The following is a 970,056-nucleotide window of genomic DNA, read 5'->3' as shown; positions in this document are numbered from 1 at the left end:
TGGGGATGAGAAACAATGGCTTAGTGTTTTCTGGAACTTACCTGGGGTGGTGGAGAACTGCCAACCCAACCTAGCCAGGTATTAGCACAACAGCCAAAAGTCAGGCTCAGACATAGCCCTGCTCCTCCTCCAGACTTCTGCATTCTTTACTCCAAGGGGCTGTATCATCTCCCTCCCTTCTGCTGGATACACCCCACTTAGCCCTTTCCAGTCTCAGTAGGGGCAGGGGCACATGGGAGCCTGCCTCTCCGAGGTTCCTTCAGGATTCCTGGGTACCAACCTTAGGTCCTTTGAATAGGAGACTCACTCACCCTAGGAACCTGAAATGTTAAGGCTGGGAGGGACCTTAGAAATGATGCGATCCCACCTCATCCACAGAGGGGGTCAGGTGTGTGCACTATGGGGATAGCTGAGGCCACCTCATCCTGAAGGATCAACTATACTCAAAGATTTGGAGGAAGCATTCTTATATTAAAACCAATGCATTCACATTATTGTAGAAAATCACAACTATATGTAGATTTTACAAACAACTAAAGGATGCCAAAGGAATGCAATGCTCTCTCCACTTCCCTTGAGGGGAGAAGCACTGGTCCCATCTAACCCTCCTGTTTCACAGAAAGGAAACCTCCGATCCAGATGAATGCAGTGAGTGTGAACCACAATATCTACTGTTAGCAATAAAAATAACCCATTTATGAAATGATTAAAAAGGGACCAGGTACTGTACTAAGGGTTTTACCTAAGTTAACTTCCTCTTCAAAGCAACTCTGTAAGATAAACATTATCTTCATTTTAAAGATGAAGAGAAGACTCAGAAATTGAGCAATACATCCAAGGTCACAGAGCCAAAAGATTTGAACCCAGGTCTCTGACTACACCATTCAGACCCTTGGAAAAAAGTCACATTGTTAGAGATGCCACGGGGAAGAGCTGGGAGTGGGCCAGAGTCCAAGGTCCTGGCCTCTTATCCTGGCCCTGCCACTAGATTACACACAGAGGGGCCTTAGCTCACCATCTCCACCTTAGAAAGAAAACTGAGGCCCAGAGAGAAGGGCCCACTTAAGGCCAGAGCCACTGAGTTTCAGGGACAGAATCTGCTAACAGTGGGTCCTGGGGAAGTGTCCTAACCTCTCTGGGGTCAGAAAACCTCTAACAGCCCTTGTTGGTGTATCCGTTTGTAATCTGATGTGCACATCAGTCAGCCTCTGTGGTCTGCAGACAGCAGCTCAGACAGCTACCTTCACCTTCCTGCCAGGGTAGCTGGACGGGGTGTGTTAAGAAAACTCATTTGACGATTGTCAGTCACTGCTGATTCTGAAGTGATTAGCCAGTCTGCTAGCAATTAGCTTAGCCTTGCACACCAGGAAGCAGAACATATACAATAGTAGCCAAAAGTCACAGCCACAAGCATGCACACCCCTCTGGCAAGGAAATTCCAGTGGTTCACATCTATAAGAATCTTCTTCCAGATCCCAACTTCTTAGGTCACTGATGTCCAAAAATCCTGCTCCATGGCTGGACAAAAGCGTGCTGAGAAGATGCAACTCCCTCTTGACAACTTAGAATATTTATATTATCCTTGGTTCCCATATTGACCATCTAGCCAATCAAGCCAGGTTTATCAAGATTGTGCTCCCAGCAAAGCAGAAAAAACTTCAGCCGGAGGGTCAGCATGCACAGCCCACACACCCATCACTGTGTGGTTATTGAGCACCTACAATGCCCACTGCAACCACAAATAAGGTGAGACAGAGAATAACAGACACCACATCTTCTCAATACAATGAAACAAACGCTGCAGTGAGAGTGCAGACACGCGCCTTACTTTGGACCTCACTCAACCAGTGGTCTCCATTTGCTCCCATGAGCTCCCTCCCTCACACCCTGAGTGCCCTCCCACCCCTGCCCCTGCTTTTCCTTCCCAGTTGTAGTACCCACGCTCTGGGTGAAGAGGTTACTCTGCAGCCCCTGATTGCCACAGGTGGATGGGGTGTCCTTTGGTCTGGAGATGGTGTTTGTGGAGTTTGGGCCTCTCTGAGTCCCAATTTCAGGCTTGGGCGGAAAGTGCATCAGTCAGAACACAGCAAAAGGTGACTGACCCTCGGGAGAGAGTACCTGTGCTCAGAGATGTCAGTTCAACTGGCTCCCAGCGGGGAGGAGACAGCCTCTGTCCCTTCCAACCCTCTCTCAGAAACGGGGGGCTACTACACAGAGGGGAAAGCCTTTCCCACAGTCCCCATCAGCCACCAAAGAGGGAAGTGCAGGCTGGTGCAGGCCAGCAGGAAGATCAATGGGTCACCCCAGTATTAGCTGGGCTCATAACTGGCCAGGGGAGCACAGAACTAGAGAACAAGGGACTTAGAATATTCGGGGAGAGGCCAGACTACAAAGAGAGTAGAGATAAAATAATAAACATAGAAATAAAACAGCTACTTTAAGTCACAGGCCCTTAAAGCCTTCATGTTTTTCCACTGCTGAACCCCGTAATTCCGTATCCTACTCAGGACATTCAGTCAACACAAAAGCAGCAGTCCATCTCTTGCATTCAGCTGAGAGAGGCATGTGGTCCCAACATTTATTGGGTGTTAAATGGTCTCTCTACCCCACGGTAACAGGATGGTACAGAGCTCTGAAGAGAAGTATATTGTTTACCATCACTGCAAAGCTCTGAAATGACCATTCTAGCCATCAGAACATTTTCTTCTAAGCAATTTAGGTAATTTTCTTCTATCCAGTGGGCACAGCAGCCAACCAGCGAGGCCTCTCCAGGTGTGGTTGATCAGACCAAAAAGAAGTACGGAATGTGCTCATCTATACCCAATACATCTATTAAGTTAACAGTGCACTTCTAATTACTAACCTCCATTTCTCACAGTCACATAACATTTAACAAAATGCTTTCATATGGAGCTTTTACCATTAATATTTAAGGTCATGAATCTGTTTCTTCTCTCTCTGCTTTTTAAAAATATAATTTTATTGATTTCAGAGAAGAAGGGAGAAGGAGAGAGGGATAGAAACATCAATGATGAGCATCATTGATTGGCTGCCTCCTACACACCCCACACTGGGGATTGAGCCTGAAACCTGGGCATGTACCCTGACGAGGAATTGAACTGTGACCTCCTGGTTCATAGGTCGATGCTCTATCACTGAGCAATGCCAGCCAGGCTCTCTTTGTTCTTTTAATCATGACCTGATACAGGACTTTTCTTAGAGAATGCAGTCCCCGGGGACTTCCCGAAGTCCAGGGTCTGATGGGGGGAGATTCAGGACATTAGACTGAAGAACTCTTTTCATCAACTGCTCTGCCCAAACCTATTCGTCAGGGCCAGGTTCTGTCTCCCTGATGGCATTGTCCCTCTTGATTTCTGGGCCCAAGTAAGACCTGGACCTCACTATTGACCATGCCTGCTCGATAAAACGAGGGTAAGGCCAGAATGACCTTGCTTGCTTACTTTCAGTTTAAGCCTTCACAATGGTACTCTCTCTCCCATGAAAAGGTCAACTTTCCCCACCGGGCCACTATGGAAGCAGCAATTAAGCATGAGTCAAACTCGCTCAGGTGTCCTCCTCCAGTTACAAGGTTCCTGGCGAGTACAGCCAGACCTCCAAAGCAGAGCTCTCCTTTTGAAGTGAGGCAATGATTTCCCCCTTATGTCTTAACCAGAGGGTTCAAATAGTTTCCAAGGGCCAGGAGGTAATTACTTGCTTAAGTCCAGGAAAAGCCAAAGAGAACTTGCTCCCACGCTTGGCACCAGCATACTTTAACTAAACAACGGGGGGGGGGGGGGGACATTTAAAAAGGTTTAGCTATCTCTTCACTTCTGCAAACCATGAACCATTTATCTGTTTGGTCAGTGCAGCGAGCTGTGTCTGACTGGCTTCTCCATTGGGTGGGACCCCCTCTGAACTGAGGCTGAGAGGAGACACTGTTTACGGAAAGTCCAGCCCCATGATGTCTAGGCAGGCATCTTGGGGTGCTCAGGGTCAGACCAATCCCCCTGCAGCACAGGGGAGAGGGCCTCCTCAATAATCCCACCCATTTTTCTTGTAAGCGCAGAGAGTCAACATGGTGCTCTGCTCAGGTTTCCAATGAGCCAGCCTCAACAGAGCCAACCAAACAGAGGACAGACATCCAGAAGTAAACACAGCCCACCCAGGCCAAGCTCCTATCTGCTTAAATCATCTTCTGGCACTTGAACTTATTTCTGCACTAGCTATACGTGGGCTTTTCTATTACAAGTCAAGAACTCTAGGGAGCAATGCTTCTAGGTACACAAATAAAGAGGAAGGCTCAGCTGGCAAATTATCTGCTCTTCCTGCTTCGGCTCATCAAAAATAGTCCTGACATGTACTAGATCTATGGGACAGGCGAGGAAGGATGCAAGGGAAAGAGCAGCTCCTAGATTAGAGTGAAATATGAACTCTAGCCCTACGCTGGGTGGGGTAGCTTGGATTTATGTATTTTGCTTATCCTACAGCTAATCGGGAAGCAGAGCTATATTCACGTGTTACACCTGGGTCACTTCTTCTTCAGGCTGGGCCTACCTCAGCATCAGGGAACCTTCATTCACCAGGGCTTAGGTGGTAGAGGCAACTGGCAGAGCAATTGTCTTCAACCTAGAATGTCCTCCTCCTTCCTTTTCAATAACTAGAGTGACCACATGATGAATCATCCAAACCAGGACTCTTCTGAAAGTAAAGAGTCATAATATTTATGCTGGGACTGTCAGGGAAAGCAGAATGTATGTATGGCCACCCTAACCACTTCCACAGCCTCCCTACGTCTAGACGTGAGATGTGACTTCAAAGAGGTCTTCCTGGGCACGTTCACCCTATTCTGGCCAAGCTCATGCTCCCCATGTCCTCTGTCCAGGAAACTGTTATTTCACACACTGGGTTATATTTGGACATGTTCTCATATGTGTTCTTACTCCTTTTCTAAACAGTCTTGGTTACATGAACTTTAAATTCACCCCAGTTCCCTTGTTCCATTTTCTTTTATCACTGTTCATAAATAATATTTGCTGAAAATCTGTTTGTGAATAGGATTACTGTGACTTTTTTTCTAATGTAAATACTATTACATATATATATATACATATATTCATATATATATTTCTAATCTTTTTCTAAATATGTACTTTTTAAAACAAAATTAGATATATACATTATCATTGCCTTTATTTTCATACTTTTTTTCAAGCTAAACAACAAACTTTCTCCTGGTTATGGCATACTCTTCATAATCTCCTTTTTCTTAAAATATATTTTTATTGATTTCAGAGAGGAAGGGAGAGGGAGGGAGAGATAGACACATGGATGATGAAAGAGAACATAATCTCATTTTTAATGATTCTATAATACTCCATCAAATGGATGCACCATAATCTACTCAGTTGTGCCGTTATTTACCATTTAAATTGCTTCCAATTCCATTAAAACAACATCACAAGTTACAATTTCATGAATATAACTTTCCTTCATTTTCGATTATTTCCCCAAGATATATTTCAAGAATTTCAATTACTGAATCAAAGTGCATGAAATCTGGGTCCTCTTGATTTCTGTCAACCTACTACCTAAGGCCAACTCGTGGCTCCCCAAATATTTTACTCTTTCCTCAGCCCCAGTTTGAGCTCGAACTCCTTGATCTGCTGCCTGGTCTCGGGCAAGGGTCAGGTTTGGGGTTCCTGCACAGTTTGAAGGGATGTGCACTTAAATATCAACAAGCTTAGGCAAGGTTTGGGAAGTGAGGCAAGCATGGAGCGAGACACGAAAGCATCAACCCCAAGGAGTCATGAAGTTCAAAACAAGTGCTGTTATCAAGCAAAACATGAGGCCTCTGCCCTCTCCCGTGTAATCCTGCCAGTGGGGCAGCTCTGGAATGCGTTGGGTAGTCGTTACCACCCAGCAGAGTCCAGCTCTAATTAACCTCAAGATCCCTCTTCTCTAAGACCTTCCCAGCAGGATCTAAGATATGGGTTCATGAGAGCCCATCCAGGACAACTTTAGTATCTTATCCCACCAATCCATGATAAGATAGAAAAATTAGGAAGACGTGTGTAGTTTCCCATACAGCTCAATACACACACTTTAATCTCAGTTTATGTCCTTCATATGCTTTTGGAATTAATGTATTCTTTCATGTAATTGTAAAAATGTCACGATTTTATTTAATCAGTAATGTGTTCATTTGCCCCCCCCCCCCTTTTTTTTTGAGAGCTCACTACCTGCCAAGTGCTATGCTAGTCCCTGGGAGACACAGCAGTGAACACAATAGACAAAGGTACCTGTAGTGTGAACCCTGACAGTGAGCTTCTTTGTTTGTAATTTAAGTGCCTGATGTGAAGCTTCTGATTGCCAAGGCGCTCACTTCAAAGACATCCACCTGGAATAAACACGTTGCCAGCCTCAGGACTAGATGGAGACCCTGGCCATCTTCACCCAGGACGTTCCCTTGTCTTTAGAGAGCTTGGTTGGCTTAAATAACGGACCACCTGACAGCTTACTTTCCCTCTCCGCACTTTAATTCCTGCTCTTATGTTTTAAATTCACCAAGAAAGAGTGAACCCGTGAAACCCCAGGCACCCCACCCGGGATCCCAGTAAAAGCAGAATTCCAGGTCCATATTTGAAATTGTTCTCCCTCTCTCCCTCCCACTCCTTCTCTTCCTCCTCCTCCCCTCTCTACCCAGGACCTCTTGCTGTGTGGCCCGGAGCATTTAATGTACCCTCCAGGACCTGTGAGTAATAAACCTTGTATTTTCTATGTTCCCTGATGGTGGTTGCTTGGATGGATGGTTGTTGATGGATGGTGCAATCTTAATAAGAACCACAAGAGCCAGTCCAGCCACAACATTGGCTCTAGTTTGGGAAATGTCTGTGAGGGCTCCCCACAGGGAGTGCTGGGGGGCCCAGGTGAGTGTCCTGCTCAGTCAGCTCTTGCTACATATTTCCTGAAGACAGGGTTTCATAAAGATACCATCACTTCCCAGAGAATTCACGGGGGCCCTTCTTGTGTGCACAGCAGGGGCCAGTGGCCAGTGGCCAGTGTGGAAGGGCTTGAAGTTAGCCAGCTTCAGTGCCATGCTGCCTGGCTTCCAATCCTGGCTCTGCTGCAGGACCCTCGGCAAATTCTTTCATCTCTCTTAGCCTGATCCTCACTTGTCAAGTGGGGAGGGTGCTAACATGATCTCACTCATTTGTGGATTATAATGAACAACATAAACCGATGAACAAAAATAGATCTAGAGACAGAGAAGCAGCGATCAGATGCTCAAACCTCAGAGGGAAGGCAGGGGAGGGTGGGGCTAAGGGGGAGAGATCAACCAAAGGACTTGTATGCGTGCATATAAGCATAACCAATGGACACAGACACTGGGTGGTGAGGGCATGAGTGGAGGACATTCGGGGGATAAAGACACATTTGTAATACCTTAATCAATAAAGGGAAAAAAAGATGAAAAATAAAAAAGAGGCTATGAAGATTGAAGGCCTCAGCACAGTGCCTGACACATCAGAAACCCCCAATAAATTAACCCGGTTGTAGCAATAACAGCATCAATTGGGTGCTAAATAAACCAGCTAAGCAGCGATTGTGTCAACATTAAAACAGGTGAAAGGTCACAGACCAGAGAACCCAGCTGAAATTAAAGATTCATTTGACTGGCCAGAAAGGCTAAGGATATAAAGAGGAAATTAATCTGTATGGGAAGGAAGAAAAACTAGCCAGACTTTCTCTTTCTTCTCCACTAATGTCAATGATAGAAACTAATAGGATTTCATTGATGTCAATAATGGAAGTATGGCAAAATGCTCCTGCCAAACCCAGGATACTCCAGAGCTGGGCAAATGCCAGAACTCAACCATAAAAGGCCAAGATGAGTTGAGGGGAACAGAACTGGGGATAAACACACATAGTTCAGGGACTTTCCTGAAGTATTCACATTCCAGAGACAGGTAATTCTGGGTGCCACAAAGAGCTCTGGAATTGAAGAAGTCTGAGGGAGGATGGGGCAGGGTAGGAAACAGAGCACTGGCCACAACCAGGAGAAGGACAAAGGCCAAATTTGTAGAGACTGTTCTCAGCTCTGTGATTGAAATGGAATGATGTCCAGATTTAATATCAGTGGTGCAGATAAATAATGTCAGCAGACTGGATAATTAAAGATTTTTGGCTCAATTCTTCACTCTCTCACTTTCTGGAGGGAGGTTGAGAGAAAAAGGAGATGGGTCCAATAAACCAAGAATTCTCATGGTTTTAAGTATATTTTTAGTACTCCCTACATCTGGGATAGCAGAGACATTATTTCAGGATCAGATCCTAATCACACCCTTTACTTGGGGCTACATCACTCCCTAAAACTCTTTGAAGAAAATATAATTAGTTTAAAGATATGCACAGGCTAATTAAGACCATATTTAGGGAGTCTTTAGCTTCCAAAAGAAGATGTTTCTGGGTAAGTGGAACAGTTGCCACTAAACCAGTTACCACGACTCATTCCTCACCATCTCCCCAAATGCTTTTTCCCTCCTTCCCAGGGTTCCTCCCTGCACCTGCATCTGGACCAGACCTGCTTTGCTCAGGACTGGAGCTGCCCAAGACTAGGGTTCACAGTCAGGTCCTCATAGAGCAGTGCTGGACCCAGCCACCTGTTTCCTCTCGCTTTTTGAAGTGTGGGCTATTGACAAAGAAAAAGTGAACCACAGAACTACAGATACACTTAAGAGACCTTGGAAATCTAATTCAATGTTCCCCTCAGTAGAAGAACTCTGTTCTATCCCAAACTGGGCAACAGAGAGCCTCCTGGTATTTGTGCAGACAATTGCCAGAGCCAAGCAAGCCATGAGGCTGGTGATGCCATCAAGGTTAGAGGCAGGACTTAGCCAGGATCCTGGTGGACCCCTTCATGAGACAGACAGACCTGTGGGTGCCAGGAGCTGCAGGCCTAGGGATGCAGTTGAGAGGAATTCTTCCAGCCCACTTAGGGCACCGTCAGGATGCCTCAGAGTTAGGACGTCCCCGTCACTCATGCAGGAACACTCTCCCGGCATGTCTGACAGTAGAGCATTCTCAGAAAGGGGACAGGAAGAAATGGCATGGAGGGAGTTGGGTCACTGTGTTCAGCAGGGCTTGCTCTCTTAGGAGAAGTCTACAGCACCTCATTAGGGCTATCCTCCTCCATCACCCAGCTTCTGTAGAGAGTAGAAACAGACGGGCTTTTTGTGGGGCCCTCAAGAGAGCCCAGCCAGGGCATCCCAAAAGGTGATCACCCAGATAATCCTGCAGAAGAAAGCTCCCACCCTCACAAGCAGTTCATTCCCTCATGAGCTGAGCCATGATATGCCTCCAACTCCCTGGCCCCAATGTTGTTCCTGGGGTCACAGAGAGTAAACTCTATTTTCCTACAAGACATGCCTGCAAATATTTGAAGACAGTCATCATTTATCCTTTACCCTTCTACAGACAAAACACACTTGACCCCTTCAACTATTCCTACTTGGCATTGTTTCCAAACACTTCCACATCCTCTGACACACACTAATTTCACCATGACTCCCTGGGTATGACCCTGAGGACTGAAGAAAGAACACAGGAGCAAAGTGGTGAATGCGTAGGTTTGGATCCCAGACCCATCACTCACTGTGCCTCAGTTTCCTCCTAAGCACCTGATCATCTCAGCTATGAGAATTACATCAGTCGATTCATGGAGAACTCTTAGTACTGGCATCTGATAAACATCTAATTAAGTTTAACTATTTCTTTTTTAGAACAATGCTTAGTATATCAGAAGTATATAATACCTCATGCAAATCCTGCATCTGGATATTCCAATTAAATTACTCACTAGCTTCCTTACTGATAAAACAACAATACAACCTCTGAGCTTTGATGAGGTAAGGAATGAGAAGCCTCCTGGCCAGGGGTTGGTGCATAACAAGGAGACAGTAAACATCAGCTTCCTTTACCTTTGTACTGAATGATGCTGTGGCTGGGAGCCATCCTCCCTGGGTCTCTGACTGTTCTGCAGGTCTTGTAAGTGGAGGCACTGACCGCCTTTGTTCCAAACTATCTTTTCAAGAATATCTGTATCATAAGCCTTGGAAGAGAGAGAGAGTGCCTACCTTTGGAGCACAGCACAGGCACATTTACTGTTCATTAGAAAAAACCTGCTCCCGAAGCTCAGGATTTCTCGCCACTGTGAGTGCCCGTGCCACCTGGCTTTCTGTGTCACCCTCGGGAGACTGGAGCCCGTAGAACCAATGCAAGAAAATGCTGATGCCCTGGTCCCTGTTATTATTGTGAATCAACGCCCTTTGTCCCCAACACTTGGGTCTGGTCTTCCACTAGCAGTCATGAAACTGGCAGGATAACTTGTTAGCTTTCAAGTAGGTGAAATCTTAGACCTTCCATTGTTATTAACAGCAACCTAGAAAAGAGATGGTGGCAAAATGAACTCCTCCACGCGCCCCCCCCCCCCCCCCGCCTCCGCAGTCCTTATCTTAAACTATCATCAACCCCATCACAGTCTGTCCATGGTAAACTGATTTTTTAAAAATTCTGAGTGAAGGATTTCTCCTTATTTATTTCCTTATTATTCATGTTGATTTTTTTAATCTTCTTGATTTTATTCGAAAGTTCCACTCATTTGAGGTCCTTCTAATGCTTTTTCTGGTGCTTGACATCTTTCAAACTTGAAGTTCTCCTTTCAAGCTCCCTTGCCTGAGCCACACAGACTCTAGTCTCTCTTCCCATTCCACCCACTCCTCCTGTCATACCAAGTAGACCATTGGTCTAAATCGAGATTCTCGTCCATGGCATCAGACACTGGATTTGTATAGGGGTGGATAAAAGTAGGTTTACAGTTGTAAGTACATGAAACAGAGTTCATTCTTGTATTATTTTTTATTAACTCTTGTGTTATTTGTATTACAACTGTAAACCTACTTTTTCCCACAAAACTCACAAGCTTCTACCTTTATTGGATTTGTGGCAAAAGAATTTTAAGTTCTACCATCATCCTGGGATGCTCTTCATTCTCTCCTCACCCTTCACTGAGAGCATTGAGTGGGCTTTTCTTACTAATCACTCCCACTGCCCCCGCCCCCCCCCCCAAAAAAAGGTGGGGATGTGTGACCTGATAGACACAACACAGGTGAAGGTCAGCAGGACTCCAGCTGCTGTAGTTAAGAAAAAGAGGTAAGAACACCCATGTCCTTCTGGGAAATCTGGCCTAGAACCTCCAAAGCTATAACCCTGAGCAAGCTAAGATCTGAATGGGACAGAGAAGTGTAAATACTGCCATGTATGTGCTCCAGACTCACCTTGGGCATTAAGAAAGAAAGGAACACAGTTAGGGATAATGTTACAAAATACAATTTCAACTCACCCAATACAATTTCAACTCATTCCAGCCACCTTAGTAGAAGGCTGGTAGGTATGCAAGCTGTCAGTCGTTCTAAATCTTCCATGTGGTCTTTACCATCCCCACTACCACTGTCATACATTTTCAGTTCAAGGTTTCATGTGCATGATAAACTCTAGCTTTTTGTTGATGCCCATTGACTATTCAGCTAAGCTACTCCCTTGCATTTTATAATTACCCTCCCTCTCCATTACAAAACTGAGAAAATCTAGGTCTCAACATCTGGTATTACGTTATAAGTCATGATTCTTTTCAAAAATAAATGAAAATAAATAAGCCAATAAATCTCTTTAACTACATACAATGCTTTTCTCTTATTCATCTTTTTAATTAGGGAGGGGGGTTATTTTTAGATTTATTTAAAATAAATCCCACTGTCTAAAGATTTCTTAAAATATTTTTAAGTATGTCCCAAGACCTCAACATCTGGTCATAAGTTACTTGCAGAACTGTGGCAGTTTTCTTTCTTTTGAAAAATAATTAATCTGTGATGGCGTTAATGGGTATAAAATGAACAAAAACAGCTTTTATCTCAACATAGTTTTAGCAGTAAGCTTGGGCTTTATCAGGCCCCATGATCAGGGATCGCCTGGAAAAGTTCAGTAATTAGGTTCCCAGGGATAACTCCAGGGGCTGGGCCTTCAGCTTGCAGGCTTATTACCAGTTTAAACTCTGCAGGGCCAGGGGTCCACCGGCTTCCCAGGACCAGAACCTCCTTTGTGCTGTAGAGGACTCTCGAGTTCTGGTCCTGCCTCCTCAGGATGGCCTTCAATCTCCTCAAAGTTCTCACAGTGCCCCAACCAGAGACTGTTCCTATGCTTTCCTATAATCCCATGGGTCCTCTGGTTTCACCATGTGTGTGTAAGAGACAGAACAGGATCCAAACCCTATAGTAGACTCCCAATTGCCAGAAAACTCATCTCTCTCCCTATGCAGATTAACTCCCAGTGTGCCCAGCCCTTAATGGTCTTCTAGGCTGTTCCATCACAGATAATGTCCCTAGTCAGAGACACCCACACCTTCAGGCCCAGATCCCATCCCCATCTAGACACAGATCAATGGAACCCAGTCAAGGAAGCGGCCACAACTCTCCTGAAACACTGCCCAGAGACTTCCTCCCCAGTCACGGGTCCCATTGGGATTCTATTGTGAGGATCTGACCAGGGGGTTCTGAATCAGGTGCCTCCAAGGAAAGCCAAGAGAGGCTCCTCCATCCCTCTTCAGCCACAGCAGGGGTCATATATACTTTGTAGAGATGGAAGGTACGGAATCCAAATGCTCAATCAATGACCATTCAGAGAGCTCATACTGACCTTTCAGTGCCCTTCTTTTTCAGGTTGGCGCTGTATTAGTGACTATATTTAAGGAGCTAATAATTCCCTAAATCCAGAATCTGACACTTCTGTGTTTACTTCCTGCTCCTCCCATCTGTCTTCTCTGCCACCCAATCTTTTCTACTCAGAATTGGCACATCATTAGCCTCCTTGTTTAGAGTGGGACTGGTCCTACCCCTTCCTCAGCAACACTGTCCCCACAGCCTCCACAATAGACAACTCCAAAAGTAGCTCCTACAAGGAACTGTCCCCTTGTGCCTCAACCTGCACATAGCACAGCTTTGCCAGTAGGCAATTAGGTCACAGCTTTGAGTGGCTCCAAGTGCAAGCGGAAGAACCTGACATAGCCCTAACCGGTTTGGCTCAGTGGATAGAGCATCAGCCTGCAGACTCAAGGGTTCCAGGTTCGATTCTGGTCAAGGGCATGTACCTTGGTTGTGGGCACATACCCAGTAGGGAGTGTGCAGGAGGGGCAGCTGATCGATGTTTCTCATCGATGTTTCTAGCTCTCTATCCCTCTCCCTTCCTCTCTATAAAAAAAAAAAAATCAATAAAATATATTAAAAAGAATATATACATTAAAAAAAAAAAAGAACCTGACATAATCCCTGGCTTCAGTGAGCTCCCAGGCAAATGGGAGAGGACAAGCCCCATGAGTACATAAGAAACCAGGAAATCATCAAGGGGACACCACTTGATAATGGACTTAAAGGCTCACCTCCTTCTTATGGAAAGACTTTCTTCTCTTGGTTTCTAGGATGTTGTGCTCTTCTCATTTTTCTTCCTACCTCTTTCTGGTCTCTAAATGATGGGCGTGCTCACTCCCAAGGGGATCAAATCCAGTCCCATGGGTTTATATACCACCTAGAACAGCGGTTCTCAACCTGTGGGTCGCGACCCCTTTGGGAGTCGAACGACCCTTTTATAGGGGTCGCCTAAGACCATCGAAAAACATATTATATATTGTTTTTATGATTAATCACTATGCTTTAATTATGTTCAATTTGTAACAATGAAATTGGGGGTCACCACAACATGAGCAACTGTATTAAAGGGTCGCGGCATTAGGAAGGTTGAGAACCACTGACCTAGAAGTTGAAGACTCCCAAGCACATTTCCCCTTCCAACCTCTCTGCTAACCATCCAACTGTCTACTCCACATCTCCACTGGTTAATCGAACAAGATCGTTTAATATTCCCCAGCCAAATGTGTTTCTCCCGCAGCACTTCCCACCCAGGCAAAGGCCCCATCATCCATCCAAATGCTCAGTCTACGAGCCACCCCTTGCTCCCTCCCTCACTTTCTCACTCCATTCCAATCCATCAGCAACTCCCATTGGCTATACCTTCAATCTGATCACTCCTTTCCACCTTCCTGTCACCAGCCATACAAGCCACCAGCATCATGCTCTTCTAGCACTGCAAACTGTCTGCTATATCCACACTTGTTTCCCTACAATGTGTTCTCCACAGCAGTCAGATCATAACACTCCCTGACTCAACACCCTCCAATGACCGCCCATCCTATATAATAAAAGGGTAATATGCAAATTGACCCTAACAGCAGAATGACTGGGAATGACTGGTCACTATGACACACACTGACCACCAGGAGGCAGATGCTCAATGCAGGAGCTGCCTTCTAGTGGTCAATGCACTCCCATAGGGGGAGCTCTGCTCAGCCACAAGCCAGGCTGACGGCTGCCAGCACAGCGGTGGTGGTGGGGGCCTCCCCTGCCTCCTCAGCAGCGCTAAGGATGTCCGACTGCAGCTTAGGCCTGCTCCCTGCTGGCAAGTGGACATCCCCTGAGGGCTGCCGGGCTGCTGGAGGGATGTCTGACTGCCAGCTTAGGCCCGATCCCCCTGGGAGTGGGCCTAAGCCAGCAGGTGGACATCCCCTGAGGGGTCTCAGACTGAGAGAGGGCACAGGCTGGCTGAGGGACCCCCCCCCAAGTGCACAAATTTTTGTGCACTGGGCCTCTAGTTATACATGGAATAAAATCAAAACGCCTTACCGTGTGGCCTATAAGGCCACCTCACCCAGCCCTAACTATTGCTCTAAACTCACCTGTTATCATGTTGTGCCTCACCATCCACTTCAGTGCTTGCTGTTCCTCCAACCACACCAAGTGCACTCCTGCCTTAGAACGTTTGTGGTAGCCAGTATTTTTCTGCCTTGAATAGAGTTCTTCCTCAAGATTCACTTCCTCACATCATTCTGTTCTCTGCTCACATCTCACCTCCACAGAGACCCCCCTCGACTATGTGAAGATCCTATATAAAATAACCCTCTACCCCAATCTTTCCATCCCCTAAAAATGCTCTATTTTTCTTCACTATACAATAAATTCAATGCCAGACATTACTGTCTTCCTTTCTCACGAGAATGGAAATTACACAAGAGCAAGGAGTATACGATGAACATTAATTAGATCAATGTTAACCACGTTGACATAGATTATGTTCTTTTCTTGGAAAGGAGACTGAATTTCTCATAGGAACAATAATATAAAGGGTGGATATAATACTGATGAAAGCCCTGATGCTCGCTTTTGAAGAAATACAGTAATGACCTTTTATCCAAGGGGGATATGTTTCAACACCCCCAGTAGATGTTTGGAACCACGGATAGTACTAAACCCTATTTATATGGGTTTTTTTCCTATACATACATACCTTTTCACTTAAAGGAAGCACTTGATGGCTTCTCATTGACATATCCAAATCACCAGCATCACTACTCTTGCTCTTTAGGTCATTATTAAGTAAAACTAGAGGCCCAGTGCATGAAAATTCGTGCACTGGGGAGGGGGGGTCCTTCAGCCCAGCCTACACCCTCTCACAGTGCAGGACCCCTCAGGGGATGTTCGACTGACGTCTTAGGCCCGTTCCCCGCAGGGAGCAGGCCTAAGCCACAGTTGGACATCTTTAGCACTGCTGAGGAGGCAGGAAAGGCTCCCACCACTGCCGCTGTGCTCACAGCTGTCATCTCGGCTTGTGGCTGAGCAGAGCTCCCCCTGTGGGAGTGCACTGACCACCAGGGGGCAGCTCCTGCATTGAGCGTCTGCCCCCTGGTGGTCAGTGTTTATCATAGTGACCGGTCATTCCTGGTTGTTTCACCATTAGGGTCAATTTGCATATTACCCTTTTATTATATAGGATAAGGGTTACTTGAACACAAGCACTGAGATGCCACAGCAGCCAATTTGATTACCTATATAGTACTAAGTGACTAAGTACTGAACAAAGAGATGATTCATATTGCAGGCTGGATGGTGCTGGATGCTGTGAGATTTCATCAAAATGGCACACAATTTAAAACCTGTAAATTGTTTATTTCTGGAATTCCCCATTTAATATTTTCAGACCACAGTTGACCACAGGTAACTGCAACCACAAAAAGCAAAACTGTGGATAAGGGGGGACTACTGTATCATTAAACCCCACACTTAATTACAAGTTATATATGAAGCAATATAAAGTTCTCTAAAACACACATTTTTTAGAAGAATCACAATGAAGCCTATGGGAACATAATTTGATGTGATAGAGTATCACACTTTATTGTTCAAAGTTACTTTATCAAAAGCAGAATGGCCCAGCTCAGTGGTTGAATAATGACCCATGAACCAGGAGGTCATGGTTCAATTCTTGATCAGGGCACATGCTTGGGTTTTGGGCTCCATCCCCAGTAGGGGCATGCAATAAGCAGCCAATCAATGATTCACTCTCATCATTGATGTTTCCATCTCTCCTTCTCCTTTCCTCTGAAATCAATAAAAACATATATATATAATTTTAGAGGCCCAGTGCACGAAATTCATGCCCGGCCTGCACCTTCCCCAATCCAGAACCCCTCGGGGGATGTCCAATTGCTGGGCCTAAACAGACACTCGGACATCCCTCTCACAATCCGGGACCGCTGGCTCCTAACTGCTCACCTGCCTGCCTGCCTGATTGCCCTAACCCCTCTGCCTGCCTGCCTGATGCCCCTAATTGCTCCCCTGCCAACCTGATGGCCCCTAACTGCTCCCCCCTGCCAGCCTGATCACCCCTAACTGCTCTCCCCTGCTGGCCTGATCGCCCCTAACCGCCTCTGCCTCAGCGCTGCCACCATGGCTTTGTCTGGAAGGACGTCCAGAAGACATCCAGTCTATCCGGTCTAATTAGCATATTACCCCTTTATTAGTGTGTGTGTGTGTATATATGTGTACACACACACACACACACACATACATATGAAGCAGAATGAACATCTTCATTAAGGTCATGGAATTCAGATGAGAGATTTTCCACAGGCATCTCTGAAAAAATGTGTGGAGGAGATTAAAAATTACTTGCCCTGTTGAGAAGTCTATGTGTCTTGCTAAAAGTTCCTGCTTCATCTATGAGTGGCCCATAAGCTCAGACTTTAAGGGACTCCAGGGAAGGGCACCTATTCCAGGCCACCTCCACACTGACAGGTGTGCTGCTACGGCTTTGCTCAAGAGGCCTGTTTCCTCTTTGAGCAGGGAAAGGAGCACTGGACCTTAGCCAAGGCACACCTACCTTTACAATAAAGGGGTTTGTACCAATGTTTCCATCCTCTGATCTGCCTCTGCTGCTTCACAGTGTGCCTTCAAGGGAACCATGCTCACATATAGTGTCCACTTTGATCCCGCCTCCCTTGAATCCTAAAATAATGCCTCCCACCTCAGCCACCGGTTTTGTGTTTTCTTTCAAGGGTAATAGGACACTGCTTTTTCCCTTTATCAGCCACTTTAGCGTCCAACCTTATAGTCACTTTTTTAAAATTCCTTTAAAGTTACAGGATTTATTTTCTTAACAAAACAGCACAACCTACATTCTTAGTCTTATTTTTCAAAGTAGTTTTAAGAAGTTATTCTCTCACTTCAGAGATGGGACTCTAGTTCAAAGCAGCTTTACAACTCTGTAGGAAATAAGCAGCTTTATAAAACTGCAGGCATGCTTCCTTTCACTAGTTCCTCTTTTCCCTCCTCTTCCTCACTTTCTTTGTTTATTTAGAACTGGGTGTGACCCTGTCAGCCTCCTTTGCCATAAGAATGAACACAGTGCCCCCAGGCTGATGCTGGCTGATGACCCTGAAGTGCTGTATCTGTGAGACCCTAAGCAGACAATGAGGAAGCAGAGGTAAACCACCTTCGCCATGAGCCAGAGCTGCAGAAAGCAATGGACCCCTGCCCCAAAAGATCACTCACATTTTTGAAATATTACTGAGAATACTTACCATTAATAGCAGCCCCCAAAAGACACCATCTTTGTTAAACAAACTCACTCAACACTGAACAAAGTGAAGATGACCACATCTGGGAAGCAGGGCTCATGGGAAATCTTGGCCAGGCCCTGCAACAGCTCAGTCCCACAATTAACACCTGTGCTCCAAGCCCGATAATGCCTGCTTGCTAAAAAAACCACAAAGCCAAAAGGAAATCAAAACCAAATAGAGTTCATCAGGGCAGCCTCCTAGAACATCAGAAGGAGGGCATTTTTTCCCAATTTGGAAGATGGAGTACCAAGCAGAGTTTGGCAGTGTGAACAATTTCTGGCGGAGGCCAGGGCACTCAGCAGGCACTCAATCAACCTGATTCCCTGGCTGGCTCTGACGACCGTTCCCACACCAATTCTAGAATTCTGACCAGCTAAGCCAAGGTCAACAAGTAATGCTAAAGTGGGCTGACTTCACCCCCAACTGCCTGGGCCACCTGACCAGGTGTCCCCTCACCTTGGGGCACGGGTCTCTCTTGGCAGCCCAGGGAGACACAGCGGTCTCCTCCCGCAGCCTCCTGAGGTTGGACTGAGGAGGAATGGTCAACAGCAGAGTTTAAACTTTGCTCACTCACCGTCTCCTCAGCTGTTTGTTGTGGCAACTGGGCGGGGAGGACAAGGAAAGAGGCTGCCTCCCAGTAGGTTTAGGAAGCCCTCGGCCTAATGGTGCCAAAATTGTTCTGAACTACAGCAGAGGCAGCCAATTTGGGAGCCACCTGGCCGGTTCCTGGTGGGAAGGAGAAAAGGAAAGCCAAGTCAGGGACAGACATGCAAAAGGGAGTAGGAGCAGCTGGGAGGAGCACATCTCTCAGAGAGGCTGTGTGGAAAAGTCCCAGAGACAACAGTTGCTACTATTGTGGAGTGTAGGGGGATCTGGGTTTAGAGCAGGGGTGGGCAAACTTTTTGACTCGAGGGCCACAATGGGTTCTTAAACTGGACCGGAGGGCCGGAACAAAAGCATGGATGGAGTGTTTGTGCGAACTAATATAAATTCAAAGTAAACATCATTACATAAAAGGGTACGTTTTTTTTTGTTTTTTTGTTGTTTTTTTTTTAGTTTTATTCATTTCAAATGGGCCGGATCCGGCCCGCGGGCCGTAGTTGCCCATGGCTGGTTTAGAGTTTAGAACAACAGTTACAAGGAGAACCAGAACAAGGTGCGTTCTTCCTCCACAGGAGATGGATGTGGAGAACTGAGGAGGGTGGAGCTGGGGTGAGGTCGCAGCGCCTGGGGAGAGGCTCTGGCAGGGGTGAGGGAGGAAGGTCATGAGCAGGTGAGGTGGCCCATTGGAGCCTCCGGAGGGAGCTGGCTCCCGGGCAATCCGGGGATCTGCTCAGTGACAGGGCCAGGGCAGGAGGATCTGAAAGCACGGGAAGAAAATACCCACACCTGGAAGAGGTCTGTCCTCAGAAGTGAGTGACCAGCTCTACTGCCCCAGGGTCCAGCCCACATCCCCTGCTCCCCCAGAGCCCCCACCCAGGTAGCCCACAGGGCTCTGCCCTCAGCCTGGCCTAGGCTCCTGCAGTTCACCCCTTCTCCCTTCAGAAACTCCTGTTTCCCTCCACAGCAGATTTTACATACTCCTTCAGAGGGAAACAAATGCTTACAGTAAGTAGTAAATCATTCTCTCAAAAGTACAAATGACTGGTCTCTGAGCCCTTTATGTTCAGCTCTTCCAGAGAGCTATTCATTTGTAAAGGTTAGTTGGTAAACCTGGAGGAAATCAAGCTCTCATGGTGGAATTTCAGCAGAGACATTCACAACGAAGGTCCTTATACATTCCTTAAATCGCACAGGAGATCTTGCGGGGGAGACCCTAGGTCTAGGGTGGTGGTCCCCCCCACACTGTGAGGCATGCTTTGGGAGGAAATGGAAGTGACCGGCCAGTCAGAGTAAGGGTGGAATCCCCACCCTGTTATAGTCCCAGAGCTAGATGTTCTTTTCCACCTGGACAGGGATCTTCAGCAGAAAGCTGATACCAAGAGTGCCAGCCCATCTGCACCCAGTTGCTTCTGGGAATCTGTGTGGTCACAGGGCCAGGTGGGAGCTGAAGCAGGATGGAGTTTCTATAAGTAATGGTTTCTGCATTTCTCGTGGGCTAAACCAGTCAGTCCCAGTAGAATTTCTCTTGGCCCAGCAAGCTCAGCCCATCTGCTGACTGGAACTCTCCACCCCCGGTGAGGGCTCAGGCATGTCAGTGGCTTCTAGTTTCTTGATCTCTCGACTCTACCTCCAGCTTGAGCACACCTGGCACCTCATCCTCACAAGCCACCCTTCCACTCGCCGCCAGCAAGAAGAGCATCCCTGCCTGCTGCTCCTCCTGTGCCGCAGGCCCAGCACCTGTCCTGTGCCCACGCAAGAGGCCCTGGCTGCACCACCACATCTGTTTGTTTGCCTGGCTGATTAGGCCACTCCTTCCTATAATCTTTTCACAACTCAACCTGTACCAAAGATGCTTCTATAAAGACTTGGCAATACTCACAAGAAAATGCAAAAATGTAAGCTACTGATTATTTAAAAACCAAAACTGTATAAAAGCTGGTATATATGCAAAATGGTTTTCTAAGCTAATTTTGCAACCTTATCAAGCTTTACATTTATCCCCAAGGATACCTAGCCACTTCGTCAGGAAACAGGGCCCTCCACCGGTGCTAATCTCCACAGAGAAAGGACTGGACATCACGATGGGCAACTCCACCCATAGAGTTTTCACAAAGGATTATTCGCCATTCGGTCACTAGTTAATATCAACATATAATGAAAGCAAGAAAATATTAAAATAAGACTCGGAATTTTTGTAGGGAGCTAAAGCATGTGGTTGCAGGGTGTGTGCGTCTAGTAGCTTAATACAAGACACAGTGGTCCTCAGAGGAAAGCTGTGCTGTCCCCCATTCTGTGGGGAAGGTGGGGGAGGGAAAGGTGGGAGAAGGAGCAGGACTGGGGGTGCAGTGGGATTATTGGTTGCTCTAATGACTGAGGACAGGGAAAAAGGACAGGATGCTGAATATCCTACATTAAATAGAATGCTCATTATAAAGAACTAGAGGCCCAGTGCACGAATTTGGGAGGAGGGGACGGCAGGAGGTTGGCTGGTGAGCCCACTCACATCGGGGCCCGATCAGGCAGGGCTGGGCCAGCTGGGGGGAAGGGCCATGAGCAATTGGTTGGTGGGCTCTGGCCCCAATTGGGATGCGGGGGGGGGGGGGGGAGAGGGGAATGGGGGCCAGTGGCCTGGGGGAGGGGCCATGGTGGTTGGCCAGCTGGCCCTGCCCCTGATCTGAGTGGAGGGGGCCAAAGGGGGCGGAGCTGGCTGGGGGGAGGTACTGTGGGCCAATGGGGTGGTGGGGGCCCATTGGGGGTGGGGCCAGTCGGGGGAGGGGCTGCAGGAGGTTGGCCGGCTGGCCCCGCCCCCTATTGGAATAGGGGGGACGACCAGGGGCGGGGCCAGCCTGGGGGAGGGGCTACGGGCCAATCGGAGTGGTGGGGTTCCATTGGGGGTGGGGTTGGTTGGGGAGAGAGGCTGCAGGTGGTTGGCCAGCCAGCCCCACCCCCAATTGGGGTTGGGGGGGGTAATCAGGGGCGGGGCCGGCCAGGGGGAGGGGCTGCAGGCCCATTGGGGTGGTGGGGGCCCATCAGTGGTGAGGCTGGCCAGGGGGAGGGCTGCAGGAGGTTGGCCAGCTGGCCCCACCCCCTATTGGGGTGGGGCGGGGGGCGATCAGAGGCAGGCCGGCGGTGGGTGCCAGTTCCCTGGCCGCAGTGGGCATCATAGTGACCTGCCGTTCCGGTTGTTACGGTGTTCTGGTCACTGGCATTTTATATATATAGATTGTTAGTCTAAAATGCTAACAGTGCCCCTGTTGAGAAACAATGGAAGAGGAATTAGTAATTAGCATGGCTCTTCTAATGCCTGCTCTTTAATACCAATTAAGTCTTCACAGGGAGTTGACAGAAGTGACCACAAGAATGTCTGCTCTGGGAAGTACAGATGACGGGAAATGCCAAGCTTCTGATGTGCCAGTCCTGCTGGTAGTGGCATGCATATCACCTATAAGGGGTTGGAGCCTGACCGGGTATTGTTGGCTAGACAGAGAGCTGGACACTGGTGAGCTATAGGTGAGCCGGTGGAAAGGAAGTGACCGTTCTTGTTTTTTATTTCTTCACAAACCTAAATGAGGACACACAGCTAGGACACCAGAACTGCACATCCACACATCACAGGAGGAACTATTTTTGTCCAGAGCAGTGGTTCTCAAAGTGTGGTCCAACCAGCATCACCTGGAAACATGTTAGAACTACCCCAAACCTGTGGAACAGACACTCTGAGAGTGGGGTCCTGTGAGCTGTTGTAACAGCCCTCCAGGTAATTGTGATGCTGGCTCAAGTTTGAGAACCACTGGTCTCAAATGAGGCTAAATATGGCAATCAGTCATGAGGTGTTTTACACATGCTGCCTCAACCTCTGTTTCTATTAGACTCTGAGAAGGGGGATGTGGCCAGCACATGATCAGAGGTGAAGGGCCTAAAGAGGAAAGACCTCCATGAGGAGAAACTGGGGCAAAGAGTAAATTATCAGAGCCCCATCTAAGTCTCCAGTTTGATTAACAATCCTAGAAGGATTTTGTTCTTAATTTAACTTGCATTTCTCTTGAATAGCCAATATACTTTCATGGTTCCAAATTCAAATGATACACAGGGATGTGCAGTGAAAGCCTTTCACCCGGCCTGCTCCCAGATACCCAGCTCCAACTTCCCTTCCTCAGAGGCAGCTAGTGATATCACCAGTGTCTTCTAGAAACATGTTATAAACATTCCTGTATGTTTTCATCCCCACTTTATCTTAAATACAAATGATAGCATATTATATACAATGTCCCATACTTTGCTTTTTCTACTTAATGTACTTCTTGGATTTTTCTTTTTTCTTTTTTAAATTAGATTCTAGGCATCATCAAAGATTAATATCTTTTTTTAAAATATATCTTATTGATTTTTTACAGAGAGGAAGGGAGAGAGACAGAGAGCCAGAAACATCGATGAGAGAGAAACATCGATCAGCTGCCTCCTGCACAACCCCCACTGGGGATGTGCCTGCAACCAGGGTACATGCCCTTGACTGGAATCGAACCTGGGACCCTTCAGTCTGCAGGCTGACGCTCTACACTGAGCCAATCCGGTCAGGGCGCTTCTTGGATTTTTCCACAGCAGAAATAATAAAACCCCCTCGAGAACTTCTGAGTGTCTGAACATTCAATATGCCAGGGACACGTGCACCTTCCCTGCAGAGGGGAGCATCTCCTAGGCCACCATGTAATTCTTGTGGATTTCTAAGTGAATCCCCTGCAGGAAAATAGTCCTGAAGTTCTCATTTTAGAGAACTCTCCATAGGCCCTGAATGAGGGTTGCTTTATAACAAAATGACTCTCAAGTCAAGTCCAAGAGTAATACTATCAGAAAACACCAGCACCTACTGAGTCAGGCGGTCCAGTAGAGGGGAGCATGAACACTGGAGAGAATTCAAAGCAATAAGGGGATGTTTTTTATCTATAAGGCTAATAATCATAAAACACATTTGATCTATAGGAATGAACAAAATGCATGTAAGGATAAAGATAGGAACTAGTTAAGACCACTTAGTAGAGGTCAGTTTTCAACACTTAGAACCACATATATAATACAGAGAGGCAGTCAAAATGGGGAGACAAAGAAATATACCCCAAATGAAAGAACAGAAGAAACTCCCAGAGAAAAAGCTAAATAAAATGAAGGCAAGTTATAATAATCTACAAGACAGAGTTCAAAACCATGGTTATAAAAATACACAAGAAACACAGGGTAAGAATAGATAAACTCAGAGATAAGTTAAACAAAGAGATAGTAAGCATATAAAAGAACATAGGAAACATAAAAAATGTAAGAAATGAAGAATACAATATCTGAAATGAAGAATGCACTAGAAAGAATAAACAGCAGATGGGATGAAGCAGAGAACTGAAGCAGTGATTTGGAATACAAGCAGAAGAAAAACCCAATCAGAAAAGAAAAAAGAATTTTTAAAATGAGGATAGTTTAAGGTACCTCTGGGACAACATTAAGTGGAACAACATTTGCATCATAGGGGTACCAGAGGGAAAAGAGCAAGAGACCAAGAAAATGAAAATCTATTTGAAGAAATAATGACATAAAACTTCCTAACCTGGTGAAGGAAAAAGACACAAGTCTAGAAAGCACAGAGAAATCCAAACAAGATGAACCTAAAGAAGCCTACACTGAGACAGATCATAATTAAAATGGCAAAGATTAAAGACAAAGAGAGAATCTTAAAAGCAGCAAGAGAAAGAGTTACCTGCAAGGGAGCTTCCTAAGACTGTCGGCTGATTTCTATTTTTTTAAAGAAATATATTTTTATTATTGATTTCAGAGAGGAAGGGAGAGGGAGAGAGGAACAGAAACATCAATGATGAGAGAGAATCATTGATCGGCTGCCTCCTGCATGCCCCACCACTGGGGATTGAATCCACAACCCAAGCATGTACCCCGACCAGGAATAGAACTATCACTTCCTGGTTCATAGATAGAGGCTCAATCACTGAGCCACACCAGCTGGGCTGATTTCTAAACAGAAACATTTCAGGCCCGAAGAGATTGGCACAAAATATTCAAAGTGATGAAAAGCAAAGAGTACTTTATTAGCAAGGGTATCATTTAAAATTGAAGGAGAAATAAAGAGCTTCTCAGACAAGGAAAATCTAAAGGAGTTCATTACCACCAAACCAGTACAACAAGAAATATTTTTTAAAAACTTATTGAAAGAAGAGGAGGAAGAAGAGGGAAGAACATAATTATAAAGAATAAAATGGCAATAAAGATGTACATATCAATAATCACTTTAAATGTAAATGGTTTAAATGTTCCAATCAAAACATAGTGTAGCTGAATAAATAAGAAGACAAGACCCATATTTATGCTGTCTACAAGGGGCCCACTTCAGATCAAAAGACACACACACAGACTGAAAGTAAAGAGATAGAATAAGATATTTCATGCAAATGAATTTTTTTTAAAATCTGGGGTAGCAATACTTATTATATTAGACAAAACAGACTTTAAAACAAAGGCTACAATATGAGACAAAGAACATTATATAATGATAAAGAAATAAATATAATCCTTGTAAACATTTATGCACCGAACATAGGAACAACTAAATATATAAAAGACATATTGATGGACATAAAGGGAGAGAGCAACAGTAATACAGTCTTAGAAAGAAATTTTAACACCCCAATGAGTTCAATGGATAGATCTTCCAGTCAGAAAATAAACAAGAAAAGAGTGGCCTTAAGTGACACACTAACCCAGATGGATATAATTAATATTTTCAGAGCATTTCACCCCAAAGCAGTAAAATATACATTCCTTTCAGGTACACATGGAACATTTTCCAGGATAGATCACATGTTAGGACACAAAACAAGTCTCAAAATTTTAAGAAGATTGAAAACCATATCAAGCATTTTTGCCAACCATCTTATATAATAAAAGGGTAATATGCAAATTGACCCTAAGGGCGGAACAACCAGGAACAACCGGTCACTATGATGCACATTGACCACCAGAGGGCAGATGCTCAATGCAGGAGCTGCCCCCTGGTGGTCAATACACTCCCACAGGGGGAGCTCTGCTCAGCCACAAGCCGGGCTGATGGCTGAGAGCACAACAGTGGTGGTGGGAGCCTTTCCCGCCTCCTCAACAGCACTAAGGATTGTCCAACTGCAGCTTAGGCCTGCTCACCATACTAAGCAATGAATGGGTTAACAATGAAATCAAGGAAGAAATCAAAAGATACCTTGAGACAAATGAAAATGAAAACACAACACCACTAAGTCGTTGGGCAAAAGCAGTCCTGACAGGGAAATTCATAGCAATACAGGTCTACCTCAAGAAACAAAAGGAATCTCAAATAATCAACTACAACTTTAGATCTAAAGGAACTATAAAAATAGCAAAAAAAACTCAAAGTGAGTAAAAGGTAGAAAATAATAAAAATCAAAGTGGAAATAAATAATATAGAATCTAAGTAAAAACAACATGAAAGATCAATGAAACCACAAGCTGGTTCTTTGAAAAGATAAACACAATTGATAAACTATTTAACCAGATTCTTCAAGAAAAAAAAGAGAGGGGACCTAAAAAAAATAAAATGAAAGAGGAGAAGTAACAACTGACACCACAGAAATATAAAGAATTATAAGAAAATATTATCAACAACAACTACATGCCAACAAATTTAGACAATCTGGATGAAATGGATAAATTCCTAGAAACATATAATCTTCCAAAACTGAATCAGGAAGTATCAGAAAATCTGAATAGACCAATTACAACTAATGAAATTGAAGCACTCATCAAAAAACTCCCAACAAACAAAAGTCCTGAACTAGATGGTTTCACATGTGAATTTTACTAAACATTCAAAGAAGAATTAATACCTATGCTTCTCAAACTGTTCTAAAAAATTCAAGAGGAAGGAAGACTCCCAAGCTCATTTTACAAGGCCAGTATTATCCTAATTCCAAAACCAGATAAAGACATGACAAAGAAAGGAAAACATAGACCAATATACCTGATGAGCATAGATACTAAAATCCTCAACAAAATATTAGCAAACTGTATCCAGCAATACATTAAAAAGATAATACACCATGATCAAGTGAGATTTATTCTGGGAATGCAAGGTTGGTACAACATCTGCAAATCAATAAATGTTAAACATCACATAAACAAAATGAAAATAAAAGTCGAATTATCATATCAATAGATGCAAAAAAAGCATTTGATAAAATCCAGCACCTATTAATCATAAGAATTCTCAGCGAAGTGTGAATAGAGGGAATATACCTCAACATAATAAAGTCCATAAATGATAAGCTCACAGCCAACATCATACCCAATGGACAAAAAATTGAAAAGCATTTCCCATAGAATCAGGAATAAGACAGGTATGTCTTCTTTCACCACTCTTATTCAACATACAGTGGGGCCTTGACTTACTAGTGTCCTGACTAACGAGTTTTTCGAGATACGAGCCATCTCTCGGCCGATTTTTTGCTTTGAGTTGCGAGCTAAAATTCGGGTTATGAGCCAGCTTCAGATACCCCACCACTAGTTGGCGCAGTGAACGTCACAGTGAACGCCACAACATCAGCCCAGCATCACGTGTCTCACTCGTTCACTTTTTGATTTGACATACGAGTAATTTGAGTTACGAGCTCCATCATGGAATGAATTAAACTCGTAAGTCAAGGCCCCACTGTAGTACTAGAAGTCCTCGCCACAGCAATTAGACAAGAAGAGGAATTAAAAGGCATCTAGCCCTGGCTACATGGTTCAGTTTGCCCTGTACACCAAAAAGTTGACGGTTCAATTCCCAGTTAGGGCACATACTTAGGTTGTGGAGCATACTGGAGTCAATCAATTAATGTTTCTCTCTCACCCTGATGTGTCTCTCTCTCTCTTTCTCTCTCTCTCAAAAAATAGAAAAAACATATCCTCAGGTGACAATTAAAAAAAAAGCATCCAAATTTGAAAGGAAGAAGTGAACTGGAATTATTTGTAGATGACATGATACTGTATATACAGAACTCTAAGAATTCCACTTAAAAAGAATGAGAGCTGATAAATGAATTCAGTAAAGTAGCAGGATACAGAATAAATATCCTGAAAGCAGTTGCATTTTTATACACCAACTAAAAACCCAATGCACAAAATTCGTGCAAGTGGAGTGAGGGGGGTCCCTCAGCCTGGCCTGCACCCTCTCATAGTCTGGGAGCCCTCAGGGGATGTCCGACCAACGGCTTAGGCCTGCTCCCCTTAATGCTGCCGCAGAGGCAGGAGAGGCTCCCGCCACCGCCATTGTGCTCACCAGTCATGAGCCCAGCTTCTGGATGAGCAGTGCTTCCCCTATGGGAGAGCACTGACCACCAGGGGGCAGCTTCTGAGTTGAGCATCTGCACCCTGGTGGCCAGTGCACGTCAAAGCGACTGGTCGTTCAGCCATTCAATTGATTTGCATATTAACCTTTTTTTAAAAAAATATATTTTATTGATTTTTTACAGAGAGGAAGGGAGAGAGATAGAGTTAGAAACATTGATGAGAGAGAAACATCGACCAGCTGCCTCCTGCACATCTCCTACTGGGGATGTGCCGGCAACCAAGGTACATGCCCTTGACCAGAATCGAACCTGGGACCTTTCAGTCTGCAGGCCGACGCTCTATCCACTGAGCCAAACCGGTTTTGGCTGCATATTAACCTTTTATTATATAGTGCTAGTGGCCCAGTGCACGAAATTCATGCACATGAAAGGGAATTAATAAGAGGAAATATTTTAATATTGCTATTTGCCCTTTCTCTATAATAGAAGTGTCAGAAATGAAAGAAAATTAGTAAAATGTATATGAAAATAATATATAAATTTATTAATAAATAAACAATAACAGCCTCACGTCCCCCGGCCTCGCCGCACATGCAGCCCCGCCCACCTGCACCTGCTGCACACTCAGCCTCCTGCTGATCGATTGTTACAGCATGAGGGTGTCATGACTATTTGCATATTAGCTCTTTATTATATAGGATAATATCAGAGAGGGAAATTAAGAAAATTGCATAAAACAAATACCTGGGAATAAATTTAGCCACAATAGTAAAAGACCTGTACTCAGAAAATTATAAGACACTGAAGAAATTGAAAAAGATATAAATAAATAGAAGTATATACCATGCTCATGGATTAGAAGAATTAACATTATTAAAATGTCCATACTACCCAAAGTAATCTACAGATTTAATGCATTTCTACCAAGATACCAATTGCATATTTCACAGATTTGAACAAACATTCCAAAAATTGATATGGAACCACAAAAGACCCTGAATAGCCACAATAATCATGAAAAAGAAGAACAAAGTTAGATGAATCACACTACCTGATATCACATTTTACTATAAGGCCATAGTAATTAAAACAGCAGGATACTGGCACAAAAAGAGACATACTGATCAATGAAACAGAAGAGAGAGCCCAGAAATAAATCCACAACTTTAGGGTCAATTAATATTTGACAAATGAAGCAACATACAACGGGGTAAAAATAGTCTCTTCAATAAATGATGTTGGGAAAATTGGACAGATACATGCAAAAAAGAAAAGGCAAAAGAAATTAGACCATGTTCTTATACTATACACAAGAAGAAACTCAAAATGGATTAAAAACTTAAATATTAGAGGAGTCCAAACCATAAAAATCCTAGAAGAAAACATAGGCAGTAAAATCTCAGACATTTCTCATAGTAATATTTTTTTCTGATATATCACCTTGGGCAAGGGAAACAAAAGAAAATAATTAACAAACGGACATTAAATTTTTAAAATTTTTTACATAGCAAAGGAAACCATCAATAAAATGAAAACACAACCCACTGACTGAGAGATAATATTTGCCAATGATACATCTGATAAGGGGTACTGCGGTGGGAGTAGAACATGGCTCCTCAGGAAGGGAGCTGGGTCCAGGATGCATAACAGAATATAGAAACCTGTCACCATTCCTCTACTGGAGGTTCAATAGCTCAAGTCTCAGTGGTCTAAGGGTCAAAGCAGGCTCATGTCTAGAAACCAAACTGTCAAAGCAGAGCTACACAAGGCCAGATGGATGTCAAAGGAACAGGAAGACATGGAGATGAGAAGAAACAATCAGCCAGACATATAAAGCCACAGATTAGAAAAAACAGTCATGGCCTTCTCTTTAATGACTGAATAATATTCCTGTTTGTGTGTGACATTTGCTTTATCCATTCATCCATCAACCAAAATTAGATTGTTTCCAAATCTTGGCTATTATGGATAACACTGCTATAAACACAAGAATACAGATATCTCTTCCAGATACTGATTCCATTTCCTTTAGATATGTACCCAGAGGTGGAATTGCTGGATCACATGGTGAGTCTAGTTTTAATTTTTTGAGTAGCCTCTATATGGTTTTCCATAACGGCTTCACCAATTACACTCCTGCCAACAGTGTACACACGGCTGCCTTTCCTCCATACTGGCAGCAATATCTGTTATCTCATCTTTACATGAAAACCATTCTAACAGGTGTGAGGTGATATCTCAATGATTTGCATTTCCCTGATTACCAGTGATATTGAGCACCTTTTCATGTACCCACTGGCCATTTAAATGTCGTCTTTGGAAAAATCCTCTGCTCATTTTTCTTTTTTAAGAGACAGGAAGTGAGGGGGGGGGGAGGAGAGAGAGAGAGAGAGAGAGAGAGAGAGAGAGAGAGAGAGAGAGAGAGAGAGAGAGAGAAAGAAATTGATCGCCTTCCACGGGCACCCCAACTGGGGATCCCATCCACAATCCAGGTATGTGCCCTGACCAGGAACTGAACTGGCAGTCCTTCAGGGCACAGGACAACACTCAACCAACTGAGCCACTCTAGCAGAGCCCTTTGCTCATTTTTCAATCAGATTGTTTTGCTTTGTTGTTTTATTTTGTTTTGTTTTGTTACTATTAAGTTGTATGAGTTCCTTATATATCTTGGATATTAATCCCTTATTAGATATTTGGTTTAGAAACATTTTCTTCCATTCTGTACGTTGCCTTTTCATTTTGTTGCTGGCTTCCCTTGCTCAACAATATTTTTAATTTAATGTAGTTCCATGTGTTTATATTTGCTTTTGTTGCCTGAGTTTTTGGCGTCATATTCAAAGTCACTGCCAACACCTATATCAAGAAGCTTTTTGTCCTGTGTTTTCTTGTCGTAGTTTCACAGTTTCGGGTCTTATGTTTTAAGTCTTTAATCCATTCTTATTTGATTTTTGTGTATGGTATAAGGGTCCAATTTCATTCTTTTGTATATGAATATCCAGTTTTCCCAATACCATTTATTGGAAAGACTCTTTTTTTCCCTCATTGTGTATTCTTATTCCCCTGGCTAAAGATTACTTGACTGTATATGTGTGAGTGTATTTCTGGGTTCTCTATTCTGGTCCATATATCTGTCTGTCTTTATGCCAGTGCCATACTGTTTTGATTACTATAGCTCTGTAATACAGTTTGAAATCAGGAACTGTAATGCCTTCATCATGATTGCTTTGGCTATTCTGGGTCTTTGGTTCCATACAACTTTTATAGTTGTTTTTCTATTTCTGTGAAAAATGCCATTGGAATTGCACTGAATCTGTAAATCATTTTGAGTAGTATGAACATTTAAACATCCATTTTTTCCAATCCATACCTTTCTATCTATTTGTATCTTCTCCAGTTTCTTTTATCAATGTCTTACAGATTTCAATGTACAGATCTTTCATTCCTTGATTACATTTATTCCTAAGTATTTTATTGTTTTATGCTATTATAAATGGAATTGTTTCCTTAATTTCTCTTTTAGATAGTTCATTGTTAGTGCCTCCAACTCCTGACACAGGTGTTAATGAAGACTAGTTCCGTCCACAGGGAGTCACCCCTTTCCAAAAGCCGCATCAATCCAGAGAGAAAAACCCAAACAAAAGCCCCACATGGAGAGACAGGAAGGAAGGGAAACTATTCAAACTCCCTGCCCCCTCTCCTTCAGAGCACACAAAAGCTGAGTCCTCTACTGGAGAATATGGCTCTAAAGGAATCCCTCTGGCCTGGTGTTTTCTGGTTTTTAAGCCTCTGTTTGAGCACAGTCACTATGGTGACAAGTCTGGGATGCTCTGCTCTAAGTGAGGGGGCTTATCCCTTCAAATATGCTTCTTGAGTTTCCAACAAAGGAATTCATTGAACCTCAACTAATCTCATATTCTCCTGGAAGACCTCTCTCAAAAGGCACTTTCTCCCTTTGCCCATAAATCTCCCTGGTTTACACTCTGCTCAGCCAACACATTTATACAGTGATTTACAGTTTACTTCTACCCATATCACCTCAAGCCCTGAGGAGTCCTTTTCAGTGACTTGAGCTTCTTCCACCCCAACTAAACAGAAGCAAAGTGAGGACCTTGGTTTTATGGAGGCATCCTCAGGCAGGGTAGCTGGCTCTGGCCCTACAGCAGGGTTGGGACAGAGGAACGAGGGCGGGAGGAGTGGGGAGCCAACTTCCGTGACTTTTTCTTCTCCAGAGGGAAGAATCCGCAATGGCTCACAACTCTGGCAGGCCTGACACCCGCCTCCCACCCCCACCACTGAAACCCTTCTCAGCCTGTTCCAAGCTGTTCTGTCTTGGCTCTTGTTCTATATCATCCCCAGCCCGTGCCATTCTGAGAGCAGCAGTCAGCTTCGGGGAATTTCTCCTCCCTGCCTTCAGAAGGGTCTTCCCTAATCGTGAGTTCTTAAGAGTCAGCCCTAGCTTCCTGTAACATAGATATAAAGGGAAAACTCTCCATTGTTTTTCTGTACTCTATGACAACACTCTACTCTGGACACCATATGTGTGTATGCTTTCCTCACACTGAGTAATTCTCAGACACCAGCTAGATGTCTGCAATTCAACTCAGTTCTGACACTATCCACTTGGAGACGGTGTCAGATCCAACAAGACTGCCCAACTTCAGATGCCAATCAGAAGTTCAAGTTGTCACTTGTGCTCCTGACCTCCCTGGGTTTAATTATTTGCTAGGACATCTCACAGAACTCAGGAAAGTCGTTTATTTGCTAGATTAACAGTTTATTACAAAGGATACCAAAAAACACAAATAAACATCAAATGAAGCGATACATAGGATGAGGTCCAGAAATATCTCATCCACAGACGCCTAGGGTGCACCACCCTCCGGGCACATGGGTGTATTTTTGTTTACCAGCCCAGAAGCTCTCGAAATTCTGTCCTTTGGGTGTTTATGGAGGCTTCATTACATAGGCGTTACTGATGACATCACTGGCCACTGGTGATTAAGTCCTCTAGCTCCTGTCCCCTCCCAAGAGGTAAAGAGGTGATACTGGAAGTTCCAACCCTTTAATCACCTGGTTGGTTCCCCTGGCAACCAGCCCTCATCCTGTGGTTATCTAGGGGCTTTCCAAAATTCACCTATTTCTTATAAACTTAGGTGTGGTTGAAAGAGGCTTGTTATAAATGACAAAAAAAAAAAAACCAGTCATTTTTATGCTCTAGAGCTCAAAATGAAAAAGATGCCCTATAGCTTTTATTGCTTAGAAATTACAAAGGATTTAAAGGCTACTGCCAGGAACCACGGACAAATTTATTATATCACAATAGGCCTACCTCTTATTAGTTTTACGGCCTTGTGGAAGTCATTTAACCTTTCTAAGCCTGTTACCTCAACTGTAAGATGGGAGCAATTACATCTATCCAGAAGGTTGTGGTAAGGATTGAAGGACAAGATGCATTCTACAACTCTGGTTCCCTCCCCACCCCAGCCCACTCAGCTCCCGGTGGAAGGCAGTCTAATCCTAAAAGATTGATAACAAAGAGACAAAAAGATGCACCAACCTCACCTTGACCTCTACAGCCCCAGTGTCCCTGTCACCTAAACCACTTCTGGGTAATATATAACTTTCTGGTTTTCAAAACAAACAAATAAGGGAGGCTATTCAAACTCACTTGTCTTTTTTATGAGAGACAATGAGGTGAGAACAAAGATCATCCTAACTCATTTTTTTGGTTGATTTTTCTTTGTTAAATGGCATTTAAATATATAAAATAAATATCAAAAATATAAATCTTAAAAAATATATATATATATATATATATATATATATATATATATATATATATATATGTATAAATCTTTTACTATGGTTGCAAATATCAAAAATTACTATATGTGACACGGCACCAGAGGTAAGTTAGGGTTTTTCAAAATGCTGACACGCCGAGCTCAAAAGGTTCACCATCACTGTCCTAGGACTTAAAACTTCTGGGTTCCAGTCCTCACTGCTCACTGAGTCCCACAGCCTCTCTGTCCTCCAGGTGTTTCTTTTGAAATAGTTTCCCTGTCTTACCTCCCTGTGGAAAGCAGTTGGATAGGGTGCTCTGTTAGAATCCTATCCCATTCTAAGATCTCTGAGTGCCAAACAACCCATGAAATTTGAATAAATCAGATTTTGCAGATTCTGCTCTTGTCCTCTAGCAGTTCTCTGAAGCAGGGCAGATAGCTGTGTAGGACACGACCAGAGAAGAAGCATTAAACCCAAGAAGGACTGACCACAGGATCTGTCAGAAGTAAATCCACAACCCCGAATAGCCACAGAAATCCTGAGAAAGAAGAACAAAGTAGGAGGGATCACAGTACCAAGTATCAGACTATATTACAAAGCCACTGTTCTCAGAATTGCCTGGTACTGTCACCAAAAGACATATAGACCAATGGGACAGAACAGAGAACCCAGAAATTGACCCAAGCCATTATGCTCAATTAATATTTGACAAAGGAGGCAAGAGCATACAATGGAGTCAAGAAAGTCTCTTCAGTAAATGGTGTTGGAAAAATTGGACAGATACATGCAAAAAATGAAACTAGACCACCAACTTACACCATACACAAAAAATAAACTCAAAATGGATAAAGGACTTAAATGGAAGATGGAAAACCATAAAAATCTTAGAAGAATCCATAGGCAGCAAAATCTCAAACATACGTCGTAGCAATATCTTTATCGATACAGCTCCTAGGGCAATGGAAACTAAAGAGAAAATAAACAAATGGGACTACATCAAAATAAAAAACTTCTGCACAGAAAAAGAAACCATCAACAAAACAACAAACAAGAAAGCTCACTGCATGGGAAAACATATTTGCCAATGTTATATCCAACAAGGGTTTAATTTCCAAAATGTATAGGGAACTCATACAACTTAACAAAAGAAAGATAAACAATCGAATTAAAAAATGGGCAAAGGACCTAAATAGACACTTTTTGAAAGAGGACATACAGAAGGCCAAGAGACATATGAAAACACTAGTGGCCCCAGTGCAGGGATTCATGCACACTGAAAGGAAATTAATTAGAAGAAATATTTTAATATCGCTATTTGCCCTTTCTCTATTTAAAGAAGTGTCAGAGATGAAATAAAATTAGTAAAATGTATATAAAAATAATATATAAATTGATTAATAGATAAACAATAACAACAAAGACATGATATGAAAACAACAAAAACATGATATAAAAACAACACTGATAAAAACAATGACTGATAAATTGATTAAACTTATTCTAATATCTCCCTGTATACCACATTAAGAGTAAAAACACTTTCAGAGTGCTTGACTAATTTTCCTTGTGATGAAGTATTTACAACTTTAACTTTAACATTACACGCTCTTCGAACACGAGAGAAAACAACATATAACTGACCATGTCTGAAAACAGGTTCAGGTAGGAATATTCCTACTCTGTCTAGAGTTTGTCCTTGTGTTTTATTCATAGTCATTGCAAATGCTGGCATCACAGTAAACTGTGTTCAAATTAATTTAAATGGGAGGCCAGTGTCAGACAGGGAAAGTGCCGGGGTCCAGCCCCAGCAGGTCCAGGGGTCCCCAAAGGTGTAGACGGAGTCGGCGAAGAAGGAAGGACACGGAGACAGCGTTCAGTTGATCAGCAGCCTAGCCAGGATCTCTAGCCCGGATCTCCAGCCAAGTTCTGGTCTGGATCTCCAGAGAGGTTCTGCTTTGGATCTCCAGCGAGGTTCTGTAGCCATGTTCCCTCGCTAGGTTCTCCAGCCAGGTTCTGTCCAGGCTCTCCAGTCAGGTTCAGTGTCCAGGTTCCAGTCAGGTTCTCCTGCCAATCTCTGCAGTCAGGTTCAGTCCAGGATCCCTTGCCATGTTCTCCCGCTAGGCTCTGTCTCTAGGCTCCGATGCCAGTCCCTGTCCAGGATCCTTCGGCATGCTCTCGCCAGCGAAGTTCTTCTGTCTCTAGAGAACGTTCTGTGTAGGTTCTGTGCCTAGGCTCTGTCTCTCTTGGTCCTGTCTTCCAAGCCCTGTGTCCTTAGTTCTGTGTTCTGAGTTCTGAGTGTTTCTGTCTTGTTACAACTGTATTTATACCAGTTGATTCAATCCTATCAATCTCTATTACAAAGGTTAGGGCGTTTCTTATCTCCATTCCAGGGAGAAAAGATTATGTAGTTTAAGCATGATTGTTCGTAGTTAAAGGGATTAATTACCCGCCTGGCACTTAGTTGAGGGGTTTTATTCCCTCCCTAACTTCAGGGGAAAATCCCTACCTGGGGATTCAACCTTTCTCGGAGAGGTGACTTTGGTTAAAACACAGCGCCAAGAAGGTGAGCAAACATATTAAGAAAAGTATGCCATATATGCCAGGTCCCTTGAAACAGCAAGGATGGACCGGCTCCCGGCAGGAAAGTGGTGCCAATAGTTGGTCTTCAGACATATTCTGTCGACAACAACGCCGCTTTCTTTCAGCTTCATAATGTCAACAAAAACAACCAAATTCACGATTGACAATGACAGATCAAAACACATGCGTGCGATTGGTGCCAGCAAGAGCTTTATATGTATCGCACATGCACGAGTCAACATTTATCTTAGGATTGCCAGGCGCATCAAATGTATCGGCTGGTCGGTTGGCCAGACGGTCAGATAGACAGTCGGTCACTTAGCCTTTTATATATATAGATGCTCAAAGTCACTAATCATCTGAGAGATGCAAATCAAAACGACAATGAGATGCTATCTTACACCTGTCAGAATGGCTATCAACAAATCAACAAATGACAACTGCTGGCGAGGATGCGGAGAAAAAGGAACCCTTGTGCACTGCTGGTGGGAATGCAGACTGGTGCAGCCACTGTGGAAAACAATATGGAATTTCCTCAAAAAATTAAAAATGGAACTGCCATTTGACCCAGTAATCCCACTTCTAGGAATATATCCCAAGAAATCAGAAATACCATTCAGAAAGGATATATGCACCCCTATGTTCATAGGACCACAATTTATAATAGCTAAGATTTGGAAACAGCTTAAGTGCCCATCAGCAGATGAGTGGATTAAAAAAGTGTGGTGCATCTACACAATGGAATACTACGATGCTGTAAGAAAAGAAGGAATTCTTATCATTTGCAACAGCATGGATGGACCTGGAGAGCATTATGCTAAGCAAAATAAGCCAGAGAAAGAAAAATATCACATGATCTCACTCATTGTGGAATATAATGAACGACATAAACTGATGAACAAAAATAGATCCAGAGACATAGAAGCATTGAACAGACTGTCCAACCTCAGAGGGAAGGTGGGGGGCGGGTAAGAGATCAATCAAAGGACTTGTATGCTTGCATATAAGCATAACCCATGGACACAGACAGTGGGGGGGGGGTGTGAGGTCATGTGCTGGGGGGTGGGAATGGCTGGGGAGAGGTCAATGGGGGGAAAAGGAGACGTGTAATACTTTAAACAGTAAAGAATTTTTTAAATAAGTAAATCCACACAGGGACAGAGGTCAGCATAGACAGTGGGGAGGGTGGGGATCAGGTGAAATAGCCATTTAAAAAAATAAAATCCAACCCCCACATTTTTAATCCTCATCTGAATATATGCTTATTGATTTCAGAGAGAGAGGAAGAGAGGGAGGAAGAAAGGGAGAGAAAAAAAAAACATCGATCAGTAACCTCCCATATATGCCCAACTGAGGATCGAACACAAAACCTAGGTTTGTGCCCTGACCAGGAACAGAACCTGCAACCTTTTTGCTGTACAGGACGATGCTCCAACCAACTGAGCCACATGGCCAGGGCTAACCCCTCACCTTTTAAAGTAAATGTGTGTGTGTTTAAAACAACCTCAGATTTTTACAAAAGTTGCTAAGATAATACAGAGAGTTCTTTATCCAATTTCCCCTAATGTTAACATCTTACATTACAATGGTACATTTGTTAAAACTAAGAAACCAACATCAGCAGATTACTATTTACTAAATTCCAGACTTTATTTGGATTTCACCAGTTTTTCCACTAATGTCCTTTTTCTGTTCCAGGATCCAATCCAGGACACCTCATTACATTTAGGATAAAACATCTTTTAATTGTGAAAGGTTTCTAAAATAGAGACAAACAGATCTTCATTAAAAAAGAATATCAGAGGACTGGAGAAAAGACCCCACCCAAGCTTGCTCAGGATCCTTCTGACTGATCCTAGCTCCTTATCTCTGTCCCTAAGGCCAGGGCGAGCTCTCAAGCCAGTGTAGTCCCTGGAGGTAATGGACTTTCCAGGAGCTGATTCACCTGTGTACACAGGGAGCCTCAAGATGGTAGAAAATAGGTCTTTGCAGACTGCATCTGCAGGGAGCAATTAGGGGCCCCTTATTTCACTACTCTCCCTCCTTCCCCTCCTCTCCCGTGACCCCCTCTGCTGTCTCAGGCCCCCGTGGTTCCAGTTCCAATCTGGAGGGACAACATCTGATTCTCAAGGTTCCCAGTGCTTCTAGAGGGGCCCCAGGGTCCTTTCGATTCTTCAACATGAAGACCATGAAGTAAACACATCTCTTTCTCTTAGATGGGCCGAACTAACAATGTTTTCATCGCTTCACCCTCATGGTTATCCCATTCTTTCTAATTACCTACCAAACCCCACATGGTGTAGAGCAGTTCATGGGGGAAGACCTCTCTGTCTTCCACATTTTTCTGGATCTGTCTATAGCAGCGGTTCTCAACCTGTGGGTCGTGACCCCTTAGGGGGTCGAACGACCCTTTCACAGGGGTCACCTAACACCATCGCAAAACACATATATAATTACATATTGTTTTTGTGATTAATCACTATGCTTTAATTACGTTCAATCTGTAACAATGAAAATACATCCTGCATATCAGATATTTACATTACGATTCATAACAGTAGCAAAATTACAGTTATGAAGTAGCAACGGAAATAATTTTATGGTTGGGGGTCACCATAACATGAGGAACTGTATTAAAGGGTCGCAGAAGAAAAAAAAGAAAAGAATATCAGATACGATTGAGGCCCTTAGTGAACCCTCTCTTCCCATTTTTAGGCCCTTTCCTTCCTCCCTAGAGGTAACCACCATAACAATCTCATTGTTTATCATTCCCTAGCATGTTTTCATGAATTCCTAAAAGGACAATATAGCCTGGCCAGCATTGCTAAGTGGTTGAGTGTCAACCTATGAACCAGGAGGTCACAGTTCGATTCCTGGTTGTGGTACATGCCCAGGTTATGGACTCAATACCCAGTAGGAGACGTGCAGGAAGCAGCCAATCAATGATTCTCTCTCATCATTGATTTCTCTCTCTCTGTCTCTCTCTTTCACCCCCTTCATCTCTGAAATAAATATATATATATATATATATATATATATATATATATATATTCATAAAAAAGGATAATATAAGCATAAACACTATATACAGAGTAATGCAAAAGTAGGTTTACAGTTGTTCATATGGAAAATAATAAATATTAATACAAGAATAAACTGTTTTACATACTCACAACTGTAAACCTGCTTTTGCCCCATTCTGTAGTTTTGTTTTCCAGGCTTTAAAATTTATATAAATACTATTCTTTTTCTACACTTCCATAGCTTGCTTCTCTCATTCAACATTGTTTTTGAGATGGATCTGTTAAAAAATATAGTTCTTTTTTAATGCTATACATAATATGTACAATATTCCCATGAGTATACCACTATTATCCATTCTTCTACTTATGGACATTTAAACCATTTCCTGCTTTTTGCTGCAATAAACCAATTAATGGTGTGTCTACTGAGGGACACACCAAAGATTCTCCATCTAGGACTGGAATTTCTGAGTTAGGTGTAACCAAATTGCTTCCTAACGCTGTTGTGCTGATTTACACTTCTCTCAGCAGTAAATGATTCTGTTGCTCCACATCCTCATCCTATTTATTTATTTATTTATTTATTTATAAGCCTATTTATTTTACAAGTTAACTAGAGGCCCGGTGCACAAAAATTTGTGCACTCGGGGGGGAGGGGGGTCCCTCAGCCCGGCCTGTGCCCTCTCGCAGTCTGGGACCCCTCGGGAGATAACGACCTGCTGGCTTGGGCCTGCTCCCGGGTGGCAGAGGGCAGGCCCAATCCCTAGGTGCAGCCCCTGGTCGGGCTCAGAGCAGGGCTGATTGGGGAGTTGGGGCGCTGCCCCCTGTCATGCACAGAGCAGGGCGGATCGGGAGGTTGTGATGCCACCCTCAGTCACGCTCAGGGTAGGGCCGATTGGGGGGTTGGGGCACCGTCCCCTGTCACACTCAAGGCAGGGTCGATGGGGAGGTTGCGGCGCCACCCCCTGTCACGCACAGAGCAGGGCCAATCAGGGGGTTGCGGCACTGCCCCCTGTCACGCACAGAGCAGGGCCAATCACGGGGTTGGGGCACCGTCCCCTGTCACACTCAGGGCAGGGCCGATGGGGAGGTTATGGCTCTACCCTGTCATACACAGAGCAGGGCCCATGGGGGGAGGGGGGCGGCGTTGGGGCGCCGCACCCTGTCACACACAGAGCAGGGCTGATCAGGGGGTTGGGGCGCCGCACCCTGTCACACACAGAGCTGCAGGGCGATCAGGGGGTTGGGGAGATCCCCCCTATCAGGCACAGAGCAGGGCTGATCAGGGCTTTGGGGCGCCTTCCCCTGTCATGAACAGAGCAGGGTGGATAAGGAGGCTGTGGCCCTGCCCCCTGTCACACACAGAGCCACAGGGCGATCAGGGGGTTTGGGCGCTGCACCCTGTCACGCTGATCCCAGTGCTGGGAGGCATATTACCCTTTTACTATATAGGGTAGAGGCCTGGTGCACGGGTGGGTGCTGGCTGGTTTGCCCTGAAGGGTGTCCTGGATCAGGGTGGGGGTCCCCACTGGGGTGCCTGGCCAGTCTGGGTGAGGGGCTGAGGGCTGTTTTCAGGCTGGGGGTGACTGAAGCTCCCAACCGCTCCTTTTTTTTATTTTTATTTTTTTTATTCTGGGCCAGCTTTAGCTTTGAGGCTTGGCTCCAGCTCTTAGGCCTCCGCTGCTGAAAGTAGGTTTCTGGCCTTTGCTTACAATGTTGCGATCCTGCTGGCTGAAGCCCGGCGGACTAAAGCAGGTTTCTGGGGTTTTGTTTAGCTTCTATATTTGTTACATAGTTGCTTAGAGTTGCAGCTCAGAGGCCTGCAGTGGCAGGTGGGGAACGTTGGAGTCCTCCGTCACTGAAGCAAGCAAGCCTCATGTTAGTTTCAAGCTGCCTGGCTGCCGGCCGCCATCTTGGCTGGCAGTTAATTTGCATATTGCCCTGATTAGCCAATGGGAAGGGTAGCGGTCATACACCAATTACCATGTTTCTCTTTTATTAGATAGGATTGGGGAGAATTGGCATCTTTATAATGAGTCTTTCAATTCATGAACACAGCCTTTTTCTCCATTTATTTGGGTTTTGTTTTTCTTTCAATATTTGTAATTTTGTAAATTTCTCCAAAAATATTCCTATACATGTGTTAGTGATGAGTACTTCTAGTATCTGGAGGCTTTTATTACTATTTACAATGGGATCCTTTATCTATTAATTTTTCTAATTGGTTATTATCGGTGAACAGGATTTTGATATACTGACTTAGTGTCGAGGGAACTTTACAAGCTCTTACTTTATATTCTCCACTTAAAAACTCCAAGACAATCCTATTGCAAGCAAATAAGGACAGTTTCATCTTTCCAATATTCACCTTTTTTTTTTTTTTTTTGTCTTTTTGCGTTGTCTAGAACAGCCTGTTCAATGCTGAGTGTAAATGGTAAGCAAGGACATCCTTATCGCTTTCTTAACTCTACTGAAAGGGAGCCTAGAATCTTAGGATCAAGAATAGTGTTTACTGCAATATTTTGACAGATGCTCTTTATCAACTTAAAAAAATTCCCTTTTATTATTAGTTTCCTGAGAGGTTGTTTCAATCATGAGTATACTAAATTTTGACAAATAGCTTTTCTGTATCTTATGGACTATATGTATTACTAATCTGTTAATACAGTTTTATATTTCCTGATGTTGGATCATCCTTAATTCCTTGTATAAACTCTACTTAGTCAGAATGTAAATATTTCAAATAGATTTGCAAACATTTCATAAGCATCTATGTTTATAAATGAGGCTGATCTATAATTTTATTTTCTTGTATTTTTCTCATCTGGTTGGGGTATTCAGGTTATATTATCATTGTAAAAGTAGATACCATTTCCTTTTTTATTCTCTTCAACAGTTTGTACAATATTATCTAATTCTTAGAAGTTGAACAAAGTACAAGTGTAAATCATCTAAGCCTTATACTTTTTTGGGAGAGAAAGGCTTTTGGCTATCTGTTTCATTTCTTAAATGATTGTTGTTTTAATGAAGTTTTCTGTTTATTTTGAAGTAGTTATGGCAAATTATATTTGCCTAAGAAAACTCCATGTCTTTTCCTAATCCAAATTTTGGCATAAACTTTTTCAGACTCTAGTCTTATGATTTTTATTATCTATTTAATATGTTTAGTTGTATATCCCTTTCTTTAAAAAATACTATTTATTGCTTTTTGAGAGAAAGATCTTACTAGGAATTTATTTTCTAATTTTCTAATATATTTATATATATTAATCCTTACCAAAGGATATTTTTCCATTGATTTTTTAAATTACCTTATTGTTTAAAGTATTACACATGTCTCCTTTTCCCCCCATTGACCTCTCCCCAGCCATTCCCACCCCCAGCACATGGGTTATGCTTATATGCAAGTGTACAAGTCCTTTGATTGATCTCTTACTCACCCCCCACACCCCGTCTTCTCTCTGAGGTTGGACAGTCTGTTCGATGCTTCTGTCTCTGTATCTATTTTTGTTCATCAGTTTTTATTGTTCATTATATCCCAAAATGACTTAGATCATGTGATATTTATCTTTCTCCAACTGGCTTATTTTGCTTAGCATGATGTTCTCCTGGTCCACCCATACCATTGTCTTCTTTTTTACAGCAGCATAGTATTCCATTGTGTAGATGTATTTTATTTACTTATTTTTAATTTTATTGTTTAACGTATTACAAATAGTAGTACATATGTCTCTTGCCCCCCGCCCCCCACTGACCTTCCCCCAGCCTCCCCTACCTACTGGCACTTGCCCTCGTCCCCTCAACCCCAGTGTCTTGCATCTGTTAGTTGTGCTTATATGCATGCATATAGTCCTTCAGTTGATCTCTTACCCCCTCAGCCCTCCCCTACCTCCCCACTGTAGTTTCACAGTCTGTTCAATGCTTCTTTGCCTCTTATTTTTATTCAACAGTTTGTAATGTTCTTTATTATCCATAAATGAGTGACATCATGTAGTATTTATCTTTCACTGACTGGCTTATTTCACTTAGCGTAATGCTCTCCAGATCCATCTATGCTGTTGAAAATGGTAAGAATACCTTCTTTTTTATAGCAGCATAGCATTCCATTGTGTAGATGTACCACAGTTTTCTACTCCATTCATCTGCTGATGGGCATTTAGGTTGTTTCCAAATCTTAGCTATTGTAAATTGTGCAGCTATGAACATACAGGTGTATATATCCTTTCTGATAGGTGCTTCTGATTTCTTGGGATATATTCCTAGAAGTGGGATTACTGGGTCAAATGGCAGTTCCATTTTTAATTTTTTGAGGAAACACCATACTGTTTTCCACAGTGGCTGCACCAGTCTGCATTCCCAACAGCAGTGAAGAAGGGTTCCTTTTTCTCCGCATCCTCTCTAGCACTTGTCATTTGTTGATTTGTTGATGATAGCCATTCTGACAGGTGTGAGATGGTACATCATTATTGTTTTGATTTGCATCTCTGGGATGATTAGTGACTTAGAGCATGTTTTCATATGTCTCTTGGCTTTCTGAATGTCCTTTTTCAAAAAGTGTCTACTTAGGTCCTTTGCCCATTTTTCAATTGGATTGTTTATCTTCGCTTTGTTAAGTTGTATGAGTTCCCTGTAAATTTTGGAGATTAAACCCTTATTGGAGATAACATTGGCAAATATGTTCTCCCATGCAGTGGGCTTTCTTGTTGTTTTGATGCTTTCTTTTGCGGTACAGAAGCTTTTTATTTTGATGTAGACCCATTTTTTTATTTTCTCTTTAGTTTCCGTTGCCCTGGGAGCTATATTGGCAAAGATATTGCTATGACAAATGTCTGCTATTTTGTTGCCTATGGCTTCTTCTAAGATTTTTATGGTTTCCCCTCTTACGTTTAAGTCCTTTATCCATTTTGAGTTTATTTTTTGTGTATGGTGTAAGTTGGTGGTCTAGTTTCATTTTTTTGCAAGTATCTATCCAGTTTTCCCAACACCATTTATTGAAGAGACTGTCTTGTCTCCACTGTATGCTCTTGCCTCCTTTGTCAAATATTAATTGAGCATACTGGCTTGTGTTGATCTCTGAGTTCTCTGTTCTGTTCCACTGGTCTATATGTCTGTTCTTGTGCCAGTACCGGGCAGTTTTGAGAACAGTGGCTTTGTAGTATAGCTTGATATTTGGTATTGTGATCCCTCCAAGATTGTTCTTCTTTTTCAAGATTGCTCCAGCTATTCTGGGTCTTTTTTTATTCCACACTAGAGGCCCAGTGCACAAAAATTTGTGCACTTGTGTGTGTGGGGGGGGTCCCTCTCGCAGTCTGGGACCCCTCAGAGGATGACCTCCTGCTGGGTTAGGAGTGGTGAAAGTGGGCATCCCTGTCTTGTTTCTGTTCTTAGGGGAAATGGTTTTAGTTTGTGCCCACTGAGTATGATGTTAGCTGTAGGTTTGTCATATAAGGCTTTTATTATGTTGAGGTACGATCCCTTTATTCCCACTTTGTTGAGAGTTTTTATCAAGAAAAGGTGTTGGATTTTGTCAAAAGCTTTTTCTGCATCAATTGATATGATTATGTGATTTTTGTCTTTCAATTTGTTTATGTGATGTATAATGTTTATTGATTTGTGGATATTGTACCAGCCTTGCATCCCAGGAATAAATCCCACTTGGTCATGGTATATGATCTTTCTAATGTAATGCTGGATCCAATTTGCTAGAAATTTGTTGAGGATTTTAGTATCTATGTTCATCAGGGATATTGGCCTGTAATTCTCTTTCATTGTGGTCTTTATCTGATTTTGGGAGTAGGGTAATGCTGGCTTCATAGAAAGAGTTTGAAAGTGTGCTTTCCTTTTGAATTTTCTGGAATAATCTGAGGGGGGTAGGTTTTAGTTCTTCTTTGAATGTTTGGTAAAACTTCCCTGTGAAGCTGTCTGGAACAGGGCTTTTGTTTGCTGGAAGTTTTTTGATTACTGCTTCAATTTCATCGGTAGTTATCAGCCTATTCATGTTTTTTTATTGTTCCTGATTGAGTTTTGGGAGATTGCATTTTTCTGGGAATATGTCCATTTCTTCTAGGTCAGTGGTCGGCAAACTGCGGCTCGGCAAACCACGGCTTGCAAGCCACATGCGGCTCTTTGGCCCCTTGAGTGTCGCTCTTTTACAAAATACCGACTTCTGCGCATGGGCCACGAAGTTTCAATCGCACTGTACGTGCACGCCCACACGTGGTATTTTGTGGAAGAGCCACACTCAAGGGGCCAAAGAGCCGCATGTGGCTCGCGAGCCGCGGCTTGCCGACCACGGTTCTAGGTTATCCATTTTCCATTGATTTTTAGAGATAGTGGAAGAGAGGGAAAGACAGAGAAATATCAATGTGATAGAGACACATCAATTGGTTGCCTCCTGCATAAGCTCTGACCAAGCCCAGGCTGGGGAGGAGCCTGCAACCAAGGTACATGCTCTTGACTGGAACTGAACCCAGGACCCTTCAGTCCACAGGCCAATGCTCTATCCACGGAGCCAAACCAGCTAGGACTTCTAAGTTTTTAATCTTCCAAATTGTTTTCTATTTCATTTCATTTGTCTTCCTATTTTTGTTTCCTTCCTTCTACTTCTCTAAAGGCTTATTTTGTTCTTTTTCTAGTTTCTTGACATGGTAGGGCTTCTGGGAAAATTCTTCACGTAAAGGTTGCAGACTCAGGTGGTACCTGCCTCTTTCACAATCTGTCCTTTTCTCCATCACGCTTGGAATATGGAGATAAAGCAGTCACCCTGCAACCATGAAGCTGCAAACACATGTTTGAAGGCTAACTGTAGATGAATAGAAAATTAGAAGAGCCTGGGATCTTGATGGCAAAATGGAGTCTCCACCTCGGGCTTGGACTATCTCCCTCAAAATTTCTGGTTATGTGGCAATGTTAAACCTCTAGCTCATTTAAGCCATGGTCTTTTACTTATTTATTTTAAGCCATGGTCTTTTAGATTCTCTTTTATACATAGCCAAATACAATTTAATATAACACCATATTCAGCATACTTTTTCATATTTTAAATTTTTAATTAATGCATAAGTTTTCCTCAAAGAATAGTTTTATTGACTCTACTAAGAGATCAACTGTGCTGGCCCAGGCCAGAAAGAACACCTGGCCAACCCAAAGAATCCTATACTAATAAAAGAGACAAATGGTAATTAGCGTACCACCGATACCTTTTTCATTGGCTAATCAGTGAGATATGCAAATTAACTGTCAGCCAAGATGGCGGCTGGCAGCCAGGCAGCTGAGAATAGGAGGCTTGGTTGCCCCAGCGATGGAGAAAGTCAAGGATCCCCGCAGCTGCAGGGCTCTGAGCTCCTGAAGCAACAACTCCAAAAGATACAATGTTTTAATTATAGAAGCTAAAAGATGGTGGTTAATTTGCATACTCAGGCTCCAAGCAGAGCGAAGCTAAACAGCCCTGAAGCAGCAGGGCAGAGAGGCCTCAGGGCCTGGGATCAGCAGAGTCGAGAGGCCTCCCGGCCCCGGTGATCAGCGGATCCGAGAGGCCTCCCAGCCCCGGTGATCAGCGGAGCCGAGAGGCCTCCCAGCCCCTGTGATCAGCGGAGTCCAGAGGCCTCCCAGCCCAGGTGATCAGCGGAGCCGAGAGGCCTCCCAGCCCCGGTGATCAGCGGAGCCGAGAGGCCTCCCGGCCCCAGTGATCAGCGGAGTCGAGAGGCCTCCCAGCCCCTGTGATCAGCGGAGCCGAGAGGCCTCCCAGCCCCTGTGATCAGCGGAGTCCAGAGGCCTCCCGGCCCGGTGATCAGCCGAGAGGCCTCCCAGCCCCTGTGATCATCAGAGTCGAGAGGCCTCCCGGCCCGCGATCAGTGGAGCCGAGAGGCCTCCCGGCCCAGTGATCAGCCGAGAGGCCTCCCATCCCGTTCCCGGCCCCGTGATCAGCGGAGTCGGAGGCCCCGCGATCAGCGGAGCCGAGAGGCCTCCGGGCCCCGCGTTCAGGGGAGCCAAGAGGCCTCTCGGCCTGGTGATCAGCGGAGCCGAGAGGCCTCCGGGCCAAGGATCAGGGGAGCCGAGAGGCGTCCTGGCCCTGGGATCAGCGGAGCAGCGAGGCTTCCCAGCACCGGGATCAGTGTGACAGGGTGCGGAGCCCCAACTCTCTGATCGGCCCTGCTCTGTGCATGACAGGAGTGGCGCTGCAACCTCCCTATGGACCCTGCCTTGAGTGTGACAGGGGACGGTGCCCCAACCCCCCAATCGGCCCTACCCTGAGCATGACTGAGGGTGGCATCGCAACCTCCCAATCCGCCCTGCTCTGTGCATGACAGGAGGTGGTGCCCCAACTCCCCAATGGGCCCTGCTCTGAGCCCGACCAGGGGTTACACCTAGGATTAGGCCTGCCCTCTGCCACCCGGGAGCAGGCCTAAGCCAGCAGGTCCTTATCTCCTGATGGGTCCCAGACTGTGAGAGGGCACAGGCCAGGCTGAGGGACCTCCTCTCCCAACCCCGAGTGCACAAATTTTTGTGCATCGGGCCTCTAGTTGCAATATAAATAAAAATGGTTATGATTTAAGTCTCTAAATTTTGGGTGCTTTTTATGCAGTAAAAGCTAACTAATACAGATATTGGTTTGTTGTAGACAGACATGAGCAGAGCAAGGATGATGAGCCAGATACAGAAGGTCATCGGGGCAGAAAGTCCTGGGTGCCTAGCAAAGAACAATGGTAGGGTGGGACCTAGCCCTCAGGGTGACTTTTCCTCCCCTAGCATGTCCCTGGTCATGCATTTGGACCCCTTGACCTTTCCTCCCTAGAGATAACATCTAGGCCTCAGTTGTATTATAGTTCTAGGCCTAGAAAAGCAGCAAAACCAAACAAGCAACACCATAGCTGACCTCAGGACCAGCTGCACTGAATAATTGTTACAGCATAGTAAGAAGCTATAAAAAGTCCAGGACAAGTGGAATAGGGAAACTAAGACAGATAGTTAAATAGTAGTTTGCAGCCATCTAGTAAATCCTATCTTCCCTAAACCAAGGACACTTAAGAGTGAATGGTTTGCACTTCTCCCCAACTAGAGGGTAAATAACTTAATACTCAGGGAGACAGATAACAGAAATCCATTTAAGTGCCATTTCCCAACCACACCCAAGGACAGTCAAATTAAGAGAATAAATCTCACTTTGGTACATCAGCATAAAGCTGATAAATACTCTATCAATCCGCCCCTAAGACCTCCCCTAAAGGCTCAGCCTTTAAAACCCCTGAAAACAAAGGCCCCAGGGAGCTCTCCCTCCAGAGAGTATGCCACACCATTCCCTTCCCCCTCTCCTTCCCCCACAGGCACATATCCCCTAACCTCTAAGGGACTCCATAAGACTTGCAACCAGGGGAGCAATGGGCAGTGGCAGCTTGTCCCAGGATAATCCTCTGAACCTGTCTCCAAGGCCCCCTTTTCTCTGACTTCCCAGTGAGCCAAAGCAGCCCAGCCTGGGCTCTCCTGTTGCTTCTTCTATGCCCTTCCTTGTTTCAATGTCCTAAGTCTATTTTTGTTGCAGTCAATAACTTCTTGCTTGCTTTTCTACATTTCGTCTCTTGATTGAAATCTTTCCCTCAGAAGACAAGAACCGAGGTCCCATCATCTTGCCACTGGTAACATAATGACCCCCTGCACTGGCGGGGACTAATCAATCAGTAGAGACCCTGACCCTGAAAGGACTTACCTAGAAAGCTGATGAATAGTCTATTCAGATCTTTTCCTGGGATCTCCCCTAAAATCTCCACCCTTAAAACCCTTAGGACAGAGGATCCAGCACACTTGCTCTTCGCTTTCCCTTCCCCTTCCCTGGCCCATGCCCCCAGGCATCACCTTTTCCTTCCTCACTTCTAAGCTCCAAGGGCCCTTCCCTTACCTCTATACCGTAACTTGTTTCCTAAGCCCATTTCTTCTACAAACTACTTCGTCTATTTCTGTGATTTTTCCAAATAAATGTTCTCTTATAGTTTGAGTCTTGGCTCTGAATTCTTTCCTAGCCAGAACTCAAGTACTGAAGTTGCTGAACCCAGGTCTGGTCTGACCCCACCAGTCTAAAACTTGGTGCCATTCTTGCTGCCCCCAACAGTTTCAAAAGTGGGATTCAGTCATAACAAAAACCTAAAATATGTGGTGTTGGCTTTGGATTAGGACAGTGGCTAGAAAAAGCATTAAGGAAACAGCTTGGAAAGACTGGAAAAATGGAATGAAAACTGCCATTGGCAGGCTTGGAAAAAGATGACTCGTGTTATGTAGGGATACAATGATGGGTAAAACTGAAGCCTGAAGAAACTTGAGAGACAAAATGAAAAAGAACCTAACGAACTTTCAGTTACAGCTAAGTAGCTCTCCAGACAAAATATGGAGGGTGTTACTTGGGCGCTCTTAACTGCACATAATAAAGTATGGCAAGACAATGATTAGCTAAAGAAGGAAATGTTCAGTTTGCAACCAGAATTTAGATGAAATGCAGAAGGCCCAAGACCTGCTGTGTTGGACAATAAAACTGTCTCTCATTTCCAGTCTCCCCCTATTTGATAATCTTTGAGTAAAAGTATCTCAAGTTAAAAGGAGGCTTTCGGGCAAAGGGCAAATCAAGGGTATGACCATTTGTTAAGACCTCTGAAGGATTTTAAGTAAGTGCCTAGTATATCTTCTTAGTTACTCAAAAAGAATCTTAAGAGCATCACAGAAGCCTAATTCCAATTGGCTGTGAATAAATCTGGAGAAAAAAAAAATCATTATGGGTGAAATTATGAAATGTTTTAAAGAAAACTATACCAGCAAAAGCACCAACAACTTGGACTACTAGCAGTGGTTCTCAACCTTCCTAATGCCGCGACCCTTGAATACAGTTCCCCATGTTGTGGTGACCCCAAACCATAAAATTATTTTCACTGCTACTTCATAACTGTAATTTTGCTACTGTTATGAATCGTAATATAAATATCTGATATGCAGGATGTATTTTCATTGTTCTCGACCCACAGGTTGAGAACCGCTAGACTAGAGGAATGAACATTGACTGAACTGCAGAAAGGCCTCAGAGCTATCAACTATCAATAGGCAGGGGGCCAGATGCGAAAGCTACTAGATTATTAATGTGGGCCATTTCTTATGGAAATAAAGGAAAGACTTCTTGGGGGCCAGGGTGGGGACCAAGAGACTAGAGCAGGGGTGGGCAAACTTTTTGACTTGAGGGCCACAATGGGTTCTTAAACTGGACCAGAGGGCCGGAACAAAAGCATGGATGGAGTGTTTGTGTGAACTAATATAAATTCAAAGTAAACATCATTACATAAAAGGGTACGGTCTTTTTTTTTTTTTTTTTTTTAGTTTTATTCATTTCAAACGGCCCTGCCATAGTTTGCCCACGGCTGGACTAGAGAATGGAGTAAAGAGCCTTGAAGAACAATGGTCTGAGGACCCTCCTAGGAAGCAGCACTGAATAATGAAGGGCTATTCTTGGCTCTGGAGTAGGGGGACATGGCTACATTTACCCAGGGGGAATTTTAGACCTGTAATTGCTATGAATCTCTTGCTCTCCTCTTCTTTGAAGTGAAGTGTCTATTCATATAAACTGTCCCTGTCTTACCATTGTATGTTGTGTGTGTAGGGAACAGGTGTCTTTTTTTTTTTTTTTAATCCTCACCTGAGGATATTTTTCCATTGATTTCTATAAAGAGTGGAAGGGAGCGGGAAAGGCAGCGAGAAAGAGAAGCAACCATGTGAGAGAGGCACATCAATTGGTTGCCTCCCGCACGTGCCCCAACCTGGGCCAGAAATTGAGCCTGCAACCTAGGTACATGCCTTGACTGGAGTCAAACCTCGGACCCTGCAGTCTGAAGGCTGGTACTCTAGCCACTGAGCCAAACTGGCTAGGCAACAGGTGTCATTTTCAATTCACAGCCTCTTGATTAAGAGGAGCCTCACCCAAGGGGCTACATCTGAGGCGCCTCACTCACGTCCTGACCACTGAATCACCGGGCTTCCGCCCTCATGCTATCTGTAGGATGAGACAGAGAGCCTGGGATGAGGGTTAGCAAATTTAGCATGTGGGAGAAATGTGAATAATTTGTGGCCAAGGGACAGACTGTGGTAGATTCTAAAAAGTCACACATTCTTTTCCTCCTACCAAGGGGGGGAGTCTAGTTCTCCACTCCTTGAATCTGGTCTTGGCCATGTGACTTGCTTTGGTTAACAGGACATTAGTAAATGTAAACAAGCAGAAGCTTGAAAAATATTTGCACAGTGAGGCTTGCTCTCTCGCTGCATTTAGAAACCTGGACTACCATGTGAACAGCCCCAGCAGATAATTTGGAAGATGAAAGACAATTTGGAGGAGAACTACAGCATCCCAGCAGGCAGGCAATCAACTTCCAGATATGAGTGGAACTATCCTAGATTGTCTAGCTAGCCACCATTCAATCACAGATGCATGACAGAGTCCAGTCAAAATGAGCTGAGCTGGCCCAGATTTTAAAAACTGTCCAGCCCTAGCTGGTTTGGCTCAGTGAATAGAGCATCTGCCTGTGGATTGAAGGGTCCCAGGTTTGATTCCAATCAAGGGCACATGCCTGGGTTTTGGGCTCAATCCCCAGTAGGGGGCGTGCAGGAGGCCCCTCTCATCATTGATGTTTCTATCTCTCCCTCTCCCTTCCTCTCTGAAATCAATAAAATAATATATTTTTAAAAACCGCCCAGCCGACCCAAAGATTTGAGAGCTAAATAAAATAATGTTTGCTTTAAGCTATTAAGTTTTGCAGTGGTTTGTTATGCAACAAAACTCAACTGATAAAATTATAATTTTTTTCCTTGCAAAATCAATAATTTTTATCTTCCTGACCCTGAATATGCTTTTAACATTTTTCTCCCTGAATAGTCTGCCCCAATCTTACCATCACTGCCTTTTCATTTTAATCATGTTTTTTAAACCACACACACTTAATATTTTTGCACAGTTAATAATAAAGTGAATATAAATATATATTTTACCAATTGCTGTGTTCACCATTGTTTCTTTTTTTTTAAATTAAATCTTTATTGTTCAGATTATTACATTTGTTCCTCTTTTTTTCCCCCCCCATAACTCCCCTCCTCCCAGTTCTCGCCCCACCCTCCGCCCTCACTCCCCCTCCACTGTCCTCATCCATAGGTGCACAATTTTTGTCCAGTCTCTTCCCACATCTCCCACACCCCTTTCTCCCCCAAGAATAGTCAGTCCATTCCCTTTCTATGTCCCTGATTCTATTATAATCAACAGTTCATTCTGTTCATCAGATTATTTATTCACTTGATTCTTAGATTCACTTGTTGATAGATGCATATTTGTTGTTCATAATTTGTATCTTTACCTTTTTCTTCCTCTTCCTCTTCTTAAAGGATACCTTTCAGCATTTCATATAATCCTGGTTTGGTGGTGATGAACTCCTTTAGCTTTTCCTTATCTGTGAAGCTCTTTATCTGACCTTCAATTCTGAATGATAGCTTGGCTGGATAAAGTAATCTTGGTTGTAGGTTCTTGGTATTCATCACTTTGAATATTTCTTGCCACTCCCTTCTGGCCTGCAAAGTTTCTGTTGAGAAATCAGCTGACAGTCGTATGGGTATTCCCTTGTAGGTAACTGAGTTTCTTTCTCTTGCTGTTTTTAAGATTCTCTCTTTATCTTTTGCTCTTGGCATTTTAATGATGATGTGTCTTGGTGTGGTCCTCTTTGGATTCCTTTTGTTTGGGGTTCTCCGCGCTTCTTGGACCTGTAAGTCCATTTCTTTCACCAGGTGGGGGAAGTTTTCTGTCATTATTTCTTCAAATAGGTTTTCAATATCTTGCTCTCTCTCCTCTTCTGGCACCCCTATAATTCTGATGTTGGTACGCTTGAAGCTGTCCCAGAGGCTCCTTACACTATCCTCGCATTTTTGGATTCTTTTTTCATTTTGCTTTTCCGGTTGGATGTTTTTTGCTTCCTCGCATTTCAAATCATTGACTTGATTCTTGCGCTCCTCTGGTCTGCTGTCGGGCGTCTGTATAATATTCGTTATTTCAGTCCGTGTGTGCTTAATTTCTAGTTGGTTCCCCAATATAAGATCGAGGGTCTTATTAGTTTTCGTGTAGATCTCATTAAGTTTATCGGCAGCTTCTAAACAGTTCTTGAGAGACCTTAAAAGTGTGGTTCTGAACTCTATATCTTCCATTGACAATTTTGTCCTGTTTCTTTGTCTCCACATTTTGTTATGCTTCCTTGGTGCACCCCCTAGTGGTCTTTGTTCGCAGTCTTATAGTTAAATCTTGATTGTTGTAGCTAATTCCAGGGAGGGTTTGACCTCCAGGCCAAGTGGCTATGAGAATCAGCTGTGTCAGCGGTGAGAGAACTTCTGTCCTCTAGGGAGGTGCTAATCTAGCCTTTGCCTGAGGCTATCTGGCAAATGCCTCTGTGCAGGGCTTGGGCGGGGCGGGTCGCACAGGATCAACAAGGTGGGCCAGAGAGAGCAGTTATGGCGGCTCTCAGTCCTGTCCCCAGGGGCTCTGCCTCTCTGAGTCCCAGCACCCGCTGCAAAGCTCGGAGAGAAAGCTGCACTCGCTCTGACCGAAGCCAGACAGTCCCGCTTCTCCCGTTTGAGTCTGGGTCCCTAAAGACTCGCCCGGGTCTGGAGCTCAGAGTCTGCGACTCCCTCCCGATTGAAAACGCCAACCGCGCCCTCCGCCGCCAGCCCGCTCCGCGCACTCCGCACCTCAGAATTTGACTTCAGCACTGCGCCTCCTCTGAGTGTCCGTGTGCGTTTCTCTTTCCTCCTAGTTGTAGGACTTCCACTCAGCCAGTGTTCCTGTGGTTCTGGGTGATGTCCCTTCCGTTTTTTGGTTTCACTTTTGAAGTAGTTGTTCAAAGCAGCAAACTCCGGCGTTAACCTATGCCGCCATCTTGGTTCTCCTGAAATGCCCAGAGCCACCATTGTTTCTTATACTGTGGATCTTTTCTCAGTTTAACATTTTATTTCTAAAGTGTATCTTTTAATAGTTCTTTTGGTGAGAGTCTGTGAGTTTATATTCTTGGCCTTTGTTTTGCCCCCATTCTCATAGGATAGTTTCCTAGGTATAGTATTCTAGGTTTAAGACTTGGAAGTTTTTACTCCTGTCTTCTTAACCCTCCTGCGGCTGCTGAACCACCTGCCTGTCATTTATTTATACATAACGTATTTTTAACTCTTATTTTTAGTTGGTTGTTATGGACAGAATGTTCGTGTTCCCCAAAAATTTGTATGTTGGAGCCTCAACCCCCAATGTGACTGTATTTGGAGTTTGGGACTTTACGGAGGTTATTAAGGCTCAATGAAGTTATAAGAGCAGGGCCTTGATCAGAAAGGATCAGTGTTCTTCTAAGAAGAGACAGGAGAGATCTTACACTCTCTCTCTCTCCACCATCTGAGGACACAGTGAGAAGGTAGCCATGTACAAGCCAGGAAGAGAGCTCTCCCCAGAAACCGAATCATTTTTTATCTTGAAGAGTTCCAGCCTCCAAAACTGTGAGAAATAAATGTATCTTGTTTAAGCGACCCAGTCTATAGTATTTTGTTATGACAGCCCAACCAGACTAATACACTGATCTTTTATCCTCCATTGGTATTCTGCAGTTTTATACAATACGTGGATTAACTTTTATTTAACCTTCCTAGTATTAGAATGCACTTTTGATCTAAAAACTCAGATAGCGCCCTCGCCGGTTTGGCTCAGTGCATAGAGCGTTGGCCTGCGAACTGAAAGGTCCCAGATTCAATTCCGGTCAAGGGCACATGCCCGGGTTGTGGGCTTGATCCCCAGTGGGGGACTTGCAAGAGGCAGCCAATCCATGATTCTCTCTCATCATGGATGTTTCTATCTCTCTCCCTCTTCCTTCCTCTCTGAAATTAATAAAAATATATTAAAAAATAAAAAATAAAAACTCAGATAGTTACTCAACTCTGGAAAATTATTTGCCATTTATTTAACTATGGCTTCTTTTTCATTACCTCTGTCCTCTCTGTAACTTTCATTAAAGAATGTGGAAGGCTGTCAATTCACCTCTCATATTTCTAAACTGTTCTTTCGTATTTTTTTTACATCTTTTTATTTCTGTGCTATAGACAGGATAAATTCCTCCGCACTACTTTCCAATTTGTTAACTCATGCTTGCTTCAGTGGTTCTAGGCATCTAGCCTACCTACGGTATCTTTTTTCCAATAGCTACATTTTTCATTCCACAGTTTAATTTTCTCTCTACATATGTAATTTAATTTATTTTTTAAATAATTCTTTATTTTTAAAATGAAAGTTATGCCTTCTTTAGACTACCCTATAAAATAAACTTCACTGGGGATAACTTCTTATTCTTACAGTTGATGCCTACCTGTACTTTATAATTTATTTGAAAATTTAGAATTGCAAACTCCTTTTGAGTTCGTTATCATTTTTCTTATTTTGTTCTTCTCTCCTCACTCCATTTCTCCTTGGCCCTCCAGCCTCCAATGCAGAAGCAGGTTGGGTGTTACAGCCGCACAGAACATGGCAGCCACAGTCGCAGAACCACCGGGCAGCTGGGCTTTGTCCCTGGTAGTGTGGCTATGTGCCTGTCCTTGCTTTCCTCAGCCCACAACTTCCATCGCAATTAGCAGGGTGACAGTCCTTTCCTCAGGCACCCGGGCTTCTCTCATGACTTGGTGAGCTCTCCTTCAGCCCCAGCTTCAAGCCTGGCTCTGCTTTCTCAGCCTCTGCAGAGCACTTTTTGTCCCTTTATTTCATAGGAGTGAAACTCTGCAGTCACTGCCTCCTTCCATTCAGAGAACAACAAGCTTCGGTCCCCAATCACCTTTTTGCAATTCTCTTCTTTGATCATTCACAGATATGTTTACTTCATGTCTGAGGCTGCTTATGTCCATTTTTTTGTTTCCTCTTTCTTTTTATCCAGGAGAAATGAGTTTGGAGCAGAGGTAGGTTTGAAAATGCAAACAAAAGGTAAATTAACAATCTGGTCCTCCCTCCCAAAGTTGCAGGCACCTCCAAAGTGAAACTTAAAAAAAGGAAGGGAGCCCTAGCTGGTTTGGCTCAGTGGATAGAGCATCGGCCTGTGGACTGGAGGGCTCTGGGTTCGATTCCAGTCAAGGGCACATGCCCGGATTGCAGGCTCGATCCCCAGCGGGGGCATGCAAGGGGCAGCCAATCAATGATTCTCTCTCATCATTGATGTTTCTATTTCTCTCCCTATCCTTTCCTCTCTGAAATGAATCAAAATATATATATATTTTAAGAAGGGAATCATTTGTGAATGCCAACATTCCTCTCCGGAACCAGAGAGGCACTGTCACCTCACTAGAGGCTCTCCGTCCAAACGGCAAGCAGGTGCTGAAGGCAAGCAGACCACTTCTCTCTGCCACCACCCATCCTGGAGGCCTGGGAACTTGTCCTTTTGTATCGAAGCTATTTACTGGTCAACTAGAACAGCGGACTGGGGCAAGAGCTTAAGAGACCAACATAATCTTCCCCACTCATTCAAGGCCTTCCAAAAGAATGGGACGGGAAAAGGAAACAGTTACTATTTTGATGTGGCATATCTCAAAAATACAAGCCCATTCGTTTCAAAACAGAACTGGCTATACTGGGGCATCGGCACCGGAGTCTCCAGTGTTCGTGATGGCCTTACACAGTTCCTGGACAAATGAAGGGACATAATCTAGTCTGGAACCAATTAATGGAAAACCACAACACTGACGTAGCTTTCCTTTCCCTTGACTGGGAAAAGGACTCTTCTTTGCCTTTGAGCACATAGGAAAAAATTTAGCTTTCAACAGGAACAATCCAAGCTTTCCCCAGTAATACGGCACTACAACTCTGTCATTTGAGAAAAGAGTAAGAAACAAAATGAAGTCACTAACAAAAATCAGAATAGGCTTAAGTGCAAGAAAAGTAATTTTATTTTACTTTAACTAGCCTAGGAACTTTAGCTTTTGAGTTTTTCAGTTGTGTCAATGCCTGAAGATACACACACCCCACAGATAACCCTTGGAAGAACTTAGAAAAGAATGTTCACGTGTCCAAACCACTGACCGTCTGGAAGATCATCACCGTGGACCAATCCAGAAGCTAAGAATGCAGGACTGATTCTTCTCAAGAATGTGCTTTTTACCATAAAAACTTACAACTTTTCTTTTTCATTGGAACACTCTGGGTATTGCCGGGTAGTGTTTCCAGAATTGCAATTTGCTCACTTAAGATCCTCAAATAAAACTTTGTCACCTAATTCTAGCGAAGCCTCCTGGTGGGTGGACATATCTGTGTATCCATGGAGATCTTCCCAGAATTGGTCTCAGCACCAGGTGGGACAAGAAGAGGCACAACCACCTCGGCACTAACCACCAGGAGGTTACTTTATACATGTGCGTATTTTTGTTTTTGCTTTTGCCAAGCCTGTCCTAACAGAGCTAGTTTTCCATTTAGCTACACCACCCATTTAAATATTTGTGGAGCACCTATCAATAATGACAATAACAGCTCCTTTTTAATGGGGACCGCCGATACGCATGACGATACATTTTACATACCCATTTAATCTTCCTAACAGCTGGTCATCCAGAATAGGCAATGTCATCCTCATTTTTCAATAAAGGAAACAGGTTTAGAAGTTCGGTGCTGGAGCTTGAATTTAGATATGACTCCAAAACCCACCTTGTTTTTGCTTTGCAATCTGAGGACACCTACTATAAAGAAATTACGTGTGATGGGCTATGCCCCTAAATTTTCAAACTGAGACAAATCCAGCACAAAACAGCCTATGCTAGAGCTGTCGCCTGGCCTGTATGTATTAATTTTTCCCTTCCACCACAGTTCTGCCATTTGTGCTTCTGGGGCCTATGGCCTAACAACTCTCAACTACAGGCAGAATGCAGAGGCACCAAGAACGTTTGGGTCCCTACTGGTATTAGATTCTGGGCCCGTCTCAGTGCCTTGAAGTTTGGTAGTGTTCTTGCTGCTGCTGCTGCTGCTGCTGAAGCCCTGGGGCTGTGTCTGCTCGTCAAGCTTATTTTTATCACTTGTGAGGGTGCCCAGATCCTGTGGTATTGGCCATGGCCCTGAAGATGGTATAATAGGCAGAAAAATGCACAGTGGAACTTGAAAGGACTGAGAGGTCCCCAGAGAGGGAGAGGCCTCAAAGCACTAAGGAAAGAGAAGTTGGAGCTGGTTCCCCAGAAATGTGGACAGGCTCTAACCTTTCATCTACCCCTTTGACCTCTTTGGTTAATTCCCCGGACAGCCTGAGATAACCATAGGCATCAGGTCACCAAAATGCTTCTCCCTGGCCCATGATGAAACCAAATGTGCTAAGTGCTTGGTGTACGCTGTTTCCTTTAATCATCATCTCATCCTAGGAGGTGGAGGAACTAGTATCTCCATTTTGTAGAGGAGAAAACCAAGTGAAAGAGCAATTTTATAAATTAACAAAATCACACAATTTATAGATGGTAGAGTTAGGATTTGAAACTAAGCAGTTGGACAGAGAGGCTGTATACTCTAAACCACTATAGAAATAGCCTCACGGTACAAACCAGAAAAGATGAATATAAAATCTGTATGTGTACATAATTAGTTATAAGGATTTGGGGGGATGGGGTTATGACAACCCATATTTTGACTGGTGAAAGGGCTATGCTGTTGGACCTCTCCACACACTGTCTTCTAAAGGATGCCTGCTCAGTTGAGGGGACAGAGGGTCCTTGGCACACAGTACATGTTCCTCAGTAAGTGCTAGCTAGAGTAGAAGCCTTTAATATAACCTCCACTGACCAGAATCACCCTTTAAACCAACACTTTCCGTTCCCTCTATACAAGAGACTGACTGATGCCACATCATGCTGCATGTCCAGGGCTCGTAGGCTGCTCTCAAGCTCTCCAGTCCACCTGCACACTTCTGCTCCTGCCACGTCAGCTGTCAGCCGGCCTGTCCCCAAAACCATTAGTGCCAATGGTATTTACTAAATTATATGACAAACATCACAAATAATTCAGCCTGACTCAATCATGCCACCTCACCCATTTCCAAAAATCTAATCCATGTTCAAACAATGAAGCTGTATTATAAGGCAAGATATTAGAAAGACTGTCCAAATATCGCTATCATATAAAGAGCGATAACTCAAGAAGAAAAAGACAGTTTCATAGAAAATTGAGCCAAACACTAGAACAGACAATTCACAAATAGCCAAAAAAAACATGAAAATATGCCCCAATTTTTAAATTTTTTTAAATTGATTTCAGAGAGGAAGGGAGAGGGAGAGAGAGATAGAAACATCAATGATGGAGAGACTCATTGATCGGCTACTTCCCCACTGGGGATTGAGCCCTCAACCTGGGCGTGTGCCATGACTGGAAATGGAACCGTAACCTCCTAATTCATAGGTCAATGCTCAACCACTGAGTCACACTGGCCAGAACATGCCCAATACTAATAGAGGTAAATACACATTAAATTAGCAAGTTCACATTTATGTATTACCCATTATATTGACAAAAACTTAAACGACCTGATATGATCTGGTTTTGGTAAGGTGTAGGTATCAAATTGTTACAAATAATTTCCTGTAGTTAATAGAAACAAAAAGTTCATATCAACACTAATAAAAGAGAAAAATGGTAATTGGCGTACGAGCTACCCTTTTCATTGGCTAATCAGGGCTATATGCAAATTAACTGCCAACTAAGATTGGCAGTTAACTGCCAACCAAGATTGGCAGTTAACTGCCAACAAGATGGCGGTTAATTTGCATATGTAGGCACAATGCAGGGAGGCAAAAGGGAAAGCAGGAAGAAGCCCCCTGCCACTGACAGTGATCGGAAACCCAGGGGGGAGCTAAGAGCTGGGGGGCAGGGCAAAGGCGGCCCTGGGGCCGCCTTTGCCCTGCCCCCCAGCCATGATTGGAGAATGAGGTGCCTTTTCCACCCTGGCCAGTGATAGCAGGAAGTAGGGGTGGAGCCAGCGATGGGAGCTGGGCACGGTCAAAGCTGGCAGTCCCAGGAGGTAGGGGTCCCTTGCCTGGGCCTAAATTGAAGCCCACGATCGCGGGGCCGCTGCAGCTGCGGGTCCCCGCTGCCCGGGCCGGACGCCTAGGCCAGAGGCGTCAGGCCTGGGCAAGGGGCCGATCCTGCGATTGGAGGGTGATGGGGGTCAACGCCTGAGGGCTCCCAGTATGTGAGAGGGGGCAGGCTGGGCTGAGGGACACTCCACCCCCCCCCCCACACACACACCCAGTGCACGAATTTCGTGCACCGGGCCCCTAGTACATAAATACCCTTTTAAGTGATGGGATTATCTGTTTTTTCAGATGCAGCTAAATCTAAAGGAAAACTCTCCCTCAGAAGGAAGAAGGAACTGTACCAAGCATTAAAGACTATTGTAAAACAAATCCCCAAAACATTTTGAGCAATGGCAGCAGCATCACTGGAATAAGAGATACATACTCTCCAAAGAGGACTATTTTGAAGGGCAACAGTGAGACAGACGATGACATCTGGTATGTTGATCAAAATACCCTTCTTCCAGCTCTGCAGGCCCCTCCTGGACAGCGTGGCAGAGCTCAGTCCCTGGCAGGCCCAGCGCAGGGCTCCTGACCAGAGGCTTGGTGGCAGCCACGCTGCTGAGCAGTAGCACCGCTGTCTTCTCAACCCTGGTTCCTCCCCACCCTCCCATGTACAAGGCTTGGGTTGCACTGGGGTGGACAATTTGCCTCTCACATTCTTTGATCAGAGCATTCATGCTTGAAAGAGACTTGCTGGTATTTGAGCCCTTAGGACACCCAGCGCCTGCAATAAAATAGAGACCCAGCTTCTCTTGGAGACCCACTGAGCCAAGGACATCATGTTCTATCTATACATGAAATGCAGATTTCCCAATAAAAGGCAAAATGCTTGACTTGGGGAGGTTGAATAGGATGGAAAAGAATTCCAGCTGGTTAAATTTATGGCACTGAAAAAAAGCCCTGTCTGAGAATAATTCTGTGTCTGAGCCCAAAATGCTGTCATCTTGCCATGGATTGTTAAAGTATTCACTCCCGGCGTGCTCCGATCCTCAAAGCAGTGCCCGAGACAGTCTAAATTGGTCAATAAACACTGTGGTTCAGTCTTGCTGCCTCCACTTCTGAAATTAAGAATATTTTAGCTGAAATAGTGCCAGAGCAAAATGCACAGGAGGCCACATTTAGTTAAGAACTGGTTGAACTCTATGTGATTACATGTTAAGTTCATGAAAGAAATGTCAATAATCCTCCTTCTGCTCTATGTTTGAAGGAGGAGAGCCATAACATACTAGCCAGCTGGGCCCTGCAGGCCTAACTAGGTAGGCGCTGGAGCAACACTGCTGGTTTACACCTGGCACCATCGCTTCCAGCTACATGACCATAGGTAAGTCTCCTAGAGTCTCTGTCCCTCTGTTTCCTCGTCTGAAATACAAGGATACTAACAAAGCTCGCCATATAGGGTCATTGTAAGGGGCAAATGAGTTAATCCTATTAAAGTGCTGCCACCCTCCCAGTAAGCACTCAAATTATCACCCCGGGAAGAGAGGAGGTGGTGGGGCTGGCGGGAATGCGAAAGGGCTTGAATGTCTATTATTGGTTTGACAACACACGTAGAAGGCATGTATATTCATATGCTCTGCCCAAGCTATCTCCAGATCATTTCATGTGTTTGGCCATCCACATTTGGCACTTATCACGTACCTCATTGTGCCTGTGTCATCTCCCTTTGTCTAATTAGATTGTGAGCTCTTGGAGAGCAGGCAGTATCCTAAGCTAGCACAGAGTCTGGTCCCCAATAAACACTCAAGGAATACTTACTTGATTAACTCTGCTTGTTGTTCATATGTGGAGTGGACAGGACTCAAAATATTAACCATACAGACTCCATTTAAATGGTCTTTTCTACAAGTGCAGCTAGATATTGCAGGGCAAAGTCATCAAAACCAGAGACAGATATGGGCAAAAACACACTAGAAGGTGCCATCCCTTCCACAGGCAGGGGTGTTCTCCTCACTGTCTGGGAGCTCTCTGTCACTCCCACCCAGAGCTCCAGGCCTGTGGGGACCCCATGCAGAATCTGGGCCAGCAGTCTGTGTCCTTCCCAAGCAAGTCTTCAAGGTCAAGTTGGCTCAGCACCAGCCATCTGGACTGCCTCCCGTGCCACCTTGGGTATTCAGAGACCAGCTCCAGTTCATGATCCTAGCTTCTTACCCCGACTTTGTGGCCATGTGTTCTAAAACTGCCCAGTTGTGCAATTTAAGTGGGAGAATTCTGTGTCTCCGGAGGCCATCTGTTCATTCAGTAAGCTTCCCTGAGGGCTACTCTATTCCAGCTACTAACCACATTCTGAAAACACTGACTATTATTAAAATGACTAACCTGCCATTTTCTGAGTCTTCAGTATGTGTCACATACCACACTAACTTAAATTCATTGTCTAATTAAATTCAGTGAGGTTGGTGTGGTCTTCATTTTACAGATGATGAAAATGAGGCACAGAAATGAAGGAACTTGCTTGAGCTCACATAGTTAGTGAGCTGCAAGGCTGGAATTAAGGCCTAAAATCAAGTTTACTTGGCACAGAGTACTCTAATCAGAATGGTTGCTAATTCTTCCTGCCCCAAGTAATCTATTTCTCTTCTCTAGCTTTATGACTCTTGTTCATGTCACCCTTACCACCTCAATTCCAAAGAGTAGACTAACTATATCTTGCCTATTCCAGAGGCTCTTCTTGACCAGGGTTGATGTGACATGGGATCAATCCCCAGGCACTAAACAAAAAAGGTAGAGTTCAGGTTGGGCTTATGTCCCTTTTTCAGCACCCCTGCTTCCCTCCTCCCCTTGCTTAGCTCCCCACTCCTTACCCCGAATCAGGTAAGGTTCCCCAACTCAACTCCAAACTAAACACCCCCCTTCCTGACTTCTCCACCAGTGCTTTACACTGAGCTGCCTGGCACTCAGGTCAAAAGCCTCAGAGTTATCAGTGTGACAGGAAACTGAACTCAATGGTTAAAAATGCAGGCTCTGAGTTCAAATCCTGTGTCCATCAACAGGTGAATGGAGAAACAGCCTGTGGTACAAACCATTCAATGGAATACTATTCAGAAGTAAAAAGGAACGAACTACTGATACACACAACAGCACGAATGAATCTGAAGCACATTATACTAAGTCAAACCAAAGAGTACACACTATCGGATCCCATCTGTATGAAGTTCTAGGAAAGGCACAACAAATCTGTGATTTAAAAATCAGAACACTGGCTGCTGCTGGAGAGTAGGGACAGAGACTGATTGGAAAGAAATATAATGGAATTTTCTGGGTGCTGGTAATAGCCAAATCTTGAAAGGGGCTTGGGTTGCATAGGTGCATGCGTTTGTCATAAGCCATACAATGATACACATAAGATTTGTGCACTTCAATGTGTGTAAAATTTACCTCAAAAGAAAAACAATGTAAACAATCACTGAACTCTAATTAATGGCATGCATGCTTAAGTATTTAGGGGGAAACTTACTAATGCTGGCAACTTATTTTGAAATGCCTCACAAAAACAAGATGGTCTGATGGATGTTAGAGGAATGGATAGATATTTGACAAAGCAAATACAGCAAAATGTTAATTTTAGAATCTAGATGGAGGATATGTAGGTATTCACTACATTTGTTTCAACTTTGCTGCATAGTTGCAATTTTTCATAATGAAATTATAGAAAATAGTACGTACAATATAAAATTGTTGTATCTCTTACACCCTTTTCTGTCACCACTCACATTCTCCAGCACCTACTAATTTCACAATCACCCACGTCCCTCCCCTTGCTGGCTCTTCTGCAACCTCCAGGCAGGTCCAGGCCCTGGTCTCATACCTGAGCTGCAGAATCACTGTCCCCCCTATTGTCCTCCCTCACTCCAATCCATCCTGAATGTCACTGACAGGTCAATCTTCCTAGTTCAAAGCTTCTACCATGTGCACTGTGAATCTCAGCAATATGAGCTAAGTCTCCATAAACTAATAACCTCAAAGCTTTCAGCCTACAACAAGGTCTCTGCATTTTATCCTTATTCCACCACTGCCCTATGGAAATACAGAAATTCTTTGCTACAAACAAACCAGATTATGTTTATCCCCTAACATGCCACACAGCTTCCATCTCTACATTCCTGCCTCCTCCATAGGAATCTACTCCTGAGTAGCCAGAGCCTAAGCCACAGGTCTTAGCAGTTCAGCACATGACCAGGGTTTTTCACTGAGTGAGGTGTAGTTCAGAAAACTTCGGCCTTAACAGACATGCTTCAAGGCCTCCTGTAGATACTCAGCCTAGAATGCACCTATCCCCTTTGTTCATTCATTCATTCATTCATTCATTCATTCACTCTCTAGCTCACTTGCTAAGTACTTATCCCACCTAATAAAAGAATAATATGCAAACTGACCATCACTCCAACACACAAGATGGCCACCCCCATGTGGACACAAGATGGCCAGCAGGGGAGGGCAGCTGTGGGCGATCAGGCCTGCAAGGGTGGGCAGTTAGGGGGGACTCAGGCCTGCAGAGGAGGGCAGTTGGGGGGGACCAGGCCTGCAGGGGAGGGCAGTTGGGGGGGACCAGGCCTGCAGGGGAGGGCAGTTGGAGGGGACCAGGCCTGCAGGGGAGGGCAGTTGGGGGGGACCAGGCCTGTAGGGGAGGGCAGTTGGGGGGGACCAGGCCTGCAGGGGAGGGCAGTTGGGGGGGACCAGGCCTGCAGGGGAGGGCAGTTGGGGGGGACCAGGCCTGCAGGGGAGGGCTGTTAGGGGTGACGAGGCCTGCAGGGGAGGGCAGTTAGGTGCGACCAGGCCTACAGGGAAGGCAATTAGGGGTGACCAGGCTGGAGGGGGAGGGAAGTTGGGGGCAATCGGGCTGGCAGGGGAGGGCAGTTGTGAGTGATCAGGCCTGTGGGGGAGGGCAGTTAGAGGTGACCGAGGCAGCAGGGGAGGGAAGTTGGGGGGGACTAGGCTGGCAGGGGAGGACAGTTGGGAGGGACCAGGCCTGCAGGGAATGGCCAGTTAGGGGCGACCAGGCTGGCAGGGGCGGACAGTTGGGGGCAATTGGGCCGGCAGGGGAGGGCAGTTAGGGGCAACCAGGCCTGCAGAGGAGGGCAGTTGGAGACGACGAGGCCTGCAAGGGGAGAGCAGTTGGGGCAATTGGGCCAGCAGGGGAGGGCAGTTAGGGGCAATCAGTCTGGCAGGGGAGGGCAGTTGGGGGCAATCAGGCTGGCAGGGGAGGGCAGTTGTGGGTGATCAAGCTGGCAAGGGAGGGAAGTTAGGGACGACCAAGCCTGCAGGGGAGGGCAGTTGGGGGCAACCAGGCCCACAGGGAAGAACAGTTAGGGGTGACCAGGGCAGCAGGGGATAGCAGTTAGGGGTGACCAGGCCGGCAGGGGAGGACAGTTAGGGGCAATCGGGCCAGAAGGGGAGCAGTTAAGCGTCAATCAGGCTGACAGGGGAGTGATTAGAGGGTGATCAGGCTGGCAGGCAGAAGCAGTTAGGGGCAATCAGGCAGGCAGGAAGGCGAGCGGTTGGGAGCCTGCAGTCCTGGATTGTGAAAGGTATATCCAACTGCCTGTTTAGGCCCGGTCCCAGTGGGATCGGGCCTAAACGGGCAGTCAGACATCCCTCAAGGGGTCCCAGATTGGAGAGGGTGCAGGCTGAGCTGAGGGACACACACACACACACACACCCATGCACAAATTTTGTACACCAGGCCTCTAGTTATTAGATAATCTGCTAGAAGCTGCAAAAGAGGTAAAATGACAGGACTCTGCCCGAAGAAACTCAGTCACTGAGAGAGTTAGGCAGAATTACAGTTATAAGCATTGTAAGTCCTGACCTGAAGATGGCAGTACTAGAAATTTCACTCAAGTTTCACTCCAGATGGAGGTTGGTGAGGGCATAGTAGGATTCCTGCAGCAGTTTTAAAGCATGGCCCTGAAGTCTTTGACGCTCAAAGGAGAGGGGAATCCATGCTCCTTCCCCCTTGAATCTGGGCTGGCTTTCTGAGTGCCTGTCACAATGAAAGTGACACTGTGACTTCTGGGGTTAGGTACTAAAAGACCAGACAGTTCCACCTGGCTCAAATGGAATGCTCATTCTCCAAAATCTCCTTCAGGGGACACTCCCTCTTGGAACCCAGCCATCATGCTATGAAGAAACCCAAGCCACAGGGAGAGGCCACATGTGGACACGCTAGCAGTGTGTGTCCCAGCTGAGCCCAGCCTTCAAGTCATATCAGCTTAGTAAGGGAAGAATTTCCAGATGTTTCTTGCTTCTAGCCATTTGAGTCACCTGAGCCATTCAGGTGTTCCCAAACCATCCCCCTACCATGTCCTGCTCAAATTCCTGACCCATAAAACACCTTAGCATAAGAAATAATATGTTATTATTAATATTATTATGCTGAACATAATGATGTTGTTTTATGCTGCTAAATTTGGGGGGTATTTGTTACCAGCAATGAGTAACTGAAACAATCCTTTCAAAAGCAGGTGCTACTTAGGGCAGGGCCCTGGGCAGGCTAGGCTGGGAGCCAGGCTCCAATAGAGTGGCACCCCTTAAAGATTAACTGGTACACCCCTTTAAAAATGTTACCCCATATGTCAAGTTTACTATACCTTCACTTATTCAACATTCACCAGATACGTGCTGAGTCCCTCTGTAAGTATTGGAGGAAAATCTCGGCCTGCCAGGAACTTACCCTCTAGTGGAGAACACAGACAAAAAGTGAGGCAGGGAAGTGAAATATAAAGCATGGAAAACAGGGTGAAGAATATGGAGAACACTAAAGCTGTGATATGAAATACCAGTGGTGGGGTTGAAATTTTATCTCGGGTGCCCAGGAAGAGCCTCTCAACGATGGTGACTTGAATAGTCCTGCTGGAAAGGCCTGGGATAGGAAGTGCCAAGCCCCATCTGGTCGTTCCCAACTAAGCTCCCTTCCCATGCCAGCTGCTCACACACTTTCACTCAGACAGACTCATGACACTCCTTAGGGTCAAAGAGCATTGGCTTCTCTAAAACGTCAACTCTCAAATAAGAATTATGTGATGTCAAAGCAGGAAGAGCCCAGTCTCGCCCTCTCATCGGAAATTGAAACCCTGTGTTCTAGCTCGCCCAGGGCCTAACATCAAATGTGTAGCTGCCCAGTCCTGTGCTCTTTTCCCACTCTCCACTGACTCCTAGGAAACTACTTCCCTTCGGTAAGAAAGCTCTTTCTCTCTTGGCTGCACCACTACAGCCAGGGGCATGCTCCACACTAGGCAGTCCAAGACCAGTCCCCAGGGTAGGCAAGGTGGAGTCCAAGAACAGAAGCAGCACTCACCTCAGACAACAATGCCAGCCTTCCCACAAGTGGCACTACTACTGCCCTAAGGTCTCCATCAACACCCCCACTGCAATGCAGCCTCTGAGAGAGAAAACAGACATTTTCCATTTTCTCTTCTTAGCCCTCTGTTGTGGGTGGAATTATGTACTCCAAAAAGTGATGTTGAAGTCCTAACATCCCTAACCTGTGAATATGACCTTATTTGGAAATAGGGTCTTTGTGAATTAAGATGAGTCATACTGGAGTAGGATGGGTCCTAATCAAGTGACCGGTGTCCTCATAAGAAGAGTGGAATGTGGACTCATACACAGAGGGAATACCATGTGAACAGACAGACACAGAAGACAGAAGGCCATATAAAGATAAAGCAGAGACTGGAGTGATGCATAGACAAGCCGAGAAACACCAACGATGGCCAGCAAACCATCAGAAACCAAAAGAGACAAGAAAGGAGACTTCCCTAGGGCCTTCAGAGGGAGTATGGCTCTGTCAACACCTAGACTTCTAATCTCCAGAACTATGAAAGAATAAGTTTATTTTGTTTTAAGCCACCCAGTTTGTGGTACTCTTGTTATAGATGCCCTAAGAAACTAGAACACCCTCATAGGTAAAGTTTGGAGCCACTCATGGTCCCTGTACAGTCTTTCTCCCTGCAATCCCAAAGCTCAGAAGCATCTCCTGCCTCCCTCAGCATTACTCTCCTTCATACTTACCTTCAGCACATGCAAAGACCTCCCACAGAGCCCTGCAGAAAGCAAGTGAGAACCCAGGAATTTCTGGTGTTGTCAGAACAGTTTTCTGACCAGCCTGGTCTATGTCTTGCTGTAGGCACAACCGATTTTATAAGGTTTGGCTCCAAGCAGTCTGGAATCTGTTGGTCATTTTACCTTAATTAAGAATGACTGATGGGCCCTCTGATGGACTGAAAGGTCACAGGGAAGTACCACCCACAGGAGGTGGATCACGTTCATGGATCTAGTAGCAGCCTGTTAAAAGGGAATCATCGCACTAAAAGGCTCTTTGGCAATATGAAACAAAAGCAAAAAAAAAAAAAAAAAGGATATCTTTTTTTTAATATATTTTTATTGATTTCAGAGAGGAAGGGAGAGGAAGAGATAGAAACATCAATGATGAGAATCACTGATCGCCTCCAGCACGCCCCCCTACTGGGGATGGAGCCTGCAACCCAGGCATGTGCCCTTGACCAAATCTGGGAACTTTCAGTCCGCAGGTCTACACTCTATCCACTGAGCCAAACCAGCTAGGGCCGGATCATATCTTTCAACCTGGTAATGTTGTTCTTGGAATAAAATTCAAGGAAGTGACATAACAGAAAGAATAAACTATTTAGACAAAGATAATATAGCAGTGTTACTCATAATAGTGGAATAAAAACTGGAGACATTAATTGTGGAACAGCTAAAGGAGAGCATCACTATAATACCTAACATTTCCTGGGCCCTTACTATAGTGCAGGCACTCCACTCTGCCAAGTGCTCTGCTTGGATTATCCTGTTTAACCCTCACAAAAACCAGGGCAGAGCTGTATTATCCTGGTTTTAGAGATAAAGAAACCTGTTCAAGTTCATACAGGAAGAGGCGAGTGACCTCTATTTTATGCCCTCTACTTAGAGTAGTGACTTCATGGTGGCCATGGGCAAGTTTAATGTTCAATTGGGCAGGTTCTTTTTAACTTCCCTAAGCCTTAGGCCATCAACTATAAAATGAGAACAAGAATAACATCGGAAGACTGGCAAAGATTAAATGCAAACGTGTGAAAACATTAAGTAAATTATAAAGCACTAACTAATGAAAACTACACCCCTCATTGAGAACTCTGAATCTTATAAGGCAGGAGTCTGACTATAGTCTATTTTGCATGCCAAGTTAACAGCTAGAATGTTATCTTTTATGTAGTAGAAGATTAAGATTATTTTATAACCAGGAGTGTTACAAGAAGATCTGTGTTTTTATGTTGTTTCAAGGTACAATAATATAAAATCATCTCAGGGTTACAAAATTAGAATTGTACCTAATCCCTGTTCCTCAGTAAGTTTAAGGAGCTCTCTAGTAAAACCTGGTCTGATTTCTTCAGAGGGTGGGCAGGGTGGGCCTTGAAGCAGCACTTTCCTTAACTCACTGACTTTCTCTAAATATCAGCTGTGGCCAGGGGTCTCGAACCCTAGCAAGAGGAAAGCAGAGACCCTAGAGCAGCCGTGGGCAAACTACGGCCCGCGGGCCGGATCTGGCCCGTTTGAAATGAATAAAACTAAAAAAAAAAAAAAAAAAAAAAAGACCGTACCCTTTTATGTAATGATGTTTACTTTGAATTTATATTAGTTCACACAAACACTCCATCCATGCTTTTGTTCCGGCCCTCCGGTCCAGTTTAAGAACCCATTGTGGCGCTTGAGTCAAAAAGTTTGCCCACCCCTGCCCTAGAGCGAGCACACAGAGGTGCGGGCATTTTGACGGCATTCGGAAGGGACTCTCCTCACCCCTCCTGGGGTGGTTATAAGGATTGTGTCAACATGTTCTGCCAGCAGTGAGGGCCTATACATGTACAAAGGAGGATTATTACTGTCGCTAGGTCTTAGGGACCTGGCACCATCAAATCCCAGGCAATTATGCAATTGATTTTACTAACCAGGACCTGGCACAGCCCATCACCCCGTTCCAATCCCAGTGAACCAGACTGAATAAGGAAAGACAAAAGGCCCTAACAATCCAAGGCATCACCCAGACCTGGCGGTCAGCCCCTCCTTGCTTCAAAGCAAAATCAGAGGCTCAGCCCCTGAGTCAGCCTGCCCACCCTTCAGTCCAAAAGTATCTGAGGAAGGAGAAGGTGACTGATACTTGCTCTCCACAGCGTAGTCTTCTAATAGCTTTTTCCACCAGGTTTGCCATTTGTTCTGCATTTCTCTACACAGACTTGCCTACCACTCCCTGCTTTATATCCTTTAAAGTCCCCCCTTCTCTCCCCACATCAGCAGAGAGAGTGTGGAATTAATGTAACCCTCACATGCTGGGACATTGTACACATCTGCATTTTAGAAATGAGTTCAAAGTAGTTAAATAATTTTCCATGGTCACCCATCTAATCAGCTGTTGAGCCAGGATTCAAATCCAGACCTGTCAGCTGCAAAGCCCAGACCCTTCCCATCAACTTCACACACAGCTCTCCCAATCGATGAGGAAAAGCAGCTGAGGCGGACTCTGCAATCTGCCTGTACAAAATCTGTCTGGTGCATCACATCGCTATGGCACTATGTGGTCAACATAGAGATGGCCACAGACATGAAGGTCAAGGGTGCACACATTCAGGAGACAGCAGGCCGGCCCCGGATACTCCACTCTCCACACACAGGCACACCCCTCTGTGTAAAAGGAGACCACGTCCCTTTCAGAACACCAGCACTGGGCTGGCATCTGGATGCCTGAGTTCCTGGGCCTGGCAGCCATTGTGCCAACCACAACCCTCAGGAAAAGGAGAAAGTAATTAAAAAGCAGCGTCCCACAGACCAAACTTAAGTCATGTTTCCAAAATAGTCTCCAAAATGAAAGATCAGCCTGTCCCTGCAATGACAGCACTCGGGCCCAACTCCTCCACACAACTCCCACTTCCTCTGGGCCCGTAAGGGGGCCATAAAGGGAATGTAGCAGACGCACTGTGGACACACACAGTGATTCCCATCCATACAAATGTTTCCTAGCCATCAGCTATATGCTTGCTGGGAGATAAGAGGTGGTAATATTGGGGTCCTGCTCATGAAAAACTCACAGCTTAGTGACAATACAAGCTAAGAAGCAAAGACAGGAACAGATGCTCTAAAACTGAGTGGAGTTTGTAAAGGGATTGCAAGGCTGGCTCAATATCTGAAAACCAATCAATGTAGCCCCTAGCTGGTTTGGCTAAGTGGATAGAGTGTCGGCCTGCGGACTAAAAGGTCCTGGGTTTGATTCTGGTCTAGGGCACATACCCAGGCTGCAGGGTCGATCCCCAGTAGGGGGCGTGCAGGAAGCAGCTGATAATAATTCTCTCTCATCATTGATGTTTCTAGCTCTCTCCCTCTGAAAGAATAAAAATATATTTTAAAAAAATCAATAAAAATATATTTTTTAAAAAGAAAACCAATCGCCCTGACCGGTTTGGCTCAGTGAATAGAGCGTCAGCCTGTGGACTGAAAGGTCCCAGGTTCGATTCTGGTCAAGGGCATGTACCTTGGTTGAGGGCACATCCCCAGTAGAGGGTGTGCAGGAGGCAGCTGATCGATGTTTCTCTCTCTTCGATGTTTCTGACTCTCTATCCTTCTCCCTTCCTCTCTGTAAAAAAATCAATAAAATATATTTAAAAAACAAAAACAAAAAGAAAACCAATTAATGTAATTCGGTATCTTAACAGACTAAAGCAGGGGTGGGCAAACTATGGTCAAATCCAGACCATTATCTATTTTGTAAATAAAATTTTATTGAAATACAGCCATCCCATTCATTTACATATTATCTATGGCTGCTTTCATGCTACAATGGCAGAGTTGAATACTGTTAACAGAGATTGCATAGCCTGCAAAGCTGAAAATATGTACTACTCCTCTTTTCAGAAAAAAAATGTGTCCACCCTTGCTCTAAACTATTAGGAAACAGTCCTTTCACCCATAAAACTGCAGCAATTCCAACTCCCTTACTTTCTGTTCTACGGAGTGGGGGGCAGATGAACAGCTGAAAGACCAGGCTACTCCATGAGAAAAGAAGTCCAAGGTATGACTTCTGCTCATCCCTCCTACTGTTCCCATTCCCAGGTAGAAGTCTCAGGAAGCTCTGGAAGAATCTGGCAGAAGTTTTTCTAGAGTTTTCAGAATAAATGTTTGGCGGTAGAAACACTGCTTCTAAATCTTTATGTTCCCTTTCCTAACCCAACTGTCCCAGAAAAGGAGGTCTCAAATCAATGAGCTAAGCTTCCACTTCAGCAAACTAAGCAAAGGAAGAGCACCTAAACAAAGCAAGCGGGAGAAAAATAACGAAGAAAAATGAAGCAAATGAAATTGGAAACAGAAAAATAACAGAGAAAAATCAATGAAACCAAAATCTGGTCCTTTGAAAATATCAATAAAATTGACACACCTCTAGTCAGACTGACAGAGAGGAAAAAAGTTGTAAATTATAAATATCAGGAATAAAAGAGGAAATACCACGACAATCCCTAAAGATATTTAGAGGTTAATTAATAAATACTGTAAACAATATTTGTCCATTAATTCTACATGTTAGGTGAAACAAATTACCCAAAAAAACACAAACTATCAAAATTCAAGAAGAGCCTGGCTGGCATGGCTCAATGGTTGAGTGTCAACCTATGAACTAGGAGGTCCCGGGTTCGATTCCTGGTTGGGGCACATGCCTGGGTTGCAGGCTCGATCCCCAGTGTGGGGAGTGCAGGAGGCAGCCAATCAATGATTCTCTCTCATCATTGATGTTTCTATCTCTCTCTCACTCTCCCTTCCTCTCTGAAATCAATAAAAATCTATTAAAAAATAATAATAAAATTTTAAAAATCAAGAAGAAACAGATGCCCTAGCTGGTTTGGATCAGTGGATAGAGTGTCGGTCTGTGGACTGAAGGGTCCCAGGTTTGATTCTGGTCAAGAGCATATACCTTGGCTGCGGGCACATCCCCAGTAGGGGGTGTGCAGGAGGCAGCTGATCGATGCTTCTCTCTCATCGATGTTTCTAACTCTCTATCTATCCCTCTCACTTCCTCTGTAAAAAAAATCAATAAAATATATTTTAAAAAATAAAATAAAATAAACATGATACATCACATAAACAAAATGAATGACAAAAATCACACGATCATATGGGTAGATGCAGAAAAGGCATTAAACAAAATCCAGCACCCATCTATGATAAAAACTCTCAGCAAAGTGGAAATAAAGGAATCATAATAATAAAGACCATATATGACCAGCCTACAGCCAACATCATACTCAATGGGCAAAAACTAAAAGCATTCTCCTTAAGATCAAAAACAAACAGGGATGCCCACTTTCACAACTTTATTCAAGATACTACTGGAAGTCTTAGTCACAGAAATCAGAAAAGAAGAAATAAAAAGCATCCAAATTGGAAAGAAGATGACATAATATTGTACAGAAAAAAACCCTAAAGACTCGACCAAAAAAAAAAAATGCTAGATTTGATTAACAAATATTGCAAAGTAGCAGGATACAAAATTAAATCTAGAAATTGATAGCATTTTTATATACCAATAATGAACTCTCAGAAAGAGAAAGTAAATATACTATATGTATATCCTATTTACCATTGCAACAACAAAAATAATATACCTGGGAATAAACTTAACCAAGGAGGTAAAAGACCTGAACTCAGAAAATAGGAAGATACAAACAGGTGGAACATATGCTGTGTTCATGAATTGGAAGAATTAACATCATTGAAATGTCTATACTACCCAAAGCAATCTACAGATTCAATGCAATCTCTATTAAAACACCAACGGCATATTTCACAGGTCTAGAACAAATATTCCAAAAATTTATGTGGAACCAAAAAAGACCCGGAATAGCCTCAGCAATCTTGAGAAAGAAGAATAAAGTTGGAGGGATCACAATACCATATATCAAACTATGCTACAAAGCCACTGTAATCAAAACAGCCTTGTTCTGACACAAGAAGAGGCATATAGACCAATGGAATAGAACAGAGACCCCAGAAATTGACCCATGCCAATATGCTCAATTAATATTTTATAAAGGAGGTAACAGCATACAATGAAGTAAAGACAGTCTCTTTAATAAATGTTGTTGAAAAAATTGGACAGGTACATGCAAAAAAAATGAAACTAGACCACCAACTTATACCATACACAAGAATAAACTCAAAATGGATAAAAGACTTAAATGTAAGTCACAAAACCATCAAATTCCTAGGCAGTAAACTCTCAGACATCTCATGTAGCAGTATTTTCACCAATACATCTCCTAGGGCAAGAGAAACAAAGGAAAAAATAAAAAAAAACAGGACTACATCAAACTAAAAAGCTTCTGCACAACAAAAGAAACATCAACAAAATGAAAAGGGAATCCACTGTATAAGAGAACATATTTGCCAGTGATATATCTGATAAGGGGTTAATTTCTAAAATATATAAAGAACTCACACAACTCAACACCAGAAGGACAAATAATCCAATTAAAAAATGTGCAAAGGACCTAAATACCAGTAGACACTTCTCCAAAGAGGACATACAGATGGCCAGTAGAAATGAAAAAATGCTCAATGTCACTAATCATCAGAGAGATGCAAATTAAAACTACAATGCGGTATCACCTCACACCCGCCAGAATGACTACCATCAATAAACCAACAAACAACAAGTGCTGGCAAGAATGTGGATAAAAGGGAACCCTAGTGCACTGCTGATGGGAACACAGATTGGTGCAGCCACTGTGGAAAACAGTATGGAGTTTCCTCAAAAAATTAAATATGAAACTGCCATTTGACACAGCAATCCCACTATTGGGAATATAGCGTAAGAATTTTTGAAACACCAATCTGAAATAATATATGCATCCCTATGTTCACAGCAGCGTTATTTACAATGTTTAAAATCTGAAAACAGCCCAAGTGCCCATCAGTAAATGAGTGAATAAAGAAGCTGTGGTGCATTTACATAATGAAATGAGACTATAAAAAAGAAGGATCTCTTACCTTTTGGAACAACACAGATGGACCTGGAGATATTTATGCTAAGCGAACAAGCCAGTCAAGACAAATATCACATGATCTCACTTATATGTGGAATCTTATGAACAAAATACCCTGACAAACAAAATAGGTCCAGAAGCATGGATGCATGGAACAGAATGACAGATCTCAGTGGGGAGGGAGGGGGAGGGGTCAGGAAGAGATTAACCAAAGAACATATATGTATGTATGCAGATGGCAGAGTGAGAATTTGGCGGAAACAGCATGAAAGCATGCACCCCACATGGATGAGTACAACCCTTCAAGCTGGTGGGGGCAGTGTTATGGTTTGGGGCATGTTTTCCTGGCATGATTTGGGCCCTTTAATTCGTGTGGAACAACATCTGAATAGCACAACATACCTAAGTATTGTTGCTGATCAAGTTCATCCCATCACGTTGATGGCGTATCCCAATGGATATGGCTTCTTCCAACAAGGCAATGCACCATGCCACAGTGCTCGTATTGTGCAGGAGTGGTTTCAAGAACAGGAGGGCGACTTTACCTTGCTTAGGTGGCCCCCACAATCACCAGATCTCAATCCAATTGAGCATTTGTGGACGAAATTAAAAGAGCCATCAGGCAGCTGGTTCCACAACCATCAAATCTCACAGAACTGGACAGTGCTATTCATCAGGTATGGTATTAGCTTCCTCGAATCACCTTTCAACATCTTGTGGAATCAATGCCAAGAAGAATTGCCTCAGTATTGAAGGCAAAAGGCGGCCCAAGGAAATACTGATGGGGTGGTCATAATAATCTGGCCACTCAGTGTGTGTGTGTGTATATGTACATATATATATATATATATATATATATTCCCCCCCAGAAAGTAAAGGAGAGTGAGGGGGAGGCAGAAACATCAATGATGAGAGAGAATCATTAATCGGCTGCCTTCTGCATGCCCCACACTGCGGATAGAGACCGCAACCTCTGCATGTACCCTGACCAGGAATCAAACCATGACCTCTAATCAAACCATGATCTCCTGGTTCATAGGTCGACAGTCAACCACTGAGCCACACTGACCAGGCAAAAAACTTTATTTCATCTTGAAATCATGTATAACTCTGATAGGCAAACACAGTTCAGAAGGATCTTAATATTTTGATTCTGATAATAATGAAGAAAGTGGTATACACTTTTGTGAATAAAATAGAAAGTTATAAAACTGTATGTATTAAAGGAAGAGTCTTTTTCTTGAGAAACAATAAAGTGATATGAATCTTACAGCCTATGGTAACTTGAAATCAAGAAAATATGGAATGTCATCTCCTACTTTTTTTCTCTTCAGCTAGCCTGACTTGGTTTCTGTTCATTTTGAATAATCCTTCCTAATATACAAATCAAAGAAACAATTACATAAGGGAAAAGCAACCAAGAATGATTCTCAAATCTGGCTGACATTGGAGACACCTGGGAGCTTTGCAAAAACAGAAATTCCCTGAACCCACCCACGTGCTAGGCTGGGGACTAGAGACCCATGGGTTATTTTGTAAACAAGGCTCCCAAAAGGATTTGAGTATCTGCCAGCTCTGGAATCACTGCTATGAGGAAACAGAGGCACTGGGCCTGTCCTTCCCTTGAAGTTTTTTTTTCAATGTAGTTGTACATATAAAAATTTTAGCCCTAGCCAGTTTGGCTCAGTGGATAGAGTGTTGACCTGCAGACTGAAGGGTCAGGACTGAAGGGTCCCAGGTTCAATTTTGGTAAAGGACATGTACCTCAGTTGCAGGCTCCAGCCCTGTTGGGGGGCATGTGGAAGGCAACCAATCGATGTGTCTCTCTCACATCAGTGTTTCTCTCTATCTCTCCTTCTCCCTTCCACTCTCTCTAAAAATCAATGGGAAAAATATCTTTGGTGAGGATTTTTTTAAAAAATTAGTACGAAAAGAACTAAACAAAAAATAAACATTCCATGACTTGTCACCTTCAATAGAATTTTACAGGGACTAATTGGTACAGACATTCAATAAGGAAGAGAACATGAAGCTGGAGAGGTTGGAGGCAAGCCCGTTTGGGGAGTAGAGCCTGACAGTTATTAGAAACTTAATTCATCCCTTGAACAAATATTTAAGAATAGAAGGACTTATATTATCCAAGAGGTAAGTGGAGAATATTCTAGGAAAGGATGAACTCTTAGTCGAAGGCAGAGAGACAGGAAAGCGTAAGTTGGGTTCAGGGACAATAAGTTAACACATCTCGCTGGTTTGGAGGTCAAATTATGGAGGCCACTGAACTTCAGGTTAAGGTTGTCTTATAAGGCTGTCTTATCCGAAGATGAAGTGGCACCGTTAAGCTGTGTTTTAAGATGAACAAAGCAATCAAGTGTAAAGTGTGTTTGATGGCTTGGATGCAGTTAATAGTCCCAGCCTGAGCCAGGGAAGGTCTGGTCAGGAGCAACAGCAATATGAAAGTGAAATCAAGGCTTCTCTGACTGGAATCATCAGACCATCCACAGGAGGAGCGGCTGAGCCCGTGGTCACCTGCCACCCGCTGGTGCTCTAGGTGGCTCCCAATCACTACAGAAACCTGAAAACTCCCTAAAATACTGGTTAAAACACAAAGAGGTAAAATCAGCAGCCACTGCATTAATTGTACCATGCCCACCATGAGGCTCCACTGTGAAGACAGAAGACAGTAGTAATAAGAGGCATGTTACAGGGTAAGAGCTGGGTTCCTCCAGGTATATATACTCTGAAACAATGTGTTGCCTCATTAATATACTCATTTCCACAAGCTTGGCAACCAAGTGACTATGAGATCACTAATGCAAAAATACTGAATGAGAACTGAACTTGGAGAATGGGGCAGGGAAGGAATAGGTCCACTTTAGGCATGATCTATGAGTAGGCTTAGTACTTAGCAGGAAAAGTGCATACATAAAGTTCAGGAGAAAGATTAGAATGGTTATACTTAAGCATAAAGAGGACAATTGGAGAAGTGAGACAGATGAGTGGAAGTGCCTTCTTACAGAGCAGCAGAGGGGAAATCCTTTAGAATCTTCTGTTGAGCACTTCCATTCACCCCATTAGCCAGTCTTTCAACCCAGATGTTCAAGCACCTGTGGTGTGGAAGGCACTGAGCTAAGTCTAAGGACACAAAGATGAACCGATGAACCATGGTCTTTGCCCTCAGGAGCTCGAAGCCTAGTGGGACACCAAGCCTTTCAACTACATCACAAGAAAGGTAAGTGAGCGCTTGTTCATCTGCTCACCGCCTGCTCAGGTAAGCAAAGAAGGGGTTCCTCTCTGCATTTACCAATGCATACACAGGGACCTGGACAGCACTGGAGTTGACCCCAAACCATGGCCTCTTCCTGGTTTTTCACACAGCCTCGAAGAACACTCCATCTAGCCTAGCCCCAGAAAAAAGAGAAGAGCACTCCTGTCAGAGTCTGCAGAGAATGCTAGGGCCTCGAAATGTTCATAAGAGTGAACATTCCTGTCAAGGGTGGTGCAGACCCAGAGTCAAGGAAAACCCAGACGAGTGTCAGCCAAAGGTATTGAGTCTGAATATTAGTGGGATGGGAGCTAGGACTTTAGGATAGGTGAACAAATACAAGGACCTGGAGGCGGACAGATGGCAGTAATCAGAGTCTGGCCAGATAAAGGAACATTCACCCCTGCTCCCCCAGAGACCCTTAAACTAAAGAGGACAAACTTCAAGGACTCTGGAGAACCAGGTGGAGCAGTGATGGAAACAATCTGCATCCACTGCTCTGGCCCAGATCAGGCCTTACCACGCCCATCAGTATCCTCCATCAGGGTGGGGTGATAAGATTCTGGCTGTTTCCAGTTCTCTCCACTCCCCTCCCACCCCCACCCATCATTTGGGCCTCTCAGACCAGGGTTTCCACCTCAGTATAATGTAGGTGTCAGATGGACTGGTCTCCTGCAGCCCTGAAGCCTGCCATTCCAGAACTGGAAAATGAGCTACAATAAGTGAAGCATAAGGAACGAACACAAAGCCCTGAGAACCCAAAAGTCTTCCACGGGACTGGGCTTTCACTCGGGCAGATTTGCTTCCCATTATTTTTGATCTGGTATAAAATTAAAACAAAATTGTTCCAGAAATACCCTGGGCAGCAGAGGGAAAACAAGCCTGGAATGAAAACCGCCCCCAAAATAAATCTCAGGACAAGCAGGTCTTGCATGGTTGAGAGCTCACCACAGGGTCAAAGGTGTTGCACCAGGTTCCAAGGGAGGAGGGGCTGGGAGTTCTGAACACTGGAGCCAAATGTTCCAGCCTTCCTCTCTCCTGGACAGTGCCTGCCCTCCCTTCAGGATTCTGCTGACCACCCTCCCTCTCTCCTCATCTTTGAGGCCTTTCCTGACCACTCCAGCCCCTGAATTTCTTGCCACCCATATGTTCCCTACTGTGTACCACAGACCTTGTCCCTGTCTTCTAATTACCTCATATGTGTTAGCTGTGTCCCCATGCAGACCCTAAGTCTCTTGAGCATACTGCCTTTGTTTCATAACCCTCCACAGGGCTAAATGGAGAGTAGGTTCATAATTAATGTTTGTTGGCTGATGTAGAGGTCCTTCCATCGGCATAGAGAATACTACTCGGGCAATAGCTATTCTTTCCTTTGTGCCTCTTGATATTCACATATTCATTTCATTTTTATAACCACCCTCATTTTCAGATGAGGAAACTGAAGTCATTCACGGAGGTTAAATACAGTCCCATGAACATCCAGCCAGTCAGTGAATGAATGGCTCTGAACCCAAGTTTAACACCAACGGTCACATTCTCCCCTTGTGCTGCTTCCTCCTGCCGAACATCTGAAGGAGAGCTGCTCTCACTAGAAGTCTGTCTCTGAAAACAAAAGAAAAAGATAAGCAGCATTCTCAACTATGAAAGCTCAAAACTGTAGGTGTTTGGTTCCCAAAAGATTATGAGAAATCACTCGGGTTCTACATTAACAAATTAGCGTCAGATCTGGGGGCCAGGTGGTGGGTGAAGAGAAGAGAATCAACAAGTAGATCTGAAAGAAAAGAAAATCCTCTCCTCGTCCCGTTTCTTTTGTCTCCAAAGGGCACTACGCTCAGGACCCCAGAGAAAAGAGAAAGGGGGACAGAAGTACCAACAGTGGTGGGTTGGGGACAATGGGAAATTCGAGAAGCCAGAACTACACCAAAATTCCCACAGCTCCCTACTGGGGTGCCCATTGTGAGCATTCACCTTCAGACACCAGGGGACAGTGAGCAGGAGGGCGATGAAAAGAAGGTGGTGTGAGCATCTGGAAATCTAGCTTTATCCCCACCCCACCAACTGTACACAGGGAGCAGTTCGTACTGGCGTCCTCCTGCCCAGCCCCCCTGGGCTGGCTGTCACTGTCCATTTAACAAGGGCGGCAGCCCTGGCACACTAGATGCATAAAACAAGGCATGAGGGATGCATCTGTTGACCTAGAGCAGGGGTCCTCAAACTTTTTAAACAGGGGGCCAGTTCACTGTCCCTCAGACCATTGGAGGGCCAGACTATAGTTTAAAAAAAAAACTATGAACAAATTCCTATGCACACTGCGCATATCTTATTTTGAAGTGAAAAAACAAAACAGGAACAAATACAATATTTGTATTTGCATGTGGCCCGCGGGTCATAGTTTGAGGACCCCTGACCTAGAGTGTCAAACACCAAGATCCACTCATCTTGAGATTGTAAGGAAAACTTCATTTCTGTGCTCAACATGGCGGCTTAAAATAAACAACCCAAAACTCAATAAAAAGACAGAATTCAATTCACCATAGCTAAGATCTGGAAACAGCCTAAGTGCCCATCTGTAGATGAATGGATTAGAAAACTGTGGTACATCTACACGATGGAATACTATGCTGCTGTAAAAAAGAAGGAACTCTTACCATTTGCAACAGCATGGATGGAACTGGAGAGCATTATGCTAAGTGAAATAAGCCAGTCGATGAAGGAAAAATACCACATGATCTCACTCATTTCTGGATAATAAAGACCATTATAAACTTATGAACAGAAATAGATACAGAGGCAGAGCTGCCTTGAACAGACTGTCAAACTACAGCAGGAAGGCCGGGGAGGGTGGGAGGGCAGGAGGGGGGTGGGTAAGAGATCAACCAAAGGACTTGTATGCATGCATATAAGCATAACCAATGGACATAAGACACTGGGGGGTAGGGGAGGCCAGGGGATTGTCAAGGGCGGGGGGAAAAAAGGAGACATATGTAATACTCTTTGTAATACTTTAAGCAATAAAAAAAAATAAAATAAAATAAATAATAAAATTTAAAAAAAGAAAGAAAACACAGTGGATTCTAAAAAAAAAAAAAAAAAGACAGAATTCATCTGCAGAATGGCACAGGTGGGAGGTGAGTGGCTCACACAGCAGACCCCAGCCCAGCACACTCACCTTTCTGTGCTTGTGGGGTGGCAGGGTAGAGGAGTAAAGGGGTGGGAAGAAGTCACATGGTAGGGAGCCTATTCTAGTGACATATGCGATGTCCTCACTCTGGACTGCTGGCTGGAGGGGTCCATAATTCTGAGCCCACCTGCCACTCAGGTGTCCCCTTGAACATTTTCCATGCAAATGGTCCTACCTCAGGGCCTCTGGATGGACCTTCTGTTGGTCATAGGAAAATGACTCAAGTCGAGTTGGGTGAGGACAATGTCTTCTGTTGGGAATGGTTATTTTCTAAGGGTTGTTTTCTAAATGTCACTCCATTTACAGAAAGGATAGGATAAGAAACTTTTTTACATGAACAATTTCCAACCAGTGTGTGTTGGTTTGAATTGGGGGAAGGACAGTTAGGCTTTCAAGAGGCTTTGGTGTATATTTCCAGAATACCAAGAAACGTCTCAGAAAGACAGTAAATAAGACTCCATAGGTTTATGGGGTCCCTACCCCCAGACCAGGCTGCATTCTCAAATTTCCACCCCCTAACCCTCTTAATAGGCAAAGAGCCAATAAATCAACTAGTTCTGTTTCACAGACTCTAGACTCATATTTTAGGGGGAAAGCAAGTACACGCACGGTGACTCCAGAACATTCACAATCTATTCCTCCGAGGCTGGAGAAGACCTCCCCAGCCAGGACCAAGACCCCTCCCTCACCTCTGGCACTGCATGGGCCCCTCTCCCTTCAGCACTACCTGGGGCCAGCATCCTTTTCTGATAAGCCTTCCCAGCAGACTCCCCTGGAGCTGCCATCCGAGGACCCCAGTCCTATAGTGACTGCATCTAAAATCCCTCCACCTGACCTGACAATTAGACCGAGAACTCCCAAGAGCCTAGTCTTCTCTGTACATGTTCCCCAAGATCTGGCCCCTGGGGAAACAGGCTCCTGATACAAGGTCAGTAAACCTCACACAAAGAAAAATGACTCAAAGGCCGCAGCTAGCCAGTTACTGTGAGTATAAGAAACCAAACACATTCATCCTTCACTACTGTGGGTGGTTCTCTAAGCTCATGCCTAATGCTGTGTGAAGACGAGCATCCTTCTGTATCCTTCGGGAATGAGGGGACAGACATGCACATCCTGGTGAAAGGCTCTTATGCAAGCCCCCAGAGTCCCCACTACCCAATCCAGCACCCAGGGTCCAGCCACTCCCACCAAGGCCAACTGCCCAGGCTCCTACCCTACCTGCTCTGGCTCAAGGCTCTTGGTCCACAAAGGGCCAATCTCACTCTGGGCACCAGGAGAGAACATTCCACTGATGGCCTAGGACACTGTGGGGCCAGCAGCAGCACCCTCTACAGTCCCCGCAGTGTGCAATGCAGGGGAAAAAGGCTAGGACAGGATCACAGAGAACAGACGGAAAGGAGGTCAAGAATTAAAGAGAAAATTTGTGAGGGGGGTGGGAGAGAGAAAGAAAAACTCCTTTTCTAGGAACACAATAAGTTTGTGTTCCAGGAACACCTACACTTCCCCCAGAGACTTGCATTGTGGAGAGCTGATGCTTTGAAGTGTGAGGGACTCACACTTGGGCTGGCCTCTTAAGGCCCCCAATTGGAAATAATTTACTGACAGTCGTGCATTTTAACCAAAAGGACTGCCCTAAGGCAGGAAAGAACCCACAGTCCCACGTGGAAGAGGGATGCAGCTCTAGGGCACCATCCCTGCCGCTGGGGAGGTGCACAGACTCTGCTCTTTGAACTTGGGGAGAGCTTCGGCATCTCAAGGGTGTGTCCCCCCTCCAACCAAACAAAACATCCTGGAAAACCTCTCCCGCCAGCCCATCTTCGCATCCAATACCACTCCTCCATGCGGTCCTTTCGCTCTTGAAGGATGACAGTAGCACAAGTTCCAGGGAGCTCTGCCTCAACCACGGACAGCTAACACCTGGGGCTGGCTTTCCCCCAAACTTTCCAAAGGCAATGATCCGCAAACAAGGGTCCTCCAACCATGGAACCCCCGCTGGAGCAAAGCAGGAGAGCAGGCTGAAGTGAGCAGCAGGCAGTGAGCAAAGACGGCAGCGCCCGACGCCCCAGTTCTGCCTGGGACCCCGCGGCCGCCTTCACTGCCCTACTTTCCGGGTCTCACACTTGGGCTGTGTCACCGCGGCCCCGCGGCTGCCGTCACGGAGCCCTCCTGCCAGGGGTTGGGGAGCTGGGAAAAGAGCCCACCTCTCTTCCTTGGGGGCTAGAGGCGATTTGAACCCCTCAAATCAAAGGCACGTCCTTCGGATAACGCTAGAGAGACAACGGCATCGCGTCCCGAGCACTGCACCTCCCCAAAGAAACCCGGCTGCCGGGAGTCCGGGGCGGCCCCTTTACGCGCCAACTCCTCGCCGCACGCAGGAACCTGTCTCCAACAAGGAGTCGGGGCGCGCTCCGAGGGACGGTCCCCACCCCGACCCGACCCCGACCCCGACCCCCACCCTCGGAGAGTCGCTCCCAGGGCCGCGCTGGGACAAAAGCGTGGGACGGGCTCACTCACCCGCGCGGCGAAGGCGTCCGGGAGCCGAGTCCAGCGCTCGCTCCGCCGCCGCTGCAGACTCGGCGGTGCCGGGAGCCGGTGAGGCGCGTCCCGGGCGGGACCGAGCGGGGCGGGGGCGAGCGGCCAGGCCAGAGAGGGGGCAAGAGGGAGAGTCCGGAGCGAACGCGCGTGAAGGCGGGCGACCGAGAGCGCGACGCCCCGCGTCCGGACTCACACTGCGGGCGCCGCTCGCACGCGCTGATTTGCATGTCATTTGCATGGCGCTCAGGGAGTGGACCTGCGGCCCCTCCCGCCACGCCCACCCGCGCTCCTCGCCGGAGCCCTTGGCGCGGCTGGGGATCCCGAGCGGGCACCGCGCCTGATCCACTCAGCCTTTCCCCGCCCCGCCCCGCCCCCTCCACCCCGCGCGAGTGGCCGTGAGGGTGCTTTCTCTCCCTCTCTTTCTGGTTTTTGTATTTTCCCCGGATGGCCACTCGATCCAGGACTAAAGAGGACCACACACTGGAAAAACTCTGTAGACTTTTAAATTAAGTTCCTTTTTCCATCAAAAACAATAACAAATAATCGAGTAGGTCCCCGAAATGAATACAATATTGTTTTTTGGACAAAATATGATGAAAAATGTAACTCGTTCTCTTGGTTGGCGCGTTGTCCTGATGCGCCGAGGTTGCAGGTTCCATCCCGGTCAGGACACATACAAGAGTCAACCAGTAAATGCATAGATGAGTGGAAAACAAATTCTCTCTCTCTCTCTCTCTCTCTCTCTCTCTCTCTCTCTCTCCCTCCCTCCCCTCCTTCTCTTCCTCCCTCCCCACCTTTCCCTTCTACCCCCTCTCTAAAATCAATAAAATGGAAAAAAAAATTTTAAGAGACAAGTTAACGTGCAATTTGCTCAGTCAATGAGGAAATACGAAATTGTATAAGCAGGATAATATAGTCCCTTAAAATGCGGGTTCTGGAGTTGAATACACTACTCCTTACTTTCTAGCTGCGAAACTTGGGGCTAGGGTACTTACGATCTCTGTTACTCCGTTTTCTTATCTTTAAAATGGGGAAATCTAAGAGCCTTACAGGAATGTGAGGCTTCAGGGAGATATGGTGGTGCATAGCATACAGTTACTACTAATGCTTAAATGTATCATACAAGTATGATACAAGTCTACTTAGCAGAAAGCAATCATATGTAGGTGAGGCAAGAGGCAGGGAGCGAGAAGGGCGGAAGAAGCTACAGAAAGCAAAGAGAGCATGTCCTAAGATTGGAGGCAGCCGCTGGAAGGTTCAGACTAGGGTCTTCCACCGGACTCTGCTGTCAAGCTAACACCCAAATCTGAGAAAGCATTTCTGTAGCGTTCTCCCCAGAAGATGCAACCTTGGATGCATTTTGAAACGTTACCTTGGGAATGGTCTGAAGAAATATAAAATGTTCAACTCGGCCACAGAAAGGAAAGAAGGAAGGAATTAAATTGTAAAGGAATTGAAGTCTGTTCTGTGGTTTTAAAAAAAGTCCCAGACTGGGAGATCTGAGTCTTAGATCTGGTTCTGGACTAATCTAGTGGGGCTTTCATGAGTCACTCTTGGAACCTCAGTTTTCTAATCTGTAATATGAGGAAACTCCATGAGTTGGGGTTGTTTTTCTTCTTCTTTTTTTTTTTTTTCTATTTTTGAGGCATTTCCAGCTCTGAAACTATAGCCCCAGGGTTCCTCTGCCATCCTCCCTGTATTGTGTTATGAACCTTTCATTGTTTTGGAGGGTGTACCTACAAAGCTCTTTTAAATTCCTCCTCCTCCTCCTCCTGCTCCTCCTGGCTTGCCTAATATTTAGTTTGTACCTTCTATAAAATATTTCATAGGTTACCTGATCTCTTCACTTAGACTTTTTTTCTTAAAAAAAAAAAAAAAAAAAAAAAAAAGACTGTTCCAGATAAAAGAGTACTTGTCATGCTTTTTATTGTAAAATAAAACACAGGTACAGAAAAACACACAAAATAAATATATAGACTGGTGAATTATTATGAGGCAAACATCCTTGCAGGCACCACCCAAGTCAACAACTAGAGCTCTGCCAGCCAGTCCAGTAGTCTTTCCATGTGCCTCCATCCCAATCACAGCCCCCTCTCACCCTCTCAAAAGTAACCAGGTGCCTGTCTTCCCCCCACCTTTATTTTATTGTTGACACTATTACAGATGTCCCCATATACTTTTTTTTAGTTTTTTTATTTCAAGAAAAATGATTTTAAATATAATAATGTTACATGCAATAAACATTAATATCTCAAGAAAAAGATTTTACATATGATATTACATGCATTAAACACCAATTATTCAAGAAAGATTTTACATATGATAATGTTACATTCAATATACATTAATATTTCAATAATAAAAGGATTTTAAGTATAATAATATTACCAAAACTGTACTAACATAGTATGATCTCACAAAAGTGGTAGGAAATATTAAAAATCTGCAAATAACAGGATTATTTTTATTATATTCTAGAATATTTTTCCCCTCTGGCTTTATTTTTGTTCATCAGTTTATGTTGTTCATTATATTCCACAAATGAGTGAGATCATGTGATATTTATCTTTCTCTGACTTGCTTATTTCGCTTAGCATGATGCTTTTAAAGTCTATTTTGTCGGATATGAGTATTGCTACTTCAGCTTTCTTTTTCTTTTCCATTTGCGTGGAAAATTTTTTCTCATCCCTTCATTTTCATCCTCTATATGTCTTTTGTTTTGAAGTGGGTCTCTTGTAGACAGCATATAGTTGGGTCATGTTTTTGTATTCATTCAGCTACCCTACACCTTTTGATTGGAGCATTTAATCCATTTACATTTAGGGTTATTATTGAGAGGTACTTATTTATAGCCATTTTAATTCTGTATGGCTAGGTTTCTCTCTCTGTTTCTTCTCAGCAATCCCTTACAGCAATCCCTTTAGCATTTCTTATAATGCTGGCTTGGTGATGATGAGCTCCTTTAGCCTTGTTTTTTTTTGTTTTTGTTTTTGTATGGGAAGCTCTTTATTTGACCATCTATTTTGAATGATAGCCTCGCTGGATATAGTAATCTTGGTCTCAGATCCTTGTTTTCCATTACTTTGAGTACTTCATGCCATTCCCTTCTGGCCTATAGAGTTTCTGATGAGAAATCAGGTGTCAGCCTTATGGGAACTCCTTTGTAGATAATAGTTTTCTTTTCTCTTGCTGCCTTTAAGATTCTCTCTTTGTCTTTAAGTTTTGACATTTTAATTATGATGTGTCTGGGCATGGGTCTGTTTGGGTTCTTCTTGTTTGGGGTTCTCTGTGCCTCCTGAACTTGTGTGACTTTTTCTTTTACCAGGTTAGGGAAGCTTTCTACCATTATTTCTTCAAACACCTTCTCTATTCCTTTCTCCCTTTCTGCCTCTTCTGGCACACCTGCTACTCTAATATTGTTACATTTCACATTGTTCCACAGCTCCCTTAAGCTGTTCTCCTGCTTTTGAACTGTTTTTTCTTTTTGGTTCTCTAATTGAGTGATATTTTCTTTTTCTTTTTTTTTTTTATAAATCAATCAACTGAATAAAGTTAATTTAAAAAAAAACAAAGCCAGTGATTTAAATAATTGAAGGCAACTGGTCCAAGTGACAGTGGAAAGTAAAACCCATTTTCCTAATTCAGACCCACTTATCGTCTCCATCATCAGCATCCATCCACCCTGAACTGTCCATCAAGGAAAGGCAGTTTTAATTGAGTGATATTTTCAACTCTGTCTTCTAATTCACTGATTCGATCCTCAGCTTCCCCTAATCTGCTGTGTATTCCTTCCAATGTGTTATTTGTGTTATGTCATTCTTTATTTCAGACTATTCTTTTTTCATAGTTACTATATCTTTTTTCATACTGTTGAGCATTTTTAACATCATTACTCTGAACTCTGTTTCAGATAAATTTCTTATCTCTGCTTCATTTATCTCTTCTTCTGGAGAATGCACTAGTTCTTTCATTTGGGGGTTGTTTCTTTGTTTCCTCATTTTGGCTTTCTGTTTGGGTTTGTGACTATGTTTTAGGTAGATCCTCTACACCTCTCAATCTCTAGTGCAGGACAGTGTTAAAGGCTGTGTCTGACTAATTAGATCAGGCAAAGATTCAAAGTCTCCAGAGACTGCCTCTGTCTACACAGAGGTCCTCAAACTTTTTAAACAGGGGGCCAGTTTACTGTCCCTCAGACATTCCACACATGCGCACTGCGGGCCCGGGACGAGTTGGCTGCTAAGCAGGACAGGCAGCGGCGGCAAAAACACCCAGCGGGCTGGATAAATGTTTTCAGAGGGACGCATGTGGCCCATGGGCCGTAGTTTGAGGACCCTTGGTCTACAGACTAATAGGATTTCGACTTGAATTGCCCCCAGGAAATCATCCTCAGGTGTGGCGAGAGTTTTTTCAACAGGGTCGGGCAGTTGCTTCTGCCTGGAAGCTAATTGTTACTTTTAATCTCTTAAGTGGCCATACGGCAAGGTGTTTTCCAATAGTGTGTCTTCCCCCAGGCAAGGTAGATGTCTATGTGGGAAAGATGTCCTCTGCTGTGTGAGGGGATGACTCAGCCCAGGAAACTTGGGGTGCCTGCCTTCTGAGCTCTATCCCCCAAGTCCCCAGTCCTGGCTTCTGCTCTCACAGCTCCAGTCCACTTCATCCTCCCTCTGCCAGAGCACAAGGTAGGTGGTTACACAGGGAATTTTTGTGCATTGGCCCTTTAAGAGGGTGCCCAAACTTTCAGCTGCCACTGCTTTGCACAGCTAGATGTTATATGGGTACCCTCCTCAATCTGGTGCTCTCAACTAGGGAACCCAGCTTCAGGATTAGATCCCAGAGTTCTCAGTGGCACCCCCCTGCCCCCCACAGCTGAGATATCTCTCTGGAAGTTCAGTTGCCCTCTGTGGGTGCCAGGTCAGCCCTTTCGCGCCTCCCCCGCTCCTACCAGTCTCTATGCCATCTCCACCTTTGGTCCTTGGGTATCAGGGTTCTCGCCTGTGAGTTTTCCATTGATTATTCAGGAAGCCTTTCTGTATTCCAGTTGTAATTCCAGCTTGTTCCTGGGAGCATGTCTGTGCAGCATCCTCCTACTCTGCCACCATTTTTAGTCTTCCCCATAGACTTTTATATAATCACGTTTGCTAGTTTCTTTGCAGTTTATCTCTCTTGTGCATCTTGCCCATTTTTAAAAACTTGATATGCCTTTTAAGTCTTCTATTGCAATGATCTGTTCAAGAACTTGGACCTTTTGATCTGTGGAGTTTCCCACACTCTGGACCTCGCACTTTCTTAGGGCAGTTCAGCCCCTGCGTTTCCTGCACATTGGAAGCTAATCCAGAGGCTTCATCAGGCTGAGATTTGATCCTTTTTGTAAGATTAGAGGTGGTGGTGTGCTCTGTCATCAAGAGGCATATGATGTCTGCTATTGCTCTTCTCTGAGGGTAGCAGCTGTTGATGCTCATGAGGTTCCTACATCCATAAACTCATTGAGCATTGCAAAATATATTTTAATTCTATCATTTTGTTTTTATTAGCTAAGTAAGTTTATAAGGAGCTCTTTCTCTCATCCAGTATTTAGTTACCATGAATAAGTCTATATAGGGAAGTCTGAGTAAACACTTGCTTCTTTCTTTTAATTTACTCAGTTTTCAAGATAATAAGTTGGTTCTCTGTCATACTCAGAAGTTACTTATTCAGTTTCTCAGTGTCATTATAAATTAACTAGAGGCCCAGTGATGGATTCATGCACATTCAAAGGAAATTAATTAGAAGGTGGCCGGCGGGGAGGACTGGGTGAGATGGGCCGGGCATGCCCTGAAGCCAACCTCCATGGCCCCTCCCTGGCAGCACTTGGGGTGGTGTCAGGGCTCAAAGGGCATCTGTGGAGTGAGCAGGGTCCCCCCGGTAGGTGGGGTCCCTCAGCCTGGCCTGTGGGGATTGGGCTGACACTAGCAGTCCAACATCCCCCAAGGGGTCCCAGAGTACAAGAGAGCACTCTACAAACTTGCTGTTGCTCAGCAGCTCCTGCATTGAACAACTGCCCCCTGGTGGTCAGTGCACACCATACCTACTGGTCACTTAGCCTTTTATATATATACTAGAAGCCCGGTGCACAAAAATTTGTGCACTCGGGGGGGAGGGGGGTCCCTCAGCCCAGCCTGTGCCCTCTCGCAGTCTGGGACCCCTCGGGAGATAACGACCTGCTGGCTTAGGCCCACTCCTGGGTGGCAGAGGGCAGGCCCAATCTCTAGGTGCAGCCCCTGGTCGGGCTCAGAGCAGGGCTGATTGGGGAGTTGGGGTGCCACCCCCTGTCATGCACAGAGCAGGGCGGATCGGGAGGTTGCGATGCCACCCTCAGTCACGCTCAGGGTAGGGCTGACTGGGGGGTTGGGGCACCGCCGCCTGTCACACTCAAGGCAGGGTCGATGGGCAGGTGGCGGCACCACCCCCTGTCACGCACAGAGCAGGGCCAATCAGGGGGTTGGGGCACTGCCCCCTGTCACTCACAGAGCAGGGCCCATCAGGGGGGTTGGGGCTCCATACCCTGTCACGCACAGATCAGGGTCGATCAGGGGGTTGGGGAGCTCCCCCTTGTCATGCACAGAGCAGGGCCCATCAGGGGGTTGGGGAGCTCCACCCTGTCACTCACAGAGTAGGGCCGATAGGGGAGTTGGGGCACCGCCCCCTGTCACACACAGAGCAGGGCGGATCAGGGGGTTGGGGCCCACACCCTGTCCCACTCAGGGCAGGTCCGATGGGGAGGTTATGACTCTACCCCGTCACACACAGAGCAGGGCCCTTGGGGCGCGGTTGGGGTGTCGCCCTCTATCACCCACAGAGCAGGGCTGATCAGGGGGTTGGGGCGCCGCTACTGTCACACTCAGGGCAGGGCCAATGGGGAGGTTATGGCTCTACCCCGTCACACACAGAGCAGGGCCTGTGACGGGGGGTGGGGGGTTCGGGCGCCACACCCTGTCACACACAGAGCCGCAGGGCAATCAGGGGGTTGGGGAGCTCCCCCCTATCAGGCACAGAGCAGTGCTGATCAGGGGGTTGGGGCGCCTTCCCCTGTCACGAACAGAGCAGGGTGGATAGGGAGGTTGTGGCCCCGCCCCCTGTCACACACAGAGCTGCAGGGCGATCAGGGGGTTTGGGCGCTGCCCCCTGTCACGCTGATCCCGGTGCTGGGAGGCATATTACCCTTTTACTATATAGGATAGAGGCCTGGTGCACAGGTGGGGGCCGGCTGGTTTGCCCTGAAGGGTGTCCTGGATCAGGGTGGGGGTCCCCACTGGGGTGCCTGGCCAGTCTGGGTGAGGGGCTGAGGGCTGTTTTCAGGCTGGCGGGTGACTGAAGCTCCCAACCGCTCCTTTTTTTTTTATTCTGGGCCACCTTTAGCTCTGAGGCTCCAGCTCTTAGGCCTCCACTGCTGAAAGCAGGTTTCTGGCCTTTGTTTACCTTCTGTATTTGAAACAATATTGCGATCCTGCTGGCTGAAGCCCGGAGACTAAAGCAGGTTTCTGGGGTTTTGTTTAGCTTCTATATTTGTAACATAGTTGCTTAGAGTTGCAGCTCAGAAGCCGGCAGCTGCAGGCGGGGAACGTTGGAGTCTTCCATCACTGAAGCAAGCAAGCCTCATGTTCGCTTTAAGCTGCCTGGCTGCCGGCTGCCATCTTGGCTGGTAGTTAATTTGCATATTGCCCTGATTAGCCAATGGGAAGGGTAGCGGTCATATGCTAATTACCATGTTTCTCTTTTATTAGATAGGATACTAGTAGCCCGGTGCACGAAATTCATGCACTGGGGTAGGGGAGAGGGGCCCCTCAGTCTGGCCTTCACCCTCTCCAATCTGAGTCCCCTCAGGGAATGTCCAACTACCTGTTTGTGCCCACACTTTTAACAGATAACAGCTCCATTGTTGTTTCTTTCTTATGCTTAAAACCATTGGAATTAGTGGGTATTCAAAGTGTGTATACATTTTGGGGGGACACCCTGTATATCTCTAGTCAGCGGTGAAAGAAACCAACAGCAGATTTGGAACCCCCAGACAGGGAACCTCGCTCGCTCCCCACATGTCTCCCCACTTCACTTTCCACCTTCGTGGGCAGCAGGAGAATCAACGTTTTCTCTCATTAATTCGGAAAAGCACGTCCTGTCACCCGCTGCCTGGCAGGAGTGCGCTAGGCCCTAAGCAAGCGAGGCTCAGTCAGGGCAGCCTTCGCTCATGGGTGCAGGCACCCAAAGTGCACATTCCTCCTCTACAGTAGCCCCGACTATCCCACTGTTTCACTGAGAGGACGGAATTCCTCTCCGCCTCTGGGTTCTTGATCTTGAACGCTGACTGAAGGCACCTCAGTGAGGGCCGCCCGCGCCCACCAGGTCTGTCTGTCTGCAGCTGCTCCTGCCTCAGCACCTGCATTAACCCCCTAGAGGTGATCTCGAAGCTGCACTGGCCTCCGTGGGAACAGGGCATCACCACTCCGCCCTCTCACTGTCATCTCACAGGCGCCCACCCTCAGCACCCAGAACACCCAGACACTCTCCAAAGGACATGAGCGCATCAGAGGGGATGTATGCACATCCTGTGGGGGTCTTAGGCATGCTGGGTTGATGGAAGTGGGGTGGAGAGGCGGGGGGAACTTGTGCATGCCTTGGTTTGCAACTGTTGCAGGTGCGGGAGGGTGAGAGTGTGCTAGGGGATGTTCGCACTCCAGGGGGGGATGTGCACACCAGAGGCCTCTGGCTTTGCAGATCCGCAAACCCCCGTGGTGTGGCCAGGAGAACGTCAGTCTGGCCCGCCACAGTGGCTGTCCCTGCGATCCTGCACCTTCTGGGCCAGGAGGCGGATCTTGCGCAGCCACTCCTGGGCGCTGATGGCCTGCAGGTGCTAGTTCAGCTGAGCCTGCAGGCTCCGCTTGGCGCGCTCACAGCTGTCACCACCGCCATGTGGGGAATACAGGCTGCCTTCCGCCGGCCTGGCCTGTCTCCCCTGTCCAGAGGCTCTCTGCGCTGCTCACCTGCCCAGAGTGACTGGGGCTGGGTGGAAGCCAGGCTGCCGCCCCGCCGGGAAGGGTCACGGATCCGGGTCCCAGGACCGCGGACAGCCTCAGGCACTGCCCCCCGCCCCGCAGGGTCACAGATCCGTGTCTTGGTCCCGTGGCCAGCCTCACGCGCTGCCCCCCACCCTCCAGGTCACTGATCCAGGTCCCAGACTGTGGACAGCCTCAAGTCTGCCCCCCTCCCGCCAGGTCACGGATCTGGGTCCCAGACCACGGACAGCCTCAAGCGCTGCCCCCCGCCCGCCAGGTCACAGATCCGGGTACCGGACCACGGACAGCCTTGCCTGCTGCCGCCTGCCTTCAGTATGCAAATTAGCCACCATCTTGTTGCTTCAGGGTGGGGGTCCCCACTGGGGTGCCTGGCCAGCCTGGATGAGGGGATGATGGCTGTTTGCAGCTGGTCACACCCGCTTCAGGGTGGGGGTCCCCACTGAGGTGCCTGGCCAGTCTGGGTGAGGGGCTGAGGGCCGTTTTCAGGCTGGTGGGTGACTGAAGCTCCCAACCTCTCCTTTTTTTCTTTTTCTTTTTTATTCTGGGATTTATTTACCTTCTATGGCTGTCACTGGAACTGAGAGCCGGCTTTAGCTCTGAGGCCCGGCTCCAGCTCTGAGACCTCGGCTGCTGAAAGCAGGGATCTGGGTTTGTTTGGCTTCTATAATTGAAACACTGCTGCGATCCTGCTGGCTGAAGCCTGGCTGGCGGAAAGCAGGTTTCTGGGTTTTGTTTAACTTCTATAATTGCAACATAGTTGCTTAGAGTGCAAGCTCAGAGGCCGGCAGTGGCAGGCGGGGAACCTTGGCTTCCTCCATCACTGGAGCAAGCAAGCCTTCTGTTCGCTTCAGCTGCCTGGCTGCCGCCGCCATCTTGATTGGCAGTTAATTTGCATATCACCCTGATTAGCCAATGGGAAGCGTGTTGGAGCTATGGTTAATTAGCATGTTTGTCTATTATTAGATAGGACTAGAGGCCTGGTGCACAAAAATTTGTGCACTCGGGGGGGAGGGGAAGTCCCTCAGCCCGACCTGTGCCCTCTCATAGTCTGGGACCCCTCAGGGGATTACCACCTGCTGGCTTAGGCCCACTCCCCGGGGGATTGGGCCTAAGATGGCAACCAGACATCCCTCTGGCAGCCCGGCAGCCCTCGGGGGATATCCACTTGCCAGCAGGGAGCAGGCCTAAACAGCAGTCAGACATCCTTAGCGCTGCTGAGGAGGCAGGAGAGGCTCCCACCACCACTGCTGTACTGGCAGCCATCAGCCTGGCTTCTGGCTGAGCAGAGCTCCTCCATGTGAGAGCGCTCTGACCACCAGAGGGCAGCTCCTGCATTGAGTGTCTGCCCCCTGGTGGTCAGTGTGTGTCATAGTGACCAATCATTCCCAGTCATTCTGCTGTTAGGGTCAGTTTTCATATTACCCTTTTACTATATAGGATAGAGGCCTGGTGCACGGGCGGGGGCTGGCTGGTTTGCCCTGAAGGGTGTCCCGGATTGCCGGGAGCCGGTCCATCCTTGCTGTTTCAAAGGACCTGGCATATATGGCATACTGTTCTTAATATGTTTGCTCCCCTTAGCGCTGTGTGTTTTAACCAAGGTCACCTCTCCGAGAAAGGTTGTTTCCCCAGGTAGGGATTTTTCCCTGAAGTTAGGGAGGGAATAAAACCCCTCAACTAAGTGCCAGGCGGGTAATTAATCACTTTAACTATGAACAATCATGCTTAAGCTACATAATCTTTACTCCCTGGAATGGAGATAAGAAATGCCCTAACCTTTGGAATAGAGATTGATAGGATTGGAATCAACTGGTATAAATACAGATGTAACAAGACAGAATTTAGAACACAGAACTTAGGAGACAGGACTTAGAAGACAGGACCAAGAGAGACCGAACCTAGGCACAGAACCTACACAGAACGTTCTCTAGAGACAGAAGGACTTCGCTGGAGAGAACATGGCAAAAGATCCTGGACTGAACCTGACTACAGAAATTGGCAAGAGAACCTGACTAGAACCTGGTGACTGAACCTGGCTGGAGAACCTGTACAGAACCTGGCTGGAGATCCTAAGCAGAACCTCTCTGGAGATCGAGACCAGAACTTGGCTGGAGATCCTGGCTAGGCTGCTGATCAACTGAACGCTGTCTCCGTGTCATTCCTTCTTTGCCGACTCCGTCTACGCCTTTGGGAACCCCTGGACCTGCTGGGGTTGGACCCCGGCACCGGATCTGGGTGGGCGTCCCGCTTGGGTGCCTGGCCAGCCTGGATGAGGGGATGATGGCTGTTTGAAGCTGGTCACACCCCCTTCAGGGTGGGGGTCCACACTGGGGTGCCTGGCCAGTCTGGGTGAGCGGCTGAGGGCCGTTTTCAGGCTGGCGGGTGACTGAAGCTCCCAACCTCTCCTTTTTTTCTTTTTCTTTTTTATTCTGGGATTTATTTACCTTCTATGGCTGTCACTGGAACTGAGAGCCGGCTTTAGCTCTGAGGCCCGGCTCCAGCTCTGAGACCTTGGCTGCTGAAAGCAGGTATCTGGGTTTGTTTGGCTTCTATAATTGAAACACTGTTGCAGCTCCAGCTCTGAGGCCAGCTGGCTGAAAGCAGGTTTCTGGGGTTTGTTTAGCTTCTATAATTGCAACATTGTTTCTTAGAGTGCAGCTCAGAGGCTGGCAGCGGCAGGCGGGAACCTTGGCTTCCTTCATCACTGGAGCAAGCAAGCCTTCTGTTCGCTTCAGCTGCCTGGCTGCCGCCGCCATCTTGATTGGCAGTTAATTTGCATATCGCCCTGATTAGCCAATGGGAAGCATGTCAGAGGTATGGTTAATTACCATGTTTGTCTATTATTAGATAGGATAGATGGATTTAAATATATTTGATGGAAAATAAGTAAATAAATATATTTGATGGGTTTAATCTACTGCAATTCTAATCTTCATTAAAGCTCAAACTGTCCCATCTTTGGCCAATACATAGCTTTCTTTGCTGCTTAATGTGGCAAAATTATGCAACCTCAACTTGTACATAAGGTGCTTCAGACCTGGAATCATCCATTTCTCCAAGAAGTTCTAGTTTTTTTTATTGAGATTTCAAGATGACAATATGGGCACTAGGGGCTTTCATTGCTACTAGGTTGGTAGCTATTTCTAGTCCTTTTCAATAAATAGACTGAGAAAACTTGAGTTCATAATAATATTTCTCATTCAATTCAGAATTACAGGGTTTTTAATTAACCTCCTCTATATTACTCAGAATCTTTGAAGAAATTCCACATGGAAAATTCTGATTCCCAAGGATATAAGGGATGATGAAATTAGAATATTCCAATTTGCTAATTTGCTTTTTTTCCACATTAAACATACAATTATCTCAAAATAACTATATAAACTACCAACAACAACTATGAATCTTGAAAACAGTTTTGCATACATTTTATTTTTTTTTAGTTGTACTCTACAAGTTATCAGCTTCTATTACATAACAACATTACATAACATTATCTTTCTAATTTAACCCTTAATTAATCTTAGGTCTATAGGCTAATATGCATTTAATGCTCACTTAGTTCTTTATGTCTCTCTAATCTAGTCATTTTGGTTATCTAAGTTCAACTCCATCCTTGCTGATTTTCGTCTGCTAATATGTCCATTTCTGATAAAAGGGTGAGGAAGTCTCCTACTTTAGTAGTGGATTCATCTATTTCCTCTTGCAGTTCTATCATTTTTTGCCTCATGTATTTTGTTGCTTCGTTGTTAAGTATATACCTGTTAAGGATTGTTTTCTCTTCTTGGAGAATTTACCCCTTTATCATCATGACATGCCTTCATTATACCTGATAACTTTCTTTGCTTTGAAGTCTGCTCTGTCTAAACTTAATGCATACTCTTTTTTTGATTAGTGTAACATAGTATATCTTTGTCCAACCATTTACTTTGAATATGTGTCTTTATATTTAAAGTGGGTTTCTTGTGGACAACATATATTTGGGTCTTCCTTTTTTAATCTACTCTGACAACCTCTGTCTTTTAATTTGTGCATTTATACCATTGATGTTCAAAATGGTTGTTGAAATAGTTGGATTAATAGCTACCATATTTGTTACCATTTTCTATTTGGTGCCCTGGTTCTTTTCTCTGATAGTCACTGTGAGAGCCAAGTAATGCTACTGGAGGTAAACTCAAAAAAGTGTGGGCTCCTCCCTTTCCATGTTTGGGTTAACTGTCAGACTTGTCCACACTGAGCTTTCATCAGTTTGTCAGTTACAATTCAGGTTTTTTTCCATGTGTGTACTGGTTCTTGTGGAGGTTTCTGCTTGTGGTTTTCTACTCTGGTAAATTGTAATTCTCTGTATCCACCTGTCTGTCTTTCCAATATGTAAGTCAGCAGTTTGCCCTAGGACAGGGGTGGGAAACCCCTGGCACGCGTGCCAAATATGGCATGCCAGTAACTTTTGCTGGCACGCAAAACCCTCTCTTATAATCTTCCATTTACAATTTTTTTCTTAATATCGACTTCTTTATTTTTCAGATAAATTCAGTGTAGGTGCATCTTAGATGAATAAATAATTTTACATAAGTTATCTTAAAGACCATAGACATGGATTAATGAGAGAGGAGAAGAGCAATTCCTATGCCTCTGCCTTAACTCTCCCTGCCTTCCTAGATCTGACCAGTGTTTTGGTTTCATCCACATACGCTTGTGAATCTTTGTTCTCAGTGATGAATTTTGTTAAGTCTCATAATAGGAGTAGCCTGACAGATGAAAGCAGTAGCTCGTGCATATCTCTGAAGGTCATGAAATATAAACCTGATGTAAAATCTCTGTCATCAGTGATGCAGCAGCAAAAGTCCCACTGATAATATCAAACAGAGTCATAAAGTTTTCTGTCGGACTATCAGTGTACATGTATACATTAAAAAATAAATGTATTTTTCATCATCATATACTGTTTTTGTCGCTCGAATGAATTCTATTATTTCTTCAAGGTTCTTCACATACGTACACCTTAAGAGATATCAAGTAGGCGTAACATGTTCTCAAAAAATTAGGGTTGGCACGCAGAATTTTGAGTCAGAGATTTTGCTGGTTTTGGCACGCACTCACAAAAAGGTTGCCCACCCCTACCCTAGAAGATCACTTTTCTTACAGATCTAAGAAGGGTTGTGGATTTTAGTTTGTTCAGCTTTTTACTTGTTAGGATGGAGATTTACATGCCAGACCAAAACCTGGAAATCTCTCATCAACATCTTAAATTTTCTGGCTTTTTAGATAATAGCCATCTTAGCAAGAGTGAAGTATATCCCATTGTGATTTTGATTTGCATTTCCCTGATGATTAAAAATGCTGAGTATCTTTTCGTGTGCTTATTGACCTTTGTATATCTTCTTTGCAGAAATGTTTTTGAATTCTTTTGCCCACTTTTTAAAAAAAGTTATTTATTAATTGGAGAGAGAGAGAGAGAGAGAGAGAGAGAGAGAGACTTATTATTCCACTTACTTATGCATTCATTGGTTGCTTCTTGTATATGATCAGGGATTGAACCCACAACCTTGCCATATAGGGATGACACTCTAACCAATGGAGTTGTGGGGCCAGGGCCTGCCACTTTTTAATTGGATTATTGGGGTGTTTTTTTTTTTTTTTGTCATGGAGTTGTAGGGATTCTTTATATATTCTGATTATTAATCCTTTCTCAGATATAAGATTAGCAAATATTTTCTTCCATTCCATACATTGCTTTTCACTCTGTTGATTATCTTTATCTGCACAAAATTTTAAAAATTTGATGGGATTCAATTTATCTATTTTTTCTTTTATTGCCAGTGCTATTAGTGCCATACTTAAACTATTGCCAAATCCAAGGTCATGAAGATTTTCTAAGGGTTTTATAGTTTTAGCTCTTACTTTTTGGTCTTTAGTCCATTTTGAGTTAATTTTTGCATATGTAAGGTAAGAGTCTAACTTTATTCTTTTGCATCTGGATATCCATTTTTCCAACACCATTTGTTAAAGACTGTCTTTTCCCCATTGAATGGTCTTAGCACCCTTGTCAAAAATCAGTTGACCATATGTGCAAAGGTTAATTTCTGGACTGTCTATTCTATTTGTTTGGTCTTAATGTCTGCCTTTATGCCAATATCATGCTGTTTTGATTACTGAAGCTTTGTATTAAGTTTTAAAATCATGAAGTCTGAGATCTCCAACTTTGTTCCTTTTTTCTTCTTCTTGAGATTATTTTGGCTATTTGGGGGTGGTTCCCTTAAAATGTCATAAAATTTTAGAATTCTTTTTCTATTTTTGCAAAAACTGAGACTGTGATTTTGATAGTAATTGCAGTGAACCTATAGATTGATTTTGGTAGTATTATTATCTTAACAATAATTTCTTCTAGTCTACAAACATGGCATGTCTTCCTATTTATTTAGATCTTCTTTAATCTCTTTTAGCAATGTTCTATAGTTTTTAGTGTACAAATCTCCTTGGTAATTTTATATTTAAGTACTTTATTCATTTTGATGCTACCGAAAAGGGAATTGTTTTCTTAATTTCCTTTTCAGATTATTCATTGCTAGTATATAGAAATACCCCTGATTTATTTGTTTATTGATTTTGTATCCTTCTCTATTATGTTAATTTTATTTCACTTCCAAAATATCTCCTTAGTGTGCAGTCCTGTCCTGGAACGGAGCTCTGACTGGTCAGTTTCAAGAGTCAATGAAGGCTAGACCATCCCAGTCTTTCTAAACTCTGGCTAGTGACTAAAGATCAGAAGAGTTTGCACAAAGTTCTAGGAAATACATAGATTAACCTGAAAAAATACCATAGTCCTAACACGCAAAACCAGCACAAGATGTCTGGTTTGTCGCGATAAATAAATCCACTTCAGAGAGAAACTGGCTGTTTCTTCCCTTAGACATTCTGAAATAATGCAATTTAGTCCCATTGTCCCAAAGCAAGACACTAGTTGTAGAAATGATTCCTTTGCTTGGTGAAGATGGGTGTCTGTTTATTTTTTTTCTTTATTCATTAAGGTATTACATATTGATTAAGGTATTGATTAAGGTATTACATATTCCCCCATTGCCCCCACCCACCCCACTTCCATTCAATTTATCTATTTTATTGACACTAGTTGTTGAAATGATTCCTTTGCTTGGTGAGGATGGGTGCCTGTTTTATTTATTTTTTTCTTTATTGATTAAGGTATTACATATTGATCAAGGTGTTACATATCCCCCCAGTGCCCCCCCCACCCCACTCCCATTCATGCCCTACCCCCCTGGTGTCTGCGTCCATTGGTTATGCTTATATTGCCTTCCTAGGAAGTGTAATCTGCAAGCCCTGGCCTCCATCTGTCTGTACACATTCTCTGCATTTCCTATCTCTGGGTCCCTTCTCTGGCCTGTTCCCATGCACCCCACTCCCATTATTGCTGAGTTCTTGTTAGGAAACCCAACGGAGAAGAGAGGGAGGGCAGAATGTCACAATTTATTAATCTCACAAATTTTAAATAATAAATACCTCACTTTAGTTTATTAAATCCACCTAGATCAGCATTGGTAGATTAAGGCTAAAGACTTGCTGGTTTGCAAGTTTGGCTGCATGTTGGACTCATGAGTGGAGCTTTTAAAAAATTCTTATACCTGGGTGCCACCCCCAGAAATGGACTCAGCTGGTCTGGGGTGGGGCCTGGGGGATGACCTTAAAAAAAAATTCCCCAGAATTCACAACTACTTTACTAGTAGCTTAGGTAAAATTCAAAGCAGAAAGAGCAGTTTGGAAATTAAATGTGCTTCCATTTTCTCTTCAGTTCTAAAGGCTTTGTTTAAATATCAATGTTTTGATCAAATGCATTAAAATATGAAAATAGATATACTGAACTCTAGAATGTTTTTGTGGTTTATTCCTGTAAATATTTACTATAAATTGATTTTCTGTACTTTAAATCCTATTATCTCATGCATTACCTATAATAATAAAAGCATAATAGGCAAACTGACTGAATGGCTAAACAGCAGAAGGACCATCCAGGCGACATTCCAGATGAATCCAGGGCTGGGAGGGCCTACTCTTGCACGAATTTCTTGCATCGGGCCTCTAGTAATTATATAATTGAAAAAGTTAATCTTTGGGGGAAAATATTTGACTACAGAGCCATTAATGAAAATATAATTCCAGAAATATTTTTAAATTAAATTTTTAACCATAAAAATCACACATTATAATTGCTAAAAAGAAAAGAAAAAAACAGAAGGTAGGAAGTAAAAAGTAAATGTCATCTCCCCAACAGCCACCCCCTATAATCTCCCAAGTAACCTCTGTCTAGAATTTCTTGGGCATCTTTCAGAAAAGGACTAGATCACTTATTATAATAATAATTCTAAAATGTAGTCTAAACTGTTATTTTAAATTTCCTATGGTTATTATTATATTAGGAACAAGTTTAAAATCTAAACCACTGATTTCAAGCTGCAGAAACCCAGAATCCAAGAAGGTGACTGGGGTAGATGGGATGGGGTCCGGGCCAGGATCCCAGCTCCCCACTCACTCCTTATCCAGAGCAGCTCTGCTTTTTTTCATGTCATGCAACACTTTGCAAAAAAGTCTTGCAGACCATTTAAATCCACTCTTTTATATAGTCTGAAAGAATAGCAACAACAGTTTAAATGAACAGACATATAAACTCAAGTGATCACATTATTTTACATTCTATTTATCATTCTTCCTCATATTCTACTGCTAATAATCTATAGATTCTCTATTTGCTCCCCCACCCTCCAAACATGTTGTAGAAGTTTACCTTAGGAACCACAGAAGGAGGTGCTATAAAAACCCAGCACAGCAAAGACCACATTTAAAGACAAAAAGAGCACATAAAAATCATAGGCAAAAAGTCCATCTCCACTAATAAAAGAGAAACATGCAAATTAACCATCACTCTGCCACTCTGCCACACCCACAAGCCACGCCCACCAGCCAGTCGGAAGTGAGTATGCAAATTAACCCAACTAAGATGGCGGTGGACATGGAGCTGGAGCAAGCAGGAGGCTTGGGTTGCCGCTGGCGATGGAGGAAGCAAGCTTCCCGCTTGCCCTGGCTAGCCCTGGGCTCTGCTCAAGGCTACAGTTTCAATTATAGAAGATAAATAAATCCCAGATACTTGCTTCCAGCCCACCCTGGCCTCTGCTCAAAGAGGTGCTGAAAAGAAAAAAAGGAGAGGCTTGGAGCTTGGGTCGCCGGGGGGCGTGCCAGCCTGAAAACGGCCCTCAGCCCCTCACTCAGGCTGGCCAGGCACCCCAGCAGGACCCCCACCCTGATCCAGGACACCCTTCAGGGCAAACCAGCCAGCCACCACCCATGCACCAGGCCTCTATCCTATATAATAAAAGGGTAATATGCAAATTGACCCTAACAGCAGAACCACCGGGAATGACTGGTCACTATGACACACTCTGACCACCAGGGGGCAGACGCTCAATGCAGGAGCTGCTCCCTGGTGGTCAATGCGCTCCCACAGGGGGAGCTCTGCTCAGCCAGAAGCCAGGCTGATGGCTGCCAGTACAGCGGTGGTGGTGGGAGCCTCTCCTGCCTCCTCAGCAGCGCTAAGGATGTCCGACTGCTGCTTAGGCCTGCTCCCCGCTTGCAAGTGGACATCCTGGGCTGCCAGAGGGATGTCTGACTGCCAGCTTAGGCCCGATTCCCCAGGGAGCAGGCCTAAGCCAGCAGGTGGACATCCCCCAAGGGGTCCCAGACTGTGAGAGGGCACAGGCCGGGCTGAGGGACCCCCTGAGTGCACAAATGTTTGTGCACCGGGACTCCAGTTTATCTTATAAAGCAAATTTAGGGGTATTTTATATGTAAGACCCTTGATTTATAAATTCTATAATCTCAATTTTCTGCACAATGAGAATCTACAACCAGATGATATCATCAATTTTTAAAAAATCCATTGTTTTGTGAAAGGGGAAATGGAGATTAGAGGGTAAGGAATACATTTCTACCTAAAATTTTTTGTGTGTGGAAATAGTACAGTATAATGGTAAGATCCTTTAAGTCAGCCACTTGGTTTGCATCGAAGTTGTGCCATTAATGTGTTGTGTGACCTTGGACAAGTAATTTAAATTCTTCTGGGCCTTAATTTCCTAATTGTTAGAAACAAGATAAAATGAAATAAGCCCTGTTCATTTCATAGGGTTGTTTTGAAGGTTGAATGAGAAGATGCACTGCAAAGCATCTGAACAGAGTTCTTGACACATAATAATTATCCCATAAATGGTAAATATTATTCCATGGAATATCAATTAGTTATTCAATCATGCCATGTTAAATTCAATATGCTGGCCTCCAGTGGGCTAAAATTCTTTTCATTATTTGTGAAAACACAAAGTTAATGAAAGTACAGATTAAGTTGTATTACTTATCATAATACCAAAATGGAAAAAACAAACAGAAGAAATCCTTCTCCGGAAAATTTTTGCCTGCATTATTTCAGCATGTTTATTTTTTTATTTATTTTTATTTTTATTGATTTTTTACAGAGAGGAAGGGAGAGAGATAGAGAGTTAGAAACATCGATGAGAGAGAAACGTCGAACAGCTGCCTCCTGCACATCTCCCACTGGGGATGTGCCCACAACCAAGGTACATGCCCTTGACCGGAATCGAACCCGGGACCCTTCAGTCCACAGGCCGACGCTCTATCCACTGAGCCAAACCGGTTTTGGCATTCAGCATGTTTTATAACCGTCTCCTACGCACCCCTGTACCTATTGAAAAAACTGTCCAGTTAAGTCAAGAGCTCTCGCATGAACAGAAGCTTGAAATCAGGAGGTTGGCTAAAATAGCAATGTTTCAGATTTCTCCTCTTTGTAGGTCTTCCCCTAGGGTCTCATCTTGTCCCTCCCCGTACTGCGCAGCAAGACTGTAACTAGATGGTCTTAGGAAGATGCGCACTCACCTTTCCTTCCCGGTGATGGGAAGGAGCCTTTGGTTATGGGTCCCAGTGATTGGACATCCTGCCCGGAAAGTTCTTTCTTATGCCACTAATAAAAATCCATTCAAATTATGATAAGGACAAAAATTCTAAATACTTATAAATTTTTTTTTAAAATATATTTTATTGATTTATTTACAGAGAGAAAGGGAGATAGAGAGCTAGAAACATCGATGAGAGAGAAACATCGATCAGCTGCCCCCTGCACACCCCCCACCGGGGATGTGCCCGCAACCCAGGCACATGCCCTTGACCAGAATCGAACCCGGGACCCTCCAGTCCGCAGGCCGACACTCTATCCACTGAGCCAAACCGGTTTTGGCTAAATACTTATAAATTTAACAACGTAGACTCAGGATCAATACAGAAAAGAAGAACACTGGGGGGGGGGGGGGAACTATTAAAAGACACCAAACAAGATTTGAATACGTTGAAATTCACATTGTGTTCCCAGAAAGACAATATAAAAATGTTAATTCTAAAAATTTTAATATACAAATTTAATATAGTTCCAATTAGAATTCAAACAGAGTTTTTGTTGGAATTAGGTAGAATGATTATGGAAAGAATGACAATGAATAGCTAAAACAATATAAAAATGTAATAAAAGAGAGTGTGTATGTAGGTAGGGGGACTTACTGAAATATCAGTCCTACTATACAGTTTATGCAGTCAAGTTAATATGGCATTTGTGGAACAAAATATATTTCTTGAACAAAATAAATAATTGACAATTATATCATAGTGGTTATTAGGAATGTTTGTATGCTAAAGTATTAGTTCAATGGGAAAAAGATGATTTTTTTAAAAAATAGGGCAAGTGGTAAATAAAACTGGACTGCCATATTATACTAAATTCAAACCTAAATTGCAAATAGGTTAAAGATTTAAATGTAAAAGAAAAATAATTTTAAAATTTGAAGAAAAATATCTAGGAAAAAGTATATGTACAATCTATGGTTTGGGGAGATTTCCCTTACTAAAAACCAAGAAACTGTGCATAAAATAAAAGACAGGTATATATGACCATATACAAATAACTCTTTTGGTTTTGGTAAAAGGTACTCAAAGTTAATATCAATAAATATGTCTGGAAAAATGTGCTACTATATTCTCAAAAAAGGATTGCTTTCTATGCAAAGAGCCCTTACAAATCGATGAGACAAAACCAACAACTGAATAGAAAATTGTGCAAAGGATACAAATGAAAAATTCATTAGTGAGTAAACCCCAGAGGCCCAACAAAAATGAATATGCTCTAATTCACTGGAAAATAGGGAAATAAAAATGAAAGTAACATAAAATTACTTGACACTGGCAAACATAAAAACAGCCATAGCAAAGTCCCCACTGATCAAACGTAGCTGCCATGGATTGAAATACATCAAATAAATTTATTTCATGAATTTACAGTGATATTAAAAAACAAGTCATTACTGAAGGATGCTGTGGAACCAATTCGTTATTTTGAAGACTGGTAAATAACTGGAAAGAACCAAGGATTTTTCTTGTCTATGTATATGTATAGGAACTGCATTATTGGGTAACTGAAAATTAGAGATGAGAAGTTTTTCTTTATAGTTGTATTCTATGTCACAATAAAAAGAATAGAATTGGACTATGACCATTTTGCAACCCTAATGGATCATGACACTGAGCATGGTTTGCTAACATCATAAAGGGAGACACAACCAGACATTATGTGACTTCTGATAGAAGAGCAGACATCAATCTATGAATTATTCTTTGTTTTTAGCCAAAAAGGTCAAACCAAATTTGACCAAGCTTATGTTGCATACTATCAGTTCTCTTGGAATAACTAGGATGAGGAAAATATTCTACTACAATATAGGGATGCAACCTGCAGTTCCTCCAACAAATACATTGTAAGGAACTAAAAGATAAAGGGGGAAATATATAAATTAAAGCAGTCATAAACGACTACTAGAGTGCAATTTGTGGACCTTGTTTGAATCCTTACACACACAAAATAAAAACACTGAATATTTAATAAATAACTTATTAATTTTTTAGATATGATAATATTGTGCTTATTTTCTCTTTTAGAAATACATTTATATTTATGGAAGAAATGATATGGTGTCTGGTATTTGCTTTAAAATCATATGAAACAGGGGGAAATAGATGGGACAGGTTTGGCCATGGATTGAAGTGCTTGAGGCTGGCTGATGGGGAACATGAGAATTCATTATACTATTGACACACAACACTTTTGTGTTTGAAATTCTCCATAATAAAAAGTAAATGCGCGCGCACACACACACACACACACACACACACACACACACACTCACACCCCCAAACCATAGTTTCTATTCCTGATTACTGGTATCAATTCTCACACATTGCTAACAGAAATGTGAAGTATTGTATGTAACCTTTTAAGAAGGCAACTTGGTAAGATCTGTTTTTAAAAATACATATCCTTTGACCCCAAAATTCTACTCCTGTGCCACTGTTCCTTGGAGATAGAAGTAGAAACACATGAGGCCACATGAGAAGTGTGCTTATTGTGTGAGGCTGTTCACAGGAGACCCCAAACTGTAAACAAAGTGAATGCTCACAGCAGATTTGGTGGATTGGCCCACTCTTCCTCTAGTGAACACTTTTCTTGTGTGTCTTTCCATTTTGCAGAGGCTGGAAAGCTAAAGATACATTTCCCAGACTCTCTGAATGGAAAGCTAAAGATTTATTTCCCAGACTCCCTGAAGCTAGGGGTCTAGATGGTGATTTAAGTTCACCAATCAGAGGTATAGTGCAGACCTGACAGACACAATATAGGTCTGGAGTAAAAAGTTCTGGTGGTAGCATCCAGATCCCCACGATGCAGCTAAGGTGATGTGATTCTGGAACCAGCAGCGGGGACAGCAACTTTCTGTGTTGGATGTAGCAACTCCCTTGCTGGGCAGGTTCTGTCGTACTCTAGTGGGAGTCATCCTGGAGGCCCAGCCTAAAGTCTGCTACTTGGTCTCTCTAATAATTTTGTAAGTTCAAAATCCCCTACGTTAAATCCCTTTCTACTTAAAATACTAGTTCTCATTATATACAACTGAACCAAATTGTCAAATAAATTGGAGCATTACATCTCCATATCAGGGGACATTAAACAGCCATTGAAATGAATGCATTAGATCTACACTAAATGATTTTCTAGATGTTATCTAGAGGGATTTTCATAGGAACTTCTAAGCATGAGAAAATCAAGACAGAAAAGTACAATATGATCCCCTTTTGTAAAACAATGATCAACTCCCTGACATTTATATACATACAAAGATCTACATAGGATTTTATGAGCCTGGAGAAAATATTGAAGGTCACACACTGGGTTATGAATGTAGGTTACAAGCATGTGGCTAGGGAATAAGAAAGGGAAGGAGGTGGAAAGGAAAAGCATTGATTTAAAAATATGTAAATTTATTTGTGTATGAATATTGTAAGTATAAAGTGCTTAAAAGGATAATCAACAGGTTACTCTCAGGATGGTGGCTTTCAGGTGGGTTTTACTTTCTTCTTTATATATTTATATAATGGTCAGATTTTTAGAATGAGCATTTATTTTTATATAATCAGAAAAAAGATATTTTATTGCAAAAAAAGGCCCCCCCAAAAAGTGATTTGCAATAGTAGTAACAGCTACAAAGTACCTGGGAATAAACCTCACAAAAGTTTAGCAAGATCTTTATGGGGCAATGTGCATTAGTGTATTAAAGGTCTCAATATAATAAGATGGCAATTTTCCAAATTAATAATTCAAAGCAGTTCCAATAAAATCTCAAGAGGATTTTTCTCAGAACTTTACAAACTAATCCCTCAATTCACAGAGAGAAGTAAAGGACCCCAGGATAGCCAAGACAATTTAGAAGATGAATAAAAGGATCATCCTATTAGTTATCAAGACATTATAAATTTGCAATAATTAGAAGTGTGGTATTGCATAGAGGTAAAAAATAGATAAGGGAAATAGACTAGAGAGAGTAGACACAGACCCACTGATATTGCAGAACTTGGCAAGTGACAGAGGTGACATTAGGCATTAGTGGGGAAGACAGGATGGCAAACAAACATGGGCTGCTGTCTTCCTTTCAGAACCGACCCTACAAGTGACAAACAGGGCAATAGATAACAAAATCCTATATAATAAAAGGCTAATATGCAAATCGACCAAACGGCAGAACTACAGGTCATTATGATGCACACTGACCACCAGGGGGCAGATGCTCAATGCAGGAGATGCCCCCTGGTGGTTAGTGTGCTCCCACAGGGGGAGCCGGGCTCATGGCTGGCAAGTGCAGCTGTGGTGGTGGGAGCCTCTCCAGTCTCCATGGCAGCGCTAAGGATGTCTGACTAATGGCTCCCAGAGTGTGAGAGGGCACAGGCCGGGGCTGAGGGGACTGCCCCCCCCCCCAAGTGCATGATTCTGTGCACTGGGCCTCTAGTATAATATAAAATTGAGAAATTTTTAGGAAGACAGGAAGTGGTTGCATTCCAGTCTGAATATGGGATATGGCGGCCTAGATAGATGGCCAAGCAGATGAAGAATTGTGAAAGAACAATCTCATTGTATCTTCTTCCCTTTCACATTGTTCTGAGCGAGTCACTGCTCACCTCATCGCCTGTGTGGGGCAGAAGAGTAATGCCAGCACAGTGCCACTGGATGTGTGAATAAGGTTATGGCAGAGTTGGAATCTGGCTGGTGGACAACAACTAATAACAGGTGAAGATCAAGGTCTTGACCTCTGTGCAGTCCTGCCTGCATCCTATTCCAATCCTAAGGGAGAAAACTCTTGAAAAAGAGCAGAGCTAGGGGGAAAGATAAAGGAAAAGTCAGCTCATATGGGTGGATAAACAGGGAGTGATAAAGTCTAGACTGAAATAACAGAAGTCATCAGTCTAAGGAAAATTTTCTATTACTATGACCACCACCCCACATCATGTACATTTTATAAAGTCATCATGAGGGGTTGAAGTTATAGTCTGGATTTCCGTTACCTTTCCCAGGTATACATTATACATTACCTATCTAGGTAACTAATATTCCCAAAGAAATATGAATGTACAGGGAGAAAGAATAATACAAACAAGGTGTTCATGCTTAACAATCCATGTTAAAGAAAACAAAATCAATGGACCAGATAGAGAATTTAAAATACACATCATAAATATGTTTTACAAGACAAGAGAGAACATTGGATATATGAAGCTGGAATAGGCAATTATAAATAAGAACAAACTATGTGAATAATATAACAGTTGAAACTAGGAATCAGTAAATAAATTTATCAGCAAAATAGATATAGCTGAAGCACAAATCAGAGATGAAAAATCAGATCAGAAAATTTTCTTCAGAAACGTTAAGCATAGACACACAGACATGGTAAAAATAAGAGGAAAGTTACGAAACACAAAGGTTTGAAGTAGAAGCTTAATAGGAATTACACAGAGAGAAAAATAAATTATAAGAAATATTTGAAGAAATATTCACTAAAAAATTTCCAGAATTAGAAAAAAAAATAAGATCATTGATTTAAAGAGCAAATATGGCAATAACAGGAGACATTTAAAAAACCAATACTGCCCTAACTGGTTTGGCTCAGTGGATAGAGCGTCAGCCTGAGGGCTGAAGGGTCCAAGGTTCGATTCTGGTCAAACCATGTATCTTGGTTTCAGGCACATCCCCAGTAGGCGGTGTGCAGGAGGCAGCTGATCCGTGTTTCTCTCTTGTCAGTTTTTCTAACTCTATCCCTCTCCCTTCCTCTCTGTAAAAAAATCAATAATATCTATCTATATCTATATCTATATCTATATCTATATCTATATCTATATCTATCTATATACATTTTTTAAAAGTGTATATTATTTATTACACTAAAACAAAATCATGCCTTTTGGCTTAATCCTACTGAGCTAAGAACATTAACAATTTGCATACAACGAAGCAGATGAATTACTTTACATATGTATTTTAAGCATACTAGGTATTTATGACTCAGAAGTAACCTTGGACGTATTTTAAACAGCAAAAATATACAAAACAGTTACAATTGGAAATGATACTGGCCCAAGTGCCCCGTGTTTTCATCCCAGAGACACACTACAGAAATCCCAAATTAAGACAACTTCGCAAAATGTTTTGAATATTAAGAATGTTTTTCGGGAGCGAACACAATTCTGAGGCAGGAGTCTAGTGAGGGAGCACAGCTGTTTCTCCATGCCCCTCACGAGTTTCAGTGTAGGCTCCCACCGTGAAACAGGTACCGGAGTCACTTCTGTTTCAGATGGGTCATCGTTGGATGGTGTGACTTTTGCATCTTCACTGCAATGAATGATAGTTTGTGAAATGCATGTCTATTTTAAAACATAATGGTATCCCAGCAGATGAAGCAGCAGGCACTGTTGGTAGTCTGAGAGTAACATCTACTCCCCACCCGTCTGGGCCCTGTGAGCAGGGAGCATGGAGGGTGACAAGCAGCCCGGAGTTGCTGTCAGTGGCACCATGGAGTTGATTGTAGTCACATTTCTACCATATTAATTACAATCATAGCTGTACCCCTTTTCTTGGCAATGTATATATATATATTAAAACCCAAAAAAACAATACTTCCTGGACAGCATGGCTCAGTGGTTGATTGTTGACCTAAGAACCAGGAGGTCATGGTTCAATTCCTGGTCAGGGCATATGCCCAGGTTGAGGGCTCGATCCCCAGTGTGGGGCGTGCAGGAGGCAGCCGATCAATGATTCTCTTTTATCATTGATGTTTCTATCTCTGTCTCTCCCTCTCCCTTCCTCTCTGAAATAAAAATATTTTTTTTAAAAATACTATCTTGGCCAGGTACCTCAGTTGGTTGTAGCGTTGTCCCAATATGCTAAGATTGTGCATATCATCCCTGGTCAGGGCACATAGAAGAATCAACCAATGAATGCCTAAATAAGTGGAATAACAAATTGATGTCTCTCTCTCAAAAAATAAATCAATAAATAAAAATTAAAAAAACACAATACTGTCATACTTATTAGAGGGAAATTTAAGATTATCAAAGCCAGATAAAATTCTAAAGGTTTTCAGAGAAAAAAATTTTCTCACCTTCAAAACTTCAAGGATCTGCTCCATGACAGGCTTCTGAATAGCCACACTGGGACTGAGAAGAGAAAGGTCTAATATGCAAAGTGGTGAAGGAAAGTAAGTGTGAACCTAGGATTTTATGCCAAAACTTCATGTTTTAAATTTATTGATTTTCCCTTGCCTTTCAACTTTTCCTTCATTTCTGAAATGGCTTAATTTTTTCTATTTCTTCCCTAAGCTCTCTGCCAACTTCTGGTTCATCTCCTTCTGTTGTCTCATCATCTTGTACCTAAGCTCTTGCTCCTCTGCTCATGTGCTTGATTTGAATAAGCACCTTTTTAATTCAGTTTTAAAAAATTCATGGCCAAATATTTAGTCACAACTTTTATTTACTTTATGGCAACATTTTTCTGATGTTTTCAAATTACGGTTTTATTTTTCTACTAGAGGCCCGGTGCACAAAAATTTGTGCACTCGGGGGGGAGGGGGGGGTCCCTCAGCCCGGCCTGTGCCCTCTCGCAGTCTGGGACCCCTCGGGAGATAACGACCTGCTGGCTTAGGCCTGCTCCAGGGTGGCAGAGGGCAGGCCCAATCCCTAGGTGCAGCCCCTGGTCGGGCTCAGAGCAGGGCCGATTGGGGAGTTGGGGTGCCTTCCCCTGTCATGCACAGAGCAGGGCAGATTGGGAGGTTGCGATGCCACCCTCAGTCACGCTCAGGGTAGGGCCGATTGGGGGGTTGGGGCACCGCCCCCTGTCACACTCAAGGCAGGTCGATGGGGAGGTTGCGGCACCACCCCCTGTCATGCACAGAGCAGGGTCAATCAGGGGGTTGGGGAGCTCCCCATTGTCATGCACAGAGCAGGGCCGATCAGGGGGTTGAGGAGCTCCCCCGTGTCACTCACAGAGCAGGGCTGATAGGGGAGTTGGGGCGCCACCACTGTCACACTCAGGGCAGGGCGGATCAGGGGGTTGGGGCGCCTCCCTCTATCACCCACAGAGCAGGGCCGATCAGGGGGTTGGGGCGCCGCCCTCTATCACCCACAGAGCAGGGCCAATCAGGGGGTTGGGGCGCCGCCACTGTCACACTCAGGGCAGGGCCTATGGGGAGGTTATGGCTCTACCCCATCACACACAGAGCAGGGCCCGTGGGGGGCGGGGGGGTTGGGGTGCCGCACCCTGTCACACACAGAGCCACAGAACGATCAGGAGGTTGGGGAGCTCCCCCCTATCAGGCACAGAGCAGGGCCGATCAGGGGGTTGGGGCACCTTCCCCTGTCAGGAACAGAGCAGGGTGGATAGGGAGGTTGTGGCCCTGCCCCGTCACACACAGAGCCACAGGGCGATCAGGGGGTTTGGGCGCTGCCCCCTGTCATGCTGAGCCCAGTGCCGGGAGACCTCGCGGCTCTGCTGATCCCGGTGCTGGGAGGCATATTACCCTTTTACTATATAGAATAGAGGCCTGGTGCATGGGTGGGGGCTGGCTGGTTTGCCCTGAAGGGTGTCCCGGATCAGGGTGGGGGTCCCCACTGGGGTGCCTGGCCAGCCTGGATGAGGGGATGATGGCTGTTTGCAGCTGCTCATACACCCTTCAGGGTGGGGGTCCCCACTGGGGTGCCAGGCCAGTCTGGGTGAGGGTCTGAGGGCTGTTTTCAGGCTGGGACTGAAGCTCCCAACTGCTCCTTTTTTTCTTTTTCTTTTTTCTTTTTCTTTTTTTTTTTTATTCTGAGCCAGCTTTAGCTCTGAGGCTCCAGCTCTTAGGCCTCCGCTCCTGAAAGCAGGTATCTGGTTTGTTTAGGTTCTACAATCGAAACTCTGTATCAACTCTAGGTCTGAGATCCCGGCTAGCTGAAAGCTGGTTTCTGGGGTTTTGTTTAGCTTCTATTTTTGTAACTATGTTTCAAACTGCCAGCTCAGAGGCCTGCAGTGGCAGGCCGCGAACGTTGGAGTCCTCTGTCACTGAAGCAAGCAAGCCTCATGTTAGTTTCAAGCTGCCTGGCTGCCGGCTGTCATCTTGGCTGGCAGTTAATTTGCATATCGCCCTGATTAGCCAATGGGAAGGGTAGCGGTCGTACGCCAATTACCATGTTTCTCTTTTATTAGATAGGATTTCTTTTTTCTCCCCCCTCCCTCCGAAGTTCCTCTGATGGTACTTCAAAGTCTTTTATTGATTTTTTAGAGGGGAAAGATGAGAGAGAAACATCAATGTGAGAGAGAAATATCGATCAGTTGCCTTGACCAGGGATTGAACCCAAAACCTGGGTATGTGCTCTGACAGGGAACCAAACCCACCACGTTCTGGGGTAGGGGACGATGCTCCAACCCACTGAACCTCACTGGCTAGGGTTCTATCGTACTTCTTGATGACGCACCTTTTTGAAGGGGATAAGGAAGTTTTTTTCTGGATCGGCAATTGACAGAATTCTTATAAGAAGGGCTGGAATTTTCCTTAAAATTTAGTTTTGTGCATTAATTTGCTTAGTGTTTACGTCCCCCTAATGTAGAGCCTATGGATCTTCTTCCCAGTGCCATAAGCGAAGGATGTAAAACTTTTCCCTCTGATGAGACTGTTCATCAGAGAATAGGACCCCACCAGCTCTATTGCTCTCTGGAGCCACAGCATTCCCTCTCGGCTTCCTCTCATAGGCACCCTGCTTGGTAAGTACTGCTTTTGGCAGTCCTCCTCGCTAATTTGTGGCTTGGTTTTAGAGCTCTCTCCTATTTTCCACCATAAATGGAGTTTATACTCTTCTTGTTGGTTTTAATGTCTACAAAGGAAGGGGGAAGGGGCAAATCTACATGATGATCTTCACACTGAAATACATGGAAACTATCATTTTAATGTGAGGGTAAAATAAAAAAAATTCCAGTCTTAGGAGAGTTACCACACAAAGATACTCTTTGAACATGACATCAAATAAATATGGAGGGCACCTAAGATAAGAATATTTAAGGGAGAGAGAGAAAGAACAGCAATCCATAGCTAAAAGTTCATATGACACCCAATATAGTATGAGTGTATATATCAAAGCTATGTGCCTAGTTCCTTTGGAGTTGGGAGATTTCTCCTTGAAAAAGAAAGCATTTTGAACTGGAGAGGGTCTCTGAGATCTTTAAATGCTCAGCGTGCAGCACACAGTAGAGAGCTGATAAATTATAAACAAACTAGAGGCTTAATTCATACATGGGCTGGGGCCTCCCTTCCCTGGCTGCCGGCTGCCGGCTGGGGCTTTCCTTTGTTCTGCACCGCCTCCTGGTGGTCAGTGCACATCACAGCGAGCAATCAAACTTCCAGTTGGTTGAACTCCCAAGGGGACAGTTTGCATATTGGGCTTTTATATATATAGGCTAGAGGCCCAGTGCACAAAAATTTGTGCACTGACCGGGGGGGTGGGTATCCCTCAGCCCCACTTGTGCCCTCGCACAATCTGGGACCCCTCGGGAGATAACGACCTGCTGGCTTAGGCCCACTCCCAGGTGGCAGAGGGCAGGCCCAATCCCTGGGTGCCTTCCCCGCAGGCCCTGGTCGGGCTCAGAGCAGGGCCGATTGGGGAGTTGGGGCGCCGCCCCGTCACACTCAAGGCAGGGCCGATGGGGAGGATGCGGTGCCACCCCCTGTCACGCACAGAGCAGGGCAGATCAGGGGGTTGGGGCACTGCCCTCTATCATGCACAGAGCAGGGCCCATCAGGGGGCTTGGGGAGCTCCCCCCTGTCACCCACAGAGCAGGGCTGATCAGGGGGTTGGGGAGATCCCCCGTCATGCACAGAGCAGGGCCAATCAGGAAGTTGCGATGCCACCCTAAGTCACGCTCAGGGTAGGGCCGATTGGGGGGTTGGGGCACCACCCCCTGTCACACTCAAGGCAGGGCCGATGGGGAGGTTGCGGCTCCACCCTGTCACACACAGAGCAGGGCCAATAAGGGGGTTGGGGAGCTCCCCCCTATCAGGCACAGAGCAGGGCCGATCAGGGAGTTGGGGTGTCTTCCCCTGTCACGAACAGAGCAGGGCGGATAGGGAGGTTGTGACGCCGCCCCCTGTCACACACAGAGCCGCAGGGCGATCAGGGGGTTTGGGCGCTGTCCCCTGTCACACTGCTCCAGGGGCCAGGAGGCCTCGCGGCTCCGCTGATCCGTGCTGGCAGGCCTCGCGGCTCCGCTTGACACCAGGGCAAGTGAGACCTTGCTGCTCAGCTGATCCTGGTGCTGGGAGGCCTCATGGCTCCGCTTGACACAGGGGCAGTGAGGCCTTTCTGCTCCGCTGATCCCGGTGCCAGGAGGCCTCACGGCTCCGCTGATCCCAGGGCTGGGAGGCATATTACCCTTTTACTATATAGGATAGAGGCCTGGTGCACGTATGGGGGCCGGCTGGTTTGCCCTGAAGGGTGTCCTGGATCAGGGTGGAGGTCCTGCTTGGGTGCCTGGCCAGCCTGGATGAGGGGATGATGGCTGTTTGCAGCTGGTCACAGCCCTTTCAGGGTGGGGGTCCCCACTGGGGTGCCTGGCCAGTCTGGGTGAGGGGCTGAGGGCCGTTTTCAGGCTGGTGGGTGACTGAAACTCCCAACCTCTCTTTTATTTCTTTTTTCTTCTGGGATTTTATTTACCTTCTATGGCTGTCACTGGAGCTGAGAGCCATCTTTAGCTCTGAGGCTCGGCTCCAGCTCTAAGACCTCGGCTGCTGAAAGCAGGTTTCTGGCTTTGTTTACCTTCTGTATTTGAAACTTTGTTGTAACTCCAGCTCTGAGATCCTGGCTGACTGAAAGAAGGTTTCTGGGGTTTTGTTTAGCTTCTATATTTGTAACAATGTTTCTTAGAGAGCAGCTGAGAGGCTGGCAGCAGCAGGCGGGGAACCTGGCTTCCTCCGTCACTGGAGCAAGCAAGCCTCCCTGTTCGCGTCAGCTGCCTGGCTGCCGGCCGCCATCTTGGTTGGCAGTTAATTTGCATATCTTGCTGATTAGCCAATGGGAAGGGTAGCGAAGTTACGGCTAATTACCATGTTTCTCTTTTATGAGATAGGATGAAGATCACATAGAACATGAAGACAGAGTCACTAGGTTATGACTCCCCATCCAGGGTTCTTGTGCTTCTAATGCATTATTATTAAAATGAACTTTCCCACAGACTCAAATATCATTGCCTGTTTAAGTGCCTCATATTCATTAATGATCAATAACTTTTTCTCAAACTTTGGCCAAAGATACAAAACTACAATTAAAATTCTGATTCTTTCCGGATAAGTTAGGGGTTCAGAGAAGTTGCTTGATGTGTTAATCATCCATTATTCCAGCAATCTGACCAGATTATTAGACAGGTTGGGCTAGGAGAGGGAAGAGGTGATGACAATGGTCTGAGTCTCTGGTGAAGAAAAATGATCATTAGCTTTGTGGTGAGGGAAGAGTGGAGTAGTGGGATACAGGTCATGGTTTCAAATAGGGAAGACCTATTTACTCAAATACTTATTTGTTGACTTCTATTTTTTGTCTCATCTTCCACCAACCTAGCTCCATATCCTAAGACAGAAAAATTTGATAGTACTGAATGACGTAAAAAAAAAAAAAAAGATTAATTTTTCTCTCCATCCACTGAGGCTCTGGATTTCAAATTTTATTTTTCCTTTATTCATTTCTTCTTGCCAAACCACAAACTACTACCCTCCAAGAGGTCCGTTCTGCTTGTTTTGGAGCTGCTGACTTTTATAATATTTGATTCTAGTCTCCTACCCCATTCTGGGCCTAGAGCTCACAGCCAAGTACAGAATAACCTGGAAAGGATGATGGGGTGAAAATACGTAACTTGGCTGTGTGTTCCCTCCTGAGCAGTGGGAAACATTCCTTGTTACAGATTCCAACAAATGTGTAAGTCTCTAGCTCCAAAGGGGACCACTTTTTTCCTGCTTGATAGTGTGTGATGCCTCTGCGTGTCTCCTGGACGCTTCCATGGAGAAATGACCCCCTTACCCTCCAGGCTGAGCAGAAGATGGAGCTGGGCTCCCGGAAATGTCAGAACTTACTGCAAATGTCAGTGTTAATGGGAGAAAAACTCAAGTAACTTCTCTATCTACTTAAAAAATAAGTATAAATAGTGGCTTAAATGGAATTGGCCAAGAGACAGGTGGAAAAATTGTTTTACTAGCATGATGTCACATGCTAAACAGATTTTAAGAACATTGTGTACCTTTCACAAAGCAAAAGTAAAACCTTAAGTGTCTAGTATGGTACATGCATGGGTATACATGTAGACCACCTATATATAATTAGTGATAATTAAATCTATTTAGTGTTTATAGTTCTCAAAGCATTTTCACTTATTTAATCCTCACAGATCCCAGAGGAAATTCCTTATGAGACCATGCTAGTAGAGAGAATGGCATACAACTAGATTCTGGTAACAGATTTAGATCCCAGGGGTTCAAATAGTTATGAGATTTAGCTAATAGTGGGAAGACAATATGGGGAAAAAAGCAGACTAAAACTCAAAATATCTGATTCAAGGTGTTATCTGTGTGGCCTTGAGCAAGTGTCTAATATTTTTTGGTTTGTTTCCATTTCTAAAAATAAGATTGAGCTAGGTGATCATACAGTACCTTTCAGCTATAAAAGTCTGTCTGTAAAATATAAAGCAAAAGTTACCCACAATATTTTTATGCCAGTATTTCAAGCTTCTAAGTAGCGAATGCTAATAGAAATGATGTTCAAAAACTAGACCTGAGATAGATCGAATTCTTAACAGAGACACCAGGAATGTCACAGCTTTTTTGGAATCATATGTAACAAATAAAATCTATAATATCTTCTCAGGAGTTGGCAGGACCATCATCTCATTCATATAGAGTTCTAAATACCTTAAGTAGAACTCTCACAGTTGACTAACTGAAAGAGATGTCCTGTCAAAATGCTAAAATATACAATTAAATATTGTTGAATCCTGGAGTGACTATAGAGTTTTAGTCAAATCCTCACGTTTTATAATTGAAAAACGAAGTCAGTACAGAAAACAGCAGCAGAACCTGTGTAAAAACCCAGGCCACCTGATTTCCAGTCTAGTTCTTTTCACTATTCTTTTTTTTTTTTTTTTATTGCTTAAAGTATTACAAAGGGTATTACATATGTATCCATTTTATCCCCCCGCCCTAGACAGTCCCCTAGCCTCCCCTATCACCCAGTGTCTTATGTCCATTGGTTATGCTTATATGCATGCATACAAGTCCTTTAGTTGATCTCTTACCCCCCTACCTCCTGCCCCCCAACCCTCCCCGGCCTTCCTGCTGCAGCTCGACAATCTGTTTGAGGCAGCTCTGCCTCTGTATCTATTATTGTTCAAAAGTTTATAATGGTCTCTATTGTCCACGAATGAGTGAGATCATGTGGTATTTTTCCTTTATTGACTGGCTTATTTCACTTAGCATAATGCTCTCCAGTTCCATCCATGACGTTGCAAATGGTAAGAGTTCCTTCCTTTTTATAGCAGCATAGTATTCCATCGTGTAGATGTACCACAGTTTTCTAATCCATTCATCTACTGATGGGCACTTAGGCTGTTTCCAGATCTTAGCTATGGTGAATTGTGCTGCTATGAACATAGGGGTGCATATATCCTTTCTGATTGGTGTTTCTGGTTTCTTGGGATATATTCCTAGAAGTGGGATCACAGGGTCAAATGGGAGTTCCATTTTCAGTTTTTTAAGGAAACTCCATACTGTCTTCCATAGTGGCTGGACCAGTCTGCATTCCCACCAGCAGTGCACAAGTGTTCCTTTTTCTCCACATCCTCTCCAGCACTTGTCGTTTGTTGATTTGTTGATGATAGCCAGTCTGACAGGTGTGAGATGGTACCTCATTGCTGTTTTGATTTGCATCTCTCGGATGATTAGTGACTTTGAGCATGTTTTCATATGTCTCTTGGCTTTCTGAATGTCCTCTTTTGAAAGGTGTCTATTTAGGTCCTTTGCCCATTTTTTGATTGGATTGTTTATCTTTCTTTTGTTAAGTTGTATGAGTTCCCTATAAATTTTGGAGATTAGGCCCTTATCAGATATGTCATTGGCAAATATGTTTTCCCACACAGTGGGTTTTCTCGTTGTTTTGTTGATGGTTTCTTTTGCTGCGCAGAAGCTTTTTATTTTGATGTAGTCCCATTTGTTCATTTTTTCTTTAGTTTCAAGTGCCCTAGGAGCTGTATCAGTGAAGAAATTGCTTCGGCATATGTCTGAGATTTTCTTGCCTTTGGATTCTTCTAGAATTTTTATGGTATCCTGTCGTACATTTAAGTCCTTTATCCATTTTGAGTTTATTTTTGTGTATGGTGTAAGTTGGTGGTCTAGTTTCATTTTCTTGCATATATCTGTCCAATTTTCCCAACACCATTTATTGAAGAGACTATCTTGGCTCCATTGTATGTTCTTGCCTCCTTTGTCAAATATTAATTGAGCATATTGGTTCGGGCCGATTTCTGGGCTCTCTATTCTATTCCATTGATCTATATGCCTATTCTTGTGCCAGTACCAGGCAGTTTTGAGAACAGTGGCTTTGTAATACAACTTGATATCTGGTATTGAGATCCCACCTACTTTGTTCTTTTTCAGGATTGCTGCAGCTATTCGGGGTCTTTTTTTATTCCAGATGAATTTTTGGAAAGTTCGTTCTAGATCTCTGAAGTATGCTGTTGGTACTTTAATGGGAAGTGCGTTGAATTTATAGATTGTTTTGGGTAGTATGGACATTTTGATGATGTTGATTCTACCAATCCATGAACACGGTATGTTCTTCCATCTGTTTATGTCTTCCTCTATGTCTTTTTTCAACGTCCTGTAGTTTTCTGAGTAGAGGTCTTTTACCTCTTTAGTTAAGTTTATTCCTAGGTAGCTTAGTTTTTTCGGTGCAATGGTAAACGGGATTGTTTTTATAATCTCTCTTTCTGAAAGTTCACTATTGGTGTATAGAAATGCCTCAGATTTCTTGGGGTTAATTTTGTATCCTGCTACATTGCCAAATTCATGTATTAAGTCTAGTAGCTTTTTGATGGAATCTCTAGGGTTTTGTATGTATAATATCATGTCGTCTGCAAATAAGGACAGTTTTACTTCCTCTTTTCCAATTTGGATGCCTTTTATTTCTTCTTCTTGCCGAATTGCAATGGCTAAGACTTCCAGTACTATGTTGAACAGGAGTGGTGAGAGGGGGCATCCCTGTCTTGTTCCTGTTCTTAGGGGAAATGGTGTTAGTTTTTGTCCGTTGAGTATGATGTTCGCTGTGGGCCTGTCATATATGGCTTTTATTATGTTGAGGTATGATCCTTCTACTCCCACCTTGCTGAGAGTTTTTATCAAAAATGGGTGTTGAATTTTGTCAAATGCTTTTTCTGCATCAATTGATATGACCATGTGGTTTTTTTCTTTCAATTTGTTTATGTGATGTATCACGTTTATTGATTTGCGGATATTGTACCATCCTTGCATCCCTGGGATAAATCCTACTTGGTCATGGTGTATGATCTTTCTGATGTACTGCTGGATCCGATTTGCTAAGATTTTGTTGAGGATTTTGGCATCTATGTTCATGAGGGATATTGGCCTGTAATTCTCTTTCATTGTGTTGTCTTTACCTGGTTTTGGTATTAGGGTGATGCTGGCTTCATAGAATGAGCTTGGAAGTGTTCCTTCCTCTTGAATTTTTTGTAGTAGTCTGAGGAGGATAGGTTTTAGTTCTTCCTTGAATGTTTGGTAAAACTCCCCTGTGAAGCCGTCTGGTCCTGGGCTTTTGTTTGATGGAAGCTTTTTGATGACTGCTTCAATTTCTTCCATAGTTATTGGCCTGTTGAGATTTTTAGATTCTTCCTGATTGAGTTTTGGAATGCTGTATTTTTCTAGGAATTTGTCCATTTCCTCCAGGTTGTCTAGTTTGTTGGAGTAAAGCTGTTCATAGTATTTTTTAACAATCATTTGTATTTCTGTGGGGTCTGTTGTTATTTCGCCTCTATCGTTTCTGATTTTATTTATTTGGGTCCTCTCTCTCTGCTTCTTGGTGAGTCTGGCTAGAGGTTTATCAATCTTGTTTATCCTTTCAAAGAACCAGCTCTTGGTTTCATTGATTTTCTGTATTGTTTTTTTGGTCTCTATGTCATTTATTTCTGCTCTAATCTTTATTATCTCCTTCCTTCTGCTCACTCTGGGGTTTTCTTGTTGCTCTCTTTCTAATTCTTTGAGTTGTAGAGTTAGATGATTTACTACCATTTTTTCTTGTTTTTTGAGATAGGCCTGTAGAGCTATAAACTTCCCTCTCAGGACTGCTTTCAATGTGTCCCATAGGTTTTGGATTGTTGTGTTTTCATTGTCATTAGTTTCCAGGATGTTTTTAATTTCTTCTTTGATCTCATTGGTAACCCAATCAATATTTAATAGCATGCTATTCAGCTTCCAGGTGTTTGAGTATTTTGGGTTGTTTTTATTGTAGTTTATTTCTAATATTATGCCATCGTGGTCTGCGAAGACGCTTTTTATGATTTCAATCTTCTTGAATTTGGGGATACTTTGCTTGTGACCCAATACGTGGTCTATTTTTGAATATGTCCCATGAGCACCTGAGAAGAACGTATATTCTCTGGCTTTGGGGTGAAGTGTTCTGAAGATGTCTATTAAGTCCATCTGATCTAGTGAGTCATTTAGGATTGCTGTATCTTTGCTGATTGTTTGTCTATAGGACTTATCCAGTGCTGTCAATGGTGTATTAAAGTCCCCTACTATGATTGTATTGTTGTCGATCTCTCCTTTGATATTTTCCAGTTTTTTTATGAATTTGGGTGCTCCTACATTGGGTGCATATATGTTTACCAGGGTTATATCTTCTTGTTGTATTGATCCCTTTAGTATTATGAAGTGGCCTTCCTTATCTCTTGTTAAGGCCTTCACTTTGAGGTCTATTTTGTCCGATATAAGTATTGCTACCCCAGCTTTCTTTTCCTTTCCATTTGCCTGAAAGATATTTTTCCATCCTTTCACTTTCAGTCTGTGTGAGTCCCTTCTAATGAGGTGGGTTTCTTGTAGACAGCAGATGTATGGGTCATGTTTTTTTATCCATTCAGCCACTCGATGTCTTTTGGTTGGAGCATTTAGTCCATTTACGTTTAAAGTTATTATTGAAAGGTACTTGTTTGTAGCCATTTCTTTTTGTGTGTGTGTGTGGCTGTTTTCTTTCTGAGCTTTTTATTTCTTCTTTTTATACCAGTCCCTTTAGCATTCCTTGCATTGCTGGCTTGGTGGTGACAAACTCCCTTAGTCTTTTTTTGTCTGTGAAGCTTCTTATTTCCCCTTCAAGTTTGAATGATAGCCTTGCTGGATAGAGTATTCTTGGATTCAGTCCTTTGCTTTGCATCACTTTGTAAATTTCAGTCCATTCTTTTCTGGCCTGATGTGTTTCTGTTGAGAAGTCATTTGACAATCTAATGGGAGATCCCTTGTATGTAACTTTCCGTCTCTCTCTTGCAGCCTGTAAGATTCTCTCTTTGTCCTGAACATTTGCCATGGTGATTATGATGTGTCTTGGTGTGGGTCTTTTCGGGTTCACCTTGTTTGGGACTCTCTGGGCTTGTGTGACTTTTTTCTTCCCCACCTCAGGAAAGTTTTCTTATATTATTTCTTCGAGTAGGTTTTCTAATCCTTGTTCATCTTTCTGTTGTTCTGGTACTCCTATTATTCGTATGTTGTTTTGTTTCATGTTGTCCCAAAGCTCCCTTAGGCTCTCCTCCTGTCTTTTAATTTTTTTCTCCAATTGCAGTACATTTTGGGTGTGTTTTGCTTCCTTGTCTTCTAATTCACTTATTCGGTCCTCCGCTTCTCCTAGTCTACTGTTGATACTTTCAATGGAGTTTTTCATTGCAGCTATATCACTCTTCATTTCTTCTTGGGTCTTACTTAGGTTGTTGATTTTTTCATCTGTTTCTTCTAGCTTCTTCCATATGTTATCGATTTTTTCATCTGTTTCTTCTAGCTTCTTCCATATGTTATCGATTTTTTCATCTGTTTCTTCTTGCTTCTTGCAGAGGTTGTCGATTTTTTCCTCCATCTGGTTTATGCACTCTAGGATCCTTATTCTGAATTCTTTATCTGTCATGTTGCATGCCTCTGTATTACTTAGCTGCTTTTCTGGAGAGTCCTCCTTCTCTTTCCTTTGGGGGTTTCTTTGTCTACCCATGTTTGATCTCACTGACATATCTAGACGTTGAGTTGTTCAGTGGTTGCTCCCTTGGTGGCAGTGACTCCTTGGTCTGTGGTTGCTCTTCGGGCGGTTGTGGTAGCAGCTGCTCTTCAGTTGGCAGCAGCTCCTCTGGTGGGTGCTGTTCACAGCTGTGGTGGCTCTTCCGGCTGGTGGGGCGAGGTTTCACGTACAGCTGCTGTTCCTCAGCAGAGGATGAGGTGCTCAGGAGGTTGCTGTTGCTTGGATCTGCTGCGTTGATTTAAAGGCACAAAATACAACACAACAAGGCACCACGTACCAGGCACTATACACAAATATATTCACGATATTAATAACCCCAATTAAAGGTGACCACCTGAATTAAGAGAATTAGGGGATAAGGAAGAAGGAATAGAAAAAGATAAAAGAGAAAAAGGAAAAGAAAAGTAGGGACCAAAAAAAGGGAGTGCAAAAATGAAATTGGGAAAAAGGAAGGGGGAAAATAAAAGCGAAAAAAGAAAAGAAAAGAAAAAAAAAAGAGCGAAAAGAGAGAATGAAGTGGAAGAGGGAAGAGACTTTTTATATGAGGAGAATACTCCTATAGAACAGCCATTAATCCCAACAAATTCCAGCAACAGCTCCCTGGATATGAATGCAAACTAGAAACAACCAATAATATAACGATGAAAATAGAATGGTGAACACTAATCCCAAAATAAAATAAAGAAAAAATAAAATGGCACTTTAAAAAATGGTAAAATGGTAGCAGTAATAATACTGGTTAAAAATAAGAAGGTAGTAATTAAAAGGGTAAAATCAGGTGATGGAAAAAGAAGAAAAGAAAGAAAAAAAAAAGAACAGAAAAAAAAAGAATGAAAAAAAAATTGGTTTCTTAGTTAAAAAGTGAAAAAAGAAAAAAAAATTGCAGTAGTGAAGGTCCTTCGTTTCTTCTATTCTTCAGTGTGGCTCGCCTTAGACCTTCCAGGTATTCAGGAGAGTGTTGAGTTTCCCTGCGATATACTGTTCCTCTGTGTTGTAAACCACAGTCCTTATTTTAAAGCATGCCGCATTTATTTCCCAGACTGCCTTATTTTGTGTTTAGCAAAGAGTCAGTTTGTGGGTCAGCCTCTGGGTGGCAGTGTTCTGGGGTTGGCCTCTGAGGCTATAGGGCCTCTCTGTCCAGTGGAAGTTCACTGCCCAGAGCTGACTGCGTAATAGTTAGTTACCGGCGCTATGTTGTTGCTGGGATTGAAAATCCCCCTATAGGCCAGACCCTGTTAACTCCCAGGGACTGATCAGGTTATCTTAATCCTTGATCTCGTACAGGGTGGAATCTGGGTGTGGCTGTGCTCCTTGCCTGGGGGCTGGGGGGAGGAGACTCCCTCTCAGGAGCGGGTGGCTGCCCCAGTCCCAGGTTCTGGGGTGTCTCAGCACTCAATTCACTACCACCTCTCCCGGCTCCCCCTCTTTCCCCAGTCTCTCCCCAGATTCCACTCCCCAGCACACTCTCCCTCTCTTCAGCACAGGTGAGTGTCTGTATCCGAAATGTCCCATGAACAGGATTCAGTGAAAACAAACAAACAAATGCCGGCCGCGGAAACGGGGAAGGCTTGGTTTCTGTAAGCTTCTTCTCTTACCGGGACTGCATGGTCAGGTCAGCTCTTCAGGCTGCCCCCTTTAGGCTCAGTCCTCCGTGATCACAGAACCCAGCTCTCAATTTCCCTGGCGGCGCCAGGAATCCCGCGGTTCTCCTTTCCCCCCATCAGGGGCTGTGCCTGTCCCAAGGGACGCGGCTGTCTGCCATGCGGTCTCCCTCCGACTCTCTGGGCTCAGAGGTCTGGCAAACTTTCCTGCCCAAATCCCTGGTTTTTTTTTTTATCTTTCCAGGGGAGTTCTGCTCTTCCCGGCTGCAAACCCTCTCACCAGCTGAGCAATTTCGCCAATTCGGTGTTAGTGTTACTAGCTTCAGCTGCTCGTTCCATTTGCTCCGGGACACGACCTGGGACACATCTGCCTATATCGCCGCCATCTTGGTTCTCCCTTTTCACTATTCTTTATGGTGTTTAAGACTTGGCTTCAAGAACAACCCTTCCAGTTTGTAGTAAACGTGAGCTCTTCCTTTAGGGGTTTTGAGGCCACTTGCTTGGTCAGAACCCAAGTCTTTGAGGAACTGTTCATTTTTAGTTGGACAGGACTTGCCCCTCCCGCCCCCCTCCCACCCCCAAGCTGCCCTAATGTGATGCCACTCAACACTGAGAATGACAATGTGAATATTACTATCTAGACACTAACTAGGAGTCTGCATACGGTTTGCAGTAATATGTGATGGCCGAAGATAGCCAATTCAATATTTGTCCATTTTAAAATAACTTAAAATTATAGGAAATGATAATCTAACTGCATTGTGCTTGATCATATTACATCTGGAGTTCATTGCTGGATTTAAATTTTAAGATATTGACAACTGGAGGACATCAAACAAGGGCAAGTAGGATGCTGAGGGCTCTTTAAATGTTGTCACAAGTCAGACTGTTCAGTGACCCCCAGTTCTCAAAGTGCTTTGCCTACATTTATCCCTCCTACAAATCAGTGAGGTAGGCTAGTGGGATAGATTATCCTTGCACTGGTGACAGTTAAAAAATGGTTTTGCCCTATCTCCCATCCTAAATATTTAACAATCTGTCACTTCTTAGAACAAGCAATAGTGTACAAGTGTTTGCTAAGCAAAAGTGAATTTTTTTTCAGAAGTAAATAATAGGAATAAAGAATGAAAGTTACAGGAAGGCTAATGCAATGAGTTTAGATGTGTGTAATAAAGCTGTAAAGAAGCTGTTGGGATGTGAGGGCAATCTGGCTGCAACATCTGTCACCCCATTGATCATCAGGGTTGATTTGGCTGGTCTGGCTGGCTAGGCAGGTGTTCCCCTCCTCCCTCAATGATCCATGTGTCCACGTGTGTCCCTCCTGAAGCTGCACACTTGGTCAAAGAGGACGAACTTCCCCCAGAGGAGAGGACCGGTCTACAGTCAAGGGTGTATGTGTAGCTGCACTCCTCGGCTAGAACTTCCAAACAAGCTCTTAAGAAGATGCTGCATGAATTTACCAGCACCGAGAAAATCAAGTGAAGCCTAGATGACCGTGTCAGGGATTTAATTTAGCCCAACAATAGTTATTAGCTGCCTACTACGAGAGACACTAAGTGTCTCAGGGGTGTCAAAGATGACTAAATCCTGGTCCCTGCCCTTAAGAAGGGTATAAGTGAGATACATGTCTTCTAAAGTCCTTTCAAAAATTCAACTTAAAAGCTCAGCCCTTCAGAACCACAGATCTTACCATCTATATATATATAAAACCCTAATATGCAAACAGACCGAACGGCAGAAAACCGAACAACCAGTTGCTATGACGTGTGCTGACCACCAGGGGCGTGTGTGGAATATGGCAGGCGTCGGCCACAGTGTGATGGTGGAGCAGGTGAGCGGGGGCGTCAGACCAAGGTGGGGTGCCGGTCCGTCATTGGGGCAAGCCTCTGGTGGTTACTGCAAATTCTTTGCTCCTGCATGACACGATCCCCGCCCAGCGCTTGCACCTGCTGCCAGCACCAGCCCCACTTGCACCTACTGCCGGCGCTGGAGCCACTGCTTGTACCCACTGCCGGCGCCTGGCGCTGGCCCCGATTGCTTGGTGCCATCAGTAAGTGTGAGCAGCAGTTGCCTGCCCCGAGTGCCCCTCAGGGCTTCTCCACCACCCCCTGCTCCTGAGGGGTGATTGGGGCAGCAGCCACCACTCACACCCACTGCTGGTGCCGGCCCCAATTGCTCCATGCCATCAGTAGGTGCGAGCGGGGCCGATGTTGTCAGCATGTGGGAGTGGTGGTGGTGGGAGTGGGGCTGCCAGCGGGCAGGGGACTGGGGGGCTGAAGCAGGAGGGGCCGGGGTGGGGAATGGAGGATGGGTCTCTGTGCCCACCGCAGCCTCTTGGCCCACAGTTCCTTTCAATGTGCATGAATTCATGCACTGGGCCCCTAGTTTCTAATAAATCTCTGGGAGGTCCTACTTAAAATAAAATGCTTTAAATAAAATAGTGCCCTGTTCTCTACAAGTGTTATACTAAAACACTGAGGTGTAATATAGTTATAGAGCTCATCTATTTAAGCAATTTTGAGCAAAAGGAAAATGATTGTTAACTGGTAAATCATATCCAATTTATCTAGTAGTATGCTTAAATTCTAAGCCCCTAAACATAATTTTTGAGGAAGAGCCTCTTACCCTGATAATCAAAACTTGTCAATTCTGTCATTTTTGTTCCTTTACCCTGTTTTTCTTCACAGTACTTATATGTTCCTTTTCTTGTGTCCACTGTAATGTCGCTCCTGAGGGCAGAGAATGTCTGTCTTGTTCTTTGTTGTATTCTGAGTCCAGACTAGGAGCTGGTACATATCAGAGCCTTCATTTCATTCACTGACACTAGATACATACTTCGTAAGATGTGATTTGGCTGCATGCCCTTTTTACCTAATAGCCTTGCAATTCTGCTCTACTTTCCATGTAGTTTAAGCAGGCCTTTATCATTTTTTAAAGCACCTGACATAAATACCACCATTCATGAAAAGTAAAAATTGCTGGAAAAGTTGCTAACTCCAAAAGTGGTAGGAATAAGGGAAGAATGTTATTAAGTAATTTCTTTGGTTTCTTTAGCCCTGCCCCTAGGACCTCTACACTTGGTCAAACAGAATCAGATTCGTTCATCTTCAGTGGTATTCACAAATACTGTATCCATTGTGAAATTTCCACTGATCCAAAGACAGCAGCATGGTGACAAGATGCTGGAGGATGTTCCTTTCCATTCTACACTCAGTATCGATCAGGAGATACTGAATTCACCCTGGCAGAGGTTAGGGGATACTCCACTAAAGCTGCTCTGAGATTTGGGATCAGAATGACCCTCCTATGATGAGATAGTTATACTGACTCCTGATGTGAAGATCTAAAGAGGACTACTGAGAATGGGCAATCTTTCTCTCCTTTTTATCCCACTCTCCATTTACTGGTATAGTACTGTTATCAAGACTAAACTTGGAATTTTTTAACTGAGGACTTAATCAAGAACTTGATTTTTCCCTTTAGACGTTGCTCAGGGTGACTCAAGTGATCAAACTGAAAACATCAGAGTCATCTTTGATTTCCCTTTCACTTTCTGGTAAATTATCAAGCCTACTGAAAAAAAAAATTTCAATTTCTCTCTCCTTTTCACTTTTATTGCCACTAATCCTTCTTATTTACCATCACTCTATGCAACTTTAGGAAGACCCAATTTCATTTGGTGATCCTCCATTTAAAAAAAAGTATCACCACCAAAGATACCCTAACCCCAATGACTTCATGTTTAATGGTTATTCTTCAGCCTGAAGCTTAAGACATTCTACAGTTTGACTCCAACTCTTCTAAATGTTACCATTATATAACCTTGACTCTTCCATTTTAGTCAGGTTGATGTACCCACCATCCTCTAAATATACTATTCAACCAACCCCTATGTTTTGTGATACTGACTTTCTACAGGGGTTGACATTGTGAAGATACTCACAAAATTATTAAAATCCTATACATTCTTTACGATCCAAATGAAATTTCTTCCCTTCTAGGTTTCCCCCCTACCATTTTGTAGCTTCCTTCTTTAAACTTCTATGAAACCCACTATCTCTTCCATTTTGTTAGGATCATATTCCACCTTGAAATTTAACTGAACTCTTCATGTTTCTATGCTGTGTATATCAAATAAATAGTCCCTCTTCTTATATCAAACAGTCCCTCGAGGATTTTCCAGTCTCATTTGTTCTTTAATCAAATTATTAACCCCCTAATTAAATGAACTCATAAGCATTTAAAAATTTTCTCACATATAAGGATGTTCATCCTATATTAAGGGCTAAACAGAATGATCTTTTTGTATTATTATGTAATAATCTCAAGCCATTACTTCTGCATATGAATAACAGCTGAATATTTTGGAGTAGACAAATGACACAATTTTCTTCTTTGCTTTATTATTTTGTATTCTGACCTGTACTTCTGAACTCAAAGAACTTATGAGACCTATTACCTCCAAATATACTAACATATTTATTTATGAATACTGGAAGTAAGAAAAATTAAAAGAATTAACAGATAATTCTGTGAAAATAGCCTAGAATTCATCTAATATTTTTAGACTTAAGAAATTTCTATCTATAAAATCTGAATGTATTTCTATCTATAAAATCAGACTATATCTGGGTACTTTAGAAGTTGTAGCACCAACACTTAAAGACCAGCAGGAAGAGTTTCTGGGACAGTTTCTGTAATGCTAAAGCCTATTCAAGCACTAAGCACATGAGACCAGGCAGGTGACCTATATGGAGTATTAGTGATAGCACAATATCCATCTTCCTAAGTGAAAAAATGTGCTGCTTACATGGAGGGAAGAAATACTGAGTAGTTAGGGGTGTTAGTATAGAGAAGCAGAGTTCATATCAGCTCAAGTACTGAAGATAATTGGTCCAGAAAGGCAGAGTTATAACCAGTGCAAGATTCACAAACTCCATCATGTTCAAATATAATAAGGACAAGAAACAAATACTTATTTATTAAAAAAACATAGTTTGCCAAAACTGAAACTTATCTGTTAGCATTGATCAGTCTGACATTATTTTTTACAGATCTTAAACATGCAATCAGGATAAAAAGAAAAGTGCCAAAGTTTTAAGAAATGATATGCTCACTTAGGATGTAACCAATATTTTATTGGACCACCTAATGTTTTTTAAGAAGTGGAATACTTTGTCTTAAATGTTTATATAGCTCACCAAAAACACCAGCCTGTAGCAAAGAGCATCACATACAAAAAACACAATGCCATAAAAAAAAAGGACTCCTGAAAGAGAAACTCTAGTGTGAATACAGTAAATTGTACCCAGAGATTCCCTTCCAATTATCCTTTAGAGAATCCTTCCAACCCAAGCCCAGCAGGTTAATAAAAGAACTCTAATTGCTAAGTGCTAAAATAAAATATTATTTATACTATTTCTCTAGTTATCTACAACTCCCTTTCTTCTCTTAGCAATTGCCAATTTAAGATGACTTTTTATAAGCTCTACAGTATCAATATATTCCAATAATAAACTTATTATTCAATTTATTTTCCCCACATAATTAGTATAAAACATCATTTCTCTATAAAGAAATTTAAAATATACAGTCAATGTAACCAAGTTACATTGATACTCAATCTGTTTTCTTCCGAGTTCATTTCTCTAGAAGACCAAACCTTAAGGACTCCTGGAGTCGAGCAATGTTGGCATCCAGGGCTGCAAGGCCATTTCGGAAGTCTTGTTCATCACGAGAAGTGAATGTTGAGAAAGAAGAGAAGCTCCAGTCAGACGTCAAGTCAGAATTTAAAAAGCTACCGTCGGAGACCTCACTGCCTTTCACTTGAACATGGCACGCAGCCCGATCCTGTGGCTCCTCAATGGCAGCAGGGATCTTGCCGATGGCTTCCTTTATTTTCTTGAGGAGCTGCTTGTCCTCCATCTCAGCTGTTCCGGAAAGTTTCTCAGGTGCATCTTCTGCTTCCTTTTTGGCAGAACAAACTCCAGGTGCACATGATTTATTTTCTTTTTCTGAGACAGGCCCACCTTTGCTGAGCAGCTGTTGTGGAGCTACACTGATCTGAGGCTGGGGGGATACTCTCGTAGACAGTGGTGATTTCCTTTTAGAAGGACTCCTAGCAAAGGGAATATAAATGGTATCATCCAGATTACACTCACCTTCTGTTAGAGTTGGAATTTCGCTCTCCTCATCAGAATCCGGTTTTGAAAGGGTAGAAATAATTCCAGGGGCTGATACTTCCTCCATTTTCCTGGTGTTACTGTGTTGAGGGCTTTTGGAAGGCAGAACATTTTCATAGGGCCTATCTGGCACTATGTTTTCCTCATTGTTAATTGCAGAAAGTGGCTCTGAATGTGTAAAAGTGCGATGTGTTTGTAACTTATTTAAGTAGCTCATTATGGAAGTTTGAGCAGGGATTGGGTCATGTTGAGGTTGTTTTTCATAAATGTTCAGAAGTGACTTGGTAAGATTATTCCCAGGCTTGGAGCGAGCAGTGTCCATACTGAGATCTGAGAGAAGCTTTGCCATACTGCTCTGTAAAGTTCTGTTAAGAAGAATTTAGTAGACTAATTATTGTTTTACCCATTTCTTACATTATATATCATGTTTAAAAGGAAGAATTTGAGGCAAGTGGCCTGGTTCTTAATAGGGAGAAAAGCAAAAATAAATAAATAAATAAAAGCACAAATTCATAGAATATGCTCCTTTCCAAAGAGTTAATTAAAATAACAAATGATAAAAGATCCTGGTGTGCATCAAATCTAATATTATTATGTCTAAAATTAAGATGACATTTTTTTCTATTAAGGTATGGAGATGCTTTATTCTTGAGAAACATTGCAAAATGGTAACTATACTACTTCTTTGGTAGTTGATTCTATTAGTAATTAAGTTATTTCTCTCCATTTCAAATATATATATTTAAAGGACACTGGAGCAATACTGGTAAAAAAGGATGATTAGAAAATTATCCAGCATAAATTGGTATAAACAACAGCTAAGTACCAGGAAAAGTGTGACTTAAGGAAAACCACACAGGGTTTGCAGTCAGACAGAAATGGAATCATATACTAGTGCTACCACTAGCTGTGATCTTGGGCAAGGCACTCAACCTTTCTGAAGCTCAAGTTCCTCAATTGCAAAATAAAGATGCCTACTACAGAATTACAATGAACATTAAATAAGATAAAATAATATAAGGATAAAGTGTTTAGCACAGTTTCGGGCTAAATATGTGTCCATTTATGGCAAGTTTTATTAGTGGTCTTATTAAAGCCATTTTGTACTAAGCCTCAGTCTATTTGAATTCACTCACATTTGTCATTTTGTACTAAGCCTCAGTCTATTTGAATTCACTCACATTTGTCCATATTGACAAGAAACACACCAATTTTAAAAAGATACAAAGGATATAAATAGGTAATTTTAAAAGCTTGCAATCAGCCAATAAGCATGTTTTAAGAGTACAACTTTTAATCAAAGAAATTAAAATTTTCTAAATGTGCATCTTTTGGATTACCAAATTAACATAGTAAAATAAAAACACCATTGTTAGAGAAGCCTGGAGCAGCAGGTACTACAAGTGTATACTGGTTTAATTCTTCTGGAGAACATACTGGCAATACATCAGAAGATTTGTATATCCCACACTTTTGACCCACCAATTTGCACTTTTAGGAATTTGTCCTACTGATATAACTATATACAAGAGGCTGCACCCAAAGATGTGTTTATAAAGATATTATTTATAATTTAAAAAAACCAGATAGATTAAACATCTTTACGTTCAAATACAGTGGACTGTTTTGGTTAATTAGGGTATAACTGCATCACAACATTTACAGTAATATTGCAAAGAATGAATATTGATGGGGAAATATTCATTATATGAGGTTAAATTAAAAAGAGCAGGCCATAAGTAATATGCATATAGTACTATTTTTGTAAACAGTCACACACATCTAAATAAAATACTAAAAGGAAATCTCTATATTAAACAGCAGTGATTATATCTCTGGATACAGAATGAATGATTTTTTTTTCCTACAAAAAAAATATTTCTCCAACTTGGCTTACACTGTCAGGCTCTATTTTGAGTTCTGATTGCTTTTCAAATGGCAATGGCTCCTGCCATTTTTTCTCACATAACTTCCAAGAAACTAATGAGCTATTATTAAAAGAAAAAAAAATACTATAGGAACATATCTTTAAAGGAATGCTAAAATGAATAATGACGCCTCTAATTAATTCAAACAGAACTACATACTGAAATTTCTATTTATTTTTGGAAAAGGAATACATCATTATGATGAGGTTTCTTTCCAGACTTAAATAAAAATGTTATCTTTGCTGTGGACAAAATAGTGATCAAAAAAGGAAGGAAGAGACAATGACATTAGTAACAGCTCAGTCTATGGAAATTAATGTCAACCATTAAGCTTCTGATGTATAAACAAAATGTGACTCATCACTGTCTCTGAAATTAAAAGAAAAATCTCCACAATTAAAGAAATTGAAATTTTTTATTTTTAATTTTTATTTTTTTAAAATATATTTTATTGAGTTTTTACAGAGAGGAAGGGAGGGGGACAGAGAGTTAGAAACATCGATGAGCGAGAAACATCGACCAGCTGCCTCCTGCACGCCCCACACTGGGGATATGCCTGCAGCCAACGTACATGCCCTTGACCGGAATCGAACCTGGGACCCTTCAGTCCGCAAGCCGACGCTATATCCACTGAGCCAAACTGGTTTTGGCTGAAATTTTTTTAAAAATATATTTCTTTATTGATTTAAGAGAGAGGGAGGAAGAGATAGAAACATCAATGATGAGAGAGAATCATTGATTGGCTGCTTTCCGCACGCCCCCTACTGGGGATCAAGCCTGCAACCTGGGCATGTGCCCTTGGCCAGAATCGAACCCGGTACCTTTCAGTCCGCAGGCCGACGCTCTATCCACTGAGCCAAACCGGCCAGGGCAAAGAAATTGAAATTTTAATGCACCTAAAATAGGTACAAAGAAAAAATATTTGTGTTTGTATTACATGGGATACAACTAAACCAGTGATATTTAATGGTTAGAAAAATGGCACAGTCCTAGCCAGTTTGGCTCAGTGGATAGAACATCAGCCTACAGATTGAAAGGTCCCAGGTTTGATTCTCAAGGGCACATACCTTGGTTGCACACTAGATCCCCAGCCCTGGTTGGGGCACCTGTGGGAGGCAACCAATTAATGTGTTTCTCTCACATCCATGTTTCTCTCTCTCTGTCTCTCCCCCCCCCCCCTTCCATTCTCTCTAAGAATCAATGAAAAAATATCCTTGGGTGAGGATTAATAAAAAAACAAAAACCACTGGCACATTTCATAAGACATGCAAGGTTCTTTCTTAGCTAGTTATAAAAATACTAGTGACCCAGTGCACGGATTCATGCACATTGAAAGGAAATTAATTAGAAGGTGGCCGGCGGGGTGGGACAGAGCAAGATGGGCCGGACATGCCTTGGAGCCAACCTCTCGCGGTCCCTCCCCAGCAGGCTGCACCTGGGGTGGCACCGTGGCTCAAAAGGCATTTTCGGAGTAAGCTGGGTCCCTCTGGCAGGTGGGGTCCCTTGGCCTGGCCTGCAGGGATTGGCCGAAACTGGCTCTCTGATATCCCTGAGGGGTCCCAGAGTGTGAGAGGGCACTTTGCAAAGTTGCTGTCATACAGGGTGTGGAATGCAAACACAAGTGTGCAGTAAACCAGATTTGGGGCCAACAGTGCCCCAGCAACAACATAACCCACAGGCGAAGGTGGAATCATGCGGCCCTGTGAGGAATTGGGCTCCCTCCTCTCTGGTTGTGTCTGCCCCCTGGTAGTCAGTGTGCATCATAGCAACCAGTAGGATGGAGGGAGGGACACTTAGCATATTAGCCTTTTATATATATAGGTACTTCTTTAAATAACTATCAGTACATGTAAGAGTGCTCTTAGAGGATGGCGGCATAGGTAAACACCAGAGTTTGCTGCCTCGAACAACCACTTCAAAAATACAACTAAAAGACGAAACGGACATCATCCAGAACCACAGGAAGGCTGGCTGAGTGGAAATTCTACAACTAGAAGGAAAGAGAAAAGCATACTGAGACTCAGAGGAGGTGCAGTACGGAAGTAAAATACTAAGGTGCGGAGGTGCATGTGGAGCGGGCTGGCGGCTGAGGGCGCAGTTGTCGTTTTCAATCGGGAGGGAGTCTCAGGCTCTGAGCTCCAGTTCCGGGCGAGTCTCTAGGGACCCAGACTCATACGGGAGAAGTGGGACTGTCTGGCATCGGTCGGAACTCGAGGGCAGCTTTCTCTCTGAGGGACTTGCAGCGATTACCGGGACACTGAGAAGCAGAGCCTCTGAGGGCAGGACTGAGAGCAGCCATAACGGCTAGCCCCGCCCTGTTGATCCCATGGGACCCACCCTGCCCAAGCCCTGCAGGGAGGCTTTTGCTGGATAGCCTCAGGCAAAGGCTAGATTAGCACCTCCCTAGAGATCCAGGAGCCAGGAAACCCAGAGGTCAGAGTGGGACCATCCAGTTTGCAGCTCTGTGGAACCATAAAGGACACACTCAGGGGGCAGACTCAGTGAGCACCAAAGCCCCATTGAAGCAAGTCTTGGCCCAGAGGGGTGTCTCCAGCACAGAAGTTCTCCCACTGCAGACACAGCTGATTCTCACAGCCAATTGGCCTGGAGGTCAATTCCTCCCAGTGATAACTACAACAATCAAGGCTTAATTACAACAAGGCTGTGCACAAAGACCACAAGGGGGTGCACCAAGAGTGTCCCCCTCAGGTAATTGGGAAGGCTGAACCACTGGGCCCTAGAGGACACTGAGCACCGAAAACCACTTTATCAACACCGGGAAGCATAAAAAATGTGGAGACAAAGAAAAAGGACACAAATGACAGAAATGGAGGAAAGCAAACTAATGGATATAGAGTTCAAAACCACATTTTTAAGGTTTTTCAAGAATTTTCTAGAAACTGCTGATAAACTTAATGAGATCTACAAGAAATCTAATGAGACCCTCGATGTTGTGATAAAGGACCAACTAGAAATTAAGCATACACTGACTGCAATAAAGAATATTATACAGACTCCCAACAGCAGACTAGAGGATTGCAAAAATCAAATCAAAGATTTGAAATACGAAGAAGTAAAAAACACCCAACCAGAAAAGCAAAATGAAAAAAGAATCCAAAAATACGAAGATAGTGTATGGAGCCTCTGGGACAGCTTCAAACGTACCAACATCCGAATTATAGGGGTGCCAGAAGATGAGAGAGACCAAGATATTGAAAACCTATTTGAAGAAATAATGACAGAAAACGTCCCCTACCTGGTGAAAGAAATAGACTTACAAGTCCAGGAAGCGCAGAGAACCCCAAACAAAAGGAATCCAAAGAGGACCACACCAAGACACATCATCATTAAAATGCCAAGAGCAAAAGACAAAGAGAGAATCTTAAAAGCAGCAAGAGAAAGAAACTCAGTTACCTACAAGGGAGTACCCATATGACTGTCAGCTGATTTCTCAACAGAAACTTTGCAGGCCAGAAGGGAGTGGCAAGAAATATTCAAAGTGATGAATACCAAGAACCTACAACCAAGATTACTTTATCCAGCAAAGCTATCATTCAGAACTGAAGGTCAGATAAAGAGCTTCACAGATAAGAAAAAGCTAAAGGAGTTCATCACCACCAAACCAGTATTCTATGAAATGCTGAAAGGTATCCTTTAAGAAGAGGAAGAAGAAGAAAAAGGTAAAGATAAAAATTATGAACAACAAATACACATCTATCAACAAGTGAATCTGAAAATCAAGTGAATAATCTGATGAACAGAATGAACTGGTGATTATAATAGAATCAGGGGCATAGAAAGGGAGTGGACTGGCTATTCTTGGGGGGAAAAGGGGTGAGGGGTATGCGGGAAGAGACTGGACAAAAATCGTGCATCTATGGATGAGGACAGTGGATGGGGAGTGAGGGAGGAGGGTGGGGTGGGAACTGGATGGAGGGGAGTTATGGGGGGGGGAAGAGGAACAAATGTAATAATCTGAACAATAAAGATTTAATTAATAAAAAAGAATATAATCTAACAAAAAAAAAGAGTGCTCTTAGAAGTTATTAGAAGATTTACTAGTTACTGAAAATATATTAATATTCCCCAACATTTTATTGGTTTTGTATCTGTTGTAGAAAAATCTAAAACTTGATAAAAATGGCCCAGCCATCCTGGCTTAGTGGTTGAGTGTTGACCTATGAAGCAGGTGGTCATGGGTTCAATACCGGATCAGGGCACATACCCAGTTGAGAGCTTGGTCCCCAGTGGGGAGCATGCAGGAGGCAGCCGAACAATGATTCTCTGTCATCATTGATGTTTCTATCTCCTATCCCTCTCCCTTCTCTCTGAAATCAGTAAAAATATATTTTAAAAAAATGATAAAAATGTATTTCAAAACCTTTAATGTATTAAAGGTTGGAGAAAGAAGAGAGAGATGGTTTAGGGGGATTTTGGGTAGAACTTATATGTGTATCTTCTAGTTCCATTATCCCTCCCTAATAGGCTAAGAAAGGCATTCAGAAATTTTGTGAAATATCTTTTCTGAGAGATTCTTAAAAACACACATAAAAAGACATCTATCTGACTGAAGTATATTATTGCAGAGACAAGGAACAAGGTAGATGAATGAGAAGATTTACAATGAATATTAAAAAAGATAAAATGATAAAATATAAGCATAATGTGTAGAAAAATCTGTACTGCTAGATGTTGTTAGTTTGCTTTTTATTGTTGAAGTACAAAGTAGTCACAGGAGCCTAGTATAGTACTGGAGATGTTCCTAACTAATTGAATTGCATAGGGTGTCACCGAACATATTATAAACTAGAGGCCCGGCACACAAAATTCTTGTGCAGGTACGGTCCCTAGGCCTGGTCTGCAATCAGGGCCATCTTCCCCAACTGCCCGCAACCAGCCCTGGACCCCACCACCACCCATCCCCAGTTCCCTGATCACCATGGGGTGATTGGTGCCTGACGGCCGGGGGAAGGGACCGAGAGGTGAGCCGTTCCCGCCCACTCGCCAGCCCCGCACCCACTGTGAATGGCCATCAGGTGATCAGAGCCTGCCAGCTGGGGAAAGGGACCAAGAGATGGTCAGTGTGCCTCACAGTGACTGGTTCAGCGGCCGTTCTGGTCATTCTGCAGTTAGGGTCAATTTACATATTACTCTTTTATTATATAGGATAACCAACATGGGTGAATTTAGACACAAGTAAGCTCAAAGACAGACTTTTAAATTTTGTTTTGCTTTTTAATTTAAAGGACAAAATACATTGCCATCAATGGGTAATACATACTTGCATTTTGAAGGTGTTACTCAATCTTCAGAAAATGTACAAGTAGTACTAACATTTATAAGACATATGGTAAGCCAGCCCACAAAGATTCTATAATCATTTAAAGTTAATCTAATATATAAGCAGGATCCATGCCCGCATAAAAATAAAAGGTCCTTGAAAACAATGGGGAAAAATGGCAGGAAAATTTTTGAGTCTTAAGGAAAGGAGAACAAAACAACTGTGTATTTAATAGTTTAGACAGCCTTTCCTAAGAGCAGATAATACACAGTATAAGAATTAATAAGCTTTCTCAGTTCCTATGCTTCTGTGTTAGGGTAAATGTTAAGAGAAGACTCCATTTGCAAGCGAATCCTTTTTCATTCCTAATGAACACCAGAAAAGGCAGACGGTGTTATTTTAAAAAAATACACAGGTACAAAGGTAGAAAAATCTCTCAATAATGAGTAATTTTCTGTTAGAGAGAAGCTGTTCTTTTCAAAGTAGTAAGCAAGGCTGAAGAGGAAATCCAAAATCTTGGCTAAGGTCCAAACTGAGGCACCAACTAACTGTGAAAGTCAGGTAAGTCCCTTCATTCCTTTGGGCTTCCATTTATGCTAATTTCTGGAATAATTATACTATCACTTACTCCATGCATGTTAAATAGTTTTTAGTCCTGTTTATCCTTTAAAAAGGTTATCTCCTTATAAAGCACTGGAATAAACATTTTGCTTGATGATATGGATGTTTAGCAACTAAAGTGATTAAAGGTTTTTGTGAGCTTTTCACACATATATATTTGGAACATAATAACAATTAATGTTTGTTGAATAAATGAATAAGCAAATGAATCCATCCATCCATCCATCTCCCAGATTAAAAAAGGCTATGGTTTACTTAGACTACATTAGGCAAGGAATTGTTATAAGGAATAAACTATTTTATCTAATGCCATGACATATGCAAGAGTGAAAGAAAACATGGCAGTTTAATTTGCCCTGGCTAGGTGATTCAGTTGGTTGGAGTTTCGTCCCCTGCACCAAAAGGTTACAGGATTGATTCCGGATCAGGGCACATGCCCAAGTTGCAGGTTCAATCCCTGGTTGGGGCATATAAAGGCATATCAATAAAGGCATATCCTTGAGTGAGGATTATTAAAAATAAAAAGAGCCCTAGCTGGTTTGGCTCAGTGGATAGAGCATCAGCCTGCAGACGGAAGGGTCCCGAGTTCAATTCTGGTCAAGGGCACGTGACCGAGTTGCAGGCTCAATTCCCAGTAGGGGGCATGAAGGAGGCAGCTGATCAATGATTCTCTCTCATCATTGATGTTTCTATCTCTCCCTCTCCCTTCTTCTCTGAAATCAATAAAATACACACACACACACACACACACACACACACACACACACACACACACACACTGAGTGGCCAGATTATTATGACCAAATTATTTTTAGGCATTTATAGGCAAATTAGCTATAATTTCACGCTGAAGTTGCTAGAGGGCCAGACCATTATAAATAGGGAAGCAGGTTGTTTACCACGACAGTATAAGTGATTTTTTCCTGAAAATATGGGAAAACAACACGATTTAACAGCCTTTGAACATGGCATATATTTGAACGTGAGTGGCCAGATTATGACCACCTGACGTTCGTAGGCAAATTAGCCGTACACCGCATCATATGGGATATGGAAGCCGAAGGCCTGTTCGAACACCTTTGCTGTCTGAAGTTACCAAGATAAAACGTCTCCAATTCGCACAGGAACACAAGGATTGGACAGTTGAGCAATGGAAAAAAGTCATGTGGTCCGATGAATCACGTTTCCAGTTGCATCATGAAGATGGCGGAAACAGCATGAAAGCATGCACCCCACATGCATGAGTACAACCCTTCAAGCTGGTGGGGGCAGTGTTATGGTTTGGGGCATGTTTTCCTGGCATGATTTGGGCCCTTTAATCCGTGTGGAACAACGTCTGAGTAGCACAACATACCTGAGTATCATTGCTGATCAAGTTCATCCTATCATGTTGATGGCGTATCCCAATGGAGATGGCTTCTTCCAACAAGACAATGAGCCATGCCACGGTGCTCGTATTGTGCAGGAGTGGTTTCAAGAACATGAGGGAGACTTTACCTTGCTTAGGTGGCCCCCACAATTACCAGATCTCAATCCAATTGAGCATTTGTGGGATGAAGTTAAAAGAGCAATCAGGCAGCTGGTTCCACAACCATCAAATCTCACAGAACTGGACAGTGCTATTCATCAGGCATGGTGTCAGATTCCTCACATCACCTTTCAACATCTCGTGGAGTCAATGCTAAGAAGAATCGCCTCAGTATTGAAGGCAAAAAAGGTGGCCCAACGAAGTACTGATGGGGTGGTCATAATAATCTGGCCACTCACATTCAAATATATCCCACGTTCAAAGACTGTCAAATTGCATTGTTTACCTATATGTTCAGAAAAAAATCACTTCTACTGTTGTGGTAAACAACCTGCTCTCCTATTTATAATGGTCTGGCCGTCTAGCAACTTCAGCGCAAAATTATAGCTAATTTTCCTACAAACGTCAGGTGGTCATAATAATCGGGCCACTCTGTATATATAAAAAGAAAACATGGCTAGGTATCAAGAAATGTGAGTTCTAGTCCCAGCTCTGTCATTAAATTTCTATTGATACTTAACTTGCACGGTTCCAGTTCCCCCATCTATGAAAATGCAGATATTAAAATCTTTCTTCCAGAGTTGAGGACAAATAAAACAATATGGGAGAGAGAGAACTTAAAAAGAAATCAAAGTACTTTATAAATAAAAGATAATAGCTTCTGATTTCATGCGCATAAAGGAGCTGGATTTTGTGGTATAAAGAAAAAATTGTGAGGCCCTGGCTGGGTAGCTCAGTTGCTTGGAGCATCATCCCAATATGTCAAGGTTGTGGGTTCGATCCCCAGTGAGGACACATACAAGAATCAACCAACAAATGCATAAATAAGTGAAACAACAAATCCATGTTTTTCTCTCTCTCTATTTCTCCCCCTTTCCTCTCTCTCTAAAATCAATCAGTAAATAAAAATTTTAAAGAAATTGTGAGAAGAAAAGAAAACTCTCAGGGAACCAGATCTTCTGCTTGGGGCTGAGGATCAAGCACCTTAGAGTGGCAGAGATGCTCCCAGTGACACCTAAGCAACCACTCATCGACCTTGACCATGCCTGCTTGCTGTTCTGTCTTCTAAAAGTATACAACTTAGTGGTTTTTAGTATTTTATAGAGTTGTACAATCATCACCTCTTTTGAATTTCAGAACATTTTTATCACCTTAAAAAGGAATTCTATACCCACCAGCAGTCACTCTCTATTTTCCCCCTCTTTCCTCAGGCCTGGGAAACCATTAGCCTACTATTTCCATTAGTTTGTCTATTCTACATCTTTCATGTAAATGGAATCATAGGATATGATGCCTTTTGTGACTGGCTTCTTTTTACCATAAAAACTTCATTACAACAGAGTTTTCACCCAAAAAGTATCCTCCGAAGAGATGTTATTTCTTTAGAAACCTTATAAAGACTTTCATAAGAAGAGAAAAATCTCTCGATTATTTTGAAAAAGAGTGGTATAGGCCAGTGTCGGCAAACTCATTAGTCAACAGAGCCAAATATTAACAGTACGACGATTGAAATTTCTTTTGAGAGCCAAATTTTTTAAACTTAAACTATATTGGTAGGTACATTGTTAGTAACTTAATTAGGGTACTCCTAAGCTGGCCTTTGCTAAAAACGTCCTCAATCTGATTGAGGTACATTCGCTGAGGTCGACCCCTTCCAACTCTCCGATCCACACTCGTCTTGTATACTTGTTTCAGATAGACGAGTGTGGATGGGAGAGTTGGAAGGGGTCGACCTCAGCGAATGTACCTCAAAACAATGTACCTCCCCCGCGCTGCGTATCCCGCGGCCCACCTGTGCCGTGTCTCCCGTTGCCCGACCGACCGACACCCCCCACTTCTTCTAACACCACTTCTTCAAAATAGACTCGCCCAGGCCGAAAACTGAATTCTGCACATGGGCCAAGTAGTTTCAATCGCACTGTACGTGTGTGCCTGCACATGGTATTTTGTGGAAGAGCCACACTCCAGGGGCCAAAGAGCTAGCTGCATGTGGCTTGCGAGCCACGGTTTGCTGACCACTGGTATAGGCCAACATTTTAGAAACACTGACGAAATCCTAATCCTATATAATAAAAGCCTAATATGCTAAGTGTCTGGTCATCCAGTTGGCCATTCAACCAATCAAAGCATAATATGTTAATGATATGCTAAGGTCTCTCAACTGCTCGCTATGATGTGCACTGACCACCAGGGGGAAGACAGTCAACCGAATGACCAGTCACTATGATGTACACTGACCACCAGGGGGCAGACGCTCCAACTCGTAGGTTAGCTTGCTGCTGGGGTCTGGCCGATCAGGACTGAGTGAGATAGGCCAGACACGCACTGGAGCTCTTGCAGGGTGTGGCCAGCCTGCAAACCACTGGTGGCCCCTTTCCTAGGCTGGCCCCATCCCAGTGGTGACCGCCCCCCTGATCAGGGGTCCCCACCTGTGCACCAGGCCTCTATCCTATATAATAAAAGGGTAATATGCAAATTGACCCTAATAGCAGAATGACCAGAACAACTGCTGGAGCAGTCACTGTGAGGTGCACTGACCACCTCTTGGTCCTTTTCCCCGGCCAGCAGGCTCCGATCGCCTGATGGCCACCCACTGCGGGGGCAGGGCTGGCAAGCGGGCAGGAACAGCCAACCTCTCGGTCCCTTCCCCCAGCCGTCAGGCACCAATCACCTGATGGTGAATGGGGAACCAGGGGTGGGTGGCAGCCGGGAGCGGGGCTGACTGCAGGCTGCTGGGGAAAATGGCCCTGATTGCAGGCCCGGCCTAGGGACTGTACCCGTGCACGAATTTCGTGCACCAGGCCTCTAGTATATTATATAAAAATTGAGGTGATTTTATTGAGTAAAGACTTGTTCAGGTACATAGGAATATTAAGGGTAGGTGCCAACTTTCATTTTACTGATGAATGGGGCTCAAAGAGGCTAATGACTTACTCATCATCATATGGCAGGAAGGCTACTGTGCTAACTGCTTCTCCTGAGTTATTTCTTTGTCCTCCCATCAACCCTATTCATGTCCCCACTTTACAGCTGAGGTATAGAGAGATAAATAACTTGCTCAAAGTCATATAGCTAAAACATGGTATAGCTAAGATTACACTCAGGTCTCTCTAGCGAGTCAGAGCACTCTTAACCATTTTGCTAAATAAGTCTTTAGTTCCTCATCAGAGCCCTTTTCCTGGAATCAAGTGATTTAAAAAAACATTTGCCAGGTTTGAAATTCTAAAGTAATTTATTTGAAACAGAAAACAAAAACCATTAGAAGTTAGCAAAAACATTAACAAAAGAATGGAAAGAGAACAGGTCTAAAATTATTTTAAAGTTTATAGATATATCTATTAAAAGGAGTAAGTTATTCAAATTTCAATATTACCTGGTTAAGTCTCTCAGTCGAGTCACCTCGGCATCACGCTGACGTAATGTTATTCCCAATATCTGATTTTCCTTTTCAGCAGCTTCTAACTTAAACCGGCAGTTTTTCACATCGACTAAGGCTTCCTCCAATTCTAAAACAACAAATAAGTTTCAGTTTCCTTATTCCTTTTTTAAAATGTGACCATAACTACAGCTCAAATACATACCAATTTTTATTCTGGTTGTCTCAATGTCAAATTGCTGTTTATTTTCAAGTATAGTTTCATCTTTTTCTTTAAATATGCCAGCAAATCTTTTGTTTTCATCTTTCTGATTTTCAATCACTTTTAAAAGCTCTTCATTTTTACTCTGTAGTAATTCTTGGCTCTTTAGTGATTCCTGTAATTGATTTTGAAGTAACTTATTCAATGATTGAAGGGAAAACACTGTAAGACAAAACAGATCAAATAATTGTTTCCCCAATTTAAAAAGCACAAACTTGGCCTGGTGGGTGTGGCTTGATTCAGTCATTGAGCATTGACCTCTGAACCAAGTAGTCACAGTTTGATTCCCGATCAGGGCACATGCCAAAGTTGCAGGCTCTATCCATAGAGGGGGGCGTGCAGGAGGGAGCTGATCAATGATTCTCTCTCATCATTGACATTTCTTTTTTTTTTTTTAATTTATTTTATTGATATTTTTACAGAGAGGAAGGAAGAGGGATAGAGAGTTAGAAACATCGACGAGAGAGAAACATGGATCAGCTGTCTCCTGCACACCCCCTACTGGGGATGTGCCCGCAACCAAGGTACATGCCCTTGACCGGAATCGAACCTGGGACCCTTCAGTCCACAGGCCAATGCTCTATCCACTGAGCCAACCGGTCAGTGCATCATTGACATTTCTCTCTCTCTCTCTCCCTCTCCCTTCCTCTCTGAAATCAATAAAATATATATACTTTAAATATAAAAAGTATAAACCTGGAAAAGAGTTGCATTTAAAAAAAGAAAAGGATTAGAATATACTGATTTTACTTAAAAATTACATGCTTGGGCAGTTCTGTGTTAATACTAAATTTTCTTGTTGTTTTTTTTTAATTGTTTGGTAGAAGTCATGCCTTTCCTTTCAAATAGATATTTTGGGCATTAAAACATTTTTTTTTTTAACACTCACTCAAGCACATGTTTAGAGAAAGGAAGGGAGAGAGAGAGAGAAACATCAATTGAGAGAGAAACATCCACCAGCTGCCTTCCATATGCTCCCCAACTGGGGATCAAACCTGCAACCCAGGTATGTGCCCTGACCAGGAATTGAACCAGCAACCTTTCAGTGCATGGGACAATGCTCAACCAACTGAGCCACTCCGGGTGGGCCTTTTTATTTTTATTTTATTTTATTATTTTTTTAAAAATATATTTTATTGATTTTTTACAGAGAGGAAGGGAGATAGAGAGTTATAAACATCAATGAGAGAGAAACCCCGATCAGCTGCCTCCTGCACATCTCCCACTGGGGATGTGCCCGCAACCCAGCTACATGCCCTTAACCAGAATCGAACCCGGGACCTTTCAGTCCGCAGGCCGACACTCTATCCACTGAGCCAAACCGATTTCAGCTAGGGTGGGCCTTTTTAAAAGCTTTCTTAATGAAAGAATCACACACAAATTTTTAAAAAATTCACACACCACATATTACCAATGATAATCATAATTCTCAATGAAGAGTCTTCCTCCCGCCCTACCCTTACTCCCCTGAAGAGGCAATCACTATTAACTTTGGTATCTTTCTAGAAAATGCTTTTGCATAAAATATAGGGTGTTCCCAAAACATGTATATGCACTTTAACAGCTTATAAATCAATTGATGTTTCTTCTCAGCCAGAATAAGCTTTGAACAAAGGAAATTCATCCTAAAATGCTACTGGAAGTTTGAAACGCATTGATGTACAAACATCGCCTTTTTGGGGGACCTCTGTATCCCAAAAAAATGTATACACAATTTAACAGCTGATAACTCACTTAATTTCCACTCCTTTTCAGGTTTAACTGATTTGAAATAATGGGTGAAGCCAAACTAAGTTTTGAACACAGAAAATTTATCCACTAGACTTTTTAATGGGGATACATAAAAGATAAAGTTTATGGTACAAAACCAGCAACAGCTGATGAATTGAGGGTGCCAATACTGAAAGAAATAATCTTGATGTTTGCAATTCCATTGCTTCACATTATTAGTAGTGCATGGACCAGAATGGTCATCAGTTAGAAAACAGGCATTGATAAAAAAAAGTTATTCATTTCCGTACATTCTTTTAAATTTTGAAAATAAACTGTATGTTAATAAACACTGACTTTATAATCAAAGTGTGTATATATTATTTTTGGGACACCCTATATTTAAACATAATGAATCACATTACAATACAGCAATAGTTTCTAACTTGGCTCCCCACCCTCCATAAGATTTTATATATTATCATAGAGCTATCACATTCCTTTTAAAATATTTTTTATTGATTTCAGAGAGAAAGGGAGAGGAAGAAAGATAGAAACATCAATGATAAGGGAGAATCATTGACCAGCTGCCTCCTGCACAGCCCCTACTGGGGATTGAGCCCACAGCCCGGGCATGTGCCCTGACTGGGAATCCAACCATGACTTCCTAGTTGATACGTCCACACTCAACCACTGAGCCAAACTGGCCAGGCTATCACATTCCCTTTAATGGCTATAAAAATATATGACACTACTCACTTAAAAAAAATGCAGCATTAAGTGAAGGCTTACTTTGTTTGAGGCACTGTAGTAGAATCGGGGCATACAGCGGTGAACAATAGACAAGGTCCATGCTCTCATGGACCTGGTAACAAGCAGGTAATTATAAATAGCATGAAATGCTCTCAAGGAAACAGTAAGTAAATGCATAGAGAATAAAAAGAGATAAGTTACTTAGAATGGAAACCACTTACTATATATACTCACTTTCCTCCTCCCATCCTTCCTAAACCCATCATTTATTCAGAGTAGGATTCAAATGATCTTTACCAAAATTACACTGGTGAGGTTGAACACTTTTATAAGGCGTGTGCTCTGTTAGGTGCTAGTATTTTTTTTATTCCAAATATTAAGAAAATCAAGCCTTTGTCATATAATATAACAAAAAAAGTTCCTCATTTTGTTGATGCATTTTGAATGTATAATTTTGCTGTGCAGAAAATGAAAAAATTTTTTTCTGAGACATATTTTATCAATCTTTTCCTTTATAGCATCTGAGTTTTTGTCATGCTTAGAAAAAATTCCCCAAATAGGAAAAAGAAGTTCTCATCTTTTCCTCTAGTACTATTAGGTTTTTCTCTTCTTTTACTTCCAGCTTAGTGATCCATAAGAACAATATGGCAGTATCTGTCAAAATTGCAACTGTATATCAATTCTACTGCTATAATCTGTAAAAATGCTCACACGTGTGCACAAAGATATATGTACAAGATTTTTATTGTAGCACTGTTTGCATTGGGAAAATGGAGGAAGTACCTAGATGTCTATCAGCAGACAACTTTCAATACATTTTGATATAACCACATAAGCGAAAATCCAAGTAGTTCATAAACAGAAATACATTTATGTATTTTCCTAGCAAAAAAATGCTACTACATGTTAAGTAAATAATGCAAGCTATAGAAGAGTATGTATTGTACAAATCTCATTTCTACAAGTAGTTCTGGTATTGCCTATCACATCTTAGATGCTCAGTAACTATTTGTGAAATAAATTAATTATATATGAACAGAGGATATGTGAAATTGGAAATATAGCCTTTTAAAAAAATATATTTTATTGATTTTTTACAGAGAGGAAGGGAGAGGGATAGTTAGAAACATCCATGAGAGAGAAACATCGATCAGCTGCCTCCTGCACACCCCCACTGGGGATGTGCCCATAACCAAGGTACATGCCCTTGACCAGAATCAAACCTGGGACTCTTCAGTCCACAGGCTGACGCTCTAGCCACTGAGCCAAACTGGTCAGGGTGGAAATATAGCCTTTTTAAAAGAAAAGGAATATATTACTGGGAAGCGATATCATGGACCTTTCATATTTCTGTATCTGTACTATTTTAAATGTTAATAAAGAGTACTATTCCTATTTTTTAAATTTTTGAATAAGAAGAAATTCTGCCCAGGCTGGGTGGCTCAGTTAGTTAGAACATCGTCCCATACACCAAAAGGTTGCAGGTTCAGTTTCTAGTCAGGGTACATACCTAAGTTTCAAGTTCCATTTGGGGCACTACGGGAAGCAACCAATCAATGTTTCTCTCTCACATCACTGTTTCTCTCCCTCAAATCAGTAAAAACAAATGACACACTAGATCAGAAGGATATAATTGATATTATATTGATATTATATAAAGCAGCAGAATACACACTCTTCTTAAATGTATATAGGTCATTCTCAAAGACAGACCATATGTTAGGACACAAAATAAGTCTTAAAAAATTAAACAAGATTGAAATCATATAAAGAATCTTCTCAGATCACAATAGCATGAAACTGGAAATCAACTATGATAAAAAAAACTCAAAAACATTCAAACACATAGAGACTAAATAGCTTGCTATTAAACGAATGGATAAACAGTGATTGGAATACCAATGAAATCAAAGTAGAAATCAAAAATTTTCCGGAAACAAATGAATAAACACACAATTCAAAATCAATGGAACACAGAGAAAGTAGTCCTGAGAGGGAAGTTCACAGTATTACAGGTCTACCTTAACAAGAAGCCCTAACTGGTTTGGCTCAGTGGATAGAGTGTTGACTTGCAGACTGAAGGGTCCCAGGTTTGATTCCAGTCAAGGGCATTTACCGTGGTTGCAGGCACATCCCCAGTGGGAGGTGTGCAGGAGGCAGCTGATTAACAACAACAACAAAAAATCAATAAAAACATATCCTTGCCTGGCCAGTGTGGCTCAGTGATTGAACATTAACCTATGAATCAGGAGGTCAATGATTCTCTCTCATCACTGATGTTTCTATCTCTCTCCCTCTCCCTTCTTCTCTCTGAAATCAATAAAAACATCTATACTAATAAAAGGCTAATATGCTAATTAGACCGGTCAATCAGACATCTTCCAGTCGTCCTGCCTTCCTTCTGGACAAAGACACGGTGGCAAAGGCTGAGGCCGAGGCAGTTAGGGGCCATCAGTCTGGCAGGGGAGGGCAGTTAGGGGCAAGCAGGCAGGCAGAGGGTTTAGGGGCGATCAGGCAGGTAGGCAGGTGAGCAGTTAGGAGCCAGCAGTCCCAGATTGCAGTCAGACATCCTCCGACGGGTCCTGGATTGGAGACGGTGCAGGCTGGGCTAAGGGACCCCCTCCCCATGCACAGATTTTGTGCACTGGGCCTCTAGTATTTAACACACACACACACACACACACACACATACACACACACACACACACACACACACATATATACTTGGGTGAGGATTAAAAAATACTAAGTCCACTTACGACAGAGTAATTAAGAAAGCTCAATTTTTATCAATATTTCCAGAGCCACAAGGAATTTACCATGAGTTCTTAAAATTCTTTTTGTTGTTGTTTTTAATCTTCACCAGAGGATATTTTTTCCATTGCTTTTTCAGAAAGAGTGGAAGGGAGGGAGGGACATAGAGAGAGAAACAAAGATGTAAGAAAGACCCATTCACTGGTTGCCTATCAGCATGCACCCCGCCCCAGTCCAGGCACGAACCTGCAACCCAGGTACATGCCCTTGACTGGGAACCTGCAACTCTTTGGTATATAGGCCAACTCTCTAACCACTAAACAACACTGGCAAGGGCAGTTCTTAAAGTTCTTTTACCTACATTCAAGGTTGCATTCCTGAGAACCACATGCCTTTTTAGTTTTTCCTTGTTCTCTAAGTTGCTGGTTCAAAATTCTCAATTGCCTAAAGGAAATAATGAAGAAATATGAATATGTTTACAAGAATCCAAAGCTCATTTAACAGTGTACATTTGACAGCCTATTAAAAATGATAACACAAACAGTGGTATCCAAGAGGAGAGCAGAAGTCCATTATTATCCCCAAAACAAGAAAACATACACACAAATAAAGAAAACCACACTATTACCATTATTTGTAGGCCTGAGATTAAAAGGTTAACTTCTGATTTTTACCTGTTCACTTATTAAATGCTTTCATCTTTTCAATGATTTCCTTGTGTTCCCTCTTTTTTTCCCTATCTCTTCTTCTTCTATCTTCTCTGTATTTTCACTACTATAGCAATGATCTAGTTTTTAACATATCTGTCATAACAATGTACTAGAATACCTCCAGGACTGACTGCTATCAGATATCTATCTGCTTAGTTTGTCACACACTGAAAAAATTGGGAAAGTTATCTATGCTTTTAATAATTTCTTTGTTGGATGGAGAAGTTAATGGCCTGTTTAAATTAAAAGAATGCTAATAAGCAGCAACTTTGCCCTACAAATGAACTTCACACTATGAATAGCTGCTTCACAAATATGAAGATACAGAGGGAACTACAAGTGTTTTACTTATAAGAAGTTAACATTAAAGGTTATCTCTAGTATATTTCCAGAATTACTTACCTGAAAATATTCTGCATTATTTATTTTTGTTACTGAATCACATCATTTACTTGTGTTAATTCCAGATAGATTAAAGAGCGAAACATAAAATATACAACAAACAAAACCAACTATATAAGTTTTAGGAAGAAAGCTATAAAATCTTAAAGTGGGGAAGGCATTCCTAAGTAAGACTCAAAATCTAGCAACCATAAATGGAAAGAATAAAAGATTTAACTATGTCAAAATTGGAATCTTAAAAAAATATTTTTATTGATTTCAGAGAGGAAAGGAGATGGAGAGAGAGATAGAAACATCAATGATGAGAGATAATTATTGCTTGGCTGCCTCCTGCACACCCGCTACTGGGGATCAAGCCTGCAACCCAGGCATGGAAAGATCTCCAAGATACATTATGAAGTGAAAAATACCTTCCACATATATCACAAACAAGAGGTCCATACATTTAACAAGCTCCTGCCAATCAGTAAGAAAGGCAGTAAAAAGTGATCAAGGATAAGAATGGGTAATTCACATAAGTCTATTTCTACAGAAATGGTCAATAAGCATGTGAAAAATGCTCAGCCTCACTAATATAAAGAAATGCAGGTTTAAAACAGGAGATATTGCCCTGGCTGGTGTGGCTCAGTTGGTTTGAGTGTCGTCCAACGCACCTAAAGGTGGCCAGTTCAATTCCTGGTCAGGGCACAAATCCAGATTGCGGGTGCGATCCCAGGTCGGGTGCATGCAGGAGGCAACTGATCAATGTTTCTTTCTCTCTCCCTTCTTCTCTCTAACATAAATAAAAACATATTAAAAAACAACCACCACGAGATATTTTATGGTCACAAGATTGGCCCAAACAAAAAGAAATAACATTATTTGTTGGTGAGGAAAATGTGGTATAGGAAAATGAATTATCTCAATTGGTGGGAGTCTATTGGTATAATAGTCATTTTGGATGGCAACAAAATGTAAACTGTTTCATAACTTTTAGCAAAACAATTCTAAGTAAACTATCTAGTCTCAGAAATAGCTGTACATGTGCAAAACTTCTACAATCTTGTAAATACATATAAGGTTGTTCACAACAGCAATATTTAATACTGAGAGGTTGGAAACTAAAAATGGTACATAAATTATTGTATATTCATACTAATACTCTCAGACACATATTTTTTTTAAAAAGACATTCATATGTACTGATGTGGATAGATATATTATGAAGTGAAAAATAGCAAGCTATAGAACAACATCATAATATAACTCAATTTTTAAAAAACAGAATACTGCTTTTCTGAAGTTTCCCCTTGACAACAGAGAGCAGATCTAGAAAAGGCAGCAGACTGGTCATCCATAACTCCAAATGGAACACTTCTTTTGGTATTTTCCAACGAACAGTAGGTGCCAAGGTCCTCTCACACACCAAGTAGGTGACAGAAGCTTTGCTTGACAATCTTTTTGAATGTCCCTGGTCAGATTCTTTTGCCAACATAGCCAATCTCAACTTATCACTCATTATAAACCTCACATTCCTACCTTCCTTTCAACAGGATACTTTCTTAATTTCACTAAAAATAACAAGGTTTGGGGACAAACTCTGTTATCCCTCTGTCCCAGGGTGTACAAGTTTACCCATATATATACTAATCCTAACTTTGTTTCTAGTCTTAGAGAAAGGGGGCCTCATCAACTCCCTGAATCCCATCTCCTCCTATGCCCTAAGGACTCTGCTCTTACTCCATTCCTTTTATCTTTTCCATCTGCTGCTTCTCCCTCTTTATTGGCTCATGTGCCTGAGCTGAGGAGCATAATAAATGGCTCTCATAATTAAAAAAACATTCCCTCCAACCTAACTGTACCATTAGCTATTCTCCTTCCCTCTGATTCTCAGCTTTCAAGGTCAGGCTTTTAAAATATGATTGTTGTATTTTTAAAAATTATATATGATTTTTAAAAGTACATAACAAAGAGACTCTTTTAGAAAAGTGTAATTATGCATGCTTTTAAAAAATATTATCTATACTAATAGCCTAGGTGGTCATCACACCCTCACGCATCACACACGAACATCACAAGATGGCTGGCACAAGATGGCCACGTGCACAGTGGTGGCGGGGCCCAGTGGAGGAGGTGGGTCACCGTAGGGGAGGGCAGTTGGGGACGATCAGGCTGGCAGGGGAGCAGTCAGGCGTCAATCAGGCTGGCAGGGGAGCAGTTAGGGGGTGATCAGGCTGGCAAGCAGAAGTTAGGGGCAATCAGGCAGGCAAGTGGTTAGAAGCCTGCGGTCCCGGATTGCGAGAGGGATGTCCGACTAAACTGGCAGTCAGACATCCCCCAAGGGGTCCCAGATTGGAGAAGGTAAAGGCCAGGCTGAGGGACACCCCCCTCCCATGCATGAATTTCATGCACCAGGCCTCTAGTATATTATATTTAAGTACACTTTAACAAAGCAAAAGAACTGTAGACATTTAGGCAAATGTTTCTTTTTTAGTTCATTCTTTTTTTAATCCTCACCTGAGAATATGCTTATTGACTTTAGAGAGAGGGAAGGGAGAGAGAAACATCGATGTGAGAGAGAACATCAATTGGTTGCCTTCTGTATGTGTCCCAATTAGGAATCAAACCTGCAATCTAGGTATGTGCCCTGGCCTGGAATCGAACCTGCAACCTTTCAGTGCACAGGAGGACACTCCAATCAACTGAGCCACACTGGCCAGAGCAGTTCATTCATTCTTTTTAAATATAGCTTTAATGAGATAAATAAGACTACACATATTTAAGGTATATAATTTGATTAGTTTTGACATATGATATGGTGAAGCCATCACCACAATTAAGGTATTTATCACCTAAAATGTCCTCATGCCCTATCTCATAACACCCCCTACCCAGATAATCACTGATTTATAGATCAGTTTGCATTTTCTAGAATCTTATATTATACATATACACAATATACGATTGTATGGAATCATACAATATGTACTTTTAGCCTTGCTATTTCCACTCAGCACAATTATATCGAGATTCATCCATGCTGTTGCATGTACCAATAGTTCCTTTCTTTTTATTGCTGAGTGGTATTCTATTGTATGATATCTACATTTGTATTGTTTTCTATGAACATTCAAAACAAATCCATATGCTTTCACTTCTGAGTAAAAACCTAGGAGGAAATGACTGGATCATATGGTATCTTTAATTTCTAAGAAAAGCTGGAAAACTTTTCCAAAGTCATTATACCATTTTTCATTCCCACCAGTAAATTCTGAAAGTTTCAGTTCCTCCACATCCCCACTAACACTTGGTATGGTCTTTTTTTTTTTTTTTTGCACACACATGGTCTGGGAGCACACATACCCTGAGCAGGCAGTCCACTCAGCTTTTTACTCCAGACACATGTGACCTGTTCCTCACTTTTGATTGGAGCTTAGGCTCAGTCTTTCACGATTGGCTAACTTAAAGGAAGGGGTTGACCATTGCTGTTTCAAAATGGCAGCTCCCAGGGGAACTAAAAGTCACGAGGGCCAAAATAATGGCTGCCAGTTATTTTAAATTTTAGCTATTCTACTGGGTATGCAGTGGTGTCTCATGGTGCACATCTTTTATCCAATTTATTCCTAATTGTTCATATTTTTTATGCTACTATAAATTGTAATGATTTAAACTCGCTTTTCAAATTGTTCACTGCTAATTCATACAAATATAACTGGCTTTTGTATACTGATCTCATACCCTACAACTTGGCTAAGTTCATTTTTTTTTTTTATTCTAGTAGCTTTTTTGTAGATTTTGTAGGATTTTCTACAAACACTATCATGTCATCTGTAAATAAGACAGTTTTACTTCCTTTTTTGCAATGTGGCTAGCTCAGGGGTGGGCAAACTTTTTGACTCGAGGGCCACAATGGGTTCTTAAACTGGACCAGAGGGCCGGAACAAAAGCATGGATGGAGTGTTTGTGTGAACTAATACATGTTAACACTGCTGCTGATGAAGGAGCGGAGGGGAGAGCAAGAGAACCCTCCGCTCTTTCGGCTCCGCGGGCCGGATAGAACAGCCGAACAGGCCGGATCTGGTCCGCAGGCCGTAGTTTGCCCATGGCTGGGCTAGCTCCTATTTCTTTTCTTGCCTTATTGCACTGGCTAGATTCTCTAGCACAATGCTGAATAGAATATCAATCACTATTTGCTGGATATTATTTAGACATTTTTCTAGTATAGAAAGAAAAAATAGCTATACAGAATTTTTAAATAATAGGCTATTATTACAAACACTATTTAAATATGATATATACTGAATCTAGGATTATGTGATTTTAATGGAAGGAAAAGTAATGAGTAAAACCAGAACTCACTAATGAACTTTAGGCAAATATTTCTCTACTTAAAAAGAAAAAACTCACATTCCTAAATAACTCAAAATAAAAGAAGTAAAATTTACATTGTCAAGATTACTAACACATTATATTCTGTAACCATAATTCCCACAGTTGTCTTAGATGCAGTGTTCATTTCTAATCCACTCCTTTATGTGAATTTGTATCTTGATCAAATGGACTTTGCCACTGAACAATTTTTTTCTAGTCCAACAGTGTTGCATTTCCTAAATATTTGCATACTTGAGAATATGACTATTGCCTTTACACTAAAAGGGCAGCTGACCACATATAAAATTCTTGGGGTATACTTTCTCTCCCTTGGTAAATGATGTTCTATGATCTTCAGGCAATGAACACTGCTGTGAAAACTGAGTGTCTATAAAAGTTAATTTTTTGTTCCTAAGGTGAAGTAACTTTATCAACATGTCTTGGTGTTGATCATTTTGATAGTTTTTCTGAGATCCTGTATGTCCTATTGATCAGCTGACACATCTTTAGATTAGTAAATTTCCCTTTATTTATGTATATTTTAACATTGTCTAATACATTTGTTCTGTTCTCTTTTTCAGGAACACTAATTATGCTAATTTTGTATTATTTTGCTTATATTCCAAATGTATCCTCTTATTTATAATAGTTTTTGGATTATTTCTTTTTATTTTGTTTTGTATTGTTTCTTCAAGCCTATCTACCATGTGTTCAGTCATTTAACAAGTATTTACTAGAGTGGGTGTTAGGCACAATTCTCAGCAATGGAAAAACAGCAACAAAAGAGAAAAATTCAGTCTTCTTAAATTCATCGAAACAGAAAGAAGTTACTGGGGGAGAATGGGAATTACTGCTTATTAGGTACAGAGTTTATACTGGTGATGAAATAGTGTTATGGAAAGACAGCATTATGAGTATATTTAATACAACTGAAATTACAAATGGTTAAAATGGTTAAAAAGATAAATATTATATCATATATTTTACCACAATAAAAATAAATTAATAAATTATTTTTAAAAAGAGTTTGGGAAGAGAAGCAAGTTAAGACTGTGAGGTGACACTATTAATTTAGTAGGAACTGAAGCAGAAAGATTATCTGGGGGAGAAGAAAAACAAAACCCAAACAACAACAAACTCAGCCTTTATATTGCTTAGGTTCTTAAGGAATACTAGAGGCCTGATGCACGAAAATTCATGACAGAGTAGGCCTTCCTTCCCCTGGCTGCCGGCACCAGCTTCCCTTTGGCACCCAGGACCTGGGCTTCCCTTTTCTGGCCGCTGGCAGACACCCAGGACCCAGGCTGGCTTCCCTCTGCCCCCAGCTTGATCAGAAAGGATGTCTGGAATGATGTCTGGTCTAATTAGCATATTACCCTTTTATTATTATAGACAATAACATCCCTGATTTCATGTTTGCTTAATTTGCTGTTGTTTCTAATGGGGCATTCATTTTTGTAATATGTTTTTGCTTCTCTCTTTTATTTTCTTGATCTCATCAAATTCACTTTTCTTCTCCTTTTACTGTCTGGTCTTCTTTAAGAATTCCTTCTCTCTCAATCTCTCTTTTTCTGCCTCTAAAAAAGGTTCTATTAATTTCCTGGAGATTGTGGAATACTGTTTCAAGTTTTCTTTGGGCAATTCATCTTGTGATGTTTATTCTTGATCCACCTTTGTCCCTTTTTATGCAGTGATCTCTCCTATAAATTTTTTCTTCCCATAGCTTTTGTAACATCATTTTCTCCTAGTTTTTCTGCTACTTTGCAGGTTTCTTTCGCAGGTTCCTCTTGCTGTGTTAAAAAGCTGTTATTCTCCAGCAATTCACTCTTGGCTGTGTTCACGCTTTAAACCTTCCTGGTGAACTTATTACTTCTACACTGATAATAAATCACTTGCTTTTAATCACCATGACTCTGGTGTCAAAAGCAATGCGAAATATATAGTAAAAGCTCAATAAACACGAGTTCAGTGAAAAACTTCCAAGTCTACATTTCTAGCCTGAATCATATTCCTATGTTCTACTTGTACCATACATATGTCCAGATGGTCTAAATGACACATTCAGCATGTCTAAATCTTAACTCACTGGCTCTTTCCCATTACATCTTTGAACTCAAAAATAAAGTGAAATAAAAAACAAATAATCTAGTATTTCTTTAGTAGCTTCCACCTGGAAGAATTATGTTACCATCTGTCAAATGATAAAATCAAAAGCTTGAATGCTACTGCATTTCACTTCTTGTTCTGCATGGGCACATAATGGTCTTGTATTTGAATCTAAAATCAGGAAGTGGTCATGAATTCTAACTTACACTATAAATATGAAGGCACTCTCTAGCTGCTGGTTCCTAAATGAAGTAGTACCCCTCCAACCCATATACAGGAAATTTAGAAACGTGCCAAGGCTTTTGGAGGTCACATGAATGGAGCACTGCAGACACTTTGTGGGTAAGGACCAGGAGGGCTAAATGTTGAGCTGTGTCAGGAATCCACATAAAAACTGTCCAGCTACCAATGACTCAGTTGCCCAGTTGCCATAGAAACAATGCATCTAGCTATTTTTATAAAAGCCACAAGATGGCAATAAACTCCAAGAAAACCCTGAAAGATCACTTTCTGGCTAAAAAGAAACATGTAATTGCTAAATGCACAAACAAAAAGGAAACTTTGTTAGAAAGTGCTGAAAAAACATTTTTGAATGAGCCAATGCATTCCAACTTTCATTGTAAATGGAGATTATGGATGATTCTTTCTAAATTAAGATTTCCAAAGAGGAATTCCAAAATTCCTACATTTGTGCTGGAAACCTCAATCTGCTAAAAAAGAGCATATATCTGACAAATTCTTCATTTCTTCAATAACTTCATTTTTTAGAAAGTCAAGTAAACAATGGCAATATACTATATAATCTTTGTCCTCTAAGGACACAGAGCCAAAAACTCTGGTGCCAAGTCTGAAGAATTAGTTCAAAATATCAAAATAATACATTTAAAAAGAATTAAAAGCAAATGACCAATAATGTGGTATCATTTTCTTAAGGGGTTTATAAATAAGCTCCTAAAACAGCTCTAAAATCTCCTAATGAATAGAAATAGCTAATAACTATTGATATTTCCCATGATCACTAAGTTAAAATAGTATCTGAGAATAAGTTCTGCTCATTTACTTAACCATTTGATAGTGATATCTTTAAAAACATGCTTGTTTATTTTAAATTAGAGGCCTGGTGCACGAAATTTGTGCACTCAAAGGGGGGTTCCCCAGCCTGGCCTGTGCCCTCTCACAGTGCAGGAGCCTTGCAATCAACCTCCCCAAAGAGGTAGGCCCTGCCCACCCATCCAGGGCTCCTCGATGGATTGCCCCAAAGAAGTAGGCTGGAGTTGGGGGTCCTGCCTCCACGCTGCATGGAGCCACCGGGATCTGCCTCCGTGGCTCCCCAGAGAGCTACCAGGACCCACCTCCGCGCTGCACACACAGCGTCAAGTCCCCTCCACTGCGCACGCAGCTTCCTGGTGATGAATTGTTATGGTGTGAGGGCATCACAGCATGAGGGCATGATGACCACATAGGCTTTTATTAGTATAGATGGCTTATAGCATATTCTTTTGTTTCACAAAATACACCTAAATATTGAAGTATAAATAAGTTAATCTCTATTTCCTAGCAGAGGCAATGTAGAGGTATAGAAATTAAGATGATTATGCTCTAAAAAATCAAACTGCCCAGGTTTGAGTCTTGTTTCTATTACTTCTTAGGTATGTGACCTTGGGCAAGTTACATAACCTCTGTGCCTTGGTTTCATCTGTAAATGAGAATAACATAGTACCTACCTTATAGAGCTGCTGTAAGAATTTAAAGAGATGTTAAGCCCTGGCTTGGTTGTGTGGCTTGGTTGGAGCGTTGTCCCAGTCAGGGCACATACCCAACTTGCGGCTGGATCCCTGGTGGGGGCATGTACTGGAGGCAACCATCGATGTTTCTCTCTCACATCAATGTTTCTCTTTGTCTCTTTCTCTCCCTCTCTCCCTCTCTCTCTTTCTAAAATCAATAAAAATATATATCCTCGGGTGAGGATTTAAAAATAAATGTTAGATGTAGTACTGGCTTTTAATATTATTATTATTTACACTTGGTTTTGATTTTGAAAAACTAATGCTATTATTATAGAGATCATTTAGAACACAATATTATAAGAATTTAAACCCCACAACCCTATCACATATATCATAGTATCTAGAGCAAGAGTCCTCAAACTACAGCCCGCGGGCCACATGCAAATACAAATATTGTATTTGTTCCCGTTTTGTTATTTTACTTCAAAATAAGATATGTGCAGTGTGCATAGGAATTTGTTCATAGTTTTTTTAAAAACTATAGTCCGGCCCTCCAACGGTCTGAGGGACAGTGAACTGGCCCCCTGTTTAAAAAGTTTGAGGACCCCTGATCTAGAGACTAATGATTATTAGAGAAATAATCTTAAACAAGTAAATCTCACTGAATGTCGTGTCTTTGCAGGCTCCAGATCCAGGGACTTAAGCTACTTTACAACTAAGAATCCTACTCTATTGCTTTCCAGTTCCTGTGCAGGTCTTTCCAGGTCCTACCTATTGATGCAGCATCTATAGCACATGCAACTGCAACACCCTCTGAAGGCACACTCACACCACAGTGCTGCAAAAGATGTGCTCCAGTTCTCTGCAAACTATACTGATAAACAGACACTGAGGTGGTGACCTTGGTGGTCATCACCGAAACACACAAATTTAAGATATTATTGATAATATGTTAAGTGATTTCTAGATTAGATCCCTGGTTTACATCTTTTCTAAATAAATTAAAACTATAATTTCAATATATAAGATGGAAATGAGTTTCCATCTTAAAAAGCAATTGGAATGAGTTTTTTTTTCTATGTCTGAGTGTGATGGGGCTACTGGCGCTCACCCATATCAGGCTCTCCTTTCCTGAATAAGATATATGGGGAAAATTTATGCCCCAGATGTTTAGATAAGGCAGAGCCATATGCCTCTTTTCAGCCTACAAAATATAATAAGTGAGATTGTCACTTCTGAGCGGAGCCGTGTAAGAGTCAGTGTGCCATATCCATATTCTTTTTTTCCTGGAAAACACTGAGACAATGTAATGAAGGGAAACTAAATCCTGAGCCATAAGATGAAAGAGAGCCTCTGATGACCCATGCTGGTCTTGCTGTGACGGATAAATAACCTTCTGCTGTTATGCCACTGAGATTTTGGACTTTGCTACTGCTGCATAGCTTAGACTAGCCTAAAAAATACCCTGAAATATTTCATTTTGCTCTCTATACACCATCAACCAAGTGATAACAGAGGTGCAAGAGTTGGGGGTAAATATGTACCAACAGGCAGAAGTAATGGAAATGTTAAAGAATGCTAAGCAATGTTTAAAAAGTAGGGGGGGGAAAGCAGAAACACAGTAAGACAATCAATCTTCTGTTCTAACGGGGCCCCATGTATTTCATTTGGCACCTTTGTTCTGGCTATGGAACATCTCTGCAATAGAGACAAAAATATTCAGAGCAATTCTCACCTGCGTAACTGAGCATTTTCACTTCTTAGTGGTTGCATGGCCAGTGCTATTTCAACTTGAGTATTTTTGTTTCCACTTGTTGTTGGAAGTAGAGATATACATGCCTCCAATTCTGTAATCAGTCTCTGAATTTCTGAATCCTCTACAAAAGGCAGAAGAAATAAGTAAAAACATATTATAAGTTGATTTTGAATAAGATTATTCATGTGTATTACTAAACAAAATTTTCAGATTATTTCTAAATTGAATACACAGACCCCATTTTCCTCTTTCCTGCTGCTTGCCTATTCATAAAAATTCTAAAGAAATTAAATTCAGACACTAAAGATTAATCTTAAATCACAGCATTGTTATATTAGTGATATTCCTCAGTTGAAGTATCTAATAGGAAGATAGTTTACACTTGTCTCTTAGTTCACACTGCCAAAGGACTACTAGAATCCAATAATTGCTAAAAGGTTTCCTATAATTAATACAGTATTCGTGTTTACAACACAGTCTTTTATTCTATTGCAAATAATTCACTTTAGGCAATTCAATTTGGCAAAATATTGAGAGAAGGTAAACTAATATGAGGTTTTATTATTTAATTTTATAAAGGAGATTTAACACAACTAGCCACACACTTCATTTGATAGCAGTATCCCTTCTTTTTATTAATTGGGAAAACTGGATGGTTTTGGAGGTGGCAGACACAGGTAGAAAGTGGAATTTAGATTTTTTGTCTTTTATTTTTCTCCCTTCATTTCTGTTCAAATATTTTATTGACTGAAAACATTTAATAATTATACTTTTAACTAGCTGATACCTAAAAGAGATAGGAAATATATTGTTACAAAAATAACTCACAGATATTTAAACACCCTGATGCAAAGTTTATACACATAGTAAACAACTAAGCAGTCCTCTACCAATCATTTGTACGGTGGTTTCGCTCATAAATATTGGAGGCAGTGACCTGAGCTCTTCCACTTTCTAGCAAAATAACTTTAGTCAAATTAATTAACTCCTGCAGCCTAAATTCTCATGGTTAAAGGGAGATAATAGTACCTTATAGGGTTGCTGAGAGGATTAAATGAGATAATGCACATAAAACACTTAGCACAGTGTCAGGCATATGCTGAATGTTTAATAAGTAATAGTGAATACTTTTACATTATTGTTATTATGATAACGCACGTAAAACACTTAGCACAGTGTCAGGCATATGGTAAATGTTTAATAAGTGAGAGTGAATGCTGTAACTATTATTATTGTTATTATGTTTTGGTTAAGTGATAAGTTGCAGGTCTGAAAATTAATGTATCAAACCTCTGGAATAATAGTGCTATATTCCTATAGATATTTTTTAAAGCTTTGAAATATTTTCTGTCTGCAAATATTAGGTATTCAATCAGTGCTTCTATAATCAATTACTATGCTTTCTAAGATGACAGCTCTGTAACTCACTCTAAGCAAAAGCCATTATTTAGAATACACACACGATGCAAACCAATGAATACAACCTGGCTCAAATATCTCATAACTCCACCTAAGACATTTTCCTTGATCTAATAAAAAAATCTCAAAAGTTAAATGAAAAGGGCATAAAAAGGTTTGGGTTACTTCTCACAGTGAGATTTGTTAAGCATTAGAATAGTTGGTTATTAGTAAAGAAACTAGATGCCCGGTGCACGAAATTCGTGCACAGGTAGAGGGTCCCTATGCCTGGCCAGCGATCAGGGCCAATCGGGGCCTTCCGGGTGCTGGTTGGGACCTCCCTTCCCTGGCTGCCAGCTACCGCCTGGGGCCTTCCTTCGTTCCGCGCCACTCCCTGGTGGTCAGCACACATCATAGTGAGTGATCAAACTCCCCGTCTAACTCCTGAGGGGACAATTTATGTGTTAGGCTTTTATATATATAGATACTCATCTACCTTGTTCTGCTACTAGGGCCTTCAGCTCTCCCAACAAATATTTTATAGTTTTAACTTTTTCAGCACTCTCATTCCCATTTTTTGCTTTCTGGACACCCTTTATTCTTGAATCTCGCAGATGCATATTTGAATCCTTTCCCTCAGTTGTGACCTCTCCTATTTGCTCTTTGGCACAATTTTCTTCATTAGTGGCCAAGGAAGTTGGCAGTAATAGAGTGGGGCTTCGGTTTGTCTGATGGTCTGGTTGAGAATGCAACAAATTCATATATGTTTGGAAACACTTTAATAGGTCTGGTTCCTTAGGAACTTCTTGTTGTGGCAGAATTTCATTAGCAAGATCCAGCTGCTCAAAAGCTGGAATAGTTGGTTTGTCAGTTTGAGGCAGGCTACACTGAACTCCAAGACTAGAACTGAAGGAATTCCTTAGAATATCAGTACAGTTCACAGGAATTGTGTTATGTTGTGATGCAAACTGGTTGTCACCATCAGTCTGAACTTCCTAAAGAAAGAAAAAAACATGTTTCAAAAACATGAGCACTGACATTATAGTTTTGTAAAAGTAAATTCGCTTACTCTGCAATATGAGAACATAATAAAGCCATGACTAAAATAGACTGTTTATAAATATCGCACATGGTTTAATGATAAAGGCATAAAAAATCAGTCTACTTGGAGACTAAAGAGAAAATTCTGCTTTGGGAAATTTAATTTTAAGAAAATAATCTCAGACATATGCAAAGATTTTTGCACAAACTTACAGAAATGTTATGGTAGTAAAAAAACTGTTGATTAATGTCTACCATAGGGGAGTAATTACATAGACTATAGTATTTCCACTAAACAGAGTTTAATCAGCTTATTAAAAATTTACAGAATGTATATAAATAAACATGTTCACAATAAAATGTTAAGTGAAAAAAGCAGAACAAAAAAGTGTACACATTTAATTATAACAATATTTTTTTAAAAAAAGCAAACTTAACAAATAAAAACCAAAAAACAAAATCTACACAGAGAATTAAATGATTATCACTGTGTTAACAGCAATTGTGTTTGGGTGGTGGGTATGAGTGATTTCTTCTTTCTATTGATCTTTTCTCCCACTTTCCCCTCACCATTGTTCTTAAGAAATAAGTAAAACAACTTGGGTAATAAAAAATAACTTGGGAAAAAAATCAATGGTATTTATACATCCTAGGACAGTGGTTCTCAACCTTCCTAATGCCGCGACCCTTTAATACAGTTCCTCATGTTGTGGTGACCCCCAACCATAAAATTATTTTCGTTACTACCAAAATTAATTTTGCTACTGTTATGAATCGTAATGTAAATATCTGATATGCAGGATGTATTTTCATTATTACAAATTGAACATAATTAAAGCATAGTGATTAATCATAAAAACAATATGTAATTAAATATGTGTTTTCCAATGGTCTTAGGCGACCCCTGTGAAAGGGTCGTTCGACCCCCAAAGGGGTTGTGACCCACAGGTTGAGAACCACTTTCCTAGGGCATTGAGATACATACAATCAATAACTTCAAAATTCTCTCTAAAGATAACAATTTCTAAAAGCAAATTACTTAGGTAGTATATAAACTGTACCTACAGAATGAACCATTGGAGGGCAGGGTGGTGGCTGAGGTAACTGGACTGGAGTGGAAGTAGATAAGCCATAACTAGAATGTGGAGTCGCCTGACATTCTATAAGGTAAGAAGAGAGAAAAATCATTCACATCTCATACTGCGTATACAATAATCAAACAACTTAATTATAGTTTTTATTTATGCTTTTAAAAAACATCATTCATACTAACCAGAACCAGACACAATGTGGCAAGGTACAGCAGGAATTCCATTAGGGTTCTTCTTTGAAGCCAAGTTATTCATCAGTGACATTTGAGTCTGCACATGCTCACAGAGGGCTTGGTATATTATGGGTGAATACATTCTGTAATGATTTTGGAATGACCAATTTTGTGGCATAGCTGATGAGTCTCTTTCATTTCCAGCAGAAGTTTCATTGGGTATCTGTTTCTTATAATCTGAAGATACTAACGTGGAAGAAGGAAAAAAGGAGTCTGGAAATAATATTTTTCAGAAACTTTTATCATAAGACATTAGGGGGGAAAAAACTTTCAGAAGTAGCTCAACTTGTTATATGCTTTACAGAAGGGTTTTACCACTATCATATCTACAGAAAATCACCTCATATTCTTTTTTTACTGATTCTTGTAATCAATTAAATTATACAGTAAAAAATGATCTATACTATCTCTTTAAAATCTCTATTAAATGGTATTTGTAAAATCTCCCATTCAATTACAAGACCCCCCCTTTAGGATGTATTTTCTCTCTAAAATCCAATAAAAGTCTTTTACCTTGGGGCGGCGGGGAGAAAGAATGAAATTTTAAAAGCAGAAAACTTTGTAACAATTCTGATGCTTTGACTGTAAAAATATCAGAGTTTTGAGAACAAGAACAAAAGTGGACTTAATCTACATATTGGACAATGAAACAAAATCTAACCTGACATTTAAAAGTCTCCAAAGCTTGACCAACTACTTTTTCAAACATCTTCCCATCACCACCAATTTAAATCTTTCACTCATCAGGCCCATTTAGACTACCAACAAGCCTTCCCATCTTCCTATAACATTACTCATGATGACCTATTTCTTCCAGTACAATTTTACCCACCCACCAAGACCCATCTGAAGGCTTCCCTTTTCCATGAAGCCTTTCCCTATCATTCCAGGCCAGTGGCTGCTCTTCAAAATCCGAGAGCACATATTGTTTATACAAATCATATATCATTTGCAGATTACACTACATTGCTTATCTTTCACTCTCTTGTCTATCTGACTAAACTAAGCTTCTTAAGGCAGAACTGTATTTTATACTTCATTATTTTCTCCCAAAGTCCCCTATTAGTCTATGTACAAAGTAGTACAAAGCAGTAACCTGGTATTAGTTTGTTGTAGAAAAAACAAAGCTTTCCACATAGCAGTACTCTACAGATCAGTATGAAAATTTATATCCCCGTTTACTAAGTTCTCTGTCCCAAATGTCTTTAAAGACTATTAACAGAGAAGGAGAACCAAGATGGCAGCATAGGTAAACACCGGTACTTGCTACTTCCCACAACCACATCAAAATTACAACTAAAATACAAAACAACCATCATTCAGAACCACCTGAAACCTGGCTGACCGGAAGTCCTACAACTAGAGAAAAAGAAAGCACACTGTGACTAATAGGAGGGGCAGAGGCGCAGAACAGGCTGGTCCAATACCCACATTGGTGTTTTTTTAATTGGGAGGGATATCTGGGCTGCAGAGGCCTTCCTTGAGAAGCAAGGGATCCCAGCCCCACACGAGCCCCCCAGCCCAGAGTTCAAGAGCTAGGAAGAGAAGCCCCTGTAATTTCGGGCTGTAAAAACCAGCAGGGATCGTGGCTGGGTGACACGGAGTCTGCAGGAGACCCAGGCAGTTCTCTTAAAGGGCAAGTACACAAACTTAAACTGTCCTGTTCCCTCTGAGTTCCAGCGCTGGGGCATTAGCTTGAGGGGGATCTAGGGACATACAGGAAGGAACTGGATTGTCTGGCACCAGGGCAAGAACTAGAGGGCGGCTTTCTCCCAGACAAAAGTGCTGGCAGATGTCATTGTTCCTATACTGAGACTGCTGCCATAGCAGAGCTAACTGGCAGCCATATCTGTTTCCATCAGCCTAGCTCACACTTTTCGCTCCACCCTGGTGATTCCCTAAGATCCTGTCCCATCCAATTTGCAGCCCCACTCAAGCTGTTTGCAGCAATTTTTCCAAATGAATGGCCTGTCCTGGCTCAGGCTTCAGACTTTCCTAAAATCTCTCAGACAAGCAGCAGCTGGCATCAGCAAGACCCAATACTAGCAGCAGCCTGCCTTGCTTCACAGCTTGGCTTCACTTGGGCACTTCCAAGCCCAACACAAGTAACAGCGAACTGCAAATTGCTCTGTAGCTCCTGCCAGGTAGCCCCAGGTAGTGGCTGACTTTACACCTCCTGGGAGGACCCAGAGCCAATGCATCCAGTGGACAGCTTCAGACCATACCAGACTATAGCTCTACACATCCACAAGTGACACTTTCAAGGGGCAGACTCAGTGAACACCTAAGTCCCACTGAAGCAAGTCCTGCTCCATAGGGGTGTCTCTTGCACAGCAGCTCTTCTACTGTAGTCACAAGCTGGTCCTGACAGCCAATTGGCCTGGAGGTCAACTCCTCCCAGTGACACCAACAACAATCAAGGCTCAACTACTACAAGACTGTGCACACAGCCAATACTGGGGTGCAACTAGAATGCCCAGCTCAAGTGACTGGGGAGGCTGAGCCACTGGGCCCTGCAGGACACCTACTACACAAGGCCACTCTACCAATTCCAGAAGTCATAACAGCTCTACCTAATACATAGAAACAAACACAGGGAAGCAGACAAAATGCAGAGAAAAAGAAACAAATGAAAGAACAGAAGAAAACTCCAGGAAAAAAAACAACAAAAAACACTAAATGAAATGGAAGCAAACAAACTACTAGATACAGAGTTTCAAACTATGGTTATAAAGATGCTCAAGAATCTTAATGAGAGCTCAAGAGACTCAGTGAGACTTTCAAAGATCTTAATGAGAATTTCAAAGACATGAAAAAGAATTTCAGACAGTCAGAAATTAAGCATACACTTACTGAAATAAAGAATAATTTGCAGGGATTCAACAATAGAGTTGAAAATTCTGAGAATCAAGTCAACAATTTGGAATATGAGGAAGCAAAAAACACCCAATCAGAAGAGCAAAAAAGATATGTATTCATATGAAGATAGTGTAAGGCGCCTCTGGGACAACTTCAAAAGTACCAACATTATGGGGGGTGTCAGAAACAGAAGAGAGAGAGCAAGATATTGAAAACATATTTGAAGAAATAATGACAGAAAACTTCCCCTCCCTGGTGAAAGAAATAGACTGACAAGTCCAAGAAGCCCAGAGAGTCCCAAACAAGAAGAACCCAAAGAGGCCCACACCAAGACACATCATAATTAATATGCCAAGAGCAAAAGACAAAGAGAGAATCTTAAAAGCAGCAAGAGAAAAGCAGTTAGTTACCTACAAGGGAGCACCCATATGACTGTCAGCTGATTTCTCAACAGAAACTATGCAGGCCAGAAGCGAGTGGCAAGAAGTATTCAAAGTGATGAATAGCAAAGACCTACAACCAAGATTACTCTATCCAGCAAAGCTATCATTTAGAATTGAAGGTCAGATAAAGAGCTTCACCGACAAGAAAAAGCTAAAGGAATTCATCACCACCAAACCAGTATTATATGAAATGTTGAGGAGTATTCTTTAAGACAGTGGTTCTCAACCTTCCTAATGCCGCGACCCTTTAATACAGTTCCTCATGTTGTGGTGACCCCTAATTTCATTGTTACAAATTGAACATAAAGCATAGTGATTAATCACAAAAACAGTATGTAATTATATATGTGTTTTCCAATGGTCTTAGGCGACCCCTGTGAAAGGGTCGTTCGACCCCCAAAGGGGTCACGACCCACAGGTTGAGAACCGCTGCTTTAAGAGGAAGAAGGAAAAAAAAGGTAAAAAATATGAACAATCAAATGGCAATAAATACGTATCTATCAACAACTGAATCTAAAAATCAAAATAAATGAACAAGGAATCTAATGAACAAAATAAACTGATAAATAAAATAGAATCAGAGGCATGGAAACATGGAACTAACTGACAAATCTCAGAAGGAAGGGAAAGGAGGGTGGGGGTGGGAAGAGATTAACCAAAGATCTTATATGCATATATGCGTGACACAGACAATAGGGTGGTGAAGGCCTGGGGCAGGACAGGAAGCAGATGAAGGGCAATGGGGGGGGGGGAAGGGGGGACATATGTAATACTCTCAACAAAAAAGATTTTTTAAAAAAGGGGGGAAAATCAGATTACGATCTCACCCTGAGATGAGATCATTTGGGATTTAGGGTGGGTTCTAAATCCAATGACAGGTGTTCATGTGAGAGGAAGGAAAGGAGAAGGGGATCTGAGATGCAAAGAACCATGGAAGTGGCCACGGGAGCAGACACTGGAGCAATGCTGGCATAACCAAGGAGACCTGGAGCCACCAGAAGCAGGAAGGGATGAGCATGGCTCCTCTAGTGCCTCAGGGAAGCAGGCCCCTTGTGCTGTTTGAATCTAGCCTACGAGATAACAAGCTCTCCTCTGGAGAACCACTGGCTTGGGTCACTGGGAGTGACCTTCCCTTCTTCTGCCCCCACCCCCCAAGCCCTAATCCACATGGAGAAAGGGGGCGGCTACCGGTCCACCAGGGTGGCAGTCAGCTGACCCAGGGAACTCTATCCTAGACTTACTGGTCCACCAGGACCAGTTTGGTTTGGAGAGTGAGCAGGACTTGTGGTCACTGTGTGGGGACTCCTGTAGGCAGATGGAGCCCCTAAGTGACACAAAATGACAAAGCAGAACATCAGGAGCTAGCGAGTGGCAGGGGGAGAGAGTCATAGCAGGGCCTCTGTGACGTGGTTCTTACAAGGTCTGGTACTGTTCCACCATGCTGACATCTCCCTGTGAGAGGAGAGGGGGTGACCTTCACCCGGGTCCTGGTCAGGCCACCTGTGCTGCTTTTCTTCAGACCCTACCACCGCCCTCCAGCCAACAGACTGGGGGAAGGGAGGCCCTGGCCAGCAGCCGGCAGCCGCTAGGGACCCTATCCGTGCATGAATTTCATGCCCTGGGCCTCTAGTCATTTAATATTAAAGATCAAATAAAGAGTTTCACAGACAAGAGAAAGCTAAATGAATTCATCACCATGTTGAAGGGTATACTTTAAGAAGAGGAAGAAGAAGAAAAGATGAAAAATATGAAGAATAAAATGGCAATGAAGACATATTTATGAACAATTGAATCTAAAAACCAAAATAAACAAACAGGGAATCTAATGAACAAAATAAACTGATGAATAAAATAGAACCTGAGGCATGGAAACATGGAACAGACTGACAAATTTCAGAGGGAAGGGGCGGGAAGAGATTAACCAAAGAATCTATATGGATATATGCATTACCTATGGACATAGATAATAGGGTGATGAAGACCTGGGGTGGGGTGGGAACCAGGTGTAAGAGGGCAATGGGGGAATAAAAGAGGAACATCTGTAATACTCTCAACAATAAAGATTAAAAAAAAAAGACCATTAACAGAAATGATTGTGGTCTTGGGTGATCACAGGTTATTAGGGTATGAGATACATTTAGAAAAATATATGGCTTTTTGCAGTACCTACCAAAGCTAAATATACAAATATTCTGACACAGCAATTGTGCCCCAGGTATATAATGATAATGTGCACAAATAGCTTTATTTGCAGTAGCCAAAAACTAAAAACACCCAATAGCCATGAATAATAGAAATGGATAAATTGTGGTATATTTATATCATGGAATACTACATAGAAATGTAAAAGAACAGATTACTGATATACACAACTAGTTATATGAATTTGACAGACATAGCATTTTATGAAAGACGTCAGACACAAGACTGCACAGTGTACAATTGCATTTATATGAAGTTTAAAAATAGGTAAAACCATCTAATGGAGATAGAAGTCAGAGAAGTGGTTACCTGGGGATGAGGGGAAAGGTGATGGTGAGGATAATGATGCAAGAGCCTGATAGAGTGCTGAAAATGTTCTATATCTTTTCACCTGGGAGGTGACTATATGGGAGTACACACATAAAAAACTTTATCGAGATTTATGCTTTATGAAAGTTATCCCTTAATTGTTTAAAGAATAAAACAGTTAAATTTCTGGTATGGAATTACACAAATATAGTATATTGAAAATAACATTTCTAAAAGCATAAAACTTATGTGCAAAAGCAAAAAATTAAGGCAGATTAAATACTATAACCAATGAAGAGAGAAAAAACTGTTAAAGGAAAAAACTACAAAGTTAAAATTTGACTATGAAAATGGTTGGAGATATTAGAGAGTTCCATTTTGACTTGGGATATGCCTCCTTTTGAGATGATCTATTCCTGTGAATATACACTAACATGAATTAGCTGAGTAACTTATGGCAAATTACTTAACCTGATCTATTCCTCATCAGAAAAATGATAACAAAAGTATCATCTACTTTATAAGGTTATGTTAAGAAGTAAATGAGATAATACTTGTAAAGTATCCATGTCTAGTACATTTTAAGAACTCAATAAATATTACCTATATTGCCAAATGGGTGCAAAATCTTAATACAAACAAGTAAATATTTCACAAATTTCCCATCTGATATCAATAATAAACCTTTAAGTATGTCTGCCTACTCTAAGCAATAATAGTTATTCTTTATTATCTGAATAAATGATCCACACCAAAATTGGTTAACATTTCTGTGAGAAATATTTCTTATTGAAAATATAATTTTATTATACATCAAACATAAAAGTATCCTCTGATATATTTTAACTTTGAAATCTAAAATGATGGAGGGTGAGATCAGAGTCAGCCCATCCAGTACACAGCTCTTTCTTTCGTCTTAATTCGTGGGTCTCTCTTTGCTCTTGGATTTCTTTTGGCCTCATCTAAGATAAGAATTGTCTGGTTTGAGGAATTCTCAGATTTCACACTCACAGGTCCAGGCTCTCATTCACCTTCTTTTCAAGGGGTTGTTTTCACAATTTGTGATAAAGATGAGCTACAATATTACGTGTCTGCCAGCAGATGTCATCATCCAACATAAATTAATGAGCTTCAAACATTTCTTAAAAATCGAAGTCTTATAATTAAAATGACTTACTTTGCTCCTGTATTAACTCAGTCCATATGAAACTCTGCTGATAATGAAGATTTATATTAGAAAAAAAAATCTTAAAGCAAATTATCCAAAACAAGTTAAAAACAAAAAATGGATATATGAAAGACTGCATTTATACTACTACACAATTTTAAAATGAACAAAAAACCACCACCTGTTACTTCACAAGCATATTTTCTCGCTCTTGTTCATCACACCAAAGCACCTACATGAAAACTTTACCTAATAGATTAGGATGGCAATATGTCTAATTGGTGTCCGCTGATAACTAGGATCATGACGGATACATTTATTTACTCAATCCTCAAAACTTTTTCAGTCTTTGAATTCCAACTTCTGTACAGCACTGCTCCTTGGGTATACACACTGCCTGATAGGTGAGATAATTCCTGCCAGCCAAATACAAAACAAACATCTACTGCAGATAAGAACTGCTGGGTGCCTATTATAATTTGAAATATGTAAAGAACACCTAGCCTAGATGGAGGCAATCAATGCTGAAAGTGTTCTGTCTGTAGGGATTTATTTCCCCAAGGTGAGAGCAGCAATATATGTAGGTTACTGAAAGCAGAGTCATGTGCTTACAGTATTCAACAGTTATCAAATGTAAAAAAACTGCTTATTAAAAAACTAGTGGCCCAGTGCACGAATTTGTGCACATTAAAAGGAAATTAATTAGAAGAAATATTTTAATATCACTATTCACCCTTTCTCTATAATAGAATGTCAACCAAATTCACGATCGACAATGACAGATCAAAACACACATGTGCGATTGGCACCAGTGAAAGACTGGCACCAGCGAGAGCTTTATATGTATCATGCATGCACGAGTCAACTTAGCCTTTTATAAATATAGAATAAACTTGCTTAATTAGACCTAATTTCTGATTTAGCTAAACTTTTTCCAGCCCATTGAAGCACCCCAACTTATCTTTCAGGTAATTGTCAGCAACACAGCAGGAAATATCAACACAAAGCAGATTATTATTGTAGCTCACACAGGGAGAACAAAGGGTAAAATATTTAACTGCAGCAATGTTTGACTATATTCTGCGCAGTGAGAAAAACTGAAGTCATTTTCAAGGTCCACCATTTCTTACTTCTTGTCAGTCGGGTCAAATTTCTAAGCTTTCTAAATCTCCTTTCTCCAGCTAATGCAAAGAAAACAGGATTCCACCGAGTCTTGTATCTACCTACTCCAGGACTTCTGTGAGATCAAATGAGATGAGGCACGGGAAAACACTTCACAGACATTTGGTTACAGTGTAAAGTGTTTCCACCTGGTTATCAATCAAGTTGTGTTCCTGGGCTAAAGAAACTGCAAGGAGGCTAGTCACTAGGGAGAGGAAGCCAGGCATTGCTACATGATGTCATTACCCAGATGGCTGGACACTTAGCATATTAGCCTTTTATATATTTAGATGTTTTTTTTTTTCTTTAACTGTCAGGAGTACTCTAAAAGTAAGCTCGATGCACTTCTGGAACTGCCTCTCTGCCTCTTTACTCCTAGGATACATTAAGTTAGGCAAGCTCGACTCCATAGACACTAAATGAGCTGACAGGTCCCAGGCAGAAAACACATACGGTGCCATACCTCCAATAGTAAGGTAATGCATGTTAAAATTAAAATTATAGATATATACTAGTTAACATACTCTAACAAATTCCTTAAAATTCTATTTATAATTTACCTCACTTGTGGAGAGATGGAAAAGAGCAAGTACTGAGAGCATGGTTTTTGTGTGCTATTGAGCACTGTGATAACAGAGTATTACAGCTGCAACCACACACAAAAAATATATCCTTTCTAGATAGTGTTGCAGTTTGGTAAACTAGAAAAGATGGAGTATTGACCTAAAGGAAAGGATGTTTCTGCTCCTAATGAGTCAACCTTAGGAGTAAATAAGTCAATGAGAACTAATTTCTAATATTGCCCTATTATCCTATGGAAAGTAGGTACTACCTTCTGATGACAAAGGGACAGGGGAGAGGACAATAAAAATATTGTAATCTGACCATAGGCCAGAACTGCTGATTTGACTCTAATCCAAATATGAATTTAATGCTTGGGACCCAGATTGCGAGATATCTCTTATCTGCTCATCCAAATCCATCCTCTGCTAGTCTCCACACTGCTCTCCCTAAGCTGCTGATCCATACATGGATTACACTGTTAAGAGACAGTCCTTCATGAGTCTCTTCTGCTCCTACATGTCTTGTTGGGTATACCAAGAAAGTAGGCCTTGACCTTAAGCTCTTTACCTGGGCCATTTCTAAGGTTGAAACTTAGAGCAACCTTGAGTGATAAGGTAATGTTTTCCCCTGAGACAAGTACAGGCTTGCTTACTTCTTACTACCCAAAGCAATGAAATCAGTGTTCCTCAGTTGAAACTTAAACCCTCAGCATGTGCAACATCCATCTGGGTCCATCACATTTGCTCCCTGGGAATGGATGGCAAAGTGGAACCAAACAAATAAGCTGATATACACACTGCTTGCTGTGGTATGAATAATAAACTCCTTTGTCTCTGACCCAGGGGTCTTGTGTCTCCTGCCAGTATCTGTGACGTAGTAAGACTAACTTATTGGCTTGTAAGAATAAAAATCAAGTTGGCTTTGATCCAACAGAATTCTTATCAAAGAAAGAAAGCAGAATGTTTATCCCAACTGTGTGAGAACATCTTGGGCTGGCTTTGTTCCTTAAAGAAGCTCATTGCTCTTCTCTTATCAAGATGGCCTACCCCCGTGGTCAGCAAACTGCGGCTCGCGAGCCACATGCGGCTTTTTGGCCCCTTGAGTGTGGCTCTTCCTAAGCCTTAGGAGTACCCTAATTAGGTTAATAACAATGTACCTACCTATATAGTTTAAGTTTAAAAAATTTGGCTCTCAAAAGAATTTTCAATCGTTGTACTGTTTATATTTGGCTCTGTTGACTAATGAGTTTGCCGACCACTGGCCTACCCTATGCAACAGTATCTCTTTCTGAGTCCCAGTAACCTCTCCGACACTTCATCCTTTAAGGCCCACAGATGATAACAGTTCTGTGGCTGCTGGCACTAGGCTGGTACAATCCTTTGTGGATTCCCTATATCCCACTTACACCTTTGTAATGATTTTTTTTTTTTAATAAACCCTCTTGTTATCTTAAGTGTTGCCATCTGTTTCCTATTCGAACTCTGAGTAACAAGTAGTTAAGCTGGGATCCAAGCTGCTACCATAGCACCACTACTGTCATCCATGTACATTCCAAATGAGAGTTCCTTGAAGAAGGGTGCCCTGGACAAGAAATAACCTGCCTTGAGAAAAAAGTAGGACACTGGAGGAATAGGCAGTTGGTACTACCAACCCTTTCTTTGTCCACTGGGCCATAATACATAGGCCTCTGCTTTAAGAGTTTAGAACAGGGTTAGCACACTGTCCAGCCCAGGTGGACTCTATGTCACAACTACTCAACTCTGCCTTTACAGCACAGAAACAGTCATAGAAAATACATACATGAATTAGCATGGCTGTGCTCTGACAAAAATTTACAAAATAAATAAACTAAGTAAACATTATTTATAAAATAAAACTGGCTGTAGTATTGGTCAGCATTGGTTTAGAGCAGGGATGGGGAATGTCTGGTCCAGGGGTCTAATCATTTGGTCTGGCCCTGCTAAGGCATTAGAGGTGAGTTAATTAAATGTTTGACCAAATAGAGCAGGCTAATTTTTAAGTGAATAATTTTGTATGGCCCAAGTGTGATGTTACAAATATCCAAATGGACCTTGGCAGAAAAAAGGTTCCCCATCACACCTGGCCGGTGTTGCTCAGTGGCTGAGCACCCACCCATGAACCAGGAGGTCACGTGCTCAGGTTGTGGGTTTGGTGCCCAGTAGGGGCTGTGCAGGAGGCAGCCAATCAATGATTCTTTCTTGTCATTGATGTTTCTATCTCTCTCTCTCCCTTTCTCTCACTGAAATCAATAAAAAATATATATATATTTTTAAAAAGGTTCCCCACCCCTGGTTTAGACCAATAAAAATATAATGTAAACCATATGTGCAATTTAAAGTTTTCCAGTAGTTATATTAAAAAAGCAAAAGTAGATAACATTAATTTTCATGTTTTATTCAAATCAGTATATCCAAAATATTACCATTTCAACATGCAATTAATTTTAAAAGTTATTTTATTTTTTTGTATTAAATCTTTTAAACCTGGTGTGTATTTTATACAAAACACACCTCAATCTGGATGCTAAATTTTCATCAGAAATACTTGCTCTGTATTTTGTTTTAATAACATTTTCAGTTGAAAAAGTAGGTTCATGTACTCATGTTATTCCAAACATACTTAAATGTTTCTAATAACTGGATCAAATAACAGTTCCCAGGTTTAAATTAAAATTAAAAAAACATTTTTAATTAAAATTAAAAAAATTTATGATTCAGCTCCTTTGTTGTACTAGCCATACTTCAAACACTCAATGGTTAGTGACTACCACCCTGACCAGTGCAGGTCAAGATAATGGGAGGCTAAATATGACTGGCCTCCAACATGAGTCAGTACAATGATGGCGAACCTATGACACGCGTGTATAGGTGACATGCGAACTCATTTTTTTGGTTGATTTTTCTTTGTTTAAATGGCATTTAAATATATAAAATAAATATCAAAAATATAAGTCTTTGTTTTACTATAATTGGAAATATCAAAAAATTTCTATATGTGACACGGCACCAGAGTTAAGTTAGGGTTTTTCAAAATGCTGACACACCGAGCTCAAAAGGTTAGCCATCACTGGGTTAGTAGGTTGTTTCCTCTGCCTTAGTTCTCTGACTCAGGGGCCATATGGAACATCAACCTCTAGTCCTATGCATGCTCTCACCTCATTTGCTCAGCCTCTTTGCTTAGATCCTAATCTGTTAATATCTAGGACTATTGCTGTAGATGATTTTCTAAAGTTCACCCCTTGCCTGAGCTGAATCTCAGCATGCATTGCTGTGCTAACACTGAGCTGGCCCACCTGAGCAGTGGAACTAGCTAGTCCCATTCTTGTCCATCTGAATTCCCATTATGGACATCATCTTTATTTTGGGGCTATCTTGTTCTATATGTCTCCAAGAGACAACATAAGCAAACTTGCTTATTCGAAGCTGTTTGCTGAATTATTACACTTAATTAAGTCACCAAGTTAACTGTGAGGGTATAAAATATCCTGGCCTACATTCATCGTCAATCGGTAACAGGCTCTCTCTCCTTACATATCTACCCAGCTTGGAATTTTACCTTCTTATGTACCATGTATTCTAACAGTGCAGCTCAACAAGTTGAGCTACTGAATCTACTAGGATATATAAATACTAACAATTTAAAAATAGTAAGTATATACTTAATGTAACTCAACCAATATTATCTATGAAAACAAGTGGCAAGGAGAACAAAGATAACTCTACATACCTCCCAAATACCATTCTGAGTTTTAATCTTTTCTCCTACAAAACTCAGTCACTTATCTACTTTACTTCCTGGGAACATGATGATAAACAAAGTAACTACTTAGCAATTAGAAGCTGAATAGAGAAAGGGAAGCATAAGCACACACACACCAACATATTATTAAAATGGAAGACCAATTGCATAATCCTGATAATTTATTAAACCCTCAGAATTAAGTATTATATTTAAATAAAAAAGTAAAAAAAGGAGAAACCAAGATGGCAGCATAGGTAAACACCTGAAATTGCTGCCTCGCACAACCACTTCAAAAATACAACTAAAAGACAAAACAGACATCATCTAGAACCACAGGAAAGCTGGCTGAGTGGAAATTCTACAACTAGAAGGAAAGGGAAAAGCACACCGAGACTCAGAGGAGGTGCGGAAGTAAAGTGCAGAGCTCTGGAGGCTCGAGCGCGTGTGGAAAGGGGCTGGCAACGGAGGACGCTGGTGTCTTTTGCAATCTGGAGGGAGGCATAAGTTCCTGACGGCCCTGACCCCAGTTCCGGAAGAGTCTTTGGGGACCCAGACTCATACGGGGAGAAACTGGACTGTCTGGCAGTGGGCGGAACTCGAGGGCGGCTTTCTCTCAGAGGTGCTTGCAGCGATTACTGCGGACACTGAGACACGGGACCTCTTAGGGCAGGACTGAGGATCAGCCATAGCTGTTTGCTCTGCCCTGTTGATTCCCTGAGACCCCGCCCCACCCAAGCTGTGTGCCGAGGCTTTTGCATATGAATGGGCTGGCCCTTTGAGATCTAAAATTACCTAACAAACTGCAGCTGGGTCAGAAAGACCCAGAACATCCTAAGGAAGGCCCAAGGCCCCACAGCAGCTTGCACTGCTTCACAGCTGGGCCTCATCTGGGCACCTCCAAAACGCAAACAAGGAAGAGGAATCTGCAGATCTCTCCATAGCTCCTGCTGGGTAGCCTCAGGCAGAGGCTAAATTAGCACCTCCTTAGAGATCCAAAAGCCTGTGTACCCAGTGGTCAGAGTGGGACCATCCAGATTACAACTCCTCAGATCCATAAGGGACACACTCAGGGGCCAGACTCAGTGAGCACCAAAGCCCCACTGAAGCAAGTCTTGACCCATAAGGGTGTCTCCAGCACAGAGGTTCTCCCACTGTAGACACAGCTGATTCTAACAGCCAATTGGCCTGGAGGTCAATTCCTCCCAGTGATAACTACAACGATCAAGGCTTAACTACAACAAGACTGTGCACACAGCCCACAAAGGGGTGCACCAAGAGTGTCCACCCCAGGTAATTGGGGAGGCTGAGCCACTGGGCCCTATAGGACACCTAGCACACAAAGCCACTCTACCAACACAGGGAAGCATAAAAAATGCGGAGACGAAGAAACAGGTCACAAATGACAGAAATGGAGGAAAGCAAACTACTGGATATAGAGTTCAAAACCACAGTTATAAGATTTTCCAAGATCTTTCTAGAAACCACCAATAAACTTAGTGAGACTCTTGAGGATATGAAAAAGGACCAACTAGAAATTAAGCATACACTGACTGAAATAAAGAATAATATACAGAGATCCAACAACAGACAAGAGGATCCCAAGAATCAAGTCAAAGATTTGAAATACGAAGAAGTAAAAAACACCCAACCGGAAAAGCAAAAAGAAAAAAGAATCCAAAAATATCAAGATAGTGTAAGGAGCCTCTGGGACAGCTTCAAGTGTCCCAACATCCGAATTATAGGGGTGCCAGAAGAAGAGAGAGAGCAAGATATTGAAAACCTATTTGAAGAAGTAATGACAGAAAACTTCCCCTACCTGAAAAAGAAATAGACTTACAAGTCCAGGAAGCGCAGAGAACCCCAAACAAAAGGAATCCAAAGAGGACCACACCAAGACACATCATCATTAAAATGCCAAGGGCAAAAGACAAAGAGAAAATCTTAAAAGCAGCAAGAGAAAAAAAGTCAGTTACCTACAAGGGAGTACCCATACGATTGTCAGCTGATTTCTCAACAGAAACTATGCAGGCCAGAAGGGAGTGGCAAGAAATATTCAAAGTGATGAATACCAAGAACCTACATCTAAGAATACTTTATCCAGCAAAGCTATCATTCAGAATTGAAGGTCAGATAAAGAGCTTCATTGATAAGAAAAAGCTAAAGGAGTTCATCACCACCAAACCAGTATTATATGAAATGCTGAAAGGTATTCTTTAGGAAGAGGAAGAAGAAAAAGGTAAAGATAAAAATTATGAACAACAAATACATATCTATCAACAAGTGAATCTAAAAATCAAGTGAATAAAAAATCTGATGAACAGAGTAAACTGGTGAATATAGTAGAATCAGGGGCATAGAAAGGGAGTGGACTGACAATTCTCGGGGGGGGGGGGGGGGGGATGCCGGGAGCCGGTCCATCCTTGCTGTTTCAAGGGACCTGGCATATATGGCATACGGTTCTTAATATGTTTGCTCACCTTCTTGGCACTATGTGTTTTAACCAAGGTCTCCTCTCTGAGAAAGGTTGTTTCCCCAGGTAGGGATTTTCCCCTGAAGTTAGGGAGGGAATAAAACCCCTCAACTAAGTGCCAGGCGGGTAATTAATCACTTTAACTACAAACAATCATGCTTAAGCTACATAATCTTTACTCCCTGGAATGGAGATAAGAAACGCCCTAACCTTTGTAATAGAGATTGATAGGATTGAATCAACTGGTATAAATACAGATGTAACCAGACAGAGAGAGACAGAACTCAGGAGACAGAACTCAGAACACAGAACCTACACTCAGAACCTAGGCACAGAACCTACACAGAACCTACAGACAGAAGAACTTCGCTGGAGAGAACATGGCAAAAGATCCTGGACTGAACCTGACTACAGAAATATGGCAAGAGAACCTGACTAGAACCTGGTGACCGAACCTGGCTGGAGATCTCAGACAGAACCTGGCTGGAGAACCTAGCGAGACAACATGGCCACAGAACCTGGCTGGAGCTCCGAAGCAGAACCTCTCTGGAGATCCAGACCAGAACTTGGCTGGAGATCCGGGCTAGAGATCCTGGCTAGGCTGCTGATCAACTGAACGCTGTCTCCATGTCATTCCTTCTTCGCCGACTCCGTCCACACCTTTGGGGACCCCTGGACCTGCTGGGGCTGGACCCCGGCAGGGGGAGAGGTTTGGGGAGTGTGGGAAGAGACTGGAGAAAAATCGTACACCTATGGATGAGGACGGGGGCGGGAGGTAAGGGCAGAGGTGGGGTGGGAACTGGGTGGAGGGGAGCTATGAGGGGAAAAAACAGGAACAACTGTAATAATCTGAACAATAAAGATTTATTTTTTAAGAAAAAGTAAAAACCAGATAGAGACAACAGAATGAAAGAGAATTATAGGCCAATATCCCTCATGAACATAGATGCCAAAATACTCAACAAAATTCTAGCAAATCGGATCCAGCAATACATCAGAAAGATCATACACCATAACCAAGTAGGATTCATCCCAGGGATGCAAGGATGGTACAATATCTGCAAATCAATAAATGTGATTCATCACATAAACAAATTGAGAGATAAAAACCACATAGGCATATCAATTGATGCAGAAAAAGCTTTCGACAAAATTCAACACCTTTCTTGATAAAAACTCTCAGCAAGGTAGGAATAGAAGGATCATACCTCAACATAATAAAAGCCATATATAACAAACCCACAGCCAACATCATAATCAATGGGCAAAAACTAAAACCATTTCCCCTGAGAACAGGAACAAGACAGGGATGCCCCCTTTCACCACTCCTGTTCGACACAGTACTGGAAGTACTAGCCATTGCAATCAGACAAGAAGAAGAAATAAAAGGCATCCAAATTGGAAAAGAAGTAGTAAAACTGTCCTTATTTGCAGATGACATGATACTGTACATAGAAAACCCTAAAGACTCCATCAAAAAATTACTAAAGTTAATAAATGAATTTGGCAATGTAGCAGGATACAAAATTAATGCCAAGAAATCTAAGGCATATCTTTACACCAATAGTGAACTTACAGAAAGGGAGACTAAAAAAGCAATCCCATTTACCATCGCACCAAAAAAATTAAGCTACCTAGGAATAAACTTAAGTACGGAGGTAAAAGATTTATATGCGAAAAACTACAGGACACTGAAAAAAGAGATAGAGGAAGACATAAACAGATGGTGTTTTTGCTGCCGCTGCCTGTTGCTTAGCAGCTGACTCGTCCGGGGCCTGCAGTGCGCATGTGTGGAATGTGCGCCGCACTCTCCGACTCCGGCCCTCCAACGGTCTGAGGGACAGTGAACTGGCCCCCCGCCCCGTTTAAAAAATTTGAGGGCCCCTGACATAGACTGATAAACAGGGACAGATCCAAAGACAGAGAAACAGCAATCAGACTATTAATCCCCAGAGGGAAAGTAGGGGAGGGTGGGGGTAAGGGGAAGAGAACAACCAAAGGACTTGTATGCATGCATATAAACCAAACCAATGGACATGGACAATATGGGGATGAGAGCATGAGTGGGTGGGGGAGGATAGGGGTTAATGGGGGGGAATGAGGACACATCTGTAATTCCTTAACTAAAAAAAAATTTAAAGATTAAAAAAAAAAAAAAAGACTTACAAATTTCTTTCCGGACTAATGAAGGAACAGTATGATTTTCATGTCCTTTCTTTTTAGATCCATGTCTTTTGCCTTCTAAAAGTCTGGGATTACATCTATTTTCTGAATATACTATTTCTGAACCTATTAATTAAAACAAAAATTCATAAGCATTAAGGGAACTACTTCATTGAGAAAAGGTTATCAAAATAGAAGCATTTAATAAATAAAACCTGAATCTTCATTTCTCAAAATGTTCCGCAGCAAAGAAGCACAGCCATCAAGCCCCTGTACGGATTCAGTCTGTAAGGAGGAAGTCATTTGGAAACATTTATATATAATTTTAATGCAGGAGAAGAAAACATTGCGTAGTTTAAAAATTTCTTTTAGGAACAATTTAGTATTGGTAGAAAATGTTTTAAAGTAAAAGCATTCATATTTCCTTAGGGCAATTAATACTTTCCCTTTGAATTTTTATCCCCACTTGTTAGCTTTTACTTGAAGACTAATTAAAAGTGTGCAATGTATCAATTCAGTTTACTCTTACCTGACTTTCTGAGTCAGAACAGATGGGATAGCCAGAATCTGCATTACAACGTGATAGCTTTCTCAAATGGATCCTAGAAAACAAGTTTAATATTTTCACAAATAATACACAAATTTTTTCCCCATAATATATTATAAGTAGTCATTTTCTTTCAAGCAAAGGTTGGATAAGAGAACTTGTCCAACCATGTAAAAAGATGGATTTATATAGCACTTTATGAAGATTGTAAAGCCTGTTAAACACTAAAATGATCAACATGGGTAGATATGGATGGTTCCTACCTAGAGTTTTGTAAAGGTAGAGACCCCACTAGTTATCTAGGGTAGGTTAAATTTAGTCCAGCCCAAAGACCTGAAAAATCTCAAGACTTCCTGAAGTTGTAAGCTTCTTTAAGTACTTACTGCTTCTTTCCATTTGTTAATTTAGCAGGTCCGGTGTGCTTTCCTGAAGATAACACCTATGAAATAATGTATTATATTATAGTAGTTACACAAATATTTTTCTATTATACCCTCAGTATACTGTCTTGACAAAACCTGAAATATCACTCTTTTCCTCTCTATTGTGGTAAAACATAACATAAAATTTACCATTTTTGCCATTTCTAAATGTATAGTTCTGTGGCATTAAGTACATTAATACTGTTGTGCAACCATTGCCATCATCCATCTCTAGAACTTTTTCACCTTCCCAAACTGAAACTCTGTACCCATTACACATTAACTTCCCAGCCCTTCCTCCCCTCAAGCCCTGGCCAATACTCTGTCTCTATGAATTTGACTACTCTAGAGAGCTCATACAGTTTTTGTGTCCTTTTGTGACTGGCTTATTTCACTTAATACATCTTCAAGGTTCATCCATGTTGCAGTATGTATCAAAATTTCCTACCTTTTTAAGGCAGAATAATATTCCATTTTTGAATATACCATGATACTAGTTTTTCATAAATGTGATATATTCTAAAAACTTATAATTACAACTGAACTCACAATTTGTTCTATATAAAATGTCAAGCCAGCAACATATGCATTTGTTCCTTAAGTCTATGTGAGTTGAAGTGAAGAAATATGATTGTAACCAGAGTAAGTTGGACTATAGTCAATCCCTGAACATGTTCTACATTTCCCAAATTCTTCAAAACATATACAGGCAGGCCTCGGGTTACGTCGGACTCGACTTATGTCATTTTGTGGTTATGTCGCCTTCTCTCATTTACAGTATTTATAAAAAAGAAGTTCTGTCATTTCGACATATGTACATATGTGCTTTATGTTTTTTATTATCTATTTACCACAAGGTCAGGAATTATTATCTTTTAAATATTTTTTACTGTTTCACTTCATTACTGCTGTGTATATGCTCCATGTGAGTGATGTAGATGCTTATGTAGGTGGATTCCAACTTACAGCGAAAATTGAGTTACGTCAAGCCGTAGGAACGGATCTCTGACATAACCCGAGGACTGCCTGTAATTTAAGTATAGGGCAGAGTCCATAACTCTATTTATCCACATCCTATATAATAAAAGCCTAATATGCAAATTGTAGCCTCAACCAGGAGTTTGACCACTTCGACCAGGGGGCGGGGCCAGTCCGCCAACCGCCCACTGCCCCTCCCCCTGGCCAGCCCGGCCTCGGTCAACCCCTTATACCCCCTTAGGGCAGGCCAGCCAGACCCCACCCATGCACAAATTTGGCACCAGGCCTCTAGTTCTTTATAATGCCTGACAAGGCCAGCACACAAAAACTACCATTCCTCTTTATCCACATCTCATTCTCTCAATCTTTCTTTTTAAAGTCATATAGCAATACTGTTTTTATTAATTTTTTTTAATTAAAATGTAAGTGGGCTACCTTTTGTGTGTAAGAAAAAATATGCACTTGTTTTTACATGCATCCAATATCTTGCGAGTTACACATGAAACAGTTCATTGTAGTTGCCTCTGGAGAGGGAAACTAAGGATCTGGGGGACAGAGGAGGAAGGGAGACTTTGCATGGATCTCCTTTCATAGCTTGACAACTTTATACCAAATAAATATATTATCTTCATTAAAATGTAATTTTAAAAAGACATGGTTAAATCCCTACTTACTCCCTCATATCACCACTCAGGTGTAGTCACTGTTGGCAGTTACATTTTTTATTTTTCTTGACATGTTTACATATTTCATCCCAAGATAGCTCTGAGCAGTAACTAAGCTTTCTGGATTTATATAATGTTCTTTTATTTATTTGAATATGTACGCCTTCCTTCTAAGAATGCTATTGAAAACACACTGAAAAAGTTGGATTGATAGAGTTATATTTCTCCTTGAGATAAGCTGAATACAATGGAGTCACAAAGCCAGCGGTGAGAACCAATGGTCTCTGCAGATCCTTGGGGTTTTTCTCTTAAGTCTATCTATGTTGGTGTCTGAGCCAGAACCATAATAAAAATCCAAAGCATGAATATGCTAAGTCCAAAACAACTACCATAATTATTATCTTTCAAAATCAAAAGTACTGAGATAAATGTATGACATAATTGTAAGATCATACACAGTGTTTCTCCAAAAAATATACATGAGGTTATATTACAATCAAGCAAAGAAAATTACCTAGAATTAAGACACTTTACAACAGTAATTATCATATTGACACATTTCCATCAATTTTTTTTTGTAATTTCTAACTGAAATAGTACAAAAAGCTGTATAATTCAACCAGATTCCCCAATTGTTAACATTTCATTACATCTGTCATGTTCTCTCAGAATATATATATATATATATATATATATATATATATATACATATACATATATATATATATATATATATATATATATATATATATATATATCTGAAGTAACTTCAGAGTAAGTTTCAGACATCATACCCCTTTATAGTTAAATATTCAATCCTAAAGATTTCCAAAGAACAACGTCACTCTCATATAACTAAAATATAATTATCAAAATCAGGAAAGTAACAATGATACCATATTATAATCTAATCTACAGACTATACACATTTAATCACCCCAATACTGCCCTTTATAAAAATCTGGTCCATGTCCAATTCAGGATCATATGTTGCATTAAGTTGTCATATGTCTTTAGCCTCCTTTAGTCTGAAATAGCGTCTTAAATTGTCATTGTCTTTTACAGCCCTGACATATTTAAAGAATACAAACCAGCTATTTTGGTAGTATCCCTCTGGACATTTAGACATTTCTGATGTCTAATGCTCAAATTGTTTCCTTATTATTAGACTCAGGTTGTGCATTTTTGGCAGTAATACCACAAAAAGGATGCCATGTCCTTCTCTATACAACCCGAGTAGGCACATGATGTCAGTCTGTCCCATTACTGCTGATATAAACTTGGAGTACTGAAGATGGTGCTTGCTAAGTTTTTCATTGTAAGGTTACTTTTAAAAAATATATGTTTTTATTTATTTCAGAGAGGATGGGAAAGGAATAGAAACATCAATGATGAGAGAATCATTGATGGGCTGCATCTTGCATGCCCCGCACTGGGGACTGAGCTACTAACACCAAGTCCGCAACACTGGCATGTGCCCTGACTGGGAATCAACTGTAACCTCCTGGTTCTCTAGTTCCACACTCAACCACTGAGCCACAACGGCTGGACTGTAAGGTTACTTTTTTACCTTTGTAAATATTAAGCATCTTGTGAGGAGATACTTTAGATCATGCAGACATCCTATTCATCAAACTTTTGCTCAGTAGTTTTAGTATCCATTGATGATTCTTACCTTAAATCAACTGCTTGCCAGTGATTTTTCTAACTTACACCATTCCTTTTACATTAATTGGCATTTGACTTTACTGAAGCACTCTTCCTTCTTCATTTATTTGTTATTATAGACTAGTTGATTCCTATTTTATTCAGTGGGTTATGCCCACTATTATTATTTTGATGCTCAAATTGTCCCAGATTCTCTTAGTATGAGTCTCTTCAAACTGGCTCTGGAATAATTTTTTAATTTTTAATTGTGGTAAGAACATAGCATGAGATCTAACCTCTTAACAAATGTTTAAATGTACAACACAGTATTGTTGATTATAGACATGACTATAGACATGACTAGAGGCCCTATGCACACGAAATTCGTGCACGGGTAGGGTCACTAGGCCTGGCCAGAGATCAGGGCCAATCAGGGCCTTCCTTCTGGCTGCCAGCTGGGGCATCCCATCCCCAGCTGCCAGCCAGGCCTTCTTTATTTCCACCCCCTGGTGGTCAACGGACGTCATAGAGAGCATTGAAATTCCAGTCTCCCAGCCAAACTCCCAAGGGGACAATTTGCATATTAGGCTTATATATATATATATAGATGTTGTATAGCGCATCTCTAGAACTTATTCATCTTGCATAACTGAAACCTTATACTTACTAAAAAGATACTCCCACTTCCTCCTTACTCCAGCCCCTAGCAACTACCATTCTCCTCTACTTCTATGAGTTTGACTATCTTAGATAACTTATATAAGTGGAATGTGATATTTGTCCTTCTGTGATTGGCTTCTTTCACTTTGCGTAATATCAAGATTCATCTATGTTGCATATGGCAGAATTTCCAGTTTTTTAAAAGCTGAATAATATTTCTTTATCCATTCATCCATCAATGGACATTTAGGTTGTTACCACACCTTAGCTATTATGAATAATGCTGCAGTGAACATGGGAATGCAAATACCACTTCAAGATTGTTTCTTTTGGACACCCAAAGTGGGATTAATTTTTCTGAGAAACCTTCAGTTTTTCACAGCAGCAGTACCTTTTACATGTCCACCAACAACATACAAGGGTTCCAATTTCTCCACATCCTCACCAATCCTTATTTCCTGTTTGGGTTTCATATATATATAATAGAGATCCTAACTATGATTTTGATTTGCATTTCCCTGATGATTAGTGATGACCATCTTTTCATATCTGTTGGCCATTTGTATGTCTATAATTAATATTCACAAGTTCTTTGCCCTTTTTAAAATTAGGTTGTGTTTTTCTTTATATTTTTGAGTTTCAGGAGTGTGTTTATATTGTGGATATTAACCCTTTATCAGATATAGGTCTTACAAATGTATTTCCCCATTCTTTAAGTTGTGCTTTCACTCTGTTAATTATTCCCTTTGCTCTGCTTATCTTATGATTTCCCTATCTCAGCTCTTGTATTGACCATTTCTCCAACGGAACTGACCATTTCTCCAAGAAGCTGTGGTTCCTTTTAATGGACAATGGTATTTAGAAACCAAGATTTAGGCACTAGATGTGCTCTTTGCTACTGCAGCTTCCAATCTTTTTTCATAAGATTATTTACTTAGTCATCATGACTTGATAGTTGTAATTTTGAATCTTGTGTTTTTATTTTTAAATCTTTTCCATATTAACATAGTCTTCAAAATTTTTTAATGGATACACAGTATTTCCTTGAGTGCAAGTAATATTAAATGTCCTTGGTTTGCTTTTGGTTTTTCACAATTTAAAAATGAACCTGAAATAAATCTTTCCATACACTGAAAATAGCCTTTTCATATTCCGGATTAAAAGCTTAATTAGCCCTTGTCAGGTGGCTGAGTTGGTTGGAGCATCGTCCCCTACATCAAAAGGTTGCAGGTTAGATTCCTGGTCAGGGCACATACCTAGGTTGAGGGTTTGATCCCTGGTCAGAGTGCCTGTGGAAGCCAACCAATCGATGTTTCTCTCTCTCTCCCTTCCTCTCTAAAACTGGTAAAAAAACATATTCTCGGGTGAAGGTTTTTTTAAAAGCTTATATGATGAAAGGCTATTTGTTGTTCAATGGCCCTTGATACAAATTGTAGAAGCACTCCCCAAACTGAATGCCCCAAATCACAACGCACAAGAGAATATGTTTTACCTCACACTTTCTTCCACTTTTTACTTTGCTATTTGAGAAAAATATAAGTCCTACTTCCTACCAACCAGTGCAAGATAAACTTACATTTGTGGAATGATTCAGAGATTTTCATTTCCAATTAATCCACACCCTGTGAGCTGATATTATTTGTAAGAGGTGGAAACCTAAATTTCAGAAAGGTGGCTTATTCAGCCTTACACCTTCTCAGTATAGTGTAATGTTTAAAAGAATGGACTCAGCCCAGCTCTATGGGTCTGAATCCTGTCTCCACTGCTAACCACGGGTGTAACTGCAGGGAAATTATTTATTCCATCCCTCATTTTCCTCATCTATAAAATGGTGATGATAACAGTACCTACTTCCTAAGGCTATGGTGAAGATTACATGAAAAATTATATGTAATACATAAAAGCACTTGCAATAGTACCTACCCCATCGCTATCTAAATTTAGCTGCTATTGCTATCATTAAGATGGTAGTAAACTAAGTTTTAAAGGGGACTACATTTTGTTACATTTATGCCAAGTCTGAGATAGATGTTTCACCAGATTCTTTGACTCAATCTTCCCAATTCTTTGAGGCAACATTTAATACCTATTTATACCTATTTTATAGAGGAGGCTCAGAAAAGTAAAAAGTGCTTTGCTTACTATCACTACAGTAGTGGCAGAATAGGAATTTAAATCTGTGACTATGATTACAAAACCATGGTACTGCCTCTTGCTGACTGGGTATATTCTGAGTTAATATAAGAGGAAGATCTATGAAGGTGAGGCTGGTCTGGAAGTACTCATGAGAAAGTCTTAAAAAAAAAAAACCCGGTAAGATTCACATTCATGGGGAAAACAGCATTATAGGTGAGCTAATAAATGATGGAAGACCAAAACAAAAAGGCTGGATATATTGAAGGAGAAGTAGCTGCTCCATGTCAGGTGCTGTCCTGGGCCTTGAAGATGTAGACACGAATTGTGCAGTAAGGAGGCCGGGTAGATTAGCGACTTCTCTAGCCTGAAAGGGGGTTTGCTTAAGGTTAGAACAGGGCACAAAAGGGGAGCCACGGGGCACCCAAACAATGGGGATGGGCAAGTGTTGGACAAGGCTTCCAGAAGTAGCCACTGAGCTGAGGGGCAGGAGGTGGGAAGCGGAGATGCAGAGACAGAAGGGCATCTGGGCTGCACACAGCGCGCCGGCGTGGAAGCGGGAGGCCCCGGGCGCCCGGGACTCTGCAGAACAGGTGGGCAGCGCTGGACAATGCAGGGACAGGGCTGGTAAGAAATGCAGTCTCGGGCCGAAGAACTGAGATTTTTATCTTGAAAAGTAAGTGTTCCCGGCTCAGATTGTAAGCAGAGCCGCTAAGTTACAACGAGGATGTGCATCTGAGAGGAGTAAAGGCTAGAGGCAGTGACACCAACTACACGACTTTTTCAACGACTGGTAACATACCAGCAATTGTGACGAAAGATCAACTACGAGCGCAGTTGGTGGAAGAGCCGAGAACCTCGATTTGCTGCAACAAAGTCCTGAGCTTAAGTCCCCCGACCCAGCGGCCGAGGCTGAACCCGAACCCGGGCCTCGCCAAAGCCAGCGCTCCGGAGGGCGACGCCTAGAACAGAGTGTGCACCTATGCTCAGAGCGGCTGTTACGATGCTGGGATCAGGCGTCTCCCCCACTCCTCCTTCCCAGCATTTGTAATGCGGCGCGCTGACATTTTTTGGGTCACAGTTTTGCACTTCTCCCAGCTCGAGAACCCCCCTCAGTCCCTCTCCCGCCGCACCGTGGACGCCTCAAGGTCCACAGCCCTCACCTGGCCCGGCCGGGATCCGGACCTAACCATCTCCTGCAGCCTCAGAGAAGACGAGACCGAAGGAAGCAACACCGTGCGATAAAAAGAATTAACCGCCGCGGACTCCCGACCGCCCTTGGCCCGCCCACCGGGCTTCCGCTTCCGGGAAGGAGCCCGCGGAATACCCCGCCTCATGGTCTCCGGCGCGCCGCCGAGGCCTCGGAGCGTCTGGCCGCCGGCCCACTGGGCTTGCGCAATAGACCTCTCCCGGTTCCGGGCTCTACACTCTTGTGAACGGGGCGGGGCCAGGAAGGGGCGGGACCGGGAGGGAAGGGGCGGGGCCTGGCGAGGAGGGTCGGGGCCGGTGAGGAGGGGTAGGGCGAGGAGTCCAGGCTTTGGGCTGAGCACCACTGGTTCCGCAACGACCTGCAAGACCTGAGTTCATGGTCCTGCGGTGAGGGCTTCTGGTGGAGGATAGCCACCCTGCATCAGCTGGGGGAAGTGACCACAGGACTCAGCAGGGCATCTTTTAGATGCCATTGTAAATATAATTGCTTTCTTAATTTCCTTTTCAGATTGTTGTTGTGTGTTAAATTTGTATCCTGCTACTTTGTTGAATTCCTGTATCAGTTCAACAGTTTTTTTTGTTGTTGAAATCTCTAGTTTTCTAGAAACATAAATGATAAGAGAATCATTCATCAGCTGCCTCCTGCACACCCCTTACTGGGGATGGAGCCCACAACCTAGGCATGTGTCCCAACCATAATTTAACTGTGACCTCCTGGTTCCTAAGTTGATGTTTGTTGGAGTAAGTTCTTCCTTGATCCTGCTTACAGCGCCAGTTATGGGAGTACTTACTCCTTCATCCTGCTCAACTCTGCCAACTATGGGGTGCACAGGTCCTCCTCTGCTAGGAACTGTACCTTCATGGACGCCGGGTATTAGACGGAGAAGGTATGAGCAGTCATAGGTGTATAAGAGAGTCTTTATTGTAGCTTAAGTAGCCATAGCTACGAAGGAGCCATTAGACAAAGCAGTTCTTCAAAGTAGCTTCACACAGTAGCCGCTCAAAGCAGCCCTTGTTAATACAGTAGCAAACACAGGAGCTATACCAAGCAGGTGCGCCCTATATAAAAGCAGCTTCTCACCAGCTGGTCAGTAACACATCTTTATACCAACTTAGACAAAAGAAGCTCCTTGCAAATTGTGACATCAATATTTGTGCTACAGAAAGTCACGCTTGCGCAGTGCATACAGTACAATCACTGTGTCCTTGCTTTTGCACCTGTATATGACAAATTGGCCTTGAGCATCTGGCATACTTTGGGCAGGGACCCCACACTCCAATTGGCCATGAACATCTGGCATACTTTGATTAGGATTTCCACAACACTCAACCACTGAACCACAAAGGCCAGGCTACTTGATAACTTTTTAATTATCTTTAAAATCTTGGCTAAGGGTGTCTTCTTTTTTCTACCATATTGAGACATAGGAAGTCACCATAGTGTCCAGAGGAAATATGTTGGTAGCTGGGAGTGGAGGGTGGGGTGGGGTGAGGGAAGATAAAGAGGGCAGATGTGCTTCTGTATAGGAGGTAAAATGAACAAGACTTGGTGAAGATTTGGGAGGTATTTACATTGGCCTTGGTTTCCAGGTTTTGTATCTGTATGGGTGATGGGAGGGAAGTTTATGAACTCATTTCCCCCAATGTTTTATTATGAAAAATATAAACTAGGAACTCATTTTTGGGCATATTGATTAAGGATGCCTTGAAGTCATCCTAGAGATAGCAAGAAGGGAGTTTTGAGATTGGTGGGGAGGTATGGGATACACATTCCTGAGTCATCTGTGGGAACAGAAGCCAAAGGCTTCTGAGTTTGCTTCCAGCTTGCCTCCTTAAGAAAGCCTTTCCTCCCACTTTTCTATCCCACTCCTGTAAACTAGGTCATGTGCCCCTGTACTGGGATATTATTGTACCACTTATCACTTCTGTGATTAGTTGTTAATGTCTGTCTTCCCAAATAGAATTTAGTCACTATGAAAGCAAGGACCTTATCTTAGCCTAGTATCCCAATATATAGCATAATACCTTGTATATAGTAGAACCTTTTATTGAATAAATAAATGAACCAACCAGTGTTTGGACTGCTTTGGTACATTGAGGCTGACAGACACTTAAATGCTCTGAGACTCAGATTTATCCAGGACATTTATGTCCTTCTCGCATCATGGTTAATGATTCTGCTTGGTCAAGGCAGTGTTTTATAATTTAGTGCATTAGACCAATAGTTGAACTAAAAACACAGTTAAGATTTATAGCCAGGATACAAGATTCAAAAGTCAGAAGCTGTATACTGGAATATAAATTAAGTGTTGGAAGCATGAGCTCAGATCTGCCTGGAAAGATCTGAGACTGCCCTGTTGCTTTTCCTCGAGTCATTTGGTGTCTTCTGGAATGATTTCTAATCCCATGGTTCTTAAATCTTTGGAGATCTTATGCAATTTTGAGAATTTGCTAAAAAGCTTTTTTTCCCTCAGAAAAATGTTAGTGTGCAATATATTATATATATATTAGAGGCCTGGTGCACAACATTCATACACTGAGGGGAGTCCCTCAGCCCGACCTGCACCCTCTCACAGTCTGGGACCCCAAGGGGTCCTTAGCACTGTTGCAGAGGCGGGAGAGGCTCCCACCACCGCCACTGCACTCACCAGCTGTGAGCCCGGCTTCTGGCTGAGTGGTTCTCCCCCGTGGGAGCGCACTAACCACCAGGGGGTAGCTCCTGCATTGAGCATCTGCCCCCTGGTGGTCAGTGCGCATCAAAGCAACCGGTCAGTCCACCATTTGGTCTATGCGCATATTAGGGTTTTATTATATAGGATATATAATTTATCAGAAGCATTTCAGAACCTCTCCAAGGATTTCAGGTTAAGAATTCTATTTTTATCTAATTCAGAACCAGCTTTCCACACTTGAGTGTCCAGCTCCTTCTGTTGCAGGGCCCTGATGATCTTGGAAGTTGTTGGTTAACTAGGAATAGTGAGGTGCCTGACTGAACAGCATCAAGGAAAGAAAAGCAAGGAACACAGAGAAAATGGAATTGGGCCACAATCTTAGCATTTCCCACTGAAACTTGAAAAGAATCTGCAGTGTTCACTTTAGTCAACATAGCTTAATTTAGGAAAGAAAGAGCCCACTTCTTTTTCTTTATAAAATCCTGATTTTATTGCTTCCTGAATGTTTTTCTCCTTAAAGGAGAAATATAAACCATATGTTACAGGGGCCTCAGTTTGACAGCTTAATTTAGGTCATGCTGGGATTCAGATTTTTCTGGTCATGCCAGGAAGGCTAGTGGGACGGGTCTGACAAGGGCCTGTTGGCAGCGAGGACTAAGAGAGCCCCTTTGGAATGATCTCATTCCAAGGAAGAAAGGCTTGGTTTGAGGCAATGTGCCAGGTTTGAGGGTCAAGTGTGCTTTTAATACAGTACAGTGTCAGTCAGTTATTGCCCTGACCCAAGTTGAGAAATGGTAATGATTAGTACGCTAAAAGTTTGTTTCATTAAAATCTCTGTAAGGCATTGCAGCAGATGTTAGTGGTGCCCCAATCCATATGCTTATTGGGAACACCTATGATTTCCTACCAGAGCACTATTTTTCTGGAGCAAAGGAAGCAAGCTCAGGCCAGGAGCTGGGCAAGCTGGAAATGCCAGAAAGTAATATCCCTGGAGGCAGCCCTCAGTCCATGACAAATGGAAATGTGGTGAGGAAGCAGCCCTTAGCACATGGTGGGGGGCTCCCTCATCCCTCGGGTTGGGATAATTCTGAGGTGTGTTCTCCACTGTCTCCACGAGTCCTCCAGAAGGCTTGGGTTCCAGGGATGGCTGGCTTGATAGCACACCCTCTATTAGCTTTCTTCCCATCACTTACTTTTCTTACTCCCTTTCCACTGTTCCTGGGATTGCCTCCCAAATGCTAAACTGCTTTCACTTAAATATTTGTTTCAGAGGCTGTTTCTGGGGTGTGGAAACTCCATATTAAGATAGGCATTGAGCATACAAGGCAGCACGAGTTTAAAGTAAAGCAAAACTGAATTCAAATTCCTTCTCATCAGTGATGATGAACAACTTAACTTCTTTAAGATGGTTTCATCTATAAAATGGGGATAATGAATGACCTTATCAGGTCAGGTTATAAAAAAATATTTGAGAATACATGTGAAGTATTGTGCACTATGGCTTGTACATAGTAAGTACTTTAATAAACATTGACTATTATCAATAATCTATATATATAAAAAGCCTGCGACTGAAACGCCATAAAGACCAGAATGACTGGTCACTATGATGCCCACCATAGCCAGCGAACCGGCCAAATTGGAGGTGGGGCCAGCCGGCCAACCTCCCGTAGCCCTTCCCCCCAGCCAGCCCTGCCCTGATGGGCCCACCCCACCCCGATTGGCCTGAAGCCCCTCCCCCTGGCTGGCCCCGGCCCTGATCACCCCCCTACCCCAAAGGGGGTGGGGCCAGCCAACCTTCTGCAGCTCCTCCCCCTGCCCGGCCCCACCCCAGATTGGCCCCCTCACCCCATCAGGGGCAGGGCCAGTGGCCAACCACCCATGGCCCCTCTCCCAGGCTGCTGGCGCCCTGATCAGACCCCCCTACCCTATTTGGGGATGGGGCCCGCCGGCCAATCACCCACGGCCCCTCCCCCCAGCTGGCCTGGCCCTGATCGGCCGGATCAGGGGAGGGCCAGCCAGCCAACCTCCCACCTTCTCCTCCTCCCAACAGGCCCCACCCAGATCTGCCTCCATTGGGGCTGGCCAGCCAGACTTCACCCATGCACCAATTTGTGCACTGGGTCTGTGGTATATTTATAATATTGTTAATACAGCATAGTGCAGGTTGAGGGCAAGACTGTTTTCCAACCTTGGGATGACTGCTGAAGGAGGTTTGGAAGATGTGCTGTAAAGGCTGGGTGTCTAATGAGCATATGGGGCTTAGCAATATCAATGACTTAGAGCAGTGGTTCCCAACCTTTCTTTGGCCATGCCCCACCTAAGCATCTCTACAATCCTGATGTCCCCCCTGTGACATGTAATTCTTATTATTCAAAAAGTGGACTCCTATTCATGTGGAGGAAGCCTAAAGGGCCATTAACTTGGTCTAAACAAGCTTCCAAAGAACATGGCATCCATGAAAGAGAAAAAGTTGAAGTTCTGAGGAAGAAATCATTAATTGTTAAAAAATAATAATAATATGAAGTGATATAAAACATAGCAAATAAAGTTTCAAAACATATAATAGAGAACTGGTGTCAGAAATCTGTTGACATTGACTAAGACTGATCTCTGGGCCATTTGCATTACAGTGATTTAAGTTCATGTCTTGTCTTGGTGTTAAACGGTGAGCTCCTTGAGGGCAGAATCCAGGTATGATTTATTTTTATGTGTTCAGAAGCCAGCATAGCTCCTGCCTAGGGTTTCCAAGTGTAGGGGTGGGGTGGGGAATAAAAATATTGTTTATCAAAATTAACCAGTGTCCTGTATTTTACCTGGCAAGCCTATCCCTGGCATATAGCTCATCTCAGTAAATATTGGTGAGTGAGTGAATGAATGAATCATACCAACAAATGGAGAATTAAACTGAAAAACATGGATTGACCATGTAAAATATACTCATCTAAATTATGCCTAACAATCTTACAACAGCAAAACTGTCTCTGGTTAACATTCTATTTTGAAAGTCTGACAGTGTTGGTTTTGATTTGAGATGCATTTTCTATCCATGCTTCCTCAACCCCTGTTACTTAGTATCCATGTGGGAAGAATACTAATCTTCTGTTAATGTGTTTTGTCCCAATAATTTTATGTCTTAATTCCACACACTTCAGATTTCATGTTGGCCCAATTGTTTATTAGTGTGTACCAGTAGTACAAGAAAATGGTCATTGGATGGTGTGTGGAGTTCAGCTATTCTGAAGCACAATCATCTCCAAAATTGTTCTTTTACTCCAGCCGAACCCTTGGGTTTTGAGTAAAGTCAACCACCTTGATTAAACCATCAGGACCAATTCTGTTTGGAAAAAAATATATATCTGAGGTTAGTCCATTTAACAATTCCTCTTAAGAAAGATTACATAAACTCTCCCAATGAATTCTGCTGTGGCTCCCACCCTCATCACCCTTTCTCTCTCTCAACCCTTGACTGTTTGCCCCTCCTCCACTCCTACCCACTGGAGACACCTGAACGGGAGCTGGCATCATCTGGAGGACTTATAAGACACAGATACCTGGGCCCCACCTCCGAATTACGGATTGGGGTGGTTCAGGATGTAGTCTGGGAAACTGCATTTCTAACAGGTTCTTAGGTGCTGCTGTGCTGCTGGTCTTGGCAACACTCCATCTCTGTCCTATGCCATTCTTCCCTTTCCTGTGCCCCTTCTCTTTTAGGTCCTTATCTCTTGTTCTTCACAATCTATCTCTGTTCCCAGATCGGTATAGTGCAGTAACCTCAGTATGCCTTGGCCTACTAGGTTTGTTTTCCTCGTACTCTTTCCCCTCCTGTTGGTAAAAGCTTACTTACACTTCCTGTTCAATGTAGTTCAGCATTCGGCTGACGTGTGATGCAGAGATCTCGCCGTCCACTTCAGCAATATATGTGTAGAGAAACTGGAAGGTGCTGAAAGGGATCCGGGCAGGTCCAGAATCATGGTCACATGATAAAACTTCACATGCTATCTGGAGAGTTTTGGAAATGGTCTATAAAGCCATAAGATTAAACAAGGAGAGAGTCAGTATTCCAGAATAGATTCCTCAGATCAGTTTAGATACAAGAAAGAAAACAAAAATTTTGCTCTTATAAAAAGAAGTGGGGATGATATAATATTCTGGCAAGTTTGAATTTTTTACACTCAAATGCTATTTAATTCAATCAAAAGATCTTGGTCTACTGGGTATCTTTATTTTTTTAGAGAGAGATAGAAACATCAATGATGAGAGAGAATCATTGATTGGCTGTCTCCTGCACGCCCCCCAATGGGGATCAAGCCACCCGGGCATGTGCCCTGACTAAGAATCAACCATGACCTCCTGGCTCATAGGTCGACACTCAGCCACTGAGCCATCAGGCATGGGTATCTTTTTTTATTTTCCTTTTCTTTCTTTGTTGGAGGGATACTCTCAAGGAATTAAAGTTTATAAACTGCTGAATATTTAAAAAATATTTATTATCTTAATTCTTTAAAATATTATTTTAATCAGAACTTTATTCAAGAATTTTATTTGCAATCTACAAAATTAAAATGAATTATTATTATTATTATTATTATTATTCTCCAAGCTTCTCTCCAAGGGGATGAGGTCATTATCAGAGAGATAATTTAAGCAAATGCCACAGGAAGAGAGGAGAACGGGGTGGAAGAGGAATGCCCCAGGGAGATAAGAGTCCCAGATGAGGAAAAGTGACACTGAACATCACAATAAAACTAGCTCTTCTACTAAAACACGTGGATCCATATAATCAGAACCACCCAGCACTTTATATGACATAACACTAACCTGGTAATTGCTGGGAAAAATTAGTAGATGATGAATGCCAGACATTTTAATGGAAGGGTTGAAACTTAAACATTAAAGGATCATGTTCAGAACTGAGGTTTTACTTTTTAAATTTATTTTATTTTAATATATAACTTTTATTGATTTCAGAGAGGGAGGGAGGGAGAGAGATAGAAACATCAATGATGAGAGAGAATCATTGATCGGCAGCCTCCTACATGCCCCCTACTGGGGATCAAGCCCACAACCCCGGGCATGTGCCCTTCACCAGAATCGAACCCGGGACCCTTAAGTCCGCAGGCTAATGCTCTATCCACTGAACCACACCAGCTATGGCTTACTTTGTCTTTAGGTACACCTACCCTTTGAATAAATTTCACAAGCAAGAGAGTTGTGCAATGATGGGATAAAGGAAAGAAATGATCCAAAGAAAGAATTGCTTAGCTCTGAGTTAGCAAAGACAGGTCAGCATGTTTATCTTGGTGGTTTACTAAAACAGATGATGTGTAGAGTCTTCTTACATACTCTCCTACGGATCAGGGAAAAGTTAATCCCAAGTAGTGAAACTGGGTGAAAGAAGCAGCAGCTGCTATAACTCTCCAAATGGTTGGCCAGCATTGTTCTTCATTGTTCTGCAGCTTCTGTTTGCTGTTCTGCTGCCTTCCTCTCCCTGAGTTATTATGAATGTCTAGATGGTGTTTCTTTAACTGTGGTATGTGTTACCCAGGGATGTAAGTTTGTCTGTCGGGAGGTATATGAAGATGCTGAATAAACTTGGCCCATCTTCCTAGAGTGACAGTTTTACCTGATGCCAGGTAATGTAAACATTATTTGCATTAATTAATTATAATTGATCTATTATTAATTTTTTTTTACATTTTACAAACATGGCTATTTTATGAAATAAAATTTTCAACATATATGAGTTTTAAAATGATATATTGCATGATGTAAAAGAAATCTTATGTTTCCAGCAAGCCACTTTCATTTCTTCCCTGCCCTTGGGAGTCCTCTTCTAGAAATTGCTGTGAAGCACTGAGTGAGGACAGGCATCAACGCAAAGGCGATTGGGAGGCCAGGCATGCAAGGAAGCTGGGTGAGAGGCTGTCAGTGAGAATGGAGAGCATGCATGTAGGTGAGGTCAGCATGATAATGGTTTTGGGTAGATTTGCAGGCATGTATGTACTGAACTTCATAATTTCCATCCATAGCTCATTCTCTCTGCTTCTTAAGAAAAAAAAAGAAAAGAAAAAAAACAAAAAACCAAACAAGCAAACAAACAAAAACCACCCTACTCCCGTGCTGCCTTTGTCCTGGTGTTCTCTTCCTATAGTCTCATCCAAATTGAGGTGTTGTTATGAGGTGAATTGTGTCTACCCAAAGTTCATATGTTAAAGCCCCAACTCATATTTGGAGACAGGGTCTTTAAAGAGATAATTAAGTTAAAATTAAGTTATTAGAGTGGCCCTAATTCTATAGATCTTATGTCCATATAAGAGGAGGAGGGAAGAGAGGAGGGAGAGAGAGAGAGAGAGAGAGAGAGAGAGAGAGAGAGAGAGAGAAAATACATGCATGCACACAGGAACAACCACATGCAGAAAGAGGGAGACATTGGCTATTTACAAGCCAAATGAGACTGTTGATCTCAGATTTCCAGCCTCCAGAACTGAGAGAACATAAATTTCTGTGGTCTAAGCCACCAGCCTGTGGTTCTTTGCTATGGCAGCTCCAGCAAACTACTATAGATGTTTTCTACCCCAAAATCTTCTACTGGTCATTCAAAGAACCTTCAAATTCTACTGCCCTCATAAGATTTAAAAAATTTTAATATATGGATGAATAGAGAAAGAGCTCTCTGGACTGGAGCTTTTTGGTAAACTTAAATAAATCTAAAGTCAACAGCAATATGCATTCTGCTGCACAGATCTTTTTGGTCAGATGGGGATCCACTTCATAGAGATAGCCTTTCAGCCTCTTATGAGCCTCATTTTCAAATTTAGAGGTGAAAGTCTCAGAAAGTGAATTATTTGCTAACAAAATATGTCATTCCTTCCAGGAGCACAATTGCACAACCTCTTCTTTTATAAAATTGGTCTCAGTGGAATAGGAGGTGTAGGCTAGGAGAAGGGGGTGCTGAAAGGGAAGAGGAATACAGGTCTTCATGTAGCATTTTCAATCATGTGTGTAGACTCAGAGAGCTCACGACTGAAGTTCCTGCTACCTAAAATCACTGCCACTAGACTTTTCTGTAAGGAGGAAACTGGATTTTCTAAGTGTCACAGAGATCATGGCTGGCTGGCAAGTTGGCAAAGAAAGGAGGGATTTCTGGGCTTGCCTCTAAGGGTAAATGGATTAACTAGAATGCAAGCCCTCCTCTAGCTGGCGACACCCTGACCACTCCCACACTTATGTTCCTAGCAATAGTCTAACACAGCGGTTCTCAACCTGTGGGTCGAGACCCCTTTGGGGGTCGAATGACCCTTTCACAGGGGTCGCCTAAGACCATCGGAAAACATATATATAATTACATATTGTTTTTGTGATTAATCACTATGCTTTAATTATGTTCAATTTGTAACAATGAAATTGGGGGTCACCACAACCTGAGGAACTGTATTAAAGGGTCTCAGCATTAGGAAGGTTGAGAACCACTGGTCTAACATGAAACAAATGGGTATAACAGTATTGGTTCCTGGATTCACACAGTGCCCTGTACTTATGGACTAGACCTTCAGGCTGACCTCTGGATGTCCTTTGACATAGAAATGATGAGGGGGCAAAGTCATCTACCCTAGGACCTCCCAGAATTGGAGAGTCTCCAGAGTGAGGCCTGCGTGTGTCTCAGAGGAAGCAGGGAAGAGGGAATGGAGATGTAAGGATCTCATGGAACATCTAATCTAACGTCAGCACTTGGCAGGGAGGTAGAAAGATACAATTCACTTTATGGTTTCCCCTCCCCAGTTTGGGAGGCAGCCATATCAAAGTCAACCTAGTAGCTGCCCAGCGAGCTGAGCCGAGGGAGGGTCGGAATTTGGCTTTCCAGGGTCACTCTTGGTTACTGTGAGGTATGTGGCCAAGGAGAGGACACAGACATCTCACGAGGTGGTGAGGGGCTGTGAAACAGACCAGCAAAGTCAGAGAGCAGGTGAGGGCAATCCGGAAGAGACTCCAGGAGGCCCTGAGCACCGGCGAGAATGTAGATGAGCCAGCGGGGACTGCTGTGCAGTGAGAGAGGTGGACCAAAGACTTACATTGCAGACAGCTAGCGACCACAAAGATGAGTATTCCAGGCAGATCAGAGGTGCCAGAGAGGACCAAGGGTTGTGGGAAGCCTTTCAGCTGGGTGTTCTAAAGTCCTAGAGTTGCCCCTTTCCTAATATACTCAACTGCTATCTTTTTTTTTTTTTTTTTACAGTCAATTGATTATTTAATACTTTTTCCCCAATTACTGTTGACATCCCATATTATATTAATTCAGGTGTACAGCATAGTGGCTAGACATTTATCTAACTTATGGAGTGATCCCCCTGATAGGCCTAGTGCCCCCTGACACCATACATAGTTATTACAATGTTATTGACTATGTCCCCTCTGCTGTGTTTGTTTACATCCCCGGGACTATTTAGTAACTGCCAATTCACTGTCATCTCAAAGGGAGGAGCAGTGAGGAGAAGCCCGAGGGACTGGGCAATTCACCTGAAAGCTGTTGCAGTTATTGCATCAGATGAAAATTCCAGAATTGGATTGATTCTACTTATTTTCTTACTTCACCCTTTGTGGGTGGTGTAGATCAGGCAAGTTGGAATTACCTAAAATAATCCCCCCCACCCCCGAACATCTCTGAATGTGCTATGAATAAATTCGTGGCCCTGTGAGACTTTGATAGAACTGTCAATTTTTGCATTTTCCCGCTGTGATTTCCCCCAATCCTCAGGGCTGTTTCCACAGCAGTGTGATGGTGCTGAGTGGCAACTCCCCTGCCCAGCTCACCTGCCCCTGCTGCATTTCCTCGGCTCCCTGGAAGAGAGTATTTACTCATTATATAATGTTGCCATAAAGAAAAACCAAGACAAAACACAGATGGCCCCTCCTCTCCTCCTCTCAAAGAAATGGTTAGGAGGAAAGTTGCAAGGGAAATCCTTAGGAAAAGGTGGGCTACAATATTTCTGGTACTTTTTCCCAGAAACAAAAACGTCACATATGCATTTCAAGCATATTGGAGAAGAAAGGGTAAAATCGTGCTTTGATACTGAATGATTCAAAGTACCTTTCATACCATTTGGTTTTGGTGGAGACAACACTTCTCTCATTAACTTTAAAAAAAATATATATTTTACTGATTTTTTTTACAGAGAGGAAGGGGGAGGGATAGAGAATTAGAAACATCAATGAGAGAGAAACATCCATCAGCTGCCTCCTGCACACCTCCTGCTGGTGATGTGCCCGCAACCAAGGTACATGCCCTTGACCGGAATCAAACCTGGGACCCTTGAGTCCACAGGCTGACACTCTATCCACTGAGCCAAACCGGTTTGGGCTCTCTCATTAACTTTTAAACTTGCATGTATTTCAGAGATTTTAAAAAACCATGTTTCTGATTAATCTTCATTTAAGTTATAACAGTGTTTAACAAGAGTGAGTCACGTATAAGATGATACCTAAAGCTTTTAAATACATACATATATATATATATATATATATATTTAACTAAATATATATATATATATATATATATATATATATATATATATATGAACTGGTTGCAGTATCTTCTTCTTTATAACAGGAAAATGGCTTTTCCAATTGTAAACCAAGTGAAATTTGGAGAAGGCATACATTTGTATGAGCATATTGCACCCATGATGATATCATGACTATAAGTATAGACACAGCCTCATTTTTCCTTTCCTGCTCTCTTATTTCTGATTTTTTATCCACTGATGCTTATCAAATAGTTTTAGATAAAGTTGCACCTCTTTTTAAAAGTCTCTCGTGTATATCTTCTAGGTGACTGGAACCCAAGTGTAAGCAAACCTGATTCTACAGCTGGGTCTTGGTTATCTCTAGGAATATGAATGGAGGGAGTAAAGTGGTGATGGAAATAAATCCAAGTGCAAGGATTGGAATTCATAAATAATCCAAAAGCCACATTTTAGTCAACCTCTCCCAAGAGACTGGTGACAATTTTCCTCCCTTTTTCCTCCTAACCCCTGCTTCTGGCTGATGAGCCAGCAAGTGACTAGTTCGGACAGGCGAGGGGGTGGACAAGAGGAGGCATGCTCATCACCAGACTGTGTGCACAGATGTACTGCCTATTCAGACCCAAAAGAGAGGCTTTCCCTTAAGGACAAAAAAAAAAAGCATTAAAGCTAACTTACAACACCAAGAGAGCTGCAAGCAAGGGCTAAAAACTTCAGCCACTCAATCTCCTCCGTGAAGCGGCCCACATTCATCACACTATTAAACAGCTCTGTTGGGAGACTCAGCACCTTCCACATTTGGGCCAGCTCTTCGACATGGACAATCAGTCTGCCCCCAACCTGCAAGGTAGGAGACAGACGCAAGATAGAGCATGAGGGACAGGATGAGAGCATGCCCTGAGAAATACCTAGCCAGCAAAGGCTCTGTGTCTTCCCAGGACCCGGTAAAAGATGGGGGTGTCAGGGCATAAAAGGGACTCTGATTGGCAGTTATCCTTGCAAGGGTAGAGAAATATTCAGCCAGTGATGAACATGCTAAGGTAAATTCAATCATTTTAACTTCAGATGTCAGACTTATGAGAAAAATGTACGTTTATATTATATTTTAATTTTTCCTGATGCTCTTATCATCTGCTATTTCATCCCTAGGTTGTCCCTCGAAGGCAGATGGGGCAGCTGAAATGAAACCAAGGGACAGAAGACTGAGACTCAAATTCGTGGTGACACTGGAACGAGGTGGAAAGTCTCTTGCTGCTAGACTTCATTCAGTTCTTTGCACCAGGCTTCATGTGCACCCCTCCCCTCTCCTAGGAATAACATCGGGCCGTGTCTAGATGCTTCGTGTTGCTTGGCCCCAGTTCCCCCAGATCTCTGCCATGCCCACTGCTCAAGGCACTGGGTGGTTAAGAGGAAAAAGGGAAAATGGCCAGTGTTGGCCAACAATGCGATAAGGGTACAGACGCTCCAGTGAAGTGTCACTACGCCTTCGCAGGCGCATGCTAAGCTAAGTCAGTCCCGAGTCACCCCCAACGGCTCTGTCCTGGATCCTACCGCAGGGTCTAAGGTGCTAACCCATACGGCCTCATCCATTCACCAGACAGCTCCCAGGGTAATGCGGCAGAGAGGACAGCCAGGGCTATCCTAAAAGTTAGTCTGTGGCCACACCTGGGACACCTGGGAACTACAATATGCCCCTCCCCAACCTGCGATGGTCCTCATCTTATGATCTTGATCAGTAAGGGAGACGCTGTCAATGGGGTGTGGACCTGCACTTTCTGGAGAGAAGGGATTAGCACTGCACGGAGCCCCGGGACATCCCGCCAGCTTCAGGGAAACCTGGGATGACCCCACTGACAACTCAGCTTACTGCCCATTTCAACATCATTCCTATTTCCCTCGGGGAAGAGTTACTTTCAGTGCAGGGTTTAGTGAACTTCAGGATGCTGCTGAGGGGCCAGCTGACCCGGCAGGGGGACAGTGGGCTTCTATCCGAGCCCGCCCAGCCTTGACATTGTCCCCACGCCTCCGCTGGATGCTGCAGCGTGGCCCTTACCCTCGCATGCAGGATCTTCAACAGCTCAGGTGTAAGCTCTGCCCAGTTAGACGAAGGGACTGGCTCAGACCGCTCTCTCACTGAAGGAATCTCTCCGCGGCACATAGCCCCAAAATAACTACAAGAAAAATGTTTTTTTCATTGACAGCACATATGCAGGAAATTCTTGCTTGTGATGAATTAGATCTGTATTTTGTCTTGGAAACACTTTGTGGAGTTTTATGCTCTAAAATGCTGCAGATTTGTAAGCCACATAAAACCATGTGCTAAGAGCTTTCCAATGTCTGAACAGAGAGTGTGCTCGTAGGTCATGCTCTCCTTTTTCACTGCAGTGAACTACAAACTGACTCTTCATGGATAGCTAAAAAGTTTATAGCACACAGTACAGTACGGGAGCAAGCAGGCTATAACAGTGGAGTGTTTTCTTACATAAATGTCAGGGACAATACCAAGGAATGTCCTTTTTCTTGCTATAAAACAGCAGCACAAGAATAAAATGGGATTCTAAACCGTTGTAGAGTATAAAACAATGTCTGCCTGTGATGCCTAAGAGAAATTAGTTTTCTGACACGTAGAGATCATACATAACACGTAGACTGGAGAACTAAGCAGGCCTCATTTCTAGCAAAGCAACCGCATCTCTGTCTCTTTTTATGAGCGCCACTGGCTTATTTTCCTCCCATTCGTAAAAGCGTCGTGGTGGCCCAACCCAAGAGCATGGGTGCACTGGCTCAGCGCCTCTGGAAGGCTCCTCTTAGATTCCATTGTGTGCCTTCTCCAGGTGTCCACCTGCTCCCACCACCTGCTCAATTCACCCACTCAACCTCACCTCCCTCCCCCAACCCACCAGCTCCAGGCGGCAGCTACTAGCTAGCTACTAGGAGGCCCTGGCACAGTGAAAATAGCCGGAAAATGGCCTGGGCGGTCTGGTTAGCTCCCCGCTCCTGCCTCAAGTCCCAGTTCCCCCGTTTCAAGGAGGCACTTGGTCTAAAAAGCAACTTCAAAGCCGAGAGGCTTTCTGTGTTAAGCTGCTTCAGGCCGGGCCGGCAGCCATGGCTGTGTACGCTCCTTCCCTTGAGCAGCCTCTGGGGCACCTGCCTGACAGAGGGCACCTGCGTTTGAGGCGCGTTTTCAGCCAGGCCAGGTGCTCTCCGGCCCTTATCACTGTTTCACCTAATTTCTCCAGAATGTGATGTGTCCTGTGTGGATACGTCAGTTCAAAGGAGCACGAAAGAGAATGACATTGTCTCCAATGACAAAATGCAAAAGGTCACTGGTTGGGGCGAGAGTTTTAACAGCAACGGAGGAAGCTGTCTCGTGAAAGGAGTGGACCGGCTTGGACTAGTCCCACGCTATCCACCGCGTGGGCTGACGGCAGCCCTACCCTAGGTGCACTGCTGCCACCTAGTGGTGAGGCCGGGGAGCGAGGCCCTGGCTTACACCTGCTTAGCTGGCCAAGCTCCCACATGCTCCATTCACCCCCCACCCCCCACCCCACAACAGGGGTTGGGGTGCAGAGTCAGGGTAGAGTGTACGTGTGCTGATGTGATGTGATAATCTAACATGTTCATTGCCCCAGAACACTTTGCCTATTGCCCTAACTCCCTATTGTTCAGTCTGGTTCGCTTAAGGGCATCTTATCTTCAGGCCCAGTTTGATGGATTTATATGTGGAGTTTAAAGCACCAAAGCAATGCAAGAGCTGAACATCACATAGATTACACTAACCCAGTGGTTGGCAAACTCATTAGTCAACAGAGCCAAATATCAACAGTACAACGATTGAAATTTCTTTTGAGAGCCAAATTTTTTAAACTTAAACTATATAGGTAGGTACATTGTTATTAACTTAATTAGGGTGCTCCTAAACTGGCCTTTGCTAAAAACGTCCTCAGTCTGGCTGAGGTACGTTTGCTGAGGTCGACCCCCTCCAACTAGCCCATCCACGCTCGTCTTGTATACTTATTTCGTCTATCTCCTTTCGTTCATCCTCTCTATATGTCCAAACCATCTCAACATACCTTTCTCAATCCTGGACACTACATCTTCTTTCACTCCACAACGTTCCCTAAAATTAACTTAATAAACTTAAAGTTTTAAGTCAACTTCGCACTGTATGTGCACGCCTGCACGTGGTATTTTGTGGAAGAGCCACACTCAAGGGGTCAAAGAACCGCAGGTGGCTCGTGAGCCGCGGTTTGCCGACCACTGTGCTAACCAGTACCAACTCCCAGGCTGCAGCCATGACAGCCGCCTCACAGTTTTCCAAGACCCTCCCGCCTCCACCCCCCCACCCCCCCAGCTCCACCTCCAATGGGAATGGGTGGCGGAAGGTGAGAAAGGAGCACTTACTCCGCAGCCCACTGGATGAGATCTGGTGGCTGGGTCCGGATTGCAGCTTTGGTAAATTGCTTCAGCAATTCCGGCAGCTCCGGGGGAATGCATATTTGCTTATCGGTCTGAGGCATTGATTGGTTGACCTATTGGCAGACAAAAATAAATAAATAAAATGGTCATCTCTGAATCACAAAATGACAGGAATCCTGGACAGGAGGGCACCCAGCCTGTTGGACATGTTCAATACTGGGGAGTTCACCACCCACAAGACATACTAGTACATTCTATAGTTACACAACTCCGAGACGAGAACGTGGTTGACTAACCCTAATATTTGTTGTAAATAATTCTGCCCTTTAACATAAAAACACACAGAATACTTACTCATTTAAAAAGTAGAGATCAACAAGGAGTAAACAAAATAATGTCACCCCAAAATATTGGATATCTCTTTCCAGAATTTATTCAATGTAAATAGTACATATTTATATAAATAAAAATGGGGTCATGCAAAACAACTTATTTACTCCACAGCATTTCATGAATACCTTTCATATCATGCAAGTCTTATTGGCCAAGTAAGAGTGTAGCAAAATTTACTGTGTAGATCCTCTATTATTTGACATTAAGTTATTTCCAAATAAAAATAATCATTAAGCAGGCATTTGATGAACATCTGTCTTTACATCTGTATGTACTTATCTATCCTAATTGTAAAAAAAGAAAAGAAAAACATGTACATTTCACTCAAAAAGTTCCAAGACAAATTGAAACAAAATATGAAAAATCCATACATGGTATAAAGCTCTATGCACAAACAACAGTTTAAAAGATTTTGTTTGCTTTTTAGTAGAGAAAGAGTCTAGGTATTCTGAAAAGCCCCTCCTCAAAAAACCCCTAGATGTTAGACACATCCCAGCAAACTGTACCTTTCAAATTACCTTGTTATGTTGCAGGAAAGCAGGAGAAATTAAGTGCCAAGTAAAGTGAATAAAGCAGAAATCAGAATGACAAATGACAAAACTAGGGGCAAGTGTTGCCGGGAGCCGGTCCATCCTTGCTGTTTCAAGGGACCTGGCATATATGGCATACGGTTCTTAATATGTTTGCTCACCTTCTTGGCGCTGTGTTTTAACCAAAGTCACCTCTCCGAGAAAGGTTGAATCCCCAGGTAGGGATTTTCCCCTGAAGTTAGGGAGGGAATAAAACCCCTCAACTAAGTGCCAGGCGGGTAATTAATCCCTTTAACTACGAACAATCATGCTTAAACTACATAATCTTTTCTCCCTGGAATGGAGATAAGAAACGCCCTAACCTTTGTAATAGAGATTGATAGGATTGAATCAACTGGTATAAATACAGTTGTAACAAGACAGAAAAAGACAGAACTGAGAACACAGGGCTTGGAAGACAGGACCAAGAGAGACAGAGCCTAGGCACAGAACGTTCTCTAGAGACAGAAGAACTTCGCTGGCGAGAGCATGCCGGAGGATCCTGGACAGGGACTGGCCTCGGAGTTTTGAGGCAAAGCCTGGCGAGAGAGCATGGCAGGGGATCCTGGACTGAACCTGACTGCAGAGATTGGCAGGAGAGCCTGACTAGAGCCTGGTGACTGGACCTGCCTGGAGAACCTGGACAGAACCTGACTGGAGAACCTGAGCAGACCCTCTCTGGAGATCGAGACCAGAACTTGGCTGGAGATCCTGGCTAGGCTGCTGATCAACTGAACGCTGTCTCCGTGTTATTCCTTCTTCGCCGACTCCGTCCACACCTTTGGGGACCCCTGGACCCGCTGGGCTTGGACCCCAGCAAAGTGTAGATGCCAGAAACTTGAAACTTTCAGACAAATGGCCAAGTAAGTTGGAAATAGACCAGATCTTGGGCCTACGTAATGTAAACAGCTGAACTGAAGGACTCTCTTATCACTGATCCCTTCCCCACCCTGAGACCCTCCAAGGTTCACACACCCTTAGCGTGAAAGGGTGGGATTGAAAGTGTCTGCTTACTGTCAGGGGAAGTGACATAGAAATATGTTTCCATTGTTGCTTCTTGCTGGGGGCGAGATAGTCTCCCATGAGTTTGTAGCCACAAACTAGGTCTAAGTTTTGAATTTATCCCATCTACCAGCCTGGTTGGAAAATCCCAAGACAAAAAATTAAAATGGTCTCAGGTTGGTGGTACTCCATTCTATTTTACTTTATGTTCTTTTATTTGGAGGAAGCAGAGTATAAAGATATTTTAGACTTTGTAAAAAGTCAAGTATGCAAGTATGCAGAGTAAAATTTCAAGGATAATTACTTAAAATGTAATATCACCACCAAACTAGTAAAGAAGAGATAGGAATTAAAAACAACAACAGCAAAACAACTTGATCAATAGAAAAGAAGAAAGGAGAGAGAAAAGCATAGACAAAAATGGATAAATAACATGACAGAAAAGAATCCATATACTAGTATATCAGTAATTACGATAAAAAGAAACAGTGATAAATGTCCCAGTTAAAATACAGAAATTATCAGAATGGATTTTTTTTTAAATCCTCACCTGAAGATATTTTCCCATTGATTTTCAGAGAGTGGAAGAGAGAGGGAAAGCTAGAGAGAAACATCGATGTGAGGGAAACACATTGGTTGCTTACTGCATGCACAGGGGACCAGGGGAGGAGCCTGCAACCAAGGTACATGCCCTTGACCAGAATCTAACCTGGGACCCTTCTGTCCACAGGCTGATGCTCTCTATCCACTGAGCCAAAGGGCTAGGTCTATCAGAGTGGATTTTTAGTAACTTCAACTATAGGCACATATGAAATGACATAAGGATACAGGAAGACTGAAGATAAAAGGACTGAAGACAAAAGGATATATGATTAAATAGGCAAATAATAACCAAAAGAAAGTTGATGTTGGCATGTTAATACCAGACAAAAGAAACTTTAAGGCAAAAGGCATTCTTAGGAATAAAGAGGGCCACTACATAGTGGTGAAAGCTTCATTGATTGGAAAGATAGCAGAGATCTCTATGAGCATGCTGCAGACATCACCGTGGCTGACTCTCACGATGCTGGCTGGAAAGGCGATATATTGCTTAGGTTACATACATATGGCATAATATTACAATAAAGAACAACAAGTAATAAACCCAGATTCAGAATGGCTGTTATCCTGTGTCAGGGAAGGAGCGGGATGTCATCAGGAAGATGAACTAGCAATGTTCTATATTTTAAGCTCAATGGTGGCTGCCTAGATGTTCGTTTCATTATTTTTATGCCTCTTTTTACATGATGCATTGGATTTTGTGTTGTGAAATATTTCATAATTTAAAAGGTTACTAATACAAGTTGATTGTCTCTGATAACTTTTCAATCCATTTTATCTGCCAAAGGGCACACCCTTATTTTGTTCATATTGTCTGCATATACTGTGGAACCTCGGTTCTTAAACTTAATTCATTCCTGAAGGCTGTTCAAGAAATAATTTGTTTGAAAACCTTATTTTCTCCAACTAAGAAAGTATATATGCTTTCATCATCATTATCATCATCATCATCACTTCTAATAAAACATAATTGATTTTGTTCATTTTAAAAGTTGTGCCTTGGTTTATATTTGTGTTTATTCTTAACTTTTGATGTAAAATATCCAAAATCTGATTCTTAATGGATTTCATAATTATATTACTTATAGAAATAATGTTTCCTTCTAAAAACAAAAAAATAATGGAAAATACTTTAATTGGTTTAATAAAGGGGACTTAGGCCTTTAATATCTTATGGAAAACATTTTTCAAAATGTTTTAACTATACTTGAGTATAAATAATATTTATATTTTGTGGAAAAGCTAGCATTTCAATTATTAAATTGAATTATAATATTTCCAAAGTTCCCCCTTATCAAATGCTTACTTTTTCAAAAATTTAATGATTTAAAATAGCTTAAGGAAATGAACCTTATTTCCTTGAATATTGGTTTGTTGTAGTCAAAAAGGCCTATGTTTCCTTAAGTACTTTAATATGGTATTTATTTTCCCACCATAAAGTATAATTTAAATCTGAATATTAATAATTTTTAACTATTGAATTATTGTTGAATACTTTTTAGAGATTCACAAGACATATACAGAAATTAAAAAAATAAAGTTAAGTCATTTATTAGGCAATATAGTGAAGATTATTTCAAATTTGGATTTGCTTGCCTTGATAATTTTTTTGTCTGCCTAAATATTTTATTTTCGTTGAAAAGGTATCACATGAAAAATAATGGTGCCAGGTAAATTATGCCAGAGCCTTAATAAAAAATATCTATGTTCTACAGAGTCTCTTAAGATAGTAATTCTTAAAATTTTTGGCATCAGCACCCCTTTACATTCCTAAGTTATTGAGGACCCTAAAAAACTTTTGTTAATGTGAATTATATCTATCAATATTTATCATTTTAGAAATTTAAAAATATTTAAAATAAAAGGAAATTCTTTACTTGTTAATATAATTTTATGAAAAATGCAATAGTGTCCAGAAACAAAATTCCTTAATGAGAACTGAGACATTGTTTTCACAAATCTTTAATGTCTGGCTTAGTAGAAGGCAGATAGATTCTCATATCTGCTTTGCATTCAATCTGATATGTTATCACACATCATGTAGCTTTTGGGAAACTCCATTGTACATTCTCAAGAAAAAAGAGAGTGAGAAAGACATATAATATCTTAGCATTATTACAAAAATAGTTTTAACTTAATAGATTCCTACCCTCCCAAAGTCTCAAGGATCCACAGAAGTCCCTGAAACTACACTTTGGAAACCACTGTTTTATGAAACTGTTACAACAGTATATAAAACTACAACAATAGTTTACATCAGATTGGGTTTGGCTTCAAGAAGCTAATTAAAAAGTCACATAATTAAGAACTAAAGCCAATTAGAAAACTATGGTACATTTACACAATGGCATACTACGCTGCTATAAAAAAGAAGGAATTCTTACCATTTGCAGCAACATGGATAGAACTGGAGAACATTATACTAAGTGAAATAAGCCAGGCAGTGAAAGAAAAATACCACATGATATCACTCATTTATGGATAATAAAGAACATTATAACCTGATGAACAAAAAGATAGATACAGAGGCAGAGAAGCATCAAACAGACTGTCAAATTATAGCGCGGAGGCGGGGGAGTGATGGGGGGTGGGGAGAGAGCAACTGAAGGACTTATATGCATGCATATAAGCATAACCAATGGACACAAGACACTAGAGGGGTGGGGTAAGGGCATGTGCCGGGAGGTAGGGGACGCTGGGAGAAGGTCAATGGGGATAAAAAGGAGACATATGTACTACTATTTGTAATACTTTAAACAATAATTAAAAAAAGAACTAAAGCCAAAATGACTCTTACAATTATAGAATCAGCATTTACCAATCTGCCTGGGAAATTAGCACGTTTGGGACCAAGTGAAGTAAAGGAAATATAAGTGCCACTCTAGAATGACACTATTAGAAGATGCATTGATGACACTCTCTACATGACTAATCAATCACAGCATTTCCTGGCAGAGAAGTGAACCCACAGATGTCAGTAATAGTGTGCAGGTTAACAGCACTAGTTAGAATCCTTAGAAAGGAATGCTTAGAAGAGTATGTTTTGCCAAAAATAGTTTTGCTAATAATACCATTTTGCCAAAAATTACCAAAATAAACTACTCAGAATGAAGTACTTGGAGTACTTTATGTACTTTAAAATTTTCTGGATTAATACAATGGTTTCTGTGCTGATGGGAAAGCTGTGATGGCAGGAAGGTGGGAATGTTTTTATTTGATATCTGTTCTCCATGTTCTGAACACCTAGGAGGCAACTAAGACATTGTTTAGCTCACATAGAGTTCTCGTCTCTATGTTCGCCTGTGGATGTAAATTCCACATTAGAGGATGTTACTAGTACAATCCAGGCTGCTATTGGTTCTGTCGATATGTTTTCAGCTTTATGTGAAGAAACAGTCTGATGTTTCCTACCAAGGTACTAGCAAAAAGAAGGTTTTCTGGAGGTTAGGAGCTAAGAGAGGAATTGGGGGGGGGGGGAGTCAATGATCCTTATTGCAGAGTTGGTGAGGAGAATTTATTGTTTTCAGAAAATTGGCTCACTTGACATTTTTGAGCACAGGACTGAATTTAATCAAAATTGCAAGGAATGTGTGAAAATATAATAAAGTATACCAACAATGCTCATGAATTCAAAGGAATGTGAGGTTAGAATTACTTCAATGGGGAGTTTAACTGACATTCTAACTTCAATTCTAAAGTCTAATAGCGAAACATCTGTTAAGTGTCACATTATTTGGAAATACATGATACGAAAAAATTTAAGTACACTAGAATCCATTCACATTATCACAAGAATTTCAGTGAAAGAAGAAATCACATTTTCCAAATTCTGGTTAATAGTAAGAAAGGAGCCCTAACCGGTTTGGCTCAGTGGATAGAGCATCAGCCTGTGGACTCAAGGGTCCTCGGTTCGATTCTGGTCAAGGGCATGTACCTTGGTTGCAGGCTCATCCCCAACCTGAGGAGTCTGCAGGAAGCAGCTGATCGATGTGTCTCTCTCATCGATGTTTCTAACTCTCTATCCCTCTCCCTTCCTCTCTGTAAAAAATCAATAAAATTTTTTTAAAAAAAATAGTAAGAAAGGAGTTTCTGCCAATTGGAGAAAAATTAATACCCCTCTATCATTTGCAAAGATCCATCTGTGAGGCCACCTTTCTCACTGATGATGACTAAAAGAATAGAAGACTACAGCATTAAAATGTTTGGTTTTCAGCTTTATGTGAAGAAACTGCACATAGTCATCTCAACATAAAACAGTATAAAGCAAACTCATGATAAGAAAGCAAGTTTGCCCTAACCGGTTTGGCTCAGTGGATAGAGTGTCAGCCTGTGGACTGGGGGGTCCCGGGTTCGGTTCCGGTCAGGGGCATGTGCCTCGGTTGGAGGCATATCCCCGGTCGGGGGTGTGCAGGGGGCAGCTGATCGATGTTTCTCTCTCATCGATGTTTCTGGCTCTCTATCCCTCTCCCTTCCTCTTTGTAAAAAACCAATAAAATATATTAAAAAAAGAAAGAAAGAAGGAAAGCAGCTTGATTTCTCCTTTAAAAAATTTCAGGGGGAGATTTATTTAAACTTAATGTGTAATATCTGCACTCTTACTCTATATTTTCCTTTTTATTATAATCCTATATAGTAAAAGGCTAATATACAAATAGACAGAACAGCAGAACAACTGGAACAACCAAACAACCAGTGGGTATGATGTGTGCTGACCACCAAGGGGCGTGCGTGGAACATGGCGGGCATCGGCCACAGTGGGGTGGTGGAGCAGGTGAGTGGGGGTGCCAGACCAAGGCGGGGTGTCAGTCACTGCCATGGAGCAAGCCTCTGGTGGTCACTGAAAATTCTTTGCTCCCGCGCACCGTGGTCCTGCCCGGTGCTTGTATCTGCTGCCGGCGTCAGCCATGCTGGCACCCGCTGCTGGCACCAGAGCCAGCCACCACTTGCACCCACTGCAAGTGCCCGGTGCCAGCCCCGATCGCTCAGTGCCGGTGCCATCAGTGGGTGTGAGCGGCAGCTGCAAGCCCCAATCACCCCTCAGGGCTTCTCCACCTCCCCCTGCTCCTGAGGGATGATCGGGGCCAAAGCTGCCACTTGCACCTGCTGCTGGCAATGGCCCCTCTTGCACCCACAGCCGGCGTCGGAGCCACTGTTTGCACCCACTGCCAGTGCCCAGCACTGGTCCCAGTTGCTCAGTGCCATTAGTGGGTGCAAGCAGCAGCTGCCAACCTTGATCCTGAGGGGCGATCGGGACAGCAGCAACCACTCACACCCACTGCTAGCGCCAGCCCCAATCGCTTGATGGTGGTGGGAGCGGGGCTGCCAGCAGACAGGGGAACAGAGGCCACGGTGGGAGGGGCCGGGTGGGGGTGCAGAGGATGGGCCGAGACCCAACCCTGTGCCTACCACAGTCTCACAGCCCACAGTTCCTTTCAAGGTGCACGATTCAGCTCCTAGTCCTATATAATAAAAGGCTAATATGCAAATCGACCAAACGGCCAAATGACCAGTTGGTATGATGTGCACTGACCACCAGGGGGCAGGTGCTCAATGCAGGAGCTGCCCCTTAATGGTCAGTGCACTTCCACAGCCAGAAACCAGGCTCATGGCTCGCGAGCGCAGCGGAGGTGGCAGAAGCCTCTCCCGCCTCCGCAGCAGCACTAAGGATGTCCTACTGCCATGGGGAGTGGGCCTAAGCCATCAGTTGGACATCCCCCAAGGGTTCCCTGACTCCAAGAGAATGCAGGCCAGGCTGAGGGACCCCCCTCCCCGAGTGCACAAGTTTCATGCACCAGGCCTCTAGTTATATAATAAATATATATATTGACTTTTTTCATAAGCACCATATGCACCACTAATACCCTATAGTTTACTCTGGTGTGCTTTACAAATATCGTCTCTGTGCACCATGACATGAAAAAGTTGGGGGATGTTTTGCTGTTACAGTGCAGTGCCAAGTATTTCTGTTGAAAAACAGTTTTGTTTCAACCTTTTAAGATTATGTGTTATAGAAGAGATTCTTGTGGTTATTGAAATCAATTTCCAGTAAAATCTGAGATTTATATAATTTGAAAGGAATATTCATTAGAAAGTGAACTATAAAAAAACTGTTGTTAAGTGAACAATTAACTTCTAATTTAAATTACTCAACTAAGATATTGATTAGAAGCCAGGAAGAAAGTTTGAGACAAATTAGCAAAGCAGGTGAACTTCTTTCTGATTACAGAGAAATTTTGATTGCAGAGTTCATAGAATGTCACACAGGCCAAAGACACCTGGTACTTTCTAAAGGAAATGGAAGCCAAGAGAAAGAAGTAAGAACATCTAGCTGAGAGAGAAATAACATGAAGCTAACCACTAACTCTCTTACTGAGGCAGCATGATAAAGCAATGTATTAGTTTATAAATAGGAGCTGGGATTTCTTCAGGAGAATTGATGTTGCTTGCTGGGATTGGTGGGGGGGGGGGCGTCTTTAAAATTTCTGATACCTATAAAACACCAAAGCATAAACAAATTTTAAGATGGTCATATGATTCTAAGATTGAGATAAACTGAGAGAGTTTGAAAGAATCAGAAAAGCAGGCTATATTGAGTGAGGCTTCACTTAAATGGCAATCATATTTGGATGCAGGTTATTCTTTAGACCTTATTCTATTTTTTAATTTATAAAACAGTAACATAATAGTAATATTTACAATATCATCCAGTGTAACAAACTCCACCCTTACATCACCTCTACTCTCCAGCTCCTCCACTCCTGCTTTGTAGTGATCTCTGCCATTCCCCAACAACACAATTCTATTTCTTTAAATTTTACTTTTTAATCCTTGCCCGAGGATATATTTTTATTGATTTTAGAGAGAGAAGAAGGGAGAGAGAAACATCGATGTGAAGGGACTTAATTTGGCTTACAATATAGTTCAATATCTTCAATTTACAAATGAGAGAACTGATGTACAAATAATTGAGGTGTTTGGTGCAAGCTACCAGCTATGTTAGAGCTGAATCAAGAACTCAGGTCTACCTCATTGCTCTTTCCACACTATGACATACTGCCCCTCTCTGAATAAAGCAATGACACATCTTCATTTCTTCTCTTATCAAAATGAGGCTCTGACTTTCCAGCTCTCCATAATTTGTCTTATTCATATTCTCTTGCCTCTCCAAGTTTATTTCACAGAAGTCTGGATGTTTTTCTATCCTGAGCCAATCCATGATCCAGCAAACCCAACATTTGGATGCCAACAACAAAATTGCTAAAAGCAGTCCTACCTGACCTTGTTTCTTTTTTTCATATCTTTTTTTTTTTTTGAGTATAGCTTTCAGCTCTGTTATTAGCAAATTTCCCCAAATTGCTTTTATATCATGCTAGTCCCATCTCTTGGAAGTTATGAGTTCCACATTTATTATTTAACAAGTGAACCTCTTTTGATTTATCTTAACTTTGGCATGCTTGTATTTCAATGATTTCCTCATGTTCGCATCATGGTCCACAAGTCCCAGGCTACCATTTATAGTCTGCCATGTTAACTGTGTTCCCTACAGCTGTGTAGCCTGTCCTTTGGCTTGGAAATCTGATACACAAATCTGGGGTCACCATAACCTTGTCTTTCCTAAGTATATGAAAGTCTTCATTTTTCAGAGTGAAGTGTCAGAATACTCCCACATCATTTTCTCCCATTTACTTCTGATTTCATTATAGCATGTCTAACGATCCAGGGACTCGAAGTATAAAAGGGCTCTGAGGGGGAAATGCACCATAGTTTTCAATATAAGATCAGGGCTATGTTTTTGTCCTATTTCTATTACCATTCCTGGTGATGCTCAACATTGACTTGTCTTTTTCCAATAGACCCTGTAGGGAGGATTAGGCTCTAGTTGAGAAGCACTCTTGACTATAAGGCAGGACTTGGACTCATTATAGATCCTGGGCAAATATTAATCTAACAAAACTCATGTGTGAAGAATAGTGCTGAATACTGGCATATAGAAATACACGAGTCACACATCCTGCCCTCAGAGAGCTCATAGGCTACTGGAAGAGCCTGATAGGAAAATCAATGACTAAAACAGGGAATGATAAATGTCAACAAGACTGCACTAGATGTTGGTGACTAGAAACTTCTAGATGAGGAATTTAACCCCTCTGAAGGTAGGAGAAGGAAGTTGAAAAATACTTCCCAAAGGGTTATGATATTTGAACAGAGACTTGGGGAAGCCTGGTTTGTCCATTGCTCTATTCCCAGCCCTCAGAACAGTGCCAGGTACAGAGCAGCTACTTAATAAGCATCTGCTTACTGATGAGAGCAAGGAGGGAGTTCTTTGTGGCTATGACCACTTACACAAAGGTGTGGAGGTGTAAGAGAACATGGTGAATTCAGGGAACTATGAGTAAATATGGTGGGCTAGAGTGGACAAAGGGAGAGTGGTTGGGCCTAAGGCTGAATATAAGTTCTTAGGAGGTTGTCTCTCTCTCTCTCTTTTTTTTTTGAGTAATCCATCTCAAGGATTGTGGTTGCTTGTTGCATCTCTGTATGCTTTAGATCTCTTTATGTCTTACCAATCTCCCATTACTCCAGTGGTTATCAGCCTTCCTAATGCCGCGACCCTTTAATACAGTTCCTCATGTCGTGGTGACCCCCAACCATAAAATTATTTTCGTTGCTACTTCATAACTGTAATTTTGCTACTGTTATGAATCGTCATGTAAATATCTGATATGCAGGATGTATTTCCATTGTTACAAATTGAACATAATTAAAGCATAGTGATTAATCACAAAAACAATATGTAATTACATATGTGTTTTCCGATGGTCTTAGGCGACCCCTGTGAAAGGGTCGTTCGACCCCCAAAGGGGTCGTGACCCACAGGTTGTCGACCCACAAGTTGAGAACGGCTGCATTACTCCAATCCTATTATAGTTAAAAACTCTTCATATTGCACTTCATTTGTTAGACTTGTTATATGATTTCTTTCTTTTCACTGGACTCTGAAATATGCGTTGATTGACAGCTATGTAGATGGGCTAAAGGGAGTGGACTGAAGCTTCAGGCAGGGAATCTGGTTAGGATAATATGGCAGCACTTTTGGCAACAACTCTTGAGCATCATTGCCTTGAGAATCAGATACAATGGGAAGGGATAGGAGAGACAGGAGCTACGGGATTTGGTAACCACTGAGGGAGGAGGATGAGGAGAGAGAATCATTTAGGATGACTCCCCACTTTTCAATTTTGGGTGACTGGGTAGATGGTGGCATCACAGTAGAAATGGAGCACACTGAAGGAGGGGCAGGTCAGATTCTTTCATGCTGCCATATACTCTCAGTTCCATGTGCTTTTGAGCCACAGAGACTTAGAATCATAGGCTCCTTAGGTTGGAGAGGCCCCAAAGCCCAACCTTTATGCCTTTGGGTAATATGGATTGTTTGTTCACATCAGATCAAAGAAGTGGAGAAAGGCCCATTTCACCTTACCATTCCATGATTGTGATGTTTTTGTAATGTTCTTTTCCATTCTTAAAGCTGTCAGTATGGTAGGCCCTCCTCAATGATCCATTCTAGTCCACTTACCCCCAGCTCTTTAAAATTAAACAGATTTCCCTTTTTAAAAACTCATATCCTTCCCAATGTGGAATTGTGGCCAACACATACATTCTCAGTGCTGAAGAAAACAGGTCTTATCCTATATGGAATATAGATGGTTCTGGAATCTCTCATTTTGTTTTATTGGTGTGGACTAAACAGGGCTTCAGTTATATAAATGAGGTCTCCAGTTACATGAACGACAGGCTCCAGACACCACAACCCCAGAGGTGGTTTCTATGAACAGCTCTTGGAACCCAAGACCAGGCAAAACTTGTTTGAGTTTGGAATGGGAGATGGTGGGTTTTGGACACATGGTTACCTTTGCTTGGAATGTACTCCCCACCTTTTCACCTCCCTGAGCTGTTAGTTTCAATATATCTTCTCAGAACATCACTTAACTACCCAACTCGCATTGCCAGCACTTGGCGCTAATTTTACAATATTTGCATGATTATTTAACACCTGTCTCTCCCAATGGACTGTGATAAGGGCAGGAACGATCAGTTTCCGTTCACTACAGAATTCCCACTACCTAGCCTGGTGACTGGAATACAGTGCTCAATAAATATTAGGAAAATGAATCAGCGATAGCTGTTTATAAAGTGCTAGTCAAGCTCATTGGTCCTCATGGCTACCCCTCCCTAGGTATTCTTATATCCATGTTACAGAAGAAAAATAAGAGGTTTGGTTAGTCAGTAGGATCAGGGGCTCTGATCCCAGATTATGTTGTGTTTCCAAATCACTATCCTCTGTGTAAGAAATCATAAAAATCATAAAATAGTAGTTCTTGGTACAGAAACATAGATATACGATGGCCAGAGGGCAATAATCAACCATGGTCATATTCTCTTAAAGATCATAGTCCCTTCCTCTTGCTCTGTAGACAGAATTCAGGCGGGCCCATGGGCAGGGCTCTTCCCTCAGACCCACGCAGCCGTTGGGGAGGTCGCCGCGGCCCGCTCCCCCCACTTCCCTTTCGGGGTTGCTACCTGAGGTTCGCTCCCAAACAAGCTGTCAGGCACCAGGCTGGGAGTGTGGGGAGAGATTCAGGGCCTGGCACCCTTGGAGAGGGAAAGCAGCAGAACTTGGGTGGGGAAGGACCGTTCCGGGCCTCGGCTTGGAGAGAAAGGAGAGGTGGAGCAAGACCGGGCTTTGTTAGCGAGCAGCCTTCGCCTGGCAACCCTGACGCCGGTTATGCTGCCTTGGCAACCGCGGCGGAGAGGCGGGGCGCTACGTCACAGACACCCGCCCCGCCCACCCGCCTGGCTCCGCCCCCCTGGGCCCAACCTCCTGCAATGCAAAGTCGGGGTTCCCAAAGTCCTGCCAGGATGGGGTTGGGAGACTGAAAACAGCTTCGGGGTGTGTGTGTGTGTGTGTGTGTGTGTGTGTGTGTGTGTGTGTGGTGCTTGTTGTGGGAGGACCAGCTGTCCTGGCGGTTTAAGGACGGGGCCAGGGCGTTAAGAAACCTGGGGGATGTGTGTTAACCTGCAGCGGGCTTTTGTACATTAGAGAGTGGAAGTGGAGGAACTTAAAATGAAATTTTGGCTTGTGGAAGGTCGACAGATGAGAAGCCTCGGAGAATAACAGTAGCAAGCATTCTTGCAGTGTGTTTTGTGTGGAAGCCAAAATGATTCCTAAGTGCGTGACACATATTAACTCAATCCTTACGACCACCCCATAAGACAAGTACTATGTATTGACAGATGAGGAAACAGCCCAGCGGTCAAGTAACTTGCCCAAGATTACAGTTAGCAAATGATAGAGTTAGGATTTGAACCCACGTTTGGTGGTTCTAGATTCCTCACTCTTATTCTCTATACCTGGTAATGCTAAGAAAGGGGACAGAGTTACTGTGGGTAGCAATAGAGCTCGAGATGCCTGAAGCAACAGAGAAAGAAGGAAAATATTCACCGTGTAGAATGGCATCAGAGTCTCACAGTAACTCTGGAGGTAGGTATTTACCTTCGTTGCAGAAATAAGAAACAGGCTCAAAACTTTGAGTAACTTGCCCATGGAGGAACAGCTGGCAGTAGAGCCAAATAGGACTCCAGGTCTAATAATTTTTAAGATTTTTCTTTCTCAAGTTCTTAAGGAGGCAAGAAAAGCCCAATCTTTCTCTGGTACACCCTTTGTCACTTTACGCCCATTTTTAAAGATGCCCATTGCATCATCCAATCTTCCAACCCATTTATACAGTACTGTGCACTACTCTAAATCAATGAGCTCATCCAGGCTCATCAAAGGTTTCTCTAGTTGTGAGATGAGAGCGGTTGTCTCTCCTTAAAGCAATTTCAAGCATCAGTGAACAACGGTAGGGGGGAGCTGGGTTTTGGGTTTAGGCATGCAGAGGGCTTTTCAGAGCCTGCGGTTGTCCATTTGTAAAGGGCCCAGTCTGTTGTCAAGTCAAACCCTGGAGCATTCTGGGTGGTCTGGGGATGACCACTATCCCACAGGGAATCTGGGGATGAAAGAAATCTAACCCCTGGCCACCAATTGCCTTCCAGAGCCTGCTGTGGAGGTGCCACCAAGTGGTGTAGGCACCTATCCAGCAGGGTGTGCCTTAGGACTGGAGAGGGAGGCTAGCAGTTTGAGGGCTGCAGGTGTATCTTCCAGGAGAAAAAGGCCAGTGGGGTCTGTTCTGTGTGTGCATGAAGGAAGAAGGTATGCTGGTCTCTTTCTGCTTTCATGCAGAGTAAGCGATGCAGGAAGGAATGAATGATAATCTTCATGTAGAAGAAGGGGTGTTTCTGGTAAACTAATAGCCAGCTGGAGATGGAAGATGAAAAATACAATTTTAGTGTGGCAGGTTAAATGTAAGAAAGGAATTTCATGATTCTGTCTGACCCAAGTGGTCTGATGTCTGTCTGCAGGAGGCCAGGTTGAGGGACAGAGGTGAAGTTATCCTTGATCTATCAGTCAATAAATACAACAGAATATAATGAGGATAACTTTACAAGAAAATGATAATCACAAAATTCTAAGAGGCAGGGGAGTGGAAGAAGGAGGAGCATACAGATAGATGTGGTTGGTGGTGTTCTAGTTCTTGGTGTGGATGCTGGTTTTGTGGGTATCCATTACGTGTCAGAGCTTATAGATACTCTTTTATATGAGGCTAAGAAACCCTCCTCTATGGCTAATCCTCCATGCTTCCTGAATGTTATAGTCTGCCCCTCCTTAAGAAAATGTTCTCTGCACACATTAGCTGGCTGAAAACATTATTGCCCATTTCCCATACATTCATGTTTTCTTCTGTCCTCCCCCTCCCATTTCTATGCCAAGAAAGCTCCCCTTTCTCTTAAAACCCATAGGAAGGTGTCTAGCCTGTGTGCTAGGCTAATCTCCATGTGTCCCCCTATGCCCACTCTTCTCTCTTCTGATCTGTGTCCCCAAACTGCATCTTCTGTTCCCTTGCTCTCCAGTTTCTGGTTGGGTTTGGCCTGTGGGAGGCATCAGCCAGTGAACAAAAGGTGAGTATTTATTCCCCAACTCTTGTCCTGAGCATCCTGCTCTGCCTTTATAGCCTCAGCTCCTGTCTAGTATCCTCTCTTCCATGCCACCAGCTCTCAGTGGGGCTCTAGTAACATCATTCCTTGCCCTGCCTCTTCAGGCCCTAGAGTGGTAGTGTGGTTGTTACAGAATTTACCAGGCGATTGGAAAATACACACACAGGAGTACTCGAAGATAGAGGAAACCCCATTTATTTCCAGGTGTACTAGTGCCGTGACTCAGGAGAGCCTGTTTCCAAATCCTGAGCAAACCAATATGGAAGAAGCTTTCTCTTTATACCTGTTGGTTTCCTTGTCCCCCATATATGGACCAGACTTCCAGACCTTTCATGGGCTTGGGGGACGTCAGACCACACCTAAAGGCCTGGCCTGATGCCAGCGCTGATAACCCCCTCCAGGGGTTGTGTATAGTTCATGGTTTATGGCCTCTGTAAAATGTGAGTATTTAGGTAAATAGATCTTGCAAGACCAGATAATTAAGGAAGGGGCAGTGACTTGATTATAGGCTAACAAGAATGTGCATTAGGGATACTGACTAACTAGGTACAGAGTCAGGCTGCTGGTCTCCACCCCCCCGCCCGCCCCTGCAAAATGTCTTATTTTCCTCATCATGGTAACTGATTCCCAGTGTTGCTAGTCCCCAAATTCACCACTGACAATTAGTTGGCTTAGCTCAGTCAGTATTTTCTTAGTTAAACTCTTTTAGTTAAATCCTTTGAGTGTGCCATCTGCTTCCTGTGGATCCTCAGTGACACATCAGTCACTTGAGGATTCGCCTTTCTCTTGGCTCTCATACAGAGCTTATCGTCTGTACCCCTCCTGTGCCATTTGTCATGTGTATGCCCCGGTACCACTGTGATCCATTTGCATTTAATATTTCCCGTGTTTCCCAAACACATTGCAGACTTCGGTGGGTTGGGACTATTTAATACATCCTTTATACCCTCTTGGCATAGTGGCATGCTCAATAAATGTTTGCCAGTGACAATTATTACAAAAAATCACCTGATTTTATAAACAAAGTTTTCTGAATTTAAATGGCTTGTTTTATTTTGTACCACAGGTATTTGGGGGTGACTTGCACTCAATAACATTTCCACGATGTTATAAAACTGACGGAGGCTTGGGCTTTGGGACTTGAGGTTGGCTGCGCAGCTGCATTGTTTTGCTTGCTTCCTGGTTCTTGATGGCATTCTGTCTATTTGTGGCTGCTGGACAAAGGACTGGCAGTAAAATTGGGGGTTTCTGTTTTGGCTTCCTCCCTTGAAGCCAACATTCTCTTCCTTCAAACTCTTTGCTACATCATTAGTGTAATTCTGGTCTGCAGGGACCAAAGGTTCTATTGCTGCCTAAGTCTAAAACTTGGTGCTGCGTTGTGTCCAAATATATGCTTTGTAAATGCCTTTTGGTCCCGCAATTCATCTGGAGTTTTTATTTAAATATTTAATGATGCAAAAACTGGTGTAAGTGCCTCCTTAGGGAATCTTGGGAAAGTACAGGGATGTAATCAAGTGGTTTGCAATTGTGCTTATATATTTTTGACTCTGATTTGAAAAGAAAGACCCGAGTTATTCAAGAGGATGTTCACATATTTTTTTAAAAAAATATATTTTTTATTGATCTCAGAGAGAGGAAGGAAGAGGGAGAGAGAGATAGAAACATCAATGATGAGAAAGAATCATTGATCATCTGCCTTCTGCATGCTGACCAGGAATCTAACTGTGACCTCCTGGTTCATAGGTCAATGCTCAACCATTGAGCCACACTGGCTGGGTGAGGATGTTTACATCTTACAGAAACCTTATCCTAAGGAATGAGGGGGTAATCATTCTTTTTCCCCCCCAAATTTATTTTTATTGACTTCAGAGAGGAAGGGAAAGAGAGATAGAAACATCAATGATGAAAATCATTGATTGGCTGCCTTTTGCACGCCTACTGGGGATTGAGCCCAGAACCCCAGGTACATGCCCTTGACCGGAATTGAACCTGGGACCCTTTAGTCCACAGGCTGACGCTCTACCCACTGAGCCAAACCAGGTAGGATGAGGGGTAATCATTCTTAAAAAGAAAGAGGGAGGTGATGCCCTGGCTGGGTAGCTCAGTTAGAGCATCATCCCCAAAACAAAGGTTTTAGATTCCATCCCCGGTGAGGTCAGGACACATACAAGAAGCACCCAGCGAATACACAAATAAGTGGAACAACAAATCTCTCTCTCTCTCTCTCTCTCTCTCTCTCTCTCTCTCTCTCTCTCTTCCCCTCTCTTTAAAAATCAATAAATAAAATGTTAAAAGGGGGAGGAAATGCCAAGTCACTTCCTAGACTTACTGCTTCTTATCCTTCCTGTGTTGTAATGGTTGTTTGTGTGAGCAATTTAAAAAGCTATTTCTTTGCTCTCAGCTAAATATGTCTCCAGCTGCCTAGTTCTGCTGTAGGGTCTCAGTGTGACCTCATGGTTCTGGGTATTTTCATTGCAAAAATCCAGACCAAAGTTCCATTTCTTTTGTATTAGAAGGATAAAGAAGACGAATGGAGAGGGATGGAGGACATGCTGGTCCACAATCACCTTGATGGTTTCATGGAAGGGCTTGGAGATAATGAAGCTGATATAGGCTGAGTAGAGCCACAGTGTGATTTTCATGGACCTTAGGCACTTTTGCTTTTGTGGACCCCTTCTTTCATTGCAAATATGAAAACTTATATTTTATAACTGTGTTGACATATAGCAAATACATTAATATTGCATATTAAAACATTTTTGTGGACCCCTAAAAGTATTTTGATCCCTAGGCACTGTCTCTCCTCTGCCTAATGTATAAGTCAGCCTGTAAATGAACAATGGGAAAAGAAAGTCACTTGACTCCTTTTCTCAGGGTTTAAAGGTATCTGGGTTCCGATTTGTTCTTAATGATGCCTATGCTGGGGGTGGGGGTGGGTTATGATCATAAATAAGGTGAATGAATGGGGTGGGAGGACTGTGGAGAGTTGACCAGCTGAAGCTCAACCACCTCCCAGATATGGGCTGCTTATCTATCTATCTATCTATCTATCTATCTATCTATCTATCTATCTATCTATCTATCTACCTATCTATCTATCTATTTTTCAGATATATCTTTATTGATTTCAGAGAGGAAGGGAGAGGGAGAGAGAGATAGAAACATCAATAATGAGAATCATTGATTGGCTGTCTCCTGCATGCCCCCTACTGGGAATCGAGCCCACAACCCAAGAAGGTGCCTTTGACCAGAGTCGAACCTGGGACTCTTCAGTCTGCAGACCCATGTTCTATCCACTGAGCCAAACGGACTAGGGCTGGGCTGCTTATCTCTTTACCTTCTCTGTGTGATACAGATGGCGTTACAGTCTCTACTCCAGGAGGGTCCAGGGTGACCATCCCATTTCACAGATGGAGTGCCTAAGGCATTGTGAGAGGAGCCTGGGTGGCTTGCTCTGCTGCAGCGAATTCAGATTCTAATGCCTTCTTGCTTTCTTGGCAGCAGAAAGAAGAAACACTTAAAATGTTCTGACTATGAAAGTCAGAAACATTATATAAAAATTTTAAAATAAAGGAAATTGAGAGAAGATTTAAAAAAACCAAGAACCTTTTAAAACCTTAGAGCCAACCAACCACTGTCCACTGCCCCACGAAGGTATGTAAACAGGTGACTCACACCACAGGTGGGAAAGGACTATTCAAGCTCCCTGGAGCCGAACCAGGACTACTGGCTGTTGCTGCTATTTCTGCCTGATGTCACCCTCAACTATAAAATGGTTGGATTTTACTACACCCCCTTCTCAAGGCTTATAAACTACAATGTTAACCGAAGAGGGCAGATAGCAACATTTGCATACAGTATGACCTTAATTGTATAGAAACATGCATATACATTTGAGGAAAGTAATAGCTAATTATGTCAACAATGGTATTAGTCCAAAGAAGCTCCCGTGTGGGTGAGGGACAGCTATTTGGGGGATGGTAGCTTTTCAGCACCATATAAACCCAGCCCCGCAGGCAATTTCCTATGCATAGGCAATTTCCTATTCAATTTCCAGGCTGTTTCCTATGAATAATGTTGCTGCTGTTTATGCTCCGGGAAGAGGGCAAGGGGGATGGTGATCCTTCCATGCCAAAACCCCAAACCTTTGGAGGTAGCTGTCCTTCCTCCCCTCCTTTTCCCCGTGAGCATGAAGAAGGGGTTTCTGCAGGCTCCTTTTTTGTATTTGAGGCTGGCAGTGGGTTTTTGGAGCCATTCCCTTGGGAACATGATTCTATTCTCTACCTAAAAGCAAGGACACAATTAAAACTACGAATCAGAGAACAATCAAGGGAAGTAACAACTCCACAGTACTGTGAAGAGGATGCCATTGAACAGGCAGTTTCTGCAGCAGCCTCTTCTTACTGTGGCCACAAGTGCAGAAGAGCAGCTCTGGTGCCCCTGCAGACCCTCAGAAGCAGAGTCTTCCCAGCAGGCAGGCGTCTGGCTCATCCCAGAGAGATAGGGATCTGCAGACGAAATATTTTGTCTTCCTCAGTGGCCTGACCCAGTGTCTTACAATGTTTTCCTTAGTTCTAACCTCAATCCTGCCTACTAAGGTTTCCTCCCATATCTGCTTCCCTTGGTGAGGACAGAGAACATTGGCTCCTGTGTCCCCATCTGATAACCTTCTGAAGCTCGATGCTGGTTTTGCTGGGTGTCTATGTCAAGCCCTGTATATTAGAATAATACCAGGTTAACAGACTGAGTCTACCAGTAAACAGTACACTCAATAATTTAATTTAACAAATATTTGAGCACCTACTAAATGCCAGGTAGGAAAGAAATAGGCACAGGCTGAACTAGAGGTCGTCATGTGCTACTCAAATACTGCATTCAAAGGCTCCAAATATGCTTTCAGTTTTTTTGTGAGCTTTAGGCAGATAGATGGACTTGGGTTGAATGTACTTACTATTTATGTTCTGCGGGGCGAGCTACTCGCTTATCTGAGTCTCAGTTTTGTTAGCCACAAAATGGGGATAATAAAACACATTTCAGAGGTTTCGGAATAAATGAAATCATTTAAGCAAAGCATAATTCCTAATAGTGGAAGTCACTTTATAAATGTTGCTCCTTCATTCAGGTTTGATAATGATTTGGTGATGGGGACATCAGAGATATTGGGTAATTGGGTATAATGTGAGATTGATTTTTAAAATTATATATATATATATATAATTGTTCACTATTTGAGTCAGTTATAATTTCACATGGGCTTCCTACAGACTCACTTATGACCTATTATTAATATACCAACATTTTTCCATGACCATTTTGGCTCAGTGGATAGAGCGTCGGCCTGCAGACTGAAGGGTCCCGGGTTCGATTCTGGTCAGGGGCATGTATCTTGGTTGCGGGCACATCTCCAGTGGGGAGTATGCAGGAGGCAGCTGATCGATGTTTCTCTCTCATCAATGTTTCTGACTCTCTATCTCTCTCCCTTCCTCTCTGTAAAAAAATCAATAAAATATATTTTAAAAAAAACACCAACATTTATTTACCCAACAAATATTTCTTAAGTATCTTTTATGGTATAGTCAATGTATGCTAAAGGAATAAAAACCCCTGTTAATATAAACTTGGCCCACACATGACCAGGAAGGGAAATCTGCTATGAAGAAAATCCTGTGTGGAAGGACTTTCCAGGACAGAAGGAGACGGGCTCAGAGAAGCACAGCTGCCAGCAGAGACACTTCTCAAATGCTGGCAGAGGAACGCTTAACAAGTGTCTGACTACAGAAGAATCCTGGGAGCCTGGATTTGCCTCTCATTCTTGAATTGCCTTTATTCTGGGAAGCAAGCAGAGTGCTGTGTCAATCTGCGAAGAAGGAGGCAGAATTATAAATAGGATATGTGCTAGAAATAGGAAATAAGATGAAAGATGGCATTTAGGGCTTTCTCGGCTCTTCCTTCCTTAAGCAGAGGGAGAAAGCCATCCACTTTTGGTGGGGACAAGAAATTCAGGAGTCATCATCCCAAGAGAAGTGGTAGGGAGAGAGGAAGTGGAAAGTATGAAAATGGTGGAAATCGGAGAAATGGAAAGAACTGAGTGAGACATGGACAGAGGGGTACGAAGGTAGGCTGGCTCCCCATGGCAGATGAAATGAAACCAAAGAGAAAAAGCCAGTGCTGAAACCCAGAATGAAGATTTACCTAGCTGGAGAGAAACTTAAAATAACAAGATAGGAGTCACACATGACCAGAAGAGGAATTGGGGAGGAAAATAATTAAAAAGCTTAAGCCATAAAAATGGAACTAGGTGGAAGGCTGAGATGACTGTGAGATAGAAGGCCAGGCCTGATCAGTAGCATTCCCAAGCAGCTCCATTTACCCCAAAGCTGACATCGACCTTCAGCACTCAAGGTGAGTATCTTCAAAGACATTAGTGAATCCATAACGAGGTGTCCTTCTATCAGGGGTGAGAAAGGGTTCTAACTATGGCTAAGGGAGGCCATAGCAGGGAAAGAGTCTTGTAGTTGAAGATGGGTTTTAGTCCCAGTGTTGCCATTAAGTAGGCAGGCAACTTTCAACAAGTCACCAGCCTAACCTCTGTGAGCTGGGTTTGACCATGGACTACCACGAATTGCCTAGTTGATCTTGATCTATTTCCTTCCCTTATCTAGGCTTCTTTTTCTTTATCCAAACAGTGATGGATATCAGGCTCTGTGTCTTAAAAGCTGCTGCCTGCTGTACAATTCTACATTTTTTTCCTTGAAGTATAATGGACATACAACATTATATCATTTCCAGGTGTACCACATAATGATTCAATATTTGCATATTCTACTTTTTAATACTTGGGTGAATGCTTTGGATGGGAGAGAATAGTGACACCCCTCCCTCCCACTTAATTTGTTCTACAATAGGAAACAGCTCTCATGGAGAACATCCAGCCACGTGCTAGATCAGGGGTGGGGGACGTCCATCCCAAGGGCCGAATGAGGCCCTAGAATCAACTGCAGGAGGGACTTGAAATTCAATAAATCTAGGAGCTTTTTTCACAGCCACATACATTTATATTAAGTACTAGTACATTATAGTAAGTGAATGATGTTATCAATATCCATATGGCCCTTGGCAGAAAAAAGGTTCCCCACCTCTGTGCTAGATGAATGGGTCGCCTTAAATCCTGGGCTAGCCAGAGTACATCTCCTTTTGTTCTGCAGAGATTCATGCCTTCTACCACTTCTCTGCATTGCAGTTTGGATCTATGCTGCTTGTGTCAGGGAGCTCCAGGAGTTAGGCCACGCAAGAGAGTTTTTAGCAATTACCCACCCAAGATAAAGTGGGAAGGAGGCCTATAGATGACATAAAATGAAGGTTCTTCAAGGAGGTCTTGAGAGAAACAGTATACCAGCAATCTTCAGAGGAGATGAGATGTACCTGATCTCGCAAGTAGAAGGCATGGGACTGTAGGGATGGTTCTGTTTCGTTTACCTGAAGTAATAGGTCTTTCTGAGGCTAAAATAAGAATTTGGAGTCCAGCTAATGTGGCCCAGCTGTTGAGCGTCGACCTGTGAAGGTTTCTGTTTCGATTCCCCGTCAGGGCACGTGCCCTGGTTGTGGGTTCCATCCCCAATCGGGGGCGTGCAAGAGGCAACCAGTTGGTGATTCTCTGTTATCATAGATGTTTCTCTCTCTCTCTCCCTTCATCTCTGAAATCAATAAAAAATATATTTATTAAAAGAAAACAAATTTGGGGAAGTCATAGGGACAGCAAAGTACATCAGTCAGTGTTCAGAACTGTACTATGACCTAATACTGTCCAAACATTAATTAGGAACAGCCATGTGATATATATAGGAACTTGCATTCTTCTTCCTTAAAAATTACATGACCAATTCAGCTTGAGGCAACAATGTGTCCTCCCATGAGCATTACTAAGGTTGTCTTGGCCAGAGGTCCTTATAAAGATTATCTAAGTTACTGTAGAGATTCTGTTGCTTCTGCTCTTCCCTCTTGGTCATCTCTCCTCCCCCCCTCCCCCGGAAAAAATTAGTATGCAAAACCCCACCCCATTAGAGAAATAAATTGAATGCTATCAGCCTTTATTACCTTGTTCATTAGGGGAATTCTGAAATAGCTCAAACCTTATAAATTTTCAACAAAGGTATAAAACCAGGAAGTGGGTCACTGGGTCACTCAGTGTCTGGGTGGGTATAAGCCTTGGATGCTGGGAATTCTGGTCTAGGAGACAGGAGACTCATTATTATATCTCGGGTTGTAAAAAGTATTCTCCATATCTCTGGGGATGAATGTGGGTCTTGGTCAGAAACTGTCCTCATGGACAACCAAGGCCATTACCAGGAGGCAGAGCATTCCCTCTGCTATGAATGTTTTGTTAGCGACAAAATGTGTTGTTTTGGCAAACTGTTTGACTACCATAACTTCTATGAAGGAGGCAGACATTTTGTACTGATAAGTTGATGGCAAAGTCAGACTGAGTATTGCTCAGGATTAGAGCTTTATTTGAGTTAGGACCTGGCTCCTCTACCTGCTGCCCTAGACAGGCAGTATCAGCATCTTCTGGGAGCCTGTTGGGACTACAGAGTCTCAGGCCCACACTAGCCCAACTGGGTCAAAGCTGCACTGACAAGGTTCCAGGGTGGTTTGCATGCCCATTAATGTTTAAGAAGCACTGGGTTGGTGCTCCTCTTAAAAAGAATCTAAGTCTCTTCCAGAAGGTTACCAGAGGCCAGACATTGTAAATGACTACAGGTTAATCAGACTATTTTTCATTTATCCCTTAACTAAAATGAGCCAGAATGGGCATTCTGTTTGAAAGGGAGGCGGTGCAGGAATCATCAAACCCCCAATCCCTGACCCCTACTTAACCTCAGCTCTTACTACAAGGATCTGGCATATAGTAGGACTCAACATGTTTTGTTGTTGTTATTTGGCTGAATAACAACTGGTTCACAATAGTAAAGAATATGTGGTTTTCACTATTTGCCATGCCCTAAACTCCATGTCCTAATTCCTGGAACCTGTGGATATGTTACCTTACATGGCAAAGGAGAATTGGTCAGCTGAGTTGGACACAGGGAGAGTATCCTGGTTTATCCAGGTGGACTCAGTAGAATCACAAGGGTTCTGGAAAGCGAAAGAGGGTGGCCAAAGAGGTCAGAACCAGAGAAACCAATGTGAGAAGAACTAGAGCTGCCCTTGCTGGCTTTGAAGATGGAGGAATTGGGCCATTAGTCAAGGCATGTGGGTAACCTATAAAAGCTGGAAAAGGCAGGAATGGATTCTCCCCTAGAGCCTCCAGAGAGGAATGTGGCCCTGCTGACGCTTTGACACCCCCCCCCCCCCCAAGATCTGGGTTGGACTTTTTACTTAGAGAACTTTATGACAGTAAATTTATGTTATTTTAAGCCACTAAGTTTGTGGTACATTGTTATGGAAGCAATAGGAAACTAATACATGGTACTAGCAAACAGTTCATTCATTTTGAACATGAAAAACAGATGAATAAAAAACTACCTCTCATATTTAAAATATCCCTTGGAATTCAGGTGCCCATGCTTCAGTTAGTCCCATTCTCAGTTTATGGAATATCATCACCTATGCATGGAAGAACCCTCTCTCTTTTTCAGAAAACAATTTTCATGTTATTTATTTTCCCTCTTCCCTTTCTTCCCCTGTTTCTGCCACCACTCCCAACCCCGTTGCCCTCCTCCCATAGGAATTCACTCTAATATATTTATTATAGTCCTTTCAATCCACCTGATGGATGCTTACTTAGCTATATGGGCACTTGTACAAAAGCATACAAGGCTTTTTTATGGAATACATTGCATTATAAATCTCATTGTTTTTACTTTTCTCTCTCAACTCTGTTTTTTAGATCAATTCAGGTTGCTTATATAAAAATCTAGTTCCTTAACTTGTTGTAGGCATGCCCCATGTTTTACTTGTACACTCCTTAGAGATGGACACTTAGGGTACCCTCAGTAGTGTGGCACTAAACTTCCTTATGTCCATTTCCTTGTGTTCCCACAAAGAATTTCCCAGGTGTACACTCAGGGATCAACTTGCTGGATTTTAAGTACTTGATTGTCCTTCAGAATGGCTTCACCAGCAGTGGATGAGGGTTGTATTTCCTCACTTCCTTGCCAACATTTGGTAATAATATCTGACCCCAAAAGCACATATAGCTGTTGGCAACAACTAGCTGTGAAAGGAAGTATAGATGACTTAGTGGAAATCATGCTGTGAATGCAGAACGGGCAGAGAGAAATTAGAAAATAATTCTTCAAGAAAGTGAGTCTTATAAGAAGTGACAGATGGGCTGGGAAGGTGAAAGCTTTCTAGGCAGGATGTGTGCAGGGCTCGCAAGGTCTCAGACTAATCACCACTGAATGGAGCTTATGGACGGGGAGATTTCTGACCATAGCTCTCTGGCACTCAGTCCAATCTGCTTCCAGTCTCCCACTCACCTTCCCACCCAAGGAAATAAGTCTTTTCTGAATTTCCCTGGGGATCTGAGGGGGCTCTTGGCTCCCAACCGTCTCTCTTCTTTAAGTCTCCTTGCCACTTTGTAAATTTATACAATTTATAAAATTGATGAGTTTTACCAGATGCATATTCCTAGGAACTCACCACTGTAATCAACACATAGAACATTTCTTTCATCCCCCAAAGTTTTGGACATGTTTGCTGTCCATTTTGCCCTCTGCCCCATGGAACCACTGATCAGTTTTCTGTAACTATAAGGAAGTTTGTTTTTTCCCCAGAATTCTACATAAATAGAATTTTATAGTATACTAGAGCCCCAGTGCACCTTGAAAGGAACTGTGGGCCGCAAGGCTGTGGTGAGCATAGGGGCGGGTCTCGGCCCATCCTGCCATGGCCTCCCCCCACAACCCCCCCCCCCCCCGTCCCCTGTCTGCTGGCAGCCCCACACCCGCCGCCACCGTTCCCACGCACTGATGGCGCTGGTCCCGCTTGCACCCACTGATGGCGTGGAGCGATTGGGGCCAGCGTCAGCAGCGGGTGCGAGTGGGGGCTGCTGCCCCGATCATCCCTCAGGAGCAGGGGGAGGTGGAGAAGCCCTGAGGGGTGATCGGGGACAGCAGCCACTGCTCGCACCCACTGATGGCACCAAGTGATCGGGGCTGGTTTCTGGAACTGGCAGAGGTGTGAGTGCGGGGAGGGACTGCGGAACGCAGGAGCAAAGAATTTTCAGTAACCACCAGAGGCTCGCCCCAATGACAGTGACCAGTGCCCCACCTTGGTCTGGTGCCCCCGCTCACCTGCTCCACCATCCTGCTGCGGCCAACACCTGTCATGTTCTGCACGTGCCCCCTGATGGTCAGCACACATCATAGCGACCAGTTGTTTGGTTGTTCAGTTGTTCCACCATTTGGTCTATTTGCATATTAGCCTTTTATTATATAGGATAGTAGAGGCCCAGTGCATGAAATTCGTGCACAGGTAGGGTCCCTAGCGGCTGGCGGCTGCCAGCCAGGGCCTTCCTTCCTGTAGTTGGCTGGCTGGCCCTGCCCCCTGGTTGAACTCCTGGTAGAGGGGACAATTTGCATATTAGTCTTTTATTATATAGGATTCTTTTGTGTCTGGCTTTTTTCACTCAGTTTAGTTATTTTGAGATTCATTCACCTTATAGAAATATCAATAATTTATTCATTTTCATTGCTGAATATTATTTACATTGTATGACTATATCACATTTTATTTATCTACTTGTTGCGAGACATTTGAGTTGTTTTCTGCTTGGGGCTATTCTGATTAAAGCTGAATATGAATATTCATGAATAAACTTTTGTATTTGCTTTAATTTTCTCCAGTAAATAGTTCAATGACTGGATCAAATTACAGGTGTATATTTAACATTTTTAAAAACTGCCCCACTCTTTTCCCGAGTGGCGGTACCACTTTACATTCCCAATAGCATTGCAGGAGAGTTTCAGTTGGTTCACATCCTTGACAACAGATATATGGTCAGTCTTTTGAGTTTTTTTTTTTTTACTATTCTAATGGGTGTGCAATAGCATTTCATTATGATTTTAATTAGCATAATGACTAATGCTCAACATGGTGAGCATTTTTCATGTGCTAATTGGCCATTCATATATCTTCTTTGGTGAAATGTTTCTTCAATTTTTTTCCCCACTTAAAATTTATATTGTTTGTATTTTTATTATTCAGCTGTAAGAGTTCTTCATATATTCTGAATATAAGTCCTTTGACAGATATGTGTATTGCAAATATGTTTTCCCATTCTGTGGCATAACTTCTCATTTTTTAAATGGTGTCTTTTGTTTTTTTATACTATATTTTTATTGATTTCAGAGAGGAAGGGAGAGGGAGAGAGAGAAGCATCAATGATGACAGAGAATCATTAATTGGCTGTTTCCTACACGCCCCCTATTGGGGATCAAACCCACAACCCGCATGTGCCCTTGACTGGAATTGAACCCAGGACTCTTCAGTTTGCAGGCCGACACTCTATCCACTGAGCCAAACCAGCTAGGGCTCAATGGTGTCTTTTCAAAGAGCAATCTTTAAAATTTTTATTAGATCCAATTTAATAAGTTTTTTTTTATCATTCTTCTTATTTTTTTTTTGTATACTAAGAAATTTTGTATATTTGCCTAACTCAAGGTTGCAGGTTTTCTCCAGTGTTTTCTCCTAAAAATTGTATGGTGTAAAATTTTACACCACTTGTACATAATCAGCTTTCTCCTTTGATCTCTGAGATCCGGGGGTGTTTCTTGGAAGGGTCAGAAGTATCTCTCTTTTTAAGAAAATTTATTTTTCAATTACAGTTCACATAAATTTTATGTTAGTTTCAGGTGATTAGACATTCATATACTTTAATTACCCTGGTAAGTCTAGCACCCATAGTGAAATACAGTCAATTTCATTATAATAACAGAAGTGTCTCTTTTTATCCATCATGGGAATAAACCTTAGGACCTAGCTGGAGTCCTTTGATTACATGATCAGCCATTTGGCCTTACAGCCGTACAGACATACAGAAGAAAATTTGGAAATTTTACTGAGTGTTTCTCCCTTAGGTACTGTAATGTAGACTATGACTGGTTGTCCCATCTGGAGCTTAAATGAGATGCATATCCCTCTGGAGAAAAGTCAGCATGGGTGCTAGGAGCTGATTTGGCTAAAGGAAGTAGGAAGGTGTTTTTGCTCGGGCACCTAGGGAGAAAGGAGGGATCTTGAGGGAGCCAGGTGCCTACTGGGTATTTATGGTGAGCCAAGTTCTGTGATGCAAACAGAAACGGAAGGATATGATTTCACAACTGATGCTGTAGGCAGAGGAGCCCAAACAGAGGTGTCACTTTGGCATCCGGGAGAATGTGCCCTACAGAGGTCTTCTTCCCCACTTCACATCAACTCAGCATGGCTTTAGCCAGGGACCGCTCTGGGGACTACAGGGCCTCTTGGGCACTGTGGGAATCTGTAGCTTTGGAAGCTCCAAGAGCCACCAGCCTTGGCACAGATGTCAGTATGGTCACAGAACAAAAGAAGTGGGGACAGCCCTGGCCAGTGTGGCTCAGTTGGTTGCAGCATCATTCTGTGCACAGAAAGGTCATGGGTTTGATCCCCAGTCAGGGCACAGGCCCAGGTGAGGGTTCAATGGCCCATCGAGTGCGTACTGGAGGCAACTGCTCAATGTTTCTCTACCACATCAATTTCTCTCTTTCCCTCTCCCTCCTCTCTCTCTACAATCAATGAAACCATATCCTTGGGTGAGGATTTAAAAAAAAAAGTGGGAGCAGAGATGAAAAACAGGAGAGAAGTACTTGAGTACATGAGAGATGCACCTTGGAAACTCTAAAAAATGCAGAAATGGCCCTGGTTGGGTCGCTCAGTGGTTAGAGCAACAGCCCAGGGACTGAAGGGTTGTGGGTTCGATTCCTGGTCAAGGGCATGTATCTTGGTTGCAGGTTCAATCCTTGCCCCAGTTGGGGTGCATGCCAGAGGCAACCAATTGATGTGTCTCTTTCTCATATCGATGTTTTTCTCTCTCTCTTTCTCTCTTTCCCTCCCTTTCACTCTCTAAAAATCAATGGGAAAATATTTTTTAGTGAGAATTAAAAATAAAAATGCAGGAGTGGAGGGTTAATGCCAGTAATGAGACCGGAAAGGAGACCTGGGTAAGCTTTAGGTACAGTTACTGATTACTTACAGTCATTAGGAAGGCTGATGGGGGAAAGGGCAGACATGGCATGTTCTCTGACCATTGCAGCCATGAAAAAGTCAAGGGTGATATCTGAACTGCCTTCCTTAAGAATGTCATGCATTTAGGATGTGACTCATTGGTTATAGCCTTAGTGTTGCTCTGTTGGTATTGGTTTCACTGAGGAATAACTGGTATCAAAGTCTGATGATATTTTAAAAGGTATTCTTCTCTCAAACTATTATCTCATAAATTATTTAGAAGGGGAAAATGTACTTTAATCCAGATATCTGGAAGTTACCACTTTAACCAGATGATCAAACTTAGCGTCATTTCTAGTAGGACAACCTGATTTTATAAACCTGCTGGGATACATTATGTAGTACACAGCCTTGCCTATGAGGTATTATTGCCAAAAGTGAATTTAATCAAGCTTCCAAACCAGCACTCTCCAACAGAAATATAATGTGAGCCACATGAAATTTTAAAATTTCTAGTAGCTACCAAAAGCACAGGCAACAGGAGAAAAATAATAGCTAAATTGGACTACATCTAAATTAAAAACTTCTGTGCATCAAAAGACAAAATGAACAATGAAAAATACGAGATTAAAAAATGGACAAAGGGCTTGAATAGACATATCACTAAAGAAGTTATTCAAATGGTCAATAAGCCCATGAAAAGATGCCCAATAATATTAACCACTAGGGAAATGCAAATCAAAACCACAATGAGATCACACCCATTAGAATGGCTATTAGCAACAAGATGGAAAATAACAAGTGTTGTTGAGGATTAGAACCATTGCTGATGGGGATGTAAAATGGTACAGCCTCTGCGGAAAACAGTATGGTGATTCCACAAAAAATTAAACATAGAATTACCACATGATCCAACAGTCCCACTTCTGGGTATATACCCCAAAGAATTGAAAACAGGAGCTTAAACAGATATTTGTATAACTGTTCAAAGTAATACATTTATACCAAGGTGTACATATTCATAGTGTGGATCTCAAGAAAAAAGATACACACTAAAAAGGGCTCCCAGGGGCTAACTGGGATCAAATTAAAAACACAACACAGCCTAACAGTCATTTGTACACAGGGGCCTTTCATGCAAACTGCACCTCAGGGAGAAGCCTGCACTGACCTACCTGCCTGGCCTGTGTTTCTGCCAGCTGAGCCAGCCCTGATAAAGGAGTTCCTGAAATCCTGTTTCAACCAGTACAACTGAGGTTTTCCCCATCCAATTGGAGTTGCACAGCTATATCCCTGTCAACTTCTTCACCAGCCAGCCAATCATAGCAGCCCCTTTCCTACTAATCAGGATGGTATCTTTTGGACAAATCAAACTGCAAGAATTTGGAGTTCTCATTTGGATGAGGATGGACCAATCAGGGACCAGGGATGGGACCATCTGTCTGTATAAGTCAGCTGCCCTCTGACTCTGGGAGTGCACTTTCCTTTTCCACCCAATACTGCATTTTCCTGGCTGGAGCTAAAACACCAAAGATGTCTGCTGGAGCAGACCAGTGCAGGCCAGTGCAGGCCAGTGCAGGCTAGAGCAGAGCAGACCAGACCAGACCAGTGAGGAGCACAGCACAACTGTCTAGCCAGAGAGGCCTGCCTCTAGGGCAGGCCCACAGTCATGCTGACCATGTTGGCTGCACTGTATCACAATTGAGCTGTTTTGCACTGAATAAAGTTTCCTCCTTCACTGCACCCCAAATTATGGATTCCTGTTGGCATTGAATTGGTGCCAACAACTATTGGTTGACCTTAGCAACTTGAATCACAGTAGCCAACAGTTAAATGGATGAATGGATAAACAAAATGTGGCATATACATATAACAGAATATTATTCAACCCTAAAAGGAAGGAAATTCTGACTTATGCTACAAAATGGATGAACCTTGAAGACATTATGCTAAGTGAAATAAGCCAGACATCAAAGGAAAAATATTGTATGATTCCACTTATATATGGTCCCTAGCATAGCCAAATTCATAGAGACAAAAAGCAGAATGATAGTTGCCAGGAACTGGGGGGAGGAGGGAATGTGAGGTTAGTGTTTAATGGGTATAGTGTTTCAGTGGGGGAAGATGAAAAAGTTCTGGAGGTGGATGGTGTGATGGTTACACAATAATATGCATGTACTTAATGCCACTGAACTGTACACTTAAAATGGTTAAGATGGTAGATTTTACATCCTGTATAATAGAAGGGTAATATGCAAATAGACCGAACGGCAGAACGACCAGTCGCTATGATGTGCACCGGCCACCAGGAGGCAGATGCTCAATGCAGGAGCTGCCTTGTGGTGGTCAGTGCACTCCCACAGGGGGAGCGCCGCTCAGCCACAAGCCAGGGTGACAGTTGGCAAGCAGTGGAGGTGGCGGGAGCCTCTCCCACCTCTGCAGCAGCACTAAGGATGTCTGACTGTGAGGGCTCCTGGACAGCTAAAGGGCACAGGGTTGGCTGAGGTGGGACCCCCCCCTCCGAGTGCATGAATGTCGTGCACTGGGCCTCTAGTTATGTATATTTCACCACAATAAAAAAAAATTATAAATGGTATTTTTGCCACAATTGAGGATATTTGATATTATGGAATTATTAATTTTTGTAGGTGAAATAATGGTATTAGAATGTTATGTGCTTATAGAAGACAGCAATCTTATTCTTAGGAGATGTATTCTGAAGTATTGGGGATAAAGTGTCATTATATCTATGACTTATTTTCAAATGGTTCAAAACAATTTAAAAAAACACCAAAATATACATGCACACACACTATACATAGAGATAAAGCAAATATGGCAAAATGCTAACAATTGGTAAATTAGGAGGCACATATACAGGTATTAATAGTTTTATTCTTATAATTTTCCTGTTTGTTTGAAATATTCACAGTAAACGTGGGAGCAGGAGAGAAAAAGTAACCAGGAGACCCCAAGAAATGCCCAAATCCTATCCTCAAGCAAGGGACATAATCTTCTCTCTCTTCCTCATAAAGTTCCTAAGGGAGATATATGAGCTTGCATGTGGAAGCTAAGTGCCTTTTTCTTGGTCAGATGGCCCAGAGCACATGGCCTAGGCCAGAGGCTTACCTACGCCTCCCCTTCCTCTAAGAATCAACCCAAGCTTGGGGACCTTCTTCATGAAACAAGACCACAAAGAGATGAGTGTAGAGAAGCAAGCCCCAGAGAAGAAGACTGTACGCTAGATGCCCTCTTCAGTAATACAAATGGAAGAGGAAGAAAGGAAAGTGGCAGAGAGGGATGCCATCCTTTGCTAAGCAATTGCCCTCACGTGTGCTAGGATCTCTCCATCATATTGACATGATTTCTCCTTGAGGTACAGAGGTCAGGCGTCTGGGAAGGAGTGAAGATGGCTTGAGTTCTTTCTCTTCCCAGGGGCAAAGGTGGGTGGATGGAGGCTCCTAGATAGTCCATAGCTAAAGTCCAGACTTCTACCCTTGTAAAATATCTCTAGCATTATAAATAGTATTTGTCTATAGAGGAGTTGTGAAAAGGAGAAGTTCAAACCTGGAGAGGTCAGAATTGGGCAAAGCAGTATTGTTGCTGCCTTCCCTAAAGCTGTGTCCCACAACATGCCAACCAGAAGAGAAGATACTTTTGAGTTAAATGCTTAGGAGCTTGGAGAGAAAATGATAAGCACCAATAATGACTTTTATTAGGGGCCAAAGAATCATATGATGGAAGAATCATCACTCCTTGTCCTTTCTAAAATGCTCTTTCCTTCTCTTAGGGTTCTTTTCTGTAACTTGACAAACAGACGTTCAGACCATAGGTATAATTCAGGTCCTGTAATTTGGAATACTGAGGAGATAAAGTAACTGGGTTCCCTTTGGCATAAATTATTAACATTTTACTCCTAATTTAGCCACATCTGTAAATGTTTTATTAATAAGGATAGACTCATGGAAAGAGGAAGGGTAGCAGGTGAAATTTTTGGGGGAAAAGGAACAGAAAGTAGTAATATCTTGAAGTAAAACAGGGAACCTCTGACTTCCAACTGAGCTGGATGCTGAATGATGGTCTCAAGTTGAACCACTGTAAGTGGCTCAACAGCTATAACTTTGCTTTCACCTCCCCTCAAACTCTGGTCTTTTGCCAACGTCCTGAAACATTCATACCATCCTTGGCTCAAAGTGAAAACTACTTCCTTCAATGCCTCACTGTATCTTTTCTTACATGTTTAGAAAAAAAAGGCAATGCCTTCAGCTGAAATAGTTGCTTGTTTCAGAGGCACACTGACTTACTTCATCTGATCAGGAATTAGTCCAACCTATGTGGCTATTACCACTCCTCACAATGACCTAGTATCATGGTGAGGGAGTCAGGCAGTTGTAAATAGTTTAAAAGCAGACTTTTAACTAGAAATCTCTGGATTTCATGCACCACCAATGGGGGAATGTGACTTACGCTCACCTTCAGCTGTCTGCAATGAGAAATATTACTGATATGGAGCTATAAAAAAGCCTGACAGCTACCACAAGCAGGGGAAAAGAAGGAGGTGGGGTCACCTGTGTCCTCAGATAGTTATCTTCTTGGCATGGGGCTATGGACTCGAGGTCATGTTCAGCACAGTCTTGTACCTCAAAAATACCTGGAACAGTTGCTCAGGGGTACACAACTTCCTTCTAACTTAGTTTTTCCATCTGGAACTGTGGAGCCAGTATGAGAGACACTGATGCAGACCCATGTCCTTCAGGCTTTACTATGTCAGTGTGTTCCAGACATTTTCCAACTGCCAGTAGCTGTGTCTTAATGCTGGAGGACTTTACCTGGAACTCTGGAAGATCACTAGGCCAAAGATAATGGAAGTTCAGAAGTTCTGGAAAATCAGTGGCTCTGCACCACTGGCTCAGCATCCTTGAACCAATGAATGATGGGAGATGATGTATAAATATCTTAGCAACCTCATCCCTTGGGTAGAATAATTCTGAGTTGTGTGTTTTACACTGAATTAAGCTATGGCTGTCCACTGTGTAGTTGGCTTAATAATTCACTTTTACTGGCTGTCTTCCCCTCCCTGACTCACTTCCTCATTCTCTTACTGGTAATTCGTTGGATTAACTCCCAAATAAATTATTTGCTCTCAAACTCTTGTTTCAAGGTCAGCTTCTGGAGAACTCCAAGACTAAGACGATTCTCTAGTATAAGTTAGATTCGCTAAACATGCATTGCTCGAGAGCTGCTAAATGAGACACCCTCCTCCTCTTATTCTTCTCATCAAAGGTAGGAGGTCCTGTACCCAGAGATTTGTGGGGTGTGTATTCGCCTCTATGAAGAGCCTGGTGTTGTAAAAACATGTTCGCAGGCTTTGGGGAGTCTTCTCATTGATATGCATTGTTAAATGAAAGAGCATTGGTCACAATGGAGAGTGGATCAGATACTGTATTGATGGTGGGTAAGAGAAGCTATCTTTATTGAGAGTAGCATTTCCTGAACTATGTTTCCTGGCATCCTGGAAGATTCTTAATAGATGGAAACCCCAAAATCAAATTCCTGTAGTCAACTGTTTGGGAATTGCTGGATTGAGCAGAGCTATTTAATGTAAGACTTCCCAGGACCTTCAATAAGACAAAGTACATTGTGATTCTCACATATGTGGTATTTTCCAAATCTCTCTGACTATAGACCTTTTGAGGAAACATCTACTAATAAATACCCTATTGAAAGCAGTTTGGGAAGTGATGGTAGAGAGACATCTATTTTCTTTTTTGACAATTAAAAGTCTTTATTGCAAAGTTGCATATATTTTCAAAATAAAATACAATACTTAAGGAGAGAATAAAATACAAATATTCACTTGGAAGATTAACATATATATGTAATTACATATAATGCTCACAAAACACCAAGAAGTGTAGTTTGATGAAGATTCAATTTGAGTAAAAGATCCATCTCTTAAGTACTGCATTTCTTTCATTGCTGTCGAGAGAGAATCCAAATATTCTGTGACTATAGAGAAGCCCCCTTTCTTGGAATGTTTCGGGAAGTCTCTTGTTCTTTATACTTGGAGCGATAGTGAGTGCAGAAGCTGACTGCTGTCTTCGGCTTGTGAGGAGGAGGAACCCCAGGAACCCCGGCCCAGGGAGAGGCCCCTCCTGCATCCACTGGCCTCAGGGATTGTACTGTGGAGGTGGGGGTAGGCGGCACAGCTGGCAGCTGGAGAGGAAGGAACATTGCTTCTTTAAGACCCAGGTCCACTCCTGAGGAGGGAACCACCGGGGCTTAGCTCCTGGCCTTCTGGAAGCTTTGGAAAAGCAGCTTGTGAAGTGGAGACTTTTACTACCTCTTCCAGGGACTGAGTGTCTTGAGCGTCGCCACCATCTCCTCCTCTTGCCCTGAGCGTTTTGGATCTCTCTTTGTTCAGTTTGTGAACCAGGGAAGTAACTTCTGCTTTCAGCATCCAGTAGGTCCTCGTCACCTTTCTGTAGGTGTTGCTAAGGCTGGGCATATTGAATGACTCTCTCTCACGCCTGGCACCATCTAAGGATGACCCGATCCCCGTGCACTCCTCTCTAGCTGCGCTGTACTTGTCAATGAGGTGACATTTCGCCTCCATCTGTGTGGCCAGTGATTTTGTGAGCTGCACTTCACATCTTACATAATGTCGACTCTGCATAGACCAAACAAGTCTGACTGTAAATACGAGACCCACCAAGAAGCCGATGACAGGTGGACACTGGAGGATGTGGACAGGGAGGCGTGGACTAAGGCCGTCGGGAAGCAGTTCCACCGCCACCTCTCCCAGCTCCCCAGGGATGGGCCCAAAGCCCAGCTCCACAGAGGACTGCAGCCCCTCCATGGACCATCTGCACAGGAACTGCCTGTCACCAGGGAGCCTCCGGCCATAGCAGACAGGTGACACCCAACATTCCACCCAGAACCTGGCCAGTAAATGCTACCCTCATTGGTCTTCAGTGATATCATTGGGGAGGGGGAGATTTGTAAGTAACATGTCCTCATCTCCATGACTACCGAATGATCATTCTCCTTCATCTCTATATGTATGTTTTTGTATCAGCATACATTAAAATATAGTGAAAATAGCACTCTTAGGTGTATGACATGATACATTTTTTAGACTTTATGCTTTCCTATGGTATCCAGCCACCCTATCTGTATAGGCATACCTCACAGATGTTTTGTGTTTGGTTCCACACCAGTGCAACAAAGCCAGTATCACAGTCAAGCCAGTTGTAATCATTTGCTGGTGGATAGTCTTGCCTTTATTTATTTAAAATATATTTTATTGATTTTTTACAGAGGAAGGGAGAGGGATAGAGAGCTAGAAACATCGATGAGAGAGAAACATCGATCAGCCGCCCCCTGCACACCTCCCACTGGGGATGTGCCCACAACCAAGGTATATGTCCCTGACCGGAATCGAACCTGGGACCCTTCAGTCCGCAGGCCGATGCTCCATCCACTGAGGCAAACCGGTTAGGGCAATAGTCTTGCCTTTAATTGGTAAAGAAGACATCTTCAGAGCACAATAAAGCGAACTTAATAAAACGACTGACATCTGTACATAGATCGTGTCTATCTAAAAAATGTTTTTTGTTTGTTTTTCAATTACAGTTGACATTCATTGTTCTAGTAGTTTCAGGTATACAGCACACTGGTTAGACATTTATATAATTTGCTAAGTGACTCCCCCCACATATAAGTCTAGTACACACCTACTGCCATACACAGTTATTACAACATTATTGTCTATAGTCCCTATTCTGTACTTTACACCCTGTGACTATTTTGTAATTATGAATTTTTACTTCTTTTTTTAAAAAACTAAAAATTTTAAATTATCTTTATTTTTCAATTACAGTTTATATTCAATAGTATTCTGTATTAGTTTCAGGTGTACGGCGCAGTGGTTAGACAATCATGCACTTTACAGAGTGGTCCTCTGATATTTCAAGTACCCACCTGGCCCCACACATAGTTATTCTGATATTATTGACTATATTCCGTGTGCTGTAATTTACATCTCTGTGACTATTCTGTAACTATCAATTTGTACTTCTTGATCCCTTCACCTTTATTACCCAGTCCCCCAACCCGTCTCCCCTCTGTCAACCATCAGTCTGTTCTCTGTATTTATGAGTATGTTTCTACTTTGTTTATTTTTTTCGTTGGTTTCCACATGTAAGTGAAATCATATGGTATTTGTCTTTCTCTGTCTGACTTATTTCACTTAGTATAATACTCTTTAGGTCCATCCATGCTGTTGCAAAAAGTAAGATTTCATTATGGTTGAGTAGTATTCCATTGTGTATATGTACCACAACTTTTTTATTCACTTCTCTATTGATGGGCACTTGGGTTGCTCCCATATCTTGACCATTGTAAAGAATGCTGCAATTAATATGGGGGTGTATATCATATTTTCTTTTGAATTAGTGGTTTGGGTTCCTTTGGCTATATTCTCAGAAGTGGAATTTCTGGGTCATAAGGCAATTTCATTTTTAATTTTTTGAGGAATTTCCACAGTGACTGCACCAGTCTGTATTCCCACTAACCATGCACTAGGGTTCCCTTTTCTCCACATCCTCACCACACTTTTTTTGTTGATTTATTGATGATAACCATTCTGAAAGATGTGAGGTTGTGATTTGCATTTGAGAAACATATATTTTCATTTTCCCAAATATATGTATCTTTCAATCATGAGTGTTTTGAAATCAGTTTTGTCATTCATCCCAGTGGTTGAAATGTCTTCTTCCTTCTCTCTTCTCTGTGAAGCTAGACTTTACTTATATATTGAAGGTACCATAATAATCATAAACCCAGCAATTGCCTTGTCTTTGCAGTCTCTAGACTGTATTTCAACACATTAGTCCTCATAATAACCCCGAAGTTAGATCATACAGATCCTTGTTTAGTTGGTGAGGAGTCTAAAGTTCAGAGATTTTCCCAGGATCACTTGGTAGTACGTTAGTGCAGGAAAATTGGGATCTGAAGCAAGCAACACCATCAAGGGACTCTTCTTTTCTCTATGTAAACTGAACTTGGAGTAAAGATTCAGTTAATTTAGCCAATTTTTTTTAAGACTTTGGGGTTTGAAAAGATTGGAGCAGGTCAAGAAAGAGGAAGATGAAAACACATAAATTATCAGAGTGTGATACACGAAATTTGTCCAGGTGATCTGTGGGCTGGCTCCACTGCCTCACAGAAGATATCCTGGATAACGTTGGGGCTTCCAAAGCAAACTCTGGGTTTGAATTTTTGCTCCATAACTTACCAGTTGTGTGATTTGGGGTAAGTTAAACAGTCTGAATCTTAGTTTCCTCATCTGTAAAGCAGAGAGAATATTATTTCTCATGGGGCTATTGTGAGGATGAAATTAGATCATATACCTAAACCTCTTTACACAGGAGATGCCTGGGCTATAGTAGGAATAAAAAAGAAAAGGTAGTTATTGTTAGTAGAATAGTATACATAACTTTTACTCCTTGGCACGAACTAATCATTTAACAAAAACCAGACATCACTTTGTTGGTGCCTTACTACAAACAGTGCTGTTTTCTAATGACTTCTGGCAGTAGTTTTAAAAATTCTTGTTTGTTTTTATTTTCTGTAAAAATAGAACTAAATGAGATAGATCTTTGCCATTTTATTTTGCTCTCCAGCTAAATAGCGCATTAGCACTCCCTCACACTCCACCCTGCCCCATTGAAAAGAAAAAAAGAAAAAAAAAGAACAAATTGAGAACGTATGGAAGCACAACTCAGAAACTTGAGCGTTTTCCATTTCGGCTTTTCTTGGAATAATTTGATGAAAGTCTGTGCTGTGGTTTTAAATGGCATTGGGATGCCCATCTTCTGTCCCTACCCATAAGCTCCTGAACATGATTGATGTTTCTCAATTTTAAGCTAGTGCAGATTTATGAGAATTTAAACACCATAGTTGAAGTTATGGAAGGTTTAAAGGGATTAAGCAGGTTCCGCAGCACCTAGAAATATATAGGTGTTTGTTTTTTTTTTAAATCAGCATTTCCATGTTAAAATATTTTCAAGGATTCTTATAGTGTGGGTCTGAACCTATTTATTTTGGGCAGAGGAGAGAATTTTTAGGATTTCTCTTAGATGGAAAAAACTCAATCCCTCTATTGCTTCTGCTTTGTTTTCTGGGCTATGCCTCTGCTCTTTACTTATCTTTCATGCTTAGCTTGCTCTGCTTCTCTGAGGTTTCCCTTCTCGCTATTCCTGTCCTCTCTCAAGTGGTTGATCTCTTAGTGTTTCTCTATGTTCATGTATCTACAAACTCAGCCTCTGACCCATGGACCTAACAGCAGCTGGAGGGAGCCTGACATTTCCTTGCCCTTGGCTTCTTGGTGAGGGGAGCCAAGGGATCCTGCTGGCAGGGGAAGGCTGTGGTAGATGATAGCTGCTCGGGTGGGAATGCCTCATGCCACAGGGGTGACAGATCCCCATGTTTACACCAGAGGGTGCAATGACTCCGCGCTGAGAGGGGCTGGTTGGAGTCAGGAGTTTCCAAGAAAAGAGCCCATTCAAGACAAAGCACACAAAATTCCTAGGCAGTTAGGTTTAGGAGAAGCTGTACTGGGCGACATTGCAAAATAGGTTCAAGGCACAAAGTGGGCACACACTCATTGCCATATTCTACCAATGTTTGGAAAAATCAACATTCTTCTCATTGCCAAGAATTATTCTCATCAGCGTCTGTATGTCGCCTCTCAGGTTTCTTACAAGTCCTAGGTCTGCCCACCCTGTCAAATCAGTGTGGGTGTGGGGAACATGAACTCATTTTAATATCAGCCTGAACCAGACATCACTGGGAAAGGAATCGGAGAAGCTAATCCAAAGTCAAATAAAAATAATTTTGGTGAGTACATACCCACTGATTCCACTTATATGAAACCCTAGAAAAGACAAATCTAATCTAGAGTGACAGAAAGCAGACTGGGAGCCACCATAGGGGAAGATTGACTGAGATGGGGCATAAAATAACTTTGTGGGATACTGGAAATAAATGGGCTTTGTCTTGATTTTGGTGATGATTGCATAGTTACATAAAATTGTAAAAACTCAATAGAATGTACAATTACAATGGTGTAATTATACATTGATTTTTAAAAAATATGTCTGCTGGGCATCTATACTCCTTATCCCCTCTATTAGCGTGGACATTGGACAGCTGAGTATAAACCTTAGAATGCACCTCAATCTGTGAGTGGTGTTCAACTAGCCTATACTATGTATCCATACAGGGCATGGGGATCATCCAAGCGGTGGATAAAATACCTAATTAGTTATAACTGACTTTGGAATGCCTCCTGTGCCTTTTCATTCCCTGGGTACCACCTGACTGACAGACAGTCAAGAAATATAGAAGGGAAGCCAGATTAAACACTTATCAGGGAGAGACAACAAAAAGATGAATGACCACACAGATGATAAAGAACAGCTGACTTTGTGTGAACTGTGCATTATATAAAAGTGTAAAGTGATTGGTGATGTGGGGCAGATGCTCATTAGAAATGAAACCAACCACACCGAATAGTCCTGGCATCTGGGGAACAGGGGCTTTTCACAAACTCCATCTTTTCCAAGTCTCTAATTAAATTTTTTGATCTTGCTTATGTCAGGTACAGTGCCCTATTCATTCTGACATCCAAATATTCATTTTAAAGTTGGCCAGGCTACCCAGAGGATGATGTAAATAGATCAAGGCTGGAGCTTAGATTTAGGAAATTGGACATTTTCCCCCTGTTGTGTGACCTTCTGAAAAATCACTTAGTTTGTTTATTTATTTGTTCACTTACTCATTTATTCAATGAAATTACCAAGTACTTGCTACAAATCAGGCAGTTTTCAAGACACTGGGGGGTCTTTCCTCTGGGCTTTGCTTTCCTCATTGTAAATGCTGATTCTTGGATCCCTGCACCACCCTGTGCTGATAGATAGCATGGGTAGTGGAGTGGTCAGGCTCTGAGATCCTCAATGATAAAGCTATCTAGGTGGTATTACAAAGATATGACTCCCTAACCTCTCTGCTCTTTATCTTTCCAAAAAGTAATTTTAGGCCACATAAAGCATCTTTGCAGCTGCTCTGTCTGTGGAGTAGCCTTCTTTCTGTTCTACTGCTTCACTAATCAGCTCTCTTTCACTTTTAACTCTAAAAACAAAAAGTATCTTTGCCATAAAAATTTTCATGAAAATGAAATTAGGCATTTTAGTTTTGTTTGTAGAAAAATGCCCGTAAAAAACTTCTAAGGCAGTTTGAAAATTAATTCCCAGTTGCTTCAAAGCACAAACTCACATATAGTTATAAATTAACATTTGGACTAGCGCAGGGCAGCAGACCAAGGCTTTTGTCCAGCATTTCTCCTTAATTTGCAGTGTTCCCAGTCCCACCCACCCCGTCTTTAAGCAAAATCTAGACGTCAATAGACACAAAGTTACTTCTCTTTTTGAAGTCCTGCTCACACTTATCTCTAAGCATACAAGATCTTCTTCCTTTCGGATTATCAAAGCAACTCCCAGAAAAGTCTGATAGAGTTGGATTCAAATTCTACTCTGACCATTTATAACATGTGATCCAGGAAAAGTGATGTGGATCAGTTTCTTCATCTAGAAGTGGGGATAAAAATATCTACTCTGAGTTTTTGTGTAGTTTAAATAAGATAATTAATATAAAAAATACATGTCATGGGCCCTAGCCGGTTTTGCTCAGTGGATAGAGCGTCGGCCAGTGGACGAAAGGGTCCCGGGTTTGATTCTGGTCAAGGGCATGTACCTTAGTTGCAGGTTCCCCAGCCCTGCTCAGGGTGTGTGCAGAAGGGAACCAATTGATGTGTCTTTCTCACACCCATGTTTCTTTCTGTCTCTCCCTCTCCCTTCCACTCTCTCTAAAAATCAATGGAAAAAATATCCTTGGGTGAGGATTAACAACAACAAAATGCATAACATGGTGTCTAGCCAATCATAGAAAACCAATTAATTGGTGGTTGTTATCAAAGCCTAGCAGAAATTAAGCCTGGGGTTGAAGAGAAAATGTCCACCACAGAGTAAAAAGTATTCTTTTGATTCTTGGAATGGAGGAACCTGGAACTTCAGCCTTTGCTGAGTGAGTGGCTACTGTTGGGGGATAGCATCTTCAGATTATGAAGTTCAGGAATAGTATATGTCTATTTGGGAGAAGGGTTGGCATTCTAAAGGGGGAAATAAGCTATCTACATGCCCTTGGCCCAAGAATGAGAGAGTTTTCTTTATAACCCAACATTCAGCTATAGGAAGAATTCATCTGGAATAATGATTGAGAAAAAGTCATCCCCGGCTGGCTCTGATGGCTACTCAGCAGATGCCACAGTCAGATTACCTCTATATCACCCTAGGGAAATGTTGACATCTCCTGGCCCTTTTCAAAGTTGACACTGTTCCACCAAACAGGTCTTAATCAGTATCACAAAGAGGCCTGAGAACCTGAAGATAGAATGTGCCTGCTGTTCCAAGAATAACTGACAACTGGCTCCGGCTGTGATTAAAGTTGGTTGGACTTCACAACCAGTAGAACAATGACTACACTCATGAATTGAACTTCTGATTACTCTCCTATTCCAATGTCCTTCATCTTTCCTCCACAGGGACAGCCAGCTGTGCTGAGAGATTTGTGGTGTTAGCACCTGGACGTGTTGGGTGGACTTGATTACTGTGCAATAAAATCTAATATGAATGACTTGAAAATATGAGCTCCACATAAAGTCCACTATTTATTGTAAGCTCCACATGGGCAGGGACCATATCTGTCTTTTATCTGATTTATATCCAGTATCAAGCACAGAGCTTCTTGGGTAACCAAACTTTTTGTCTGTGTCTCTGGGAACTCCCCAATCATCAGCAAACTGGAATGGTTGGTCACCCTAGGCCTGGAACATATTAAGTGCTCCGTAAATTTTTGTCAAACAAAAGAAATAAATAAGCAGTAGAAGTGTAACTGGAATTATAATGCAATAAGTTGGATTAACTGCTATGGATAGGGGTATACCTCCAGCAGATACTGATTTGAGGTTGAGCTTGGTGAAACCAGCACTTGAGTTTGATAGTATGTAGGACCAGTCTTGGGCTTTAAATACCATCTCATTTCGTCCCTTCTTCTGACCTTAATTTAAACTTCTTGGCCATTAGTCAGAACAGGCTCTACAGTTTCAAAACTGTCAAAGCATGGTCAAAACATTTTTTTTCTTTTTTCAATATTTTAAATTTTATTTCAGAGAGAGAAAGGGAGAGGGAGAGAGATAAAAACATCAATGATGAGAGAGATTTGTTGGTCGGCTGCCTTCCACACACCTTCCACTGGGGATCGAGCCTACACTGAACCATGCCACACCAGCTGGGCCATGATTAGGGTTTCTAAAGTCTCTTTTTCCACTTGGTAAATTTCCTACCCTTTCTACATAGAAGCTTTGGGGTATATGCACTTAGGAAGGGAAGAACATTTCTCCACTCAAAGTAATTCAATAATCTTTTATTGAGTGACTGCTCTGGGCAGTACTGCAGGGGGGCATTCAAAGTGAGTGAAATAGCATCCTTGCCCTTAGTAGTGATCAATCTAGTGGGGGTACATGTAATTAAACATATATAATTATTTATGACATGAAGTGGGCTTGCTACATACATGCTAGTTTAATGATTTTAATTGTGCCCTATGAGGGAGAGGGAGATTAATTTTGAGATGTTATGGAATGCCTTATTGAAAGAGGTGGGATTTAAGGTGGGCTTTGAAGAGAGCATAGGACTTCAAAAACTGGCTATGGGAGAGAGTGACTTACCAGGTTGAAGAAAGAGTATGGGCATGACAATTAGTCGGATTAGGCTACTCATTACAAACACCTGACTATAGGGCTTAACTAAATGTAGTCATATTATTCTTACATAACAAGCAGTCTGAGCCTGATGCAGCAGCTTCAAGGCGTCATCAATGTCCCTGGCTTCTTTTCTCTTTCTGTACCTCCGTTCTTAGCTTATAGCTTTGTTGCCTCATGCTCTCAAGATGGCTGCCCCACTCAAGTCTTCTGTTTGTGAAACAGGTGGGGAAAAAGAAGAAAGGGAGGAAGGAAAGAAAGGAGAACAGAGAAAAAAGAAAGGTATGTGAAAGGGAAAGACAGGGTATATGTGAGGACAAACACTTTCCCCAACTCCCTAGCACACTTTCTCTGAGTCATATCTCATGACAACAAACAAGTTAGATGGCCATCCTAGCTGCAAGGGAGTCAGGGAATGTGAGCATTTTATCTCTAGACACATTGCCCTCCTGAATAAGATTGCAGTTATTTTAGTAGGGAGGCATGGGAGACTGTATTTTGGGTAGGTACCCAGCAGTGTCTGTGCCTGTGAACAGAAGCTTAGGGATGGGAGCATGGTAGGAATTGCTGGATAAATCAGAATGAAGAGCAAAATCTTATGCCTGGAATGGAGTGTGTGTGTGTGTGTGTGTGTGTGTGTGTGTGTGTGTGTGTGTATGTGTGTAGGCAGGGCATGATAGAATGAGATGGCTTTATGGAGTATGGAGAGGAATAAGATGATGAAGATAAGATTGGAAAAAGGTGAGCCAAATGCCAGAGTCATGTGGCTTTCACTTGGCTCTTTAATTTCTCTGCAAAAGCTCAAGAATAGCCTAGATGACTTTTTCATGTTTCATGGGTTGGCATTCATCCTTTACTCCCAGCATTTTCCCTCCTCAGTCTCATGTTATTCAGCACTTTGGATAGAGATATGAAAAACAACACTTTTGAACCTCATGTCAAGATCAGAAGAAGATGATGGAAATACTTAAATCACTTTATTTTCCTTAAGTCACCTGTTGCCCATATTTCAAATTTTTATTGATATATATATATATATTCCATTAATTTCCTTGGGCATTATGCATATCAACCTTTTATTATGAAACAATTGTAATTTTAGTATTGCTAAATACTAACCAGAAAAATGCAAATACAAAAAAATCTATAATAATAAAAGGGTAATATGCTAATTAGACCAGACATCTTCCAGACATCATTCTGTACATCCTTCCTGACAAAGCTGGGGCCAGAGGGAAGCCAGCCTGGGTCCCGGGTGCCTGCGGGTGGCCGAAGGAGGGAAGTCCGGGTCCTGGGTGCTGGAGAAAAGCCAGTGCCAGCAGCCAGAGGAAGGAAGGCCTACTCTTGCATGAATTTTTGTGCATCAGGCCTCTAATAATACTTATAAAAATGCACACGCATATATTTCTGTATTTTATATACATACACAAATATATATATATATATATACACACATATATGTTTTTTCATAACGAATAGCTGAAGAAGTACAAAAAGCTTACTAGTATTAGAGAAAGTTATGATGTTATTGTAATGCGGTGACCCGCGGAGATGACCACCAGGGACTCAGATCAAGATTTAGGAGTCTTTATTAAGCTGGCCAGTGACTACAGTTACAGCACCATGACGAAGCAAAGGTTGAACTGCAGTGCCGACTACAGGAGTTACAGCGTTTTTATTTGCAAAAACCACAAAGTTAGTTACAAAGCCTTGTTTACACAATTTGTTCCCGACACAGTACAGCATCAATACAGTGACCACTTTCCTATCTATGTGTTCTAGGAACAGAGAGCACAGTGTGCACCACCTGGCCAAAGCGTCAGATATGCAGCCCAGCACATTATAATTCTAAGTCAACAAACCTCTTTTTGTAAAGGGTCAGATAGTAAATATTTTTAACTTTGCAGGTCATATGGTCTCTGTCACAACTAGTCACCTCTGCCATTGTAACAAAAAGCAGCCATAGACACTAAGTAAATGAAGGGGCATGGTTGTGTTCCAATAAAACTTTATTTACAAGCCCCCTGATCTAAGTGAACAACAGGAAGAGGTTCTCTCTCTCTCTCTCTCTCTCTCTCTCTCTCTCTCTCCCTCTTCTTCCACTTTTGTCTTTATCCTTATCTCATTTTAACCTCTCTGTTTCTAACCTTTCCCCCCACATTTTTATTGCCCCCTTGTCATTTGCTGCAAGACACATCCCTGAGGGATGCTTGGCACATCCTCCTAGAGCAGTGATGGCGAACCTATGACATGCGTGTCAGAGGTGACACGCGAACTCATTTTTTTGGTTAATTTTTCTTTGTTAAATGACATTTAAATATATAAAATAAATATCAAAAATATAAGTCTTTGCTTTACTATGGTTGCAAATACCAAAAAATTTCTATATGTGACAAGGCACCAGAGTTAAGTTAGGGTTTTTCAAAATGCTGACACGCCGAGCTCAAAAGGTTCGCCATCACTGTCCTAGACTCTTGAGATGGCATTTGAGAAAAAACTTAACTCTTTCTTGAGTCTATTTGGTGACACAGAGAGGCTCTGAGGCTGACTGGATTGTGTGTCTGGTTACTTCTTAAGCACATGTAACTCTTCTTGGGTAGCTTAAGATATATTTTAGTTTCCTAGCTGAGGAATTCCTTCTGGTTTTCTCAGATCTGAATCTCTGAGATGGCCAAAGGGATAGTTCTCTCACAATATTAGTGGAAATGAGTTATAATTGGAAGTTCTTTAGTATTTTTGAGTGCCCCATATCTTCATGAGAGGCAAGGCTAAGGGGGAAACACGAATGTAGAATCTATGAGGACAACTTCCTTAGGATCTGGAGGAAATCCATATTACTTTACCTGCTGCAGATTGCCTTATCCAAGCATTTTTTTTTTTTTTTTTTTTTTTTTTGGCTACCACATGCTATTTCCAAAGGCAGGATGAGAGGGAATGGCTTCAACTGCAGCAGGAAAGATTAAGGGCAGAGGTCAGGAAGAACTTTGGTTCTGTGACAACTATATATCAAGCAAGGCCAAGACCAGGGGATGTTTTGGCATTCCCTTGGAATTGTTAAAAGAACAGGACAGATTACTTCCTATGCTCACTCTAAACAGAAAATAGTGTGACAAAGGAAACAGCTTTGTGTTAGAAATTTCCTGTGCAGTACGAACTGAGGACTGGGAATTGAGATTTGAGGCCGGAATATCTACCAGCAACTTCCTTTATGCAGACCAACGCTCAGGATGCCAACTGACCAGGGCAACAGGGAAGGCCATCCGCCCTTCCAGTTTCTGAGGGATGCTCATAGTGTCCCAGCTTCAGAATTTTCTGTCCCTTGCTTTTCCTCTCAGCTTGCCTTTCAACTCTGCATAGCTAGCTCCATTTTAAAAAACAAAATGAAATAAACATTTGGAAACTTGACCATCCTATCTAGCCACTGTCTTTTCTTCACCGCCAAAACTTGGTGAACAGATGATGCAGTGCCACTGCTACCATTCTTTCACCACAGGCTCCTGTCTTATTTCCAGTCAGGTTCCACCCTCCACTTCACTCCCTCACCACATGCTCTCTCCTACAATTGGGGTCCACCTTCCTCTTTCTCTCTCAGGTCCCTTGTAACCTATCTGTCTCCATGTCCTAGTCCGTGTTGCCCCTCACTTCTCTGTAGCATCCTATGGACTCCAAACTGCTTTTGGATACCCTCTTGTCCCTTGTCTCCATGGCCAATATGTTCCTGTCACTGGTCTGTCTCCCTGGCCTATCTTTTTTTTTTCTTCCAGGCATTGACTTAATGTCCCTACCTCACCTGTAGAAGCCAGTTGGCAAGTTGTTCTAGAAGTTCAAGATTACAGCGCTGAAGGCTCCACTAGGATGGCATTAGAGGGAAAGGGGCAATGGATGTCATTTCAAAGGAAAACTTTGGTTACCTGGAAATGTGGATGCAGGAAGTAGAGGAGGCTGATGAGCCAAGCAACTCTCCCAGGGTTCTAGTGTATGAAACCGGATTAATGAAGTCAGGAAATTCAGCAAGAGGTGCTGGTTCTAAGGCAATTTGATTTGAGTAGAAAGCAGGGCATACAAGTGGATAATATATCTGAAGAGCAAAGTTAATGGAAATGAATAGAAAACCTTTTATCTCATTTGCCCTTGCTGCTTCAGCAGCTCCTAGCTCCTTAATCAATATTTCCAGCTTCCAAGCCCTCCCAGGCTTTGCGATGACCGTTCTGATTGCTGATTGGACATTACCACCTGAGTGCCCATCATCACTTCAGACTCCTCAGGTGAGGGTAAATGTGTTACAGGGAAGTAGCATGGAAACTGGCTTAAGAGTCATGGGTTCTAGGGCCTCTGGTCATTTCTAGACAACCACTGATCTGCTTTCTGTCAGTATTGCTTTGCATTTCCTAGAATTTTATATAAATGGAGTGATTTAGTATTTATTCTTTTTTTGGTCTGACATTTCATTCAGCATGATTATTTTAAGATGCACTCATGTATTGTTGATATATCAATAATTTACTCTTTTTTACTACTGAATAGTATTCCATCATACCTATATATCACAATCTGTTTATCCTATCACTTGTTGATGTGTTTTGGATTGCTTCCAGGTTTTGCCTATCTATATATATAAAAGTCTAAGCAACTGAATGACCGAATGACTGAACGATTGGTTGCTATGACATGCACTGAACACCAGGAGGAAGATGCTCAACACAGGAGCTGTCCCCTGGTGGTCAATGTGTTCCCACAGCCAACCTCCCATGGCCCCTCCCCCTGCCGACCAACCTCCTGTGGCCCCGATTGGTTCTGATCACCTGCCAGGCCGAGGGACCCCACCCATGCATGAATTCGTGCACCAGTCCTCTAGTCTATATATATAAAAGCCTAAGTGACCGTTATGACCAGTTGACTGGTTAACCAGTTGCTATGACACACACTGACCACCAGAGGGCAGACGCTCAATGCAGGAGCTGCCCCCTGGTGGTCAGTGTGCTCCCACAGCCTATCTCCCATGGCTGACCAACCTCCAGCAGTCTCTCCCCCCAGCTGGGCCCCATCACTGGCCAGGCCAAAGAACCCTAGCCATGCACGAAGCCCCCTGATTGCTTCCAGGTTTTGGCTATCCATCTCTTTCCTTCTCTCTCTCTCTCTCTCTCTCTCTCTCTCTCTCTCTCTCTTTCTCTCCCCCCCCCCTCTCTGTCTGTCTTGCATTCCCTCTCCTTATCACCATCTTTCTTCCACTTTTGTCTTTATCCTTATCTCATTTTAACCTCTCTGTTTCTCACCTTTCCCCTCACATTTTTATTCCCCCTTTGTCACTTGCTGCAAGACACATCCCTGAGGAATGCTTGGCACATCCTCCTAGGCTCTTGAGATGGCATTTGAGAGAAAACTTAACTCTTTTAAAATTTGTGCACTGTGCCTCTAGTTATAAATAAAGCTGCTATGACAATGTGTGTGCAAGTCATTGCAAGGTTATATGCTTTTATTTTTCAAGAATGGCTGGTACATGACCTGACTGGGAATTGAACCTGCAACCTTCCGGTGCACAAGATGATGCTCTAACCCACTGAGCCCCACTAGCCAGGCTGAACAAGTCTTTTTCATTATAGACATAGATTATGGTATCTCACTGTGGTTTTAGTTTGTATTTCCCTAATGACTATTGATGTTAAGCATCATCTCAAGTGTTTGCCACCTATATATATGCTAAGGTGAGTGTCTATTTAAATCTTTTGCCCAATTTGTAAAAGTTGAACTATTTTCTTATTCTATAAGTTTGAGAGTTCTTTATATATTCTGGGTACAGTCCCTCATCAGATATGTGTCTCTCCAATATTTTTTACCAATGGCTTATCTTTTTATTATCTTAACAATGTCTTTTCAATAGCAGAATTTTAATTTTGAAGCCAAGTTTATCCTTTTTTTTTTTTTTAAAAAAAGATTTATGCTTTAGGTGCCATATCTAAGAAATCTTTGCCTCCCTAAGGTCACAAAGATTTTTTTAAATGTCTTCTATAAATTTTATAGTTTTAGGTTTTACATTTAGGTCTATTGTCTTTTTGGGTTAATGTTTGTATATGGTGTGAGATATTGATCTAAACTCATTTTCTGTTTGCATATGGATATTATGATAGGCAGAATTATACTCTTTCCCAGAGATGGTTATGTCCTGATCCCCAGAACCTATGGCTATGTTAGGTTACATGGCAAATGAAAATTGAGGTTTCAGATGGAATTAAGGTTGCTAATCAGATGATTTTAAAAATAGAAAGATTATCCTAGGTTTATCTGAGTGGGCCCATTGTAATCACAAGGGTTCTTAGAGGTGGGAGAGGGGAACTGAAGAGAGATCCAGAGAGATGGCAGTATGAAATGGATTTGAACAATATTGCTGGGTTTGAAGATGGAGGAAGGGGAACAGAAGCCAAAAAAAAAAAAAAAAAAAAAAGTGCAGGTGGTTTCTAGAAGATGGAAAAAGCAAAGAAACAGATTATTCTTTAGACTCAGTCTCTGAAAAGAATATGTATCCCTGCTAGCACTTTGATTTTAGCTCAGTGAGACCCATTTTGACTTCCAGAATGGCAAGATAATAAAAATTTTGTTATTTTTTAAATCATTAACACTTATTTGTGGTAATTTGTTATAACTGCCATAGAAAACTAACACAGATTTTTTAGTTATTCAAGGACCACATAGAGACTATCCTTTTTACACTGAAACCCCTTTGATCTTGGTTGAAAAATCAATTGGCCATAAATGTGTGAGTCTGTTTTGGGACTCCATTTTATTCCATTGATCCATTTGTCCATCTTTAAACCAACATCACATTATCTTGATTACTGTAACTTTATAATAAGTCTTAAAATTGAGATGCATAAGCCCTCCAACTTTCTTCATTTTTAGTTATTGGCTTTTCTAGTTTCTTTGCATTGAATCAGCTTGCCAATATCTACAGAAAACCTTCTGGGACCTTCATTGGAATTTTATTGAATCCACAAGTCAATTTGGGGAAAATTGATGTCTTAAAATTGATGTCTTCTGATCAATGACCCAGTGTATCTCTCTATTTACTTGTCTTCTTTAATTTCTTTCACCAATGTATTATAGTTTACAATGTAAAGGCCTTCCATATATTTAAGCAGATTTAACCTCCATATTTAATATTTTTAAGCTTATGTAAATAGTGATTTTTAAAATTTCCATTTCCAAATCTTCATTGCTAGTATATAAAAATAAAATTTATTTTCATATTTGTTTTATATCTTGAAATCTTGCTAAACATGATCTTAGTTCTAGTGGCATTTTGGTAGAATTATCTAAATGGACAACTATGCTATCTATGAATAAAGCAGTTTTACCTCTTCTTTTCTAATTTGGATACCTGTAATTTATTTTTCTTCCCTTATTGTACTGGTTAAAACATCCGGTATAATGTTAAATAGGAGTGAGAGTGAACATCCCTGCTTTGTTCTTATTTTAGGGGAGAAGAATTGTTTTTCACCATTAAGTATGATATTAGCTATAGGTTTTTTGGTTAGATGTCCTTTATTAAGTTGAGGAAGTTCCTTCTATTTCTAGCTCTCTGAGAATTTTGATCAAAAGTGGATGCTGTATTTTGTTAAATGCTTATCTTGTCTACTAAGATGACCATATGGTTTTCTTTTTAGTATGGTATGTATATAAATTTTCTAGGACTGCTGTAACAAAGTACCACAAACTGGTAGCTTAGAATATATTTATTCTGTCACTGTTCTGGAAGCTGGAGGTCCAAATCAAAGTGTCTGCAGGTCCATTCTCCCTCTAAGTCTATGGTTTGAATCCTTTCTTGCTTCTTCCTAGCTTCTGGTGGTTTCTGTTAATCCTTGGTGTCCTTTTGCGTGCAGTAGCATCGCTCCAATTTCTGCCTCTGTTGTCACATCGTGTTTTCTCTCTGTGTCTCTGTCTAAACATGGAGCTTTTCTCTTATAAGGACACAAGTCATATTGGATTAGGGCCCACGCTAATGTCCTCACCCAAAATTAATTACATCTCTAAAGACCTTATTTCCAAATAAGATCACATTCACAGGTACTGCATTTTAGGACTTTAACACATCTTTTTGGGGGACAAAATTCAACTCATAACATACGGTAAATTACACTGATAGATTTTCAAATGTCAAACCAATCCTGCATCCTTGGGATAAGCAACTTGGCCATGATGTATTATCCTTTTTATATATTATTGGGTTTGATTTGCTAAAATTTTATTAAGAATTTTGCATATATGTTTATGAAAGATAGTGGTCTGTAGTTTCTTTTCTCTTAGTTGGCCTTTGTTTAGTTCTGGTATCAGAGTAATGCTGGCCTTATAGAAATAATTGGGAAATAATTCCCTCTTCTTTATTTTTCTTGAATAGTGAGTGTGGATTGCTATTATTTATTATTATTGCCTAAATGTTTCACAGAATTTACCAGTGAAGCCATATGGGTTATGAGAGTCTTTTTAATGGGACGCTTTTAAGCTAAAGTTTTATTTCTTTAATAAATGTATGGCTATTTAAATGATCTATTTCTTCTTGAATAAGCTTTAGTAGTTTGTCTTTCAAGGAACTTGTCCATTTTATGGAAATTGTCAAATTTTTTGATATAAAATTGTTCACAATATCCCCTTATTATTTTTTACATCTCTATAATGTATAGTGATGCCAGCTCTCTCATTCCTGCTAATTGTAATTTGATTCTTCTTTCTTGTTGCCTTATTCCAATCTAGCTAGAGATTTATAAATTTTATGGATCTCAAAGAACCCAGTTTTGAATTCATTGATTTTTTTCTTTTGTTTTTTTTTTGTTATTTCATTGCTTTGGCTCTGCTCTTTACACATTTTTTGTTTTTCTGCTTTGAGTTTAATTTACTCTTAAGGTAGAATAGAAAATCATTGATTTGAGACCTTTCTTTTGAAAATATTTTAGGAATCAAAATTTCCTTCTAACTGCTACTTTAGCTATATCTCACAAATATTCATATGATGTGTTTTTATTTTTATTCACTTTAAATTCTAATAAACCCTTTGAGTTCTTTGTTGACCATGAATTATATAGAAGTATGTTACTTAGTTTGCAAATATTTGGAGGGATTTTCCAGATATTTGTTATTGATTTATAATTTAATTGTGTTGTGCTCAAGAACATACTTTATATGATTTTTTAAAAAAAACAACAGGTATAATTTGCATAATACTGTGCATGGTGAATCCTTTTAAATTTACTGAGACTTATTTTATGTCTTAGCATATGGTTTATCTTGAAAAATGTTACCTATGCACTTGAAAAAAATGTGTACCTGCCACTGTTGAGTGGAGTGTTCTATAAATATCAGTTAGGTTAAGTTGGTTGATATCATTGTTAATATCTTTCTGATCACCTCTCTCCTTATTCTACCAATTATTAAGTGAGATAGATATTAAATTCTCTACCTATAGTTATAAATTTGTCTATTTCTCCTTGTAGTCTATCAGTTTTGATTCATATTTTTTGAAACTTTTATTAAATGCAAAAACTTTTAGGATTTTGAGAACTTGATTGGAGGTTCTAGCAGGGGAGCGCAGCTACGGTATACCCTTGACCGAAGACCGGTCTCTCTCCTGGGGGGGTGGTGGTGGTGGGGGGGAAGGTTGTCTTCTGCGCAGCTTTGGGAGGGACGCACATGGATCGGTGAGGGAGGAGGGGGACACCCGCCTAGCCAGCCAGATCAGCCGAATCAACCCTGGGGATCAATGGGGTGACAGATGTCGCAGCCAGATCACCCTCACACCCTAGGATTTTGTATGTCCAGTTAATAAATTGAAATGTCCTTCATTGTTCCTGGTAATATTAGCTCTGAAATATATGTCTGATGTTAATATAGCTAAGAACATTTACATTTTTAATAGAAATCACGTTTCCTCTCAAAAATCAGTCATTATGTAAGGTTATCCCCCATTCTGGCCCACATTTATTGAGATTTTAATATGAACCTCCCTCTAAACATGTAATGTTCCTTCTCAGTTTGGGATGAGATAGTACTCTTGCCATGACTCTGGTTCTCTATCTGCACAACAGTGGCCGTTAACAGCAGCTCTGTCATCCTGTGTGTGGGGGTGAGGGGTGTGGGAGCGGGAGTACAGGCCAGGGTTTTGTCTTGGGGTTAACTTAGGGAGGCAAAATTTAGAAAAGACAAACGAGAAGTACTTTCATTGTCAGAGGAGGTGGTAAGTAGGGGGCACTTGACTGCTTTAAGGCAGTTCAAGATATCAGGGTCAGATGAATTAGATCTCATGGCAGTTACCTTGTGATCTCAGAGTCACTATTAAACTTTTTTAAGAAATGGGGTCTGATAGATATACGCAAGATTGGAGACAGGTAACTGTACAACAAACAAACAAAAATTGTGTCATTCAGTAAAGGAAGTGATGAGTCCACGGAGCCAGAAAAGGTTCACTAAAAACTTAATTAATTCATTCTATTTGCTGTTAGAGTTAGCCAGTTGGTAGATTTGGAAAGGTCCCAGGTGCTGTGACCCAGAGAGAGGCAGAACTAAGTAGGCTGCCAGAGACAAACAGACCCAGAAGATTCTGGCTGGTGGGTAGCAGGCCATCAACTTTAGACTAGAACCTGGTTTTCCTATTGCGTGTGTTTAACACATTAGGTCAGGCCACAGCCTCTCCATTTGCCTGGATGAGGCAGCAGCAACAGCCCCCAACACACCACATTAAGTACGCAGGTTAAAGAGCCTCTATTTTATAGTCTCTGCAGTCACTAGAACTATACACAGAATAGTGGCTAATTATTGTTTAATTATTGCTTAAAAACCAATTGGCACAATACAATCACTGCATTAATTACCCCATACAGCATCTGCTTTCTTTCTTTGCTGTCATCCCCATTCCTCTCCAGCCTTTCTCCCCACTTTAATTGAAATTCAGCTTGCTGTAACACCTCCCTGCTCCTGGCCAACTGGATCTCTCCATTCAAACGAGGAAGAAGAACAAAACAGAGCCCCAGGGATTAGGGAGTTTTGACAGCTGTCCAAGAGAAGCGCTGAGATGCGGGCCAAGTACTGAGGCAGGACAGAGACGAATGGGAGGCAGAAGAGTGACGCGGGGAGGGAGAGAAAGGCAGGGGGACGTCGCAAGAGGAACGAACTGGACAAAGAGTCACGGAGGCAGGCAGAGATGTGTCAGGGGGCGCTGAAAAGGGGAAAAAGGAAGAAGAAGCTAGAAAAGAACTATGGGGAGGTCGTGAGGAAGACGCCAGGGGTTCAGGAGGCGAGCAAGGCGGGAGAGAGCTTGTCAGGAAGGAGGGAGGACAAGTCCAGCGCCTAGGGACCCGTCAGTGCAGCTCGGGGAGCGGTCTGCAGAGGAGGCCGCCTAGCAGCGTGGGGCTCCCCCTCGCACACCTGGGAGCGGGGCGCGGAGCCCGGGGCGAGCCCGGGTGCGCCCGGCGGCCCCGCCCCTCCTGCCGCCCCCCGCGCGGGGCTTTCCTGCGGGGCTCAGGAAGCCGGCCTCGCACCGCGGGAACAATAGCTCCGGGCGGCTCTCGGCCCCCCGAGAGGCCGGCGCCGGGCCGCGGGCCGAGGAGGCGAGCGCGCCGCCGGGGGTCCGCGGCCAGCCCCGGCCCGGGCCGGAGCCGGAGCGGAGCTCGGTGCTGCCGCTCATTGTTGGCCGGGACGGAGGAGCGGGAGCCGGGGGAGGAGCTGGGAGGCGGCGGCGGCGGCGGGAGCCAGAGGGGGAGCCAGAGAGCGGGCGAGCGAGCGAGGGAGGGAGGAGGTAGGGAGACAGGGAGGGCGGGAGGGAGGAGGAAAAATAAAGAGGAGAGCCGAGCAGGGCTGAACAATAGAGACAGGCGGACGGGCGAGGAGCAGAGCCAGCTGCCGCTGCCGAGCAGGAGCGGGCGCCCAGGCAGCCCGGACCCCGGCGCGGGCCCGGCCCCGGCCCCGGCAGACAGCAGGCGGCCAGCGCCCCCGGGGAGGGGTCCCATGGGGGAGGCGGCGGCCGGCGCCCCCAGCCCGCCGCGCGCCTCCGCTTGAGGGGGGCTCGGCGCTCCGTGCCCCAGTCCCGCCGCCCAGCCTCCAGCCCTCGGAGTCTGGGGTCCGCCGGGTCTGCGGCCGCCGCCGCCGCTGCGCCCCGCGCCCTCCGCCCACCCGGCTCCGGGCAGCCCTCGGCCCCAGACTCCGCCGGCGCCCGGCTGCTCGCGGACGCCCTCCTCCAGTCATGAACCCCCCGGAGGGGGCGGCGGAGGAAGGAGGAGCAGCCGACTCGGACGTGGACGCCTTTTTCCGGACAGGTAGGCTGGGCAGGGCGCGGGCGGCCGCGGGCAGGGCCGCTGCCTCGGACGCGGCGTCTCGGACAAGTTTGGGGAAGCGGGGCTGTTGCTGCGGGTGTGCATGTTGGGGGGCAGTCCCCCTCGCCGTCCGGGCTGGAGTTGCCGAGATCCCCGTTGTTATGGCAATGCTGGTAGCGTGTCGGGGGCGAGTGGGGGCTGGGAGCGCGGCGCCCCTCGGTGTCCACCCCACTCGCGGGAGTCTGCGGTGGGGAAGCGGGAGGCGGGTCCCTCGGCCGCCTTCCCGGGAGCGCGGCGATGGGGCGATGTGGGCTCACTTTGCAGCGCGCCGCTCGGGCTACCGGCGTCCCCGGCCCCTCCCTCGGTGCCCCTTCTCCCAGCGCCTGTCAGCCCGGCTCCGGCTGCCCTGGGCTGGCACCCCTCCTCGGCCCGGGGCCCTGATGTGTAAAGAGGGCCGTGGGGACCCGGAGTCGCCAAGGCTGCAGACTGACAGCCAGGAGCGGGGCGGACCCAGGACGGTCAAGCCGGGTGTGTGCGGGGAGCCAGCGTCTTAGACTTGCGAGGCAGATCGTGTTGGGAGGGCGGTGGGCGCCTGGGACCTCCTCCTGGCCCTCCTCTTTTCCAGTTCTGGAAACAGATAAGCTTTTCATAAGAACCACTCATTCCTGGAAGTGTGCGTTAGCGTCCCCCTCGTACACACCCACTGGGTCTTGGCTTGCCTGTGGGTTGTAAAGCCCCCAGATCTGTCTTCCCAGCGTTTGCAGCCTCGCCATCTCCCATCCCCCAGGTCGATAGCTTCTCCTGTTCCTTGGCTGCAGAGTCCCTTTCCAGAACAGACACCTTCCATCCTCCTTTCCCCACCACCTGTGGCCCTGTTTTTCTGGTGGCTAGGGATTCCCCATCTCCCTTTTACCTGTGGCTTCCACCACCTCGGGAGATAGAGCTCCCCATCTCCCATGTCTGGAACCATTTTGTCTGGAATCTTTGTCCCACGGAGTCCAGTAAGTTATGGGACTGGCGCTTCTGCCCTCTCCTTCAGTAAGTTGGATTAGAGGACATGGACTGGTGGGGTCAGCGATCAGGATAGCTCTGAAGCTTTCTGCACATCCATCTGTTTCCTAACCTCCCTGCCTTGCCCTGGAGGTCATCTCTAGGAGTGCATTGTCAGGGGAGACTTGTGGCTTTAGAAGTCAAGACTTGATTGGCCCATATGTTCATTTTCTAGTGGGTCTGGAAAGGAAAATGCTGGAGTACAGGAGCAGATGCCAGGACTGGAGAAAGCAGAGGGAGCCCTGTTACCCTATCCTGCTTCCTAGGGCTCAGCCTTGCCTCTCTCCCTCCTTCCTCCCCCCCAGAGGTGGATTGTACACACATATTCATATTCATTCATATACTCTTTTCCTCCCTCTCCCCCTCATCCCCTCTCCCCTTCTCCCTCTCCCCCTCTCCCCCCTCCTCCCCCACTGGGAGGAGGAATCCAAAGCATGGATTCTAAAGTGCATGTGGGGAGCCAGCATCTCAGACCTGACCTGAGTTTGTAGCCTGCCATCTAGGGTCAAATTTCTGTGAGCTAAATGATACTAGAAAACATTCACCAGGGGGTCTTCCTGACCCCTCTTGCCTCCCATCTGGGGCAAAAATCTGCCTTTTCTTAGCTTGAGGAAAACTCTTGAAGTGGGAGCCTTTTTTTTTTTTAGACCCCACTTCTATTTTTTGGTGTTCACCCCTCCTTTCCCTTTCCTACCACCTAAACACTGCTTCCTGTCTATTCTCTGTCCCAGGCCCTTGGAGCAGAGCTCAGTTTCTGGAGGCTTGCTAATTTCTGACAAATGACTTCACACAGTGTTAAATGTGTTAATGGCCTCTAATGGTCCAATGTGTTACTTTTCCCAGGGCCTTTCAAAACACAACACGGGGCTTACATTGTCTATCCCAGGCTCAAATCACAGAGTGAATAGCAGACTCCTGGGGACTCCTGTTAGGGATATTCTTTCCTCCTTGGACAGCCCTGTTGAAGGGAGGCTAGGTCTGATGTACACTTACAATCAGAGAAATGTGAAAACCTCAATGCATATGGCTGGAAATGACTGATTATCTCTAACAAGTGCCAAATGGGAGTGTAGGCTGGCCCTCTGTGCTCTGCTTCTTGATCTTACCCTTTCCAATCTTTAGCCTGGGCTTTTGCTGGGGATTCTTAAGCCCGGAAAAGGCCATATTTCTTAACCTTCTTCCTTCTGATTCCCCTGTCTATGGAACATAGCACGACACCTGGTAATCAGGACATTATGAATTTATTCAACTGAACAACTGAGAAAACGTTCAAACAAATTCTCAAAGGCCCCAGTGCCAGGATCATCTCCTTCTTTTTGGTGGAAAATTTTGCATGCACAAAGACCAGGCTGGCAATTGCTTTGTCAAAACTATGGCATACTGTGCCTCTAATCAGGTGTGTTTCAAATTTTTCTATCATTTTGGTTCCTTACTTGTCATCTTCCAATTATTTTGGTATTTCAGTTCTGTTGACTAACTGATTAAGCTAGAATTCTTAAATCTTACTTCCTTGCATGCATGTGGACACACACAGACACTACCCCGGCACACTATTCTTATAGATTGGTGGACTCCATATCATCTACCTGGGAATTCTCTGTTCCAAGCCTGGGAAAGTGTGTCTCATTAATTTTATTGATCATGGTTATGAGGCAGAGAAGGGGAAATATGGAAACTCAGAACTGGGAATAGGAACCAAATGGAATAGAAAGCAAATGAGGATTTTCAACTTTTAGAAGCCTTTTGCTGTCTAGGATGCTGTGGAATACTAAAAATATTCAAAGTGCTTTCTGCCCTTGAAGAACTTTAAAAAGAAGATTGACAGTTACTTCTCAGAGAGTAATTAATTGCTAAACATCATGGTGCTATAAGATAAAAAGTTGACGGAACTACAGAGGAGTGGAACTGAGGGTCGCCCTTGGGGAGGGCTGTGGATGGGGAGTGGGAAGAGCTGTGCGGGCAAAGGCATGGGGAGGTTGGGGCACTGACATTGAGGATTACTGGCTGACCGAACAGAAGGTGTAGTTTGGGGAGGAATAGGAAACAGGATTGGTAAGTAGGGCAAGGCCAGATAGGAAGAGCCTTAGAAGCCCAAGAGAAGTGTTTGGATTTGATTCAGGATCAGTAGGGAGTCACTTAGGTTCTTGAGCGAGGGCATATCCCGAAGAAAGTGATATTTGGAAAGTTTAACCTGGAGGTAATATTACTGATGTAGTGGAGAAGAGAGATAATCCAGGGAGATGCAAAAGTGATCCAGACACAGGGGATGGCGGGCAGGGGGAAGGCTTGGTGTGGGCTGGTTGCAAAAAGGATGGGGAATCAGGGGCAATGCTGAGAGACATTTTCAAAGGTGGAAATGTGGTGATTTGTTGACAAACTAGTTATAGGGGGAAAAGAAAATTAGGCCCATGAAGAAAAAGAAGTAGCTGGGTTGGAGGTCTGACAGTGTCCCCACTGACATAGTCTGGTTGAAGACAGGACCTGGTTTTGCGGGTAGTGATGTTAGCTTCAAATGTGGATAATTGGAGGTGATTGAGGCACATCCCGGTGGAGTTGTTTTTGGGAAATGTGACCTCAAGACAGGAGCATAGGCAGAGGTTAGAGTTGGCAATGTAGATGTAGAAACTTTCTGCTTCAAGAAATTGGGGGAGAACCTCTTATTCAGGAAGTGGCAACAAAGGAGACTATCCTGGGAACCCCAGAAAGTCAGCGTGGGTTTTGATGTGATGACAGGCTACAGACATATTGAGTAGGAGGAACGCAGGCGCACTGGATAAGTGTCACTGGATGTGATAAAAAGAAGGCCACTGGGAGCTCTTGAGAGTATGGTATTAAAAGAGGAATTTAGAACAGGGACTTGGGATGGTGGGTAGAAAGCAGTTACTCGCAGAGTTTATCAGTGAAAGGAAAAAGAGGTTGTATGCTCATCATAAGGGATGTTAGTATCAAGAAGAGCAGTTTTGTGTGTGTGTGTGTGTGTGTGTGTGTGTGTGTGGTCAGAGTCAGAACAGGTTCGGAGGTGGAAGGGAGCAAGCTTGTGGACAGGAAAAACTGAAGATGTGAGATTGATTATTGAGTTAGATATCTGAAGAGGTGAAATAAGACTAGGTTTTCTAACAAGTGTAAGAACTTAGCTTTGGTGACAGAGGAGAAACCTATTTCTTTAAGATTCAAGGGAAAAACAAGAAGATAAATGAAAACAGAATGATGTGGAAATATCTTCTACCTCAGTCCTTCTCTTGAGCTTTGTCCTGTGAATCCAGACATTTTTAGCTGGAGTGTTTGCTGTCACTTGGACTTTGGCCAGCTTCAAAATCAACTGTGTATGTCTTGACAACTTCTCAGACTAGCTCCCAGAAACTTGTGGGGAGTACCAAGAGGACTTTGTTGTTCTGGAGAGGAAAAGTTGTTAATATTTCTAATGCATTTATATCAGCTATTTCTATATTAGTTTATTTTAGAATGTATCAATGACATCCAGGCGCATCTCCATAAGATTTGGGAGGCTTTGCTTCTTCCTTGGTACTTACAGTCTGTGAGGAATCTCTCCTCTGATAAGCCCTATTGAATTGTCTTTCATAGTTAGCCCTGTTGTCCATCTGCAGGGCCTCTTCCCTAGGCCAGGACCTGTCATGCCAGTCATGGATTCATTTAGTGGCCTTCATTCTTGTCCCTTGGAATCTGCCCCCCACCCCCTTCAAATTGGCACTTGCAGGCAGATTGTACTTCACAAAGTAGATTACACTACTTGTTTGCATCACATTACTGCTTGGTCTCTGGACCTACAATGACTCGCCAGTGCCTTCAGGGTCAAGTTCTTGCTCACAGCCCAGCTCCAGCCTGACTGCTTTTCTCACTATCTAAGGGCATTTTGATTCATGTTCTCCTTGAATCATCTACCCTGGCACCCCCATCTCTAAATCCTGCCCTAGCCAGTTTGGCTCAGAGGAGCATTGGCCTGTGGACCGAAGGCTCCTGGATTTGATCCCGATCAAGGGCACATACATCCCTGGCCCTGGTTGGGGTACATGTGGGAGGCAATCAATCGCATTGATGTTTCTCTCTGCATTTCCCTCTCCCTTCCACTCTCTCTAAAAACCAATGGAAAAATATCCTCAGGTGAGGATTAACAACAGCAACAAATCCAACTCTTTCTTCAAAACTTGAGCCCCACCTTCTTCTGTGAGCTTTTGCCGCTTAGAAGACCAATTCCTGAAACACAGACTTGTCTATACTCATTTTCTCATTTCATCAGTGGTGTTATGTTGCTTTTTTTTTTTGCCCTTTCATACATGTAGGGTTGATTTCTACCATTGAAATTCTTTGTTCTTTGGAGGTAAGGAAAAAGATCCTTTAAAAAGCTTGTGATTGATATATCTCCTCCCCCAATGTAGATAAAGCAAACATGGCAATGTATAAACAGTTGTTGAATCTAGGTGATGGTATGTATATTGGTATTCACTGTACCATTCTTTAAACTTTTCTCTCAGATGATAGCCCCATCCTATTTAGACGGAGGAACTGGACATCATCATGTTCAAATCATACAAGAAGGGAGATTTGGGAATAACAACCTATGCTTGTGTGCAGTTCTTTGACTAAATATGACCACCCTAGCTGTGCATTGCCAGGCACCTAAAGGGGAGGAAGTCTCTTACGTCCTGAGTGCTCTTCTGCAGCAATAGAAACCATCTCTTTTTGACATTGTGCTGGGTGATCCAGAATGTAAACATGATGCGTAATTCAGTGTTAATTGCTCCTTCTTGATTCTCTTCCACTTCTACTCATCATGAATTGGGCTTTTAGTCACACAATTTCCCAGAAACTTGTGGGGGGAATAGCGAGAGGACTTTGTTGTTCTGGAGAGGGAAAGTTGTTAATATTTCTAATGTTGCATTTACATCAGTTATTTCTATATTACTGTATTTTAGAATGTATCAGTGACACCCAGGCAGATCTCCATAGATTTGGGGGGCTTTGCTTCTTCCTTATGCTACCAAACATCAACAACTCTATTATTGGCACATTCAATCTAGTTGTATTCAGTCAACTTTTGTGGGATGAAATAGGTGTTGGAATAAACTGAAGCTACAGAAAGAAATTAAATTAGAAAAAAGAAAAGTCTACTGACTGTAAATATCAAAACAAAACACTAGAACAGGTGAAGTAGAGGTCCTTTTTAGATGTTGGAGAATGAACATTTTTACTTTTCAAAGTTCTTCCTGGTTCTGGAACTTGGCAGTTTGTTTACTTTTGGAAATAGTCAGTAGGGTATAGTGGTTCTCAACTGGGGACAATTTATCCCCCAGGGAACCACTGTAAATGTCTGGATACATTTTTTTTAGATGTCACAATTCAGGGAGGGGGGTTGCTAATGACGTCTAGTGGGTAGAGGTCTAGGGTATTGCTAATCATCTTATAATGCTCAGGACAATAAAGAATTATTTAGCCCCAAAATGTTAATAGTGCTGAGGCTGAGAAACCCTGTATACCAGAGATCATGGCCTTTGTTGTGTAAGATAGACTCAGCACTAACTAGGGATAGAATCCTGGGTAAATTATTTAATCCCTCACATCCTCAGTCTTCTGAAAAACTGGACTAATAATTGTTTTACAGGAAGAGAGCAATCCTCAGTTGTGTTTTGGTAACAATTTGATAATAATTGAGAGGATTAAGAGGGAAAACAATGTGTAAAAAGCATCTAGCGGTTTCTGACACACATGCAATCCTAGTCTTTGTTGTTCCTGCTGTTTTAGTTATTGAGTGAATGTTATAGCACCAAGGCTGGGGTATCTCTGGAAGGGGGGCTGTGCAGGGCTTTTGACATGGGGTGGAAGAGGATGCCAGAGAGGCAACCTCTTGGAGTACAAGGAGCTTGTTCGTGGAATCAGAAGTCTAGGGTTTGGGCCTCAGCTCTTTCAATCGTTTAATGATTTGTTTGACAAATATTTGTTGAGTGCCTACTACAGCTATGTACTATGCTATGAGAGTGTATAAAATCATTGAAAGAAAAAATATAGAGCAGGAAGGGAAATGGATATAAATGTATCCCCTCAGAGAGCACTTGGATTTAAGGAATAGGAAAAGGAGAAAAAAGAAGCCCATGAAGTAAGCTTAGAGGGTTAGTCAAGAGAACAGGAGATGAACACTCCCCTTTGCTCTCTACTTATCTGAATGACTTGGGCAAGTGACTTTAACATCTTTGTAAGATGAGGACAGTACCCCCACAGCTCCAAATAGGACTACTGAGAGAATCAAATAAGATAGTGTGTGTGAACGGTCTTTATAAGTTGTACAGTTCTATCCAAATATATGTAGATAGTTCCTTCCAAATTGAGTATTCTATTACTCTAAGTGCCTCTTCTGACAAGTATTATCTTACTTAATCTGACTTCCATGGGACCTTTCCAGCCCAGGAAGAGAGCAATCCTTCTCAGTTTTGTTTTCGGGGCACTCCTCTCCTCTCCTTTGCAAAAGTATAAAAATGCCAGCCCCCAGGCTCTGGCACATGGCCCCATGCCATCTGGAGGTGCCTAGCAAGAACGGAGTTATTTCTTCTGCCAAGCCTCAGGTGGGTACAGTGAATCAGCCCTTCCTGCTCCTTCTCTCTCTGCATGCAGTTCAGACTTCTCCTGCCACTCTTTTGTGTGTGAATGGCAGCAAAATAACTAGGAAATGATTGACAGCCACAGAGCTGTTGGATCAATAGAGCTGCTTGAAATCGTGTCTGACGAGGAGTGCGGGAACAGGAAGAATGAGCTGTAGGACAGAGGAGTTAATTCAGAGGAGTAAAGAAGAAACTGTTGGAGAATTAGCTTTGTCTCCTCCCCTTCTTTCCCATGGCATTATTAGCAGGGAGCTGGACATTAGCTAGAAAACATGGACATGAGGGATACGCAAGTAGGAGTGAAAAGTTGTAGGTGAGCCGTGTTCTTGAGGAAGTGGTTACTTCTTAAGCTGAGACCAGAAGGAGGGGTAAGATTTGGATGGGAGAGACAGAAAGTGTTGTGTTTCCAGGTTCGATCATGTTAGAAGGAGGTGCGAACTTCCATGGCATATTTGGGGCAGTAAGAGGTCCAGTTTATGTGACTCAGAATACAGATGGGGGATTAAAGGGAGATAAAATTCATAAGGGAGTGAGGGTCAGGTTGACCGGTTGCTTCATTTATCAAACGTTTACTGGGCTCCTAGATTATAAAGGGCTTTGAGTCATAGGCCAAGGAGTTTGGTCTTTTCTGCAGTTTGCTTTTGGGAGACACTAGAAGTTTCTGAATGGGTGACGACATGGTCAGGAAGATAAATCTGGCAGTCGTCTTGATTAGAATGGGGCAGGTGCTGCTGGCCAGGGCCAGATTGGGAGACCACTGTGATAGGTAAGGAGGGTCTGAACTTGAGATGCCACAGTGGAAATGGAGAGGAGGGGATGGAGATGAGGGACCTTGTGGAGGTAGAGTTTATAGGACTTGGCAACTTGGATGTAGACATGTCAAGGAAAAGGCAGGAATCAAAGATTACTCCAAAGCTTAGAGCCTGGATGACTGGGGTGGCGGGGGTTGGGGGGATGTAGATACCCTAAATGAAAACAAGGAGTTAGGAAGAGGGCAAGAGCTGTGGGGAGGCAGGAGGAGAGGGAAGATTTGGGAATTTACTTTGGGACATGTTGCATTTCAGGTGTCAGTGAAATAGCAAAGGGAGGTGTTGATTCTGTAGGTGGATAACGGAGAGATTTGGGAGCTTTGGAGGGAGGCCAGAGCCGGGAAAGTAGATTTGAGAGATATCCGTAAGAAGTTGTGGCTAGATTATCTGAATAGATGAGATAATACATGAAAAGCATATATAGACTTAAGGGCTGAGGGCCAAGGACAGAGCTGTAGATTCAAGTAAAAGTCTGGAGGAATACCAGGAGAGAACAGTGCTTGCAGAAAAACAGGTCTTCCACAGGGCCTAAAGCTGCAGAGAGGTGGAGGGACCTGGGGACTGAGCAAACCTCCTCGCTTTGTACGCTGGGAGATTTGTAACCTTTGAAATTATGTATGGGAGTTGGAATCCAAATTGCAAGGGGAATGGGGAATGAGTGGATGGGGAGGAAGTGGTGGGAGTGCATATAGATGACTCTGGAAAGGTTTGGCTGTGAAGAGAAGGTTAAAAATAGTAAGGTAGTTGGAGATCCATAGCAGAATTGAGGGAAGGCTATTTTTTTTAGGTGGGGAAGATATGTGAATACCTAGGGGTGGGGAGGAAGGAGAAGGCAGGCATGAGGAAAAGAATCAATGAATATTCAGGAAAGAGAGGAGGAATTGATGAAGGAAAGTCCTCACTGAGCCTGGAGGAGTGAATTTCAATGTCAGCTGCAGGGTGAGCTTTGGTCTAGGGAAGGAGACCTTAGTAAAGTAGCTGGCTGGCAAGGACCTCAGCTGAGGGCACAGTGTGTCTGATCAACAGTCCCAGCAGAGAGAGCATCAGCTGGTTTGGAGATTCAGAGGCTAGTGGTGCCATGCTTAAGGAGGGTGGTGTAAGCTGAGGGCAGATGTAAAATGGGTGAGCTGGGGTGGCTTGCGACCCTAGGAGGCAAGTGGACAGAAAAGATGGAAAGAAATCTAGGAGATCCCAAAGTAGCAATCCTTTTAGAAATGCTGGTGGTTTTTTTTGTAGGCCAAGGTAGGATCTGCTCTAGGCTATATCGTCCCATCTGCAGAATCACCCCTAACAGAGTGTGAGTCCCAAAGGCAAGTTAGTGGGGTGGATGGTGAGTGGGGAAGGAGGGGGGGGGGAGACTCAGGCACGAAGGTATTGGGGGCTGCTTCTTGGGGAAAGGTCCATGCCTGGCTATCAGGTACTGTATCTCCCTGGGATGGGACCTGCTCTTGAATTCCCAGAGTTTTCTCAATGCCTCCAGAAGTCCTAGAAGAAAGAGAAAGCATAGAGATTATGGAAGAGCCTCTTACCCATGCTTCTTCATGAAGAGGAACACCTCACACAAGGGGGAAGATACCAGTGAGCACTCCAATTCTGTTGGCCCCAAAGCACTCCCTCTGACTGGACTCTCAACTCTCCTTTTAGGGGCAAACCCAAGAACTTTCATTAAGTTAAAAGCCCTATTTCATTAAAGGCTTCTCAGAGACCTGATGCAGCTCTCTAGAGGGGTGGGCAGTAGGAATCCGAGGGCTGCTATTGTTAAAAGGTGGGCTGTGGGGGACTGGGCTTATATTTCTTAGAATAGAAGGAGGTAGGAGTTTCCTTAGATGTAGTTCAGTCCCAGAATCATAGTGTTAAAACAGAGTAGGAACTTACTAGCTGTGTGACCTTGTGCAAGTTACAACCTCTCTGACCTTCAATGTTCTCATCTGTAAAATGCGTAAAAAAAATCCTTACCTCTCAGGATCTCTGGATGTTTGTAGATATACTGTATATTGTTATAGTCATATTCATATTGTAAATAGTAATAGAAATGGGATTTTATTACTAGTAATGATTATTTTGTAATATATGTAATATATTTGTAACATAGATGAGTCTGTTTTCCAAATCATGAAAATCATGTTTCAATAGCATGTTTCCCCCTTCTCTCCCCAACTTACCTATCCTCTCCCCCTCCTTCCCTTCAGTTCTTCCTTCCACGTGTAAGAGCATAGAGATAGGTATGGGTCTGATTTAAGCTTGTAGTTGTAGATATTCCAGGCCATGGCAGGCAGGGACTGGGAATATGGCTAACCCCCGTCTTTTACGCTCTAACCCTGAAGCCCAGGAACAATGAGCATCTATGGACGGGGGTGGGGTGGGTGGGGGGGGTGGGTGGGGAAGCAGTATTGAGTTGGCAGCTGGACTGTAGGCCGCCTAGAAGGAGACCCCGGAGACTGGCAGATGGTTAATTGGATATGACAAAAGGGGGCTAGGAGGCGGGGTCTGGGGCTCCTGGGGGATTCCTGTCTGCGACTTTTTACTGTTCTGGAAAGGAGGCTGTGGGGAGAGGGAGGAGTAGCTTCAGGAGCAGTTAAGAAAAAGATTGGCAGGACTCCATGTTGGTGTGTGGCCATGGAAGGACAGAACACCATTGGGAGTGATGTCACAGCTTTAATTTGGAGGGTAGGTGCGAAATATTAAGTCTCTTCTCTGTACCCCAGTGCATTGGCACATAACAGGCTCCGATACTTGGATGTAAAGAGAATGCCTAATCAAATATTGGAACAGTATAACTTTCTAGTCATTCTTTATGATCCCAACCCTCTGAGTTTTGATAGCTAAATATCATTATTACTTTTGATGAGAACTGGACAAAGAACTGATCAAGTTCAGCAGAGTGCTAGTTTTCAGTGAGTGGATCTCTTTATTTATTCCTGCACTCATTCATTCAAGTGTCAAACACAAGCTGTGCACCTACTAAGTGCCAGGCACTGGGGGTACAGAAACAAGTTAAAAATAATATTTTCCACAAAACAGTGTAGTGGGATTGACTGACACATACAGCAAATGATTGCAATGTAGTACATTAAGTGCCATAAGAGGATCAAGGATCAACAACCTCATCCGGATGAGTGTGGGGAGAATTCACTCAAAAGGAGTTGCTTAAGCTGAAGTAGATGAGGAGGTGGTGAAATTGAAGACAGACCACGGTTCAAGAAGCTTGGTAATAAAAATAAGGAGAAAAATAAAGTAGTGATTGAAAGGAAATTTTGAGAGTACTGGCAATGTCCTGTTTGTTGACCATAAGTGTGTTCTGTTTGTGAAGTGTCAGTGAGCTATAGACTTATATGTGCAATTTTGTGTACACAAATTATACTTGAATAATAATTTTAAAGAAGTCATCAGGTCTAGTGAAATTTTTTTTTTTTGTTTTTTTACCGGAGAGAGAAACATCTTTGAATGTGTGAAAAAGTCATTGGAGGAGACAGTGGTGTAGAGACTGAAGGTGTTAGGAGGTGGTATGTGTGTGGGCAGAGTAACAGGGTGGGCTCTAGCTTCCTCAAAGTCAGAAAAGGATGGGATTCCCAGACAAAGAGGTTATCTCTGGAATGGAGGGACAGTTCTTTCTCTGTGGCTATAGGAAAAGATCAGGTAGTGTGCAGGTCAGATGCTAGAACTTTTATTAAGCTGATTTTAGTCTTCTCTATGAATGGGAGCCAAGGTCATATGATGGACTGAGGGATGCTAAGAATCTGAAAAGAGAGGAGACAGACTGGATCCATTCTCTGGAGAATTAGTGAGGAATGCATAAAAGAATGATCTGTCTGGTTGAGGCCAGCTTGAGCCAGGTATGCAGGCTTCTGAATCTTGCTCAGCCTTGGAGGCTCTGGAGCGGAGGTGGAAACAGTAGGCTCTTGAGTTCTAGGGTATTAACTTGGCCAAGATTTCCAGGGTGGAGATGAGATGTGCACTAGAGTTGTTTGGATGCCAGCCTCTTCCTAAAGCCTTACTGAACATTGATGGCTCGAAGGCCTTTTGGAGGCCCAACTTTGGAAAATGGTCATGTCTGGTTTCCCCAAGTAGGCTGTGTGCACTTTTGGTTTGAACATGTCTGTATTCTTCTTGATAGCTAGGTCAGTGCCTTGAAGAAAATACTTGCTTGATTAGTATTTGTTGGCTTGATTTTTTTAAAGAGCCATTTATTCGTGTGTAGGCCATTTGAGAGCTTTATAATGAAACATTGTGCTAAGGAAATGTTTTTTTGTTTTCGTGGACAGGCAATTCTACCTTAAACAAAATGGCCTTTGAAATCAATACTGACTGTGAAATATAGTGCACAACTCTTGTTGATTCTGGTAAATTAGAGGGGACCCCTTTTATCATTTGCTTACCAATATTCATATGTTTCATAGGCACTGGAGAAGTAAAGATGTACTCTTCTTTCAGAAAAACCCATACAGGAAGGTTCAAATATACAAGTGGACCAACTAATCAATATTTTTTTTTTATTGCTTAAAGTATTACAAAGGGTATTACATATGTGTCCATTTTTTCCCCCCAACTAATCAATATTGAGTGAGTGTCTGCCATGTGCCTAGTATTATGCCAAATACTGAGGGGGCTGCTAAAGATGGGTAACAAATGCTTCTTGCTTCTGAAGAGTTTATGGTCTTGTTGCATTGGGAAGGGGGAACTTATATAAATTGGTTAATTGGAGATCAGCCTGAAAGGGAGTTTTACTCATTCATTGACTTATTTAATATGTATTTGTCATTTATAAGCTAAAAGATAATTTAATTTAAGTAAGTGGTACACAGGTTTCACTTAGATTCAATTTTCAGTATACTTTCATAGAACATTCATTTTTAATCCTAATTTTTTTTAATTATGAAATTAATGCTGGCTCACTGTAGAACATTTGGAAAATATGACCAAATGTAAAGGATAGAAAAGCTACTGTGATTCCATCCCCCAGAGAGAAACCTTGTTTGTTTGAGATATTTCCTTCTGGTCTTATTTTCTATGTGTACAATCTCCCTTGATCCATGGTTTTTATTTTGACCATTGAGTTGAGTTGAAAGACAAATTGGGGGAGGAGTAAATTGAAGCCACTTTTCCCAATTAATTTAAATGTATGATACACCAGTATACACATTTCTACTGAGCAAAGTTAAACATTCATAAGCCAAGTAATCTTTATATGGGAATAATGTAGGAAGGCAGAGGAGGGGTAAAGGCATTGGCACTTATTATTAAACAAAATATTTACACAAAACACAAGTGCAGGATCTATGGTCCAAAGTGAATGCTCTTTCTCCCCGCTTCCTGATGTAAAGAAAAAGCCAACAGATATATGTACCTGTTACATGTACATGTTTATCCAAATGTGTGGCTTTCTTTAACAAAAAGAAATGATGCTATACCCGTTTTTCTGCAACTTGCTTTTATCAATTTATAATCATGGGCATTTTTCCATGTCAGTACATATAGCTCTACCTCATTTGATTTGAGTTGTGTTACATTCTGTTGTGTGGATGTGCTATATTTTATTTAACCATTCTCCTAATGATGGATATTTATAACCCAGCTTTTCTGTGCACTAGTGTTTGTTCTGGGACATTATTTGGTCCAAAGAGTAGCAAGAAGGGTCACCTATTATTTGATCCTTTTCAAAGGTGATGTGGGACACTGTAGGTTCAGGATGTTTCCTCTGCTTTTATCCTTAGGAGAGAGGGAGAACAGCCAGTTCCTGTTCTTTGGAGGATAACTTTTTGTGTAATGTTTAAGGATGCTTTTGTTAGTGATGTTTAAATAAATAACAGAGGCCATTCTAGGCTCCTTTTGCTTTGTGTCTTTAAGTGACCTAAGGAGCCAGATTTGTAGTCACAATCAGCCAAAAAAAGCCACATGTGTTCTGTGGGCTTGAGTGAAAGTTAATTCCAATACCACAGGTATGGAAGTGCTTTAGGTTGAGTGTGCAAAAGCCATAAGTCTGCATTTGGCTGGAAGAATCCAAGGATGTGATTCAGGAGACCTTGGTTTCCAGTTCTACCCACCACTAATTAGCTCTGTGACTTGGCCGAGCCAGTTAACATGTCTGCTTTTACAGATGGGACCTCTCTTTCCTCACCTGAAGAATGAGGTAGACATACTTGCCCTGCCATACCTCATAGGAATAGTATGAGATAAAGTGTGGTAATGGAAGGAAAATGCTTTGGACAAACAATTGCTGACTAAATGAAAAGAGTTTTTGTCGCTGCCTTTCTCTGGGGTCTCCCTCGGTTTTGAATTGTGGTTGAAAGCTGAGCTTAGGGGACTCAGATGGGAGTGACAGCCTGCACTGTGTTTTAAGGCTGTCCATTTTTTCATGTCTGGTAGGAAATTGGCAGCACTAGGGATGGAGTGAAGCATTTCATGATAAGTTCCATTTGCTTTTGGGAAAGAGTTGTGTGTACGAGAGCTAAAGAGTGGCTCTTCTAACTGCCCAGAAAGGCTGAGGATTCCTCTCTGATGGGTGACAGTGGAGCTCAGTTGCCCACTTCTTACTATGCAGACATGCAAAGAAAATGTTGCTTTTAAAATTTACTAATGTGAAACTCATCTTTCTCACAAACCCTCACTCCAACTCGGCTAGTTTATAGTATATCAGGTTTTTGGTGTTTTTGTTTATTTGTTTGTTTTTTCTGGATCAGTCTTTTTGGATGACTGAATCTTTCGGTAAATTTCTCAGTCACTCAGATTTTCACGTGTCTCCAACTTCTCTTTAGAATGGGATCTGCATAGAGGTCACACATGAACTTGTGGTGGTAGTGGTAGGGTGAGGGGCTTAGAGCTGTGGTATGATGGCTGGATTCCCCTCTACTTCATGGGGGCTGGCCTGATTCTTGTACTGCTGTTTGCAGAGGTATATCTAGACCTGTCTTGATTTTGGAGAGTAGTGTGCTGATACCCAGTACTAAATATTCATGTCCTGAATATTTGCCTATGAGGTCAGAGTCCCTGCTGCACACTGCAGCCTTTTAGTCCTGACCCCTAGGCCTTTGACTGGCCACCGACTCTCTGAGCATCTCTGAGTACTATCATCAGCTCACTTAGTACCAATTGTGAGAAGGAAGAAACTATGCATTTGGCTTACCCAGCTAGATACCCATTTTGGCCAGTGCTGTGTTTTCATTCCCTAACCTTTGCACCATGTGGATCGTAGGACATGATTGGATGATAGGCATGTTCTTAGAGGCCCACAGCCTCCTCAAGAGTGGCCTCAGGGTTCTCAGGTGCCGTCACACCGATTGGGATTTTATATCTTAAAGGTGCCCTCCCCATTCTTCAAACCCTGGTTGGGCCTTGAGGTGGGTATCTAGGAGGAGCCTGAAAACAGGTATCTGATCTCCTAGACCCGTGGTTGGTAAACCGCAGCTCGCGAGCCACATGCGGCTCTTTGGCCCCATGAATGTGGCTCTTCCACAAAATACCACGTGCAGGCGCGCACGTACAGTGCGATTGAAACTTCGTGGCCCATGGGCAGAAGTCGGTATTTTGTGGAAGAGCCACGCACAAGGGGCCAAAGAGCCGCATGTGGCTTGCCAGCCGCAGTTTGCTGAGCCGCAGTTTGCCGACCACTGTCACGTTCCCCTGATGCTTGCAGTGGTTCTCAACCTTCCTAATGCCGCGACCCTTTAATACAGTTCCTCATGTTGTGGTGACCCCCAACCATAAAATTATTTTCGTTGCTACTTCATAACTGTAATTTTGCTACTGTTATGAATCATAATGTAAATATCTGATATGCAGGATGTATTTTCAGGGGTCGTGACCCACAGGTTGAGAACCGCTGCGACAGGGCTTTCCCTTCTTCACTTATGGCAAGAATCTCTCTTTTGTCGCATACTGAATATTCTCAGTGGTCAAGTTCCCCCAGTCTGGATCTTGATATGTTAATGGGAGCTTGAGAATTCAAGCTGCATACTAAAAAAATCCTATCTTGAATGTTGACAGCTGAGCATTGACACTTTCTCTTTACCTGCCACCATAACTATCCTAAACGTCTCTGAGGCAAATAGATGAGAGAGATTAAATATATGTAAGGACATGCAAAAGAGAAAAGTACATTATGTTTTAAAAAGTATTACCTTAGTTAAAACAGCAATTTTGGGGAACAAAGGTTTAGAAATGGGGCTTCTAAGATTGCCTTCATTGGAATTCCATCTATATACATGTATGTTTATGTGCATGTAAACATGCAAGTGGGGCATTGTTGATCTTCCAGAGAGCACTTCTTATATCCCATGCACTGTGGCACAGAGGGGAGTATGGCACAGTCGCTGTCTTCAAGGAGCTCCTAGTCTTAGGAGAGCCATGGGGTGGTAATGAAGGTCATACAGAGCTGAACTGCTGAATCCTGCTTGTCGTTTAGGTCTGGCAAATACAACTGAGGTTTGAATTAGGGGTCTTTAATGGACCTGGTTTTCCCCTTATCCTGCTAAGACCTGCTTTCCTAGTCTCTCCTTAGCCTCCTAAAATGAGCAGTTCCAACAAGTTTTTCTTTTTCCAAATAAAGCTAATTCCTTTAACATCAGTCTAGGTTTTCAGGAATATTTCTGTATATTTGAAAGAAAGGTCATGATAAATAAGATAAATTTAAATCAATAAAAAGTAAATAGAGAAATGAAGTCCAGCTTAGGGCAGTGGCTCTGCTTCTTCTGTGGTGGAGTTCTGTTTGCTGTTGTTTTAAAAAAAAAAAAAAATATATATATATATATATATATATATATATATATATATATTTAAAATATATATTTTATTGATCTTTTACAGAGAGGAAGGGAGAGGGATAGAGAGTTAGAAACATCAATCATCGATCAGCTGCCTCCTGCATACTCCCCACGGGAGATGTGCCCGCAAGCAAGGTACATGCCCTTGACCGGAATCGAACCTGGGACCCTTGAGTCCGCAAGCCGATGCTCTATCCGCTGAGCCAAACCGGTTAGGACTAAAATATATTTTTATTGATTTCAGAGAAGAAGGGAGAGGGAGAGAGATATAGAAACATCAATGATGAGAGAGAATCATAGATTGGCTGCCTCCTGCACATCCCACACTAGGGATTGAGTCTGAAACCTGGGCATGTGCCCCAACCAGGAATCGACCATGACCTCCTGATTCAGAGGTGCATGTTCAGCCAGTGAGCCACACCAGCCGGGCTGCTGTTGTTTTTAACCAGAATTTTTTCACCTCTTTTTACACAGGAAAAAATTCTGTGTTTTACATACTATCTCACACCAGGGCTCTGGGGCTCAAATAGGCTCAGTAGCTGTGAGCAGTGTTTCTAACTAGACCAGGTAAAAGGGGAACACTGTTCCCTATGAAGGCGGTGGAAACTGGGAGAAAGGCAAACCAGATAGGCCAGGAAAGTACAGAGCAAAAATAAAGAAGCAGGTAAATGATGGTGCCAGATGGTTGGGTTCAAGTGGAAAGAGCAGTGGGCTAGGCGCAGGGAGAACAGCATTGAGAAACTTCGTCAATTCCCTCTCTGAGGCCAACGAGAGACTTGAGCTAGGTGGTCTTGACTGCATTTTCTACCTATAACATTCTGAGGTAACTGGACAAGAGTAAAGCCAGCAGGGATAGAAACCAGGTGGTCAGTGGGCTGCACAGACTTTCCATCATTTTGAGGCCTCTATCTTTGCAGTGTGAGACTGCTTGGTCAGACCCCCTGATGCCAGAGCTCGTAGAGTGACCCCACATCCTTGCTTGGTGAAGACAGGCTCTGATTCCCTTTAGGAGAATCATCTTGATGGTCAGCGGTGACTTCAAACTGTTTTGGCCTTTAGAATATTTTGGAAGAAGAGCCAAGTTTCTGCAATTTCTGGGCCTGTGTTGAAAGGGATACACTTCCTTGCCTGTTCCTTTGGATCGCAAGTCAGTAATTAGGGATGTGCCTGAACACCCTAGATAATGCCTTCATTGGGGCTCTATCGGAGCTGCTCTGCCAGCTCTCCCAAAGCACAGGGAGGACTAACTTATTGATCTTCCTGCCAGTTCATGTCCTTGAATGTTTCTTATTTTGAGTCAGATAGAGAAGATGGTGAAAGCAATCCAAAAATCTTCAATTTCCTAGGGCATGTGCAAACCCAGCCTGCACATCATCTCCAAAGGAGACATGGGTAATTAAGCAGCTATCTTGGCTGTCTTCTACATTTCCTTCTACCCAGAACTCCATTTCCTTTCCTGCACATTTTTTAGACCTTCAGACAACTCACATTTTGATAGAGGGAAACATTATATTTTTTTAAAGTACATTAAAGCATTCCAGGTATATGAAATAACTCCACTAGTGGAATGCAGAGACCTAAATGAGGGAGTAGTGAAGCCCAATTTGGCAAATGTGTTGGTAGTCATAGAGTAGGAGATACTTGAATGGCTTTTGGAAGATGAGTTCATTATCCAGAGTTATAGGCAGGGAGGGGCATTGCTGGCAGAGAGAGGAGGGCAGGCAAAGGCAGAGAGTTGTGGGAGATCATAGCGAATTAGAGATTGTAGGGTAAGAGGGACAGGAGATGACTGTGAGATCTCAGATTTTCATATTTCAGGATTTGGATTTTATTCTGTAAGTAGTGGGGAGTTATAAAGAATTGAAGTGATGGAATGAAAATTATACTCGTAATTTAGAAAGGACAATGTAGTGTTGGAAGGGGCAAAATTTGAGATAAGAATTCTACTTGGAAAACTACTGAAAGACAGTTGATAACAACAAATGTGATGGCAGTGGAGTCTACAGGATTTCACATCTAGTCATTAGTGGGGATTGAAGGAGAGGTGATGTCTCAGATAATCTCCAGGTTTTTTACTAGGGTTGTGGGTAAAGGGTGCTTTTACCAAGACTGGCACCATAAGAATCACACTGGAATCAGGAACATTTCACAAGCTACTTTAGCGTTCTACTGTAAAGGGTTTAGCACTGCTCTATTCTCCAACCTCTTTAAACATGTTGAGTATAAAATATAAACAGAGTGACTAAAGGATGGACAATTATATACCCAAACATCTTTTCCCATGAGGATGGCAAGTGTGCATGCCTGTGTGTGCATATATGTGCTAGTGTGCATGTGTGTAATATTGCTTATGCTTTAGATGCAAGCATGTGTGCTTCGTCCATCATACTGGGTTCTTGACACAGTATCATTTTTCAGCATTAAAATTCCCATCACCTCCCAGAAGCGCTCCCTTTAGGATCCATTTCTGCTTGGCACAAACATTCCAGTGGGATTGATTGCTTATGTCAAATTAATTTCCTCCCTTCCCAGGGAGAATGTCTGCCATGTAGGAAACAGGGAAATCCCTGGGCCTCTAGCCAAATGCAAGCTCAGATAGACGAGTCATGTCAGGCTTGTGTCAAGAATTGGCCTAGATAACCCACAGAGCGTGCACCTGGATACTTTGGCTACTCTTCCCAGCATGCCTTGTGACTGTTCCTAGGTTACAGGAAAACTTGAGGCTGGATAGAGATGGCTGCATATAAGACTTGGGTCTTTTCAGCATTGGCTGTTTTACCACTTCCATTTCTATGTCCCATTTTCCTGTTGCTGCTTATTTACAAGGTTGCAGAAGCCTCTGGACGCAAATGGAGAACATGCTGACTATCCTTCTCCACCTGCCTGCTATGAAAGCTTCAGAAATCACTGGGTTGTTTTCCTTTTAGCTCCAGTGCTGATGCTTTCCTGCAGGCTTTGGTGGACTCTCAGAATGGACCTTTAGGCCTTTCCCTAGCAAGTAACCCCTAGCTTCTTGATGCTCAGACAGTTAGGCTTAACACATTGTACCTGACTCCAGACCAGGAACATTTAGACTGTGTTTCTTACAGTTGGAATCATTGGTCAGCTGACCTGTGTACAGCAGGGTGGTCCCCATGGTTGGCAAACTGTGGCTCGCGAGCCACATGTGGCTCTTTGGCCCCTTGAGTGTGGCTCTTCCACAAAATACCACATGCAGGCACACACGTACAGTGCGATTGAAACTTCGTGGCCTATGCGCAGAAGTTGGTATTTTGTGGAAGAGCCGGTATTTTGTGGAAGAGCCACGCTCAAGGGGCCAAAGAGCCGCATGTGGCTCGTGAGCCGCGGTTTGCCGAGCCGCAGTTTGCCGACCACTGGTCTAGGCTGTATTGTCCACTGATGAACTAATTTGTATCTTGGCAGTAAAAGCTTTGTGAAATGTGTGATGGAGTCTTCCTGAGAATGGTTATGTATTCTTTCCCTATAACCGGGAGTTCTGGAAAGTCCTGATTAGCATTCACTAACTTTAAGTTCAACGTTGTGGGTTATGATTATCAGTAGTTCCAACCAAAGTTTCTCTAGGAGCTTATTGTCTGTAGTCTAGTTGAATTTAGCTCTTTAATTAGTGGGGTTATGGCAAATACCTTAGCTCATTCAGCCTTCAGGACCATTGGAACTTTAAGAAGAAGGTTGGTGAATTCCTCATCCCTAAGAGTAAAATGCAAAACTTTCACGTTATCTGGTGTAACAATTACTTGTGGGGCGGGAGAATTTGGATTCCATTGGCCAAAAACTTTTATATAAGTCGATAACAGAAATGATATTTAGCATTTCCCAACAGAGTCCGTAAGGCATCACTTCTAGGAGAGGGCACACTTGGTTATATAATTTAATTCTTTGCAGTTCTCACAGAATATCTGGTTTTTGAACCAGGATAAGTGGACTGCTGGAGGGGTGCAGGGTTCACAGAAGTCTGCTAACTGTTGTTAGCCAGAATGTTTCCTCTTCCCTGTTCCTGATGTCACCCATGTCTCTTGAATCCAAAAGGAGGTCATCTAATTTCTTCTCTCTACCCTGGCCCAGTTTCTAAGCTCTGACAGCCATTCACTCTGTTCTACCTAGTTTGTTTTGAAGTAGTTATTTGATTTGTTAGGCATGGGGTAATTGTCTGAAACTTTTTTTCAGCCTCCCCCCCCCCACCCCATTATTCCATGTAGCATTATGCTAGGTGTTAAATAAGCATATTAGCTTTTAGTGTTCCCTATGAGAAAGACCAAGGCAGCTAGCTCCCTAGATGAGGTCCTCTCTGACAGACCTGTGTCTGAACTGTGTCATAATGTGCTACCTTAGGCTTCCCAGAGGTCCCAGCCCCATAGAACCCTACGTTTGCCAGAACCTGATGACAGAGGTGACAAGAAATCCAACCCTGAATCTCTTTAAAGTAGAGCAGAAGGGCAATCCCTTTAGGACTCTGTCAAGCACTCCAGGGGGAGGAGGTGGTGCCATTTTCCCCACGCTAAGACGTTTCTTCAATTCTTATACATTTAAATGGCTCTGCATCGAGGTACATGTTTTATTCATTCCTTCCAGGACCCTCAATATGGGCACTCCTGAGGCTTTGTTGGCTGGGACTTTTCCATTTCTGGGCTGTTGGATTCAGTTTGATCTCCCCATATAGTAGCTTTAATAGCCAGAGCCTTGCTAATTCCTCAACAGCCTTGGTGGAGGTTAAAAACAAAGGAGGCAATTTATCTCTCCAGGTGTCAGGACTTTTAACCCTGTGTTTGTCATCCTCTCCTTCTGGGTTGACGTTTGCCGCCCCTTGCCTTGCCTGTTATGTGTGTGCTGTAGTTGGGGCTGGATTTTCCAGGCACTGCTCAGCCCTTAGAAGGAAACTTGTATATGATTGTCTTTGTGTGTGTGTGTGTGTGTGTGTGTGTGTGTGTGTGTGTGTGTGTGTGAGGACTCCCCAGTAATATGATCAATGGAAGTCTGCCCTGCTTTAGATGTCAGTAGAGACCTTCTCAAGTCTGTTGGCTGTCTGTGGCTCAGCCATGGCTGCAGTGTGGTACAAAGGGGCACATCCCCAGTTTGGAGTTGGGAGCCCTGTGTCCTGCACTTATCTCATGCTGGCCTCTGTGATCTTGGGCAGGCCACCACACCTCTCTGGGCCCGAGTTCCTTCACTGTAAAGTGAAGGTGCTGAAATGAATGTTTGCTGAAGTTCCTTCAATCTCTAAGTCATTTTGAAAGTCTACGGGGTCTCCTTGAGAATGTACTTAGGAGAAGGTCCTCCTCTGCATATCTCAACTCACTGGGAGAAAATGACTTAGGGTGGGGGTTGTCCCTTTTCTCACACATGACACAAAATTGCCACGGATTGATATCTGTCGCCAGCCATTAGAAATCCAGCAATGACAAACCCCCAGTCCTGCCGGTCTCTGGTGAGCTGCACAGGATAAATTCTGAGCCAGTTACTCTATCCTTAGTTCTTACTTTTATAGGGCCTGCCAAATATTTATGAGCTTCCCAAGAAAGTGCAGTCAACAATTTTGGGGTAGCCATAATCTATATATAACAACTACTCTTAAACACGAGTTGTTTTCTCTCCTGGTCTGTAAAGAAGATTTTTGAAAGGAGAAAAGTTTTGTTTGAATTTTCTCAGAGCCTCCAACTTCTTTAAATTGGATATTTGGCAAATCTTTTCCCCCAGAGATATTCGTCTTGGCTAGCCCTGCCAGATCTTTTCTTTCCCGATTAGAGGGAGTTTTAACTTTCATTGATTTATCCTTTACCACATTTGGCTTGGTGAAGAGCTGGCGGGGAGGGTGACCCTCAGAGTGCTTCTTCTTGTGGAGACTAAGCCTCCAGGACTATATCCTGTTCTGTTTCTTAGACCCTCCCCCACCGTACTCCCTCTTCTGCCACTCTGTCTTCAGATATGAATATTCTTTTGGAAGCTGGGCAGAGGATGAGAAACTGGGATTAAGGAAACACAAGCAAGGTTGAAAGGCCAGGGAGTTCTTAAAGTTTATAGAATGACAAAGAGTGAAAACAAGAAAGGGAAGCCAGGTCAGAGTGTACCCCAAAGCCAGAATTTGGACAGCAAGGGGCCCGGGACAAGTAAGGTAGATAAAGGCCAAGAAGGTAAAGGGAAAAGGTCAGTGATGGAAAGCAATAAAACAGTGGTTCTCAACCTTGGCTGCACATTAGAATCACCCGGGAATCTTTTTAAAATCCTGATTTCTGGGCCTCATCCTCCGGAAATTCTGTTTCTTTGTTACTAATGTTGTGTCCCCACCCCATAACAAAGAAACAGAATTTCTGGAGGATGAGGCCCAGAAATCAGGATTTTAAAAAGATTCCCAGGTGATTCTAATGTGCAGCCAAGGTTGAGAACCACTGCAATAAAAGGTCCATTCAACACCCAGGGTATCTGCAGAAACTAAACAAGGGGCAGCAGGAGAGAGGGACCAGATGTAAGTCCTATAGCAGTCCTTCTTGATTGGCCCTATCCCCTGCATGTGCAGGCTCCAACTCCTAAGCAGGAGGAGCCTGATCTTGATGTCCTCAGTTGCTGCCCCTATACCTCTCTATGGATGAAGTCATCTCATGCGGCTCGGTCATTTCTGCTGCTAATGAGCCCTCTATCTTCTCCCATTAAATAAGCCTGCCAAGTGTCCAGGCTTGCTCCCTAAGCCTGGGGGGTTATAATTTGAAGGTTCAAACTATCTGACTATATTAAGAAAGTGAGACGCTGGGCCTCTAAATTTCCCCTAGAGCAGCGGTTCTCAACCTGTGGGTCGCGACCCCTTTGGCGGTCGAACGACCCTTTCACAGGGGTCGCCTAAGACCATCCTGCATATCAGATATTTACGTTACGATTCATAACAGTAGCAACATTACAGTTATGAAGTAGCAACGAAAATAATTTTATGGTTGGGTCACAACATGAGGAACTGTATTTAAAGGGCCAGTAGGTTGAGAACCACTGCCCTAGAGGCTCTTCATGTATGTAATTGGCACTTTCAGACAGAGTGACTTTCTTTCCCTCTCTCTTTCCACATCTTTGTGTTCCCAAGTTCATGGGTGGGGCTAGCTAATTTTAGTAGGTGGGCCAGATGCTCTTTCTGACCACAAGTAAAACAGGTTGTAACCTAACAACCTTATTGTTTTTTTTTGACCCAAACTCTCTTCTCAGTTATTTCTTCTTCCATCTCAAGCTTGAAAGTTTTGAAGTTACACATCTCCTTATGGTGCCAAAGAGCAACAGGCTTATCTGTGGTCTGCCTTAGCACTGCAGGTGTCATAGCCTTGACCTGCAATTGGATTTTTCTGTGATTTCTTACTGGAATTAGACCAGCCCAGTTAAATCAATGAGTTTCCCTCTTGTCTCTGTCTTTTCATCCTTCTCCCATTGAGTTAACATTTTCTTCAGCTGTCTGCAAATTGGAACATTCATCCTCCAGGCTGAAGATGAAAGGGTCTACATTTATTATGTGTGTTTTCTTTTTAACATCCATGGTAATGTTTGATATTTGGCAGTGGCTTCTTTAAATGTAATGTGAGAAACGTCACTGTGTCAGTTGTTGGTTTATACTTGATTGAATGAAGCTCCAGTTCCACTGGATATATGCTCCTCACAATCCTTGTTCTTTTCTCCCTTGTATGAAATACAAGGACTGTGTAGTGCAGAGGTTCCAAACTTTCTTGGCTCACAGTACCTTAATGTCTCACTAATTTTTCCATGGTGCCCTTAGGCCAAACAAAACATGTAATAGATCTGCTCATTAAGTTGATATTTCCAAAAAACGTAATAAGTAATTAGTCCTAATAATGTAGTAGCCATTTGAAAAAAATAATACAATAAATTGAAAGAGAAGTTATTTGTTTCATTCTTAAATAACCATGGTGACTTACTACTGAGATGTATGTGACTGGAATCAGTTTGGATATTGCTCCCTCTTCTACATTGATTTTTGTGTGCTATGCTTTCTTTTTATCATAGCAACTGCCCCAAATCCTGTTTTGCAAAGATATGATGTCATTGAAAGGGATGAAGTGTGATTTCATGCTGAAGCTGAGAACTATCTAGTGCTAGTAGGCCATGTGGTGTCTGACAGAGGTCAAGCATTATAATTTACTTCCCTCAAAAATTTAAACATCCTGTGGATCCCCTACAAATTTGCTGTGGTGCCTGAGAGTACCTGAGGTACAGAGTTTGGGAACCAGGGGGATAGTGGCATAACTGTTGGGAAATCTTTTCTGGGGGTGATTTTAGTGCTTTTTATCTCCTTAGCTTAGTTGCCATTCTCTAGGCTGCCAGGCATCTCCTGAGAATTCCCTAGCTTCCAGTGGCTTTGATTCTCAAGGGACCCTTCTTTCCAATCTCCATTGAGGCCGACTGATACTTATTAGAACTTGTATTAGGGTTCCTTTCATGAGAAAGGGCTAGTTCTAACTCTCTCAACATGAGATGAGGGAGAAGTGAAAGTGGCACCAAGTAGGGGATTTGAGGTAGGGCAGGAGGGTGGGGTAAGGACCAGTTCCATAATTTACAGGGCCCAGCGTTAAATGAACATGCAAGCCTTTTGTTCAAAAACAGGGAAAAGATGTTAAAATATAAAGCTTTTTCTTTCTCTCATGGTCTCTTGACTTGTCATGGTGTTTCTAATTTGCTATTTAATGATGTGCTCCCTTAGCAAAGGATACCTGGGGGAGGGGGGGACCAGTGCACACCCTCACCGGTGCCTGGCCCCCCTCTTGTGATTTGGTGCGCATGACTTGTGGACTGCCGGGGTCCCCTTTTGCCAGTTGCAGGACTGACCCCTGGCAGGGGCAGATAAGTTGAGCCAGGTGTCTACCCTTCTCATGGGCTCACGGCCTCAACCCAGAGTAGATGGGCAACCCCTAAGGATATTGCAAGCACAGGGACATGCTGGCTATGTGGACTGCAGGCGGGCAGGAGGCTTGCTCTTGCTAAGTTGCCCATTGAGCATGCTGTGGTGTCACCAGCCTAGGGGAGGGGTGGCCGCCATCATCCCCTGTTTTGAGCTGTTGTGATGTGTGTGTGCCTGACCTTGGCCACCCCACCTCCAGCCATATTAGTGTTCAAATATGGGGACAGGAATAGGGAACTGGGCAAGGCCTGATTCCCATGTGGTGGGAGAATAAGAGGCTGGAGGTGGACTGTGCATAAACCTAAGCCCCAAGCCTCTGGCACATGCTCTATTTTCCCATCAGATTTCACTTCAAAGATTAAATTAAGAATTTTCAGAGAGTGACTACCGAGCATTAAATTCCAAGCACAGGGCCTTCTCAGGTTCGGGCTCTGTGTGACTATGAAACCATGAAGCGGGGCCTACTGATATTGGGGTGGCTAACAAGTACCCAGACATGGCTGACTGACCACACTTGCCCTGTCACTGATCATGTTGCCTGCACTCAAGATGCCCCAAGATGAATGGAAGAGACTGAGCTAGTAACCTTTGTGTATGCCTCTTTTCTCCAGAGGAGGCCTATAAGCCTCGGGGAGGCAGGCACAGTAGACAATTCTACCCTGTGACTGATCAAGCTGAATTCCTTAGTGGTTGAGGAATTCACTAAACTGTGGTTCATTGACTGTGTTCACATCTCTGGAAATAGTTATAGCCAATTTGTATTGAATGCCCATGTTTCATGCTAAATGCTTTACCTGTAGTAACTCATTTCATTTTCATAATCACCCCATTTTACTGAAGAGGAAACTGAGGTTAAATGACTTGCTCCAAATTCCACGGTATGTAAGTGAGTGAGCCAAGTTTTGAAGTCAAGGAAGTATGTTTCCAGAGTCCACCTCTGAGCCGAGGCAGGGTGCAATTCTCTTTCTGGGTGTAATCCAGCTTTTGTTCATAATAATGGTGCTTAAGTACGTCTTTACTTCCTAATTCCAAACAAAACCTTTTGTTTGATTCTACATGTATTTCCTGTCAAGGACATTTATTTTTAATTTGACAGTTTCTTCAAAATGAAATGGTGTCCTAATTTTCTAAATATGTTTTCAAGAAAAGCACATGGCAATATCTTTTTTAATCCCCCATTTTCATCATCCCATCATACTTTTCAGCATGGGTGTTTGAGTAACAGAGCTGAAGTTGGAGGTGTGGCAGTCCTCCTTTGTTCTGGGCTCCACCCCTGCTGGCTGTCAACAGGTGATTAGTGGCCCAAATCTGAGTCAGCAATGCAGTAAGTCCACTCACTTCACACCGTGCAGCCAAGGAAACTGGGGTACACTGCTCTCTGCAGCACAAGTGCTCATTGTTAAGAAATAGAGCGTTTATTTTGAACAACAGGAGAGCAGCTATTCTACTTTCTGAAGCCTTGCTGCTCAGAGGGAGGGTCATGAACCTGCAGCATCAGCATCACCTGCAGCTTTTTAGAGACGCAGGGACTCAGGCCCCCCAGACTTGCTGAATCACATTCTGCAGAGTAAAAAAGAGTTTTAGTTAATTTATTTGCATGTTAAGATTTGGGAAGTAACCATTTTAAGTTATTGTGTGTGTATTCTGTTTACTTCTATGGAAAAAAGATATCCTTTGTCACTTAGGTTACTTGTGTGGTCTTGGGTACATCTCCTCTGAGCTTCAGTGTTTCTTTGTCAGACGAATAAGTGAGACCACATAATCTCTGTGGTCTATCCTGGTTCTATGGTTTTAGTAGAAATCCCTGTGCAACAGAGCTTTGTAACAGTTTATTGCTTCTATTTAAAGCCATCTTTGGGCATTTACACATTTTTAGCTCTGTCTGCTTTATCCTGTACTCAACTGCTAAAACCCAATCTTTCCTAGAATGTGACTTATCACTATTTGTATCAGAGTCACTGGGGACATTATTAAAATGCAGATTCCTTGGTCCTAGCTTAGACTTTCTGAATTAGAGTCTCTGGGAGTGGGTCCTAGAAATCCACGTCTTTCACATCTGGTGCCAGTGTAGGTGTTAACACTTTCCTGCTACTTTCCAAGTACAGAGGTATCTACTGGTTCTCTTCTCTAATTACTTTCTTCCTTTTTTAAATATTACACACACTTCCTTGGTGCCTTAGGAAAATGGAGGCACAATGGAAGAAAGGAGGATGGGGAGAAAGAGAGCTAATTTGGAGACGGATGACATTGAAAGTGTAGTGACAGCAGGCGATTAAAATGCAATTGCCTGGAAAACACTTGAAGTGGTGGGGCTTAAGTACATAGGGCAGGAGAGGGTTGAGCTTTGGATTGGGGAGTGCCTGATGTAGGTTTGGCAACCAGTGATTTTTAGGCATCGAGAAATGTAAAGGAAAAAGAATGCCGCACATTTAAGTGCAAGAAGGTGTTTTTGCACAAGGCAGCGGATTCTCCCAAGAGTGGGGGTGTATAAAGAAGGTGGGGAGAGAGCTCACAGGTGACTTCAGGGTTCCACGTTGAGGAAAGCTCCGAGTTAGAGAGTGGGAGGGAAAGAGGAGTTCATGAGACGTCCAAGCAGAGTTGGCGAGGCAGAGGAGAACCAGGACAGCCCATGGTGAGGGCACCAGGAGAGCAGAGCGTGGAAGTGGTTACCAGTCAAGCACTAGAGGCCAGTCGGTCTGTCCCCAGAAAGACTCATGCATTTGGAATGAGGGCTCAATGTCTTTGGTAGCCAGTTTTTATGTGATTTAAGAGGGCAGTGAGAAGAGAAGCAGAGGAGCGGAGACAATGGGGTCGGTGACTGGGTGATGGCATTGCTGGCTTTTTTGTAGAGGGGAGCCAATAAGACATTTTGATGGTGGACTTGTCCAGGGTGCAGAGGCGGTGGTCTGGCCGGGTGGGCATATTTGCCCTTGGTGCAGGCATAGTGCTTATGTGGTAGTGCTGAAGTTGCCAGTTCGGGAAGGAAGGGATGTGGGTGCGATGGGGCAAGATGGTTGGTAAAGACACAAATATTCTTGGCCAGTTGGCAAACATTGGGAGCGACAAGCTGGAGGCAAACAGATGTCAGTATTTAGAACAAGATGTTTGGACATTTTGGAAGCAAGAAAGCCCTTCTCTCCGCTCACTTCCAGGATGGATTGGTAATTTTCTTCCTTGCTTGAACTCTGTCAGCTACTTAACATAATTCAAACACACTGTAGCTATACTTGGCAGATGGTCAACTTCTCCAGGGAACTCAGATCATGGACACCATCAGGTCAGCTCAACAAGCCTTTCTCGAGGGTGTGCCATCTGTGAAGTTCTGACTTTGAGGTAGTGAGGATCGAAAAAGGCTGGGGCGATTCTTCAGGAGTCATGGTATAAAAAGATTGATGTACAAAAGTAATAAGAGGCAGACTTACATTCTCCATATACATAGACACAGGTTTTCTGAAATGTGGTGTTTTCCAGTTACTTTGATTATCAGGTGAGCTACTTGAGAAGCACTTGGGGATCTTTTATCTTTTAAGTAAAGAAAAAACAAAGAAACACACTCTAGTGCTGTTAGCAAGACACAGAAGGTGGTTTTGGGAGAAGTACTAGAATTCAGTACCTGTTGACCAATTCTTGTTAACTGACTGATATATGACAGACTCTGTGTTAAGTGTTGAGGGTACAGAGATAAATAAGACATGGTTTTGGCCTCAGGAGCTTAGTGTGCAGTGGGGGAGACAAGCAAAGAAACGGGTTATTATAGCTCATGCAGACACATCCTGCAGTCAGGTCATCACTGGATGCTAAGAAAACATAGACGAAGGCACCGAAGTTAGGAGGGGATTTTAAGTCTTAAAGAACAAGTAGGAGTTTAAACTGCTGAGAGATGGAAAGACACTTTTTTTTAAAATCAGTGAATGAAATGATGAGATTCCTCTGGCAGCCCTTTAGAGGCAGGACATATGGTTTTGGTATTTAGAGGTATGTTAGGGACTTGGATGATGCCTTCTTCCTCCATCTCTCTCTTCATCATCTTTCTCCTTCATTAAAGAAGTTTGAAGCAGGAGAAAAAGCAACAGTAACGATGATCCCTCTTCTTGTCAACCCCCCACCACACATACTGTCCACCCAGGGGATGGGAGAAAATGTAAAGCTTTGTGATAGGGTGCCCAAAGATGACATCTGACCGGTGTATGAGCTGATTCGCTGGGCACTCAGGGAAAGAACGTGGTGTGTATATGTAACACTGCTTTTGGTTTGGGGTCCAGAATCCCAAAGGTGACTCTGTGACTGGGAATGACCCAGCCTTGCTTTTCCTTCCCATCTGACATCACTTGAGCTATATCACATTGTTTTCAGAACAAGTGTCCCCAAAGCAAAGACATTGAGAAAATTTGACAATTTCCTCCCTCTGGTGGACCCTGTGTACTCCAGAGAGACCTCCTTTCCTCTGTTCAGGAGTCCGCCACCTCCCTTTCCCCTCTTAGCGCCTCACAGAGGACACAGCAGAAGTATGCTTTGTGCGTGCTGTCTACTGTGTCTCTTACATGGTGACGGCTGCAGTGGGCAGTAGCTAAATTGGGGAGGTGGTTCTTTTCTATCAGGAAAGCACTGGTTTGCACTAGATTTACACAAGAACTGAATGGAAGGGGAACTGGAAAAGAGGGAAGGTTTTTCATTTTTAAGAAGAAAAAACAGAGCAAAGAACAGATAGCATGGTGGCGATGGGGTGGGTACAGCACGTGAACTAAAAGTGGAACAATTCAGGAAAGATGAGGAGCACATGCAATCACATGAAGAGTTTTGTGGCGACAGTTGGGGAAATTTGAATATGACTGGTTATTACACAATAAATATTAAGGAATTATTATTAATTTTATTAGGTGTGATGATGGTTTTGTGGATAAGAAAATGCCCTCATATTTAAGAGATGCATATTATATTTACTAGAGGCCCAGCATGTGAAATTGCGTGAGTCCCAGACCCGGCGTGCCACGGGACCCAGTGTAAAGTCCTGCTGGTGCCACGGGACCCATCAGTGCACCTCCTGGTGACTGGTCTTTGGTTGTTACGGCGTTATGACCACTGGGTTTTTATTGTACAGATGGGTGAAATATCATGATTTCTGTAATTCACTTCAAAGTAGTTCTCTTAAAATTATAAGGTGAATATGGCAGTAACTTAATAATTACTAAATTTAGGTTGTGAGTATATGAGGACTAATTATACTATTCTTTCTAATTTATGGTTAAAACATTTCATAATAAAATATTTAAAAAATGCAGGCTTTGGGGGCAGGCGTCCTGGGCCTGAATCCTAGCATGCAGCTTGACCTCTTTATGCCACATTCTCCTCTTTGAAATGTGATGGGCTGATAAAGGTACCTACTGCATGCCCTAACCGGTTTGGCTCAGTGGATAGAGCATTAGCCTGTGGACTCAAGGGTCCCAGGTTCGATTCCAGTCAAGGGCATGTACATTGGTTGCGGGCACATCCCCAGTAGGGAGTGTGCTGGAGGCAGCTATTCGATGTTTCTCTCTCATGGATGTTTCTAACTCTCTATTCTCTCCCTTCCTCTCTGTAAAAAAGTCAATAAAATATATATATTTTTATAAAGGTACCTACTGCATAGGGTGGTGTGGAGATTGAGTTGTATAACACATCAAATGGTTAGATTGGTGTCTGATAAATACTCAATAAGTTTTAAATTATTATTATTAAAAAGAAACCAGCTCAAGAAGTTGAAGTGTTAAGCTTCGAGTGGGGCTGAGAGAGAACATAATTTCTCCAGAGACCAAAGGAATTCCTGCCATTTGTTATAACATGGATTTTGAGGGCATTATGCTAAGTGAAATAAGCCAGACAAAGATAAATACTGCATGGTATCACTTACATGTGGAATCTAAAAGAAAAGTCAAACTCGTAGAAGCATGGAGTAGAAAAGTGGTTGCCAGGGGATGAAGGGTTGGGGAAATAGGTAGAGGGTGGTAAAAAGGCACAAACTTTTAGTGATAAGACGAGTAAGGCCTGAGGATCTGATGTATAACTTGGTGACTATAGTTGATAACACTCTCTTGTATGGTTGAAATATGCTAAAAGAGTAGAACCTAAATGTTCTCACCTACCCCCTTCCCAAAATGATAGATATGTAATATGATGGATGCATTAACTACATGGGGAAATCCTTTTACAATGTTTATGAATAGCAAATCACCCTGATGTACATTTTAAATACCTTATAATTTTATGTCAATCAATTATATCTCAATAAAGCGGAAATATATATATATATATATATATAAATCTCTCCAGAGGACAGACAAAAGCATCCAACTTGGGTCAGTCTGTGGTGAGTCTGGGGAGCAGAGGTGAGTCTGAGCTTAATGGGGATCCAGGGTTCCTGATAACAACCTTTTCCTTGGAAGGGTGGGCTGAGTGTTGTCAGGGAGAGACTTGCGAGTAGGAAGACATTGCTGTGAGGTCATCTCTAAGGAGAGATGTTGAGTCACCAGGTTGGGTGGAAGAGCATATTCAGCAATGGCATGAGTGTTATGCTGCTCATCCACACACAGAACTGAATTTTTTAGTCATTGTGATTTTTTTCAAGTGGAATGGGGGTGGGGAGGTTTGCAGGTAGGCATGAAGAGGGCTAGTGAGGAAAGAGACAGTTCAGCTTCTGTCTGGAAATTCAGCTGCACCAGAGAAAGTCTGGAGTGTGAGTTGCACAGTCATTCAAAGATGGGCCTCAGGAGAACATGGGTTCATTAGATATACCAGTCAGGGCCCCAGCAGGAAACAGATGAATCAGCCTTGTGGGGTTATCTAAGGAAGGTTTAATGAAGGGGCTTTTCCATAGGTGTGGGCTAGTAATGGGAGGTTTGTTTCCCTAGACCTAATGGAATGAGGAAGCAGTAGTTGGTAGAACTTGGAGACAGAGAGTCTGTGTTGAGGTCTACCTCAAAAGGAGGTGTGACTTTAGGCGAGGGAACACAGCCAGCCCATCAGGACCCCACAGGGAGGTTGTGGAGAGGTAGGGCATATCCCAGCCTCACTGCTCTAGCTTCTCCTGACTCTTGCTAGAGCTTTCCAATGGCTGAACTCAGCAGGGTGCCAGAGGGCAAGGGAGCCTTGATGCAGTCTAAATGGGTCAGCTTCCAGGGCCCAGAGAGGCTGCAGAAGGATGGAGGGTGTGCCTAGAACAGGGCGAAGGGTGGATCTGAACGGAAAAGAGGAGATATCTAGTCCATTAGAATATGAGGCTTTTAGGAAAAAATATTTTTCCCCCAGCCTCACTCTTAGTTACTGCCCCATCGCTAATGCTGGCATACCTTGTAGATATTAAAGGTTCCATTCCAGGTCACCACAATAAAGCAAGTATTGCATTAAAGTGAGTCATAATCTTTTTGCTGGTGGAGGGTCTTGCCTTCAATTTGTAAAAGACATCATCTGCGAAGCACAATGAAGTGAAGCACAATAAAGAGGCATGGCTATATAGGATCCAGGTCATCTTTGTACTCTACCAGTAGCTTTAGGCAAACACCACTTTCTAAGGATGCAGAGTTAGCTGTGGTGAAAATGGGAGATCAAAAAGGGGTATTAGAGATAATTTAGCCTAACAGCCTCATTCCTACAGATAAGAAAACTGAGAGGCAAAGTGATTTGTCCACAGCTTCTCAGTGGCAGAGCCAGGAAGAGGACACTCATATCCTGGTTCTCAGTGAAATGATATTTTCCTTGAAGCTCTGATTCTACTCTAGATTCAGACATGAAATTGGTACCTTTTTCCCTCTTTCTACATTTTCTGACCTTTTACACTTCACGGTCACTACCCACACCCCTGTTGTGATCTGTGATACCTTGATGCAATGATGGCCTCTAAGTGTGCTTTACACATAGTGAGCACCCTTGTCCAGAGGTCGTGGAACTAAAAGCTCACAGCCAAAGATATGGGGTAGGTTTATGCACTTAGGGTACAAGTGGGTGGAAAGACCACATCCCTGTCTTCTGTGTTATACTGGGTCATAGGTCCTGTCTGTCCCTCTGTCATTTCAGCCTTCCCCACTAATGAAGTGGTTATGGAAACCAGAATTGAGAGGTGAATGAGAGGGCACGGCAGGCAGAAGGTGCCTGTGGCCAATGTGTGCTTGTTTTGGAGAGATGCTGTGGTAGGTAAGCCTGGCTGGAGCAGTCCTGATAAATAGCTGTGGATCTTGTGTGGGCAGAGCACTCATGAAGCCTGAATGAGGGTCACCAACGAGCAGTCGATGTTCAGCATGAATGTTAGGTGTCTACTTCGTTCTTTTCCTCCCTGCCTACCTTCTCTTCAACACTTTATAACTTGTCTCATGAGCTACTTGCTTACTTATTGCCTATGCTCACTTTGTTGATCTGTCTTCACTTTGTTTCTGTCACTTGTTTTCTAGAGAAGAATTGAACGTTCTTAAATTAGAGAGCAAACACACGTTACACCTCCATGTATTTACACTGAATGTTTACATTTTGTACCTTAACTTTTTAGACTTCGGAGATTAAAAAAAAAAAAATTGAGGCATTTCTTTAATCTCCAAAGATAAAAAGAGCTAGAGCTCTCTTTAGTGACTTTTTCCTCACTGAAATTACCTCTCATTTGCCCATCCTCATGGATTTCAGAAGTGGATCATTACATATCTCCAACTATGAGATGTGAAGACACAGTCAAGAGGCTCCTTACATGCATGGTCTGCTGCCTACCCACAAGCCTCCTGATGTCCTGCAGGTGTCTTCTCCTGACCTGTGCTGTTGTTAGCTCAGTGGTTGGAAGTGGCCTGGAGGAAGCCAGACCACAGGTCTGATGGGATAGTACCCAGCTAATGTTGCACAGAGGAAAACATGGCTTCCCCTCCCCAGGTGGTGCTTCCTTCAACCCTGGGCAGCTATTCTGATTGTCCTTCATCAAGAAGATAGCATGATGGAGTTTGGATAATTCAACTCAATCAGAACTCAGTCCTAGGATTGACTAGAAGTCATGGAAGGGGCATGACCTTCTTTCATTAAGGAAACCACCATCTTCATCTGTGGAACTCAAGGGCCCTCGCATGGGTCCTTGTTTAGCCTCCACCTGGTGTAACCCACCTTTCCACAGGTAGCAGGCTCTGACATTGTATCTGGTTGCAATACTGAAGTGTTCAATTTACTTTGTGAAAATTGGGACTAAACCCAAAAAGGTTGGTTTTCCCAGTGACACCAATAATAACCCAAACTACATTTCCATTTTGAGTCACTGGAAGACTCCTTTTCTGAGTGTGTTGTAGAGATCTAATCTTTAGAGTTCATCTAGTACTATCCCTCTTGCCACCGATTACACTCATATTTGTGTTTAGTCCAGAAACACAAATAGGAGGCAACTAGCATAAAACTCACTTCCCTCTATCACACACTAGTAGTTCATTTTTCATTTGAACACCAAGACCCTCCTTCCTCTGCCCTGCTATGTTTGGAGATAGAGAAGATGGTGGATTTTAGGCAATTATTGATTTAGATCCTTTCCCCTAACAGTTGAATAAGTTTTATTGACAGAAGCATTTGGGACATGTAATACAAAAGGGGAAAAATCTTGGAGCTTGGAGGAGTTGGGGAGGGGTGAAGAGAAGCCTTCCTGACGGACGTTTTGGGGAAGGAACAAAGTGGCATTTTCCACTTTGTGTTGGGGACCAATGTGATTTGTGATGTGGAAAGGGCCTCCAGGCTCTGTGTTAGACTAGACACTAAGGCTGTAATGTCTGACTTGCTGCTTTTGTCTTTCATGACATGGAAGCGTGAATAATAACAAGCTCAGTAATCATCAATTATCATACCTCGTATTTATTAAGCACCTTCCATATATTTGGGATAAGGCTGGTCATTGCCATACATATCTCATTTAATCTTTTTAATCTTTGTGTTTTCCATTTTTAAGGTAAAGAAATATGGTAGAGTCTCAGACAGGGAAGGAAGCACCCCCAAATCACACAGATATTAAATGGCAGAGCTAGGATTTGAACCAAGAAATAGTCTATATGTCTACTTCCTCAGTTCATTATTTCTATTGCACTACCCCAGGGGAAAATGTATTCATGAGACCTAATAGGAGGAAGAGGAAGAAATACCGAGGAAACAAAATGTAAATGTCTCAGAGACTGGGGACCTCCCAGAGCTGAGTCTACGAGTGTGTTTCTCTATCTAGTGTGAAGCCCAGGGCAGGAGAGAAGCACAAAGAATCTGCTGCCCCCACTTTGACCTGTAGCAGAGAAAAGGGTATGCTTGAGGAGAAGTAGGCAGTTTGGACCAGCAGGTGTGTAGGAAGAGCATAGGAAATCAAGTGAGAGGTGAACTGGTAGTAAAGTGAGGGATTCCTTCATTGTGCAATGGGGAGCCGTTGAGTGTTTTTGAGTGAGGAAATGGCATGATAGAGCAGCTTGGCTTTAACAACATTTAAAAAGTATCATTTTAGTAGTATTTAGAGTGGATGATAGAGGAATAGGGTAAATGCTATGAAAGGGATAGATACTGCATGTAGTTGAAGCTCAGAGGGGAGGGAGGTGAGCTTTACCTGGGGAAGTTAGGGAATAGTTTGTAGGAAGGTGACATTTGGCATAGGCCTGGAAGGATGAATTTGGGGAGTCTGTGATGCGGGGGGCAAGATATCTCTGGAGGAGAGACATGCCAGCCTGCCATGCAAATGGGCTAGACCAGTGATCCTCAAACTACGGCTTGGCAAACCTCGGCTTGCGAGCCACATGTGGCTCTTTGGCCCCTTGAGTGTGGCTCTTCCACAAAATACTGGTTCTTCCACAAAATACCGACTTCTGTGCACGGGCCATGAAGTTTCAATCGCATTGTACGTGCGTGCCCGCACATGGTATTTTGTGGAAGAGCCACACTCAAGAGCCAAAGAGCCACATGTGGCTCGTGAGCCTCAGTTTGCCGACCACGGGGCTAGACTATCAGGCATGTATTCAGATACCACCTTGCTTGAAAAAGGAATTACAGCAGCTTATAGGAAATATGCACTACAACCAGATAAAATGAGGTGATGAAATAGGGCAGAAGAAAAATAAAGGTAGGTTTGACAGTCTGTTCGATGCTGCTCTACAGTGGGACGGCCGGGGAAGGTTTGGGGGGGCAGGGTAAGAGATCAACCGAAGGACTTGTATGCTTGCATATAAGCATAACCAATGGGCACAAGACACTGGGGGGTAGGGAAGGTCGGGGGAAGGTCAGGGGGGAAAAAAGGAGACATATGTAATACTCTTTGTAATACTTTAAGCAATAAAACAAAATAAAAAAAGAAAAAGAAGAAAAAGAAAGGTAGGAAGCCTGAAAGGAAGCTAGTAGCATTGACGTTAGCACAGTTAGCTAGATTTAATCCCTATTTTTTTTTTTTTTTTTTTAGGGATGTGCTCTCCAAAGCTTATGAACAGAAGCTGCTGTAAAAGATAGACTGTGAGCACCAAAATAGCTAGATGAGCCTTTGTGGAGACCAGGAATGAAGGCGGCTTCAGTGACGGGCTGGTCAAAGCCTGGTGGAGCCCCGATGAGATCTCCCTGGGGTCATGGGGCATGTAGGAAGAGAGAAATCTGAGTAGCTGACTCCATCACTAGGCCGTGTGTGTGTGTGTGTGTGTGTGTGTGTGTGTGTGTGTGTGTGTGTGTCTGTGTGAGAGAGAGAGAGAGAGAGAGAGAGAGAGAGAGAGAGAGAGAACATGAGTGTGTGCCAGCTTACTACTATGGCAAGTCTAAGAAACATGGAATCCTCAAGGTCTCTGCTCTGAGTGCCAAGCTCCATGATCTATGGTGAGAGGGCCAGAAAGCAGCCAGGTATGTAGTTACTCAGGCTTGTCTCTACAACTGCTCCTGCTGGAAACTTTGCTGACTGTCCTTTCCATCCTAGCCATGGTTCATTCATAGCCCATCTGTTTTGTGAGGCTCCAGCATTGTCCCACTTCAGATAGGGAAGAAGTCTTCTGTGATATCACCCTGTTCCTATCTCTCATCTCCTTGAACACATTCCAGGACTTTTCGCCACAAACCTTTCATTATTCCCGTTTCACATTCCAGGTCCTTCCCTCTAGCTAGCTGTTAAGTTTCTGGAGGACAGCTGGGAGCTCTTGTAAGTCTTAGTGACTATCCAATGGTGTTTATACAGTAGAATCTAAATAAATATGAGCTTGACATTCTCTTTCTCGCCGGTAAGTTGCCTCGCCTTGTGTGTCAGTATCAGTGGGTTTTTGCAGTGTGGGATAGTGAATAAAGCCCTAGACCCAGTCTTGGTTTTAGGATCGATCTACCATTAACTTGGATCTGTCTCTTCTCCTTTCTAAGTCTCAGGTTTCCCACCTGTAAAGTGAGAGGGTTACACTGAATGATTGCTAGGGTCCCTTCTATATATGTAATTGTGTGATTCACATTGCCTTAATTAGTGTTATTTTTCTGCCTTGCTGTGCTCTCTCTCTGTACTACCTTTTCCCCGATGTGTGCTGATATCTGTCACTGAAGGGTTTAGAGCTCTGGACTCAGGAAAGTAGCATTCCCATGTGAGGAATGACCAGGGAGGGGAGAGAGGCAGTGCATGTCTGGTTAGATGGCATGGGGGCATGGTGTTCCTGCCTATTTATATTGCATCCTTGGTGGTTTGAGCCCAATCAGGTATTACCTGGTGGTGACTTCTCTAATGGTAGTGTCCCTTGCAGGTGTCAACTTAGCCAAAAATCTCCCATAATTAAAGCAACCATTGATTAAGCACTTTCCAGATGTCATCTCTAGTCATCCCAACAACTCCAAAAGGTAGTAGTTACTCTCATTTATAGCTGGTGAACAGGCTCAGAAAGATGTTTTGCCAGAAACTGTCAAAACCAGAATCTCACCTAAGGCTGTCTGGCTCCAAGCTTGGGCTCTTTTCATCCACATTGCTTCATAACAAACCCAGAAGAGAGCAGAAGACATCCATACCACATAGGAAGGCCAGAATCCCCCCACTGGCAAGGTGTCTCCTCTGTTAGAGTTTCCCTCAGGCAAACCGGTCCTTGAGCCAGGGAGAGTCCTGCAAGACCTCTTGAAGATTTTTCCAGCTTAACGAGTCTGTGATTTGAAACTCCCAGGCTCCAAGTGTCTTTCTTCTAAGAACTAAAACCGAATGTTCTCCCACTGGCTGTTAAGACACCAGGGAAGAGAAAAAGGATATTGGCCAGGATAAATGTGGCAGAAGAGGAGCTGTTTCTTTTCAAGTACCGGGTATCAATTTTCTAAATACAACTCAGGGACATTTTACACTTCCTTCTGCAAGTCCTTGTAAAGATAGCAGAGACAGTATCTCAAAGCTCCCTTCTTCCTGGTCTTGTTCTGTTCTGATCTGCTCCCCTTCTCTCTTCTCCCTTCTCCCTTCTCCCTTCTCCCTTCTCCCTTCTCCCTTCTCCCTTCTCCCTTCTCCCTTCTCCCTTCTCCCTTCTGCCTTCTCCCTTCTCCCTTCTGCCTTCTCCCTTCTCCCTTCTGCCTTCTCCCTTCTCCCTTCTCCCTTCTCCCTTCTGCCTTCTCCTTTCTCCCTTCTCCCTTCTCCCTTCTTCCTTCTCCCTCCCTCCCTCCCTCCCTCCCTCCCTCCCTCCCTCCCTCCCTCCCTCCCTCCCTCCCTCCCTCCTTCCCCTCCCTCCCTCCCTCTTTCTTCTTCCTCCTGCTCCCTCTCCCTCCAACCAATATTTGAAAAGTGGTCTCTTCCTATTAATGAAAGCAAATGTTTGCAGCTTCACTTTAGTGAATTGTTCTACTTGCTGAAGAACCATGAAATAGATGAAGATGTTGGCCTCGGTGAGCTTTGCCCATAAGGTTTCGTGGTGGTAACAATGATGTCTCCCAGGAACCTGAAAATAATGTATATGAAGCTGCCTCTGAGGGTTAAATGAGGTCCATCCATATATCCTATGTGGATGGGATCTACCATCTGCAGCTGTGGATGGGAAGATGTTCTGCAAATTTGCAGAGGAAGAGAAAGGACTCCCATCAGTGTGACCTGGGAATAATCTCAGGGATGCTGGGCTGAATGAAATGTGACTGTAATTTAGTAACCTGAAACCTAATTCATTGAATTGAGTGCCGTCTGGAGAAAGACTGTGTGGAAGGTGCTGGTTAGCTGGAGCACTTCTGAAAGGCAAGCTAAAGAGGCAGAAGTGGGCAGTGCCCATTCAGGCTTGGCCACAGACAAGAGAACTTGGGGTTCTCTTCAGGTCTAGCCCTAATCTTGGGGTAGATACATCAGCTTGTTATTGCCTGCTGCCATTTAGCCAGGAATTGTTCTGTGGACTCCCCTAGCCTTGCTTCCATGCTCACTATGCACCTTTTGGATGATGGCTCGATTTTCCCAGTCCATCCACCTATGCTGACCATGCTGACCTGAGCACTCCTGGTCCTGTGACAGTTGTGTTTTGTTTTTGGCACCCAGTAAGCGGAGCTTCTGGCTTATACATCAGCTTTGTGAGCTTGGTTAATGAGTCCCCACCCAGAGTGCATCTGCTCTCAAAGTGCTGACAAAGTCTAGTTTCAGAGTACACTTCCTTTACCTCATCAGATCCATCAAGGACCGTGTCATATGGGAACCCTCTTGGAAACAGTTAATGGCTCACTACTGTTGAAACGAGGCTTGCTGTGCTGTTTCCATGCAAACTTTAACCCAAGAACAGGCAGCAGTGCTATTGGCATGTGGAAAAGACTTCACAATTTATAAAGCAACATATAGTTAGTTCTAAGCAAATACTGCACAAGAAGATAATAAAGGGACAACTGAGTGCTGAGGGATTATAGAACAAAGAGAGCTATCATTAATCACCTTTTAAGAAAGCAGCCCTATAAAAGCTGCATTTAGATTGAGGAGAAAATCGAGAAAGGAATAGATCTGTTTAGGAAGACATTGTTAGGACTAGCTAACATTTATCGAGTCCTTATTATGTGCCAGCTACAGTCCCAAGCTGTTTTTAAGCATGCCCTCGAATTGGTCTCCAGAACTTTGAAGTAGGTAAGCATTCCTATACCCACTTGAAAATGAGGATATTGAGCTCTAAGTTCAACTCGTAATTAGGAGAGCCAGGATTTGCACCTAGGCATATAACTGCTATGTTAGAACAAGCTTTAGCAAGTGACACAACATTGAACTTTCCTGTTTCTGCCTCTCCAATAAGGCCTTGACTTCAAAGCCAAAACAATAGAGTAGGTTTCAAGATTCCATGATGCTGAGGGTGACTGGGGGAGAAGTTATTTTGCCTCTAGTTTTGAAGGAATGAATGAATGTGGATAAGAAGAGATGAATGCTGAGAAAGTCTTACTCTGTGGCAGTCACTCATGTTACTAGCAGTAGGATAAGCAGAATAGGCAGACGGAATGGGTCACAGGGGACAGTCGGGCCTATTAAGGGATGCTGAGCTCATTCAGGTTTTCATTTCCATGGTCAGCTATATGCTTAAGATAGAGATGCAATAACAAAGATTAATCCAGAGGAAGAGCTAAATCCAATCCTATTCTCTTGTTTGTTTTAGAATTCTTGGCTCATAGATTGGCTTTTCTGTGGATGCCTATTTTGGGGTATAGGCCCAAAGTTCTATGTACTGAATGGGCACTGCAGATGAGGGAAGAAGGGTGTCCCATGGTTGGCTCTGACTAGTCAGGGTTTAACCAAATGTAGCAGACAATTCCCCTGTTAGTCTAGCCCAGCGGTTCTCAATCTGTGGGTTGCGACCCCTTTGGGGGTCAAATGACCCTTTCACAGGGGTCGCCTAAGACCATCGGAAAACACATATATAATTACATATTGTTTTTGTGATTAATCACTATGCTTTAATTATGTTCAATTTGTAACAATGAAATTGGGGGTCACTACAACATGAGGAACTGTATTAAAGCGTCGCGGCATTAGGAAGGTTGAGAACCACTGGTCTAGCCAGAAGCATTTTCTGTGAATTAAATCTGGACTTGTTCCTGTGCCAGGCATATACAGGTTCTGGAGCCCCCAATCATAAGAGCCAGGGAATGCAGCCCAGAACTCCTCTTATCTGGAGAGAGGAGGCTACGGAGCTGTCCTGGGCAGCTAGATCCCATCACACTGAAACTCAGCCTCCTCTTTTCATCAGCTCTCAGAACCTGAAAGGACCTTCCTATCGTTTCTCTGGATCAGCAGCTCTTTTTCTCACCTGGAAGAGTGTAGGCCTGTACAGTATCTCTCTGCTAATTCCCTCTGACAGATTATTTATAAGAATGTTATATAAGACCAGTTCTAGTGTTCATGCCTTAAGAAACCCATTTTTTAATTTCTTAATTTGGGGAAGTGTCAGTTTATTCTTTCATTTTGTTGCCAGTGTCCAAGTCAGTTTCCTGAAAAAGTGTTTTCCCTATAGTATCATTGTTCAGTTATGAAAAAGTTTTCACTATAATGCCTTGCTTATAGTTTATTGGAAATGTATGTAAATTACATTCACAGATTCTCTTTAATTCACTTTCATGTTTAGTCTTTCAAAAGCTCTTACATACACACTTTGTTTTTGTAAGAATCATCCTGCCTTTTCCTCCGATAGGTCACGCTTGCTTACACGCTCAGCAGTCCTCTTCTTCATATATATTCTGCCGCCTTTCCTGGTATGAAATTGAGAATTCTCCCTGGGTCCTTTCTTATGAATGGAAGCTACATGAGTACTTGGCAGCTCTAGGGCATGAGTGACTTTGTAATAGGAGGTTACACATTTTGGCTAGCAGTGCCATGATTTCACCCTTGAAGTCCTTTAGGACTCCCAGGTGGATGCCATATGGTCCTGGTGATTTATTTATACCTCATCTGTCAGTCAGTTCTGAGCATTTACAACCCTGACCTCACTCCTGTCCATTGAGGAGGGCAAGTTGGGAAGGACTTTTATTCTTCAGGATACCTCTTGGACTAAGGCATTACCAGCTGGCCCCCCACTCTCCATCTCCTTGTCTCCCTTTGGTGGAACAAAATCACCTCTGTGATTGACCTTGGTATTGGCATCTCTCAATTGTATTTTTGGCTAAAGTTCCTGGGTTGCTGTTCTATGTTTAGGTGCCATTTCTTCCTCCATGGCCTCTCTGAAATTTCTACCTGGTCATTTGGGGATGCTATCCTCATGGAAGGTCTGCTATTGGGGGCCTCACCCCATCTATCCTGAAATTCTAATACTCTATTTTAAATTAGCCTCCAGGTTTCTGTGGACTTCTAACTTTATAAACTCTCCTTTTTAGTCTCCCTTTACCAATGTGTGTGCATGTCTGTCTGAATTTTGGCATTTGGGGTTTAGGCTACAGCTTGAGAAAGGACTTGGGGGCCGGAGCAGGACAAGCTGGGTGAGGAAAGTATTACTGTGCATTCTACCAAGCGGCCCCTTGGTGATGCAGATGGGGAGCTGAGCATACTGTCCCGATTAGGGCAAGCTTAGCTACTGACACTTGTTTTCTGAGTTGGGATCTGTGCCCAGGATGTCCCAATGCTGCCAGCCTTGTGAACTTACCTTCCTCTCTGCAGTGTGGCCTATGTGCAGGCTTCCCTTCCACACCCCAGTTCTCAAAGGGCCAGAGAAGTGATTGACATGTGTACTGTGCAGGCATGCTTCCTGTGATGAGGCCAGAATCTCTGCAGGACAGAACAAAGAGAGAATGGGCTGAGGCTACAGCAGGAGAAACTGATTTTGGACAGGCGGGAGAATTTCCCAGGAGCCCACGTGGGAGACTGAAGGAGAAGGTGCAACCTCTTTGGAGATATTTAGACTATCCATTTGTCCGAGCGAGAGACTCACACCAAGCTGTGGCGAAGGCGGTGGGGGAGAGGACTTCCTGAAGCTTCTAGGTTGAAGCTGCTGCCGATCCGGATGTCTTCTCTGCTCCAGCGGCAAGTGCCTGACCAGGGCTGTTAAGCTAATTGTTAAATTAGAGTGGCTGGGGAAGCAAATTGCTTCATGATGGGGTTTCTCTGACTGTGTCCAAGGCTGATGTCATCTGCCTTGTTGCTCCTTGGTGGGGTGGGGGTGGGGGGATGATGCGCAGGCCTGACACACGTGTTAATGAGCCTTGATCAACTACAGCAAGCCCTTGCTCCTCTGAGGAGCCCGCATCTGCCATTGTGGGGAGTTCACAGCCAGCTTCTCCGCGCTTCTGTTTACTGTCCCCAATTCCTGTGAACCCAGGTGCCTAGAGAAGCCAGACCATTAGCATGAAAGGTAGAAATGGGTCAGGTGTAGATGACGAGTGGGGACTCTCGGGGAACAGTAAGGGGTGGTGGGGACTGCGGCAGACTGGAGACTGTGGCACCCCATCTAAGGAGGATAGCGGCTTCCCCGCTCCAGCTGATCGATGCCATGTGGGAATGAGAGTTCCTTGTTGCCAGATCTTCTTATTTCAGAGAGGATTCAAATACACATTTTCTTGGTGAAATAGCCTGATTTTTAAGTGTTGACATGAATTCAATTAAAGGACATTGCGTTAGTCAAGCAAAACCCATTTGCATGGTGAGTTTGGCCTGTCGGTCTCCAGTTTACAACTTCTGATTCTGGCCCATATTGCTTGTCTTTCAGATGAGGAAACTGAGGTTCAGAGAAGTTAAGCCTCTGGTCCAAGGTAACAGTAATGAGTTACTGCCTGGGGCCTGTGACTCCTGTTTGGCACTCCTCTGCTTCTTGGTGCTGATTTGAGACCAGGAATTTTCTGTGCTCGGGCAGGCCTGCCAGAGGCGAGGAGACCTGGGTGGACATGATTGTGTGATGCCTCGTGCCACATTATTGCTCCTGTGTTTTTTGGTGTGTGTGTGTGTGAGTGGCTAAGGCTCAAATGTCCCAAGTGGGTGGGACAGCTAGGGGAAGTCAAGAGGCTTTTGCAGGTAACAGCAATGCATAGGGAGATGTAAGAGAGGAGTTTTTTGGAGGATTCAGGCTGCCTCTGATTTGGAGCTCCTGAGGACTTTAAGCTGCCATACTCCCAAGACCCATGTCTGCACTCGTTCCCACTCTTTCCCACTGACTTCCCTTTTCCACAACACTGCACACATGTGCACACATGCAGAGGCACTGGATGAGCATGCATGTGCCACTGCATCCTTTCCATAACCTAGGTGTTCACCTTGGAATCATCCTTGACTGTCCCCATTCTTCCTCTGGAATTCCTCCGCATTGGAACCGGCTTTCCAGTCTGGCTGCAGCTCTCCGGCTGGGAGTTGCGTGATGCGACATTGGATCATTGCAGCAGGCTTCAAGCCTGACTGCTCCCAATCCATTCTCCTCATTACGACCTGATAAATCTTCCCAGGCACAAGCTTTGACCTTGGCTTGCTCCTGCCCGGAGTGGCTCCCCGTTGCCCACTGGATCAAGTAGCAGCCCCTTAACTTGGCATTTCAAGCTCTAGCACATTATGGCCTTGCTGCTACAGTCACCAGGCTCGCTTGGTGTGGATCCCAGCTTGGCCACTTACGGGCTGTGCCAATTTGAGCAATTTTCTTGACCTCTCTGAAGGCTCAGGCTTTCCTTCTCTGCAACAGAAGGTTATTACACAGAATTGTTTCAAGAAATAAATGAAGTCATGAATATAAAGCATTTAGCCTGTCATATGCTGACTATTACAGGTATTATTCAAGGACCTTCAGCCTGTGACTGCAGTATTACCTGTCCCACAGCCTTAGCTCTAGCCACTTGGAACGGCTTGGTGATCCCTGTGCCTTGGCCTCTGTCCTCCCATCTCCAATAGCCATCCTTTCTGGTGTTGTTCTTTCTACTTTGTACTCTAGGTGTTTGTGTCCTTGGCTTGGCTTCCTTCCTCCATGTGTGCTCTTTGATGGGAGGGCCTGGGTTTGACTCATCCTGTACCATTTTGGCATAAGAGACACTCAGGAAATGTTTGTGGAATGGATGAATATTATCCTCAATGGAACAGCTGCCTGGACTTGGGCTCCACATTAATTAGTCAATTGATAAGGTGTAGGTTTATCATAGTTTCATGAATATTTATTGAATCCTACTGTCTTGAGGGGATTTAGTGGTGAAAGAAACAGATACAGTGCAGGCCTTCATGGATCCTGCAGAGAAATGGGGAAATGGGCTGGTACGGAGGCTACTGAAGTACATGTGGTAAGGATGGTGGTAAGGCAGGTGCAGGGCTGTGGCTGGGCAGATGCAGGGCTATGGCAAGGCAGGTGTAGAGCTGTGGTAGGGCAGGTGCTGGGCTGTGACAAGGCAGGTGCATGGCTGTGGCAGGCCTGTGACTGTGCAGGTACCGGTGATACTGGTGCATATTGCAGGGGCAGCTAATGTCGTGTTAGGCTCCTGAGGGCTTCCTGGAAGAAGTGTTTCACTTGAGACCAGAAAGATGAGTAGGACCTTGACTCAGGTCCATGGTTTATTGTGATGAAACTGCTCTAAGTCTTCCATTTTAAAGAAAACCTTGTTTCATTTTTCTTCACTCACAAGCTCTGACAGAATTACTTTCCGAGAACCAGGTTTTCTGAAGTAATCTGTAACCAAGGCAATGCCAACAGTTTTAGGTTGCTAGGGACTGGGACAAAGGTTGTTGATTGTATTCAAATTTTAAGCAATATTTCCCCCACTCTCCCCTCCTATCCCCTCCCCCCCTACAGCTGTAGCTTGAAGAGCAGTTTCTCTTTTCTTTAAGAGCTGGGTGGGAGATTATTCTCTTATAATTACTAAAGGATAATGATATACTTTCACTCTGTCAGGGTGTGGAGACTCAACTACTCCGCCAGTTCTGCTTTTGTTTGTTGTTTGCTTGTTTTGTGGCTTCAGCTGTGTGGATAAAGGGACAGGAAAGCTAAGAGCAGGAAATGGCTGGGGTGTTTCTCTGACAGCCCTGTTGGTTCTTCTCCTTGGGTTGGGAAGAAAGATGTGGTCTGCAGCTGCGGAGGAAGCAGGGGGGCATTTTTGCATTAAGAGGAGACGCAGGGATCTGGAACTGTGTGTAAGTCAGGAAACTTGACACCAGAGAGAGGAGGCCACAGAAGATAAGGGTCTCTTTGTAGACCCTGCACAAAAGGAACGCACAAAGGAAAGCAAGTGATTAAGAATCACTGTGATGGAGTAATCAGAAAAATTATGAATTATATTAATGTTGCTTTGAGAGGGGTTGATTTTAGGCCCAGTGCACGCATCTGTTCTTTTAGTTATCTATTTTTAATTTAAAAAATATTGGGAAACCACAAATTTCTTTTTTTACCACATGTAACATTGAGGACCCAGAGTCCAAGGCATCTACTGCCACCTGGTGGCAGAGTATGTCACCTGTGGGATTTGGAGTTGGTGGGGGTTTGATTAAAAATTGATTTTACAGCCAATATATGAAATCATAGACTATCCAAGTTGTTAAAGATCTTAAAGTTTACACAACTTGCTTCTAATGAAATCCATCACTTTTTCTATAGAATTTCTTACTTGAATACCTCCAGTGACAGGGAACTCATGATCTTGCCTGATAGACTATTCCGTTGTCATTTATTCTTTATTAGCTAGAATATTTTTATTTTTATTTATCTTTAAGTAAAAATCATTTGTAGTTACTAAGCCTAGTATTTACCCCTAGAAAAACTCCAAATAAGTTTACTGTACCATCTGCATAATAAGCCTGTCTGTCTCCCCACACTCTTCTTGTTTTGAGATTAAATAGTTACGGCTCCATCAGTCACTATCTTCAGGCCATGCTCTTCAGATTCCCCACAGGAATTTCTTTCCTCTAGTTGAATTTTACTTTGCCAAGGTCCCTGCCTAATTGTGCTGCCAGGATTGGATCCAAAACAGTGTTGCTGACATGACCGACCAGTTTAGTGTTATAATACTGGTAGTTGCAGGCCACCTGGACACCAAACTTAATGCACTCTGCATAGCATGAAGTAGCTTTCTGTAGTATTTCCACAATGTTGACCACTCTTAAGTTTGTGGTAACAGCAAGCCCAAGATGTGTGCCTTTCCCTATATTTTTGAACTTTTTGTAAAAGCTAAAAGAAAGACTTTAAAGAGAAAGCAGAATTACACAAGCTTAGCCCAACACATTCTGAATTTCATATGTAACAGGTAAAGGCTTTTTGATTTTATACCAATGTAGTTTCTCCCTGGAGTAAATCCTGGTGTCAGATATTAGGGACCCTTCCAGACTATTCTATTGGTTTACATGTTTAGATCTATATCTGTAGAAATTTGTAAATTTATGTGTGTATAAGCTAGGTTAACATATCGTGTTTTTTATATCATTTTGCAACTTCTTATTCATAATTCATACAGTGACACGTCTTGAAAATCTTCTGAATAGTATTTCTCATTGTGGATATTCCATACCTGTCCTAGCAATTCCTCCAGAGCTGTTTATGTTTTTCGCTTTTATTTTTTAGCATTATAAACAGTGCTACATGGAACATTTGTGAACAAGCATGCACATGCACAAGCATTTCTCTAAAATAGGTACGAAGGAGTGCAATTGCTACACAAGTGACTGCAGATTTTTAATTTTAAAATGTGGACTTCAGAGTTTAAATAGTTAATTTTGACCTAGTGCTGAAATCCGATGAGATAAATCCACACATTGATCATCTATTAGAGTATTAAACCCACTATGCCAGTTTTGTATCATCTTCCCATACTATAAGCATGTCTTTTATATTGTCCTTAGGAAATAAATTATTTTACTTATTTATTATTATTATTTTTAATTGATTTGAGAGAGAGAAATTTTGATTTGTTGTTCCACTTATTCATTGATTGCTTCTTGTATGTGCCCTGACCTGGGATCAAACCCATGACCTTGGCATATTGGACAACACTGACCAACTGAGCTACCTGGCCAGGGCAGGACATAATTTTAAAAAGTCAAACTCAACAGTTACGGGGAGAGCTCTGTGGCCACCACCGGAGAATGCATTCCACCTGAAGCTCACTGGGTTCTCCTGATAAACATGCTTTGGGCCCTGCACTCAAATACACTCTTATCCTGTTCACTTGCACCACCTTCTCTGCAGGACTGTTGTGGAGGACAGTTGTCAGAGGTTTAGCAGAAATCCAGACGTGCACTCTGTGACATTCTCTGGACCACCCACTCCAGCCTGTCAGGGAGGAAAATGAGGAGGGCACACGCTGCCTCAGGGCAGGTGTCATTTAAAACGGGTCCTGTAATAGCACTTCAGTGAGCGATGTTTATGTGCCTCCATGTAAGAGTGCATTTGATCTCAAAGGTATCAGGGAAAAATAAACTGTTCCCAAGTTACCCTTCTAACCTATATGTTCCCAAGCCAGTTGGTCTCTAGGGCGTCTGTGTCTGAGGTGGCAGAATCATAGCTGCCTCAATGACAAGATCAGTGCTAAGCGCTATACTTCCAGTTATTTAGGCTAATTTACCCACCCCTGGTACAATAGAATGGAGGTATGTTCCCATAGACACACCCACAGGCCTCCTTGCGTGTGCATACACCTCCACACATGGCTTTCCGCACAGCTTCTGTCTCCCGCGCATGGTAAAAGGACATTTTCCAAGTTACAGGCCTCCCTGGCTTACTCTGCTTTCTCCACAAGAGGGATAGAAATGGTGGGGCAGATAATTTCCAGCTCACTTTTATCTGGCTTTGAAATTTGTTACATGATATACCACAGATGATCCTCAAACCAGCAGTGATGATGGGACCAGAGTCCCAGGGTGAGTGATGGAGGAGGGAGGTGTGTGACTTCGAAGATCCTCTGGCACAGCGGTGCAGCCACATTGCCGCAGCAGCAGAGGTTGGCAGCGCTCCGGTCCTTCCACTCCCCGGTATGGGGTTGGGAGCATCCTTGCCCTCCTGGAGGTGGCCAGGCTCAGACTTTTCATTGAGGAAAAGATCCTATGTTACCTGGTTTTTAGGGCAACCAGGATGGAAACCATGACCTCAAGTATCTATGATGTAATCGCCAAGGGAAAAGTTGCTTCAGCTTTTTCTTACTATAAGTAGAAATTCTGTTTCCTTTTTTCCCTTCAGTGAGCCTGAGCTATCAACAGCTTCTGGCAAAGTTGCAGCCAAGTAGGTCTCTAAAATCCCACAGCCGTCTGTATGGGGCGGTGGTGGTGGTGGTGGTGGTGCAGCCTGTGCCTCAGAGGAGGAAAGCGGAAGGATGGCTGATAGTCCTTTAACTCCTAATGTTTCTTTTTCCCCTTCTTTTCCCTAAGCTAATAAAACAAACATAAACATAGTGGCAAATGCAGAAGGAAAGAAATGATACAATGATACAAACCGAGTGAATTGTTCCCATTTGCATCCTGCAATGTTTCTTTACTCTGGGCGCTGTGCGGTGGAGTGGAGTGGAGTGGGATATGAAAATGCACCAACTATGATTTCTGTCCACAGGAGCTCACGGTTTGGTGAAGTCAGGTTGCAGACCGGATGGGTGCAATGAACTGACCAGTGTTTCTCTTACTAGTAGGTGTTAGATAGACCATCCTTAGAAAGAAGAGTCAACTTTTTCTTTTTCGTAGCGTATGCAAAGCTACATTTAGTTTTCACATGCAGGGATGATAAACAGAATCTTAGATGAAAGGCATTTGTTGTTTGATTTAAAATAAACAGACCCGCCTTAGCCAGTGTGGCTAAGTTGGTTGAGCGTCGTTGTCCCAGGCACCGCAAGTTCACCAGTTTGATTCCTGGTTGGGACACATGCCCAGGTGCCGGGAGCCGGTCCATGCTTGCTGTTTCAAGGGACCTGGCATATATGGCATACTGTTCTTAATATGTTTGCTCACCTTCTTGGCACTATGTGTTTTAACCAAGGTCTCTGAGAAAGGTTGTTTTCCCCAGGTAGGGATTTTCCCCTGAAGTTAGGGAGGGAATAAAACCCCTCAACTAAGTGCCAGGTGGGTAATTAATCCCTTTAACTACGAACAATCATGCTTAAACTACATAATCTTTTCTCCCTGGAATGGAGATAAGAAACGCCCTAACAGAGATTGATAGGATTGAATCAACTGGTATAAATACAGTTGTAACAAGACAGAAACACTCAGAACTTAGAACAGAATCAAGAAGACAGAACTCAGAACTCATGACACAGAACTCAGAACACAGAACTAAGGACACAGGGCTTGGAAGACAGGACCAAGAGAGACAGAGCCTAGGCACAGAACCTACACAGAACGTTCTCTAGAGACAGAAGAACTTCGCTGGAGAGAGCATGCCGGAGGATCCTGGAGAGGGACTGGCCTCGGAGCCTAGAGACAGAGCCTAGCGGGAGAACATGGCAAGGGATCCTGGACTGAACCTGACTACAGAGATTGGCAGGAGAACCTGACTGGAACCTGGACATTGAACCTGACTGGAACCTGGACACTGAGCCTGGCTGGAAAACCTGGACCAAACCTGGCTGGAGAAGTCCCTGTGTCATTCCTTCTTCGCTGACTCCGTCCACACCTTTGGGGACCCCTGGACCTGCTGGGGTTGGACCCCGGCATATGGCGCCCGAACAGGGACCCCTAGGTAAGCCCCACTCTCGGGATGGATAGGACTCCACCATAGGAAAAGGGTGGATAGTCTTCGCCGACTCCGTCCACACCTTTGGGAACCCCTGGAAAAGGATTCCCCTAGGTAAGCCCCCCCCCCCCCCATTGAAAACCCCCACACTCGGGACGGATAGGACTCCACCAGGGTGCTACAGACCCCCCTATAGAGGATAAATAGGGTAAGAAGGTGGATAGTACAGAACTTAGATTGAGAAGATGTGCCATACTGAGTCTAAAGAAAAAAGACTCTGTATTGATCTTTAGATTAAGAAGATGTGCCATACTGAGTCTAAAGAAAAAAAGACTCCATATTGATCTTTTAACACATATGCTTGCTAGCAGAGGAGTTAAGGTTACTCCCAGTCAGATGGAACATTTTATACAAGAAATATGTCCATGCTTTTCTGAGGAAGGAAAGGTGCCAGAAAGGTAAATGTAGAGGCATGGGAGAAGGTAGGCCCAAGGAGCCTTATCCTTAACCCCACTGCAGCCTTTCCACCCCGGGAAAGTGCAGGATTGGCAAGCTCTCCCTGGAGTGATAGATCAGGACTCAGGTAATAGGAGAAAGCGCCAATCCTACTCTTAAAATGGATACAAGAGAGCGTTTGAGGTTTTTCTTTTTAATGCCTGCTTTTAAAAAATAAAAAAGGGGGAATTTGCCGGGAGCCGGTCCATGCTTGCTGTTTCAAGGGACCTGGCATATATGGCATACTGTTCTTAATATGTTTGCTCACCTTCTTGGCACTATGTGTTTTAACCAAGGTCTCTGAGAAAGGTTGTTTTCCCCAGGTAGGGATTTTCCCCTGAAGTTAGGGAGGGAATAAAACCCCTCAACTAAGTGCCAGGTGGGTAATTAATCCCTTTAACTACGAACAATCATGCTTAAACTACATAATCTTTTCTCCCTGGAATGGAGATAAGAAACGCCCTAACAGAGATTGATAGGATTGAATCAACTGGTATAAATACAGTTGTAACAAGACAGAAACACTCAGAACTTAGAACAGAATCAAGAAGACAGAACTCAGAACTCATGACACAGAACTCAGAACACAGAACTAAGGACACAGGGCTTGGAAGACAGGACCAAGAGAGACAGAGCCTAGGCACAGAACCTACACAGAACGTTCTCTAGAGACAGAAGAACTTCGCTGGAGAGAGCATGCCGGAGGATCCTGGAGAGGGACTGGCCTCGGAGCCTAGAGACAGAGCCTAGCGGGAGAACATGGCAAGGGATCCTGGACTGAACCTGACTACAGAGATTGGCAGGAGAACCTGACTGGAACCTGGACATTGAACCTGACTGGAACTTGGACACTGAGCCTGGCTGGAAAACCTGGACCAAACCTGGCTGGAGAAGTCCCTGTGTCATTCCTTCTTCGCTGACTCCGTCCACACCTTTGGGGACCCCTGGACCTGCTGGGGTTGGACCCCGGCACCCAGGTTGCAGATTCAGTCCCCTGGGGTTGGGGTGCATGGGGGGATTGTGATCAATATGTCTCTCTCCCTCTCCCTTCTTCTTTCTCTAAAATCAATAAAAATAAATAAGTTAATTAATTAAACAGACCCACTCCAGGCAAACCTGTATTCCTCTATGACCTCTTCCTCTGGTACTACCCGGTGACCTCTTGCCTTGGGCAGGACTATACCCACCCCATCTTCTTTATATTTATTTATTGTTTTTACTAAATTTTTTTAGTTCTCACCTGAGAATATGTTTTTTATTGATTTTAGAGAGAGAGGAAGGGAGAGGAAGAAGGCGAGGGGGGGGGGAGAGAGAGAGAGTGAGAGAGAGAGAGAGAGAGAGAGAGAGAGAAACATTGATATGAGAGAGAAACATAAATCAGTTGCTTCCTGCACGTGCCCTGACCAGGGATTGAACCTACAACTTGGGTATGTGCCCTGACTGGGAATCACACCTGCAACCCTTTGGAGCACAGGATGATCCTCAACCAACTGGCCAGGGCCACTCCATCTTCTTTTTCGAGTTGCTGCTAGAAGGCAGACATTTTGCTGTTCAGACTGTGTTGTGGAGAGCAGCCCGAGTGTCCTGCTCCTTCATGCATTTCCAGGCATAGTCCAGGGTATGACATAGAATAGTCACCTGGGAAATGCTTACTGAGTGAATGAAAGCAGCCCTTCAGCTAGTCCTCATTTATTCATTCAACACATATTTAAAAGGGCCTTCTCTGTGCCAGGCACCGGAGGATATGTATACAGCAAGGAACAGGACCTGGTTGAGGAGGTAGACATATAGACAGTTGGAACAGAATATGATCCCAAGGAAGTACAGGCTGTGACGGGTGCATCAGGGAAGGCTTCCTTGAGACGTGAGAATCAACCAGAAGAAGGCAGGGTGGGAAACCATGTTCCAAAGCACAGGCAGAGCATGTGCGGTAGCCAAAGGGAAGAGCTGGCTTAGGGTGGACAGTGATGGCTGGACCCATAATATTAATGATAATCATAAACACATAGATAGCACTCAGTGTGTGCCAGGCACTGTCCACACCCTTCACATTTATTAACTTGTTTAAGTACCATTATTATCATCCTAATATTACAGATAAGAAAGGTTAAATAACGTGACCGGTTTCACCCTAGTAATCAGTAGAATTGGCATAGAAGTCTTGATGGTGATAAAGCACGTAAGCCTATGTGTGGAGGGCCCTGATTCCAGAGGGTTGCTAGGCCCTGGTGCTAGCAACCCGCTAGTAGACTGCCTAGTAAAGACCGAAGGGCTTCTGGTCCATCCTGATTGTTGAGTCTGCCTTCCTCAGGCAGCTAATGAGACTTTTTCTTGTCTCAGGGGATGGTTTTGTTGTGTCCTGTTCCTCTGTGAATAGACTGCAGAGGAGAGAGTCCCTGGCCTCCTAAGGAGAATGAACTTGGAGCAACAAAGAACAGTGAAACCATGAATGACCAGATTGTATTCTCTACCGTGGACTTTCATCCCTGGATGGGGGGAAGAGGAACACTGGGCAGTCTGTCCTGTTGCTACGCGGATGTGTGGTTGTCAGGCTACAGGTTGTGAAGGGTGCGGGAGGCAGAAGATCTTGGTTGATTGCTCCCTAGAGCAGCGGTTGCCAACCAGTGGTCCCCAGAACTCTTTCCCCTTCCTCAGACCACACATTGAGTACTATCTATGTGTTTATGATTATCATTATTATTATGGATCCTCACTGGTGGTGGTCCGTGAGGTCTGAAAGGTTAGTGACCGCTGCCCTAGAGAATGAGCCTGAAAGGGGGTAAAGGTTTAGAAAGGAGTCATCCACCCCATGTCAATGTCCTCAAAGGCTTCTGCAGCCCCTCCCAGGGACCGGTCATGGCCTCTGGGCCTTGTCCCCTGTCTTCCCAGTTCCCTCCTTCCCCCAAGGCTTCACCATGATCACTTCCTCCAAGCCCCCGCAGGCAGACCCTGCCTGGAGGGGTGTCGTCAGCAGCCTCCTCACTGCCTGCTGTCACCCGCTCAGAAAAAGCACAGGCACCACACAGGAACTGCACATGGGTGTTTGGAAAAATTAATGCTTTCAAGATGAGCTCGGCACAGCCTTCCCAAGTCTGTCTCTCTCCCACCAGCTGAAAGGAAAGAAGCATTCTTAGACAATTACTCCCCAAGGGAGCCCAAGGACTGGCTTTGTTTGTTGAGTGTTTTTAGTTACAACACGTGAAGTGCTGAGATTTTTTTAGCTTCAAGGTGTCCACCCCCCCCCCCCCCTTTTCTGTTTTTGGTTGCGGGGATAGGGAAGATGAGTGAATTCCCAGTTTACAGGGCACTTGGACATTTCAAAATTGTGAAAGGCATGTTCTTACATGTGTGTGATTGCTGAATCCTTGGGATAAGGAACTCAGTAAGACCTGACAGATGGAAGCCAGGCTCAGGGCTTACCTCAGGCCTGCACTGCAGCTGCTGGAGGCCCCCTCTCCACCTGTTGGGGGCTCCTTCCCCTTCCTCCAACTCTCCACCTCTTCATCTTGTCTTCTAACAGACGTGGCTCGTAAGGACACAGTCACAGTGAGCTGTCACCGTTCTTCACCCTCAGCCACCTCTCACCACCTTCAGCTTCCTCTAACCAAAGTACAACATAGTCGGGAGAGAGGGTGGATTTGAAAGTTTCAGTGTCAGTGAGTCAGAGCCCCCCCGTACAAGGGCAGAGATGGCAGACTTCACAGTCTGTGTTTTGGCGCTTCCTGCTGTGTCTTGGCAGGCACTTTAATTGCTGGTGCCACTGTCTTCCCATCTGTCCTGCCTGTGGCCTCAAAGTCTGCCTCCACCCCCTTCATTTCAAAGGTATGTATTACTGCAAGGGAAAAGATAGTAACTATTTAACACAAAACTCAGGACCATCACTTCCCCTGGGTTAGAACTGGAATTTGCGATGAAATATAGTTGCTGTCTCTAACCAAAGTCCCCCAGGTGTCTAACGGCCCATAAGGGAATGAATGGGGTTTTACTGAAGAAGAATTGGGTTTTACTGAATCCCCTTTAAATTCAGGGAGCACCCCTCTGATGGTGGTTGTTGATACAGCAAAGTGGGGGGATGAGCTGCATCTGCTGGCCAGTGAACAGGTGCCTAAGACCTGGTAGTTGGTTATTACGACCCATGGAGACCATCTCACATTCCAGATCCTCTGAGTGGGAGGAGGGGGAATTTGCTGTCCTAGCCCTGAGGGAGCACCCATTTTTCAGAGAAGCTCTGAGCTGCTACTTCAGTCAGTTTGAATACATAAGTGCTTTGAAGATTACCAAAGCAATGACTGCTTCTGGTAAAAAGAAGAATAACATAAAATTTTATAAAACACAACTCTCTGATAACCTTTCCCTGACCTCCAGGGGCACCCACTGTTAACAGTTTGGTATAGATCAGGGGTGGGTAAACTTTTTGACTCGAGGGCCACAATGGGTTCTTAAACTGGACCGGAGGGCCGGAACAAAAGCATGGATGGAGTGTTTGTGTGAACTAATATAAATTCAAAGTAAACATCATTACATAAAAGGGTACGGTCTTTTTTTTTTTTTAGTTTTATTCATTTCAAACGGGCCGAATCCGGCCCGCGGGCCGTAGTTTGCCCACGGCTGGTATAGATCCTGCCAGAATTCCTTTTCTATGCACATTGAAATACGTACGCATAATGTGTATGGCTCTATTTGTATTTTCACAAAAAAGTGGGATAATACAAATCATTTTACAAATTATTTTCTCCTCCTAACAATGTATCATGGACATCCTTTCATGTCACTATATATAAAACTGCTGGTCTTTTTAAGTGGTTTTAAAGTATAACATACATTATATTATAACTCTCATAATTTATCTTACTAGTCTCTTTGCTGGACACTTAGATTGTCTCCAGTTTTTGCTATTACAGAATACTGAAATATGTGCACAAGTGCAGTAGGTGAGAGTCTTAGAAGTAGAATTGCTGTGTTGAAGCCATGCTTTTAGAAATGATACATGCTACCAAACTGATTTCTAAACATGTTGTATTAGTTTGCTCTCCTACCAGATTCTATGTTTTTTTCCCCCAATCTGACAGGTAAAATGTGGTGTGCTATTATTGCCTTAATTTGCATTTCCCTGTTAATTAGTAGAGGTTTGCATCTTTTTATTTTTAGCAGCCATTTGTGTTTCCTCTCCTGTGCATCGCCTATTCATATTCTTGACTTTTTTTATACAGGGTTGCTTAACTTTATCTTAAAATTTTTAGAAGCTTTTTGTAAATTAGAGATACTAAAACCTTTGTTTGATGTGTTGTTGCTACCTGGCAAGTATTTGTCTGCTAGATTATCTTTAATATTGTTCCTGGTTTTACAACTTTATCTATTTTTTTTTCCTGTGAAGATTTTAAACCCCACAATTACATGCATTCACATTTTCTCAGAAATTAATACAATATAAAAAGTGCTTTATAAGACAGTTATAAATTCTGTCTATCCAGACCCCTGCTCCACAGGTAACATCGGAGATAGTTTATTGTGAATCTTTCCAGTGTTTGTTTTTGCAAATATAAGCAAATCTGAATTTATACTTATTTTACCCCTTTCTTATCAAAAGCAGCTCAATGTCTTGCATTTTCAGCCCAACAATATATCTTGAATATTTTTTATCATATCAATTAATAGAAAGCTGCCTTATTCTTTTTTAACAGCTGCATAGTACTCCATCATTTGGGTATACCATACATAGTTCAGTGGGCTTCAGTCTTTTTTGCTTATATATGCCCTAAAACAATATTGAAAACTATATACCCTCTCACACATTTTTGTTGAAATTTAACATTTCTTTTACTATAAGTTTAAATGGTTCCAAGTAATATGTTTTCTAGCATGTATTGTGTACTGGCTTTAAATAATATTTTCAGAATCTTTGAACTGTACATTTAAGTGATTTCAGAGAGAAAGGGAGAGGGAGAGAGAGATAGAAACATCAATGATGAGAGAGAATCATTGATCGGCTGCCTCCTGCATGCCCCCTACTGGAGATCGAGCCTGCAACCTGGGGATGTGCCCTTGACGCTATATCCACTGAGTCAAACCAGCTAGGGCTGGAGCTGTGCATTTAATGAATTGGAAAAGATAGCTCTTGTCAAAGCCAGCAGCCAGATCACACACATTTACTTCCTGTTAGAGAAAGTCTGACTTTCAAGTTACACCATACACAAGAATAAATTCAAAATGGATAAAATACTTAAATATAAGTTGTGAAACCATAAAAAACCTAGAAGAAAACATAGGCAGTAAAATCTCAGACATCTCATCTAGCAGGCCGATACATCTCCTAGGGCAAGAGAAACAAAGGAAAAAATAAACAAATGGGACTACATCAAACTAAAAAGCTTCTGCACATCCAAAGGAACCATCACCAAAATGAAAAGGGAGCCCAGTGTATGGGAGAACATATTAACCAATGATATATCTGATAAGGAGTTAATTTCCAAAAGATATAAAGAACTCATATAACCCAACAAAAGGAAGACAAACAATCCAATATAAAAGTTGGCAAAGGACCTGAATAGACACTTTTCCAAGGAGGCCATACAGATGGACAATAGACATGAAAAAATGCTCAATGTCACTAATCATCAGAGAGATGCAAATTAAAACTACAATGATGTATCACCTTATACCCATCAGAATGGCTGCCATCAATAAATCAACAAACAAGGGCTGGTGACGATGTGGAGAAAAGGGAACCCTAGTTCACTGCTGGTAGGAATACAGACTGGTGGAAAACAGTATGGATTTTTCTAAAAAAGTAAAAAATGGAACTTCCCTTTGACCCAGTAATCCCACTTCTAGGAGTATATCCTAAGAATCCCAAAATACCAATCAGAAAGAATATTTGCACCCCTATGTTCATAGCAGCATTATTTACAATAGCCAAGATCTGGAAACAGTCCAAGTGCCTATCAGTAGATGAGTGGATAAAAAAAGCTGTGGGACATTTACACAATGGAATACTCTGCAGCCATAAAAAAAGCCGAAACCGGTTTGGCTCAGTGGATAGAGCGTCGGCCTGTGGACTGAAAGGTCCCAGGTTCGGTTCCGGTCAAGGGCATGTACCTGGGTTGCAGGCACATCCCAGTAGGAGGTGTGCAGGAGGCAGCTGATCGATGTTTCTCTCTCATCGATGTTTCTGACCCTATCTCTCTCCCTTCCTCTCTGTAAAAAATCAATAAAATATATTTAAAAAAAAAAAAAAAGAAGGAACTCTTACCCTTTGTGACAGCATGGATGGGCCTGGAGATTATTATGCTAAGTGAAATAAGCTAGTCAGACAAAGACAAATATCACATGATTTCACTTATATGTGGAATCTAATGAACAAAATAAACTGACAAACAAAATTGGTCCAGAGGGATGGATGCATGGAAAAGATGGACAGATCTCAGAGGGGTGGGGATTGGTGGGGGGAAGGACAGAAAGAGATTAACCAAAGAATATATATGCATAGCTAAGGCTTGGGGAGCCGCAGGGGCTGGGTAGAGGGGGGCAAAAGAAGGGAAAATGGGTGACATTTATAATACTGTCAACAATAAAAAAGTAAAAGGGAAAAATAAAAATGAAAAGGTAATATAGTCCCAAGGTCAAAATTCAAAAGCTATAAAAAGATATACTGTGAAATATATTACGTTCACTGCTGTTGTCCAGCATCTGTTCTCCTTAGATGATTTGTATATCCTTCCAGAGGGGAAAAAGATGCATATACAAGCCAATATGTCAAACTCTGTGTCTTGCTTAAGAAAACCTTCCCACCCTAAGACTAAGGAAGTTTTTCTTTTTGAAGTTTTATAGTTGACTAGAGGCCCAGTGCACAAAAATTTGTGCACTCCGGGGGGGGGGGGGAGGGGGTCCCTCAGCCCGGCCTGTGCCCTCTCGCAGTCTGGGACCCCTCGGGAGATAACGACCTGCTGGCTTAGGCCTGCTCCCGGGTGGCAGAGGGCAGGCCCAATCCCTAGGTGCAGCCCCTGGTCGGGCTCAGGGCAGGGCCGATTGGGGAGTTGGGGCACCACCCCCTGTCATGCTCATGCACAGAGCAGGGCGGATCGGGAGGTTGCGATGCCACCCTCAGTCACGCTCAGGGTAGGGCTGATTGGGGGGTTGGGGCACCGCCCCCTGTCACACTCAAGGCAGGGTCGATGGGCAGGTTGCGGCGCCACCCCCTGTCACGCACAAAGCAGGGCCCATCGGGGGGTTGGGGCGCTGACCCCTGTCACTCACAGAGCAGGGCCCATCAGAGGGGTTGGGGCTCCGTACCCTGTCACGCACAGAGCAGGGTCGATCAGGGGGTTGGGGAGCTCCCCCCTGTCACACACAGAGCAGGGCAGATCAGGGGGTTGGGGCGCCGCCACTGTCACACTCAGGGCAGGGCCGATGGGGAGGTTATGGCTCTACCCCGTCACACACAGAGCAGGGCCCGTAGGGGGGGGGGGGGTTGGGGCACCGCACCCTGTCACACACAGAGCCGCAGGGCAATCAGGGGGTTGGGGAGCTCCCCCTTATCAGGCACGGAGCAGGGCTGATCAGGGGGTTGGGGCGCCTTCCCCTGTCATGAACAGAGCAGGGTGGATAGGGAGGTTGTGGCCCCACCCCCTATCACACACAGAGCCGCAGGCTGATCAGGGGGTTTGGACGCTGCCCCCTGTCACGCTGATCCCGGTGCCGGGAGGCCTCACGGCTCCGCGGATCCCGGTGCTGGGAGGCATATAACCCTTTTACTATATAGGATAGTGGCCTGGTGCACGGGTGGGGGCTGGCTGGTTTGCCCTGAAGGGTGTCCTGGATCAGGGTGGGGGTCCCCACTGGGGTGCCTGGCCAGCCTGGATGAGGGGATGATGGCTGTTTTCAGGCTGGCGGGTTACTGATGCTCCCAACTGCTCCTTTTTTTCTTTTTTTTTTTTTAATTCTGGGCCAGCTTTAGCTCTGAGGCTCCAGCTCTTAGGCCTCCGCTGCTGAAAGCAGGGTTCTCGCCTTTGTTTACCTTCTGTATTTGAAACAGTGTTGTGATCCTGCTGGCTGAAGCTGGGTGACTAAAGCAGGTTTCTGGGGTTTTGTTTAGCTTCTATATTTGTAACATAGTTGCTTAGAGTTGCAGCTCAGAGGCTGGCAGCGGCAGGCGGGGAACGTTGGAGTCCTCCGTCACTGAAGCAAGCAAGCCTGGTGTTTGCTTTAAGCTGCCTGGCTGCTGGCCGCCATCTTGGCTGGCAGTTAATTTGCATATCACCCTGATTAGCCAATGGGAAGGGTAGCGGTCATATGCTAATTACCATGTTTCTCTTTTATTAGATAGGATTGTTTTACATGGATATCTTTAAGCTTTCCTGTGTATATGCTGTGAGGCCAGAATTGATGGACTTTTAGGGCAGCCAAATTACTGGAGTTTCTCCTCTCCTCAGTGCTAAGGGTCATCTACATGGTTCATGTGCACAGAGTTGAAGGATTTCTCCTAACTGAGTCTCTCTTAGAACTTTCCAGCCTGTGTAAGGACAGGGGGAGGGAGCCCGATGAGTTGGGCAGTAGGGCAAGTAAGATCTAGGACTCTGCCCCGGGCTGAAGTCAGAGAGAAGCTGGGGGAGTTGCAGTCACGAAATGTTCCTAAGGGCCACTTGGCTTAGAGCTGCCCTCAGTGGCAGAACTGATGCTGTGTTTTATTGGTTTGGCTGTCTACTTAGGTCCAATGAATTGAGAATTTCAACCTGATATTAGCTTGCTTTCTACTGTGGGAGAATGCACTAATTTTATTAAGCACCTGTTATGTATTAGGTACAATGCTTAGTATTTTATATATATTACTAGAGGCCCATTGCATGAAAATTCATGCACTGGATGGGGGGTCCCTCAGCCTGGCCTGCCCCCTCTCACGGTCCAGGAGCCCTCAGGGGTGGGAGGTGACCCGGTGATCAGGGGAAGGTGACACCCCATCACACCTCTGCTGCTGCCACTGCTGGCAGCACAAACCTCGGCCGGCCCTGGTTACCTGAGCCTCGGGTGGCCCTGGGCGGCTGGGGGGCTGAGGGGACTAGGGGACTCTGGAGGCAGGTGCCCCAGTGGGGCTGAGTGGACTGGGCGCTACCATCTTGTGGCTGTGGGTGCCACCATCTTTGAGGGTGGGGCAGTTAACTAGCATATTCCCTCCTTATTGGCTGTGGACGCCACCATCTTTGCAACGGTGTGAGGGTCAATTAGCATATTCCCTCTTTATTAGATAGGATTTTGTTTTTTCCTTATGACCGTTGTTCAGGTTTAATAATGTCAGCTTTATCTTTACTGAAAGATGAATAAACTGAGATTTAGGGACGTAAAGTGGTTTGTCTAAAGTTATTCAGTTAGCTAGGGTAAGATTTGGGATTTGAACCCAGTTGGCCTTGTTCCAAAGCTCACACCCTTTCCCAACAGCTAGAAGTCTTCAACTTAACAGTATAAAGAGATTATAAAGAGATTATTTATAGAATTTATGAGAGTCAGTTGTTTTTAAGAACCATAAGCAGAATTTATTTGCTGCCAAGTAAAGAGATCATGGTGGCTGATTCTTCACTTTTTGAAAGTAAGAGCCAAAGAAGAGAGGATTCACATTGGCTATGTACAGCCTGTTGTGTATGTGTGGGTGAGGGGGGTCAGGGCACTCAGGTGAGTCATAATGTGTTCGCCTATGTAACACACACAAATTAGACATTTCCCAAAGATGGAAGAAACCCCAACAGAACATAGAAAAAATGTTTAGTTCTAAATATATGCTAACCAAAATATAGTATTTCTTTGGTGGTACAGTGGGCTCTTTTAAGAAATTTTTTATTTAATATGTGTGTGTGTGTGTGTGTGTGTGTGTGTGTGTGTGTTTAAGAGAGAGAAAGAGAGAGAAACATCAATTTGTTGTTCCACCTATTCATGCATTCAATGGTTGATTATTATTTTTTAAATATATTTTTATTGATTTCAGAGAGGAAGGGAGAGGGAGAGAGAGATAGAAACATCAATGATGAGAGAGAATCATTGACCAGTTGCCTCCAGCATGCCCCGCACTGGGGATTGAGCCCATGATGCAGGCATGTGCCCTGACCGGGAATCAAACCATGGCCTCCTGGTTCATAGGTCAATGCTTAACTACTGAGTCACACAGGCTGGGCCAGTTGGTGGATTCTTGTATGTGCCCTGACCAGCGATTGAATCTGCAACCTTGGTGTATCTGGACGATGCTCCAACCAACTGAGCTACCCAGCCAGGGCCAGTGGGTTCTTTTCGATCTTGTTAAACTTCCCAATCATTATTACCAACCCTGGTCATCATTATGGAACCTGGTTTTACAGGGCAGATGTGCTGAGGGGGATTATTTGGAAATGTTTTTGGAGGAAATGGAAAGGGCATGGAAAGAAGAAAGGGGCAGGGAGAGAATTCTCTACAGCAGGGATCTCATGTGCTTGGTGAGGTAGGAGGTTTCATGGTTGCTACCGACACCTTAAGTTTTCCTGATTTTCTGTGGACGAACTGTGGGAATTGAGAGATGGGAGAAACACTTAAGAGAAACCACACCTCAGGGGTGAAGCCCCAAGGCTTGAGGGGTCCTTGTGTCTTCGAGTCACATCATCTCCCCTGATGGCTGGAGGTACCACTCGCAGTGGAGGTAGGACGGTGGTGCCACCTTCCCGGTTGTGAGGAAAACCCAGGAGGCAATAATGAATTCTCTGGACTACCTAGGCCTCTTGGGTCAGGTTGAGAGGTATCCTCTCCAACTACTTATTAGCTTTTTTCCTTCAAGAACTACTTTATAATTTAGGTCCTTCAGAGGAGGCAGCCTGCCAGTGGTCATGTACTGAGTAGGAAATGGGTGGTCACGGGAGTGAGTCAGTAAAGGTGGAGGGGCTCCTGCGAGTTGCCTTCATTAGGATGGCCTGACAGGCAAATGCTTCTGAAGGCTTAGGGAAGGGAGCCACGGACCCTCCTTTTAGACCCCAATATCCTCCCCACCACTGCTTGTTTCCGAGGCCTGGACTCCACTCTCCTTCCTTTGACCTAAGGCAATGCCTTTTGCCAAAAGGTAAACGTTCCCCGAGGGCCTAAATGTTAGGCTCTCATCATGAAAACCTTGGAGGGGATGAGATTATTCTAATAATCTCATGGGCCCAGGATGGGTAAGCTTTGAAAGGCAGAGAAAGGCCCTAGCTGGTGGCTCAGTGTTTAGAGCCTCAGCCCATGGACTGAAGGGTCTCGGGTTCGATTCCAGTCAAGGGCACGTACCTTGATTGCAGGCTGGATCCCAGCCCCTGGTCCTGTGGGAGGCAACCAATTGTGATGAGACACATTGATGTTTCTCTCTCTGTCTTTCCCTCTCCCTTCCACTCTCTCTAAAAATCAATGGAATAAAAAGTATTCCCAGGTGAGGATTAACAGAAAAAACACACACACACAAAAAAGCAGAGAAAGAGGGGAAGAGTCTGACTCTTGGGGCCTGGGAAGAGGTGTTGGGGTCGTGTGCTGTTTGGAGATTCAGAGCAACATGGGAGTCTATCAAGTTGACTGGTGTGTGTGCGTGTGTGTGTGTGTGTGTGTGTGTGTGTGTGTGTGTGTGTGTGGTGGGGGATATAAATGCTCCAGGGAGGGGCCAGAGAGGGATGATGTTCCCACATTTAACAACTTGGTTTAGAGCCCAGGGCAGGGCATAGTTGTGTGAAGTCTTCATGGGCTGGGGCTCCCTCGGCCAATGGAGAGTTAAAGATCTCAGCAGAGGTCGGAGGTGAGCACGGATGAAGGTGATACAAAAGCAGGGCAAGGCAGGCTAATTAGCTTTCGCCTTTCCCTCCTGCTGCCTGACCTGATATTTGAGGTGACATTTAAAGCCATTGTACAGATGTGCAGTGAGGCCACAGTGGGATGAACACTTTCTGAAGCCTGTGGAGAGATGAGGCTGACTTCTCAGCCTCCGGGCTGGCAGCTTCTTCAGCCCTCCATGAGAGACCCTCTACTGGGTCTGGAGGGGAGGCGGGACCTCCCTTTACTATCTAGGAGGCTCTAGTCCAGTGGTTCTCAACCTTCCTAATGCTGCGACCCTTTAATACAGTTCCTCATGTTGTGGTGACCCCAATTTCACTGTTACAAATTGAACATAATTAAAGCATAGTGATTAATCACAAAAACAATATGCAATTATATATGTGTTTTCCAATGGTCTTAGGTGACCCCTGTGAAAGGGTCATTTGACCCCCAAAGGGGTCACGACCCGCAGGTTGAGAACCACTGCTCTAGTTTGATTCAGGACTCAGAATCCCCCTCTCTCCTGGACTCTTAGGGTATGTGGGTGAAATGGGGTACACTCTAGAATTCAACCAGAATAGTTAAATGATTGAAGTCAGTGCTGTGTTTAACAGAAGAGAGCAGGGACAGAAGCAGGAAGATAGAGATCACCGTTTCAGAATCATCTGGGGAGTTTGTTAAAAATGCAGGCCTGGGAGTGAGGCCTAGTGATCTGTATGGGTAACCAACCCTTTAAGGTGATTCTGCTGTCCATTAAACTTTGAGAACCTCTGAGATAGAGAATGAATGAGATTAGCTTGGAAAAGGCCTCTTGGGAGAGTGGACTTGAATTTCAGTGTGATAGGTGATACCTGCCTTAGGTGCTGTCCTCAGGTTTGGACCTAGGGAGCCTGTTTACCTGGGGACACTAGGCTTTCAATGGAGAGGCTGGCAGGTGCCCATCCATCCCACGGATAGTGTGGCTGTGAATGTGTTGCCACAGTCCTCACTTGGCCACTTGGGCGCTAATCGCTAAGGGGACAGAAGTTGGTGTGGGAGGTGGCTGAGGATGGCGTCTGCTGGAGTGTTTGCTTCATGTTGCAACTGAAGCACAGCTTGCAGGGCAAAATGGCAGCCTGTGGATCCCACTCCTTGGGTGGGGCTGGGGGAGACATCATCTCGGCAGGCAGTCTTCATCTGGCATGCCGTCGCTAGCAACCGTGCTGCCTTCTGTGTGGCCTTAACTGGTTCGATAGCTCCATGTGTCGGAGGAGTGGCCAGTACTGCTGCAGGAGCAGTGGTCATTGTTGTCCGGGGAGATGAGTGGGAACGATCTGGGATGTGATTGGTTCTCTCTTTCCTCCATGCTGCCTGCCTTCTGCTCCATACATGAGTGCTGGCTTTATCTGATCAGGAACACAGTGTTTTCACGTTGCGGCGGGTAGAGAGAGGGAGAAAGAGCAGTGCCAAGATAAGAGGAAGGAACAGCCAAGGAAAGGAAGCACATCTATATTGTGACATGGAGTAACCGGTGATCATCCGGATGGGCATGATGGACGGAGTGGACGGGCTGCCGCTGGCCTGGAGACGCTGCTTGTCCCTGGAGAACACGTCCCTGTAGCCAGCTGGGTGGGCAGGAGGAACCATGCCAGTGGCCTTGCTCTGAAGGAAGGAACCACTGCAGAAGCATTGTTTAAGACAAACAACAACAACCAATAAAGCTTTTTTCCTGGCCAATATCCCACCCTGTCTAATTGTACTGCAACTCTGACAGTCTCTTGGAACATTTATTCAACTTCTAGAGTGGCTGTATTTAAAGTAAGGCTTATGAGGCTCTGTGGGAGATGGGGAGAGCAGGGGCGGGCTGGGGAGCTCCAAGGAGCCCAGCTGGATGGGTTGAAGCCAATCTTTAGTAAAATTCCTGCACCTGACCCAACAGGTATGCTTAAGTTCTTAGGTTCGTAGTTTGTGAGGGAAATGCTTGCACCAAAACTGCTCTTCAACATCTTTATTCTCTTCCTGTCTTTGACAATGAGGCTGTGTGGGATATTTTGCCCTTGATTACCAGAAGGAAGGGAACAGCTTCTCTCTCCCGGGCCCAAGAACGGGCTGTGGAATAGTAGTCTGAGCACGGTCAGAGTACTGCAGCTCACAGTGTCCACAGCCACTGGGGCTTTCTGTCTCACAGTCAGACACCCTTCCCACAGGCTGTCCTGTCTTTGTCTCCTGCATGGTGGGATCCACGTCCCTCCCATGTCAGGTTTCCCCCGAGTTGTGTTAGAAAAGGCATTCTTATTTGGAGATGCTCTCCCTCGGGGTAGCCACAGTCAGGGTCAGAGAAGAACATGACAGGCTGTTAGTAAGTGGCCACATGCAGGCTCTGTACGCAGCCTGTGCCCATGGCATGTCTGCACTGCCCGGGAGACCCTGCTCTGTGGTGCGGGCTTCCATCGCTCTGTGAAAGAGGGCTCAGGCCCTCAGAGGACAACTCAGGGCCCAGGAACTCTCTCTTGGAGGAGACAGATGGCACATACTTCTTTCTCAGCCCAGCCACCTACCAGGCATTTGGCCATCAGCAAGTTATTTAACCTCCTGGAACATGGGTTTTCTCCCCGGTCACTGGGGAAAGTGATTCCCATCCAACAGGCCTTTCAGGGCTGCTAAGAGGCCCCAAATTGAGGGCTGTGAAAGTACTTTGTGAGCTAAACAGTCCTAGTCACACCTGCATGATTTGGTTATTCATGAAGGAAGGGGGAGGCTATGGGTCCTGCACTTCTGTCTGGAGAGAGAGGAGTTTGTATTAACTAAACTGTAGAGGCTTGTGCATTTAAGGTTCCCCTACATAATAAAAGGCTAATATGCAAATCGACAGAACAGCAGAATGACTGGTTGCTATGATGCGCACTGACCACCAGCGGGCAGACGCTCAAGGCAGGAGCTGCCCCCTGGTGGTCAGTGAGCTCCCACAGGGGGAGTGCTGCTCAGCCAGAAGTCAGACTCATGGCTGGTGAGCACAGTGGCGGTGGTGGGAGCGTCTCCCGCCTCCGGGGCAGCACTAAGGATGTCCAACTACTGGTTTAGGCCCACTCCCCCCGAGGGCTCCCAGACTGAGAGAGGGCACAGGCCGGGCTGAGGGAACCGCCCCCCCCCCCACCCCCCGCTGAGGGCACGAATTTCATGCACTGGGCCTCTAGTAACAAAATAATACTCACAAAGCCTGAGAGGTAGCTTTTGAGCAGTGGTGTCTGCTCAGTCCCAATGCTGCCTTTTAAGAAGGAGCAGTGATACAGTCAGTGGTGGTGCGGGGGCAGGGCAGGCCAGTGGAGGCTGGCTCCCCTCACTCTCTCCTCTCCCTTCCAGCTCCTATCCCTAACCTGCCTCCTCCCAGTCTGGATTCTGTCAGAGTCTGCCATCTGTCTCATATTAGAGGCCTAGACCCCAGGAAGAGCTGAGGCTGGGAGAGGTCTGCTGCTGTCAGCTGCCTGGAGGAGATCAGGAGGCCTGGGAAACCACCGTTTCCATTAGGACAGTGAGGCAATATTGCTGGCATGGTCTAGGCCAGTGGTCGGCAAACTCATTAGTCAACAGAGCCAAATATCAACAGTACAACGATTGAAATTTCTTTTAAGGGCCAAATTTTTTAAACTTAAACTATGTATGTAGGTACATTGTTATTAACTTAATTAGGGTACTCCTAAGGCTTAGGAAGAGCCACTCTCAAGGGACCAAAGAGCCACATGTGGCTCGCGAGCCACAGTTTGCCGACCATGGGTCTAGGCTGAAACAAAAGCTGTGATAAATGTGTACATGGCTGCTGGGTAATTGTTAGGCTTGGGGTACAAGGTTGTCCCAGGCCTGGGGTCCCCTGGGTTTCACTTCTGTGAGCAGTTCTCCCAGCCACCAGGGCACAGCCCTGGGTGGGTAGTCCACTGTGAAATGGGTCCCCAGCAGGGCATGATGCCCTGTCATCCTCCTCTAGGCCATAGGCAGTGCCCAGGGGCTGAGGTCCCCACGGCCCGTCCTTTTCCCTGACAAAAACAAAATCATGTTTTTATGGGCACCCAGACTCATTTGCCTGGCTGTTTGTTCTGTTAGTCAACACTTGAGCACTTGCAAAGTCCAAGGCACTGTGTGAGGCACTTTGGGGGATACAGTGGTGAGTACCCAGTGGACCCTGTCTTCAAGTTAGGGCGCAGAGTCCCATATAAACGAGAAAGTAAAATGCAGCAAAAAGGCGGGGAGACCCGGGAAGGCTTCCTGGATTCTGTGGCATTTGAATTAGACATTAGAAAATTCAGAGGATTTGACCATGGTGAAGTGAGGGCGGGGGAGGATATGCCATTGGGAGGAAGAGCAGGAGCAAAGGCATGGAGGTAGGAAACCATGGGATGTATGATGTGTGAGAACTAGAATCTGGCAAGAGGGAAGAGGGGTTGGAGGGGAAGGGGGAACAGACACGTGAGTGCTCCTATCTATCGAGAGCGCTTCCAGAAAAGCTAAATTCTTCCTTTCCTTGGAGCCTCACAAGAGCTCTGTGAGGCCAGTGCTGTTCTCCCCAGTCCCTAGAAGAGGAAGCTGGAGCTTAGGGGGTTGAAGTAACTTGATCGAAGCCGGCAACTATTAAGTGGTAGCAGGATATGAGCCGTGCCTGTGCGACTCCAGGGCCTATGCTGTCTCCACTATAACAGGATCGATCCATGAAGGGACATGGGGAGAAGGGTCTGTGGCCGTTTTCTGGTCACATGGCTCTCGCAGTCTTGGGCAGGGACTGCCTGTGGTTTCCGCAGAGCAAGGCAGAGAGGCTCTGGGTCTTCTGGGCTGGCTTCAGAGTCCAGGATGGCTGAGCTCCTGGCTCCTTCCCCCTCCCTCATTCTGTTAGGGGAGTCACTGGCCTCTGGCATGGGAGGCAGGGGAAGGCAGGGCAGCAGGAGATCCTGGAATTAAATTCAAGACTTGACCTTGACTGGATTCCTTCTTAAGGTGGATTCCTTCCTAAGACCACCTCTAGCCTAACTAACCTCTTTGTGAAAGCCCTCCCTGCCTCAGCTCCCCACCGCTGACCTCCTCTTGGGCCCATGCAGGCTCATCTGCACAGGCGGCGGTATTCTGCTCTTGTTCCTTTGTTGCTGTGAAACGGGCTCCTGGCACAGTCAGCCTCTGTGTGGGTGGACTGGTGGTTGTCTTCGCAGGCAGGCATTTGCTTAGAACAGGCTGCGTGCGAGCCCCACGTCAAGAAATTCCGGCCTCCTCAATCAGCGTTAGTGGAAGGAGGCTCTGCTGAGGGGACTGGTTGTGAAGGATGAGTTCAGGGTGGGATGACGGACCGCTTCTGGGACCAGTGGTATCTCTGGTATCTCCGCTTGCTCCGGCTGCTGGATCGAGGTATTCCTGAGTGTGTGTGTGTGTGTGTGTGTGCTTAAGAGAGACAGAGGAAGGAAGATATACACACATAGACACAGACAGAGATAGAAACAGAAAGACACAGCAGCAAGGTGCGCAGAGAGCAAGAAGGGAGAGAAGAGGGAATGACAGAGGCCAGTCGCCAGCCCATGAAAGTAAGAAAAGGCAGTTTTTCCGGGGACGTTTGTGACCCAGCTGGGAGTCAGGAGCACGGGGCCATGTGGGGCACATCTGTGTATCAGGATCTCATTTCTTGCTCAGTACCGTAGGGAAAGACAAGGTAAGCCCTGCCTCACAGGGCTGCCGACAGAACCCTGAGAAGCAGTGCAGCAAGGAGAAGGGTCCCTGCAGCAAGCTGCTGGGGGCAAACCGACACAGGCTCACATCTCCGTTCTGCGGCTCCCCACCTCTGTGACCCCCGCCTGACTGAGGTGGCCTTTCTGAGCTGGTTTCCCCATCTGTAAATGGGCATGGTAAGACCTCTCTGCTGGGGTTGTTGTGGACTTATTATTTAGCGCTTACCTGTAAAACACACGGCATAATGACTGGTGCACAGTAGGTGCTCTGTAAGTGTTCTTTCCTCCTCCCACGCCTCTCAGCATCTGGAGCTACAGCACCTGTCCTGAGGACAGCTCCCTTTGTGGGTTGTCTGTGGGGAGAGCCGGTGCAGCACTTGCAGTTAGTGGAAAGGGAAGGGAAAGTTCCGTTTTATTCCTCAGATTAACTTGACCTTAAGACAGTCCACCATAAAATATTAATGCCATTTAAATTTCCTGGTCATGTGACACAAATCCAGACATTGCATTGTAAGGAAAAGCCATTGGTTTAACAAAACGTTTAGTGTTACTTTTAAAAAGCTTTGGCTCCTTTAAGAGGTTTTGATGAGAATGAGATCAAACTGCTGACGGAAAAGATGGTGCTGGGGAAGCCCTGCTGTCTACCCCAGGGTGCGTTCATCTCCATCGGGAACGGGCTCAGGTGTGCCAGGAGGTCAGTACCAGCTGGAAGCAGAGAGCTGCACAGAGCAGGGCTCTTATCGAGGAGAAATCAAAGATGGAGGAAACCCAACCAGCACATGTGAAAAGCAGTCTCTCCCTAGCATTGAGAAACAGGCCAGCGGGAGCCCCGACTTGAGATGAGATGAGAATGTTAGGAAGAGAGCCAGAACTTCGAACTGGTGGAAATCATAGCCCCGGGGAAGGGGAAAGGAGACCACAGGTGTGAATCCCCCTTATCTGTGTGACCTCAGGCCAGTTCTTAACCTCTCTGTGCTCCTTTCTTCCATTATAGAAGGGGATGGTGGTGATAAAGGTAGCACCAACTCAGAAAGTTGCTGTAGGGGTTCAGTGAGATGCTATCCTAGGGCCTGGCATGAAGAAAGTGCCTCTTAAATGTCAGTTTTCATTACCAAGACAATTAATTTTTATTCTCCCACAAACATTTTAGGACAGATAGGAACAGGTGGTATGTGATCACCAGGAGCTGAGAAAAGCCCAATTAAGAATTGTTAGAACAGCGGTTCTCAACCTGTGGGTCGTGACCCCTTTGGGGGTCCAACGACCTTTTCACAGGGGTCTCCTAAGACCATCGGAAAACACATATGCAATTACATATTTTTTTGTGATTAATCACTATGCTTTAATTATGTTCAATTTGTAACAATGAAATTGGGGGTCACCACAACATGAGGAACTGTATTAAAGGGTCGCAGCATTAGGAAGGTTGGGAACCACTGTGTTAGAAGCTTAGAGATAATTTATACTTACATGAATTAAAACAAGATTCCAACTGACATATGATGCTAACTATAAGAAGAAACTAGGTGTTAATGCATAAGCTATACTACCAATAATTAAGTTTTATGTTTTAGAAAATGCCTGAGTCCATGACTTACAAACCAAGGTTTAAGTTTCGGCTCCATTACTTTCTAAGTACGCTTGAATAAATGATTTACCCTCAAACTGACCCTCAGTTTGTTAAACTGAAAAATGGGAATATTAATGACAACATCTATATTGTAGAATTTTGGGGAAATTGTGTTAGTGTTTGTAAAAGTGTCAGGCATTCTTAGAAATGTCAAGTTAATGAATTTATGGGTTGAAGGATTAAGCTGTCTCCTTGATTAAGCAGAAGTTGATTGCCAGAATTGTGTTCTTTCATGCATGTTTTGTCATCATGTGCGGCTGTAACTGGAAAGCTGATGGTCTTCCATAAACAGTGTCTCTAAGGTTTTCTTTAATGTGAGGCTTTAGACTAGCAGTTTCTGACTGTGTAGGGCAAGTTATTTCCGGGGGGTTGGGTGTTGATTATATTGCCCAGTCTGATTAATGGGTATCACAGTATTACACTTGTGCATGTGTGCACACCCACATCCATGTTCAAGCAGCATTTTTGGATACAGCACCTTCCCTCTAGTAACTAATGTTAGCTAACATTGTATAGACAGTGGCATGCTTTAACATGGTATGCTAGACTGAGCTAGCTCATGGGAGATGCTCATAAATATTTGTTGAATGAATGGATAAGTGATGACCCGGTCCTTCTGGGCAGTGAACAAAATCCTCTTAGATCTCTCTTTAGAGTAACAGAATTTAGCTCCCTTCATCTGTTTTAGGGTTTTATGTTATTTCACTCAGACATTGTCATGCCTCATGTCATCTTGAAAGTAACAGCCTCAAGAAAGTGAGGAGGGAATAAGAAATGAGTAGAAGTGGGAAATGATGAGTTTAGCCCAGGAAGCTGAAATAATCGACAAGCTGTGCACCAGCCTGAGTCATTCCCTTGGCTACGACTGGGGGATAAATGGATCTGTGGTTTGACACACCTAGGAAAATGCATTAGAACACATCATAGAGCAGAAATAAACTTTATGAAGGGATGACAGTGTATGCTTGGTGATTGCAAACCAATCTTTTGTCTCCCCCCAAAGCAAAGGGATTGTTTTCCAGGACTGTAGTTAACGATATGTAAGGATTTATATGGTAATGAACTGCCAGCTTGCTCAGAAACATGACTTATTTCATTAATAGCAGATGCTGTTTTTACAGTGTTTGTTGCTGGGCGTTTGCCACTCTGCTGGGTGTTTGTTACAGTGACTACGGAGATGGTTCCTATGGTGGGATTGTCCATCAGAAGAAAGATGCGACATATGAGTGGTGTATGAGAGAAGAGAAATAACATTGCTTTTTGTTGTTGAGTTTTGGTGTCTCCATGGGAACCTGACAAGTGAGGTGGAGGTTTATATTTCTTTGTTCACCTGTTTTTATGGTAGTGAAAGGGGAAGAGTGAAAATACTGTTGTTCTTTATTCATAAAGTGTCCGGCAGTGTTTCCCAGGCGTGGGAACCTCCGCCCCTCGTAGTGCATGAGGTATGTTCAGGCAGTTTGCAGGGGTTGCTGGGGGTTCTCCTGGTGGTCACTGCCTGGCACTGTCTGAAGGACAATCTGACCTGCCTGCTGAGCTGTCCACTCCCTGCCCCCATCCCATCCCATCCCATCCCATCCCATCCCATCCCATCCCATCCCATCCCGTGCAGGCCCACCCTTCCCTCAGATCTCCCCTCATTCCCACCTCTTTGCCTCTCTTTTCCTTTCCACCAGCCCTACCTGGGCCTCACTTTGCCCTGCCTTCATCTCTGGTCCCCAGATGGCCGCCTCCTCCAGCCTCACTGCTCCTTCAGTCCTTTCTCTCCTTCTGCCCCTAGGGCTCCTTTAAAGGCACAGCTTCATGCTGCCTGTAACGCCCTTCCCTGGCATTCCTCTCTTATTCTCTAAACCAGGGGTCCTCAAACTTCTTAAACAGGGGGGGCCAGTTCATTGTCCCTCAGACTGTTGGAGGGCTGGACTATAGTTTTAAAAAAAACTGTGAACAAATTCCTATGCACACTGCACATATCTTATTTTGTAGTAAAAAAACAAAACGGGAACAAATACAATATTTGTATTTGCATGTGGCCCGCGGGCCATAGTTTGAGGACCCCTGCTCTAAACCATTGCCAGGCCTCCATCGCTTCTCACCCTATGTGTGTGCCAACTTTCCCATGTGGATCCTGGGTTTCCCGCCCTGAGCCAGTCTGCCCCTTCCTGACTTCCCTGACTTCTGACTCTGAGTGAGTGCTTTTTCTTCCTAGGAGCCAGTCTTCTCTTCTTTTGCTCCTGCCTATCAGCCTCACTCCACTAGTTTATTTTAAAAAGAAATTTAAGTAAAAAATGGAGTTGAATCAAAACATTATAAAGGAAATAACTGCAGGAGGTCTGTGAATAAGGTGAAATGGGGACAGAAGTACAAAAATGACTGTGGAAAACTTAAGTGATATGTTGAATTTACAACATAGACTTAAGGCCGCTAATTTCTCCTTGGTTCTTCGTCTACATTCCTGTAGCTACCACAAAGAGCTTTGGATTCTGGGTTAGAAACCACTGGTTCTCATCTCTAGGATGTACAGTATTAGATACATCTGGGAGCTCTTAGCACAATGTCCAGTTCCTCCCTCCTCACATCTCCCAGCCAATTACATTAGAGTTGCTGGAAAGGAGGCTGGAGACTGGCATGTTAAAGAGCTCTGAGGCTGATCCTACTGACAGCGCGGGCTGAGAAGTGCTCCGTGCCATCCTTTTCCCTGGATGTCAGAGAGTAGAGGCAAAAATGACTCTTCAGCAAAGTAAGAAAATAAATGAGAGATCAGTCACTGTATGAGAATAATAAACACAGGCATGAACATAGGACTGCACTAAGAAACAAAATGTAAAAGATCACAATCCTTTGTCTATGATTTATGGAACTTTCTTCAGAAACTTCAACCATTTTCTATCACTACCTAACTTTATATTTCCAGAGAAAAATTTACCTGTGTCCCAGGATGTTGCCTGGCCCCAGCTTGCTTTGGGTTTGTCACTCTCTGTTCAGGCTGCCTAGGGGTCTGGAGACTGAGACGATATCAAACAACAACAAAACAGCTTTCCTTACCTGCTTAGTATAACTTCAGTAGGTGGGCACTGTCCGTGTTCAGGCTCCAACTAGAGAAAGAAAAATCCCTTTTCCCTTCTGGATAGATGGGCGGTGAGGACAGGAACTCACCTCAAGCCTTCATGGTGTTGGGCTCTTCTTCAGCCAGGAATCCACTTGTGTTTCTCGCTGAAGTTGGCCTCTCCCTGTGTGGCCATTCTCTGTGCCTCAACCTTCAAATCTTCCAAAGGTTTAATCCAAGGATTGGCTGCCCAGGGGCAGTGCAGGGTCAGGAGGCAACTGGCCCTCACGGCCGTAGCTCTCAGAGCACCATGATCTTTGGTCTCTTCCTTCCCACGCCTACAGCCTTTTTCCTGGTCCCTGGTTTCCTATCACTGACAGATGCCCTGCCTTTGGCTTGCTTGCTGCTCAGCTCTGGTGCTGACTGGGTCAGACTTGGTATCTCTGCTTAGTCCATTTCCTAGCCTGCCATGGACTACCAGGCTGGATACCCATCTTAGTTTTGCTTGTCCTGCTCTTGTTAGCTGTTGCATATATGCGCCTGCATGATGCGTGGCTTCTTTGAGCCAGCTGTCCTGACTTGTTCCTCCGCTCCTGTGGTCAGTGGGGAAAAGGAAAGAAGAGCGTGCAGCATGTGTATGAAAAGTGCATCGGATGGCTCTCCTGTCTTGGGAATCTCCTAACTAGAAGAAGTCAGGTTGTAATCACCTTCCCATTTGAGCTGAATATTCATATAATAAATAAAGAAGTTACTTTAATTTAGCTTTTTAAGTCACAAATAGGTATCTCTTATAGTTATTTAATTGACTTTTGGCACAAGTATTTTCCTAAAGGAACCAGGCCTCTTGTCCAATAAACAGATTGAACACAGCTTGAAACACTATCCCAGAATAATCCCATGTTGTTCCACATTAATGCCTCCCCAGCAACCTTCATATTTTCTGTGCTTCCACTTAAAATGCTTGAAGTTTCCCCTCTTACAGTTAATCCACATCCTTCCCCTTCCAAACTTCAAAACCCCATGTCCTCTGGAAAAAGTTCACTAGATAATTATACCTGGTTCTCTTCAAACACCTGTGGGCACTTTGGTGCAAGGCTGGTGTTCCATGATTCTCAGTGTGCTACTGTGGGTAGTAATAGGACACATCTCATGGGGGTTGTTGTGGGCATTGAAAGAGTTAATATGTGTGGTCAGTACCTGGAACTGAAACGTGCTCAGTAAATGTGTGCTGTCCTTCCAGGCAGCTGCTGCTTTTAGGAGCTTATTTGCTTTTAGGGGGCCCTTTCCCTCCATTGAAAGTAGAGCTTCCATGAGGGCATGTTCTTGTACCACCATCCCTTTGTAGTCTCACCTAGACATGGAGTTTGTATTCTAATAGGAAAACCAATACCTAACTTTGGTTAATAGAGTGTCTGAACTCTCCAGGGAATGAAGAAAAGGTACTGATTATCATTGACTGCTGGGGTCCAACCCCAGCAGGTCCAGGGGTCCCCAAAGGTGTGGACGGAGTCGGCGAAGAAGGAATGACACGGAGACAGCGTTCAGTTGATCAGCAGCCTAGCCAGGATCTCCAGCGAAGTTCTGGTTAGGATCTCCAGCCAGGTTCTGTGTCCATGTTCTCTTGCTAGGTTCTCCAGCCAGGTTCTGTAGCCATGTTCTAGTCAAGTTCTAGTTAGGATCTCCAGCGAAGTTCTGGTTAGGATCTCCAGCCAGGTTCTGTGTCCATGTTCTCTTGCTAGTTTCTCCAACCAGGTTCTCCAGGTTCTCCAGCCAGGTTCTGTAGCCATGTTCCCTCACTAGGTTCTCCAGCCAGGTTCTGTAGCCATGTTCCCTCACTAGGTTCTCCAGCCAGGTTCTGTCCAGGTTCTCCAGCCAGGTTCAGTCACCAGGTTCTAGTCAGGTTCTCCTGCCATGTTCTATCCAGGTTCTGTAGCCAGGTTCTGTCTCTAGGTTCTGTATCTAGGTTCTGTGCCTCTTGGTTCTGTCTTCTAAGTCCTGTCTCTTGCTGTCTTGTTACACGTGTATTTATACCAGTTGATTCAATCCTATCAATCTCTATTACAAAGGTTAGGGCGTTTCTTATCTCCATTCCAGGGAGTAAAGATTATGTAGCTTAAGCATGATTGTTCGTAGTTAAAGTGATTAATTACCCGCCTGGCACTTAGTTTTGGGGTTTTATTCCCTCCCTAACTTCAGGGGAAAATCCCTACCTGGGGAAACAACCTTTCTCAGAGACCTTGGTTAAAACACATAGTGCCAAGAAGGCGAGCAAACATATTAAGAACAGTATGCCATATATGCCAGGTCCTTTGAAACAGCAAGGATGGACTGGCTCCCGGCAATTGACTTGTTAAGGAGGGGAAAAAAGATAACTGTAATGATTTGATAATTCCAATGTCTTATCCCTTTTGGTCCACATTGTGTCTCTTTGAGATTGGTTACTTTAGCTCCCATTTCACAGATAGAAAACAGGTTTGTAGAGGTTAAATACTGTACCAGAGTCACAGAGCTGCTAGGAGAAGAGTCAGTCCAGGACCCCTGACTCCATCTGGGACGAGTTCTCTCTGATACCTGCTGTCATCCAGGGGAGGTGACAGTGGGGGGGGGGACCCCCATCCTTCATCGTTCTCTCTCTCCAGCATGCATGTTAAACTGGGGTGTCTGCCCATTTCCCTGTCAGCAGAGAGTAGAGCATATCAGTGGGATGTTTTGTCTGTGGTGTGAGATCACTAGACAAGATATATCTAGGCCAAGTCCTGGGGGAAGGACACCGATAGCTGCTCTGTGAGGTCCTGGTGTGGTGTTTCCATCCAGGGGGCTGGAGGTTACTGTGATGTGAGAACAGTAAAGCAGTACTTCTCAGGGTGTGGCTTGGCCTCCCAGGGCCTGGCCTTCTGTTGTAGCATATTCAGCAATTGCTTAGAGCCACGGGGCAGTGGGGCAGCGGGGTAGTTGGGCAGCTATGTCCCTGGGTGGTCAAGAAGCCAACCAGATTCCAGTGTAAATGATGGGTTTGCTCTTCACCTTATGGATAGAGGTGGCTTGTTATCAAAGAAATTGTCAAGGCAATAAATAGTGTCATTATTAGTGGCAGTAGTAATAGTATCCACTAAGTGCCCAGACATAACAGGGGGTGTTTAAGGAGTAGGATTCCTGCCTTCAGTGAGCTCATAATTCAAACTCCTAAAAGATCAACAACTAGCAGTAAGTTCTCTGAGTCTCTGTTGGCCCCCCTATCAAACGATGGATTACTTATAAGGATTCCTTCTAGTTCCATGGTTCTATGTGGACAATACCTGCAAAATAATATACCTACAACACCTACGGTATATCTATGTGACCCCACAAGATATTATTTCATGTTAAATTGCTAAATGAATGCTATGAATTCATAAGAGGGATAGATATTTGGGTCTGAATGAAGGTGGGAATGCCCACTTATTCAACAAATATCTTCTAAGGATCTACTATATGCTATGCCTTATTCAAGACTCTGGGAATACAGTTCTGAAGAAGACAGTCTTCATGAAGCTTTAAAGTCTAGTGGGGGAAACAGACAAGGACAAATAACACAGTAAATAATGCAATGGCAGGTAGAATAAAGAGGGAAGAACTGAATTAAGCTTTAGTAGTCCTTAATGATGAGGAGGGAAGTTGGGGAGTATAGACTGTCTAGAGTGCCTGTGTGGTCAGAGTTAAGTTTGCGAGGACAAGTTGAGGCCACCTTATGAAGAGTCTTGCTTACATGTCAGGTTAAAGGCAAATGATGGCAGGATAGTAGCATTCTCTTATAAAAATGTATTGAGCAGTTTCCACATATCAGGCTGTAGAGAAGGTGCTGGGACTACAAAGAAGCATAATGTGTTGTAATGGCAGAACCAAAGGCCCAATTCCTTCATGCAATTGAAGTGTGTCTGTTTCTACAGAGCAGTTAGGGTAGGAGATAATAGCTCAGGAAGACACTACAGGGGAAAATGTGACTAGTATAGACTGATCTTAGAAAGTGTGGACACTAGGGGACAGAATCAAAGGAATGGGAAGCGTATTCCTAAGGGTAGGAGGAGAGTGGGCTACAATAAATTCATGAAAGTAGAGAAGGGACAGTTAGGGATCCCCATCTGAGGGACATGGGGCAAGGTTGATGGGTTTGGTGACAGAAGGCATTGATGACTACTCACAGCATTGTTTCAGCATCCTCGTAGAGGAAAAACCAGATTGCGGTGGTAGGAGGTGGTGAGGGTGAGGCAGCATCAAGCACATATTGTTTGTTTGAGAAATATGTCAGAAAATGCATGGTAAAATAGAATGGTGGTTGGTAGGACATTAGGGGCAAGATGGTTTTATTAAAGAAGGGAGACCTGGCCTGGCTGGTGTGGCTCATGGGTTGAGCGTGAGCCCTTGAACCAGAAGGTCATGGTTTGATTACCAGTTGCAGGCTTGATCCCCAGTATGGAGCATGCAGGAGGCAGCCGAACGATGTTTCTCTCTCATTGATGTTTTTATCGTTCCCTCTCCCTTTCTTTCTCTCAAATCAATTTTAAAAAATAAATTTTTTTAAAGAAACAAGGGAAACTGAATGTGTTTGAGGCTGGGGGAGGAGGCTAATGACAGCGAGAACTTTGAAAGTGATGAACAGAAATGGATTTATTAATTCATTCAATAAATACACATTGAGCACCAATAGTGTCTTCCAGTTCTATTTGGTGGCGTTACAGCATGAATAAGGCATGAAATCTTCATGAAGTTTCCATTCTAGTGAGTGAGGCCGACAGTGCACATGTCATATAATAAGAGCTTGCGATAAGTGCTGTAAAGTGTCACAATGACCTGGAGGATGTAGGGATGGGTTGAATAAAGAGTGCAGATAGAAGTGGTAGACTGGAGGAGGGAGAGTGCTTCCTCTGTTGGAAGGAAGGAAGAAAGGGGTGCTTAGAGAGCTATTTTTAAGTAGAAAAAAGGCAAAAAAATTGAGGAAATGTAATTCAGATAGCTTTCATATTCTTAAGCAAAGGAGTAGGCAGTGTCCTGGGCTAAGACCTGAGAGGTGGGATAGATCATGACTTTGGATAGGTCCTTACTTGCTTCATTCAAGCCTCCAACAGCTTTGTGATGTAGGAGGTGTTATTCTCATTAAATAGGTGAGATAATTGAGGGGACTCAAGGAGGACCCCCATTGACCCATAACTAGGGGCAAGGGGGAGGTCTGTCACCTGGATATTCTGCCATTCAGCTGCTCAGAGGGGACTGTTAATGAGTGAGGAACCAGGAGCCTGTTAGTGTAATCAAGAGATCAGTTCCTCCTCCTTACTCATACAAAACCCTATGCTGGGCCCTGAGGGAAACCCTTTGAGAAGAGATGACATCTGAGCCTGGACTGTGTTAAAAACTGATAAATCAAGCCATCCGCGTGTATTTTCTCTCAAGCATACTGTCCTTGTGAGTATTTGGATTTTAAAGGATTTAAATAGAGCAGGGAAAGGGCATTCAGGGTGAGAGAAGATGCAGTGCAAACACCGTAGTGATTCAGAGTGTAGGTGTAATCAGAGAAGGCTGGGCTTTATCAGATAAAAATGAATTTACTGGTTGGAGAGATGGCGTTGGGTCAAACAAGATCAGTGGTAAGGAGAGGTTTTTATTTAACATTTTATTTGCCTCCATAACTTTACCCCCAGCAAAAGAAGAAAAACACACAGCTGGAAGAGATCTCTCATTTAATAGGTGAGGAAACTGAGCTCAAAGAGATGATTTCACTTTCTAAAGTCATGCAGCTAGTTGTTGGCCGAGCCTACATATGAAGCCAGGGCACAAAAACTCCTAGTTGAGGCTTCTATCCATTACATTCCCCTGTGGTTTCACCTCAGGCCTGCCCCTTTTACGTGCTCAGCAGCCCTGATGCATCATTGCATGTGGAAGGATAGGCAGACTGGAGAATTTATGGGTTTGAAGGGTGTCTAGTTTAGATTTGGCGTTTGAAGGCTCCAGGCAAAATTTCTAAGAAGCCCAAAAGCAGGATTGTATTTCTTTCTCTGTCCTCCCTTGTTATTATCATGAAAAAGAAACGGAGGAGAGTTGGAAGTGGCACCTCCTGGCTCTCCCAGTCTATTGCAGATCGCCCCCTAAAGAACCCAGCCCAGGGCAAAGGCAGAGGAGTGACTGCCTTCTAAACCCAGCCAAGGAGGAAGAATTGGCATGGGGCTTTTAATCTATGTTCAGACCAAATGAAATCTGTTAGATGGGATAATGAGCTCCATATTTTATAGACTATTTTAAGCCTGTCTCAAAATAAAGTACAGGGCTAGGGGTGGAGGAAGGACGTAAGTCTTGGAGACAAAATGCCATGGCTTACTCATCAGTGTTTTCATTTTAATGATCCCAACCCCAGCACAAGTCCCTCAGTGACACTGTAATGAAAACCACATTTTTTTTCCTTGCTGGAAGTTTCAGGATGAACACAATCAAGTGGTTCAAGGCATAATTAAAGTTACAAACTCCCATCCCCAGTAAAGCCTAGACCTTTCACCCCAGGGGGGCTCATCTAGAAACAATGTGGTTGCAAAGCAGTTGAAATTATGGAGACATTTCTTCCCCCAATCTCTGTAGCTTCTTTTCTGGGCCTTCCCTCCCCTTCTCCTTAACCACTGCCACATTCCTGGGAGGAAATAAAACATAAATAAAGAACCCTGGTATTGACTCCTTCCGTGCCACAGGGAGCGAATCTCAGTCAGATTGCTCTGCCTGCAGAGGGCTGGACAGAGCTGGCAGAGGCTGGACATGTGTAGCATGAAGGGCAGGGAAGGGAGTCTGACAGTAGATGTGGGATACTGGAAGGGGGAGGTGCATGTGTCATCAGGTTGGTATGGGGGGAGGCAGGGAATATTCCGCACATTAAAGACTGGAAAATCTACCTCATAGGAATGTCTTGAGGACCTAAGAGATCAAGGTGGCCCCTTTTCTTGTGTTTGGACATTATGGGCTTGAAATCTCTCTCAGTTTGTCTCCTTTGCCTTGACAAGCTTTCTGAATATGCAAAGATCAAAGTTAAGAAACTTGGCATGGCCAACTGGATTATGTGAGCTTATTTTTTCCCCCTGTTAACCACATCTTGAACACCTGGAAGATATAAGATAGTGGGAACCCTTAGTGCATGTATAGAAACTTACTCTCTGGCCAGTTTCAGTCCAATCTTATCCATGTAGGGAAGGTTCTAGTCAGCACAAGGAAAAACAGAAGGACTAGGATACTTGCCCTTGACTGGCTTGGTACCATACTCTGCCCCTGATGGTAGTGATTCTGGGATAGAACAGGATGAGACACAGTGAGGCTCTCCGCTTGGCTTCTTAGAGATCATATCACTGCTTCATTTCTCTTCTCACTACCCCCATCACCAGAGAGAGTCATGGTCATAATTTCACCTTCAGGAAGATGTATTGATGAATACATTTTCAATTAATCTATCAAGTGTTAAATACCTCTCTGAGTCTCAGCTTCCTCATTTGAAGAATTAGGGTAATATCTATCTGTAGTAGTTATAGGAGCCATTAAATATTTCCAGTTTTCCACCTTCCAGTTACATGGTAAGATTGTACTTCTCTACACATTTGACCATGTGACTTGCTTTGCCTAATGGAATGTGAACAGAGTTAGGTGTTTCATTTTTAAATGGAAGCTTTAAAAGATGGTATACTATGTACTTCATTGTCCCACTGTTTCATGGATTGTGGAACTTGTGTTGGCATAAAGCCTCCATCAGCCTGAGACCCTGAGTGACTATGAGCTTAACCCTCTGCTGAGCCATGTTGAATATGTGGGATGAACAAGAAATAATCATTTCTGTTAAGCTACTGACATTTTGAGGTTTGTTTGTTTGTAGTCATAGTCTATCAAGCCTATATTGATTGATATATTACTTTATAAAGTTTTGTGAAGCATTATACAAAATTGAAGTCTTTATGCAGTGCCTGCCAAGTAGTAGACATTCAGTAAATGGTAGATACTTTATTTTTGCTATGAATATCATTTGGGATGCTTTTGGTTGCAGGTAACTGAACCCAAACTCAAAGTGGCTTAAACAATTAATACGTCTCCTATCTTCCTGCTTCTTCTGCTTCTCTTAACAAAAAGTTCAGAAGTTGGGTCATTAAGTTGGAGGCTCAATATTATCACCAAGTTCTCTCTTATGTAGTCTGGTTGGGCACATTAGATTTCTTACATCTATAGATTGTTGCATTTCATTGTTTTTGGAAAATTCTTAGCCATTATCTCTTCTTTTTCTTCTTTTCTTTGAAATACCAATTGATTGAAATAAAAGTTTCTTGAATTTGAATCAATTTTCAAATTGATTGAAATTAAAATTGATCACTGTATGTCTATTTTTCTTATCATTACTTGTACATTTTCATAATTTTATCTCTCCATGATGCATCCCTAGGTTGTTTCTTCTGATTTATCTTCCAGTTTATTATTTCTCTATTCAGCACTATTTAATCTGCAATTAAATGGTTCATTGACTTCTTAATTTTAAGTATTTTTCAGTACTGGAATCTCTAATTCTTTTTCAAATCACTTTTAAAAGAAGTTTAATTAAAAAATGTAAGCTTGTCTTTTATTTCTTTATTGTGTTATAATCTCTGATAATTCCATTATCTGAAGTCTTTGTGGGTGTGTTTCTGTAGTCTGCTCTTTCTGATGGTGTTTGCTCATGGTGTTTCCCCCCTTGTGCTATCTTTGATTGCATACTGGTCATTATTTTTGAAAAAGACTTTATGAGAATAATGATTTTTTTTTTTTTTTTGGTCAGAGCCCTAGGGATACTACCATCTGATTCCACTTTAACCAAAGTTGAATGCTTGAGGTTCTTTGGACCCAGATTACAGGTAGCTGTGTTTCAAGTTTCCATGAGAGCTTGTTTGTTTCTAGGTTACCTTTACCTTGAGGCTGAAGCACTCCCTGTATGAGGAAGCCCAGCTTAGAATGGGGTATTATGTATCAAAGTCTTTCCCTAGGGCCTGCCCTGAACTTTGATTCCTGCCTCCCTTACACAGTTCAGTTTTGTCACTGTTTCTTGCAGACTGGCAAATGCTCTCCGGCCAGAGCTGCTTTATGTTTTGGGCCAACCTCTTTGGACTCTCACCTTCCCCTAAGATTTGGCCTAATAACTCTTTGTTATCTTTTTAGTTATTACGCTTTTAATAAGATTTTAAAAATTGACTTTAGTGAGAGTGTTGGTCCTAATTGCCAGATTGCCGTTAAAAGAAATAGAGATCATAGGACCCCAATTCTCTGCATATTTCATTCCTTATAGTTGAAAGATGGATACCACAATTCCAATGCATCACCTGGAGAACCGACAATGGAAAGAGTCTGTTTTTCATGCATGTATTCATGTAAGTCTTTTTAAGAGCAAGAAAACCTTTCCTGGTGTCTCTTGGGAGACCTTCCCTCATATCTCAAAGGACACATTTTCACCATCAATTTTTAAACAAGTCACCAGAAATGGGATTCAATTCTTCTGATTGGTGTAACACAATTAGCCCTTACCCTGTGGGGCTGGAAGGTTCCCCACCTCCACTGTGGCACACAAATGCTTGATTTCTGGACAAAAATCTCAGCTCTGGAAGCAAGGAAGAAGGGGGAAAATGGCTCCTGGGCAGGCAACCAACTGTATCTATCATACTCTGTGCTCAGCTAGAGCGAGGGATTAAGAAGGCATGTTTCTTGCCCTACTTGGGACAAATGTGCTCTGAATGATGTACACAAATGTAGAGCCAAACCTTAATAGAAAGGATTCAGAAGTATCAGGGCCATGCTCCTTAAAAACACACTTTATAACTTAAAACTGTAAAAACTTGAGATGGCCTGTGATCAAAATGTAATGAATTTATTAAAACTATTCAAAAATAAAATTGTATAGTAGAAAAAAGTGGCCTTAATGGAAATTTATTCACAAATATAATTATACTACAAATTACTTCTATAAATGAATACTGAAAACAACAACAAACAACCCTCAAAAACTAATGCATCTGATGGAGTCGTATGGCTTCACTGGGTTAGCTGGGCCCTTCCAGGTGTCCCTGGCAGAGGTGGACTGGAGCTCGCAGAAGAAGGATTTTATTAAGGTTTAAGAATCCTCACAGACCTCACAGACCATCACTTCCCTTGCTTGAATGTACCTACCTTTATTATTTGGGAGCAGGGTTGGAGGGCACAGAGGTGAGGTATGAGGGTATCCAAGACCGCCTTTCTTTCTTTTTTTTTTAATATATATTTTATTGATTTTTTACAGAGAGGAAGGGAGAGGGATAGAGAGTTAGAAACATCGATGAGAGAGAAACATCCATCAGCTGCCTCCTGCACACCCTCAACTGGAGATGTGCCTGCAACTAAGGCACATGCCCTTGACCAGAATTGAACCTGGGACCCTCCAGTCCGCAGGCCAACGCTCTATCCACTGAACCAAACTGGCCAGGGCAAGACTGCCTTTCTTAAAGGCTAGCTTGCTCCTTGCCTTAGAGAAACGGGATGGATTCCACATCTTGTCCTAGGGGCAAGAGGCCTCAGGGGGAGGGACATTTATCCCTCAAGGGGAGGTCCTTCTATAGTTTCTGTCTGAGGAAAGGAGAGCCAGTTCCTGAATCAGTGTCTTCCAGACTGCCGTTACAAGAAATAGAGATCACAGGACCCCAATTCCGTTGGGTCTGGAAGGTTCTCCACCTCCACTGAAGCACACAAATGCTTGATTTCTGGACAAAATCTAGGTTATATAAGCAAGGAAGAAGGGGAAAATGGCTCTCCTGGATCTCCTCTCCTCAGATTGGATGCCCTCTCCTCAGGCAGAAACTATTGACCAACACTCTCACTAAAGTCAATTTTTAAAATCTTGTTAAAAGCATAATAACTAAAAATATAACAAAGAGTTATTAGGCCAAATCCCAGGAGAAGGTGAGAATCCAGGGAGGGTTCAGGATCCACTTCCTTCCCTTTCTTTTCCATGTACCCTTTCTATGGCTTGACTTTATCTTAGAAGTTTCCCTTGTCAGTCCATCACTTGCCACAGGTTGCTAGGAAGTCCCTTGAAGGAGATAGCTGAAGGCATGCCAAGCAGGTTGAAAGTGTGCATGGGGTGGTATTTTGGGCCATGGGCAGATGAATACAGCTGGGTTTGGTTTTTTTTTGGGGGGAGGGGAGGGTGGGGAGAAGGTGGTTTCAAGTGGGGTGAAAGTGAGTTGTAAGTATCCCTACATTTAGGTTCTATCCCTTTTTATGACCACCAATATATTTTTCCTTTAACTACACCATTTAGAGCTATTGATTTGCATGACCAGGCTACTTTAAAATCTAAAGAAAAACCTAAAACGGAATAAAGTTTGGAAGTATCAAGTCCAGTGGCCAGGCTTACTTTGCTGATTGGATTGCTTTATAGGCCATAGGCTAAAAAATGTTTTAGTGTGACAAGACTTTGAAATCAAAATGGCCTAATTTAGCTTGCAACTCCACCATTCACTACTGACATGTCAAATGTTGACATGTCACAACCTCTCTAGACCCCAGTTTCCTCATTTAAGATGCTGACAATATCACTATTTACCTAATAAGGTTATTGTATGGATTAAGTAATGGACCATGTTAAAAGCTTAATAAATGTCAGCTATTAATTCTTAATCCATATTGCCTGAAAATCTAACTTTTGAATGAGAAGAGAGTAGTCACGAGGTGATCAGGGGCGTGGGAGCTTAGGCAGGTTTCGAAGGAGGAAAGAGAGAATGTGTCGTGTATTGGGGCTCTGAGAGAGGGCAATCCAGAACTGGGTGTGTCGGAGGGAATCAGAGACCCACCTACACTTGCCTTGAAGTTTGGACCAAGACCCTGGGAGAAAACTTCAGCCCCAGGCTGCCCTGTGCACCTCTTTGTTTCCTGTTGGAGTAGAGTCATCCATCAGTTGCTCCTGATTCTGAGGCCCTGCCTCCTCACCTTGAGACTACCTGCCAGGGGGCTGAGCTGGACTGACTCTGAGGGGGCAGTTCCCTGGCTGTCTCCTGCTGGTTCAGCCCACTAGCTCAAGGTGCTCCCTGTCTCCCCCGAGTTCCTCTCCATTAAGTAGATTAAGGGCTTGGATGTCCAGGTCCGGAATAATGGATACACTAATTGGCAAGCATCAGAAGGCTCCAGCATTGATACATTTCAGGCTCTGGGCAGTATCTGCTGAAATCCATTCTAATCGACCCCTTTGGGAGAGAAGGATCCAAGGGCATTGGTGAATGTCTGGCTGAGGAAAAGGGATGGGCTGAGGCAGTGGGTCCTCCCTGGGCAGAATCATTAAAAGAAGGAAGGGAAAGAAAAAAACAAACAAACAAAAAAAGAAAAATGGAGGGGGTGGGGAAGAAGGAGGGAAGCAGAGAAAGGGCTTTTCTTTTTAAATAGGAAAGATGGTTGTAGCCAGTTCCTCTTTTGTCACCTCAAGTAGAAGGATGAGTGATGAGGCCTGTAGCAGCAGATTGGAAGAGAGGTTATGTCAGAGGCAAAAGGAGTGCAGTAGCTTCAGTGTACACTGTGGCCACTGTCGGCATTTGGATGTGTCCTGGCCATTTTATCAGAGAGGCCAGCAGCTCATTGGTCCCTGTCTGTGTGATGGGTTTAAATGGGAGGAAGGGGAAAATGGGTTTTGGAGAAATCACATGCTCTTTCTCAGATGTGTGTCTGCAGTCAGCCCCATGGGCTTGTGTCTGAGCCCCGGGCAGAGGAGCGCTTTGCAGAAGTTAGAGGAGCTATTCTCATGAGGAGTCTGTGTGACATATGGGGACAGATGATGCAGATCTTCTGCACAGAGAGCGGGGAAGAGGGACTAGTCTTCCATCAGGGCTTGATCTGGGGGTAGTGAGAACTCCATGGAACTCAGGCTGTTTGGCACTTGGGAGTGTTGGGGATTTGAGAGCCCTGGAGCCAAGCACTCTGGGTCAGAGACTGGTGTCCTCAGAGAGGGCACCTCCAGCTGCATTGGGCAGCCACAGCAGGGGAGGAAGGGCGTGGCACGTGTGGTTGATGGATTGTTTGGTGAGCTCAGGGGAGCCCAAGAGATATGTGACTAGGGCTCCTGTACATAATGGGATGAGAATTTTTAGAGCCTAAGATACCAAATGAGAAAGAAAATTAGGCCAAAGCTAGTGAAATTAGAATGGCCTCTGTTAATGGGGGCTTCCTGTCTGGTGAGGACTACAAAATTTAAGTTATAGAAGAAACACCTTGGCATTGAGGTACTTCTTAAATTGAGAAATATTTACTGCATACCTACCCTGAAAAGGTACTCCCATGAGGGCAAGCAAGACAAGCAAAGTCTTCATCTTCATGGAAATGGCAGTGAAGGGAAAGGATTTCTGAGTTGGAAAGTGCCATGGGAGCACAGAAGAGAAAGTGAAGGATTCCAGCTATGCATTTGACTTTGAAAGGCCTTGAGGGATGGGTGGAAGCTAGACTTGTGGAGGTGGAGGAGGGCAACAGAGGAAAGGAGCAGAGTGGGAAAGTTTGAAGAGTTTGGGAAGTAGTCTTCATGTGGAGGTCGTGTGTGTATGCTCATTGCATGTGTGTGTGCATGGGATTTGGGATAATGAGAGAGAGAGAGAGAGAGAGAGAGAGAGAGAGAGAGAGAGAGAGAGAGAGAGAAGAGAGAGAGAGAGAGAGAGAGAGAGAGAGAGAGGTGGAAAGGCTGGCTGAGTTGGCTTAATGTTCTACACTAGAGATTTAGGATTTTATTTAGTAGTTTATGGGCATCAATTGGGAGATTTTGAGCAAGGAAAGAAACTTGATCAATCCTTTCCTGTCTCTAGCTGAGGTCACTTCGTAGCATTGGCGTTAGGCACGGCTTCGGGCCCTGATTGTTTCAATATGTTCTCTTCCTGGCTTTCTCATGGGAGCAGTCTTAGTTTTATTTTTACCCACATCTCTGTTTTGGGTGTGCGTCAGATTAGCAGCTCTGTGCCTCCAGTTGGAAGAGAGCTTCTGTTCAAAGTGCTCTGTGGGTGGAGTCCTTCCGCCACTGTCCCAGCCCTGCTGCCCTGCTGGGTGTTGACCTTGGCTGTAGAGGGTGTGGCCTTTGATTTACTGCTGTTTGCTTTCCCTACTTTCTCAGTTCCTTCCTGATGCTTTTGAATGACCCAGGGTTCCTGCAAGCAGGTTGAACAAGGGCAGCTTGTGGTTTGAGTGCTAGGTGAGGGGCAGCAACTAATAAATGAATGATCCGTTACCTTGGGGATGTAGGTCCTTGCTACAGCCAGGTTTACTTCCATTTTGTCATAAATATAAGCAGCTTCATAAATTTAAATTGGTTTCCAGAAACAGACCCTGCTTCCAGGAACATTTCTTGTTGTGGAAGACAGGCTTGTCAACGAAGTGGGGGTTGGGGGGGGGGATGCATTTTTAAAGGTCAGATGTATCTACCAGAACACAGTCTACAAAGAAAACAAATTTGGTTAAAACTTCTTGCCTGTATTCCAAAGAAGGGTATGGTGCAGATTTATCTTCCAGTGGCAGTGGTGTTTTCAACTGTCCTTATGGTGCCGTTGGCTTATTTGGCCTGGATGCTTATATTCATGAGTAGCTTTTTATTAGTCATGCAAGGACCAGCAAAAACTGTACAGACAAAAAACCAAAAATCTAGTCCTTCTTTTGGAAAAAGAAGCCAGAGACTATAGCCTGTTGATAATGGTTGTGCTGTAATTTCGTGATTTTGCACATTAAGTACTTCCTGTGTGCCAGGAACTGTCTGGGACCTAGACTCTAGGTGCTTATCTCAAAAGTCACAGCAGTATTGTCCCTGTTTGACAGATGAGGACACTGAGGCTCAGAGAAGTTATGTGACTTGCCCAAGTCATTCAGGTTGTATAATGGTGAGTTAGGATTCTAACCTAGGTTTTTCTTGTTCTAAACTTCATGATCTTTCCACTCCTCCATCTGGAAACTGTGGTGAGAATATGTATAGCCTAGTCACCTGGAGACAGAGTCAGATGTTGGGCCATTCGTTGACAACTTGGGGTATCCCTGACCACAACGTTTATTTGGCTATGACTTTAGGCCTCTTCTTTATTTGAAGCAGTTAGCTCTGCCCCATTTGGTGTCGAAGTTAACATCTGCTCATTGCCAGGTGGACCCCTGGAGACCTCACTTGCTCTATCTTCTGGCCTCCGGCCCCCTGCCGAATTGGGGGTGCCAGATGGACGATCAAGTGACAGATGGAAGATTAGATTTCAGACATTGAAGGCTTCATTCTGATCTGCAATAACAGAGAGAGAGGAGGGAGCAGTGGTCACTGTGGACAACTAGATTCTGTGGACCACTGCTCTGAGCTGGGAGTCTCTACTGGGAATGTCTTTTATGAAAAAGAAAAGCAGTGGTGATTTTTCCTTGAGGATGTGGGGGAAAAGATCAGCAAATGATTTGATATCTAAATAACTAAAACATTTATCAAGACTCATCTCTGGGTGTGGCAGAATTGGTATGATTTGAAAGGTGCTAGAAAAGTGCTCCCTGCCCAGAACCAATCTGACCCTGGCCTGCCTTGGTGCCCCAGATGGAGTCACTTATTGTTTGGGGGCCAATATCACTCAGCTAATTCTTTCATGAGTGTGAAGGTAGAACACTCTGGTGATCATTTAAGATTCCTTGGCTCTTAGAAGAAGTAGCGGAACATTAAGGCTGTGTGTGTGTGTGTGTGTGTGTGTGTGTGTGTGTGTGTGTGTGTAGTGGGTTGGCAGTGTCTAGAATGAATGGAATGACTCAGACATGGTGAGAGATATTCTGGGATGGCTTCCTGGAGGAGAGAAGTACTGAACATGGTGTGAAGGCAAGGAGGCTTGTTTTTTTGAAGAGCTGCAGACTGAGGCATTCACCAAGTTACTGAAGATCAGTTTTTAGTTTCTCAGATAATAGAATTAGCTCTAGTGGTACAAGGTACAAAGCCATTATTCACTTATAATTACTTTACGAAAGCTCCTTTTGCTTCTGCCTAGTAAATCTTTCTTACTAGTAGAGTGCCACTGATTTAGAAATTTTTTAAATGACATGTAATTAGTGCAAAAGGTAAAATTCCTTTGGGTCTCCAGCCACCTTGGGAATCTAGTATTCTCCCCCACCAGGCCCTTCCGGCCTTCCCCTCTCAGCATCCTCCAGGAAGCCTCTCTGAGGGGGGGCAGGCATGGGGGGAGGCCGAGGAGAGGGCCTTCCCCTAGGGTCGTGGTTGGCAAACTGCGGCCCAGGAGCCACATGCGGATCTTTGGCCCCTTGAGTATGGCTCTTCCTCAGCCTTAGGAGTACCCTAATTAAGTTAATAACAATGTACCTACCTATATAGTTTAAGTTTAAAAAATTTGGCTCTCAAAAGAAATTTCAATCGTTGTACTGTTGATATTTGGCTCTGTTGACTAATGAGTTTGCTGACCACTGCCCTAGGGGACTGCTGCACTTTCCAGGCCAAAGGAGCATAATATGGGGATGCAGAGGACGCTTCCCTATGCTATGAGCCAGATTTCAGGGAGGCCAAGTGGTGAGCGCTCAGCCAGGGTTGGGACAGAGGGACCACACATGGCAGCCGGATCTGGGTACCACTTGGTGGGGACTCTTCTTGGGGCCCAAGGGGTGGGAGTGGCTTAGACTGCTCCCTGGAAAGGAAACCAGGATGCTTTTCTTAGGACCTAGGGACACTTTAGCAACTGAGTGAGGATCACACTATCTCTGCGTGAGAGTTACTCGAGGAGACTATGAAGATGTGTGTAAATGTGCACAGTTTAAAAGTCAGCGCACAGCCGAAACCGGTTTGGCTCAGTGGATAGAGCATCGGCCTGGGGACTCAAGGGTCCCAGGTTCGATTCCGGTCAAGGGCATGTACCTGGGTTGTCGGCATATCCCCAACAGGAGGTGTGCAGGAGGCAGCTGATCGATGTATCTCTCTCATCGATGTTTCTAACTCTCTATCCCTCTCTCTTCCTCTCTGTAAAAAATCAATAAAATATAATAATAATAATAATAATAATAATAAAAAAGTCAGCACACAGACACATACAGAAAACCTCTGCCCTGACAGAGGTCCTGTATGTGACTAAGTTTTGTGCATTTACATGTGGGAGTAACAGAAACATTCACTTAGGTAACATGGGAAAAAGTTAGGCAGTGAGGCCTGAATAGTCATGAGTTCCAATAAAAGTAAACACATTTCATTTTTTGTATTTTTATAATAGCTATGTCTTATTTGAGCATTTATTATATACCAGGTTTGTCCTAACCACTGGAAATATATCTTTTCATTTAATTGTCACAACAACACTGGGAGGTAGCTATAAACCTTTAGAGTTTATGAAGCACCTCCATCATCTCATTTGATTCTTCCAACTATATATATTTCCTCATTATATGAATGGGAAACAGTCAGAAGTAGTGATGTTGGAACTTGAACTCAGCTCTTTATGGCAATTCCAGTCTCCTTTTCACCATATGCCTGTGTCCAGCAAACCCCCCCCCCCCCTTCTATTCTATGGAGAGTTTCTTGGGATTCTGTGTCTGGGAGAGGCCTCTGAGCAGGGTAAGATTGTGTATAGATTTGCGAGGTGCAAGGTGAGAGGAACTAGGATTTGGAGACTGACTGGCAGGGCCCTGGGGGATATGTCAGAGACAGTGTAAGCCTGGCACAGGCTCCCCATGAAGAGGGAGCTGGAAAGGAAAAACTCCTACGTTTGGGGAGAATGTGGCTATTCCCAGTGTCTTCACGTCTGAGAGGGGACTGATGATACGAAGGCTCTGATGAATGGGCAGACATTTTCAGACCCAAGAAGATATTCAGATAAGTGTTTAATTGGAACAAATTATGCTGGGAATCATTAAGACAAACATATATCTCACAAATAAGGTTTCTCTTATTTCTCTGAACCGCAATGAAATATTTATTGCGGAAAATGAAGTCTGCTCACTTCTTTGCACGACTAAATGCCATTGCTGGCTTCTAAGAGCAGCTTCTTGGAACCCATGTGGATCACAGGGTGTGGAGGAGGCAGTAACACTTCTGCTCAGATCTGGTAAGACGGAGGCAGAGTTTAGCATTGTGTCCGGAATAGAAAAGGAAATTTAATTTTTGGTCATTTAGTGTTGATTTTGAAGGTCCTGGGGTACTTTCTAATTTGGGAAATGGAATGGGCTTCAGGGTAAGTGCCTTTCATTTTCAGATAGTAAATCCTGATATATCACTTGAGGATGTCTAGACTGTAACTCTCTGATTTGGTTAAGGCCCTTATAGGTGACACACAGACGTCCTGATGCCATTGCCAGTCTCCTGGCTGGTGTCCTCTGCCCATGCAAATGATGTGCCCATCAGTGGTACAGGTGGGAGGGCTCACAGGTGCCTCTGGGGATTGGGAGAGCTCCGTTGGTTCACCTGATCTCACCTAGGGTAGTAAAGGATATTGGTCCATCTCCCTCAGAGAGGTTAGCTCCAGACACTGGTTCCTTAGCTGGAGCATCCCCTAAGCGTAATCAGAGCAGAGCAGGCTATTCCAGGAATGGATTTCAAGAGATAATAAGTATAGGTACTTGGGGTAACAAGGACACTCAGGGTCTCTGGGCTCCCTGGACTGGTTTTGGCTGCAGCTATACCCCTGACAGGGCAGGTGGCCCTGACTCGTGGGTTCATGATCTTTCAGCAGGCAGATCCTGTGTGGATCATATGATGAATTTTTCCACGGATGGTTTTGCTGTCCAAAGTTAGGCTCGGTGCTCTAATTTCATTTTGGTTTTCTTCTTGCAATGCACAGGTGGCTCATGCCAATCTTCATGGATGAACGATAACTTTATTCCTGCGGCACAAACATAGTTCTCTGGCCCAGGAGAAAGCTTAGCCTGTATGTGGGGGGTTGTAGGTTACTTAAGACTGACTATATTGTTTTCCTTGGCTTTAGGCTTCCCGTTATCTAAATCTAGGGTGTGATTTACACGATTGGCATGGAATAGGAACCCTCACTGCTAGCAGAATTACTGAGTTCAACTAAGTACGTACAGACGATTCCCAACTAACGATTGTTCATCTTACAAAACTTTATGATGCTGAGAAAGTAATATGAATTTAGTAGAAACTGTACTTAAAATTTTGAATATTGATCTTTTTTCTGGGCTAGACATATGTGGTACGATACTCTCTCATGAGACAGAGTAGTGAGAGCAAGCTGCAGCTTCCAGTCAACCACGTGATCATACTCCGCAGTGCATTGTGAGGCCAGCATTTTTTGTTGTTGTTGTTAATCCTCACCTGAAGACATTTTTCCATTGATTTTTAGAGAGAGTGGAAGGGAGGGTGAGAGACAGAGAGAAACATTGATATGTGAGAGACACATCAATTTGTTCCCTTCCACAGGTGCCTGGACCGGGCCAGGGATTGAGCCTGCAATCTAGGTACACGCCCTTAACCGGAATTGAACCTGTGACCCTTCAGTCTGGAGGCCAAGGCTCTATCTACTGAGCCAGACTGGTTAGGGCTAGTCAGCATTTTTAAAATATTATCTTTTGTATTTTTGTATCCCATCATGTGTACAAAATGCCCATGTGTGTCTCCTGCTTCTAGTGAGAAGAAGAAGGCATTACTCTTAGATGAAACTCAAGATAATTGCCCAACTGTAAGGTAGGCTAAGTTATGATATTCATTCAGTAAGTTAGGTGTATTTAATGCATTTTTTAAAATTTTTAAAAAATATTTGTATTGATTTGAGAGAGGAAGGGAGAGGGAGAGAGAGAGAGCTAGAAACATCAATGATGAAAGAGAATCATTGATTGGCTGCCTCCTGCACGCCCCCTACTGGGGATCGAGCCGCAATCTGGGCATGTGCCCTTGACCGGAATTGAACCCAGGACCCTTCAGTCCACAGGCCTACGCTCTATCCACTGAGCCAAACCAGCTAGGGCTTGAATGCATTTTTAACTTTTGATATTTTCAGCTTGTGGGTTTATCAAGATGTAACCCCATCATAAGTCAAGAAATATCTGTCTAAGAATGAGCCAGCTATCCAACACTGGTTTGGGTGCTCTACAAGATGCAGAAGTGTTAATAGAAAAATTCTTGTCTTTGAAGAAACTTACAAGCTAGACAGAAAAATTAAATATATGTGCTTAATTAAATACTAGAGGCCTGATGCACAGAATTCGTGCAAGAGTAGGCCTTCCTTCCTCCAGCTGCCGGCACTGGCTTCCCTCTGGCACCCAGGACCTGGGCTTCCCTCGCAGCCCCAGCTTTGTCCGGAAGGTGATCCAGAAGGATGTCTGGTTTAATTAGCATATTATGCTTTTATTATTATAGATATACATTTATATATTTCATGTAATTAGCTAACTATTCATTCAGCATATATTTACTGAGTACCTTCTCTTAGCAGACCACAAAAGAAATAAGAAATGCTTTTACCCTCAAGCTGCTTAAAAAGATATGTTCATAATTATTTTGTAAAGTGGAGAGTAATATGAGTTCCAGGAAAAATGCTCTCTATGAAAGATTGTACTTGATGCAGGGATATATACACGTCTTCTGTTATTAGATCAGAGGATGGAGGCACCAGGCAGAGATTTTGACTGTTTATATTGTTCTACCCACAGAACCTAGCACAGTGCCGGGTACAGGTAGATACTTAATAAATAAATGTTGAGTAAATGAATGAATGAATTTTGTGAGGCTCAAGTGATGAGAGAAAGCCTCATGGAAGAAGTCCAGCTTGAGTGAGATATTTAAAACATGATTGAGTTTGGGTAACATTGAGGAGGGCATTTCAGGGTTTTCGGGGGAAATCACTGCCACCTCCATAGCACTCTGATATTGATTTCCCTTTCATGCTTATAAAATATTGCACAAGTCACTCACGAGCACTCAGCCATTTCTTAACCTCCTTTATCGGACTACTACGGAAGGGTTGACTCTGGTTCCTGTGGTACCTGATTGTATGATAAAGTGCAAGAAATAGTGATTTATTTCTACTTGAAGCATTTTTATAGTTTGGGGATGCCTGTGGAGCCCTGTTGAAAGAGGCCGTGGATTGGAATTCTCCATAAGGCCATTAATTATTGAATTTGCTTTGTTGTAAAACAAAGGAGCTGCTCCTAGGTGTCAGCTGTTGAAGATGCAGAGTGAGTTAGAATCACGGTAAGTGCTCCTAATCACAGGCAGACCTGTGAGCAGACACTCAGCGAAGAAGACAGGATACTGTCAGCACACTCCTGCAGGGAAGATGGGCAATTAGTGGCTTCAGATGTCACAAAGCATCCTTCTCCCTTTGCTCTCCTGGGTGCTTTCTGTTGGGCAATCAGAGGTTTTAGTTATGATTCTAAAAACAAGTCCCAGGGAGAGAATTCTGGGCTCTTAGCTTGCCAATAGGATGAGGTAAGTGGTGCCAGGAAGTTTGGCTTCAGTGGTTGGGATGGACGGTCTGTAGGTCATGGCACTAAAGAGAAGGAGAAAAAAATCTGTGGGTATCGTGGGAATAGTTTGCCTTCTGGGCAGTGGCTGGATGTGTGGCCTGCGGTGCTGGAAGAGGTGCCACTTCTGCTGCTGCTGCTTTGTCCTTCAGCAGGCTCTGGGGCTGGACCTGCTCTCCTGTCTCCTGTTGGCAAGGCCAGGGTCTTTGTTTAGTACTGTAGGGACAAGAGGGCCATCCCATCACAGTTAACCAAATCTGCACTGAGCCTACGGAGGGGGCACAACCTTAGTTCAGATGCTGGAGTATAAGAAAGAGGCATGGTCTCTGCACCACCAACATTAGAAACGGGTTGCTTTACAACTTCCAAAAATTTTTCACGTGGTCTATTTCACTTGAAATATACAACAGCCTTCTAAGATAAGTAGGGCAAGGATTATGATCACCCTTTTCCAACCAAGGAAACTAAAGCTCAAACAGGGGAAAAGATTTGCCCAAATTGCCCAGCTAACAAGGAGAAGCCAAGCTTTGAATCCAACACCTCAGATTGTGTGCCTCTTGCTTTGTTCTGTTATTTCATGTCATCAAATCCCAATCATGAGGACAGACAAATGTATACATGATATGACTGACACGGGGGGTAGGGGAGGCTAGGGGACTGTCAAGGGCGGGAGGGGGGGGGGAAGGACACATATGTAATACCCTTTGTAATACTTTAAGCAATAAAAAAAGAAACTAATATTGTAAAGAGGGAGACACAAGGTTCGAGATAGTATAGTGAGTAAGAAAGGGTTCTAGGAGCAGGTGACCTTGAGCTGTCATTCCGAGGAGAGGAAGCCATGATTTTGGTGGGCAGAGGGTTGCATGTGGTGTTCCTGGAAATGCTGGCAGACACCATTATTCAGGCCCACTACTTGTTACTCCTGGGCATGCAGAGGAGGCTGAGGGGAGGCAAGGATACTGAGGGCCCAAATATTGAAATCAGAGGAAACACCAACATCTCTTTTTAATTTACAGCATAAACCGTCTTTCCTAGAAATGTTTTCCACACACATGGCCCACAAACAGCAAAATGCCTAGGAAAGAATTTCTTCCACTCCTGTCCTTGATTCACCTGTGAGCAGGGCAATACTTAGGAGAGAAGAGGAGATGTCAAGAATCTGGATTTCCCACAGTTAGGCCATCAGCCTCTCTGGTTGATTAGGACTGGGCCGTGCTGACCAGATGTTTCCACTGTGAGCAATGGTGGCTCCAGAGTTAGAGCACTCATCTTGGTTTGGGTCCTGACTCTGGAGGCAGGTGTTGAGGGAGAGGAGCTGACTCTACCAGGTTGTACCAAAAAAACTCAACAGCTCACCTACTACTATTCCCCACTCTGGGGTGCCCTTTAGCATCTCTTCTGCCTTCATGTTTTACCTTGGTGTTCACCAAAGAAATGTTGAATATAAGATCATGGTTTGGGGAATTGCTGGCTAAGAATTAGAAGAGATTTACTTGCTTTTGCCAGGCTTTAAATTAATGGTTCTCTTCTTTCCCCCTCTCTTTTTAAAAAATTAAGTTATGAGTACACATTTCCAAACTTGGAAGGACATCAGGAGGATTTCCCCGCAGTCCCTTTATATTTTACTCAAAATCATGTTTAAAAATAATCCAATGTTACCGAAACTTATTGTTTGTGAAGTCTGTCTCCTTCAACCATCGAACTATTTCAAAATCTGAGCAAATATTTGAGACCCTTCCTGCTCCCCAGCATCGCTCCATCAGTGGACAATGGAGGTTTGTCTCTGGTCGCTGGATATCACCTGGCCACTCCTCTCCTTTGAGGTGGTCTACCTCGCTGTTTTAATCTCAGATGGTGAATGGGGATGCCATGCAATCACAAATTTTCCTTTCTAATTTGAGGACACACTGCCAGATCCTTCTAAGAGAGATAACAGAGTTGCATGCTTGCAGGAATTTCTCATGGTGTACGAGTAATACAGAATGTAAAGGCTATTTCCTTGCTATAATTTAGGTAAATTTTCATGTGGAAATGAAATGGCCTAAGCCCTGCTGTACCATGCCCTCCAAGTGACAGTTTCATCAAATCCATATGTTCGCAGATGAAGGAAGTGTTGTCACATGGCAAATGGCCAAGAAAGCCCCGACCCACTTCCGCAGGATTGTCCAAGAGTGCCTGGCACGTTCCACCCCTCAATTACTCCCATCGATTGTGAACAGATGGGCACATACTCTTTAAGGCATAGTAAAGTGCCTTGTATTTGGCCATTATTCAAGGAGAATGAAAGAAGGTACTGTTTGTCCGTCTGGCTCAGCTACATTATGGGATTCATAAATTAATGACCCCGAGTTTGGTAATGACAAGACTCCAAGATTGCCAGGATGGGCACTTTTATGGCGGCAACTCAGAGACCACCATTCACAAGTTTCAAATTGGTTACAGATTTGTGGGCTAGACTTACCTTGGTTTTTTTTTTTTTTTTTCCATTTCCAACCCTATGACCTCTCCATATGATATCAACTCACTAAATGTCTGATAAAACTTTTTCCCATTTCAATTTGATCCAGGTTAGGATTATCAGCCAATTTAGGAAGATCTCCATTTACTCTAAGTAGATGGCTCTGAGAATGTCACATATAAACCCTAGAGCAGTGGTTCTCAATCTTCTGGCCCTTTAAATCCAGTTCCTCATGTTGTGACCCAACCATAAAATTATTTCCGTTGCTACTTCATAACTGTAATGCTGCTACTGTTATGAATTGTAATGTAAATATCTGTTATGCAGGATGGTCTTAGGCGACCCCTGTGAAAGGGTTGTTTGACCACCAAAGGGGTTGTGACCCACAGGTTAAGAACCGCTGCCCTAGAGTGTCTCTGACACAATTATACAGGTGATTTTTCTAACCTCCTCTCACAGTGAGTTTCTGGGTGCCTACACCCATACTCATTGTAATAACTAGATTAACTTGCCATTCCATGTCACCTTTTTTCCAGTGTGACTTCAAATTCTCCCCCTTCAGGAAGTTGGCTTTGGTTGACTCTAACCACTTACACACACACACACACACACACACACACACACACACACACACACACACTCTAGAGGCCCAGTGCACAACATTTGAGCACTTGGTGGGGGGTGTCCCTCAGCCCAGCCTGCACCCTCTCCAATCTGGGACCCCTCATGGGATGTCCAAATGCCATTTTAGGCCTGTTCCCTGTGGGATCGGGCCTAAACGGGCAGTCGGACATCCCTCTCACAATCCAGGACTGTTGGCTCCCAACCACTCCCCTGCCTGCCTACCTGATTGCCTCTAACCGCTTCTGCCTGCCAGCCTGATTGCCCCCTAACCACTCCCCTGCCAGTCTGATTGACACCTAACTGCTCCCTTGTTGGCCTGATCACCCCCAACTGCCCTACCCTGCCGGCCCGGTCACCCCTAACTGCCCTCCCCTGCTGGTCTGGTCTCCCCTAACTGCCCTTTTCTGCTGGCCTGGTTTCCCCCAACTGCCCTCCCCTGCAGGGCTGGTCACCCCCAACTGCCCTCCCCTGCAGGCCTGGTCACCCCCAACTGCCCTCCCCTGCAGGCCTGGTCCCCCCAACTTCCCTCCCAACCCTGCTGGCCTGGTCACCCCTAACTGCCCTCCTCTGCTGGCCTGATCACACACAACTGCCCACCCCCTGCCGGCCATCTTGTGGTGGCCATCTTTTGACCACACGGGGGTGGCCATCTTGTGTGAGGGTGTGATGGTCAATTTGCATATCACCTCTTTATTATATAGGATATATTGATTTCAGAGAGGAAGGAAGAGGGAGAGACAGAAACATCAATGGTGAGACAGAATCATTGATCAGCTGCTTCCTGCATGCCCCACACTGGGGATTGAGCCCACAGTCCACGCATGTGCCTGACCTGGAAACGAATCATGACCTCCTGATTGATGCTCAACCACTGAGCCACACTGGCAGGGCTACTCCATCCATTTTTGACCACAGAACTCTAGATTAGTAGAATCCTAGTTATGGATGAAATCTTGGAGTCCATTGAGTCTAACTTCCACTTGAGGCAGAAATTGCCTCTGGTGCTCTCTGATTGGTGGTGATCTATATCTTTAGTGATAAGGCTTATGACTCCACAAGACAACTTATTTAATTGTTGGACAGAGTCAACTGTTAGTAAATTGTTTTATGTATTTGAAGCCTGACTTTATCTAGTTTAGACACGTTGGTCTTAGTTCAGCCCTCTAGAGTAATGTAGAGCTGTGTAATTTTATTTTTACTTGAAATCCTTCAGATAATTGAGGACAGCAATTATTATTACCACTAGAGGCCTGGTGCATGAATTGTGCACCAGTGGGGTCCCTTGTAAAAGCCTGTGGGATCGGGCCAAAACTGACTCTCCGACATTCCCTGAGGGGTCCCGGATTGCGAGAGGGTGCAAGCCAGGCTGAGGGACCCCACCGGTGCATAACTAGGGCCGGGGAGGCACTGCAAGAGGGCTCCAGGGCGTGTTTGGTCCGTCTCACTCAGTCCCAATTGGCCGGACCCCAGCAGCAAGCTAACCTACTGGTTGGAGCGTCTGCCCCCTGGTGGTCAGTGCACATCATAGCAAGCAGTTGAGCAGTCTTAGCATATCATTAGTATATTACACTTTAATTGGTGGAACGGACGATGGGACACTTAGCATATTAGGCTTTTATTATATAGGATATTGTCTGTTTGGCAATACTTACACTTTCTGGGTGATCCTTGTGTCTCCTTAATTTTTTCTTTCTCGCATGCTCCATTTGCTTGACTCTTATTCTACTTTTTTGTAGGCTAATCCTCTCTGTGATTTTGTGTCCCTTAAGAATTTATGCATTTGATGTGTACAATATGTTTTAAATCACTCAATTATTTTTTCATATTCTCCCTCAATTAATATTTATTAAGTATTTTTTGTGTGCATGCAGGTCTATGGTAAGTGCTAGAAAGACAGCAGTGAATAAAACCAATTAACTCCCTGCCCTCAGAAGCACTTACCGATGTGTCACCCTCTGACTTTCCCCAAGTCATTCATTATGCTTATAGTCCAACATATCAATGGAGTAAGATCCGCCAATGAACAGAGAAAACCAGAGGGTTGGAATGCTGAGACACAGATGCTTTCAACTGCTGTTCTGTTTGTTTAACCGATGGCTGCTCCTTGCCCCTCTCTCCATTTCTTCCCTCTGTGTACTAAAAGGCATTTGTCCTTAAAAAAGATGTGTTTCCTACAGAGGTTATTTAGATAACAACCACTAATGAGGAGATGAAATAAACTTTTGGGTTGATAATGGAAGTCTCAGCCCAAACCCGCCTTACTGATTCAAAAGTGGTAGTTTTGCTTCTGCCCCATCCAGGGGGGAGGTGTTTCCTTTGAGCTGACAATATGGGGAAGCAGAAAAACCAAAAGAAAATTTAAACCAAGCGTCAAGAAATAGATGGTCCCTCATGGTGAAATGAAACTACAGATTCCTGAAAAATAATTTGATTTAGGCCCTCCAAAGATATCGAAGTGAACTTGATGGAAAGGAGCTTTGTGCTTCAAGAATTGTGTCTCCATATGGACGGCTCTGTAAGGTGCTGCGGCATTCTCACATGTCCCTGCTCAGGTGCTGCCTCTGCCCTCTTCAACCAGTTCTGAAGGGTTCCATGATCTAATTACCTCATGGATCTGACCCTCCTTGGTTACACCTCTGCACAGGGACAGAAGCAGATTTCCAGGCCAGAAAAGGCATGACGTTGTTTTCAGTCATTTGCATTTAACATCTAGGGAACCAAGCCAGAAACTCTGAATTGAGAAATTGAGGCTGTAGAATGCTGGTGAGCAATTTGTGCATAGCCATATCTACTTGCTTATGTGAGGGCATTTCTAAGAAAGTCTATAAAATTCTCAGTCACTGTACTTAGGCAGTTTTTGTTTGAGTGAGGAAGTTGGGCTACTCTCAGGAGCAGTAGCTGAATCATATCCCAGCATCATAGTGGTGTGGAAAGCTTATCCTGTCCATTCACACACTCGAAGGGTCCCATGTTTCTTCCCACTCCTGTCTTTTACTCTACTAGAGGGCAGAGCACTCACCACTGCTCTTTCTGAGTTCTTACCTGCTTTTAGGACCAGCTCAAGATACATCCACTCTTTGCCTGCACATGCCAGTCTGCAGTGACTCCTCTTTAGACTCAACCCTGCATTTGGTGATCATCATAGGTATGTTCTTGAAGGTTGGTAGGTTCTGTAAGGCCAGGAAACATGTCTTATCTTGCTTGGGCACTGTCCTTGGTGGTGAGATTTGGGATGGGTGGCACACTCTGCTTCAGTAACTTGGAAAATGGCACCAAGAGATTAAGTTATACTGGGGAAAAGGAAGATGGTGGTGGGTGGTCAGGGGAAGAAGGGATAAGGTGGAACTTGACCTTGTCCTAAGGGAAGACTATAGATAGCAATATCACCTTCTACCATCCATTCACTCTTATCAGCATGGCACCATGGGCAGGGGTCTTCACCCCTTTTCCATTTTCATTCCTTGAGACTTGCTTTTCCCTCCAAGGCCATGACCATTATTGATTTTTTAAAACATCATTTAATCCACAAAAGAGGTTGGGTGGGTTCAGTGAGCAAAGGAAGGCAGATGGCATGATTTCATGTGATTTACCTTAGTGCTTTGTTGATTTTCTTTGTGACTTCCAGAATGTCTAGCTCAGTAACATAAAATATGTGCTTTATAAATGTGTGTTGATTGTTTGATAACTTAGTAACATTTGCCAACCCACGTTAAAACAAATGAAATGAGTAATAACTCTCTTATGTATTTATGGGGCAACCTTTACCATTCAGAACATAGAAATAGCCTTAAAGCAGCAAAGAAGCCCATGCACAATGAATGAGACCAGAACTTCTTGATCTACGATTGTGCGTAATGTTCCTGACTGAGCTAACTTTTCCTAGAACCATGGTTAGGGGGATATGTTATGGCTGCTGATACTTGAGTAATGTCTACCCTTGAAGGAGCAGACAGTGAAATTCCTCGATATTTAATATAAAAGCAGCCATCTCTCTGCATGTTTTAGTATGGTCTTCAAGGGTGAAGTAGTTAACTCTGTTTAAGAAGTAAAACTGTTAGAAGTTTTTGTTTGTTTGTTTTTAAAGCTACTTAAAGGCTAAGTAAAATAAGTTATCTGGAAACCTACCTGGGGCACCTTGTTTCCCAGTGATACCTTAAAAAGGAGTCTTTACCAGTAATGCCAAATGTTCATGAGGATGTGGAGCTCCTGGAACTCTCTTTGCTGGTGTCAGTGTATATGGTACAATCACTTTGAAAAATTTTTGATGGCATCTCTTATGAGTACTCCCATGGCCCTGCAATTCTACACCTGGATATATCCTACCGATAGTAGGGTTTATTTTCATCAAAACATGTACAAGAATGTTCATATCAGCTCCAAACTGGGAACAACCAAAATGTTTCTATCATCAGTAGAATGGATAAATATAGTTGTATATTGATGCACCAGAATGTTATACAGCTATGACAAAAAGCACACCCTTAGCACACTAGCAGCCTAGAGGAATCTTATAAGCAGTATGCTGAGCATAAGAAGTTCAGATATAAAAGAATACATATTCTCTCATTTATATGAAGTTCAAGAACAAGCAAGACCTACTGTGTGGGGTAGAGGTCAGATAATGGTTATTCTTGATTGAAGGGTGAATGAGGGAACCTTTTGGATAGCTGTAAATGTTCTAAGTTTCGTCTAAATGAGGGTTAGTTACATCAGTATATACACATACAAAATTTACTCAGCTTTTCCCTTAAGAGTTGTGTACTTTATTGTGTGCAAGTTATTCTTTTTAAAATAGCAAAAAAATTAAAATAAAGAAATAGGAGGTATTAATGAAGTATGAAGCTGAGTAGTTTGTTCCAGACTCTGGTAACTTCTATTTGCCTGCAGATTAACTGACAGTGTTCTTATGGCTCTTGCTGCTGAAGCTTTGTGTGAATTTGAGCGTCTTTCTCCTACTCCCAGCTTGCTCGGGGAAGAGCATGGGTTGGGAGTCAGGAGTCCTCTGCCATAGTCTTTAGCCCCCCTTGCCAGCGGTTTACTTATGGGTAAGTTCATGAGGGAGGTCTATGAAATAGGCATCTCAATCCCTCCTCCACCTCTAATCCATGGGGTTTGCTGAACATCACGTTAGGTACAACATGTCAAAGAGTTTTGGAAAAAATCTAAAGGGCCACCCACATACCAAGAATATTATTATACTTGAACTAGATGAAATTGATAGCAGCTACTGATTTAAAACATAAAGGTGCTGCTAGCAAAAACTATACTGTAATTTCAAACAATTGGGCAGTGATTTATGAATCATTTTGCTACTTGGCTTGGGGCAGTCAGTAGCACATGAGGGTGACTTATGTGTAGGAAATACAGTGATTACAGAAGCAGCCACTGCAGGAGGCCTGCAGGGTCCAGGCCATACACTGGTCAGCATCAGGGGTTCAGGATAATGTTTTTTTCAAGGTGAAGCCCATGGGCTAATATGGCTGAGTGAACAGTGCTCCGCTTAGACAATCCAGGCCTACTTCTGCTCTTCTGCCAAATGGCTGTGTGCTATGAACAATCACTTTACTTCCCTGGGCCTTAGTGTGTTCTTGCCTGTAAAATGGAGCCTCGATGATGTCTTAGGTCCCTCTCAGCTCTAATTTCCTATGCATCTTCCCCATACAGCCAATTCTCAGTTATTTCTGTATGTGTAATATGTGGTCAATTTTAAATCCTGAATTGGCTTCCTCTTTTTTTGTGGCTGTTTTCTATCCTTTCTGGTCTTTGTGTACAGGAAATGCAAATTCATTTTTGAACAAGTAGATCTTTTGCAACTCTGCTGTGAAAAATCATGTGGTCTCCTAACAAACAATGTATAAAGTCTGGATTATTGATTGTCCATCATTTTGATTATACAGTGTCTCTTTCCCCCATCAGTGCAGATGACTGAGCATCCCCCAATGACACAACCACTTCCCTGTCCTCCAGCCTCCCTCTGCATATTGGAGCCCCAGCTCAGCATGCCTTGCTGAGCAAAGCTGAGCATGGGCAATGTTCTGTTTTAGGCCATGTTTTCCTAGGGGTTGTGAGGCCAGCTCGAGCAGTGTTTCCAGAGTCCAGGGTCTGGCACCGGAGCCAGTGAGAATGCTGGTGCGAGGAGCAGGAATCCAGTGAAGAGAGAGCCACCAGCACTGAGGAGGTGAGCACCAGGCGCAGCATGACACACTGTGGGCTTCTTGCCCGGCCTGAGCATTTTAAGGCTGAATGAAAATGCAGAGCCAAGGAGAAAGTATCTCATTCTCTTCTGGCCAGCCTGGGCAGAGGTCTTATTTTGCACGTGGCAGGACTTTGGGAAGGAGGAGAGGAGGGCTGATGGGGCCAGAAGAGGGTGACTCTGTGTCTGGAAAGGAATCAGGCCCTAGTACTACTGTTCAGGGAATTGGGGAAAAGCTGCGTGGCACTTTTCTCTGCTGTTCCTCTAATGCAGGGGTCCTCAAACTACGGCCCGCGGGCCACATGCAAATACAAATATTGTATTTATTCCCGTTTTGTTTTTTTACTTCAAAAGAAGGTATGTGCAGTGTGCATAGGAATTTGTTCATAGTTTTTTTTAAAACTATAGTCCGGCCCTCCAACGGTCTGAGGGACAGCGAACTGGCCCCCTGTTTAAAAAGTTTGAGGACCCCTGCTCTAATGACTGTTTCTACAGGGAGTTTTTGTCCCTGTCTCATGTTCCACATTCTTTTGTGGGGGTTCTGTGGGTTGTGGGCAGGACACTAGGGCAGGTGTTGGCCTCTGAGGACACTCTTTCTCCCTTGGCGGCCCCCACCTCTTTAGAGAGTAGTCCTGGTTCCTACTTCGGGAGTGTCTAAACCCTTTTCTCTGAAGTCAATTTCCTTCTCTCTGGTCCCCCTCCCCCTCCCTTATTTGATGTGGGAGTTTGGTTTCTGAAGCCTCTTATAGATGACTAGTGGCCCGGTGCATGGATTCATGCACATTGAAAGGGAATCTGGTATGGGTGAACCAGATTTGGGGCCGACAGGCCCCAGCAGCAAGCTAACCCATGGCCGATTCCATGAGGAATTGTGCTCCCTCCTCCCTCCTCTCTGGGTCCGGGGTGCGGGTGAAGCAGATTCGGGGCTGATAGGGCCCCAGCAGCAACCTAACCTACTGATCATTGCTCATCATAACTACCTGTCGAGTCGCTTAGGCTTTTATATATATAGATGGCTTGACTGACCCCTGACCAACTGAGGTGGTGCTCCTTTCAAAGCAGGACCCCAGAGGGGAGCCAATGCCAGGAATGCCACCACGTGCAAACCGGGTGGGATCTGTGTTCTGGGAGCAATTTTCCAATGTGGTGGTGCAGGTGGTTTTGTTTTCCCTTGACTATCCTTAATGGTGACAAAACTTTGTTCTTTGAATGATAATTTGATTTTTGGAAACAGCCCAACTTCATTTGGGGAAATCTAGAGAAGAGGGAACCAAATCTGGGCAAGCTGAGTGATGATGTTTTTAGTATTATAAAAATAGGGCAAGGTTTGCCTATGAAGTAATAACATAATTTGCTTGTTTTTATTTTAAAATGACAGTGATGGCTGTTCCCAAGAGGAGAAAAAAAAATGTTTTCAGCATCTGCTGGGCTAAGCATAGGGCCCAAGTATAAGGACAGCTCCCATTTCTCTGTTCAATGGGGGAGGTCATGGGGGTTGCTTGTGCGTCTGCGGCATTGTTGGGAGCCTAGGGCACTCTCTGTGACTGCAGACTCTCTCTGTGCCTTGTAGGGAGGGAAGGTTATGCTGATTTGGAGCTATTGCCAAGAGCCCTATAGACCTGTATTAAGATGTTGCTGGGGAGGGAGATTGAATAATGAAAGCTTCTGTACTAGGGAGGACTGCTTGATGCTGAGAGAGGTCACTCACCCTGAGCCAGTGGAACTGCTTGGACCCACAGGAAAAAGTTTGAGAGGGGGCAGGAACAGAACAGGGTGTTCCTAGTGTAATTCAAGTGGTCCTTATCAAGTTGTTTTTAAAGAGATGTTTTTTGAAAGAATTGGGGGTGTTAGAGCTGAGGTCTCAGCGGTGAGTGGCCCTCTGGGACAGCTTGGTTCCCAAGGACCCGGGCTATCTTTCAGGACAGTGACTGCAGACACTGGGAATATCGAGATAGCGGCTGAAGAGAACCCTTGCCCCAAGCTGTGAACAGCCAGGAGGTTTTTCCTGGGAGGGATGGGGTCCTTGGTGTTGAAGGATGCAGGGGCATTCTAAACATTAGTCCAGCTGCTGGGCTCAGAGTCAGAAGGGGCCTAGTTTGGGGGAGGGAGGAAGCTGATGCAGAGTGAGCAGGCATTTGCATGCAGCATGTCATCTCATGGAAGCTGGACATTACAGTCCCCATTTTACAGATGAGGAAGTGGAGGCACAGATAGGGAAGCCACTCCCCTGATCTCCTCACTGTCTTCTGCCTTTTCAGATGCCAGCACACTCGTTCAGTCTTTGCACTCAGCACATTGCATTACGATTATTTGCTCACTCCTAGAGATTTTAATAGAATTGGTCTGGGATGGGGCCAGGTTTTGGTGTTATTTTAAAAGCTCCCCAGGTGATTTTAATGTGCAGCCAACACTGAGAACTGCTGGTCTAGATGGTAGGTTTTTCGTTTTTATGTTTCCTCAGGGCCCAGATCAGTGGTCCTCAATTTGAGTGTGCATCAGAATCACTTGGAGAGTTTGTCAAAATACACGTTGCTGGCTCCACTCTCAGAGTTTCTGATTCAGCAGGTTTAGGGTTGGCTTAAGAATTTGTATTTCTAACAAGTTCCCTAGTGCTGAGGCTGCTGGCATGAGGGCCACACTTGGAGAGCCCCTGATCCCTTAAAACAAGAGAAGGCCCTCAGTAAATGCTGATTGAATTGGGCACATCCAATTTCCCAAGGGTATGAACCCTAGCCTGCCTAGGATAAAGCCCACCCTTTCCCCGTGACACGAGGCCGACTCTCTGGGAGTCTGGGGAGACAAGCGGGGTGGGCCTGATATCTACTTAACTTCAGGGAGGAGGGTAGAGTTCCTTGGTCTTTGCGGTCTCCTCACAGGAGAGAGAATACTAGTTTACTGTCAAGAAGCCTAATGGCTGTTGGAGCACAGGATTCTGGGTGGGGGTTCAGGCAGCTAAGAGGTCCTGGAGTTGTTTGTAACCCAGCACACAGACTCCTGGTGCAGGGTGTGACCTGGGAAAGGTGGTCACAGATGTGCACACCCCAGAGTGTTTGTTATAAATATGGTGACAGTTCTAAAGTGACACCTCGTCTGTGCTCCACAGGAAAGTCAAAAGACTCTAATAATGGGATCATGGCTTAGTGATGTCAGCGCAGGGGAGGAGAGTCCTGAGCTATTCCCGGAAGAGTAGGGGAAAGGGTTGGTGAGGTGGGGCAGCTGTGAGAGTTTGGGTAGCCGGAAAGGTTGTTTCAGGCCAGAGCAGGAATGGGGTGGGAGAGAGGTGTGATAATGAATATAGCAGAGGATGCAAGGAGGTTCCATTCTCCTGGGGGGATGTGCACCTGGAGACTCGAGTCACCTGGTTTTGCTGAACAATGAATAATTTTTAAAAAATCAACTTAAAACAAATCTTCACATAAGTGCCTACTGTGTGCACAACACCATTCTGGATGTGTGGGGCATAAAAAAAATTTAATGATAAAATGATGTGTCAAATAGTTGGTGCAGGTGGCAGGCCTTTAGTTTTGGGGGAAGAGTCCTGTTGACTGTGTGGTTGAGGAAGGCTTCGGGGAGGGTGAGTTCGCTGGTCCTGGCAGAAGGAGAGTGAGATGTACAGTGGAAATGGAGTGAGCGAAAGTGTGGCTCCTGATGTGTGAATAGCTCAGTCTGGGTACGATGGATGTTTGTGGGAAGCAACAGTAAGGATGTGGGTGGAAGGGGAAGTGAATGTAAGAAACCTTGCTCTAGACTGTTGTCCTGTTTCTCCCTCATAGCATGAGAGCTGAGATTGTTGGGGACCACCCCAAGGCCCCCCACCTCATGACACTTGGTACTGATTACTTCTTAAAGAGTGTCTTTAAGGAGTCATTACAGGTAAAATTTCATTGTATTCTAACCTTTTCCAGAAATATTGGATGTTGGAGAAGAAAGCTCTTCCCTTTTAGAGATGGGAAGACTGAGGTCGAGGGGAGGGAAAGGGCTAACCATGATGCTCTGGGTGTGGGTTGGATGCAGGGGATGGCTGAGGTGGCTATCTGAATGGAGTGGTGTCTGCTGCGGGTGGGGGTGAAAGACAGTCTTTCCTGACTATCAGTGGGACATGGGCTTCATCCTAGGGTTTTCTGTACAGTTGGTGTCTTTGTGGGTCTGGGTAGGAATTATGGAGAACAAGGAAGGTCAAAACAGCCCTAGTCAGAGCATAAGGCCCCAGACATCTCCCAGTGGCCCCAGCAGGCTGGTATCTCTAGGTCCACAGGGCCTGTCCTGGGTGTGGTGTCCTGGTGCTGTGGTTTCAGGAGTCCCCTCCCACAATTCATGGCACTTCCTCCCCTTACTACCTTCTTTCTGCCCCTCCTCTGCCCCCTCCATCCCCACCTCGGCCCACTGGGATCAGGACATTTAATCAAAACTGCAAAATCCTCTCTCCCTGCCAGATTGCCTATTAGACCCATGACTTAGATGGTCTTTAGAGGGACCCACTCTTTCTCACTCCCCCAGTCAGAGCATTTATGGCTCCTCCAACTTTGAATCAGCCCAATGTAACTGAAGGAGGGGAAGGAGGGGAAGGGATGGGTGTCTGTGCTCTACTCCTCCGGTGGCATCACCCACAATTATTTATACCAAAGAGGAGTGTTCTGTTGCCTTGACAACTTGCTTGCATGGGTTCTGGCACTCAGAATATCTGACAGATCTCCATGTTTCATGCTCAATGGGCAGAGAGGGAGTATCAGGTCACAGAGTAAAAATCAATGATCAGGGCCAGGACCAAATATTAAAAGGGTGACTAGAATAATATATAAAAAATTGCTGAGATCACAAAGGATTCACCCCAGTTCTTTCCCTCTTCTTCTACTTTTCCTTGTGTATGCCTGTCTCCCCCTTCTGTGAAGTTCCTGGGGCCTCTTGGTTATCTTAGTACAGCGGTTCTCAACCTGTGGGTCGCGACCCCTTTGGCGGGTCGCCTAAGACCATCCTGCATATCAGTTACATTACGATTCATAACAGTGGCAACATTACAGTTATGAAGTAGCAATGAAAATAATTTTATGGTTGGGTCACAACATGAGGAACTGTATTTAAAGGGCCAGAGGTTGAGAACCACTGTCTTAGTATATCACTCAGTCACCAGCATGAATGGGGTGTCCCTATGGGCAGTGTTCTGCTGGGTGCTAAAGGGAAGTGGTGGGTACAAGGGGAAGAGTAAAGGACCAATGAGTGACTCTTCATGGCTTTGATCTTCAGAGACTCCTGCTTGTTGGGGACAGCGAGGGTGTCACCACCTCCATGGCTCTTCTGCTGGGAGGAAAGGAAGGGCATTGGTGTGAGGGAGCCCAAAGGTTGGGAGTGTGGTGTTCTCTGATGTTGTCCATCTCTTTGTTTGTGATGGTACATAAAATACATATGTGAGGTGACGGAAAGACTGCATTGCAAAGAAAATTGGTGCAGATTGGCAAAGGCGGGTCAGGGAGGATGCTGGAGAGCCTGCCGTGGGCGGGGCTGGTGAAGCTGGCCCAGAGGAGAAAACGCCCTGTGTGGCAGAGAAGTGCTCTCCTCTCAGGGTTCCCAGCCATGGAAATGTTTCCTATGTGCTGTGGTCCTCTGTGAGAACATCTCCTTGGATACAGGGGACAGAGCGATGAGGAGGCAAAGGGCCCTGAGGTTGGTGGCACTCTCTCTAAATTGTTCTCTGGAGAACACATGCTGAACCAGTGCTTGTGTGTCAAAGTCAGGGTGTATATGTCGAGTAAACGCTTCCTCAGAAACACAGCGGAGTGCTGTGCCTTCTGTAGCTTCCTATGATGTGACCCTCTTTAGCTACACTCAGCCAGCATTTTAATGCATTAGCTTCCTTATTTTGTCTGCAGTTTTTTATGCACTAGCTATGTGCTAGCCCTGTGTAATTGAGGCTCTTCAGAATCACTCCTTTCTGCTTGCTGAGAAGGTGGGACAGTGGTCCCTCTGTCTTGTTAGGGTGAGTGCAGAGAGGAGAAAGACAGAGTTTTGGGGTACAGAGGGAAGGAATGTGGGAGTGGTCTTACCAGGGCTCCTGGGGTCCCGTCACACAGGCTTCAAGGGAGGTGTAGGTATTGGCCTTCAGTCGGCCGAGGAGTGAGGTAGAACCTGGGGTTTGGATGTTAGGAGATCTCGGGTTATCTTTGAAGGAACAGTTTCAGGAGAGCGGTGGGAGCACAGGGAAAACATTGCTGGGCAACAAGGGGAAATTCCTGCATCATCTGGAAGGGCTTCCTGGCTCTGACCTCAGACTTTCCTGATGCACCTTGATCCAGGGCGATAGAGAAGGTTTTTCTGTGGTATTTTGTGATGCCCTTTGAAGAAGTACTGCCCGTGACTCTCACATTGTACCCCCAAGACCGCACATTATCGCATGGTAATTCCAGCCACAGGCTTACCTCTTTTATGATCCCTCCTCCTCCCCTCCATTCAGTGATCGGGCTGATTCCCGGTGAAGCTGTGAAATGCATTCTTCTAGGTCCTTTGGCCCTCTGGTTTCTAAATGACTTTAACAGCCTCCCCAAATAGGACCAGTGATCTTAACTCAAAAATGCTCCCCTCCTCCTCTCCAACATATTAAAACTCCTGCTCCCCAAGACGACTCATAAATTAATGCACATTTTGCTACATATGATTGGTAACAAACAGTTCAATGAGTTATTCCTCATGGGATATTTGCTATTTAAAAGAAGCTTTTAAGCTAAAGAAATAAGTCTCTAATGGTAGAATTTTTAATGCCACTGAAAGTCAGGTGGAGGTGATATTTTGGGGTCCTGGGGTACATTTATGGAAGAGCAGTTATAGCCCCTCCCTACAATATTATCTGTCAGACCTTATCGTGGGGATAGAATCGGTTCAAGGTGCCCCCATCCAGCTTCGGGGGAAACACGATCAACGTTTGCCAGGCAGAAGGAGACACTCACTTATTATTTGTGCTGTCCCAGAGAGTATGACTAGGCTTTCGGAGTAGATATTAATGAAAAAACTGCATCAGTGGGAACCGAACATAATGGAAAGGCCTGCTCTGGCGCGGGGGTGGAAGGAACTAACATTTCCTGATGCGGTCTGTCTGCCCGCACTAAGCCAGACACTTGTCTTATTTACTCTTCAGGGAGGTTGAGAACTTGCCCATGCTCACTCAGGTGGGAAAATGGGATTCTTACCCAGGTCTCTCAGACTCCAAAATTGTATAGCTTGTCTTTATACCAAGATGCTGGGCAAGGTCCCCTGTGAGTCCCTGTGTCTGGCAAAGGCTGATGATCCCTCACTGGAGCACAGTAGGATTCCTGTTTAAGAGGGAAGTGAACTCCATTCTTCCAGGCTTGACCCTGTTTGAGAGCCTCACTGGCTCTATTTATGGGAAAAATTAAGAGTTGGCTCAGGGATTTCGTTTCCATTCTCCTTGTAACTTCTCTCATCAGGACATACAGTTCCTAAGTCACAGAGCAGCTGTCCTGCCTTCCCTGGGGGCGTAAGGAGTAGGGGAGGGCGGCTCATCTCATCCTGGGTGATGGGTGAACCCACCTCTCCCCCCAACCTCAGGTTTCCTTTTCCTGAGTTTGTGGTTCCTGATATTTGCATTTGGATATCCTGGAGGAACCTTATGGAATGTCTAAAAGGGAAATGATCAGCCTGTCACCACCCTCCCCCTAAGTTTATTTTTTGCTGGGCTTCTCTCATTCTGAATATGGCACTGTCATTCTCTGGGTGTGAAGTTTGGGTTAACTTTGATTCGCCCCCTTCTGCTGCTCCCCAGTCACTAGGACTTTTCTCTTCATCTTGACATACCCAGGAAACTAGTCCTTCCTTGCCATCCTCAGGGCCACTCCCTCATTCTGACCCTCCCATCTCAGGCCTTTCAGTCCCTTCCCTGGCCCTCTGAGCACTGCTGGCTCCCTTTACTTAAAGGCCCTTTAGCCATGTCTTTGCCCTGCTCAAGCACAGTCAGTGGTTTCTTAGTCTTTGGATTAAGGACCAGCCCCTTCAGTTTATCAGCCCAGGTTCTCCAGTCCCTCCCAATCCAACTGCTCTATGCTGTTTCCCACCAGCTCTCTCTTCCAACACAGAGGGCACAACACCCACCTTTTCTCCCATGAATGAGGTTTTTCCTATCCCAGATGTCCTTACCTCTCCTCCCCTTTCCCCATGTGTGTGTCCCTACTCCTTTAAGGCCCACCTCCACTCCCCTTCCTCCACAGAACCTCCTGTGGCCACCACAATTGGAAGCAACAGTTCCCCCTCTTAAACTGTACTAGGATTTATTTTTGTATGCCTTCTTGGGCACTTTTTACAGCATTTCATTAATTGTTAATCTTCACATTTTATCTCCCTGTTTGGGAATTAATTCAGGGCAGGGACTGTATTATACACGGCTTTCTTTCTCACAGCACTTAGCACAGTGCAGAGTGTTGATTAGGGGACTGCCTGGTGCTCCTTTTTTTCTCCTCGCCACACCCTCCGTTCTCTCACAGCCCCATCCACGCCCCCAGGAGTCTCCCCTTGAGAATCATGGCGATTTTTCAGGCTGTTGGTGTCTGCCCAGGCTGCTTCCCCAGGCCTGTTCAGAACTCCGTGCCTATCCAAGTCTTACCATCTTAGAGAAGTAGCGGGACCCAGTGGACAATACACAGGTGTGGAGCCCGCGGTAGATCTGGGTTTGAGTCTTAGGTCTGCTCCTTACTAGCAAGTTACTCAACCTCCCTGAGCATTGGCTTTTTCAATTCTGAAATTCTTTACCATTAGGTAAAAGGCCCTCAGTAAACATTAGCTCAGCCTCCCTCCCCAACTCCATCCTCATTCCTCCCTCTTCCATGCAGCCCCTCCTGAGTATTCCTTGTGACACTCACTCAACTCTGCTCCCACTGACATCCGGTAGCATTTCTAATGTCAAAGACTCAGGCATGTCAGACCTGGAAGGATTGCTTAGTTTAAGTCTCTCATTTTAAAGATCAGGAGACTGAGGCCCAGAGCCCTCCAGTGACTTGCTGCAGTCTTGCCCAGAGCCCATGGCAGGTGGGGATGGGGGCCAGCCAGGTCTAGCACTCAGACCTGAGTCCCGGCAGGTAATCTGTCAGCACACAACACATGCCCTCCCTCAGCCCCAGGCTGTCTCTGCCCCCACAACATCCTGCACTGTGCAGATTGAGTGTGGAGGATGTGCTTAATAAATACGGTTGACGGACTGCTTCTATGATTGTATCTCACTGCCCGGGTAGACTGTATGTTCCCCCAGGTGGGAACATGCCAGCCTTTATGCTGTTATTTGTCTTTTATTTGGCATTCGGTACACACCTGAATTGTAATAACTGAAGGTTAATGTCAGGCCCTAGAACAAGGGTTTTTGCATCCAGGCAGTATGTTCTCTCTGTGGTTCTTGGGCTGGCTGTCCCACATTCTGACTGCCTCTGGTGAGCATGATTCTGTGTAGTGTCCGTCTGTGAGCAGTTCCCGGGAGAGGCCTATGTGTGTAGTCTATGCATGTAGCCATGGTGCTCTGTGTGCACCACTTTGCTTCCCCATCCTCCCATCTCCTCCCTCCACCCTCTCCCTGCTTAGTGCTGCTGCTCTGCTGGCTCTGGCTAAGAATAAATCATCATGGTTGCATAGCAACGAGTTTGGTTTCCTTTACTCCTCCTTCTCATCCTCTTCCCACAAAAGTCCCTCAGCACTAAATTGAAGGTAGTGTGTCAGAAGATACCATTACCCCACCAATGCCTCTGAACCCCAGCATTGTTCCCCATCCAGCTGCTAGCTTTAGGGGGCAGAAACTGACTGCTTTGTTTACTTTTCTATCCCCTGTACCTAGTACAGTTCTTGGCACATAGTAGGTGCTCAATAAATATCTCCTGGATGATGAATGAACGAGTCATTTTCTCAGATTCCCTATAGTTGAGAGGTGCCTCTGGGACTGGGAAATATTATGGACTCTGAGATGGTTTATAACTCACCTCTCTTGCTGGACCCCTCCCTCTTCCCTTTCTCCAACCACTTAAGATGCTGGTAGAGCAAGGGAGGGCACATTTTTCTTCATATTTCACTGGCATCTGGATGACAAACATGTTTTCCTCTCTTTTCTGAAAGCTGGTGGTTCAGTCAACCCTCATGGTTGACTGAGCGCAGTGGGAGGTACTAATCTAATGGGGCTTCATGATTCCTGCCTTGGGAAGCTCATAGTATAAAGGACAGGGCTAGATTACTCTTTTTTGTGTGACAGGAGCGTGAGGCTTGCTTTTAGAAGAAATGATCCTCTGTGAGCTTTGAAGTCACAAAGTACTAGGTTTGAATCCTAGCTCTGCTAATTCTAAGCTGTGTGACCCTGGGGGTGGGGGGGGGGGTGGGGGGCTTAACTAAGCTCTTGGATTGTAAGGTTTGTGAGAGAAAATTCACAAATAGACTCCAGCAGAGTGCCAGGAATCAGGAGTGCTCAAATAGTGCCCATTTCCTTTTCTTCTTTTAGTGGGGGAGACAGAAACATACCAGAAAATGCTCCTTGATGCTAGTGATGCGATGCTATTGACATGCAGGTGGGCAGGGAAAGGGAGACCCAGGGAGTATCTGCTTTTTGGGGACAGAGGGAGTGTTGCTCTTCCTGGACCCAGTGTATTTATTTTCCTGGCTTAAGTAATAAGTATTGGATTTCACAACTTACTTCCCAGATACCCTGTGTTCATCTCCTTCCAAGCATCCTCCTTGAGTCAGTGCAAACCTGAAGGAGGAGTGGGAGGTTCAGTGTCCAGAGGGAGAATGAAGTGCAGCAGCTCCTCCCGGGCTATGGAAATAAGTTTTGAAGAGGAGGCTGGGGAGGGGCCTCTGTTCAGCTAAAATTAGCAGCGGAAGCAGCAGCTAAGGGAGCAGCCAGAGGTCAGAAGCTGGGGCAGCTCCAGGCACACATTCTCAGAAGGGAACTTGGAGCTCAGCTAAGCTGTTCCCTGCCCTTTGGGATGCAGTGGACGCTGCCTAGTCCTGTGTGCCACCTGCTCCTACCCACAGTGGGCAGCCAGCATCTCATTCACACTTCCAGGCTTGCACACCACTTTGCTCCTCCCCCTTCTCCTTCTGCTTCTATCCCCCCTCCTCCTGCTCCTCCTCCCCCTCCCCCTCCTCCTCCTCCTCCTTTTCCTCCCCCTCTCTCATCCTACCCCCCTCTTCTCCCTCCTCTTCCTCCTGCCCTCACACACTGCCATCCTACCTGCCACCTTGCCCTTCTTCAGCCACACAAGAGCAACATACATTAAATGTTTTACAAACCAGTCCCTTTGTACTAAGTGTTCTTGGGCCTCTGTCCTCTGGAAGTCTGGAGTCTGAGATAGCATCCTGGACCCATGGACTGCCAGCAAAACAATCAAAGAACAACCATTAAATAACAAACACAAAGTAGATGAGATCACATGTTCCCATCCTGTATGAATTGAGGCCTGTGGTATTCGTGAAACCTTCTGGGTGTGCATATGAGAAGGCCCAGGAGTTTCCTGCTTAATCATGGAGAGGATGAGGGAGCTAAGCTAGTGCTTTCCTAGGCTAGTGCTCCAGCGGAGAAACAAGCCTCCTCCTTCCAGCAGGAGGCTGGACGAGGGATGCTTTCTGGCTGGAGCTTCAGGCTGGATCTTGGGAGAAGATGCTAGAGAGCATTTGAGGAGATGGGAGGCAAGACCATCTCTACAACTGCCACAGACTCATTCTCATGTATTGATTAATTGATCAGTGAATGGAACCATTGATTGAGCCATTTATCCACTCAACAAAAATTTCAGGAACATCTGCTAATACCAGTGTGCATGGGAGGATATTCCAAATCAGTGGTTTTTCATCCTAGCTACACATTGAAATTACCAGTGGAACCTAAGAAATACTGATGCTCAGGTTACATCCTAGAAAAATTATATTAAAAAATATCTAGGTCTAGTAGCCAGGATAGAAAACCACTGGTCGAATGACCCCATGGCTCCTACCTATAACACCACCACTCATTGCCCCTTTTAGGTTATGGCTGCTCTTGCCTTCTGAGTGACATGACTGAAGATGTGACTTGAGGTCACGGAAATATAGCCGACACTCTACATATAGCCAGTTCATATAAATGTTTATTGAGCAGCTATTATGGGGCCTAGCATTAGAGAGAGAAAGAGGTGTGGATAACCTTATCCCCTGAAAGTAACTTAATATATGTACTTCATTTCCTTGAATGTTTATCTGCTGATGCAAAGCCAACTTTTCTAATGAATGGGATTTTTCTGTGATTTGTCCAATCTTGTCCCTCAGTGGAAGAGAAACAGTGACTCTATCTGGTGCATTTCAGTTAAATGGAGATGAGACGAACTGTGAAAAAGACACAGAAGTTGGTGGAAGACAGGCAAATAGGATGTGATGTTAAGGGGACAAAATGTGTTCATCAGGCAGGTTTTCACAAATGCACTAACAAATTGTCTAAACTGTGAAAAGGTAAAAGTAAATAATTTGCCTATTTACTATTTGGGTTACCAGCTAGAATTTGAGCCCCTATGAGACAACTGTCCGATGCTGGGTACAGTAGTGGGCAGGACCCTGACACTCAGAGAATAGGAAATCTGGCTGGGGAATCAAGGTTCATATAAAGAAATAGAGATTTTAAGTACTCAGTCGTGTGATATGACTATATAGTTATTAGGAGTTTGGAGAGAGAAGGTAGGGAGGGGCACTACCTAAAGAATGGTCCATGGCACAGTTAGGCAAATGTTTGTTATCAGTCAGTAATGACAAGTACGGAAATGGAAAGGAAGCATTTAGAAACTTTTATAGCAATTTGCCAGAGTAATTTTGTTGTTTGAATCTAAAAATTAAAAAATAGGCCTTATATTTTGTTTTCAAAATTGCATTCTCTGGAAATTAATTTTTATTACATTTTACAAAAGTACTAGTCTATGGCAGATTGAAATAAAAAACATGAAATACAAAAACAAATGAGTCCTTTGCCACAGATGGTGTGAGAAGCCCTGGACTGGAGTAGCTGGAAATCTGAGATGTCATGGAATGCTGGAGAAGTGCCAGCAGGTGGGGAAAGGGCAGACGTTCTAGCTGATATTGTAAGAGTAAGAGTGTATCCTAAAGACCTAGATCTTACTCATGGAAGCTCTAAGACCACACATATTTATGGATTTTTTCTTTTGGTGAATGTTGGAACTTTATGCATGCTTTTTATATGACTGGTATTAATTATGTCATTGACCTCTCACAACGCTATGTGATAACAATGCTTGTTACCATCTCTGTTTTGTGGAGGCCTGAAGAGGGCAAATAATGCCTAGGCGACCACAGCTGCTGAGTGGCAGGCCTATATGTTAAAGCCAGGTGTGCTGGACTCTAGAGCCTGATGGTTCTCAACCCCTCACCTCCACCCCAGTGGTCACTCCAGGTGACAAGAAGCATGGCCACAGAGGCGAGGGTAACATTACCCCCTGGAAATAACTTAATATACATACTCCATTTCCTTCACATTCCAGACATTCCAGAATAGGAGTGAGGAGAAGGTCCTACAGATTTAGCTTTCAGAAACGTGGCCTAACTCCTAGGGAGGGGTAGGATATGGACCTTTATCTGGCTGTTCTGCCCTCTCTTCTCCTGTATGCTTATTTCCAGAGGTATTTCAGTAGATGAGCCTCTACACGATCCTGTCAGTATCTTTTGCCAGTGCTATCTCATCCAACCATTTATTTTTAAACTTTCAATTTTGAAATAAGGAAGTTGCTAAGAAACCTGCAGGGAGGTTCTGTGCACCCTTCATCCAGCATGCCCACTGTTAATATTTTGTACAACTACAGTACAGTATCAAAACCAGGAAATCAACATTGGTATAACCCACAGACTAACCCATCTAATTTTTTCCTATTAAATTTTAAGAAGACTTTTTTTTAAAAAACAGGTATTAATTAAGTAAGTAAGTAACTATTCTCACCTGAGGATATTTTTTCACTTGATTCTAAGAGAGGTTAGAAGTGGAGAGAGAAGGAGATAGAGAAGCATCCATGTGAGAGAGACAGACTGGTTGCCTCCCACACTTGCCTCTACCAGGGCTGGGATCAGACCTGCAACCCAGGTACGTGCCCTTGCCCAGGAATTGAACCCATGACCCTCCAGTGTGTGGGCCAATGCTCTAACCACTGAGGAACACCAGCCAGGGCTAGAGTTAGAGCAGTTTTAGATTTATAGAAACATTGAGAGGAAGGTACAGAGGTTTCCCATTTATACATGCTCAGCCTCTCTCATTATCAGTATCCCCCACCAGAGTGGTACATCCGTGACAATTGATGAACCTACATCGACACATTATAATCCCTCAAGTTCATAGTTTACATTAGGGTTCACTCTTGGCGTTGTACATTTTATGTGTTTTGACAAAAGTATAATGGTAAGTATTCACCGTTACAGCATCATGCATAGTAGTTTCATTGCCCTAAAAATCCTCTGTGCTTCGCCTGTTCATCCTTCCCTCCTCGCTAACTCTTGGCAACCACTGATCTGTTTACTGTTTCATAGTTTTACTTTTTCCGGAATGTCAGATAATTGGAATCATGTAGTATGTAGCCTTTACAGATTGGCTTCTTTCACTTAGTAATATCCATTTAAGGTTTTTTTCATGGCTTGACAGTTCATTTCTTTTTAGCACTGAATAATATTCCATTGTCTGAATGTGCCGCAGTTTATTTATCCACTCATCTACTGAAAGATATCTTGGTTGCTTCTAAGATTTGGCAGTTATGAATAAACTTACTATAAATATCTGTGTGCAGGTTCTTGTGTGGCCATAAGTTTTCAACTCCTTTGGGTAAATACCAAGAAGCATAATGTAACATCCATTTTGTTCTTCCATATTCTGGGTATCGTGCTTTAAGAGATGCATCAAGTCGTAGTATATCTGGAGGAGGTAGAGGATGGGTGGTCTGGAAGCCAAACCATACCCAGGGACTAGTGAGAACTTCTTGTGTGTAGATGTTTTGTATTGTTTAGCTCTCCTGTCTTAGTGCTTAGAGCAGTGTGAGGCACCTCCACAAATGTGGGTTTTTTAAATTGAATGTTTGATTTAGAGCAAAAAACCTATGTATAAGCATACTGGCTGCCTTCCATGTTGCTGGGCCTCCATGTGGAGGCAGGGTGCGATTTATGCTCCCTGTTGCTCTTGAGGGCAGAGCTAGGATTAGGTAATGGGGAAAATACATATGGAGAAACACCCAGCTGGATTTATAGGAGAACTTGACTGAGAATGGGAACAATGCTGCAGGGAAGTAGTCAGCTCCCCTCTTCTGGAAGTATTTAGTCAGTAGCAGGCCATCAGGGATGCAGTGGAAATTATTCCTGCATTTTATTGATATTGGGCCAAATGGCTTAATGAAAGTCTTTCCAATTTATTTCTTAGATACTAAGAACATGCAGGCAAGGACAGAAATAAGGCAATTGGGAAGGGGGCCCAGTGTTTAAGGGTAGAGTGTACTAGTATTCATGGAGTTTGAGATGACAGCAATACATGTTCATGGAAGAATGTCTGTAGATTTTGTAAAGATTGTATTTGTTTTTTAAAAGGAAAAGTCATAGGAAACCATATATAAAACGCTTTATCACAGCTTCTCTCTGTAACCTGTGGAATTTACCCCAGGCAACATCTGGAGTTAACCTGGTAATCAGACACTCATCCTGTCAGGCAGCATTTGGCAACATCAGTCCTAGAGATAATTGTGGGAGCTGGATTCTGACTACAGCTGACCTGTTTTTGTCATGTTAATCACTTATTGAGCTTAAGAGGAAGATTATTGCAATTTCTATTCCAGGAAATGAAGTAGACACTGAATTAATCAGATAACTTCCAGGTGAAAAAGAAAAAAAAGTCAAGGTTCTTAAATTAGGCCATCTGAGAAGATTATTATATATTCATATATGATTATCCTGTAAGGTTTTAATTTAGATGATTTATGTTTTAATTTCACTTTAGCTGCCAAGGAAAGCACAAACTGTACATGTCATTTGTTTTTAAAAACTCACAAAAAGAAAACTTTTTAAAAATTTTTTTTTTCCGGTAGGGAGTAGGGAAAAGAACTAACATTTATTGCCTACTATATGCCGGGAACTTTTACATATATTATTTTATTAATTTTCACAATGATTCTGATGGGTCGGTATTATCATCTCTATTTTATGGCCAAGGAAACTGAAACTCAGAGCAGATAACTAACTTGTTCTGGGACAGACATCTAGTAAAAATAGAGTTGGGATTCAAAGACAGATATGTTGGACTCCAAAGCCAGTGTTCTTTTAAAATTTTTTTTTCTTTATTGATTAAGATATTACATATGTGTCTTATCCCCCATTGTCCGTCCCGCCCCCAACTCCCCACTCGTGCCCTCACTCCCCTGGTGTCTGTGTTCATTGCTTAGGCTTATATGTATGCATACAAGTCCTTTGGTTGATCTCTCCCCTTGACCCCCACCCTCCCATACCTTCCCTCTGAGGTTTGACGGTCTGATCGATGTTTCTCTGTCTTTGGCTCTGTCCCTGTTCATCAGTCTATGTTGTTCTCTATATTCCACAAATGAGTGAGATCATGTGATATTTATCTTCCTCTGACTGGCTTATTTCACTTAGCATAATGCTCTCCAGTTGCATCCATGCTGTTGCAAATGGTAAGAATTCCTTCTTTTTTACCGCAGCGTAGTATTCCATTGTGTAGATGTACCACAGTTTTTTAATCCACTCATCTGCTGATGGGTACTTAGGGTCAGTGTTCTTTATACTGTGTAGTATTGGTGATATGCCAACTCTAGCAGAATCCAAACATACTGTATTCATCAGTATATTTCAGAACTGTATCTTATTTTCAAACCCATAGGTGTCAGTTCCCTGTCTGCAGGAAAGCCTGCCCAGATAGCATGTTTCCACCAGTGCTGACCTTTCTGTAGTAGTCAGACTGAGCCATTTGACCATTGTGTACTCCACAGCTGGCTCACTGCCCCCACTCTCCTCTGAGTGCTAGCATGCATGATCCTGAAGGTGTGAACACTGTCCTCGGGCTAAGGGTACAGTTTCCAGCTTGCCTGCTGTCCACTGTCTGATAATCCTAGCCTAAGTTTTTTCAGGTCCAGGGTTTTGTTCTCATTCGCATAAGCAGGCTTGGAGAGAAGCTGGGAGACCTCGCAGTGCAGGAGACAGCACTGTGCCTGAGGGTGCTTCGTCCTTGCTGTGCAGTTTACCAGTCCTGTGGCTTTACTGAGTCCCTTAGCTGGCTGAGCCTCAGGTTTTCTCACTAGCTAAAAGGAGATAGTAATAACCTCCTCTTCTTCTTCTCCTTCTCCTTCTCCTCCTTCTCCTTCTCCTTCTCCTTCTCCTTCTCCTTCTCCTTCTCCTTCTCCTTCTTCTTTTAAATATATTTTATTGATTTTCCACAGAGAGGAAGGGAGAGAGATAGAGAGTTAGAAACATCGATGAGAGAGAAACATCGATCAGCTGCCTCCTGCACATCTCCCACTGGGGATATGCCCGCAATCAAGGTACATGCCCTTGACCGGAATCGAACCTGGGACCTTTCAGTCCGCAGGCCGACGCTCTATCCACTAAGCCAAACCGGTCTCGGCCTTCTTCTTTTTTTTAGGGTGGGTGTGAGACTCAGATGATATTAGAATCTAGGAAACATTGCAAACCATAGGCATTGTACACATGTAAGTCTGGTGCCTGAAAGAGAATGATCCCATGCCCTGGAAAAGCTTTCCTCTGGAAGGGCCAGAAGCCAGCACACACATCAGGGTAGGAAAACATGAGCTCCTTCTGGCAGCCAGGCTGTTTCACTAGAGCAGGGTTGTCTCTGTGGCCCCTCTTTTCTTGACTAGCATAGCTGTGTTTCTTGGCTTGGATTGTTGAGGTAATTGCTCCCAGTCTTCCCTTCCAATGAGTATGAGGCTATTAGACCTGAGCGATAGCCACTGGCTGAGAGCCTTCCAGTGATTCTGATTGGGCAGACCATGTTCTGCTCAGCATATTTGCTTGCTGGTTATGTAAATATTAGGGTTGTTAATCTTCATTAGAGGGTGTTAGCCAAGAAAAATTGTAGTTTTTAAAAGCCCATATATTAACATGGGAAAGAAAATAAAAGTAAACCAAATAAAATTTAACAATTTTAATGTCCTAAAAGGTTCCAATGAACACTAAAAAGCCTCTAGTGTGTATTTGTTCAATAAATAAGACGGTGGCTTCCCATTCTTTTTGAAAGTGGGGCATATATCTAAATGAAAACAGCAAGTTCCCTAATCTGAACAAGTAGAAACTATAAATGTTGCTGTCATTTAATAGGTTTGGATTTGCAAGCCAGTTTTCATGGATTTATTTTTCCTCACATAGACTTTATGCCTTAAATTTATTTTATGTTTCTATTTTCTTATTACAAAATTTCTACTGAAAATTCACATACATACAGAAAAGTATACAAATCTTAAGTATACAGCTCAATGAATTTTTACCTAGTGAACCAGCATACAGATCAAGAAACAACATTACCAACATCCCAGACCACTTGTCCCCCAGTGTCCCCTTCCATTAAGTAGTCTCTCCGCTTAAGGCAGTCTATGGGGTGACTTCTAGTACCATAATGTTAGATTGTCTGTTTTGAAACTTTATATAAATGGAATCTTAAAGTCATAGAGTTTGTATCTGTACTCTTGTTCAACATTGTATGTGATAGATTATTCCATGTTGTGTTAGCAATTATATGTCACTTCCGTTGTTATGTAATATTCTATTGTATATACTGTGGACCCTTGAATAACAATGACGTTAGGGGTGCTGACCTTTCCTGCAGTTGAAAATTTGCATGTAACTTCTGATTCCCCAAAAGCTTAACTTCTAATAGCCCACTATTGATTGGCAGCCTTACTGATAACATAAACAATTAACACATATTTTGTATATTCTATTTATTATACACTATATTCTTACAATAAAGTAAGGTAGAGAAAAGAAAATGTTCTTAAGAAAATATTTTCCATGTGTTTACTTAAAAAAACTCACATATAAGTGGACTTGTGCAGTTCAAACCCATGTTGTTCGAGAGTCAACTGTTTCTATCACAATTTGTTGATCCATTTTACTGTATAAGGAATGTGAGTTGTTTGCAGTTTGGAGCTATTGTGATAAAGCTACAATGAACTCTTTTGTATTAGTCCGTTGATGGGTGTATGTATCCAGTCTTTTGGTGTATATACCTAAGAGAGTAATTTACTAAGCTATGGAGCATGAGCATGTTTAACTTTAATAAATGCTGCCATATGGTTTTCCAAAGTGGTTGTAACAATTTACGTTTCCACCAGCAGGTAGGAGATTTCCAGTTGCTCCACGTCTTTGGCAATACTTGGTATTATTTGTCTTTTCCATGTTAGCTTCTGTGGTAGGTATGTGATAGTGCCACATTTTGTAGGGTTTTTTGTTTGTTTGTTTGTTTGTTTTTGTTTTTACATTTTCCTAATTATGGAGTCAAGAAAGTGTTTGTATGTTTATTGACCATCTGGATATCCTGTTTTGTAAAGTGAATCTTTAGTTGTTTTGCTATTGAATCATCTGCCTTTACCTTTTTGAATTGTAGGAGTTCTTTATATATTCTGGATATAGGTCCTCTGTTGAATAGATGTATTGTGAATATCCTTCAGTCTATGGCTTCACTCTTCATGCTCTTTCTGATGCATTTTGATGTTATTAATTTTAATGTAGTCCAAACTATCAAGTTTTTTCTTTTACAATTAGTACTTTTTGTGTCCAGTAGAAAAAATTGTCTACTCTAATTTGTTTTACGGAAAGCTTTCTTGTTTTACTTTTCACATGTAGGTAAGGAATCCAGTTGGAAGTGCTTTTGGTGTATGGCAAAGGAAATATTCTTCTTCATCCTTTCTGTTTTGTCATCTAATTGATGTAGAATCATTTGTTGAAAAGACCATCCTGTCTGCACAGCACAGTGCTTTCACCTTTGTCATAAATCAAGTGACCATATATGTGTGGGTCTGTTTCTAAACATTGAAATTTGGAGGTGCCACCAAGTAATTAGTGCTACTTTGAGTTTGATTGTATTGAATAAGTGGCTAGCTAGACTCTTGGCATAGGTATGGATGAATAAGGGAAGCTAGGGCAAGATCAGTGGTCCAGAAAAATTTCCGGGTAGAAAACCCATTGGCTCAAAGATAGTATTTAGATATGCTTCTCCAAATAAAATAGCATTAGTAGAATCATAGTATGTATTGGTTAACTGTCCTCTCAGGTAGAAGATAACATAAACAATTACCTATAACAATAAAAGCATAATATGCTAATTAGACTGGACGTCCTTCTAGATAACCTTCTGGATGAAGCTGGTGCTGGAGGGAAGCCAGTGCTGGCAGCTGGCGGAAGGAAGGCCTACTCTTGCATCGGGCCTCTAGTATACCATAAGAAACGAGATTTAAAGGAGTGCAATACCTAGCTTCAAATTAAATACAATTTCTCACAAGAGTCAACTGAAAATGGTTGTTACTTTATCTGATACCAGTTCTCCTCATAATAAGGGATAGCTTTCTCTGAAAACAGGATCAACTAGTGCCTATGCTTTGGGTCCATTACATCTGCCTGATCTGCGTGCTCAGGAATTAAACACCCGGAGCCTTTAATTGCTTGCTTATTTTAATTACTCTGTGAAGGCCCCTTTGTTTGTGTCTATCTATTTCCAGCAGCCTGAAACCTTTCAGGCTTTCTAGATCCTGAGGCAGCTAAGGTGCTGCTAAGGGGTGGTTCCTCACCTTTTCTAAGGGCCCCACCCAACTTCAACTATGGAGGCCATAGGGTCTCTGGTAGATCCCCTGCCCATTCTGAGCAGCTCCTTTCCATCAGTGATACCCAGGTGGTCAATGAAATGGAATCCCCCCTTCTAGGGGACAGGGACCTGGTTCCAGCATCTTTAAGTTTGGAGAGTCACCCCGCACCCCTGTACCCCTCTCTTAGGGCTGACCTAGATGTCTGAGCTGCTATGAATGGAAGACATTGTTCAACACACAACGAAGCAATAGCTTCTTTATGTTTCCATTTGGTCAACAAATACAATTGAACACCTGCTGTATATCAGCATTCAAAATCTATTCCTAGCCCTTAAGGGGCTTAGTTCACTTCTGATTGTGTACAATGATTGTCTCAACTTAAACTTGAGGCCTGACAAAAATCTTATTGATGCTTGATCAGGGGACCTCAGCTCTGGCCCCTCCCTGTTCCCTGTCATGGTTAGACCTAGCTGAGCATTTGGTGATAAATCTCACCTGCCCGTCCCTTTATTGTACCCTCCTTCGTACCTCCATTGTGACTTGAGCTAATCTATGTGATGGAAGGTTTTGCATAGTAACATCCAATCTGGGCAGCTGCTGAAATTCTGATTGCCCTTCCCAAGTTCTTAAGTATCGGGAGATGCTGTTCTGCTGCCCCAGGGTCTGTCATTGAACTGGGGACAGAGTGGTTTCCTTTTCAAGAGATAATTAATCTTTTTCACTCAATGCCATCCACATATTGGGATCCTAGGGTTCCCCTGTGCCTAATGGCAAATGGTGTATAACAGTTATGTAGAGGTAGGATTATGGTATAATGTCCCCATAATTGTCATGTCTTATTTCAATCAGCAAAGAGTCCTGGTCACCACAAGTCTGTGTTTCCCCAGATGTCGTATAGCTTTGATCTCTTCCACCCTTTTTTTCTGTGTGTACACAGGATGGCTAGAGATTTTTTATTTTTTAGCTTTTTTAAAACATCTGTTCTTTTGAAATTGGCATTTAAAAAAGACTCCTCTGTTTTGTTTGTTTAAAAATTTTAAAATTAATCTTTGCACATTATAAAACCATTGTATATATAATAGAATAACAGACTTTCAGAACTCAGAGATATTAGATATCATTAGTCCAGTCTTCTCATGGCTAAATAATATTGTGAGGTTTCTCTCCCTGGAGATATTTTTAAATGTCTTTTACAATCACAGGAAGTCAGAGCTGAAAGAGAATTGAGAACTGTGTGAGACTATCAATCTCATTTTACAGATGAGAGTTCCAAGACCCTGAAGAGGCAAGTGACTGGATCACACAGATAGTGGCGTGATAAGATCCCAGGTGTCCAGATTCCCCAAGCCGGGGGGTCTTTGCTTGTCTAAACAAGGCTTCTTCTCACTGCCAATTTTGCTTCATAATTGTTACCCAAAGACAGCCAGGAACTTCTCTTAGAATCTGTGAATGTGCTTGTCATGCAACATTAATCCATGCCAGCATTTAAGGTAACATTGAAATAGCCCAAATGTACCTTGGGCAAGTGCCATGAATCCCAATGGGGGTGGGCTCGGAGAAGTAGTTATGTTAATAAAACCTTTCCACATCAAAAGTGTGAGTCAGATTCAATATACGAATCCCACCAAGAAGTTAAACACAGAGGGAGTTTAATTTTAGTTCAAACAGATCGGCCGTTCACATCTCCCTTCAGAAATAAAGGAGGTGGAAGTTGTTATGTCTTTCAAATTAGATTGACTGCTAAAAATGGGAAAATAGGCCCTGGCCGGGTAGCTCAGTTGAGGAGAGAGAGCATCACCCTGATATGGCAAGGTTGCAGGTTTGATCCCAGATCAGGGCACATACAAGAGTCAACCAATGGATGCATAAATACTAGTAAGTGGGACAACAGAAATTGATGTTTCCCCCCCCCCCTCTCAAATCAATAAAAAGAATAAAAATGGGAAAACACCTGAAGGAGGGTCATTTTCCTTGTGGACTGCTGTCCTGTGTACCATCTATTTCTAGCGAAGCTTGAACTTTCAGTCCAAAAGAGGAGGAAGTGAAGAGTGTGTCTTTTCTCCCCTTTGTCTTGGCTGCATTCAGTAAATTCCATGCAGGCCCCTTAACCCTGAGGGTGCCCCTGCCTCAGGCTCTTTCCTGAGCCCTGTTGCTCTGGGCTGGTCCACAGCTAGGCAAGGGCGGCTATGGTTGTGAAGCTAGTCGGAGCTTCTGTGATGGTGTACAAATCTTTTCTTAAGGAGAAGAGAAAGCAAAGGAGCCAGCGGTGCTCCTGCTCCTTGGAGCTCCCCTTCTGCTCATGTTTGTCTAGGAAGGCCTAATGCAAGAAAAGAGGCTCAAAGATGTGCCTTGTGGATTTCAGAAATTATTTTTCCCACCACACTCTCAACCTGCTCCTGTCCCCAGTGTATTTTCCCACCCCTCCCTCTGCTCCTTAAGTTCCCAAGCAAAGGAGTTTGTGGGTGAATGAGGAAGATGGAGAAAGTGCTGTTTCACCCTGAGTTTGTGTCTGATGACTGGAAGGACCCAGGACCCTGAAAGAGCTTTATGGGAGAGAGCACCTGCCCTTCCCAAGAAGCTCCAGTAATGGGGAGATGCTAATCGCCTGTCTGGTGGCCTCCAGTGCAAAGCAGTGCCTGAGCTGGTGTCTCTTTGCTGCCTCCTGGATGCCAGCGCCACTCCTAGGGGACCATGGCAGTGGGATGAAGCTGGATCTGAGCTAAGATGGTGGTTCTGCCCTCTTTGGACAGGCCCTTGCCCATAAGAAGCATTCATGTGTTGATTTGCAAAGCACTCCCGAGCGCCTCTTTGGGGATTTTTGTCTGAAGGGGATCTCCATTCCTGGAATTCACTGAAAGCTCTCGCTGACATGCCCTCTGCAACTCATCACGCTAATGGGAAGGGAGGGCTGGAGGCCCCACTGTGTCGGGATGGCTGTATTGATTGCAGTGTCTGGAGGAAGGTTATGGCAATGGATGGGGATTCAGTGATAGTGGAGGAATAAAGCTCTGGCCATGGAGTCTGTCTTTTTAACTGGGCTGCTAGCCAGGGCTTCCTTGCCAGTTCCCTACTCCCCCCCAGTCCATCACACACACCCAACTAGATCTGGCTTCCCTGAACACCACTTAGTCAAACTTCACAATTGCTTAGAAACCCTTAATGGATCCTTTTGGCCTGGACTCAAGGCCCTGCAGGATCAGGTTCACATCCACAAACAGTTGCTTTTACAACCGTCACTGATCATACCCTCTGCAGCAGAGCCCACAGTCTGGTCAGATGAAGTCTGCTCACAGTCCCCTGAGGATTCCAGGCTTATCTGAACCTCCATGCCTCTTCCCAGGTTGTTCCTATGTTCTGCTCTGCCACCTGCTCAAATCCAGTCCCTCTTTCAGTAACTGGCTCTGCCTTCTCTTCTTACCTTGCTATGCAGTAGTCCATTTATCTAATGTCTGCCAAGCCCCTGGAGATGGGAATTCCTGTAGCCTCCAGTGCAAGGCAGAATGTGAGATGCACACACTGCTTCTTGGGTGAATGTGCAGTGATGGGCACTTGAAATAATGAGCCGTCTCTGGACAACTTAGTATTATGTCTTTCTTGGCCTGGTGTTCATACACCCACTTTATAGTGTAGTCTGGAGATGTTTAAAGGGATGGGGGAGGATGAAGGCAGATGCTTCAGACAGATTTCCAACAAGGCAGTGGTCAAGAGCAGGATTGAAATGGAACAGATGCTAGAGGCAAAAACAAAACAAATAAACAAGCAAGGAAAACAAGACATTGGATATAACACAACTTGAAGATGGAAGGTGAGTGTATGGGTTAAGTATCCTCTGAAAGTTCATGTCTATCTGAAACCTCAGACTGTGACCTTATTTGGAAATAGTGTCTTTGTAGGTATAATTAGTTGAGGTGAGGTGAAGTCATAGTGAATTGGAATGGGCTCTAAATCCAATGAGTGGTGTCCTTATGAGAAGAGCAGAGGACCCTTAGAGATGTCGTGAGGAGCCTAGGAATGCCAAGGATTTCCAGGAGGCACCAGAAGCTGGGATGAGGCGAGGAAGCGCTCTCCCCTATAGCCGTAGGTCTGACGCCTTGATTTGGGACTTCTAGCCTGAACTGTGAGAGAACAAATTTCTATTGTTTTAAGCCATCCACTTGTTGTGGATGAATGAATACAGTGTATTTAGGATATATATATATATATATATATATATATATATATATATATATCAGAAATTTAGGGGATCTAATGCGTGGATGACTGTGTCTCTCTGTGTTTTTAGTACTGCAACCTTACTATGGTTCTAATTGTGATAAGAAGTTTGCACTTGTCATTTGTGATGCAGTTTTGCAAAGAACTACCAAGGGCAAATTGACTCTTGGGAGCTCCTGGTCGTCTGGATGGAGGTGGCTGGCCCATGAAGTATGTGGGGCATGATGGGAAATTGTGGGTAGCGTCATCCTACAAGGCTCAGGAAAGATAAATCACACCAGGCAGGATCTCCAGGTTGTTACCATTTTTATGCAGAAGAAATATGGCTAAAGTGGTCATCAGAAATAGAGGATGGTTTGCTTGGGAAGAGGGCAGGGAGAGGGGGATGGGGAACGTGTTATGGCGAACTTGGGGCATTGGTTTGCTTTGATACAAGTGAAGAAGGAGAGGGGAGATGGTGCTGAACTACCCCCCTCCCCCCGGCTTTTGCAGTGACTGCTGTGTAAGAACTGCCTTCTTTTTCTGGGCCACTGGGAGTTCTGGCTGTTTTTCTCCGAAGCAGTGAGAATACCACAAAGCAGAGGGTGGACAAGAGGCAGCTCTGCCCTTGGAGGACGTTCTTCCTCCTTCTCAGTGCTGAGATGGAGAAGTGCAAAGGGGTGCACCTGCAGGCCTCCCCCAGTCACACCCATGGTCACTGTTCTGTTTGAGCAAGTCTGTCTCATTTCTGAGCTTTGATCTTCTCCCTTTTTTTTTTTTTTTTGGTAATCCTCACATGATATTTTTTCATTGCTTTACAGAGAGAGTTGGAAGAGAGGGAGGAGAGAGAAGGAGAGATAGTGATTGATTGATATGAGACACATTGACTAGTTGCCTCCTGCATGTGTCCCAACTGGGGTCAGAGAGTGAACCCCAACCCAGGTACATGTCCTTGACTGGGGATCGAACCCTCAACCCTTCGGTGCGTGGGCTGATGCTCTAACTACTGACCCACACCGGCCAGGATAGGTCTCTCTTTTACAAAAGGCATCTGAGGTTTATGTGAACACTGAGGAAGAACATTTTGTGAATCTTAGAATGCTATATATTATTACATTTTAGAGTCTTTCCCAGGAGACAGGTGGAGTCTTCATTCTTTGGGGTGGCTCACAGACTGTGGGAAAAGTAATGCAGGTTTCGGTTTGGGAAGATGAAAAAGTTCATCTTCCCAAGGATGCACAACTATGTGAATGTACTTAATGGCTCCGAAGTGTTCACTTAGAACGAGTTAAAATGCTAAATTTTATGTCGTGTGTATTTTACCACCAAAAGAATCATAAGCACCTCCCCACAACAAACAAAGTAGCAGATACTGGACAAAGCTGGACTTCAAGTAAATTTGACCCTTGGATGTTACAGAGTGATTATTGCACTTGTGGCAAATGCTCATATTTACAATCATTGTGAGGAATTAGACCCATTTACTAGGACTCAACAAACACCATATATTATTGTTAGTACTTTTGGATGGCTCTAGAAATTCCTTTGGGAGGGAAATAGATCGTAATAATTGGAATTCCAATAAACTGTAAATTGTACTTAATAACATATGATCTGAGACCACCTTGCCAGCTCGTCCTCTGCCCCCAGGGTGATGCTCCCTCCTCAGCACTGCTTTTTCTTCTTTCTTCCTTCCCTTTGGCTCCCAATTTACGCTTTATCCCAGGTAAGGGTAAAGACAGATTTGCATCTATAGCACAGAAACACGTGCTGAGTCTCAGGTAGCCTCATGCACCTTACCAAAAGCATCGATGATATCCTCTGGCCCAGACTTGGCTCCCAGAAGTGAGACTGTTTGCACACCTCCCAGAGCATTTCATTGTCTAGGCCTGTGGGCATCCACATCAAACCCTGACAGCTTCCCCTGTCTTACAACTTCACCCATTCTTCCCTTTCTCCAGCTATGAACTGCTTCTGAAGGTCAGAACCACAGGCATCAGTGCTGCCATATAACCTTTTCATTTCTGAGGAGTCCCCAGAGGCTGGAGGCCCAGAAAATGATGGAAAGGGGTTGAAAGATGGACATCTTTTGGATCGAGAAATTGTTTGATTTAAGCATAACATAAGGTGTTTAATGTTTCTTGTTCAAATATTGGAAGCTGTATTGTGTCTCCTCTAAATCCTATCTGAAAATAATGTAGAACCCTACTTCCTGACGGCCCATGGTGCTGGGTGGCTTGGAGTTGTGCACAGAGCCAGGCCCTTCTCTCAGATGTTCTGGCTCCCTGCGTTTGAGCCTTCAGGGCAGGCGGCCAGTCACTGAGAGGGAGCGGGATGGGAAAATCAATGTGTTCCTGTGGGCTTCTTCTTGTTGAATTTTGCTCCACAGGTTGGAGGATAAGTTCCAGTCCTCCTAACTAGGCCTTAAAGTCTGGGTGGACTGGATGCTCACTGGAACCTGTGGAGTTTGTAAAACAAGGAGCTCACTGCCTCGCGTGGTCAGGAGAGGCAGGAGTAAGAGCAGTCGTGAAGGCCTGGGAGTTGGAAGGAAGTTGGGACTCAGCTCCTTGTGGCCCTTCCCTTTGAGATTCACCAAAGGAAAAAGAGATGTCTCCTTGCTGAGAGGTAAGAGTTTACGTTTATCTAAAATCTGAATGCTATAGCTTCATTTAGCTCCAGTGGCATAGTTCCATAATGGATGTAAATTATGTTTGAATTATTGTGAATCCGTGCTCTGAGGCAAAGTCGAACTCCCAGTCTTACTCCTGAGGTGGGGCCTTCAGAGCTGGGACACCACTTAATGAAAAAGTGGAGGGGCTGTTATCAGAGTTACATGCCATGGAGGAGAAACTCTAGAAAATAGACAGGTACTAACCATACTTTCGTCCTTTTTCTCCTTAGCAAAATGGAACCTCCTTTCTGCACATAAAGTCCTTCCCCACTGCAGGTTATTCCAAAGGAGAAGAAGCATGACTTCCAAATGCCATCGGAGGAAACTGGCCTGTCTAATGGAGACGAGGACAGCTGAGCGCTTAGCGTGCATGGACGCCTGTGCTGCATCAAACAATTCTTCATGATGAGAGAAGGTGCATCATGGAGAGAGCACCAGCACCTCTTTCTAGCACTCCAGTTCCCTAATTCCTGCTGCTCCTGTGTCGGAAACCATAGCACCCTCATTGGACAACACCAGCAACAAATGCAAACTGGCCACAGTCCTCTTAGATGTATTCAAAACACATCATAGAGAAGACGACACTTGAAGATGAGAAGGGTTAAAAAAAGAGCACTATATTCCTGGCATGCTGGGATGAGTGCCTGAAAGTGGATGTTGGTCAGGTTCCATGTGCATATCAGCTGGGTCCAGGAGGCACGTGGAAAACCTCTTTATGGTGAGGATGTGCCTGGGCAATGGAAGCATCCAGAAAGAGGATCTTTTGTAGGACTTGCTGATGGGTGGTTGATCACTCACACAGAGGGAAGGAACCATGGACTCCATGATAATGACTCTTCAGCCACCTTTTGTATTTCTAGAGCATTAAAAATAGAACCACCATGTATGGCATATAGAATGTCTTACAGAAAAAAGGTGTGGTAAAGTATTTGTTTTGACAAGTTACCTTGCAAGTGATGTGAAAGCAACTTGGAGAAAAATATCCTCATCTAATGCATCCTGTAGCCTAAATTTGTTGATGTCATAAAAATATTTTAATAGATTTTTATAAGTTGGATACACTCCAGGAGATAGATAAGCAAAATAGAATCTAAAACACATAATAGATTCTAGAATTAGAGCAGCATAGGAAGTAAAAAGAAGTTATATAAAGATAGGAGAAATGTATAAATACTATAAAAGGACACTGAACTATGTTAGGGCCTTCACTAAGGGATTGAAAAAATTGGATAAGTCTATAAAAGACACTGAGAGGCTTGAAAAAAACTAGATAAAGGTAGAGTAGTGATGTCCTTGTGGGAGTTTAAAACAAAATAAAGAAGTTATTCAAGAGAGTAATTATTGAGGATCTCAAACAAGTGTAAAGTGTAGTTTCACAGCTTAGGAAGGTAACTCAGTTCTGGGAGCCCTTATCTCTATTCCAGACATTGGTCGAGCTCTGGATCTATTTGAGAAGATCCTAAGACAATTTCAGAGGATTTTGGCTGTAGAAGACATACCAGTGACTGTCTTGATGAGCTCGGCCCCTTTAAGTCAGAAGTGATCACCTGCGGGCTGGGTTGACCTTGACCATGGGCCTCATATTTTTTACCTACAGGCTGGCTCTCAGCCAACTTCCAAGCTCTGGGCTCCTCCTTCAAAGCTTTTCCGTACATGGTCTTGTTCCTGGGCCACCTGACTGATTTTTTAATGCCTGAGGACTTGTTTCCATCTCTGCGTGCCCAAGTCTTGGCCAAGCTCCTATTTCTGAAGACTTAGTTGCAACATCTGCCCCTGCTGGGGATGGTCGTAGCTTTCCTAGCTGACACACAGTCTGGCTCGAGCCCAGTCTCTTCTGTGGTTTTTCTGAGCAGCAGGAAGCACAGTCTTCTGGATTCACTGCAGAACTTAAGTGTACAGCTGCTGCATCCAGATTGGACAGTGACTCTGGCTGAGACCTCCCTTACTCCTGTGTCAGATAAACTCCACTGGCATTTAAAATCTCAGTGCCCTCTGCCCCATTTGTCCAGAGGAAAGTACAATGGAACACTTCACCCAGAAATGCAGAAGAAACACATGGTTGGCTAGTGCTGCTGACTGAATCTTGGCTCTCAAGCTCCAAGGTGGTAGTACAGATGCAGAGGGCACTGCTGCTACAGCTGCCTGGCACACCTGTAGACTATGCAGCATATTTCAGCCTTCGGTGTTGGAATGGTATTTCCAAATATAGACTCAAAGGATCCTCAGGTGCTCGCTTCTAGCATAGAGCCAGGGGTCCTGTCTTGCACACGGGCCTGCAGCATGGGGAGAGGACCGGTCTTCTGTGCCTCTTGCTTCAAACTCTTCTACCTTCAGGAGGCCAGAGAGGGATGTGGGTCTACATCTTGAAATATGTGCCTTGAACAAGAATTACTAACCCGTAGAAAACTTGTCTGACTTTGAACAAAGTCTCAGTTTACAGACGCCTATGGAAATATCAGAATAAAGCATCAGAAGAAACAGTCACATTGGAGGCCATTAACTAAGGGGAAAACCTGAAAAATAAAGTTCTATTTGCCAAAAACTGTCTTTGATTAGTTTGGACTCTTATTTTTGATCCTTTTCCTCTTTTACATTTCTCTTCTAACGTTCATTGCTCTTTTGGAATCTACTTAATATTGTGAAAAGTGCCAAGTCCAGAAATTAGGATTCTTATTTGAGTAATAAACAAGCAGCCGCACAGTGCGGCAGGAAGAGCTTGTGGGTTCCAGTCTGTCTTTGCTGCTAATTCCGGTAACCTTGGCCTTGCCATGGCATCTCTCTGGGCCTCTCTTTAAAAATACTTGCAAGCCCTAACCAGTTTGGCTTAGTGGATAGAGCATCGGCCTGCAGACTGAAGGGTCCCAGGTTCGATTCCGGTCAAGGGCATGTACCTTGGTTGTGGGCACATCCCCAGTCGGGGGCGTGCAGGAGGCAGCTGATCGATGTTTCTAACTCTCTATACCCTCTCCCTCCCTCTCTGTAAAAAATCAATAAAATATATTTTTAAAAAATACTTGCAAAATAAGGGGGGGGTGTCTCTGGAGTACCTTCTGGCTCTAAAATTCATCAATTCTGTATTGCTGATAGTTTCTTCTCTTTGAAGTTTCCAGATTTCTTATAAACTGTCATAAGAGCCAGAGGTCAGGAGGAATAGAGACTTGTGACTATTTGCAACAATGTTCAGAGCTTTTAAGTGCAAATGTAGGTAATTCATTTGTTATCATTGCCTGAATATATTATACTTTAAAAATACTGTGTTCTAAAATATCTTTAGAAAAACAGATTTGTTTTGGAAAATAAACAAATTGTTACTTCTTGTCTCAGATCCTTTGGTGCCCCTTAGTCATCATCTACAGTGGAGTTTCTTAACCCTGGTCATGCATTTTAAATATACTGCTGCCTGCCCTGCCACCTCAGAAGTTCTAACCTAATTCGTCTGGCATAGGTCTGGGTTCCAGTATTTTTAAGAGCCAAGTTAAGAACCAGCAGTCTGCAAAATAAATTCAGTTCCTGAGGCTGGTATATAAGGAAGGCTCTCCCTTGCATGATTGGAACCTTATGTTCTCCATGCTGACCACCTGTGGTCCCTTCCATCGTGCCATCATGTTTCATGCGTGTCCTTTCACATATCCACACCTTTGCATTTGCGGTTATGGCTGAATGCCATCGCCCCAAGAGGCCTAGTCTTTGCCCCCTTCCTACGGTGCAGGTTTCTTTATTAGCATAGTTCTCATCATACTTTGTAATCTTTCTTTGTGGTCATCTTCCTGTGTTGTAAATATCCTATCCATAATCGTACGTGTTTACATTCGTAAACCTGATCATACATATCTCTCATGCTTAAAACTCCTTTGCTTTCTCGTTGTACCAGGAATATCCCGCACACTTTCCACCTTAGCCCTAAAGTTGTACATAATTTGAACCTGCCTTTTTCTGAGACCTCTTCTCCTACCACGTCTTACTTTTTCACTTCACTCCAGCCTAACTAGTCTTCTGTTCTTAAAACATGCCAGGCTTGTTCCCATCTCAGGGCCTTTGCATATGTTGTTCCCTCCACCTGCAGTATCTTCTCTCATCCTCTCATTGCTTCCTTCCCAACATTCAGACCTTAGCCTAAACGTCATTTCTTTAAAGTGGCCTATCCAAAGTGGCACATCCCCCACCCCACCTGTCATCCTCTATCCTACTGCTTGTATATTCTTTTAGGCTTGCACTCTCTGAAATGATATTTTTATTTTGCACACACAATTATTGAAAGCTTCCTGTTACTGGCATGTAAGTTCTATAAAGATAGGCACTTTTCCTGCCTCAGAGGGACTCAGTACATATCGAATTGGTGAATGTCGTCTCCCCTGTGAGATAATGCTCTGCCTAGCATTGTGACTGGAAAGAAGGTGTTCACAATAAATGTCTGATGAATTAATAGTTATGTGTCACAGATGTTTCTCCTTAACAAACAATGTGACCAAAGATCTCTAAATAACACCAACAAGAATTAGGCTGATATACATTATACATTTGCATTCTCCTTAAATAAATAGAGATGTATTGGACAGAGCAGATATGTGCATTTCTGTCACCACAGAAAATTCTATTGGACAGTGCTAGTGTAGAGGGCACCCCTGCTAAGGATGAGAGATATCTTATTAGATTGCTGCTAAGGCCCCATCCATCTCATAGGCTAAGTGATTCTGTGGCTTTGTGCTGGGAAGATCACATTTCTGCTCTTCTTCTGCTGAAAGCGTTTTGGTTTCCGAAGGTGCTGAGGCTGGTGGAGAGGGACAAAACAACTCCAAGGAGTTCCTCTCAGTCTAGGTACGTTGTCATTCACTTCAGGTTTTGGAGCGAGGCTAAGAGATGGTGAGATGCTACTGGAAAGCCCTTAGAAAAGTTGAAGAGTTACAGGAGTGTAAGGCATGACGATAGTTGTGAATATGTTAGATACAAAGGCCACTTGGCCCTGGCTCCTTCTTGACTCTAAGCCAGTGGTTCTCAACCTGTGGGTCGTGCCCCTTTGGGGGTCGAATGACCCTTTCACAGGGGTCTCCTAAGACCATCCTGCATGTCAGATATTTACATTACGATTCATAACAGTAGCAACATTACAATTATGAAGTAGCAACGAAAATAATTTTATGGTTGGGTCACAACATGAGGAACTATAAAGGGCCAGAAGGTTGAGAACCACTGCTAAGCCGACCCAAGTGAAGTTGGGTTTGAAGCAGTGGAATTTAGTTGCCATTGGGAACTAATTTCTCTACCTTGTCCAAGCTCTGGAACCTGGATTAGAACGTGGGAGAGTTCAGGGAAGGGCATGGAGAGCTGGCTTCTGTGAGGGACAATTTTGTTTGCCTTGGCTTTAAGGGAGCCCCCAAAGTAGTGGCGAGAATCATAAGATTCACCTGGATCAGGGACTTAGCCGGGCTTGAAAACCAGGGGAAGCCTCCTAGGGAGAGGTTTAGTGGTGTAATCTTTTTTCCCAGGTGAAGAGTGAGATCATAGAAAAAGTGACTCTTTGTCTAACCTCTCTGAATGTCTCCTGGTCTGGCTTCCCTTCTACTTCCTCTCATGTCTTCATCATGGTCTTAACTCCTGTTGTGACATATGGTATGTTAACTGTTGTCGAAAAGGCACCATTTATGATGAATGCGGTAACTGGTTTGGTTTGGGTTAGGTCTCAGTGGGACTCTGATGGAAGAGAGCCCTGGCAATGATTTGGAAGGCAACCTGGTCTGTTACCACTGTCAACACTACATCCAAACATGACACTGTGCTGGGAGTTGTAGGAAACTAGTTAAGGCACAGACGCTGTCCTTGGGAAGACAAATACCCAAACACAGACAGGTATATTTAGAATATATAATAAGAGCACAACTCTAAATGTTGACTCTTGAATAGAAAGTCAGGGTCTTTGAGCTAAATGGACCTCAATTCAAATCCTCTTTATTGACTGTATTATCTTGGGTTCTGTTAGCCTCAGTTTATTCATATATAAAATGGAAATAATAACACATAGGAAAGAATGATGAACATGTGTGTAAAGGACCAAACAGAAAGCTTGGAACCCTGAGTCACTTAAGTTATTTTCACTGCCATTATGAGGGGTCAGTGCTGTGACTTGGATGGGAGAGATGGAACAACTATAGGGAGTTCATGCTTGGACGTTGGGAACCACCCACTCTGCATGTGAGATCTCGGGCTGTTTGAATGGTATGGTGCGGATAGGGATGCATTTGGCTTACTGGGTCAGGGGGGCACCCTACCTACAGGATAAGGGCTCACAGGTGTGAAAGAGCCTAGTTTTCTTCAATCCTGAGCCAGTGGGTGACATTTTAGCAGCTGTAGCTTCTCCCCAACTGTGGGCTCTAGTTAGACAGGGGTTGATACTTATGGACTATTTACAACTACCCATGCAGTGGAATCCCAGAGATTGGTCGGGGGGAGCGGGGGGGGCGGCGGACAGTGTGTGTACTTTTAGGGGGAGGGGAGGAGGATCTCCATGGCTTCCTGGCATCGCACCTTCAGTAAAATGCTGTTCCAATCAATGGGATTGATTGGTTTCTGATGGCTATTTAGTTCTGTTAGCTTGGTTTCCCACTTGACTATAGAATATGAGTGTATATGTGTGTGAGAGATACAGGGAAGGAGTTACGATTAGCAGTGGACTGACTTTTCTGTCAGGAGGGGAACAGTTATGGGAAGAGGAGGGGGTCGGTTCTTTCTGGGACTCTCAGTTGGCCTGGATGTGGGGGAGATGCCTTACCGGAGTGGAACTTCGGAGAAATTAGGATAAAAGAATTTTTCTCATTTGAGAAAGTGGAGAAGGGGTGAGAATAGTCCTAATATGGGGCCAGTGTTCTGAGAAGTGAATGTTCATCAATGGTGTGAAGTGTGAGGCTTAGAGGAGGGTTGGCTTGTTTAAAACTCAGTCAAGCCTGTCTCAGAGTTCCTTTCTCAGCAGACACCTTGGCACGGCCTTGGTTAGCTGCCTGATTGCCGTGTAGCTGTACTTGGGATGTGCAGCAAAAGACAAAAACAAGCACATGATACAGAGATTTAACTCATCACTCTGGTCCCTGACCAAACACATCAGTCTTCAGGATATTCCTTTATAAAGGAATCTTTCCCTCCTCCCTAGCATCTCACAAACTGTTCTCTGAAGGGATCTCTCTTCTCCAAATGTGATGGAGGGTGTTGAACTATTGGGAAGGAACTTTGCATTTAGTTGACATTTACTGTACACCAGGAATAATACTGAGTAATTGATGCCGTTTTACTTTCCATAACATCCCCGTGATCTATGCGTGTAAAAATCCCAGTTTTACAGATGAAGAAACACACCGAACAATGAAGTTCCTGCTCAGGGTGAATAAGTGGCAGTGCTGGGGTTGGAATTCCAGATCCGACGTTAGCACCAGATCATGGAGAGCCTTGGAATGTCAGGTTAAGGAGTTTGGAATTTTTTTAGAAGGCAACGGGGAGTTGTTGACTGACCAACAGCTTGATATATGAGAGATGAGTACACACAGAGAAGTTGTACGTCAATAAAACAGTCTTTAAACCTCTCCCATTTTTATAAGCCCTTGTGAAACCCATTGCCTTGGTTCTTTTTTATTCAGCCAGAACTGTATGTGCTCTCTGGCTCCAGTCTTGGGGTTTCTTGGAGCCCGGAGAGTCTCTTAGGCCACAAGTCACATGGTCTGCCTTATCTGAAATATACTTTACAATCTTCCCCAGTTCCCTCATCCTTTATGCTACCCCTGCTCTTATAAGTGATGGATTTGTAAACCTCCGTGTTTATTTAGGGAATTGGACCCCAGACTACTTTTTCTCTACGTTGGCTATTTATTCACACTTCTGCCCACCAGGTGAACCTCACATTCCACTTTGTGATGCTACTGTTGGGGGGCTTGGCTTATTGACATCTATAATACCATGAGTTCATTGAAGGAAGAGTCCCCAGTTTTCTCATTTGTGAATATCTTATGCCTGCGAGTGCTGTTCTGGGCTTGTAGGATACACTGCATACATACATATAGAGTGAAAGTGATTATCAGGAAGAAACTTCTGAGAGAAGGTCTACACAGGGGTTGCTTAGAACCAAAGAGGATTCCTCACTGGATAGATGGGTAGGTTATTGCTGGGAGGAGTAGGTAAGGGAAGTGTTCCCAGAGGCACAGGAAAGTATATCAGTTATCTATTGCTGTAACAAAATACCCAAACCTTAGTGCCTTAAAACAACTGTGTATGTGCTCAAAATTCTATGGGCCTGTCATCCGGGACGGGATCAGCTGGGTGGTACCTCTGCTGGTTGCCCCTGGGTGCTGGTCTCCCCTGGGTACTGGTCTCCCCTGGAGTTACTCACATAGCTGTAGTCCGTTGATGCTTGACTGCTGTCTAAGGTGGCTTCACTTGTGTGTTTGGCAGTTGGTGCTGGCTGTCAACTGGCTGGCTCTCCTCTTTATCTTGTGGCAACTCATCCACCAAAAGACCAGACTGAACAGCTTTACCTGAAGGTAGAAGTGTTCCAAGAGGGTGAGAGTAGAAGCTGCAAGACTTTTTGAAGTTGAGGCCTAGAAGTCACATAGTGTTTCTTCCTCTGTGTTCTTTTGGTTAAAGCACATCTCAGATGAGCCCAGATTCAGGGGTTAGTAAGATAGACTCCACCTCTTGATGGCATGAGAGGCAAAGTCACGTTGCGAAGGAGCATGCCCACGTGGATGGAAGGACTCTCTGGGGCCAGCTTCGTAAATAATCTATCACAAACTGACTTCTGTTTTTCTGACCCTCCCTTAAGATTGAACTACATGTTCCCTGAGGAATTCCTGCCTGTGGAGATCAAATTAGAATTGGGATTCTCAGGAAGATGGCCAATAACTGCAAGCAGTTGCCATCAGGGTCCCTGAATAAAAATCATTTTTCTGGGGGTTCTGGGAAAGGTTTTGGTGGATGTTCTAAGCATCTTCCCCCAGAACCTTGTGCTACTTCCACACATTTTTGGGCACTAGGAAGGAAGGCAGCTTGCGGGGAGGAAAAGCATAGGTTTGGGAGTTGCAAGGGCCTGGGTGCAGCCAGTTCAGCTTTAACCCAGACTGGCTATATGTCCTGAAATGGTTACCTGACTTCTCTGAATCTTATTTTCCTCATTTATATTGATATGGGTGTATCTGTTTTGTGTGATTGATGTGAGGTAATGGCTGATGATGTTCCAGGAATAATTAGAATCCATTCCAAAGGCAGAGTGAGCTCAAGTTTCTCATTCAGACCTCCTGAGTCAAGCCATACCCCTTCACCTTGGCACATTGGCCCAAAGGTCACGAGTTTCCACAGGTCTTCCTGTCTTATTCTGCCATGATTGCTGTGAGCAGGGAAGGTCAGGATGGGCCCACCTTCTTTATCATAGCCCCTGCAGAGGAGGAAGTTTAAGAAAAATAGCCAGAAAGTCTGCTCGAGACAATAAATTCTGCTTGAGTACTGAGTGGGGCCACCAGAAATGATGCACAGAATCCAGTCACTGCTGAGGAAAGAATTGAGAAAGACCTGGACCCTAGGCCTTCTAGATCTGAGGCCTTGGGCAAACCTTTTAAACTAGCTTTCCTTACCTGTAGAACAGGGATCAGAATTTTGTTTTGCAAGTTCGTTGAGAATAGGAGAAACAATTTGCCAAGCGCCTAGCAGAGTGCCTAGAACGTAGTAGGTTCACAGTAAGTGATAGCCCTGTGATTATTCTCAGCCCTCTCAACCCTGCACATCACTGCTCCCTGTGTGCCTGTGCTGCTGCCATCCACAGGAAGTGATGGAGTTAGACCATTTCACACTCGGAATGACCTACCTCCTGGGATATGATAGCTGCATTTCAGAAAAATTGTGTGTCACGTGAATTTTTGTAAATTGAATCCCATTTCCCGATTGACTGACCTGGGCATTGATCTCAGTGAAAGAGTGTATTGGAAAGCAGGTGTGATGGGAATGAGCAGAGCTGCCACAGTCAGCTGCCCTCTGCCGTCATGCTAGCCAGGAAGTTGGGCTGTGGGAGATTAAGTAAAAAACTTGTCCAAGGTCACACAACTACGTACAGATAGGAGGTGACATAGCTGGGGAACAAGGGGAAAAAAGGAAAAATGCACAGCAAATAGACTAGAAGGAAATGCATTAAAAATATCATAGTTATTAGATGGGGAATGGGGTTGAGACATGGTGATTTTATTTCCTATGTCTACTCTATTTTTCAGAATTTTTAGGCTGAACATGTGTTGCTTTTATAATAGCTAAAATAAATTTTATTTTTTACAAAAAGTAAATTTAGAAGGAGAAGGGTTGGGAGAGCAGAGCCTAAGGAGTGGCCTATGTTTAGATTATGGAGGTGGGTGTCCCAAGCTAGAAGGGGATGCAGTGGACACGAGGCAGACAGAGTTGGGAGTAGACACGAACTCTCTCTTGGGCTTTGAGGATGGATCTACCCCGTGGAAGTGGTGCATAGATTGATTTGAAGTTTTGGGGGGATGAAGGGGATACGCAGACCATCGCACTGAAGCTTCCTCTGCTTCTTCTGTCTTTGCCTTGGCCTCCTGGCCTAGTGATAATTGGGGGTAGGGGCAGTTAGATGGAAGGGGTCAAGGTTCCCTGTGGTTTTGAATGGCTAAGTCTCAGGGCCACCTGGAGAGACCAGGCCAAGGCCTCAGAAGCCCCCAGCCAGGTAGAGATGAAGTTTCTCTAGGAGTTTTGGAAGAAAATATGTAAAGCTTGTTATTGGTACTGTGAAGTGCAACATGCCCACCATTCATCACTGCCAAGGAGCTCCTGGTGTTCCAGCAGACTTCCTGTAGCACCGAGGCAGCTTTTGGCCCTGGCTGGTGTGGCTCAGTTGGCCGCTAGTTTGATTACGGGTCAGTGCACATTCCTAGGTTGCCGGTTAGATTCCCGGCCCCTATCTGGGCGCTGCAGGAGGAACGGATTGATGTTTCTCTCTCACATCAGTTTTTTTCTCTCTCTCTCTTTCTCTCTTTCTTCCCATCTCTCTAAAAATCAATGAAAATGTCCTCGGGTGAATTAAAAATTAAAAAAATGAAGTACAGCATTTGTCCGTTGTAGGCACAAGGCTCACTTGCTTATTGTTGCTCCCTGCCAGTCTCCCCTCAGGTTTGGGCTGTCTCTCCTGGGCGCCTCCACCAGATACTCCCACATCGGCTCCTTTGTTGGAGCCAGTTGGACTCCCCTCCACCCCCAGGGTGTCAGGCTATTTGGCAAAGTGCCCAGAAGTCCAGAATCGCAGCAAACTCCCTGGAGAAGGGCCCCCATGTATGTGGCCTGGTGCTGGGTCTCTGCCACTTCCCTCCCCCTGCAGAGCAGGCCTGACCTGGCCAGGCCCTGGTCCAGGGAGTGCATCCAGAGGCGAGGTTTCCCACAGAGGGAGGGAAGGGGCAGCCTGCGGGTGGGCTGGAGGGCGCCAGCCTGTGCTCTGGGGCAGAGTCCTGGCTGCGAATGCAGGATGTCATTGCTGAGGTCTGTGCCAGAGCTGGGGCTTTCGGCTTTTGCTCCCTGAAGAAGGAGCGGAATGAACCACACCAGCACCCCCATCTCATCTGAAAATGCTGATCTCTATATTACCCTCTGGGAAGTAGAGGCTTGTACTTTTCTTGGGCATTCTCCACCGTAACCTTCTCAGCTGGCTCCTCTGCCTCAGACAAAAGGGAGACAGATAGACCTTACCTTTGATGTGTTCCTCAGTGACAGTCACTGACTAGAAGATGAATGCACCTGTTTGTCTGAGGAATGTATCAGCATCGAGCTGTCAGCTTGTCTGCACAGCCCTCTCCACAAGCCTTGAAAGAGAGATGCCAGAGTGCTAGTCCCACTGCAGGGGTAGGAATGCGGAGGCTGATAGTGGGACTTTGTACCAGGGTCCGGGGTAGGGGGTGGGACGGGGAAGGATAGGAAGGATAGGAAGGCCAGAGGGGGGCTGGCACGGGAGGACTTGTGTGTGTGGCCTCAGCTGCAGGTAGAGGGTTTTTGGCCAGAGACGTACCCACCAGGCCTGGAGCTTGGAGCCTAGAGATTCTTGGCTTCCCTTGTGAATCAGAGCTCTTCTTCCTTTCTTGATTTCAACTCATATAATCCTTGGCAGGGAAGATGTTTGGAGGATGGCTTGGGTCCTGTGAGCTAGTCACCATTTTCAGAATTGAAAAAAACAAACAGTGGCAGGACTTCATTCACAGAGGCCTTCCTTTTCTGCCTGGTCAGTCTGCATGGGGACCTTGTGTTGTCCTCACAAGAGAAGGGGGCAGCTGGCAGCACCAATGCCTCATGGACCTGGACCAGTTTGACTTCTGTTTTCATGAACGCTGATGTGGAGGGTGAGACAATGTGCAGGGTCCTGCAGCTGGCAGGCAAGGCCCAGCCCGTGTGTAGCCAGAGGACGATTCAGTGCTGTGCCTCCCTGTGCCCTGTGCTGTGAATGGTGAGGCATGTGGAATAACAGTGTACCAAATTCCCTGCCCTCCAGATGCTTACAGAATATTAGGAACATAAGACATGCACACATGCACACACACACATGCACATACCTTAGGTCTGTGCCAGAGCTGGGGGCACTGAGCCACATTCTCTGCCCTCAAGATGTTTACACACACTCATGCACGCAAGCACATGCACACACATGCACACACATGCACACACAGGCACAGAAGCACTAAGCACCCAGCACAGTGTGTGCACTGCTGAGTGTCCGGGCCTGCTCTCCACCATAGGTGTGGCCACCCTGCTCACATTTTTGGCTTGGCTCTCTCTTCTAGCTCTCTGCTCTGCAACCCTATATGAAATGAACATCCTGTTCAACTTGTCAAATGTTAAACTCAGCCTCTCCTCCCAAGATACTTTGCCTCTCTTTCTCAAGACGTGAAGCCTTGAGTTTCTTTGTGATTTCTCCTTCCCCTGGCTGCCTTACCTTAGTCTTCGAATCCGGTTGCTGTTGACAGTCTCTCCTTTCCATTCCTCCAACTTTTTACCTCAGGCCTGGGTGCTTCAGAAGCTCCTGACCAGCCTTTCTGGTCCTGCCCTGCTCCTTTCCAGCTCACCCAGCTCAGCCTTCCTAAAACAGCACAATCTTCAGGGGCTGTCAGCCTCCCAGAGCAGTGGCAGGATTGCATCAGGATCACCTGGGAGAAGATTGAGCGGGGGTGAGTGATTGGGGTTCCAGGGAAAATCCATCCTGAGGGAGCCCCCAGTAGCATTCAGTGATCATAATCCATGTAGAATACCCACCCACATTGTGATCCATTTATGGTGATTTTAAAAATCTGGGCCTGGCTTCTCTCTGCTACTGAACTGTGGCCATGGTGCCTGTCCTTGCTTTCTGACTGTGTGTGCTCAGGATTCCAACTCTTTGGGACATTAGCTGGAACCAGATACGCCTAAGACAGTGGTCAGCAAACTGCGGCTCAGCAAGCTGCTGCTCGTGAGCCACATGCGGCTCTTTGGCCCCTTCAGTGTGGCTCTTCCACAAAATACCAGCTCTTCCACAAAATACCGACTTCTGCGCATGGGCCACGAAGTTTCAATTGCACTGTACGTGTGCACCCGCATGTGGTATTTTGTGGAAGAGCCACACTGAATGGGGCCAAAGAGCCGCATGTGGCTCGCGAGCCGTGGTTTGCCGACCACCGCTGTAAGAGGATAACCAGCTGCTGGTGCCAAAAGTCAGGGGGTACACTGTCAAACCAAAGGTGGCGGACCTGAACAGTGAAGGGGGGCAGAAATGAGAAGCCCACCGTCAGCCATCAGCTACCACCTGGTGTGTAGGTTGCTTCTCCAGTCTGGCCTTCTCTGTGAGGGCTGCCCTGTCTCCTCACCTGCCCAGGGAGGCTTTGGTGGCTTTTGGAAGGAGTGCCCTGGCTTTCTCTTTCTAGTGCTCCTGGCAGTTCCAGACCCAGCGTCTCCAGACCTTCAGCTCCTACCTCGAAGCCTGTAGAGACTTTGTCAGTTCACTGTTGTGCTTCGGCATTTCCTTCCCCCATCTTTCATCAAGAAAAGGGGAACACTCCACCTCCTCCTTTTTCTTTTTTAAAAACGAATTAATTAATTTTTAAATATGTTTTTATTGATTTCAGAGAGGAAGGGAGAGGGAGAGAGAGAGAGAAACATCAATGATGAGAGGGAATCATTGATTGGCTGCCTCCTGCATGCCCCCTACTGGGACTGAGCCCACAACACGGGCATGTACCCTCAACCGGAATCGAACCTGGGACCCCTCAGTCCACAGGCCGATGCTCTATCCACTGAGCCAAACCAGCCAGGGCTCCTCCTTTTTCTTAACCTAGAAAAAGAAGGGAGTTGGTGCAAGGGGAAGAAACAAGAAGGTCCTTTCTAGGTCTTTATAAAGAACCAGCTTGGAATCTTGGCCCCACCACTACAAGCTGTGTAACCTTGAGCAGCAGGACATTTCAACACTAAGAATAGTCTCCTCATCTGAAAAGTGGCCAGAAAAGATGACCTACCTCACAGGACTGCTCTGAGGGTTTCATACAGTCACAGGAGAAAGCGGTGGCTCGAAGCTCCTCACATATTAGTTACTCAATAAATACCATCCTTCCACTGGTTCCCTCTTCCACAGAGTTCACTTCACTCTCTATTCTTCTTCCTTTCAGTTCTGCTTGGCCCCTTGCCCATTTGCACATTCCCTTAACTCTCACCTGCTTTCTTATAATGAACAACACCCTCCTTTTTCATACCAACGACCCCAACTTACAAGTGGGTTATTTCTAAAAAAGTCATTAACAAATCAGGTGTCAGACTGTGCTTTTGTAAAAACCCAACATTTATGCATAATGGTTGAATGTTCTCAGATTAGACTCAAAATAACTACCCACATAGCACACATTTATAATGAAAAAAGGTCAAGAACAGCATTAATAGTAAGTATAACAAAAACCTCAGCAAAGAGAAGTCCTATTTTATTTTTTCTGGAAAGCTGCTTATGGTAAAAAAGAGGTTAAGCTAAATTAGACAGTGAGGAGGTGGGTGGTTGAAGCTTCCGTAGAGGTTCTGACGTTGATTTTGGGGTGCTTTCAAGGGCTTTGCTGTATTTGGCTCTTTATTAGCTCTAATGTACTTCAAAACTCATGGCTCTGCCTTTTACCTGGTGCAGGTGTAAATCCCTGGCACTGATCTCGCACTTATCAGCCATCACTAGGATTATTTTTGGCTCAAAAATGGAACAGAGCAGGAAGGAGAAAGTAGAGGGGAGGGAGAAAGAAATATTTTCCTGAGTTGGTTCAGAAAGAATTGGAAATAAAGAAGTGAGACAGACCTAGGAGATATGTATGTGCTGTAAAAATATGTTTATAGTGGAAAGTGAGTCCTCTAATGGATGTAGAGGCATAATATTATTTTCTGTGATGGGGAAGAAAGGAAGAAGTAGAAAAAGGGAAACCGAGTCAGATGGGAGAGTAAGTGCCTTCAAGCATTTTAGGAACAGAGTCCAGTGGCCTTGTGGCAGATGAGGGATCTCATTACCAATCTAAGTTTCAATCATTTCCACATTGCAATTTGTATCCTGGGGTTGCCTTTATAGTGACTGCAGTCTTTTGCAGTAGAAAAAATCTATTTGATGGAAATTATATACAAGATAAAATTATCCTAGGAGAATTCAACATAGATGTGGATACTGGAACACATTAATTGGTCAGAAATCAAAATATTTGGGTGGCAAATATGTGGGGCCTAGAGAGAGGACTTTAGGACAGTGTATTAGTTATCTCTTACTGTGTAACAAATTATTCCACAACTTAATGGCTTAAAATAACACACATTGATGATCTTACAGTCTCTGTGGGTCAGGAGTCCAGACACCATGTACTGGGTCTTCTTCCTCATGGTCTTCATGAGGCTGCAATCACAGTGTCATCTGGGGCGGGGTCTCACGTGAAGACCTGGCTGGAGAAAGATGCACTTTCAAGCTCACTTACATGGTTATTGGCAGCTCAAGGGTTGTTGAACTGGGGATCTTAGTTTCAAGTTGGCTGTTGGCTGATCTCAGTTGCTTGCCATGTGGGTCTCTTCCGAGAGAGAGAGAGAGAGAGAGAGAGAGAGAGAGAGAGAGAGAGAGAGAGAAAGAGAAAGAGACCCCTTCAGCAAGATGCAGATCACAGTCTTATATAATCCAATCACAGAAATGATATCACCTTTGCCATATTCTACTGGTTAAGAAGTAGGTCACTAAGCTAGTATACACTCAAGGAGAGGGGATTTCATGAAGGCATGAAAACTAGGAGTTGGGAGTCATTGGGCACAATCTTAGCATCTGCTTGCCACAGGCAAGGAGCATTAACCAAGACAGGGGCCCAGGAGATTGAGGGATCTGGTGGCCTAATCCCATCTGGTTCCATCTAGTGGCTCTTTAGCTACCTCACTACCACCTTCTAGTTCTGACAGGTATGCTTTGTGCCTGGGTTCCTTGTGCTGTTCTACCATTCTGACAAAAACAGCATCTTCACAGCTGCTCTTTCTCATTCAAGATTCTTATCCTGAATATAAAACACATAAAAAGAAAAATAAAGTGATGGGGACGAAGGGCAGAAGAGTTCAAAATATTAAATATTTCTATGTACTGGGACGTTATGGGCTAAATTGTGTCCCTCCATATTCATATGTTGAAGCCTTAATCCTCAGAACTGATTGTTAAAATGAGGCCAAAACTGGTGTTCTTGTGAGAAGAGATTAGGACATATGGAGAGACACCAAGGGTGCATGTGCACAGAGGGGCAACCATGCTTAGAAGCAGCAAGGGGGTGGTCATCTGCAAGCAAGGGAGAGGCCTCAGAGGGCACTGACCAGCCAGCAGCTTGTCTCATGCTTGTGGCAAAAGATTGTCCTGGGAGCCCCTGTTTACTTTTGAATTTCTCTCTCTTCTCTATCAGAAAAGAGACCCACTTGGGCTTAATTTCTTCCCTGCGACTTCCATATTTCTCTCAAAGCTCTAGTGAAAACTCCTAATTGTAGGGCTTCTGCATTGTGTCCTATTGACTGTGGTCCTCCCAGCTGAGGCTCTGTCGTTAGAAGGTCTGTTTGGTGCTGGCTCTTGGGTGACTGGTAGTTGCTCCAGTATTTGTTTCTTCCTGTTTCTCTGGTCAGGGTCTCAACACGTGATGCCCCTGGCCCAGGCAGACCTGGTGCACAGACAGTGCCAGCTGCCCTGTTCTTTGCTCTGGGAACCCATCTCATGAACTCACTAGGCAGGCAGGGGAGGGGGAGAAGAGGTTCCAAGGAAGACCCAAGGCAACCCAAGGGTTATATGTCAGTCCAGCCCTCAGATGGTGGTAGTGCCCTCCCCTGCTGTCAGCTGCCCTTCTGTCTTTCATTTTCAAGGACACTGGGTATCCATTTTGACCTGGTTTATGAGCATGTTCAACTGAGAGTTGGGGACAAGTCTGTGGGGTCTGCTCTTGGGCAACGGGAACTGCCCTCTGAGCCAGGTTAGAAGGGCAAAGGCAGTTGCACATCGTTAGAGTCACACTTCAGTGCCTTCTAGTGGAGTTACCTGACTTGAGGGTCCAGCTTATTTATTGTGGTTGCTTCATCCTCGTCCTAGGGACCCCTACTTACTCTTGAATTTCTCTGCCTTCTGTGTCAGAAAAGAGGCCCACTGTGGGAAGATATTCACAAGACCCCAAGGGACCGTTCCTACAGAGAAGATACAGAACGCCTTTGAGCAATAGCAGTACTGCTAAAATAATGCTGCCACCCACAGAGTTGCCCTTGAGGAGTACACAGGTCATGGGTATTTGGTGCCTCTGGTCTCTTGAAGATGTTCACCACAGTGGTTCGGTTCTTAGATTTTGGAGGCAGACTTCTTGGGTTCAAATCCTGGTTCTCTTACTTCCCTTCTCTACTCCTATGCATTCCCATTTATAAAACAGGGGTAATCACAGGGGCAAACTCCATAGGATTGTAGTGAGGATTAAACGAATTGATATATTAAAGGTGATTAGAAGCATGCCTAGCAAATGTATGATAGGTATTATTTAGAAAGTCCTCTTTTCCCCCATTTTTAAAAACTGTGGTAAAATACACATAACAAAATTTACCATCTTAACCATTTTTAAGTGTTCAGTTTTGTGGAATTAAATACATTCATAATGCTGTGCAACCATCACCACTATTCACCTCTGTAACTCTTTCGTCTTGTAAAATGGAAACTCTATACCCATTAAACAATAGCTCTCCATTATCTTTTCCTCCCAATCCCTGGCAACTACCATTATACTTTCTTTCGTTGATTTTGGCTACTCTCAGTACCTCATATAAGTAGAGTCATATAGTATTTTCTTGTGTGATCAGATTATTTCACTTAGCTTAATGTCCTCAAGGTTCATCCATGTTGTAGCATGTGTCAGAATTTCCTTCCTTTTTAGGACCAAAAAGTAATACAGCATGTATATATTACATCTTTCCATGGACATTTGGTTGTTTCTACACTTTACCTATTGTGAATCATGTATCTGTGAACATGGGTGTACCATTACCACTCTGAGACCCTGCTATTAATTCTTTGGCATATATACTCAGATGTGGAATGGCTGGGTCATATGATAATACCATTTTTAATTTTTTGAGGGACCACCATACTATTTTCCATAGTGACTGCACTACTTTGCATTCCCACCAACAGTGCCCAAGGGCTTTAAGTCTCTATATCCTTGCCAACATTTGTTATATGTTTTCTTTCTTCTTGTTTGATAGTAGCCATTCTAATGAATATGAAGTGGTATCTCATTGTAATTTATTTATTTATTTAATTAAATCTTTGCTATTGAAAGTATTACTTATGTTCCTTTTTTCTCCCATTGATCCCTTATAGGCCTCCCCTGCCCATCACCCCAAGCCCCCGCCACCATATTGTCTGTGTCCATGGGTTATGTATATATGCATACAAATTCTTTGGTTGATCTCTTCCGACCCACCCACCCACCCATCCTCATGGTAGTTTAGATGAGCATTTTTTTAAATGATGTTGAGCATCTTTTTGTGTGCTTTTTTGTCATTCCTGCATCTTCCAAAAGTCTTCTTAATGTGTGATTGCCTTTTGTGGTGGCCTTTAAGAGAAAACTTGTCTTAGACATCACTGAATTCACACAGTACCCAACCAGAGCCTGTTGCAAGTGGGTGCCTGGTTATTTACTGAATGAAATGCTGAGATCTCTAACTTCCCATAGCTTACATCTTCACTAGGCAACGGCTGAGGCTAATAAACTTGTTCCTTTTTCCTAAGAATAAAAACCTATCCCCTTATAAAATCTCTCCTCTAGCTCAACACAGCCACATTTCAACCATTAAAGTGACTCATTCCTTTGACATATTTCCCATGCAATGCCTTATCGTTGCTCCAAGCCTGAGCATACCAGATCCCTTCTCAGTGGGGGTTTTGACAGAGGTGACTATGGGGAGGATGTGGGCATGTTCTTCTGGGAGAGGGCATGGCAGAAGAGGAGAATGGTGCTGGAGGAAATAGCTCTCAATTTATTATATACACAGATGGAACTTGATGGCTTGTCAACGCTGCTTAGAGCTCACCTTGGTGGGGGTGGGGAGGGTCTTTCTGAAATGTACAGCAATTAGGACATGGAACACATCCTGATTGACGGGTTCCATTAACATTGTGCCACCTTTAATGATAAACTCTTGTATATACTCAAGTATCAGAAGTGAATGTCATATACTTAGAGACCCTCTGATTCAGTGGTACCCTCAGAAGCAGAGTGAAAGGGAGGTGGGTCTTCCATATCAAACCTTCTGAATTTGGTATCCAGAGGCTTCTACAACCCCCTGTGCACTCACCCAGGCACAGGGCATGTGTGGGGAGGAGAGGCAGAGATCTGCAGCAGCTGTTCAGACCCCATTTTATTAGCAGATGTTCCTAAGCCTCTGATATGAAAGAGTATCTTCACCCTGGCTTCTGTTCCCCTGAAGAGTTGGGTGCTGAGAGATTGGGACAGAGAGAGAAGCGTGAAGAATTGACCGTGAATGGCAGAGTAATAAGCCTTGAGAAACCCAGTTGTTTCTAAAGATATCTTTAGCAAGGCACACAGGGATTGATGGATAGATAACTATAAATGGATTAATTGGAGTGCCAAGGTGGAGTAAAAGAAAGGGAATGGGCCAATTAAGTCTGCATTGTGGGGGTAGATTTCTATTGTAAGTGATTATTACAAGGTGGGGGGAGTATTAAGACTTATATTTGAAGCAGGAAAGAACTAAATAAGTTTGTTGAAAGGCAATTAGGATGTTGGAGCAGAGCAATATGGGGAAAAACTCCAAATACATGCATTTTTAACTGGTTCTTGCTTTCACTAGGGTGGATATACTAGAGGTTTTGAACCCTGACTGCAAATGAATCTCTTAAGAAAGCATTAAAAAAATCATGTTCAGGCCCCACTCCAGAGAAATTAAGGAGAGTCTCTAGTCTGGAGCCCTGGAGTCATGTTTTCACATGTAGCCAGGGTTGGATCCACAGTGTTTAATATAAGTTGGATTCCACAGTAGTGTAGATAAGGGGTTGGAGGGTGTGGACATTTGTGACAGTAAATAAACAGCCACGAGAGGTCAGGGATTGTGGAAGAGAAAAGCTCTGTAAGGAAAAAGACATTTCTGAAAAGATATTCCTTCAGACCAAAAGCTGCTTTAGTTAGTATCACTACTAACTAAGTGATTCCCTCAGCATGGCTGGTTCCGACAGAAATTGGTGTCTGACACTTGAATTAGTCACTTAATTACATTTACCTTCAGCTTCTCTCGTCTTGTGCCGGCACAGACAGTGGGTTTTGTAATCAAGGGTCTGCCAGAAGGAAGTACTTTGGGCAAGAAGAATGAGAGAGGCTGGAGTAAGTATTTTGGAGGGGAGGAGTGTGTACTCCATTACCTAGTGTCAAGAACTGTGAAGGGCCTGGGATCTTACCTCCTTGCAAGCTAATAAGTTAGCCTGCCATAGTTTCATGGATGCTGGCAAAAGATAAGAGATGCTGGGGTCAGAGGCAAAGGATTTAATTACTCATGGCAAAGTAGGTAGCATGAGCTTTAGCATATTTTTGTTGGAACCTCTATCCCCGCGTCCCATAGGGGCCATGCAGTGGGGTCCTGGTTGATCCTGCTGTGCAGTAGGTTTGCATCATGTTGGGGAATCCCAACTGTAGGAAACTCCAGGCTTTGAAGAGGCTGCAAGCAAAGCTACCCAATCTTTGTCTCAGAGGGAGATGTTATCTTTATTATACTGGTCAGCAAACAAATCTCTTCCCCCCTCAGAGGGAGCCGATCTATCTACCAATGTTGTTTGCTATATGGACAGCCTTGAAAAGGTAGTCTGGCACAAAAACTCTCAGGGCCTCTGCTCACAAGATGTGAAGAAATGCAAGAGACCATAGAGAATCGTATACCACCTGACACGTAAGGTCTCCCAGTGAGTAGGTGTTGTGATGAGATTATCCCAGTCTTCTCACTATATACCACATGTCCCAGGGACGGCGGAGCTTTCTGGTTCACCTCGGAGTGGTGAGGAGAGTGTTCTGAGACACTAGGCCAAGTGCCCATAGTGTTCAAGTCTGAAAGTGTTCAAGTGTTGATAGGTCAGCTCATATCCTTGTAGCACGCAAGGGATTCCAGGAGTTTGGAAAGAGGCACAGGAAGCAGGAGGTAGAAATGCTTCTCTGTGTGATCACCCAGTTCTTGCCTCTGAAAACATCTTACATGCAAGATTGTATGAAAAGCAACATACAAGAAAAAAATACATACATATACTTTTTAAAATAGTGCTTTAGCCCTAGCTGATTTGGCTCAGTGGATAGAGCATCGGCATGCGGACTCAAGAGTCCATGGTTCCATTCCAGTCAAGGGCACATGCTTGATCTCCAGTGGGGAGCGTGCAGGAGGCAGCCGATCAATGATTCTCTCTCATCATTGATGTTTCTGTCTCTCTCTCCCTCGTCCTTCTTCTCTAAAATTAATAAGAATATATTAAAAAGAAAATAAAACAGTGCTTCATAGCACACAAGTACTTTCCCAAACTATCTCATTTTACTTCATAATGATTTTCCCCATTTTCTGTGCATGGGCACTGAGAAAATGTAGGAAATTATACTAATTAGAACCAGGTCAGATCCCACTTATTCCAGGAAGCAACTCTTAAACAGAGTTGGAAGGTGGTGAAGTGATGGGATGAAGAGAAGTGATAGGAAGAGCAGAGGGCATTTGGCCAGGCAAAGGGTTTGTGTACAATTCCAGAGGCTGAAACAAACAGGGAGCTTGGAGTGGTTGGTTCTGCCTATCTTCCTTTTGAACCCTTCCAGGGCCTCTGACTTTCCCCCTTAGTGGTTAGATATCTGAGCATTTTCATTTCTCAGGATTCTATCTATTCCCTTTTTCACCATCACCAACACTGATACTCATCTGTGGGCAAGTCCTACTTGAGGAGCATTGTCCTACTTGAGGAGGCTGGGGAAAAACAGATCACCTCTGAAAACTGCCAACCCCAAGACATAATGGCATGAAACACTAAACAACAACCATTTTATTATGCTTCTGATTTTGTGTGTCAAGAATTCAGGCAGGACAGTGGGGGTGATTTATCTCTACTCCATAATGCTTGGGGCTCCAGGAGTGGTTAGAATAGCTAGAAATGGCTGGTACAAGTGAATTAGGGCTATATGTTTGGGGCTTCAGTTTTGCCGAGAGCTAGATTCACTGGGGCTGGAATGTCTAAGAGGGCTTCAATGATGTCTGATGTCTGGGAGCCATTTTTGTCTCTTCATAAGGTCTCTCTATATGGCTAGCTTGGGCTTCCTCACAGCGTGGTGGTCTCAGGGTAGTCATATTTCCTAGGTCATGGTTGGCTTTATCAACATGAGTGTTTTAAGGGCCCTGAGCAGATGTTACAAGGCCTCCCAGAATGTCCCTTCCACTGCATTCTATTGGTCAAGCAAGGAACTAAGGCCAGCCCAGATTCAAAGGAAGGGGGATTAGACTCTGTCTCGTAATGGGAAGACTAGCAAACGTTGTCACCATCTTTATTATTTTTAAAAAAATTAAAAATATTTGCATTGATTTTTAGGAGAGAGGAAGGGAGAGGAGAGGGAGAGAGAGAATATCACTGTGAGAGTGATACATCCATTGGCTGCCTCCTGCATGCCCCCTATTGGGGATTGAGCCCACAAACTGGGCATGTGCCCTGACCGGGAATTGAGCTGGCACCTTTTGGTGCACGGGACAATGCTCAACCAACCGAGCACCACTGGCCAGGGCATGTCACTATCTTTAATCTACCACACCAGGTCTTCACAGATAAAATCGGTATGTCCAGGTGAGGAGCCTGGAAATCTGTATTGAACAGGTGACTCCAGGGAACTCAAGTTATCAGGACAGGTTGAGAAATGCTGGTATTGAGAGTTGGTTTAACTAGAAAGGTGTTTACCTAATATAATTGCATGTATATAAAACTTATGCCCTCCAGAAAATTATTATCATGTGTACTTTTATTCTTTATTATCCTGACCTAGAATCTGCTAGATGTTTGATCCAGCTTTTAACCCCTTCATTCTAGTCCTGGAACAGTTTGCCTTCAGATCCCCCTTCCCCCAACTTCTTCTGCTCTGTCCTGTTTTACATGGCGTCATCCCCTGCAGACCCTATTTCCCAGGCATCATGAGAGTTGGCTCATGGCTGAGTTTGGTTAGTGGAAAGCAATGCCAGGAGGTTGAAAGGTGGAACAAAAGAGGAAATAGGAGTGTCTCCCTCCCTCTCTGATTATTGCATATTCTGGGCGAGGAAATGAGGCTCTGCTCTCCGTGTTTTAGTTCCTGGCTCCTGATAATCTCTGGGTTTCCATTCCATCCTGTTTGACTTCTTAGCACTTCTATAACTTGGGTAACCAATATCCTGCATTGAGGTCCCTGTTTTTAATTCCTAGAGTGATTTTTGTTTGTCTGGTTGGACCCTGAATGATATATTCTTTTAATATTTTAGCCTAGTGTAAGTAATTGTGTACACCTTTCCACTCCCAAGCTCACTCCCACAACATCCTCTATACATAGAATCCAATTTAATGTTCATTCTGCAATTTCTTGAAAGTGAAATTTCTGGCATTTCCAAATGAAAGATAGAACACTAAATGGAAAAATAGCAATCTTTCATAGTCTCACCTGCCAGAAATAACCCCTCTTTAACCTTTGATATATTGCTTTACAGTCTTTATTTTCCTTTAAAAATATATTTTCTCCAATATTTTTATGCATTTTATATAGTTGAATTCACACAGTATATCTATTTTTGCATGCTATCTCTTTTAGCTTGACACTTTATCAGAAGCATTTTCCCATTTCATTAGAGCTCTTTATAAGCACTACTTTTAACTTGTGCAAGGAACCACAAAAGTAGAATTAGGGAGAATTCTGACTTTTGAAATTCTGTATTCCAAAAGGAAGGTGCCAACTAGGGTTTGCATCTGTATCGCTCAAACTAATTGTTCAACAGGTATTCACTGAGTGCTTACAGTGCCCAGGACGCAGTGGGAGATGTGAGAGAAGAAATGATCCAAGTGGGGACTGGTTAGGAAGCCAAGAGGACACATATGAAGCAATTAGAGAGCAATAGGAGATTAAGAAAATTCATTGCTAGGGGTAGTACTTCAGATTGAGAGTGTCCTAAAAGAGCAGAGGAAAGAGAGATCAATATGAGCTGGACTGCTCCCTGTAGTCTCCTTCTGTGATGCCATCAGAATAGAGAATCAACATGGGCAGGATTCAGGCAGGTCTGGAGGAGATGGGAGGAACTCCAGGGAAAGTGGGGTACAGACTAGGGACTCTGGAGTCAGGCAGACCTGGGTCTAGTCCTGGATCCGTCTCATCTCTACCAGCCATATGATGATAAGCAGGCTAGGAGCTTCCCTAGGCCCCCGTTTCTTGGTGGTAATGATAGTGCTACCTACTTCTTGGAATGAAATGCAGTATTCGAAAGAGTAACAACCTTATTCTTCCCACCAGGATTCAAACTTTCCTCCAGGTGAGCACAGGCATGAATAATCTTCATGCAAGCACTTGCTGTGAGTTGTTATCTGTAGTTAAAACTGCATCTCCGTTGTTACTGAAAGTGTAAATGGCCTACCTTACAAGATCAGAGGAGTTAGAGTCTGAGTTGGGTTTGCAGCTGTACCTGGTATCTCTCGGTGCAGCTGAACCCATGGGGCATTGAGCCCTCCTCCAGTGTCTCTTATATGCCAGGTACTGCCAGAGCCCATGGGTCAGTGTGACTCCTCAGATTTCATCCTGGCCCTGCTCCCTTCTGGGTGAGCCCTCATTGCAGCTCCGTGGGAGGAGAGTTGTGTGTTGGGAGAGTATGTTTGCTAAGGACATGTGCTTGAGGACCCTCAGCTAGCAGACCTGATTATCAGGAAGAAAAGTTAGTGCTTATAGGGTGGGAGATTGGGGGATTGGCAAGCATAGGAACATGTGTGCATGGTTGTTGCAAAAACTGCAGACTAGCCCTAGCCACTTTGGCTCAGTGGATAGAGGGTTTCCCCGGGGACTGAAGATCCTGGGTTTGATTTCGGTCAAGGGCACTACCTTGGTTGCAGGCTCGATTCCTGGCGCTGGTTGGGGCTCGCGTGGGAGGCAACCAATCCATGTCTCTCTCTCATCGACATTTCTTTCTCTGTCTCTCCCTCTCCCTTCCACTCTCTCTAAAAATCACCTTGAGGAAAAATAACCTCAGGTGAAGATGAACAAATCAACAAACAAAACTGCAGACTAATGCAGATGTCTGTGAATCCCAAATACCTTTAGAATCTGCTTGAAAAGTGGCTTATTTATTACTAGATGAGGCTTGGCGAGAATAATTAGTGAGCTACTTAAGACTTAGGGAGAAACCATATACTCACACTCAGAAGGTGTGAACGAACTTGTACTGTAGCCCCACATTAATTAACTTCTCTTTTGGAGCTTAGCAAAGCCCGTGAGAAACTTCACAGGGCCCCATTCCTCCTCCACAGAGTCACTCACCTTACTCAAGACCTCCTGTGTGACTTACTCCTTGGGATGCTGCCTGCTGAAACCCATAGCTGCTCAGTTCCCATGTTGTGAGGGTCAGACTGGTGGCACATGTAAAAGTGCCTTGTCAGTGGCGGGGAGGGGGTCCAGACTTTTTAAGGGCTATGATAGAGCATGCTGACATTTCAGTACCTCTTCTTTGCTCCCCTGTGGGGGCAGGGTAGGAGGATGGAAGAAATTTCTTCATTCTCCCCATCAGAGGCCTTCTAGAGCCACCTGTCTTGAACTACCGGGGAAGGTCTTACTAGTATTCCTGGGCACAGAGCCCCTATCTTTGCATCCACTCTCATCTACCTCTTGACTCCATTGTTTGGATAACAACGAGGAACTGAGTTTAGCATTGAGCATGGGGTGCTTTGTCCACGCTTTTACACAAAAGGACAGCTGCTGAAGCCTGCGGAGCCTGCCAACCTGCCCTAAAGCTTATTTCAGACACTTGCATCAAATTCACTGCACTGGAGTGCACTCCATGGTGGTTTTGGTTCTTGTCAAAAGTGCTCTTTCACCTTGGGAGGAAGCAGAGTACCATAGAACCAAGGGGAGGGAACTGGGGACCTTTCTTTCATCAGCAGCTGTGTCCTCAGAGCCTGGGACTCTGTCCCCATCTCTCCACTCTGAATAACAGGAATTAGGGAGAAAGGGTGAGAGTGTTTTTCATGAATCTACTGATCTTAACCAAAACCCTAGTTGCCCCTCAGTGACGACTGCACGAAGTATGTGGTCCTCCTCCCAACTTGTTTGCCCCGAGTGAATGTCCTGATTTGCTTAATTCCTGGTTCCTATGGGACTGACCCGCCACAGGTGGGGTCATCCTTTAAAGACCAGTTGGCTTTGTCTTTCTCAGATTAGCTTATTTCATTTGGCATAATATTTTCCAGGTCCATCCATGCTGACAAATATCACTTGATCTCACTTATTTGTATTGACCAACAAAATAAGACCCAAAGCGTGGAGGCGTGGAACAGACTGACATACCTCGATGTGGGGTTGGGAGAATGAGAAGAGGTAAACCAAAGAACTTATGTACTTATATGCATAGCCCATGGACACGGGCAATAGGGTAGTGAAGACCTGGGAGGGTGGGTAGGGGCTGGAAGGAGGAGGGTAAAGGGGGTAATGGGAGATATCTGTAATACTATCCTAATATATAAAAACCCAGGGTCCATAATGACCGACTGAAGGCTTGACTGAACACCAGAAGTCAGTCCTGCAGTCAGTGCTGGGTTGCCGTGGCGACCCAGCACTGACTGCTGCTGGTGCGGACGCAGTGACCCAGCACTGACTGCCAAGGGGGCTGTGGATCAGGCCCGGAGAGAGGCCCAGAGAGGGAAGCAGGGTCTGATCCGCAGCCTCCGTGGCAGCTGTTGATCAGATGTTGCCTCTCTCTTTCTCTTTGGGCTTCACCAGCACCTGTGCCTCTGTTTCTCTCCGGGCTTCCGCGGGGACTGCTGATCAGCCCCGCCTCTCTGATCAGGCCCAGAGATAGGCCCAGAGACGCTGACTGGTGTAGAAACTGACCAATCATAACCAAATTGGCCAGCAGGGGAGGGCATTTGGGGGCAACCAGGCTGGCAGGGGAGGGCAGTTAGGGGCGATCAGACAGGCAAGCAGAGAGGTTAGGGGCAATCAGGCAAGCAGGCAGGTGAGCGATTAGGACAGCTGTGGGCAAACTACGGCCCATGGGCCGGATCCAGCCCATTTGAAATGAATAAAACTAAAAAAAAAAAAAAAAGACCGTACCCTTTTATGTAATGATGTTTACTTTGAATTTATATTAGTTCATACAAACACTCTATCCATGCTTTTGTTCCAGCCCTCCAGTCTTGTTTAAGAACCCATTGTGACCCTCAAGTCAAAAAGTTTGCCCACCCCTGGATTAGGAGCCAGCGGTCCCAGATTGCGAGAGGGATGTCCCACAGGGATAAGCCTAAACCAGCAGGTGGACATACCTGAGGGGGTCCCCAATTGGAGAGGGTGCAGGCTGGGCTGAGGGAACACCCCCCCCCCCGTGCACAAATTTTGTGCATCGGGCCACTAGTCAACAATAAGAAATTAAAAAAAAAAAAAGACCAGTTGGCAAGTGAAGGTCTCTGAAGAAAGGTGAGGTGCTATTCCCACGAGAAGTGTTGATAATACTGATATTCATGGAGATTGCTGCTGCCTGTTTCTAAGGTTGGAGAGGCCCACATCCCAGCCCACAGACCAAAGACTAGAGAGAAGAGCAGTGTGGGGGCTGGGATGCAGGGACAGCCAGATATTTTCTGTAAGCTCGCATCAAAGAAATTCCTCAGAAGCACATTCCCTTAGAGCTTTTTATTTTTTACTTTATTGAAGTTTGCCTTTTTTTTTCTTCTTCATTTCTGAGGGCGAAGTACTTTCCTGTTCTCCTTGACTACTTATTTCTGAATCTTCATCTGATTTTCTTAATCATTTAAGTATATACACATATAATAAAAAACATATAAACATAAATATATAAACATATGTATAACAAAAATAAAGTATACATACTATAATCTGCTTTTTGAAACCTAAAACACATTGTTTGGTATCATTGACTAAAAGCAACGTTCAATATCATTATATTTCTATAAATTATGTTTAATAACTCAGTAGTATTCTGCCTTATTACTGGTAATGCATCTTGATAATGACAACAATACTACTAGCTAACATTTATTGAATGATTTTTTGCTATACAGATATTCAGGAATACAGGGTGTCCCCAAAAATGTATGTACACTTTAAATAATTATAAAGGCAGTGTTTATTAAAATACATTTCATTTTCAAAATGTAATAAAAATCAGCTGTTAAAGTGTGTATACATTTTGGGGGGATACCCTGTATATTAAGCATTGTGCTAAATTAAAATACCAAGAGACTATAATTATGACCATTTACTGGTGAGGAAATGGAAGCTTAAGGAACTTAAGCAATTTTCAAAAGTTCACACAGTTCTTGAGAGCCGGGGTTTAATTTAGACTGTCTGGTTTCAGGCCCTGCACATCTAACAATTCTACCATGGTACCACGATTTATTTAACTGTTCTCTTATTGTTGGACATTTAGAATTTTTTTTAATTAAGAAGAAAATAAACCATTGTTTAATCTTTGCATACTTCTATCTCCTGACTAGATTTGGCGTATATCACTCTATCTTGGAAGAAACAGTATTCTGCAGAGTCATAACATGTTAAACTTTTTATTAGCATTCTATGTAATCACTTTTTTATTTGGTTTCCGGAACATCCATGATGCTGGATAATGGTACCCACGTCTGCAGGTGCTTTAGTCAAGACCAGCCCTCTTGCTTCCCAAGCCTTTGCCTCTGGCCTCTGAAATCAAGCTCTGAGTCCTGGCTGCAAACAGACACCCAGAGTGCAATCTTCTCCTGCTCCCTCATTGGCTCCCAACCTGTTTCCCTTGATCTTGTCTCCTGGACTCCAAACTCTGCCAAACATGCCTTGACTTCGTCCACATCCCTGACCCTCCCAGCCTGTGGCACTCCTCCAGCTGTGGGTGACATCTTTCCTGGATGTTCTCTCCCTGTCTCACCCTCCTGCCCAGCCTCTGCATCTCTCATGCGCTAGCAACAGCATGTGAAGATAGTCCATTCTATATGCCATTTCCCACCCACAGCTGGCTCCAGTCCTCCAGCAGGTACCTGACAGGGCGGGGCTTACCCGCTGCCCTGATCCTGGGCGCCTGCCGTACTGTGAACAGGAAGGCATTTACCAGGAATCTTACCTTTCCCCCCTTGCTATGCAGTTTATCTAGGAATGCTCCTTCCGTCTGCTAGCTAATTTTCCTTGTTACATCTTCAGAGATGCTCCCCTGCATGCTCTCTCTCCCCAGCCCACCTCTAACTCCTCTCCCTGTTTCCTACTGGAGTGCTCCCTGAACCTCTCCTCCAGTTCACACTCACTGACCAGGTGACACAGTTCCAGGAACTGTCCAGGGAAACAATACTACACTTACATACAGCCAGAGAAACATGCATAACCACAAGGCATTCTCTTTTAGCTAGATTTCTGATTGTGGAATTAAAGGCTTTGTTCAACATGGATTAATTAGGTGGGTAGATTTTGGATGGCGAAGGGAGCTTTCTTTTGTTTACTCCTGAAGGTAACCTTTCCCTGGCAAGTCTCTAGAGTGTGGTGCTAACAAGAGCAGGCATCGACCCTGGACAAACCTGGGTTTGATCCGCACTCTTTAACTCTTTGTGTGACCACAGTCAATTCCGTAACTTTTTAAAGCCCGATTTTCTCATCTGAAAGGGCACAATATGAACTTCACAAGTTTATGATAAAGAGTAGATTTCCAGACAATGTCAAGTACTTTGACTCCCCACAGCTGGCCACACAGTATGGGCTCCGTGTATTTTTCATTAAAGGCTTTTGAGGTGGGAGGAATCAGAGGGACATTTTGTGTTCTCACTGTTCCAAACACTTTCCTATGGAGAGGAGCAGCTGAGAGGTGCCTGGCTGACTCCTGGGGGCTTCTCCAGGAGAGGGCAACAGCCCTAAAACAGAAGCGGTACACGACCTCCCCTGGGCTAGGAGTTCTTATTCTGGGTCCATGAGTGGGGTTTTTTGGAGGTCTATGAAGCTCCTATAATTATAGGAAATTTTGTGATTATTTATGTGCAACTGATGGACAAAAGTCTGTGGCTTTCAGCAGGTTCTCTAGAATGTCATTGACTCCAGAGAGGCTGGGAACTGCTGCTGTAGAGGCTCTGTTGGCTCCTGCATCCTCTTCTCCCCTCAACAGTGGCTGTGGTCTACCAGGGAAGGGCCTGGGAATGGATTGTAAAGCCTTAGGCAACCTCAGGAAGTCCATGGAAGCAATGAATCAGTGCTAGGAGAGAGTCAGGGGCAAGGTGCCAGAGGTGCTAGAAGGCAAGGCAAGGCAAGGCAGTGGGGACAGACTTAAGGAAAGGCCTGAAAAACCAGGGACAGATATGTGTGTGGGGAGCTTTGAAGCCAAACGAGGGCTGCCGTGTGACTGTGGCACTGTCTCCCTGAGTGGGGGCCCAGGTGGACTGTTGGCTCTGCAATGCATGCCTGGCTGCTCCGAGGCTCAGTTTCTTCCTATTGCCCTTCTCTGCTTTCCTTGCACCAAGAGTTCTGTCTGCTAGAAGTTCAGAGTCCCCGTTCCTCTTCTCACACACTCCACCCGCCCCAGAAATGCAGCAAGATCACCCCCGTGCCATAGACCTCAGCCTCCCTGGGCTCTTGCATGCAAAGAGGTCTCTGGGTTTGTGCTGAATGGTCCCAATTCAACCCTCCCTGGGATCTGTGGAGTCCTAATTGGGCACCCACAGGAGTGGCCAGCTGTTTTCTTTTTTCTCTCTGGAGAAGGTAAAAAGAAATGTACAGGCACTATAATAAGAAGGATTGATGCTTTGCATTCATTTATTTGGATATTTTTTATTAACAACTTATCATGTGCAGGCACCACGCTCGATGCTGGGAAGCAATGTTGAGTTAGGTTTAGTTCTTTTCCTGAAGGGGCAAAGAGTCGCATGTGGAAGTCAGAGTCGCAGTGGCCAGGCAATCACCATGCAGTGACGAAAGTGCTCTTCTGGAGGAGTACGTGGCTGTCTGAGCCATGCAGCGTCTGCACGGCAACACGCAGCAGGGGGGTAGTTGGAGACGTGCCAAAGAACTTCAAGGTCAGTCCCACTGTTTGAGGCGGGCTGCCGGAAGGAGATGGAGGGGCTGACCTCTGGAAGGCATCTTCTCTTCTTGGATTTGAATTTTTAAAACCTTTTTTGGGGGTAAATTTTGGGACAGCATCCTACCAAGATGCTCAGGCTGTTGGTAACAGGTTCCTTATCTTTCTCAACGTTTTATGTATTTGCCAGACTCCCCATGATCTATCTTCTGCATTAATCTAAATTTTAAAATGGGGAAGGATCATCATAAACAGGAAGGGTAGGGGTTGCGGCAGTAACAGCCACAGCCAGGCATGCAGCGTGATGCGAATGGCCAGTGGTGTGATGAAAAAAGCACTGGCTTGAGATTAGAAATCTGGGTTCAGAAGCTGATTCTACCACTGATAAGCCATGGGCGTTTGGCAAGTAACTTAACCTCTCTGTGCCTCTCCTTTATCTGTGAAGTGGGATGGGTCGTCCCTGCCTCAGAGCATTGTAGTGAGTAATGCATGAGAGAATAGATATAAAAATGACTCGGCATGTTAAATGGGAGGGGACAGTTTGGGAGCCCGAGAGGCTCTTCGGAGTGTGGGATATATTTTTGCACTGCCCTTCACGTAAGAAAGAGAAGGAAAAGAAGAGGCATCCCACACCATCCCTCCTGGGGGTCGTGAGTGTCCTTTTGATTTGTAAATCTGGGCATGTGGTTCAGCTACTGCAAGTTGGTGTACTGAACAATCATCCCAAAGACCTTCTCTCTTCTTCCTTTATGATAAAGGGTGGAGTGTGAAACATTTAAATATCCAGCTTCCCTGGTCCCGAGGGAAGACCATGCGAGACGGTTCTGACTGCTGAGATGTAGGCACAAGTTAATGGGAAGATATTTTCTTCAGTGGAGAGAAAGCCATCCCAAAAGAAAGCTGTTTGCTCTTCACCCTTCTTCCTTCCTGGAATGGGGGCATGATGCCAGGATGTGTTGCATTCACCTTGTGACCCAGAGGCAAAAGCCACATGCAGAGACGGTGGATCAAAATGACGGCCACCACCCAACTCTGAACTGCCAGCTCTGGACTCCTTGTCGCTTGAAACAAACAAGCACCTTCCTTGTTTAAGCCGTTCTCGTTGGGCTTTTTGCTGCTCTCAGCCAAACACAGTCGTGACTGTGCAAGACTGGAAGGTCTGGGAAGTGTCAGCTGAACTTGGGCTCAGAGGGTGGTGGAGACACTGTGCGGTGCAGGCCATCCTTGGTAGCGTGAGGAACAATGGCTTTCCTTGACTCCGGCTGGCTGAGCTCCTGGTCACTCAGGCATGTTGGCATTTCCCAGGGAAGTCTGGAGCCTTATGTCTATTTTCTTTTTTTGCTAGTTCTCAGAACTTTTCTCTTCCTGGAGAAGAATCCTTGGGGGGAAACAGGGATTTAAAAATGCCATCCTCATCAAAAAGCCTGGACAAAGTCCTGGTGTATGGAGGCTCTACTGGGGTCTATACAGGTTGATGAGTGTGAATTGTGTTTTTCCAAAGCTCTTGGTGGGAGGAAGATGTGTAAGAGCTGCCCTTGGGAGCTCCAGACCTGATGGAGGACACCGAACATAAGCAAGCAATAGACTTGGGAATGTTTACTTTTTGAGAATGTTTAACTTTTAAGGACACGTAAACTAATTTGTTATGAATTAAACCCATGAATGCAGCTCAGGGACTAGCTCCAATTATGTGGCGCCTGTCTCGGGAAGAAACCACTTTTACTGAGGCTACATCCTCTTCTCTAGCTGGTCTAGGGCCTCGGAGCTGTGACCCGGAGCTGCTGGAAACGAGGATCATCCAATCAGGCTGGACCCACATGAACATTTGTTGTCACATCGTATCACTCTCACCCCTCCCATCTCCTACCCCCGTCACTTGCAAGAGAAAACACAGGGGCTTCAGAGCTAGCTCAAGTTGGAAGTACGACACCCCATGTGTTTGATGTACTTCAATTACATGGACGTGATTTCGGAAATTTAAGTTAGGAAAAAAGTCAGCATGAAGGTCCAGAATTTTTTCTCTCTGTGTGGAGAAGTGGCAGCCACTCCACCCTAACTCTTTACCTTTCTTGCAGGCTGCGTTTTCGCAGGCCCACCTACCCTTCCGCCCTTCACAAGCCTGCCTCCTCCACCTGTGGAGTTGGTTTGTCCCACCTGTGATCATCTCCTGCAACAGATACAACTGGGGTCCTTCCCCTATAATTTTACATCATCAACTTTTCCTCTCTGGTAGAAAACGAAGTGCCAGTCCCTTAATTCCTGAGAATCTTCCAGAGTCCCTGGATCCCTCGGTGCTACTGCAGTCATCTGCGGCTGTCCTGCGGCTCGGCTCCTCTTGCTGGCCGTGTCTGTTTCCAGTGTGTGGTGCCAGCTGGCAGACTGGGCTGAGAGCATTCTCCACCCTCGGCTTTGCTTGTTTCCTGTACTCCCTGACCTGTTCTGGTGGTGGCTCGAGTTCCATTAATGTTTTATCAGCCGCCCCAAGAACCTCGGCTGCATTACTCTGGGGAAGTTCCCATTCTTCCTCCTCCTCTTCCTCAGTGCAGAGCTCTGGCTGGAGAGATCATTTTGTTTCCCAGAAACCTGGTGTCATCTGTCCTCGAGCCTCCAATTAGCAGAAGCTCAGTGCAGCAGTTTGTGGTGCCAACAATCTCCCTGACTGGGGAGGGAAGGCTCCTGGGGACAGAGACTGGCTGGCTCATTATCCCTGAGCTGTGTCAGCCTTCATGTTAACTCATTCGCCTGGGCTCTTCATTTGAGCTTCTGGCTGAAACAGGCTCTGTTTGATTGCGCCCATTGAGCAGGGCTAGACATTAAGACATTAAGGGGAGGAGGCAGGGGGCTTGTTCACGGTCATGCAATGAGTTGAGGGAAGAGCCAAGTGAAAGCCTCTCTCTGGTGTTTGACCGATGGTGCAGTGACTAACCTCCTCTGTCATCCTCAGGGGACATTGGGCTGGGAGCCTGCTGTCCAGCTGCTGAGGGAGAAGGAAGGTCGGGGGTGCCCAGGTGGCAGCTTCTGCATTGCTTTGGCTTAGTGGTTCTCAACCTGTGGGTCGCGACCCCTTTGGGAGTAGAACGACCCTTTCACAGGGGTCGCCTAAGACCATTGGAAAACACATATAATTACATATTGTTTGTGTGATTAATCACTATGCTTTAATTATGTTCAATTTGTAACAATGAAATTGGGGGTCACCACAACATGAGGAACTGTATTAAAGGGTCGCGACATTAGGAAGGTTGAGAACCACTGGCTTAGGATAATGTTCCCAAAGCCTGCGAGAAAGAGGAATAATAGGGCCATAACTAATGACTGCTGTGCCAGGAATGGTGGCAGGTGCTTTCCGTTCTCCAACAGTGGGCGTTGTTAGGCACCAGCTTCTCCGTGTTACAGACGAGTATTCTGAAGCTCAGAGATATTAAGTCACTTGTCCTCCAAACATTAAGTGGCAAAAGCCTTCCCCGCTTACACTCAGAGTCCTGCTAGATCCGATTCCTCTTCAGAAAAACAGAGTCCCCTTCAGACCCCCTGTTGTGGTTTTCCCTTCCCTGGCCAGACATGGGTCTGTGGGTCAGCCTTACTTAGGCTTCTGCTTAGGATCCTTTCATAGTCATAATTATTGTTTTGCTGTTAGGCTTTTATGAACCTCTCAGTTCTGGCAAACACACAGTCTCTTAGACTCACTGAATCTAAATCTAAATATAGACACCAGAGTCTGTATTTTTAAAAATTTTCTCAACCAAATCTGATGATCAGCCAGGCTTGGGAACAATTGCTCTACGCCACCAATAAAAACACCAATTTCTTTTATTTTTCACATGGGGATTATTTTCCACACATGGAATGTTAACTTAAAATTAAGAAAGTGAATGCAGGCTGACTGCCCCTAACCGCTCCATACGCTTCTACACTTCTTTCCCCAAATATCGAATCACTGCACACTCATCTAATTAAGATGCACTTTGATTCCAGAAGGTAAATCATGTGCAATTGATCAAAGAAAATATTCTAGTCGTTTGTCTTGGGCCTTGGAATGCAGCATGTGATTTCATCTTCTGCTTTGGATTATCTGTGCCACTGCCTTAATGTGCTAACCGCACATTCTTTTTCCTCTTAAAAAATAATTCCTGTTTCAGAATTTACCTCAAGAGGATTGTCATGCTGCCTTTATCCCTTAGTTTAAAACACAATCTCTAAGATTTTATTTTTCATAGCAGTTCTCCACATTGCCCCGGAATTTATCTGCCTCCCCACCTTAAATTAGTGTTTTTCCTAACTGTTTCTTACCCACAGCTTGTTAGGAGAACGCTTTGTGGAAGTCAGAAGCGTGGCTAAGGGAGAGACAGTTCTCCCCCCTTCCTTTGTGTCTTTGTAACATTGGCCTTTACTTTGGTAAGTTTTTGTTTGAAGTCTTCATCCAGACACTCGTTCCTCCTGCTTCTTTTCCCCCCTGAAATTGCAGCATAACCCCGTGTTGCCTTGCGCTATGGGTCCACATAGAAAGGTGTAGCTAGTAAATGATGTGCTGGTAAATGCTTCCAAGGAGGCTTAAAAGACCTGATTGTAGCCTTTGTAGCATTTGCCGATTTCCATTGTGTAAATACGCCTAACAGTGGCAGATTTCAAGCTACCAACCTGTTCAACAACCAGTGCAATAATGCTGAAAATTACAATGGTCTCTTGGGAGCCAGAACAGACAGGTTCTCCCTCTGCTGGTTGTAGTTATAGGAGGATTCCAATCAGCTGTAGTGTTCTACACGAATGAGAGTCGTTTGAACAGTCCTATTTGCCAGTTGTCTGGGTTTCAGCCAATCGTTTGACTTCCATGAGCCTCCGTTTCCGCATCTATGAAATGGAGGTAGTCTCGGACTCAAGAAAGAATAAAGAGGGTTTAATGAGGTAATTACTACAACAGGCCTGGCATTTGTTAGGCGTGAAGCGAATGGTTATTCCCCTCTCGACTTGATGGAGACACAGAGCTGAGAACGGTGGAAGATTTTGAACTTTAGGTGCCATCTAAATGGAGAGAAATGCCTGCTGATGGTTGGCAATGCAGCAGGAGTTAGGCAAGAGACAAGGCCAGGGATTTAGATCTGGGAGTCAGAACAATAATAGTACCTTGTGTTCATGTTCCTCTCTAAAAGGTGTTTGTCAGAGGCGTGGAAGTGGGTGAACTCTTTTAAATTTTTATTCATTTATTTTTTATTGAATTTATTGGGGTGATATTGGTTTATAAAATCATATAGGTTTCAGGTATACAATTCTATATACAACACATGTGTCTTGTATTGTGTGTTCACCACCCCAAGTCATGTCTCTTTCCATCACCATTTATCCCCCCACCCTCTCTCTTGCCTCTCCCACCCGCCTTGCCCTTGCCCTCTGGTGATGACAATACTGTTGTCTGTCATGGGTGAACTCTTTTAGAGAGAAGAATAGAGAGCCTGGCTGGTATCTAAGTCCTTTCCTCTCCCCTGTGTTTGTTGTTTTCCTCTTTGAAGTTTTCTCGCAAGTTTTGCAGCCAGGTTACTCATATATTCCTTATTACTTTTAAAGGAGACCATGTCTACTCATTTACAGAACACATTAGCACTAGATATAAGATTTTGGGATGGAGATGGAAAGTAATTTCTTCAGTCTCTACAGTTTGTCACACATTTCACCAAAATTTGTGTCATCAGTGTCAGTGTTCTATGCTATTGGTCATCCAGGTTGACTGCTGTAATCACCTGCAAATATCAGGGGTAACACAATAGAAGCTTATTTCTTGCTCATGTCATAGGTGACAACCAAGGACCCACATTCCTTCCATTCAATGACTCTGTTGTCCCTTAGGACCGTGGTCGGCAAACCACGGCTTGAGAGCCACATGCGGCTCTTTGGCCCCTTGAATGTGGCTCTTTCACAAAACATCTCGTGCAGGCGCACACATACAGTGCAATTGAAACTTCGTGGCCCATGCGCAGAAGTTGGTATTTTGTGTAAGAGCCACACTCAAGGGGCCAAAGAGCCACATGCGGCTTGCGAGCTGCGATTTGCCAAGCCACAGTTTGCTGACCACTGCCTTAGGATCTTGGAGTCCTTTACTGGAATCTCTGCACCCAATCTTTGAGGAGGGGAGAGAGTGTTAAGGACACACAGTGGGACAATTTCACGGGCCAGTCCTGGAAGTAGCATATCATACTTCTGTCTACATGCCATTGGCTGGAGCTCAGTCACATGGCTCTTCCTGCTGCAGGGAAGGCTGGGAAATGTGAGTTGTTCCTTCAGAAGAAAAGGGGATGGCTTGGTGAGCATCTGGCCAGACTCTGGCTCCTTCTTACATGACTTGGCAGAAACAGTCGCCACCATGGACATAGGTCACTCCAGGTGGCCACAGACTTCTTGTGCTTAGCCCCTAGGGTTTTCTGGGTAGTGTGGCCCATGGAGAAGTCCAATCCTATTCCCACAGTCTGACAGATTTCATCAAAGCTGGATTCAACAGTTGTTGAATTTGCTGTGTTTCATGAGTTCTCTGAACTTTCCAGGACTGGAGTGTTTTGCTGTCTGTAGCAGCTGGTTTCAAGTTAACACTTGAGGATGGTAATAATATTTGCTGTTGTGTTTATAATTACCACATCATTAGCAGTTAAGGGGGTGGGGAGTTTCATGGGACTTTTTATTTTAACTTAGCTACTTGTTTTCTAAAATGCTTCAGACAGTCTTTTTGGGGATGTTTTAGTCACTTGCCTACATGAAGAAAGCTGACTTCCCATCTCAGAACAAGATTGGCATTGCCACTTTCGAAGGGGTTGGCAGAATGTCTGGCTGGGAGCCCAGGGACTGCTTAGCTGGCCTGGAAGACACGAACGGTCAGCTGTGAAATACATGGGATCCAATGGAGCATCACAAAAGTTTCCTTAAGGCCAGCAGCATTACCAGCCAGGGTGGGGGAGTCGGGGAGGGAGATTTGGGCAGTCCCCGGGTTGGGGTGGGGGTGGTGTCTCCAGAGTCTGCAAGTGGTGGGAGACACTGAGTCAGGTGAGCCAGTGGTCCTACTCTAGGGACATCAATCCATTCCTGGCAGCTCCCTCCCCCACCAACCCTCCAGGCAGTGACTTAGGGGCACATGGACTAAGGGGCACAGGAACTAAGACATACTTCCTTCTAGTCCCTACCAGGAGAGGGGCGTGGCAAGGAATGAGAATGACCCTGAACAGTCAGGCAGGGTTTCAGATGACAATGGTAGCTGCGGGGTATAAGCTACAGCACTCAGCAGGAAACTGAGGCAAAAGCTCAGCAGTCTGGCTGTCCTGTGACTGCATAGAAACTCAGGGGCTGGGTGCTCATCCCAGGCATGTCTGATATTGTGTCTGGGCTGCACCAAACACAGCTAGATCCCCACCTAAAGGGATTGATGCTCTGATGTGCTTTGACCCAGGTGACTCGGGACTTGATGAGACAGATCTATATAATAGGAGGGTTTGTGCACAGGCTTTCATATGGGGTATTCCTAGCTCTGTGGCATTGGGTAAATTATTTGCTTTCTCTAATAGTTTTTCACCCATACAATGTGGAAAATAATATGTACCTCATAGAGGTAGTTGTGAGATTTAAACAACATAAAATATATAGGGTACTTAGGGAGGCTGTGCCTAGGTAGGAATCTTTAATTAGGGAGACATCTACTGCAAAGTCCATAAAAGCATCAAGAACAACAGCCAGGCAGGTTTGCAAAGGTAGGAGCTGAAATTTGGACTCTTGTGATACTTGATTTACAAAGCCCATAGTTTGTTTGTTTTTTTGTTTTTAATCCTCCCCTAAGGATATGTGTGTTTTTTATTGATTTAGAGAGAGAGAGAGAGAGAGAGAGAGAGAGAGAGAGAGAGAGAGAGAGAGAGAGACATCAATGTGAAGGGAAACGTTGGTTAGTAGCCTACCATATACACCCAGAATGGGGATTGAACCTGCAACCTTTAGGTATACAGGACGACACTCCAACCAACTGAGCCAGCCGCAAGGGTTACAAAGCTTTTGTTTTGTGAGGTGAGCTGTCACCAGGGTGTCTGTGGTGCCTCAGTTATGCTCGCTGATTTCCCCAGCTGGGCTTTCCACAGTGTTGTTAAACATGCTCCCCTCCCCCTCCTCCCGCCAGTTCGGTGTGTTTAATGGAAAGTAGGACTATTCAGTCAGCTCACATCTTGGTTGCTCAGCTTCTTTGGCACTTACTTCCTAGGTTGAGGGCCTGCATGCCCTTTCTCCTAGAAGCCTGCAGCATGATTATCACACATTGTCTTCTAACACATATGTAACTGGAAGCACAAAAAGATCCCTAAAAGGGTAAGAAGGGGCTGGCTTTTCCTGGCACTCAACCTCTAATGGTTGGAAGGTTGAACATAAATTGCTTTGACCTTGAGCTTCATGTAGCAGTGAAGTCTTGAGGGCTGCCTAGCCTTGGAAAGGGGTTGGCCTTCACTTTTAAAGACAAGCAGGATGACTTATGAAAGGAAAGGACTTCTTCAAGAAGCTTTTTCTTTTAAAGGCCCCATACAAAAATTTAAAGGAAGGGCAGGTAACTGATTAAAACCAGCAGGAAGCCAGTTTGTGAACAGGAGTGATAGAGGAGGGTTTTGGTTTGTTGCTTGGAGAAGCTGGTCTATTGTTGGGAGATGGAGAAGCTAAGGATACAAGCCTTTAATTCTGCTTCCACTGTCTTAAGCCAAGAGAATGCATTTCAAGTTGTAAAATACAAAATACATTATTCATATAATAATGGATGGCCAAGAAGCTGAGACGATAGTAAAAAAACCAAGCTACTTCAGTCGTCATAGCCATAGCTGCCATTGATTGCCCACCTACTGTGGGCCATTTCACCAGCTGTTTATATGGATTATCTCTGTTTGAGGTTGGTGTTATTGGCCTCATTTTATATATGAGTCCACAAGGCCCAGAGGAATTAAGCATAGTGGGTTTCTAGAGGGAGTAGAGTTGGAACTTGTCTGTCCACCTTCCCACACTGCTTTGAGAATGGCTGTCTCAGGCCCGAAAGAACTGTATCCTGGGCTGCTGAAGGAACTTGCCTATGTGGTCACAGGGAAATCATTGAGTACAGATGGGAAAATGCCTAGAACTTGAAGAGACTGGAATGGACAGATTCAGGAAGCTCTAGACCTGCGAGTTTGATCTTATTACCTGGCAAAGTTCTAGAATTCTAACTTTCGCACTAATTGGCTGTGTAACCTTGGACAAATGACATAACCCCCTTAGGCTTTAGTTTCTTTGTCTGTAAAATACAGGCTTGTATTACCCTTATCTCTAAGGCCCCTTCTAGTTCAAAGTATTTCATCCTAATAAATTCCTTTAAGGTATTCTGACAGTTTTAGTGTTTCAGCTCTATCTCCATCAGAGAACTCATTTTTGCTTTTTATCAAATACTTCAGCCTTTCTTCAAAGGGTAAAGGGTTAAGAAGATGGAATTTGGAGTGAAAGAGGGGTAGGTTCAAATATCACCTCTTTTATCTACTAGTTAAATGACAGCAAGCAAGTTCTGTAAACCTTCTGTACTTCAAATTTTCCTCCCCTGTAAAATGCCGATCCTTTTCTCATTTCTATTTGTTTCATAAGGTTGTTTTAGAATTAAGTGAAATAATATAATACTACTATAAAACTAGCCTCAGTGCCTATAATATTACAAGTGCCAAGGAAATGCTGGTTGCCATATTTCACTGATTCTAAGAGGTCCCTTTTCTCCCACATTTTACCATCTCTGAAATCAGGGTGCATTCTATAGCTTCTGGTGTACTATAATTGCAACTGTTTTTTTCTCTTTCTTACTGTACATAAGCTCATTCTTCATTTCACCATTAATTAAATATGGTATTTCCCCAGCATGATTCTCACCCCAGAGGTTCAGTCATCATTTTGTCTGGCTCGTTCATTTTACTGGTGTTAAAAATGAAGGCAAGAAAGGGGAAGAGACTTTGAAAAAGTCACCAGGGGAACTCAGGTCTTCAGATTTCTAGTCTAGTGTTGTTTTCCATGTTAGGAACGTTGTTAACCTGGAACAATACCACAGCTATGACTCAGCTGCTCCTTACATGCCTGGGCCCCTGTCAGACGGTGAACACTTCCAAATCTACCTATGGAATTTGATGGAAGGATTTAAGTCCCAGCGTCTCAAAGCTGGAATGATTACATTGCTGGCTACTCATCCCACTTGCACAAACACAGAATCATGACATTTTAGAGTTAAAGGAAGCATTTTTTTCCATGGTTACTGTAATGTTCTCACTTTTGCAGGAGTCTGAATTTACAAGGCATGCTCTCTGGAGACAGCTTACTTCTTCCTAGCTATGTGTTGTCAATTTTAGGAGCTGACAGCATGTGGATGATTGTGTCTTAAATTGTCAATGGTTTCTACAATTTGACTGCTTCCATGTTTGTACAGCTGAGCCTGGTGACAAATGAATCATACAGTCTCAGCACTATCTATTCATTAATTAACTCACTCACTCCATCACCTAGCCCTTACTGGACATCTACCAGTCACAAGGTAGGCACATAATCTCAGTTAATTCTCACAGTAGCCTTATGAAGTTAGTGTTACGTTTTGCAGATGGGAAAGCTGACGAAGAGTGATGCTTGGTGACTTTTTTTTGAGGTAGGCATTGATGGATCCTCCACGTGAAAAACGGGTTAGGACATTCCAAAAGCAAGAGAGAACTTTATTGTTATAAGAAAAATGTCTTAAAATTGGAAAAGCAACATGAATTATCTTACACTGCAACATGTGAACAAATACCAAAATATACCCTTAGCCTATAGACGAGAAATCAAATATTCGCTGAGTAGCTTATTAGCTTCAAACAGTAATTGCATCGGTCACTCTTAATTGAGCTGATAGATCTCATAGCAGTTCTCATCCTTGTCTCATTCATAGGTTGAACGTCAGGTGTTGAAAATATCCAGAGGGCATGGTCTTTTTCTGGCCTCTGTAACCAGCTAATTTCTCTCCTCTTTGGTCTCATTTTAATGAATGATACTTTATGTAAAAAAGGATGTTTTTATTAGAGGCTTTCCCATCCAGGAATTTCTAAAACTCATTTTTTATTGGCAGGAATTTCCTTAATCAGGCTACACCTAAAATTTCCAAAAGAGCAAAGCAAGTCAAACCTGTTTGCTAAGGGGCTTTTTTCATGACAGAATGTTCGCCCAGTCTTTTGAGTGACTTCTCACCTTGCCATGTGTTAGACTGTGGGCTTCAAAGCCACTGGGCAGGTTGGCTGCTTGTTATGTACGGCAACTTGATTTCTAGTATGACCATTCAGCTTTTCATTGCCTTGATAGAGAATGATGGGCACTACAAAGTGAGCACACATGCAAGTTTTCAAATCGCCTCCTGAAAATGTTGAGTCTCCTAGCTTTGTAAAGACAGTTGCCCATGAGGGGGCCCGAGGATTTCCCTTCTCCTTTAGACTTCTTGGCCTTCTGGCACAGCTGCCTCCCAAAGTGGCAGAGGCTCGAAGGCATCTACATCAGGTTTGACAACTAGTAACTCAGTGGTTCTCAACCTTCCTAATGCCGCGACCCTTTAATACAGTTCTTCATGTTGTGGTGACCCCCAATCATAAAATTATTTTCATTGCTACTTCATAACTGTAATTTTGCTACTGTTATGAATCATACTGTAAATATCTGTTATGCTATATGTGTTTTCCAGTGGTCGTGACCCACAGGTTTGGTTCCCATTGGAAAATTTGATACCATTTCAAAAAATTATAGTCACACTTTTGACGAAACAAGACGAGGAGACAGAAATCACTTATTTCTTCCCTAGGCTCATGTGCTTAGACCAAGGACGGCCATCTCTATGGCTCCCCTGCATGGCAGATCTGTGTGTCATGAACTCTGGGTCCTTGCTGGCTGAGCCTCTTACTGGTTGTGTCATGAGCTGTTCCTTTACTCGTTCAGTATTGGTTATGGTGTTTGGAGAACATTCCCTGTACATCCCACAGGAGCACTTGACATAGACCCTGCCCTCAGGGAACTTAACCATCTGTGGCATATCTACCCACCTCAGTGATTAGAGTCAGTAGAATTTCTCTGCAATGATGGAGATGTTCTCTATCTGTGTCTCCAATATGATAGCCATTAGCTAGTTCAAGTGTGACTAATGTGACTGAGGGACTGAATTTTAAATTTTATTTTATTAATCAAAATTTAAATAGCTCATGTATCTAATGGATACTGTGTTGATAGCAAAGCTCTGAATTGTCATCTACCCATCCTTGCATTTTAATAGGAATGCAAGTGGTTGGAACAGAGAATGCTTGACTAAGATTGGATTTCTAGACCCATGATGATGAGACCTTGAGTCTTCCCCCCTCCCCCAGCCCCCTACCTCTTGTTCCATCCTGTAAATGAAGGACTGGCAGTTCTGTAAGGACTTTAGAGCTATGGCATCCCATCTGGTTCTGCTTGGTTCTGGCCCCTGATGGGCCTCCTAGGAAGGGGAACATTTTGTCCAGGAACCTGAGAAGAAGGAAGGTTGTTGTCTGCTCAGCTCACTGGCATGGGCTGTTGGTAAAGCCACTGGGTACATTTAGCAATTCTTCCTGGGTGAGGGTAGCGGGAGGAGGTGAGGGGAAGTAATGCTTTACCTGGGAAGCTGGTGAAAATGTGGAGGCTAGAGGCCATAGCCCATTTCTGGGGCAGCCATCCATCGCGTTATCAGGGCTGCAAGCATATATATTCAGTCCTCAGAAGAGAAAGAAGGTAGAAGAAGAGTCTATTCTGGGGCTGGGATTTCATGAAGAACTGAGAGTGTCTTTCTAGGTTTTGTTTGTCTGAGTGTCCTAGTGGGTGTGCTGAGACATAGGAATTCAGGGAAGTACCTTTGGTTATTTTGACACAGTCCTCACCCCACATTGGGAGTCATGTACCCTGTGTGCCCTGAATGGGAACATAGCTACACAGTCACCCAACATCTAGCCCCACACTTGCCCCGTAGACCAATGCCTGCCAAGAGTTCAGGGTTACAACCAGCACACTGATGACCTCAGACCTGAGACACCAGGGCAGGGCAGGTAGGCATGGTATGACCCAAGCTTCCTCTGATCATGGTACAGGGGACTGTCTCCCCCCTGAAGTTGGTAGTGATGGTGGTGGTAGGAGGGTGTTAACTTGAGCCTAAAAGCACAGATATGCTTCAAGATCAGAAAGGCATAAAATCTGTAATTGCTTCCACAAAAAAGCTGCAATAGAGACATGATAGCTAATACCTTCTGTTTGTATAGGGCTTTGCAGCTTGGAAAATGCTTCACCTTGAATTACTCCTTACTGGGATAGTACTGACATATCCACTTGAGGAAATCAAGGGCAGGGAGGGTAAGGAGCCTCCTCAAAGTTGCTAAGTTGATTTGAGTTGAATGCAGGTCATCTGATTCCAAACCTGGTGTCCTTCCTGCCGCCTCATGGGGCCCAGAAGCTGCATGAGTGGCACAGTCAGGAAGTGCTGAGAAAAGACATGTTGCCAAGAGCTTGGAGTCCTCATCATGCTGTGCATGAGGACTTCAACAGACATCCAGCAAGAGCATAAAATGTCAGGCCAGTGACTGCAATTAATGCTCACCACTGTGCTGCTGTAGACAAGCTGCTGGCTGTTCTCTCCCAAGCCTGTGGGCCTTTACCTTCTGCCTGTGAGCTCACAGGACAGGGACAGAAGCCTCAGTCCTAGCTTTTAGGAGTGGCAGTGACATGAGTGGGGAGGATTCTAATGAGGAGGCTGTCTGCCCTCCCTTCTGTGGTACTTCTGCTGACTGTGGTGCTATAGCTGGTCACCTCTGGACAATAGAAATCTCATGATTTTCCTGCCTGGTCTAGGAAGGCTTCCTGGAGGAAGGGGCACTGACAGCCCAGGTCAGATGTTTTCTCAGGCCCTGCTTCTTATTCTGGGGATTAACCTCAAAGAGCAAATTACAGAACATGCAAATAAATTGCAGGAGAGGAAGATGGAGAACATGGAGATGAAGAGATCAAAGAGGCAGAGAATTGTAAAATTCAGACAAGAGAGAACAGAGTGGTTTAATATAGATTTGAGTTTGGGGTGTTTTTCATTTGGCCTTCATGTAATTATACAGCGTTAAAATTTTAATACATATTCATTGTAGGAAGTTTGAAACTCTATGCATATATAGAAGAAAATGAAATATTTCCATAATCCCACAACCCAGAAATACATTATAGCCATATTTGAGATCATAACAAATGGCTTTTCTGAAGGTAAGAAACCAGCTGAGTCTCGGCAATTTCAAATGATTCAACCTAACATATGTATAGCATATGTATCATTAGTATCCTAATTTTTACTTGACATATTTTGAGCATTCTTCCATGAAATTATAAATTACTCAAAAATAAAAGTTTGAATGGCTGATTGGTGTTCCATTTATAACTACCTCAAGTTTATCTAACTCGTCCCCTTCTGTTGGACATTTAGGCTATTTGCAGTTTGGGACCACAATAAAAGCTCCTGCTCAAAACCCCTTGTCCTCAAATATTTGTCCTCCTTTCCCCCTCAGTTCCTTAGAATAGACATCCAGAAGAGGAACCACTAGTTACTGGTTATGCAAAGTTTTATTATTCACGATTCATATTCCCAAATGCTTTCTGGAAACGTTGCAGCAATTTTACTTCCACTTACAGGGAATAAGGGCAGGCAGGGCTAACCCTGAACTCTTGCCAGCATGGAGGATTGTTGCCTTTGCAACATCTCTGCAAATTTAATAGAAACATCTCATTGTTTAGTTTGCATGTCTTAGATTACTAATTAGCTAGATTGCTTTCTCTTAATGTTTATTAGCCATTTCTCCTTTTTTTGAAATGTGTATTTACATTCTTTGCCTGTTTTTCATAGGGAATTGTATTAGTCCTTTCTCGGTCAGGTTTGTTGTAAATATGTTCCCCAGCTTGTCATTTATATTCTAAATTTTGTTTACACTTTGATGTGTAGTTTACAATTTTCCACGGACAAAACCATCAGTATTTTTCTTCTCAATTTCTTTCAATGTGTTCATGCCTAGCGAGCTCTTTCTCATTTGTGGATCAGCTAAATACTCATCCATATTTTCTCTCAAAGTGTTTTTTTTAATGTCATTTTTAAGATTGGGTTTCTAGTCTGGCTCAAATTTATTTTGGTGTATGGTATGAAGTTGTGAGGATTAACTTGATTTTTCTTTTCAAATAGTCATTTTTTCCAGTGCCATTTATTGAATAAATGTGTTTTCCCCATTGTTTTAGATTCTTCCCTTAATAGGTTCTTAAATATGGCAGGTCTGTATTAGGTCTGTAAATCAGGCTCCATTCATTTGTATGTTAATTCTTGTGTTTGTTCTACCTCTTAATAATTGTAGTTAAAATTTTTTTTAATATCTGGTAGGGCAGGCCCAATCCATTATTCATCCTTTTTTCCAAGAAAATATTTAGTCACTTTCATTCATTAATTCCTCCAAATGGAAGTCTAGTTTACGATCCCTTTGGCACATGATAGGTCCTCAAAGATGAATTCAACAGATATCTGCCATAATATTTAGTTGTTTTAATCCAGTGACATTGATTTTATTTGAATTTTTGTTTTACTTTAATCTTCTTTAATGTCTCAACTTCCTGAGATAAACCCTATTTGCATACAAGGCAAATCTTTAAATGACATTTAATGAAAAATTCATTTTCTTTTTACAGTTTTTTGGGACTTCAGTACCTTTAGCTGTAAGTCGATTTTATGTGTGATGAATGGTAGCCATTTTTCATTTGCCATGGAATCACATCACAGAGTGAACAGCTGTGTAACACAGTTGTCCTAAACTTTAAATAAGCTTGCTTTTAAAATGCTGTTTGCAGATGGTATCATATTATATTAACATAATTATTAAATTTTTAAAGTGCATGAATGTTATGCAATGATCCTGTTTATGAAAGATTAATATACAAAGGAGGGAATTTGCTCTCCTCCAATTATTTCAAGAATAAATAAGAAAAATTAGATTGTGAAAAACATTAAAGAAACATTAACAACATCAGCCAAAATCTCATTTTCCAGAGGCAACCACTGTGTACATGTAGGTATGTGGTTTTCATACACACACTCCAATATATATATATATATAGAATTAGGTTTTGCATGTTGTTTTGTAATATGTTTTTCCTACTTCACAATATACCATAAAATTTTCCATGGCATTAATTATTCTTGTACAGTGTCATATTCAATGGCTGGGTAGAGTGGCTCTACCATGGATTATTTTGCCATTCCCCTGTGGTTGAACAGTTAGGTTTGGTGTGATTTTGCAGTATAGTAGAGCCATAGTAAACATCTTTACTCTTACCTTAACATTATTCTAGTCTGTAGCATATCAACTGTGTTGTGAGTACACATACACACTCATCCCTGGATGGCAAGGGCCTCGCGTCTTTAAGGAGCTGGAAAAGAGCCAAGAGGACCTCCTCCTGTAAGTGTTCTGCTCATATTACTGCTCAAATTCTAAGTATTGGAGAATTAATGAGAAAACAGTTTTAGAGAGCATGGAACAGAGAATTTCAGCAGCCTGGGGCCCCTTATTGTTTGGTGCAGACTCACCCTAGTCTGCATAATTTGCCACTCACCTGTGCTTCCACACCTAGCTCTGCAACCTCTCTAGCCTTTCTTCCTCTGTGAACTCCCTCTTCACAATGACCTAACAGCTCAAGGCCAACAGGCACAGACTATGCTTAGGCCTCTGATTCTTTCTCCCTACAGGCAACTGGGGCTCCGCTTGGGACTCTGAAGGCGTTGTCGACAGGTAGATGTTGGGGCTACCTCATCTCAGCTTGTGGCACTATTATCAGACGCATTTTCAGTAGGGGTACTTCTCAGAAACTCCACCTGGACCTGGAACCCACCTTTGTCTAGAACCCAGCCACATACTAGTAAGAGCAGGGTCGCGGGAGAGGAGCCAGGGAAGAAGGAATAAGGCCTGCTAGCTCCAGGCACCACCAGCACATAGAGATCAGTGTGGGAAGGGTGCCCATGATCATAGCCCTCTGGACACAGAAGGAGGGTGCTAGTGCTCAGTCAGTTCTCTCAGTAGCTGGTCTGCATCTCGGGAACTTGGCTAGGCTTACAGGAGCGGTTGGAGTGCTTGCCAAACAGCCCAGATTGGGTAGGGGAGAGAAACAATAAAATTCAGAGGAACCACACCGGTGAGTGTGAGCAGCGTGGCTTACTGGTATGTAGTGGGAAAGTGAGGAGGCAGTTTTTAGCTGTTGTTTTCTGAATTTACTCCATTCACTTAATCATTTATTCACTCACTTGTTCATTGACATAATCACTTACCATTGAGCATCTATTTGCCATGCCCTATGCTAAGACTGCCAAGGTGAAGAGGGAAGAGGAAGGAGAGTTATGTTAACTCAGCATCAGCTATGTGTCTGATGCCTTCAAATAGATTTTCTCCTTTGATCATCACCTGTGAAGTAGGTGTTATCTTCTATGAGGCAACAAAGACTCAGAGAGGTTAAGTAAGTTGTCCAAGGGCACACAGCTACTAAGTGCTTACTCAGGGCTGTCTCTCAGGATGTGCCTGCCCAGGGAGAGCTTGCCATCTCATGCAGAAAATGGCTTTTTGAGCAAATAGTGGCCAGGCATGCCCGGCTGTGGCTGCCTGACTAGGAATACTTGAGAACCCCCTTCTTATTCTGCCACGAACCAGCTCCCAAGGATCTTTTGAAATAAATTTGCAGACCCATTTGGCTGGCTCTGACCCTGATCATAGCTCTCATGGATCCAGAAGAGTCAGGTTGTCATTCCTCTGCTGGCAGGGGCTAGAGGCCAGTCTTCAGTTTGGAAGACTTCCAGGAAAGGTACTGCCATGGATGGCCTCAATAAAACTTATTTCACATTTAACCTCAGTTCTCCTGGTCCTCAGGAACACCACAATGAGAGAGAACAGAACCACCTCTGGTTAAGCTTATCCTTAGAGCATAGGATCCTGTACACAACCTTCATCTTCCACCATCTGCCTCAGATTCCCATTATCCAAGCTAAGGAAACTAAATCATTTCTCTTCTCTAGTTACTTTCTGTACCAGCCCCATCAAAGTATTGGGTCCCAGCTAAACCATGAATGTTAGAAACTGGGCTGTGAGTGAGACAGATGCTGGGTGATAGGATCTAGTGGTTAGAACTTGAGACAAATGAGAGGGTCTCATTTTGACTTTGTTTTAGACCAGGGGCTCTCAATCATTTTGGGAGCCATCAATCCCTTTGAAAATGTGATGAAAACTAGAATCACACAGATTCTCTTATCAGAAAAAGAACGCATATGGACATACATGCAATAATTTGCATGCAGTTTTATGAGGTCCATGGCCTTCCCCAATGACACACATTTTTGAGGCAGAGTTAGGAAGCCTGCTCGGCTCACTGGTGGTCCTGGGATGTGTGGCTTAGTATGTTCTCTGGTGAGCAGTGTTGAGGGCAACCCTCCCAGCTCCTTGTTTTCCATAATTCGGGAGAAGGATTCTAGTTTCATAAAATATTCGAATTATATGTGGCATTTTTATTCCTTCTTTCTGACTTGACGAATCAGACTCTCTCCTGATCTTGGTTATTTCCTAGTTTATGCTGGCTCTTGGTTATGCTAGGCCCACAGGGGAACTTCGTTACTCCTCTGTGGCAAATATTAACTCATCTCTGCGTTACTCTGGAGAGGGTCTGAGTCAGGGGAGGAAAATACCTTGTCTTAGCTACTCTTCTGTGTTCCCCTAAACCAACTGGAGAGACCCCAATATTTACCAACATCTTGTCCAGTTCAGGACCTTGCTTAGGAAACCATAATCATTTGCCTCTTCTGTAGTTATTGCTCTTTCACTGTTTAGATACTTTTTTAGAGCTCAAGTTTTATTATCCCTTTGAGATTTTCTTGTATGTATGTACCTCTATCATTATGTTACTTACATGATGTTAAAATTACATGTTGATGTATCTCATTCTCCCCCTAAACAAAATGTCACTTTAGGTAAAAAATTTCTGCATTTTTTTAATCATTGTAGCCACAGGGACTGGAACTTTGTCTGACACATTGGTGCTCAATAAATATTTATTGAACTGAATAGGGAAATGTTTAGATAACCAAGGTAATAATTTAAGGAGAGATTTAAAAATTGCTTAAAACTCTAAACCAACTCATCCACCTCAGATACAGTCAAGCAGTTTATGCAGAAACCTAAGCATGGTATTGGAGTTCATGCTGTCTCATTTTCATGGCAGGTGTGTGTGTGTGTGTGTGTGTGTGTGTGTGTGTGTGTGTGTGTGTGTGTGATGTTCACAGACCTTTCTTTCTTGGTTATTGCAGTTTCTTGAAAACAATACCAGAACAAGTACTTTTATTCTCTACAGTAATCTCTCCATGTCTGTGTCTTTTCAATACTTCTTCACATTTGTTTATCTCCCTGATATATCTTAATGTCTGTTTTAGCTTGGTCATTCTCATTTGGTTCACATATCCTGGGACAAGCTGGACAGCAGCCACTCCAAGTAGTGACTACACAGCTACTCAGGACCAAGGACAGCGGCACACATGACTCTGAAGGGGAGGTGCTTTGGTTTCCTAAAGTTTATTCAGTAATATGACCTTTAGATGTGGCCCTTCTCATCCAGTTCTGCAATCTTTGTTAGTACTTTGGCCCGCACAGTTCCCTGTTTATGGTGGGCCTGAGCCCTGTATGTCGCTGTGGCATTGCTTCCACTGATGGGCATGATAGTGAGACTAGGGCAGGAATGACACAGCTGTGGAATCAGAAAGCATGGAGTAGAGCAGGGAGAGCTCTGGGCTGGGGTGAGAGAGACTGCTCCAGGAGCTGCCCCTGAGGGTCTCCTGCTCTGAGCTCTGCAGTCTGCCTCCGTTGCTGCTGTATACCGCCTACACTTGCATTTCAGGCCATGGGAAATGGGGAGGGGGGAGGCATTGGGAGGTGCTGGGCCATTGTATGTTTGGATGCCTGCCAGAGTGCCTTTCATAATGAGAGGGACAAAGCTGGCTTTTCACATCCACAATTTCATCTTGAACTAAAGTCATTATACCCCGATTAAATTAACATTAATTAAAATTAAAATGCTTTTGATGGGCACCTGGGGAAGAGGGCAGGGAACTGAGAGTGAGGGTCCCAAGGAGTGAGACTCTTATGTCTCCACAGCACATACCTTCTGCCTCTGACTGCCTCTTCATTCTCTCTAAATATGTTACAAAAGCAAATATACAGCTAATGTTCAAAGCTGATTCATATTCGTCACCAACTAATTCATCACTGGCTAATGTTCTGTGTTACTTTGAGCACCCATCTAAGAATAATGCTCAGCATAACAAAAAGACAATAAATCTTTCACCATCACCACCATTCATGGGCACTTTAAATAACCGGGTCAGTTAGCACAGAATCAGTTTAAAAAAGAAGTGATGGGCAGATATAATCACTTCTGAAGTGGCTATTTTCTTGTGTCTAGGGTACACCGAATGATGTCAGCTTTTCAGAGGAGGGAGGGAGGATGAGTGAGCCTGTGTGTATTGCAGCTGAGGTCTCAACTCGAGCTAATATTAAATGTTGTGAAGAATAAACAGAAATGGTTTGCTCATTAGCTGGGCTTAGAGAGGTGTTACCCACATGTTTAAAGTGCTAATTATTAGTGATCTTTAATGGAGCTAATTTAACAATGGTAAGTGTAACGTATTTCTGCTGTTCAAAAGTAGCCCATTAACAATATATCTAATATTGACTTCAGAAAGTTAATATTGAAATTGGCCTCAACTAGAGTTCACAGGGGAGTGTGAGAGAAAGATGGGGGGGGGGTAGAAGTGGGCACAGGGATGGGCAGGGGAAGAAGAGGCACAGCAGTTATTAAGCTCCTTTTTGTGGAAGGCACCATGGCACTGATGAGGAAGAGTCAGTCCTTGGGTCACTCATTACGCACCAGCTGCCTGCAGGCACTGGAGACGTGGAGGTAAGCATCCAGTCCCTGCCCTTGGGAGCGTTGAGTCTAGAGAGGGGTCCAGGTGCAGCAGAGCAGGTGGCACAGCAGTGATGTAACTGCCATGTGACATACAACTGGGGGTGGGGAAGGGCTTGGGGAAGGCTCCCTGGGGAAGGTGCACAGCTCACTATAGCGCAAGGCAGAAAACAGTCACTGTGAACAGTGATGTTCAGATGCATGTCAGAACCGAGAGAAGACAGACATTGCTTCTCTCTAGAGTAAAGACTGTCCAATCTGGCTGTCATCTCAAGTCCCTGGCTACTGCCTCACATTGCATGAGACCTCGTCACTTTGCTTAGAAAGGCTTAGTAGTTAGCATTTGCCAAAGAGGAGCCCTTGTTTGTTTGTTTTTCCTCTCCCCCTGTGCATTGAAATCAGGTAGCTGAGGTTCATAAATGTCCTTCTCTTAGAAATCCCCTGGTCCAGTGTCTGGGCAGAGAACTCTGCTCCTCAGGGTGTGTCTGTCCTCCACGCTGCAGCTCACTCCAGGAAGGAGGATGCTGCCAGGGCTGGGTTGACATTTGTGGTGTCTGTGGTGAGAGACAGATGTGGGAGTTGGCCTCACAGTGGGCGGATGGATCCCCAGGTGGGGGAGAGGCAGGTGGTTCTCCTTACTGGGCTGTATGCTGTGTTGCTGACACAAAGCTGCCCAGTCTCTTTTTTTCTGCTGGATTTATTCCTTTCTCTTAGCTTACATGTCCTATCTTAGTAGTAGTTGTTTTAACGAGAGCTCCAAGGGACATGTTTATAGTCACTGGAGGAGTTTTTCAACAGGCAGTTTCCTCAATAGCTCATTAGTGTCTGTAAACAGGAGACATTAACCTTCATCTGTGTGTGTGTGTGTGTGTGTGTGTGTGTGTGTGTGTTTTCTTTCTCTCCTGCTCTTACTGTTTTCCTTTCATTCTTGTCACCTCTCTTTCCTTTTTTGTGTTAATATAAAAAAAGCGGGGAAGGAGAGAGGGGAATGAAGATCATCACCTCTACCCACCTATAGCTTCCCTCCCATCTCCAGCTGCACTGACAGTGTCTCTTCCCAAGGGCTTTGCCCATCTAGTCCTTCTGAGAAGGGACCTTCAGTGTCTTTCCTCTATTATTTAGTTCTGCATTGCATCTTTGTGGGGATCTTACATGAACTTCCTGCCTGCTACTGGCCTGGAAGCCTCCCAAGAGGCACCTCACAGCAAACCTTCCTCCTGACTTAGGGAGAAGATAAAAAGAGACAAAGATCCAGTGCCCTTGCCCTGCATTCCAGCATCCAGCTCAGCAGGAGCCTCGTGTCCCGTTCTCTGTCTCCTTGAAGACAGAGCAGGATGTGATGTGCAGGTTGGGGTCAGAGCCTGCTGGGTCCACCTCTGCCTGGAGTCACAGCCTTGCTCTGGGACCACATTCCACCAGCTTTGGCCCTTGCTCCTGGCTCTCTGAGTTCCAAAGGCACTTGCAACCACATATTTGCTGTTACCTTCTTCAGAGCCCACCCTATTAAGAGGTCAGGATCAGAGTGAGATCACCCCCATGCCCTCCTTTCCGTCACTCCCTAAGTCTGCTTTTCTGTTCAGCCAGTAAACTCTCTCCATCTCTGGCATCTGGCTCACTGGCCCCTTCCTCTCTGCCTTGGCATGCGTTGCTCCCCACCAGAGCACCATTCCATGGCCCTTCCTTTATTCACAATTCAGTTCAAAGACCACTTCCTTGGGGAAGCAGCCCTGATGATTCACCTCTAACTATCATCCTTACTCCCGTCTTCCTAGGGTCTGTGCATGCTCAGGTTCAGTTCAGTGTTCCCTGAACCCTTTGCATGTGACCGGCACTGCACTAGGTGCTTGGGTAGAACAAGGGGCCAGATGTGGTCCTACCCTCAAGGTGTCAGGATTTGTTAGTGGGGAGTGGAATGGAAACACTGAAATGCCTTTCAGGAGTGATGGAATACAAGGAACAGCCAGGGACATCTCAACTTGACCAGAGGTCAGGGAACCTGCACAGAGGAAATGATGGGTTAGACAGAGTTTTAAGGGGCAGAACCAACAGAACCAAAAAACTGAATCGATAGTTGGGATGTAGGAGTGGAGGAATCTAGGATGCCGCCCAGGTTTCTGTTTTGGTAACTCAGAGGATGATGGCACCAGCAATTAGGATATAGAAGATACAGGGCAGCCAGGTTAACAGCAGGATGGGAGAGTGTTTGTTAGAATCTTAGTTTCTTAAGTTGTGTCATATATGGAGTATGGTAGCGTCCTGGTGTTGGGGAAATGGGTGCTAGGTATTTTATTAGGTTGGAGACTGTCAGAGGCCAGAAATTGGGTCTCCCCACTGAGGAGAGAATTACCTGACATGAGCAGTGCGTTCTCATGTGGAACTCCCAGTGGTGGGGACACCTCTCCTTCCTCTCTTTCCCTTTCAGTATTGCCCCCATCCAGGGCTTTGTACCTGTGGGTGCGAGTGCAGGTGTGACAAAGAGGCATAAACCAAGTAGCTCCTGTGTCCTCCAGGGCCAGCTCAGAGATGGCATCTTGGTCTATACAAGTGATCAGTGACAGTACTACGGTACTGAGAGCAGTGAGGAAAACGGGTCTGAGGGTTGGGATAACGGGAGAGATTTGTTGTGAAATGAAAATATTCAATGCATGAAAGAGTGGATGAAGCTACCCAAATTCTGAGCAGTTTGGACAGATATTATTCAAAAACATTTCTACTGCTCCCCCACCCCCAAACAAACAAACACAAGCAAGACATGGTCCCGTCTCCGTGCCCTGGAAGGGGAGGTTGTCTATCATCTGAATAGCATTTTTATTCTGGAGCTGAATCTGAGCGATGGGCTACAGGGTAATGGCTGATTCTCTGGGATTCCCATGGAGGAGATGGGAGGGGTGATAAACAGCACAAGATCAGACTTTAGAGGTTCTGTTTAGATGAGGCAAAAGGATGCCTTTATCTATCTCTGCCTCTGAGGCCACTCTGGAATAGAAAAATGTACTTCAGTGTATAGCACTTCCCCAAAGGTAAAGTGCATGCGAATCACCTGGGTTTCCTTTTTCTTTTTTAAATATATTTTTATTGATTTCAGAGAGAAAGGAAGAGGGAGAGAGAGATAGAAACATCTATGATGAGAGAGAATCATTGATCGGTTGCCTCCTGCAAGCCCCCCAGTGGGGATCGAGCCTGCAACCCGGGCATGTGCCCTTGACCGGAATCGAACCTGGGACCTTTCAGTTTGCAGGCCAACTCTCTATCCACTGAGCCAAACCAGTGGATTTGGCTGGGTTTCTTATTAAAATGCAGGTTCCTGAGTTGGCAGGTCTTGAGTGAGGCCTGAGATTCTGCATTTCTCTTAAAAAATATATTCTTATTGATTTCAGAGAGGAAGGGAGAGGGAGAGAGAGATAGAAATATCAATGATGATGAGGGAATCGTTCATTGGCTGCCTTCTGCACACCACCTACTGGGGATGAAGCCCGAAACCTGGCATGTGCCCTGACCGGGAATCGAATCGTGACCTCTCGGTTCATAGGTTGATGCTCAACCACTGACCCACCTGAGCCGGGCAGAGATTCTGCATATCTAGCAAGGTTCTTGCTGGCCAGTGATGCTTATTACTTTGAGTGGCAAGGCTGTAGGACTCACCTTTAGGAAGTCTTTTGAGCCCCCTTGTAATCTCTGCGGGTGATGCCCTATCTCTGATAATAGCTCCTTATCCTTTCTACATACCTGTCTGTCTCTGCCTGCAAGCCAGAGCCTGGAGAGCAGGGTCTATCCCTTATTTGTCTTAGTATCACCAAAACCTAACAGGAGGCCTAGTGCTTAATAAGGAATTGGTGAAAGAATGAATAGAAATAGAATAGAAAACTGCCCGAATTGAGCCCAAACCAAGGTTTGGCCTGTCGGGCTCTTGGACTTCTCTCCACTGTAAGCCAGGTTTCTTCCTTGCGGCAGACCAGTCAGTATTTCAGCGCTACTTTGGTGGGGGCTCCGTGCTGGACACCACAAGGACAGAGTGGGAAAAAGGAGGCAGAGACCTGAGCATTGGGGAATTCACCATCTCAGTGATGGAATGGGCTTCAGGCCCACTTGAAGCAATGTTAGAACACTTACACAGTAACTTCTAAGTAAGTGCAAAGTAAGGGAGTGTGACTGAAAACCAGAGGAAGTAAAGAGCAAGCCATGGGCGTCCTGGCAGCTTGCACTTCCACATGCGCAACCGTCAGTTGTTTGTTTCTTCACTTGTTGAAATTGGGATTGCTTTCTGGAGGAAGTTAGCATGGAGCACAAGGCACCCAGCTGTCCTGGGGACCCACTGCCATCCCAGAGCCACAAAACCATGGACAGGGACTGTGACACCAGTCCTGCTGTTGTGCATGGGGCCACTGAGAGGCTGGGAGCCAGAGTGAGCATGACTGGCATTGTGTGTCATGGAGAATGGTGACAGGACAATGTAAAGAGGAACAAGCAGCAGCGATGTAAGCGTAACACATTTGGAGCGAGGCATAGGCAGAAGTGGGGCTTGGAGAAGACCCATGCTGGAGATCCTGGGGCGATGGCAGTAGCAATCTTTACTTCCCCAATAGATGCAGAGCATTTCAACTTGGCTAATTAACGGGAACAGCAGGCTGGTAATTCTGCCAGCAGCAGGACATGAATGGTGTGGGATTGGCGCTGAACACTGGCGGAGCATGCCTTTGTCCTTAAGAGAAAACACAATCCTCATATTGGGTCATGTCCATGAGGGTGCCCTTACAGTAACACCAAGGGGTTAGGGGCTTATATTTCTTTTCAGGCTTTCTTTAGGGGTAGCAAGGGGCCTGCTGTTTCAACAGGCTTTTATTTAAAGGGGACGCTGGTGTATGGTTGGTCTAGAATTTATAATCTGTGCTAGCAAACATACCTTATATCAGAGGTCGCAATCGCGGTTCAGGTCTGCCTCATAGAATGTCTTCCATCACCAGTCTCCCATTTTGGTAACTTGTACCTTGAGCATCACAATCCCTAACCTGATTCCTGGGGAAGAATGGGCTGGGAGGCTAGGGAAGAGTTGTTTTATCTTCAGAAAGTACACTGAATCTCATTAGGGAATTTGTTCCCAGTACTTCCTTTCAAAGCATATTGATCTGATCATCTGAAGATGTTAAAGGCTAATGAATATGAAGAAGAGATTTGGAAAGTCTCAGTGCTGAGTGGTACTCTGGAGATCATCTGCTCAGATCACCAGCGCTTGGTGTGACGGATGAGGCCATTGACCTTGTGCAAGTCACCTTAGGAAGGGTTAACAATTCATTCACTTATTTATTATTTCATCAAATATTTATTGACCATTTACTAGAAGTCCGCCCAGACGTGTACCTGGTAGTGAAAACATGTCGCTATTTGATTGGTCCTGTTTGAGTCAGCATTCAATGAACTTCCCCTTTATTACAGATTCTGACAGCTGGTTTTACAGTGGCCCTGGGGGAATTGATATGTAGGATCTTCAGCCAGTGCAAATAGGTTTTCTATGTGAGGTCACCAACTTCTGAGCTGCCGGGCTAATTAATTTAGCTCTACTTGGCCTTACCTAATACATATATTGTTGAAAAGGTATTTGTAATTCAATTCTGGCAAATGAAAAACTAATTTAAACCACTCAGGCAGCTTTTATTTAAACAGACCCCGGAGCAACTCCTTTTGTAATGTGAAAAATCTTGTTATTGTTGCTGGAAATGATCATCCCCTAATTAAGGATTTTGTAAATTTGGACATTTTAGGGTTTCTTATGGTGGTACAGCCTGGCAGATGGCACAGCAATGGTCTGAGCTGGATGGGGAGCACTCTGGCCCAGAAAGAGGAAGCCCTAGGAACCTTAGACCAGCCCATCCCAAGATACTGACATGTAGTGGAGCCCATGATTGCAAGCTGCTCCCTTCTCTAGGGTCCTGGAGCCTGGAGGGGAGAAGGAAGTGGTGGGCATGATGAGTGGGGTGTGAAGATGAGATTTGGAGCTCCCTCTCCTTTTCCATGGGTGGAAACGAGGAAGGAGTAGGATGGGGAACCTTTTGCTTCTGTTCCAGCAAATTCTGAACTCTTCCTTAAGGCCTGGGGCTGTGTTGGAATTAGAGTTCTCTTGTATATTTTAACACAGTAGTGGGGGAGAGGAAGAGCAGTGGAAAAATAAGACAGGAGTTTAGGGGAGAAGAGGGTTATGTGGATTCTTGTTATACTGTAAAATCTCATTAATTGGGGCCTTACTAATTTTGAACTTGTAAATAATCTGGAAGAAGACAAGGCTGAAGTTTAGATTTTTATATTAAATTTCTTTCTTTATCAGTGATTTTCAACCCTTTCATTGCATGGCACACATAAACTAATTACTAAAATTCTGGGGCACACCAAAAAAATGTATTTTTTTGCTGATTCAACGAAAAGTTGGTATAATTTTGATTCATTCACCCCAGACGCCTATTGTTGTGTTACCTGCTGTCATTTTTTTTATTTGACAATTTAAGGGAAAAGAGGTCAGTGCCCCTGACTAAATAGTCAGGTATTGCATGTTTTAAAAATTCTTGTGACATATCAGTTGAAAATCACTGTTGTATAGAAATGAATAGTGTGTCTGTCGATATAGAGGAGAATGTTTTAAAACGGATGTATAGAAAAACCTTTCCTATATGAAAATACGCTATTTTGATGCAGAAGCATCCTTTTACACAAACAATTCATGTATTAATTAAAGATGATCCTTGTCTAGTTGGAGAAGCCTGATAAAATGCTTCCTCACCAAGGAAGCTGGAACTTGTCCTCATTGCATGAGGGTAAAAACAAACCAACCTGCATATCTATTTGTTATTTCTATAATAATTTATCCCAATTGGTTCCTACTAGTGAGGTTTAATAGCTTTTCTGTGTTGAACGATAAAATCAGAGCATAAAGATCTATAGAAACTAAGGGTAGAAAGTACAAAACAAGGCTTAGAATTTTATGCTGTTATTTTTTTCTATTGCCTATGGTTTCTTAAAGTGAGCCTTGCAGTGGGTTACTCCAGCATTGGGTAACTCCATAGGCCAACTTGTAAAGAAAGCAACTGATAAATGAAAAGGCTCACTGTCTTCATTTAGTGAAAAATGAACAAGAAGAAATAGGTGAAATTATCAGAGACACATAGGAACTTTGCTTTGGATTAGGGTATGCCGTCTGACCAGGCAACTGGCATTCGGGAGATATATCACATCTGTTCTTTGGTTGAGTGTGCAGCGGGCTCATTTCCCTTCCCTGGACCAGTGATCTTAATCCCCATTGTTGTCAAAATCCCTGACATTTTTGGATCTCTTGAACTTGTCAATGTTTAGGGGTTCAGACAGCCCTGAGTGGGACTGTCCTGCCCAGCACATTTCTTCCTCTGTAGATGGTTATATTTCCACTGCAGGAGAGTAAGCAGGAGCAGAAAGGCACGAGGGGGTGTCCGTGGGCTCTGGTTCTGCCTCACTGAGCTCACACAGAGCTGCCTCTCTCCCGGGATCCCTCTGTGCCATGTCCCCTGTGGTGACACACAGCTGAGACCTGGATGTGGGCTGGCTTTCCCGGAAACTCCTTCTGGGGTACTCAGGCTTAATGACAGCGGCACCGCGGGTTGACCTGGGGCTTTGGGTGTGTGTGGAAGCTGGTTCCTGCCTTCCCCTGCATCTCATCCCTGGCTGGGTTGTCCTTTGCCTCCTGAGGCTACTGTTTCCCTAGGCACATGGTTATCTTCCATTCAGTGTGAGCCCCGTGCCTCTCCCTACAACCCCCTAACAGGAACTCAACTAGACCCCAGAAGGGACTTTTCAACAGAGAAGCAGGATGTAAGCGGAGAACGAATTGCTGAAGAAGGGAATACAGTTTCTTCCCAGGAAATTGGTGTCTTCCACCCCCTGCTTGTTGAGGGCTGACGATGGCCACTTTGAAGGGGAGGGAGAGAGGCATGGAGAAGGGTATCACATTCAACTTCGCTTTCCATGTGGGCATTTTTTTGTGGTTTCCTTTCTCTGTTCAAAGAATGAAGACTCCCAGTTGCTGTGCCACATAGAGGAAAGGCAAAGAGAATTATTTAAGGCATTGTGGTTCGTCTTGGTATTAATGACTCTGTTCAGTAGATATTTGCTGAGTGTTTGCTGTGTACCAGACACTGGGCTGGTACTAGAAGTGGACCCTCTCCTGTTCCATTGGGCCGGGCTATAGCACCTGAACAAGACACGACTTTCTGGCCCATGGTGTGGCTGGGAGGCTGAGGGTGGGGCCCAGGGACTCCGCCACCTGGCCTCTTTCACCCTGATTCCTTCTGTCTTGTTGTCCCACAGGTTCTTTTCGGAATGATGGTTTGAAAGCTTCTGATGTCCTTCCCATCCTAAAGGAAAAAGTGGCCTTCGTTTCCGGTGAGTGTCTGTGGAACTTTTCTCTGCGATGGACTCAGAGAAGCTGTGTGTGTGTGTGTGTGTGTGTGTGTGTGTGTGTGTGCGCGCGCGCGCACGCGTGCACACACACGTGTGGCACTCGCTTCTTTGTGGGTTAGTGGGAGAGAAGTGCAGATGGAATGGATGCTGGGAGCAGCTGCTTCCTCTCTACAGAGGAAGGCAGAAAGAGAAGGGGGAGCTCTGGTCCCAGCTGGGTGTTCTGGAGGATGCTTACAACCGCAGGTGGGTGCCCCCCACCTCACACCCCACCCCACACACATACACCTCACCCTGTCCATGCTCCCAGGCTCATTGGGCCCACAGGAGCCACTGAAGCCCCTCAGAGAGAGGCTCCAGCTGGAGGGGTCTGTCCACGTCATAATTCCCAGAGGTTTTATTTGGTTCATCTCTGAATGGGTCGTGGACAGGATATAAAAATTTTCTGTCTCCTTTTTTTTTAAAAAAAGTTTTTAATTTATTTTTAGAGAGAGTGGAAGGAGAGAGAGAGAGAGAGAGAGAGAGAGAGAGAGAGAGAGAGAGAGAGAGAGACATCGAGAGAGACACATCTATCAGCTACCTCCTGTGCTACCTACTGGGGATTGAGCCTGCAACCCTGGGCATGTGCCCTGACTGGGAATTGAACCTGGGACCTGTTGGTCCATGGGATGATGCTCAATCCACTGAGCTCTATTTTTATTTGTCTTCTTCTAATCTCTCCTTCCTGGCAAAGGGAACTCAAGTGAGTGTTTGCATATATTTATTTATTTTTCTGAATAGTGACTTCCAAATATTTAATTCTGGCATCTCTCTCCAACCCATCTTGTGCACCTGGGCCTTTTAAAGTCTAATTCGGGGGTCAGCAAACTATAGCCTGTAGGCCTACCACCTGTTTTTTTTTTTTGTAAATAAACTTTTATTGGAATGCAGCCATGTGAATGTGTTTAGGCAGTGCATTCATTTCCTTTTGCTACTATAACAAATTGCCAGAAACTGGATGGCTTACAATAACAGAAATTTATTTATTTTTTCACAGTTATGGAGGCCAGAAGTCCAAAAGCCGTTTACTGGGCTGAAATCAGGGTATCGGCAGGGCTATGCTACCTCCAGAGCTCGAGGGGAGAGTTTTGTTTCTTGCCTCCTCAGCTCTGGTGGCTGTCAGCATTCTTTGGCTTGTGGCTGCATCATTCCCATTTCTGTCTCCATGTTCACAGTGCCTTCTGCAATTCTGTCTATGTCAGACCTCCCTCTGCCTCCCAGTGAGGAAACCTGTGATTGCATTTAGGGCCCACTCTGATAACCCAGGATAATCTTCCCATCGCAGGTTTCTTAACTTAATCACATCTGCAAAGATTCTTTTTCCAAATAAGGTAACATTCACAGTCCCCAGGGATTAGGGCCTGTTATGTCTGGGGACAAGTCTAGTGAGAAATAGTTCCAGCAGAGATAGATGGCCATAAGCCTAACATATTTACTATCTGGCCCTTTAAGAAAAAGTATGGCGATTCTTGATGTAATTGAAGCCAAACTCTAAGGTGCACCAGCACCACTCTGTGCCAGTTCTAGGGCTTCATGCATGCCTCCTGGATCAGCATCTCTGGCACGGTTGGGGGATGGCAAAGTGAAGAGCCCAGGATCACATTTAAAGAAACCTGCTCAAGTGCTTAAGCCTTGTGGACTGACTTGGCTTCTGGATGGATGATCCTGGTCATCTACAAGGAGTGGCAACAGAATCACAGGGAAAGAGCCAGCGCTGTCCCACCTTGCAGGGATTCCCTGCACAGGCAGTGCTGGCCTGGCTGACGGGTCGCTGCCAGAAGGGAGGGAAGGATGGGAGGGGGAGGGTAACCAAGCAGCAGGTGTCTCCCACCTGACCAGAGGGAAGAAGCAAGTCCAGTGATTCAGAGTGTCCGGGTGGGAGGTGAGGACAGAGTATGAGATGCGAGTATGGAAGCCTTTGCAAGCTACTATGTGCATTCCGTATTACTATGATTAGTATTACTATTACTACTAGGATTTCATTATTGTTGTTGCTGTTAGAGGAGCATTACCAGGAAGCTGCCTGTCCCATCAGTGTTAGGTGCTTGTCTGTCTGTTGGGTAGTGAGCCCCTGTCCCTGAAGCTGTTGAGTGAAACACAGGCTGATCCCTTGGCAGAATCACTGTCAGCGATTTTAGTCAGAGTGGAGACGGGGGTAAGACAACCTCTAAAGCCTTTGCAAACTTGCATCTGAGTGCTTGCTGAGCACGAGGGAAGACCTTGAGTAGAAGTCCTAGAGGCCACTGGGCAGTACTTGCCTCTAATTTCTGCTGCTGCCCATCATCTGGCCTCCCAGGACATGGCCCACAACCCTCTGGGGAGCCCGATTGGATCTTTTCCTCTTCTTTATGGCCTGAGCCTATTCAACCTGATGTCCTCCTCGCCCCCTGGGTATCCTCCTAGTCCTCCCATTCTCTCATGCCTGGTGCTTCCTCTACCTGGAGTGCCTTCCCCATACCTTCTTCTAGTCCAGGGGTGGGCAAACTTTTTGACTTGAGGGCCACAATGGGTTCTTAAACTGGACCGGAGGGCTGGAACAAAAGCATGGATGGAGTGTTTGTGTGAACTAATATAAATTCAAAGTAAACATCATTACATAAAAGGGTACGGTCTTTTTTTTTTTTAGTTTTATTCATTTCAAATGGGCCGGATCCGGCCCGCTGGCCGTAGTTTGCCCACAGCTGTTCTAGTCTGATCCTCTCTTCTTCTTTCCAAGTCATTTCCCACTTTGCCTCCTCCAGGAGGCCTTCCTGGCTTTAATGCATAGTCTTTGAGCCCCATTTTGTTCCACATCAGTTCGGGGTATATGAATGTGGACCTGGTACACTTTGACATGCAACTCTTGCTTGATTATTCATGGTTTATTTTTCTCCTGTAATTCACCTGGACCTCTGGGGCAGGGCCCAGCCAGCCCTAGAGAAGAGCTGCCCAAGTATTGGGAGTTGTCCTAAAAGAGCACCCATAAGCAAGGTGCCAGGAAGGCAGCTAGTCAGGCGTGAGGCAGGTAGATGCTTCCCAGAGCAGGACCAAGGCTCTGTACAGCTCACACCCATGTGCCCATGTCGGTCAAGCACCTGAGGTAAGTCTTAGTCATGCCCCTGGGCTTAGGGACCATTGTCCTTCCGTGCCTGGGAAGGATGCTAGGAGCCCCAGGGAGATGACTGCCTGCATCTAAAAAAAAAAAAACAAATAAAAAAGCTCCTTGTATCCTGAGTTTTTAGAAGACAAAACACAAAATAAGACAAATTAAAAAAACCCAGAATTAGATAACGCAGGGCAACAGTTGTATTTCTTTCTGAGTAGAAAGGACTGCAGGCAGGCGGTGAGCAGAGAAACAAAACTGTTGATTGTGCCCGCCCTCCCATGCTGTGCCCCCGGCAGGGCCAGGGTACAGGAACGCAGTGCTGCCATGGGAACACACATTTAGAATAATCCAGTGCAGCCCAGCAGCTTCTGCATGTGGGCGTGTGCACGTGTGTGACGGGATCGGGGACTGCCTCATGGAGCCTTTTTGTCCCAGCCAGGCCCCATCCTGTTCCGTCATTCACAGCCTCCCCCTTGGCCCTCTCTCTGGCTTCCTTTGTGTGTTATGCCTCCCACTCACCGTACCTACTATCCCTTTTATCCAGCCTTCTTGTGCAGGGTCCATTGCACCCCTGTTATCTTCCTGTGCGCTCACACTCTCCTCTTGGCCACCTCCCGATGTCCCTCTCTGCCGTGGTTCCCAGGGAACCTGTGCTGCTGTGGCAGTCTTTTGTGCTCTAGGGCTGTCTCTCTCAAAATGTGTTCCATGGAACAACAGTGATTCTCAAAAGAGAAAACGGGATTCTACACTAGGATAAGTTTGGGAAATACTGCATAATGCAGCCCCCCTCTTAGAAACCTGCCATGCTTATTAAAGCACACATCCATGGAGCACATGAGAACATTTCCCACACTGCAGAACAACCTCCTCCCCTTACAGTTATTACGATGTCCATGAGCATCTTGCGGAATTAAAGTTATTGGACCAAACTTTAGTATGATTCTTTAGATGTACTTTTCTTGCCTTCCCCTAAAACTACCCTGATCTGCTTGCCCTGAGTGGAGCCTGATCCCACCGCCCCCCACCCCCCCACCCCTCCCCCCACCCCCCGCCTCTGAGAAAAACATAAGCACCATTCCCCTCTGCTTGGGCCAGGGAAGCCTTAACTTTCCCTGCTCCCGCCCCGCCTCCTCCGCAGCTCTGACTGGCCCTGCCTCAGTGGAAGGGGGTCAGTGCCGTCTCTAGAACATCAGAGAAACCCTTCCCTCTTTATTCTCTACATTCCTATCCTGCAGCTTCTATCGCCAAAGCCTGGCACAAGTAGACAGACAGCAGGTACTTGATAAGCCAGGGAACAGTGCTTTGGAAGTTCCTGCCACCATCTCCATCACCTTTTTGAAACGTGGCCACTTTTGCCTGCCACCCTCTAGGGCCCACTGCCCTAATGCACACTGACTTCAGGAGGGGTTCTCATTTTTCATCCCTGCCTTCCCTGTCTGTAACTTTAGCACCCATGCCAGTTATCGATCGAATTCTATAGCTTTGTGGTTGCTTAGCTTCCTTGGCAGCAAAGCCCTCCACCTCCCTACCATGGCCATGTACATCCAAGACCTTGACCCTTCGCATATCTGCCTGTGGCCTTCACCTCTTCCCTGGGAGCTCATAATCCAGCAGGATGTTTTCTACCCTCAGTGATCCCTGCTCCACTCACTCTAGTCATTGGCTCCACTCTGCCTTGGCTCATGTTAGAGCCTGGCATGGGCACCATGGCCAGACCTTTCAGCAGAGCCCTCACTACACCTCCATACCCTGCCACCTTCCCTTAAGCCTATATCACACTCAGTCTTCATTCTCTGGAACACTTGCCAACCGTGGCCCATTCCACCTCTCTCCCCACACCTCAAGCCTCCCTGACCCTTGGCAGGTGATCTTATCTCCTATTTCACTTAAAGAACTGTGTTCTTCATGCAGGCTAAACCCCTCCCTCCCTATACTTTCCTGTTTCCTCCTCCCTCTTTGCATTCTATTCACCTGCTGCAGGAGCCCCAGCCCCCCTGGTACCTGCTCTGAGTGAGACCTTGCTCCATCCCTTATCCCACTCTTGCCAGCATAGTGATTCTCTTCCTCTGGGCTTATTCCTCCTCTTCTTCCTATAATCTTGGAAGGTCCTCTTCTTTCTGAAAAATATCTGGCTTGATCCTGCTGCCCCCTCCTGACTCCTTATCTATGCTTCCTGAAGGGAGGGGATTGCACTGCCTCAGGCTTTCTCCCCTCACTCCCCTCCCCTGCCATCTGGACCCTTTCCCAGCCATGATTTTGTGAAACTTCTGTCTCTAAGGACAGAACTGGCTCTGGCTCGGGAGGACACTGCCAACAGCCCTCCAAACTGCTTAGTTAGCCTTTGCCAACCAGGCTAGCCTTGGCTCCCTTGTTCCCATGGCTCTTCTCTTAAGCTGTCCATGGCAGTCAGGAAGGAAGGCAACAGTTGCCGTTAAAAGCACCACCTGAGTGAAAGCCCTTTGAGTGAGGTTGAAGCTGGAGGGGAAGGTGGAGCGTGTGGGGACCTCCTGGCTCTCAGAAAACCTCCCATTAAGTCCTTCTGCTTCCTTTTCTTTACCTGGAAGGCAGCTGGGAGCTGGGGACTCTTCCAAGGCAGATGAGCTGAGGGTGGTTATTTGTACAAAGAACCAGGGTGTGCGATATGGAAGGTCTGGAGCTGGGGGCCTGGATTCAGCTCTGGTATCTCTACACAGGTCTGCCCTGGTGTGGGGCAGGGGGAGGGGGCAGTGCTGAGGTAGTTTTTCGTCAGAGCAAGTTTCTCAATGGCCCTGATCTTATGTGATCCTTTTCTCCTTGCAGCCTCCTTATCTCCTCTGTTCTGGAATGGGTTGGGGTTCGTTTGTCGAGCCTCCCCTCTGCCTGTGTGACTTCAGGACCCCACAGTCACAGGGAAACATTCATGTACTCACACTTGGGCTCTACCTTTGCCTGCCAGAGATCCTTTTTCCAAGGGTCAAGCTTTCAGCTTTTTTCCCTGGGGACAGGAGGAGGGGCATGGGCATGCCCACCTTCCCTCCTTCTTACATTAGATTCCCTGTGGGCCCAGCTCTGGAGGGTGTGAGAGGCTGCCTGACAAGCATGTGGGTGGGGGTCTGTGATCAGGGCGCAGAGGTTTTCTTTGTGTGATAGTCGGTACCTGTGAAGTCATGGTTGCTGCACCCTAGCTTTGTCCTCATCTAGCTCTCCTGAGAAACTTGGCCCTGCTTCCTAATCATACCACCCCTTAATGAATTTAAAATTTTTAAATAAACTTTAAAATCATAGAGTAAATAGTGAGTAGGAAGCTTGGAAAAGAAAGGAAAGAAAAGGCAATCATGTCAAATCCCAGCCTTCTAATAACAGCAATGCTCATCATTTCAGTGTACTCCTTCCAGCTTTCTAAAAAACGTGATATTTAGAAAGCATTTGTAATCGTAGTGTGTACAGTGCATATGTAGCGATTAAGACCTTGAGGATCCTTGTTTCTATAAAGGAGGGACAGGTGGCACCCCAGGCAGGCAGGCGGGGCGGATCCTGGACTGTGTAGAAAACAATGTCTTTTCTATGAATCTACATCCTCCCAGCAGTGCTGCCCGCTGGATGCTTCAGGGGCTCTCACCACGGCAGTCAGTTAATCCCGACACTCCCACCTCACAGAGCCCTGTGAGGCGAAGTACATTGGAGCTTAAATTTCCAAAGACTGTCAAGGGCTTGCTTTCTCAATAAGAATAGTTACACCGCCTTCACTATTATTTCGCATTTGTAGAGAGCTTTATTTCTCAAAGTGCTTTCCCAATGCCCTCATCCGTCCTTACGGCAGCCCTGTAACCTGGTCATTTTTATTTTCATCTGCATTTTGCCGGTGAGGCATCAGAGGAGTCAAAAGACTCGCCCAAGGTCACCCATGTTACCGCGGCCAAATCCCACGCCCCTGTCCGAGGCGACCAGGTTTCTGTGGGCACCGTGCTCCCGCCTGTGTGATCCAGCACGCAGCCGGAACTCTTCCCTCTGCAGCACGCTCCCTGGCTGGTTTTCTCATACTCACCCCTCTCCCTCCCTGCAGGGGGCCGGGATAAACGTGGCGGACCCATCCTGACCTTCCCTGCCCGCAGCAATCATGACAGAATAAGACAGGAAGACCTTCGGAAACTCGTGACCTATTTGGCCAGCGTGCCAAGGTAAGGTGAAAGGGCATGTCCTGCAGGGGACGGTGGAGGGCATCTGGGCTGATGCAAGGGAATTGGAATGAGCCTCCATCCCTGGCAGAGGCCAGGGGTGTTTCTGCCCTCGTAGTGGATTCTAATTATTCTTGGAACATCATCAGCCATTGTCCGTCTCCTTCCCGTCAGTCCCATTGTTACTTCTGGGATTCCTGTGAGTGGAGTGGGAGCTGGAAGAGAGATCTGCGGGCAGAGGCGAAGGTCCCAGGCTCAGAGGACCAGGACTGTGCCTGGAACCGGGGAGGGAGCGTGGCCTGGGGAGGTTGAGCCGGGGGCCCTGCTGTTTACTTTGGGGAAATGGGAACTCTGACGGATTACACTCTGGCTTGTGTATTGGATTGTTTTTAAAACCTGTGGCTTGTGAATATGTTTTTGGCTTTTGGAGTTTGGGTCAAATAACTCCACTTGTATCACTTAAGAGGCAGCCTTCCGCTCAATCTAGGGGTCATACGTTTTCAAGGGAGGTAATAGCGCCACCAAGGGGGATTGGTGCTGGGGGCAGCAAAAAGCTTGCTCCTTTATGCATTAAGCACAGCTCTACATACAGCATGTAAACAGATATATCCTATATTTGAATTATTAATATTTCATTGGGTGGATGATTAAGGAAAAAAGCATAGAAAGTTTTATTGGGGGGGTAAGGACAATGATAATAAAATAAACAGATTGAGAAACCCTGGTTTCTGAGTGTTTCTAGGTGGTGCTGGCCGTAGAGGTTGGTGGAGGGACACATGCCAAGAGCATGGTATCAACACTAATAAAAGAGAAAAATGGTAATTGGCGGCGTATGACGATACCCTTTTCATTGGCTAATCAGGGCTATATGCAAATTAACTGCCAACTAAGATTGGCAGTTAACTGTCAACAAGATGGCGGTGAATTTGCATATGTAGGCACAATGCAGGGAGGCGAAAGGGAAAGCAGGAAGAAGCCCCCTGCCACTGACAGTGATCAGAAACCCAGAGGGGAGCTAAGAGCTGGGGGGCAGGGCAAAGGCGGCCCTGGGGCCGCCTTTGCCCTGCCCCCCAGCCATGATCGGAGAATCAGGTGCCTTTTCCGCCCTGGCCAGTGATAGCAGGAAGTAGGGGTGGAGCCAGCGATGGGAGCTGGGCACGGTCGAAGCTGGCAGTCCCAGGAGCTAGGGGCCCCTTGCCTGGGCCTAAAGCGAAGCCCACGATCGTGGGACCGCTGCCACTGCAGGTCCCCACTGCCCGGGCCGGACGCCTAGGCCAGAGGCGTCAGGCCTGGGCAAGGGGCCAATCCTGTGATTGGAGGGTGATGAGGGTCAACGCCTGAGGGCTCCCAGTATGTGACAGGGGGCAGGCTGAGCTGAGGGACACTCCCCCCCCCACACACACACCCAGTGCACGAATTTCGTGCACCGGGCCCCTAGTATGTATATATGTGTAGTGGTCCATGTCTTTTAAGGAGGGAGAGGAGAAGTCTCTGCCTAATGAGAGAGCCATAGAATGTGAGAGCCAGAAGAGCCCCGGGAGTAATCCAGGCGAATGTGTGCTGTGGTCTGCTTAGGAAGCAGGGTCGAGATGGGAGAAAGTTGCGTATGGGTGTCAGTGGCAGAGCTGGGCCCAGGACTAGGTCCTCCTGACTGGTGCCCCAGGGCTCTCTGCACCCTCACAGAGATGAGAACTCTGTTCTCTGTCTCCTAGTGGGGCTGGAGCCTGGCCAGTGTTTGTGTGGCAAATAAGAATTAGTGCCCAGGGCTTTCAGAGTCTTCATCTTGTGTCTGCATTTTATAGGAGAATTAGTCAGTTACAGAGAGGAGCTATATATTCAGCACTGCCTTTGCTGGACAGCCCTGGCTACTTCTTGAACATGCTGATTAAGTTCTTGAAGCAGGTGTCAGGCGAGGCAAGCACTACATTTGAAAGAGCCGTAGGGGAGGCAGATGTAAAGGGACTGGTAGATGGTGATGGGCAGGTGGTAAAGGGGATTTTAAGAGCAGTCATCAAATGCTTGGAAGGATGTTGAATAGAATGGGGAGCCCCGAAGAGCTCCAAGAAGAAGGCAGTGAACAAATAGACATCGAATAGTGTCTACTTTTTTCCTTTATGATAGTCACTGGAGACTAGAAAAATGACGAAAGGCCTTATGCTCCAACAAAAAGAATTTGGATAATATTCAAAGAAAAACTTCTAAACTTTGTATGTAAGACTTTGAGCTGAAGAACAGAATATGAGACTTCTTTTGTACAGGTCTTTATTCAGAAGTATTCTTGTCTGCCTTGGGTAAGGAGATAGGCTAAATAACCCGTGATTGATCTAGGTAATTTAGCCATCTAGGGGCTAAGCAGTCTTAAAAGCACCTTTCCCTGGTACACGAACAGGCATAAAACCAGGTATTTTCTAAATCAATTTACAGGAAAAGTTTTCATGGGGACCCATAATGGACTCTCAGTTCTTTTAGAGCCAGAAGAAATTGGGATCCCTGGGGACATGAAGGTTTCATCATTTTCCTTTTTGGTATGTTTATCACATCTCTGCAGCTAATGCATGCTCATCTTTTCTGTAGAATAGAAAGTGAGGGACTTGGAAGAACACTTTTATTCATTCTGACTTGTTAAGTAGAGATGGGATATAATAGATTGGAAGCAATTAAAAAGGCAAAGACTTCCGCTGGGTGAAGGGGAATGAAACTCAAGAGGGGCTGAGAGGAAGGTCATGAAAAAGGAGAAACAGCATATTACCACAGAAGGAATATGCTAGATGCAGGCTCTTTGCTTCCCTGAGCGTGGTCACAAGCACGGCACCCTGGGCTCCTGAGAACAGAGAAAGTTCTCCTAGGTTCTGGCAGGTGGGAGGCAGGAGTCCTGTTGCCACTTTCGGTGGGAAGAACTGTTCTGGGATGCTTGCTGCCTCTCTCCCGGGGGCTTGTGCTCACCTGGAGTGTGAGTACCTGGCAGGCTGCAGAGTTTACCAACTGGTCATGCCCACCCTGCCACTTCCTCACTCTGTTGGCTCCAAGTTCACATATGAGGACCGTTGGAAACAAAACCTAGAACAGAACTGTTTCAGAGACAGTGAGGCTAGGGAGGGAAACTGAAGAATGGAGCATGTCAGATAGTGTTTGCCACCCTCCTCCTCAGCCGTGGCTTTGGGAAAGAAGGGAAACTGTGAAAATGAAAAGCTAGATTAGGTGGATGATGCTGATGGAAGAAATGCTCTATTCTGGGCCACGGACCAGGAGACTGAAAGAACAGGCTCCTGTGATAGTGGAGGGTGCCCTACAGACTGGTATGACTGTCTAGGCAACGTTTGACATGCATTTATTCATTCTTTATTTAGAGTCTTTATATGCCAGGCAGCTTGAGGATTCATGGTGAGAAGGAAGAGATATTTGAGAAAGTTAGGGAAAACCTGGGAATTTCCCTACCCAGTACAGACCAGTCACCATAAAGGGCAGTGTAATATATGAGTTGGTAGCATCGGAGATGAACAGGCCAGCAGAAAACAAGCAAATAAGGACTAGGAAGTAGTGAAAGAGGATCCTGGAATCTAAGGAACCATTTATCTTTACTACTACTACTACTACTACTACTACTACTACTACTACTGGAGGCCTGGTGCACAAATTCATGCACTGGTGGGGTCCAGCCGGCCTGCCCAATGGCAGTCATCAGGGGTGGGCCAGCTGGGGTGAGAGTCCATGGGCAGTTTGCCGGCAGCCCCACCCCGATCGGGGCCCCAGTGCCCGCTGGTGGGTGGGGTCCAGTGGGGCAAGGGACCACAGGCATTCTGGTTGTTTTGCCATTCAGTCTATTTGTATATTGTCCTTTTATTACATAGGATTATTATTTTATCCATAACCATTTATCCCCTCGATGCCCTCTTCCACCACCACCCATCCCACCCCCCTGCAATCACAACACTGTTGTCCATGTCCATGAGTTATCTATTTTTTTGTTTTGTTTTGCTCAATCCCTCTATCTACCAATACCCCTATCCCCACAAGAGCTATCTGCCTGCTCTCTATTTGTGAGTCTGTCTCTATTTTGTTTGGTAGTTCAGTTTGGAACCATTTATCTTGATGGTCAATTCTGGGCACCATTCTAGAATAGATGATTAAACAGATGGTGGTGATAATTTAGAAATGAATGGGAAGAAACAGTCGCACTGTGCTCTGTGAAAGCCAGGCCATACCGGGACCGCTGCATCCAACTCTGCAGCACTGGGCTCTGCCAGCCCTATTTTATGAACTGTGACCAGTTAGAGAGTATTGTCAAGGGAACAGCACATTGAGAGATTGCAAACTGCGTCTCTGTAGTTGAAGGATTGAAGGACGTTTTCTGGAAGGAGTGAAAAATGGAAGAAAAGTGATTCCCGGCTTCAGGTAGCAGGAGAGCTGCCCCCAGGATCAGGGAGTAGGCGCAGTGTCTGCAGCCTGAATGGGTAGACAGACGTTAGAGATCAGGACTGAAGGGAAGGAAGAACCTGACCATGTGGGAGCTGTCCAGCAGCCTTGCCGCTGCCTCTGGAGAAAGTGAGCTTCCTGCCACCAGAGACTGGACGACCTTCTGTGAGGGATGCTGCAGAAGGAGTTCCTCCGTGGGGCTGGAGGCTGGGTTCCCAGGAAGCTTTCCTTCCTGGAACTGTGTGTTTCTATAATACTGAGAAACAACAACAAAAAAACATAAAATCTAGGACCTCAAAACAGAATATTACTACCCCGCCAGCATACACTCCCTTTCTCAGGCTCCCTAAATAAGTAAAGCCTAGAATTTCACTTCAGATCTTGTCTGCATCTTAAATCCTAAGAGAATTGCTTTCTAGTCTCTTTGGACTCCGGGTGGGAATTTTGGGACATGATCTGGGACCATCCCAGATCATCCTGGCTGTGACAGTTTGGAACAATCCTAGTTACTCTTTTGGGATCCATCATAGCCAGAGATGAGTTCTTTCCAACTTCCCTTTCTTATTCCTGATAAGTTTGAGCATATACCTTCTGGGTCTTCTCCAAACTTTCTATCATTTTGTGCTGAGGAATTATAGAATATCAGGGTAGGAAGCCTTAACAGTCTTTTTTTTAAATTTTTTTTCTTAAAAATACATTTTTATTAATTTCAGAGAGTAAGGGAGAGGGAGAGAGAGATAGAAACATCAATGATGAGAAAGGCGCATCAATTGGCTGCCTTTTGCATGCTTTCTACTGGGGATCGAGCCCACAATCCAGGCATGTGCCCTGCCTGGGAATCCAATAGTGACCTCCTGGTTCATAGGTCGCTCAACCACTGAGACACACTGGCCAGGCACCTTAAAAATCTTCTAATTAAATTTCCTAACAACTCTTTTTACTCAATTCAACAAATATTTATTGAGTGCCTATGATAAGCCAGGGCCTGGATAAGAATCGTGAGTTTTCCTGTTATCTTCTCTGACTGTCATCAATCCTATGCTTATCTAGCTTTTTTGTTTTTCTGGCCTGCTATCTGCTTGCAGTTACTTGTACATGAAAGGAGTGGAGAGGAAATACTCAGATACAAGCAGCTGATGAGTGTCCCTAGAAACAGAGATAGGATAGAAAATCTAGCCCGAGAGTGAATAATTGCCCAGGCAGACCTCACAGTGTGGGTAGGCTACCCACAATGATTTTTGGAGTTGGCTATATGCTTGAGATAGGATTTTCTAAGTATCAAGTAAAGAAATCCTGGGTCATTTTATTGAATTGAATTCCTCCTTTTCATCATCATTGTTATCCTGCTTTGTCATGATCATCTCCCTGCTGCTCCTAAGGGCACCACCAGTTGTTAGTAACTTGATGTATCTGCCACTTCAGTCTGTTCTTAGCAGTGCGGCTGAGATGCTAAAGTGTTCCGAAAGGAATGCAGGTGTCAGATTGGTGAGGAAAGATGACAAGAAATTAAGATGGGACGTTCTGCAATGCCAGTCAAACTAAGGTGCCAATATGCACAGCTTATTATTTGATAACGTTTGCTCTTGTTCTACTGATTTCAGTTAGAGATAGATTGGGCTTATAGTCAGCACTATCTTTGTGCAGCATCACCAGAAAAATAGAAATAAGCAGAGAGCCAGAAAGACAGTTCAAAGATGAGGAGGTAAAAACCGCAAGGGTTTCCTCCCACTATATTCAGCATGAAAGAGCCCAAGCTATCCGCACTGTCATCACTGAATGTGTGTTGTTCTAAGGGCTTATTGAGATTTGTTGTTGGCGTCCTGACCTTAAAGGAGGATGTGGGGAGTAATGATGGAAAGTCCAGAAACAGGACCAATGAGAGCATTGGCCTAAAACATACCTTATTTATTTATTATTTTTCAATCCTCACCCAAGGATATTTTTTCATTGATTTTCAGAGAGAGTGGAAAGGAAGGGGTAGGGGGAGAGAGACAGGGAGGGAATGGGAGGGAGAGAAGGAGGGGAAGAGAGAGAAACATCAATGTGAAAGACACACATTGATTGGTTACCTCCCACATGTGGGCAACAGATTGAACCTGCAACCCAGGTATGTGCCCTTGACCAGAATCCAACCCGCAACTCTTTGGTGTAGGCCAAAGCTCTAACCACTGAACTTCTGGGCTAGGGCTAAAAAATTGTACTTCTTAATATCCATTTTTATTTATTTTGTTGCTTATGTATAGAGGGCTTATCATTTCTATTACAGTTCCCACATTCTATACAAATTTCTGAGTAATATCAGTTACCTCCCTATTGTTGGCTGTGCAGAAAACAAGCCCTAAAGAGCAAATAGTGTTCTACTCTGCTGCTAAGGAACACACAATCATAATAACTACTGTTACTAGTGGTCATCTTCATCGGTGCCATACACACCCTCCCAGCTAAAGGAAAAGAGGCATCGTAGAATGGCATGACATGGGGGTTCAGGTCACAGCTCCACTCCTTCTCTGTCAGGGAATACATCGCTATTCAGCTTGGGTAATCTCAGAGAGTTTAATGAAGGGACAGTCTACAGCAAACATGTCAAACTTGCGGCCAGTGGGCCTCATGCCTGCTGGCTGTGAGTTTAACATGCTTCGTCTGCAGCAATGCATCAGGGAACAGGGAATTCAACAAGGTTTAGATTTCCAAGTTATCCCACATCTTGAAACAGCAGAGAGGGGAGGCAGGACTACTTCTGGGTCTGAAGGAACAATAATGTGAGGAGCGGTGCCTAGAATCTGGAGAGAGAGCTGACAGCAGCTGTGGCCTTTGGTGGAGAGGTACCAGCCACTCGGGCGATTCCATGATGAGGACAAGGGAAGCTGATACTCTTACTTCACTGTCCTCCTATTCTCTGACCTCCCGTTATTGTTTGTCATTGACCGAATGCAACTGAATCCAAGTGACAGGGTTCCTGTGAGTCAGCCTCCCAGGGCATCACAGAGGGGAGAAGATGGAGAATGGATTTGGAGGGGCAAATGGAAGGTCTCTGGCACAGGGTGAGACCTTAGGCATATTACTCAGCACTTCTTAGTCCAGCATTCTGACTTTAATTTGGAAAAAGAATGTGCATCTCACAAGTGTGTTGTTAAGAAATTATCTAGCAATCTCTCTGTAGCACCCAGGCACTCAGTACTTCTCAGACTGCTTCTGAAGGAGCTTAATAATAATAATAATAATAATAATAATAATAATCTACACTAATAAAAGAGAAACATGGTAATTGGCGTACGACTGCTACCCTTTTCATTGGCTGATCAGCGAGATATGCAAATTAACTGTTAGCCAAGATGGCAGCCGGCAGCCAGGCAGCTTGAAACTAACATGAGGCTTGCTTGCCTCAGTGACGGAGGATCGTTGGAGGAAACCAACGTTCCCCGCCTGCGGCTGCAGGCCTCTGAGCGGGCAGTTTAAGAAACATTGTAACAAATACCGCCGGACTTCAGCCAGCAGATTCGCAACATTGTAAGCAAAGGCCACAGAAACCTACTTTCAGCCGCGGAGGCCTAAGAGCTGGAGCCAAGCCTCAAGGTAAAGCTGGCCCAGAATAAAAAAAGAAAAGAAAAAAAGGAACGGTTGGGAACTTCAGTCACTCCCAGCCTGAAAACAGCCCTCAGCCCCTCACCCAGACTGGCCAGGCACCCCAGTGGGGACCCCCACCCTGATCCAGGACACCCTTCAGGGCAAACCAGCCGGCTCCACCCATGCACCAGGCCTCTATCCTATATAGTAAAAGGGTAATATGCCTCCCGGCACCAGGATCAACGTGACGGGGGGCAGCGCCCAAACCCCCTGATCGCCCTGCGGCTCTGTGTGTGACAGGGGGCGGGGCCCCAACCCCCTGAGCAGCCCTGCTCTGTGCCTAATAGGGGGGAGCTCCCCAACCCTCCCCCCCCCACGGGCCCTGTTCTGTGTGTGATGGGGTAGAGCCATAACCTCCCCATTGGCCCTGCCCTGAGTGTGAGAGTGGCGGCACCCCAACCCCCTGATTGGCCCTGCTCTGTGGGTGATAGAGGGTGGTGCCCCAACCCCCTGATGGGCCCTGCTCTGTGTGTGATGGGGGCAGCACCCCAACCCCCTGATGGGCCCTGCTCTGTGCGTGACAGGGGGTGGTGCCGCAACCTCCCCATCGATCCTGCCTTGAGTGTGACAGGGGATGGTACCCCAACCCCCCAATTGGCCCTACCCTGAGCATGACTGAGGGTGGCATCACAACCTCCCAATCTGCCCTGCTCTGTGCATGACGAGGCAGCGCCCCAACTCCCCAATCGGCACTGTTCTGAGCCTGACCAGGGGCTGCACCTAGAGATTGGGCCTGCCCTCTGCCACCCGGGAGCAGGCCTAAGCCAGCAGGTCGTTATCTCCTGAGGGGTCCCAGACTTCGAGAGGGCACAGGCCGGGCTAAGGGACCCCCCTTCCCCCGAGTGCACAAATTTTTGTGCACCGGGCCTCTAGTAATAATAATAATAATAATAATAATAATAATAATAATAAGTATATACACACACATATATAGTAATGTTTGCTGTATATGAAGAAACAGATGTATATGTAAGTTATGAAATATAACACTAAAATGAACACCTGAGACCCCACCCTCCAACTTCGTGAGCAGAATATCCCCACTGCTCTTGAAGCTACCTGGGACTTCTCCCCACCTTGATCCTCTTTCCATCCCCCAAAATATCCACTATTCTGAGTTTTGTGCCTACCCTTATTTTATTTTTTGGTATAGTTTATCACATGTTTTCATAAAAATATATTGTTTAGTTTTGCTTGTTTTTGAGCTTTATAAAAATGGTGTCATGTCATGTAGTTTTCAGTGAGCCACTTTTTAAAATTATTGCAACAACATGGATGAATCTTTACACATAATTTTGAATGGGAAAAAACGCACTTAATGCTTCCTACTCCTGGAACTGATCTAGCAAGTCATGATTATTATCTTTAATTGACCTCATTGAGCTTTGATAAGTATTTTACATGCATTAACTTAATTCTCACAGCCCTTTGAGGTGGGTATTATTATTCCCATTTTACATATGAGGAAACTAGGCTCGGGGAGGTTGGGTAACTTATCTATGCACACACAGCCACCAGTAATTTGGAGCCAGGTGGTCTAGTACCAGAACCGGAGCTTTTATGTGATGAGGAGGTCAGAGTGAAGGAGGCAATAGTAATGGAGTGCAGGGGATAGATTTGGGGAGAGTAGGAAGGTAGATTCTGATGGATGGGCTAAGGATTGGATTGGAACAGGACAACGAAAGAGGGTGGTAAGGAGATGAGGGGTCAGACACATGTAATGATGGTGGGCAGTGGCTACCTGTGCATCAAACCTTCTTTCTCTAAGGTTCTCTCAGCACTCTAAGTGGGAAGGTTGATGCAGGTGGGAAATGCAGGTGGCGATTGTCTCACACCTGGGTTTCCTCTGGCCAAGGCAGTGATGATGAGTGTGCATGTGCAGGACAATGGAGGAGGTGTGGGAAACCCCAGACTTCCTCCCCCAGGTGTTTGTGTTCAGCTTTATACAAGTAAACACTGCTCATTTATGTTCATCTGCAGCTGATAGTCAAGTATGCTTTACTGACCAGATTACATCAAGAGATGTTGTGAAAAAGCAAAAGCACTTAAGACCATGGAAACTATTTAAAGAGATGAGTAATGGACCGTCAGTAGCAGGGGCCCTGAATTCAAAGCCTGGATTAGAGGTACTAGTGGGGTCTCCACTGTATACCAGGGATGGCCATCTTGTTCAGTTTCCTTCAGTCTGGATGTTTCTTTCACTCAGTCGCCTGCCTGGTTCTATCTCCTGCACAGCTCTGACGTCAGAAGCATAATTGTGGCATTAGTTAGCCTCCAGCTGACCCACATTTGGAAGTTGGTCCGCTGCCCTGACCATGCCACTGCTGGACCAGACAGGGCTGTGCCAGCACAGTCTGGATGGGGCTGAGGGTTGAGGGGCTCATGGAAATCCTATGAAACCAACTGTGTGGGGGGTTGAAGGAGAGCCAGCTGCGATGTTTCAAATGCAGAGATAAGCATTTGTGATTCCCTGGAGAACAATAACCTAGACAATGAGAGGCAGAAACCATGTGGTCATGAAGTAACAATGAGAAGCAGCCTGGTAATTCCAGGAACCAGTAAATGACTTAGGTGATAAATCAAGGGCCCAGCATTGGACATACGGATTCCTGATGGAGAGGGGTTATTGTTTTCCTTCACACATGTCTTCAGTGTGACCCTTAGGAGGGAGTGGAACTGTGGACTAGTAGAGGAGGAGTTTGAGGAAAACTAAGGACCCTTGGAAATTATGTAGGGGATTGCACCCTAGAAAGAATGAACCCCAGAATCCCCTGTGGGAGGAAAGCTGTGCTTGCTGACAAATTTGCTCACTTGTAAAAGACATGAATCTATTCTCAAACACAGTGGTAGTGAGGATTACATGACAAACATATCCAGCTCAGGACTTGGCACACAGAAGGGGCCAGTGGCAAATGGCAGTTTCTTTCCCTTGCCTTGTCTGTCACTTGTCTCATTGTCCTTAGCACTGCTTTGTCAAACTCAGGTTTAGGGTGATGGTTCAGGTTAGGATTAGCATCTGTAGGAATAATAGTAATAGCAGCAAGCTCAGTAACACCTAGTAGGCTTGTAATAAATACTGAATGAATGAATGAATATATATATACCTAGTGATGTGATAAAATCTTGATTTCTTTTAGTAACTAGAAAAGTATTTCTTTATTATAGAAAACTAGAGGCCCAGTGCATGACATTTGTGCACAGGAGGGGGGGGTGTCCCTCAGCCCAGCCTGCGCCCTCTCGCAATCAGGGACACCTCGGGTAGGGTCCCTAGGCCTGGCTGGCTATCAGCTGGAAGCTGGCCCCGCCCCACCACCACCACTGCTTGCCATCTGTGGGGCACTGTCCCCCCTCCCCTGCCACAGGTCGCCTCCCTCTACTGGGTGACAGGTGTGGGGTGCGATTGCTTGGCTGGCCTGGGCCTCCCTCTGCTGGGTGATCATGGAGTGCCCCCTGCCCTCCACCTCCCCCCACATCAATCATCCCGGTGGCCTAGGCCTCCCTCTGTGGGGCGATCGTGGGGTGATGGTGGGATCCCCCTGACCAATCGCATCGCACCCACCTTGGCTGGCCTGGCGCCAGCACGTGTCATAGTGTGGTCGTCTGGAAGGTCGTCAGGACAGTCATTCTGCTGTTCGGTCATTTGGTCTATTTGCATTTTATGCTTTTATTATTATAGATAAGTGCAGAAGAATATTAAGAATTTTAAAAATGCTTGTAACTAGCATCTAGAGATATAGTTAAATATGTTGACATATTTCCTTCATCTCTTTAGAGCTTTTTACTTTTCCCCCTCTCTGATTATTTTATTGAAAACTTTTCTAAAAAGATAAGAAATTATTCTTACCAGCAATTAATTCTTGTTCAGATAAATTAATCATGACCACCCATGACAAGCCCAGTACATTGCTTTACGAGGAACTAACCCTGTTTATTCAAAGACAGCCTAACACCTGGGATTCTGATTTGTTTTTCATTGTAAAATTTAAAAGTGTATGTTTATCCCTTTCTGATACAATACATAGTATATTTACATTGTGGAAAGTTTGTTAAATTATACACCCATAAAGTTTAATCACATGCATACACATATAATTGCTTTCATTATTAAACATTTATTATATATTCTTTATTTGTGTTTTTTTAATTGTTGACTCTATTACAGATGTCTCCCTTTTCCCCCCAACCTTTGCCTCCCTCCACCTGCCCCCACCCCCTCTAGGGCTTCGCCACATTATTGTCTGTGTCCATGGGCTGCATATATGCATATGTATCCTTTGGTCGGTCTCTGCTCATCCTTCCCACTCTCATCCCTCTGAGATCTGTCTGTCTGTTCCATGCATCCATGCCTCTGGTCCTGTTTTGTTCGTCAGTTTATTTTGTTCTTTAGATTCCACATATAAGTGAGATCATGTGATATTTGTCTTTCTCTTTCTGACTTGGTTATTTCCCTTAGCATAATACTATCCATTATTTAAAAAAAATTCTTAAAAACAGTTCTATGAGGCAGGTATTGACTTGCTTTGGGACCATCAGTATTCTCTCTGACCCTTGCTTTTCTATTCTGAAAATGGGGCTCATAGCAAGTAGAAAGTGGTGAAGCCAGGATTTGATCCGACGGTCTCTAACACCAAATCTCATTTGTGGAGTCATGCTATGTTGGTGATGTAGAGGCACCTTTGTTGATGCTCTAGTGCAATGGTTCTCAACCTTCCTAATGCCGCGACCCTTTAATACAGTTCCTCATTTGTGGTGACCCCCAACCATAAAATTATTTTTGTTGCTACTTCATAACTGTAATTTTGCTACTGTTATGAATCGTAATGTAAATATCTGATATGCAGGATGTATTGTCATTGTCACAAATTGAACATAATTAAAGCATAGTGATTAATCACAAAACAATATGTAATTATATATTCAATATGTATTTTTTCCGATGGTCTTAGGTGACCCCTGTGAAAGGGTCATTCGACCCCCAAAGGGGTCGCGACCCATAGGTTGAGAACCACTGCTCTAGTGCCTTTGTTATCCTTGATTTTAAAAAATACTTAATTAAAATAAAATTTTATTTTGTATTATGCCTTTTTCCTGGCATAAGAAGCATCTCTTTTGCAAGCCAGTGAAAGATTTTTACATCTCTTTAATTGCTACCTGATTGTTACTCAACCATTCTCCTATTAATGAACTTTTAGGGTCTTTCCAACTTCTTATATTATAAGTAACATCATAAAGGGCATCTTTAAGCATGAATATTTGTGTGGACTGATTTTTGAAAATCATGTTGTGGTTTTGAGTTCTTTTTTCCTTTTTGATAGGTTAGGGAGGTGAACATATTTTTCAGGTCAAGGTGTCTTTGAATTAAACCATATCTTTATCCTGAACCAATTTCCCAAAGCTGGACTCTTAAAGACATTTGACTCACCCTCTTTTCTATGCCTATGTGTGTTTTCATTTAATTTTTAACACCCAAATGATATTTTTAAAACATCTGAAATGTGGGCAATCTCATATCATCTATATGTGCAGAAACAAATGAGCAGGTCGTCCTAGAGAGCAGAAAGTCTAAACATATTTAACGATTGGCTTTGGATGTGCTCTACAAATTAGAATAGCAATTTCACCTTGTAAATTGGTTTTAGCTAATCATGAAACGATTTTGCCTTCTCCATGTACTTGCTGGCTCCTAATGGGCAAAGGATTGGAAAGCAAAAAACAAGCTCATATGGGGGTTTGTCTCCCATCACATAGTTCGTTAGAGCTCCTGTAGGCTTGTCTTTATCCTCCACCCGATCAGAAGTTTGGGGAAGCTGTGAATATGCATCTTGGACACTGTAGTATCCCCAGGGCCTTACAATAATATGTGGCATTTGATGGGCATTCAGGAAATTGTGTTAAACGGAAGCAAACAAGTGTGAAAACTCACCATTGATAATCAGGCAAATAAATACTTGGAAAATGACCCATCTCATTTGGAATTATCATAGACTAGAAGACCTTTGAACCCATTTTCCAGGTATCCTAAGGGAGCACTTTTCAGAACCATGAGACTTCTGGGCAGTGGCTCTCCCTGATGTGGCTCATGAGGTCAGGATGACAGCCTTTGACTGACAGGCTGAAATGAGTTCAGTCACACTTTTAGGTCACGCTCTTCTGTACATGAATTCTTAGGTGCACTCTGGGAGGGTGCAGCTCAGTCTGATGCGGGGGAAGTCTTCACCTTGGAAAAACGAAAGCTGTTTATTTCTCAGGGGCCGTAAGGTGACTATGCAATGCATGCAGAACAGGTCATCGAGCCCTTCACCTGCTAGGAGGGGACACTCAGCGACCTCTTGCTACCCGGTAGCATCACTCTGCTATAATTGACGTTGTTGGCCTCTCTTCACTTTTCCCACTTTGCTCTTCATCCCCTGCACTCCTGGCAGGGACAGGTTCCAGAATCCAGGCTTGACATAGAGAATATGGTGGGAAAATATTAGATGGAATAGCTGCCCTTGCGAATCTGTGTCTGGATAAATGGTTCCTTTTGTCCCCAGCTCACAAGGTGGATCCCAGGACAGAACAGGAAGGGGCTTGAGAAAATAAAATCAGCTCAGTGTTGCTGTGGACAGCACCCCCAATGCCAGGAAGTGGCAAGCTCGCTTATGAGAAACACGTCTTAGAGAAATGGGCACCGTTTTCTCTAGAGTCCATCAGGGTAAACTATAGTCCAGCGTCGATTCAGCGAAGAGCTTAGAATGAAGTGCTGGCACTAAAGCCTTGCTCTCAATACCCTGCAGTTCCAAAGTTCCAGAACCTTCTCTGTGTCAGGCAGTGCTGCCAGGTGGAGGCTTTTGAAAGGCTGGGTCGGATTCACAGATGGGTGTTAGTCCTTATTGCTCTCAGATCATCTCTCCTTAGATCTCTTCAGATTTTGACATCACTGGCTCCTGGGTGTGTGCCTGCCCCCAGGCCTCCTGGCTCTTGCTCTGGGGCTATTGGGCTCTGATTATCATTAATAATTAATCTATACAGCACCTTTTACAAGCCTGCAAGTGCCCTCTGCAGCCAGTGCCAGTGTGGACACACACATCACCTCACTTCTGTCTCAGGTGATTAGTAGCCACCTCATGGGGATGGGAGATGGTGGCGGGCACCAGTCACATCTGTGGCTCTTTATAGCTTTTTATAAACAAACTTGAATTCTGTTGTTTATTTAATTTTGCTTCTTGTTTTATTCCACTTTGCACTATACAATAATAATATTTTCTTAACATGAAAAACTTTTTATGTGTAATAGTGTGTTTTGAAATGCACCATATTTTAATTATAACCCCATCATTTGATGTCTAAGTTATTTCCAAAACTTCATTGCTATAAATAACTCTCAGTTAACATCTTTGTGTATAAACTTTTTTCTACCTTTTAGAAGGCTTCTTTGGGATAGGTTTGTGGCAATCATGGACATTATTTTAAGACTGGTGATGACACATTGCCAAATTGTTTTCCAAATTTCCAAATGTGTTTTTCCAATGTGCCTTTACTAATTTCTCCAAGTTTAAGTTTATTGCTCATCGTTGCCCAGGCCCCACTGTGCAAACAGTACTATCATGATCATCGAGAAACCCTGACGAAGGGCCGTGTGTACTGCACCTAAACCTGAGCCTGGATTTGACAGAGTAATTGGTCCTCAGGCCTGCCCTGTGGGGTCCGCGAGGTTAGCGTTCTTTTTACTTTCCCTAACTAATTGGCCTCTTAATGGGCACCATCCATTAAAGTTCAGATCTAAAATGAAATCTAGATAGACTTAATGGTGGTTGTTGTGTTTTACCTGGTTTTTTAGTTTTGCCTCTGGGTGTTGATTGTCAGCTTCTGGCTTGGCCCCAAGTTACTGTAACTTCCTCTGAGCTCATCTGGACTGAGGTCCTTATCTGCCTTCCACCAAGAAAGTGAGGCCTCCTTGGAGTTTGTATTCTGGGCAGCAATGTTGAAGGAGCCGCTGAAGCTTAGGTGTAGCGATTTTAATTTGTTTTTTGTTTTGTTTAAGATCTAGAAGTCTGTGGCTCACCAATAGCAGGCTCATTAGGAAGCTCATGTTTCTGGTTCCACATAGATTAGGTAAACTTCAGCATGTCCGGTGAAATAAGTCCTAGCACATTCAGGTTTTTCTGGAACTCATGCTAGGGCATCAGGATGATTTAAATTTGGTCCAGACTCGTTTTGCTAGGATGTTGGAAATAAAGATGCTGGAGAGACAGCCAAGGATGAGGGAAGAATGGTGTGTTTTCCACTTGGTGGGTTCCAGACTTGGGGCTGTTCCTCCCTTCCCCTTATTTGATCATTTTCAGCATGTTTTGTATTTCTCTCTTCACCTGTCATTGGTTAAGTCTTATCAAGTGTCCTTCACTGGTGTTTGGGGTTGTGTATGTTTTTAGCATATATTGGATATTGACATTTTATATTACAACACGAATTTTGTAGACACACTGCCTTTATTATATACACTTATGGCAACTTAGATATGCTGCCACCAAGTGGTGGGATACCTTAGCTTAGCTGCTCAAGAAGATATAGATGGATTTTTGTGAAGAGACTTCAAATGAAAATATTCTGCTCTTTCCTCACTCATTAGACCTTGGAATTTCCAGGTTTTATTTTTTAAAATGTTACTGAAACTTAAGTAACCCTAAGCAACAATTGTTTTTCCTAAACCACAAAGTGGGTTTCCTATCATTTATCATCGAGAACTGTAGTAAATATCTAATAAAATAACATTTGTGAAAATAGCCTGGGTATTAACTGCCAGTTGAAACTGAGCATTTTATAGTGATGCTATTTTGGGGAAAAACAAATGCCTAAATAATGTGGTATGTCTAAGTCCGTTCTTTTTAAAACATTCTTTTTAAAAGTTAAGTTTTTTTTTAAATTAAAAAAAATATCCTTCCTGTTGGTTTGTTTGCCCTCAGTCTTGCGTAGATTGGAAGTCATAGGGCCCCAAGCACACTTATCTCTCGAAACTTCTACTTCTCCCTTGCTGTTTTCATCAGCCACAAACACCTAAGATAAAAGTCTCTGTCTTGTCAAACCTTCCCTTCCAGACCCTATTTTCTTTCTCTGAACATGGAAGATGAGGACAAAAAACATCACTTCCTCAGGCTTTTTGTTGCTGAGTGTGTAACCTTGGTGAATACACTCACTCGTTGCAGATAATCTCTGTACCAGTTTGCCACTGTAGCTTTTACTAAAAGGACACCCTCCCCGCCCCCGCACGCCTACTCCCCTAACATGTTCCACTCGATCTCATCTCTTCTTGGATAAAAAAGACTTCTTAAGAATTTCTTTCTTAAAAGTCCAGCATCACCTAAGTAGCACAAAATAATTTGAATAAAATTTGGGTAACACTTCTGAATCTAGAAAATGTTCACACAGCGGTGATGGGCCCAGTGTCTTCTGAGTTCTGATTCTCCACAAGGCTCTCCTGGATGCACAGTGAATTTCGTGAGGGCCTGGATGGTGGGTCTCCTTTGCTGGGGGAGTTTGCAGAGCAACACTTTGCAAGCTGGCCGAACTCACTTAGATTGGGAGCTCCCCAAGGAGGGAGGGCAGTGTCTCACCCCCGACCCCCTTGGGGCCAAAGCCAGGCTTTTTCCAGACACAAAGTCACTGAGGCCAGACCCAGGTCTCCTTCCAGATGTCCTCTTTCCTCTGTGAGGGGCTGTGCCCACAGGGAGTGCCCAGGCCGGGGCGGGTGGACTGGCTCTGAGGCGGCAGAGAGAAGGCAGAGCCCTGCCTGAGGATGGAGCACGGAGGAGCGGAGGAGCGTGCCTGGGCACCTGGAGTGGACTGCCTCACGGAGGAGGAGCATCTGTGTCTAAATTGAGCAAGTGCGACAGCCAGCCCCACGTCTCCCAGAGCCCAGACGACGGGAGCACATTGTCAGAGCTGTGGTGACTCAGCTGGGACAAATGTTTTCCGGATAATTTACTGACGTAATCCCTGGGTGTCCTGATGGCCCTGCTCCGGTTTCCTCTCTCTCAGAGCCTCCCTCTCCCCCCGCCACTCATTCCAGGTCAAGAGAGCTACCCAAACCCCTAAAACTGATGCGTTTTTCTCCCTCTCGTCTCAGACTGTTCTGTGTTGTCCGAGCTGGAGTTTCATGTTCCCGTCACTAGTAATTCAGGTGCCAGGCTTTGCACAGCAACTCCTCTTGGCCTGGTGCCTGGGGCAAGGTCTGGACCCTGTGCGGTGACACGCCCACTCTGGTCCCCTGCCCACGAAGAGAATGACCTCTCATCTCTAGACCACAGGCTGTTTGCCTGTACGGGACATGGCTTCAGAACTCATTTGCTGAAGAGAAACTCCCTGTTTTGGACGTGGAGGAAGGCAAGAATGACTCCTTCCCCTCCCTCAGCCCTGACCATGATGGAGCGGCCCATTAGGACGCCTGCAAACAGGCCCGGGTTTAATTCTGGGCATACACAGGGCACTTGTTTAGTTTTTACAGACACACCAACTTAGAATGGCCAAGCAGTCCTCCAGCTTTCTCACGCTGCTCCTGGACTTGCAGGCTAATGAGGAGGAACCCTCAGGGCCCTGCCTGTTTAGTGTCTCAGGTGTCCTCGTCTGGCTCTCCATGACCTCCCTTGCTGCTCTCAGGTTTGCACTAGTGCCTGAGCCATCACACAGTTTTCTCCTCCCTGTCAATCACAGGGCCCTCATCAGCACCGGGACCACCCTGCCTGGTGTCAGCGGGAAGGGAGGCTGCAGTGGCGGTGGCGAAGCCCGGGGGTGGGGGTGGGGTGGGGGGTGTGCCCAGAGGGTGGCTGTGTGGGTGGGTTTGTGGGGCATGTGCCTGTACGTGATGTGCGGGCAAATAGCACTGGGCTTTCAAGAACGCAACTGTTCCTTAAGGGAAGGAGGAGGAGGCAAGAGAGGAAGGTGTTTGTAGGTGACTTTTGACCAAAGACTATTTCCTGGAGGAAGTGTGTGGTTTTATAAATGAGGATTCTGCCTGCCCTGACAGGAAACAGGAGCCCAACTGGAGGGTAGGGGATCCTGTGAAAGTGTGAGGAGAGGTGGGGATGAGGCAAGAGGGGAAAAAGAGTGATGATGGTGGAATGGTGGTTAGAGTGAGCAAAGGAGAGTAACCACTCTACCTCCTGGCCAGCTGCAGCACAGGCCCAGCACCGGCCACACCACCACAGCCTCTCTCGGCTCAGCCGCCTTCTCTCTCCTCTGTCATCCGTTTTGGAAAAGCTGCTGCATCTTACAGTCATGGTGACGGAGGCGCTGCGGTTAGATAGGTCACAGTCTTTGGAAGGTGGGCTTGATCTTTGGTTTGCTACTCACAGACGTCTGAGCAGTGGTTATAATGACTTTTTAAATCAAAAGGTGACTGATTTTCACGCAGCCTAACTGGGGAGAGAAGGAGCTATGGCGACGGCCAGAGGAGCATGTCCCTGAGGTTTGTCTGGGGCGCAAAGGCAGGGCTGTGTGGGGAGGTCATAGTTTGCTTCTAGTTCATTCTTTCTTTCATTCTGCTGCTTTGGTTTCCATTTCACTTCTGCTTCATGTTATGAATGTCCCTGAAGGAAGGGAGGAACCGCTCTCTGAGGGAGAGTGGGACATAGGGCAGGAAGCTGCTGTCGGAAATGGATATGTCAATCTCCATCCCTTCTCCCCAGAACACGCCCCCCCCCACCCGCCACCTTCCCTCTCTGGCCAGCGTGCCCCAGACTTCTAGGAGCGATGGTTCTGGCCCTTCTGCAGGAGTCTCCATGCTCTTTCTTCTCTCATCTCCTAGCAGCTCCTTCCAAACCCCTTCCCCAGGCCAGTCTGCTGTAGAAAGCAGGTCTGTCCCTTTGGTGAATGGCGGTTGTGTTTCAGAGCTTTCGAGATGTAAGGTAACCTGGCTGATTAGCAGACACCCAGGGTTTATGCAGCTAACCCCACGGGCCCCTCAGAGGCAGCCAGCCTGTGGAAGGCAGCATGGTTTCTCCTTGGTTGTCACCCAGCCATTTCTGGAACTCTCTTTGGCATTCAGCCTGTGGCATTCAGCTTTTCTGTCTCAGGATGGCAAACCTGTGTTCCTTCTGAGCAGACTTGATTTTCAGAAAGTGTTTTATTTAAAGGTGACGTGGAAGAAGAGTCCGTTTGCAGGTGGAGGTCCTCTGTGCTTTCAGCCTCCTATCTATTTATGGCCACACCTGGGGATGCGGGAAGTGATCTTGGCGTCTGTGCTATTTAATACTTCACCATGCCCTGCCGGCGGTGAAAAAAGAGAACCAGCCACATTTCTGCCGGGGGCACATTTGCAATGGGAGCCTTTTGTTAGTTTTTGTGTGTGTTTTTAAACAGCTTCCTTTGGCTGGAATGGGGTAGCAGGCTTTAAGAAGGTGAAAAACGGACAGTCTTTCTCATTTGGCCTCCAGTGGTGGTGGTGGGGGGGGGGGGGGGCTTCCCAGGGACTCTGACTGGGGCAAGAGTTGGGTTTGCTTCTGGCAAAGTCAAGGATAGGACCTGGCAAAGGGGAGTTTCCAGACCTGGAAATGGGCCAGGAAATCTCCAGAATCGTTTCTGTAGCAGAACTTACCCATGTCTGTACATGCGAGTCATCAGAGCCCAGAACTGCTGAGCTAGCCCCAGACCAGTGAGTCAGAACCTCTTCACTGCAAAGAGGTTTGGATTAGAATAAAGCATCACCTTTGACTTTGCCCCCAGTCCTGGCTTCACAGGGAACAGGTGCAGAGGCAAAGGATGTGTTGACAACTGAGTACAATAACACAAATTCTTTGTAATCATCTTGACCAGGGAAAGTGGACAGAGAGTGTCTTCTTGTAAAAACAAATCAACAAAAAACAACAAACAAAACCCCTCTGGGTGGATGAACATGGATCCTGAGGGGCCTTGATGGCGGCTGAATCACAGTGAGAGAGAGCCAGATGGTGGACAGTGCTGAGGGAGAAGCAGGCCTGCCACCTCTCTGAGCTCCTCTCCACCTTTCGGACTTGGAGCCACCCAGGCGCCCTCCACACGGTGAAGGATGAGTTTGAGAACTGTCTGCCTGCCAGCACTCATGCAGGACACAGCATTCCTTGGAGTGCTCATCTCTCTATAAGGCACTGCTCCCTCCCTTCTTTTTACTGCTTCTGATTATACAATTAGAAACCTTAAAGCAGGTGCTAATGTGTCTTTAACACTTTTCATTAACACCTGCTGATTTCTGGTTGTTTAAGAAAGTGGGTATGGTGTGGTTTGGGGCAATCAGTAGAGCTGCTGTTAGAATAGCAATAAGGGCCAGAAAACAGGTTGACACAGATCAGAGTGATGGGCAAGGGTGGAACCAAAATCTAGCTGTTGCAGCCAGACCCCCACCACCTGAGAACTCTGCACAAGCCGGTCAGGGGAATCGTTTCCTCCTTAGAACTCCAGGCCCTTTCTGTCTCCTTGAATTCTGAACAGAGGGTTTGGCTCCTGAAATGACTTCGGGAAGACATGGCTACAGCACAGCTCTGGGGAAAAGTGTGAAGTTAGTGACTTGTTGGGCTACTCTTCCTCCTTTACTGGTTTCTGCTCTCTGAGCTGTCTCCAGAGGTAAAGGCTATGCATGCTCTGTAGGTAAGACCTCAGGCATCCCTCCACATTCCCGGCACTGACCACCCTGCTTGCCCCTACAGGGCCGGCGTTGTGTGTGGCAGGGCCCGTGCTGCCCTCAGTCAGCAGGAAGTCCTTCACTCAACTGCCCTTTGCTCCATCACCCGCTGCTCTTTCTAACCCTCTACCCCAGTGATCACTTTGTCACCCACCTTCCCTGGACAGCTTAGTGATTAGGTCTGATTTGAAGGTCCCTTCTGCTCCATCACAACTCAAGCACTGTGCATTCCTGGGCTCCCACCCTAAGATTCTGACACCCACATGGCTGACACCCCCCACTCCACAACTGTCACCAACTGAACAGCCCAGCAGCCCATACTAAGCAGAAAGTCTTGCTGCCCCCTGGCCTGGTCTGCTGGGGTGGTGCTCATTACAGCTCTCTATTCCACCACCCCACCTGTCATCATGATGGAGAAATGTTATATTTTTTCCAACAGCTGTTTCAAGTGAGGATCTTCCAGATGTTCATAGGCGGCATCACAGTGGAAACCAGGAGCAGGGTGGTCCTCATTCCTGGGAAAGGGGTTTCAGCACTCAACACAGGGTGCCCCGGGTCCCCAAACCAGACTACTTGATGTCTAGGAGGATTTTTCTTCCTCTTAGTTCCAGAGTCCTTGTGGCTTAATAGAGGACCTGAAGCAGGGAGATTGACACTTGGGTGTCTGGTCCAAATGGCCCAAACATCCACCCAATGGTGTGACCCTGAGCAAGTCCCTTCTTTCCACTGGAACTTGCTGCCCTCAGCACACAAATGAAGATTAGCAAGAATAAGCATGAAAGTTTCTTCAAGTTCAAGCACCCTGTGTCTCTTTGAGGCAAGGTAGCCCAACAGATCCTGGAATCACACAGATCAGATTCAAATACTGATTTTACCTCTTCCTGGTGGCTTTACGAACCTTACTCAACCTCTTTGAACCTCAGTTTCCTTAACTATAAGGCAGGATAATGACAGCAGTGACTTGGGAGTTTGACATGAGGAATCAATAAGATAATGCATATAAAATGCTTAGCAAAGATAGACTCTCATGTGTGCAATAAAATTAGCTCTTACCATTAATATATGTGTATGTCCCATTTTTATCAAAAACAGCTGCTCCGTTTCGTAGTTTGACTCTCATTTTCTATTTCTCTCGCTTGAGGTTCCGAGCTCCTCAAGATTTAGCGCTCCAGCCCTGGGCTGGCTGCTGGCCTCCTGCTTCCTTACTGCACTTCACCACCTCTGCTTCCTTACTGCAGTGGAGCAGCAGCCAGCATACAGGCTCTTTTCTACCTAGGGCCTTTTGCACAGGCTTCCCCCTCTGCCTGCATTATTCTTTTTTTTGTCCCCATTCACTAGTTCCTTCTCATAGTTTTGGTCTCTGCTTAAATTGTTAGCTCCTCATAGTGGCCTGTCCTGATGACCTGATAAGTTCTTAAGACTTAGCACAATTTGCACTTATTCTGTTTAGCTACTGTCTATGTCCATCTCTCCCCCTAGAATTTAACCTTCATGTTTGTGTCTTGTTTCTATTTATATCCCTAGTTCCTAGCAGAGGGCCAGCCACAAAGTGAGTGCTCAGTAAATATTTGTTGAATGAATAAGTTAATTAATGGATCATATGATCTATTTAGATGGCACAATATTATTTATGCAGCACCTTCCTAATCAGGCTCTTATTGAGTCATATAAATCTCTGTAAGGGGTACAGAGATTGAGCAGCCAGAGCCTGGCTGTAGTTACCCCACAGGACAACTGCCACAAGGTGATGGCAGTGCATGGGGAGAGCCCTTATCCCATCGGGGATGGAAGGGGATGGAGAGGAAAAGTATCAATAAGCGTAGACTTCTTGGAGGAAGAGGCATGTGAATTGAACTCAAAATGTGAGAAGTTATCAAAAAAAAAGAGGGAAGATGGGGTTGAGGTGGGCAAGCATAAAGACATAGAGGGATGAGAAGGCAAAGTGTAATGCAAAATTGAAATTACTAAAGGCGTTAAGAGAGGTGTGGGTAGTATAGGCTGTGTGTTTAATTTTGGGGAAGCACTCTGACAGAGGACATCAGGAAAGACCCCGGGGAGAAGGAAGCAGTTATATCCAACCCTTTGGACAGATGACAATGGGAAGTATCCGGAGTGGTTCACTGCTGTGGCTGGAATGGAATCCAGAGGCACAGTCTGGCTTCCCGTGGCCAGGGACCCGGGGAGGAGGTGAGGAAGCAGGTATTGGAAGGAAGTGGCACTGGGCTCCCTGAGGCCAGACCTCCAACCCAGAGTGAAGTCCTGGCCTGGGGTTGTCGCTGGCAGCTGCTCATCCTGCTGTCCAGGTCCCAGAGCGCCCTAAACTAATTGAGAATCCTAATGTGTGACACAGGGCTGGGGTAATAACATCAGCTAAAACAGGAGGGACATTCAAAGGCCAGCAAGCAGACCAGTCATGTGAGTGTGGGAATGAGCCAGGAGAGCTTTAAAGAATGGAGCGCTTCAGCCTTCTCTGAAGACACTTGAAAGCATTACAAACGAGAACTGTGCCTAATAAAACCACTTTGGGTTCAGTAGTGGGCTGCTGAATTGTGATCTCTGCTAGGCATGGGGGCTACCAGGAGTACAGAGGGTCAGAGTGACCCCTATTCATTGGTTCCTTATTACCCACTACTGAGGCCCCTCACCTGGACCAGTCAGACCTGGGGCAGCCCTCCCAGATGTCCCCCTCAGTGGGTCAGGAGCGGACTCTGGGGCATCGGATGTGGGCAGGACCTCTGAGCACCCAGAGGGACATCCAGGTCTTCCCCAGAAGTTTTCGACGAGGCTGTCAGGTTAGGTGTATGATAAGAAGCAGAAACTCCATGGTGATTTCATAGCAAGTTAGAAGTAGAGAGGGAAGCCCAGAACGCAGCTCTCCAGGGGGCATCTGGCTGAGCTCAGACAGTTACAGTGGGAGACCAGCTGCCAGCCTATAAGGAAAGCCTCCTGAGGCCGAGAGAGAGGAGCTCCTTTGCAGAGAACCAGAGAAACCCTCCCGAGTCTGTGCTTACGATGGATGACTCTGTTCGAGAGACCGCTGCTCACCTTTTTGCTCACCTTGGAGATGTTGTTCTGATTGAATTTTGTTGTTCTGTCTGATATATTTGTGTGTGACCTGCTATTTGTTAATACCTATGCTAATCTGATTTAGACAGAGTGAGTCCTTATCATTCAACTCTCACCAACCACACTTACGAGCATCTAGGTGTTGTCCTGGGATCACGTGGGGGACTCCTGGGCCTCGTCCCAGGCTGATTTTTATCAGAGTATCTGAAAGGGAATCCTCAGATCTTCATTTTAAATGTGTCCTACATGGTAGTGAAAGTCACTAAAGAGGAAAAAACATCGGCATAAAGCCGTGACAATGCTTTTTTTGAGATAACACAGGCTCGCTGAGTGCAAACAGCCCCAGCGACATGTAATGAACAAAGGAACAAATGGTGTAGAACTGAGTACAAGAAATATCTGATCAATCATCCGGTCATCCAGCATGTTTACGTTCTGGGCTGAGACCCCCTGAAGGCCTGTGAAAAACAGTTCCCAGCTCAGTTTGAAGGGAGTGGAATTTATCACAGAGGGCGAGAAGCTGGCCAAGGGGGCCCAGGTCTTGAGCCCCAGATGGGAAGTAGTGGGGCAGGGTGATGGGGCAGGGGCTGCATTCTCCCTGTGAAGTTGGGGCTGGGAGATGGGAGGGTCACTCACTCTCCTTCCACCTTCTCAGTGGATTTAAAGGCCTGGTGTCCCAAGCTTCACCTTTCTATGTCCCCATCCTCAAAGTACACAGTGCAAAGATTCAGCCCCTGAAAACTTGATTTGGACTAATATCTTTTATTTTATTTATTTTTTATTATTTTATTTTAAAATATATTTTATTGATTTTTTACAGAGGGGAGGGGAGAGGGATAGAGAGTTAGAAACATTGATGAGGGAGAAACATCGATCAGCTGCCTCCTGCACACTCCCTACTGGGTATGTGCCAACAACCAAGGTATATGCACTTGACCAGAATTGAACCTGGGACCCTTGAGACTGCAGGCCGACGCTCTATCCACTGAGTCAAACCAGTTAGGGCAGGACTAATATCTTTTAAAAGGTAAATAATCTAAAGGGAAGAGGAGGGCTACCTGTTAGTTATATTTCAGTGTAACTTGGTTGCTCAAACTGCTCCGCATGTGAGCACACTGAGCGAGAGGAAGAGATTTCTGGGGGCGTGGAGGCTTGGGAAAGAGGCAAGCTGGGGAGCCCCTGTGGGGCTTGGGGTCACCAAAGAGTAGTGTGCAAACCTTGGTCACTTCTGGAGTCAAGGAGACAGGGCCAAGAGGTGGGCGTGCACCCAAAACTGCCTCTGGTGACATTTCCTCCAGTCATCCCAGGGATCAGCTAAAAAGACTGATCCCAACTCCCACCTAGGTCCTGCCCCGCACCCCACCGAAACTCCCTGACCCCTGACCCTGGCCGCTCAGGTGCTGGATGAAGTGGTTCTGATCTCAGTTAATGACCCACCTCTCTGCAGCAGCTGACACCTGTTCCTCCTGAAATCCTCCCCTCCCTGGTTTCCTTAACTGCACTCCTCTCCAGGTTTTCTCCAGCCTCCCTGCATGTTTTCCTCAGGCTCATCTATGTTCTTCTCTCATCTCTTAAACATTGATATTCCGTCGATGTTCTATCCTTGACTCAGAAGATGGTTCGTCTGATCTCACTCGTTTTCACTGGGTGATCTCACTCTATTCTGTGCACATCCACTACCACCATTTGTGGGTTTATTCATTCAGCAAATGTTATTGAGCACTTACTAGGTGCCAAGCACAGTATGACTCCCTGATCAAGATTTGCAACCCACCTTTCTTTTTAAATCTCCAGACGGTACATCAAATTACCTTCAGAATTTCATTTATATATGAAATATGATTTATATTTTCATTATCTTATCTAATAAAAGAGAAACATGGTAATTGGCGTACGACCGCTACCCTTCCCATTGGCTAATCAGCGAGATATGCAAATTAACTGCCAGCCAGGCAGCTTAAAGCGAACATGAATGAGGCTTGCTTGCTTCAGTGACAGCGGACTCCAACGTTCCCCGCCTGCCTTGCCGGCCTCTGAGCGGGCAGTTTGAAACATAGTTACAAATATAGAAGCTAAACAAAACCCCAGAAACCTGCTTTCAGTGAGCCGGAATCTCAGAGCTGGAGTTGATACAGAGTTTCGATTATAGAACACAAACAAGTCTGGGCCCGAGGGTTTCCACTTTCCCAGCAGCAGAGGCCTCAGAGCTGGAGCCAGAGCTAAAGCAGGCCCAGAATAAAAAAGGAAAGAAAAGAAAAAAAGGAGCGGTTGGGAGCTTCAGTCACCCAACAGCCTGAAAACAGCCCTCAGCCCCTCACCCAGACTGGCCAGGCCCAGTGGGGACCCCCACCCTGAAGGATGTGTGACCAGTTGCAAACAGCCATCATCCCCTCACCCAGGCTGGCCAAGCACCCCAGTGGGGACCCCCACCTTGATCCAGGACACCCTTCAGGGCAAACCAGCCGGCCCCCACCCGTGCACCAGGTCTCTATGCTATATAGTAAAAGGGTAATATGCCTCCCAGCACCAGGATCAGCGGAGCTGCGAGGCCTCCCGGCACTGGGATCAGCATGACAGGGGGCAGCGCCCAAACCCCCTGATCGGCCCTGCTCTGTGTGTGACAGGGTGCGGTGCCCCAACCCCCCTCCCCCACGGGCCCTGCTCTGTGTGTGATGGGATAGAGCCATAACCTCCCCATCGGCCCTGCCCTGAGTGTGAGAGTGGCAGCGCCCCAACCCCCTGATTGGCCCTGCTCTGTGGGTGATAGAGGGCAGTGCCCCAACCCCCTGATCCGCCCTGCTCTGTGTGTGACAGGGGGCGGTGCCCCAACTCCCCTTTCGGCCCTACTCTGTGAGTGACAGGGGGGAGCTCCCCAACCCCCTGATCGGCCCTGCTCTGTGCGTGACAGGGGGCAGCACCCCCACCCCCTGATTGGCCCTGCTCTGTGCGTGACAGGGGGTGGCGCCACAACCTCCCTATCGACCCTGCCTTGAGTGTGACAGGGGGCGGTGCCCCAACCCCCCAATTGGCCCTACCCTGAGCGTGACTGAGGGTGGTATCGCAACCTCCCAATCCGCCCTGCTCTGTGCATGACAGGGGGCGGCACCCCAACTCCCCAATCGGCCCTGCTCTGAGCCTGACCAGGGGCTGCACCTAGGGATTGGGCCTGCCCTCTGCCACCCGGGAGCAGGCCTAAGCCAGCAGGTTGTTATCTCCTGAGGGGTCCCAGACTGCGAGGGGCACAGGCTGGGCTGAGGGACCTCCCCTCCCCCCCCAGTGCACAAATTTTTGTGCACCGGGCCTCTAGTCTTATATGATAAAAGCCTATTATGCAAATTGACTGAACGGCAGAACAATCAGCTGAATGACCGGTGGAACAACCAGTTGCTATGATGTGCACAGACCACCAGGGGGCAGGCGCTCAACATAGGAGCTGTCCACAGGCCCCAGGCCAGCCAAGGCAGGTGCCAGGTGGGGCCAATGAGCAGGCGGCACCAGGCCAGCCAAAGCAGGTGCCAGCAGGGGCCCTGCAATCACTCCGCTGGTCACCCCACTGATTGGCCCTGATTGCCAGCCAGGTCTAGGAATCCTACCCATGCACAAATTTTGTGCACCGGGCCTCTAGTTATTAATATTTAATAATACAATAATAAAAATAACGATCTTAGGCTGTGTTTCTTGAGACACGGCTTTAGGAGCAAATGATTTAGTAAGGGCATTCTCTTCAGGAAAAACTTGTGAGGGAATAGGGGGTTGGAGAAACAGAGTAGGAAAGAGGAAGGACCGAGCAAGGATGGGGTCCCAGTCTAGTCAGAGGCCTACTGGGGAAGGACCAAGCAAGGATGTGGTCTCAGTCTAGTCAGAGATCTACTGGGAGAATGCGGAAGCTCTGGAGCCTCATCACACTTCAGAGTCACTCTGCGTTAAGGTAAAGAGTCTGAGCTTTGGCACCCTTTATAAGAGAGTCACTGCCCTCCCTGGGGTGTGGGTATAACCTCCCACTTGTCTCTTGGAGACATGGAGCCCATCAGCAAGTCCTCAGAGATGGTGCAGGTGTAAGCTGATGGCTGCAATGCTGTCAGAGCTGGGGCTGGGCACAGTGGGCAATAGAGGAGCCCTCAGTGGGACACCAACAGTGTCTCCTACAGCAGCTAAGACTACATCGTCCAGACCACGTGCCTGGCACCATCGTCAGTGCTTTATGTATATTAAACTTAGCCCTAAAAATACCCCTGTGATGTAGTTGCTATGATTCATGTTTTACAGGCAGGAACTGAGGCACAGAGGTTGAAAGCGACTTGCCTAAGGTTTCCCAATAAGGAAACGATGGAGCTGGGATTTAGACTGAGGAGGGGTGGTTCCAGATTCCATATCCATTAATGCTGCCTCTGCTTCTGCAGCGTATTGTGTCTCAGCGCATACCAGGCACTGTGTTAGCCACTGGGCATCCAGCACTGAATGCACACAAGACCCTGCCCTCATGGAGTTTATTTTCTAGTGAGGGAAGACGGACAATACATGAATAAGTAAAATATATGATCCAGATGGTAGTAAATGCTAAGAAAAAATAAGTCCGGGGAGGGAGGGAGGGGTGGGGAGGGGAGGGTGGGGAGGGGAGGCTGGGTGACAGTTGCAGCTTTAGGTGGGGCAGCCCAAGGACATTTGCACTAGGAGGACTTACCAATATTCAGAGGATGTGGCTCCTCTGATTCTGCCATTGCCACTCCCTCTGGCTGAGCCCAGCATACTCCCTGTCTACACAGCTGGAGGCAATCTTTCCAAACTCCCTGGTGGTGGTCCCCCAATTGTCCTCAGGATAAATCCAGCACTCCCACCATCCTTATTCGAGACCTGCTTCCATTCCTGCCTCTTCTCTGGAGTACAAATGGAAACACACATACCCTCTGTCTCAGTAATGGAAATTAATATAGGCTAACAAACTGTTAAATTAAACACGTTCTATCCTTCTACCTTGACTGATATACCTTCATAGTGACAGAGAGGCCAGCCTTGTTGGACTCCCGAGTTCCCTGCAGAACTTGGCAGCAGAGGGAGACCAGTCCCAGGCCATGCTCTGCCTCTCCGTGCCTACTGTCCAGCTCTGTCTTCCACTGTGCAGGGGTAGCGGGAAGGGGGGTCTCGCATGCATGTGGAATCTCCAGCTCAAACATCCATGTTCTAGCCACACCTTTGCAAATAGCAACCTTTTGCCACCCCTCAGGCCTAGGTGTGCTCATGCTGATGGTGCTACTTGCCTTAGAGCAGTGGTCGGCAAACTCATTAGTCAACAGAGCCACATATCAACAGCACTTCTTCAAAACAGACTCGCCCAGGCCGAAAACCGACTTCTGCGCATGGGCCACAAAGTTTCAATCGCACTGTACGTGCGCCCGCACATAGTATTTTGTGGAAGAGCCACACTCAAGGGACCAAAAAGCCGCATGTGGCTCGGGAGCCACAGTTTGCTGACCACGGCCTTAGAGGATTAGACCTGGGGTCCAGCTACACAAGGGCCCAGGGTGTAGGCTAAGGGCCCCTCGGGCAGAGAATTTTAGGGTTTCAGGTAATAGGAGCTTCATTTACAAGGGGGTGAAGGTACAGTACAGACTTCATCTGGGCAAGTCTCCTTGGCCTCAGGGTGGGGTGGGAGAGGGGAGGGTATGCAAGGGGAGGCCAAGCCTGGAATAGGGCTGTCAGAAGCACTCAGAGCATCAATCTCTTCCCTACCCTTATGCCTAAACTAGAGTGAATTACTTGAACTTTCTCAGTATGCCATGCTCCTCGGCGTCTGTGATTCTGTAATATTGCAGACTGCAGAATACAGGTCATTCATTTGGACTCCTTGCCACAATTTCCCTCATCTCCTATGAGCTCCCTCATTAATCCTTGCATTGCTGACCCTTAACCCCCACCACCTATGACCAACACACCACTCACAGTGGCGATGGTGGTGGGGTGTAATAGAATATAGTGACCCGAGTGTGGGCGTTACAGTCAACAGCCCTGGTTCTGATTATTTGCTTAGCCACTTGCTAGTCCTGTGACCTTCAGCAAGTTCTGTGCCTCAATTTCATTGTCTCTTACATGGGGGTTACATGCCAAGTTTATAAGGTATTGTGAGGATAGTGCAATATTGTCTGTCAAGTGCCCAACCACAGTCCCTGGCATAGAATAAGCATCTAGTGAGAAGTTCTTTTCCCTCCCCCAGCTCTGCCTCTTACTTGAAACCAAACACAAAGCACCTTGAGAGACCAGGCTGTCTCACAGAGATGCCGATTACATTAGCTCCCAGGGGCCTCTCTCCCCATCTCCTGCCTTAGTGAGAACTTCTGAAGAATGTTAGTACCTGTTTCTACTGTAGTTGTCAGAAACCTGCTACCCCACTTAGATGCTGGGATAGTCAGACTCCAGCTCTTGGTAGCAACACCAACTGTTGCTAGAGATGGTGGTTTCTCATGTCAGCACAATTATGGCAACAGGGATGGAGCAGGTGCACAAAGAAGTTGGTCATATCAAAGGAAAGGTAAGACCTACAGGTACCTTGCAGCACCTGACGTAAGTGGGCATGCAACAGATGTGAGTCAAGTTGAACAAAACTAAGCTCAAAGAGAAAAGTCATTAAATCCCAGTAGAAAAGTGGATAAAAGAACTGCATAGGTAGGTCACAGAAGAAATACTTCCAGGCCAATGAGCTCTAGATAGTAAACAGAGAGGTGCAAATTTAAATGGGCAAAGATTTCAGTGCTGATGAGGGTATAGTAAGGGGGCAGAGGGCATGTCATGCGCTGCTGGGACGCTCGTGCATAACATGTAAACTAATATGTCTTTCTGCAAAGTAGTAATGAGAATGGTTACATAAGGCATGGTCAAGGTACAGATGGATGGACTATGTCTCATTTGGTGTGCCAGCTTCAAAGACGTTTTAAACAAGGGAAAAAACTCTATGTTACTGTGAAAAGTAGAACACTTTCTGGTATGAAAATTACATGCACAAAGAAGATTGGAGGGAAATAGGACAGAGTGTTAAAAATTCCTGTCATTAGCATCTCTTACATAAATCTTGGAAGTTTTCTGTATTTAGCAGGTGTTTCTTTAATAATGGGAAAGAAATTCCATAATTTAGGAAAATGGCACATTGCTTTCATACAATAGATCAGAGAAAATTATGTATGGATGACTCTGGCCACTTGTTGACACCGATTTGGGAGAAACAGAACTTCCATGCTGAGTCTAGTCCTTTGTATCAGCAAGAAGAAATGGAAAGTCTCCTGCCTGGGCAGTTCCCCATCTAACTGGGAGGCCCATGGAAGTTGCCTTATGCTGGAGACATTCACACGGTCATGGCGGCTGTGGTGTCTTCACCAGGCTGCCATTCTCATCACTGTTGAGATTTGAGAATGAAGCCGGAAAAGGTATTCTGTTTCCATTTGTGGCTTAATTCTTCCCATTGCGGCCTTACCTCCAGTAGTGGTAAGCGGTTGGTTGGTGGAGGCACACATCTGTGGGTCATGTAACATGCACAGTGGTTTATGCCAGTACAATCCAGGGAATAGGAAAATTAAGTGAAAGACCCTAAGGAAATTCTACACCAGGGTTTATATAAGAATGTGAAACACCCAAAGTATATTTTTAGTTCTAAAATAAATGGATAGGTTAAATAAGCCAAGAAGAAGAGAAGAGCCTCTAACTACCAAAACATAAACTTTCTGACAAACTGCTATGTTGTAACTATTTTAACTTTTTCCTCCCATTCTGATTCTTAGGAGTTATGAAGTCCAAGTGCTTAAATAAACTTTGCTCTTTAATAAGTTACATAGCAACATCTTGATTGATTCACTTAGGCTGCTTAGTTTTGGTTTTCAAGATGGTCACTGTCACTTCTTCTGGCCTTGATTTTAGGAGTAGCTTCCCCTCTCTTAACTTCCTAAAGTAAGAATAAGATTGGTGTGCCTTATTCATACCCCGACTCTTATAATGGAAGTACACGAGACAACAGACTGTATCCATCTTTTTCATCAGTCCCACATTTGGCCGTCTGTGAGTAATCAGCATGACTCAACAATCTGATTTTTTTTTAATGTATATATTATTGATTTCAGAGAGGAAGGGAGAGAGAGAGAGAGGAGAGAGGGAGAGAGAGAAACATCAGTGATGAGAGAGAATCACTGATCAGCTGCCTCCAGCATGGAACACACCAGGGATTGAGCCCGCCCCCCGGGCATGTGCCCCAACCAGGAATCGAACCGCGACCTTCTGGTTCATAGGTCAGTGCTCAACCATTGAGCCACACTGGCCTGGCAACAACCTGATTTTTATAAGTTAACAAACATTCGAACTACAAGTAATACGTCTTAAATATAGTGGTGACAAATATGCCTTATTCATACTTTGTGTACCATCTCTTATCAACGAATAGAATCAGCCTGGAATCTTTTATTGAAAAAGATTCTTTGGCTCTGTTTGGGTTCAGTGGTAAAGTGTACCAGTGACTGCCATTGCTCTGGGCGTGGGGAAGGGCAGCCCTCATGCCAAGGATTTTCCATCTCAGATATTAGGGCCTCAGGGTCCCTGTTGGTACAGGGCTTGTCTTCAAATAGGGAAAACATGATTCCTCCCAGGAGCGAAAGAGACAAAAACTAAATGTAAAATCAAACAGAAATTGGAATACCCAAACAGTAAACACCCCATCAAGCGCCAATGACTATAGGGAAGGCTGAGTCATTTGCTGAGTGCTAGGAGAAGGCAGACACCCTGCAGCAGATGGGGTTAAGCCAGGAAGGTCTTCTGAGGCAGTGCATTTTTAGTGGGATTGGAAGGCAGCCCGCAGACCTGGCGTGAAGTTGGAAGGGTGGCCCCGATTAAAAGGAATGCAGATTTCTGGATGCTTTTGGACTGTGTACTTCAAAGTCTCGGCTGCCCAGAGTGACCATGCCGGACCTCTGACCCCCCACAGTGAGGACGTGTGCAAACGTGGCTTCACCGTCATCATCGACATGCGGGGCTCCAAGTGGGACCTCATCAAGCCCCTCCTCAAGACGCTGCAGGAAGCCTTTCCAGCCGAGATCCATGTGGCCCTCATCATTAAACCCGACAACTTCTGGCAGAAACAGAAGACCAACTTTGGCAGCTCCAAATTCATCTTTGAGGTGAGCCAGACCGCTCTCTGAGCACCCCTTTCCCTTCCGCCACCCACACATTTCGCACTGTGCTTCTCCATCCACCCTACGGTACCCATGTCTATGGCTGGTATTTCTGGAGTCCTTGGCTACTGTGGCTTTACCGGTTAGTATCTAGAGAGGAATAAGAGGACCAAGAGATTGTCCTAATTGCACAGTGTCAGTAGGCAATTCTGTGTACTATTGGTGAGTATGTAAATTAGGACAGTTGTTTCTGGGGGCAACTTTGTAATTTGGCCCAAATGCCTTAAAAAGAGTTTATGGCTATTGATCTAGTAATTCTTCTTAGAAAATATTTTTAATATAAAAGCTAAACAAAACCTCTTGAAAATCTAATTATAATTATAAACAGATAATGGTCTACAAGAATGTTCATTCATCATAGTGTTTTTTGCCATAATATACACATACATATATACAGATATATATACACACATATACACATATACATGTGCATACATATAGTTTGTATCCTGAATATCCATTAATTTTGGTAACATTAATTCACAAATACATGAAGCTATTAAAATCATATTTGGTTATATGTCAATTATATCTCAATGCAAATCATATTTAGAAAAATAGTGTCTTTGAAAAATACTTATGATATATTGTTTTAAAAAAGGCAGGTTTTTAACCAGTCTGGGCATTATAATCTGAAGTCTGTCTTTTAAGTGCATAATGAAGAAGACTGAGAGACACGTGAAAATATTAGTAGACTATTAGCAGTGGCTGATTAAAGGTGATTTTCATTTTCTTCATATTTTCTATTTTCTCATATACTCAAGGAGAACGTGTTATTATTTTCTCTTTAGCTAGGTTTTCCCAGACAGCATATGAGGATTTTTAATGATGACACAGCAGATTAAGTCAATGATTTAGGAACCTTTGTTCCAGCCAAATCCAAGCTGTTCCCCTTTCCCGGAACCCTAGCCCTCACCTGCAGGGGGATGAACCTTGTGTACGTGTGCATGTTGGAAAGGCGGAGCTGCACCTAAACTTACGCAACTTTCCACTCCAGACCCTACCCCCTAGGCCAGGAGTGCCTGTGTGCGGCGTGGTGGCCCCAGTAGTTTGTGATGGAGCACAGCAACCTGACCATCTGAATGAAGTGATTCTCACTCTGTTTAAATAACACAAAGAATTTGACTTGGTATAAAGACAGCTCTCCTACTCTCCCGGCACCCCCACCCAACATTAGGAGCCCTGTGCTTTAAAAATAAATAAATATATATTTGCAGCCCTGCTTCAGTGCCATGCCACTTCATTCTGAAGGGTTTTCAATATACTAGTATAGATTTATTGATTTTAGAGAGGAAGGGAGAAGGAGAGAGATAGAAACATCAATGATGAGAGAGAATCATTAATCGGCTGCCTCCTGCATGCCCCCTGCTGGGGATCGAGCCCACAAGACAGGCATGTGCCCTGACCAAGAATCCAACCGTGACCTCCAGGTTTGTAGGTCAACGCTCAACCACTGAGCCACACCAGCTGGGCAGGAGCCCTGTGTTTTGTAGTTTTGGTTTTTGTATACAGAGGTGGTGATAACAAGCCTATATATTTATAACCTGAAAAAGTACTCTTTCCAACAAGTCCTGAAACTGTGTTTCAGTGTGGCTGCTCAGCCCTTCCCCTCTTCCTTCGCCACAAGTTGAGCAAGCTTGTCTTTGCCTCCTAAATAAGAAGTAAGGAGAGAGAGCTGGGGCCTCCCACTCAGAAGAGTATTTATAAGGGAATGCCTTACGAACAGCCAATGAAATCCTTCATGCAGGCTGAGGGTACAGGCTTGTTCAGTAGCAGATACTTAATGACTAATTGGTGCATATAATCATGGGAGACTTCCTGGACGTGGTAAACTGGGAGCCAGATTTGAAGGGGAAAGTGCTCGAGAACAGGGCTGCTCAAAGTTTAATGCACAGAGTCCCTGGGGATCGCGTTCAATGTGGATTGTGATTCAGCAGATCTGACTTCTGAGATGCTGCTTTCCAACAAGCTCCCAGGGGGTCTTAATGCTGCCGCCAAGGGCCACACTTTGAGTCGCCAGGATCTAGATTAGCAGAGGTTTGTATCAGTGGCTGTACATTAGAGTCACTTGGTGAGCTTTTAAAATTACCCATGCACACACTCCAGTCCAGGCCAACGAAATCAGAGACTGGTATCTGCTACCAGGAGAGCCTCGGTGTCGGCAGCGGCCCACCCAGCCTGAGGCAGGAAGCTTGAGTCAGACCGTTGCAGCCCAAAGTTGACCCACATTGCTTCATGCAACCGTGATGATGTCCTGGGTCATGGCCTGGCTGGGTTTTCAAGCTCTGGAGAACCAGACCCTCAGGCACTCCTGCTTCTAGCATCTGAAGTCCTGCTGTGGTGACTCGGGGGTGGAGAGGAGGAAGATGAAGGCAGCTGAGACTTAAAGGCAGCCTTTCCTGGAATAGCAAGTGGTGGGCAGGTGGAGAGGCTTTTGGAGGCAGTCAGCTGGTCTGTTGAAACTGCTTACCCTGGCTGATTTGTAGCTGATGACCAGCAGGCCACGTGCTCACCCACCAGCCCTTTCCTGCACAGGCTGTGGTCATTATTATGTGGACTTACCTTGGCCTTTCCCCTTGACTTCCTCCCCTCCTGCCTACAGCTGCCCTGGTTTCCCCTCACTCCCCCCCCACTTCACTGAGTCACCCTCTCTGTGTCTGTCCCCCAGACGAGCATGGTGTCTGTGGAGGGCCTCACGAAGCTGGTGGACCCCTCCCAGCTGACCGAGGAGTTCGATGGCTCCCTGGACTACAACCACGAGGAGTGGATCGAACTGCGGCTGTCCCTGGAGGAGTTCTTCAACAGCGCCGTGCACCTGCTCTCGCGCCTGGAGGACCTGCAGGAGATGCTGGCTCGGAAGGAGTTCCCCGTGGACGTGGAGGGCTCTCGGCGGCTCATCGATGAGCACACTCAGCTCAAGAAGAAGGTGCTGAAGGCCCCCGTGGAGGAGCTGGACCGGGAGGGGCAGCGGCTGCTGCAGTGCATCCGCTGCAGCGACGGCTTCTCGGGGCGCAACTGCATCCCCGGCAGCGCTGACTTCCAGAGCCTGGTGCCCAAGATCACCAGCCTCCTGGACAAGCTGCACTCGACCCGGCAGCACCTGCACCAGATGTGGCACGTACGCAAGCTCAAGCTGGACCAGTGCTTCCAGCTGAGGCTCTTCGAGCAGGATGCAGAGAAGGTAGGAGGGGAGCCGGCCCACCTGGGGCCGGGGTTTGGGGGCGGGTGGCCACTGCTCTTTAGAGAAACTGATCGAGGTTGCCAGTTCAGCTTTCTGATTAATGACTTTTGTGGAAAGTTTTTTTTAAGTGTTTATTGGTACACATTTATTTTAATCATCTCTGGCCATTGCTCACTGACTCCTTAAAGCTCTCTTTATATAGTGTTTATTATGCGCCAGGCACTGTTGTAAGCACTGAGTATAAATGAACGCATTTTAACCCTCGGAAGGCCTATAGGTAGGTGTATCATCATTATCCCATTTTACAGGTGAAGAAACTGAGAGGCTAAATAACTTGGCCAAATAAGGCAGTGCAGTGCGGCTGCCGAGCCCATGCTTTTCCCCACGGCTGGACACTGCCCCTCTCAGGACCTGTACTGAATGGTCCGAGCTGGCTGAGCAACAAAAATAATAATACTGTTACCGGCCACAGTAACATGACTGAGGGATTAGTGCTGGGCAGTGTACTCGACTGTTGACAAAGCATTCCACGTGCAGAGCCTTACCTAACTGCACAGCTTTCCCATCCTTGGAGGTGCGTGGTGCTGCTGACCTGCAGGGAAATGGAGTGCTCCTTGATCTTGGGGCTACAATGGCAGACTTGACATATGAATCCAGCCTTTTTCAGCTTGAAGTCAGGGCTCTTTGTGCCATGCGCTTCATTCAAAAGGTTTTTCCTCAGCAGCTCAGCCAGCACTTAAGCAGGCCCCAATGTTCTAGCAGTGAATTTTCATAGCTTTCTCCTTATCAGGGGAGATATGAGAAAGGGAAAAAAAAATATATCATGTAGTGCTTCGTTGCTGAGGACACAAAGGTATCTTCTCCAGGTTTTTTCAACGTAAAGAAGAGAGTTGCTATTATATGTGCTTTGGGGGGAGTGAAATGGGCTCTCCTCCTATCAGTTTTCTGGAAATAACTTATATTTAAATGCATAATGCTACTCTGCATCTCTCAGTAACCTATGGATTTTACAGACAGTGTCTAATATAATGGTTTTGTGTCTTTTCAGAGCTCATATTGGAAATATATAAATATTTTTAAGTGATGAAATCAGGATATGAAACTATATAATATGCATAGATGCATAACCCATGGACACAGACAATAGCATGGGGAAGGCCGGGGATGAGGTGGAGGGGGGCAAAAAGGAGGGAAAAGGAGCAAAAAACACAACTCTATATAATGATGATCCTAATTTATGTGAGAGCGCCAGCATAGGTATGACTGGAGGAAAATTCAGCACAATGTTAATAGTTTTGATTCTCAGATGACAAGCTTATGGTTAATTTTAATTCCTCGGTATAAATTTTATGTATTTTCCAATTTTTTATAATTTATAATCAGAAGGAAATCAGAACATGTCATTTTTAAAGACTGCATTGCCCCTTTCTACAACAGAACTTCTGAACATCATTTAAGTCAAGGGACATTAAAGGGGTTTCTTGTATAACCTTAGGAGTTGCAAGGTTTTCCCTGACTTCCTAAGGGCTCTTTGCCCAGGGGCCTGGCAGCCTGGGTCTGACCCTGGCCTGCTCTGGGAAGGGCCACTTGGACTATGGGATCCTGTCACTGTCCACCAAGCTATGAGACACCAGGTCAGGAGCCAGCGGCTCTGGGAAACCAGTCGCAGGTACTCTGGCTCCCGTGCCTGGGGTAAGAAAAATCTGGAATAGCTCCTTTCTATTTGGGTTTTCTTCTGCTCTGGGGCAGGGGACCTGCTTTGCAGCCTGGCCTAGCTGGCCATTGCAGTGACAGGGACAGAGGGGGAGGCAGGGGACTAGGTCTGCCTAGATGTATTTTAGAGTTTGAGGCACTTCACAGCACCCCGGAAGCTCAAGGGTAAGGGAAGATGGCATGAGGCACAGATGGTGCCTGTCTCAAAAATAAGATGAACCATATACTTTTAGCACCAGAAGACCTGAGTAGGTAAGGCTGACCTTCTAGAGTCAGACAAGTGCCAGTCCACTAGGCGGTAATTGCTGCCACACATACATTCTCTCAATTCATTCTCTCTCGCAAGAATCACATGGCATATTAGTATTCCTCTTTTATAGCGGAGGAAATGGAAGCTCAGAGAGATGGAGTGGCCTGCCCAGGATCACACTGCCAATTAGAGCCAGTATTTTGTCTGTCTCTAAAGCTCACCGAAGCTCTTATCCAAATGCCATACTGTCCTCTGCTCCTAGGACCTACTTCATGCCACCACTGAGCACTGCTTGTTAGTCCCCGAGCCCCCACCCTGATGACTACAGGGAAAATCTCAAATCCCACCTCCCAATGCTCAGTCAACAGCAGGGCTCAACCATTCTGTGGACCCCTTCTCAGAGTAATATTTGTAAATGTACAAAATAATATTTTAGGCTTAGAAAATAATTATTGAAATACAGTTAATAAGTTTAAAAATAGTAGTAACCTGTACTTCTTTAACATGTTAAATAATAAAATCTACTTGAAGTCTCACAATTACCATTGATTTTGAAGTAGCAATGAGCAAGAATGATATTTTAGGGTAACTAACCCTGATGTGATATGAAGATGTGTATTCAGAGGTACAGGTATTATGAACAGTAATGTAGCTTGTTGACTACATTCATAATTGAAGAGAATGCTATATTTCAGTTGGAGGTTAGTGAAAATAAAGGCATATATTTTCCCCCATCCAAGTACATGATCCCCGAATCCAGTACTTTCAGTTTAGGTTCCATGTACCATGGTGTTCTCATGCCTTATAAAGAAGTGTGTGTGTGTGTGTGTGTGTGGTGTATGGAGCGGGGGGTTGGGGGGAGGGCACAGAATATAATAAACAAAACAGAGGGAGTGAACGGATGATGGGAAGAAAGCAGCCCAGGAATATTTTGTCATTGAGTCAGTGGTGCAAATGCTGCTCAGGCTTGACCCAGCTGCCACAGAAAATGTGCTGGGAGTAGGGAACGGGAGAAAAACAGTCCTTTTAAGTTGCTTCAAGATTAATTTAAAATATCTGTGCAGAACTAAGTGTCTCAGCCCTCTACTTATTTGGTGTTTTTGAAAGGGGGTGAGGAGGGTGGCGGTTTGGGTGAGGGCTGTGTGTATGCAGATCCACATCTAAACAAGGGCGTGAGGAAATAGTTACTGCGTGAGCCACGCTGAGCTTCCTTTCTGGTGGGAGGCTTGTCGGAGACCTCTGATTCCAGATCCGGGAAGCTCTTGGCAATCGGAGGAGTCTGGTGCTCACCCAGCTTCTATTTTTGTTAAGGGTGGGCGCAGATTCTCCCCTCTGGCCTGTGGGGTGGCAGCTTGGTCCCAGGCCTTGAATAATAGGTGGTGCTCCTCATTTGCCAGCTGGCCTTGGACAGGGAAGGCACCTCTCACCATCCCCATGACCTCTGTGATGACTCCTAGCATTCTTCATCTTGGGGGTGGGGGGACGTGGAGAGGGAGCTATTATTTCTACCCATGAAGCATTTAGGGAGGAGGGACTCTGTTCTGTAGATAATTCATAAAGCAGGGCACCCGTTCATTTAATAAATGTCTGTTGAGCAGCTGTCATGAGCCCAAAACAAGGCACTTAGATAAGGAGGAATTGGCCAGAATTTTTGCCCTGGAGCAGCCAGCTGTCCTACTTATTATGATGTATGACTGCTGTGTGCACCTCACTGTCCTAGGCACAGCCTCTGCGACTGGGAGTTTCGAGAGAACAGGTACATTGCAGCTCAGAAATGACAGGAAAATCTTAGTGAGCAATTTGTGGGAGAGCTGGATGATTCAGAGGTCATTCCAGTAGCACCCAGTGCATCTCGCTGGAGTATGAGCATCGCTGCCTCGGCCCTTGCCCGCTGGTCTGTAACTAATGGGCCTGTCCCCCACTGTGTTCACCGAACACAGGCTGGGTCACTCCTCATTAGCCAGGCGCAGATTATGGCTCTTTTTGCCACCCTGTTCCACAGCCGGCTGCCCCCTCAGCTGCCGTGGAACCTGTGCGAAGGTGTCTGCCCTGTAATCACACCCCATTCCCAGAGAGAAGGGAGGTCTCTTTCCCATCAGGGGGCAATTTGTGGTATTAAGGGTCATTAAGTAGACTCATAGATGTCCCCTCGGAAAAGGGAAGGGTAGGCACTACTCATTGGAGGATCCCCCCCAGGGCCCTCCCCTTTCCTGGGTACCTAGGACAGCTTGAACGGTATGACTGGAAGAGACCCTGAAAGGGAAAAGTCTACCTCCCATTCACTGTAGGAAACCCAGCCTTACCATCCTGATGGCGGCCGTGTGACCTCACTGTGCCAGTCTATGTGCTGATGCCAATGAGAAGTATCAGAAAATGCTGAAGCTCTGCACTGCCTGCCTCTGATGTAGGGAAGGCCTACAGTCATCCAGCCTTTACAGGGAAGGAGAAGTGCTTAGGAGGGCTCCCGTGCATATCTAGCTTAACCGACAGAGAAACCTTTGTCTACTCTGCTTCTGAATAAGGGGCTATCCTGATGTCTACCCAGGGGCCCACACCCTAGTTTTGCCCAACACCATTCCAGAAGGGAGTATATTCCCACTTTCTGTGGGAGAATCACCCAAAGCTTGGGCAGAGCTCCCCCGTGGGGTTTCCAGTATTGGAACTGCACTTCTTACCGGTTGATGCAGCACACTGTGCTTGTTTCACGTGGAAACCTGTGCTTGGGGCACCCCCACAAGATCTTTATCACCACGCTGGGAGGGGATTTAGGTGCCCACCTCCTCCAGGACCAAGGCATCTGCCCAGATGAGGACCTCTCATTTGCTTAGGCGAGACTGGCCTCACCACACCGCCTATGGGAAAGCTCCCTTTGAAGAACTTAATTTTAAATGTCTTCCTGCATGTTCATTCTTGCATGATGAAATTCTGTTCAGCCATGTTCGTGCTGGAATGAAGCTGTATGAGTGGGGTCCATATTTGTCCTGGGATGTCACTTACTGGTTGGGAGATCTTCGCTGCATCTTTGATCTCTGACCCCCAGTTATATTTTTTTAAAAAAAAGATGAAGAATTTGGGCTAGCTCAGTGACTTCTGACTTTCCTTCTGCCTTCACATGCACTGTTCTCATGTATGATACTCTCTCCTTGGGGCAACATCTTTCAGCAGGAGAAGTGGTGCAGGGCATGTGTGTGATCACGGCAGTGGTGGCAGTGGCCCTGGCGTGGAGAATAGGCTTGTAAGGGGGACATAATAGCATCTCCAGCGTAGCTTGATAGAGACCCTCAAAATACCGACTTCTGAGCACGGGCCACGAAGTTTCAACCACACTGTATGTGCGCGCCCACACGTGGTATTTTGTGGAAGAGCCACACTCAAGGGGCCAAAGAGCCACACGTGGCTCGCGAGCGGCAGTTTGCCGACCACTGTACTAAGCTATATAAAAAGATATGACCAAACCATGCAGGCTAGGAGAAATCACAGCTCACCTCCTCTGCGCTTTTCAGGGTATAAAGTGAGAGTGGGCAGTAGGGGAATACATTTTCTGGAAACTTTTGAGACACTTGTCATCTTCTGCTTTGCATTAGTAGCTAATAGTGTCTTATTCTTCTACAAACGTGGGGCCAGAAACACTTCCTACAGTTCATCCAAGAAATACACCTATGCATTTTTATACTATTGGAGGTCCGTGCAGACGAAATAATGTTACTCTCATTATTCATGGGGCCCACTGGGTGAAGGGCATCACGGTAGGCAGCAGGGCACAGTGCTAAGGGTTACATGCTTATTGTTCTGCTATTTGTATGTCCTGTTCACCACATTAGCAATTCAGGACATCCCCAGGATGCCCTGTCACTGGGCAAAGTGTCCACCACTGTTTCCGATGCTCTCCCTCCAAAGCATAATCAGTTCTGATCACTCCCTAGGGCCCTAAGTAGGACCCAAAGTCTCATCCTGCCTGTGGTGACATGAACCAATGGGGCCAGTATGGAGAAACTGTGCTACCTCTTCTTCCTGCTGTCCCTGGCCCACAGCCTCCTCTCTTCACCACAGCTCCAACCCCACGTGGGCCTCTCAAGCCAGCAGTGAGCATGGCTCCACAGTCGTTTGTCAAACTGAAGTGCCATTGTAGTAATTCTAATGCATAGTCTTTTTGGAATGTTGGTTTTTAAAGTGTTCTCACACCCCTGACCTTAAGAGAGTTTCTGTCTGGTCCAGCCCTTCCTTTTGCATAGAAAACTTTGACCCAGAAGCGGAGACCCACCCAAAGTCATCCATCATGGTGGGTCATCGTTTGGTGCTCCCTCCTACTTTGTGTGGCAGGCATGAGTGTGAGGATCATGTTACAGAGGGGAAAGCAGGGACATGGTGAGTTGGGGAGGTGTGCCTGGGATAGAGACAGGTAGGCAGCATGGGAAGATATGCACTCTGCTCTGAGACTGCCCCTCCCCCAACACCTCCAACACCCACCACCTCCACCACCACCAATTGCCTGAGTCCTTCATGTTGGGAGGGAGGCTTCAAAGAGCTGCGATCTTTGGGAGCTGTTTCCTACACTCTCCCTCCAAAGCAGAAGGGCAAGGTGTTTAGGGTCAGTTTGTAATTTCCTGCTTTTTTTTGGAGAAAGGCTCTAGTGCCCATTACCTGTTTTTTGTTTGTTTGTTTGAGAAACGCTTTAGGGTCCTCTCAATCCTGCCCTCCCTTCTCCTACGAGCACCAACCGCCCTCCCCCCCCCCCCCCCCATTGACTGGGCTCTCGGGGAGGAAGTGTGTCTGTATTCCACCCCAATACAGGACACAGTGTCCTGTATTATTTCCAGCCTCCTGATCCTGGGAATCTCTGCTTACTTTTTCTCATTTCCTCCCCTTGAACATTAGAAACATTAGAGTCCAAAAATAATCTAAGTCACAATGTTCTGCAGGCTGCATGTGTGAGTGTTTTCTCCCAAAGTTGTTTTTCTTCTCGATACATCCTTTCTCTCTCTCTCCCCCTCTCCTGCATTTCCAGCGTATGCTGTGGTCACTAGGTCTGCACCAGGAGTGTGGGTGTGGGAGCAACTGGAGGAAGGAACGCTTGGCATGGGAGGCCTGGCTCCCTCCCAGGTCTCTCACGAGGGCTGGAAGGGTCCACGACCTGAATAGTTATATGCGAATAGCCTGCGTATGTGGCCTCTCCTCATGAATGGACCCCACAGGACCACATAGCGGACCACATGGTTGGCCCTTGGAACTGAGAACATGAACACTGTGCTAACAGTACTTTCCAGAATCCAGGTTGTCACACGGGTTCTGTCCACAGCAGTGTAGGTGAGCCAGGAAAAGTAGTGATAGTGAAAGGAGTTGTTTGAGGCCCAGGAAGTAACTGAGAAACATTCGTTTGTCAACATTGAGTGCCTACGGTGTGTCAGGTCCTCTCTCTACCGCCAGCACCAGAGGGCGGGGGACACTGTGGGGAAAATCAGGTTCTGCATCGATGTGATTCTAATACCCCGTAAGAAAAAGATGGCTTAGAAATAGTAACCACTCCAGGGGTTAGACCCTGGTTAGATACCAAGGTCTCTGTTCCTTACTCAGCAGGAGTTAGGTTTGGGGGCTCTAGTGTATATGGGGGAAAGAGTGGGAGTTAGTCCAAGAAAAAAGAGAAGCTGCCAGCTCTGCCCCAGTAGAGGAAGTGGAGGAAATGTCTTAAGTACCTTTTTGAAGAATGAAAGACACACAACAAATTGAGTCTGTGGGGTGGGGCTTTTCAAGATCCCTTTCCAGGCATTCTACTTTGAAGAACCCATTTACCTCCCTTCCCTTCACCTTCTGTGCTACCCCACTGCGCCCCTCTCCTTCCTCTCCCATTGTGACCTCTCTTCTCCTTGACCTTGCACCTCCCGCAGTCTGTACTTTCCCGCCCTTTCATGCATCCATTCTCTCTGAACTTGTTGTTTAGCTTCCCTTTTGCAGTCCTGCTTCCTTGGGTGGAGCTAAGGAAGAGCTCCGTGAGTGGCTCAGGCCTCTCACAGAGGACAGAGAGAGCACAGGCCAGAAGAGCCAGCCAGGGCTTCTAGAAAGATCACAGGCTTTGTAGTCACAGAGACCCGGGTTTGAATCCCAGTATAGCCACTCCCTACCTGATAGGCTATCTGTGGCCAGTTCACCTTCTCCGAGCAGTTTCTTTGTCTGTAAAATGTAGAATTTTAATACATGCAGGATTGTTGTATGGATTTAAAAATGTATATAGCCTGGCTGGATTAGCTCAATGGTTGAGCATCAACCCATGAACCAGGAGGTCAAGGTTTAATTCCTGGTCAGGGCACATGCCAAGGTTGTGGGCTCGATCCCCAGTAGGAGGCAGCCAGTCAATGATTCTCTCTCATCATTGATGTTTCTAGCCCTGTTTTCTTCTCCCTTCCTCTCTCTGAAATCAATAAAAAACATATTTTTAAAAAATGTATATAAAGCATTGGTATGCCTAGAACTTAGTAGGTGTCCAATAGACAGTAGGCTTATGCAGACAGACTTGAGCTGAGTCACATAGATGGGATCAGGAGTGGAAGAGAGGCCTGGGGAGGCTTTCTTGCATGGCCTGGAGAGGGAGGGTGAAGAGTACTCCCTCATTCACAACAAGGATGCCGAGCAGACAGTGGGCAGCATGTGGTAGCAGGGCATGGAGGGGACCTGGTGCCTGGAGAAACCAGGAAGGGACCTTGAGGAGGACCCGTCGATCAGTATTAGAGACAAGATCTGCTGCTAGTAGAAGGAAAGGGAAATGGAAGCATGTGACCAGGTTGGCAAGGTCTTAGAGCGCTGTTGCTGAAGATAAGCCAGTTAAATAAGTGCCGGATATTTTGCCGGGGCCAGGCAATTGGAAGACGAGCTGGAGTTAGGCCTTCCCACATTGGAGCATAGGGCACTGGTGAGCAAATAGCTGCTGCTCAGGGAAAGTTCTCTGTGGTGCCAGTCACTGCTGTAGGAACATAGATGGTGAAACATTCGGCCAAAGTTAAGGTCCGGGAAAACAGAAGAGCATGTGCAAAAGCATGGCAGCCTCCAAGTCCGGGGTGGGCTCTGGGAGCTCTCACTGTCCAGTGTGACTAGAGGTCAGGCTCCATGGGGAGGAGTACAAGAGGGAAAGTGTCACCAGGAGTCACAGCAAAGAGGGGCAGAAATCTGACCACTCCCAGGGGGCGACCCTGAAAGCCGGATTCTAATGAATGGTTCAGGCTGGTCCAGGAGCATCTGAGAATGCTAGAATCTTTGAATCAGTCAGAGGGTCTACCCTTAACCCAGGGCAGAGCTCCTCCAGCCACCCTCACTGACATGCGTTCTAGACTCTGGTGAGAATTTCTGGCGTTGAGGAAGCCACAGCTTTGTGAGGCAGCCTGTTACACAGCACCATTTGTTAGAAGGTCCTCCTCCCACCAGGCCCGGATCTGCCTTCCTGGAGCTTTCACCATGGGGTCCCAGCTCTGCCCTCTGGGGTCCCCCAAAACTAGCCCCTTCCTCCTCCCACAGGGTAGCCCTCCAATGACTCGGAGGCAGTCCTCATTGCCCTTCCTGGTGGTTTCTGCTCCAGGTGAACTCCCGTCTCTACTCTTTAATCGGCCTTCCCGTGATGGGTTTTTCAACTATTAGAATGAATGGGGAAGGATCTACATTTCTCGATCCCACTTTCACAAGTGAGAAAATTGTGTGTGTAGGTGCACTTGTTTCTTGTAGCACAAGTTAGTCAGTCTGAAACTCCAAGTTATTTCCACCCAGAGAATTATGTTCTGTCATTCAACTAGAGAGGCACTGGCATACGTGTGAACTCAAGATGATGTCACGGGTACACGTAGATAAACTTCAGTATGAACGTGTTGAGTGGACAGGTGTCAGGTGTCCTGAGGTAGGTGTGCCCAGGTCAGCAGTCATTACTCCTCCTCAGGGAACAGTCTCCTTCTAGCCCATCCCTGGCCCATGACTCTCCCTGAGCAAAGCTGTGGTTTCAGGTTCTCATCCTGGGGAGAGTCAGAAAACCCATGTAGAACATGCCAAGGAACACTCATTCCCTCGGAGGAAGCTGCCTCTACTTGAATCTCAGGAGGGTTCTTCCCCCACACTCCCATTCTACCTCCACCAGGAAACCTCTCTTTCTCGCCCTTTGGCTCCCCTCCAGCCCCTCCTTAGGGACCCTTTTCTAGGGTAAGAAAGGCCCTGCTGTGCTAAGAAAAGACATGTTCTTCCTTGGTATAGAAAATACAGGGATATTCCATTTTCTTCATATGAGCAGGTTGACCAACTGGTCCTACCTCAGAGTGGCACTTTTCCTACCCTAGGAGATTATCTTGGGGAGCTGACCCTTGTCATGAGGTGCCAAGAGGAGGTGCCATCAGAAGGACGTAGGCTGGAGAGTGAGAGTGGACTTGGGCATTCGGCCTCATCATCAGGATGGCCTCTCCTGTGTTTTGCACTGTCCCACCTGCTCCCCCGCTTGTTTATACCATGTCCCTCCCACTCTGCCTACGGAAGCCCTACCCTTGCTGAATGTCCAGTTCAAATGCTACTCTCTCAGCTCTTCCCTGTTGGAAGTTGTTTTTCTCTCCTCCGGGCATTTTCCTATAGCCCTTATCCAGACTGCTCAAAATGACCCTGTTCCAACCCATCGTGTAGTATAGCTTTATGCCAAGTGATGATACATTTATGCTCAAAGGCCTCATTCCACCAATTATATTGCAGATTCCTGGGGTCAGGACCAGTGTCTTAGACAACTCTGTGTTCCCCAGAGGCACACAGTCAGTGCCAAATAAAATAATGGGCCGTGGCATAGTCTGTACTCACTAAGCTGCCTGATGGAACAAACATTTGTGAGCACTCTGGGCTGGCACAAGAGCACCACCTACTGCTGAGTGGTGGTTTCAAGGGACGCCACTCTAATGCTCTCACTTTTTTAGCAAGTTTCATCTTGCAATTTGGAGGCAGGGAATATACTAACCCAAGTGTGACCAGATGAGGGGGGAGTGGGAAGGAGAGGAGGAAACCCTGGAGACACTAACGGAAAGAAAATGGGCCAGCCTGGCCGGCATGGCTCAGTGGTTGAGCATCAACCTATGAACCAGGAGGTCATGGTTCCATTCCAGGTCAGGCCACATGCCAGGGTTGCAGGCTCGATCCCCAGTAGGGGACGTGCAGGAGGCAGCCCGCCAGTGGTTTTCTCTCATCATTGATATCTATAGAAAATGGACCAGGTGACGGACAGACTGGATGTCAGGGAGGAAGGAGAGCCCAGCTTTAATGGTGACAGTAAAATGGGAGTAGAAGGGACTCCCAAAATATTTTGGAAAAAGGATGGATCACTAAATCAAACTCAAACTTTAATATCTTTTAAGACACAGAAAAGTGAGAGAAGGTTACTAAAAACGTTACCATGTGTTACCTGGTTATTGCATATCCTACTCTTAGGGACAAGGGCCCTGTGTAAACACAGGAATTCACCTTAGTCCTCTGAGTAAGATTGTTAATGGAGGGTTTTGAGGAGCGATTGAGCTCTTTATTCCAAAAGTCCTTCTTAAGCGCCTGCAGGGAATGCTCTGCCAGCTGGGGTCTGGAAGCTGGATGCATGACCAAGCACCGCCTCCAGGATGTACCTGAGCCTGGCTCCCACGTGGCCCCTCACCTGCTGGGAGCCATTGCTGAAGCTATTGCTGGAAGAGGAGAGACGATGGAAGGAAGAGTGTGAACTCTCTTCCTCACCTCAAGATCAAGCCCACCTCGCACAGACCCCCTTCCAGCCCAGTTCGGGCCCCCTTCCCTCAGAAAGGGACTCCCGGAGGAGGGCCACCTCCTACTTAGCCCGTGTGAAAATGCTTTCCAGATGTGCAAGTGATGGGCACAGCCTATTTTAGGATGTGTGGGAGGACTGGATGTGAACATCCAGCAGACACTCCATTTTTGCAGCAATAATAATAGTTACCATTTACTGAGTGTATCCTGTTTGCCAGGAACAAGCATTAGCTCATCTAAATTAACTTGCCAAGGGCCAGATCTCAGTTTATGCCTAAATTTAGCTATGGGCTACAGCTGGGCACTATTTTCTTAGCTTGAATTAAGTAGGGTTTGACCTCTTCAATTCTAGATTTTGGGAAGTGAGTGAAGCACATTCCCTCACTCTGTTCCTGAAAATATTTTATCAGCATCTGTGGTTCAGAGGGAAGGAATTCGGCCCCATGGAGTCAACATCCCGGGGCTGCCTGGGTTGACTCCTGGCTTGCTTGGTCCTGTTTCTCGTCTGCTTGACTTGCTGGCTCCTGCATGACCATTTCTTCCCTACAGATGGATACTGTGTGTATTGCCAATGCTGCAGGGGATTCAGTCCATCCAGCAAACAGGCTGGAAATGCAAAAAAACAACAACAAAAAAAAACAGTAAAAAAACAAAAAGCAACCCCAAACCCCAAAGACCCACCCTTATTTAAAGTCTGAAAATATTTACATTAAAAATGGATTTGGTGAGACTTTTCATTACATCACTTAGCATGAGGAGGGCAAGAGCAAGGAAGGAGGCCTTTTAGGCCTAACATAAGCTGTCCTTCTCCAGGCAGAGCTGAGCTGCCGCTCATTTTCAAGGCCAGTGTGTGATTTTAGCATGAAGTCTTGCAGCCTGGGTTTCTCTAATCAGAAAGCAGCTCTTTTTGGTGACTGCCAGCTTATCCTGGCATGGAAAGGCATTAACATCATTCAGCATCTATTATGTGTCATACACTGTGCTGGGCACCTTTCATGTTATCTCCTCCCTTATATTTATCTTCTTTGACCCAGACATTGAAGGGTTTGTGAGAAAAAAGAGTGGAGGGAGAGAGGAGGAGCAGAGGAGCAGCAGGAGGTGGAGAGCCCCTAGTTGGTGAGAAGTCTGTAATGTGGTAATTTATTTTGTTTGTGAGATCAGGGCTGGCTTGGACTCCCCTTCACAATGAAATCAATGTCTGTCTATCTGGGGACCTCAGTGTAGACATCCAGTTCAGAGTTAAAAGTGAATTGACCAGGACACAGCCCTTCAGCGCCTCCCACTGTGGCTGAATGGTAAAGGTGCAGTTCCTCTGCCTTTAGACCTTTGCCCCTTTGTGACCTGGCCCCTCCCTCTCTCTTTCATCCCTTCCCATTGTTCACATCATGCCCTAGAGCAGTGATGGTGAACCTATGGCACGCGTGTCAGTGGTGACACGCAAACTCATTTTTTTGGTTGATTTTTCTTTGTTAAATGGCATTTAAATATATAAAATTAATATCAAAAATATAAGTCTTTGTTTTACTATGGTTGCAAATATCAAAAAATTTCTATATGTGACATGGCACCAGAATTAAGTTAGGGTTTTTCAAAATGCTGACACTCAAAGGGTTCGCCATCACTGCCCTAGAGCTCTTTGTACCTCCTCGCTATTCCATGTTGTTAGGAGCCTCCAGGCCTTTGCTCAGCTATTTTCCCTCATTAGGATGCCCTTCTCATCGACCCCTTCTTCACCCAGATCATGTTATCTCTCAAGTGTTGTCCAGTTGTTGCACCTCTGGAAGCCATCCATGCTTTTCCTTCCCGCTACCTCTAGCAAATTGTACCAAGTGCTCCTCTGCTATCAGCTCATAGTATACACTTTTCATAATAGTTTTCACACTTGAAATTGACAGAATATTGAATACATTTGTCTCCTTCACTAGACTTCGATCTTTTATCATCAGTTTCTAATTCAATGTCTGGAATACAGTGGGTACTCAATAAGTGGATAAGATATTATGCTAAGCCATGAACACAACACTATATTTATGATGACGATGCTTTTGGCTACAAGAAACAGAAAACTAGACTTTGTTGCTGTGTTCCATCTTTTAATCTATTTTGTCTCTTTCCTGCCTATTTTTTTTTAAAGATGTTAATCCTGGTTATTTTGAAAGTCTTATCTGCTAATTCATAGCCTAATAATCTCTGGGTCTGTTTCTATTGACTATTTTATTATATGATCAGCAGTCACTTTTTTCTGTTTCTTCATATATCTAGTAATTTATATTGTACACTGAATATTATCAGTGATTTTTTACAGGCTCTTGATTAGGTTATCTTTCTTAAAATACTGTTAAATATTGTTCTGGGATGCAGTTAAATTATGGGCAGATCTTGATCATGTTGAGCCTTGGTTTAGTGTTTGCTATGGCAGATCTACTTCCATCTTTTCATTTATCACAGGGAATAGTCCTTATTCTTAGGATGTGGTTTTTACGCCTGCAGCCTGGTCTTTCTGGGGTCCCAACTCGATGCCCAGAGTGTTCACCAAAGTCTCTTCACACTAAGAACTCCTAACATTTCTCCAGCACTATAATTTCTGTTTAGCTCTCAATATCCTCCACCTCCCACAGCTAGATATTCTGGAATGTTGCCTTGCATATGCACAGCTTAGGATTTTGCCAAGGACCTGAAGGAAATTTTAATGAAGATTTTTTAAAGCTCCTTTTCTTAGCTCCCTCCTATTCTATCACTGAAATTCCAATCACTTAACCAGCTCTGAGCTCTAATCTCTGGGTTTTTTTAGACTTATCAAGACTGCTGCTTTCTTCTCAGCTCTTATTCTCTTGCTCCACAGTTTGGAAAATACCCTCAAGGAGAAAGCCAGGGTGAAGTGAATATAGGGCTTAATGTGTGCTTACCTTCCTTCAAGGGCCATGGGTCTATGTTGGTTGTTTACCAATGTTTTCAACTAGTTTACAGGTGGGTTACATCTGATACCAGCTACCTGATGTTGGACAGATCTTAAATCTCCACGTGCACTGTTTAAATAAAAATGCAGGTGCATCAGAATTACCTGAAGTGCACCCACTGAATCGGAATCTCAAGGGTAGGGAGGAAAGATGTGAGCATAAATATGGAGATGGCAGTGACTATGATATGATGTGTTTGCATGGCAATGAATAGAACACGGCTGGAAGGATGCTTGGTGTAGGACAGTGGTGTGAAATAATAGGGAAGGGCAGATTTGAACCAGGCGGGGAGGAAGAGGGTACCTTGAATACCAGAATAAGAACACCGAGTTTTGCATTGTAGATGACAGCAGCAATAATAATGTGTGGTTTATATTTATTTATTTAATTTTTTTAAAATATATTTTATTGATTTTTTACAGAGAGGAAGGGAGAGAGATAGAGAGTTAGAAACATCAATGAGAGAGAAACATCGATCAGCTGCCTCCTGCACATCTCCTACTGGGGATGTGCCCGCAACCCAGGTACATGCCCTTGACCTGAATCGAACCTGGGACCTTTCAGTCCACAGACCGACGCTCTATCCACTGAGCCAAACCGGTTTCGGCATATTTATTTAATTTTTGACCAACGGAATGACATGGTGAAAGTAGTATACTAGAGCAGAGGACTTGAGGAGGGGGGGCAGATGGCTTGGTATAAGGGAGAAGTAGATTTAGGGAGATCAGAACAATGCCTGACATATAGTAAGTATTCAGCAATGCAGTAATCTAGGCAGGAGGTTTAGGGCTGAGTGGCAGCAGGTGTATAATGCCGTTTGAGTTTTCATTATGTGAACTTGGCCAAGTTATTTAATCTCTTTGAATCTGTTTCTTTAACTACCAAAAGATGGTGGTGATTGTATCTACCAGGTGTACCGGTTAATAATAGTGGATTTTGTAATCAAAGGAAACATGATAATTTCAAGAGAAACATCAAAAGTGCTTTATTCAAAGTAATGTCCATTGCTAGCTACACATTTCCCCCATCTTTCAGGTAATTTGTGGATACCATCCCAATAGAACTTTTCTTGTTTTGAGGCAAACCATTCAGAGACCCAATTTTCCACTTCTTTGTATGTTTTGAAGTGCTGCTCCGAAAGTATGTGTGCCATCGATGGGAACAAGTGGTAATCTGAAGGAGCAAGGTCTGGTGAATACGGCTGGTGGGTTAATACTTCCCAGGCAAGATCTTTTAACGTGTCTTTAACTGGTTTTGAAGTGTGTGATGGTGTGTCATCATGAAGCAAAATTACATTGCCATGTCTTCTGGAACATTCTGGTCGTTTTACGATCAAAGCATGGTTCAAATTGATTATTTGTTGTCTGTAGTGATCAGTATTAGTGGTTTCACCTGGTTTTAGAAGCTTATAATACACCACACCTTCCTGATCCCACCAAACGCAGAGCATTGCCTTCTTTCCAAAGCGATTTGGCCTTGCAGTCAATGTTGATGGTTGACCTGGATCAACCCATGATTTTGTGCATTTGGGATTCTCAAAATAAATCCACTTTTCATCACCAGTCACAATTTGATGCAAAAAAGACTTTCTTTCGTGCCACTGAAGCAACATTTTACTGATGACTTTTCGGTTTTCCATTTGTCTTTGGTTCTGTTGATGTGGCCCATTTTCCTTCTTTTAAAATCTTTCCCATTGCTTGGAAATTGTTTGCCGAGCAATGTTTAATCTTTCTGCAAGTTGTTTTTGAGTTTGACACTCATCTTCATCCAGTAATGCTTGTAATTGCTGGTCTTCAAACTTTTTCAGTTGGGCTGGACATTCTTTGTCTTTCACATTGAAATCATCACAGCGTTCACAATATCTTGAGATGGAGCATGTTCACCATAAGCTTCCCAAAGTATTCAGCATCACTTTTCTTCAAAATAAAGTAATGAATTATAACTTCCCGCAAATGCTCTTTTTTTTGGCATGAAATTCAACATTTTTAAGTGTAAAAATATCTATGATGTTAACACCTTCAGCCAATTTGACATATGAAGTTTTGAAGCTTGTTGTCAATACAACAAAATAGCATACATATCAAATCGCATATATATCAACATAAGTGTAACTCCATCTATTGAAAAAAATCCACATTATTAGCCAGTACACCTAGTACTACCTAATAGGGCTGTTTGAGGACTGAGATAATGTGTGTGAAACTCACTGTGCAGAGCCTGGCATGTATTTATTCTTGTAAGTTATCTGGAAGTTAAGGTTAAGGTTAGAGGGAACTCTGGAACAGAGGAAATTGTATGGGATTGAGGATCAGATGGGCACTAGATTCTAAATTTATCTCGATCACTTACAAGCTGTGTGATCTTTGGCAATTTACTTCCCTTTTTGTACGGAGTTTTCAGCATGTTTAAAATAGAATTAGCAATACCTTCTTTGCAGCATTATAAGGACTACACGAGATAATCTGCGGAGGTTCTTGGCACGGGGCCAGAGCACATGAAATAGGAAATACTGTTTATGTTATTGAAGTTGTGAGCCCAGTGGGTTTTCAAATGGATAGAACTTGATGAATAAAGGGCAGAGGACTGATGGTCAAGTCTTGAGACTGTCAGCATAAGGGTGTGGGTACAGGGAAAGAAGCTGGGAAGAGAAATGGAAGTAAGTTTGGTTAAATCAGTAGGAGTGAAGGATTGGTGTTTCTGTTGTTTTTGTCATGCTGAGACTAGACATGGTTTGTTGAGGAAGAGAATGAAGTGTGTAAAAGCGCTGGTTCTCCTGAGAGAATTTAGTGTTGGTAGATTGTGAAAGCAGGAGGGAAGAGCTCATCATGTCTGCAGACAGATGGCCTGCCCCTGCAAATGACCTTGTGAGAGGGCCAAAGAGAGGGTAGAATTTCAGGAAGGGCTGCATCAGGTCAAAGCGAAGGAGAAGTGGCTGAATGAAGAACTCAGAAAGGAGAAGATGATCAGCTTTCATTGTGGTTGCAGACTTAAGAAAGTAGTAAACGTAGGACATGTTACAGGTTAAGGAGAAAGTGGATGGAGAGGAAACAAAGCAGCAGGGGCAGAGCACACTTCTGAAAGTTTGCTGATGACGGGAAGGATAGATGGAATGAAGCTCTGAGCACATTGGGTGGAGAAACAGAGTTAAGAGCATTAACATTGGAACAAGGCCTCCTCGGTTTGAATCTCAGCTCTGCCACTTATTAGCTGTGTGGCATTGGGCAAGTTAATTAACCTCTCTGTGCCTTAGTTTCCCAATCTGTAAAATGGGAAACTATATGTAAAGTGCCAGAACAATGCTTGGCACATAGTGAGCATTCAACAAACATTAGTTGCTGTCAACATTATTGTTGTTACCATTATCATGACTGCTGTTATTGAGAGAAACCGAAAATGAGAAAGGAGACTGGAGAAAGGGAAGACGGGGAAAGGTACAATACTGTTGTATATATGGTTTGGAGTCTTCTTAGATTCCACTAAGTGTTCTGACTTACCAGACTACCATGGGCCACCTTTGGCACGGACCTACTCAGGATGACATGAGATGGAACCATGGCTTATAGCAGGACAGGACAGACCTTGTGCAGTCCAGCTCAGGTTCAAGCAGACAAGATCCATGGAGGCAGAAGCTGCCATGGTTTAAAAACTCCATGTCCCACAGGAGCCAATACCTTTTGTAACAACTGCATTGGCACAGTTTCCGGGTCCCTGCAATGGACATGCCAGCTACAAGAGTCAACCCACTCAGGGAAGCCCAAGATATTGGGTCTCTATAGGTATTTATAGTTCGCTGTTAGTCCTTCCAATCAGATACAGATTACCAATTGGGGGTGGGGAGTTGTTTAATAATGTGTTGGCACATACTATCTTCATCTGTTCCCAGGAAAACAGAACTAAGATGTTCACTGAAAGTCAGATTATCATGCAGACGGGGAAAGGGTCTTGTTAATCCCTTCCTGACAGTGAGATGTTTACCTGTTTTGTAGAAAGACTGGGCCAGTTCTAGATGTGAGCAAAATGCTAGGAGGTTAGATCTCAAATTAGGGAATTTGGGTATGGATGGTGTAAGAAACATGGTTGGGGATCCACATCATATCTACAGATCAGAGACACAGCCTGGCCTGTGAAACTGTTTGGTGACCTGGCTGATTCTGGGCTACAGTGATGAGGTCTCCCAGGTAACTGGGCTCAGCCATCCTCCTAAAGCAGCCAGTTTATGGTGAAAGATAAGAATGGCTTCTCTTTTATACAATATATTAAAGTATGCCAGCTGGCATGCCAAACTCCTAAAGGGAAACAGAGCCCAGAGAATCTTACCTCAGTAGATATTTATTGGCAACTACAGTCTGTTGGGCACAAATCCCAACCACCTTTCCTATCTATAGATCCCAGTGGAAAGATGGTCTCTCCGTTCCCTTGGCCTGCAAGCCTTGCAAAATACAGAAGAGGCAAGTGTCAAATTCCCTTCAGACAAGAATTCTAGAAACTAGGTTCACATTTGGGGGTCCTTTATTTTTCCACTCTCTTACCTCACTTTGGAAAACCAGGAAAGCCAATCTCAGGAGAGGGGATAATTGAAAACCAGGGTTGAAGGGGCTTAAGGGTGCCGAGCAGAACACACACACACACACACACACACACACACACACACACACACACACGTCAGTCAGAGTTCATGTGGAAGCAGAATTGTAAAGTGGGGAAATTTGCTTTTGATTCCCACCCACTTTTCTTTTTAGGGCCTCTCTCCTTCTGTCTGGGACTCCTCCGCCACCCATTTCAGAATCTCACCCCTGGGTTGTTGCTCACAAAGGGCCTTGCTTTCCCACTGAGCTATTTCTTACTGAGCTATTTCTGTATTAGGATAAACTAATTCCAGGAGGAGTTGCAGGTGTAATGCTTTTAAATAGGAATCTTTCCTGAGTGAAAAACTGTTGAGAGCTGAAGGGATTGAGTGTATAACAGTGAAAGGGTTGGGTTGTGTCAGAGAGGATGGGGAAGGGGAGAGTTTGGAAGCAAGGCAGAAGGGAGTGAGATCCCTGGGCAGGCCACACAGGGAGGGCAGAAGGGCACCATGCCCTCAGGCAAAGCTCTGAGAGAGTGTACGGGTCTCTGAGTTCTGTGTGGGCAAGGGCACCCACACGGCCCCTGAGTGTGTATCAAGGTGGAGGCAGTGGGAGGACGCAGGGTGCCCTGGCCTGTGCAGCACCCTGTGGTGGTTCTGGGGCTGCCTCTCCGAGAGGGTTGGGCTGTGGATGTGTCCCTTTGAGCTGCAGGTGTGATTCCCATTAGCACATGGTGATTTCTCAGTGCGGTGAACCTACCGCAGCTCCAAATTCACACCGTTCATCTGTTTTGTGCTGTAAATGAAAACATTGGAGAAATGTGTGCGATAGAATATACTCGCTGTGGATTTTAAAATCTACCAGGTATGTAGCACTGAACAAAGCATGAAGCCATTGTCTTGTTTGAATCTCACCACTACTCTGCTAAGGTCGAAATAGTGTAAATTGCCATCCCCATTTTACAGATGAGGGAACTGAGGTTCAGACTAGTAACCTCACGTGTCAGAGTTTATACAGCAGCATCTGCACTAGAACCCAGGTCTCCTGTTTGAAGCCTCTGTTTGCTGCCCTCTAAAACACAGAATTTTATGGTAGAGTTGACTGTGCATTAAGGTTCCAGGCAAAGCAAGGTTTGCCTGCAAGGAGGTTCCTAGTACCTGCCCTTCAGGGTACAAGCTTGTATGGATGGGTCACTGCAGTGCATATGCAGGGGACAGGGGACACCGGTGATATGGGAATGTCCATATATCGGCAAAGAAAATCCATTGGTTGTCTTCTGTCCTCTTAGCTCATCAAACCTGAATATGAGCAACTTAAAAACCAATATAATCTATAATTACAGACAGTAAAAAAATACTAACAGTAGGTGGTAAGGTGGTTTGAAAGTTGAAAGTCTAAATCAGACGCTATTGCTAAATTTGGCAAATGAGGACAACAAGCCCAAGATTCTGATTTAATATCTTTGTTCTATGAAATAGTTTATGCTTCACTAAAAACAGAACAGAACAATAATGACCTTTTAGCTATCCCCATCGTTCAAAGAAAAGGGGGAAAAGGTTCCTTGTTATTTTCCTAATTTACATTTAAATAGATTATTTTTATCCTTTGTTATATAGTAAGAATCAGATTTTTATATTTTCAATGAATTTTAGCCAGCATAAAAAAATTATTTAGCTTAGCTAAAAGCAAAACATTAAAAATAAAAAAATTTTAAAAACCCAAGTAGCTTATATGTAATATCTGTCTTCTTAATTAGACAAAACTATGTTGGCTTCCAAACTAAGAGATAAAATTTCATTATTTAGACATGAACTTTCCTCTTAGAGGAATTTTGTTGTTATATTACATTTTATTGAACCTACCATTTGTAGCTTCTCAAAAAGAACAAAAAAGAAAAAGAAAGATCAAAGTGTTTGAAACCACAGTAGAGATATTTTCTTTAAATCTTTGGGTCAGTCTAGTTCAAGTGTCTTCCAGAGGGCCCAATTCAAATAGAATAAATCATAAAATGTTCTAGCTGGAAGGGGGCTTAGAAAGGGTCAGTTTGTCTAGAGAGAGCAACCTAAGAGCCTGTGGCCAGCTCACTCATTCATTCATTCACAAGTGTTTATTGAGAGAAGTGGGACTGTTTGAACTAGCTGTTCCCAGGCACTGCTGGGGCAGGGGTAAGGGGAGAGGAGGAGGCTGGGTGTTGGAGTTATTGACTCCATGTGAGGGACAGCACCTTACTTCAGTGAAGCCCCACAGTGTCCAGAGGGCTGCCCGGTGAAGGGTAACTGCCCCGTGGAGCCCAGCAGAGTGGAGGGGGTAGGCAGTAGTATCCTGACAGCCTGGTTCAGCAGGCACTCAATGAATGTGCATTGGGTGGAATGAATGAATTCTAGGTCCTGGGCTTCACTCCCCTGCCCTTCTTTCCCATATATAAAGTGGGCCTGATGGGTGCAGTGAGATGAAGTATGCAAATGGACATTCTGAACTCTTAACACACCAAACAAGTGTCAAGGCTTTGATGAAGAAGCTGCCTTCCTCTGGCTATCGGCAAATGTCAGTTTTCCCATTGACATGCTTTTATTCACAACTTTAAAAATGTAAGGTGTAGTGATGAATATGGGTTCTGATCCAGGAGACTCAATAAAACTGTTTTTATTGTGAATGGAAAAAATACGTTCTATAGTTTCTAAGTTGAGCTGATTATCAACCAGGATGCTTACCTCCATTCTGAGAACCACTTACTCCTTGCAAATGAGAAGTCCAGAAATGAAGAGACTTGCCCATAGTCTTATGGGTAATTAGCGAGAGAGCCAGGCTTGGAACCAGCATCTTCATCCTACTTGACTGCACACGTGCACATGAGTGCGCGTGCACACACACACACACACATGCATGCATATCCTCTCTCTGCAGTCAGTTCCACTGAATGTAATAGGAATAAAAATGAGCCTTGCAGACAGCCAAGCTTGCAAGGGTGAGGATTGTATACCATTACACAACAGATTCAGGCCCAGAGCAGACTTGAGATAGTCCCTTAGCAAACAGCCATGGTAGAGAGAACCTAATTCCTGATATCACATGGTACCATCTAGTCCCCAGAGCAGGTCTTTTTCTCTCTGCCTTAGACGTGTGTCACCTCTTTGGAACGCTGCCTTCAACACAGCTGAACTTTCCCAGAATGCCCAGCCCCTGGAGAGCAGCTTGTGTGCTCAAACGCAGAATGCAGAATGGGGTGGAATGGCATGGGCTCAGACCCATTCTGTGAGAAGCCCATTCAAAGAGGTGCACAGTCCCTCTGGTACTCTCCGCTCTGGCATGTCTTTCAATTCACATTTCTTACTGCTTTCTACTCTAACTGGCCTGTGTCCAGCTGTCATTGGTTTGCAGTACAGCAGAGACCTGGCTCTGAGCCAGCTAATCATCTGGAGCTAGCACATTACTCCTCTGCTTATTTGCATATATAAATAGCATTTAAGAGAAAATTCAGGGAAGGTCACTGTTCGGCCACTGGGATAGCCAAGAATGTATGTGGAGTGAGGTTTTTTTCATCACAAATTCCAAGGACTTCAGGCACAGCAGATTTTCATTTACTCTATTGATTCTTTTGTCAGTAAGGAAAAGTGATGAGAAATTATTTTAAAATTAGAGGCCCGGTACACGACATTCGTGCACTGGGTGGGGATGGGAGAGGGAGGGGTTCCCTCAGCCTAGCTTGTGCCCTCTTGCAGTCCAGGACCCTCAGGGGATGTCTGACTGCTGGCTTAGACCCGCTCCCCACGGGCCAGCAGTCGGACCTCCCCCGAGGGGTCCTTAGCGCTGCTGCAGAGGCAGGCCGCTGCGTTCTCCAGCTGTCAGCCCAGCTTGTGGCTGAGCTGCACTGGCCACCTGTGGGAGTGCACTGGCCACCAGAGGGCAGCTCCTGCATTGAGCATCTGCCCCCTGGTGATTGGTGCATGTCATAGTGATCAGTCGTTCAGCCGTTAGGTCGATTTGCATATTACCCTTTTATTATATAGGACAGCCAGAAGTGATCCGAGGAATTTGAAAGGGAGAATCATCCCAAATCATGCACCTTTGCCTTCAGAGCTGATGTTTTTATACCTAAGTGTGAGTTGTCACAGCCTCAATGTCTCTCTCCTGACCTCCAGACATGCAAATCTAATTGCTCATGGGGCATCTCCAGGTGAAACTCTCAAAAGCCTCTCAAACCCAGCACATCTAACAATGAACCCACTGCCTCTCCACCCCACCTCACCCCCAGCCTCTTACCTTCCACTTTAGGTAGCACCTGTGGTGGCAACTTTTTTTTAAGGACCCAGGGCACCAGGCCAGACACTTGGCTGTTCTCCTAAGCTATTCCTTGCCCTCCCTCCCCGAACAATAGGGAGTCCTCAAGTCGGCCCACTTCTCTGACTCCACTGCTACTAACCTAATCCAGGTCTCCAGGTTCTCACCCTCTCTCACCAGGATTGCTGGAACAGCCTCCCAACCATACTCTGCCCCATCTCCCCTCTCCATTCCACATCCCACACTCACATTACACCTTACTGTTCAACTTAAAACCCTCCACTGACAATCTTGCTGCCCACAGAATATGGTCCACGTTTTTTTGAAGCCTGTGTCCAGGGCTTTTCATGGTCAGCCATCCCATCTACCTTCCCAGCCACATCACCTCCTCATATTAGGTTCCAGAAGCACAGATGTGGTGTTTCAGATCCCGGGGCACACTGGGCTGCCCCCAGTTCTGTCCCTTTGATCTCTCCTTTGCCTGGAGCTTCCGTCCTACTCATCTTCACTTGGCTAATTCCTACCTGAGTGAAGGCTCACTCAGGGTTCACCTGCTCTGGGAAGCCTTCTCTGTTCATCATCAAGGGTGGGTGCTACCTTTGATAGACTGTATTGACCTTTATCTTAATAGATTTATTTTCCGAGTTGTGATTTTAATCAAGTCATATGCCAAGTTGTACTAACAATGTTTCTGAGTCCATGTCTGCTTTAATCCACTAAAATTTAAGAACCACATTGTAGTCATTTTGCCTTTTGTTGACATGGACAGTACCTAGCACACAGCTAGTGTCCCTTAAGTGTTGGTTGAATGTAACTGAAAAAGTAAATTCACTTTCTATTTAAAAGGAGGATGTGGAGAAAAGGGAACCCTCTTGCACTGCTATAAGAGGTAATGCAAACTGGAGCAGCCACTGTGGAAAACAGTATGGAGTTTCCTCAAACAATTAAAAGTGAAACTGTCATTTGACCCAGCGATCCGACTTCTGGGAATATATCCTAAGACCCCTGAAACACCAATCAGAAAGAATATATGCACCCCCCCCCATATTTGTAGCAGCACAATTTACAGTAGCTAAGATCTGGATCTGGAAATAGCCCAAGTGCTCATCAGTAGGTAAATGGATAAAAAAGCTGTGGTACATTTACACAATGGAATACTATGCAGCTGTAAAAAAAAGAAACTCTTACCATTTGCAACAGCATGGGTGGACCTGGAGAGCATTATGCTAAGTGAAATAAGCCAGTCAGAGAAAGATAAGTATCACATGATCTCCCTCATATATGGAATCTAAGAACAAAATAAATAGATGGACAAAATAGGTCAGGAAGTATGGACGCATGGAACAAACTGACAGATCACAGAGGGGAGGATGTTGGAGGGGATGGGAAGAGATTAACCAAAGAACATAAATGCATATATGCATAACCCCTGGATGCAGACAGTAGTGTGGGGAAGGTCTGGGATAGGGTAGGGGTTGGGTGGAAGGGGGCAAAAGGAAAACGGGGGACATCTGTAATATCGTCAACAATAAAAATAAATATCATAGACACAAACAATAAGGTGGTGAAGGCCTTGGGGGTAGAGGGTGTAGGAGAGGGCAATGGGGGGGAAAAGGGGACATATGTAATGCTTTCAACAGTAAAGATTTACTTAAAAAATAAGAATAAATAAAATACAAATAAATAAAATAAAAAAATGAAAGGAAATAATGAGGCTGTGGTTGTGCTTCCAGGAAAGCTGGCAGGGCCTTTGCAGCTTCTCCAGCCTGCACCTGTGCTCAGCTTCTGCAGCTGAGCTGCAGCCTTGCCCATCACAAACCACAGAGCGCCCGTTCCAAGTAGAGCAGAGCTCTTCTGCAAAGGTGTCACGCCTCTCCTAGCTGTGTCATTTGACTGATCCTGGCAGAGAATTTCAGAAAATCCAACTTAAATAGGCTTGAATCTTAGAGGGGATTTCTTAGAGGTACTAAGGAAGTCCAGGGACAAGGTAGGGCTCTGCCTCTGTTTCCTGCCATTATTTTGGCTACACGTTTTATCTGCCCATTGGCTTCACACTCAAGAGTAGTAATTTTAGGCTCAGGGTCGCAGTGACAGTATCAGAGGAAGTGAGGTTATAGCTAAAGAACTAGGGTGCTGTTTTCCCAGAAACTTCCCCATAGGCTTTATTGTACTGAATTGGATAACATTCCTACTTCTGAGACAATCCCATTGACCAGGAAATAGTACACTGATTGGCTTAGATCTGGTGTCTGAGGAGGGATCCCCTTTAGAATGATCAGGCCCTTCTCTGGAGCTGGGTTCTGTTCAGCGACCTTTAAAGCATGTGACTGCCTGAGAGAAGCCTAAATGAAAAACAGGGTACAGAGCTAGGGGAAGGAAATAGCTCAATGCCCGCTGTTCCAAATGGAACTCACTGTGCCCTTAAAATCTTCTTCTGGTTCCTGATGGGTGATAGTAGAAACCCTGTACTTGTGAGTCCATGGAGCTACATGAAAGTTCAGTTCAGAGTCAATTCAACACAGTGTGTGCTTGGTCATTGCCTACATGACATGTTAGTATGCCCTGTTGCTTTCCATAGGTTTTCTCCCCTCTAGTGGGGCAGTAGGGAATAGGTCCAGTCTCCCAGCTCCCAGCTTGCCCCCTCATCACCTGTCCCTAAAGCCGTGGTTCTCAACCTTCCTAATGCCGCGACCCTTTAATACAGTTCCTTATGTTGTGGTGACCCCCAACCATAAAATTATTTTCGTTACTACTTCATAACTGTAATTTTGCTACTGTTATGAATCATAATGTAAATATCTGATAGGCAGGATGTATTTTCATTGTTATAAATTGAACATAATTAAAGCATAGTGATTAATCACAAAAACAATATGTAATTATATATGTGTTTTCCGATGGTCTTAGGCGACCCCTGTGAAAGGGTCGTTCGACCCCCAAAGGGGTCGCGACCCACAGGCTGAGAACCGCTGCCCTAAAGCATGCATGGGGCCTTTTTGCGGCTTTCTACAAGTTTCTTCAAAGGGGAAGTAACTAGGGATAGTAAATAGCTTTCGCCCCCATCTTCCTGATTCACTTACTCTTTGTCTGTTAGGCTCTGTAGAGAAATGCAGAGGCCAATGGTGGGCCCTTCTGCTGAAAGTGAAACCAGGAAACCTAGGTAACCAGGCTGTGGACCACCCTGTTCTGCAAGGGATGACTCGTCCTCACTGAGAACCAGCAGGAGGGTTTTATTCCTTCCGGTAGTTCTGAAAGCTTTGCACTCTTGGCCCCATGACCCTTCTGATTAATCTGTATGATCTTGTCTCCTCTAGATGTTCGACTGGATAAGCCACAACAAGGAGTTATTCCTCCAGAGCCATACGGAGATCGGAGTCAGCTACCAGCACGCTCTGGACCTCCAGACGCAGCACAATCACTTCGCCATGAACTCCATGGTGAGCAGGAGAGTAGTGAGGGAGGGGGCTGGGGGGAGGATGAGAAGGGGTAGGAACAGGCTTCTATCTGACCAAAGGACTTATATGCATGCATATTAGCATAACCAATGGACACAGACACTGGGGCAGTGTGGGCTTGCCTGGGCTGGGAAGGGATCGGGGACGGGGTCAATTGGGGGAAAAGTAGACATATGTAAAACTTAAGACAATAAAAAAAAGGACGAGGAACTCTGAATGTATGGATCCTGTAGCATCCTGTTTGCCAGAATGGGGACATGTGGCCAGCCAGCTATTCTGTAGCAGATTATGGCCCCATTTCTGCCTCCAACCTTGCTCTACAAGGTGAAAGAAATGTGCTAGGGTTGTAGAAGGCATCGGCTTAGTGCAGGACTAGAAGGGAGAGTCACCATTCTGTTGGTGCAACCTACTAGCATGTGTGAGTCTCTGAGCTGGGATGGTGAAGGACCTCGGCTGTGGCACATTGAAATGGTTGAGTGAATTGGGGCTGTTTAGACCGGAGAAGAGGAGCTTAAAGGGTCATGCAATTACTGCCTTAGATATCCGAAGGACCTCCTTGGAAAGAGAGGGTAGAATTGCTTTGTGTTGGTCTTGGAGGCACAAGGGTCTGGGACATGGCAGTTGGGAGGAGGCAGGACAGGACTCGGGGTGGGGGGTGGGAATGCATTGGGAGTTAGTGAGCTCCCCATCATGGGGGGTGTTCAAGCATATCCTGAATTTGGAGACGGATATTTCCTAGCTGTGTGGCCATAGGGAATTTATCTCTCTGTGCTTCAATTTCTTCGTCTGTAAAATGGAAATAATAGCTACCTTATAGAATTGTAAGGATTCAGTGAGTTTATTGTGAGGTGGTTGGAGCTGTGATTGGTACATAGTAAGTTATCAGCAATTATAGGTATGACGATGATGATGATGATGAAGATGATGGTGATGATATAGGAGTCTAGTTCAGATAACACCTGTGATGCCTCATAAAACAAGTACTTTAGGATATTATTTTCCCCATGTGGTCACTCTAAGAAACTTCATTTCAAAATCTTGTCTGCCCCTTGAGCCCATGTATTGTATTTGAAATACCTGCAACCTAACTGTGCCTCTCTCTCCCCCTTGCCAGCTCTTCCTACTTGTACTACTGATCCGTAAGAATAGGTCCCGCATTCATATATCTGAACACCAAGGGCACCTTATCATTTCAGCTGGGGATGCTGACAGGGGAGCAAGCGTTAGAGAAACATAAACATAGAGGATCACGGAGGCCAGGAAGGCGGAGAATTTCATTTTCTACCAGGTTGCGTTAAACATGCTCCACACTGGACGTAATGTCCTGAAAAGAAATAGTTCTGGCCTCCGGTTGTTCAGTGTCTAGCTGGGGAGATAACTCAGCCAGTCATGCCGCAGCTTGGCATGTGCCGTGATGATATGCTGAGTTAACGTGAAAAACCTTAAACTCTCAGTGGTTTAAGACAACAGGGGTTGATTTCTTGCTCCTACCACATGCTCATCACTGGCTAACTAGAGCTCTGCCCATCACAGTCACTCAGCGACCCAGGCGGATGGAGCAGCCACCGTCTTAGACACTGCCAGTCGGTCTCACCAGACAAAATAGCCAAGCCCACACTGGCTCTGCAACCATTCACCTCAAAGTGGCATGCCACTTCAACCCACATTTCCATAGCCAACTCCAGTCTCACAGCCACATCTCACTTTGTGGGTGGAAATGTATAGTCATGTCATGTGTTGGGGAGGAGAGAGTCAGACATTTGGGAAAATCCCTAATGCCCAGCACAGGGAGCCACTGCAGGATGTAAGGTAGAGATGAACATCATGAGATTTGCTTAGAAAGATAACTCAGACTGCAGAATAGGAGGCTGTGAATCTAGGCAGGGAAAAACATCAACATTGATTTTTTTTAATCAGGTTTGGCCACAGCAGTCTTGTGTCTTCAGCGTAAATGTAAAGACGCATTGCCTTCGAACTAGACTCCTATAATTATATCTCATCCCTGGCTCACTTGAGTCACAGAGGAGCAAAGCAATTGATCACAGGTGATTAAGGACGTGAACTCAAATCTAGTCAAGCCTGATTATCTGTGTGCCTGGTGGATTTCCCCTGGTGAATTTTACGGATTCTGTGCCAGAATCTTTGTGTCACCCATCTGCCTGGCCCTAAAGCAGACACACTCATTTTAATAAGAAGCAAAGACAGACATAATTAGGGAGGTAAGTCTGCCACGGAGCCCCTCACAACAGTGAACTACAAAGCTAAATAGAAGAGCCTTTGGTTTTGAATGATCTGTACCACGGCTCATCTCTGTTAATGTGGATAGCTGAGAGCTAGTGGCACATCAAAAACCTTTCCTAGGACGAATTCACTTTTGAAGTCTCCATATTCAGGACAAAAATGAGGGAGAAAATTTACTGAAGGGAAACATCTTCTGGAGTTGGGAGAGAAGGAAGAAGAGGTTTAATATACATCAGCCAATTAGCCTATTCCAGCCCGTCTCAAAGTCTCCCACCCCCTGAAGAGTGCAGCACTCGGAGGCCGTTGCCTGATTGGGCTGGGTCTCCTCGCTGGCTGCAGGGCAAGGGAAGGGAAGTCCCAGGGTTGTTTGGTCAAATTGCCTGGGCACCTGTGCTTTATAAACACAGCCCGTGCTGTTGTTACAGGTTTGTTATTAAAAAGAACTCCCACAAAGAGGGATGTCAGCTTCCCAAACAGGTGAAAGGAGGGAATTACAGACTCCTTTTCTCTGGCCTGAGTGATGGATGTTGCTGCCAAGAAGCAGATGAATACAAACAGCTACTGCTGGAGCCCAGTGGCTACAGGAATGACCAGTTAGTCACACCGGGACGTGAGAATGTGGATTGGTCTGTAAATTCTCAGAGCCACTTCTGTTTCTGTTCTTAGAAGTTATGCACACACTATACACACAGCCATACATCCTTCCCCGTAAAGGTACGTGCAGGTAGCATACTTTGTTTTAGGCCACATGTGAGTTCTTTGGTATTGAATCCTGTTTTATAACTGAAGAAGGCCAGTGATTTCTTACCTTTTGGGGAGGTCACAGACCCCTTCAAAATCTAATGAAGGTGGTGGGTCTTCTCCCCAGAGAAATGAACAATATTTTTTAGATAATTTCAGGGACTTCAAGGGAATCCTAAAGCCTGTCAATCAGCCTCCCCAATTTAAAATCCCAAGAACCTAATGACTTTATTCGCATGTCCCACAAATAATTAAGGATCAGACATTGTGCTGGATGTGGGGCATATAGTAGTGAACAAACAGAGATTGTCTGTTCCATGGAGGTTCCAGTGGGGAGACAGATGTGAAATATATAATCTAATATAAAAATATAATTAAAACCATAAGTTTTATGTTGGAAGAGTAAGGGCCGCTATAGTAGAGTATAACAAAAGAGGCTCAATTTAAGTGAGGGGAGGTGTCTTTTTCAATCAATAATAAGTACCAATTTGCTCATTGTTCATTCATTGATAGTAATTGATGATCTGTGAATTAACTATATAATCTACCAAAGACCTTATAATTTAAAGAAGCCCTGGGTATATTGTTTTGTAAATTAAATGATCAATTTATAATTTATGTTTTCTAAGATTTGTTTTCATATGTCTAGTATTATATATTGGTTAAAGACGCAACTCTAGGTAAGGTGACCATTACTGAGAAATAACTGCATATCATTAAATCATGGAGGAAAAATCAGAAATTTCCTAAATTTTATTCTGAATTGGTACCGATAAAGGCTCTCAGTTATCAATATGGCAAGAGTGTGGGAGGGACACCCTACTGACTAAGGTATGTGAGGAACTCTAAAAGAAAAAGGTTAAAATTGGTTAATTTTTGGCTTTTTGTCTAACATTTTTTTTGCAGTTCCCACAGGGGAATTCTAGTCTTTTGATCTTTAAAAAATAAATGATAATAATAATCCACCTACTAAACCCGGTAGGAAATAGGAAAATGTTCCCTGGCTTCTTATAGTGCCTCAGAAAGCCAGGTTTCTTGCGCTCCCTGGAGCCTCCCTCTTGTTTAATTATGCCTTCTGTTGTGGAAGCCCTTACCACAGCTTCTTCTTCTCCCGAGTGTGGCCTTCTCTAATGGGACTGTGGGCAGATGGAATAGGGTCGGGTTGTAATACGCAACAGAACAATCATTTAGCCATCCAGTTCTAGTTCTTTATAAAAGAGTCACAGGACTACATGCAAACATAACACAGCCTTATTTACAATTTTAATTAGCCAGTTCTTTGGGAAAAATAAATTGCTAATGGTTTCTGTCTAGAATTTTAAAATATGAAATAATATTCAGTTTCTGCTAGTACGATGAGGAGGAGTCACATTAGTGATGACCATGTGCAGCTAGGCAGTAGGAATCCTGTCTGCTGCGGCATGTTTGATAGCTGCTTTCATCCTATTAATTTTCTCACCAGGGGCACATATTGCCACTTGATGGTGTGCAAATCAGCTCAATTGCAGCAGGGCCTGTGGTGCGCTCTCTGTTTTGAAGGATGGTTACAAATGGTAGCAGCACCAAAGAAAAGTCAGATCTGGTGCAAGAGAAATAGGATTCTGAGGCAAGTTTCCTGACCCCAATCTGAGAAGCCTTGCTCTGGAGTCCTCTGTCATCTTCGATTCGTGGCAGCCCTAAACCATGATTCTGAAGCACTTCCCCTCCCCCAAATAAGCAGCACTTCCTATAATGAGACTATTTCTAAATTTTGGTGTGTAAACACACACACACACACACACACACACACACACATGCACGCGCGCTATTGTGATGTTTAAGTAGCCAGCATTTGACCCTGCCGTAGTTGCAAAGCTCCATTGTAAACATAGAATCCATCAGAAAAAAAAGAGGAGGGCGTCAATCTTATCTGGCGTGTGTTAGTCTTTTTAGTATAATTTTTTTCAAAGAATCATGTAGCGAGTTTTCTAAAACTGCAGATTTCCTTTCAGCTTCTACCCCAGTCCTAGAAAATTGTAATTTCTGGGGGATAGGGCCCTAGGAACCTATATTTTTAACAAGCTCCCCAGGTGAATTATATGCACATTAAGGTTAGAGAATTGTTGTTCTGTGGATATCTATACAGATAAAATAGATACTCACTAAAATAAAGTATCACAACTTCTGAAAGACAGTCCACTTCCAGCAACATAACATGAGGAACTCCACAAATCTGCTTGCCAGTGGGACTAGTGAAAATTATTTTTAAAAATTTAAAGTCTCTGGAAATGGTCCTACATGCGTACAGCAAATGAAGGAACACTTATTCAAGAAAATCTACTGAGCCTCAATAAGAACAATGAGTCTGTGGTATTTGAACCAAGACCCATACCCTCCCTTTCCCATCCCAGCTCAGTAACAGAGAAACTCTAGACCAGTGGTCAGCAAACTGCGGCTCACGAGCTACATGCGGCTCTTTGGCCACTTGAGTGTGGCCACGAAGTTTCAATTGCACTGTATGTGTGTGCCCACACGTGGTATTTTGTGGAAGAGCCACACTCAAGGGACCACAGTTTGCCGACCACTGCTCTAGGCTATTGCAACCAAGGTCACGGGGCTCTCTTTCTCCCTAAGCTCCCAGTTGAAGGATTGTCTTTCCAGATTGTCTTTCCTGCTCCAAGCTCCCTGTTGCTACAGCTAAGTTCTGGGTGAGTGTGGCCAAGAGCTGGGAACTACTTCTGCCTAGTCCCCATTCATGGAACAGAGGCTCTAACATGGGTACAACACTGCTGAGAATTCTAAGGTCCCAATTGCCCTCGCCCCAGCTGGTAATGGAGCCATGCTGGGAGAGGCAAGGCAAGAAGACCTGAGGGTACTCTCCCCCTCCTCTGAGAGTTCAGCTCCTAAAGCGGGGATATCACTCAGGGAAGCATGCTATTTCCCTAATGCCAGCCCCAGAGCCATGGCTCAGAGATTTTTGCCTGGAGGTAGAAATAAACTGTAGTACAGAGAGTGCCAAATCTTTTCCCAAAGATACTACTTCGTTTGCACCACAGAGTGGATTAGTTCAAAACAACAGCAAAATGCCCATAGGGAGGCCCTGGTGAAAGGCAATTGGGAGAAGATTGGTAGAGTCGTTGGAGATATAGGATAAATGGTGGGCATGCTAGTTTGCCATGGAGAACTGGGGAAAGAGACCACGTGGGACCAGACAGTTCTCAAGTACTGACCTAGAAACTGTCTCTTCAGCCCTAGCTGGTTTGGCTCAGTGGATAGAGCATCAGCCTATGGACTGAAGGGTCCTGGGTTCGATTCCAGTCAAGAACACATGCCTGAGCTGTGGGTTCGATCCCCGGTGAGGGGCATGCAGAAGGCAGCAGATTAATGATTCTTAGTCATCATTGATCTCTCTCTCTCTCCTCTCTGAAATCAATAAAAATATATATATATTAGAAGCTATTGCTTAAAAGGAGCCCACGTTTGATTGGGTAAGACTGTGGAGGAATTTATGTCCCAGGACACTCTTGAAAACAACAATCAGCTTTAGCTGGAAATTAGTGGAATTTAACAGCTGGGGGTAGTTGGTGGCGGAGGGGGGGGGAGAAAGTTAAAAGTTAAAGAGAGCACTGCCCAGGCCACTTCACCCCAGGGTGACTGGCACACCGAAGGCTGCACCTCCTAAGGAGCAGCATGATAGGTTTCCACTGGGGGCGCTGAGGTGGGAATAAAACTTCCCCAAAACAATCCAGCCAGTTACTAAACAAATAAGCAAGGAAATAACAAGCCCTGAGGGGAAGGGGGAGGGAAAGGGCCAGTAACCAGAAATGCCACAATATAATATCTAAAATGTCTAGTTTCCATCAAAAACTATAAGACTTGCAAAGAAACAGAAAAGTATAACAGGTGGGTGGGGGAAACAGATAAAAGGCAGACAAGACCAAACTGCCTGTGAGAGCCACTAGATGCCAGATTTAACAAGGATGTCAAAGTAGCTATTCTAAATGTTTTTGTTTTGTTTTGTTTTGTTTAAAAAAACCACACTAAAGGAATTCATGATTTAAAAAATAAAGGAAGGTATGATAACAATGTCTTGTCAAACATAGAATATGAGTAAAAAAGATAGAAATTATAAAAAAAGAACCAAAAGGAAAAATGCAATCATAGAAATAAAAATTCACTGGAGAAGCTCAACAGTAGATTTGAACTGGCAGAAGAAAGAATTAGCAACCTTTAAAATAGATCAATAGAAATCACTCAATCTAAAGAGCAGAGAGGAAACGGATGAGGAAAAATGAAGAGTCTTGGAAAAATATGGGACACCATTAAATGTATTATCATATGTATGCTAGGAGTACCAGAAGGAGAGGAGAGAGGGAGAAAGGAGCAGAAAAAATATTAAAAGAAATAATGGCTGAAATCTTCTAAATCTATACTAATAAAAGCCTAGGTGGTCCTCGTGCCCTCGTGTGCGACATTGACACAAGATGGGCACCACCAGTTGGCTGCCACAAGATGGCCGCATGCATAGCAGAGATGGGGCCTGGTGGCCGCTCCACGCAGTGAGGCCTGGGGGTCCCACGGCTCCGCGTGGCATGGAGGAGGCCGGTCCCGGCGTGTCTCTGCCATGCCGCGCGGAGGAGGCGGGTCCTGGTGGAAGAAGCAGGTCGCGGCAGGGGAGGATAATTGTGGGTGGTCAGGCTGGCAGGGGAGGGCAGTTGTGGGAGATCGGGCTGGCAGGGGAGTGCAGTTGTGGGAGCAGGGGAGCAGTTAGGCATCAATCAGGCTGGCAGGGGAGCAGTTAGAGGGCGATTAGGCTGGCAGGCAGAAGCGGTTAGGGGGCAATCAGGCAGGTAGGCAGGAAAGTGGTTAGGAGCCAGTGGTCCTGGATTGTGAGAGGGATGTCTGACTGCCAGTTTAGGACATCCCCCGAGGGGTCCCAGATTGGAGAGAGTGCAGGCCAGGCTGAGGGACACCCCCCACCTTGTGCACGAATTTTGTGCACTGGGCCTCTAATATATTAGAAAACATTAGTGACTGCAGCTGGGAAACTTAAGGAACTCAAACGAGGATAAATCTAAAGAGATCCATAAATAGACACATCATAGTAAAAGCACTGAATGCCAGACAGAAGTAAATCTTGAAAGCAGCAAGAGGAAAGTGATTTGTTACAGGGAATCCCAATAATATTAATAGTTGTTATCAGAAACAGTGGAGCCCAGAAGGAAGTGGGATATTCAAAGTGCTTAAAGGAAAAAAACTGTCAACCAAGAGTTTGATAATACAGCAAGTTTCTTTCAAATATGAAGTGAAATATGCCTTAGCCAGTTTTTCTCAGTGTTTAGAGTACCAGCCTGTGGACTGAGGGGTTCTGGGTTTGATTCCGGTCAAGAGCACGTACCTTAGTTGCAGCCTTGATCCCTGGCCCTAGTAGGAGTGTGTGTGGAAAGCAACCAATCAATGTGTCTCACATTGATGTTTTTCTTCTCTCTCTATTTCTTCCCCTCTCTTCAGCTCTCTCTAAAAATCAATGGAAAAATATCCTCAGGTGAGGATAACAAAAAAATAAGCAAAAAATTTTAAGTGAAAAAAAGATATTGCCAGATAAACAAATACTGTGAAAATTTGTTGTTAGCAGACACACCTTATAAGAAATAATAAAGGCCACCTTGGAATACAGTCTGATATTTCCTCAAACAGTTAAACATTGACTTCCCTGGGACCCAGTGATTCAACTCCTAGGTATATGCCTAAGATAAATGAAAACAAAAAACAAACAAACAAAACTGCACAAAATGTTCACACATTGTACACAAATGTTTATAGCAACATTATTCATAATAAGTAAAAGGCGGAAGCAACCCAAATGCTCATCAGCCAATGAATGGATGCACAAAAGGTGGCATATCCTTATAACGAAATATTATTTAGCTGTAAAAACACATGAAATACTGACACATACTATAACACAGATGAACCTTGAAAACATTTTACTAAGTGAAAGAAGCTAGTCGCCAAAGACCACATATTTATATGACTTCATTTATATAAAAGTTCAGAATAGGCAAACCTATAGAGACAAAAAGTAGATTAGTTGCTTAGGGTTGGGATGGATGAGAGAGAGGGGGACAATAACAAAAGGGTATAGGGTTTCTTTTTGAGATGATGAAAACATTCTAAATTAGCTGTGGTGTTGGGTGCACATATCTGTATACTAAATACTATACTAAAAACCCTTGAGTTGTACACTTTAAATGGATGGATTATGTAGTATGTGAATTATATCTCAATAAAACTGTTAAGAAAAAGAAGAAAATGATAACTGGGGAGGAATGTTTTTAAGTGGGTTCCCACTAGATTTAAGATACCGCATTCTTAATGGTTGAAGAGCATGTCCATGGTAGTGTTAGCAAGGTTGAGGTAGGAGGGTCAGGTGTACCACTTGGCATTGACTCATTGGTGTGGTCAACAGACTTCTGTTGTCTGTGCCCTTTGCTAGACGCTGAGAACAGCAAGATTCATAAGTCACAAAGATGTCTTCAACAACCTTGCCATTCAGCCATCCTCACATTCAGGTACCTGATGCAAAGAGAATTTTGCCCACTAGGATGTAAGCTCCCAAGGGCAGAGCTTTGTGTGTTTCACTCACACTTGCATCTCCAGGACCTATAACAGTGCCTGGCACCTAGTAGGTTTCTAATAAATGCTTGTTAAGGACAGTATGCATGCCACACTGTCCGTCACCAACCCAGAGCAGAGTTTGGTCAACAAGGGCCCAGAACCAATAAGGCAGGGCCTTCACTTCTGAGGGAGCTCTATAGGCTGTGATTCCAGCAGAAACTGAACAAGATGGTGAATGAGAACAGTGGTTTCCATCAGGGTGGGTCTTACAAGGTCCCCAGGTGATGCACACTAACATCCAGGAACTATGGGACTAGATGATCTTTCAAGTTCCAGCTGAGCCCAAGCATCTTTGTTCCTGAGTTTATGAAAGTAAAGCCTCTGACATGTGTCCCTCCCTGACAAGAATGAATGTGATCCAGTGTTCGCTGTTAACACTGGGATTCCTAAGGCGGGCCTCGTAGGGAAATCTGCACTTGTAAAATACTGCCTGTACCGCCAGCTAGACCTATTCTTGCTAATCAAGTGGAATGGGATGCAGTGTTTGTATCACCACAAACAGCCTGTGGGTGGAACTTCTGTTTTCTTCTAACTCAGTGGGAAGATTAGATTTTATTTTCTGATCTGTTCAAGATCCACTTATGATCCTTGTTTTTGGCACCATTGTCAGCATTAAACTTTCCTAAGGAGAGAGGAATGTGCTGTGAGCTCAGCCTGGTGAAGCTGGTGCACATGTCTAAGGCAGCAGTCCCCCCACTCCCCACCCCCTGGCTGCCCACTAGAGTCACCTAGGGAGTTTTAAAAAAAATACCACATGTGGGCCCCACTGCCCGAGACTGGCTTAACTGTGCTGGGGAAATCTGTGCAAGGTGGAGAATCGCTGGTCCAGGGTGAAGAAGATAAGCCAAGGGACAGTTGCCCTGAAGTCAAGCTTCAAAGCTACTGGGTAATTAGCCTGTGGACGTGGAGGTGAGGGCTTCCCTTCAAGGTCAGGAGTATCCAGGGAGAAGGAGTATCTGTCTGTCTTTACTCTCTGTTCCTTGTTCCCCATCCCAACCTCTCTAGCTGCCCCATTAACCTTTACCCACTGGTCTCTATTCAGCCGTGTTTTGGGGATTGGCTCCTATTCAAACAAGAAACATAGGGAAGCTCCTTGGTTTATCAGAGGCTCTTTCAGCTTCGGTCTGGTATGTAATGCTGGCTTCTCTCGCCTGCCGCCACGTCACCTGGCCTAGGCCCCTTCTGAAAGGCTTCTCTGCTTTGACCAGCAGGGCTTGGCTGGCCACTCAGATTTCTAACTCGTGGCTGGCACTGGCCTGGTACAGTCTCCTCTCTTGACCATACACCACCCCCTTCCCCCCAGATTCCACTCCTCTTCTCCCTCACTCCTAGTTCTCTGCCCCTGGCCCTGGGACCTTTTTTCCGGCTTCACACCACTGCTTTCTGGGGCCTTCTGACAGCATGCTCCTTGTCCTCAGGTTATTGATTTATGCCCTTTGGATGTGTACCCCCTGAGCTCCGTAGCTCGCACTTTTACATACTCACATGCAGCCAGTGTCTGTTCTCTACTGTCTGCAGCCACCAAGGAGTTAATTGTCTGAAATTCAGCCAAAGCTGACTCATACCTTTGAGGTCTGCTGGAGCTGAATGAAAGGCATGAAATGGTCTATGAAACCTAGCCCATCAGATGAGATAACGTACGTGAAAGGGCTCACACTGTAAAGCACAACACAAACACAAAGTATTTGTATTGATAAGCAGCAGCATTGCATATGCCATTCTGGGCTATGGAAGGTAGCCAGCCAGGAGCACCAGATAAGGGACTGAGACTGAGCAAGGACATATAGGCAAGATCTTCACAAATCAGGACATTTGAGAGCAGAGAGGTCAGGACCCGGTAGGTAGGTGGGAAGGGAGAAGCACTTTAAAGCAGAGGTCAGAATTCATGACATAGCCTGAGGCCCAGAAATAGGAAGAACCAGAGGATTTCCATCAGCAAGTCCTTTTGGTTCTATCCTCAAAATAAACCCAGAATCTGGCCACTTGTTATCACCTCCACCTCCACCACCCTGGTCCACGCTGCCATCGGCTCCTGCCTGGACTATGGTAGCAGCTTCTACCTGGTCTCCCTGCTTCCACCTGTGTTCCCTTACAGTCCATTCTCAACACAACAGCCTGAGTGATCCTGCCACAAGTAAAGTACATCACACATGTCACTTCTGCACTCAAAATGCTTTAATGTCTTCCTATTCTCAGGATAAAAGCTGAAGTTCCTTGCCATAGTTTATGAGGCTCTGTGTGGTCGGACATAAGTTACCTCTTGAATCTCAACCTCTACTACCTACTCATCCCCTCCAATCAGCCTGGGCTTCTTGCTGTTTGAACCCTCCGTGGTTATTCCTGCCCCTTGGTCTTTGCCCTTGCTATTCCCTCCACCTGGAACCTCTTCCTACCTGTTCACTCTCCCCCTTCATTCAGGGCTAAGCTCAGGCAAGTCATCCCTGGTTTTATGGGTGAGTCTGCCCTGACTTCTCTATCTTAAGTAGTGCTTCCCAACTCCATCACAAGCTATCTTTAACTCAGCTGTATTTTATAGCAGCGGTCGCCAACTGGTGGTCCATGGACCACCGGTGGTCCATGAGGCCAGAAAGGTTGGCGACCGCTGTTTTATAGCACTGAAGTAAGAAATACATAATAAATATTAATCTATTCTCTGACTTCTCTACTAAAATTGTAAACTCCATGAATGTAGAAATTTCATTTGTCTTGTTTCCTACTTGCACAGTGTCTTACATTGTTGAATGAATAGTTGAATGAACAAATAGGATAGAGATTTAAGACTCTAGCCATAAGGCAATATATTTATTAAAAGGGCAAAGTGTTACCTTAATCCTTAGCTTTCCAGTGGCTCTCTGGAGACAAGGACCTGTTTGTTCCCCAGGATGACTGGCCTTGGGTTTGCAGATGAGATGGAAATTATTGCTCCAGGAGGGAGAAGATAAGAGAAGCCCACCTGTCAGGTTCCTGCCCACTCAGGAGCTGGGCTGTGCCCAAGGGCATTCCAAGGGCACACCAAAGGCCTAATGGGGAGGCTTTGGAGATGTAGAAATTTGTATTGAATTCTCTCTCCACAGGCCCTGTTTCTGTCCAATATGAGTTTTTAAATCTTTGGGAAGAAATTTCTCATCATCTCTCTTCTCCCTTGAGGGACATCCTTGGCCAGCCCAATTGTTTCACATTTATGGCAAGGTAAAACAGCACTGTGGGAAACAGCAGGGGCACTAGGAGCTAACCGTGGCTCTCCATTTCCTTCCTAGTTGTGCAACCATAGGCAAGTCATTTCGGTTTTTCAGAGTCTCCCCACTGTAAATGGGGAATAATGATTGTGCCTTTTCCAGGGATGCTGTAAGGATGAGATGTGATCGTGCATTTTAGGCACAACATTTGGCATGGTGTTATGCTTGGTGAATGTTGAAGAAAGTACTGGTGAATGCATTTTCTTGACGTCTTATAGCCTCGGATTTCAACCGTAAAGGCAGCCTGAAAGTACTACATCACAACCCAGAAGAGCTGCATTGCTCCCAACCACTCTCTCCTCTGGTGCCCCCGAACCTGATTCCAGCTGCCCCCACAGGCTCCCTGTCGCATCAGTTCTGCAGTGATAGCTCATGCAAAGATACTCACGCCCTCCAGGGAGTTTCACTCAGAACTGAGAAGGAAGAGAAAGAGAGGCTGGCTTCTTTTTAACTTAAATCTGCTCCTGGGTTTCCTGGCCCTGGGACATATGGCCAGGCGTTTGTTTTCATGGCTGCTTAATGGTTTGTAAAGCAATTGCTGGAGGAAACATTGCTGCAGCAAGCCAGGTGAAAGGGACAGTGGGGCTCAGGCCAATGTTATCTTTGCTGAACACTGGGCTGCTCCGGCTCCTTCCCTCTCTCCCCCGACAGTGACAGATGGCTTCCACATGGTTTGACCTACTGTTTGGCCAGATTTGACCAGAGAGTCATCCATCAACTGCCCTATTTGGCCCCCTAGAGGGTACCCTGTGGTTTGAAGGAGGCAGGAGTTGGAGTGTTCATTTAGAGCTCATCACATCTCAGCTATTGCAGAAGAGTTTCAAGCATGGACAGCTCTTATCCCAGATGTTACTCTCCCAGTGTCCATATGTTTTGAGGGGGATCAGCAGGTTTACATGGTAAAGTTAAACTAATTAATCATAAGCTGGTGCTTTAACAGCTTCAGTACCCAATGTGGGTTTGGTACTAGCAAAGATGTAAGCAATGCATATGGCATTATCAATCTGGAGAAAGGAAGTGAGGTTCGGCTTTTTCCATTGCTTTGGTACTGTTAACGTAAAAAAAACCATTGAAACCTGTAAAGAATTTTTGTGAGTTTATTTGAGCCAAACTGTCGACATATGCCGGGAAGCAGAACCTCAATGAATTGAGATAGTGCTCCGGAGAATGGCAGGGTTACACCCGTATTTATATATGAAATTCATTGGTGACAGATTTAAGGAGGTGGGATTAAGCGAAGCGGGGGGGGGGGGGGGGGGGGAACCTATGTGATAGGATAAAAAGTAAAATGATGGACACATTCGTAGGTGGGTGCAGGATCAATTAACATGATAATGAAGGAATTTGTAGTATCTGTCCTGGCGCCCAGAACATTTGGTTGTGCCCCAGGGGCTCCAGAATAAGGAAAGTTACAAGTTACCCAGACATTCAAGGGAATGTTATCTTAGAGGCAAAAAGGCAAATGGGCTCAGTAAGGATCAAAGTTGATCTTGTCAGTGAAGATACTGGCTTAGGACATAACTGCCTACCATAACTGCTTTCAGTTAAAGTTTAATTTCAGACCATCCTTTGTGGTTATTTTAGGTCTCTGAGTCTGCTAGACTGCCATGCAGGCCTTCCCTGAGCTTGTCAGGTCAGCGTGTGGCCCCTTTCGTCCACAGCACAGTCTCTTTATTTTCTTACTGATGTCAAATGTTACTCACGAAGCCACTGAAAGCTGTATGGGAAAATTTCCAAATACTTCTCCTTATGACTTTCTTTGAATGTGACAAAACCAGACCTTAAATGAATATAAATTGCAGGGCATGAGAAAAGGTAGCTATAAGCAGGGGGGTCGTGTGGATTAGGAATCAGGAGGCCTGGGTCTAGTCCCATTTTGCCTCTCTCTTTGTGACTTTGAACACATCACTTGATTGATTTCACACATTTTTAATTACCTACTAGGTGGACTCAAGAAGTTTCTGGGCTTTTTTCCCCTAACTGTAAAAAGAGATTGTTACATGAACTTGGCTTCTAAAATACTGTAAATAGTGTGTTTATATTCCTTTCCTTATTAGAGCAGTATTTGCTCATTAAAACTTGCCTATTTCACTTGTCTATAAATTATACTTTATTTTTAAAAAATAAAAGCTCTACCAAAGTATAAAGAGATGGGGAAATTTGAGTAGAATAATTACAGCTTTCATGGAATGCAACCTGACCAAGTCTATTAAAATGAAAGGCCCATCAAAATAATTTTTAAAACTAAAAACACTAAATATATTAAAATACAAAACCATGTTCACAACCCCTAGCATTATTTGCAGAGAAAACAAAAAACAAAAATTAGAAATAACCTTTGTGTCTCAATAAAAAGGAGTTTGAGAAAAACAAAAGGTTAAATATGAATTCCCCATTAGCTCCATCACCCATAGATATTTAATGTTCTGGTGGTTCAGCAGGGATGAAAAGGGCTGGAGGATAAAGTACTGTATACTTTTGCTGTATAATTTTTAAGAAATTATTTTTGCGCATATATATATAAATTATTTTTTAAAATCTTCTCTATGTACAAGAGAATTGAGATGAGAAGAAGACCCCTCAAAAGTTCCCACTACCGTGTATATATCTGATTCAAAATAAACAGTCAATGACTGATAATATGTGTGTGCTTCCTTACTATACACAATGTTTTTCTCAGCTGAGGCTATACTACTTTTATATATTTTGTTCCTCACATTTTGATGTGACATTTGGTTTCCATTTGACCTGAATGATTTTTGCTGAGTACCTTGGCCCTTGGACAGGTATTTGCTGGCCTCCCTCCCTTGACTTTTGGGTGTGGGGAGGCAATGTCTCCAGAGCTTGGTCAGAGGATGGAATCCCTTTCAGGAAAGTGACCCCTATGTGGTTGTTGTGCCTCCCCTTCTCTGATGGTCTGATGGATGACAACCTCCATTTTCATCATAATAACTTAAAAGCTGCAGCCCCATTAACTGGAATGGAATTGAGAACCCCTGCCCAGGACTCATTCTTCCCAAAGATGAGACAGCTCTTTGCTGACTCCCCTCAGCCTCTCAGGAGATGAAGGTGAGAAACGTTGCCCCTGGACAACAAAACAAAGGGCCCCATGCCAGCCTGGGAAGAAGGTTCTGCTACCTTTGCCAAATGGTCAGGAGTAGGAGAAGGATCTGTCCCCTTGTATGAGGACAAGACATTCCCACTTCTGGGTGCCTTGGGCATGGCTAACACAGACCAAGGGAGGGGAGATGCCTTAAGAAGGCTATCCCAAGAGACAAAGAGTTCTGTTTTTCCAGCTTAAGGTATGGAAGAAGACTGTGTTGAAAGGGCATGGCTCACAGAGCAAGCAAGTCACTGGCTGACTCTGAACTCTCTGATCCCTCTGGGCGAAGGAAAGACCTGTGGACAAGTCAGGGCCCCAGACCCTTGAATTCTAGTGGAAGGGCATCTGACAGCAGGGGGTGTACTGGGCAGGGATGTGGCCTGACAAACCGCCAGGGCAGCTTCGCCTGCGGCAGGGACTTTTCCCAGGAATAGGAGGGCACACCGCGGCATGCTCTCTGTGACATACAATGGGACTTTGGACTCTTGTTGGAATATGTGCCTCTAATTGGAATAGTTGATGTGTTTTTTTGTTGTTGTTGTTGTACTTTTAACGAATACTTCAAGTTGGTTTGCATTTAATTTGGAGAATTAACACCAATCTGCTGTAACTGGATGAGGGAAAAAATATGACATTCTTTGAGTTATTGGTTATACGCCAGGCAATGGACTGGATGTTTTATGTCTCATGTAACCCATGGGAGGGAGTGTCTGATTCATAGTGGGAATCTGTGACCACAGGAGTGTAAAATTCACCCCTGCTTGTAGGAGTGAAGTGAATGGCATTCAAATAATACACATATTCAGAAATTATCTGTTCTCATACACAGCCCCTGACATGGAGCCTAGGGCTACCAGAATGATAACTTGCACCACATGATTATTTCTAGAAGACCAATATCTCTTTCAGAGTATATCACTTAAGAAACTTCATCTAAAGGGAAAAGTTATCTGGGTTTTTAAGTAGAAAGTTATCCTTATCTACAAGTAACTCTGCATGTTTTGTGGCCAGTCAGGGCAGCCAGGAGTCAGGTTCAAAGTGAAAGCCTTTGGCAGGGCTGAAAACTCTCATCAAAATCCTGCCAAGAAGTTCTTTCAGGAGAATGACTCTGCTCCATTGATTTCAGTTCATCACAACAGGAGACAAATCCTCAGGAGAAGGGGGGGCGTCCATCCCGTGATCTCCAATTAATGAACTCAGGAATGAAATGAGAAAACAGAGAATTTTGTAGGCAACAAAGCTGGGGGAAGGGTGTAAACATAGAGGGTTTTTGAGTTAGCAAGATTTTGCTGGAATTTAGTTGTGTTTTTGTTTTTTCCCCATTTGTAAGCAAATGTTGGGAGGAGAGCCTTTGGGGAGAGGTCGGATGGGGTGGATGAAGCAGCAGACAGTGCTGTGGGAACTTGCGCTCTGCAGGGTAGACAGTGTTTACATCTGGACTGTTCAATACTTTGAGTAACGCTTTTGCATATATGTGGGGGAGGGGTTGAAGTTAACAAAGCCGTTTTAAAGTGAGGGATTAAGAAGACACTCACTAAGCCAGAGTTATTAGTTATATTATTAACTTCTGGCCAAGGCATCAGGTTAGTCTAGGCAGCTCTGCTCAGGGGAAGGGGCTGAAGAGGAGCGGGGAGGGGAGTAGCTGGTGTGTGGTCACTCGGCTCCAGCTGTGGCCTGCACATGGCAGGGCACAGAGCAGAGCCAGAGTGAGCGACTGAGGCAGAGGGACCGCGAGGCTGGGCTGTGCGTACCTCTGTGTGTCCTCTTCCCTCGCCAGCCCTTTAGCACACAGGGCAGTCTTGAAAGCACAAGACAGATCACGTTACTCTTTTGTTTAAAACTTTCCCATTGCACATGGACACTTGAAAGTCTTGAGTTTCCTTTGTTTCTTTGGTTTATTCCCCACTTCCTCCAAAGAAGAGGGTTTCAAGAGGGGAATAGATTTAGTCATCATTCCCCAGGCACTGGCGATAAAAAAGAAGAAAACTGTGACTTCCTAAATTCTCTCTATGTGCAATCTGGTGTCCTCCATAAACAGAGAATGTGTCGAGAGGCCTGGGATGCGTGGAACTGACAGTGCTTTCTCAGAAATGGAATGGCTGGGATCATTTAGCTCAACTCCCTCACTTTACAGATAAGGAAGCTGAGGCACAGAGGAGGCAAGTGACATCTTAAGTGAGTGCCAGGGGTGAATCAGCACTCATGTCTCCTGACTCCTGGCCCAGTGAGTTAGATGCCCTCAACGGATGGACAGCTCTGCAGATGAAGGGAATTGAGGCTGGCAGGCAAGGGTGGCAAGGCCAGGCAGATTTGGGGAGGGGTTGGGGGGAGGAGACAGCTGGTAGAAAATGGCAAGGCTGTGAAGAGTCAAAATATCCATTCCTGCCCTAACTGGTTTGGCTCAGTGGATAGAGTGTCAGCCTGGGGACTGAAGGGTCCCAGGTTTGTTTCTGGTCAAGGGCATGTACCTTGGTTGCGGGCACATCCCCAGTAGGGGGTGTGCAGGAGGCAGCTGATCCATGTTTCTCTCTAATTGATGTTTCTGATTCTCTATCCCTCTCCCTTCCTCTCTGTAAAAAATCAATCCGATCTAATAAAGAGGGAATATGCTAATTGACTGCAAAGATGGCGGCGCCCAGTCCCCTCAGCCCCCCAGCCGCCCAGGGCTGCCCGAGGCTCAGGTAACCAGGGCCGGCTGAGGCTTGCGCTGCCGGAAGTGGCAGCAGCAGAGGCGTGATGGGGCATCGCCTTCCCCTGATTGCCGGGTCGCCTCCCGCCCCTGAGGGCTCCTGGACTGTGAGAGGGGGCAGGCCGGGCTGAGGGATCCCCCCCTCCAGTACATGAATTTTCATGCATCAGGCCTCTAGTAAGGTATTTTTTTTTAAAAAAATATCCATTCTTGCTGGCTGTATCCCCAGGACAGACTATGTTCCCAAATACTCCTTAACAGAGACACAGAAGAACCACATGGATGAGTTGCCCAAAGCTCATGACGTGTCATTTGTGCCTAAAGACTGAGCATCCCCATTTACCTAGCCTCTTAATCCAGCTCTTTAACCTTGTTCTTTTTTTTTTTTTTTTAGTCATTTGAGACCTTCTGCCTTTTTTTGTTTGGTTTGTGGCTACAGTTTAGAATCTACCTGCCCGTTTGTCTCAGGTTCTAGGCTGAAGGAAAATAAAGAAGATAATGATGGTGAACTTGGGCAATGTGACGTGCCTGCAATGCTCTGCTATTCTGAAAAGGAGCATAGAGGGGAAATTAACAAGTTCACGAGTCAACATTATGTTTGTTCCTCTATTATGAGGAATACTGCCCCTATTTTGTGAAGCATAATCATTTGTTAGTTTCAGTAAGACATTTATCTGCCCACTGATAAGGAAACAATAAAGGCATTTACTGTGCTAGTTTCTCGAATGTGAAATGTAAGCTGTGGTCTTTGTTTGTTTGTTTTTAGCTTTCATTTATGATCACAGGCTTTAGGGCTGAAGGAGGCCTTGGAGGACGGCCAGCCCAGCCGCACCACCACCCCCTTCTCAGGAAGCCCCTTCCCAGCCTCCCGGGTCCCTGCCCTCTGCATCCCACAGCAAGTTTCCTCAAAACACTTACTCATTTTCCTTTAAATTACAGTTACTTGAGGACTTTTCTTAAGCCTCAGCTGTGACCCCCTGAGGGCAGGAATCCTGTCTCATTCCTCTTTGATCTCCCAGAGCCCCCAACACAGAGACTGGACCAGTCTCCTTAAATATTTGAATGACTGACAAGGTGTTAACAGCCTCAAGAAGGCAGCACAGTTAGACATTTCTAATAGCTGGAAAGTTCTTCCTGAAAGTGAGCAGGAATCTGCCTCCCTGGGTTCCCTGTGGGGGAGAATGGAAATAGGCGGTGATGACAGAGGGCCAGCCACCCACGAAGTACAGGAGGGACCCTGGACACAGACTGGTGCCCTGCTCTTACTGCTTTCCTTGCTTCCTGTCTGGCCAGAGAACACAAGGTCTTTTTCCAAGGACAGGAAAACGCAGCAATTCTAGATAGACCTGGATACATGTGTGTGCGGGGGCCAGTTCCAGGATTCGAATCCACGTGGCAATGCCCCACCCATATCCCCTCAGCCCACCCTAGAGGTCATCTGCAGACAGTTCCCCCACACACTGACAGCTTCCTGGGTTTCTCTGCCCAGGGTCACGCTCTGACCTGTGGAGTGTGCTTGGCCTGTGTGGAGGTCAGGCTGGAAATGCCAGGGAGTTACTCCAGGAGAGACCTGCAACAATGAGCAATGAGCAAACACCCCAGATTTCTCACCTCCCGGTGGGACAGCTCAGAAGAGCGCTCAGGAGGGATGCCTCCCAGTTGCTCGTAGCAGTGACCCACTCATGAACACACCCTTTCTTCATGTTTCTCCCTGTCCTCTTTGACTTCCCCACTCCCTCACTGTGCTTCCTGGGATTCCACCCAAGTAAACTACCTGCCCCGACCCTTGTCTCAGGGTTCTCTTTAAGACAGAGACACAGTCAGGAAACTTGGGGGAATCCAAATGTTATTCCCTTAGAAGACAGGACTTTTGAAATCAGTACATGCCTTTTTTCTTTTCCTTTCTATTTCTAAGTGCAGAGTTGGTTTTTCTGTCAGTTCTATAAATAGAGTTTAATTTTAAGTGGAATCTATGTCCTAACTCAGAAAACAGGGCTGATAATGACTTCTAAATCTCTGAAGGATCGTTATTTCAAACAACAAGTCTGATATTCTAGTTCATGAAGGAAATGTACTATGTCAGAAAGATCTCGGGCCAGCCTAAAGAAATGCATGGGGGTCATTAGGCATCAGGATGGATTTGTGTCCAAGTGTGACACCTAACCTTTTAAACTTCATGGAGTTTTTTAAATGAAGCAGGGACCTTATCTACCTGGCTCTGGTTTTGGGATGGAATGTTTAGGAGAAAGCTGAGATGAATGGGTACCATGAGGGACGAGGGAAAGAAAAGTAAAGAACCTCATTAAACGTACCCAGTATTAATGAGCTACCCCTGAGCTACTGGAACCAAGAGAAAATGCTGTTGTTGAAGAATATTTATCATTTGAAAAGATTTGTAACAAAGATCAAGACTGTACAAGCCACCTGCCACCCTTCTTCAGGCAGACACTGTGAATCAGAAGGGCTCTCTGTGGGCGCCACACTATTGCTTGATTGTTTTGACACCTCAGACCATTAATAGGAGGTAGCAGTTAAAAATAACCATGCTCACTGGTCTTATGTTTGTGGGGTTTTTCTTTGGTCTCATTCCTTCCTGGAGCGTTTTCTGCTAGCCTAGTAGGAAACAACGCACATGGTGGTCATGAATTTTAACTGGCAATGAATGATGGGAATGAGTGTGAACAATACCTTAAGATGAAAGGAGTCAGCAGGGCCAGGAGAGCCCCACAGATGCCTTTTGGGGTCAGGTGGGGAAATGTCCCTAAGTAGAGATCGGAAAGGGTTCCATCGATCTTATTTTTAGCATGGAAAAATGTCTTGGCTTTGAATGTTCTCTTTATTTAAACCCCGCCTGATGGCCAGTGCCTAGCTCTTGTGGAGGAGGGAGCAGTGTGGGGGCAGCTAAGTCTTTGCTTGTGATAGGAAGATGTGGAGTTACGGTGTAACATCTGTCCTTTGCCCTCGTTGATGTGCATTGCTGCCCTGTTGTAGGTGGCAGTAATGGCCCGGGTACAGCTCTCTCCTGAGAAAGAGAGGTGCTTTTGCCTCCTTAGTCTGAGCCATTACTTGCAGAGAGTAACTCTTAGAAGTACCATGCTGGCCCCCTCGGCATGGCCTCCTAAGATGATAGTGAGCTTTACTGAGGCAGTCTACGCAAAGTGACTGCATTTCTGTGCAATAGTAGTTGGCACGAAAACTATTCCCATCCCCAGAATAAAAAGCCCCGGTTACTGTACCTGCTATCTGTAGAAATTTTATCATAGACAAAGACTTACCTTAGGCCCAAAATGGATATGCTGTTGTGGCCTATCCCATCCTCTCTCATACTTTTTATTTAGTTTAGCTTCCTTCCCCAAGTCCTCACCCCAGTAGTGCTCAGTGGATGCCTTTCCAGCCTGCCCCACGGAGCGCTCACTCTCCTTTCTTTCCAGAATGCCTATGTCAACATCAACCGCATCATGTCCGTGGCTTCCCGCCTCTCTGAGGCCGGTCATTATGCCTCGCAGCAAATCAAGCAGATTTCCACGCAGCTGGACCAGGAGTGGAAGAGCTTCGCGGCTGCCCTGGATGAGCGCAGCACCATCCTCGCCATGTCCGCGGTGTTCCACCAGAAGGCCGAGCAGGTGAGGCCAGGGGAGCTGCCGGGGTTGCTGTGGGTGGGAAGGGAGAAGGACCAGGGGAGGGGCAGGTGGGAGGAGATGCACCTGGTAGAGAGCCCCTCTCCTCTTTGAAACCCTGAAGGCCCTGCTGAATTGTTGCAACAGTAACCCAATCTGCCACTTTGGTGGCCCCGTGTACATAAAGGAACAGTGGTGGCTGTGCTTGTCATCCAGATGAGAAGGGCCCAGGGCCTGTCTACATTCACGGGGTGGTGTGTTGGTGTGTGTCCTGGTGTGGGCTGACTTTTAGTTTGCGTTCCCTGAGCATAGACGAAAGGGGTGAAAGTATCATAGGATCCTGAGAGCAGGGGACACTGATTTTACATAAAGCATTTGCTATGGATAATAATAATGTAGCATTAACACTAGAAGTAACAATGATTTGTTCTCATTTACTTACTGGTATTGGCCGGTGACATTACTGACTCCTTTTACAGAGCGGAGCCTTGAAGCTCAGAGAGAATAAGAGACCTGCCTGAGACCCAGTGGTGGGCTGGAGCTGGCTCTAACCAGATCATGGAGGTCTAGTTAAAATTCTAGAAATGTTGTGAACTGGTTATTAAATATAGCCATTACTTAAAACTAAATTTATATCAAATATGTCATATTAAAAACAAAGCCAACACATACTCAAAACTCATTACATCCTAATTATTTTGTTACATTTCATTATCTAAGTTCTTGACATTGTTTATTATCTATCTGGAAGTGTATATCTATGGTGGAAATACTATACAGTGTGTGCTACCAGTCATCGCTGCCTAACTCTGTGTTTGGTGAGGTCACTTGAAATAGATCCAGGGAGGGGATTTACAGCCTGGGAATCATCAAATGCTACAAACTATGGCTTGATCTGTTGTTTTATTGATTGTCTAAACTCTAGAGTCTTACAAAACGAGGGAGAAAATATTTAGAAGTGCAGACTAAACTTAAAATGTGTCTTGTATGTAGCTCTTACATTGTGAATAGCACACAGAATTGAGGAAATAGTCTTCTGATATTCAGAAACGATTATTCCATTCAGCCAAGAAGCCCCTCTCATCTCGGATGAACAAGTTATGCTCTGACATAAGTCTTGAGGTATTTTCACTTTTGTCTTACACCAAAATTGAAACTATTAACCAGCTTTCATGTCAAAACTATACAACTGTGTCACATACAAAAGCACCCTGTGAGGACCAGTTGGCTACATGGAATTTACAATAAAGAGCATTGTGTATGTTATTATTCTGTGTAAATTATGTTTTGCATATCTTTCATGTTAGTAAAGTTTATAATACACGTGTGTGTGTGTACATACATATATATGCTGGTGGCTAAACATTTACTAACATACCACTGTGAAATTCACACAATTTATGGATAACTGGGATTTCAACCCATGTGTGTCTAACAAAGTCTGTGGTCTTAACCTCTACATTTCTTTCTTTGTATAACATTTGGTAGCTTCCCAGATAATGGAGAGTTGGACACAAGATCATAATCTTTTCCTCTGTTACCCACCTAATGTGGAAGGCAATATGGGATCGTTGAGAGCCCAGGCTTGGTGAACAGACACATGGAGGTTCCCATCGCAGCCCCATGATTCATTTACATTAGGCAGTTCATCCCACTCATCTAAGCTTATTTCCTCATTTCTAATGTGGGATAATTCAAACCTCCCAGTGCGATGGAGCATGGAAGGTGCCTCATGTGCTTTTTAAATGGCAGATTCTACTGTAGGTCTTTCTTCAACATACTCTCCTAGTGTTCTGTATTTCCTTCACTGTGCCTGTTTCCACCTGAGACCTTCCAAAGTCTAAAATACTTGTGTCACGAGTCGAGGGCAGCCCCGTATATTGAGAGCGATCTAGCCACGTGTTTTCTTGTTTGTTTGTTTTTTAAGATGATAGTGGTAATGGCCAACTGTGACTGGTTCATTCTAAGGACCATGAGAATATTATTCATATCTAGTCACCTGTTCCATTTCAACCCTATCCAGATTGGCAAGGGAGACTCATGCTTCCTTCTCTGTCTGTCTATCTTTCTTGAGCTCTCTTTTGTGGGATCTGCTATAGGACTCTTGTTAGAGCGTTACAGAGAAATCGCAAGGACTTTAAAGAGAGGCCCCTCTAACAATTGACACAGGAATGTCAAGGTGTTTTCAGGCTTCTTTGTAAAATTATTATTGGTGGAGCAGAGAAGCTTCTGAGATGTTATCAAGTACATGCAGTCTGATGCAGGATAGCACCCATGACTCTTCTAGAATTGTTAAGAGATGTCCTAATGTAATTTAAAACACACACACACACACACACACACACACACACACACAATGAAAAATCAGCCACACAACCATCAGCCCAGGACTGAAAGCTGACTGTGACACCAAGACTGGAACTCAAGCACTTATAGAAAATGCAGTGGCTGGAGGAGTCAACTGCTCACTGTGGTTTCCTTAATTTGGATCAGGAGCAATTTTATTTGTATCTGTTTTTAATGCAGTTTCCCCAGATATTATCACTTCTTCAGGGAAACTCATAAACTATGATTCTCTTTAGCTAGAGGAGGGGAAGCGGGGCGAGGGGGGGAGGGGCACACCAAACGGATTCAGGCTGTTTTTCAATGCGTTTGTTTAGGCAGTTCTTATTGTCCTCCCATGGGCTGTTCTAGGCAATGAGGGAAAAAGGTATTTAGGCAGTTAATTTGAATGGTGCTGTGCACCCAGGTGAGAGGAATCACAGACAGAAACATTCCAGGCTGTTGGGTGAAGAATTATTTGCATATTTAAGGTATATTTTTCCACCCAATAACTCTGAGTGATTTCAGTTGGCTCACCCTTTGTGCACAGAGACCCATAGTCCTCCACAGTTGTTAATTTTCATTTTTAAATAATTTGATATCTGTCAAGATCTATATATATCACATTCCAGGAGCCACTGCCACTGTAGGCACAGTACAGTCTGTCCCCCTAGGCCACCCCTCCCCCCCCCCCCCATCCCAGGGCTACTGGCCCAGCAGTAGGGATCTTCTTGAGGGTTAATCTCCATTCCTTGTGGGAAACGTCTCTGTAAATTCCCTGAGGGGCCTGTATGATGTGTTCTTCACTCCTCTTCACAACTCAGTGTCCACACTACAAAGTACCTGTGTGGAAACATCCCATTACATTCAGTGTAGCCCCTCCCATGTGCCTGTGAGTGTGCACAGGACAAGCAGCTCTAATGTATACATGCAATGTAGTGAGCTGTTTGCACACCTATATTGCATAGTCAGTGTGTGGATATGACCTGTTGAACATTCAGATGGCTCCCACCCCCAGCAGTTTCATAATAGTTATGTTTGTTTGTGGAAACCACACTTCCTTACTGGGTCTGACTTCTTACATGGAGTTAATGTTTATACAATTAAAGGAAAACCTCCACCCTCTGCAGTGGTCTCTGAAGGCTTCCAGAGGTAGTGATGCCTCTTCCCAAGGCATCTGACCATCTCTACTATATGATCTGCCCATTGCCCAACCCAGTGCCCACACTGACCCAGTTGGCATCTCCTTCCAGTTCTTGTCGGGAGTGGACGCCTGGTGCAAGATGTGCAGTGAAGGTGGCCTGCCATCCGAGATGCAGGACCTGGAGCTGGCGATTCACCACCACCAGTCTTTGTATGAGCAGGTGACGCAGGCCTACACAGAGGTGAGAACACCCAAGGGTCCTGACTGTGTGTGTATGGGGAGTGGGGGTGGCGACAGCACTGGCCTGTACACTGCGGAATACCCTAGGTTGGACTAAGAAGAAGAGAGGCCATTTTCCTCTCTTTGGAGATTCTTTATGATCTTTGGTCTATGAATGATGGTATCTCCAGCCAGGAAGCAGAGAAAATGGGGCCATCAGCAGGGATCATCTGGGTGTATGTGTGTGTGTGCGTGCACCCACATACAGCACTGAGGCTGAGGAACCCAGGAGCACAGATGGTGTGGCCACAGTCTTAGAGCCCTTCCTTTACTCTGCATATTCTGGAAAGATGGGGATATCACCACTTTCAGGAGAAAATAAATGGTTGTATAGGAGGAGAGCAAAAGAAGGATCAATATAGAAGAAAGAAATTGACAAAGAAAGAAAGAAGACAGGAGAGAGAAATGATGATGATGATGAAGATAGAACTGGTAGCCAATCCCAGGTGCTGGGCCCCAGTCTAAGTGCCCTGCGTGTGTTAACTCATTTAATCCTCACCACAACCCTAGGTATGCACCATCACTCTCTCTACAAGTTCCTGAGGCAAGAAAACTGAGGCCAAAGATGTTAGATAACTTTTCTCTTGTCACACATCCAGAAGTTTGGAAGCAGGTAGAAGAAGGTGAAGAAGAAAGAGGGGGAGAGGTTTATGATGTCAACATATACTCAGTTTCATTTCTGAACAGTTCTTCTGCCTGACCTGTCAGTGAGTTAGTCAAAGTACGTATCAAGTACTGTGTGCCAGGCACTGCTCCAGGTGCTGGGGAGGCGGGCAGTCTCTGCCCTCATGGAGTGAAAATTCAAGGGAGAGAGAGACTGATTCAGGAGTTTCATAGACACTGGGTGCTGCCCTGCAACTCCTCTCCCCCAGACTCCCAGGTGCTCCATCCTCCCCAGGCTGTGGGCTGGGCACCATGGCAGTGCTGGCTGGCCCATTCCTTGATTGTCATCCGTCTGGGTAGGATTAGCCACCAATTCTGTCTGCTACTCCACTCCCTTGACATGACCCTCTTCCCTTCCTGCAGGTCAGCCAGGATGGCAAGGCCCTGCTGGATGTGCTGCAGCGTCCCCTGAGCCCCGGGAACTCTGAGTCCCTCACGGCCACAGCGAACTACTCCAAGGCAGTGCACCAGGTGCTGGACGTGGTGCATGAGGTGCTGCACCACCAGCGGCGCCTCGAGAGCATCTGGCAGCACCGCAAGGTGCGGCTGCACCAGCGGCTGCAGCTCTGCGTCTTCCAGCAGGACGTCCAGCAGGTAACAGGTCCCTGTACCCGGAACCCCTCCCCCCAAGGCGGGCAGAGGGCTGAGTCCCTGACCTGGTGGTCAGGCCTGGGATCATCTGATTTATGAAGAGAAGAGAGCAATTTAGCCCCAGCTGCACCCCCTGTGACCGCCCCCCCCCCAAAAAAAAACCATCTGGACTGTTAATTGCATGCTTCTCAACTAAGCAGCCCTATAGACTGGGCCTTCTCACCCTGAGGTTTTGGGAAGGGAGGCAGCTTGAGGAATAGCAAAACCAGATTTAAAGCATGAGCTGTTGATGACTGTATGTCCCATAATGAGAGGTTGTTTCTAGCTTAAACTGTCTTTTTGCATTATTATAACAGTTGTGGCTTTTTCCTTTACCACAAATAATAAAGATATGGTCATGTTTCTGACTTTAAAAGGACAGCCTTGCTACAAATGTCCTTTTGGATGAAATCACCCATTCTTTTCCCCTCATACCTTCTCTCTCTGTCTCCCTGGGGACTCCTGGGCTTTGCTCTGAGGACTGATACATTGGGTGGGGGATCTGGTTGGGAGCTGAGGACTGGATGGAGGCCCAGCATCATCTGTCTCCCTGCTGGTTCACTGTGAGAGGCAGGGGTGGGGGCACTCATATTACTAGATCTTTATGGAACCACCACATAATTTCAAGATTATACATATAAAATGATGTTTCACTCTCCTTCCATACCCTATAGTATTGACCACATGTAATGAAAAATGTATCAAAACATGCAGGGGGGCAAAAGTAGGTTTACAGTTGTGAGTACGCAAAACAGAATTTATTCTTGTGTCATTATTTATTGATTATTGAATTATTTTCACCATGAACAGCTGTAAATCTACTTTTGCCCCCTCCTGTACATGGAAAATGGAAAGCCAACTGGACATGTCTTTGGAAGCTGATTCCTTTCACAGCTGTTGTTGGGGGCCTGGCAGTGGGTGTCCTGAGATAGAGGCCAGGTGGAGGGAGAGCAGGGCTCCTGCACTAGCTGGGACCCACTCTGGGGGCGGGGTCACTGTGCAGTGAGTCCCAGAAGTAACCAGGCCTTCAGGAGTGTCCTCCATTTGGGGGCTGCCCTAACCTCCTGGTAGCACCCCCCTTCCTCATCGGGGGCAGTGATTGAGTCATTAGAGACAATGCCTGAGCCTCAAGAGAGACGACACCACTGATGTGCTGGCCCAGCTCTGAAACTGTGGGGCCTGCTGGGAATGGAGAAGCAAGGGGCTCAGTGGCCTGCTCCTGCCATTGGGAGCTATCCAGAGAAAGGCACCATTCCTGAGCACAGGAGGGCACAGGGTCCGTGACTGACATGGGGAAGTGCCAGGCCCCGGGCGTTACTAGTTCAGCAGACTCTGAGTGACTCATGGAGATCACCAGGTCCATGGATTGTGCAGCTTTCTTGGTGTGCTCTTTGCCCTCCTTCTGTTTTCATGGCTGTTATTCTAGAACTAGAGGCCCTGTGCACAAATTCATGCACCAGTGGAGTCCCTTGGCCTGGCCTGCGGGATCTGGCTGAAACCGGCTCTCTGACATCCCCTGAGGGGTCCTGGATTGTGAGAGGGCGCAGCCCAGGCCAAGGGACCCACCGGTGCACAATCAGGACCAGGGAGGGACTTGGGAGGTTGGTCAGCTGGGGAGGGACTGCGGGAGTGCTCCAAGGTGTGTCCAGCCCATCTTAGTCGCAATCAGCTGGACCCCAGCAGCAAGCTAACCTACTGTTTGGAGCATCTGCCCCCTGGTGGTCAGTGCACGTCACAGTGAGCGGTTGAGCAGCCTTAGCATATCATTAGCATATTTGGCTTTGATTGGTTGAACCACCGACCAGTCAACCAGACACTTAGCATATTAGGCTTTTATTATATAGGACTAGAGGCCCTGTGCACAAAATTTGTGCACTTGGGTGGGCCAGGGGGTCCCTCAGCCTGGCCTGTGCCCTCTCACAGTCTGGGACCCCTTGGGAGATAATGACCTGCTTGCTTAGGCCTGCTCCCGGGTGGCAGAGGGCAGGCCCAATCCCTAGGTACAGCCCCTGGTCGGGCTCAGAGCAGGGCTGATTGGGGAGTTGGGGCACTGCCCCCTGTCATGCACAGAGCAGGGCAGATTGGGAGGTTGTGATGCCACCCCTAGTCACGCTCAGGGTAGGGCCGATTGGGGGGTTGGGGCACCGCCCCCTGTCACACTCAAGGCAGGGTCGATAGGGAGGTTGCGACGCCACCTGCTGTCATGTACAGAGCAGGGCCAATCAGGGGGTTGGGGCACTACCCCCTGTCACGCACAGAGCAGGGCCCTTCAGGGGGGTTGGGGCTCTGTACCCTGTCACACACAGAGCAGGGCCAATCAGGGGGTTGGGGAGCTCCCCCCTGTCATGCACAGAGCAGGACCCATCAGGGGGTTGGGGAGCTCCCCCCGTCATGCACAGAGCAGGGCCGATCAGGGGGTTGAGGAGCTCCCCCCTGTCACTCACAGAGTAGGGCCGATAGGGGAGTTGGGGCACTGCCCCCTGTCACCCATAGAGCAGGGCCGATCAGGGGGTTGGGGCGCCGCCACTGTCACACTCAGGGCAGGGCTGATGGGGAGGTTATGGCTCTACCCCGTCACACACAAAGCAAGGCCCGTGGGGGGGTGGGGGGTTGGGGCACTGCACCCTGTCACACACAGAGCAGGGCCAATCAGGGTGTTGGGGCGCCGCACCCTGTCACACACAGAGCCGCAGGGCGATCAGGGGGTTGGGAAGCTCCCCCCTATCAGGCACAGAGCAGGGCTGATCAGGGGGTTGGGGCGCCTTCCCCTGTCAAGATCAGAGCAGGGCGGATAGGGAGGTTGTGGCCCCGCCCCCTGTCACTCACAGAGCCGCAGGGCGATCGGGGGGTTTGGTCGCGGCCCCCTGTCACGCTGCTCCAGGGGCCAGGAGGCCTCGCAGCTCCGCTGATCCCGGTGCTGGGAGGCCTCGCTGCTCCGCTGATCCCGGTGCTGGGTGGCGTATTACCCTTTTACTATATAGGATAGAGGCCTGGTGCACCGGTGGGGGCCGGCTGGTTTGCCCTGAAGGGTGTCCGGGATCAGAGTGGGGGTCCCCACTCGGGTGCCTGGCCAGCCTGGATGAGGGGATGATGGCTATTTGCAGCTGGTCACACCCCCTTTAGGGTGGGGGTCCCCACTGGAGTTCCTGGCCAGTCTGGGTGAGGGGCTGAGGGCCGTTTTCAGGCTGGCGGGTGACTGAAGCTCCCAACCACTCCTTTATTTATTTATTTTTTTATTCTGGGCAAGCTTTAGCTCTGAGGCTTGGCTCCAGCTCTGTGGCCTCGGCTGCTGAAAGCAGATATCTGATTTGTTTGGGTTCTATAATAGTAACACTGTTGCGGTCCTGCTCACTCCAGCTCTGAGATCCCGGCTGGCTGAAAGCAGGGATCTGCATTTGTTCTATAATTGAAACAATGTTGCGGTCCTGCTGGCTGAAGCCCAGCTGGCTGAAAGCAGGTTTTTGGGGTTTTGTTTAGCTTCTATATTTTTAACAATGTTTCTTAAACTGCAAGCTCAGAGGCCAGCAAGGCAGGCGGGGAACGTTGGCTTCCTCCGTCACTGAAGCAAGCAAGCCTCCTGTTCGCTTCAAGCTGCCTGGCTGCCGGCCGCCATCTTGGTTGGCAGTTAATTTGCATATCGCCCTGATTAGCCAATGGGAAGGGTAGCAGAGGTACGGCTAATTACCATGTTTCTCTATTATTAGAGAGGATGGGCATTGGAAAGGGGCAGAGGGGTTGTGAGGAGGGCGGGCAAAGACCTCCCCACCAGGAAGGCAGCATCCAGACCTGGATTATCTGGGAGCTGTTAGACTTTCCTGTGGCCACCGTGGCATCTGCACTAAAGCCGGGAAGAAGTGTATTAAACTACACCTATGGCTGTTCTATAGCATGCTCTTAAAAAATGAGAGCATTTCTGGAAGTGAAACTCCATTAATTCATCTCTACTGTACAAATCACATTGTTGGCACCGAGGAAGAGCAAGTGAAAGATTTCAAGGTGACGTGATGGAGCTCTGGATTTCCCATGGGAACGGTATTCCCCAGGCTGGTTCATTCCATTGTCTTTTCAGGTTAGGAGCATATCACCTCTGGGAGCATCACTTCACTCACCCATGGTCCCCTTCACTCTGTCTCATCATGTATCTGACACTGGGACAGATGCACAAGAAAAATGTGCAAGACAAGGGCTATCAAACCTGGCAATGATCTCAAATGCTTACCTGACACCCCAACAACCATTAGTGCCTGGCAGGGTGTCTGAGCCGGTGTTGCAGAAGGTGCTGGACATAATGCACTAATGGTTAGAGTGAAGGACTCCTGGCTCCCAGAACTTAGGATAACAATATAGTTATTGTTTTTTATATTTTTTATATTTTTATTGTTTTTTATATTTTTATATATTATATAAAACTTTATATATTTTATATCTTTATTATATAAATCCTATATACTTACCAATTTTGCATGTTTCATCTCTTCTATGCCAGTATTTTCGTGAGACTAGAAACCCTGGCTTCTTCCTCTCTGTGCCCCAAACAGCTCTTGGCTGTGTCTGGCATGAAGCTGGGGTTCTCTTTACTTTTTCTCCCATGAGCTGAAATGATCGTTTGGGGACCCCAGTTTCTGCTTCTGTGAAATGGACCCTCCCTTTGAACACATTTAGTAGTTGTGGGTAGATGGCTGGAGTCTGCCTGCAGGTGTTGTGATGTAGAGGTATTGAGGGTTCCAGGTACTTACAGCCCAGGCGGAGGACATGGAGACACCCTCAGTGCCCATCAGTTACTCAGCAGTTGGCCCAGCCCTTTGCTAGGTTCTGGCAAGATGCCCGGCATAAGACACGCACATTTGAAAATGTAAAGGACAGGCTACGAAAGCATGCCAGTCAGCGTGCAGGGCAATAGAGTACTGATGGAACCGTTATAGGCAGTGGTGTGAGAGTTGGTGTCTTGAAGGAGGAGAGAATTGTTTGAACCATGTAGTCTGGATCTAAGACTCCTGAGCCCATTTGGAATCCAGAGGAATTTGCTCAGCAGCCTACATGGGAACCTGTGAGCAAGACTCAGTGGCTGGGGCAAAACAGAACCGCAGATTATTGGTTACTCAGCAAGTATGGGCCGTGGAGTCAGGCAGCCTGGTTTCAGTCCTGTTCTGACTGATCTTGGCTGTGTGACCTTGGCAGGTGTTTCACCTGTGGTACTTCAGTTGCTTCACCTCTAAGGTAGGAACAATTATAGCGCCTATCTCATCAGACTGAATGATATACGAGTACAGGGCTTAGCACTGCGCCTGCCTAACCTAGTAAATCCTCCACATCTTCTTTGAATGGTACTCGGGCGCCCCCTGGTGCTTGTGCTGTTGGGGACCCTTGATTCTCCTGTTTCTACAATAGCAACTGCTTCGTGGGTCTGCTGAGTTGTTTCATTCAGTGATAAGTCTCAGAGCTGTCAAGGGCCTGGAAGAGCATCCAGTCTAACCTGCTCTATGGTGGAGGAAATTGAGGCCCAGAGATGTAAAGTAACTTGGCCATAACTGCACAGCCAGTTAATGGTAGTGCTGGGACTAGAAGCTAGGTCTCCTGGCTCCCAGTCCTGGAGCCCTACAGAAAAGCCACATTGCTCCACTGCTGTCTCTTGCTTTCCCCTAACCCCTGTAGTTTCCCATGATGTAAAGGACTTCTTCCAAGACCAGATAGATCTGACTCTGTGGTGAGAAGAACAAGGAGTAGCTAGATTCTTGATCTTTCCGGTAGATGCAAATTCTATCCCATTATTTTGTAGCCAGAGCAACCATTTTGAACACTCTCTGCGGCCCATCTTGTTCAGCTTCTCTTTTTCTTCTCTCTCCGTTTTGTGCAATAAGAAATTATAAAGTGTTTTGGGACACCTGCTCTGTGCAAGACCCCATGCTAGGAGTTGAGGTTTCTGGCCCGAGAGAAGACATGTACACCTAAGGTCCTGTGAATGGCACACAGCTATCTAGGTTCAGCGCCAAAGAAGCAAAACAACAATAGTCTGGTGGAGTCAAAGCAGGGAAAGGTCCCTGTGGTTGGGCTGGATTTGCACTGGTGCTTGGAGCTCTAAGCAGAGGAGATGGGGGAAGGCCAGGAGGCAGAGAGTTAAGTGAGAGCCAGGGGCCTGGGAAGAGGAAGTCGAACTGGGTGCCTGCTCCTGGCAGTAAAGCTGAGAGGTAAGGCTGGGAGGCTTAGGAGTGGTCTCAGTGGTGTGTGTGGGACAGTGACATGTTTGAAGCTCCAATACCATCCTTTAAAAATAATGCCTGCCCGGCCAGTGTGGCTCAGTTGGTTGAGCATTGTCCTGTGCACTGAAGGGTTGCCGGTTTGATTCCTGGTCAGGGCACATGCCTGGGTTGCAGTTTGATCCCTGGTTGGGAGTATATGGAAGGCAACGGGGTGATGTTTCTCTCTTCCGTAGATGTTTCTCTCCCTTTCTCTCTCTAAGCATGTTCTTGGGTAAAGATTTAAAATATCATCATCATCACCACCATCATCACCACCATCATCATCATCATCATCATCATCATCTTTTGCTTTTAAGCAGTCCAATCCGGTGAGCTTGTGAGGGGCAGTAATGGCAGAATTTATCTGGCTCAGTGACTTTCCATTCTGAATGAATATATTAACATTAAAATCCATTGCATTACAAATGAATCTTACCTGTTTCTACCAGTTTTTCTGGAGCCTCATATAGAAAATTACAGCTTTTACTGTGTCAGCTCTTGGCTTGCCTAAGAATGTATAAAAAGGATTTGAGAGTAAATTTTTTTTAACTCCAGATATCCAATCTTTTACCAGCTACTGACTATAGCCCCTTCATCATACTAGACCAGTGTGGGCATGGTGTAATCCAATTGACAGCTTTGCATAATAAAAGATGAGTGCTTTGGGTTGCACACAGAATGAAATGACCAGAATGATGATAGATCTAGAAATTAACTCTTCCTGTGAGAAGGAAGTATTAGAGCATCTAAAAAAGGAAAATGCTCAGAGTATAGTCCCAGATGGATGGGGGGTGGGGGAACACACTCAAGGGGGAGCCATTTGAACTTTGAACTGGTGACTTACCGGGTTGGGGAGGGGACTCGGATGTCAGAGAGATGGTTGGATTCCAGCCCTGAGATTTTGTTACTAGTATTAAGTGTTTATACAAGTTTTATTGTTCAAAGCTCAGGATTCATCATCTTTATGAGTAAATATGATTGAGCATCTAATCCCTTCACGTGCCTTTTCTTATTTAATCTTCCAGAACTGTAAGCCAGGTGATAGCTTGGTCCTCATTTTACTGAGGCTGAAAAAGGACAAGTAAACTTGCCTTTACTTTAGCAGAGCAAGAACTCAAACGTCCGCCTAACCATGAGGCCTGTGCTCTTAGCCTCTCTCTGTGCCCTGGGCACTCTGCTAGAGAGGCACAGCCCCTGCCCTTTAGGTTTATAATTTAGTGCTGGGATGTCATTGCTCAGAGGACCCTAGTGGGTTACTTGGTCTCAAGGGTTATATAGCCTCTGACATCTGAGAGTCACACTCAAACTGCCTGTCTAGTAAGACCTGCACAGTCATACTCATACCAAACACTCTTTTCCATCTGTCCAGTCATTATAAAATGCCTTCTACAGTTATTTATCTTACACAAGTTTCCCTAAAACAGACACTACCCATTCTCATTTGTTTTTCACAATCATAATTATGTTAACTCCTCATTACTGACACTTTTCTTTGTAGTATATAGTTTGAATAATATCCATTTTTCCATGGTAGTATTCATTAGCATTAAAATTCTCAATTAAGTTTTTGATGTGATAACCAACATTCAAGTAGCTAATATGTAATTCCTTGGGCAGGGTGAATGCCCAGGAAGAGCAGGGGTAAGGCTCAGCTGAATTGGGGAGGGCTCACTTGTCAACGGTGCTTGCTGATTGGAGTGCAGATAAGGAAACTTTCCCATCTGCCTCTTTGGTGTCCCTGATTTTAGAGGGAGCACCCTGCCCCTCTCCCCTTCGGAGGAGGCTGGTACTGGAGGCTCTATTCCCATCCTCTCCATTATCCCTCAGCTAGAATTGGCAATGAAATTGGTTGATTTCATTCTCTCCTTCACAGGAGTGAGCTTCAGAGGCTTGCCTCTGACATTCTCAGCCCCTCCTGCCTGGGAATCTCATGGACTCCTAGTACCCCTCCCACTTTACACCCCACCCCACTCTCCTCGGCCCTGCTTCCTGCCTTCCTCTCTTCACTTCCCATCATGGCCTGCATCCTTTGACTTCCTGAATGCAAACTTTATTCTGACTAAAGGGTGCTCCTTCCATGATGAGCACCTTCCGAGAAGCACCTGCTGCCTCCATCAGGCAGGGTAGGGAGGCAGATATAGCCTGGGAGGCAATGAGAGGAAGTCCCTTCCCAGGAGTTACTGAGCCTGAGGGCTTTCTTGATCCATGGTAATTTTAAACACCTTTAATGTCCTCAATTCCTAGCATGTTAACAAATGACAAGACAGTCACCACCCAGGGTCACTTCTGTAAAAAATAAATAAATATGTATATATGGCTAATATGCAAAGTGTCCCCTCTGGAGTTTGATTGGGAGTTCAATCACTCACTATGACATGTGCTGACCACCAGGGGATGGTATGGAATGAAGGAAGGCACTGGCTGGCAGCTGGCAGTCAGAGAAGGGAGGCCCCGGCCAGCAGCCAGAAGGCCCCAATCAGCCCTGATTGCTGGTCAGGCCTAGGAACCCTACCCATGCATGAATTTCATGCACCAGGCCTCTAGTGTGTATAGATATAGATATAGATATAGATATAGATATAGATATAGATATAGACTTTTTATTGATTTCAGAGAGGAAGGGAGAAGGAGAGATAGAAACATCAATGATGAGAGAGAACCATTGATCAGCCTCCTGCATGCCTCTTACTGGGGATTAAGTCCACAACTCAGGCATTTGCCTGTGACCTCCTGGTTCATAGGTCGATGCTCAACCACTTAGCCACACTGACTGTGTGTGGGGGGGGAGGGGCGGTCACTTCTTTTTGATAACCTCTATGCTCAGCATGGTCAACATGCAATTTCTGGAACCTTGAATACCAGGCTAAAGGATAAAAGTCTCAAACTTTATGACTAGTGGGAAACTATTGAAAGATTTTGAGCAGAGGAAATAGGTGAAGGTGTGAGGTATTTTGGTGCCAGAGGGGGAATAGGTTGGAGTGGGAAGATCCTGGGAGCCATGATCCTGGTGTGGCCACAGAGCCTGAACTCAGTTGGTGAGGCAAGATTAGGTTTGGGAGCATTTATGAAAAAAATCACTGGAAATGGTTGTCCATTTTGTTATAGAAAACAAGGGAGGTGTTAAGTGTGAATATGAAACTATCTTTTTCAAAGTGTGATTGGATCCCTGGCATTAAAATATCTGGCCAGAGTGGGGACCTGTTAAAAACACACATTATCTGGCCCTATTTCATACTTTTTGATTCAGAATCTGTGGGGAAGATGGTGCCTCTGTTTTAAAAAAAAAAAAAAAACACACAAAACACACACACACACACACACACACACACACACACACACACACAAAACCACCCAGGGATTCTTAAGCATTCTAAAGTTTGAGAGCCTCAGACTTAAGAAGTCCCAGCCTTCATGATGAAAAGTAGGGGGACACCATAAACAGGCTCCAAGGCACCAGTGAGGGGGTTCTCGCAGGGAGGTGCCAAGACCAAGACAAGTTCTAGTTACCCCAGCTCCACTGTGTTGGGAAGAGTCAGGAGCGGGATGGCTGGGAGTAGAGGGGCCCAAGGGTGGGATGCAGCTAAAACTTTGGGTCTTCTGGTCTCTTAGCCAGCTTGCACTCAGCGTGACATCTGTCAGGCAAAGGGACCACAGTTCACAGTGAGAGTCTATACACCTGCTAACGAGTTTCAGCTGAGCCCTCTCAGAAAAATGATGGCTTCTCCCTCCATAGCAGGACATTTATTTTGATCATACTTGTTCCAAAGAGGGGACAGAAAATGAATTACTGGTAATTGGGCATTTCGAGTGGCGCCTGCCGGCTCTCCGGTGGCGCTGGCAGTGTGAACTGTTCCCCTCCAGCACTAATGCTCAGTGTGCTGTGGGAAGAGACAGGAATAATGACTTGATGGACTGCCCTAAGTACTCTTATACATCGTGTGAACCTGAACCTTTAACAGAACAAAGTGAGTGTAAGACACCTGATGGTGTGTAAACTCTCCTCCATTGGCCTCCGGAAAAATGGCTTTCTAAACAACGGGAGGCTGGGGGCTGGGAGGGAGGAGTCCTTCCATTTATGTAAAACAAGGAAACACCTTGTTGTTTTACCATCGATCAAATAATGGCACAAATTTAGTAATCTATTTCAAATCAGATGATTGATCAGAGAGCCAGATGAGGGAATCAGAGAGTTGGAATTCTGATTCCACAATTGTTTGCAAAACATTTCCATGTTCTTTTATGGTTTCTGCCCCTTATCACACAGGAAGTTCTCAGATCAGATTGGTTGATTTCATTCACTCCTTTACCCTGCAAACTCTCTCTGAGAACATAGCGGTGACCCAAACAGAGCCCTGCCCACGTGGGCCTCTCACAGGTGGTAGAGAGAAAACACCACCACAGACAAACATGTAATAAGCCGTATAGTGACAGCTAGTGTAGCAGAGAACTGGCTGGATAGCCACGGGGTGTGTTTAGGAGGATGTTCCAGGTGCATGAAATGGAACCCACAATGTTCTTGAGACTCAAATGAGCTGCCTGTGTTCATGAAAATGGGAGATTTTGAGTGTTTCTCTCTCTCTCTCTCTCTCTCTCTCTCTCTCTCTCTCTCTTTCTCTCTCTCTCCCTCCCTCCCTCTTCCTTTCTCTCTAAAAAAATCAATTTTAAAAATCTTAACAAAATAAATAAAACTAAGATTCTATCAAATAATAATAATAATAATAATAATAATAATAATAATAAAGTCCTGGGATAGGAGGCATCTAGATCCCTTGATGTTTTCCATTCACTCAGCTGCATTCATGGCCACTGTTCAGAAAATAATCAATACTGTAGTTCTCTTCATAAGGACTTTTTCTCTTCTCCTTAGCAGCTAGAAAGGACTGTCTCTTCCCCTGAAAAGTATTGTCTTGATTGTATGCTGGTTGAAATAAACACAATTAAATGAGAAAGAAAGGGGGTGATTAGGGAATTATGCATAATGGCTGTTACATTGGCTCCCAAATCCGGTTTAGGATGTGAGTGCCTCTCTTGGAGAAGGATGTTCTGGGAAAGGAGTAATTTCTGTTTGAAAAGTTGGGGCACAAGAACGGAGGCAGAGCTTTACAAGTTGCTTACAAGACTGCCTGTCTGCTGGAGTGGCGAGGAGTCCTATGCTTACCGGGGCTATTGTTCCCAATGACAGGGTGAAGGTCAGACCTTTTGCTGAATGGGTGGCACAACTTCTCCCAAGACAGTCGGGCAGTAGCCTCAACCATGTTTGCACTTGACAGTTCATAGCTATAAACATTCATTGAGTATCTCCTGCATGAGTGGTGCTGGCAGGGCTGCTGGGGGAAGGGGCAGATGAAAGAATGTGAGAACTAAATACACCGGTAGGAACTACCTACCTGCCAAGAGGGGCAGTGGAGAGGGTGGAGATGGAGAGAGAGAACTGGGAATGCAGACTGTGAGAGATGCTAAGATAGAGTTAACAGTAGGAGTGTGGAGCTGTAGATATTCACCCCAAAGTTGTGTGTTGGGGGATGAGTTTGAGTTGAGTTCAACATGTCTTAAGCAAAGCACACTGTGCTGAGTACCATGCTGTTTGGAAATCAGAGGAGGTCGAAAGCTAGTGGGAGAGACAGGCCCATGGGCAATAATTGTGGTTTGGACAGAATCAGAGATGAGTGACCCCACCACAGCCTGGCGGATTATTAAAGAGAAAACGCTAAAACTAGAGATTTTTGAGATGGCGCTTAAAGGATGAGTAGAAAGGAGCCTAGAAAGTGGGTATAGGGAGAAACAAGATGTGGACATTTTAAGTAAAGCTAAACACAGCGACAGCAAAACTCAGGAGGTAAGGAGTAGCTTTGGGGGAATTTAGGGGTGAGGCAGAAACTTATTGGAGGTGGGGTTGAAGGTGGGGTGGGGCTGGCCACAGAGGACTGCATGTCAGGTTAAGGGGCCCCTCAAAAACTATATCTCAGTGAAATGCCCTTTCAAGTGTGCACAGGTTAATTTCACTTAAGCCTAAATTTGTGTCCTTCAAATGGGTTTGTTCCTAATTTTTTTGTATATTATTAGGATCCAGCTATATCAACAATTTATAATTTATTTTTAAACCATAGTGTATAAAATTATTTCCTTGAAACTAAGGGTGCACCTTGCCAGAAGCAGATTGACAACTATCATTAGGTGCTACTTCCACTCAAGTTCAGAGGCACAACTGTCATTTATCAAAACCACAGCATGAATATGAAAGTTGAAAGAAAAATTAAGAAAAACCTATCATTTTGTACTGTCCCTTGTAACTTGCTTCTGCACCAGTGACCCTGGGGTCAACCTTCCACCTGCCTCTCCATCACCCCCATAACCAATCACCAAATCCTGGCTGTTCCTTCCCCTAAATATTACTCAAGCCTATCTCTCCACGGACACTGCCATTGGCCCTGTCTATGCCACCATCGTCTCGTCAGGATTTCTGCAGTAACCTCCTGTTTTCCCACCTCTCTCTTCTTGTCGTCTTCCAACTGACTCTCCACAAAGCAGACAGAACCATAACTTCTAAATGCAGATCCCACAATGTCTCCTCCTCCTTGCAGCCCTTCAGTGGCTCTTAGCATGACTATTGGAAGCTGACTCCACACACCAGGCTCAGCTCCATCTGGCTTCTGCCTTCTCTGGGCTCATTTCCTCCTTCCTTCCTACTCAAGCCATGCTGATCTCTCTAATTCCGAGCTTAAGTCCTATTCGCTTTCACATCTCAGCTCAACCTTATTTCAGAGAGGCCTTCCCTGACCCCCCAATTAGGGGCCCCTGACTGTTGGCACTTTTCACCATTGTAATTAATGATGAATTGTGTGACTTTGGGTCTAGTGCTTGTTGCTTATATAGCTGAGTTTCTGGAGTGAGGGCCACACCTGCCTTGTTTAACACTGTACTCAGGCTGTCCTTGTACCCAGGGCACAATGTAGGGCACAATGAGAGTAATAAATATGTTTGAATGTATGAATCTCCATATCCACGTGTGTTTCTCTGCTTCCTGTAGAGCCCTTACACACAAAAAAAAGATAAAAAATTTTGTATTGGGAACACTTAAATACCAATTCAAAGCCATCACTCAGTATAATTAACCACCATTCTGCACTATTCTGATTATAATTGGTAATTGAATATTTAAAAATATATTGTAGATGAGAGAGTTAAACAGAGTTAGCTAATAAGAGGTATCTTGATAGGTACCTACACTTTGGTAGGTCCAGGGTTTGGCTAGAAATGCAATTTATTCTTCAACCAGTGGTGTTCAGAGTCTGGGTGTTCAGAAGCTGAGAGGTGTGCAGATTTCCAGTGCTGCACATTAATTTACTTTTCAGAGGTGTCTTTCTCTGCTGCCCATTCCGTGTGGGAGGCTGGATTGTACTCCCAGGGTTGGGGTCATGGAATCAGGGTTAAGAGAGCATGTGGTCCAAATGTGTGCATCAAACCATGCTAGCTCTAAATTAACCGTCTGTTACAGAACAGTCAGAAATTGGCATTTTACACAATATCTCATATATTAATTGTGCTTACCTATCCTCGGGTACTCTTTTGGTGTCTGTATTACTGAAATAATTTTGTTCACTTCCTAAATCACTTGCCTTTTTGTCTATTGAATTGGTTTCCCTGCAGTTCCCGAATCTCATTGAGGTTGCACAGGTTCCCCCACAGCTTCAGTTCTAATGGCCGGAGTTGGATGAAACAGAGGCAATGTAACATCACAGAGCAATCAAAGTTGTGTTTAAACTAAGTGAAAGCCTCTCAAATGGGAAGTAAATAGATTTTTAAGTGGTTAAGGTAGAGCTAATTAAGTAAACTGTCACTAACTGAAAATAAGTCGACATTTTAAAGGAAGCAAGATAACTTAAACAGGAAACAAATTGCTTTTTAATAAAGTTTAAAAGTTGTGAAATCACTCCCAGGGAGTAAAAAAGCTCACCATTTCCAAACTAGTGGATGAAAATCATTCTTCTTTACCCAATGTGCTTTAGAATAACCAATTTTATTAAAGCTAGAGATAAAAAATGAAATGCAATAAAATAAAATTCATGAAAACAGTGCGAGACAAGCAAGTCGCACTTAACTGCGCAAAGCTAAATTAAGAAAGAAATTGTAATCTGAAAATCTGTCATAAATTCCAAAGCCTTCATGAACGGCTGCAAGACAGCTCTTTTGTATGTAAAAATTATCCCCAAGCTTCAATTCGTTCTCAAAAGGGGATTAATAAAAGTTTAGATATGCCTAAACATTATAAAACTGTGCGATGGGAAACTTTGAGACTTGAACTATTTATCCTTGACCTTGCATGCTGGTGCTCATTCTCCCCTTTATAATAGAGAATTGTGGGATCAAATTGTTGCAAGTCAAGTAAAAATACACTCTCCTGATTTTTCTGCTGTTGAAATTTCACCATACATAATTCTGAGGGAACACAGGCTCTTCTTTCTTCTAAGAAAGGAACATTTAGAGCTCCTTTCAATGCTGCCTTTCAGTGTTTGCAAAAGGTAAAAATACAGTTCATTTACTACTGCGATTTCTTTTTACAGATGTGCCTCCAAAATCTCTACATCCAATGTTTAAAAGCATTTTTTTAAAAAAAACCCTTTTTCTTCATTTTAATGGACAATTACCTGACCTTCTGGCTTTGTTAAGTGGTTGTTTGTCAAACCACTTCACAAACATGTTAATATATTCACATGTCTATTGCTCTGAACTAACACCATCTTTTTTTCTTTTAATTTTTATCGTTGAAAGTATTACATATGTCCCCCTTTTCCCCCATTGACTTCTACCCTGACCAATGCCCCTACTCCCCCAGGTCTTCACCACCCTATTGTCTGTGTCCATGAGTTATACATATACACATGAGTTCATTGGTTGATCTCTCCCCCCACTCCCCTGCCTTCTCTCTGAGGTTTGACAGTCTGTTTCATGTTTCTATATGTTCATCAGTTTATGTTATTCAATACCATCTTGTTGTGGCCTTGGTGACACTGTCATTGAAGACTTTGAAGGCTTTGTACTTTGCACAATTGCAGGCATTCGTTTATCTCAGGTGCCAGAGAGGGTGAAGCCGAAGGCTGGATTCCGCAGAGCTGGAACTTCCATGCCTGCTGGCTATGGGATGATTTTATCTATCTGCTTGCCATAGGGCAATCTGTAGAAAAAACAGAGGAATGGATTAAAGCACCCTTTTAAACAGGCCTAGTTCATCTGTCATTTTCCCAAAAGTCCTTTTAAAATCTGAGAAGGCTAATTCATCATCATTAATCAAATACTCAGTTAAAGTTTAGTATAGTACGAGTAGAGTGAGATCAGCTGAGTTTGGGCCGGATTTGAAACAGGTGCTAGTATGTCTGCATGATTCTGATGTCATTGTAGCTGCCTGATTTACTGAGCGCCATTCCCTCAGCAACAGAAATGAACTGCTTCCTTTCTCCCACATTTTTGTTAGGCCACCTGAGCAAATGCAAAAGGGATGTTAAAGGCTTTGGTCCTCCTTACATTTCAAGATTTTTAAGGGGTTTCCACTCCCCTTGTGAAGTGCCCCTCGAGACAACATATTTTCTCACTTTCTCAGCATCCCCTCACTCATGTCTCTACTGCTGCAGCCACCTCTGTTCCAGCTTCTCCAAACACTGAGGAAAATATCTTGAGGCCAAATCACTAGGTCTTTAAGCCTGGAAGAGTATCCAGTCGCCACTGCTTCCCAAGAGAATCATAGATACTAAAGGCCTTAAGGGTGCAAAGACCTTATTTATTTGGTTGGTCGGTTGGTGATGCGTGGGGGAGAGAGGTGGAAAGGAGCCAGAGAGGGCAGTTGTCCTGGTGATTAGCTATCTTGAGCATCCCTCCAGTTGGAAACCAACTACTCTAGACTTTACTTCCAAGATTAGGAGAGTCCCGGGAGCACAGTGAGGCAGCATGCCTGTAGCTGGTTGCCACTGCTGTGACTATTTTTACGGTAGAGAGAAAGCCGAGGAACTGCCCAACTTGATACTTTATGTGGTTGGAATTAAGGTGATTGAGGGCGTTAAACTGTGCCTGATGGTCTATGTAGCTTACTTTTAAAAAGGAATTAATTAAGGTGAGAAAACTAAAAAGTAATGAGGTGATATTGTGGAGATAAAAAAGGAAGAGCTGAATTTAGTTAAGGGTGGGGCTGTTGTATTGCCCATGGCTGTAAAGAAACCCCCTGTATCTACCGTGATTGAACATTTCCACCTGGACTGCTTGCTGCCTTCTGATTGGGATGGGGACTCCAGGACTTCAGCAGTCACATATGTTGTCACATGTCTTTCCTTCTGCCCAAAAGTCATTGTTTCTGTCTTTCTTCTCTGATCAGGTGTTGGACTGGATTGAAAACCATGGTGAGGCCTTTCTCAGCAAACACACAGGGGTTGGGAAATCCCTGCATCGAGCCCGAGCCCTGCAGAAGCGACATGATGACTTTGAAGAGGTGGCTCAGGTAAGATGCTGAGTATAGTTGTAGGTGTGTGTGTGCATGTGTGTGTGGAGCTGGGTGAGAGAGACCAGGGCCGTGACTTTGGTGTCTGGGGAGGCACGTTGGTTGATAGCCCATGGCTTCTGGGCTGCCATTCTGCCTAACGCAAGGAGACCTTTGTCTGCTCTTGGGTCCCTACATGAGTGGTAAATAGGCCCTCAGTTTACAGTCATCAAAGAAAATCATTCTGCTGGCATGATCTGTAAATGCCTCGTCTACAAGGTGGTGATGGCAGGAGGGAATGGCGTTAGGACCATCAACAGCCCAAAGCCACCCCTATGGTTGTCACTGCAGTCAAGTGGAGCTAGAAATCAGTGGCTGCTCTGTTTCTAAAGCTGTGCACCTTCCAGGACCTGGAGGTAGAGATGGCACCTGGTGACCATACCATGTGCCCACAGAAAGTGCCTTTGTATCACTGGCACAGTATTTAGCCTGTAATTTGCACAATATTCAGCCTTTTAGCTGAGCTGCATACCTATTCCAAAAAGGGCACTGTTTTCTAATTTGCACAGAGTGGCTGTATGAGAGACCTTAACCATTTGTCTCAATGGTGGAGTGATATAAGAGGGTTTTTGTTCTGAGGCTCCACCCCCAAGATTTTATTTTAACTCCCTTATATTTCTTTTTTGGGAAAATTCCAAATGGATCCTCACAATCTCCATCTTCCAGATGAAATGGCGTGGTCAAGTGTGATCAGTTGCAGGGGGAATAAGACTTTTCAGAATCAGGGCGGGAAGGGGCAGCTGGGAAGGGATCATGTCAGCAGCGACCTGAACCTGGTGCATGAAGGTAGATTAGACCCAACCTGCGGAATAAAGCTTCACAGTTGTGCACTGCTGGTGGGAATGTAAAATGGTGCAGCCACTGTGAAAACTAAACTAAATTAAACATAGCATTACCATATGATTCAACTATCCCACTTCTGGGTATATACCCCAAAGAATTAAAAGGTGGGAAGTGAAAAGCATTTGTATACCCATTTTCATAGTAGTGTTATTCACAGTAGCCAAAAGTGTGCTAGTGTCCATTGATGGATGTATATACCAAATGTGGTATATACATACAATGGCATATTATTCAGCCTTAAAGAAGGATCCTACAACATGGATGAACTTGAGTACAATATGCTATGTGGAATAAGTCAGTCACAAAAGGACAAATATTGTATGAGTCCAGTTATGTGAAGTCGTCAAATTTATTGAATAGTCAAATTCATTGAGACAGCAGGTAGGATGGTGGTTGCCTTCTGGATGCCTCTCTACTCTGTTAGGGGACAAAGAATGGGAGAGAGCTGGGCAGAAAAGGAATGGGGAGTTATTATTTAATAGGCACAGACTTTCAGTTTTGCAAAATAAAGAGTTCTGGGGCTGGATGGTGGTGATGGTGGCACAACAATGTGAATCTACTTAATACCTCTAAACTTGACAAGCCTTGCATTATGTATATTTTATCACCTCCACCACCACCACCACAACAACAAAAAGAAGCCTTGTAGCTACACAAGGACCTTCTGCAGAACTAGCTGGACTATGCCAGCATAGTGTAGACACAGGGCCAGTGTGCTTTTGTGGGCAAGATGTAGCACAGATCCAAAATATCTGGGTGCCAAGGCATTCTGGGTGCCTCTCCAGCCTGTTAGGGGCAAAAGATGGGAGAGGGCCATTTGGACCCCCTGTCTGCTGAGAATGGGGGGTGGAACCTGGGCTAATCTGTTGGAATGGAGCCATCCCAGATCTTTGAGGCTCTTGGCTTTTGGCTGTCTTGTGCCTCAGCCTCTCTTCACTTAGGGAGGACGTCCTCAGAGCCACCCCAGCTCTGACCCAGCCCATCCCTTCCTGCTGCAGCCTCACAGGCAATGACAGCCTTGGTTTCAGGCTCATGAAGGAGCTGTCATTTATGTGTTTTTACAACCAGGCAGGCCTGGCAGCCACTCCAACTTTAATCCCATTCCTCCCATTTGCTCCTTTGCATTCTCACTGGTGCCTGATATGCCTTTCACATGGGACAATGTCTTCACGTAGTACCAGACACACATTAATTTACTAGAGGAAGAATGGACACATTTTTTTGAGTTTTTGTTTCCATTATGTATTTTACATCCCACCAGTCCTGACTGACAGATGGTGTTGGCCTTGTTTATGGAAGAGACACGAAGGCTCAGAAAGTTCTCAGTGTGCTCAGGTCATCTGGTTTGGTGGGGGTCCTGCTGGGATTCAAACCCAGGTCTGTTTGACTCCACAGTCGTGTTCTTACCTAACTCCATGCTGTCCCTCCTTTTTGAGGTATAGGAACTGGGTATAAACTCATTTCTGAGTACCCATTTGCTCATGAAAAATGCAGAGCAAAAAGCAAGAATGGGAGAGGGGGCTGCTGTGGCCATCCTGTTTGACATGTATTACAACTACTGATCTCTTGGTATAATCCACTTCTCCCTGCCTCTGGATTCTGATAGACGGTGAGAAAGAAGGAAGAGTTCTACCTTCCCCAAGGCTCTGCTTTTAGGAGGAATGTTTGCTCTGGGAAGAGGGATAGCAGCTGTGGAATACCCAAGCCAGGGGCCATGAGGTCGCCGCATTGTGCTGTATGTATGTAGGGCTCTAGAGATGAGTGGGTCCTGTAGTCTAGAACAGCGGTCTCCAACCGGTAGTCCGTGAAGTCCGAAAGGTTAGCAACCGCTGGTCTAGAAATGAATCCTGTTTTGTTCCCACTAGGCGGGAGGGAGTGGGCAGTGGGGCTGCCTAGCATCCTGGAATTGGTAGTCCACGTGGAAAAACCAATTATGACCACGGCAAGGGCAGATGACCATTGGAAGCCGCCTGCCTCAGCCCTGCCTTGTCCTGTGCATGTGATCATCATGCTCAGGTGGTGAGGAAGGGGGAGATCCAGGCAGGAAAGGGTGCTCCCTTTCTCTCTCACTTCTGTTCTCAGTCAGGTGAGCACCTCTGGAGGAGAGGAGTGGATCTAACCAGGAGTTGGATAATTCTTGAGTTAGTCAGAGATCAGTGACACTAAGTGACAGTGGAGAAGCTTTCCCTTGTTGTTTGGGGTGCTGGTAGGAGATACGGGCAGGAAGGGTGTCGCGTGGTGTGAAGTAGGAGGCTGGGGCATCGTGGTCCTGTGGAGGATCATGATTTAGTGAAGGAACCGCTTTCCGCTTCTGATTCTATGATTATTTGACCTGAGGCTGACATGAGAAGGGAACACTGAGCTCCCATTCTGTTTTCAGTTTTCAAACATGGACTTGAATCAAAGCAGGAAGAGCTGTTAGCATGTGTTTCAGCTCCTGGAAATTGCCCTCTGCAGGGAGGACCAGCCCTCCGTCAGAGATGGCTATGCAGGGAGAGGGGGAGGTGTAGCAGAGAGCCACGGAACACATCCGTCTCCACTCTGAGACAGATGGGGGGCACCTGTGATTCTCACCATTGGTTACCCTTTGGGGTAAAGACATTTAAGGAAGTTATTAAAATAAATATAAATGATAGCTGTGAAGAATGAATGTAGCAATCCATTATCTCTCATTAAACTTGAACTTTAATTTTTTTGCTTATTAGCTCTTGAACACATTTGAAACAGACTCTTCACCTGTCATTTGAAGGAAATGAATAAAGTACTTATGAGTCCTCAGTTCATCCTGCAGAGGGCACTCTCTGAATAGCCTACAAGAAGCTGAGGGGCAGGAGGAGAGGACCAGTCATGATAACCTGACTGAGGAAGCTCCTGACTGGCAGGTGGTGAGGGTCCAGCCAGGGGGTGCACCCAGGGTCTGTCTCTACAGGTCTTTCTTAGTCCAAGCTACTGAGTTTTCTGTGCTCGAATAGAAGATCCTGGCACCGGTGGGAAACCCTCCTGGTTCTGGTAGATCCTTGACTCAAGTTGTCCATAAACTCATTAAATGATGTGGGTCATAGAGTAAACGAGATTTTAAAAAGGTAACTTACTATATTTTTACATACATTTTTGGCATGTTAGGTATCATCAGGAGTATGAACAAGTATAAGATGAAGTTGCTGCCTACAGTAGCATAGCTGTCAGGGGAAAGATGTGCTCATATCTGCCCAGGAGGTAGAATGGGATACCACACTGTTACTTTCTCCTGAGATATTTGCTGTTACTTAGTGGAAAAGTACTTGAGTGCCTATGGTTGAGAGAGCCGCTGTGCATTCTCTATTAGTGGTCTGATTTATCACCTCATTATCTGCAATGCCAGACTTTCTGTAAGCCAGCTTAGTCAAAAATTATCAAGCATTTACATTCAAATATATATTATCCAATGTCTCAAATCCTATTTAAGCAGCTAAGCATATTAAGTAGCATTAGTGTAACATTTTTGAAAAAGCAGGCCATTTAAAGAAAAGATGTTTAAGAAATATAAAAACATAGTCACGAGTAAGTACTTTATTCAATAACCTCTGGTTAGTTATTTCTCTATCTGATCCTAGCTTTTTTCTCAAACTTGACTAGAACAATTTTTTTTGAAAAAAATTTTAAAAAATTGTTCATTCTCACTCTTGGGGTCAAAATAGGCAAAAATGGAAGGGAAACATTTGGCAATCCAGTACATGCACCTGCCTCGGGGGTGGTGTGGTGACCTTTGGAATAAGTTACATCTTCCTTTTCATGCCCGAGACCAATTATAGTAGCTGCAAACACAAGCAGAAGGAAAAGACCCTAAATAGATGCTTTTTCACACTCCAGCTTCTTAGAGAGGATAAAAGGCTCTTAAGCAGGATGAAAAAATATAGTGAGGAAGAAAGCCAGGAATATGCAGAGAAATTAATGTCAGAAAGTGGGCAAGTGGAAGAATGTGAAACAGCAAAAAAAAATGAAGGGCAGTCTTTGCCTTTGGATCTTGTGCAGCCCTGGTCCCCCAGGTGGCTTTAGGACATCCCCTCTGCGGACACAGGCAGACATTGCTGCCTGCGCTGCTGCGAGGAAGATGTTTCCTGCCATGGTAACTCCGAACCAAGTGTATGCTTTTGATGTGGAAAATTGAGAGGGGGTCAGAGCCACTATCCAAGATATTATAGAGAGCTTGCCGAGTCCCTTGGACCACGGCCATGAATTGTCCCCCCACTTTGGCTGCTTCTCAGAAGGTTCTCAAACCCAGTGTGTGAAACGGATGGCACACTCAGGAGGACTTGGGACTGTATTCCTTATGACTTTGAAGTTCTGGGTAGCCAACAGAAAGATTTGGAAGCACAGGTGGTGTTTTTATGTCTTGTTTCATGTGATGGCAATGACTATTGAAAGAAGGGAGGCTTTGAGAACAAGTGGCTGCCGATGCTGATGGCATTTTAAAAGGTTTTTCTGGACTGTATCCTACAGAACTAGGATAATGGACTTCTGACACGGGGCAGGGTGCATCCTGCAAAGATCGGGGAGGAAGTGCTTTGGCAGAAAACCTTGTTGACCTATCTAGAAGGATTTAGGGAATTTTGAAGTGGAATGAGGAAATTATCCCAGTAAAGCTACAACCAGCTGTTCGAGGCACCAGGTGACTTAAAAAGAAGCACTTTGTGGAGTAAATTCCCTTAGCTCAGTGGTTCTCAACCTTGGCTGCACATTAGAATCACCTGGGAATCTTTTTAAAATCCTGATTTGTGGGCCTCAACCTCCGGAAATTCTCTTTCTTTGTTATGGGGTGGGGCCACAACATTAGTAACAAAGGAACAATTTCCAGAGGATAAGGCCCAGAAATCAGGATTTTAAAAAGATTCCCAGGTGATTCTAATGCGCAGCCAAGGTTGAGAACCACTGCCTTAGATCATCACCCTGGGTTTAAATGAAATACGAAGAATATAGATTGCAAACAACATTTATAGCCTCTCTTATATCAACAAAAGGCATGTGTAATAAGCAAGGTGTTTTGACACAAGAAGATCAGTATAATAAATATTCCCGAGAGTTCAGGGTATAGAGTTCATAAGTAGAACATGGCAATAGAAGAGTATGTTTTGTCTAAAGGACTCTAATAGGTGGGTGAGGGTATATCAGAAAGGCTCACATCCCTGTGAGAGCTACAGACCTGAGGGTAATGAATGATTTGGGGAAATAACAGAGATGAAAGGAGAGCAAAAAAGAAGCCCTGGTGGTTCTTGGAGAGGACCGTTGTCTGCTCCGTCAGATGAAGGATATGGAAAATGAGTATGTGATTTCAGTTCTGGCTCAAGGAAAAACATGGTGGTGATGAGAGTCTTCAACTTTCCTGGCATCCCCTGTAAATTCTGTGACACTGTAAATAAGTCGCTGAGAGCCAAAGGTTCTACATGGTAGAGAGCGAATCATTGTAGCAAAGCCTGAAAGAGTGTAGGTTGTCTAGACTCTCAAGAACCTTGACACTTAGATGAAAGCGTTTAGATATCACTCTCAGAGCAAAAGGGAATATTAAAGGCTTTTGAGTAGTGAGATAAACAAAAATATAACCTGTAAACCAGAAGGATAAGAATTTATCTATACACTAGCTATTTAGATCACATGTGGAATATTATGCCTAATTCTAGAAAATATATTTTCAAAAGGATCTTGACAAACTATCCTGTGATTATTGGAAAGTTGCCAGGATAGTGAAGCTGAAGTAACTGGATATGTTCAGTTCTGAATAAATATATATATATATTTTTTTATTAAAGGCAGGGGAGTGGGTTTGAGAGTTGAAGGCTACCTGTAAAAGAGATACGTTTGGAAGGTATCGTGAACCAATTTTAGCTTATTTTAGGTATCACTTCTAACCCACAATTGCTTTTTGAAATGTCTAGCCATGTAATGTGATTCTTATCACAGGAGGTTTTTCCAGTAGAGGCAACCCTTCTTTCCTTAGAATATAAACATCTGCAAGTCTTTTCCATCTTAAAAACAAAGAAAGAAAAAGAAACCAAGACTAACTTTTTGGGGCCCCACTTTCCTGATTCTCCTTCCCTTCATAGCCCAAGTTCTCAAGAGAAGAGTCTATATTTGTACCTCTACTTCCTCACCTCCTAGATGCCCTTGACCCCTGCCCCTTGCCTTCTGTTTCCTCTGGCTAACCAAGGTTAATCTTAGCCAAGTCTCCACCTGATCAATTGTGTTGCTAAATCCAATGCACACTTTTCAGATATTAATTGGTCTTTCTGAAGCAGTTGACCCTGTTGACCAGTTCTTTTTTTTATTAAGTTATCTTCTACCAAGACTTCCATGATACCATGCTCTTGATTTCCTATGTCTTTCTGTGTGGTCCTTCTTAGACTCTTCTCCCTTCCTCCCAGAATTTGTTCCTCAGATCTCTTCTCACTTTACACTCCCTGCATGATTTTATATTCTTTCCCAGGCTCAAGTGATACCCCTGCTCCGATGGCTCCCATATCTGTGTGTCATCTCTGATTTTACCCCTGAGCTCCCTGTTCATAAATTCCTTGGCTTTCTGGATACCTCCACTTAGATTTCTCAGAGGGTTCTCAAACCCAGTGTGTCCAAAATTTATTTTATTTTCCCTTCCCAGTGTGTTCTTCCTCTTGTATTCCCTATGGCAGTGAAGGACACCAACTACTCAGTTGCTCAAGACAGAAACTTGGGAGTCATTCTTGATTCCCCTCTTGTTCTCCCCCTCATGAGTCCACCCCAAAGTCCTACAGATTCTACCTTCTAATATCCCTTTCCCTCTATCTCCATGATCACAGCCTTAGATCAGAGTCTGATTTTCCTCTTGCTTGGATGATCACAATAGCTTCCTGTTTTCCTTGACGCCAATCATGGTCTCCTTAAAGCCATCCCACAGATGGCTTCCCACCTAGATAAAGTTCAAACTCTTGGTATTACATACCTTTAATGATCTGGTAACTGCCTTCTCCAGTTTTACTTTTTACTTCTCCTGTGCTCCCTCTACCCCCCTACAGGCCTGCTGTCCCAGTGTTGACCTGAGCATGCCATGCTCTCAGGTGTCAGTGCTATCTCCTCTTTAATCCTTCCCACCTGTTTAACTCTGTCCACTCCTAACCAACTTCTATTCATCTTTATTTTTTAATATATTTTTATTGATTTCAGAGAGGAAGGGAGAGGGAGAGAAAGATAGAAACATCAATGATGAGAGAGAATCATTGATTGGCTGCCTCCTGTATGCCCCCCACTAGGGATTGAGCCCACAACCCAGGCATGTGCCCTTGACTGGAATCGAATCTGGGACCCTTTCATCCATAGGCCGATAATCTATCCACTGAACCAAACCGGCTAGGGCTCTATTCTTCTTTAAACATTCATCTCAAATATCACCTCTTCCAGGAAGCCTTCAGTGGCTTCCATGGTTTGGATTGATTGCCAGTTTTCTAGCTTACATCCCTATCATGGTAGTACTTATCACATGGTGTCACCAATTGTATGCTAGCCTCACTACCCAGCTGGACTGGTACCTTTCTTAGAGCAGGAATTTATTTTTGTTAGTCTTTTTATCCCAACGTCTAGCATGATGAGCCCAACATGTAATTAGCATTTGAAAAATAAAGGAATGAATGATATAGAGGGGATTCCTTTGTTAGGTGTATTTCAGGCCACATGATCTCTACAGTCCCTTCCAGCTCTGAGAACGATAAATGGAGAAGAGATGGGTATTCCTAAGAACACTGGCCCCAGAATCATGAAACCTGGGACCTAACTGAGAGCCATCCTGATAGAACTGGAGACTGCACTGCAGGAGAGTTAGCCTAGACAGCCCCTCCCAGCATCTGGCCCTTGGGAAGAGGCATCTTAGAGTCAAAATTTGAATGAGTTCTTTGACTCTTCGGTATTTTTTAATTAAAAACACACACTAAGTAATTATTTCATATTAAGCCACAGGAAACCAATTTTGACAAAAGGACGTGGTATTCTTTACTCTGTCCATTTCCCCAGCCCCATTAAGGTTCCATGTTTTTTCTAGCTGGGATAGTTACCATCACACTGAGCCTGACTTTCAGGGGAGGCTTAATCCTCTCCCTCTGGTGGCTGAAGTGTGGTGAAGTTCTTGTTCCCTTTCAGAAATCCTCCTTGGTTAGGGTGAATAAGATTGGCTTTTTAAAAAGGAATCTTGGAGAAACCAAGATGGCGGCATAGGTTAACGCCGGAGATTGCTGCCCTCGAACAACCACTTCAGAGATATAACTAAAGGACAGAACGGACATCATCCAAAACCACAGGAAGGCTGGCTGAGTGGAAATTCTACAACTAGGAGGAAAGAGAATATCATACCCAGACTCAGAGGAGGCGCAGTGCTGAAGTGAAATACTCAGGTGCGGAGTGCGCGCGCGCGCGGAGCGGGCTGGCGGCGGAGGGCGAGGTTGTTGTTTTCAATCGGGAGGGAGTTTCAGACTCTGAGCTCCAGATCCAGGCGAGTCTCTGGGGACCAAGACTCAAACGGGAGAAGCGGGACTGTCTGGCTTCGGTCCGAACTCGAAGGCAGCTTTCTCTCCGAGGTTTGCAGCCATTGCTGGGACTCTGAGAGGCAGAGCCCCTGGGGAAGGAACTGAGAGCAGCCATAACTGCTTGCTCCGCCCTCCCTGTAGATCCCCGGGGACCCGCCCCGCCCAAGCCCTGTGCAGAACCATTTGCCTGATAGCCTCAGGCAAATGCTAGATTAGCACCGCCCTAGAGATCCAGCACAGAAGCTCTCCCACTGCAGACACAGCTGACTCTCATAGCCAGTTAGCCTGGAGGTCAAATCACCCCCGGTATTGCCGACATCAATCAAGGCTTAAAGGCAACAAGACTGCGCACAAAGACCACTAGGGGGTGTACCAAGAAAGCTTAAAAAATGCGGAGACAAAGAAACAGGACAAAACTGTCAATGGAGGATATTGAGTTCAGAACCACACTTTGAAGGTCTCTTAAGAACTGTCTAGAAGCTGCCGATAAACTTAGTAAGGCCCTCGAAAAGACTGGTGAGACCGCCGATAAATGTAGTGAGATCCTCAAGAAATCTAATGAGACCCTCGATGTTGTGATAAAGAACCAACTAGAAATTAAGCATACACTGACTGAAATAAAGAATATTATACAGACACCCAACAGCAGACCAGAGGAGCGCAAGAATCAAGTCAAAGATTCGAAATGCGAAGAAGCAAAAAACACCCAACTGGAAAAGCAAAATGAAAAAAGAATCCGAAAATACGAAGATAGTGTAAGGAGCCTCTGGGACAGCTTCAAGCGCACCAACATCAGAATTATAGGGGTGCCAGAAGATGAGAGAGACCAAGATATTGAAAACCTATTTAAAGAAATAATGACAGAAAACTTCCCCCACCTGGTGAAAGAAATAGACCTACAGGTCCAGGAAGCGCAGAGAACCCCAAACAAAAGGAATCCAAAGAAGACCACACCAAGACACATCATAATTAAAATGCCAAGAGCAAAAGACAAAGAAAGAATCTTAAAAGCAGCAAGAGAAAGAAATCCAATTACCTACAAGGGAATACCCATACGACTGTCAGCTGATTTCTCAACAGAAACTTTGCAGGCCAGAAGGGAATGGCAAGAAATATTCAAAGTGATGAATACCAAGAACCTACAACCAAGATTACTTTATCCAGCAAAGCTATCGTTCAGAACGGAAGGTCAGATAAAGAGCTTCACAGATAAGGAAAAGCTAAAGGAGTTCATCACCACCAAACCAGTATTATATAAAATGCTGAAAGGTATCCTTTAAGAAGAGGAAGAAGAAAAAAAGGTAAAGATACAAATTATGAACAACAAATATGCATCTATCAACAAGTGAATCTAAGAATCAAGTGAATAAATAATCTGGTGATCATAATAGAATCAGGGATATAGAAAGGGAATGGACTGACTATTCTTGGGGGGGGAAGGGGTGTGGGAGATGCGGAAAGAGACTGGACAAAAATCGTGCACCTATGGATGAGGACAGTGGGTGGGGAGTGAGGGCGGAGGGTGGGGCGGGAGCTGGGAGGAGGGGAGTTATGGGGGGGAAAAAAAGAGGAACAAATGTAATAATCTGAACAATAAAGATTTAATTAAAAAAATAAAAAGGAATCTTAAAGGCAACAACAAAACCAAAAAAAAAGTAAATTAGACAAAAGGAGCATGTTGATTCTATGTTCAGTTATTGATTTTGAGTTCAAGACAACTCATTTAGTTATGCTTTTTATTCAGTAGGCCACGTTCACTGATAGGCTCTTTTCCTTCTCCCTGCAGAGGCGACCCTAATAACAGCAATAATGATAGCGGTAGCAATAACACTTACTGAGTACTTTCTATTCTTATGTTAACTCAATTCTCATAACATCCCATGAGTTACATATTTCTAATTTGCACTTACAGATAAGGAATCTGAGGCAAAAAGGTTGGATAACTAACTTGATTTGGCAGAGCTAGTAAGTGCGGAGCTGGGATTCTAACCACCTTGCCATAGACTCTCTTGACACATGAGAACTTTGGATGTGACACACAGTTGGTGACACTTGGCTCTGCTGGATCTTGGCCTATTTAACAATTAACTTGGCCAATATCTTGCCTGAATCTTCTTTTCATTTTATAGCACAAAATGGTGCACTACACTAGGCCAGCCCAGGACATTATTTTTGTCTCTTTCCTTTTACCTTTTGCTGAGGTCAGATTATCATGAACTAAACCTCATAATTTCCAAATGCATACCCCTTGATAGCTCCACAGCCTATTTGAGACATTCCCCTCAGTTCTGATTTCCCATCTATGGGCATATGGTCTAGTGAAGAAAAGCGTAGCATCTACAGTCAGTCGGTCTTTCTTTTTGTTGGCCTGGGGCTTGTGACAGTCACTTAGTTTCCCTGAGCTTCAGCGTCCACTCTAAAATGGAGATAGTGACACCTACCCTGAAGGGTGATATGAGGATTAGAAATAACATATGGAACATGCCTCATAGGGATTTTGGTTTATCAGAGGTGCCTGATGAATGGGCTCTATGGCAGCAGAGGTGACTGTGGTAATGGTGATGGAGAAATTCTAAGCCTCACGCACTGCTAGGTTATCAAGTATGCTGCTATCTCTCAAGACACAACTTGGTGTGGTCTGTTTATATGTTGGAAAGAGTGGGCCTGTCTGATATGGGTCGTATGCCAAGGGGACAGATCAGCTACAGGTACTGACAAGCTTGGCCCTCAGGTTGAGCATTATGGAAGAGATGGTCAGAACCAAACAAAGGCAACAGAGTAATGCTTTGTCCTACCCGGGAGAGAGTGGTTGGGGGTACCTAGCCCTGGGCATCCAAGAACCAGTGTGTTCACAGGGCCAAAGGGAGGGTAGGTTGCATTGAGAAGGCTCTTAACAGATAGCAGGGCTCCAGCCACTGGGCTGCAAATCAGAGGCAGGGTTTCTGGGGCACCAGGAAGGAAATGCTGGCTCTTAGGGATGGGACAGGAGTCTGATTATCAAACCTGAGCACCAGGGCAGGGTTGGATTGGCTGCCCATGGGACCTGTTATGGGGGACCAGTCTGTTAGTAAGATGTGTGAGGCCATCTGATTTCTGTAATTGAACTGGAGCTGAGCCTGCCGTGGGGCCCCAGGGAAGGGAGAAGGAGGGAGAGAGCCTGGGCACCAAGAGAGAGCACTCTCCCACCTAAAGGACTCGGACTCAGCAGGCCTCCTTGAGGGTACAGCTGCCTGACCACTAGCTTCACAGAGTGACTACATACTTACCTGGCACAGTGAGAATGCCTGCAGATGGGAAGAATAAAGATACTTTCAGAGGGAGAGCATTGGCATGGTTGAGAAAGGAAACAGGGGAGCTGTAGCAGAGGAAAGCTTTCTCGTCAGCCCAGTATTGATTCTGAAAGCAAACCATCAATTACCATGTCTTCCAATAATTAGTTTCAACACAGGTCAACCTGCCCAGATTGAAAGAAGCCAAATCGACTTCCTATCTCTTCCCTCCTTTTCTCATTTCTGTGACACATTAGGAGCAGGACAGCGCGGGGGTATGCTGTGCCGTGGGAGCCAGCACTGTCTCAGCTGAAGCAAGAAGGGGCATGTGATGGATTTGCATGCATGGGAATGTATGCAAATTCCACAATGAAAATATTTATCCAGGATAGAAATGTTTTGAAAAATATCTGCAAGGTTTTAAACCTGTGCTATAAAGGAAAACAAGAACAAGTAATAATAACTGCCATTTATTTTATACATACCTTTACAAGAAATATCTTTTAATTATTGAAATAATTCTATAGTGTAGGTTTTACTATTATCCTCACTCTTCAGATGAAAAGTCAGTCCTAGAGAGGAGCATTCAAGTGCAGGAAGCAAGATTTGAACTCAGGCAGTTTGACCCCAGAGCCCACGCTTCTAGCTCACATACATTTTGGAGTAACAGGGAAACACTGAACTTATTCAACTCTCATTTCTATTTTTTTCCAAATGAAGTTTTATCTTTCTTTTTTAAAATTTTAATTATAAAACTATGCATTTCAATATAGAAGTGCAGATGAGCAAAAACCCCAAAAATAATTCACCCACTCAGCTGTAGGTATAACAGTTGCCAATGCTTTCCAGATATTTCTCAATACGTATATGTTTATTATTCACCAGCTTTTTTCACTTAATGATATATCCATGGTAATAGAGATATGTCTGCAATGTTACTTATTTTTGCTTGTGAAGTCTTTAATATTTAAAATTCTTACTCTTTTTCAGATTCTAGTAACTTATAGGCTACTAAAAAGAAGTACTGTCATAAGTCAGTAAGAAGTAGCAAAATAAGCATTGCAAACAGGGCTGGGTTTAAGCTGAGTCTTCAGGATCTTTTCCCAAGAAAAAGCTTCAGAAAATGGGAGTGCACAGTGTCCTCCCAAGCCTTTCCAGTTCCCCACTGTAGGTGCCTAATAAGAGCCCTCTGGGCCCCTAAAACTGGCCCTGGTGGGACATGATGATGGTGAGCACTTCAAAACAGTAATTTCTGTAGCCTCTTTCCTCCTCCTCTTCCTACTTTCTTCTTTCTCTTCTTGTCCTCCTCTTTTTCCTTCATGTCTGTCCCATCTTCTCCTGGAAGGTCCTTTCCCGAAATAGGGGCTCTAGTCAGGCTCCAGGCTGCAGCACTTAGCTCTGGTCCAAGTGTGGTCTCAGGTAGGCAGCGTGTTCCAGGACCCCTACGAGCTCCTGAGGCAAGTGCTCCTTGCTGTGCCATTCAGGGTGATGGCACAACCAGGAGTATCCAGGCTGCAGGGCAAGGCTTCTGAGGACTTGTGGGTAGATGAGGCAGCTGGGTCAGGTAACAGCGCCCAAGAGCCTGAGTGGAAGGGCTTCAGGCTGTAGGTTATGCAAATGGAAAAACAAACACACATCGCCAACAAGAACAACCCACCAAGCAGATTATGTGTCCTTTTTTCCTCTGCCAATGAGCAACTGGAGGCATTTTCATGGACCAATTTTGTTTGGAATAAATTTTTAACAGGAGGAAAGCTCACTGCCAAATTCTGACAGGAACAAACCACCGCATCTGATTCATTCCACCTGGAAAGTAAGCCAGATCCCGGTCAGAGGGAGCTGAGCTCTTGCAGCCTCCTGCAGTACCAGGCGGCACCCAGGATTCACGAGGATGGACGTCTTTATTCATCTTCAGAGACACAAGACAAAGGCCCAGTCAGCCTGGGTTTCCGTAGAGACTAGTGCAACTGTCCTACTACATTACAGGAGCCAACAGCACCAAGTACTGGCAGCCTCAGTTGTAATTACATCTCTCCATGGTGTTTCAGGCTGTGGGCTATTTTGTACAATATATCTGAGCCTCAGTGATGCCAACTATGGATTGACTATCTCTGGTGGACTTTAGTCCATCACATGCCTAGAATTTGAAAATAACAGGGAGAGATGGGGACATTTAGTAAAGTTAAAAGGGGAACTCAAGTCCATGTGATGGACACGTTTTCTTCTTCACGAGGCTTGGACTCTGCCTAAATCATGGACTCTTTCATGTCTTGGGATTCAAAAGATCAGGCTCATTTGCTTACAAAACTACAGCTAAAGGCGACAGGGCTATCTAGATGCAAACCTTGGGTCTGACCCACCTGCCGTAGCTGTCACTCTGGTAAAAGTTTTACAGGTTTGTAAAGTTAGAAAGGTTTGAGGTTTGAGATTTACACCAAGAAATCAGATTTCATCCTGGCTTCAGGTGGCCAGATGATCTGGCACCAGATGACTTTGGCACAGGGTAATCTCCTAGATTGTCTCTTTCCTTACCCTATGCCTCATGTGAAGGCCACTTCTACAATTAGTGCCATAATCTCCTCACCAACAAAACCGTAGTTACAGGTTCTCCCTCCCCTCTTCCTTGTGGGAGGTAAGAAAATCCCCGAGAAGATGCAGGGACTGGAACACCTGGGTGGGAAGCCCTGAGCAACTCCAGCCGAATGCACAGGTCACCTGACCTCAACCAGCCTCATTTCTGCATCTGTAAAATGGGGGGAATGTTTACTCCATCGTAGTTGAAGTAGGCATCCAAAAGACAATGCACTTAAAAGCACTTTAAGTCTAGAGCATGGAGCAAATGTAAATTGTCATCATTATTATTCGGGGGATATAGTGACAGTGGATGAGATCATGTCTGGAACACGGTCAGAAAAGAGGAACTAAAGATTCAGAAAAGATTGATGATATTGCCCCACACAGGGTATTTCCCAAGAGAGAGAATGTGCTGACGAGCCTCTCAGTTTAACCGAACTCGTCATGCCCCGGACTTCTTAGGCGGTTTGAGGGCCAGATTCCCATACATAGCAGGATTAGCTGGGGAAACTTGCCACATTCTAAAGCTAAAGCTAGTGATTGAATAAACCTTGTACTGGTGTTTATATAACTGTGGGTCAGTGAGGCTTTGGGGTCAAAAGTAGGTTGATGCTCTGTATGTGGACCCCTCTGACCACTTACCTTACATGCCCTTCCAACCAGAGAGAATAGGGAAGCCCAGCCCACGTGACCTGCTCAGCAGCAGGCAATTGGGCTAGTTATGCCCTTCCAGCGAGTCCTGGGCTCTCTGCGAAGTTACTCATGCCCTGCCAGACCCATTTCTTAGCCAGCGTGCTTCCAGTCATTGTGTCACCACTCACTAACCCCATTGCTTAGTTTTCCCTTTGTAGTGTTGAGGGTGGGTTTGTACTGAGTTCCTCAGGGTTCTTGCTGAGGCTCTCATGACTGGGCGCTATGAGTACAGTCTGTGGTCATGGAAGATAGCTCTTGGCCTCTAAAAGTTAGCCGCATTCAAGAGCTCCAGATAACGAGGTGAATGATGGGGTGTGAGCCTGAACCTCATGGCTCTTCCCTGTCTCCTGGTCCAATTTCCAGCTATTGGAATTCTGCCCTTTCCCTCGAGGGCCCTATGTGGGAAGACTTTGGTCTCACGCAGCATCTCTGCCCTGAGGAAATGCTCCAATGGGCGAGTCTCTTCACTCAGTCTCCTAAGAAAAGGAAACGGGGGGAATGTGCGTTTCCTCTGTGAAAGTGGGGTCCCTAGGACTCGAGGGCTCTGGGTCTCGGCCAATGGTCTGCGGTGTGCAGTCCTTGGTGGATATCTGGTGTCTCTTCTGCCGTGGAGTAAGTCTCTGAATCCCACCCTGTCTGAGAGAGTGTGCAGGTGGCCTCGTTCTGAGTGCACATCTCCTTCCTCTGTCCCTCCTGTCTCTGTCACGCACCTCCTTCCCCACCACATAGCCACTGTGTGGGGCTCAGCCCACAGTGAGGGCCAGAGCTGGGCTCTCTGATGCCCAAACTGGGCTTTTCTTCCTGAAGAGCCAGTAGCCACGGCTAGTACCTGACCCCAACAAGCTTTCCATCACCAACCCCAGCTTGAAGGAGAAACCCCCAGAACTGTACTTCTCTCAGTTCCTTGCCAAGGCAACCTCACATCTTCCTGACTTCCCATTCCAGATCTTTGCCGAGGCCATTCTTTTGCTTAGCAGATTCCTCCCCTCTCCCTTTCCATTTTAGAGTCTTTAAAGTTGGCTCAAAAATGTGCCTCCTGAAAACTTCGTCAGGCTTATTCATCTTCCTTGCACTCTCCATGGCCTGGTGTGCCCTTGGCCTATGTCACCACTTTGTACCACTGTCGCGCCTCCCTTCTAGTCCTTGGAAAGTGAACTGTTTGACGTAATTTAATTTCATCCAGAACCAAGACTTAACCCTAAGCACTTCATGCTGAAACTTCTCAAATTTCATTTTTATTGATGGTAAACTTTCTAAAATACAATTTAAATTTCCCATGCCTTGTATACAGAGTGATCTGGACATAAATCACCCATTTTTTTCATTTGCTCTTTCTTTCTTTCTTTCTTTCTTTCTTTCTTTCTTTCTTTCTTTCTTTCTTTCTTTCTTCCTTCCTTCCTTCCTTCCTTCCTTCCTTCCTTCCTTCCTTCTTTCCTTTCCTTTCCTTTCCTTCCCTTCCCTTTCCTTCCCTTCCCTTCCCTTCCCCTTCCTTCTTTCTTTCTTTTTCCCTTTCTTTCTTTCTTTCTTTCTTTCTTTCTTTCTTTCTTTCTTTCTTTCTTTCTTTCTTCCTTCCTTCCTTCCTTCCTTCCTTCCTTCCTTCCTTCCTTCCTTCCTTCCTTCCTTCTTTCTTTCTTTTCTTTCCTTTGCCTCAGGGTACATGGCAATGTTCACTAATTCCAGTCATGAGTAGAGACACCTCCAGGCCACTGCAGAGGCAAAGGTTTTCCTTTTCCCTTCAACACTGCAGTGTCCTCCCAGGGCTGGCCTGCGTTCAGAGGGACCTGAGCAGGGATACCGCCCCCAAGCAGTGTGTGTCACTCCCTGCAGGCCCTGGAGCAGCCCTGTGGCTAAGAGCCATATTTCTATGATGATGATGATGATGATGATAAGAGCCATATTTCTATGATGATGATGATGATGATGATTATAAGAGCCATATTTCTATGATGATGATGAGGAGGAGGATGGTGGTGGTGGATTTTTAAAAAATATTTTTTTATTGATTTTACAGAGGAAGGAAGAGGGAGAGAGAGATAGAAACATTAATGATGAGAGAGAATCATTGATAGGCTGCCTCCTATATGCCCCCCACTAGGAATCAAGCCTGCAGCCCAGGCATGTGCCCCCACCAGAATTGAGCCGTGATCTCCTGGTTCACAAGTCAATGCTCAACCACTGAGTCACAGTGGACAGGTGATAATGATGGATTTAATGGTATATTGAAGATGATATGTAAGTGACGTAGGCTTTCTAAAGCCACTGAAATCTCAATCCTAGAGTGGACCAGTGAGAGTGAATGAGGGAGGCCAATTCTTCTAGAACTAGATATTGCCTATTACCCCTTTCATGTGTATATCACTCCACCTTTATTTTGCTGATTTCTAGGTAAAGGGCGCGTACCATATCAATCCACTGCAGCCTGCCAGTGTCATACACAGAGGTACCCAAGGACTGGCCCCTGCCTGCCTCTCTGCTGTCAGCTCCCTGCTGTGGGCATTAGGCTCTGATGTTTATGTGATGCTGATGGGGAAGCCTTTAAAGCAAACCATACAGCCCCTTCCAGACAGGGGCTCCTGGGTGTTCACCATAAAACATGCTTGTCCAGGTTTTCAGATTTGACATGTCTTTTACCTCTGACTGCTGCACAAAACAGCTCAGGGTCGTGGTAGTTGATGCTGTCATTGTGCCCAGGGAGAACAATTTTTAAGATTCCTTAGGTGATTATTTTTAACTGGAATTATTTTGTATATATATATATATATATATATATATATATATATATATATGTATATGTATATATATATATATATACATATATATATATATACACATATATATATGTCATGCCAAAATCACATTTCTTCTAAGCTATGCTGAGCAGTGTCATAAAGTTCAAACTGAGAAAGGTGAAACCTCTGATTGGGGCAACAGAGAATCATTACATATTTTGTGACTGTGTATCTCACTGTGGTTGGTCAAGCATTAGTGTCTTCAAGAGCCCAGAAGCAGGAAGTGCACCCATCTTTAAGCTAAATACATTTGTAATACAACTTACTTGTATTTCTAAGTGCACTCCACTGACAAAAATATAGTGGATTATTTTCCTTTAAAAGTTCTTTCTTTGGTGTTTCTCAAATTTTGAAAGATTCCTGTTAGTTGTATTAATGAGTGAAACATTGCAAAGTCATGTGAATAAAAATGCTAATTATCCCTGCACTCCCACTTCCCAATCTCTCTCTCAAGATAATCCGTTATCTTGTGTGTCTTTCTTCTTACACATATAAAAATAGGCAAATGTATGTAAATATAAAAATTTCTGTTTATTTTTTACCTGAATGGAATTTTTATACTTTAAATGCTTTTCCATTTTTTTCTGATTATAAAATTAACACATGTTCACCATAGAACATCTAGAAAACATTTAGAAAGATCATCCCTACTATCACTCAGAGATAATTATATATAAACCATTAATATTTATTGGCAAATTTCCATTCAGCACAGCAAAATTCAAAGCATGTTTTGCTTGGGGTCAAATAAATGTGAATTCCAGATTGGCATCTGCCACTCACCAGCTATGTGAGCTCACTCAAGTTCTTTTGCCTTTCCAAGCCTCAGTTTTCTTATCTGTAACATGATAGAATAGCATATCTACCACATGTTGTAATATCTGTAAATGGATCCAAAACGAATAGCCATCATTATCAGTTTGTTTTTTATCCACTGATCAATTGATAAGTAGAATCAGAACCATAGTTTGGTTTATCCAGAGGCAGGGACTGGGCATCACTTTTTCCCCCCAAGCTCCTTTACCCTCTCGCCCTGTCCTATGAGAACCACAGATTAGGTGATCCCTAACGCCTATGCCCCTGGAAGGACCATCAGAAGCGCACGGTACATTGAGGAAATCAAATGGCCTCCTTCACTGGAGCTTGCTCTGTGGTCTTGTGGTCGAAAGCAGTGGAAGGCAGTCTTGCCCCTCCAGGGTCCATTTGGCAATGCCTGGGGACATTTTAGGTTATTACATCTGGGGAAGGGATTGACATCCTGTGGGTAGAGGCCCAGGATGCTGCTGAACATCCTACATACAGTGCACAGAACAGCGCCTGTATAAGTTTCCCAAGGCGACTGTGACAGAGAACCACAACCTGGGTGGCTGGAAACAGCAGAGAGGTATCATCTCACAGTGCTGGGCGCTGAAAGTCTGAGGTCTAGGTGTCAGCAGCGAGTTCCTTCAGGGGCCTGAGAGGAAGAGTCTCTTCCAGGCCTCTCTCCTGACTTTGTTTGCTGGCAGTCTCTGGCGTTCCTTTTTATTGCTTTAATCTCGGCCTTTACATTACTCTCTGTGTATCCTCACATAGCTGACTTTTTCTAAGGCCGCCAGTCATGTTGAATTAAAGCCCACCCAATCCCAGTATGACCTCATCTTAACTTATTACACTTGCAACTTCACTTTCCAAAAGCGGACAGATTCCCAGATGTTGGGGGTTAAAGCTTCAACATACTTTTTTGGAAGGACAGAACTCAACTCACAACAGCAGCAGCCACCCCAAAAGAATGACCCAGCCCAAAATGTTAAACCCAGTTCCATAAATATGTGACTCAAACCCAGGGAGGCTAGCTAAGGTAAGAACAGGGCAGGTAGGAGGGGGTCCTCGGTCTTTGAAGATGGAAAGTGAGCAGGGACATCATCAGCAAGGAGGGTCAGTGACCTTGGCTCTTAGGCCAGCGGCAGTGGGCTCCCTGCAGAGCTGTAAGGTATGGGCAGCCCTGGACCTACAGGGCTGTCTGTGGCTCAAAGAAGGTAAAAGGGCTCGAGGAGCACTCTGCTGACGGGCAGAACCAGAGGTGTGGGCTTTGTTCACCTCATCATCTGATCCCTGTTTCCCAGGGTCAGGCCCACCTTTTCCTGTCTGCCCCCTTCAGGGATGAAACAGAGAAAAAATAAATCCACAAGCCCCAAGGTTTTCAGCAGTGTTTTCAAGCCAGCTGTCTTGTCTCTCTAAAGCCCTGCCTCTCCCTCTCTCGCCCACTGCCTCCCACGGACTGCCAAACATAGAATGTGGAAAACAGGAAAAACAGCAACACTGCAACGTTACATCTTTTGGGAGAGAACATTGCTTTGGGTACATATCCCCCCATAGCTCTTGAATTGCCAGACCCTGCACCAGGTGGCCCTGCTTGTCTTTGTTCCAGGGGGATGCTGTCTCACCAACTGCTTGTTTCTTTGGCTTTAAGAATTCCACAGGAGAATGAACTTCTGCAGGGCCAGGGCGACTGGGCCATCTATGTGTCCCTGTCTGAAAACTTAGGTCTTGAAACTATCTTTTGTCCACATTCCTCTGTTGTGATTACATGCTCCCCCTCAGTACTTTGGGAATTTGAGTAGAATGAGGGGAAGGAGCGGGGAGGAAGGGTGGCCAGGGTGGAGACTGTGTTATCAAATTCCCGGAGTGGTAGGTTGCTTCCCCGCAGCGGTATGGATGCTGGCGGCTGCATCTGGGGCCTGCTCAATGGGAAGAAAGTTAAAAGCTTCCCTCCTGAGGGATAGTTAAAGGCGTCAGAGCTTTGTGTCTGCATGGCACTCTCCTGGTTTTTATCTCGGAAATAAATGAACAGACTTTGGGGCAGCCTCTGGCTCCTGATCTGCTTCCTGTCTGCATCATCTTCTAATTTGTGTTCTGGTCTAAGCACCAGTCCTGGCTCTCCCAGGCCTGACTCACAGCCCTGGCTCTGCCTTCAGCTGCTCTCCATGTCCTGGAGCAATAGGTGGTGAGGGTCAGGGAGAAAGTCCTTCCTTGCTTTAAGTCTCAGTCCCCTAGTGTGTGTGTGTGTGGGGTGGGGGGGGGGTGGTTTACAGTTTCTGGAACCTGACTGATCCTTCCTTACAAGCTGGACCTGGCATCTTCTGTCAAATCATGTCTTGTAATCTATGTTGGCAACTTTTAGGGTTGACTCTGCTTTTGGTCCAGAAACAAGGTGTTTCTGTGTTTTCATTCTTATTGTGATAAATAGATAATACCAGTATACTGACAGGTAATGCTCATTATGTATTTATGTTGCTCTCTTGCCTGAGTGACTAGATCTTCAGCTTCCAGCCTGTATCTGAGAGGAAATACATTGACGTTCCTTTAAAGCAGAATGTGAGTGAAGAGGGTAAGTGTGGATTAGAAGGAAAGGAAAGGAATCTGTAGAAGAGAGAGCATCCTAGGGAGGAACAACTGCTCTTAGAATTCCTAGGTCTGGGTACATCTTAAACACACAAAAATTAGACTGTAGAAAAAGAAAACTTATTTAAAAATTGTGGAGTTCTGAAATTATACCATTATTATTACTAGGGAAAGGTGCTGAAGCATTTTAGACAGAGAAAGGAAAATGCTCTCTAGCAAGTAGAGATGTGTATGATGACTGGGTGATAATGGCAAGTGCAAAAGTGATAAAGCCAGCGTTCAGGTTCCCAGAGAGAATCTCAGCACTCAAACTACTTGTGTTGGGAGGTATCAGCTCTGCAGTAATTATTTTTGGTAGCAGTTTCAATTAGTAGACCGCAGATTCATACAGTCTCCAATTCAAGGAGCATCTGAACAGGACCACTCAGTAGACACTCCTTGTTTGGACATGCAGATTACCCTAACAAAGCCAACTATTGTTTGTTCCCTTATTTTGAAACCTAAGATGTCCATCCAGCAGATGGAACACTGTGGGTTAACCCATCACTGGTACCAAGTAGTTTCCTCCTTTCCTTCCTACTGCTTCCACCAAAGCCCACTTGACCAATGCCCAAGTCCAACCCCTTCCTCCCTCGCGAGACCAGCAGGTAGAGGAGATATGTGTGCCTGGTGTTCCAGGATGAAAAGTGAAAGGCATTTTCCTGTATCACCTATTTATAAATTTGGTTGACTATACTGATGTGTTCTATCAGTACTATATTTTAAAGATATTATGTGCTCAACTGAATTTCTTTTCTTTCTCCTGGGAATCGAACTCCCATTTACATGGAAAATGCATTCCCAGCACTAAGTAAGAAACTGACCAAGGAACCCTTGCATCACTACTTACTCTTAAACTTGGCGCTACCTCCATTAGGAGATAAGGGAAAGCTCCACTTCCAAGCCTCACTGCTAACGAGATGCTGGGCTGCAGTGTTTTGGTTGCGTGCCTATTGAAAGGAGAGCACTTTGCCTACGAGGTGCATGATGAGAAGTGAAGATAGAAAAGATGAGTAAGATAGAACTCTTGTTTGTGTTATGCTCACCCGAGGATATGTTTATTGATTTAAAGAGAGAGGAAATGAGAGAAACATCGATGTGAGGGAGAAGCATCGATCAGTTGCCTCCCATTTGTGCCCCAACTGGAGATCAAACTCACAACCTAGGTATGTGCCCTGACCAGGGATTGAACCTGCAGCCTTTTGGTGCACAGGGCAATGCTCCAACCAACTGGCCACTCCAGATTCTTTCCTTCAAGGAGAATACAATCCTCTCTCTCAAAAGTCAACACATACTCATTGGAAATGTGTTGCTAAACAAAAATATGGCAGTAGCAAATGAACATTTACAATGTCATAATCTAAAAATTAAAGGGGTGTCCTAGCTGGCTTGGTTCAGTGGATAGAGCATCGGCCTGCAGACAGAAGGGTCCTGGGTTCAAGTCTGGTCAAGGGCACATACCTGGGTTGCGGGCTCAATCCCCAGTAGGGGACATGCAAGAGGCAGCCGATCAATGATTCTCATCATTGATGTTTCTCTCTCTCCCTCTCTCTTCCTCTCTGAAATCAATAAAAATATATTTTTAAAAAATAAATAAAAATTAAAGGTGTTAAGAGTGACTCTAATGTAAAGTAACAGACATGCAGAGGAGATGGAGACTTGACACAGAGTCTTAGAGAGGCACCTGGTTCAATGAAAAGTGCCTGGAGTTTACAGAGATGTGGTCTGCCATTTTCAAAATATATAACATTCTTCCACATGTTTCTTTATCTCCCTGAGCCTTGGTTTTCTCATTTGTAAAATGAAACTAATAAAACATTTTATGATTGATCCCCAAACTAGCGGTACTTTATTTAAAGAGCCTAACACAGAGCCTAGCATACTGTGGGCATCTGGTAAACTGATATTGCCTTCTTGGACCCTTGGATTATTTAGAAGTGTGTTACTTAGTTTCCAACTCTTTGGGGATTTTCCAGAGATATTTATTTCTCTTATTGATTTATGTGTTAATTACATTATGATCAAAGAAAATATTTTGTATGACTCATATCCTTTTACATTTGTTAAGATTTGTTTTATGTCTCAAAATATGGTTTATTTTGGTAAATGTTCTGTGAACACTTGAAAAAAAAAGTGCGTTCTGCTGTTGTGGGAGTAGTGTTCTCTAAATGTTTGTTATGTTACATTGATTGAGAGTTTTCAAATCTCTTAAATCCTTATTAATGTCTTGTGTACTTGTTCTGTTCATTATTGAGAGGAGGCATTAAATCTCTGGCTGTAATTGTGTATTTCTCTTTGCAAATTTATCAGTTTTTGTTTCATGTGTTTTGAAGCTTTGTTCATAGGTGCATAATTGTATAGGATTATTATATTTTCTTGATGAATTGACCCCTTTATTATTATGAAATGATCTTCTTTTCTTCTGGTAATATTATTTGTTCTGTAATCTACCATGTCTAATATTAATATAGCTATCCCTGCTTTATTTTGATTTATATCTTGTCTATCATTTTCCTTTTAATCAATTTGTGTCTTTACATTTGAAGTGCATTCCTTGTGAATAGCATATAGTTGGGACTTGCCTTTTTTTTCCAATCTGACAATCTCTACCTTTTGTTTGTGGTATTTAGACAATTTAAATTTAATGTGGTTATTGCTCTGTTTAGGTTTAAATTTATCTTCTTGTATTTTTTTTCCTTTGTGTTTCATCTCTATTCTTTGTTACTTTTTCCTTTTTTGTGTTAATTGAATATTTTTATGATTTTATTTTATCTCCTTTATTGGCTTATTACCTATAATTATTTATTTCGTTATTTTAATGGTTGCTGTAGGGTTTATGTCTTTAATTTATCACAGTGATATTATGCTACTTTACATATAGCATAAGAATTTTACAACAGTATACTTTTATTTCTCCCTTCCTGGCCTTTGTGCTATTGTTGTTCTATGTTTTATTGATACATGTGCTATAAACCCACACTATTATTATTTTTGTTTAAACATTCAACTATCTTTTTTTAATCCTCACCTGAGGATATGTTCATTGATCCCAGAGAGAGGGGAGTGGAGGCAACATCAATGTGAAATCAATTGCCTCCTGTGCATACCCCAATCACACTTCAACCTATGTATGTGCCCTGACTGGGAATCGAACCTGTGACCTTTTGGTGTGTGGGAGGATGCTCCAACCATGTGAGCCACCAGCCAGGGCAACATTCAACTATCTTTTAAAGAGATTTAAATAGTAAGAAAAAAATCGTATAGATTTACCCTATAATTAGAATTTCCAGTGCTTTTCATTCCTGTGTGTGGGTCCACATTTCCACTTGTTAAAATTTTTCTTCTTCCTGATGGACTTCTTGTAACATTTCTTGTCATTCAAGCTTGCTAGTGAAGAGTTCTTTTAGCTTTTATATGCCTTGAGATGTCTTTATTTCACCTTTGTTTTTTTTTTAAAGAATGGTGTGCTTGGCATAGAATTCTAGGTTGACAGTTTTTGTTGTTATTTTTACTTTAAAGATATTGCTCCACTTTTTTCTTCTTGCATTGTTTCTTATGAGAAGTCTGCTGTCATTTTTATCTTTGTTCCTTGGTATATGGCATTCCATTTTTCCTTTGGTCACTTTTAAGATTTCATTTTTTTTCTTTCCCACTTGATTGAATTAGATTTCTATGTGCCTTGGTATTTCTTGTGTTGAGGGTTGTCTGAGGTTCTTGGATCTGTGGATTTATAGTTTCATTAAGTTTGGAAGCTTTTGGTCATTTTTTTTTTCAAATCTCTTTTCTAATTCCCCTCCTCCTCCTTTAGGGATTTTAATTAATATACATTTCAGCCTACTTAAATATGCCACTTAAATACACTGATGCTTCATTTTATAAAATTCTTTTTCTCTCTCAGCATTTTAGTTTGAATAGTTTCTATTGCTATGTTCTCAAGTTCAGTAATCTTTTCTTCAGGAATGTCTAAGCTGCTGTTAATACCATCCCGTGTATTTTTCATCTCTTGAAGTGCAAGCTCCTTTTTAATGTCTTTTATTTCTCTACTTGAATTTTTGAACATGTGAAATGGTTTTAATAACCATTCTTTATTCCCTGTCTGTTAATGTTAACATCTGTGTCAGTTCTGGGTCAGTTTTGATTGATTTTTCTCCTCATTATAGGTTATACATTTTTGCTTCTTTGTATGCCTGTTAATTTTTTTTTTTACTAAATAATACACATTGTGAATTTTACGTTGTCAGTGGTGTGTGTGTATGTGTGTGTGTATTAAGCTTTATTCTGTCACACAGTTAAATTACTTGAAAAAAGTTTGATCTCTTCAAGTATTTCTTTTTAAATGGGTTAGGCAAGACCAGAGCAGTGTTCAATCCTGGGTTAATTATTTACCCCCCAAAAGGTAAGACTTTTCTGAGTGCTATACCCAAAATCCAGTGAATCATGAGGTTTTCCAGGCTGACTGGTGGGAGCAGGCACTGTTCCCAGCCCTGTGTGAGTTCAGGGTGCTGTTATTCCTAATACTGTCGGTAGTGTTACCCCAGCTTCAGGCAGTTTTCTCACACACAGATGGATCCTCTGCAGATCTGCCCCTATTGGGTAAGGAAGGGAGGGGAAAGTGACTTATTTGTCACCTGTAAAGTACTATTCACATGTAAGGTTTCAGGCATGACCTTGATTTTTCTGCCATTCACTAATGTGAAGATCCAGAGACAAGCCTGTACCCTCCCCAATACTCGTGCTTCCATGCCCTTTCCCATTAATGCCTGTGCACTTTTGCTCCTTTCCTCTCACTGCCCATTGGTTCCAGCCATGCCAGCCTGGAAAAATAATCATTAGGTAATCATTAGGAAGGGAGTTCTTTCCTGGCCCTGTGGTAGTCATGTTCTCTGGTCCACACTGCCTCTTTTGAATAATAACAGGGACTTCTCAGCCTCATTCTTCCTCACCCCCAATGGTTCTAACTCCATATTACCAAGAAGTCAGCTCGTGATACCGGAAGTGTTTTCATTCACTGACTCTTCCACCCTTGCCTTTAAAAAGCCCCGCTGCCCCTGGCTTCAGCCCAGGAGTCTGACACCACACCTGCGTGGTTGGGATGCCTGTATTTTTAGAGACAAGTTATTCAGTATGTTCTGTTCTTTCTTGAGGAGAAAGCAAAAAAACTAAAGGTCCAAGGCTGCACCAGGGGGAATGAAAGGTACACTTAAGGGTTGAATTATTTAGGGCATTTTACCTGGCTGCCATAGGAATGGGGGTTGGGAGGGGAGAGCAGGAACTGCAGCCCAAATCTCTGGCTCCCACAGGCCCTGCTTGAAAGTCTCAAGGGCTGAGGGATTGATATCCCAGCACTCATAACCCATTTGTGGCATATCAGTTGGGGAATATTAATAAGGGGTCAAGTCCAAAGCAAAGGCTAAGAGGCTGGGAAACCAAAGAATGCCTAGGAACTACACACATAATTGAGGTTGAACTTTGGCCTTGGGGCAGAAACTGTTGTTGATTTTGTCAGAAGGTGAGCAGAACCCTGTTGTGATATTTGTCCCAATTTGTGGCAAAAGCAAACATCAATGTAGTGCTTTAATAATACTGTAGTTGATATTCTTCAGCCATATTCCTTTTCAAGACTGTGCCAGGAGGTAGGATAAACCAAATGGGATTGAACATCGAACATCATTTCTAGCATAGGTCTTGTGCCAGGTATTTGATGAAGGTCAAGGATTGAATATTAGGATTGTTGGGGATTGGTGTCATCTGTAAGTTATTAATTCACTAACTACTCATGGAGCACTTACTTGGTGCCAGGCACTAAGAGAAAGAGGTGAAAGACATTTTCTGCACATTTTCTATAAGCAGATGAGAAAGGCAAACATGAGACAAGTACCATGGTAGGGTCAGCACTGCTCACTCTGGGCGCCCAGAAGATGTTACCTAAGCCAGCGTTAGGAGGAAAGTGGGTAAGTAGATATGAGGGTGGACTTCCTGGAGGAAGTGATGCCTGGGCTGGGTCTTCAAAGGTTAGTAAGAGAGTTGGTCGAGTAGAAAATTAGGGGAGGGACATCCCAGGCAGAAGCACAGAGGCAAGATTCAGTGCAATGAGTGTCTGGGAGTGTAAACAATTTATCTCTCAGGCTGTTTGTAAGGCAGTGGTGTGAGCTGAAGCTGCAGGAAAATAACAGGTGTCAGATGAAGCAGGGCCTTGCATGCCACGCTGAGGTATTTGACCCAAAGGCAGTGAGAAGCTACTGAACAGTTCTAAAGAGAAGAGATGCATGACAGGGTCTTCATTTTAGAAGCTCTTCTTGGTAGTGATGGGGAGGAGGACTGGGCAGTGGATAGAGGAGGAGCCCAGCTTTTCATGCTGATCCCATTGTCCTCCCATGTGCCTTATTGTACCTTTCCCTCTATAAAATTTATTATGTATCCCTTCCCTTCCTTAACCAATGGATATATTACCACTCTCCAGTTTTAGTCAGGTTGACTCAATGTATCTCAACGTGCCATGCGTATTCCCATCTCTGAGCCTTTTTGTTCAGCAAATATGTAGGAAGTGCCTACTGTGTACCAGCCACAGTGCCTGACAGAGAGCCAAAGGCGAAGGAGACATGGAACTTACCTTTCAGGAGCACACAGACCAATAGGAAGAGATGCCCATGGGAGCACAGTGTGACTGTGAGCATCATAGGCAAGCGTTAAGGTAGTGCTTTGATAATACTCGAGGATCATCTGTTTTCCATGAGTTCTCCAGGTGGAGCCAAAGGGTTTTTCAAAGGGCTGCGGTATGGGATAAGCTGAGTACTGTGGGCAAAACGAGAGAGAGAGAGAGAGAGAGAGAGAGAGAGAGAGAGAGAGAGAGAGAGAGAGAGAAAGAAAAGAGAGTCCTATGTCTGAAAAGCCCTCCCCCTCCTCTGCTAAACCCAGCCCATCCTCAGGCTCTGCCTTCACTCTGTAGAGAGCCAGAGTGGTGTTTCTATATACTATACACAGTCATACTCTTCTACTCAAAACACTCAGTGGCTTCCCACAGCTTTGGAGTAAAACACCTTAGTATGGTATTCCAGGCCTTTCTTTACCTGATAAGGTAGTGTAATGGTTTGGACCTTGGGCCCTGAAGCTAGACAACAAGATTTTAATCTTTGTTCTACCACTTTCAAGACATATGACCTTTGCCAGAATTCTTGGTGCCTTGGTTTCTTCATCTGTAAAATGGGGCTGGTGGTAGCTGTGTCAACTTCATAAGGTTATTGCAAACATAGATGAATTAATATGTATTAAAGCTTTAGACTGTTCCTTGAGATGTGAAAACACCTTAATTAATCCTTATTAGTTATTATTATTGTCAATTTTTATTCATTTTCTTCTTAGCACCCATGGCATGTCTTGAAGCCCTAATTATCTATTATTGTGTTGCATGCCCTGTTTTTTGTGCTGTCACATTATATTCAAGAATAATTTTGTTCTCCTTTGAGGCAGCATACATTGCACATGTGCCTGTACTCCTAAGACACTCACAGTGTTGGGAGGAGGGGATGTTAGGGTGACCAGCCATCCCAGTATTCCCAGGCTTGAAGGCTTTCCAGGATGCTAAAATCAGGAAAGTCCTGGGCAAACCAGGGCAAAGTTGTCCACCTTATAAGCAGGAGGCACTTCAGTTCTGCCTTTTATTTTTGTCTTTTGGTCCCAAACTTGAAAGAAAGCTTGCTTTGGCTTTGCTGCAAATTTTTACTTATTGGCTAGAAAATACAAAGTTGCACCCTCTGGGTTTCTTTGGGGTTTCCTGAGATTCCCCTGAGGAGCTCCTGAAAAACCTCTCTTCCAACTGCTCTGGGTAATTTCCTAGAATTGTGGAAAACTCCATAAGAGCCTTCCTTAACCTGGCCACAGCCTCCGAGGTCCCCTCCTGCCTACCATTTCCTATCTCTCTTGGTGTTTCTATCATGACTCTGAGTACTCCCTACATTTGCTTTCAGAATCAACATACCCTTGCTTAACTTAGTGACAGAGCCTCCTTCACACAAGGATCATCTGTTTTCCCACAAGTTCCCCAGGTGGATCCAGGTATTTCTTCCTTTGCAGTCCCAGCTCCATGCCCACCTCTTGGGACCATGTTTGCTTTTCAGACAGCATGTCTTAAGGATCCACTGAGGCCTCTCTTGGTATCCCTGAAAGCCATGGCAGTGTTTGCTGAAGGCCTGCCCACCTTCTCCAATACAACCGAGGCTGGGTCGGCAGCCTCTGAAGGTTTCCACCCCAGCATACTAGCTTATTAGGGCTGCCCCAATGAAGTCCCACCAACTGGGTAGCTTCCATAACAGAAATGTATTGTCTTGCAGTTCTGGAAGCTAGAAATCTAAGATCAAGATGGTAAGAAGGTGGGTTCTTTCTGGGGGCAAAGAGGGAGAATCTGTTCCAGGCCTCTCTTGACTTCTGGTGGTTTCCTGGCAGTCTCCGCCATTCCCTGGCTTGAAGATACATCCCCAGATCTCTGCCTTCATCTGGCCATGGCGTTCTGCCTCTCTGTGTGTGTCTGGTCTTTTCATGGCATTCTTTTTGGAAGGACACCAGTCATATTCAATTAGGAGCCCATCCTACTTCACTGTGGCCTGATCTTAACTAATTACATCTGCAGTGACTCTTTCCAAATAAGGTCACATGCTGAGGTATGGAGGGTTGGAACTTGAACATGTGAGTTTAGAGGGGACACAGTTCAACCCTTAACACCCAGGTCTTTGGGTGAGTCCAAAAACTCTGTAGAGGCTGGAGGCCTCTTCTCCATGGGCAACGTAAAGCCCGTGCAGTTGCTGTCATAAATCCACTCCAGTTCTCCATTCATTTTGTGTTTATCCCTGACTGTTTCTGCGGCCAGGTTCACATCGTCACTAGTGACCACTTGTTCACCACGCTCTAGGACAGCGGTTCTCAACCTGTGGGTCGCAACCCCTTTGGCGGTCGAACTTTCACAGGGGTCGCCTAAGACCATCCTGAGTATCAGATATTTACATTATGATTCATAACAGTAGCAACATTACAGTTATGAAGTAGCAATGAAAATAACTTTATGGTTGGGTCACAACATGAGGAACTGTATTTAAAGGGCCAGAAGGCTGAGAGCCACTGCTCTAGGACGTTTTGTGACTGTAGGGATATTTAGAAATACAATGGACGCCTGATTCATTAGCTCTAAATTGGTGACTATCCCATCTTTTTAAAAGGGCAACCTGCTAAGGAAAAGTTGTAGCCATGGCATATATGCAGTAACTATTACATCCTGATAAATAATAACTATAAATTGCTGACTTTTAGAGTGTTCTGGGGAATACCATGGTATGCACAGACAGGGGTTGGAGGAGTGTGTGTGTGTGAATGGGGGTGTGCATGCAGTAGCTTATAATAAACAAACATCACCAGACGCTGCCCCAACCTTCCTGCAAGCATTAAGCCCTGGGCACGGAGGGAATAGCCTGCATAGCCTCACTCGGGCTGTGGCTGCCTCATTCTGTCAGCTCCCTGAGTCCCTGACCCCTTCCCCTCCTAAGAGATAGCTCTGTTTCAAAAGATAAACACTAGGAGTCACAAGGACCGCGAGGGAAAAGTCGAGCAAGTCTCCCAGTTATTTTTTTCCCTGGTGTTCGCACTAGAAACCCAGACGATCTTGGTGCATGAGGTATTTCCGACTCAGACAGTTACAGCCTGGGATGGGAGGGCAATGATGGATCTTCACAAGGGTCGGGGGTGGGCCAAGGAGCGGATGGGGAATGGGGACTCTAGCATGTCTCCTCGCTTCTTTCCAGGGCAGCCCTCCTCTGAGAAATCCCAGGGACCGAGGAGGCTCCTAGCTAGTGCCCGCTTATGTGCCAGGCTGCCAGGCAGGCTGCTAGCTTGGTGGGAGGCGGCAGGCAGGCTCCCTGCTCAGCTCCTCCGTGCCAGATCAGGGAGCTGTCGGCTCAGCGCCCACGCCTTGCGCTCCAGCTCTGGGCAGCCCCGGGTGGGCTGGGGGAAGGCGAGAAGCTCCCTTCGTGACTGCAAGTTGACTTTCTCTCGCTGTTGCTGCCGGCAGAATACATACACCAATGCAGACAAGCTCCTAGAAGCGGCGGAACAGCTGGCACAGACCGGGGAATGTGACCCCGAGGAGATCTACAAGGCGGCGCGGCACCTGGAGGTGCGCATCCAGGACTTCGTGCGCAGGGTGGAGCAGCGGAAGCTTCTGCTGGACATGTCTGTCTCCTTCCACACGCACACCAAGGAGGTAAGAGCCGGAGGAGCAGGGGCGTCGCCTGGGTCGACTTGTTCTGGCAAGGGTCACGTCCGTTTCCCGGCATGATGACCCTCCAGCTGTGCCCAGGGTCCCGGTGGTCTGGAGTTCCCAGCCTCCTGATGTTGACGATATGAACACCTTGCTACTGATAACCTGTATGTAGCTCACAAACAGTATGGGGCAAAATTTCCTCCTCATCTCCAGCGAGGAGGGGGCCACAGAGACCGGTGGTTTCCAGAGTCTGCTGAAGCTGGAGATATTGGGGAATCCCTGGTATAGAAATAGTCACTATAGGGAGAAGTATAAGAGGATGGAGCCTCCCTTTCCACCCCACAGCCCGCTGCTCCTGGTTGCTGTGCCTGTCAGAAATTAGAGTCCCGCAGAACTTGGATCATCTTTGCTGCCTGCAAGAAACAGTTTGCAAATGTGCTCAATGTTATTTTATTTTTTAAAAACAGAAGGTTAAATCTTTATAATGAGCTCTGCCACAGGGGGATACTAAAGGAGTTGGTCCTCACCTTGCCTGAGGGTGGAGTAACAGCCAGTGAGGGAAGGGGACTGGGGGACCCCCCACACAGGAGGAAGTTAGCTGGGCTTACGTCTGGCCCAGTCATGCAGGACATGGAGACAGGAGGGTGGGTGATGCTATGTTGTTGGCAGGGCAGAGGGGCCTGTAGAGAGGAGGGTTGCAAACCTGCGATTGCTTTACGTTTCTGACTAGCACAGGGCACTCTGAAATTGAGTAAGTGGCCAGCGAGGAGGCACATTTAGCATCTTCTATAATAACACCCTTGGCAGAGAAATTCATTAGGTACATGCATGCTTGCGTTCCCCCAGGAATTCATTTTAATGGAGTATTAATTAAAGTTTGATTGCTGCTCAGGAGAAAAAAATTAACCCCACTTAATTAAGTTGATTTTTGAAATTTAAAATGCATTAGGAAGCCTGGTTATTACTACTTCACAGGCTTCCTGACACTCGGTGGGAATGAATGCAAATCGTTGCAGCGCCTATCGGAAAAAAACATGAAAAGATGATGTTTTCTAAATGGAGATTCCCCAGGCAGATGCAGGGCTGGCGAGCTCCCTGACGCCGACCCGCTCTCTGACTAGTGTCTGTGAAGCAGGGGATTAGCTTTAATCCAGGTTTTCCTGCCTGGTTGTCTGCTTGCTGGTGGCTCACCCCATGCTTAATAATGGTCTCAGAAACCAAAGGCATGTGTATTCTCTTTTAATTATGAGCCTGCAGATGATAGAATGGAGCATGAATGAACCAAAGTCATGCTCCCTACGAGGGCTGTGCGGGTGCTGTCTGTACAGGGAGGGGGTGGACTAGGTCAGTCTCCATGGAAAGGCCACTTCTGAAAGGGTGACCATGGCTTCCAGGAGCCCTTTCTAGCTTCATGTCCCACCTTCTATACATGGAACCTCAGATTCTAGGCCAGATTCTGCTGCTCCAGAGCCGTATGGGCTTGTGCAAATCACTACATCCCTGGCCCTGGGTAGCCTCATCTATAAAATTATGCAGTTGGGCTCAGAGGCCCTAAAACTCCTTATGATTCCAGTGTGAATTCAAGATTCCTTTCCTTTTCTTCCCTTCTTTTTTGTTACTTAGTATTGACAAGTACTAGTATGTTAGCTAGTACTTTTTTAAAAATCATATTTTATTGACTTTTTCAGAGAGGAAGGGAGAGGGATAGAGAGTTAGAAACATCAATGAGGGAGGAACATCGATCAGCTGCCTCCTGCACCCCCTACTGGGGATGTGCCCGCAACCAAGGTACATGCCCTTGACTGGAATCGAACCCAGGACCTTTCAGTCCTCAGGCCGATGCTCTATCCACTGAGCCAAACCAGTCAGGGCTAGCAAGTACTTTTTTTAATTGGGTACCCACTACTTGCCAGACACATATATCATTACACGCAATCCTCATGGTAATCTTATGATACAGATTTTTTTTCTTTATTTTGTTTTTTTCCATTAACATGTATCCCCCCATACCTTCTTACACCTCTACCCACCCACGCCCTCCCCCACCATCAGCACACTATTGTCCATGTCCATGAATTCTTACTCTTTTTTTTCTTTTTTGCTCAATCCTTCCATACCTCCCTCAATCTCCCCTCACACCCAAGTTATCTGCCTGCTCTCTGTCTATGAGCCTGTCTCTATTTTTCTTGTTTGTTCAGTCTGTTCATTAAATTCCACATGAGTGAAATCATATGGTCCTTGTCTTTCTCTGACTGGTTTATTTCACTTAGCATAATGTTCTCCAGGTCCATCCATGCAGTCACAAAGGGTAAGCTTTTCTTCCTTGTAACAGCCAAGTAATATTCCATTGTGCAAATCTTTCACAGCTTTTTTATCCACTCATCTACTGATGGGCACATGGGCTGCTTCCGTATCTTGATTTTGTAAATAACACTGCAATGAACATAGGGGTGTGTTTACTCTTTCGAATTAGTGTTTCAAGATTCTTTGGATAAATTCCCAGAAGTGGAATTGCTGGGTCATAAGGCAGTTCCATTTTGAAGTTTTTGAGGAGCCTCCATATTGTTTTCCACAGTGGCTGCACCAGTCTGCATTCCCACCAGCAATGCATGAGAGTTCCCTTTTCTCCGCATCCTCGACAACACTTGTTGTTTGTTGATTTATTGATGATAGCCATTCTGACAGGTGTGAGGTGATATCTCATTGTGGTTTTCATTGCATTTCTCTGATGATTAGTGATGTTGAGCATCTTTTCAGATGTCTGTTGACCATCTGTATGTCCTCTTTGGAGAAGTGTCAATTTAGGTCCTTTGTCCATTTTTTAATTGGATTTTTTGTTTTTTTGGTGTTGAGTTCTATAAGTTCTTTATACTTATAAACTTCTTATTAGATGTGTCAGTGAATATGTTCTTCTGTACAGTGGTTTTCCTTTTCATTTTGTTGATGGTTTCCTTTGCTGTGTGATATAGATTTTATTTTCAAGTGAGGGAACTCAGGCTAAGGAAGGAGCTTATGTAAGGTCACAGAGCTTGTCAGTAGTGCAGAGACTGTGCCTACCTTCCTACGTACTGCGCCCTTGTTCTGAACTGCTACCCACACCCTGCTGTCCTCCTTTTTCCGCTTGTGTCTCCTCCTCTCCTCTGCTCTGCTTCCTTCTTCCTACTCCTTTTTTTTCCTCTTTACATTTTCAAACCCCAAAGAAGGGGCTTGATGGGGAGGGTAGACCTTAGCTTAGAAATATAAAGTGTGGCCAGGGTTGCAGGTGTGGGAGATAGGAATAATCATTAACCATTGTTTTCCCACAATGTCTCTGAGACCTTGCTAAGCTAGGTCCTGTTTGAACCTGAGATGTGTTTTCACACTGAGACTTGGCTTATAACAGGGGTGGGGAACATCCGGGCTGTGAAATCATTTGGACTGGCCCTGCCAAAGCATTAGGGCTGAGTTAATTAAATGTTTGACCAAATAGAGCAGGCTAATTTTTAAGTTGATAATTATGTATGGCCTGCAAATGATGTTATAAATATCCAAATGGCCCTTGGTGGAAAATGGTTCTCCACCCCTGGCTTATAAAATCCATTCATATGAAATTGTACTGAAGGGAGCAGTGTAATACTGGGGACAGGTGAAGAAAGAGAATGGGAACGAAAGTGTATTTAACACCTGCTGTGTGCTACATTATCTATCAAATCAATAGCCATGTGAATTATCATTTTTATTCCAATTTTACAGATCAGAGAAATTCATAATCTGTCCAGGGTTTTGTAGCTAGAATGTGGTAAATGTAGGAATTGACCCCAAATCTTTCCAACTCCAAGACCCCTGCTTTTTCTCCTTTGCCACACAGACCTTCAATAAAAGCCAGAGAAGAGAGACTGGGAGGCATTTTCTCTTGCAGGAGAACATAGGAGGCGGCAGGAAATAACAGTCTCTTTTCTCGGGATCCCAAAATACAAGAGAAATTAGGAGCAGTCCTGCCTGGATGCAGAAGAAGGGGAGTGATTTTGAGGATCCAATAATCAAGAGATCTGTAACTCAGGTCAACAAATTCTGACTTTTTTTCAGGATGGAAAAAAAAGCGGCATTTTCAGTAGCTGTCATAGAGTCCTAGAAGAGTATTTTTAGGGTTCAGCAGGGCTTCCTATCCATGTGCTCCCTCCCAGCCCCCTTCCTGCCCCAAACCAGTCTGTCTGAGGCCCCCTTTAGGTAGAGGAGAGAGTAAGCCTTGTGTGTATGTACGTACACACCTGTGCATTCTGTGCGCAGATGCATGTATATGCACCTGTACATGTGCACTCATTGACACGTATAGGTTTTACACACAGACACACAAAGTACAGCATGATCTTGGATGTCAGGAGATCTGATTTTCATATCCAGATCTTCACTTGGCATGCTATGAGCTTTTGGGAAAATTACTTAATCTCTATTACTTTGTGATATTTATTATGATGATCATTACAGAATTGAATACTACAATACTAACAGCTATATTTTTTACCTGGTAGAAAACTTCCTCCCAAATTTATCCTTAGAGCATCTCTGAAGTAGGCTTAATAAGGAACTTAAGGACTCAATTCGGGCTTCATTTTTCCTTGAAACTCTTCCCTGGTGCTTCCAACCTCCCACCAGACTGGACCGGAACACCGTGTACATACCTCCATCGAAGGTGCTGGGATCGCACTGAGATGATTGGCTCTTTGTTAAATCCAAAGTGCTCATATATACAGTATGTTTGGGGGTTTGGATGTGTGGCTATAGAGTCTGCTCTACATTCTGCCACTATGTCTGATCCATAGAGATGCTGAATAAATATGAACAGGTTTACTTGACAATGGAAAGCTAATCATTTCGTGTTTTAAGGAAAATTTTAAAAATGGGGGGAAAAGAGAGGAAAGCTCATTCAATCATATGTTTGATCTATTCAAGTTCTTTGACTTGAACTCTATAGACAAGGTATGTAAAGGGGCGTGGGATGGGAAATCTAATTATCTATGGGAACTTTTTCCCGGGACCTGTGTAGCAAGCAGAAATGCATTATTAGGTAGGCAGAATTGAGCATCCTTGGATGGTCTGGTGAAGAAGGAACTCCTGTGGTTTGATCTTTCCATATTGTATGTAATACCTCTCAAGACCTGCCACCTCTCAAGCCCTAGTAAGTGTGAGTCCTATTTGATCCTGGGCCTAATAACTTGTAACTCCTTCCTCTTGACTCTATAGACAACCTTCTGGCTTTTTACTCAAGGCAAGATTAGTAGCCAAATCTACAAATCTGTTAGGGAATTTGGAGTTGCTATGGTTGTTTTCCCCTCTCACAGTAAATAGAGTGAATGGATGATCTTACATTCAGTTTTACTAAGTGGCCATGGCTGGCATTGGGGTTGCTGGTAAATATTGTCATAGATCCTTCCTGCTGGGTCATGGTTAACTCCTTCCTTCTTTCCTCCTTCCTCTTCTTTCTTCCTTCATACCTAACAACAGTTATTTGCTGAGTTTTTCTTGAGTGCCAAGGTATAATAGAATGTCACTGTAGGGTGTAATTTTGAAGGAATTAAAGCCCCCTTTATAGGAGATTTCTGAGCAGGAACTGCATATCCATCTTCATAAATGATGTAAAACCTAGACGTCCTAGGACTCCCCAGGCTGAAATTAATAACTTTTACTCTTGCCCACTTCCTACATCCAAAGATTTACTCTAGTTAGGATCAGAGAGAAGACCGAAGAAAGATATGAGAAAGATACCCTCCAGGCTCATTTCTTCTGCAGGCTGAAGAGTCTGCTTGATCCTGTTGGCCCTGCTCTGTGAATTCTTGCAACCTTAGGAGTCTGGGGGGGGGGGGTGGTTAAGATCTTCTAACTATTTCATGGCAGTGTTATTCATAATCTTGAGGAATTAGAAACCATCTTAATTTTCCATGCTGGGCAATTTATCAATCAAACCATAGTGCATCTATATAGTGAAATACTATACAGTCATCGTAAGTCATCTTGTCAAAGATCATTGTTGGCATGAGGAAGGGCTTGTGTTATAAGACATTAAAACACTGTATCTCCAACATGACCACACACATAGAATAAAGACTAGAAAGAAATGCGCAAAGAAGTTGGTGTTGAGTTATGGATGGTTTAATTTTTCTTTGCATTTTTTTGTTTTTGTATGTTTTCTTCAGTGAAAATCGGAGACAATCTCAATAAGTGTTATATTACAAAATTAAAACTTTCCATCCATACTTAGAAGAGCTGTGTGATTTAAAAAAAAAAAAAAAGGTGACAAACATGTGCTTGGGACCTTCTTGTGCAACCAGAGCCTCAGCTATTAGTATGTATTATGCTGAACTTTCAGAGGTCTCCTTTTTGCCTGGGGACAAGGGCAGCTGGCTGTTGGCTGGTCTGGAGAGCCAGAGAGAATGTAGGAGAAGCATTTACCCACGTCCTCATTTTTTTTTTTTTTTGTCCGGGGAAAAGACACTTATAGTGTCATCTGCTCTTCAGATATTGTCTAGTCAGAATTCTCTTTCCTTGCTGTGGATCCATGGAAATACTATAATTGCTGGGCTTTCAAAATATCCATTGTTAGGTATTTTTGTAGTAATAATATGAAAGCCAAATAACAAAGGAATGTGGCCAAAATAATCAACGTCAGCTCTTTATTAGACTGCTCAATTAAATGCCCATTTCCATTTGTTTTTAACCTAGAGAAATCACTCTTCCATGCTGTGCCCTGCTCAAATAGGTGCGCATGTGTGCGTGCACACACACACACAAATACCACAGACACTCATACATATACATGTTCTACCCACCCACTCTAGAACCAAAACGAAATCCGTCTTCCGCAGGGAATGATGGCCTCAAGGACAACACAGCTTCATTCCCTATTTCTGCTGCCAAACTGCCATGGTGTTTATTTAAAAAATAAAAGCTGGTAGTCAATGCCAAAGAAAAACAGTCTCTTCAAAATTAGGGCAGGGGTGGTTCATGCTGTGGAATTGGTGCTCCTTCAACATCTCCAGGGGTCAGTCTTGTGGAGCAGCGATGGCGGCCAGAGCTGAGCAGCAGCCAGTCTGCAGGAAAAGTAACATTACCTCTTTTCTTAACCCGTCAGCCATAAGCCTGTGGTTTCTACAAACCTCCCTCCCACGTCCCCTGCTTCCTGCCTTTTCAGTGGCCCTTCAGTCAGGCTGCCTCACATGCAAGCATGGGCTGGCCCCTCCTGAACTCACTGGTTTCACTCTTAAAGCTAAGCTTCTGCAGGGCATTGAAAGGCTCCCTAAACTCTACACCCCCACTACGGCTCTGGAAATTCTCAAATTAGGGCCATTCTTTTGGATGCAGATATTTTTGGCCACAACCATATGTGTTCTCTGAGAAAAACACCACATGAAGCCATCTCAGTGTATATGTCAGCAGGGACCAGGCAATCATTGCCAAGCAGAGAGCAGTGTCCTGCATGAATGGGGCACGGCACAGGTGCATTTGATCAAGAAGAGGGGGTCTGGAAATGGCTGAAACAGGAAATTCTTTCTGGGGAGCAGGTGGGTTGATGGAGAAGGTGCAGGGCTAGCAGAGGGTAAACAGGAACCAAATTGGGGAAGGAACAACCATGTGCTTGCTGCTATCAAGCTCCCTCCCTCACTCCATAATTTTACCTCGTTCTGGCAATTATTAGCTTGTGATGGTTTAAAGTGGGGATCCTTCTGACAGGATCTCACTGGTTGCCTGCTAATTAGTAAATTATTAATAGAAGTGGTTCTCTGATTTGGATTCTTTTCAAAGCAATCGATGCATGTTCTCCAGGGATAATTCATATGGACACATAAAGGGAAAGAGACCTACAGGACAGTCAGATCGTAGAAAATTACAGCCTAAGTAATGGACAGTTGACCCTTACTCATAGTTTAGTGACAATGATGTTTATTTCTGTCCACTTTATGCACCTGAGTCTGCAATTTAAGTTTGCTGCCACCAGGGGGTGACTGTGTGCATATGGTCCCCTGGAATTTCAAGTAGCTTTCTACTCAAACTTTCCAGGTTGTACTAGTGTCTTAACTTGTCAGGGAAGTCTTGTACTCACTTAAGTCTGGTCATAGTGTCTTAACACAGTTACCCTCAAACGGGTGTTACACTGTCTGGACTTTGGATGTCTTGATGTCAAAGCTGTGAGTGCAGTTTTTCAGTTTAAGGAGGCACCTCTATTACTGCCTCTGTCTCTATATCAGCTTTGGAGGGAAACCATAGCATGTGAGACCTTAGAGACAAGCTAGAAAAACCACACACATACACACACTCACTTCATTTTAAATATGAAGTAATTGAAGTAAAGTAGTTTTCCCCTGGTCAGAAAACTAGCCAGACAAGGGCAGAATCAAGAATTATCCTCAGGCCCTAACCGGTTTGGCTCAATGGATAGAGTGTCGGCCTGCAGACTGAGGGGTCCCAGGTTCGATTCCAGTTCAAAGGCATGTACCTTGGTTGCGGGTACATCCGCAGTGGGGGGTGTGCAGGAGGCAGCTGATCGATGTTTTCTCTCATCGATATTTCTAACTCTCTATCCCTCTACCTTCCTCTCTGTAAAAAATCAATAAAATATATATTTTTAAAAAGAATTATCCTCAGTAAATATCAATTCTATTTGAGAACTCCTTTCCCTCTGGGCTTTTTGTTTATTTGTTTTGTTTTGTTTGCAGAAGGGAAAATAGAGAAAGACGTCAGGGAGCTTTTGTCTCTAGTGCCTTGGTCTCCTTCCCTGTCTCTGCATCAAATCGTCTTCCCTCACTAGCCATTTTGACATTTTATTCTCTCGAAGGTAGACCTTCCTTTCCTCACCAGTCTGCTAACCACCGGGCTGTGCAGCAACTGGTCTTGTACTTGCTTCTTTATCTCTTAGCTGGTTTTCCTCAGCAGAAGGTTTTAACTACGGGAGACAAGAGTTTCTTTATAATGTAGTGGAATATAGGAACAGAAATCTGAAAAGTCAGTTCCAATTCATTCATCAAAGAATATTTAGAAAGAGGACACTTTTTTCTGATTATATGGATTTGAGGTCAGTAGGTGTTCTCAGATGTCCCTAGTCTTTTTGTTTGTAACTCTGACATCTCGTTGTTGTTGTTTTAGCAGTTTTTGTCTTTGACTCTTTCTACAATTTAGCTGCATGATCACCAGGAGGAGTGTCATGAGTCATGGTGGATTTCCTGAGAACAGAATGACACTTTCTTCCTAGACCTACACCAGAGATGGTCAAGTTTTTATTGAGGAGGGGAAAGGACCTCCAAGCAATGAAGCCATTAATATAGCTTAAGGATGGTACTGACAACAAAATTACCTTAAATAAAATAAAATCCTCAAGATACTTCCTTGCCTCGTTCCTGTCTCTCTCCCTCCTATATCAGTGAGTACCAGACTTCCCTGGCCAGTCTTCAGTCTCAGTCCCTGCACTGCACTGAGACATCGAGTTAGTTTTCTCCTCTTAAATTACCTGCCCCACAGCCGCAATTTTTATCCCTCTTCACATTTCTATCCCTCTTTCCTTTCCTTTCCTTTCCTTTCCTTTCCTTTCCTTTCCTTTCCTTTCCTTTCCTTTCCTTTCCTTTCCTTTCCTTTCCTTTCCTTTCCTTTCCTTTCCTTTCCTTTCCTTTCCTTTTTTCCTTCCTTCCTTCCTTCCTTCCTTCCTTCCTTCCTTCCTTCCTTCCTTCCTTCCTTCCTTCCTTCCTTCTCCCCACCCCTCCTTAGAAATATCTGAACTTTCCAGTCTCTAGGCCAGGGGTGGGGAACCTTTTTTCTGTCAAGGGCCATTTGGATATTTATAACATCATTCACGAGCCATACAAAATTACAACTTAAAAAATAGCCTGCTATACTTGGTCAAACATTAATTAGCTCACCCCTAATGCTTTGGCAGGCCCAGACCAAATGATTTCATGGGCCTTATACAACCCTCAGGCCGGACGTTCCCTACCCCTGCTCTAGGCTTTCCTGCGACATCCCAGGACAAAGCAGTAAAAACAGAAAACAGAGGCCCAGCTCAGCCTAGCATATTGAAGAACCAAATCCATTGTTGATCTTTTATCAAATCCAAAATGAAGGAGTACTTCAAACTTTCCCTCTGCTTGCTTTTCTCTTGAAGGTAGACCTTCCTTCATACCAGAAAGTGTGAAGCAGCATTAAGCTATAATGACCAATATCGGGAAATCCTGATTTCATACAAACTTGAAATAAATACATTCATACTTATAGGAATATGTATTCCAGCTTATATGTTCTGAAAAACTTGTTTTGTGTTTTTATAACAAAAAGGTTATTTGTAAAGAAAATAAATTGAACTAATTACAACCAAATTGCCAGCTGCTAAATGATGGGGACTCTGAATAATAATCATTTGGTTATAGCTGTTATCACAATGCTACAGGCTTATTAATAAGGCTATATGTTTATTGAAAGCATTAATAATAAGAGAGAGAAATATCGATGTGAGAGAGAAACATCAATCAGTTGCCTCCCATATGCACCCTGACTGGGGATTGAACCCGCAACCTAGGTATGTACCCTGACCAGAAATGGAACCTGCAACTTTTTTTGGTGTAGGGCCGTGGTTGGCAAACTGTGGCTCACGGGCCACATACGGCTCTTTGGCCCCTTGAGTGTGGCTCTTCCTAAGCCTTAGGAGTACCCTAATTAAGTTAATAACAATGTATCTACCTATATAGTTTAAATTTAAAAAATTTGGCTCTCAAAAGAAATTTCAATTGTTGTACTCTTGATATTTGGCTCTGTTGACTAATGAGTTTGCCGACAACTGGTGTAGGGGATAATGCTCCAACCAACAGAGCCACCTAGCCAGGGCCATATCCATGTTTTTAACTTACAGAAGGTTAGAACCCAAAAGTAACTAACAACTTCATTTTATGCTTTCCCCAACCTATTTTACACATGAAGCCATGGCGAGCAAGGGGATAGCAATTCACTCAAAGGCAACAGAAATCATGGGAAGAACAGGAGCCAAAATCTACATCAGTTGACTCCGTCTATCAGTTTCTCTCTCTACTGTTTTTTTCCCCTGGTAGAGCCCTGAGCTTATCTTTCTTGCTAGCCAGCTGAAGTTTCCCTGTTTCTAAGCAGACATCCGACTCATCTTTCCTCCTGTCATTTATGAAAATGCTCAGCAAGGGTAGTTAGAAGTGGAGCACTGTGGCAGGCCACTGACGACCTAGTTTCAGTATGAGGAAGAGCTATCAATAAAAGTTTTCAGTAATTCAGTTCAACTCTTCATCATTCCTAGTGCTTATTCTGTTCAAAACACTGTACTAAGCTTTTTTTTCCTTAATCCTTACCCGAAAATACTTTTTCCATTGATTTTTTTTTTTTTTTTTTTTTTTTTTTTTTTTTTTTAGAGAATAGAAGAGAAGGAGGGAGGGAGAGTGGGAGGGGTGGGGGGAGAGAGAAAAAAACATCCATGTGAGAGAGACACATCAATTGGTTGCCTCCCACATGCACCCCAACTGGGCCTGGGGATCAAACCTATAACCCAGGCACATGTCCTTGACCGGGAATCGAACACGAGACCCTTTAGTGTGCAGGCCTATGCTCTGACCACTGAGTGTAGGCTCAGCAGCCAGGGATATGCTTAGCTATTTAAAACTTATCTGACTAGTAATATTCTGACTGCATTTCATCATCTTGAATATCATGGGGGAAATATACTTATTTAAGATAAGATACCTCTTTTAGCATTCAAATTTCTAACCAACCTAGCAATCCCATAAAGAACAAAATGATTTAATGCAGCATATATTTCCTTAATTAGACTTCATTTGGTTCTTATTGAGTATCACATTCTTCTTTGCATGTTAGCAAAATGGTGATAACTTTCTAGGAATTGACATCTAGCTGCCTGGAGGAAGTGTGTGGAGCCCTCCCTTTCCTCCTCTCTGAAAGATAAAATAGTATTTGTTCATCACAGTCTCCTGTTCTTCCCAGTTTCTTCAAACATGAGTGATCTCCCTGCTCTAAGACCACCAGTTTCCCTGAACCACCAGGAAGCTAAGCCAGGGGTGCCTCCCATCCTTAGGGAATGCAACACTAATGGGGTAAACTTAGCAAAGATGGGTAATGAATCTCAGTGTAGAAGCACAAAGCGACCCCTAAGCATGCTGATGAGGACAATCTGACATTGCACTGCCTGAGTGAAGGTAGGTTGCGTGGCCCCAGCCTGACTTTCTTGCCCTTGCCCCAGCCCTGGCCTCTCCTGTCTGCCCTGAGTGGAGTCTCTGCCCTCTCCCCACAGTTGTGGACATGGATGGAAGACCTACAGAAGGAGATGCTGGAGGATGTCTGTGCAGACTCAGTGGATGCGGTCCAGGAACTGATCAAGCAGTTCCAGCAGCAGCAGACCGCCACCCTGGACGCCACGCTCAACGTCATCAAGGAAGGCGAAGACCTTATCCAGCAGCTCAGGTCAGCGCCTCCCTCCCTGGGGGAGCCCAGCGAGGCCAGGTCAGCACGGGCGGTGCTTTCCAGTGGGAAATGCCTCAGACTAGACACGAGATAAGTCATGTCCCAGTCTTGGCTCAGCCACAACCAGCTTTGTGGTCGTGTGTGATCTTCACTGTCTCCATCTGTCCGATATAAAAATGCCTGCACTGTATGCAACTTGAGTTTAAAATGAAACAGTAAACAGAAAAGCGCTCATCTCCTAAAGCATTATTTATCATTCATGATGTTACTCAGCAATCAATAAGTCACATAATTACAACAGAAATTAGCAAAACTGAACAGAAAAACAAATAGCCTCTTCATTAAGAATTATGGCATATTTAGTCACATGGAGAAAGGGCCATCAGGAATATAGTGTTCTTTGGATCCTGATCTCAGGTTGAACTCTGAACTCCAGTGCCCGAGTCAGCAAAATGTGACCCAAAATGGTTGGCGTTGGCCCACGTGGAGTGTGTGGTGCTGTCCTGCTCTGTTCTTCGTTACCCACTTAGGACCTTTCCACCATTCCTTAATGCCCAGATAACAAAAACCTTCCTGTGTCAACATAAACTAGCATAACTAATAAGAAAAATCTTGTCCCAAACCTCATATTTATTTAGAATCATTCGCACCATTGCCTCCTTTCTGTTGGTGTTAGCATCTAGTTTCCTGCTCCTGTCAAGGGCCCTGACTCAGATAAAGTGTCATGAAGCCTGGAACAGGCCCTCAGCAGCCAGCGCTGTGCCCAGGTGCTGTCTGAATGGGGCTTGATGGTGCTAATGAGGCCTGCCCGCAGGGACTTGTTCCTATCCCAACATCACTGAGTGCCGAGACCTCTGCCAGCTCCAGACAGAAATAATCTCATCAACAAGTCCCAGCCAAGCCAGGACCTGAGGGGATGACTTCAAGTGAGAGGGCTTTCCCCCATATCAGTTGTCTAATTAAATAAACAATGAGAACTTGCCTTTCAACGTCCCTGGCACGTTTTTCTGTTGGAAATTAATTATTTCTACTCTAAATATGCACACGAGATGTTCTGAATCTTGCTGTTGCATACTAACAAGACAGTCTCTGTCCCTTGATCCCTAGATTCATCTTCATGAATACATAACACATGACAGTTTTGTCTGCTTACCTAGGAAACTCCACTGTTCTTTTTTTTCTGAAGAAAATTACAAATAGCGGGCAGGCACTTCACCTCTCTGGGTCTCAGCTGCGTCGTCCTTGTGATTAAGGGGCTCACTCCAGATCTGTCAGCTCTGAGATTTTGTGATGGTTTTGTGTTTTCTCTCCCAATACTTTTCACAAGCTTGGCTGATTTCAATCTCTGTGGGGCTGGGTTTGTGGAGATGCCACTTGCTCTTAACAGCTGTCAACTTGCACCCTAGCTAAGGGTGGAAGGCTACACAGAGATGGTGGAGACAATGACATGGCCGATGCCAGTTCCACAAGTTTAACCAAGGATTTCAGGGAGAATCATAGGCATGTGACCGAGACCCACTGGTGACCATGTATTCCCCCCCCCCCCCCCCGCCCCCAGCCTGACTCTAGCCTGGGCTCTTCTCCCTGACAGCAAGACCAGGCAAACAGAAAAAGGAGTAAAGGATGCCTCATGGGCCTTAGCTGGCTGCCTCACACACACTGGGCACACATTTTTTGTAGGTCTGGCACTCATCACTGAAGTCCCTAACGTGGCTTCCCATCCTCTCTGTGATTCCCAGTGAGTGTGACACTGGTGTTGGTGCTGTGCAGAATGGTCAGAAATTATGCTCTTCCTTCTAGAAGGTGTGTGATGTAGAGAGACTGAGAGGGATTGTCAGAAAGAACAGCCACATCCTCCCAATAGCAAAGCTCTCAACAAGTGCATAATGCATAGTGTGAGTACATCGCTATGTGATTTGTGACTGGGGGTGTCCACGCAATGGTGGGTTTCATGCCCAAATAGGCTAGGGCTAGGAGGTAGACTTGGGAGCCATCTGAATGATAGTAGGGGAAGCTCTTGACAAACTGGTCTTAAGCTCCCTTCAGAAGCAGGTAGTCTGAGCTCAGATACCACTGCTTCTGAGACATACACAGACATAAAGGCCTGGTTTTCAGAAAGCTTACTGATGAGAGGATTCAGAATGAATGCTTTCCCCCTTGTCCTCTGACTTCTTAAACTGTATAAGAAAGCAAGATGTTGCAAGATATTGAATGTGCCCATTTATTTCAAGTGTTAGGGCTCCAGCTTACCCAAGGCCCTATGGGATGTTACCTTCTTAACCTCCAGTTCTCCTTATGTTATAGTGATCTCTTTGGAGGTCTCTACCACCTCACTTCTTTGAGCAAGACAGTGTGTTTATCTTGTGGTTCCCCTCTACAACCTGTAACCCCCTTACCCTAATACTTCTGTATAGACTCAGAAAGTGTGCTCCTCCCATCTTCCTGGCTGGATTCCACGCCCAAATCAGAATCCATCCTCTTTGAAACCTTGTTGCTGTCCCAGCCTCTTGAGCCCTTCCCTCTACACTCCCCAGTTGAGCCGGTGCCCCAACCAGCACCTGATATTTCACTTGTGTCCTTCCAGGAGTAATAGTAGTCCATACAGCACGTACCTGGTCACAGAGCACATTCACATACACTGTCTTATTTAACAGCAAACTGTGAAGTGAGCAGGGCAGGGATTATTAAGTCTACTTTACAGGAGGCAACTGGGGTTCGGGGAGGTCATTTCCCAAAGCTACTAGCCCATGTGTGTCAGAGTGGGGACTTACTCCAGGCTTGCAGCCTGCAGGTCCCGTGCTGTCTAACTACAGCTTGGAATACTGTGTGAGGACACCAGCCTGTAACCTGGCATGGCATTATGAAGTGGGTGAATAATACTGGCAGCCATGGTCTTCCTTTAACAACAACACTGGGAAGTAAAATTAGGAAGAGTTTTTTTTTTTTTATTCTATGTCTTTAATGTGTCAACTCTTACGCATTGTGTTTAATGTGTCTACTCTCATGCATGTGTATGTGTGTGTGTATAAAACTATACATATTAGAGTACACATATGCATGGAATCATTCCATTTCCCCAGTATTTTATGCTCTCCAAGACAAGCTGCTGTGCTGTGAACCCCAAAGAGGATGCATGTATCTTTGGTTCACCTACTAAGCAGATGGTGCCTGGCTCACAGCAGGAGTTTGATAAATGGCTGTCACTTGAGTAACTCAGCTGATTCCCATCCACCTTGTTCAGAAGAGGAAGGCCCCCTGCTCCTCTATCACTTCTAACATGAAGGCCCCTCCCTCCTCTCCCCCTCTGCCACAGGGACTCCGCTGTGTCCAACAACAAGACCCCCCACAGCAGCTCCATCAGCCACATCGAGTCCGTCCTGCAGCAGCTGGACGACGCACAGGTGCAGATGGAAGAGCTCTTCCATGAGCGGAAGATCAAGCTGGACATCTTCCTGCAGCTGCGCATCTTTGAGCAGTACACCATTGAGGTAGGGCCGGCGGCGGGGGAGCGGGGGAGGGAGCCGTGGAGAGTGCTGGGAGGCCTGCAAATGGCCTGCTGCCTGGCCAAGGGTGCTGCCCCAGGGTTGAGGAAGGACACGTAGCTTAAGGAGAATGGAAGGCTTTTGCATCAAGGATACATTTATAGAAATCAGCAAGTTCTCATTCTTCCTTGTTCTAGTCCTCCGTCCCTCTCACCTCCGCTGCCCAGTAGAGTTCCTCTGTTTTACTGCCTGGGGATAGCTTCATTGAGGAGGTTTTGGTTGCTGTGCTTTGGACGCTTGGTACTTTGGTTCCTGAAAGACCATGGAGTTGGCTGTGTGGGGCTTGAGGTAGAGTCCTGGAATTCTTATCATCATGAGTAGGTAGGTGTTACAATTAGATCTTCTCAGTTGATGACTGTAGGTCAGAGATTAGCTGACATCACACAGCATCCAGGAAACCAGGAGCCACAGGAAGGAAGATCTGTGTGTCCTCAGTTTGCTTTCTGCTTATTAAGAAGGTAAGTCTGTGCTCAGGCCATTTGGTGGTCATTGCACAGCCTCCTCAGTTCATTCTCAAAAGGTCAGAATTGGGTGTTCTCGTGTAGTCATGTCCCCTTTGTGATACTTGTTAATAATGTCAGCCCGAACAATATCCACCGTTTGTTTGTTTGTTTGTTTGTTTGTTTGTTTGTTTGCTTGCTGTGAGTCAGTAACTAAAGCCAGGGCAGTAGGGTTTCTGGGGTGTGGAGAGTATCAGACACTCGGGTGCTTTGTCCTTCTCAGCGAGGCGGAGGGTTAGATTAAAAGCATTATCTTCTTTTTGTTCCCGGCTGGTGAGGCAAAAGGAAAATTCAATTCTCCATCCACCTTTATAAAACTTTGTTTTGCATTTCTACCATCTTTTCCCAGTTGGGGCTTCTGGGTGTCTGGGACTGATCTTTCCAACAATAACTGTGGAAATTTCCTTGGAATGGGTTTGGAAGGAAAACGTCTTTTTTTAATGTTGAAAGCTCCAATATCCCATCCCTCAGAGGACCAGAAAACCGTTCTGGCAACAGCTGCCCTTTTTTTCAATCCTGACCCCAAAAATGTTTATATTTAGAATAGAAACTGTGAAAGACAAGCAGTCCTTCCTGTTGCTTCCTCTCTTACCATCTTTCTCTTCTCATAAACCTAATACTCCTGCCTCCCCAGAAGCCACTGTCGTTTCTTGCTCTAAAGGTTCCTTCTGGGCCATGTGGGACAAAGGGAAAGATATAAGTCTTTAAATGTGGATTTAAACTATCCTTTCAACTTACTCTATAAATTTAGTTGAACTTATTTATACTTTGTATTTTTAGTTTAGTTTGAATCTACACTCAAAAGGATTTCAGGTGTCAAGTAGTATTAAACATATATTGAAAGAACAGTTTAAATGCCAGTGGGAAATTAGAGATATCAGCATACAGCAAAGAGTGATTAGGGTGGACTTCATAGAGGCAGGGTGACAAAGGCAATAAAGATGGGATAGAGGGGTGTGAGTTCTGAGTCTTTGGTAATTGGGAGTGAAACTCACAGAAATAAACAGAGGTTGCATTCGCTTGCAGTGATGTAGGCCCCAGGTGCTCCCATGGTCCCTCCTCAGTTTCGTTTCACCTGTAGAGAATGAACACATCTGAACACATCCAGGGAGGACCACGTTAGCAGGTGTGGTGATTTTGCTGTTGTGTTCTTTATTTACTCTCCTGTCGTTCCAGGTCCACATCAAAAAAATGCTTAAGGGGAAGGAAACAATCTGAGAGTTGGGTGTTTACATGTTATTTCATTAGATGGCTATGGTTTTGAGGTCAGGGTTGCTGATTTATTTCCAGAATGCATTGTTTTCTTCGGTTTGCCAGGGACTTCACACCTGACATCAGCTGGAGGCATCACAAGGATGTGTTTGCCTGCAGTTGATTCTGGGAAAATCCATTTTCACTCCTGAAAAAGAACCCAAAATCTGTGCCAAAAAAAAAAAAAAAAAATTCTTTAAAAAAACAGCTAGCTGTAAATCAAATGGATCTTATTTAAATGTTGCAATAGGGGAGCTTGACATTTAAATTATGGATTTGCATTCTTCAGCCTCCATCTGTACTAAAACCCACCTCCCACCCTGAATCCCGGACAACTTGGACAGCTGGTTGTGGATGCTGTAGAGGAAAAATGGAGCCATAGTATGAGGGCCGAATAAAACGAGAGAGATAAAAATGGTGATGAGGCTCTGCACCCTCTGGATTAGGCAGTGAAGGGGTCTTGTTCCCCGTTTGGCATGTGGCCCAAACCTTGGGGGAAATGCTGCATTTCATCCTAGATAAAAACGGAAATCCTGCCAAACCTATAGAAAAGCTCTGCTTCGAATCAGATTGTCAGAAGTGATTTTTAAGGGTGATGAGATTATTTCAAATTCCAGCTAGAGTTTCACTGTGGGGATGAAGAGCAAATGTCCAGAGAAGTTTCAGAATGTGAAACCGAGGGTGGTTTCTGTAATGGGACGTGTCGGCACTGACATAAGGCAGGCAGGGCTGTCACTGCAAGGCCAAAGCTGTGCTTCCCCCATAAAGGAGGGAATCTATGGACATACTCTGAATTCCTGGGGATTACCCAAGAAAACCAGAGCAGGTCTGCTCCCCTGACATCTGGAGATCTAAGCCAGGCTCCTTAACCATGTCACTGATGGCCAAAATGGGCTAATTAATTTAAGAATGAAGGAAGTATCGGAATTGCTGCACCGGTCTCCTCCTGCCACTAAGAAAGGTGTAGATGGCTCCCACAGTGTAACCTGGGACAAGGCCATAGCATACCACCAATAAGCGTGAAACTCTTCCCAAATGGTTTCAGCAAATGTTCAAAAACCAGGACTGCAGCTGCATTCCTGCCATACCTTTTTTGGCACCTATAGATGGTCTATAAAGCCTTCTCCTGTGGGGTCAGCCTCCCTCTATGAAAAACATTTTATATGAAATGGTTATGACAAAAGAGATGCTTCACCGAATACAAGTAATGCTTATTTTGTGGTGGTAGGAATATGGATAGTATTTTCTTGTTTTTGATGCTTCCGTGCATTGCCAAGGGTTCTACAATTAATCAGGATGATCAGAGAGAAATAAAAAATATTTTTAGAAGCAAGAACAGTCCAGTGGTCTCCAAACTCTTTGGTTTACACGGCCTCTCAATAAAGTAATTTTGAACTTGTGCCCCCCCCCTATATATGCATATATAATAGTGTATAAATTACACACGTCTTACATCACCAACTACTAATCTCAAAACTCAATGTGCCCTTAGGGCAAAGTTCTGCTTCTTCATTATATGTTGCGGTTCCATACTTCAAATCCTCTTCTGGATCATTTCCAGTTATGTGTTTGGCCTGGTTTCTTGACAGATCTGATTAGATTGTCAGTGTTTCTTTACCCCATCATGTGGCCGACAAAGAATTCAAAGTTCTCTTGTGCTTTCATGATTAGTGTTATCTGCAAGCTGTTGTCTTTGAGGAACTTGTTGAGCCATGTGTCTTTTTGCGAAGGTTGGTTTAGTTAAAACTAGATAGTAGATAAATCCATTTAACTGGACACATGAAAAGAACAATAATTTGAAACGTGATGAAAGCAACTGAACAAATGAGCCACAGTCAGCCCCTCTTCAGTGGGGGGCTCCCCCCCCCTCCCGTCCCTGAGGAGCCCTCCCCTGTCCCATCATCTGCCAGGTGGTTGGACAGACTCCCTCTACCAGTGAAAGTTCAGGGAATGGCCAATCATTTTTATTGGTTTGATCTAATAATATACATGCCTATAACATAACATATATGTGCATATGTATAGGCAGAGAACTTTTCTCGCTGTTATCAATGGATAATCTTGAGCATCCCCTGGGTGGGCTCACCTACGTTGGAGAGGACTAGAAATGACACCAAGAAAGATACTCTACACAAGGGACTTTATGAAAATGGGTCACAGTTATGGTCTTTCTTTTAAATCTAATCTGTACAATTAACCTGAGTGAGGAATCGAATAGCCAACTCTAAATCCATAGGATCCACGTTAGGACAAGTTGGGACCAGGCAGAGGCTGGAGAAAATGGCCTTCAAGAAAGAAAATTCTGGCCCTATCCGGTTCGGCTCAATGGATAGAGTGTCTGCCTGCTGACTGAAGGGTCCCAGGTTCGATTCCAATCAAGGGTACATGCCCGGGTTGCGGACTTGATCCCCAGTAGGGGGTGTGCAGGAGGCAGCCAATCAATGATTCTCTCTCATCATTAATGTTTCAATCTCTCTCTCCCTCTCCCTTCCTCTCTCTGAAGTGAATAAAAATATATTTTAAAAAAGAAAAGGAAAGAAAAGAAAAGAAATAAAGAAGAGAAAAGAGGAGAAAAGAAAAGAAAAAATTCTGCCTGGAGGAGAGCAACCTGATTGTAATTTACTGGTGGTCTCAACTCTTCAATTGGTTGTATGCAGAGGCCCTTAGCATTATATTTTTGAAAAAGATCATTCAGTCACCCTTTTATCTGATAGAAATTCAACTCAATAAACATTTAGTGAGTTCTTACTCTGTACCCAAAACGATGTTGGGCATTGAGGATACAGCCCCTGGCATCAAGGGACCAGTTGGGGAGAAACACAGGAACCCAACCATTGTACTGTATGATGATTCTATGAAAGGGAGAGGCTCATGGTTTGATGGAACACGGAGGCAGGAATGCCTAGTCTGTCAGGCTGCCCACTGAAGGTTTCCTGAAGAGAGCTTACCTAGAGGACAGGTACAAAGTTAGTGGCCAGGATTTGGCATCCCTGGAGGATGCACCCCAACCTCTACCAGAATGTTTCCAGAGCTCAGAGCAGGGGATGGGGGGTGAGGAGAGACAAGAGGGAGCTCAGGATTTCTTCACCATTCTACACTTTGGTCCTGGATCTGCTCCCTCTTTTATTTGGCAGCCTGAACATGTTTAAAAATGGTCGTCATAGGCCTCTTTTCCTTTATCTGAAAAATGCTGGGATTGTGTAAGTTATTTCTGCAGTCCCCTCCGACTTTAAAAATTTGATGACTGTTTCATCATCAGCCCTCCTCTGTGGTACATATTTCCAATTCATTTACCTCTTTCTGATGTGACACGGTTTCCAGACACCTGACTCCCCTGTTCACCTGCTGCTGAAGGGACTCTAGTTAGCTGCGCCTGGCTTACTAGACACACCTGTATGTGGCATGTTCAGGACAATGGCACCTCCCAGTGCAGCCCAGGAGACAGTAGCCTTTTCAGTGACTTCATCACCAGTCTTGTCTAGGCCTGTGCTCTCTTTAAAGCCACTGGTTGTTTTTTTCAAGGTAATTGCTTCGAATATGCTGACTTTCTTATTAACGTAAATGAAAGCTTTTTATATATTTTCCTTCTCAAATGTTACTTTTTTTTTTTTTTTTTTGCTGGCCCAGTTCTTCAGCCTATCAAAATAAATTTAATTTATTGTTGCTATAGCACTGGCCGTTCGAAATATTGACCAGGTTAGATGGGGCTTCACTTTCTCCTGTACTAGGTGTTTAGCTTACAGGGGAGAAAATAATTCTGACACTTAGGCATTGATAAGCACCAGAACGCGTGAACAAAAGATGTTGTAGGAGCTCTTCAACAAAGGGAGGTCTTTAGAAAACAGAATAGATTCCTACAAGTCTCACACTGATTAAGAAGCAAAGATAAGGACAAAATAACCACTCAAGATCAGTCATGATTATATCAGAGATTTCAGCTTTAATCATGATGATAATGAAGAAAAGAACATGAAATTGGTCATAAAACTTGTTCGGTTATCCAAACGATACAATTGGAATAGAAATTAGGTAGCTGAACATTGGAACTCATCAACTACAGCATGTTGCAATATGTTCTTACATTATGTTTCCAAAAACGAAAAACAACTGAGTGTATTTCTTTCCTGCCAAGTCCTTTTGCTTTTCCAGAAAATTCTTGTTATATCCCCAAAGGTCTTCATATAGCTACATAAAAAATATTTTAACTCTTTAGATGGATCACATATTTCTAAATTAGGGAAATAGTATGATATACCTTTAAAATAATCTACATTAGAATTCACTGATTTCATCATTGTGTAAATCAATTAACAGAAAAGAACTTTACATTATATTCTTAGACAAGAATAGATGACTATGGCAATTCAGTTTATTTTAATTTTATAGTGGTAACCTATATCAATATACAAACCCATTATAGATAAAGTAGTTCTTCCCATGAAACTGACTGTCTCTCTCACTGCAATATGTATTTCCCTACCATCCACAACGTGTAGGTCAGTGCAGAATATTTAGCTTTCACTTTTCTCATCCTAGTAAAAATAATGACATCATAAAACAGAAATATGCTCAGTTTGCCATTGACAGTCCATGAATTTCAGAGCAATCTCACCACAATTAAATGCCTTGGGCCCTTTCTCCCACTCTTAGTTGGAATGGGTTTGGACCTTAATGTACGTAACATATGGGATAGATATACACATATACATATATTACATATATATAAACACACACACACCATTTGCTGAGAGACATGATGGCACAGTCATCAGTATGTAGTGTTTTGAGTTAGCCTGCCTGGGCTTAAACCTGTTTCACCAACTTTACTAATTGTGTGACCTTAGACAAGTTACTTGGTTTCCTCATCTTAGAAATGGGGATGAGAATAATAATTCTTGGCCCATCAGGTTATTAAGGATTTAATGAGTTAATACATAGAACATTTTTAGCAAAGCTCCTGGCACTTAATCAACAATTAATGCATTGTAATTGGCATTGTTATTATTATGCACAGTATATTTTCATATCTGTATTTGCTTCCATATTTTAAGCAGTCAAATAGGCCATCATATTACTCCCCATTGTTTCTCTCTGACTTGGTCCCCAGGTCACATTGGGGAACCCCTGAGTGCTCACGCAGCTGCTGTGAGAAGCAAAGGCATCGCTCCTGCCTACCTGGGGCAGGCTACACTTCTGCCTGCTGATTCTCCCCTCCCACCACTCACACCCTAATATCATAGTGCAGATGTGTCTCCTGCTCATGAAAAATGCCTCTAAGGGGTCATAAACTTCTAGATAGGTTAGCATTACCTCTGTGCTAAGTGATTTGGCAGAGTCAGCTTGAGAAAAAAACACACACACACAAAACATAACCAAACTCTTAAACAAAAATATCCTATTGGGGGAGGGCTGTAGGCTGTGTGTTTTCTTGCAAGGGCAAATTATTCCTGGCATTTATAAATGGTCACAAACACAATGTATTGATCTATCCAAGGAACACATGATTAATTTAAAAGGTTTATGTGAAATAAAGAAAATGGAATTATAATGAAGGTTGTTTTTCTTTTAAGAAGAAAACAGGAGAATGATTAAATGGGCACTTCTCTGAAATGAAAATAATGAAAAGAAAGCTACCCTCAGAGTCCGTTCTTGGACCAGCCTTATTGATATAACACCATGGTCAAGAGCACTGGACTTTGTATGTAGTTGGATGCTCAGCTCTGTGACCATGGGGAAAATGAACTGACTTCTCTGTGTCTTAGTTTCCTGCCAGAGTTGCTATGAGGATTTAATAAAAGAAAGTTAGTCAAATTCTTAACACACTGTCTACACTGGAATACGGGCACCAGGTAAAACGTATTTTTCCATTGTGATCATTATCATGAGCTGAAGAAAGGACTACACAGTGAGATTTCCAACTTTGCAGGTGATAACAAAGCGCTGAGTTGATGGGAATAGACCACAGGAAGTGGGAAGAGAAGGGGCAGGTGAGTTTTGGTCCAGGCAGGTGTAGAATAAAACATTGGGAGGGGAGAAACTGACGTGTTCTCTTCATAGAAATACTGAGAAAGACCCAGAAAATGGGAGGAACCAATGGAGAGGGCTTCCTGAGACCAGAGCCCAAGGCAGCTGCTAAGCCAAGTCCCCGGGGTTCATCTTTGGCAGCAGAGTGCTGGATTCAGTGAATCTCGTCTGGCAGGAAAGCCTTGGGCTTCGTTTTGGTGTGAGCCTTCCCATTTCCCACTGCCTCTTACCCTTTATAAATTTCTGTTTAGTTCCTTCTCTGATTTCCCTTATGGCTGTGGCTCTAGAGTAGACAGTTGTTAGAATAGAAATGTTGCCAATGTGTCTCTCAAAGAGGTCATTGTACCCTAACACTCCAATTAATTCAGGAGAGCCAGGGAGAGAGAGGCCACTGGAGCCAAGAGTGAGTGGGCCAGGAGCTGAGAAGGAGTTAATTGAGTGGAAGGAGAAAGCAAAATAGGTCGGTTAAAAGCTGAATTCCCTGTGGGCACCTTGTGTTCTTTCATTTATTTGGTTCAGGCCCTAGTTTCTGCCCTGGACAAATTCTTCCAGGCTTCTTTTCCAGATGGAGTTAAGGCACTGAATTCATTCCCAGTGCCAGTTTTTCTTTTCTGAGTCTTATCTCTGTATTGGCAAACTAGCCCCTGCCCCATGTGATGAGATAAGCCAGGGATAAACATCTGGCCTGGGGGTCATTTCATGCCAGAGAGGTTACTTTGAAGGCAGTGAGAACTTGAACAGACTGAGAGGAGGGGCATTTCAAGGCCACTGGACCAGGGAGGGAGACTGGAGAGGGCAGAGCTATCTCTCAGGGTCAGTGAGGAAAGCAGCTCACTCATCAGTTCATGTAACAGTGCAGGAGATGAAGCTAGAAAGCTAGGTTTGTTCATTAGCAGTAGGTAAGCGTTAGGTTTGAAAACAAATTTTTTTCTTAAAAAGAATAAATGATTGCCTGTTATGCCAGCTTTATACCCCAAAAAGAAAGTAGAGAGGAGGAACCCAATGAAAGAACATTCCTTGAGCAAATAGAAAATACAGGGTATCCCCCCAAAATGTAACACACTTTGAATAATTATTCATTCCAATGGGTTAAATCTGAAAAGAAAGAAACATCAATTGAGCTCTTGGCTCAAATGTGTGTATACATTTTTGGAGACGCCCTGTGGAAAAGAGACTAATTTAAATTCCAGCAAACATTAGAAATACACAAATCAATCAGGAAAAAGCATTACACAGTTCAGATCATTACCAGGCTCTGGGCATCAGTGTGTGGGTGGAATGGGAAGAGAGAGTCAGACACAGAGTAAAAAGCATTTAAGTACAGGAAGGGCTGCTTAGGAGTCAGGCGTTCTGCTGAGTAGTTCCTCGGAATTCATATTCTTCAGGCCTCGTGACAGATTTGAGCCCTCTGTTTATTGGTTTTAGGTGGTGAGGGTGGAAGAAGATAGGGAAGGGGAGAAAAAGAATACAGAAACAGTGGATATTGAATGTGGACATATTTCACATTTGGTTTAGATGCAGATTCTCGATACCAGGCCTCTGAGCCTCTCTGTCCCAGCAAGCACCTCTGTTTTGCTCTGCTCCTCCCTGGGACCTTGACCTTTCCCTCCACAGATCCTGGCCCCGGGATCCCTCTGGGATCTCCCTACAGCAAACAGACCTGTCATAGACTCAGTTTTATGGAAACAAAGCAGAAGCCAAAATAGAAAGGAAGGCAGGTTCTTCCTTTCATGCTTGTTGTTAGTTTTATTCTAATTTCTCTTAGTTTGTAGGCAAAGAAATGGACTAAAAATTTTGTTTGGGCTATTTTCAATATATTATCTTAAAAAAGGCTTATATCCAGCCTTGTGTCTCCTGCTCATGAAAATCTGCTCATGTATCCATCTTCATGCATTCTCTAACTAGAGAAAGGAATTAAACTGAGAAGACAGATAAATGACATAACTTATGAGATGATTTATAAATGAATAGGCTTACATAGACTACTAGGCTTATAAATGTTTTTCTTCTTGTACTTAAAAAGATAAAATCTAACTTATTCTATATAATAAAAGCCTAATATGCAAATCGACCAGAATGACTGGATATAAGCCTTTTTTAAGATAATATATTGAAAATAGCCCAAACAAAATTTTTAAGAAAAGCCCCTATTAAAATCTCACAAGTCTATAATCAAAACATAATTATCCTAGTTTTTGAAAATGGGCAAAAGACTTTAAAAAACACATTTAAAAAGTAGATACAAATGACCAATAGCATATGAAAATGTGCTCACCATCATTAGTCATCTTAAAACCATGAGATATCACTTCATATACTCCTACATTTAAATAGATTCATAATATCAAGTGATGGTGAGGATGTAGAGCAATTGGAACTTTCATACATGCCTATTGGGAATGTTCAACAAAGACCTACCCTATGACTCTACAATTGCACTCCTAGGTAACTCTCAAGAGAAAGGAATATCTATGTCCACAGAGGGATTTGTGTAAGAACTTTCACATCAGCCTGATTCATTATAGCTAAACCCAGGAAGCAACCTAAAAATCCATCAGCCAGAGACTTGATAAACAAATTGTGGCACATCTATATAATGGACAGCAGTAGCGAGGAATGAACTACTGATACACACAACCTGGATGAATCTAAAATACAACGTGTTTAACACAGGAAGCCAGACATAAAAGAGTATATATTGTGATTTCATTTGAAATCCAAGAATAGGCTAAGCTACGTCTGTGATATAAATCAGAAAGCGGTACCAGAGTGGGAGAGGGTGGGGCAGGAACTGACAGGAAGGAGGCACAAGTGGACTCCCTAGGGTGATGGAAAGGTTCATATTTTGCTTTTGGTGATGGCCAAATGGATGTATAACATTGTCAAAACTCTTAGAACTAATGCTTAAAATACAGGGTGGGGCAAAAGTAGGCTTACACTTGTGAGTACACAAAACAGATTTATTCTTGCATTATTATTAATTATTGTATTATTTTCCATGTGAACAACTGTAGACCTACTTTTGCCCCACCCTATATGTGTATTTTATTGTATACTAGAGGCCTGGTGCATGAAAATTCATGGATTCAGGGATCCCTCAGCTCGACCTTGTGCCCTCTTGCAGACCAGGAGCCCTCGGGGGATGTCCAACTGATGGCTTAGGCCTACTCCCCCAGGGAATGGGCCTTAGCATAGTCTGGCCTCCCTTGTGGGCTGATCAGGGGACAGTGCTGGGTGTAGCCAACCCCACCCCTCATTGCCTTTCTGCCACTGCCCCTTGCCCCCCTTGTTACAATTGCTGTCCCCTCCCTCTGCCCACTGGCACTTGCCTTGACTGGCCTGCTGCCGCCCACTCGCCAGCCCCGTCCCCCGCCAACCGGTCATTCTGGTTGATTTGCATATTAGGCTTTTATTATATAGAATAAGTTAGATTTTATCTTTTTAAGTACAAGAAGAAAAACATTTATAAGCCTAGTAGTCTATGTAAGCCTATTCATTTATAAATCATCTCATAAGTTATGTCATTTATCTGTCTTCTCAGTTTAATTCCTTTCTCTAGTTAGAGAATGCAGTACTTTTCAAAGATGGATACAACAAAAACCTGTTTTGCCTGGCAATCTGATCCTCAAGCTTCCCACAATAAGTAGAGACTAGGTTTGCCTGCTGAGCTTAATGGATCCCTTCATTGACCTGAAAAGATGTGGGGGCATGAGGTGGTATTTTTACCTTTCCCCCACCTCTACGTCAAACGCAGTGGTACACTTCCAATGAAGAAAGGTCTCACTGTTAGACAAAGAATGGAAACCAGTGTCCCAGAGAGCAGCCCCTAGTTCCTCATTGCTTGCCTTTCCCCACCCAGTCGCATGGCCCCAACACAGAGAGAAGAGTGCCACCTCCCACTGCCTCCAGCGGGGCTTCTCCTTCCCTTTGTCCCTGATGTTGCTGGAGCAGCAGCTCTTGGTGATGGGAGGTTCTGCTGAGTGCCAGCTGCCGCGAGGCCAACATCATGAAAACCACTAAGCTGGGCTCTGGGGTGTGTGCTTGGGCTGCCTGAGCCAGACTGTGGCTGTTGCATCCTGGATGAAGCTTTCACTTTCTCTTCTGGGAACGGGGTGACAGTCCCTGTGCCATTGCCTTCCTGGGGCTGCTGTGCGGGCAGCACAAGAAAACAGACCTGAAAACCATGTTAGAAAAGTTTCTATCTGCTTCACATGCCAGTTCGGTACACCTGAGTTCCTGCCCTGGGAATGGTGGCAGCATTTGCAAAGGAAGTGTAGGATTTGGACTCTGTGCAATCACCTGTTTAAGAGTAGATGAGGGGAAGCCACATGAGCAGAGGTGTAAAGCAATAACAGATGAGCAAACTCATAAGACAAAGTTTCCATTCGTTACATGCTTCCGTCTTTATTAGAATTGTTAGTGCCTTTCAATAGAGTATAATCTGCTTGGATTCTGTAGCTGCACTACACATTTCCCCTTGTACAGTCGCCATCTCCGGGTGTCAGCCTTTGTAATAGAGGGAGAGAACCCGCACAAAAGACCATGGGAACCAGAGGAAGACCCTGGCTTGGATGGACACCAGCTCTCAGTGATTGTGTAACCTCAGGTCACTTACTGGGCTTCTCCAGCCCTCTGTTTCTGTTTCTTGAAAAGAGCTACACTTAATCCTTAAGTTCTGAGGACTCTCCAATGATGAGGTGTTTTAGAGTAGTTGTGTGGTGTGGTGGAAAAAGTCCTTGCAGTCAGTAGAAGACCTGAGCTCCAGCCTTGGGTCTGCCCCTTGTGAGCAGGGTGAACTCTGCATGGCATTCCACCTGTCTGCGTGAGCAGCTTCCTCCCTCCAGGGCATTGCTTTCGAACTGGATGGAGTACTAAACACTTTATAAACCATAATTCATCATATAAACGTCTCCTGCCATTCCACTGCTATTGCTGTAGACATCGCAACACACTTTCAAAGGCATGCATGCATGCGTGTGTGGCCATGATGCTTAAATGAAGTCGAAGACTCAAAGAGATGCAAAGCCAAGACTGATCTGAGAGTCAGGTTAGTTAATAAGGCTTGGGATCCATGAGCTTAGCAGCCTTTGGACCAGTGAACCTGGACTGATGGTTGTTCCCTCACAGGTGACAGCAGAGCTAGACGCCTGGAACGAGGACTTGCTCCGGCAGATGAACGACTTCAACACGGAGGACCTGACGCTGGCAGAGCAGCGGCTGCAGCGCCACACGGAGCGGAAGCTGGCCATGAACAACATGACCTTTGAGGTCATCCAGCAGGGCCAGGATCTGCACCAGTACATCATGGAGGTCCAGGCCTCAGGTAGGCAACCTGTCCCAGCCTTGTTCTCCTGGCAGGGAGGTGATGAAAACAAGAACACCAGCTTGACTCCAAAGTGCACTTCCACGCTGTTATTCATTTCAGTCCTACAGGTATAAGGAACAGATGTTTGCCCCCATTTTAAAGAAGAAGAAAACTGAGCATGAGAGCTAAAATAACCTGTGCGGGGCTGGCCAGTCAGGCGGTAGTAAAGATGGAACTAGGACCAGGCTCTCCTGGTGCTGTGGAGAGAATGGGGGAAAACCAGTGGTAGAAATTAGCGCAGATTCCCCAAAAAAATGGTGGCCTGGAAAAACAAACCAGGTGGGCTCCAAAAGCAGTCAGCCATCCCTGTGAATCTATTCAAATGTGTAGACATCTGCTATTCCACCCCCTATAACCCCACACATACTCTCCACCCCCAGGGCTGGCTCCCTGTCTCCAGCCCAGGCCTCTCAGAGTCCTGTGTTTTATCGCTGGTCTGTGCATGAGTGTAAGAAGTGCTGATAAAAATTTATGGCAAGGTTGTATAATTTTATAACTCCTCAAAAAAAAACCATGGTCGAGTTACCCGGATTTGACTTCTTTTCCTGCTCAGGATTTATTCACTACCCTAGAAATGCATGCAACCTTACTGTTATACCTCCAGACTGGCCTTTGTTGTTAGGACTGGAGGGAACCATCACAGTCACTAGTCCCAGGAGCCTAGAAAAAGAAACCAGTCATGTGAGCACATACCATTGGAGTGCTAGAACCCAGGCCTGTACACCCAAACCCACCCATTGCCCTCTTCCCCCTCACCCCTTCACCCTTGTTGGCTCAGGTTTCTTACCCTCTTAGAGGGGGCAGACACAGGCTCAGGCCACCGACTTTTTAAAGCACTGTTGGTCTATAGCCCTGTTGATCATGAAGAATATTTACAAGCATGGGATTGTTAGGCAGATCTTAACAATCAAACTTGACTTTAGGGTACTGTGTTTCTTTTGATGACTTGAAGGAGTACATACCAGCATTCAAAGGAACTTCACTTCTAACCAGAGGAGAGACACCTAGTAAATTCTACTCGCTTGGGTCAGCATGACATTTCCTTAAATTTTCGTTTGTGTTGTGAACAGGTCTGTTTAGAGGTGTGCAGACTGTGCCTCCTCATACAGCCCCAGGAAGGGTCATTCACATTGTAGTCTATTGCTGACTGTTTTATGACAATGCCCAGGCCCCACACCTGAGCTACTCTGATTTAACAACCTCTGAATGGGCCTTGGGCATCAATCAGCAAAAGCTTCTCAGATGATTCCACTGTGCAGCCAGGGCTGAGACCACTGCTTTTCATGCAGTGGTTAAATCACAACAGATGATATCTACGAAATGAAGCCCCAGAAGACTCCCAAATGTGGCTCCCTGAGCAGCAGCACCTGAGGACTTGTTTGCAATGCAAGTTTAGCCATGGCTGGTGGGCTCGGTTGGGCATCATCCCATGCACTGAAAGGTTGCTGGTTCGATTCCCGGTCAGGGCACATGCTCAGATTTCGGGTTCCACCCTCACTAGGGGGCATGTAGAAGGCAGCCAATTGATGTTGCACTCTCACTTCGATGTTTCTCTCTCTTCCTCTACCTTCCTCTCTCTCTAAACATCAATAAATATATATATTTTTTAAATGCAAGTTTAAAGGCCCATCCCTTGGACCTATCACATCAGAATCCCTTGGGGTTGTGTCCACCAACCTGTGTTTCAAAGCTTTCCAGATAATCCTGATGTACCACTGCCAATCTAGGTCCTTGCTACTCAAAGCATGGGTTATTGACCAGCACTGTTGGCATTGTTGAGCGCTGATTAGAAATGCTGAACTCCAGGCCTGATCTCACACTTAGGAAATTGGATCTGCATGTTAACAAAATCTCCAGGTAAATCGTGTGCACGTGACAGTTTGTACCTTTTTAAAGGCCTTATCAGGAATGGGGGAAACTGTGATCCTTCCTCTGGACTCAGGGTTTCACCCTATGGCTTGCCTTCATGATGTTCACAATAGCTGGCTGTCCAGCTGAGCCTAGGAAGCGTGAGAGAATGCAGACACAGTGCCTAGGAGAGAGGCCTGGGGAGAGATGCCCTACAGGGACGTTCACTCTTCATCCCTCAGTATTGATTGTCTGGCAGGAGGGAGCTTGTCTGCCTGGAAACCTGTGGCACTTAGGACTAGGGTTCTGGCATGACCTGGGGGAAGCCCACTTCTGTGCCAACAGCCAGGTATCCACGGTAACAGGAAAATCTGCTGGGAGCTAGCAGTCCCTGAAGACTGCTTAAGATGAGCGGGCGGGGGGTAGTTGTACTTGGCGGCCACCTTAACCATGAGTGCTGCGTGGGTGAAAACACCCCAGGCAGATGGGCTGCCCACCCCCACAGTATCCTGTTCTAGAAATGAGCTTTGTCAAAAGAGGCTGCATTGGCCTGTTCAGGCCTCTCTGCTGGGACTCGCTGTTCCCCGCTCCTGCCTCATCTAGCTGCACAGTCTGGCATAGCCCAGGAGGCTTCTCGGGGAATGAATCCAGGGGCTTCAGGAACACTCACTCTGCTGCAGAAAGCCTGGTCCTGTGGAGGAGGCAGCTATCTCCTCTCTGACTGGGGGGCAGGAGGGCAGAGTCATGTCAGAGCTGGGAGTGGGGAGGGGGAGGTTGGGGTGGACCCAGCTGGACCCAGGTGGCTGAAGGCTGCAGGACTTGAGAGACGCTGGACTTGAGGCTATAAGGGGCTTGGGCATTATGATGTACATCTAATGAACTATGTTATGTTAGAAAAAGGATAACAAGCAAAATTAATAATTTGGTTGATAATTAGCCCTTCATGCTAAATTAAGGGCTTATGCTTTGATTTTGTAGGAGTAAATGGAAGTAGAGAGTTTCCATACACTTATTTTCAGGTGTGAAGTTTATAACATTGAGCCAGGTTCTACTAAATCGCTCTAGGTGCCAACAACTCTAACCAAAACAAAAGCCTTTGCTTAAATCGACATCAGCCTTAGGAATAGAAGGCAAAGTCAGAACACTCTCCTCACTTGCTCACTGTGCTTTCCTCACATTAGCGGTGTCTAATTGAGCCTCAAGTTGGGAGGTGTTTGCTGGTAAGAGTCAAGGTGGAGGAATATGCTGGCTGAATTCAGGATCCAGTTCCTCCAGCAAAAGTTGGAAGTGCCTTTTTTTTTCTCTGTAGACCTTACTTTCTTCTTCTGTCTAGTGTGGCAGGTGGACCTTGATTCCTAAAATTCTCACTTTCCATGCTCCAGCCTCATCATCAGCATTGGTTATACCACAGGTCTTCTGTCTAAAGCAGTGGTTCTCAACCTTCTGGCCCTTTAAATACAGTTCCTCATGTTGTGACACAACCATAAAATTATTTTCGTTGCTACTTCATAACTGTAATGTTGCTACTGTTATGAATCATAATGTAAATTTCTGATATGCAGGATGGTCTTAGGCGACCCCTGTGAAAGGGTCGTTCGACCACCAAAGGGGTCGTGACCCACAGGTTGAGAACCGCTGGTCTAAAGTAACCTGGCCATGCGACTGTTATACTTGACCTTACGAATAACACAAGAGCCATATGCCCTGTGGATATGTTCCTTTTGTGGTTGAATCACAGCTTCAAGTTCTCTCCTTATGCAAGGCTTTGAAGTGAAAACATCTCTGGAGTCTGTGGCAGTGATGCCTTAAATTTATTCCCACCACAGTATTTGAAAATAAATACATTTTAAAATAAATTAAGTTGGGGGAGTGGCGGGGGAATCACTCTTCTCTTTGAGCATAGAGGTTAAGGTGCAGCGAGGAGAGGGTGCAGCGAGGAGAGGCTTGGCATCCAACCCCCACCCCCTACTCCCTGGGTGTCCTTGAGCATGTGACTCACTCTCTAAGCCTCACCGTTTCTCTGGAAAATAACGATCATGAAAATAACAACCTGAGAGAGTCACTCTGAGGATGCAGTGGGATAATTCCTGAGCATGGTAAGGGGTCCATAGAGCTTGGTGATGATCATACATTACTCTGGTATTCCAGCACACAGTGTGTTTGGTTGGGGTTACTTGTGTTTCTGTAGCTTCTGCAGTAGCTACAGTGAGGGCAGGACTCTTCCTTCTCTGTACATTCCCAGCTCTGGCAGGGGGTTGTGTCCTGCCCATAGCAAGTTCTCAGTAATCATATTGGCTGAATCATCAAGATGGAACATCACTGTGGGGTAAAACAGATGTAGGTAAATATAATAGGCCACAAATAATTTTACTTATGTTGTAAAAAGAAGGAAAGGCCTGTGTTTTTCCAAAATGGAAGCCACTCTGGGGTTGATGGGAATGTGGACCTGGGAGAGCACGTCTGAGAGGAGGGCAGAAGAGAACCTGTTGTAAAACAAGCCTTCTCGAGACTTGGCTGCGTATTTAGAATCCCATGGGGAACTTCTTTAAAATACCAAGGTCTGGGCCCCACCCCTCAGGGATTCTTACTTAATTAGTCTGGAATAGGTCCAGAGTTTTAAAAACTTCCCAGGTGATTTCAATGTAGAGCCAAGGTCGATAATACTGATCTAAAAACCTGATTAAAGGACTGTAATTTCTGAACTGAGTGTAATACTGAGGCAGTGATGTGGAAAGAGAAGTGGAGGGGGCGGGGGAGAAAAAAGAAAAAAAGGTGTTCTCTATCCAAGGCAGATATATATATTTAAAGAACACAGTCGAAATGCATATTACAAGAATGGGCAATATAACCAGGAATCCCCAACTCTTTCCCTAGACCATAGATGCCTCTCCTTGAGGAAATTAAAGTCCCCCCCCTGCCACCCCCTCGCCAGACAGCGAAGGAAAGCAAAGTGAGAGTTTATTACTAACTGTGGCCTTGAGCCCCAAATAAGCACAATGCTAAATAGTCTAGTAACTGCATATAACAGAAGGACCATTGGACATCTGATCCAGTGGTTCCCAATCTTGTTTGCATGTTGGACTCATTGGGGGAGCTTTAAGATTTACCGATTCTGATGTTCTGGGTCTAGGGCAGTGATGGCAAACCTATGACACGCGTGTCAGAGGTGACACGCGAACTCATTTTTTTGGTTGATTTTTCTTTGTTAAATGGCATTTAAATATATAAAATAGATATCAAAAATATAAGCCTTTGTTTTACTATGGTTGCAAATATCAAAAAATTTCTATATGTGACACGGCACCAGAGTTAAGTTAGGGTTTTTCAAAATGCTGACACACTGAGCTCAAAAGGTTCGCCATCACTGGTCTAGGTTGTGGGCATGGCATGGTGATTTTTTAAATTTCTCCAGATGAATCTAATGTGAGCCTAGGTTGAGAGCACTGGTATCATAGTGTCCAAACTACCATAGTTTCTAATTATATACTTTGAGCAAGTACATAAATACCAATGGTAAGATTTTATGTTTACATTTTATACAAGCCATTCCACAGTCCCATCAGTAATCAATAGTAAATGTGTTATAACTTCCCTAAGGGAAAGGGAAAATGGATAATTTTTAGACTATTAAAGGCCAGGCACTGTATATACTGGCACTTTATCTCTGAGTCCTCACAACATGCCCAGAAGTCTTGGGATTCCCATTTTACCCAGGCTCAGAGAGGATATGGAGTTCAGATACCATGGATAGGTTACAGCCCATGGATTCAAAGTTACATCTGTCCTTCCCCAAAGCTCTCAGGTACTTTCTACCACTGCATATGGCCTGAGTTCCTCCCTAAAGAGGCCCATGTGTTCATTGAACAGGTATTTATTGGGTGTATGAGTCAAGCACTGGGCTAGGTCCTGAAGATGCGAAGAGGCATAAGATAGACTTGGACCTAGTATCAGAGATCCTGCATTTTTGCGAAAGCATGGACAAATTAATAAGGGACAAGCCTCAATGCAAGTGTTCTGATGGAGGGATGAGAACAGGGCTTTGTGGGAGCACATCAGAAACTTTAATACAACATTCTATAAGGAGACTGACAAACTATTTTATTACAAACCAGAGGCCTGATGCACGAAATTCGTACATGGGTCGGGTCCCTAGGCCTGACTGGCAATCATGGCTGATCTGTGGGGTGACCAGCAGGGCGATGGGGGGCCCCTGCTGGCACCCACCTTGGCTGGCCTGGGGCCTACAGGCTGGGGGCAGCTCCTGCATTGAGCATCTGCCCCCTGGTGGTCAGTGTGTGTCATAGCAACTGGTCATTCCACCAGTTGTTCTGCTGTTTGGTCGATTTGCATATTAGGCTTTTATTATATAGGATACAAATAACAGACATTCTTGTTGCATTTCTGAGAGCCCCTGAGGAGGCTAATTAAGCCTCTGATTGGGAGTAATGTCAACACAAGAAAACTATTTGCTGTTGATGGATGGATATGTGCCAACTTATTGGTTTTAACTGGGACCCATTTCAATGTGTTGGAGGCAGTGGGAGAGAGCGGTGAGTTTCTATTCTTTTGGGTGCAGCTGGAGTAAGTTTTCCTGTTTTCCCATTCTCCGTCCACAACATGATGCGCTACTGAGGAGCACAGAGGTGTCCTAGGCATCATCCTCACCCATTCCAGTTCCTGTGTTCATCTCTCAGGAAACAATCCAAGCGAGGTAGATGAGAAAGAAGGGCAGGCTGTGAGCCTCTTCTGGATGATGTCCTAAGCAGGTGGATGACCCCTTTGATGCGTTACTAGGCGTAGAGGCCTATTTACCGGCAGTGTGGCAGGACTGAGCCATGAGCTTGCTATAGAAAGACACTATGCCCAAGCCCAGCATCCTAAACGTCAGAGACGCATGCAGAATGAAAACCGAGCTGGAAAAAACCCACATGGTGGCTGGAAGCAGGAAAGAGCATCTACTTCTGCAGATGGATTTTAATTAGATTTTCAGAAGGTAAACATGAGGTCAAGGGTCATCCCACTTAGCTGAGCTGCAGATGTAGAAATGTTGTATTTCTTTGTATTTTTTATTTCAGTCAAGGAGATGCTCTACCTCATCCTCTCGGTAATTGAAAATAGTAAGTGGAGGGAGTTGACTGCCAAAAGGACAGGCTGTTCTTTTCTGTCTCCTGTGAATATTTCAGGAGCGAGGACTGGGAATTATGAAACTGACAGAAAAAAATAAACATGAGAAGATACTGAAATTATTACCATGTAACACCAGAAAATTTCTTTCCCACTCTCCCATATTGTCATTATATAAAACACTATTTTTTGCCTCTATAGAAATGAATTTCCTTTCGCGAGTATAGCCGTCCCCTCTACTCCCCCGACTGTATGCTGCAGGTGTATCTGTGATGGCAGAGGTGAATGTCTGATGGTGTGAGAGTAATGAGGGCATCTTCCAAATCAGATTTCCTTTTCAGGCGGCCATCCACTGAGACTGGTGGGCTCCCCAGCTGACCAGCTAACGAGAATGTGCCTTGGGCAGAAGTGCCTGAGACAGTCTTTTTGGCTTTGTTTTGTATTTCCCAGTACGATCCAGAGGCTGGCTTATGAATATTCTGGGTGTTGCAAATCCCCCCTCAGAGACTGCTGGGTGCGGTCTTGTCTGGGGATGGACTTCCAGAGAACCAGCTCTCTATAACACCAGTTGATATAAAGAGCTGACCATCTGTTGAATAGTCCCAGGCAAAGGACCAGTTAACCCAAAAGAGATGCCATGTGGGAGCATCCCAGACAAAGCCCATTATGGCCGTCTGTCCAATTTCACAGACGGATGCATAGTAGTTGGGAGGGTGCTGATAATGGCCATTTCTGAATTCCAGCTTTCATATGAATATTGAATGAAATGTAATCTTTATGGTACTACCTGGCTTTTAATTGTTTATTTTTTAAAATCAGGAATTGAGTTAATCTGTGAGAAAGACATTGATCTGGCAGCTCAGGTGCAAGAGCTACTGGAGTTCCTCCACGAGAAGCAGCATGAGCTGGAGCTCAATGCGGAGCAGACGCATAAGCGGCTTGAGCAGTGCCTCCAACTGCGGCACCTCCAGGCTGAGGTCAAGCAGGTGAGCCTGGCTCCTCCACCTTCCACTCAGGCTTCCCACCCGGGCTTCCCAACGGGGCTGGGCCTGCTCCTGGTATGGGGTGAGGCAGACAGAGCCACAGGTGTAACCAGACCTCAGAAATAGATACGTGAAGGAATGGTTGTATTAGCTTCTGAAAGCTGGGCTGCCATCTATTGGATCTGACAAACAGGTCTAAGGGTCCAGTGGCCCTAACAAGAAATGCATAATTCCTCTTTCATAGCAATCTAAGGAGAGCATTCCTGAGTTGCCCTCAGTCACTGAAGGTTTTTCTCTTCCTTTGCATCCCCAATCCTGGCATACAGTTCATGGGAAATACAAATCCTTTATCAATAAGTATATGGAGCCTTTAGAGCTAGGTTGATTAATTTGGGGCCCCTGTGTGCCTAGTGTAGTCCCTGTCACATAGCTGATAGTCAATACATGGTAGCAGTTGCCATCATTCTTTTCAGTGTGGTTCCGATAACATTTTCTTACAACAATAAAGTCAATTTTAAAAAGGAAAAAGGGTTCTTATATGATAATAGCCATTTTTCTAAGGACATACCCAGGTCTCTAGGAATCTCTAGGGACATACAATGACCAATGGCACATTTAAAAAATACTACATATTTTACCCTTATGTACACTGACTGCTAGAGCTTTTAGATTTAAATCTATTAATGCACCCCAGGGAACAGAAACATCAGATTTGATCTAATGATTGCTTGGTCCCTTGGAGTCAGGGTATTCCTTGCTAATGCCTATGTCTTAGTTATAACATTGTTATTTATTAAAGTGGACAAAAGTATCTTCTGTGCTCCCCTTCTCCCCCAGTCATTGCTCAGCCAGAGCCCACAGACGCTGTGCTAAAGATTCCCCACTGAGCCCCAGGCAAGACCAGATCACAGCGCTGCCATCCAAGTCGTTTCCCGCGTAGTTGCACTGGGAACCCGTGTGGCTCTTTGGAGAGAAATGTTATTCACGGGGACATGGTGGGAATCCCGGCAGGCCCGGAGCAGTGAGGAGAATACAAATCAGTCATTCTTGGCAGTACTTTCTTTCAAATGAGAAGTATTTTTTCATTCGTGATCTCATTATAGGTGAACAAGCCATGTGGGGAAGTGGTGTATGTTTACTTCACAAATGAGAAAACTGAGGTACCATAGGATTAGTGCTCCCAGGGCCTCTTGACCAACTCAAGCTAAAACTTGCACCCAGGCCTCCTAAATCCAGGGCCCTACAATTTGCCTCTGCAAGACCCCACGCCCACCCTGGGGTTTCCGGGGAAAGAGAAAGAAGCCCTGCAGCCGCATGCAGTCTGGGTTTTCTTGGCCACAGCAGCATTACACTAAATCGCCACAGGCGTGATTTACAGCTGGCAGCGAGGTGGCACCTGCCCACTCACTCAGCGGGCTCCAGAGACCATGGGGTCCTCTGCTCTGCATGCTGTTATTCCTGTCAGTGGACGGTGGCAGGGACGATCATCCGAACAAAACAGAGCAGATGAAAATTATCCCTATTTGACTTTGAAATGAATCTACTTTTGCTTTTGTTCCTGGTTTTTTACTTATTTATTGTTTTGTTCCAGCATTAATAGTGTAGAGCCAACACCCTAATTATGTTTTTTTGTGACTGATATGAAAATGGAAATGAATGTTCATCCTCCAAGTATACATCCTGTGTAGAATGGGGAGCTGGGACGATGATAACACAGTTTGTCAAATGGGAAAGTGAAACATCTATCTATGAATAATTCAGGCTTGACGAATGTCTGTATACATTTGCATTCAGCATTGTATGAGTTGGAGAACCAAAGCAGAACCCTCCTATGGGGCTGAGGAAACCCCGTCTCCCGCCATGCTCAGAATGACACACAGTGAGGCTGGAGTTCCAGATGGGGCTGGACTGCTCGCATCAGAATTTAGGGAAACTGTGGAGGCCTTTGCAGAGGACGGCGGCCTTGGGGGTGCCCGGGACCGCTGTCCGGTCCAGCCACCGTGCCTCATTAGACAGACGTGTTTTCCTAGTCGATGAAGGCTCTTTCTCTAGAGAGTTGTCTGGTCCTGTTCAGGGCAGGCATTTGCGTTTGATGGAAGTTGGTGGAGCAGGAAATATTGATTCGGAAGCTGTCGACACTTGGAAAGAGAGAGTTAATTTAGATGTCAGTATTGATCAATGGGGCTACATTTAGACACCAGCTTGAGAGTTTTCTTTTGAATATACTCTCAAAAAAAAGAAAAGAATAAAAGGAAAAGGACATTTAATGGAAATGCCATCAATGGGGACAGAAAGGGAGAGGACAACAATGTGTTGTTATACTGCTCTGTCGTTGAGCTTTCAGAGAAGAAAGGTTGAGATGTGGCCATCATAACCTTAAGTGTTGTTATGTCACAGTTACATGAAACTGAAGCTTTGAAGGGGACGATGCCATAGACATTAGACTGAAAATTATTTTCAAGTGTTCAGGACAAAGGAAATTGGTTAATGCAACTGATTTTTTTCCTGAGGGATTACCTAGGACTTTGTATGTAAGGTAAATGGCCCAGATACCTCCAGAAAAATGTTGAGTCTTAAAGGGAAACCACTTTCCTGATTACAGCCCATGGTCCAGGGCCCCAGACCACCCAGATGCCCCCTTTCTTCTAGAAAAGTCGTTCAGATTATTCTCCAGACCCCACAAAATGCTCTGATTGCTTTCCAGGAAAATTGCTACTCTGGTAAGGATGACCTCACATTTATTAGATAATTCAGGAAGATTTGAATAGCCTATTTTATGGGCATAAAACTAAATGAATTTCCATGTGTATTCCTGAAGAGCAGTGCATTTAGCAGAAAATAGGCCAAAATGGATTTATAAGATTTGGGGGCTCTAAGCAATGGAGAAAGAAACCACATGTATTTGTCTACTAAAGATATTGACTTAGATTCACCCTATGGACCAAATACTGGCCAAAACTTGCATAGTGTCAAGATGGACATTCAAAACAAAGGAGAAAAATATTACCCTGTTCTCATATTCCTGTCGAGAATACTGTGTTCAATTGGGTTCACTATACATCGAACTTAGAAAAGAGAATAAATCCAAAAAAGAGGCATCCACTTTCCATTTCTCTCAAAGTGGCGATAATGAAGAAGACACATGGCCATGGCCTATAAAACCATGATGGATGAACCCATACAGTCTCAAACATCATGAATCTTTAGAACTAAGAAACACTGAAAACATGAGAGGCTCCCAGTTACCATCTGAGGGGCTGATGATTTTCCTGTGGCTGGAGTTTCAGAAGTGGCTGTGCCTTGTGATGATATCTGCAGCCGCAGACCTCGGAGTCAATGGCTTTGAGTGCAACCTCACAGACTTACTGTCAGCATGACCTAGAGAACACAGCCATGTACCGGCAGCTTCCTCAGCCCACGTGGTGGCAGGGTCCACCTGCCCATCGTGGATGGCTTTCTCGTTTGTGGACACCCACATCCAGTTAACTAAACAAGTCTCCTAACCCAGTGAGCTGAGCTTTCTTGGCCTGAGGAAGCAATAGATCCCCATTTCTGCCCCCTCTCTCAGCTCTGACTGAGTCCCCAAGCATCCATACTCTTTCAGTCCCTCATTTCCAGAAGCTAAGTTCTCTGGTACACTGTGGTTGTAGGGGCAGTCCCAGAATGTTGAAAGAAGTATGGAATGTGAGGGCTCAAAGTGGCCTTCAAAGATCATCTAGCCTATAGGTAAACTGTTGCCTCAATGATTGATCAACATAAAATGTTCACTTGATGGATTATATGTTATGGTTTGCAAAGTACTTTTACATTAATTATTTTATTTCATCTTTGCCCTGTGACTTAGGCAAGCAAGGGGTTACCATTTTACAGAAAAGAAAACTGAGCCTCAGAGAGATGAAATGTTTCCAAACTCACACAGCTCAAGATTGGTAGAACCAACACTTTCTCATTTTTATTATAGTATTTCTTCTACTACCATGTACTCATTTGGATGCTCACTGAAGAATAAATAACCAGCCTTGTGAACCAGGAACACTAAGGACTATATAATAGAGAATTACAGCAACAAGAAGTGTCATTAATCAGAGTACAAAGAATGATGATAACAAAACAGCTAAGATACCTACCTAACATCAGGAGGGCCAGAATATGCCAATAAATACTACAAATACTGGGACAAAATTAATATTCCCAGACTTTCTCTCTTCTCATTGTGAGAGGTACAAATGAAGAATCATAGCATTACCTAGCTTTGCTCCAGAACTAAATATGATCACCACCACTATTATCCTGCTATGTTGCATCAACCCTGATTACAGAGGGTGACGGTACTGCTATCCTAACCTTACAAATGAGAAAACTGAGACTCAGAGGGTTAGTAACAAAGCCAGGTGTGCTGACTTCAGATTTTGTGCTCTTGCTCTACTATCTCAGTACTGCTTCTAGGACTAACTCAATCATAGGGATCAGTCTTACCCTGACTGAACCTGAGGATGGATATAAACTGCCATGCATTTTTTATCTTCCTAAAGAAGTCTCCCACTTTAAAGTCTTGCAATACCTTTATAAACAGTGTTTGGGAAATAAGAGTGAGCAAAGATGTCAAAGACGGTGATTTAATGAAAGAGGTAAAGGCTGGAGCCCACAATATTTCTAAGTGGAAAAGCTGGTAAATGGGGATCCCACAACCACAGCTACAGCTGATGTTTCAGTTGGCTGATACTGGAGAGGAATATCTCCTCAGGAGGCCCAGAGGAAATCAAATTGCCCCTCAAGCATTGATTTGTGATGTATGTGGAGAAAATGTTTCTCTGACACCCTCAGATGAATCTTGAACCAAGCAAAACGCAATGAATCATGGCAGAAATGAACATTGAGAGCTCCATTTTGCAAAAAGATGAAGCATTTGGAGCACACAATCCGTGAATGCCTCCACCCAAACTTATAGGCAGCTTTGGGAAGTCATTCGTTCCCCGAGCCTGCCAGCCATAGTACACCAGTGGCATCGGAGATTTCACACATACACTCTGAGCAGTTATTCCCTGCAACTATTTGCTGTACAATAGTTGTACCTCATCCACAATCTGCCAGACCGGCCATGAATTAACATCTCAATCCAGAGAGCCCTGCTTCAGCGGGATGTCTGTCCCCGTGTTATCCATGCACGATATGGCACCAGTCATTGTCTGCCCAAGGAGGAAATTGGCAAAATGTCTATGCGGGTTATGGCCTAGGACAGTGATGGTGAACCTATGACACACGTGTCAGAGGTGACACGTGAACTCATTTTTTTTGGTTGATTTTTCTTTGTTAAGTGGCATTTAAATATATAAAATAAATATCAAAAATATAAGTCTTTGTTTTACTATGGTTGCAAATATCAAAAAATTTCTATATGTGACACGGCACCAGAGTTAAGTGAGGGTTTTTCAAAATGCTGACACGCCAAGCTCAAAAGGTTTGCCATCATTGGCCTAGGAGAGCAGGCTGAGTATTTTTCTAATTGTTTAACATGAAGAAGTTGAGAGGAGAAAGTAATATTCTGAAACAGATTGTGGTGACTTCTGTTTGTGTGGAAGTGACAGATATGTGGTATTTACTGAGTTTGACATTTCAAAATAATTTTTTCAACAATAAAACTCCCAGATTTCCTAATAAAGAAAATATTTGGCAATTTGCTGGTGACCAGACACAAGGTAGATTTTTCAAGGCCTGATTCTTCCAGGTTGATTATTCGTGCTAACACTATTAGCTGGATAATTGCACATTCCCATTTCACCTAGGTCCTAGGACTGTCTAGACCAGTGGTTCTCAACCTTGGCTTCACATTAGAATCACCTGGGAATCTTTTTAAAATCTTGATTTCTGGGCCTCATCCTCCGGAAATTCTGTTTCTTTTTTTACTAATGTTGTGGCCCCACCCCATAACAAAGAAACAGAATTTCCAGAGGATGAGGCCCAGAAATCAGGATTTTAAAAAGATTCCCAGGTGATTCTAATGTGCAGCCAAGGTTGAGAACTACTGCTCTAGACGGTGTCAGCTGTTTCTCCTTCTACGCTAATATTCCCTCGCTGAGGACTAATTAAGGTCACCTAGAAGTTTTACTCAGCTGAGTCCTAGCCTCTAAATCAATTATAACTTACTCTCCCTTTTTCTAATGTTTGGATTATTTTACACTACTTTGCTTGTTTTCTTTATCCTCCTTCCTCCTCCCTCCTTTGGGTTGCTTACCTGCCAAAGCTCAAGCCTGTCTACCTTGGCTATTTTGCAGGACATGGGAGTTTGGACCCAGTCCTTAGGTGTGACCTGGGTGTTCACCATAGATAATCCCTCACTCTTTCAAAAACTTTACTGCATATCCGTCATATGTTGGATACTGTGCTGGGTACTATACGAGATGAAAATGTGACTAATAGAATGCTCTGCTCTTCTGGAAGTTGACCTTCTAAGGGGAGAATTGAAACATAGGTCGGAATAATTGACCAAAGGCAGCCTGAGGTGAGTGCCACAAAGGTGGTACGTGCCAAATGGTACGGCTGTGCTAGGTGACCAAGAGGTCCTTTCTAATGGGAGTGACTAGGTTGGTAGATTTCAAGACGTTATTACCATTTAAAATGGGCCTTTAAGAAAAGAAAAGGGTACCAACAGAGGGAGTTTATTTATACCATTCTGTGTTCCAGGAGGAACTTCAGAAATGGACATACAATGCAGTCAGATAAAGTAATGTTTAAATTAAGTGGGTGAGAAAATTGGGACAGAGGCATGATAAAGGTAGGAAAGAATATATGAAGCTGGGAATGAGGTTGGTCCTTGAGATAAGATTAGGAAGATGACCAACTTAATTATCCAGACCCATCCTGTGGGTGGCAGATAGTGAGCTCTCTGACTGAAGTGACCATCAGAGGCCACAGCTCTGGGGAAGTTGCGAAGGCCGTTCACCTGTGCTCCTGTCCGACTCCCTAGGTCCTGGGATGGATCCGCAATGGGGAGTCGATGCTGAACGCCAGCCTGGTCAACGCCAGCTCCTTGTCTGAAGCGGAGCAGCTGCAGCGGGAGCACGAGCAGTTCCAACTGGCCATCGAGGTAACACCCACATCTGGCTGCACCACCCTCCCCTCCCTTCTGTTCTGTGGTTCAAGTGGGACGATTTCTCATGTGTGGGTGTCCCTTTATGTAACGAAGCCCTCCCTCTTCCTAGTAAATGGTCCAGGGAGCCTCCCTACTCTCCAGGAATTGATGGAGAAGCCAATGCAGGGTTTACACCCCCCTGCCCCCCACCCACCCAGGAGGCCTGGTTTTAGAACTCAAGTATTCACACTACAAACATGGATTTGCTTTCTTTCTAATTGGTACCTTTAACCTTCAAGCCCCCTGGTGCGTTGAGTTTTTTGTGCCTTGTGGACTATGCACCATGTGAGAAATGTAAAGGTCACACAGAATTGAGGATGAACAAGTAAGAGTCATTAGTAAATTAGGATTCCGTGTTAAACGCTTAGTTTACATGTAAGGTTGATTCCGTTGTCAGATTCGGCCTTTTTACAAGAACAGCGATCACAGGAGCAGACAGCGCTGGATGGTTTGCTCCACTGAGAGTAGTTGTTCAGTGATGCTGCTTTAAAATAAAACTCCACTTATGATCATCTAATATAAGTCTGATCTTGCTTTAAATAATACCTTTAATGATCTTTTCTGCTAGAACATTATCCTTCCCAAAGAGACTTGAGCTGATTGCTTTAGCATGGTGTCAGGGAAAATGGTAGGAAATGAGACATGGGAATGATATTAAAATAAAATAAGCTCAATACCAATGGGAAAAGAGATAAAGAAGGAAAACGTCAAAGACATTCATTACTTATGGTTCAGCATAAATTTTGACCCACTTCTGAGTGTGTTACAAATGCAAAGTGTTATCTTCTATAAAAAATTATTGTTATTAAGAATTTTCTACTATAGTGATACAATTTTAACTGTTCATGCCAATAAGTATATGGTTAATACAGTAATCCAGTTGATTGCCACTCATTTTTAAACTAGTGGTTGATTGATTTCAACCATTTAATTTTCTAAAAACCATTTTATACGTGTAAAAATAGCATGAACGTGAATGGCATGTTTCTATAAGATTTCTGATATATTCTCAGGAACAGCTGCTAGAAGTAGGATACTGTTTGGGATTTAAGATTGTAAAATATACTGTATATTACCCACACCGTATGGGCACAAATAATTTTCTAGGGAAGAACTAACCAGAAGAGAGAAGTTTTATTATCGCTAGCTGTCTCTGTGTCATTTTACTGGCATGCCCATACGTGAGAGGCTGGGAACTATTTACCGTAAAGAAAAAGTCAGGACTGGGGCTACAGTCAAGAATCAGGCACCCAGTGGGCAAGGCCCGGGGAGAGGAGCAGTGTGGAGAACGAAGGAATGCCATCAGGCTGGGAGGGATGCTGGGCAGGAGCAAACGGCTCTTGGCCATACCTCCTCCTTGTTTATATTGCATGTGAAGGTTTACGTGCCTGGAAGGTAATTCAATTTTAAGTCCCTTAATCAGACGTTGGGAAAGTAAAACCAAATGTCATGACACACTTGAGCATCTCAGTGAGCTAGTGGAAAATAGTTGGTAAATGCATTTGCAACTCTATCTAAATGACTAACTCTGACATGACTTGCATATGCATCATGTGTTAATTTGTGGTAGATGCCATTGCATCCTTACAGAATGAAGGCTCACTGAGCATTGATGTCTCTTAATTGCTTGGGTGCAACTTGATCATTTGTTCTTGGAATTGATGTTGAGCTAGAGGCCCTTGTAGAGTTTGCCTATGGTTTCAGGAGGACATGGCAGAGCAGATAGGATTTCTGGAAGATCTTGGGAATGCAGGATAGGCAGAGTCTGTAGCATGGCTAGAATAATGATGAGAACAGAACCAGAATTTCAATGTACACTCCTCCTTCAGGTAGCCTTGTGCTTCTCTCTAAACATGTCCATTTACTAGTACAGCGGGTTCTGCATGGGGGGAATATGCCATGGATGATTTAAGCACTTTGAAAGCAGATCTAACTAGTCTGGTTTGGCTTAACCCATTCTGTTGATATTACTAGAAGCCTTTATAATGATTGCTGATAGGGAGCATAATTTGACTTCTTGGGCCCTCAGAAGGAACCCCGGATTCCAGAAAGGAAAATAAAATAGCTGTAGGTAGGGTGACCATGTAATTTATTGCTAAAATAGAGACATTTTTAAGAGGGAAGGAGGGAAATATTTATAACTAAGCCAGAAAACAGGCATATACAGAACTATCCTGGGCAAACCAGAATTTGCTCACCCTCGCCTGGGTGGCCTCATCAGTTTGAAGGTTTTGGTCCCACAAAAGGAGGTCAGAATTTTTACCTGAAGTGGCCTTGGTTTTAGGAACACTCCCCAGAGCCATTCAGAACGGAGAGTAGTAGACAGTGCATACAGAAGCATAGTTTTATCAGCAAACCTGGATTATTGTGTGGTAGTGTCCAAGATGTGTGGCTGATGTGCCTTTAAGGACTGGGAACACCATAGAGAGAAACTTGATTTTAAATTCCATTTTTATTTGAAATCCTCTTACACATGTCAAGCTTAAGCATTATGGTAGACTGAGTTAAGTCATAGTGATCCAGTAGTTGTAACTGGTTAATAAATTCAGTTGATATGGCTCCATTTTCTTCTGTGTTCTGCTACTAAATATTAACATCTTTGATAATCCATGTCTTAAAGATATAGCAACCAATAGGATTAGATAAGAAGAAATAAAAGCAAAATAATTACTCAGACCTAGCAATGCAAAGGGTTGTCATATGTCATGTACATAAGAGTTTATCATTTTGGAAATTACAGGAGGAAAGGGTTCCCAGGACTATTAGATGATAATGAACTTTAGGAGAAACATGAGGATTTATTACATAGCATAAATTACAGGAAAATTAAAGTTATTCCTCCTCTGTCAGAGAAAAAGACATAATAACAGGTTCATGATGACAATTATATTCTGGTTTCATATACTGAGGGGAGGCCAGATAATTATCATAATTGCTAAATGGTCACTTGGTGGGCCCTTCCTCTAAATGAGACACTGTAGCTATAGATTCCATTCCGATTGCTCAAGACCTGATGTGATATAGTGGAAAGGACATAGGTTTGGGAATAGATCAGACCTGAACTTATTTCTGGTTTTATTACTTCCTTGGTTGTACATTTTTGGGCAAGTCATTTAACCAGCCTGAGCCTTAGTTTCTTACTCTGTGAAAAGGGAATGGTAATATTTACCTGGGTGGTGTCATGAGAACTAGGAAAGCACATGCATAAGCACAGTGCCTAGCAGAGTACACGCCTGGTTAAATGACAGCTATTCAAGTGAGTTTTTAAGTAGTCCTTGCCTGAGAGTTCCACAGAATAAGTAAGGAGAATCAGCCCAGGGTTGGACAAGTGATATAGTTCAGAAGAGGGTAGTTTTGGTGAGGCTCAAGCTGTCTGGAAAGGCCACTTTGAAGGAGGTCCGAGGAGTGTCAAAGGGCGACTGGAACATAGATGGGGAGGAAAACTGAAGGCAACAAAAACAAAAAAAAAAAAGAGTATGGTGTGTTTTCAAAGCGTGTTTGTAAGTAAATAGGAGGTGATAATGGCATGGAAGTTGTTAGGACCACATTTTGAAGCTTTAAATGACATGGTCGCCCTAGATCCTGGCCAGCAAACCGCAGCTCGCGAGCCACATGCGGCTCTTTGGCCCCTAGAATGTGGCTCTTCCACAAAATACCATGTGTGGGCGCACACATACAGTAAGATTGAAACTTCATGGCCCATGCGCAGAAGTCAGTATTTTGTGGAAGAGCCACATTCAAGGGGCCAAAGAGCCACATGTGGCTCGCGAGCCTCGCTTTACCGAGCCGCAGTTTGCTGACCACTGCCCTAGCTGGTTTGGCTCAGTGGATAAAGTGTCAGCCTGTGGACTGAAGGGTCCCGGGTTCAATTCCAGTCAAGGGCACATGGGTTGCAGGCTCGATCCCCAGTAGGGGGTGTACAGGAGGCAGCCAATCAATGATTCTCTCTCATCATTGATGTTTCTATCTCTCTCTCCCTCTCCCTTCCTCTCTGAATTCAATTAAAAATAAATGACATGGACTAAAGTTTGGGCTTAATTTCCTAGCAATGAGGGAACTACTGAAGACTTTTGAATTGAAAGAAGGAGAGAGGTTTATACTATAAAATTTGAGTTTTAGAGCTGAAAAGGACATCAGAAATCACTTAATCCAAGCACTTCCTACTACAAAACACGAATCTGTCAGCGATGTAAGGGATGGGTTAAATGGAGTAGACATGGAAGGCAAGACGACTAGGTGGGTGACCAGCACAGCAGTCAAGTTAGGAGGTGGTGAGAGCTGGACTGGGATTCGGGGTGAGGAACAGCAGACAAGGTGGTGATGAGATTGTGATGTTGGGTGGCAGAGAGGAGGGCACCGTCCGCAGAATTGGAAAGTGTCCTGGGAGGACTGTTTTAGAGGAAGAAGGAGTTTAGTTTATTTATTTTTTTTTAAATACATTTTATTGACTTTTTACAGAGAGGAAGGGAGAGAGATAGAGAGTTAGAAACATCGATGAGAGAGAAACATCGATCAGCTGCCTCCCGCACATCCCCCACTGGGGATGCGCCCGCAACCACGGTACATGCCCTTGACCGGAATTGAACCTGGGACCCTTCAGTCCACAGGCCAATGCTCTATCCACCAAGCCAAACCGGTTTAGTTTAGATGTGGAACTCGAGGAGATGTCTGGGAGGAAGGTGGAGGCTCTGACAGGACAGTAAAAACATTCCCATTTATTGGTGAGGGGTCCTCCTCTCTCTAGGAAGATCTTTCACTCCTTCACTGAGAATGCATCTTTGTAGGCGACTAACTAACATGAGCCGACAGATAGAGCCACTGAATCGGTGCTGCTGACCTGGGTGAGAGCTGTGGCAGGCAGCTTCCCCTCAGATCCAAAGACAAGATAAGGGGTCAGGTGTTGAGGTGAGAGATGTAGGCTGGGGAGTCATTTACAAAGAGGAGAAATGGAAATCAAGGAAAGAGATAAGAGCTCTGCAGAAGTAAAAAAAAAAAAAAAGAGGATGGGCCTTGGGGCACCTCCACATTTAGGAGACAGGAAAAGAAAATGCTGCCAATAAGTAAAACAGAGAAAGAAACCAGGGATTTATGGCGGGTCGTTTCAGCCCATTAGTTTACTTTTTCCAGCTGCATTCAGCAATTAGGAACACAAGTGCTGATGTGGTCATCAGGCTCGAAGGCTGGCTCGGTGGCCAAGCAAGGGAATAAGGGCGTCTAGGCTGCTAGAGGAGGTGGTGCTGACAGAGCTAACACTAGGTACAGATTTCAGAGACAGGGAAGGGAAGCCAGGAGGTGGTTGATAGACTAGAAAAATGAATAGCGCTGTGTGGGTTGCTGTGTGGGATGAGGTGAAGGGGGAGTGGAGGTGAAAAGGAGGGAGGTTGTCCTCACACACAGGGAGTGCAGAAAGGATGTGCTCTTAGGGGCTGTCCTCGCACTGCTGCCCAAGAAGAAGGGCAGAACTAATTCCAGAGTCAGTTACCGGGCTTCTAGCTGATCATTTTCACTGCCAGCTGAGCCACACTTTCCTAAAATTGCAAAAGCCGAATTCCTACTGCGCCATTGGGTTGAAATCATCCCAGCAATTGAGGCCACCCAGTCCTCCAGCCTGGTCTCCCCACCTCCTACAGTTACATGTAAACTCAGAGAATGCAAACCACATTGAGCCTGAATAAGAACGTTTATGTTCTTCTACTATATATATTATCCTAAAGGCAAACGCACATAATGCAGTAATGTGAGGATTATGTGTGGAGCTGAATTGTCTACTGTACTGCTCAGTTCCCTTGGTGAGGTTGCTAGGGGATGGTGTGAGATGCTACTCTTCTGTTTTATTAATCTGCCAAATTTATTCCTTCTACTGCAATCCTTTTCAGCTGATGTTACTGTTTAAGACATTTGCATGTTGGCTCAGATTTCTGTTACATGGGGAATTTTTTGAGCTGTGTTTATTTGATCTGTAAAATGGGATGCATTATGATGAACAATTATGTGATTAGATTTGAAAAGGAACTTTAACGTATGAGCCCATCAGAGAGCAGATTTATACACAACTGTTGTTTCTCTGCTTCAGACACTGAAATGTCTTTAAGACCCAGAGTGATGCAAGTAGAAGAGAAAGGAGCGGGGACAGGAGTTAGGGACCTGAGCAGTTAGTTAATGAAAATGTATGATTTTCTTTTTTAAAAAATATGCTTTGAACAATGATGTAATTGTCATCGAGACAAAATGTTTGAATCAGTCATTTAAAGCTCTTTAACTTCTCTGCATCTTTCCACTCACGCCTCACTCCACCCCTCCCATACCACGCCTGGGTCGTTCCCACGGACCTTTCTCTCCTCCCCTTGTGCCCAGTCCCTCTTTCATGCCACTTCCTTGCAGAAGACGCACCAGAGCGCCCTGCAGGTGCAGCAGAAAGCTGAGGCGCTGCTGCAGGCCGGCCACTACGATGCAGACGCCATCCGGGAATGTGCGGAGAAGGTGGCCCTCCACTGGCAGCAGCTCATGCTGAAGATGGAAGACCGACTGAAACTGGTCAATGCCTCTGTGGCCTTTTACAAAACCTCTGAGCAGGTGAGGGAAAGGGCTGGGGGATGTGTGAGGCTGAGAGTGACAGAGGATTGTTTTCTGCCTCACACTGCCAATCTGCAGTACCTACCACAGCAAGAAGCCAGTCCTCTCAGTACTAACCTTTGAGAAGAGGAAAATGATTTGTGGCTTCCTTATAATGCTTTTCATTAGAGAAGTGGACCATGTGATTTGCTTCTATAAATTTCTCAGACTCCTTGGATCTAGCTGTTGAAATAGAAATGCTAGATTGGAGTGGAATATTAGTCAGCTATTGCCACAATAATGCTGTGTAACAAATCACCCCAAAATTCAGTGATATAAAACAATAAGCATTCATTTCTTTTGCATAAGTATCTGGAGCTCAGCTGGTCTTGGCTGAGCTTGGTGGAGCTGGCTCCAAGCTGCAGACTGGGACTAGATCTGTTCCCATGTCTCTTATCCTCCTTGACCAGCAGCTACTTGGGACACATTTAGGGCAAAAGGCAGAAGTGCAAGAGCCCAAAATCTTCTGTAAAAGTGCCCTTCGAGTCTCTGCTTATGTCACATGCTCTAGCATCCTTTTGGCCAACATAAGTCATGTGGCCAAGCCAGCATCAGTAACGCAGAGAAGTATGTACCTCCCATGGAAGTTGGGAAAGGACAATTTGCTGAACGTAATCTCATCTACCACAATCAGGCACTATGCACTGCTTGAAAACATAAAGTTCTGTTGCTCACAGGGCTCCCAGCCTAATGGGGGAAACAAGGCTCCCTGTCATTGAGAACTATGAGCCTACTGGCAGGATGGTGTCGCTGTGGGAGAAAAGGCAGGGTCATAAAGATGCAGACCCATTACCATTGCATCTGTTCAGCAATATGCACAAGAGCTAAGAGGATTTTTAAATGATTTGGGTGCTGTTAGGGAATTCTTTCTATGAAATAGAGGTTTCAAACAGAAGTAATTTTATTCCATGTAAAATACTTTCCCTCATTCCAAGTGCTCCCTAGGAGAAATAGATCAGAGAAATGTTCTCTTCTGGGTGACCATGGGGAAGTGTCGAGGAGCAAAGGCAGCCTGTCTGTGAGAGGGCCCTGCAGCCAGTGTGTCGGTCTCAGTCCTGCCTTCTGTTGCTTCAGAGAGATGATGCCTTCGGAAGTGGGAGCAGCAAAGACAATAAAGAGCTTCCCCAGTTGATCTATAAATTCAACATAGTCCCAATCAGATCCCAGCAAGCATTTTGGTAAAAATTGGTGTGCTGATTCTAAGATTTACATGGAAATGCAAAGAACCTAGAGTAGCCATAACAACTTTGAAAAGGAAGAGCAAAGTTGAAGGAGTTACACCAGCTGATTGTGAGACTTGCCCTAAAGCTGCATTGATCAAGCAGAATGGTGCTGGGTGTAAGGATAGACTCCATGGAACAGAATAGAGGTTCCAGGAGTAGACCCACAACTATATAATCAGTTAATTTTGGACAAAAAATTAATTTAATAAGTAAAGTCTTTTTTAAATTCTTTATTGTTTAAAGTATTACATGAGTCTCCTTTTCCTCCCCATTGACCTCTCCCCTGCCACCCCCACCCAAGCACAAGCCCTTACCGCCCCCCCGCCCCGCCCCACTGTCTGTGTCGATTGGTTTTGCTCATATGCATGCATACAAGTCCTTTGGTCTTAAACAGATGATTCTGGACAACTGAATATTCATATAAAATGAGGCTAATCCTTCTCTACTATCATACACAAATTTTTTTTTTAAAGTGTTTCTTTTTTTTTTTTTTTTTTTATTTTATTGATTTTCCACAGAGAGGAAGGGAGAGAGATAGAGAGTCAGAAACATCGATGAGAGAGAAACATCGATCAGCTGCCTCCTGCACATCCCCCACTGGGGACGTGCCCACAACCCGGGTACATGCCCTTGACCGGAATCGAACCTGGGACCCCTCAGTCCGCAGGCCAACGCTCTATCCACTGAGCCAAACCGGTTTCGGCCATACACAAATTTTAATTTGAGACGTATCAAGGTACTAAAGAGGTCAGAGCACTAGATTAAAAATCAGGAAATTTGACCCTGAACTAATATTGCTAAAGGTCACTTTATCTCTCAAGAAATCTGTTTCTCTGCCTATTAAACTAAAGGCTTTATGCTTTATAATCTTTTCAGCTTTCAAACTGATTGGTTTTAAGTCCAATACTATCACAGGACAGGTGTTAAGTACTCTTTTTTCTTAGAGTTTTTGAACCTATAATGTTTTCTTTCAAGGTGTGAGCATCCTGAATGTGTTCCTGCCTTGCCAAGGCAGAGATGGGTGGTGCTGGGGGAGCCAGCTCGAGTTCAGCGACACGTCTCTCAGGCCTGGGAAGCCTGTTGGCCATGAGGGTGTCCTGCCTGGGACATCTTTTTTTTTTTTTTTAAATATATTTTATTGATTTTTTACAGAGAGGAAGGGAGAGAGATAGAGAGTCAGAAACATCGATGAGAGAGAAACACCGATCAGCTGCCTCCTGCACACCCCCTACTGGGGATGTGCCCGCAACACAGGTACATGCCCTTGACCGGAATCGAACCTGGGACCTTTCAGTCCGCAGGCCGACACTCTATCCACTGAGCCAAACCGGTTTCGGCCCTGGGACATCTTTCAGCTCAGTTCATAACTCAGTACATGTCCCATCCAGCGCCATACTCTTCATCAGAAAGGATGACTTTCTCAGTCCGAGGAGGCCGATAATAGCTGTTCGCGCCTGCTGCCAAAGCCAAGCAAGCGATCCAAGCCTGTGGAAGGGAAGCACAGGAGCATGAGCTCTATTTCCCACATCCTTCCCTAGGCCCTGACACTCGGCTGCCTGGTCTCCTAACTTTCCCTCCAAGCTCCATTCGAAGCTTTGGTTCTTTTGTTCATTTATAAGCTACTTAATAGCATGGCCTCTCGGCACTTTCCGAACTGAGAAAGCTCCTTAACTTTCTTTGAGATTAACCCAAATTTGTATCCCTCTGAAGGAAATATACATTTTGTAATAGAAGGCCTGGAGATGTCATTGCCATATGGTAGTATCTTGAGACATTTTTGCTGGGATATTTTTCCATGGGGAGGGGAAAGATAGCATTCATTTATGGCCCATACGACACAATATACAGGCAACTTCCTTCTTTACCTCTGCTTGAAACTACTTCCTGCAAGGCAATTTCAGATGGTTGGGCACCCTGAGTATCTCCACCAAACCTCATTTTCCTGTACTACCTAAGTCACAGAGTTATCGTAAAGTTATAGTAATATAATATATATTTTTTTTAATCCTCAAAAAGTACTAATCTGTCTTAGCCATTGATTATCAGAAGATGATTCCAAAATCCACATCTCAGTCTTGGACTGTCTCCCAAGGTCCAGACGCTGGGTCTCCCAGCCTCCTGGACTTCCCTCAGATCCCCAGGGACACTGCATGCCCTCAGTCTACAAACTGAACTTAAAATTTAAAAAAGTGTGCATCTGTGCAGCATTCTCTCTGTTAAAGGTCCTCGCAAAACACTTCCCAACTGATTAATTTACTGAGTCTTTTTCCCCGCCATGATTCATTAGGTCTGTAGTGTCCTGGAGAGCTTAGAGCAGGAATACCGGAGAGATGAGGACTGGTGTGGTGGACGAGATAAACTGGGGCCAGCAGCAGAGATCGACCACGTCATTCCACTCATCAGTAAACATCTGGAACAAAAGGAGGCCTTTCTTAAGGTCAGAGCACTTTGTCATCCAAGGTCTGGGACTTTAGGCTGTTTTTCTGTCTACCTTCTCTCTCTCCCTTTCTCCCCCTGTCCCTCCTCCTCCTCTTCCTTCTTCTCTCTCTCTTTCTGTCCCACCCCCACTCTCACAAACACTGCTTCACAAAGGCTTTCCATACCCCTATTTTTTCTAGCTTCATATCTGAAAGGGAGTAGTTGTAGAGAAGATATTGGCTGGTTAACTTGAAAGGTCACACTTCAAATATTTCTTTTTTCTCTCAGTACTTTTTGTATAATTAGGCAGTTGGGATATACCATTACTGCTGGTGCCAGGTTCAAATATCCTGAAATCCCATTGATGTTAATTGAGAAAAATATATACTTTCCCTCAGTTATGTTTGGTTTATTAAAATATTCTTAATTGAAATATATAAACCTAGATATAAAACAATACTAAAATACAAATAATAATATAAACAATAGTACAATGTAAATCCTTTGTAAATCTTTTGTAAATAATACAATATTTAGGGCAAGAATTAAAAGAAATATAGACATCTTATTTATTTATCAATTTAAAAGTTATCAATTATTGATCACTGTAACACTGCGTAGTCTGCTGCATGAGGAGAGAAATACCTCGTTTTGTCCCTTTGTTCCTAATAGAGCTCTAGCTTCCCAGGGAGAGGCCCCGGCTGCTCTGAGCAGGCTCTCAGTGTGTGGGAGTCCTCCCAGCCCTCTTCCCTCCGGCCTTGATCTTCTCTCCTCTCCGACGGGTCTTCTGCGCTAAAACTTATCTCAAGGCTCCATTTACTCTCAGATGTCTTGCTTTCATGTTCTGCTTCCTCTCAGGTTTCTGAAAGTACAAAAGAGAATTTTTATACCCTGACATATTGCCACTGATTTTCTACAATTCTGTAATTAACTGTCTTTTTTTTATTATTAGGAGTTTTCTCTACTGGACCACCTCTTTGAGTTTTATTTTTATTCTTTTTTTTAAAGATGGCCTCCCCTGTCCCTCCTCTCATCTAGTTGGTGTCTGCACCTGCATTCAATCAGAACCCCTAGTGACCAGCTCTTACTAATGAGATTCAGTAGAAATTCTTCTATACTGGGCTTAAGATGATTTTAAAAGTCTTCCCTGTTATAAAACACAATTTAAAACAAAACAACTTAAGTAGAGCATATGAAAAATTTTAAATAGAGATATAAAGATAGTTCTTCATAAAATTAAGTGCTTCTTTTTAAGAAGGAAAAACAAAACAAAAAAAAACCCTGTTCTGGTTAGATGTTTTCGACGTGCCTACACCTGTAGTTGAGAAAGTGCCTGCTGCTGTGGGAGGTGTGTACCCAGTGGACGGGACATGGAGCTCTCCATCTGTGTGCATTAGTTAGCTATTTGGGATTTCTTGGCTTTGGATCACCCTCCAGCTGTTAAATTCGTGGGCCTCTGGACGGACCCACCAGCAGTCTTTGACCAGAGCTCTCAGAAGCCATTGTTGCTAATGCAGCATTTAGAATATTTTATATTATATAATTTGTAGAATAAGATGCTAACTGTACAAAGGTTTTTAAATTGTACAGTTTTGTATAAAGATCATTTAATTCTGAAAACTGTGGATTAAAATTAGTGGACTACCATGTATTACTTCTACAACCAGGAAAAAAAACACTGCTTTTTAAAAAATTCATAACATCTGTGGTCTTGAGAGAAACTAGAAACACTGTCAGTGGACCTAGAGTCTAGCCTTGACTTGCTTCATGATTCCTGCACTTTTAGGGCCTCTGTCTCCTCTAGGGGTACAACAGCCTGGGACACACCTGTCCTCTCTGCCACCCCTGTTAGTGTGGGTCTTACATGGCCAGTATAACAGCTCTTATTCCTTTAGGTAGAGAAGTTTATTAGTGTTACTGAGGTGAGGGTTGATTTGATAGACAAATAAAATTTTAAATGTGGGTAATACCCATTTAGACTTGAGATGCATGGTCAATAGGTTTGTTTCCCAAATTTGCTTTCTCAAGTCTAAATTCAACTAATGTTAGTGACTTTCACCAGTGCTCATGTACGAGGCCTTCTGGGGGCAGAGGAAAACAAGCTTGAGAGGGAAAGTAATACTGACTCAACTTACACTCGGCCGGGGATGGCTGATTTCTGACTTTTATCTGGGGTGGAGAGGGGAGGGGCGTGGGAAGCAGTTCTTTACTTCATGAGAGGGTGGGGCCTCTCTCACTGGGACTGGGGTGTCCATGAGCCGGAGTGGCTGCAGGGCTCTGCTCGCCCCTAGCTTCACAAGCCCTTCTCCGGGGTCTTGGGTCCCACGCACCTGCTGGACCAGGACTTATGTGCGGGCGCTTCCCACTTGTCTCCCTCAGGCCTGCACCCTGGCACGGCGGAATGCGGAGGTGTTTCTCAAGTACATCCACAGGAACAACGTCAGCATGCCCAGTGCCGCCAGCCACACTCGGGGACCCGAGCAACAAGTGAAAGGTCAGTGTGACACCTGCCGGCCACCAGCCACCTCAGCAGCACGGACCAGAGGCTGTGCCCTTGGTCTTCATGCAACCTCAGATTTCCTGGGTTTTCTCCTTGGATAAGAAAAAGTTAGATGCGGGATGGCATGGACTGTGATGATTCATGGGGAATGTGTTAGACAGGCATCAAGATTTAGAATGGAAAAACCAAGATACACTTTCACCAAAGCTTTTTCATTTATTTATCTTAGAGGTTAGAGCAGCTCTATCTAATAGAATTTTCTGAAATAACAAAAATGGCCTGTACCTGTGCTGCCCAATCTAGAAGCCACATGCTGCATATGGCTGTGGGGCACTTACAATGTGCCTAGTGCAACTGAGGAACTGAATTTTTACTTCTGTGGAATATTAATCAACTGAAATGGAAGTAGCCGCCTATGGCTAGCATATCGAGCAGTGCAAGGCTAGGGCATCTTGCAGCCTGGGAGTGAGACAAGTTCTAATCCCGGCTTCATTGCTGAAGTTTTTAAAACTCCAGTTTCCTTCTTTAAAATGTGGTCCCAGAACAGGAGCATCAACATCACTTGGGAGCTGTAGGAGCTGACACGGAATCTCAGGCCCCGCCTGGATCGAACGAGGCAACCTGAATTCTAGCAAGAGCTCCCCATTCCACCCCAGCCAGGTGATTGGTGTGCACATGGAATTTAGAGAAGCTCTGGTCTAGATAATCCTTAACATCTCTCTGAATTTATAACATTTATAATTGTATGAAAAAGTCAGTAACCTTTAAAAACTAGCTATTCGCTGACCACATTAAGCTTAAATTATCATTGATGGAATTGCCTATTCTGGACCAGATAGAAATTTGCCTTTAAGTAGGTATAGAATTTAACAAATGTGGTCTTGACATAGCAGAGAAATACAACCCTGGAGACTGCGGCTAGGGAATGAACCAAATTTGACCTGGGGTGAGGGAGCGGGCAGCTTGGAGACTGCGGAGTTGCCAGGGGAGAGAGGCTGATCTGCTCTAGGAAGAGCCCTTCTCAGAGAGCTCAGAGGCGAGGAGATCAGAGGCCAATGGGGAGAATTAATTTTAGGAATCAAAGTCCTCTACGGAGAAGAGGCGAGCGGGTTCCTTTTCCAGGTGTGCTACTGTTTGTGGTGGAGCAGCCCTGCGGGTGGCTGGCGTGATGTCACCCTCTGCTTCCGGCATAGCGCAGAGTGGATGTTCAGACTTCCAAGTGCAGGTGGCAGCTGGGGGAGACCTGCTGAGCACAGACACTCCCCCTGTGCCTTGGTGCTGAGAGTGGCAGGCACCCAGAGAGAACTGGGTCGATGCAACTTTGTGGGGGTGAGGGCCGCTTGTTGCCCACAGGAAAGCCTTTAAGAAAGGGCTAAAATGAGTCCTGAAACCCTCCGGGGGTTTTGCCTGATCTGGGTTGTTTCTGTCAGCTGCCACAGAGTGGGCTGCTATGAGCAAAGCTCTGAGTAGGAGACAGAAGGACTGAAGAAAACACAGGTTCTCACTCACTGGCCAATTGAAGCTTCCGGCCGAGCAGGGACTACACTCACCCCTGTATCCATTTCCCTTCCACGGGCTGCCTGCACCCAAAGCAGTGCCACTTAAGGTTTTGTGCAGGAGCAGTTATTGCTGCATAACAATTCGGTGGTACACAGTTGTGGGCATTGACTGCTCAGGTGACTGCATGTTGGCTGGGGTCAGCTATCTTGGCTGGGCTCGGTGGGGCAGTCCTGCTTGAGCTGCAAGTGTGGCTGGTGCGGCTCCTTCCCTGCAGGTCAGGTTCTGGCTGCTCCACGTGTGTTAATTCTGGGGCCTCGGGGGAGGGGCAGCAGTTACCCAGGAGCACTTCTTATGGTGTCGATGGCAGAGAGGAGAGGCAGGGTCAGTGCACAGCACATTTCCAGCCCCTGCTGAGTGGTATCTTAACAACCCATTTGCCAAAGCAAGCCACATGGCTGACCCTGAGGTCGGGGTGAGAAAATACACATTGTCTCTTCGGGGAGAAACTAAAAAGTTACATGATAGGTATAGATAAGGGGAGAGGGGCCTGTGAAGGCTCTCAGCCTAAGGGAGGAGGGACAGATTCTGTCCTTAGAAGACCAGACTTCCAGGGAGCATTCAAAGTTCACAAAACCAGCAGAGGCCTTGGAGTCTGAGCACTGCGACTTGGGCCGTGCCCTTTGCAGAGCACAGTGAACTGTGCTGGGCAGCCCCAGGAGCCTGGAGACCAGGTGGCTAAGCACTCAGGGTCTGAAGTAAATAGCTCCACCCTTTCCATCTGCATGACCCTGGGTGTCACCTACACTCTCTGAACCTCAGGTTCTTCATCATAGAATGGAGATGCAGCCATCCTGAGGGAACTCCTACATCATGAGGTACCGTGAAAATACAGTGAGGGCTTAATAAATATTAATTTTTCTAAGTAGTCCTATTGTATATTTTATTGGCATCTAATATAGTTAGCAGCAAGCAGGAGGCAAACAAAATGCAAAATAAATTTGATTGCTTCAAGCATTGGACATACTATTAAACACTTAGAAAATCTATTCAGGTAGCCAAATGCCCCTGAAACAACAGAGCAGGCTGGGAAATGACTTGGGCAAACACCTTCCTGTCCCTCTGTGGGGCTGTACGCCTTGTTCACATCCCCATGCTGAACATCGTTAGAGGTAACATGAGACCTGCCCTCAGCGTTTCTCATGATGGAATCCAAAACGACGTGGAAGTTTGGTCCTAGAGGTATGATTCCATGTGGACATGGTTCCCACATGGTTATTTAGAAGTTTTAGAGTTGAGGCTCTGCTGTTCACATGCTATGTGCACGGCTCATGTGCAGGGCAGGGGTGTGGCCCATGCCTCAGGTTAGCCATGCAGTGCCATCAGCCCTGAGCCACGGCTCCCTCTCCCCCAGCCTAGAAAAGCTGGGATTCTGTCAAGTCCATTCACTCGTGTAGGGTCCATGAATTAGCTGTTACTTAGGGACTGACACTTCCTATGGTCTCTTACCATCAAGGACTAGCCTTGGTGTCAAAGAATCAGGGTCACTTTCAGGTCACCCTCAGGACATACTCTTCCCTCATTAGTTGAGGAACCTCATCAACAGGCTCTCACCCCACCCTCCCTCCCTCTGGGAAATCCTCTCTGGACCATACTTTTGTTCCCTTGCTTCTGATGCCTGGATTGGTCCTGTGGGGAGGCTTGAAGGTCACAGTATCTGGCACTTGGGACGTAGGGGGGAAGCAGCCAGTCAGAGTTGTCAGGGCCTCCCCGTGACCGGCGTGGTCTCCTCTCTGCAGCCATCCTGAGCGAGCTCCTGCAGAGGGAGAACCGCGTCCTACACTTCTGGACCTTGAAGAAGCGGCGGTTAGACCAGTGCCAGCAATACGTGGTGTTTGAGCGCAGTGCCAAGCAGGTATGTGCAGAGCGTTCCCCGGCTTTACCTCAGCTCCAGGCACTACACAGAGGCCAAGACGACCAGCTCCTGGGACATCCAGGAAAGGGCAGTGGGAGGCGGGGATGAGGAGAGGAAAGGGAAAGGCTGAGTGGGGAGGAGGTTCTGGAGGAAGATCACCCCTAATTCACGATGATACTGGGTCAGTCTAATGGACAAGGGACTCTCTTTGTCAGGGGGATGTTCCAAGTCTTCCAGGGGAGGGCTCATTCATAAATCAGCTTTCAAGCTGTGTACTGCTTGAATCATGTCGGAATTTCCTGGGTCCATCACGCTGTCCCAGACCACAGCCTTCACAGTAGCATGGCATGTTTTCCTACTGACCCCTGGCTTTTGGGGGACTGGATGGGTCGTTTCCTCCCACAGGCGCTGGACTGGATCCAAGAAACAGGTGAATTTTACCTCTCAACTCATACCTCCACCGGAGAGACCCCAGAGGAGACTCAGGAACTGCTGAAGGAATATGGGGAATTCAGGGGGCCTGCCAAGGTAGGAAGCACCCTGGGCCTTCCCCAGATCTACCCAGCACTTCCCAGTCTGACCAATTTCACGTGGCGGAAGGGAGAGCAGGCTCTTGCACAGAATGCTTCGCCACAGTGGCAAGGGAGGAAGCATCGGTAGGATTATGTCCTTTGAAACCCGAATACCCAAAGAATGGCGGCTGCTGGATAGAGCGTTTGTATGCAGAAGTCAGCTGCTGTGCCCGGGGCTTCCAAGTACCCCCTCTTCATGCCCCAGGTCTGGGCTCTGCTGTGTTCTTTCAGGCCACATAAGGCAAAGGGATGTATTCCTGTGAAATGCACATTGCATGTGTGAGCATCGCACCTAGCCACATGTTCTTGACACTTGAATGGCTTGGAAACTCCACCTTCTGGGAAGGGCCAATGGCTATGGGTGAATTTATTGCCTGTTTACACCCATGTTGTTCAAGGGTCAACTGTACTTCTGTCTGGCCTCAGACCTGAAAATGAGCCAGACGGGAGTCTCTGGGGACCCAATCCTGCACTAGTGCACATACCACACCCCTCACACTCCCATTTACAACGAGGCAGGGAATGTACAATAGGAGGAAATCTCATTTTCATCTGTTTTCACAGCCGGGATTTGATCTGAGGACCCTTGGGTTTGAATGAAAACTGATTTGAGTCTCCTCCTTGTAGCCTCCTCTCCCTCACTCTGGGCTCCCTGCCCTGCAAACCTTTCTGGGCATCACTCCCGCACACGGCAGATGCTCTTCCCAGGGTGAGAGCTGATTTTGTGGGAGTCAAGGTGGATATATGGAGGCCCATCCTACCCAGAGATCCCTCTGACACGCGGCGAATGTTCCTCTAGTTTGCTGTGGCATAATTAGGCCCTTAGTCTCATTCCTGAGCTGACGTTTCAGAAGTGGCCACCCACTTTCTGAGTCCTCCCCTTTTCAGCCAATGGGAAAAGCTGTCAGTTCAGGTAAGAGACTTATTTCAGTACCAGCTAGAACAAGCAGCACGAGGGAGGTGGCAGGCGCACAGTACCCTTTTCAAATCCAAATGAACATGGCTTTGGAATTACCCACTTTGCATCTGTCTGCCCCTCTCCAAACAGTGTCAGTAATGAACTGTTAGCAAGCCAGACAGTATTAGCTCCCCTGGTTCCTACTCATGTAGGATGGGTCGCAGCAGTACATGGGATGGATCGCAGAACGTCTGAGGATCAGAATCTGTGCGTAACCGAAGTGCAAATGCAGAGAAGCATTTAGTCAATTTAATCCATCTTCCTTCACCTCTTTCTCCTCTCTTCTGCTCACATTGTTACTCGGGTTTCATGCTTTGGGCATTCATCAGTTGATAGATATTTGGGTTGTTTACACTTTTGGGCTACTATGAATAATACTGCTGGGAACATTTGTGTACAAGATTTGGTGTGAACATGTGTTTTCAGATCTCATAGGCATATACCTGGGAGTGGAATGACTAGGTCATAGGGTGACTCTCTGCTTAACTTTCTATTTGGGGGGGGGGGGGTATTTATTTATTTATTTTTATGCTTAACTTTTTAAACTGGCAATTTTATCTCTGAAAGTAAAAGAAGCTATGAGATAAACTGGACTTCATTCTTATTAACAAAAGAGAATGAAGAGATAAGGAAAATTACAGGAGTCTTAGCAGAACTAAATTACATGTTGGAATTCAGATTGTTAGGAAGGGGAACACTGGGCATGTCAGACAGGCACTTAGAATAAGAAAAATGGAATCAAAACTATTCAGAGAAAAGATGGGTATAATTCTGTTTCTGAGACTACAAAGAGAAATAAATATTGCTCACGAGTGAATATTTTTGAAAGGTTTAGTTGTTTGTATTTAATGACACGCTCTCCTCTAAGAAATGAATATGAAGAATATAGCTCAAGAGAACTATTTTTTTTTAAATGTATTTTATTGATTTTTTTACAGAGAGGAAGGGAGAGAGACAGAGAGCTAGAAACATCGATGAGAGAGAAACATCGATCAGCTGCCTCCTGCACATCTCCCACCGGGGATATGCCCGCAACCCAGGCACATGCCCCCGACCGGAATCGAACCCGGGACCCCTCAGTCAGCAGGCCGACGCTCCATCCACTGAGCCAAACCGGTTTCGGCCTCAAGAGAACTATTTACCCACACAGGGAGCTCAATAGTTTCTTATCAACAAAAAAATGTATCAATCAATCAATAAAAATAATATTGACAATGAAAGGCAAATTGGTAGATTATACTGAAATTATAAGAAAAATACCAAAAAGACTAAATCTTAAAGATTTATGAAATGTGCTAAAGACACAAAAAGGGCTTTTGAAATACTGTATTCAGTATAAGGCTCACTGATTGGGGGATGATGGCCAAAGGAAGCAAGAAAGGAAAAGAAAGAAGAAAAAGAAAGAAAGAAAGAGAAGAAGAAAAGAACTGCTTTCCTTTATTTACCTGTTTTTTTAGTAGATAACATATTATTCAAAATGGAAATGGCAGAACATACATTAGGGGACATATCAAGCCCAATATAAGTGAGATGTCAGTTCCAAATTTCTGGGCCCAAATGAATTATATTCCCCCAAAGGTTCCTTTTTGTCCACAAGATCATGTAGGTACTTCTGAACCTAATATTCGAGAACCTCTGCAGCCTGATCCTCACTGTACCAGTCCATATGAGTTACTCTCTGTTGGTGGCAAGATCTGAGTTTCAAACTGGGTCACATTATGAGATAGAAACTATGTTGCTGGACCTCCAAGAGCCCAGAAAATGCTGACTGACTCCTCCTTATGAGAAAAACAAGAAACATGGCCTGGTCTCACCTGTGGAGATGAAAGCTGAAATGTCACCCGAGACTGAGTCAGTTCCAGCAGCCACACTATCTGGTCATCTCATCTCAGGGCATCGGGATATATCGCCACCATTCAGCTTCCCTTCCTTTCTCCTCTCTGCTGTCTGCATTTTCATTCTACTCTGCAGCTACCTACCCAGTCCTCTGCCTCTGCACTTCACGCTCCCAGAGAAACCACCTCCATTGACCCAGAATATTGCCACTGTCCCCGTGTAGACAGAGATTTTAGGACAGGACAGATCAGAAGTAACTCGCTGCATATTGATGGGCTGCCCTTGCAGGGCAAGTTATAACCTTTGACCTCATGCTGTGGCCAGGCATATGGCAGGTTGCACTAGAGTCACCCATGTATAAGAAATTATCTCAGACTGCTCTCAGTTATCCGCTTCATGGGCCAAATTTATCATCTAATTCTTCTCAATATACACCCTCAATCTTACTGCTTTGGCTTTACACACCTCTAAACACAAGACTTAGTCATTTGCTCATTCATTTATTCAACATTTATGCTGTGCCTACTATTTTCTAGACATTGGAGATGAGTGAATAAGATACAGCACTTATCTTTTAGAAGTTCGTGGACTAATGAAAGAGACATATACATGATTCAGTGTGACACATGCTGAAGTAGAAGCATATATGTGCTGCTGGGGGAACCTTGGGAAGGGCATCACCTGCTCAGACTCTGTGTGTGTGCACGCGCGCACACGCACACACACACACACACACACACACACAAGGGCTATTGGGTTAAAAGCAGGGAGAAATAGGAGCCACTCATCACAGCAGGGGGAGTGGGCATGTGAGGTTGGACTTGTTGCAAGTGAGGGGCCATGGAGAGGGTAGAGACAGTCACAGGTGTAGGTGAGGTCACGTGGGGGGAGGGTTTGTCAATACTGCTCATTTTATTGTCCATTATTTGCTCTCCCAGATTCCACACATCCCTGGAATACCTTTGGTCACAAGTCTTTCTTTTTGTTGACTCTGAATCACAGTTTTTATGTTTCAAGATAAAGTTTCCCCTAGTAGGGCTGCTGCCACCCGCTTTCTATAAAACCCCATCTCATGCTGACATCTCCTTACCAAGAGCAGAGAATAAATATGAATTTCCCGAACTTTACACAAAGGCGGATTTCTTGATTTATAGTTGTAAAAAATAATCTCTGTTTTAAGTAAATTGTTTTCAGGGGGTTGCGGGGGATCCTAAATGCAATAAGGTGGAAGTCCTTAGGATGCCAGGTATCTTTTCTTACCCCATTCCCAGTGCTGCTATTCTTAGCCTGTCCATGGCTAAGGAGCTGCTTCTCCTCTCCTCATACCCACTTTCTTTCCTTCATACCAAAGCTCTCCTGGCTCCGTGTCTCCCAGTCCTGGGTGCAGCCCACTGTCCCTGAGGCAAGAGAGGCTCAGATGTGCTGAGCGAGTTGCTGGCAAGCCAAGTCCTCCCTGCCAGCCTCTTAGGCACTTCTTGGGACGGTCGGTGACCTGGGAGGGTCTGTGATGAGCCTGGAAAGGCAGTGGGGGGGGCGACTTAGGCTCCTCTATCTTGTCTGCTCTTCCCCCAGCGATTTTCTGCCTATCTCCCTCAGTTATCTAGATTGCAGCATGACCCGAACCTTGGGCCTACGCCCTCCCGTCCAGAAGATCATTGTACTTCTCAGAGTATTATTTAAACATTGTTTCCTTTCCTTTAAAATCTGCTAGGCTTCCCTGATCGATTTTAGAGTTTCAAAACTCAAGTACATGATAAAAGATGAGCAAGTGTTTACTTGTTGAACATCCCTTTCATTTCTATGTCTTACCCGGCAAGAAGGCCCCCATCTGAGACCTTTTCTGCCCATGCCAGCCCACTGTTGCTGTTTTTCCTGGTTTAAAATTCCTGCAGTGTAACTATACATACTTCTTGTTTTGACATTCAATTACATGATGCCCTGAGTCATGTAACTACTCTCTGGGAAAATCTTGTCCCCTCGAGAGATATAGACTGTTTCGGGGAAATGAGCTTCTTTTTTCTTCTTTTGTTTAACCCCCTGGACTCCCCCCCACAGCCCTCTGCACAGTCGTGTAGACAGAATTGGTGCTGAGCAAACACTTGCTAGAAATGAAGTTAACACAATACACATCAGAGCTCCACCTTCCTCAGCCCTGTAATGGATTCCAGCTTCATTAATGCTTTTCTCTCTTCCTCTGTGGAAACTGGAGACAGAGCCTGGTGGTGAGAGGGACGGTGTTTACCCTTTAATCTGCTGCTTGGATTTCTTTAGATCCTGGCATGTGCTCCCTCCCCTGGCGCTTAGAAAGCCCACTTCAGGCCAGTACAGTGGAGGGGAGGACTAGCGACTGCGGGGCAGCGGCACACAGGCTGTGTCACTCACAGGCGGTAGGAACTTGGACAAGCCCTGAGCCTCTCAGCCTCAGTGTTTTCATTTCCATCTGTTGCTTCAAAGAGCCTTGCACTTCCTCCCTCCACCTACCTCCCAGATGTGGCATTAGCATCCCCTGTAAACTGAGAAAGCCCTATATTAATCGAAGAGATTCTTACATCAATAATTACAATGATTATCACTAAGGTTTACTGAGTTCCTGCTGTGAGCACTGCTTCGGGCACTGTTCTAAGTGTTCTGCATCGCCAACTCATGTCATGCTCACAGCAGCCTCACAGTGTTATGATTCCCATTTTGCAGATGAAGGAGCTGAGGCACAGAGGGTTTAAGTCATTTGTTCAAGACCTCCCAGCTAGTCAGTGCCAGAGCTGAGGTGTAAACCCAGGCAGTCTGTCCGTGAGGTGTCTGTGGCTGCTGTGAGGAGGAAGGAAGCGGGTGGGGTGAGGGCCATGGGAGTCCGTCATCTGGTAACTTAAACCCTCCTCTGGGGCAGCAAACGAAGGAGAAGGTGAAGCTTCTGATCCAGCTGGCCGACAGCTTTGTGGAGAAGGGCCACATCCATGCCACAGAGATCAGGAAGTGGGTGACCACGGTGGACAAGCACTACCGAGACTTCTCCTTGCGGATGGGGAAGTACCAGTACTCCCTGGAGAAAGCCCTGGGCGTCAACACAGAGGTAGGTGTGGGCTGCCCGGCTGGGACGCCTCCTTTCCCATCTCCCTCAGCGCCGCTGCTGCCATTGCCGTGGAAGGAAGCAGGTCTCCAGAGCCGCCTCTCTGAGCGCGGACCCCTTCAGCACTTGCCTGGTGTGGTTTCCCCTTGGGGGATGGATCTCACTGAGCCATCCAGCCATTGGTCTCTAGCCTCTCATGATTAGTAGTATATATATTGCAAAATTGGCTGGCTGGGGTTGGGGCCTGTGGCTACAGAACAGAGTCTTTCTGTGTGTAGAGCTTACTGTTGACTTTGAGGACTATCATCTTCTACCCAATTACGTTAATCAGCAAATGATTAGAGTCCCCAGTATGTACAATAGTGCTCTTTCAAGAATAAGGGGTGTAGTTTGTGCCAAGGCCATTTGACATTTCAACTGAAAGGAGATCCTATCTGCTATGAAGCAAGGGAAGACTGACTTTTAATCTCTTCTTCATCATAGGGGTCAGTGACCTGGGAGTTAAGAACTACACACAGGCTGGCAGTTCAGTCCTAGGATTTCTAATTCTTAAATCTTTATTTATTTATTTTTTGTTTATACTCACCTGAGGATATTTTTCCTTTGTTTTGTTTGTTTGTTTGTTTGTTTGTTTTTTAGGGAGAGTGAAAGAGAGAGGGAAAGACAGAGAGAAACATTGATGTGAGAAAAACACATCGATTGGTTGCCTCCTGTACAAGCTCTGACCAGGTCCCAGGCCGGGGAGGAGCCTGCAACCAAGTATGTGCCCTTGACCAGAATTGAACCTGGGACCCTTTGGTCCACAGGCCAATGCTCTATCCACTGAGCCTAACCAGCTAGGGCTAATTCTTAAATCTTTAAATGGGCTCATGCTCTGCAGCAGAGCAGACTAGAGAGTAAAGTGGTCAGATCACTAAAATTGGGAGAATTAATGTCTAACCTGTGAGATTTTTTTCCTAGCAGTTTCCGTTCTGTATAAATACCAAACATTGGTTGAAATAAGCAGGGAGAGGCAATTAGAAAAATCAGTAATTGTTTTCTGTTTCCAAGGGAAGTTGCTTGTTTAAATAAAAATATTTGCTTTTATTATTTTCCCTTGACAAATGAAAGTTTTCTTATGTCTTTATGTGTTTCTGCTTCACATACATTTTAATGTATAGTAATCAATCTTGGACTCATTTTGTGTGTGTGTTTAGATTTAATCAGGACCAAAGTCCCTAGAGAAATATGACACTATCAAATGTATTCATTGTTTTTTTTCTTGCTGTGGACATTAGCGCTGAACATTTGACCTGAACATTTGAAATCTTTCTTATTTGAAAAAAAAAATGACCGCATGAAGAAGAGTGCTTGTGGGCGACAGTGTGTGGGATTCCTGCTCTCCTCATCCTTCTCCATTATCTCTCTCTCTGTTTTTCACCTCTACCGCCCTCCCCAGCCCTGTTTAGTTGCTTTCCCAAAACATCTCCGAGGTGACCTCTGTGCTCTCTCTGTGCAGGATAACAAGGACCTGGAGCTGGACATCATCCCAGCGAGCCTTTCGGATCGTGAGGTCAAGCTGCGGGACGCCAACCACGAAGTCAATGAAGAGAAGCGGAAGTCTGCCCGGAAGAAAGAGTATGTTTGGGGGGAGCTTCCACCCAACAGCAGGCTCCTCGTGACTGTGCTTGGCTTTCACCGTCACCTGTCCCTTTGGACAGCTCCATGTATCCTCATGACTACCTGCAGAGGTTGGAATGGACACACATGATGCTTCCACCCGTATGTCACGCTAACCAAGAACTACAGGGCATTGGCTAGTGGAGACAGTGGATCATGTCCACCTCACAAAGCATTGCCTGATGACTCTGCTCTTTATTTTGGTCTTGCACAGCTACATATATCCAGAGGTCTTTCAAGGGCTTTGTGAAGACTATTTTGACAGATTCCTTTTGGGTAATGCTGGGGAAAAATAGTGTTTCCCAAGATTAAGAAGGCCTAGGTAGTTGATTTATAAAAATGAAGTAGGACCACAGGTCCCTTGGAACTGAAGACACTAAAGCGAAGTCAGAGCTTGAGTTTCATCTGGGGAATGTTTTAGTTTGTCTGGGCTGCTGTACCAAAGTATGACAAATTGGGTGCTTTAAACAATATAAATGTATTGTCTCACAGTTCTGGAGGCTAGAAGTCTGAAATCAGGGTGTTGACAGGGTTGATTCCTTCTAAGGGCTAAGAGGGAAGGCTCTGTTCCAGGCATATTTCCTGGCCTTGTAGACCACCTGCAGAGGTTGGAATGGACATACATGATGTTCACATGGTGTTCTCCCTGAATATATGCATGTGTCCAGATTTCCCCATTTTTTAAGGACGCCAGTCACTTTGGAATAGGGGCCCACCCTATTCCATTATTAACCTCATCTTAACTAATTACATCTGCAATGACTATTTCTAAATAAGGTCACATTTTGAGGTACTGAGAGTTGGTATTTTAACATATGAAATTTGAGGGGGACACACTTCAATCTACAACAGGAAGGAGAATGAGACCACACGTGGCCAAATATTACTGCTGGACTCCCTCTGGGGCACCAAATAGCCAGAGGGTGGCAAAGGAAGCATTGAAAGTAAAACAAAATGGGGTAGAGGGTAGAAGAGCAAAATTATGAAAAGACTTAAAACTGCAGGAAGCAGGTGGAGAAAAAGGAAGGAGGAACAAGGCCAGAAACCCAATGCAGTAAAATCAAAGACAACTTTCCCAAGCATGTCAGATTATATTCCTTCTGACTCATTTCTCTCCTTGTTTACTAAGCACCTACAATGTACTAGAAACTTTGCTTACACAACCCTGTTTAATCCTAGCAGCAATCCTGTGTGATCGCCTGTTTTATAAGTAAGGAGTCTGAGGCTTAAAGAAGCAAGTGCTCCCTCTAGTAAATGACAGTCATAATTCAATTCCTGTTTGACTTCAAACCTCATGCACTGTCCACTTTACCAATAGAGTAAGAATAGTAAGAGTGACTAATTAACTCCAGCAAAGGGGAATGTATGAAATCAGGACTTTAATATTAATAGAAAGGCCACTACTAGTACAATGTATTGCTTTAAGGAAAATCCTACCATAACAAAGGTCCAGGAAAAGATGCTGCTCATTTTAATATTTCTTGTGAAATTTTGAACAGGGGACACTTTGGGGATAATCGTTCTCAAAATTTTCTTGGGATGAAACCCTTGGAATTACTCCCAGGAAAAACTAACATTGAAAATCTAAAATAAGCATGAATACATACTCGGTGCTAAATTATATATTATTATGTAGCACCTGCCAGCTGGGAAGCACCGTTTCTAATAAAAAATTGTGAAAGAAGGAAGTTAGGTGGGTACCCTGCAGTGAAGCCCAGTGCAGCCTACACCTACCAGCTGCCCACCCACACTGTCATCAGGGCCCGAGGCGGAAGGGCGCCCTCTCCCTGTAGACCCGCAGCACCAGCTGCTCTTTGTGGGAGGCTGAAGAGCAGTCCCCTAACATCGTCCACACGTGCTGTGCTTGTGATCGATCACACACTGCGCTTCGTGCACATCAGCCTGTGATGCAAATGAGCCCCATTGTAAGTAGTGTGAAGTACACGGGATAATCCAGGCCAGAGGTCAGCAAACTGTGGCCCACAGGCCAAATGTGACCCACCACCTGCTTTGAAAAAATTAAATGTATTGGATGGTATTGGTTTATAACCACCTATTTTATATAGTTTGTAAGCCTAAGACTCTTTTTTATCTATGTATATAAAAGGCTAAGCGACCAGCCGACTGTCTGACTGGTCGGTAGCTGTGACGCACACTGACCACCAGGGGGCAGGTGCTCAACGCAGGAGCTGCTGAGTGACAGCAACTTTGCAGAGTGCCCTCTCGCACTCCAGGAGCCCTCAGGGGATGTCAGACTACCGTTTTCAGCCCGATCTCTGCAGGCCAGGCTGAGGGACCCCACCTGCAGGAGGGACCCAACTCACACTGCAAAGCCCTTCAAGCCCTGGTGCCGCCCCAGTGCGGCCGGTCAGGGAGGGACCATAGGAGGTTGGCTCCAGGGTGTGTCCGGCCCATCTCGTCCAGTCCCACCCGCTGGCCACCTTCTAATTAATTTTCTTTGAGTGTGCATGAATCTGTGCACCGAGCTTCTAGTTTTTAAATGATTAAAAAATATGAAAAGAAGAATATTGTGGTGTAAAAATTAAATGAAATTCCTTTGTGTCCATAAAGTTTTATTGGGACACAGCCACACTTACTATTGTTGTTTTTTATATACTGTCTCTGGCTCCTTTTACACTACAGCAGCAAAGTGAGTGGTTGTAGCAGAACCTGAATGGCCCACAAATATACCTGGCTCTTTACAGATGAAAGTTTCCTTACCCTCCCCTCTGCCCCAGTCTCAGTGGTGGTGTCCTAGCATTTGTTGATTTTTAGCTTATAAACCTGGTTTAACTTACAGTACTGTGAATTGCTCTGGTGTAAGTCAACAACTCCGCTACACAGATATCATCATCTGGGGGCTCTAAGGAAAATTTAGGAAGCTGAACCTGAAGCTATGTAATTGGTTAGAATGCATATGAAGTGTGCCACATGCTTGTGCACACATGCAAACACACGTGCAATTGAACACACATACATGTCAGCACAGAATCACTAAATGGAAGAACTGGGATGGGAAAGAGAGAGAGGATGCGGATGTGGCTGAGCACAAACCTTCCAAAGAGATACAGAGTAAATGAGCAGAGTGAGAGGGACTCGGATAATGCTCAGAGGCAAGGAGTTCTGAAGAAAGGGAGAGGTATATTATGGTTAAGTAGAAAAATAGGACGCTCAGTCATGTCATGAATGCTGGGGTGGGGAAGTGACACTTGCAGGAAGGGAGGTATTATCTCTCTAACCAACTAAACGCCCATGTGTTCCCTTCTAGATTCATCATGGCTGAGCTGCTCCAGACAGAGAAGGCTTACGTAAGGGACTTACACGAGTGCTTAGAGGTGAGTACTGCAGTCGTCAGCCCACAGCTGTATAAGGAAACTGCCAGCCTCGACAGCAGCAGGTCCTTGAGGGGAGAGAGCTCTTTGTCTTCTCCCGGAACTTCACAAAAGAAACGCCAGCCCAGGAAATCCTTCTACCCGAGGCATGGTAATTGCACGGCAGGTTCAACTGCTTTGGAAAACAAACTTTTCTCAGACTTGAGCTAGACCCAGCAGAAAAGCTTATAAGACCCTTGAGTTCAAGATAAAAACCATGACACAGTCAATGAACTCGAGTCTGAAATTCTGCATCCTCCCCTCAGCAAACACTCGGACATGCACAGGTTTAATAAACAAGAATAGTGTGGAGTCTGTGCTCTTGACAAAGGTCATGGTGTGTTTCCCTAGCAACAGCTCAGGATAATGGACCTCCGGTTTTCTTCCTTTCCATCCTGCTTATTTACTGTTTCCACTGTTTCCACTCTGCATGCGTTGCCACCTGAGTCTCACATCACAGCATGAAGGCCTGTTTATTTTGTCTGTATTTCATGTGGCAGTTCTTGCCGGTGATGAACTGTTGCTGTCTTACAGACCTACCTGTGGGAAATGACCAGTGGCGTGGAGGAGATCCCCCCTGGGATCCTGAATAAAGAGCACATCATCTTTGGCAACATCCAGGAGATCTACGATTTTCATAACAAGTAGGTTGGTGGAGGGTTTCCGCGGAGCACACTTAAGGCCATAGATGCCCAACGATAGGGCTTCCCAACAAGAGGATCAAGACTGCTTGGGAAATCTCGCCTAGTAAATTGTTACCTGTTAAAGTTTCTAAGTCAGCTACACACTGTCAGACTTCTCTCTCTCTCACCCATATTTCTCCACAATTGTCCAAAATTCCTAGTGGAGAAAAGTACTCAGCAGCGTTCTCCTTAGAGGCCTAACTGGCAGCATCTTTGTACTCAGTCAGAATGATAACCAGGCTTTTGAGGAAATAAAAGTAGCCTTTCCTCATTGAAACTGTGGGGGATCCTGACATTAGAATTCATCTGAGGCTAACTAACCGTTCCACCTTGTGGGCCTTAGATTTCAAATTCCACTGAAGTTCACGTTCAACTAAATATTTTCTCCCAACTATCCCATCATCTCATCCAAAACAACGGAGAAAAGATAGGTAGGTAGGTAGATAGATAATGAAAATACCTAATGGAACACAGTTCTTGACATCCTATGGGGAGAACATCATTTGTTCCTCTCTGTTTTGTTGAAATAAGTAGAACCATAGGGCCCTAAAATGTCATGACTCATTTTGTCCAGCTCCAGACTGGATTTAAGTATCTTTTCCACAACATATTAAACCACATATTCCATCATTAACAGAAGATCAGCAAGAACGTTGGTAACTAGTTATGTAACCTAAGTAATGGAAATAACTCAGTTTCCAAAATGCCAATAGGGAATCTCAAGACACAAGGAGTTTGATGGTATAAAGTCCTGGAGCTCGCTCAGGACCCTGTTTCAGAGAAGGGGTGAGAGATGGAGGTGCAGTGTTGTAAGTCCTGAGGTCAGGCCACGGGGCTTGTACTGGGATAAGCAGCCATGCTGGAGACAGAACCACAGCTCCCGGAGTTCCTGAGGAGGCCCGTGCACAGGGGCACAGCCCCGAGGCAGGACTCTAGGCAGCACAGCCCAGCGGGGCTTCCTGCAGGGATGGAAATGCCGTGTCTGGGCTGTTCAGTGCAGTAACCCTGACACACGTGTGGCTATGGACACTGGAGCGTGATGAGTACTCCTGAGAACTGATTTTTTAACTTTATTTCATTTGATAAATTTAGATGGCAGGTGGCCACCGTATTGATCAGCCCAGCTCTAGGAAAGGAGACCTCAGTATGGCCCTTTGCTAAGAATGAGTCGGGGGCAAGCGTTGGCTGCAAAAGGACCCTGATTTCTAAAAGGTCTAATACAGGGTGGAGATCACTCCTCTCTTGTCCACTCCTGATGATTAATCCCCTGTTATGTTATCAAATGGCATCCGTGTCAAGAGAACATACAAGATGTAGCTCCCTTGACGTGTTAACCATGTCAGATTATATAGTAAGCTCTACAGGGAAAAACCATCGGACTTTCTGGAGAACTTAAATAAAGGTTCCCAGTCTTTTTTTTATCACAAATGTTAACATTCTCCTTGCGGTTTGTTTGGACATCTTCAGACATAGAAATAGTCTCTCTGCGTTCCTATTAAATAAGACCCCAGTAAAGCCATATTTGACCATTGATTCCAAATTCCGACCTCTGAGCCCAGCTCAGCATTACCCTGTCTCCTCCAGGACACCTGAGAAGATGTGGGACTGGTAAGCAGTAAGACATGTGACTTTACTTTTCTGATTGATGATCTCTGGGATTTAGTTAACAAGTCTCCCTTCCTCATAGTCTTACCAACTTGACTAAGAATAAAGGATAGAAATTTGGAGATCACAGCATGCACTTCCTGTGAGCCCTGCTTTTGCCAAATTAGTGAATAAAGGGAAAGGATACTTATTTCAAATTGATCAGGTATAACAAAATATCTAGCACAGCCATGCCCTTGTCTGATTCCATGATGTCACTCTACTAAACCATGGGAACCAGTTTGGTGGTTGTTTAAACAGCTGAAAGCCTCCCTACCAGTGACAAAGTAAACTCTAAGACACCCTTAAAAAACAGTCATGTTAAGCTATTCAGAATGCTGCGTACCATAGAGGAATAAATTCAGTTGTCAAGAACACAGCTACCAAACAAATGTTACCTATTTCTGATATTACAAAGAAACAAGGAGGAATTAAAAGCCAGCCTCTGAGCAACCGAAAGAGCTGTCACAAGATAAAGCCCTACCTTTTCAGAGTCACCTTTGTATCCTCTCTAAAAGCCGCTTTACTCTTAGATTGTTTTGAAGCTCAAGCAATTTAGAAGCACCAAACAAGAATCAAGAACTTGAGCAGGTATTTCAATACCAGCAGCATAAAGTGAAACCTGACAGGAAAGAAGACACGTTGCAATAAAATAGTCAAAAGAACCCACAGAATTAGAGGGGTCACTGCCTCTTCAGCATTGATGCAAACGATTCTATATCCCATCACAGAGCCTAGCGCAGCCACGGTCTCACTGGATAGCATATAATTGATATTAGTCATAACCCTGAATCATTAGTATATCCTGCATGAAACAACAAGGAAACTCATTAAAAAATGTTTTCAATTATCCACAATTTAAAGGAACGTCTAAAAAAATCAAGCTGTGTATTAATTTCCTACAGGATCTGGAGGGCTGAGGCTTTATTCATCATGTATGATTTCTACTTACGCCATACACATTTTGAATGATGGAGAAAGCATAGCACGTCTACAATCTCGAAAAAATAAGAGATAAAATGGCAATTAACCCAACTTTGAAAATGCAGGAGCTGTGAACTCCATAGAGATCATGTCTTCCACTGCACAACCCAGGCCCTGGCACACAGGAAACTTGGATAGTTGTTGCATGGGTGGCTGGATGATGGAAAAACAATAGAACTTTAGTTTGCAGACTTATGGCTAATGTCATTCAAGTCACAATTCAGTCTTTTGTTTGTGAGAGTCTCACAGGAGAGAAAACCCTTAGTTATGATTTCCCCCCCATCACTACCAGAAACTTCTAGACCAGCAAGGTGATTGAATATCTGAAGGAGCTTCCTGGGAGCTTCTTAATGGGAGGGCCATGCAATGGTCCAGGCCCCTGTTTGCTCTTCAGGAATCATTTTCTGAAATGGTCACTTTTTAACCTGAGAATTTCCAAGGGTTCTTTTTTGCATCTTTCCAAAGTTACAATTAAGTGCTATCTAACAGAGAACATACTCCTCTCATTTCTAGTGCATAGCTCAGGTTGTCCACCTATGCTTCAGAAAGGGAGAGAGGGAGGAAGGGAGATTGGGGGTTGCGGGGGGGAGAAGGATTGCGACTGACACTGCCTGGATAAGCCAATTAGCTGAGTCACTAGGAAATTAGTACCTAGACCAGGGGTGATAGGGTATTGATCCTTTTAAATGGTGTCACTTTGAAAAATTACCACCAAGATTAGGGATTTGTGTGTGTGTGTGTGTGTGTGTGTGTGTAGTTCTCAAGGACCTTCATCTATATAGGTACTGAATGGAGAAATTCCCAAGTACCAAAATTTCTATACAGAAGAATAATTCAATATGTAGAATTTAATACGTACAAGTAGTGGTTTTAACACAAATTGGAGGTTCAAATGGAATGATACCTTGTTTTTACCCTCCAGTCCTTCGCCCTCCATCTCTTTTCTACAGAACTGAATATAAAGGTCATGAAACTTACCTTTATATAAGCAAGGACTAGACCGAGTTCTATTGTGGACTGCCAAGCATTCCAGGAGCACTCAGATACCATAGTATATTCCATAAATAGATCCCCAAACAGGTGTGGGTGTGTTAATGCAGTCTCCCCACTTTGACTAACCTACAACTTGTGATTTAGGAAAATCATTTATTTGGTTTGCCTTGATTATTAGAATTTCATCTTTGGCAAGGACCACGGTTTGTTAAAAATATTCATCCCCTTCAGTTAAGTGTGAACTTTCCTTTTTCCTTTTCAGTTATTTGGAGACAGGGCCATACATGTGAGTGTGAGCAGGAACATCTTTATAAAATCTCTGCCGTCAGGCTCAGAGGGTCTCCTTCACTGTCAGGCACAGCCATCTCCAAGTGCAGATACAGGCACTGAGACCCAGAAGAGCCAGGGACTTGCCTAGGGTGTGACATCCCCGCCCTTAAAGGTCAGGCAGAGATCCCAGTTGTCTGTTCTCCCCCTCCCCACTCCACAGACTACCCCTGGGACTGCCAAATCTGGTTGGTTGGTTTCATACCTAACCCGCTTTCATGTGGATCCCCACATTTGAGAAATACTCCAGCTCATTTCTTCCATAGGCATGTCATCCAGGTCCCACACCCTCCCATCAATTGTCTGAAATAAGTCAGTTTTCAGCAAGACTTGGAAAAGCAAGTTGAGGAACCAACTGCCAGGGCTGGATAGGCCTCTGCACACTCCCTCCCTCCAGGCCTGGCACTCCCAGCCTGGCAGTCACAGGCTCATGGCCAAGGGAGCCAGGGCCAGAGCCACGTGGGACTGAAGTGGGAGCACTGGCCAGGCCAGGGTCAGCCTGCTAAGGTAGCAGGTGGCCAGGGTCAGCCAGGAGCAGAGGGTGGCGTGCAGCAAGGGGTGAAGATGAGGTGGAGGAAGTGATGGGAAAGGCCAGGGCCACGTTTTTGTCATCTTCCCGGAGTTCCTTCTTGGGCCAGCACTGTGCTGGTTTGGAGTGGAGCTGGTACAGTGATGAGTGAAACCCAGTCTCTGCCCTCTGAGCTCCAGGAGGCAGCGAGGCACCTGTGATAGGGTGGAGGTGAGCACAAATGCAGCTAAAAGGAGCAAAGAAATAGCTTCCATTGGACTAATAGGAAAGGCTTCACAGAGGGGAGGGCATTTAAGGTGGAATTTAAATACGAGGGTATTGTAGCTAGAGTTGGCCCCCTCAGGGGGGGAAGATAGAGCGAAGCCCTCCAAGGGAGGAGAGTGGGGCCTGTAGCAGGGAGGCTGGGAGGGGCAATGGGAGGAGTCCTTGGGGAGAGGTTGGCTGTCACACCCCGGTTAGACCGTCTTGTCACATCTGTGTCTGTGAGATTGAGATTGAGGCGGGGGAAAGGAGAGGTGGTGAGGGGAGGTAGTGAGAAGTAATGAGGATTAGAAATGGTGGTCTGACGGGGGGGGGGGAGTCACAAAGGAAGTGGGGAGAGCCAGTGAGTGGGATAAAATACCTAAATAAGGAAAAGTGAGAGGGAGAGAGAAGTGGGAAGATAAGGGGAAAAGGAGAGATGAGGAGGGAGAAGAGTGAGAGGAGAGGGAGGCAGTAATGGGTGGAGGAGATAGGTAGGTAGATAGATAGATAGATAGATAGATAGATAGATAGATAGATAGATAGATAGATAGATAGATGGAAGGGAGGTATGGAGGGAGGGAGGGAGGGAGGGAGGGAGGGAGGGAGGGAGGGAGGGAGGGGAGGCAGTATTTAGGGGAAGAGGAGAGAAATGGCTAAAGACCTAGCCCTCCCTGGGGCTAACATCCTGTTGCAGGCGCAAGAATCAGCAAGGGGCTTTTCAGACATTTTCAGCATGAACCAAAGAAAATGATTATACATTATGTGCTGATATATATGATAGGGAATTATGTTTTCAACATAACATCCTCACTATGTGTGATGCATGCTGATGTTTTAGGTTGGGTTCCCGTTTTTCCCTCCTCCTCCTCTTCCTCCTTTGTGCTGATTTACACCAATATCTTGATTTGACAACCCCTTGAAACACAGTGGGTCCATCTGCAGTCACAGGCGAGGCACTGGCTCCACCAGGTGCTGAGACAAAGGACGTGCAGCCCAGGCAGGTCTGCAGGCTTGCATGCGGCTGCTGCTGCTCCCTGCCTCTCCCACCCCTTCCCAGCACACACTCCCCTGGCTAAAATATGCACACGCTATGTTTCTGTACTTCTCCTCCCCTCTGGATGCCTTTGGTATTAGTTTTATCCCGTTTACAGAAAATCATAAATAACAGAACATAAAAGCCTGGGGAAAAGCCTTTCAAGATCATCTAGTTCTTCTCTACGCCCTTGTTTTATAGAGACTGGAGCTTATGAAGTTTGTTTGTGACCTTCCCAAACCAATCAGCAGCACAGCCAAAGAATTCAGTCTGTCTGACTCCCTGTTACATCACAAGGTCATTTTCTGAAAATCCAGATGCCAAGGAGAGAGGAAAGGGAACACCTGCTGTGATGTTTCGTGGCCCTAAACCCACACTTGAGGGTTAACTGCAGGCCATGCAGAGCCCGTCAGAAAAGCTATGTAAAAATTGGGCTGTGGTTTCATTGTTTGATTTTTTTCGTATCTGTCAGCATTGGTATTGGTTATGGATATTGGGGAATACCCAGGGCAAGACAAAGTCTAGACATAGATTTGGACGTGTCAGAGTCATGCTGATATTAGTCCTACATGCCAACTGCTTAGCATCCATGCCTGGTGGCTAAATAGCACATTAATGGGTACATATTAAATGTGAGCTTCATTTTTATATCTTATTTTAACATTAAACTTGTTACATGTTTATGCAAATAGCTCTGGATTCATGTGATCACACAAGTTAAAACAAAATTAGGAAATGTTAGCAAAACCTGTTCAACAGGGAGCAGCGCAGCCTGGTAAGCTGGTACTCCAGGTTGGAGGCTGAGGGTGGAGATGTGGTCTGCAGGGGTCCAGCTCTGCACACCTTTCCCTTCATCCCTAACCCAGGCTGAGCCTCCTATGTGCAGTGAAGGGCAGAGCCGGGTGATGCTTCTGGCTCAGCCTGGGTGACCAGACTGTGCTGAGGCTCTTCCGTGAATAGCCCGACACCTCCATTCATTTAGTAGCTGTCCCAGCCCCTGCTACCTAGAGCTTCGTATAGCTGGGCTCTGAATCTTCTTGGTCACTGAGGGGTTTTTCAGAAATGATCTCTACCCTTGTGTGGAAGCAGTAACCCAGCTCTGCTTTGACAAGGAGGCAATGTCCTGTACTTCCTGCGAATAAGCCAGCCTGATACCTTTCTCCCCACCGACCTCCAACTCTATGCATTCTCCTCATTGTTCTCTTCCCCCTGCTCCTCACCTCCCTCCGTGCCACAGCCCAGCCTTCATTCCCCTTCTCATCACCTCCAGCATTCCAACGAGTACACATGCTTAAGAGCACACACATACACACACGCGCGCGCACACACTTGCACACACATGCATACACACATGCATACATGCATGCATACGCATGTGCACACACACATACACATGTGCACATACATGCTTACACAAAGTCATCAAATACATTCATGCAGACTACATCCTTTAAGTGCAGGCTGCACCCTCAATGTCTAGGTCTGGCTGCTGGACCACGTGGGCCTCTCAGAGAGGGACACACTTTTCCAGTAGCACTGGGACTATAGGCCACATTTATCTTTGAAGAAAACAAAATCTACTCAGGGTACCTTTCAAATGGTGCTGTTTCCATAGTGCTTAATGATGAGCCTCAGCAAGCTTTCTACCAGTAAGTGTTAGCGCTTTCATCTCACGGATTCTGTACAAAGCCAGAGGGAAGCATCTTTCTCATGAAGCAACTGCATCATATATTGCATTGCAATAATTTAATAGAGAAATGACATTGCTTAGATCTTGACATTTCTTGCAAAAGTTTTATTCATTTCTGAAAGAACCGCACATTCACACATACACTTAAACTACTTGCTTTGCTCATTCTCTCACGATTTGTTATGTATAATATTTGAAATGGTGAGGACCAAGATGTTGCTATAAAACAGATGAGGTGGAATATTCCATCATTTATGAAGAGAGTTCTGACCTTCTGGGCTTTCATTTAAACTTATCATGTCTATTTGAAGTAGGTGGAATGATATTGATCAGACTTACATAATCTTCATAAGCTTCAAATTAAAAAGCAAAATGGAGTTTAATATCGCCACTTGCCTTCAACAAGTACCTTGAGATTGTAGTGACTATCTTACTCAAAGTTGTGAATTCATATGTGCAGCACAAGATAGTTTCTTTAATTCTTAACCTTTTCTTTCAAAATGTGGCATCATTTGGGACCCGCTGAGTGGAAGCACACTGGAACCTCTCACGCAGTCACCTTCACGTGCTGGTCTGTGGACCGGATGAGTAGGATTGCCCAGCGAGCTTCCTAAGCAATGCAGGCACTCAGCTCCTATCCCCAGGTGCACAGCCAGGCGTGGGGACCACTGATGAGGGTTTTCCAAGAGTGTTCCTTCAGGCAGAGTCAGATACTCCCTTCGAAAGTGTTCACTCACAGAGTCGTCTGGGAAGCACTGCACATTAATCCCTTCAGAAACTGACAATGTACCTGATCGGATTGTAGGATTTTCTGCAGTAAAGAAACCAGCCTACCCCAGCATTTCCAAAATTTAAATGTGTGACCTTGGAATTTAATTTTTGCATTCATTTCCCACACTGAAATATGTGACTTTGGAATCCAATTCTTGCACTAACACCCAATCAAGATTTCCAAAGGATATGGTTTATGGGAAGGTAATCTGCTATAGATTTTTTTTAACAAGGGCTTAGTCGGGGGAGCTCCCTATATATGTCTCTGTGAGTTGGGGAGAGTATGAGATATGTATGTTTCCCAAAGAGAGTGTGGTTCTATTAAGACTAGAAAGTACTTATCCTGAGAACTAATGTTTATTTAGGGCCTACTGTGTGCCCGGCACTGTGTCGGGTTCTTTAACTATGTGGATTTGTTAAATTCTCACAACAACCCCTGTGAAGGTGTTATTTTCAAGATGAGAAAATGAATCTTAGGAAGACCCCTCACAACTTTGACTAAGCGTGAACTCTGGCTTCTTACCTGGTGCTTGGTTGTGAGAGGAAAGGGAGACATGGGGTCAGTAGAAGGGTGGACTGGTGGTGGTTGCTGTTCAAACCTTCATTTTCCAGAAAGATATTAATTATAGAAACAAACAATATTCTATGCATTTAATTCATTTTAGAGTGCTTTTATTTTTAAGGATTTTCAAACTGCACCCTTCCTTATGATAGCTGCTATCACAAAAATTACTAGGACTTTTAATAAAATTGCTAGCACTGTTTTCAGCATCAATTATCAATTCTGTGGTTATAATTACCACTGTTTAATATTAACTATAAATGGCCAGGTCACTAGTTTATTTTGGGTATCCTTGCAACTCCTAAGACAAAAAATATATACAGATGACATATTACAGAATTGTATACTTGAAACTTATATAATCTTATTAACCAATGTCACCCCAATAAATTTTTAAAAAATAGAAAACAAATCAACAAAAAACGAAAGCCAAAAAGAAACCCATTCAATCCAGAGACCACACCCCAAATTAGTCACTGCCGTGCTTCTGAGGGGGGGCCAGGAGGACGGGTGGTCTGTTTTTTATCATGTACATCCATGACTTACAAAAATGAAATTAAAAATTATAAAAAATAAAAATAGAGCAAAAATATAACTTTATACCCTGTGTGGCATGCCACGATCCAGGTGGTTGTACCATTTATTTGATCGCCTTTGGAGGAGAAGGGCCCATACGCCATGAGAAGCAGAGTTTAGGGGCCTGGAGTGAGGTCCTGAGAGAGCCCAGGCGGAGGTTTCCCGAGAGCGTTATCCGAGTGCAGGGCCTCCAGAGTCTCCCCTTTCTCCTCTTTCTCTCTTCTTCCGAGTTCTCTCTGCCTCCTGTGCTCTCCTGTCATTTTCTGTCACCCATCCTGGTCCTGGAATAGCTCCTCAGATGTTCTTCCCCCCCTTGCCAAGGCACTCAGCCCGCATCCCAGGCCCTATTCAGTGAATCGTGGCTCAGGGCTGGCTTTCCACCCATTGTCTTCCCTGAGAGGTATACTGAAGGCCAACGTGAGAAATGACCTTGTAAAAACCTCTCACGCCTTCTGGCAAAACTGCTTGTGAAGATATTGTACATCAAATCTTTCTGTGTTCCTCATGGGAAAGAGCCACATCATAAGAGTTTTCCAGAATTCAGTTCCAGAAACAAAAAATACATATTAAAAATAGATTATTAACATTATAATAATATATTAACGTATTGTTGTTATGGAAATTTTCCAGAATTAACATGATGTATACAGGAATGAGCCAGATTGCTTCTCTTTGCAACAAAAAAGGTTGTTTCCATTTTGGTCTTGAGAAAGATTTAATCCTTAATTACAGCATGATGTACTATTTTTTCCTGTCTCTATTTTGGAAGTTATATTAAATACATGTGTGTCACCTGCAATTTTTCTGAAAGTAGTAATAAATGTGATTTTCGGAACTTTTCCGGAGTTACTGACTTTTGAGCTCTGCATATTTGCAGTTTGAAAGCTCAAGTTGCATTTTAATTTCCACTATTTCATGATTTAGATCAGATACTCTAAAATTCACATGTTAGGGGAAAGATGATTATCACCAAATGGGTACTGCTCAGAGTCCCCAAAATTTTCAAGTGACTTCTTCTTATAACTAAATACCAATTTATTGTAGAAAATTTAAATTGCAGATAGGTAAAAAAAAAAATCTATGATCCCACCAATCATTATTAGTACTTTAGCTTTCCAAATATGATTTACCAAGTATTTTTAAGTTACACATAGCTATTTTTTTTAACGAAAACCAACATTGTTCTGTGTCATGTCATTGAAGAGAGAACACACACAGAACCCATAACTAATAGTAATTATAAAATACGATAAGAATGCTTGGCCAGTAGGAGCCAGGTAGAATAAATCAAATCTATAAAATTATTTTTTCCAATGCTAGAGATAAGTTGTAAAATAATTCTGAACTGCTTTATATAATTTTATTTAATTTTTGGATTAATTTTAAAAATCAACATTAAATATAAAGTATAGACTGAGAAGTTCTATCCATCACTATCTCACCCTAACCCTTCACCTGATTTCCTGTGGTAGAAATTTTTTATTTAAATCACTTTATTGAAGTATGATTAATATGTAAAAAGCTGTACACATTTAACATATACAACTTGAAGAATTTGGGGATAAGTATACACCCATGAAACCATCACTGCCATCAAGGCAATAAATATATCCATGACCTCCTAAAACTTTCTCCTGTTATTATTACTGGTATTATTATTATTATTATTATTATTATTATTAGGCAAGAACATTTAACATAATATCTGTGTCTTAGCAAATTTTAAGTATATAATATAGTATTACTAGTTATAGGTATTACTATGCTATATAGTAGATCCCCAGAATTTACCTTGTATAACTGAAATTGTACCCTTTGATCATTAGTTTCTTGGGTTGGAAATAAGAATATATATTTCATACATAGACGAAACGCAGGGTATTATCTGCATTCTTCCATACCTTTCTCTTTTCACTTAATAGCCTGCCCTGGAGATCTTCCATATGAAAACATAGGAAGCTTTGTTACTTTTTATAGCTATGTAATACTCAGTTCTGTGGACGTACCATGGTTTACTGTGCCATCTACAGATTATCTTTTGCTATTATTAACAGTATCACAGTGAATACACATGTATGTACACCACCTTAGGCACATGTGAATCCAACTTTAGGAAATTTTTCAGGATTGAAATTGCAGAGACAAAAATGTTGATATAAATTGTCAAATTGTCCTTTGTAAAGATTACACCATCATTCATTTCCATCAGCATGTATCACTACATCCTCATAATTATTAATTTGAAAAACGTTGTGTGATTTTTTTTAAAAAAACCTAATTCTATTCCAGTGATTCCTGCTTATTAGAGCTTATATTCTCTGAACTCAAAGAAAGTAATATCTTACTTTGAAGTTGTTATAGTCAACTCTTTATTATTTATTAGCACAGAAAGGAGCCATGGCACAGATGTCCACAATAGCAGATTATTCAGTAGTAATTCAATTCAACTTTGAAGTGGATTATTACTTTTTCTCTGTTAACTTTTTTTCCAAAATGATGTCTGCATTAGGAAACATTAACTCTTATTTTTTAATGCAAACTGGCTGTCATGGAAGAAGGCCAATAATTAGAAAGAAGTTGTGTAGGATTTAAAAGTTTTCCACTTTACCTCTGGGATTACAGATGATATTAATTTGTTCTTTTTTATATTTATATCTATGTTTTAAATATTACAGAGTATTCAGGTGGCTTGTATAAAAATAGGCTTGTAGTTGCTGTTAAAATAAAAGGCCCAAAACAAATACAATATTTCATTACTTTCAGCCTGAGAAGTATAAACCCCTAAGGTAAACTTTATTATTTTAAGTAGCATTAATTAATCAGTTAATGTACATTTTAATGAAATGAGTTCCAACATATTTAAAACTATGTTTGACCACGTTATCACTTAGTGGAGAAGCCATGTGTAAATAACTGAGGGTTTACGAGGTTGAGTTGGCCTCAGCACAGTCCTCTGGGGTGGAGCGGGGGTCAGCAGTACAGAGATGTCTGACTTAGCCTTTCTCTCCCCTCACAGCATCTTCCTCAAAGAGCTGGAGAAGTACGAGCAGCTGCCTGAGGATGTGGGACACTGCTTTGTTACCTGGGTAACTGACCTGAAATCCTGTTCTCCCATCCCCCATGCTTCCCAGGAGTGAAGATGACGCCAGATGGCATCACTGTTCGGTGCCTGACCTGAGAATGTATCACTGACATTCTAACAGAGGACCAGGGACTGTAGAAAAGGGCCATGAGTAGATCTGAGAGAAGCAGTCCCTCCCTGAGGAGCAGAGCCCTCCTTGGGAAAAGTCCTTAGACATCGTGTCCAGGTGCTGTGCTAAATTTTCTAGCACTTTCTAAAATTAAGGTATCAGAAGATGGGAACAAGACCACCATCCTTGATAGAGGACTACTCTGGCTCCATCGACTATTTTTGTTTTGTTTGTTTGTTTTTTAACTGGATGAGGACTAGGGAATCAGACTTTTAGGAAGACATCAAGCCACCAAGCCATTGGGTACACTTTCTTCCTTGCTAGAGAAGAACACACTCTTTGGGTATCCATCCCAGTTCTGACCTGCAGGATGAGTGTCAAGGCATTCTCTTTCAAGGTGCTATTGTCATGGGCCAAGTCAATGGGCTGAATGTACCAGTTCTAATTACGTGAGTGGAAACAGTAGTCTCCATTAGCATCTCCACATCACATTAGTTTCAACTAAGGTTTGTGATATGAATGCAAAGATCTCCCGAGAAGGTCACGAAGGACTCTATGTGCCACCAAACATGGAAATTCTTCCCACAGGTCAGGAGTTCTAATATTTAATAATTGTTGTCTCATTATAACTTCTGCTCAAAATGGGTAAATTACTTTTCAAAATAGCTTCATTCTTCAAGAGTTATGGAATAGGCAGGGCTATGGTTATCTTTTATGTTTTATAGATGGATACATTTCAAATGAGCTGGGAAATCGACTAGTCCCCTGACATAATATCACAGTCAGTTCCACAGTTCAAGTCTTGAGTTATTTTCTTTTCATGAAGCCTTCATGTTTATTTCCTGGCATTCTCTCATTTCTTAAGGAAGTCTCAGACTGCTGTCTTACTTTGTTCTATTACATTTTCTACCTCTAACTACATGAGCCCAAGCATACTTCACGTTAATGCTTATAAGCAATTTACGATTCCTTGCACAGCCAATGTAGAGAAGACAAGATTGACCAGTAAATGAAGGGATTTTTAAATCTTGTTTCACACAATTTTTGGATTTGACTTACAATCAACCATAAATATGATTCCGCATCATCTCTTAGGGATGATGAATGCCTTCCAGGTAGTATATTAACCCAAAAACCAGTTTCAGAAATCCTTTGCTGATTGCATAAAACAGGCACATCTTGCCAAGAATTATCCCAAGGTGACTTTAAGTCCTATAATCTTACCTATGAGTGTAGTGCAGGAGTAAATGGTAGAAGAGTTATTTATAATGTATTGAAAGGCTATGACCAGGAAGCCTGAAGTCAGCGTTCCCAGGCTCTACCACTTTTGAACAGTTTTCACTTCTGTAAAATGGGGATGATGATAATGCAACTCATTGCATAGGGTTCTCATGCATGAGGATCAAATGAAACCTGCTACAGGTATAATGCATATCTAGGCTGCTTTCTCAAAGAGGACACCCCAAATATTCTGTAGGCACCAAGATGGCAGCATTTCACAAACAGGAAAGTACTTGGTGGCCAAAATACACATACCTTTCCCAGTGGAAAGGGTGGGTAGCATTAATCCAGAGGGTCCTGAGAGAAATAAGAAATGAATTTTCACCAAGCCATAAGGTTCTTGACTTGAAGTAACAACCTGGTTAGGACTCATTGTTCAGACCTTGGCCAAGAGGGTCCCCCTGCCTCCCCTCCCCCCATCATTGCTTCGGAAAGTTGGGGATGGCTGCGTAGTCACTTGACACCCCCTGCAAACCACCCCCCATGGAGACCCTTGAAGTACAAGCAGATCTAACTCTGAGATCATACTTCATTCTCATGCCTTGATTTTTGCTTTCCAAGCAAATGCTGTCATTGTTCAAGATGGGAAGCACAATTGTAGGTAATCCCCAAAAGGGGATAATCTCTAAGTAAATGCTGTCCAACTGCAGAATACGTTATGATATGTGAATTGGTTTTTGCTTATTCTTTCCAGCACTGACTAGTATTAAAATGAGCTTACTTTCAGTGAGCTTTCTCCTGCTGTTAGGAGAAAAGCATCTGAAAGTTTGGGGAGCATGGACCAGATAAGCCCAGAACATTGGCCACAGATAATCCTGTGGCACACCGTATCTGTTTACACAGCCCCTGCTGGACCCTTTAGACACAGTCAACAGAAGGGAGAATGGATACTTACCTGTTCTTGTCTTTGTTCTTTTTAGGCAGACAAATTTCAGATGTATGTCACCTACTGTAAAAACAAACCTGATTCCAACCAGCTGATCCTGGAGCATGCAGGCACCTTCTTTGATGTAAGCTGTGATTTTCCATTCTTGAGCCATTCAGGCAGGTGGAAATGCTTCATTACCTTGGGATAATAGGTTACTCACTTTGTTCCTCGCTTTTCTTTACTGGCCATCCCAAACCTCTATCTCCTGGATAAAGCATGGGGATCAGTGTTTGTCTTTTGTTTAACCCCATTCTAGCCCAAGTGCTATGATTTTGGACAAGGCATGTTTGCCTCCATGCCTCAACCCCAAACCGAAGTAGCCATAAATCTCATGTGTAGAGGCGCCTGCTGTGATGCAGGGGTTGACTAAGAGGTTTCACTTCTCCTTCACATACAGCTCCCTCACATGAAGGGGTCTCAATGTATGGTCCCCAGACCTGCCACATCATCATCACCTGAGAGCTTGTTAGACATGCATAGTTTGGACTCCCCCTCCACATCTATCTATTGAGTCAGAATCTCTAGGGCTAGAGCCCAACCATCTGAGTTTTAGCTCACCCTTCAGGTGACTTTGATGCCCACTCAAGTTTGAGAATCCCTACTCTAATGCAACTGTTTCAGTCTTGGCTACACATAGAGTCACCTGGGGAGCTTTGAACAATAGTGATTCTGGGTCTCACCTCTGAGGTTCTGTGAGGATTGGCCTGGGTCTGAGCTGGGCATTGAGAGTTTTTTAAGTGGCTGGGGGAGAGTAATGTGCAGCTAAGGTCGAGCACATGTGTGGAATAGAAGCCCGGAGAAGGGTCAGAGCTGACAGGTCTCCTCAGATCCTTTGGTTTTTTAATGAGGAGCCAGTCCTGTTGGTGAATGATGGCACAAGTCTGTGTAGTCTTGGGCCCCAGAAAGTGACCTAAAATGAACAGAGCCAAGTGGGTCACTACAGGATGCAAGGGAAGAGCAAGAGGGAGAGAAGAAATGAAGGGGAAAAGGAAGTTCAGTGAGAGGGGGACTGTAGCAGTGATGGCCATTCTGATAGTCATATCAGAAGTGACAAAAACTTGAAATTCAGAATGTTTTATCACCTAACTAGAGACCTGGTACACAAAAATTCATGCACTCAGGAGGAATCCCTTAGTCCGGCCTATACCCTCTCACAACCCAGGACCCCTCGGGGGATGTCCACCTGCCAGCTTAGGCCCACTCCCCAGGGTATTAGGCCTAAGCTGGGAGTCAGACACCCCTCTGGTAGCCCAGGAGCCCTCGGGGGATGTCTTACTGCAGAGGCGGGAGAGGCTTCCATCACCGTCACTGCGCTTGCAGCTGTCAGCCCGACTTGTGGCTGAGCAGAGCTCCCACAGTGGAAGCGCACTGACCAACAGGGGGCAGCTCCTGTGTTGAACATCTGCCCCCTGGTGGTCATTGTGCATCATAGCGACCAGTTCCCGGTCATTCTGCTGTTACAGTCAATTTGCATATTACCCTTTTATTGCATAGGATCAGTCTGCCTTTCTGCCTGCCTGCTTTCCTTCCTTCCATAAATATCTAAATGTCTACTGTATGCCAGATAGTGTGGTGGGCCCCCTGGGGGATACAGACATGTAACTACAGTTCCCATACTCAAGTTTACAGAATAAACCTTCTCTGAGCATCTTTCTAGCCTGACACTGCCGTAACAGAAATGATTCCACAAGGATTTATTGCTCGGTGGAGGAATGACACTTGAGTGGGAGAAAGCCAGACAAGAAAAAAAGCTTATGTGCTGTTTTAATGGAGCATTAACATGGAACGGGTTCTAAAGGTCCCAACTGGAATTCCTGAGGTTAGATGTGATAAAACAGAAAATCCAAGCAAAGTGCTTCCCTAACTTGTTGTCAGAGTCTATGGAATGCTTTATACCATTATCTTTGCTTAATAATGTGTTTTCCTTAAGATGTTTCTGGTGGACTGTTCATCAACAGTATCCAGAAGGGCCTTTTTGAAATTGTAAATGCACTGTGTCCTGTCTTCCACTTTGTGTTTTTCTGAACACACTCGCCCTGAGCTCTGAGCAGGCCGTAGACTGTTCTACTTTCTTACCTTTGCTCATGCTGCTTCCTCTGCCTAAAATGGACTGTGATCCCTCTTTGCACATAGGCATGCTCTGTGTGCACAACCACACAAAGTCACTCTTCAGAATTCTTCCTTTACTTTAAAGGTCACATGTTGCTTTCTGCAGGAATCCTTCCCTTCCTCTATGCGTACATGATATTTTGTGTCTCTCGTATTGCATTTGTAATGATTTGCCTTTTGGCAGGTTAACCATGTGCCTTTCCATTACTCACACCTCCCCAAACTGTGAGCCCCTTGAGGTTGATTAATGGTTTGCCTGCTTCACTTTGTACACATCACAGAGTCTGGTGCTAAACTGTATTTTCCTTTAGTCCTACATTCCTCATATTCCTGTTTCTAGCCAGTTTCTGGACTTTGTCTAATAAGTCATTCCCCAAATCTTGCACCCTATCCTCCATTTCCCAGTTAGTTCCTAATTAGCCTCTACCTTAGCTGGGAAGGCCAGTGGAAGCCAGAACTCCAGTCTGTGGGAGTTCCCAGAGCTTGTCCCGGAGGTGGGGAGGGAGAGCAGTAAACTCTCCTGATTGTTCCCAACACTTTCTGGAAAGCATCATTTTTGCAACTTTTTTCCCAATCCATCAGAAGGGTTTCTCTAAGTTCCACAGGTAGGAACCATCTGCTTTAGGCCCTCATTCTATAGAAGAGATAAACCCTTAATAAAGGCGGTCTCTTAGCACCCATTATTGTAAAGAGAGCACAGAAAATTGAAGGCCTGGAAAGGCTCCCACATTCACATGGTCCAGAATTTTCTACTCCAGATGTGAGGCAGCCCCTTCCTCGCTGCTCCACAGGCAGCCTTCCCAGAGCTGGGTGTCTTGTCAGAGACGGAGGACTGTCAGGTGCATTATTGCCCGTGCTGCCTGCCAAGGCCCCAGATTAACTCACAACGTTCATTTGCCCAAGGAGAGTCAGGCTGCCAGCTGTTTTGCCCATCATCCTTGAACAAGTCCTGCTATGACTACACACCTGTAGGGAAGAGGCAAATGAGTGAGCACTTTGCTACTTTCTGGGGTAAATGGTAGGAAATGGAATAATTTATTTTAATCATTCCCTCTTCTTCACCCTCCTCCATGGACACATAGCAGGCCGTAACTTTCAGTGTTTCTTTTATTCCTCCTAACACTGTGTTTTCACTAATCTTAGCCATGGCAAGCCCCCATGTTACACACCTGGAGATATAGGTATAAATAGGCATAACTATATATCATGGCTTTAGTATACTCACAGATGTGTGCAACCATCCCCACAGTCAGTGTTAGAATTTTTATATCATCCCAAAAAGCAATCGCCGCCCCACCCCCCAGGCCTAAGCAACCAGTGACCTGTTTTTTATCTCTTTAAACTTGCCTATTTGGATATTTCATAAAAGTGGATCAGATAATATGTGTTCTGTTGTGACTATTTTCACATACCATGATGTTTTCAAGGCTCATCCACATTGTAGCATGTCTTAGTACTTCGTTCCTTTTTACGGCCGAGGAGTATTTCATTGTACAGATAACACCACATTCCGTTTCTCCATTCATCAGTTGGTTGACATTTGGATTGTACTCTCCTTTTCCATATTATTAAGAATACTGCTGTAAACATTGCATGCAAGTTTTTGTGTGGACATATGTTCTCATTTATCTTGGGTATACAGGGTGGGGCAAAAGTAGGTTGTTCATAGTAATAGTTGCCCATATGGAAAATAATACAATAATAAATAATAACACAAGGATACACTCTGTGTTTTGAGTACTGACAACTGTAAGCCTACTTTTGCCCACCCTGGATACCGAGGCGTGGAATTGCTGGATCATGTGGTAACTTTATGTTTGCACTAAGGCTTGTGCAGTAACCTCAGTCTCCCTGTCTCTCTTTCCCAACCGCCACCCCCTGTGTTGCTTGTAGGCTTCCGTTACTCTTTCTGAAGCATTGCTTCCACCATAGTTTCCTTCCATGTAATGTCCACAGTGCTTTGCATTGAGAAGCTCACCATCAAATCCTAATGCTTTACTCTAGCTCAACCTCATCAATGCCCTAAAAGCATCTTGCTTATCTAGCTGTATTTTTCACTTTTTCTAGAATCTAGGTGTGCACCCTCTATACCGCTCAGGCATGGTCCTCATTGTCATCTAAATACATAATGCTTATTCCCTGTGCATGTGGCTTTATATATTTCCTGTTTGTTGAGTACCATCCCTCCAACTTCCCACTTCACCACCCCTCCCTATCCTCTAAGCCCCAATGAAGGCATTATCTGTAAAATCACTCCTGAGGGCAGGGCCTCCTCTCTGGTCTTCCTGGCAGTAGCCAGTGAGAAGTCTTTCTGTCATCTTCGGTTGCTCTCTCTTTCATATGTGTGTGTCTTATCAGCTAGCTAGCATAGAGGTTCTTTAGGGAAGGGACTAAAATTCACCCTTCTCTAATTTTCATAGCACCTAGACCTTGGGGAATAGATCATTTTGGAGGTAGGAGAGAGAGAGAACTAACATGAGAACTAGAGGCATGAACAGCTGGGAGCCATGGTCACATCCTGGGCATGAAGGGTGTGGGCAGTGTGGCCAGGGAAATCATCCTCCCCAGGGGTCAGGGATCACAGAGGGAAAAACACTGGAAATGACCATGGTTTCCAGCTCAGCAGACCTGAAGAATGAGGGGAGTCTCTACCATTGATCACAGTGGACAAGGAAAAGTGGTGATTCTAGGGTGGGATGTGTGAAATCTGAAGAGAGGAGAAATGGGAAGTGAGATCTGTCCTGTGCAGTTCTAAGCGGGAGACCGCAGGCCGACAAAGACTCGGGAGCCGTCAGAACAGAAACCAGAGCTCACTCTCTGCCTTCCCTTCATTCTCACCTTCCTTTCATCCCCCTCTCAGGTCCTCCATTCTGAGTTTATTTCCTTCACTTCCACATCTTCCCCTCTCCTTTACGCTTCCACCTGTTATTTACCTGATCACTTCCTCTACCTTTGTCTGTATTTCTTAAGTTCCGTTTGTTTCACAAATCTGCCTTCTTTCCCAAAAGTTTCTCCCCTTTTGCCATCTCTCCTCTTCGTTTCTATTTCTACATGCACCTTAGTCTCTCATCCCCTTTCCCCATCACAGAAGTTTCTCATAATTGCCTACCTTTTCTCCTTTCACCTCTGTTGTTACCCCACCTGCCTCCTGCCCAGAACACACATGCACATGCCCGTTCGTGTCTGATGGTGCTCGTTTCCATCCTGTAGGAGATACAGCAGCGGCACGGTCTGGCCAACTCCATCTCTTCCTACCTGATCAAGCCCGTCCAGAGGATCACCAAGTACCAACTGCTCCTGAAGGTACCTCCCCTGCCCTCGGTGTCTCCCCCTACCCGCTGCCAGGCCCAGGGGGTCCTGCTTTGTCAAGGATGGGAGAGCTTCCACCTGAAGGCCTTTCCTCTGCCCATCCTTGACCAGAACTTGAGCGATGAGCCCGTGCTTGCATCGCTGGCTCCAGTCTGCATGTCCCATCCCTTCAAATTCCAGACGCTCATTCACTGGGGGAAAGAGGGGAACTGGGAGCAGGAACAGGGGTGACTGTTTTCCCACCTACCCACCACTGCATCACTTTGAGTGATTGCCACCCCAGCCACTGGCTGGTAGGTTACGCCTCCCCTGTCCCTGCCTCCTGGGGCAGATTCCCCCTCGTGGCCCCTGCTTCTGAAAAGAACAGGGGCCGGGGTCTTAGGGGCAGTGCCAGTCTGGGTGGGCATGGAGACCCAGGGAAGTACTTGCCATTGCCGTAATCTCTGGTTTGTCAGACTAAAGGTTTTTGAGGGAAAGTAGTTGATCAAAGAGTGCCTATTCAAACCACAATGACACTCGGTGTCTGTAGGATCCCATATATTAGAGGTTCTCGTGGAGCCAACCAAGAGATTAGGGTTTCCTCCAAAATCTTTTCTTTAAAAGTCAAATAAAATGATGTAAACTACTAAGTAGTTTGGGCTGCTGCTTCTCAGAGAAGGATGTGCTGACAATCTGAAAATATGACATTTCCCCACAGAAAGCCCGGGAAATTGATATCATAGGCAGTTATATAACGACTGTCTATCCGAATTCTTAAGATGTGTAAGTGCAGCTTTCCCTAAGTTTGAATATTTTGCCAGTTGTTCCTCAAATGCAAAGGATAGTGAGAGGGCATGTTATAAGTGGTATAGTTCCAGAGAAAATGTAATGAAAATCAGCTCATGTTTAGCAATTCAGCTCCTGCTTGCAGAATCTCACATATTCTGGCTGCACAAACCCTGAAAACCAGCCTAGTTTCCAATCTGGGTTTCTATTCATGTTAGAGAGTGTGCCCACCAGTCAGGTCCGTGGTCTCCCTGGCTCAGCACGTGTCGTTCCAGGATGAGCAGAGTGGGGGCAGCAGTGAGCCTGGGCCTTGGACCTCTCTTGCCGCTAGGGGCCAGGGCAGGGCCATGCACCATCCTTCCCCTGCAGCCTCCTCCTTCAAACCTCCTTCCTGTCTCCAAGAAGAGACTATGGCAGGGGTGGGCAAACTTTTTGACTCGAGGGCCACAACGGGTTCTTAAACTGGACCGGAGGGCCGGAACAAAAGCATGGATGGAGTGTTTGTGTGAACTAATATTAATTCAAAGTAAACATCATTACATAAAAGGGTACGGTCTTTTTTTTTTAGTTTTATTCATTTCAAACGGGCTGGATCCGGCCCGTGGTCCGTAGTTTGCCCACGGCTGGACTATGGGCTGCTGCTCCCAGGCACCCTAGTCATCCGACTCTGCAGAGATGACTTAGAGAATTACACTCGGCATCCTGCCCATGGCCTTTGCCGAGGGCTAGTGTCAGAAATAGCAATGGGCAGGACATCTCGGCTGTTTGGGCGGAACTGCTGTTGAAGCTGTCCTCCTCTTTACGTTTTGGAGTTTCTAATATAAAGACCCAGAATTTCTCATAAGATCTCAGGGTGGGGCTCGCAGGGGGCGGGGCAGTTCTCTCTTGAAAGACTGGAGTGCTTTCTACCTTTAGGTCCTCTGGTCCTCTGACTGCCAGAGAGTTAGCGTTGAGTTCTGCGGTTACTCACGGTAGTTTCTCCTTAGCCCAGATTTCTGTGTGTAATTCTCCTCCCTTTTTCCTCTCCCACAGAATGGTTTTTCTTATGCCAAAAGGTTTTTTAAATTTATTTTTGTGTTGTTGTTTTAAATTTAAGTCTCCCCAAGCCTTTTCAGGAATTGGGGGGTTAACTCCCCCATCGACACTGACAGTGTCTTAAATCAGTTAAGATGCAGTTCTAAGAGAAAGACAGCTTTTCACCTCTCCCTTTTAAACCCATAAGGCTGAGGTTCCGGGGATTAATTCTGTGACAGGGAGGAAGTGGGGAGTGGATGGCTGTCCTGTGTCTCGCTTTAGACAGATGGAGGGTGGGCTCTGGGCTTTCATTCTGTCTTGAATGTTTTAGGAAGACATGACTGTGTACGTAACTGAGATGGGAAAAAATAAAGTCATGGGAATTTGGTTGTGGAGAAGTGGTAGAGTTATTGGAAAAAACATTTAAGATAATTTCGGCCTCTTTTAAATGTGCTGGTAGCATAATGCCTGCCAAGTAAAAGAAAAATAGTTTGCTGAGCTTTTCCTATAAATAAATAACATGGGATTTATTTTCTCATTAAAGTCAGTTTTATTCCAAATAAATTGATATTTAATTATCAGTATCCTCTGGGGTTCCTCACTTTAGGTGTTACGTGAAAGTAAAAACTATATATCAGTTTGAATGTTCAATATTCTCTGTGCAAATCTGCTGCAACTGTCCTTTGGGGTGTAAATGAAATGTGGAGCCTTCTCCTTATCATAAACTATCGTCAGGATCTGAGTAGAACTTATTGGCTCTGCTGGGTGATTAGTAGGTTTGCCAAATTGCTTTGGGAGTTAAACTAATTGGTGTTTTCTGTTGTGAACTGAAGTATATTTCTTATTTCTCTCTTATGTTTCTGCCTAGAAGTTACTTTTGATGATGTGTGAAAACAAGGGTGGGCGGGTTAGAATAAGGAAAGTGGTGGGGAGAGTCAGGGAAGTTCAGGTTTGGGGAGGAAAACTAACTTTGTGAACAATGACACCATTATACTGAGTGGTACCAAGGACAGAGCTGAGAAGTGGTCCCTTCTACCTCCCAAACATGTGCTCTGGGCAGTTCACCTTTTCTGTGGGCACGCAAAGCTCCCTTCTTCATGTGGAATGTGTCCAAGATAACACAAAGGATTGGATTTTCATACCAGATGCTCACTAATTGGATATCTTACCAAGTGCACTTTGACCAGCAATAGATGGCATATATGACAGTGGTCCCATGAGATTATAATGGAGCTGAAAAAATTCCCAACACCTAGCAATGTGTAGCCATCATAATGTGGTAGCACAACGCATTGTGCATGTGCTGTGGTGATGCTGGTGTGAACAAGCCTACTGCACTGCCAGTCATATAAAAGTACAGCACATACAGTTATGTACAGTACATAACACCTGGTAATGATAATAAATGACTCTTACTGGTTCATGCATTTACTATTCTTTTATTATTTTAGAGTGTACTCTTTCTACTTCTAAAAAAAAGTTTCCTGCAAAACAGTATCTGTGTTATCCTGGCAGCAGCCTCATATACATCATGTTTACTCTTCTCTTGATTGCAGCATTTTCTCTTGTGCTTGGTTTAGTCTCATATCGTTTTATATAGTGACATGCTTTACAGGCTTGTAGCCTAGGAGTAATAGGCTAGCCCATCCAGGTTTCTGTTAGTGCACACTCTATGATATTCACACAATGACAAAATCCCCTCATAATGCATTTCTCAGGATGGGTCCCCATAGTTAAGTGGCTCGTGACTATAGTTTCAAGGATACAAATAATCTTAGGGCAGAGGTAAAAGAGAGAGAAGTCTGGGACTGCCAGTAGTTCCAAGTCCCGTCTGGCAGTATCAGGATGTGCTGGGACCTGGATCAACATACAAGGTTTCCAAATGATGTATTATATCACCTACCCTGAAGAGAGCCATTTTGGTCATGAAGTGTACCCACCTTTTACTTAAATAGTTATATAGCTTACATGATACTTTCCAGGGAGCCATGCCCATAGAGCCCCAGATTCCAGGTATATTTACCATAAGATGTCCTGGATCAGTAGGCCACATCTATTCTACTAAAGGCATTCCAGAGCAAGTGTCATTCATTTATTTGCTAGAAATTCTGTAGTTCACATGTCTACAAGGCTTGATCTGCTCAACTTCTTTCTTTCCTGAAAGTGCATCCCCACCCATCCACCCATCCCCTGCCTCCCCCTACCCTCAACTCCCCAAGGAGACAGTATGGAATGCAGATCTGTTGCTTAACTGTTTCCTTCCCAGGGTCAAAGTGAGCAAGATACAATGAGCCTGATAAGAAAAATCAAAGCTAGCATTTTTCTGATTTGGCCAAAATCATTGCAAATGGTCTTTATGATTCCTAGGATAGTTGGAAATTAGCTTTTCTCCATCAACCAAATACTCTGTATCTTTTATAGGGATGGCAATGACCTAGTTTCCAGTGAGGAGGTAAAAGAGAGGGCGGCTCCGGGAAGTCTCAGTGTGGTGGAGGACATGGAGGAGACAGGGTTGGCGTGGTGGATGCACCACTGGACTTGGATTTAAGAAATCTGGATCCAATCCCCTGCATTACTTTACCTCCAATGAATTCTGTAACCTGGGGAGAATCTCTATGCCCCTTAATCAGGTTCCTCATCTGACAATGAAAGGACTAGTACAGAATCCCATCTGTTGGCCCCAGGTTAGGAACTCCTGAGCCGTAGGATCTAAAAATCTTTTATAACTCTGAAATGCCATAAACCTATGATGTCTGTAGCCCCAGATTGCTCCCAGCACGATTGGAGTCAGCATTCAGGCAGTAGAGGTGTGTACACGCAAGTGCAGGTGACAAATGAATGCTGAGCGTTCTTTGCATACCCTTGTCTTCTCTTCATGATTCCACAGGACTGCTCCTCTGTTCCTGTGCTTTGCAAGGGGCATTCTCTTCTCCAGGAGGGCAGTCAAGTGTCAGAGAACACCCTACCATTTGGGTTGAATTGAGTTAGTTTGGATGAGATTGAGCTGAGGGAGCTCAGTTGGGGGGAAAAACTGTGGTTGAATTCTTTGGAGCTAATCCCATCCTACCTCACCGCACTTTCCTTATAGCTAGAGGGAGCCATTGTAGAGACTGACTGGGTGTGTAATTGCCTGAATGGGTTTGGTGCTGAGAGGGTGGGGAAGCTGGGGGAGATGGTTCTAATTGCATTTGGACTTTTCCCCCAGGAACTTTTAACTTGCTGTGAAGAAGGGAAGGGGGAGCTCAAGGATGGCCTGGAGGTGATGCTCAGTGTCCCAAAGAAAGCCAATGACGCCATGCATGTCAGCATGCTGGAAGGTAGCTGTCCTCTCGGCCTCCCGGGGGAGCCCCTCCTTTCTTAAGACCAGAGAGCTTGTATCATGGGAGGGAAGAGGCATGAAGTCAGGCCAGGGGCAAGGCCGGAAGAGAGGAGGAATGGCAAGTTGTTGCCTAGGTCCTCAGGCGGTGTGCAAGGGGCTCCACGGGATCCAGCTCAGCTAACACCTGCCTCCAGGTAGGACCAGCCTGGCCATTTCAGGTATGTGGACGGCTTGCTGCCTGTGAGATAGTCTAGGACAGGCCATCACCTTTACTGCAGGCGGGCTACAGCCCTGACCCATAGCAGTCCTGTTCATCTACATTCCCCTCAAGCACAGTTTCCTCATCTGACAATCCCATCTGCTGTCCCCGGGTTGCATTGCATTTGTCAGAAGAATAAGTAGAAATCCTGCAGGCATGAACATACACACACACTCACACTCACACACACACACACACACACAATGTCTTCAGCCCAATGCCCTTCTTCTTTTTTTTTTTTTTTTTTTGTAGTAAAAGATATATAACCTAAGGTTTACCATTATAACCAATTTTAAGTGTACAGTTCAGTGACATTAAGTACATTCACATTGGTGTGCAGCTACACTTACGCCGTTCCTAGCTGGTGGAAAAAGTCCAGCCAGGTAAACCTGGTAGGACTTCACCAACGTACATTCAGTTCCCTGGAACCATGTCTTGTCTTGGGATCCAGAAACCTGGCAGAGTGAGGCTCCAATAAAGTGCTCTTAACACTGCAAAACAGATGGGCAGAGCAGCCAGATTGGGGTGGAAGTTATTAAATGAGTCGACTCATTCCAGTCAGGGCTGGCAAACAGGTGTGGAGGGAGAAAGCATACTTCGTTGTATATACGTAAACCTGTGGGCTCCTTCTCCCCCATCACCCCCCCCCACACCCCCCGCCATCTAAAACACTTGGTCTGGTCTCAATACTTCTAGGTCACCTTTAGCAAGGAAGCCCCATTTCTACATGCAAAGGAGCCCTGGTTACCTTCTCTAGACTAAGCACTAACCATCTGAATATATTCCTATTGTCACAGTTTCTCCACCCCTTTCTTTGTGTTTGCACCTCCCCCCATCCTGGGGTGTCCCCTTCTCCTCTAGCCTTTCCCCGACCTGTACTCTGGACCTAGCTACTCCAAGTATGGTCCGTGGACCAGCACCCGCAGCATCTGTGAGCTTATCCGAAGTGCAAATTCATGAGCTCCACCCAACACTTACTGAATCCCACCCTCTTAGGGGGTGAGCGATGGGCAGCAATCTGTGTTCTCACAAGCTGTCTGGGTGATCTGTATACACAGTAAAGTTTCAAAACCTCTGTTAAAGATTTAAAGTGGTATAAATACAAATTTCTGAAGGATTATGCACCACCCTGTATAAGAGCAATCAAAGGCAATAGTCCTAGGAATGGACTACGAGAACTAGAGCCACACCAAGTCAAGTGGAGTCAAGGGCACCCGATTGGGCAGTGCGTGTGCTCAGCCCCACTCTGAGCTCGAGGCGGGGCAGTGGGAGCTGTGGGTTCGCCCTTGCAAGAGGTCCCAGGTGACAGTGGAGCTGTGGGAGGTTGCACAGGAGCTTTGCAGGAGATTCCCCGAGTCCTGGTTACGTGTGGGAGAGCTGGTGCAGAGGGGGGTCTGATTACAGTTCTGAAGAGCTGTCTACTCACGTGCTCAGGTGTCTCGGGAACCAGCGAGAGAGAAAGTGCAGTGGAGCTGAGGGCTCACAGCCAGGGAAGCCTTTCTCTGTGAGGGTGGAGCATGGCACCCTGAACGTGGCGCTAGAGAAACTCCGCAGGGTGAAATGGGTGTTTTTCAGGGTTCGACGAGAACCTGGATGTGCAGGGGGAGCTGATCCTCCAGGACGCCTTCCAAGTGTGGGACCCCAAGTCTCTGATCCGGAAGGGGCGGGAGCGGCACTTGTTCCTCTTTGAGATCTCCTTGGTTTTTAGCAAGGAGATCAAAGACTCTTCAGGACACACGAAATATGTTTACAAGAACAAGCTACTGGTAGGTGGGGAACGACAAGGCTCCCTGTTGTCATAGAGCCCTGGGGCAGGAAGGGATCTCGGACCTTTGCTCATCTCTCCCCCCTTCCCCCCCACCCCCCCGCCCTGGCACCATACCAGAGTCGTCCTGGACAAATGAAAGTGCCTCCTATTTGAAAAGCTCTCCCTCCGACTCCCACCTCTGCATTTTACAGTCCACGGTTCTTCTTCCTGTTGCTTTCATCGCCTCCCTCTTCACCTTCCCTCTCTGCTACCTGCTAATCAGGCGCAAGCCTGTAGGTCCTTTCTTTCCAGGTAGATGAACAAAACGCCCAGTCTGTTTGAGTTTGATTGACAAAAGCCCCTTCCTCGGCCCTCTCCTCTTTGTTGCTGCCTTTCCCACCCCAGCCCTGAGTTTCCCCACTGCCCTCCCCTCCCCGCCTCTCACAGGCATTTCCTGTCTACAGACCTCAGAGCTGGGTGTGACGGAGCACGTAGAGGGGGACCCCTGCAAATTCGCCTTGTGGTCTGGGCGCACCCCGTCCTCCGACAATAAAACCGTGCTGAAAGTGAGTACCGCCCTTTGCTGGGCTCAAGACCAGGGTTGGGGTGGGAGGGATGTGGGCCTCTTTAACCTACAGTGAGGCCAGCTGACCACAGGTCTGCCTGGAGAAGGGCAGCATCACATGGGGGTTGAGAAGCAAATTCTGTCCTGAAAGTAGACTCAACACCTCAAAGATTAGCGGTCTCCTAGTCGGTGCACCGGAAGGCAGGGTGTGGGCTCCTGGGCTTGCTCAACCGGGCCCACTAAAGATGTTCTGTCCTGTGTCCCCTTCAAGTGTCCAGGGCAACAGGTGACCCTTTGACAAAAGTCACCTTGATTTGCTCCACATTCATTTAACATTTTTTCCTGAGAACCTTGTCCATGTAAGGCAGTGGTTCTCAACCTGTGGGTCGCGACCCCTTTGGCGGTCGAATGACCCTTTCACAGGGGTCGCCTAAGACCATCCTGCATATCAGATATTTACATTATGATTCATAACAGTAGCAACATTACAGTTATGAAGTAGCAACAAAAATAATTTTATGGTTGGGTCACAACATGAGGAACTGTATTTAAAGGGCCAGAAGGTTGAGAACCACTGATGTAAGGTATTCTGCTCAGGGCTGTGCAGGGCAGTATGTGTAAGGCATGGGCCCTTCCTGGGAACATGCACTCTAGAAGCTCTAGTGAGTTGTAGAGCATGGGAACAATGCTGATCGAGAGGAATGATAAGAAAGGGCCTTCCCCCCAGACGATGGCCGTGAGTCATGTCAGCTCGGCAGGGCACGCGCATGGGGCACTGAGTGAGGGCTTGTGGAAATGTTGGTCTCACTGGGAAGAGGTGCTGCCCGTGGGCCCCCACCAGCCATGTGCTCACCTGGCAGTGCCCGTCACTGAATTGCCAGCACAGCTGATGCCTGTCGTGAGACAGAATGACATGAACAAGTTCCACAGAGACAAGTGGGATTGGTGGGAGGGGGTGACACCTCCAATGAGCACGTTTCCAGGCTAAGAACCCAGGACCAACTTGCAGCCCCCACTGCCTGCGTGGCCATCCTGGGTGCTGAACGTCCTGAGCATTATCTGTTCCTGTTAGTTGTTAACCACTGCGTTCAGGTGCCCGCTTGCTGCCTCTCCCAGTGCTCCCAGACCTCCTGAGTCACTGAAGTGTTTGTTCATCCTTGGCCCAGGGGACCTCCAGGTACTGCCCCCGCCCCAGGGCAGATAGCAGTATTGGTCAACGCCTTGCAGGTCATAAATACTTAGAAATCACCCTGCACCCGTCTCCATTGCGTCTTGAGGTCATAGCCCTGCTCTCGTTGGAGCAGCCCTGCTCTCGTTGGGGCAGCATGGCCCTGGGACTGAAGAGTCCTGAGAATAAAAGGAGATATAAGCCCCTCAAACATTCGGTGTCAAACATAATGGATGTGGCCTGCAAGAGGAGGTCCTGCAGGAGGAGGGCTGCAAGAGGTGGGCTGAGCACTGCTTGGGCAGGATGGAGGGAGATGGGTGCTGACTCTCTCTCCCTGTGGCACTCCAGGCCTCCAACATAGAAACCAAGCAGGAGTGGATCAAGAACATACGGGAGGTGATTCAAGAAAGGATCATTCACCTGAAAGGAGCTTTAAAGGAGCCCATCCAGCTCCCCAAAACACCAGCCAAACTGAGGAACAATAGTAAGAGGTAACCAGCGGCTCCCCGCCTCCTAGTGCTCCCAGTCCTGCTTCCGGGGTGGGGGAGGGGTGGAGCTTTGCCTCCACAGGGGATGTGCTCTGGAGGGGGCTTCCTGCATGAACCCTGGGAGTTCTCCCTGAGATGAATTAGCTCTCCTAAGCATCTTGCCAGCGACTGGCAGTTCCCTTCAGCAGGCTGTGGTGAGCACTCTTATTTGGCAGATACTCTGCAAGGTGCTACAGGAAAATAAAAGCAAGTGTGAGATGAGCCATTCCATCCAGAACCATCTAACAGGCACGTCTCACACATGACAGAGAGACAAAGGAACTGTGGGAAGTGGGGACGGTACCTGAGCACTGCAGTGGGGTGTTGGGAAGGCTTTGGGTGGGAGGTGGAGCTGGGCCATGAGTGGGGAGCTCCGGGCTTGTTAGACAGTGAAAGGGCTTTGTGTGCTGTAATGCAGGGGGTGGTATGATGGGGTTATCATTGCAGCTCTTACTGCCACACCCCCGGAGTCCTCACCTCTATTCATCTGAGAAGAGCAATGTGATCGGGCAGAAGATGACAGATGTTTTTGTACCTTCATCTGTCTGAATCCCAGTTTCCCTTAGCCAGGGATGGGGAGCCTTTTATTCTGCCAAAACCCATTTGGATATTTAGAACATCATTCACAGGCCATACAAAATTATCAACTTAAAAATTAGCCTGCTATTTTTGGTCAAACATTTAATTAACTTACCCCTAATACCTTGGCAAGGCCAGACCAAATGATTACAGGAGCCTTATATGGCCCGCAGGCCAGACGTTCCCCACCCCCCTGCCTTAAACCAATGGGCGACTTCTTAAGTATTTCTTTCTCAAGTCCCCATGTGACATCACCTACAAGGACTCTTTTGGAGGGAGCGTCAAAAGAAAGTATACAAAAGCAGCAGCCCTGTAGGTTGCTTGGTGTAAAAGAAAGACAAAGATTTTTTTAAAATTGAAAATTCTCTAAGTGTAGCCTGGAAATTACTTTGGAAGAAAATAAAGAGAGGTTTCCTTCAAGCATTTGAGGGACTATAATTAAAAATCAATATATTAGGCCTAATATAGAAAGGTAAATAATTTGTGTTTTTGCCTCTCTGTATATGGCTAGTATAAAGTTACTCAAAGACTAATAGCAGAAATTTAATTAGTGTCATTTACTGTCCATAACCTAGGACAAGTAAAGTTAAAAAATAATAATAAAAATAAGCTTTACTTCAGAGTAATTTAAAATGGGCTAATTGAAAGAAGTGAATATTCAAGAACTTAATTGTACCGGGCAGGAAACTGTTCCTAAAACATTAACTCATTTTTTATTGATACTTCAACTCATAGTAAAATTGCTTAACATGCAATGAAATCCAATACAGTCATATTTCTGAACAGAAAAATTAAAAGTTATCAAGACTGCAATGTAAACATTTCCAAAATCCTCCTAATATTTAAATTAAAAAAAAAAAGTATACAAGAACATCATGGGGTGGGGGAGACAAAACAAAAGCCAGAGATCTGCTGGTGAGGGTCACTGGCTCTCCTCCCCTCCCCTATTCATGAATGGAATAAATCCCAAAGATTTATTTGATGCTTTGGCGCCAATCAGGACACCCAGGCTGGAGCGCCCCTGCCAGGCCTAGGGAATAGCAGCATTCGTCCGGAGGGAGGTGGTAGCTGGAAGGAGGGTGTGACGAAGCTGGAGAGAGATACCTCCGTGGAAAGCCCCTCGACCTGCATGGCCAGGACACGGCCACCTCGCTGTGCTGGAGGACAGATCAGGACTGTGGTGGGGGGAGGGTTATTTTGATTTCAGTTACCTTTGTCCAGAGTCCAGGTGAGGGATAGACTTATACACTAGAGACAGGCCCTGCTGTAGGAAAGCCCTACTTTTAATAAGAAGATAGAATGGAAATGGCCATGAAGAGCTGAATGTCCAGGATCATGGTGGGCAGGGCCATTCAGGGGGACTCCGTGAGAGAACCCCTCTTTCCTGCAGTAGGAGAGTGGGCATCTCTGGAACATGGGGTGGCATATCCTGGAAATGTCATCCCCTGTTCCCTGTCCGTGTTCTGTGATGAGACCGGAAGAAACCTCAGCACACCCTGCAGAGAAGAGCCAGGCAATCTGTGATTTCATCAGCTTGTTTTCTGGGTGTGGGGACAGCGTTTATGGAGGAGCAGGTTGGCCTGGGAAATACTACCCACACTCCTGGATGGGCTCCCTCCCTCCCCCAGAGCTGGCTTCGTCTGGAGGGGCCAGCAGGCCTGCGATGGGCCGGAAAGTGGGAAGCAGAAAACACAGCCAGCTCTTAACTCTCCACAAGTGGTGGGCGCAGTGGCCGAAAATCTACAACAGATGATCTGAAGGTCCTTTATTTTTTGTTTTGAAATGCATCCCATCATTTCTTTTTACAGCAGATTTTCCTTCCTATAAATGTGTGGCTGGCTTATGTTATTAAAAATAAGTTGGCATTTTCCAAGTCCACAAGGAGTGGTAAAAGAGCAGTTGACTTAGAAATAACTTTTTATGACTAACGGACGCCATGTATATACCTGTGCATCACATGTATGCCCACATGCACACACATGTCCACATAGACTCACCATTGTCATGTTGAGGCAGCTTCGGTATATGGGGGTTTTGCCCACATGGTACCTTTCTCAGACAGCGAGTTCCCCTTGTCCCTAATGCCATAACTTCTCCGTAAGTAGCAGTGGGGCTCTGACATTCCTAAAAACCTCCATGGGAAGAGCTGTCATTGCCTGTGCTAACCTAGCCAACCCCTGGCCCACATCTTCTCCAGTTTTTTTCTGACACAAACCATTTAGCCTTCACCAGTTCCCAAGCACCTAATTCCCTTGGCCTGGCTCTGGGTTCAGTGCAGGATTGGGTCACAGTTCTGAAGCTGGAGAGTTGAGGGAGCATGCGGGATCGTGGTATGGTCCAGGGGACAGGAAGGGGTCTGGGTGCCAGGAGTACACTTGGGAGCCTGTCTTATCTGACGCTAAGGAACACAGCTGTCTCAAAAGCTGCTGTGGAATCTGTGGCTGTGCTCCTATCTCTGAGAAGATGCCTTGGCCTCCTGTGTTTATAAGAAGTCGGCATAAATAAGCAGGAGATCAACGAGACCCACCAAAACGAAGGCGTAAACTCCTCCATACCCAGGAGTTGAGGGTCCAACATCAGGAACTTCCCAAAGATCATCTCCATGGAGAAAATATCCCACTCCAGTTTCTGGAGCAGACGAAACACAAGTCAAAACAGTATCTTATTGGTTCTGTTTTCTCTGCAGGCCAGCTAGAAACCATCCCCAGCCATTACAGGATGCAGAAAAGCCATGTGAATACCCTGAGTTCTGGGATTGTGGGTGATGGCCCAGTCAGCTGGATAGAAGCCTTGGTCCTAAGTAGGATGCGCCTCTTCCAGTGCCTACTACAGACCCATTCCCACTAGAAGCGAATAAACAGTTGTTCCCTCTGCATCATGGCCCAGAGGAGTTTTAGAGAAGAAGTCATGTTCAGTTATCAACAGAGCGATTATGTGTTTACTAAGTACAAGCGGTTACATCACTGGAAATCCCACAGGGCTGCTCCCTGCAGGGGGATAACTGTAGACAAATCCCTGCCAGAAAGTGCCTGGGCCCTGCTCTGCCAGCCCAGCTGGAAATCCTGTGGCTCTACACCCACAGCGGTTCCCCCTACCCCCACCCCTGTTTTTTTTCTCTTCTTCCTGCAGGGATGGCGTGGAGGATGGTGACAGCCAGGGGGATGGGAGCAGCCAGCCAGATACCATCTCCATTGCCTCCAGGACCTCTCAGAACACAGTGGACAGTGACAAGGTAGGACAGCGCCCCCTCCTTCCTCCCCCTAAGACTTCTTGTTGGCTGAGCCACCCTGGAGAGTTACCCCTAAAGGAACTTCTCCCCCTGAGGAGCCTGACCTCAGGAGCTGGTGGTCTCTTGGTAGGGCTGCAGGAGATGTGTCATGTGGAGATCTTGTCTGAGGGGACAGAGATCGGGTGGTCAGCCAGGCCTCTCGTGTTGCGAGAGTGCAGCAGAGGTGGCGAGGGTGAGGAGCGAGGGTCTCTGCATCTCTCTCCTGTGAGGTGTCCCCTGGCTGCTGGGGCTGCTCGGCCTCCTGGGAAGCTGGGCTCAGGGAGCTGAGGCTGGCACGGTTTCCAGAGACCTTAGAGGCTGTGACTGGCTCATATTGACAATGATTTGAATGGGCTTGCCTCAGAGTTAGACCAAGACCAGTGATTTGGGAGATGGCCACCGAGATGCTGGTTGGTGGGAGCCTCCTGTCTGATAGGGCTCCCCCCGGGGGAATGATGCCTTCCTCTGCCCAGATATTGGGGCTCAGTTCCTGAGAGGCGGAGGACCAGGAAGTGGGTGTGAAGCAGCATGCAGGGACGTAGTAGTCTTGTGGGAAAGCCTGGTCCCTTGCTCTCTTACATTTAGGAGCAAATAAACAGGTTAGGAGCTCTCACGGGGAGCGGAAGGAAGGAGACTGTAGCCAAGACTCAGTGCATTTGCTCAGCTGGGGAAGAAGAAGTCAACGGGCTGAGTTTGCAGCAGGGACACGGCAAGGTTTCCTCTGACCCTACTCTCACTCGCTTACCTCGGGGTCAGGAGCGTGTGAGATGACCTTGTGTTGCACGTTAGTGATTTTGTTAGCAAGGCATGGATCTGCAAGACCCTTCAGCCCTAGAGACCTAGTATTTTGGCGTAGTCGGTCCAGCTCAGGCAACAGGCTGTGTCCCTGCTTCATTTTAGTTTTCCAAGTTATGGGTATATTTTTTTAAAGATGACCTGTATTCATTTTTCCTAATTTTTTTCCCTACTGGGGGAAAAGGACTTTGCCCCCAAACCTCCTAAGATCACAGTGCTAAATCACACTCTAGACTAGTGTTCAAGGACCTTCAAGGTGATTCTGACTGGCATTCTGCCTTCAAGTTACTAAGCCATTTTGACTATCAGAGTGAATGGAAAGTTCTTTTTTTCCACTTTGTAAAAACATACAAAGAAAACTATTTCTGTACTTTCCTTTTTCCTCTGATCTGTTGTTTAGAAATACAACCTAGAATATCCTATGAAGGTACGTGCTGCTGTTTAAGCAGTCAGTGGGTGGTGTGTGCAGTGCAGCGTTTCCCATGTTCAGATGTAGCCTGTTAGTTCCCCGGTGCAGGGAGTTCATCCCTTCCTGCTGCCGCTGCTGCTGCCATCCCCCAGCCCTGACCCACACAGACCCTCCCACAGAGCGGTGAGCCCTAGGAAGAGTGGGCTCAGCCATCCTTGTCCCAGGTGAGATAGGTGAGGCTGAAGGAGAATCCCTCTGACAGCAGGCATTTTGTTGTTCATGAGGAATCCTGGTGCCCTCAACGTATTCTATATGTCAGGAAACTGAGGCCCAGAAAGACTAAGTGCCTTGCTCGGGAAAATCCTAGTAGTTAGTGGAAAAGCAGAAACTAGAACCCAGATCTTCCCGATTCACCCACATTTCCCCCTCCCTCTACACGTCCAAGTGTGGAACCCCACGCTGTGATTAACTCGGCTGGTGGGTCTTCCTGCACATTCCGCCAAACCCCTGGCCGCGTGTCGGGAAGAAGCACCCGCCGTGTGCTGAGTTCTGTGCTGGATGCTGTAGAGACGTGGACTGTTTGTTGAGTGTATAATTTTATGTGTCCTGTGTGTCTGTGCCCGGCTGTGAAGCCCTGGCGAGGGCATCGGTTACGTCTGTCTGCTTCACTGCTGTACCCCTGGCACACAGCACACCCAGGTGACCAGGGAACACAGAGTGAGTTCACAGAGGGGGCAGTCCCTGATCCCAGGGAGCTCCAGCATTAAGAGGCAGCTTACACCCTGGCTGGTTTGGCTCAGTGGATAGAGCATCAGCCCGCGAATTGTAGGGTCCCGGGTTTGAGTCCGGTCCAGGGCACATACCTCAGTTGTAGGCTTGATGGGGCGTGTGCAGGAGGCAACCAATCGATGTGTCTCTCTCACATCAATGTTTCTCTCTCTGTGTGTCTCCCCCTCACCCTTCTACTCGCTCTAAAAATCAGTGGGAAAATATTCTTGGGTAACGATTAACAACAACAAAAGGCAGCTTAAACAGGTGGTCTGAAAGCAGCCAAACATGTAAACATTGTGTTTTTAAATATAAAAGAAGCCTAGATGTTTCCTTATCTACAAGCAGAAAGCTTTAGTCGGCTGGAGAGCCTGGCCTGTAAAGAACATTAACCCCAGAGCTACCTCTTCAAGCCTTGGGAAACGTGGGCAGTAGGTCAGATGATGAGAGCCTGTGTTTCATACAAAACCTGGAAAACCACTTAGAAAGTCACCACTTCAGAATAAAATAGAGGGCCTGTCTGCACCATGCACTGTCACCCAGAATGTTCTTACCTTTCTAACACAGAAGAGTGATGACCGGACAGCATGTGTCCCTGACCTGCACCCCACTTCATCAGAGAAACCACTAGTGGTATCTTTCCATTTCCCCTGATCTGTATTACCAGAAGCCCAGGAAACTGGTCTCCATTGGTTTCCCAGTGGTCAGGTAAACAGACCCTGCAGAAGAGAAAGAGAACAGAGTGGGTTGATTCAGGCGAACTGAGCCATATTCGACAAGGGCAAAGAGCACAGCTGTGGGGAGGGGTGGGGCCGGCCCCTCGCAGGGGTCAGCTCATTTTAGCACTGGGTTTCCAGGAAAGGCCTCGTTTTCGTCTTCCAATCCAGAGGAATTAGAGTCGGGGCACTACTGGGCTGGACCGATGAGGAAAGCTGACCATTAAAGGGCCCTGGACCTAGCTGAGTGGCGCCTTTCTAATCACCCTGCGTGTGCTGTGGGGAGGAAGAAGCTGGTTCAGATCCCAGCTCTGGCCCTTAATGCAGCATGAGTTACTGTGCCTACTTCCCAACCTGTACAACAGATGCCCGTCTCAGGGAGGCACTGGGAAGATTAAGGGAAATACGTTTACTTGGCATCGATTAAACATTCAGTGAAGGTTAATTTCCCACGCTTATGGCAGGGGAAACAGAAGTCTAGATACTCTCAATAAGAGTGCCCTATTACTTAGCAGACTGGGAGGGTCTTTGGAAGTTCTAAGTCCTGCCCTCTGGGTTCCTCCTCAATTAACCCATTGTCAGCAGGTTCTTTCCATGTTAGACCTAAAGAGCCGTAGCCTCAGTTTGCCTGTCGGTGCACAGAATAGCCTTTCTTTGCTCGCCTTTAGAATCTAAGGCTTAGACATCTGTGCTTAGCATCAGCTCATGGGTTATTTTATTAGTTAATGGCTTACCACCCATTGCTGTCAGGTATTCATTTTAACCCTCAAAGTGCACCGCCTTTGGCCAGTAAGGCTTTCTGTATGTGAAGACAGTTGCCTTTTCATTGTCTCTGTTTGGGTTGGAGGTTCTCAGTTTCTCCAGCTACTCCTTGTATTAATGTTCTTTCAGACCCTTCCATAGCCTCGTTGCCTTCCTCTGACTCCAGTGTGGAATGAGCTGTATGAAATGGGGCATCTGGAATGGTCTGGGAAACTGCGGATGTGATCGACTAATGAGAACTCAGCTCCTCAGTCCAGGGCTACTCTGCCTGCGCTCCCCGAGGGGGTGCACCAAGTCTGGGAAGGGTGTGTGCTGTTGCTCCTAACATCTCCACACCTGTGTTCGTGGACTGCCTTGGTTGGACAGGTGACTTAGGAATCTGAGTGTCAGACTACTTTATGTCTATTGGGTTTCTCTTATTTGATTACCTCCCAGTATTCCAGCATGTTTTGAATAGAAATTATTTGTCCAGTTTACCAGCTACCTCTCCCAGCATTATTTGATACACATACCGTCTGTGGCTTTATCCTAATTCTTGCTCAAAAGACGAGATTGAGGACAGAAGACCAATCCCCAGGCCCTCCTCATTTCTCATCCAGGTTTCTGCACTGGGAACCCACCTTGTCTGACTCTTCCTTCTGGGAAAGGAAACGCCCCACGTTTCTCTGTAGCAGGAGAGCTGGAGTTGCTTCCTTAACTTATAAGTCCTCCCTCCTTGATGAGGAATCAGGCTAATATTCTTAATTTTGCATGAAACGCCGACAAAGCCAATATGGATGCCTCAGTAATACTATTGCTAACTTCCCCCAAAGTTGTTTTTATTCGGTCCTCACATGGGCCTGTGTAACCGTGTTCTGCCTGACACCTGTCCTACGCAAAAGCGTCATTTCCCTGAAGGCACCCAGTGTGCTTATGTTGTTCCACAGTGTCTGAGCCCCTTCCTGTTCTGCCCAGGAACATGATGAGCATGCTACTCTGCTCATTTCACTGCAAACAGTCTTCTGCCTATAGGTGTACTATTAAGTGGTGGGGCTTTGCAACCACGTGTCTAGAATTCTAGGCAAGCAAAGCTGAGTAATGAGGTGGTAGTGAAGAAGTATCGTGTTGTTTAACATGCTGGATGTCTGCTGAATGATCTCCCGCTGATGGTGCTGAAGCAGTTGTTTGCACCATGATGGTCCCCAATAAATGCTTATGGAATTACACATTACAAACACATCCTAGTAAGGACACTCTCCATCCAAAAATCACTATGAATTTCTAGATGTGTCCAGGCTGGCTGAAGACCGGGAAATGGGTGCGATGCTCTGCAGGAATTGTGAGAGAAAGAGCACTGCTGGGACAGGATTCTGATGTGAATGAGGAGTTTCAACCACACGCTAATGTGATCCGAGATGCAGGATGGGCTGATAATGGCAGTGAGCTGAGGGGGGTGGGAGTGCCTGGAGAACCTGGAGATTTCAAGATCTAACTCAGTGATCTTTTTAAAACTCTGAACTGTCAAATTAATGCTGTGGGTCATGACCAAAATTTTGTTTTACTAATCAGGAGGGAAAGCTCTGTTTAGAGATGGTGAGGGTTCAACTGAGGGGAAAGTCAGTGATGTCTACAGTGTTACTCACCGCAGGCACATGATGCGTTTAACTGGGGGCGAGGCAGCCCAGCTGCTGGGCCACCTGGGCATGGACTTCCGTAGAGCCTCACCTGGTTCCCCAGGACCTGTAATCCTGCCACCTGCACTCTGGGAGCACACAGCACGTGCAGGGCCGTCGCCAGGCAGGGTCTACCCCCTGCACTGGCGCTTCGCTGAGGGCCCTGCCCTGCGCTGGCCTGTTCCAGTTCTTTATTCATGTGTTGAGGTCCTGCTTGTTCCCTAGCAGGTACAGCTCTCAATGCTGGGAGGACAGCAATGAACAAAACAAGACCAAGCCACCCTCTAGGTTCCTTTCATGTCAGGAGGGAAGGTAAACTACCCAGAAAGGAAAGGATGGCAGCCCTGGTCTTCCGCGAATAGCATCAGAGATAAAAGGATACTCCGTCTTTTTTCTAAGAAAAAGTGGGTTGATGCTGCAATCAGAAGAACTTGAGATTGATGAAAGAAATTATTTTCCCTTTAGGAATTAGTGCTGATAGGAGAACAGATGGCTCAGGGAGAAATGCATCTCTTTATTTAAATGGGCTTATAAATTGCGGGGCGGGAAACGACCCCTGAGGACAGGGCTGGGGATAGGATAGGGGCACTTGGTGCTTGGGAGAGTGCGGAAGGAGAGGAAGGAGAGCATCCTGGGTCCGACTGCTTAGAAGCAGAGTCTGAGACCCAGATTCCTGTGCATGTAATTTAAGGGGGGAGGTGCTCTCAGGCCAAGGAGCAGGGAACGGGGTCCAGTGGAGGAGGGAAGGCAAACGCGCATGTGGTTTCAGCAGGAGTCTGGCTCAGGCTGACCCTCCCGGCGCTCTGGCATGATTGCACCCACAGTTTGCTCCACCCTGAGGCAGTGGGGGCAGGCTTTGTGTCAGCTTGAGCTGTGCGTAGCCACCATGCACCAGAGCTGGGACGTGGGTGCCCTGTGGGGAAGGGCATCCGGGTAGGATGCAAGGTGTCCGCTATAGGAAGGAAAGGAAAACGTGGTAGGAAGGGGATGGGTTTTGAGGTCAGGCCTGGATTCAGTCCCTGATTGTTTACCATGAGCGGGTCATGTCATCACTGGTGCCTCGGCCTCCTCACTGTACTGTGAGGGCAGTGACTCCCACTTCCCAGGATCTGAAGGAGTAGCCAGGATCCCCTGTGAGCAAGGGTCAGAAGCAGAGGAGACCTGAGGCTGGTCACTGTCCCGGTGACTGCAGGGCCTTCCCATGCAAGAAAACGGACTGTGTGTTCACTGTTGTTTTCAGGGCCCACAGATCACTGGACTTGGCCACTGACGAGAAAACCACACATCTTTTAATAGCTCAGCAGTGTCAGGGCTAATGAAAATCCTCTCAGGTCACACTATGGAATTTTCACCCGACAAATTCTTACCACCCATCAAGATGGGCCACTGTTGCTGTGACACTGTGTTACATTTAGCTGGAGTGACCCACCCACTGGCGATCCAGCCCAGTCAATGCACTGTATTGAGAACTGAAGGAGGTATGAGAGTCTGTCAGAGGCACTCCGCTCTTTGTCTCAGTGGGGACATATATGTCTATAGGGAGACATATATGCTGCCTCCCATCTCGTAACAAAACACTTTCTAACTCTCAAATAAATACCTGAAAAGAGCATATAATTGTACTTCCTATTACCCAGGCTTGGACTTTATAAGCTCCTGTAATCTGGAGTCTCAGTCGCACCCGGGTGTGCGGTGGGCCAGAATTCTGTATGAATCTTGGATGGAGGCATTCTGATTTTTCTCACTGATTTCTGATTCTAGTAGTCACTCCAAAGTAGGGGGGGGGGGAATGCCATCTTCACTTTAAAGTTTTAAGTCCAAATTATGATTCTTTTTTTTTTTCTTCAGTTTTCTGAACAATCCAAGGTCAGGACCAGGTTTGAAAATAGCTTTTTGTTCCTAGTGTGGTTCCTTTGATCCTTTGATCCGTGGTGGCAGTGGCTGGAGGAGGGGAGATGGCGGCTGTGGGCAAGAGAAAACACGGGAGGCCTGGCCGTTGGGACGCCAGAGGCTCCCTCCCTGCGGCTGCTCCATCACCTCCCAGAAGCACAGCCTCCTGCTCTCCCAAGCGACACAGCACAGTAAAATGTCTGGCTTTCCAGAACAGAATGACAAAGTGCGAGGAGTTGAGGTGACAGGTTTTCCTGTCAATGAAAGTTTGCCCACATGACTGGCTTCTAAAAGCTGCACACCACCAAAGGGTGTGAAAGACAGGGCACACTCTCCCAGGACCGCATTCCTATACTTCATATTTTGATTTATACTGGAGGCTTGAATCCCTCCCTTAAGAGACCCACCTTTAAAGTTGCCAGTCATCTGTAAAAGCAATTACGTTTCATAAAATAAAGTAGCCAGTGAGCAGTTCGCTGCACAGGCAGAGGGAGGACACCTCGGCGAGCTCCCGGGATGCTCAGAGCTCTGTGTGCGTTCGCGCAGAATCCCTGTTCCTGGTGCAGCTTTGCACCAGCGTCTGTGACAGGAACAGGGAAACCACAGAATGTGATTCCCAGTAGTGAGATCTGTGTGTGAGAGCTGCCGGTTGCCAGAGGCCCGAGTCCGCTCGTGCGAGTTTGGGACGTGGAAACATAGAAGCTTTGGGAAGGAAAGGGCCTGAAAGATAGATCATCCAGCCCTCTACCTTCGTCCTGCTTTAAAGAAACCAAGGGCCTGGCTCAGAGTCGCAAAGCCAGTTTATGGGCCTAAGACTCACACAGTGTCCTGCCTGTTAATTGGATTAAAAACAATACTTTTGAGGTGACCCTGAAGGCTCAGCTTGAAAGTTAGACCCTTGTAGCAAAAAGTGAACATTGCTTGACCCCTATTCCAACTGCCTCCGCACCACCCTGTCCGGGCCCGGCGAATCACAGTGACCCAACGTCAATGACAAAGTGGCTCTAAAGCCCAGTGCAGTGTCTCCAGGTGGCAAAGGTGAAAGATCATTTCTCAAGTATGAATGTCTGTCACAGACTCTTTCATACCAAGTCCTGTGAGTCATGCAATGGCCTTGGTGGGGGTGTGATTCTGCCCCAGACAGTCTTCAAGGCAAATTCCCGGTTGGGCTCAGAGCGCTTGGCAGGGAGCAGGGGCGCGTGGCAGGGCTGCTCCTGCCTCTGAGCTGCCTGGAGTCCCAGCACCGGCTCAGCCCAGCCACCGCCCAGCGCAGACTTTCATTCTGTCTTTTAAAATCTTGGTGGAAGGAGAAAACCAGTCTCAGGGAGAACCAAGATGTCAAAGTGGATTAGCCGGCGACAGCCCAAGACAAACAAGGCCCAAGTGAGTAGGACAGGTTGGTCCAGATGCGTTGAGCTGGGAGAAAGGGCTTGAGAAGGGGAGGTGGCAGGGCCGGAGCAGGGAGGGCAGAGCGAGGCTTCGAGGCTGCAGCAGAGAAGCGGCAGCTCCCAGGGCAAGGGTTTGCTGGAGGGTTCTGCACAGACCTCTTGGCACATTACTTACCAGTTTCTCCTTCAGTGTCCGTTAAAGAGGAGCAGCTCTTTCAGTGCAGGGCAGATGCCTGAATCCTCTATTAGCGCCGATGGTGGGGGGAACGGGCTGTGGGAGATCGTGTGCTTAAACGGCCGTGCTCCCTGATGGCTAGAAGTGATACCAGGATGGTAAACATGAGTGGGTTTGGAAATGAACTCTTAGAAACTTCTAAGAGTTGCTAGAAATGAATGTCTGGAACCAATGCAGTGAAACTAGAAGTGGGGGAGGGGAAGGTGACCTTGAGGTGCTGGTTCTCCTTTAGTCGGAACCGCCTTTACCGTCTGTGCCGTGCCGTCAACATGGCGTGCGTTGTCTGTGGCCGCCACATGGGATTCTTGGGGGAAGCCTGTTGGATAGACAAGTGTGTAATGTTGCCCTGCTCCTCGACCTTGAGCTTGGATTGGAAATGCTTGCCCGGCTTTCACCTGCCTGGCAGCTTGGTGTCACCTCCTCACTGCTGATGCCACTGCCCACTGCTGGCCGACACCAGGAGCGCAGGAGACAGATGGCGGGGATGAGTGGATCTATGAGTTTCTGTCGTCAGGGTGAGATGACGGGATCCTAGTGCCAGAAAGCAGGGGCCCGTCAAGAGAAGCAAGTGGGATGTCCTCTGTGGTGGCTTTCCATTGGGAGCGACACTGAGGACATGACTTTGGTGCAGGGCCTCTCCCAGAGCCACTAAATAGCGATGCCCTGGAGCCACTAAATAGCAATGCCCTAAAGGGTGCCCTGCTAGCTCTTCCTGTGGCGAGAGCACTGATAGAAGGTGAAGACGGTGCAGGCCAGGTCCACTGCAGGTGCCCGCTGCCTCGTTCAGCCACCGCCATCCCTGATCAGCCTCCGCACCCTTCACCGGGTTCCCGTGGTCGGCCTGGTTGTTCGGAGCAGTCACGTCCTTGTATCCAAGCTGCAGTCAGTTTTCACCTCTTCGTTTTTAGGGTTTAAAGTTAACTCTTCTGAGTTCAGGATGTGCATGTACTATCACTTTTTAATGCTCTAGTTCAGCGGTTCTCAACCTGTGGGTCGCGACCCCTTTGGCTGTCAAACGACCCTTTCACAGGGGTCGCCTAAGACCATCCTGCATATCAGATATTTACATTACGATTCATAACAGTAGCAACATTACAGTTATGAAGTAGCAACGAAAATAACTTTATGGTTGGGTCACAACATGAGGAACTGTATTTAAAGGGCCAGAAGGTTGAGAACCACTGCTCTAGTTGATTCTGTTGGAAATTGCTAATTGCTGAGAGATAGGACGTTGACTAGAAGTTCAGGAGCGCTCTTCCTCTCATGCGTGGCCCTGATGCTGGCGCTGGAATGCTTGGTGAAGGCTCCTGCATGCATTGCTCTCTCCCCTGCACCAGCTGCAAGGGCTGATGCTCCTCTCTGCACTTCATGGTGTACTAAAGAGAAAAGGAACAGGCTCTGTGTTTTACTGTGTCTGTTTGGTATCCTTTCAGCTGCAGAGTGAGGTCGAAAATGTTTTACTTATGCCCAGCCAGTATGGCTCAGTGGTTGAGCATCAACCCATGAACTGGGAGATCACGGTTAGATTCCCAGTCAGGGCACAACACATGCCTGGGTTTGTGGGCTTGATGCCCAGTAGGGGGCATGCAGGAGGCAGCCAATCAGTGATTCTCTCTCATCATTGATGTTTCTGTCTCTCTCTCCCTCTCTCTTCCTCTCTCTGAGATCAATTTTTTTTAAAGTTTGACTTCCTGTTTGCTGTTTCTCACTGATACATGGACAACAGATGACTTAGTGGGCACTAGAGGGTATTAAAATTTTATTTTATTTTATTTTCCTTGGGGTCTTGATGTGTGCTTTTTATCTCGTTAATTCATCAACCATTTTTTGAGTTCCTACCATGTGACAGGCACTGTTCTAGACACAGAGGAGATGGCAGTGAACACAGCAGACAAAGTAACTCGGTGGCCTGGCGAGACCTTCCTCTATTGTGCTGATGTCAACCCACACATGCTCAGTTTTAACGCATTTGAAATGCAATATAACTTGCTTCACTTTATTTTCACCTTTACCTCTTCACATGCCTCTGTGATGGACACCATTGCAGCTTTTATTTAAGAAGAACTCAGCAGTTCTTTTTAAAAGATCATTTGGGAGCTCTCACAGGTAACCCCCATATTCTTAATTCCCTGACTCAGAACCGTTTCAAAGCAGGATGCTAGATTCTGCCCCTGTCTTCACTTTGCTGTAGTTCCAGTTAGCAGATTCCTGATTCAGGAAGGTGACTTTCATGCTAGGTAGACAAAGGAAAAGAACAGGAAGGAATCACATAATGCCCAAATGTTATTAAGTTTCTTCTCTCTCATAAGACAGGAATGTCAGAACAATTTAAAAATTGTCCTTAAAAAAAGGAAAATTGTTCTAATTTTTTTTTAAAGGATGTGAGAGGGCGAGGAGTGGGGAATAGTTTGGCTAAGGGAAGGTGCTTCAAATTGTGGAATCTGAAATCTGTAATGCAGATTCTATCTTACCTCCCCAAACCACATCATCTTAAAACCTCCCAAAACAAGAATGGTCACAGTTTTTATGCCTTTATACACATGGCTATTGAGAACCTTTATTACATTCATGAAAAATTTCTCAAAAAATCCCAAAAGAAAAAGATGTTTAAGGTATGTTCTCTAACATTTAAATTTAAGGTTGTATTTCTCACAGGGCATATAAAGTCCAAACCACTAAGTTGGTTGTGTTATCCAGAGGGCAAACAAGTAGGTACTACCATTAACACATGACCAAGCAGAAAATCTGTTCATGGAGAAGAATAAAATTAGTCAGAGGCGGAATAGAAAATTATTTCAAATATATCGCTACACTGTGTTCATTCTGTTATCCAACAGAATTTTACTGAGTGTCCACTGATGACCAGGTGCCATGGAGATTCAGGACATATAAGAACAATCTCTGTCCTCATGCCATAGTCCTCCGACTTGTTACCCAAAGTGTCTCATATGTGGTACCAAGTAGAGTGATTACCTGCATGTTGTAGGTGTTTGTGAAAGAGACAGTTATACTCAGTACTGCCTTTATGCCAATGGCTGTGCTGGGCATTCAAGAAATTACAAAGATGAATATGTCAGATGAGATACATGCTTACCACACAAACGGATGTATACCCACATGGACCACAAATTTAGCCTGGGGACCAGCGAAGACTATTACACCAGAGTGAAATTTGAACTTGGTCTTAAAGTTCATCTTCCTTTCTATTTCTCGTCCTTTGTATCAGTTTTGATCCCAAAATAAGTGTTATAATCACAGACAGTATGTAAAAGACCAGTACTGCTGACACATCTGTATCAAAAGCAGTATTTCATTTTAATGTAGAATTAGACTTTTCCTTAGCTCTGATGGGAACTATTCCAGAATTCCCTTAGAATTTTTACCAAAATCTTCTTTTACTTCCTCCTCATCATCTAATATTTAAACAAGTAGTAGCATACAATAAGTACTGTTTTACACTTTTCCCATGTAACAAATCTGGGAAATTTCATAATGGGATATATAGAGCTTCTCTCTCTCTCTCTCTCTCTCTCTCTCTCTCTCTCTCTCTCTCTCTCCTTCATTCTTTTTGATGGCTACATAATATTCCATTGCTTATGGTACCATAATTTATTTTACTAGTCTTCTATTGATAGGTGTATGGGATGATTCCAGTCTTCTACCATTACAAACAAGGCTATAATCCTTGTACAGGTATAGTGTCTCACACTTGCGAATTGTGAGTATATTAATAGGATAACTTCCTAGAAGTAGAATTAGTGCATCAAGGGGATATGCATGTTAAATTTTAATAGACATTGTCAAATCACCCTCTACATGTCGGAGCAATTTATACTCCTTCCAGTTGTATGAGTGCCTGTGTCCTACAGTCTTGCAATCTAGTGTATCATTAACATTTTTTATCTTTGCCAATCTGATATCAGATTCTTTAAAAATAATCTTTATTTGTTATTGCTCTTCTATGTTTTGTTTAATTGGTAATATTATATTATTTTTATTGAAATGTACAGTATTTAATCTATACTATTTCCTACTGAGAGTTATGGGCTCATCTGGTTAACTAACTGTTATTTATACTCTTATTTTTATGCATAAAATGCACTCCTGATGATAAATATCTTTAATATGATGGTTTACATTAAAGCTTAAAATTTTTAATGTAACATATATATGTTGAAAATGCATAAAAACTACTGAACAGGTGTGTGGATAATTGTAAAGTGGACATGCATGTAATAACCATGCAGGTGATGAAAGCCAGACATTGCCATCTTTCCAGAAGCTTCTTTGTGCCCCTCCCTGTCACAACCCAGTCCTTCTCCCCAGAGGCAACTATTCTCCTGACATTCATTATAATAATATCCTTACTTTTCTTTATAATTTGACCTCCTATGTATGTGTTCCTAAACAACATAGTTTCACTGTCGCTGTTTTTAAATTTCACATGACTAGAATCATACTGTATGTTTTTGTGTGTGTGTCTTATTTCTGTCTCTCAACACTTATTTTTATGGACTTCATCCATGCTGATGTATAGAGCTGTTCATTCGTTTTCATTTCTGTATAGTATTCCATTGTATAAACGTGCCACAATGGACTTGTCCATTCTGTACATGGGATGTTTGGGGCTAGTGAACAGTGCTGCTATTAATATTCATATATACACATGTACTTGAGTGTACTGCTAGGAGTGAAACTGCTAGGTGAAAAACAATATCTAGGTGGTAGGGTATGTTTATATATATCTTCAACTTTATGGATGATGTAAGCTTTTTTTTAATGCTGGTACCAAATTTACACTCCTGCCAATACATGGGAAGCTTTCCGTGGTTTTATATTCCTGCTTCTACTTGAAATCACCCAACATCAGCATTCTTGCAGGTCCGGTGGTATGTAGTAATACCGGGTTATGGTTTGCATTTGCATTTCCTGAATTACTAATGAGGTTGGACACCTTTTCATGTCCTTATTGGGCTTCAGGATTTTCTCCTTTATGATGTCCCTGTTCAAGCCTGTGCCCCTGTTTCTATCAAGTTGTCTTTGGGGCTTTTTTTTCTTGGCGATTTTAGGGGGTTTTCATATATGCTAGACATTAGTCCTTGGTTGGTTTATATGTGTGAATAACTGCTCTCATTCTGTGGCTAGTCTTTTTACTCCCTTTATATTGTCTCAATAAACGTATAATTTAACATTTTAAGGGCAATACGTTTGTAAACTAGAGACTCCTATGATGTAACATATGAGACAGTCCTTATATTTAGTGTTTTAAAACACAATTCACCACTTATGTCCCCACAGAATAGTACACCACCGTGGAGACTGTGTATACAGTGCAGACTTCTGTCAGTCCTAAGTCTGCCTCTGTTCTAATGAAAGAGTACAAACTAGTTGCCTCTTTGAAATGTATCTGTCTGTTGTATTTTATACATTAGGTGACAGGTAATACAGCCAAAGCAATGAAATGTGTTGGGAAAAAAGATGATGAGTACATTGGATTTGGAACTGGGCTCTCTGACAAACAGATCCCAGGCCTAGGAAGACAGGGATTGACTCCACAGCCTGACACTGCCCTCCCTCCGCATTGATGGAGCGCCTGTCTAGCCCACTCCCCTCCAGCCACTGTCCTATTACACGTGACCAGTGGAAGAAGCTTCCTAACTGGCCCAGAGAGTCCCTTTACCTCCCTCTCATCTCTTCTCCCCTCTGCAGCCGATGTGACCTTTGTAAAATGCAAGCTCTCCCATCACTCTGTGGTGTCAAGCCCTTCAGTAGCACCCCTTTGCTCTTAGGATGAATAGCCAAATCCTCAACAAGACGTATAAAGGCCACCTGATCTTGGCCTTGGCCCACTCCTCCAGCCTCACTGAGCCCACTCTTCCTTTTGTTTCCTGCCTGGCAACCTCTCTGGCCTTGCTCAGGTCCCTTCCCAGCCCAGGACCTTGGCAAAGAGACTGTTTCCTCAACCCGGAAATTCTTTCTCCTCCCCCCGCCCCACCCCACTCCACCCCCCATGTAACAGTCCACCCTTTTGCCCTCTCTTCTCCTGATCTCAGCCTGTCCTGTCACTCTCCTCCCTAAGTCATATCTCACACAGCACTACCTAGGACCATCCGTGTAAGCATTCGCATGGTTATGTGACTGCCTTCTGCACCAGACTCTAGGTTCATTTTATATCCCCCACTGCATCACTGAATCTAAGTACTGATCCAGAGGAGGCACTTGGGGAATACTGGTTAAATGAATAAATGAGGAACAAATAAACACAGCGCATTATGGGTAAGAGAGAGATCTACAAGTTGAGACTGAGTATAATTAAGAAAATCAAACTCCTGGTTTGGTAAGTTCAGAGGAGTTTCAGCATTGGACTTTACTAAGTGGGTAGAACTTGACCAGGCAGCATTTGTGTTGGGACAGGAAGGGAGAAAGGAGAATATAGGACAGTTTGGACGCTGCAGGGTAGATACGCCTGGATGAAGTTCAGGGTTTGTGAGGTGAGCTGTGGGAAATAAAACTGGGATGATTAGTTATGTCAGATCATGGCAGACCCTGGACATTGCTTAAAGGAATTTAGACTTTACCGATTAGCATCCAAGAAACACTGGAGTGTGTTTTTTAAAGCATGTTGGTTATGGAATTACTTTTATCTTCATCTGGATGAATCACTGTTCTTTTATCCTCTCATTCTTTCTCTAGGCTCAGGATGAGTCTAAGGTTAACCTAACCACAATACTCTGAGTCTCATCCTTTCTACCTGCCTCCAGTATATCAGTTCAGTGCCTCCTCTTTCTCCTGTTGTCAAACAACTCCTTTTCCTCTGCCGTCTGACACATCTGTTACTTCCTGCTCCCAGCGTGATCTGCAATTGAGCTTCTACCCCTGACTCTTCTTCCTCCAGATCCACACCGACCTTCAACAATATGTTGCTTTAATTCCATGACAAAATGCCCAGAGTATATCCCGGAAGGGGCTTCACTCCTGGTGGCAGTTCCATATTTACTCATTCGCTCCCACGTGTGTGGAGCACCTGTTTGCCAGGCGCTGCTCCAGGACGGAGAAGCAGCAGTGAGACAGAGCAGGCCAGTTCCTACCCTTGCAAACGCTGAGTTCTACTGAGCAACCAGGAAACCAACAAGCAGATAGAAGGCCAGCTGGTGACGCCAGGAGCACGTTACTGCTGGTGCAGTTGTTGTCATTGGTTGCCTGTCTGTTTCCAATTTGACGTTCAGCTTTTCCTCAGTCTCAGCATCAGAAAATTATTTCCTTTTTCTCTCAAACCAGTAACATGGTTTGACTTCCCTTTGGGGGGCAGAACAACATGATGTTCCCAGATGCACAGGCTTTATCTGTGGATTCCTTTCCAGCTTATTCCCGGGTAGCTAGTCTGTTGGAGTCCTGAGAATGATGCTCTCAGAATTCCTGCCCTCCCTCCTCCCCGCCCCCAGGCATCAGGTATTGCTTACCCTTTGTTTAAATCCTTTCAGTAGCCCCCTTTTTGCCCCCTCTGCTTTCTGGGAGTTTCCCCTGCTTTTTATCTTTTCTACTAACACCAGATTCATCTTCCTATAACATTTCTTTCAACATCTCACTTGCTTGTTAAAAGCCTTCAATAGCACATTTCCTTAGGATAAAGCACAGGCCCATTTCCAAACACAGTTATACAGTTTTCCCTCCTACACATGATCCTTTAGAGACCCTTATCTGTTATACACATTATAATGCACCTACCTTAGATTGGATCATAAGAAACTGCCAATTTTATGCATCAAAAATGGTCAAATATTGGCTATTTATGTTTGTACTTATCCACGTCATTGGCTGCCTGTATGTCTTTCTCCCATGTTACACTGTGAGCCCCCTGATGATCATGTCTTGGTCTGACGATGCTTATGTCTTCACTGTCTGCATCAGCATCTGGCACATAGCAGCTGTGGGGATCCAGTGCCCCCACCCATGTCACACTTTGCTCCCGCTGCTTCCATCTGCTGAAATGCCCACTCACTTTGCCAAATCATATCAGGCCCAGCTTCCATGATGCCTGATTCACATCTCCTTCATTGAAATGTTCACTATTTACCCACATCATCCTCCTACCACCACCTCTGAGCTACCAATATTGCCCCCCAAATCAAATACATTTGACCCATGAACAACAAGAGTGTTGGGGTGCTGACCCCTTGCACACACAAAAAAATCCATGTATAACTTTAACTCCCCCAAAACTTAACTAATAGCCTACTGTTGACTAGAAGCCTTACCAATAACATAACCTGTAGATTTACACATATTTTGTGTGTTATATACTGTATTCTTACACTAAAGTATGTCAGAGAAAAAAAATGTTATTAAGAAGCTCATAAGGGCCCTAACCGGTTTGGCTCAATGGATACAGCATTGGCCTGTGGACTCAAGGGTCCCAGGTTCGATTCCGGTCAAGGGCATGTACCTGGGTTGCGGGCACATACCCAGTAGGGAGTGTGCAGGAGGCAGCTGATCAATGTTTCTCACTCGTCGATGTTTCTAACTCTCTATCCCTCTCCCTTCTTCTCTGTAAGAAATCAATAAAATATATTTTTTAAAAAAGAAGCTCATAAGGAAGAGAAAATACATTTACAGCACTGGCGTATTTATTTTTTAAAATTTGTGTATAAGTAGACCTGCATAGTGTTGTTCAAGAGTCAACTGTATTGTTTTTTAATGCCCAGGGCCTACGTAATATATTTTACTTAGTATTTGCCACGTTGCTTAGCATAAGATTACACTCCTAACCATGAGCGTGAAGATCTGTGTTTCTAGCCCTTATCTTTCCCCCTGGAATCACCACCACATTTCCAGCTGCCAATGGCATCGCTACACTTGGGTGGCTCCCTGCACTCTGCTCAGCAGAACTGAGACTGAACTCTCGTCTGCCACCTTCCAGAGCTGCTCCTTTTCTGAACCCTCACCCCCAGCTCTGCCTCTGAGCCATCTTGGTTTTCCTTCCTTCTCAATCCTTTTCCTGAAGTGGATCCAGTGGATCTCGCCATGACTGCAGTTCCTCGGCCTGGCTTTAGGTTTGCATACACTAATAAAGTCTGTTCCTGGTGCTTCAAGAGGAGAACTGTGCCTCCCAAACCCCGTAACAGGCTGTAAGCCTAGGGCCTCGGACACACAGGCCCCGCCCCAGGTCTGCCCCTCTCTGGGTCCTTCGCTGTCTGCAAACCTGTCCTCTAACTTGAGTTTTCTGGTCTTTACGTGCGATTATCTTCACAAAAATATAATGACACTTCAAATTATAATCGCCTTTGTCTACCAACCATACTGCATCACCCTGTCCCCAAATTATTTCTCTGTCCTGAGAGCTGCGTTTCTTACGTTGTTGGACATGTCTTTGCTATTGGAATGGCTTCTGGGGCCCCTCACTCAGCACTTTGTGAGACAGCACTTCCTGCCAGTTTGCTGGTGTCCATGGCTTAGCCTTTGTCTCAGCAACTGAATCCCAAGACCCATGAAGACAAGGCTCGTGTGTGATACCTTGTGTTGTCTACAGTACACTGAAGTAGGGTTAGGCATTCACAGACAGTGCTCAGAAAATTCCTGTTTGAACAATACGTGTTGTGTGTATAACTTCTGTCTGTGTACATTTATGGATTTGCATGTGTCTCTAGATGTATTTCCCGTACATGCTCTAAGAAGTGGTCATCCACATGGCCTGGGAGGCAGGGATGGTTTGGATATTTTCCCCGACCATCAGGCCCATGACATAAGTAACCTGTGAGTCATGTGCTCCGGAAGCTCACGGCTGTGACTCGCACAGTTGGAGGGCCTCCCTGAGTCGCAGCCTGCAGGTGCTTTTCTTTCCCACCTGCTTGGGAAAGGTCTTCCTTTTCCCTCTAATATTAAAGACTAATTTTTCTGTCAAACATAAATGAGAAATGTGTGTGTGTGTGTAGGTGCGCGTGCACGCTTATATGTATACACAGGGAGGGGTAAAAGTAGGTTTACAGTTATTCTTATGGAAAACAATAATAAATAATAATACCAGAATAAACTCTGTGTTTTGTGTACTTACAACTGAAAACCTACTTTTGCCCCACCCTGTACACATGTATATGTATATACATATGTGAATGCATATATGTATATATGAAGGAAATAAACCAAAATATAAATAGTGGTTATTTCTGAATGGTGGCTTTTTCCAAATTCTCTCAGGTAAGAAAGTTACTTTTATTTTTAAAAAAGCCAATAGATGTTATTCTTAAAGAATAAGAAGGGACACAATTAGTATATTATTGCTGAGGTCCATCCTATGTGTGGTCCAAGGACAGGGGATAAGCAGGTGCCTAGGAGGGAGCAGGTAATCAGCTTCTCGGTATCTCAAGATGAGACAGAGTGACAAGAGGGTGACTGGGACTGACGTGCAGGCTGCGCCAAGGCTGTGAGCTGCAGAACTGGCAACTTTGATTGTGAAGGTCAGGAGCCTTGGTCAGTGAAAGGAGCAAGAAGGCAAGTTTGGCACAGAGTAAGGAGATGAGGAGAGCTTGAAATATTCTTTCAAGTTCATGATGAGATTTCATGAAGACAGGTGCATTGGGAGAGAGAGAAAGCAGACCTGCTTCAAGTTTGGTTGTAATGCCTTGTGGTTCCAGAGAGGGGGGGGGGTCCAGAGTGACTCAGTGTGGGGGCACGAGAACCCGGGAGAGGAGGCACAGAGAGCCTTCATGAAGGAAAGGGGTGGGTGCTTCATGGGCAGCAAGGTTTCCAATAGGAGCTGCATCATCACCTTAGGTCAAGACCCATCCCTCCCCCCCTCCCCCATCCTTCTCCCCACCCCCACCCCCACCCCAGTGTAAGGGCAGAGGGAATGTTTCTGGTAAGAATCCTTGATAATAAGGCAGTGTTTAACCTTTCTGAACTTGAAACAAAACAATTATACAGTGGGGCCTTGACTTACGAGTTTAATTCGTTCCGTGACGGAGCTCATAACTCACATTACTCGTATGTCAAATCTTAAAGTGAACAAGTGAGACACGTGATGCTGGGCTGATGTTGTGGCATTCACTGTGATGTTCGCTGCGCCAACTAGCGGTGGGGTATCTGAAGCTGGCTCGTAACCCGAATTTTAGCTCTCAACTCAAAGCAAAAAATCGGCCGAGAGACGGCTCGTATCTCGAAAAACTCGTTAGTCAGGACACTTGTAAGTCAAGACCCCACTGTACATGAAACAAGTATTTTCAAGGATGTTTCTTCCACACTGTCTAGTTTCATAGTTCCCTCGGAGGGAGGGCTCCCTGCGCAGAGGGAGAAATGGAAAGAGGAAAAACAGGGATATTGATTCTTCCTCTTTCTCGGGGTGCTGTGCTGGAACAGGGAGCACCCAGCCTGTCCCTCGGGAGGGAGCATCGCGGAGGTAACTGCACCCCCGAGGCCTCCCTGCTCCTCACTGAGCTGCCCAGCCAGGAACCTCCTCAAAATTCAGGATGAGGAGCCCTGGGCTCGGTGCGAGCAGCAAACATGCATCTAGAAGCCAAAAGGAGGCCCCTCAGGCAGAGTAGACAGCATGAAAGAGCAAACAAAATCACAAAATTAACCCTTGAAAAAGAGCTAAAATGAAAGGACAGCGCACGGTTTTCATGTCTTCTCCATATGCACAATTCAATATTTTTCCTGTTCTGTGGCTCAGTTTTTGATGCTGATGGCTGCATCCAGGACAATTTCCAGTCTGGGCTCTAGTTTGAAATTCGCGGTGGAGGAACACCACCAGCACGTAAGTCCCCACCAAGGGCCCTGCCCACCACCCATCTACCCTACCGGGAGACACAGACCTTTCCCTCAGAGTCCCTGTGCCCCCTGGCAGGCCAAGGAAAGCGCAAAGGCTGCCTGCAGGGAAATGGCCCCGGCATCACCCACTGACAATAACAGCTGCCCCCTGCCTTTCCTACCAAACTCCTCATCTGAGCCTTGCATTTCATGCACAGTCTCTCACTGATCCTCACAACAGCTCATCGAGGTAAGTGTCATTATCCTTGTCTTGCAGAAACGTTACTCAGAGAGGTGAAATAACTTGCCCAGGGTCACACAACCAGGAAGTGGCAGCTCTGAGATTAGAACCAATGTCTTTCCTGGACATCCACTATGCACACTGCCTTCCGCTGGCCAAGTCCACTAAAGACAACAATGACATGATTCAGGCAGAAACCCACAAAGTGACATTTTGGCCCACCTGGTGTCCGTCCTGTCATTTCCCCCTTCCTGATCCACTGAATGAAACATGCCTGAATTAAAATACCGAGAACATCCTATGTTCCATGTGTTGTTGCATGTAGCAGTTGCTCACTGCCTTCTGTGCCTAGCACAAGCCAGGAGTGTAGAGGAGGCGGCTTACTATGTCTCAGCCACTGGAATAGTCATTCAGGCATATCCCTGCCTCACTGTTCCCTAATCCATCAGATAGAAATATCCAGAACATGTAGTCAACTGAAGATGCACTTAAAACATATTGCAAAATAGTTGCCTTAAACTCTTTGTGGAACAAGAAGCAGTATAAATTTATAATATAATAAATATGTTCCCCATTGGTGGCTATTTTTATTTCACTGATGTCCAATGATGTCTCTTGTGCACCCAGGGTTGGCAGACATCTCTCTGTAGCTCAGAAAACTCCTATTATGAGTGTCTAGTATTAGAATGAGACCTACAGTATATTAAATAAATATGTAAAGCAGTTATATGAAGGGGTCTGAGCCTGAATAGCGGGAGATGCGAAATCTCAACACAGGCCCCTCCCCTCCAAAAAAAAAGAATGCTGGGACAGCTGGTTAATCAAAGCCACTGTTCTATCAAAGTGGGTCTCACTGATTCTTGCTCTTCGTGGAAAATGCCAAAGCCAAGGGTAGTGTGTACTGGTAGATGTGTAAATGCAGTAGAAACACTGCAAAGCTTCGGTTTCCCAGTGATGGGACAGTTGGGACATAGAAAAGGCCTCTGTGCTTAGGATTCCAAATCAGGGAAATTACAATTACTGGGAAATTCTTCAAAAAGCTAATTCCAAGCCCCACCTTGGCCTACTGAATCAGAATGCCAAAGATAGAGGGTGATTGGATATGGATGATATGTGAATTTCAAGCTGAGTTATTTTCTAAATAATAGAAATCATTAGTGCTTAAGAATAATTAATGACTTTTTTTTTTTTACACTTCCACTTAAACTTTTCTCACTAGCCCTTTCCTCAGGCCAGATTTTGTGCATGAGATTGTAAATGACTGTCATTTACCTATGCATTGGTGCGAGTTGCTCTTTCAGGGTACCAGCTGGGCTGTGTAAAATAATGGCTCCCCATGTAAAAGTGTCTATATTTTCCCAGGGTTTTAGAGAACAAGTGTTCAGTTTGCCTACATGCACTTATTTCTTACGTGTCTCATGTATCAAACCATCATCAGACAGATTTGCAGGTGCATGGAGACAATCACAACTTGAGGTTTAAGAGGGATACAATTTTTTATGCAAAATCTAATGAATATTTATAGTAAAGTGACCCAAACCACTTGTAGCCAAGTCCTCGAGGATAAGATGGATCCTCAAAATATGCGAAGGGTACTTCCCCAACGTTTGGAATCCACAAGCATACAGCATACATACACACCTAGCAGATGGCGTCTGCTTTACAAGAGGCAGCATGGCACTGTGGGTAAGGATAGCTTTGGATCAAGCCTGTCTCAATACCCACCTCGCCCCCTCCACTTCCAGTTGTATGATCCTGGGCAGGACCTCTCATGCTTCAGTCTGCAAAATGGGGGTAATGGTATTACCCACCCTGTCAGCTGTGCTGCAAATTATGTGAAATGATGCACGCCAAACACATGGCACTTTGCCTGACACATGCTAAGCCCTCAACAAGCATTAGCTGATAATAGTAAGAATAATAAAAATGATGACATAAATTAGATCTTAATAAAAATATTTTTAAGAACTGTTCTCCCTTTCAGAATTTCAACAACTGTATAAAGTATGTCAAACTCAGTATTTCTAAAACTATTGAATTCTGCCACTAACATAAATTCTACAGATCTTGTAGCACATATATACACTAAACTGGAAATGACGGTGAATTGTGATTTAGGGGACTAGCTAATCGGGACAGCTGATGCCACCCCCCACCTAATCCCAGGGAATGTGATAGGATGTGAAATTTGACAGACCCCTCTTCCCTGGTAACTGTGAGCTTGGCGGCCACCACTACCTTCACTAGGAGTTACAAATGCATGTACACTCCCGGCTTTCCTCAGAATCTCATCTCCATTCTAAATCCTCAGTACCCCCTGTCTTCCCCACAACTCAGGGTGACCACCATTTGAACCCGATGCTGAAGTGTTTTCTCTCCCTTAATGAGCAGTTTTTGCTGGAGTTCTTACTAAGGCTTTGAAACTGCTGCTTTCATTTCTATAAGGCAAGTATGAGGAACCTTTGACATCACAAGCTGAGCCACGGTCAACTGTGAGATCAAACTCTTTAATGTATCTTGACCTTTTCTCTTGGCCAGCAGCCATTGCTGTTTCGAATATGTCACTCCCCCAATCCCACTAGAAGTTGACTTTCTTGGAGGGACCACTGTTCTTAGAGAAACAAAGATCCGTTACTTCAGATGGCCCAGTAGATGTGGTGTAACTGGCCTGGAACGTGGAAGCTGGGTTTGCATCATGGCCCAGGTGCGCTCACTCTCTCACTCAGGCACCTATTCCCTCAGCTGGCCCAACCAACCCCATGCCCTGGAAAAGTTGCAGATTGCCACATGTCACAGACCCATTACTGCTAAAGATCTACTGCATAAATGGGTACACTGTTCTAAGTTTCTTTCCTCCAGTTGAATGTCATGGCAAGACTTGGTAGGGCATAGGGACCCTAAAAGGGTTGAAACACGAAAACAAAGCAAAAAGGCATAATAAGCACCAATGATCATTGCCACTAGGACTTCATATTTAATGCATCCCTATGTGTATTATTCCTGGCTCTACTGCTTATGGGCCTAGGACAGTGGTCGGCAAACTCATTAGTCAACAGAGGCAAATATCAACAGTACAGCGATTGAAATTTCTTTTGAGAGCCAAATTTTTTATACTTAAACTATATAGGTAGGTACATTGTTATTAACTTAATTAGGGTACTTCTTAGGAAGAGCCACACTCAAGTGGCCAGAGCCGCATGTGGCTCGCAAGCCGCAGTTTGCCGACCACGGGTCTAAGACACTGGGAAGCCACGGCAGGATTGTCCTACAGGGGACTAATGAGAGGAACAGTGTGTGGTTTTGAACCCTAATCAAGCTGGCAAAAGTGGCCACTCAGCGATCCTCATCTGTGTCCTGGGCCTGCCTGGTCTCATCTGAATGGCCAGCCCAAGGAACGCCCTCCCAAGCACTGCTTGCTCCATCACCTCTTCTAAAACCATTGTGTATTTGCCACTCTGTGCACTGGGTCGCTAGAAGTACAGTAGGTTGCACTGATGATGTAACTCTGTTTTCTATAAAGGGCTACGTGATCTCATGCAAATTTTTGGAAAGTCATATGCAAATCACAGAGCCCCGGCCCTTTTCTTAACAGGATGGCAACCTGGCTCCTCGGTGGCACCTGGGACCTGGAGATCCTTTCTCCACTTACGTTTAGCGCGCAGCCTGGGACTTGTCCCTGCAGCTCTCCGGGGTGCCGTGCCGCCGTTGAGACCTCCCACCTGGACTCCCATCACCCACCTCTCTTGAGACTACTCTGGCAGGGCTGGTGTGGGCTGCAGCCTCTGCCCAGAGGGCAACATGTTCCAAGCAAAATCTACCCCCTGGGCTGTGGGCTCACCCCTCAGGGCTCCCTGCTTCTCTACTGGGTGCAATTCGAAATTGCCAATCTTCTCTCCAAAGTCTAAAATGGTCGGACAGTAGGGAACTGTGAGAGGCCTCATGACCCAAGATACTTCCCCCAGCTCCCAGTCTGAACCCCAGGGACCCCAGGCCCTCACTGCCCTAGAGGTCTACGGTGTCAATGGACAAGGTCAATAGAGGGAGGTACTTGTCTCTGGAGTTTTTCTCCAGCTTGACCGTGTCTATTGTCAGTAGCCCCCAATCTGGAAAATGCCATCTCTCTAATCTAGCCTGCTTCCCCGACCTCATGAGAAAGAGGGAGGAGGAAGAGGGATGGTTTATGATAGAGAAGAAGCGGGTTCACTCTAGCTGTCCCCAAACATTGGCAAACATCCCCCAGCAAATGTTCTATCTGCTTCAGCCTACCCCGGTTGTGTCAAGATTTTCTAGTTTCTTCCTAACCTCACTCACTCCCAGGGTCTCTGGTTCAGAGACCTCCCTCCCGACCTCCCGCTGCATCCAGATCACCCTTTCAGGGGGTGGGTGGGAAGTAGGAGAAGAAATAAATTAAACGCTCTGGTGACATGTTGATCGTTGTGGAGACTGGAGGATGGGTATGTGGGCGTTCATTATACCATTCTCTCCACTTTTGTATATGTTCGCAATTTTTCATAATAAAAAGTTAAAGAATAAAAAAAAAGTCCTTCAGCTTCTGAGACTTAAGAGAGAGCCCCAACCCCTAACAGTTTCCTGGAAACCCCACGTTAAGGCAAGAGGCAAAGATAATTCCATTACATATATATGTATATATATATTCATTTTCTAATTTTTTAAAGGCCCATTGCTTTATTTTCAATAGACTAAACCTCATTTCTAAGAGGGCCCAACATTGGGCTCACTCTCCCCAGCTGGGCTATGGGGGAGGGCTGGGTAAAGGGTCCTGAAAATCCTGAAAGTTTACACTTCCATGTGTCTCACAGTCGCACTGTGAGGACGGGGTCTGTTCAGTGTTCTGAACTCGGGGAAGCGCGCGCTCAGTGCAGGTCGTGCTCTGGATTGGCACCTGGCTCAGGAAAGGACTGTCTTTGTACTTGAATTTAAATCCAATGGAGAACCTTAACACGGGCATTTGCATGACTGAGAATTGCTGCTGTCTTTTTTCCGTATGTCACTTTCTTGAATGTGTTCTAATAAAATGATTCTAAAGCAGGCTGTTGATATACAGTGATTTATAAATACTTTCTGTCGAGTGCTGAGGCCCTTAATTTTTTTTTTTTTTTTTTTTTTTTTTTTTTTTTTTTTTTTACCAAGAATCCACCCTGTCCCACTTCCTGGAAAGATCTGTCTAGCTGGGGACAGATGCCCTGAGCATGCGTCTGGCAGGATGGCGGCACCACTGCAGTTACCATCACTAATAAGAATTACGTCAACCACAGCAACGTTGCCTTCTAGTTGCCTAGCAGCAGAATTTATTCCCCAAAGTGAAGAGGGCCATATGCAGTAGATGAGTGTGGTGGGGAGGAGGTGGAGGAGGCAGGGCAGGAACAGGCCTGTGAATCAGTGGACCAGGGAGCAGGGGAGTGGAGAGGGGCGGGTGGAAGGAGAGACAAAGGCAGCGGATGATGGAGAGGCAGAGTTCAGACTCGGCCTGTTCAGTGATAAATCTCAGCACATTCAATGGTAATCAGTTGTTAAACTTCATTTATAAAATTGCACCATGGCAAGTGACAAACCTCAAAAATCTCATTAAGCAAACTGGAAGCTAAAGGAGAAGATAGGTATTCCTAAAGATATCTTGAGAAACACTTTTTCCCCCCAATCTTCATTCCCCTTCAGCCAGACAGGTTAGGCCACCGCCATGGCCTAGTGACAAACTTGGGCTAGTTCTTTGGGAAAGGAGGCATTGTTAGCCTTACAAGGGGTAGCGAAGGCAGAACCAGACAAGGAGGCTTCCATTTACACGCACCTTCCTCATCCCAGAGGCCGGGAATGCCCTTGATGCACGTCATCTCTAGTGTTCACAGCCATCCTGAGAGGCAGGCAGTATTGCTTTCATTTCCAGATGAAGCGCCTGAAGCTAAGGGAAGTAAATAACTTGTGCAAAGTCATAAAGCTAGAAAATTGCAGCTCTGTGATTCAAGTTGGGTCTCTATCCCTAAGACCCTGCTTTCTCAAACCACAGGACTGATGGCCCACTGCCCAGCCTGGCTCTCCCTTGTACACTGCATGGCCCTCACTTTAATGAACTGTGCATCTTCTGTCTGCCTTGGGGGCAGAGGGAGAGGTAGAGCCAGCTCAGCTCTCCTTGTGGTTGGAGATCCCTTCCAGACCAGGGTCTTTGCAACCACATCCATGTGTCTGTGACTTAATAGTGTAGAGCACAGGCTGTTGAGACTGAGATCACCAGTTTGTTCCCATAAGAATTTGCTCACTCATCAAATATTTGATCGCCTACAGTGCTAAGCATCATGAATCATGGGGGCAAATACTTACAGACTCAGCCCCAGGGTTCACAGATCTTACCAGTAGGACAGACATTAATCAGGTGACACATGAATGTAATTACAGCTGGAAGGGACCTTGGAGATCATTGAGATCAACAGATGACACTGAGACCCGGAAATGCTAAGCAATTTGCTCAATGCCATATAGCCAGTTAGAGACAGAATAAGGACTGGAATACAGAACTCCTGATTCTTATTCACAGACAACTCTTTCCCTACCACATCACAGTCTAATCTGTTGCGCACCTATGGACTGCCCCCTAACCCTGGCCAGCCATGTAAACATGTTAATCAATCAGTACATTATCCCCAAACCAACTACGGGAAACCAGACGGCCTATTTGGTAATGCCAAACAGTACAGTGAACCATAGCCCCGAGGATGGCATCTACCAAGCCTTGTCTGCAGGAACAGAGAGGCAAGGCTCCCCTGCTGTAGCCATGCTGCCTGTGAAGGGTGTTCGCAGGTGTTCGCATATTTATTGAGCATCCCTAGGTGGCAGGCATAGTTCTCAGAGCTGAGTAGGGCACACAGCAGTGAGCAAAATGGGCTGCCCTTGTGGAGTGTACACGCTAGCTGGGGGAGACAGACAAGTACATAACACAGCATCTTAGAAGGTGATAAATGCTACAAAGAAAAATAACAAAGGGATGTAGGGTGTGCCCAGGGGAAGGGAAGCATTTTTAGGTAGGGTGGTTGAGGAAAATATCTCCCTGAGAAAATGATGTACTGGGGCATCATTTTATATTCATCCTCTCTCTCTCTCTCTCTCTCTCTCTCTCTCTCTCTCTCTCTCTCTCTCTCACACACACACACACACACACACACACACACACACACACACAGCTGTGCAGTGTGACTTGAAAAGTCCCATAAGCCTTCCTCTACCTCCTTCAGAAAAATAAAGATTTCTCAGTAGCAGATCCCAGAGCCCAATCCCCAGCTTTCCTTTCCTCCTTTGCGCTAACAGTGGTTCTCACACTTGAGCATACATCAGAATCACCTGGAGGAATTGCTAAAGCACAGACTGCTGGGCCACACTACCAGAGTATGTGATTCAGTAGGTCTGGGGTGGATACATGAATTTGCATTTCTAACAAATTCCCAGGTAATGTTGATGCTGCTCATCCAGGGACTACACTTTGAGAGCCACTAGGTGAAGCCATATAGCTGTTAGATCCCTGTAAAAAACAAACTATTATCTGAGTCTGGCCAGTGTGGCTCAGTGGTTGAGCATCAACCTATGAACCAGGAGGTCACAGTTCAATTTCCAGTCAGGGCACATGCCCGGGTTGCGGGCTCAATCCCCAGTGGGGGGCGTGCAGGAGGAGCTGATCGATGATACTCTCTCATCATTGATGTTTCTATCTCTCTCTCCCTCTCCCTTTCTTTCTGAAATCAATAAAAATATTTTTAATTAAACTATCACCTGGAAAGGACACATCCATTCATTAGGATCTCTGGATTTAAAGTAGCTCTCCGAAGAGCAGGATCCTTGAGAAATGCGACTCTTTCCTAACTGGGGTAAATTTCGGAAGCCACAGCCCAAAACCTCCAGGCATGGAGGAGTCAGAGCCAAGGACAGATCCTGAAGAGGTGGTGACAATAGTATTTCATTCCTAGTCTATCAGTGCTCTGCATCTTCATAGCATTTAATACTTTTACAAGCCCTTTGCCCACTGCTCTCTTTGGAGACAGTTAACCTGTTAGGTGGCAGAACAGGTGTCATTATTACATATCATAGATGAGAAAATTGAGACACAAAGACATTACATGGCCTCCCTTGGGCATGAAGAATGAGAACCCCTTGTGGCCTTACACCTTGCCCCGTGTTCTTTCTCCTTTAACACTCTTCATGACATAGCTGGAGCTTTCTCTTAGGCTTCTACCTGGGCCGTTAAAATCTAGGACATAGAGTCACTCTTTGCCTGTCGCTCTGTTCAAAATCCCACTGCTTCAAGCAGATGATTCATATGGGTGATTAATTGCAGCAAACACTAGGCCCTGCATGAGTTTTCTCTGCCACAAATGTATTTTTCCTCTTCTACCGCCAGGTATTGTTCAGAGAAAATGCTAACTCATTTTGGCATTAGCCTAAGCTAGAACTAATCATGAAAGCAAACCTGCTGGGGGAAAAGCACACACAATACTTTCCAAAGACAAATAGAAATGGCATTTTGATTATATGTACCGTTGCTTCCATTCCATTAGTAGAGATAATTGAAGGTTTTCTGTATCACAAAGCACACAGCAAAATGAGAGTGGATTTTGTTAAATGTGATGGCTGGTGAATCCCATTTGCAGGTATTTAAATATACCAGAGAAACATCATGGACATGAAAGATAACTTCCAGCACTTGCCCTTCTGGTTATTTTCTCCACAGTGAGTGAGGTCTCCCACTGAAGCTCGTAGACAGTGACCCAAGGTTACAAGGAGCTGTCTCTCTTCAGCTTCCATACTGTTTTTGACCATCCAGAAGCTTAAAGTTTTCAAAATTTAAAACTGTCCTCATGGGCCCAGCCAGTTCTAGGCTCAGTGGAAAGAGCATCGGCCTGTGGACTGAAGGGTCCCAGGTTTGATTCTGGTCAAGGTCATGTACCTCGGTCTCAAGCTCATTTCCCAGCCCTGGTTGGGGCATGTGCAAAGGCAATCAATCGATGAGTCTCTCTCACATCAATGTTTCTCTCTCTGTCTCTCTCCCTTCCACTCACTGAATATAAATAGAAAAATATCCTCAGGTGAGGATTTAAAAAAAACACAAACTGTCCTCATTGGTCTCTCAACCCATTGATATTCTGACATCTTCCTTTGGCACTACCATTGGGATCCCTCATTGACTCAGTAAACATTTATTAAGCACTTAATGTATACCAAACCCTGTAAGAGCCACTGAACAGGCTACAAAAATAAGCTAGATACAATCCTATAATACCATATAATAGATTCACTCTGTAAATTATGTGGAATAATCAACATGCAAGTGTATTCTAGATGTAAATTATAAACCCTTGTGAGCGTCCCCCCCCCATTTCTATTGTCTGTACTCACTTTGTACTCAGATAAAACTAATTGATGAGTTATGTTAGCTTCAACACAGAGGAAAGACACTAGCCCTGGGAGGAGAAGAGGGGTGAGGCAGAAGCTCTGCTCTGTGGTTGGAGCACACATGGAGATCTGCGTCAGCTGAGGCATGGCAACAATGGGGCAGCGGGACCTAAACTCTGCTGTAGATGTTGATGTTGCACATGTGGATGATAGCAAAATGTGTGAGGGTCATAGAGCTTGGGGGATTAGAAATCCCATATCAATGAAAAATCCAGTGTGAATGTGTTTTTGCTGAGTTTTATATTCCAAAGTGTGCTGTAAAAATGACCATCCCTTAAAAACAAGTAGCTCACACCCACTGCAACACAGGGACTGAACATGTAAGAAAATAGGCTGGATTGGGGGGGGATGGAGTGGGCTGTGGAGGACTCAGTTAGTTGGGTCAGTATGAGAGACTCTATGAGAAGAAGAGATGCAGACGATAGAAAACCCAACAATGTGAGTATGTGTGTGTGTGTGTATGCAGACCTGTACACAAATACACATGCACAGAAAGGTGCTGAAGGCCAGTAAAAAAGACTTTATGAGGATGTGACCCCTTTAAATAAATTCCAAACTCATAATTAAAAAAAAGACAAGTTTAGAAAACCAAAAGCATAGCCATAAAATAAGGGTAAGATTATAGTTCCGGTGACCAAACGGCTGAAGGAATACCACTGACCCACCCGCCTCCCATGAGTGTGCATCAGCTTTCACTCCCCTCCCACCGCAGGCAGCGGCTCAGGCTGGCCCATTCTGCTTTAGGCTGGGCTTTGTGAATGGTGGGATTTCAAGACAGGGACTCGGGGCAGATATGCAGCCGGATCTCAGATCTGTCCTTTGGACCCTATTTCTGGCACCTCTGCAACGTGGAGAGAATTTTCGCAGCACAGGTGCTGTATCCAGGCTTCCCAGTGACCATCAAGGGTGCTAGTGGGATGGTAACATGGCCAGGTCTACAATGGGTGAGTGTGGTCATGGGGAGTGGTAGCCACAGGGAGAATTCAGAGGGTTCAGAAACAGCAGTGATGGGGAGAGGGTCTCTGTGTATCTGCCTTTGAGTTTCTGGGGTGGTAGAATAAGGATGTTATTCTATTTGTAAGGATGTCCAGGAGTTCTGTTGCCTGTTGATGGTGACCTTTTAATGGGCCTTATCCCCAAGCACAGTGTGGAGTTTTTAGATGTGGCTGTGCTGGATTCTGCTGGGTGGGGGTTATGGCACACATCAGGTGAAAGGAAGTATCATGGTGGGGTGGGCCTGACACCTCCTTGATGGAGAAGCAGGGTTTAGATATCACTGGTGTGGCAGCTGTGCTCTGAGAGTGACCCCTGTGCATGGCACTCCAGTGTTGCTCAGGTATCTCCTAGATTTACAAGGACGTGTGTGGGCATCTAGGCCCTGAAAGGAGCAAATTGGTGATAAAATTGATACACAGTTAAGTTCTTTAAGGCCGGTTGGAAGTTAGCAACGTAAATAGGAGGCTTTGTACTTCCCAGATTCTTCTTGCATTTTCATTTGGTATTGGAAATACTGATATAATACCATATATATATATATATTTCTGGGACTATTCAATCAACAAACTTGTTATAGGCCTCAAGGGCAAGCCATCAAAAATTATCTAAGCACGCTCTGTGTACTCTGAAGGCCACACAGGCATGCTTAGAAATAGAATCGGCCATTAAAGGGGAATTCCCTGGCAGGGTCTGCTTGGTTGGTTGGTATTGCAGAATGTAAGTGGTGATAGTCCAGCTTAATGGCACAGCATAAGGTCGCTTCCAGGACCAGGCAGGTGTGTAGCATAGGAGCGGCCATCAATCAGCGTTTCTAACTTCTGAGGACTTTTTCAGAAATTAAAGTGGTAAAGTAATTCGCCCAATAATTCTGATGGTGTTACAAAGATGATTGCTTAGATCACATGCCATTTTCCCATCATGCCCTAGACCTCAGATTTGGCTGTAATTGTCAGAAATCTGGATATCTGGTTTCTTCTGGATTAAATGTCTTGTAAAAGAATGCACATGCCAGCAGAGGTAGGGGTAGGGTGCAGCGGGTTGAGAGAGGATAGTATCAATAGTTCCATTGGACACATTGGACACCAGGGATATCAAAGGTTATGTCCAAAGTAATGGGGTGATTTGGGTTCTAGAGGGTTCCCTCTACTATCAGAGACTATAGGGAAGGCTAACACATCCTCAGAGATCAATAAGAGGGTCATTCGTTCAAAAAACAAGAGAATGGATATTGTTAATAATAGTTACTGTTTAATATCCATCGTGTCATTTATTCATCAACAAATATTTATTGAATATACACTGTGTGCCAAGCACTATGCTAGACAACAACAACAACAAAAAGACAAGAATTTTGACCCCCGTGGAGCTTACCTCCTAATGGGAATGTGGACAAGTAAAATATATAAAATGCCAAATGATGATCCAGGCTATAAAGAAGAATATAGCTGCAGGGATGGGGTGAGGGGAGGACCTGAGTTCCAGTGACAGACATAAGCAGGAAAATAGGGCATAATGAAATTCTTCCAGATGATCTCAAGGCTGATGGTGGTAATGAGGCTGTGAGCGTTGGAGGAGCCCACTCCTCTGCTAGGAGCACAAACAAGGTTTTAGAAATCTGTCTTCATTGCTCCCCAAACTCCCATGAAGACCTGGGGAGGAGAGGTCTTGTCTAGGAGCCGACAGGAGTTCTCGGGTTAGATGGCCGCTCCCCCAAGCTTCATGTCTCCATTGGAGCCAAGAAGGTGCCCAGGAATGTGCCCGGAAGTAAAGGGGGACCGCAGACTATTCCCCCAGCCTCTGCCAGGAGTTGAAGGAAGCCCTTCTGGTACAGGATTAGCCAGGTTAGAGGAATCTGGATTTCATTCAGAGTCATGAGGACCTTACCTGCGGTGTGATCATACATCCCTCCTCGTTCACATGGTTAGATTCTTTATAATAAATCTAGGTATGGTCCAAGAATAAAATGAATCTAAGAACCAAGAGTTTAGGGCAGACATTATTCATAAATCTCTGAAAGCTCAAATGGGCATTGCAGATTCTGAGGAGTGTGATGAGGTATTTGTTTTATCTTTAATTGGTTTAAAATATGAATTCCCTTTGGTCCCCTCGCCTCAATTCCCAGTAGGCTGCAGGGCCCCTCAAGTCCAGCTTGATAAAGGTTCAGAAGCAACAGGAGGAATAGTCGGCAACCATGCCTGGTTGGGGCAAAACCAGTCACCATTACAAGGGCAGAGAGAGTTTCACTTCTTGATCACAGAGAGCAGAGGGCCCCTGGAGACCCAGTAAAGAGGTGCAAGAATTCACATCAGAGTCTTGGGCCCTCGTAATAGATATGTTCAACCCAGACTGCAGGAAGTATGCTGAGTTACAGTTGTAGTGTAAATGTAGCTTCCCCATTTCCTCTTCCCAAACCCCGCTCAGCACCCATTGAACTTAGGCAGCATACTTGGGGTTAAGGAAAAACTGGCTCTCTCCTCCTAGCTGCATCAGTGTATCCTCAAAAGGCAAGTTTTTGAGACTGAAGCCAAGTGAGAGAGGAGCTCAGAATGCCAGCACACACACACACACACACGCACACACACACACACACACACACACCCTTTCATTCATTGTGTAGTTCGTTGTTTCACCTAATGCTAAGCCTTCTCTCTGGAGAAAGACATTGCAACATCAAGGCTAATATTCTGTCATCACTATACAGGAAAATTAGTCTCAAATGGTGTTGTAGCTCCTCCAGAAGAGAGCTGGTGGGGCAAGTTCATTCCAGCTCAGGTCTTGGTCCAGGAGCCAAGTGTTCTAATGACAAACAAAATCGCATTCTCCATGTGGCTGTGAGGAATCAAGTATGGCATTTGGTTATTTTTTTATTTTCTTGGATCAACACATTGGTGCTCAGAAGGGGTGCTCTGGCCATATTTGGTATAGGTCAATCGTCTTGTGGCCTGTCCTAATAAAAATTTGGCTTTGAACATGACTCAGACCTCACTTGTAGAATGCAAAACTTTTGAACTTGCATGTAGATGTAAGCTGGATGAAGAACTAGTAGAGCTCTATGGGAGCATGTCAAAGCATACAAATAATTAGATTTGTCATTGCTACAGAGTAAGTTCCATGAGGGCGGGGTTTCTTGTCTGCTTTTTTCCCTGCTATGTCCCCAGTGCCTATAGTAATGCCAGAAACATACTACGTACTGGAAGTACAGTTGCACAGTATGTAGAGTAAGTGCACTCTCCTCCGTGAGCAGAAATACAGAGAGAAGTATTCTTCCAGTTTTAGTGCGACCGGACTGGGAGGCGAGTGCCTTCATTGCACCATTAGGGGGTGGGAAGGAGCCTGCCACACAGTGTCATATTTAGCAAAAACAAGGAGCATGTGGCTTGATTTTCAAATAATGCAAGATAGAAGACTGGCTTGATGCATGATCTGATAGGCAGAGCTAAAATCTGGAGTCAAGAGCTAGGATTGATACATGGAGAAAGCAACTGAAAACCAAGCAAGGCTCCAAGGCTAATATTCAAAGAAGCAAGTGGACAGTAGAAGCCCAGGTACACAGCCAGGTGTGGGAAACGACTGTGTGTGGTTTGGCCACTAACAATTCAAAGAAGTCTAATAAATGACGGCTCATCTCTCAACACAGTTTTCCTTGTATTCCCTATGGATGAGTGGTTTTTTTAAGTACTACTTGCCTTCTGTAGATCATTTTTAATTAAGAATGACCAAATGGGAAGATTGAAAAAGGAAAAGCACCAACCCAACAGAGCACAAGTCCTCAAAATGAAACAATTGTATGAGAAGTCAAATTTGAAAAATGTCTCTCATTTGGTTTGCTTCAGTGAGTTGGTTGCCAATGAGAATGATTAAAGTTTGAAAGACAGTGTTATTGAAAATGCATTTCTCCTCTCTGCCCTGACCCATCCCCATACTCATGATTTTCATTAAGCATTCCTGAAGCTCCAGGAAATGAAAATGTGAGAATTGATGCATCTCTTGTAAGTGAGCCCAAGAGCTGGTCAGCAATGGGTTGTGATGCCAATTTCCTGAGGGCAAGTGAAGCTGGCTCTCAGCTTAATCTTATTGAGCTTTCAGGCTGTTTGTAAAGTACACAAAAGGAATATGAAATATTGTCCTTAACTAAAAGAATTGTATATTCCACTTGGGAGAGTGAAAATATAAATACTCAAAAGAAAATTCACACTATGTGTGGAAGGAATAGCTATTGCATTAGCCTGAGAGGTCCAAAAGCTATAATGATCTCTCCTCCCTCTGTATCTCTATCCAGTACCAAGGACGAGTCATAGCATGTAATGGCAGTAATCTTCAGGGTTCTGTTTTTTTCTTTTTTAAAAAATAACTAATAATAACAATCATGGTAATGGTAGTGACACAACAATAATAAAATCCAATAGGTCTGCCCAAATTGCATTCAATTTATATATGTCTGTATTTGTCTTATGGCCCCATTACACCTCTGTCTCTTTCTTGTCTTTATTTTTCCTACCACTCTCTCAGTGTTCCTGGCCTCCTACTAATATACATCCCTAAGACAATTTCATCCAGAGAAGATAATGAAAGCAGATATATCTGTCAGAATAAGCTAGGTAATGCTATGGTAACAAACAACTCTAAAAATATTGGTGGCTTAAAACAGCAAGGATTTATTTCTTGCTAACATAACACTACATGTTTATTATAGGTTGGCAGCAGGCTACGTTCATCATATGGAATTAGGGACTCTGGCTAATGGACCAGATTCTAAAGTTGCCAATTTCCATCTCAGACAGACAGTGAATTTTGAAGGATCTTAACCCACAATTAAATGATTCAGTCTGGAAATGGCTCAATATCCATGGCCAAAACTAGTTGCATGGCCCTCCTCACCCAACAGGGGCCAGAAAAACAATTCAGTTATATGTCTAGAAGTCAAAGAGCTAGAAATATTTAGTGAAGATAAGAATCACTATATTAGAAGTTAATATTAACTTGCATTTGCAATTAATTTACATTTCATTGCTAACTCAGATTTTCACATTTTGGATCTTCTCAAGTGGTGTGTGTGTGTGTGTGTGTGTGTGTGTGTGTGTGTGTGTGTGTGTGTGAATTTCAAACAAATACATTGAAGTAATGTCATTCATGTTTAAATCAGTGTTTGCTTTATGTTACTCCCAATACCTAATTTCCACTAGGCCCTGGCCATAATATTGGCCTATCTGTACTCGTTCAGTGCTAATGTCAACATCTAAAGATCAGAAGCCTTCTTGTTCTTGAAACTTTTTCCAGACTTAGGGAACCAATTTTTGAGGGTACAATATCCTGATGACTCTATAGTGACATATCTTAGGGCTTAATTTATTACATTATTTACATGCTAACTGGTAGAGTTCTCTATTGACATCTGGCATCTGACTTTACATAGTGGAGCTGCGCAGTAGGGATGTGAACTTAATCCTCTATGGTAGAGTCACTGACTAATGTGAGAATGTGATTCATGTGCCACTTTGCTCCTGTTGCAAGGAGTGCTATATTATTGCATGGCCTTGTTCTAGAAATCACATGGTTATTCCATTATTAAGGATCTTTGGGTATCACTGGGGAGCCAGAGCAAGCTCTACTGGAAACCACATTCAAATTGTCTTCAGCACAAGGCATTGGACACAAGCAGACCAGGCAAGAAAACACAGAATTGCAATGGGTCGGAAAGAACCCTTTGTTGTCATCAAGAAATTTGGTTTGGGTCTTAATTCTATTGACCAGGTGTATTAGCTTCGAAAAATATTTTAGTGAAATCATCTATCTTATCCAAACCTCAGTTTACTCATTTATAAAATTGGAAAGTAATAGGAACTTACCTCTAAATTGTATTCATGCTTAAACATTCTGTTTTTCTATTACTGACTTAATTGAAACCCAGAAGTCTATGACTTTTAGTCAGAAAAAGTCAATAAGCACACATCCAAAGTAATGTAGAATTTGGAAATGATATTTATAAAAAGGGGGGACAATTTCATATGTAATAATTATCTGCACTGATAAAAGAGACATAGTACTATATGGTCATAATTTTTTTAAAATATTCAGATTTGAAATACAGGCAGAGGTTGTCATAAATTAACATATATTCTTATACATGTATTTACCCATTCCTTAAAAAATATATTGAAACTTTACCATGTAATCAGTTGGGTTACATGAGCAGAGAAAGCAAGGGAATTGAGGACATTGGCAGGAGCCTTACTGGAATCCCAGCTTCATAAAAAGGAAAATGATGAAGGGAGAATGCAAAGGGTTTGGAGAAAGTAAATGGCTCCATGAACAAGAGGTTCCAATGTGGTTAAAGACAGTTCATAGTAAGAGTAATTAAATAAGCAAGTCAGAAGGAAAATAAGGAAAGAAGACCTGAGACTTCTGCTTCTGACCAAGATAGAAACACAAGGACCAGATATACTCTCTGCCTGAAACAACAACAACAACAACAAAAACCAAACCAAAACAAAAAACACAGAAAAAATATAAGAAACTACCATTTTCAAGACACTGGACATCAGACAACAAAGGACAATGTGATCCCTGAGATGAACAAAGATAAGAATTATAGCAGCATATTTCTCATCAAAAACCAGGCAAGCAAGAAGTCACTGGAGCCTCTAAGTGAAGTACTTAAAGTAAAAAAGAAAATGCTCAACCTAAAATTCTATACCCAGTGCAAATATCTCTCAATAACAAAGACAAAAATATATAACAAAACTTCTATATATATAAAAAACTAAAATGCAAAGTGTCCCCTTGGGAGTTTGACTGAGAGACCAGGAGTTGGATCACTTGCTATGACGTGTGCTGACTACCAGCAGGCGGCACGGAATGAAGGAAGGCCCCAACCGGCAGCCAGAAGGTCCCCATCGATCCTGATCACTGGCCAGGCCTAGGGACCCTGCCCATGCACGAATTTCATGCACTGAGCCTCTAGTAGGTAAATAAGAAAGATTTACAGATAAAGAGGAGCATTAAAGAGAATTTAAAATTATGTTTGAAATCCTCAGAGGTAAAGGATAAATATTATATGTGAAACAGAAACAAGTGACTATAAAACAAGACTACACAGAGATGAAGAGAGAATTCCAATTTGGAAAATAGAAGTGGGGAAATTTCTTAGAGCACAACCAGAGAGATCAGAGATGGATGAAAATAATTTTAATAAGAATTTTCAAATACTAGTAAAGTGGGGAGGATGGCAAAAATACATTTTGCCAACAGAATATGACTAAGAATTTTCCAGAAATGAAGAAATATAGAAACATTGCAGTGAAACTAGAGAAAATCAAGAATATAAAACTCTTAAAGTCAAGAGAGAGGAAGGCTTCTCATCTCCTACAGAGACTAAAAAGAGAACAGAGTAAGGGCATCACTGTTCTAACAAAAAATGTTGTGACCTAGAATTCTATGCCCAGCAAAATTATAATTTAAGAGTGAGGGTGAGATAAGGAAATTTTCAGGTATATAAGAACTTAGATATGTCACACATCTTAAGTTTTCACTCTTTTGCAAAAAGAAAATGAACCCAGAATGGAGGAATCTATACTAATAATAGACAAGTATGTAAATTGACCATCCTTCCATGATGCCCACAGCCACTCAGGAGTGAGTATGCAAATTAACCTGACAAAAATGGCGGGCCTGTGGGCAGCGCTCACACGCGCAGGTGCCAAGCAGCTGGGGGTGGGACGGGAGAGCAGACAGAGAGCGGGCAGCTTGGGGGGCTTAGCTCCCTTGGTCTCCCCAGCTTCCTTATCACTGCCATGGAGACTGACAGCAGGGAGGAGGAAGTCCCACCCCCACAGAATCAGCCAGAATCAGCCATTGGTCAGACAGCTCTCTGTGGCCAGCAGAGTGTCCTGTCCTGTCATCCCAGCCTGGGGCAGCTGAAGTTCCCAGTCCTTTTGGTTTCTGCAGCCCCTGGGCCAGAAGCAGAAACCAAGAGTGTGGGGAGCACCAGGAATTCTGGGAATCGTAGTTCTAGTGGCAGCCCCTGGACTGGAAGCAGAAGCCCAGAGCGCAGGGAGCACCAGGAATGCTGGGAATTGTAGTTCTGATGGCAGATGCGTTGTGGGATCTCCTAAACACTAGAGCAAAGTGAGCCTGGAGCAAGTTACTGTTGTGGGTGGGGAATGGAAGGAAAGCAAAGGTGAGAGACATAAGTAAAGTCAGTGTTGAGGAAATATTAAAAGGAAATATTAATATCCTGCAACATCTAGGAAATCTCTACCAATGGAGCAAAGGAAAAAAAAAAAAAAGACCTCTATTACTCTGTGAGCACTAAACCAAACTGGGTTGGGGTCTCAGACAATATGTTCATATGATTGCAAAGACAGAAACTCCTGGATTGGAGAGGGCTCCCCTGAAGACTCCCAGATTGAATAGGGTGCAGGTCAGGCTAAGGGACCCACCCCCCTCCCCCTGCACGAATTTCTTGTACCAGGCCCCTAGTTAGATATAAAAAGATATTGTAAGTTAAAGGCATACTAAAAGTGCTGTGGTCACTATAATTAAACATTGAGTACATCTATATATATAAAAGCCTAAGCAACCAGCCAACTGGCCGGTAGCTATGATACGCACTGACCACCAGGGGGCACATGCTCAACACAGGAGTGGAAACCACAGGCATGGCAACATGGAACAGACTGATTAATCTCAGAGGGAAGTGGGGAGGGGGGAGAGCAAGAAGAGATTAACTAAAGATCTTACATGCATACTAGAGGCCCGGTGGGGTCCCTTGGACTGGCCTGTAGGGATTGGGCCAAGACCATCTCTCCGACATCCCCAGAGGGTTCCCAGATTGTCAGAGGGCGCAGGCACTGGGACAAATCCGTGCACTGGGCCTCTAGTATAATAATAATAAAAAGTATAATAACTGTTTGAAACAAATGGAATGTTCTGAGGGAGAGTTAGACAAGCTCAGATCCTTGTCTGACTTAAGAACAAGATAGAATTAGGAATTAATTTAGACTTTATTAGACCTATATAAATTTGTAAGGACATGTAAGGATAGCCGCCAAAAGAATAGAAATAGAATATATAATTTTGATACTGATAGACAAAAGTGAGGAGAATAAAACAAACTTGATTAATCCAAGAGAGAAAAGAAAAAAAGGAAAAGAGAATTCTCATAGCAAATATAAAATACTAACAAAAAGGTCAGAAAGAAGCACAAGTATGTTGTTAATCACAATAAATGCAAATGGATTTAATGCATTTATTAAAATGCAAATACTTTCCAATTGGATTTTTAATTAAAATTGAGGTATACACTGTGTAAGAGAGATCAAGTCTAAAATAATAATACAGAAAATAGAGTGATGGAAGAAGATACGCTAAACAAATATTGACCAATAGAAAGTTGGTATAGAATTTTTAATGTCAGATAAAATGCAATCATCTTAAGCTCTCTTGTTCTTTAAATTTTTATTGTGTGTGGTATGTTTATTACTCCAGCAAAGCTAGTGCAGAAATTGCCACCTAGAATTGGGGTCCTGCCATAACAATTTTTTTAAAAAAGAAAGAAAAGAACAGCAAAAAAGAAAATATGTGGTATTGGCTCTGGAAGTGGGCTGAGGGTGAAGGAACGTGTTACTGGAGGCTGGAAAACTGTCATTGTGCAGTGGTGAAACGTTTGGAAAACTGTCATTTACAATAATTCGGAAGGCAGCTAATGCATTTGTAGATTACAATGAAAGAATCTGGGATTTTTTTTAAGGAAATAATTTAATGTTTAAACAAAAGCAATAACAATGATGTGTGTTGCTTGTAACGTTTGTAATTATAAACTGGATGTCCATAACAACATGAAGGCCAGGAAGGGGAAAATAGAAGTGTACTGTTATAAGGTTCATGTACTGTCATGAAGTAGTATAATATCCCTTGAAGGTAGACTGTGCTGGTTAAAAGTAAATAATGAACTAAGTATACCATAAATCCTAACACAACCCCTGAAATAACAAAGCAAAACTTACAGCCACTAAGCTATCTTAGTCTGCTTGGGTCAACCATAGCAAAATTCCACAGTCAGGGGGCTTGAACAACACATTTCTTTTCTCACTGTTCTGGAGGCTGGAAGTCCGTGACCAAGATGCTGGCACATTCTGTTTCTGGTGAGGGCTCCTCCAGGAGGCACACGGAGCTACCAGAGCTCGCTGGTCAAGACAGAGATAAAAGAACACCTGTAAAAGCCCAGATGATACTGGCTTCAATAAGAGGTTTATTTTTCTCTCGCATGAACAGACACCTGAAGATAAGCAGTCTCAGCCTGGTGGAGGAAGCCACTCACTCATCAGGAAGCCAGGCTTTTCTGGCTTATCCTCCACTACACATAGGGTTTGGTTGAACTCAGAGTCCAAGATGCCAGGTGTTCCAGGGACAACAGGAAGAGCAGATGGGGCAACAGGAAGAAGGGACATCCCTGCACACTTAGGAGACTGGCTTTAATCAGCACTTGGGTTTACACCTCATTGGCCAGAGCTTGGTCCTATGGCTGCCAGTGCACCTGGGGAATAAAGTCTTTTACTGGGTGGCCACATACCTGCCCCTCAAAAACATCTCCATTACTAAGAAATCAGGAAAGAATGGATGTGGGAGGCACCTCGTCCATTACTCTTATTACCAGAAAGGTAGGTGGTGACAATCCATTCCGCATCTCTCTAATCTCCTCCTCTACGTTTTATGTTATTTTGCACAGAGGAGTGTGAATGTATAACAGAAGCATCCATGAGACAGACAACTAACTCTTTCCATGTATCATAGAGGAGCACTGCATCTTCACCTCTTCATATTTAAACAAATTAAATTTTTTTAATTATGAGGAATTTCCTCATAATTAATGATAGCCCAGTGAAAGGACCAAAATTATAAGCCAATAAAAGACAGTTAAAACATATGCTTTACATATTTTCACAAGTACTAGGGTTTAATTAAAACACTAAGAAAGATGTGGATTTTAAAAATTAAACATGAGAGAGTCCATTTAAAGGATGCAGGGATATAGATATTTCCAAAATGTGAGGAAACCATGTATAGCACTTTCCACCTACTTCCGCAAATTCAAACCAACCGTGATTGGAAATCTCTGCTTCTAAGAAAATTTTTAAAAACCACATGGAGTCTACTGTGAAGACACTTTTAATCCAGTGAAAGACACATCGATGTAAACAAATATCCAAAGCAAACATGTCCCGGAGTAGAGGGACAGCCAGCATTCTGCTGGAAGCCAGACTAACTGCCGCTGGGAGTGATGACATGGATGGAGGGCATGTGCAGGGGTTCATGGAGGAGGCTGCACTGGAGCGGGGCTTGCAGGGAGAGCGTAAGTAAAGCCAGGGAATCGGGGCAATGATGGGCGTATTTGGGAACTGGCAAGCATGGGTGTGACCTGGAACACGGGGTCAGTCTTGGAAGCAGATGTGTTGGACAGGTTGAGGAATGGGATCTGAGAGGCAGGCCTCACATTATGCGCTCAGGAACTCGGACCTTGCCCTCTTGGCAGTAGAGGGACAGCGGAAGAAATTGAGCGTGTTCATGTTTTATGGCCTTTATTTTCTCAGAAAGTCATGAGCAAGGTTATTTACTGTTGAGAAGTTTGTCAGCTCTAAGGAATGTAAATGGTTGGCCCTGGCCAGGTAACTCAGTTGGTTAGAGCATCGTCCCCATAGCCAAGATTGCGGGTTTAATCCCCAGTCAGGGCACATATAAGAAGCAAACAGTGAATGCATAAATAAGTGGAACAACAAATCAATGTTTCTCTCTCTCTCTCTCTCTCTCTCTCCCTCCCTCCCTCCCTCCCCCCCAAAAATCAATCAATAAATTTTTTAAATGTAAGGAATATAGAGGGTTTAAAAGAAGATAATATAATGAAGAATCAAAAAGGAATAAACAAGGGGCTGGGAGTAATCTCAAAATCCCCACTGAAGTGTTGCAAGTGAATTTATATTCAGATTTTCTGACAGCAAGAGCAAAAAGGCAAACATGTTAGGGTAAGTAGCATTTGGGTTCTTGACAAGTACAAGTAGACCACATTGTGTTTTTCTTAAACTGCACCACTTGACATTTCAAGATGTGCCCTTTTTTAGCACCAGTGGGATGATTTTGAGTGACCTTGATAATGTAGAAACCAAGGACATTAGCCTTGAATAGCTGAAGGGTGTGTGTGTGTGTGTGTGTGTGTGTGTGTGTGTGTGTGTGTGTAGCCATAACTTATGCTTAGTTAAGTAAGTCGTTAAGGAGATGTGATCGTGGGGTAGTAGCTTGTGGTCAGAGGAATATGTGTGCACATGTGGATAAGCTGGCTGACATTTGGGATGCGTCTTAAAGCAGTGCTGGATATTCTGGGCACACCGATGTGAAAAGAGGAGAATTTTCCATGAAGAAACTTTTAGCCAGGGAAGTTTCATTGGGAACTCAGAGATATTACCTATGGAGCTGGAAGGAGACCGACTTTCCTCCTTTCTTTCAGAATGGTATATATGGAGATTTAAGTAGAATGCCTTGCAGAATGACACCCTGTAGCAGAGCTAAGGGTGGCTGGAGCTGCTCAGTAAACACGCTTGCACTCTGAGTCCTTGGCACTCGCCACCATGTGATCAGTGAAAGGCAAGCTGTAAATAGAAACACAGAATTAGAGCTTAAGGAAGCTTTTATGTATTTTTTTCATCTGCCCAATGTTCTCATCTATGGATGAGTAAGTAGGCCCATGAGAGCCAGGGCTTGCTCAACGGTACCATCCAATTAAGGGCAAAACCGATGACTGCCCAGATTCTTGACTCGTGGCCCAGTGCCCCCCCCCAATCTGTGCTGTGAGGACAGTTGGTGTCCTGAGGGCCAGGGGAGTCCACCCTGAGAGCCACCCCGAGCTCTGTGCTGGGCCTCATGGCCGGTGTGTCACTCAGAGAAAGAGGCAGCGTGGGGGAGGGGAGGCTGCCGGTGAAAAGGAGCTGAGGAAAGCAGTCAGATGGGGATTTCAGGAAATGTCCTAAGTGGCTTCAGAGGGCTTTAGGGGGAAATCTACTTACCACCGTGTTTAGGGATGTGACAGGCAGAGCTGAGCGCCCTCCTGCATTCGGGCTTTCTGTGCCTGTGGGGGACGGATAGATTTTCTTTCTAAAGTGCATTGAGGGAAACAACCCACAGTCCAGCTCCAAATCCTCCCCCAGCTGAGAGGGGAGCGACCAGAGCTTTAAAGGATTGACGGCTGTCCCATTGGAAATGATGGGCATGGCAATAGTTAGGTGACTAACTCTCCCATCAGCCCCACCACCTGGCTCATTGAGACCCCGGACCAGGTGCACCTTGCACACCCCCAGCTGGCAGCATGCTCAGGGCTTAGCGCAAAGCAGAATTAGAGGGACATGCAAGCACTTTGCCCAGGGGTTTAGTGAGGTGCTGCATAAGGAAGGGGTGTTTTTATAGGAAAATCTAAAATAAAGAAGCCAGGCAAGGCTTAGGGTTTCTAGATTCTTTGACAAGGAAGGGGGGAGGGGGGCAAGAGGTCAGAGGTGTCTGATTTTAAAGAATCTGCCTGTGGCCAGACCATGCGTCCTGGTTTTCTGTTCACTGGGGTTTTGTCGGCATGCTACGGTAACACGGTTACCGTACATGCGTGGTGAGTGGCTGTCTGTTCGCGAGAATGTTGAACCACACTTCTACAACTTAGGGCTAGAATGGGCCTGAGTGATCGAGTCCCTAGATGGAGGACCCGGGCTTCCTTAGAAAGTTGAAATATCTTGTCCAGACTCATGGCTACTAAGTAACAGAGCTGGGAGGCATATCTAGGACCCTTCATCTTTGGTCTAGAACTCTTTGCATTGTATCTGTCCTGGTGCCCTGAAGGTCCACTTTTTGGCAGGTCAAGGACTGCTCAGAGGCACCTGTTAACAAAATGCAGCCTTTTATGAGGCATCGGTCTGTCCACCACCAGTGACACCCAGAGGTTCATGAGCCTGTTCCTTAGTTACAGGCCAGTCACCCCCCACAGAGCTCGGGGCCCATGTGTGTCACCGTGGGCCTTTGTGTTTCTCTGGACTGATCAGCACCTCTTTTGAACAGTGAGAAGCAGTTGTTTAAAAACCGAGCTGGCTGGCTCCTGCTCACAGCCTATCTGTGTCTCCGTGCCATGAAATAGAGTCTTTTGGGCCACAGGTGTTTTCATTGTTTAATTGTCAGAATCCACAGGCGTTGTTGTGTGTATTTTGTTTTAGAAAACCCTTATGATTCTTGGAGTTTTATGATCACACACCTTTGTGTTTTAAATGTCACACCAGCTAGGCCAGCTGTTGTTCAGTTCATTTCTTTGCAAGGTAAGAGTTCTCTCACAATAGCTCAAGGATAGAGTATTACTGGGAATCAGTGAGGTAGATGGAATCTCAGGGATCAAATGCTAGCAGCCATGGTAGAGCAGGACCTTGTGGAGCCCGGATCTGTAGGTTGATCTTAGAACCAGGGTGACCGTCCAGTTTAAGATCCTCTCCCAAGTTCCACTCCATCCACACCTTTCCTTCACCATCTCACCTCTGCTTACTCTGAGTTTCTGTTCCCTTACCCTCTAGGCTTGCCTGTGGCCCATTATGGCCACCCTGACCTTTCTTCCCTTCATAGAAACCTTTCCTGCCCTCAGGTAACTAGGTCATTCTCTTGCCACTTTCCCGTTCTTGAAAGATGGAATCTGCTTGGCCCCACTCAGTTTTTGCCCCAGGCCAGGTCATTTCTTACTGCAACCTTTAGGGTAGCTTTCCCTGGGCAGACGCCCACTCTGGTCCATGCCTGGGGGTGCAGGACAACATGGTGCTGTGCAGTGGAAGGTGTGGATGTGTCAGGCCTGCCTGCCACCAGCTATAGGCAGGGCAACTCTCACAGGAGCCGTGGCCATGCCAGGCCATGCCGGGCCATGTCCTTCACCCACTTAATAAAACACACAGTCAGATCATCAGGGAGGCAGACAAGAGTAATGGAAAAACAGAATTTAGCCACAAAGAATTCATGGTTCGGTTCCCAACTCTCAGACTTAATAATTGTGTGACTTGGAGCAAATTACCAAAACTCTCCAAGCTTCAACCTCCTAGCTGTATGTGAGGATGGAGATGTGAGAATGAAATGAAATAGTATGCAGGAAACCTCCTGTCAGCTATGTGGGACCACTCCCATTCAAAGCATATGGCCTCCTCGAGGCTCATCCTACACATAAAATCTTCCGTTTATGGGGCTTCTGTGGACCCCTTTCTAAGTTGACCATCATTTCCCAGAATTGACTTATTCCTAGAGTGTTTGTGCAGGGAACACACGGGTGCGAGCTGACACTCCATTGAGTCTTCTGACTCAAATCTCCTTATTTATAGGTGAGGAACTAAGGCTTAGAGGTTAATTAATTTCCTCTATGTCAGTGTTAGAGCTAGAACAGAAGTCACTTAACTATCGATTGCTGTGTAACAAATTACCCCACAGCTTAAGGACTTAAAACAACAAATCTTTGCTATCTGACAGTTTCTGTGGGTCAGGAATCCTAGCATGGCTTAGCTGGGTGGTTCTAGCCAGGGTGTCCCGTGTGGCCGCAGTCAGGATCTCAGCCAGAGACGCAGTCTCAGGAGGTCTGACCGGGTGGGCAGACCTGCCTCCAGGATGCTCCCTCACGTGGCTCCTTCCTACCACGTGGACCTCTCCCTTAAATGCCCTCCTGACGAGGCACTGACATCCCCCAAGGCCTGTGATCCCCTAGAGCGCACAGAGGAAGCTGTAACTCTTTTTACCTCCAGCTTCAGAAGTCACACATCAGCCACCCCTCCCACCATAGCCTGTTCATTAGAATCAGCCACCACGTCCGGCCCACACTCAGGGGAGAACACAGCTCCATTGACAGTTGAAGGGTAGAGTATCTGAGGACTTGTGGGCATACATTTAAAACACCACAGAAGGTTTCCTGTAATAAAGTATTTTCTTTGCAAATGAGCTTCCATAAGGCATCAATTTTTACACCCAGTTCCTTGATGAAAGGTTAGCCTCATTAGAAGTGATTGATGGAAAGGAAGTGAATTTATGAGGATATCTTCTCAGAGCATCTTAGGAAAACCTGTGTTGCAAGCGGGAGAGTAAAAGGCCTGGGAAAGGAAAGGCATGGAAGAGGGGGACAGGGAAAGAATGCCAAGGGGAACCCAGAAACAAGGGTGCATCAGTGTCCGGCTTCCATGGGCTGAGTTCCCTTTTGCTTCAGCAAACAGTGTGGACAGATGCCTGTACAGCATGTCTGGGGCTGGAGTGTGGAGACACAAAGCCTCCAGGGATCCCAATTCTAGTTGCAGAGCTTGCCCCATGTACAGAATTAGCCCCTATAGACATACAGGGAAACTTACGTTAGAGGTGCCTATAACGTACATTGGGAACATGTAAGAAAGAAGCAATTCTGAGAGAGCGGGTTTGGGAAATCCTCACAGAAGCTATGCAAACCAATAGATCCCCCTCCCCGACACACCCATCACCGCCACCCACACTCCAGACTTCCTACACCCTTTCCTTGCTTGGTTTTCCTCTTTAGCACTTACCACTACCTAACATTCTGACGTTCTGCTTACTGTGCCTGTTTATCTTGCTTACTGCCTGCCTCCCCTACGAAAATGCAAGAGGGTAAAATGTTCCTTTTGTTCAGCACTGGCACACTCAACAAGTATCTGTTGAATGAACAGGTTAGGTAATTAATCAGTGCATAAGGAAATTGAGCTCAACCATCAAGGAGCAGGAGAACTTGGCATGTGGGGGCTGGAGGGAAGGGCTCCGGGCAGACGGGACAGCTGACCAAAGGCTCTGGGATATGCAGGGCCTGCCCATCCATGGCTGGGACTGTGGACTGTAGGTCGCTGCAGCCAAAGGTGACACTGGCCCAGCAGGTAGTAGAGGATGTTTGGGAAGAGGTTAGGATTTTATTATGCACAAAGGGGACCTGTTTTGAGGCCACAGGTGAAGTCTGTGTTTTTTTTCCCTGTGGCCTGGATATACTTAAGAAGATGCAAGGCTGCGATTTCTATGTTACCTAACATTTGATTTGCTGCTCATTGACCCGTGATTCTGACTCTTTCACTGTAGCAAGCAGTATTTCGTTCATCATTCTCTCTTTCAGGCATAGGCAGGGTAAAACGCTCCATCTACGGGGATCTTTTATGTTCTCCCTCCTCTCCCAGTGAGCCTGAGGTTGACATTAGGCCCTGGAAAACCTGGTGGCATTTGTGGCGCAGGACACGGTAGCTTTATGCCTAGGGGATGAATTGTGAGTTTCTTGCTATAATTTTCAGTCTCCCTAAGGCAGTGATTCTCAACCTTGGCTGCACATTAGAAGATCACCTGGGAATCTTTTTAAAATCCTGCTTTCTGGGCCTCATTCCAGGGGATTTTAAAATCAGGATTTTTAAAAGATTCCCAGGTGATTCTAATGCGCAGCCAAGGTTGAGAACCACTGCAGGTGTAGGGTGCCTTTCTTTTCTCAAACCTCCCGTGCTGAGATTTGAGCACCCCCCTCTGAACTGTTCACAGCAGCTGTGTTGGATGAAGTCTTGAAACTCACACAGAGACACAGGGCTGTTTCTGGAAGCCCATCAGGTGAGGGCCCTCTGGTTCCCGCCTTTGCCAGAGAGAAGCAGCCCCAGGCTGAGATCCTGCTGCCCAGAGGAGAGGAGACACTCGGGTGGGTGATGAGAGCCTGGGTTAGCAAGGGAGCTGCCCAACAGTCAAGATAAAGGTTTTTAATAACCTGGCAGGACAAAGTAACAGATTAGATAGAAGGATGGAGAAAGGAGTCCCAAATGATTACTGTTTGTCTGACATGTTTTGGAATGTGGATGGGCAGTGTGAACCACAGAGGAGGGAGCAGGAAAGGAGGAAGAGGAAGAGGAGGAGGAGGAAGAGGGCCTATGGTCTATGTGATGGAAAGGTACCCTGGCCAGAGAGCCAGGAAGCTGGGCCCTGACACCAATGAACTTGGTGATCACAGCACTTCATCGGCCCTTGTCTCTGCTTTCTCATTTCTAAAATTAGGAATTTCATCCAGGAAACATTTGTTGAGCACCTACTGTGTGCCAAGCACTGCGATTGTCTCTCTCAAGTTTTCCATGTGGACTGGCAGCGTGCCCCAGCAACCTTGTTTCCTTTAGTAAATCCTAGCCTTTGCTTCCCTCTAGTGGCCACTGAGCGCCACTAGAATTGTGCTTTTGGCCCTGGATTGCAGATCTGAACTGAAAGTTAGAAGTTAGGATGGAGCTGAACCAGAAACTGTGCACGTGGTCCAGAAAACAGACAGTAAGAGGCGTGCCGCCTTGATAGTTGGTAACCAGGCGGGAAGGTGGCGGGAAGAAAGATACAGAACCAGATATAAGACAGGAGATGGCTGTCATCCCATGGCAAAACCAGCTCCCGGCAGCAATAGAAGCAGAAAGTCTCACTAGAACTTACCCAATCAGGTGAACCTGGACGAGTAAAGAGTGTGGGTCACATTGAAGAGGCAAGGGTAGGATCAGGAAGGCGGGAACATCTGTAATTCGGTGAGGGCAGACTCTACAGCGGTTCAAGGAGACACTCTGAGACTCTGGGAAGCCTTCTTGGGCACAGGACCTGGATCCTTCCTCTGAAAAGTGGCACCTCTGCCAGCTCCCGCCATAGGGTGGTGCCAGCACAGTTGGAGATAGCCTGGGGTGTGGGGGAGCTGAGCTGGCACAGCATGGAGGCACAGGCTGCGGGCTCCCACCGGCTGGTGGGTGAGCCGAAATGAAGTTGTTATTGACTGTCAAGGCCAAAGGAGGTGCCAACGCTAATGATATAAACAGCCGCGAGGAGACATAGCCATGGCGGTATCCAGTGGAACGGGCGGGAGAGGCAGTAATGGGAAGAGCAGATCACTTTCTGAGGGACCCCATCCCTCGTGCCTGGGCCAGAACCCCACGCCTCCCCTGTTGCCACGCTCGAGATGCTTGTATGATGCGTGTTCCCCAACAGACAGTCAGCTTGGTAAGGGCCGGGTCATTGACTGGCTGCTTGCTGCTCTGCGCCCTGTGCCCAGCACTGTGGCTGGCAGGTGAATGAGCCAACAAGTGCATGGGTGAGATCACCGGCTCCATCAGACCTGGATCCTGCCCTTGCAATTTGCCGTTTGTGATCTGAGCAAGTATTTCACTTCTCAGAGCTTCACTTCCCTCATCTAGAAACTCAGATGATAATGCTGACTTTACGGGGTCCACGAGAATCAGACAATGTCTATGAAAGAGATTTATAAATGCTAAAGGGGCATGCAAATGTGAATTATTTTATTATGCTGCCTGAGCATGAGGAAGTCACAAGATGTACACTGGTATCTCTTTGGGCCTGGGAGACGGCGGCTATGGATGTTGGCTTTCTTAGTCACAGCGTTAGGAACCTGAATGTGCCATGCGTCCCCCAGCTGCCAGCAGCTGCTTGTGCTGAGACAGGCCCTCTGGGGCACTGAGCAGCACACCCTGAACCCACCTCTGCCCTCTTCCCAGTGCCAGTCCCGCAGACCTGCTGCCTGCCCTCGGGTGCCAGCAGCAGCCAGGTGCCGCGTTCCCTGCTCCACACTGGGCAACGGGCCTCTCTCCAGGGCTTATGTTGCCTCAGCCTCCACCCTGTCACTGCGTGTGGACGTGTTATCCACCCGAATTTGGCCAGTTGTCCCAAGGACCCCGCTCTCTGGCCTGGTTGTTCCCCTCGGAGGCCTGGTGTTCACATCCCCGGCTCTGCACAGGGAAATGCTAACCTGGGTTATACCCTAAACGTTTCAACCCTGGACATGGGGGTATAGGACTGCTTTGCTTTGCTTTTCTCAAATCTGCCCGTCATTAGAGATGCTTTGGAAGTGGATTTCTGTTCCCTAGACACGCGGTATCAGTACAGAAAACGTGTCGGGTCTGTGCCAAATACCATTGACTCTGTGTGTCAGTCTGTGTAAACTCATGCAATAACTCTATACGGTAGGAATTTATATTATCCCTGTTGTACAGATAAGGAACCTGAGCCAAAGAGAGGCCATTTAACTTGCTTGAAGTTACACAGATAGGAGCGGCGGAGACAGAATCAAACCTAGCGTCTGACTCCAGACCCAGTGCCCCACAAAATGGGGAAGGGTGACTCACATCTGAATAACTGAGGTTTGAGAACATTTTGCACTTTTGCAAAATCCTCTCTTGTCTTTGGCTGGATTTCCCCTGAAGCTCGACTTTTCAGTGTTGGGTAGACAATTGGCAGGAATGCCTAGGGTTTCTCTCTGCCTGAGAGCTGCTCCTGGTAACCTCTAGTTTCTCCCAGCCACCCCCCCTCCCTCTGCTGTGGGCGACCTCGGGCTTTTCCGAGGCCCTACCACAGCTAGCGCTGCAGGAAAGCTCCTCGCAGCCCCAGAACAGTGAGGACAGCCTTGCGGACAGACTGGGGCAAGCACAGAGGAGCCGGAGCCTCCCCTTGGCAGGACCGCTATCTCCAGACTAAGGCTCAGTGTTGCCAAAGCCCAAGTTCATTGCCACGTTCAATCCTCCTGACCCCATTTCTATGGACAGTTTGTACCTCGTCTAGATGGTCGCTCAAGCCTGGGTAGGAGTCAGAGATACGAAGCAGACAGAATCCTGTATCAGTCTGCATTTCCCTCCCCCCTCACTGGAGAGCCCTACCCAGCATTTGATAAATTCCTGTTGAATGAACAAATGAATAAACACTAAGTAAGTTAAGCCCAATCTGAAACGCTATATCTTCACCAGAGGTGTGAAGGATGCCCGGGAGCACATCTAGTTCCTTCTCTGGGTGAATCAAGTCTGTCTGTGAAGGAGTTCTGCCCTCGTTCCGACCTTGTCCCCTCTTTTTCTCTCACTTGCTTGAACACATTGAAACACAAATGTCATGTTTTCGGATGACACAACGCTGGAAGGAATCACTCCTCTGATAGACGAGAATCAAGAACACTACGTCTTAGCTAGGAGGTTAATAGAAGATTAGTAGAAAAATCTCCAAGTTAAAAGCCTCACAACCCCACGTAGAGAAATGGGGGGAGCTGGGTTGAGCAGACCCTATGGATCAGATTGGGCATTTTCAGCAGGCTGCCTGCTCAGTAGAAGCCGACAGCATGACTTAACTCTCAGACCTCAGGGATAGACATATAGTGTCCAGACATGGGAAATGGATGCCTGACTTAGTCTGCGCAGGACACACCACATCTAAAGGACTGGGCTCAATTCTCTGGGCGCCCTCTTAGGAGGGACAGTGACATAATGAAGTCCATCAGAAGAATATGATCAAAGTATTGGAAACCCCCCCCATTTGAGAGCGATGTGAAGGAACATTTTGGAAAAGAGAAGACTTCAGGAATTCTTGTCTAGTCTTCACATATGTGGAGCTCTATGGAAGAAAGTTACTTGGCGTTACCCTAGAGGGCAGATGAAGAACCCTGGATGGAAATAATGAAAATGTTAGAATCACCACTGCCCCAGGAGGGGACAGCTTCATAAAGCAGAGAGCTAGATATCTTTAAAGGGCCCTGCCCTGAGCAGGAATTTAGGGTGGAAGGTCCTACGCCTCTGATCTGTAACTTAGCTGCCTCTCCCAGCTTCGTGTCCTCTGCTGCTCTGCCAAGCGTGGATTTGAAAGTCCCCTTCCCACCGTCACACCAAGCCCTATATCATCAACACGCTAGGTACAAGCGTGGACCTCGTGACATCCCCGCAGATTGATACAACGTTAATGTAGCCAGAGTGAGTGAAAGGAGTCCTGAGCCTAGAATGTGAAAACCCGAGTCTCGTCTTGTCTCTGCTACCAACTATGTCGGGACCCTCAGCTTTACCAGTTATGAGTTAAAAGAGTTGGATGATCTGTGACAACTCTTTTACTTACTAGTGCACTCATTCATTCAACAGATGTTTATTATCTACCATCCTCCAGACACTGCCTTCCTTAGATAAGTCCGTCCCCCTTTCGGGGTTTCGTTTTCCTCATCTGTAAAACAGGGGGATTGGATTAGATCAGCGGTTCTCAACCTGTGGGTCGCGACTCCTTTGGTGGTCGAACGCCTAAGACCATCCCGCATATCAGATATTTACATTACGATTCATAACAGTAGCAACATGACAGTTATGAAGTAGCAACGAAAATAATGTTATGGTTGGGTCACAACATGAGGAACTGTATTTAAAGGGCCAGAAGGTTGAGAACCACTGGATTAGATGAATCCCAAAGTCCCCTTCACGTCTAATAGGCCATGTGCCCACCTGACAATGCCATCATCTCAGCCCACATGTCATTGTTTTGGCTAAAGGTTGCCACATAAGGCTTGGATGAATGCTTTGCTAAAATTAAAAACCATTTTGTGGTTCAGGCTTTTTTTAAATCTGTCTACCTAATACTTCATATTTTAAAGTGAATAAAAAGATTCTTTTAATTTGTATATGTCAAAGACATATCACATTAAGAGAAGCAACAAAAAAGTAAGCAATAAAAGAGGAAAATTAAGTGGACAACCAATGCTAATCATAGTTATAATAATAATAATAGCTAGTACTTATTGATGCTTATCAAGACCACCTTTTGAGACTTTAAAACTCTGAAAATGCCTTTAGTAAACCCTCATATTGACTGATGGTTTATCTGGGCGCAGAATTCTAGGTTGGAAATAATTCTCACTCAGAATTCTGAAGGAATTGCTCCATTTTTTTTTTTTTTATGTTTTAATGCTGTTGCTGAAATCTGCTATTATTGTGGTCCTTGATTTGTTGGGGTTTACCTGACTTTCCCCCTCCCTCTAAAAGTTTTTAGAACACGCTATTTCTGCCACTATGTCCTGATGCTATGCTATGTTTTAGCGTGGGTCTTGTTTTTTAAAATAATTGCAACAAGTACCTGGAACATTGTGTCAATTTGATGCATGCCCTTCCGCCCTGGGAATTTTCCCTTACAGCTCATTCCTTTCTATTCTGTCTACCTAAAACTTGTTAGACTGATTCTCTCATTTTCTTGTAATTTTCTCTCATATTTTCGTCTCTCCGTGTTCTTTTTCTCCTTTCCGAAAAGTTTCTTTGACTTTATCTTCCCACCCATGTCTAAAATGTTTTGTTTCAACCCTGTTTTTCGTTTCTAAGAGCTCTTTTTCGTCCTGTAATTTCCCCCATTTCTGTAACAGCTTGTTCTGTTGTCAAGGACACGATGCCTCTCTTATCCCTCTGGGGATATGACAGTGCCCTTGAAGTCTTATTGTCCTGCCTGCAGTTTCTTCCCTCTGAGCCCCTGGTCCTGTTTGTTTGCTCAGTTTGGTCTCTAGTGAGGGGCTTTTCTGAAAAGCCTGGTGATCCTCGGCTGAATCAGTTTTCTATTTATCAGTGAGGCACCAGAAGGGCTGACTGGCTATTGTGTGTCAGGGAGGGAGCTTACTGACTGGAAGGTTTCCTGTGCAGTGGTCTGACCAGGCACTGGGGACGGGATCTCCGAATGTCCGTATTTGACTATCTGGACATCTCTTTGGTTTCTGTAATGAAAGATCTTCAGATCTGCCTAAAAGTTTGTATTTGCCTGCAACGTTCTGGGAGCCAAGAGGGACAAGGATGGAGGCCATCTCCCTATTCTGTATGTAGATCTTCATTGAATTTCAATTTTCCAGGAACATATGCACTGGGTAGAAGAGAGATCTAGCGGTCTGCTGCCTTTCCAGACTTTCAGTCCATCTTGCCTCCTTAACCACTCGTACCCCTACCCTCAGTGCAGCCTGGACTCACTCCCCCAGGGCTAAGTGCCAGGAACTCCAATCTCACCTCCATTCTACCAAGTCAGACACCACTCTTTTTTTTTTTTTATCCTCCCTTGACCCTAGAGAGAGAGGGAGAGAGAGAAAAACATTGATGTGAGAGAGAAGCATTGATCAGTTGCCTCCCAAATGCCTCCTGACAGAGAATCAAACCTGCAACCCTTTGGTACATGGGATAGCACTCCAACCAACTAAGCCATACCGGCCAGGGCAGATAGCACTCCTGAAGCTACTTTATTATTCAAATAAAATGTTGACTTCTCTTCTCTACTGTTACCCCTTAGGCTCTTTGTTTTTGTGTCTCCCCAAACCCGGTGTCATTTTTGTCAGGTTTAGGAATTAGTGTATATATATCCGAATGAACAAGATAATATTTTTTTGAAAGATGCTCAGAACATACCAGGTAAACAGTGGGGTCTGGAAGACACTGACCGGAATGGGTGACAGTCAGTGAGAGAAAATTCTCAGGCACTGTAGCCAGACATCTCAGTTACAATCTGGGCACTAATTCCTGGAATTGATTCCCGGTGCATTCAATAGGTATTGGATGCTCGCCTGCCATGTGCCAGGCATCACTCTAGCCCAGGGGTGGGCAAACTTTTTGACTCGAGGGCCACAATGGGTTCTTAAACTGGACCAGAGGGCCGGAACAAAAGAATGGATGGAGTGTTTGTGTGAATTAATATAAATTCAAAGTAAACAGGATGTGAGGGCGATCTGGCTGCGACATCTGTCACCCCATTGATCGCCAGGGTTGATTCGGCTGATCTGGCTGGCTAGGCGGGTGTCCCCCTCCTCCCTCACCGATCCATGTGCGTCCCTCCCGAAGCTGCGCGCTCGGTCGAAGAGGACGACCTTCCCCCCCGAGGAGAGGACTGGTCTTCGGTCAAGGGTATACGAGTAGCTGCGCTCCCCTGCTAGAACCTCCAAACAAGCTCTCAAAGTAAACATCATTATATAAAAGGGTACAGTCTTTTTTTCCAATAGTTTTATTCATTTCAAACGGGCCGGATCCGGCCCGCGGGCCGTAGTTTGCCCACGGCTGCTCTAGCCTCAGGAGATGTGGCCATGAGCAAGAGAGACTGTTTCTGGATCTCACATTCCTTCCAGGATCTTACATTCTGATGTGCAATATGACAGGACATACTAGTAAGTTAACAATCAAACAAGATAACACCTTGATGATAAGTGCTCAAGAAAGTGAAATAGGATTGTGTGTTAGAAAGTAAATATAGAAACTGCCTTGCTCACAGATCCTAAAACAGGAAGGGGTTCTGAAGTCCATTTTCCTCACCATAAACATGAGGAGATTCGGGTATGGAGAGGGCAGGGGGTCTTCCCAATGTCACACGGAGTAAACCTGCCCCAGCTCCAAGCCCTCCCCATTCCTGCTCCTGCATTCTTCCCACTGTTAATTACTATGCACTTCATGAGCCCTCCGCTGACAGCAGACCACACTCCACGCCAGTACTGTTGATGATGTTCTTCACACTGTTATATGTGCAACTTATATCACTTCTCTGTGGCTCTGCCCTTCACGTCAGCACAGGGCAACAGTGAAACCAATTAATTAGCTCCTTCAGTTGCAGTGGTTAGCAGCCCAACTCCAGAAAACAAGGACAAAGCCAATCATCAGCTTTACTAGTAAAGAGACCTGGCAGCTCCATAGGCTCCCGAAGTGCAAACTGAGCGCTCTGCAGTGGCGTCCCCCAGGCCCAGACACAGCTCACACCTCTGTTTCAAAAACTCAACTCAAGGTGAAAACTGCACTAAACTTGTGTGAAGGCCTCTGGTTTCTGGGAAGCTTATCTGAGTCTCACCCTAGTACGGGACAGAGGTTTATGGGGACAGATTTTGAAGCCACCACACCAAGAATGTCAAACTCACAGCCCAAGGGCTGCATGCGGCCCACAACGAATATTTTTGGGGCCCAGCCAATATCACAGTATGAGCAGTTATTTACAATTATGGAAGGAAATAAGTCTCCTGTCAGATCCAGGATTACTGGCATTCACCTTGGGTCAGTTTTGAAAGTAATCACTGTGAACAAGATTTCCCCCGAATAAGGAAAGATAGTAGCGGAGAAGAGATGCCAAGTGTCAGTAAGAAACCATTAATTTTATCGTTGCTCTTGTTCTTTTTTTTTTATACTATACTTTTTGAAATAAACCTATGTTTCTATGAAAATTGAAGCTTTTGGGTTTTTTTGCAGCCCACATAAACTTAAAACTTGTTTATTTGGCCCATGTTAGCCTTTGAGTTTGACATGCTTGCACTGCACGGAGGCATTCTCAGCAACTTGGGACTTTTCCTGTAGCTCACACACTGGTCCTGGAGCAAAACTGGACACTAGCCATCATCCGCTGCCCCCTTTTGTTCCTTCAAAGTACTAGTATATGTCTCCCGGGAATGTGTTCAGGTCTTTCCCCCATTACATTGTGGACTGGTCTTATGGGTTATTGTTGAGGTTATAATTAATTTCATTCTAAAATAACTCTTAGATGAGAAATACTGAGCAATACTGGAAATTAGCAAGGGGGAGGGATTACCCAGAATTCCTCACCCAACAAAGCCAGTCTTAACATTTTGATGAATTTCCTTCCCATTAGTTTCTTGTTAGTTGTTAAGTTGATGATGTTTTTCACACTGTTACATGTGCAACTTTACACCCTGTCATTTTTTTCATTTTTTTTTTACCTGACTTTATGTATCTTGTAAACTCTTATAAAGCTTTATCAATATCTGACGGCTGCATAATTACAAATTCACTTAGTGGATATATCATCACTTAACCATTCCCTTCCTATTAGATTTTTATATTTTAGTTGTAAGGTGTGTTTTTTAATAGTATGGTTAAGTTTTTCTCATTAAAAAGTGCCATTATGAGCATCTTATACTTAAAGCCATGTAAGTACAGTTGCATGTCCCCCATCTTTCTGCACTTGGGAGGGAATCACATGCATAGTCTGCTTTGAGACGTGCCACGCTGAGGGACGCTACCTAAGGATGAAATTGACCTCTGACAGTGGGAGTCCAGGCTCTGGCAGCAGGTGCAGGGGGAGAGTTAGAACAAGAGTTGGCAGGCCTCCTCAGTGCCCTTTAAACCACACCGGCTTCACATTCCTCTAGGCCAGCACTGGCTTCCATGTTGACCTTCTAGGTAGACGTTAACTCCGGTGATTCTGTGCCTGAACTGGCTGCGCACTGGGGAGGAATCGGACACACAGAGTTAGAGGACTGGTGTCAGGAGAGGAGGAGGAGCTCTGACTTATCTGATGGGTGATGCGGTGTCAGAAACCGGCCTCCACAGTTCTCAGGAGGCTCGGCTGGCAGGCACTGTGGGCACTCGTCCGACTCCTGGAAGGGGGTTCCTTCAGATGGAAGAGACAGGAGTGAATCCTCATTTTCCATCCAGGGACCTGGGGTCACAGGTCCCCTTGTCTTAATAGGGAAAGCATGTGCTGACGTGGGAGACCTTTGATGGCGTCCACATCACTTTTCCTAGACAGCCTTTGGGCCGGTTCTTTTAGTTGGCTTGTGTAAGGGCAAGATTCCACTAAGATTACTAAAAAGGAAGGAAATTTGGTTCATTTACATAATAATGTGCATGCCTATATACAGGTTCCCAGACAATCTGCCACCAAAATTGATTATTTTGCCCAACCAGTGAGGCTCAGTGTATTGAGCATCGTCTCATAGACCAGGAGGTCACTGTTTTGATTCCCAGTCAGGGCACATGCCTGGGTTGCAGGCTCGATTCCCAGTAGAAATGTTTCTATCTCTCACTTTCCCTTTCTCTCTCTAAAAAACCAATAAAAACATATTATAAAATTAAAATTTATATTTTTCCATTTCTTCTGTACCCCTATCGCAAACTTAAATAATAATTACTAATACCTCTAGAATTTATTTTTAAACATTTAGAGTACTAACTCTGCTTAAGGTACTGTCCTAAGTGCCTTAAAAGTATTCTATCATTTAATCTTCATAGCAACCTATGAAGCAGATACTGTCATTGTTAGGGTCGCCAAAGGAGGAATGCATGAGGCCAAAAGGGGTGACGAATTATGAATTTATTAGGTCATCTGGGTACCAGATGGGCTGAGTCCCAAAATGGCACCAGCACCCAAAGACGGAGAGTCAGGGGTTTTTAAAGGACTCTAGGTGGGCTATCTCTGGGCAGAGAATTCTCTGTGTAGGTTTAGATTCTGGGAAAGTTTGGAGGGGAGAGCTAATGGTCTTCACAAGTGGAATGTCCATTGTGAAGTGACCTAAGGGCAGTTCCCAGGGAAGGGGGTAACGATGCAATTATTTGATCAGACCTAACATTTTGTTATTATCCTCATTCTACAGATGAGGACACTGAGGCCAAGAAGTTAAGTAACTTGCCCCTGGTCACTCAGCTGGGGAGGGGCTCCAGAGTCTGTGCCCTCAGCCATGAGGCTGTGCTGCCTGGGAGGATGGGGTGGAGGCAGACGTGTGGGCCCTGAATGGACAGCAGTAGCCTGCTGGGCAGGGTCCTGTCCCCACCTCTCGGAATGTTGCTGGGTTCTTTTTCCATGTGTGGAAGTGCTTAGGGATAATCTAGCGGCACTGTATATACAGGGAAGCTCAGTTAATTCCCAACCAGGAACCAAGCAAAATGGACCTAACTGAAAGCAGTAGTTTATGGCGAATGTAAGATCCTAGGGTAGGCATGATCTCCTTTTCACTACTTGCATGTGGCCCTATGTGCTGGAAAGAAGGAGCCGCGGCTACACAGAGGGGCAGGAGGCACATGAGGACATGAGGAGCAGCTTCTGCCCTCAGGAGGCATCACAGAGAGTGGAGGACAGAGTGGGGAGGACAGAGTCCACCAGAGGTTGGGCAGCAGGGGCACAGCTCCCCCTGGAGAGGCCAGGACCCAAAAGGAGAAAGACTGGGAAAGTGGGGGAAAGAATCAGAGGAAGACTCAGCAGCAGGCCCCGAGTCAGTCCCAGTAGCACTTAGCATCAGAAAGACTTGGGCGGGCCTGCACTAGGGCCTAGGGAGCAGGCCAAGGAAATGTCTGGAAGGCGCCCAGGAAGGGGCCAGGGCAGAGGCCCACAGGCAAGGCCAGGCTCTCCGCGGGGGTGGCAGGTGCTGTGGAGGCAGTGAGGTAAGAGCCGGTTACCGGTCCCGGGTCCAGGTGAGAGGAGACCCAGACACACCGGCCTTCATGCTGAGAGTCTGTGCTGCCCACTTCGGCCTCCCAGCGTCTCCCTAGTAGAAATAAGTTTGGTTTTAGAATCTGAAGCAGGATTGGATTGACAGTTTGGAAGCTAAGTATCCATAGCAGGTAGTTTTTTGTTAATTGATTAAGGTATTACAAATGTGTGGTTATCCCCCCATTGCCCCCCCACCCCCCAATCCTGCCCTCACCCTCACTCTCTGGTGTCTGCGTCCATTGGTTATGCTTATATGCATGCATACAAGTCTCTTGGTTGATCTCTCCCCCTTACCTCCAACCCTCCCCTACCTTCCCTCTGAGGTTTGAGCATCTGATCGATGTTTTGCTGTCTTTGGATCTGTTTTTGTTCATCAGTTTATGTTGTTCATTATATTCCATAAATGAGTGAGATCATGTGATATTTATCTTTCTCTGACTGACTTATTTCACTTAGCATAATGCTCTCCAGCTCCATCCATGCTGTTGCAAATGGTAGGAGTTCCTTCCTTTTTACAGCAGCATAGTATTCCATTGTGTAGATGTGCCAAAGTTTTTTAATCCACTCATCTGCTGATGGGCCCTTAGGCTGATTCCAAATCTTAGCTATGGTGAATTGTGCTGCTATGAACATAGGGGTGCATATATCCTTTCTGACTGGTGTTTCTGGTTTCTTGGGATATATTCCTAGAAGTGGGATTGCTGGGTCAAATGGGAGTTCCATTTTCAGTTTTTTGAGGAAACTCCATACTGTCTTCCATAGTGGCTGCACCAGTCTGCATTCCCACCAGCAGTACACAAGGGTTCCTTTTTCTCCGCACCCTCTCCAACACTTGTCATTTGTTGATGTGTTCATGATAGCCATTCTGACAGGAGTGAGATGGTACCTCACTGTCGTTTTGATTTGCATCTCTCGGATGATTAGTGACTTTGAGCATGTTTTCATAGCAGGTAGTTTTAAAATATACAGTGGAAATATGATGTGTCCTCGGAGTTTGGAACAGGGTGTGACAGCCCCCTGACCTCTGGGGTGCTGAGGGATGGGGCTGAGGACACCCGTCAAATGGAAACACTGTTCACTGAAAGAATAGCCGACTAGCTGATAGAAGAGACCCAAGCATAGATATGAGAGAGGAACATTGCATGCGCCCCAGCCAGGGATCGAACCGCAACCTTTTGGTGTACTGGGCGATGCTCCAACCAACTACTGTTCCCAGGAGGCTTTGTGCTAAGCCCTGTGAGACGCATTGCGAACTAATGGGTTCTCTTGGGGAAAGTGAAAGTCTCAGCCTTTAGCCAGGAGAGGTTGTTCCTATCTCTGGGTCTCTCTGCCCAGTGTTACTGGTTCTGCCCAATGGGAAAGGCCAGGCCTGGAGGGAGGGCAGGATGGAGCACGAAGGGTGGTCCCTAAGCAGGATGTGGCCCCTCTTCCCCGCCATCCTTCCCCTTGGTCCCCGATGGCTGAGCACCTGTGAAATGATCCTGTTCCCCTTCCAGGTAAACAGAGTTCAGCTCCTGACTTTGAGTTGAAGCCTCATTCTCTCTTGTGTTGTTGTGTGGCAGCATCTGTTTTAAGCAAATGGCTCCAGAGAGGGGTGGGGATGGGGAAGGTATCGGGGATTAGAGGGAAGGCAGTTTCTCTCTCATTATTCCCTAGAATCAAGTGAGAGCGAGTGACTGAGAACTAGATGCTCAGGAAGAGCCTGAGGGGCGGTTGGGGGCAGAAATGGGGCATGCGGTGGAGCCCTTGGAAGAAGCAAAGGGGCGTATTGGAGAAGGGCTGTAAGGACACAATCAGCTGGAAGCTGGCAGAGAAATACTGAAAAGAACTCTAACCAAACGAGGCGTTAGAATAAAGTCCCGGTTCCAGGCAGGCCCCAGCTGTGGCTGCAGCTGGACTGGCCGAGTGACTCAATGGCACCGCTAATTCCTTTTCTTTTTTCCCCCCCTTGTTTTCTTTCCTGCTCCCACCTCCCTTTTTCATCCTCTGCCTTCTTTCCCAAATCCCGTCTTTTCCCTCCATCCTCTCCTGTGCTCTCACGCATCCTTTCTCCCCTTCCCTCTCCCCCACGTCCTCACATTTGCTCCTGTCCCCCACCCCCTCCAAGCTCTCCGGCGGATGTGAGCTGACCGCGGTCCTCCAGGACTTCAACGCCGGCCACAGCAGCGAGCTGACCATCCAGGTGGGGCAGACAGTGGAGCTGCTGGAGCGGCCGAGTGAGCGGCCAGGCTGGTGTCTGGTGCGCACCACGGAACGGAGCCCCCCGCAGGAAGGCCTGGTCCCCAGCAGCGCCCTGTGCATCTCCCACTCGCGAAGCAGCGTGGAGATGGACTGCTTCTTCCCCCTGGTGAAAGGTAGGGACCACAGAGGGGGAGGGGTGTGGAAGCAGATGGTGGAGCTAACCCTTCTCATGACCCCGTGGGATTTCCCGGGACCTGCTTGTGAAGAGAGTGGGTTGGGAGCTTGAAGGGAGAGAGTACTGAGTAGCCGTGTGACCTTAGGAGTTATTTAAGCTTTCTGAGTCGGTTTCATCTTAGAAATTAAGGTTGAATTCGATGACTCCTAAGATCTCTTTCAGAGGTGCCATTGTATTTGGAAAAGTCCTCTTCTACCTGTGGCCAAAGCCTGGACTCCTCTGTCCACTGCCCTGCTCCCCCCACCCCGCCACAGCTCCCATGGCTCCCTGACACCCCCACCCACCCCCGTGTTCCTGCTGAGACAGAGACACCCAGCAAGCCCAGGCTCAAGGCCCTGCTCACTTAGGTGCCTTTGACGGATAAGTTATTGGAGCCTCGGCTTCCGTTTGGTATAGTTCTGTGTTCCCTCCACGTGCTTGTTATTCATTTTCTCACGCAGGGAGACTCACCAACTAGAATAGCGATCCTCCAAAGTGGGGGTGTCTCAGCACCCCCTGGGGACCTGTTGGAAATGCAGATTCTCAGGCCCCTCTCCAGAGCTGAGTCAGAAACGCTGAGTGGGGCCCAGTGGTCTGTTTTAAAAGCCCTCCCAGGGACTCTGCTGCATCAAAAGCTAAGGCAGATAGGGGAAACTGAGGCCCAGAGAGCGGCGTGGTTCTGAGCTTCTCATAACTCATCAGATCCTCTATGTTAGTAGTTACAAAAAGCTCAGCCTTGTATGCAGACCCATGCTAGGTACTCATGGGCTAGGAAGAGGGAAGGGACCTGCTTCTGTAGGGAGTCAGGGACAAGGGTCACCATGGAGACCTGCTGCAGGCTTCCTAGTAGATACTACAGGCTAATAAGGTTTAAATGTTCTGGTTTCTGGAATTCCATCTGGTCCATCTCCAAAGACTGACTTCCTCCTGCGTCCACCAGATGGCGATAGCAGGTGGCTTGTTGACAGGCCTCTCATCCAGCCTGCCTCCCTGGGTTTTTCCACCAGGAGAAAAATGCAAACTAAAACCTGATTCTTCCCTCCCCCAGTTCAGCCCTCGCCCAGTTCATTTCTCCCCTTTTCTCTGGGGACTAAAGAGGGGCTGTGTCCGGAAGTCCTGTGGAATCTGGAATTGCCCAGGCAGCTCCTCAGTCCTTTGAAGTAGCCACAGAGAAGCTCTTGGTCCCAGGGAAGAGACGATCAGGGACACGGGAATATGGCTCTGTGTGAAGTTTAAACAAGAGGGAAACGGGGACACGCTGTGAAGATGAGATGAGGTAACACACGGAACCCCTGGAACAGTGCCCAGCACTCAATACATTAAGTTGTCAAAAGTTGGAGTTATTACATCATTTGTCATGGATTCCTCAGCAAAATAACTACAAAATCCCACAAGCCCTGTCTAGGGACAAAGCCAAGGACAGCAGTCTTCTGGGAAAGGCTAGTTTGTCGGACATCCAGCGCAGGTGTGTCCGTCGGGAAGGACGTAGCTTCGAGAGAAGACCTGACACGTCTAATTTTAAAGTATTTTTTTATTTTTCTGTTACAGTTGACATACACTATTCCATTAGTTTCATGTGTACAGTATACTGATTAGACATTTACATAGCTTACAACGTGATCACCCTGATCAGTCTAGTACCCATCTGACACTGTACATAGTTATTACAATATTATTGACTACATGGCCTATGCTGTACTTTAATAACTGGCCATTTGCACATCTTAATCCCTGCATCTTTTTCAGCAAACGCTCAAATCCCCCTTTCAGCTTGCAAACATCAGTTTGTTCTCTGTTATCTATGAGTTTGTTTCCGTTTTGTTTGTTTATTTTGTTTTTTGGATTCCACACATAAGTGAAATCATATGGTACTTTCTTCCACTGTCTGACTTATTTCACTTAGCATGATACCCTAGGTCCATCCATGTTGTTGCAGGTGGCAAGATTTCACTCTTTTTTTTTTTATAGCTGAGTAATATCTCATTATATATACAGTATGTACCACATATTCTTTACCCATTCATCTATTGATGAGCACTTAGGTTGCTTCCATATCTTGACTATTGCAAATAATACTGCAATGAACATAGGGATGCATTTGTCTTTTTGAATTAGTGTTTTGAGTTTCTTCGGATAAATATCCAGAAGTGGAATTGCTGGGTCTTTCTTTGTCTCTTGTTAGAGCCTTTGTTTTAAAGTTTATTTTAAAGTCTAATATAGATATTACTATCCCAGATTTTCTTTTAATTTGCCTGAAATATTTTTTCCATCCCTTTACTTTCAGTCTGTGTGTGTCTTTCCATCTGAAGTGAGTTTCTTGTAGGCAGCATATGTATGTTTTCTTTTCCATTCAGCCACCCTATGGTTTTTTTAAAAAATATATTTTATTGATATTTTACAGAGAGGAAGGGAGAGGGATAGAGAGTTAGAAACATCGATGAGAGAGAAATATCGACCAGCTGCCTCCTGCACACCCCCTGCTGGGGATGTGCCCGCAACCAAGGTACATGCCCTTGACCGGAATCGATCCTGGGACCTTTCAGTACGCAGGCCGACGCTATCCACTGAGCCAAACCGGTTAGGGCTACCCTATGTTTTTTGATTGGAGCATTTAATTCATTTACATTTAAAGTGATTATTGCTAGATATGTAGTTTTTGCCCCTTTATTATTCATATTTTTATTTCTCCTCCTTTTCCTTTTCTCCTCCCCTTTCTCCTTCTGCTCCTTTTCTTCCTCTTCCTTCTCATTCTCCTTCTTTTTCTTTGTTCCTGTATCATTTCTTGTAATACTGGTTTGGTGGTGATGAACTCCTTTCTTTTTTTCTTGTCTGGGAATATCTTTATCTGTCCTCTGATTTGAAATGATAGCCTTGCTGGGTAATCTTGGTTGTAGGTCCTTGCTTTTCATCACTGAATATTTTATGCCAATCCCTTCTGGCCTGTTGAGAAATCTGCTGGCAGTCTTATGGGAGCTGCCTTGTAGGTAACTAACTGCTTTTCTCTTGCTGCTTTTAAGATTATCTATTTGTCTTTAACCTTTGGCATTTTAATCATGATGTGTCTTGGTGTGGGCCTCTTAGGGTTCATCTTGCTCAGGGCTCTACACATCCTGGACTTGTATATCTATTTCTCTCACCAGATTAGGAAACTTTTTCGTCATTATTTCTTTAGATAGGTTTGTAATCCCTTGCTCTCTCTCTCTTCTCCTTTTGGTACCTCTGTAATGTGAATGTTGGTAGGCCTGATGTTGTGCCAGAGGTTCTTTAAACTATTTGGGGTTGTTTTTTTTTTTAATTTGTTTGTTTGTTTGTTTTTACTCTTCTAATTGATATTTCTGCTGCCTTGTCTCCCAAATCATTGATTCAATCTTCTGCTTCATCTAATCTACTGTTGATTCCCTATAATGTATTTTTCATTTTAATTATTGTATTCTTCATTTCTGACTGCTTCTTTTTTATTTTCTATCTCCACTTTTATGTTTTCTATCTCTTTGTTAAGTTCTCACTGAGGTCATCTACTCTTCCCCTACATTCATTGAGCATCCTTATAACCAGTGTTTTGAACTCTGCACTGATACATTACTTATCTCCATTGTGTTTAGTTCCTTTTCTGGAATTTTGTTCTATTCTTTCATTCGAAACGTTTTTCTTTGTCTCCTCATTTTGGCAGCTTCCCTGTGTTTGTTTCTATGTATTAGGTAGAAATGCTATATTCCCCGGGCTTGGTAGAGTGGCCTTGTGTAGTAGGTGTGCTGTGGGGCTCAGTGGCACAATCTCTCTGGTCACCTGAGCCATGTGCTCCAGGTGTGTCCCCTGTTTGGGTTGTGTGTGCCCTCCTGTTATAGTTGAGCCTTGATGGTTTTTGGCACATCAGTGGGAGGGATTAACCCTCAGGCTGATGGACTGTCAGGAGTGATGATGACTACAAAGGAGGAACTATTCTGCAGGGGCTGTTCGCACAGAGCAGGATTCACTTTGCCTGGGCTCTGGTCTCTGAGCCCACCCTTTGGGTGTGACCTAACACTTTTTGACCTAGGTCCAGCCTCCCTTGCGTATGTTCATCTCTTCCATACCCCGAGCCCAGCTGGGGCCCCTCTGTATACAGTTTCGAAGGAGCACACCTAGGGGGAGAAGCAGAGAGCTGCCAGCGTGGGTCTGTGATCCAGAGGTGGGAAGTGGGGACATTCTGGGTAAGAACTCTGGAGAGAAAGGAGTTAGTGGAGTGTTAACTGAAAATGGGAGCTGAAGAGGAAGAATGGAAAATAGAGGCTTGAGGGAAAGCAAGGAAGGAAGCTGTCACAGAACTTTCCAGCTGGCTGCCAGCCATCCTGGCTTCTTATGGGCACCCCCCACCTCCACCCCTGGCAGTTCTGTCACCCGTTTCCTTGGATCTTTTTGTTTGCAAGTTGGTTCTTCTCTCTACAAGCTTAGACAAATTAAGGCTGGGGTTTCAGATGGCAACCTGTGTGCTCTCACTGCCCTCTCACCTGTGTGGGCTCGGAATGCGCAGGCACCTGCCCCCCAGCAGTCAGGACTTAAGTCCTAGTGTCCATGGGACATCTCCAAGGGTCTTAACAGGGCCGAAATATGTGTCCATGCACCTGCCACTGCCTGGAAACCCCTCCCTCTCTATCCAGGGCCTGCCCTGAGTGTTGCCTCTTAGAAGAAATTCAGTAAACTCTTCCTTCTTCCATTTCAGCAGCTGCCTCTGGCCAGTTGGCCTTCTCTGAGCTACACTTTGTCTCCAGCAGGCACTCCACCTTGTAAGTCATACATAACTGGATTGAGAATCCTTCTGGAGGTTGTGGGATAGGACAGGGTTACCTCATCCGCGTCACTGCACATCAGACTCTATTTCTTTTGCAGTTCTTAGAGGGGAACCAGTCCTCTTCGACTCTGTGGAGAGCATTGCAGAGTCAGTGCTCCTACAGGCCGTGAGGAGCCGGGCAGTGTCTGCGTGATGTGCTAAGTGCCACGTGTGTGCTCAGGCCGAGCTGTCAGCACCAGCAATGGTGACAGAGCCACAGAATGTTAGCACCAAGGAGGGACCTGGGAGAACTGCTAGGTGTGGGTTCTCAACCCTGTCTGCACAGAATCACCTGGAAGCTGTACCTAATGACAGCACCCTGGCCCCACCTGGAACAACTGGAACCAGAGTCTCCAGGGTGGGGCCTGAGGGTCAGTGTTATTTCAAATGGTCCTTAGTGAATTTAAGCTATGGTCAGGGTTGAGAACCACTGTACCGGCCCAGTTTCCTGTCTTTGGGGCACTTTGGGGCATAGGTGACTTCCCGAAGCCGCAGGGAGAGTTGGTGGCAGAGCTGGAGCAGAACCAGGGCTCCCACCTCCTCTCAGGCCCAGTGCTTCACACCCACACGCTGCCTGCTGAGCTAGGTGCTGGGCCCTGTCCCTTCTGTGTCTTTTTGGGATTCAGGGGTTGGTTGTTTCCTCCTGACATATCCATGGCAGGGCTGAAGATGAGGCTGTGTGACAAAGTGGGGGGCCTGCCTTTCCTACTAGTCACTGCCACCCTGACATTGAAAGCCTTCTCACTGGGGTGGAACCAGGTCCCCTCGTCTTCCGAACGCTCGCTCTCATTCTCAGCACTAAGTGGGGGAGGGCAGTGCCTGGGGGTGGGGGGAGTACTTGGTGGTGGTTGTTTCTAACTCTGGGTGCATCTTAGAGCCACCTGGAGGAGACTTTTAAAAATACTGACGCTTCACACACCACTCAGACCAATTAATTCAGAGCCATCAAGCTTGGGCATCAGAATATTTTAAGCTCCTTGGTAATTCTGATGCTCCATGAGGATTGAGTCCCTGCTCTATGGGGTTGGCACCCCCAGAGTGTCAGGCTCAGGAGATACTTAAAGATGCACAGGGAGGATTAGTGTGCAGGTTATGTCAATAGCTCATACAGCTCAATGACACTAGCAAAATTTGTTTAAAAAACAGACAAGGATTTGAATAGGCATTTCTCCCAAGAAGATGTACAAATGGCCAACAGCCACATGAAAAGGTGCTCCACATTGCTGTTCATTAGGGAAATGCAAATCAAAACCACAGTGAGATACCACTTCACACCCAGTAGCATGGCTATTATTAAACACACACACACGCAGAGAAAATAACAGGTGAGGCTATGGAAAAATTGGAATCCTTGTGCACTGCTGCTGGGAAAGTAAAACAGTGAATTGTTGTGGGAAATAGAATAGGTTTCCTCAAAAAAAGTAAAAATAGCGGCATAGTATTCCATTACCATTTGCAACAGCATGGATAGGCCTGGAGAGCATTATGCTAAGCAAAATAAGCCAGTCGGAGAAACATAAATATCACATGATCTCACTCATATCTGGGATATAATGATCAACATAATTTGATGAACAAGAATAGATCCAGAGACAAATGGTGGAGGCGGGGAGGGGGTTAGAGAGCAACCAAAGGACTTGTATGCATGCATATTAGCATAACCAATGGACACAGACACTGGGGCAGTAGGGGCTTGCCTGGGGTGGGAATGGCTGTGGGGGGAGGTCAATTGGGGAAAAAGGAGACATATGTAAAACTTTAGACAATAAAATCCTATATAATAAAGAGGTAATATGAAAATTAACCTTCACACCCTCACAAGATGGCTGCCTACGACCAGGCTGGCAGGAGGATTAGTGAGGGACGACCAAACGACTGAACAAGCAGGCTGCGTGGGGCAACCAGGCCGGCGGGGAGGCCATGAGGGGCAACCAGGCCAGCAGTGGGGGGCAGTTGGGGGAGACCAGGCCAGCAGGGTGGGCAGTTGGGAGTGACCAGACCAGCAGGGGGGGCAGTAAGAGGTGACCAGGCTGGCGGGGGCGGGGGGCAGTTGGGGGCAATTAGGCTCACAGGGGAGGCAGTGAGGAGTGACCAGGCTGGCAGAGGAGGGCAGTTGGGGCAACCAGGCTGGCAGGGGGGACAGTAAGAGATGATCAGGCCGGCTTGGGAGGGGAGGCAGTTAGGAGCGACCAGGCCGGCAGGGAGGGGGCAGTTGGGGGCGACCAGGCTGGCAGGGGAGACAGTTAGGGGCAACCAGGCAGGCAGGCAGGTGAATGATTAGGAGCCAGCGGTCCAGGATTGTGAGAGGGATGTCAGACTGCTGTTTAGGCCCGATCCCAGGGCCTAAACAGCAGTCTGACATCCCCCAAGAGGTCCCGGATTGGAGAAGGTGCAGGCGGGGCTGAGGGGGACCAGGGGCTGGGCGGAAGGAGGAATGGGAGTGAGTGTTTAATGGATACAGAGTTTCAGTTTTGCAACATAAAAGGATTTCTGGAGATGGGTAGTGGTGATGGTTGCACAACAATGTGACTGAACCTAATGCCTCTGAACTGTACATTTACAAACGGTAAAAATGCTGGGTGTGTCTGCCCCAGGCTCCAAAGGACAGTCTACAGCAGTGATGGCGAACCTTTTGAGCTCGGCATGTCAGCATTTTGAAAAACCCTAACTTAACTCTGGTGCCGTGTCACATATAGAAATTTCTTTATATTTGCAACCATAGTAAAACAAAGACTTATATTTTTGATATTTATTTTACATATTTAAATGCCATTTAACAAAGGAAAATCAACCAAAAAAATGAGTTGGCGTGTCACCTCTGACACCATTGTCATAGGTTCGCCATCACTGGTCTAGGTTCTTCTTCACCCAACTCTGCAGGACACCTATGTTCCTTTGCTTCCCTGTGCAGCTGTCCCTGGCCCCAGCTGAGTGCCTGGAGAAGCTATAAGGAAATGCCTCTTTGCTTACAAACCTAAACCAGGCCAGGCAAACTCCAGAAGCAGATTTCCTGGAGGAGAGGGGCCATGGCTGTGGCGGCCCTGGCTTGTTCCTGGGGAGTCCTCTTCCATGGGGTCTCCTGGTGATTTCTGCCACTGTCACCTAGCTGGCCTCGGGAACAGCTAACCAGGCAGTGAAGGTGTAGAACAGTGGAGAAAACTTGGGCTCTCGAGCGTATACCACCAACAGCTGAAGATGCTGAGCAACTCTGGGATGCTACTGACTTATGTTAAGTTTGTAGTCAACTCATAAAAACACTGACATTTATTGAGCTTACTAAGTGCCAGGTTTGAGGTTATTGCTTTAATACTAACAACAATAATATTGTCCTCGTTTCCTAGACAAGGAAACTGAGTCTTAGAAAGGTAAGGTAACTTGCCCAAAGTCACATAACTTAAAACTGGTGAACCCGGATTTGAACCCTGTGCTCTACAACAGAAGGCATGTGAGATAGATAGGTCCTTCCCATCTGATTGGGCTCCCTGTGTTTAGCCAGGCTAACTGGGCAAGGACTCAGCGCGCCCTCCCACTCGCCCTCCCACCTCTGGCCTCCTGTGCTCCCTTCCCGAGGGGCAGTAGCAACAACCAGACAGGTTTTGTCCTGTGGGAGCTTTGCTCACTAGAAAGATCCCAGTGTCTCCACTGGAGCAGGACAACTTGAGCAGCACTTGGACAGCAGGCTGAACTGGGTCCAGCTCTGATAGGGGCCAGCCAGCCCCAGGAGCTGCGCCAGCCTGTCCACCAGATTTTCTGCAGGATGGGAATTCCCTGGATTCTCTGCTGCCAGGAGCCAAAACGCGCCTTCCCTGTCCCCTCTTCTATCAAATCCAGACGCTTACAGGCTCCTCCTGCCTACAGACGCCGGAGAGTCCACCAAGAAGTCTCTCTCTCTCTCTCTCTCTCTCTCTCTCTCTCTCTCTCTCTCTCTCTCACACACACACACACACACACACACACACACACACACACACTCTTCAGTATAATCTGCACTAAGAGCAACTATCCTCAGGTTCTGTGTTTACTCCATAATGCCTAGCACAGGGCTTTAGTGCAGGAAGCTGAACACTAGTTGCAGGATGGATTTTGCCCAAACATTTCCTTTCGGAGTTGAAGTGACTCGTTACAAACTACAGCTGCCTGCCTGATCCACGTTCCACTCCATTTGTGCAGCCCCACATCTGCAACAGACCAGCTGGGAAGCAGCCACTTTGAAATTCAGAACCCACTTCCTCATAGAACAAAATTGCACCTGGGAGTGTGAAGAGTGAGGATGGAAATAGGTCTCCACACTAGCCCACACAATTTCATTGAAGAATAACATAGCTGTTATTAACCAATGTCACCCCATTACGTTTAATAACATAAAAAGAGGGGGGAAAGAATAACATAGCTGAATATAGTATGTTGGCATGAAACTAGTGGTAAGGTTGTTGTTAAGATTCACAGTACTGCTGGATAAGGATAACTGCATTTGAATAAGATTCTGCATTTGAATAAGAAATGTAATTAACTTGAGTGCTGAGCCTTCTTGAAACAGGTGGAGATTTTAAAACGTTAGAATTCAACCTTCTCTTTATAATTGAACCACAGGGGTCCTTGGTTAGATTTCATTTCACGTGGGAATGTTGGCTTTTATGGGCTCTTGGAATCTTAGAATTGAAAGTATCTTTGGTCTTCTGGTTCACTCTGGCCCCTAAAATAGGGACCGCCTCCTCAAATGTTACTGACAGGTGCTCAGCGGAATGGAATGTTACCCGAGCACTCCCAGGGACTGGAACTGTTACTTCCCGAGGACGCCTGTTGCATGTTAGTGCCATTCTGATGGTTAGAAAATGCCTCTTATTTAGTGCTGAAATCCATATATTTCCTACCATGGCTCCCCCCTAACCCACCAGTCCCAGTTCTCATTGTGTAAAAACCCAATCTTAATTCTCATTCTCCATCTCTTTCTATCTTTAGGACAAAGGGATTTCATTTGCATAAAAATGTTAGACACGGTCTTTCCTAAGATACTACATAGTAAGAGTCTAGCAATTTCTCCATAAATTCTTTTATTACATCATTAGAGCAGAACAACACATTTTGGATTAAATTTAGTAATCCTAACTATGTAAAGTCATTATCTGTGTGCCATTTTATAGTCCTAGTAACCTCCCTGGACTTAGGAACTCCAGCCCTGTGGCTTCCCCTGCACTTCAGGGGCCCTGGTCTCCCTCACAAACCTCTGATCCTGTCCCCTTCTCTCAGGGCCCGGGACCTAGACCACTGCTTTCCATTCTGAGCCTCTCTACGGGCTTGTCTTTTTTCCTGGTCATTCTCTACTATCCCTCATATTATGACTTGTTCTAAAATAGCATTTTTATTACCTTTCCTCCATCTCTCCCTGAATTACCTCTGGGATCCCTCCCACCTCTAAAAATGTCTGCTTTTTTCTCTCCACATCAGGTAAGTACCCTTGGTAACCTCAAGTGATTAACCTAAGTATCCTATGTTTAATTCATTCAATCCCAGCATAAATATCTTCATTTGAGATCCAATTTATTAGGTTGAATCACATGAAATTGCCATTTTTATCTTAAAAAAATGGTTGAATATCAGCAATCTCTAAGTAATTTAACCTTGTGTGTTACAATCAGCCTATATTTTACTTAGAGGGGCACTTGCAAATCTTTGAGAAAACAGGGTGGGTTTGGCTCTAGGGAGTCAGATGGGCCGGGAAGAGGACACAGTATGGAAGGCATGGCGGGTACATAATCTTCGTTTCCGCGCCTCTGCAATGAGAAGCGGATAAAAAGGCCTGTCTCACAGACTAGCTGGGGGGCTCACAGGTGGCGATGTGAGGTAAAACTGTCTTGAACTGTGGAGTTGGTCTGGTTGTTTCATGCACAGGCTAATATGTAGAATAAAACAAAAGTGGCCTGGCTGCTCAAGGCTTGACGATGGTAAGAAGTTGGCCATAGGTGAGATGATGAGAGGCATGGAGCAACTGAGAGTCTTGGGTGGAAGACCTGAGTCTGAGTCCTGGCTCAGCACTGACCAGCTGTTGACCTTGAGCACCACACTAAAAATCCATAAAATAGGTCATCGTGCTTACTTCCCTGGACTTCGACTCCCCAGCTGGGTGCACCAGAGGCAGTCTGTGAATGTGCATTTCCCTGCCTGCCCTTTGTCCCAGTTCTGACACCTTTTTAGGGCTAAGTGTAGGGCGTTTCCAGCCTGAATCCTCTCCAGGGCTGTTCAAAGGATCAGGTTCTGTTTCTAGTTTCATCCACATGGTTTGCAAAGGCCCTGACATTGTGTCTAGTCTGCACCCTCCCCCTTCCCTCAGTTTCTTTTCCTGGCCTATCCTGGGCCCTGTCTCCAGCCTCCCAACAGCAGGTCCATTGCGCTCTACGTAGAATAGAATAAAATGGTTTATTCTTCTCTTCTTTCTTTTGCCTTCCATGCAGAGGGTCGAGATCATACCTGATACATTTCACCTCTGGCATCTCCCAATGACCTATTCTCTTTCAGTAGTACCTCAGGCAGGTCATTGAAGGTAACCTTTGGACCACACCAGAGTGACAGGCTGACCTATGTGATGGGGGACTATGTGAGCCGTTGAGTGTTGGGGTGGCTAGGAACATGTCATTCTTCAATTCAAACAAGACAAAGACAGAGCGGAGTTTTGTAGAGAAACCTTCCCTATTTCATTTTTAACTGAATTTCTTCCATGTACCTGTCTATGTCAGGATGAGTCAGAAATGGCTCAGTGGTTACTGAACAGCAGTCTGGGAGCCCTCCCAGGATGCAGTTGCAGAAAGAAGGAGGTGTAGGTGCCCTCCAGTCCACACTCCGTTCCCTCCCCACCTCCCCCTTTTTTTTAAGACTAAGGGATCAGCAAGAATGGTTAGAAGGGTGCGCCAGGCCTGCTTTGCCCTGGGTGAGATGTCTTGCCTGCAAATAGGAAGTTGTCAGGCCAGGCCGCCTCCTCCGCTAAATGCACCCTGTGGTGGCCCCTCCCAGCAGTGCCCAGGCAGGAGGGCACACACTGTCAGGGAAAGAACTGACCTCCTGGGCCTCCTGCCTTTCTCCCTTGTAGCACCTGCTGCGACTTCGCTCCTCCCAAGGCCCATATTCCCCTGCCTCCTGGTGCGCTGTAAACCTGTGCGACCTACGTGCAGATGAGGCCTCTTATCGTCCAGAGGGGAGGGAGGGAGGGGCTTCACTGTCCTGGTTCCTTGGAGCCTCGTGAGCCAGCTGATGGATCAGAGCTAAGTTGAGGGTCTCAGATTTGAGTCCAGACTGGAAGGGCTGCCACTGGTTTTGTTTTCTGAGAAGAGGCCGATGATGGAGAGGAAACCACCCCAGCAAACAAAATGTTCCCCAAGAGAAGTCGATGGGATTGTCTCTGTTAATGCGCGCTAAGCTAAAACCCCTTCCCCCTCAAAAGAACAAAGGGACCAGAAGGGACATGCACCACGTGTGGCTTGGGAAGCAGAGAAGGAAGGTGGTGGTCTGACTGCTGGGGCTGTGCCTGCCCTGTGTGCTCAGTGGGTCACAGGTGCGTGGGTCTTAAAGGCCACGGGGTGAGCGGCTGTCAGGAGAGCCATCATGGTGCTCCTCCCCTCACTGCCTTCCCTGGGTCACGTGAGCCTTGAGAACAGGCCCCCTCCTCCAGGACGGGTGCAGGACTGAAACTGCTGCTTGTACCCACGCCACACCCTGCCACCCATATGGGGTCTTTCGGCTTACACGCTTGCCTTGTTTAATACCAGCTCCCTGAACCCCGCTGCTCACTGAACAGCCCACCCTGTTCTTTGTCCCTCCCCTTGGGCTATGGCTGGGCTGCCTAGTTTTCCCGCCCTCGGCCCCCAGCCCCAGCCAGGGATGTGGATTCTGACATCATGCCCGCTTGCCTCACTTTCCACAAGGCCCTGTGGGCCGCAGGAGGTACGGTGTCCATCCTTTGTACTCAGTGTACTTGCTGGCTCCGGTGCAGGAAGGGCTTGCCTGGGATGAAGGTCCTGCTCAGCGCAAACCACCCCCAGGGCTCCTGTCTCACTTTGAGTAAGAACCACGTCCTTTCTGTGTCTGCAAGGGGGCTCCCACGGGACCCGCCCCAGAGCCTGTTCTCTGATTCCTCTCGAATGTCTTAAGTCTCCTTTTGCTGCTGTAACAAGTTACCACAGCCTGGTGGCTTCAAACAGCATGTTGATTCGTCTGCAAGTTCTGTGGGTTAGAAATCCAAGGAGGTGTCAGCAGGGCAGTGTTCCTACTGGAGAAGCTGTTTTCTCACCTTGCCCACCTCCTATAGGCTGTCTGCATTCCCTGGCGGGTGGTCCCTTCCTCCATCTTCAAAGCCAGACATGTGGCCTCGTGGCCTCGCTCTCATCCTTGTCCCAGAGTCACGTCTCCCTCTGACCAATGGGAAGGGTGCTTTGCTTGCAAGGAATCTCATGACTGCATTGTGCTCACCTGGATAGCACAGGATAACCTCCCCATCTCGAGGCCGTAATGCAGTCACATAGAAAAGCCCCTTTTGCCAAGGAAGGTAACACAGTTACAGGTTCTGGGATTAGGACGCGGACATCTTAGGGGGCATATTCTCCCTTCTACATCCTACCCCTCTCCTGACCAGCCCACCTGGCTGAGCTGTTCCCAGTAGACCCATGTACACTCCCACCAGCATCTGCACCTGGGTTTCCTCTGCCTGGGCACTCCACATCCTCAGACACCTGGTGGCTGCTGCCACCCTTCCTTCTCGTCTCTGCTCGAATCGCACCTGATTAGAGAGGCCTTCCCTCACCCCTACCCTCTCCCATCACACTGTATAGGCCTTTCCCTGTTTTACTCTTCCTCTTTGCATTATTCATTACCTGACATATTTGTTCATGCTTATTGTCTATTCCTCCCACTGCCCCACCCTCCAAATTCCCCCTATAAGTGCACGAATTTTGTCTGTTTTGTTCATTGCTCTATCCCTAGCATCTAGAACAGTGGCTGACATATAAGAAGTTCTCAGTAAATCCAGGAAGGAAGGGAGGTAGGGGAAGGGAAGGGAAGGGAAGGGAAGGGACCCCTAAGAAGTCCATGTGTGAAGGACTAGGCTCAGTGCATTCTCCATCACCTAAGAACTAAAGAAGCTTTAGCAGGAGCCTGATGATGGGAAGAGGAAATAATGATCTGATGCTAGGAGTTCTGACTGAGAGAGTCTTTGAAATCCTATTTTCTGAGAAGTCTTCTCTGGGGACACAGGCTCAGCACTTCTCATTTATATGGAATTGTTGAAAAGTCAGAAATATAAGAATGGGCAGTACCTCCAACATCCCTCCTATTATTGAAATCTTCAATAAACTGACCTGAGTTGCATCAAGGCAAAATACACTTTGATTTCACATATCAGAAACCTCTCCATGGCGCCCTGTGAATCTATATGCTGCTGCGGCTGCTCCTCTGCCCACAGGAGGGAAGGTGGCAGTGACAGTCAGAATTGAAACACCATCCTGTATGGTGGACACTTGGCAATGGCAAGCCTTCCCAAACTGAGGCTCAAAGTGGTAGGCTGGCACTTCCTTCTGCCCTACTTTGGGAACACTTTGACCTACTTAGAGGTAAACGTCTTTGGAAGTGGATAAAACCTGGAGTGTTTGTTTTTAGCAACTCCAGCTGCAGTCATCTTTCACTTTGATAAATCTCCTGCCTCCTCCTGAGCACAGGGCTGCTCAGCGCAGATCTCCAGGAACACGCCTGCAGCCCTACCTCCTTGTCCGCACAGAACACAGATGTGAGCTGTTCTGAGGAGACACCAGGGTCTCCTGTGAAGTCCCACAGTCTCCGTCAGGACTGTCTGAACTCCTAACCCGGGGCCTGGTCAGACCAGAAGGTGATCAGTGAAAAGAGGGTGATTGATAGAATGAGCTGGAGCTTAACTCTCTTGAGGATAAGTGAGGCAGCCAGAAAGAGGTGGACAGGTGGCCCAGGGCACGCCCAGAAGAACCCATTTACACATAGAGGATGAGCAAGTGATGGCTTAGGCTTTGGAGTTGGGGAGCTGTCACCAGGTGGATGGCAGCTATTCAATATTGCACGTCCTTTCTCTGATCATCAGTGTTTCTGGTCATTGATGATTATCTCAGTTCCTCCTTTTCACATAAAGACAAACCCTCTACCTATGTCCAGTCCTGGTCTGTCTCCAGTTTCCTTTTACCGCCACAAAAAAAATTTGAACCAACTGCCTCTCCTAGAACTTACCCTGTTTTTTGTCTTTGTTCAGGGAACGTGTCTTATTCCCTTTATATTTCTCATATACATTTCCTATATTAATTTCCATATACCCCCTTAGCTTAGTGACTAGCAGAGAGTAGATGTTCAGAAACCAACCATTTGTTGAATACATGGTCAGTACTTGGCAAGAATCTCAGAGGTTAAGCACAGCGATAAATAGAGGCCAGCACAGGGTAATCTGGGGGAAATTGTGAAGCACCTGGCATCAGCAGTCAGGCAGTTCAGAGATCAGAATCCACACAGGGAAGATGAGGATTAAGGAACGTGCAGGTGGCAAATGAAAAGCATAATAGGCAGTGGGAGATGCATCCAGGGACCGGTTGTGAGAATTTGAGAAAGTGAAAGCATTTGAGTCCAGGTGCTGCCCAAACTCCCTATCAGCCACGCAGGACCTAAGCCCCAAGGCCAGTGGTTCTTAACCCGACTTCATATTGAAATCACCTGCAGAGCTTTATACAACTGTAGATATGAACCTGATCTGAATCTGGGAGTGGGTGCTGGAAGTGAGATTCTCTGGGAGGGGATGAGGCAGGTCAGTGATGGGTCAGGGTGGCTGGATGAGGAAAACAGGGACTGTCCTCCCTGCTCGCCAGGATGTAGTCCGCAGCCCTCTCCGAGCCTGTCCGAGCATGCTCTGCAGAAGGTGTGCACTGTACGCGTCACAGTAAGAAGGTCCTCACGGGAGGGTCTAGCACAGTTCTATGCCTTTTGTCTCTGGGCTGAGTTCTCACTAAGAAATATGGGGAAGTGTGATTTGAAAAACTCTGTTCCTATAAATCTGAAGGGAATAATCCTTCTGGTTTTGAGGTCATGGTCCAGCATTAGTGAAGCCTGTGACTAGTTAGTAGGAGAAAAGAGCGGGGGTGGGGCGCGGGTGGGGGGGAGCTGTCCTATTAGTCCCCAGTATCAGGCTCAGCATGTGGTAGACCTGACCCAGTATGTCTGCAGGCTGGGACCATCAGAACTCTTTGGGGTTCACTATTGTGGGGAGTGGAAATGAGACATGAAATGGACACATAGGTAGACAGAACACCTAATTCATGTAAAATGAGGCATCACTAAAGACAAGTTCTGCTGAAGATGAGAATAAGATTCAGCCATCTGTTTAGAAGTTAAGAACACTCTAAAGATATTGCTATAGCTCCAGGGTTCTTAGCCTGAATTTGGGAAGTGGGTGACTATGTGTTTGAAAACCCTGAAATTATAGACATTCAACTGTCTTTTGCCAAAAAAAAAGGGGGGGGGGGTTTATAGGGGGGGCTTAAATAAAGTCCAGGGATTAAAAATGCTTTGGGGGAAAAGTATACCTAGTTATTCAGATGATATTGCCAAACCTCTTCTCCCCTCCCTTCCTCTCTCTCCTCTTCCCTCTCTCTCATCTTTTTCCTCTATGTTAGCCTTATTCTCAGGCAGCTTCTTTCTATGTGGTTATGGCAACATGGCCTCCAGCTGCTTTAGTCTAACATTGTACCAACTTAGAAACCTTGTAGGAAGCTGCTTTCCTAGTAGTTCTTGCTAAGGTCACATGGTGTTTGCTCATTGGCTGAAATTGGATCATGTTCTAAATCTGAAACAATCCCTGTGACTGACTGGCCAAGTGCAGGTCAGGGGCCATCCTTGGAGAGTAGGGGGTGGGGGATGGGTGGATGTTAGCCATACCCAAAAACATGACGGAGGGAGAGGGAGAGACAGAGAATGGAGGGGGGTTGGTTCCTTAAAGAAAAAGCAAGGTGCTATCATAAAAAGAAGTAAGCACAGATCACAAACCGTCATCAGTGGTTCCTAATCTTGGTTCCACCTTGGAATCATCTGGACAGCTTAAAAATAACTACTAATGCCTAGTGTTTTTAAAAGCTTCCTTGGTGATTTTACTGAGCACCATGTTTAAAGACCATTGACCTACTATCCCCTCCAAATTGTCCCAAGGACATCACCTTAAAACATCTAGATGCAGGCAGGTTACAGGATTTATTTTCATAAATACCCTAACTCAAAACTTGGCCAAATATCTGATGTCGATTCCCCTTTCCTTCATGTTCATGGAGAGTCTGTCCTAGTGGCCAGCTCTGCAAGGGCTGGGAGTATTTTTGCTTACCAGTGTATACCCACTGCCTAGAACAGAGCCGGGCACATAGTATCCAAAGAGATGGGTTGGGTGGGTAGACCAAATATCTATCCATTTATGTATCTTAGCCCCCATGCAGTGGATCACAAGCAAATAAACTTCACTTTTATTTATTTTCATTTATTTACTTATTTTTTACTCCTCACCCGAGGATATTTTTTCCATTGACTTTTAGACAGAGTGGAAGGGAAAGGAAGAGACAGAGAGAAACACCTATGTGAGAGAGACACACTGATTGGTTGCCTTCCACATGCCCCCAACCAGGGCCAGGAGCCTGCAACCGAGGTACGCCCCCTTGACTGGAATGGAACCCAGGACTCTTCAGTCCGCAGGCTGACGCTCTATCCACTGAGCCAAACTGGCTAAGGCTAAAATTCACTTTTAGAAGGACTGAAGGTGCTGGCCATTTTCTGTTCTGGGCTTACAAAGAACAGCAAAATGGGTGTTGTCTTTGGTGATATGGAAGAGAGAACTAGACAATAGTACTGGTTGCTGTGGGTCAGAACTGAAACCCAGGATAACTATGATCCTACAGTAACTCAAGCTGGCAAGATGAGAAGGGCCAATAGGATGATCAGGGAATCGGGAATCAGGATGCAGGTTGCATAAGCAATTTGAACTTTCATCTCTCTGTTTGGTATGTGGAGCACCTCCTGCTCAGCAATGAGGTTCTTATGTAATTCTTGCCGGGCGGGCCATTAGGGGGATGGCAGGGGTAGAACTACCAGTGAGATTTTGACTTTAGATTTTGTTTTTCCTATGAGGTGGAACTTTTTAGAGATAAACCATCAAAATCTCATCATAGTTCATTCATTCCGTTTCCTCAGATGTAAAAGAGGTCCCTACCTTATAAGGTTTTTCGTATACCTGTGGTCGGCAAACTGCGGCTCGCAAGCCACATGCGGCTCTTACACCCCTTGAGTGTGGCTCTTCCTAAGCCTTAGGAGTACCCTAATTAAGTTAATAACAATGTACCTACCTATATAGTTTAAGTTTAAAAAATTTGGCTCTCAAAAGAAATTTCAATCGTTGTACTGTTGATATTTGGCTCTGTTGACTAATGAGTTTGCCAACCACTGGATAGACAAATAAATGTTCAATACATGGTAGCGATTGTTACTCATTAAATTGTCTACTATCATTTACTGAGCATCTACATGTTCCAACTGTGAGGCAGATGCTGCAACATATAGATAAACTAGAGGCCTGGTGCATGAAATCATGCACAGGTGGGGTGCCCTAGGGTGACCTGTGGGGATCAGGCCGAAACCTGTCCAGTGCCGCCTGCAGCCCCTGCCTGCTGCTCCCACTCATCCTGGCCCTGCTGTGCCTGCCTCAGGGTTGTGCCCAGTCAGTCCCAGGAGTCCCTGCATCTGGCGCCTGTCCCAAGGGGGGTTGGGGGAGGGGCTGGGATGTGATTGGCCCTCCAGGCAGGTGGTGGGATGCCCTTCCCAGCCCAGAATCTGGATCTGTCCCACTGACATTCGCACTGGTTGTCAGGAGCTACCTGGCTGCCACTTTTATATTGTTTCTTCCTTGTGGAGTGTCTAGGGAGGAGAAGCAGCAGTGGTGGCCGAGGCCAACTTCCAGGAGGCTGGTGGTGCTGTTGGGATCGTGCCAGCAGCGCCGGTTTGTCGGTGCCTGGCCCATTCTCTGGATATTGGACCTGCAGGACTACTGAAGGAATGAGTGGCTGCCACCAGGCTGGTGGGCCTCCTAGACAGGTCGGTCAGCTGAGTGGCACTCTTGCTGTGGGAGTGCACTAACCACCAGGGGGCAGCTCCTGTGTTGAGCATCTGCCCTCTGGTGGTCAGTGGGCATCATAGCGACCGGTTAACTGGTCATTCGGTCGACCAGTCACTTAGGCTTTTATATATATAGATAAGCACAAGTCTAAACAGTTAAAACTGAGAAAGAAAGCCCATACCGTGGTAATCCCTACAAGTCTTGCCCCTTGGCTGCCTGTCTTTCAGGTGGCAATTGGTTTCCTCAGTGATCAAGCTTCTGTTTTTTCTTCCTCTCACTTTCCTGTTTGTTTGTGTTGGTTTTTTTATTGATTTTTTTTTTTTTAGAAAGAAACATGTACGTGCCCCATATGTGCCCCAACTGGGGATCAAACCCACACCTGGGTATTTGCCCTGACCCGGAATCAAACCTGCTGCCTTTTGGTGTACAGGATGACACTCCAACCAACTGAGCCACACTGGCTAGAGCAAACTTCCCTGTTTTCTGATGAATGAGCCCTCTGTACTCTATGAGTGTTGTATGTTCCTAGCAATCCCTTTTCCCTAAATCTGGACACAAAGGAATGGGAGAGATGCCCAAGAGTGATAACACAGTGATTCCTGGGTAGGTTCAGTTGATGTGGTCCATGGGAGGAGGGGGAATATGGGCTTGGCCTTGAAATATGAAAAAGATTTAAAGAAGAAATCAATGGAACAGAATAAAGGAATGGCAGCTCCACTGGGTGTGGTTGGGGGCAGGCGGGGGAGGGAAGTCTTCCACCATAAGGTGCTCAGGGTTTCTCTGCAGGCTTCACTGACTGGAACTATTCAACATCTCTCTAACAGTATTTCCTTGGGTGTGTCTTTTAAAATTCCATTAGCAATATTTTTTAAATGATTAAATATTTTTAAATGATTAAATTGAAGGTTAAAAGAGAGAAGTGACTTGCCTAAGGTCAAACAGCTAGTCGGTGGCAAAACAGGTTTGAACTTTGGTTTTATGATTCCAGATCCAGAGTGTGTTCGCACATCATTACAGCTCGGAGCCAATAAAAAAGTGAGGCACTGTTAGCAGTATTAGCATGAAATATTAAAAGGAGGGGGAAAGCTGGGCTCGTATGGCTCAGTGGTTGAGCATGACCCATGAATGTGGAGGTTGGAGTTGGATTCTCTGCCAGGGCGCATGCCCGGATTGGGGGCTGGAAACCCGGTGGGGAGTGTGCAGGGGGACAGCCAATCCATGATTCTCTCTCATCATTGATTTCTCTGTCTCTCTGTCCCTCTCCCTTCATCTCTCTTAAATCAATAAAAACATTAAAAAAAAAAAAAAGGAGGGAAAGAAAAGGGATAGGAAGGTGTTTTCAATGCAGAGGAGGTTGTCCAAGTTTGAAGGCTGAGGGTGAACCTGTTGGAGAAAAAAAAGCATTCTTGAGTCTTGATCCTAAATCTGCCTCTGTCCCACGTCTTTGGCGTCACCTGCTTGTGTGTTTTACGCTAAAGCTGACCGTGGTGGCCTTTGAGGAGAGGAAGCTGCACAGGAGACGCACCAGTTTTGTGCCAGGGGCTGTGTGTCCAACAGATCCTGCTCCCTACCCGTGCCCTGTGCCTGCAGCCACAGGCGGCATTGCCCTTGCGTATTGCGTAAGGCTCTGGGCCACCCCGCTGGCTCGGACTTCAGCAAACAGCTGGACTTTGGAACTCCGCCCCCTTAGGCCCGCCCTCCCCGCCGGGCCCCTCCCCCGCCGGCCCCTCCCCTACTCCCCAAGGTGGCTCAGGCTCCCAGAAAGTCCGCGGACGGCCGCTTCGCTTGGAGAGGGAGGGCGTGAAGGAGGGAGCTGGCTCCCGGGCCGGCCGCGCTCTGAAGTTTCCTGCCCGCTGCGCTCCCACCGCTGCCGGCCGCTGGCGCCCGGGCCATGCTGGAGCGCAGGGCGGCAGCATGAAGGGCTCGGACCGGGCTTACACCCGCGGTCCCTCTTTGAGGTGGCTCTTTGCTAAGTGCTGCTGCTGCTTCCCGTGCGGAGGTGAGTGGCTGTCGGCACTGGCACCTTCTCTTAGCCGAAAACTGGGAGGGCTGAGTGCGAGGGAGCGGTGTGGGAAACGGGGTGGTAGTGGGGAGGTGGCCAGGGGAGAGAGTGTGCTCTGAACCGCGTTTATTTCAGTTTCCCTGGCAGAACGCGCGCGGCTGGCGCTCGCAGTCTGTCGGTGAGGTTCTGAGTTGGTTGCGGAGCTGCAGTTTGCAAACTGTTACTCATCAGCGACTTTGGATGTCCGCCGCCAGCCCGCGGGGGGTGGGGTGCGGGTGCGGGGGATGGGGAGAGGGCCCTGGGAGCCGCGCGAGTGTCGGGGTGGCGGCGGAGTCGCACTTCCCCGCTCTCATTTTCATATGGATCTCAGCTGCGGATTAACTGGTGACTCTTAGCTATTGGAATGTGTTTGACACTTGTCTCCACACTAGCAACTATTTTTGCCAAGTGACAGTTTTCTTTGGGGACTGGAGCAGCCATTCTCTGCCTGGGCTTTCGCAGGCCTAAGTAGGTTTGCATCTCATGAATTAACCAAGAACTCTCTAGGTGCCCAAGTATGACTGTATTTAATTACTCTGCTAATTTTAATGTTGTAGAGGAGACTTGCTGGAAGCAACGAATTCCCCCCAATCAGCCCGCAAGACCAGACGGCGGGATGTAGGACAGAGGGAAAGTGATCAATTTTGTAGCCTCTCTTGAAAAAGAAGTCCGATTTTCCTAGACCCTTGGCAGATGTTCCTCAAGCCCTCCTGTCACCTCAGCTTGGAGGGTGAGGGGAGAGACTCTGCTTCTGTGTGGTTGGAAGTGAGAGTATGGCCTCTCACTTGACATTTGCCCCTTTTAGGTGTCATCTATTGGACCTGTCACCTCCACCCCCATTTACTGGGCACCAGCGTCTGTCCTCATTCTGTCTAACAAAGTCCAAACGGAACGTACTCTCTGAGATAAATGAATACACTTTCCAAATAACCCTTCACCGTCTTCTGTGCATATGCCCCATCCTGAGCAGACAGACATAAGCTACAAAAACGAATTAAATAAAAAATGTTCAGAATCCCAGCGTTAGATTCTCTCAGTCTGCGTTGCATTAAGACTGCCAGGAACGGTGTGGCAGCCAGCTCTCAAAGCCAGAATGCAGATGCAGAAGCAATCACAAAGGGCCAGGACCCTCGAAAGAATCAAAGCCTGGTTCAGAGACTTGTGAAACCAAGGCTGGGAACTAAAGGAAGAGGGTGATAAAGGTGCAAGGACGCAGGAAGTAGCCGGAGGGAGTCTGAGTGGGTGGGTTTGCTCTGCTTTCATGGCGAAGGGTTCCCAAGCAGGGTTTCTTGGGAGTCCGTTTCCTGTCCAAAGGCAGAATTCCGAGACTTGGGCGCTTTTCCAGATGTGTGGCAGCCCAGCTTCCCTACTGAGTAATTCTCTGGGGGTCCCTCCAGCCTCTGCTTTGTTTGTGAGTTGCCCTGGCTATCCCTCTGTCTGTGGCCAGAGGAGCAGCGGGGAGCCTGATTAGAGAGACTCTTGGCTGCCTCCTGCCGGCAAGACTAGGAAATCTGTGGCAGAGCTGGAAGAGACCATTGACCCTCAGCCAAAGGCCCGAGCCCTGAAAGCAGCTTTGAAAGGAAAGGAGGGTAACAGAGGTGGGTGCCTTGTCACCTCCCTCTCTACTCCTTTCTCTTCCTTAGACCTCACACTTGTGAAGAGAGAGAACTGGGGCTCACATCTGAGGAAGATGGTGGGAGAGGTGACTAGCCACCCCTCAGAAGCCACCCACTGGCCTGGGCTGGGCAGGGCAATGGTATCTGAGGGGTTGGGACTCCCCTGGGGCTCCCTCAGTCTGCCCTCACCTAAAAAGCAGTTCTGTCTCCACCCAGCCTACAGACATCTATTCAGAAGCAGATTGAAACGATAAGGCCTTGTGCTGAGCTTGAGTGCATTGCCCAGAGCCCCAGGACTGTACTGAGAAAAGTTGACCCAGTTGCATCCCAGAAAAGGGCTCAGGGAAGAGGCTGAGAGGCTGAAGAGAGTGGAGGGCATCTCAGCCAGGAGGTCTGCCTCCCTCTTTAGTCAAACCCGTTTCTCTGGTTGTTCAAACTTCATACAGTTGAAAGGCAGCTTTCGCTTTTAAATAAAAGCAGCTGGTTATTTGGTCTCTCTCTCCGGAGAGAAACGGGATCTTTCCTGCTCCTCCAGGAGCCACACTATGAAGCTGATGGGCCAGAACCCACCACAGTGGTTCCCACCTCAAGGGGCCTTCACTAACTGGCTCCCAGTCCCGCAGGATTGAAGGACACCTTCGTCCAAACTCAGAGGGAAAGGAACGGAGGGGCAATGGAATGTTCTGGCTATTTTTGACTCACAGCTAAGTAAGGAACCCTGGACTTTCTCTGGTGAATCCTAAGTGGTTGTAATTGTTAGCACTAATAGTTGAGGGTAAGACTCGAGGACTTAGTCATGTACTTGTGTGGCCTTTAAATATTATATCTGAGAAAAATGTGGAATGAAGTTAGTTAAGCTTGTCTTCTGATTCAGAAAAGTGAGGAAAGCAACTGTCTGTGTTTCTCTTCCAGGTTTTGGTTCTGTTGAGGATGAGTATGGTACAGGGGTTTGATGAAAGGTGATCTTTCTTCGCTACCTTGAAATTTGTGTTGAAGGGCAAGGAAACTGAAAAACAAGAGTAGGATGGAAATAGAGATCAGGTGAGAAGGAAGAAAGACAACAAATACATTTATAACTGCCTTTTTGGAAGTGAAAACTAGCCAAATGTGAGAGAATGGCAGACATGTGTCTGAAGGGTGATTAATCACTGATGTCACACTCTGTGGAAAGTTTCAGGATTGTTTTGGCTTCTTATACACTCCTTCAAGGCTGATGATGTGGGTCAGTTCTGGGTTCTCTTTTAGTTATCTTAAAATTTTAAAAAGCTACTTGTTTCAGAATAACACAAAGGATTTCACGTCACCTGGAGGTTGCTAAGTCGGGTGTTGCAGACTGGAAATTGTGACTTCTTCGGTTATGGCGCCTAGAGATTTTTCTGACCTCACCAGGTGGAAGCCATTTTTAGAGCCTTTAATTTTCTGGTCAGCTTGTCATTAAATTTGGGTATGTGGCCCAAAGTCCCTTCTTGGAAACCTTTCCTGCTCCTCCCCTCCCCTGCTCCTCCGCAGTACGTGTGGGATTTATTTAGCTGTATCATTGTCCTTGCATCTCAAGCCCATCATGGGTCTCCATTTACACTGAGACGGGGACAGGACATGAGTGTCACAGAGGAGAGGAAGGGTGGTGACTTACCCAGGCTGAACCACATTCCCATGGCTCTCTCGCCACAAGGCCGTTGGATTCCAGCTTGTCTCCAACGTCTTGAAGTGTGGATAAGGGCTATAGGGGTTCCCAGGGCATCCCAAGTTATTCTCATCTATAACTTCTTTTTTCCCCCCTACCTTTTCCCAGATCACTAAAGAAGAACCTCATGACTTGATGTGATTGTCTCTTCTTTGGCCCATAAATTAATACAGCTCATTTGATAAACGGAATTTAATGTGTGAAACCATGACACCAATTTCCTTCACAAAGGTGTGGGTAATGTCAAAGAGGAGCCCTTGTGACCTTCACTATCACTTACTTTAAATCACCACCCAAGGGACACAATCCTTGGGACCTTCACGGATGCCCTGTTGTTTCTTCGTTTTCCAGGACCTGCCTTTACCATGATGAAAATTGGATGGACCATTTAGCGTGTATGCTTTTCCAAGATATCTCTTGGTTTTTTCTGCCTCCCAGGGATATAATCTGGGGAGAATTACCACACATACTGTCCCCCACCCAAATCCTCTGCTTCTCTCCGCATACCTGGTTCTCTGACTGGGGAGGGTAACAGGGATATCAGTTGTGACCTGGAGAGCAGCACTGACTGCCAGTCAGAATGGAGCCTCGTAGCAATGGGAGTGTGTGCAAGGGTCCTCAAACTATGGCCCACGGGACACACATAAATAAAAATATTGTATTTGTTCCCATTTTGTTTTTTTTACTTCAAAATAAGATATGTGCAGTGTGCATAGGAATTTGTTCATAGTTGTTTTTTTTTAAACTATAGTCTGGCCCTCCAACGGTCTGAGGGACAGTGAACTGGCCCCTGTTGAAAAAGTTTGAGGACCCCTGGTGTGGGGTGAGGTGGAGGCTGGAAACTGAAGCTGAATGTCCCTCCCCTGGCACAGCTGTGGATCCATGATCACTGACAATGCTGTGGGCACGGCACCCCAGTGGTTCCAGGTGCTGCGGCAGTAAGGCCTAACCTGGAATACAAGGGTAGCATTGCAGACTCTATCTGTGTTTTTATGCAAAAGAGTTTAAAAGTAAAAAAACACACAAGTGAACACAGGATTCCCTGCTGAGCTGGGCGATATTGCAGGCACACCTTACTCTGGAGTAGGATTGTTGGTGTTCTGTTCCTGATATTCCTCTTGAGAATCTTGATGCTGCTCTCTTCTGCCCGGAAAATACCCCCGTCCTTCTGAAGTGCTGCTTATCGGTCAGTGAGTGAGAAGCTGCCTGGCCTGCCCTCTCCTTCCGACCAAATTCCCTGGCTTTTCCTGAAGGAAGGCCTTAGGAGAAGCCTGGGGCTCCGCAGGCAGGAGGAGCTAAACTGTGGAAAGTGAGAAGGCACCTTAGAGATTATGTAACAGGTCTTCTCCTTTATACAAGGAGGAAACAGACCAGCCTCTTGGCTGCAGGCTCTGAAGGAGGACCCTGCTCCTGTGCCCCATCCTGTCCTCCTCTCTCTGTGGGCCTCCTGGGCAAGTGGTTCCTCCCCACTCTGCAGAGGAAGGCTGGCCCCCTGGTGGGCGGGGCAGAGGCAGTCCCCACCTGGAGCGTGGGAGTGCTGACTTGGGGTGATCTGTGGTTCTGGGGATCAGGGAGGGGAGACTGCTGTGCCTGGAGCAAAGCGACCCGCCTGATCTGCTTTGAGTGGCTGTTCCGTCCCAAGACCATGGAAGGCAGAGCTCTCTTTCAGAGCAGCTCGTGCACATGTTCTTAACCCTTTGAGTGCCAACCAATATCCTAGGAACTATGCTAAAATTGCCAAGGCATTTTTGCTGATTTTACAGCAGTTTAGGAAAAACATTATGAATCGCAAGTAAATGAAGTTACATATTCAAAAACTTAAGGAAACCTTTACTACATTGACATATTTAGCAATATCATCATCACTAATAAAAGCAGACTTAGAACTGGACGCCATTTCGGAGCTTTGATAGCGCTCCCGGCATGCTCCTCCTGCTCATCCTGGCTCCCCTGTGCCTGCTGCAGGCTCGTCCTGATCGGAAGAGGCTCGCGCTGCCAGAGGGGCTCCACCAGCCATGAGCCTTGTGTCTGGCGCCTGCCCCGAGGTGGGTAGGGAGAAGGCCAGGACGAAATTGGCACTCTGGGCGGTGGTGGCATGCCTTTGCTGGACTGGGATCTGGATCCATCCTGCTGACATTTGTGCCAGTTGTAGGAAGCCACCGGGCTGCCATTTTTATATTGTTTCTTCCTTGCGGAGAGTCTAGGGAGGGGAAGCGGCCGCGGTACCTGGGGCCAACTTCCATGAGGCTGGCCGTGCTGTTGGGATCCTGCCGGCAGCGCGGGGCCCGTCGGTGCCTGGCCTGTTCTCTGGAGATTGGACCTGCAGGACTACTGAGGGAAGGAGTGGCTGCTGCCTGCCTAGTGGGCCATCAGGATGGGTAGGTCAGCTGAGTGGTGCTTCTCCTATGGGAGCACACTGACCACCAGGGGGCAGCTCCTGTGTTGAGCACCTGCCCTCTGGTGGTCAGTGCATGTCATAGCGACTGGTCAAGTAGTTTGGTCGTTTGGTCGCTTAGGCTTTTATATATGTAGATTAAACCAATTTTGGAAAAAAACACCTCAGAACGCATCTAGTATTATAATCACTGTATGTTACATAAAGGAGCATTTGAAAGAAGATACTGGCAAAAGAACCCTAAGCACCCTAGGTAGTTCTTCTCCGAGGGGAAACGTGAGGTATAAAAATGGGAGAGCAGCTACCCCACCTTTGAAGTTCAGATCCTGAGCATGTAGGTACTAATATATGAAAAGACATCAGTTATTCTTTGCTTGCCCCTTGACTTTAGCTCCATTTTTCTGTCCATTTCAGCCAAGATTTATTGCACACCCTTTATGTACAAAGCTTTGCTGGTTCTTCTTCAGGTTATTTTTTTTTTATACTTTTTTATAAAAATCTTCACCAGAAGATATGTTGTGGTTTTTTTAAAAAATGTATCTTCATTGTTGAAAGTATTACAGATGTCCCCTTTTTCCCCCCATTGGTACCCCCTACCCCGCCATTCCCCCCTCCCCCAGGCCTTCACTGCACTATTGTCTGACCATGGGTTATGCATATATGCATATAAGTTCTTTGGCTAATCTTGTCTCACCACCCCCCTTTTCTCTGTGATTTGTCATTCTGTTCCATGTATCCATGTCTCTGGATCAATTTTGTTTGTTAGTTTATTTTTCTCCATTGGATTCCACATATAAGTGAGATCATGTAATACCAGTCTTTCTCTGACTGCCTTATATCGCTTAGCATAATACTCTCCAGTTCCCTCTATGTGTAGGATATGTTTTTACTGATTTTCAGACAGAGAGAGAGAGAGAGAGAGAGAGAGAGAGAGAGAGAAGGAGAGAGAGAGAGAAAAAAAAATCAATTGGTTGCCTCTCATGTATGCGTGGACCAAATACTGACCTGAAAGCTTTTGGTGTACATGGCAACCAACTGAGTCACCCTGCCAGGGCCAGGCTGTTTTCGCCTAGATAAAAATCATGACCTACTGTGGCCCGTGTATCTAAGTGGTTAGAACATCGGCCCGTGCACCGAAGGTTCAAGGGTTTGATTCCTGGTCAACGGCACATATCAGGGTTGCAGGTTCGATCCCTGCCCCTGGTGGGAGCGTGTGCAGGAGACAACCAATAGATGTGTCTCGCATTAATGTTTCTCTCTCCCTCCCTCCCTCCCTCCCTCCCTCCCTCCCTCCCTCTCTCCCTCCCTCTCCCTCTCCGTCTCCCTCTCCCTCTCTCTACCTCTCCTCTCCTTCCCTCCCTTCCACTCTCTCTAAAAATCAATGGAAAATCCTTGGGTGAGGATTAACAACAACAACAAAATCATGACATGCTGCCTATGACAGCCCCCAAGGTTCTGTTCATTTCCCTGAGGGCTGGCAAATATCATCTGTATTCCATGTAGATTGGGGGCATGGGTAGTCTGGTGCCCAACTTAGTCTGCTTAGTGAATATGGAGCATAACTTTCGAGTTTGACAGAACCTCCTGGGTTGGACTTCCTGGAAGGAGGGGAGCCCTGTTACACCTGTGAGGCAGCTAGAAACTGCCAGGTTGGTTTTAGCAGATGAAAGAGCAAAGACCAGAGTTACAGAACAGGTTGTCCCACATTCTTGCTTTCCTGGAGATTACAGTGAGGAAACCCTCAAAGGGACAGGAAGGGAAACCCCTTCTCCCCTAGATTGAAACAGTACCACCTAAAACTTGTTTCCAGTTTATCTGCTTTTCCTTGGGGCAAGATTAGTTGTAGGCATGTGTTTGTTCTCTTTGGTGACCCAGCATGTAACAGGCTCTCAGGACACTCCCAATCTCTGCCCTCCCGCCATTAGAATCTCCATCCAAAGGGGAACCAAGTCTCACTGTTCAAAGGAATTGGAGACACTCTGCTTCTGCACAGATTTCAGGTCTCCGTTTGACATCTGGGCTGTTCCTCCTCTTCTTCTCTCCCCAGAGCAGAAGTTCCCGAAGTGTGGTCTTCAGAAACACAAATGCAGATTCTCAGCCCCACTGACACCGGCACTCGGTGGGAACCCCAGCAGTCTCTGTTTTAACAAGCTCTCCGTCTGGCTTTCTTCCCCCTTTGGTTAGTTCTGTTCTCTTTCTTTCTTCTCTCTACTCACCCCTCCGCCCCTCCTCCCTTCCCCCAGCTCCAGGGAAAGCATCTATAACTGAAGGCTTCCCTGCTTCCCCAGAGTCTCACTTGGAGAAGTGGTAGAGGGAGGCCTCCTTCGCTGTTCATTTTCACTTGCCTGGTGGGCGCGGGTCCGAGTGGTGTAGGGATTAGGAATCACCTACACGTTCATTGATCTCTCCAGCCCCCAAGGGTCCAGTGTGTGATATTGTTGCATCCTTCTTCCCATTTAAGACTCCTTTGCTTTTATTTTGTTTTCCTCATTACTCTTAAAGCTAACAATGCTCCCTATAGAAAAAAATCAAGGCAGGCAAACAAACGGTCATAAAGGCATAACTTTTATAGCATAACCCTAAACTCTCTAGAAACAGCTATGACTCAACCTCTTAATATGTATCCTTTTCTATATATTTACCAGCCCTTTTAAAATAAACGAGTTCACATTTTACTTACTGCTTTATACCTTGCTTTCACTTGCTCTTCTGCACATCTTCCCACGTGGATGCATGTTTAGGATATTTTTAATGGCTGCAAAGTGTTTTGTTACAAGACTTGAACTTGGCACGTGTTAGTATTGATTTGATGTAATGGTTAAAGTTTGGTGGGAAGGGCTGAGGATTGGCCCTGGGTTAAGAAATAGATCTTCCCAGAATCCGACTACATAGACAGACTGACTCTTTTCCCGCGTTTACATATCAGCTCCCTGCCTTCCACCTTTACGCTCTGCAGGTGTATGATGTGTTCCTCGGGAGATGGGGATGCAGCATGGTGAGAACTCCAGGTTTTACCCCCTCATCCCTTTCTTTCTTAGGGATTAGGGATTTTCTCACTCCGTTGGCTTCTAACCGTCCAGTTGCTTTCACTGAACAGGTCCAGGGATTTCTCTTCTATTTTTGAGACATGCCTCCAAAGATAGGTCATTTTAAAATCATTATAACTGAGAAAGAGAGCCTTGATTAATGGTTTTCTGCCTAGCAGAATCAGCTGGGAAATCATTTGGAAATACAGATAAATGAAGATAAAATTCCGTAACATGGAGAGAACCACATGAACACTCTGAATATATCCCTTTAGTCTTTCTTCCTATGTGGGCATTATTGTCAGCAATATGATATAGCAGTGCTATACACTTCTTCACATAACGCATCGAGCAGCTTCTATGATGTTTCTATGGAAGCGTTTAGTAAAATGCTGGAGCCAGCTCAGCTCAGGCTGCGATTGGCAAACATTCAGGATTCCGAAAGCAGACTGGTAAGCCATTGGTGGCTCGAGATGGGTCGTGGTGGCAGCATTTATACTAGGAGAATAACCAGATACCACAAATCAATGCTTTTTGTTTTATTCGGAGAGCTGGTTTCCCAGATTACCATTAGATGTACATTTTATTCTGTGTAGAAATGGCTTGTTTTTCTTTTCAGTCTCCTTGTTTTGGGTTGTTTCTAATGTTTGCTATGGTAAACAATATTGTAGTGACCATTCTTACAGTTAAGTCTCAGCAGACACCCCTAATTGCTTCCTTAGGATAACTCCCTAGAAGGAGAGCTCCTGAATCAAAGGACAGCCTGATTGTTAAGACTTACTTGTGGCCAGTACCCCCCATTCACACCCTTTGAAAGGAAGAGTGTACTGTGTTCTGTTTTGAGAGGATTTATGAGCAACATCCTCTGGGACCAGGAATTTCATGTCTTTCTATTATTTACTTCTGTTTACATTTTCAGAATTAACTTAATTCTTTTCCTGTAAGGAAATACCCTGGCTGAGAGTGTGATAAGTCAATGCCTTTGATTCTTAGGCTGCATACTGATATTCAGGATATAAAAAAAATATCTTGTGGCTGTTCTGGATGGAGAGGCAATATAACATGACAATTAAGAGCTTGGACTTTTGAGCCAGAATGAGTTTGAATCCCAGCTCTGCTACCTATGTGTGTGACCTTGTGCAAGCTATATGATCTCTTTGCCTCAGTTTCCTCATCTGGAAAATGGAGATGATCATAGAATCTGGCTGTGGGGTTCCTACAGGGCTTAGCTGGGTTGGTGTATGTTAATCCTTTAGTTCTGGCACAGAGGGTAGCGTTGGATGAGTATTAGCATTGAGTATATAGAAATCTCTGTGGGACTGTGCCAGTGTCACACTCCAATGATTTCATTAGTCACCTCATCATGTGAGAAATTGAGCTGAGCATTTTTTGTATCAATCCCCAAATATGTGAGTACTGTGTGGCAGGTTTTGGACTAACAACCACAGAGAATTTAAGATGTTGTCATGCCCCTGGGGACCTTGCTGTCTAATTTTGGAGCTGCTCCATAAGTATGAAACAGTAAATTATAAGGAAAATAGTTGCTGAAGACAATAAGAGGAAAGATGCTCCAAGGTCCACCTGATTGCTGTCTAAAATACCGATGCAGAGCTGATGGGAGCACAGTAGCCTGGGGAGGACTCCTCAGAAGATAGAGGGTTCTCTCTGGGCCAAAAGGGGAGAAAGGGTTCTTGAAAGGACTGAGGAGATAGTGTGAGCAAAGTGGCAGGGATATGCTGGGACCCACAGAGGAAAGCAGATCAGAACTGTTTCTAGGGCTGTGCTGTCCAAGTCAGTAGCCACTAACCATGTGTGGCCACTGCGGACTTGAGATGAGCCTAGTCCAAGTTGAGATGCGCCGTGAGTTTAAGTTACATACCCGGTGTCCAAGAGTTAGTACAAAAATTGCAAAGTATCTTAATAATGTTTATATTGATCACATGTTGAAAGGCTAATATTTTGGAGATATTAGGTTAAATGCAATATATTGAAATTAATAAAATTAGTTGTACCTCTTTTTACTTTTTAAAGTGATTACTAGAAAACAAAATTATATATGTGGTTCCCATTTGTGACGTGCATTCTATTTCTATTGGACTAGTTATCCTAGAGATTATAGTCCGTGATACATTGATGTGCCGCAGTAGAAAGCTTCCAGCTTTGTGTCCTTTCATGCCATTCCAGGGCCAATCCAAGACCACCCTTCTGGCCCTCCCCATAATCCCGGGAGACTGGTGGTCCCACTGACCTGGCATCTCCAAGCAAGGCCAGCCAACACAAGGAACCTTCTTGAGACATCACATCTACCTGTGGCCTCCCAGGCCAGATAGAAGGTCAATGATGATCTGAAGCCAGGCCTGGGCAGTCCGTGTGATCCAATCTCATCAGGGTCCTGTGCAGCCCTCCCATAGAACCCAGGGAAGTCTGTGGCTGCCCCAGGATTCTGGGGGCCTTACCCACGGTCTCCTGGGCTGATCATCTCTGACTCCCCTAGGACTGGGGGAGCATCAGAATCACAGCCAGGGAACAAAATGGGCATGGCACAGCCCTTGTAAATGTACAGTTCAGAAGGGCCGCAGACCTCTCTCACACAGTGAGACACACTTCTGAGTGTTCTCAAAGGCTACTGTGAGAGTACCTGTTAGTGAAATAGTGACATGGAGGGAAAGAGATGGAATTTAGATTGGGGCAGTGGGGTCCCTGTCTGAGGAACCGACATAAGTACAAAAGTCTTGTGACTACTATTCTTTTGGCGCCTAAGTGGATATTATTTGCATTCTGGACCAAGTTTTAAGAGTCTTCCCACAGGTTTTGTTAAATATTATGGGAGAACACAAGGGAAGTAGAATGTAAAAAGTATAAAGCCAGACAGCTTTATGGAAGGCACATTCAGATACTTGCCTGAAGCTGACTTGCTTCCAGAGCTCACGTGCTGCTCTTTGGTCCATACTCACCTGAGGAGCCAACACTCTGTCCATAGAGGACTCTTGCCGAGACCTTCGCTTCCTAATTCATGACCTGAGTCCCAATCGAGCTATCTGCCATATTCCTGCATATTATGAACTGAGATCCAGATTAAAAGGGCCAGACTCCCATTCTACATCCCCACCTGGGGCTTTCCCACCCGGCCCTAGGGTTTGCCCTGAGCCACTGCCATGTACAGCTGCTGCCTTCTGCAGTGACCCACCCTCATCCTGCATGATCACAGGTTGTAGCTGAGCCTCGTGACCTCCTCGTGGCAATGTTGTACCCTTGACTCGGCAACACGCAGGACATTGTACTCAGTGGCCTCTGAGATCTTCCCAGTTCCCACGTCACAGAGGGACTTAAAAAGCAGTGACAACCCTATTGGTTTATTTGCATTCTGCATGAAAGCAGGAGGAGGCCTCACTAACCGGCTGAGGTTATTTTTCAGCTTTTAAAATTGTAAAGACCCTGTTTCTTTGTGCTTTGGTTTGGAAATTATATCCCCTTCTTCATTTAACTTCCATCCTAACCACCACATAGTGCCTTCATTTAGAGTACCAGTATGAGCAGCCAACTCTGCCAGGGTGTCTGCAGATCTCCTCAAACAGCCAGTTCCCCAGCTCCTTCCCAGTGAGGTGGTCAGCTCTAAATTTAACCATGACCTTCTGTCAGCATACGCAAGCCAGGGCTGCAAGAGCAAAGTCAGAGCTGGGCTGTTCTCAGGGGTGTGTGTGTGTGTGTGTGTGTGTGTGCAGGAGTTAGAAGAGAAGGTGGACAAGAGTCCTCAAAAGGCCAGATCAGCCCCTGAGGGGAGAAGAGGAGGAGTTCAGAGTGAGAAGCAGAGTCATCCCAAGTGACTGCTGGCTTGGCTGGTTCCTTGGAGAAAACAGCCACATTCTGCACCCTCTCCGCTCCCTCCCACTGTAAAGTACCCCTGACGTAACTCACCTGGATCTGTAATTACCATGGCTTCCTGCCAAGGATTATACCGCAATTATGTGTTCATTCCTGTCCCTTATTCCAAAGTCGCCAATCCCAGGTTTATGAAGTACAATCTGCACGTTGTATTATGTAGATTCCAACCTTTCTTTGGTTGTCTGTCTTGCATTTTTTGGGGGTTTGCATCTTTTTCTGTATTAATGGGTATATATCTCAGAGTTAGGACAGAAAAATGAAGACAGTCCTATTTGATCCATAATCTGATGCCATTTTAAAAATGTCACATATATACAGACATGCTGTCATTTGGGTCAGCATCTGTAATTCTGTAGTAAAATAGCTTTTCAGATTTTTATACTCAACATGTGTAAATGCAAAGCATTGAAACTTCCTTTGTTTGTAAAATTTAGCTCATAATTTAGTCACACCTCCAATTTGTATTGATAGTCATCATTAGCACCTTACACAATGAGATTCATATGTATGGATCAAATAGGACTGTCTTCATTCTCCTGTTTGATCTCTAACAATCAGAGGCAGGGTGGGGAGGCTGCCTTGAGTGTAGGTATCTTGGAAAAATGCGCTCGCTTACATGTGAGAGGAGAGCCAGATCACAGAGGCCGGAGCTGGGGCTGTAACACTCTCTGAAAATGCGCAGGTTAGTATCACAAACAGGGACTTGACTAAGAAGGGAACATGGGCCAGTTGACACTCTTGTGCTCACCTCTCATTTTTTGTAAATAAACTTGAGGGTTTTTGGGGGACGAATGTCTCTTTAGCTCAGGTCTCCCAGGGAAGAGCATCAATTAAAAGTTCCCATGTTGGCATCAGCACTTACTAAGTTGCATTAGTCAGAGGATGAGTGAATATTCTCCAAAGGTGTCCAGGAAAATAGACATGTAACTTAGGCCTCTTATTATTAGCCTTTTGCCGAATGTTTGATTCCTGGGAGTGTCCTTGCTCAAAACAAGTTGCTGATCTGGTGGGTCATGGAGTGACAGTTTAATTTAAGAAAGATAGAAGGTCTCCTCCCTATACCTGCAGGTCAATGTGTTGGGTTCTTAAGCAATTTCTACAAGACACTACTAAACACCTTTATATTTATTTATTCAGGGCCTCTGCTAGTTAGGGTGGAGTGTGTGTGTGTGTGTGTGTGTGTACGCACCAAGCCATGCTTTGGCAGCATAGAGCTCATCCTGTACCTTTATCCTGTATTCATGTCTGAAGTTGATCATCCTGGATATGTTCCTTCAACTACTACAATTATCTGCTGTGTTCCGGTAAACATCTGATCTGCCATTTATGGCTCAAAATGTTCTGTTCTGTCACCAGCAACCAAATCAGTAGCCACATTTATCATTTTTAGTTGAAAACAAAGAAACTTGACATTTTGGTTAACTATGTTATTGGTTAGATTTAGATTCCTTTGTCCAATAATGAAACTCACAGACTTGCATGTTTGGTAGAAAGGAAGAAGTCAAGATTGACTTCTATGAGCCTGTCTAGGCTGAGTCAGGTCATTTGATCATCCTTGAATTAATGCCCGTGGCCCAGGGAATAAAATATTCCAGTTATGTTAGGACCCACCCCTGGGGTGGGGGTGGGGTGGAGGTTGTTGAACTAACACAGTTGAGAAATCTGGGTGCTCTTATGAAGGGCAAGAGAGACATGGTGCTGGGAAAGAAACCTCAGTGGGATGAGAAACTGCGGTGAGTTTAAGGACTGCAGGCATCCCTCTGCCTCAGATGTCAGCGTTGGCAGCTCTGGTGGAGGAGTGAGGGGGACGTGGACAGATGAGGCCTTGTGAAGAGGTACACGGGGACTGGGTCTTGAAGGGTCAGGAGGGATGTGTTTAATTAAGAAGTTAGGCAAAGGAAACAGCATGAGGAAGGACTTGAGTCCTGTATTAGAATGGAGTGTCTGTGGAAATAATGAACAGATAGCAATTTACCATGTGGCACTATAGTATCTCCTTTGGGGAGTCAGCCTACACAGTTCACGAATGGGAAGACTGAAGCTCAGAGATTAAATGGTTTTCCCAAGAGCATGTAGTTAATCAGTTGAGTCCTGGTTTCCTCTCTCCCCCACTTACCCTTGCTGCCCAACTAGATACTGGTCATTCATTGTATCAAGTTCTGATGTTTTTTGTTTGTGTTTTTGTTTTGTTTTGTTTTGTTTTGCTGTAGTGGGATCTGGTGCAATTCCATATTGTGTCCCTGAAAGTATGGGATGGTTTAGTGGTTCCAGAAGCAGTTCTTCTTGTGGGCTGTTACTTTTATTTGCATATATAAACTCTGTGCCGCCAAAGCTCTTAACAGAAGCATTGTCTGGCACACACACACACGCTTTTATACCCTAAATAGCAGAGACCTAGAATGTTTGTCTCCTCTTGCCAACATCTGACTGTGATTATCTTTAACCACAGTCACCCTTGTTTGTCTCTGAAAATAGTATTGACTCTCCCAAGGAGGCTATTTCCAGTCGTCACGGCCCTCCAAGAACCCTGTCTCTTCTGCCTGCCTTGTCCTGGTATCCTTGGCAGCCGGGATCTACTGCCATTAATTCCCTGCTCCCTGGTGTGGACACTCCTGAGTCCTTCCTTAGGATTTGGAGCCCTCTGCTAGTGAGAGTGGTGGATTTCACCTGTTGACTCAGGTAATTGACAGTATACCTGTCCCTGAGATGCCCATCAGCCATTCCTCCTTGCTGTCCTTGCTGCCCACAGGCCATGCCAATATGCAGGGGTTGACTTCCCCCAAAGAGAGTGGCCTAAAAGCCAAGCCATGTCTGACCTGTGGGGTGGATCTAAATGATATTTGGAATGGAATATTCCCACTCCCCCAGGTCCCCCAGCATGAACATTAAAAATGTCTGTCCTTGCTTTGGGATTCTGTCTCAGAGAAAGTCAGGATTCCCCCTCTGCTAGCCTATTGGGTTCCTTTGCTTTGAAGTAAAAGTTGCCTTATTTTGACTTCAAATTTGATGAGTGTAAAAAAAAGAAAGGGAATGAAAAAGGTGTTTTCACCTTATAGTTTCTATCTCTGCATAGCCTCCCTCCCCCTGCTCCTAGACTAATACATCACACCAAGCTAGGCAACACTGCTACTGGCTGGAGCCTGGTGGTCTCAGTTGACACAGTCGTTCTCAGAGCCGTCGCTAGGATAAAGGGAATGGACAGCGTCAACTCACACATGCAGTTCTGCGTTGTGAGCTCCGGACTTGGATCTTATCACAAAAAGATCCCTTTTCACATGGGTGGCAACCACTAAAACCCACAGAGTAAGGACTCGGAAGAAAATAGATGGTCAGCATTGCCTTCCCGTGTTTCAAGCTCACCCTATGATTTGAACAGTATGTTCTCCGGAGTGGGGGCGTGAAGGTCACCCACTGAGCTCTGGCAAGAGCCACTCTTGGTGCCAGTGTTGGACTGTATTGTTCTTCCCAAACCACAAAGGTTGTTTCTGCATAACCTTGAGACAGTAGAATGGTGCTTAATGGTGGAAAATAGGTTTGCGAGATGAGGTTTGCAGATGAGCTATGAAAGCCCTATAAATATTTTTACGACCATTAAAATAAATTATCCCACTAAATAAAGAGAATGAGTACTGTGCAATTTTCATTCTATTGGGTTAGACATGGTTCAGATTTTTCTAACTAGAAATTTGAACTAGATATTTTCAAGCTCCTATTTGTGTGTGTAGATAATAGGTCCATTAAGACACTTTCACCCCCACCCCCGCTGTGCTTCTTCATCCAAATGGGGCTCCAAACTGGACAGAGTGTAGATTTCAGAGCCCAGGAGACCTGCCCTGAATGCTGGTCTGTCAGTTACCAGCTCTATCATCTGCTGTGTGAGGGACTTACCCTCTCTGTGGGCATGTAATAGCACCCACGCACGTGGATGGTGCAGATGCGACAGGACAGTGGCAGGGAAATGCTCAGCGCACCTGTCACATTGTAAGTTCTCAGTAAAGAGCAGCACATAAAATGTGAATGTTAAGAGTGATTAATTTGATAAATTTTATTTTTTATGTATTTTATCACAAAAGAATTTTTAAATTATATCCCAAAAGTTAAGTGTATGTGTGAAAGAGAACAATTTATTAATTTATAAAAGACTGGAAGGAAGTTCACCGAATCACACTGAATTGAAGGATTCTGGGTGACATTTTTTTTTATTCTCTTCTTTCAACTTTTTTTAAAATTGTATGTGTGTGCGCGTGCACACGCGCGCGCGCTCAAAAATATTTTTTTTGTTTATTGAAAGGAGTAGAAAGGCTGATACACAATATAAAACAGTTAGGTAACCAATTCCCTAATATTATTTTCTTCTACAGCTAGAATATATTACCACAAAAGGCTAAATGGACAAAAGCATAGCTAAGTAAACTAATGACAGACCACCCACACTCTCAAGCAGATCCCAGGACCCTTTGTTCTTCATCTGCCCTAGTGGTTCTTGGGGTGGATGGGGGCAGGGTCACAAGTGCAGCCCCTCCCTGTCCTGGCCCCACACTGACCTCTACCCTAGTTAACTGTCTGTCATACCCAAAGCCACAGTCACCACCTCCAGGAATCATGGATGGGATGGGGCGGGGGGCGGGGTGCAGTTGATTCCTTGTGGCCCATCCTCTGAGCTATAGTCCACAGGTGCCCACATCAGGTTTGGCTCCCAGTTCTAGTCTTTCAGTACCTTAGGGTTGGGGTGTCATGTACTAAATAAAGATGCATGTGTATCCACAGGTGTTTTTCAGCCCCTGTGCTTCACCCAGAGCAAGTGATGTGTGAGAACACCCATGAGCAGAGGAGCAGTTTGCTCAACCCCTATCCCCTTCCATTACACATGACTGAGATCCCCTCCCCCAAACACACAGAATGTTATTCTTGTTACAGCTTCTGGCATCTCTCCCCAGACTTTATTGGAAAATCTACTTCTTGCTAACTTGACCCCCCTTTATCATCTCAATGCCTGCCAATTCCTGATTACCCACATCACGAATGATTTAAAGATTTGACTTAACGTATTCATGAATCCATTCATCAAATATTTATTGAATCTAATATACTGAACGTAACGCACAGAGAGAAATGAAATCATGTTTATTGAAATTTTTGCATGAGGGGAAATTCTGCTTTGGAGTAATTGCTGTATTGTCCTCCTATGGGGCATTCCTAGGTCCTTGAACTTTGGCTGTAGTGATATTTAGACTGGTGTGTCCCCTCCTCGGTGGGGCCCTCATTGGTGATGCTGTGACTAAGAGGAGCACCGGAGGTGCTGAGAGAGCCAGAGACTGAGATCTGATTCTCATAGGGCTGGCGGGCTCCATGCTGAGCTGGGAAGATACTCAGGCTCTGAGATGTATGGCCAGGCTTCTTTGTGATCCTTTCTCATCGTCCTGTCTCCTTAAAATTCCATCATTTTTACTTATAAAATGAGGGAAGCTTATAGGACAGATATAAAACAGAGGTTCTTTGAAGTTTCTACTTGAAATATTTTTCCCGACAATAATATAAGTTAAAATGTGTCCCAAATTAACAATTACATACAAGTAATTTCCAGATGGCTTTTAGGAAAATGTAATAAACACTATAAAGGAAGTTAAGACAAATGATAGACTGGGAGGAAAGACTTGCAACCTACATAATTGATGAAAGATTACTATCCGACATATATAAAGAGTTCTTACAAATCAATAAGCAAAGCCGGCATTTCTGATAGGGAAATGTAGCACAGCTGGTTCTGTTTTCATTCTCAGCATTGTTCCCTGCTTCTTTCACTTCGTGTTGTCTGAGCGTTTCCCCACAGTTTCACGAATTAATAATCCCTCATGCTACTTTAAATATTTATTATAAATTCACACACTTTGAGGCTCAAGAATAGATGGCAGGATTTTCAAGGGCAATGAGGGGCAGGTACCTGGAGACTGAGCCCACACTGTAGAAGTGGTAGGAGGGCAGCTAAGTCAGGCCCAGGACTGGAAGCATGTGGAAACCACACAGCACCCCTCTCCCCTCTTGCCTTCTCTTCTGGTGGTCAACAGACATTACGTTTTTGCTCCTCCCCAGCTCGGGTTCTAACAGGCTTCTGGGAGCTGTCTTCTCTGCTGTAGGCCACCTGACAATTGGGGCTACAGGACAGGGTTTGAGATGTTGGCCCTCCCCTGAAGTAATAGCATCTGAAAGTCAGCTTAGAATACAAACCACAGTCTTCTATGTCTCTGAGATTTAAAGGGGGAAAGAGCCGATAGAGTTGTTCTCCTACATGACAGATTGGTAAATTAAAACCCAGCCAGATTGGGATTTGCCTAAAACCATGCTGCAAGGTATCAGGGAAGCAAGAATCCTCACCTGGGATCCTTGATGTGGCCCAGTGCTCTTTTTAATGAGCCACGAAAGGTACCCAAGCAGCATTCAGGCTGCCTGGAACCCTGAGACTTAGCCAAAGGGACAGTGAGCTGAAGATAAGCCAGCCCACTGGGCGTATCAAGTTTTAGTTCATCCATTCAACAAATACCCTCTCCACATACTCCGAGATGAGGGAAATGCTCTATAGTGTTATAGGTGTAATTCTCACATGGTAGTATGGTTACAGAAACATTCCATTGTCTTCTATTTTTTCCTATAATTACTGTGTATTATGTTAGAAAGTTTGACTTTTTAAAGTCATCCTGTTTATCTAAGTATTTTTATTTGTTGAAGTCATGAAGTACTTTCTAACTTTGGAGTAAGAAATGGTTGAGAAATTTTATGAACCAGATAGATCCTTTCTTCTAATGTGAGTAGGATAGTTCTGGGGCCTTGGGCCTGCGTTTGTAGAAGTTCTATGTGTGTCCTGTCACCACCCCATTCACACTTGTCATGCAGGTGAATGTGTATATGTGTGCACTTGCTGGGGACTGCTTCCACATTTGTGACTGATAGGAGCAGCAGGTTGTAGATGGGAGGAAGAGGCCGTGCTCGGACGAAGGAAGTGCAATCTCCCTTTGTTGCTGTCTTGTGCAGGGAAAGTGAGAGAGCACTCACTCATCAGATAGTGCAAGGTAAGGGCAGGCTGACTCTCAGGCTTCAGGTCCCCTGAGCATTACTGCATTACAACACAAGACTGTTCATTGTCATTCAGCAGTCATTGTTGTTATTGCTGTTTATTGCCATATCATAACCTTTCACTATTACTGTAAGTAGGCATTGTTATCTCGGGGGTTGGTTATTCCCATTTTATAGATAAGGAAACCAAGGTTCAGAAAGGTGAAGAGGTAGAGCTGGGAACTCAAAGTCCAAAGTCATCCCACTCCACCATTGTCTCCTGTATTTATCCACGCACACAAACGGGGGCCTTGGCTTTTTTTTATTCATTGAATATTTAGAATATCTCTACTGAGTGTTTTCTATGAAATCCTTTTCCAACAGATGTTTTAGTGTTTTAGTTCTCTGTGTCAGGCCCTCTTTTGGATCCTAGAAACACAACAATGAACAGAGGCAGGCAAACATATCCTGCCCTCGTGGAGCTAATATTCTAGTAGAAGAAGTAGGAGAGACAGATAATAAAGTAAATTCTACAGTAGGCATTTTTTATGTAATATATCAATAGAAAATTTTGAGGTTCAATAAGGTCAACAGATCAGGAAATAACACAGTTCCTAAGAGAGAAAGCACACCTCACAAAACCATGGCAGAAAACACTGAGGTTGGTTGCAGGAAGAAATAGACAAGGACTTAGTAGGCTGAGGCCTTTAAGAGGGGATGAGGGCAAGCAGGTTGAGTGTTGGCTAGTTTGAATAATTTCAGCAGGCTCTAGAGTACAGGGACTGTCCCTGCTACCTGCTACCTGGCCCTGGGGCGATTAGGACTGGTGGATAGTGGTCCAAAATGTAGAGCTCACTACAGAAGATGATTGTGGATATGGGCTCTGAATTGGTGGTTTTGCATGTAAAAGGCACAATCTCAGTTGAGTTGTTTGCTATCTCTAGGAATTAGCCAGCCCTGGGAGGGACTATCTCTACCAGAGTCAGCAAGGCTCCAGATAGCAGAAGCATTAGAATACAGAAAATAAAAAGGTGTGGTTAATACAACAGGCTAAATGGCTTAAATGCTATAGGGAGAGTAAAAGAAGGGAACAGGGAGTGTCAGCGTGGAGGGGTGGGATGTTTCCATTTTCTAAATAGAGTAGTTAGGGAAGGTAGCATTTCAATAAAGACCGAAGGCAGAGAGGAAATGAGCCCATGGGATCTGGGGGAAAAACTTTCTGAGCAGAGAGATAAGCAAGATCAGAGGTGGGAGCATATCTCATTGATAATGCCACCTACAGCTGCATCGGTGTGCCTTGGGCCATAGCAGGAGGAGTACAGTTGAGAGATGGCGGTGCTGGGTAGGTGTTGGAACGCAAGCCCATAGTAGGAAGGAACGGGATGGCCTTATGTGTGTTAGCTGAATATGGAGTATTTTGTCCAGAAACCAGATTTGGTAAGATGTTTCCCATTCATCCACATTTTGTAAGATGTTTCTCCCCAAATCCTCTAGAAGACGAAAAGGTTGGTTCTTGGTAGAAAGGTAATTCTAATTCAGGAGAAAGTTATCTGGCTAAGGGCCAACATGGACCCATCAGAAAGTGAAGATTGCTCACTAAGGTAAAGTCATATCTCATCACCTATCCTTCACCCCAACCCCTTTGGAAACACTCCAGTGACTTCCCACTGCATTTAGGATGAAGTTCCAACTCCCTGCCATGGCCTCCAAGGACCTGAGTCTACCCACTGCTTACCTTTCCAACTTCATTTGGTAACTGTGCTCCAACCACAGGAGCTTCCTTTTGGTGCCTTGAACATCCCAAACTCATTTCTGCCTAAGGATTTCTGCAAAGGCCGCGCCCCTGGCACAAGGCCTTATCCCCATCTTTACAAGGCTGGTTCCTTCTTATCGTTCGGTTCTCACAGACAGTCTGCAGAAAGACTGTCTCCAGCTGCTCACTCTATAGAAAGTGCCCAGGCCCTCTCCAGCCCATGAGCCAGATTAATTCTTTAAATACAGCTGAACAGTATTGGAAATTTTCTAACTCATGTATTAGTTTATTCTCTGACTCCTTCTCCATGCCAACTAGAATGTCAGCTTCTTAACGTCAGGTCTGTCTTCTTCACTGCAATAACACAGCATTAGGAGTAGCACCTGGTACAGGCTCTGCACTCAGTAAGCACTTGTTAATGAGTGGATAATAACACGATCTCTTACAATATGAACGTTATATAATTAAGCCTATAGGACCCCGCACTTAAGTAATGAAAGAGCCATCACAAAGAGTAGAGCAGTCTTCCAGGAAGGGGGCGCTCTTATGGAAATAGTATCTTTCCTGCAGAGGATATCTCCAAGGATATCATGGTGCTGGGCCATACCCCTTCCCAGTCATTGCTGACCTTGAGGCTGGAGTGGGGGCGGTGGGGGTTGCATGTAAAACGCACAATCTCAGTTGAGTTGTTTACTATCTCTAGGAATTAGGCAGCCCTGGGAGGGACTATTCTCCAGAGTCAGCAAGGCTCCAGATAGTGAAGCATGAGATACAGAAATAAAAAGGCCCGGTTAATACAGCAGGCTAAATGGCTTAAGCGCTATAGGGAGAGTAAAAGGGACGGGAACAGGGAGTGTCACTGTGCAGGGGTGGGGTGTTTCAGATTTCAGTTGCTCTAGCAGAGGAGATGGCCTTGTCACCATTGGGCAGGCATGGCAGGGTAGCAGCCCTTGGGCCTTGGGTCCCAGGTGTGTTGTATTTGGCAGCACAGTGTTTGGGTTCTTTCTTGTTTTTTATTTTCCTTTATTTTTTATTTTCCTTTTTCTTTATATTGGGTTCTTTTTAAAAGTAGGAATGTGAATGTCTTCAGCCGCCTTACACTCTTCCTTTCGCTGCACTATGCCTCTCCTGATTGTCCTGCAGCCAAAGTTTTCTCATGTTGACCTTATTTGTTGGTCCCTGAAGACATCTGACCTTTGACCCCTGCCCTAGGTGAACAAGAGCCCTGTGTCCTAGCAGCCCAGTGGGCACTTTGGATGTTTTCCCTAATTGAAAGGAAGTTGAAATAATCTTGTCTTAGGCACCAGGTCATGGCTGGAGGACAAGGTGTTAGCTTGTCTTACCTGCTCCAAAGGCAGAGAATGCTTGCTAAAGGGAGTTTATGGTCCCAATGATGAAAATAACATGCAGAGCATAATTAGGAAGTGATCTCTCTAGGGTCCAGAGATATCTGTTGTCTCAACTAGCCTCTCCACCCAGTTCTTCATGTGCCCAAGGCTTATTATTTACTACAACAGTTAAGTAACCCCACTCAGTGTTTTCTAAACTAGAGGCCAACATCTGGCTTCCAAGGTTCTCAGTGCTCTATTCTCGCATCACCCACCTGCCACTTCTCCCTGCTTTAACACTCTTCCTCTTGATTTGTAAGAAAGAAATGCTTCACCATCTATAGTGCCTTAGAGTCATGTTTCCCTTCTACCTCTGGTCTTTCCAGCTGGCCACACTCGGGTCTCCACGGCAGCCAGAGTTCTTTGTCATGATGACTGTCTGAATTTATTAATAAAATATTGTAAGTAATTAGCAGAGCCAGCCAGAATATTCTGCTTCCCCCCAAATCCTCCAACAGCATTTTCAGTGACAATTTCAAGATCTGTAGAAGGGACTCATGGGTTGAATGCAAAGCTGACCCCAGACTAGCCTTCCAAATCCCCATTTGGGAATATGAGTTTCATGTGGAAACTTCACCTTGACTGACTTTGTATACCCACAGGCTACAATCAACTTTAAATATGGCATGTCAAGTAAAGCACAACTTATAAAATTTTAACAAAATCTAGTTCTAGCCTTTAGCATAATCACCATTTTTATTATACATTGTTTGATCTATTTTCAATGGAGTGGAAAATTATTCTCTCATATATGTGATCAGGAAATGGATTCATGGATGGAATTGGGCCTTTTATACAAGAATTATGTTTAAACATCATTTACAGTTGATTGGTACAGTTGATCAAGACTAAGTATATATGCAATTTAACTTAATGAGTTAGAAAATTATGCTAGTGACAGACATCACCTTAACCAGGGGGGTCAAAGCTAACATCATTAGAATTGGATTACATCTATATTATGTGTCTCCTCACAATATTTTTAGGGGTATGCCTGCAAAAAAAATGCACACTCTAGATCTAATCAAAAGGAAACATTCAACAAATCCAAATTGAGGGATAGTCTACCAAATAATTACCCTGTACTCAAAAATATGTCCAAGTCATGAAAGACACAACCTTTTTCTATAAAGAAAATTATTTGAACAGTTGGTAACATTTGAATAAAGTACAATATCACTGTTAAGTTTCTGATTTTGCTAATTGTACTGAGGTTACATACGAGAACACCCTTGTTTTTAGGAAACTTTTACACTGAAAGATTTGGGGATAAGGAGGAATCTTCTCTGTGACTTATTCTCAGACAGTTCAGAAAGAATGAGAGAAAGTGAGTGAGAGAGAAAAAAGAAAAAAACAAGTGGTAAAAAGTACTAGACATTGGCGAGATCGGAGTGAAAGGCATTTAGGAATTCTTTGCACTATCTTGCAGTTTCCTTCTAATCTGAAATTATGTCCAAATGAAAAGTTTTAACAAAATGATGCCAACAGGATCTTACTTGTGAATCTTATCCCCAAGTAGGCCAGGCGGTGGGTCTTCCTGGCCACGTGTGCCCTTAGTGTGAATCTGCTCCGGCTGGAGGAGGCCGGGGAGGAGGACCGCAGGGGCACTGTTGCATGAAGATCCACTCGGAGTGGAGAAATGGAGAATGACACCGCACTTGGCAGGGAGACTCAGCTTGTTCACTTGCTGCTTTTGTCCAGCCAGGGAGCAGGTCCTGGAGAAAGATTCCCTTGGCACAGATGCTTGGGAGAAGCAGGGCTATATGAAGACTGCAGGGTGTCCGACTACCTTCAGTCCAGGAGACCCTAAACCTTAACACTGTCTTTCTCACCCCCTCCCCACACACACACAAAATGTAGTTTACCAAAAAAGGGCCCTGAAAACAGATAGAACTGACCACCGGCCACCTGTTTCTCCCTCCAGACATGCAGTTTCCTCCTCTTTCTTCTTCCCCCGGGTTCCCTAGAAGAATTTCCATTGCAACCTTTCCAGTTAAGTAGTGCTTAATTACAGTCTTAACCCTTCCCGCGTCACCCTGCTTCCGTCTTTCCCTCAGCCTCTGTAATTAAGCCTGGCACGGCGACCTTTGGTTAAGGTTACTACCGAAGGGCACATTGTAAGTGAAATCCAGGTCAGGCTTCCCACTGGCTTCTGGGTAGACTCTGAGGTGATCGTGCACCAGCCGAAAATAGCTGGACTGACTGTAACTTATCTCCTCCCACAGTGGTGTTCATAGGAGGTGTTGAGTTTGACTGGCATTCCCTGATGTCCGGGTACCATCCTTGGAAATCCGATTCACCTTTTGTATCCAGACAGAGGTGGAATGATAGCCAAGATCAATGCCATCCACACTGCCTTCTTCTACGTATTGATAGAATTCAATAAATGCTACATGTTCTTGGAGATTCATCATCTACATGAGTATGTTAATTTGCATACTAAAGTTTCTTAAAAGTCCTGATGTAAGGACACAGGTAACTTTGTTTAACGCATCTTAATTGACTGGGCAACACGTAGACCAGCGGTCGCCAACCTTTTGGACCTCATGGACCACCAGTGGTCGAGGAGCACCGGTTGGCGACCGCTGACTTAGACTGTCTTAGGAACAGGAAGCCCAAGTCTGTATTGACAGTCACATTGCTGAGTTTCAGAGATGAGTTCCTCACCAACGTTGACTTTTTTTAGTTGTCTCTGGACCTAAAAATAGTCCAACTCCAATGATTTTCTTTGTGCTTAGCTGCCCATCACAGCCATTTAGTGAGCTCCTTTGTGACCAAGGAGTTTGTACTGGGGACAAGGATGGAGGACCTGTCTGTCCTCAAGGACTTTACTGAGAGGAAGGCTATGCACACAAGCATCACCGGTGCCAAATGAATGGCACGAGAGGTGCTCAGAGAAATAGGAGAATGTGCTGGGCTTAGTCATCTCAGAGGTCCTAGTAGGCTTTAGACAAGCAGGGAGACAGCGGGGTGGTGTGAGCAATGAGGAATGCAGCAAGGGTGGTGCCGTGAGCTGAACAATTAGGCTAGTGAGGAGGGTTCATATAGAATATTTGTTTCAAACGTGAGCATACACTGAGATCACGTGGAGGGCTTGTTAAAACACAGAGTGCTGAGCCACCCCTGTGGTTTCTCACCCAGTAGCTCTGGAGTGGAACCCACGAATGTGCACTTCTAACCAGCTGGGGACCACAGTTTGAGAACCCTGGACTATCGAAGAATGGAAACTCACAGAGCAGGAAAGGTGAGCTTAGACCTGACCACGGAGTGTCAATGGCAGGCTGACATGTTAGACTTTCCTGATCCAGTTTAGAACAGTGACTTGCACAAAGCAATGCAATTGTGCTGGTAGCAGAGATAGGTCGAATGGATAGAGAGAAAGTAAAAGATGCAGAGACACCAGTTTAGAAGTTGTTACATGGTTAAAGCAAATGGACCTGAAAGGTCTGATTAGGGCAGTGACAGTGGGAATGGAAAGAAAATATTAGTGCAGAAATCTTTGTGAATGAAGTGTCTGCTTGTAGGAGAGAAGAGCTGGCTGACAGGTCGTCTCCATCGTTCTTTGGGAGAATCTTCCGTTCTGTACGGTAATTTGTATAATGTGATTTTGAGGCTCGGTGACTATTACTAGGGTTGAACTTTTTACATTCACACAATCTAGAAGGAAAAGCAGAAAACATCACTGTGTGGCCCAGCCAGAGTGGCTCAGTGATTGAGCGGCGACCTATGAACCAGGAGGTCATAGTTCGATTCCCGGTCAGGGCACATGCCCGGGTTGCGGGCTTGATCCCAAGTGTGTGGCATGCAGGAGGCAGCCGATCAGTGATTCTCTCTCATCATTGATGTTTCTACCTCTCTCTCCCTCTCCCTTCCTCTATAAAATCAATATATATTACGTTACTGTGTAAGTTAGTAGGGTAAACTGTTTTTAGGGAGGTCATTTAATTTTCCTGAGGGCTTTTTTAAAAAAAATTTTAATTTTTTTTTTTTAATCAGAGAGGAAGGGAGAGGGAGAGATAGAAAAATAAATGATGAGAGAATCATTGATCGGCTGCCTCCTACACGCCCCCCACCAGGGATCGAGCCCACAACCTGGGCATGTGCCCTTGACTGGAATCAAACCTGGGACCTTCCAGTCCACAGACCCATCCATGCGCTATCCACTGAGCAAACCGGCCAGGGCTACCTGAGGGCTTATTTGAAGGCCTAGGAGAGAACTCAGGTGTGAATACATCTGGGACTCAGGAGTGGCCCTGTTTTACCAGGGAAACTTGGCTTACCTGCCAGGTAGGATGGAGCCTGCGAGGGCTGCTTTTGAAGAGGTGAAGCTCAAGGAAGATGCCTCCTGCAGCCTCAGAACTTGGCAGGTGCGGTGTCATGATCAGATGAGCTCCTTGTGCTCCTGATCTCTTTGTAGATGAAAGCAGAGCCCAGGTGACCTCGGCTCCTGCCTGTCCCCTGATTCTTGTTGCTCTGTCACAAGTGGGAACCATGTCTTCAACCCAAGTCTGTATTTAGGTTTTATACTAATAGGGGTGGTCCATTTTTCCATCTGAATTAGTGCAGCTTTACCATGTTATTTTGGTTTTGAACAGTCCCAAAGCCTCTTAGGAGAGTTCCCTACTCCACAGGTGGGAGGAATGTGTATTCCCTCTCCACAGGCTGTGGGCTGGGCTGGGAGAGTGAAATGGGTTTATAGATGGAAATGGTACCTAGAATGTCTGCTCCTGGAAGGGCAGCAGAGCCGCGCTCACTGACTTTGCTTGATCTGATATATGAAGCTTTAGAATCACCCCTGGAATATGGAGCAAGTGGTGACGAAATAGAGAGTCAGTGTTTTAACCTTGACTTCCAAAGACAACTACAGAGGTGGCGAATCAAGGAAGTCATCGTGGATACACGTTACGGCAATGGCCTTGCTTGTTCAGGATATGCTTACCTGGGGGTGGGGGCTTGGTGTCCTTTGAGGCTCTCCTTCCTCTGTCTCTGACTCAGGGAAGAGAGTACACAGGAGAAACTGAGGCTAAGGAGACCTGAGAACAAGCATTTGGAAACATTACCATCTTACCCTCCTCATCCAATGGCCTCCTGATAGGAGTCAGGCAAGGAGAGGAGCAGGAGGCACTGCAGCAGTTGAGGGAGATCCAGACCGAATTAGAACAGGATTACAAAGACTTCATCTAGGTTGAAGCCAGAGGTGCTGCCTTCCCACCCTGTGGAGAGTGTTTTGTCTGTGGGAGAAGCCCCTGGTATGAAAAGGCTTCTGTCTGGCGAAGATGCCACTGGTTTGAAATCACCCCTGTGGCTCCGCTCCCTGTGCATATTCCGCCAGGGTAGAAGCAGCAGTTTAGGGAAAAGAAAGGGACCAACAAGTAGACATGAACTAAGATATCATGCAGTACAATGTGCTTTTAAGGCTCAGAGTGGTCCTTCAGTTTTTACTCTTTGTTTAGCAGGGGCAGTCAGACAAGGATGTCCCGAATACCTAAAGATTTAGATGTAAAAACAAATGATAAAAAACACATGAAGCCTGAGTAAAGTGGTAAGGTGGAGCATGATGGGTTGGCAGAGGACTTGCTGGAGAAGAGATTCCTGAACTAAGTGCTATATAGCAGCTGTGGCATAATGAACACGAGGCAGGGGCTCGCACCTGCATTTGGGACTTGAGTGTGGCAACGAGAGGGGAAAGGGAATATTCTGAGCCAGGACGTGTTTGCCAAGTTTTGTCTAAAGTTGTGGCAGGAGCAATTGCAAGGCCAGTAGGTTTCCAAGTGTTAAGAACAGTGTTTCTGGCCCAGGCTCATTCTCCCCCTTCCCCCTTTCCAGTTGCTGTCCCCACACCAGCTTTCTTCATCCTCTGGCACCAAGTGGACAGCCAAATGGTTTGCTGGGGAGCCAGCCATGCCAGGGTGTGGTGGTCTTGGGGCCTCAGCCGAATGTGCAACCAGGAAATTGGCTTTCACGAGTTTCCCACTGAGGGCTGCCAGAGCCATCAACTTAAGCCAGGAAGGATATACTCATCCTTGCTGTAGGTTTTGGCTGTTTCTGCATACAGACCATTGAATTTATGTATTTATTGCCCAGAGAATTTGTACCCTCCACCTTCCCATGATATGCCCTTCTCTGTGCCATTTCCAGTGTGAAAAAAGAAAAGTGCCAATACTTGGATAATTTTTACATAAGTAAATTATTCCAAAAAAGCCAAAGAAAAACCAGCAATGTTTGGAATCTCTGTAGACAGATGTATTGAAATGCATTTGCCTTATACAGTTCAAGCCATGGAAAGCAATGAGGATTAGTTTACAATTACTCCTGTATCATTGGAGCTAAAGCAAAACAAAAGATCGGGAAGATGAGGAAACCGAAATACAGAGAGGTGCAGTAACTGGCTCAGAGTCGCACATCTCGTCAGTGGGAGGGCTGGGCTCTGAAGGCACCCTGTCTAATCTGTCCATTCTGTCAGTGAAGAGACAGAGGCCTGAGTGTGTGTCCATTGCCACCTCTCTAGTTAGTGGCAGAGCAGGTTCAGAGCCCAGGTCATCTCTGTGTTGCAGTCCACTGAGTAGGCACCAGTCGATTGTTCTTGGATTAGATACTCGGGGCAGGAAAGTCATCATACCAGCAGCACTTCTCCAAGTCACCTTCAAAATTATCACTAAAAGATGAGTGTTGGTGTCAAGAATTCTCTAGCTATTGGTTAAACTATGGAATATCTTCTGTGACCATACAGCATGTCTTTCTCCCTCAAGTACAAAGAAGAAACGGGGTGGTTTTGAGAGGTAGCTTGGGAATTGAAGAAAGTAGGGATGAAAGTATGCGAGTCTGCCAATGGATGAGAGTTTGTTGACTCACTTACATTTCCTTTATTTCATTAGTATCGTTATAGTCCCATGGCCATGCACTTAAGCTTATGCCACTCAGTCTATGAAGCTGGGCCCTCAACCTCATGGGTTATCCTGCCAAGTTTCCTATTTCTCCAGTTGTGGCTGAAATACCAACTATAGAATGCATTTCCTGTTGATCGAGAGGCACTGGTTTTTACCTTTTCATTGCTTCTTGGAGTATTCTTCATTCATCCTAGTTTACTTCCTTGAAGTATGTGTTTTGGGTTAGGGAGAACACATTTAATTTTTCCAGAGGAAAATTATGTGCTAGTCCTATACTAATAAAAGAGAAAAATGGTAATTGGCGTACAACCGATACCTTTTTCATTGGCTAATCAGCGAGATATGCAAATTAATTGTCAGCCAAGATGGCGGCTGGCAGCCAGGCAGCTGAGAATAGGAGGCTTGGTTGCCCCAGCGATGGAGAAAGTCAAGGATCCCCGCAGCTGCCGGGGCTCTGAGCTCCTGAAGCAACAACTCCAAAAGATACAATGTTTTAATTATAGAAGCTAAAAGATGGCGGTTAATTTGCATACTCAGGCTCCAAGCAGAGCGAAGCCAAACAGCCCTGAAGCAGCAGGGCAGAGAGGCCTCAGGGCCTGGGATCAGCGGAGCCCAGAGGCCTCCCAGCCCCGGTGATCAGTGGATCCGAGAGGCCTCCCGGCCCCAGTGATCAGCGGATCCGAGAGACCTCCTGGCCCCGGTGATCAGCGGATCTGAGAGGCCTCCCGGCCCCGGTGATCAGCGGAGTCGGAGGCCCCGCGATCAGCGGAGCCGAGAGGCCTCCCGCCCCGGTGATCAGCGGAGCCGAGAGGCCTCCCGGCCCCGGTGATCAGCGGAGCCCAGAGGCCTCCCGGCCCCGGTGATCAGCGGAGCCGAGAGGCCTCCCGGCCCCGGTGATCAGCGGAGCCCAGAGATCAGCGGAGCCCAGAGGCCTCCCGGCCCCGGTGATCAGCGGAGCCGAGAGGCCTCCCGGCCCCGGTGATCAGCGGAGCCCAGAGGCCTCCCGGCCCCGGTGATCAGCGGAGCCGAGAGGCCTCCCGGCCCCGGTGATCAGCGGAGCCCAGAGATCAGCGGAGCCGAGAGGCCTCCCGGCCCCGGTGATCAGCGGAGTCGGAGGCCCCGCGATCAGCGGAGCCGAGAGGCCTCCCGGCCCCGGTGATCAGCGGAGCCGAGAGGCCTCCCGGCCCCGGTGATCAGCGGAGTCCAGAGGCCTCCCGGCCCGGTGATCATCCAAGTGGCCTCCCAGCCCTGGTGATCATCCGAGAGGCCTCCCGGCCCCGGTGATCAGCGGAGCCGAGAGGCCTCCCGGCCCCTGTGATCAGCGGAGTCCAGAGGCCTCCCGGCCCGGTGATCAGCGGAGTCCATAGGCCTCCCAGCCCCGGTGATCAGCGGAGTCCAGAGGCCTCCCGGCCTGGTGTTCAGCCGAGAGGCCTCCCAGCCCCGGTGATCAGCCGAGAGGCCTCCCAGCCCCGGTGATCAGCGGAGTCCAGAGGCCTCCCGGCCCGGTGATCAGCGGAGTCCATAGGCCTCCCAGCCCCGGTGATCAGCGGATCCGAGAGGCCTCCCAGCCCCGGTGATCAGCGGAGTCCATAGGCCTCCCAGCCTCGGTGATCAGCAGAGTCCAGAGGCCTCCCGGCCCGGTGATCAGCCGAGAGGCCTCCCAGCCCCGGTGATCAGCCGAGAGGCCTCCCAGCCCCGGTGATCAGCGGAGTCCAGAGGCCTCCCAGCCCCGTGATCAGCGGAGTCGGAGGCCCCGCGATCAGCGGAGCAGAGAGGCCTCCCGCCCTGGTGATCAGAGGAGCTGAGAGGCCTCCGGCCCCGAGTTCAGGGGAGCCAAGAGGCCTCCCGGCCCGGTGATCAGCGGAGCCGAGAGGCCTCCGGGCCAGGGATCAGGGGAGCCGAGAGGCGTCCTGGCCCTGGAATCAGCGGAGCAGCGAGGCTTCCCAGCACCGGGATCAGTGTGACAGGGTGCGGAGCCCCAACCCTCTGATCGGCCCTGCTCTGTGCATGACAGGAGTGGCGCTGCAACCTCCCTATGGACCCTGCCTTGAGTGTGACAGGGGGTGGTGCCCCAACCCCCCAATCGGCCCTACCCTGAGCATGACTGAGGGTGGCATGGCAACCTCCCAATCCGCCCTGCTCTGTGCATGACAGGAGGCAGGGCCCCAACTCCCCAATGGGCCCTGCTCTGAGCCCGACCAGGGGTTACACCTAGGATTAGGCCTGCCCTCTGCCACCCGGGAGCAGGCCTAAACCAGCAGGTCCTTATCTCCTGATGGGTCCCAGACTGTGAGAGGGCACAGGCCAGGCTGAGGGACCTCCTCTCCCAACCCCGAGTGCACAAATTTTTGTGCACCGGGCCTCTAGTATACATATAATTAAACATCGAGGAGAAGGCAGGAAGACGAGAACTTTTACACATAGTTGATGGAGTAACTCGGAGAGCAATGTGATGATACCTAGTGAAGTTGGTGATGTGCATTCCCTAAACCCAGGCTCCACCTGGATATATATGCTTTAAATGCCGTAGGGTTGAGAGTGGTGCTACTCAATGTGTGATCTGCAGATGGTGAAGGTTTGTGAGCTCTTTGCTTCCAATGCACAGTGAGATAAATAAGTAAAGGAAATGAGAGTATTTAGAAGCTTTTATAATAATTTGGCATTTCTGACTTCCAAGAAATTGACTTTGTATGTTATAAAAGTACTAGAAGCCCAGTGCATGAAATTTGTGCACTGGGGAGGGGGGGTCCTTCAGCCTGGCTTGTGCCCTCTCACAGTCCGGGAGCCCTCAGGGGATGCCCAACTGATGTCTTAGGCCCACTCCCCACGGGGACATCCTTAGCGCTGCCACAGAGGCAGGAGAGGCTCTCACCACTACAGCTGCACTTGCCAGCCATGAGCCTGGCTTCTGGCTGAGCAGCGCTCCCCCTGTGGGAATGCACTGACCACCAGGGAGCAGCTCCTGCGTTGAGCGTCTGCTCCCTGGACATCAGTGCACATCACAGTGACCGGTTGTTCTGCCGTTTAGTCAATTTGCATATTAGCCTTTTGTTATATAGGATTGGCCCAAAACAGACTAGATATAAGAAAACTGGGTCTCTTAACACAGATAGTTTGGGAAGCTTTGTCCTAGAGGAATTCTCAGACATATGCAAAGAGACCTATATAGGAGTGCTTAAAATCACTATACACCTGTGTGTACACACACATACACATACATGCTTGTGTAGCAACCTAAATGTCTTCTGTTATGAAAATGTATTAGAAACATCACAATATGTCCTAAGAAAGAGTATTCAATGATTAAAATAAACTAGATGTACATATATGAACACAGATAAATCAAATTTTGAATAAAAGAGCAAGTTACAAAATGATACCTACATTCTGATAATTACATAAAATATAAAACACAAAATAACAATATATTCACATACACAATAAATGCTAGCAACATGGTTGGGAAAGATGCTTCAGAAAAGAATTAAACTCTGGGAAGGGAAAGTGGGTAGTAGGATTGCAAATAGGCAAAAGTAATAAAAAGGCTTCAACTATATGATGTTTTATTTCATTTTTGGGAAACTGAAGCCAATGTAGCAAAAATATTTACATTTATCATATCTACATGGGTGTTAAATTTTTCTGTATTTAAAAATATTTCATAGTACAATTAGCCTTAAAGTATGATTTTTTTTTTCTAATTTAGAAAGCAAATGGTGCATACCAGAACGTCCGGGGGCCTTTATTACGAGCAGTGTCTGGGCACCCCTTTTCTTCCCAGTGACTTAAAACCAGGTATCAGTCTAGTGGACAGTTTTATAGCTCAGGGCTGACGAGGAAGCATCCTTTCAGAGCCCAGGAGCAGTCGGAGATGCTGGATTCTGATCCTAGCTTTGTGACAACTCAGCTGTGACAGTGGGTTCCCACGTCAAAACCTTCATTGTTTGCTCTGAAAGATTCGTGCTACTCAGACTGCTTTCAGTATTGAAATTTTATAACTTATAGAAATGATATATAAATGTGTATTTGAAATATTACAAGGACTGGTGACTTTATGCTCCTTTTGACAATAATTATATAAACTAAGGGAGTACCTGGAGTGAACACAGATGTAGGAATAAGATTCGATATTTGTGCGGTGGAGTCAGATCTGGCCGCTTACTAACTATGAGCCTTGGTTTCCTAAAATATTCTGTTTTTCTATTTCTTAAGACAAGAAAAAAAATAGCGCCTACCTCAGCTTGGAAGGATTCTATGAGATTAACAATATTATCATTGAAGATGTTACAAATCAGTGCCATCACTGTTGTGCCTGGGAAGGTACTAGAATAAATCCTCAAACAATTCATTGCAGCCATCTTCCAATGATGAGAGGAGCATAACATGCCAATTGGCCTTTGAAGTAGTAATAAATGAAATGATGCTGCATTCCTTTATAACCATGCATTTGCAGTGATTTAGTAAATGTTCTCATCATAAGAAAAAAAATTGTAACTATGTGAGATGATGGATGCTAACTAAACTTAGTGTGGTAATCATTCCATATATATACGTGTGTGTGTGTGTGTGTGTGTGTGTATATACACACACACACACACACACACACACTACTATATATCAAATCATGCTGTGCACCTTGGACTAATACAATGTTACATGTCTCAAAACTAAAACAATGCCCTAGCTGGTTTGGCTCAGTGGCTAGAGCATCGGCCTGTGGACTGAAGGGTGACGGGTTTGGTTCTCAAGGGCACATGCCCGGGTTGCAGGCTTGTTCCCCAGTGGGGGTGTGCAGGAGGCAGCCGATCAATGATTCTCTCTCATCACTGATGTTTCTGTCTCTCCCTCTTCCTTTCCTCTCTGAAATCAAGAGAGGAAATTTAAAAAAAACAACAACAAACTGAAACCATTATAAATATAAAAGAACTATAAATCAATTATACCTCAGAATTGAAAAATAAAAACAAGATAAAGTGATTTAGAAATGGTTCTATATCAGTTCTAACTAGATGATGAATCATACATTGCTTCCAACTCTTGAATTCTCTTCTCTGTGGACTGTGGTTGAATTACACTAATTGTTTACACAGGAAAAACAAAATTGAGAATACTCTTGGTTTTTAATGTGTGTTTTGTAATGTATACTCTTGCCATCAATTTTACCAGGACTCTCCAAAGCAGAACCAGATGACAATGGGGAGAGAATGATCAGTCAGGTTTAGCTTTAGTGCCTCTCAGAGCCGGGTTGCAATTTGCTGTGGAGCAGAAAACGTGGACAGTCATCTGCCTTGCTTAGTGACACAAGGCACAGCTGATGGGCTGATGCGGCTGGGCCTCCAGTTCTGCTGACTGAGTATGTGCTGATAAATCTAGGTTTCAAGGGCTTGGGTTTAATGGAGCCCTGTGGTATCACAGGGGCCTGGCGAATGACAACCTCCTGCAGCTTATCAGCAGAAGATAAACAGAAAGGCGCTGGTCCCTCTGCCGGGCTGGGGAGATGTTTATCACCAGGCTTCTGAGAACAGGAGTTAGACCCATACCAACGCTTCAGAAGTAATGTCAACATAACTGGAGGCCACAGCCAGCAAGGAATTCCCTGAGATAAGATTACAACTTTGTCCTTAAAGCGATGCCGACCAAGTTAGTCGAGCCCCAAATGTTCCCTTAGCAGAGAGACCCTGTGAGTTATCCTCCATACCAAAGGACTTTAGGAACTCAATTTTCTGTGTGCTGCTTGACGCAACTATTCTGCTATTTTCTAAACTATGTATAAAACCCTAGCAATATCTAAGAAAGGAACTCAATTTTCTATGTGCTTCCTGATGCAACTGTTATGCTGTTATTTTCTAAACGTTGTACAAAACTCTAGCAATAGCTGAGAAAGTCCTGCAGGGCCACGCTTGGTGCCCCCGAGATCAGGTAGTTGTAGACATTGAGCCAGCTCTCCATGGGCAAAAGCACTCACTCACCTTCTCTGGGGATTTTATTTCTTCTGGGTCTCGCCTGAGGGCTCCAAGGCTAGATTAGACTTCTAGTCTAGGTCCAGGATGAAGGCATTAGAGGGAAAGGAAATTCCATCTTTGAGATAACTAGGAGCCACTCCAGTAATCTGTTTAAATACAGAGTCATGAGTTTGGTTCAGATATCAGTATGCACCCCGGCCCTGGAGTGATGGGGGCATCAGGGTTCAAGGTAAAGCAGGTATCCTCCCAAGACCACTCTGGGAATGAGAAAGAAACAGCCTACAGAGCGACAACTCACCTTCAATGGTCGTCCAGATACGAATGGCATCACTTCTTGCTTTGACGTGCCTCCCATTCATTCCATTGCAGTCCCTGTGCACAGCCTGGTGTGGCCTCTGGATTCTAACCCCCTTCCCAGGGCTATGCCATATATAGTTACCAGGTTAATTAACTAACAAACAAAACCAAACACCCCTTTCTATCCTGTCATTACAGTGAAGTCTTACAGTAAACTTCATACTCCTAGTTCATTATTAAATGTTCTTAGTAATCTTTCTGTCCAGTTTCTCCTTCTTCATTAATCTTTATTTCATTCAAAAGATCTACGAGGGCTGTGGTAACTCCATTTTTCCTTTTTCCTGCCTATGAGCTTTTGTCCCCACCCTCTCCCCTTTTGGAATTCCTTCTCCCTTCTCTTCTAGTCACACACTTCTCTTCCTCCAAACCTTGGCAGACCAGCCCCTCCAGCACTGATCTGACCCGCCTCTGAATTCTGCTGCCTTGTCGTCCAGAGTCCATACAATTAATCACATCCTGCTATGTGAATTACCTTTACCTCATGTGCTCTGTCTTGCTCTTTCACTCTCTGCTTCTCTCTCTTTCTCTCCGTGTGTGTGTGTGTGTGTGTGTGTGTGTGTGTGTGTGTGTGTGTAGCTAGATAAAGGGCCTCTGAAAATAAACTCTATGACTTGCATATCTTTAGAATACACTAATGGGTGCTCCATGACATTGCTATTGGTCGGTAATTCTCCTTAGGACCTTGGCTTTTTCCATGATGGCAGGCGTCTTTGTCTTCTGTCCTCTCCTGTTTCCACGGTTCCTGGAGTGGTGCCTTGCACAGAAAAAACTGAGCGAGTCCCGGCAAGTCCTGCTGCTCCAGAGAGAGTTCCCTTGATCGGGGCCTGCATATGGCCTTGACGCTCTGCCTCGTATCCTCGCTTCCTGAGGACAGAGCTGCCTCATGCCCGGGCTGGCAGGTGCCTTCGCTGCCCCTGACCCCGCTCCGTCTGTTTTTTCCTCAGATACATACTCTCATTCCTCAAGTGAAAACGGAGGCAAGTCCGAGTCAGTGGCCAACCTGCAGAGCCAGCCCTCCCTGAACTCCATCCACAGCTCCCCCGGCCCCAAGCGCTCCACCAACACCCTTAAGAAGTGGCTGACCAGTCCGGTGCGCAGGCTCAACAGCGGGAAGGCAGACGGAAACATCAAGAAGCAGAAGAAAGTGCGCGATGGCCGCAAGAGCTTCGACCTGGGCTCTCCCAAGCCCGGGGATGAGACGACGCCTCAGGGAGACAGTGCTGATGAGGTACCTACCTACGGCCCTCGGAAGGGCTTTGGCACTCATCCTTCCTGCAGCCCCGGCACCATCTTCCCCGGGGTGTAGCAAGCTGGACGGTCTAGTCCCCAGTAGTGTCTTCTTGAGCCTAAGTGACCCGACTTCTCTGAGTTCTCAAGACCTGGCCAGTTTGATCTGTGGCCAGTTCAGAGCCTGGGCAGCACCTAGCACATCCACACACAGACACCATTTTTGCTAGATTTGGCTCCAAGGGGAGCCAGGTAGTCACCTAGGCCCCTGCCACTGCCTGGGACTCCATCAGAACCTGCTCGGCCTGTTTAGAATAGGAATAAAAGAACAGAGGCCATTTCACTTGGAAAACAGAAGACTGCTGGGAGATGGTCTCTCTTTACAAGTGTCTTGAGCACTGCCACATAGGAAAGGGAACAGACAAGTCCAGCTTGCTCCAGGGGGAGAATTATGATTGACAAACGGTGAACATTATCACAGGCAAGGTTTCAACTCCAAGAGGGACTTTATAGTGGGTCAGCTAGTGAGGGAATGAGCCTCCATGAAATGAATGGCCACCATACTGCAAGGGTCTGGGAGACTGTGTGATCTCACGTAGCAGAGAGACGCCTGTGTTAACCCAGAGGTCAGACTGGATGACCCTTGGAAGTTCCTCCCAACGCTGAGATTCTGTGATCAAGATGTAGTGGGTCTGTTTTGGTTGGTAGAATGGGATAGCTGTTTTATCTGGCAAACTAACCTACTCTAGTCACCAGTGTGACTAAGAAGTACTTCCTGATCTGTAACCATACGCTCTTGGTAATTTTGTGCTGTCTGCCATTTCTTCCTGTGAAAAGGGGAGCCTGGTGATATTCAGACTATGTTTTAATAGTCCTTCAAAAACTCAGGAAGTTAGCTCTCTCTGACCACACTCAGCTTTCCCTTTCACTGGCTAATCCACAAGGTAGATGTTTCTCAGACACGTGCGCATGCGTGTGTGTGTGTGTGTGTGTGTGTGTGTGTGTATGTTTTCTTCATTTGGTCCTTACTGTCCTTTGAGGTAAGAAGTATACCTATTCTACAGAGGAAGGCACTGAGGCTAAAAAAATGTAGGGGTAGGTTGAGAGAGGAGGTATCTAATATGTTGCTTTAAAAAAAATTGCCAAGTCCATTGGCATCTTTAACTCTATGGAACAGTGACTAATGCTGCTCTTTTGTTCTAGAAGAGCAAGAAAGGTTGGGGTGAAGATGAGCCAGATGAAGAATCCCACACCCCGCTCCCTCCGCCTATGAAGATCTTTGACAACGACCCTGCGCAGGATGAGATGGTAGGACTTCTTTGCTCTCTCACTTGAATGAGGATGTGTAACGCATGTGCTTTCATTGTGTGTGTGTGGTAGGCAGCAGTACTCTCTCCCTTGTTATCTCCTGCACCACATGAATCCATGGTAGTTGGTAGGGTCCTCCCCCTACAGACCCTGGAAGTCTGACTTCGCTCTGGGCAGTGTGGCCGTGTGTGTGGAATGGGCAGAGTGGGATCTGCTGGCATCGTGTCCCACTGATGAAAGGTCATGGCTTTGTCTTTGGGAGCAGCCGATCCCAAAAGGCACGGTTAGTCTCAAATAGGAATCTGAGGTGGTCCCGGCCATGATCGTTTTCTTGTGCCTGACTGTATACCCCGTGCTTCAGTTGATTGTTTCCCCTGTCCCCAACTCTAACACCTAAATAATGGGAACTTCCGGGCAAACCCAGTGCTGTTGAAATTCTGCAGACACAGCATGAGGATGGAGCTGAGGGAGGTTGCTGTCAGAGGTGGGCAAACCCAACATGCCAGGTTGCTCAAGTTCTCTGTTTTGCAAAATGCCCCGAGGCCCACAGGTGTTGGAAGTATGATGAGTGGGCCTCTAATCGCAGGATGATCATTCCGGTTGTTCTGGAGCAGAAGCTGAGGTGGGATGTGTGTTCAGGTTCTGACCCGAGGCCAGAGGCTGCTTTAATCACGTGCTCCATCACTCACTGTCCTTACAAACCACACTTTCCCTTAGTGTTGCTGTCCTTTGGACGCTGGAGTTGAAGTGGTGGTTTCCATTTTTTATTGTACTTTGCATTTGCTTTTCAGAATGTCATATACTGATTGTGGCAGTGGTAGTCATGGTGGTGGTGGCGGTGGTGGTGGCGGTGGTGGTGGTGGCAGTGGTGTTGTTGTTGGTGATGGTGGTGGCGGTGGTGGTGGTGGCAGTGGTGTTGTTGTTCTTGGTGGTGGTGGTGGTGGTGGCAGTGATGGTGGTGGTGGTGGTCGTGGCGGTGGTAGTGGCGGCGATGGTGGTGGCAGTAGCAATGGCAGTGGTGGTGGCAGTGGCTTAGCCTTTATCCGGTCTCCCTGTGCTCTCTAGTGTTCTGCCTTGCAGTGGGGCAGCCCGCTCTGATGTTGTGGGCCCAGCATACAGCACCACCTAGGATACAGTGCCAAAAGGACTGTGCAGATGCTTCAGCATTTCTGGTGACGGCCCAGTTCTTGTTTTAATTCTTCTCTACATTTGGGTCATTACCCACAGACACTAATTGAGGGCTTCCTCTGTGCCAGAGGGACTGATTCTAGGGACAGGATGGTGACTAAGATGTGGTCGCTGCCCCCTCTGTGACTCACCATGAGAAGCACAGTGTGGCCCCTCCTAAGGTGATGTTGGTGACCCTGGTCTCCAGGGCCAGCTCTGACTCTTGACTATGAGCAACAAGGAGCAAGAAGCCTGGCATGGTGCCCATCCTGGAATCCCTGTGCTTCACCTTGAGGTGGGAACGAAGACCAGCCTGCTGTGTTCCCAGAGGCCTACCCTTGTAACATGTTCCATAAACAGTGATAGCGCCTGTGGGCAGTGGGACGCTCCTGTCGCATTATCTCCCACACAGCCCTCCGCGCCGAGGTGCCAGCTTGCAGAAGATAAGTAAAGGTCATGAACCCTCCCCCTCTAGTAACCCCAGAAACAGCAGAAACAGTTTGTTTGGGGGGAAGGATGTTATGTTGTTTCTAGATAATTTTTAACTGAAAATGTGGACTAACTCCCAGATGTCTATGTAGACTTTTCTCAGCCAGAAACCGGGAGATGGCAAGTCGCTTTGTAGACCAGTTAACCCTCCTCCGTCCTGCTTGTTTGACTTCTGAACCCTTGTTTTCTGGAAAATTGGAGGATCCTCAGAACTTCTAGCAAATGGTGTTGGGTTTATAAAAATAATTTTTACAGCCATGTAAAAGGGATTTTTAAAAGTCTACCCATTGTAATGTTGTGCATGTTTCCCTCTAGTATTTGTTCATTTGCATGTGTGTCTTATTTACTATGTCCTCATTAACTTTACCTCCGTAACTATAATTTCACTAGCTAGGGAGTATGAGGTTACTTATGTGCCAGAATTAGCTTGACCAGCCTGTTTGAGGATATCCCAGGTTGCTGCCAGCTTTGGCTACTCCCGATAGTACTGCCCAGGTCACCTGGTACATACACTGCTGCCCTTGGAAACAGTTCCCGGGGGTAGGATTACTAGATCACAAAGTTGATAACTTGGACTTCCAGACAGACTTACGCTTTTTTCCTGCATTCCCCAGGAGAGAAAAAAAGAGTGTCCTTATGTCTCTCTTAATTACATTTATCTGATTTTTTTTTTTTTTTTTTTTGCCCTGTCTCAGAAGTAGAGACTAAACTCGCTCTGAGATTAGACAACAAGACGCTTCCTTTCTGAAACTCTTCCCCAAACGTAAGGGACAAGCTGGAAACCAGAGCACAGTCAGGGCAGTCGGTCGTTAGTATCAAAGGCTGAAAGCGCGTGCGTCCCGGGCCCTGGGAACACCATTGCCCTCTGCTGCGATGTGCCAGGGGGAAAAGCTTCCCCATTCATGTAGGGTTCATCATTTCCCCCAATTTCTTCTCAAGTAGAAGGAAGAAAATATGCCACCGCCCCTCAGTGAGCAGGAGTTCCCCAACCATTGACCAACAGCCACCTGGGTCCATCCTTATTGTGGGGTGAGGGGCAGCGGGACAGCCCATGGCTGAGCCTGCCTTCACTGTGATCGGGAGAGTCCCTCATTGCTCCAGGAGACACACACGTCCTGCTAAAGCCCTTTATTGCTTCCCAGTGTTCCAGTGTGGGGACCTTACCGGGAATAGCTGTGTTTGTGGAGGAGTGTGTGTGAGGGTGCATGTGTGTGTGACTGTGTGTGTGACTGTGTGTGTGTGTGTGTGTGTGTGTGTGAGGGGGGGAGGGGTCTAGCTTTCTGGTCTCTAAGTGCCCTGCCCCCAGCATTTTTGCTTGACACCAGGTGAAGATTATATTTAAGATCTGAGTAAAGCAAGGACAATTTCTCTTCTTTGGACACACGGAGGCTAGGTGTTTTTACTCCTTTCATACCCTGGAACAGCAATGAGCAGCACTGTAATGACCAAAGTCTTGTCTGGCCCCTTCCCCCCACGCCCACCACCTCACTGCTATCAGTGGGTGCAGCCCTTACCTATTGGCCTCTCAGGGAACACAATGACCTCACCCCTCAGCTCCTTTGGTGGCCTGCCTAAGGAGAGCCTAGTCCCATCCCTGCTTCCTTCTGGCCAGATTTCCTGACAAGGGGTCTGGCAGGCCTGTCCCACACCCACACCCACTATCTCCCTCTGTCATCTCTTCCCTCGATACATAGAGCTTTGCTTGCCTTGCCTGCCTTGAGCTTTGACTTGCTGTTTTGCTTTCTAATTGCTATTCCTCATTCCTTGCTAATCTGCTTTTCCTTTGCTGCTCAATGTCTTGCAGTCCTCCTCTTTGCTAGCAGCCCGGCAGGCTTCCGCCGAAGTTCCTACTGCTGCAGACCTTGTCAGTGCAATAGAACAGTTGGTCAAAAGCAAGCTGGTAAGTGGGGGTCCTGGAGGCACGTCTGCCTGTATCTTACCTCCATGTGGCTCCCCGGGGCCTGGCATCTGTCGGCCATGCTCTCCTTTGCACACACCCTCATCCCTCCTACAGCACTGTTTCCAGCTAATGGTGCTTTCTACTAAAAAAGCTGTGCCCCCAGAGCCCTTTTGTTTTTTGTATGTGTTTTTTTTTAATTCATTTTTTTATTAATTTCAGAGAGGAAGGGAGAGAGATAAAAACATCAATGATGAGAGAGAATCATCCGTCACCTGCCTTCTGCAAGCCCCCTAGTAGGGATGAAGCTCCCAACCTGGGCACGAGCCCTTGACCAGAATCAAACCCTTCAGTCCGCAGGCTGACGCTTTATACACTGAGCCAAACCAGCTAGGGCCCCAGAGTCCTTTTGGACTTTGTTTGGGAGTGGGCACCGGCAATTAGCAGGCTCTTCGGGGTTGTGATCTTGATGGAAGGTGAAAAATACTCTAGACAAAATAGCCCCCAGGGAAGTGACATTTGGACAGTGACTGATGTGTGTCTGGTTAGCCCAGAAGCTCACTTTGCTGTCGAGACACAGAGCATGGATTGACCTGGGAAAGCACTGAGGAATTTTATTTGGGGACCGAGGATAGCCTTCTAGCTGGCTAAATCTTACGTAAGTAGACTGCTGACTATGAAGGAGAATGGGCACAAGTATGTGGATACCTCGCCACGGGCAGTTAAGAGCGCTGGTGCCCATCCCGCTCTGAGCCTGAGCTGGTTCAGGGATGCGGCATCAATGCTGGTGAAAGCGCTCCTTCTGGGTAGAGCCTCCATGGCTTCACGCTGAGGTGTGGCGGGCAGCATGGCAGTCTGAAGCGTTTTCCTTTCCTTTGCTCCCATGTATGTCACTCACTTGGTTTTTATTGCAACTCGCATTAGGATAAATGCCCGTGCTCCTGCCAGACTTCTGCTGGGCAGTGCCATTAATAAGCGCCATTGAAACCCATCTCCATAGGCCCAGGAATGAGAGGAAAATGATGGATGCTCTCTAGGGAAAGCTGCCCGCCCAATAATCATTTTAATTACAGGAACTCCCTTGTTAAATACCCCAGCTCTGTACCAATGAAATTTAATACACGTGAATGTCTTCTTTTCCTTCTAACTTTCCTTCCTAATTAAAAAACAAAACAAAGCTTAGCTGGTGTTTTCAGTAACTAGTGCAGACTCTGGACGGTTGTTCACTTCCCTGCCATCTCTCAGCGTCCCGCTGGTGAGCTGGGTACTCCTGGCGCCTGCACTGATTTGTCAAAGCTCACCTCGCTGACTACTCCTCACTGCTCTCCTTTCCCCGCTACACTCACCCATACACCCTTTTCATTCTCTAAACACCGTTTCATTTTTCCCCTTAAAGTTCACCCTTTTGCCCTAGCTGGTTTGGCTCGGTGGTTTGAGTGCTGGGCCACAGACTGAAGGGTCTCGGGTTTGAATCTGGTCAAGAGGCATGTACCTCAGTTGTAGGCTCGATCCCCAACCCCAGTCAGGGCGCGTGTGGGAGGCAACCAATCAATGTGTCTCTCTCACATCGAAGTTTCTCTCTCTGTGTCTCCCCCCTCCTTTCTACTCTCTTTTAAAAATCAATGGGAAAAAATATCCTTCAGTGAGGATTAACAAAATCATCTCTTTTTTTCTTTTTGCATTTTCTCTTTCACCAACTGAGCCTGGGCCCTGACCTCATGCCTGGACTATTGCAGTATCCATTGCTTGATCTCCCCCCACCCCACCATCTGCCCCCCTGGCCTCACTCTCCTGTTGGGTCTCCCATAGGCTGTTTATTGCCTCCCTCCTCGATGAAGGCTCACAGTTTCCCTCTCACCTATACAGGTAGCTATTTGCAATGCCTGTGCCTTCAGATACACAAGATGCAGGAAGAAAATATTAGCATCTCTTCACCTCATTATTTTACAATGGTTTTGTGTCTGTTTTAATCTGTACATGATGGTATGTAATTTATAAATAAGTTACATGCTTTGGTAATGCATAACCAAAATTATGCTCACTGTTAGAGGAATAGAATCAAAGTTTGGAAATCCCTGGCTCGTAGATACTTACCCAGAATCCTCATGTTCTGTAGCCTCCTCTCCAACCTGTCTTTCCAGCACCCACTTGTTTTTCAGGCCGATGAACTCTGATTTGTCTTCTTCACTATCCCCAAGCACACATTCGGCTTTCCTCCCTCCAAGTTGCTGTGCATACCACTCCACTTCTCTGGAATGTTCTCCCTCTCGTGCTTGTCTAAAGCATAATGGTCCTTCAAGGCCCCCTCAAACCTCATCTCTCCTCAAGGGCTTCCTGGACCAGCTCAGGACAGCCCTTAGAACAGTGGTTCTCAACCTTCCTAGTGCCGCGACGCTTTAATTCAGTTCCTCATGTTGTGGTGACCCCCAACCATAAAATTATTTTCATTGCCACTTCATAACTGTAATTTTGCTACTGTTATGAATCGTCATGTAAATATCTGATATGCAGGGTGTATTTTCATTGTTACAAATTGAACATAATTAAAGCATAGTGATGAATCACAAAAACAATATGTAATTATATATGTGCTTTCCGATGGTCTTAGGCAACCCCTGTGAAAGGGTCGTTCAACCCCAAAGGGGTCGCGACCCCACAGGTTGAGAACCGCTGCCTTAGAAGGTCCTGCTGTGCTATGTGTTAAAATCACTGAATCTTTTCATTTGCATCCTACCCCTCCAGGTAGGTGATTTGTCATTGAGGACATTATCCTCTCCTCCATCAATGTGCAGGAGCTTTTTACACTTACATCAGCAAACACTTGTTTTTAAAAGTCTGTATTTTTTCATATTTTGGATGACCTTTTCCCTACTGCTGCAACTCACCTTAGCACTATTAGGAGCCTCTGTTCACCTCTAGTTAGTGTGAGCAGTGGGTTTGGTGTTAAATATGTGAGTCCAGACATTGTAAAGTCCCAAAAGAGCAAACTTCCCAAAGGAAAGGGCATGGAGGCTGGTGGTGGAGTTGACCTAAAGCAGTCTCTCACCATATCTTTGCATGAATGGCCTTTCTGTGGTGAGTTTCCCATAATAAGGGCTTTAACTTCCACCAATAATTACCTCTTGCCGACCTGCCATGAGCCCAAAATTACAGAGATTCCTTTGGCTGAACATACAAAACCAAGCTCATGTCAGGGAAAGGGAGGAGGGAACAGTGGTTTGGTTTCTCAGAATCTTCTCACCAAAATTCAATTCTTCGCCCTCTCCTCTACTTCCTCCCTCTTCCCATCCCCACACATACCCGCCATGGGGTAGCAATGGAGCCAACAGCGGGCGGTGGTTTCCTCGGCCACATTTCCATCTTCAGGACTTGTATTCCCGCTCTTTAGCTTAGAAGAGGGTAAGACGTGGAGCCTGTAAAAATGTTGAACTTTTTATTTGACTGTAAGTACAACAGTGTGGCCCCGGGCTGGGTAAGGAAGGTACAGTGCACAGATTAAGGGGAGTAGCAGCCCCATGGCACTCAGCGCCCTCGGGCACGCCTGTCCTGAGTTGTGTGTGAGTCATGCATCGGCTTCTGAACCTGGTGTTTCAAAATATTCTTGAACTCGATGGAAGTCACCCCCGAGGAGGTAACCAGTCCCGTGCGGTCCATGTCATTTGAGGGAAAGCTGAAGAAACTGAGTGTAGGTATGGGGAGACGTTAGGAGAGAGAAGACACAAGAGCGGTGATCTAATAATTGAGCACTGCCCTGGGAAGGAGGGTTTCTTTCAGTGCTTCTTCGCTGCAGAGGGCGGTCCCAGACCTGTGGGTGGAGGTTATCTTCGTTCAACATGAGAAGAACTGGTCAGGTGCTTTTCAACGCAGAGCCTGGGAATTTTACGGGAACATGTAGTATATGTGGACTTTGTCTCAGGCTTGAGTTCTGTTTTCGCTGCTTGAGAGATGGCACCCGATTCTGCTCTGAGAATTCACTTGGCCCCCCAGCTCTCCCCGGAGCCACGCTGAGATCCCCGTGTCTGAGTTTCAGGCCCGGAAGAGGCCTGGCTCCCTGTGTGGTCGTGGCCCAGGGCTTCCTCTGGATTGTGATCTCTGCTGTCGAGAGCTGCTGCCTGGGGATGAGGGCCGGCGCTCGCTCACCTGCGCGCAGATAAAGCCCCCAACGCCCCCAGTGGCGAGTCTCCGGACATTAATGGGCACTTCTGAGTTCTCTCCTGCCAGCCTTGCTCTTTACCCAGTGCTTTTGTTTACCAAGAGAGGATGCCCACCCACTTCCCCAAACAGAGCTAACGTACTTTCCCCTAGGTGTTGCTTTAAGGTGTTGTCATTAATTCTGAGGCAGGACGAAGGGCTCCCCCTGCTTTCCCTATGTGGTTTTTAATAAAGCCTTTTCTAGACATGTGGGCTGGTGCTGGTGTCAGGTACAGAAGGAATCAGAAGGCCGTGTGTTAGTCCTGCCTGTGCTACTTATTGTGTAGCCCTGAGCAAGTTACTGAGGCCACCTGGGCTTTGGTTTTATCTCATTTATCAACAGTGCTGGTTCCGTGCACCGGAAACTAATCTCCAAAGTGTCATAATGAGGATTGAGTAAGGTGTGAACGTGCTTTGTAAACTGATAGATAAGCATCCCTCAAACCTTAGCTCTTAGCCAACTCATCGGTGCTGGGAAGGGCAGGGCAAGGAAATCTGGGCCTATTTGATCCTCTGTGGCCACACCCTGGGCACAGGGACACAATATTTGTCAGCCAGGACATTGGTGGTTGGGTGACTGTTGCTGGGTGTAATAGCTTAACAATCTGTATGATTTGGTTTTATTCCTCAAGCTTTGAGCAGCAGGGCTTCCTGCCCATGTGTGTCTCTAAACTGCCCCGAGATGCCCCCACCTGCTGGAGAGGAAGGGCTGAGCCTAAAGAAAGCCTCCTCGCTGAGCCCCTGCCGTCAGCAGCACAGCACAGTCGTTCCCTGTGGACCCTTGGCTGAGGGAAGGAGCAGCCAGGACTGAGCTCTTGTTCAGTCTGCCTGAGCCTGGCTCCCTGGGACTGTGTCCACCTGCCCGCCCTCTGGGACTCCCGCTAGGTCAGCCTTGGTCAGCTGTGGTGGGCACGAAGCATGGGCAGGGCCAGGTTGCACTCGTGGGTGTGCCTGCTCTCCTTCAGATGACCTGGCCTGCTGTGTCAGCTGCAAGGTTGAACAGCAGAAGTTCAGAGTCCAGAAAAGGAGGAGTAATGGCCCCATGATATCCACTGTGAAGGTGCGTGTCCTCAGGAACTGGCTTCCTCTGATAGCCCTCTCTGGAAAAGATTGTTGAGCTTGTTGAGATAGAAAAGTTTAAATTTCTACCGGAAAATTTTTAACCCAAAGTCCCAGACCTGAAATGTCATTTTCCTGAGAAGGCCGGACTTCAGTTTTTCTCCTTCCCCCACCCCAACTTGCCTGGGAATGACTGAGATCTGATACCTTTGTCCAGAGGAGAGTATACACATTTTTATAAAAAGGCGGGGCAGCTAAGAGGTTGGTGTGGTAGGTGGTGCTGGACCAACACCTTACCTGTGGTTTCATCAGATGAGCTTTGACCTCTCCTGAAGAGTTCCATAGCAAATTCAGTAAATTCTGGGGTCCTACTATGTGCCGGCTCTGAGATCAAGCACAGAACCTTCAGTCTAGGGTTAATGCTCAGCATCCCCTCCTGTCTGGGCTGGTGCAACCGTTTCCTCTCAACTTCTCTCTTTATGTGGCCGACAGAGGAATCTTTCTTTTCTTTTTCCTTTAAAAAAACTTTTTAATGGTTCTTTCTTACGAATAAAAGTAACATATGCTCATTCAAGAAAAAAAAATGGAAAAACGACAAGAGTACAAACAAATTAGAGCATCATTCATAATAGCATCATCTACCAAGCATGTCAAACTCACGGCCAGAGGGCCACATGTCTCCTTTAAATAAACAAGGCATGTGGCCCGCCGGCCGAGAGTTTGACATGCTTGATCTAGACATAGTATTGAACCTTCTAGACTCTCTTTTAGATAATGCAGTCATAGAGTATATAAAATCTAAGGCCTGTTTTCCTTTAGTATCTTATCAGTGAGATTTCCCCAAGTCATGAAAAGGAACATTAAGACCGATCTTTCTAAAACTTAAATTCAATGATGTGACTTCCCTGCTCAAAATCCCCCTATCATTGGTGTTAGAAGGTAAAGTCTCTACTTCCTAATGCTCCATATGAGGCTCCCTGGGATTGGACCCCCGAATACTTCTCCTGGGTTTTCTATTTCACCCCTCACCTCGTCTTTCCCTAGTGCCCACTCACCCCCGCCCCAGCCTCAACTTCACACCCTGCATCTCGCAGCTTCCCAGCCTGCCCGGGGGAGTTGATCCTATTCTCACAGTACTGTCTGGAATGGCCTCCCATTGGTATATCTTCCTCAATACTCAGTCCACGGTGCCTCTTCCATGAAGCCTTTCCCTTTCTCCTCCACCCCACCATAGAGCTGCCTGTGCCTCTTTTCATCCTCCATGGTACCTCTTCTGGAAGACCACCCCTGTGCCTTAGACTATGGAGGGCAGGGAACCATATCTTACTCATCTGTGTTTCTCCAGGACTTTGCAAATAGTCAGCGTGTAGGTACATATTTGCTGAAGTACAAATAAATGATCAGTTACAACACTGTGCCCTGAATGCTGTGCGGGGTGTGTAAAGGGTGGTTATAGGAGCCCAGAGGAAGGGCGTTTTGTGGGTATGTGATCCAAGATCCAGCAGACAGGAAATGTGTTCATTTTTAACATGGGGTAGCCTTCCTCCACACTTAATCTACTTTTAAAACTTCTATTTGCATTTCTGTTCCCTGTCCTTGGACCAACTATAGGAGCACCCATTGTGCAACTTCTGTCCCTCCCTCCTTTGTACACCTTTTCCTTTGTCTACTGAGACCGCTGTGACCTCAGCCTGGCGGGGCAGAAGTCCTCCCTGTGGTGGTGCACAGCCCACCACTCATCAACCAGCTGCCTGCGTCCCCCCAGGAGCAGCACAGACAACTGCAAGTCACCGCTAGTGGCCCTGGAGTGGGACCCAGTATCCCAACTCCAGGTAGCTAAGTCCTCAGGGGAATCGCTGTTGAGCCGGTGTAGGTATTTATAGCCAGCGCCATTATTGGAGGCAGATTGCCCAGCATACAGCTTAGCCAAACCCTTTACTTCCCTCTCCTTTCTCTCTCACAGCTTCTGCCTTCTCCGCTCCATCCCAGAGATAACCTGGGCTTCGTGCTCCTGTAGCAGGTCAGGGAGGAGGCGATGGGACCTATTTCTCTGTGTGACACTGTGGACTCCTCAGATGTCCTTCATTCTGTAAGAGTTAGAGTGGACCACGTTAAGCTGGATGCTCCACAGGACAGCCTTGTAGGCAGAGATATAAGCCTGTTTCCCAGGCCTTGCAGCCAGCATGCTGCCGGCCGACGGGCTGCAGAACAAAGGCTGTAACAGGACAACGGGGAGGGGGAAGGGAAGGGAAAGGCATGTAATCAGATCAATCACCAGCTGGGTCCCTCTCCCTGGGAGCTGGTCTCTGGTGATGGCACCAGTGGACTTGTCACATGTCATTGAAAAGCCTGCCTGTCCGGGGCTTGTTAAGCCTCAGCACCAGACACTCATTTCCTTAATAACTGGGTACAGATCCTGAACCTATAAATTTAGCTAAACTCTTCTTGACCTTTTTATATTTTTAGCCTGTGCTGCTTCTCTGGATAACGGTGCCCATGGCTGATTACTTGTTCTATAAAATACCTTCCTGTCAAGTTAAAAGGAATTCTCTTTCTCTAGCTTAGAAACCCTGTCCTCGTAATTCTAGTTTCTATGTTGGTAACAAATTCCAGTTTGGCCCTCAGCGCTTTCTGTGGATTTGGGGGTCCAGTGGGGGGACGAAGGTCAACATCTCAACTTCAAGTTTTTCAGCTTCAGGTCTTATATTCTCCACCTGTCCTCACGCAGTGGCCCCTGGGGACCTCTTCCATTTTTGTTTCATTTTCCTGGACTGTTTCTGCCTCGCTTTGGTCTGTGTTGAGACACAGCCGCTGAGAGAGTTCCTGACAGATGGTCCAAGTGCCTGTTAAGACCACGCCAACGTCTTCTGTTCCTACGACCTTTAGGGACACTCTTTGATCTCTGTGGCTTTCCCCTGAGGGCTGATGTCTTCAGCCTGCTGACGGTGAGCCTTTCCTTCCCGCCGCAGTGGTGCTGGGGACGGGCCTGTGGGGAATTGGGACTCATCTCCCATCCTTGTTTGACGGTTGCCCACCCTGACTTCTCCCGTCGTATCATTCCTCCACGTTACTTCTGCCAATTTGCAAAATGAAATGCTACGTGTCCCCGTGTGGTCTTTCTTCCCAGGCACTTTTGTTCCTCAGAAACCTGTAGAAAGGCGAGTTCTGGGCTGGTCTGCAAGTTGAGGAAAACCGAAGCGTGGAGTAATTTTAGCTTCTCTCCCTGAGGTTGCCCAGGCACCTGCAGATCTGGGATTGGAATCCTTTACCCTTAGCTCTCTCTAGGGTGCCACAGTAATCCCTTGAAAGGCCTCTCATTCCTGTAGCAACTTAATTAAAAGAAATGAAAGGGATTAATAGCTGAAAGAAAGCCCTGGGTAAATAACCTAGAAAAGGTGTTTTTAGAAAAGGCTAAATCTTTTTACCGCTTCAAAAACAATTGTAACTAATTAAACAAACTTGATTTTAAACAACTAGTTTTCCTATTACTGCCCTCCCCGTTCATTTGCACTTGAAGCTCCTACAACCGATTTTCTTTTCTAACTGCTTGTTTGGTGTAGAATTGCAATGACTAGCTTTACCTCTGGAGCCCTTACCCGAGACAGATCACTTTGACAATTTCATTATGTCCCATGTCTGGGAAACAGGCGGGCAGCACCCCCTGACTGCCTGAGAAGGGGCTGCGCTGGGGTCCCTGCTGCAGGAAGATGGGCGTCTCTGGTCTCCTGGGGCCTCACTGGGTCCAGGATGAACAGCCTCGGCTCAGGCTGGAACACGGGGCCTTCCAGGTGACTTTCAGTGTGCGCTTCTCTAAGGCTGTTCGATCTTCTCTTTCCAGAGCTTAGAAGGAGGCTCATACCGGGGCAGCTTGAAGGACCCAGCGGGCTGCCTGAATGAGGGGATGACCCCGCCCACACCTACGAGAAACCTGGAAGAAGAACAGAAAGCCAAGGCCCTGAGAGGCAGGATGTAAGTGGCCCCCCGATTCCACCCTGGTGCACGAGTGTGCGGTGGGCGATGGGCAAGGGTCGCAGTGGTTTGGCATCCCTTCAAGGGAAGAGATGCCAGGTGCACTAGCAGCACCCAGCCCAGCCCCCTTCCCGAGGCAGCCCTCAGTGTCTCAGTGGACAGTTTAGGATAAAAATATCACCTGGAGACAGAGCTGGACCTCATCTCCATGGGACCCTTCTAGCGCCCAATTCCCACTCTAACTTGCCTGTGGGCTTCCTATGACCACTTTCTTCCAAGCAGTCACTTGGGCTGAGCTAAAGATATATTTAAGTGCTTTTATTTGGCCTTCCCGGTTCCTTCCTGTGGCCTACAACACATGATTGTGTCTCAGAGAGAGGGAGCAGTGGGCGCGCTGGGCGTGCTGATAAAGAAGCATGTGTTCCCTGCTTCCTCCTGTCGCCCGAGGCCCCAGACCCGGAATTTGGTGGCTTCTCTGTGCCGCATAGATGAAGGATTTCAGATGAATTGCTTCCTGGGTTCAGAACGGTTACAACCCTTGTGCTGGGGCCCTTCTTGACATCTCAGAACTTTATCCCTTCTGCTGCTTGGGCCAAAAATGCAGTTGTGTAGCTCCAGGCAAACCTCTTTCACGCTTAGATAATGTGTGTCAGACATCAGCACGCCGCACAGCACCTGGCCTGCACCAGGGCACAGCCGTCCGAGTCTGAGTCCAGCTCTTGATTGTCTGGACAGAGAGGAGTGTTTGGGGTTGATGCCCTGGGGACCCCTGAGAGCCAGTCCGAGCAGTTTCCCGGGCAGCAGCTACCATGAAAGTGCTCTGCTACTCACGTTGTCCTCTTGGGCAATACTGCCTGAGCCTTCTCATCTTTATACAGTGGGGCTTACAATCCCTACCTTGTTCTGAGCGTGAGAAAACCCCAGTGATGCAACTGGCAAATGCTCCAAGAAGAAATCATGAACAAGAAAGAAACCGAGAAAGCAAATGCCCTTGAAGTTGTTAAATCCTACATCTGCTGGTGGGTCCGGAGGTTGAGCATTCAAAGTTGTGATTCTGGAGAGTCTGCACTCAGTCTTGCTGGCCTTGACTGGGGATTTTGCAGGCCGGTCACCATGGACACCTACTTGAAGAACTGTGGCTTCTGTATCTCAGAAGCCTCACTTGCTGTCGGTGTCTCCAAGGCCTCAAAAGGGTGGTCATCAGACAAATGTCTTTCTCCTCTTGTGAGGCAAAGAACAGAGCTGAAAAGTCTCACATTGATCCCTTGGCCTCAAATCTTTTATAACTCAATTAAGCCAAAGTGGTTGTCATTCTTTCTGCCCTGTGTCTATACGGTTGTTCAGTTACACGTGAGGGAGGCAGAAGCACAAAGAATGGGAATAGGAATGCTGGGTTGTGCATGGTGTTCTTTGTCTGACTGTTGTGTGCCACCTGGGAAAGCCCTCTCGGCCTCAGTGTCCCCAGCAGTCCAGCACGGGCCTCTCATAGAGAGAGAGCACCCATAAGCCCCTTCCTGAGGGTCCCAAGTGTGGGCTTTGGGGTGGTCTTGCCACCAACGCACCAGAGTCACTTCCCTGTGGACTTAAGTGTGAAGATTCCTTGCTTCACCATTAAGAGGAACCTTATTGTTCTTCATCTCCTGCTCAGGTTTGTCCTGAATGAGCTGGTACAGACGGAGAAGGACTATGTCAAGGACCTGGGGGTTGTGGTGGAGGTGAGTGGATGGCTACGGGTGGGTCTGCTCACCCAACCGGGGGCATATTGGGGCCCCGCTGGGCTGAGGTGTTTTCTCTCCAGGTATTTGCAGAAATGAAACTAGAAATGATAATAGATGAACTTGAATATGCAGGTAAGGCTTTTTTTTTTCTTTTCCCCTTGAATATTGTAAGAGATCTAGAGGGAGGTAGGGCCCTAAATGTTGCAGCCTCTTGGTTAGAACTGAGCCTCTCACCTTGTTTTAGGTGACTTTTTGTCTCAGAGCTTTTCACTGGTGTTCAACCACGTGGACATCTATTCTTCAGAGCCGTGAGCCACCGTGACCTGCACTAAGCAGGTCACTCCTAGTGATGCCTTGGGGCTTATCTGTGTTCTTAGATTTTAAGGAGAATGTTATGACTACCAAGAAGATGGGCAAAGGAAAACCACCAATCAGGCAAGGTTGGCAGGTCCACAGTTCAGAGTCAGCTTGGCAGTAAATAAAACAGCTCTTTCTCCATAGGGGTTTACCTTAGGGGGATTTAGACACTTGGATGAGAAAGTCAAAGAAAGTACATGGATTATTTAGATGGCTTAGAGCCCTGTGGCTAAACATCTTAAACAAATCATGTGAATGCTAAACACTGAATGTCTGCTATCTACATCCCCTGCCGGTGCCTCACATTGGACCTGTAAGTCCCCATCCTGTGAGATCTGCTGACTTAGAGTTTGTATTTGCTTATCCTGAACCTTGGATAAACAAACTAGCCTGGTGTGCAAAGGACCTGAATTCTGACTTATGGGAAGTTACTCTCTTCTCCAAGGAAGGATGGGGCAGGCAGAGGGGCAGCAGCCTGAACCTGCAGTCAGCCCAGGAGTGAGGGGCTCGGGAATCTGGAGGCTGAGCTGCAGGGCAGTGAAATGTCGGCGGTGGAACTGTAAGACAGAGCACTGACTCCCCAGTGTCTCAGCTTCTCATCTGTCAGATGGGGTACATGCTGCCTATGCAACCTCAAAACCTGACTTAAAAGCTAAAGTGAGATTATACATGACTAGAGGCCCAGTGCATGAAATTTGGTAAACCGGCAGTTGGACATCCCTCTCGAAATCTGGGACCACTGGCTCCTAACCACTTGTCTGCCTGCCTGCCTGATTGTCCTTAACTATCTCTGCTTGCCTTCCTGGTCATCCTCTAACTGCCCCCCTGCCAGCCTGGCCACCCCCTAACTGGTCCCCTGCCTGCCAGGTCATCCCCTAACTGCCCCCCTGCTGGCCTGGTCACCCCTTAACTACCCCCCTGCTGGCCTGCCCCCCCCCAAATATCCCGCTGCCAGCCTGGACGCCCCCTAACTGCCCCCTTGCCAGCCTGGTCCCCCCCCAACTACCCCCCTGCTGGTCTGGTCCCCCCTAACTACCCTCCTGCCAGTCTGGTTACCCCCTAACTGTCCTGAAGGAAGTCAGACATCTGGAAGATGTCCGGTTGACCCAGTCTAATTAGAATATTACTCTTTATTAGTATAGATAGCCTTTTATAGACTCTTAAGTATTAACACAGTGAGACTTATTTCTAGGCCAGATGTGTCTAGTTCTGAGCCTTTAAAGACATAGACCTCAGATTGGGAGAAGAAAGAGGGGCAGGCGACTTCTTCTTTATTCTGCTTTCTTAGAAATTCATAGAAGTTTTGTGTCTCACTCTGCACAAGGGTGAAGTCCTGGTTGAATAGTGAGAAACCACGGGGGCACTTGCCCTCAAACTCCTGCAGAAAGGCCTGTAGTGTGGTGCTCACCCAGAAAGCTTTCTCGTAAAAACTGCTCAGCTCCTCATTGCCTCTGTCCACAGGGCTTCATGAAGAGGATAGAAGAAAAGGGTGTCCCTGAGGACATGCGAGGGAAGGACAAAATCGTGTTTGGAAACATTCACCAGATTTATGATTGGCATAAGGAGTAAGTACTACATCATCCTGGGGATCCGGGCATCCTAGAATCCAGGTCTCTCCCGCCCTCACCCCACATCTGACCTTAGGGCCAGGGTTTGGGGAGAGATTTCCGTCATTTACCTCAGCCTTGAGAAGTTACACAGTGCTGAAGAATGTGGCTTCCTTTTTTAAAAAATTTATTTTATTGTTTAAGGTATTACAAATAGTAGTACATATGTCTCCTTTTTTCTTTTTCCCCATTGGCCTCCCCCTGGCCTCCCCTACCCCCCGGCACTTGCCCTCACACCCCCAACCCCAGTGTCTTGCATCCATTGGTTGTGTTTATATGCGTGCATACAAGTCCTTCGGTTGCTCTCTTAGCCCTTCACCCTCCCCTGCCTTCCCGCTGTAGTTTCACAGTCTGTTCGATGCTTCTTTGCCTCTGTATCTATTTTTGTTCAACAGTTTATAATGTTCTTTATATTTGTGGCTTCCTTCTTTTATCCCCTCCCTCCTTTTAGTTTTTTCCTGGCCGAACTGGAAAAATGTATCCAGGAGCAAGACAGATTGGCCCAGCTCTTCATTAAACACGTGAGTGTTTCCTGCGCCTTCTTCCCCTCCCCTTACACCAGCCTCACTTCTATGCATTTTTATTTTTTTAATTTTTTAAATATGTTTTTATTGATTTCAGAGAGGAAAGGAGAGGGAGAGAGAGATAGAAACATCAATGATAAAAGAGAACCATTGATTAGCTGCCTCCTGCACACCCTCCCACTGGGGATCAAGCCCACAACCCGGGCATGTGCCCCGACTGGAAATCAAACCATGACCCCTTGGTTCATGGGTCGATGCTCAACCACTGAGCCACACGGGCCAGGCAACTTCCATGCATTCTTAAATCCCTCTCTCTGCGGCTATCCCTCTTCACCTTTCTCTGAGTTGTTTCACTGTCTCGGCAGTTTGGAGATAGGCTCTTGCCACTCCATTCCCTCCTCTGCCCTTGATATGTCATTGCCCTGGTGCATCCCCAGAGTGTGGACCGTGTGTTTGTCCCCCGGCGTGTAGCCCGGCACAGCGCCCTTAGACTCAGGTTCCGCGTGAGGCGGGAGGTGTCTGAGCGCCTGCCTCTGCCCTTGCAGGAGCGGAAGCTGCACATCTACGTGTGGTACTGCCAGAACAAGCCGCGCTCCGAGTACATCGTGGCCGAGTACGACACCTACTTCGAAGTAAGCTGCGCCGGCTTTGCTGGTGGGAGGGGTGGGGGGGAGAGATTCAGGCCGAGACAGCCGCATTCAGAAACAGCAGCCACCATCCAAGACAGGGGCCGCTGCCTCGACACAGCCGTGAGCTTCTTAGCTCGATCCCCGGGAGCCCCCTTGCTTGGGAGGAGCTGGGGGCCCGAGCCTGCGGACTGCTTTCAGAGGCCTCGGTGCTCAGAGTGATTGTGGTGCAGAGGCTGCTTCCAAAGCCGAAGCTCGGGCCTCCTCCCCGGGCCCCAGGGCGGACTGTGCCCACACTGCTCTGCACCAGCCCTGGAGACTGCCTGCTGAGGGCCCCCACCTTGCTGAGGTGCTCGCAGGCACCTCGTAGTCTCAGCTTCCGTCCCCAAAGGTTCTGTCAAGCACCCGAAAATGTTTGCTCTGCCCCAGCCTGGAAGTGTGTGTTTAACTGGAGGAGAGGCAGCCATCACTTGGGAAGCGCGTTTGCAGATCTGAGTTGAGGGCCCCAGGCTTGTGTCCTAGGAGAAGCCCTTCATTCCCCTGGGCCCTGGAGCAGGAGGGAGAACAGAAGATCCATTCCTGCTCGTCCCCCGGACCTGGACCAGGACACAGGCTATGACAGGGATAGACAGGCAGAGGGTAATGGTGTGTGTTCTGTTATTAGTAACAAATTAGCAGTAGTGTAGGCAGTTCTGCCTCTTGTGTGGTTTGAAGATTCTGAAACTTTAGTGGCAAGCATGACGGCCTGTCTTCCTGGCCTTGAACCCTGACCTAGAATACCCCAAGTCTGTGGTTCCTTTTTTTTCTAATACCACTTCCCTTGTGTTCCAGGAGTTGAAACAGGAGATAAATCAAAGGCTGACGCTTAGTGACTTCCTTATCAAGCCCATTCAGAGAATAACAAAATATCAGCTACTTCTCAAGGTAAGAGGGCTGGGAGCCTGGGTCAGGTCCAGGGAAGGGTCTTCATGGCTCTGAGCTAGCAAACAGGTTAGCTGTGGTTCTGTCTCCACCACACTATTCCGTGGACTCGTGGGGGCACATGTGGGCTTCTATCTTGGCTGGCGGTTACTTGTGTCTGCTTTGCTCCCAAGTAGATTGTATGCCTGTTGTTCCTGCCTTTAAGGTTGGTTAATTCATTTTCTTTTTCTTCAATGTCTTACTTTGTCACCATCACTGACTCGGTGCCTTTAAGAAATTAAAAAATAACAAGAGCATAAAATCAGAGTGGAACATAGGTGAAAGGAAAGGCCATAGAAACCTTAGATGAGCAATACCTAAAATTTGATCATGTTTTACTTTTTGTAATGGTTTAATTTATCTTACAGAGAAGGAGGTACACGGTAGATACTTAACTTCCCTTCCTCCCTCCCTTTTCTCAGAGTGTTGAATTTTTGCGTATCCTGGGGCTTCTCTGTGATACATGTACAATATGACTCATAGCCTCATATCCCAGCTACTACACAGCATCACCATCTCTATGGGGAAGGAATGTCTCTAGGTGTTGCCACCGTGTCTGTGATGCTGGGTTTTTATAGCTCTATTTTCCTAACTGATTTCACCCTCCCATATCCTTTCCCGCCTCCCTGACCTACTAGGACTTCCTGAGATACAGCGAGAAGGCGGGTTTGGAGTGTTCAGAGATCGAGGTGAGTTTCCTGCTTGTGATGCTGACTGTTGTAGGGACGACTGTTGGGTGTCTGTCTCTAAAGGGGAAAGACTGGCTCTGGAGACCGAGGGTCCAGGCTGGCTCCTCTAAGACAGTAAGAGCCCCTGGCAAACAGCTGCTGAGCAGGATGCGGAACAGCGAGTATTAATTAACACACAGAGTTAATCCTGTCCTGGGCCAGGTCAGAGCTCAGCCCCACTGGTGTTCTGCTGTGGCCCCCAGGGACACGTGGTGGAAGGGATGGTATGTGAGGCCTCTGACACCCTTCAGAGACTGGCTGTTTCATGTGCAGCTTTGTCCATGAACCCGGGTATTATTTGAGTCTAACATACAAAGTATTTTGTTTTCACTCCCTTCCCGCCTCCAAAGATTACTCCTTAAGCGAAGTCCTTTGAGACGGTGTCACCATGGGGATTGTTTTAAGGCAGACCATTCTGGAAGGTTATTTTGGGTTAAAACCTCCAGTGTTTCACAAGCCAGGCTAAGCTGTTGCTTGGGCAGCTAGAAAACAACAGAGAGAAGAAAGAACATATAAGAAGGAGAGGGAATTAATAACCAAAAGTGGGAAGGTAGGAAAAGGGTGGACTGGGCAGCATTCTCCCCACACGTGGTCACTGATTCACGTGTTGCCCCTGCACTGGTGACCAGCAACTTCCCCCTCCCACCCCTCACCCCCAAGAACAGACAATCTCGCAGTCCTCCGGGACCAGTGTCGTTTCCTAGAATCAAGGAACTACCAGGAGGTCCCTGCCTTCCAGCAGGAAATTGCCCTGAGCTTCCCGTTCCCCCTCCTGAGCTGCTGTTTTTCTTTCCGACAGAAAGCAGTGGAGTTAATGTGCCTTGTTCCGAAACGCTGCAATGACATGATGAATCTGGGACGCCTGCAGGGCTTTGAGGTGAGCCCCCAAGAATGCGCCTGAGCTCTCTCACTGGGCCGCCGGAGCCCCGGGGGAGGCGGCTTCCTTTGAAGTCCTGTGCCCGCCTCCTCTGCCTCCTTCGCCCCACCTACTCCTCTATGCCCGCCTGGCCTCTCTGGTGCACAGGCCTCGATGCCTCATCTGTGTAGGATTCCCAGTGACAGCACAGTCATAGAAAGTCACAGAGCAGTCACCCGAGCTGGAGTCAGAATTCCAGGAGGGTTGGAAAGACCCCCCGTTGTTTATCACTGTGGACCTGGCACTGGCCTCTTCCCTCTTCTCCTGCTCGAGGCTTGCGAGCTGTGTGAGGGGAGCAGCCTCTGTGATGGGAATAGAACCAGGGGAAAGTGGAGCACTTTTTTGAGAGGGTGGCTCTAATTGACAGGCCTACCTAGTGGCTCGGTTAAACAAACACTCAAAGCTCTAAGACATCAGAGTGCACACTTCTGTTCTTTAAAGGGGAGAATCAAATTTTAGGACAAGACAGCTAGGATTTTGGTTACAGACAGTGGACTAGCCTAATCGGACTGCCATGACAAAGTACCACAGAGTGGTGGCTTCAACAACAGACTATCCTTGCAAACAGCCGTTGAGCAGGATGAGGAGAGGCAAGTATTAATTAACACATGAGTGTTTTTCTAGAACTCGAGAATCCTGTTCAACTCATTTCTAGAAGCTAGAAGCCCAAATTCAAGGTCAAGGAAGGTGGTTCCTTCTAGGACTGTGAGGAAGGGGTCTGTCCAGGCCTCGCTCCTTGGCTTGTAGATGGCCGCCTTCATGTGCACATGGCATTCTCCCTGTATCTTCACGTCGTCTGCCCTCTGTGTCCTAGTTTCCTCTTTTTATAAGGACACCCATCATCCTCGAATAGGAATCACCATAATGGCCACACATTAACTTTTTAAGGACCCTACCTCCCAATAGGGTCCCATTCTGAAGTCTGGGGGTTATGGCTTCAACATGTGACTTGTGAGGGATACAATTCAACCATAACAGTGAACCTTTAAAGAGCAAATTGATTTTTCTAATTTAACTTAATAAGTGGCTGTTGTTAGCTTATACCCAAACATTATATATTAACGAAACATAATCTGTTGAGTATCAATATGGTAACATTGGAACGGACACAGTTATCGACTGGTACGTAGTTGTTGAGCGCTGTAGAGAGAGAGGTGAATCTTCCGGTCCTGTTTCCCGGTAATCCTGTCATCTAAGATTTCATTATTCCTTTTTTGGAGAAAAGGGAAGATTTCTGAAAGTTGACATAATTAATAAAGTAATAGCCTTTTTTCTTCTGGCTAAATTAAAAGAGGTAGACTAGACTAGATATAAGGCGGACTGGCCCATAAGTAAATTTCAGAGATGCTATATTCAGCTTTGGGTTCTTGAGTTGGATCCATGGTGTTCTTGAGACAAATTCTTGTGTCCTCCTTGCCCTTCCAGCCCATCCTGGTGTCCCGGTCTGATCTCCATTGCTTTGTTGTGTCCAGGAAGTATGTGGAGGGTCGTCTTTGCTGTTCTTTTTGATAGGTTCCCAGTTGTCCCCAGTAGACCTAGGAGGAAAGTAAGAGGGATCCACAGCAGCAGCATATCTGACTTCTTACACAGTGCTTCTTTAGTCATCCTAGGTGAAGTTTATACCTTTTCCCTTGGAGTTATGCCAGGGCTGAGACTATTCTGAACAAGGCAAATAACTCCTTTTGCTCTTAAACCTTGATGGCCCATGTTTTCTGAGCAAGAGTCTGGCTTGACTTTCTCTTGGTCTCTGAAGAGACCACTGACAAGAGGATCAGCATCTGATTCGCTGCCTGATTCACGTCAGACTTCACAGAAACTGTGCCCTGACCGGGAATTGAACCGGCCACCGTTTGGTGCATAGGTCGATGTTCAACCAACTGAGCCACACTGGCCAAGGCAATTATTCTCTCTTTTAAATCAAGTACCACTATCTGCATTTTTCCTCAAGCCCCAGAGAATCTGCTTTGCATTCCTTCAGCTAATTGGAAAGGATCATGAACATATTTCCATTCCTTCTGAAGTCCATGGCTTTGGGCCAGGGAGGAGGTAGCCCCTTCACTTAGATTCCCTCCCTTTTAAATCCTCTAACTTTCCTTTGAGCATCAGCAGGGCTATAACTTATGGGTCAGGCTTTTATGTAGTATTAATAGAGCTTTTAGAGCTTTCCTGGCTTGCTAGTCACCAGCTTAATATTAACTTTGGGCCAGGGTAGAGATAAGCCTGTTTGGCTGATGACCTTGACAATGAGGAGCCATGATCCAAGCAGAGGGAAGGTGTTTCTCAGGAATATGAAAGGAAGATGAAAGCCCTGGCCATGTAGCTCAGTTGAGTAGAGCATCATCCTGATACACCAAGGTTGCAGGTTCGATCCCAATCAGGGCACATACAAGAATCAACCAATTAATGTTGGTTGGCTCTAGGCACAGTTCCTGTGAAGTCTGACGTGAATCAGGCAGCGAATCAGATGCTGATCCTCTTGTCAATGATCTCTTCAGAGACCAACAAATGGAACAACAAATTGATGTTTCTCTTACTCTCTATTTCCCTCTCTCCCTTTCTCTCTTCCTCCCTCCTTCCACTATCTCAAGAAATTAATGGAAAAAATGTCCTCAGGTAAGGATTAACAACAAAAAAAGAAGGATCACAGGCCCTGGCCTGTGTGGTTCAGTTGGTTGGACACTGTCTTGTGCACTGAAAGGTTGACAGTTCAATTCCCAGTCAGGGGCACATATACAGGTTGCAGGTTCAATCCCCAGTGGGGGGCATGCAGGAGGCAGCCAATCGATATCTTGCTCTCACAATGATGTTTCTCTCTCTCCCTCTCCCTTCCTCCCTCTCAAAATCAATTTTAAAAAAAGGATTATGGATCCAAAAAAAATACCTACCAGCTTATAAAATTTGGGCATAAATCTAGGGGACTCAAACTCTACCTGTCAGCCTGGAGGAGCCTAAGACTTGAGAATTTCCTCCATTTTGAAATAATAGAAGAAAAGGGGGGCCCAATGCATCAGATTAGGTGTGGTTGTGCCTACATCACTTCTCCTGGCCAGGGTTGGCTCTAGGCTCCTGGCCACTAGAGGACTCCAGGTCCTTGGCCCATGCTGCAAGGAAGCCAGGCAGTCACACTTCTCAGAGCTTCAGGCACAGAAAGGTCGCTTTGAGCTCCAAGTGTCACTTCCTTTCTCTTTTCCTTCTAATAAAACATAAGAAGGGCCAGTGTCATTTCTGAACATCTCTTTAGTGAATAATCTTACCTTCCTTCTGGCATTACCCTTAGGCTGCTTCTTAGTAGCTCTGTAGCCTCCTTTCCCTTTCCGTTTCTCTTCACAGCCCTTGTGGCTGCCCCAGATGAGTGGGCCAGTCCTAATTCAGTCTCTTATTAAGCCCAGAGGGTTTGGGTATCACATCTGCTGTCCATGTCCATTGAGGGGAGAATCTGTGGACCCAGAGGGCTGTGGTGGTCTCCCCGTTTTTCATTGGCTTCACCCCAGCCCTTCTCTCCATCAGGGCACACTGACCGCTCAGGGGAAGCTGCTGCAGCAGGACACGTTCTACGTGATTGAGCTGGATGCGGGCATGCAGTCCCGCACCAAGGAGAGGCGTGTGTTCCTCTTTGAGCAAATTGTCATTTTCAGCGAACTGCTCAGGAAGGGGTCTGTCACCCCGGGCTACATGTTCAAAAGGAGCATCAAGGTGAGGATCCCGTGGGGGTGAGAAGGCACGAAGAAGAGCCAAATTTGGGGGAGCTGCTTCCCTAAGACAGAGGCATGGAATGAGTCAGGATCCTGAACATTGAAGATCTTTCAGCCTCCTGACCTTTCGGGCATGAAGGTTGAGCATCTGTGGGGAAAAGTGACAGGGGAGTGCCCGTCTGCAGCAGGATCCTGCAGGTCTCCAAGACAGAGACCAAAGTACTTAGCTGTTGGATCCAGGGCCAAATTTTGGAAACACCTCCTGAAATAGAAACTTCGCGGAACTGTGAGACGTTGTTGATTTTTATTAAACCGCTTACATATGAACAGATCACCTTGGTGTCTTCCAGATGAATCACTTGGTCCTAGAGGAGGACGTGGACCATGACCCCTGCAAGTTTGCGCTCATGAACAGGGAGACTTCGGAGAGGGTCATTCTGCAAGCCGCCAATGCTGACATCCAGCAGGCCTGGGTGCAGGACATCAGCCAAGTCTTAGAAACGCAGCGAGACTTCTTAAATGGTGGGTCCTGGGCCTGGCTTCTAGCGGGGCAGTTTCATGGCACCCCACACCCCTGAGCTTCCTTGGGTCTGGGCTTATGGTGAGCTCTGAGCCAGGTCACATTTTATATGGAAGTCAACTTAGTTTTCAGAAACACTTTGTTTAGAATTTTTCTCATTAGCATCAGAGCCTGAATGCACAAGGGAAACAGATGGAGCATTATAAAGAAGCCCCATCTCTCCAAGGGCAGGAACACTCCACTCCCTTATAGCCAATACACAGGGCATGTGCCTCGTGACCACCATTACCAGCTGGTCATAATTGGGGCAAAAGTCAGAGGCAGGCACCACCTCTTTCCCTGAGGGGCCAACATCAGTGACATGTGTCTTCCCCTTTGATGGCGATGGCTGGTACGCTCACAGGTTCTCCAGAGTTATCGAGAGACTAGGAATTTGGCAGATCAGTTCAAATGCTCCTTCTGCTCCCAACAGTGTGAAAGCTTGGACAAGTCCTCTCTTCCAATAAGAGGTGATCACACTCAAAATTTCAGTATTACCTTGAACTTCCTAGAACAGATTGATGATGCAGAGAATGTAGCTCTCTGTGGACCTTGCAGGAGTGCCCCTAATGGGCTGTGTGGTCTGGAATGAAGTGGAGCCGCTATCTTATTTACATTGTTTTATTTATTTTCCCTGCGGGGACCTTCTTCACGTTGAGCTTGGCATGGGAAAGGAAGTGTACAGGGTTAAACTAGTGGTAATCTGTGCAGTTACGAGCTTAGATGTCTCTCTGAGCAGAAATGGAGCTTGAAGATGAAGACAAAATATACCAGTAACAAAGCAAGTCTGGAGACTCAGCAAGCACATAGGGCTGTATGTGCTTACGCGTACACACACACACACACACACACACACCTCCCTCCACTGTGTCACCTCCTTGCCAGCACCACAATCTGGAACCTGTCAAATGATGCAAATGGAGCATTTGTCGATGTCTAGAATGGGCCTGAGTGCTGTGGGGAAAGATTAAAGGTGACACACTAGTTGAGGACCTTTCCTTGGACCTCAGCTCATTTTGTGAAAAGGAGAAACAGTGTGCTTCGCCCACACTGGCATGTGCCATGGCGTGCCAGCCACCCTGGAAATAGGAAAACATGGCACACCTCCCTGCAGTATCAGTTTTACTCCACGATAAGAGGTTTAACACATTGTGTTTATTTTAAAACAAATAAAAAAATTATATCAAAGGATGCCGTGACTTCTTGAGATAGAGCATGGGACTTAGAAGCAGTTTCACACTTACAGAAAGTCTTTCTGGGTCATGTCCCCTGGCCCCCCAACTATAGAATACCTTGGGGGAAATAATTAAGTGATCTCTAGGTTTATTTTCATTCTAAAAAGTCTAAAATTAAACACCAGCCTAGCCCTGAGGAATAGTAATGAAAGTTGTATATAATTTACAGTGTCTGAATATACAACTGTGAATTAACACTTATGCTGATAAAATAACTTTATACAAAAAAATATGTGCATATATAGAATACATTTATTAAATTTCACTCTATCAGGAATTTCTGATAGACTCTAAGCTGGAATGAGGTTTTTACGTTCATTAATTCAGGACAGAAAAAAAATAAGGGAGGAGAATAAAATTGAAACCAGAAATAATTGAAATAGTGGCTGCCGTCCTTTCTCTGTGCCAGGCACCATGCTAAGCATTTCACATGTATTATCACATTTAATCCTCACATCAACATGGAAAGGTAAGTACTGTCATCATATATTTTTAAGGTGAAGAAAAGAGGCTCAGAGAGGTTAAGAAACTTGTCCAAAGTCACAAACACAAGGACTTGAACCCAGAACTGTATAACCTAAAATTAGGTTCTTAACCACAAAACTGCAGTAGAGCTGCTAGTGTAGAACACACATTTATATGTGAGCTCCCTCACCAACAAAGCAAAGAAAGAAACAGGATCAGGTATAAGCACTGTATCCACCAGCCAGAAACAAACCCTGTCCGTAGATGCACAGCTTTCCCCATCCAAAGGCCTAAGTTATGCACATTGAGGCTGGTGGCAGAACACAGGCTCTGGAGGTGGCTTATTTAAGAACTAGAGACCCGTTGCATGAAGATTCGCGCAATAGGCCTTCCTTCCCCTGGCTGCCGGCACCAGTTTTCCTCCAGCACCAGGGACCCAGGTCTTTGGTCCGGCTGCAGCAGCGAGGCTTGGCTTCTCTGCTCCAGCTGCAGCAGAAAAGCCAAGCCTCTTCAGACTTCAGTCTTCAGTCGCCTTCAGTATTCAGTCATCTCCAGTCTTCGCTCCGCACCTACATGAGCAAATTAACCGCCATCTTTGTTGGATTAATTTGCATACTCATCCTGATTGGCTGGTGGGTATAGCAGAGTGACACCAATTTGCATGTTTCTCTTTTATTAGTGTAGATATAGACTCGATTCAAACATTTGAGCACCCCAACTCCATGTAGCAGGTATTGCTTTGGGAGGGCAGTCTGACAGGGCCTGCTTCACAACTTGACTTAAGTCTCTCTACATAAAGCATAGAACTGCATTCCTTTGAGCAGTCAGTGATTCAGACTTTGCCCTGGTTCCAAGAGACTTGTCTCCTAATGTTAGTGAATTATGGAACTATTGCTGGGCCAGATTATAGACACCTAGTATCTAAGCCCACAGAGCTCTCTCCAGGGAGAAAGGCCAGGCTCGGGCAGAGCCTGCTCTGTACTTGGACACACTTGGGAGACAAGGATGTGACGATGGCCAAGGGCCAGGCCTGCTTACAGAGTCCGGTGCAGGCATCTCAGAGCCCGTCTTTCCCTCCTGAGACTGCAAATCAGAAGGCAATGTGGCCAATGTTGGGTCCTGTTGAAGTTCATACCGATCACTATATAAATACTCTAATAATGGGAAGTTCTCTGGGCCCCAGCTGGTAACCCATGGAAGCATTTGTTACAGTGAAGACTGATAAAACCAGCATTATCGGGCCAGTCCTTGATGTCGTCATTACAGAGTTTGACCTCGGTGGCCTGTGACTGGCTATACCTCTTTAGGACTCAGACCTTGGAACTTTGTTATCTTAAACTCAGTGAAACAAAGCCCATGTCATTTCTTTCAAATCAGCTTTTCCTCTGTCTCCTTGGCAACCCTTCTCCCAGTCTCCAAACCAGTGTGACCCTCGATTCTTGCCTTCTTTACCCCCTAGGCGGGGTCGGAGTCTAGTCTGCCTCCAGAACAATTGCCACACGAATCCCTTCCACATGCCTGCTTGAGTTGGGCCTCTTGCTTGTTTCTGTCTCAGCCTCTCCAATGTGTCCTCCCAACTGCTTCAAGGTTAATGTCCTCCAAGCCTGGCTGTGATGAGAGAGTCTGAATTTAAAACGTTCACATTCATGAATCCAATCACTTTTCATGATCTTCAGAATCAAATCCAGACTCGTGAGCCTTGGCTTTCTAGGTCATTCACACATGGCACCTCTGCCTCCCGCACCTGATTCACCTCCTCTTCCATGGAGACCCATGGCCCGGTGCTCAACGTAATGGTTCCATCCTGTTCCCCAAGCACACGCCACACTTGCTTCCTTCCTGCAGAGCCTGCACGGCACAGCCTGACAGCCGGACCTCCTCTGAAGTTCTTTATTGCCACCACCTGTACACAGGCACCCACACCACACACTCCCTCCTTTCGCACAACACTTTGCACCTCACCTACAGCAACTACTTGGGCTTTGTATTTTCATTATTCAGGTAGGTTTCTTAGTTCTCACAGTAGATAAGTTCCTTAACAACAAGGGCAGTGTCTTCCTCCTGTATCCCCATTGTGCCTGGCATGGAGCCCATACCTAAGAAGCTCCTAAACCCTGCGGGATCCCCAGAGCTCAGAGTAACCGTTGCTCTTCTCTGCAGCACTGCAGTCGCCCATTGAGTACCAGCGGAAGGAGAGGAGCTCAGCCGTGATGAGGGCCCCGCCTGCCAGAACTCCCCAGGCCAGCCCACGGCCCTACTCCTCCATCCCTGTGGGCTCTGAGAAGCCCCCAAAGGGCTCCAGCTATAACCCGCCTCTGCCACCCCTGAAGATATCTACCTCCAATGGCAGTCCAGGGTTTGACTACCACCAGCCTGGAGACAAGTTTGAGGCCAGCAAGGTAAGTGACAGCCCATGGGTCCCATCCTTGCCACCCTGAGGGCATGGCCTCAGGGCTCACTGTAGGAAGTAGCATCTTTTTGTGCTGATCATTTGAGCAGGAACAGCCCACTAGATACGGACTAGTCTCAATTATTCTTCTTTCTTCTCTGCAAGTTGAGTGTGTTAGATCAGTTCCCTCTGGCTCAGAAACTGTGTTCAAGAGCAATAGTCATCAGCAGAAATTCCATAAAAGTGTAAGGTGCTACCATAGTCGCAGTTATGAAAACAGGTGATTTACACCAAATAGAGAGCTGTGGTGTAGGTCATCTAAAAGGCACCACTCTGGTGTTTGACATTTTAAAGACATTGCCTTTTCTAATGATAAGCTGCTGAAGTGACTCACAGTTCTTCACCACCCACTGGTTAATGTGGCAAGAAGTCACTCGTGTGTGTGAATGGGGAAGCCAGTCTTGGATTAAACACTTATCATTGATAATCCATCATGCAGACATCACCATGAGGACAGCCACAGACATAAGTGTAGACTCAGTCTACACAGTTGCTTTCATCCCACCAGGTAGTAGGAACAAATGGGAAAGATGAGGAATTAGGGAATCTGGTTTCCATTCCAATTCTGCAACTCACTTGCTTTAGAACCTCAGCCAGTTAGTGAATCAGATTAGGCCTCAGTTTCCTCTAAAACTCAGTGGGTCGGTGAATAGGAACATTTTGGTGTACATGTTCTGATTTTATTCTTTTTACCTAAATTATCCTATATAATAAAGAGGTAATATGCAAATTGACTGTCACACCCTTGCACAAGATGACTGGCAGGGAAGGGCAGTTGGGGGCAACCAGGCCATCAGGGGAGGTCAGTTGGGGGCAACCAGGCCATCAGGGGAGGTCAGTTGGGGGTGACCAGGCCAGCAGTGGGGGCAATTAGGGGCAACCGGACTGGCAGGGAGGGCAGTTGGGGGCGATCGGGCCAGCAGGGCAGCAGTTAGGCATCTATCAGGCTGGCAGGGGAGTGGTTAGGGGGTGATCAGGCTGGCAGGCAGAAGTGGTTAGGGGCAATCAGGTGGGAAGGCGAGCGGTTGGGAACCAACAGTCCCAGATTATGAGAGGGATATCCCAGATTGGAGAGGGTGCAGGCTGGGCTCAGGGACAACCCCCCCCCCCCAGTGCCCAAATTTCGTGCACTGGGCCTCTAGTTAGATGACACTGATTTTTTTTTTAATTAACAGTGTCTGACTTCAGTTCTGTATTAGAGTAACTGTACCGATCTATTTTATCACATCACCTAGAAATGATGTTCCATCTTAAAACCCCCTGCTCTTGTGCATAAGTTGAAGTCACATTGGCATTTTGTCAAGCTTTTTGAAGAATTTCTGGCTCTCACCATGCTCTGTGAGGCAGCCAGGCCTCCCTGGGACTTACAGGTCTGTCTAGAAGCAGCTTCCCTGGTGGAGAGCCATGTGAAAAGGCCACAGAGGCAGGGCTACTGCATAAATGAGAATAGGGGAAACTGGAGAAGTTCTGTCCCCACAGGAGTTTGGGCAGGATAGGTCATGACCTTGCCTTTGAATTGGGCAGATGGCTCGTTGTTACTCCTGTCTCAAAGAGGGTCAGAATGTAGGAACAGAGTAAGACCAATGTTTTTTCAAAAGGAAGAAAAAAGTGTATCAAAGGGTCTGTGTTCTTTCCACTTGGGGTTATGACCTCTAGCTTGACCTTTGCCCTGACCTCACTTTGCCCAGGTGCTCATGGACCCCTGTGCCAGTACCATGCTTTTCCTTCCATTAATCAGAGGACGTAGTCAGGAAGGTTGCATGCTAGGGAGGGGCTTGCAGGTGGAAGGTGTGTTTACATCTTTACCTAGGCCAGCAGTATCTCTACCTGTTCACCCTTGATTATACAAGGTGTCCCCCCAAAAATACATACACACTTTAACACCTGATTGCTCAACTTTGAAAATGAAATGTATTTTAATAAGCACTGCCTTTATCATTATTCAAAGGGTATGTATACATTTTTGGGGGGACACCCTATATGTTGTATGAAACAAGAGTATATTTATGAATATAATGTCATTACTCAAGATCATCTTCCCCTGCTAGTGGGAGGGTGGGCTTTTACCCACACGGATGCAGAGCAGGCCGTGTGCCCCAGCCTTCTTGTATCTGGGTCCCTCTCGCCCTGTCTCCCAGCAGGGTGACCTGGGAGGCTGCAATGGGACCTCGTCCATGGCCGTTATCAAAGATTACTATGCACTGAAGGAGAATGAAATCTGTGTGAGCCAAGGTGAGGTGGTCCAGGTCCTCGCCGTCAACCAGCAGAACATGTGCCTGGTGTACCAGCCTGCCAGCGACCACTCGCCCGCGGCCGAGGGCTGGGTCCCGGGCAGTATCCTGGCGCCCCTCACCAAAGCCACGGCAGCGGCAGAAAATAGTGACGGGAGCATCAAGTAAGTGCCTCGGTGGCTTCCCCGGGAGAGGAGTATGTGGATGTAAAAAATTCCAAAACAAACCAAGAACACAAAAATGCAAACACACGGTAGGGAATTACTGCTGCTTACTCGCGACAGCGCCACCAACGGAAGCGATGCTTGAGGGCTCGGAGCCCCGCAGCCCGGCGTCCAGGCTGGATTGTCCTGAATCTTTTGTTTTTGTGGATGGATGGTAGTGGCGGTGGTTCTCCTTTCCATTTTGTTTATAATTTTTGTTCGTTTTTTCCCCCCCTCTCCCTCTCGCTAAGAAAAGAGCCCTACTGAGACCCTAGGTGACAGCATGCCTTCCGTGGCTCCACCTGGCCCACCGCAGGATTCACTGGACTGGACTTCTATTTATATTGGATTAAGTTGCTGATATATATATATTTTTTTTTTTGATTGACACCAAAAAATTACCTTAGCACAAATGCCAGACCTGTGCAGGTCAGAGGCCCGCTGCTTCTCCCAGGAGAGAGGGAACTTTTTGGTTGTCTATGGCAATTCCTCTGTACAGATTGTACTTTTTTTTTTTTTAATTTCCCCTCCCCTGTGCGTTTAATATATGTTCATGGTCATTTGTAAGATATTTCTTTTCCTTATTTTGGTTGCAAAGACCCTTCCGAACACATTCCTGTATAAAGTATTTTGCACTATTTAAAGAAACCCATATGGATGAAGTCAGGCTGTGCAATATAATGGAGAGTCACAATGTTCATCATTGTACCTGTAATGTAACTAATAATTTTAAATGTACTATTTTAAATATGTAAAATAAATTTTCACCATGAGCATGTTTTAATGAGGTTCAAGACTAGTTGACCCTTTTTCCCCATTTCACTATTCTGGGACTTTTAAATGTGAAAATGATTCTTCTTCTCCCCACCCCCCCCCCCAACCCCCTTTCCTTTTCCTTTCTTTTCTGTGCTTTAGAAGTTGGTTGAATGCACTGACAATCAGTTGCTAAGGCTCCAACCCCACCCCGTCTTCCCTTCTAAATAGCCCCTGTTGGTTTTCTCTAACCTCTGAGATGAGGAAGGAGGCAGATTGGATACTGTCCACCTGGGCGGCCTCGAGGTGCTGGCGTAAATTAATGACTAGAGTAGAAGGTAGTGCTTGGCTTGCCTCCCCGCTGCTTTCCGTGCTGTGTGGTCATGGCTTCGGGGATGGAAGGGGCTCCTGTAAGATGTCTGAGCAGGGTCACCGACGGAGCTGTGCTTCTGTGGCCCTTTCTCCAGCTGGGGGGTGGAGGCTGCTGAATTGGCCCTGGCCTTTCTAGGCAACCATAGGCCCACCTGGAAATCAGTAGTGTCCCCTAAGGCACAGAGAGGCCCAATGCATTTTATTCTAAAGTCACTTGGCTGTGGTCCCCTTTAAGAAGCCTTGGGAACAAAGGCCCTCAAAGCACTGACGTTGTTATGAATCAGTGGCCTTACAGGATGGACACGTAATGACTTGTGATCTAATCATGCAGGCTCTGGGCAGGTCTTCCTCCTCACCTTCCAGTCTATTGGTCACTTTTCACATCTTCTGTGGGAGGGACGGTAGGAGGGGTCAGGCTGGGTGAGAGAGAACAGAATCGATACAAATCGGTCACTTTGGTTCCTTGTCAGCTGCTCTTACACAAGGGGTGGTGAAGGTGGAGCCGAGCAGCTGACTGAGAGTGGGTGTCACTTACCAGTGAAGGACACGCACCGTACCCTCCCCGGGGCCTACTGTGACCACAGAGGTCAGAGTTCGTGTGATGCCTACGGACCAGTGTCACCAAAACCCTGTTTCCACATCAGTCCCTGGGCTTGTGGCCAAGAGATGGGAGCTCCCCAGACCATGAGGATGCGTTCTCCTGGGAAGAAGAACATGAAGCTGAGCCTGTCCCACCACTTGTATTGCTCTGAGTCCCCCTCTGAGCACTGTTTGTAACGTTCCTCGTGTCTCACCGAGCATGCCCAATGACCCAGAGGGTTGTAATGACTGAACACACACACACACACACACACACACACACACACACACACACACACACTGTGCTGTCTGCCTAGGAGTCTTCAGCAAGGACCTGCCTGACTCATGTTCTCAGAGAGGGTTAGAAACATGGATTTGGAGCAAAGATATGAGATGAAACTCTAAAGCTAACAGAGTGATATCACCTAAGATGAGCTTCCATGACTGGGTCTCACTCCGGTACAGCAGGTGGGCGAGGAGCTGGCATGCAGGGGTCCCTCACAGCCTGCCTCTTTAGGAGCGACAAGAGAAAGTCTGGCCAAGAGACTCTGGACTTTAAAGGAGCCCACTTTCCCAAAAGATTCGAGAATGTGACTATGATTGCTCTTCTTGCCTACTCAGAAAGTTGGAGTTTTGACCACGTGTGTTAGTGATAAATATTTTGGGGACACCTTTCTCAGAACTTCCTAAAATTCCTAACATATGTGGAATTTTGTGGAGGGGATGTGATACATTTTGGAGTATCCTCCTAAACCTTATATGTCTCTCTGTCTTCTCTCTCCCTTAATGAAGCTCTTTTCATTGAGCTCTGGCCTGCATAGGCCTACGTTGGACAAGGAGACACTGAAGGGAAGCCAACCTCACTTATTTCAGACACTATTAGAGCTTCATCCAGAATCTGCGGCCACACCTGGAATTATTATGGCTGACCAAGGTCATTCATGCCATGTGGGACATGGCTTCTAGGGTCTTTGTCTTTGAGTCCTAACATATCAAGAGCTCTGCTTTGAGCTTCTCTTGGCAGGTCTGTGAAGATGTAGCTCTCACCCACCTCATGGGAAAAAATAAGTTAGGACAGTGGGAAAGGGCATGGCCGGCCTCACCTCCCTGAGAGCACATGTTGGTTCTTCTCCCAACAGGAAAACCCTTGGACCTCTTAGTGGTTGACTGAGCCTCTCATGTACAAACACCCAGTGATGTGGAGAACATAGGCCACAAACCCTTTATCCCAGCGGTTCTCAACCTGTGGATTGCGACCCCTTTGGGGGTCGAACGACCCTTTCACAGGGGTCGCCTAAAACCATCGGAAAACACATATATAATTACATATTATTTTTGTGATTAATCACTATGCTTAATTATGTTCAATTTTTAACAATGAAATTGGGGGTCACCACAACATGAGGAACTGTATTAAAGGGTCGCAGCATTAGGAAGGTAGAGAACCACTGCTTTATCCTAAGATATCCCGATAAATGCGTCAACTGCCCCCGAAGATCCTACCTGCACCACAGTGTCTGGGAGAGGCCACAGTCCAAACACCAATAACAAGATGGAAACCTCAAAATCGTCCTTTTGAGTCTCTATATCTGATCCCAGGGAAGTGCCAGTAACTTAAACACTAGAGAATAAACTCCTTTTATCTTTCCAACCCCCTCCCCTACCACCACCACCCATTCTTCCCTTATCCACCAAACCCCTCAAGAAGGGACTGCCTCAGGCCTATAAGACCTCCTCAGTATTTTATAAAAGTTGCCCCTGGTTGAGTTTCCTAACTCAGTGCTCATTTTTTTCTCAAACGCTGCGGTCCACCTTGCACATCTTAGGAGGGTCAGTTCATCCTCGCTCGCTTCCCGTTGGAGGTGAGGTCAGCTGCCCATCACGGAGCTGGCCTGCAGGTTTGGGGCCTCTGATGCCGGGGCATGACTGGAGCCCTTCACCTGCCGACGCACCCACAGGTGGCCAGCCCACCTGCTGCCTGTCTCTGCCCTGACCTGCCATTTTGACTGGTGCATTTTTTGGTACAACAGGAAGTCATGTTCATGGCATACTCTACGCATGAGAAAGCGGGCGGAAGTGGAGAACTCGGGTAAAAATGAAGCCACAGGGCCTCGTAAACCCAAGGATATTCTGGGCCACAAAGTCTCTGTTAAAGTGAGTAAGGATCCCGGAGCTGCATCCCACCCCCTCCACCCCCCTGCAGCATCCGCACGAGGCGACCGGGGGGACGGGGATCTTTCTTCCCAGCGTGGGAGCCAGAGGGGAGGTAGTTTAACAGGTTTTTGCATGCAAGATCAATTTATTTTTTATTTTTTATTTCTCCTGGCAACTTCGATTCAAATAAGTAAGTATCCTTTTTTTTCTTTCATAACTATATACTGTGCAGATGTTTTATAGCAAAATTATCTGCAGCATTATTCCCTTAGAACCGCAAGGTGCTTGATTCATAACCAAGTCCTCAGAGTTGCCCATTTGGCATCGTAGGTTAGACGGTACATGTGGGGTGAGGAGATGAGGGGTGCTCTCCAAACCCTCAACCCTGTCAAGTCTGAGGTTTGGAATCTAAGGGCTACTGTGTCCTTGGCCAGGTTTCATTTCTTTTCCCCAGAATTCAGACATCACGTTCCAGCCTGTGCGTGGCAGGGAAGGGTAGCACATTGGTGTCGCCCCAGTCTGCTCGGTAATAATCCACCTGCTACTCTCGCCGAGTCTAGGCGTCGGCAGACCTGGTTGCCTCCTGTCTCAAAACAGTGTGATCTGTTTTCTTTACACTTGGCCCGCTGGCAAATGGAACTTTAGACTGCTGACGTTTAATTGTGCTATAATGTGTGATTATCTACCTGGCACTTTCCCCCACCTTCCTGAGCAAATAAGAACGGCCAAAACCCATTCTAACGTCCTTCTTGGGGAAAAGAAATTGTATTCCCTCCTTCACCCTCATCTGGGAAGGCCAGCCTCACCGAAGACCACAGTCTCAATCCGACAGCTCTCATGCTCCATGCGGTTGCTTCCATTGCTAGTTCCTGTGGGATGAGCGGCTGCACACGCTCCCAGCCTCGGCTCCCGACAAGAGCATGCTGCCGCCTTGGCGACCACACCCCACCCGGGTTTTCCTCCGCCCGGTTGCCCATTGCCCGCGCTTCTCTGACGTTCTCCTCGCTCTCTAACAAAAGCTGCCTGTGTTCTAACTGTGTTCTCTCTCTCCCCCCTTCCTCATGCTGCCCACCAAGGAGACGAACAGCTCCGAGGAGTCAGAGTGTGACGATCTTGACCCTAATACTAGCATGGAGGTAGAAGCAGCTATTGTTGTCCTATTTCCTACGCTGATTGTCTTTTGTAATGTGCTCTGTGACCGTGGCCTTGCTAAAGTGACCCGCCAGGCAAAGGAAAATTGTTATGTCAGGGCTTCTCGGGGTGTTCCATCCCAGCTTAAACCAACAAACGTAATGCAGCTGGATTTTGATAGAAAATTCTACCTAGATATCTTTTTAAGAACACACACTTGTGTTTCTCTTAAATGCTTGCTTGTTTTCTTTTTTGGTGGGTTTGGCTTTGTGTGGAAAACACCCAGCTTCATTATTGGAAACTTAGAAAACAATTTTTTGTTCATGGAAAATGGCATTATAAACAGTGGTTGGTTCTCTAGCTGAGAGACGAGAACCCATTAGTTTTAGCTTTCCCCACTTCTGTTTCTCCCTCCTCCCCTTTTCCTCTTTTTCTCTCCCCTTGGTTCTCTTTATCTGGCTCTTCCAACGGGACCTATTCCTCCCTCAAGACTCCAGCAAAATCATGTTCTAACCATGGTTTTGCGGAGACCTGGCACCCCATCACTGTGCACAGCTGGCTGACAGCAAATGAGCAATTGCAGCAACGCCAGCGCCTGCCTCTGCCCGGTGCCCAGAGCTCCCAGGCAGTGGCTGTGCCCACCCCAAAGGAAGGAACAGAGCCCTGAGAAGGCCCCCTCTCTAGAGCCAGGGAGACTGAAATGCTGCCCTGGGACCTTCCCACACCCGGGGTAACAGGGATGTGGGATGGAACCACCACCTCCACCAACAAGAGCTTCGAATCACCTTCCAGCTCCTTCTCGGCTGGAAACGATCTGGGGTTATAGGAACGGGACGCTCACCTGGCCCACAATGAATGAAACCCTTGTGAATGTGCAAACCCTGGGGCAGTGGTTCTCAGCCTTCTGGCCCTTTAAATACAGCTCCTCATGTTGTGACCCAACCATCAAATTATTTTCGTTGCTACTTCATAACTGTAGTGTTGCTACTGTTGTGAATCGTAATGTAAATATCTGACATGCAGGATGGTCTTAGGCGACCCCTGTGAAAGGGTCGTTCAACCGCCAAAGGGGTCGCGACCCACAGGTTGAGAACTGCTGCCCTAGAGGATTCGCACAAACTTGGAGTTGGCATTCCCTACCACTTTCAGAAATCACTGAAATGCTTTTCTCCAAATCGGTGCCCCCATCTCCAATATTGGATAAAAGTTTAGAGATTTCCTCTAAGGACAAAGCAGAGAATTTAAAAAAATAATAATTTTTTATAGCCCTAAGCTTTTCACTTAACTAGATGGATTTTTTGTTTTTATTCTAATTTGACCTAATCCCAAAGAAATCCACCACCACATTATGACAACCACCACACAACCCAAGAACAACCACGCTGCCCGAGATGTGGCAAGGCAGCTGTGGAAGAAGCCGATGGATTTGAATCGGCCAGAGACAAGCGGTTGAAAGTGGGAGTCCCGCCAGGACCAAACAGTCCCCTGTGGATGTGGCTGCTGCCACAGAGCTACATCTGGCCGGTGTGGGCCTGTGCAGTGCTCCGCGGTGGGAGGAAGTGAGCATTGCATTCGCAGTTTAAATGCGTCTTAGAGACTGAGGATGCTGGGGGTAGGGGGGAGGTCTGGCTCTGCTTTCCCTGCTCCCGTGGGGCCCACACCTGTCGGCTTGTAGATGCCTGGTGGCCCTGTACCTCCAGCCTAAGTGTTGCTGGCATGTATTGGAGATGTCATCTGTAAGCGGAGGGAGGGGAAAGCCAGATACCTGTGTCCCAGAAGGCAATTTGGGACCTTTCTCAGCTCGGAGGGCCTGGGGAAGAAGAGTGGCTTTGCTACTCTGACCTTAAGAGGAAGAAGTGGGCATGGAATGCGGGCCGGGAGAGGAGCGCACACCCAGTGCCATTCTGCATTTAGTAACGCGCGTGCACGTGCGCTCGCACACACATCTTAGCCCCGCATTGTGAGCTGCAGGCATTTCTGAGGCTCCTGTTCCTCCAGCGCTTGCAGCCTTTGCACGGCTGAATGAGGTGGGTCCCCAGAGGTGCTGGAGACACGTAAGCAAAGGCACGAGGCTGTCGATGCTGAACCGAGGAAAGCCAAACACGGTCTTGATGCATGTCCAAGACGTTTTCACATTTCATTGAACTGGAACTCTCAAGGGGTGTGTGGCTAGAAGCTGCAAATATTCTGGTTGACCCAGCATTTCTTGTGGCTGGTGTGCGTGCGGCCCTCATATGTGCCATATGCTCCTTGTAAGCGTCAGCGAGCTCCTCTGAGCTGAGCTGCCACCGGGAAGCTAGCCCTGAGCACAGGAGCAGGTGCTGAGGGAAGGCGGCATCACCGCTAGCTTAGGCTTCTCAGGCACAAATAACAAGTCAGAGACAGGAAGGCCAACTGTTCCGTGTGAGCTGAGGGTCCTCCAGGGGTGGGTAAGTAGGACCTCGGTGCACTGTCCATTGCAGACGAGAATGGCGAAAGGTGCGCCGGAAGAGAGCTGTGCTTGGAAGACCTGGCTTGAGAAACAGGTGGGAGGCCACCTCCAGAAGCCCACTCGCTGGTCAAGTGAGAGCTTTGAGCATCTTTCCAGGCCCAGCCTGGTCCCCAGCCTCACTCCTGTCTTCTGACCCCGATGATTGTAGTGGGAGTTGTCTCCTCGGAAATGTGTCCCTGTGCTCGACCGAGCTTTACTTCACTCCTCTGGCCTGGAGCCTGTGTCTGGAGCCCTGGCTGACCCCCTGGCCCTGTGTGCGTGCCATGCTAGGTCGCTGCTGCGTCCTGCCCGGCTGGCTGCCTACCCGTGACCTGTGCCAGCACGTCGACGCCACTCCTAGCCGTGCATAGGCTCTTACCTGGCCTCCACAGCGTGTCACTACCAAGCATCCTTTCTTCTCACCTGGTGGATTGAAGGGTTCCTGTAAGGAGCCGTTTCCCAGGGTCCTTGCTTAAACAAGCTGCTTGCTACCCTCAGAGCTGGCATATGTCCCACTGCACTGTTTCAGGGAGATATATAGGCACGTCCTTCGCAGCTAAGAGGACAATAAGTCACCTCGGACCCTTGGAATCTGACTTACAAAGCTTTCGGAGGACACCCCGTTATTTAAAGGAAGCGGTTCTGCTCCCCTGCTTCCCTCCCTCCCCCTGCAGGGACTTGTGCATGTTCTCAATTACAACGCACTCCCAGCACCGCCCGCTATGCCACTCGCTGCCACAAGGCGGCCTCCAGGTCTGCGCGGTCCCTCATGGCCCAGCACCCCTTTTTCACCTGATGGCCCTGACCACACCTCAGGCAGAATGGCTCCGAAAATGCCTGGGAGCTGTCCCTGGGTCGGCTTACTTCTTTGCCTTCCTGGCCTTGCACTGGCCACACTTTGGGAATAGGAGTGGAGGGGCTGTGGTAGCTGAGATAAAGGTTTCTACGTGGAGGAAGAGTCCAAGCGGGCGAAACACAGACACTCGGCTCTCCTGGGGACACGTCGGTATTCATTCCATTTCCCAGGACAGCGTAGACCACAGACTGCCTTTCGTCGCCAGGAAGGTAGACGTGATGGTGCCCACCCGGCAGCTTCTCCCTCCTGCCCCACCCGTGTCTGCCCGGTACCTGGGCCCGAGCAGGCTCAGGGCTTGGGGCTCGGCCCGGCCCTCCAGCCAGCACCCACCTCTGAGAAGTCTGAGCGTTACTGGATTCTCTGAGGACCCCGGTGAGGCAGGTTCCCACACCCATGCCACTCCGAGGAGCTGTCAGGACTGTGGGGAGGCTGGGTTCCCGCACCTGCCCTCCCGCCGCCCGGCACTGCTGTTTGGCCACATCACGTGCTCGACGGGGAGGCCTGACCCAGCCTCCCAGCCTTCGTCCTCGGGGACGGGGATTCTTCGCCCAGCCTTTAGGTCAAGCACAATTAACTATATGCACCTTCATTGTTTTAATGCCCAATAGCACTTCTAGCAGAGAAGGCCAACCCATCAGAGGAAGAGGGGGTCAGGATTCCCGAAAGACTGTATCTCGCACTTGGTGTGACCAAATGCAGACCTTACCCGTGGGCATAGCTCCAGCCCGGAGGCATTCCATCAGGGGCACCATCTGTAGGAAGAACGGGGTTGGGATCTTGTGGGAGAGGTTCTGACAGATGAGGGAGAGAAGACACTTAGAAAGGTGAAGCTAATTGGGGAGAAAATTTCTAATTAGGGTAAGGATCATAGACTTTCAGAGTCGACAAAAACGTGGGAAACTAGTTAGCCCCGTCCCTGTCATGTATTGTTTAAATTGCAGTAAAACATACATGACATAAAATTGACCATCTTCACCATTTTTAAGTGGCATCCAATACCTTCACAAGTCGTACAACTGTCACTCTATTCATCTCCAGGCTTGGTCATCATCCCAAACTGAAACTGTACCCACTAAACCATAACTCCCCAAGCCCCTCCTCCCTCCAGCCCCTGGGAAGACGGGGGCTTCCTGTAGAGAGGAAACTGAGGCAGAGGGCGTTGTCACTTTCTGTTGGGAAGTGAGAAGGTGCCCTGAAGGCAGTACCTGGGTGTCCCTGTGTCCCCCACCCTCGCCACCTGCTCTTCCTCAGCGCCCCATCTCCGGGTGGTTTTAACCTAAAACACAAATCCTGCCAGATGACGAGACCTGCCTGCCAGTGCCAGTTTTCGGTACAAATTTGTTATTCAATGTTCCAACTCAACAAAGAGGAGTGTCATTTCCGCCCATCCCAGCTTTGCAAGGCCGAAGTAAATAACAATCACACAGAGGCAGCCTCACATGGAAGAACGGACTCCAGACCGGGCACTGGCCGCTGTGCGGGCTCAGGCCATTGGCCTTTCTGGGCCCGGGGTTCTCTGTAGGCGGCAGCACGGCTCCCGGGCACAGGGGCTGCTGTACATGATGGGGAACTTTGAGCGCCCTGCAGACCTCAGGTGAGCTGCCAGGACTCAGAGACCCTTCACTCTCCTGAGCTTCTGATTCTGACAACGAGGAGACCCCAAAAGAAGAAGAAGCAGAAGCTTCGCTGTCTTGCTCCAGAAACGTGCTTTGCAGGGGCCGTGGCAGGAACGGCCTCCTGAGACCTGGCTGGATTGTCCGCTCCCTGCTCGGGGGAGAACCGGAGTAGCTGGAGGGGACCCTTCTTCCCTCCCCAGCCCCACTTTGCCCAGCTCCAGCTTCCGGTCTTCCAAGAGCTGGCCTGTCGCCCCCACCTCAGCGGCTTCTCTGTCCCAGATTCGGCCTCCTGGCCAGCCAGCTGGAAGGACACACTTGCCCCCTCGTCCGGTGACTGACCTCCTGGCATCGCCAGTGAGTTTCCACCTGCGCCTGTTTCTGCATTTTATAAAAAGAATTTTTTGTGTGAAAAGAGCTCTTTGGAGAAAAGAAAGTGAAGCATCACATTCCTCTCGGTTTGTTTTCACAAAATATTTTCTTTGTAATACATCTGACGGGTTTGGCCTGGAGACCTGCACTTCTTGCTTCCGGCCCTGCGTGCAGACGGACTTACATTCTGCCACTGAGGCGTTTAGCTTGCAGGCGTCTCTCCCAGAGGTCCTCCGTGGACTCACGTCTGTCATGCCTTCTGCTCCTTCCAACCGCCCAGTGAAGATGGGGTGCTCTTACCCTCCAGAGGCCATGCTTATTCAGCCAATGGGAAGAGCAGGTTTGAGGGTGGTGCTTTGAGAGGCCAGACTTGGCGCGGGATGCAGTGGAAGCCTGTCACTGAGGCTCAGGTACTTTCTTAGGAGGGTCAGGTCCAGGCCCTCCCTTGCTGTACATCTGCTGGTTGGAGGAGAATTTCTTCCTCAACAACTTTTTAAGTCTTTTGACAATTGGGGCAATTATTTGTCTTCACCCCACCCTTTCCCAATGACTCAGGAGTCCATTCATAGAGGCCAGGAAAGGAAGTTCCGTTGCTTTCCCAGGCCAACGCAGCCATCGTAACGTACACCCTTAGTCATGCGTGTCCTGTGGCTCCCGCCCCCTGAGTGGAGGCCCAGCCCATGTCATTTAGGGTGCATGCTAATGGGATTATGAAGCGCCATTGACCCGGGAGAAGTTGCTCTCAGGACCAGCTGTTAGAGGAGAAAAGGCCACAGTCTTCCTCCCACAGCCCTGCTCACCCGTGCTGTGAGGGCTCACCTGCAGGCTCCCTGATGAGATGTCCTAGGCCAGTGGTCGGCAAACTGCGGCTCGCGAGCCACACGCGGCTCTTTGGCCCCTTGAGTGTGGCTCTTCCTAAGCCTTAGGAGTACCCTAATTTAGTTAATAACAATGTACCTACCTATATAGTTTAAGTTTAAAAAATTTGGCTCTCAAAAGAAATTTCAGTCGTTCTACTGTTGATATTTGGCTCTGTTGACTAATGAGTTTGCCGACCACTGTCCTAGGCAATTCACTACATCAGAATTTAATAACGCAGAGCATTACAGTATTGCAGGGAGTACTGTGGAGGGCCAGGGAGAGGGCATCCGGCGTGGGCATCCTATCTGGCGGCTGAGTCCCCAAGTCAACCTTGCACTCCCCCTTGTCCTCAGAGCCAGGTTTAACCTGTTGTGGGTCCTTAGACTCTGGGAGGTTGTTTCACTCAGTAAAAAAAAGTTGGGGGGGATAGGGATGAGAACTCAAAACACTCGTCCATAAAGGCTGTATCCAAAGTTAAGATCTTGGCCTCCACACTGGCAATGTGATTTATGAAAAGGAAGTTATACCACCGCCAGGGACGGTCCTCAGCCCCACCCAGCCCAGCCCTTCCCGACAGGCACCCAGGCTGCTGAGAGCACCGCGAGAGCAACGCAGACAACCAGTAAACCTCCTTCTTGCATTCTTTTCCCCTCAACTGTTTTGTGGGACGGGTTATAGATTTTTTCATTCTGCTAAAAGTCACATTTTCATCCTTTTGATTTTTGAGGACACACTCGATGTTCTCCAACCAAAATAGCAAGGAGGGCTGGGAGAGGGATTTGGAATAGAAATCTCCATAAAACAATGTGCTTGACCCGTGGCCATCCACAGAGACCCGCACCCAACAATTAATACATACACATTCTTCTTAAGAAGCCACGGAACATTTTACAAAAGTTGACTCTTAAAGCAAGTCTCATTTAAAAAAATCAAGGAAACAGTATCATATGGGCCAACTACTCCAACCACAATGCAATTAAGTGAGAAATCAGTAACAAAACGATAATTTTTTAAAATCTCATATGTTTAGAAATTATAAGGTATTTCTATTACAATTAGGTCAAAGAGATAAATCAAAGTTGAAGAAGAAATACTTAGAAGTAAGTGATAATGAAAAGAGTTGGGAAGTAAGAAACCAGTTTAGAGACAGTTCTATTGCCGTTTGGGATTGAGTTGCATTTACGTGTGTCCAATTGCAGCTTGTGTTCATTTAGGAATGAGCAGAGGTAGGAAGATTTTCTAAACATTTAGAAAGCTATTTTCTAAAAATTCAGAAAATCATGTCTGGTCTGGCCAGTTTGAAAACATCAAGGGTTAAACCTCCAAACCAGAAATCATACCTAAATTTTTAGAAATTGTTTTTCTTAGATCTGTTCATTTAATCGCCAACTCTCGTTACCTAAAATCATCTAACACCCTTTTCCCTCCTCCTCTGAACACAGATTCCCATGAACCAGCACAAAGGGCATAGAAGGAAGAGGCAGAGAATAGAAATGCTGGTTCATCTGAGCAGCTGAGTTCAGTTTAGGGCATTTATTTTGAGTTTCTTTTGACCATGTTTATTCCTGTCGCGTTCTCGCTGTGTAGCTTTGGACTGTGTTTTGTGGCTGGTGCTGAGGGTTTAGAAAAGGTGGGGTGGGGCGATTTTCTGGAGCCGGTGGTTACCTGCTCTTCTAGACAGATTTCAGCCTCACTGTCAGGACGTCGAGTCAGAATCGTGGGCATTGATTGACTGGCAAGAAAAATAGGCTCACGATGTCTTCAGAGCTCAGCTTGCTCCTTGGTGCTGGTTGATTTTACCTGTCATTCTCTCTGGCTACCTCCCTGCCCTCCCACTTTGAAGGAAAATCCAGGAGACACTGGTGTTCTCTCCAGCCGGAAGAACGAAGGGGCGATGGACCACATGGTGGTGGTTTTCCTCATCCAGGAGGAAGCACTACCCCCTGCCGCCCTCTGCTGTTCAAATAAACCCGGGTCCTCAGCAGCCCTTCCCCACGTGGTCTATGCCAGGCCCGTCCTCTGGCCTTTGGTCTCCCAGAGAGAGAGCATGTGCCTTTCACATAAAGAGTGTCACCTTTCCCCACCACCACATCCGTCTTCGGTTCCAGTTCTCCCCCTTTCCCGTCTGCCACTCTGCACGGCCCCCTAGACTGTTCCTAAGGAAGGGAAGCATTCGGTTTCAAGAAACAGGGCAGCTTACAATGAGCCCTTCAGGTCCCAGCCTGACACCTCAGGTCCCTTCACACATGAGCAGTGATCGTTAGACAAGGCGGTCAGGAGGCCAGTGTCCTTATCTGCTAATTGTGTGACCTCCATGAATTTGCTTCAACAAATACTTGACCTCCTGCTATGTGCAAAATGCTCTGTTAAGCAGCATAACAAGTGGTACATGGGACATGTACAAGGGTGGCCATCTCTAAAGGATTCACAGCCTCGTGGGGCAGTAACTGCAGGGAAGATGCTAGGGTAGATGGGCACGTGGTCAGGGCTATGGGAAGAGCATGGAGGAGGGAAGAGCACTGCTGGCTGAGTCAACACACGGGCCGGCGGTGAAGTCAGAGCAAGTCACATTCCAAGTAATGGGAATAGGAAAACACCCAAGTTCGTGCAACACATTTTCTCCCCTCTCCTCCCCGGAATTAGGATCCCACCCCTTTACATTTCCCTGGCTCTGACAAATATGTGCCTGGCTCTGAGGCATTAACACTCAACAACACACGGTCCTTGCCCGCCTGGGCCCTGACGTCCGTCCATAGGGAGCCATAGACCAATACAGAGGCTCCTACACTACAGCGTGAGAGGCGGTCACAACCCTCCTCCAGTCCACGTTCGGATCTGCTTCCACGTAGAAAGAAGACAAAGGAGGAGGAATCTTCTATGGACACAACCCAGAGTCAAAGTTAACGAAATCATGAGCATGGGTTTGCCCAGGCTCCTGGTCCTTGCTGGAGGAGTTTAACGAGGAGGATTGGGTAGAGATGGGCTGGAGAGCAAAGGTGAGCAGGTAGGCCTTTGGCATCAGTGACTAACTTTCACAACACTTTTCCCAAAACCCTGCCTCTGCACCGAACGCCGTGGCGGAAGGAGCGGTCAGGGCCAGTCCTCTGCACCGTCTCCTGGATCTTACATGGACTTCCCTGTCGCATCTGGAAACAGAAGTAAACGGCCCCTGTGCGGCACTTCCTCCCCAGGGGGGGTGGGGGGGGCAATGAAGGAGGCTGTGAGTAGCCTGTGCCGACTCCGGAAGGCTGCACAAGTCAGTGCCGTTGTCACCATTCCCAGCAGTACCTGGGCCAGCCTCGTGCAGCGCAATCAGGACAGGCGCCTCCCCCCCAGCCCTTGTAGATAGAGAACCTGCAATAAAGCCTATTGGCCACCTTTCTCTCCAACCTCCCCACTGAAGCCTGCACCCAGGCCGGGAGGACCTGCTCTCTAACCAGTGCGCGTGTTTAATAACGTACTTACCGCAGTTGGCGTTGTGATGAGAACGAGAAAGAAGGCGAGAAGTCCTCTAAGCAGCAGTGGGGGTGCTGTCTTATAAAAGTGCTGCACAGTGCCTGGTGTGAACCCCACGTACAATTTTATAACCTGGGAACTGCCACTCATCTCTCCCACCGGTCATCTGTGTCCTCTCAGAGGCCCCTGCGTGGACTCCCTGTCTTGCTCCTTTGGATTCCCATCGGGATGGGAAAGACAGGCCACTGAGCAAAGTTGGCCACATTCCCAAATTGTTTTTACCAGAGTCCTTCTGATGGAGTGGGGGTGGGTGGGGCAGGGTGAGGGCCGTGCTTCATGCTTGTGGAAGGCTGGTCAGTAACACCAGCCAGGCCCCACCCGGCCACTGAACCCATGTCGTTTAATTCCATAGACTCAACAGCGGATTCCCAAGGAAAGGCAGCGAGCATGTCTGCCTTCCTCCCTGCCGGACACCACCACCTGACCAAGGGTCAGCTCACAAAAACCCTCATCAGTGAATGAGTCCTCCCACCCAACACCATTCCAGGTGGGCATTATTGTCCCCAAGTCACAGACACAACCGAGGCCCGAGCTGCTTTAAGAATGTTTCCAAGGCAGGAGAGCTGGTCTGGCTTAGGGTCTGGGTTCTTCGAGTTCTGTCTGCTCAGAGTTCACAACCCCTCGTGCCCAGACACCTCCTCTCTCAGAGGCAACCGGTTTTGTTGCTTTTTAATCACTTCCCAAAAAGTTTGCCTGCCACCTGTGTTTGAAAACAGGCTCTGGTAAATTGCAATATAGCAGAAGGGATTATTTTATGGACCATTTGGCCCTATTTCCAGGTCCTATTTGTGAACCAGTCCTCAATTCTCAGGAGAACTGAAATGAGAACAAAGATCAAACACTCATTCGGCCAGCATGCCTGCGATGCTCGGAGCGAGGCAGACCCCACGCTGGGGCCTGAGGTACAAGGGGAATGACAAGTGGCTCCTGTCCTTGAAGAGCCTACAGTCCATGGCTCTGGCTGCGCCTTTTCTCCTTGAAAGAAAAGTTATTAAGAAGTGAGACATTCTGACTGAAGAATGTTTGGAAAGGCCGGGTAAGAAGAGAAAGAAAAGTATCACCCACATCCAGGCAACATTCTCCAAATCCTGAGGGCAGGGCCTATGGCCCACACCTCCGTGTCCACGAAACCTTACGCCGGCCCAGAAGAGACGGCGAATGTTGTTTGAATGGGGGGAAAGCCGCCCTTTATCTCATCCTGAGAAAACCACTGGGGACTTCACACGCTATTCTTAGTCTCTTGTTCTGTGGCTGTGAGATGGCTGGTTCGGATGTTGTTCTCTTTGCCTCAACCTAAGCCAGGCGGGTAAATGCATGGCCTCCTTAGCACCCCCGACAAATGATGGGGCGCTGCCCCCCATGGTTAGGGGCAGTCCCCTACATGTCTCCTCACATAGCAGAGTCTCTTAGATGTAGGGAAGGCAGAAGCTTTTACCAAATCCCCACACACACCCCTACCCCCCACATACCCCCACCCCTATCCTACCCCATCCCCACCCACCCCACCCCACCTCAGGAGAGCCTCAGGGGCAGGAAGTGCTTTCTCTGAGAGCAGTTCCCTTGAATTGAGGGAACTTTCCGGAGCTCTCAAACCGGGCTGCATGTTGATGCACCTGAGGCAGCTTTCAGAGCTCCCGCTGCCTGGATCCCCCCGACGCACACACTAATTAAAACAGAATCTCTGGGCGTGAGGCCCTGGCATCGGTCTTTCTGTGTTTTCCAAGCTGTCCAGGTCAAAGATTGAGAACCAACAATTAAAGGGAGGCCAGACAGTGGTGTGAGTGGTCTCTCGAGACCAGCAGAGGGTGCTGCAGTGACCAGTCGCGGGCCGCTCAGCCCCAGGCCTGGCATCACAGGCCTGCTGGGCAGCCTGCTTCCTGAAAACCTGGGTAGCATCCTGGGCATCGGGTCTGCAGAGAGGAACCCGGAGCAGGACGCACAACTCTGTTCCCAAGGGCATCCAGCTGCCTGTGTAGGGAGGAGCACACAGAAGCCATGTTCCCCTCCGGTGTACATACGGGGCGCTAAGTGTGAACGCCCCGGGGCTGTTTGTACGGCACATCAGCTTTCCGGCTTCACTATGAAGAAAAGAAGAGTTTGCCAGATAAGTTATTAGAGCTAAGCCGTTGCCACAATAAGCTGCTTAGCAGAAGAGGGATGATCAGAATGAGATCATCTGTATTTAAAGTCATTGAAGACTTGTTCTTGTCAAGCATAGTGCTAAGCACTTGACATAAATTATTTTTCATAATACTTTGCACGAAGCATTACTTATTCCCATTTTATAGTAGATGAAATCGATGCTAATATATTTCAAGTAATTAGCATGAAATCACATTAAATAGAAGAGATGAGCCCAGCCTCTCTGACTCCGAAGGCCCTGTTGGGGTCCCCCTGCCAGGCAGGATGACCAGGACTTGCTTGGTTAGAGGTCATACAAAGATGGGAGAGAAATCGAGGCTTCCGCCCCCTGAGGAAAGGTAGCTTTTCCGCATGGCGAGGCTGGAAGGTGTTTCTTTCTGAGAAGACCCATGTTGTCACGAGGCAGTCAGCGTGGGATGTGCCAAGAGCTCCCTTGGTGCCTCTGCCAACTGGCCCTGGCACCAGACAAGTCTAGTCGGCCCAAGTCTCCGTTTTCTCCCCTCTGCAGCCAAAGGGCTCAAACCCTTAGGTCAGTGGCTCTTGAGTTGCCCTATGGAGGCCTGGGATGCAGGAGGCCGTGCTGGGGACAAGAGGGATGGGCATGTAGCTGCTTGGGGAGACGTTTCCCTGCTTTGGGGGGTGAATCCGTTTGGAAGAAAACCACTAGGTTCGTGGTTAGTGGTTCATGCCATTGACCCTTCCAAGTGGATAAATGTCAGGTCCTCTGTTTTTGAAAATTCATGAATCTGGAAAGAATCGATGCCATCACAATACATGAGTGGGTGCCGAACAGGGTGGGCAGGGTGGGCACACACGTGGCAGGGAGAAGAGCAGCTGAGGCGGTGGAGAAGGCCTGCTGTGGCCAGCACAGCCCCGCCTGCACCTGGGCACCCAGAGGAATTGCACCGACCAGAGTAGACAGGAGAGTAAGCCAGGGCCCTTCGTCTCACTGTGATGGAGACACGGTCACAAACCACGGAGGCTGGGCTCTGGGCTTGCTCTCCCTAACCTGTGCTTCTTTTTACTCAATAGGGTAAAAGTCTCCGTTCTCTTATACTGGGTTAGGACTTCAGCAATTTTCTGTTTCTTTTTGTTTTTCAGATCTTAAATCCAAATTTCATCCAAGAAGGTGAGTTTGAAAAGTGGTAGAATTGAGAGCACGGGGATTGGCTCAATCATTTATGCAAACCCAGCACAGAAATGGAGCCTTTAAACCAGTGGTTCTCAACCTTGGCTGCACATTAGAATCACCTGGGGATCTTTTTAAAATCTTGATTTCTGGCCGAAACCGGTTTGGCTCAGTGGATAGAGCGTCAGCCTGCGGACTGAGAGGTCCCAGGTTCGATTCCGGTCAAGGGCATGTACCTGGGTTGCGGGCACATCCCCGGTGGGGGATGTGCAAGAGGCAGCTGATCGATGTTTCTCTCTCATCGATGTTTCTAACTAACTCTATCTCTCTCCCTTCCTCTCTGTGAAAAATCAATAAAATATATTTTTTTTAAAAAAATCTTGATTTCTGGGCCTCATCCTCCGGAAATTCTGTTTCGTTGTTACTAATGTTGTGGCCCCACCCCATAACAAAGAAACAGAATTTCCGGAGGATGAGGCCCAGGAATCGGGATTTTAAAAAGATTCCCAGGTGATTCTAATGTGCAGCCAAGGTTGAGAACCACTGCTTTAAACAGTGTGAGGCCGGGCTGTACTTAGATGGGGAAGTGTGTTTATGACGAACTGTTAGGGTGGGAAGACCACAGGTACAGTGTGGGTAATGGGATTCAAGTTTGGTAAGACCACGTGCGTGGACATGAAACCTAGGAGCACCTATACCAGATGCTCACAGTACTTACCTCTGAATCATGACATCACGAAGCTTTTTCTCCTCTTTGCTTACCTGTATTTTCTAATTTTTTGTCACAATAAACACTTGTTGCCTTTAAAATACCTTTTCGTGGGGCACAGGCGACTCGACAGTGTTAAGCGAAGGTTATCTGAGTCGTTATGCATCATGGGTGGGAAACGAGAGTCAGGTGTGGTAAAGTGGCTGTTTGTTCCCAGTTCCGAATGATGTGAATTTATGTCCATTTGACTGCAGTGGCCCCAGAATTCCTTGTGCCCTTAGTGGATGTGACCTGCTTGCTTGGGGACACAGTGACACTGCAGTGCAAGGTCTGCGGGCGGCCGAAGCCCACCATCACCTGGAAGGGGCCAGACCAGAACATCCTCGACACTGACAGCAGCTCAGCCACGTACAGCGTCTCCTCCTGGTAAGCAGCCCGCCCCCCTCAGCACCACCCCCCCGCAGCACCGCCCCCCCCCCCGCAGCACCACCCCCCTCAGCACCACCCCCCGCAGCACCACCCCCCTCAGCACCACAGCGTGCTTCTATGCAAAAAGGGTGTTTAACAAAACCTGGCCGACTGCCTCCCCATCTTCCTGGTCATATTTATTGCTACTAATTATGAGCTTCCTTGTGGACTACTGCTCACGGTGGGCAAGCAGTAACGAGCCCTCCATGCATAAGAAAGACTGTGGGAGAGACTCCTCGGAGTGAGGAGATACTTTCATCTATTAACTTCGTGTGTGTGTGTGTGTGTGTGTGTGTGTGAGAGAGAGAGAGAGAGAGAGAGAGAGAGAGAGAGAGAGAGAGAGAGAGAGAGAGAGAGAGAGAGAAACGTGTTCCCAGCAGAGCCTGCCCGCCAGGTCCTGACATCTCAGTGGTAAGTGTGAGCGAGTGTGATGAGGACCATGATCACCATGTCTGTGAGAGCCAGGGGAGAGTGGGCTGACAGGGACTTCTGCGCGTGGCCCTCTCTGCAGCTTTCCCAGGTGCCGTCCTGGACCCCAGAGTGGGCTATGGGGAAAGTTATCCTTTAGTGGAGGAATTTGCTCTGTTTAATTCACGTAGTCATTTTGAAAGTCCCATGTGTGGAATTTGAAATACTGGAACATTTTCATTCTTCAGTCTTTCCATTTGGGGGGCCGGGGGGGGGTACCATTCATTATGGATCCATGAGGCTGAAAATATTTTAGAAGAAAGTTGCTGGTGGTAATAATACGAGTCATACTGTGAGCCAGGGCTTGTATAAGACTTGATAGATTTCAAACCATGCTTTAGTTCTTATCTTGTTTTGCTCTTTTTTCTATCCCTATCCCTCACATACAACAAACCTGAGAGATAGGCATGGCGAGAATTTTTCCCCTGAAAAGAAGTGAGAATGTAGGGAGGTGAGGCGGTCACCCAGGGCGGGTAACAGAACTGGACCCGCCTTGGGCCTGAGTCCGCTCAGCACACCAGGTGCCAACCCTTCGCCATCAGTTGTCTCCTGATTGACGCTTGAGGCCTCCTTTTGGTCTCCCTAGTGAGTCCGGAGAAATCACCCTGAAGATCTGTAATCTGATGCCTCAAGACAGCGGGATTTATACGTGCATAGCAGCCAATGACCACGGCACCGCGTCCACGTCCGCCACGGTGAAGGTGCAAGGTACAGACTCTCTCCGTTAAACGTGTTTTATGCTGTAAACATATGCTTATTGTCGTAAGATGCACATGACAGCATTTACCATATTGACCAACTTCCGGTGTCCAGTTCCATAGTGTGAAGTCCATTCACACTGTTGCGCAGCCAAGCTCCAGAACTCGTTTTCTCTTGCAAAACTGAAACTGTACCAGTTAAATAACTCCCCATCCTCCTTGCCCCAGCCCGTGGCAGCGCTGTCCTACTCTTCATCTCTATGATTTGTGTGGGTCAAGCATTCCAGCGGCATTACCAGGGCTCCCTGAAAACTGGAGGGGGGGGCGGGGGGGGGGAGAGGGGGAGGATTCCATTGTGAAAATTCCAAAGCAAAGTTCCAGCAAACAGGAAGAGAATGAATTTTTGCTGTCTGGGGGGTAGAATTTCCAACAGCCAGGCGCGCCTCCCGGGCCTCCCCTGGACCTGGGGAAGGTGGAGAACATCACAGGAAAAATGTGAGATGCTGGTTAGGTGACGTTTCCTGGGTGGCATTCAACCCTGGTGTAAACGACCTGGTTCTGCAAAAATAGCCCGGACCCTGTCTCTGTCCTGCAGGTGTTCCCGCGGCCCCCAACCGCCCCATCGCCCAGGAGCGGAGCTGCACCTCGGTGATCCTGCGCTGGCTGCCCCCGGCCAGCACCGGCAACTGCACCATCTCCGGCTACACCGTGGAGTACAGAGAGGAAGGTGGGCCACCTGTGTGTCCTCTCTTCCTTGTAACGAGGCCTGCAGAGCCGTAACACCAATGGTCTCCGTGCCCTCCATCAGCTGTTCCTTCTTGTGTCACCCAAGGCGGCACCATGGCTCCAGTGCCAGACTGCAGCGCCTTCTCGGATCTCAAACACCCAGTCAGGGTTTTCCACAAAATGGTGACTCACGGCGGGTTTCTAAGTGCCTTCACCCGAACTGCCCTGCTCAGCACACCCAGTGACCCAGACAAGTCCGCCCATTCCACCGACCAGGAGGCAAAGGCCTAAAGAGAGTTAGGGAGCAGGAGGCTGGAGTTAGAGCCAGGTCGCCAGGTTGCTAATCTGTGATCTTTCTCCCAGAGCAACCGGGAGGGGAGCAGGAGCTGAGCTTTAGCCACCCCCCTCCCCTGACAAAATGTAGAGATCACTACACAGCAGGAGTGGGGAACCTTTCTTCTGCCAAGAGCCACTTGGATATTTATAATGTCATTCTCGGGCCATACAAAATTACCAACTTAAACATTAGCCTGCTACATTAGGTCAAACATTTAATTAACTCACCCCTAATGCCTTGGCAGGGCCAGACCAAATGATTTATGGGCCTTACTTGGCCGTGGGCCCGATGTTCTCCACCCCTGATATAGGGTGTCCCCCAAAAATGTATACACACCCTTTGGATAGTTATAAAGTCAGTGTTTATCAAGTGCTTTTCAGTTTCAAAATTGGAACTATCGGCTGTTAAAGTGCGTATACTTTTTTTGGGTCACCCTGTATATATCATTATATATAGTAACTTTTTAACAAATTGTTCCGTTTTTTAATTTGTTGCATTTACATGCTAAAGTGCATGCATTTCTTCAGCAGTTGTTAAGAACTGAGCCTGACACCTGCTTAGCTGAAATCAGAAGTTGCCAGGGAGCGGATTGTTAACAACACATCTCTGAGCCCCACAATGAATTACAATGGAAAGTAGTGCTTGCACCCAGAACCAAAATCATGCGTTTCATTACTCCTATTATTTTAACTCTTCTCTCTCCTGGTAAACGGGGCCCATGCAGTTTAAAGCTGTTTATTTCTGCATCTTCCTCAGGCTGCTTACTCTTGTGTCTCCCACCTCCACACAAATCCACGCTGAGCCGACAGGCACGTCTCACAGAGTTCGCATTTATGCAGCATTAGTTAGGAAAATCATCCAATCTCTCCGAGTCCCGGTTTCTTCATCTGTACAGCGAGATGAATGCCCCTGACCTTGGGGTTTCTGTGGATTTAAGTGAGGAAGTGACGTGAGAGAATGGGGGGAGGGTGCCTCCCACGGGTCTTCATAAGCAAGTGGTGCTCAATACGTGCTCATTTCTATTTTGTTGCCATTTCCAAACCCTGTTTTCTCATTGTTGCTTTTATGTTATGTTTTCTGACATCTCGTGAAGAATCGGCCCCACATTCCTCGTAACTTCTGCATGGCCTATGTGTCTCCTCACTCTCACGTGCACAGCTGACACGGACAGAACCGCAGGCCAGCTGCCTCCACACGCCTCTCTAAGATATTGAACCCAGATCCGCCAGAGTTGCCCCAGGCTTTCAGAGCCAGACATAGTGACCACAACGGCCCTTTGAGTAGAATGTGTCCATTTCCCTCTCTTTGTTTGCTGAAGGTCTTTGAAACAATGTCCCTCTGGCTTGTTCTCTTTCTCTCTCCTCGGAAATTGCACGCTAGGCTCCCAGGCCTGGCAGCAGTCGGTAGCGTCGACCTTGGACACTTACCTCGTCATCGAAGACCTCAGCCCCGGGAGCCCTTATCAGTTCAGAGTCAGTGCCAGCAACCCCTGGGGGATCAGCCTCCCCAGCGAGCCCTCGGAGTTCGTGCGACTTCCAGAGTACGGTGAGTCCCACCACGCCCCGCACCCCAGTGGGTGGAGGCCAGGCGCCCCGCACGCTCACCGGCACTGTCTGCCCATTGCATGGCAGCTGCTGTGCAGTGGGTGGCCTGGATTGGCTCCGTGGCTTCAGTCAAGTCACAGTCCAGAGGCCTGGTGAAGGGTGTTTCCGTAAAGTGTGATTTCAAGTGTCTGGGAGCAAACATTAGATCCCCTTCTCCCTCCTCCCCTGGGTTTACCTGCGGCTCCCTGGGCGCTGGGCGTGTCTCCAGGAACCCAGAGGAGCAGGCAGATGTCACACGTCACGTGGATGCTATCTGCCCCTCTTCTAGGACAGGACACCAAACCCTCCTCTCCCCTGGGAACTGGCCAGCGCAGTGTACCTCACACACTAGGGACACCCCCACTCCCCGATTTAAAATGGGGAGAGAAAAGCAACCTGGTGGGAGGATTTGATCATTTCCCTACCCTCTACCCTCCCAAAACACCTCTTCTCATGTGGGTTCATTTTTATGTGGATGTGCTGAATAATTACGAAGACACACATATAACCAAATACACATGAGTGTTTTACATACGAGGCTCTTACTTTGTCCACCTGTTCATGATCTCACCAAGCCACCTTGGTCCCAAGGACGTTGTGAGAGAGGAAACCTGTTGGCCTAAGAACATTTTTGAGAAGTGGGGTTTGAGGCAGTGCAGGGGAATGGGCTGGGTGTGTTGGGGTGGAGAGAGGAGGTCTCTATACTGAAAAGGCAATGAATCCGTGTCTCTCTAGGTTAAAGGAGTCCCAGAATCTAAGAGTGGCTCCAGAAACTTTCTGGGGTCCAAGACAACAGCCCTGCCCCTAGCTGAAGCCGGAAATGCTCCCCGCTGGCTCAGCACCCTCCCACTGGCCTTGCTCCGGTGGGCCTGGGACTCCCTGGGAAACCTTGGCCTGGGTCTCTTCCCTCAGATGTCAGGGTGTAGGCACCTTCTGCCTCCGCGGGGCTGTGCTCAGGGACGACCACCACTCATGGTTTGCTTCTTGCGAGCCTTGGTGCCCAGAGACAACACAAATTCACAGTAGTGTTACGCTCACACGTATGCGAGTCATTGCCAGGGAATTAACACGTCATATAAGGAAATGCTGCAAAGATTCTGCTCAGGTGTGTGTTTGGGGTTAAGCTAAGTCATTCAATATACGAGATGGGCTCATTGATGCCCGAGAACAGCGGGGTGAGGAAGGGCAGGCTTTGAATGTTTTGAGCACGTTCCTTCCCTTTTGTCCTTTCCTGGCCCCGTAATTCCTCCCGGGCCCTCTCGGCTGTGTCCTCCCCACCACCCCAGTCCTCACCAGCTTTGCTAGGCCTTCAGCGCGGTTTCCTCTCTCCCCTTTAGTTTTTTCTACCTAATATGTATTAGTAACAGATCCAGAAGCTCCATTCCAGACTGTCCCCGAGTTTCCGTGCTGATGTAGACGGCACAGGGCGGGAGTCTGGGTGCCACGTCAGGTTCCCCTGGGATGAGATTTTTATAAAGAACCTGTCAGGGAATCCTGGCATTTTCCCACCAAGTTAGGCTGCGTGTTTAGTCCTGAGAGTTGCTTTGGGTGATGCTGGGCCTTTTCTGTTAGCCCTTTCGTTATTCTCCGTCACTTCCTCAATCTCCTCCATGGATTCTCTCTCTCTCCCAAAGATGCTGCTGCTGATGGTGCCACCATCTCTTGGAAGGAAAATTTTGATTCAGCTTATACTGAGCTGAATGAAATTGGCAGGTAATGACTCCGCTTTCTGTTCCTTCGTTCGTGAGCACTTAACAACATCCCAGCAGAATAATGACCGGCGTTTGTTGTTTATTCAATGCATTCTCTCTAAAGAAAATATTAGGGCACTTATGTACATTTTCGCTTGTACTTTTTCTAACTTCTTAAGTTGGAGGCTTCACGCGTCAGCTCTCAGCCTTTCTTTTTTTCTAACGTAAGAATTTAAGGCTCAACGTTTTTTTCAAAGTACAATTTTAGCTACATCTCCTCAGTTGATATACGGCATTTTCATTATCATTCAGTCCTAAGGATTTTTCCTTCACCTATGATTTTTTTCTTTGATCCAGTTGTAATAGAAATGTTTTAAAATTTATAAATGTATGAGATTTTTACAAATTATCTTTTTGTTACCGATTGTAACTTATTGCATTGTGGTTGAAGAATCGGGTCTGTAAGATATGTTTCTTTGATTTTTGTTGGGACTTGCTTTATGAGTAGTATGTGGTCAATTTTTATTAAAAGTTCCATAAGTCCTTGAGAAGAATTATACTAATTATACTAATTGTTGGGTTCAGGTCTCTATGGATGACCATGTGTCAAACCCATTGTTTTGCGGACCTTTCTAGTCCAATCACCCGACACACACACACACACACACACACACACACACACACACACCTCTCTTTCTCTCGCTGCACACATATGCATATTCTCTCTCTCTCTCTCTCTCTCTCTCTCTCTCTCTCTGTATATTTTGGTTAGAAAAGTGTGTCTTCAAAAACAAAAAGGATAAAGTATGACTTCTTACACAATAATGAATACAGTGTATCACCTGTACCAAAATATAGTTGATGGAAAGGAATGAAAATGGTTGTCCCTTGTGCATGCATTAGTCCCCAGGTGGTCTAAGTGCGGAAATGTGAGTAGTGGATCTTGGAAGTCACCCACCACCCCGGATGTATAAAAAAAGAGCACCCACCGACAATGGACCATCATGGCCAACTCTGGCTGACGAATCTCAATGAAGCCTAAAATTTCCTAAGTGGGGTGGTTTGACAGAGATTGTGGGAACAGCCAAAATGTTTGAAATTCCCATGTTTTAGGCAGTGGTCACAGTGTAAACCACTGCCTTTTATTATCGCACCTTTCACCAAAAAACAACTTTAGCTCCACATTTCTGTCTTCTCTGACAAAAGGCCAATGAAAATTTGTGTGTTGATGATGATGATGATGATGATGATGATGATCTTATTGAGTATCTATAGTGTTCCAGATACTGTGCAGATATTATACAAAAGTTGTACAGCCTGATCCTTAGAGCACTGGGACAGTGTTTGAGTAAACTTCCAGTAAATGGAAACTCAGTCCTGGGGGGCGGGGGGGGGGGGGCGGTAAGGGGGAAGGAAGTAACTTCCTCGAGGTCCCGCACTAGTAACACAGAGCCAGGATTCAAACCCCGGGCTCCCTGACTCTCAGCCTGTGCTTGATTGCTAGCTTCTGTTGTTTTGCATCATAGCAATTTTTGTCAAAAATAAGCTGTAGTCATGATTGAAGTCTAGTTTGCTCCGTGATATTGAAGTTTGTGAAGCTAGCGATGACCCTAATTATGAGCAGGTCAAATGGGTTCCATCACCTGGCTGCCCCAGTTAATTCCTCCCCAGTTGCTGATGGCCTTAGGCTAAGGCCTGATTTAGCTAGAGGAGATGGATGTTCTGGTATTTCTCAAAGGACAGATCAATTTTCCGATCTGTTCAAAATGTTAGCGACCCCTCCCAAGGACACCAGGGAGGTGGTACTGGACAGCCCCCTGCGTCAGTGGGAGGGGCCTGTCTCCAACCTCCATCTTTGTCTTCTCATATAAATGTATTTATACCAGAGACCTTGACTGCGTTGTGAAAAGCCAATGTAGTAAAACAATTAGAGCATGCGCCTTTATTGAAAAAGCAAAGCATGCAAACCTACACATTTGGCTTATGAAACACAGAAGGGCTCTCAGCTGATCTGAGGAGCAAGTTGGGTGGGGGTCCGAGGGGTTATATACCGTCCTGTCTATAGGTTTCAGATTCCTTTGCTGACTATTTTGGTACAGATTCATCCTCAAGGTCCCTTTTTACTTTGTCGTGGCCTTCCCAGAATTCATGAGAAGCACCTGGCAGCTTTATCTTGCCAAGCCTCAAGACTGCTGGCTCCTCTGGTTAGGGAGTAAAACGGCCCTTTTTTCCCTTTCTCCTTTCCCCCTGCCTTCCTGCATTCTCTCCTGAGGGAGTTTTTTAAACCATTTGCATCGTGTCCTTGGCTGGGGAAGATAAGGGCTTGTTAGTTACAAACTGGCTGCAAATTGCCCACACTGTTTGGCTTTGTTTTAATGTTCCGGTCTCAGTTTTCCCATTCCTCCTGCCCTGGAATCCTGTAACAAAAGCCATCTGTGGTTTCTCAAAAATCACATCTCCAACAACCTACGACATTTCCTCTAGCCCTAAGATAGTCCTCATATTTTCAGAAGATCTTTTAAACATGCTGTATGTTACTAGGATGGAAATAAAACATGTAGATACAGGAGACACATGAAAGATATATGTGCCAGGGCCATAAACATGAGCCCACTTTCTCCATCACAGCTACACCTGCAATTCCAAGCATACATGACTATCTTTTTAAAAATCACTCTCTGGTAATGAATATTATAAAAATCATGGTGCAAAAAGAAACAGCTTCACTCCTATAGCCCATCCATAGAGCATGGCATAGTAACCGGAAATAAGCCATCTAGGCCCCAGTGCCGTTGAAGGAGGCCAGGGAGTTAGGCCCTGGGAATGCTGACTGGTGCAAGCATGTCAAACTCGCAACTTGCAGAACCAGGCTACCCTTTCACTCCCTCCCAAGACTTCACTAAATCTATTATAAAACAATTTTTAAAGCAGGAACGTAAGAACAAGGACGTTAGAAGAAGAGATAACAACAATAAACTATTAGAAGCAGAAAAACAGGTTGAGAGGGTGGCAGATAACCTGGGAAAACCCAATCCAAGTCAGACGTGGGGTCAAGTGGGAGCCCTTGTTACAGCGGAGTTCCCCAGAGGCTCAGGTGCTGGCAGCACCCACAACCTCTGGAAACAGGTGTGAAGAGGATGCTAAGGTCGGAAGGATTGGCTGAGCTCTGTGTGAGGAAACGCTGTGGCTCCCATCTCCTCCCAGCTGCAGGCTGCTGTGTGATGTCCTCCTCCAGCCAGGGAAGGCCAGAGGCTTGTCCTCTGCAGAGAGCAGAGCAGGCAGCCTCTGTCCTCAGGGACACCAGCACAGTGAGGGCAGATCCCTGCTCCAGTCAGGCGGTGAGGAGACTGCGTGCGCGCTGGGTGCTGAGGACCCAGCTCTTACCCACACTCAGAGCTTTCAGATAGCTCGTTAGTCCCAATTCTTACAAGGAGCCAAGATGGAGGAAGCCCATTGCAGCCTTTCTCTCCCACTGAATTACAACTAGAATCCCTGGGGAAAATACAAAAAAAGCAACTATTTGAGAATTCTGGAAAAAAAACACACACAAACAGGCAAATTGGGGAAGTCAACACTTGACAAAAGACAAGGGCAGTGGCTGTGAGTTTTCTATTTGTTCTTTTCGCCTTTGCCCCACAGGTGAGCCAAATCAGGACACTGTGGCATGCTCAGAGAGGAAGCGCTCCGAGAGAAAGCTGCCTTTCTGGCCGAAAGACAGGGTGAGGGGTCCCTTTGAGCCTAGGAGCACAGGGAAATTCCCCTGTCGCATCCCCACACACACTTCTTCCTCTCACTGCTCTGCCCCAAGGGCACTCACACAGCACTCTCTGATGATGCAGGAAGCTCACACTCAGGGAATCCCATCTTTCTGGCCAGAGGAACCACACAAAGGGTCCACAGGAGCCAAAGACGGAGGGAAATTTCAATGAGGAGAGGGCTGACTGCCTTTATCAGGGACGTATCGCAGGGACTAGGGATTATGATGCTCTGGACATTGACAGCTCACATCCTCCATTACAGTAGACGTTAGAAGGCAACAGAATAAGTGCTTCAAAATTGTAAATGAGTTCTTTTCCACCTAGAATTATTCAGCTAAACTAGCAATCAAGTAAATGTGGGTAGAATAAGCACGTTTGAGATGCACACGTCTCAACGTATTCCCCATGCACTCTGTTGGAACGGATTGAAGAACGCATTCTACTGTAAAAAGGAAAGATATGCATAGTTTCCTAGATGTTCAGTTGTGAATAGCACTGATGTGGTTCCAGGAATGTAAATACTAAACATTGATAACAATGTAATTCTGCTGGGAGACAGGGGATGGGGAAAGTGGCTGTGGGGTGGAGACAGAGGGAGGAAAGAGTGGGATGTCAGCGGATGGTAACAAACTGAAAAAAGCAAGTAGTCACTCAAAACATACTGTATTTAGAGTCACAGAAGCAAACATCTAAATAATCAGCTAAAATAATTAAACTTGTATATTAAACTGCCTCTGGGGTAGGACAAACAGAGATGGTGGGATGATGGGACACTGTTGTTTTTAATAGCAAACCTTGTAAAGCTAACTGACTGTAAACCATGGGGATGCATAACTTTGACCAACACAAACAAAAATGAAGGCAGCAGGACTTCGACATGGCCACAAAGTCAGGCGATCTGTCCTCAGCACTCAAGGTCCTCTGGAAGCACTGCCTTATCCTACTCAAACTGCCAGAATGATACTGTGGTAATATATGATGTAAAATAGAACTTCCAATTTGACCAAATACTTGCTCACTGGGCCAAGAATGGTGTCTGGCATTAATAGACATTCAATAACTATTTGCCTGATACTTGTTTTATTGATTAGCACATTTTCTTTTGGGAGAAAATCTATAGCAAAAAAAAAAAAAGCAAAAACAACAACAAAAAACAACCCACAATTATTATCAGAAAGTTGCTTGGTGAGCACAGAGCCAGGTCAGGGAGTTAGTTGGACAGTCTTGGTCATGGCCATGGTGGTGTCAGATGTATCTGTTTCAGCTAAGGGAATGAACTGCTCTTTAGACCGTCCACTCCTCTATTCATGGATTAGGGCACCTCATGGACAGCCTTGATGGCACTGGCTTGTCACCTCTTTGACCCTCTCTTTCTTTGCTTCCATTGCTGATCACCCCGACCCGCTCCTTCTATTTCACTCTCTGACTACCCTCCATAGGGCTACAGCTGAGCCTGAGAACATTTCCTTTAAGTGCGGTTAATTTTGGTAGATGTAAAAATAGAATGGTGGTTATATACTTGTTAAATGTCTTTGTCAAGTAAAGATGCAAGCTGAAGTATTAATGAGTGAAATAAGATGTTATATGAATTTTGCTTAAAACACTTCAAAAAAAGCAAAAGGCAGGAAAGGAATAGATGAAATAAGGTTGGCAAAATGTTGATAATTATTGAAGTGGGCTGCTAGGTGTATAGAACATCTATATAGTGTCCTTTCTATTGTTGTGTATATTAGAAATTTCCCTTAAAAACAATAAATATAAAATTAAATTAAAAATAGCCTCTTTAAAATGTTTTTTAAAATATTATAAGTAGAATTCCTCTTTTAACATTGTTACTGTTATCATTGTATTTTATAGAAATACTAGAGGCCTGGTGCACAGATTCGTGCACATTGAAAGGAAATTAATTAGAAGAAATATTTTAATATCACTATTCGCCCTTTCTCTATAATAGAAGTGTCAACCAAATTCATGATCAACAGTGACAGATCGAAACATACACGTGTGATTGGCGCTAGCGAGAGCTTTATATATATAGATAAACTTGCTTAATTAGACCTGCTTTCTGATTTAGCTAAACTTTTTCCAGGCCAGTGAAGCACCCCAACTTCTCTTTCAGGTAATTGTCAGCAACACAGCAGTAAATATCAACACAAAGCAGATTATTATTGTAGATCACACAGGAAGAACAAAGGGTAAAATATTAAACTGCAGCACTGTTTGACTATATTCTGCACAGTGAGAAAACCTAAAGTCATTTTCAAGGTCCACCATTTCTTACTTCTTTTCAGCCGGGTCAAGTTTCTAAGCTTTCTAAATCTCCATTTTCCGGCTAATGAAAAGAAAATAGGATTCCTCTGAGTCTCCTATCTACCTATTACAGGACTTCTGTGAGGATCGAATGAGATGAGGCATGGGAAAACACTTCACAGACATTTGGTTAAAGTGTAAAATGTTTCCACCTGGCTATAAAGCAAGTCGTGTTCCTGGGCTGAAGAAACTCCAAGGAGGCTAGTCGCTAGGGAGAAGAAGCCGGGTGTTGCTATGTGACGTCATTACCCAGCACCCACAGCGACCACTTCTGGGCTGGGCTGGGCTGGGCTCTGGGCTGCATTTTATGCCATGGGGCCTTGGCAGCATTGGCTGTGATTTGGTGGGGTGTTGCTCTGGGGTGGTGGCAGGGCCTAAGTCCCAATGGGGCGAAGCCAAGTGTTGTTTTGTGGGCACCAGGTCCTCGATGCCGTTTCTCTGTAAATGGCCAGTACGCATCACGGCAGCTCCTGCATTGAGCGTCTGCCCCCTGGTGGTCAGCGCACATCATAGTGACCAGTTGGACAGTCAGACACTTAGCATATCCTTTTATATAGAGAGACATTCTATTTAGAAAAGAAAACTGAACCTGTGGTTGATGTTGAAAATGACGGAAAAATATTTTTGCATCTCAAAGAAGCCTAAAATGCTACGGAAGGAAAAATGGTGTTTCTGAATGATAACATTGTAATGAAAAATACAGTAGTCCCCCCTTATCCATGGTTTCACTTTCCACAGTTGCATTTACCCATGGTCAACTGTGGCCTGAAAATATCAAATGGAAAATTCCAGAAATAAACAATTTATAAGTTTCAAATTATGCCCTGTTTAGAGTAGCTTGATGAGATCTCCCACCATCCCACTCCGTCCCACCCAATACATGAATCACCCCTTTGTCCGGCATCTCCACGCTGTGTACGCTCCCTGCCCATTAGCCACTTAGGCACCATCTGGGTTATCAGATCAACTGTTGTAGTATCACTGTGCTTGTGTTCAACTAACCCTTATATTATTTAATAATAGCCCCAAAGCTCAAGAGTAGTGATGCTAGCAATTCAGACACACCAAAGAGAAGCCATAAAGTGCTTCCTTTATGTAAAAAAAATGTAAGCATGTATAGGAAAACCATGGTATATGTAGGGCTCAGTACAGTCTGCAGTTTCAGTATCCCCTGAGGGTCTTGGAATCTATTCCCCTGGAGAAGGGGGCAGGGCGGCCACTGTACAGGAAAATAGAATTTCTAATAAAATGTTACTATCTGACCACTTGAGCGAAAACATCACACTTCCTTGAATAAGCTAGTACCCAGTTGACTAATGAATCTTGACAAAATGCTTTCTCCCTTCTGTTTCCCAGGGGCCGTTTCTCCATCGTGAAGAAGTGCATCCACAAAGCCACCCGCAAAGATGTTGCTGTGAAATTCGTCAGCAAAAAAATGAAGAAGAAAGAGCAGGCTGCCCATGAGGCCGCCCTCCTCCAGCACCTGCAGCACCCACAGTACATCACTCTCCACGACACCTACGAGTCTCCCACGTCCTACATCCTGATTCTGGAACTGTAAGTACAGGCGTTGTCTCCCTAAGGTGGTCCCCAGCTGGTTGGGTTATTTACTGGCAGTTGTCTCTAACACAGTGTCTTAGGTGACAAAGTGTTCTATATAGCACATGCCCTCTGCCCTCCAGTTTATAAAAATGTTATTCCCATTTTTTAGAAAATCCAGGATAAGGAAGCCCCTTAAAGGTAGGAATTGGAAAAGCTGGGACTTAAACCCACATCTCTCTCACTCAGTTTTCATTTTCTTTCTATTGTGGACTCTTGAGCTGGGCAGTTTAGAAAAACCTGATGGACAATAGGCTTATCGACAGGGCTGCGGTTGAAATGAGAGAAGGTTTGTGCATCAATCCAATGCCATCGCATCCCATCTACCATCGAAGAAATTCCTTTAAGGGGGGAACCTTAGCTTCGAAATGTCCCACTCATTCCAGATTTTCTAGGGACTCAGGCAACCATCTATTTTGGCCACAGAAGACATCAAATAAGGTAGTGAGGTCCCATTCTCCTCACCACTACCCCAAGCTAAGGATAGAGAGCATGCTCTGTGCTGTAGAAAGACTTTACAGAGACTAAAGAAAGTCTTTTCAGCAGTGCTGAGCCCTCACAGAAATGTTATCAGATTGGTGCTGATGAGACCCGGCCAGGGGAGGAGACAGACGTTGGCACCGAAGGCCAATGCTGTGTTCGGCTCCACAGAACCTCTGTTCAGTAGAGAAGCACCTGCACTTACAGCTTACAACTGTCATTTTAGTCTTGCTCTTGTGTGCTTCTTGGTCTAGCTCAGCGATTTTCAACTGGTGTGCTGCAAGAATTTTAAAACATGCAATACCTGACTATTTAGTTAGGGGCACTGATCTCTTTTCCCTTAGATTGTCAAATAAAAAATTGACAACAGCCAACACAACAGTAGCTGTCCAGTGTGAATGAATCAAAATTATACCTATTGCCCTAACCGGTTTGGCTCAGTGGATAGAGCGTCAGCCTATGGACTGAAGGGTCCCGGGTTCGATTCCAGTCAAGGGCATGTACCTTGGTTGCGGGCACATCCCCAATAGGGGGTGTGCAGGAGGCAGCTGATCGATGTTTCTCTCTTATCGATGTTTCTAACTCTCTAGCCTTCTCCCTTCCTCTCTGTAAAAAATCAATAAAATATATTTTTTTAAAAATTATGCCTATTTTTTGTCAGATGAGCAAAAGTATTTTTGGTGTTATGCAGAATTTTAGTAGTTAGTTTATGTGTGCCATGAAATGCAAAAAGTTGAAAATTGTTGGTGTAGCTGTATGTGTATGGGGGTGTTTGCAGAAGTAACTTATCATAAATTTATTTATGATGAATAAAAAAAGCCCAGCCCTAACCAGTTTAGCTCAGTGGATAGAGCATCAGCCTGCAGACTGAAAGGTCCCAGGTTCGATTCCGGTCAAGGGCATGTACCTGGGTTGTGGGCACATCCCCAGTAGGAGATGTGCAGGAGGCAGCTGATCAATGTTTCTAACTCTCTATCACTCTCCCTTCCTCTCTGTAAAAAATCAATAAAATATATTAAAAAAAAAAAAGCCCAAATGCAAACATCTTAGGCTAAATTTGTAACTTGGTTGAAAAGAAATAAAACCAACACTGTTAGTATTGGTAATTCTTTTGTGATACTTACACAGCTGTGCAGTAGCTGGTAGATTGTCACTTAGGACTTAGCAAATGCACTTACAAACAGCCTTTCTGAGCCTAACCTGTTTGTTCGGGAGCTTCCTAACTCAAGTGGTGAATTCTGTGGACAGTGAATTATCTTTGTTTACAAGTGACATGTAATATTTGCCTAGACTTCCGATAAAAGGTATTATCACTTGCATACCAAGGTGGTACAGCAACCCAGGACCTTTGCTCCTCCAGATTGCAGATCACCATCCCAGGGAAGGTGTCCATCACCAGGCTCTTGGTGCAATGAAGAGACGAGCCCTTGGAATGAAGAAACTGGGCTCTAGCCCCAGCTCCGTGTTTGGGGCAGTGTATGTAGCTTCCTGGACTTCGGGGTTCCCTTCCGTGAAGTCTGCAGAATTAGTCCCACTCCTCAGAGATGTTGCAGGGATTAAACTAGATGAAGAGTGAATTGAACTAGTTTATCAACATGTACTGGGCACTCACTATGTGCCAACCACCGTGTAGACCTGAGTTGGGGTGGGGAGAACAAAGATGAAAAAAGTAGCTCTTGACCATGATGAGTTATACGTTGAATGAGGAAGACCAATAGCTAAATGAATGATTTCAATTTCGTAGGTACATGCATATTTTGGAGAGAGTTAACTGTGAGAACCTAGAAAGGTACTTGGTTGGACTTGAGGTGAGAAGCAGTTCCTGTGCTCAATCTTGGTTATGCTGTGACTGTGGGTCTCCCTTTCTGTGACCATCCAAATGGCTGGTAGAGCTTTTCTCTACCAGGCAGCTGAGGCAGACGACTGAGGTTCCGATCCTCTAGTCCGGCGGTTCTCAACCTGCGGGTCGCAAACAATGAAAATACATCCTGCATATCAGATATTTACATTATAATTCATAACAGTAGCAAAATTACAGTTATGAAGTAGCAACACAAATAATTTTATGGTTGGGGGTCACCACAACATGAGGAACTGTATTAAAGGGTCGTGGCATTAGGAAGGTTGAGAACCACATGGCAGGACCTGGGCATCTGCATTATCCAAGAGCTCTAAATGTGAACTTGGTGGCTGAGGCTTTCGGATCCCAGAGCAGTGCTGCTGTTAATTTCTCCCTTACGTGCTCCAAGAAGTCCAGGGGGATGCATCTCACAAGCCCAAAACTACTTCATTCCATATTTACCACGCCCACCCCATGCCTGTCAGGGTCAGGGAAGGAAGACAAAGGAGGGCTTCATTGTTCCCAACCTTTGTTCCTGTCAAGGGATGCAGAAGAGACCTGTAGGAAGGAAGGAGCTGGAGAAGAGAATGGAAACTGGGCCAAAGGCATTTCAGCTGTGCTGACCCTCACTCACCCTTCTCTGTCGGGGCATTTCCTGGGGATGTGCCTTTAAGAGCCCAGTGCACAGAGCATAACTGTCTGACATCTGGTCACTCCTTGCTAAAGAGGGCACAGGTACCTGGAAGTAGGTGACATTGCCCGGCCATTGGCTCAGTGGTTGAATGTCATCCCAAGAGCCAAGAGGTCGTCGGTACGATTCGATTTCAGGCTCGATCCCCAGTAGGGAGCATGCTGGAGGCCGCTGGCGCCAAGAGGTCGTCGGTACGATTCGATTTCAGGCTCGATCCCCACTAGGGAGCATGCTGGAGGCCGCTGGAGGATTCTATCTCTTTCTCCCTCTCCTTCCTCTCTCTCTAAAAGTCAGTAAAAACATGTTTTTTAATAAAAGAAAGTAGTTGGCATTTATTGAGCACTTACTATAACTACCAATTATGTGTACATGCCTCATTGCCCCACTTGGTATCTGCACAGTCCTCATAATGAAGTAGGTATTATTGCTGTGGTTGTTATCATTACTCCCACTTTAAAGACGAGGTAACCATGACACAGAGAATTAAATGACTTGCCCTAAGCTCCCAGCCTGCAAGTGGCAGAATCAGGATTCAAATCAGGGCCTGCCTAGCTCCTCCTACCTTGTTCTCAGTCACAGTTTTTAAGGCTGAAAAGTTGCTTCTAGTAAAAGGCAAAGGTTTCAAAAGAGGGTCAAGGATGCCAAAGAAAAACTTTGCCTACTTGCTGGATTTCACCAACTAAAACTTGACAAATAAAAATCCTTGAGGGATGTCAATTCTAACTCATTTATTTACTTATATTAGAATCCTTATGGATATTAAACAGAAACTAGGCTGCCACAGTTTAAATTTGTTTTGTGTGAGTTCACAATGCCGTCTGGGGTGAGAGAAGGTAGGCAGGCTTTAACCACGATGTCCGGCTTTGTAGAAGGAAGCAAATAGAAGCCTGTGGGGCTGCTTGTAGCCGCCAGGTCCCAGGCAATCAGACTCTGCTGAGAGAGCTTTCAATCTCTCCCTCTGAAGACTTCTCTGTTTTACAACCTAACCTCTCAAAGGGCCTTGGAGTTGGATCTTTTTGGCCGTGAGCAATTTTAAAAGTTAACCAAACAGAATGTGTCTTAAACAAGGTTATACAGATGTCTTCCCTGAAGCACACCCCATTTGTGATTTTATTTACTTGTTTGCTTATCTATTTGTTTGTTTGTTTTAGTTCTAACTAAACTCTGGATAAAATATGCCTGTATGACCACTTTGATCTCTACAACAGGGGGTAGGAAAGATCTTACAGATTTGTATGTGTGTTATTTCTTTGTTTCTTTACAAACATAGTTCCTTTGCCTCTTCCTCCCTACTTTCAGGATGGATGATGGCCGGCTCCTGGACTACCTTATGAATCATGACGAGCTGATGGAAGAAAAGGTGGCCTTCTACATCCGAGACATCATGGAAGCGCTGCAGTACCTTCACAACTGCAGGGTGGCCCATTTGGACATCAAGGTAAAAAGAAACAGCCACCCCTGCAGGGAAGTGACCTAATCCAACCTGCCAGTCATGATCCTGGAGGGATGTTAATTCTAATTCATTTTTATTTACTTAGATTAGAACCCCTCTGAATATTAAACAGAAACTAGGTTGTCACACAATTTAAATGTGTTTTTCGTGAGTTCACAATGACATTTGGGGTGAGGGAAGGTAGGCAAGCTTTAACCACTACTTCTAACTTTGTAGAAGGAAGCAAATAAATGTCAACTTTTCCATGGTGCTCAAGTAAGGCCCTGTTCTCCAAAATGAATAATTTATTTCTTCACTTGATTCACTGCAGAAGTAAGGGATACCCATGAAAACATGATTTTCCATGTCAAAGGACCTCCCAACGCCATTTAAGCTTAGTTTGAAGCCTCCTATGTGCTTTGCAGAGGGAATGTCCCATACACTATAGGCTTTATCAAAATACTAGAGGCCCGGTGCACAAAGTTCATACACTGGGGAGGGAGGGTGTCCCTCAGCCTGGCCTGCACCCTCTCACAGTCTGGGAGCCCTCAGGGGATGTCTGACTGATGGCTAAGCCGTCAGTTGGACATCCATAGCGGTGCCATGGAAGCGGGAGAGGCTCCCACCACCACCACTGTGCTCTCCAGCTGTGAGCCCAGCTTCTGGCTGAGTGGTGCTCCCCCTGTGGGAGCACAGTGACCACCAGGGGGTAGCTCCTGCATTGAGCACCTGCCCCCTGGTGGTCAGTGAGCATCATAGCGATCGGTGGTTCTGCTGTTTGGTCGATTTGCAAATTAGCCTTTTATTATATAGGATAGCAGAGCTGTGCTTGAACTAATGGAGTCCTACTGATAGTCAAACAGAGAGCTGAACTTGCCTTCTCTTTTCCCCGCCTCCTTGGAACTATCTCCTCAGCCTGAAAACCTGCTCATTGACCTGCGGATTCCAGTGCCTCGAGTGAAGCTCATCGACTTGGAGGATGCTGTCCAGATCTCAGGTCACTTCCACATCCACCATCTGCTGGGCAACCCTGAGTTTGCTGCCCCGGAAGTGATCCAAGGCATCCCTGTGTCCCTGGGCACGGACATCTGGAGCATTGGGGTTCTGACGTACGTCATGCTGAGTGGGGTCTCCCCCTTCCTGGATGAGAGCAAAGAAGAGACGTGTATCAATGTGTGTCGGGTGGACTTCAGCTTCCCCCATGAATACTTCTGTGGCGTGAGCAATGCCGCCAGAGATTTCATCAATGTGATCCTACAGGAAGACTTCCGGAGGCGGCCCACGGCAGCCACCTGCCTGCAGCATCCGTGGCTGCAGCCCCACAACGGCAGCTACTCCAAGGTCCCTCTGGACACCTCCCGCCTGGCGTGCTTCATAGAACGCCGCAAACATCAGAACGACGTGCGGCCCATTCCCAACGTCAAGAGCTACATCGTCAACAGGGTAAACCAAGGGACGTAGCCGTGTCCCCGGCCTGGAGGTTTCACATGGAAGTGCAGTGTGAACCAAAGCAAGACTGAACGTGCTGTAAATAATTCTGTTCATTATTTCACTCCGTGCAGTTCTCTGGATTGAGAGATGGTCCCTCTTCAACCTCGTCAGTGGTTATTCAGGGTCTGAGCAGCAGAAAAATCACCCTCCATCAAGGGCTTTCCACAAGGCCAATCAGAAGAGACAAAGGAGGAGAAAGTCACGGAGAGTATTACAAAGAGGGGCAAGGATAACAAGAATACTAGCTGATACAGAATATTAATTGTGTGTTCCAAAGAGAGTGGGTACCTGGACAAAACGTCAGCTCACTGTAGTGAGTGTGAAAGGTTTCTCTGCCTTGGCTGAAATTTTAAGCCAAAAGTTCTGTTTAACAGACATGTCATGTATGCCAACTAGTGTGATTTAGATTCCTTAGATATCGTTTCTTTATAGGAACCATCTACACATACAGTGAACTATATCCCGTTCCGAATTCAGAGTTTTATAATGTAGAGGTATATATGAAATCAGCATAAGTAACTCTGAGTGCTCCAGTTAGGACAGTGATTTCTTTACCGAAGCATTACATTGTTTTGACTAAGCACAATTAGAGGACGAGTTTTTTAGAGCATTTTATACATCTTGTATAGAAATCTTTTACCAGAACCTGAGCATGAAGAGAAAGCAGCTACCCCTTTGCAATCTGTGGGTGAGAAGGCCTTCCTCTCAGTCACAGGCATTTGACTCGCGTAGGTCCTGTATAGGAAATGCTACTCCCCAATTCACTGGCAGCTCAGAGTTCATCTGGCAGGAAAGCCTGCCAGAAAATCAGTCCATATACAGTAAGAGCTGTAGGCTGCTTTTATGTCTACACTTGGTTTGAAATTGATAGCAAATATAACAGGTTCATACAAAAGGGCAAATAGAAACCTTTCCTACAGTTTCTCTGAACTCTGTACCACCGCTTTCTGCTGACCTCTACAACTGTAGAATGCAGTCCCCAGAAAGCTGGCCTACTTGATTTCCTACCCCTTGTAGAAGCTAAGGGGTGCTCACCAAAAGGAGGCAGCCATACATAGGCCTTGGAAAGGCCTGGTCCCAAGTCCTTTTTGAAGCCATGGAATAAAACCCGATTCATCAGCCTCATAGAGCATTGAGTTTTAACTGCGACTGCAATACCTACCACCACTCAGCCGCCAATGTTTCCTGAGACTAAAAGGACTAATTGCACTTTGAGGCCGATGCTGCTTTCTGGTGTATAGTCTCCGCATCAGATGACGATTAACTGCCCTCTGTTCTGCTAGTGGAAAAACAATTAAACCTGGGCATTTCATGTTTTGTTTTTTCTATTTTTTGTTTCGGAAAACGTTTTTGTTTTTGTGTTTGTACATGATCCACTCTTTGTTTTCTGGAACATGTTTTGAAACTGGTGGTTATGCAAACAATATTTTAAATATTTAGGTCACATATTTGTCCAAATCAGGTTTAATGGCATTGCTTCTGTCCTAGAGTAGGATTGAGAACATTGAAATCATGCAGCTCAGAAGTGCAAGCAGGGAGCTGACGAAGGATAAACAGAACTACAAACCTATCTAAGTGAAAACAAAGGGTGGACATAAGCCTGAACTTTAATATATAAAAACACTAATCTGCACAGTGGGAAGGTAGAATTAAAAATACTCATCATCCCCTTCCACTGATTTCAAAGTCAACTTCCTCATCTACCTTCCACTTCATCCCATCCAAGATTATAAATTAATAAATGAGTAGAAAGTATAAGCAATAAGACTAGATAGCACTTCGTATTTTCAGGATTAACCAAATATGTGGAAACCGACTCCGACTGTGTTCGTTTCCTAGTTTTTGAATGGCCTGGGCCATCAAGGGTCCCTTCCTCAGAGCGCTCCCTTGATGAACCCTCCACAGTCATCACTTAAAAACGAATGTATATACAAATGCTATGTGACATGGTATTTTAAAATGTAAAACAATTTACCGAAAACTCTTTTCGTAAACATGTCTTTATTGTGAGACATAGCGTAAAAGAAGAAAGCCTGGTCCTTGCACTCATCATGAGATAGAGTGCGGGCGCTGGGGATTCCAAATATCCATATATATGGCCTGGCAAGTACTGTTCCGTCCACCACGGATGGCGATGAAAGAGCCCCTGCTGAGTCATTCTTAGTGTTGATGACCAAGCAGGAGACAAGCTGAGTTTCTGCTGAAGAAGGGCAGGGCCCAGGACAACGGTGCACAGGCTGCACAGGAGAGCATCAGTGGAATCGTGCTGTGGGGAGGGCGGTTGACAGGATGTTAGAGCCAAAGCTTTTGCATCAGCTTTTACAGCGGGGTGGGGAGGATTCAGACATGAAATTGCATGGAATTCCCCCTCCCCAAGGGCACTTGGGGAAGTGAGGAGACAGAAGGGAAAGGACACAGGCATGAAAAGTAGCATGGTTGTGTTAACTGGAGCCAAAGTACAATCATTAGAGTAGAATAAGTTTAATAGAGGCCCCAAGAGGAAGAGGGTATAGTTTATCTAGTTTGGCAACTAAAGGAAACTCACAGGGATGCCCCCTGTCTGCAAAGTTTCTGGTTCCTCCCAACTGTGATGAGGTAGCGATCCTGGTTCAAGAATTCTCCATAGCGAGTTGGAAATAACACGGGAGTCCCAGAACAGGACTGGGAAACGGCCTTTAGGTGAGAGATGAGGGGCCAGGGATCACTTCCTTGTACCTGTTTTGGGAGATATATTTAGTCCTTCGAATAACAGAAAAGTGGAAAGGAGAGAAAATAGTCCATTTCTCTAATTAGTCCACTTCTCTAAAACAGTGGTCCTTGAACTAAAAACTTAATGAGGAATTAGTGAAAGTGAACTTCTAGTTGAACTGGGAATAAATATAAATGTTGGTTAAAGTCACAGGCTTCTTGCTTGGCTTATATTCATTGCATAGGGTTTGGGGTTTTTTGTTTGTTTTGTTTTGTAAAGGTGGGGTGGAGAAAAAAGGGAAAGATCAGGGACAACTCATAATAATTTTTAAAAGGCATAATGATTTAGTGCATCTTTTACAATTGTTTCAAATTAAATAGATTTATATCCACTTACAGCTGAATGTGGGAACATTTTTTTAAAAAAAATTGTGGTGTTGGCAGTGTCCTTCAGGTCTCTCACAGCCATATCACTCTTGGGGGAGAGGAGGAGGGGAAAAGCTGGCTTCACTGCTTTGTGACTCACAAAGCCTTTATAATGGTAGTGCCTTTCAGAGGGGAGGATGGGAGATAAAGAAGTTCATTGTATTTAGAGTGACTGATATTGCAGCATTTTTCTTCACTTTATAATATCTTTTAAATGAAAACATCTGAATATAGGGTGAGCCTAGGAATTCTTGAGTTACAACCTCAGCTATCCCTGATTCATCCTTTCTTACAGAAAGTCTTTGTTTTTATTTGGCCCAAATGTCCCCACTGTTAGAAAGTTAGGGGGAAAGAGGGTAGATGTTAATTTCATAGGCATGTTGGTAGAATACCTTAGTTGGGATGTCTAGAAAATACCTTTTTTTTTTTTTTTAAAGTGCTACACACTGCCAGTGCTAAGAATTTTATTGATAGGAACTTTGAACATTCCAATTTTTCAATATTCATGTCTTTAGATACCTTTTGCAAACTCATGAGGTTAAATTCCATCAAGTGATTTTAACTGGAAGTACTAAGTGCTCTTTATCTATGTTATTTGGTCTTGGCCTGTAATTTTGATCATTTAAAAGCTTGTCTACAGAAAAAGGTTAGGAAGAACTGGTTGAAGTCTCATGTCAATAAGCTGTCTTCTTCAGTATTTCTTACGGCAGACACACGAGTAAGATGCTCTCCAAAGCAACCGCTACTCTCTCCTCTCAGAGCTTTGCACTCTGGGAAAATTAGCAGAGAAGACCCCGGACAGCCACTTTCCTCCCTGGGAGGGCAGAAGTGAGAAGAAAATATTGTCTGATTTTACACCTCACCCTTCAAAGTCTCACTGTCATCTGCTACAGAAGCAAGTTAAATGTGCAGGTGTAGAAATGAATAGAACTGTTGGTTCGGGGAAGGAAAATCTTGAATCTTTTTTTTTTTTTTTAAAGATAATTAGTTTTTTTCAGGAGTATATTTGCTTTCTCATAGACTTTGTGATTTGGTGCCCGAGAGTTAGTCATCACTTTTTTCTCATGTGAAAGAGCATGGAAATTTACATCTGTAAGAATATGTCCCCATTAGAGAATTAGGAAGCAAATATATTATAAACCAGATGGAGGTTATTTCTGTGAATTAACTAAAACTTTGTCCCATGAATTTGATAGAGGAGGGACTATTTCACATATAAGGGATCACTGCAGCAGGGCAAATGTGCAAATACCATCTCTTGCTCAGTTTGCGGGAATGTTGACCTATTTCTTTCTCTCCCATGTAGCATCTCCGTGGAGTCCAGGCTAGGCAAACACAGTATGTGAGCTTTCAGTGGCTTCATTTGTATTATGGTTTTTCTTAACTATTTAAAATCTCGGGATCACATACTCCACTAAGGGAAGCTACTATGTTCGTATTCATTTTATAAACACTCTAAGGCTCTGGTTGTTTCATTACCTCTAGAGGATTAAAAGGCACTGCATTTTGTTCACAGACTACACATTAGAAAATATTCATGTGAGAAACCTATACAGAAAGAGAACACAGAGGTATCATAGGCCGTATTTTCTTCGTCACTTTTTAAAATATATATTTTTATTGATTTCAGAGAGGAAGGGAGAGGGAGAGAGATGGAAACATCAATGATGAGAAAGAATCATTGATGCGCTGCCTCCTGCACCCTCCTCCGACCCCACTGGGGACCGAGCCGGCAACCCAGGCATGTGCCCTTGACCTGAATCGAACCCAGGACCCTCCAGTCCACAGGCCAATGCTCATCCACTAAGCCAAAGGGGCCAGGGCCATCACTTTTAATATATGTAGAAGTTAAAAAGCAATTACTCTAAGGCAAATTTTCATCTTTGAGGGATATTTGCGGAAGCCTGCAATAATACTCAGAGGCTATTGCAGGGGTGGGCAAACTTTTTGACTCGAGGGCCACAATGGGTTCTTAAACCGGACCGGAGGGCCGGAACAAAAGCATGGATGGAGTGTTTGTGTGAACTAATATAAATTCAAAGTAAACATCATTACATAAAAGGGTACGGTCTTTTTTTTTTTTTTTTTTCTTTTTAGTTTTATTCATTTCAAACGGGCCGGATCCGGCCCGCGGGCCGTAGTTTGCCCACGGCTCGATTGTGTTTCCCTGTCAGCCTGGTTGCTGGGAGATTCTAAACTGTGGTCAGATTTAGTTTCTATTCAAATGTTCAAGATTAACTGCTTATTCACATAACTTATTTTGGATAGTGATAATAGCTGCGAAAATGGAGGGTGGTGGAAAAACGTGCAAATAAAATTATTGGAGTCCCAACTCTGGAGGCTTAATCTAAGCAACCTAACTTGCTAGCCCAAGAATAGCTAGAATAAGAGTTCCATCATGCCTGACTTCTTTCAAGAAATGAATCCACATCCAGGAGTACTATGGAAACTGTTACCATGATCTCAAGGACTGTGGTTATGAATTTGAAGTTAACAAACGTACATATTCTCTTACTAACTTAAGCCATATCTGTCATCTCTCTGTTTGATTTTTTTTTTTTACCCTGGTGCTTTTACCTCTGTTTCTGCCAAACTTCAGCCTACTCTATGGGGAAAGTGAGTGAAACTGTAGTTAAGACAAATGTGAAGACTGAAAAAACTAAACATCCTCTTTAGAGTGAGATCCTAGTCAGAGAACAGTAGTGATCAAAGTGCAAACTGTTAGAAAATACGGATATATGTACATCTGTACATGTATATAGTGTATAATATATATGTATATGTTATTGCTCATATGCAGAAATCTATCCATTTGAAGACAGCCCAGATGGGTCCGTTTTTCTATTGGAAAACGATTCAGGGCCATTCAAAATCATTAGGGCTGGTGGGTAGAGTTAGATTCTACTCAATTAGGAATTATTCGCAGTCTTGAAGTCCACAAAACCAAATCAACAAAGCCTGAAGCATAATGGGGCCATCGCTTAGGATATTATGCTTACATGGAGTCAGAAGTACCTTTATAGTTGAATTATTAACAGTTGGTTTGCAAACTGCACTGGCACCTCTTGGTTTTGAGTGACCCCTCCCCACCAAGTCTTTTGGGGTGGCTTCTCTGGCTATTCAGATAAAAGGGCCTTCTCCATAAGTGGACAGGTTTCCCCATAGGGACCACTACACATATACATATAAGTTCATACTTTCATCAGGCTTGTTAATAATTGGTTTAAAAATCACTCCACAGTATTGATAAATAGCTCTATATTTTCAAGGTGCAGAAGAATTCCACAGCCTTAATTATTTCAGTGTCTTGCTGGTCTGCCTTAAGTGTATCTTCTGGGTTTTAGTTGTCTTATTATTTTTAAAATTTTCAGCAGTTATTCATTTTGTATGCACACAATGTCGTTTTGTAAATGTAGGTTGTAAATATTTTATTTGTAAGTCAAATTCACTCATGTGTAATGTTGTAAAGTGATGACCTGCTGTCTTGTCATTACTATAGTAAATGTTATAAGTTATGGACTGAAACTTCAAAATGTACATCTCACAAGTTATTCATGCCTATAAATATACTATACAAAAGATGATTATTTCTGGTGGCTTTTTTGTTTTCTAATTAAAACCTTTGTTCAAAAAAGTAATTTTCTCTCTTTCCCCAAATATATGAAAGCTTTTGATAAGGTAAAAATATTACAACATTTTTTGCCCAGGATTTTGGATAGAAAGTAACAATTTTGTAACTTGGAGAAGAATTCTAAGGCATTTTTTATTTTTATGTATTTTTATTGATTTCAGAGAAGAAGGGAGAGGGAGAGAGAGATAGAAATATCAATGATGAGAGAGAATCATTGATGAGCTGCCTCCTGCATGGCCCCTACTGGGGACCAAGCCTGCAATCCAGGCATGTGCCCTTGACTTGAATCAAACCTGGGACCCTTCAGTCCTCAGGCAGGCGCTCTATCCACTGAGCCAAACTGACTAGGGCCATTTTTTGTTTTTTAATATGTTATTGATTTTTTACAGAGAGGAAGGGAAAGGGCTAGAGAGCCAGAAACATCAAAGAGAGAGAAATATCGATCAGCTGCCTCCTGCACACTCCCTACCAGGGATATGCCTGCAACCAAGGTACATGCCCCTGGCCGGAATGAACCAGGACCCTTCAGTCCACAGGCCGAAGTTCTATCCACTGAGCCAAACCAGTCAGGGCCATTTTTTTTTTTTTTAAATGCTGACTAAGCCTCAGGTGTGAATTGTTAACTGCATTCTAGTGTTGCATGTGGCAACTTTGTTAGCAAATTGGCAGGCTGTTTGGGTTGGATCTCACAAGTTTATGAATCATAGTGTGAACTCGAGGAATCTGGAGTAGCCTACATAGATATGATCAGGCTTCGAAAGACTCTGCATGTGCCACCCAAGTGCAAAAAAGACTGATTCATAGTACAGTGTCAGCTAGAGTGTTCAAATTGATTGGCTTATTTTGCCAATAAAAACAAAATGTTTTGCCCTAGCTGGTTTTGCTGGGTGTATAGAGCATCAGCCTATGGACTCAAGGGTCCCTGGTTCAATTCCACTCAAAGGTACATGCCCAGGTTGTGGGCTCGGTCCCCAATAGGGGGCATGCAGGATGCAGCCAATCAATAATTCCCTCATCATTGATGTTTCTATCTCTGTCTTCCTCTTCCTTCCTCTCTGAAATCAATAAAAATATATTTTAAAAAATGTTTTGCCTTAGCTGGTTTTGCTCAGTGGATAGAGCGTTGGCCTGCAGACTGAAAGGTCCCAGGTTCAATTAATTTGATTGATTTTTCCTCTCCCTTCCTCTCTGAAATCAATAAAAAATATATATATAAATGTTTTAATATTTGGCTTCTATTTCATCAAGATTTATTACATTTATTTAAAGTGAGAAACAAATGTCAACAGACAGGCTCTTCACACTGGTTGGTCAGCACAATTTCTTCAGAGAAAACGCAGATAATACATAAATAATATTGAAATGAAATAGAAATCAATTTGATGAGCAACAATCATTAGCCCTATGGCTTTCTGGGTTGTGTGCTTTAAAGTATTGCCTTCTACACACAATGAGAACTTCCTCCTCTTTAAGAGATGTATTTGTAAAGACCGAGTACGCTTGGAATTTCAGATTGGCAGGCCAGGTTACCTTCCTGGATAACCTGGATCCCAGTCAATTCATCCTCTGCTCTCCTCCCTCTCTTCATCAGCTGTACACGTGCTACATGCCGAGCACCTGAGCTGCTCTAAGGGGAATAAACATACTCCTCCAGGACACACAGAACCCGCAGAGGAGGTAATGAACCTGCTGAGAGATGTATAGTCCCACGTGCAAATTTCTGACATTGTCACGTGACGGATGCTGGGACGTTAAGAGAAAAACTGGGGAAAGGTCCCCGCCTTCGAGAACTTGCACTTCATTTGGTGAAACCAGGTGCGGGGCGTGGCTAGTGACCAGCAAATGCAGACGTGCTTGCCTAAGTAGTGGAGCTAATTAAGAGGACTCAGCTTTAAAAAGTGGGCAGGGTTCAGATACAGCCTCTTGAAAGACTTCGCGTCACGTTCTTGGAGCCGATCTACCTATTCCGGGCTTTAAATTCCATCGATCCCATGCAGAGGCCGCCGACATAAACATAAATCTCAGCCAGGTGCACTGCCGCCACCTGACCCTCGTTACCTAGGCCCCAGAAGAGCGCGCCAGCCGCCGGAAAAGGGGCGGAAGGGGCGGGGCTTCGAGGGTGACGTCATCAGAGCCCGCAGTGCTGGCGCGCTACGGCTTTTGGCGCGAGTGTGGACGCCTGCACCATGGCGGTCGCCGATACCGCTTTGGGGTCGTTGGTAAAGGGCCTGTACGACGTGCAGGCTTTCAAGTTTGGGAACTTCGTGCTGAAGAGCGGGCTGTCTTCACCCGTCTACGTAGATCTGCGGGGCATCGTGTCTCGACCGCGTCTTCTGAGTCAGGTGTCCGCCCGGAACGGGGAAGAACTGGGCGGGTGGCGGGAAAGGGGGCCAGGAGAGGGAGGAGGGCGACAGGAGTTGGGGAGCCGCAGAGCTAAGCGGGAGGGGCGCCCCTGCTGTCGGCCTGGGGAGTCCGCGTGAGAAGCCCGGAGGCCAGGAACTGTCCGTTTTTGGGGACCCAGAGAGCAGCCTGCTGGTTTACCCGCCGACTTGGACACGTGGTTTGCCAGAGTCGGGACTCCAGTTTGGGGCCCGGTCTCGCACAGCTGTGGTTGAAGGGCTTCGGTGTATCTAACCTCGGAAGGTTGGACGTGGGGGAGAGAGAAAAGGGTGGGGAGTTAGTGGCTGTTCAAATGCTTGGAAGGAGGCTCCATTTTGCACTGTGACCAGGAGCAGGAATTAAGGCCTGAGGGTGGACATTTCATGGAGGGTTTCTTGTTTTGTTTTTATGGTCAGTATAAGGGGAAACTTCCTACGCTTTAGAGGTTACTAGCACAGTGCTTCTCAAACCTTGAGCAGATGTGAACCCCGTGGGGATTGTGTTCAGCGGTGTGACAGGGCGAGTAGATCCGAGGCAGGACCTGCGTTGAGCCCTTCTCCTTAACCGCCAGCCGAAGCTGCAGGCCGCGCGCGCTCTGGGCAGAAGGGGCTGAGTGTGCTGTTCGGGACAGTCGCCACTAGCCACGTGAATATCGAGCCATGTGAATTTTAAATTCACATAGCCACATGTTGCTAGTGACTGTCATACTGGACAGTGCAGGTATAGAACATTGCCACCGTCATAGACGTTCTGTCTAGAAGACACGCATGCTTCACCTCTCCCTCAAGGATGTTGACGTCATGTGTGCTTGTTATGGGAAGGATTGGAGCGCTAGTTAAAATGGGTTGGAAACTCTCACTACCCGGAATCTTGCCGCGGTGCATTTCAGCAGTGCTGCGGAAAAAGTGAGTGACGAGGGGTTCTTCTAATGAAAAATCGATGTATTTTTTTTTTTTAACAAGTCTCCAGTTGACAGGAGACTAAAAATTATTTTTTGATACTAGATCTTGGTGTGGGTGTGATTTTTTTTTTGGTAGTTAATTTGGAAGGAGTTCAAAACATTGAGAGACCTCGGTATAATAGAACTTCTTTCATGTCTACTTTATATGAATAGAGTTTCTCAATATTTCTATCCAAAAAAAAGCAGTAGAATTTACACTAAACTCTAACTTTCTAGTAGTAAGTACTATTGAACTACAGTAGATACATAAACTAGTGCAAGGAGGAAAAGTACTGTACGTCTCACTAAAAAATGCATTTCTGAAATAATCAGTTTTTATGCTATCAAAATTTGAACATTATGTTTTCATTTATTTTATGCTCATAACAATTGTGATAACTCAATACAGAAGAATTTTTAACACTTAGAGACTCACAGTCACAGGAAATGTAAAGTTTTTCAGACATAAATATATATTGCATTTAAATAAAATTCTTTGGAAATAATGGAATGAAAATACGAGTTCCCCCAAAATATAGGCTTTTCCAGCTATCATGGCCTAGCATTTTTTTTAAATGGAGATGTTGAGTATCAAATCACTATAGCATTTGGATCCCATTATATTCACTGAAAAGAGTGATCTAACAGTTCTAGATAATATGTTAATGTTTTCGGTATTCTAGAAATTACATCTTTTGCAACTTAAAAATATTGATAGATTTTTTTCATCTGAGCAAAAATTTTTGAAGACTTATGATCAACTCTGAGTGCTTGTTTGCTATTCTGTTTTTAAAATAAGGTGGTGTTCAGTAGGAGTATGCATTCTAGCATTAATATGTGATGATTTACGTGGAAAGGGTATTATAAAATAATGGATTCTGTATTATGAAACTTTTTTCATTCTTTTACATTTTTGTATATTCTTGCATTGATTCTTTTTAAGTAAAATTGACATAACATTATATTAATTTCAGGTGTATAATATAATGATTTAATAATTGTATATATTGCAAAGTGATCACTGCAATAAGACTAGTTAATATCCATCACCATACATACTTAAAGAATATTTTTTCTGGTGATAACTTTTACTATCTACCCTTACTTTCAGATATGCAGTGCAGTATTAGTAACTATAGACAGCATGCTGCACATTCATTCCCGTGACATTTATTTTATAACTGCACGTTTGTATCTTTTGGCCACCTTCACCCATTTCATTCCTCACACCCGCCCCCAGCTCCCACCTCTGGAAACCACCAATCTTTTCTCTGTATCTATGAATTTGGCCTTTCTTTCTTTTTTTTTGTTTCTTTGTTTTAGACTCCACCTATAAGTGAGATCATACAATATTTGTCTTTCTCTGTCTGACTTATGTTTTTATCCATTTGTCTATTGATGGATGTCTAGGCTGCTTCCATATCATAGCTATAGCTATTGTAAGTAATTTTGCAATGAACATAGAGTGCATATATCTTTTTCTTTTGATTTTTTTTTTTTTTTTTTTTTTTTTTTTTAGAGAGGAAGGGAGAGGGATAGTTAGAAACATCAATGAGAGAGAAACATCAATCAGCTGTCTCCTGCACACCCCCTACTGGGGATGTGCCTGCAACCAAGGTACATGCCCTTGACTGGAATCGAACCTGGGACCCTTCAGTCTGCAGGCCGACGCTCTATCTACTGAGCCAAACCGTTTAAGGCCATATGTCTTTTTTAATTAGTGTTTTGCTTTCTTCAGATAAACACCCAGAAGTGGAATTGCTGGGTCAAATGGGAGTTCTAATTTTAATTCTTTTTGAGGAACCTCCATACTGTTTTCCATAGTGGCCGCACCAATCTACATTCCCACCAATGATGCACAAGGATTCCCTCTTCTCCACGTCCTTGCCAACAGTTGTTTGTTGGATTTATTGATAGATGATAGCCATTCTGACAGGTGTGAGGTGATATCTCATTGTGGTTTTAATTTGCACTTCTCTAATGATTAGCGATGTTGCGCATCTTTTCATATGTCTCTTGGCCATTTGTATGTCCTTTTTGGAGAAATGTCTATTTGGAACCTCTGTCCATATTTTAATCAGTTTGTTGTTTCAGTGTTAAGTTGTGTAAGTTTCTTAAATATTTTTAATATTAACCCCTTTAGTGGTTCTCAATCTTCCTAATGCCGTGACCCTTTAATACAGTTCCTCATGTTGTGGTGACCCCCATCCATAAAATTATTTTTGTTGCTACTTCATAACTGTAATTTTGCTACTGTTATGAATCAAAATGTAAATATCTGATATGCAGGATGTATTTTCAGGGGTCGTGACCCACAGGTTGAGAACCGCTTCCGGATATATCATAGGCGAATATTTCCTCTCATTCAGTAGATTTTCTTTTCGTTTTATTGATGGTTTCATTCACTGTGCAAAAACTTTTCAGTTTGATATAGTCCCACTTGTTTATGTATATACTAGAGGTCAGGTGATGGGGGTGCTGCTCCTGCTCATCCTGGCCCCACTGCACTTGCCACTGCCGCCTGGTAGCGCTGTCGCAGCTGCGCTCACCAGCTGTGAGCCCCAAATCTTGCACCCGTTGATCAGCTGAGCAGCACTCACCACCAGGGGGCAGCTCCTGCGTTGAGCATCTGTCCCCTGGTGGTCAGTGCACATCATAGCTACCGGCTGGTCATCTGGTTGATCAGTCGCTTAGGCTTTTATATATATATAGATTTTTTATTTCCCTTGTCTGTTGAGACATATCCAAAAAAATATTACTAAGAGTGATGTCAAAGAGTTTATTGCCTATTTTTCTTCTAGGAGTTTTATGGTTTCAGTTCTTACATTCAAGTATTTAATCCATTTTGAGTTTATTCTTGTAAGAGTTTATTGGTGTAAGACAGTGATCTAGTTTCATTCTTTTTGCATATATCTGTTCATTTATTGAAGAGCTATCCGTATCCCATTGTATATTCTTACCTCCTTTGTTGTAAATTATTTCTGAGTTCTCTATTCTGTTACATTAATCTATTTGTTTTTGTGCCAGTACCATATCATTTTGATTACTATATCCTTGTATAATTTGATATCAGGTAGCCTGATACTTCCATCTTTGTTCTTTCTCTATATTGCTTTGGCTCTGTGAAAAATGCCATTGGTATTTTTATAGGGATTGCATCAAATATATAGATTGCTTTGGGAAATATGGACATTTTAATGGTGTTAATTTTTCCAATCCACAAACACAGTAGTATACCTTCCATTTATTTGTATCTTCATTTTCTTCCAGCAGTGTCATACAGTTTTCAAAGTACGGATCTTGTTACCTCCATTAAATATATTCCTAGGTATTCTGTTACTTTTGTTGCCACTGTAAATAGGATTTTCTTTTTTTTTTAAATATAATTGATTTTTTTACAGAGAGGAAGCGAGAGAGATAGAGAGTTAGAAACATCGGTGAGAGAGAAACATCGATCAGCTGCCTTCTGCACATCTCCCACTGGGGATGTGCCCGCAACCAAGGTACATGCCCTTGACCGGAATCGAACCTGGGACCCTTCAGTCCGCAGGCCGACGCTCTATCCACTGAGCCAAACCAGTTTCATTTCAGCTCTTTTTTTTTTTAATTAAAAATTTTTTATTGATTCCAGAGATAGGGGAAGGGAGAGGGAGAGAGATTTTTTTTAGGCATTCATTGATTGCTTCTTGTATGTGCTGTGGCTGGAGATTGAACCTGCAACCTTGGTGGATCTGGTCCAGGGGTGGGCAAACTTTTTGACTCGAGGGCCACAATGGGTTCTTAAACTGGACCGGAGGGCCAGAACAAAAGCATGGATGGAGTGTTTGTGTGAACTAATATAAATTCAAAGTAAACATCATTACATAAAAGGGTACGGTCTTTTTTTTGTTTTGTTTTATTCATTTCAAACGGGCTGGATCCGGCCTGCGGGCCGTAGTTTGCCCACGGCTGATCTGGTCGTTGCTCCAACTCAACTGAGCTACCCAGCCAGGGCGGGATTATTTTCCTAATTTCTTTTTCTGATAGTTCATTGTTAATATATAAAAATGCAAGCAATTTTTGAATATTAATTTTGTATCCTACAACTTTACTGAATTCATTTATTAGTTATAATTGTTTTTTGGTATAATCTTTATTGTTCTCACTATATAGCAGTGGTTCTCAACCTGTGGGTCGTGACCCCTTTGGCAGTCGAACGACCCTTTCACAGAGCTCACCTAAGACCATCCTGCATGTCAGATATTTACATTACGATTCATAACAGTAGCAACATTGCAGTTATGAAGTAGCAATGAAAATTTTATGGTTGGGTCACATCATGGGGAACTGTATTTAAAGGGCCAGAAGGTTGAGAACCACTGCTCTATAGTATGTTATCTGCAAAAAGTGAGTTTTATTTCTTTGTTTTCAATTTGGAAGCCTTTTATTTCTTTTTCTCTTTTAATTGCTAAGGTTAGGACTTCCAATACTATATCAAGTTAACAGTGGTGAGAGTAGACATCTTTGTCTTGTTCCCAATCTGAGAGATAAAGCTTACAGTTTTTCACCTTTGAATATGCTGTTAGCTGTGGTTTTGTCTTATATGGCCTTTATGATGTGGAGTTATGTTTCCCTATATCCACTTTGCTGAGTGTTTTTATCATAAATTAAAGATGAATTTTGTCAAATGCTTAGCTGCATTTAACAAAATCCGATATGATCATATGATTTTTTATTTTTGTAAATCCTAACTTGATATTTTTTCAATTGATTTTTGGAGTTGGGGCGGGGGGGCGGAGAGAGAAACATCAATGTGAGAGACGGACATCAGTTGGTTCCCCCTGCATGCTCCCTGACCAGGGCCAGGGATCTAACCTGCAATCCAGGCATGTGCTCCAGCCATTGAACCACACTGACCAGGGCATGTTCATATGATTTTTATTCCTCATTTTATTTATGTGGTGTATCATGTTAATTGCTATGTGGATGTTGAACCAGTCTTGCATCCTGGGAATAAATCTTACTTGATCATGGTATCTGACCTTTATATTGTATTGCTGAATACAGTTTGCTATTATTTTGTTGAGGATTTTTTCATCTAAGTTCATCAGGGATATTGGCCAATAATTTTCTTTTTTTTTTGTAGTGTCTTTGTCTGGTTTTGGTATGGGGTAATGCTGGTCATGTAAAATGAGTTTAGGAGCCATCCCTTGTCAGGGCCAGCCTGACAGGTTGAGCCGGGCTGAGGTAGGGAGGTGGGAATTGAGAAAAGAAAGAAAGACAGGAGAGCGGGATCGGGAGGACTACAGCTCAATCGAGGAACTGCAGCAAGTTTATTAACCACACAATGTTTTTTATACACAAGACACCGAATAGGAGGTCTGTCAAGAGGAATGTATTATTTGTTCCTCTTAATCTCTAAGGGAGAGATAGAGCAGAAAGACAAATTCTCGGTACAGCAAATCTCAGTAAATAGTTACAGACTTCTTGGTAAGCCATGAAAGGCTGTTCTCAGTCTACAAAGGTTGCTCTCATTGTACTGATAACCGCCATCCAAACAAGTCTGGGAAAACTATGTGGGTAAGGGTCCCAGCCTTGCTAGCCCCTTCAGGTGCAAGGACCGTGTCAGCTTACACCCGGTCTCCAACAACCCCTCTTACATTTTTTTTAATAGTTTGAGAAGAGTAGGTATTAATTTTTTGAAAATTTGGTAAAAATTTACCTGTGAAGACATCTGGTCCAGGGCTTTTATTTATTGGGAGTATTTTTTTTATTACTGATTTAACTTCATTAGTAGGCAGCGGTGTCTTCTAAGTTTCTGTTCCTTCCTGATTCAGCCTTGCAAAATTGTATGTTTTTAGGAACTTAACCATTTCTTCCAGGTTGTCCAATGTGTTGGCATATGATTGTTCGTAGTATTTCCTTATTTTAAATCCTTTGTATTTCTGTGACGTCACTTGCCACTTTTCTTTCACTTCAGATTTTACTTATTTAGGTCCTCTCTGTTTCTTGTAAGTCTGGCTAAAGGGTTATCAATTTTTTTCATGGATCTTTTCAGTTGTTTTTTTAGTCTGTATCTTATTTCTGCCATGATCTTTATTGTTTCCTTCTACTCGTGCTTTGTTCTTTTTTTTAGTTTTGTTAGGTGTAAGATTAGATTGTTTATTTGAGATTTTTTTTGTTTGTTTCTTGAGGAGGCCTGTATTGCTACAAAATTCCCGTTTATAACTGCTTTGGCTGTGTCCCTCAGATTTGGGGTCATTGTGTTTTCATTTGTCTCATGGTATCTTTTGATTTCTTCCTTGATCTCATTGTTAACCCATTCATTGTTCAATAGCATGATGTTTGGCCACCACGTATTGGTGTGTTTTTCAGTTTTCTTTTTATAATTGATTTCTAGTTTATACCATTGTGATATGAGAAGACATGAGACTTGTTTTGTGGCCTAACATGGTTTATCCTGGAAAATGTCCCATGTGCACTTGAATGCATGTTCTGTTGCTTTTGGTAAAAAGTCCTAAAAATATTAAGTTCATATGGTCTAATGTGCCATATAAGATCACTGTTTCCTGGTTGATTTTCTGTCTGGAAGATCTATTCATTGATGTCAATGGGGTGTTAAAGGCCTCTACTATGACTATATTACTGTTGATATTCCTTTTTATTTTCTTCTATATTTGCTTCCTATATTGGGATCAGAGATGTTTATGAAATATCCTTTTGCCTGATTGATCCATTTTTCATTATGAAATACTGTTGTCTCTTGTTCCAGTCTTTGTCCTAAAAAGTCTATTTGTCTGATATGAGTATTCCTCCCCCAGCTCTTCTGCTTGTTTGTTTCTATTTGTATGAAATACCTTTTCCATACTTTTACTTTCAGCTGGTGTGACTTTCCATCTGAAATGGGTCTCTTATAGGTAGCATATGTATGGTTTTCTGTGTTTTTTAAAAAAATCCATTTAACAACCTTATGTCTTTTTTATTGGAGCATTTAGTCTATTTACATTTAAAGTAATTATTGACAGGTATGTAATTATTGCCTTTTTATTAGTTGTTTACTGATTTAAAAAAATTTTTTATCTTCACCTGGAGATATTTTTTCCATTGATTTTTAGTGAAAGTGGAAGGGAGAGGGAGAGACAGAAACACTGATGTGAAAGAGACACATTGATTGGTTCCCCTGAGTCAGGGCCAGGAGACAGCAACCAAAGAACATGCCCTTGACCGAAATCGAACCTGGGACCCTTCAGTCCGCAGGCTGACGCTCTATCCACTGAGCCAAATCGGCTAGGGCTACTGATTGTTTTTGTAGTTCTTCTCTGTTCCTTTCTTGTTCTTTTGCTCTTTTCTATGTTGATGATTTTCTGTAGTGGTGTGTGTGTGTGTATGTGTGTGTGTGTGTGTGTATTCCTTTCTCTTTATTTCTTGTAGACTTTTGGCTTATGGTTACCACGTACTTCATTATACCAAGCTATATTTATAACAGCCTATTGTAAGTTGACAGTTGCTTAAGTTCAAACACATCCTAAAACCACTATAATTTCTACATCCCCACACACATTTATGTTTTTGTCATTTTTTACTTCTGTGTGTTTGTATTCCTTAATTTATTGTTGTAATTCCACATGATCTTCCTACATTTGCCTTTTAATTTTCTTACTAGCTTTATAGTTGGTTCTGCTATAAATACTCTGTTCGTTTTTGTCAGTGAGAATTGTTCTTATATTTTCTAATTCACATTTTTTATCGTTTCTTTTTAAAGAAGTTCCTTCAACATTTCTGGTAATACTGGTTTGGTGGTGATGAACTCCTTTAGCTTTTACTTATCTGGACAAATCTTTATCTCTTCTTTGATTATAGATCAGCGGCCGCCAACCTTTCGGACCTCACAGACTACCAGGGGTCCACAGACCACTGGTTGGCAACCACTGTTATAGATGATTGCCTTGCTGGGTAGAGGAATCTTGTTTGTATGTCTTTGCTTTTCATCACTTTGAATATTTCATGCCAATCCATTTTGACCTTCAATGTTTCTGTTGAGCAATCAGCTTATAGCCTTATGGGAACTCCTATGTGTGTAACTATCTGCTTTTCTCTTGGTGCGTTGGAGATTCTCTCTTTGTCTTTAACTTTTGGCATGTTAATTATGATGTGTCTGGATGTGGGCCTCTTCAAGTTCATTTTGTTTGGAACTCTGCACTTCCTAGACTAATATGTCTATTTCCTTTGCCAGGTTAGGGATATTTTCAATCATTTCTTTCAATAAGTTTTTTCCCTTTTTCTCTCATTTAGTTTCTGGGATCCCTGTGATGCAAATGTTGATACTCTTTTTTAAAAAAATATATTTTTATTGATTTCAGAGAGGAAAGGAGAGAGATAGAAACCTCAGTGATGAGAGAGAATCATTGATTGGTTGCCTCCTGAATGCCCCCCAGGGGATCAAGTCTGCAATCAGGGCACTTGCCCTGACTGGGAATGGAACCATGACCTCCTGGTTCATAGGTCAACGCTCAACCACTGAACCATGCCGGCCAGGCAATGTTGTCCCAGAGGTCCCTTAAACTATCCTCATTTTTAAAAATTCTTTTTTCTGTTTCAACTGTTTTTTGCTACCTTGTGTCCCAGAGCACTGATTCGATCTTTTACTTCATTCAATCTGCTGTTGAGTTCCTCTAGTGAATTTTTCATTTCATTTATTTTTAGTTAGTCCTCGCCTGAGGATCTTTTCCCCCCATTAATTTCTAGAGAGAGTAGAAGGGAGGGGGAGAGACACAGAGAGAGGAACATTGATGTGAGATCAATTGGTTGCCTGCACGTACCCTGACCAGGGCTGGGGATTGAGCCTGCAACCAAGGTACGTGCTCTTGACCAGACTAGAACCCATGACCCTTCAGTCTGTGGGCTGATGCTCTAACCACTGAGCAACCTGCCAGGGCTCATTTCAGTTATTCTATCCTTCATTTCTGATTGGTTCTTTTTAATATTCTAGATCCGTTTGTTGAAGTCTCCCTGAGTTCACCTATTATCCTGAGTTGATTGAGCATCTTTATTACCATCTAGAGGCCCAAGAGTAGGCCTTCCTTCCCCTGGCTGCCGGCACCAGCTTCCCGCCGGCACCCGGGACCTATGCTTCCCTCTGGCCGCTGGCAGGCACCCAGGACCCGGCTTCACTCTGGTCCGGGCTTCATCTGGAAGGACATCCCGAATGGCATCTGGTCTAATTAGCATATTTATTACCCTTTTATTATAGATGTTTTGAATTATTTGTTAGATTGCTTTAGTTCTTTTGATGACATTTCTTTGTCTCTTCAGTTTGGCTGACTCTCTGTTTGTTTGTGTATGTATTGGATAGATCTCACTACATCTCCTGGGCTTGAAAGAGCGGCTTTTATAGAAGGTGTTCTGTGGGGCCAGAGCACAGTTCTCCCTGGTCACCGGAGCCAGGTGCTCCAGGGGTGTTCCCTCTGTAGGTTGTGTGTGCCTTCCTGTTGCAGTTGAACCTCGATTGTTGCTAGCACATCTGTGGGAAGGATTGACCCTTGGGCTAACTGGCTGTAAGGGCCTGCTTTGACTACAGTGGACAAGCTGTTGTGCGGAGACTCACCCCAGGGAGCAATGCTCTGGTGCCAGGCAAAACTACCTATCGGGTGTGTCGGTTGTGAAGCTGTTTGGGAGGGGCTTGGTGCTTGTACATTTCAGCAGTGTTTTTGTGCTGGGCTTGGAGGCCTTTGGGAGAGGCTAAGATGCTAGCTACAGCTGGCTGCCACCTTTCTGGGCTTGTAACTGATTGATGGGATCCATGTTGCAAGCCAAGCCTGGCCGTCACTTGTGCCAGGCTTGGGGCCACTTGGGAGGAGCTACAGTGCAGGCTGAGGCTGCTTGCTACTTGTGGGATTGGTGGACCTTTGGCAGAGCCTGGAGGGCAAGCCCAGGGAGGCTGCTTTGGAAGAGGCTCCGGCTAGGCAAGTAGGTTGAATGGGGTAATGTGTCGGGAAGATGCCAGGGCAGGTGGTTTGTGTTAGCCAGGCTAATGAAGAGTGGCATATTGTGTACTTGCCCATGCCAGGCCAGCTGGAGGTGAGGAGAGCTGAACAAAGGAACAGTAGTGCTTGCCAGCACTTCGTCCCCTCAGAGGACTCTCCCAGTTTCTGCTCCTCCAGCATATACCCTAAAGTGAGTCGGTTGAATTCCTCCCCCTTATGATCCAGGTGCTTCTCAAGCTGCTGCCTCTGTACTGGAGCTTGGAGCAAGATTGTACTCAAGCCCTTTAAGAGCAGCATCTCAGTCTCCCATAACCCTTTGTCTTTCTGGGGCATAATCCCCGCTGGTTCTCAAAACCAGATGGGTATTCTTCCTGGCTCAGGTACCCTGGGCAGGGGAGCCAGGGGTGAGGCTTGGACCCCTCACTCCAGAGGGGACCTCCATAACCTAGCTGTCCTCCCTTTTTAATAATCCCTACACTGTGGATGTGGGAGCTCCCCAGTCTGCGTCTCCACCCTTCCTACTTGTCTTGATGTGATTTCTTTCTATCCTTTATTTTCAGAATTCTGTTCAGCTAGTCTTTAGGTCAGTGGTCACCAGCTGGTGGTCCGCAAGGTCCGAAAGGTTGGCAACTGCTGCTTCAGGTGATTCTCAGGATGGTTGTTCTGTAATTTTCATATGTTCATGGAAGATGGTGAGTTCAGGATTTACCTACTCTGCCATCTTTTTTTTTTTTTTAACATTGATTTTTAGAGAGAGAGACTAAGAGGGGAGAGACAGACAGAAAGACATCAGTTTGTTGTTCATGTTATTTATACATTTATTGGTTCTTCTTGTTTGTGCCCCGACTGGAGATTGAACCTGCAACCTTGGTGTATCAGGACAGTGCTCTGATAAGTGAGCTACCAGGCCAGGGCCCCTGCTCTGTCTGACTTAGCCCTCGCATTGACTTTGCCCCTTGCCATTGGAATTTTGATAGGGGTTGCATTGAATATGTAGGTTGTTTTTGTAGTGTGGACATTCTAACAATATTAGTTCTTCCAATCCATGAGTATAGAAGATCTTTCCATTTATTTGTGTCTTCAATTTCTTTCATCATATAGTTTTCAGTATTCAGGTCTTTGACTTCCTTGGTTAAATTTGTTCCTTATTTATTTATTTATTTATTTATTTATTTATTTTTAAATATATTTTATTGATTTTTTACAGAGAGGAAGGGAGAGAGATAGAGAGTTAGAAACATCGATGAGAGAGAAACATCGATCAGCCACCTCCTGCACATCTCCTACTGGGGATGTGCCCGCAACCCAGGTACATGCCCTTGACCAGAATCGAACCTGGGACCCCTCAGTCCGCAGGCCGACGCTCTATCCACTGAGCCAAACCGGTTTCGGCTGTTCCTTATTTAAATGGGATTGTTTTCTTAATTGTTGTTATGAAACTTCATAACTGAAGACTTCTTTCAGGAAGAAAATACAATTAGTAGGAAATAGGTTTAAATACTGAAAGCATAATGGATTACCAAAGGAAACTGGGAACCCTGGGGGCCATCTTTAGTCCTTGGGGTCAACATCATAGCTTCCCTAACACATCCTATGTTGTCCTCAGAACAGACCCTGAGTTTAGACGAGCAGACTAGTTGTTTTGTTTTTATATTTGTAAATGGGTTTATGCAGAGGGTGATTTAACAAAAAGGCATTTGTAGTTTTCTAATCGGGTTTGAGACTATTTCCTACTGTCTTTAAGGTTATGCTACCTTATTTGTACACAGGTTAAAATAGAACAGTAATAGTTCATGTGTTCTGTTTTTTGTTGTTTTTTTTTACAGGTTGCAGAACTTTTATTTCAAACTGCCCAAAATGCGGGGATCAGTTTTGACACTGTTTGTGGAGTCCCTTACACAGCTTTACCATTGGCTACAGTTATCTGTTCAACTAACCAAATCCCAATGCTAATTAGAAGAAAAGAAACAAAGGATTACGGTAACCTTATACTGCTAAAATTTTTTCTCCTTCTAGGCACTGCTGTTACACCATAGGTCCTTTAAGTTGTTATGGCAACTGTTGCTATAAATCACCTTCCTTTCCTTTGGAGCAGTGGTTCTCAACTTTCCTAATGCCGCGACCCTTTAATATAGTTCCTCATGTTGTGGTGACCCCCAATTTCATTGTTACAAATTGAACATAATTAAAGCATAGTGATTAATCACAAAAACAATATGTAAATTATGTATGTGTTTTCCGATGGTCTTAAGCGACCCCTGTGAAAGGGTCGTTTGACCCCCCAAAGGGGTCGCGACCCACAGGTTGAGAACCGCTGCTTTAGAGTCTAGAGCAGCTGTGGGCAAACTACGGCCCGTTTGAAATGAATAAAACTAAAAAAAAAAAAAAAAGACTGTACCCTTTTATAAGTACCGCGCGCTAACCGATTGCGCCACTGGAGCTCCTGTACCCTTTTATGTAATGATATTTACTTTGAATTTATATTAGTTCACACAAACACTCCATCCATGCTTTTGTTCCGGCCCTCCAGTCCAGTTTAAGAACCCATTGTGGCCCTCGAGTCAAAAAGTTTGCTCACCCCTGGTCTAGAGGTAAAATGGCAACGAAAAACATTGGGGGTTTGTTTGTTTTTGTTTTTTGCACTATATCTGTGAGATCCAACATTTTTACCAGCCCTTCTCTTGTCAGCAGTGTGTTCTAAGAGTACTTTCCCAGTGTATTAATATTTAAATTACATGAAAAAATATATGTCAATAAAATTACTCAAAGCCATATAAATGCCACATGAAGTTCTTAATGAAGATACTTTTTTCATGGGCAATAAATTATTAGGTGGATGTTTTAAATATGTGGGCTTGCTTTAAAACCAAATGGACCTAAAAATATTGGTATTTCATATTTGATTTCTTTAAAAAATATATATTTTTATTGATTTCAGAGAGGGAGAGAGAGATTGAAACATCAATGATGAGAGAAGATCATTGATCGGCTGCCTCCTATACGCCCCCTACTGGGGATTGAGCCCGCAGCCCAGGCATATGTCCTTGATGGGAACTGAACCCAGGACCCTTCAGTCTACAGGCCGACACTCTATCCACTGAGCCAAACCGGTTAGGGTCATTTTTTATATTAAGGAAGCAATGGGTTTTGTTTTGTGTTGATGTGATAGTATTTCTGTTATTAATTTTTTTTTTTAAAGAATCCTTTTATAGATGCATTCTAAAATTTTTTATGATGAAATCATGATTTCTGAGAGTTGCTTCTGAAAACTATGGGGGGAGGAAGGGAGAAGGGATATAGCTGAAACAAGATTGACCAGGAGTTGTTAAGTGGAAGTGCTGTATTTATTGGTGTTTTGTTTAACTAGTTTGGCTAGTTTTGTTTGACATTGTCTACTTAAAAAAATAGTAAGAATATATGCTGCTTGAAGGCACACTGTTTATCTGTATGAATCTCTGCCCACAAGGAAGCTATTATTTCTATTTCCTTATGATTTGTCTTCAAAAAATATTTCTTAGAATAAGATTGTTAATTTTTAAATATGCCTATAAATACTCGCAGTCTTGTGTTCTAGTCCAAGCTGACTCGGTGAAACTTGCCAATTCTTCAATAGGAAAGGAATGGGGAAAAGGCAAAGATGGTATCTGTGTGTGGTAAAGCTCAAAAAGTGGGCAAAATGGTCACCAATTCTATTTCTGTTTCAAAATTAGACAATTTTGGTAGTGGGAAACAGAAAAATGAGTCTAAAAATGAGTCTGTAAAGTCTTCAGCCTGAGTTTACATTTTGTAGATTATCTGAAAAGAATCTATCTTGGAGTTGGAATGGCAAAGTATATTTAGTCACATTGCATTATATAATTTATAAAGTTGTAATGCTTGGTCTAAATGGTTGCTGAGTATTTACTCTCCTGAATCTATTATATGCAAAGGCCAATTTTCTGGCTGATCTTGAGTTATGACCTGGTTTGTTGATGGAAAAAGGAATGATTTCATTGAGAATATTGTGTTATTCTTTGTTTCATCACTTTCCTTGATCTAGGTTATCTTGCTTTAAGAAACCCCAAATTTGAAACTTTGGTTATAAACATGTTAAGAGTTTTTATTTACAATCCAAAATAATTTGCTAGTTTTACTGTAAATATTCTGTATCTGTAACTGACAATTTTGGGATACAGAGACACTAGATAAAACAGTAATTATGAAACATTGAAGATTCATCAGAAATAAAGTTGTTCCAATGTAGTTTTTCAGAAAATAAGATTTAGATTATCCACCTCTTCATAAATACATGCAGATTTATTTTGTAAGATACATCTTTGAGTTGATGAAATATTAAATTGGAATCAATGTAATTCTTTCTTGTCCAGGTACTAAACGTCTTGTAGAAGGGGCTATTAATCCAGGAGAAAACTGTTTGATCATTGAAGATGTCGTTACCAGCGGATCTAGTGTTTTGGAAACTGTTGAGGTTCTTCAGAAGGAGGGCTTGAAGGTCACGGATGTCATAGTGCTGCTGGACAGAGAGCAAGGAGGCAAGGCTAAGCTGCAGGCACATGGGCTTCATCTCCACTCAGTGTGTACATTGTCCAAAGTGCTGGAGATTCTTGAGCAACAGAAAAAAATTGATGCTGAGATGGTTGAGAGAGTGAAGAAATTTATTCAAGAGAATGTTTTTGTGGCAGCTGGTCAGAATGGTTCTCTCCCATCTATAAAAGCACCCGAAGAACTCAGCTTTGGTGCACGTGCAGAGCTGCCCGGGATCCACCCAGTTGCATCCAAATTGCTCAGGCTTATGCAAAAGAAGGAGACCAATCTGTGTCTGTCTGCTGACATTTCAGAGTCCAGAGAGCTGTTGCAGCTAGCAGATGCTTTAGGACCCAGCATCTGCATGCTCAAGACTCACGTAGATATTTTGAATGATTTTACTCTGGATGTGATGAAGGAGTTAACAACTCTGGCAAAACACCATGAGTTCTTAATATTTGAAGACCGGAAATTTGCGGACATAGGAAACACAGTAAAAAAGCAGTATGAAGGTAAGTATTATTCAGGAATCTGCAGGAATCAGAAATCCAGCTTAAAGTAGCTAAAGCAAAAAGGGAAATGTGTTGGCTCACATAACTGAAAGTCCACCCATAGAACAGGCTGACAAGCATGGTTGGATCCAGGAGCTCAAGTGATTTTTTTGGACTTGCTTTCTCTTCTATTAGCTCTGCCTTCTTCCTTCTTCCTTCTCAGGTAGGCCCAGTCCTCATGCCTACCCCAATAGCTAAAGACATAGCTAACGCCTGTATAATATGCCCCACCCCTGGTAGGTAATGTGAGGTGGTTAACTCTGTATAAACTTCTTAAACCAAGATCTGGTAAAGGGTAGTTCCACTTTAAAAAAAAAAAAAAAAAAAAGGTGTGCTGATGCCAGAAGACAGGAACATGGGGTCTAGGTAGGCAGGCAAAAACGACAGAGGTTGGGCGTGGCAAAACACAGTGAATTCTGTTATTTGAAGAATGAAAATTGCAGCTATGAGAAATAATGAAAAAGTATAAAGTTGTAAATTTATTTTTAGCAGAACAAGTTTTATTGATGATACACATTCTTTTAAAAATATTTTGTTAAACTCAAAACATAGCATATGTTGGTTGAAAAAATAGCTTAATTCTCTGCCTATCCTTCTATGCAAATTTCTGCCACAGTGTACATATCTAATGCTTTTTCTTCGCTTAACCTTATATTTATCATGTTATTAACATTTATAGACATCTTTTGAGTTGTTTTTTTTTAAGTGATGCATGCTTACACTAAAGCTATTTCTTTGGGATAGATTTGTCTATAAGCATATTTTCTTTTTATGTGCTTCACATGTCCTCTTTTGTTGACTAATATAAGAGTTATATAAACTTTCTACAGGTTAACATAGTCTTTTAAAAAATCAATTAGGGTTATTGCTGGTTGCATTTTAAATGAAAATAATTACTTATTGATATTTGAAGACCAAAGGAGACCTTAGGAACAAGTGGAAGATTTTTGAAATGGTGAAGTTGCTATGAGATCCCTGCAGAATGAAAATTTGTCATCTTCGGAGGAATTCCCGAGTGTTGATATCTTTGACCTTCATAAACACCCGTCTTCACTGGGGTTCATTTCTAATTGCATAAGTTTTATTGGTCACAGCTTCAGCGTGCAAGGAATAACAGTTTAGTGTTGCTTGTAAACTAAGTACAGAACTTGCAATAATTTTCTCATTGTGATCTCTCAACTAGCTACTAGGTGGATAAATTTTTCACACTTAGAACCATACATAAGTCCACTGAAATACTAAAATTCTTGAAGTGTTTCACTATTTCATTAACATGTTACTAAGACATTATTTCATACTCTACTTGTTTGGGCCAAAAGTTAAAGGCTTTTGTGTGAAATTTAAGAAATATCTTTTTGCCTCTTTCTTAGGTGGTGTCTTTAAAATAGCTTCCTGGGCAGATGTAGTAAATGCTCACGTGGTGCCAGGCTCAGGAGTTGTGAAAGGCCTGCAAGAAGTTGGCCTGTCTCTGCACCGGGGGTGCCTGCTCATTGCGGAAATGAGCTCCGCCGGCTCCTTGGCCACTGGGAACTACACTAAAGCAGCGGTAAGTGACAGAGGGACTGGGCTGTAAAGCACATGTTCTAGAGGAAGAAAATATCTTCTTTTTGGGTCTGTGAAACTGCTTAAAAAAAAAAAAGCTGCTGTTAATGTGACAGTATATTAATACTCATTGGCTAGAATTCTCTGGTAATTAATAGCATTTTATATCTTGTGGTGAACACTTAAGAGATTTGAATTGTACACCCAAGAGAGAAACATTGAAACAGATATTTGGTCAGATAAATATTTGCCACGCTTACCTGACCTTTAAGATAGAGTTGTTGTTTTTTATCTCAACATGAGTTGAAGTTGAAGAGCTGCTTCCCAGATATGCAGTGTCTCAGAACCTCCCAAATCCCACAGAGATGCATTTTCAGGACAGCAGCCCACATGTTGTTTGTTTGTTTGTTTGTTTGTTTGTTTAGTCTTTGATGTTGATTGGTATTGTATGGTAAAGCTCTTAACTAGAGCCCATACACATTGTTTCCTCCAGTAACTCCCCATTAGTAAAAGTTTTTATAACACTGCACTTAATATCCAGTACCCACCCTTACATTCCAGAATAAAATGAGAGGATAATTAACTAGTTAAAAAGTTTCATAGTTGGATAGATCGCCTTTACAGATATTTTGTTATTTCAAATACTCTCTATGGAACTGAAGAACTCACATGGCCCTAGGACCAGGTTTTAAACCCCACACCTGAACTGTGTCCATAAACAACTGATTTCCCAATTCTCACAACAGAGGGGTCCATGGGTCATTCTGGGGATCTGGGTCTGGTCAAGGACAAGACATCACTTTCTGGTAGGTAGTAGTACTGGTGGCAAGAACAGAACAGTGTAAGTCTCAGGGAAGAGCCAAATGAGGAAGTCAGACCTTCTAGAGAAACTTCTATGAATGTGGGGTAATGATATAGAAATTGTGGAGACCAATTATTAGCAAATATTAAAGAAGAGGGAAAGCAGTAGAGTTGAGATTTCTTTAGCTCTTGACAACATAGCTATCCTCGAATATGGAGCACTTGACAACATAGCTATCCTCGAATATGGAGCACCCTGTGTAGATAGGCAGTAAGTCTTCTATGTAGTTTTATACCGTTTAGAAATTATTCTAGAGTACTTTCCTCATATCCTTTATGGAAGTAGGTGGGTCCCCAAGCATTATTAAAAGTAAGTAATGATGCAGCATCTAGGTTCTAGACCACCATAGTTATATAGGATTTACTATAGTATAGTATGGACACTGTGTTTTTAGGGTCTGGTTAATTGGGAGAAAGGGGGAGACAGGGTTAATGGAGCAAGTATGTAGATTCATAGCTAAGATTACCTGTGTTGGATATAATGAATTTAATATGAAATGAGGAAAGACATCCATAAAATAGCAGTTTCTTACTAGTTAATACAGCCAGTTTTTTACTTTACTTGTAGAATTATTATTCTGTGTGGTTAACTGCTTTCTTGTAATCTGTCCTATTACATTCCATTTAGGTTAGAATGGCTGAGGAGCATTCTGAATTTGTGTTTGGTTTTATTTCTGGCTCCCGCGTAAGCATGAAACCAGAATTTCTTCACTTGACTCCAGGAGTTCAGTTAGAAGCAGGAGGTAAGTCTGTTCATTGGTCATGGTTCTTCCAAAATGCTTCTTTACCCAGGTCCGCAAAGGCTAAATGAAATGTTGTTGTTGTTATAAAGTTGCTAAAGAGAAAGCTTGTTTGTCTAGAACAGTAATGAATGAGCCCTTTGGCCTGGGGATACTGACTTAGGTATGCAAAGTAGCTTGCAGTCTAATTTTAGGGTGAAAATTTAGAAAAATACTTTTCATTAGAATGTATCAGATATTTTAGTTGTGTTTTCCAACTGATGTTCTAAATGTGCTGCCAAAGAAGGTGCTCTGTGCTCCAGGAAGAATATGCGAGGCTAAACAGAAGCAACAGTTTGATGTTTTGTTAGAGGACCTTGCAGAGCCTTAGATATGCTAATGTCTGTTGTGACTCCAGAGTGGAATAGGGATCTGTCCTGTCTCCCACGCTTGTTTGAACCTGCAGCACTTTAGCAGTCTGAGAAGTACAGTTGTAGGGGCTGAAAAACTGCACATTTTCTCACTGATAGTCTCTAAACAATAGTAATCTAGGTCAGGGGTCCTCAAACTTTTTAAACAGGGGGCCAGTTCACTGTCCCTCAGACCATTGGAGGGCCGGACTATAGTTTAAAAAAAAACTATGAACAAATTCCTATGCACACAGCAGTGGCAAAAACACCTGGTGGGCTGGATAAATGTTTTCGGTGGGCCGCATGTGGCCCGCCGGCCGTAGTTTGAGGACCCCTGACCTAGGTTATAAAAATATACATATTTTAATATCCTGTGGGACTCAATAAAGCTGCTTGGGTTTTTAATGTGAAAGAAAAATGACCTGGAAAATTTTTATTTTTCCTGAATTAGCTTATCACAGGTATGGGAGTTTATTCTGTCCTACATTCCATCTCATTGCATTTCTTATATACCAATAACAAACTATCAGCAAAAGAAATTAAGAAAGCAGTCTCGTTTATTGTTGCATCAAAAATATAAAATACCTAGAAATAAATAAATTTAATCAAGGAGATGGAAGACCTGTACACTGAAAACTACATTAATGAAATTGAAGAAAACAAATACATCAAATATTTTCTGTGCTTGTGGATTTGAAGTATTAATGTAATTAAAATGTCCATACTACCCAAGCAATTTACAGAGTCAATGCAATCCCTATCAAAATTCCAATGGAATTTTTCATAGAAATAGAAAAAACAATCCTAAAATTTGTGTGAAACCATATAAGACCCTGAATAGCCAAAGCAGTCTTAAGAAAGAACAACAAAGCTATAGTAATCAAAACAGTATGTTATTGGCATAAAAACAGACATATAGATGAATGGAACAGAATAGAGTTCGGAAGTAAAACAACACATATATGGTCAATTCATTTACAAAAAAGAAGCCTAGAATATACAACAGAGAAAAAAAAAAAACAGTTTCTTCAACCTATCGGGTTTGGCTCAGTGTATAGAGTGTTGGCCTGTGGACTGTAGGGTCCGGGGTTCGATTCCGATCAAGGGCACGCACCTCAGTTACAGGCTCCTCCCCATGTGGGCCCTTGGTCTGGGGTCGTGTAGGAAGCAACCAATCGATGTGTCTCTCTCACATCGATATTTCTCTCTGTCTTTCCCTCTCCCTTCCACACTTTCTAAAAATCAATGGAAAAATATCCTTGGGTAGGATTAAAAAAAAAAGTTTAAAAAATAAAAAACAGTTTCTTCAATAAAATGTGGTTGGGAAAATTGACAGCCACATGCAAAAAAAATGAAATGGGATCACTATCTTACTCCATACATTTCAGGTGTTGAATGTAAGACCTTCAATTCCTAGAAAAAAAGTTAAGCTCCTTGACATAGGTCTCGGCAATAATTTTTTTTAAATCTGACACCAAAAAGCAAAAATAAACAAGCAGGATGATATCAAACAAAAAAGCTTCTGCACAGCAAAGGAAATTATTATTTTTAAAATATATATATTTTATTGATTTTTTACAGAGAGGAAGGGAGAGAGAGAGTTAGAAACATCGATGAGAGAGAAATATCGACCAGCTGCCTCCTGCACATCCCCCACTGGGGATGTGCCAGCAACCTAGGTACATGCCCTTGACCGGAATCGAACCTGGGACCTTTCAGTCCGCAGGCTGATGCTCTATCCACTGAGCCAAACCGGTTTCGGCGAGCAAAGGAAATTATTAACAAATGAAATGACATCCTACTGAATGAGAGAAAATATTTGTAAATTATGTTTCTGATAAAATATTTTTAAAAATTTGTACAACTCAATAGCAAACAAATAGTCTGATTTAAAAGGGGCAGATCTTCTTTGGACATTTTTCCAAAGAAGACATACAGATGGCCAACAGATACATGAAAAGATGCTCAGCATCACTAATCATCAGGGAGGTTACAAATGAAAACCACAATGAGACATCACCTCACACCTGCTAGAATGACTTATCGAAAGGCAAGAAATAACTGGTGTTGGCAAGGATGTGGGGAAAGGGGAACCCTGTGTACTGTTGGTGGGAATATATATTGGTGCAGCTACTAAGGGAAACAGTATAACAGGGTTCCTCAAAAAATTTAAAATAGAACTTCCATATGATCTAGCAATTCCACTGTGAGTATTTATCCTAAGAAAACAAAAACCTAACTTGAAAAGAGATATGTACCCCCATGTTCATTGCAGCATTGTTTACAATAGCCAAGATATGGAAACAACCTATGTGTCTTGATGGATAAAGAAATTTTAATTATGTATATATTTTTCAATCATGAAAATGAAATCTTGCCATTTACAACAACATGGGTGTACCTCAAGGCCATTATGCTAAGTGAACTAAGTCAGACTGAGACTGACTTACAGTACAATAGCTCACAAGAAGTTATTCCACTTATATGTGGAATTTAAATACAAACAAAAAATTAAATAAGCTCATTGATACAGAGAACAGGTTGGTGGGTTGCCAGAAGTAGGGGTTGAAGGGTGGGAGACATGGGTGATGGGGCTCAAAGGTTATAAGTCATGAGGATGTATTCACAGCAAGGCAACTATAGTCGATTATATTGTATTGCATATTTGAAAGTTGCTAAATCTTGAAAGTTCTCTTCACAAAAGAAGGTTTAGTAATTATGCCAGGTGATGGATGTTAAGTAGACTTATTGTGGTGATCAGTTCTCAGTGTATACAAATATTGAATCATGTTGTACACCTGAAACTAATGTTATATGTTAGTTATACCTCAATAAAAAAAAGATATAAAAAGAATGAAAAAAACAAAATTAAGGAACAGGCTGTATACACAGGGTGGGGCAAAGGTAGGCTTTTAGTTGTGAGTATGTGAAACAGAGTTTATTCGTATATTACTATAGATTATTGTATTGCATACAAACAACTGTAAACCAACTTTTGCCCCCCTGTATAGTCTGAGCACTTGATGGGGTTGCGGCAGAAAGGTTCACATACGTGGTTGTGGTCCCGTTCAGTGCCTTCTGAGGGCTTTCCCAGTGGTGTGGCATGTGATTCTGACGTGTATACTAAAATTGCCTTCAATTGTAAGGGCTTCGTCTTATTTTATTTTTTTTTGTATTGAACCTTTCTTGGCATGGCATTGATAGGAGATTTACTTTTTTTAATACTGTTAAACTATAAATGCTCTACAATTAGACACTGGAAAGGAGTTGTTTAGCTGCTTCACCGTGGATATCTCTAGCCTGTCCGGGGTCTCTCTTCACCTGCATTCACTCACTTGCTGTGCGGAAGGAGCATGGAAAGCCAGAGCATGGTGTCATTTAAAGATGGTTAGATACTTTTCCCAAAAAGTCACGGGGCAGGTTTTCTGATGTTCTGTATTGTGTTGAATAGTAACTTTTGTGTTTCTGCAGGTGATAATCTCGGCCAGCAGTACCATAGCCCACAGGAAATTATTGGCAAACGAGGTTCAGACATCATCATTGTAGGCCGGGGTATAATAGCATCAGCCAATCGCCTGGAAGCAGCGGAGATGTACAGAAAAGCTGCCTGGGAAGCCTATTTGAGTAGACTTGGCGTTTGAGTGTCAGATACTTTTTGTGAAGGCCTTGAAGACCCACTGTCTCCTGAGGTGCATTGGCTGGATAACACGCAGCCTTTTATACTGCCTGGATTCCTCCATGGGTCCTGTGTTGGAGTGACTTCTAGAGTTACCACATGCTTAGGATCTACTGAACAGCTGTAATCACTGCATTAGTTTTCAGGCATTCTTTAGTGAGACTGGTGTTGGCGAAGCAGTCACAGTCCTGTCTGTGGTAAAGTCTTCCGCATTTGAGGGTTCCCCCACCTACTCCCCATCTTTAGATCAGGCTTTTTGATTCTTTTAGTTGCTGTGGCACAGAAATTTTACGACATAAAGAGTACAGCATTTAGGACATCAAAATACAACATTTCTTGTGTTCTTTATTCTATGTCTAATGTGATGCCCAAACTATATTAAAATATTAGTTCTTCTCCTCTTAAAAGTGATAGTCCAGGTATCCAAATGGTGCTGGTTCTCAGAACTGCCACTATTCACTCACCGAGGGGAGCAAGGTGGGGAAGTGGAAAGCTGACCAATGCCTGGCTTTCATTTCAGCAGAGGGTTTCTGACTCTTCTCCCAGCAGCAGTGGACCTGTGCTGAAATCCAGGCACTGCTTCCTTTTGCCTTGTTTGGTTACAAATGGACAAGCTGCTCCTTCACTTATAGTAAAAAGGCAGCAGTGTCAAGGAGGTCTGAGGTTCCATTTGGAGGTTTGCTTCAAGATCCTACATAATTGTCCCAACTGTCATTGACGAGAGGAAAGTCAGACTTCACTAGAAATAAGGAAAAAGAAGCTCAGCAACAGAGCTGATATTGTCCACGTCTCGGTTTCTACCACCTTTGCTCACAGGCCCCACCATCACACACGTGGCATCACCAGTTAGGCAGCCCTCTCAATCACGTCCCAAATGCACTGCAGTCAGACCTCGATTCTAAAACGTCTCACATCTCAAACACTGCCTCTCAAGCTGACAACCCTTTCATGCTGAGACCTGTATGACCAGTCACATGTCTCTCAGGTGACAAAAGGAGAGGATGCTCAAGAGCTTACTGCTGTTAACATCTCAGGATAGTGTGCTGTGAATGTTCTGGTTTTTTGCTTTTGTTGCTGCTTATTAAATTTTCACTATTTACTGTATATTTAATTCCATTTTGTTTTCATTTACATTTCATGTTCTTTTTGTTTTTAAAGTGTTTATAGGTTAAGCAGTACATTAGACATGCATTGTATATAAGAAAAGTTAAAACGGAATCACTTGGGGGTCTGAATGGATTCATTCAATTTACATTATTTCTAATGGGAAAAATGCTCCAGTTTTTTGAACAGCCTCTGGAACGAATTAAGTTTAAAGTCTTAGGTTCCATTGTATTTCCCAGAAATTTTTCCGAGTTTCTGGATGATCCCCGTTCGCCAATAGGTAGATGTTCTCCATTTATATATTTCTGTGGTCTGTCCAGGAAGCATCGTGGAGGGAGGAGAGTAAAGGGTGTGAGCTCAGGTGACCATTTGGAAATGGCCCCGTTCTGCATTCAGAGCCCTGACTGAGCGGGGCCAGGGTGGTAGCTGCATTCGAAGGCTCAGTTCTGATTCCACCAGCAGCCCCACCATCTGCCTTTCCTTCTCGTCTGGACTGTTTACAGACAGCAGCAGGTGTCAGAGGACTCGGCATCTCCTCGTGATGGTAGCTGCTCCCATCCCTGACGGCCCCCTCTCCTGATGACTGCTGGGAGCCTGGAGTTTCCGTTCAGGCTTTCACTGCGTTCCCTCTCAGTGTCTGCACTGAAGGCCCAGTGCTGCCTCCAGAGAAGTCCCCTGTGGAAAAGGCAGTTATGAAGGAAGACGGCCAGAGGAAACGGAAGGGATGTGGCCCTCAGGCCCCTCTGAAGGAGCTGGGTTAGGAAGAGGAAGATCTAATAATGTCACAGGGACCAATTAGATGTCTTCAAAGTCCTGGTGACCTGGGGCTGAGAGACCTTGGGAGTGAACTGCTGGGTGTCAAGTGGCCACCTAGTGGACTTAGAAGGTCAGTGTACATCCATCAACACACATCAGGAGTCTTGAATCATGCCGGCCCCGCCCCACGTTTCTGACTGGATAATTCTAGGACGGGGCTTGAAGCCTGGCATTCCTCACAAGTTCTTGGGCAGCGCTGATGCTGCTGGTACAGGGACCACTCAACACCTGCGCTGTCAGTCATTTTTCCTCTGCAATGAGAGGGTCCTCAGGTCTGCCTCCTTGCTGAGCCACCTAACCCTGCCCTTCCAAGTGTGAACTGCCACAGCGGGACTGGCACTGCCTGTTCTGTTACTGAAGCTCACCCACCGCCCCATCTAGGTAATGTGAGATCAGAGGGGCATTGAGAATCACGTGGTCCTTGTGCATTTAAAACACACCCCCATCAGAGACTATTTTAGCAGATATGGTGTGTGGCCTGGAAACTTGCATTTCTCCCAGGAGCCCAGGAGGTAGTGATGTTTCTTGCAAATAGCCCAGTGTTGTAGACCTTATGTAAGCAAAGACCAGACAGTTCAGGAGTCACAACTTTGGAACACAAATTGATTCGGACAAAGAGCAGCTGCCTGAGGCCTGTGAAGGTGCTGTTCATAGAAGTGTTTTGGAGGCATTAGATACTTCAGCCCCTTCTCAGTCAAGGAATGTTTACACAGCATGAGCTCTGAGCATTAGATACCTGGTCCTACCCAGGAAAATGCGAACTATCCCCCCAGGGTGCCCAGAAGCCTGTGGAACTAGTGGGTGGAGAACTCTCCTGGCATCTTTAGTCCTCCAGGCATTTAGTAGAACCTAAGCCAGTCAGTCTGTAGAGCTGGGAACCCTAAGAAACCAGATAGGGCGCCCTTTACTTTACAGAAGCACAGAGCTGGAATAGTAGAGGGAGCTGCTCAACCAGCCTGTGGCCACCAGGCCTGCAGTCCCAGTACCAGCTCTCACCCTCAGGTGAGATGAGTGGCCCCTGGGGGCGTCTGAAGTCTCTGAGAAAAGGCACTAGTGAGGCCACAGATGGCAGCCTGAGGACACCTGGAATGTTCTTTCAACTCCCCTTCACCTGCCTCCCCTGAACAAAATGGTTCCAATCAGGCAAGGCCTGGAAGCACTGATCACAGGTCTGCCTTGGTCTGAGAAGGGGCAGGTGAGGGTACTGTCTCCTTTAAGGGAGCAAGGGGCAATAGAGGGGAGGCGTGTGTGTGTGTGTGTGTTTATGCACCTCAGGGCCACCCAGATCCTCCTGGCTTGAGAGGAGCTGGACTTTTTGACAAGTAGCCCGTCTTCAGTCTCCTGTCAACCAGGGGTTTGCTGCGACATGAGGGTCCACCCGACTTTTCAAGGTGGACAGAGCTAAGTGCAGGCAAAGGAAAGAAAGTACCTGAGGAAATGCAACCAGGGAGGAAAGCAAAGAAAACCACCTGCAACAGGGGTGGGCTCCCGAGAGAGCAGGGATCTCACTGGTGTGCGGGGCGCGTTCTCTGCACTTGGAGCAGCCCAGCGAATGTTGCTGGCCCAACGCCAGCATGAGGCTTCCGGAGAAAATGAGCAGCCACGGGAAAACACTCTCCAAAGACCAAAATGACAAGAAGGCACAACTTTTTGTGGGAGCTAAAAGAAAACTTTAGTTTTGAGTTTCAAAATTTGATGGAAAAAGTGGAAGATAGTATAACATTGTAAACTGCATTGTGGGCTGGAAGGTCAAGTGAAAGGAAACATCAAAACTCAAAATGATGGGACAAAAATGGAAATAGTGAGGGCGTAGATGAGAGGTTTAGAGGAGAAGACGTAATGGGAGGAGAGCAAGCAATTATAGAAAAAAATTGAGGAAATTTTCCAGTTTGAAAAAATACTTAAGACTGCATATTAGAAGGGGCCACTAAGTTCTAGGCAGGAGCTGCAAAGGCATACACCCAGGCACACTCTATAAAAACTATTGAACGTCAAGGATAACAATTTTATAACTATCTAGAGCAGTGGTCAGCAAACTCAGTCAACAGAGCCAAGTATCAACAGTACAATGATTGAAATTTCTTTTGAGAGCCAAATTTTTTAAACTTAAACTATATAGGTAGGTACATTGTTATTAACTTAATTAAGGTACTCCTAAGGCTTAGGAAGAGCCACGCTCAAGGGGCCAAAGAGCCGCACGTGGCTCGCGAGCCGCAGTTTGCCGACCATGGATCTAGAGGAATGAATTACTTGCAAGCTAAAAGAGATCAGACTAGTGCACTAGTAACTAGTCACTGTCATCTGTAATGCTGGAAGCTTGGAGTCAGTGGCAGCCACAGGCCCTCAGAAGAAAGGATTGTCATAACCAGTTACCCCGAATCCAGCCTCTCAGGTTGTAGCCTGTAGGGAGTGTTCACATCTCCCTGTAATCTGTTCACAGGGCTTGGATTTACGTCCACACTGGTGAGTGTGATGCAACGAGTGTCTCCGTTAGGTGGAGGCGGGGTGTGCAGAGGTAGAGTCCCCTATCCAGCCAATAGAAATGGGACCCATCAGCAGCTGGAGCAACTATATCCTGGCATCTTAGGAAACTGACATGGGAGCTCCTTAGAGAAAATCTAACCCGATCATCCCATCTCACAGATGAAGAAATTGAGGCCCATTGAAAAATGACTTGCACAAGGTAGCAGAAGAACTAATTACAAGCAGAGGAAGGACTAGAATCCCTGTCTCTTGACTCCAATTTTGTATTTTTATTACACTTTCCCCCCCTTTCTTTATAGGCAGATATGTTCAACTTTTTTACCCGTCTATGTGCAGATACATAACTATACATATATTCTTACACCGTGTAATCAAAAAGCACTTACTAAACACGTGAAGCAAACCAGACACACCTTGTCCTGATCATTATGGAACTTAGTTTATAAACTAAGCTTTCAAAGGACTTCCATCCTATCAGAAGAGACCAGCCAGCCTTCCCTTCCTACCGATCACAAACGACATGTCTGTCCATTCCTACTAGATTCGGTAGGAAGTGCCAAAACTGACGTAGCAACTCTATTATATAAACGCTCCATTCTCCCCGCTCTCTAAATCCCTGCACTTTGCCAGGTGACCCAGCAGTTCCATTCAAGGTGAAGACTATTTCCACACCTCACTGGTGCTGGGCTTGGTCATGTAGCCTGCCTCGACCAGTGGAATGTGGGTAGAGGTGATGGCACCATTTCTGAGCCCAGGGTTATATGCTGCTCACCCCAGGTTTCTGCTCACCCCTTCTTCATGTCTGCCATTACCACGAGAAAACATGCCCCGGTTAGCCCACAGGTCCTGGGAGAATAAAAGGAAGCAGAGCAGCGCCCACACCAACCTTGCAGCCTGAGTGATGCACAAGGGCCTGGCTGGTCTGTACGCCTGTGAGCATGATAACTGCCTATTGTGTGCACCATGGAATCGGGGTGGCTCATTAAGCAGCAGTAGCAAACGAGTGCATCTAGCGATGTGCCGGCTCTTCCAGATCCAGCAAAAACTATCCCAAGATCAACCTCCCTTCCTTCAGCCTTCTAAGTCATTGAACCTGATGATGGGCAACCTCAGGGATCTGCAGGTGGGTATGCCATGTCATCAGCGCTGGGGCACACGACTGGCCGACCAAGCGTGGGTTAAGAGGGCCACTAAAGCAATGATACCAAGGAATCTGATTTTTTTTTTTTAAGCATTGAGGGCTGGGGGAAGGGGGGCAGGGGAATCAGGACTCTTTGGGGTTTTTTACATTTATTGTGCAGTTAATGCTATTTTAGTAAATGCTGTTTTTATTTTGGATTACTGGATGTGAAATGCCTTTTTTTTTTTTTTTTTTTTAAGATTCTAGGGCCTTTAAAGGTTATAATCTGGCCTTGGATGAATTATCAAGGTCCCCACCCGCTTCACTTTCTCCATAGCCTCCAAGTCCATGCTAGGCCTTTGTGCCACCGGAAAGGGAGGCCACGATGGAAACACAAAGAGAAACAAAACAATTAGAACGTTTTTTAACTTTTAAAGTTCAAGGTCTTGGTGTAAGTACTGCTTTGGAAGAACTGTTGCCTCTCTCCTTCCCACTGAGGCGGAGGGAGGAGTGTCCCTCTGGCCCGGGGAGCACAGGAGCCGAGGGGTGGTCCCCGTCAGATCTGGGCAAGACAAACCCAGGAGGGGGCGGAGGGAAATCGCCACCCAGACAGAGAGGAGCTCTGGGCCTCCCTTTTCTAGGAGGCGCCCAGGAAAGCGATGAGCATCCAGAGACCCCACCCAGCACCCAGCACGGCAGTGGACTTGGGGGCTGTGTGGTCTGGGCAGACTCCGAGGCGGCTGAGCTCCTGTGGCTCCTGGGTGACATGACAGAGGCCGAACGTCCCTGAAAAGGGCCTCGGAGGGGCTGGGAAGCATCTGGTGGACCCGACGGTGAGGACAGCCACCATGAAAGGACATCTGGGTGGAGGGAGGTTCTGCTGGGGAGAGCGATGTCCTGGCAGGTGTCAGTGTGCACACACTTGGCCCTGTGAGCCTGCGACCTCCAATGTCATACACAGCGTTGCCCCCTGCAGTGAGCCACTCGCCAGAGTGGGGGCTGGGAGGATCCAGGAATGACCGTGTTTAACAAGACACACTGTCCCTCTGCGCCTAGCAACTTTGCTTTCTCCCTCACTCGAATAGATACTTAAGTCAAGATTATGTTGAGTTAGAAGACAAAGAACACACATCATGCTTTTTGCACAAGTGAATGGGTGGCTTAAAGACTTGCTCACCTCATCGCATTTGCTCGGGAAAACAGCAGAGTGAGGGCCCGGTGCAACCTGCTCAGTCTGCATCCCCAGTGCCAGCTGGACACATCCCCTTAGGATCCGTCCAGCGCCTCCGACACTCAGGTCCAGCACTTAATGTTAAGGGTCGCTGAAGGAGGAACGCACGAAGCCAAAGGGGTAAAGAATATGAATTTATTAGGTCATCTGGATACCAATGGGCTGAGCCCCAAAATGGCACCAGCACCCAAAGACGGAGGTTTTAAAGGACCTAGGTGGGCTTTTCCTGGGCGGAGAATTCTCTGTGCAGGTCTGGATTCTGGGAAACTCCGGAGGGGAGAGATAATGGTCTTAGCAAGTGGAATGTCCATTGTGAAGTGGCCTAAAGGTATGGGTTCAATTATTTGATCAGACCTAACATTCCAGCTTTCTTGTTTTACGGAATAGGGACGAAGGTCATCTCTTCTGTATTCACTTCCTGCTGAGGGGGAGACGTTGAGATCACAGGGGAGTGGACTTTGATAGTGGTTGGCTGGACGAGGGGTGCAGCCGCACGATTTCCCCAAGAGACTGGTTGGTGAAGTCCCAAAAGCGGTCCTGCTGAGTGACTTGAGAGGTAAAAGCTGGTCTGAGGCTGCCACAGCGTCACTCGTCTGATTTGGCTGCTTTTCTGGGCCTGGAGCTGAAATGAAACTGAGGCCTAGATATTATCTTTAGGGAGGAAAAAATCAGGGGTGTAAGTTGCCTGACTAGTTATTTGCTAGGGGAGGATAGGTTACCCTGGGGGCGAGGTTCTTGTTTTCCCAGTTTTGCTACTTGCTAGCATCCAGAGCTTTCTGGTTCAGTGAGTTTCTATACCTGTACCTGGCCCATCATCCTTGCTCGGGGCGGGGGTGGGAGGGGGTGGGGGGGGGGAGTAGGTCAAAGGGACCATGAGACCTGGGCACAAAAGGAGGTTATGATGTTGTCTAGGGGTGGTATTTCCTGAGTGCAAGTAGGGCTTGCAACCTGGTGGAGACAAACTGTTTTATGAATTTTAATATTACTAGGGCAAACGCTAGAAGAACAAGAGTTATGATAAATGGCCGGTGGAAGGAAAGAGATACTAGTTTAGAGCGTTGTAGTCTAATATACCAAAGTGAGGTTTATCTTCAAATCATTTACTCTTAAGTGCCCTTGGTTAAGGGAAGATAGGGTTTTCTAGATGGCTGCAAACTGCTTGGCATCTGAATTTTCTAGATGGTTGCAAACTGCTGTTTTACTCTCTCAGTTTCCCTGTTCTGCTTGTCCTGGCTTACTGGCCTGTGTCATTTATATACTTCCTCTTAACATTTCTCCCTACAAACCTTCTATAACTTTCACGAACCTTCTTACAACTTTCATAAACATTCTTACAACTTTAACTCACTTTCTTTTTCCTTCATAGTACATGTCCATGCCTATGCCTTCTATTGTCAACTCTTAAAAACCTTAATTTTCTTAAATGCACCCCTATGTTCATAGCAACACAATTCACCATAGGTAAGATTTGGAAACAGCCTAAGTGCCCATCAGTAGATGAATGGATTAGAAAACTGTGGTACATCTACACGATGGAATACTATGCTGCAGTAAAAAAGGAGTTCTTACCATTTGCAACAGCATGGATGGAACTGGAGAGCATTGTGCTAAGTGAAATAAGCCATTCAGAGAAAGATAAATACCACATGATCTCACTCATTTGTGGAATATAATGAACAACATAAACTGATGAACAAGGACAGATCCAGAGATGGAGAGGCATCGATCAAACCATTGGGCCTCGAAGGGAAGGTAGGGGAGGGTGGGGATAAGGGGGAGAGATCAACCAAAGGACTTATATACAAGCATATAGGCCTAACCAATGGACACGGACAACAGGGGAGTGAGGGCATGAGTGTGGGGGGGGGGGGTAGGGAGTAACATGGGGATAAGAACACATATGTAATAAATTAATCAATAAAAAATTTTTTAAAAAAAACCAAAAAACCTTAATTTTCCAATGACAACCAAAAAGTAAACAGCCAGCATTTCTTAGATTAACATTTTTCAACACACTGTAAACACACTCTTACTTTCAAGAAAATATACATTCAACAAAGTACAAGAGACCTTCTGTAATAAAAGCTAAGAGCAGGTGAATTAAAACTTGTCTAGCACTCAATGCTTCAGTACTTTATGCTATTTTAAAATATTTAGATGTTTATCATTTAACCCAGCAATGCTCCAAGGTCTTTAAGTTATTAAAGACTTAGGAAAATTATGTATAGGTATATGAGGCTGGAGAAAAGGCGGGGGGAGGAGGAAGCCGGCCCAGCAGCCTATTCCCAGGCCTTTAGCCTCTTGGATTTAAAACTGCCACATTTTTCCTTAGAGATAACATGCTAAGGTTTGGGTGACAATGAGTTCAGCTTCTGATAGTAGCCATACTGTTTAGTAAGCATGTGCAGTAAAGAAAACTGTTCTTTGGGAAAGGTGGGGCGAGAAGGCGCTGAGGTCAGAGCAGTTTTTAGAGCATTAAAGGTGTGAGAATGCAGTCTTGGGACCTAAAGGCTCAGTGAGGAGACAGAAGACTGTCATGTCATACAGGAGCTTTGGGAGAAGATTGAAGTTGGGAACCCAGAGGTGAAAGTATGCAGTGAGCCCAAGAAAGGAGAGTATTTCTTGTTTAGTGGAGGGAACAGTCATGGAAGAGATAAGGAGAAAAAGCATTTATAGTCCAAGGAATGGCTTGGCCTTATGGGGTGAGAGAGTGAAACTGAGGTAGGTGACTGTGGTTTGGCACAACTGGCCTATATGAGGGAATGCATGGTAGCCCTGGCCGGGCACCGAGGTAGAATGAGAAAAGGGTGAATGGGGGTATTTAGTAAATGGCTGTGAGACTAATCCGTCAACCCCCATAATGGAGACTGAGGAGGGGAAAAGGGTCCCAGTGAATTTGGCGAGGGCAGAATAAGTGGCCCCAGTGTCAATTAAAAGGAGATTGGCTTACCTGCCACCACTACCTGAGGCTCTGTCCTGGTGATGTAAGTCTGTGGGTCCCTCTGGGAGCCTGGGCAGCTTCAGTCTTCAGTGGCCAGTCCCAGGAGGTCTGGGAACTCCAAACCAGATCCTGAGGACAGCCTTGCTGAGGTCCGTCCTGCGAGGGGGGGGGGGGGGGGGACGAACAGACTACAGTACCTTGGGCAGGGCCCAGGCGGGGGTCTCGGGTTTGAGCAGGACTTGGTCCAGTGTCCTCTCTTATTGCATTTGAAGCACAGGCCCAGAGGAGGCTTAGCCCCTGACTTACCCTTGGTTGGAGGACCAGCATTTCGTTTGGGGTTCATGACAGTGGTAGCTAGGAGCTGGAAGGCTTCCTTCTGGACCTCAGCCTTGACCTGATCTCACCTTTGTTTTTGGATTTGGGTCTCCTTGTCTCTATTAAAGACCTTAAAGGTCTTTTTGAGGGGTTTGTGGACCTGTGTCTATTTTTCGAAGTGTGTGGTGTGTGCCGGGGGCTGATTGGGATATAAAATGGGTGTCCCAAAGAAGGGTTCCCTCTGGGGGGTGGGGTCTAATTCCTTCTTCGCCGACTCCGTCTACACCTTTGGGGACCCCTGGACCTGCTGGGGTTGGACCCTGGCATGCAAGGCCTCTATAGGTGAGAGAGGAAAAGAGCTGGGTTTTCATCAGAGCCTTGAGTGATTTCACTAAATTTGTTATAACTGACCACAATGGCCTCAGTTCTTGCTACCTCCCTCAGGAGTAGAATGGGCACGGGAATAGAAGAGGCTGTTGAGGAGGGTGGTCTTTGGGTGGCCTGAGAGCGTGTTAGGAGAGAAAAGGCTGTTTTGGAGCTTGTGTTCTTGGGATTTGGGCTCTCAGGGGCCAGGGAGAAGGTGGTAGCTGGTTAGGACAGTCTGGGTTTTGCGAACCTACTGCAGGTGAGGGAGGGGGGCATGTAAGGAGGTGGAGGTAAGGGGTCTGCTGGGTCAAAAGTAGATTCAGAATCAGAAGTGTTAGGGGTATGATGTTTTATGTGAAGGAGAAAGATCTGACAGGTAGAGCAGGGCTGAGAGAGAGAGAATTGGACTGAAGGGTGAAAAAGGCCTGGACGAAGGGGCTCTCTGACCATTTTCCATTTCAGTGACAGCAATTATCTAAATTGTGCAATGTGTTAAAATTAAAAGTGCTGTTTTCAGGCCATTGAGACTAGTTTATATTGTGGCCAGGGTTACAAAATAAAATGAGGTGGTTGGGCATGATCTCCCCTGTGAGTGTGCAGAGGGAGTGTAGTGTAGCCCATGAGAGGAAGGGTGTGTGATAGACCACAAATCCAAAGGTGACTGTTTAGGGCAGGCGTCCCTGCTGCTAAACAAATCACCATAGAAATGAGAGGTGACCCTCTGGGCTGGGCGTCCCCAATCCAGAAGGACCCAAAGCTGAACAGCTGAAGAGTCTTCTGGCCTAGCATTAGGACTTTTGAGACGAGAGACTCGAGAAGTCAGCGAGAGAGTGGGCAGAAGACACAAGACGAGGGAAATTGTAGAACATCACTCACCTCGAGAAGACTGGCTGGTGTGGGATGGAGGGTCAGCAATGGAGGAGCGATTCCTGATTTGGTGTCCTCCTTGGCTGGTTCGGGAGCGCCCATAAGGGAGAGAAGCCTAATTGAGGCGGCAATCATGTCACCCGGGTAGGATTCGGAGGTAAGCCCAGGTCGAGCTGCCACTGCCTACTGCTCTCTGAGTAGCAAACTCGGGGCGACCAAAGTCGGGGCAATTGGTCCTCATCCCCATAGAACCTTCCCGGGTTTTGGCACCAAATGTTAGGGTCATGGAAGGAGGAACGCACAAGGCCAAAAGGGGTAGAGAATGATGAATTTATTAGATCATCTGGATACCAGATGGGCTGAGCCCCAAAATGGCACCAGACACCCCAAAGACTGGGAGACAGGGATTTTTAAAGGACTCTAGGCAGGCTTTTTCTGGGGGGAGAATTCTCTGTGCAGGTCTGAATTCTGGGAAACTTGAGAGGGGAGAGATAATGGCCTTAGCAAGTGGAATGTGGTCTAAGCAAGTGGAATGTCCATTGTGGAGTGGCCTGAAGGTCAGTTCCCAGGACAGGGGGTATCGATGCAATTATCTGATCAGACCTAACACTTACCTCCTCCCGAGTTCATCCAAGCGGCTGTCATCTTCCTCCTCTTGGCCAGTCACAGAGCCCTGCTGGGCTGAGCCCGTGGCCCTTTCTCAGGAGCAGGAGCCGCAGCTGAAAGCCCCCCACAGGGGGCGGGCTATTTGGTTAGAAGGACTGGAACAGAGCATAACACTTCCACTCTGATCTCCCCATCTGTTTGCTGTCACCTGAAATTCATCCTGACAGTTTCATGATAATCAACCTCAAGCTCTGATCCTAATTAAGCAGAATACAACTTGCCTTCCCTGAAGAGGTGGCTGTTACTTTAGTTTGACTAAGCACTAATCAACCAAGCTGAGGGTCCCCAGTCCTTGAAATGAGAATGACACTATAGTCCTAACTTGATTCAAATCTAAAAAAGACTGAGAAGTCATACACAGAATAATCAAGAATAGTTACTTCTACATGGAATGATTACAAACGATTTTTACTTTCTTCATAACCTATTTTCCAGGTATTACTTTGGCAATTAAAAAATTGTTTAAAATCAATAAAAGTAATAAGTACTATTTGGAAATCTGTGTATCAACATAGATTGATTACCAAGGTAAATAGCGCCCTCTTCTTTTCAACAAACAGCCGAAGCACCAATCGTCTTCCCAGACAGACACCAGGAAAGAACTTTCCGGGACTGCTGGGTGCTCTTTGCAGAGCCCAGCAGACACACATGGTGATACCACTGCACTAGAAGACTCAGCCCCCCTCTGTGCCTCCACAGCCCTTGGTTTGAGAGAGCTTTCCGGCCCACCTTCAGCTCCTGCTCCATTATTTATGTTAACTGGGGAGAGGGAGGGGCAGAAGGGACATGGCCAAATCCCCTAAGGAAAGAAATAAAGAAATCACATACAATACTGGGTCAGAATCAGGTCTCTGAACAGCTTGTCCCAAGAACTTCCAGCAGGGGGCAGCAGGGCACTGTATCACCAGCCATCCCGTGTCACAGTTGAAATAGCCCTAATGTCCACATCAGGTGGGAGCCCCAGCAAATCATCCTTTGCTGCCAGCTCTCAAGAATGCTGCGGCCAAAACAAAGTGACACTTCGAACAAGTTCATGACTTGTCTACAGGAAACAAGTCATTAAATGGAAGAGAAACCTAACGTTTCTTCTCAAATCCAGGTGTGTGTGTGTGTGTGTGTGTGTGTGTTTGTTTAGAAAGTCTTGAAGCCACCATTTACCTATCCTATCTAATAAAAGAGAAACATGGTAATTAGTGTACAACCGCTACCCTTCCCATTGGCTAATCAGGGCGATATGCAAATTAACTGCCAGCCAAGATGACGGCCGGCAGCCAGGCAGCTGGAAGCGAACATGAGGCTTGCTTGCTTCAGTGACGGAGGACTCCAACGTTCCCCGCCTGCCGCTGCGGCCTCTGAGCTGCAACTCTAAGCAACTATGTTATGTTACAAATATAGAAGCTAAACAAAACCCCAGAAACCTGCTTTAGTCCATCGGGCTTCAGCCAGCAGGATCGCAACATTGTTTCAAATACAGAAGTTAAACAAAGGCCAGAAACCTGCTTTCAGCAGCGGAGGCCTAAGAGCTGGAGCCTCAGAGCTAAAGCTGGCCCAGAATAAAAAAAGAAAAAAAGGAGCGGTTGGGAGCTTCAGTCACCCGCCAGCCTGAAAACAGCCCTCAGCCCCTCACCCAGACTGGCCAGGCACCCCAGTAGGGACCCCCACCCTGAAAGGTGTGTGACCAGCTGCAAACAGCCCTCAGCCCCTCACCCAGGCTGGCCAGGCACCCCAGTGGGGACCCCCACCCTGATCCAGGACACCCTTCAGGGCAAACCAGCCGGCCCCCACACGTGCACCAGGCCTCTATCCTATATAGTAAAAGGGTAATATGCCTCCCAGCACTGGGATCAGCGTGACAGGGGCAGTGCCCAAACCCCCTGATCGCCCTGCGGCTGTGTGTGTGACAGGGGGCGGGGCCACAACCTTCCTATCTGCCCTGCTCTGTTCGTGACAGGGGAAGGCACCCCATCAGCCCTGCTCTGTGCCTGATAGGGGGGAGCTCCCCAACCCCGATTGCCCTGCGGCTCTGTGTGTGACAGGCTGTGGTGCCCCAACCCCTTGATCAGCCCTGCTCTGTGTGTGACAGGGTGCGGCGCCCCAACCCTCCCCCACCCCCCACGGGCCCTGCTCTGTTTGTGACGGGGTAGAGCCATAACCTCCCCATCGGCCCTGCCCTGAGTGTGACAGGGTGCGGCGCCCCAACCCCCTGATCCTCCCTGCTCTGTGTGTGACAGGGTGCGGCGACCCAACCCCCTGATCCGCTCTGCTCTGTGACAGGGGGGAGCTCCCCAACCCCCTGCTCGACCCTGCTCTGTGCGTGACAGGGGGTGGCGCCGCAACCTGCCCACTGACCCTGCCTTGAGTGTGACAGGGGGCGGTGCCCCAACCCCCCAATCAGCCCTACCCTGAGCGTGACTGAGGGTGGCATCGCAACCTCCCGATCCGCCCTGCTCTGTGCATGACAGGGGTGGCGCCCCAACTCCACAATCAGCCCTACTCTGAGCCCGACCAGGGGCTGCACCTAGGGATTGGGCCTGCCCTCTGCCACCTGGGAGCAGGCCTAAGCCAGCAGGTCATTATCTCCCGAGGGGTCCCAGGCTGCGAGAGGGCACAGGCCGGGCTGAGGGATTCCCCCCTGCCCCCTGAGTGCACAAATTTTTGTGCACCGGGACTCTAGTCCTATATAATAAAAGGCTAATATTCAAATCGACCGAATGGCAGAATGACTGGTCGCTATGACACGCACTGACCACCAGGGGGCAGACGCTCAACGCAGGAGGTGCCCCTGGTGGTCAGTGCACTCCCGCAGGGGGAGTGCAGCTCAGCCAGAAGCCCTGAGCCAGGCTCACAGCTGGCGAGCACAGCGGCGGTGGTGGTATCTTCTCCTGCCTCCGCGGCAGTTGGACATCCCCCAAGGGCTCCTGGACTGCGAGAGGGCGCAAGCCAGGCTGAGGGACACCCACCCACCCCCACAGAGTGCACAGATTTCGTGCACTGGGCCGCTGGTTTTATATATTTACATACATTAGGCTTTATTTCAAAAAGGATTTGAGGCAGCTTCACCAAGTCACGGGGTCTCCCAATGGCACAGGACAAAGGATACAGAGTCTGTGCACATCTGCCCGGGTAACAGGCCCTGTTTACTGACAAGCCTTGTCTTCCTGTTTGCCAAAATAAGACGGAATCTGGTCCCAGGCTGAAAACAGATGAATTTCTTGGAATGAAAGCCCAATAACCTTGAAGTAATGCCAAAAGCAAAAAATGATTAGAGAGAGAGATTTTTACAAGGGAGAGCAGGTAGTGGGGCGGCACTCTGGTGGAGACGTGGCTCTTTAGTACCAGTTTGCCATGCGTCAGCCTCCGGACACCTGGACAGGCTACTTCCCCTCTCTGCCCATCAGTTTCCTCTTCTACAAGTAGGGGATTGGATCAAACAACTTGTGGGGCTCCCTCCGTCTCAGATATGGGGACCTAAAGGGACTTCAGGGCCCCGAGGAAGGAAACAAAGCTGAAATGGGTCTTGTGCTTTGGGCCTGGTCGGGACGTAGGAGTTTGGTGGGGAAGGCACTGACATACTGTTCTGGAGAACGACGTGTAAGAAGAGATTTTTGTCTGGAAACCACATCCTGACCCCTTCTCCAGTCTATTTCTGGCCTCAGTATCTGGAAACCAGGGAGGGAAGTCAGAGGGGAGGGTTTTCACGTTTTCTAGCCTACACTCTTAATTTTTAAGCAAAATCCGGGAGGGTCAGAGAGCACCTGCTCAGCCCTCCTGGGGCACCCTGGCGGCACCTGAGCCCCCACCGTGGCTGCTGTGTTTGAAGAGGCCAGTCTGGAGCGCTGGGCTGGCCTGTGAGGCCCCGGAGGGAAGTGTGTGGCCATCTCAGTCCCCACTGAGGTGCCATTCGAGGCCACTTCGGAAAGGGACACGCACACACGTTGTAGAGAGCAGCAGGCAAACACAAAACATGTTGGTTTTAATCTTTACTTTCAATCCCAAGCAATCTCTTTCCTTTTCGTTACAGAAGAGGGGAGCTGACATTTGCAAACGCTGTGCCTTCAGCAGGCGTCTCCATAATTCCATCACCAACACCCACGTGCATAGACACCAGGCAGACAATTCTCAGGAATCACCACTACACCATAGATGCACGACCTTTTTATTTCATATAAAAATGATCAACACGCAAAAAGCCAGACCATCCGTCGATGTGACACACTCCGACACTCCCAGGAGCCTTCTGCTCCGGCCAGACTGGAGCCCGGCCCTCCTGGGAGGGAGGGGCAGCCTAGCATCTCGGCAGCCCATGGACAGGACAAGCGGGATGTGGCGGGGAAGGCCAAGAGCGCCAAGCTCCCCCGCTCCTTCCCAGGCACGGAGGGTGGCGCCTGGCATGGCTCTGGCCCAGCAGCCTGTGGCACGGCGGGCCGGGCGCCTGCCTGCGCCGGCAACGGGCTCCTCTCCCAGGCTCACCGCTCAGTCTCTGCTTGTCTATCGTGGGAGCCGTGATCGAGTCCGGCAGCTGCCCAAAGCGTGTCAGTCTCTGACTTCACCGGACGCCCCTCCAGCCCTCGAAGGAGAAGGAGCCGTCAGTCCACGGCGCCGTTGTAGGATCTGTTGAATTTGTTGAAGGTGAAATCCACGGCGTGTGTGGAGATGGGCTTTCTGTACAGGGGGTTTGAAGCCTGCGGGACATGGAAGGCGGGAGGACACGTGTTAGTCCAAGGAGGACACGCATCTGGGGCTGCCACCGCACTAGTCGGTGCGTTGCCATCCACTCCATCCACACTCGGGCTGGAGGCCCTTCCCTGGCCGGTCACCCAGGAGGGCAGCAGGCAGAGCACAGGCAGGGACCAGCTGCCTCTGACTCGCCTGCCCCGGGCACGTCCCTCCCTCCTGAGCTCTCACTTTCCGCCTCTGCAGTGAGGGCTGGGAGCTGGTCTCTGAAGTTCCTTCCACCTGAACAGAAACTAACTGGGGATTCAGGCGAGGAACTCCCGTACTCGGCTCGGTCCTCCGGGAACGTGCAGTTTGCTTGTGGAGACAAGGCTTATGCAGATGGATCCTGAAACACAGACCTGGGTCTGTCGTCTCCCTAAGACCCTCCAGACTCTTTCTGGGGAGGCCCTGCGAGCACCTCTGCCCCCCAAGTCTCCCCACTGGGTGCGGGGCCCTCTGTGCTCGTGGGCCACGCACTTCTCTCCGTCCAGAGGTGGGCGCAGGCCTTTCAGGTTCTGTTCTTTGTTTTGAATGCCCAAGATGTTAGTGGGCCTTTACCACTTGCTTGAACTCAACCGGACCGCTAAACTTGGCATTTTTTTCCTACTTCCCACTTCCCCACGGCTTACCATTTCATAGCGGGCCCTGGATCGCTCGCTCTGGAACTTTGCAAACTCTCTGCGGTCGTGGATGGTGACAAGCAGCTTCCAGATGCCCAGGAGCACGAACCCAATCAGGAGGATACTGCCGACCACGATCAGGAGGATGGTGGTGACGTTGGGGGCCGTTCCACACTCTGGGTGGGACCAGGAGGTCCGGTGAGCACAGGCACCACCATGGCGCGCCCCTCCTGCCCCGGCCTCGGGGGAGCTGAGTGAAAGGTACCTGTCTCTCCCTCACCCCTCCCTCCTCCTCTTAAGAGCCTCGCGCTGCCCTGGCAGACGTGGGTGGGCAGGGAGGTTTCTCCCATGCACATTCGGTGAAAGAGGGGCCACACAGCAAGTCTAGGTGAGAGCCCTGGGGGCTGCTCCACTTCCTCCCACGTGCCCTGTACACGGCTGCCTCCCCCAGATCGCAGCACCCCGCTCCAGCCTGGCCCAGGCCCCGTGCAGGACGCTGGGCCCCGCCTCCGCTTCCTGTAAATGGTTTCAGGGGCAGCCTGGGCAGGCAGGAGGTTTCGTGAGCCACTTCCACAAGGGGCTGGCCTGGGCCGGGGCCAGCCAACATTTGTAAGCCCTTAGTGTGGTGCCCTCTGGAGCAGATGTGCTTATTTTCAAAGAACCGCAAAGACGGCGCTTGGAAGCAGCCTCGTTCTCACAGGCACACATCTGGGCTGCCACCACACTAGCCGGGAAGGCATCATGCGGTGGGGCCCAGTTTGGACAAACAGTTTGTGATGCTGTGAATTAAAGAGAGCACATCTTTTCCTGCTCCCTCCACCCCCCCCCCCAATAGAAGAACAAAAGGGGTCACACTAGGAGCCCTAATTGCTCCAAGGCAAGAGGCCACAGCGCCCTGGCACCAGGCACTCTGTTTGGATTGAAGCTGAGCCTCCTCAGTGGCCCCAAGGCCCAGCAGCCCACAGGAATGTTTAACCCAGCCTCCCTCTGCCCTCGGACTCTGCGCTGGGCAGTGTGGCGGCCCGGCCAGGACTGAGCCTACCCAGATGCTCCCGGCACAGCGCCAGCCTGCTCAGCCCTCATCGCCCAGAGAGACCTGCGAGCTCCCTGCAGAGCCCAGGAGCCCCCACCACAGACGCTCAGCCCTGCAGGTTAAGTGTGTTCCGGCTTCCTCTCCTCTCCGAGACGGGACACTCCCCCTACCCTCCAACGCCCATGTCCTCCAAGCTATGCCCCAGCCATGGGTCCCAGATATGCAACCATCTTCCTTCTAAACTCTAGGAGGCAGGCAGGTGAGGCCTCGGTGTCCGATCTTTACAAGGATTGTCGGCCTCCTCTCTCTCGAGGTTGGGAAGGGCGGTGAGCAGTGATGGGCGGCATGCCCAGAGCAGGGGTGGTGTCCGGACCAGCCCTCACCCACCTGGCTCCCTGAGGACCGTCAGGTTGGACTTCCCGCTGGGCAGCTCTGCGTAGGTGAACAGCATGACACAGTCCTTGGCAGTTTTGTAGAAGCAAAGCACGGCTTCCTGGTCATCTTTCCCTGCAAGAAAACCCAGAACCACTGACCACCGACCGACCGGCGAGGAGCCTACCACCTCGCAGGAGACAGGGGCACAGACGGGCTTAAAGGGAGGCTGGGCCTTTAAAAGCGAGCTCAGCCGATCCCCAAGCAGTCAGCGTCCCCCAACTTCCTAGAGGGACGAGGGTTGCACGAACTACACTGACTGACTCAGCACGTGCCCATCCCACGCCAGCAGACGCCATTGAACCCCATTGGTGATGAGGTTCAGGGATTGCCATTATCCCCCACGAATGAGGAATTCCCAGTAAGTGCGGGTCATACGCGTGTGCTAAGTCCCTTTAAAAAATAAAAAAACAAAAACGAGCTCAGGTTTCTCCCATGAAGAATGCAGGCCCAGGCGCTGAGTTTTGTTTGCTTTGGGGACTTGAATGCCCTCAGATGCAAGGGACCCACCCCTGTGGAAAACAAGAGGATCTTCAACCTCCGGAGGGTTTGCTGGGGTGAAGGGCAGTGGGAGGGGGCATGGATGCTGGGGCGGGAATGGCCTGAGGAATTGGCTGTGGACGTTAAAGGGACAGAGAAAAAGAGCCCGCTGGTGCCCTGGAGGCCCGAGTGAGAGTTCACTGCGGTCCACAGGCTGAGCGCTGGCTCGAGGCCAAGCCTCAGGAGCTCTCTCTTGGGATGTCAAGCCCGAAAGACCACAAGGTGATGAGGACGTCGGCAGAAAGGCTGGTACCCACAGTGCTGCCTGCGCCCCAAGCAGAGCCCGGCCACTGACTGGCCTCCCTCCTCTGTAACAAACCCCTTCCTCAGTCCTCCCTGTGCCCGCGGTCTCCCAAGGTTAAGGGTCACAGTCCCCATTGGGCATGACCTGCATCCCCGGGCTTTCTCGGAAGGGAAGGGAAGGCGTGAGGCTGTGCCTCGAAGGCAAAGGGACTGTGGTGAGTGTGAGTTAGCGGGAGGTGAGTGCCAGGAAGGGGTGGTCGGCCAGACTGACGGTGCAGGCTCCTGTTAGGTGAAATGCTCTTTGGCTCTGGCCTTTGTAACCCTGCTGAACAAAGGACTGGAACAGATACAGTAGTGTGGTTTTCAGACACGGAGGCCTGGACCTATCCCCTCCGCCCCCAATCATTGCCTGGTCTGCGTGAGTGTGGGTGTGTGTATATGGAAAAAGCCAGGGAGGAGGACGGGGCAGGGTAACGAGTGGGTTCAAACAGAAACCTGCTCTGTGAAGCGACCGCTGCATCTCCCAGGGCAGACCAGGAGGCAGCTGTGGAGGGTCGGCGCACTGCACCACGGGAACCCGTTCGTGGCCAGCGGCGGGCACCGTCTCGTCTTTTCTAACTGCGTGCGTCTAGTGAGGGGGCAACTGCCCCAGATCTGCAGGCAGAACCTGCTGTTCGGCCTTAAGTTTCAAAACAGAAATAGGGGCAGGAAAATGGGCATGGAAGATGGGACTCTAAGCTCCCACTGCCCCGGGTGTAGCACAAGCCCTGGCATACAGTCGGTGCTCAGTGAATGCTGGCTGCATACATGACTCAACATACTCAGGAGCCATGATCTGGCCAGAGGCGTCAGTCAGGGTGAGAGAGGCAGGAGCAGGAAGTCCACAAAGGCCAGGCAGGGCCAGGCCGACAGGCAGCTGGGCTGGGCGTCCGCGGCAGCTGAGGTCACATAGAGGGCAAGGCTGCCGGCCAGCGGGCCTCAGATGCAGGGTCCCTTCCGGGGTGCACAGCCTTTCCCCACCTTTTAACCATTTTTAAAGTGTACAGCTCAGTCGTTTTGTAATGTTCACAACGTGTGTGACCTGCCCACTATCTAATTTCAGGACGTTTCTGTCACTCTGGAGAGAAAGCCCATACTGTGGACAGTCAGGCCCAATCCCTGTCCTCCCCAGTCCCTGGCAGCTACTAGCCTACTCCCGGTCGCTCTGCTTTTGTCTCTTTGGGGCCTGTCATATAACTGGAATTCTATAACCTCCATCCTCTGCTGCCTGGCTTTGCATAATATTTTCAAGGTTCACCCATGCTGCAGCACGTACTGACACTTCATTCCTTTTTATGGAGGAATAATATTCATTATATAAAGGCACCACATTTTACTTTCCATTCCTTAGTTCATGTACATTTGGGTTGTTTCCAGTTTTTGACTACCATGGATAATGCTGCTGCGAACACTCAGGCACAAGATTTTGTGTTAACCTCTGTTTTCAATTCTCTTGTGTATATGCCTGGAAGCAGAATTGATAGATCGTATGGTGACTCTGTTTAATTTGGGGGGAAACTGCTAAATTGTTTCCAAAGTGGCTGCAGCGTTTGTATTCCCGCCAGCAGTGCAGTAGGGTTCCAACACAGGGTCACCGTGACTGGGTGTAGTAAACAGAATGTTCCGGAACAGTTCCAAACACAGTTCCATGCTTACAGGGCTGACATGTGCTTTGCATCTCTTACCCTCAGAACTCCTTAGCCTGGATGGCGATGGCTGTACTAGAAGAGATATGGATGCAGCCCCAAGAGGGTAAGAGGCAAACACCTGTGTCCCTCTGTCTGAGCCTCCCGTGGGCTCCCAGTCAGCAATGGACTCGCAGCCGTTTGTCCAGAGGTAAAGGCAGAGGGATGGAGGGAAGGTGTCCAACTGGAGTGGCTAGAGGGAGAAGAGCCTTAAAACGTGAGCTGCCGGGCAAGGCAACAGGACACGGAATGGGCAAGAGGCGCAGAGACGGCAGAAGAGCCAGGGCATCTCTCAATCCTGGGTTCAGTCGGACCGATGAGAGCTCTGCCCTCGCTGCCTGCAGCATCTGAGAGCTGCGCTGGGCAGAGGCCAATGGGGCAGAGACTGTTCCCCAAGAGCAGATCCTGTTTCCTAGGCACACAGCTGACTCTATTTCCCAGCCGCCCTTGCAGGTAAATGGGGATGGACGTTATGTGCACCACTTCCAGGCCCAGCCCGTATGCACCTCCCACATGACCCTTCACTCTGCCTTTCCCCGTTGGCCAGCTACAGGAAGAGGCGTCTGAGGACCGCGAGGAGGGAGGAACCTGGGCACGGAGAGGGCCTGCATTCCTGAATGACCACAGGGAAGGCTTGTCAACAGGAGCACCTCCTCCGGCCTTTCAGCGAGTGATAAACTGACTTAGGTTTTGTTAAGTTGTCGAGGTTCGAGGTTTGTTACAGCAGCTACCATTACTTATTCCGGTGCACGACCTTCTCAGGAGGCCTGGGAGAGACTGGGTTCCAGTGATGGGACAGACTTATGAACAGGGAGGTCTTCTACTCTAGAGAGTCTGGAACCTAGACCCCAGCTCGGGCTCCTCACGTCCTCCTGGGGAGCAGCCGTCAGGCCAAGGACACGGAGGCCATGCTTCCTAACTCAGGACTGAAACCACCCTCCTCCCTGGCAAGCAGCCATGAAGATCATCCCACAGGGGAGAAGGTCTCTGTGCGTCTGTAAGACCCAAGAGGGGGCAGCTGCCCATCCACTCACCGATGGCGTCCACCCGTGTGATCACCTCATCCTTGCACAGGTTTTGGCAGGTCTGGTTGTCAGCTGGGCTCCCTGAGTGAAGCAACAAGCACTCGACACAATCTCTTTGGAAAAGAGGCAATACACGTGGGTGTTAGATGCTGGGTAGTGGCTCCACACAGGTAATGAGCTCCCAACAAGGCCAGCCCAGCCCTCCTGCGCCCGAAGGCCCGAATTCCTGCCTGTCTTCCGGTGTTTGGCTTCAGGGGATGTTCTGCTCTGCCTGTGTGTGTGTGTGTGTGTGTGTGTGTGTGAGATGCTGGGACAGGGAAGCCCCAGGGTCCTTGGAGGAACCAATCGGAGTGCAGAGCCCCGTGTGGACATGTCCAGCTGTAGGCTGGAGACCTTTCAGATTCTGATAAACACCTGACTGAGGAGTCTGCTCCAGCAAGAAGTCCTGGCCGAGTAGCTCAGTTGGTTAGAGCCTGGTCCTGATATGCCACAGTTGTGGGTTCGATCCCCAGTCAGGGCACATAACAAGGGGCAACCAATGAATGCATGCATAAGGAGAACAACAAATTGAGGTCTTTCTTTCTCTCTCAAATCAATAAAAACATTTTTTTTTAGTTTCCAAATGATAAAAACCTGTGACCCCAGCCTTGAGGAGGGATCCTCACACACCCTGGCCAGTGCTTGATGGCTCCACGTTGCCCAACTCCCAGGATGCCCCCCACCCCCTGGTCACCGCCTGGGGCAGGGCTCTCAACCCTCCTGCACATCAGACTCCCCAGGGGGGCTCTAAAGACAAACACCCCTGCCTGGGTGACACCCCCCCCCCCCATGGAGTCACATCCCTGGGGCAGAGCCCGGGCCTCTGGGATTCGGATGAACAGTGAGGGCTAGAACCACTGTCCTGGAAACCCTCAGGCCCTCGCCCCTTCCCTCCCAACGGAGCTCGCCTGGCAGGCTCCCTACGGCCCTGCTGTCCACGCACCTGTTAGCTGAGCTACACTCGACTCTGATAGAGGCCACAGGGGGCAGCCCCCCAGGGAACCCACATTTCAACAGGGCCTTCTGGAGAAAATGGGTGAGAGAAGCCCCTCTCCTCCCACCGCAGGCCGACAGTTTAAATCAGGTATTGTGTGAAATGCTTAATTAAAATGGTCAATTAATAACTCATATTTATACTTTCCATAGTCAAAACCCAACTCCAGAAATTCCCCTTCCACCTTCAGTTCCATGAGGGAGAACAGGACTGAGGACGCCAGGCCGGGGAGCTAGGGTCTGGCTTAGGGCCTGGGAATGGGGCGCACACACGGGACAGGACGGTGAGAACTCCACCCCCGGGAGGAGTGGGCTGAGCAAAACAACCAGCCGACTGAGCTTTCAGGGACTCCGTGAAGCAAGGAGGCGAGACCCCCCAAACAGGGGCTCCCTCAGGAAACGAGGCAGGACTGGAGGGCTTCGCCCGGCACCAGCGTGCAGGGTGGCTTCACAGAGCTGCAGCCACACTGGGCGCTGCCCGCTTCCTCACAGGCTTCGGGGACCCGGGGGCTGTGCATCTGGAAGGTCTACCACCGGGCATCGCCCTTATCATCGTCCGCCTTTGAATTCCTCGAGATTAAGAGGCCAGTGACTGCATTTCCAGGGCAGACGCTGGGGACGGGACACAGACCTGGAAGGGAGCTCGAAAGCCTTCCCTCCCCACCCCCACCCCCCTAGTTTATAGATGAGGCTGTGAGGCCAGAGAGAAGCCAGGGCAGCTGGGTCCAGACAACCCTCCTCAAGTCCCGACTCCACTTTCTGCTCATTAAGGAGGCAAGCGAGTAGATCATGAAGAGAAAGTGGGTAAGATTCTCTCACGAGGGTTCTCACAGCTCAAGAGTTCAACTATCCCAGATTGGGCATAACCTCTCCCCCTCCCTCCCCAGTCCCCCTCTCCCCACCCATCCTCCCTCCGGCCTGGGCCGACTTCATGGAAACATTCAGGAGTTACAAACAGGCTGGTGACATTCCCATTTCCCCCGAGGCCAGCGCTCCAGAGCCAGGCATGGGAGACTGGCCGCCGTCCAGAAAGGCGCGGCTCTCGCTCTGCTCATTCGTGCTGACCCAGCTCCCCGCCCCCACTCCAGCCTCGGGGCTAGCACCAGGAAAAGAAGGGAGCTGCTTCCAGCCTGGGACTCACTGCCCCTTCCCCGCACCCCCTGCGGTCACTAAGCCGCAGGGCAGCTTCCAGGACACATTCCCTCATTCTCCACGCAGACATGTCAGTCTAACTTATGTGGCTCCTGTACTGGGTTGACACTTGGGGGGTATGGCAGTCACATATTTAAGTAACTGGTCTGTTAAACAAACAAGTTGCTGAGGGAGACTCTGCCCAGCATCTGTTCATGGAGATCGGCTGAGGCTGAGTGTGAACTCACCCAAGGTGAAGGGTGTGTGATTAGTTCTAGAAAGTGGAGGTCGGCTGCTCTGAAACCCCGGGGGTGGGGTGGGGGGGAAGGGCATCGGCATTCATGCGATGCTCTCAGCAGAGTAGCAAGTAGAAAAGCAAGCTGACATAATCCCTATCAAGGGGACTTTTCTTTTTTCTTCTTTTTAAGTTGCAACTGTGCCATGAAAGAGAGAGAAGGCCCATGGGGCCCAGAGACAGTCAGAGGCTCCCTTATGGCATCTCTTTGCTCTCCTCGCGCCTTCGGGATTGCGTAACGGGTAAGCAATGATCAAGTGTGTGTCTCCTAGGACATGAGTGCTTCGACCATTTAGACCCAGGGTTGTTTCCCCTTGGGATTCTGTAGCTGACCCAAGCTGATCGCACAGCGCCTTCTGCTCCCGAGGAAGGGAAGAAGTGGGCTTGGTCTACTTGTATTGATTCCACGTGCACATCAAAGATGCTATTTTAGCTCATGTTGTCCTAGTGTGGCCCCGCCCCCCATGTGCCCCAAGGATTGGGGACATACACTCAAAGGGTTTTCTGCTGGTGGGGTTGGCGGGGCACCTCCCTCCAACACAAAATGTGCATCATGGCTGCGAGTCCACGCCCCGGTGGCCACTGCTTTTCGGGCTCCAGATCCGGGACCCTGCCCTCGGCCGGGGGTGTTCCCCTTGAATTTCTGTAGTTTTTCCACTCTTAGCAGGTCTAATGTGGACCTGTTTTCCTCCTCCCTTCCTCTCCCCAGCTCCCCACCAGTTACACAGAAATAAAAGCCGGCCCTGTCGATCTTGTCTGTCGCTCCGCAGCCAGCTCCCAATGACCCACGCCTGGACTGTTGGTGGCAAGTGTCCAACCAGGGGTCCTGCCACCAGAACGTGGCTGCGCGCAGACTACCAGCAGTCAGGGCAGGCTCGGGGAGCGCGAACTCATTTCATTATCAGCCTGAGCCAGACGTTTGGGGGGGAAATCTGCCAAAAGAAAATTGCACACGTGCGTTCCCCAGAAATGCCGTCTGTGTTATTATTTGTTTCGGATTCTCTGTGCCTCGGCTCCGCACTCTGCTGGCCCCTTAGCACGGTGATGACACAGCTCTTCCTCCAGTAAAATGCAAGAGGAGCCGCCACTCCTGCTTTCCTGGCGGCAGAACTCCTTGGTTGCTGAGCGCCCTCTCACTGGCAGTGTGCAGGGCAGAGCGTGGGCGGTCAGCCCGGGAATGTGACCCGCGGCCCCGTCAGGAAGGCCCGGTGCCCGGGCTGCACAATCTGCGCATTCATCAGCCGCACGGAGCCAGCGTGCCGTTATCTGCACACACGGAGCAGCAGATGCAGCCGCCACGGCAGTCCGTGGTGGCGTGCCTGATCGAGGCCGGCGCCCTCCTACCCCCTTTGCCTCCGATTGTGTTTGTTTCCAGCAGCATCTCCCACGCTGTGCCCTGTGAAACACTGCTGGGGGGAGGTTAAACTGGGGGAGGGAGTCACATGCATTTCAAGGCAGGATGCGCACGGGAACCCCTTCTGGGATGCTCAGAGCACACTAAGGGCCCTGAGATGTTATTCTGGCATCAACACCAGTTTAATTGCACTTAACTCAGGAAACTTGTCTTTTCTAAATGTGTTTAGCCAACAGAATAGCAGTCTTGGTTTTTTCCGGTTTTGTTATTTTCTTACAAAATCCCCACGGAACCAGAATCTCCAAGATGCTATTTTAGCTCATGTTAGTAAGAGTTTCGCTCCCCAGCAAGGCTGGGAGGGCGGAGCTGGGGCCGGGTTGGGGGGAAGGCGGGGGAGGTGAGCGGCTGGCCTCCCGAGGGCTGACTGGCTAGGACACAGGCCTGGTCTGGGGGCATGCGGGGGGAGGAAGTGGGGCTGTAGAGGGGCTATTACCTCTTGGTGCTGCAAGCATCTGGGCAGGTCGGGCACTTCTCACATGTCTCCCCAAAGGCCCCGGGCTCTGTGCACTGGCACTGCCCACAGACGCAGTGCCCGCGGTCGCTGCAGATCTGGCCCCTCTGGCCCCGGCACGTGCTGATGTCTGTGGAGCAGTTACAGTTGTCCCCGATGTAACCCGCGTGGCACTTGCACTCTCCGCAGTGACATTCGCCGTGTCCTAAAGGGCACACAGAGCACATCGGCACCTGCCCGCCCCAACCACCCAGCGCCACACGAGCCAGGCAGGCTCTGGGGTCCAACAGAACGCGACCCTGTGCCCTCCGAGTCTGTCTGGGTGGGCAGGGAGGGCGGGGCGGCTGTGCAGCGGCTGGGGCCAGGCCTGTGCTCCGAATTGGTCCAGAACTTGGCCACGTCATGCCATTGGACAGGACCCAGAGAGCTTCCGGCCTCAGCTGTTGTGACTCGGTCCCCAAATATGCCCACATCCCAAGAACAGGACCTCATATACAGAGACCGCAGAGCAACCGAGTGATGGATTTGGAGATGGAGGTTCTCCTGGGGTACCAGTGGGCCCTAAGTGCCACCACGGGGGTCCATGTCAGGGGAAGGCTAAGGGGGATGAGCCAACAGAAGCTGGACGTGTGCTGGTGCCTGTAAAGGAGGAGGAGGAGGCAGTGGCCTAGGAATGCAAGGAACGCAGCGTGGGAGGATGGAAAGGGCGGGAAAACAGAGGCTCCCGAGACCCTCCTCCAGAGCCTCTGGGGGGAGTGCTGACACCCTGACTTCAGCGCAGTGACAATGACTGCGGACTCTGCCCTCCAGAACCGCGAGGATACGTTTGTGTTGTTCTAAGTCACTAAATGTGGGGGGATTTGGTACCGCTCAGCAGGAATCTAACACAGTTGCCATCCCCGGTCTGGGTGAGACGCTGAGTTCTTGCTCTGGCTGTGCACCCGCAGCCCAGAGCGGGCGACTGAGGGGCAGTCCGAGGGCAGCGGTGGCTGACACCGAACAGTGCTCACTGCACACGCATCGGGCTTCACACCATAAACTCCACTGAATCTCACACCCCCTTCCCTGCGGGTGAGGGGTCGCCACACTCCTCACTGCCCAAGTGATGAAACCGAGACACGCAAAGATAGAGCGGCTGGTGCAGGTCACACAGCTGGCGGCCCGCAAGCCAGGACGCCAACCAGGGAGTCTGGCCCCAGGCCCAAGGTCTGACTCCAGGACTTACTGCCTCTCAGGAGAAAGGAGACTGAGCATGCCCGAACCAGGATGAGAGCCAGCGGAGGGCGCCCTGCTCCCCTCTGCAGGAGGGACCCTTCCCGAGCCTGCAGGAGGGGGGCGGGCATCCCTCAGGTTCTGCACGTGGCACGGGCAGGGAAATGCCCAGCTCAAAGGGTCGAATGTGTTAGTGTGTGTGCACCTGGCACGTGTGTGAGGGTAAGCATGTACACTAGGCATGTGTGTGAGTGTATGTATGACAGAGTAAGTGTGTGCACCGGGCATGTGTATGAGTGTGTGCACCAGGCATGTATAAGCAGAGGGTGTGCACACGTGATGGGCAGTGAAAAGCATGGAGAGTGCCACCTGCCAGCAGCCCGAAGACTGACAGTGAGTGGATTCTCAGTTCTCTACACCAGCAGACGCCGAAAGCAGCGCTACAGATGGGACATGTATTTTAAAACTCTTCCTAACACTATTGTTGCAGCATATATACTTCCTGATGCCATTCTGCTAAGGCAGTATTATAGGATGAAGAGTGTATTTGCTGAGCACTCCCTTACACACGGGCAGGAGACTGGAGAGGCATCAGATGGGGGAGGGAGGCCTGCATTTCCCTCCCACACCCAAGTCAGTCTCACAGCACCTTCTGCGAGACCACCAGGGAGCGCGACCACAATCCAGGTCAGGACCGCACCTCGGGGAGGCTCTGCACCACCACCTCATTCCTGCCCCTGCCTCTCTGTCAGCTCTGCAGTGCCAGGCGCTGCAGGTGGTGGGAGGCCATCTGGAGCAGCCAGGCCTCCAACCCTCCCAGGCCAACAGCCTCTCCGCTTGCTCAGCCAGGGCTCAGAGCCACAGAGAGACTGTGTGCGGCCAGAGCACCCTCCCACCTCACGGCAATGCTGAGGCACAGGGCAGCCTCCCACCTGGGTGGGGAAGCCAGGCAGGGCTGGGGAAGGCTGTGCAGTGCAGCCGAGAAGCCGGTGTGCGGTGAGTGCTGGTGTGCGGTGTGTGCAGGGTGAGCCACAGGCGAGAGCAGCACCCTGCGGGGGCTGTGGGGAAGGGGAGAGTGGGTGCACAGCTCATCCTGGGCGGGGACTGCGGCCCCTCCTCTCTGCCAGTCTATGAACAGCACCGGTGTAAGCCACGGCCGGCCGCAGGACACCACTCCCCACAGGAAGTCTTTCCAAATGAAACAGCTCCAAGTTGCAATCGCAAAATTCCCTCACTCTGGCCTCAGGAGCCACACTGGTCAAGAGCCTGTTTTAAATTAACATGGCTCACTGTCGGGGGTCATCCACCCCCCAACATTCTATTATGAAAATTTCCAAACCAGCAGCCAAGTGAAAATACTGGACAGTGAGCATCCAGCTACTCACCGCCCACACTCCACCGTCAGTGTTACCTGCTCCTGTAGCCACCTCTGTCGAGCCCTCGATCCATCAGCCATCAGCCATATTTTAGAAAATGCTTTCAAAGTGAGCTACAGGTGCCAGTGCACGCCAGGGGTGGGTCTGTAATATAGCTCGGGCACCCTCCAATGCCCGGTGCATCACACCATCCCACAGAGCAAAAGCGCACAAAGTGAAAGGCAGGTGGGTGCAGAACCTACGAGCAGCCAAGACGGCCCAGGCCGGAGGGACGGCTCTGCTTGAGGCGGTGAGTGCTGTTTTTCTTCCTGCTCGAACTGTTCTGGCGGCCATTTAAAATTACCCAGCCGTGACCTGACACAGTATTCCGAAGTGTGGGAGATTTGGGGAGGAAGTAGAACATTATCTATGGAAGGGTGGGTTTTGGTTGAAGCATGTGTGTGCTGATGGGAGCAGCTGCTCCCTGTGGGGACTGGGCCTCCAGCTGAAACTGGTGGCAATCCAGGCAGAGGTGCCCACTGCTCTGTACTGCCCACCAGACGGCTGAGCGGCAGGTAAACCCAGCTGCTTTGGGTACAGCAGTGCCATGCAGGCCGAGAGCCCCCAAACCCACAGCCAGGGCAGGTGAGCGTGCCCCAGCAGTCGGGAGTAATTTTCTATTACGGGTTGAAGTAGAGTCGGGAGTCATGGGCGGGACAGAGTGGGAGCTGACGATGTGCGGAGTGGCCAGGGAGAAGGGCAGGACTCACCACAGAGACGTGAGCTCTTCCTGGGAGCCCCCACGACACCTGAGCACAGCGCAGACACGGTAAGAAAGAACCGTGCGCAGAGAACCTGGAGAGTGGACAGAGCACGAGGCCACAGCCCACGCCAGTGGGGTGCGCAAGCAAGTGGGAGTCACTGAGGGACATCAGAAAGTCCTCAGCCACGTGGCCTCGGGATTCCAATATTTGCCGTTTCCAAAGCAAAGTCCCGGCAAGCCAAAACTAGGAAAGAAACTCCGGCGCCACACTTGGTGAAATGGCTGAAGCCACCTGAATGCTCGTCCTCAGTGACGCCCTGGATAGCTCGGGTTCAGCGTGTCAGGCAGTTCACTGCCTTTCAAAGACGCCACCGTGTCCTCCTTCACGCCTGCGGCAGGCAGTCCTGTCGAATTAAGGGGTGCTTTTCCAGGGAGCCTGGGCTGGGCCTCAGAATCCCCCTCAACATTGTACTCCAAGCAGGCTCTACCAACTCCGGGGAAAAACACACAAGAGGCAAACCCTGGCCATCTTGGCTTAAAGCTCGAGAGTCTCCTTTAGAAAGCATGACCCATATAGGGTGTCAAAAACTAGGTAGGTCTGGTCACCTTTCATCCTAATGCAAACGTCTCAGGTCGTGCAGTTGGGCCTCACCCGGCCTTTCCCTCAACCGGCATGCGCAGAGATCTCCCACATCTCCTGGTGAGCCCTTGGCCTCTCCTAACACCGTAGGAACACATGACATTAAAATGACGAGGGTCATTTGGCCCTGTCCCAGAGACCAATTCCCTGTCAGTCACTGAATGGGGGATGGGGCCCGTGATCGCAGAGGGCCTAATAACACGCAGAGGGCCTAAGCACTGACTGTACATCACAACAAAGCTCATTTAGGACGCTGCCCCCAGCGCCGTGGCAGAGTGAGTTGAATGTAACGGCGCCTTTTTAACATTGGGCGGACACAAACGTATTTTCATTGCACGTAGACAGGGCTACTGAGAGGCACGAGAAAGTACTTAGTGAGCTGTGAATTGCTCCATGTGCAAGTTATTATCAGTACTACCTTTGTTAGGATGATTGATAGCTAAATGGACAGGAAGTTGTAAATGTGTCTGTTTATGCAGAATTTCAGCGCCACAGAATTCAACAGCTTTCCTTCAGCACAACAGTGCTTGTGTGGGCTGGAGGCCAGGACGCAGCCCCTTGCCTTCTTCCATAAAGTAGAAAGGCAGCTACTCAGAGGAAGAGGTACTCTTGACGTAGGCTGGGAAGGAGCTGCTGGCAGGAAGGAGCGGGCCCAGTGCCTGGAAGCCAAAGGGGACCTGAGAGGACGCCGAGCACCAGGCTCTGTAGAGGTCAGGGAGGGCAAGTCCTGCGGCAGCTGCGGGCCTCGTCCTCACTGGGGATGTGAGGGCGGAATTCAGCGGGTGGAGGGGTGAGGAGGAGACAGCAGGCAACTCCACAGTAACCTGGTTGTGCAGGGGAAGGAAGTGAGGAGGAGGAGGGAGGGCAGGGGACACTGAAGATGGGCTATATCTGAGCATACTCCTGATTAAAGAAAAAGATTCAGCAGAGAGACGGTTTGGGGGGAAATGAGAAAATCGAGTGGCAAACTCCAGAGATCACAGCAAAGAGATGCAGTAGGAGAAAGGGGGGATGAGCGGAGGGGGGAGGCTGTGGCAGAGGGAGATGCTCCAGTCCTCAGTGCCAGCGGTAGAGTTCAAGGTCATGGCGATCGGCTGCATGAAGGCCATGGGGCTGGAACCAAGTTCAAGCCTGTCCCCCACCATTCGCAACGCACACTGGGCAAGTCGCTAAACCTGAGCGATGATGTTTCCTCATCTGTCAGTGAGGGCGGTGCCTTCCTCGCGGGAATGTTGTTAGAAGTATGGGCACTATTGCAAGTGAAGGCCCTCACCCAGGATCTGGCACATGAGGGCGCCCAGGAAGTGGTAGCTGGGACTTCGGGACTGCCATTGGGGCTGAGCAATCCAGGGGCTGGGAGACCAAGGTGGTGGGCAGCTCGCCACGGGGAAATGCAGTGGACAGTGGGACCTGGGGGAGAGGGGCGAGTGTGAGGTGGAATGTACGGGTCAGGGATGGGGAAAGGCGGAGGACCATGTAGTGGGAGGGCACAACCTCAAAGGAGAGGGCGCCTTCGAGGGGGTGAAGCAAAGATCTGAAGAGAACATCGAGAAACAAAGCAGGGGTGGGAGGGAGGGGGCCAGTTCCCCCAAGCCACTCCCCAGCAATGCTCCTGGGGACCATCAGTTCCAGGAAAAAGAGGGGGTGGGGCTCCTGCAGAGGCTGGGAATGAAGGGGAGCCTGTCATGTGAAGGGTGGTGAAGAACAACGCCGGGATTCAAGGACACACTTAGAAAATGGGGCAGTAGGCGTAGCGGTTAACGCAGGACTTCTGGGCGCAGAGTGCCTGGGCTGGCCGGCTGGATCTGCTGTTTACCAGCAGGGGAGAATGCTCAACTCCTGGGTCTTGGTTTTTTCATTTTAAAATGGGACGAATAAAATGCCCCCCTGGTAGGGATGTCGTGTGAGTGAAGCCACTCAATCTGTATAGAGCACTTGGTGTCGGCATATAGTAAGTGCTCAATAAATGCTAGCGCTCACCATCATCACCACCATCATCACCACCATCATCATCATCATCGTTGTTATAATGGGAGTGAGGGGAGGGAGGCTTGGAGAGGATCTTGGAGGACTGGAGGGGAAGCGCTTTCTGGGAGCTTGGATCAAAGCCTTTCGGGGTCAAAGCTCCCACAGGTTCCCTACTCCACAGCCAGTCCCAGGAGAACACCTGGGGCCCCAGAGCCTGGGGGGAGGCTGACACAGAAGGGTGCCCCAGGCCCTGCTTGGGGAGCTCTGGGAGGTGTGCCAGAGGATGGGGAGGGGAGAGGGGGATGCACAGTGCAGCCAGTGAGGGAGGGGACGAACCTCCCCTCAGCAGGAAGGGACAGCTAGATGCCTGAGGCAGGGCTGTGTGACCCGTGAGGTCCATTTCTCTCTCCATAGCTGGTCCAAAAATAGTTCCCATGCAGCTCTGGAATGCACTGTGGCTCCCTCAGGGGCAGCTTCCGTCCTGTCCCCTCCCCTCCGGGCTGGCAGAGCGGGGAGGTGGGGAGGGGGAGGACTAGCAGTTCCTGAGGATGGAAGGAAGGAATTCCCTTTCTCCTTTCTCATGTTCCTGTCTCCCTCTCCCTCTGACACAGGGTATGCAATCACTTCCTCTCTTTCATTGCTTCCTCTCAGTTTCTGCCGCCCTCATGTATCCTGCTCTCCTCACAGCCCCGGGGGTGGGGGTTGTGGGAGCTCCCTCTGCTTCACTCACAGGCCTCCATGGGCCCAGTCTCCCGCCCCCCTCAGTCCCCAGCCAGCCCTGTGAGCCAGCCCTGCAAACAGGAAGCCGTGAGAGAAAAGAAAAGAAGGGGTGTGTCTGGAAAGCCTTGGCTCCTTTGGGATATTTCCCTGTCACCGGAGTCAGACCTGCCTGCGCTCTGCACACTCTGGGTGAGGCCTGGGCCCAGCTCCGGGCAGCCAGCTCTCTAACAACCTCCCCAACCCAGAGCTGCATGTGCTTCCAGTCGAGGGGTCTGCGGGACCCAGGGGCCCAGAGAATCTCCGCAGCCAGGGCAGCTGGGAGCGGCCCCCACAGCCGGGCCCTCTCCAGCATGGGAGGGTGTCTGGACCCCCTCTCTGAGCCTGTGGACACACCGCTGAGAGCAGCCTCACGGGCACTGACATCCTGGCACCCACACAGATCTCCATGGAGAACCAAAGCCAGACACGGGCTGACCTCCCTGCGGCCAAACACACCCACAGGCTTGCAAAGGGTAGGGCCTCTGCGACCTGGTCTTCAGCGGAAGGGGAACTCCCTCCTAGGAAGCGCTCTTCCGGGTTCTCATTGACAACAGGCCCGTGTTACATAACAGGCGCGTCCCTGTCCCTGCTCGGCCAGGTCCGGTCACCAAGTCTGGTCCCTGGGCATGTGCCCTTCCCCTGCTTCATCTTTCCCTTCCAGGCACTGGCTCTGGTCCCAGAGAGGGGAAAACGGGGCTCCCTGAGATGCACAGGACATGTCCCCAGTCCCCTCATTCGGGATCTTAGTGTGGCTCCCGGAACCTCAGCAGAAACGAAATAAACCTCCAGGGGCCAGAGAGAAGTCGCTCTTGACAAGTGGTGTCCTCCCCACAGGCTACCTTGGCCTGTGGACACCGCGGGCGCTGGCCACGGACCAGTTACCAGAGAAACTGCCAACCAGGGCCACCTCCTCCCACCAGGGCAGCACCGCGCTCCTCACGCTACACACCAGCCCTGAACTCACTGCAGAAAGTCTCCTCTGTCAGCTCAGCCCTGTCCTCGTCCCTCCGCCTGGCACTCCTTGGAGCTGCTCAGCTGGGGACGTCCTTTCTGGAATGGGTGCCACTGCGCTATCTCAGCTACCTCCCGGCTGCTCTGGGCAGTAGGCCAGTTTCCTCCCCAGTAAAGGAGGGACAGTGCCTTGTCTATTTTACAGGATTGGGGACATCCTCCGTCAGCGTGCCTCAGAGAAATGTGAGGTTTAAGCACTTTACCTGAATTATCTCATTAGTCCTCCCAATAACTCTATG

General features: G+C 45.1%; 5 protein-coding genes across 34 annotated transcripts in view; 2 read left to right on the top strand and 3 right to left on the bottom strand.

Annotated features, from left to right (window-relative positions):
• Positions 1-130,356: 130,356 nt before the first annotated feature.
• CCDC14 (coiled-coil domain containing 14) lies at positions 130,357-190,075 on the bottom strand. Of its 3 annotated transcripts, XM_059687639.1 has the most exons (14): positions 189,927-190,075; positions 182,642-182,697; positions 182,241-182,313; positions 181,927-181,996; positions 181,715-181,837; positions 164,560-164,796; positions 164,352-164,446; positions 162,742-163,240; positions 160,827-160,968; positions 150,158-150,240; positions 144,523-144,741; positions 144,315-144,447; positions 131,563-131,948; positions 131,312-131,483 (listed from the first exon to the last, which is right to left on the bottom strand). In XM_059687639.1, the coding sequence occupies exons 1-14, from the start codon at positions 189,954-189,956 to the stop codon at positions 131,455-131,457; spliced, it is 2,175 nt and encodes a 724-aa protein (XP_059543622.1). In that variant the 5' UTR covers positions 189,957-190,075; the 3' UTR covers positions 131,312-131,454. The 3 variants fall into 3 exon arrangements, with proteins under 3 accessions (XP_059543621.1, XP_059543623.1, XP_059543622.1); XM_059687638.1 differs by having other exon boundaries at positions 130,357-131,948; XM_059687640.1 differs by lacking the exon at positions 189,927-190,075 and adding an exon at positions 189,566-189,720 and having other exon boundaries at positions 130,357-131,948.
• A 5,839-nt stretch (positions 190,076-195,914) lies between these two features.
• Positions 195,915-206,685, bottom strand: ROPN1 (rhophilin associated tail protein 1). Its single transcript, XM_059685993.1, has 5 exons — positions 206,570-206,685; positions 204,219-204,336; positions 202,844-203,005; positions 196,492-196,667; positions 195,915-195,981 (listed from the first exon to the last, which is right to left on the bottom strand). The coding sequence occupies exons 1-5, from the start codon at positions 206,683-206,685 to the stop codon at positions 195,915-195,917; spliced, it is 639 nt and encodes a 212-aa protein (XP_059541976.1).
• A 56,436-nt stretch (positions 206,686-263,121) lies between these two features.
• KALRN (kalirin RhoGEF kinase) lies at positions 263,122-909,929 on the top strand. 26 transcript variants are annotated; one of them, XM_059687632.1, is made up of 60 exons: positions 263,122-263,595; positions 458,248-458,322; positions 465,504-465,618; positions 499,299-499,491; positions 502,214-502,726; positions 529,551-529,673; positions 551,790-551,981; positions 555,551-555,682; positions 556,747-556,977; positions 573,610-573,732; positions 605,930-606,121; positions 618,402-618,610; positions 621,885-622,059; positions 635,016-635,211; positions 643,045-643,211; positions 650,173-650,292; positions 656,692-656,910; positions 660,460-660,609; positions 662,970-663,084; positions 666,387-666,502; positions 666,908-667,030; positions 672,753-672,935; positions 674,431-674,549; positions 677,860-677,926; positions 678,497-678,606; positions 691,014-691,083; positions 693,390-693,479; positions 698,717-698,809; positions 703,800-703,911; positions 705,748-705,938; positions 706,384-706,485; positions 708,001-708,143; positions 711,888-711,990; positions 774,158-774,404; positions 832,373-832,656; positions 833,862-833,963; positions 837,424-837,519; positions 846,605-846,735; positions 848,384-848,450; positions 850,272-850,375; positions 850,869-850,938; positions 851,487-851,573; positions 852,399-852,491; positions 853,166-853,216; positions 854,055-854,132; positions 857,679-857,864; positions 858,214-858,385; positions 862,283-862,521; positions 864,713-864,966; positions 868,740-868,863; positions 869,940-869,999; positions 882,926-882,953; positions 883,917-884,088; positions 885,185-885,306; positions 885,892-886,023; positions 887,740-887,904; positions 889,577-889,655; positions 897,058-897,258; positions 901,611-901,749; positions 902,659-909,929. In XM_059687632.1, the coding sequence occupies exons 1-60, from the start codon at positions 263,523-263,525 to the stop codon at positions 903,202-903,204; spliced, it is 8,964 nt and encodes a 2,987-aa protein (XP_059543615.1). In that variant the 5' UTR covers positions 263,122-263,522; the 3' UTR covers positions 903,205-909,929. The 26 variants fall into 26 exon arrangements, with proteins under 26 accessions (XP_059543615.1, XP_059543616.1, XP_059543598.1 ...); XM_059687633.1 differs by having other exon boundaries at positions 833,859-833,963; positions 864,710-864,966; XM_059687615.1 differs by lacking the exon at positions 869,940-869,999 and having other exon boundaries at positions 618,402-618,571; positions 656,719-656,910; positions 833,859-833,963; positions 864,710-864,966.
• A 2,188-nt stretch (positions 909,930-912,117) lies between these two features.
• UMPS (uridine monophosphate synthetase) lies at positions 912,118-936,647 on the top strand. Of its 2 annotated transcripts, none has more exons than XM_059687607.1 (6): positions 912,118-912,321; positions 925,087-925,240; positions 927,628-928,296; positions 929,706-929,881; positions 931,367-931,481; positions 935,339-936,647. In XM_059687607.1, the coding sequence occupies exons 1-6, from the start codon at positions 912,166-912,168 to the stop codon at positions 935,506-935,508; spliced, it is 1,440 nt and encodes a 479-aa protein (XP_059543590.1). In that variant the 5' UTR covers positions 912,118-912,165; the 3' UTR covers positions 935,509-936,647. The 2 variants fall into 2 exon arrangements, with proteins under 2 accessions (XP_059543590.1, XP_059543591.1); XM_059687608.1 differs by lacking the exon at positions 912,118-912,321 and adding an exon at positions 912,960-913,263.
• A 14,946-nt stretch (positions 936,648-951,593) lies between these two features.
• Positions 951,594-970,056, bottom strand: part of ITGB5 (integrin subunit beta 5) — a 111,964-nt gene continuing 93,501 nt past the window's right edge. The window contains exons 11-15 of one of the 2 annotated variants that reach the window (XM_059687605.1): positions 962,092-962,314; positions 957,796-957,899; positions 954,210-954,329; positions 952,799-952,965; positions 951,594-952,135 (exon numbers count right to left, since the gene is read on the bottom strand). In XM_059687605.1, the coding sequence (XP_059543588.1) occupies positions 952,040-952,135; positions 952,799-952,965; positions 954,210-954,329; positions 957,796-957,899; positions 962,092-962,314 (710 nt within the window). In that variant the 3' untranslated portion in view covers positions 951,594-952,039. The remainder of the gene's footprint in view (positions 952,136-952,798; positions 952,966-954,209; positions 954,330-957,795; positions 957,900-962,091; positions 962,315-970,056) is intronic. The other variant, XM_059687606.1, reaches the window with a different exon arrangement.

The sequence above is a fragment of the Myotis daubentonii genome, chromosome 3 (genome assembly GCF_963259705.1).
Source record: "Myotis daubentonii chromosome 3, mMyoDau2.1, whole genome shotgun sequence".
Lineage (NCBI taxonomy): Eukaryota > Metazoa > Chordata > Mammalia > Chiroptera > Vespertilionidae > Myotis > Myotis daubentonii.
The sequence above is the reverse complement of the archived record's forward strand: the minus strand, read 5'-3'. Positions and strand labels throughout refer to the sequence as shown.

Coding starts and splice junctions, on each gene's coding strand:
- CCDC14 (XM_059687638.1), bottom strand. CDS start 189,956: ATGGTTAGGTCCGGATCCCGGCCGGGCCAG. Junction 182,698..189,926: donor CCGGATCCCGGCCGGGCCAG/GTGAGGGCTGTG, acceptor ATTATTTCATAG/GTGTTATCTTCAGGAAAGCA. Junction 150,241..160,826: donor GAAAATGCTCAGTTACGCAG/GTGAGAATTGCT, acceptor TATTTCCTTTAG/GCAATTGAGAATTTTGAACC.
- ROPN1 (XM_059685993.1), bottom strand. CDS start 206,685: ATGCCTCAGACCGATAAGCAAATATGCATTCCCCCGGAGCTGCCGGAA. Junction 204,337..206,569: donor CTCATCCAGTGGGCTGCGGA/GTAAGTGCTCCT, acceptor TTTTTCTTGTAG/TTATTTTGGGGCTATGTGCC. Junction 195,982..196,491: donor AACTACATTGAACAGGAAGT/GTAAGTAAGCTT, acceptor TTTTCCAAACAG/AATTGGTCCTGATGGTTTAA.
- KALRN (XM_059687633.1), top strand. CDS start 263,523: ATGAACCCCCCGGAGGGGGCGGCGGAGGAAGGAGGAGCAGCCGACTCG. Junction 263,596..458,247: donor GGACGCCTTTTTCCGGACAG/GTAGGCTGGGCA, acceptor GTTGTCCCACAG/GTTCTTTTCGGAATGATGGT. Junction 698,810..703,799: donor AGTACCAACTGCTCCTGAAG/GTACCTCCCCTG, acceptor CTTTTCCCCCAG/GAACTTTTAACTTGCTGTGA.
- UMPS (XM_059687607.1), top strand. CDS start 912,166: ATGGCGGTCGCCGATACCGCTTTGGGGTCGTTGGTAAAGGGCCTGTAC. Junction 925,241..927,627: donor AAAAGAAACAAAGGATTACG/GTAACCTTATAC, acceptor TTTCTTGTCCAG/GTACTAAACGTCTTGTAGAA. Junction 928,297..929,705: donor AGTAAAAAAGCAGTATGAAG/GTAAGTATTATT, acceptor CCTCTTTCTTAG/GTGGTGTCTTTAAAATAGCT.